The sequence below is a fragment of the Giraffa tippelskirchi genome, chromosome 5 (assembly GCF_054371585.1).
Source record: "Giraffa tippelskirchi isolate mGirTip1 chromosome 5, T2T-mGirTip1v1.2.pri, whole genome shotgun sequence".
NCBI lineage: Eukaryota > Metazoa > Chordata > Mammalia > Artiodactyla > Giraffidae > Giraffa > Giraffa tippelskirchi.
This window is the reverse complement of record NC_137279.1, coordinates 44,786,301-45,939,733: the sequence shown is the minus strand read 5'-3', so window position 1 is coordinate 45,939,733 and position 1,153,433 is coordinate 44,786,301. Positions and strand designations below refer to the sequence as shown.

At 38.8% G+C, this 1,153,433-nt stretch overlaps 4 protein-coding genes, 3 long non-coding RNA genes, 1 other non-coding gene and 1 pseudogene across 62 annotated transcripts; 3 read left to right on the top strand and 6 right to left on the bottom strand.

The window, feature by feature from the left end:
* Positions 1 to 142,780: 142,780 nt before the first annotated feature.
* ZBTB18 (zinc finger and BTB domain containing 18) lies at positions 142,781 to 161,849 on the bottom strand. Of its 2 annotated transcripts, XM_081490273.1 has the most exons (7): positions 161,682 to 161,722; positions 161,398 to 161,477; positions 159,487 to 159,649; positions 159,008 to 159,091; positions 155,158 to 156,639; positions 146,257 to 146,336; positions 142,781 to 143,326 (listed from the first exon to the last, which is right to left on the bottom strand). In XM_081490273.1, exons 4-7 carry the CDS (start codon positions 159,018 to 159,020, stop codon positions 142,799 to 142,801), a joined length of 2,103 nt encoding a protein of 700 aa, XP_081346399.1. In that variant the 5' UTR covers positions 159,021 to 159,091; positions 159,487 to 159,649; positions 161,398 to 161,477; positions 161,682 to 161,722; the 3' UTR covers positions 142,781 to 142,798. The 2 variants fall into 2 exon arrangements, with proteins under 2 accessions (XP_081346399.1, XP_081346400.1); XM_081490274.1 differs by lacking the exons at positions 142,781 to 143,326; positions 146,257 to 146,336; positions 159,487 to 159,649; positions 161,398 to 161,477; positions 161,682 to 161,722 and adding an exon at positions 161,785 to 161,849 and having other exon boundaries at positions 155,479 to 155,839; positions 155,952 to 156,639.
* Positions 161,850 to 351,526: 189,677 nt separating this feature from the next.
* AKT3 (AKT serine/threonine kinase 3) lies at positions 351,527 to 641,753 on the top strand. Of its 19 annotated transcripts, none has more exons than XR_014053623.1 (15): positions 352,561 to 352,808; positions 363,582 to 363,742; positions 494,049 to 494,174; positions 526,285 to 526,396; positions 532,323 to 532,467; positions 544,823 to 544,954; positions 552,878 to 552,943; positions 553,720 to 553,788; positions 576,619 to 576,741; positions 584,106 to 584,234; positions 594,441 to 594,655; positions 601,698 to 601,785; positions 628,697 to 628,799; positions 636,181 to 636,539; positions 640,649 to 641,753. XR_014053623.1 is itself a non-coding variant. In XM_081490266.1 (15 exons), exons 5-15 carry the CDS (start codon positions 526,296 to 526,298, stop codon positions 636,264 to 636,266), a joined length of 1,257 nt encoding a protein of 418 aa, XP_081346392.1. In that variant the 5' UTR covers positions 352,561 to 352,808; positions 363,582 to 363,742; positions 494,049 to 494,174; positions 506,336 to 506,452; positions 526,285 to 526,295; the 3' UTR covers positions 636,267 to 639,757. The 19 variants fall into 19 exon arrangements, 16 of the variants coding, with proteins under 16 accessions (XP_081346384.1, XP_081346385.1, XP_081346388.1 ...); XR_014053624.1 differs by having other exon boundaries at positions 640,632 to 641,753; XM_081490266.1 differs by lacking the exon at positions 640,649 to 641,753 and adding an exon at positions 506,336 to 506,452 and having other exon boundaries at positions 636,181 to 639,757.
* LOC145507463 (zinc finger CCCH domain-containing protein 15 pseudogene) lies at positions 606,438 to 607,468 on the bottom strand (annotated as a pseudogene).
* LOC145506207 (uncharacterized) lies at positions 607,942 to 611,839 on the top strand. Its single transcript, XR_014053626.1, has 2 exons — positions 607,942 to 608,250; positions 609,626 to 611,839. It is a non-coding gene; the product is annotated as an uncharacterized LOC145506207 (long non-coding RNA).
* SDCCAG8 (SHH signaling and ciliogenesis regulator SDCCAG8) lies at positions 641,363 to 882,509 on the bottom strand. 22 transcript variants are annotated; one of them, XR_014053616.1, is made up of 20 exons: positions 882,315 to 882,509; positions 871,129 to 871,281; positions 870,355 to 870,437; positions 866,501 to 866,614; positions 855,577 to 855,699; positions 848,314 to 848,454; positions 839,452 to 839,516; positions 836,290 to 836,478; positions 823,758 to 823,896; positions 814,986 to 815,138; positions 803,026 to 803,160; positions 799,635 to 799,751; positions 754,453 to 754,595; positions 720,433 to 720,560; positions 718,233 to 718,341; positions 708,596 to 708,727; positions 652,095 to 652,221; positions 650,899 to 651,002; positions 649,888 to 649,982; positions 641,363 to 641,715 (listed from the first exon to the last, which is right to left on the bottom strand). XR_014053616.1 is itself a non-coding variant. In XM_081490239.1 (19 exons), the coding sequence occupies exons 1-19, from the start codon at positions 882,379 to 882,381 to the stop codon at positions 641,667 to 641,669; spliced, it is 2,265 nt and encodes a 754-aa protein (XP_081346365.1). In that variant the 5' UTR covers positions 882,382 to 882,509; the 3' UTR covers positions 641,363 to 641,666. The 22 variants fall into 22 exon arrangements, 17 of the variants coding, with proteins under 17 accessions (XP_081346365.1, XP_081346366.1, XP_081346367.1 ...); XR_014053619.1 differs by having other exon boundaries at positions 649,888 to 649,985; positions 652,116 to 652,221; XR_014053618.1 differs by having other exon boundaries at positions 652,116 to 652,221.
* LOC145506208 (uncharacterized) lies at positions 740,845 to 746,057 on the bottom strand. Its single transcript, XR_014053627.1, has 2 exons — positions 745,839 to 746,057; positions 740,845 to 743,066 (listed from the first exon to the last, which is right to left on the bottom strand). It is a non-coding gene; the product is annotated as an uncharacterized LOC145506208 (long non-coding RNA).
* Positions 882,510 to 883,202: 693 nt separating the features above from the next.
* Positions 883,203 to 1,012,368, top strand: CEP170 (centrosomal protein 170). Of its 15 annotated transcripts, none has more exons than XM_081490227.1 (21): positions 883,203 to 883,483; positions 919,461 to 919,606; positions 928,828 to 928,917; positions 938,129 to 938,207; positions 947,860 to 947,918; positions 948,013 to 948,175; positions 949,684 to 949,818; positions 958,461 to 958,937; positions 961,728 to 961,891; positions 962,078 to 962,371; positions 973,900 to 974,049; positions 976,756 to 976,882; positions 979,065 to 980,900; positions 988,332 to 988,566; positions 996,426 to 996,573; positions 998,595 to 998,765; positions 1,004,062 to 1,004,150; positions 1,007,583 to 1,007,676; positions 1,008,396 to 1,008,447; positions 1,010,020 to 1,010,145; positions 1,010,630 to 1,012,368. In XM_081490227.1, the coding sequence occupies exons 2-21, from the start codon at positions 919,502 to 919,504 to the stop codon at positions 1,010,638 to 1,010,640; spliced, it is 4,605 nt and encodes a 1,534-aa protein (XP_081346353.1). In that variant the 5' UTR covers positions 883,203 to 883,483; positions 919,461 to 919,501; the 3' UTR covers positions 1,010,641 to 1,012,368. The 15 variants fall into 15 exon arrangements, with proteins under 15 accessions (XP_081346353.1, XP_081346352.1, XP_081346361.1 ...); XM_081490226.1 differs by having other exon boundaries at positions 996,426 to 996,603; XM_081490235.1 differs by lacking the exon at positions 958,461 to 958,937 and having other exon boundaries at positions 988,440 to 988,566; positions 996,426 to 996,522.
* A 2,501-nt stretch (positions 1,012,369 to 1,014,869) lies between these two features.
* LOC145508149 (small nucleolar RNA SNORA79) lies at positions 1,014,870 to 1,015,017 on the bottom strand. Its single transcript, XR_014055406.1, has one exon. It is a non-coding gene; the product is annotated as a small nucleolar RNA SNORA79 (small nucleolar RNA).
* An 83,117-nt stretch (positions 1,015,018 to 1,098,134) lies between these two features.
* Positions 1,098,135 to 1,098,694, bottom strand: LOC145506199 (uncharacterized). The gene is made up of 2 exons (XR_014053614.1): positions 1,098,549 to 1,098,694; positions 1,098,135 to 1,098,332 (listed from the first exon to the last, which is right to left on the bottom strand). It is a non-coding gene; the product is annotated as an uncharacterized LOC145506199 (long non-coding RNA).
* Between the last annotated feature and the right edge of the window lie 54,739 nt (positions 1,098,695 to 1,153,433).

Below are 1,153,433 nucleotides of genomic sequence, written 5' to 3'. Positions count from 1 at the left end.
TGGGGGAGGAGCACGTGACCGTAAACATGGGGAGAGGGGCGATCTCCTCTGTGGCTCCTGGCATTGACCCCAGTTCAAGACCAGCCTGTAAGAGTTGGTATCAGCGATATACAGCTTGAAACTTGATCCTTTCCTAGGGAACAGAATGGGGGTGCAGTTCCTGAGAAAGCAGACTGTGAACAGAAATTAGCCTTCACCAGCTGCTCCTGTAATTACATTTAAATTCGGTTAAACTAATTTCTTACACTTGATAAAAGCAGTTGTCTTTCCAAATTATTCTTAGACTCTTCTACTCCAAACACAGTATAAATATACTATGGTCAGGTTAGGAAGGTCTTTCTTGCTGGGTCTCTCTCTGTCATGCCTATTCTGCTTGGCCCTGTGCTGGGACACAGTTTTTTTTTTGTTTTTTTTTTGTGTGAAAAGCTCAGAAAACTCAACTGCCCTATTAGCATACGAGTCTCTGACTCATTGACTCACAGATTGTAAATCAGACTAACATTGGATTTTAATTAATTATATTAATTTTAGGGGAAACAACAAAACTGAAAAGTCTGCAGTGCTTCATTTACTGAGAAAGTCTGAAATGTCTTTTATTTTTAGCAAGAGCCATAAAAACATCTCATACCGAAATAATGTAAAAATGAAGGAAGGGTTGTATTACTCAGCGTGATCACGCCCTTTAAAAGGCTTTGACATTTTCTTTATTTTTGTAAGTTTTTTTTAGAAAGAAATATATATATATATATTATATTACATCCACATATGTATACGGTACACCAGACCCTCTCTGTAACAGTATTCACTACTGACTGTAATTCAGTATAAAGAGTTTCTATCTTAGAGCCTCTCATAGGGAGGCTAATTGCCTGAACTATCATAAAGAACTTGCAAATAGTTAGCTTCATCTAAGAGACTGCCCCATGGTAAGAAAGGGTGAAATACTTGTTGTATACACATATACAACTTATTCATTATGTATTATTCATTTGCATTCATTGATTTCCTCAAGTTAATGTATATTAGCACCTACTATGGGCCTGGCACCTCTGCTGGTGCTGAGAGAATAAAGTGGAGGTAAACTGGGTTAAACCTGGTTAAGTGGTTTAATAGATTTAAGGGCACAAGGCTTTGGGAACAAGAAGGGAGCATCCGAGAGCACCTGGGAGCAATGGGAAAAACTGAGTTGGCAGTGTGAAGGAAAGTCAATAGTGAAGATCTACAGTTTTCAGTTTAGGGAGTAGCTATCACCTGCTGTGTGTGTGCCAGATGCTGGCCAGGTGTTTGAGAATCCAGAAATGAATAAGCTAGACATTCATCACCTTTTTGGAGTTTACAATTAAGTGGGAGATGGTAATCAAATAACACGGGGATTAACTTGCTATTGGTAAGAGCCTTAAGGAAAAGCACAGGTGCTTTAAGAATATATTTTGTGGGGGAAGCTAAGCTATTTGTTGAAAGTAAGGACAGGTTTCCCTGAGAAGATGACACTGGAGCAGAGATCTGACAGATGAGTAGAGAGGCCAGGAGACACGGTGGAAAGCGCATTCCAGGCAGAAGGAAAAGATATGCAAGACATTAGTACGTGCGGAAGCTTTATGGTTGCTAAGAACTGAAAAGCAGCCAGAGAGATTAAAACATAACCAGAAGGGTTATTGTCAAGACCAGGGCTGGAGGAGCAGGCAGGAACCAGATCATATAAAATTTGGACTTTAAGATTAGAGCAATAGAAGTATAATAACATATTCAAAAAATAAAGATAAAAAAGGAATTTGGGGAGGGGAATTATGAATTTAAAAGTGTCTAGCACTGTGCCTGGGATTTAAAAAAAAAAAATCAGTCACTCTCGTTCTATTCTAAGCTTAAATCATTTTGCTAGGCTAATAATCTATGTACTCTGCACCCTTGTCCTGGGCTCAGGGAGTGTATTGTGTCCTGTCAGTTCTGATTTTGATTCCTAATCTAGTTTTTTTCAATTTGTCCCCAGCCTGTGTGACAACCTATGATTTATGCTATGATTAGCCACTTGGAAGATAGAATAGCTCGTTCATTCAATTATTCATTCAACAAATGCTTATTCAACACCTCCTTTGTGCAATGATCCGCTCCTCATTGAGCTTACAGAATCACAAAGGTACAAGATACATGCATGTAAGTTATAATATTGAACACTTTCCTGGAGGACCTAGACTGTGCACAAAGACAAGAAAAAAGGGGTGGGAGCTAAGTGCATGTTCACAGGAAATCCAAACCTACAGATAAATTATTAGAACTAATAAAGAGCTCTACCAATAGCTAGATACAATAGCAATACACAAAACTCAGTTGTATTTGTATAAATCAGCAAAAAATGTAGAAAAATGAAGCAATTAATGTAAATACTTTTAAATATATGCAAGAACTCTATGGACAAAGTTGTAAAACTGTGTTGAGAGATATTAAAGAAAATCTTTAAAAATTGAGAAATATACCATATCATGGATGGGAATACCCAATATTGAAAAAATACTAATTCTCCCAAATTGACTTATGGATTCTATGTGATCTTGGGCTTCCCTCATAGCTCAGCTGGTAAAGAATCTGCCTGCAATGTAGGAGACCCAGGTTTGATTCCTGTGTTGGGAAGATTCCTGGAGAAGGAAACAGCAACCCACTCCAGTATTCTTGCCTGGAGAATCCCATGGACAGAGGAGCCTGGCAGACTACAGTCCAAGGGGTCACAAGAGTCGGACATGACTTAGCAACTAAACTACCACCACCATGTAATCTTAACCCTAGTCAAAATCTAAGCAAGTCTTTTTTTTTTTTGTAGAATTTGACAAGTTGATTCTAAAACTTAAATTCTAAAAAAGTCCCTCACTCTCTCGAAGAAAAAGAATGAAGTGAGAGGACTTGTAAGATACTAGATTTAAGTTACAGTCTTGGGCTCCAAAATCACTGCGGATAGTGGCTGCAGCCCTGAAATTAAAAGACACATGCTCCTTGGAAGAAAAGCTATGACAAATAAGACAGCATATTAAAAAACAGAAACATCACTTTGCCAACAAAGGTCCATATAATCAGAGCTATGGTTTTTCCAATAGCTGTGTGTGGATGTGAGAGTAGGACCATTAAAAAAGGCCAAGTGCCGAAGAATTGATGCTTTCGAATTGTGGTGTTGGGGAAGACTCTTGAAAGTCACTTGGACTGCAAGGAGATCAAACCAGTCAATCCGAAAGGAAATCAACCCTGAATACTCATTGGAAGGACTGATGCTGAAACTGAAGCTCCAATACTTGGGGCACCTGATGTGAAGAGCCAAATCACTGGAAAAGACCCTGATGCTGGGAAAGATTGAAGGCAGGAGAAGGGGGTGACAGAGGATGAGATGGTTGGATGGTATCACCAACTCAATGGACATGAGTTTGAGCAAACTCTGGGAGATAGTGAAGGAAAGGGAAGGCTGACGTGCTGCAGTCCATAGGGTCTCAAAGAATTGGACACGACTTAGCAACTGAACAACAATAGTAGAAGCAATGTGGTATTAGCACAGAGATAGATGAACAGACCAATGGAGCTGAATAGAGAGAAGAAGAAAAGAATATGCATATGTGTGGGGCACTTGATAGCTGATAGAGGTACATGACGGCTCAGTGAGGGAAGGAATGCCTGTTCAATGATGAACTCCAAGTGGATTAAAAGTCTAAATGTGAAAGGTAAAACTACATTTTAGATCATAACATAGGGCTTCCCTGGTGGCTCAGCGATAAAGACTCTGCCTGCAGTGGAGGAGATGCAGCAGGAGCCGTGGATTCAATTCCTGGGTTGAGAAGATCTTCTGGAGAAGGAAATGGCAATCCATTCCAGTATTCTTGCCTGGAAAATTCCATGGATAGGGGAGCCTGGCTCTATGGGGTTGCAAAGAGTCAGACAAAACTTAATGACTAAACAACAACAAATAGAATATTTTCGTACAAGAAATATAAGCAATATCTCCTTAAATAAGATTTTAAAATTAAAGATTTATTACTTTGGCTACATTAAGGGCTTCCCTGGTAGCTCAGAGAATAAAGAATCTGCTTCAATCCAGGAGACCCAGGTTCAATCTCTGGGTCGGGAAGATCCCCTGGAGAATTCCGTGGACAAAAGAGTCTGATGAGTTATAGTCCATGGTGTTGCAAAGAGTCAGCTACATTAAAATAAAACACTTGTGTTTATCAAAGGATACCCTAAAAATAATGAAAGGTCAAACTTTAGGGTGGGAAGATATAAATGTTAAGATATTTGTAAAACATTGCCAGATAGCTGGCAATAAATTGACAGTATATATAAAAGACTGCTGCTGCTTCTAAGCTGCTTCAGTCATGTCCAACTCTGTGCGACCCAACAGATGACAGCCGACCAGGCTCCCCTGTCCCTCGGATTCTCCAGGCAAGAATACTGGAGTGGGTTGCCATTTCCTTCTCCAAGGCATGAAAGTGAAAAGTGAAAGTGAAGTCGCTCAGTTGTGTCCGACTCGTAGCAACCCCATGGACTGTAGCCTACCAGGCTCCTCCATCCATGGGATTTTCTAGGCAAGAGTACTGGAGTGGGGTGCCATTGGCTTCTCCAATATAAAAGACTGCGCCATATCAATAAGAAAAACTCAACCCCCTCAAAAAAGTGGGCAAAGTCCACAAATTACAAGAGAATAAATCCAAATGGCCAATAAATATATGTAAAACATTTTAGTAGTAATGAGAGAAATGTAAATTAAAAGCAGAAAGAGATAATACTACATATCTACCATATTGGCAAGAATTAAAAAGTTTGATAATACCAAGTATTGGCAAAGATGTGTAATAATGAATGAGAGGGTGAGATGGTTAGATAGCATCACTGATTCAATGATATGAATTTGAGCAAGCTCTAGGAGACAGTGGAGGACAGAGGAGCCTGGTGTGCTGCAGTCTGTGGGGTCGCAAAGAGTCAGACATGACTTAGTGACTGGACAGCAAAAGTGTAATAATGAGAAGTCTCAAACACCTTGGGGGAGGAGGGTGGAGTAAAAATTGGTATAGCTGCTTCAGAAGACAATATGATATTATTCACTACAGTTGAAGATGTACACAGATTACAACTCAGTATCTCTACCACTACATGTGTCCTAGAGAAACTTATGTAGGTGCACACCAGGATGCTGTATGCCAGAATATTTAAGGTAGAATTGCTTGTAATTATTAAAAACTGGAAATAAGCCAAATAACCTTCTGCAAAGAATGGATAGTTAAATTGGGATGTTAATACAAAAGAAGATCAGGTATCAGTAAAAATAGATGCAACTATTTGCAATAAACGGCTCTCAAATAGTGTTGTTGACCCAAGACATAAAATGAAAGAAAACATGCAAGCTGGTTTCCATTCATAAAATTTAAAAACAGGTAAAACCAAACCATATTGTTAATGGAGATATATCAAAGTGGCAAAACTGTCATATAAAGCCAGAAAAGGGTTATTGCAAAAGTCACAACAGCAGCTCTTTCTAGGGTAGAGAAGAGTGTTGTTGTTGGTGAAGGGTGTCTGGAGAGTTTTCAGACGACTGGCAATATTCAGATTCTTGACCCAGGTGGCAGGTACATTGGGTTCACTTTATTATTTTGTGTTGAATTGTACCTATGTTAAAAAATATTTTTTCTGAATGAATATCAAGACAAATTTTTAAAATTGTATGTATAATTTGTGTATTTCCAAGAATTTTCTGTGTTCTGGAATTACTCTTTCCTCGAAAAATCAAATAAGAATAAATCTCCATCACGTGTGACTATGGGGTTAGAGTTGGGGCTAGGGTTCATGAAATGCTTTTAGTCTCTGGTCATTTTAAGTGTTGTCTCATTCCAAAATGCTGCCCAGCGCTGTACCTGCTACCTGACCACTGCTCATCCTTGCAATGATGATGCTGTAACCAAGTGGCTTCAACACAGGGGACTGGGTGCTCTCCCCACAGCAGTCACCAATCTTTTTGATCTTGCAGCTTATCAGAAAGGTATTTTTGGGCTTGCATGAATGTGTGAATGTTTAATTATTTATCATTTTTATACATTTTAAACTAACATTTCCAGTGGACGGTAAACCCATATTTTAAAAATGTTGACTTTGTGGTTACCATCTTGACAGATCTGATTAGTTATCATTATTTTTTTCCTTTAAATGAAGAGCTATTTTCTTGGGATCAGCTTGTCTGTGTTATCAGCATTAAGATCAGTCTCTAGTTTCTTTGCAGGAATCTTTTTAAAGTATTTGTCCATTTTTTTAATGAGAGTGAATTTAAATAAAACTGAATGATATAATCCATAACCTCACTCAATTGCCCATGTGTAAATTACAATACATGTCAATAAATCAGCATAATGAGTAACACTATATTAGCTATCTTTTGCAAGTACCCTCAAAAACTTGGTGGCTTAGATACTTCCCTGGTGGTCCAGTGGTTAAGACTTTGCCTTCCCATGTAAGGGTTGTGGGTTCAATTCCTGGTCTGGGAGCTAAAATCCCATAGGCCTCGTGGCCAAAAAGCCAAAACATAAAACAGGAACAATATTGTAACACATTCAATAAAGACTTTAAAAAAAATGATCCACATAAAAAAAAAAAAAACTTGGAGTCTTAAAAGATTTATTGTCCTGTAATTTCTGTGTATCAGAATTCCAGACTTGAATTCATAAGGTGACTTCGCTTCACAGTCTCTCATAAGGTTGAAATACCATCCTGGGCTACAGTGTCATCTAAAGGCTTGCTGGGATGGGGACAGGAAAGGCAAGTTATTTACTTCCAAGCTCACTAATGCGGTGATTGGCAACCCTCCATGCTTGCCAGCTGGGCTCTCCATGGAATTGCCTCTCCATTGAATTGTTCTCCATGGAACATCCTGCAGGTGAGCAATTCAGGAGAAAACTCAAGACTAGCAGCCACAATTTGACTACAGGTCTGAGCTCCCAGACAGAACCAGCTTCATGGGCATATGACATGTGAAGTCTCACAGGGCCCTGGGCTTAGAAGGGCCCTATACTTGGTTTAGTGCTCTGATATACCATCTTGAAATGCTTGATAATTCTTGAACAAGGAACCCTACATTTTCATTTTGCACTGAACCCTACAAATTATGTAGCAAGTCCTGTCCTCCAAGAAGGAATGTTTTTGCTAAACATCACTTAACTCAAATCAGAGCTGTATTTCACCAGGTGAGGACACCTGAATGAGAGCAACCAGATTCTCTCTCAGTTTCTACCCAAGTCAGAAACTGGGAACGAGTCAAGTCACAAAAATGAGAGAAGTCTGGAGAGAGTGTCCAGAAAATGCTGTTTCTGAAGTCACCAGAGCAATGCTGGTTCTTCCCAAGTCCTGGACATTCAATTCTTCCTTGGATTCCGTGATCTATCTCAGGCTCTTCCCAGTAAATTTCTCTTTTTGTTTCATCTTGCTGTGGTTCGATTCTGTTCCTTGTAACCAAAGAATCTTAATGGATTTAACCAACTTTGTTGGCTGAGACTGCACAATAGCTTCCAACTAGTTGATGATATGCTGAAAAGTTAAAGTGTTAGTCCTTCAGTCATGTCTTTTTGCTACCCCATGGACTATAGTCCACCAGACTCTTCTGTCTATGGAATTCTCCAGGCAAAAATACTTTTCCTGGGCTCCAAATCACTGCAGACAGTGACTGCAACCATGAAATTAAAAAATGCTTGCTTCTTGAAAGAAAAGCTATGATAAACCTAGATAGTGTATTAATCATCAGAAACATCACTCTGCTGACAAAGGTCTGTATAGTCAAAGCTATGATTTTTCCAGTAGTCATGTATGGATGTGAGAATTGGACCATAAAGAAGACTGAGTGCCAAAGAATTGATGCTTTTGAAGTGTGGTGTTGGAGAAGACTCTTGAGAGTCCCTTGGACAGCAGGAGATCCAACCAGTCAATCCTAAAGGAAATCAATCCTGAATATTCATTAGAAGGACTGATGCTGAAGCGGAAGCTCCAATACTTTGGCCACCTGATGTGAAGAGCCCACTCTTTGGAAAACACCCTGATGCTGGGAAAGATTGAGGGCAGGAGAAGAAGGGGATGACAGAAGATGAGATGGCTGGATGGCATAACCAACTCTATGGACATGAGTTTGAGCAAGCTCCGGGAGATGGTAAAGGACAGGGAAGCCTGGCTTATTGCAGTCCATGGGGTTGCAAAGAGTTGGGCACAAGAGCGACTGAACAACAACAACAAAAGAAAATTGAAAAGCAAGTAAAACACAATAGAATGTCCTAAGTGAGATGTAAAGCATGAAATTCACATAACAAGAACAGGATGCTTTGAAAAAGGAACAAAGCAAATGGAGAAGCAATGCTATGGAGGCAAGAAAGTGCTGGTGTGTTAACCGTATGATTCCAAAGTAAAATTCTAGTTAGGAGCTGGCCCTTTCCTCTGTGTGGCATGGAATTAAGAAACATTTTAAAACTCAGGATCTGGGTTTACTATCTCCCCCCTGGGAGAGCAGCATGAAAGAAAGTCAACCTTTAGAGAAGAGTGGGAGAGTAAACAGCAGACACAGAAAAAGACAAGACAAGAGCACAGCTGTATTTCCAGTTTTTTTCCCAGTTCCTATTTCATGCTCCTTGGGAGTCCCACTGCCTTTGGCTTCTGTGAGATATCCCAGGAGCTTCTTATTAAAATTCCCCTCTTGGTTAAAACTAGGTCAAGATGGGTTTTGTAAGGCAGAAGACAGAAAAGTCTTAACTAAGACAACAGGGCTGGGAAACTGGAAAGCAACCCAGTCTTGAGTCCCTCCGGATTGAACGTAACTAAACAAAGGTTCAGAGGAAGGATCAACCCTAGTGAGAAACTTGTGCCCTTGTTACTGTGGTTAACTTCTCCTAAATACTACACTGACATTCTGATCATAAAGTTGGACAGCAGATCCCCACATGCAGTGTTTCCTGCATTTACATTTATTTTCTTAACATCTTGAAAGAAAGATGGGGCTCAGCCTGCCAAATCTCTAAGCACCTTATAATAACCTATTCAGACATCATATGGAAGGATTAATTTAGCTACTTCACACATTAATATAGCAGCAAACAAACTAAACTACCTTTTCATGTATCAGAGGCAGCCTGGGAATTTTAAATGCAACTGTGGATTTACCTGAAAGTAATATATTTTCATCCTTAAAGCCAAACTTGGGGGAAAAAAATAAAATCTAAAGAGAAAGAGCTCAAATTAGCAATTTGACCGGAAGAAGATTACATCAGTTCTCCTCCTCCTTCCTCAAGATGATTTCCCCAAATGTCCTTCCTTCACTTTACCCTCTGGAAGGAAACAAAGTGCAAAGGAGACTTGGCATGTTTTGATCCGAAAGAACATTCGTGGCCCTGGTGTGATCCAAGAAAGAAGAGAAATATAAAAGAAAAAGTAAGTTGTCGAGAAAATGGAAATTTTACAAAATGAAGGATATGGATATTGGGGGAATGGGTCATGGGGGAATGATCATCAGGCCAGCTTTGGCTTTTCCAAACGCACAGTGATTATATTTTTTCTTTGTGGATTTTGGTCTTCTTGGTTTGTTTGCTTGTGTTTCAGCTTGAGACAAGTTGCCTTCTCAACCCAGCCACAGTCCCTGAATTTGTTGTTTAACCCAAATCCAATTGAGAGTTGCAGGAAAGAGAAGAGGAAACATCTCACACCCAAGTGGCCCGCACCATAAACAAAGAGGAGCCTCGCCGTGCCAACTCTTGGCTTGGGCTAGGCTCAGCGGGGAGCTGGAGTCCCTGTGCCAGGGTGAGGGCAGCCACTGAAGCAGATGCTGGGCAACTGAGAAGAACTATTGATTTCAGTCGCTCAGATTCCTCAGGGTGGCCGCCCACCCCCTCCCTCTGGTGTAAGGGCGGAGGTAGCTGGGAGCTGTGTTGCCCACCACTGGCTGCCAGGGCAGCTCAAGTTGGGAGAATCATCACCAGCTTCTGGCTTCAAACGGGAGGTTTGTTAGGAATCAGCATTGTCTTTTTATGAAGATTTATGGAGAAGCTGATGAACATTAGGCTGCAAAGCAGAACTCAGGTGAGCTCTGTCCCCTAGATGGAGGATTCGGGAAGCCGGTTTGGATGATCAAGAATGATTCCCTTTACCCTTCTGGTTCCCATTGGTAGCCCAGCCCTGGGCTTGGCCCAGGAGGAACAGCCAAGGTGAAACATGAGTGGTTTTCTGGCTACATCCATTCTTCTTCAGAGAGAAAGAGAGAGACTGGCACTTTTTGTGGCATCTCACACAGAGGGGAAAGGCCAAGATAAATGGATAGTTTCGAGGTCATTAGCTTCCTGAGCTCACAGTTCGCTTTTCTCTGCCAGAGGACTGCTTGGAGATGTTATAAATGTTTTGCGGCTGGACCAGGGGAGTCCATTGTTGGACCTGGGGTTCTGAGACCTGCTGCCAGTGGCAAATTTGGACTCTGGGGCTGTGGACTATGCCTTCCTTTCCTTCTCAAGGTTGCGCTGAAAGAGATGGAGCAGTGAAATGCAGAGTGCAATCTCTTGGAAACTCTAGAGCCCCTGATATAGAGTTCTTTCTCAGCTCATTCGTAAAGAATTCATCTGCCAATGCAGGAGACAGGGGTTTGATCTCTGGGTCAGGAAGATCCCATGGAGGAGGAGATGGCAACCCACTCCAGTATTCTTGCCTGGAAAATTCCATGGACAGTCCAGGGAGTCACAAAGAGTCAGACATGACAGAGAGACTGAGCACATGTATGTGTGTGTGTGTATATTCATACATATATATACATTTATTTATTAACATATGTATTTTTAAAAATTTAAAAAATTTTAAATGTATATTAAAAATTTTTTTTTAATTTCTTCTTTTTTTTTTTAAAGAAAAGATAGTCCTTTTCTTTTACATCACTCTTCTGAGTTATATCCTTAGAGAGTCAGTTACCAGGTCAAAAACATAGATCTTTCGCAATCCATATTACCTACTATCACTCAGTTCTCCAAGAAACGGAACTCAAATCCTGATGCATAGTATTTGTTGTTGTTCAGTCATTCAGTTGTATCTAACTCTTTGCAACCCCATGGATTGCAGCACGCCAGGCTTCCCTGTCCTTCACCATCTCCTGGAGCTTGTTCAAACTCATGTCCATTGAGTCAGTGATGCCATCCAACCATGTCGTCCTCTGCTGTCCCCTTCTCCTCCTGCCTTCAATCTTTTCCGGCATCAGGGTTTTTTCTAATGAGTCGGCTCTTTGCATCAGGTAGCCAAAGTATTGGAGTTTCAGCATCAGTCCTTCCAATGAATATTCAGGATTGATTTCCTTTAGGATTGACTGGTTTGATCTCCTTGCAGGCCAAGGGACTCTCAAGAGTCTTCTCCAATACCACAGTTTTAAAAGATCAGTTCTTCGGTGTTCAGCATTACAGTGTTGCTAACAGTGTGTAATGAAGGATCGGTGCAGGTTTTTATCATTTTTCATTTAATTTTGGGAAGGCTGCCGTCTTCCATATCTGTTTTTTGCTCTAGTTTCCTTTTCTCCCAGACAGTCATATTTTCCAACCCCCCTCATGTATATCCTCTTTCCTGTCCTCACAACTTGTCATTTATCACCCTGTGCATTTGGCAAATGGCTGGTGTAACACCAGCTGCCAAGAAGACAGGCCTAGATGGGGTGGCTGCCAGTTCAACAACCACACCCAAAGCAAGACCTCCAGATGCAGAATTGCCATGCCAAAAGGCCTCCTCACTTCTGCTCAGTGCTGGACACTTTCCTGAATTTACCTTCAGGGTGTAGTTGGTGAGTTGATGAGGTAGAAGGTGAGGCACTGACCATGGCTCGGGTCCCCTGGCTGAGCTTTTTGGATGTGGGAAGACAAGGGGAAAGAGTGACATGATTTCCAGAGGGGTCTGGCTGCCCCATGGTTCACTGCTCAGAAAAGACCCCAGGGCCAGGCGGAAGCAGGCTCACAGCTCCCATTGAGACAAACGGGGACAGGCAGGTCCTCATACATGCTGCAAGACTGAAAATGTACAGCAGGGTGTTTTATTTCACATGGAGGAGGACTATGGAGAGAGCACTTGAATCAGAGATACCGTGCAATGTGGTGCCTTCCTAGGATTCTAGACCCACTGAGAACATCACACAGTCCCTCACTCATAGAGTTGATCCCTTTCGGATTCAACCAATGAGCTAATGAGCAGGCACCGATAAAATAAAGAAAAACAAATACCTTAGACATAGCATAGCCAGGATCCTTGGTAGCTATCAGTACCGTGTATTTGTCTATAACTGTGGGCTTATGATAACGTCCATAAATGTGAGTCTGAGCAATTAAATTTGTGGGATCTTTAGGAAAAATTTCCAATGTAGTAGCTTTCCAAAGGAGACCAAGAGGCTAATGTTGGACCTGCAGAATTGAGGCTAGAGCAGTGCTCCAGGGTTTCATCTTCTCTGTAATCACCTCATCGGATCTGCCCACCACACTATATACCTTGTGCAGTGCAGACAGTGGAAGCAGGTGCGATAGATAGTGTTGAGCAAGTGAGTAAGCAAAGATGTGCCTATTGTCCTCACTTTAGTGATGAGACATCGGTAAGGGAAAGTTCAACAGCTGGTACCAGGGACAAGGGTACTTCACCGGGCACCTGGACCAGAGTCAGGCCTTCTGCCGCCTAGCCAGGCGTTTTCCTCTTAGCCTGTCTTATGAAGCAGTGATGACTAATTCTTGCCCATGCTTAATAGGGACGTTTTTGAGACATTAAAGCAACATAAAGAAGAACTTGTATTTTGTGACTATGCATGGTAGTGGATGTTAACTAGACCTACATGGTGATCATTTCATAGATATATTTCACAATATGTAAAATATTGATCATTATATTATACATCTGAAACTAAGATAATGTCATATGTCAATTACAACTCCATGTTTTAGAAAAGGACTTACCCACTATCAGGGTATTGTAGCATCAGATCACACCAGGAGAAAGTGTTGGAATCTCTCTCCCAGGAGAATTTAAAGAAAGAACAGACCAATCACCTTGTCTAGACTATATCTGCCAATCACCAAATACCACATAGCATTGTGTAGCTTTGTGCTGTTTCCAGAGAATTTATATTTGCAGTACTCATTGGATTCTTATAACAACATGTAGATAAAGGTGTTAGTGCATTTACTAATGAGAAAAAGTGAAGTGAAAAAGTGAAAGTGTTAGTTACTCAGTTGTGTCCAACTCTCTGTGACCCCATGGACTATATGTAGCCCACCAGGCTCCTCTGTGCATGGGATTTCCCAGGCAAGAATACTGGAGTGGGTTGCCATTTCCTTCTCCAGGGGATATATCCGACCCAGGGATCAAACCTAGGTCTCCTGCATTGCAGGCAGATTCTTTACTGTCTGAACCATCAGGGAAGCAAAGCAACCATGCTCTCTCCTTGATCACACAGAAGCAAAGCCAAGATCAGGACATTTAGTATTTCCTGTAAGAAGCCAACAGCAAGGATCAGGACCAGGTCTGTGACACTGTAGTGGCCTGGGATCATTATAACAGCTAACCTTGCTTAAGCATCAATGTGCCAGATATTAACTCATCTGATTCCCACCACAACCCTATGAAGTGGGCATGATCCTCACCTTCATTTATCAGGTGAGAAAACTGAGGTACAGAGAAAACAGTGGCATGGTCAAGATCACCACACTGGTAAGCTGCAGAGGCAAGATTTCAACCCAGATGGTCTGATGTTAGACCTTAACCACTAATCGCACACGTCTCCAAGGAGAGGAGAAGACACACATGATCGTGATTATCACATGGTTTCCAAAGGGTCTGCTTGCTTCTTTGAAGATGATGTCAGAGTTGCCCCCTTCCCCCAAATCAGGGCAACACTTCCCCGCAGAGGTGGGACAGGCTGATACAGAAACTGGCCCCACACACGGGAAGGGTTTGTGACCTTCAGTCCTAAACACCCCCAGAACAGAAAGGAGCAGAACAGTTCAAGCTGAGCCAGAATAAGTGAGAATGAACAAGGGAAGTGTGGTCCCTGCCTAGCCCCAGATGACAGGGTTTGGGGCTTCTCAAAAGGCAACAGTAGCATGGGCAGCACCCCAGAAATGGGTGCCATGGTTCAGCATTACAGGGTGTGCCCAGGCTCTTAGGGTAGGTCCTGTAGTGGCCCAATCAGCCAATCACCCACACAGACAGTATCACCCAGTCACCGAACACCACATAGCATTGTGTAGCTTTGTGCTGTTCCTAGAGCATTTATATTTGCAGTACCCATTGGATTCTTATAACAACTCGTAGATGTAAGTGTTAGTGCCACTAGATAGGTATAGCAGCTCGTGGGCCTGTGTGGTGTCCCTAAGAGAGAAGAGATAGCTCTGCAAGACACAGAAGCACAGGCAGAAGCTGTTAATAACTCAGAGGCATCAATTGTCAGCTAGTAGCCCTGACACAGTTGGGGACTCCCTGAGCCAAAAGAAAAGAAATGGTTTTTGCATTTTTCCTTGAAACTGCTCACTGTGGGCTGGGAGCTGCCATCCCCTGAATGTCAGAGAGGGACAGGGGTCTGGAGAGTTTCTGGATGAAGCGACTTGGCCCTGGTCGTGGAAGGTAGATTGGCACGGCTCCGCGAGGCCCGGGCTGCCGAGGGAACACGCATGACTGCTCCCGGCAGCAGCATGCCTTCTGACACCGAGCCCGGGGAGGCCTGGCGGTGCAGAGATTGGGGTTTGGCGCTGAGAGCCCCAGAGTTGGACAATTGGACTGTTCACAGTTGGGCCACTTTGGGATGCTACTTGTTCCGGCTTTTGCTGGATGCCATTTTTGCTTTTCAGAATCGTTTCCCTTTGGGTCCCCTTATCTTTCCTTCTGTTTTCATCCTCGTCTTACACAGAGGATGAGGCTAAATATTCAAGGATCCTCCACCCTAATATCCAGTCGATTAACTGATTCATTTTTATTAATTCATCCATTAATCAGACATCATTTACTAGCCCCCAACTGTATGTCAGGCCCTGTGCCAGGCACCATATATGCAGCACAAATATGAATAAGACACAGTACCTCCCTCCAGGACTTTCTAGACTGTTTCATCTTGGCAGTCAAAAGCAAAAATCAGTCTCAGCAAGAAAATAACTAAGCAAGGATCTGTGGACCACTATTAGAGTCAGAAGAGAGGGCTGATTCTAGTTACTTCATAAGTCAATTAAGCCAATAAAAGAATTAAGGAAACTGTCCGTGGTTCGGTATGTGCTGCCCCATGAAGTGACCGTCCTCATACTTCTCTGTGACTTCAGAGAGGCGAAAGGAGTTGCAATCAGAGTGGATGGGAATTCAGCTCCCTGGTTCCCCTGATGACTTATGCCCGGGCTTTCCCAGTTCTCCTAGTCCCTGAGGACCTCAGAGAGGAGGAGGATGTGGAAGTCGGCACACCTAGGCCTTTCACCAGCAAGGAGGAAATGTGGGGAGTGGGTGATAACTAGCTGGAGGAAGTATTTTTTAAAAAGGATGTCTCATTATAAAGAATACTTTTGTGAGTACCTGCTCTATCTTGGGCATCTTATACCTATTGTTAGCAGTCTTCGAACACGGCTTCAAGGGAGCATGTTATCTCCATCTTGCACGTGGAGCAACTTGAAACCCAGAGTGGTTAACTAACCCATGCCAGGTGTCACAGCTAGTTCAGGACCCAGTGAGTATTTGAACTCATGGAGCAGAGGTTTCCCAAAGATAGACAAGAGAATTTGGTCAACTGTTCCACTGATGATCATATAACTGGCCCATGCGGACTTGGGCAAAACAGTTCAACTAGAGAATTTCCATGGAGGGATCAGCCAGCAAAACTGAGATTCTTGATGACAGGATAATTTTGAGTTTTGTTTTGTTGGCTTCTGGTTTCTGTTCATTTATTTAAGGAGAAGGTGTGGAGAATCAGAGCTCTGATGTTCCTGGATGCAGGAAATAACTTGAAGCTGTCTGAGTGGCAATAGCTGGAATTACTATATTAGATTTACTTAATCTGTCATGCTGCTGCTGCTGCTGCTAAGTTGCTTCAGTCGTGTCCGACTCTGTGTGACCCCATAGACGGCAGCCCACCAGGCTCCGCCGTCCCTGGGATTCTCCAGGCAAGAATACTGGAGTGGGTTGCCAGTTCCTTCTCCAGTGCATGAAAGGGAAAAGTGAAAGTGAAGTCGCTCAGTCGTGTCTGACTCTTAGCGACCCCATGTACTGTAGCCTACCAGGCTCCTCCGTCCATGGGATTTTCCAGGCAAGAGTACTGGAGTGGGGTGCCATTGCCTTCTCCGTAATCTGTCATAGAGCATCCTAATAACTTCATTTTAATTGACTACCTCTGTAAAGACTCTGGCTTCCCAGGTGGAGCAGTGGTAAAGAATCCACCTTCAATGCAGGAGACTTCAGTTCAATCCCTGGGTTGGGAAGATCTCCTGGAGTAGGAAATGGTAACCCACTCAAGTATTCTTGCCTGGAAAACTCCATGGACAGAAGAGTCTGCAGGCTACAGCCCATTGGGTCCCAAGAGTCAGACAACTGAGCGGGCGTGCACACACACACACACACACACACACACACACAGAGCTTCTGAGGCCACTACTTAACTCTGCTGCTGTTGCTCTGAAGCAGCCACTTGCACTCCATGGACAAATGTCCACCAAAACTTCATTTTTAAAAATCAAGTGGCAAGTTGGATTTGGTCCAGGAGACACAGTTTGCTGACCCCTGCTCTAGATATTTCTCTTTTCAAACATACCCTCCATTGTAAGGAAATTGTCACAGTTTAGTGCCAGTGATTGATAGTTTGCAGGACAGAACTCTGTCTTCGAAAATTCAAGGCACTGGGAGCAGTCAAGCTCCTGAGCTGCATCCATCAAAGAGAAAAAAGAAGCAGGATGCCAACTTTGTGCACTTGAACAGAAAGATCATTGGAGGAGAGAAAGAGTGAGGAGAGATGATCCTGACAATTAGGACTTTCTAGCTCAAAGAGAATCATTAATGAAGGGTGATGTCCAATTACAGGGAAATGCATGTCAATTTTCTAATTTACCTCTAGTAAGCCTCTTAATTTTAGAAGAGGTTCAGATTATAGTTGATTGAAGAGTTAAAACAGGTAGATAATTGTTCCCCAGGATCATCTCCCTTACCATCTCAGGGGCAAACGGGTTTTAAAAAAAACTCACTCAAGGATATGGAGAAAAGGGAAGCTTTGTGCACTGTTGGTGGGAATGCAAATCAGTGCAGACACTGTGGAGAGTAGTATAGAGGTTTCTCAAAAAAACTAAATGCAGAACTAATATATGGCCCAGCGATTCCACTCCTGGATATACTAGATTGGCCAAAAAGTTCATTTGGGTTTTTCCGTAAGATGTCAAACCAATTTTTGGCCAAACCGATACATATGAAAACACAAAAATACTAATTTGAAGAGATACAGGCAACCCAGTGTGTTCATAGTAGCATTATTTATAACTGCCAAGACATGGAAATAACCTAAGCACCCATCCACAGCTGAATGGATATATATATATGCAATAGTACTCAGTCAGGAAAAGAGAACACAGTTTGCCACTTGTAGCAACATGGATGGACTTAGAAGGCCTTATGCTAAATGAAATAAGTCAGAAAGAGAAAGACAAATACTGTGTGCTATCATTTATATGCAGAATCGAAAAATACAACAAACTAGCAAATATAACAAAAAGGAAGCAGACTCACAGATACAGAGAACAAGCTAGTGGTTACCAGTGGGGAGGGAGGGGCACTATAAGGAAGAGGAAGTGAGAGGAGCAAACTTTGGGGTGTAGTATAGGCTCAAGGATGTACAGTACAGCACAGGCAATAGAGCTGATTCTTTGTAAACTGTAAATGGAAAGCAACCTTTCAAAATTGTATAAAACTAAAATAAATTTAAAATATTTCACTCAAAGGCTTGAGGGTGTCTGGTCAAGTTAAACCTCAGTCCATGTGGGCAAGAAGGGCAGTCAGGAAGCAGAGATGGAAGAAGTAGTGTGAACCCAGGAAGTCCTTTACTCAGTACAGTTGTATATTTCATAGAAGGAGAAAAACTCCTTTCCTCAAGACTTTTCAGTCATGGGTTTATGTGAGTTTTCAATTTGGAATCTTAGGGTCTTTTGCGGGATGAATCTCCAAAGCAGTGAGTTTCTTTAATGGCATCTTTTTGTCTTTAGAATTTACATCTTTCTTGTAGATCATAATCCCTCTACTTCATAAGAAGAATGCCCTTCAAAATTTTAAGACTTGGGATTTTTCAGAGAAAATATTCATAGTCTTATGGTGTTTGATTCACTTGAAAATATCTAGAATGTGAAAAGTAGTAGAGAGAAATCTTATTGGCTCTTTCCAATTCTGAAAATTAAAGTCTATATAATTCCAGTCTTTCCCAACTTCTTGTTTTCCTATCTTGGAGATCAGTAAGTTTTTGGAGCCTGGAAGACACTCAACCCGAATCTTCCAACCCTGGTCACCACGTCTAAGAGCAGTAGGGTGAGTGGAGGCAGCATCTGTGGTATTGGGTATTTTGGAACTGATTTTAAGGTTCCCTAGATGTACCACTTCATGGGACACAAGTATAATTTACAGATAGGTTCAAAACAATTAAGTTTGCATGACTCTTTAAAGAATTTATAGAATAAGGAACTGCTGACTCCTACTATTACAAACACCTAACTGAGAGGCATAATGCTGGTGGTATTGGATATAACTCTAAGCTTTCAAATCAACTCTTTTCATGCCCAGAGACAGTGATCTCTCAGGTTTTAAGCTTCTTTGAGTCTACACTGCTCATGTGAGCACCTGTGATACTCACTTTTGAATTGTTTAGTTGCTAAGTTGTGTCCCACTCTTTTGTGACCTCAGGGACTGCCAGGCTCTTCTCTCCATGGGATTTCCCAGGCAAGAATACTAAAGCGCATTGCCATTTCCTTCTCCAGGGGATCTTTCTGACCCAGGGATCAAACCTGTGTCTTCTGCATTGGCAGGTGGATTCTTTACCACTGAGTCACTCACTTTGTTGGTTCTCAGTTCTCTATCAGAACTCTGTTGACTTCTCTGAAAGGCAACTAAAAATTGTCGATTATCCCCCACAGGTGATCTCAACTTACTTTTAAGTTCTGTGAAGTGAATTTTGATTGCTAGGAGCTGTTTCCTTTTTATCCAAGTGGAAAGAATATGGAAACATATCTGCCTTGCCCTTCACATTTGATTGATACTTTTCACTTTGAAAGCTAATTATATCTGATGTGAAGGGAAAATGGAATTCAGAAATATGGATATTCTTTTCATGAATTTTCACTCTGAAAATGTAGGTCATCTGTTCATTTTGTGTGTGTGCCTCAGTTTACTCGGGTGACCTACTAAGGTAATGTTCCATTCCTTGTCCTCTAAAATGAGTGAATGATAGAACTGACCATTATAACCCACGATCTCAGACTCTCAGCCCAGGAGGGACCTCCAAGGTCACTCTGTCTGACCCTTCACTCATTGGAGGAATGCTTTCACAGGGTCCATGACATGTGGTGTACAGTCCCTGTGTAAACTCTTCCAGGAACTGGAGCCCTCTATGTTCAAGGCAACCATTTTGTATCTTAACAGGTTTAATCATTAGAACCTTTTCCCTTTCTGTGATATATGCCTATTGATTGGTCTTGTTCTGCGTTCTGTTTCAGTCATGTCCTACTCTTTGCGACCCTATGGACTGTGGCCCACCAGGGTCCTCTGTCCATGGAATTCTCCAGGCAAGAATACTGGAGTGGATTGCCATGCCCTCCTCCAAGGGAATCTTTCCGACCCAGGGATCAAACCCACGTTTCTTATGTTTTCTGCATTTCGCAGGCGGGTTCTTTACCATTAGCGCCACCTGTCTTTTGAAGCAAAGCCAAATAGATGGGACTTCCACTCTTTAGTTTGACTTCTCTTTTACGGCCATTTCTGTAAGTTTTTTGAGGCACACGTTGAAGAGCACTCTGGAAAAAATAAATGTATTGTTACATTTGTTGTGGTCAATCCTGCTATTAGTGAAAAGTGAAAGAAACTGAAGTCACTCAGTCGTGTCCGACTCTTTGCGACTCCATGGACTGTAGCCTACCAGGTTCCTCCATTCATGGGATTTTCCAGGCAAGAATATTGGAGTGCTATTAGTGAATTCCCAATTAAACAAACAAAACATGTTCCAGTGAATTCAGAAACCTATTGGGTATGGTTGTTCAATATATTCATAGCTATCTGAGACACAGGTAACACAAGGTCTGCAGCGCACATCCCGAAATCCTGCCTGGATGATGGCTTCTGTCCCACCTGCAGTGTTTACACATCTAATGAGGTGGCTGAATTTTCAGTCTGACTAGGAAGTCAAAGACCTGGGAGTCCCAAAAGGCTTTCAGATGGGATACCTTGGATATGTTTGTCAATGTTAATCAAGAGGGACTTCCTTGGTGGTCCGGTGGTTGAGAATCCGTCTGTTAGTGCAGGGGACATGGGTTTGATCCTTGACCTGGGAAGATTCCATGTGCCTTGGGGCAACTTAGCCTGTGCATCACAGCTACTGAAGCCTGCACACCTAGAACCATTGCTCCACAACAAGAGAAGCCACTGAAGTGAAAGGCCCACACACTGCAACTAGAGCGTAGCCCCTGCTCACCGCTACTAGAGAACGCCTATGTGCAGAAATGAAGACCCAGAGCAGCCAAAAAGAAAATGTTAATCAGGAGATTATAGCGTGTTTTGGGAGAATTTTTATCAAATCCCCCACCTTAGGGGATGGAAGAAGTATTATTTGTTATTTATTTGTTCAACAAATATTTGTTGACTATCTCTTATGTGTCATGTGATGTTATTAGATATTTGTGTTAAATCAGAGAACAAACAGACAAAAATCCTTTCCCTCATGAGGCTTACATTCTGATGAGGAGATTTTTTTAGTTGTGCAATAAAACATCAAAATAAATAAGTAAATCATAACGTAGGTTAAAATGTGGCAGGTGCTTTAAAGAATATAAAACAGAATCAGGTTGGGGCAGAAATACTGGGAGGGTAGGGGTAAAGATTGCAGTTGTATGTACGGTGTTGGGGTGGAACTCCTAAGAATGTGACAGCTCCAGCTCGACAAGAGACCTATTAAGAATGACCAGAGAAGTAGGGAGAAAACCAAGAGAAAGTGAAATATAAAAATGTTGTCTTGAGTGTTTAAAAAGTCCAAGTGGAAATCACTGTGCATGCATGCCTAATCATTTCAGTAGTGTCCGACTCCTCACCATCTTATGGACTGTAGCCCTCCAGGCTCCTCTCTCCATGGGATTGAATCCGATTCTCCTATGTCTCCTGCCTTGACAGGCAGGTTCTTTACCACTAGCGCCACCTGGGAAGCCCAGAAATCACCGGAGGTTGCCCTTAAGATGCTTAGTGTGATTTGATCATTAGGAACTAGATTTGTGAGTGTGAGTCTGTGTGCTGAGAGGGGAAAGGTGAGCTAGCTACTGGGCAAAGTGTGGTGATACCCAGGAGGTGGATTGATTCAAAGTCAGAAAGAGTTGCTGTGTAACACTGGAAGACTTGAGAGGTAAATCTGCCTGATGAGAGTCACACCCAAATGAACAGCCCTTAAGACAAGAAGGATGGGCCTGATCCAAGATGGGGCCTCCACAGTACAGAGGAGGAGCGTGGAGCCCACCAGTGTGACCAGAGAAAAGAAAGAGGCAGAAGGAAGAACTCCCAGTTCCGCCTATTTTAACTGAGGGAGTAGTTAAAATATACATCTCAGGCGGTATCTCTCTGCACTGTTTTAAAAGCAGAATAAATTAGGCAGACAAATCAGAGAGATACTCCCCCGAATTGAGTTGAGAAGGAGTTGCTGGCACATTCTCTGAGTTTTTACCAAGGTTAGAAATGTTGGAAATGTTGTGCCTAGAGCCTTAAGCCTAAGGAAACTCACTGCAGAACTAATAGACAGAATGTAAATTCAGAAGCATGCCTTGGGCCTAGAAAGACAAAGGATGAAGCCTCTGCCAGAAGAAGCCATCATCTCAAGGTTTGTTGTTTAGTCACTCAGTCGTGTCCAGCTCTTTGCAACCTCATAGACTGTAGCCCATCAGGATCCTCTGTCCATGAAATTCTCCTGGCAAGAATATTGGAGTGGGTTGCCATTTCCTTCTGCAGGGGATCTTCCTGACCCAGGGATTGAACCCAAGTCTCCTGCACTGCAGATGAATTCTTTACTCCTGAATGACCTGTAAGTCTATTGAAAAGGATATCAAAAAATCAGGATCACAAAAGGGACCCTCTTGGTCTTGGAGTCTTTGGAGCCATCCTAGTGATAGACCGTTACAGTGGTCTGCCTCCTGCCGTGGTATCCCTTCCCCCACAGGGCAGTTTCTGTGGGCACCTAAGTGGGTTTTGAGTGCTCTGTGTCAGAGACCTGCAGAGAAACCAGAGCTCTGGGGGAACTTAGGACAATGGGCTGCAGAGTTTAACGGATGGAATCCCCTCATGCGACGGTTTTACTCTTCAGGACTTGGGACAGCTCATTCCAGTCATTAACCACTCGAATAGGTATTTAGGGACCAAGCAAATATTTGAGAACTAAAAATGTATTGTCTCAAAGGAAAACTATAAAGCTGAAATTAATAAGTCCTTAATTTGCGGAACGTGACCTGATAACCACCACCTATTTAATCGCCAAGTTTAGTATTAATAAAAATTACACTGCACTTGAAAACAATGTATAGATTTTTCTCTTTACAAGAATTCCTATGTAGACTCAAGAACTGCCCAGAAACCATCACTGAAGTAATTTAATGATTTAAATTACTCATAGCCATATAATTTCAAAAGCAAAATTATAATTTGAAATTTTATTTTTATAGCATAAAAGAGCTTTCTAATGTGGGTACATTTTAATATGGGTGTTATAGAGTGGGGTTTGGAATCTTCAGAAATAAATCTAGGAATTAAGAAGATGTGAATGTAGCCCTAACCTGAGGCCATATGTTGGATCACGGGGACAAACACCTATTTAATCTGCAGTTAGGAAGCCAAGGTATATAAAGATAAAATAGCAGTTACATCATAGGCTTTAGAGAAAAGGGCTCCAGTTCAAGTGCCAGGGTTCTTGACAGGAGAGTCTCTCTGCTGCGGTTTCCTGTGTGCTGACTCTGCCCAGCTCCCACCTTACCTCCACCCCACTCTCCCCTTTCTATAACATGGCCTCATTCACTGCTTCAGTCACTGCTTTCTGGAACAAATTCTCACATCACAATCTCTTCCAGAATGCTACAGTGACAGAGTTCTCAAAGGCTTTGATTGATGGGATTTGAAACACTGTTTCTTTTTGGAAATATTTATATTTGATCCCTTTTGGACAGGCTGCACATAACTAGAGCTTATCACATTGCTGGAAATCATGGGCAGACGCTAAGAGGCAGCAACTCTGAGCCGGCCGAAGCCTGGGAGTGTAAAGATTAATATCCATTTGCGCTTTGCCATCTTCAGCCCCTGATAACTGTAAATAACGTTTGGAAGAGATTGGGGTGCATCATGATCTATTACATGGCGGCGGTGATTCTGGTTGTTATGTCTTCAGCAGTGATTTATCATTCTCTGCAGTGACACAAATCATGGGCCTCTGCCTGACACTCTGGAATGTATGTACGCTCTGCCGACTGTAACGGTGATGAATTTGTGTTTATATCCTAACAGTTTTAACCTGAGCCTAAACCTGACCTGCTCCAGTTTGGAAATGTATCGAACACAAATTTTTGAAAATCTCTTTGATTTTACTGGTATGATAGTCTTATCCTCTTTTCTACATTTTGGGGGGACTAATGAGAATCAATAAATAGTGAGAAGGTCAATTCTGAGATTAAAAATATTTTCTCAGTTTTTCTTGACCTGTTATCCTTTTTGCACAAATACTATAGTGAGTAAAAGATCAGTGCAGACTTGCCTTGTTCCAGCAATCAACATCCTTGTAAAGTGGAAGAGAGCTTTGATAGCTTGATATTTCAAAATATGAAAAAGGGTGTGTGGGTTCTAGTGGATTTCTCCAGCAGTTCAGCTGGTAAAGAACCTGCCTGCCAATGCAGGAGATGCAACAGACACAGGTTCAGTCTCTGGGTCGGGAAGATCTCCTGGAGAAGGAAATGGTAAGCCACTCCAGTATTCTTGCCTAGAAAATTCCATGGACAGAGAAGCCTGGCTGGCTAGAGTCCACAGGGTTGCAAAGATTCAGACATGACTGATCACACACACACAAACATATGTGGGCTGTAGTGGACGAGTAATTTTGTCTGTGTGTGTACACTTGTTCCAAGAATGGAGTAGGAATTTGAATCCAGGCCTTTTTAGGCTTCCCTTTAAAGCAATGATCTTCTCTGAAACATGGTCTGGGGGCTTGAGAAGGTCCTTGCGGGAGCTCTACACAAAAATGCTATATTTCTTTGGGGTCATTTTTCTTTCTGTAAAGTGTGAGAACAGTATGAAATACCAAAAAATAAAGTCTCCCCTATCTGAAATGATATTTCATATTCTAATTGATTGCCTTTTTTCATTCATTTGAGAAACCCAAGGATTTGGGTTAAGAAGTAATATTTAAGTTGCAATGATTACATTTAAATGGAGAACTTAGAAATTCTAGAAAAGTGAAAGTGAAAGTTGCTCAGTCGTGTCCGACTCTTTGCCACACTATGGACTGTAGCCCACCAGGATCCTCTGTCCATGGAATTCTCCAGCCAAGAATACTGGAGTGGGTTGCCCTTCCCTTCTCCAGGGGATCTTCCCCACCTAGGGATCAAACTGGTGTCTGCTGCATTGCAGGTGGATTCTTTACCAGCTGAGCTACCAGGGAAGCCCCCTAGCAAGAAAACAGCTGCAATTTATACCAAAAACGTGTTTCTTTAGGTATTTGTCCTAGATTCTAAGTTTTGAGACAGAACATGAAATGATGCTCCAACCTGGCCAATCAGTGATGAGAGAGAATTTTCCCCAGGGTTGCACCTGTTTAGAGCACTGGCCCCTATAACCCTCAGTCAGCATCAGGCTCCAGGCTTGTCTTACCTGATGCTCTCATTGCATCCTTGCTCACCCACAGATTGTCCCTTGTTCTCAAATGCCTGTCAACAAGCTGAGATGACAAATTTGCTGTGATAATGTGCTGAGACAATATGCATTTTAACTGAAGCCTCCTGGGGTCAACTCCACTTGTGCTGCTCAAGCCTGCAGTGACTTCCAGGGCAGAATTTCAGGTGAACGTGGATCCAGGGAAAAGTGGAACCTCAGTCTCACCTTGGAAGGAAGGTACAATCCCTTTTCTGTCTGGTATTTTTAATTTTCAGATGTAGAATTCTGAGTCATTCTCAAAACAATAGAAATTTCACAAGGATTATCAAAAGTGATATTAATCTGCTAATTTAAGCAGATGAAGAGGAATGACAATGAATTTTCACTGTGTACCAGTACTTTGCACAGTACTTTGTCATATACAGTGGGTTATTAATACCACCCTGGAGCCTTGGCAAACACAATTCTTCACCACATTCTACTTTTTCATAAACATCTTATCTCATCCAGCCTAACATAACTCCTAATACTTTATATAACCATGAAATTCAACACTCCACCTTCATTGGATAGTTCTTCTTTTTCAAAGCCCAATCTTTCTTAAACTCCCTTCATATGACAACAACATTAATTGCTATTTTATGCACTTAACACAGACAGACTTCTTCACAACTTTACTTCTTGGTAACTTACAAGTGCACTAGTTGACAGCATCCTCAATTAGCAGAGTCATTTCCATATCCTGGACATATACATTGATCAGAAAAGATGACAATTTATTTTTAGACAGACGCAGACTGCATATTTTAAATATATTTCCCATTTGGCAAAAATAGTGTTGTAGCTAATGTATGTACAATATTTCCAAAAACATTGGTACTTTCCCATAAATATCTTCCATATTTTTTTCCAGTGAGTAATAAAAAAGGTTGAGGTGGGATGTGTTTTATCCCACCATATTATATCATTCCTATTTTTCCTCTTTGTTGGATGGCAATCAGGGGCCCTGATGCCAAGGTTTGGAAGCAACAGCATCTGGCTCCTTGGCAGATCCTGCAGGCAGACTTGTTGCCAGCCTCTAAGCTGTGTCTGGGTCTGTTGCATGGTTTGGCTGCAGATGGACTCTCTGGGTTGCCTCGTGCTTCTGGAAGCCAGTCCTGGCTTTCCTTTGATTCTGAGGACTTTACTCATTTTTATTCATTTGTGAAGAAGGGCCCATCCAAATGCTTTATGAAACCAACCCTGGAGAACATTAATGGATCAAATTTTGCCTTTGAAAAGGCAGAGGTCAATGTGTATCTGGACAAGAGACATGGCATGCTCACGTTGGGTCTACACATGTCCGTGTGTCTTTCTATGAACTTCTAAGGTGCTTGGAGAGAAGCCAGTTATGTGTTATCAGCTCTCTGTTCCCCAGGGTGAGACTGTGTGGTTACCTGGAAAGACAGAAACACGGGAGAGCTCAGACTTGCTCAGTAAGTGAAACCTCCCATTTCTCTTGTCTTTTCAATAAATCAAACTCCGAGGAAATAAACACACATGATGGAGGTCCTCTCATCTTTGTTCCTGTTCCATATTATTGCCCATATGAGTATGGGATTCTACCACGGCTAGAAAGGATGAATAGTAAGTCTTAAGTCTGAATTAAGCACACAAATCAAAGCCAGATCACTTCCATCAGGGTTCCCTGAGACTTTGGCCTCTAGGGAAAGACTATTGAATTTTCTTAGCACCACGAAACCCTGTCAATGTTGACTTTTTTAACCATGCCAATCTGCTAAAAATCTTTATGTCCTGCACATGCAAACACACCCGTAGCTTAATTAAAACATAAGTTATTTTTGTTTTAAGGATTATAAGAATTTCATGAGTGCATTCACTCCCACAGTGATTCCTTTGTTAGCAGCTATTTATTGAACATTTATTATTTACTAAACAGAAAATATTTCTCAGGGAGTTTATATTCTACGGAGGAAGCTGGGAAATACAGCAATAATTAAATCAGTTACCAAGATAATTTTAGATAGTGAGAGTGTTATGAAGAAAATAAGAGTCACTGGATGAAGAGTGTTTGTGGAGTAAGAGGAGAGCTATTTAAGATTGATTGGAAGGATCATTTAAGGAAGCAACATCAGATCTAAGACCTAAAGGACAAGGAAAAGGAGCCAGCGGATCTGGGAGAACAGTGACCTGGAAGAGGACATACAAAGGCAAAAAGGCACCAGGATGGGAGTGACCTTGGCACATCTGAGGAACAGAAAGATGTTAGATATCATAGCAGAGAGTGAAGAGAAGAGTGAGAGGCAAGAGAGCCTGTGAGAGAGGTAAGCAGGAGCTGGATCACAGAGAAAGTGCTGCCCCACTGTGGGTGACAGCAAAATGCTTGCGTTTTTTTCTAAGAGCAATGGGCAGCCACTGGAAGCTTTACAGAGAGAAACGGCATATTCTTATTTATATGTTTAAAAGTTACCCTCAGAATTCCCCTCGTGGTCTAGTGGTTGAGACTCTGTGAATTCACCACTGCAGGGGGTGGGGGTTCCATCCCTGGTCAGGGGAACCAAGATCCTAAATGCTGTGAGGTGCACCCCAAATAAAATGTTACTCTGGTTACTGTAAAGAGGAGGAAGGGCGGAAACAGTGAACCAGTTGGAAGGTTGTTGCAATAGTGTGACAGATGGTTTCAGATAATAGTGCTAGTAATACCTACATTTACTGAGTGCTTACTGTGTTTTGGGGACTGGTCCTCCTTTATATTAGATGATCCTCAAAAAAAGCCTCTGACTTATGAATTACCTTCCCTATACAATAGGTTTTTAAAAACAAAGGATTTCAACCTATAAATGTCTAATTCAGGTAGGCATGCTGTCTCCTCGTGCTATGAAATCAAACCCTAGTAGAAAACCATTATTTTACTTTTTGTGGTATGCCTTCAAATGAGAAAGATATGCCAGTAAAAAGAATATGTTTAGATATCAAAGCCTTACCAATAAAATAAATGTTTCTTTCACAAACTCTAATTGGGATTTTAAAATATTGTGGCAGATTGCTCTCAGAAAGCACAAAAAATTTAGACAGCAAGCAGTTAATCAAGACTTAGGGTAGCTTTTTGTGCAATTGTAAGAATGGTGAAGAAGATTCTGCTTCTATTACAAAAAGCTGGGTTTTCTGGAAGACTTCACACAGTTTTTTCCTTCATCCCTAAATTCCAGTGGCTCTTTGAATGCCTCTTAGTATTTTCATGGAGCATGGAAAAGGAGAATTTCTTTCCCTGAATTATCAGGTGGTATATTTCACATCCCTTTTAGTCACTAAAGTTATCTATTTATTTGAGTTGGAAGTTTCTGGAGATTTGAGAAAAGTTAAGTTCTAAATACCAAGAAGTAGAAAAGGGCTTTGTCAGCAAATATGGGTATTGACTGCAGTCTATGGTTGCACATGTAACAAAAAACAAAAGAACAATAAGAACATCACTACCACAGAGATGTGACTGACGAACGGGGGAATCTGCAATGCAGCGTTTGTGTGTCAGTTGCCACCAAACTTTCTTATCTATGCTAACCTTGGACTAAAGAACATTGTTCTCAGATTATCACCACTTAGTTACCTTCGCCAATTCTTTTTTTCTCTTTTTTAAATCATTACAAATGTCAGTTGCTGTTACTTTTATATTGGTCTCCAATTCTGGTTTATTATCACTTTCTATAGCAGCAGAAGTTTGTTCTTATAAACTTACATTAAACATCATCAACCCTCCCCCAATTCCTCTAAATCAGTCTAATCTAATTAAGTTTTTATCCCTAAGAAGCAAGCAGATGCCTCGACCAAGATGATGCATTCATTCGGACTCAAGTTATCAAATCCTTCGACTTGAAGTAACAGAATTTTTTCAAAATCAGGTATTTGACAGAATTCACAGGTCATTTGTCTGAATGTAATTTAATCAATAAAACAGAACCAGTTATGTATATCTGCTCAGTCATAGTATTGAAATCACATTCATCTGAATTTCATTTTTAAACTAATGCTTTTGGACAAAAGATTTTCCTTTATACTGAAAGTCTGTGTGCTCTATCTGGGAGCAAATACGTTTTTAAAATTCTGCTACTTGTATTCTGTCAGTTAAAAATGTTATGTCATCTTAAAGTATTATGAGATATTCCCTACATTATTATTGAAATATATTAATAGCTAGTTTCACAGCCTTATTATCACAGATATTAGGGTCCAGGCATAATGTCCTTGAGATTCCTCATTTAGGCATGAGCAGTGACTATTTCTACTCTAATATAAACACCACAAAACGAAAAGGGGGATGATCTTGAAGACTGAAATGTTCTTTTGCTAAATTGCTCAGAACCTTCCTAGAACTTTTAACTTTCCTGGTCTCAAATCTAATAGCTTCTGGGTTTCTTCCTTTACACATGGAGTTCTTTGAAAATGTGATATTTGAGTTCAGGTGACTAGGATCAGTTCTAAGAGAGAAGTCTGACCAGAGAGGGAGCTGTCAGGACCCCCAGCATTTCACAGGGCCCTTCCCTTCATTGCAGGCAGCCTCTGGTTGGGTTACATCATGTGTTATGTGAGTCCCACTTTGTAGCATTTTGTAGGCAGCCTTGTGGCACTGTTTACAATTATAAATCTTTCAGAGTCATTTAATCTCCTGGACAGACCATCTCTATAGTGTGGTCCTTAGTCCTAGGACCCACTTAACACAAACAGAGCAGGTTCTGTGAAAGGCTGTGAAGGTTTGTGGCTCCTAGGTAAATAACCCTGATGAGACTGGAACAAAAGGTTGGAGTATATCTCAGCTGTCCCACTGAACACTAACAAACATTAAGTAATTTGTTGAAGTTTCCTCTCCTCTTTCAGCATCTGAAAGTTCCCATCACCTTGTTGCTTCCATTGACATCTGGTGTTGTTCTGAGGATCCTGCTTTCCTTGAAGTTCTCACAAGAAGCTATTTTTATTCTACACCCTACATACCACAAGATTTAGAGGTACAGTGGGTGTCTTGCTCCCTTTGCTGCTTCCTCTTTTCTTCTTCAAAACGCTTCGTTGAAATAAGTATCATCGGTCTTCATTACTCATTGCTGCTGTGCTGTTTAGCTGCACAGTCGTGCCCGACTCTTTTGCAGCCCCATGGACTGTAGCCCGCCAGGCTCCTCTGACCATGGGATTCTCCAGGCAAGAAGACTGGAGTGGGTTTGCCATTTCCTTCTTCAGGGAAATTTCCCGGCCCAGGGATCGAACCCACATCTTCTGAATTGGCAAGCAGATTCTTTATCACGGAGCCACCTGGAAGCCCCCATTCATTACTCAGTTACTCCTCCTCATTTCTGGAACCTACTCACCTCCCAATTTCTCTCAGTCATCCAGCTCAGGCACCTTGCTTACTGACGTCCTCTCCCACTAACATCATTCATGGTGACTTCAACGTTCATGTTGATGATCCAGCTAACATCTGGGCCTCTTATTTCTTTAATCTCCTTTGCTTCAAAGACCTTGTCCTCTAGAGACTGGCTACACACTCCCATGGTTATACTCTAGATCTTGTCATTAACAGCAATTGCATAACTTCCAAAATCTCAAGTTTAGACATCTTATCCTTCCTATTAATATTCTATTATCCCCCTCAGATAGTACTGTGGCACTACCATGACTGACAACCTATTGGCCCACCTCCACTTTTTCACTATTCATCACCACCACCACCACCTCCCACACACACATATTCTCACTTCCTTTCTTAGCTGAGATTTCTAGCTGAGCAGTATAAACACTCCTTTGCAAATGCCCTTAACAACTGTGCCTCTGTCTTCCTCGATCATGCATGCTTATTAAAATTCCAATACATGCTCAACCTACCTATCCACTTATTCTTTGCTGGGACTCGAGAGCTGAAAGTTACTGAACTGAAATCATGTTGTTTCCTTTTAACTGGAAGTGTACCTGCTTCTCTCTAAGGCCAGCTCCTCCATTTATGATTTGAATTTCATCCCTTGTATTTGTTTCAAGGACTTTGCTCCTGCAATTATTTCCTCTATGTCTTTCTTCCTTAATTTCTCTCTTTTATTCATTTACATCAGCAAGCAAATAAGAATCCATTGTGTGTCTTAGTCACTCAGTCATGTCTGACTCTTTGTGACCCCATGGATTATAGTCTCTGTCCATGGAATTCTCCAGTCAAGAATACCGGAGTGGATAGCCATTTCCTCCTGCAGAGGATCTTCTCAACCCAGGGATCGAACTCAGGGCTCCTGCATGCCAGGCAGATTCTTTACCGTCTGAGCCACTAAGAAGTCCATTGCATTCATGTTAAAAACAGTCTCTCAACACCTCTTCCCATTCCACGCCCAGCCTCATTTCTGTGCGTCCCTTCAGAGGAAAATCTTTGAGATGATTGTGATGACTCACTGTTTCCCTTTCCTCACATCTCAGTATCTCTTAAGACCAGTCCAATCATATCTTTTGTCCCCTTCATTCCAATGGCTTTGCTCAAGGTTCCCAGTGCCAAAGCCAGGAACCTCTGCCTCCTCCCATGAGAGCGATCAGCAGCATTTGGGGTGAGTGTCTGCCCCCTCCCCCAGGAAGCCCTCTCTTCCCTGAACCTCCAGGATGCCACATTAGCTTGGCTGTGCTCCTACCCACATAGCTCTGTGTTCAGCTCCTCTCATAGCTCCTTGTCTCCACTTCTCTCAAGTTGTTGTTGGGGTGCCCTGGGATTCCATTCTTGACTTCCTAATTAATTTATATTCTCCCAAGGTGACTTCATCCAGTTTTATAGATTTAAGACTTACCTTTTGCTGTTGACTGTTACTCTTATTTATCCAGCTCTAACACTATTTTGAGCTACTGATTCAAATACTCATCTCAACATCTTCACTCAGATGACTAATAGGCACCTGACAATCAGCGGTGTCATGTCAACACTGAACTTGGATTTTTCCCTTCCCTGAGATGATTTCCTCTCCATCATGACCAGACTTTCCCTCTTTCCATATATGGCATCGTGATCCACTCAGTTGTTCTGACTGTAAACCTTGGAGTCATTATTGATTCTTCTCCTTCCCTCAAACTCTACATCCAATCTGTGGTACATCTTCTGAACTAAATCTCCCATTGTGGTCCAAGGTCCCATCTCCTCTCACCTGAATTGCTTCCCTGAATCCTGTTGTCTATCTTGCACAGAGCAGATGAAGCAGTTTTTCTAAAGCATAAATCAGATTTTTGTCACCCTCCATACTAAACTATCTTATGTCTTTTAATCATGCTTAAAATGAAGTTTAAAAAGGCCACCAGTATCTGGACCCTACCTTCCTCCGTATCTCCCCTGAAACCCCTCATCCTATTGCTCTCTGCCCTCCAGCCTCACTGGCCTTTCAACCACCGTCACTCTCAAGACCATTGCTCCTGCTGTCCTGACTGTTTGGAGGACGTTCTCTCACATCTTTGTGTACCAGCCTCTGTCTTGTTTGGTGTGTGTGCGTGCTAAGTCACTTTAGTCGTGTATGACTTTTTGCGACCCCATAGACTGTAGCCTGCCAGGCTCCACTGTCTATGGGATTCTCCAGGCAGGAATACTAGAGTGGGTTGCCATGCCCTCCTTCAGGGGAATCTTCCCAGCCCAAGGATCGAACCCACATCTCCTATGGCTCCTGCATTGCAAGTGGATTCTTTACCACTGAGCCACCGAGGAAGCCCTGTATCGTTTGGGCCTCAGCTCAGATGGTCCCTTGGAGGAGAGGTCTTCATGCTCTCGCTCAAGCAAAGCCCCACCTTCCAACCCCAATCCCCAGTGCTTTCTCCTATTGTGCCTCATTTTATCTCAGGGCACGTAGAACTACCTGAAACGATCACATTTGTTTGTTTTTGTGTGTGTGTTTGTTCCCTGTGTTCACCAATTAGAATGTAAGATTTCTGACAAACTAAACTGAAATTGTTTCTTTTCATCTACCATAGAAAAAAATGTTGTAAGGCTTAATAAAATGAATGTTCTTCTTTAATGTGACCATTCTCATCAGCAGTTCTTACACTCATGAAAACATCAAAAACACTCCATGTACAATGCTCAGGGTGAAATATGAATAGATCAAGGACATACCTTTATATGTATAATTGACATCTTTTGTATTTCATGATGATTAATTGGCAAGAACAGATGTTGCTGAGTAGTGGCTACCTCCCTGAGAGGCTTTAGTAGGGTCTTTGGGCTCCCCAGGTGGCTCAGTGGTATAGAATCCGCCTGCCAATGCAGGTGCTGCAGGAGACCTGGATTCAATCCCTGGGTCCGGAAGAGCCCCTGGAGTAGGAAGTGGCAACCCACTCCAGTATTCTTACTGGGATAATCCCATGGTCAGAGGAGCCTGGAGAGCTACAGTACATGGGGTTACAGAGTGGGACACCACTGAACACATATGCATAGTTTAGTTTAGCCTCAATCATGTGAGAATACTTCAAGTACATGATTAGGATGGGTATGTCCTGTGAACTCCTGTAAATCTGATTTTCTCACTTACTAAATTGTAGCTTTTGTTTGAACTGACACTAAATACACAGTTGTCCCTTCATGTCCACAAGTTCGGCACCCACAAATTTAACCAGTCATGGATGGAAAATATTTTTTAAAATTCCAGAAAGTTCCAAAAAGCACACCTTGATGTTGATGCACACAGGCAGCTATTTACATAGCACTTACATTTACATAGCATTTACATTATATCAGGTATTATAAGTAATCTAGAGATGGTTTGCAGTACAGGAGAGGATGTATGTAAATTATATGCAAATACTGAAGTATTATATATAATACAGATTAGATGTGATTATAAGAGACTGTTATTTTCTATCAGAGACTTGAGTATCTGCAGGTTTTGTTATCTGTGGTGGGTCCTGAGGCCAATTCCTTGTGGTTATGGAGGGCTTCTCTGGTGGCTCAGATGGTAAAGAATCCACCTGCAATGCAGGAGACCTGGTTCCAATCCCTGAGTTGGGAAGACACTTGGAAAAGGGAATGGCTACCCACTCCAGTATTCTTGCCTGGAGAATCCCATGGACAGAGGAGCCTGGTGGGCTATAGTCCATGGGGTTGCAAAGAGTTGGACATGACTGAACAATTAACCACATGGAAGGTCGGTTGTAATTGATACTTCCTGAAAGACACAGTGGGAGTTGCTGCAGGCCTATCTGCCTAGACTAGGGGGAGCCTGAGTTCTAATGATGGAGGTTCGGTAGGCGTGGGACAACTTAATCTATGCCCAGTGATGCCTATGGAAGGTGCTGGGTGACTAATCCCCAGGGTGTAACCCAGAAGTGAGGCCAATATGGGTACTGCCAAAAACTTTGGAGATGCTGTCATGTGGCTGGACCTAGAAACAAACTGTAGAAGCAGGGGTAATGGCAAAGGCATTCAAAGAATCCCTTTGCACCAGGAGTACATGCAGGAGGAAATCCTATCTAGGAGGGGAAGTGAGTCAGAGCTTGCTTACAGTGCTAGAGAAGGAGGACAATCGTACTTTGTAAGAGACTTAGTTTATATCCTTGGGCTTTAAGAAATTCTCAGATTTTTTTCAGATTCTGTCATTGAATTCTAGAAAAGAGGCCTTGGGAAGGGTTTTAAGGAGAATCTGATTGTGGAGGGAAGAGAAAGTCGGGGGCGCCCCTCTGGACAGCCCTAGGAGGGGCCCTTGAAGGCATTTCCCGTGTACCCAGGACCTTTCTGGGGCACTGGCAGTGGTTCAAGAACTATGCCTTATCCCATCTTTTAAAATGTAGAACTAATGCTGGACACAGAGCATATAGGGAGGTGATCTGTGGTTTTCAGTGTACTTAAAATTCCTGAAGCCACCCTCCTGTAAATGCTTGAAATAAATTGTGGGAGATCACTTAAATGACCTTGCACACATCCATCTAAAGCTTAAACAAAGGCTACTCAAAGATGAGGGAGGGCAGCCTGGAGGCTGTGAGCTGTGTGCCTGGCAGGCCACAAGCAGAGTGGGGAACTCGCCTGCGAGATCGCCCATTCGGCTTTCAGCAAATTCTACGCAAGTCTCTGTTCTCAGAATGTTTGCTCCAACCTCATCTCAAAGTGGCTCTCAGAAATAGAGGAAGAACCCCTTTACATTTTTCACAAAGTTATCAACTAAAATACCTCCATGAACCCTGGGGAGTGCTATTTAATGAATAAATCCCAAATATCTCATTTCCTCCTGGCCCTGGGGGTCTGGTGACTCATTCTGCCATTTGGTATGAAATTCTCATGTGAACCGTTGGTGGCCTTGGAGGAGAGAAGGTCCCAATGCCACCCTTATCTCCTTAGGAGGAAACAGCAAACTGACCAAGAAAGCAAGCAAACCAGCTCCCACGAACTTGGGCAAATAGCACCAGGGGTGGGGCGGCGGGGGTGTGTGTGAAGGAGAACCAGCACATGCCTCGTGCCCCGCCTCACCTGGCCTTTCAAGGTTCCTCCCATGTCCAACTCTCACAGCTTCTCGTTAAGAATTTCAGTTGTTCCTCATTTAATGTCAAGGAGTGCTAAGAAGCTATTTGTTCAGACTCTTAACATAGGCTGTCACCTTGAAAGATTATTTCCAGTGTGATTTAGCAAAACTGATTTGATTCAACAATCACTTGCTCACTCTCTATGGGCCAGCCTTATGGAACCCCTGGGATCCAGAGAAAGAAGAGATAGAGTTCTGGCTCTCAAGGAGCTTATGGTCATCTCAGCCTAGCAAATCAACAATGACAATTCCGTGGGCCAAACTGTCTATGAGATGCACACAGTATGTCATGGGGACACAGGTCAGGGTAAAGGTAAATGTGCTTAAGCTGAGGTTTCAACGAGAAATAGAAGTTAGCCAACAGGAGGAGAAACTTGCCCATGACCAGCAAGAGCTAATGCTGGGGTTTGGGTGTGTGAGGGAGCAAAGCCCTTTCAGAGATCTGGCTGGAGAGGAAGGTGGTGTACCACCTGGAGAAGCTGAGGTTATTGTTGTTGTTTAGTCACTAAGTCATGTCTGAGTCTTTTGTGACTCCATGGACTATAGCCCTCCCAACTCCTCTGTCCAAGGGATTTCCCAGGCAAGAATACTGGAGTGGGTTGCCATTTCCTTTTCCAGGGGATCTTCCCAACCCAGGGATCGAACCCACGTCTCCTGCATTGGTAGGTGTATTCTTTACCCTGGAGCCACCTAAGCTCTACTAAGAAAGTTGTTAAATTTGAAACCTGTGGGGAACCTGGTATGATTGGGCTTATATTTTAGAAAATTTATCCTGGTAGAGTATAGGGACAGAATAGAGAGAAACAATACTAGAGATTTAGGATGAAGGTGAAAATGTGAGATTGGAAGATACTTCATGCCTAGATGTGCTGCAACTGATTACTTACAGTAGAAAGAGGGAAAAGGAATTGGCTTTGATGCCCAGGTTTCTGATTTAGAGAAGCCCACTTTGCTTAGAAATGTACCACTGAGGGATATTTTTTAAAGGAGACAGTCAATTTTAAAAGTTCACAAAATTTCCAAACCTTATAAAGTTTCTAAGGTAAACCCAAATACTTTGATTGGACAAGGTTATTTTAGGTTTCACTTTGGCTTTTAATCAAGAGGCAGGGAGCTTTGAGTACCTAGAGGACTCTGGCTTGCAGAGTTGAGTTATGGTGGCTTGATGTCCTCAGGGTATATTACAATTCCCACTTAAATAAGGTGTGACCTTGAATGCACAAAGGATGAGGATCCCAAGAATGGAGATTCTGCTGCCCTGCAAGGGACATATATAAATATGAATGTCAAGCCACTCCGATGCATGAAAGGCTTTTAAAATGCCTGACGGTTCCAAAGTGCACTGGGTCTCACACAATGAGATGGTAATGAAGATGGCCAAGAGCGGGACCACCCACCAGCGATTTCGTTGCTGTAACTAGGAGTGAAGGGTCTCTCTGGAACTATCGACACTGGATGGCATTGTCATTTTTAACACATGCTAAAGCTGTCATAGTGAAAGGAACTGTCCCTGTTAAACTAGAGCCAGACTATTTATGGACTCCCTGCTCCCACCACATTCTTGAGCCATGGCCATAGGTAAGAAAGTGGCTGCTCAATTGCCACACATTTTCCCATATTCCTTGTCCATGCTTAATGACCCGAGGAAGAAATACGCTTCAGGGGTCTTTTTCTGGAGGGCCTCGAGCTTAAGTTCAGTCTAGGCTTCTACCTACCTCTTTATTCCCTCGTCTTCTGGCAAAACTTGAATCCTGGTCCCCACTCAGGCCACCCACAGGGCTGTGGGTCAAAGCAACTACCTTAACCCTGATATGATGTTCTCCCTCCAACTTGAGGTGGAGACAAAATTCACCTGCAAATGTGTGTGGAGTTTAAATGCTAGGTAATAACTTCATTGCCCCTGCTTTAGTCACTCTCATGGGCATGCGTACACAAGGCAGAAACTGCTCCCACAACCTATGCTCTATGAGTGCAGGGAAACTGTTTTTGTGCCTGTCTTTTCATTATTTCATAGCTAAAAATATTCAATGCATGAAGAGTGTGGTGAAACTTTAGCAGTTTTTAAGTCCTTTCTATGGGCTTTTTGGGGCTTCCCAAGTGGCACTAGTGTTAAAGAACCCACCTGCCAATGCAGGAGACGTAAGAGACATGGGTTTGATCCTTGGATTGGGAAGATACCCTGGAGAAGGAAATGGCAACCCACTCCAGTATTCTTGCCTGGAGAATCCTACGACAGAGGAGCCTGGTGGGTTACAGTCCATAGGGTCACAAAGAGTCAGATATAACTGAAATGAGTGAGCATATGCATGGGCTTCTCAACTTGATGTTCCAAATAGATGGACAGAGAGGGAGGCAAAAAGTGAGACATAAGTGGTCATTTTGGATTTCAGCGAAGTTTTGGGCACAGGCTGAGGAAAGGGACTTTGGGGGTCAAGAAAGTTTATGAAGAAGTGTGGTTTCTCTCAACCAAAGGGCTCCATTCAGCTGCACATCCAACTTTTTTTTTTTAAGGTGATTTCTAGAATGAGGGATTTGTTCATTCAAGAAATGCTACGTGCCAGGCACTAAAGTGAGTGAGGACTGTCACAGTGTGAATTCCCTTCATAGCACCTAGTAGGATTGCTCTGCATGGTAGGAATTCTTTCAGAGCTGACGGACTAAGAGGAAGCCCTCAGGATCAAGAAAACTTGGGAAGATTGACATCCATCTGACAAGAATCGAGGCCAGAAATGTGTTGGTGTAAAACAAGAATGAACACTCTCTGGTGAGTAGGTCCATCATTTCACTAGGAGTTCGGGGACCTCAACATGAGGGGAGAGGGTATTGGGACACCCATGGAGCCATGGCCTTCAAACTAGACAAAGCCACAGAGCTGGTTCCCCCACCACAGTGAAGCACATGGACTGGGGTAGCAGGCTCTGGAGGGAGACACGTCTGGCTTGAATTTTACCTTTGCCTTTCACGAGCCGTGTAACCACTGATCCCTCAATCTCATCAAGCCTCGGTTTCCTCATCAATAAAATTGGCTATGCAAATAATATGGCTTTTCCGGTGGAATTACTGTGAAGTGCTGTAAAATAGTGCCTGGGACATTATAGCTCAATAATGTTAATTATTGTATTGATAGTTATAGCATTCTAGTCAGTCTATGATTCTACTATATGAGTCCAGAGCCAGGAATACAGACAGCAATGGTCCTGGGTTTGGGCACAGAGTTTGTGGTTGTTGTTTAGTCACTAAGTAGTGTCCGACTCTTTTGTGATGCCATGGGCTGTATCCCACCAGGCTCTTCTGTCCATGGGGATTCTCCAGGCAAGAATACTAGAGTGGGTTGCCATGGCCTCCTCCAGGGAATCTGCATGACCCAGGAATCGAACCTGTGTCTCCTGCATTGGCAGATGAATTTTTTATGACTGAGCTGAGAAAGAACTCTTGTGTGACTCGAAGCCCTGTCCAAATTATTCACAAGAGAAGATAATTCTTGGCTCGTGGTTGCAGCTGCTATTGACAGAGCTTTATGATATTCTGCCTGCTGGCCTGCTCTCCACAATAGGGAGTCATTCTGTCCCTCCCCACCAAGGCCTGGGTCAGGCAGTCCGTTTGTTGCTACTGCTGCTGCCACTGCTGCTGCTGTTTCTCAGCTGTCCAGAGCAAGGCCATGTGTTTGAAGTTGGGCACAGTGTGCCTTTGAGGTGGCTCTTTGGCCCATTCGTTGCAGCTGTTCCACCTGTGCTGGCACAGAGCAGCTGCTGAGCCCCTGCACACATCCTGCCCACAGAACCCACCATGGGCTGAGCACCCTTCAGTTCTGGGAGGCTGCCTAAGCCACACCCTGCTGCCCACTGTGACCTTGTCTAATGTCCAGCACTGGCAGTTACCTTTCTGCCAGTAGTTTAGCATTGCCTAGGCCCAGGCCATGCATCTGATGTCTACATGAGGTTGTTAGCTGCCCACATTTGCTGTAACTACATAAGTAACTAGGAACCTCATAACTGTAAGTTCCTGATTGCAGAGGAACTGGTCAATAGAAAACAGTCAAGCTGATGAAGGCATGTCACTCCTGCTGCAAAAACAACTCAAAATTTTCCCTCTATGAGCAATGGGCTGGTAGGAACCCCACTAGGGAGCATGTTGGCCTCACCACCTCCTGTTGATTTTTGGTGGTGCTCAATTTTTACCTGATTTAGAATAATGAACTGAAGTTATGAATTAGATAAAAATAATCTCCATGAACTCTATATCTATTATGGACTTCAGGATATATACTGCTTCTACAGGACTGTCTCAAGGATTAAGAAGTACATTTATGGTATATTTAATTAAAAATATTTCCTCAGAGAGAGTGACACTATCAAGATAGTGTTATAGGTCATTCTGACATCAGTTCCCCTTGAAGAAAGACCAACTTATCCACTATCCTTAGGCAAGGCAGCATTGTGAAAATCCCAGAACTCACAAGTGAGACAGAAGCATCTCCCCTGGACCACAGAGACTGGATCACATTAGAAGGGTAAGAGGATCAACTACACCCTGACTGCATTACCCCTCCCCCAGGGCAGCATAGTGCTGCAACAAGAGGGATTGCCTGGGCCTCACTTTCTCCCGTGTGAAAAACAGAGCCTCTTAGGGTAGACATCCTGCTCCCTGATCAAAATTCTCCAAGCCAGGCTTCAACAGTACATGAACCGTGAACTTCCATATGTTAAAGCTGGATTTAGAAAAGGCAGAGGAACCAGAGATCAAATTGCCAACATCCGTTGGATCATAGAAAAAGCAAGAGAGTTCCAGAAAAACATCTACTTCTGCTTTATTGACTATGCCAAAGCCTTTGTGTGGATCACAACAAACTGTGGAAAATTCTTAAAGAGGTGGGAATACCAGGCCACCTGACCTGCCTCTTGAGAAATCTGTATGCAGGTCAGGAAGCAACAGTTAGAACTGGATGTGGAACAATAGACTGGATCCAAATCGGGAAAGGAGTACATCAAGGCTGCATATTGTCACCCTGATTATTTAACTTATATGCAGAGTACATCATGAGATACGCTGGGCTGGATGAAGCACAAGCTGGAATCAAGATTGCTGGGAGAAGTATCAATAACCTCAGATATTCAGATGACACCACTCTTATGGAAGAAAGCACAGAACTAAAAAGCTTCTTGATGAAAGTGAAAGAGGAGAGTGAAAAAGTTGGCTTAAAGCTCAACATTCAGAAAACTAAGATCATGGCATCTGGTCCCATCATTTCATGGCAAATAGATGGGCAAACAGTGAAAACAGTGACAGACTTTATTTTGGGGGGCTCCAAAATCACTGCAGATGGTGATTGCAGCCATGAAACTAAAAGAAGCTTGCTCCTTGGAAGAAAAGTTATGACCAGCCTGGACAGCATATTAAAAAGCAGAGACATTACTTTGCCAACAAAGGTCTGTCTAGTCAAAGCTATGGTTTTTCCAGTAGTCATGTATGGATGTGAGAGTTGGACTATAAAGAAAGCTGAGCACCAAAGAATTGATGCTTTTGAACTGTGTGTTGGAAAAGACTCTTGAGAGTCCCTTAGACTGCAAGGAGATCCAACCAGTCTATCCTAAAGGAAATCAGTCCTGAAGATTCATTGGAAGGACTGATGCTGAAGCTGAAACTCCAATCCTTTGGCCACATGATGAGAAGAACTGACTGATTGGAAAAGACCCTGATGCTGGGAAAGATTGAAGGTGGGAGGACACAGAGGATGAGATGGTTGCATGGCATCACCGACTCAATGGACATGAGTTTGAGTAAGCTATGGGAGTTGGTGATGGACAGGGAAGCCTGGCGTGGTGCAGTCCGTGGGGTTGCAAAGAATTGGACACAACTGAGTGACTGAACTGAACTGATCATTACAGGATGCTTCCAAGGAAGCCCTCTTAGATCTTTCCTAATGGGAATTACTAGAGAAGCCTGCAAAGCTTGACTATGAGGGATCAGATAGAGACGGGCACAGAGCTTATAGAAATCAGCACTCAGATCTTGGCAGATCACATTCCTGCTTGCAGCGACCCCTAAACAAAGATCCCAACCAGTGGCTCTGTACAGCCAAAGAACTTGATTGTCAGTTCTACCTGATTTGGGTCCCTAGCTAATGAGATGTGCTGGCCATGGAGCCTGTTCTATGGTTCCACCCAGGTAGGGAATCAAATTTGAAGCACCACTCAGTTGTTAAATGTAGCTTCCAGCACTGCTTGAACAAGAATCCTTGTCAAGGAATCCAGAGAGCTGTGTAGCCCATTCTACAACCGTGCTTTGGCAGGAGTCAAAGCCAGCAACCCTGCCCAACTGTTAATATGATCTCTGGTCTGGCCCTGCATAGCCGGGGAGCCTGAACAGTGACCCCGGGCAGCCTTACAACACAGCCTTTGGTAACCTCCAGCCATAGAACACAGCCTATGGCCATGCTGAATTACTGAATACAACCTATGGCCTGGCCCGGGCAGGGAGCCTGGACAGTGACCTTGCCCAACTGTGGAGCATGGCCTCTAGCCCCTCCCAATTGAGGAATAAAACTGGAGGCCCCTCTCAACCAAAGAGGCCAGCCTGCAGCCCTGCTCAATTTCAAGATACAGCCTGAAACCCCAATTAAATGCAGAACACAACCTGAGGTTCCAACCAACTGTGAAGCCCCAGAGGCAAAAACCAAGAAGGCAGAGAAAAGGACCTTAGACTCACCTCCTCTCATGAGCACACCAAAAACACAACTAAGTACTGAGCAGCCCTCAATAAAAAGACTGGAACCTACCAAAAATGATATTCTACATTCAAGGATATAACGAAGAAATCAAAATAAGATGATAGGAGAGGTACACTCACAATACAATCAAATCCCATACCCTCTGAGTGAGCAATCCACAAACAGGAGACTGATTCTATCACAGACATTCTCCCACAGGAGTGAGTCCCGGGCCCTATGTCACGCTCCCCAGCTGGGGGTCTGGCATCAGGGGAAGAGCTCCCAAAGCATTTGGCTTTGAAGGCCAGCAGGTCTCCATTGCAGGAGCTCCATGGGACTAGGGAAAATAGAGACTCCAGTCTTGCAGGACACACACAAGGTCTCACACACACCAGGACCCAGGCCAAAGGTGCTGTCTTCATAGAAGCCTGGGCCAGACCTACATGCTGGTCTTGGAGGGACTCCTGGGGAGGCAGGGTGTGGCTATGGCTCTCCCTGGGGATATGGATACTGTGGTGAAGATATGGGAGAGTATTCGGCTACATGATTGTTGAAGAGGCAGATATCTTGCTTGGATCATCAATACCAAAACCTAGCCCCACCCAACAGCCTGTAGGCTCCAGTACTTGGACACCTCAGGCCAAACAACCAACAGGGCAAGAACATAGTCCATCAGCAGACAGTCTGCCTAAGGACTTCCTGAACCCACCACCTCCTCTAGACACACTCCTTGACATGGTCCTGCCCACCAGGGCAAACTAAATTCAGTAGCACATTAAAAGGTAACAGGATCATACACCATGATCAAGTGGGATTCATCACTTGGATATAAGAATGTTTCAACATATGCAAACCAATTAATATGTTGCCTAAAAAAAAAAAAGTAAAAATCACATGATCATCTCAATAGATGCAAAACAAGCATTTGACAAAATTCAGTATGGGTTCATGATAAAAATTCTTAACAAGTTGGGTATAGAGGGAAGGTAACTCAAAATTGTAAAAGTCATATATATATATGGCAAGCACAAAGCTAACATAATATTCAGTGGTGAAACACCAAAAAAGATTTTTTTTGTCATCAAGAACAATACAAGGGTGCCTACTCTTGCCACTTCTACTCAACATAGTACCAGAAATCCTAGCCAGAGCAATCAGCCAAAAAATAAAATAAAGTGATTCAAAACAGAAAGGAAGATGTAAAATTGACTTTGCAGATTATTCTAAAGATTCCACCAAAAAAATACTGTGAGAAATAATTAACAAATTCATTAAAGTTACAGGATACAAAATCAATATCTAGAAATCAGTTGTGTTTCTATACATTAACAATGGAACATTTGAGAAAGAAATTTTTTAAAAATCTCATTCATAATAGCATAAAAAATAAGAAAACACTTAGGAATGAATTTAAACAAGATTAAAGATCTGTACACTGAAAGCTATAAGAGTTTGATGAAAAAAATTGAAGATAAATGAAGAATTAATATTGTAAAAAAGATTCATACTACCCAAAGCTATCTATGGAGTCAATGCAATCCCTACCATGATTCCAATAGCATTTTTAAAAAGAAATATAAAAAAATTACATTTGTATGAAACCACAAAAGACCTCAAATAGATAAGGCAATCCTGAGAAAGAAGAACAAAGCTGGAGGCAACACATTTCCTTATTTTAAACAGTATTACAAAGCTATAGTAATCAAAACAGTATCATTTCAGCATAAAAACAGACATATAGACAGATGGAAATTGAATCGACAACCAGAAATAAACCCATGTGTATCTGGTCAACTAATGTTTAACAAGGGAGCCAAGAATACTTAGTGGGGAAAAGAATTCTTCAAAATATTAAAAATGGATGAATCTTGAGGGCATTTTGCTAAATGAAATAAGTTTGACAGAGAAAGACATTGTATTTTCTCACTTGTATGTGGAATCTTCAAAACAAAACAAAACAAAAACCCAAACTCATAGAAACAGAGAGAAGATTGATAGTTGCTGCCAGGGGCAGATCAGGGCAGGGATGAAAATCTTAGTTGTAAGATGAAAAAGGTACATATGTACCAAATGGTGACTATAGTTAACAACACTGTACGGTATATTTGAAAGTTGCTCTCTCAAAAGAGTAAATCTTAAAAGTCTTCAGCACAACTAAAAAAGTGCAACAATATTCAAGTTAACCTATTGTGGTAATCATTTCAAAATATATACGCATATAAAATCATCACATTGTACACCTTAAACTTACACATATATCAATTGCATCTCAGTAAAGCTGAAAAAAAGAAAACTAAAATATTTCCCTAGAGTTTTGGATACAAGTTTTTAAAACAAGCTAAATTCAAGACCATTTGTGTAGTAAAAACCTGCCTGAATAAAATAAGAAAACTGATGTTAATTTAATATTCAATCCTGAACTGTATACATGCATATTAAAAAGGAGGTTATCCAGTTATAAAAAGGTGAAAAAAGCTGATGAAAAAAATTAATAAAAAAATCATAATTTTAGTCACTCTTGACCCTTATCTTCAAGGTACTCACAGCAAAAAGAAAAATATGATAAATCATTGATAATTACAATTCTCAATTTGAATTTTCCTGCCCTTGCAAGGACAATTAATATTTGATTTGTTAAAATTAAAAATTCACAAATTCAAAAACCTAATTTTAAGCTTTTAGGCTCAGCTAAAATCTTTTTATACATCAACCACATTTTGCAACCACTTTTAAGAAACCTTTTACTATTTAACTGAATGCTCTTAAATATTCTAAACAGTATTTACTAAAATTATATATTCAATTAGTGCTTCAATTATCTGACTAATGAACAAAAATTTCCCAAGTACCTACATAGCTCTTTGAAATCTAGTAAAGAGAAAGCTTATACATATGATAAATCCCATGATAAATCTTAAGTTCTTATAAACTATTAACCATATTGTTTAGAACCTTGGTAATATTCTCTTATACTTTTCAACTTAAAAATTATAATTCAAATTAATTAGCAAAATTTCATGTTTTAAAATGAAGTGTGAAATTAGAATGACATTCTGTTACATATTGAAATGTGCCTATTGCTCTTAAACATTCCAAATATTCAATACAGCAAATATACATAATTACTTCCAAATTTAGCTAAAATCTTATTATATTTTATTTATTTCAACATTTAAATATTTAATTCTATATCTTCTCAGGATTAAAAAAACAAAGCAGAACAACTCACTAAAGTAACAACTTTATCACTCCCTACCCAAGCAAATATATTCAGTTATCTTAAAGACCTAGAGATGCCCTTTGTCAGATCATGGGCTTGATTCTTGCTCCAGTCATGATGCAACACAATGAGATCTCTTTGTTGTCACTATAAAAGGTACCGCAAAACTTGATAAAGGGATTGGTCTCCTGTCCATGTCCCAAGACTCAAATTCTACTACTGTTTAGTTTTCTGTCTACTTTCGAAAATCTGCAGTTTCCACAAAGACATAACTGATTTCCTCCACTACCTCAATTGTATTTGTTTCTTGACCCTTTTTAGGTATGTGGAAATCATCTTAAAGGATCTTGAATCTTTTAAGTCTTTGCCCGCTTGACTCTGGGCGTGTAACCACAACCATGCTAATGGCAGCAAAGTGATACAACAAAGGCACTGGTAGAACTGTGGCTGAGGTCTACTAACTCAGTCTGATTAAAAGGAGCTAGTACAGTCAGAATGGAAATTTCCTTGTTAAAGCCATGTTTTAGAGAGAACACTCTGGCAGCAATGGGGGCAATTTATTTGACAAGACTAAAGGCAGGGAGGTGATTGCAAAACTCCTGGTGAGAGATGATACTAGGCTATGAGAAGTTATACACAAATGAGGAGGTAAATACATATATTCAAGATGTAAAATTCACAAGATGGTGATGGATTGGAGGGTAAACAAGAGGAATCTAAGGTATTCAATAGCTAATCTTTTAACCAAGCTCCAAAAACAGTTGACTTTGGGCCGAATTTTACAAATATCTGTAGGTAGATGTTCCATGTTATTGTTTGAAGTGAGAACAAAAATTTCTGAATGACAGCTGTATTGAGGTGGGTGGGAGGATGAAGCTGTCATTTTGTTACAAACATTCAAGAGTCAGACTTGTACTCTCACCCCTTCTGGAGGTCATCTCCTTTAGCTTAAAGGCCACTTCTTCAACAAGGGCTTTCCTATTTTTTTTTTTACTCTCAGTGAAGGTCCCTTTCACACACTTCCACACTCTCTTTGTGTCTTCCTTGAATCATATGAATCACAAATATGATGCATGTGTATTTGCACACATTCATGTGATTGCTTGGAAAATGTCTCTCCCACTCTATGAGAACCAGGCTGTGCCTATCTTTCTTCTTTTCCCCAGCACCTAGCACAGTGTTCACCATTGAAAACGTGCTCAGTAACTATTTGTTGAATAGATGAATGAATACAAGACTATAGGAATGACTGAATGAATTAATGAGTTAAAGTAATAGGCAGCATAGGTCCCTGAAGGTGGAGATGATCCAGCGTGTTCCTTATAGTGGTGCTCTGGAGTTTTCTCAAGCATGTGTAGAGCTTGAAAAAAGGAGGGTGTGGAAGTGGTTAAAAGCCTTGACTTCAGCACCAGACAGATCATGCACTGAGCCACATTTTACCATAAATAAACTGAGAAATCTCAAATAACTCATTTAATCTTACACTTTAGCTTTCTCATTTGTAAAAAATGGGAATAATTATGGTATGATATGTGTGCATTCAGTTTTAACTCAAAGAGTAGAAGATTGTATATGAAATAATTTTAGTCTCAGCATATGCCTCAAAATCAGCAGTTCAGTATTCCCCTTTATCTTACTTTGTCTTATACATAAAAATGTATATAGAACCTCCTGAATAAAGGCAAAGGCGTCGTTTAAAAGTTAACATAAATATGAAGAAGGAGATGGGGGAGGGCAGCCTTTAGACCCAAGAGCCTAGGCAACTCTTAGAACATTATGTGCAGCTCTCAAAACAATCAGAAGAAAAGTAATTCCTTTGTGAATTATGTTATCAAAATGATTAAAAGTAATACTAAATTGGAAACATTTTAAATGGTAGTGTAATATAGGGCCTATGAGTAATTTAACCCCAGTGGTTCATGTAAACATTTGTCACATTCAGCATAACTACTTCGAGTACTGCATTTAAAAAAACACAAATTGTAGGAAAAAAAAATTTTTTATCACTGAGGAATTCTGACTCCAAGCCTTGCATGAAAGGTAGCTTCTCAAATTTATTACCAGGTTATTATATTCTGGTTTTTAGTAACACTTAAAAAATACAAATTGTATAAACATGGTTGATATCACCAGGGACTTCTAATTCTTAACTTTAGTCTGAACAAGTCCTCTGAAGTTTATTGCCAGATTTATGATTTTTATGGTGCTCTGATTTATAGTAACTGGAAGTTATATACAACATTCTGGTTTTTATCATAATCATCTTGAATGTTTACTTATGATCACATTAATATAGTGCTTTAGTATTTCTGTACTTCTGAAAATTTTATGACCCATGAGCAAAGAATCCATGGGACATCTGCTTCACCAATAATCTCTGGCCTTTTAAAGCAACTGATATCATTTATCAGTTTATTGATATTGAATTTATTGATAACAGTACTATTACTTCATATAAGACAATAATGAGGGGCCATGTCTTTTAATTAAATAGATATAAGCAAATGACTAATTCCATAAATCATATTCCTACATTATTACAAACACTGAATAAACCAAAACCTGAAATCAGTGGCCATCCACAGATCCCCAGTATTGTAGAGCCTCACTGTAGTGGCAGGAAGTAAGATGGTGACCAAGTAGGGCCAGGGACAGAAAGTATCACCTTTAGTCTGGGGCTTGTTGTGCGAGGAACCCAGTGGGAAAAGCACCTCCAAATGTGAAAATTGTGGCTTGCACGTACTCTACACAGAGGTCGTTATTAATTCAGTCCAAGATGCGAATGAAAACCCGTGGCCATCCCCACTTGTCGTGTCGAAGAGCAGACGGAGCTCAGAATTCGTGATGTTCCCTACTCATGGCATTCACAGCCTAAGGAGAAGGGAGACCTATTTGCCATTTCCTTAGACGTGTGGGCTTTCCAAAGATAAGGCGTTCGAGTCACTGTCATGCATGTATCTTTCTTTAGTCATACTGAAGAGGAGTTGGGTTTTGAAATGTCAGAACATGGCCTCAGTGGAGTGGGCGTGGTTCCCATTTGTGCAGCACAGACTTTGGAGAAGCAGGGCTGGTTCTGAGACGAATGTGTTCAGCCAGAATCCCCACCTGAGTCTCTGACTCTCTGGAGGAAATCAGCGTGTCCGTAGATACTTGGATAATGAAACAAAGCACAGAAAACCCACACAGCCTGCTGGGTCTTGAGGGCGGGGTGACTCCTGAATTTACATTTGGTTACATCTGTCCCCTGAGAGGCTTTCCCCAGGCACCTTGGAGGTAAAGGCAGAGCCCAAGCTCTCTCCACTGTTGCCTCTCTGAAGGGTGACTCAGAGCAGATTGAGTATAGTCACACTCCATCAAGCAAGATACGAAGCCGACTGTGCATGTTAGCATATGTGGTAGATTGACAGGTGAAGTCATAGGCTAGAAATTCAAAGTTTGCGGGGTTTAAACCCTGCTGGGCTGCCTGGGACCCTAGGTCAGCCTCTTGCCATTCCTTCTGCTTCGGTGTCCACATCTGCAAAAGGGGAGGAAGGGCTGCACAGCTGGTAGATATTAGAAACGTGTTGCTGTTGAACTGATGGATGGGAGGTCTCAGTGCTCTGTCACCTGCTCCTTAGAGGATGTGGAAGGGTTCCAGGACATGAAACCTCCTCGTGTTCTCTTAGATCCTCCACATAAATGCCTCATCCCACTTCTGGATAAAACCTCATCTTACTACTCCATTCTTGGGCCTCTCTGGCCAGACAGTGCCCTTGCTGCAGCTGCCTTTGGAAGCCAGTGACAGGCTGAAATGACAGCAAAGGAGAGGCTGAAACAGTGGAGAAAATGGGAAGATTTCAGACCAAGAGAGGCAGAAAACATAACTGTACCCAGCTGTGGGCATGTGTGCTCAGTGGTGTCTGACCCTTTGCGACCCAGTGGGCTGTAGCTCGCCAGGCTCTTCTGTCCATGGGATTTCCCAGGCAAGAATACTGGAGTGAGTTGCCATTTGCGTTTCTAAGGGCTCTTCCTCACCCAGGGATAGAACCCACAGCTCCTGCACTGGCAGGCGTTTTCTTCACCACTGAGCTGCCTGGGAAGCCCTGTACCCAAGCTAGAGGGCCTCAAAGTCTTAGGGACACCATGGGCCTTAGGATGAGACAGACTTGGTTTCAAATACCCATGCAGCTCTGACTTGACGGCACTATCCCTCGTTTTCTCTATTGATACAGTGAAAATGACAATGGTGCATATATCAGAGCATTGTTATTTAGATGAAGCCCCTACGTACAGGCAGAGGCCCTAGAACACCGTTGGCATTTGATAGTGAAGTTGCTCAGTCATGTCTGACTCTTTGAGACCCCATGGACTGTAGCCTGCCAGGCTCCTCCATCCATGGGATTTTCCAGGCAAGAATACTGGAGTGGGTTACCATTTCCTTTTCCAGGGGATCTTCCCAGCCCAGGGATCGAACCTGGGTCTCCCACAGTGCAGGCAGACTCTTTACTGTATGAGCCACCAGGGAAGCCCATTTGATAAGTGATAACTAATTAGGATTATGACTGTGCTCACCTAATGCTGCAGTTAAAATGTAGAGGGTTTTTAATTTCTTATTTGTCGTCCTACCTTTGTCTGTATATATCTTGTGGCCTAAACTGGGAATCAAGGTCTAGCTAGGAGAGGAAGATCTGGATATACTGTACATTCTTTTTTTTTTTTTCTTTTTGACCACATCATGTGGCATATGGGATCTTAGTTCCCAGTACAGGGATCAAACCCATACCCTCTGTATTAGAAGTGAGGAATCTTAAACACTGTTTCGTGCATGCATGCTAAGTCACTCAGTTGTGTCCAACTCTGTGCGACCCTGTGGACTTGTAGCCTGCCAAGCTCCTCTGTCCATGGAATTCTCCAGGCAGGGATACTGAGGTGGATTGCCATGCCCTCCTCTAGAGGATCTTCCTGACCCAGGGATCGAACCCGTGTCTCTTATGTTTCCTGTATTGGCAGGTGGGTTCTTTACCACTAGCACCACCTCAGAAGCCCACTGACTGTCAGGAAAGTCCCTGGGTTTACTGGATATTCTTGATGCATGGGAATTTATCTACCCTCTCAGGGTTTCAGTGAGGACCCGTTCACAATAAAGTACCAACTCCTGCTCTTCTGTGGGAGCTGATTTCCTTTGGTGAACACACACAGAATGGCCTGAGCAGCCTCTAGAAGCAGCTGGGCTTAGATTTAGATGGGTTGTGAAGGGAGGATCTAGAAGAATCTTACAGGGAGACAGCCCATCACGTGACTTTATGATTGATTGTCTGGTTCCCTCTCTGGGTTGCCAACTTCCTTCCCACTTCCCAAGGGTTTGAAAGAGGTATGTATGTAAAGTACTGAACACAGTGATTGGCATGTAGCTGTCACGAAATGTCCCTGGTCAAATGCTGCTGATGTTTGCAAGGCTTCGATGTTTATATTCTCAGGCTTTGGTTTATAGGAAGCAATCAATAAATGTTTGTTGAACTCTTCTAAAAATTTATTTTATTCAAGTATAGTTAATTTACAGTATTATGCTAATTTCTGCTGCACAGCAAAGTGATTCAGTTATACATATATATATATATACATTCTTTTTCATATTCTTTTCCATTATGGTTTATTACAGTATATTGAATATAGTTCCCTGTGCTACACAGGAGGACCTTGTTGTTTATCCATGCTATATATAATAGTTTGCATCTATTTACTAACCCCAAACTCCCAATCCATTCCTCCACCACCTCCCTTGTCAAACTTATTTAAAATTCTGTGGTGATCGTTTATGGAGTCTATTCCTGTACTGACTAGCTGTTTTGACATTCTTGAGCCTACAAAGTAAAGACCAGTGGAAAAAATTCTATTTTGTCTGAAACACCAGGAAACACTGTGGCTAAATCTAGTGGGGAGGGGGTTGTTTCCCATTATTCAAGATTGAAAGACACAGAAGAAAATTCTCACAACTTCCCCTAAGTCTTCCAGTGTCTAAAACATCCAGATGCTTTCATTCTCAGCTAAGTGCAAGGTGAAAACTTGTTTAGTTTCTAATGAGCACTGTTCTTTCTTATCCACTAATATTATGTTGAACCATTTCATTCATCCAGTTTTTATAGGTCAAATATTGGCAGCATAACAATGAAGGTGACGTTCACAAACATTTATTGCATTGAAATAAAACAAGAACTTGGTTACTAATATAGATGGATTTCAACACACTTTGTCAAATGAGAGCTTTGTTAAGAGTACCATTCTACATTGTTGTGACCAAAATGATCTACATTTTCCCTTCCTTAACAACAACCTGGATAATACATGTTTGAAAATATTTGAGTCTAGTTTTATGATCCATTTTTTCTAAGGATTATTATGGGAATTTACATTATCATTGAACAATGTTTTTTTAATTTAAGAGAGACCCAGACAGAACTTATTATGTGTCACTGTTTGGACTGTTTGGAATATATTAACTTATTTGTTCTCTTAACACTTCTGTAACATAGGTACTATTATTATCCATGTTCTATGAAAAGGAACTGAGGCAAAAGAGGTTAAAGAAACTTGGCCAAGTTCACACAACTATTAAGTAATCCAGGCAAGCTACACTTCTCAATACTGTCCTGTTCCTTCATGCCAAAGATGGGCACTAAAATAGTGACTAGTGAAACACTCAGGTGGAATAGCACTGAATTTTTCATGTCTATGAAAAAACTGTCAATTCTGTATTTTCACCTTTTCTAAATGGTCATAAATTTGGGTGACTGGTCTATATAGCTTAATTAATTAAGGTAAATAGCTGAGAAAAAAGTTCAAGCATTTAAGAGTGGTTTTGTTAGCACGTGTGCCCATTTTGATACAGCAAATACTTTAAGATAAACTTTAATGTGTATTAAAGAAAAAGATCCCCCAAAAATCTAAGGAAACTTGGGACCAGAGAAAAGTACTGTTGAATTGCATCTCTCCTACTAACCCGCAGCAAGACATTGAAGCATGTGTAATAGGCAAGAAACTTTGTATTCTAATACAAGTTAATCACTAAAGGAATATTGCCTATCATGCTGAAATTATACATAATGGCCCATCTCTGGGAACTCTGCCTCCCAGGTAATGAGCGTTAAGCTGAACTAACTTTTTTTGGCTCTCAGGAAACATCCTGACCAGGCCTCCTTTGTGTGAATGCCTGCAGCAAGGAAGAAATTAATGCATCCCCTCCAGAGGCTGACTGGAACTAGGAAATATTTGACTTTCCCTCCTCTTTTAGTATAAAAGAAGCCTGAATTCTAACTCAGGCAAGATGTTTCTTTGAGACACAAGTCCACCAACTTCTTGGGCTGCTGGCTTTGTCCAACAACTCATCTCTCAATTTATTCCCCTGTTGTGCAGTGAACAGTACAAGCTTGGACTCAGTAACAAATGTCCTTGAACTTTCAAACCTTCGTTTTTCTTCTGTTTGTGAAAGTATGTGCAAGTAGTAATTGCTCAGTCGTGTCCAGCTATTTGCGATCTCATGGACTGTAGCCTGCCAGGCTCCTCTATCCATGGGATTCTCCAGGCAAGAATACTGGAGTGGGTTGCCATTCCCTTCTCCAGTGAATGGCAGGGATCAAACCCAGGTCTCCTGCATTGCAGGCGGATTCTTTAACATCTGAGCAATCTGGGAAGCCCCTTTCAGTGGATGTCAAATAACTTAAAGACTTGCAATGATGATAGGAAATAACATATATAAGTGCTTAGAACAGTGTCTAGTTTGTGGTTGGTAATTAATACATGTTTATTCCATCCCCACCAACTTCCAGAGCTCTCAATATTGCCAAATAATAGAGTCCACCATGCTCACAGCAAACTCCTCTTAAACGGTTCCAGCATACGGGTCTTCTTTGTTTTTTTTTCTCTAAATGTCTTTTCAACATTTGTAAGAGTTTGATTCTAATACATTAAAATTATGAGTCATTTGTTCAGAGGATAACTGGAAAAGAAGGAAAGTTTAGAAATTGAAAACAAAGATACAAGAGTAGAGATTTGGCAACGAAACTTTGGAAATAGAGTCAGCTAAGAGAAAGGAAAAACCAGGTTCTTAAAATTTGACTTCTTTGTGGGAGAGGAGAGAAACAAGCTGTGTCAATGAGGTTGGGAGGTTTTCATAGTGTTATGACCCTATAACCAGATGTGTTACTGCAACTTGCATAAAGCCTTTTCTAGTTCAAAAATCCTAATTTCTAGAAACACTGCAAAATCTGGAACGTGGGAATCAAAATGATACAATTTAAAGTATTTTGAGTATTTGAATGGAGAATTAAGTATAGAATGAGCATCATTATTATTTGTAAGGAGATATGAAAATATAGCCATCTGATTAAATGTTTGAGAAGGAAATCCTAGCAAACAAAGCATTATAGCTAAAAGCTAATTTCATAGTAGTCATTATTACTGGTTTGAGCAATGAAAAATACCAATAATGCTTATTATTCGTTGTGCTATTTTAGAGCATATAAAAACATGTACAAAGCTTTTATAAATTCAATCTGTGACCTCTGTCCCAGTAATCCTATTTTTTCCTACAGATCTTAAGTTACTCAGCTGTGGATTTTCTACCCTTCAAAGTAGGAAACTAATTCTCACCATCTGAGGAACCACTAAGTTCTTCATGTTCTCAGTGTACTTTAGGTGCCTCGGAGAGAAGTTTTGTGACACGTAATCGTGACGTCTCATGGAAATTTTAAAGTTCTATGACTATGATGAAGGACACTTTGAATGAGTTGCTCTCCACTGTTGCTCAATAAATATATGGTGAAAAATCAGTGTACCATTCTTCCTTTCCTTTGTGTGGGTGTTAGTCACTCAGTTGTGTCCAATTCTTTGTGACCCCAAGGACTGTAGCCCACCAGGCTCCTCTGTCCATGGGATTTTCCAGGCAAGAATACTGGAGTAGGTTGCCATTTTCTTTTCCACGGGAAATTCCCGACCCAGGGATCAAACCCACTTCTCCTGAATTGGCAAGCAGACTCTTTACCATGTGAGTCACCAGGGAAGCCTGTTCCTTTCTTTTGGTCACCTGAAATAGCTCACCACTGTTCAATGACCATGTATGCAGGCATACATGGAAACTGCCAGGAAACTCAGAACCAACCTCTGTGCTTAGTTGGTATAGCTTTTCTTGACAGGATTTCTTGACCTAATCTTCTCCCTGTTCTTGGCTATTGCTATTTTTTTCTTTGATCTTCTGTTAATGGTTTGAGGTATTATTGTACCTCTGTTTTTATTATAAATTGCTGAAATCCTCCACTCCCTTTTTAATGATGCCCATGGTATATAAGTAATTAAATAGCTTTTTCACAGCCTAATACAAATGAGCCTAGAAGACGTTGTATAGGTCAGGCCTCTGTATTTACTTATTTCATTTCTTCCTGTTTTGAAAGTGTTGGTTTTTAGGACATGTATGCAGTACCCACACTTTACTGTGCATTTATTTAGCTGACTGGACACATTTACATGCAGTAGTTTTTTCCTGCTTTTATAGTCCAGGTTCCTCAGTAGTGTTACTGACTGAATAAATTATTTTGTTTGAGTGAATTATTTATAAATACATTTATATATGCTAGTATTTCCATTTAATATAGATGCAAATCGTTCAAAGGATAATATTTTAGTCTGTGGTAAGTTATAGACTCATAAAGAATAGCAATAAGAGCATCAAAGAAAAATTTCCAAATTTACATGCAACTAGCAAATGATGAATTCATAAATTTAAAGATAAGATGCAATCAAGGTAGCCATCCAAATGTTTGGCTTGCCTTCAACTGAAATCCTAACCTATATTGGAATAAAGACTATATCTAGCGGAGTAATGAAGCTTTCTAGAGAATCAGACCCTGCATCTAACAAGACACCAATTTCTAAACAGCTTAATTGAATTAATGAGAAGATTATTCACTTGGCAGGATGTTGTGTGTGTGTGGTGGGGGTGGAAGTTGTTGATCACAGAACAGCCAGATTCAGGAGCAATTGGCTACTGCTGTCAACTTAATTAGTAGTATAGATCCTGTCTCAAATAGTTCTTCATTCCAGTATTTGGTGTTAAAAGAAGTATCAATCATTCTTGGTCTGTTTGGTTAAGTACATAAGTTACTTCTCTGCTTTCCTTTTCCCTTCTATTCATTCACTCACTCACTCAACAATAAGCACCCACTGTGTAGATAGGAGGTGTGGGTTTGATTCCTCGGTTGGGAAGATCCCCTGGAGGAGGACATAGCAACCCACTCAAGTATTCTTGCCCGGGAAATCCCATGGACAGAGGAGCCTGGAGAGCTACAGTCCATGGGGTGGCGAAGGAGTCAGACATGAGTTAGGGACTAAACAACGGCAATGTCGCTAGGAATTGGGGATACAAGATGATGCAGAGACTTAAAAGATAAACATTCAAGGCCATTTAGACAGACTTAAAGGAAATCTCCATGATTTGCCTCCAAAGAGATTTCCTTTATGCCTTCACTGATAATTCCAGATCTTATTTTGAAAACGTATGCATAACAACTTATCAAAATGTTAATTTCAGAGTCATAGGATTTGGAAAACCCCTGGCTTGAGGCATTTAACATTATGTTTCCTGAAATGCTTTGAGTTACATCTCCCCAGGTAGTCTTTTAACACAGTAGAAATGGAACTGGGATTTCTCTTGAGGTAGTCTCACAGCGCAGGCCAGTTTCATAGAGCACAGAGCTGGTGAGAGCCAGTCTGGTTTGATTTGAAAAGATTCTAGTCTCTAAACCCTCAACTCTCATCTGTCTTTCCATCACTGAAGCATCACAAGTTTGGGTGTCAGAGCCTGAGATGATATCACTGAGCCTGAGATGAGTTCCCTTTTAAATAAGAAATCTAGGACTTCCCTGGTGGTCCAGTGGTTAAAGAATCTGCCTTGCAATGCAAGAAACACCAGTTCCATCCTTGGTTGAGGAGGATCCCTCATGCCACCGGGCAACTAAGCCAGTGCACGATAACCACTGAAGCCCAAGCGCCCTAGAGCCTGTGCACTGCAACAAGAGAAGCCACCGCAGTGAGAATCCCACACACCACAACAAAGAGTAGTCCCCGCTTGCCACAATTAGAGAAAACCCTTGCATAGCAACAAAGACCTACCACAACCAAAATAAATAAATAAATAAATCTTTAAAAAGAAATCCATGGGACAGTAAGACTGGGGGAGGGGTGCCCAGTGATGGGGTGGGAGAAGGAACTTGGAAAGAGGGGAAATTAAAGAGCTAGAAGGAGGGCCAAGGTGCTCTGCAGCATCCACAGCTGCTTTGCCTTGGGTCCTGTCATCCAGAGATGTTTAGAGAGGAAGACAGGAGGAAAGTAGGTAGTTCCCTCTCTTTTTTCTTTTTTGTAAGAGAGCAGCTATCCTTCTTGATTCTGGGAAGTGCTTGATGGTTGTTAGCAACCTGACCCTCTGAAGACCTGCTGTTTCGTAACCATTGCACACTTCAGCACCATCAGCTCAAAGAGTGCACCTTCTTATCGAGGGTGAGCTGAAGAATTTTGTCTCCAGGATCAGGCCTCTCTGTGCTGCTAGCGGAATAGCTAAGAGCAGAAAGAGACTGATGAATGGGTCCCAAAGCCACAGAGACTGCTCTTTGTAATAGTGAATAAGTAAGTATCTGATTACAGACAGACTTTAGCTTCAATTATCTCTCAGCAAGCTCAGGTAAGAATCTTGCAATCTGTGCTGCTCTCCCAAGGGTACTACAATAACCTCTTCTATACCTGAAAGTAGGAGCCCAAACAAAGCTTTTGCTCTAGAATTTTAGTGTCTTCAAGAGGACATGTTCTCATATTCACTGGTCCTTAGTTAAAATGAACATCACTGAAATGAATGTCTTTATTTGTATGTAGTAACTGATGAGAGTAATTTGCTTCAAAATGGAAGTTTTGATTGATAGGACAATATATGTGCTTAAATCATTCTAGAAGTGTCATAATTATGCTTTAAAAATGTCTTATATGGGAGATTGTCTTATATATGAGAATATATAACATAAGTCATGCACATACATTTCTTTCCAATGTCTAAAGTATAAGTAATAGCATCTAAAAGTGATTTATGCAATAATGCGTGCATGTGTGCTAAGTCGCTTTAGTCATGTCTGACTCTGTGTGACCCTGTGGACTGTACCCTGCCAGGCTCCTCTCTCCATAGAAGTCTCCAGGCAAGAATACTGGAGGGGGTTGCCAAGCCCTTATGCAGGGGATCTTCCCAACCCAGAGATCAAACCCACATCTCTTATGTCTCCTGCAATGGCAGGTGCATTCTTTACCACTAGTATCACCTGGGAAACCCTTATGCAATAATATCAATTTCTTAAACAGGATATTCTGGTTATCCACTGCTACCTAACAAACCACCCGTTAGTGACATAAAGCGTTAAGAACAATCATCATTTTCATTATAAGTATTAGACGATGGTGATGATGACTGTCACTCATGGGTTTGGCCAGGCTCAGGAAGAGAGTGCTCACTCAAGGTCTCTCCTGTGACTGTGATCAGGCAACAGTGACTGGAGCATCTCAAAGTCTTCCTCACTCACAGGTCTGGTAGTTGATGTTGGCTGTCCGCTGATGTGTTAAACATACCTCTTTATTCTGATGCTTTGACATCCGGGGCCTTGCTGACCCTAGAGGGACTACCCCTCCCAGAGTTAGCTGGTTCCTAGAGAGTAAAGACTTTCATATGCAAACCAACCACCTCCTTTATGGGCTCTCACCCCCTGGGCCCTTAGCTACCTGCCTTAGTCACCCAGGGGCAAATATTGGACAACTAGAGACAAGTCCTGCATCTCAGAACCCATCGAAGTCCTCAAAGTAGCCAGTGCTAAGCCTGTTTGCCCCACCTCATCCGCTCCTTCTCATGGAGGCCACTATAAAGGCTGTTGCCCACATGATCCCCTCACTCCTGCTGCCTCCTGGGACTTCCATGTTATCCTGTGAGATATGTCATGTCCTCTGTTTACAGGCAGCTGTGAAGTCATGAAGTGACTCATTTTTGTGTCTGCAAGTCTTACTATATCTGGCTAAAATAAATTCTGGGTATTTTAAAGCAGACCGTAGCCATTAGCCAGATTGGCTACACGGGGCATCTCCATGTAGCTTGGGCTTCCTTACATTATGGCAGTTCCGTTGTGAGGATGAGACTCCCAGGAGAGAGGTAGATGGCAGCAGTGGTGCCACCCCTCTTACTGAGTCTCAGAAGTCTCTCAGCATTCCTTTTGTCACATTTTCTTTGTTGGAAGCTAGTCAGTAAGCGAGCCCACAGACTGTACCCCTCCAGGCTCCTCTGTCCATGGGATTTCCCAGTCAAGAATACTGGAGTGGGTAGCCATTTCCTTCTCCAGGGGATCTTCCTGACCCAGGGATCAAACCTAGGTCTCCTGCATGGCAAGCAAATTCTTTACTGACTGAACCACAAGAGAAGCCCCAATCAGTAAGGACAACCAAAAGGGAAGAAAATTAAGCTCCATCTCTCAGTGGAAGGAGTACCAAGGTATTTGCAGCCATGTTTTAAAACCGCTACATGTGTATTTTCTTCATTATCTATTCATGACTCCTTAAATAACTAATGAGCTCAGGGAATTTCCAGGGGAGGTCCAGTGGTTAAGACTCCCTACTTTTACTGCCAAGGGCCTGGGTTCAATTCCTGGTCTAGGAACAAAGATCCTACAAGCTGTGGGGATCAGTCAAGGAAAACAAAAAAATGCTAAGAGCACAGTTTGAGAAGGACAGTTTTGCTCAGTTCAGATGCTTCCACATGTGGAAGTCAGTTTCCGTTTTTTAAGTACTGTTTCTATCATCCAGCTTTCACTATTTCATCATGGCAATGTACATATTTTTAAAAGTATACATTTAAAAAATTTTTATGACTCCTTATGTGATCTTTAATGCCTTAAGTAGTGTTAAATTATTTAAAATAATTCAAAATTATTTTAAGTTCAAATTTGAAATTTTATTTTCATCTTCCTGTCAAGCCACTTTCTTAACACAATTTGGAGAAAAGTATTCACTTAGAGAACTGATTGTGGGCCAAAATTAAGAACGGAAATAAACAAACATTTCAAAATCATTCAATTAAGATATTATTAAAATTAGGTTTTGTGCAATGTGGAAAATGGAAAGCAGGATTATAATCATAGTGTTACTATGTTTCCCACTTGAAGAATTTTTGTGTCCCACTTTATTATTGCCTTTATTTTTATTAGTTTATTTCAAAAGGGAAAGGGTTTGAAGAAGTTGGTAGAGAGAGCATTCAGTCTCTTAACTGATGGTCAGGTGAAAATTCAGAATTCTTGATGACTCTTTTTAAGACAGTACATGGGGAGAGAGGAAGGCTGATATCCAGTGATTTGGTTTCATTGGTAAGTAAGCCCAGAGTAATGAATCTCCTTCAAGGAAGTACAATGTAGGCATTGGAAAGGCTGATTTCAACAGAAGGACAAGGGAAAACCTGGTGGTAATGGTTCTCCTCTTCTTCACATGGTGAAATAAAAAATAACTACAGAAGGATCAGTTAGAGTGTTTGGTAACACTGAAATAAAAATGGAAGGAGAAAGTCACCTAAGAAGTCAGTCTCCTAATGACCAGGAAGGACCACATCCAAACTCAGCTCACTCAGCTGATGACACCTTCCTCCTTTTAAAAATCTACAAGAAGGACAAGAAGAGTTGGTGTCAGGAAGGGACTCTTAAGTTCCTCACTGAAGTCTCCTCTATGACTTAGTAATAAGAATGTATCTGTGTTGATGAATGGATAAAGAAAATATAATACATGTATACAATGGCATATTGTGTGTTCACTCACCCAGTTGTGTCCAACTTCCTGCAGCCTCATGGACTGTAGCCCACCAGGCTCTTCTGTTTGTGGGATCCTCCAGGCAAGAATACTGGAGAAGGTTGCCATTTTCTACTCCAGAGGGTCTTCTCAACCCAGGGATTGAATCCATATCTCTTGCATCTCCTGGACTGGCAGGCAGATTCTTTACTACTAGCGCCATCTGGGAAGCCCAGTGGAATATTACTTGGCCATAAAAAGAAATGAAATTGAGTCTTTTGTAGTAATGTGGATGGACCTCGAGTCTGTCATATAGAGTGAAGTAAGTCAGAAAGAGAAAATCAAATATAGTATATCAAGGCATATATATGGAATCTAGGAAAATGGTACTGATTAATCTATTTGTAGGACAGGAATAGAGATGCAGATGTAGAGAACAGACTTGTAGACATGGGGGAAAGCAGAGGATGGGATAAATTAAGAGAGTAGCATTGACGTATATACAGTACCATGTGTAAAATAGAGTGGAAAGCTGCTGTAAAACACAGGAAGCTCGACTCAGTGCTGTGACAACCTAGAGGAGTGGGATAAGGCAGGTGGGACAAAGGCTCAAGAGGGAAGGGATATATGTATACATATAGTTGATTCACACTGTTGTACAGCAGAAACTAATACAACATTGTAAAGCAATTATAGTCCAATAAAAATAGATACATTTAAAAAAGAATGCATCTGTCTTTTCTTCAGTCTGTGAAGTAGTGTGTTACTTTAGCCTTTATTAGAAACCCTGTCTTTATTTTCATTTGTGAAATGAAATGTCTCTATTTCTTCCAAATTTTCCTTAAGTCCTGAAGACCAATACTAGTTTAGAGAGCACTGATTCCCTTATGATTTATATTTGCTGAACTCATTTTGTTTGGGCATCCAAAAGTCAAGTTCTTTGTATAAATTGCTGGACTCTTTGCTGACTATTATCTTTAACCCAGGAGATACTCTGACCCTCAAGATCTTTTTCTGTTCTATTCCAAAATAATAATAGTCACTCTACATCTTTTTTTGTATTTATGTAGGGAGTTTCTGTCCCTAATTTTTAAAATGCTGTAAATTACAGAGTAATTAGAGTAAATGATACTACATTCTACTTTGCATTAGAATTTTTTATGTCTTATGGTTTCTATCTAATTAAAGTTCCTAATGGGCAGGAACTATTATTATTGTGTCTTTTATAGCATTCAACCAAGAGCCTTGCATAGGGGACCTCCCTGTTGCGTGTGTGTGTTTGTCTCTCAGTCATGTCCGACTCTTTGCGACCCCATGGACTGTAAGCCTGCCAGGCTCCTCTGTTCTTGAAATTTTTCAGGCAAGAATACTTGAGTGGGCTGTCATCCCCTTCTCCAGGGGATCTTCCCAACCTAGGGATCGAACCTGGGTCTCCTGCATTGCAGGTGGATGCTTTACAGTCTGAGCTACTAGAGAAGCTCTCCCTGGTGGTCCAGTGGTTAAGAAATCTGCCTTCCAATGCAGAGGACATTGGTTTGATCCCTGATCGGGAAACTAAGATCCCACATGCTGCAGAGTAACTAAGCCCAGGAACAACAAAAGACTCCGTGTGATGCAACGAAAATCCCACTTGCTACAGCTAAGACTCAGTACAGCCAAATAAATAAATATTTTAAAAATAGCCTTGCATAAACCTATGTCAACAGTACATAATGTTAAATATATGTGTATATTGTGTATCTATTATACCATAGTATAATCACGACTTACACTTTTCTTTCTCCCTAACTAGACTGCTTCATGTGACTTTGTGTACTCAACTAGCACTTAGAACATGTGCAAAAAAATATTCTGAATGAAATGTTGGTTGAATAAACTTTTGTTGGTTGGATGGATGGATGGAACACCAACTTGTGATACTAACCAAATCCAGAATAAATTTGAATTTACACTGGTTTACTCTTACTGTCTTCCTTTTTGTTGTTGTTGCTATTATTCAGTCGCTGAGTCATGTTCCACTCTTTGAGACCCCATGGACTGTAGCCCACCAAGTTCCTCTGCCCATGGGATTTTCCAGGCAAGAATACTGGAGTGGGTTGCCCTTTCCTACTCCAGGGGATCCTCCTGACCCAGGGATCAAACCTACATCTCCTGCATTGGCAGGCAGATTCTTTACCACTGAGCCACCAGGGAAGCCTGCGTTCCTTTTAGGCAGTCTTTAATCTGATTAAATGGTGATTCATTACCTCATAATTATTAAATCTATTTAAATTAACTAATCCATGTAATTAAGTTAACTTTTAAAAGTTATGAACCTTTTCAGAAATGTTTTAGTTTACAAATGAAAAGAGGGCGGGGTGGGGCTCCTTTGGCCTAAATGGGATGGAGCTGGCGTTGCCCTTGGTGGGCCAGGCGTGGTCTTCTTGTTAGTCCTAGGCAGCAAGTCTGTGCACCAAAATACCAGCAGAAATATGTTGCCTCTGTGCTCTTTTCTTTCTAAATAACAGCAGCAGAGTACTTTGGGAAGAGGCAGTGGGCTGCTTGGAAGAGAAGGTGGATCTGAGATGGCTGAGGAGGTGGAGAGGAGAGTCTAGAAGGAGAGGCTGAGGGCCCGGGGTCCTGCCACCCCTCTGCCGAGCCAGGGCATTGTGCTGAGACTTGGTTCCTTCATGAGGAACATTTAGGTACTGAATTGCTTGGTTTTTGAAATTCCTTCCAGCTCTAAATTATCTTGATTCTGTGTGAAGCCAAAACAAAGGAAAAATGGTATCTCCTTATGCATACATTCTAGATAACCCAGCGGGAAAGCACAAGGCCTGGGTTTCCAGCTTGCTGCCTTGGACACCAGCTCACAAGCCCCTATCCTTTACTGTGAGATACATTGTCTGCACACCTTGTGTCAGGGAGTCTGGTTGTGGATGGGCCAGAGTGTGTAAATGTGGGAGAGAGGGACAGAAAGAGAGAGATTCACATTTGGACTATTATCCTGACCATAAGAGGGCACCCCTCCCAACACCGTGCCATTTGTGATCTGATTGACTATAACCTGCAAACCTCTAGAGTATTTTAGGTACAAACTTTTCCAAAGCACTGCCTCTCCTAATTTCTTAGGAAGAAAGAAAAAACTATCTGCACCTCAGTAACACCACTTCTTTGGATTCTTCATCTCTTTTTTCTTAATCTGGTAGTGTCAATGAGATACATGCCTTTTGCTGTTGCCTTCTTTGTTTTTAAACTATCTTAAAATACTACTGGGCTGCCGTATACGGGGTCGCACAGAGTCGGACAAGACTGCAGTGACTTAGCAGCAGCAGCAGCAAAATACTACTAAAGAAAAAAGTGACTCAAAGAAAGAAGGAGATATGGTTAACACAGAAGCAACTTTTCCCAGGGTGGGGTGGTGGTGAGGGCTCTTGCAAGTCCAAGATGAGAATCTTAAATGTCATTTGCCTGGATAAGAGAGGAACAGTAAGACAGATGTTTCTCTCATTATTTTATTTGCGGACACCGCTGCTGGTCTGATATGTCACCACCTGAGAAGGTCAGTGCAGAGCAAGACAGCTGTGCAGTAACTATCCTTGTGACTTCCGCAGGACACGGGGAAGGAAAACTGTAGCTTGCCCCTTAATTTCGAGGCCACGGGTTTTGTTTTTTGCTTTTTTAATGAATTTATTTTAATTGGAGGATAATTAGTTTACAATATTGTAATGGTTTTTGCCATATATCGACACGAATCAGCCATGAGTGCACATGTGTCCCCCCCCCATCTTGAACCCCCCTCCCACCCCCCTCCCCAACCCATCCCTCTGGCTTGTCCCAGAGCACCAGCTTTGAGTGCCCTGCTTCATGCATCAAACTTGTACTGGTCATCTATTTCACATGAGGCCATGGTTTTTATCATAAAGAAACGAAGTCATCGTTTGTTTCTATTGTCATGAGACAAAGCCCCCCTTTCTTTTCTTTCAGACCAGTACCTTTCCCTGTTTCTCTTAGTGGGTAGAAACTTTGTAAGAAGTCAAAAACTAAGAAGGGAAAATGGGCGATATCACGGTCAAAAGTCTATCTTTCCCCTTCTTTTAGTCTATTTTGAAACATACATGCCAATTTTTATCCCAAAGGCCCAGCTAATTCATGCTGGGGTTTTGCTGCTTGTTGGCTTGTTCAAACTTGGGTAACAACTTTGGGTCAACTTTGGGTTTTCTCATTCAGTGAGAATGTGAGCATCTTTTTCCAGGTTTACTCAAGCCTACCCATGATGGCTGGACCTGAGCAACTGATGGTCCAGGAAATGGTGCATTCTTGTGTGTATTGGGCAGGATTTCCTGTGAAGGGTCAAGAAAACATATTTTCCCATTGCTTTGTTTGAACTGGAGAAAGCCCTTGTGTCCAACTGGAGACACTGTTAGTCACTGCCATGGCAACTAAGGAAGATGGGCAGGTCATTTGTTGGGATGGTAACCATCCCAACAAAAGCAAGTGATAAGACCAGGTGCTTCTGAATCTGCCCCTGAGCTCCCTATGATCTGCTCCCCTTTCATTCACCTAGTTGGCAAAATGGGAAAACCGGCTGGAACCAGATGGAAGCAGCAAAATATGAACTAATATTCTGGAAGTGCAGCTTGATTTATTAGCACTCTTGCGTGGCAGAATTTGTATGGGCCATCTCCTTATGAATAATAAGAAAGAGTATCACTGAGTAGCAAAAGGGGAGAAGAGAGTCAGAAATAATTCTGTGGGGACTTCCATGGTGGTCCAGTGGTTGAGGCTCCATGCTTCAGGGCACAGGTTTGATCCTTGGTTGGAGAAGTCAGATTCCACATGCCATGACATGGCCAAATAAATAAGTAAAATTAAAAAGAAACAACTCTGTGGATCTTGCAATTGTCTCAAAGTCTTGACTCTAAGAGGTAAAGTTCTAAAGGGATTGATGCCAATGTTATGATGGAGAGCCAAAGATGGACTAATGATGGAGAATGTGGAATGTCATTTCCAAGTTTGGTGCTGCATCTAACACTGAGCTGGCAAAAAGAACACTAACAATGGAAGCAGTAAGCAGACAATCTTGGATGTGACTTTCAAGCTCAACAGATCTGAGCTCCACCCACCACCACCTGGAGCTTGCTTCCTGAACTGCAGGCTCTGTCAGCTGGATTCTCTTGAATATTCAACCACTGTCTTCTTACTCCCTTGATGCCCTTTAAACATCTTGCACTTCTGTGACTTTATGGAATTTGTTTGTGGCCGTTTAGAGATGAACATTGACAGTGAATACACTGGGGCCATTAGCTAGGTCAGGGTTTCCCAGAATGACTCCATTAGGAAGCTACATTTGAAGGGCTTCTTTCCTTCTCTCTCAGAACAACTCATTTGCTACTGTGCTGAGTGCCTAATAGAGGTCAATGCCCATCGGAATCCTGGGCATTGAGAAGGCTAGTAACAGCCTGAAAATGAAAGTAAGCTATATAGAAAAATATTTTCAGTAGATTTGCATGTAGATTCTAGACAAAGCACCTGCCTGGCTTTTAGCAAGCATTAAATAAATAAGAGAAAACCAAGAGGAAAATGAGAATAGACCATTGATAAATATAAATATCTCTCAATTGCACTATAGCAGCTTTGTGTTTCCTAGGTTGGAAAGGAAGATAAATCACCTGCCCACCACCACTAATGGGACCCTGTGGCACTCTTCTCTTGTCAATCAATAAAGTCACAAGAAGGAAACTGTGAAGCTAAGAACAGTCTTTAAGATAAACCCAAAAGGTCAGCAGCAAGTTAACTCCAGTCTGGAGAACTCTCCATTAATAATATTAGGACAAAAAAAAAAAACCCTTATTTGTTATTCTTATGCACATTTTCAGAAATGCTGCTTAAATTAGGCAGTAATAAATTGACTTAGAAAAATTTTATACCCATGCATACTCAAAGTGGTGACCTACATGGTGACCGGAATAAAAAACTAGATCTAATTCTCAAATTCTTAAGTCTCACCCAGAGCTGACTGGGCTAAAATCATGGTGTCCACAGGGTTCTGCTGCTTTCTGGGTGCGTTAGAGGACAGTCCACTTCCTTGTGTTTTTCAGTTTATTGTGAGATAAACATATTAACCGAAAATGGAGGCATTAAAATTCAGATTTTGTATTGTGTGCATGTGTGCTACGTCGCTTTAGTTGTGTCTGACTCTTTGCGACCCTGTGGACATTAGCCCACCAGGCTCCTCTGTCCATGGGATTCTCCAAGCAAGAATACTGGAGTAGGTTGCCATGCCCTCCTCCAGGGGATCTTCCTGACCGAGGGATTGAACCTGCATCTCTTATGTCTCCTGTATTGGCAGGCAGGTTCTTCACCACTAGTACCACCTACTTGCTAAGCCTCTTCCCAAAACCTGACCATACTGATGCCTGACCATATTGATGCACTGATCTCAAGACTTGCAGCCTTCATAAATGTGAGAGATAAATTTCTGTGGTCAAGCCACACAGTGTATGGTACTTTGCTATAGCAACCTAAAGAAGCACAACATACCATCGTGTCTCATTGCATTTGACCTTGGCATGTACTCACATCTAAGACTTGGCCAACAATTTTGAAATGACGTCCACTACTGTGTAGAATTTGTCATTTCTATCAGATTCAGAGCCTTAAATTTTCCATGTACTATGGATAATGGAGAAGAGTTAGTATTCAAGATATTTTGCCATGGAAGTAAAAAAATATGACATTCTTCCTTCATCCATGTGAATTCAGTGACTCCCCAAATGTCAAGTCTTGAAGTATTTGGTTGATACTCAGGCAGAAGCTATTTTTTGTTGCTTGCTTGTTTGCACTGAGAAGAAAGAAAAGCTTTCTCTTGGAGCATAGAAGAGATTATTCATGGGCTTGACTTACTTGGCAGATAATGTTTTTTCTAAATAACTGTATCAGTCTTTGCAGTCAAAGCCCTGTGGTCATCATATGGGTGCTACTACTCTGGAAGAAGGGAATAAAGGCAGACAATTAGGTAAACTTCCAGTTCTGGGGGATGTGCTTCTGTAGGTTGAAGTCAAAAGGGCCAAAAGTAACTAACGTCTTTGAAGGAAAATAATCTGTTGTGTGGTGGTTAGCCTCCAAAACGGCCCTCCTTGGACAAACTTATGGTTGCTGGACAGGGGCAGGATGCAGGGGAGGGATAGGTGGGGAGTTTGGGATTGACATGTGCATGCTGCTATATTTAAAATGGATAACCAACAAGGACCTACTGCATAGCACGGGGAACTCTGCTCAATGTTATGGTGGCAGCCTGGATGGGAGGGGAATTTCTGGGAGAATGGATACATGTAGATGCATGGCTGAGTCCCTTTGCTGTTCGCCTGAATCTATCACAACATTGTTTGTTAATCGGTTACACACAAATACAAAATAAAAAGTTAAAACCATGGTTCTAGTTGAGGGTCACCTCCTAGTTTTCATGCCTCTGTAGCCACCTCCTACAATAAGAAAAGGTGATCTGTGAAATCAGTACAACATTACAGATATGTTGGTGTGTAATTTCTGAGGCTAGGTGATAAAAGAAATTTGGCTTCCATATTTATTGATGTTGATTCTTATTCACGTCCATGTCTAAGTGTGAAAGTGAAAGGCACTAAGTCGTGTCCGACTCTTTGTGACCCCACAGTCTATACAGTCCTTGTTATTCTCCAGGCCAGAGTACTGGAGTGGGTAGCCTATCCCTTCTTCGGCAGATCTTCCCAACCCAGGAATCCAACCGGGGTCTCCTGCATTGCAGGTGGATTCTTTACCAACAGAGCTACCAGGGAAGCTAGGTGTACTATTTCATAATGTTACACACCCATTTAGGAGGCACATCTCTTTGAGGTCTATAGCTCCCAATGTATTAGATACCTGCAATCCACTAGAAGGAAATCAGTAACCAGGAAAGGGGCTTGGGAAAGACAAAAGGTAGCTTCAGCAAGTGACTAGCTTTGAGGATGCTGCCTAGCGACACAGCATTGTGGGAATTTCCTGCCTGCCCAATCCTGCCTGCTCCTGTGTTTAGGAGAAAATCTGTTTAAAAAGAATCAGTGAGATTAAGCTTTAGGGTCAGGGTTTTATAAATCTACTTTTAGTGTAAAACGAGCAAATTTTGTCTAGGTATAAGGAAAAGAATTTTTAATCTTTTTTCCAGACCGAAAGGAATTTAGATATATGCAAACTTCACATTTTATTTTCTTTTATTAATTAGCAAGGACACCTGTATTAACACAGGTTCATTAATTTATGATCTAGTGAGTCTTTTCTACCTCTAACTTCCTTGATGAAAGAGAATGAAACGAAAAGGAACTGTTTGATCAAGACCTCTCCCACAGATTTGAAAGATGACCCTTGAATAACATCAAAGATATTGATTTTGCTGTTGTCATTTTAGTTTGTTGTGAGATAATCATATTAACAACAAAACGGAGGCATTAAAATTCAGATTTTGTATTACTACTGGCTAAATCATTAACATGAGAGTATGTTGTCATTCTCTTTAAATTCTAAATAAAACTCTATGTCAGTAATGCCAACCCAAAGTGTATCATTTCTTGAAACTAAAATCACAGCTTCCTCTAAGGGGCTGTCAGAAAATACAATTGAAATGATAAATAGTTTCGTTACATTTACTCTTTTGGGGCAGTCTCATCCTTCCACATCCATTTCCTTCTCTTTCTGGGTTTGTCTTGGTGGCTTGTTCTGGTACTACATTCTGGAGCCAGTCAGTCGTTAATTCCAAATAGAATCCTCAGAAACAAACATACAAAAAAGCATGTATCACAAGTATATTATTGACAGTTTTCTATTGCTGCTGGCATAAGTTACCACAAACTCAGGGCTTTAAAACAACTATCTCGTTACTGTTCTGGAGAACTGAAGTTTCACCCAGGTCTTCTTGTTGTTGTTTAGTTGCTAAGTCATATCCGACTCTTTAGTGATCCCATGGACTATAGCTCTCCAGGCTCCTCTGTCCATGGGATTTCCCAGGCAAGAATACCGGAGTGGGTTGCCGTTTCCTTCTCCAGAGGATCTTCCCAACCCAAGGATCAAACCTGCATCTCCTGCCTTGCATGCATATTCTTTATCATTGAGCCACGAGGGAAGCTCACCCAGGTCTTAGTGGGCTTAAATCTTGGTGCCCAGTGGGTTCTATTGCTTTATGTGTGCTTTAGTGGACAGTCCACTTCCTTGCATTTTTCAGTTTCTGAGGGTTGCTGCATTCCTGGACTAATTACCCCCTTTATCCATTTTCAAAGCCAGTAACGGTGGTCAAATCCTCATATCACAACCTCTCTGACCTTTTTTCTGGAGTCACATCTCCCACTGACTCTTCCTCTGCCTCCCTCTTCCATGTTTAAGGACTCTGGGTATTACTTTGGGGCACCTGAACAATCCAGGATAACCTCCCCATCTCAAAACCCTTGACTTACATCTGCAAAATCTCTTTTTGCCATGTAAGGTAACATAGTCACAGTTTTAGGCATTAGGAAGTGGGCATCTTTGGGGACCATAATTCTGCCTACCACAACAATTTTTAGAGCGTCTAAAAATAATGTTCCAGCATTCATTTAGCATGCAGTGTCTTCTTCCTCCTGAAAAAAAAATGTGTTTTATAAGTTTTAAGAAGCAAATGAATCCCCAGGATTGTACCCACTGAGCTATCATATACAGGTAAACTATACTTAAAACAGACCATGGTTCCAATGTCAGGAGTGCTTTCTTTGCAGTGAACTTTCTTCTGCTCTGACCATAAAAACAAGAGCAAGGAGTGTACAGTATATGAAACAGCACTATCGGGACGGGGACTGTGCATGTCATAGCAGTATTAGTGTGGCTGCCTGTAAGATCCCATCACAGGATCAAGCACTAGTCCTATAAGTGTTCGTTGTTATATTTAGAAGTTTTTATTTTCAAGAATATTTGATCCATAGGGAAGAAATATATGTCTTAAATTTGTTACACATGAAAGAAATTGGGAGGGTGGCCAATATTTCTTTCCATTTGGCATTATTCTAGTCTCTGTCCCCCAGAGGCAGGCACATCATAGATCCACATTCTGGTTTATGTTAACCATTTTTCCCCCAATAGTCATTATTTATGGACTTGACCAAGAAGTGCATTTTTTAACCATGCCCCTTTTCTACAAATACTTGTAATCTGTTTTCAGATGCGAATTCATCAGCGTTCTTATTTGCATGATATGTAATTAGTATTTTATAAAATTAGAGTGGTTGCATAACTCTGACAGTATGGTCTTTGTTCATTAATTATAGATGTGCTGTGCTTAATCCCTCAGTTGTGTCCGACTCTTTGCAACCACAGGGACTGTAGCCCACCAGGCTCCCCTGCCCATGGAATTTTCCAGAGTTTTCCAGGCAAGAATACCGGAGTGGGTTGCCATTTTCTACTCTGGGTGATCTTTCTGACCCAGGGATCAAAGCCACATCTCTTGTGTCTCCTGTATTAGCAGCAGATTCTTTACCACCATGCCACACATACATACATATATATATATATATATATGTATATATATATGAAATTTTATATATATATAATTTTATATTTTAAATATATATGAAATTCATGTGATTTGATAAGATTAGGAAAAACAAATGAAAATGAAATAGCTACCATTACAAAGGACACGTTTAACCAGCCAAAGTTTTTGTTAAATATACATTCCATATGTGAATTTAATATACTTGAAAATGCTACCTTGAATTCCAAACATGAAATAAGATGAAACAGTGTCCATTTGGGCTTCTCAGATAAAAATCAGGGCAAAAGTGAGTAATGGAAGATTTATTTCTCTGCTGGGCAAATGGCACAGATTTCCTTTTGATTGTCAACTGTTTCCAACACAGTTAGAAGGAGCCTTGGTATTGCAAACTCCACCCTTGATCACAAACATAAAGTTACAGTGAGGATAAATTTAAGACATATGCAGCCCACATTTTTATTCCTATAAAAGGACCTTGGACAAATGCGAAGGAAAGAGCGTTTTTTCAAATCCTGCAGGTGGTTTCAGTTACTCAGTATGTTTGTCTAATTGCTCAAAATTTACCTCCACAATATTGAGTTCAGATACTTTTTTGCTACGTTTCTTAATCAGCTTCTGAATATTGCCTGCATCCTCTTTAGCATAAATCCCTTTTTCTGCAAGTAAAGCTGAATTATGCTATGTTCTTGTTTTACCCTTTGCCATCCAGTCTCAAGAAGCTGGATCTGACAAGCATAGCATTAAAAAAAAATGGGCAGGAGACTGCCACCAGCTGTTGCTAATAAAACAACTGCAGTCCCTGCATTGGTAGCTTCCTTCTCGAACTTCGTATCCCCATGGAGCTGCAAGTAATTGGGAGGAGGGTTACAGGGGCATTTTTCTCTCAAAGGAGACAATAAGAAATATTAATATTAATGCAATATCTGCTCTTTCAGATGGGAATGGATAAGATGAAATGATTTAAAGAAGGTTTGATCAATCATTCCACCTCTTGGCAAGAAAATGATGCCTTTGCATTTAAGAATGAACATCTGGGTAGAATCACAGTGGTTGAAAGAACTGAGTGGTTTGCAACCAAAAATTCTCTTTCTTGATAGAGTTAGATTCCTTCTCCCCCTCTGCCCCCACCGCCTTCCTTTGGGACTTCTGACCCTGCTGGGGGCAAAAGGAAAACATTGAAATGCTTCACTGGAAAATATGAGCTTACATTTCAGCACTCTTTTTGTGACCTGGCTGCTTACTGATTTATTAGCAGGGTCTAAGAAGGGATCTGGGGTAGCTGGTCAACTTGTCTGATTCTGAAGAAAGGGCGGCCACCCTGGGAGCCTTTTTGACTCCGTGACCCTGCATCTGGCCCACGAAGCTCTTTCTCCTCCCATGGCGGCTTGAGCCATGTCTGCAGCCAAGAGCTGTGTGGAGCAATGCAGACAGTTAGCCAAACACATCCTGTCTCTCTCTGGGAGAGCCGAGAGGTTGCTGCTTGCTTCTGACCAGGGCACCAGCAAGACTGCGGCACAAAAGGACCGCGCCCATGGCAGATAGACACAGGCTTCTTAAGATGTTAACTATTTCAAGGTCTTGCTACTGAAAGCACAAGCAGAGCCTTGTGTAAGACACAAAGATGTGTGGCCTCGGGGAGGGCGTTGGGGACACCCTGCTCCTTTTCTGTTCTCTCTCTGAATAGTGATGACCCAGCATAGAGACATTTGTGACCCGCATCCTCCTTGCCAGATGCCAGAGGGCCATTAGTTTAACCAGTGACATTCCTGTCACCCATCCATTCTCCCAGCTTTGGGAGATGAAGCCAGGGGTAAAGAGCAAATCAGGGCTCATCAGGGCAAAGATCAGCACAGGAGACAAATTTGGAGGGTTGTGAGAAGGCAGAGGCACTGGACTTGAAGCCAGAATAAAGAGGAGGCAGGTATTCAGAAGGAGTCTTCCGAGATACTATGAGGTTTAAAGATCACAGTCACATCCTAAGGAACACTCCTCCCCTGCCACCCCTCCCATCTTCTCCAAGAGCATTCCCTCACTCCCCAGTCTTTACATGTCTTTGTAACACCTTAACTGTGCACCTCCTAAAACACCTGTGCTACCTTAAATACACCGAGGCTCATCCTAGGTCTGTTCCCTGGCAGAACAACCTGGGAGTCACTGTATCAATTACAATTCTTCCCAGCCCTCTCTCCTTTTCTCTTATTTCCTCTTATTACTTACCTTACTAATATACTATTCTTTGATGCTGGCTTCCCTGATGGCTCAGGGGGTAAATAATCCGCCCGCAATACAGAAGACACAGGAGATGTGGGTTCAATCCGTGGGCTGGGAAGATCGCCTGGAGGAGGAGATGGCAAGCCACTCCAGTATCCTTGTCTGAAAATCCCATAGAAAGAGGAGCCTAGCAGGCTACAGTCCAAAGGATCACAAAGAGTCAGACACGACTGAGTGACTAAGCACACTCTCTCCTTTTCTCTTCTTTTCCCTTATTCCTTGCCTTATTAATATGCTATTCTTTGATGTTGTGTTCTTGCAAAGCATTTAAAACATCACTAACATCATCAAGGAGCACTTTCATATGCATATTTGTACATGATGTGACATTTTTTGTTTAAAGAGAATTTCCCTGTTTTCTCCATTAGAATGTAAGCTCCATTCCTAGGTAATTCTCCATTTGCCCCATGAATCTTTCTGTTTCCAGACAAAAACTGTAAGGTAAGCTGCATTGAGGGTTTGTCTAAATATATATATATATAAGCTTTATAATATCACTGAGTTCTCAGTGCCTAGAAATATACATGGCATTTAGATGCTTCATAAATATTTGTTGACTCCGTGTGATGAATGAATCTAAGTCTATTCTCACCATCTAAGAACACAGAGCCTAAGAAATTACATATGTGTACACATGACCAAAAGCAGAAGGCTGACCTACAGCCAGGCAGTAAAATACTGCCCCAGTTCCATTTCATAAGATGACGATTGATTCCATTAACCATTGTTGTTCCATTTTGGGACCTCAAGCAGGTGAGATGCTTCAAAATCCTTCGTGGAAACACGCATCCATGCACACGTGGTTTCTAAAGAAACACTGTTCTACTCTTCAGTACATTATGTTATTGCTATGGAAACAGTAACATTTTAAAGAACACTGGAACTTTCCAAATACAGTATTTATTCTTCTTGTACCAGCAAAATAATGTGTTTCGCCTAAGAACTTGTTAGGTGGCCTGCAGCTAAATATAAGGAGACAGATTCTCGTCATGTGTAAGTCTACGGGAAAATTTGGACACCAGCTTTTCCAGATATATTTTAAAATAAACTCAGTGCAAAACTCTAGACATAATTGGGGCCTTCAATGAAACACTTAATATGTTAGATTTGTTTTTTAGTTAGAAAAACTATTTTTGTTTGAACCCCAGAAGCCCCTTTGCAGGATTGCAAGCTGGCATTGCCTTTGGATTTTCAGAGGAGCAGCTTCAGTTGCTACTTTTGTCTATTACTTCATCAATACCTCTGCAGTGCTCAGCAGGCTAGTGTGGCCCTGGCTCTTCTGGACTGGCACCAAGCTTTAACCAAAAAGGTTATGAAAAAACAACATAATCCATACTTAGGCTCTAATAACACAAGAGAAAAGGAACCAAGCAGGGTGAGATGAACGTTATCAAAGGTCACTCGACTCTGGTTCACACACTCAGAAGTTCAGTCAGTTTCAGTTGACAACCTCCCCTAGTACAATTTTGCCTTTCTTTCTCATCAGTTTCTAAAGCAAACCTCGATAGATGCATTTGGAAAATATCTCTTTCTGCTGATAAAAAAGGTAGAAGCCATTTAAGATGTACATTTCCAGCATTGCAGTGATCATGATTTCTAACCCGTATGATGTGCAAAATTGATAGTGTTTTTAACATTTACTTTTCGCTCAAATATGTTATCCATATGCAGAGAAGGTAACACCCTGCTTCTTTCCTGGTGATGGGAAGACCACGGACTAGAAGTCTCAAGACTAGGTCTGGTCTCTGCCTTCACCTGGTGAGCTATTTGCCTCCTGCAGATTACCGCCTCCCTCATTATTCCTCCAGTTCCCCAACTTGGCGGGTTAGCCAAACGAGCACACACATGCAGAACCTAAAAGAGGTCACTGTGAGCATAGTTCTCTTCTTGTCCTCAATAAATAAAACAACCATTGCATTTCTCTTACTTTTGTCAGCCTGTTAAAGTAAAAATGTCTTTAAAGTTTCCAGCATTGGAAAGATATTACAGTCATATATCCATGCACAGAGTTCACTTAAAGCAAACATGTCTCCTATTAGTAATGTAGTTCAGATAAAAGATAAACCTGTATTTGACAAAGTACATTGCTCACATTATCATAATTTGTAATTATGTGTCATCTCCTATGCTCAAAGGGCTTTGTGAATAAAAATACTTGCAATGCATTTAGATACACTTAAATATTATCTTTCATTTTAGATTAACTAATAATAACAAATTAAGTGACTTGAACACAATTTTGTATTGCTTTACTAACAATACATGAGAAAATAAAAAACTTTGGAGTTCTGTCCACTGTATGAATGGCAAGTTTGTAGTGTATATTCCCCACTCTCTTTTTCTGTGACCTTACTGGCCATCATAAATTGATCGCAATGCTGTTGCACACTGATCCTCAGAATTGTTAACACAACACCCCAAGCAGCCACCATCAAGCAGGTGGAGTTGGTCTATCAGTTTAAGTCTACTTGCCTTCCTCGAGTTAGATTGTTTCCCATATATTGCCTACGTTAGGAATGAATTCGCGTAAGGGAGCACAGAGCTTCATTTGCATGCTTCCTTGCTATTAATTTTAATGTTCACAATATATGTCCTGAAAATTTACTTATTTGTCAGTTTTAATGGGACCTGACACAGCTAACCCTCAGAAAAAGAAAATTTGCTGAAAATCCTCCCTGCCTGTTAATCAGAGAAAATAGGTTCTGCAAGACCTCCCTCAAAACCAACACTGGCCTCCATCTTTTTCCTTACTGCGCTTCGCTACTGATCCCTGATCCTTCCGCTCGCTCTGTGACCTGGCTTCATCATGTTTCCTCTTTGCGCCTTCTATCTTTCACGTTTCCTTTCCCTGGATCTTCCCATATTCGGGTTTTTAGAGAAAAACACATCCTGTCTGGTTCCACTGCAAGTGCATGGTTCCAATTTCAGTCGGGCCCTGAGGACTGCAGCAATTCTATATAACCATAGTTGGCCCCTTTCCCCATCCATTTCATCAGAGCTTCTAAATCTTCATCAGTCTTCTCAGCCTCCACCCCTGGCTCCTTCGGCTCAACAGATGCCAACCTGTCATAGAGAACACAGATGCCATTAGGTATGGCCTCCCAGCTCCCCTGAGCTCTGCCTGAACCTCTGCACACACTCGTTCTTGGCTCCGCCTCACCTGCTTTCTCTCTGGTGTCCCTCCCCTTGGCCCTGTGCCCCACACCTGATCCAGGACTCTATGCCATTGTTTTCCCACCCCTCCCCCAAACCACCTTTACAATATTTTCTTGGACAAATGCCCCTGAGCCTAGAAATAAAATCAAGAGTGTTCTTCACCAAAAACAAGGAAGCAAGGAAGCAAGCAACAAGGCACTTTCTTTGAACTTGAGCTTGATGCCTCTGCTTCATCCCACCTCTGGGTTTTCTCTTCATGCTCCTTCTGCCTGAGGTAAAATCCTACCTATTTCTGTACATCCAAATTCTGCCCACTCCTTAAGACCCAAAACAAATGCATTTTCTTTCCCCATATCCCCAAATGCAAACAGTGACTGTTTTCTTGAATTTGCCTGTAGACTTGTGCCTCTCTCACCACAAGCATCTCTTCTCTGTCCTGTAATTATATGCCTGTCTGTTCTCATAACTACTGGAAGGTAAATAAGGTCAGAATCTGTGTCTAACTTATCTTTGTATTCCCAAAAGTGCCCTAAACATGCCTGTATACAGTCAGTACTTACTTAGTCACTGCCACTTTAGAGAGATTAGGAATCTGAGGCAGGATGCTCTTAGATACAGAGCTGATAAATTGCGAAGTTGTCACTAATTTTTGTTCTCATTCAACTCCTTGAGCAAATCCGTATTCTTAGAAAGTTCACTGCAACTAGTTCAAAACTATATCATTTTTGTGGTCTGTAGCAAGTTTTTTTAAATGTCTGTTTTCCAAAGACTTTTCAATCATGTTTATTTTATGTCTCGCATAGTAAGAACTAAATAAACATTGAACCAATGAATGAATAAACAACAAGTTTTGGATAACGACAACCACAAAACTTAAATTTGTTAAGGGCAGAAAAATCAGAAGTGTTTTGGTAGAGGGAATCCCACAGGAGACCAAGATGAGGCTACAAGACTGTTGAGAAAAAGAAGAGTTGCCCATCTGCACAACTGTGAGGTTCCATTCTTTTGGTCGTACCGCATTTCCATATTGAAAATTTTGACAACTTAATGTATTTTATTTTATTTTATTTTTTTATAAATTTATTTATTTTAGTTGGGGGCTAATTACTTTACAATATTGTAATAGTTTTTGCCATACATTGACATGAATCAGCCATGGGTTTACATGTGTTCCCCTTCCTGGACCCCCCACCCACCTCCCTCCCCATCCCATCCTTCTGGATCCTCCCATTGCCCCGGCCCTGAGCCCTTGTCACATGCATCGAACATGGAATGGTGTTCTGTTTCACATATGATAATATACATGTTTCAATATAATATACATGTTTCAGAACGTCCCACCCTCACCTTCTCCCTCAGAGTCCATAAATTACAATGTAACATCTATTTACTGAATTTGGCTGCCATATTCTGATCCTTAAGGTCTGAGATTAAATTATTACTTGCCAAAAGACAATATTAGGAAATGATTTACTTTCTGCTCCCAAATTTCCTACTGAAGAAGCACCTTCAGATGTGGAGCCAGGAGAGCAATTCCAGACAATGAAAGAAAACCAGTCAAGACCATTTCGTTATCCACTTTCTGTAAGTCCAGGTAGAACATAAATTTCAATCAGGATACAGTTGGAGACATCTCAGCTGAAGAGAATTCGGGCACCTTTCCTGTTCTTCAGATTATTCACAGTGATGGATGCTCACCTGAATCTAAGTTTTATTATATTTGACTATGATAGGATTATGTAAAAATTTCACAGCACCACCGGTACTTTGGGGAGATCAAAGTACAACCCCTGGATATAAAGCAGTTTGCAAATGCTGAGGAATGTACATTTTGTAATGGATAGTACACTTTGTGATTCTGAATAGGGCTGGTTGAAAAACATTCACTTGAATGCAAAAAGAAGAGTCTATTATCCAAGGAGTGTAAGAACTCTACTGCACTTTAAGAGAGAGAAAGAGGGAGAGAAAAGAGGTGTAGCAGCAGACAAGAAAAGGGGAAGTATTAGCCCTCAGCTGAATTCCCAGTAATTGCCTCACTGAAAAGGCTCTAAATAGAGTAATCACATAGCAGTAAACTTAATGGTATAAAGGAACGATTGAGCACATTTAGGTGGGACAACTGAAGTCTGGAGGTATTTGTTCTTCTCACCTCACTGAAAGGCAGGAGTTGTGTTTCATAGCTGTGGAAAAGATCCACAGGATTGAATATGGAGATTAAAATACATCATAATTGTTTCAGTCAAACGAACAGATTTTATATAAAAGAGGGATCTATAAGCATAATTTAAGGAAGGTTTTGCATGGAAATGAACTGTCAGTTACAATTCCAGTTCCCAACTACCTTATACAACTTGTCTTCCCAAGATGGATATTTTAATCTCTAATTTATTAAAAGATGAAATGTTGGAATGTTGGATAGATTGAAATCATTTGTCAGATCATGAAGTCCTCATAACATTTCTCAGCCTTAATAACACATCTGCTCTTAGAATGTGGTCTCTTGATAATAGCTGTCTGAAAGTGTCTGAATTTAGGGATTATTTGAGACAACAGATTTCCTTCTATTTGGAATTGAATGAGGCATCTGCTCCCTCACCGTTAGCTTCGTGTGATAGTCTCAAGGCATTCATAAAAGGGCAGATCATTGTGAACATTATGAGGAGAAGAAAAGATCTTTGTTGACAACATGAAATTTGGAAAAAAGAATTTAAAACCTTTAAAATAGTAGTATTTTATGTTTAGAAATATTATTCCCTAGTTCCTTTTCCAATCTTGGGAGAACAAGGTGGCTAGACCTGAAGGAGGAATACAGTACTCCTTGAACCAACAATTTATAGAAGACTTTGATAGAACACTAAGGAGGTATTCACAAATTTTATCTGATGTGATTCAGTATAATCAACAAAACTCAGTGGAAATGGACAACCATAATCATTTCAAAGACCATATGCCAAACAAAGTATTCAAATGCAGGAGTTGAGTAAAGAGAAAGAGAAATAATACATAAAAATGACTTTCTCCATTTTACTTCCAAGAGAGAATACTCCAAAAATAAAACCATGACAAAACCTTTGTGCAACTTCAGGGATAAACTACATATACAAAAAAATGCAGGTCAAGAGCTCAAGCATCTTTGAAGGTGCATGATCAATAAGAAAGAGACCATTATCAGCTTCTTGGCTGCATTTAATTACAAAAATTATCATTATAGTTGGAAAAGCTCATTTTCAAATGGTGGTATTGACATTTTGTTCCCACACACACTCACAATTTTTTTTTCACATTTAGAAAGAACTAAAAGGAAAATTTTAGCGAAGTTTCCTGATATTTGCATATTGTCATCCTATAGATAGCTATCCAGATGGCATTAATGGATATATAACAACAATGAGATAAGATTTTTTATAAAAACCATACTGTTCCTATGAATCAGGCCATTTAACATGTACATATACAAACATATGTATATTTTTTAACAGAGCTAGATTTTCAGATTGTTTAACTCTATGAAGGTGATTGTAACAATGAAGCATAAAAATTGCACCATGTCTGAAAAAATGCAGTTGTCCAATTACTTACCATGTAGGACAACATGTAATTATTTTGGAATAACTAACAGTGTTATGAAAATCACCACCCCATTTGTCTTGTTTTTCAAGGTGGCCATTTTCATTGGTCTTTCTGTTATATTTGACACCACTGATTACCCTCCTTTTGGGAACCTTTTTGCCTTTGGACTTTCTGCCACACTATCATCTCTTGGTATCTCTTGGACAACACTTTCTCTGAATTTAGATCTTCTTCTTTTCCAGAGGGGTTCTCAATGGGTTAGAGGGTCAAGAACCCTATCCTGGGGAGAATTTGGATATATGAAGGGCCCCTTCCTATTGTCCAGTGAAGTGCTGCTGGCCTTTAATGAAAGGGAGGTTGGGAGGCGAGAGAACCAAGAATGCTGATTCTCTGGTATACGCAGAACAGGTCCACAGGACAAAGGCGTTACGCAAATAGCGCTTCCGCTTTGAGGAAACAGTGCGAAAACCAACTTCTTGACTTCCAGTTATTATTTCTGAGCCCCTACCCTTGAGCACTTTGCTTCACCTGGGGTCAAATCTCTCACATACACATAAGACCCCCAAGACTGTCTCTTCCACTTTGTGCCTCAGGGCTCCCCCGGCCCTCCACACCAGTTGCCGCTGAAGATGTCCTCAAGGGCAGTTCCAACAAAGATCCACACAGCAGCCTTGCAGATGGCTAGTCTTTACTTCTTGTTTCTTCTCACATCCAAATGACTTAGTCTGCCAGTTCTTTTTATCTATAATGTCTTTTGGAAATGTTTCTTTTCCATTGCCACAGCAATCTCTTAGCAGACACTTGTATTTACCCCACATCTATCCTAATTGGCTTCCCTAAGGCAACCCCTGTCCTTTACCATCCAACCTATAAACTATTGCTATAGTTATTTTTATGGACCACTCCCCACCATTTTTGATAATCTACGCGACAAATCTTGCCTCTTAGTTCTCACTGTGCCTCTTCACCCCACTCTCAATGACTGTCATATATCTTTCCCCCTTTCACCTTTTATCTTTTACTGTCCCCTTGTTTAGACCCTCTGTCCCAGTTAAGCTTATTTGCTTAAGAGTACAATGTGAGTTTTTTACTCCTTCCTCAGAACCTTTGCAGGGCTTTCCTGATGGCCAGGTTTAATCCCTGGGTCAGGAAGATCCCCTGGAGAAGGAAATGACAACCCACCTCGGTACTCTTGCCTGGAGAATTCCATGGCCAGAGAAGCCTGGTAGGCTACAGTCCATGGAGTTGCAAAGAGTCAGACAAGACTGAATGATCAACTTTCACTTTTTCAGAACCTTTGCACCTATGACTAATGCTGCCCCCATCTCCTCTCCTTCCTCACTTACAGGCTCAGCAACAGCAGTGTGAAGAGTCAAATCAGGATCCAAGAGGAAAGGAAAAATCAGTAATATCGATCCTGTGTCTCTTGTTCACTATTAATTGTATATTACACAAGTTTAATTTTAATATCAATTGTGATTTTTTTTAAATAGTGCATTAAAATATTCTTTATCTTGATTACTAAGTTTTTGGCACTCCTTTACATTTTACACCAGCGGCAGATTCCTCACTCACCTTGCCCTTGTCCCAGCCCTGCAGAGCAGTTTCCTTGTCCCCACGATGGTCCTCTGGCAGGGCAAACCTGACGAAGACTTTCCATGCTGAGAGTCCCCTTGATGGAACACTTGCCTGCTGTCAAGGGCACCGTGGTTATATGTTGCCGTGCAGGAGCGCTTGTCATCTGCAGGTTTGGGGTACTTGGTACCCTTCTAGGACCAAGGCTCCTATGCTGTGCTCTTCACAGGACTGAATACCCTCCCTTTCATTCAGTGGATGGTTAATAAAGATCCATGAACATCAGAGAATATAAGAGCTGGGCTGTGATTGAAACTCCGGCTAAGATAGCAAGATGCAATAATAGGAACGTTGGTTTCAGGGAACATCAGAGAAACAAAAAAAATCCTCACATTCTCCACTGTTATCTGTGAATAGGTTAGGTTTATCTCATCAAGAATTCTGGAAGAATTCTTTTCCATAAATAGAAAAACAAAACGGGCCTTGGCACCATTCTTGTGGCGTGGTTGCTTGAGGGTGAGTCTGAGCTGCCCCTGGGTTGTTCAGGGACCCCTCTGGTTAGTCAGTTCCCAAACTGCCCCTCCCAACTGCCGGAGACACTTGCAATTCAAACAGTCCATCTCTTTTATGGTGAAAAAGAGTCAGAACAGCTCCTCCCACCTCAGCTGGAAAACACACCGCTATCAAATAACAAGGTTAAGTATTTCTGAGGCATGTGGCAGAATAAATGTTTCATCTCACTAAAGAAAGAAGACATACCACATCGGAAGACAAGACCGGGAATCCAAGAGTGAGGCTTTTACGCTGGACAGGCCTTAGGAGACACTGTTTTGAAAACGAAAAAAAATCAGATATTTGGGCTCTCTAACTTCACACTTCTAAAAGTTCTGTGCTTTGCCCTTCCCCCCAAACAGCATTTAATTGAGTTCTGATATTCAAAGAATGGGCAGCTGGGAATCTAGGTCAAACCTGCTTCCTTTCTCTGGGCCTCCTTCTCTTTCTGGCCCACCTCCTCCTCACTTGCTTCCCTTTCCACTTGCTTCCCTCTCCACTCCCTCCCAAATCACCTCTCACATAGCCAGATATGGTTACTAGCTCTAGCCGTACACAAGCAAAATGGAGTAAATTTGGTGGCAATGAATTATTTCTCCCTTTCTAAATAATTTTGATGTAGATTTTCATGCGGAGGAAACACATAGATTATATATGAGCCTACTCCAGGCACTTCTAAAACACAGTAACTTCTCTAGGATTTGATTATTTTGAACATTAGGCAAGTAGCAAATATATATATATATTTCAACTAAAAAAGAATATGCTTAGTCTTTGTCCAATTCTTTGTGACCCTATGGACTGTCTGTCACCTGCCAGGCTCCTCTGTCCACGGGATTCTCCAGGCAAGAGTACTGGAATGGATTGCCATGGCCTCTTTCAGGGCATCTTCCCAATCCAGGGATCAAACCCGCTTCTCTTGCATCTTCTGCATTGGCTCTTTACCACCAGTGCCACCATATTTCAACTAACAACGAATAGGAAAAGAGATATAAGTAAACAAGAATTCTCTGTTGCTGAACTACCAAGTTATGACTGGGTTATTAAGACTAGTTAAGCTGTCTGTCCTGTGTAAGAGGCAGCAGATTTAGGCAAGTTCCCTCGGGACATTGGAGGGCAGGGCTGACTGCAGAGAGGGTTCTCCGTGGTCTATGTGACCCCTTTCTCTTCCCAGCAGGGTCTTTCCCCGCAGGTAGTATTAGCTCATTGGGTATACTGGCATCAGTAGAGCTTCTAGCCCAAAATTCTTAATTTACTGAACAAAAGTTCTATTTTAAAAATAAATGGTAAACATTCTTGTTCCATCAATTTCTGAAAAGCCAAGAAGAAAGACATTTGAAAATCATCACATGTATGTCCAAACAATGTTTTATATCTTCTGACCTCTAAATGATGACATTTAAAGACGCCAGCGTGAAGCATGGAGAGCAGTTTGGCAAGTTCAGATGTTAGAAGGAAACACATGGAGAGTGGTGCATCTAAACGTAAATAGTATATATATAGAAAAAAAGGAAGATGGAGCATACAACCCAAGGAGATCACCAAAGAGTTTCAGGAACACATAAGAATAACATAAGGGAGTATATTAGTTTCCTGTGGCTGCTACAGTCACCAGCTTGTTGGCGCCAAACAACTGAAATGTCTTTCTCTCACAGTTTTGGAGGCCCTGAGCCTACTGCAAGCTTAACACAGGGTAGCATCACATTGCAGCCAGATGAACATGTCCTCAGCTAATGCTAATGTCTAATGCGCCAGTCTCAGTAGCACTGTCCCACTTATGGGAGTAATGGAAATTATAGGCAACATGGCAGAGTACAAAACCCATGAGTCAAGTTGACCTAGGTGACATGAGCAAATTATTGAAAATTTCCAAGTTTTTTAAAATTTATTTTTAGTTGGAGGATAATTACTTTACAAGTTGTGCTAGTTCTGCCATACTATGTGAATCAGCCGTAAGTATACATATATATTCTCTCTCTCTTAAACCTCCCTCCACCTTCCCCTAAGATTTTATTTATTTACCTCTACAATATATACCTGAAAGGGTTATTATGAAGATTAAAATAAATCAAGAATGAGGACTTGGCACATGGTGAGCTATAAATAATGTGAGTTCAGTTCTTTTTCCTCCTTTAATTTCTGTTGTTCTTTGTGCAAGGCCAGTCATGGGTGGAACAATGGATTTAATTTTTGTCACTACATTTTAAGGAACACAGTGACAAACTATAGATATAGCCAGAAAGCAGATACCAGATTGGTGAAGTAACTGGAAATAGCATCTTATTGTAATAATACTATCTTACATTCCTTTAACATCTCATAATTTTCAGAGGATTTTATCTCGAAAACAATTCTTTGAGGTCAGCTGACAAATACTGGTTGTGTGTGTGTTAAGTCGCTTCAGTCATGTCCGACTATAACCCTCCAGGTTCCTCTGTCCATGGGATTCTCCAGGCGAGAATGTTGGAGTGGGTTGCCGTGCCCTCCTCCAGGGGATCTTCCCGACCCAGGGATGGAACCCACTTCTCTTAAGTCTCCTGCACTGGCAGGTGTGTTCTTTATCACTAGCACCCCCCTGAGAAGCCCTGACAAATATTAATTTGTAATTAATATAGTTTGTGTTTTATACGTGAATCTATGAATGCCCAGGGAGATTAAGTGGCCCACAAAACGTCAAACCAACACGGGACACAAATGCAAGTTTGCTGAGCACCCATGACAATTGCCTCTTTGTTACACTGCCTCCCTTACAAGCAGTAGTAGAAGGCACTGGGAAATACTCTGGCAATGTCTACAGAAAGACATGATAGCTGCCTTAAAATATTAGAAAGGTTTTCCCGTAGTAAAAGGAATAGAATACTCCCCACAAAGTACAGATCAGGATTCGTGGGTGGATAGTATAGCCAGACAAACTTTGGCTCAGCATCACGGGAATTTTTGAAAACTTAGAGGTATAAAACGATAGATGAAAGTTGACGAGGGAGGTATTCAGGGATGCAAAGCAGCAGCGTCTGTGTGGGGATATTGGTTGAACTAGATCCATTCAATTACTCCATTGTTATTTACGTAATTATTGAGCAAAACCCTGTGCTAGGCATTGTGGGAGATAGATAATTAAGACGTTGTCCTCAACTATGTAGATCACCTCAAATGCCCCCACAACTTTAGAAATCATGTGAGTGTTTGACATTTTTATTTAAACAGATTTTTAAGACATTTGGGAAAACACAATTGGCATAACAGTGGAGACTTCAACAACTGACAGAATGATGCTTACATCCACCTAAATGTTGCTGTATTTTTCAATATTGAATGGACATATGAACAAGCATGCATGGCCATGTGAGCAATGTGCTCATCTTCCTAAATGAGAAATAGACAATGTGACAGTGTGACAGTTGTTTTCTTTTACTCCATCCTCCTTCTAAAGGACTCATTCTACTTATTCTTGAACAATCTAGAATGCTAGCTGCAGCTTGCAGGGGGGAGCAGGTCAGTGTATCTAGTTCTCTATGCCTTTGAAATTAAAAAAAAAAAAATGCAACCATGTGCTATTCTAAAGCGATTCAATATTTGCATTTCTAATTCCTATAAATTACAAGCATTTATTTTATGAAACTTGGAAGAATCGCTATTTGTCTCAAATTATACCAGTTATGCCGGCATCACACCAGAACACAGAATTATGGAACATATGAGATAGAAACCTGACACTCAGTTCTCTGCGATGTGTTAAGCAGAGGAAAAAAAATTTGTTCTGCTGTATAAAAAGCTCGATAATCAGGAACAAACCTCAAATTATAACATTAAATCAATAAAGAAAACAATTGAGAAGGTACATGCAAATCAGAAACTCTGAAGAGAGTCCAAGTGACATAATGGAGAGTTGAGTAATGAAAACAAACACTCTTAAACCGCTAAGGAATTCATAATCTGGATTAAATATGGAGTTTGCTCAAATCCATAGCTCATGTATATTTCTCTTAAAATAATGCGTTGAAGTGTGTTTGGGCTTTCTGAAATTGTTACTGTTGCTACTTCTTTAAAAAATAGACTAGCACACTTGATGGCACAAAGGAAATAATATTTTCTATGATTGAAAGAAAAAAGACAGTGATTATCTTTTCTAGTAAATTAGTTTTAAAAGCTAGACCTAGTCCTCAGGCAATTTCCAGCCCACTAAATTTCCCCAGGTTTTCCCACATTTGTTAGTGTCAAAATAATGACACATCTGATAAGAGTAAGAGCCTTGAGATATCATCAAGAAACAGTTCTTTGGATCAGAGTTCGAAATTCTGTTAAAATTCTTACTTCCTACAAACTGATTTATCTCTGACATGTTCTCTCATGTCTCCTCCAAGAATACCCACATCTATGATGCTTACAAGTTAAAGCAGATCGCTTGCTACAGGCGGGCTAACAGACCTTCTACAGATGTTTGTTGAGTAGATCTCAAATTACTGGTTCAGCTATCACGTGCATAGAGATTTTTTCTTTATTAATGATCAACTACTTTAAGAAGGGAAAACTTGAAGCCTTTTTTATTTCAAAAAGCTATTATTTTATTTCTTAAACTTTCAGAATAGAAGTGACCTACAAATTTAAGGGCCAATCAAAGATTAAAAAATTTGCCTCCCTTATAGGAGCAATGAAAAGGAAGGATTTTTCTGTTTTGAATGGCATTATAGGATTGAATCTTGTAGCTGAAGAACAGGAAAGAGGCTGGTGTAATTGTATTTAATTAACAAATATTAAATCAGGAAAAAATCCTCTTACTAAATTCATGCTCTTCCTTGAGCAATGACTCATATCCCATCTAAACTGTCATTTTAAGGTTCAGAATGATGGAATCTCATCCAATTTTGACTTTTATGAGGTCTGCATACATTTGGTTACCATGATCTCAAGTCACCTGTTACTAAAAAATGTTAAGTCAGGAGACTATTTAGAATTGCGTGATGATTTCAGATTCCTAAAGCAAAAGAAAGTTGGACCATGCCTTTGAATTGTCTCTACTTCTGTTCAAAGGAAAGTCTATCCTACAGTGAAGTAGGTTCTGTCACTTTCCTTTAAGACATATTCCTAAACAGAGCTGGAAGAATCAGGCTCCCTGACTATGCTATTAAGTTATGGTAATCGAAACAGTATGGTACTGGCACAGAAACAGAAATTATAGATCAATGGAACAAGACAGAAAGCCCAGAGATAAACCCATGCACTTATGGTTACCTAATCTATGACAAATGAGGCAAGAATATACAACAGAGAAAAGACAGGTTTTTCAATAAGTTGTCCTGGGAAAACTGAAAAAGGATGAAATTAAAACACTCCTTAACACCATACACAAGAATAAACTCAAAATGGATTAAAGACCTGTGAGGCCAGACACTATAAAACTCTTAGGGAAAAACATGGGCAGAACATTCTTTGACAAAAAATGCAGAAAGATCTTTTTTGACCCACCTCCTAGAGTATTGAAAATAAAAACAAAAATAAATGAGACCTAACTAAACTTAAAAGCTTTTGCATAGCAAAGGAAACCATAAACAAGATGAAAAGACAGCCCTCAGAAAGGAAGAAAATATTTGCAAATGATGCAACTGACAAGGGATTACTCTCCAAAATACACAAACAACCTTTGCAACTCGGCATCAAAAAACCAAACAACCCAGTCAAAAAAATGGGCAAAAGACCTAAATCGACATTTCTCCAAAGGAGCCACACAGATGGACAAGAGGCACATGAAAAGATGCTCAACATCACTAATTATTGTTGTTGTTTGTTGTTGTTCAGTCGATAAGCCATGTCCGACTCTTCGTGACCCCATAGACTGCAGCATGCCAGCCTCCTCTGTCCTCCACTGCTTCCCGAAGTTTGCTCAATTTCATGTCCATTGAGTCAATGGTGGTATTAATATGTAACCATCTTATTCTGTTGCCCCCTTCTCCTCCTGCCTTCAATCTTTCCTAGCATCAGGATTTTTTCCAGTGAGTTGGCTCTTCCCATCAGGTGGCAAAGTATTGGAGCTTCAGCTTCAGCATCTGTCCTTCCAATGAATATTCAGGGTTGATTTTCTTTAGGATTGACTGGTTTGATCTCCTTGTTGTACAAGGAACTCTCAAGAGTCTTCTTCAGCAGCACAGTTCAAAAGCATCAATTCTTTGATGCTCAGCCTTCCTGATGGTCCAGCTCTCACATCCAAACATGACTACTGGAAAAACCACAGCTTTGACTATATGGACCTTAGCTGGCCTAGTGATGTCTTTGTTTTTTAAAACACTGTCTAGGTTTGTCATAGCTTTCCTTCCAAGGAGCAAGCATCTTTTAGTAATTTCATGGCTGCAGTCACTGTCCTCAGTGATTTTGGAGAGAAAGGCAAATAAAAACTATGATGAGGTATCACCTCATACCAGTCAGAATGGCCATCATCAAAAAAATCTACTAAGGATAAATGCTGGAGAGGATGTACATTCCCTTCCACTGCTGATGGGAATGTATATTGATACAGCCACTACAGAGAGAAGTATGGAGATTCCTTTAAAAACTAAAAATAGAACTACTATATGATCCAGCAATCCCACTTCTGGGCATATACTGGAGGAAACCATAATTCAAAAAGGTACATGCACCTCCCTCCCTGGCTCATTGCAGTACTATTTACAATAGCCAGGACATGGAAGCAACCTAAATGTCCATTAACAGAGGAATGGATAAAGATGTGGTTTATATACACAGTGGAATATTACTCAGCCATAAAATGAAATGAAATTGTGCCTTTTTACAAAGATGTGATGAACCTACAGACTATCATACAGAGTGAAGCAAGCCAGAAAGAGAAAATCAAATACTGTATAATATCACTTACATGTGGAATCTAGAAAAATGATACAGATGAACCTATTTGCAAAGCAGAAATAGAGACACAGACACAGACAACACATGTATGGACACCAAGTTGCAGAGGGGCAGATAGGATGAATTGGGAGATTAGGATTGACATACATAGACTTCTGGAGAAGGCAATGGCACCCCACTCCAGTACTCTTGCCTGGAAAGTCCCGTGGACGGAGGAGCCTGGTAGGCTGCAGTCCATGGGGTCGCTAAGAGTCAGACACGACTGAGCGACCTCACTTTCACTTTTCCCTTTAATGCATTGGAGAAGGAAATGGCAACCCACTCCAGTGTTCTTGCCTGGAGAATCCCAGGGACGGGAGAGCCTGGTGGGCGGCCGTCTACGGGGTCGTACAGAGTCGGACATGACTGAAGCGACTTAGCAGCAGCAGCAACATACACTTCTATGTATAAAACAGATAACTAATAGAACCTGGAGTATGGCACAGGAAACTCTACTACATGCTCTGTGGTGACCTAAATGGAAAGGAAATCCAAGAAAGAGGGGTTGTATGTATACGTATATCTGATTCACTTTGCTGTACAGCAGAAACTAACAACATTGTAAAGCAACTACACTCCAATAAAAATTAATTTTAAAAAAGACACATTCCTGCCTCTCACAGCTCTCTACTGTGGGGAAAATATTTTATCCATCTAATCTGAATCCTTTGTATTTCAGCAAGTGTTCATTTATTCCCCTCCAATTTAAGAATAACATGTTACCATCCTCTGTGTGAGGTTATCATGCCAGGAAGACAAGGATCAAAGAGGCTACAGTGGGATCTCCCTCAAAGTTCTACTCAAATGCTCCCATTATGACTGCTGTGCTTCAAAGTCTATATTCCATGGTTAACACTTTAAGAAATCGAAACTACGCATTTTCAAGTTTAACGTAATGATTGAAAGTACTGTTCTAAGTGTCAGAACATGGTCCCTATTCTGACTGTGATTTTATTAGCTGTCTGATCTTGTGCAAACTGCTTATTACAGTGGGACTAATAGCACTTTCCATGGAAGTTTGTTGAGAAAACACGGTGAGGTAACACACAGAAAACGCTTAGAACACTGCCTAGAACACAGGAAGTACTCAATGACTGATCATTAATATCACTTCAATAATTAATATGCTTGGCTGTCAAATGTATAGATTCAGATGTTGAGGTTTTGCAAATGTAAGAAATTATCATGGGCTGAAAAGTTAGCCTCCTTATGTAAATTCAAGACCCATATGATATCCAGCTTGAGATTTAATATTGGTGCACATCGAGTGATTCTAAATTACTCCGTAGTAACATTATAATAGCAAATAAGCACCAGCAGTATCTTAGTACTTTGGAAAGTTTTGAGCAGACATGATCTAAGAGATCTAAGACATGGTCCATCTATATTGAATTTAACTGAACTTGCAGGCAGTTTGGGGGCTCTTGAGACCAGTCAAGCACTTTGCAAATGTTTATTTTATTTACTGACAGATGCTAACATTTTCTTTAACTTAATCTAGGGGAAGGTAAGATGAGAGAGAGTCCCTGACCAAATCAAGTGGCAAAGAAGGGAAAGAGACGAGACTTAGAGAAGAGACTTCCAAGATGTAGTTAAACGTGAAGCGTGAAGAAGTGGCAGGGAGTGTGGTTATAACGAGATGGGGTCCAAGAAGAAGGTGAGATTGATTGCTACAAGTGGCCTAACTGTGAGCTGAGTCTTGATTTTGGGGGAAAGCAAAAGTGAAAGTCACTCAGTTATGTCTGACTCTTTGCGACCCCATGGACTGTAGCTCACCAGGCTCCTCTGTCCATGGAATTCTCCAGGCAAGAATACTGGAGTGGGTAGCCATTCCCTTCTCCAGGGAATCATCCCAACCCTGAGATTGAATCCAGGGAGGGCAGTCAGAAATGTGGATTGACCAACAGATGGAAGAAGAGAGAGCCTCAGGAACATGGTTACAGGCATCCTATGGGCTAGGGAAATCTTGGCTTATACTCACATCTCAGAGAGGACTATTATGTATGGAGCTGGAGATAAGGAAAACACTGGACTAAATGAACTTTCCAAAGCATTTACTATCAAATGATACTTTTAAAATATTTATTTATTTGGCTATGCTGGGTCTTCGTTGCTGAGCATGGGCTTTCTCTAGTTGTAGCAAGTCCCATGAGCTACCCTCTAAATGCGGTGCATGGGCTTCTTACTGCAGTGGCTTTTCTTGTTGCAGAGCACAGGCCCAAGGTTGCTCAGGCTTCAGCAGTTGTGGCGCATGGGCTCAGTAGTTGTAGCTCCTAAACTCAGTTGCCTGTGGCATGTGGAATCATTCTGGACCAGGCAGTGAACCTGTGTCCCCTGCATTGGCAGATGGCCTCCCAACAACTGGGCCACCAGGGAAGTCCTAAATGATACTTTTCAAAAGATGTTTTAGACTACTTCATATAATTGGAGCACAGTACCTTTTAAAAAATTAATTTATTTTTTATTGAAGGATAATTGCTTTACATAATTTTATTGTTTTCTGTCAAATCTCAGCATGAATCAGCCATAGTTATACATATATCCCCTCCCTTTTGAAACTCCCTCCCATCTCCCTCCCCATCCCACTCTTCTAGGTTGATACAGAGCTCCTGTTTGAGTTTGGAAGCAATCTAGATGTCTATCGACAGATGAATGGATAAAGAAGGTGTGGTATATATACATGACGGAATATTACTTGGCCATAAAAAGGAACACATTTGAGTCAGTTCTAATGAGGTGGATGAACCTAGAACCTATTATACAGAGTGAAGTGAGTCAGAAAGAGAAAGATAAATACCATATTCTAACACATATATATGGAATCTAGAAAAATGGTACTGCAGAATTTATTTACAGGGCAAAAATGGAGAAACATACATAGAGAATAGACTTATGGACATGGGGAGAGGGAAGTAGACAGTGAGATGTATGGAAAGAGTAACATGGAAAATTACATTACCATATGTAAAATAGATAGCCAATGGGAATTTGCTGTATATCTCTAGAGTGCGATACTTTTAATGCGCAGTATCTGAGTTCGGGAGTAGTAATGGAGTCTGTCCCCAACACAGGGATCATGGATCCTGCTCAGATCTGTACAAATACAGTTGAGAAAAGAAAGATTTCCTAACTTTGTTTTTAAAATGGTATAATCTGTGTGTATATGGATAGGTAGGTAGATAGCAAGAATTATGGGTTGACCTAGCTGCAACTCTCAAATCAGAAAGAAACCTTTTCTTTTTTAAAGCAATTTCTCAGAATAAGCCTTATACTTTGTAGTATTCAACTATAAATTAGACAAAATTATGAAGTTGGCCATTTTTAAAATCTCTTGCATCTACTCTACAGTTGTTGCCCGAAAAAAGGAAAGAATGTTGGTTTCAAACTTTCAAAAAAAATTCATCTCTGAAGATAAATTGTACTTTCAATAATTATTAGATGTTCTTCCTAGACAAAGCCTGGCTAAGGAGGTTAAGTTACTTTGATTAGCAAGTAAAATTTCAAAATGGGAGAAGCTTGAGTTACCTAGTCGAGAGGTATCAAATCCTAATTTTGAGAAAGTCTTCTTTTAATGTCTCAGGATCCTGTTTCCTAGATGCAGGGAGTACCAGAGCTGGGAGGACCTTGGTTGTTCCCTGGTTCCAGCTTCTAGTTTCACACTGGAACCTAAGACCTCCAGAGAGGTAGGTGACTTGTACAAGATCCTGCAGTTAGTAATTAGCAGAGCCAGGACTGTAGGTACGGGGATCTCTTGAATCCCAGTTCAATGCTTTTTCCACTACAACATGCATCTTCTCTTGACAGAAATGGAACCTGCATTGAGAGCCTCCTGGGAGATTCCATGTGGGTTTTTTTTTATATAAGTGTGATGCATTTTTTTAATTCCACTTTGAGAAAAATGCTGCCAAAGTGTTCTCTAGGGAGTGGAGCCTCTATAAGGAGAAGAGAGCGTTCATGCTTGGCGATCACAATGAATAATCATTCATTTAACACCTAGACTGCATCCCAAAGGCCACAACCACTCTGGGGAAGATGATCAGATGGAGAGCATCTGAACTGGGTTCAGGAGAAAAAGAGAAAAGTTGAGGAATTTAGCAGCCTAGCGACGATGGAGTAGAATTGAAAAGTGAGCAAGACTTGAGAATGGAAGCGCTATGTGTAGCAGAAAAGAAGTTCAAATCACCTCTATCTGATATAAATATAACATTCTCTCTAACAGATACAAAATATTTATTCTTTATATTCACTGAGAGCCCAATAGAGAACTAAACAGATATCTTTGGGCTATCCTAGAGGGTTGGGAATCCAGCATTTTTCCATGTGTGCATTTTTCATCCATTAAACCCTTGGGGAGTGGGGGACAGTGTGGGAGAATAAAGGAGTCTGAATGGGGTCAGACAAAAAGAAAAAACATCAAGAGATGAATAGAGCTGAAACATAATGGCCGGATGGGACAAGTGCAAAGTGTTTTGCGCCTGGCTCAGCGGTGAACCGGTGATCAGTTTCCTTGAAAAAAAAAAAAAAAATCTGAGGATTTCCCCCCTTTGTTTTAGAATTATCTCAATTCAGTTTCCTTTATTTTATCAAAAATGCAGCTTTAAGTTAATCTAAGCCTGCAGAATAAGTCTAGGTATTCTACATAGTACACCAAAATTCCAGGTAAGCCTTTTTAGAGATATTTCTTCACCTGCAATAGGGGCTGAATAGATATTGGGTTATTAACAATTTAATGATTTTTTAATGGACTGAAGATAGTAGCACCTGTGTGAACCCAAGTTGCTGGCATGTGCATATTCAGGATGAATCCTTCATTTGCTTTCTTCCCTAAATGCAGTCTGAGTAAAAGAAATCTATCAGATCTAATATATAACTGATTTTGTTTTTCTTTCTTTCACTGATGTTGAGAGAAGAGTCTTTTCAGCTAGTCCTAGGAATCATGCTCTTTGACACACCCTAAGTTTGTCTCTGCATCACCTGATCCCAAAACAATGCAATGATGGGAAAGAGCATATTTGTTCTTGGGACCAAGTTCACATTTATTCTGAGAGTGAGACTGCAGAAGCCGCCAGGGTACCCTAATGAGGACTACATAGATAGTGTAAAACGAAATAAAAGACAGATCTTGTCCCTTCCTAAGTGTCTTAGATCCTTGTCTTTAAAGACAGACTATCGGTGTCCCCTCTTGGACAACTGCCTGCTGCCGACAGGAGAGTTCGGCAAACACAAGTGCCTACCACATTCCTCAGGTTTCCAGAGTGACCCAGGAAAGGGCATGATCTTGCTTTGAAAGAGCTTTCCCTGGTTCTGACTGGATTCTCAGTTAAGACTTTCTCAAAAGAGAGACTTTGAAAAAGCAAAACCGTTTCTCCTCACAGGAAGATACATTTTAAATTTCTATCCAGACACGTATTAAATTTCCACTATACATTCGACAAACTCATCACCATCACAGGTGTCTTGTTGGAACCTAAGTCATTTATGTCTCATCCAACAGACCCTATGTTGAGACAAGCAAACTCCTGAGATATATTCAGAGGCCACACCCTCTCACAGTGAGGGGTTTCTACAAAAATGCCAAGGTGACATTATATTTCATTCAAAAGAAGGTACTATTCTATAGCAAAACTTTTTCTTTGTGTCTTAAAATTCACTTCTGATGAATTTAACTTTTTTCTTTTACTTCTAATAAGTAGCCATGAGCAGAGAACTCATGTTTTTTTCAAATATAACCTTGTAAGCAGTTCTAACAGTTATCAATTTTCTTATTATTGTTATTGTTGTTATTATTATTATTTCCAAATCCAAGGAACTATGCTTCCATGTTTTTTGGAATAGCTTCAGCTAGATCATCCTTCAAAACACTTCTACGTTTTGTGGTTCATTTGAACTGAAGCTCTTAGGATTCAGTATCAACAAGCAGCCAATGACCTTTGTAAATACACCTAATTTACTGAGTCCATTAGGTTTATGATAATAAATAAAACCTCTGTAATGCTCCATAATAACAATAATGCCTTTCAAATGATTCTCTACTTAATGGCCAATTTCAGAGCATTAAATGATGCTAACAATCAATTTCCTGGATATTATTGTGCTTCAGTTTATAAATACCAAATTATATAGGTTGTAGGGTTACTTATGCAAGCCAGTTGCAGGATTTACACTGATATTCTGTAGAATAATTGCCAGGCATTGTGTCATGGTGTTTTTGGTTTTTTTTTAAATCTGATTCTCCACAGGTTACTAGGCTTTTGCACTGACACTTTTCTCTAACTTTTCCCCCCTCAGGATCAGGTAATTAAAAGGGTATTGATGCAAAGGGAAGCCGAACACCACATGGCTTGGCAAAGTGTCTCCATAAAGTCCTGTCCTGTAGCTGTGGATACAAACTCAAGCTGGTCATGTGCAGAACTCCAGCATGTTGAGCCCACTACCCCTCGGCACAGCCAAATGTTTCAGCAGCTGCCCTTTTGTCCTGTTTCTTAAATAAACAAAGAACAGATACAAATTAATGACCTAGATTTATGGCAAAACACACTGCCTTCCCAGAGCAAATAGCCTTAAAAGAACAGATGCTAAAATCACATTTCTTCCTCACAGACCCCCAGAGAAGATAGTTCTGTGAGCAGGTTAGTTTCTATTCTATAGAAATTAATAATTAGTAGAATGTAATTGTGGTGTACAATGTCACGCTTACCCCAGTTTCTCAAGCTTCCAGGCGTGGGCAGAGCCTATGGTTTGTTCCATGATCTGCAGCCCCATTTTTGCTCCAGGATCTTAAGTAGCTTAATTTCACTTTTGCATTTTACTTGAATTTTTGCTGAGAATGATCAAAAGATCATTTTCCTAGGATTTTAAATAATACTTAATGCGTAGATTTGGTTAACATCCTTGCTCATATGGTTTCTAAAGAGTATCAGGAATGTCAGATAATTTCCTTTGTTTTACTCTGTACCACAGGATGGGACTGTGTGAAAATGGGGTTGTTTCCTTCTAATTTGGTTCAAAATTTGCTTTCTGGTTTGCTTCCTTGGTTTTTGTTTTAGCCAATGCCAACTACATACACAACAAAACCCGATAGAAACAATGAAACCCTTGCTGCTGATTTTACATCCAGAGATTTAGCAGTAGCTTCTAATTTATGGCAAATGGGAATAAAGCTAGGTCACCTCCAGGCAGGCATTAGAATGAAAAGGTACAGTATGTCATTGGCCACACGTTGTGCATTCTCTTTATCCCACACTGTACAATATTTCCAATCTTATTCAATAATTTAATATACATTTTCTTGTCAAGCTTCTTGGCAGCAGGCTATGCAGCTTGCAAGATGGACTGAGAATGCCACAGGTGGGCTGATTAGCGGGTGGCATTTCTGAATTCTAACAAGCTGTTAGCATTATGTCTGTTTGCTTTAGGTACAGATGTGAAATGATTTGACAGTAGATTTCAAAAGTGTGTGAGTACATTTTTGTATGTCAAACTATGGAAATATGTTTTTTTTCACTTTCACACATTGATGGTATGTATTGTATTTATTAATTTCAGAAAGTATATGCCACTGACATGGCATAAAAATTAAAAAGCAGTATCCATAATGTATAAAATGAACAGATTGAATAAACATCCCACCCCCAGTTAATCAGAAAGTCTTATCTTGTGCTGCAGAAAAAGTCAGAGGTTGGAATAGCTCAGCCACAGAAAAAGAGTCTTTGAAAAGTTTGCTTTAATTGGGTTTACAGTCTGATGGTGATTTTTTTTCTTAAAGGAGGAAAAAAAGAAGCAAAAGGGAAAACAACGACCATACGCAACAAATGGCGTGTGGAACACTTGCCAGTCACATTTAGTGACATCTGCCCTTGTCTAAAATTTCAAAGGTGATTTCAGGATTTGTAAAGGAAAAGTCTGCTTGACATACGTAAAGGAAATTTAAAATAAATCCTAGAAATTTACATTTTGGTGTAGGCTTAAGGCTATGATACAGTTTTGAAATCAGAGATAGACACCTAAAAGTTAGAGAGAAAAACTAGATGGCATCTAAAGGGAACTCCAGGTAATGGTGCAGCAGGGGCTGGCAGGGGGAATGGGGGGGCTTCCTTTTTCTGTTGTGGCATTCAAAGGCAGATATTTGTGTTCAGGCTTGTGGGGATGACACTGCTTAGAAACTATGGTAAAAAATGATGATGGCTCTGCCACTCACCAATGCATTCTCTTCCCCAGTCCTCGGGGAATGTGTGTGGGTGAGTTCATGTGTGCTCAGTCGTGTCCAACTCTTCGTGACCCCATGGACTAGCCCACCAGGCTCCCCTGTCCATGGGATTCTCCAGGCAAGAATACTGGAGTGGATTGCCGTTTCCTTCTCCAGGAGATCTTCCCGACCCAGGGAATCAAACCCAAGTCCCCTGCACTGCAGGCAGATTCTTTACCACTGCACCACCTGAGAAACCCCATCCGTCCCCACTATAAATAGCCACACTTCTGCCCGTGGAATTGCTTTGCAGTAGATGTTGGTGGGAGAACGCCTTCATCTTTCTCTGTTAGGATCTGAGAGGTCCCTCAGTTACATTCCCGCAGGGATAGAAGGTAGACCTCAGTATCAGAGCAGATACTCAAGGTGGTTCCCACTGCCCATACAGAACACGAGGGAACATAAGGAGGAGGCCCCCAGAGAAACCTTGGTCAGAGTGTCATCCATAGCTCTCCCCAAGGCTGTCTTCTTACCTTGGTCAGGTTTGAGAAGTCATCCCAGTAAGCACTGCTGCTGCTGCTGCTGCTAAGTCGCTTCAGTCGTCTCCGACTCTGTGCGACCCCATAGACGGCAGCCCAACAGGCTCCCCCGTCCCTGGGATTCTCCAGGCAAGAATACTGGAGTGGGTTGCCATTTCCTCCTCCAATGCATGAAAGTGAAAAGGGAAAGTGAAGTCGCTCAGTCGTGTCCGACTCCTAGCGACCCCATGGACTGCAGCCTACCCGGCTCCTCCATCCATGGGATTTTCCAGGCAAGAGCGCTAAGCAACGTGAAAGAGGATTTTGTCTCCATCATTACTGAGCTCTAAACCATCTTAAAGAAAGCTAATGTGACAGTCTGATTTTAAAGATTAAAAAAAAAAGTGACATAGAGAAATCAAATCATTTCACAAGCAGTGCCTCATTTGTTCGTCCCAGTGGTGCTGTGAGGTAAGCTGAGTGAGCAAACGTCCCAGGTGAGAAAGCAGACTTGGAGGGAGCTGCTTATTCATGGTCACACAGCTGGACTTCTATACTCCGAGTCCACCTCTGCAAAGTAGAGGTGGACTACTCTAAAGAGGTAAACATCTTTATCATAATAACAGGCTTTCAACCAATGGTCATTGGGCACCAACTTCATGCGAGATGCTTTTGTAGGTGCAGTGAATAAAACTGACAAAAATCCCTGCCCAGGGCAGCCTACCTTCCAGTGGGAGAGACAAGTGAAGAAGTGTCTTATGCCATATTTAAGAAGCTGAAAGGACTCAAGGAAAGTGAAGCAGACAAGGGTGATTCAGAATGTGACAGGTGGGATGACTGTGGTCCAGGAAGGCCCCCTTGAGGAAGAAGGGTTGGAGGCATGCAGAGATGGGGGCCAACTTTCCAGGCAGAAAGAACTAGTATAAATCCTGAGGAGAGAGGAGCTCCTGCAAGATCTAAGAGCAGCCATGCCACCAGTGTGGCCGGAACAGCTTGGGGAGAGCAGTGGCCAGGCTGCCTAAGAGATGTTTGCCGGGGGGGGGTGGGGGGGGTGGTAGGTGAGTCTTGAGGCCACTGTTGAGAAAAAAAGCATTTCCAGGGTCTTAGGAACCTCGCGGGCTTTCCAGGTGGCACTAGTGGTAAAGAACCTGGCTGTCAATGCAGGAGGCATAAGAGAAACCAGTTTGATCCCAGGGTCAGGAAGATCCCCTGGAGGAGGGCATGGCAACCCACTCCAGTATTCTTGCCTGGAGAATCACAAGGACAGAGGAGCCTGACTGGCTACAGTTCATGGGTTCACAAAGAATCAGACACTACTGAGCGACTTAGCACACAGCAACATAGGAACCTCGTCATGGTGAAAATTCTGTGTGTTCTTATGAAGGAGAGCATTGTAAATTCCATATGAGAGACTTCCAAGCGAGTTTTTGGAGCCTAGATCACTTTCAAATGGGAGCCTGCCATTGGAGCTCGTACGAAATGGACTGGAAACAACACTGTCCCATCTTGGGTTTAAGCACTTTCTGTACAAATGTTCCAAAACTGGAACATTCTCTTGTACAAAATGGCTCTTTTAAACCTTTGCATGATATCCGCCAGGTTTACCGAGCCTCCTTCTCTTGCCGGGGAAGGATGTGTTCTCTAGACATTTCCACCCATTTCAATATCAACAGTATAAAAGCATAGTGATCCTCACTTCTAGATCTGAGAGGCTATGCTTTCTTGTCTTTTTTTTTTTTTTTTACTAGTTTTTACACTAATTAGCTTTTGGCTAATAAAAGAATTTCTTACATTTTTCTATATTCATGTTATTGTCATTTAGTCTGGCTATTTTGCAACACCATGGACTGTAGTCTACCAGGCTCCTCTGTCCATGGGATTTCCCAGACAAGAGTACTAGAGTGAGTTGCCATTTCCTTCTCCAAAGGATCTTCCCAACCCAGGAATAGAACCGTGCATCTCCTGCATTGGCAGACCAATTCTTTACCACTGAGCCACCTGGGAAGCCTCTTCTACCATATCAAATATACCCAAACCTTAAAAGTAAGAAGAAACGGTATAACATGGAGCCCATATGGAGATTCTTGATAGCTCAGCCCAAGCGAGAATCTGTGTTATTTCCCTTGTCCTTGATGTCTAGAGTATTGTAAGTGCTTAGTACAAATTTGCTGAAGGTTAAAGCATTTTCATCAATAAAGAAAGTGGATAGCAAAGGAAAACTATTTTTCACTTTACCTCCCCAAAACAACTGTACCGTGAGTTATTTTCTCCTCCATCGTCCAACCTACTTCCAGAAATAGCTTGTGCAGGAGGAATGTGACACCATCTCAAAGGGCCTGTAGCTAACAGAAGATCTGTCTCTCCTGGGTCAGCATCTTGGGAGGGGTTTACATACAGAAAAGCAACCGGGTGTTATTCCTGGGTGATGGGCTTTGATGTCTCCTACCATCCAGGGAGGCTCTGGGAGAAGTCGGCATCCACAAACACTGCCTGACCCCGTGCGTTTGTCCAGCTGCCACAGGTTGTTTTGGCCTCCCTCTGGAGCCCAGCTGCTTCACACTGCCTTCGTGGTGTGCCCAACCTCACTCGCCAGGGCCATCAGTCTCTAAGTCCCAGCCTGTACTTCTCCCTATCCGCAACAACACCATCCACGATACCGTTAAAAAACCAAGTCATGCAGCTAAATGCCAGCCTGCATTTATTTTCAGCACACACAGAAAAGACTCCCTTAAAAACAACACTGATAGTGTTAAAGAACATTTCTGTACTGCAACGTGCCCAGCTCTGTGCAGAAAGAGACCACTGCTGGCTCGTCTTATGGAGGACCGGCACTTGAGTGATGCTTTTGGAGAGATGATGGATTTGCGCCGCTCCGTCGCACTCCCAGCTTGCCTGGTCCCCCCTGTGACCAATGGCAGGCATTCGCGAGACAGCTGGCAGGGTGAGGGGTGCAGGCTGAGGCTGTGCTAGAGCTCACTGGCCTCTGCACGGATCAAAGACTCATTAGCATTGCTCTCACCAAATCAACTTATTGGCTCAGACAATCTGTATTGCTTCAAACCTTCAGACAGCTATAAAATTTATTTGTCAATGAGGCAGGGTTAGGAGGTGATTTTTGACAGGTCCCATCTGAAGCAAAAGGTACACAATCCCAAAGGCATACATATTGTATGCATACGTTGTAATTCTAGTTTTGTGGCAAATACAAATTAATGATTATTTCCCAAAGTACAAAAAAAAAAAAATAATGACTTGGGGTTATAAAATATGAAAAAGAGCCCACAAGGAAATTCAGAAAATATCTTGACCAGGAAGATCTGGTGACAGACTACTCAAAATATGACTTCATGGTTTATGATGTTTCAAGAATTTCCTGAAAGATTTATAAGATTGTAGAATTTGCAGTGTGGCAGTGCATGTTGCCTAGGCTATTGGATGCTATTGTTTTATGGCTCAATGGACAAAATGAAAGTGGAGAAGTGAAAAAGCATTGAGTTCTAATTTAGATTGTACCCCTGACTAATTGCGTGGCTGGCAGAAGTTATTTTATTCCTCTGTGTTCTAATTTTGCTGGAAATAAGATGGGAATTACAACAGCCAGCTATTTACCTTTCAAGTAAACTGTGAAAAGAATAATTTTAAAAAACGAATCACCTCTTGATGAAATATAAAGACCTGGCTACAAGATAATGAGATTTGCTTTTAATTATAAGGGGTACTTCACTGTTGATGTAAAAAACTTTGCATTTTGGCTCTGCGAGTTTGCCCATCCTGAGGATTCTCTGTGTAGGCTGTTCAGCCTGCTGGAAATAGCAAAGGTATCAACCTTTCTGCTGTTCGTTTTCCTTTTAAGAATCCTCCAGTTCCCATTACATTATTGCTTGGAAGGAAAAGAAGCCAGCAGCCTGTTTTGCAGTGGGAGCCTGATGCTGTCTGGGTGGTTCTCAGGTACTCAGAGCCCCAGGAGCCGTGCACAGGCTCCTTGACTTCCACCCTCCGCTGAGCCTCCAGCGGCAGCGTCAGCCATGGAGCTGACTCCGCGGGACAAGCTGCTAGGTCGGTGGCCCCTGGAACTCCGATCCACCTGTCCACTTCATGGAGATATTAAGCTTGTGATGGCCAGATTCTTGGTTTTTATGGTGTCAAGTAAAGTAGTTGAGGAGAAAGAAAGAAGAACATTTAGTTAGATCCCCAAAAAAGGAAATCATGGAAGGTATATAGACATCTTTAAAAAAGAAAGATTTCAAAGTGTCTCATGTTGCATGAAGTGCAAGCAGGAAACAGCTGTTGAGTGGAGGGGATAATGGATGGTGGGGCTCGTGAGCAGCGCAGAGGAGATGGCTCTGTGGTCCTGAGCAAGGGCGAGGATGCTCCTGCCAGGGAGAAGGGAGTATGTCAGGGCAATAAATCTAGTCAGGGATTCCAACCATTGAGTTTGCAGTGAGGATTTGCTTCTCAGTGGGTTGCATTTTCTCACTAATAATTCTCTTCAGTGGAAAAGAGAGAAAAAAAACAGAAACTTTAGGATCATTTATATCATGAACCAATTGAGGGGGGTCACATCAAACTAAACACTGCTCATTTTAAAGTCTACCTCTGATGAAGAGCCTTCTGCCATTTCGGTCTTTGCTAAGCATTTGAATTCCCAACCACACTACATTTGCCAGAAAATGGGTGTACAGTTGTTTATATGACTTAAAATTAACTTTAAAATTGGAGATGCTCACTCGATGAGTCCTTAGACGTTTTCTGAGCCTAGATGCTTTAGATTCCACATCTTAGCATCTTTTATACAGTCGCTCCCTGTATGCTATTTTATGCAAATCAAATGATTTGTCTACAGGCATATTGGCATTTGTAATAGTTTAAAATCTTTCATTCGAGTATATATAAGTTAGATTTTTCAGTTGCCCTGCCATGTATTCATACTTATTTATCCAAGGTTACATTTCTATTAGACTAATAAGCCCGTTCATTTCTTAAATGATAATGAAATATGTATAAGGGTTTTCAGTGAACAACTTGCTTTCACATCCAGATTGAGCATGTTTTTAGTGTTGGGTTGATTTTTTCTATCCTATACATTTTTACTAAAAATAGTTTACCAAAAGCCAAGTCTGCTTTAATTTAATTATACTTTAAAAATCCATCATCTACCAGCAATTAGTTACAGTAACATTAGAATTGGAAACTATAGTCAGCAAAAGAAACATCCCCAAATTTAAAAAATTCACCATCAGGATGCAGAAATGTGTCCATTTACTGGTCTTTTCACCTTCCTCTCCCGTGCTGGGTATTTCACAGTTAATGGCAAAAGGGGAGGATTTGGAGGCAACCTGGTGCTCTGTGAGGTGGGGTGGAGGGCTCTGCTGGGTGCCAGGGCATGACGGCTTCCTCTTGATGCTGATACAGAAAGAAGGGTCATAGCCATGCCAGGACAGTGACAGCAGGGGCAGCTGCCACCCCCACTGGCACATGCCACTTGACTCCGTGCCTAAAGATAACAAAACAGAGCCATAGGAAAACAGAAGAATTCCATTAGCTGGAGCAGTCATCCTCCGGGAGAGGCGAGCAGGCTTCAACCTGCCAAAGTTCGATGAGTAATGAATGCGGCCCCAGAAAATTTATGGATTCCACAGTTTCCCACCACCCTACAAGGTTTTTCTATGCCTATCAGCAATTTTAGATGTATGCTTCTCTGTTGCCTCCTCCACTGCCATGCTGAATTGGCAGTTTAGAAAGCCCCCCGAATCTCCCCTTTCTTGGAGGGGCTGCTTTCCTCAGTGAAGAGAGCTGGTTTAACATGTGATAGAGAAAAAGAGAGGAAAAGGGAAAAGGAATTAAAAAAAAATAATAATGGCAGTGGGATGCAAAGCGAGAAAGGGTTTAAAACAATAAAGTTAGTCTAGTGCAGAGCAAGGGAACAGACAATAGGCAATAAGCATTGCACCTGCCTTCTTCCAGAGAGCTTCTTGGCTTATTCAGAGAAAAATATGTAAAAGGGAAGTCAAGATGTAGAAAGAAGAAAATCCTCCAAGCAAAGACAAGAATGACTTCGGCACTAAGATAAAAGTGTGAGGTACAAAAAAGTCAAAAAATTTGAAGTACCATGGGAAACCACCAGAAGTGACATCTAGATCTCTAGATGTGTAAATGTGGACGTCAAGGAACAATTAAAAAAAAAAAAAAGCATTCAAAAGAAATTTAAATCTTAATCTAAATTATTTGGCAATGTCATCTTCCAGTTACCTGAACTGCATAAGCTCAACCTGGAAACCCTCAACTGTCTGCATAAGCACAGGTAACTATTTAATAATGCAGTTAATGATTTCTTGAAAGACGGAGGAATTCTTGTTGACTTCAAGTTAGCATGAACTTCAATCCTTATTTTTTTGTAGAAGCCCATTTCCTTTAGTTGGGTGTGGTGTTTAAGAGTTTGGACTCTGGAGTCATACACATTTGAGTTCGGATGCTAGCTCTGTGCTACCTAGTTGTAGGAGTTATGGTTATGTAACTAGTTATGGCTATGTAACTAGTCATAGGCAAGTTGTTTAAGATTTGTCTTATAATGGAGACTATGACAGTAACTTATTTATAAGATTGTCATGAGGATGAACTAAGATAATGGATAATTAACACAATAAGCACTTAATAAATCTTAGCTGTTTTATGATTATAATTTCCACTCTGTATGAGGAGATATAAGATCTATCCATTAGTCCAAGTAATTTTCCATGTCATTTATTGCTATTATAAACTTATTTTCCTGGAAAGCTCAATAGTCTCTGCCTTTAAAATGGAAGGTATAGGGTGATGGGTTAGATGAGACAGGAGGGAGAATTTGACCAGTTCAGCATTAGAGAGAGATAGGTTAATTTTCTTTGATATTTCCAACATGACCAAATAAAGTATACTTAACCACAAAGTCATATATACTTTATATGACTTTATATGTACTTATATTTGTACATCTTTTGTAATTATCCTAACATAAAATGGAAATCCACGACCACTTTCTATTTTATGTCTGTCTCTCAACACTGAGGTTCTAGTTTTTAAAATAACTCCACGTGTGGCCTGTTAACTCAAGCAAAGTATGAAATTTTCAAATTATTTCTAAAACATTGTTTAGCCTATATTACTTTCTAAAAAATAATACAAAAACAATGTAAACAAACAAAGTTATAAAGCACACAGCCTAATTTTCGTGGGCCACCATCTCAGGGCAGCTCCAGATTAGCTAAATTTCCAAGAACCCAGGACTCTCTTCTGCCCACTGAGAATGGAGGTGAGCATGTATATGCTTAGTAGGGCCAGGGAAGCCAGCATCATGGAGTTTACAGTGAAAAGGAAATTTTCTGGTGGAATCAGAGACTTGGGCAAAGTGAAAGTGTTTTTAGTCGTTCAGTCATGTCCGACTCTGCAACAGCTTGTACTGTAGCCCACCAGGGTACAATTTCCCATGCAAGAATACTGGAGTGGGTAGCCATTCCCTTCTCCAGGGGATCTTCCCCATCCAGTGATTGAACCCGGGTCTCCTGCACTGCAGGCAGATTCTTTACCGTCTGAGGCACCAGGGAAGCCCAAGACTGGGGTAAACTAAGTGTAAACACCTGTGAGACAGGTAGCTGACTTCCCAGCTTAAACAGGATCTTGGGCAAATCTGCTGGGTGAGTCTTAGGAGATAGACAGGTTTACAGTCTCCATCTTAGGTTTCTTTTAGAAAATGGCATGTAACAGCCCAGAGAATTCTCTCATGATGCGGGAGCGTGCTCCCTCTGCATCCTTCAGGTACATTTTTCTTCCCCGAGAACGACCCTACCTCGCACCAGAAAGTTGACAAAAATCACAGCCCAGGATGGTATGACAGCAGCTTGATTAATAACGATTATCACAACAGATGGAAAACTGTAGACAAAACCTTCCATAGAACGAGTCTTCCACAAAATCTCTTGATGAGACAGAAGGATGGTTAGCTTACACAGAGTGATTCCTTACTTCACAAAATAAAACTGCTGAATTTCTACCCACCCCTTTTGATAATTTTCACAAAATCTCCAGTGACTTACGAGGCAGGCACATGCTACTTCTGAGGGCAGCAGACCGCGTGCACCTTTGGAAATGCCTCCCTTCGCCTGTGTGTCCCTGACAAAAAGTGACTACATGGGGCTTCTCTTCAGCAATTCATCTTTCCAGTGGGTCCGCACAATGTGGACCTCTGCTGCTGACAGAAAATGAGTTTTACAGCCACCACCAGAATGTTTCTTGATCATTTGGGCTGTTTTGCTTCATCCCTGCTTTTTGTTGTTTGCTTTCGTTTACAGTGCAAATAGCCTAGGCAGACGCTAACCATTAATTCTGGAAAGCGGAGCCAGAGTCTCTTTTTTATTCCCTCCCTCCCCGCAAGACCCAGCTCAGCGTGGAATAGAAAGGACCTGTGCCCTCCTTCTGCCGCTGCTGGAAGGAGAAAGGACAGAAGGCCCAGAAGGCCCTAGAGAACCGGCTTTGAGACAGAGGGAGGTGACAGCAGCCCAGGTGGCAAGATGCGAGGAGGGCTCGCTTCTCTTTCCATCCGAAGAGCCTTCCAGAGCTGGGCAAGGATGCCAGTCTGCGTCTGAGTCTGCAGACACTGCTCTGCGTTCCTTCTCCCAGACCAAGGGGAGTGCCCTCCAGCAACTCTGCTTAATTACCCGGTTCTTCCGAGAATCTAGAGAACTCCCTCAGTCGAGCAGTCCACAAATTGAGCCTGAATTGCCAGCAGATTCCTGTCAGGCAGACTATTCGGAGTATTAATTATACTACTAACACTCTGCCTCACTATTAAAGAACAGAATCAAAAGAATCCATTTGCTGCAAAACCTGAACTCAGGCGCCCTGTCAGAGAGGGGCTTCCAGTGGGAAAGACGGAGAGCTTTTAACTGCTCACCACCTGACAGTCCTCGGCAAGGACGATGGGGCTGAGCTGGGGACCAGAAGATCTGGATTCCAGCCTCTGCCTGCACTCCTCACCTGCCTGCCGGGCGCAGGTCAGTTGTCTCTGTTCACTGTTTCCCCGACTGTCACGTTTGAGGAAGGAATTCGTGAGACTGCTATGAGAACACAGGAGATAGCAAAAGTGAAAGCACTTTGTAAACTCTAAGGGGCTGCACACAGCTATGTCTTCATCCTTGGAGTGAAAACCTACAGGATGTAGGAAGTCCGGGAAAGAGGTACCCTCTCAGGCTCCACCATCACTTCTATAATCGGTGTCTGCTTACTGAGCCCCTCTAAGTTGGGTCTGACTCTTTGAGACCCCATGTACTGCAGCATGCCAGGCCTCCCTGTCCCCTACCATCTCCTGGAGCAATGGATATTTCACAGTAAATGAGGAAATGTTATGGTTCAGATTAGGTGTAGGAGTTTGGGGACCAGAGAGACTGGGTTCAAAACCTTTCTCGGCTCCTTCCATGCAATGCTGGGCAATTTATTTAAATTAACTAAGCCTCCCTTGAGGGCTTCCCTGATAGCTCAGTCGGTAAAGAATCTGCTTGCAGTGCAGGAGACCCCGGTTCAATTCCTGGGTCGGGAAGATCCGCTGGAGAAGGGATAGGCTACCCACTTCAGTATTCTTGGGCTTCCTTTGTGGCTCAGCTGGTAAAGAATCCACCTGCAATGTGTGAGACCTGGGTTCAATCCCTGCATTGGGAAGGGTTGGGAAGATCTCTGGAGAAGGGAAAGGCTACTCACTCCAGTATTTTGACCTGGAGAATTCCATGGACTGTACAGTCCATGGGATTACAAAGAGTTGGACATAACTGAGTCACTTTCACTTTCACTTTCAAGCCTCCCTTTCCTCAACTGTAAAATGGGGGGTGATAAAGACATTGCCCTTCATGGAGTCATGGTGATGATTAAACAAGGGAATGCCTGTTAATCATGGGACACACACCTGGCACAGGGTCACGGTCAATAAATGTTACCCAGTCTTTGTCCTGTGGAGTCTGACTGCTCTGTTTGTAAATACAGCAGGCATTAGGTGAATTGGTAGTATTTGGTTATTTACTGAGCCACTTTTACAAGCCATCCAAGGTTTAGCTCAAGTGCTACCACCGTCTTAAAACTTCTCTTGGTCCAGTCCCAAGCCCTGCTCCCCAGCCTGTAGTAATCTCAGTGTTAAGTTTAGGGCAAACTTCGTGGACATAGGACCTGTGCAGCTGGAAAGGGCCCCATGCTCACAAAGGCCCCTCACTTGGCTTAATGCTTGGTTTAATGTTGCTGATGTCTTTTTGAGCAAGGGACCCTGTATTTTCTTCCTGAATTGGGCTTTATAAGTTATATAGCTGGCCCTGGTTATATTTTGCTTTTGCCTCAATTCTGCCTTGAAAATTTTGTCATTTGCTGTTAACACGCCTTTAAGAAACACAATCGATCCTTATTATTCACAGATTCCATAACTTCAAATTTGCCTACTTGATGAATTTATTTGTAATCCCAAATCCATACTTAGCCCTGGCCCAGTCATTCACAGACATGCATGATGTGGCCCAACACACACATTTCCAGCTGAAGTGGGACAGGGGACTCTCTGACTTCTTGTTTCAGCTCATGGTATAAACAAGCACCCTTTTCACAGCCTATTTGGTGCCATGTTTTTCTAATTTTTCTGCTTTTTTTGGTGATTCCACTGTTTAAAATGGCCCCAAAGGTGGTACTACAGTGCTGTCTAGCATCCTAAGAGCAAGAATGCTGTGATGTGCCTTGTGGAGGAAAAATGTGTGTCAGACAAGCATCATTTGGGTATAAGTTATAGTGTTGTTGTCCATGCGTTCAGTGTTAATGACTCAATAATATCTGTTAAATAAGGTGTCTTTGAGGCTTCCCTGGTGGCTCAGTGGTTAAAAAAAAAATCCACTTATAATGCAGGAGCTGCAGGAGACCCAGGTTTGATCCCTGGGTTGGGAAGATCCCCCTGGAGAAGGAAATGGCAACTCACTCCAGTACTCTTGCCTGGGGAATCCCATGGACAGAGGAGCCTGTCGGGCTACAGTCCCTAGGGTCGCAGAGAGTCAGACACTACTGAAGCGACTTATAATGTTTAATGGTGTCTTTAAACAAAAACACACATAAAATATGATTTTTGTATTGATTGATTGACAAAAATGTTGTGACCAAAGGCTCACAAGAACCTGACCCTCTATTCCCTTTGGAGAGATGGTTCAGTATTCGCCTGATTCAGTGTTTGCTGTGGCTTTGTAGAACACAAGTACTGCTAGTAAAGAGAACTGTCTCTAACTGATGCTTTTGAACTGTGGTGCTGTAGAAGGCTCTTGAGAGTCCCTTGAACTGCAAGGAGATCAAACCAGTCAGTCCTACAGGAAATCAATCCTGAATATTCATTGGGAGGACTGATACTGAAGCTGAAGCTCCAATACTTTGGCCACCTGATGCAAAGGGCTGACTTATCGGAAAAGACCCTGATGCTGGGAAAGATTGAGGGCAGGAGGTGAAGGGGACAACATAGGATGAAGATGGCTGGATAGCATCACTGACTCAATGGACATGAGTTTGAGCAAACTCCAGGAGATAGTGAAGGACAGGGAAGCCTGGAGTGCTGCAGTCCATGGGGTTGCAAAGAATCAGACACACTGAGTGACTGAACAACACACCCTTTAAAGGAAGTGACTCTATTTTATTCATTTTCTTATTTTCCATTGTCATGTTTGTCCTTCCCCCGTAAGTGCCTAGTACAGTGGTATTCAAAAAAGTGAACTGAATTAAGTTATGGTCTTGACTTTGAAGAAACATTAACAGCCAATTGTCAATTCTGAGGTTTTACTGCTGGTCTCCTGTGAAATCAAATTCTCCTTGGGATATTGTGGTTACATGAAAGACTATCCCATGCAGTGAAAGTTATCAATTATTCTCAATTTTTTTCCTTAGTGAAATGAAAGAGTACAGCAGTGAATGGTCATGGACTAAAACACCTAAATTCTTCATAATCTTCAGGCAAAATATTGAAGACCTAAGCTTGAAATTTGTTAAGAAAGAAGTTGTCATAGAGTTCTAAAGGGATGCGTAACAAATTACGGAGTTTGTATTTTCAGAAAAACAATTTTGGATATAGTGAACTGTTTATAAGGGATTAGCTGAAATAAATAAAGGGCTTCCCTGGTGGCCCAGATGGCAAAGAATCTGCCTGCAATGCAGGAGAACCAGGTTCAGTCCCTGGGTTGGAAAGATTCCCCTGGAGAAGGGAGTGGCTACCCACTCCAGTGTTCTTGCCTATAGAATCTCATGGACAGAAGAGCCTGGTGGGCTACAGTCCATGGGGTTGCAAAGAGTCATACATGAATGGAACTTAAGCACACATACGTAGCCGAAATAGATAGATGGCAAGAATGGCACCCACTATTTGGTTAAAGACTTCCAGAATAAGTGATATATTTATCATCTGCTTAAAGCAGATAGGACTACTGGATTCTGTGTTGGGAGTGCCCTAGAGTCTGCAGAATGCAGGAGTGGATGAAATAATTTGCTTACTTATCAATAGCATAATGGTAATAATGCCCGTTTTATCATAGATGAACCCATCTCAAAATCTGAAAAACATGCATTTTCAATTGGCTGAGTCCAAAACCTTCTGATATCTATCCTGATTTTCCTTGGGAGGAAAACGATTTGACTTAACCATTTTATTCTTTGTGTTTGAAGAATAATATGTATCTAAAGCAGTCAAAATAAGTGAGGACCTGGTCCCAGGACCCAGTTGCTGCTCCCACACACCCCCTCGCACCATCCACCTCCATGCTCTGGGTCCTGGGCTCTTGACCTGGGCTGCTAGCTCTGGCTCCTCTCTCTTGACTCGCCCTTTCCTTCTTCAGAAGTATGTCCATAGTGTGATAGGATGCTTCAGAAATAATCAGCACGGACAACGAAGTAAACAAGCAGGGCTGAGACAGGTCTGTGCACAAGAAAGATGAGGTTCAGATTTGATTGATAAACCACCAATGGAGCAAGCATAAAAGCACAGCATGTCATGAAGAAATTATTGATGTGTCCTGACAGCTGATGAGCATAAGGTGTTAGACAATGTGTCTTTTGAAAAGAGGAATTAAAAGATCTTCACCACCCTTATGACACGTCTCTTTGGGTTTGGCTAGTAAACAGCAACAAGGTTACTTGAAATGAAAATCAGGTGAGAAAGAGGAGGTTCCAGCTGAAGAGAAGAGTGGTCTGAAAGGCCTGGAAGGAAGATGTGAAACTATAAATAGCACACTTGGGTCAGAGTGCAGAGAATGAAGTTAAATGTGAGAGGAGAGGAGGGAATAAAACCCGAGCTACCCACCATATGACCCAGCAATCCCACTACTAGGCATATACCCCGAGGAAACCAAAATTGAAAAAAACACATGTATCCCATTGTTCATTGCAGCACTATTTACAATAGCTAGAACATGGAAGCAACCTAGATGTCCATCAACAGATGAATGGATAGAGAATTTGTGGTAAATATACACAAGGGAATATTACTTGGCCATAAAAGGGAACATCTTTGAGTCAGTTCTAATGAGGTAGATGAACCTAGAACCTATTATACAGAGTGAAGTAAGTCAGAAAGAGACAATTATTGTAATAAATATTGTATTCTAATGCACATATATGGAATCTAGAAAAATGGTACTGAAGAATCCATTTACAAGGCAGCAATGGAGAACAGACATAGAAAATAGACTTATGGACATGGGGAGGGGGAGAAGAGGGTGAGATGTACTGAAATAGTAACATGGAAATTTACATTACCATATGTAAAATAGATAGCCAACAGGAATTTGCTGTATGGCTCAGGAAACTCAAACGGGACTATGTATCAACTTAGAGGGGTGAGATGGGGAGGGAGATGGGAGGGATTTAAAAAAGGGAGGAGATACATGTATACCTATGGCTGATTCATGTTGAGGTTTGACAGAAAACAACAAAATTCTGTAAAGCAATTATCCTTCAATAAAAAATTAATTAATTAAAAAAAAAAAAAAAACAGCCCCAAGTTACTCAATTGAGTCATATGATAAAGGCCCAAGAATTCAAGGAGCAGTATGCACTCCATCAGGCAATGGGGATCCACTGAGCATCTTCCAACAGGGGAATAAGGTACTTAGAACTGCAACTAGAAAATAAGTGCAACAGTGATGCATAGATGCTTGGAGAAACACAAGAACAGAGAGAGAGACCAGAGAGGAGGCTTTGGCAACAGCAGACAGCAGGGAGCATGGAGGAGCACAGCTCTGGAGAAATGGCATGGCAGAGTTGGAGTCTGTGGCCTAGGGGACTGGGCCCATGGAGGTGAGTGTTAACAAAGAGAAGGGGGATTGAAAGATGGGGACTGTGAGCCCCAGTGACTGGGAAACAGAGGTATTTGGTGAATGAGGTGAATAGAAGGTTTTGGCATGTGTGTTTAAGATGCTGGAAGCAATTGAAAATTGGCAGAGTCTAGATATGACTTCATCTGAATTACATTTCAGATATTAATGCACCAACTGTTACGACTTTATTTCTCTGTTACCCACCAGTATTTCTCCAAGAAAGTGTGTCCAGGCTTGATTTCTCAGACCTGAAGTAATCTAGGCAGAGTTTGGTCTTCCCAGGTGGCTCAGCAGTAAATTATCCACCTGCAATGCAGGAGACCTGGGTTTGTTCCCTGGGTCGGGAAGATCCCCTGAAGAAGAGAATGGCATCTCACTCTAGTTTTCTTGCCTGGAGAATCCCATGGACAGAGGAGCCTTGTGGGCTACAGTCCATGGGATTACAAAAAGTCAGATACGACAGTGACTGCACAACACCAACAACAGGCAGAGTTTAGCCTGGCTGTGATAACACACACTGGTGTGTATTAGAGGTGATCTTTCCCCTGAAAGACTCCTAGTGGAGAATGTAACATCTTTAAACTTAGGTTGCTTATAGAATTAGCAAAATCTTGGTCTTATCTTTTGTACCCCTTCCCCAAGTCCTTCAAATTAAATAATACACACACACACACACACACACACACACACACACACACACACTACCGAGTTTCTATTATTCCAAGTCAAGTGCTAACATTGCAAAAGACAGATACAGAGGTGAATAAGATGCTGAGCTGTCTTCAGAAGAGCTTATGGTCTGGTGAAGACTCCAGTAGTTGGCTACATTGATGGTTACTGAGTACCACTATGCACTGAACACCAGGTTTAGAAGGCAATAAGAGGCAATTCTGCCTAATGGTTAAGCACGGGTCGTGGTAGCTAATGTGTAGGTCTGGGAGCCTCCTTGCTTGCGTGTTAAGTCACTTCAGTTGTGTCTGACTCTCTGTGACGCTATGGACCATAGCCCACCAGGCTCCTCTATCCATGGGATTCTCCAGGCAATGATATTGGAGAGGGTTACCATTCCCTCCACCAGGGGTCTTCCTGACCCTGTTAGCGGGACTCAAAGTCCTGCTGTAGTGTTCATGCATCATGAGAACATCAGTCAAAGTCTTAACCATCCCGGTACCTCTGTTTTCCTATCGTAAAATGGGAATAAGTCCTTCACAGGGTTGTATGAAGATTAAATAAGTCAACAAATATAATATACCATTGTGTGTTAGGAGCTCATACATGTTCCTAGCACATGATAAACACTCAATAAACCTTAGCTATTATTGGTAGACAGTTTCTCCATAAATACCGTCTCATTTAATTCTCATGTTAGTCCTACAAAACTAGTATTATTTCCATTCATGAATGAGGACCTCACTACTCAGGAACAATAGCTGACTTGCCCCAGGTTGCCATTAAATAAAAGAGTTATGGCGTGAATCCAGGTAAGTCCACTGCTCATTCAACATTATTGCTTATTTCTTAGTGTGTTACAAGGCTCAAATAAGAAAATAAATGCAAATACACTTTAAAAGCAAAAAAAAACACACAACAATATTGCAATGCATCTTGTTACATGGTAGAGTGAATTAAAGTAAAATGATATAAATCTCAATATGATTTAAAACCTTGAAACTGAAGATAAGTTTTAAATGGCTGATAATGCAATAATCAATAATGATTATAGCTGTTAATATAATTTCCTAATTTAAGCTTATTCCACAAATAACCTTTTAACATCATTTGATTGTGATAATGAATTAGATTGACCAGGTATTTTCCTCTTTGATTTCATGAACCATCCCTGGAGACATGGTTTATTGAAAAATTAACTCTTAATTTCCTAAGGGTATAACTAGTTTGCTAAAATTAATAAATAAATTGATGAATTTTAGAAAATGTCAAGTTACAGTCAAGTATCTGAAGGCCCTGTATGAATGCTAACAAGATATTTATATATTTATATATATACATGTATTTATGTTTGTATGTATACATACCCATATATGTGGGCTTCCCTGGTAGCTCAGATGGTAAAGAATCTGCTTGCAATGCAGGAGACCCAGGTTTGATCCCTGAAGGCAGGAGTACCCCCTGGAGAAGGAAATGGCAACTCACTCCAGTATTCTTGCCTGGAGAATTCCATGGACAGAGGTGCCTGGCAGGCTGCAGTCCATGGGGTCACAAAGAGTTGGACACAACTGAATGACTGACACATACATATATGTACATATATATATGCATATACATTATATATCTATATACACACAGAGGTACACAAGGTCAGTTATGAGGCTGCAAGAATGAGCTCTGTGTTGCACAAAATGAATCACATCATAGGGATTGGCTGCTTCTCGCCCATGAAGCTGATGTGAAGAAGTCCACACTAATGCTGACTTTCACTTGGGCTCTCTGTGGCACTTTTACACTCCTCCCTCAAGATTCTTTTCAAGCTCTACCTTACATTTGCCATCTGGTCGACCTCTGAGGACTAAGCTTGAGTTAGTCTCCTGCTCAGGCCAAATTAGGCAAAATGTTTGCCTGAAGTGGCCCCCAGCCCACATAATCCAAAGGGAGAACATCAACCCTAGCCAAAAATGAAAGCCAGAGGTCAGTCCAAAAAGAGTTGCACCAACTACCAAGACAAAGAGACAAAGGGGAGACTACAAATGAAAAATGGGAGAGAAATCTGAAATCAAAAAGATTCAGAATGGTTCAAGAGAATGGTATGTTACGGAGAAACTATTTTTTACATGCAGGGGAATTTTGGTCTTATTCTTATCGGGTGCTAGCCTAGATCTGGACAAGAGAGTAGCTATTTTAACATATGTCTTCTCTACACTGAGCTGTAAGCCTTTTGATAGCATGATATGATGTGTATCTTGTCATTTTTGTATCTCCCATAGAGTCCGACATATGGCAGACACTTAGCAAGTATTTGTTGAATGAATTAAAGAATGATGAATAGAGTTAATGATGTACTACCAGCACTACTACCTCAACCAATAATAACATCCATCACTTTTGGGACATTTGCTATCTGCTCAAAATTGTGCTAAGTACTTGACATACATATTTTTTAATTCTTACAAAACCTTATAAGGCAAATGCTATTCTTAACCCATTCTATAAATGAAGAAACAAAAGCTTAGAGAAGTTATCTTCTCCAAAATTGCATACCTAACAAGTGGCAGAAACAGCATACTAACCCAAGTTTTTTTGACGTCTCAGTCCATGAACTCGATCACTCAATTATACTGTTATGGAAACCCAGTTTTGTTTGACCTTGAATTGGATTCTGAAAGTTATATAATCCCCTGTTTTCCCCTTCAACCTCCACTACTCAAACTGAGTTCAGTGCTCCTCTTCTGTATTTTGGGGGCAAGTCTCCACCACTATAGTCAATACATTGTCAAATAGTTATGTTTAGATGGGCATCTTGATGGAGGAACACTTATGTTCCCCTATGGTAAATAGCATAATGCCTGGAATACAGTAAGTGCTAAATAAATGTTTGTGGAGTTAAATAGCTATTGACTTCTGAATTAATGATGGTGATTAGAAATCTATGTTTACTAGAGACCATTTTGATTTTGATCCATGGATTCCCTCATGGAGGGACTGAAAGGTCAAGAGATAAGATATACAAGGCTGTTTCAACACCTCTCAGCAGCTTTCTCTGGGGCTGGATTTATTGCCTTCTTGGTTGAAATGTTAGCTCTCAACTTTGCTGAGATGTCAAGAGCAGTAATTTTAGGTGTAGTGCTGTCAATTGCCCCCACAAACTTACTGTTTAACTCAAAAGTGCCATCTGGCACTGGAATGGGAGACCTGTCACTGAGGAGTTCACAGGCCCTCTGGACCTCCAAGATGGAGAGGCAGGGAGGCTATCAGAAACAGGGTACCCTGTTCCCAGCTTTAAAAATTAAAGTAGTAAAATAAAGGAAGAAATTTTAAGCTATAAAAAATGTAAAACTTTCAGTAAAAAATCAACAATAATAATGGGCTTCCCTGGTGACTCATCGGTGAAGAATCCGTCTGCCAATTCAGGTGATGTGGGTTCGATCCCTGGGTCAGGAAGATCGCCTGGAGAAGGAAACGGCAACCCACTCCAGTATTTTTGCCTGGGAAATCCCATGGACAGAGGAGCCTGGCAGGCTACAGTCCATGAGGTCTCAAAGAGTCAGACATGACTTAGCAACTAAACAACAACAACAATGATAATAAGAGCATCCAAGAGCAGTGGTCAGATAGCATGGGCTTTGGAGTTAAACAAACTTGTTTTCAATTCTAGTTCCTCACTCACTACCTGGGTTATACAGGGCAGGTTACAATCCTGAGCCTCAGTGTTCTTGCCTGTGCATGTGTGCAAAGTTGCTTCCGTGGTGTCCAACTCTTTGCAATCCTATGGACTGTAGCCTGCCAGGTTCCTCTGTCCATGGGATTCTCCAGGCAAGAATACTGGAGTGGGTTGTCATGTCCTCCTCCAGGGGATCTTCTTAACCCAGGGATTGAACCCGGGGTGTCTCTAATGTCTCCTGCATTGGCAGATGGGTTCTTTATCAATAGCACCACCTGGGAAGCCCTGTAAAATGGTACCAATAAAGGCTACCTTATATGATATGCATTAGATTATATATGTGAAATAGTTAAATCATCACCTATTATATAGCAAAGGTTGAATAAAAGATAACTATTATTCAAGCAGTTCAAACTCATTTATTTACTCAATAAATATTTATTTAGCACCTACAGCATGCCAGGCATTATGCTTTACCCATCAACATAGAATGGTGAGTAAATATGTATAGAGTCTGAGCTCTCACAGAGCTTCACGGAGAATTGTAAAAGTAGCCACAGACACTTTCCCTCCTTGTATCCACACCCCCACCATGCCCTTTGAGTACCTTCCCTCTTTGATGCTGAACTTGGCCATATGACTTGCTTTGGCCAATGAGATGTTAGCCAATATGACAAAAGCAGAATCTTGTAAAAATGTTTGTGCATTGTTCTATCTGGCTGCTCTTAGAACCCCTGTGACCACCACCATGTAAAGAAGCCCAAGCTAGTCTGCTGGATGCTGAGAGACATAAGGCCCAATTGTTGCTGTCTCCTTGTATAACAGCTGCCAACTTCTAAAGTGTGAGTGAGGCCATCCTAGGATCTTTTGACCCACCCACCAACCACAGGAAAATAGGAGTGCCCAGCAAAAGTCAGCTGATCAGGAGCAGACCAGAAAACCACCCAGCCAGCTCATAGATTTGTAAGCTAAATAAATGGTAGTTATTTTTTTTTTTTTAAGGTTTTTTTTTTTTTTTTTTTTTTGACATGGACCATTCTTAAAGTCTCCATTGAGTCTGCCCTGGTGGCTCAGATGGTAAAGAATCCGCCTGCAGTGTGGGAGACCTGGGTTTGATCCCTGGGTTGGGAAGATCCCCTGGAGGAGGGCATGGCAACCCATTCCAGTGTTCTTGCCTAGAGAATCCCCATGGACAGAGGAGCCTGGAGGACTGCAGTCCATGAGGTTGCATAGAGTCAGACACGACTGAGGGACACTGAATCTGCCATACCACCACCTCTGCTTTATATTTTTAGTTGTTGTTGTTGTTTTCTGAGAGGCATGGGGTGTCCCAGCTCCCCTGCACTGGAAGGCGAAGTCTCAACCACTGGACTGCCAGGGAAGTCCCAATGGCAGCTGTTTTAAACAGTTAAGTTTTAGGCTGGCTTCTTATAGAGCCAGAGCTAACTGATACAAGTTTAGAGCCTAGTGTAGGGCTCACCAAACTTTTTCTGCAGAGGGTTAAATGGTCAATATTTTGGTTTTGCAAGCCATAGGTCATGATGGAAACTACTGAGCTCCACTATTAAAACCCAAAACAAGCCACAGACAATATGTAAATGACTAATCATGCCTGATTTGGCCTGAGGGCTGTTGTTTGCTGTCCTCTGATCTAGCATAAGAAACAACATTATTCAAATAACCACAAAAAGAAATATGTGCATATAAACTGTGATAGCTAATGTGCAGCCAATGCCCATCATGCTATTAGAAAGGATAAGAACTTGTCCCAAGCTGGTCATTCATTTACAGGGTCTTGGATAGGTTTCCCCAGAAGCAAACCCTGAGAAAGGATTTGAGTATAACAGTCTATTTGGGAGGTTACCCCAGGAAGCACGGTGGGAGAGTAGAGACACATGAAAAAGAAAAAACCCATCAGGAAGCCAGTTAATGGACAAGTTACCCCATTGGCCAGTGACGTTTAGTCTGCTGGGGCCTCCGGGAGATGCCTTAGCTCACTGCGGGGTGAGAAAGCTGAGCTGTCTCTTCTCCAACTCCCATCCATCAGTGTTGGAGGGTGGTTCCTGGAGGGCTTCACCCTCATATGTTCTGGCCTGTGAGAAGAGCATGCAGGCAGAGAGCAGCAGTTCACAGTTAAGAGTCTGACCTGATCTCGAGGTGTGCCAAGGGCTGTTGGAGGGCTCCGAGAGCAACTACTGCAGAAGGCTTCTTGTGGGAGTCAGGTCTGAGCTGAGTGCTGAAAGATAGGTAGGGTTTACAGACAAAGAAGCCACAGCTGAAGCATAGATGCAGAGGAGGTCACCCAGGGAGGTGGCTACATAGAGAAATAAAAAGAAGCCTAGAACTAAGTGTTTAGGAAGACCTACATCAAATCAAAGAAGAGCCTGAAAGAAGACAACATTCGTTTCTCAGGCTGTTGCAACAAAGTACTGCAAACTTAGTGGCTTTAAACAGTAGAAATATACTCTCTCATAGTTCTGTAGGCCAAAAGTCCAAAGTCAAGGTGTCAACAGGGGTATACTTTCTCTGAAGGCTCTAGGGGAGGGTCTCTCCTTGCCTTTTCCTAGCTTCTGATGACTCCTGGCAATCCTTGGGTTTCCTTGTTTTGTGAATGCATCACTAAAATCTCTGCCTCCATCATCACAGGGCTATCTTCCCTCTGTTGGTGTCTGTGTCCAAATTTCTCTCTTCATACAAGGAATCAGTCATTGGATTAGAAGCCACCCTAATGACCTCATTAATTTGATTATTTGTGTAAAGAACTTATTTCCCAATAAGCTCACATTCTGTGGAAGTTAGGACTTGAACATATCTTCTTAGGGGACATAATTCAACCTCAATAGAGAATGAAAAAAAAAAAACAAAACAGCCACAGATAAGAAAATCTGAAGAGAGCATTGTCATGGATACCTACTTTCCACTCAAAGTGGTGCTTTAGTAAAAATATATGTATTTATTTGTTTATTTGGTTGTGCCAAGCCTTAGTTGTGGCACGTGAACTCAGCTATAGCACATGGGATCTAGTTTCATGGCAAGGGATGGACCCCAAGCCCCCTATATTGGGAGCATGGAATCCTAACCACTAGACCACCAGGGAAGTCCCTCTAGCAGTGCTTTGAGGAGGAGGAAGTGATCATCATAAATGAGATAAAGACCATTCATTGGATGTAGAAATGTGGACAATGTGGTTCTCACCAAGAAGCGATTCTGTGTAGAAATAGAAGCATAACAGCAGTGAATATGAGATGAGGAAATGGAAATACTGAGCATTCAACTCTGTCAAGATGCTGGACAGTGAAAGGGAAGAAAGAGAAAGAAGCAAAGGTTTATGGGGTTGAGAGAGGATATTTTTTTAAGATGGCCGAGGTGGGAAAGACTTGGTTTTGAGGGAGGTGTTGAATATGGAGTGAAGTGAAAGACGTTCAGTCATGTCCGACTCTTTGAAGCCCCATGGACTGTAGTCCAAGGAATTCTCTAGGCCAATACTGGAGTGAGTAGCCTTTCCCTTCCCCAGGGGATCTTCCCAACCCAGGGATCAAACGCAGGTCTCTGGCATTGCAGGTGGATTCTTTACCAGCTGAGCCACAAGGGAAGCCCAAGAATATTGGAGTGGGTGGCCTATCCCTTCTCCAGGCGATCTTCCCAACTCAGGAAGATGATATTGTCGGTGGATTCCTGTATTGCAGGTGGATTCTTTACCAACTGAGCAACCAGGGAAACCCAAGTGACCAGCAAATGCAGGATCCTGAGGAGACAGAAAGGAACGGCTTCCTGAGATGAGCTTCTCTGTTGTAAGAGGCAGGAAGGACAAATAGAGGACAGCAGGCCCCACAATGATTCCTCAATGCTCTTTGCCCTTGTTCTTCCACTGAATGGTCCCATTTGCCAGTCTTAGGACGGCCATTTGGGAGCAAATACCACCGATCTGCCCCAGGGAGATCTGTGGTTCCACATTTTCCTAGTATTTCCCTTCCATTTGTGATCTTTTGTCCATGCTTATCAATAACTGTCTTTTGTGTCTACACAAAGTGAAAGAGTTAGTCACTCAGTCATATCCAACTCTTTGTGAGCCTATGGACTGTAGCATGCCAGCTCCTCTGTCCATGGAATTCTCCAGGCAGGAATACTGGAGTGGGTTGCCATTTCCTTTTCCAGGGGATCTTCCTGACCCAGGGATCGAGCCCAGGTCTCCTGCATTACAGGCAGATTCTTTACCATCTGAGCCACCAGGGAAGCCCAGGCTCCATCTAAAAGGATTATCCTGAAAGGAGGGAGCATAAGGGTGTGGGGCTTTGGCAGATGCATTGTTTATTCATCTTGAAAACAGCCTCAACAGGAAAGCAGGACAGCATCCTTGTCTTCACTTTACACAAGAGGAAACTTAACTCCGAAAAGTCAAGGGTTTTAGAAAAGCTCACATGGATTTAAACCCTTCACCCTTAGGCATCTTGTTGGAGAATTTTCCACTGCAAAGAGCTGTCTCCCTCCAAGTGAATCAATAGTGGTTTAGGAATTATATGAGAACAGGAATATTACAGCTTCCAGAAGGAAATGGAACATTTCTTTTCTCCCAGATTTGTAGAGTAACAGGAAATATTTACAGCCTTGTTTTCTTAGGAATAATTAAGCAAGCTGGTGTCTTGGGAACTAAATTTGCTTTCCTTGAGAAGGTCACACACCCGAATGACTCAGATGAAAATACACAAGAACTATTTTCCTATCATCTTAAAGCATCTCTCCAGCAAACATTAACTGAGCTCCTACTATGTGCCATGGATTGTTCTAGGGTGGTTGTTGTTGTTCAGTTGCTCAATCATGTCTGACTCTTTGTGACCCCATGGACTGCAGCACGCCAGGCTTCCCTGTCCTTTACCATCTCCCAGAGTTTGCTCAAACTCATGTCCATTGAGTCGGTGATGCCATCCAACCATCTCATCCTCTGTTGTCCCCTTTTCCTCCTGCCTTCAATCTTTCCCAGCATCAGGGTCTTTTCTAATGAGTCGGCTCTTCACATCAGGTGGCCAAAGTATTAGAACTTCAGGTTCAGCATCAGTGCTTCCAATGAATATTCAGGGTCGATTTTAGGATTGACTGGTTTGATCTCCTTGCTCTCCAAGGGACTCTCAAGAGTCTTCTCCAACACCACGGCTCAAAAGCATCAATTTTTCAGTGCTCAACCTTTATGGTCCAACTCTCACATCCATACATGAATACTGGAAAAACCATAGTTTTGACTATACAGGCCTTTGTTGGCAAAGTAATGCTTCTTCTTTTTAAAATGCTGTCTAGATTAGTCATAGCTTTTCTTCAAGGAGCAACTGTCTTAATTTCATGGCTGCAGTCACCATCTGCAGTGATTTTGGAGCCCCCAAAAATAAAGTCTGTCACTGTTTCCATTGTCTCCCTATCAATTTGCCATGAAGTGATGGGACCAGATGCCATGATCTTTATTTTCTCAATGTTGAGCTTTTAAGCCAGCTTTTTCACTCTCCTCTTTCACCTTCATCAAGAGGCTTTTTAGTTCCTCTTCGCTTTCCGCCATAACGGTGGTGTCATCTGCACATCTGAGCATATTGATATTTCTCCCGGTGATCTTGATTCCAGCTTGTGCTTCATCCAACCCGGCATTTCCCATGATATACTCTGCATATAAGTTAAATAAGCAGGGTGATAATATGCAGTCTTGATGTACTCCCTTCCCAATTTTGAACCAGTCCATTTATTCTAGGGACTAAGGGATAAAAATGACTTGGGTATCATCTCTGTTCTCAAAGACCTCAGAATCCAGGGAATAGGCAGGCATGTATGTGGGCAGGCTACCTGGTCATGAGGAGCAGTGAGCCCTAGGAATACACTCCAGCATTTGAGGAAAGATGATATTTCAACGAAGTTGGTAGGATATAAATCTATCAGAAGCGAGGGGAGGGAAGAGAGTGAGCACCAAGAGATCAGACCAGGGGGACAGTAATAATAACAATAATAAAATACACTTGTGAGGCATTGCAGTTTACTAAACACTTTAAAATAATTTTTAAATTTAATCTTCACAGCAACCCTTTGAGAAGTAAACAGAAAAGCTCTCTCTCCCCACGCAGGTAGCTCTGGGAAATGAGTTCTCTAAGCAGCAATGTATTCAACATGAATAAAGAAATCTGCCCATATTATACTACAAATTCATTAGACTTGTCTATCTGAGTTTCATTTGACAAGTATTGCTTAGTTTGAGGGGTTCTAATTTATTTTGTTTAGCCCAGGAAGTGCTCCACACTGTTTTCTCTTAAAGGTTCTTAATTCTGCCAGCTAAGCTTTGAAAGTCGGTGGAAGTCTCAAACCCTCGCCCTCTCCACTTTCTGCTTCCTAAGTCAAACATGAGTTATCTGTCAAGACATAGCTGCAGTCCTTCCTGGTCTTTTGTTAACTGATCACCAGCGTGGGCACCAAGAATTGACAGCTTCAACTGGAAAACTCATTTAGGTGGGGTTCCAGGCAAATCTCCTAACGATGAGCTTCCTTCTTAAGGAAGTGATTCATACACCACAGTTTATACATTCATCCATTCATTCAACAAATGTATGGAATGCCCAAGTTACACTGATAGACCTTGTAAAGGACTCAAACAACAAGACGTATATTTGGAGTCTGTTGAGAAGAATAGGATGAGCACACAAATAAATAACTAATGTGCAAGTCAAAGTGAGATAAGTGAGAAGATGGAGCTAGGATCATCTGTTCTTTTATTTCTTCAGCAATCATTTATTGAGTCCCAAATATGAGTAAAGAACTATGCCAAGTTCTCTCCCATATGTTGCCTTATTTAATCTTCACAACAAGGAGATAGATGCTTTTAGCTCCATTTTATAGATGAGGAAACCATGCTTTCCTTACTTCCTTCCATGGAAGGGCTTCATGGAAGGGGTTTTCTGTTTCTCTGGGTTTGATTTGTTTTGGGGGGTTTTTTGCTTGTTTTGTTTTATTGTTGTTGCTGTTGTTCAAATTTAAGGTTTGCCCATGATTTTAACATTTGAATCTAGGAGAATTTAACAGGAAGCCAAGTAAGCTTGATTTTCAAGGACCCAAGTTTTCATGAGATCTTTTCACAGACTCCTAGGAGGAGCCATAGACAAGTGTCCACAATTTTGTAAGATTTGCCAATGCAATTTAACATTGTTCTTAAAGAGGGTGTCTCAAATGTGTGCACTTCAGGTCCCACAAAATCTGGACACACCACAGCATTTAAAGATAGAATGAAGGGGATGTGAAAAAAAGGAAACTGCTGACAAATGCAGTGAAGTGGAGAAGGGTCAGGCACATGTGGGAGGAGTGTGTGTGGCCCTTTCTGGGCAGGAGCAATTCAAGGCAAGTCTAGAAAGGAAGAAATGATGGCTTCACCCAACCCTACATCTGCCCCCTCCTGCCCTCCTCTTGACAACAGTGAAAGAGGGACCTCTCCTCCCCAGAGCCAATCTGAGTCCCTCCCCGACAAATTTCTCTATGAAGCATTCCCCTCCCTCCAGGGTCTTCACCTGCCCCTGCTCCACTGTTCCCTTCCCAGTAGAACGTGCTCATGGTTCCTACTGAGGGAGGGAGAGGGAACGGAGGAAGGAAAGAGAAACCTCTTTGAAAGACTTTTCCTCTCCAAACTCAGTCCTTTCTTTTTCTCCCCATCTTTGGCCATCGTTTTTGACAGAAATCATCTTCACCTACTGTTTCCTTTGTCTCAGCTCAGATGACATCTCAGCCCACTGCAGTCTGGCTTCTCCCCCACCAGTACCAACTCCTCCTCGGTGGAAACCGCTCCTGTCAAGGTCGTCAACAACCGTCTTGCTGAGACAACAACAAGCACGCGCTCTTTGGTCCTCATTTTCTTTGGCATTCTGACTCTGAGGACCAGCTCCCAGGCTTTCTTCCTGCCTCTGGGCCAACTCCCTCTCCGTCTCTATGGCAGGTTCTCTTTCCCAAGTCCAGCCTTGAACACTGGTGCTCTTCTGCTTGCCTCCAGTCATGATAAATATCTCTCCTCTTTGTCACAGGCATTGACTCTCCAAAGCTGAACTCAGCATCTTACATCCCCACCCAGCCCTCCCCAGACCTGAGAGCTGCCCGTCTGATACTCTGGCCCAGGCAAGGCACCATTGTTTATAAGCTGCCTGGACCAGAAAGCCATGGAAGGGGCTTGTCACCTACCTCTCTCTCACCCTCCACCTCAGATTATTGTCCAGACTTGCCCTTGGCATCTCAGATCACTCTCACATTCCGTCCCCTTCCGTCCCCCCCCCCCGCCAATACCATGATTCTTGCCTGAATTCCTGGATCTCCTCACCCTACTAGACCCCCTTCCCCTTCCCCTTCCCCACAACTATTTCTCCAAACTGCAGACAGAATAGACTTTGTAGAACACAGATCTGTTCACATTACTCTTTTGCTTACATCCCTTGGCAGCCTCCGGCTGCTCTCAGGACTGAGTCTGAACTCCACCAGGGTTTTCAAACCTTTCACAGTGGGGATGCCCTCTCCTGTCACCACATTCCTCTCATGGACTACAGCCCAACTGCACTGTTCATATTCTCTTGCTTCTGGCCTTACATTTCCTGTACCCCCTCCATTTTCCTGCTCTGCACACTCCCCAGCCTGGGCATTATCTGACTCTCTCATATGCCTTCTTCCAGTGACAGTAAATGACATTGGACAGGAAACCTTCACTGACCTCCTGGGACTGGATTAGCACTCAGGCTACGGAGCTCCACAGCCTCTGGCTGGTGGACACCACCACACTCTCAGATCCTCGGGAGAAGCCTCCAGGACTTTGTCCTTTAGTATCCACTGTGGTGAGCCCAGTGCCTAGCACATGGTGAAATAAATATGTGTTGAGGAAGTAATGAATGAAAGGGTAGAGGGAACTAGGTGCCCGTGTGCCCTGAGTGCCGGGCTGGGGAGTTTGGGTTTTATTTTGTGAGGCACCTGGGGCCAGTGCAGGGTTTGGGACAAGGGAGACCAATGACCTGACCTGTGCTTTAGGAACTTCACTCTGATGGGTTAGTGGTTGGAGGCTTCATAACAACAGATGACTCCTAAAGCAAGAAGCCCAGTTAGCAGGCCCTTGAGAAGGCCCAGGCAGGAGGTAGCCAAGCATGGGCACAGGCAGGGAGAGGGCAGCAAAGAGGAGAAACCATGCAAAGATCACATTAACGGACTCCATCAACTGATCAGCCTGGGGCTGAGTGAATCCGGGTGATCAGGGGGCCTGAGACCTATTCTCTTTGTCCTCTGAAGTTTCAGGGTCTGAGACTTCATGTTTCTGCCCTACACTCTTATATGAAGAGAGATATTTGCATAGCATTGGGGCTTTATTGTGGGGATTCCCAGGTGGTGCTGGTGGTAAAGAATCCACCTGCCAATGCAGGAGACTTAAGAAACATGGGTTTGATCCCTATGTTTTTTATCCCTAGGTTGGGAAGGTCCCCTGGAGGAGGGCATAGCAACCCACTTCAGTATTCTTGTCTGGAGAATCCCATGGACAGAGGAGCCTGGTGGGTTACAGTCCATAGGGTTACAAAGAGTCAGACACGACTGAAGTGACTTAGCATTCACGTATGCATGGGGTTTCATTGCTGTTTTTCTTGTTATTTATCCAAACTGAACTTGAATTGTGAAACAGACAGTGGCTTGCACTGATGTCTTTACACAGAGAGCATGCCCTCAGCCCTACCTGGGCTGTGAAGAGTGTCTATGGCTGAGGATTGCGGGTTTGGCATTTTATTTTGCTTTTCAATCTTTCAATGCTCTGCTCAGCCCACCTCAGTGGAGCTGTCTCCCTGTTCACCTTTCCTAGGCAGTGGCGGTGGCCATCAGCATGTAAGCCCTAAGTCACAGTCAGAGCAAGGACAGACACCACCATGTCCCCCAGCAACCGGGCAGCAGTCAGGAAGCCCCACAGCAGGCTTTCCACTGGGTGGAATTGGCAAGGAGCTCATGTCTTCTCCTCTGTTTCCCACCAAATGCAAACTTCAGGGCATAGGTTAATTTGAACATGAGTTGCCATCATCCAGCATAGCCTTGCTGGGGTTCCCATGTTCAACAGATTCACCACGCTCAGTATTCCTGAAGCACTTATCCATGCTGGACAGGCTATTACTGATGAAAGCAGGAAGGCTAAAGACAGCAATGTTTTCACTGAGTTCCACTGCACTGTGCGCACTTACTGATCACAGCACAGGACACACAGATCTATGACGTTGGCAGTGAAGAGTGTGGACCTGGAGGTCACGCCACCTGGAATCAAAGCCCAGCTTGGGTTTACTGGCATCAGGACCTTGGTAAGTCATTCTTCTACACCTCAGTTTTCTCATCTGTGAAATGGAAGGGAAAAAAGTAACAATGCCCAGGGCTATTACAAGCAATAGATGAAACTATCCACACAAAGCACTTAGCATTTAGCCCTTAGATAGTGACATTTATCAACATGCTGACCCCTTCAGTAGAATAAATAATCCTATTGGTGATTGGATTCCCTTTCTGGGTCTTTTTGGTTCCCCATCCCCAAGGGCTTCTTCTTATTCTTTTTTTTTTTTTAATTCATGAATTTATATTCCTTCTTAAAAAGAGCTTCCAAAATGTAATTGCTCCTGGAAGTAATTAGTAATAAGATTTCTTTTCTAGTCTTTTTTTATGTTTGGAAAAATTGTGGTAAAATTACAAATATAAAATTTACCATTAGTGACTTTTAGTACATTTACAGTATTTTCAACTGTCACCACTGTCAAGTCCCAGAACTTTTCATCACCCAGAAGGAAAGCCTATGCACATTAGCAGTCACTCCCCATTCATCACCACCACTCCAGCCCCTGGTAACCACTAATCTGCTCTCTGTTTCTATGGATTCGCCTATTCTTGGTATTTCATATTAAATGGAATGCTTCTTTTATTCCTAAGACAAAGTTTCAATTTCCCCTTGGAAGCAGTAAGTAAGCTCCTTCAGGCAGGGACTTTCGACTATGAGTCTGTTGTAACATCTCCTTTTTCTTTTCTAATTTTGTTGATTTGATTCTTCTCTTTTTTTCTTGATGAGTCTGGTGAAAGGTTTGTCAATTTTGTTTATCTTCTCAAAGAACCAGCTTTTAGTTTTATTAATCTTTTCTATTGTTTCTTTCATTTCTTTTTCATTTATTTCTGCTCGGGTCTTTATGATTTCTTTCCTTCTACTACTTTTGGGGGTTTTTTGTTCTTCTTTTTCCAGTTGTTTTAGGTGTAAAGTAAGGGTGTCTATTCAATGTTTTTCTTGTTTCTTGATGTAGGATTGTATTGCTATAACTTCCCTCTTAGAACTGCTTTTGCTGCATCCCATAGGTTTTGAGTTGTGGTGTTTTCATTGTCATTTGTTTCTAGAAACTTTTTTTATTTCCCTTTTGATTTCTTCAGTAACCCATTGGTTATTTAGAAACGTGTTGTTTAACTCCATGTGTTTCTGTTTCTTACAGTTTTTTCTTGTAATTGATATCTCGTCTCATAGCATCGTGGTCAGAGAAGATGCTTCATATGATTTCAATTTTCTTAAATTTACTGAGGTTTGATTTGTGACCCAAATGTGGTCTATCCTGGAGAATGTTCCATGTGCACTTGAGAAGGTGTAATCTTCTGCATTTGGATGGAATGTTCTAAAGGTATCAATGAGATCCATCTCATCTAATGCATCATTTAAGACTTGGGTTTCCTTATTAATTTTCTGTTTTGATGATCTGTCCATTGGTGTGAGTGGGGTCTTAAAGTCTCCTACTATTATTGTGCTACTGTCAATTTCTCCTTTTATGTCTGTTAGTGTTTGTCTTATGTATTGAGGTGCTCCTATGTTGGGTGCATAGATATTTACAATTGTTATGTCTTCCTCTTGGATTGATCCCTTGATCATTATGTAGTGTTCTTCCTTATCTCTTGTAATCGTCTTTATTTTAAGGTCTATTTTGTCTGATATGAGGATTCCTACTGCAGCCTTCTTTTGCTTCCCATTTGCATGAAATATATTTTTCCATCCTCTCACTTTTAGTCTATATGTGTCGTTAGGTCTGAAGTGGGTTTCTTGTAGACAGCAAATATATGGGTCTTGTTTTTGTATCCATTCAGCTAGTCTGTGTGTTTTGGTTGGAGCATTTAATCCATTTACATTTAAAGTAATTATTGATATATCTGTTCCTATTGCCATTTTCTTAATTGTTTGAGGTTGATTTTGTAGATCTTTTTTCTTCTCTTGTATTTCTTGACTATGTAAGTCCCTTTAATATTTGTTTTAAAGCTGGTTTGGTGGTACTGAATTCTCTTAACTTTTGCTTGTCTGAAAAGCTTATTTCTCCATCCGTTTTGAATGAGATGCTTGCCGGGTACAGTATTCTTGGTTGTAGATTTTTCCCTTTCAGTACTTTCAATATATCCTGCCATCACCTTCTGACCTGCAGAGTTTCTGCTGAAAGATCAGCTGTTAAGCTTATGGGGTTTCCCTTGTGTGTTACTTGTTGCTTCTCCCTTGTTGCTTTTAATATTCTTTCTTTGTGTTTAGTCTTTGTTAGCGTGATTAGTATGTGTCTTGGCGTGTTTCTTCTTGGGTTGATCTTGTATGGGACTCTTTGTGCCTCTTGGACTTGATTGACTATTTCCTTTTCCATGTTGGGAAAATTTTCAAATATAATCTCTTCAAAAATTTTCTCATACCCTTTCTTTTTCTCTTCTTCTTCTGGGACTCCTATAATTTGACTGTTGGTGCATTTGATATTGTTACAGAGGTCTCTGAGACTGTCCTCAGTTCTTTTCATTCTTTTTACTTTATTCTGCTCTTCAGAAGTTATTTCCACCATTTTATCTTGCAGCTCACTGATTCATTCTTTTGCTGCAGATATTCTGCTATTGATTCCTTCTAGAGTATTTTTAATTTCAGTAATTGTGTTGTTTGTCTCTGTACGTTTATTCTTTAATTCTTCTAGGTCTTTGTTAATTGATTCTTACATTTTCTCCATTTTGTTTTCAAGATTTTTGATCATTTTTACTATCGTTCTGAATTCTTTTCCAGGTATTTTGCCTATTTCCTCTTCATTTATTTGGACTTCTGTGTTTCTAGTTTGTCCCTTCATTTGTGTATTTCTCTGCCTTTTCATTATTTTTTTTTTTTTAACTTATTGTGTTTGAGGTCTCTTCTCCCAGGCTTCAAGGTTGAATTCTTTCTTCCTTTTGGTTTCTGCCCTCCTAAGGTTGGTCCAGTGGTTTGTGTATAGGGTGAGATTTGTGCTGAGTTTTTGTTTGTTTGTTTTTCCTCTGATGGGCAAGACTGAGTGAGGTGGGAATCTTGTCTGCTGATGATTGGGTTTGTATTTTTGTTTTGTTTGTTGTTTATATGAGGCATCCTACACAGGGTGCTGCTGGTGGTCTTGTATTCAAGTGGTTTCCTTTGTGTGAGTTCTCACTATTTGATACTCCCTAGGGTTAGTTGTCTAGGGTCTTGGAGTCAGTGCTCCCACTCCAAAGGCTCATGGCTCGATCTTTGGTCAGGAATGAAGATTCCACAAGTGGTTTGTTATGGCATTAAGTGAGATTAAAACAAATACCCCAAAATGAGAAACCAAAGATGAACCCCAGACAAATGGCAGTTACAGAATCAGGCAAATAATAATTAAAATAATAGAAATACACATATACATATACACCCATGAGCAAAGTGAAAACAATTCAACAAAAATAAATTACAGTAGATTGACCCAGCAAACAAAGCAAATCAAAAATTATATTTACCAGTTAAGAGCAAAACTAACTAAAGCATAAACTAGAAAACAAAACTAAAGCAGGGTGCCAACTGTTTAAACATCTATTCACTGTGCAAGGGGAAAAGAACAGTAGGAAAGGAAAACAAAGGAATAAATGTAGAAAAGATATAATAGGTTTTTGAAAAAAATTAAGAATTAAAATTATAAAAAACAGAAAAGAAAAAAAAAAGGAAGAAAGAAAAAAAAGGGGGGGGAGGAAAACGTCACAGAACTGCAAAAGTCCAACGTAGAGGCAGAGGTTTATAACAACAATAAGAAGTGTGACTGAATATACACATATACATATACACCCATAAACAAAATCAGAACAGTCCAACAAAAATAAAGTATAATAGATCGACCTAGCAAACAAAGGAAACCAAAAATTATATCTACCAGAACAAAATTAACTAAAGCACAAACTGGAAAACAAAACTAAAGCAAGGTGCCAATTGGGGAATAAAGTAAAGAAAATAAAACCAACAAATATGTTGAGAGGAAAAGAAAGAAAGAAAGAATAGATATGCAAGTTAAATAGAGGTAGATAAAGAAGATTTATATACATTAAAGATTAACTGCAAGGGGAAAAGAACAGCAGGAAAAGCAAACAAAGGAATAAATGTAGAAAAAATAATAATAGGTTTAAAAAATTTTTTAAAGAGAAAAGAAAAATAAGGAAAACTCCACAGAACTGCAAAAGCCCAACGTAGAAGCAGAGGTTTATAACAGCCATAAAAAATGTGACTGAGGAAAAAAAAAAGCTCAAAAGTTTAATTGGATTTCATAGTGCCAAAAAAATTGACAACTACACAGAGGGGGGAAAAAAAGAAAAAGAAAAAAGAATCCCAAAGAATCTATAGAGCAAGTCAAAACATAAGAATAATAAATGTTTATGTTTTGACTCTTGTGTTTTGCTGTCAGAGTCCCTTCCCTCACTAGGAGTCACAGTCCACCTCACCTCCCTAGAATGCTCTCCAAAACTGTGCTGATGTCTGGACCTGCTGTGGGGACAGCTCAGATTCTAATCTGGTCCTACTCCTATGTGTTCTTGTCTCCAATGTCCACCGCTATCAGAACTAGTGTGTTTTCTTTTGTGGGAGCTCTCAATGACCTTTTGTATATTCCATAGACACAGAGTCTGTCTAGTTGATCATGTGGATTGAATCTGCAGCTTGTACAGCTGGTGGAAAGGTTTGGGGTCTTCTTCCTTGGCCACACTGCCCCTGGGTTTCAATTGTGGTTTTATTTCCACCTCTGTGTGTGGGTCGTCCACTGGGGTTTGCTCCTGAGTCTGCCCTGGAGGACTTGGGTTTGCCCCTGTGAGGGCCAGGTGTGGAGGTGGTGCAGCTGCTTCGGTCGCAGGGGTTTTTGGCAGCACCAGGTACTCAAGGGAGCTGGTGGCTACGGCAGCAGGAAATAACAGTGCTCTAGAAGGGTAAGGCAACCAATATTGGCCAATATGGTCCAGTATTCTTGCCTGGAGAACCCCACTTCCCTGACAGAGAAGCCTGGCAGGCCACAGTCTACAGGGTCACAACGAGTCGGACGACCCAAGCGACCCTGTGCGCATAGACACAAGACTTTTTTTGCCTGTGGCAGCTCTGCCCCAGTGAAAGTTGACCGTGAAAGTGGTGCAGCTGCTTGGCTTGCGGGGACCCTGCTGACGTCAAGTGTGCAGGGACACGGACTGCCTCCGCTGCAGGAGTTATGGCTCTATCAGAGTCTGTCTTCGAGTCTCTTGTAGCCGGCGATCAGAAGGCCTCTTTGGCCAGTCGTTCTCCATAGCTCCGCCCATTCAGGCACTTAGAGGCTCCCTTGCCTGGGGTCCTTCTCCGTTGTTTGGTGCGTCAGGCACGTAGAGGGGCCCCCCTGGCTGGGGTCCTACTCTGTAGATCAGCGGGGCATCAGTCACTTAAAGGAGCACCCTGGGTGGGGTCCTGCAGGAGTTTCAGGGGCCAGCCTCTCTATTGTTCAGCTGACGATGCTGGCGTGTGGGGAGAGAGGCTATGGTGACGGCTCCACCCCCTACACGTGACTCAGCAGTATCGCCTTGCTTCCATGGCTGCCCAGCTTTCCTTCACAGGCATTTCCCATCACAGTCTCCTCCCTCACCTCCCCTCCATCTGTCTCTCCGCAGTCAACAGCAGCCCTCACCCTGGGATTGCTCCACACTCCCCAAATTCCAGCTCCCAGCCACTCGGCCTTCCAGGGGACCCTTGTCCCTGTCTAGAGTATGTATGGCTGCGGCAAGGACTGTCTGATTCTCATTCCATTTAGGCTGCCACAGCTCAGCTGTTTCACTCTCAGCCTTAAATGTTTCTTCTCTGACTCGGACAATTGCCCCGATGTAGGGATTGGACCCCCCGCTTCAGTTCACCCACCTGCAGATGGCAGGTCCAGTCCTACTAATACTGCTGTTTTCCCCCCAGTTCCTTCATCCTCTAGAGTTTTGCGTGGTTCTATGTATTCTTTTCCTCTGGTCAGGTACTCCGGTCCTCTCTCAGCTGGTGTTCTGCATGCGCTTCTGTGTCTGAAGGTGTATTCTTGATGTATCCGTGGAGAGAGATGTCCTCCACGTCCACCTACTCCTCGGCCATCTTGTTCTCCCCTCACTAATGCTATTTTTAATTGCACAAGTAATGCAGGCCCTTTTGAAAAAAATTGGAAAAGAGAGATGTGTTGCTGTTGTTGTTTAGTCACTAAGTCATGTCCGACTCTTTGCAACCCCATAGACTGGAAGCACGACACGCTTCCCTGTCTTTCACCATCCCCCAGAGTTTGCTCAAACTCATGTCCATTGAGTCGATGATCCCATCCAGCCATCTCATCCTCTGTTGTCCCCTTCTCCTCCTGCCCTCGATCTTTCCCAGCATCAGGGTCTTTTCCAATGAGTTGGCTCTTCCCATCAGGTGGCCAGAGTACTGGAACTTCAGCTTCAACATCAGTCCTTCCAATGAATATTCAGGACTGATTTCCTTTAGGATTGACTGGTTTGATCTCCTTGCTGTCCTAGGGACTCTCCAGAGTCTTCTCCAGCACTGCAATTTGGAAGCACCAATTCTTTGGTACTCAGCCTTCTCTACAGTTCCAGCTCTCAAAGCCTTTTGTGACTATTGGAAAAACCATCGTTTTGACTATACAGATTTTTGTCAGCAAAGTGATGTTTCTGCTTTTAAAACTGCCCACACCCCCCAGCTACACTAGCAGTTGAAGTTCAGTGGCTACATCTTACCTTAGTGTGGGCAGTGGCAGCCCCAATAGCAGATGCTGGGTTAAGTGGACCTGAGCCTGCTTCTCTGCACTGTCATAACATGGGTGACCTTGGACAAGTCACTTAGCTCCTGTGAACCCAATTTCCTCATCTGTCACAATGAGGAAACCTCCACTGCAGGTGGCCGATGTGAGAAGCAAAAGAGATGTTCAGTGTCAAGGGCCTGACTCATAGGAGGGCTTCAGCAGCCAAGGGCATGGTGTGGCCCCGGAAGAGGCAGCAAGTGAGGAGAGGACTCAATTACCGGCACTCCACGCAGCGGTCAGTGGTGCATATCTGGGGGGTTGGGGGGGGGGCGGTGGCACCAGAGGGGCGGTCAGAATCTGCAGAAGCAGAGACGTGAGGAAGGATTGTACAGTACAGGCAGGAGGAGGTGTTGAGCACTGCAGGGCTGGGGGCTGTTTTATTCCCTCACTAACCTTCACACTCATCACTCGTATCCCTCTACCCCGTTCACTCAGCGGTTGGCCCCTGTGTTCCCAGGAGAGCAGGCACTGGGTTAGTGCAGAGGATGCGGAAGTTGTGAGTGGCAGGGACCGCAGCAGTAGTAAGGGCTGGGTTCCTAGGGAGGGTTGCCATGGGCCAGACACCAAGCCCATTGCCCTTTCCCACATCCTCCTGTACTCCAAGAGAGGGCGGGATGAGGGAGCTGCTGCTATAACAGACCCTGAGAACGGAGACAGAGACAGGAAGAAGCTGTCGAAATGCTCAAGTGGAAGCACCCAGTCCCCACAGACCTTGTCTCTCCCAGCCACACCTCCTTGAAATCTGAGGAAGTACAGCTTCTGAGAAGGGAACAAAGAAGAAGGCAAACACACAGACTTATGTTCAACTCAGAAAGACCCTAGAAAGTAATGGGTCAGTTCCTTCAGGTACTGGAACCTGCCATATGACACTTGAAGTGCTGGGCCAAAGTCACATGCTTCTTTCAAAAAGCCAGAGCAAGGCCACTCCTGCTCAGAATGCGCCAAACTTCAATTAAACGTAAACTAATCCTTTAATGCACAGCCAACCTGAAACAGGGCCAAGGTTGCTCACTGGGTTTTACCCACGTGGCACCAGGGAAGTCTAGCTCCTGGCAGAGGGTGCATATAGATTGACCATGGGCATCCCAGAGCATGTAAGCTGCTGTAATAATTGCACTGTAGTTTGCTCCATCAATGAATAGATGACTGTGCTCATTCAAAGCACTTCTATCAGCCACAGATGATTTGGGTAAAGCCATCTCCTTCACTGTGTCGAGTAGCTCGGATGATGGTGAAAGGAACACCAGGCAAAACCAAGTTTCATCACCACACTGCGAACCAGCTGTGTGGCCTTAGGCTAGTCACTTAACCTCTCTGGGTCTCAATTTCCATACTTGATAGAGAGGGATTTGACTGAAAGAATCAAAGTTCCCTTCTGGCTCTAAATTCCTCTTTTCAGGCCTTCTCATATTGACTTTTGGAATCAGCAAATGCCACCTAAAGAAGCTGTGGCAACATAGAGAACAAATGTATGGATACCAGGCTGGAGGGTAGGGGAGATGAATTGGGAGATTGGGATTGATATATACACTATGTATAAAGTAGATGACTATTGAGAACCTACTGTATAGCACAAGGAACTCTACTTGATGCTCTGTGATGATCTGAAGAGGAAGGAAATCCAAGAAAGACTGGATATATGTATACATGTAGCTGATTCACTTTTCTGTACAGCAGAAAGTGACACAGCAGTGTAAAGCAACTATACTCCATTAAAATAAAATAAAGAATCTGTGGCTACATAACACTTACAGACTTAGCAACAAACTCCTCAGCCAGCAAGGCCTCATGCAACCCACTGGGGGTGTTCTTAAAACTGTGGCAGTAAGTCAGATGAATAAAAGCTGTATCATGAAAGTTCTAGAATCACTGAAAATTAAAAAGACTAAAGAACTAAATTCATCTACAAAAGACAGAACATTTCTATAATGCCCCAAATTCCCTTTCATCTGTCTTTTAACTTGAATTTTTGCAAGAGGATTTAATGGACTTTGAAGTCACCAGAACTGGGGTGGAACCCTGGTTCCTGGAGGAGTTAGTCTCCGAACTTCAGTTTCCTTGTCTGTAAGATGAATGTTTATGCTTTTCTGGAAACACTGCTGGAGAGATTAGCAGGGATTTATATTGAGTGATACAGAATCTGTTAAACATGAGGTGCCCATTAAATTCATTATTGTGCCAGTCCTAAAGCAAGACACATGCATGTGTATTTGGTTTGTTTTTTTTTTCCTCCCAAATCTCTTTTAGGTTTTTCAGGATAGGGACAAATTTTTTCTCCTCCTTGGTAAAGCCCACAGTGTTTTGCATGACGCTGAGCAAAATAAATGAATTCATCAGTTAGTGAAATTACTCTTTTGTTCTTCCCTAAGATTTAGCCTTCCTTCCCAGAATTCATACCATTTCTCCCTTCCTCTTTGAGATGGCAGATTTAAGGTCTCTCATAACATTTGCAAGTCTTAGAGTTGTCATTGTTCAGTTGCTAAGTCGTGTCCGACTCTTCTGCAACCCCATGGACTGTAGCCCGCCAGACTCCCCAGCCCGTGGGATTTCCCAGGCAAGAATACTGGAGTGGGTTGCCGTTTCCTTTTTCAGGGGATCTTCCTGACTCAGGGATTGAATCTGCATCTCCTGCACTGGCAGGCAGATTCTTTAGCATTTGAGCCATCAGGAAAGCCTACGTCTTAGTAGACTCCTGGCATTTGCACATCCAAGAACACATGTCCACTGGGACCCATGAGGCTCCAGGCAATAGCCTGAAGGTGGAAAGGAGAACTCTCCCCACTACCCCAAAGAGCAAACCCATCTCCCACAGTGGGCAAAATGGGATAGATCCTTTATGCTTTGTTCTTGTCCAGTCCCAGGTAACCACACAGGCCATCATGCTTCTGCTCCACACCTTTGTAGGTACATACATTTTAGCCCCAGTCCCTCCATTTCCCAGACTAACAGCAACAAGCAGGAAGGAGGGAGGTGGCAATGGATGGTACATGTGCAAATAAAACTGGAAATGTGCCTGAGAGGTAGGGCAGGGAAATGTGCTTTCCAAGAGGCAACCATTCCACCTCCTGGCACTTTCGAAGTTTTTCCGGGATCCCCTGATCCCCGGGTTAGACTGGAGAAGTTAAGTCATGCTCCTCCTGGCTTCACCTGCAGAGGTTGCCTCACCAGAGTGAAGCCAGGAAACCAGTGACTCATGAACATCCATGAGCGGAGGGGAGGTTGGCTGCTGGTGGGATCAGCAAACAGTAGGAGCTTGGAACCACGGTTACCATCAGCTTTATGTTCTTAGTGCTAACCAGATGCCTGGCCCACTCGAAATGCTTGCTGAGTGAGCAGATGCATAAATGCAAGAAGAAATGAGAGAATGAATGAATTACAGCCGGGACTAAATTAAGCAAGTATTTCAGGTCCCTTTTCAAGGGGGCTAAGACCACCATTTCATACCTTGTGCTACTTAGGAGGGGCAAGCAAGAGAATATTTGTTGAAGGTTCCGGGACAGTGGAGAGGGTGGTCGTGGGCTGGTCCCTGGGGAGAAGAGTTGCAGGTGGGGGGGCCAGCTGCCCAGGAAGTAGATGGGGGAGAAGGGGGTACAGCTAAAGCCTGGGGGAAGTCCCAGCAGGAAGGGGTGGTTGAGCGGGGGGGGAGGGGGGAATCCGAACATTTGGGGCACCCACGTGGTATATGTTGTCATAAGTCACCCTACCACCAGCAGAGCCCTGTGAAGTCAGTATATCATCTCAATTTTTATTGAGGAGAAAACTTAGGCTCAGAGAAAATAAAAAACATAACAAAGGTGAAGAAGCTGGAGAGTGGAAGTGTTGGGATTTGTACCCAGGTTTGTGCATGTGGGCTCAGTTGCTCAGTCATGTCTCACTTCTTTGTCACCCCATGGACTGTAGCTCACCAGGCTCCTCTGTTCATGGGATTTTTCAGGCAAGAATACTGGAGTGGGTTGCCATTTCCTTCTCCAAGGAATTTTCCCAACCCAGGGATTGAATTCAAATCTCCTGTACCTCCTGTACTGGCAGGCGGATTCTTTACCACTGAGCCACCTGGGAAAGCCCACTGATTAGCCAATTCCAAAGTCAACATTCTTTCCCTCTTCCAGTGCTGTCTCCTGGAGAAGACAGAGCATAACCATGCACATTGTCTGTGAGGCTCCCTCAGCCTCCAGCCTACAGCCCATCAGTCCTGTTGACCCGCTCTCCTGAGTGGATCTAAGATCCATTGTCATCCCTTGCTCAGCCACTGCCTTAGGCCAGCTTCCCTCACTCTCACCTGAACCACTGCAAGTCTCCTGAAGAATGGCCACCAGCTTCAATCACACTGCCCACCCACAGCCCACTCCCAAGGAACAAGCAGTGGCTTTTCCAGAAAACAAATGGAAGTGTCACTGGTCTGCTCTAGGATGAATCTAGATTCCCTAGGACCTGGCCTTGCCAGTCAGTCCAGAGTATCCCTCCCTACTCCCCGCTCTATACTGGACTGGATGGCACCCCCCAAAGGATACACCCGCATCCTAACACCCCAACCATATGAATATTAACATCTTGACAGATGTAATGAAGTTAAGGATCCTGAGATGAGGAGATAGGCCTGGATTACCTAGGTGGGCCCTAAACTCAAGGACAAGTGTCCTTATGAGAAGCACAAGAGACAAAGACACAGAGGTGAGGTAGAAAGCCATGTGCAAACAGAGGCAGAGACTGAAGATAGCTACAGGGAATGCCTGGAGCCACCAGAGGCTGGACTTTAAGACTGAAGGAAGGAGTGAGGCCCTGCTGACATCTTGACTTTGGACTTCCAACCTTCAGAACTATGGGAGAATAAATTTCTGTGGTTTGAAGCCACTCAGTTCAGTTCAGTTCAGTCGCTCAGTCGTGTCCGACTCTTTGCGACCCCATGAATCGCAGCACGCCAGGCCTCCCTGTCCATTACCAACTCCTGGAGTTTACCCAAACCCATGTCCATCGAGTCGGTGATGCCATCCGACCATCTCATCCTCTGTCGTCCCCTTCTTCTCCTGCTCCCAATCCTTCCCAGCATTAGGGTCTTTCCCAATGAGTCAGCTCTTCGCATGAGGGGGCCAAAGTATTGGAGCTCCAGCTTCAACATCAGTCCTTCCAATGAACACCCAGGACTGATCTCCTTTAGGATGGACTGGTCGGTCTATGGTAATTTGCTATGGCTGCCCTGGGAAAGTCACGTGCCTTCCCCCACAGTGCTCTAGTCATTTACTCACTGTCCTGAGGAAGAACTAACTAAGGCTCCTGAAAGCCGCCTGGGTCTCTTTTATGGCCTTTTTACATGCTGATCCCTCTGCTCCAAACATTCTTCCACCCACTTATTGCGTGACTAACTCCTACAGTCCTATCACTTCTGCCGAAAACTCTTCTGTGACACGTCATCCAGGCTGGATGGCCCTTACTGTGGGTTTCTACTCACCGTATACTCCTCTTTTCATAATACGTATGATAACTTCACCATAATTTTCTGTTTAGTTGTTCCATTAACCAGTAAGTTCTATGAAGGCAGGTGTACCCTCCCATACACAGTTGTCACTTGGTAAATATTTGTCCTGTCCCGTATCACTTTTTCCTTCCCTCCCACATCCAACTCAAATTAGCCTTCCTAGGCAGGGACCCATGAATAGAAATTATCTCTATCCTTGGCTCCCTGGTACAGTCTTCCTCTCCTGGGTCTGGGCCCCTCAAGACTTTCTACAGTTCTACTTCCAGCCCTGGGAATGAAGAATTAATGCTTAAACTAAGGCTCATAAAGTGGCTATAAAGAGTCACTGGGAGTTCCGTGGTGGCCTAGTGGTTAGGATTCTGGGCTTTCACTGCCAGTCCCTGGTTGGGGAACTGAGATCCCACAAGCTGTGGGGCATGGCAAAAAAAAAACCCCTTATTTGGCCCCAAGCCCACCCAAGCTTAGTACCCCCTTTCTCGGGTCATGGTGATTGGCTTGTGGATAAGCACACAGCCTGGGTAAGGTTCGAGTTCTTTTCTAGCAAGTTAAATACAGATGTTCAGAGGATGCCGGATGCCATCCGCTTCCTTTTGGGGTCACTGGCTGGGACAAGGCCAGCTATCACCATCTTGGTTCATGTCCAATGCCCCCCATGTGAGGAAAGCCCGTTTTCAGGTATAAAAACGGAAGTAAACCAAGAGTGGGTGGGGAAGGAAAGAGAGCTGAATGTCATTGTCATCTGAGTCCTTGTGCCCAGTCATCCCTGAGGCCACCCCCAGACCTCCTCAAATGTTAGTGAATTCCCTTCCTTTGTCAAGCTGGTCTGAGTTTACTTCCTGTCACCTGAGACTGAAGTGGTCCTTCCAGATGCAATGCCTTGCTGCCTGAAAGGTTCCATACTGCCAGTCCACACGGCCCTTCTAAGGGGGAGATGCAGAAACTTCTGTCCGGGTGAGTGAATGCCTACCCAAGTGCACAGCCACAACACGCCTCTGCCTGCCTTCAAAGGACAAACCCTTCTCCTATCCTGGCTTCCCAGGTGCCTTCACAGGCAGGCAGGAGGGCAAGGTCAGGGAAGGCTGGAAAGAAGAAAATAATATCTTATGTCCGTCCCCAAAGTTCAGGTCAGAGTAATTTGAGCAAAAAGAGCAACAATATAACCCAAGGTGCCCTAAAACGCTCATATGACACACAAACGAGTCTATGACACCCTGAATTAATTAGCCTTATGCCTCTCCACCTTGGTCTTGAGGACCTAACTCTAACCAGAGGAACTAATTCAAACTCTGATTGTTTTGCATCTTTAGGGAGGAGGTAGTGAGTACTCAGGGCTTCTCTGGTGGCTCAGATGGTAAAGAATCCACCTGCAATGTGAGAGATCTGGGTTGAGAAGATCCCGTGGAGGAGAGCATGGCAACCCACTCCAGGATTCTTGCCTGGAGAATCCCCATGGACAGAGTGACGAGCCATATGTCCAGCCTAGGTCTGCCACTTAAAACAATCTGAATGTTTCTGCTGCCTCAGGACAAAGAGTCACGTCTCCCTGGGGCTCACTCTTTCCTTCCAAAAGGCAGATGGACCTCCCAACTGTGACACTGTGACAGGTGAAGCCCTGAAGCTTTGCACACCCAGGCCCAGAGGGCCTCATTCACAGTGACCAATATTGCCCCCCACTTCCCCTGGCCCCTCTATGCTCTGCACCCATGGATTCCTCTGTCCCTGACTAAAAACACGTGACTCTTGCCTACTGTAGAGCTCTTTGTTGCACCACTTCCTTCCTACATCCTGAACAAGGAGAAAGGGAGAAGCATCTTCTCTTTCTGCTGGGCTCTGTTGCCCGATCCCACCCCCATCCCCCATGGAACACCTGGATCACTGTTAAATATCAATAGCTGAGAGGCAAGGTCAGCCAGGAGAAGGAGGCACAAGAGGATGAGATGGTTAGATAGCATCACTGACTCAATGGACATGAGTTTGAGCAAACTCCCTGAGATAGTGGTGGACAGAGGAGCCTGGCCTGCTGCAGTCTATGGGGTCGCAAAGAGTCAGACACAACTTAGTGACTAAACAACAACAAAAGCCAGCAATTAAGTTTGTGGCCTCAACAGAATAAGTCAGGTAAGGATTTCATTAAAATATGTATGAATATGCTCCAAGATAAGTAACTGGAGGGACATTAGATGAATTAAGTTAAATGAAAATTAACTTGTATTTTATAGTACTTTAAAAAGCATAGATTATTTCCTTTAACTACTTGGGGGGGGGCATGGATTAGACATAAACTGATGTTAGACCACAAGAAAGAATATATTGTTCTCACTTACAGATAAATAATATCTTTTCATATTTTCCCTCTAATTTCAGTAGAGAAATGTAATGGGCCCTATGATTTTGTCAGTTCAGCACCAGCCTCATTTCAGGGAACTATCTCCCCATCCCCCATGCCCTTGTCCTTCCCATACTCTGTGCTCTCCATGTGCATATGGCCACCACAAGAGACTGCAGATTGGTACAATGGGGGTGGCCTTGGCACAGCCCATTGGTCCAGCAGTGGGCGCCCAATCTAAATAGGCCAACCAGAATTCTCCCCCAGGATTTGGGAACTGCAACTGACAAAAGAAGTCAGCCTTTCCCTGGGTGTCTGAAAATGAAGACATGTAAATGCAGAAGCAGTTGGCAGTCTTGTTCCACCATGTGGACTGAGGAATAGAAAATGCCAATCAGCAGAAAGAGTTCAGAGGCAAGAAAAGGAGAACAAATCCTGACAGCCTCTGAGCTCCCACTTCTAGCTGCTCCCAAGGCCTGTCCATATTCCTCTTTTGGATTTCATTGAATCCATGTAGCCTTATAATAAAATTCTTGCTTGGCTTAAACTAGCTTAAGTTGGATTTCTGTTCCTTGCAACCAAAGAGTTTTAACTAATATAAGAATGCAGTCCTATTTCAGTCTCACTTACATGCTAATCTTGAATTCCTTAACCATTTACTTTGTGACTTCAGGATGAAAAAAATAAAAGTGAAAATATTTGAGTTAGACTCTGGTACAAATTAGTCAGCCATCATTCTCTTGGACCGTTTTTTTTTTCTTTTCCACACAACAATCTGGTAGTGTTTTCCTCCATACTGGAATGGATTAATTACAAGCTAGACACACAGCGGAATGAGTAGGTCAATGGTCTAGCTGTCAATGACAAAATATGGGATTCTTATGACAGTCACTAAGAATTTGGTCTTTCCTAATTTGAGTCCATTTGTGAGTGCTGTGTGTTCTCTTTTGATGATGCACCTAACTCAAATGACCTCTGATCTGTAGACCTATCAACAGTCCCCTTGGACACTCCCAATTTGTTGAACCATGCCCACAGCAATGGTGTGTGGTGGGGTCTTTCCTATGGAAGCCAGAATTAGCCTTTTTATTTACAAGGCCTGTCCTAAGAAGGTGGCAGGGAGCTGTCCAACCAAGACGCTGTAGAGAAGCTGAACAAGCACAAAACCTCTGCAGGACTAACAGCGATGTTGCCTTAGCCAGGAGCCCTCAACGCGTGTTCACTGCTAGTTGAAATAACAAATGTCAACAACGAATGTGATACCATCCCCATTCACTTTCCCAAAGGTGTGTGTAGAACTAAAGAAGCTCTTGCCTGATATCTAGCTAGGCTCTCTCAAGGTTCTCCTATGAAAAAAATAGAAATTAATCCCAAACCCACTGGGCTTGGCCAAAGACAAGAGGCATGTGTCTGGCATGTGTCTTGCATGTGTGTGGGGGAAACATAGCCTGGTATTAAAAATCCAAAGGCAGGTGGAAGTGCTCACCAGCCTTGCCCGTGCCCTCCCTCGTCTAAGTGGGTGTTCCTTGGACCACCATAAGCCTCAGAAACCTGAGTGGCAAATTAGTCACCGTCTCTACTCTGATAGGGAAATATTTCCTTGTTATCCGTCCAAGTTTAATCAACATTTCAGTTAAACAGGTTAAAAATGCCCGAGGAATTCAGAGCTGGAAAGAAACTCAAAGTCGTTTGGCCCAAGAGTTTATTTTAAAGATGAAGAAAAAGAAGCCCAGAGCGATACAGCCACTTGTTTTTCAAGAGGCACAGCCAGGGAGCAGAGGGCTGGAGAGCAGCAGCGCATCACCCGCGCCGGCTCCAGGCTCTGAGAACCAAACGCCTGCCGCATCGCGCTACTCGCGGACCGCTCTGCACGAGCCCAAGGCCTAGATGGCCAAGAAATCAAGGGCACCGGCTCTTCTAAATTCTCCAGGGAGAAAGTTCCAAGGCGCTGGGGGCCGGTGCGGAGGATTTTCAAAGGCCTGCGGCGGAGCCCTGCTCGCAGGGACACGGGCCAGATGTCCTCACGTCCCCTCTGCAGACGCTGGGGCTGCCTGCTGCAGTCTACCCCGCGCGGGCGCACAGCCGCCTCTGCTCCCGCAAGCCCCCGGGGCAGCTTCGGAACACACCTAGGGAACCCGCCGGGCGGGCGGGTTGATAGTGCAGGGGCGGTAGGATGGTTGCAAAGGTCAGTCGTCTCCCCTGCTGGCCGCCTTCCTTCCCTGGTCGCTCCCTGTGGCGGCAGAGAAAACAATGAACCCGCGGGGCAAACAGGAGACAGACTGACGCATCTGCACACTCGGAAGAGAGGGTCCAATGGCTAAGCAGCTCGAGTGGGGTCGTGAGAAAACCGTGGGGTTTTCACAGAGCAGGTGGAGTTCACTGCAAATGCACAGGGTCTTACCAATCACTGGAGATGGCACCTTTGCTCGGTTTTCAGAAGTGCAATTCCAGGGGCACTTTTTTTCCCCTTGTAAAAGAGACTGTAAAGACAATATTAATTTGTTTAAGCTCAAGACGTGAAACAAACCGGATGCCATGCTTTCTCAGCTTTCTGAGTTAGGGATGATGGTGTGATTCAGCATCACCTGAAGCCAAAATTCACCTGAGTAGAATTAGGGATTGTCAGTGAATCCCCACTCACACTTCCAGAGATGAGTCTGATTCTTCTAGACACACACACACATACACACAGAAATAGTTATCGTTCTCCTTGGCCCTGATCTCCTATTGAACAATAGATACACGCCTAGGACAATGTGGGGTTTGGTGCTTCTTTTGGGAGAAGAACTTGTAGTATTTCTCCATCCCTATTATTCTACTCTCTGTGTATGGTTGTGTGTCAGCTGCTACCTGAACAGAGGTGGCAGTTCCATATAGGTTGGCTTAGAGAAGAAAACTGTTCTCACTCGGGTTCTATAAATTACTCATATTCTCACTTTAATATCAAGTACGATATGTATTAGAGTGCATGGTTTTGGCTAGAATCAATTTGGAAGGCTGTCAAATAAAAAACAAAATAGGAAAATAAATCCAAAGTAAAATTTATGACATGATTTTACTCCCATTACATTCCACTTAACAAATGCATATGTTTTACAATATCTTTAATAATAATTATTAAACATAGTAAAATACTTCCAAACTTGGCTCATTGCATAATTGTACTTCGAGTGAAAAAAAAATTATCTGAAGCCTTGTCAATATGCCACTTCCTCCTCCCCCAGCTTTTAACAGAAGCAGCCTCCAGTGGAATAATCCAAGCTGTGTTCAAGAAGTTGGCAAGTAGGTCCAATTAAATGTGGTTTTACTGTATTCTGGCGTTTGCATATCTTGTTTGCCAAGAAGTAATCTTTGACAAAAAAAAAAAAAAGAATCTCTACTGGCCCAGACACAGCCTGGATGGTGCAATGCATCACATAACTTTACCCCATGACTAAGATAATCTTTTTTTCTTAAATAGCTGTGGAAAACGTATCATATATCCATCATATTCCTATATGAATCACAAAACACTGTGCTTTATGGAGCCTCCTACATTTATACATGACAATCTGAAATTCATCTTAATAGCTCTGCTTATTTTAATTATTAAACTCAAAGGGGGTTACTTTCAGCCACCTGAGCTTGATGTATTTATTCAGGTGTGCTCCAGTTGGATTATCTGAATGAGGCTCCAAAGGACCCTATTGACTATGAAATACCGGCTGGTCCAAGCTGCAGTCATCCACACTCACAAACCCAGAGACCTGAAACTCAGGGACAGACATGCTCCTCTGAGTTTTGCTGGGCCGTTCTTTTGCTGATGTTTTATATACTCCCATGCCCTTATGGAGGCGCTGACTCTGGTAGCCCCTTCCAGCTAACCCACGCGCTACGTGAACCATCAGCCGTATCCAAAGTCCAGATGGAAAGCTGTCAACAAAGAGACTCCTTCTGCTCTGCCTACCGCATGATTCATCCCTGGCATGAAGACAGGCCGGAGATGGCCCCACCACCTTGACTCCCATAGGTGAGCCAGCCGAAGAGCACAGGTGCCCATTCCTCAGGTCAGCAGGGAGGGTCGGGTCTGAAAATGCCTCTGAACACACAACTTGGCCTTTGTTATCGACCGTCACAAGCTCATTAAAAACACATGCAGAAATGGTTAAACAAAATCCTCTAAACCTTTTACAAAATTGCCAGTCTATTAGAAGAACTGAGCTCACAGCAAACTCTCCCTTCCAATGTGTGCAATGGAGCAGCTAATGTCCTTTGGACTCTTGTCTATGGCACCAAGCAGAGAGAGGTGGGAGGGGGGCTTGTTTGTTTTTGGTTCTTGTTGTTGTTTTTTTAACTTTTTTAAAACCAAACTCTTCAATAGTGCAACCCAAAGGACTGTTTTTACCAAACACGTACTGTTAAAGTCATTGCCTTGTAAAAAAAATCTACGAAAATTATAAAATAAAAAGGGAGATCTGTGTCATTGTATCTGGGAGAGCAAGAAGGAAAAGAGAAGCAGATGACCGTGGCACGAATGCTTTTGTGAGTGGCACTGCATCAAAGGGCGAAGTGGACTCGCTGAATGGGGGTTTTGAAGCCTATTACGTGGAAAAGTTGGATCGTAAGCTTGATCTGGGCAATATTTACTCAAAGTCTCCTTATAAGGCACAGAGCACTGCATTCCATCGAGTCGTGGACTTCCCCCAGGTGCATCTTCCTCCTAACGGAAGTAGTCGCAAGGAGGCAATTTGACCACAGATATGCAGTGTACCACGATGTGGCTCTAGCAACACATAAAATAGCACATCAGTGATGTGAGGCCTGAGACTGAGATGCTCTGAGCTCTGATCTGGCATGTGCCACCTTCTCCTGGTGTGATCAGTAAGTCATTTAAATCTCTGGGGAAATCATTTTCATATGTGTGCCTCCCTGGGGAGTTGCACTTGTTTCTTACCATTATATATATTAATCATGCTGGGTTTTTTTAATTTTATGATGCAAGATTAAATATAAGCTGAAGCTTTCGGTCTTGGTCTCTCCAGCCTTAAGAGAAAAATACATCTCCAGCTTAGGTTTTTGGATTAATCAATCAGATGGAGAGTTGAAAGGGCTTGGGACATTCATCCAAAGGAACCAAAAGTATGATGTAAGTTCTGCGAGGGTTAGGGCGTACCTACCTACCTGAGACTGTAGGATCTTTTTCATTCCTATGGTGCTTGGACTTTCACATATCATGTAGAACTTGCTTTCCTCAGGGCCTGCTTAAAACCAGAATAAAGTTGCGACTGTTAGTGCCCAATGAACTTAAATCATAAAAATTCACATTAAAAAACCCCACATTGATAAAAAGGCTTTATGATAAGGAAACTTCACCTTGGCATAAAAAATAATAATCATTTTAATAGTGAAGTCACTGCAAATGTATATAGCATCTTTTTCTTCTGAGAGCTTAATACTTCTGCAAATTCATTTGCACACTAGTCTAAGGAAGGAGATGATAAGGGTATTATTTTTCTGGTCTTTCTTACAAGTGGAGAAATCAGGGTGGGGCTGGTAGACCTTCACTAACTTTCTCTGAAGCAGATGATACTGAGAGACAGGGGTGAAAAACATTCCAAGCAACCAAGGCCAGTTTTCAGATAAGTGGAAAATTATTCAATTTTCCCCTTTCAGCAGCAAACAAGTTTTGAGGTTCCTGTCTGGCTGCCACCCTCTGTCATGCATCCATGTTTCTTCTCTCCCTCTTGCACATCCAGCAACAGTTCTGTCAGCCCTGCACTTACTAGCCTGCAAGTAGCAGTGCCTCGTCGTGGTTGAACTAGTAACATGTTTGGAAACCTAAACAACCCCTTTCATGACTGGGAGCAGAGAGGGAGACTGTGTCAGTGGGAAGAATCCTGCCAGGGTCTCAGTTCTTGGGGAGCCCAAGGTAGAGGCGCCAAAACATGTCCTCTGCACTCTCAGGAGAGAGTGCTCTACTGTGATAATTTTTTTAATAGTTGATAGGATCTAAGTCGGGAAGAGAAATAGCGTAATTTCAATCTTAGGATCAACTTGTAAATATATATAGCAGACAATGGTAAGTGCGATCATGGTAAATATCTATTAACATATTGCAAACTTTACCATTTGGGCATAACCAGAATGTTGATTTCAGATTCACACTTGATCAAAGATGTGCCCTGAACAAGGAATTCAGCCTCCATGTGCCTCTAAAGAGGAAAAAAAAACCCCAAAACCTCATGTCTAAAATGATAGATAACTAAAGGTTTGGGGAATGTATGAAATGTTTGCAAAGTAGTCTAGACCCTCTTCCCTTCTCTTATAGCCTCACTCGGTACCTGCTCTTCCACTTTTAGGATGAACAAACTGGAAATCACTTTTGCCCTGTCCAGCTCTAAGTTTCTGTGATTTTTAGGAAGGACATGTGATACAGAAATTTATAAGGGGAGACTATCAGACACACAACACAGGTCTTCAAATAACGGGGAATAATTGGGCCATTCTGGCCATTAGATTTTTGCAATTTGAAGAACAAAATTAACTCATTATTTTAAAAGCAACCAGTCCAGAATGCAAATTTTAAAATTCAGGATACAGATGTAAGCTGGGAAATGTTTTTGTTTATACGGCTTAAGAGTTATGCTATTTTAGGAGAGAGAAAAAAATTATACATGTATCATTAAATAAGAATAACAATATGAGGATTGATTGCCTCATACTTCGAGGGTGTTGTTTGACTGACTTTTAAACAGAAACACTTCAATCATTTAAATTCTTCCATGCTGGTCAAGCCTACAGACCGCCTGTATTTTGACTAAAGTATTATTTTTACTGCAAGATAAGCACCTTTACAAAGCAAATTGAATAGATGACAAACCCACCCTCCCTCCCCCTTTTGCACATAAGTGATTCTAGTACTGCTTTGAGGCATCCCTCAAGTCAAATAACATAAATAGAATGTGAGAAATTACCACGTTTTCTAGACTTCACACTTAGTATGAAAAACAAAACTTCATTGTGCCTCAACATAGCCTCTCATTTTTTTCTCTTAACCTAAGGATTTCATAGAGTTCAATGTGGTTTATTATACTGAGCACCTGAAAATGCCTCAGCTCCTTGGTCCACAGGCTCCGATCTTGGATATATGTCTGTGGGTTGCTGGTGCAGAGTGGTAAATAGGGCCAACCTCAAATGTAGTTTTCATTAAATGTACTTCAATTTTTTCAAAACGGTAGAAATTCACACATAAAAAACCACTTGGTTGAAAAAATTCCATTGCAATGGTGTCCAAAATTACTCAATGCATAAAATTTGCCCTCTTATAATTAATAAAAGGACTCTGAGAAAAACAGAGCAGACTATAAAATATGAATTTTAGTTTGCATCTCAACAAAAATAAAAGCCTAAAGGGTAGTCCATCTGCTAGCCTTTAGTTTCTTTTTCATTTATTCAATTGTAGGATCTTGGGGATTCTGAAGAGACCTTAAATTTTACGATAAAGGCATGTGTATAATGTCTATGCTTTGAATATAAACCTATACCATTTCTCCCTCCTGTCATACTTAAGAGACCCTCTTTCTCAAAGGCAGTTAGTTATAGAAACAACCTTATAAATTATTTTCTTGGAATACGGTTTTATGCTCAAATTTCTTCTATTCAATGAGGATTTCAAGTACACAGAGAAACAGCTATAAATGAGAAGAAATGGATTTTTTCCCCTAAAAAATGAATAGATGGCACAAACTTCTGTGGCTATGGTTCACAAACAATAAATGTTATTCTTAAATGTTTTAATTATCTATTATTGTATCATTATGCTTTTCTAAAACTTATCCAAATAGACACTGTAGGAAGCATTGTTGCCTGTCTAGTAAACATGCAATAGGCATTTCAGTATTACCAAAGAGCTCATTTGCATGACACAATTCCAAATAAATGATCCACAAAAAAAGGTACATATGTACATACATATAATATGCATATAATTTTTCTGGTTTTAAGAGATTTAGATTAAAATCTTAAACGCTCCTATTTTGATCACAGATCATTTCAGAGCAATAGACATATATAACTAAATGTCAGGGTGTTTTGTAATCCCCTCAAAGGTGAAGTGTACACTGAACCAAGGTAATGATTTTTTTTTTTAATGAGGTGAATATGTCCTTATTTGTACATAGTTTCAAGTAATCTATATTTTAAAATTCAAGTTTTATTCCTTTAAGCTCTGTCATATCAAAAGTTAGCTCTGATTCGTCACAGCACACATAAATAAGGTTATGCTATTCTTTCAAGTTCAGTATCATTGTACATACATGATTATGTATTCAAGCAACAAGAGTTAATTTAGCCTATAAAAGTTAACAAATATTCAAGTACATTTTTCATGTACCACTTCATATTAACTACAAATATACTTTTTAACAAATGTGAATATTTAGGTCAATATGTCTTTTTTAAAATTCCTATATAGTCATGTTAAGCATGTATATTGACATTGAATAAAAGCTACTTGATTTAATGATTAACTACAGAGATTATAATAAACTGTAAATAAATCCCTTCCGTGAATGGACTCTCTATCTGTGTCACAAGGCCTCTCAAAGCCACTCTAAATATCCTCACTGAAACTGTTACTGACTAATGTGCTACATTTTAAAGCCAAATTGGGTTTTTGCTCCTCTCATGCCAAAGGAACTAGAGAGAATTGCCTCCTATAGCAAAATGCGAGCTCAACTGCAAACCCATTTCTGAAGACAATTAGAAAGAGTGGGGGGCAGGGACAAGGACCTGAAAATTCAAGAAAAATTTTAGTTTTGACAGAATCATTTTGCAAACTACCCTTCACATAAATCCAGGGATCGTGATTAACAGTTAGTAAATGTTAGAATAGAACCAGGAAAGTCAACTAGGTAGTTTATTTCTCTCAAAAAAAAATCAGATTTCTTTCAAGTGCTTGAGTATTTAGGATTCTACAAGCCTGAATTATCTAGACAATTAAATCAACAAATTATTTAGTGTAAGCAGACACTTTTAATTGGGCTTAAAAGAGCAACTTTTCAAGTTTCATTTCTATGATCTCACCGTTCCTTGTTACAATGTTTTATATATGGAGTTCAGTTTCTTTCACAAGGAATTACAAACATTAAGATTTCTAACTGATCAGTTTGCAAAATGCTAAAAGTTTCACTTCTAAAATGTCTCTGTAAATGAACTAATAGTTCTAAAAACCTCCAGTGTCATCAGTATGATCTCATTGCTTTAGCCCTCTTTTTATATTAAAAAAATTCAAGAAGGAGTCGAGAAGGCTAGAAACATACAATGTTTCTTTCTACATTACTACATTGACAGTCAAAAGATAAGTGGTTCTACATTTCGGACCAAAGGATCTCCTACAACGATATTTTGCCATGTTTCGGCAGGTCATAGTAGGACATTTTTAACATAAAGGACAAAATCCTATCAGTGTAATCAATTTGCACTATTAGCCAGAATGAAACTCCTAAAACTTATTTGCTTTTTAAAAATAATTGCTTTCTTTTAAAAATAAAAATGGTATTATTTCTAGCGTTTTCATGTCAAATGACATTAAAGAAAAGGATCGAGTTTTCCAGTTCAGGATTTCAAAATTCACACTTCCTCGATCACTGTACCTTATTAGTAAGTTTCAAACATTGAAATAATTACAATGAAAATTTAGATCAATATCTACAAATTAAAATTGAGTTTCCTATCCAGATGTATGTGAGTTTCCCTCACATTAGAAATGAAAGAATGTTTTAAGCTTTTATAAGAATAAAATGTAGTCATACAATAAATTTTGAGATGGTAAGATTCTTTTAAAAAATTCTTATCTGGTACAATAGGACTTTTAAGTCAAGTTTTTATGTTTTGTGTTCTATTGATCAAACTTGGGAGATTCAAGATTCTTTAAGTTGTATTACTTCTTAGGTTAAGAAAACCAGTTGTTTTCTTTAATAACAGTTCAAAATTTTTGTTTTACCTGGAAAAAAAATGAGTATTTCAGCCATTTTAATGTGAGCTATTATATAATTTTAATAAAATGTTCACCTTTTCCCAATCTTCCAATAACCTGTTTGTAGATCATGTCTATTGGGAAAAAAAAAAAACAAACTCTACTTGATTCACCTATTAATCCGATAGCATAATTAACTAGAAAGGAAATCCAAAACCAGTATCCTTAACATTGGATAGCTCTTGGATATTCCCTAGGGTACACCTTACACACAAAGCTGGGCCCATATTCATCTAGGGCATAATTGATTATCTGAAAGAAACAGATGTTTTCAAAAGTAAATGAAACCCCATATTTAAAGTATACTTATGTATCAGCCCAATGTCAAAGGTGAGATCAATTTGAATGGTTTCCAATGTGATTACATGACAAATTAATTTCCTTTTCTAAAAATGTAGTGAATGAACAACTGATTCCTTCACTTATCAAATGTGGTGACTTGTGTAATTGTTCTAGTTTTGCAAGAAGTGTTTCAAGGAGTTATTTCTTCCAAATTTCATGTCAAAACACTTTTTGTAAGTGTATCCAGTGAAGTTTAAAATAATGCTCATTTAAAATTAGATGCTAGCAAGTGGAACTAAATTATAACTCTCAACATCTTCTGAAAGCTTCGAGACACTGACCAGATAGCATAGGAACTGAAGACACAGGTCCCACTCACCCTTCCACCCCGTAACTAACTGCCCAAGAAATTATTTTGTGGAAGTCAAATGTACATTCTCATGTCAAACAATGTTTGGTTGGTTAAAACCAAGTAGTTTCATGTAGCTGAAATCCTGTGTCAACCAAAACAAAGGGAAAGGTAGGACCCCAACTAGTAAATAACTGATGGTGCTTTATAATCTTTTGGGATTCCCATCCAAAGACAACAGTGAACTTACATATGGTACACTTTCAAGCTCCAGACCTTATATATCATTTCTATCAAAATTAAGAATATTAACCTTACCATAGGTCAATAATATAAATGTATTTAATTTTTGACAATAATCATGTAGAACTGTATTTTCACAGGTACCTTTAAGGATAGTGGAATGGACAATTATAAATTAGGTAAATCCTGGTAGAGTACGGACAATTATAGATTCCAGAATTTATAAAAACTCTCAGGTCGGTGCCAGCCCTGCTCACACTTAGAGACAACTGGACCCTCAGCATGTGTGAGTGAGTGTTCTGTCAATTCTTTAGGTCAACCAGCAAATGTTTCTCACCCTGACAAGACCCATCAGGCAAGCATGAAGTTGGGACGATCACAAAAATTAGGGAACAGTTTTTTAAATGGTTGCATGTACTTAATCACATTTTAAAGTTAAAACTTAAGAATTAAAACCTGAGAACTTTTGACTTCTCCCAGCAACAAAGAGGATGTATACAGCTATTCTTGAACAATCGAATGCCTGCTAATTCAATTGCCTAAAATTCCAGTCATTAGCCAAGCAGTTTTCCAAATTAAGACATCCGGTCTCCTACAATTTTCCACTTAAGCCAGAACACAGAAAAATAGATTTGACCAATCAACTTAAGATTACCCATGAAAATATGACTTATGATGTATGGATTAGTAGTTGTACAGTGTATTATGAAAAATCCATGCTGCCACCTTTACGTTCCTGATCCAGGTTGTAGAAAATGGGTCACCTTTTTTTAAATGTGCATTTATTCTTAAATGACTAGAAGCAAAATATTTGAACACTTCTGAGTGATTTAAGGTAATCTAATAATTCATAAACTCTGAATAGAATTAATATTAAAAATAAAGATGCCATGTATGATACATATTTAGGATCTATATAGTACATAATCACAATTTTGAAAACACACCAAAATTCTCAGTTCATATAATTTATTGCAGTTAGCACACAGTTTAAAAATTCACCAACACACCAATAGTACAAAACTAAACAGCATTATAAGTTATTCCCCCCTCAGGAAAATAAAACATACTATGATTGTCAAAGCTAGATGTCAGTCTAAGTTTTAGAACAAAGGAAGAATGTGAAACTAATAAAAGGAAAAAGCAATCACTCACAATGACCACAAAAAGAAAATCCAAAAGAAAGTCCGTTTTCTCACAGACATTGATTGTCTTCTCTAAATTAATAAAAATTATCTTAACATAAACTGTACTTTAAAAAAACTAGAAACTCTTCAAGTAACTAAAGATAATGCTCCAAGGCCATTTTCACAGCTTTTTTTGTTTGTTTGTTTGCTTTAAATGCCATTACAGCCAAATTAACACACATTTGACCAAATATTTCCAAAACAGTCCAGCAACACACAATGGAGTTTTCCATTCAGTATCTTAAGCACAAAAATAGGCTATGTTTACAGTAGTTAAGGCGATCAAATTTTAAACAAAAGCAATTTAAAAAAAAAAAAAGGGAAAAACAGCAAACGTTTTCCATGCTACTCCCATAGACCTTATTTGTAAGTGCAAGACAGGAAAACAAACACTGTGCAAAATGCTTTTGCCCTGCGTGCTGGTCATTAAAACCACACATAGGGCTGCAGCCTCTGCTGCCGCGATACACATAGTCTACTAACCCCCTTCCCCGTGTCAATCAAGGCAGTCCAGTCCATTCAGCCTGGGGCTTTTTCAGTCCATAGAATCTTTTCATGAGTTGGGGGTGTGGGGGGGGAGTGGAGGAGGGGATAGGGGGTAAGGAATGGAAGGAAGAAGGGAGGGAAAGGAAGAAGGGGAGAAAAAGAAAAGGGGAGAAAAAAAAAAGAGAATGACCTATTGTCAATTTGTGCAGTAGTTACTCTAAAAACGCTCAACTGGGTAAATGTGTACATCTAAACTTTGAGCTGGCCTGGGTTTTGTGCAATTAAAAGTTTTGTTATAAATGCACACTGCACATGCAGATCTTTTAAGCCGTTTGTAAACATTTATATTTCCTTGTTATGTAGCGAAGTTATCAATTTGCAGCTTAAGTTTTTATTCAGCTTAACAGTTTCAACTTAAAGACAGTGGGAAAGTCAATTTAAATTATATAAAATAAAAATAAAAACAGTGCATTAACGTTCTTCATAACACCAGGTTTTTTTTTTCCAAATGGTGCTATTTCTCTAAGGAAATTAAATAATTTTAAACTCACTCGTTAAAGTTATACAATGCAAACAAAGACAAAAAATATATTGAAACTCATGCATTTCTGTAGCGTTAATATTTACTTTTCAAGACTCAACTAAGAGCATCAACACAACCTGTCAAGTCCTTTGACACCCCCCCAGCCCATGTAATCAATTACAGTATACAATAACAGTAATTCACATTTTTCAACACACAGTTCAACACTGCTGAAGCTGCAATATCCTTTTTCATCCCAAGCAAACCTTCACAAAGACAGCGTCCCAGTGATCCCAGTGTACTTTCAGAATTTCTCTCATTGGGAACCGTCAGAAAACCAGAAGTTGCCACAGAAAGTTTTAAGTCAACTGCTTGTTTAAAAATAGATAATCCAGCATTTCAGAAATTTTCCATTTGGGTCTAAAAGCATTCAGGTTTCCAACAGCCAGAAAAGATTCATGCAATTTGAGACATATAAAGAGGCTAATAAAACTGGAGGGAATTTCTACTTTAAAAAAAAAGAAAAAGTGGGAAAAAGGAGAGAGCTCAAAAGACACCGCAGTGCTGACAAAACAGACCCTATGAAAGCATTTTGTGATAGGATGATTTGTTTCAAAGGTTCTTATTGGCTTACTTCCCCTACCCCCTCGAAAGAAAGGAAGAAAAAAACACCTCTCCATTCTCCGACTTGCTCTAAAGTTTCTTTAATCAGGATGCTAAATTAGTGAGATTCTCATGCTATTCTAAAGTGCAAAAACAAGTTAATATCCCAACCTTTCAGTTCCAGGAAACGAGACTGCTTTTAGACCGTACCACAACTATATAGAGATCTATTTATATATAGGTATATATATATTATTTATATATATATAAAATTATTTCCAGAGTTCTTGAGAGCTATCTTCTAAGGTCCAGTCTCTGACCGCGGGCAGGCTCAGCGCCTCGCTTTTGACCGACAAGGAGTTCACCAACTCACAGTGGAACTTGCGGATGTGCCGGTACAGGTCCCCGGACTGCGTGAACCTGCGCTCGCACCACTTGCAGGCGTGCGGCTTCTCGCGCGTGTGCACCACGGCGTGGCGGCTCAGGTTGTGCGAGTACTGGAAGCTCTTGCCGCACTGCGTGCACGTGTAGGGCTTCTCGCCCGAGTGAGTCCTCTCGTGGCGCTTCAGGGTGTACATGCAGGAGAACGTCTTCCCGCACAGCGAGCAGGTGGGCACGTTGACGTCGGCGGCCGGCTTGCTGCGCAGGCCGTCCTGCTCGCGGAAGTGCGTGCTCAGGTGGATCTGCAGGATGTGCGGGCTGGGGAAGACCTTGTTGCACAGGGGGCACATGAAGATCTGGCCGGCCGGGCTCAGGATGTTGGAGACGTAGGGCAGCAGGCTGCTCTCCATGCCGCCCTCCACCTGGACCCGCTCGCTCTCGGGGGTCATCATCTCGTCGTCGCTGGCTTTGTCCTCCCGCTCCAGCTCCCTCAGGACCGAGTCCTCCCTCAGAGGAGCCACATGGGCCGGCTCATACTGTACCCTGTTATTAGTGCTCACACTCTCTTTCACAGTGCTATGTTCCATGTCATAGTCATTAGTGCCAACATCACTCTCATCACAGGAAGCCTCTTTCTCCACCTTCACCTGCACCAGGTTGCTTCTCAGCACGTCCTGTGAAGAGAAATAAGAGCTGTTCAGATTTTCAACTCCTGAAAGGCTGGACTTGACAGACAGGTCCAGCACACAGTCAACATCTGCCGAATCCCTCACGGAGGTGACAGACCTCTGGGACAAAGACTCTGTTGAGCTGCAGGGGCTGGCTACTGTTTTTCCAGCTGCTGTGGCGTGTGGCTCTGCCTCTCCGCCAGCCTGGGGGATGCCTGCTGAGTCCGAGGGCAATCGCATCCACATGTTCCCAGGCTCGGCCGCCAAGTCCCTTTTGCCGGGCAAGATGTTCAGTTTTTCATCTTCCCCTTCATCTTCATCACTGGGCAAATCGCCTGCCATGTGGCTGCTGCCATCCGAGAGGCTCTCGACTTTGTCCGAACAACTTGAAGCATCTTCTTCCTTTTTGGTGCTGTCTGCCTCCGTGGTGGCTTTCTCTTTCAGCTTCTTTTTGCAGACTTTGACAATGTCATACATGTGGAGATAACTGGCAGCTGCTAGCACGTCTTCAATGGGCAAGTCTTTGAACTGGAGTTTCCCTTCATACATGAATTCAAGCAGGAGAGCGAAGGCTGGGGCTGTAACAATGTCGCTGTTCAGATGAACAATGTCTCTTTTGTCCAGCTGGTCCTTGTAAAAGAGGTGGAAATACATGCTGCATGAAGCCAGTACAGCTCGGTGCGCTCGGAACTGGGCATCTCCCACCAGAACAGTGCAGTCACAAAGAAAACCCTGATGTCTCTGCTCGCTCAGACACTGCAGCAAATGTCTACTATGGTCTGGAAACTCCATACTGTCTTCATAACCTGGGAAGAGAGAAATTTCTCATGAGAGTCTGGTTAGGAACAACTTTTCAATGCTCTAGTCCCCACTTTAAAAAAAAAAAAAAAAATCAGCTTGGGCCTCGGAGGTACATGTCCCTGAATTTTAATCAGGCTTATGACCCAAGCAGTACCAAATCACACACACACACACAAAACCAAATGTGAGAAGGAAAATGTACGCTTTCCAAACTTCTGACTCCAGCCAAACAGTCTCTGATGCGTCTCCACCTTCCCTGAACTTGTAGTCAAGTTTTAAAAGTCTTCATTTCAATACAGTCTCTTACTGAGAGTAAGAATTTAGGTCTCTTTCAGAAGAAATTTAACTAACTCTAATCATCAAATTATGTCCTACAAAACCTACAAAATAGCTTTATTTTCAAAGGGAACAACTCAAATAATGAACAAAGAAAAGTCCCAAACACATTCTGGAAGATTCAGAAAACTTGTTCAACCATCCTTTTTTACTACTTTTGATACCTGACTGCACTTAGAAAGCACGATTTAAACACACACATTTGGCTGAATCAAGAAAAAAAAAAAAAAAAGAAAATCGCATAATTAGTCCAGAAATCAGCAAACAACTTACTTTTAAAGTCAGAGTGTTAAAACAACAAAAGCCCTGTGTATAAAAACAGATGTTAATGCCTTAAGATTTGCAGGTATAGCACACATGTACGAGATCAGAAGGAACTACACGAACAGATGGAAAAGATCATCCTTACTATGAACAAATCCAAATTTTTTTTTAATGAATTGAGAAAAGAAATGGTTGTATTTCTTTGTAAAATCTGTACATTTAGAATATTAAAAACCAGAAGGGCTTTATTTAACTCCGAAAATTCTCATCTAAACTTTGATCTGTTGCATAGTAAAACGAGTTCCATATTAAAATTAATATAAACTTTTAAATGAAGGCACATTACATTCAAATGAAACTCAAAAGCTGTACAGGTTTGACATACCAAAAAAAGCCTTGCTAGTAAAAGAGAAACTATTTTTTTTTTTTACTCTGCCATACCTCAGTCAACAGAAAATACTTTGTTTCAACATAACTTGATATAGTCTGTTTTTCCCAATAGCCTTTATTCTTTCAAATGTGCACTGTTGCCCTTATTTTCTGGTGAAAGAGGGTAAAATGGAGGGAGGGGAGACGCAGATGTACAAAGGGTCAAAATTCAACTGCAAAATTCAACTCCTTAAAAATAAAGAAAGCCCGACTTCCCCTTTCCTATGACTAGAAGCAAGCTTCCACATCACCCAGCTCAAAAAGCGCATTTGGGGAATGGATACATATTAATTTAATATTTAAAAATTACTTCCCTGCTGCTTCTACACTTTGCCCAAGATGGACTAAAACTTTCAGCCTAACCCAATACATTCTGCAAGATGCCACTGCTAGAATAAACCAAGATTTACAATACAATCACTTTAAGTGCCCCACAGCTAACATCAATCCTAATCCTTGAGAGGGCTAAAAATAAAGATTGGAGGGCAGCTCACAAGGTAGCCGTGATCAAATTAGGAGGCTGAGAGGACAGAGAGGGACGAAGAAGGAAGCTTATAAACATCTGATCCAGCTGACTGTGGCCATATGGCAGCTGCTGCCCAGATAAAGAGATTAAGAATAGAGGAGTGCGATTACAGCTGTCTGGCCAATTCAGGCAGCTCAAATCTACAAGTTCTAAATTAGTCGCTAACACAAAAACTCCTGCAAATAATTATCGTTATGCTGAAATAAAAGATCTCTTAAGTATATATTTGAGAGAGAAATGAGGAAACCAGTCAAACTATTCTCCTGGGGACAAAAGTGTTTTTTTTTTCTTTTCTTTAAAAAAAAAAACCTTCGGTTTCAAAAGCACTACAGCTGTATGTTTCAGTAAGTAGTGCTGCTGAATGTTTTGAAGAATAAAGTTTCACAGTGGAATTAATTACACAACAATCTAGCTTCTTAACTAGAATAATCTTCTCATATAAGTTTGAATGCTGGATTCCAAACAGTTTACTGTTTCTCACCCCCCCACTCCAAAAGCAAAAGGAATCTAAATAGCAGTGAACAACAACAAAAAAGCATTTTAATCCGAAGTGATCTCAAAAAGCACTATTGCAAAGCCTTTCGTAACATTTCAAAACTTGAAATATTCTGTCAAGTTCTTTACCGCTCAAGCAAAAAGGGATAAAAATTAAAACTAAACAAGCTCAAGACTTTCAATGCCAGTAAGATGTTCATTTAATACTCAATTCCATATTTTACCCCTAAAGTGGATTAGAAAAGTAATGTGATTTTTTTTTAATTAAATAAACAAAACACCAAAACAGAAATATGCTCAATCTAATCTCTTGCTACTCCTACCTTTAGGACACATAAACCTGATTAAGTCCTTTCCTCTGAGTCTCGCTGGCTCCAGGTCTGTTACATCGGTGGAAAAAAAGCAGACTAAGAGAGACAGATGCAAAGTGGAGATGATGTTAGAGAGGAATGAGATACCTTCTCCACCACAGATCCGCACACACTAACTCCCTGTCTGTGTGTTAGAATAAAAGGCTGAGGGATGGCAGGCTGTCAGCTGCTCTGACATCATGTTCAGATGGAAATGCTACCTCCAGCTGTGCTCCTTTTAATGCCATATGCTACTCCTCTACACTCCTGCCACCAGCTTTTTCTTAGGAGAACTTTTCTCTTCTGTTAGTATAAACAAAATACTTCAAAGTCTCCCTTTTTTTCCCCCAAACTTTCTAACAGAAGAAATTGAAAAACTCAGCATATGGAGTTCTACTGTATTTATGGAATAGCAACACTTCTGTCTTAAGTTGGTGGACTGGCTTACATACTGACAGCACACTCTTGCCACGGTGCTATTCAGGAAATCCAGATTCACTTTTATTCAACTCCAACGTTTAGTTTCAAAGGCAGCTTAGGGATATTTTTAAACCAACCCATTTGACATCTCCAGTCCCATTTCAACATTATTATGGCACTTTAATTTCTTTTTCTCTGCAGAGAGAATGGTATACATGTCTCAGGATGTTGGAAGACTATTCAGAACTATGACTTCAACCTGGTTCTCATTATTTCACCCTTACATAACTACTTACCTAAAACTACCTTCTCAGTAAAATTTCTCACACTGCCAGTTAATGCAAATTTCAACTCTCAGTATCAACAAGCTGAAACTGCACTTTCTGAAATCCTGGAAAGTACTTCAATGAGACAAATTAATAAACTGACAACCTGCTACAGCCACCTAAAATGAATGCTGCATCTGGGTATCTAATCTGACTTTCCCCTCAGAAAGAGCAGAACTTTGTCTTCCCCTTGATCTGTGTCCCATGACAATCTTTTTGGGTCACTCTGTAATGTTCATGATCACAAGAAAACCTTTCAGGGAGAAAGGGGAAAGGGGTGGGGGAACCTAGGTCTAGCAAGTTAGGGAAGTTTTTTAGCTACATGTGCGGGTCTTTTCGAATGGCTGATGAAATTGTAAAGCAACCCGGGCTGGCCGGACCGATGCCCTGAAAGGGGCTGCGACATCTGTGAATGTCAAAGACGTCTGCACAGGCTCCTGTGGGGGTGAGGAACAGAAAAGGCTCTGGGGCCTGAGGCGCCAAGTGTCAGAGTCCTGGTGATAACCACTCTGTTCTCATTAGGAAAACCATGGCCAAGAGTTAAAGAAAGAGTAACAAAGGCCAAGGTTCTCTCTCTCGTGCTTCTCGCTTTCCCAAAGTCACAAACCCAACTTTCTCTAACTTCGCGATGAATGACATAATTATGAATGCTTATTTCAGGAGGCACTCTTTGGAGATAAAATTCCTCAGCTACACCACCTATTCTGCACAAATGCCCTCGCCTCATTCCCATATATCAGACATTAATCACCCCATTTACCCAGTGGGGTGGGGGGGCGAGTGACAGTTTAATGAGTCCCGAGCACCGCAATGGGCCAGCGACTCCCACTCCACAAATCAACCTCTTTGCGCCTCGCAGCCGCAGGTCCGGAGAGGGTTTTGTGAGGCCGGGTTTTGTTTTTCAAGGAGGTGGGGGCAGGGGTGCGGAGCAGGGAGGCGGCGGGGGTGGGGGTGGGAAGCAATGCAAATTTTTACGTAGTTGGCTGTGCATAAAACACTAGGGGAAAGAGGAAGGTTAAACCACAGGGAAGGAGGTGGAGGGCGTAGAGCCGGTGCAGCAGGAAAACACCTTAAACAACAGACGAGAAAACAGACCCGGGTCACGGCAACAACAAAAGAAAAGTCGTAAGAAGCCGGGGGAGGGTGGCTGCTACCGCTTCCCCGCCGCCACGGCGAGAGCCTCCAGCAACTGCCCCGGCCCGGGAGGGGCCTCCCCGCGGGCGCCGCCGCAGCTGCAAGGGTCCCCGGAGCCGCGGCCGTCCCGGCGCCGTGCAGCTGCACCGCTCCCAAGCCCCCGCCCCGCGCCCCCCGCCCCCGAGAGGCGCCGCCGCAGCTGCACCGGCCGGAGCGCGCCCCGCGCCGCAGCTGCACCGGCCGCACCCCGCCCGACCCGCAGCTGCGGCGGCCCGGCCCCGCACCCGGCCCCCGCCGCGGCGGCGCCCCCCGCCAACCCTAGCTCCACCCGCACAAACTAACTCCACTCGCGGGGCCCGGTCGCCCGCCCGCCTGCCCGCACTGCCCCGCCGGCCGGGGCCGCACAGCCGGCGCCCCGCCCGCCAGGGCCCCGGGCGCGGAGGGGGCGCCGGGTCGGGGCCGGGGGCCGGCGCCGGGACTCACACGGAGCGGCCCTAAGTCACCGCGTCCCCGCCGCCGCCGCCGCCGCCGTGTCCTCCGCCTCCCGGCCGCCGCTGCCGCCGCTGCTGGACTTGGTGGGCTTCCTCCTCCGCGGGCCCCCCCTCCCTCCCTCCCGGCCCCCCCGCCCCCCAATCCCGGCTCCGTCGCCCGCTCCCCCTGCCCCCTCCCTCCCGCCCACCCCCTCTGGCAGCCGGAGGAGCGCGGCGGAGCGAAGAGGCCCCACTCTCAACGGCTCCCCATGGCAGCAGCCCAGCGGCGGCCGCAGCCTGCCAGACACAGCGAGGGAGCGAGCGAGCGAGGAGCGAGCGCGGAGCCCGGGCCGGGGGGCGGGGGGGGGGGGGAAACAAGGGGGAGGGGCGGGGGACGCACCACGCACGCACGCGGCGGCGCCGGCCAGATGTTCCCCCCCCCGCGCGCGCCTCCCTCCCTCCCTCCCTCCCGGCTCTGGGCTGCTGCGATTGACCGAAAGCGGCCGGACCGGGTTCCCCGCCCGCCTCCAGCACGCAGTCTCCTCCAATAGGAGCGTGGCTTTTCAGGAGGGCGGAGGCAGTGGCGGGCAATCGTCGGACTGACAAGAGGGCCCAGCCAATGGGAAATGCGAACTAAAGCTGCCGCTCTCGCGTGCCAATCGCAGACAGAAACTGTTGGGATGGGCGGGTCAGGGCGGGGCTGGTAGCAAGGCGATGCAGGCGGAGTCGTCGGGCGGGCGCAGCGGCGGTGGCGGCAGCGGCGCCCCTCTGGGGGACTTGGCCGTGAGAAAGTGAAAGGAGCCCGCGGGCGGCGGCGACAGCTGCGCTGGGAGGGGCTTGTTTCCAGGCTAGGAGGCCTCGCGCGCTCTGGGCGATTGGAGCGAGCTTTTTGGTATGCGCCTTGACAACCGTAAATACACTTTTGAGCGAAGTGGGGCTGGGCTGCTTGAAGTTACGGAGGTATCCGCGGAGGCAGGGCGCCCGGGACACACATGACCTAAGTCCGGCATTAGGTGGCTTCCTCTACTCTGGCTGCTGTGGGTGGCGACGCCCAGGCCCTCATGTCCCAGAGCGCAGAGGGTAGGACTGAGGGACGTCCTCGCTCCGTCTGGCGCTGCCCCGTCAGCAGGTGCAGCTGCGCGTCGGGCTCAGCGGACGCCACTGTCTCCGACGGGCAGTTTCTGAGCGTCATTCTCAGGGCATCTTGTCACAGGCACAGCGGAGCGCCTGTATTTCTCGCAGAACCCTCATGTCACGTGTATTGCACTGTTACAAGTAGCCATTCCCAAGTGACCAAATTCTAGAGAACTACAGTAAAAGTAATACTTGTAGAAGCCATAGCCTGGTTTCTTAATTTCTACGTCTTCAAGCCACAAAATTAAAGTACGGAGGGAAGATGTAAGACTGTTGCATCGTTTGTCCCTTCCTTCAAATAAATTTTTATTCGATTCCCGTTCTTTGCAATTAAACTGTGTTCTTCACGGCCACCAAGAAAAGTAGAAACTTCTACTTCAAGAAGTTGAAAATCTTCTTGAGGAGGCAAGAATTACAAGTAAAAAGTTGAATAACAAGGCAGAAAATGGTTTACAAATGTAAAATAGAAAACTGCAGAGTGAGGAAGTTAGTACCCTGTAACTGTCAAGGAAATGTGTTTATTCTTTGCTAACTGAACTGAGACTGGCAAGCCTGTTGCTAACCAACTTGCCAGGAGACCTTTCAACTGGGCAAAATGTGCTCTCACTTTGTTCTAGGTCAGGTGGGTAAACCAAGTTGAAAGTATTGTGTAGGCAATCAGACATATTGAATTACTAATGAAGTAAAAAAACAGGAGCACTCGGGATTCCTGAAGCTGAAATGCTGTTGGAATATCCTATTAGAAATGGTGGTGATATTCTCTACTCTTTCCTCACTCTTTTCATGTGCCCGCGAGATTGATAACTGAGGTCAAGGCCATTGTATGAGAACCAGAGTTTTTTATTCCATGAAATGTATTCTATTTGTGCTTTTGCTGACTTCTGGATCTTTTAGTCTGTTGACAAAAGGCCAAATTTCAGTTGACTTGTTAAAAGGGAAGTTTATAAATATACTTGATAAAGGACATACACTCTTTAAAAAAAAAAAACAAACAGGTGGAAAGAAGTACATTCTTTGCCAACAAACTCAGGGGAAAAAATTGGAAAGAAATATTTGCATTCTCAGAGTTGTTTCTCACCTACTAAAAGTTTAAGGAAAGTAACAGATCTCTGGATAAAAAGACAAAGTAATTAATAGTGTCAACATATTAAATAATAAGCTCATGAGAAAATTAGAACATTAAGATTATCCACAAAAAGTTTAGAAATTCAGCTCTGTAGCATGTAAAGTCACAGCTCTAACAAAAGGCTTTACAAAAGGCACCTATAGGGAGAATAATAGCCCCGGAGATGTGCAGGGGTGGACAATGATGCATCAAAAGTTATGAGCATTGTTTTTTAGATATAAGAGTCGTCAGTAGGATCCATTTTGAGGGCTGAGGACATGTAGATTAAATAGAGATTTAAGGAAGCAAGTTTATAGTCCCTCAGTTATTTAAAAGATTTTCTGAATTCATGAAAATGCATGGAATATTCATACACTGTCAATTAATAAAAACATTTTTGAAGTATTTATTGTGTTCAAGAAAGATACACTGATGGGATGCAGAAGACAACAAAAAAGCATGTGACACTTTCAGGGTTTAAATTTAGTTGGGAAAAAAGGGCATACATGTGTAAAAATCAGAACCAATGAAAAAACTAAATAACAATATAATAAGATATGAATGTCAGAGCTAAATTTGATATTAAATTTTTATAACCATCTTGTCCCTGGTCTCTGATTGCTGTTGCATTTTCTCTGCCCTTTTTTTACATTAAAAAAAAAATTTTAGGTGACATTTTTTGAAGTGTCTTAAACACTAAAAATGATACTTGTAATCATCTTTGGAAAGTCATCAGCATACAAATTGTAAATAAATAAGACTGATTTCAGAGGTATCATAATACAGAGTGATAACTATTTTTATTGGGCACCAATTGAAACCATGGAAGGTAAGTCACACTATAAAGTACCCCTTCAAGTAAGCCCCTCAAAGTGGGACTGTTTACCTTTACACAACAGGCTTAGCAAATTAGCAAGATATAGAGCTACTTGACAGGGTTTGAGAGCCAATAATCTTTTTTTTTCTTCCCCACAGTGGAAAAAAATGCAAAAAGTATATACAGTCTCTAAACTATTAGAAAAATATAAAATTGCTTCCCTCTGGAGGAATCCTAGTCCTATACAGTTCCAGTTAATCCACACTTTTCAGGGAGTCCTGAAATTCAAAATAATACCAGTCAATCTAACCACTTATGGTAAGACTTTTTGTCAGAGAAAAAGATGTATGTTTTACTAAGGTGCATTTTAACTGATAACTAACACTCTAAAACATTAACATACCAAGTAAAATTGAACTTGATGAGCAACTCCAAAAAGTGAATGTCTGGTTTTTAAATGTGAACCACAGGTCAAATCTCTGGGAAAAAAAAATCAGTGTTTTTATTACATTTCGTGCAATAGGCCATGTTGAAAAGGTTATCTGTGAAATTAATTTTTGAATATTGACTTTTTATAAGCTTCAAGTATAATTGGAATTTTTTCTTAAAAAAAATAGAGAAGCAAGCATGAATAATAAAAGAACAGATACTCCAATGTGTAATGTTTTAAATATCAGAACTATAAAGTGTGACAAAATGTGGGTAGAAATTAACCTGGTTTTGAATCTAGAGAAAAAATACACTACAATGAAGAAGTTGTTGAAGCTTCTGTTAAGCGCACTTTCAATATCATAGTACACGTTAAACTCTGTTAACTTATTTCGAATCTCTCCCTCCGTCTCTCTCATTCTCTTCTTGCTTTTAGAAATGAACGGGTTGACATGGCATAAAGAGAAGAGGAGACACAAACACACCTGAGACAATGGTCAAAAAAAAAAAGGAGATGAGCAAACTGCAACACTCACCACTATAATGAAATGTAGGAGCGTATTTCCTAAAGCATAGTTTATATACATACACATATATAAAATAATCCCTAGCACATTATATACTAAATCATTTCTTGGGTTATAGGTTCTACAGTACTTGAATCTATTAAATTCCTGAACTATGATAAGTCATAAATAGATAATTCATCCTGATTCTTAGCCCTAATGACAGAAATCTTATCATAAACACTTGAGGAAAGATCCTTAGCAGATTTACACAGGGCGTTGGGAATAGGACCCCTATACTGGAAGCAGAGTGAACCTACACCAGTAATTCAAACCTGTTTGAGGTCTGTTAAATGGCAGAGAGGAACAAAAGATAGAGCCTTCCCAGAACTGTTTTTCCTGTATAGCCAGTTTTCAGTTGCTTACTGTAAATCAGGGCTTTTACATGACCATCATAAATCCAGAGACAGCATAATGGCTGAAGGAGCCTGATAGCTCAGGCTTGGTTGAGACCAAGACTGGCCACTTCAGAGAACTTAGAAAGCAAGCAGAGTCACCCAACCCAGACCTCTTTTCCTCTTTCTCTCTCTCTCCCTCTCCATCCTTCCATTAAATACATTATCCCTTATGCATATATGGGAGGAAAAAATTCATGTAGTGACACTTTTTGCAGTTCACTTAGTGCTAAAATGCATTCATTATTCTATTGGTACATGATCCCAGGTAGTGTTCAAACCTCAGGTTGGCTGTCTTCCTTCCTACACAGAATGCCTTCCTGCCATCCACTGATGTGAGCTCAATCAGTTAAAAACTACCTAAATACTATCCTAAACAAAATAAATTTGTATAGACAAGTCTACCACCCTTAAGAAAATCACACAGTTCCTCCAGAATCCAAATGTTAGAATTGTTCTATTGTTTTGGAAGTTGTGTTAATTAAAAGATGCATTCATTTTATCTGTGGATTTTTTAGATTTCATTTTTAAAAATAAACTGAAGAAACATGACTTTTCCAGATGAACAGATTCTGTTAAAGAAAGATTGAATGTGAACCTATGATATTCAAGCCCCATTTTTAAAACAACATAAATCTTTGAGTAGTGATTGTTCTCAAATTCTGTAAAATATATATAGAGTGAGGTAATTTGTTTTTGTTAAAATTAAAGAATAAAGCTTCTAAATGTTTAAATGTTCTTGATTATATTCAATGTATGCTCAAATTTGCGTGCAAATGAACTCAGAAAAAGTGAAGTAAGATTACCAGAATTGGCACCACATACCTACTATATGACAAGTGTTGTGTTTCTGACCAAGAGATGGAAATTTCTGTCTGCATCCCAAAACAAGAATCAATTTTTCCTTCTTTTTAGGCCTGCTCCACCCTCAAAAGCAGAACATTCTTGGACTTGAAACTGGCAGAAGGAAAATGATACATCCAAATATTATTTACTGGGAACTGACAAATACATAGGAGAAATATGATGCTTCCCCCTTCATATTTAGGACTTCAATATACATAAAAGTCATTGTGAACCCACTGGACAAAGATAGCATCTCATTTTTCATTCATGGCTAATAAGTGCATACAAACCCTATCAGAATGATATAAAATTGTCCTAATAAAACCCTTTCTTATACAGAAATTCTTATGAACTTAGCACAAAAGTCTTGATACATACCGAATTCAAACTATTCCTGGTAATAAGAGCAGACAGAAGGTTAAATCTCACTCCAGAAATTTACTTCGCCCTTAGCGATAACATGCAACTCAGGAAGTTACTTCCCTTACAAAGAACTAGCATTTATGCTTAAGACTAAAATGATTATTTTTAAAGTACTCATTTTACAATGCAAATGTGTATCTAAATTAAACTCAGCAAAAAAAAAAAAAGCATTTTAAGTTGAAGCTGCAGTAATGACTTTATGGGAGACAATAGGAAAAGCGGTTCTGAATATGAACTCAGAAACAGATTTCAGATTCCTTCTAGGTGTCTTAAAGATTTCTTTGTTCCCCTGACTCTATACCTTAACGTTTTGGCAGATGTGTAACTGAGAACCCATTGCTCTGAAACTGTTTTAGAAAACTAAGGCAGTTCAGTAAGATCATAGCAAAAGAAAAAAAAGAGGGTAAAATCCTGACAGCTGAGCTACTTGCCAAACCATGCCTTAGCACTTGGAATGTGGAACAGATGCAGGAACAGAGGCTTTGACTAAGGCAGAACAGCAACAAAAGTCTTTGTAACAAAGACACAAGCACAGGAGGGCATTTTAGACATAGACAAATGATAGAGACAAGAAACCTAAGTAACAATAACTTTAGAAAGGAGATGTAGGGTGTAAAAGGAAAGTGAGAAGGTGGTGGTGGTGGAGAAGCATGATTGAAAAGAGGTGGAGAGAAGGAACGGTCCCCACAGGAAGTGTGTGGTACAGGCCTGGGGGGTGGAGATGGTGTCCGTGGAGGTGGGGGCAGCAGAAATGTGAATACAACCAAGAGGTCAATATTTCTTCCTGGGCTCTGCTGATCCTATGCCACTATTATTTGTTAAATCATATCTTGCCCATTGTCTTTAAATAATGCTTTATGAAATATCTAGCCCCAAAATAAAGAGGATGGAATACACTTGGTATTTAACTCTACAGACATTCAAAGAAAGTGTTAGTCGCTCAGTCATGTCTGACTCTGTGCGACCCCTATGGACTGTAGCCCACCAAGTTCCTCTGTCCGTGGGATTTCCCAGGCAGGAATACTGGAGTGGGTTGCCATGTCCTTCTCCATGGGATCTTCCCGACCCAGGGATCGAACCCAGGTCTCCTGTATTGCAGGCAGATTCTTTACCATCTGAGCCACCAGGGAAGCCCAGATATTGAGTTGCCACAATCAAGGCAGCTGTGTGTGTGTGCACATGCACCCTCATATGCCACCAGATCATTGGTTTGGCCTGTTTTTCTGATGAGACCTGCTTGGTATAAACCAAGTTTTCTTAATATAGGGTTAGAACTTCGTAACACTCTCATTACATAGATTTAGGTTGATCTTATAGAGAAATTGTGGGAGTGTACAGACATTTCATTGAGAAATACAACCTATTCATTAACCTAACATCATAATTCATTCATTCAGCAGTCGCTAAATAACGTACATGGGGCCTGGTACTGGGCATATCAGCCCAGCTACAGCCCATAGAAAACATCTGACCTGCATCATAACCAGGTGCAGAAATTAGCAATGGAAAAAAAGAGGGCTGAATGACTTCAATAAAGAAAAAAATTTCCATGATCTAAGATACTGACTCTATTTTTGTTTACTATCCTCCTTGACAAGAACATCTCCAGGATGAGAACTTCTTCTATGATATTAATAACTGTACCTTTAAAGCACCTGGAATGGTAGTTGGCACATAATAAGAGTTCAAGAAAGATTTATAGGCCGGAAAGGAGGGATGGAGGGGACAAGGAAGGGAGGAAGGGGGAAATGGAAAGAAATAGCTTATAACTGCATTTTTCCAGAGGCTGGAGGAAATAATAGTGTTCAACTATTCCCTTTAACATCAAGAAAAGCTTGTTCCATGGACTACCAGAAAAATGTCCAGTTACTTTCTTAGAGGTACCCTGACCCAGTATAGAAATAACCCAGGTGGATGTGGTAGACCTTACTCTTGGTAGAATCATAGCAGTTGTCCAGCACACGTAAAGAGTATTCCGTCTGTGAGGCATTTTAGAAGTGAGTTACTCCTCAACACATCTCTTCCAGACATGGGATGTGTTGTAATTTTTGTTACTTGGAGGAGAATATTGATACAGAATTGCTTATCCAAGGCCTCAAATTAAGACGGACACATTGCAGGGCTAGTCATCAATTCCTTAGGTCACTTCTCTTCAGTGAAACTAAAAGAAAAACCTCCACTGTTTTGAAACAAATTTAAATCTACTAGCTTTAAGGTCTTTAAGACCTGATAAGCTATCAGGTCTTTCTCCTTAATGAAAAAGTCCATGATCTCAGTTGAACCATACGGACAAGCTAAAAATACAATGAACAAAGTTATTTCTGACTTTTCAAGGGTAGCTTCAACTAAACATATGCCATTGGTGGATATAAATGAAGATGCCTCCAAGGAAGAAATATTTTCCCTTCTGGACATCCTATTAAGATCGTAGGGTCCTAATAGCAGTAAATCTGGTGCAGAGATATCTATAAAACTGTTTATATGGGTGCATCCTGTGACTATGAAAGATACAAGATTATATTTTCATTTGCATGGTTTGCTGGGTTTTATTTGGCAGATACAATAACACAGGCTATGCAGAACCCATAAAACAAAGTGAGAACAGCGGCTCATTTGGTGGCAGAACGTAATAGTTATGGCTAAAGGGCTTACATAATTCATCTCAAACCTTTATGTCTATATTTACTGTTGTTTAAATGAAAATCAAGCTCTCATGGCCATAAGGAGGGATCTGGTTAGAAACTGGGTTGAGATCCTTTCTTCTTCCACAGCTTCTGAGACAATCAATCATCAACACTAAAAAACAGCTAGAGAAATATCCAAGAATAAGCATAGGTTACCTAAGCACATTAGTACTTCATGTCTCCAATTCTGCTTCTCTAAACAACTCTAAAACTCCCACAGAATGAGAGTGAGTGGAGAGAGAGGCCCTGTTCTTTATCCTGACTCAGAACTCCTAGTTAGACTCAGGGAAGCCTCAGAGCAATTGTAAGCCATAAGAAATAATATTTAGCTTTCAGATGATGTTTAGTGCAAGATAATACTTTGTGGGGGATGGAGTCCAGCAAAAGGGGGGCAATATAAAAGCAAGGTTGAGGCATGTGTCATTTAATATTATTAAAAGTATCTCTATTAGATCATATTTCTAAAATAAGATTTTTAAATTCAGGATTTTTAATCACTTTACTCATGTTTTGTTGTAGGAATGAAAACTTTGGCTCTCAATTGTGACTGCTCATTGCAAAAGACTGCAGATTTTTCTGTTTTGGGGGCCATATTTGTTTTTGTTTTTTTTAAGATAGGGTCTGAAATATAGTTTGTTAAAGAGAAGTTTTCACCATATTATCAAATGTATTTTAGATGAATTTTAACAATATCAATGATTATCACACCAATTTAGTGAAAATGGAGCTATATGACTTAGAACAGCTGTGTAAAATAACATTTTATTTTTATTCTCTGCAGATCTCATAGAGGTAGTATATATAAATACTGATATGTACACATACATTTTATAATGTTCATTATAATTACATGCCATACAATTAGATAGAAATGTTTAATATTTCTGGGTTATTGAAATATTCGTAATTAAGGTGGTCTTGAAAATAAAAGAATTAACTCAATCATTTTAGGTGAATAGCTCACCTTCTCCATGTAAGTTGCAAAAGCATGAAAATAAGTAAAAGCATGTGGCCTAAATTTTACCCACCATGAACAAGGAGCTATTTTTGAAACTGGGTTACTCTTCTTGATTTAAAAAATTTTTTGTTATTTTTAAGTAAATTAATATGATTATTAAAAGTGATCAGGTCTAACTTTCCAAATTTGAAAATTTTATGCCATTTAGGATGTCACTACATATATACATGCACCAATCTGGAGGGGAAAGACAAATTTTTTTAAGTTATTCTAAACCACTACTAAATGCAAGTAAATAATTCATTTTCTATGTAATAAGATAAGTGATAGACTTAATCTTGCTTTGGTATAAGCCCACACAGTTTGTGTGTGTTTGTGTGTGTGTGTGTGTGTGTGTGTGTGTGCATGTGCATGTGCACATATGCACAAGCATAGATTTAATTGCATATTCCTCAAGTTTAATAGGAAACAACTACAAGGAAATAAAGAAACATTAAAAACAAGTAAGATATTATACATTTTCATTTGAAATTAAAATGTCACTGTCATAAACATATTATAACCTTGTGTATTTACTCTTGTTGGGGAGATGTTTCATTACTAATCTATATTCACCTTTCAGTCAGCTGATTTTCATGGCCTTCTAGTGGCTGCAGGGAAAATCTGACAAGTAGAAAGGAAAATAAGGGGTAAGCTAACCCTTTTTCTTCAAAAAGAAAGAAAAGATCCCAAGGGGAGAAAAACAAAGAAAGGAGAATGGAGAGAACCAAATAAAATTAGGCAAAGTTTTAGGAATAAGACAATTATGCAAGTTTGTGGTTAATTCATTTTTCCCAATATATAATTTTTATTTGAAAAGTTATCCTTCATTACTTTAATCTAAAAGAAAATCTCCCTTTACTAAACTAAAAACAATCCCTTAATGCTTTGTAAACTTGCGTAGTCAAATTCTAACATCTTGACAGCTGAAAGTGCTGTGCTGCTTTGGATTGCCACTCCACTGAGAGGTGTATGGACTTCTGAAACAGGAGAAAAACGAGTAAGAAAACAAAACAAAGTTTTCCATTCAAAGGCATTCCAGCATGAAGAAGCATCACTTTCTGAACTGCCTGTTATCAAGGCAACTAGATGTTAGTTTGGTCCAGATTCTGTTATCCTAGGTAGGTGAAAGGATTGATTTGTGCTTTTCTCCCATCTCCATGCTATATGCCTTCAAACTTCACCTCATCACAAATATTTTTCTTTTCAGTCTTTTATTTTTGAATTCTTAGAGCATATTATTATTATTATTTTTAGTATTGCAATCTCCAATAGTCCTTATTTTCACTCAAAATTACAATACAGGGGACTATGGCCAATGCTACACAGATGGCCAAACAGATAATAAAGACTCAGTTCATGAATAATATCCACTCAGAAAGAGGACAAAAGCAACAGGAAAAAAGAGCCCAAATTGGACAAAATGTGCATGCTATATTTAAAAAAACACACACGCGGTCATTGTCAGAGATCATTAAGGGTGCCCTGTAGTTTTAATAATATGCCAGTGGCACCAATTTGATGTGACTGTTTGCTCTTATAGTCAATAAAAAAAGTCATAACTGCTATCAAATTTAAATTTAATTTATTTTCTACACAGCCCTTTCTGTTTTCCTTGTTTTTTTTCTTTTATAACATTAACACTTTTTTTGTTAAAAAATGTGTGAAAGATTAATTTGTAGAATGAGGGGAGCTGTGGGTGCACAGCACAGGACAGATGGCGTGGGTGGGACGTGACAGTTTTCGTCTGTGGCATCATTTTGTTGTTGCTATTGCAAGTGAGCAAAATACAGCTACCGCCACCACGATCGTTTCTTGGAAGACCCTCTGATAAGGTGTGTTCCTTTTCTTCATGTCCAGGCCTGCCACGCGGGGACTCAGCCACCCTCTACCCTGTAATCAGCCTGCTCATGACCGTTGCTAGTCAGCCTGACAGCCCTGGAATTTTTAAATTGCATTTATATAGAATTCCAGGAGACTTTGGTATACAACAAAATGAAATATACTCTTTCTTGGTGAGCTGACTGTTTTGAAATGAGTTAATGATCTGTCTTCTCTGAGAGCCTGTATTGTAAACCAAAACACATGAAACTATAGATATAGAAAAAGAATGATTTTTTCTTTTAAGGAGAAAATTTGTTTTTGTTTTTTGGTCCCAGTCTAAAATTCACACTCACACACAATTACATTCAAGGGGAGGGAGAAACAGTGCAGATTTATATTCAAAGTTTTGATTTCTACCTTGAAACAGCCCTAATTTACACGTAAGTGTTGTAGGAGTTCACTATTGTAAAGGTTCTTATCGAAGAATAAAGCAATTACCACAGAAAATCACTGTCATATGGTACACACAGACATTCTGAGAAAAAGTAAAACTTTGAGAAGGAGGAAAAGGGGAATTCAGGACAGCATGTGGGAGGGAAGATGTGAGTTCTTTTTATGCACAAAGAGATCCATTAACAATATCTTTATCAGTTTCCTTCTTCCTTGTTAACTGAACCGACTTGCAATGCCCAGAACATGCGAATGTGATTGCAATTAAAAGACGGGGGAGTAAATAAGGGAGTGCAAATGAACATGGTTGGTGGTTAATTCACGGCAAGACAAAATTTGCTTGAAGAAAAATGCTCACAAAACCTTTCCCTCAAACTAGTGCTTCTGTCAGAGGAAGGCAAAATGGTCCACAAAAGGATGTTAGCAGCCATGGAGTGGAATGTGTAATTCTTCTGCAGTCATAAGGCTGCTTCAGACTTGAGATTAATGTGTTCTGATGGGTAGGATACTGATATTTGTGTCATTTTATAATATTATGTTATTTTCATAATTCAACTGTAAGCTTTCTCAGACAGGTTTTTCCACATCAGGCAGCCCTCTACAAGTGTACTTCATTGGCAATTAGCACTATCGTGTCAGGGATGTGGGGAGGGGCCATAGTGGAGGCAGCATGACAGAGTGGTTACTAGTGTGGGGTTTGGGGGCAGACCATTTGCACTGGATGTCTGGCTGCCCCTAGCTATGTAACTGTAACTAAGTTACTTTAATTGTCCAAGCCTTAGTTTCCACTTGTGTTTTAGAAACATGTAATAAAAACAGAGATAACAATAATACCATGTACCTTCACTATAAAGCTAGTGGGGGAATTAAAGAGAGTCTTTGTAAAGCATCTGGACAGTACCTGACAAGCAGTTAATTAGTCCTCATTTCCTAGGAGTCCCTTTTTGGACTTTCCCAGAACCTCATGCCCAAGGGCACACAAAACTTCAAATCTTTGGTGTGAAACATTTCTTTCTCTGTTTCATCAGGAGGTTGTAGGGGGAAAATACAGTTTTGGAATATGCATGGGTGCATGGGGAATGAGGAAGAAGTGGATATGATTTTAAAACCAAATATACAGGGACTTCCCTGGTGGTCCTGTATAGTTAAGACTTCACCTTTCAATGCAGGGGATACAGGTTCTATTCCTGGTCAGGACGCTAAGATCCCACATGCCTTGTAGCCAAAAAACCAAAACACAGAACAGAAGCAGTATTGTAACAAATGCAATAAAAAGTTTAAAATGGTCCACATTAAAAAAAAAACCAAATACACAGTGTTACATGGGGGAAGAGTGTCACCAATGCCACAGGAAATCCGGAGGAAATCTGGTGTATGTGTCATATGCCTGTAAAATAGAGTGCACAGAAAGGAAATGTGATGATAAAAGGTGTCTACTGCATATCTAATTTAAAGAGTTATCTATTTTATATGTATTTGTTCTGCCAGACTTTCTCCACAATTTAATATAATAGTGGGCAATCTAGAAATGGAGGCAAGCAAGTTCTTGTTGTTCCCTCAAACACATGTACAGACATAAACAGACTCAGAAGAGAGAGTTTCTACCCATAAATCAGTATCACAACAATAGCACTGCTGGTATTGAAACAACCGAAACAATTGCAAAGCTTGTTACTTTTATGTGCATGTAATTACTTACTCCTATGCATCTTTATGCACAAATGTAAAGAATCCTCATTCTTCCATTGTTGTCTGATGCAGTTATGTTTCTGTCCAAAATGTTGGAGAATAGTTAACTCGCTGACTCCAGAGGAATTCTGATGTGCTGAGACTAGGGTGGAAATGAGAAACTATAGGAATCTCATATTTTTAAAATATTTTGAAAAATTATGCATTTGTACACAGATGTATGACTAGAATTGCATTTTGTGCAAGTCAATTCTTCCTTCACAGTTAGAAGCTTATACTTATTAAAGATAGTAAAGGTTTTTGGAGGTCTACCCCAATAGCTGTTCTTCCTTTTTTCTTTAGCAATAAAACTCTCAACTTTTACTAGGTACATGGAAGCTCAAAATGAAAACTACGTTTTCTGCTTCCTTTGCAGCTAGATCTATCTATGTGATAGTTTGGGACAATGAAATATAAGTAGAAGTGTTTTGTGGCAGTTTATAAGAAGCCCCTTATAAAAGTAGTCATTCTCTCTTTTGACCCCTTTCTTCTTTGTCCCTTTCTGTTGTTTGGAAAGTGGATGTGATGGCTGGTGCTCAGGTTGACATAACGGGCCATGAAAATGAGAGCCACACTACAGGGAGGGTGTAGAGGTGAGCTGGAGAAGCTTCTGAATTTAATGATTTGCTAAAGTAAGCATATCAGCCCATGACTGCTTACTTCTCAACTTTGTTTCTATAAGAGAGAAATTATGTTTATCTTGTTAAAGGTCTGGTTATTGGGAGTTTCTTCACATGCAGCTGGATTTTATTCTCACTGATTCTTTATGTATGCCTTTTCCTAAGGCACAATGGAAGGTAGGATGTATATTGAAAGAACCAATTCCCCAACTACATTGGCTTAATTTTTTTAAAGTTAATTACTGACATAGTAGTGTACTGTGGACTGGTGGGGTTGGGGGACAGACATAGAACCCCTGTTCCATGCAGGTATTCTGACACCAAGGCTTTTTCTGTCTTAACCACTAAAGCCTATGCCATTGTCCACACATGGTCTCCTTTGTCTCAACAGAATAGAAAGAGAGTGTGTAGGATCAGACATAGGAAATTTCTAATGGTATAAGCCTGGAGTGGCATTTGACACTTACGCTCACATTCCATTAACTAGAACTCAAATGGTCCGAAACCACCTACAAGAGAGCCAGAAATGTAGTTCATCTGTGTTCCCAGGAAGAAGAGAAGAAACAAGAGCGCTAGTTCTGCCTTACCTAAAAAATACACAGAAAATAAAGCTTCCAATGTCCCCACTTCTGACTTACATTCTAGAGGCCAAATTAAACAAGGACTACACAGTTCATTGTGTAGCAAAATATTCTTCAGAGATCATTTTGATGTTGAAACATCTAAGAGTCAAAGATTTCTGATTATGGAAGATGAGTTCCCCAAACAGTGAAGTCACAAGCCCTGGCCTCTACTGTTCTTTTGATTCCTTTTATTGCTCTTTCTCCTTCCTTGTTCAAGTACTTTTCTTGTGATGAGGGGGTAATTCTTTAATATCTCTGGAAGACGTTAAGGAAAGTCTCCATTGCCTTTGTATTGCTGAGCAAAACAGTTAAACATGCATTTTAAGTGATGGTCTGGGAATGTGATGCCAGAGATAACAATGGATCATTAAGGCAGAGCCTCTCCATTTCCTCTTACCCTGCTGTTGTATATTTTGTAGGCCTTGTGATTATGTGCTGATACTTGTATAAAATAAGATCATTTAGGATATTTTTAATATGATTAGACCCTCCAAAAACATATTGAGAGAGAGATGATAGATAGATAGACGGATAGATAGATCAATAGGGCTAGGTGAGTGGGTGGGCAGGTAAGTATGTGGACAGATGAATAGATATACAGAAAAATTCTCTTTTTCTGTATATTCATATGAGATTCTCTTTTTCCTTGGAAAATTAATCAGTATGGTTTTACTGAACCAACATTTTCCTCAAATTCTGGGTAATTATTTATGATAACCCATTTGAGGGAAATGGTTGGGATAAAGAATAATAGATTCAAGAGGAATAAAGCCCAAGATCCCCTTTCTTCAGAATTGCTAGTCTTGGCCTGCATAATGGGCTTCCAAGGTGGTACTAGTGATAAAGAACCTGCCTGCCAATGCAGGAGACATAAGAGACTTGGGTTTGATCCCTGGGCTGGAAAGAGCCCCTGGAGGAGGGCATGGCAACCCACTCCAGTGTTCTTGCCTGGAGAATCCCATGGACAGAAGAGCTTGATGGGCTACAGTCCATGGGGTCGCACAGGGTCGGCTACAACAGAAGCGACTTAATAGGCTTGCAAAGCCTGCATAATAGGACAAATTATTTCATCACACTTTATTTTGAGAATCCTTTTAAAATTTTTATAAAAGTTTGAAACTTCCTTTTCCAGAACTACCCTCAAGATGTTGTTATTAATAATTATTACTTCCCTTCATGGTTTGATTTTGTAGTTCAGCTCTCTTCCAAGGGTGTGAAGCATTTGATAGGCAGAAAGTAAATTTTAGAGTATCTGTCTATTTCCCAGGTGAAATATAAAGAAATTTTAATGGTTTGGATTGTTTTCTGGAAACATCAGGGTGAATTTTGAATTTTTGTGTTAACAGAAGAAATCTGAAGCATTGATGTTCATAGAGAATAAAACAGGAAATTGGTACAAAAATGCTTCTGTAAAACCAGGAAGTTAATTTTAAGTTAAAAATGAAAAGACTTTTTGTCGATTTCTGTGTGTTTCAGGGAAGCCCCAATTTAGGATTGTCGGGTTTAGAATAACACATCTAACAAGACTGGCATATAGTAGGCATGCAAATAGATTTTGAATGAATGTACAAAGTATGAATGCCTAGGTCCCCAGAGTTCTAGGAGAATAGAGAAACAAGAGTTGGGGTGGTCTCCGCCTTCAGTGAGAAATGAGAGGACCTTCAAGGATACCCAGTCCTGCAAGCCCAGCAGGAAGCACTCGCAGATAAATGGGACTCCAGCATTTCTAACATGATGCAGTGAGTAAAGTTTCTGGTGTGAATAGAGTGAACATTCCACTCTTATCTACCACAAGGAAATCACCAAGCATTTGCCAAGGTTTTGTGGCTTATGGAAGGAGAGATTTCTCGGCTCTAAACCTCTGAGGTTTAGGAAAACCATCAGGAATTCTTCAGCCTTCCGGTTCTTTTTCGTGTGGAGCCAGAACTGAACTAATCCTTTTCCCCTCAAATCCTTTCCCACACATTCAGGTTTAAAAATCTGGCTACAGGCATAGGTCACTAATTCACAATGTTTAGTACTTATTAAACTATCTGGGGGCTTTTCCCAAAATACTGTCACCAGGGTTCCATCTCAGACTTACTGAATCCAAATCTCCGAGAGGGTCTGAACATGAGATCTGGGTGTGTATGTCTTAAAAAAGCCTTCCCTGTTGAGTCTGTTACTTGTCAAAGACTGCGAAACCCTGGTCTGCCTCACCCCTGTAGTTAAATGAAACTCAGCATTAATTGGGGCTTTGAATGCAATTGTCACAGCTTTTGGTCACCAGCTTGATATAAAAGGACTAAATGCATGTTCTTGCGCATCAGTGATTGTGATCATGAGCAAAATGCAAACCTTGTTGCACTCTCTACCTCCACCTCTAAGGGGCATCTTCATATTGTACCATTGTGTGAAAGACTTAGCACTTACCTATCTAACTCCTAACCATTTGGACTACGTTCTTATGAACATATGAGCACTAGAAAAAAGAAAGATTGAATACATGTAGGTGGACTATTAACAATTATAAAACCATAACTAACAGTCTGGATACTCAAATTTAATACTACTAAAATAATTAATACACTTCTTCATATGTAAATAAGATACTAGAGTACAATGAAATATGATTTTCCTCATTTAGAAAATCCAGAAAGTAGGTTATATCTAGTTAAGAGCAATCTGCTCTATAACCAAAGATACTTTCAAACAAGAAGCCAAAGTCAAAATAGTGGATTGCAATTATAAGACTATCAAATAACTAAAAAAAAAAAAAAGGGGGGGGGAATCTCCATTGTCATTTTCCAGGATCCTTTTATTATTGCCAGCACTATAATAAACTGCAGAAAGAAAGGGAAAAGGACTACCTGGAATAAATGTTGTAGGGCACTTTTTATTTAGCCTGCTGTCTTTTTGAAACAGTGATTTCCTTCTATTTTGAGTCTTTTGATATAGATCAGTTAAACTTGAATGAACAGTCTTCTTGGGTAGTTTGCCTTATCCTAATGACAAGAATGGAGTGTGCTTTTTTTCCCTTCAATAGTTTATAAATAGTCCATAGAAAAGGGCCCATTACCTTCTTATACATACTAAGCTCGTTATTGAAAAATTACACCCCCTCAAACCTCCAGGCTTTTTTGCATCTAAATGAAACTTTCATTTAAATATATATGGCAGGAAAAATCAGTAAATACTAATGTTCAAACCCCAAGGGGGCAGCCTGCACACAGATGAAAATATGACCAGGCGTCTGTGCAGTTTTTGTTGCATGGCACCAGGCTTCGAGCAGAAAACTAAAACCTGCATTAAAGATTTCACTCGGAGAAGTGCAAGAACCCTGTACTTGGGTGTATCTAAGCTCATATGTAAACTCAAAAGAGTCAGTAGAAATCCAGACATTGTTTCAAACCACAGCATAAGATTAACTGTGCATAAACCACAGCACATTTTTGTTAAATTCACATTTACTTAATAATACATATCACCAACTTTGCAGTCAGATGTTGAGGCAGCACAAAACAAGTGAATTTTAGGAGTCTAGCCAAGGGCCATTTGCTCATTCATGAGTGGGTTCTAAGAAAGCCAGAGCCAAAACAGCAAGACAGGCCTTTATCTGGGTAGTGGTTGCTGGGCCAAACCACCTCACAAGGGGAGTGCCATCGACCGCATGGGAAACTAGATGAGAGACAATGTGTGGTTAACACAGGCCCATTACTAGGAGGAGAAAAACAACCACAAGCGTAAAGGCTGGTGGTGGTCAGAGCATTTTTGTATTCAAAGAATGGCTCACAGATTGGTTTGGCTAAGACTTGGCTAAGCGGGCTAACATGCAAAATTTATCTGAAGACTAATTTGTTTCTTAGGAAAGAGATTTAGGTAAGGGGCACACAACAGCAGCCGTTACATCTAAAACTGAAACGCAATTTACTGAATTCCTATTGTTTCGTAACTGCTACCAGAGCAGCAAGACCATAGCATACAGTTCTCATCAAGATGAATTATGGCAAGTCAGAAGCTATTTCAGGCTTATAAGACATTCTATAGCATGCCTTTTTAATGTGATATAACTTGGGTCTGCTGGGAAAGAGTAATAGTAAGAAATGCCGTGTGAAGTTATGTGGAGTGCCTCATTCATGCATTTATTGTTCAATAAAGCTTTGCTGAACTCTTTCCGCAAGATGTGTACACACCCTGCCTTTTAGCCTATTTATTCTTACTGTCATTGACAAATCATCATCATCATGAGTCCACACAATGACTACAGTTCCTTGAGTCCCCCCTAAGGGGAAGGGAGAAATATTTCCTTATACTTGTCATTGCTAGTCATTTTTGGATAATGATTCTTATTTCAGCGAGTGTAGCAGAAACAGGGTTGATGGCCACAGTCTTTCTTAGGTGGAACCGTGTGACTAGTTTTGTCTGATCGGTTGTGAATATGTCACTTTTTTGTTGCTGTTGTTCAGTCACTCAGTTGTGTCTGACTCTTTGCAACCCCATGGACTGCAGCATGCCAGGCTTTCCTGTTCTTCACTATCTCCCGGAGTTTGCTCAAACTCATGTCCATTGAGTCGCTGATGCCATCTAACCATCTCATCCTCTGTCGCCCCCTTCTCCTCCTGCCCTCAATCTTTTTCAGCATCAGAGTCTTTTCCAATGAGTCAGCTCTTCACATCAAGTGGCCAGAGTATTGAAGCTTCAGCTTCAGCATCAGTCCTTCCAATGAGTATTCAGGGTTGGTTTCCTTTAGGTCACTCTTACAGGTCGAAACTCAGAAGAAGCAATGCTCAATCCTCCAGCTGTCTTTTCTCTTACTCGTACAGTCAAGGAGGACTCATGAGGGAATGAGAGAGATGCCAGAGCAGCCTTGATTGTCAAGGTATAGCATGTGGACAGATGCCTGAGAGGGTCATCCAGCCCACAGTGGAATTCCTGAGTGAGAAACAGACCTTTGTGATATTAAGTCACTGTGACTTGGGGGCTATTTTTCCCTGCAATATAACCCTCTAATAAATGTTTTGCCTAGGACTTTTAGATGAGGCAAGAAATCACTGACACTATAGAAATGAAAGGAACTTTATGGATTAATAATAGACTCACCTAGGGCAGACAGATCTCCCAAAGGAAAAAACAATTTCTCCCTGTGTGTTTTTCCTACCTCAATCAATCTCAGTCGCACTGACACTTCCTAAGATGCTAGATTGTGACAACTGTTGTCTCCCTCATGCCTGGTGTCTTGGGCACCCAGATACCTCCAGATATTCTAGCCTCGGTGAATTCGTATCTCTTTTCGTCTAAATTTAGTAGAGGCAATAGTGGGCTTTATGTGTGTGTGTAACTCTTTGCGACCCCATGGACTGTAGTTCGCCAAGCTCCTCGTGCATGAAATTCTCCAGGCAAGAATACTGGAGTGGACAGCCATTCCCTTCTCCAGGGTTTCTTCCCAACAAAGGGATCAAACCTAGGTCTCCAGCATTGCAGGCAGATTCTTTACCATCTGAGCCACTAAGGAAGCCCTACTGGGTTTTGGTAAGTGAAAATTTGTTGCTAAAGAATGAAGATTAAGTTAAAATGTATAGAATTAGATGGATTTGCTGAGTATTTATTTTTTTATATAATTTTATTTATTTTTGGCTGTGCTGGGTCTTTGTTGCTGTGAGGGCTTTTCTCTAGTTGCAGTGAGCAGGGGCTACTCTCTAGTTTGGTGCTTAGGCTTCTCGTGGTAGCTTCTCTTGTTGCAGAGCATGGACTCTAGGCATGTGGGGCTTCGACAGTTGTAGTTGCAGCTCAGTAGTTGTGGCACACAGGTTTAGTTTCTCTGCAGCATGTGGGATCTTCCTAGACCAGGGATCAAATCTGTGTCTCCTGCAGTGGCCCATGGATTCTTTACCACTGAGCCACCAGGGAAGCCCTTGAGTACAGATTTTTAATCAAAGTGTATTTGATCCTCCGAAACATTGGTAAGACAGTTTTTGATCCTTGTATCCTGAATCCATTTAGATAAAACCAACCTGAAACAGAAAGGGGAAATTTGAAAGGCCTCATGACTTGGCCAGATGCTAGTTTTATTTATTCACCCCAAATTGTGACAACATAAGACACGCTACTTTCTATGGAACAATTATATTCCTTATGAAAAATATAATTTCAAGAGCAATATTCTCATTAATAATTTGTGGTTTTAAAGCACTTTGTATGTTCAAAGAAATGAGTATAGTATTGGGAACAATAATAGTCATCACCATATTTTAAGCCTATTCATGCACAGAAGAGAGTAAGGAAGTTCTTTATAATGTAAATTATTCCTAAGCTCTCAAAATTCAGTTTACCCTTATAAACATTACTTAATTTCAAATTCTTCCATTGAGATATATAATTGTTGGGGCAACAAGCTCTATATTTAATTGATAATTCTTTCAGAATAAAACAATATTAAATCTTACTTTGGGTGAGAGAAAAGTGACCAAGATGGAAAAATAATATTTCAGGGCATGGTTTAACACCCTGGAAGAAGCAAATCACATTTCTTGTTAAAAAAATTAAATGCCTTTCTTCCTGTGTGTACTATGTTTTAACCCACTATAAACTCAATATTTAGTGGGGACTGTGGTATAGTGGCTAAGACCATAGACTTTGAAGTTAAAGTAGGTTTTAATTCCTCCTTTGCCACTTAACTATCTGTGTGCCTCTGACCAAGTTCTTTAACCCTCCAGTGCCTCATCCTATTTGTAAAATGCAGGTTGTAATTGTCCCTACTTTAAAATAGTACCTGATATAGTACATGTAATTACAGTGTTTATTGAATAAAAATGAATTCATAAACTATCTGTGAAGTAGAAAAATGGTGAAAATTACCAATCCTTGGTTCTCTATAATATTCCAAATTTGAATGCAGGAAAGTTTCTCATGCTAACATCTGTAATGGCCATCAAAAAGCAAAACAGATAGCAACTGGCTGTTTGGAGAATTCAAATTCAGAGGACTCGCAGACTTTGGGTAATTATATAAGGGTGAATTATTCCCTCAAATATGCCAAAGTTGGACTCAAGATTTTCCAAGGCTAATAGGGTCTACTGGACACTGCTGGTGGGGGTGAACTCCAAGCCCAGCACACAGGCTCCTGAGTCCTGGCATTGGGAGTGGAGGTCCATGCTCACATACCTGCAGTTACAGAGTCCAGAAAGCTCTGACAACCAAACCTTGTCTATTTGGTTTTTTAATTAACTGATTAATTTTTGGCTGCACTGGGTCTTCGCTACGCCCGGGCTTTCTCTAGTTGCGGTTAGCTGAAGCTGCTCTCTAGTTATAGTGTGCAAGCTTCTCGTGGTGATGGCTTCTCTTGTTGTGGAGCACAGGCTCTAGGCACAAGGGCTTCAGTGGTTGTGGCTCTCAGACTCTAGAGCACAGGCTCAGTAGAGTGGCACATGGGCTTAGTTGCTCCATGGTGTGTGGATTCCTCACAGATCAGGGATCGAACCCATGTCCCCTGCATTGGCAGGTGGATTCTCAACCACTGGACTACCAGGGAAGTCCTGTTTGTTAATAAGCGACATGCAAAGTCACTTAGCATCAGAACTCATTCTGAATGAAGATGAGGCCCTTTGGAGTCTTTGTATATCCCTTAGTGTGAATCTTCACATGTTTCACCACAGAAACAGTAACACATCTTTTTATGCGTATTTCCCCAGACCTTGTTGGGATGTTATATGACTTATGCACTCTGTTACCTTCCTAAAATCTGAAAAGTCCTGAGTTCCAAGGATCTCAGGTAAGGGATTATGGACCCAGACCTTCTCACTGGTGATGCTTTCAGTTTGGAAATGGGCCGTCCCCATACAGCTCTAGGCTCTCTCCTGAGATGTGGGCACTGTGGGATCTTTTCTCTTGCCTCCTCAAAGCCAGAAGGTGGGAAAAACAATGAGAGAGAGTCTTTGACAAATTATTAGACTCATTCTGGAAATCTTTTCTCCCAGAACTGTTGCAGGGAGTTCTGCTGTAGAGGCTTACAAGGAGTGGCAGGGTAAGGACCAGGACATAGAAAGCACAGATATCAGACCTGAGATGTTCAGCAGCAGCAGCACTGTACCCTTCTTAGGAGGCCATGAGCAGTGAGTCTGCCCAAAGGAGTAAAAGGGCCACTCCAAGGGTGTGCTTGAGGGGATTATCAGCTAGACAAAGACCACACGGAGGACTAACAGAAAGGCTCCGCCAAGACCCAAGCCCCCTTTGTGCTCCCATCCGAACACTCAGTTCTCCAGTCTTGAGACAGGCTGGGACCTGGGACCTGGACCCTTGGCTGCAGGGCTCGCACCTGGACAAACATTGCCTCAAGCAACAAAACACCAAGAAACTATAAGCAATTAAAAATAACTACGTTTACGCACAGTTGAGGCAAATTAATGGTAGTAAGATACAAAAAACCCAAAAAAGTCCAACTGCCACTTCTGAAGAGCTGGGAGCAAACACAGTGTCGGGAGCAGAAGTGCATGGCCCCTGCACTCAACAGCACCAAAGGGATGGGCAAGCCACCCTAGCCACACCTCCAGCCTGAGTCCTGGACACACCCCTACCCTCATCCCATATAAGAAACCAACTCACCCCCACTTGGGGACCAAGCAAGGGAATCTGCTACTTGTTTTTGCCCCCTCCTGTTATAGCAGAGGCCCCAATAAAGCTTTGCCTGAATTCCTTGACTGGCCTCTTATCAATTTCTACCGGTTGGGGAAGGTGAAGAACCATGGTCAGTATCAAGGGCACATCTCAATTCAAGATCACCACATTTCAAGGGCTCAGTGGCCACACGTGGCTGTGGCTACCTTATCAGACTGAGCAAGGCTGACCTGGTCTTCCTTCCACCCCACCTTTCTTCCTGATCCCTTCTTTACACTCTCACAAATAGTCCCAGGGAATTCAGAATTCCTCTTGATTATACAAAGCCCTTCCCCAATTCTGCTGTTTTATTCCAGGCATATTTCTACTAAGTCAACCTCTGTTTTTTTTAAAGAATTTTATTTATTTTTAAAATCTTTATTGGAGTATAGTTGTGATGCAGAGTACATCATGCAAAGTGCAGGGCTGGATAAAGCACAAGCTGGAATCAAGATTGCCGGGAGAAATATCAATAACCTCAGATATGCAGATGACACCACCTTTATGGGAGAAAGTGAAGAGGAACTAAAAGCCTCTTGATGAAAGTGAAAGAGGAGAGTGAAAAAGCTGGCTTAAAACTCAACATTCAAAAAACTAAGATCATGGCATCCGGCCCCATCACTTCATGGCAAATAGATGGGGAAACAAGGGAAACAGTGACAGACTTTATTTTGGGGGGCTCCAAAATCACTGCAGATGGTGACTGCAGCCTTGGAATTAAAAATACTTGCTCCTTGGAAGAACAGCTATGACCAGCCAAGACAGCACACTAAAAAGCAAAGACATGACTTTGCCGGCAAAAGTCCATCTAGGCAAAGCTATGGTTTTTCCAGTTGTCATGAATGGATGTAAGAGTTGGACTATAAAGAAAGCTAAGCACTGAAGAATTGATGCTTTTGAACTATGGTGTTGGAGAAGACTCTTGAGAGTCTCTTGGACTGCAAGGAGATCAAACCAGTCAATCCCAAAGGACATCAGTCATGAATATTCATTGGGATGACTGATGCTGAAGCTGAAACTCCAATACTTTGGCCACCTGATGCGAAGAACTGACTCACTGGGAAAGACTCTGATGCTGGGAAAGATTGAAGGCAGGAGGAGAAGGGGACAACAGAGGATGAGATGGTTGGATGGCATCACCGACTCGATGGACATGAGTTTTAGGAAGCTCAGGAGTTGGTGATGGACAGGGAAGCCTGGTGTGCTGCAGTCCATGGGATCACAAAGAGTTGGACACAACTGAGTGACTGAACTGAACTGACTGATAGTTGTAACGTTGTGTTAGTTTCTGCTGTACAGCAAAAAGTGAATCATCAACTTCTACCTCCAAAAAGCCACTTCCCTTAGAAGTCATTTGGACATTCAATAGCAATTTCTTTTCTCCTCTTACATTATAGGAACTATTATTATATCACAATCTGAGAGATAGGGAAATTTAAGTCACAAAGCTAGAGATTCATCACAGATACACTGTAAGACCATGGCAGTGCAGGGGAGTCCACAACTCCTGAAAGATTGTCTTTCAGCTTTAGAAGCTAAGAGCAGAAGACCACAGACTGGCAGATTTGTCCTCCTTTTTCCTCCTCTGGGTCTGTCCTTGGCTTCTATTGGGTCTCCAATGTTTCAATGGGCTCAGTGGGGTTTTGTGCTTTTCTCTCCCTACTCTCTCTTCTAGCAATCGAATCTTTTCTCCAACCTTCAGCCTGCCTCCCCAGCTGTCTGCTAGGGCTCACCTTCCCCTCCCAGCCCTGCCCACTTTTCCAAGTGCCCGCACCTGCTGCTCTGGGGCCATGGTCTCTATTAACCCAGAACCCAGATCTTCTTTGGTCTTGGGCCTCCCAGGCCCACATGCTGCCAGTCACCATGCCCTACCAACTACAAGTTTAAAAGTAATTTCAAGACTTATACTGGAAATTTTGTGTTTATGTTTGTAAACACTATTCAAATGTCTGATGGAACTTAAAGGTCATAATATTAAAACTCCCAACTTACTATGTTTAAAAACTTTAAAATCATTGGAAGATTTTGAAAAAAAAAAAAAAAAAATCATTGGAAGATTTTGCTTGTCAAGGTCATTAACTTGCTATGTCAGGTGTTTGAAGTTGCTTAGAAAGAAAAATTAACTGCTAAATTGATTGCTGCATTTTAAGGGCAACTAATAGTTAATGTAAATGACACTAATAGATTATGGGGAATAGTCCTTTCAACTTGAGTCAGCCAAAAACTAATTAAAGATTTCTCTTTCTATTTTATACAAAATGTACTAAATCTATAAACAGAATAACTAGATTTGTAACATAAACTTAAAGGCTTTAGGAAACTGGGCTTTTAATGTGTAACTTTAGTAAGCTGAATGCTGATTTAACCAGCCAGGTCTATTGTGTTCCTTGAAGAGGGCCGGCTAGGCAGCTTCTCAGCACTATAAGTATCCATGACAGTTCCCCAGTGGGCCCCCACATGGCTGAGTTAATCAAAGAAGACCTTGGTCAGGAAGATTCCAGCGTGAATGATGGCTTGGTGATGCCACAGGGAGGAAAGGCGAGGTGCCAGTGGGGCAGAGAGGAGCGGGGAGTGGAGGAAGGTTGGCTACCCAAGCCCAACTCTCCTCAAACTTGAAGAGGGCTGGAGTCCAGAAAACTGAAATGAGTTTTATCAGAAGTGCCCTTTCTACACATGCAGAGGCATGGCATTGCCCTCAGAGCTCTTCTGTGGGCACTGCTCATCTGCTCTCAAGCACTTATTAGCTCCAACTGCACAGCTGTGGCTACTGAAGCTCTGTGAGGTTCAGAACATGCTGTTTTTGTCCACTTGAGCTGCTGTAACAAAAATATCACGGGCTTCCCTGGTGGCTCAGTAGTAAAGAATCCGCCTGCAATGCAGGAGATGCGGGTTCGATCTCTATATTGGGAAGATCCCCTGGAGAAGGAAATGGCAACCCACTTCAGTACTCTTGCCTGGGAAATCCCATAGAAGGGAGCCTGGCAGGCTACAGTCCATGGGGTTGCAAAAGATTTGGACATTACTTGGTGACAAAACAACAGCAACAAAAATATCATAGCCTGGTGACTTAACCAACAAGCATTTATTTCTCATAGTTTTGGAAGCTAGGAAGTCTAAGGTCATGGCAATGGCAGCTTTGGTGTCTGGTAAGAGCCCATTTTCTGATTCCTAAATGGTCTTCTACTCACTGCATCCTCACATGGTGGAAGAGACAAGGGAGCTCTTTGGAGTCTGTTTTAAAGGGCACTCACTAATCCCACTTATGATGCTTCCACACTCATGATCTGAACATGTCTGAAAAGCCTCATCTCAAGGCCCCCCATCACATTGGGGATTAGGTTTTAACCTAAGAATTTTGGGGTAACAGAGCGTTCAGCCTATAGCGTACACCCAAATCCCAGGATGAGGCAGCAGAACCTGAGCTAAGTTCTGTGCCTCCTGGTTCCTGGTTCTCATGTCACCAGCACATTCCATGGTCTGTAGAAATTAAACACAAACTTTAATGGAAAAGCAGAAGGGTCCTATCTAGCAAACTGAATAAATTCATGAGCACATATTACATCGGTATCCTGAAAACTACTTGTCATGGCTTTAGTGCTTCTATTCAGTGAATGTGACTATTGTCTCTCTGACTGGATTCCATTTTAATGACACAGCCCTGTCCCCAGCAGGAGACTGTCTGGTGAGTGCAAGTAGGGCCAACAGTATTTAAATCACATTAGACATCATAGACACTACAAGACGGAAAGAGAATTCCCTAATTAAAGTTTTGTTAGATGGCTGTCTTAACCATTGTTAATTTTTATCAAAGCCAGGCTTCTGTAGCATGATTAAGGGCCACCAGTTTCTCAGACAAAACTGTTTTTGAGGGAAATGGGGGGGGCACAGCACAGAGTAAAGGATATTCCTGATGCTTAATGAAATAAGAGGCAGAAAAGAAAATAAAGCAGGAAAACATTTAGTCCATTCATATTTTTGTTTGTCTCAAATCAGTTGTAATTAGGAGACAAAATGGAAATTTAATAAATTGGACCCATCATCGGTTGTCATTTTATTCATTAAGTCACGTGTCCATTGTGTCTCTTTGATAACAGTCAAACACAAGAACTGGGACAAGAGAGGTGAATTGGGATACTGGGAAAAAGATTTTTCTACCCCATAGAGCTAAACTTTGTCACTTATCTGAATGATAAAAACAATGTTAAACGTAGGGTTGTTAGAGTCAGCAAATAAAATACAGGACATTCAGTTAAATTTGAATTACAGATAAAAAATAAATCACTTTTTCAGTTAAAGTATATCCCAAATATTGCATGGAATGTAATGTGATATAAGGGCATAGTATACTAAAAATTCTTTAACCATTTTTATTGTTTGTGTTAAACTCAGTTTTAACTGTGTATCCTGTATTTTATCTGGCAATATTGATTGTGTAGTCATTGGGTTGAGTATGCCTTATATACATTTTTCTGAATTAACATTCATAGAAAAAGAAAGAAATATAGCACAGGCACAGTCTTCTTTAGTTCTCATTGCGTAGTCGGATGAAAAGATCCTTCTTAAGCTTATGGAGTTCCCATCTTCGGGAAATGGAGTATGGAGAACTTTGCTTGGAGAACCAGGGCTACCCTGTCAATATGCAGTGGAGCTGGGATCCAGACCCAGGTCTGCAGTAGTCCAAAGCCTGCACTTCACCACAACTCTTCATTACTTGTCAGATGCCAAGTTAATAATACAGGAAATCATTTTTTAAATTCTGATAAAATATATGTAAAAAAATTTACTTTACTTTTTAAGTATGTAGTTCAGTTGTGCTGAGTACATTCACACTGGTGTGCAATCAATCTTCAGAATTCATTTCATCTTACAAAAGTAAAACTCTGTACCCAGTAAACAACACCTCATTTCTCTCTCCCCCTTCCCCTGGCAACCACAGTTCCCCTTTCTGTCTCTCTGAATTTTCTTATTCTAAGTCCTTCCTGTAAATGCAATCATAACAGTATTTGCCTTATTTCACTTAACGTCATGTCACCAGAATTCATCCATGTTGTAGCATGTGTGAGAATTTTCTTCCTTTTTAAGGCTGTATAATATCCCATTGTATGTTTATATCATATTTCATTTATTCATCTGTCAATGGACAGTTGGATTGCTTCTACCTTTCATCTATTGCAAATAGTACTCCTACGAACATGAATGTACACATATCTCTTTGAACCCCTGCTTTCAATTCTTTTGTATTCAGAAGTGAAGCTGCTGAATCACATGTTAATTCTATTTTAATTTTTTGAGGAACTGCCACAGTGTTTTCCACAATGGCTCCACCATTTTATTTTCTCATCAAAAGTATACAAGAGTTCCAGTTTCTCCACATCCTCATCATCACTTCTTATTTTCTGGGGTTTTTGTTTGTTTGCTTGCTTTTTACACTAGCCATCATAATGGATTTGAGGAACCACTGTTTTCTGTGTCCATGAAAAAAATCAAATGCAAACCATATAGTTTGATTTTCTAAAAGCTGATTTAACTATTTATTTTGTTGGAATCTGCAGGGACTATCTTACTGAGTTATTTGTTGTATTTGATACTATAATCTATGGTATCATCAGCTACTGTAAATAATAACCACCAACATGCACTGAGCCCAGACTGGAGGTCAGGCATCGTGCTGAGTGCTACACAACCATTCAGGCCTCACAACAACCCTGCCAGGTGGATACTTAACGTTGTCATTTCCATTCGACAGAGAAGGGAAAGGATGCTTAAAGAGTTTAAATATCTTGCTCAGTGTTATAAAGCAGTAAAGCTAAAATTTAAATCCAAGTAATCTGACTCCTGGGGGTTCCCTGGTGGCTCAGACGGTAAAGAACCTGCCTGCAATGCAGGAGACCCGATTTCAACCCCTGGGTCGAGAAGATCCTTTGGAGTAGGAAATGGAAACCCACTGCAGTATTCTTGCCTGGGAAATCCCATGAGCAGAGGAACCTGGCAGGTTAGAGTCCATGGAGTCACAAAAGTGGGTAAATAACAACAACAATCTGACTCCTACTTGACCATACCTTTTTTGGTGGATCTTGATAAGAAAAACACCTTCCAAATCAAGTTGACACATTTGAAGAGGATTAAAGATTTGTTGACTAATGGGATCTTTCTAATGTGACTCCTTTCAGAGAACTTTAAAGCTTCTTTTAAAAAAATAGCTTTATTGAGATATAATTTACCTTCCATAAGATTCACCCATTTAAAGTGTACAACTCAATGATTTTTAGGACATTCACATATCTGTGTTACCATAATCATAGTCAGTTTTAGAGTATTTTTATAATCTTGTAAAGAAATTTTACGCTTTTTAACTATCACTCTGTATCCTCCATTCCCTCCTAGCCCTAAGCAATCTCTAATCTCGCTTCTGTATTGATTAATTTCCCTATTCTGTATCTTCAAGTAAATGGGATCATGCAGTATGTGGTCTTTTGTTCCTAGCTGCTTTCATTTAGCATAATGCTTTTGAGGTTTATTCATGCTGTAGCATGTATCAATGCTTCATTCCTTTTTATGGCCGTGTTAAAATTCCATTGTGTAAGTACACCACATTTTGTTTATCCATTTGTCCATTGACGGGCATCCACCTTTTGACTATTATGAATAATGCTGTTATAAACATTCAGGCACAAACGTTTGTGTGGACATGTTTTTGTTTCTCTTGGTTATATACCAAGGAGTAGAATTGCTGGATCATATAGTAACTCTATATTTTAGTCACCTGGAGAAATGCCAGGCTGCTTTCCAAAGCAGCTGAACCATTTTATATTCCCACTAACAGTATAAAAAGGTTCTGATTTTTCCACGTATTTCCAACACTTGTTATTGTCTGACTTTTTATTCTGGCCATCTTTATGGGTGTGAAGTGGTATCTCAAGGTCATGATTTGCATTTCCCTGATGACTAATGTTGTAGAGCATCTTTTCAAGTGTATATTGACTATTTATATATCCTCCTTGGAGAAATGTCTATTCAGATCCTTTGCCCATTTTGAAATTGGGTTATTAGCCTTTTTATTATTGAACTGTATGAGTTATTTATATACTCTAGATACAGATCACTTGATACAAATCAAATATGTGACTTTCATATTTTTTTCCATTTGTAGATTTTCTTTTCACTTTCTTGATGAGGTCCTTTGAGGCATAAAAATTTTAAATTTTGATGAAGTCCAACTTATCTATTTTTTGTGTTGTTGTTACTTGTGCTTTTGGTGTTATATCTAAGAATCCTTTGCCAAATCCAGAGTCATGAAGATTTCTTCTAAGAGTTTTATAATTTAGTGCTTATATTTAGGTCTTGGATCCAGTTTGAATAAATTTTTGTATCTGATGTGAAGAAAACATCCAATTTCATTCTTTTTCAAGTGCCTATTCTGTTGTTCCAGCACCATTTGTTGAAAAGACTGTTTTTTCCCCATTAAATAGCCTTAACATCCTTGTTTAAAATCAGTTGACCGGAGTTGTATGGATTATCTATGGACTTTCAGTTCTGTTCCATTGATCTATATGTCTATCCTTGAGCCAGTACCACACTGTCTTGATTACTGTTGCTTTGTAATAAGTTTTAAAATCAAGAAATGTGAGTCTTTCTACTTTTTCTGTATCAGAATTGTTTTAACTATTCTAAGTCTCTTTAAATTCCATATAAATTCAGAATTAATTTGTCATTTTTAACAAAGAATTCAGCAAGATTCTGACAAAGATTGCTTTGAATCTATATATTATTTTGAGGAATATTGTCATCTTAGTATTAAGTCCTCTGATTCTTGAGTATGGGGGATTTTTCCCATTTATTTATATCTTTAATTTCTTTCAGATATGTTTTGTAATTTTCAGAGTATGAACTTTGCACTTTTTTGTCAAATATATTCCTAAGTATAGCTATTCTTTTAAATACTATTGTGAATTGAATAATTTTCTTAATTGCTTTTTTGGACTTTTTTGTCTGTTGCAAATATATAAATATGCAATTGATTTTTGTGTATTGATCTTGTATCCTACAACATTGCTCAATTTATTTATTAGTCTTGACAGTTTACTCTTGTTGTGGTCCAAACAGTCAAAGGCTTTGGCATAGTCAATAAAGCAGAAGTAGATGTTTTTCTGTAACTCTCTTGCTTTTTCGATGATCCAACAGATGTTAGCAATTTGATCTCTGGTTCCTCTGCCTTTTCTAAATCCACCTTGAACATCTGGAAGTTCACAGTTCATGTACTATTGAAGGCTAGCTTGGAGAATTTTGAGCATGACTTTACTAGTGTGTGCTGCTGCTGCTGCTGCTAAGTCGCTTCAGTCGTGTCTGACTCTGTGCGACCCCATAGACAGCAGCCCACCAGGCTCCGCTGTCCCTGGGATTCTCCAGGCAAGAATACTGGAGTGGGTTGCCATTTCCTTCTCCAGTGCCTGAAAGGGAAAAGTGAAAGTGAAGTTGCTCAGTCGTGTCCGACTCCCAGCGACCCCATGGACTGTAGCCTACCAGGCTCCTCCGTCCATGGGATTTTCCAGGCAAGAGTACTGGAGTGGGGTGCCATTGCCTTCTCCTACTAGTGTGTGAGATGAGTGCAATTGTGCAGTAGTTTGAGCATTCTTTGGCATTGCCTTTCTTTGGGATTGGAATGAAAACTGACCTTTTGCAGTCCTGTGGCCACTGCTGAGTTTTCCAGATTTGCTGGCATATTGACAGCAGCACTTTCACAGCATCATCTTTCAGGATTTGAAATAGCTCAACTGGAATTCCATCACTTCCACTAGCTTTGTTTGTAGTGATGCTTCCTAAGGCCCACTTGACTTCGCATTCCAGGACATCTGGCTCTAGGTTGATGATCACACCATCAGGATTATCTGGGATGTGAATATCTTCTTTGTATAGTTTTTCTGTGTATTCTTGCCACCTCTTCTTAATATCTTCTGCTTCTGTTAGGTCCATACCATTTCTGTCCTTTATCAAGCCCATCTTTGCATGAAATTTTCCCTTGGTATCTCTAATTTTCTTGAAGAGATCTCTAGACTTTCCCATTCTATTGTTTTCCTCTATTTCTTTGCATTGATCACTGAGGAAGGCTTTCTTATCTCTCCTTGCTATTCTTTGGAACTCTGCATTCAAATGGGAATATCTTTCCTTTTCTCCTTTGCCTTTTGCTTCTCTTCTATTCACAGCTATTTGTAAGGCCTTCTCAGACAATCATTTTGCCTTTTTGCATTTCTTTTCCTTGGGGATGGTCTTGATCCCTGTCTCCTATACAATGTCACAAACCTCCGTCCATAGTTCCTCAGGCACTCTGTCTATCAGATCTAGTTCCTTGAATCTGTCACTTCCACTATAAAATTGTAGGGGATTTGATTTAGATCATACCTGAATGGTCTAGTGGTTTTCCCTACTTTCTTAAATTTAAGTCTGAATTTGGCAATGAGTTCATGATCTGAGCCACAGTCACTCCTGGTCTTGTTTTTGCTGACTGAACTTCTTCATCTTTGTCTGCAAAGAATATAATCAATCTGATTTCGGTATTGACCATCTGGTGATGTCCACGTGTAGAGTCTTCTCTTGTGTTGTTGCAAGAGGATGTTTGCTATGACCAGTGGGTTCTCTTGGCAAAATTCTATTAGCCTTTGCCCTGCTTCATTCTGTACCCCAAGGCCAAATTTGCCTGTTACTCAGGTATTTCTTGACTTCCTACTTTTTCATTCCAGTCCCTTATAATGAAAAGGACATCTTTTCTGGGTGTTAGTTCTAGAAGGTCTTGTAGGTCTTCATAGAACCATTCAACTTCAGCTTCTTCAGCATTACTGGTCAGGGCATAGACTTAGATTACTGTGATATTGAATGGTTTGCCTTGGAAACGAACAGATATCATTCTATCATTTTTGAGATTGCACCCAAGTACCGCATTTTGGACTCTCTTGTTGACCATGATGGCTACTCCATTTCTTCTGAGGGATTCTTGCCCACAGTAGTAGATATAATGGTCATCTGAATTAAATTCACCCACTCCAGTCCATTTTAGTTTGCTGATTCTTAAAATGTCGATGTTCACTCTTGCCATCTCCTGTTTGACCACTTCAATTTACCTTGATTCATGGACCTAACATTCCAAGTTCCTGTGCAACACTGCCCTTTATAGAATCAGACTTTACTTCCATCACCAGTCACATCCACAATTGGGTACTGTTTTTGCTTTGGCTCTGTCTCTTCATTCTTTCTGGAGTTATTTCTCCACTGATCTCCAGTAGCATATTGGGCACCTACCGACCTGGGGAGTTCATCTTTCAGTGTCCTATCTTTTTGCCTTTTCATACTGTTCATGGGGTTAAGTTGTACATGACTGAGCAACTGAACTGAACTGAATTGAACTACAGTTTACTCAGTTCCGTCACTTTACCCCATGGACTGAAGCATGCCAGGCTTCTCTGTCCATCACAACTCCCAGAGCTTGCTAAAACTCATGTCCGTAGAGTCGGTGAGGCCATCCAACCATCTCATCCTCTGTCATCCCCTTCTCCTCCTGCCTTCAATGTTTGCCAGCATCAGGGCCTTTTCCAGTAAGTGAGTTCTTCACATCAGCTGGCCAAAGTATTGGAGCTTCAGCTTCAGCATCAGTCCTTCCAATGAATATTCCGGACTGATTTCCTTTAGGATTGACTGGTTTGATCTCTTTTCAGGCCAGGGGACTCTCAAGAGTCTTCTCCAACACCACAGTTCAAAAGCATCAATTCTTTGGTGCTCAGCTTTCTTTATGGTCCAACTCTCACATCCCTACATGACTACTGGAAAAACCATAGCTTTGACTAGATGGACCTTTGCCAGCAAAGCAATGTCTCTGCTTTTTAGTATGCTGTCTTGGCTGGTCATAGCTTTTCTTCCAAGGAGCAAGTGTCTTTTAATTTCATGGCTGCAGTCATCATCTGCAGTGATTTTGGAGCCCCCAAAAATAAAGTCTGTCACTGTTTCCACTATTTTTCCATCTATTTGCCATGAACTGATGGGACTGGATGTCATGATCTTAGTTTTTTAAATGTTGAGTTTTAAGCCAACTTTTTCACTCTCCTCTTTCACTTTCATCAAGAGGCTCTTTAGTTCCTCTTCACTTTCTGCCATTAGGGTGGGGTCATCTGCATATCTGAGGTTATTGATATTTCTCCCAGCAATCTTGCTTCTAGCTTGTGCTTCCTCCAGTCTGGTATGTCGCATGATGTACTCTGCATATAAGTTAAATAAGCAGGGTGACAATATACAGCCTTGATGTACTCCTTTTCTAATTTGGAACTAGCCTGTTGTTCCATGTCCAGTTCTAACCGTTGCTTCTTGACCTGCATACAGATTTCTCAGGAGGCAGATAAGGTGGTCTGATATTCCCATCTTTTTAAGAATTTTCCACAGTTTGTTGTGATCCACACAGTCAAAGGCTTTGGTGTAGTCAATAAAACAGAAGTAGATGCTTTTCTGGAATTCTCTTGCTTTTTCTATGATCCAGTGAATTTTGGCAGTTTGATTTCTGGTTCCTCTGCCTTTTCTAAGTCCAGCTTGAACATCTGGAAGTTCACGGTTCACATACTGTTGATGCCTAGCTTGGAGAATTTTGAGCATTACTTTTATAGTGTGTGAGATGAGTGCAACTGTGCAGTAGTTGGAACATTCTTTGACATTGCTTTTCTTTGGATTAGGGGAGGTTTTTTGTTTTTGTTGATCTTTTTGTGGATATTTTAGGATAAGAACTTTAAAGCTTCTTGATTTTACAGAAGAATCATTTACTTCATGAGATTTGCTTTAGAGAATAATTTACTGCCTTTGTAGACATGAGACCCAAAATCTATTGAAAAGGTGAAGAAAATCTGAAAACCAGCAATGCGAACTCTAAGATAAAAACTGATATGTCATGATGGAAGGTGCTCTCCTTTTGAGTAATATTAGGATTGAAGGTGCTGATTGCTGTTTAGAAAAGGTAAAATTATGCTTCAATGCAACACTATTCAATACAACTTCCTATGATAGGTAGAAATGTTTTATATTTGTCTTTTCCAAAATAGTAGGCCCAGGTCATATGTAAATATTTAAATTTAAAACAATTAAAATTAAATGAAACTTGAATTTCAGTTCCTCAGTTACACTAGCCACATTTCAAGTGTTCATTAGCCATTTATGTCTAGTACTAGATACCACAAGTATAGAATATTTCCAGCAACACAGAAAGTTCTATTGGACAGAGTTGCTCTAGATTTTTCAGTAAAGCAACCACTAGGTATTTACAGTTGTGGACTGGAGGGAAATAAGAGAGGAAAAAAAAGATATTTCCACTTTTTTTTTCCACTTTTATTTTTTCCCGGTTTTAAATGATTCATAAAAAGAGCAAATTCAGCATATGAGATGATCCAATTAATGTCCATTTCCATAATCATCACAGAGATGTTAGAAGAAATAAGGAATTCACAGTTTAATGGTCTCTCTGTACTCTCCAAGAAAGATAGAAATGTGAATGAGGGAGTAAAAAGAGTTGTAAATTCTAGAGAAACGTGAGATTGAAAATCTAGTGTTAGCTTCAAGCAAAAGGGAAAAGTCAAAATCCATAGTGTTACAATACATCTTTGTGAAATTCTGCAGACTCTCACTGCAATGACTAAGACCTAGGTTCAAGTACAAATTCTGCATTTGCGAGTGTGATTTTGGTAAGTTTCCTAATCTCTCTGAGTTGAGATTCTCTCTTCTGTAAAATGAGAAAAAGCATGTAAAGTACTTAGATGTGCATCTGACAGATAGTAAGCATCCAATATGCAATAATAATAATGTGTAGAGGGTGAGATAATACTGTACATAAGTATGATTTATGCTTAAAACCCTTGAAACGGCTTCTCACTGTTGTTATTCAGTCACTCAGTCATGTCCAACTTTTTATGACTCCATGGACTGCAGCACACCAGGCTTCCCTGTCCTTCACCATCTCCCAGACTTTGCTCAACCCAATGTCCTCAGTGTGGGCCACAGGGCAGAAGTCTAGTCTGTACTTAATGCTCAGGTTTTCTCTCTCGGTGATCCCCCTTAAGCATCAGCTTCATTAACCCATGCAGTGTGTATGTAGTTTTCTAAACACCACGTCATTTTGTTTTTCTACAACTTGCTCGTGCCTTTCTGAGCTTCACATATGGTGCTAGTGGTAAAGAACCTGCTGGCCAATACAGGAGATATAAGAGGCATGAGTTCTATCCCTGGGTCAGGAAAATCCCCTGGAGAAGGAAATGGCAACCCACTCTAATATTCTTGCCTGAAGAATCCCAAGGACAGAGGAGCCTCACTGGCTACAGTCCATAGGGTCACAAAGAGTCGGACACCGCTGAAGCGAGTGAGCATGCATGCATGCATGCCTTTTCTTCTGTTGGAAGCCCTCTCCAGTTTTCTTGGCAGGTCAACATGTACTAATCTTTTAGTACTCAAAGGGGTTGGGCTAGGGCCTTCTCCTATGGCCTTTCATTTCTTCTGTACCTACTATTTTGATTGAAATTATCTGTTTAGGGGTCTGTCTCCACTGATAAGGAGAAAACATGATGTGTTTGATACCATGTTATGCTTTCAGGGCATAAGGAGAAATGGAAAAATAATAGTCTCTGGGAGAAATGACAAAATAATAGTCCCTGCCCCCAGTTAAGCAGAATTTGAAAACAAGGAGGAATTATACCTCTAATGTCTCTTTCTCTTCAAAACATAGCTAATGCTTAACACATTGTAGGTGCTTAAAAACGTCAAACCAGCCAGAATCTAACACATAGAGAAACAAAGCCTAGCTCAGTACCAAACTTCTTCTTACCATGTGTTCTGGTGCACATTTTAAAGGAGGAATTGGAGGTAATGAGCAAAGGGAAGACGTTAGCTAGTGTCCCTCAGGCATGCTCCACCCTTTCAGTTTTCTCTAGTACTTTGTGAGGCCTCCAGTCTTCAGATACTTAGCATCGTTTTAGCTACCCAAGGGCTCCTGGCTCCCACTCCATCACAAAATCTTCTCCTTCTGTTGAAATTAATAAAATAACTTATTTTATTAATAAGTTAATTCCTTTCTGATTAAACAAAAATTAATTTAACATTTTATAGCCTAAAATGTAGCCCATGTTCCTTTTACCATAGCACCATCCTTCCTGCTACAGAAGTTCAAATGTAAAAATTTCCTCTCATATACAAATAAAGAGCTCTTGCGGTCTGGGATATACCGATGATGCTACCTCAACTAGAAAATTATCCTGTTGCTCAGTATAGAAGCAAAATCTAGATGATAACAAATTTCTAGCAGAAGAATTCGAGAGAACTGATGACTTAATCTGATTACTGTAAAGTGAAACTGGTTAAAGACAAAAGCTGCTTGAAGAAGATTCAAGAAGAAATTTTAATGCTGGCAATGAAAATGCTCAGCTGTATAGAGGTAGTTAGGTTGCTTCCTAATGACTATAGCCACCTGATACCAACTTCTGGGTTGTTTGTTTATTTGTTTTCCAGTACACAGCCTCAGATAATCAGGAACAGCAAGTGTGTGCCATGTTGGATAAAGATGTACAGCTCTTCCCCACCACACTGTGAATGCCAGGAAGGCAGGGCCTCGGGCTCAGCCCTCTCTGGACCTATGATGCCTAACATGTTTCTTGGCCCAGAGGAAGAACCCAGAACTTGTTGAATGGGAGAAGGAAGAAGCCCAGGAAGGAAGAATGATACAATAGAACCAAGAATTGTCTCAGGGCCAAAGATATTCACTACCCAAGGACTTATAAAGTTAGAAGCAGTAAGTGGTATCATCCATGCCAACCAAATACAAATGGAATCCAATAGGTAAAAGGTGCATGCGTGCTCAGTTGCTAAGTCATATCCAACTCCTTGCGACCCCATGGATTGTAGCCCACCAGGCTTCTCTGTCCATGGACTTTTCCAGGCAAGAATTGTGAAGTGGGCTGCCATTTCTTCCTCCTCCTCCTTCTTGGTGGCTCAGATGGTAAAGAATCTGTCTACAATGCCGGAGACCTGGATTCATTCCTTGGTTCAAAGAGTCTGGAGAAGTAACTTTCACTTACTCACTCATCTCCAGGGTAAAAAGTTACAATAGTTACATTAAATTGGTTTTACCAAAAGCTCCATTGTTTCATTTAATTATCTCTTCAGAAGTTGCATAGACTACAGTACATTTTATTGGCTATAGAAGCAATTAACACTTATAATTGAAAAGGTTGTCATAACAACCCTTTTCCAGTTGTTCATAACTTTCTAAAATTACAGCCCTTTGTTTAGCGTTTTCTCCATTTGCTATCAATCCAAAGGCAACTTTTGAAAATTTGAGAAATAACTCTTCTGTTATTTTTAATCTAATAAAAATTAAATAATATTTCCCCTTTAAAACTCTAAATAGGAGTAAATTATAGAATCAAATATCTTCCCAAGATGAAACAACAAGAATTTGAGTTTTAAGTTATGAAATATTAATGATTCACTTTTTCAGAATCTTCAAAAATACATTTTCTGTTACAAATTTTACTTTGCCTTTTGACACAGGCCTAACAACGTTTTATCTCTGAACTATTCCAAGCTCTAAACTAGTGCTAAGTTATGTTTTCTTTCAAGGAGTATATAATTTCATATTTAACCAGCATAGCATTTTCAGGCCTACCAATTAGGTCTGTTGAAGGAATTATCACCCTTCTAGTTACAATGTCTTACCTAGCAAAACTGCAGAATGAAATGGCAAGGCCCACACAAAGGTTAGGGAAGCAATCCAGTAAAGGAAACTGGATGCTGAATGTTGAGAGCATCATTATTATTTGCTGTGCTTTGCATTAATAATTAGTATTCCTGCCTGGAGAGGAGATATTTCCAAACATGGACTTTGGCAATGATTAAATTTGGAGTTTAATTTTGCCTCTTAATCTTTGTTGGCAGTGGCACTGAGCTTGCTCTTTTATGACTAGCTCCGAACAATAAAGTAACCATTTGAGAAGTCAAACAACAGGAGTGGTTTTTAGGAAGCCAGCAGCCAAACTGATTCACCACTTTGGCCTCCTTCCCAGGGATAAAGCAAGGCTAGGTAGTTGTGGTGGCGGTTGTCCTGGGTGAGAGCAGAATGGTAACAACCAGGATTCTTGACTGCATGGCTGGTCAAGCGAGTTAAAGAATGTCTAGGATGAGAGCAATAATGGAGGTGACCAGCCTAGAGCAAGCCCTGAATTAAGTTGGTACATTCAAAGTTGCCATAGAAACCCTGTCTGAATGTCCTCACTTCTGCAGAACTGATTTGACGGTTAAATGTTAATAAGCCTTCTTACATTGAATGATATATGAAATAGAAAACAGATGAATATGGACAAAAGAAAACATATCCAGATGTCTGAAACACTTAAGAATGGAATACTTCTCTAACATTGAGCTGTCCTTTTAAACCAAGGACCAAAGAAGAGGCAGCGTGGGGAGTCGTGGCTGGGAGCTGTGGAGGAAAGCGTTTCTGCCTTTGCATCAAATGCTCAAATGCGGCACTCTGAAAGGCACTGCTGTAATTCAGCTACCCAGCTTGCACTTGAAGCCAAATGAAATGCAAACTTGCCTTTCAATAGCAAATCTCACTGAGGAAACGCCAGTTAGCGATGGTGAGAAGTTTCAGCTACTGTATTTTCACATATTCAGTTTTACCACTAAAAGTCCATGAGAAAACATTTGGAGCCTCTTTAATGCTGGTTACATTATCAATTAATCCATAGTGTGTTTTAAATAAATATTTCTATTAAATGTAACAAAAACCAACATTTGTATTGCTTGCACCTAAATTATCATCATCATTGCCAAGCAGATGCAGATCGCAAGACGAGGCAGACAATCGGCACTATAATTTGCACAGTAACATTGTTTTAGATCTAATTAGTGCTTATGTGGATCCTTTACAAAAATGTGAAAACTGCACCAGGATGTAATTGTTTAATGAATTTAGTGCAAAGCACATCTGCATAAATTCCATTTTCGCTGAAAAAACTAAGTTCAACTGCTATTTGCTCCAGAGCCAAAACATTGTGAATTGTGCCCACTGTGCTTAAGCCCTGCTCTGCTGGCTTGGGTATTTCAAATAAATACTATGAAGTTAAAGCCTCCAGCTGCAGACCAACCCATCTGTAGATGTTTGTTATATTTGGCAGTATTGTAAATGATTGTGCCTTCCTGCTGGGGGAAAAAAAAAAGGGAAAAAAAACAAGATTCTGTCAGCAAAAAAAAAAAAGGGTAAAAGTTTGAAATATGCATCACTCAACAAAAGTACAGTTTTGCATCAGTCTAGTTTACCTAATAGTGAATTTTAAACACCTGCTCACGTTGAGCCTACCTTATAAACTGAATAATATTTCTTTTCTCTCTTCTCCCCAACATTTAATTTCTGTTAAAATCACAGAAAATTAAATTGGACACAAGTTTGATGAAAGTGGAATTTGGGCCTTTCCTTTAAGTTTCCAGAGAGTTTGCTAGTCCCTTTATGTGATCAGTGTTTAGATACAGAAATCCATAACATCTACAAAAAGAGATGAGTTAGTCATGAATGTTTACGTGACTGGCTAGACAGGTAACACTTTGCCGTATTCGGGTGTTTTGGTGTTTCATATGTTTGGCTTCTGGGGTTTTGTTTGCTTGTGTTACTTTTGTTTCTTTGGTGCAGCGTAAGTGAACTGCTGAACCAAAGCTGTTTATTCTATTAATATTAAATGACTCCTATACACAGGGGTTGGGTATGGGACAGCAAGGCTGGGGAAAGGGCAGGCTAGAGATGCCTGGGCCTGAGTTGGAAGAATTTTGACCAGTGACAAACTACTAATGTCATTTACCTGAATGTTCCAACTTAAGGTGGGACAGCCCTGAAAATCTTACAATGTTCTGATTAAAACAGCAATGTTTATGATGTTTTTATTGGTTATCGCTTGTAGCCAGTCTCAGGCTGTCTTAGGTTAGGGTTCCCTGGGAAGCAGACTCCCAGGAGGCAGAGATGTGCCTGCAAGGAGTTTGTGGGGGTGTGTGGAAGGTGGGGGGCCCATACCTCAGAGAGTGGGGGAGGAATGAGACTGGGCAGAGGAGCTGACTTTTGGTGTAGTCACAACAGAGGCCTCAGCCAACTGCCTGGGGTGCTTTGAAGCTGGGGTGTCCCTTTAGTTGACTGAATTGAGGCAAGAGACCTCAGTTTCCATCCCTGCTTCAGGCAGGCATCAGGTGTGGGCTGCCCCTGGCGGGAGGCACAGGCCTGGGTGAGGCAACTCCCTTTGGTGGCATGGGGTTTGCGGGGTGGGAGGAGGGAGGTGGGGACATAGCGGGTTGGGGGAAGAGGGCAGTGGTTTCCAGGCACTGATTGCAGTCACTGCTCCCGGAGGCTGGGGAGATGAGGGTCTAGGTCCTGAGCAGGGACCTTGGTAATGAATCAGCAAGTGCACTCCTAACACCCTCGGGTCTGCATTGTGTAATATCATCACTCCCTCTGGGAACCAGGCCTCCAGCAGTCCTATTGGTCTCTTTCTCCACAGAAACTTCAAGAGGAAGGTGAGTGTGGTGGACAATAGCTGTAGTTGGTCTCCGCCTGCCCCCTCTAGCCACCCTGTGTTCCCCTCACTTTCAGCCAGCACCTCTGCCAGTACAGGCGACTAACTGGTGACAACCATCTGCACCTGAGCCCCATGTTTTACCTGCTGCTTGCCCAGCACTTCTCAGGCTGTCATGTCTACTGTAGGTATTTGCCAAGGGAGCACTCACACCACCATAGGTCACCTGGATGGTGAGCAAATTCTCCCCCGCTGTCCTGTGTGACAGCAACCCTTCCTCCCCCTGATGAGGGGGTTACTTTCGACCCTTTTCCTTGCCTGATAGTCTCCAGGCACGAAGATCCTGGAAAAACCCGTGGCAGCTGTACCTTAACGTTTAGTGAGACTCTTGCTGTGCCCCCTGGTGGAAGCATTCCCTTCCTTCCAACCAAAACCTCTAACCCTGAAGAATCCAGCACAGAAGGGATTCGAGGTATCCATTTTCCAACTGGGCCACTGGGAGCTATTTCCTCCTTTCTCTTTATGGTTCCTAGACCTGCGTATCCTACCTGCAGGGGACACAATACCATATAATGGTCTTCGACTTAAGGCTCTGGAGGATGGTGTCCGTATTTAAAAGGAATTATCTTCAAGCCGGTGACTGCTCTTTTACAAGCCGGTGACGTCTCTCTCTCTCTAGGTGGGCGCTGTGATAATGATGACAGTGCACATGCTCTGTCGCTCAGTCATGTCTGACTCTTTGCAACCCCATAGACCATAGCCTGCCAGACTCCTCTGTTCATGGGATTTCCCAGGCAAGAATACTGCAGTGGGTTGCCATTTCCTCCTCTAGGGGATCTTCCCAACCTAGGGATCAAACCCGCATCTCTTATGTCTCTTACATTGGCAGGCAGATTCTTAACTACTGAGCCACCTGGGAAGCCCATGTGGACACATGGTCAAATGCTTCCTGCTGCCTCTCCTTTGCTGTAAAGTGGATTGCTTAGTCCAATGCAATAACCTATGGACACCCGTGTCCGTGGAACAAACACTCTGTAGACCTTCTGCCCTGTAGGCAGAAAAACTAACCCATACTTGGATTATGTGTCAATTCTAATGAAGATAAATCACTTACCCTTCTGGGTGGAAAAAGTACCATGTAACTGAGCTCCCATTAAGTGGCTGTTTTGTCTCTTTGAGGGATGGTGCTCCATCTGGGGCTCAGCATTTGTCTCTGTGGCTCACAGGTTGGACACTTGGCGGTGGCAGTGACTGAGTCAGCTTTGATGAGTGAGAGCCCCATGCTACTGAGCCCATACATTGCCTCCATCCCTGAGGTGGTAGCTACTGTGTTTATGCACCAGTTGTGCAGGCCACTGATGGAGGCAGCTAGCACTGACCAGTGACTCATCTTCTTTCAGTCATTTAGGCCCTCCTCTGTAGTGCACTGATGGGTGTGTTCGGATGGGCATTAAAAGGTGATACAAAGAACTTCACCATTTGTCCTATTCCCATGCACACATCTTTCCCAGAGTCGTTGTCCCTGATGTTTCCTGTCTTGCTTCTGCCAAGCCCCTGGCCTAGCCTTTATCATTGTTATGAGTCTCTGCAGGGACTACTTCTTTTTCTTCAAAAGTAGATAACCAAGATGACTGTATCCAAAGCTCTTCTTATGAAGGAGAATTTCCCCTTCTCTCTGCCTTTCAAGGCCATTCCCAAGAGAAGAGATTATGCAATCACTGTCTGTTTTTGGCTTGCATCCACAAGCTAACTTGACTCTTCCATAAACTAAGCCTAGCCTGCCTCTTCCTTTCTCAATTCACTATGAAGGGCCCAGGGCCCAAGAAACTTTCACGGGAATATCAGTGATCATCCCAGATGTGAGCTGTGTGAGAGGAGCTGGTACGACAGTGGTGGGTGACATGAATGTCTGGGCCACCTGCCTACGATTCTTCCTCCTGCCCATTTGCCTTGCTCATGTCTCATCCTGGATGCTCCACTTCTATCTTGTGACAAATTGCTCTGAGGTCTGCTGGGTCTTATGACTTGGTGGGTCAGATAGAACCCAAATTCTCATGGATAGTTTGGGCCACATGGTCACTCAATATCCCATGGTTAGGCACTCCATTTCAACCAGGGCCCATTACCATGCCAGGAGCTTTTTTTTTCAAATGGTATACGATTCTCTGCTGCAGATGGCATGGCCTGGCTCCAGAACCTTAGGGTTCTACATTGTGAATCTCCTACTGGGCTTCTCATAAACTCCACATGGCATCTTTTCCCACCACAGATATCTCTAGCAGTAGAGGGTCTGCTAGTTATATGGTCCAAGCAGCATCACAACCTAGACCTGACACAGAGCTCTTTCCTGACATGGATCCCACTCTAAGGTTATGAGCCTTCCACATGAGTTGGTAAATGTGTCAGAATAGCATTTTCAATGGGGGAAATACTGCCTTCAGAAACCAAAGAGGCTTACCAAGTGACGGACTTCCTTTTGGTGGAGGGAGGTACACAATGCAATCACTTGTCCTTTACTAAATAGTCACGATATGATGGGCTTTTGAATCCTCATATGGCCCACCCTCTGAGCACATGTTGGTTCCTGTAGCCTCTTCAGCATAGAGTCCCCTTTCTCACTCACCAGGCCGAACACTTCCCTGGTCAAGCTATGTTCTGACTTGATCACAGCTGTTGATCTGCTAGGGAGCTGATGTGGGGGTAGATCCTGAAGTAGAGAGGGGGCATAACTTGCCCTGCAAGGTGAGGACCTCTGCACCATCATCATGGAAATGGAAGTCTTGTCTTTTAACAGGGAAGCAGGGGTCACTTCTGTAGGACCCCAGACTCAGGACAATCCAGGTGCTTTCAGGGTGCTTGAGTGATCAACCCCGATGTCCAAATCCTAAGTCTCATGTTCCCACTTCTTCCCAATCAGGGCCATGATTTGGGCCTAGCAAACTGGATTGGATTGAAAATTCCATCTTCTCTGAAGCTTCATTAACCTTATAATTAATTCCTGGATAAGATCCTCAGCTTTTTTTTTTTTTTGCTTCTGTTCTGACTGAGAAGATAAGAACTCTTTACATGTTGCCAAGAAGGTCCTCTAACTCCCACACTTTGTCTTAAATTGGGGATTATTCACTCATAGCCTTTCATTGTGTTTCTCCAGTACACTGGAGTACTCAGCAAGAGCTGTCTGATGCATCAAACTTTTAATTATTACTCTCCCCCACACCGTAAACTTCTCAGACACCTGAGAACATCCTAGCTCACCACTGGTAACTCCACTAGGCATACCAGGGGATTCTGGGTGATCTAATTCACAAATCCCATTTTGGAGTAGGTACACTTTGACCTGGGCTTCCCCGATGACTCAGCAGTAAAGAATTCGCCTGCCAATGCAGAAGGCACAGGAGATACCAGCTCAGTCCCTGGGTTGGGAAGATACCCTGGAGGAGGAAATGGCAACCTGCTCCAGTATTCTTGCCTGGAAAATCCCATGGACAGAGGAACCTGAAGGGCTGGCTACCGTCCACAGGGTCACAAAGAGTTGGACATTACTAAGTGACTGAGCATGCACTCACATTTAGACCTGCATCCTGGCCATAACTATCTTAGGTCAGGTAATGCATTCTGAGGCAGGGATTGATGTGCATGGTTTATTAGGGAACCAAGGAATGATGCCTGGGAAGGGTGAGAGGGAAGCAGAATTCTTAGTCTCACCTGTTCCTTAGCAATCAAGCACCTACTGATTCTCAGCATTTCCCACTATTTTAAGTAATCCTTAAAAAGGGTCTTCATCTCATATCCTTGGTGGGATGACCCAGGCTCCTGTGGTCTTGAAGTGAGTTGAGGTAGGGATCAGGTCACCCCTACCATCAGTGTTTTGTTCAAAACATTCTCCTTTCAAATCAGATAGGTACAGGTGTCCCTACAGTTTCTCTGTCACCCTCATTCCCATCTTCAAATACATACAGCCCCACAGACAGACAGACAGACACACACACACACACACCCCTCCCAGAACAAATCCCTTCAGGTATCATAAGACTCATGTCCACACCGTTGCCTCTGTAGGGATTTGGGTAAAGGAGAGAAGCACAGAAGACTCAGAAATGATCATTAGACAATCTTTGTTATGTGTTTGTTTTATTCTTTGCTTATTGTCTACATTGACAGATAAAGGGGAGAAATTAGAGGTGGTGGGGGCTGAATGGAAGAAGCAGTTTTACCCTAGTGGCTTCCTTAAATCCATATTCATTCACCAAATTCAACTTACACTGTTTGCCAGACAATAGTATGGTTTTCAATGTCTTTCTCTGTTTTGTTTGTTGGGTTTTTTTTCTCCTCTTGAATAAAGTCTCCTATGAATAAAATGCTCTTTCTCAGGAGTATAACCTGGCTTCAAGCCTTGGTGAGTGCATGTCACCCTGGAACTCATGATTCTCTGACAAGTGTTCTTGTAGGACCTATATCTTCAAGTCACTACTATTCTCACTCTGATTTCCTACCTTTTCTTGGTCTTAGGAGAGATGGCAACTGTGGTTTCTGTCAATGTTTGTCCTCCCTTGACTATATGAGATGTTTACATATTTTATTTTCAAGGATTTTCCCCCAACTCACATTTGAAAAAAGACTGTAGGACCCAGATGTAATTATAGTTATTTACAGATAATTATTCTATAACCTATTAGACATCATTTAGAAAATATTGCATCTTAGTCACATTTACACCATTTGGAGACACTGATCTTGACAGGATGTGTTAGTAATAGGACCGAGACACTGGATAGATATCTAGGGATTTTGATGGAGGACCTGTTATAAGCACATGTCATTTACATTTCTGATGAAAACCAGGGTGGGGAATATTTTTGCCTTAGCAGAGCTTATCAGGAAAGCACTGCATCTGAGCACCTCCAAACTAGCCCAGTGCAGAAAACAGAGCCAAGCAGTTTTCCCTGTTCTGTCTAATGGGTGGATAGAGTTGTAGTTGAGTGGTAAAGCCATTCAACAGCCACTGAAAAGAAAAGAGGAAAACAATATCCTTGCTGTTTAATATAGAACCATTACAGACTACCCTTCAAAATGACTTGTGCAAGTTAGAGAAATGGACACACAACGAGAATGAGATTAAGAAGGACCAGAGTGGTGTATCCAGCCTGGGGAAACAGATACAGGCATTAGCTTTGCTTTCTCTTGTGAAGCAGCATAGTCTATTTCTCAACCTCTTCTTAGTGGCGGGAAGAGCCCAGCTAGTTAAATCCTCCCACCAGAAGATCTGGGGGAGTATGAGTTCCTGTGGCCTCTCTGGTCATCTTGCTGCTTTCTCGGTGAGTGGCTCAGGAGCAGACATGTCACCCAGTTCTGGCCAGGGGCCTCTACTCTCCACACTTACAAAGAAGCATACTGAAAGCCAGTTCCTTCCTTCTGTTGGCTATTGTCGTGTCTGCCTGCATCACAGCCATCTCACAGCTGTGAGACAGCCTCATGGAGGTCAGCTCATGTCAGGGAAGCAGAGCAGGAAGATGGAACAAACCTGAGCTGCTGAGGTGTCTGACCTGCTGAATTAGCCAACTCTGCACCATCCTACCTGTCCTCTTTCTTAGGTGAAATGACATTTTTAAAAAAATATACTCTACTTTTTAGAGCAGTTTTAGATTTGTGGAACAGTTGAGAAGATGGCAAAGAATTCCTATATATCCCCTCACCCAGTTTCCTCTGGTTTTAATAGCTTATATCAGTGTAATACCTATGTTGCAATTAATGAACCAAAACTGATATAAGGTTACTAACTAAAGTCCGTAGTTTATTCAGATTTCTTTAGTTTTTACCTAATGTCTGTTTTCTGTCCCAGGATCCCATCCAAGTCACCACATTACATTTTTTAAAAAAACTTTTTATTTTGTATTGGAATATAACCGATTAATGATGTTGTGATAGTTTCAGGTGGACAGCAAAGGGATTTAGCCATACATATACATGTATCCATTCTCCTCCAAGCCCTGCTCCCATCCAGGCTGCCATATAATATTGAGCAGAGTTACCACATTACATTTTGTTGTCATGTCTCCTTAAGTTCCTCTTGGCTATGACAGTTTCTCAGATTTTCCTGGGTTTTGATGCTCTTGACAGTCTTGAGGAATGCTGGTCAAGTATTTTGCAGGATGCCCCTCCATAGGGACTTTTCTGTTCTTCTCATGATTATACTGGGTTTTTTAATTTCAAGGGAAGGAAGACGGCATGGGTAAAGTGCTATTTTCATCACATCAAGGGTACACACTATCAATAGGACTTAACACTGTTGGTACTAACCTTGACTCCTGTCTGGGGTATCATGTGTCAAGTTTCTTTCCTATAAATGTATTTCCCCAGCCCTTTGCACACTGTCCTCTTTGGAAAGACATACTATGAGGAGCCCACGCTTAAGAAGTGAGCAGTTAATGCTCCCATCGAGGGTTGAGTAATTACATAAATTATTTGGAATCTTATACACAGGAGATTTGTCTTTTCTCTCTCATCATCTATTTATTTACTCAATTATTTTTATCAGTATGGACTCATGATACTTATCTTATACTTTGTGCTATAATCCAACACTATTTTTTTGCTCAAATTGTTCCAACTTTGGTCATCAGGGGAGATAATACAGTTTTTAAAGCTATATTCAGTTGAGTTTCCAGAGGAAGGGGATTGTATCCAAAAAAATCATAATTGATATAGCTTCTCAAAAGAAGGTCTTGTTAGATCATAAGTTAACTGTGTAGTGTTTTTTAAAATGTTAACAAAATATGCAAATAAGAACATTGCCTCAAAAGTTCAAATTTACTTTTCTTTCTGTATTTCTTGGCATGATTTAATTATTTTTTAAAAATCATAATACTCAGGAAAAAAATACTGGCCCTTGACCTTCTGCTAACTGGTTGAGAGATATCATACAAACAGGGGTCAGATGAGTCAGACCCAAAATTTGTACAGCATAGTTGACAATGCTATTGGATTTAGCCAGGTGGGTAGATACCAGTGGCAATGAATTACTTCTGTTAAAAAGAGCAAAATCACAGGAAAAGAGATATAATTCAGTGAAAATGCAGGTCAGCTAATACTTTAATATCTGACATCAGAATTTCTTTGCAGACCTTCATATTTCTGATCCCTGAGCCTGACAAGAGTTTCCCAATGTATTAAAAGGGGAGGACGATATCTCACTACTGAAGCCACAGGGTTTCTTTATAAAGATAAAAATAAAATGATAATTCCAAAGATGCTCTTAAAACCTTGAATACTAAATAAATCCAACCTGCAGTTATTTTGATAAAGTTAACATCCAGTTATCCAAGTTTGTGGACTGATTAGGGGACTGGTATAATTAAGACAATACCACTTATTTAGTCCGTTTGCAGCACTGGAAATCTCATACACACTGTGTATTTTTTACAGTTGACATCAAGTAAATGAATATCAAGAACAGATGAGAAGAAGAAACAAAGCAGGAAATGGCAGCGGTGAGTGTGTCTGTGTCCATGGGTGGAAACAGAGATGAACCTATATCCAGCCTTACCTGGTGCTGGTGAAAGTGAAAGTCGCTCAGTTGTGTCCGACTCTTTTCGACTCCATGGACTATAGAGTCCATGGAATTCTCCGGGCCAGAATACTGGAGTGGGTAGCCTTTCCAATCTCCAGGGGATCTTCCCAGGCTTCCCACATTGCAGGCGGATTCTTTACCAGCCGAGCCACAAGGGAAGCCCAAGAATACTGGACTCCAGCGGATCTTCCCGATCCAGGAATCAAACCAGGGCCTCTTGCATTGCAGGCAACTTCGTTACCAGCTGAGCTATCAGGGAAGCCCCCTGCTGTTGGTAGTGGCAGAAAAAGTGCTGGGCTAATAGAGGCTGAAGGGAGAGTGACAAGTGAAAAGAAGGGAGAAGTGGACAGATGGAGACTAGAGTTCAGCTGCTCTTTTCTTTTCTAGCCTCAGCAGGCGGAGCACCGCTCTCCTAACCAGTGATTGTCCTGAGGCTTGTGGCAAAGTTCAGAGTCCAGGTGTATCTCCTGGCTCCTGGGAACAGCTCTGGTCCCAGGGCCTGAAGTGGCTACAAGTTGGGGGAAGTGTTCTCCCCCTAGAGAATTCACCAGGTTACTGCACAAGTCTGAGCTGAGTCCAGAGGGAGAGGGGGGAGAAGCAAACCCAGTGTGGTATAATCAGACGTTATCGAAAACAAATCGGTTAAACAGCGGATATAACAAATTTCTAATGGCTTATGGGACATTTATAGGTTTGGGGGAGAAATGATCTTAAAATTCTTTAATAACTGACCATTTCAAAAATTGGAATATTTCACACTAAAATCTAGATTTCTGGCTTCCCTTGAGAGTGTGAGATCTGGCAGATCTCATGCTGAATTCTCTCATGGGGACTCTTGGAGCTGAATTGTGTCAGCCTTCCTGCAGTCAGGTGTCTCTGGTTTCCCAGGGTCCCCATACAACTGCTATTATTCCCAACCTATTCACCCGTTTAAAATACCTGCATGACCTCAGGCAGCATTTTGAGCTGACAAGCCCTATTCTATGACAGAGAGGAAGAGAAACAGTGATGAGAGGTGAGAGAAAGAGATACCGAGAGACTTGACTAAGGGAACCCCGTTTACAGGAGAATCCGCCAGAAGGCTGAAAAAACAAGACTGGACTCTCTTAAAAGTTAAAATCTTTAGGATGAATAACATAAATTAGATATTGACTAAAGATTTTTGAGAAAGAATTTTGGGCAAATCCAATAACTGTATTTCTGTGGTGCTAAAACATAGCTACATAAAAAATGAATTAGACATGCTTGATAAAGGAGGATTTTGTAAAGCACACATTTACAAAGTTTAATTAGGGTTCAAGAGTATAACCCACTCCAGTATTCTTGCCTGGAGAATCCCATGGACAGAGGAGCCTGGTGGGTTACAGTCCCTGTGGTTGCAAAGAGTCAGGCATGAGCGACTAAACAACAGCAAGAGTGCAACAGACTCCAAAACAACAATTCCCCCTAGTTTGAGATATTATTATATATATATATATATATATATATATATATATATATATATATATATAAACTGTCAAAATTAGCCAGAAATCAGTTTCCTGTGCTCAGTTCAGCAGTAGATTCAAGCCAACCGGGTAGATTTTAATTTCTGAAAAAAGAAAAAATCTACTTGGTGTGTATCTCTCCATCTGAATAAAACAAAAAAATTAAATTCCAGTCCTGGGTATTAGAATTGTAAAAGAAAGAATGTAAAAGAGGTATCTAAGTAAAATAGCCCAATTTGATTTAAAATATTCCACATATTCCCCCCAAACTCTTAATATTTAGGAATAAAATCACTGCAAATGAACTGGAGCCACATGTGGCCAGAGAAGCTGACAGTGAAATCAGCAAGAAACTGCTTATTCAGTCTCTTCAAACAAAAATGAATTGTTCTGATGAATGAGGAGCCTTTAATGAATTACCATATGACATGCCAGTGATTTTTTTCAATATCAAGCAGAGAAAGTTTTCATTTGTCTTTTGTTCGGCTACAGCTACTTAAAAATAATGGAAGGTCATGGCGGCTGAGACAACACTTGCCATTGTGGCCCTCCAGAGGCAGGGTGTGCTTACACTGAGCCCAGGAGAAGGGGTGGGTGGGGTGAGGCTCTCCTCAGATCTCCAAAGCCCTGCCTTGCTCTTGTTTTCTCTCCATGGAGATGAATGGCAACATTTAATGAATCCACTGGACGACATTTGGATACCGGCAGCGTGGTGTCCAGAGTTCACACATTCTACGATGTAGCACAGTGATCGGCGGCCACATTTCAAACTCTAGGTGCACAGGTCAGAGACAGTGGGTGAAAAACTTGGGGATGTCAAGGGAGAAGAAGGGTGACTGCTGGAGCCAGAGTTGTGGAGAAGAACAGAAGGGCGCCCGAGAGCCCCAACAGGGCCCTCAAATAGAACAAAAGAACCATCACAAGCAAAGGTTTGGATCTGGGAGGGCAACCTTCAGCCAAGCTGCCCAGCCAGGACTTCCCGAGAGCTCAGGTGAGCCAGAGCTCAGTGTGGGCACGGCACTGAGCAGACCCACTGTGAGCATCCTCTCAGACTTGACCTTGGGAAGGCTGCAACCCTGGCCCCTACTTAGTGCTCATGTGGACATTAGTGGTCTTTCCTTCCCTGTATCAATTCCTCTCCCCACTCTCAGTCCATCTGGGTTTTGTGGGACTGGTGCCAGCCCTAACTCCTGAAGTGGCTTGTGACCCAGGCCAATGGGAACACATGGGACTCAATTCTAAGACTTTAACTGAAACTGCTGGAGAAGGGAAATTCTGATGGATGTCCTGAGAAGGTGAGACAAGGTAAGACCAAACCCACTGACAGTCATTTGCCACCATAAGCAGGGTGCTTCCCTACAAGCAAACTGACCCACAGGAAAGGTCAGAGGGAGCTCCTAAGAGACCAGCTGAGCCCTACAGCCCGTCATACCCAACAACAAGCCCGAATTCCCATCTCTGCTCCAGTCATTTTGAGTTGGAATTTCACTAATTTACAACTAAGAGTCCTGAAAGTGTTGGTCACTCAGTCTTGTCCAACTCTTCGGGAACCCATGGACCTTAACCTGCCAGTCTCTTCTGTCCATGGGATTCCTGGAGTGGGTTGCCATTCCCTTCTCCGGGGGGATCTTCCTGACCCAAGGATCAAACCCGGGTCCCCTGCATTACAGGCAGATTCTTTACCGTCTGAGCCACCAGGGAAGCCCAACATGCTTTATCTTGAAGCTGTAGAGACCTAGCAGTGATTCAGGAAGCAGGGCTGGATGAAAAGAGGGAAATTAATAGTGAGGTTGGGAGAAAGATAAAAACACACGTCACAGGTACAACACTGACATCTCAGTAAGTCTGCATTGCTTTCTGTCAGAGGTAATCTTCATGATCTAGTCCTTTATAAAACCCTTGCTCTGGATTTTATTAGGTTGATAAAATCACTTTAAACCCATCAGGGTTTTTTCCCCAAACTTTAAACCTTTTATTTTGTATTGGGGTATACCCGATTAACAATGCTGTGGTAGTTTCAGGTGAACAGCAAAGGGAGTCAACCATCCATATACATGTATCCATTCTCCTTCAAACCTAAAACCCATGAGTTTTAATAACAGACTTGCATGTTATGAAGGTTAATTAGAAACGACCATAATAGAATATAACATACTCATCACTTAGCCATGGATTATTTCTCATTCTTAGAAACTATGTAAGTAACCAGTTTGATGTTGTGACTAATAAAATACAATGATGAATAGAAATTTAAAACTTGTCGGGGACTTCCCTGCTGGTCCAGTGGCCAAGACTCCATGCTCCCAATGCAGGGGGCAGGCAGGGTTCCATCCCTGGTCAGTGAGCTAGATCCCACGTGCTGCAACTGAGTCCACCCACATGCCACAACTAGAGATCTCAAGTGCTGCAACTAAGACTCAGTGCAGCCAAAAAAATACAGATGTAAAAGAAATTAAAAAGTTATCATATCATAAAAAAAAGCTTAAATTGGACTTCAGAAATAGTATCTCTTTGTATCATTTTTTTAGATTTTGTATATAAAAGGTATCATACGACATTTCACTTTGTCCATCTGACTTACTTCACTCAGTATGACAATCTCTACTTCCATCCACATTGCTGCAAATGGCATTATTTCATTCTTTTTAATGGCTGAGTAATAAGGGATAGTTAGGGAATATGGGATTGACAGACACATATTGCTGTATTTAAAATGAATAACCAATAAGGACCTACTGTACAGCACAGGGAATTCTGCTCAATGTTAGTAACAACCTAAATGCAAAAAGAATTTGAAAAATAGATGTATGTATATGTATAACTGAATCACTTTGCTGTACACCTGAAGCTAACACAACATTGTTAATCAACTATGCTTCAATATAAAATAAAAAACTAAAAAGAAAAAAAAGAACATGTTTAGTATCTCTTCATTTTTTATTTAAGACTATTACACACTGACTCCAGAGTGACTCGACCATGTCACTCCTCTTCTTAAATTCCTTCAGTACTTCTGATTGTCTCTAATTGCCGAAGTCTGCAGTGCTCCCCACCGCCAGCTCCTGCCTGCCTCTCTAGGCTCATCCTCATCTCCTACCAGGATGGAACTGATTTACCCTCACATCTTGCATGTCTTGTGTTCTTGTTTTCCTAGATATCACAAATCTTAACTTAGTCCTCCCTTTCTCATTCTCAGGCAAGATTAATGGTCCCTTTGAATCCCTTTTCTCTCCTTACCTTGGCCATATTCAAGGAACTTTAAATTGCTTTTTCAATGTCACCTTTCTCTACAGTCTGTAAAAATCCCCAAGGGCAGGACTGTACTTATTTTGTTTGTAGACTGAGTAAAGCAGATTGCTCTCCCTTATATGGGTGAGCCTCATCCAATCTGCTGAAGGCCTGAATTACACCATCAGCTCTCTTGGGTGATCAGCTCACTAGCTGCTGATGGTGGAACCTCTCAGCATTCATAACAGCATGAGTCAATTCCTTATAGCAGATAGGTCAATGATAGATAGATAGATAGATAGATGTATGTATGCATGTGCTCAGTAATTTCCAACTCTTTGCAACCCCACGGACTGTAGCCTGCCAGGCTCCTCTCTCCATGGGATTCTCCAGGCCAGAATACTGGAGTGGGTTGCCATTTCCTACTCCAGAGATCTTCCCCATCCAGGAATTGAATGCACATCTCCTGAGTAGGCAGGCAGGTTCTTTACCATTAGTGCCACCTGGAAAGCCCAGATAGACAGATAATAAATAGATAATCTCCAGAGAACTCTAAGACACAAAGGAAGCCTGTTACCTCATAAATTAATTGCAGTGATTGTGAAATTTTCCCATAAATTTTTCATTCATGAGGGAAATGGTGCTGCTCTTGCTTTCCGGTTTGTTGGGACTTTCAGGCTATCATGAATTTTGGCATTGGTAGCTATCAGGAATGGTAATCACTATATCTTGCTTTGGAGCCAAGAATGCAGTCAATTGGAATGATAATAAAAGCAGGATCCAGCTCCCAAGGGATAGGGTAAAGAGCCGGCAGGAAGCAAGTGATAGGACTGCCAGGCTGGGGTTGGGGACAGGTGATCCTGGCAAGCCCTGGAAGGAAAGCCAGGACCTGGACAGGAGATGGCAACGCCAACTATGACAAAGGCTTGGGCTCTAATTAAAAGCTCACAAAGGAGCACAGTTATGGCAACATCAGATTTCCCCGGTACAGAGAGCAGTTTCTAATATCCTGCCAAGCTGGGGTTCCATAGTTCTGGATTCGGGTGCAGCAGAGCATCTGGGAGTAAGTGGCAGCAGTGGAGGACTGGAGGACAGGAGGGGACTGATAGATACTGAAGCAAAAAGGGACCTGCATTAGATGACAAAATTTGAGCTGCATTTCCTTCCCTATCTCCCACTAAATGTATAAATATAAACTTATAGACACATCTTTTGTGGAGAAACTGCCATCTTTACTAAATCCCAGAAGAAATTCATCATGTGTGTCTTTATGCATGAGCATCAAGTGATACCCTCAATAAAACCCAGAATTCTGAATACAAAAAAGCACTTCTTTAGACCAAGTTTATTCATCAAGTCAGAACATTAAGTGTTGACATATCAAAGGCATTCCTTAAGGGGATGGGGATAATACAATACTAGAGATTTTCTTTCTGATTGTCTAATTTCACACAGAAATGGTACTTGGAGAAATAAATACCATTTCTCAAAGTGTAGCCTGTGGATTCCCTGGAAGGGATTTTCAGGAAATGTAGCTTCCCGAGTTGTACTCTAAAACTACTGAGTCAGAATCTCTGGAAATGGGGCCAAAACATGCATTTAAACAGATTCCCCAGATGACTCTAATATGCAGTAAAGTTTGTGCACAGCCATGCCCCCAAGGACATAAACATGGTTATTTCTCTGCCTCTCAAAGATATGAAGCCTACTGTGAATCCTGGCAGCCCCTGGTTTTCATTAATACTTGAATAGATTTCTGACCACAGCCTTAGGGCAAAGATTTGGGACTTTTGGTTAGAGTGAGAACTATATGCTTTAAAACCAGACATGAGGGAGGCAGAGTTGTCTTTCTCTTGAGAAAGTTTAGGAATAAGATGTGTATTTTCACCAAGGGAGAAGTCCAACCTCCTGCACAAGCTGGAAACCTTGGGAAGAGCCAATGTCCCAGAGTGAAAAGCACGGATTCATCCTCAAGCACTTCACAGGTTCTTGGTCAGCATCTGCCAGACACCTTGCAGAAGCGATATCTGATGTCTTTACTATAATCTTCCTCAGTGGAGGGCACTTTTGTCTCCACTGAGTGAGGAGGTGATGGGGGTGAGTCCAGGACCGCTGGAACCCTGTCATTTATTGAGTCCTTCCCTTCACCTTCAGTCACCCATCCTCTCCGTAGAAAGCATAAGTCTAGGCAGCTTAAAATATGACATCCAGTGTGGCAGGTGCAGACCTGGTCCCAGCCTCTGAGAGAACTTCACTATGTCTAGGGTCTCATGTCTGAACAAAGGAGGGCAGCACACTTATGCAGACAGGACAAGAGATAGAGCATAAGGATAAAAAGTGTTGGCTTGGGAAAGAGAGGTATAGTGGTAAAGCCCTTTGGGAAGACATCAATTAACTCTCAGTATCCATTTTCTCCTTTTCCTTTTAATAACCAAACTCTCCAAATTTTAGCTCAGCAATGGCTACTTAGAAAAAGATTTTATTTCCTCCACTTCCCTGACAACAGATGTGGTCATATGAACAGATTTTGACCAATAAGATGTGAGTGAAAGTAATGCCTGTAACTTTGGGGTTGCATAATTAACAAGAAGCTGTTTGCCCTGTGTTGTGGATTCAATGTTTGTTTCCCGCCAAAGTTTCTTTGTGAAAGTCCTAACCCTCATGTAACAATATTAGGAGATAGGACCTTTGGGAGGTAATTACATTTAGATAAGGTCATGAAGGTAGGGACCCATGACAAGATTACAGCGCTTGTGTGTGTGTGTATGTGTGTGTGTGTGTGTGTGTGTGTGTTGCTTAGTCATGTCCAACTCTTTGTGACCCCATGGACTGTAACCCACCAGGCTCCTCTGTCCATGGAATTTTCCAGGCAAGAATACTGGAGTCGGTAGCTGTTCCCTCCTCCAGGGGATCTTCCTGACCCAGGGATCAAATCCAGGTCTCCTGCATTTCAGGTGGACTCTTTGCTGTCTGGGCCACCAGGGAAGCCCATTATAGCCCTTAAAGGACAAAAAGAGAGAGAGACTGGAGCTCACTCTCTCTGCCATGTGAGGATTGAGCAAGAAGATGGCCCTCCACAAGCCAGGAAGAGGACCTTCCTCAGAACCTGATCCCGCTAGCATTCTGATCTCAAAATTGCCACCTCCAGACTGAGAGAGATAAATATCTATTGTTTAAGCTGCCCAGTCTGTAGTACGTTGCCACAGCAGACCAAGCTGACTCTGCACTCTGCCTCAGCTTTTTGCCTCTTCCCAAGGGTTGGAGCACTGTTGTGGCACTGATGAGCCACTTCTGGTCATGTGGATGGGGGCAGGTAACAAGAGAGAAGTGTCCTGGGTCACTGGGGTAACACTGTAGATACATCCGGTCAGCACAGCACTCTGGATGCCCAGCCAGCTCAGACATTTCTATGTAAAAGAGAAATAAATCTTCTGATTTAGCCCTCTGTTTTTCATCTCTGTGAAAACAGTCAAGCCAACGTACCAACTAATTTAAAAAAAAAGTTTCAAGTGACTTTAATGAAAATTCACACAAACCCTTATCTGGTCCTTATCTGGAGCAGGCACTCATCCTATTGTGAAAGTCAGCAATGGTCTTCAGATAATGGTCTATGAACTGGCTATATCAGTATCAGCCAGCTAATGATATTTTAGAAACTTGGAAGGGCTCTAACATCTAAAACTGTTATTTAATCTGGATGGTCTCCATGTGTGACTCCTGGTCTCGGGTATGCGCCGCTTTCTGTGTTCAATTCCTTGTGCCACAGGCTGCCATTTAACACCCACATCTCCCCTTCTCCTCTGAGTTAGCACCAGCTGGAAGTCTTTTTTTTCTGGCGCATTGTCTTTGGCTCCCTACCTGCTTCTCTGGGGAAGTACACACCTTTCCCAGGTGTGGGATCACAACCCTTTCAAATATGAGGCCCTCCTCCCACCAGCCTCAGCCTGCAGGAGCTCTGGCCAGAGCATCTTGTTCTCCTCCAAGTTGCCAGCTTTCCCAACAGGGAGAGGATGTGAACACGGAGGGGAATGTGACAAGAGCCTCCACCTGGCTGGGTGACTTTCAGTTCTGCAGTGGCAAGGGAGAACCAGCCAGCCTGGTTTATAAGTCCCAGAGAGTCAAGGCCAGATGGCTGGAGAAGGAAGCCTCCAGGAGCTTTTCCTACAGTGCCAGGCACATGCTACAGGCATGGCAGGAGCCCCCGTGTAGACCCTCAGGAAAGGAGCTGCCACCCATGGAAAGCCGAACCCTGGAGAGCTCTTAGTTACTTCCTTGAGTTACTCTAGAGTACTTCTTGGAAATGCCCTGGCAAAGTTCCCCAGGGAATCCCTCCAAGTTGCTGGTTTCCTCAGAATCCCCTGGAGGGCTTGTTACAACACAGATGACTGGGTCCCACCCCAGAGTTTCCTGTTCATTAGTTCAGGGGTGGAGCTTGAGAATGTTTACATCTGACAAGTTCCAGGTGATACCAAGGCTGCTGGTCCAGGGACCACACTCAGAAAGAACCGCTGCTCTAAGTGCCTGGTGCCTTGGGGACAAGGCAGCTGTGGGAACCTTTTATGTAGCTCATAGACTGAGTAATTCTCTATAGCGTTGGGAAAAAAATCAAAGGAGTGGGAAGGGCACTGAGAACAGGAGACAACACAATATCATAGACTATGGAATCCAGCAGAACTCTTTTGGGTCTGACTGAGTGGTGCAGTAGTGAAGAATCTGCCTGCCAATGCAGGAGACATGGGTTCAATCCCTGGGTCAGGAAGATACCCTGGAGAAGGAAATGGCACCCCACGCCAGTACTCTTGCCTGGAAAATTCCATGAACAGAGGAGCCTGGTGGGCTACAATCCATGGGGTTGCAAAGAGTCAGACACGACTGAGTATGCACTCATGTCTATCTGTCCTGTATTAGCTGTGTGACCAATATCACCAAATCTTCATATTCTTTTCTGTAAAAATGGAGATACAAAATCCACTTGATAGGGTTGTTGAGAGGACTGTCTGCAGGGCCTGATTCAGGTACTCAACAGGCAGCCAGAAAATGATATTTAAGCCACTCCCTCAGTTTCCCACACTGTTCCCTATACAGTTTCATGACATTATTGAGGAACTCCTGAGGCCCTACACCCTTCATGTGTAGATGGACTCCCTTCTTATTTCTGAGTCTCAAAATGAAGGGAAATGCTTACCCTTTCTTCTTTTACCCTGTAACATTCTCTAAACATTATTTTCCACTTTGATAGTTTTAGGTGGTCAGCTCGCACACTAAATAGGAAGAATTAATTCCATTTTCTCGAAAATTACATACAAAGGATATGTTTTCCAGGAAGACCGGCTTATAACTTTTGATTTACTCCTGGTTGGGAGTTTTAGTGATCCTTTCCAGCAATAAATTGAGAGGACAAGAAACAGCCAAAGTCTATAAAACTCTAGCCTCAATACTCATGCATAGCTCCAAGCAGTTTGCCAGCATCCACACCACCCTCAAATAAATCACTAAAACTTGGTCTCCTGCCTCTGCTGAGCTCCCAGCTCTTGTCCTGAGGGCCTCCTGGTAACTGATACTTCCCTTAGTTTTTTAAGAGTTGATTGTACAATTTATGGACTACCTGGATGTTTTGCTTCTCCTTTTTCTTTTATTGGGAGCCATGTCTTTCTTACCTCTTCAAAAAACTAATAGAGTGTTTTGTACATGATGGGATCAATAAAATATCATTGTCTGGCTGAATAAGGTTTTCTGCCTGCCTTTTCAACATTTTCCTATTCATAAGCTCCAGAGCAGTCAGAAAAAAAAATGGCAACATAGGACACTCAAAACAAGCCATGCTTGTTAACCAACTCGGATAAATGTGTGGGGGAAGGGCTTAACTACAAAAGCCGGAAAGGTGAATGCCAGTGGCTTGGTAACCATATCAAAGAATTTCCCACACTAAACCATCCAGGTTCTTCCCTTCCCACCATTGCTGGGGTGGGGCTTGGTAATTTCATGTTCCCTCCCAATTATTTTACCTAATGCTGCTAAATCGCTTCAGTCGTGTCCGACCCTGTGCAACCCCATAGACGGCAGCCCACCAGGCTCCCCCGTCCCTGGGATTCTCCAGGCAAGAACACTGGAGTGGGTTGCCATGGCCTTCCCTTAATGATCATCAACTAGTTTAGCAAACAGTCTTCTCCAGAGCATGACCCTGATAATGATGAGTCAGTGCTCTGTAGAGATAGCCAAAGTGGTCAATGAAGGGACGATGGTGGGAATCAAAGGGTCTGTTAGGAGCACAAGGGGAGCAGAATTAGCCAGAGGACACGGCTTGACTCTAAGTATCATAATTCAGGCCTAACTCCTTCCATTGTTTCCTCTCAGTGGATAATGACACCGTCATCCATTTAGTTGATCAAGCTAGATGTCTGGGAGTGATTTCTGGCCCTCCCTCTCCCTAAAAAGCTCCCCACAGGACTTCCCTGGTAGTCCAGTGGTTAAGAATCTCCTCACCAACTCAGGGGACTCAGGTTTGATCTCTGGTCCAGGAAGATTCCACATGCCGCGGGGCAACTAAGCCCGAGTGCCACAACTACTGAGCCTGTGCTCTAGAGCCCGTGCTTCACAACAAGAGAAGCCACTGCAATGAGAAGCCTGTGCACCACAGCCGGAGAGTAGCCCCCACTCACCGCAACTAGAGAAAGCCCAAGTATAGCAACGAAGACCCAACTCTCCATGTTCAATCTAGCATCATGTCGTCTCAATGTAATTTTATCTCTTAACTATCTACCTGTCCATTTCTTGTTACTTCTGTGCCACCCGGTCCAAACCATTGCTTCTCATCTGGAAACTGATAATCTCCCATCTGGCCTGCCTGCAGCCATGCCTGTCCCCTCCAGTCTCTCCTCCATGTTGCAGGGAAATGGACTTTCAACATGCTATCTGAGTGTGTTACTTCTCTTCTTAGAATCACTCAGTGACGTCCATTTGCTTTTAGGATAAAAACAAAATTACACCTGGCCTTGGGTAGTTTAGTCCCTGCCTACCTTTCCAGTCTTACATTTATACAGTGCCTGGCATACAAGAGGCCCTCAACATTTGTTGTGTAATGAATATGTCACATCTAGCTGCTTGATCAAATGAATAAATCAGTGAATGAATGGACAAATGAGTATGGCATCTTCCCCCTTGCCTGCATGCTTAGTTGCTTCAGTTGTTCTTGACTCTTTTCGACCCTGTGGACCTTAACCTCCCAGGTTCCTCTGTCCATGGGATTCTCCAGGTAAGAACACTGGAGTGAGGTTGCCATTTCCTTCTCCAGGGGATCTTCCTAATCCAGTGATCGAACTACATCTCTATATCTAGCAACACCTGTGTATGTGTGTGTGTGTGCTTAGTTGCTCAGTTGTATCCAATTCTTTGTGACCCCGTGGATTGCAGCCCATCAGGCTTCTCTGCCTTTGGGGATTCTCCAGGCAAGAATACTGGAGTGGGTTGCTATTTTCTCCCCCAGGGGATCTTCTTCACCCAGGGATCGAATCCAGGTCTCTTACGTTGCAGGCAGATTTTTTTTTTTACCATCTGAGCCACCAGGGAAGCCCTTTAAGACTTTGAAAAATAATCTCTCTATCCACCAGTGGAATCTTGACAGGGTCTTCATGCATGACAGCAGACACAAGGCTCTAATTAAAAGTTCAGTTCTACTATGTTCTGGTGCTCTGGATCTTAATTTGCTTTACTCATCCTATACCTAACTCTTGGCTCCCCTTTCATAACACAATGAAATGTGAATAATTCTATCATCACATATGTTTATCTTGAACATAATCTTATTTCTCAGAACTTATTAACTCAGCTCTTATGTATGGATGTGAGAGTTGGACTATAAAGAAAGCTAAGCACTGAAGAATTGATGCTTTTGAACTGTGGTGTTGGAGAAGACTCTTGAGAGTCCCTTGGACTGCAAAGAGACCCAACCAGTCTACCCTAAAGGAGATCAGTTCTGGGTGTTCATTGGAAGGACTGATGCTGAAGCCGAAACTCCAATACTTTGGCCACCTGACGAGAAGAACTGACTCATTGGAAAAGACCCTGATGCTGGGAAAGATTGAGGGCAGGAGGAGAAGGGGACAACAGAGGATGAGATGGTTGGATGGCATCACCGGCTCAATGCACATGGGTTTGGGTAGACTCCAGCAGTTGGTGATGGACAGGCAAGCCTGGTGTGCTGTGGTTCATGGGGTCGCAAAGAGTCGGACATGACTGAGCAACTGAACTGAACTTATGAATATATTTTAACTAACTAGTTTTAATTCATTTCAACTATGACTCCAGTGTCTCTCTATAGTTGCTTGCCCCTTGGGGCCACCTTTTCTTCTTTCCATGTGAGCAGTTCCCATCTGGTCTGCTCTAGGATCACAGAAGAGATCCACACATAGACAAGGCCTCAAATTTTTCAGATGTCGGGACCACCAACCCTAGAGACACTAGTTTCAATATCTCTTGGAAAGATCCTAGAGCCCACATTTTAACTAGTTTCCAGATAATTTATTGTGCTACATCTGGGCCAAAACAACCCCAGTATCTGCCTAGGAGTCCCTCTAATGATTCCCTGCTCTTGGCTCCATGTCTGAAGGCCAGGATGCCAACTTTTCCACACCAGAGTCTAAAGGGATAGTCTAAAGAAATAGCCATCTCTCTGATACAGTATTTCTTGAACCATCAAAGTGTCATTGAACAAAGTTTCTTGGGTAACATAGTCTAACTTTAGCACAGGCCAGAATTTTAACAGCACAAGAATAGAACTCTTTCTTCAGACTGTATGTTCAGTGTTGTGAAATATGTGATCAGTTTATACTCCCCAACTAAAATAAATAAATTTATTTAAAAATAAATAAATAAATAAATAAATAAAAGAAAAGTCATATTAACATATTTAAGGACATGCAAAAATGACCATTTTGACAAGTGACAAAAGCCAGATTCAAAAGCTTGGAACTTTGTACATCCGGTATGATATCATTTGAGTAAAATGTTTCCATATGTTTTTATGCATGGAAAAGTAAATAAATAAAGTTGGAGAAAAAACAAAAAACAGAAAAACTCTGGTTATCACTCACATAAAAGACTATCTTGTGAAGATATTAGCATCGAGTCTGGCACACAGTATTGCTGTTGTTTAGTTGTTTAGTCATGTCCGAGTCTTTCAACCTCATGGACGCAAGAGCCCCCCAGGCTCCCCTGTCCATGGGATTTCCCAGGCAAGAATACAGGAGTGGATTGCCTTTTCAATAAATACTTTTTGAATGAAGGAATGTTTCAAATGTATACTCCCCCACCAAAACCCACCCTCTCCAATAGTTGTATTAATGGATTGCCTTTGAAAGCAGGGCTGGCAATTGCCCAGACAGATGTCCTTACAAGCATCTTCCCATTTTCTATATTTAGAAATTGAGAGCCAAACACCAACCAACTGAATCCTCTCTGAGAGTGGAGTTATTGGTTGAGCTCAGTATCTGGGCTTCTTTTAAGATGAAATATTAATCAGACCATTGAGTTTTGAAATGATTTCTTTTTTGTATATAAAGACTATTAAAACACACTTAAATCCAAGGGCTTGCACATTTTATTCTGAATGCCCTACCAATCAAATGTCAGAATATCCTTGATTTGAAGTCAAATTAATGTTTCTTTCATATTTTAAAGACAAGTGATAATACTTTAAGGCTGAAAAATGGCAAAGTAGCATGAGATGCTGACTCTCTCCCCTGAATCTAATCCTGGATGAAGACACCACAGAAGAGATGGAGAGGCTGAGATTGGAGGGTTACAAAGCTGAGCTCAACAACTAACAAGGGAGAAGTGTGGTCTGGAGGTAAAGGCCAGAGCCACCAGATACCTTCCTTCCTGTTATTCCCCTTCCCTTGTTTGCATTTGCCTGCAAAGATCATTTTGTGCAGCAATATTAACACAGCACCTAGGAAAGGTGAGGGCAATGTCAGTGCCTGCCAGAATAGGAAACAGAATAAAGGCAGGTAGGCTGACAGGCAGGAGTCCAAGCATCTTCTCCCTGTCACCCACCCATAACCACTTTTCCTGGGACAGAAGTACTTGGAGATCCCTGGGGAACAGATGATATCTAAAGTAGGGAAAACGGGGAGTGGGTGAGCAGGAATGGGTTTGTTCACCTTCAGGAGCAGCCCCAACCCTCAAACCTAACTAGCCTGGAAAGCGCAGCAAGGTTTTCTCCCCTCCTCCAAAGCAAACCCTGGTAATCAGTGCAGTTGAAAATCTCAATAGAAGAAAAGATAAACTCACAGAGAAAAACAAAGCAACTGTTTCCCAGAGAAAACAACATTAATGGGAGAGACAAAACAAGAATTTAAAATGAACAAAATTGAGAACCCTCAAAATTAAGGAGGATATCGTACACCTGCAAGAGGAACAAGTGATTATTGTGAACAGAAAAATATGATTCTCCAAGTAAAAGGTTCAATGGGTAGATTAAATATCAGAATGGATGCAGATGAATAAAGATTTAATGAACTGGAAAATTCAGGTCAAAGAACGCTCAAAGAAAGCATCAAGAAAGGAAAGAATAAGAGAAAAGTTAAGAGGTATGGAAAACAAAAGTAAGACTGTACTATTGACCTCTAAGGGAGAGAAATAAACAAGGAGAAAAATATTTGAAGAAATACTTTGAACCTAAACATTTCTATTCAGTCAATTTTTATTTAAATGTGAGTATAAAATGAAGCTATTCTGAAGCATACTTGGTCTAAGGAAAATGTATACCCCAAATGTATGCCTCTCTGCAAGACTTTTTAGGAGATAAACTTTAAGAAGGGAAATTAAGTGAGTCAGTTGAACTGAGGTGGATGAACCTAGAGCCTGTTATACAGAGTGAAGTAAATCAGAAAGAGAAAAACAAATATCATATATTAACGCATATATATAGAATCTAAAAAAATGGTACTGACAAACTTATTTGCAGGGCAGGAATAGAGACACAGACATAGAGAACAGAATTGTGGGCACAGTGGGAGGAGGAGAGGATAGGATGAATTGAGAAAGTAGCATTGACATATGTAACTACCATGTGTAAAACAGACAACTACAGGGAGGCTGCTCTGTAACCTAGGGAGCCCAGCCTGGTACTCTGTGATTACCTAGAGGGGTGGGATGGGAAGAGGGCTCAAGAGGGAGGGGATATATATATATATAATTATGACTGATTCACGTTGTTGTACAGCAGAAACCAACACAACATTGTAAAGCAACTATCCTCCAGTTTAAAAAAGAACACAAAAAAATAAAGGAAAAAAAAAGGAGACTTGCTCCAAAAAGAAACAACAACACACTAGGAAATAAAAAGAACTGAAGTATTGATATATGATATGACAGGAATGAGCCTCAAAAACATGCTAAGCGAAAGAAGTTAGTTTAGAAGGCCACATATTATATCCATTTATACGGAATGTTCAGAAAAGGAAAATTCACAGAAACAGAAGGCAAATTAGTGATTGCCAGGGGCTGAGGCAGGAGGTGAGGAGTGGCTACTAAGGGATACAGAATTTCTTTTGGGGGCAATGAAAATATTTTGGATACGTAGTGGTGACAGTTGCACAATCTTGTGAATAAGCAAAAAAAAAAAAACAAACCACTGAGTTGTACACTTTAAAAATAATTTTTAAATAAAAAAATGATACTAGGAAAGTTTGATTTAACAAACAATGATCTGCTTCCCTCCCTTGCCAAAAAATATCTGCACCATTTCAGACTTAAAACTCCAGACAATAGTAATGTGCCAGGAGAAGAGAGTGAAGGAAGCTTTTCTCTTACTCGGGGGAAAGACATAAATATGCATAAGCGTGAAGCACTGATAGGGGAAAAATACACATAAGTGGAAATATAACTGAAGCTTGGAGCAACTGCCAGAGAAATAACAGTATCTAGTGTAGTTGAGTTCACGCGTTTGCATTTGCAATACATATTCTTTTTTGATAAATTATTTTCCTCTTATGTTTCCTTTTTATCTTTAATAAATGTATTTTACATAATTAAAACTTTATTTATTTTTATCATCTATAGACTAAGTTGTTTTATATTTATTTCCTCTGTTGCTCAGTCGTGTCCGACTCTTTGTCACCCCGTGGACTGTAGCCCATCAGGCTCCTCTGCCCATGAGATTTTCTAGGCAAAAATACTGGAGTGGGTTGCCATTTCCTTCTCCAGGGAGTCTTCCCAACCCAGGGATCGAATCTAGGTCTCCTGCATTGTGGGCAATTTCTTTACTGTTTGAGCTACCCGAGAAGCCCATTTATGTTTCTACATAAAATATATTTATAAATGCAGTTCATACTTATATTTAAAGTGCATTATACTGTGCACTTTAAAATTATATCAATAGATATATTTTCTATGAATTTCATAGCAGGGTTATTGGAGCATTACAAACTTTTTTTAAGAGCATTGTGTTTGATGGAGTTGAAGGTCAATTGCTCTAAACACCCTTGGGTATCACTTTATTAACTGATGTTTTTCTTACTTATCTGTTTACTTTTTATATGTTTGTTTCCCACCTCTACAAAGTAGGTATCACCATGCCTGGACACATGGGAGATTTTGTGGATAACATTTGTCCCTCCACATTCTCCCCCTATGGATGCAGGGGCTAAAACAGCTTCTTCCCAAAGCCAGGAGGCTTTGGGAGCCTCAGTCCAGAGCCCACACAAAGTAAGAATAAGGGGATTGAAAGTGCTCTAATTCAAAGAGCCCTGGCATGATAGCTAGAGTCCTTCTACCAACTAGCCCCCTCTACAAATTTACCAATATAGAGGGAATAGTTTTGGAACCAGTGGCTGCTTCAGGAGCTGTGGATCTTGCCAGCTTTGCACTTCGGATAGAATTCCCAGAGAAGCCTCTTCCCAGTAAGCCTCGTCCTTCTATAGCAAAAGGCATCAAGATCCCTCACCCCCCTACGATCCAGGCAAAAGTTCCACCAAAATCCTACTGAGAAGATAAGTAGATGGACATGTGGAGGGGAAGGTTCTCAGATCATGCCCAGTCTCTGGGGGGCTGAGTAGCAGAACTTTATCAGCAACGCAAGGCCTGTAGAAGGCCACTTTGGTTACACAGGATAATAATAATTCTTCCCTAGGGCTTGCAAAATGGGATGAAGGAGAAAGCATACTCAAATGCCTATCGGTATCTGGTACACTGTCACAATCAATAAACAACTGAAACAGGGATGGAGAATGACTGTGTTCAGCCCCATGTCTGATTCGTGGCCACCATTCAATAAAGGCAGCCCTTAGAAGGAGAGAGAAACAGAAAACCCAGGTTTGAAGAAGGGAGTAGCAAGAAGTGCAAGGAACTTCTGAAGGTTCTCTACAATATCCATGAAAATACACTTGTTAAAATAAATCTTTTGAGATAAACATCTTTATTTAATAAAATGATTCCTTGATGATAAATGGGGCTTCCCTGGTGGCTCAGACAGTAAAGAATCTGCCTGCCATGTAGGAGACCTGGATTTGAACCCTGGGTTGGGAAGATTCCCTGGAGGAGGACATGGCAACCCGCTCCAGGATTTTTGCCTGGAGAAACCCATAGACAGAGGAGCCTGATGGGCTACAGTCCACGGGGTTGCAAAGAGTCGGACACAACTGAGTGACTAAGTCATTATCACTTCCTTGCAGATAAATGAATCCATAGACTTGCTTTTAAAAAATTAAATATCTTTCAAAATAGCATTCCCATGACACAAATTTGTTTACACCCCACTTTCCTGAGCAAATCAATTGCTTTGACTGGGTCACATCTATACTAATATTTTGAATATTTTAATAGCATTGAAAAAGTGAAAGAGTGCTTGTTGCTTCACTGGCGAAAAGTGAGGAGAAATTGGCTTAATCACCATAAGGAGCTTGCGTGCATGTGTGCTAAGTCGTTTCAGTCACGTCCGACTCTTTGCAACTCTATGGACTATGGGCTCCAGGCTCCTCTGTCCACGGGGATTCTTCAGTCAAGAATACTGGAGTAGGTTTCTATGCTCTCCTCCAGGGGATCTTCCCCACCCGGGGATTGAACCCAAGTCTCTTACATCTCCTGCATTGGCAGGTGAGTGCTTTATACCACTAGCGCCACCTGGGGAGCCCAGAGGCTTAGTCTAGGCATGAGGAAAAGCATATTGAGGGCAACCAGGAACACAAAGAAATTCCCAATTGACTTTGTTATGTGAATACCTTCACATAAATCATTAAAGACACCACATAGACTTCTGACTTTAGTGGTCTATTTTGGAATCAAGTCAGTTAGTGGAGATCCCTTGATATTGACGATTTCTATATTTTACATAGTTACTTCCAATTTGGTTATTGCAAATTTGTAGATCTGAAAGGAATCTGGTCATTTCATTGAAACTTATCATTTTCATAAATGGAATCTGAGACCCCAGGAGGTTGAGCTGATTTTTCAAAGGTGGCACAGCCACATGATGTTATTACTACACTTTTCTTGTCTTTCACTGCTGTTTTCCCAGGTTTTTATTTATTCAGTGACATACTCCACATTACATCCAAGTTCAACCCAAACACCCTTCGTTTTCAAGTGTTCTCTGTCTGCATCAGTGAGACATTGCTCAGTGACTTTCCCATTATACTTTGTTGAGATCCTAATCTTGCTGAGTGAGGGCTGTATGTCCTCCAATATTACCTTGAACATAAAATATATTCAACATGTTTAATAATAATATTCATGATATTCAGTTACAGTCATGAGGTGTTGTAGGTGTAAACTATGACTTTTACCATTGAAGTCATAATTTTTAGAAATGGAAAGAGTGATGTGGGAAAATATTCTCACCACTGGTGAAAAATCACGTTTTCACAGGGCTTGCAAACAGGGAAATATTTGTAGTTTTGTCTCATATGTTTTGCTTTTTTTGGCAAAAGCAAAAGGCAGTTTTCTTTGCAATAAAAACGGCCTTTCGTTTTCGCCAATGCTTCACATCCATTTTTGCCAAGCAAAAAGCTGTTTTCCCAGGAGAAAACAGCTCAAGCTGAAATAAAAGTGAAGCACAATTTATAAAATTTCCCTCTTTGAAAACAAAAATCGCTCCACTGAATGCAAATGCCACCTAAGGGGCCTTGCATGTAGAAAGATAACGGGAGCACCATGGTTAAAACACACATATAAACAAGCTTTCTAGTAGATACAAAACAAATCCAAAGTCATATGGATGGAAGGTTTTATATAATGCCCAGAATTAACATTGAGAGTCTGGTCTTCACCTCTGTGATCCAAATGTGCCTCAAGAATGACTCTCAACACACTCCTGATTGGCTCCATCTGTGCCATTACTCAGAATGGCCTCTATATTAATTACATCTTCCATCTTATTATCATATCATGATCCATTTTGATACTTAACAAAATCATACAAATTAGGAGGAACAGGTATCTCTTGTTTGTATAAGTTCATCACACATTTAAAAGAGAGGTAGGTGTATTGCTCAGATGATAGCCTGGATAAGTGGACCGAAGCTCACTAGCGTTTCTTTGCCAAGGTGATTAAGTGCCAGAACCTGAACTAGAATCTAGGTGTTTTGACTCTTTCTTTGTGCTTTACTCTGATGTGTTTTAAAATAAATTCTGATCATAAGTTCTAGATGTGGTCATGGAATTTGTTTTTATTTCTGTTCTATTTTGTTTGGTCTGCATTTTCCCAGGTGTGGTGATTTCTGGCATCCTTTGAAGTGTCATGGCATATTTGTCAGTGGGCTATCTCTGCTATTAGAAAGACAAACCCATTAGAAAATTTTAGTTTTGAAAAAAATCAGAAGTTTCCAGTGGCCATGCCTATTGCACATAGATGATACAGGAACTGTCACCTTTACAGAAGTAGGACGTATATTACTTAGAAAAATTAAAAGATTGAAACCATTTTTCACTGACAGCTTTTTCTTGAGACTTAGCCTCTGGGGAAATATCTTTATTGAAGGTATTCAAAACAAAAGCTGTTATCAGATTGCAGAATGACCCTCAAGTTCTTAATTTGTTTAAAATAAGATTTCTTAATTCTAAACTTCCACACTTATCAGAACTATGAATTTATAACTTGTAGTTTCACTTTCAAATGGCCACAGAAAACAAGACCAAATATTTTACATAAACTCCAGTTTATATGGAGACATTCAGGCAAATCTTGTTGGTGTGCCACAGACATATTTTCATTATTCCCCCTATCTGTTCCAGTCTTATCTATCTTCTTTGAATAAGAGCTCAAGTCACACTTACTTTAAAAGCATCAGATTTTTGTGATCTTTCATTTTTCTCAATTTCTCTGTCATTATAGTTTGTGCTACAAATTTTACCATGATGTCACAGAATTGTATCCTTAAAAATGGTAAATTTTTATGATAAATGCTATGTGTAAATTTATCTCAAGAAAAAATTCAGGGAAAAATATGATTTTCTTTTAACCAAGATCATGTTTAAATCTAAAGAGCTTAAAAAAAAAGCATTTTTTGTTATTGTTTCCTTAAAAATTCACCTCTTAATTGTATATTTCTTAGATTATTTACCATGTATACGTTATTTATTATATCTTCCTAACTAGACTTATGGTAAGCTTCCTGAAAGCTTGAGTCATGTCCAAACGTTTCTAAGTTCTTCTCAAGACTAGCAAGCGTATTGTGACAGAGAAGATAGTAAGTCAATAACTAATGATTTATTAAGAAGGATTTTGTTGGATACATCTCAGTTTGATGTTCTCTCAAAGTTTAAGTAAATATTGGGAAGCTTGTGAGCTCAGTCCCTCAGTCATATCTGACTCTTTGCAGCCCCATGGACTGCAGCCCACCAGGTTCCTCTGTCCATGGGATTTCCCAGGCAAGAAGACTGGAGTGGGTTGCCATTTCCTTTAACTAACTGTAGGGTGTGGTACCTTGGACAGCGCCTTGGTATGTTGTATGCTTCAACAGTCATTTGATGAACTGAGTGGGCTATTTGATTAAGTGAGCCTTTAGAAAGCAAACAACTAAGAAAAGAGAAATGAGCAGGGATGGAAGTAGCATGGCAGACAGCAGAACAGTGATGCTCAGTTAGTGCATTAGTGTACTTTAGAAGCCCCTAGGGCACCACTTGGAAGCCTTGGGCTTCCTATCTCCTTGTATATCATGGGAGACTGGGGGCTCCTCAGATTGTACATCAGTCAGATGCTGGCAGGACATCTGGAGCATGGCTGCTGATGCTGAGTCACCTTACACTGACAAGGGGAGAGGAGACTGGGCCAGCACCAGCCATGAGGCTCTAATGTGTATACACTGTTTGCCCTCCAGCAGGCACTGTGGGAAGGCCTTCAGTTCAACATAGGCAGGATGGTGCCTGTCACCCTTCCCTCTCCAAAGTGAAAGTTAAGAAGCTGACATTTATCAGAATGAACAAATACTTGCTGCCAGTAAAGCACTCCCTGAATAAGGGCACATAGGAAAAAGAGCATCTAGAGAGTTTGTGATAAGAACCAGGGGCTCTTGAGACCGAGTGCCTCCAAACGCAAGCTTTCCCTCATACTGTGCATTACATTTTATTACAACCAGTTATACCCCTGCAAGAAGGGGATTCTGTTTCCATTATCCTACTTTGCAGAGACAGAGGAAAGGATATGCAGGTTTCTCCTTGAGATACATCCTGGAGTCCCAGCCTTTTCTTTCATCTTTCTCATATACAGCAGTTCATTTATATTCCACTGGGCTTCTGCACATAAAATTCATCTCTGTGTGGGTGGAAGTAGCCCCAACTTACTTCCGTGCTGTTCACAGAGTTATTTTCATTATTGGTACAAGACGTGCTATCTCTGTAACTCACTGTACTTGGAGAAATAAGTGTTGGACTCTGGCGGAGTAAAATCCAGTTGAATTGCCTTAACTCTCCTGTCATGATCAGGGTAAACATTGCTCTCCATCACCCCTCATCACCTGCCCCTACCACCCAACCTAGGTCTAGACCTTCAACAAGAAAACCAGTGACTTATGATTCAAGCTGTGCTTAATGCTCTCCACTCCCAGCACATAAACAGAAAATGTAAAATAATTTGTTGTGTCCCATATCCCTTGCTGAGATACTCACTCTGGCACCACACATGATCTGAAACATAATTCCAAGAGTCCACAGGTAAGGATTTTGTCTGGCTTTGGAAGAGAGAAAAGTGTCAGTTGCTCAATCATATCCGACACTTTGTGATCCCATGGATTATAGCCTGTTGGCTCCTATGTCCATGAAACTCTCCAGGCAAGAATACAGGAGGGGAAGAGGGAGGTAATGTTTATTGAGTGCCTTCTATGCACTAGACATTTTCACAGGTCTTATTTCATTGATTATGCTCACAGTTGCTCTGAAAAGTGAATATTATTAACCTCATCTTGTGGATGAGAAAACTGAGGCAAAGAGAGGTTCAGTAACTTGCCAGCAGTCGTGCAGCTAACAAGTGACAGAGCCAGGATTTAAATTCAGGAGGGCCTCTTCCTGGGGTCCAAGTCCTTTCCACTCTGCTGTGCTGCCTCTCCGAGTTAGCGCAGGTCCAGTGGGATGAGCGAGGCCGTCAGGCATCATTTGGATGCAGCAAAGGAGAAAGCCGAGGGGACCCTGTTCAGAAAGTCATAAATGCTCTCCTCTCTTTCCTGCACATAATGCAGGGGCACTTGCAGGAAGAAGCAAGCCTCCCTTCCATCAAACCCCTTAGGGGCTTGCTGAGTACAGCGGGATCACAACACATTCTTTCTATCATGTTTCTCAGTCATCATAATATACCATTAGCCTTCAGTTCCTCCTTAATATCTGACTCTGGCTTTCCTGTTTCCAGAGACAAGAGGGCTGTAAAAATCCTCCCTACCCAAAACCGAGATCACAGATCGAAGAGCTTCAGAGCTCTCAGTCTCCACAGGCAGTGCAGCCGGCCTGTCCAAGTTCAAATATGGCTCTGCCACTTACTAGCTGATTAATTGGGGGCAAATTATTTCCCTTTTCTGTGTTTCAGTCTCCTCATATGTAAAACTGGAAATAATAACAGTACATATTTCACAGGGTCGTGGTGCAGATTTAATGAGGTAATAGACACACAATACTTAGATGATACCTGACCCTTAGAAAGGGCTTCTAGCTACTGCTGCCATGTAGGCAGATTTTCACTTTGCCTGTGACAATGATCCTGGGAGAGATTTCCTTGCTTCCTCTAGAACCACAGCATGGCTGACCAGGAGCCCTTATGAGAACCTGGGAGATGCAGTTCTTCTTTTCTGTTTGATACACCCTGGAAGGAGGCCTAGGTTCCTTCTTTTGTACATATACATTTATTCCTCATTTCAGACTTCTGCTATTTGGGAAAGGCAAGGGGCAATGCTAGATGCCTTATGCTGGTAATGATCTTTAGTTTGGGAATGTAACCTACTTCACTTCTGATCGCTTATGATGAACGGTGTTGGATTCTTTATCTCTGAATAAGAAGATTTAGCTTTGGGACCAGGGACCAGGCTTGATCACTCAAGAGCTTTTGTATAGCAGAGTTTTTTTTTTTAATTAATTTATGTATCTTAATTGGAGGCTAATTACTTTACAATATTGTAGTGGTTTTTGCCATACATTGGCATGAATCAGCCATGGGTGTACATGTATTCCCCATCCTGAACCCCCTTCCTACCTCCCTCCCATCACATCCCTCAGGGTCATCCCAGTGCACCAGCCCTGAGCACCCTGTCTCATGCATAGCAGAGTTTTATTAAAGTGCAAAAGGGGCAGAGAAAGCTTCTGACATAGACGTCAGAAGGGGGACAGAGAGCGTCCCCCTTGCTAGTCTAAGCAAGGGAGTTAAATACTTTTTTAATCGGTTATTACAATATATCAAAAGAATGTCTCAAGGTTGTAAAGATCTTACTAGACCCACTTCCGTAATTTACATTTTAAGATAACAGGATTAGCCAGAAGATTTTCAGGAAGGAGAAACTGTCCTCAAGCAAGATACACTGTTGTTATATAATCCTTCTCGCTGCTGGCTCAGTGGCTCAGTCATGTCCGACTCTGCTACCACATGGACTGTAGCCTACCAGGCTTCTCTATCCATGGGATTTTCCAGGCAAGAGTACTGGAGTGGGTTGCCATTTCCTTCTCCAAGGAGTTCTCCATATAATCCTTAGTACAGAGTTTAAACTGAGTTGTTTGTTGTGTAATCTCCAGTTCCGGGCTTAAAGAAAAAAAAACATTTTATGTGACTAAGACTAAGGAATGTAGAGAAGAAAAAAAAAAAAGTTTGTCCTTTCCTCCTCCTTGAGAATTCCAGACCCCTATCTCCTCCTTGAGAGCCCCAGACCACTTTCTCCTCCTCAGGGGCCCCAGACTTCTTATCAACCTGCCTAGGAATTGACTCTCTCACTTCGTTTGCACTGGCCTTTTCCTGGCATCTATCATAACATTCCATTTTATTTCAGCCCATTTCAGGCTGTGATTGTGTCCTATGTCCTACAACAGTTTCAGAGGATCCAAAAGGATCATTGAAATGAAGGAGCTTGACCTCAAGAACCTTTCAGCCTGATCCTTTCATCAGTCTTCCAGCTTCCTTCACATCTACAAGAATGCCTTTCTGATGGTGGTACCCTAGCATCTGTGTATATATTAGAAGAGTTTGCTGACGTTGGCAACATTTATTATATCCTGATAGCTGTAGTTAAGAAGCATGCCTCAGCATATGTTAAGACAATCATTTTTAATGTTTCTTTCTTTCTCCATTTATACCAGTAAAAAGATTTGAAAATATGTAATGAAATATTTCTGTAATATCTTGCCCAATATTTAAGAAATATTGACCCACCCTGATGGGCCAAGTGTTGTTCTCAGCACCAGAGAAAATACAAGTCCTCTGTTCTCATGGAACATGCTTTCCAGGGGAGTAAACAGCCAATAAACAGGCACTAAACAATCGGGATAATGTCGGTAAAGTACTATGAAGAAAAAGGAAGAAGAGGCAGAGGAGGAGGAAGGAGAGGAGGCAAAGAGAACCAGGTAGTACAACAGAGTGTAAGTTACTCAGTGGTTAAGAATCCACCTGCCAATGCAGGAGAGGTGGGTTCGATCCCTAGATCAGAAAGATTCCCCTGGAAAAGGAAATGGCAATCCACTCCAGTATTCTTGCCTGTGAAATCCCATGGACAGAGGAGCCTAGTGGGCTACAGACCCTGGGATCGCAGAGTCAGACACGACTCAGGGCTGAGCAGCAACAGCAAGTTGTAGAAAAGGTGACAGCTCCAGGGCTATCTGAGGTTGAGGACGAGAGAAAGTCCTTTCTAATGTGGTGACACTTAAGTTGAGACCTAAAAGAGGAGATAGCCAGCCACTTAGAGCAAGAGTCTTCTAAGAAGAAGGAACAGCAAGTGCAAAGTCCCCAAGGCAAAAAGGAGCATGCTATTCAAGCCACAGAAAGCATGCCATAAAGCAGTAAGAGAGCGGGTCAGCGTAAGATTGCAGATGTAGACAAGAACCAGATCAGGCAGGGCCTTGGGAACCACGATAAAGAGTTTGCATTTGATGGTGGAAACACATCTGTCATGTTAGGGGCTTGTACCGCACACTAGGCCCCACACTGAGATCTTTCCTTCCTTTGATCTGGCATACTCTTCCTCCAACTTTAACAACCATTTGTTACACCAAATTTTTCAGCAGTGCTAAAGTAAAGAAGAAAAAGCATAGGAAGGAAGCAAGTTTTAGAGAAACTTTGCCAAATCTGGCATGGAAAGGGAAGAAAACAAATCTTTAGTCTGGGTGCTCCTATGTTTAAAGCTGCAGTGGTTCTCATCTGGTCTATTGCAAAGACTGGCCAGTGAAGAGCAATTTAAGTTCCGTTAGGTAACAGTTTCAATTGTTTTAAAGCAAATCACTGATATCAGAAAGGGCAATGTTTATGTTATAGACCCATTTAAAATCCAAGACATAATTCATCAATTAAATCAGATAAATAACATAGCTTTCTCCTGGTTTCTGAATCTGAACTTAAAATAAGATAAGGCAAGGGCAGCTAATTTCTTAGTTATGAGCCAAAAAGTCAGAATCCAATGTCAGAATCCAGAATCTAGGAAGAAAATCTAGTATAAAAGTGTAACGTAAATCCCTCAGATAAACAGCATATTAAATGATGCTTCAGATAATTTCTCTGCATAATTTGTTAGTTTAAGCATTAAAAGTTATTGCACCATTAAGACAATATCTATTTCTTACAGAATGTTGTCCAAACTCTTATTTTAAAGAGCTAACCAAACAATATTTATAAAATTAATGTCATTTACTTTTAAGGCCTTTCCGTGTATTGTTTGCTATAATTTACCTAAAGCTCTGCTCTGCTCTCTATAACATTCAAAATACAAAGAATAGGAAAACCTTCTATAGCAAGACCACATGAGAACTAGCACTCTCCTCACCACTGTGAACAGAAGGGAAACCCCTTGATTTAGGAATAAGAACTCCCTCTTAAATGGCAGATTTAATTAAATAGCTAAATGTTAATAAAGCATTTGTCAGTGGACTATGTGATTACTCTGAAAGCAATATACTCCCCACATTCATTTTCTGGATGAGAATGTTAAGACTTACAATAATTTAGGAAATAATATACAGAACCATGCACTTTACAATCTCTAGCCGAGAGGAAGTCATCACACCTTTTTCTCTCTTTTGTAAAACGAATGCTATTCATTGTCCTTCCATGTATTTGAAGCCAGGAAGCAAAGATCTCCCCAGATTTAGAGAATAAAATCACTTTTCTAACAGTTCCTCTTAGAATGGGCTCCAAAGTGCAAAATAAAAAATACAGCATACATCTCTTCTCCATATTTATATCTTCTGTATTTACATCAGAAGTGAATTTTAATTTAGGAAGCACAGTAACTTGTATTTAAAGAACAAATTAGCCTCATTAGCTAGTACAAAATGCTGCTCCTCCAGCAATCATTTCGAGATTTTCTTAAAAAATCAGATTCATCTCTCCTTTGCCTTCAGAATCCAATCTTCAGATGAAGGGATAACCTCCAGCCTTACATACAGAATATGGCAGATCAACTGTCACTTTCAGCCACTGCCTTTGCAGACACTAGGAGCACCCAAAAGGATGGAAAAGATAAACCATCTGCCATAAGCACTTATATAGGGAGTACACTAAAACCAGATTTAAAAACGATCACCTCTGAGTGGAACTTGGCAGAAGAACAGGCATCCAGGGAACTTTCTAGGATCTGACAGATGAGCAGGTCCACTCAAGTCTTCAGTATTGAAGGGTCATGGCCAGGGTAAATCTAACCACTTTGGAATGAAAAGTATGATCACAATGTAAATCATATTTTTCCAGCCGTGCCCTCCTTTTACTCTCCTAAAAAGTTACTTAAATAATCTCATAGCTGTTCTTTACAAGAAATTTTCCTCCTTGTAAATGGCAGTGCTTCATTTTAAACTATAGTGTATACTTTTATGCTAATTACACTTTAATAATTCTTGACTCATAGGTAAAAGGTCAGGAAAACATCCTTACAGTAATTTAAATGCTCCGCTGTTGCTCCTCTTTTAAGCCAAATCACACAGCCCGTTTTTCTCATGAATCAGTCCATTTTTCTCACAAATCAGCATATCACTTGTGAATCACTGTTTTTGCTCTATGCTGATTTCCCTCTAGTTCCTCTAGAGCTGTCTGCTCCCAGGATGCACAGACCTGAACACAATATTCCAGGTGTGTTTCTGCCAAACTCACTAAATTACACCTCCTCTCCCTCGTGATGTGACATCTCCACACACACAGCCCCAAATTACATTAGCTTCCATGGCATATTGCAAACATATCTCATTTGTTGTCCACTCTCTCTTGATCTCTCTGGAATTACCGTTTTCTGGATTTTTCCCCTCTTGCTGCTTACTTCTATAGCTTGTTTTTGTTCCCTCCAAAGCACTGGGGTTACACCTGTCTGCCTTAATTCTCATTTTATGTGATCCTTTCTCATATTTTAACCTCTGAAATCTTGAAGAGCATTTCACTTTATTCACTTGTGTGTTTCCAGGGCTTCTTGATTTAATTTCAACTGTAAGTATAATTAGCATGCTGTTTACATTTTTTCCGGCTTATGAATGGACCTGCTCAGAAAAAAAAAAAAAAAAATAGGGCTAATGGATTCCCAGGGCCCTTCCCAGCACCTCTCCTACTGGGACAGCCCCAGAAAGTGCAATTAACTTTCTCCAACTCAGGGCATGGCTGCTTCAGTCACTCACTCTACACCATTTTGATGGACTGCTGGGTCTCTCCACTCATCAGCCAACTTGGAGCCAGAACAATTAGAAAAGACAGCAATTACCAAATGCAGTCTGTCATTGTGAAGATGGAGGTTGAGAGAAGGAAAAAGAAGAAATGGCCCAAGTTTAGAGTCAGATGATAAAAAAAAAAAGACCTCAGCCCTACTGTGGGAGTGGGCATATTCAGGGGGACTCTGAAAAGCAAAGAGACTCCTAGGTTTGAGGAGGCAAAAATGCAGACTTGCTTTTTCAGCAAGCCTCCAGTTCATTTTGTGGTCTAGTAACCAGACTCATGATTGCTTTCTGTTGTTATTCTTACAGATTACAAGAGTTCCTTACAACGATGCTCTGATATTTAAACAATTACTCGTAAGTTACTTCCTTATGTCTTTAACTATTTTTTTTATCATTTAAATATATTTCACTTGGATTTTTAAAGTGAATACAATGACTGACTGGACCTTTTTTACAATGATCACAAACTGTAGAGCTTTGAAGAGATGGTCCATCATGGTGTCTTCTTTGGGCTCAGTAATTCTAAGTTCTTGAAATTTCCCTAATATAACTTTAGCAATTATCTCAAAAGCACCATATACCTTCTCCATTACCAATGAAAAGACCTAAAAATGAGATACGGATCAATGAGTGAGTACTGTGTCTCAACTTGAATGGTTACAGTGTTATCATAAAAACATCATTAAAAAAATGTATCTTTATTAAATAAAGATAAATAAAATATCTTTATTAAATAAAAATTAAATATGAATTTAATTAGAATGATATACAATTTAACATATTTTTTTACTACGGGAGCCAGAGAACAAGAAGGGCAATTTTTTAAAACATGGGTCGATGGAAGAAATCATGTCCAAAACTAGAGGAGCTTAATAAATAAATTCTTCCCAGTGCAGGTTGGGCATTCATCAAAAGGAAAAAAAAATGACCTAAAAGAATGGCTGCCAGGGAAAACTTTTTCATATTTGGGGACAGAAGGGAGAAAAATCTCATTAGAGGATCTGATGAATATTTGACAAAAGTCTTATACCTTATTCCTCTCCAACTTTTTTTCTGTCCGTGTAAAAGAAGGAAAAGGAAGGGGGAACTACATAAAAGTCCAGCTCCCTGTGAGCAAATACAAAAAGGAGGAAAAGGTTTTCAGATGGGAGTTGTCCAAGAGAGATGAGAATTATGAAGGCAGTCAAACGTCCTCTGTCAGGTGAACAGAAAATAGATTGTGAAAGTTCTTGAAACCAAATCTTACTGGAGACCTGAAGGAGCATGCTCAAACTGGAAGCTTCCACAACACTTTGCACAGGGCTGCAACTCCACAGGCAGAAGGAAGTTAAATATTTTTTGTCTAAAACAGAGTGCAATAACTCTAAATTGGATGTAGCAGGGATCCTGATTGCTGGCTTTGTCCTTTACTGGTTGTGCAGCCCTGCTTAAGACATTTGATCTCTCCCTGTATCAGCTTTCTCCTCTGTTCAAATGTCCTTCCCCACAGGGTTGTAGTAATGATCAAATGAAATCGTAGAAGCGAAACATCAAAATTTACACAGAAATTAGATGTTTTTCCTAAGGTTTCACAAAAACTGGAATGTTTTATTGTTACTGAGAGTGTTTATAGTTACTGTTAACTGCCACTGGAAAACATTCCACTTTATATTCATTAGTCTTAGACTGGTGATATCAACACTTTTTGTTTTCAAGCAGACTGAAAAAATAGATAAGAATTTAAAATTTTAGGGGCTTCACTGGTGGCTCAGTGGTAAAGAATCTGCCTGTCAATGCTGGAGATCCAGGACATGTGGGTTCAATCCCTGGGTTGGGAAGATACACTGGAGGAGGGCATGGCAATCCACTCCAGTATTTTTGCCTGGAGAATCTTATGGGCAGAGGAGCCTGGTGAGCTACAGTCCTTGGAGTCACAAAGAGTTGGACGCAACTGAAGGGACTGAGCACGCACGATAAATGAATATCAAAGAATTTTTGCTAACAATTGAAGGACTCTCTGGAGATTGTACAAAGATAAAAATATATTGATACATGAAAAGAAGCTTGAGAATAGACGAATACAGTCTTAAGGATCAAGAGTATATACACTATCTTCATTGCAGCATTATTTACAATAGCTAGGACATGAAAGCAACCTAGATATCCATCAACAAATGAATAGATAAGGAAGTTGTGGTACATATATTCAATGCAATATTACTCAGCCATAAAAAGGAATACATTTGAGTCAATTCTAGTGAGGTGGATGAACCTGGAGCCTGTTATACAAAGTGAAGTCAGAGAAAAATAAATATCTTATATTAGTGTATATATATATAATATATATTCCATATCAGCTTAGTTCAGTCACTCAGTCATGTCCAACTCTTTGTGAATCCATGGACTGCAGCACTCTATGCTCTAGGCTTCCCTGTCCATCACCAACTCCTGGAGCTTACTCAAACTCATGTCCATTGAGTCAGCGATGCCATCCAGCCATATCATCCTCTGTCAACCACTTCTCCTCCTGCCTTCCATCTTTCCCAGCATCAGGATCTTTTCCAATGAGTCAGCTCTTCACATCAAGTGGCCAGAGTATTGGAGTGTCAGCTTCAGCATCAGTCCTTCCAATGAATATTCAGGACTGATTTCCTTTAGGATGGACTGGTTGGATCTCCTTGCAGTCCAAGGGACTTTCAACAGTCTTCTCCAACACTACAGATCAAAAGCGTCAATTCTTCAGCACTCTGCTTTCTTTATAGTCCAACTCTCACATCCATATATGACTACTGGAAAAACCATAGCTTTGACTAGATGGATCTTTGTCAGCAAAGTAATATCTCTGCTGTTTAGTATGTTGTTTAGGCTGGTCATAAACAGGCTCTTTTTCTTAGGCTCTTTTTCATAGGCTCCTTTTCTTCCAAAGAGCAAACGTCTTTTAATTTCATTGCTGCAGTCACCATCTGCAGTGATTTTGGAGCTCAAAATAATAAAGTCTGTCACTGTTTCCATTGTTTCTCCATCTATTTGCCATGAAGTGATGGGACTGGATGCCATGATCTTAGTTTTCTGAATGTTGAGCTTTAAGCCAACTTTTGCACTCTCCTCTTTCACTTTCATCAAGAGGCTCATTAGTTCTTCTTTGCTTTCTGCCATAAGAGTGGTGTCATCCGCATATCTGAGATTATTGATATTTCTTCCAGTAATCTAGATTTCAGCTTGTGCTTCTTCCAGCCCAGCATTTCTCATGATGTACTCTGCATATAAGTTAAATAAGCAGGGTGACAATATACAGCCTTGATGTACTCTTTTCCCGATTTGGAACCAGTCTGTTGTTTCATGCCCAGTTCTAACTGTTGCTTTTGACCTGCATACAGATTTCTCAGAAGGTAGGTAAGGTGGTTTGGTATTCCCATCTCCTGAAGAATTTTCCACAGTTTGTTGTGATGTACACAGTCAAAGGCTTTGGTGTGGTCAATAAAGCAGAAGTAGATGTTTTGCTGGAACTCTCTTGCTTTTTCAATGATCCAACAGATGTTGGCAATTTGATCTCTGGTTCTTCTGCCTTTTCTAAATCCACCTTGAACATCTGGAAGTTTACTGTTCATGTACTGTTGAAGTCTGGCTTGGAGAATTTTGAGCATCACTTTTCTAGCGTGTGAGATGAGTCCAATTGTGTAGTAGTTTTAACATTCTTTGGCATTGCCTTTCTTTGGGATTGGAGTGAAAACTGACTTTTTCCAGTCCTGTGGCCACTGCTGAGTTTTCCAAATTTTCTGGCATATTCAGTGCAGCACTTTCACAGAATCATCTTTTGGGATTTGAAATAGCTCAGCTGAAATTCTGCCACCTCCACTAGCTTTGTTTGTAGTGATGCTTCATAAGACCCACTTGACTTCACATTCCAGGATGCCTGGCTCTAGGTGAGTGCTCACACCATCATGATTATCTGGGTCATGAAGATCTTTTGTTCTACTGTGTATTCTTGCCACCTCTTCTTTATATCTTCTGCTTCTGTTAGGTCCATATCATTTCTGTCCTTTATTGAGCCCATCTTTGCATGAAATGTTCCCTTGGTATCTCTAATTTTCTTGAAGAGATCTCTAGTCTTTCCCATTCTGTTTTTCTCTATTTCTTCACTGAGGAAAGCTTTCTTATCTGTCCTTGCTATTCTTTGGAACTATGCATTCAAATGGGTTTATCTTTCATTTTCTCCCTTGCCTTTAGCCTCTCTTCTTTTCTCCACTATTTGTAAGGCCTCCTCAGACAGCCATTTCGCTTTTTTGCATTTCTTTTCTTGGGGATGGTCTTGATCACTGCTTCCGATACAATGTCATGAACCTCCATCCTTAGTTCTTCAGGCACTCTGTCTATCAGATCTAACCCCTTGAATCTATTTCTCACTTCTACTGCATAATCGTAAGGGATTTGATCTAGGTCATACCTGAATGGTGTAGTGGTTTTCCCTACTTTCTTCAATTTAAGTCTGAATTTGGCAATAAGGAGTTCATGATGTGAGCCACAGTCACTCCTGGTCTTGTTTTTGCTAACTGTATAGAACTTCTATCTAGAACTATATAGACTATATAGAACTTCTCCATCTTTGGCTGCAAAGAATATAATCAATCTGATTTTGGTATTGACCATCTGGTGATGTCCATCTGTAGAGTCATCTCTTGTGTTGTTGGAAGAGGGTGTTTGCCATGTCCAGTGTGTTCTCTTGGCAAAACTCTATTAGCCCTTGCCCTGTTTTATCTTGTACTCCAGGGCTAAACTTGCCTGTTACTACAGGTATCTCTTGACTTCTTACTTTTGCATTCCAATCCCCTATAATGAAAAGGACATCTTTTTTTGGGTGTTGGCTCTAGAAAGTCCTGTAGGTCTTCATAGAACTGTTCAATTTCAGCTTCTTCAGCACTATCAGTTGGGGCATCTCTCTCTCTTTAGTCGCTAAGTAGTGTTCAACTCTTGTGACCCCATGGACTGTAGCCTGCCAGAATCCTCTGTCCATGGGATTCTCCAGGCAAGAATACTGGAGTGGGTTGCCATTTCCTTCATAGACTTGGATTACTGCGGTATTGAATGGTTTGCCTTGGAAATGAACATAGATCATTCTGTCATTTTTGAGACTGCACTCAAGTGCAATTGGATGCACTGCATTTAGGACTCTTTTGTTGACCATGAGGTCTACTCCATTTCTTCTAAGGGATTCTTGCCCACAGTAGTAGATATAATGGTCATCTGAATTAAATTCACCCATTCCAGTCCATTTTAGTTCACTGATTCCTAAAATGTCGATGTTCACTCCTGCCATGTATTGTTTGACCACTTGCAATTTACCTTGATTCATGGACCTAACATTCCAGGTTCCTATGCAATATTGTTCTTTACAGCATTGAAATTACTTCCATCACCAGTCACATCCACAACTAGGTGTTGTTTCCGCTTTGGCTCTGTCTCTTCATTCTTTCTGGAGTTATTTTTCCACTCTTCTCCAGCAACATATTGGGCACCTACAGACCTGGGGAGTTCATCTTTCAGTGTCCTATCTTTTTGCCTTTTCATGCTGTTCATGAGGTTCTCAAGGCAAGAATACTGAAGTGGTTTGCCATTCCCTTCTCCAGTGGACCACATTTTGTCAGAACTCTCCACCATGACCCATCCATCTTGGCTGGCCCTACACGGCATGGCTCATAGTTTCATTGAGTTAGACAAGGCTGTGGTCCATGTGATCAGTTTGATTAGTTTTCTGTGATTGTGGTTTTCATTCTGTCTGCCCTCTGACAGATAAGGATAAGAGGCTTATGGAAGCTTCCTGATGGGAGAGACTGTAGGGGAAACACAAATTATGAAATGTTCCAAAAACTTGAATGTGAGTGCAATCAAGCTTAGGGCTCTAAACACTAGTTTACAGGAAATACAAAGGTAGAGGATACAAATTCAGACTCAGAACATTCTAAAGACAATTGATCTCATTTATCTCACTAATCAATGAAATGAAAAGGAGAGAATAAGACAAACTTAAGAGACATAATCAGAACCTTGTTAGAGTGCTTATTGGAACTGCATAAACATACCCTCGGCATAAGCAGGGGACCTTAAAGAGACTGGAAATTAGATGATACTGAAGAAATAGTTATTACATGAGGGTCATTGTGTTAAAATTTACAAAATATTAGTAAGTCTCGGTAATGGATATCTGAGATCTCAGTATTCTAGACTATTTACTTCTTTTGTATGGTTTATGTTTCTCATATTAAAACATTATTTTAAAAGGACATGATCTATACTTCAATGAATTACTTATCCACATAACACAGTGATAGATACCAGCACAATAGTTTTGGGGAATAGACTGTAGCTTTTTGGCTGGTCTGAAAGTTCTAGATCACAAATCAGCAAAAATTAGCTCATTTCTAAACTGCAATGAAAAAATAGCCCAACAATCTCCATACAGACCTACTCTTGTATTCCCCCTCCCCCCAAAATTCCACTTAATTCTTAGCCGTCTGTCATTCTCGCCTTTCCCACTTCCAACAGACTAAGTAGAGTGGGTCATTTTACGGTCATGTATTGCATCTTGATCAGTAGTACACAACCTTCTGTGATGGGGCTAGGAAGAGAAAACACTGTCTTCTCACAAAAAAACCTTGGTACTGTACATAGTGCAGCAGTTGATGCTCATGACCCCAAAGAGGAGCTGGGGTTGATGTTTTAATGGTTAGGGACATGTAGTTGATGCATGAGGAAAATGAATGCAGGGAAAGTGGAAGAAGATGATGGTTGAATATAAAAATTTCTCAATTCTTGACATTAATATATAATTTTCTCTTGAATTTCTGTTTAACATTCTAAATCGTTTTACTTTAGATGATTTGCTTTATTTTTGTTCACCACCTCTCCAACATAATGGATATTTTTTTAAGCCTAGGAAAAAAAATATATCCCAGGTTGCCACGTGCAGAGACAAGAAGCTGCCCAGCGACAGAGGAGAGGCATAATGTAGAGCAACTGTTTGAAGGGTGGAATGAAAGCACATGCTGATGTCTTGGAGTTAGAGAAGGAAAGGGATATTTACATAAGATGAGACGCCAGTGAATCGGAAAGTTCAATGTGCTTAGAAATAGATAGTGGCTGGGACAATGATAGAGGAATCACATAGCTGCAGCAGATTGCATCTTTCATGTTTAATTTTCATTTAATTCCTGGGGAAGGCAGAGGCTCAAAGGAATGACTCATCTTCATCTTTCAGAAAAACTTTTGCCGACCCCTCAAATGCCAAAGCCTGGAAATACTCAGGCTTTTGAATTCAAAAATAAGTTGATCACTTTTCATAAAGCATTTACTGACTAAAAACAATGTTCATCTGAGTTTCAGCCACAAAAACCATCATTTTTGTGTCCTGAAAGAAGAGTAAGCCCTCTTACCTCGTCTTCTATCTCTTCGTTGTGCTGTCACAAAAGCACAGTTAACAAATTAAGGTACTTCATCAGTTTTAATCAGAAACATTTTTTGTCATCTCAGTTAAAAAAATAAACTAAAGGTAAGTGATAGAATTAAAGTTCTGAATAATAAGAATAGTTGAGTTGGGTTCAAAATGAGGTTATAAGAAAGTAGAAGTAAAGGAGAAATTGAAATCAAACATTTAAATAAGTTTAAACAGTTTCTTTATTAAATATAGGTGAAATGTGCAGAACCATCTGGAAACAAAGACAGCGTGTTTTAATAGTCAAGAACTTGACATCCAATGAGAAGTAAATAACCCTCATTGTAGTTTCCAAAAGTCTCAAAACACACATAAAACATTCACTGCATTGTATTGATTATCAATAGAAGCTGATGATACTGATTTTTAGTTCAAGGTAAATTGGGAAACCTAAAGGATTTTGGATTTACTGGAGGACACAGAGTGGATGCCATCCAACTAAACTTTTTCATTTATGGTTCACTTTGAGGGGAGGAAGTTGGCTAAAACCTATGTGTCAAGTTTGAGGCTTTAGGGAGAACTGAGACCTGATGCTCTTTGTTTCTTCCTAGTAGAAAATTAGTGGTTAATATGGAAGGCCATCATTGATTTTTTAAAAAATTCTGAATATTGTTATTTCCTTTATTCAACAAGAATTTATAGAATGTTCTTGTTGAGAACATTCTATAAAATTTATACTATGTTCAAGAAATTGTTCATATAGATTTAAGAACCCATTTCTTAACCCTTTGTTATGTTATTATTTTATAAGTAGGTAACAGTTTGTGGCTTTCCCATAATATGAACAGACCTTTGTTACAATAAAAATATTAAAAGAGAACAGAGATTTCTAGCTACCAACAAACAAGTTGCTTTGTTCTCTCAACTTTTTAGCTGATATTAAATGTCATTACCCAAAAGATACTACTATATTGTATTTTTAATTTGAGCCCAAATTATAGCATTTTAGATGAGATTAGAGCCAAGTCCCATTGGTATTTGAAAGTGGCAATATCATGATTTCTCCATATTATGTATTCCAGCAATTTTTTCTCCTTTCCCAACCTGTTCTGTAGACAGGTTTCCAATTCTGTACTATGTCTTCAAGTGCGATTCTGCAGGAAATTTCATATCATTGGGAAATAGTCACTTTATTTCAGAAACAAATAACCCTTCAATTTGATAACAAATTTTGGTTTAAATGCAAAGTGTATTTTTATCTCCAAGAATTTGACCTTTATTTCCCACAAAGCTCCTATGAAGAAATTCCATTCATAAATTTTATCTATATCAGAACAGCATTTTCTAATTGGCTTTTCTATGAAATCTGTATTTATCAATTATGGCTTTCTCAGGGAAATTCTAATTTGGAAAAACAAAAAAAGCAAAAAAAACGCTCTATATTCCAAGCTTTAACAGTTGGAGGTGGATGTCCTTAAGGATGGAGGGGGAAAAAGTTCTTTTTTAAATGGCACATTTACTAATTATAAAATGCTCTTATCTCTCTGCAGCCAAAGCCAAAATGAACATGTGCCTTGTACTAAGAAATCCCAGGATTGTCACAACTTGTGCCAGCTGTTGAGGTTATGACACCTGTGCCAGCATCGCCAGCTCTGCCCACTGTCATCTGTTCCAACTGTTCCATCTGCACTGTTTGTACCAATTCTCCCATTTCTGCATCTGTACCTTCTGCAGAAACGTTTCCAACAATGCCAGCTGTGTCATTGGTGCCAAATATGCCAGATGTTCTATTTGTCCACCCTGGGCCAAATCAATGCAGTTTTGTGCTCATTAGTTTTAGCTGGTAGATTCTATTTTACAATTTTTTGATATGTATTTAGATTGAATCCAGGCAAAAATCCCCCTTAAAACAATTTTTACATCTATCTATCTATCCATCTTTTGCAGCCACAACTTTTTTATCTAACAGCATTCAAGTCAGTCCATGTTGTCTTGATCCTATTAAACCAGTTTGTGATAACCAGTTCAACATTAATTGCGGTAGGGCCTTTCCCACACAAGGTAAAACCATGTAGAAGAAAATATTGCAAAAGCCATGGGACACAACAATAAATTGGCAAAGTCATTAAAAAAAATAAACGTTGTTCTGATAAACAAATTGAGAATGCTCAAAAACCAATACGTTGTGCCGATTAGAGTAATCTACGGCATAATGTTCTATTAGGCTGCCTTTTAGTGGTGTTTTAATTGACAGAGTTACACATGCGGATTAATGTGTATGTTATACACTCCCATTTTGTGGGTTCTGCTCTACAGAGTACTAACCAAGGGTACACATGGGTGATAGGGCCAGAACTACTGCACCTACTCCTTCCTGGTAGAACTAAGCAAGCTCAGGAGCTTGTCCTCTGACCAGAAGCTAGTTTCTCTTTCCTCTCTCAAAGGTCAATTCTACCAGTACCAACAGAAACCATTCAATGAATAAGAATGCTCTTTCAGCTTTAAAGTTGAAAAAAGAAGTATTTTCAAACTCACGAAATCATTATTCTGTATCACCACAAATCAAAAAGTAATGTTTTTTGCATTCAGGAAAGCCCTTTTTAAGGAGCACAAACACTCTTATCTTTGAATGTTAACCCACGTTCGTGCCTCTCAAATCATTTTCAAGTGAGAAAGATGAGGCTAGATCTTGTCATTTGAAAACCGATGCTTTACCAGAAATGTGAGGCCCAGATGACATAATGCTACATCCTCTTTTTTCAGCCTGGATTATTTAACTCACACTTTGCAGTGATGAAAGTTCCATCTATTCACTAATGCTTGAAAGTATTAATGATGATGTTCTTGACAATGGAGATGTCAGCTCATGATTACCTCCAAATATGTGTACTCAGTCTATACACATGACAGTGAGGAAATGTCCCAATAGCTTTATTAGGTTTTCAGAATCCCTACAGAAAATACTAACCTTCCACGGCGAATCACCAAATCACCCTAAAATAGAAGAATTTATCCAGGTCATAGGCTGAAAATCCTGGTGACATCATTTCTTCCCAAAGGTCTGGATGCTAAGGCTCTTGGACCCACATGGACAATGGTGTCAGGGTAGGCCAGCGATCCTGTAGTGGGAGACACCCTCCATTCCATAGCATTTCTCCCCTCTAAGGTCACTGACTATTTCTCAGTATCTCAAGGCCTTCACTCTTCTACCCAAATTTTACCTGTTTCTGACCTTTTCACTCTCTACCTTTTCCTAACCATCTCTGAACATGGAAAGGAGGTTGAATAAACATCAGTTAATAAGATAGTGGTTTTCTATCAAAATATGCCCTGTTCCTAGCTTGGGGGGGATCCAGCTTGAATCCACTGACTCTACTTCTAGATATGCCTCAGACTTTTTATTCTAACTTCCCATGTTACTAGATGCCAGGAGGGAACATCCTTAATTAGGATTAGAATAGTTTCATGACTTGTTGGGAGTGCATTCTGTACCTTCTCAGAACATTTTAATTAATATAACTTCTGCTCCCTGCTGACAAAGATGTTCCCGATGTTTTGGCCCAATATATTTACCACGTTCATTGATGTGAGTCATTGGAATACTTGGAAGAATTCATAAACTTCATAGTTTCATGGAGAATAGAATGTTAGAAGTGCCAGGTAGACATACACAGCTGAGAATATTTTTCACCATCTATCTGCCCTCCTTTTCATAAATTTTTAATACACGGCCATGAGAACACTCAGATTTGCAGATAGAGAATAGAAAATCATATATTTCAAGGTTCCAATGGTAAAGCAGAAAAATGACCTGAATGATTTTGAAATTGGCTTTCATTGCATATGGCCTCCTCTTTAGGACCTTGTTTCTCTGGAATGAGTAAGTCACCCCAGAGAAGAATACTGCCCATTACCATTTGGAGTAAAAGAGTATACTTCAGTCCTCTTAAGTTTCCTGGGTATTTTGACTACTTACATCTCAATCTCACTGTCCACACTTTCAAGTATGAAAGCAGAATGAAAAGTCTTAACTGTGTAGCTGAATCATTGTCAGATGTATTAGTATAAGTATCATTCGTTGAATCATAAGTACACTAGCAGTTGTATGATCAGTATTTATGAAATATTACAAAAGATGGCAATTACTTACCCTGAGGTTCCATGGCTCAACTGATACTACTACTGTCATTTTCATCATTTTCTCACTCATGTCTACACTATGCAAGGATAGATAGAATAAATCATTGCACCAAATTAGGAATTTATAACTCATAATTTACTGAACCACCAAGTAGAAAGGAGCCTTAGAGACTCACTAATCCAATCAGAAAACAGAACCTTATCAATGAAGTAACATAACCAAACTCACACAGCTAATTAGTGGTGAAATCAAGTCTAGAATGAACCTATCCTCAGGTTTCTCATCTGTAAAATGGGGATATAAATGATAGTGTCTAACCCATAGAGGTGCTGTGAAGGTTAAATGAGTTAATGGGTAAAAAGTACTTAGAACAGGGTCTGAGAGATAGTAAACGTCATCATTATCTTCACTAGAATGTTTGAGCCTCTGTGATTTTTACTTCTCTAGGATCATACTAGCCAATCTTGCAAATCTCAGCAAGTCACACTTTTATCCTTGGCTATAAATCATCTTATTTCCATGTTTTTATTGGCTAACAAGTTTGTCTTAAGAAATAAACAGTTGGAAATGAGTCTGGAATTAAACAATGGCCCAACTACTTGATTTTCTGCATCTACCTTGCACTCAGTGCAGACACTCAGTCAATGCAAAGAAGTCTGAGATGCTCTTGTTAATGGAAGGAAGAAAATCTATGATTAATCGAGACCAATAAATGACACAAAACAACATTATTTGGCTTTTGAGAGAAAGCACACTTTTAATCAGTAGCACAGACACATATCCTCATGGTATTACTCTCTCTTTACCTCTTCTGTGCCAACCAAGGGCATGTGGGTCTTTGCCGGGCACTAGAAAGAATAAGGCCACAGGGACTCCAGAAAAAAAACAGAACAACTCTACTCCAAATACACTGAGTTAACCATGCTGGGAAATTGGGAGAAGACAGAAAGGAAAGTATTATAGTTACATAATAAAACTAATGTCTCATTTTTGTAAATCACTTTACTTTTCTCAGTTTTTTTTTGTTGTTGTTGTTGTTCAGTGGCTAAGCCACGTCCAACTCTTTGCAACTCTGTGGACTATAGCCCACCAGGCTCCTCTGTCCATGGGATTTCCCAGAAAAGAATACTGGAGCGGGTTGCCATTTCCTTCTCCAAGGGATCTTCCCAACCCAGGGATCAAACCCGTGTCTCCTGCACTGGCAGGCGGAGTCTTGACCACTGAGCCACCAGGGAAGCCCTCTCAGTTTTTTTACCATCATCTTGATTCTAGGCGTCAGTATTTGGTGGCACATTAGAATCACCTGGGTGAAAAAGGTTTGAAAAATAGGCTGCTAGATCAATCGAAATAGAAGCTCTTGAGGATGAAAACCACGCATCTTTTTCTGAGTCATCAGGCACCAGGAGAGTTAAGAAACTAGTCTTATAAAGTTAGTTAGTACGCATCCCCCTTCATTAAAGCAGCCTCCTAATGAAGAAATTTAATTTTAAATTAATTATTTAGAACTTTGGAATTTTGAGCTTTAAACACAAAATATTACTTCATTAGCAAGGTTTGAATTAAGCTGGGTTAACTTTTCCTTTCTAGGCTTCTGTTTTCAGATTCATTTCTTGCCTATCTCAATCCATTTAAGCTAGACTGAATCACAAAGCCCGAGACAGAACATTAGCTCCTGAGTTTACTCCATATGCTCCTGTAGGAGTTTGCCTCGTTGTTAACCTTGTTATAACTCAAGATCCATCAAAACAAGTGTTGCAATGAGTGATGATACAGATGGAAACGTGTTAGAGAGATAGGTCACAGCGTTGGTATTTGGTGCTATCACAAATATGCAGTGATACCTAAACCTCATTCATAGTATCATAAGTATGAATCCACAGTGTGTGGGACATACACTAGCCAGCGTTTCTCAAGTAAATCTTTCAAGTCATGTCTAAAACAGTCCATAGAACTTCTGTGCATCAAGCAGTTCCCCAATCTGTGAGCAATGGTACACTTGTGTGCCCAGATGGCTCATGGGTGTGCCAAGACAGTGGCCCCTTCATCCTGGGGGTAGCCAGAGTTTCTACACTTGTCGTCTTCAGACATTAGCAGCCTCATCCCATTGGGCATGTGAATATTACCATTTTCTGCATGTGTCATACATGAAGAATGCTAGAGACCTCTGAATAGCACAAACCATGCACTGGGGCACTCTCTAGACAATTTTTTTATTTTGTTTAATATCCCAATTTTTTATTTCGGAAATTAATACAAAGCAGCTATCACCTGTGACTATCATTTCGTAAAGGAAGGGGATTGTTGAGCTGCGTGTTTCTAACATACTTTCATTTTAAAATATTTACATCATGCAAGGGAGTACAGTCCAAATTTATGGTACCAATAAAATATTTTATTAAGAAAAGTTGAACCTTACTTTGATTTTTAGCTTGAAATATTTCAGTCCTATTGAAAAACTGAAATAATGTCACAGTGAATATTCATATTCCCTCTTCCCATTTTCACAAATTGTTTACATTTGGCTACATTTGCTTGATTTCTGGGCTTCCCAGTTGGCGCTGGTGATAAAGAACCTATCTCCCAGTGCAGGAGACAAAAGAGACACAGGTTCAATCCCTGGGTCAGAAAGACCCCCGGAGGAGGGCATGACAACCCTCTTCAGTATTCTTGCCTGGAGAATCCCATGGATAGAGAAACCTGGCGGGTTATGGTCCATAGGATTGCAGAGAGTTGGACCAGACTGAAGTGACTTGACACGCATGCTAACTTTTGTTTCTGTGGAACCATTTGAAAGTTGCAGACACCATGACACTTCACCCTTAAATACTCTGTCATGCTCCTCTAAGAAAAAATTTTCAAAAACAATCACCCTTTCTCCACCACCTCAGCTTAAGAACCACGGAAACTTCACGCTTGAGGCAGACCAGATGATGCATACCTTTTCCAGAGTACGATTGGTAGATATGGTAGGTAGGCTTGATAACATTGTTCCACCTAAGAAAATTAGCCTGAGTGCAATGTCATCTAATAAGCAATTCATATTCAAATTTCCCCAGTTGTTTCCAAAATCTCCTTTATATTAAAAGATTTTTTTTCCCTATCCAAGATTCAATCCTATCTCATACACTGTATTTAGCGGTTACATCTCTCTGGTATTTTTAAATCTAGAACAATCCCCTCCCCCCACTATGTGTTTTTAAAAAGTTATTTGTTTTTCACTATGTTGACTCTTTTGAAGAATCCAGGCAGGTTGTCTTGTAGAATGTTCCACATTCTGGATTTGTCTGTTTACTCACACTTAGATTCAGTTAGAAAGGGCATTTTCAAACTCCTGAACATATAGGAAAGATATAACCTAGACTAAGTGAATACATTGAGCTTAAAGGAGAAATCCTCTTCACAGTCTCTATTTTACTCCCCGTGGAGTATCAGTAACTTAGTTGCAGGATGGGACTTTCCATAGGCCAGCATTAGGTAACCATTATCCTACAGAATAAAAATGATTCCACCATAGGCCATCTGCCAACATATGGTACCATTGGGAAAAGATGCCAGGTCTTCAAAAGAGTGGCTTAAGGTTCTGCTGAGGTTCACTTATAGGCGTTAGAGCAGTTGCTCATTCCAATAAAGGTGTTAGGCTGAGATGGTCTTGTCTCACCCTGGATATTTTCTGTGAAATATGCTGGAGCCCAAGGTCTGCTGAACAGTTACTGACCTGCAGAGGAGCCCCATGCCGTACTGATGTTCCAGAGCACCTAAGGTAGGGTTGGAGCCAGGCTGACATCACCCATCTGCCTGGTCTGTGAACTAGGTGCCAGGAATGTCCCAAGTCTGCTGTGCCCCATTTGTTGCAGAACTTTTCAGTCATGGATGATACAATAGAAACCCACTCAAGCTTGAGCATCACCAACTCAATGGACATGAGTTTGAGCAAACTCCAGGAGATGGTGAAGGACAGGGAAGCCTGGGTATTGCAGTCCATGGGGTCACAAAGAGTTGGACACAGCTTAGTGATGGAACAACAACAAACAAGCTTGAGCAAAAAGTGCTACAGTGGGTATCTCGACTTTTGTCAAGGCTTCCCCAGTTATGCTGACTAGGATTATACTGTGTGACCACAGAGTCCAGCCCAGGGACAGATCCCCGGCAGGGCCATTGTTTCCTTGCGGGAGCAGAAAATTCCTCCACTTCCCAGGCTTTGTGGGGCTCTCCTCGCAGGGGAGCCATCTTTCACTCCATCGGGTGTTCCCCCTCCACCATACAAGGTGCATTGAGCACAGGAGAGGGGAGCTACAGTTGCTTCTCTTTGTGGCTGGATGGTCCGTTCCCACCTGAGTCCTGCAAGTCTAGCCCTCCTCTCCACCCGGGGCCAGGGGTATAGAAAGCACAAGACAGGAGCACTGTGCACACAAGTGTCACAATGCAGATGCCAACTTGCTTTATTTTTTTTTTTCCTGCTTTCTGTAGTTACTTTTTTTAACTTATTTTCAAGTAGTCAATACATGTACAACATCAAAATTTAAAAGGTTAAAAAATAGTTATTGTTGTTTAGTCACTAAGTCATATCTGACTCTTTTGTGACCCCATGAACTGTACTCCATCAGGCTCCTCTATCCACAGGATTTCTCAGACAAGAATACTGGAGTGGGTTGCCATTTCCTTCTCCAGGGGATCTTCCCAACCCAGGAATTGAACCCATGTCTCCTGCATTGGCATGCAGGTTCTTTACCACTGAGCCACGGATATATAGTAAAAAGCAAGTTTTCTATGGTCCTGCCCCTTCAATACCCAATTTATTTTTCAGAAGATGATGATTATTTCAAATATCTTATATATCTGTCTAGATACACACTATAAAATACACAGATTAGAACATTTGTGTGTGTGCCTGTAAATACCACTTGTAAACGTGTATATTTGTGTGTATACATGTTTTGGTAGAATATTATAGACACTATCTTACATCTTTTCACTTCACACTAGATTTTGGAGATTTTGCCATGTCTGTGCATTTGGATCTGCCAATTATTTTCCATAGCTGTATAATATTCTTTTGTATGCTTGCATCATCCTTCTTCTATCAATGTCAAACCAGTGTATGTTCAGGTTGCTTTAACCTTTTGCTATCACAGATAATTCTGCCATGAAAAACTTTTTATGCATGTCATTTCTTACAAGTACTAGTTGTAATAGCCATAGGATATTCCTGGAAGCCAAACTGCTGACTTAAAGTTCATGAACATTTTACATTTTGAAAAATATCTCACGTTTTGAATGCTGTTGTTGTTCACTTGCTAAGTCGTACCTGACTCTTTACAACCCCATGGACTGTAATCTGCCAGGCTCCTCTCTCCATGGAATTTCCCAGGCAAGAATCCTGGAGTGCGTTGCCATTTCGTTCTCCACGACTATTTTACTTTAAATGGACACTCATCTGCTTCTAAAAAGAATTTTCCCATGACTTAAAATAACAAACTATTCTTTCCTCAGTTACTCCACTTCAGGCTGACTGCTCTAGCATCTGTTTCAGGCCATTCTAGAATTTGCTTCTTCCACATCACCTCGACTTAGGAACCACGGAGCCATCGCTCTTGAGGCAGACCAGATGGTGTGTGCCTTTTCCAGGGAATGGTTGGTAGATGTCGTAGGTAGGCTTGATATGGTGATCAGTTAGATGGGAACAGTGTCAGAGGGGAGAATCAGTTGCCCTAAAGGTTTCTAGCTTGACAACCTGATCTAAAAGTTGGTGCTATTAAATAATAAAGAGTTCTGAGAGATTAGGTTTGGGATGGGGCAGATGAGCCAATTATTCACTTATCTTTCACTTTACCTTTTACAGGTTAAAAAAATAGAGTCAAAATTGAGACTTAAATAAGTGGATAATTCTTGGGAATTCATTATACAAAAAGATCAAATTTAGGGGAGCTTATTTTCTCAGATCCTACTGTAAAAATGTCCACTCTGCTATTTTATGATCAGTATTTGTATCTGTTTTAATAATGACTAATTTGGGGGAAAATTAAAATAAAATATGGTTATAATATAGACCTTGAACAAAACACATGGTTTATTATTTCAACTGTGAGACAAGGAGCCACCTGCAATCTAGTGATAGCCTGAACTAACTTCCCACCTGGTGAAACTTACAAACCACAAATTATAAACAATAAAACCATATCAAATGTCACCATCTTCTTTACAGAACACATGAAACCATGGTCAAATCAAGGAGACACATTTGTTGGTGTCACTTACTTGAACTTGCATCCTTCACAGATTTCTCAAAACGATCAGATTCCTTGTAGCGGAAATCCGCAAGTTATTAACAACACAGCAGCACAAGTCTGTGAGACTGAGTTCCCAATCTTTCATAATAAACAACATTGCACTCCTCTCTAGCCCACCCTTTAGGCTGTTTCACTAAAGCCCCCAAACTGAGACTTTTGGCTGCTGGTCTCTGGAATTCTGTGCATCCCATGAGGTAAGATGTTACCTGTACAATTCAACTCACCTGTCTCAGAAATAAGCATAGGTGTTAATAAACCCTTCAAAGGCAAACACTGTATTAGAGACACAACACCTAATACACAAGTGTCAGACAGGGAAGATGTATCAAGTCCTAGGGCTGCCACAATAAAGTACCACAAGCTGGATGGCTTGAAACAACAGAAATGTGTTCTGTTACAGTTCTGGAGGCTTGCAGTCCCAATTCGAGGTGTCTGTATAGTTATGCTCCCTCAGAAGTTTCTAGAGGAGGATCTTTCCTTGCCTTTGTAGCTTCCAGTGGTTGCCAGCGACTTTGACATCCCTTGATTTGTGGCAGCACACTACCAATCCTGTCGTCATTGTCTCAGGTGGGTCTTCTTGTGAGTCTGTGTGTCTATCCAAATGTCCTTCTTCTTATAAGAACATCATGGGACTTCCCTGGTGGTCTAGTGGTTAAGAATCTTCCTTCCAATGCAGGGGATATGGGTTTGATCCCTGGTGGGGAAACCAAATCCCACAGGCTGTGGGGCAACTAAGCCCATGCTTCACAAAAATAGAAGCCCGAAAACCCAGTGCAGCAAAAAACAAAGAAAAGAATACCAGTCACTGGACTAGAGCCTGCCCCTAATCTAGTATGACCTCACCTTAACTTGATTACATTTGTCAAGACCCACTTTCTAAATAAGGTCACGTTCACAGGTAACAAGGACTCAAACACATTTTTTTGGAAGACATAATTCATGATAGAAGGAAACTGCAGCTTTTTTACTTCTTTATAGTAAAAGGAGACAGAAATGGTTTTTAATACACCCAGAATGCTACAAATTTTCTTAAGAAAAAAATGTTAAGCTATATGAAATAGAGATTTTATTATAATTTTAAGATACACCCTAAAATTAAAATATATAAAAATCTAAAAATGTTATTAGCAGTATTTGATTTTATTTTGAACTTTTAACACAAGTCAAACGTGTTAATCGGATTGATGAAGACTTGCAGAGACAGAAACACCATATGGTGACACTTGGGTAGATAACTGTGCAGACATGAAAGTGGGAGTGAAAACAATTCTTTGGGCCCCCAAAGATTAGATATTGGCAGTAATGCTTTTAGCACCTCCAGAGATTATCAGTCATTTCAAACATTTAAGACTCCCATTGCAGAAACGCAGCCCCTAGAGTCAGAAACCCAAGGTTAGACAGATATTCGCAATCTTGTGAACTGTCCTCATGTCACACCTGAGAAGTGCCTCATGTAACCAGACATTGGGTCTGGATGCCCAGACCAGATCTGTGATCTATATAAGCAAAGACAGCACTCCAAGCTGCTTTGAAAAGAATCACCATAGGTGTTAGCTTTCACACAATCACCTCTGTCAGCAAAACCAAATTGCTCTATCACCTTTCAATCTGGATCATCAGGGTAAAATGCTTTCAAAGCAGTTTGCAGTGTTTTGCATCTTGAGACCACACCCTGCCTGGATAGTCACTTTTACAACCATCATTTTCTCACGGAGCTGAAAGGGTGAGGATTAGCCTCAGGATACTGGGATCTTGAACAAATGGATTTGTGTGTGTGTGTGTGTGCATGTGTGTGTGTGTAGTTGCTTCAGTCATGTCTTACTCTTTGCGACACCATGGACTGTAGCCCACCAGGCTCCTCCATCCATGGGATTTTCCAGGCAAGAATACTGGAGTGGGTTGCCATGCGCTCCTCCAAGGGATTTTCCCAACCCAGGGATCTAACCCTTATAGCCCCTCTAAAATTGCAGGTACTGCTAGCCTTCAGGCTTCCCTAGTGACTCAGCAGTAAAGAACCCACCTGCAATGCAGGAGACACTGGATATGTGAGTTCAACCCCTGGGTCAGGAACATCCCCTGCAGAAGGGCATGGCAACTCACTCCAGTATTCTTGCCTGGAGAATTCCATGGACAGAGGAACCTGGTGGGCTACACTCCTTAGGGTTGCAAAGAGTCGGACACAACTGAACACACATGCATGCCAGCCTCCAGCTAATACATGTTACTGCAGGTCTAAAGGGAAACAGGATTGTCAGAAAGTGAATCTTTGTCAATATCAAGTCACTCTGTCTTTGGCTTTCTCAAATCCAGCCTCACCATGCAGTTTTCCAGCAAGGTAGGACCCAAATTTAAATTGGTGGTCACTTTTTCTGCCATTCATCTGGGATCCTGTGAAATAGTTCCAACCTAGCTTCTACCCAACTGGGAGCAGGAAGAGACCAGAGATCACCTGGTCCAGGGCAGAAAATACTCAAGACTTGTGAGCCAGGCCTCCCAAGACATTGGTCATCACCTTGATTGGTCAGGTAGACTTTTTACAGGTTTTCTTCTAATGGATATGTTAAGATTTCTTTATCCTATTGGATTTCCTATGCCAGCTGGAGCCATCATGTAAGATTCTCAACTTTTAAGCCACTCCTTGCTTTCTCCCAGCTCCTTCTTCCAAATACTCTGACTGTGCGCTGCCCAGCACTAATTATACTAAGTGTCTGCTTTTCCCACTGGGTGAGGGGGCTCCTCCAGGCAGGGGACCTCTCTTAGCCATCCTTGCCCCTCAGGGTCTAACTCAGTGTCTGTCAATAGTAAATACTCAAAGACTTTTTCCTCAATGAGAAAATATTTCTAGAAAGAACAGTACATGAGGCTTGCCCTTACAATCTGAGTATAAATTCATTGAACTGAAGTTTATCAAAGTAGTTATTTCACAAGTCACTAAAGGCAGGAGATGTGATTTGAGTGCTTATGTTTACATGGGGACAGAAGGATGATTGGAGTTAGACTTCAGGGACCTGTTTAGGAAAAGTAAAGTTTTAACAGCAAATTCCAATTGTCAACAGGGTAGGATGAAGGGCTGGGATGGGGATGACCAATAGCTAGGGCTGCCTGAGAACACTGGGGACTTTGGAAGGTAGGCAGAGAATTCAAGGTTCAGGAGGCGAGGGGCCTGTACACCAGCATTTCTCCACTTTCCAAACCAACTTAAGGCTATTCCTACCGTTGTTCTTTCAAGCAGGTCAGTCTAGTTCAAGCATGAAGGGATTCAACATGCATTGTACTTTGTGGCATCTAAGGTATACCTGTCACATACTAATTCCCAACAGTGATAACAAGCCCATTCTATGGTTGAAGTTAATTTTAAGCCAAGGCCCTGAGTCAAGAGAGCATCCTGCTGTCTGCAGTAGAGGAGACAGAAGACCCACTGCTTGTATGGTTGGTGTTCTCTCTTCATGAATACCAGCCATGATTTTTCCAGCAGTCATGTACAGATGTGAGAGTTGGACCATAAGGAAGGCTGAGTGCTAAAGAATTGATGTTTTGGAACTGTGGTGCTGGTGAAGACTCCTGAGAGTCCCTTGGGCAGCAAGAAGACTAAACCAGTCAATAATAAAGGAACTCAACCCTGAATATTCATTGGAAGGACTGATGCTGAAGCTGAAGCTTCAATACTTGGGTCACCTGATGCAAAGAGCTCACTCATTGGAAAGACCCTGATGCTGGGAAAGACTGAAGGCAGGAGAAGAAGAGGGGCACAGAGGATAAGATGGTTGGATGGCATCATCAACTCAATAGACTTGAGCTTGAGCAAACTCTGGGAGATGGTGAAGGACAGGGAAGCCTGGTGTGCTGCAGTTCATGAAGTCACAAAGGTTCAGACACGAGTAAGTGACAAAACAACAACAACTTCAACCTGTCCCTATGCAGAAGCCTATTGCAGTTTCACCCTGGTAGCTTTTCTGACAGCTGACCCTGACCTACCTGCTTCTGTCTCCTCCCTCTCCCTCTCCCACAGCAGGGACTCAACTTCGGAGACAAGTCTGGTGCCCCTTTCCGTTGTTAAGTCAAATCCTAACTTGCATGAGGGGATGTGCACACAGGCAGAGGCGCCATGAAGTGAATAAGGCCTAAAATTCAGGGCCTTTCTCTTATCCATGATTCTTCTGAGGTTCTCGGAAGGTTGTCAGAAATTTTGCATTTGTCTTTGTCAAGTGTCTATATGTGAGCACATGTACACACACATACATACAGAGACTTATGTTCCTTAAACTTTGGGCGCCATACCAGGATCCTTCCCTGGTCTCGCATGAAAGCCCTGCACAATCACAGCCCTTCTCAGACGACTACACTCTCAGGCAGCCTGACTTGGCCTAGAAAATTCCATGCCCCAAATCCAATCCCTTAGGCTTTTCCTAGGTCGCTCCACCAACCACAGCCCTCTCTGTCTCCCCATCTGTTTATCACAGATTATGACTTGTCTCTGATCTCTCTGAGCTTTTCTTGACCAGAATCTGGGGTTGTGCAGATAAGAGCTTTGTCTCTGCCTTAGCTTAATTCTTTGTTGTTTTTTTTTTCCTAAGACTTTCCCTTTCTGGTCATTTTTCCGCTACTGAGAATACAGTTCTCTCCCACTTGTAAAGGCACATGTCATGGTATAAAATAGAATTCTATTTGGCAGTAAAAATCACCCTACTGAAAGTCTTCATGTAAAACTAGGAGCAGAATTCAAGGTCAGACAGATTCCCTGAGCATGTTTACCTCCCTTTGAAATAATAACTGGAATTGAATTCCAGATTATTAGTTAACCTCAGTTATTCAGTTAGTTCAGCTTCACTTGGATATTTTTCCCTGCCCTTGGGTGATGTTACAGAAGCAGCTCTGATAACCTCATCTCCTAAAAAGCCTTCTATAAATTCATCAAAGGAGCAAACTCTTTCCTGCCACAGAGCATCTGAACCCACTTTTTTCCCTCAGTTCAAAGCGCTCTTGCCCCACACTCATGAGTAGGCTAATTGCTTCTCATCCTTCATAACTCATTAATAAATATGACTGTATCTTCGGCAAGTCCACTGTCACTCTCTCTGTGCGCATTTTGCTTCCTTATCAGAAAATGTAATTATGTGTTTGTTTACTTCTCTTTTTTTTCCCTGTGTCTTCCTTCAAACCATGAGCTCCATAAAGGTAAAGACCATGTCAGCTTTGTCTCCACTGCATTTGTAGCACAAAACCGGTCTGAAGACAGATGCCATTTTACAGCAGGTTAGATCACCTTGCTTGTCCTGCCTTTTCTCACGGTCCAGGCAAGAGAGCTATAGAACATTGTCCCAAGCTCCTGGGAGAACTCTTCCAAAATGGCAGGAACAAGGGAAATCTGTTACTCTTATTGTCTCTCTTGGAGCTCAGGTGCTGTCCTCTGAGGTGTTACTGTGACAAGGTGGCATACCCTGGGTCTCTCTTCTCTCCTGTCCATGACTCCCCCAACCAGCTGGCTCTCCTGTGCTTGCTCACTGACTCAGAAAGGTGGCCCAGGAGCAATGAAAGGTCTTCCCTGGTGGCTCAGTCGGTAAAGAGTCTGCCTGTAAGGAGGGAGACCAGGGTTCAATCCCTAGGTCAGGAAGATCCCCTGGAAAAGGAAATCACAATCCACTACAAACATTCTTGCCTGGAGAATTTCATGGACAGAGGAGCCTGATGGGCTACAGTCCATGGGGTGACAAAGAGTCGGACACAACTGAGTTACTAACACTTTCCCTTCCAGGAGCAATGAACTCCATATCAGAACTGAACGGCCTCACCAAATTCCAGCTAGGACTTCCCTCCACTTAGGATGGTGGAGTTTCAGGAGACACAGGCATTATTTATATAAGGCTCCCCCACAGCAGAGATGGTTGCCAATGGTCCATTTCAATACCAGGGATAGCTCCCCTGGGCCTGAGGGTGGGCTCTGGTGTTGAACAAGCTTTCTGGGGTTCAGCCCTCTGCCCCTCCTGCCCTTTGTAACAGCTTTGAGCCAGTCTTCCTCTGTAATAACTTCAGAGGTTCAGAGAGCCATCAGAAAGTTACATTGAATTCAAGGCCAGGCTTCACTCAGACCCAGAGCACAGGGATTTTCCCTTGGAATCCAGTATCTCAGATTTACACCTGGGTATATTGGGAATGTAGTGGGATGAGGGTGGGTAGGAACAGGTTCAGAATATCAGCTTCTTCCATCAAGAGTTTACAGTCTGGTCAAATCTGGGTTAGTTTTGGCAGATATTAACTTAAAAGTTGTCTGTTCTGACTGCCTTTTCCTTCTGTTTACTCCTACAGAATGGGATAGTTATATGGATGCTAACTGTGAATATCTCAGAAACTATGCTGCAACTGCATCATATTTAGTGGTTCAGGGGTCAGCACAACTCTCTAGTCAACATGCCTGAAGATAACGATGGAGCTAGCTCAGCAGGCCTCAACCCTGATGTCCCCTATCCATAGTATCTGACAGGAAAAGCCACGAGCTAGAGTTCACATTCGGAGAAGGCAATGGCACCCCACTCCAGTACTCTTGCCTGGAAAATCCCATGGATGGAGGAGCCTGGTAGGCTGCAGTCCATGGGGTCGCTAAGAGTCGGACACGACTGAGAGATCGCTTTCACTTTTCCCTTTCATGCACTGGAGAAGGAAATGGCAACCCACTCCTGTATTCTTGCCTGGAGAATCCTAGGGACGGCGGAGCCTGGTGGGCTGCCGTCTATGGGGTCGCACAGAGTCGGACACGACTGAAGCGACTTAGCAGTAGCAGAGTTCACATTTGAGGCAGAATGAAGCACTTTTGGGGAGTTCTGTCCTGCAGTCAGAGTACTGCAACCCAGAGGAATTAGCAGATCAGTGAGAGCAGGTGAGTACAGAAGAGAGGGTTTTGTAACTGCCAAAGATGGTTTTCTTTGACTTCAACATCTTACTGTGTTGCGTTTTTGGTATCCAATGATTGAGAAGATACATAATGACAAAAGATGCTATGAATTCAGTAGCATTTTTAAATGGATTTATGTCTAACAAAATTAGACATAGAAGGACCTGCACGCACTTTAAAAACATAATGTATGTATTTACAAGACATTCCATATTCAGTTTACAGTCAATCTACATTCAGTCTATGATGGACACATGGACACCTGAACCCCTCAGAACATCTCCCACCATCTAGGCTTTATAACTCTCATCTTTTGACCATCAGTCAAGACACATTGTCAAATGACCCAGACAGGTATCAACAGGGTTTGTTCAACAGATGACAAACCCAGGCAGTAGTCATACCCTTAATCAGAAACTAGGTGGATTCTGAGACTGCTGATCAAGTGTGGGGAGGCATGGATCAGCACCAGGGAGGAAGGAGCCTCATATGACATGAAGAAGCAGGACTCTGCTTGGTAGAGACTATTGGGGATAGGGGCTGCTAGAATAAGGCAGGCATCTGACAAATGGAGCATCACAGGATATTGGGGCATGCAACAACTCTGGGGGCATACAAGAGGTCAGGACTTACCCTTGGGGCTGGTTGGCAGCAAAGGACATTGGCAAGTGTGAAAGTTAGCACACATGGCATAGCAATGGTGTCCTCTGTCTGCAAGGGTGCTTACTTCAGTTCTCAGAGGTACTGAGTAGTAGATAGGGCTGAAATTGCAGATACCTTTCTATTGCCAGCATTGGCTCAGGACTTGGGGCTAGACTGAGCTTGTCAGTTAAGACAACAGAACATTCAGCTGGACGGACCAAAGACAATGACTTCAGGAGCCACATTTCTCTGCTGACAAGCCTAAGAGAATGACAGAAACTCCCAGCCTCGTAAACCAGTATTGCCAGACTCAGAACACATCAGCACGCTCTCCCCAAGATTCTGAGAACTCAAGTAAATTATTTAGGAAAAAGAGAGAGAGAGGTGGAATAATTGCTGAGTCTCCCCTCTTTTTTGCACTCCACATGCATAATTGCATTCGGTGGGGGAAAACATTAATACTTGGGGCCTTACTTCCAAAAAAAGAAAAACAAGAGTGAAACAGCTTTATGGGCAGAATCTTTGTGGGCTCCCTCGATTCAAATCCTTATTGTGATTCAGGAGCCAAAAGCTTTTCCACACCGCCCCCACAACTCAGACTGAAGCTGCCTCTCCAGACTGGAAGAAACAGCTCCTAGAAACAGTACCCCCCTCCCCAAGCCCTGCAGAAACTGTTTCACATCCTTTGTCTAGGCATCAAAAACAGGATGATTAATGTAGATGGTGGTGATGCTTAAAAAAGGATCCCTGAGACCCAGGGATGTTATCTAATTGCAAGTGTCTCAAAAATGCTTTTCACAAGCCACAAAGCACTCTCCATCAAACAGCCAATGGAGCCAATGGAGCAGCCACGAAAGGCCAGGACAATAAATTGAGATGAGTAGTGCTCAGAATAGTAAAAAGTTCCAGGAATGGCCTAAAGTCAAAACAATGCATCGTGGTGGGGAGGGAATTCTACCCTGAAACTAACATTCATGGACGGTAATAAATAAAAACTTCAGAAAGAAGGAAACAGCCCAACATAGGAACAGGGCAAGCACAGGGCTGGTTGGGAGCCCCATTAAGGCTCAGTTAGGTGACACCCACTGCCAACCCCATCTCAAGAGGGTCATTTTTTAGCAAGAGATGATTATAGTTAATTCAAGAGGAAATTTTCATGCTGCTACTGCTGCTAAGTCGCTTCAGTCATGTCCGACTCTGTGCGACCCCAGAGACGGCAGCCCACCAGGCTCCCCCGTCCCTGGGATTCTCCAGGCAAGAACAATGGAGTGGGTTGCCATTTCCTTCTCCAGTGCATGAAAGTGAAAAGTGAAAGTGAAGTCACTCAGTCATGTCCAACTCTGTGTGACCCCACAGACAGCAGCCCACCAGGCTCCCCCGTCCCTGGGATTCTCCAGGCAAGAACACTGGAGTGGGTTGCCATTTCCTTCTCCAGTGCATGGAAGTGAAAAGTGAAAGTGAAGTCACTCAGTCATGTCCGACTCTTCGTGACCCCATGGACTGCAGCCTACCAGGCTCCTCTGTCCATGGGATTTTCCAGGCAAGAGTACTGGAGTGGGTCGCCATTGCCTTCTCCGAAATTTTCAAGGAAAGCCCCAAATTTTCTTTCTGTTTTATACTAGTTCAAATCCTCTGGAGGCAGCAAGGATTTCTACCTGGACTGAAGTTTCTACTTGGCTCATGCACTAAGGAAGGCATTTTAAGGTAGGACCCTGACCCAGGCACCCCGTTTACAAACCAGATGGGGTAGCCTCCTCAAAGCATGAAGGAAAGTCTGTTTTCTTTCTTCTAGTCGCTCATCACAGAACAGAATTTCCATGGGCAGGAACAGGCATGGCTTTCTTCTCTTCCAACTTAATCACCTTCCTCCCCAACACAGATATAGTTCATCCCCCATGTCACAAAGCTTTAACAAACAGTAAGAAGAACAGCATCAAAAGCTGGTCATCTACTGTCTACCAATTGTGGGCTCCATGTCATGTGCTACCCATGTGGCGGTTACTGCCTAAAGGTTTCCGCCATAAGAGACACTTCCAGTTGTCTACACAACTCCTCCCTCCTTTCCTTCTAAGGAAAACCTGATTAACTGCTCCCCCAAGATGCTTAAGCAACACATGAGACATTGACCCCAACCCCATCTCCAGAGGTAGCTGCTGATATCAGATCAGTTCAGGTCAGTTCAGTCGCTCAGTCGTGTCTGACTCTTTGCGACCCCATGAATTGCAGCACGCCAGGCCTCTCTGTCCATCACCAACTCCCGGAGTCTACCCAAACCCATGACCATCGAGTCGGTTATGCCATCCAACCATCTCATCCTCTGTCGTCCCCTTCTCCTCCCACCCCCAATCCTACCCAGCATTAGGGTCTTTTCCAATGAGTCAAACCTTCGCATGAGGTGCCCAAAGTATTGGAGTTTCAGCTTCAACATCAGACCTTCCAATGAACACCCAGGATTGATCTCTTTTAGGATGGATTGATTGGATCTCCTTGCAGTCCAAGGGACTCTCAAGAGTCTTCTCCAACACCACAGTTCAAAAGCATCAATTCTTCGGCACTCAGCTTTCTTCACCGTCCAACTCTCACATCCATACATGACCACTGGAAAAACCATAGCCTTGACTAGACGGACCTTTGTTGGCAAAGTAATGTCTCTGCTTTTAAATATGCTATCTAGGTTGGCCATAACCTTCCTTCCAAAGAGTAAGCGTCTTTTAATTTCATGGCTGCAATCACCATCAGCAGTGATTTTGGAGCCCAAAAAAATAAAGTCTGACACTGTTTCCACTGTTTCCCCATCTATTTCCCATGAAGTGATGGGACCAGATGCCATGATCTTAGTTTTCTGAACGTTGAGCTTTAAGCCAACTTTTTCACTCTCCTCTTTCACCTTCATCAAGAGGCTCTTTAATTCTTCTTCACTTTCTGCCATAGGGGTGATGTCATCCACATATCTGAGGTTATTGATATTTCTCCCGGCAATCTTGATTCCAGCTTGTGTTTCTTCCAGCCCAGCGTTTCTCATGATGTACTCTGCATAGAAGTTAAATAAGCAGGGTGACAATATACAGACTTGACGGACTCCTTTTCCTATTTGGAACCAGTCTGTTGTTCCATGTCCAGTTCTAACTTTTGCTTCCTGACCTGCATACAGGTTTCTCAAGAGACAGGTCAGATGGTCTGGTATTCCCATCTCTTTCAGAATTTTCCACAGTTTATTGTGATCCACACAGTCAAAGGCTTTGGCATAGTCAATAAAGCAGAAATAGATGTTTTTCTAGAACTCTCTTGCTTTTTCGATGATCCAGTGGATATTGGCAATTTGATCTCTGGTTCCTCTGCCTTTTCTAAAACCAGCTTGAACATCTGGAAGTTCACGGTTCACGTATTGCTGAAGCCTGGCTTGGAGAATTTTGAGCATTACTTTACTAGCATGTGAGATGAGTGCAATTGTGTGGTAGTTTGAGCATTCTTTGGCATTGCCTTTCTTTGGGATTGGCACCAAGACTGACCTTTTCCAGTCCTGTGGCCACTGCTGAGTTTTCCAAATTTGCTGGCATATCGAGTGCAGCACTTTCACAGCATCACCTTTGAGGATTTGAAATAGCTCAACTGGAATTCCATCACCTCCACTAGCTTTGTTCGTAGTGATGCTTTCTAAGGCCCACTTGACTTCACATTCCAGGATGTCTGGCTCTAGGTGAGTGATCATACCATCGTGATTATCTGGGTCGTGAAGATCTTTTTTGTACAGTTCTTCTGTGTATTCTTAGGTAGGGTCTAAATGAATCATAGTGAGCCCATTCACCTTGCTGGAGATTGGCTCAGGAACACAGACAGAAACTCACAGCCTTCCTTTAGCAACTATTAGTAGTCTAGGGGTGCATGTGTGACCTAAGTTGGCCCAACCAGCATGAAGGCAAGGACTTCTGATTCATGCCCTGTCTCTTTCCCTCTCCCTCCCTCCTTCCTTCTCTCTCTGTGTGTTTCCCTCTGGGTATGAACATGGAAGCACATTGCCCCTGTTGCTGCTAGGAAACCATTCTGAGAACAAAGCCAACACAGGGAGACAGGTTAGGTCAGGAATCACTGAGAATTGGAGCCAGAACTCTAATCACAGAAGTCCTGGAGCCTTCCCACCTTAGGACTTCTTGATGTGTGACATGATAAATGCCCTTATTATTTAAGTCAATTTGACTCAAATATTCTGTTCCTTGCAGCCAAAAACATCCTAACTGATTTACCTGAAATAAAATTGTTTCATTTCTTTTGCTCCCATCCTGCCTCTCTATTTTTTTTTTTCAGTCCTTCCTTCCATTCTAAGGGGGCAGTCTAGCTCTGCTGCTCTCCTGGCTGTGTGGCCTTACTTAGGCAAATTCTTCAATCTTCCTGGTCTTCAGGGTCCTCATATTTAATGAAGGAGTTGGCTAGAAGGATCTGTAAGATCCCTTCAAACTCTAATATTATAGTACAAACATTAAACAGTATAATACCTCCACTAAAAAGACATGTCATATCAAGTAGGTAAACCACTGAGTTCAGTTCAAACCAGTTCAAGTTTAAGGCAGAGGGTTGCCAAGACAATAAAAAAAAGATGGCTTGAGAAGACATGAAGCAACCTCCCATATACAGCAGGCTTCAAGTCAATGAACACAGAAAATCAATGAGGCGAAAACCATGTACCCCTGAGAATGAATGAGGTGAAAATAAATTGACCACAAAATTGTATGTTCCCTTTTATACTCAGCCAAATACACTCTGTATTCCCAGTCACTCTCTTGTGCCTCACGGCTCTGACAACCCAAAGAAGAGAAGGAGAAAGGGACTCGGTGCCTTATTCATGAGAAGGATAGCAGAAAGCACTGGAACGATTGGAGAAAGAAGGAATTTTCTATAGGCCAAGAGGCTCTGAGAGTCAATCACTACAGCAGTTTTTTCTTTCTATATTCACGTGGGCATTTCGTTCATTTTGAGTCTCCAGTTACTGTATACTGCATGGACCAAAGGCTGTTTCAATTCAGAGGAGATTTGCTCCAGCAAAGGGCTATTTGGGAAGGCTTGCTGCCCCTATTACCTATCGCCTCCAGCAAGACAGAGATGCAGTGAAGGTTCAAGAAGCACACGTAAATGGGTAGCAGACTATTTGTGAGTGAGAGCAGGACAATACTATGCTTAAGGATCCAGGGACAAGTGAGGCATTCTGTGTTCCGGGGAGTGATGGTGGTGACATCCTGGGGGCAATGCCTTTGGGACCCAAGTCAGGAAAGGAAGAGGATACTGTTTACACTGTTATTGAACCCAAACAGCGCAGACATGCCACTGTTTAGCATGTATATGTGTGTTAATTGCTCAGTTGTGTCCAACTCTTTGTGACCCCATGGATTGTGTAGCCCAGCAGGCTTCTCTGTCCATGGAATTCTCCAGGGTGTCCAGGCTAACTCTCCAGAATACTGGAGTGGGTTGCCATTCCCTTTTCCAGGGGATCTTCCTGACCCAGGGATCAAACCCAGGTCTCCCACATTGTAGGCAGATTCTTTACCATCTGAGCCACTAGGGAAGCCCTCATTTAGCATAGTCCTTGCATAAAAAGTTTCACGAATATTTACTGCATTGATAATTAAAGGGATAAAATACAACCAAGTCAATGAAGATACTTTATGGCAACAAAGTACAGGAGAAATTGAACAAAGGGAGGAGCAGTTGGAATTGTACCCGGAAAGAAAAATGGATAGGGGACCAGTGTAGCAGCAAAGTAGCTACCTTAGTGGTTATCAACCCTGGTTGCACTTAGAATCACCTGCGGATATTAAAAAATAACAGTCATGATGCTTCCTTCCCTCAGGAATTTTGATTTGGCTGGTATGGAGCGGGGTTAAAGCCTGCAACCATTGAGGGGCAGTGGGTGGAGTGAAAGTATGGTGCCAATCAGCTCTTACTATCAACTTTTCAAATCCACATTTTTTTTTAACATCTCTTTCTTTCTTTGTCTGTGTCAAGTTTTAGTTTAGTTGTGGTGTGTGTTTTGTTTCCCCCAGCACGTGGGACCTTAGCTCCCAGTGTGTGTTAGTCGTTCAATCGTGTCTGACTCTTTGCAACCCCATGGACTGCACCCCACCTGACTCCCCTGTCCATGGGATTCTCCAGGCAAGAAAACTAGAGTGGTTTGCCATTTCCTTTTCCAGGGGAACTTCCCGACCCGGAGATCAAACCTGGGTCTCCCGCATGGCAGGCAGATTCTTTATCATCTAGCCACCAGGGGAAGCCCCAGACCAGGGATCAAACCAAAGTCTCCTGCATTGGAAGGTGGATTCTTAACCACTGGACCACAGGGGATTCCCAGTCCACAGGGTTTTGATGAGCAGTTGTGGGGTGCCTTTTACAGTATAAGTGTGTCTGTGCTTTTGGCATACACACCACCACCTTCTCAAAGGACTCTCCTCCAGAGCTTCAGTGGTTCCCACTTACTTGCACGTTAAAAATCTGGGAGAAATTAATGACTTTCTTATGCCTTCTTTTCCTTGTGATCATCAAGAGCAGTGCCTCTTTACACTTAGACTTATCCCAAGTCTGAACTCCAAAAATGAAAATTAAAAAGAAAAAAAACTTCAGAAAGTAGAGTTGTGAGTACTTGCTTCAAAAGAAGAGATCAGAAACAGACCAATTCAGAGATTCCTTTCTTGGCTTCTCTGGTGGCTCAGATGGTAAAGAATCTGCCTGTAAAGCAGGAAACCCAGGTTCAATCCTTGGGTCAGGAAGATCCCCTGGAGGAGGAAATGGCTACTCACTCTAGTATTCTTGTCTGGGAAATCCCATGGATAGAGGAGCCTGGCAGGCTATAGTCCAGAGGGTCACAAAGAGTTGGACATGACTAAGTGACTGAGCACCCACCCATGCAAAGACATATTAATAGGGGGAAAATGAGGGACTGGAATAGAAGCCCTGGTTAAAGATCATTAGATTCTTGACTGACAGTCAGCTGAGCTGCTAGGAAACTAATCTCCCAGAGGCAGGCTCTCTTTAAGCTCATTAAAGTTTATTTTTAAATTACTTAAGTATTTTATCAGGTGTATTAATTTCCTCCCAGAAGGAACTTGAGAAACACATCATGTGAGAAGTTCAATCCGGACTAGATTTGGGACAATTTCTCATTTCCAGTGAAAATCTTACAATTCTCAGAGCATACTCCTCCTTTAAAGCAAAGAAAATCACCCTGGCACCATCCCTGGTGGATCAGTGGTAAAGAATCCACCTGCCAGTGCAGGAGATCCTGGTTCAATCCCTGGGTCAGGAGGATCCCACCTATCTCGATGTATCTAAGCCCACACTCCGCGACTATTGGGCTTATCTGGTGGTTCAGACAGTAAAGAATGTGCCTACAATGCAGGAGACAGAAGTTCAATCCCTCGATAGGGAACATCCCCTGGAGAAGGGAATGGTAACCCACTCTTGTCTGGAGAATTCCATGGACAAAGGAGCCTGGTGGGCTATAGTCCATGGGGTCGCAAAGAGTCAGACAAGACTGAGCGACTGAACTGAACTGATACAGGTAAGTGGTCCATGAGTCTTCTGCCTGGTGGCCTATTTTTTCTTTTTTTTTGCATACTGATCTTAGTTGACAGCAAAATGTTTCCTTCCTCCAGCAGCACCAAAGACTGAGACGCTTCAACTCATTCCCAAACATGGCATTCTTTAGGAACAGCCTTAAAAAGACATTTAATAAATAAAGCAAGAGGGTATAGTAAGAATATAAATATGAAAGTGACAAGCATCTTAGAGTTTTGCCTCTTCTAATCTCAAAGCACAAAACAAACCTCAAGTCTTCCAAAATGTCTTCCATAGAAAGGCTACAAGAGGAATTGTCTGACAGAGACTAGGTAATCCATACATGCTTTTTGTGAATAGACAGAGAAGCCTGGAGAGCTACAATCCATGGGGTAGGAAGAGTCAACATTTCTGAGCCATTAACACATATACACACACAAATATACACAACCAGCTTAGCTGATTTACCCTTCCACTGCAGTCATTAGTGTGCTTCCCAGGTGGTGCTGGTGGTAAAGAACCCGCCTGCCAGTGCAGGTAGACCTAGGAGACACAGATTTGATCCCTGGGTCAGTAAGATCCTCTGGAGGCGGGCATAGCAACCCACTCCAGTATTCTTGCCTGGAGAATCCCATGGACAGAGGAGCCTGGCGGGCTACAGTCCATGGGGCCACAAAGAGTTGGACATGACTGAAGCGACTTAGCACAAAAGCAGTCATTAGTAAAGACACATTTGGTAGGTAATATGCAACCACAGTAAGACACTGCAAAGATTCTTACTCACCTGATTTGTCAGATGTCAAATCGAGGTTAGAAACCCAAATACTTTTAGTAGGAGTGCTCTACACATTACCTGTAAGCTTGGAGCAGAGATGTTTGGGTGAGGTGGGCCAGGTGGGAGGGGGTTGTGAACACCCACAGCATGGGGTTGGGGAGGCCACATGCCCAGCCACACACTGTTCTGTCTCAGCCTGGCTCAACCATACCGTTGGAGCTACTCCCTGCTGCCCACAGCCTACAATCTCCTGCCCTACCCTGTATGTCCAGCTCAAGGGAATTTTAAACTAAAAGGACCCACTGAAATGCAGCAAAGGTTGGAAGTTACCACCTTATCTAATTGTGATGTGAAGAATCACACCACTCACAGGCCTTGAAAATGTTAAGCTAAGAACTTCATTCCTTACACACACACATCCCTTCTCTCTCTCCCACCCACCCAAACACAATAGTCCATTCCAGCATTCTGAATAACCAAAGGCTGCACTGACAGAGGCAAAATGTGACCTGAACTCAGATGGCTCCCAGCAACCAACTTTCACCTTCTGTATTTTAGTAGGTGGTATCATCGACTCAATGGACATGAGTCTGAGCAAACTCCGGGAGATCCTGAAGGACAGGGAGGCCTGGCATGCTCCAGCCCATGGGGTTGTAGAGTCGGACAGGACTGAGCGACTGAACAACAACAACGAATAGAAAGTCAGAGACCCGGTTCTAATCCCAGTCCTGTTTTAACTCTTCTCATCCTGGGCCTCCCATCTGTAAAATCATAGATAAGCCTGCTTTCCTGCTAAGATGAGCCATTGAAACGACTGCAGAAAAACCAATCCCCTCAGATCGAAATCTGCATGTTCAGAAAATTGAAGCATGTGCTTGGAGTTTTCTCTTTTGCACGCCTTCATCCGCCTTTTTCACGGAGAAGGCAATGGCACCCCACTCCAGTCCTCTTGCGTGGAAAATCCCATGGACGGAGGAGCCTGGTAGGCTGCAGTCCATGGGGTCGCTAGGAGTCGGACAAAGACTGAGCGACTTCACTTTCACTTTTCACTTTCATGCCTTGGAGAAGGAAGTGGCAACCCACTCCAGTGTTCTTGCCTGGAGAATCCCAGGGACGGGGGAGCCTGGTGGGCGGCCGTCTCTGGGGTCGCACAGAGTCGGACACGACTGAAGTGACTTAGCAGCAGCAGCATCACCTTTTTCACATACAGTCTCCTTTAAACCTCCAGCAGCTCAGCCGGGATGCTGTGTAACCTGAGGGCGCAAGGCGAGTTCAAAGTGAGCGCCGCGCTGCGGGCGGAGGGAGGGCGCCCACTGTCCGGGCTGCCCCACGGCTTCCCCGGCTCGCACCATGGCGATCGCGGCAGAAACGAGAGGAAAGAGCCCCGGGTGACAGCTCCTCGTTATCAATCGCCCGCCCCCCTTGCACCAAAGGGGCTGTGTGATCCCCTCTTTGTGCCCTCGCCATCGGGCACTGAGCCGTTTGTGAGTCTGTACCTTTGCGGGTCCCAGCCCCGCTCCTGTAAGCCCCTTCGGGCGCCAGTGGCTGGGCGGGCGGCTGAGAGGCCGGCGCGGCCCTGGTCCACCCTCACCACCCGGGGTGGCGACGGGTTCCCAGGAGTGGGAGGAAGGGGGCCGACAGGATCCTGGGCCTGATGGAGGGGACTGGGGCCCGAACCCGGACAGGAAAACACGTTGGGGGCCCCTTGAAAGTGAAAGTGGCTCTGCTTTTCAAAACAAACAACAAAAAAACCGCACCTAAATCCGTGCTGAGAGGCCCCCGGCGCCGGGCGAGGGAGGTGAGAGGGGCGAGAGGGTTACCATTAGCTCTCCTTTTCATTTTTACTGATTGCTCAAGATGAGGAGAATTGGTCCCAAGAGCCGGGGACAGGAGTAGAATAGGGGAGGTATGATTGAACTTTCTGCCCCGAGATGACTGTCGGTCTGTGACGTTCTATGGGGGTGCTGCAGGGTAAAATTTGGACTAAAAAAAAAAAAAAAAAAGGCCTGTAGAAGAGAAAGGAAAAGTACGAAATCCACAGGAGGGTAGAGAAAAACAACCAGGCAGTAAAAATGATAAACCATCAGGGAACACTCCCCATATAAAGTGTTCAAGCTCGGTCCATCATTTATTCTCACTGGAACTCCACCTGCCTGACATAGATAATGTCCTTATTCCCATTTTGCACATGAAGACACCAAAGCAAAGGGGCATTAAACAAACTTTTGACTGAAAGGAGATTTGAGCCCGAGTCTGGCTCCAGAGCTGAAATGAACTTCCCTTAGCACTGCTCCTTTTCTATTTTGCAAAAACAGGCTAGTGGGCAGGGCCTGGAGAATTTACCTGGTTTTAGGCAAACTGTGACTCCAGATAGACAAATCACTTAATCTCTGAGTCCTAGTATTTTTCTCATGAATGATGACTTTTCAGGAATCTTGTGAAACTCAAATGAGATAATGTATTTGCATATATATATATGCAAAATAGTGAAAGTGAAGTGAAAATCTCTCAATCATGTCCAACTTTTTGCGACCCCATGGACTGTATAGTCCATGGGCTTCTCCAGGCCAGAATACTGGAGTGGGTAGCCTTTCCCCTCTCCAGGGGATCTTCTCAACCCAGGGATCAAACCCAGGTCTCCCGCATTGCAGCGGATTCTTTACCAGCTGAGCCACAAGGGAAGCCCTTGCAAAATAGAAGGCACTTGAAAATGAAAGTGTTAGTCCCTCAGTCATGTCCCACTCTTTGCCACCCCATGGACTGGACGACTCCCTGGACTATAGCCCGCTAGGCTCCTCTGTCCATGGAATTCTCTAGGCAAGAATACTGAAGTGGGTAGCTGTGCCTTCCTTCAGGAGATCTTCCCCACCTAGGGGTGGAATCCAAGTCTTTTAATGTCTCCTGCATTGGCAGGCAAGTTCTTTACTGTCTGAGCCACCAGGGAAGTACAGAAGGCCCTTACCATATGTGAAATAATTTCATATAGTCCTAGTCCATCCCTGGAGTGGAGGCCTTAAAAATATCTCCTGAGAAGGGTAGCTGAGCACATTCATTAGCTCTCAGAGGAACTTCCACATCCACATCCACAATTTGTTACACATTGAAAATGCCCCTCTTTCAAGTAGGCCTCCTTCCCCTCTGTGCTGTGCTAAGTCAGTTTGGTCGTGTCCAACTCTTTGCGACCCCATGGACTGTAGCTCGCTAGGGCTCCTCTGTCCATGGGCATTCTCCAGGCAAGAATACTGGAGTGGGTTGCCATTTCTTTCTCCAAGGTATCTTTCTGACTCAGAAATCAAACCTGAGTCTCTTAAGTCTCCTGCATTGGCAGGTGGGTTCTTTACTACTAGCGCCACCTGGGAAGCCCTCCTTCCCCTCTAATCTACTTCTTTGTTCAATATGTTGAATATGCTACTGAATTTAGGTTGTTTCCCCCCAGGTATTCCCTTGTAACTTAGAAATGAATTACTAAATGTCATATGGACTGCAGGGATTCTCTGGTGGCTCAGACGGTAGAGAATCCGCTTGCAATGTGGGAGACCTAGGTTCAATCCCTGGGTCGGAAAGATCCTCTGGAGGAGAGCATGGCAACCCACTCCAGTATTCTTGCCTAGAGAATTCCCATGGACAGAGGAGCCTGGCTGGCTACAGACCATGGGGTCGCAAAGAGTCAGACACGACTGAGCGACTAAGCGTAGCACATATGGACTCCATGGTTAATACCCTGGTTGGAGGTGGAGAGAAATCTGTTTTTTTTTAAGGGTGGGGCCTGAGTTTAGAAAGCCACCAACTACCTTTTTATTCACTGCCTTGGTCTCACCTCCACAGCTATTGTGAGGGGGGTGGGATTCTCAGGCTCACCCCTGCTTTTTTAAAAAATTTAATTTATTTTTAATTGGAGGATAATTGCTTACAATTGTGTCAGTGTCTGCCATACACTAACATGAATCAGCCATAAGTATACACATATCCCCTCCCTCCTGAACCTTCCTCCCACCTGTCCCACCCCTTTAGGTTGTCACAGAGCACGGGGTTTCAACTCCTTGCATCATACAGCAAATTCCCACTGGCTATCTATTTTACATATGATAATATATATGTTTCAGTGCTACTCTCTCAATTTGTCCCACCCTCTCCTTCCTCTACTGTGTCCATAAGTCCGTTCTCTATGTCTGCATCTCCATTGCTGCCCTGCAAATAAGTTCATCAGTACCATCTTTCTAAATTCCATATATATATGCATTAATATATAATATTCTTCTCTTTTAGACTTACTTCACTCTGTATAATAGGCTCTAGGTTTATCCACATCATTAGAACTGACTCAAATGTGTTCCTTTTTATGGCCGAGTAATATTCCATTGTATACATGTACCACAACTTCTTTATCCATTCATCTGTCGATGGACATCTAGGTTGCTTCTATGTCTTAGCTATTGTAACTAGTGCTTCAGTGAACATTGGGGTACATGTGTCTTTTTCAATTACGGTTTCCTTAGTCATCCTTGCTTTTTTAAATGCTCTATGAGACAGTGTCTGAGAAAAAGTCAGGAGAGCTCAGTGGAGATCCTTCAGAAAAGGAAAAAGGGAGCTGGCATGATTCTGTGCATGGCTGGCACTGTAGTTTCCACAGTTCCAACCTGGCCATAGGTTGCTAGGGTGGCCATAACAATGGACCCTAAACTGAGTGGTTTCAACAACAGAAATTTATTTTTATTCATTTACTTCAGAACTTTTATTAAGACCTGAAAGTTAGGGGGAAATTGTATCTTTTTTAAAAGTAGCACGCTGTTTACCACAAACATGTGAATTCTGAAAAGGAGAATATTTTACCTATCTCCTTTTGGATCTGAATGAGGAAACTTGCATCCAAATTTGTCAGTCTTGCTAGCAGTGTCAGATTTTATGACCTGTGTATCTCCATGCTATCTTGTATTATGGTCTTCCAATCCTAACCATGTTTTCTCTAGCTCTGATTTCTCTATTTATTTTTTCTCTCTTATTATACAATATATAGTATAGATGCTCCATCCAACCCATTATGGAATGGGGTAAGGAATATAAGGGAATAATTAAAGAATTAATGTTTCCATAACTGTCTAACTGGGATCAATAATAAACATCACCCAAGAAGAGTTGCCTGTGCTATGTTCCTGGCTCTTTTATTTACCTGTGAAACACTGACTTATAAGGATGCAATTAGAATTAATAATATAGCTACTCTAGAGATCACCTGATTGAAAAGTCGACTCTTTAGAAAAGACTGATGCTGAGAAAGATTAAGGGCAGGAGGAGAAGGGGGTGACAGAGGATGGGATGGTTGGATGGCATCATCGACTCAATGGACATGAGTTTGAGCAAACTCTGGGAGATAGTGAAGAACAGGGAAGGCTGGCATGCTGCAGTCTATGAACTCACAAAGAGTCAGACAAGACTGAGCGACTGAACAACAGAGAAGTTTAAGCTACTTTCGAAGTAGAGAATTTATCAGTAAAACCACAGCAACCAAAATAGATAATATTCTTCTGACATCGAGAAACTGTCTATCTCTTGATGGCTTCCCTAAACTCCTGCCCTACTCTGCTCCTTCCTCCCACCTCAGCCCAAGTGCTCCTGTGGCTTTATTTTCACAAGGTTTTTGTTGTTTGTTCCCCCACCCCACCCCATAACTCACGAATTTACCCCTGGGACTTTAAATCCAGAACACCTAGTTGGCAAAGCAAAATCCAAATGATCAGAAGCAATGATCATTATTAGATGCACTGAAGAGTCTGCTTTTGTCTCACAATGGAATACAAGAAAGTAAGGTATGGCTGTCCAAACATTTTCCATTAAGATGGCAGGAGATCAGACAGCATGAGGCTAGTGCCACCTGAAGCTAAATTATCACTTAATATACATAGTGAGCAGCTGATGTCCAGAAGTCAGCATCAAGCTTCTTGCTAACATGATGAGCAATGACCATCTGTCCCCACAAAGCCAGGCTGCGTGACCTTCAGTCACAGGCATCGCTAGCAGAGCTCTTTCCCATGATGAAGGATGAGAAAAAGAGCTGCTTTACTAATCTTCTGTCAGTAGCAACAATGACAACCAAAGTGCTCATTCCTATTTTTATTACATATTTTCTACTTAAAAAATAAAAAAAAATAAAGAATCAACAGGAACCTGGACAGCAAGTTAAAGCTTAGAGATATGTGGTTCTATTTTCTTAGTAGGAAGATGTATGCATATAATTAATATGCAACCAAAGAGCAAAGCGGAGCACATGCATTCTATCAGAAATTCCCTCATGTTTTATTAATCTAAACTACATGAAAATATCTAGCTGGAAAAAAGTCACAGCTCAAAACTTCAGGCCACTAAATCTGTATGACAAACAGTAAGTCACTCTAAACTGTGACTATTGTTGCTGGAGAAAGTAAACAATAATCAAGATAGGTGAGAACAAATCACTACAAAGATATGACCTTGCCAGTGAGGGGTTTGTAATCTAGATTGACTCATTAAATCCTTATGTGAATTGAATGCATTCCCCTATTTGTCTCCTGCATTCTTTTCTGTGTCTGTCATCCAAGGGTTCGTTAGCATCATCAGAACAAAAAGAGAGAGGGAAAAAAGTAAGAGGCTGCTTCTCAGTGGGAATCCATCAGTTGACAGAGAGTAAGATAACCATGTCCAAGATCAACAAAACCAGACATTATAAAATGTTTCTTTAAGCCTGAGTGGTTCTCACAATATCAAGCAAATATGTATGCAGTGTGTTATTTTTGTAAAGAATTCCATCTTTCCATAACCTTTTGCTTAACTCTCAGGATTTAAAAAAAAAACAAAAGTTTTTTTTTTTTAATGTAAGTCATTTCCTAAGAATTTGGTTTAATAGATCACTTAAATGAATAGGAAACCCATGAGAATTGTTGGTGTATTCCTTAGCGTGAGTTAGAGCGTGAGGAAAAAAAACCAATGAGCCATGGCTTAATTGTTGGTCTCACAAGAGTCAAATGGGTGGGTGGTTTCAAGGAAGTTCAGCAGCTCAAAGGTGCCCTCAGGGACCCAAACTCTTTCCATTCTTCTGTTCCAGGTATCCTCTATGTATTGGCTTTTCATTCTGATACTTGTCAGCTAAAGTCAAAAGTTGGCTAGCAAAACTTCAGGTATCATGTTCTCTCACTGGCATCCCAGCAAGGAAGAAAAGGCAGAGGCACACGTTTTGTCCTTTGTCTGTATTCAGGAAGGGAAGCCCTCTATAGATTTCCCACTGGATCTTACTGGTAAAATTGGGTCTCTTGTCTATTTGTAGATCAATAATTAGTGAAAATGAAAACAGGCCAATCATGATTCATGCCTTGAATGCAACCTATGATCAATACTTGCATTGGACGGGTAGGGGAAGAGGTAGGGGGAAGAGGTGGGCAAATGGCTACTGGGAAAGCAAGGAACGCAGTCTGTTCCAGTGGGCCAGAGCCCAGGTTCCTCCCCCTTCTCCAAAACCTCCATCATGACATGGAATTTCCTTAGATCTCATCAAGAATGGCTTTTGGGACTTCCCAGGTGGTCCAGTAGTTAAGCCTTCATCTTCCAGTGTAGGGGGTGTGGGTTCGATCCCTGACCAGGAAGCTAAGATCCCACATGTCTTGGGGTCAAAAAACCAAACCATAAAATAGAAACAGTATTGTAACAAATTCAATAAAGACTTTTTTAAAAATGGTCCACATAAAAAAAATCTTAAAAAAAAAAAAAAAAAGAATGGCCCATGTAAAATAGCTACAGAAAATCTGTTCCTTTTCTGTATTTCCAAGTATTTTCCTACTGTTTTCTATTCTTCTATTGGTATAGCTATATATATATTTTTTCTCTGCCAGCATCTATCTGTTCCTCTTCTGTTTGTCTCTGAGCTTTCTCTCCTATCACTTCCCATGTCCCAATAGCCTTTCCCTTGTACATCTACTGATCCACATCTATTTCACTAAAAAAAAAAAGACACAGGTGTGGCGACTTGCAGTTACTATGTTCAGGTTTATACTGTTGAAGCTGTGACTTCAGTCTCCAGGATGAGGGCTGACAACAGCAAGGCAGGTTCCCTCAATGGAAACAGAGATGAAGACCAAAGGCAGAGGTCAGGATCCACTGAGGGATTTTGCTACTGGGCTGTACAGACCTGGTCACGAGTGTCCCTTGCTTGCTTATCTTCCGTGATCAACTATTAGATATGTGTAGTTGGGGAGGAAAACAAGTCTTCTTTGAAAGAATGTTTCCTGTCTGACTGTGTAGCCACCAACAGCTGCTTTCTGCCACTCCATGGAGGAACCCAGCTCTCCACCAGGTCTCCAGGACAAACCTGACCTAAGGCAGGACAAACTCAGTCAGCTCTGCTTCACACTCTGTGGCTCTTGTTGCTTCTCCAATCCTCATAGAACATTATCAGAAAACTGTCAGTTTGGGGGGAAAAAAAAAGACAGGAAGGAAGTTGTATCTGTCAAAGGGAGACTTTCCTTGTAGGAAGAACAGCGGGATCTTGAAGACTAGAGTTCTGTTCTGTTCTCTGAATGCTCTGAGGACCAGCCTTACCACAGTCCACCCTGGCTTTGCTGGGGAAGGTCAGGGGAGGCAGCTGTACTCCCTCCCCAAGGCCGAAATGACACCACTTTCAGCTTCCTCTTGGTGTCCTATGCCACAGTGAGGTTGCAAGATATCAATAAGCCTTTTCTAAGGAGACAGAAAAAGGGGAAATAAACAGAAAGGATTACAACTGATGACTTAGCTTACTACACATGTGGTTATTTGTCGCTTTTCAGGGGCCCACTTTCAGCCTGGCTCTAGGATCACTTTTTGATATCAGAAGCCATCTGCTACAGAATGCAAGATGAGGGCTCTCTGGAGGGCCATAGGCCGACAGCAACACAAGACTCTAAAGAAGTGCTTTTCAGCTGAGGGTGGTTTTGCATCCCCCAGGGACATTTGGCAATGCTAGAGCCATTTTTGGTCATTACAGCTGGAGTGGTGCTACTGACATCTCATAAGCAGAGGCAGAGGCCAGGGATGCTACTCAACACCTTGCTATGCACAGGACAGGCCTCACAGCAGAGAATCACCTGGCCCCAAATGGCAGCAGTGCTGAGGCTGAGAAAACCTACCCTAGAGATAGACAATAGCCCACCTTCGAAGGCAAACCTGGGAGACTGTGGCCCTGGTTCTGCCACATTAGCTCATCATCTCCCTGCAGGCTTATCAGGGAGGTAGAGGAGGTGCAAAGACTGTATTAGAAAGTCATTGGTGATTACTGCAGCTCATGGGCGAGGAAGGGAGTGCCTTCCCCTTACTTGAAGCCTGAGGAAGAGGAGATTTCAAGAAACCTATCCCACCAGCTTGATGTGGGTCCTCTGAAATTTAGGGGTATTGGGACCTGGCAACTGGCTTTTCTGGAGTAAAAAAAATCTAAACAAGAGACTGATTAAGGCTGGCAGCAGAGCAAAGGGAGGACCAGCTGCACTGGGAGCAACAGCAAAGAAGGCCAGCCTGGGGTTGTCTGAAAAAAAAGATCCTGCTGACAACAACCTCCTGGAGGAACCGACTTCTTCCTCTAGCACAGGGGTGAACTGCTAGAATCCCAGGGGATATGGCACACAAAAGATGGATGGTAGGATGGGCACAATTCCCTGGGGCTGAAGAGAGAGCCACCACTTTATCTCCCCCAGCAGAAAGTGAACACACTGGAACACAGGTTCGTGAGAGTAGAGACAGCCTTGAATCTGCCCTTGTGCATTCCTTTTTAATTGGGTGCTTGGCTGTTGGTAATAAATGTAGATATATACTTTACAACAAATATTAATAATCTGACAATTGAGAACCAGTATCATTTATTGAAGAGAGCTTTGACATGCATTCAAATCCTGGCTCTGCCACTTACTAACAGGGCCTTGCCCTTGTTATTTCAGATTATTTATCTGTAAAAGAGTTCCACAGTTGTTATATGGATTAATAAGATAAGCACTTTGCATAGAATAAGTGTTCAATAAATGGCGACTTCCGTGCATGTTGGTATGGCCTAAAATGGAGCCCAGGGAATTGCATTAACTCTGCCTGGGCTTTTAATGTAGGAAAAAATTATGAGAGTCTTTCTGTTCCTGTTGCCAAACTAATGTACATGTCACAGTGCTTCCCAGGGCTACATGGATCTACTAGGAGGCTTTCAGTTACAAGTACAGAAACCAAACTAAATGTACCTTAAGCCATACAGCATTTAGTATCTCACATAACAAGACTATAAGTGAAAGAGTTCTAGGGTTAATCTGCAACCTGATCTATGCAACCAAGAATCTTTCTGCTCTCACATTCCCAGCCCTGTGGCTTTTGTTCTCAGGTTTATGGTTCTGGGGTCTTAAGATAGCTGCAGTAGCTCAGACAATTTTCAGTTCCGTAAAGTTGCTCAGTTCCGACTCTTTGTGACCCCATGGACTGCAGCTCGCCAGGCTTCTCTGTCCATCAGCAACCCCCAGAGCTTGCTCAAACTCATGTCCATTGCGTCGGTGACGCCAGCCAACCATCTCACTCTGTCATACCCTTCTCCTCCTGCCTTCAATCTTTCCCAGCATCAGGTTTGACTGGTTTGATATCCTTGCAGTCCAAGGGACTCTCAAGAGTCTTCTCCAACACCACAGGTCAAAAGTATCAATTCAGAGCATTTTACCCTTACACATTTTATTCAATAACTTCAAGAGGTAGGAAAATGAGGACATTTCTTAGTGTTTTCTTTTGAAAAGCAAAAAACCCTTTTTCATAGAAGATCACTACTCAGAAATTTTCTTCTCACATTGAATTGGCTACATTTGTATCACACGCTCATGTTTAACCAATCACTGGCAAACAGAAATAAGACCACCAGGAATGGGTCGGGACCTCTTCCCTGAGTACAAGGACAATGGAGAATAAAGTAGACACACAACTGTGGTTGTTACATCACTCAAAATATTTCCGGGCTAAGACTCTGTGAGAGCCCCATCAATTATATTGCCTGTGCTATGTAATAAATGTCTAGCATGATGTCTACATATAGCAATAGGGTGGGGAGGTGTGAACTTGGAGTTTTTACCAGCAAATTGCCATTAGGAAAGTTCATTTCATTCGTCTCTTTTAGGTTTCTGTCTCATTTGGCCAGATATGTGTTGTTGCTGTTTTTTAAGTAATGACTTAATTGTTTTCATCAAAATGATATATGCTCATTACCTTTTCAAATGAGCAATACAGAAAACTACAAAGAAAAAATAGCAATAAATCATCCCAAAACCCACTGCCCAGAACTAACCACTGTTAACATTTGTTGATCGTAATTGAACGCATCACTATGAATGTGAGATGGATTTGAAAATGGAGAGCTAGACAGAAATAATTGAATGAGGCTACATTCTACTTATTCTCTTAATAATTAAAAGTATTAAATTTAATTTTACTTGATTTTAATCAGCAAGAAAAATAACTGGAAGTGAAACTTCTGAATTTTAGACAAGTATTTCTTGACCATAAGATACATTATTTCCTAAAATATCTATGATTTTTTTAAAAGAGAATATAATGTTTAAGAAGCTAGACTATTTTAATTTTTAAAATACAGGTTTTAGATAATAAAGATAGATAGATGGAATAATTAACCTCCTCCCATCTCTATTCCTGCATTTCTATTGGTGGTGATATTATTTTCATTTCGTCAAGTTTTGTGATATCTTCACTCTGCTCAGTAACCATAATTCTGGGGCCAGATGTTTGAACAGGTCTCCCCTTCTTCCTTCAGGACTTTGTGAAGCAAAGTGTCTTCAGGCAGTGCCTCCCACCCAGACTTCACCAGTTGGGCACACAGCCACCTCCCTTATGTCCAGCTATGAATTGTCATTCCTTCCTTTGAGATTTTCTATACTACTCCTTTCTCCCAGACTAACCAAGTCCTATCTATTCTTAAAGACTATTTTGACTTCCACGTCCCTAATATGTCACAATTTAATTTTTACCTTTTCTCTGAAGCCCTCGTAAATTTCTTGTCTGTACCATTCATTTTATTGTGCATTCTTCTGCTTGTTTTGATATCTATGTATCATTTCCTCAGGTAAATAATAAGCTCCTTGCAGGCAGGGACCAAATCTAATGCTGCATTTTTGGACCAGCAGGGCACTGAGCCCTCAATACATACTAAATAGATACCTGTTCAGTTGAAAGAGCCATATATAGAGTAACACAAAAGCAACAGACTCTGGTATAAAAGACTTAAAAAGTACAGATATACTCCTGCTTGCTGATTACAGAAAGCAAATGGCTGCCAAGCTCCCAACACCCTTTGGTAGAACACACAGAAGCGTTATTTCCTGGCCTCTTGAACGATGATGATCTGTCACAGGAAATAATCTGATTGAACTGTTGTGAAGAAATACAGAAATTGTAATGCTGAAAGTTCTTGGTCAATGGAAGGATGGTATTTTCAATCTAGGAAAATCCATGTTTATTCACTAACTTGACAAATATTATTGAACAATTACTAGGTGCTAGATTCTGACATTGTTGAATTTGATACACATGTGCTAGAGTTGGTGTTGTTGAACCCGATATATATGGTCTCTGTCCGCAAGGAGAATAAGGGAGTGAAAAAGACAGACATTAAGCAAACAAAAACAACATGGTGGGTAATTCAAAAGAATTGCAAATGCTAACTGAGGGTAGGACCTAAGGGATCCAAAAGGCTTCCCAGAAGAGAGATTTCAAAACCAAGAGCTGAAGAGGGAGTGCAAGTTCCCTTAATTTAATTAGAAAAAGCTCCACCTGGAAGTTTAGATTTAAGGACATCTTTGCATGCAGGTGTGGAATTAAATGTTAATACAGACAGAAGGACTGACTTCTTTAAACCTTAAGAAATGAATTAAGGATAAGGAAGTGAAAATAACCAGAGGTGACATGTGTTGCGTTAGTATCTGTCAGAAGGCTTGAAGTTTTAATTATGAAGCAGAAAATCAAACTCGAATATCTCCTTAGTTGAGAACATTAATAAATCCTTTCATTCTTTTATTTCAACACTCTATATCATTGGCTACCCACAAGGCTTAGAGGGTCAGTTGCTTACAATTCAGTTCTGTACAATAACTTTTCCCCAGAGCATCTTGAAAGCTTTTTCTGTGACCGCTAGTGTATGAAAAGCCTTTATGAATACATTTTAAGTGTTGTAGATGCAAAACAAATTCATTTACTTATACAACAGGCATTCACATATTAGTCTATTTTTAAAAATAAGAATTTACCTTTTATCTAAGTTTATAAAGGGAGATGGGAGGGAAGTTCAAAAAGGTGGGGATATATGTACACCTATGGCTGATTCAGGTTGAGGTTTGACAGAAAACAACAAAATTCTGTAAAGCAATTATCCTTCAATAAAAAAATAAAGAAAAAAAGATACTTACTTTGCTTAGGTGCTTCACAAGCCCCAGAAAAACAGGTATCTCTCATTATACTAACTAGATACATTCCAGCAGTGTGTGCACGTCTTTGTTGCTGTTGTGTTACTGCTGCTGCTGTTGCTGTTGGAGTGGGGCCCTAAATCAAGTACTATGTGTTTTTCCCCCACTGATTTCTACTAGGGTAATAAAAATATCAGGCTAAAGGAACAAATAGAAATAAAAGCTTTCCACAGAGTTGTTACAGAAACAAATGGTTTAGCTACACATCACTGACCAAATAAGGTCTTTCTCACCTCTGCTGTACTTACACATGCTATTACATTAGCTTCAAACCATAATCCGCCCACCCACACCCCGAAGTCACTCTGCTTTAAATGAGATGGAAGGCTCAGGTGACTGGCACAGAGCCAGCTAATGCACTTGCTAAATACAGGGTCCCTGCCCACCCCACCTTCAGAAATTCTAATTCAGTAGAGAAGGGAATATGAATTTTTGGTCACCTCTCCCCAAGACATTCCAAAGTAGACAAATCCCAACACCCTAAAGCAGGATCTCCATCACATTACTCTTCCCAATCTTAACATAAGACTCAGAATACTGTAATCCCTCATATATGTTTGTGAAGTGAATCAAACCTACCAATCAGGAAAACTGGTTCACTATCTGTGAAGATGAAAGGCTAAAACGGGTTTGGTCCTTGGGGCACTCAGGTATCTGCTGGGAGCCTCCATGTTCCTCATCACAGATGGCCTTGCGTTCCTGCCCCGCAGCCCCACAGGGATGGCCCTTATTCTAGAAGCCCTGGCTTTGGGCTCGATTCCCAGGTTGACCTTATCTCCTTTTGACTAGGAGTGGGGTTGCAATACTTAAACTTCGCCAAAAATGCCCGAAATGGCAAACTTGAGATTCCAGGTCCTGAAACGTATCACATTTGAATGAAAGAGAAACACATGTAATTTGGGTGGAGATTCTGAGTAAAGTTTGATAGTGTTCTACCAATAAATTTATCTCCTGATTTCCACAAACACCATAATACAGCTGTCACTTTCTGAGAATTCACTGTTAAATGAGACTTGTATGGAGAGTTAAGTACTAACAATCTTCTGACATCCAATAACAGGGAAGCAAAGGGGCTGCCTGAAGAAAGAAAAAAGAGAGAGAAGACGGCGTAAACAAGAGCATTCCTCTCTCCGAGAACGAAATGGGGTTTCGGTGGGCAGAAAGGCAGCGTTTGCTGCGAGGTTGTGAGGGGGACAGTGTCCCTTCCGAAAAAAAAAAAAATGTAAAAGCACCCCGAGGACGTAGCTGTTCAGGAATGCCCGCATCGCGATTCTTTATTTAACACTGCAGGGTTTAAGCCGGGCTGCGTACGCGCTCACAATATAAACAGGAAGGATTAGAGTGACCCCGCGTCCCGAAAGACTGCAGCAGTCCGGGAAAAGGCTCTGGTTACCTCGCGTCCCGAGCAGCCTGCCCCTGGATGACAAACATCCCGGATGCGGGCGTTCTTTTGTGGTTCATGGGAAAGCACGGCTAATCCGAGCGGCCCCGCGCGCTCGCACAGCGCCCATTCAGAGCGGCTCACAAAGCGCCTGAGCCGGCTCCGCGCCGCCGCCCCCGCGCCCCCGCGCCCCCACGCGGAAGGGGGAGGCCCGGGAAAGCACTGCAGGAAAGGGCTGCCTCTCCACGTCCTCCGCAGTGAGGCTTCGGCCGAAAGAGGAAAAGACTTGATCACGCTGGTCTTTTTCCTCGTTCCATCTGGGATTCACCCCCACTTTTTAAACCCTCCACCCTCTGTTCCCGTCTGCTTTTCCATCCTCTTGGTTCACTGAGCACTTTCAAAGCTCCAGGCTCTAAGAGCCCTACAGGAAGTGACTGATCTAACAATCATAATCGTCAAACACCACTGCGAGGCCGGTCTGTTTTACCGATAAGGAAACTGAGGCACAGGGTAACCCTTGGGGGCGCTGCACGCGGAGTCGAATTTCCAGTATACACGTTCTTCATCACTTAAGTTACACGCTGCGGCGGCTGTCACTAGCGCAGAACTTTCTGTAACCTGCAACTGAGAGTCACCTTGACATAAACACATCTATGTTTCCATATCAACTGTCTCATTTGGAGAGAGCGAGGAGTTCACACGCCAGTCAAGTGGAAAAGATGAGGTGGAGAAGCAGGAAAGACGGCTCGCAGTTTTTCACGAGCACAGCGCGGCCGTGATGGGAGCTCCCTGGCTTCTGTAAGGGCGCAGGTTCAGTGAAAAGCGTCCGCTTCCAGCTGCTCCAGCTTCCGCATTAAAGAGGGTGGGAAAAGTCTGTCCCTCTAGGAAGGGGGCTTAAAAAGCAAGCTGTAAAAACATGAACCCTCTGTCCCAGCCATGTTCAGTGAGATGGATGAAAGAAGGGTGGTCTACAGAGGTTTCTTGTTTGCTGACAAGTGATCTGTTTGTCATTCTGGAAAATGCCCGCGATAGTTAGCTATGTTGCTGGGAATCACTGAATAATTCAGAAAACAAAAAGGCAGTGAACCAAGTTTACAAAGTCCAAGCAGATTTGTTAAGGTTTGGGGACATATTAATCAGAAAATTGTGCCGCATGGCTGGTGAGAAAGTTTCAACTTCATTAGTGATAAGAGAAATGAAATTAAACAGCAAAGAGATACTGAATTTTAACCTGCCCCTCCTTCCAAAAAATACCTAATGAGGTAGAATGTGCCATCTTATGTAATGCTGGTGGGAGAGAAAATTGGAGTAAACTTTTAAGAGATAATGTGGAAACACTTTGCAGAAGCCTTTAAATGTATGTATTTTTGATCTAGCAGTTCTAGTAACAGAGTTTTATCCTAAGGTAATAAATTTAAATATGCCAAATAATTTGAATAGAGGAATACTCAATACAGCACTCTTCAAAATGCTGAAAGAATGGAAACAGATTTAGATGTCCATTAGTAGGGGATTGTTTAAATAACTTGCATAATCCATACAAAGGAAAACTGCTTATGATGTATTGCTAAAAGCAAAAAAGCAGATGTTAAGAGTCTGCATATCACAAAGCCTTTTTTTGGAAAAAAAAGTCTTTAGAAATATATCTGGGAGGGCATGCAAAACATTAGTGCCCAATGATTGTGAGTTTTATTTTCTGCTTTCTGTTTCTAATACAGCTTTTTTTGAAAGATTTTTTTTATGTGGACCATTTTTAAAGTCTTTATTGAATTTGTTACAATATTGTTTCTGCTTTCTATGTTTTGGCCACGAGGCATGTGGGATCTTACTCCTCGACTAGGGATTGAACCTGCACCCCCTGCATTCGAAAGCAGTCTTAACTATTGGACCAACAGAGAAGTCCCTGTTTCTAATATATCTTTAGCTACTATGTATTTTGAATAATAAAGAAAAATGAAATGTTTATTTTTAAGAAAGAAAAACCAAATCTCTCTGTTTCCCCCATAATGATCAGATGAGAGCAACCCTTGAGTTCAAAGTGGGTATAGTCTTCAATTTGGGTGAGTATACTCTTCAGGCTTTATGATTTTCATAATGGAACATATATCTTGCCACGTGGGTGTCTGGTACCCAGGCATAAGGATGTCCTTCAAGCAGCAACACAAAGTTCAGGCACGGATCTTAGACTCTCATCAGGGAATTTAAGTGGAAAGTGATTGTTGTCTGATGCTTGACAAATGCCCATCCAGGAGCAGCGAAATTCAGAAAAGATCATCTAAGGAGCCTACTGTCCACTGCTCCTGTAGGTATTAGCACAGTACTACTCCACACCAGTTAAGACCACTAGCTCTGCACACAGACCTCATTAAATTAGTACTCCGCAGAAAAGCCTTTGCTGAGTTACGCTATCATGTTACACTCTTGGCTTTATGTTATCATATCACACCCTAGGCTTCTTTCTGGGTTTAAAATGAAATGGTCATTTGATGGATTCCTTTTCTTTAAATCCTACACTGAGGATGTTTTTCATGTCTCCGAATAGCTCTGTGTTTTGACTCTCCTGATCAAATTCCTTCAGAGTAGTTCGGAGAAGGCAATGGCAACCCACTCCAGTACTCTTGCCTGGAAAATCCCATGGACGGAGGAGCCTGGTGAGCTGCAGTCCATGGGGTCTCTAAGAGTCGGACATGACTGAGTGACTTCACTTTCACTTTTCACTTCCACACATTGGAGAAGGAAATGGCAACCCACTCCAGTGTTCTTGCCTGGAGAATCCCAGGGACGGCGGAGCCTGGTGGGCTGCCGTCTATGGGGTCGCACAGAGTCGGACACGACTGAAGCGACTTAGCAGCAGCAGTAGTGCTTAAGCTGGCTCCTAGGAGATACTGAGCGGCTGAGGGACCACACATCTCTACCACTTGGGGACTCTGCTTTTCCTTACTCTGCCACAGATCCCAAATATAAGGCAGTTTTACCTCCTTCCAAAATTAACCCTCAGAAAAGAGGAATTCCTCTTATATATGTGCCCTTAAAAACTCTCATATGACCAGGTATGAACCAATTATTTTTAGCCATAAAGTATTATTTAGGAAAGACAAAAAGATGTAAAACAGATTTAAGTAGCTATTTCTGGAGGTATGACCTCACACTTGAAAGTTTCTGAATGTCACTGAAATAAGCCTTTATAGATAATTTTTTAAAAAGCAAAAAAAAAAAAAAAAATGTGATTGTGTTGTAAGATCACAAATACATACTGCATTTGTTTCCTAGGACTGTTGTAACAAAGTTGCACAAACTGATGACTTAAACAGAAATTGCTCACTCTTCTGGAGGCTAGAAATCTGAAATTAGGGTGTTGGTGGCCCATGCTCCACCTGAAACCTGTAGGGGGATCTTTCCTTGCCTCTTCTAGTTTCTGGTATTTGTTGGCAGTTTTTGGCTTCCCTTGGCTTATAGATGCAGTACTCTGACCTCTGCCTCCATAGCCACATGGCTGTCTTTTCCCTTTGTGTCTCTCCCCTGTTCTCCTTGGATATCAGATTGAGGGCACATTTTATTCCAATGTTACCTCATCTTAACTAATTACATCAACAAGGACCCTTTACTGAATAAAGTCACATTCTGAGGCACTAGTGGTTAGAACATTAACCTGTCTTTTGGGGAGACTCAATTTAACCCACAATATATACCTACAGAGTAAATTTAAAAAAAAAAACAACAAATATCTAGTGTTATGTAAATGATACTTGTGTCTTAAGGTAAAGTTCCAGTGAAAGCCAGTGAAAGTGTTAGTCGCTCAGTCATGTCCTACTCTTTGCAACTCCATGGTCTGTAGCCCTCCAGGCTGCTCTGTCCTTGGGATTCTCCAGGCAAGAGTACTGGATTGGGTGGCCAGTCACTTCTCTCCTAGGTATCTTCCTGACCCAGGCATCAAACCTAGGTCTCTTGCATTGCAGGTGTATTCTTTACCATCTGAGCCACAATCTATTGGTTCTGTTTTCTGGAGAACCCTAAAACACACTGATATTAAACAGAACATATTTGTGGTTGCCAGGGGTGGGCAGTATAGGCCAAATGGGTGAAGGCAGTCAAAAGTTAGGAACTCCCAGGTATAAGGTAAGTCATAGGGATGTAATATACATCATGGTGACTATACTTAATAATACTATATTGCATATTTGAAAGTTGCTATGAGAGAAACTTTGAAAGTTTTTATATAAGAAAAAGATTCTATAACTATATAGAATTCCGTACAGAAATTCTATAACTATGTATGGTGATGCATGTTAACAAAACAATGTGGTGATAATTTTGCAATATATACAGATATTGAATCATTATGATGTACACCTAAAACTAATATAATGTTCTATGTCCATTCTATCTCAATTAAAAAATAAGAAAATTGCCATTAATTCTGTTTAGAAGTGGAGAAAGTAATGCATTTGGGACAATAAGAGAGAAATAATAAGAGATTATGAAAAGAAGGGACAGTTAAATGAGGGATTTTTGGTAAACAATCCTTGGTGTCCCAAACTATTAATCTTTAGGAATCAGTGGTTGTTGCCTTCATTTGCACCTCCAGATGCTCACGCGGCTTTCATTTTCACATCCTTCAGGTCGAAGCTCAAATATCTTCGACAGCGTATTTGACAACCTGTAACTTGTGTTTCCATGTATCTTGCTTGTTTCTTGTCTGTCTCCTCTTTAGATCATGAGCTCCTTGAAGGCAAGGATCTCATCTATTCCATTTACTGTTGAATCCCCAGAGCCTGGATATGGACCACACATACGGACACACATATGGATCAATAGCAGTGTATTGAAAGAATGAATATTCCATCAATGAATTAATATGTGGCTATTTTGAAGATTAATTGAAGTAGTGCAAATTCTTCCCTCAGCGCTCTCCCATCACATGGAGAGTGCTCCATCACTTTTCCCCAGTGAGACTTCTTCACTTTCTCACCTAAGGTTGGTTTGACAAATGCGTTTTCCTGATGAAACAAACATAAAGTTGGAATTCAGTTTAAATCATGGGAAAGGACACTGTGGGCACAGATGAAAATCTCTTTGGGCCAAAGTAACATAAATGCAGGGTCAATTTATTAGAATAAATGTAGGCCAGAAAGAGTACGGATTTTGGAGGGAGGTTGTCCTGCATTCAAGTCCCTGTTCTTTTCCTTCCCAGATTTGCAGGATGGCAATTTCTCCAAGGTCTTTGAGCCTCAGTGTTCTTAGCTGTACCCAAGGATAACAATATCTACATTATAGGTTGTGAGAGCCGAGTGACCTGACAGACCGACACTCACAGCAGAGCCTTCTACAGTATCATTTTCATTGGCCAAAGCAAGTCCCATTTAAAAAGCAAGCACTTAGAGTAGCAAGTAACCTAACAGAGCTCCTCTTTTGCCTTGTTTTTGAGATTTAATGCCAAGCATAATGAGAAAGAATACTCCTTCAATGCAGGAGCTGTAGGGGACTCGGATTCAATCCCTGAATCCAGAAGATCCCCTGAAGGAGGGCATGGAAACCCACTCCAGTATTCTTGCCTGGAGGATCCCATGGACAGACAAGCCTGGCAGGCTATAGTCCATGGGGTCCCAAAGAGTTGCACATGAATGAACCGACCTAGGACACCTGCACATACACACACAAAATGAAGTTACTTGCTTTTTTCCCTAATCCACACTTCAATAGGCTATTTGCAAGCAAGGAGAACTTACCAAGTATTTTTTAATGCCATAATTTTTTCCTTTCTTGCCAGCATTGCATTTGAATGAATCTTTTCCCCAGTAATCATGCTGACATGGATTCATGTCTCTATTCAGCTTAGATTCTCACTGTTCTTTAAGGGTAATTTTCAAATATTTCTACACAAGTTGACATTTATTTCCCATTGATAAATAATAGCCTCCATACTTTTACCACCTGCATACTATTTTGACAGATCATCACCCTGAAGAAGTTTTTGTGTTTAAGAAAAGCAATTTGTCTAAAGGAAGAGAATATTTTCAAACCACACTTCTAAAAATGTCAAATAACAGGAATAAAGGAGGGGAAATGAGCCTTGGAGTAAAAGAGATAGCAGCTGAATAAAAGAGATCTCAAAGTAAAAAGAATAGAAAAGATCAAGAGATAATACAAAAAGGAAACTAGGAATCTAAACATTGTTAGAAGTAGAAAGTGAAAGTAGAAAATGAAACTGTATTCTTATCCAGTCGTGAGTTTTAAATGCCATGACAATGTAGGTGAAAAGGGAAAGAGAGATTTCAAACCAGTGACTTTACCTTTTGAAAAACTGTCTTTTTTTTTCTTTTAGAATTTCAGGATACTGAGTACCACTTGCTAGAGTGAATACACAGACACAAGTCTTTGATTGTAGGTGGTTTTCTATTAGTAATTTTAATAAAACTTATAACTTCAAATAAATAGAGATAAGAATCTGTATATATGTGTTGTTTAAATATTAAGCTGAAATTAAAAATTCAATTATTCTGATGTATTTTTGAGATTTTTTTTAAACATAATAATCTAAAAACCTCATTTAGTGCTCTGAACACAAAAAGAAATTAAAATTTATTGACCTAAAGCTTACCTACCTCCTTATAGCTCAATCATATTCTCAATAGCTGAGAATAAATTAGGCCACTTTCTTTCATGTTTGAATAGCATATGGTGTAGTCCAGAGCTTCACTCACAAGTTTTGCCTCATGCCTTCATTTAATTCTTTTTATATGTGTTAATAGGAGCTAACATACATTGTGTATCTACTGTGTTCTAGATATTGGATGATAAGCCTTTTATGTATATTCTTTCACTTGGTATAATTTCCACGTTAAACATAAGAAGCTTGAGGCTTATGGAGAAGCCTCACTTGCCCAAAATCCCCAGCTTTCAAGTATGGATTTGGATTTGAGTCTCTGGTGAGGCCGTCAAGATATGTAACTACAGAAACAGAAACTGACTAGCTACTCACTCCAGTATTCATGGGCTTCCCTGATGGTTCAGACAGTAAAGAATCCGCCTGCAATGCAGGAGACCTGGATTTGATCCCTGGGTTGGGAAGAACCCCTGGAGGAGGGAATGGCAACCCATTCCAGTACTCTTGCCTGGAGAATCCGCATGGACAGAGGAGCCTGGTGAGATACAGTCCATGGGGTCCAAAGAGTCAGACACAACTGAGCGACTAAGCAACTGAGCACACGTAGCTGGTTTTAGCAAAAAAAATATTTATTAAATGAATACTAGATTCCTTATAGAACTTCCAGGAGGGCTACAGAAACAACCACAGAAAAATGGACAAGACCAAGGGAAGTTATGCATCTGGCCAATTCTGCTGTGCAGTCACATTAGATATGAGTCATAGTAACTTGCAGCCCAACAGTGCCAGCACTGGGCACTATACATTGATGTCACCACCACCATTCTTAGAACTCTGGAAATTGTACGCTTCAGCCACCACTACTGTCACCAGGAAGATATATACTTTTTTTGGATCACTAGATGCAATCAGAAGTCTGAGGCAAGTTAATCTAATTGACTGAGTCTAGGTCATATGCCTTGGCCTCAACTGCAAGAAAGATTGAAACGTGAGTAGTCTGGCCCTTTTAGCACCAATAATGGGAGATGGGCTACAACCAGCAGCCAGGTTCCTCTGGTGAGAAATTTCCCCCAAAGAGTAAAAGGGTCATTTCCTTTTGCTCATTACTCAAGCATTTAACACATCATTGACACTAAGCAGATAGATGTTCAATAAATATGTGTGAAATGAAGAAACAAAAGTATAATCCAGTTGTCTCTGAGAGAGACGCAAGGAAGCACCGTCAGTGCCTGATAACAGTATTGAAATAGCCAAACAGGTAATCCTCACTCAACTGAAGCTCTGGGCAGTGAATGAGGAAAACTGGGGGCCCTACTTCAGAACATAAAACTGAAACTGACGAAGCTGGGACTGGGGTGCTTCTGTATTTCTTAGGTAAGAAATTCTCCTGGAAAAGAATGCCTGAAAGAGCTCCCAAATCCTCAGTACTGGTCATTATGTACTGTGCTTAGTCGCTCAGTCGTGTCTGACCCTTTGCAACCCCACCAGGATTGCAACTGTAGCCCACCAGGCTCCCCTGTCCATGGGGATTCTCCAGGCAAAAATACGGGAGTGGGTTGTCATGCTCGCCTCCAGGGGCTCTTCCCAACCCAGGAGCTGAACTGGGGTCTCCTGCATAGCAGGCAGATTCTTTGCCAGCTGAGCTACCAGGGGACCCCACTTGTCACTATAGCTGTTGTCAACTAGGTCAGAAACAATTCACTTAAAAGTATGGAGAAAGCAGTCAGTGCTTGGTGTGTGCTACAGGTTTTACATGCATTATCTTGTGTAGTCATGAGAAAACCCTATGAAATAGTTACTGCTTGTAGTTCCATTTTACAGAAGACAAGAGGTAAGGCTTAGGGGAATTGCCTAAGGGTGCATAATCAGGAACTGGCAGAACCTGTCTTATCTATTCCAAACCCACCCCCTTAATAACTATGCAACAGTATACAACAGAAACTTAAAGTATAAAAACAGGTTATTGTGGAAGGCATTTCTGCTACAAAATTTACTCATTTCACTGTCAACTTATCCCATTATTTCTTATTTCACATTTTTACAGAAGAAATCAGCCTACACTTGAGCTGGCTCCAGAGAGGGAAATAGAGGGCTGAGCTTGGTGCTCTCCAAGGTTCTGAAAGCCAGTGTTTGAAATTTAAAATTTAACTGCCAGAGTAAAGGTAGCATCATTTTATATTGGCTCTTCAATTTTTACACCCAGGGCAAAGCCATCTGTGAGCGGAGGAAAATGAAATAATTATGAAATTTAGGCAGTTCTTAAGAAACTAAGTTTTCAACACACCCACATCCATTCACTAAAATTAAGGGATATGAACTCTGAAAACAGACTTCCTTTATACATTTTTGGCTTTCCTCCACAGTTATGAAAGTCAATCCATGCCAGCAATGTCGAAAATCACGATGGGAATTTTCTGAGTGCTGCAGTAAATATATTCTCTTGGTTATGCATCATCAGTCCTGGAACGTTGCTGAGGCCAGGGTAAGCATCTGGAACTGGAGTACCTGGTGGCATAGGCAAGAAACAGCCAGTGGGGTGAGGATCAGAGTCAGAATTGGCAGCAAGAGAGTCTGGAAGAAGAAAGGAAATCGAAAGGAAAGGAGGGGAGTAAAGATCTGAAATAAAGAGAAAAAAAAAAATCTGAAAGCTTGAATGGGGCCAGACAGAAAGGAGCTGAGACTGTGGCCAGTGGCAAGTCGTGGCTTTCAATTCACGGGGAGAAAGGTATCATCTGCTCTCTCTTTACTCCTAATACCAACTGCAGTGATGCTGTTTCTTTCCAAGTCTTTCTACACAGCTCCACGGGGGTTGACATTGGGCTGGACTGACATCTGCTGCTACTTCTTGCTGCATTCTGTGCTATTTGGAGATACTCTATTGATATCATCCTTCTTTGACCTTGCTTCACTCTGCCCCTCCCACCCCTCCTTCCGCTGTCCTATTTGTAGCAGCCGCTTTAGTCCACTAACAAGGGCTCATTTATTTATTGGTCCTGCTCTTGCTTTTGTTTCTCTTGTCTATTTGGAGTTTAGCTTTTTGATATAAAGCCAGTGCAAATTCTCACTTGTCCTTGAGAAATAGTTCAACATAACTGACTTGCTACAACCAGCAGGTAAAAGCCTAAGCTAATTCAACGTTTCGTAGTGGTCTGTTTAGCAGCTTAAAACTTTAGCTAAGCAAATAACCATTCCCCTTTGCAGATATTGTCATCCTGCCCTTATAATCATGATCCCAAGCCACTGAGATGCAGAGACCACGTGTGTTTAGAATAAATAAATAAAAAGAACTGAGCTCCTGTCATATGGTTCTGGCTTGGACAGTTTGAACCCTGCCATTGCAGCTGAAGATGGGCTGCTGCTTACAGAATACTAATTGCTATTACTATTCTGAACTGATCTCTCTTGTGGAAGAAAAAAATATGAGAGAAAAGCTTAGTTTGGGTTGGTCACTCAAAATCATAAGCTGAGTTGGGAGAAATTCTATGTACCAAATGTATATAGATATATATTCTATGTTTTATATATATACACTGTACAATAGATATACTGTGCATAAAAAATATATACACATATACATTGCAATATATATATATATATATATATATATATATAAAATAGAAAAAAGTGTATATATATCTCCAGGATTTTTTACTGAAATGCTGCTGGGCTTGTACCAAGTCAGAAGTATCATGACTTTTTAGCTCTCATTTAATTTTTTGTGCTAACTTTGTCACAGCAGTCTGTCAACAATATTTACTGAGGGCTCATGTGTACACAAAATAGTAGAAGACTGGTCTTACTGTTTGTTTGAGTCTATTTAGATAGAACAAATTGATCTAAAAGTCTGTTTACCTGAGATTCACCATTGATCATGTATTCTTTGATGTGCCTTCTTTTTGTGGATTTAGCGTCAGATGCTGTGTTGAAAACTTGAAAATAAGAGGAAGAGTATTAATCCTTGGACCCAGATACAGGTTTTCCTGGTTTGGTGGGAAAGTTATGGATTTGGAATCAGAGGACCCAGGATTAAAACCTGGCCCTGTTATTTACAAGGTGCTTGAACTTGGGCAAGTGACTTACTATTTTTGTTCCCTAGTTTCCCATCTCACAGGATCATCATAAGGAATAAGTGAGACTGTGATATGAACCAGCTTTGTAAACTGTAAAACAAAACAAAACAAAACCTTACCACATAAGGGATTAGAAACGATGATAATCTAACACAGTGACTATGAAATGTACAAGTTGTCAAGGATTAAGGATCACATTTCAGAGGCTAGCAACTCTATATTGTCAACATATCTCCCACAAGTACAAGCTAATACTATTATTATAATAACTTCAAAATATGCTTCAATTTTCTCCTTCTAGGGTTTCATTCCACTGGATGAATTAAAACTGGAAACTTCACTAGTAGGGAATCGAAGTAATTTGGTTCAACAAAGCTCTTTTCATTTTAACAATATTCTTTATAACATATGGTGAAGAGAACCATTAAAATCATTTTGAATATATCTGAAAGTGTCTCACCAAGAAATGAAGCAGTTCTATACAGTTTCTGATTAGTTGCCTCCTCCCAGGCAATGGATGTCAAATGAGACCATTAGGGCAACTTTTAGACAGACACATCCTCAATGAAGAGAGATCTAAGAGGCATTAGAGAGCATTCTAAGAACATTCTCTTTAGAGGCATGTTCTTCAGGAGACAGTACATCTAGCAAAGCCTTAGTAAAATTACCAGGGAAGAACTGAGGAAGAGATCTGAATGCCAGCTGGAGGTCTAGACTAGATCAGTAGTTCCTAGTTTAGAGTTGCTACCTTTTTCCCAATATTTAGGAAAAAAAAAAAATCAACTGTTACCATAATTTTACTTTCTTTAAAAAGGGATTATTTTTACATAAAAAAGTAAGATAGTTATAACTACAGAATAAAGAACAGTCCTGCATTTCTTTTATTGAAAAACATTATTCTACTGTCCTTAGATTTTCCTTTTATTGCAAACCGGAAAAACTTCCCCTGTAGCTAGCACCAGTTGTTGGGCTAATATTTGGTAGTGCTTTAGGAGTCTGTTCAATCTTGAAATACTACCATCACAAAAACATACTAAAACAAAATTATTTATTATTCCTCAAGCACAAAATGATACTTTTTGGTGAGAGTGTGTGAGCAGCTATTTGTTATGCTATGGATAATTTCAAATTTTGAGAGCCTCTGCTATCATTTAGTTTTGATGAAAAATGGTTTGATACTTCGATCATTTAATTCTGGTTACTCCCCCTTATACAATGAAATCACTTAAATAGCTAACAGGAAAAGAGGAAGAGAAAAATAAACTAGACAAAAATCTTTTGCAGATTTTTCTATTATAAAATTGCACAAGCTGTTCAGATATTGTAAAGGAGGACATTTGACATTTTCCCTCTGGTGGAAGGTTCAGTTTCTCAGGACTGCACCAGTGATTTCAGTTGCTCTTTGGCAGGAGTGTGGGATTCATCTGCCGTTTTCTATTTCTATTAGCTGTGAGTTTCTCTGCATTCAAGTTCCATCTGAGAAGACTACTAAACTTAGCTCATTTCAAAGAGAACAACTCCCACTGGGAAGGTGTCACTGGCTAAAGTCTGATGACCCAGGTACCTGAGAAATACAAAGCTCTGCAATTTTATTCATCATAAAAGAGAAAAAATATGTTAAGATATCTGTCTTTATTTTCTTAGCCATAATCAGATATTCACTAGACTGGACTATTTTACATGGAAGCTCAAGAATCAAGATAAATTGTTTTTTAACAGAACAAAGAATTTTTTAAAACAACCGATGTATTTCCCATGAATTGAATGAACAAGATTGTGACTGTGCAGGAATATTTCAAAACTTTGTAAGCACATAATATATAGCATTTTCATTTAGTGTTTCAGGTATTCTCTGCCTCAGAGAATAATTGTTTCTGTCCAAATCAAGTTTCCTTTTTAAAAGCTCCTAAAGGGACCAAGTTGATTTCCTGTCCTTATTTTCTCCCCATATCAGCCTATCCTGAACATCAGCAAACGTAGGATAATGAGTTCATGGAAAATTAACCCATACTACATTAATGCTCACACACGCATTTACTATTTGCTTGATGTGTACCCCATGCTAAGCACTGTGCTAGGATTACCAAAATGAAAAAAGAGTTCACAGCCACAGTATGATGGGGTCTAAGTTAGCACATATCAACCCAAAAGGGGTCAGGACAATGTTTCTCAAAATAAAAGCTTTTTTTTTTTAACTACAATCCACTGTAAGAAGTAAACTTTTTATCCCTATCCTGTACTCATAAACACACATAGATACACCTTCGTGCACACACATGCAAACACATGCAATCAACACTCAACTGAAACAAAATTTTCAGTTAAGTCAAATTTATCCTTTCTACATATGATACACTGTAATATTTTCTGTTCCATTTCCTTTAATTTTGTTAAAGACTGATATGACTGACTAAACTGATTTCACAGCTCACTTGCTACAACCTGCATTTCGAAAAATAGTGGTCTGGGATAAGTCAGTATGCAGCTAAAAATACCAAAAAAAGTTGCCAAGAAGTATACTGGAAATAAAAACAAAAGGCAGTACTAAAATAATATTAGAGTGTTTAGGCTGATGTACCTTAACAAAGACATTAACCACAGGAACACATGAAACAGTCTTTGCCCTGGAAGTGATAAGCTTAGATCTAATGAAGTATCATTTCACAAAGGGCATTAACTCAAGGGTAGTAAACCTAACACCTTGATTGCACTGCAAGTGGTAGTAAATACAGAAAAAAAAAAATGAACAGCTAAAAACTACTTGAATTTAATCTCCTGTTCTACATCTGTTTACACTTGCATACCACAAGCTAGATCTTTAGCAGTCTAAAAAGAAGATGAAGGTGATGTAAATATCTGATACAGTGGTAGCTTTCAGACATTCAGCCCAATCTTGCTAGAAGCAGAAGAAAGAAATCTGAGATGTAAATATAATTTTTATTAAGTACACTTGGAGACTCATTGATAAATTAGCTGACAAATGTCTAAAATACTAGTGCTTTGCTTGCATCATATGCTTCTTAACATGGAACTGCCTGCTTACTTCATCTCAGTCTCCATCAGTTTACCTGTCTGAGGGTGCTCCTCAGATTGTTTCTCTTTCATTCTGAGTGCTCTCCTCAAGTGATCCATCTGTTTTCTTTCTTTGAACTTTCCTGAATGCACTGACTGGACAGTCACCCCAGATGTTCCTCAGGCACATTAGTCTGCTGCCTATTGGGTCAATCAACCTAGGAGTCCAATAGATGCTTAAAAAGCAGACATATCTAAAGCTCAACTCCCTTCCTCCCTCATGGCAAGTCAGTTTCTTCTCCTATGCTTCCCAATACACTAAATAGTACTAGTTGGAACCCACCCATTTCTACTAGGAGTCTTGTTTTCTCATGCCCCAAACCCAATCAATCAAGTCACCAAGTTCTGCCAGTTCTACCTCCTCAATGTATATTTTAATTCACCCTTTCTTCATACACATTGCCTCATCTTTGTTTTGGTCCTTACCATCTCTCACTGGTACAAAAGTTTTTAAGCTGATCTCCTATCTCTGGCCCAGGCCCTGTAACACAGGCCCAGGAGAGGGACTTTTTAGCATCACTCTCTTCTCTAAGTAGTCTTAGAGTGTCTGCCATGCCTACAGCACCCTTCTTGGAAGTTTCTTAAATCAAACTGTTTATGTGTTATACCACATCCCCACAGCTGATGAAAGAAGCTGACCCAAAGGCAGCCAGTTGCAAGTCTAGGAGGAGGTCCAGCATCAGAGTCTTGCCCAAACTGGGAAAGGGGGTGAGAGGTGGGAATGGTCCACACTGGATTACAATTGGCTGCTATTCACATCCTCCCTCTTGGAGACGGGAGACACAGAGAGGCTGCGGACACACAGATGCACAGGGAAGCACCAGAGAGAGCCTAAAGCCAAATGGGCAACAGGAGCGCACAGGCACCCAAGCACACAATGTTGTTCTGATTTTCACAAGGTCTCGCTGTGCAGTGGTTGATGTGGTTACATCTTCCCTACTTTCCCCATAAATCCCTCAATGGTCCCCCACAAACTAAGTGAATTTCTATCACTTAAAACTTTGAAGAGCTTAAAACTGCTCACTTTTCCAATGCATCTTCTAGGTGGCTGCCAATGATTCTCCAAAATAAAATGTGAGGGCACAGTCCTGCCTCACACCTCTTTATAGCGTCTCCTTCCATGCGGGAGAAATATTTCAAATCCTGAGCACGTCATGACATCCAGTCCTGCCTTTTCTGCCTGGACCTCAGCTTCTGCCTCCCAGCCCAGGTGAACTCTCACCTACGCTGTGATCTCTCACATGCATGATACCACAGACCCCCTTCCCTCTGTCTCCATCCTACCCGGTAGATTTACTCATTTGCCTCAGCTTCCACACCTTCCCTCAGGAACTCCTTTCCTGTCTCCCAGACAATGCCTTCTATAAAAATTCCATGAAAGCAATCATGATGTGCACTGTTACCATTAACAAATCTGTATCTACTCTGTCCCCAGCTAGGATTGGTGGGGGTGGGCAGGTAGGGTTTTATTTTGTAATTTCTGAAAGTGTTAGTTGCTCAGTCATGTCCTACTCTTTGCGACTCCATGGTCTGTAGCCCACCAGGCTCCTCTGCCCATGGGACTCTCCAGGAAATAATACTGGAGTGGGTTGCCATTCCCTTCTCCAGGGGATCTTCCCAATCCAGGGGTCAAACCCAGGCCTCCTGCATTGCAGGCATATTCTTTACTGTCTGAGCCACCACGGAAGACCATTTGTAATTCCTAACAGTCTTTAATTATGTCCCTTACTAAGCAAATACTTACTGAGCACCCTATGCAGACTCTGAAAATACACAATAAACCAAACAGGGACAGACTTTATCATCTCAGAGTCTGGCAGGAAGATCAGCATTAAGTAGCACAAGGCAGTGATGTTATGTCGAGAGTACAATGGGGCACCGTGGCAGGTGACAGCACAGGTGAGGAAGACTTCTCGACCTGGTGATATTCAGAGGGAGCAGAGCTCAGCAGAAAAGAGTTTTGCAGGAAGGAGAAAAGAGGGAAAGATAAAGGAAAGTGTTAGAGGAAAACGAGGCAGCGTATATAAACCAGTAAGGTAAGAGGAATCTTGGTGCATTCATAGAAAAAGGAAGTTCACTGGAGGTCAGAGGGCCCACAGCCAGGGGCTGTAACCAGGTGGGAGTGGCCACACTGGTCAACTCACAGAGGCCTGTCTCAGTCATGATATTAATGCAGCATTTTACCCTAAGGGCAGTGAAGGCTTTTAAGCAGGACATCAGATTCTATTTTTAATAGCCAATTAGCCTGAGTATCAACTACAGAAGAGAAGCAATGAGGTGAGTTGGAGGGCCATTAGAATAGCTTGGGTGAGCTATGGTGACAGTGGAGGTGAGAGAAGCAAATGTAACTGGGAGATTAAGAGGGTGAATGGGACTTTACTAGTGATCCAGTGGTTAAGACTTTGCCTTCCAGTGCAGGGGATGCAGGTTTGATCCCTGGCCAGGGAGCTAAGATCCCACATGCTTTGGGGCCAAAAAACCAAAACATAAAAGAGAAGCAATATTGTACCAAATCCAATAAAGGCTTCAAAAATGGTCCACATCAAAAAATCTTAAAAAAAAAAAGAAGGTGGGGGTGGTGAACGATAAAGGACTTGGTGACTGATTCAATGTAGGTGTGGTGGCTTTGTAATATGTCAGCCTGGCTAGGCTGAACTACCTTTCCTAGAATTCTTTTTCCTGTATGTGTCCTGTCCTGTGAGCCGTAAGGGACATCCTTGTGGGAGAGCTGGAAGAGGGAAGGTGTGAAACTGATTAAACAAGAAGGCCGTTAGACTGAGGTGGCTCTAATGCTTTCATGGTCGATGTAAGCAAACCCAAATCTAAGCTTGTAAATACCTCAAGGTTATGAAATCAAGACACTAAGGACGGCCAGTCACAAACAGCCAAATAGGCCTTGAGCCATAGCCAACCAAAAAATTGTCCTTTCTTTGCTTTCAGTATTTTCTCTCTAATATCTTTCCGTGGCTCCTGTTGGCAAAGTGTTCCTAATCACTGCCTGATTAGAAGTATACATGGTCAAATACACTCTTAACATATTCAATATGCCTCACTTTATCTTTTAGCAAAGTGAAGCAACAACCATTTTGTAGCTCACACACCTTGTCATTTACCTGCAGGCTCATCACCTCATTGTGTGAGGCAGTGACTGCTCCACCCTCCCCTGGACACCCTTCAGCTCCTCCCACTCCTGGTCCAGCTGTGGGTGGCAGCATGCTGGCTTGGGCAGATACCCATACCAACAAGATCAGAGGTGACGAAATCTGGTATGGGTTTCAGTTTGTCTTGAGGGGCTCCATCTCGTGCTTCTGAGCTCCAGATTGCCCTTATTCTTCCTTTACATTCATATCTCCTTGGCTGCCCATTTCGTGGATACTAAACTCCAACATCAGAAGCAAAGAGAATATAGCCTTTCAAAGAGAGACTGATGCTGTGTGCTGTGCTTAGATGCTCAGTTGTGTCTGACTCTTTGCGACTCAATGCACTGTAGCCTGCCAGGCTGCTCTGTCCACGGGGATTCTCCAGGCAAGAATACTGGAGTGAGTTACCATGCCCTCCTCCAGGGGATCTTCCCAAACCCAGAGACTGAACCCAGGTCTTCTGCATTGCAGGCATATTTTTTACCATCTGAGCCACCAGGGAAGCCCATAGAATATATGCATAATGGAATATTACTCAGCCACAAAAAAAGAATGAAATAATGCCATTTGCAGCAATATGGATGGACCTCGTGATTATCATACTAAGTCAGACAGAGACAAATATATGATATCACTTTTATGTGTAATCTAAAAAAATGATACAACTGAACTTATTTATAAAACAGAAACAGACTCATAGTCACAGAGAAGAGGCTTGTAGTTGCCAGAGTAGGGAGGGAGTGGGAGAAAGATGTATTGGGAGGTTTGGGATTAGCAGATACAAACTAATATATATAGGGTGGATAAACAACAAGGTCCGACAGTACAGCACAGGGAACTATATTCAGTATCTTATAATAACCTATAATGGAAAAGAATCTGAACAACTATATATCTACATACATATAAATATATAACTGAATCACTTTACTACACACTAGAATCTAAAGCAACATTGTAAATCAACTATACTTCAATAAAAAATTCTACACAATCAAATTTTAAGTATTAATTTTTATTCTTAGTATATAGTGGTCTTTTAAAACATTGAATATTTGAGAAGTTAATTCAATGTTTTAGATCATGACAATAGCACTTACTTTGCTAGTTTATTGATAACCCAGCTTTCTAACAATTTTCATAATTTACTAGAACATACAAGTTTTATTGAGCCTACAAAAATTATATGAGGTTTTGTGTTTCATAAGATAATATTCTCCTATCTAGTCCCAATTAGGCATTTGATATTCTCATCACATTCTCTCTCCCACGTCACCAAATTAAGAGAACACAAGAATCTGCTTTTACAAACATCCACTGAAGGTCCTTCCTTAAGAGACGTGCTCATGAAAATAAACAAATGGAGTAAGAAAAGAGGGAAAATATGTGTATTAATTTCATTACTCTCAGTAACCCATTTACATCATGTGTCTGATATTAAACTTTTTAAAATTGTGTCCTGAATTATTTTAAATCTCGGGTTTTTGGATTACAGTTCTCCATTTTTCCAATGAGAGCAATAAGCCTAGCCACTTGTCTAAATTATTATATCTTTCAAAATGTGTTTGGTATTCTGAGGGGATAGTATATACTTGGAGCTCCTATCTTATTACAAAATTGCTCTTGAGATTTTCTTTACTGAATAAGTAGCTACATGGTTTACATTTGTACATACTCACTTTCAATATCAGAATTCCAATATAAAAAGAACCCATCCCAAAGCTTTTTTTAATCAATTTGAAGAATTCTGTACAGTAAAAATCTTAAGCCTTAGATTTTTCCCCCATAATCTTTTGTATAGTGAAAATGCTACACGGTCTCAATATCCTTTATAATAGACACTTAGTTCACACTCCCTGTTCTGCCTGAGTAGCTCAGTATTCAGTTCTCATATTTTCCAGGGAGAAAGAAATACCCAGAAATTAAGTGACATGAGGTAACACAGAACGTGACTGTGTCAAAACTAGAATTTATAATTTTTAATTCTAATACCCAGGGTATTCAAGTCATAGTCCTGAAAATTATTCTTTCCCAGTAATAAATGTCAACTTTACTATATACATGAACTGTAAAATGAAATTTGCTACAGAATTCTATTTACCATTTTAACTAGAAAATCAGAAACCATAATCCAGGAGAACATGGATATCAAAACCGGAGATAATCTTTTTACAAACTGCAAACAGCTTAATCAAACCAACAGGGCAGGTAAGGCAATTCTGTTATTTAATAACAACCCTCAGCTGTTTAAAATAACCATCTTAATAATCAATACCATGTTGAGACTTTCACCTAGCATTTATTTTAAGGAGCATCTTGTTTTGAACAATCATTTTAAATCCTAGTAAACTGAAGAATTAATTAGCAAGCACGGAGGCTCAGCAAACTAATGCTTTAGTCTGTCCAACCATCTGCTCAGGAGCACCCTTCTCAAATCTTGGCATTACAGAGAATGGGGGAGCACAGTACTCTCATGCTTATGGTGGTAGACAAGTTGCTCCTCAGTACTTAACCATCCATCTTCCAAATAATCATGAAGAAACCCATTTCAGGAATAAGCTCTTAAAAGTTCTGCTTCCTTTTGCACTTACAGTCAGAATGTCAGGGGCTTCTCTGGTGGCTCAGACAGTAAAGAATCTGCCTGCAATGCAGGAGATCTGGATTCAGTTCCCAGGATGGGGAGATTTCCTGAAGAAGGGAATGGCTACCCACTCCAGTATTTTGCATGGAGAATTCCATGGACAGAGGAGCCTGGTGGGCCACAGCCCATGGGGTGCAGAGAGTTGGACATGACTAAGTGACTAACACTTTCACTTTCACTTCTTCAGAGCATCAGTAAGGTCAAGCTTTCTTTAAGGGTAAGGACCTGGTTAAAAATGACTTCAATACCCAATTAGTAATGTTCCTTTCAAAACAGGTACTGTAGGAAATTCTAGTCTTAATTCAATGATTCTTCCACTCAGATCACCTTTAAAATTCCATTTTTTTGGAATTTTGTTTTGCATATCCCAAAACAGTGGGAAAGAATGATAATCTCTTTAATATTGTTAGACATTTCCAGTAAAAGTTATATAATTATAAACCAAAGTCTATTTTATAGTTTGTAAATTGATTTAGGAGGCTCAAAATTGGAGTTAAAAAAATTGGTTCAGGGATGGGCCCCAGACTCAAGTCTGAGACTCAATTCCAGGACTTCAGCTGAAACTGCCTTTTTTTTTTTTTAAGGGTTATTAAGTTAAAATTATAAATCTGTAACTGCTAGGAACCATTATATGGGGAGATCTTCCTGAGGATGAAGTCAGTACAGAGTAAGGCAGAGCTGAAAGATGAAGAAAGAATCCTGATGACCTTTTAGTAGCTAGATCAAGCTCCACCCTCAGCCAGGCTCTTGAAGTTTTCAGTTATATGAGCCATTAATTCTTTTTTTTTTTTAAACCCACTTAAGTGTGTCTGCCTATGCAATGGATTCAGTCAAGAAAAAAAAGAAATAGGAAATGTAACAACTTATACATACATAAACATGTGACTTATGTTCTGCCCACTTATGTCATTAGTTTTAGTTTGACATCTTTAATCGTGTATATTTCATTTTTCAATTTCATAGCTACACAAAGTATTTTTAATTTCAGGTCTACTTTACAAAGCTGGAGATTCAGTGGTAGGGGTAGGGAGGAAAAGGTAGGTAATCTTAAGAATGTTTTCATCAGTGACTCCTTAAGTTTGGAATGTAATGATTTTGAATGAAGACATATCCAAGTCAGTAATGTTACCATCAGAGGCTAAGAGAATTTAAACCAGAAATTAGCCTAACATCTTTTACCTTCCCTATGTGTTATGGCCTTCCCTTTGCCAGTCAAGTTAACAGCTCTTTGAGTCTTTCTGGCAGGATATTTCCTAGGCTATCATGAAAAAACACTCCTAGTCTATCATATCTCAGCACAGTAAACCCATTGCAGGCTGTTTTTCTCTAAAAATCTGATCAATACATCTGTTTCCCCAGGGGTAGAGAAAGAACAAACAGCAAGTCCTGATAAAGCTTCTCTGGCATTGCTCATTTCCTCAAAGGCTATACATGGCACACACTTATTGCTTTCGTCCTTTGCTATTAATAAGACTTCTTGAGGAAACACTAAAAGCTCTAATTCCATCCAGATGCAAGCAGTATGCAGCACCAGCACCTCACCCTTGATGTTCTGGCAAAATTACCTCACGCACTTCATGACTCATACATTCTCAAGCACCCTTTTCTGTCCTCAAGTGAGACCAGGAAATTTTGGAGCAGGTTGCTTTTTGGAAACTGACTTTTCAGCTACTGTAACTCATATCATGGCTCTGCAATATATTTTCTCTCCTCGCAGAGAAAAGTAGCTAGCATTAAAGAATTAGCTCTGGAGTTCAGTTCCACATCCTTAAAGTCCCTCACAGAAAAATTCCAGCGTCACTCCTTACAAACATGGAGCATTTTCAAAAGATTTGCAAACAAGTCCTTTGCTCCAGATTCTGAAATACCACCACTTCACACATTGTTGTTGTTATTGTTTAGCTGCTAAATCATGTCCGAGTCTTTTGCAACCCCATGGATAGCCGGTCAGGCTCCTCTGTCCATGGGATTCTCCAGGCGTTATATACTGGAGTGGGTTGCCATTTCTGCCCCCAAGGGGATCTTCCCAACCCAGGAATGGAACCCTTGTCTTCTGTGTCTCCTGCATTGGCAGGCGGATTCTTTACCACTGAGAGAAGAGTCGAAAAAGCATTATTCTGTCAGGCTTGATGCAGAGAAATGAGCATGTGTCAGGCAGTGTCTTTTGTGTTGAACCAAATCCTCAAGATGCAATGCAATGATGAGCCTATGATTTCCATCTGTTCCTTCTTCTGCAGGAAACTGTCTCCTGATGCCCAGTGGCTCAGTGAAACTTGCCCCCTGTCATTTCTCCCACTGTTCCATTTCACAGTCATATTCTGGAGAGGACGTGCTTCTGAGAGGCAAGAGCATTGGCAGCTTTACAAAAATTTCCAAGAAGTGTATTCTGGAATATTTGTGATAGAAAGTTTAGGAAAAACTATTTCAACCGTTGAAACTTCTTATGTGAAGAGCTTAACTACATCCCACTCCACCTGCTCCAAGTAAGGCTACTTAAAGAGAAATATCTATTCAGAGGTAAAATAAGTGTATGGGAAACTACTACTTCTGCTTCAGAGTAATCACTGGCTATTTGAACAAGATTGTGGACAGAGGAGTCTGGTGGGATACAGTCCACAGGGTCACAAAGAGTTGGACACGACTGAAGCGACTTAGCAGGAACACACACACACACACACACACACACACACACACACACACACACAGCTACCAGAAGGAGACAGAAACCCCTGGAAAGTTTGAAAAGGTCAGGGCTTTCCAGAACAGCCTTTTCCCTATTAAGTATATTTTGGGGAGGGTAAGTAAGAGATGGGGAAAGGTAAAAGTTTTACTAAAAGATGTTGATACAAAATGTTCTTAAAGAAAGCACTGCTTAGTCAAAAAGTTGCTGCTGCTTCTTGAATTCATTTCAAATAAAGCTCTTAGTTTAAGAGCTTTGAAAGTTAACTATACATATCCCACTTATAGTTGGTTTGAGTTTTTTTTTGTCATTATATAATTTCCAACTTTGAGGCAAATACTAGTATTTATAGATAGAATTCATGAATTATGCAAATCAAAATATAATAGACCTTTAGTTGCAATGTTCATATCACCACATAGAGTGACTAATTTTTCAAATTAGTAAAGGAAGTTAGAACTGTGAGTCAGTGAGTGGATCACCCTAATAAATGAAAATAAAATTTATGCTTCTCCCAGATGGGCTGTATTTTATTTTTAAAATATTTATTAAGATTTATTAGTTTTGTGCTAAATTTTGTTAATAGTTATTCCCCATGTGTGTTTCAACTATTCAGTATGTTATAGTGTTTCTACATGCACAATCTAATATTGAGTCAGAGAAGAAATGGACCTTAACAGATCATAAAGATATGCAAACAGTACAGTATATTCTGACCCACTCAGTAGTACAGGTAGTTCACCACACTTGAGAACCATTTCAATATTTAACACAACCTTCAAGGCAGAAAAATAGTTCTGCACTCCTAATCTAATTACCAATGTTGTTGTTCAGTTGCTAAGTCGTGTGCAGCTCTTTGTGACACTATGGACTGTAGCCCACCAGGCTTCTTTGTCCATGGGATTTTCCCAGCAAGAATACTGGAGAAGGTTGCCATTTCCTTCTCCAGGGGATCTTCCTGGTCCATGGATCAAACCCATGCCTCCTGCTTTGGCAGGTGAATTCTTTACCAGTGAGCCACCAGGGAAGCCTAATTACCACCTACTAAACTACTAAAACAGTGATGAAATCATTTATATGTCTATTTTCTTAGACCTTGTCAAATTTTACACATAATTAGATTTGTATACCAGGTCTTGCTCTATGTAAAATAAATAATCTTATTGCAGACTGCAGCAAGTGTCTGACATATTTAAGCATTCTTTATTTATTCAGTAAACATCCTTAAGCACCTACTATGTGCTGGCACTATTCTCGGTGCTATGATCACCAAGGAAAAAGGCACAGTCTCTGTGTTCATGGAGGCACATCTAGAACAAAGTGACCATGAAGACAGATATAATACAGGAGCATCATGATACGGTTTGTAAAAGCATAAAAAAATGGCTGCTGAGTGAACTGTGCACAAATTAGAAATTATAAAACTTTAGTTTCAAAGAGCTAAGATCAAGAGAAGCAATTAGGCTGATGATGAATGTCCCTTATAGTAAAAAAAAAAGAAAAAAGGAAGCAACGAGATTCTTATAACCAACATATGGAGATTAATAGCACTAATGTGGCCTCACTCTTTCCTCAAAAGTTGAGGTCTGAAGGGAAAGATGCTAAGAATCCACAGGGATTCATTTTAGTAGCAAAGCAGAGACTGAGAGCATTATAATGTGTTCTATGAAGGGGTCTCCAGGGACTTAACACCAAAGTTCAGGAGATGTGTAAGAAGCCCAAGTAGGTTTAACACAAATCTAAGCAGATGAATAGTGAAATCAGAATAATAAAGTCACCTTTTAAATAGGGCAGCTGAGGACTGTAGCCTGGAAACCCTGTAATGACAACCTGGTTTAAAGTCTCAGAACCTTGTAGAAGTGGTCTCACTCCAAAAGAGATTCACGTTGAGTTTGATTTCCTTCCTTCTTCTGGTTGTTGTCAAATTCTAAAGGAAAATTGGGCCTGGCATAAATAGTGATTACAAATAGATTCATTATAAAGGTGCTACAGTTGCCTTGATATTTATATTTCTTTAAATTTCACTCTAATGTAGTCAACTAACTACACTGTTCTTTAACATGTGTGCAAAGTCATTGCAACAAAAATATATTTGTATAAAAACATATAGTGATTGAAACTAAAAATCTTTTCAACTCAGTTAATTATCCTTATGGGATGCTTGGACCTTTGGGGGCCATACTACCATAAGTCAGCACCCCCTCCATATACACATACCTATAAAGACAGCTTATCTCACCTGCAGGCAAGATGAAATTACACAAACAGCTAACGTTGCTGACTTTTGCTATATGCCAAGTACTCTATTAATTATTTTGAATGTGGTATTTTAGTTAATCCTCTCAACTACTTTAGGACATAGGAACCAAAATCACTACTATCTTACACATGAGGAAACGAGAAGAAATTTGCATGTTTGCACAGTTGGTAAGTGGAGAAACAAGAATTCCGGGCCAGAGTAGATTGGACTCCCAAACCCAAAGGGCAAATGCATCTCCTTTTTTAAGGTATAAGCAGCAGGTAGGTACCTGCCTCTGAGTAAAAAAGAGAGAAAATTGATAGCGGGTAGGAGCATGAAAATGGAACAGGAAGGAAAGTCATAAAGAACAGAGAGACAAAGAGCAGAGGCCAGAAAAAGGAACAAAGGAAAAAATGTTGTCACTGAAGTAATTGTAGGGCTTCCCTGGTGACTCAAACAGTAAAGAATCTACCTGCAATGCAAGAGACCCAGGTTTGATCCCTGGGTTGGGAAGATCCCCTCGAGAAGGAAATGGCTACCCATTTTTGCCTGGAGAATCCCATGGACAGAGAAACCTGGCAGGCTATAGTCCATGGGGTCGCAAAGAGTTGGACATGACTGAGCTGCTAAACTTTCACTTTTTTTTTCTTCACAACCACCTTATCCCACAACCAAACTCTCTTCAAAACGCTTACCGCAATCTAGTAGTTTTCCTTCATTTTTAATCTTGATTAACTCCCACACTAGCAAGTCTGTTTTCCCGTAATGTACATACAGCACAAAGCACTCCCCAGCACATTATCAGTAAGCAAGAATCATTTATTGAATTCATTAAATCAATCGATTAAATAACATAATTTTCAGAATTGGAGGCTAAGCTACCAGTAAGGTTTTCCCCCATCAGCTAAGAATTATGTCTGCTCTTCTCTAACAAGAGAGACATTACTTGGAGAGTAGTCTTAGTTTCTGCCCCTTGGGCAGTTAATTCTTCCTTGCTTAGCGGTCAAGACTCAAGGACACGTGGAAAGAGGGGAGGAGGGGATCACGTTAAAGGGGAGACGCATGGATCTCCCTGAGATCAAGATGGATTATTTTGATTAGTAGATTCTGTGCTACTTTAACTTGTCATGAAAGTCACTTTAGAGTTGCCTTCTTTGAAGAGGTAAGTTTTGTTGGAAGAGTATGTAGGAGAAAGGTGATATCAAATGCAGAAGAGGATTTCGCTTCCACCATACAGGGCCATGTGGAGGCTCATGAGGAGGTGGTGGTATTCAGGGAGAGTGGGAGTGGTGAGCAGTGTGATTTGAGAGTGGAGGTAGCAAATGTGGGAAGAGGAGGAAATGACAGCACTTAGCTGAACAGTGGGCTTCACAATCTGGCAGTAAACAGGGAGCTAACAAGGCCCACCTGGAGTGGTTAGCGACAAAAAAGACATTTGTAGCTCACCAAGAAGACTTAATTGAGGAGAAAATAATATGATGTTTGGCTAGCATGAGACTCATGCTGTATCTTGGACCCAAGTTCTTTTGGAATTTTGAAATGGGCAAGAAATGACTGACATGTTTGTGCTTCTGGACTGAAAATGTCTTTCTTTGGTGATATTTTAGCACCCATGCCAGCATCATTGTTATTTGCTCCATAGTGATTTTGTCTTGATGTTCATGTTTCTTGATGTGAGACGTTTTGTTACTACGATCTTCCTTATTAAAATTATTTTATTTTGTGCTTTGATAAACTTCTTGGCACAGATGTACTTTTTGATGCTAATCATAGATTTGTTCCTTTTAACTTTTTATTTTCAATCTTTTCGATGATAGTTCAATTTGCTTGATTATTCTTTTTGCTGTATACTTACAGAAAACCTGTCTTCTGTTTTTAGTCATAAAGGATTCGTTCACCTTAGAGATTCTAACATGCTTTTTTTTTTAAGCCTACAGTCCATCTGTTACCATCTCCTCTGATATTAAATTGTATTACCCTTTGTTATTTCCTCCAACTTTTGGCAGAAGAGACTGTTTTCCAATAAGCCCACTTATTGCATATGACAAGAAATGTATCAAGTTTTTTTTATCAGCTTTCAATGTAGACGAATCATTAGGCATGCCCCCAAATGTTTAGATTTACCACTTGTTTATGTCATTGATGCAGTGTGTAGGGTGGGGAAGTTATCTACAGAAGTATAACAAATTACCCCAAATTTAGCAGCTTAAAATGGCATATATTCATTATCTCACAGTTTCTGCGGGTTAGGAGTCTGGGCCCAGTTTAGCTGGGCCTTCTCCTCAGGGTCTCACTAGGCTGCAATCAAGGTGTCACCCAGGCTTCTTCCTTTCTGGAGCTCAAGGTCCTTCTCCAAGCTCATGTGGTTCCTGGCAGAATTCCATTTCTTGCAGCTATAGGACCAGTCCATTCCTTCACTGGCTGTTAGCAGGGCTGCTTCATGCATAGCATAGTTCCTTGCCACGTGTTCCCTCACAGACCCTCTCACATGACAACTTTCACCTGTTCCAGGGCAGCAGGAGAACCTCGCTCCATTCTGATAAGGCAGAGTCTAACATAACCTAAGGTAATCACAAGAGTAACTATCCCCATTCCCTTTGTGACATCACTTTTGCTGTATCAGTAAGAACTATTCCTTTCAGTAGCAATGTACTTCTCTCTCTCCCCTCTGGGCTGGGTCACAGGAGGCCTATAAGAGATACAAGACTACCATAACCATCCGTCATTCTTTGGACTGAAATGTATCCTCCTAAAATCCTATGTCAAAGCCCTCATCCCTAAATGTGACTGTACTCGGGGACAGGGATGAGGTCGTAAGCGTGGGGCCCTGATATAACATAACTAATCTCCTTATAAGAAAGGACCCAAAGAGCACTTTCTCTCTCACTCCCTCTCCCCTTCTCTCTTCCCCTTGTGAGGACATAGCAAGAAAGTAGTCATGTGCAAGCTGGGAAAAGAGCTCTCACCAGGAATAAGTCCTGCGGGAAACTTCAACTTACGGGTTCCAGAACTGGGAGAAAATAAATGATTGTTGTTTAGGCCAACTAATCTATGGTATTCTTATTATGGCTGCCTGAGCAAACTAAAATGTGTCAGTAACAGGGCCAACCTCCCCCCACCTCAGTGGCAGTGGAGGCCGTGTGGGGAGCAATATTCAGGCACAGCTGTTCCACCTAGTCCTGGGGCATCAGAAGAGGACTCATAGGAAGCCAGAACTCTCAATCCCACTCAACGGTAATGAGAAACTCTTCCACTGTAAAGTGAAAAAAAAATAGAAAGTTTGAGCAAAGGAATTGAAAATCTTGGCAAAAAATAGATAAGCAAAAAACAAATGGAGATTATCAAATGAAAAAAATTACAATAAGTGAGAAAAAAGACTCAAGTGATGAACTCAACAGCAAAGCAGAGAGGTCAGAGGAAAGAATCAGTGAACTTGAATGTAGAGCCATAAATAATCAATCTGAACTGCTAGAAGAATACACTGAAAAATTTTTAAGTGAACAGAGCCTCAAAGATCTGTGAGACTCTAAAAAAATATTAAGCATTCATATTATTCAAGTTCTGAAGAAGTAAAGAAAATGAGGATTTCCAGCAATAATGCTGAAACACTTTCAAATTTTGGCAAAATACATAAACCTATAGGAAGCTGAGCAAGCCCCAAACAAACAGAAACAATCCCCCCAAATAAATCAGTGTAAAGACACTTGATAGTCAAGCTTTTGAAAACTAAAAAGAAATAAAAACTCTTGAAAGCAATGAGACAACGTTATACATAGGAAAAAAGCATTTTAAAAGATAGAAATCTCATGAGAAACCACAGAGGCATAAAAAGTGGCCTAATATTTCAAATCCTGAAAGATGATGCTGTGAAAGTGCTGCATTCGATATGCCAGCAAATTTGGAAAACTCAGCAGTGGCCACAGGACTGGAAAAGGTCAGTTTTCATTCCAATACCAAAGAAAGGCAATGCCAAAGAATGCTCAAACTACCACACAATTGCACTCATCTCACATGCTAGTAAAGTAATGCTCAAAATTCTCCAAGCCAGGCTTCAGCAATACATGAACCGTGAACTTCCAGATATTCAAGTTGGTTTTAGAAAAGGCAGAGGAACCAGAGATCAAATTGCCAATATCCGCTGGATCATCGAAAAAGTAAGAGAATTCCAGAAAAACATCTATTTCTGCTTTATTGACTATGCCAAAGCCTTTGACTGTGTGAATCACAATAGACTGTGGAAAATTCTGAAAGAGATGGGCATACCAGACCATCTGACCTGTCTCATGAGAAACCTGTATGCAGGTCAGGAAGCAACAGTTAGAACTGGACATGGAACAACAGACTGGTTCCAAATAGGAAAAGGAGTACATCAAGGCTGTATATTGTCACCCTGCTTATTTAACTTATATGCAGAGTACATCATGAGAAACCCTGGGCTGGAAGAAACACAATCTGGAATCAAGATTGCCAGGAGAAATATCAATAACCTCAGATATGCAGATGACACCACCCTTATGGCAGAAAGTGAAGAAGAACTAAAGAGCCCCTTGATAAAAGTGAAAGTTCAGTTCAGTTCAGTCACTCAGTCGTGTCTGACTCTTTGTGACCCCATGAATTGCAGCACGCCAGAACCCTCTGTCCATCACCAACTCCTGGAGTCTATCCAAACCCATGTCCATCAAGTCAGTGATGCCATCCAACCATCTCATCCTCTGTCGTCCCCTTCTCCTCCCACCCCCAATCCTACCCAGCATTAGGATCTTCTCCAATGAGTCAACTCTTCGCATGAGGTGGCCAAAATATTGGAGTTTCAGCTTCAACATCAGTCCTTCCAATGAACACCCAGGATTGATCTCCTTTAGGATGGATTGATTGGATCTCCTTGCAGTCCAAGGGACTCTCAAGAGTCTTCAACACCACAGTTCAAAAGCATCAATTCTGCGGCGCTCAGCTTTCTTCACCGTCCAACTCTCACATCCATACATGACCACTGGAAAAACCATAGCCTTGGCTAGATGGACCTTTGTTGGTAAAGTGATATCTCTGCTTTTAAATATTCTATCTAGGTTGGCCATAACCTTCCTTCCAAGGAGCAAGCGCCTTTTAATTTCACGGCTGCAATCACCATCTGCAGTGATTTTGGAGCCCAAAAAAGTAAAGTCTGACACTGTTTCCACTGTTTCCCCATCTATTTCCCATGAAGTGATGGGACCAGATGCCATGATCTTAGTTTTCTGAACGTTGAGCTTTAAGCCAACTTTTTTTTTTTTTTAATAAATTTATTTATTTTAGTTGGGGGCTAATTACTTTACAATATTGTAGTAGTTTTTGCCACACATTGACATGAATCAGCCATGGGTTTACATATGTTCCCCATCCTGAACCCCCTTCCCACCTCTCTCCCCATCCCATCCCTCTGGGTCATCCCATTGCCCCAGCCCTGAGCATTTGTCTCATGCATTGAACATGGAATGGTGTTCTATTTCACATATGATAATATACATGTTTCAATGCTATTGTCCCAGAACGTCTCACCCTCACCTTCTCCCTCAGAGTCCAGAAGACTGTTCTATGCATCTGTGTCTCTTATTCTGTCTCGCATATAGGGTTATCATTACCATCTTTCAAATTCCATATATATGCATTAGTATACTGTATTGGTGTTTTTCTTTCTGGCTTACTTCACTCTGTATAATGGGCTCCAGTTTCATCCATCTCAATAGAACCGATTCAAATGTATTTTTTCTAATGGCTGAGTAATATTCCATCGTGTATATGTACCACAGCTTCCTTACCCATTCGTCTGCTGATGGACATCTAGGTTGCTTCCATGTCCTGGCTATTGTAAACAGTGCTGCGATGAACACTGGGGTACACGCGTCTCTTTCAATTCTGGTTTCCTCAGTGTGTATGCCCAGCAGTGGGATTGCTGGGTCATATGGCAGTTCTATTCCATTTTTTAAGGAATCTCCACACTGTTCTCCATAGTGTTAAGCCAACTTTTTCACTCTCCTCTTTCACTTTCATCAAGAGGCTCCTTAGTTCTTCTTCACTTTCTGCCATAAGGGTGGTGTCATCTGCATATCTGAGGTTATCGATATTTCTCCCGGCAATCTTGATTCCAGCTTGTGTTTCTTCCAGCCCAGCGTTTCTCATGATGTACTCTGCATATAAGTTAAATAAGCACAGTGACGATATACAGTCTTGATGTACTCCTTTTCCTATTTGGAACCAGTTTCCCTAAATTCCTCTAAAAATGTAAAGGGCAACTATGATAGCAAAACGAAAGACCAATGGATAGTATCTACAATAAGTCTAAATGACCAGGTATTCCCATGATCCCTCAAGTACTCAACACCTTCAGCTACAAGGCTTGAGCAATATCAGCATTTGTGCTGGAGAAAAAGAGCACCGACAAATGAGCTTCTAATGGCTCTGAGACCAAGAACCCCCAAATCACCACGTGGTGATAACTACAAAGCATTGGCCAATCTGAGAACAACAGCTGAAACTAGGAGGAAAGAAATTCATTAGTAAATTCAAGAGGATTGTGCTGTAATAAAGTCTAATGGAGCAGTCTGGGTCCAATAAGCTCTCAAAATTAATAAAACAGATCTCCTCTACAAGACATAGCCCCACCTGAGGACAAGCTGCTAAAAGGAGAATCCAAATGGAACAAACTAGAAGAGTAAATAAAGAAAAGAATCAGTTAAAAGTTAGGAGGGGGAGAAAGCAAGTTAGGAGACAAACAGCAGAAATTACTTTTAGTCACTTTGGGAAAAAAAAATACAGAAGCAAGAAATCTAGAACTATAAAGCAAGAAAAAATCTTCTGCCCCTCTCTTGAATGGACAGGAAAGGTCATTTCATTTAAAAGTAAGCATCAGAAAAAAGATTATAGCTGGCTGTTATACAAAGTAATTATAAGAAAAAACAGAATGGGTAGAATAAGATCCTTGTAGACAAAAATAGTCACGACATGAAGAGTTTAAAACTGAAAACTATAATTTTATACTTAAAAAACTAAAAAATTAAAATGATAGAAATTATGTGAAAAAACATGTATCAGAATTAGAAAAATTCAGGAATCAAGTGATTGTTGAAAACAAATATTTAAAAAGACAGGTGAGGGAACTCAAGAAAGAATTAGAAAAAAATATATTTTTCAAAACAAAGCTAGAATAACACACAATAGATAATGCTTTAAGAAAAGTAGAGTATGGAAAATAGAAAGCTTTGAAAAATAAAAAACAAATTAAGAAAAGAATCATAAAGACTTGAAAGAAATAGATGTAGAAGATAGACCCAAAATGCCAACATACAAATGACAGGAAACCAAAGGAGAAAACCAAAGCAGTGAAACAGAACAAATGTTAAAAATTGTAACATTATAATATACTATAATAATCCTAAAAGAGGATGCTGTGAAAGTGCTGCACTCAATATGCCAGCAAATTTGGAAAACTCAGCAGTGGCCACAGGACTGGAAAAGGTCAGTTTTCATTCCAACCCCAAAGAAGGACAATGCCAAACAATATTCAAGCTATGACACAATTGCCCTCATTTCACATGCTAGCAAGGTAATGCTCAAAATCCTTCAAGCTAGGCTTCAACAGTATGTGAACCAAGAACTTCCAGATGTACAAGTTGGATTTAGAAAAGGCAGAGGGACCAGAGATCGAGTTGCCAGCATCTGTTGGATCATAGACAAAGCAAGAGAGTTCCAGAAAAACATCTACTTCTGCTTCATTGACTATGCTAAAGCCTTTGACTGTGTGGATCAAAACAAACTATGGAAAATTCTTAAAGAGATGGGAATATCAGACCACCTTACCTGCCTCTTGAGAAACCTGTATGCAAGTCAAGAAGCAACAGTTAGAACCAGACATGGAACAACAGACTGGTTCCAAACTGGGAAAGGAGTACGTCAAGGCTGTATATTGTCACCCTGCTTATTTAACTTCTATGCAGAGTACATCATGCAGAATGCTGGGCTGGATAAAGCATAAGCTGGAATCAAGATTGCTGGAGGAAATATCAATAACCTTAGATATGCAGGTGACACCGCCCTAATGACAGAAATTGAAGAGGAACTAAAGAGCCTCTGGATGAAGGTGAAAGAGGGGAGTGAATAAGCTGGGTTAAAACCCAGCATTCAAAAAGCTAAGATTATGGCATCCAGTCCCATCACTTCATGGCAAATAGATGGGGAAACAATGGAAACAGTGACAGACTTTATTTTCTTGGGCTCCAAAATTACTGCGGATTGTGACTGAAGCCATAAAATTAAAAGACGCTTGCTCTTTGGAAGAAAAGCTATGACCAACCTAGACAGCATATTAAAAAGCAGAGATATCACTTGGCTGCAAAGGTCTGTCTCGTCAAAACTACAGTTTTTCTAGTGGTCATATATGGATGTGAGAGTTGGATCATTAAGAAAGCTGAGCACCAAAGAATTGATGCTTTTGAGCTGTGGTGTCAGAGAAGACTCTTGAGAGTCCCTCAGACTACAAGGAGATCAAACCAGTCAGTCCTAAAGGAAATCTTAATGTTCATTGGAAGAACTGATGCTGAGTGAAGCTCCAATACTTTGGCCACCTGATGCGAAGAGCTGACTCATTGGAAAAGACCCCAGTGCTGGAAAAGATTGAGGGCAGGAGGAAAAGGGGGCAACAGAGAATAAGATGGTTGGATGGCATCATCGACTCAATGGACATGAGTTTGAGCAAACTCCAGGAGATGATGAAGGACAAGGAAGCCTGACATGCTGCTATTCATGGGATCTCAGAGTCAGACATGACTGAGCGACTGAACTAAATCTGCATGCGTGCGTGTGTGTTCAGTTGCTTCAGTCATGTCTGACACTGTGCAATGCTATGGACTACAGCCTCAGTCCATGGAATTCTCCAGGCAAGAATACTGGAGTGGGTTGCCATGCCCTCCTCCAAGGGATCTTCCTGATCCAGGGATTGAACCTGCATCTCCTGTGTCTCCTGCATTACAGGCGGCTTCTTTAACCACTGAACCACTGGGGAAGCGCATATACTAAATCTACCTTATATTAAAGCTGTAAAAGTAGTTTCTAAACCCTAAAGAAGAGTTCAAGCAATAGAGATTCCACCTATCATGGCTGCAATTTAGTAGATAAATAGGACAAATATATTGGTGATTTAACACCACCATTATTATTCTCATATCTAAACCAACATTGGTATAAGACTCTACAGCAGGCAATCCAAACTCCATTACCTACAGGAGATATCAAGTGAGATACATGAGTGAAGGACTGTATCATGAGGGAGGAACTATGCCTCTTCTGATGCAGACAGCCATTTGCCCCACTCCAAGGGATAAACATCATTTGAAAACAATGAAGTATAAATAATAAAACAACAGTGGAGAAGAAAGAAGATACTAAAAATTCATAGGTAATAATTTTAAAAAAAGACAGAACGAACAGAGGAACAAAAAAAAATTAGACTGACAATAAGAAACAGTACAGTGGTAATCTTAAACCCAGCCATATGGATAATCATACAAAAGAAAAGTCGAAACTAGCAATTACCAAACTTGAAGTCTTAAGAAACTTTGCCCTAATAAAAGATTACTGAGGACTCCAAAGAGCTTTTATCCATGTGGGATACACACACACACATTATATATATAAAAAATCAAAAAATAAGATATTTATATATAAATACATATACCATATAAAAATGCCATCTTAGTTGTTAAAAATGAGAAATGTTTAATATATTTACATATTAATCCATCTAAAATAGCATAATGTGCTTTTATGACAGATAACTGTATTTTCCAAAACAAAGACAATGAGAAGAGTAACATTGTTTTACATTTTTGGAAACTTCTTTAATGCTTGGCTTGACAGAAGACAGTTGGATACTCTTGTTTTTACATTCAGTCTTCCGTAATAGGTTCTTTTGGTTGAAGTATGTGAAGAAAATCTGGCCTCACATGGATATGTAGATGGAAAAGTTATGTTAATATCTTTTGCATATAATTATAGACATTTACCTTTGATCCTACATCAAAACTTGAAAAGTGGTAGTTGCTTAAAAGTTATGGAAAATGAAATCATGTCAATAAACTTTTCACTGTCAAGTACATTAAAATCCCTTTGTCTATCTAGCACCTTGAATAGTTCTTTACCCACATACAATCATGTGTTAATCATTTGGAACATATTGGTTCACTGAGCTTTGCAAATGTTGGCACATTTCAATATACAACATTGCAAAAATTATAGTTGTTCATATCATTACTGATCTCATCTACTGGTAAACTATTAAGTTCACAGCAGCAAGTACAAGTTTTCCAAAATTCTAACTTTTACTTGAAAGCATAAATGTTATTATTGGTTAAAAAAAAAACACCAAAAACTTCAGTAGTCTTCCTGAAGGTGATTGGATAGCTAGATTTATTTTGGGGATAATTGCTGCCATGTATTCAGGTTTGAATTACCGTATTTCGTTAGTTGTTCTTTCAAGTAAAAACAGTGCTTCATTTAAAAAGTGCTGTTTGTTCACCTTGCAACTCAAACAATCTCACAAGTGCTTTTACTCAGGGCATCATACTTCAATATATAGCTGAAGGACTTTATGTGTACTTTTAAACAGTATATATTTAATAAAATTGATACTATGTAGTCCTTGATAAAGGAGTTTCTCTAAGTGAAACTTTTTTTTTTCAAGTACATGCTGAATATCAATGACTGTATTGCATTTGATGCCACTGCCTTGATTCATGCTAAGGCAATTTTACCCACTATGGTTTTTGCATAATCAATACAAATGTCCCATAGTGAACAAAACATCATCCTAGTATTATTATGAAAACCATTTTGATCTTACAGACACACCCTGAAAAGGCCTTAAATACTTCCAGGGGTCCATAGTCTATACATTGGTCTAAACTCTTCAATTAAAAGTCAGACGGTGATCAGAATGGGTAAAAAAAGCAAGACTAAACAATATGCTATCTAAAAAAAAAATAATACTCAAACACTGATCCTAAGACAGCTGGAGTGGGTATTCTTGCCTGGAGAATCCCATGGACAGAGGAGCCTGGCAGGCTACAGTCCACAGGATCACAAGAGTTGGACACAACTTGGCAACTAAACCACCACCAGACATCATGAAAAAGCATGAATAAAAGGGACATTTTATCATGGTGAAGTATCAATTTGTTAAGAAGACATTATAATCCTAAATTGTATACACAAAGATACTAAAAACATCCAGAAAAAGTGGCAGAACTAAAAGAAGAAATGAACAAATCCACAATTATATTTAGAAATTTCAGCACTCCCCTCATCAATTGATAAAACAAATAGACTTCTAGTTTCCAGTTCTGTGTGCAACAAACTTGAAGTCACCACTCCATTTTAACAAGAAAAAAACTGAGTAGACTGAAAAATCAACAACTTTTATTAGATCTATAAGAGTGGTAAGGACTCAGAGCAAGCTACTATTCCCAAGACTGGAGAGACAGGCAGGCAGAGTCATAGTTTACTGGAGCAGAGACGAAGGAGTAGAAGCTGGCTTACGGATAGGGAAAGCTGAACTGGAATCGACAAATTGCCAGATTCTCAGTGTGGACAAATTTCGGGGTTAAAAACTTTAGGAGGACCCAGTCACATTGTAAAACATCATGAAATCAACCTCCAGTAGCTTGACCTAGTTCCCACAGTCAATACCAGGGAAAATCCTCTTGGGCTTCTAGTAGCGGGAGGAGAAAAGGAACCGTTTTGAAATACATCAAAACACTCTGTTCTTAACACGGCTTGCCCTCAGGGGAAACAAGTTACCCAGAGTCTAATCTGCTAGGGTTTTATCAGGGCTTAAGAGTCTGCCTGCAATGCAGGAGACCCCGGTTTGATCTCTGGGTCAGGAAGATCCCCTGGAGAAGGAAATGACAACCCACTCCGGTATGCTTGCCTGGAAAATCCCATGGACAGAGGACCCTGGTGGGCTATATATACTCCACAGGGTTGCAAAGAGTCAGATACGACTGAGCAACTAACACAAACACATTATCAGAGCCAACCTGAGTTGGGAAGGGAAATACCTAACTCCAGCCCATGTTTAGACATTCTGTCCAACCCAATGGGAGAAAGAAAAACTGAGAAACACGTGTGAAGTTCACAGTTCAGAGTCGCAGGCTCACTAAAAAGACTGATATCTACTTGTAGGACTATAGAACACTTCCCCTTTCCTCATAACTCATCAGCATATTACTAAGCTCCCACTTCACAACAGTTCCTTTCACCCAGTACATCATGTTCCAAATACCAATGAAAAAATTACAAAGCATACTAAAAGGCCAAAAATACAATTTGAAGAAACAGAGCATCAAAACCATACATGACAGGGATCTTAAAATTATTCAATCAGAAATTTAAAACAATTGTAATTAATATGTTAATATGTTAAGGGCTCTAATGGATAAAGTAGACAAGATGTAAGAACAGATGAGCAATGTAAGCAGAAACATGGAAATTCTAAGAAAGAACCAAAAAGAAATGCTGGAGATAAATGCTGTAATAGAAATAAACAATGCTTTTGATGGGCTTGTTAGTAGATTAGACATAACAGGAAAGAATCTTAGCTTGAGAATATCAATAAAACAAGTAGATGGAAAATCTGTAATGATATAAAAGACTTGAACATTAGCAATAACACTGATGTAATTGACATTTATAAAGCAGTATATCCAGCAACAGCAAAATATGCATTCTTCTCAAGTTATTATGGACATTCAACAAGATAGATTAATATACTGAATCAAAAGTCAGTATTAGTCACTCAGTTGTGTCTGACTCATTGCAATCCCACGGACTGCAGCCTGCCAAGCTCTTCTATCCACGAGATTTCCCAGGCAAGAATACTGGAGTGAATTGCCATTTCCTTCTCCAGGGAATCTTCCCAACCCAAGATTGAACACAGGTCTCCCGCATTGCAGGTAGACTCTTTCCTGTTTGAGCAACCAATTCTCAATACTTTTACAAGGATTATAATCATACAAAGTATGATCTCTACTCACAATGGATTTAAATTGCAAATCAATAACAAGATGTCTAGAAAATCCCCAAATATGTGGAAATTAAACAATATACATCTAAAGAAACCATGCCCCCCCAAAAAAACTACACAGAAATTATAAAATATTTTGATGATAATGAAAATATAGCATACTAACATGTTTGTGATGCCTCTAAAGCAGTGCTTGCAGGGAAATGTAAATATTTGTTTTAGAAAAAGAAAAGTCTAAATCAATAATTTACACTTCTATTTTAAGAACTATAGCAATTAGAAGGAAATAATAACTATAATACCAGAAATCAATAAAATAGGAAACATGTAAGCAATAGAGAAAAACTATTAAAATAAAAAATTACTTTATGAAAAGATCAATAAAGTTAATGAATTTCTAGCTTTATTGATGAAAAAAGAAGACTCAAATGATCAATATCAAGAACAAAAGAAAAGCTATGTCTATAAACCTACAGATATAAAAGAATATTATGATTAACTTTATGCCAACAATTTATATGAAATAGAGAAATTTATTAAAATTATATAAGCCAAAACTTACACAAGATGAAATAGAAAATATGAATACTCCCATATCCATTAAACACACTGAATTTTTTAAAAACCTTTTCACCGAGAAAACTCCAGGCCCAAATAGCTTCACTGCTGAATTTTAATCGAACATTTAAGACAGAAATAATACCAATTCTACAGATTTTTTTTTTTTTAAGAAAACAGAGGAAAAGAAAATATTTTCTAATTCATTTTATGAGCAGTATAATATAACCCTGACAACCAAAATAAGGAATGGTACTTCTCACAGAACGAGAACAAATAATTCTAAAATTTGTATGGAACCATATAAGACCCTGAAAAGCCAAGAGAATCTTGAGATAGAAGAGCTGAAGGTGCCATGCACCCTGACTTCAGACCATCCTGCAAAGCTACAATAAGCAAAACAGAATGGTACTGGCACAGAGATCAACAGGACAGAATAGAGAGGCAAGAAATAAGCCTATGCACTTATGGTCAATTGATCTACTACTAAGGAGACAAGAATATACAATGGAGAAAAGATACTCTCTTCAATAGGTGGTGCTGGGAAAACTGGACAGTTACATATAAAAGTGCATTTAGAACTTCCTGTAACACCATACGAAGATAAACTCAAGATGAATTAAAGACCTAAATCTAAGACTGAAAAGCATAAAACTCATAGGAGGAAAACATAGGCAGAACACTCTTTGACATAAACCATAGGAACATTTTTAGGGGGTCTGTCCTCTGAAACAAAAGAAACAAAGGCAAAAGGAAACAAATGGGACCTAATCAACCTTAAAAGCTTTTGCACTGGAAAGGAAATCATTTACAAAATGAAAAGACAACCTGCTGAATGGGAGAAAATGTTTACAAATGATATGACCAATAGTCAACATACATAAACAGCTCATCCAACTCAATATCAAGAAAAAAAGCCTCCCAATTAAATGACAGGCAGAACTGAATAGACAATTTTCCCAAGAGGAAATGCAGATGACCAACAAGCACATGAAAAGATGCTCAACATTCTAATCATGAGGGAAATGCAAATCAAAACCACAATGAGATATCATCTCACATTTGTCAGAATGGTTTTCATCAAAAAGAACACAACAAGTGTGGCAAGGATGTGGAGAAAAGCAAATGCTCATACACTGTTGGTGGGAATGTAAATTGGTGAGGTCACTGTGGAAAATAGTATGGATTTCTCAAAAAACCTTTAAGCAAAACTATCATTATGACCCAACAATTTCACACCTGGGTGTATATCTAAAAAACAAACAAACAAAAAACTAACTTGAAAAGCTACATGCATCCCAATTTTCATAGAAGCATTATTTATAATTGTCAAGACATGAAAGCAACCCAAGTGTCCCTCAACAGATAAAGAAGATGTGGTACACAGACACATACACACACACAATGGAATACTACGCAGCCATAAAAGAAAAAATTTTGCCATTTGCAACACCATGAATGGACTTGGAGGGTATTAAACTAAGTGAAATAAGTCAGACAAAGAAAGACAAATCCTGCATATCACTTACATGTAGAATCTAAAAATTGCAACAATCTAGTGAATATAACAAAAAAGATGTGGCTTCACAGATAAAAAGAACAAACTAGTGGTTACCAGTGGGCAGAGATAAGGGGGAGGGGAAGTATGGGGGAGGTTTAAAAAGTACAAACTACTATGAATAAAATAAGCTACTAGAATATGCTGAACAGCACAGGGAATATAGCCAATATTTTATAATAACTATAAATGGAGTAAAACCTTTAAAAATTGTGAATCGCTATATTATATACCAGTATTCTTGCCTGGAGAATCCCAGGGACGGAGGAGCTTGATGGGCTGCCGTCTATGGGGTCGCACAGAGTTGGACACGACTGAAGCGACTTAGCAGCAGCAGCATATTGTATGCTTACAATATATAATATTATACATCAACTCTACTTCAGTTTAAAAAAGATATTACAAAAATACTACAGACCAATGTCCTTATGAACAGAGATTCAAAGTCTTTTCTAAAAATTTAGAAATTAAATTCAGCTATATGTAAAAAGGTTGACACAATATGACCAAGTGGGATTTTTCCAAGAAATACAAGGTGAGTTTAACATTAAAAAAAAAATCAACTAATGTAATCCACCATATTAATAGAACAAAGGTGAAAAGGCAAATAAGTATATCAACAGATGCAGAAAAAGCTTTTAACAAAGTTCACATAAATTTATGATAAAAACTCTTAACAAACTAAGAATAGAAAGGAATTTTCTCAGTCCTATAAAGGGCAGCAATTAAAAACTTGTACCTAACATTTTCCTTAATAGAGAAATATTGAAGTTTCCCCACAACCCACATCCTTTTGCTACTTTTGATATTACAATGAAAGTCCTAACCAGTATAATAAAGCAATGAAAAGAAATAAAAAGTATACAGATTTGAATTAAAAAATAATCTTTATGTATAGATGACATAATCATATACATATGGAGCTTACACAAAAGTTGTTAAAAATTGATAGGCTAATTTAGCAAAGTCCTAAGATACAAGGTCAATATGCAAATATCAGTCATATCTCTACATGCTAGCTACAAATACTTAGAAAATCAAATTGATGAGAAAGAACCATTTATAATAGCTTTGAAGACCATGAAACACGTAAGGATAAAATTAACAAATATATGTAAGATTTGTACATTGAAATTTTAAAAATTTGTTGAAAAAAAATTTAAATACCTAAATCAGTGGTGAGATATGCCAGGTTTGTGAGTGGAAATTTCAGTGTTTTTAAGATGTTAATTCTCCACAACTTCATCTAGAGGTTCAACAAAATTCCAATCAAGAATCCAAAATACTACTTTTTTGGCAGGAATTGAGAAGCTGATTCTAAAATTTTTATGGAAGAAATAACCTAGAATAGACAAGACAGTTTTTTAAAAGAGGAACAATGTCCCTTCAAACTACTTGTTTTTGAAACTTACTAGTAAACTATTATGATCAATAGAGTATGATGTTGACATAAGTAAAGAATGTAAGTCAGTGGTATAGAATAGAGAATTCAGAACTAAATGCACATGTATATGGACATGATTTTGATGTTGAAAACATAATAGTCTTTTCAGTAAAAGATGCTGGAATAACTAGATATCAATACTAGGAAAAGAAGGAGCCTCAATCCTTGCCTCACATCATACACAAAAATTTTCCCCAAATAGCTCACAGACCTAGTTGCAATTGACAAAATTATAAAATGTTTAGAAGAAAACATAGGAAGAAGTTTTTGCAAAGATTTGTTAGATATCCTACAACAAATGCATAAAAAATATTGATAAATTGGATTTCATCAAAATTAACAAATTCTCCTCTTCAAAAAATACTGCTACTTTATATAAAAATGGGGCTTCCCTGAGGCTCATCAGGCAAAGGATCAGCCTGTAATGCAGGAAACATAGGAGATGCGGGTTCTATCCCTGGGTCCAGAAGATTATATAAAGTAGATAAACAACAAGCATTTACTGCATAGCACAGGGAACAATATTCAACATCTTATAATGTATAGTTGAAAAGAATCTGGAAAATATACATATTATATATATATATATATATATATAACTGAATCATTTTGCTGTACACCTGAAACTAATATTATGTTGTAAACCAACTATAATTCAATAAAAAATAAAAATAAAGAGCACATTAAGAAAATAAAAGGAAGGTCACCAGCTGGGAAACAGTAGTAGCATTTCATATGTCTAACAGAAGATTTACACCCAGAATATGTAATGAACTTTACAACTTAATAACAAGAAGACAAATATTCTAAACAAAACAGGGAAATGATACAAGAAGACATTTCACAAAGGCAGATACATTCATAGCCAACAAATACACGAAAAGATGATCAACATCATTAAATTTAAACTAAAACCTCCATGAGATAACACAACACACTCCCTAGAATGGTGAAAATTAATATGACTGATAATATATTCAGTATTGGTGAGCATGTGGAGGAACTGGAATTCTCATACATTGCTAGTGGAAGTATAAAATGGTACAATTGCTTTGGAAAAGTTTGGATTTTTTCTTTTTTTTTGGATTTTTTTTTAATAAAGTTAAACATATGATGAACACGACCCAGCTATTCCATTTCTAGATATTTACCAGAAAGAAATGAAAACATATGTCCATCCAAAGATTTATATAGGAATGTACATATTCATAACAATCAAAAGCTGGAAACAACTACAATATCAATCAACAGGTGAATAAACAAATCATGCTATAGCCGTACAATGGGTAATCATCTAGCAGAATTACAGGGCAAACAATCGATGTACTCCACACAGGTGATTCAAAAGCAATATGGTGAGCATAAGAAGCTGGACACAAAAGAGTGCATGTTGTATCATTCCATTTATGTGAAATTCTAGAAAAGAGCCTAACAAAGCAGTAATGACTGAAAGTAGATAGTTACCTGAGACTGCGAAAATGTGGTGGGGAGGCTGACCGCCAAGAGGCGCAAAGGGAACTTGCACAGGGATGGAAATTGTCTTTATTTTGACTCTAGTAGTGGTTACATAGGTCTATAAGTTTGTGTAAGTCTCTTGAAACTGCAAACTTAAAACAGAGAATTGTATTTTATGTAAATAATACTTGAATAAACTTGATAAAAAAAACTAGAAATTCAAATTTAAAAATATGACAGCTAGTTAAAACTTTTAGAAAAGTACATATATGAAACTAAGGCAATACATCTGTAACTCAGAATTCTGCCCTGTAATTTACCAAGTACAGACTGACAAGTCCCTCTTGTCAACCATTGACATTAAGCATAGTTGACTTTTGAACAGCTCAGGGCTTAGGAGCATCCACCTTCCTCACAGTCAAAAATCCACATATAACTTTATAGTTGGTCCTCCTTATCTGTGGTCCTGAATTCCAGAATTCAACCAACAACAGATCATATAGTACTGCAGTATGTATTTAGTGAAAAAAAATCTGTGTATAAGTGGACTTGCACAGTTCACATGTTACTATTATCTCCATTTTACAGATTGCAAAATGGAAGTCTCATTACATATTTGCCCAATTTTACATAGCTGGTACATAGTAAAACTGGAACTCAACCCAAAATTCCAAGTCTTCAATCCTCGGTCCATTTCACTCTGTAATTAATGTATATATAAATATATATATATATTTATTTGCAGGCTTTTCTAGAAGACTTACTAATAATCCTAAGCCTATCCTTCCTTAATGCTTTGAAGAAATTAATAAGCAAGTGATCTCAAACTACATATATTCTTTTCCTTTGTTGGGCAAAAGCAGTCTTAACATTGTACATGATGTCAGCATTCTCCCCTTGGGTTCTCTATATTTACTGTATTTGTAATGGTTCCTTACATTTAAGCCTCTCCTCAATCCAAGTTTCTGTCTAGGTATTTCTTAATGATTTTCCTCACTTTGCACTCCCAGGATTAGTCTTTTACCCTTTATATCACATACTATTAACAAGTGTAACATGGCAGCCAAGGTTCTACCTCCATATGTAACTAAAGGATAAAGAAGAATCAAATGTTATACAGTTAATTAATATTTTATCTTCAGAAAAAACTCCTTTTCCATACTATCCATTGGAAGGTGGGTCACTGGAAAAGGAGTTACTTATCAAATGGCAAAATAATGCAAAATGATATTCATTAATAAGACAAATATAACAATTTATCTGTAAATTGTTATGCTCATAAATATGCATACACATATGTGCTGCAGATTTACTGAACTGAAAACAAACTTGGAACTCAGTAAAAGATTATATTAAAGTTCTGAATATATTTCTAAGCTCGAAGTATTAATCAACCTAGAAAAAGTAAAAAAAATCTTGATATAAAAAAAGCTAGGACACAAATCAAGTCTCAATAATTTTTAAAGAATTGAAATCATACAAAGTATGTTCCCATATTTTGGAGTATTAAGAAACAAAATTCTAAGAAAAATCAGAACACAAATAAAAATTATTTTGAACTAAAAGATTATGAAAAGATCACATCTCAAACATGATATACCACTAAAGAAGTCTTTAGAGAAAAGTGTATATAGCCTTATACATGTAACTGGAAAAAAAAGAAAGGCTGGAAATGAATTAGTTTATCATCTATCTCAAGAAGTTAGAACAAGAACCACAAAATAAAACTTGCAAAACACTAGGAGATAGAAAATCAGAAAGAGAGCCGCAACTAATGAATTTAAAATGTTGGTAAAACTGACAAACTTCTGGTGAGAATCAATCAGGAGAGAGAGACAGAAAGAAAGAAAAAAAACAGTACCAGAAATGAAAAAGATGACATTAGAGATTCTTCAGACATTAAAAAGAAAGTAAGAAGATATTGTCTTTAAAAACCTCATGTCATTAAATTTGGAAAGTTTAGGTGAAAAAAACTTCTTAAAAAATCATGATATATTCACACAGTGGAATCTGTAAGAATGAAAAATATAGCTACTCACAACAATATGTATGGATTTTAAACACATAATACTGTGAACAAGGAGAAACTCAAACAAAACAATCTTAGTTGTGGACTGACTGGAGGAAATAATGAAAACCAAGGAAATGGTTATTCAGAAAGAGAGGAGAGTGTTTACTCTTGAGGGAGGAGGTTCCAATTGGGGAAGGAGCACACTGGATTCAAGGTTGCTGCTCATGTTCTCTTACTGGGCCTGGATGGTAGTTACATAAGTGTTTGCTTTAGAATCCCTGGGCAATCTATACATATGCTTTAAGTACTTGCTGCAAAAACAGTGTTTCACAATTTTTAAAATTAAATTAATACATGACGAAAAAGAAAGTCCCATGAATACTCTTCATTTTGCACATATTAGTTCAATCTCTCTTTCTCTACTTCTCATGCAAATATAGTATGTTGTACACTGACTATTAAAAAAATACATTCTTTTCTGAGTGAAGCACTGAACTGATTTTGTCTCCTCTTGGAATTAAAATTTTGATTGCTATAACAATGTTGCTGCTGCTGCTCATTTGCCTCTGACTTTTTGCGACTCCATGGATACTGGAGTGGGTTGCCTTGCCTTCCTCTAGGGAATCTTCCCGACCCAGAGATCGCACCCATGACTCCTGCGTCTCCTGCATTGCAGGTGAATTCTTTACTACCGGGGAAGCCCTGTAACAAGGCTGCATATATCCTATATGTATATTTATCCCAGCAGTCTTTTTAGTTAAGAATTTTTGAAAACAGTAATAGATTCAAATGCTGACTTAAGCAGATTTCAATAGTCCTATAAATATTGGGTTGGCAAAAAAGTTTGTTTGGTGTTTTCCATAAGCTGGCTCTAGTAGTGCTCAGTTGCCTTTAACTTCATTCAAAACAATTGAATTGTGACAACTGTCATGTAAGCGTGATTAAAGAAAAAAAAACTTGTCAAAATTGGTGAATTTTTGTGTAGTCATCTTAATATAGAAGATGGAAGAAAAAAGCAATATTTTTGGCATGGTATGCTTTATTATGTCAAGAAAGGTAAAAAATACAACTGAAATGCAAGAAAGGATTTGTGCATTGTAGTTGCTGTGACAGACCAAAGGTGTCCAAAGTAGTTTGCGAAGTTTTGTGCTGGAGATTACTTGCTGAATCCATGGTCGACGGTCTGGTAGATCCAGTTGAAGTTGATTGCTATCAAATCGAGATATTAATTGCAAACAATCAATGTGGGAGATAGCCAACATACTCTAAATATCCAAATCAAGCTTTGAAAATCATTTGCACCAGCTTGGTTATGTTAATTGCTTGGATGTTTGGGTTGCACATAAATTAAGTGGGAAAAATCTTTTTGATCGTATTTCTGCATGTGATTCTCAACTTAAACATAACAAAAATGTTTCCTTTTTAAAAAACAAATTGTGATGGGAGATGAAAAGTGGATACTGTACAATAACGTGGAATGGAAGAGATCGTGGGACAAGCTAAAAGAACCCCTACCAACCACACCAAAGGCCAATCTTCATCCAAAGAAGGTGATGATGTTGTGTTTATGGTGGGATTGGAAGGGAGTCCTCTATTATGACCTTCTTCTGGAAAACCAGGTAATTAATTCCAACAAGTGCTCCCAATGAGCCCAACTGAAGGCAGCACTCGATGAAAATCACCCAGAATTACTCAAAAGAAAATGCATAATCTTCCATCAGGATACCACCAGACGCATATTTCTTTGATGACCAGGCAAAAACTGTTACAGCTTGGCTGGAAAGTTCTGATTCATCTGCTATACTCACCAGACATTGCACCTTCGGATTTCCATTTATTTCAGTCTTTACAAAATTATTTTAATGGAAAAAAATTTCAATTCCCTCAAAGACTGTAAAAGGCACCTGGAACAGTTCTTTGCTCAAAAAGATAAAAAGTTTTGAGAAGACAGAATTATGAAGTTGCCTGAAAAAATGGCAGAAGGTAGTGGAACAAAACAGTGAACACATTATTCAGTAAAGTTCTTGGTGAAAAATGTATCTTTTATTTTTACTTAAAAATTGAAGGAAACTTCAACAGAAGGTGGTATATGTCATGCATTTGATTGAGTTCCTTCAACACTGTAGTGGCATATCCAATATAGACATTAGAGTTTTGAGGTTAAATTTGGATTTCTCCTCACTAAGGAGCCAGTGAAAACTTAGTCAATAGTGCTAAACCAAGTTAGTTTTTAAGTACAATCCACACAACTCTTCTCTCTTTGTCAAAGTTCTGAGAATGCTCTTCTATTTTTCACACTCTTGTTGGACAGCACTGCTCTGTTACTTGCTTAGGTTTGGGTCTTTATGACTCTTTGTGGGAAAGGCTTGCTATTTTTGTAACTGTTTAAAGTTCACTTATTTTAAAAATCTTTTTTGGCAGGAAAAGATAACTACTAACTGAAGGTTAGAAATGCTTTTCTATTGCATATAAATGTGGTCACTTTGACACCCTGGCTCATTGTTATCCACCCTCTCTGGGCCTCCTATGTAACCTTTTTTTTTTTCAATTTCTTATATTTTTTTCCCTTTTATGTTTTTTAAATTTTATAAACTTGACTTATTACACTGTGTGAATTTAAGGCATATAATGTGTTACTTTGATACATTTATATGCTGTAATATGCTTACCCTTGTAGTAATATTTACCACATTACATAAAGATAGCACAATATTGTTGTCTATATTCATTACACTGTGCTCTTGATCTTTAGGACTTTTCTGCAAGTTTGTACCCTTAAATAATATCTATCTTATCCCCCCATCCTCTGACCCCCTGTAATAAACATTTACTCTAATTTTTGTTTTTACAAGTTTGACTTTTTTATTTCCACTGTGCTGTAGGCTCTACCATAGGATAATTTAACAACTTGAGACCTGTGAAAAGTGTGGCTTCCTTGGTGGCTCAGATGGTAAAGAATCCGCCTGCAGTGCAGGAGATTCAGGTTCAATCCCTGGATTGGAAAGATCCCTTGGAGAAAGGAATGGCTATCCACTCCAGAATTCTTATCTGGAAAGTCCCATGGAAAGAGGACACTGGCTAGCTATAGCTCGTGGGGTTGCAAAGAGTTGGACATGACTGAGCGACTGAACACACACACACAAGGTACTTAATGAGAAGCAGACTTACCTCCTGTTCTGTTTCCCACAGCTTGGGATATTCAATTAAGAATAATTGGCAATAGGATAATTATTTAATTTTTAATGACTTTCTTATGGTGATTTGGGTTGATAAGTAGCTTGTATATTTTAAGCAATTACCTCTTCCTATTTCTGAGCTTTTATCATCATTTGAAACCACATTGGTTGAATTGGGGAAAGTACTCAGATGTAACCAGATTCAAATGCTGAATAGATGGGTTGACAAATGAGGACACTGTTACCAGTTTAATCCCCATATGGGCCAATTAGTTTCACATAGAGAAGAACTCTGTTCCAAAGCCACAGATTGCACCATTAACCCCAGTCAGCCGTCTCCAAATTGTGTGTCATTGATCACGAGAGGCCCAGGTATGAGTGTCAATAGCTCAGAGCAAACCCATCATCACCTCTGAGAGCAGAGCCATTCTGTTATCTTACATGTTCTTCACTTCATAGGTGAAGGAATATTACAGTAAGACGGAAAAGCTGAAGACCTCTCTGCTCCATTTCCTGCACTCCACAATCCTATTATAAAAGGTGAAGAATTACAACTGCATAGCTTCCATTTTGGTAAAAAATCATCATGCTTTAGAGAAAACTGGTAATAACATTATTGATAAGCAATACAACTGGCAAGCAACAAACAGCTCGTGGATTCACTTCATCAATGATTAACACCATCATTAAGGGTACCTTAGAAATCCCAACATTGACCCAAACAGAGAAGAAAAGCCAAATACATACCTTCCTGAAACCTTGTTACTCCTGGTTAGTTTGTAGAGTAACAGAAACGAATATCAAAAATACAATTATATCAAATACAAAATCTGTCACATATGACTCCTGAAACAGTCTAAAATGTAAAGGTTTGTTAATCTTGGATTTTCCTGGCTAGAATACTGAAGTGGGTGGCCATGCCCTCCTCGAGGGGATCTTCCCCACCCAGGGATCAAACCCATGTCTCCTGCATTGCAGGCAGATTCTTTACTGCTGAGCCACCCAGGAAGCCCCTTGTTAATCTTATTCATTCTCAAAACAAACAAAATCTTACCTAATTTTTTTTTTAAATAAATTTATTTATTTTAGTTGGGGGCTAATTACTTTACAATATTGTAGTAGTTTTTGCCATACATTGACATGAATCAGCCATGGGTTTACATGTGTTCCCCTTCCTGGACTCCCCTCCCACCTCCCTCCCCATCCCATCCCTCTGGGTCATCCCATTGCCCCAGCCCTGAGCCTTTGTCTCATGCATCGAACATGGAATGGTGTTCTGTTTCACATATGATAATATACATGTTTCAATGCTATTCTCCCAGATCGTCCCACCCTCACCTTCTCCCTCAGAGTCCATAAGACTGTTCTATGCATCTGTGTCTCTTATTCTGTCTCGCATATAGGGTTATCATTACCATCTTTCAAATTCCATATATATGCATTAGTATACTGTATTGGTGTTTTTCTTTCTGGCTTACTTCACTCTGTATAATGGGCTCCAGTTTCATCCATCTCAGTAGAACCGATTCAAATGTATTTTTTTAATGGCTGAGTAATATTCCATTGTGTATATGTACCACAGCTTCCTTATCCATTCGTCTGCTGAAGGACATCTAGGTTGCTTCCATGTCCTGGCTATTGTAAACAGTGCTGCGATGAACATTGGGGTACACGCGTCTCTTTCAATTCTGGTTTCCTCGGTGTGTATGCTCAGCAGTGGGATTGCTGGGTCATATGGCAGTTCTAGTCCCAGTTTTTTAAGGAATCTCCACACTGTTCTCCATAGTGGCTGTACTAGTTTGCATTCCCACCAACAGTGTAAGAGGGTTCCCTTTTCACCACACCCTCTCCAGCATTTATTGCTTGTAGACTTTTGGATAGCAGCCATTCTGACTGGTGTGAAATGGTACCTCATTGTGGTTTTGATTTGCATTTCTCTAATAATGAGTGATGTTGAGCATCTTTTCATGTGTTTGTTAGCCATCTGTATGTCTTCTTTGGAGAAATGTCTGTTTAGTTCTTTGGCCCATTTTTTGATTGGGTCGTTTATTTTTCTGGAATTCAGCTGCAGGAGTTGCTTGTATATTTTTGAGATTAACTGTTTGTCTGTTGCTTTGTTTGCTATTATTTTCTCCCATTCTGAAGGCTGTCTTTTCACCTTGCTTATAGTTTCCTTTGTTGTGCAAAAGCTTTTAATTTTAATTAGGTCCCATTTGTTTATTTTTGCTTTTATTTCCAATATTCTGGGAGGTGGGTCATGGAGGATCCTGCTGTGATTTATGTCGGAGAGTGTTTTGCCTATGTTTTCCTCTAGGAATTTTATAGTTTATGGTCTTACATTTAGATCTTTAATCCATTTTGAGTTTATTTTTGTGTATGGTGTTAGGAAGTGTTCTAGTTTCATTCTTTTACAAGTGGTTAACCAGTTTTCCCAGCACCACTTGTTAAAGAGATTGTCTTTTCTCCATTGTATATTCTTGCCTCCTTTGTCGAAGATAAGGTGTCCATAGGTGCGTGGGTTTATCTCTGGGCTTTCTATTTTGTTCCATTGATCTATATTTCTATCTTTGTGCCAGTACTATACTGTCTTGATGACTGTGGCTTTGTAGTAGAGCCTGAAGTCAGGCAGGTTGATTCCTCCAGTTCCATTCTTCTTTCTCAAGATTGCTTTGGCTATTCGAGGTTTCTTATATTTCCATACAAATTGTGAAATGATTTGTTCTAGTTCTGTGAAAAATACCATTGGTAGCTTGATAGGGATTGCATTGAATCTATAGATTGCTTTGGGTAGTATAGTCATTTTCACTATATTAATTCTTCCAATCCGTGAACACGGTATATTTCTCCATCTGTTTGTGTCCTCTTTGATTTCTTTCATCAGTGTTTTATAGTTTTCTATATATAAGTCTTTTGTTTCTTTAGGTAGATATATTCCTAAGTATTTTATTCTTTTTGTTGCAATGGTGAATGGTATTGTTTCCTTAATTTCTCTTTCTGTTTTCTCATTATTGGAGTATAGGAATGCAAGGGATTTCTGTGTGTTAAGTGAAAAATTGAAAGCATTTCCCCTAAGGTCAGGAACAAGGCAAGGATGCCCACTTTCACCACTACTATTCAACATAGTTTTGGAAGTTTTGGCCACAGCAATCAGAGCGGAAAAAGAAATAAAAGGAATACAGATAGGAAAAGAAGAAGTAAAACTCTCACTGTTCGCAGATGACATGATCCTCTACATAGAAAACCCTAAAGATTATACCAGAAAATTACTAGAGCTAATCAATGAATATAGTAAAGTTGCAGGATATAAAATTAACACACAGAAATCTTACCTAATTTAATTTCTTGCTACGGAAAAAGTTTCAGAGCCATCCTTAAATTGGGACTAAGCCTGAAAAATTATCTCAAAAGGTAATTTGGGGTAAAATAGGGTCAAATTAAAGTAATTTTAGAATAGGCATTAATAAAAATAATGTCATCCTTATCATTACTTTGGCAAACCTATAATAGATGTTTTGATATGTGTATCCATTTAGCATACTTATCTTTTGGTAATAGAATGCAATTAAGTTAAAGATAAAACTGATTTTAGCAAAAAGCTGATGCAGTTCTACTTTGTAACAGAGCCAACATTCTTGGTTCTTCCTGAACCTTTTGAATTAAGCCCCAAATTTGGAGAATAAAGAACAATGATTTAAATCTAATGACTGGGAGCCTGGGTAGATATCCTTTGTGAGTCATTCCTTCTCTTAGGTAGGAACTACTTTGCAAATAGGATTGGAGTTCATGGACATTTTCTATCCTATGTTCCACATGATGTTTATTTTTCCCATTCCTTGTCATTTTTGCTGTTTGTTACCCTGCAAAGCCATCTGAACACTAAAAAAATGTTTCCTTACCACTGGTTTCACAGAGTAAAATAACTCCTTTTTCTCCTTCTGAATTTGGATCCCAATTGAAGAATACATACAAAAGGTAGGTATTGGAGAAGAAACTAGCAACTTTACATTAGTACAAGTGAGAAATGTGCGTTTAAGCCTCAGACAAGTGAGCTTGCTCATAATTCACGCCAGAACCAGAAAACCACAGGCCACATCTGCAGAGTAGTTCTCTGTTGGCTCAAGGTGAGCAGACATGCATCCCAAACACAGGGACCTGAGAATGGGTTAAGTGCCTGTGGGAAGTTTGGGGGGGAATTCCTATGGGGGAGTGAAGGAGGCAGGATTTGGCATAGTGAAGTGCAGCACGATCACAATGAAGACTTCAGCTAATCCTCTGTGTGTGTGTATGTGTGTGTGTGTTGCAGGGGGGTGGGGGGTGGGAAGTGGTGTGCTGTGGGAGCAGTAGAGAGATCTGGGGATATGAATGGGCCTATAGGCTTGTCCTGAACTGAGGCAAGGGGCTAGCCCTTACATCCCAGACGGAACAGTCATTGGGAAGGGAGTATGATCTAGGGTAAAGCTGCTCTCTCAGTAAAGGATAATTCCTGGGAAGGGGACTTAATTAAGAAGTGTCAATGACCAACATTCTGAGCAGCTGGAGAAATGTCTGCTTCAGTCCTCAAAGGAGGGGTTGCAGATCTGGGCATGATGCCACTACAGTGTTGAAGGAACTCAATCAAATGCATGACATATACCACCTTCTGTTCAAGGCACTAAAATGCAAGTTATGATTCAGTTTTCATCCTACATGCATCCTACAAGCATTGCACTTGGCCTTTCCTCCTCCATGTCATGGAGCACTGATGCCAGCAAAATTTCCCCACCTGTCTACAAAACTCTTTCTATCCATGCAAATCCTTTCCATGTTCACTCTTATCTTGGAGAAGTATCTACCTTCCATTCAAGGTAGGTACTATTATCTTTATTCACCTCCCATATCCTTTTGAAACATTCTTCAATAATCCCCCCTTTCCTTCATTTTCAATCTCTTTCTCTCAATTAGCTCTTTTTTCCTTTTCCCATTTATATTGTCTAATTTCTCTCACTCTTAAAAAAAAGAAAGTCTCATCACCCTGGATCCCCTTCTGGCTACTATTTCACTTCTCTGTCCAACTTTTTGAAAAATATGAAATGGTCTGACAGAAAGATCACTGGCTTCAGTGTAAAGCAGACCTCAGTGTGAGCCCCAGTTCTGTCCCTTGCTAGCCTAGAAAAATTTCTTAATTTTGTTTTGAAATTTGTCATTTGTCTCTGAATCTATTTCATCACTTAACGAAGTTGTAATGAAAGTTAAGATTAGAGTATGGTAGAATAGAAATGGTGGGCATGAATTTAATTTCCCAAATTTAAGGGTTTCTAGAACTGAACTATATTTCAATTTTGGGTCTCCATTAGGGTGAGTAATTAGAAACTTCCTTTCTGCCTGGGGTTGTCAAGAAGTCCTGGAGGAAAGGCACTGGGGAGACTGGCTTCCATGGTATCAGTTCACGAGAAGAGAAAGGGCTATTGGTCTTGGCTGTACACACTGGCATCCTCTGAGATGTCAGTTATCTCAATTGCCCTTTGCTGCTGAGAAGGCAATGGCACCCCACTCCAGTACTCTTGCCTGGAAAATCCCATGGACGGAGGAGCCTGGTAGGCTACAGTCCATGGGGTCGCTAAGAGTCAGACACGACTGAGCGACTTCACTTTCACTTTTCCCTTTCATGCACTGGAGAAGGAAATGGCAACCCACTCCAGTATTCTTGCCTGGAGAATCCTAGGGACGGCGTAGCCTGGTGAGCTGCCGTCTATGGGGTCGCACAGAGTTGGACATGACTGAAGCGACTTAGCAGCAGCAGCAGCAGCTGAGCTATCCCTTAGTCCCCTCAGTGTCATTTGCTGATGTGCTGGAACTGCAGTGCTAATCCTACCTCATAGTTGAGCATGGGGATCTCATATGTCCACTTAAACATCAGAAATCCTGGTCACCCAGGAATTGTGTTGCTGCCCACGTCAAGCTGCGCTCCTGGAAGCTCTGTGGGAACAGAATGCGTACATTAACCACAGGGACGAGACAACCCCTGGCCTTTCCATCCATCTAGAATCTCACAAGGCAAGAAACACAACTCCTGTCTTTCTTTGGAATCCTGAAGATTGTCAGGTTATTTACTCATTTTCCCACTTGGGCTGGCCCTTCCCCAGAAACCCACCCATCTCCTCCTGCTAGCCTGAGGAGCATTTTAGAGGTGGCATAGAGTGAATGAGGCCTTGATCTAGGCATCATGTAGTCTCCCAAGTCTGCTGTTTAGAGCCCTAGAGTTTCCATTTCTGCCCAAGGGCTAGACTTCAGAAACTAAAAAGCCAGGAAAGGATGCCTTTCCTTATCAATCTGTTCTACCATCTCTTTCCTGAGGCAATGATCTTCTAGCTCTGTAAATGTCAAGAAAGAGCTAGGGGAGCCATAATCCAGAAAACAAAGGTGAATATTTCAAAACAGCCTCCTGCTACACTTAAGCAAAATGCCAGAGGGGAACTTACTTAGTTCCCAGTTGTTGTTGTTGTTTAGTTGCTAAATTGTGTCCGATTCTTTTGCAACCCCAGGGATTGTAGCCCGCTGGGCTCCTCTCTGTCCATGGAATTTTCCAGGCAAGAGTACTGGAGTGGATTGTCAGTTCCTTCTCCAGGGGATCTTCCCAACCCAGGGACTGAACCCTCTCCTGCATTGGCAGGCAGATTCTTTACCACTGAGCCACCAGAGAAGCCCAGCTCATAGCAGGTTTCAATAAATATTAGTTACTATTTCCATTACTCCACTATCCCCTCTTCCTCAGTTGGCCATTTCCTCATTAACTCTTTGTAGCTATCATTCCCATTATACCATGAAATTACTTCCATAAAAATAACCAATGATGCCCCAGTTGTAAAATTCAATAGGGACTTGTCAAATTTTCTCTTTTATTTGCCCCTCCTCGACAGCATTTCCACTAGCAAATACATCTCCCCCCACCCCCTTTTTTAAACTCTCTCAACCTTGGCTTTTACAACTTCTGTTTCTCTCCTTATTCATTTGGCTATTTTTTTCCCTCCATTTTTTTTTATTTTTCTGCCCTCAAGTATCAGTGTTTGCCAAGGTTCAGTTTTTAATATCACACTGCTGCCTGGTGTCATTTACCCCATGCTCTGATGCAGACCTATAGCTTCAGACCAAGTCTTCTAGTCTGACCACCATATTTTCATAGTCTCAAATGCCTCTAATATTAAATTAGCTAATTCCTATAGAGTGCTTAACACAATTATGTTAGCCACTGTATTTATTACCACATCTAATTGAAAGTCGGAAAAGTGTACATCAAATTTAATACCAAAAATGGTCCCTTTTCTCTTTTCTCTCTCATAACCTTGGCTTTTGACAACCCTCCTCCCCAAAATAAGCAATAACAACCATAGTGTGTACATGCTCACACACACACATACACACACACACACACACACACACACACACCCCCCACATACACTCCTCATCCCAGGGCCAGGAGGGTAGAATTCTGGACATCATCCTTCAGTCCTCTTTTTTACACTATCCCTTTGCCCACCATCTAATCACTCTGTCCTGATGATTCTACATCAGAAATTAATCAGGAGATTCTTCTTTCTTCTACCTCTCCAGTGCTCTTACATAAATATAGACTCCTGTTTTCTCATGATTATTCTTCAAGCCCAGCTCAAATGTTTTCACGTCACTGAAACCTTCCCTGCACCATTTTTTTTTTCCTGGAGTTCCTGATGGTACCCTCTCTTGCTTTTGTGTTCCTTTCACTGCCTGGATCGTCTCCTTCTGCCTTGCCAATTTCTGGACTCATTTTATTTTACTTATTTTTTATTGTTTTGGTCAGGCTGTGTGACTCGTAGGAACTTAATTCTCTGACCAGGGATCAAACCTGGGCCCTTGGCAAAGAAATGCAGTCCAGTCTTAACCACTGGGCTGCCAGGGAATTCCCTAACCTCATTTTAAAGCTCAATTAAAATGTCATTAACCTCTCTTTATGTGGACCTGACTTATTCTGTCCCATCCCATTGTTCATTTTTCTATGGTGTGTTTTCTTATCCCTTTATATATGTTTCTATTATCACACTTATTTGTATTGTGGAGGCTTATTTATGTTGGTATCCTAATAGACTAGAACATCTTAAAGGCAGGCACTGGGTTGTATTCATCTCTCTTTATATACCTTTACATAGAGTGAATAAGTGTTTATGGAATTAAGTTGAAATGAATATTAAAATGTGAACTGTATGATTTGAGGTGTAAAACATTTTAGCAGAGAAGACACTAGGACTAGGCTTGCCTAGTGGACTTTAGCCTGACATTTGTGTCCAACTCTGTGACCCCATGGACTGTAGCCTGCCAGGGTCCTCCTCCGTCCATGGAATTTTTCAGGCAAGAATACTGGAGTGGGTTGCCATTTGCTTCTCCAGGGGATCTTCCCAACCTAGGGATCAAACCTGGGTCTCCCGCACCGCAGGCAGACTCTTTACCATCTGAGCCACCAGGGAAGCCCATGGACTAGGCAAATACACAAATGTTTTGTGAAACCCTGACTGGAGATTTCAGAAAAAGAGGTTGTGATAACCCATCATTAAGGAGAAAGTACATGAAGAGTAACAAGTTGGAAGAGTAACAAAAGTTGGAGACTTTGCTTCATTCTTTATAAACTTTGTCTTCATTCTTTATAAGCTTTTCCTTGTGAACCATCTAAAGAAGCTTGTGTTCATCAGTAAGAGTTCTAAATATCATGTAACTGATGTCATGTAAAGTCAGATATTTAGCAGAAGATATCTATAAGGAAGTAACTTTTCAGAAGGGAAGAGGGATAGAATGAGAACCTTCTGTAGGCACATGTGACACGTGTTTAGTAAACTGTTATTCTCTGACTTGTACACTCAAGGGTTGCAATAACACTTTGAATGGAGCAAGATAAAGTTAAGGGGTTTAACTTGGACACCAAAGCCCAACCATTCTCTGAATCTTTCATATTTTGATACAGAACAAAGAAAGGCAAGTCATCTTTGGTAATCGCAGACATTAAAGGAAAATCAAGGCAGGCTTACACTGTTAAAAAAAAATACATCTAATCTGAGCTTTCGTGCCTGTATCCAGTGGTTTTCATGGCTCAATATAACTTAGTCTAAGTGACCAACTCTTAATACAAATCGTACTTCCATATTTTTATTTTGGATTTTGTGGCATATTTACATTTTATAAACTCTTCAGGGATGAAATATCATAGTGTTCAACTTTAAATTTTTTAAGAAAAAATTCTGAGAAATTAATCAAAGGCTAGAATATAAATATTTAACATCATTAATATGGATAACAATGTATGAAAAGGCAATTCGTTGTCACATATTTGTCAAACATAAATAGAAGCAAATGTAGAAAAAAGTACTCTTTAAATTAATTTTGTGGCTTGAACACCTATTAGCCTCAATACATTTTTTTTTTGTAACAGTTAATAATTTTTTTATACATCCCTGTAGCTCAAATGGGAAAGAATCTGCCTATGAGGCAGGAGACCAGAGTTCAATCCCTGGGTTGGGAAGTTCCTCTGGAGACGGGAATGGCAACCCACTCCAGTATTCTTGCCTGGAGAATTCCATGGACAGAGAAGTCTGGCGGGCTACAGTCTGTGGGGTTGCAAAGAGTCGGACACGACTGAGTGACTAAGACACAAGCACATATGTAAGTAGGAAACAGCAGATATTTATCCTACAGAGAGAATATGCTTTTTAACAGGCATTTAAAACTGAAATTTTAACTGAGAGCCCCAAATACAAAAAAAAAAAGTGAAATTTCAAGTTAGGTAACTATTAAGAAGGAAATAATTCAAAAGCTATTCTACAACTCAGATGCTCTTGTTCACTTTAAGAATATCAAATAGTTGAGACAGAGACCTGTGTATGGATTGTGCTGGGGAAGGTTGAACTCACCATCTCCAGTGGGGAAGGGGTGGAGAATGCTTCTTCAGCTCATGCCAGAGGGGCATCCATGGGCTTCCATGGAATCAAGTGCAGAGCTTGGGATGTGTTCGCTCCCTGCATTGAGGGGATTCTGTCGAAATTGGGAATCAGGTTGCCCAACTGTTCCTATGGCAGAACCACAAGGGAGAGAATGGTCAACAGGTGAGTATTTCCCAGGGACCAGATGAAGCAGCACAGGAGAGAAGGAGTGGGCTGGAGCCATCTTGAGTCCTGCCTAGGATACCTCTGCCGAGGCTGGGAGGACCCCAACAGGGAGACTTTAATAGGGCTGAGAAAGCTGAAGCTGAAGAGTGAGTAGGAGTAGGCAGCTAAAAGAAAAGGTGCATTGCCCAGATAGTAGGGGTTGCAGTTAGAGAAGTCCGGAAGCAACTCTCCAAAGAGCCCCTGGCGAGCCAACCTGAAACACAAACAGGTCATGGGCCAGTGACCTATGTAGTCTCGTGTACACACACTGTGCTTGGTTTAATGCTCTGCTTTGCTCTTTTAAAATTCTTCATTCTTGTTCCACAGGGGCGCCAGCATTTCCATTTTGCACTGGGTCCTGCAAGTCCTAGTGGGTAGGGAGGTTCTGTATGTCAGGTCAAGAGAGTGCAAAACTGGATTACAATAGTACAAGCTAAGTAAGAACTGTTTTGTTCTTCACCCTGAGACTGACTTGTGGTGTGCAAGAGGAAAACGAGATGGAGAAATAGAGAAGCTGGGCTGTTTTCCCCATACAGGCTTTCAGCCTAAAAAAGGCTTGAATTCTAAATCAAATTCAAGGTTTTGATTAAAATCTAACTTCTGATTGAGATAGTATTTGCAAATGAAAGTGGTCATAGTTTTATTTAGCAACTAAAGGTGAATAGAAAAATTCTGATACTGAATTACCTCTTACCATAAAGAAAGCAAACTAGGATTATTTAATGAAATATTGCAAATTCAATAGTTGAAGAGCTTTGTAGTGGGTGTAGACTTGAATCCTTCTAGTTGACTCAGAAAGTATTTTCATTAGTAGAAGTTGTGTTTTAAAATAGATGGGGAAACTTTCTGAAACAGAACTGTATTTACATGAGATAACTGAGGAAGGGGTTGAGGTGATTACCTAGGTGAAGGTTAGAAATTTACTGTCATTATTTCACTGCTAGCTGTTGTGTTAAGAAGTTCAGTCCTCTCAGAGCAGGTTCTGAAACAGCTAAAAAGGCACATCATCTCAGGAAGTCAAAATTATCTCCTAAAATGAGGTTCTGGGATTAAAATATGGAGTTATTAGTACTACTGCACACCTTTACTTAGCTGAAGTCTGAATAATAATATGTACGCTCTTGCTTTGGAATCAGAACCTGAATTCTAGGTCAATGCCCCACAAGCAGTTGTTTGATTGTAGTCAATAACTTTCTGTGGGCTCTCTTGATGGCACAGTGGGTAAAGAATCTTCCTGTAATGCAGGAGACACAGGAGATTTGGGTTCTATCCCTGGGTCAGGAAGATGCCTGAAGGGGGGTGCCTGGCAACCCACTCCAGTATTCTCGCCTGAAAAATACCATGGACAGAGGAGCATGGCGGTTTACAGTCCATGGGGTCGCAAAGAGTCAGACAGACTGAGCGACGAAGTACACACACACACCATGATACGCATAAAAAAAAAAATTTAAAACTTTCTGTGTTCAGACCCAAGGGTTCTGAAAATACTAAATATAAGTATTAAGTTGCTAACAGACTTAGCTAAGAGAGAGCATGATAATATCAATGAAAACATTTTCATTCACACTCTAGTAACATAGCAGGGAAAAAAGTGCCAGTAAAACAAGGGGGAGGTTTCCAGAGAACTTTAAGTATCCCCTTTGCACGTGGCATCAGATTAGCGACATACTTAACCCTCAGGTATTCTCATGTGTTACTAATCTAGCCCCATACCTTATAAAAACAGTATCTGTGAAAAAGAGAAAAGACAATTAGTATTGATAACTATTGTAACTTACTCTTCTGCTACTTATACCTGGACTTAAACTATGCTGTTTTGAAAATTGCTCTATTAATCATCTAGGATATTCATTAATTACAGTTATAGACTTAGCAGGGTTATTTCAGAAACCAACTGTGGCAGAGACTGGCTGGCTGTTCATCAAACCAATTTCTTTTTCCTTATGGGCTAGACTCCATTTCATGGGCTGCCTTGTAATTTGGTGGCTTTGGAGTGTTCTAGCCAGTAGAAGGCAATGGCACCCCACTCCAGTACTCTTGCCTGGGAAACCCTATGGACGGAGGAGCCTGGTAGGCTACAGCCCATGGGGTCGCGAAGAGTCAGACACGACTGAGTGACTTCACTTTCACTTTTCACTTTCATGCACTGGAGAAGGAAATGGCAACCCACTCCAATATTCTTGCCTGGAGAATCCCAGGGACGAAGGAGCCTGGTGGGCTGCCGTCTATGGGGTCGCACAGAGTCGGACACGACTAAAGCGACTTAGCAGCAGCAGCAGCAGCCAGTAGAATCTGAATGGCAGTGAAGTGGACAAAACTTCTCTTGAGTGATCCTCCATGTTTTGCCTCTTTCAGCCAGCTTGATGTCATGATTATGTGTTGAACATGTCATAACTCAAACATGGAAGAAACTTTATTCTTATCAATGCTTAGAGGAGACTTGCCTGCCATTCTGAACTTTACATGGATGAGAAATACATTTCTATTCTTGTGTGCAGGACAGATTTTCACATTTGTTTGTTTCACCAGTTAGTGTTAACACATATATTTATGTTTATGGTAAAGGAATTTTACCTTGCTGATCACTCACTATGTTTTCAGTTCAGTTGCTCAGTCATGTCCAACTCTTTGCAACCCCATGAATCGCAGCACGCCAGGCCTCCCTGTCCATCACCAACTCCCAGAGTCTACCCAAACCCATGTCCATCGAGACGGTGATGCCATCCAGCCATCTCATCCTCTGTCGTCCCCTTCTCCTCCTGCCTCCAATCCTTCCCAGCATTAGGGTCTTTTCCAATGAGTCAACTCTTTGCATGAGGTGGCCAAAGTATTGGAGTTTCAGCTTCAACATCAGTCCTTCCAATGAACACCCAGGACTGATCTCCTTTAGGATGGACTGGTTGGATCTTCTTGCAGTCCAAGGGACTCTCAAGAGTCTTCTCCAACACCACAGTTCAAAAGCATCAATTCTTTCTTCACAGTCCAACTCTCACATCCATACATGACTACTGGAAAAACCATAGCCTTGACTAGATGGACCTTTGTTGGCAAAGTAATGTCTCTGCTTTTAAATATGCTATCTAGATGCCATCTAATATTTCATCACATTGAATTCTCATAATAAGCTGTTGAAGTTGTTGTAACCATCGTTGCACAAATGAGGAAATTAAGACTTAGAAGAGTTCAGAAACTTGCCTGAGACCTAAACTCTGCAGAGAAAGGATTTGAACTCAGATCTCCAAGTCTGCAATGTGTGTTCATGATCTTTCCAATAAGCCACCCCAAGAGAAGAGTACAGTATAAACTGCACACAGGACACAGATTTATTTGTCCATCAAACATATTTTGTGCATACTGTGTGTCATGTTCTATTCTAGATACTGGAGACAAGATATCTCTGTTATTAAAGCACAGAAGCAGTAACTTAACTTTCATTACCTGCTGTCCTGTAATTCTAAATGTGCCTTCTAGTTTAAGTTACTTGCAAGCAATGGTTGGAGGAAGGCATGGCAATCCACTCCACTATTCTTGCCTGGAGAATCCCCATGGACAGAGGAGCCTGGCGGGCTGCAGTCCATGGGATCGCAAAGAGTCAGACAAGACTCAGCAACTAAGCACAAGCAACGGTGGAAGTGCTAACAAATAGCTCTCAGTATCTGATTTACTCATTGATAGTCAAGAAGAGTAAATATTTTTCTTAAGATATATAAATAACTAGTACTGAGAGATATTAGCCTTAAGAATTTCTGGCTTAGTAAAGAATGAGGGTTTGTCTCCAAAATTTAGGAGGGATATTCCCATGGATAAACATACTCCTGTTGCCCATATTATTGGAAAGTGATGACAGTGAAGAGGAGAAATCTAGAATACACTCTGTATGGAGTACCATCATCTCACAATCAGTAGATTCTCCAAAACTCATGATGGCACAGTCTAAGAGAAAGAACAACGCTACTTAAGTAAATAACAGTGCTATAATCAATTCTTACGTAATAAAAGCTGACATACTTTTATTACAGAAATGGATGAAACTACCATAGTAGAAAAACAAAACACAGAAGAAATAAAACTTTATAACTTTTCAAATACATGAAGCCCAGAGTACATAATCCATGGCAATTTATACAATATTTACTTGTAGGTTTTAATCCAGTTAAGATTTAATCCAATCTGATGAGACTGAGAAAAATTTTGAGGCAGTATGGCTCATAAGACAAATTTGGTTTTCAGAAATATGTTGATGTTAAAATTGGAAATAAAATTGCAGTTGATAAGAGATATCTGGTAATTCAGAACATCACAAGTCTCAGAGTTAAGTATGTAAGAGAGCTTTCAAAACACTCTTTTTAATGCTGGTGTCATAGGGACTATTTTCTTAAAAATAAAAAGTGACTTGGGTTATTATAGAATAAAAATCTGATTCATTTTTGTTACTCTCAAGCAAGAAATTTTTAATGAAATCACTTTACCAGTAGGGACTGTTAGAGGTCTGATAATTATGGCAATAAATTATATATTTTATACACAGATAAGCTGAATAGAGAGGCTTCCCAGGTGGCTCAGTGGTAAAGAATATGCCTGCCAAGGCGGGAGATGCAATTGTGAGACTCAGGTTCCATTCCTGAGTCACGAAGCTCCCCTGGAGAAGAAAATGGCAACCTAATATTCTTGCTTGGAAAATTTCATGGACAGAGGAGCCGAAAGGATACAGTGTATATTTATTAATCAGTTCATGATGTGCTGGGAAATATGGAAAAAGGAGAAAGGCAGCAATTGGGGACTTTTACTCTTGGGTAGACTGTACATCTTAAAAAAGCATATTTTATTCTGAAACTGTCAAGAGAAGTGTTTCCTTTGCAAATGGAGAAAATAGACTTAAAAAGCCCTTTCTTTTCTTATTAGGTTAGGTTCCTTACTCCTGTCCACAATCCCAATAGATGTGCCTTTCACAACAGATGTCGACACAGATGTATAAATACAACTCCCTAAGTAAATACCAGGGGTATAGTGTAAAAGGATGGTTACCATTCCAGCGTTGTCAGGAAATGGAAAAAACACAGTTAGGAAGTGCCCTTCAGAAGGAGTAAGTCTTCTACAGAAAGAACCCAAAAGCACTACCAAGAATCTTGCATTGGAAGAAATAGCAGGTACATCAACAAGGCTAGAGTCACATGGTGAAATAATATGATTTTTTCAAAGTGTTCTAGAAGCAACAATACGTGGTGTCAGAAAAAGTAAACTTCTTTCATAACTTTCTGGAGTATGATGTATGGTTAAAAAAAAAAGCCATTTTGCAAAAAAAAACCAAAACAAAACTATCTCCTTTGTAAACATTCTCAGAAGCCATGAACTTGAAAAGAAAGCAATGCTGTCTTCGTAGTAAATGCAATACATCATGGCCTCCTCAAAGTCAATGAAAACTATATACTATCTCTAAAAAATGTGAAATTTTAAGGTTGAATTACGATGCTACTGCAAGGTGTACACTATGTGTGGTGCTTACTGCTTACAGGAAGCGCTGGGATGGCTCTTCCGAGAAAGGTGTTCTAGGACTGGACGGTAAGGTCTCCCGCCCTGTACCGACCCCAGAGGTGCAGAGGGGTGGGGTCGCTTCTCGCCCAGCTCCTAGCTTTCGGGGGCGCGCCCCTACAGTGAACCGCCCATCTCGGGGGCCTCAGGTCCCGGCCCTCTTGCTCCCGGCCTGACCTCCCCCGAGCTGCGGTGGGCGGGAGGAGAAGCCTGGGGCTCGGCTGCTCGCGGAGGCACAGAAGAGCCTCCCCTCCCGGGCCTCGGGTGCCTGCCGCACGCCACGAGGGCGCGGGGGAAACCCACAACTTCCCGCCCAGGAACGACGCCCCGCTCCTGGCTCCGGCTGGGGGGTGTTCTCGCGAGAGGAGAGGGGGCGCTGGCCGCCGCGGGCTCGGGGGCTCGGGGGAAGCCCGCGGACGGGGGCCCACGGGGAGGGGGCAGAGGCGGCGGGCCGGCTGGGGACGCGGGGAAGCCGCTCCCGCCAGTCGCCGTGCGCCAGCCCCTGACGTCAGGAGTTTTCCTCAAAGTCAACAACAAGCCCCGCGGCGGCGGCGAGAGCTGATCGCGGCCGCCCCAGCGGGAGAAGGGGGCGGGGAGGCGGCGGCGGGCCCCCTCCGCCCCCCCCCCCAGCGGGGCGCGGCCCTAGAGGAGGCCGCAGACCCCCGACCCGCGCCGGGCCGCCAGGGCCTCTCAGAGCCTCCGCCCGCCGCCGCCTCGCCTCGCCGGCGCGACCCGGCCCCCGCCCGAGCGGAGTTTTCTGGTGATGAATTGAATTTGTAGCCGAGATCCGATTCCCACGTAGAGTCTCCGCCCCCTCCCCCCCGCCGCCTCCCTCCTCCCGCCGCCGCCGCCGCCGCCGCCGCCTCCCGCTCCAGCTCCGCGGCCCGGCCGGCTCCCTCCCTCCCTCCCCTGCAGCCCGCCGCCTGCCCTCCCGCCGGCCACACCGGGCTCCAGGGCGGCCAGAGGCTCTGCGGGGTGGGGGGAGGACAGGAGGGGAGGAGGAGGGAGGGGGACCCCCGAGTCGCCCCCTCTCCTCCCCCCGCCCCCCGGCTCCATCCTCCGCCGCCGCCCGAGCAGCTGCGGGGCCGCCGCCGCCGCCTTTGCAGGTAACAGCCGCCGCCCCCCCCACTCTCGCCCTCTCCCCGCTGCGCCTGCACTCCCTCCGGGGCCCCCCTTGGGCGGGGGTGGCGGTGGGTGAATGAGGTGGGGGCGTCCGGCTTGTCACCACGCCGGGGGCGTGGGCGTGGGGCTGGGTCGCCGGGGGCTGGGGCGAGGGATGCGGGTGCGGAGGCCAGGGATGCCCGGCGCGGGCGGACCGCACCCCTCACTTTGCGGGGGAAGCCGAGGCGGCGGTGCGCGGGGGCCGGGGAGGGTGTTCCCGGCCTAGCGGTGCGGTCCGGGTCTGGGCCGCCCCGGCTCGGCGCCTCCGGTCTCGCTCGCTCTGCGCCACTTTCGCTCCCGCCCCTCACCCTCCCCGCCGGCCGGCGGCGTGGGGAGGGGGCCCCGCTCGGCCTGGGGTGGCGGCGGGGTTATGTAACGCGGGGAGCGCCGGTGTCAGGGCGTTTGGGTGGGGGAGGGGGCTGTCTGCGCGTGGGTGGGGGAAGGCAGGGATGCGACGGCTCCCCGGGGTCTTGTTCTCCACCCCACCCCCCCGCCGTCGCCGGCGCACAGGAAGAGACGGCACTGGTGGGGTGGGGGGCGTGTGGGAGGTGGGGAACGTGCTTGTCTGTGTTTTTAATAGTAGTGGGTTTTGATCCGCTCGGGAGTTGTGTGCTAAGAATAGAAATGTGCGGAAGATGCTGGCTTTGGCGGATCCAGTGATGCTGTCGCTGCTGGCGGCGGCGGCTCTGGCTGCAAGTAAACAAACCAGCCTCTTCCTCGTCCACCTCCTCCTCCTGCGCATCGGTCTGCATCAGCCATGATGCTGGTGGGGCCGTTCTGAGTCCAGAGTTGAAGCAGAGCCGGTTGCTGTGTGCACCCAGACTCCTAGGCGGGGTCACCCCTTGTTTGGGATTTCCCGAGAATATGCAGTTAGGCTCGATTGAATTTCTTTGGGGCCGGGTTTTCGATACCGGTATTTACTGTTTATCTTCTGAAAGCACTGTTTATCTTCTGAAAGCAGAGGAAATGCTTACCCATAAGTCAAGGCTGGGATACTCACATTACTTCCATCAAAATAATGTTATGAAAGTGACACCAACACGTTCCACCAGTGTGGTGATTGATCCAAAGCCCAGTAGTTTGTAATTGATAACGTTTCCAAATAGAAATTCAACAGTGAAACCTATGTATCTATAGTAATTACTAGTGTTGATAAAACGATCACTTTTTTAGTTCATCGTGACGACAAAGAATGTGAAATAATGACTTTTTTTGTAGTTAATACGTTGTCAGCTGCCTCGTGTCATCAGTTTAGACGTTATGTTTCATCTTTGGTAAAGTATGGTCTTATAATATCTTTTAGTGCACTATAAATCATTAGACAACTATTGGGCTTTGGTTTTGGTGAAAAGTCATTAAATTAGGTTATAGATTGTTGGAAAATAGTTGAAAAAGCCAAAGGAGAAAGAATCCTATAAAGATGGTTTAGGAAACTCTGTCTTCAGAACTCGTTATTGCAAAATATGTATAAATGAATAGGAATATTCCAGGAGGTGGTTGTCTACAACTTGAAGACAACTTTTATTGGGGTATCTACTTACTAGTATTACTAGTTTTCCAAGGTATACGACAGAATGCACAATTATTTGTAAGGTATATGTCGGGACTGTAGATGTTTTTTTCTTTTGCCTATGCATAATCTATGAAAGTTTACCAACGAGACTGTTTTTGACGGTCTGCTTTTTGTTTTTCTCGGTAAAGTTTACCCCACTATCTTTGATTAGTTTGAACTTTTAATTTTATAGTGAGGAAGGTGCATATATCATGAATGAGACAACATTGGAAGTTAGAGACCAATAAGGAGTTTTAGTTTTGTATTTGTATTGTGTATTTGCAGTATGTAGTATGTTTTCTTAGAGTGTTTAAAAAATAATATCGTGTCTAAAAGTCATTCTGCAAAAAAATTATGAAACTATTATTTGTATTCATCTTGTCCCATACTCCTAGCCTTTCTGTAATGATTACTTTAGTGAATTGTTTTCCAACTTAAAATTAATTTTTACTTTGACTCTTGAAGTTGTGTGTTTAAGAATATTACTTTGGATGTTTTTGTAACTTTAATGGCTGTAAAGTATTTTAAATAAGATTTCATTCATTCATTCATTGAACAAGTATTAGAGTGTTGACTATGTGGTAGGGACTGATTTGATCGAAAACTTACTATTTACATTTCATCCAGAAGATCACTACTATTAGTCAGTTTGTTTTCAGAATCACTGCAAATCTAAACATGTTTTGGCTAAACATATGGAGCAAATGTACTTAGTATAGAGTCTTGTGCAAAGTAAAGATTTAAGGTTTTTTAAACTCTAGCTCTCTAAACATGAGACATTCTTACAAAAAACTCAATGGAAAATTTCAACTATTTAGGTTTCTTTAGAAAGAGGAACTGGTTTTACAAATTGATTTTGTGGAAGTATAGAATTTACTTAAACTTTGCATAGTTTATGAAATGATGGTTACACTTTGTTGTTACAGCTTTTAGTACTAGACTTCACCCTTGTGAAGATAAGGCAGTTATTGTTAATGATGTGTTAATTGGATTTTTTAGCATGATTTGATAGGATCTAGTCTTTGTGGTTGTGATTGTGATTAAGTTTTAAGCACTAAAAAATACTTAATTTAGAACCATTAGCTTGAATAACATAAGATACAAGGCATTTCATTTTGACCAAATCTGTCCTGTAGTTTGACTTGATTTTTATAAAATACAATTAATGCACATGACTAATTTTTGTAGATTTGTGTTTATTTAAATTATTTAAAATTTCTGTTTTTCCCTCTGAGTTTTAGAGTGTGCATCAATGTTCTAAATCTTGGTTTCATACAGCATGTACTTTTCTGTAGTTGCCTGAATCATTTTATGATAACTTAAATATTTCATCATGGTCTTTCATGTGTGATAAGAGCTGGATTCAATTTAGAGTTAATGGGAGCCAATGCCTGATGAGCGCTTGAATGTTCCAGGCACTGTTTTATGTGTTCAACATGTATAAATGCATTTAATCATCATAATAGCCTGTTACACTTCTGAAAGTGATTTTCACAGGAGAAAACACTTTTCCTCGCATTGTAAAATTTTTGTTTCATTTCTGAGTTTTGAAACACTTAGTGTTTTCCTAACCTGTTTATACCTATTATTAGAGATCACAGTGACAGTGCTAAATTTCACTAATGTAGTCCAATAAAATTTACACAGAAATCAAGATAATATGATTTGATTATCATCTTATATCAAGTCATATATAAACAAACCATATTGACTGATCCACAACATTTTTTTTCATTTTTTTTCAAATGCCGAATTAAATGCCTCAGACGTTTGCATGTTTTATTCTAAGCACTATAGTCTTTGAACATGGTAGATGTAAACATTTCCTTTGCCAGAAAATCTTCAAATAATAGTTGATAGGTAAATTATGCTTCTTGACCTGTAGATTTGTTTCTTAGTTCTTTTTCTTTTCAGTTCTCTGGTTATATTTGTCACCAGTTACAGATATTTCGCATTTTTATATGGGTATATGTTGCTAATATTCAGAGGGAAAAGTAAAAAAAAAAATACTGGAAGAAATCACTTAAGAGATTTTCAAATGAGAATTTTTCTTTATATTAATTGAAAAAGTCTCTGATATATTTGGGAGTCTAGGGGATGAGAGGGGGAGAAAGATATTTTTGCCAGTACTGACATTTAGTCCAAATTTTGTCTGAGTGAAATTGATGTTTCAATGTTTTATTAATCTTTTGAGGGCTGGAACTGTGTATAATCAGGATACTGTCACCTAAGATGGCATCTATAAGTGAAATAGGTACTCAGTAGCTTTGAACTTCAAGAACTGTAAATAAGAGCTGTTTACAGTTCATCTAATGCTACACTTTTGTTTTCATGGCTAAGGAAACTGAGGCACAGAAAATTAAAGGACCTTATACAGCATCACTCTGGGCGGGGCAGAGTTGGGAACAGGGACCCAAGTTTCCTACCCTGCCCTGTGCTCTTTCTAATGCACCACTGAGATGAACTTTGTTACAGGATTCCATACCTACTGGTTAATTCTGTTTAATCAGGAGTAAAATCTGTCAGGCTGATTAATGGCATTTTTGTGTGTGTGTGTGGGTGGGTGCTTTTTGTTTTATCATCAGGAAGGTTCCCAAGTCAGAGTTTAGAAGGATTTTACATGTATATTAGAAAATATGGCCAACCGTGCAACTGAGATACTTTTAGTAACACCCTTCATCCTGTCCATTGGTCATTATATAAGTGTGGTCATATAGAGACAAGCCACATTTTATATTAAAAATGTAGGGGTGAATTTGTCAGTAGCTTGTTCAGTGGTTTAGGAGAACCAAAGGAATCCAGTAAGCATTTTCTTAGTTGTTTTAAATTAAAATATTAACTATATCACCCAGCACAAGTTGCTGTTTTTAATTTGATTAATAATGGATATGTTGGTTGAAATGACACTCAGATGCCTCGAACAGGGGTAAGGAAGAGGGCAGAAATGGTTTATGATTTTGTATACATATTTCAAAGTTTATAAAGTTGGTTTTTAAGAATTGACAATTTAACTGATATTTTGTGTGAAAGTTAGAAATTTTGCCTATGCTTATTCAGGTATTTCCCCATAGTGTGAAACAGTGAAGATATCTATATAGAAAGAGTTTAAAGAAAATCCACAGAGTATATTAATAATCTGAAGAGAAGAAAGTACCAACTACATATCCAAAGTATGTAGTTGGTACTGTTCACTTCTCTATATGATACGTTTTTAGCAGGATAGCAACTCATAAAAGGACAGACTGGCTTACAGTTATTTGAAAAGGAGATCAGGTTACCTTGAATTTCCTTTCCACTCCAGTATTTTTCCTTTTCCTCAAATCCTTATGAATGTTTCATGTAGTCTTATGTATTTATTACGGTATATATTAGTTTCATCTAGTTCTTAGTATCAGTAAATACCATAGAAATATATTGTGGTTACCCTTGACCATCATTTGTTTTTCAAAGTAGAAACTTTCTATTGTGTTTGGACATCAACTCTTCATTAGTTTAGTTTGGCTAGCGTATCTAAAGTATATTAAAAATGTGGGTACAGAGCAAGTATATTCTGCATAATATTAATTATATCCAAATGTATAGTAGTTTTAGGGATTCTCTGATGGCTTAGTGGGTGAAGAATCCACCTGCGATGAAGGAGACACAGGAGATGTGGGTTCGATCCCTGGATCAGGAAGATCCTCTGCAGGAAGGAATGGGAACCCACTCCAGTATTCTTGCCTGGAGAAGCCCATGGACAGAGAAGCCTGGTGGGCTACAGTCCGTGTGGTCACAGAGAATTGACACGACTGAGCATGCCCAAGCACAATGATACAGTAGTTTATAGAAGGTTATGTAACAGCCTATTAACCTATGAGTTTTATTCTTTATAAAGAAGGATTGCTAGGGGTGCTTTTTAACTTTATGTCAACCTACTTTTAGTCTTCTGTTATAATCTGTGATACAGTAGTTTTAATTTTTAATTTATTGGAAAACATCGTGCTTTATTGGACTTCTGAAATATAATTTGTTATAGAAAAAATGTTCAGAACTATTCACAAATGTTGCACATATTTTTGAGAGTTCATATTTTGTTACTTTATAGAAACTATACCAAACTGATAGAAGACTTGAATTGCTTCTTGTTACTTGTCATTAATTTGTTATGGTGACTGTAAAGAAATAATGTTATCATTATTGGTTGGTTATGGTCTTAAGTTCAAAATTGTAGATATGATAACTACTGCACAGATTCGTTTTTAGAGTTAATTGAGAAAATGTATGTGAAAGCACTTTGATAAATTATTATAGGCTTGGAAAACATTTTTAAAATATTTTGTTTAGCTTGGCCCTTGTATACTCAGTTTAGTTCTTGTCACAGAGTAGATAATCAATACATATTTATTGACTGAATAAACATAGGGGTGTGTGTTTATTATGTGTTATGTATATACACACACACACAAAATTTCTTGAGTGAAATTTTAAAAAGATACTTGAACAAGCTTTTTGCTTAAAATTAAATGATTGGCTGCTGTAAGTAAACTGGTTATCTCTTAAACATTCTTAAAAGTATGATTAAGAAAATATCCCATTCTTTCCCTGTTTTCTCCCATAATGGGTTATTTTGGGCAGTGTTGCTGCTTAATTTGTTTGGGAATTGAAACTTGACCATCTCAACACAGAAGAGTCAAAAAATACTGAGAAAAAAAGGATAATTTTAATGTATGTTAAGCCTTAAAATTAATGGAGGTCTATAGGAAACATACTTTAATGAATCAGTTCAGTTCAGTCGTTCAGTCGTGTCCAGCTCTTTGCAACCTCATGGACTGCAGCACACTAGGCTTCCCTGTCCATCACCAACTCCCAGAGCTTGCTCAAACTCATGTCCATCGAGTCGGTGATGCCCTCCAGCCATCTCATCCTCTTTTGTCCCCTTCTGCCTTCAATCTTTCGTAGCATTAGGGTCTTTTCCAATGAGTCAGTTCTTTGCATCAGGTGGCCAAAGTATTGGAGTTTCATCCTCAGCATCAATCCTTCCAATGATTATTAATGAATAGGGAAGAATATTTATTATAACTTTAATTATTTTGGTAGGTTCTTCTATAATGTTTAAGTTCAGGTTTGTTTTTATTGTGGCTTCATACCATTCTGTTTGTCAACTTAGAATTTTAGTTTGCTTCATCTTAATTCTTTATCTAAAGCTGCATTTTTTTTCTTTCACTCATCCATCCATTCATTCATTTATTCCATATTTGTTAAGCATCTCTTATGTGCCAGGAAGCATCAAATTGCTTTACTAAATAGTAATGCTATTGAATGCGATAAAAGATGTGAAAATGTTTTGTAAATTGTAGAATGAATTTAAAATATCATTATCAAAATCTCAGATAATTTCATATGAAAATACTTCTAGTGTAACTATATGTGTAAATTCTGAATTGACTTTACCAAGAATTTTGAATGAAATTTTTCATAAGAATGGGAAAAATTAGATATGCAATATGTTTAAAAGAAAAATAAGCCAAATTTTGTTGCAATAGCTCATTGGATAGAACAGATTTCTAGAGAAGTAGTTACTGTAGGAGGAGGTGAAGTTCACTCTACCTTAGGAAACAGATTACAAACCTAAAGTACAGCCTAGCATTTAGCAGATTAGTGTTTTTAATAACATGTAAGACTGAGTGGGAGAGCGTATTTGACTTGGTGCAAGAGTGTTGCCACTGCAGGAAAAGTAAATCAAAGAATATGGTTAACTGCATGAGAGTCAATAGCATTGGTTCTATACTAAAGACAGTGTTTATCTCTAGCTTATTGATCATAATCCTAGAGTAATATACCTTTAAATGACTTTTAAATTGTTTTTGAAGTATGTAGCATTTTAGCCAGTAGAGACCCAGGAGCAGTTTTAAAGCTGAAAATTATAATTTTGGGTAGAATTTGGTGGTAATATTTTAAGATGTAGAATGGATAAAGCCTTGTGTGTATTGCCTGGGTTGACTGGCCCTGTTGAAGATGATAAATTTTGTCCTATTGATTTAATATACGTTTAAAAAGTTTAAATATATAGACACTGGTAAACATGTTTATTTAGAAAACTCGTTTTAGGAAGCAATTTCTTTATAAAACTAAATTCATTAATTTGGGGTTGAGCTGAGTATTTCAATTTTTTTGTCCTGATGAGGCAATGTTAGTGGAAAGTGTGTGCCTGTTTTCTATAGTCTTGATTCTCATAAAGTAGCTGTGTGATGTTGGGCAAGACGCTTCATTTGTCTTGACTTCTTTTTTCTCAGCTGTGAAATGAAGGTGCCTTCTAGCTTGGAGTCTAACAATGAAATGTACACCTAAGAAAACAGAATCAATTTTGAAAATACTTTTGTTTTTCTAGTGTTTTATGTAAGGGTATGACAATGCAGATTATTCTAATAGAATATTTATGTTTATTGATATGTTTTATTTGTTTGTTTATTACTAAGTGTTGGTCACAGATCTCTTCCTTTTCCAATCCCAAGAATATTACGATACGAATTTTCGTTTACCCAGAGTATATAGTTTAATAGTTAGAAACCAAGGATGATTAATAGATGTGATGCCCCTTGTTATAAGTGTGACCAAAGAAGGGCTAAGTGCAGTTCTTCTAAAGACATCATTTTGCACTAGTGTCCCTAATACTTAACTTCCTTATACAGTTGACCCTTGACCAGTGCTGGGGCGGGAGAAGCGCCCCACCCCAACCCCAGTGTCAAAAATCTACCTACTGCTATCTCTGCCTCAGAAACAAAGGAATTGATAAATGACTCATCCAGGGGCAGGAAGCTGACAGTTTGGATAAAATAAGGACTCTTAGTTCTTTTGATTCCACATATTGTGATCTCTAATTGAACACAAACTTTTCCTCACCCTTGGGTAACTTGAAGGTCTGTAAAATGAAAATGCAAGGAGTATATTTTTTGAAAAAAATCTACATATAAGTGGACCTGCACAGTTCCAACCCATGTTGTTCAAGAGTTAATTGTAATTATTTATGTTGTATAAGGAGTTAACCCTTTCAGTTATCTAGCTCCATATTAAGTAGCCAGCTGATCATGTTGAGTTCTTAAGGACGTTAAGTAAATCAAATTAAAATGATGTTTTGATTCTTTACCGAAAGCTTTTTTTTGTTTTGTTTTTTTTGCCTGTTTTTAATGGTGAAATCGGTCTTGTCTTGAATTATGTGGTCATTTCCTATGGCTGTTTGTCACAGTGTGTTCCCTTGGATTTCAATGCATGTTACTAAAGGGAAAAAAAAAAAAGCCTTGTGTGTTCAAATAAGTTTAGGATTTGCTGAGATAAATAAGATTATACATGATATATTTCATACCTTCAATATGGTAATAGTGATGTTTCTAGAGAATGACATGGTTTATAGAATTTTCCAAACTTGTTTGACCAAATAATTTTTTTTTTCTTTTTTTAACCCTCTTTTTCTTCTTATTTTTCTGGAATTTCCCTTTGTATTCCGTCAAGAGGAATACATGTATGTTTTAGAAAAATACACCAAGATTCTAATACCCCTTGTGACTCTGTGCAGTAGTTAGACTGGAATGATTTTGAGGACAGTCTTGGTCCAGCCTGTATTAACTGCCCTCAGCCCCCTGGCACGTGACAGGGGTGGTCTTCTATTCAGCCACACAAACTTTGTCAGGCTCTGTTGAGAGAATGGTATTTATAATATATAATTCCTGACTGCTAAATGATTAGGCTCTGTAGTTAACATGCATTGGAAAAAGAACTGTAATTCATTTCAGTACTAGCTAGGAAGTCTAACCTTGAACTTATTCCTATGCACTATGTATCAAAGTCATATTTGAGAAAATACTGGGTTGACCAGAAAGTTCATTTGGATTTTTCCCTAAGATGTTACAGAAAAACTCAAACTTTTTGGCCAATCCAATAGTATAATTCTATACTCCATCCATCCATTTTTTCTGGTTATCTAAAATTTATACCTTGGTTCCTGTATCATGTTTCTTGGTCCCTTTTTGTGAAAATGTCAATTATATCTTGACATTTTCCCTTTTAGATTGAGAGACAAGAACTAGCCTGTAAAACTCATTGCTGTATGTATGTGAGGATATTTTTGAGGACTTTTGTTTATTACACTACAAGGTCTCTTATAAAGATCCATGAGTTAAATTTCAGATTTTTGTCCCAGGAAAAGTTTTCTTCTGAACAACATTTTTTCTTTTAAAAAATATTTATGGATACTGTAAATAATGAAACTGATTTTATTTCCTTTTTTGCATTGCTTTTTGAAAGCTTCATGTTAAATTTGTGGTCCATCTTTCACAAATATGTAGATTTTTACTCTGGCGGCTTTTTATCTTTGCTAAAGTCAAAGAATGCGGGCTTCAGAATCAGATTGCGTTCAGATCTTGGTGCCACCATTCATTAGTTGTTTTTAAATCTGGAAATCAGCTTAATCTCTGTAAGCCTCAATTTCCCCATCTGTGAAATGTAATCATGCCCTCATAGGGTTGTTGTGAAGATTACCAGAGAATAATTGATGTTACAGTTCTTGACATGTCTTGAATACTCCATACTTTTTCCCACTTTCATATTCCCTATATTTCAATTAACCTACTTTAAAAAATAATTGATTTTATATTATTTATAATATTTTATTTATTGTAATGTACCTAAGATATTTCTTGGAACAAGGCAGAGTAAGCATACATAAATGTTGGTTTCTTAGCACATTGTTTTTTACATAAAATCTAGCAATTAAAAACTTTCACAATTGCTTTGCCATAACTATTTCAAAATTTACTGAGATTTTGAAACTAAACGTACGTGAAAATTTACTTTTAGTCTGTCTCACTTTCATTTTCTTCCCTTTCACCTCAAACACCCATCATCAAGTCAATTTTCTGTACTCTTTGAGTAGATACGACAGTGGTTAAGACATTTTTCTTGTTGAAACCTCTTAGGTTAAAAGTTTCACTATCATTTGAAATCTGTCACAAGACCAGAGAAGTGCATTCATTGTAAAACTACTTAATAAATAGGTTCCGCAGTTTGAAGAGCTAGACTTTTATGTGAGGTCAGGTCAGTTGAAGACATTTACAAAGAATTAGTTGTTTGTTATTGCTATGTGAGTTGCAAGAATGGAAAAAAAAGAAATTCTTTCTTCAATACTTCCTTCCAGGCTGAGTCATCACTAGAGAGTGGGAAGGGCAGCAGCAGCAGCAGAGAATCCAAACCCCAAAGCTGGTATCACAGAGTACCATTTCTCCAAGTTGGGGGCTCAGAGGGGAGCCATCATGAGCGATGTTACCATTGTGAAAGAAGGTTGGGTTCAGAAGAGGGGTAAGTGTTCAACAAAACTGAAAACAGTATGGTTGGTAAGTGTGCTAACACATAGTTGTGTCCTGGAAGTCAGTATCTTTTTTCTAATGTTGGAAACAAAGTAAACTGTGGCATACTATGTCCACTAAGATAGAAACGATATTTAACATGTGTTAGGAGTTTGCTTGTTATTTCAGAGTTCTTTGTAATACTTGATTTTGATCATTTATAATCAAGTTATGAAGGTTTGGCTTATCTGGTATGTTGTGTACACGTATGTTACAGAAAGTTTGTGTTGTATTTTTCTGTATTGTCCACAGATTCTGCAGTCCAGAGAGATGTCTTTAGATGTCTAGAAAAATGTCTAATAACTTGTATGCATTTAAAGACATGTAAATAAAAGTACTCAGTTATATTAAGCCATTTTTGGGTGGTGGCAGGGAAAAGGATTAAAGTAGTAAAGAGGTAGGATTCTCTCACAAACTCATGGATTCAATAATCCTATAGTTAGATAAGTAAAGTTCTAAAGTAAAAGACCTGATGAGGAAAGGGAATGTGTATGTGTACCCGCGCATGTAAGTTTAATTTTGTATTTTAATTTTTCATGATCTACTTTTATTATTTCTTGTTTACTCCTATTTTAGATAAATAATTCAAATGCATTATTATTGCTTTTTAATACTAAAAAAAGCCTCTTGAATGTAAAGCTTAGTTTATCCTCCAGGAGATCACCTACTAATGAGGTTAATGTGCTTATTTTGAAATCTAGACTAAAGTTTAGACTAGTTGCCAGGCAACTACTGTTTATCCACATGGCCAAATTCAGTAGGATGAAGATGGCTCCATTTTCAGAGCTTTAACTTCTTGTATATCTGTTTTCTAGTTAAAAGTTTCCCCTTAATAATTTTGTAATTTTTAATATTCTTTGAAGCTATTTAGGCTCAAAAGATGTCAGTAGTTAAATATGATTACATATTAATGAGTTTTTTAAAAATAAGCCTTATTGAGTTGTAATTTACATGCAGTAAACTTCACCTGTTTTAAGTGATAAATTTTGCTAAATTTGTACACTAGTGTAACAAATGCTACAACCATGATGTAGAGCATTTCTGTTATCCCAGTAAGTTCCCTCATTCCCCTATGCAGTCAGTCCTCTTCCTTGAACCTGGCAACCACTGATTTGCTGTTACTATAATTCTGCTTTTCTAGAATTTCATATAAGTAGAATCATACAATATGTAGTCCTTTGGGTCTGGTTACTTTTACATAGTATAATACTTGAAAGATCCATCTGTGTTGTTGTATATATCTTTAGTTTGTTCCTTTTTATTGCTGAGTAGTATACCACCATCTAGACATACCACAGTTTTTCTGTTTACCGGTTAGTGGATTGTTTCTAGTTTTTGGCTATTATGAATAAAGCTGCTGTGATCATTTGAGTACATGTCTGTGTGTGATGTGTTTTCATTTTTCTTGAGTATTAACCTAAGAATGAGATTGCAGAGTCATATGGTAAGTATATGTTTAACTTTATAAAAACTGTTTCCCAAAGTGGCTGTTTGTATGGTTAAAGTTTAATTTTTCCCATGTTATTCTCATAGTATAAATTTGGAAAGCATTTTCATATTTCAGTGCTGTATGAAAGTTATTTAAAAATTTTTTAACTTGTCTGTTACAGTTATATATTTTTTTCCTACTTTTTTTGGGGGGGATGGCAAATCACTTAATCCTTTTGGAGTTTTATTTTATTAATTGTAAATATCTTCTCTCACAAGATATTGGTGAGGGTTAAGTGAGATAGTGGATGTGGATGTGTTCTGACAATTCTTAACGTATTACTGTCACCGCATTTTATCAAGGTATTCAGAGTGGTTCTTGAGTCTTATTTAATTGTGTCTTGTCTGAAATACTAAAGTAGAAGTTTGGTATGTCGTGCATGGCGTATAGAATAAAGAAAAAATGAAAGTGAATTCTCAGTGTTTTTCTTGTGTTGTTTAGTGAATACGATTGTAATGAGTGTGTGTGTGTGTGTGTGTTTATTTTGGGAAATAATGGTCATATAAACATAAGAATTTGAGGTACACAAGGTATAGAATGAAAAGTAACTCTACCTCTTCCAACTAGTTTCTCTCCTTAGAACTTTTTTATTTTTAATTCTGCTGATTATTATCCCAGTTTTATATATAGTATGCTAAACCTTATTTTTGATAAATCGTAAGTAATCTAGTGTATCTTCATTGAAAAAAATAAAAAATTTTAACTTTTAATACCTATTTTCTCTCTTCTTCCACTTTTTTATTTTTTGGTGTTTGTGGTTAAACTTCTAGCTTTTGCACTATTAATTCTAGAAACTATTTAGACATTGACTCTAAACTTGCCACTTTATAAGTTGAGAAAAAGTGATACCCCTCCCAATCTTTTCCTTTGAATTCCACATTCCCTTCCCATTTTATGTCAACTGTAACATTGATTTTATATTTTTAAGGCTTATAATAGTTGCTGCTTCTAAAAAGCAGTAATATTTATTATGATTATGTATGTATTACTCACAGCTAAACAAAGTAGTATGATGGGATCCTTAGAGAAGAGGTGGATTTTTGTACTCTATTGATATTCAAGATCATCCCATACTTTAGTTTGGCTTCTAGTATGGCATATCACTTTTTTCTGGATTTTCCAATGACCACATTTTCCCCCTGTTGTTAGAAGAGCCTTCTTCATCATATCACTTGATTATCTAGCTTTTTAATCATACTACTTGTGGAAGTTCTAAGATAAACTGACTTTTCTGAGAATGAAATGGATAAGTTCTTTGCTTTCTTAGCTCTCATGTCTTTCCTCTTTTTGTTTTGGATTTATTTTCAGTTTTCTGGAGTATTTCCTGAAGTCACTTTTTCAGAAGGAATGTGTGTGGGTGCTTGTCAACACCATGTTTGAAATGTCCTTTTCACTTTTGCACCTGTACATGCCTTGGCTGGGTGTAAAATCAGGTTTAAAATAGCTTTTCTTCGGCATTTTGAAGATTGCGTTTCATTACCTTTTAGTAATGTTTTACTGATAGAGATTTGATGCTATTATAGAGTAGTATTTTTGTAGGTAACCTGATTTGTGTTTTGGAAGCTTTTTGTGCTGATGCCTTTTTATCCTTGGCATTATAAAATTTGAAGAGGATGAGTTATAGTCCTTTTAAATTTTTTCTGTAAAACCTTTGTTAGACCCTTTGAAAATGTGAGCTGTGTCTTTAGTTCTGAGAAATCTGTATTTCTTTCATTATTTTCCCTTGTATGTTCTCTGTGTTCTTTCCACATTTTTTTCCCTAGAGCTTCTATTCTAAAGTCTGTTTTAAAGTTTTTCTTTTGTTTTACATCTCTTTGTTTTTTTTGTCTATTTATTCTGAGAGATTTCCTTGACTGTTCCATAACTCTTTATTGAATTACTTATCTCAGCTCAAGTTCAAGTTCAAGTTCAGTCCTCTGACTCTTTGCGACCCCATGGACTGCAGCATGCCAGGCTTCCCTGTCCATCACCAACTCCTGGAGTTTACTCAAACTCATGTCCATTGATCATGTCCATGGATGGTCGGTGATGCCATCCAACCATCTCATCCTCTGTCATCCCCTTCTCCTCCCGCCTTCAGTCTTTCCCAGCATCAGGGTATTTTCCAGTGAGTCAGTTCTTCAAATCAGGTGGCCAAAGTATTGGAGTTTCAGCTTCAGCATCAGTCGTTCCAGTGAATATTCAGGACTGATTTCCTTTAGGATGGACTGGTTGGATCTCCTTGCAGTCCAAGGGACTCTCAAGAGTCTTCTCCAATACGTATTCACAGTTCAAAAGCATCAATTCTTCAGTGCTCAGCTTGCTTTGTAGTCCAAGTCAGCTATTACTTGCTATTAGCTATTTCTGGGAATTTCGTCTCATTCATAGTCACTTGCTCTTACTTTATATATATATGATGCAATTTTTAATCTTAGGTTTTAAGTTTTTTCTCCTTGTCGACTAACTCTTCCAATTTGTTTATTCTGGTTCTTTTTGATGGTGGTAGTTGTTTCTTCAGGTGTCTGGTCATCCTTATTTGTCTGTGTATACTTCTGAATGAAAGACCAGAATTACAGATGGTGCCCTCTCTTTTTACAGAGTGGGGATTAGTGATGTTGGTGTTTAACTGTGCTCTTAAAAGGTTTAGTTGAAACATTAGAAAAAACCAAATTAGGCATATTTTTCTTCTACCCTTAATTTATTCATTTAGAAATTTTCAGTGTTATCTTAATAATAATGTTTTGTTTTAGTCAGGCAAATGTCATATAGTCTGTTGTTGTTTGGCTATATTTTGGTTCAAAGAATTTACTCTAAAGGATTGTTATGATTTGCTGCTTGCTTATTACCCTGGGTAGATTATTATCACCTGAACTTTGGTGTACTCATTTGAAAATAAATATAATATCTGCCTTCTTTACCTCATAGTGTGATTGTAAGCATTACAAGATAATTTATTTAGAGGAGTGGTTTCAGACTCTTAAACTATAAATAGATAAATATAGAAAAAGTTGTAATATAGTTCTTACTTTGTTGGTCCTTTTTCTCAAATTTATATTTATGAATCAGTTATTAGCTCCTGTCCAGGTATAATCTCATTGGATTTGTTCTTTTAATGTGAATAAGTTGCTCTTTAGCTAATATCTTAGAAAAGGGAAAGAAAGAATTAAAGATAATTATTGATATTATGTAGGATAAATGCTTTTCTGGCTGTGGTTATTAGTGATATATCAGTAGTGAAACCTTTTTTCCTCTACTTATCCAAAATCATGAGTATTGAGACAACACATTAATTTAGTATTGTTGGTGTTAGAAGTTAAAGTGAAAGAAATATCAGTTACAAACTGGAGTATTACCTGCATTTTCCTTCTTAGTGGTCCTAGGAGAGCACCTAGCAGTTTGGCTGCACATCAGAATAAGAGGCATTTGCATATATATCAGACACTTCTTAAATTACTTTCTTCAAAGATCAGCCTGTGGGTATACTCTAGGTAACTTAAAATCTTTAGGTGTCAGAAGTTTTGCTTCCTTAGTTTCCATTACAGCTGGTAGTAATATTTGCTCTGAAGAAACTTACTGTATTAATAAAATGGGAAATTTTAACCTGCTTAAAAGGTTTAAATTCTAGAAATATGTATATTTTAATAATGTTGCATAAGGGCTTGTTGTAGTTCATAAAATTTTGTTTGGTTAATAGTACTCTTTCTTAAAAACCTAAGTAGTCTATTAATGTGGAGAGCCAGTTCCTTTGATAGCAAGTTAAAATTTGTAATGTGTTTCTAGTCAACTCATCATCTTACTGTTTTGAAATTGGTACAAATCTAAGCGGTAGTTTTATCATTAAAGCATTTTGATTGATGAAAGTGCTGCATGATGTGTTAATTCCTTACACATTTTGTTGTATTAGTATCTGATAAATTGATCTTCATGTTATGTACTGTGTGTGTAACCAGCTTGTGTTTACAAAGAACTTTTTCCCTAGTTGCCTTGTACTTATTACAGTTTCCATTCAGGAATGTCCATTGTCCCTAAACTGTGTCCTTTGAATGATATTTGTCTTACATTGTATGAAATGGTTTGCTTAAATGAACTAGAATGTTAGTATTTGGTGATTCTTAGCTAAAACTTTATATGTTTATGAGTTTTTCCAGAAAACAAATTAATCCCCACTGTGCAAAGTACACCTCTGTAGCAAAGATTGTAAGATAGGTTATGGTTTAATGTGTGTTGTGATCTAGTCAATTTTAAGTTATAACAGAAAACAGAGTGTGCCTTTTTGGGGGTGCTGTTCTAAGTCCAAGGGCCTTTCCTTCTCTTTTAATTTGTATGTACTTATGCACATTTTGTTCATATTTTATTCACAAAGTGACTTTTGAAATAAATTATAAAGTGATTAAGAAAAGAGAAAATGACAGCATGATTTCCTGTTTACTAGTCAGTAGCAAGCATTTTCCATAGAGAGTGAAGAGCTGTGGTAGTGACTGCAGAAACCACATGGTAGATTAGAGACGCTCACTTTGACTATTGACATTATAAAAGGAGCAGAAACATGGAAAAGTTAAATTTATTTTCTAATTGCATTAAACTGGGAGATTTAATGTATCTACAGTGATGTGAAATTTGTTCTTCCTATTGTTTCAATGTATTTGTTTTGAAAGTGTTAACCAAGTCAACCAAATGGAGAGAAACAAATGGAGAGAACCATCAAATAGCTTTCATACACATTGTAGAGTGTAAAATTGCTGTTACCCAGCTTCCCAATCAACAGTTGAGTTTGTATATTGACTTTGTATTCTACAGTCTCATTAAATTCACTTTTTAATGTTAGTTGACTTTAAAGGTTTTGTGTTGTTAGTTAAGTCATCTGCAAAGAGCCACAGTTCTGTTTCTTCCTTTCCAGTCTTTATGCCTTTAATTAATTTTTCTGGTCTTATTTCACTGGTTAGGACCTTTATTTAGTACAGTGTTGAATGTAATTGGTGAGAGTGGACATTTTTGCCTTACTTCTCAAGTTTCATATTAGCTGTAGGATTTCACAGCTGCCCTTTATTGAGTTGAGAAAGTTCCCTTCTATTCCTAGTTTGCTGAGAACTTTTATCATGAGTGGGTATTCAGTTTTTTCAAGAGATTTTCCGGCACCTGTTGAAATGACCATTTAACTTTTCTCATTACTGTTTTAATATGTTAATATGGCATACTACTTTGATTACTGGAATAAACCCCATTTGGTCATGATGTACTATCTTTAATATATTAACAGTTTTGATTCACTATTTTGTTAAGGATCCTTTTATACATTTATCAAAATATTGACCTATAATTTTTATTTCAAGTTTTGCATAGTGGTTATGCTAGACTTATAAAATAGGCTGAGAATCCCCTTCTTGATTTTTGAAGGAATTTGCAAAAGATGAGTTTTATTTCTTCCTTATATGTTTGCTAAACTGCAGTCAGTGAAGCCATCTGTGTTGGAGCTTTTTAAAATAATTCTTTCAATTTATTTAATGGATACAGGAGTATTCAGATTTTGTTTCATCTTGTGTAGTTTGAGTAAATTGTGTATTTTAAGGAATTTGTCCATTTCCTCTAAATTGATTTATTGTCTGCTAACCTGACTTTAGGATTTTCCTGATGTTGATTTCTGTTGACAGCTCTTTTTCTTTGCCTGTGATTGTATTTTCTTGTTACTTCACATGTCTGGTATATAGTTCATTGTGTTGATGTGTTATACAGACTCTTGATCTCTTATTTCCTACTGAAGACTACTGCTTTTTGTTTTAATTGATACTTACCTCAATTTTATTGTTTCTTTACTTCATTTTCTCTGTTTTGAGAAGCAGTTAAAATCTCTGCTTTTTTCCTCGACTTTTTTGCTTTCTGTTTTTAGGCTCTTTTTTTTTCTTTTTCTTTTTAAATGCATGGATTATTCAGGGGTTAGCTAGAATTTGGGCAGAGTTTACATGTAGGTTTTGAGGCTCCTCCTCTGTGTCTTCCTGTCTTGTGGGGTATTCTCATTTTCTAGCCATGAAAAGTTTTTGGCAGCTCTGAGCTCCAATCTGACTCCTTTAAGCAACATGACTATGATTTTTTGTTGAAGTTTTATCCACGCTAATCTCAAGAAATGGAGGAGCCCCTCAAGCAACAAGTCATATAAAAATGTAAATCTCATCCGGTGCAGTCAGTTTCCTTCTTTCAGGGTAACTTCCCCCAGTTTCTGCTTACTTTTGGTGCTTTCCGCTGCCTTCAGATAGTTTTTATTTTAGTATGTTGTACAGGATTTATAACTTCAAGTATGGGAAAGTTAGCTTAATACAAGTCACCCTACAGTCAATGAAAGTGGAACTCTGCTAGACATATGTTTTAATGTAAAGTTGTTTAAGCTTTGTTAAGTCACTGACTTTTGTTACTTGTTAATTTAATTACTCATAACAAATTAAGAGGAGTAGAAACTTCATCTGTCTGGGTAACTGAGGAAACTAATGGTTTAAACCATCTGAGCTCCAGTCACCTGGAAACATAGCTAAACCTTTTTTCCAGTAAATTTATAGAATTTTAAACTAGAGGAGTCTTTGGAAGTTGTCTAGTCTTATACCTGTTTATCTTACAGTTTAGAAAACAGGTCAGTTGTGGAGTTGAGACAGAGCAGGACCAGTAATGGAATTACTGTATTGCCAATTTTATGATACTTCATATTTTGTTCCTTTCCTGTCACTTAGGAATATACTGGAGTTCTTTTTAAAAAGCTATTATTAGTACTTGGTGAGGGAGTAGGTAAGAACTGTTGAACAGGAGGCTTTAAAAATCGCTAAGAACGGAAAAGGGAGTAGGGAGTAGCTTCCATCTGTTGGAAACCTCGTATCCCAGTGGGGAGTACAGGGACGCAGTACCTGTTGAACTTACTGTGTTAGCTGCCTTGGAGAACCCGATAGTGATGTGATGACCATGCACCTACTACTGTATTTTCTTAAAGATACGTTTTTGCTTATGCTAGTTTTTCTGCTTGGCATTTTCTTCCCTTCTGTCTTTGTCAGTGAAAATCCTTCATTTTAATTTTAATATCATCTTGATATTTTCCCAGTTCACACCCTTAACAGAGCGAGAATGATTTCTCTTGTCTCTAACACTTTCGTGCCTTGGCTTCCTTTAGGCTTTTTATTGACTAGTTATTACATAGATACATTATTTTACCTTCTCCATTATAAACTCCTTGAGGGCAGGAACCTTGTCCAGTACAACTATATTTCTTCCCCCTATAGGGTCTACCAGTACCTTGAACATAGCTCTTAATCTTTCTTTGATAAATGAATAAGGAAGAGGAAAAAACAATTCTAGATGTTCAGATATCAGTATGTCACAGATATCAGGGCCTAGAACTCAATTTGGGATAGCTGAGGCAGGGTAGGGAATACAGAATAGATAGTCACAGTTATGGGAGTAGCCTGTACCTAGGATGGGCTTCCCAGGTGGCACAGTGGTAGAGTCTGCGTGCCAATGCAGGAGACACAAGAGGTGAGGATTCGATCCCTGGGTCAGGTAAGTCCTCTGGAGTAGGAAATGGAAACCTGCTCCAATGTCTTGCCTGGAAAATTCTATGGTCAGAGGAGCCCACACACACACGCACCCTACAAATACCCACCGTACACAAACACATCCCCCCCACACACAGACACACACTACTAGAATAGGATTTTGGGATTCCAGATCAGGTCATACATCTATCATTCTATCGTGCTTTTGTGTATAGGGACTAATGGAGTAGAAATTAGAACTGACTGAATGGTTATTCCTGGCAAAGATGGCTGGGCAGATCCCTCATAGTCCCAGAATAGGTGAGTATATAAGTTATCTTAACCAGGTAAGTGGGGCACTGTAGTGAAAAATGTAGTAGTGATCATAGTTCTGAAAGATTTGTTCATATTTAAGGATAGTTTTTGCTTTACTCATAGAACTGAGAAGTGCTTCCACGTTCATGAAACTTAACTTTTCAAGCCTGTGAGGAGAATCTTTTCTGATATGTTTCTGATGGATCATTTATTGAAACTAAAATCTCATTGTATAAGGCATAGCTGTTTCATTATTTAATAGCTCTGAGCACTAGTAGTCTTTATTTTGCCTTCCTGAGCAGTAAAAAAAAAAAGTTCTGTTTTCCCTGTGATAGGCCTTCAGATTGCAGAAGGAAATGGCAACCCACTCCAGTATTCTTGCCTGGGAAATCCCATGGACAGAGGAGCTTGGTGGGCTACTGTCCATGGTGTTGCAAAAAGAACTTAAGGCAACAAAGAAGGCCTTCAGATATTTCAAGATCACTGTAATGTCTTCCCTAAAATCTTCTTTCTAAGCAAAAAGTTCTCTTTTCTTTAGTTTGTTTATGGTATGGCATGGTTTCTAGCTCTCTCAAGCATAATCTTTGGTGTCCTCTTATGGAGATCTGTTTGTCTTAAAATGTAGTATTATAGATGGTCTTATTTGCAGAACAGAAATAGAGACACAGATCTAGAGAACAAATGCATGGATACCAAGGAGAGAGCAGAGGGTGAGATGAATTGGGAGATTGACATGTATATATATATATATACACACACACACTAGTTTATATAAAGTAAATAAGTAATGGAACCTTGCTGTATAGCACAGGGAACTCTTATTTGGTACTCTGTGGTATCCTAAATGGAAAGAAGATCCACCAAAGAGGGGAAATATGTATACATATGGCTGATTCACTTTATGTACAGCAGAAACTGACACAGCAGTATAAACAACTATACTGCATTTAAAAACAAAACAACAAAAATGTGGTGTCCAGAAGAGATAATATATTTATTTTCCCATTGCTAGTTTGTAAACGTTCGTGTTGCCTCATGCCATGGCCATCACTGGGTATTACTTTGTTTTTTTAAATTTTTATTGGTTATCTGTTTTATATGTACTAGTGTGTATATGTCAATCCCAGTCTCCTCGTTTATCCCTCCTCCCCCAACATTCTTCTTTTTTAGTTTTTGCCATTTTATTGCTGTCTTATTTTACATCTCTTTGTTACTGAGGTTTAACTTTGTTTATTTCTTTTAGCCATTCCCCTCCCGCCCCAATAAATTGCTTTTTCTTATCCTTAGTCAGTTTTTATATATGAAACTTAGGTCTTTAGTCAAGTTCATAAATTGTGTATGTTATTTGTTTGTAAGAACATTGTATATATTTTGAATACTATTATTTTGTTGATCTTTTTGTTGCTGCTGCAGATCTTTTCCTGATTTGTTTATGCCTTTTAACTTTAGTTTTGTCGTGTAAAGGTTTTTAACTGCTATGTCTTCTATTAATACTGTATCAAGCTTTTCTTTAAGGAGGCCATTCAGGTCATACTTAGAAACTTTTGCCTGTTTTCTTTGAGCATCATTATGATTTTAAAAATTTGTGCTATGGAAGTAATATATGAGTTCTTTTTGTAAGAAGGCTAAAGCAACAGATAGAGTTGCACTATTATTTTCCTTCTCAGAAATATTGCTGTCAAGTATGTTGTGCAAATATAAAGTCAGATTTTTCCTCAGATATTTAAGAACATGCCAAACTATAAGTAATATTTGTCTCTTGTCAAGAGATTTGTTTTCAAGGAGTTGAGCAGGGCACAGGAATAGGGATAATGAAAAAAATGAGACTTCTGTGCTTTATTCTGTATAAACATTTGGATCTTATTGTTTTGTCTCATTTTACATAAACGGTGTCATAGTCACTTAACAATATGTCTTAGAGATTTGTTTATGCTGTTGTAACATGTAGTCAGAAAAGAATGACTGCTCTGACAGAACTTGCTTTTAGTGAACCCATTCTTATTCGTCTATTTGTCTCATTGTTAAGTGCTCATATACTGTCAGTTTAGTCCAGTGGTTAAGAGAGTGGAACTTCAAGTCTTCGCCTTGCCTTTTGCTAGTGGCTGTGGACAAAATACTCAGTATGCCTTAAATTTACCATCTGTAAGATGGAGATGACAATAATTTCTCTCATATGGTGGTGGTCGTTTTGTCACTAAGTCATGTCCAAATCTTTTGTGACGCAATGGACTGTATAGCCCACCAGGCTCCTCTGTCTATAGGATTTTGTGGGGAAGAACACTGGAGTGGGTTGCTATTTCCTTCTCCAGGGAATCTTCCCAACCCAGAAATTGAACCTGCGTCTGCTGCGTTGCAGGTAGATTCTTTACTGCTGAGCTACCAGAGGAACCCTTTGTATGGTTATGTGCTGTGCTTAGTCTCTCTGTCGTGTCCTCGTGTCCGACTCTTTGCAACTCCATGGGCCGTAGTCCACCAGGCTCCTCTGTCCACGGGGATTCTCCAGGCAAGAATACTAGAGTGGGTTGCCATGACCTCCTGCAGGGGATCTTCCCAACCCAGGGATCGAACCCAGGTCTCCTGCATTGCGGGCAGATTCTTAACCGTCTGAGCCACCAGGGAAGACCGTATAAAACATCATAATGTTTGATTAGTTTTTATCACAGTACATGGGATATTCTAAATAGTTAATAAGCAATAGCCACTATTATTGCTATAATATATAGCTGCTATTATTATTATATATTATTACTATTATAGAATAGTTGCTATTACTTAGTAATTTGTTATATGACATTGCTAAATTTGACCTCAGTTTTACTGATATTTAATATATAGCCTCACTCGCTGTTTTCTTCTATAAAAACAATAAGGCTCTTTGCCTGTACAAGTTTTTGTTTTGCTTTTAATACCTTTCTGATGCACTGTATTTCTCAAAGATTATTGATGCTACTTGGAACTCAGTGATAACTATCTTCTCAGCACCTTGGAATTATAGAAATGTGAAAGAGGAGTTACTCAGTATTCCTTTTTTGTTGCCTGACCTGAATGTTGTGCTGCTCTCTTCCTCAGTCTTTATCTTTTATCATTTTAAAGTTTCTGTTTATTTGTAACAATTTTTAAAAATTTGTTTTTCTGTATTTATTCTCTGTTATGATACTGCTATCTTTTCACTTTTTCTAAATGAATTACTGCTACAGCAACAAGTATAAACATTTTTTTCCTTCCGCACTCAGGACTGGGTAAGGCCAAATGATAGTTGCATTTTGATCTTGTGGTTGACTAAAAATGTTTGTCATTTAAGAACACTAATATCCTTATTGTCCACATTTGCAAACTAATATGTTCTATCTAAAATTCATGTGTCAAGAGAGGCATAAGTATATTTTTTAATGTTGTGATAGCAACAATTGATAAATGAAAATGAAAAAAGAAAGTAAAAGTTGGGAAGGAAGGTGAAGGGGAACAGTTTTTCACCTTCATAGTGGGAAGTCAGTTGAAATCAAGAAAGAGAGCCATAATGCCAGAAGTATTAAAAGTGGCTGTATTTGACAAGTAGAATGAATGGTGAGGGTGTGGGGTGTATGTATGAATGGTAGAAGAGACACTACTATTTTTAAGTCTTAAGTTCTTTCATATGTTGACGGAATTATTATTACATTCTGCAGGTATTAATAATAATAGTAAACTGTATCCCACATGATCCTAGTTTATGAAGATAAAAAGCATAGTTTTATGTATTGATATAGGTATAAAAATTGATTGGAAGGAAATATATACCACAGTATTAAAAGTGATTATCCCTGGGTAGTGGTTTTTTTTTCTCATTATATTTTTCTATATTTTATAAAATTTCTAAAGTGAGTTTATTACTTTTATAATCAGAAAAATATTAAGGGAAAATATATAGGACTGTCTGCATTTGATTTGTCACAGCTGGCATCAGTATGACATTTTTATTTATGTAAGTACTATAACTTTTTTAAATTAAAGAAGTTAGAGAACCATTTGGGAAGATCCCCAGGAGAAGGGAAGGCTCCCCACTCCAGTATTCTGCCTGGAGAATTCCATGGACAGTATAGTCCATGGAGTCACAAAGATTCGGACACGACTGAGCGACTTTTACTTTCAGTTTTCACTTTCATTCTCTCCATGTTTTAAATGTATTAGTAAGACAAGTATTCTGCTAAAAATAACAGAATAGGTAGCCAAGAGTAACAAACAAAGACCTGTTTATTTTTTCCCTTAAGACGGATAAAGGTCGGCAGTGACTGGTGGTTGATCAGATAAGGAGAGAATCACCAAAGAGTCACGGGCTCTCTGCTTGTGCACCATTAGCTTACTGGCTTTTCATTCCTACACTTGTTGCTTCAAGGTTTCAAGATAGCTTTCAGTCTCTAGTGGGAGGCGGCCAGGGTTAAGGGGATTGGGAAAAGATACTGCTTTAAAGAACCAACAGTGTGTGCCACAAAACGTTTTCTTTTATGTGTGTGTGTTTGTGTGTAGTTATAATTTCGGTACTGCAGTTCTTAGATTTCCGGCAGAGACAATTTCCAACCTTTGTACAGGTCAGATTGAAAATTTGGCACATAGCATTCCCTAAAATTTATCCTTGTGGGGATTATTCTAGAAGATAGCTATTTTGTCTGTTTACAGGACTTCTAGGCTTGTGCTCCCTTCTTAAAAAAGATAGTTTGTTATTCTGAGGTGATAGTGAATTAGGAAGTATGTTTGTAAAATAATCCTCAATTTTTTTTTTTTTAATGATCCTCAGTCTATTTTGACTTTCCTTCTAGAATTCAAATTTTAGTTTCCAGACAGTTCTGAGGATTGTGAGTTTTTAGTGTATCAAATGAATTACATAAAGGTTTTCATTTTGGTTTTAAGTCAGAGTATGCAATGAAATTGGTAGTCACAGGTTTTGTAGCTGCTGATTCCAGCTCTGTTGTTGAGTTGCTCAGTTGTATCCAACACTTTTGAGACCCCATGGACTGTAGCCCGCCAGGTTCCTCTGTCTATAGGATTTTCCAGGCAAAAATAACTGGAGTGAGTTGCCATTTCCTTCTTGAAGGGATCTTCCTGACCCAGGGATCGAGCCCGAGTCTCCTGCATTGCAGGTGAATTCTTTACCACTGAGCCACCTGGGAAGCCTGATTCCAACTCTACCATCTGGATCAGCTACATCCTTCAAAATGTTAGGGCTTATATTTACTTGGATTTTTTTCACCCATATATTTTAATGAATATTACTCCTTATTTTCTTACTCCTCTTGTGACTGACTTCTTTAAAAAAAGTTTTAAACGCAAGTTTATATAGCTTTCAGTGTTATATTTACGGCTTTCAGCATTAAAATGGTGCTGAATAAAAATACATTACTATCAAATTAGACTCGTTTGTAAAAGTTTAGATCTTTATAGTTGTGGTTATCAGTGAATTGATAAACTTATATTTTTTTGGTTAATTTTTCTTATCAGTTACCCAGAGATACTTATCCTCAAGCAACTTTTTGTTAGTCTAAAAAGCTGTTACCACTTTATGCTTTTGAGGAGAGGCAAATTCTTCTTGTAAAATAAATAAGCCTATCTATTTCTAGTATTTGGATAACTAATATCTTTAATCAAGTTAGAGAAATACTTGTTGGAGACTGGGAAGAGTATGAAGATACAGGTCACCTGCCTTCATGGAGTTTAGAATTTAGTGGGGAAAGAGGCTCTTTAAGATGAGTCAGTTTCCTCATCTGTAACATGGCATCATATAGTTCTTACCTACCTCAGGAGAGTTGTGAGGATTAAGTGAGTTAAATCATGTCAAAGGCTTTGAACTATACCAGGGACATAGTAAGTGCTTTGTAAATGTTATCTGCTGTTACCATTATTATTAAAAAATTGAGATTTGCACAAAGTGCTTTGGGAGCACAGACTAGGCAAGATTGACTTCCTGGAAAAGGGAGGGAGTGATAAAATTTGTACCTGCTTTCAGTTCTGCTTCATAGTTTCCTTGTTTATCATTGCCATTTGAGTGCCTAGTGCATAGTCAGTCCTCAGAGGAAGAACTCAGAGAAGTGGCAAAGGTGAACTTTTCTTAAAACATCTTAAAAGGAGATGGCAGTAAAATTGGAAGATGTAGTGTTAAAATTTGTCACCCAATCTTCTATGCCTGACCTAGTCCTAGGATAGAATTTAGAATATTTTTGCAAGTAAGTAAGTAATAGAGGATAATTTTAGAAATAGAAAAGCTATTATTTTCAACCAGGCTTTTGAAACAATCTGGGTTTTCAAATAGTTTAAGATAATGCTTTCTAGCAAGGACTTGAGATGCAAGTATCATACACTTCAGACTAGACTCATAGCTATGTATTTTGACAGTGCTGTGTTGTTTTAGGTCAGTATAACTACATTGATTATTATCTGCTGCTGTATAACAGATTACCCAACACTTGGTGGCTTAAAACAATGACATTATTTTTCATGATTCTGTGGTTTGACTCAGTGGTTCCTTCTGGTGATCTCAGTTGGGGTCACTCATCTGGCTGGATTTAGAGTGTAGCGAGACAGAGCTGGAAAATCCCAGAAGGTCTTGCTCCTGTATTTGGTTCCTTGGTGCCGAATGTTGAGTGGGAGTGCCTCAGTTCTCCTCCTGTTGCCTTTCTTCAGCAGGACAGCCTGAATTTCAGAGCATGTGACTGGCTTCTGAGAATGAAAACTGCCAGCCCTCCTAAAGGCTAGAACCAGAGCTGGCACAGCATTTCTTCTACTCCATTTTTTTGGTCCAACAAGTCAGAAGGCCAGCTTGGATTCAAGAGGAAGAGAACCAGAGTCCCATCTCTTGATGGAAAGAGTGGCAAAGAATTTGTGGCCCCTTAATCTACAATAGATAGCATGATGCCTTAATTTTCATTGGGTGTTTGCTTTCTGCCCTCCCTATTTATCCCTTACGGTTCTTTGTGTTTTACCTTTTTCTGTTTTACTGATTCAGATTTCTGTTCTTTTGATAGTGTGGATTTTAGTTCTGCCTTTGTTTTTACTTTGCCTGTATGTATTTCTCTTCTAGTTTTCTTTTAATATATCCTACATTTTAACCTTCTCACTCTTCTTTGTCTTTTATCTTTAATTTTATGGCACCTAAATCTTTATTCCCACCGTAAGTCATAGGTGTGGTATTTGGGTTAGAGGAAGTGTTAGAAACACAGCGGTGGTGTCCACCGGGTTATGTTATTGATGGTAAGACTCTAAATCTTTGGTTTAGGGGCCTAGTGGAAGATGACGAGATTAGCCCCTTTTGATTGAGACAACTTTCAGCTTTTGATAATTACTACTGGGTTTTTACATGTTGTAAATATGGTTTCAGCTGGTTACCCATAAAATTATAGTGAAATTGTATATTTCTTAAATTTTGTGATTTCAAACAGGTAAGATAAGCTGTTGATATGCTAGTTCAGAAAGCAGTTCAACCTGTGCATAACTTAAGTAAACTCAAGTAAAGCCTTAAAATTTTAGTAATACATTTTATTTAGCCTACATGTACAATGGGGCATTTCAATGTGTATCAATATGAAGTTATTAACAGTGTATTTTATATTCTTTTTCAATCTGAAGTCTTCAGAATGTGGTGTGTATTTTGCACTTTGAGAACCTCTCAGTTAATTTTGGCCACAGTTCAAGTGCTTACTAGCCACGTGTGACCACTGGCTACCATATTGGACAGTGAAGTCTTCCAGAGTCAAGTAGAGCCTTTTGATAACTACAGCTGTGGTCAACATGTTGCCTGCAATCTCAGGAATGATCCTGGTCCAGAACTGGGCTAAGCCCCTCCTGCCCCACTGATACGGTACTGAAGTTTACTGTACTGGAAAAGCTAGCATTTGGGGTAATTTGTTACATAAAAATTGTACAGATTTTGATATCTGAGTGATTTTTATTATGCCATGACAACAACCTAAAATGGAGGTCTGTCATTGGAACTCAGTGGTGGACACAAACTAGAAAGATTATGAGGCATTAGTGAAAGCCTGAAAGGCCTGATTAGACTGTTAGTAGAAGTTTGATGGCCTTTGAGAAGACTGTGGGTGAGAGCTTAGAGAAAAATGAGAAAAATGTCATCAGCAAATTGAGGAAGGAGATTCTTGTTCTCTAGTGGCAGAAGTTTAGGAACTCTCTGTTACCTGCAGTAAAATAGGAAGTAGAAGAATATTTGCAGTAAACTAGGTGATCTAGCTAAGGAGATTTTGTAAGCAGAACGTTGAGGATACTACTGGTTTCTTCTTGCTGCTTGTATATAAAATGTAAAAGGAGAGAGACCAATCAAAGGAAGTACTGTTAAACAAAAAGCATGTGTGAGTCTGAAAATTCCTAGCCTCTTCATTTGACCAGTGTTGCTAAAATGGAGAACATTCTGGAAAACAGCAAATCCAAAACACTCTCAGGAAAATATGTTCTACAAATGAAGCTGAGGGTGTGACTTTAAAATCCTTTAAAACCTCAGAAAGATCCAAGGTATTGCCTCAAAGACCTCCTGAGTCGAACAACACGGTTTCTAAGAACATTTAGAGAGTTGTCCTTCAGTGGTCTTCAGCAGAGGCACAAGGATCAGAAGGGAGAGCTTGTCTTGAAGAGATTTATGGGTGTGGCCTTTGTCTCACAATGGAGTAAACCATAATAAGATTGTCAGGAGGCCCACGAAGTTTCTTCTCTCCTCTCTTCTTCCCTTTCACCTCTTTTTCTTCTGATGAGAACGAATCGGCACTGTTAGCTTGGACTGGACTTGGGACAGAGACAGTACACATGAAAAGCAGGCTTTGAGTCTCTGAACCTGTGCATGTAGGAAGCATGTTGAGAAAACTACATGGCTGCCAACATGGGCTACCCTTTATGGAAAAGAAAGCAGGACCAAGAGCCTGGAGGACAGAAACAGGCCTTGGATTCTGATCAGAAATTGACTGTATTGTGCTGGATTTCAGAATTTCTGTGAGTCAGTGACTCCCGTTCCGGAGAAGGCAATGGCACCCCACTCCAGTACTCTTGCCTGGAAAATCCCATGGATGGAGGAGCCTGGTAGGCTGCAGTCCATGGGGTCGCTAAGAGACGGACACGACTGAGCGACTTCACTTTCACTTTTCACTTTCATGCATTGCAGAAGGAAATGGCAACCCACTCCAGTGTTCTTGCCTGGAGAATCCCAGGGATGGGGTAGCCTGGTGGGCGGCCGTCTCTGGGGTCGCACAGAGTCCGACATGACTGAGGTGATTTAGCAGCAGTAGCAGTGACTCCCCTTCACCTCCTGCTTTATCTGCTTTGAGCACCAGTGCTTTAGTAGTTTCCCTGTGCCTTTGTGCCTTTGGTCCTGAGTTCCTGACCCACAGAAATGGAAAGATGTGAAAGGTTTATTGTTATTTTAAAGCTTTAAGTTTTGTGGTAATTTGTTATGCAGTGATAGATAACTAATGCAGTGGCAGGTTGAAATTGGAAGGCTGAGAAGAGAACCCCACCAACACTTCAGGCAGTGGGAGTGGGGGAAAACAGGAACACAGGGAGAATAAGACCTCTGATTTCAAAGGTCTTGATCGGTTAGAACCATGGACTGACGACTTGTCACTGGAAAAGATGTCAAGTCAAGAATATTCATTAATGTGTGTTCTGTTAAATATTGGAGAAAGGAATTCTAATTATTGCTAAGAACTTGAATTTTATGTGTAAAATGGGGAAGAACTCTACTTATTTTATGTGTAGTTTTACCATTTGACCTTGTTTCTTAGTAAGCAAGGTTGATTATATAGTGTATATTCTCAGAGGTCTACATTATTTGGTGTAAAAGTATTTAAGATAAATAAATGTAAAATAGAGTTGGGCTCTAAACTCAGCTCTTATCAGTTTACTTTAAAATGACTGAAAAGAAGAGGAAATTACTTTCACTCTTCATTTGAAGATTTTGAAAATTTTAATTATGTACAAAAGCTAAAAGTTTTAATAGAACTAATAAGCACATAAATCCTTAGTGTTTCACCATATTTTCTTTATGTATTTCCCTCCCAGCTTTGAGGTACACTTGCTAAAACTTGTATATATTTGACATGTACAATACAATGTTTTGGGGTATGTATACACTGTGGGCTTCCCATGTGGCGCTAGTGGTAAAGAACCTGCCTTGCCAGTGCAGGAGACATAAGAGATGAGGTTCAGTCCCTGAGTTGGGAAAATCCCCTGGAGGAGAGCATGGCATCCCACTCCAGTATTCTTGCCTGGAGAATCCCATGGACAGAGGAGCCTGGCAGGCTGCAGTCCAGGGGGTCTGAAAGAGTCAGACTGAAGTGACTTAGCACACGGGCATACATTGTGAAATGATTACCACAGTTAAGCTGATTTAATATTTTCATTAACACTCATAGTTACAGTGTTACTTTGGGTTTTTTGTTGTTGTTGTTGAATCATTTGAAAGCCAGATGCAGATTTTGGTCCATCCCTAAGCTCTTTTAGTCCAAATCTCCAAGAATAAGGTCTTTATGGTTACCATTAATCCAACCAAGAAAATTAATACATTGAATAATCACATCTAGTATGGCAGTCCAAAAAAGCTTTTATAATTTTTAAAAATCTAGAATCTATACAGTATATTTGGTTATGTCTCTAGCCCATTTTATTCTGGAATAATAAAAATGTGACACTGTATTGCTTTCTGTGACATTGAATCTGATTTTCTTTGAGGATTTTATGCCTCCAGTTGCCTCTGTAGAATGTTCCACATTCTGGATTTGTCTTAATTTTTGTTTATTATTAGATCCAGGTTGATTCTTTTTCGGTGAAAATACTATATAGACGACGTATACCTGATCAAAAAAGTGACTTCTGGAACTCTTCGCTATAAATATATTTTTTCCATTTACAAACCTGTGCGGTCATAATTCCTAACAACCTTTCACTTTGGTTTTAAACTTCCATTGATAGATGCCCCTGCCTGTATCAATTTTAACCTTGTGAATTGTAGGAAAATTCCTTTGTAATGGCTATATATAATTGATCCATGTTTGCAGTTTCCTGAAAAAAAAAAAAAAATGCCTTGTCACCACTGAAAGAATCCACTGTTTTTTCTTGTTAAAAATAAATATATTATTTGGACTGTGGATTTGAATGCATTTATTGTGAGTTCCATGTATGTTTATTTTCCATAGTGAATAATTTTGAAAAACTTTAATTTAAAACAATAAGTTAATATCTCTTAGGATAGTTTTAGAATTCCTAACAGTGAGGCTTATTGAACAGCTGTGTGATACTTTTTGAATACCAGCTACAGTATTAGGAATCACACCAGATAGTATAATGTATTTAATGTTAAAAATGTAGCCCTCAAATACTCACCAGATAAATTGAGAAGATAAGACACATATCCATGTAGAAACAAAAGACTATTTACAACAAGAAAGCATATATGCTGAATCACTGGTATAGTCAATAGATGATTTTTGTGTTCAGGAAACTGTCACTTTGAACTTTGACATGTGCAAAAGGTGTGCACGTATATGAAATGTCTTAGGATGTCGTTGACATTCTGAACCTGGACTTTTGAAACGTACTTGCAATAATGACCTAGTGCCTACCATGTTATTGCAACCAAAGAAACAAAAAGAATAAAACATATCCATTGCCCTTGAAATGCTATTGTGTGAGATGAAAAACAAAGGCATCAATGCTACATAAGATCATAAAAAATGCTATAATAAAGGTATCTACTTAGTGCCAAAGCAGTATAGGAGAGAGAACTAGAAATTCATATTGCTCCAGAGATGGGTGTGTGACAGGAAAGTCTTCCCCAGAGTAAATGGCCTTTGAGTATGGGAGGAAGTTTTTCAACTGAGAATGGAACAGTATTCTAGGCAATAGAAGATGGGCCCAAATACCCAGAGGTGTGATTGTGTGTGGCATGTTTTAGAGCCTGGTGATACCATTTTGGGAAATTCAGAAATGGTTCTGATTTGGAAGGGGTTAATAGAAATGGTTATTCAGCCTTTTGTGAGTTTAATTTTTTCACATACAGAAGAACAACACAGTTGAATTTTAATGTTACACACTTTTTCAGAAAAGGATATGGCAAGCAGTGGATTGAAGAATGAATCCAGGAAACACTTACTCTACCAATAGTGAGGAATGAGAGGAAAAGGGGTCTTCCTTAGGAAAGTACCAAAAGCACTTATTAGAAAGGAAGAAAGCTATAATAGTAATATCATTAGAACAAATTGATGAGATTTTACAAGAGGATGGTTAATATCACATACAACAGAGTGTACAAAGGAAGTGAAAATTTTTAAAAAGGCTGTTGGATTTGACAGTTTTGTGAATTCAGTTTCAGTGATTTGGGGAAGGGGATTGGAAGCCACTTTCCTTGGGGGCAAAGGAGAGTGATTAATGCTTAAATACTGGGTTTAAACTGTTTGGAAAATCTGACAGTTTAGAGTAGCAACAACATGAGTACAATATAGTCGAGAAATTTTTTATAAAGTTAGAGAAAGCCTTGTACATATATGGTGGCCGAGTGGAATACGCTTGTGGGACAGGAGATGCTACAAGTTGTCAGAGCATAATTGACGGAGCAAAGGGTCGGGAAGAGATGACGACACAGGAGAGAGGATTAGCTTTGGAAAGGAGGAGAGGCAAGCTTCCAGCTGATCCAGAGGGAATGAAGTGATCATGAAGGAAGAACAGAAAGGGAAGGGTTATTAAGGAAGAGGATTGTAAAAAGGAACTTATGTGATACTATTACATTCTCTGTGAGTTTGGATAGAGCAAACATTTTGGTTTTTGAACTTGCTCTGTGATTTATGTATTCCAGGAGCGTTGATGGATAAAGTACCCATCTAACATAATCTAAAGTTGGAGAGTGGCGTGGCAGAAAACTAAAGGGCAAAGGCGTAGACACCTGATATTTTCTATCATTAGAAAAATTTTAGTACAAAGAAAACACTGAACATCAGAATGCTCTAATATTGTTTAAAAATGCAATCATTGTTAATACATAAAGATTTAAAACCTTGTTTAGGAACACTAAATATTACTGTGTTAAAAAAAAGCTTTGGTATATAAATTTCAAAGTATATTTTATATTGATAAAACTATTAATCTAATTTTTAATTGTTTAAAATTTTGCTGCATTTTTTAAAAACGGAGGACTTTTCTCTATGAGAATAATTAGGACTTTGCAGATTTTAAGCAACAGCAACTCAACACAAACATAAGCAGTGAAGGATAAATTTAGAAGAAGGGATGGATTTATTAGATTATGTAAACGAGGAATCCAGAATGGACCGATTTCAGCGATACCTGAATCCAGGAACCCTAGTGATGATGTCAAACATTCTTTCTTCTGCTCCATTCTGCTCTTTTCATCTGTGATGTTCTCATTTCCAAGCAGGATTCTGCTCTGTAGTGAGCATGTGGTTACTGGAAGCCTCAGGGCAATATCATGGCTCACTGTTCAAAAGTAAGGTAGGCTTTTTTCCACCAGCCATATAGTAGATACCAGAGTAGATTGTGTCATTTTTCCATCCCTAATTATCACTGTAGCCAGGGGTATATGTACTCTGATCATGTAGAGCTTGGGTTGTGTAATCACCTCTTGAAGGAGGTCACAATAACTATGAGTTAAAGGGATGGTGGCTCAAAAATTTGGCACATTTCTTTCTATTTGTATGTATGTGTGTATCTACCTGTTGGCTCTGTAGCAAACCAAGTAGTTTAGTGAATGCCTTGTGTCAAATTTCTTAGGAAAGAATCAGCCTTTGATTGTTTATATAAATAAGTCCTAACAACTTTTTTAGTTAATGATTTTGTAAGAGATACTGTAGAAGCCTTTTCTTTTTTTACAAGTAAAAGTGTTTTCTATAGTATATATCACAATATTTTCAGGCTTTCACAAAAATGGGGCAGCCATCCATGAGTTGACTTCAGTAGTAGTGAAAATAAACATCTTGTGATGCTGAAAAGAACTGAATGTGAGTCTCACAGAAGTCCCGAGTTTTAGTCTTAACTCGTTCAGTGATCAACTGTGTGTAAATAACACATAAAACTACTTGACACCACTGAGGCTGTAAAAATAGGTGAATTAGAGATCTTGTGAAGCTCTAAATTTCTTCTACTTTTAATAGAATAATTCAGGTTATAGAAAAATGTAAAATAGGAATCTTAGTATACTGTAAAGAAAATTAATGATTCTAGTTTTCACTTGAGACAAATTTGGGTTTGAATTCCAACTCTTCTACTGACCAGCTATGTAAACTTGGACAAATTGCTAAACCTTGTCTCCTCATGTAAAGAATGGCAATAATAATACTACCTGATTTGAAGTTTAAGGATAGAAATGCATTTGATTTATGCCCGATAAAATTTTGATTAGTTTCTGTAAAGTTCCTTACAGCTCCAAAATTTTATATTTAGAATTATTTTTGCCACATGACTATTCATTTCTCCCATTAAAACTTTAATAACTATCTAGGAAAATAATGTAAACTACAAATGTATAGTTATAAATATGTTTATAACAGTTATTATAGCAGTTATGTTATGCCTGTGACATGCTTCCTTTGAGCCATGTAGTGTAGAGAATTCATATGGACCCTTTCATAACAGAATTTGAACACTTAATTTAGCTATCTTACCAAGAGTTAGGCTTAGTAGTAGATTGTATTGGAATATACCTGGTAAAGGGCAAATTATGATAGCAAAAATGACACATACAAATTTAAAAAAAAGAAAATTCTGATTAGGCAGTTGGAAATGAGCTGTGGACTTGAGATCTAAGATTCCCGAAATCAAGCTAAATAGATATCACTTAAGATTGTTGTAAAGATCAAAGGAACTAAAGTTTGTAAGCCCTTTATGCATAGTATTTTTCATATACGTTAGTTACTACTATTGTTGTTTTTATCTTCTAGGAGTACTTTTTCCTCATGATCAGCAAGCCACATTTAGTTGAGAGCAAAGGCAATGCAAAAATCCAGTGCCATTTTTATCTAAGAATTCTACTGGAACCTTCAATAGGAAAAAAACAAAACCCACAAAACTGGAGAAGTGCATCCAAAATCCCAAACTATTTTTTTCTGATTTTGCTTTAGATTCCTGAAATAATTTTTCATGAGAAAATTTTTAGTATTCTTTCATTCAACAGATATTTATTTAGTACTCATTATGAGCTAGGTGGGAGAAGGCAATGGCACCCCACTCTGGTACTCTTGCCTGGAGGATCCCATGGACAGAGGAGCCTGGTGGGCTGCAATCCATGGGGTCGCGAAGAGTCGGACACGATGACTGAGCGACTTCACTTTCACTTTTCACTTTCCTGCATTGGAGAAGGCAATGGCAACCCACTCCAGTGTTCTTGCCTGGAGAATCCCAGGGACGAGGGAGCCTGGTGGGCTGCCGTCTATGGGGTGGTAAGAGTCAGACACGACTGGAGCGAGTTAGCAGCAGCAGCAGCAGCATGAGCTAGGTAGGGGCTTCCCAGGTGGCACTAGTTAAAGAACCTGCCTGCTGATACAGGAGATGTAAGAGACACAGGTTTGATCCCTGGGTCGGGAAGATCCCCTGGAGAAGGGAATGACTATCCACTCCAATATTCTTGCCTGAGAAATCCCGTGGACAGAGGAGCCTGGTGGGCTACAGTTAATGGGGTCACAAAGAGTCGATAAGACTGAAACGACTTAGCATGCACACACATGGGCTAGATACTGAAGAAAAGAACAGTGAACATAGGTAACATACTTTATTAAGAAAAAAAAAGTGGCTTATTTAAACTTTATTTTATAATGGCTTTGTAGTTGCAAAATAAAATTAATTGCAACTATAAGATCAATTAAGGTGTTAGTATACCAGTGACTTTTGAGTAGTCTAGATAGTAAAGAAACTTCTTCAACTTTGTTTAATTTGGTGTTTCTGAACCTTGTTACCTATTTTACCCCTTTTCCTCTCTCACTGAACCCAATTTCGGAGATAATAGTATAAGTAGGTTTGTTTAATTGGAAGTGAACAATATTAGGTTAACCGTGTGATGTTTGTAGGGCAGAAACGATTGCATGTCAGCATTTTATAGTTCATCTTATACTAATTGGACTACTGTGTCCTGATTCGACTAGGACAGTTTCTGGTTTATGCCCTGTTGCTCCAGTGGTGTTATTTATAGTCTTTCTCAGAAGTGCCCTGGTTTGGATGATAAACTATATGGTGCCCCTCTAGCTGACATTTTTGAACCAACTTAAATGCCAGGCAGCATTCTAATCATTTGATATATATTAACTCAGTCCTCACGACAACCCTGTGAGGTTGGTACTGTATTATCTTTCTTTTTTAAAGATGAATAAGATGAGATACAGAGAATTTTAAGATTACACACCTAGTAAGTCATGGGCTCAGGATTCAGATGCAGGTACACGGGTCCTAAGCACCAGCCATTATGCTTTGTTGTGATGCAAGAATGCTCTGTGAAGATGCTTAAGGGAAGAGAGGGGAGGACAGAGCTCTGGAGAATACTGCCAGTTAAAAGCAAGTAAAGGGAATAGAAACTTGGAGGTATGGCAGATCAGGGACTAAAAGGAAGCAACTTTAAGTCATACAAAATACAATTTGGTGAATTTGATTTATTTCCTCTAATTATCCTCATCCGCTTTTTAACCAGAAGGAGATATGTTACTTTTCATTGTTTAGTAAGTGCCCCAAAGTACTAGTCTGAGAATTCCACGATTCTCATTCAAGAGGTCTAAGTTGGGACCCAGAAACCAATTAGTTTATTTATCCATCAAATGCTTATTGACTGCTTTCCTAACATTTTCTTATGACCACAGTGTGTCAGTGATGTCAGAAGGTGACTCTGTTGCCTACTGTTTAATTGAAGGACAGAGATAATAAGTAAATAAACAGGATAATTTAATCAGCAGTAAGTGCTACAAAGAAAGTAAATTATGGTGTGTACTAGAGAGTTACCCTGATAGGGGAGAGATGACTGCAGATCATGATCTTGGATCTTTCAAGAAGTAGCTTTTTTTTTAAACCTTGCTTTTAAAAAATTATATTTTAAAACAGTGGTAAAATCTACATAAGATAAAATTGATCATTACAAGCATACAGTTGAGTGGCATTAAGTACATTCACATTGCTCTACACTATAACCACTATCTATCTCCAGAACTTTTATAAAACTGAAACTTTGTACAGTTGGTCCCTTCCCTATCCAAAGGTCCATGTGTTTGCCCAATTGGCAGGCTGAAAATTTTTTGAAAAAAAAAAAAAAAAAAGATTTCGGAATGTTCCTAAAAGTAAAGCTTGAATTTGCCTTGTGCTGGCAGCTGTTTGCGTAGCATGTATGTTGTTTTAAATATTGTAAGTAATCTGCAGATGATTTTAAGTAAACGGGAGGATGTGGATAGATTGTATGCAAGTACTTTGTCATTTTATATAAGGGGTTGAACATCCACAAACTTTGGTATCCGCGAGGGTCCTGGAACCCGGTGGATACCGAAGGAGGACTATACTCTTTAAAACAGTAACTGTCCAGTTTCCCCTGAATGAGAGATACAGCAGGAATCAAAAGTAGCTGACTTTTCAAAATCAGAAAGCAGATGGACAGGTAGTAACTGATGAGCAGAAAGGAAAGCTTACAATACCCGCAAGTGCACAATACCTGTAAGAGATGTAATGGCAGTTGACTCTTAAACGGCACAGGGGACCCCCAGGCAGTCACACTTTCACATGTAAGTTTACAATCTTGCCCTCCATATCTGGTGTTCTGTATCCACATAGTCAACCAACTATGGATCATGTAGTACATATTTTGTGAAAACATCTGTGTATAAGTGGATCTATGCAGTTCAGCTCATGTGATTCAGGGTCATCTGTACTATATCTCTCTGAAGCTCCCGAAAGGCTCAGCATTGGGGAGCACTAGACAATAAGGAAATCGAGATCAGAAGTGGAGCAGAAAACAGGGAGATTGGTCTACGCTTTTAGGTGGAATCCTTAGGTTCTCTCCCTTTGTATCCTGTTGGTAAGTGACTCCCTTCACCACCAATCCTGGTCTCAGTAGACCAAGATACATTGTTTATAACATTGAAGAAGTACCTGCATTTTAAAACCAGGGTCAGTGGATGGCTGATTATGTAAAACAGAAAAATGAAGGGAAACCTGCATCCAAACTCTGGAACTCGTAACTTGGCTTCCTCTTCGTCTGTCCAGCTCATATTCTGCAGCTGTCTTCAGGTACTGGTAGGCTCACCCAGTATAAATTCCATCTGTTGACAAGCCCTGTTCCCTCACACAGATCTTTCAATCAATTTTTTTTTCCCCAGAACCTTATTCTTAACTATGAACTAAGAATCCAAGACCATCAGATATTTGGGGAAAGCCTCCATTAAAAAAAAAAGAGGTCAAAATAAGCAAACAGAAATAAAGACGTGGAGAAGGGAAATGATGCTTGGAGTATTGGGAGAAAACAGACACCATAGGGATCAAAAGAAAACCTCAAAAATATTCCTCTAATAGTCTTCTCTCTCCCCACCAAAATGATAGAGAAAACTAAAGAAAAATCCATGAGAATAAAGAGAGGGTAATGAGGGTCAAGAGAACTGGATGAGAGATGACAGCAGACAGAAGATATTAACTGTTGGAAGTTGAGAACTTAATGTAGATTTAGCAGAATTGGGAAAGCAGAAACTTAGTCCTATGGTATGGATAGTTGTGTGATCAGAAATCGGTCTTTCAGTTATGTACTTTGCTTTATTTGCACTACTGGTTCTTATTTTTTGCACTACTGGTTCTTATTTTTTGAGTAGAATACTCTTGATTGAAGCTGTTCATGGGTTATCCACCAGGGGAAAAATCAGAATTCTCAAAGTATAGTTTTTGTTTTCATGTGGTTCTCTTAAGTGGTCATGCATTGCACCCTTCTCCCTATTGTTTGTAAATCATAATTTTATAAGGAATGGATAGCTGGTGCTTTTTTGGGTACCAGTTACATGGGATTAAAAAGGATGCTCAAAAGAAAATACAAACAATATTCAGCTAAGAATGTGTTCTAAAGTTTGCTCATAGAGTAGTTATTTAAAACTTGGTACTTTCTTTTAAAATGATGTAATAAATGGTCATTAGGTTCTCACACTTAACTTTAAAAAACTTTTAATCAACAATTAAATGGCCATTGGTGAGTGCTCCAGGAGACTCAACTGCTTTGTGTAATATTTTCCTACGAAAAATTATTTTTTTGTGGTTAAAGTGGCTACATGGATTTGGAATCATTAAGACTTGAATTCAGATCCTGCCTCTGCCATTTTTATGCTTTGTAACCTTGAATAAGTTATTGTTTACGAATCTAAATAGAATCTAAATCAGTAAAATGAGATTAATAATATACTGCTCAGAGGGTAGTTGTAATGATTCAATGAAATTAGATAACTCATTCAACCTGGCTCCTGGACCCTATAGGGTCAGTGAATATTAAGTTTCCTTCACTTTTCCCCTTCTGTGGTATGTAGTAAGAGGGAACATTAAGGAGGAGGGGACTTAAGGGAAGTGTGTGTCAAGTGAAGGTATGTTAACATTTTTCAAAAGGAATTCCTATGTTTTTAAAATTTTGCCTTATTTATTTGCTACACTTGTTTTCCTTGTCACTTGATATACTTGCTCTTTTAATACTGTAGAAAGAGCATAGGAATGGGACTCAGGAAATCCAAGGTCTAGTCCGCTTCCTTACTGACTAGATGAATGATGGCTGTGTATGTTACTTCCCCGCTTTGGGTCTCATGTCTGATTTGAAAAGTGAAAGTGTTTTATTATAAGATGACATCTAGAAATCTGTTTCTGCTCTAACATTATGTGATCTTGTGATCTTTGAGGCTGAAGTTATCTTTTTTGCAACCTGTGTTTTATAGGGTGTTAAGGCTTGGGAAACATGTGTTGTTGTAAACTCAATATAATGTGTTTGGAAGACTTGAGATTATTTGAAAGTAACCAGACTTATAGCTGATGTTTGGCTTTTTCTTTGGAAAATAGTTCTGGCTATGAAACCTGTTTTTGATTGGAAATGTACCAGGAGTAGCCACTGTTTTTCTTCCTGCAGAGATAAGTGATCTCTCTTAGGGCTGTTTACATGAAGCTATTGCTGTTATTTTTTTCAAAGTCATATGGATCTTACCATTGCTCTTGTAAACCCTTTCCTCCTGACAGTTGTGGACATTCTTATTCCTAGCATGATTTGGGAGATGTGTGTGTATGTGTGTGTTTTAAATTGTATTTGATGTTTGTTATGCTAATTTTAGTTCAGTTGTCACTACAAAAGGAATCCTACTCCCACCCTGGGCTAGATCTTGTTTCCATGGTGTTTTCTTCATAGTCTGAATTTTGTATATATATATATTTCTGATTTTATATCTTTTTTTCCCCGTTGGATTGAAAGCTCTTGAAGGGTGGTGACCACATTTTTTTTGCTGACTTTCATCTCTAATGTCTGGCACATAACTGACATTCAGGATGTATTTTTTGAGAAAACGAATAAATTCATGTTGTTTCTCAACAAATATTAAATGAGTAGAAATATAGTGGTAAATAAAAACTCAAAATACTTACTAGAATTAACAATAGCCTTTGCTATTGTTAATAAAAAATCAAAATAAAATAAAAACTTAAAATACTTAACTAGAATTAACTGTAGCCTTTGCTCTTACGAAGCAGTGAATCTAAAAGGAAAGGAAAAAATCAAGGTGATTGTATAAATGACTTTTGCTATTGTTTGTGCAAGAACAGTGAACATTCCCTAGTACAGGAAGCAACTTTTAAAAACTGTTGGCAGGACTAAGAAGTCAGACTGTCCTTGACCCTTAGATCAAATGTTTTAGAGCCCAAGTTTCTTAAATCTTTGTCAGTTTGGAATAAACATTTTGACACAACGAAAGATTTATTCTGTAATTCTGGTCTTTATAAACAAAGAGCTTAACTAAATTTGCAGAAACAAAAAGCAAAAACTTTCTTATTTGTATTAGTTTCATTTTAAAAAAGTTCATTTCCTTTCAAGTGCATGATACTGTAAAGGGAGCTCAGCTGTATTAGTAGATAAACATGTTGATTCATTTGGCCCTGAGCTACCGAATGAAGCCTGGAGGGGCTCATTTTGTTCATTATGTCACCTTTCCCCCACCCAGTGACATAATGTTTTTCTTCCTCTTCTCCTTATTGTGGGAAGGGGACTGGAATAAGTGACTATTTAGCTTTACCTGATTTGATTAAGAGGTAAGGGGAAAACATTTCACTATTTACTTCTTTTTCTTCATCATTAACATACTATGCTGTACTGTTCAGTCTCTTAAGTCATACCTGACTGTTTGTGACCCCATGGACTGCAGCACGCCTGGCTTCCCTGTCCTTCACCATCTCCTGGAATTTGCTCAGATTCATGTCCGTTGAGTCAGTGATGCTACCTAACCATCTTATCCTCTGTTGCCTGCTTCTCTTTTTGGCTTCAATCTGTACCAGCATCTGGGTCTTTTCTAATGAGTTGGTTCTTCGCATCAAATGGCCAAAGTATTGAAGCTTCAGCTTTAGCATCAGTGCTTACATGAATGAATATTTATGGTTGATTTCCTTTAGATTGACTGGGTTGATCTCCTTGCTGTCCAAGGGATCCTCAGGAGTCTTCTCCAGTACCACAGTTCAAAAGCATCAGTTCTTCTCCGCTCAGCCTTTTTTATGGTCCAACTCTAACATCCATACTTAACTACTGGAAAAACTGCAGCTTTGACTCTGTGAACTTTTGTTGGCAAAATGATCTCTGCTTTTTAATATGCTGTATAGGTTTATCATGGCTTTCCTTCCAAGGAGCAGGCATCTTTTAATTTCATGGCTACAGTCACGGTCCACAGTGGGTTTGGAGTCCAAGAAAATAAAATCTGTCATTGTTTCCACTTTTTCCCTTTCTATTTGCATAAAGCATATGCTTTTCATCCAGTGCACATAATTTACTGAGTATGTGGAGTAATAGTTTGCTGTTATATATTACTTAACAGTTTTTACAAAGCCCTTTTACTTAATGCTCTGTTTTGAATACTTGATTGTTATGAGTCAAAGGTGTCTTCACGTGTGTTGAGGATAGACTTAATTTTGGAAGCAAAGTATGCTTTTATCCAGTGGTATTGGAATAATATACTCATGATTAATTTATGGTAGAGATTTTATGAACTATATAAAGAACTTTTATAAGAAACATAGGATGATCCTTCATATTTTGGAATATATTTTAGAAAAGGACCAATGTATGTGACTTTTATATAAATCCTCTTAGGTAGTTGTGTATTTCAGCATACATTATTTTCTGTTTGTTTCATACCACGTTAGGTGTGGTGAATATGCAAAGATTAATAAGAAATTCGCTGTGCCCTCAAGTAGCTTACTATCTGTATAACATTTCCCAAAGTCATTATGGGTAGGTGTTCCTCCTAAATTCTTTTGAATAAGTTTGGGAAATACCTAGACTAAACAAAATAGAAGGTTTCTTTAGTAGAGTTCTCCAAAGTGTACGTTGTGGAATTCCAAAAATAATTATGCTTTGTGAAATTCTCTGAACACATTTTTTTTTTTCCTCATGAAACTTCTCAGGTGGGATCTGAAGGGATGGGAGAGTGTCAGAGACAGTAGCAGTAGCATGTTCGGAAGAGGATGATTAATGTGTCATGGGACACCTTTTGTAAAACGGTGGACTAATGTTAATATTCTTATCTAGCCCATACCTTTTGAATACTGTCTCAAAAGTCTAGCATTTACTGTAGAATCTATGCATCTTAATCCTTTATAGGTCAGATGATGGGCTTGATTCTTGTGATAAATCAGTTAAATGGACATGGGAATGACTAATTAATATGAAAAATGGTACCAGCTATCTTAAATTCAACCTGTCTGAAAGCAGACTAACCTTTTCTTCCAAAGTAGTTATACCTCCCAGCTTTTCTATTTGATTTTACTGTTTTATTCCTTTTCTACATGACCACAGTCGTCCTTGACCTTTTCCGTTGTCTTTCCAACCGTAGATAGCCCCAATGCCTATAGCTTACTTTTTCCTTAATGTTCATTAGGCTTTCTTTCCATTTCCACTGCTGTCATGTAGATTAGATATGCATGAAGTGAGTGACCAGTAAATATTTGTCAAGTGATGGAATCTGTATATGACATTTCCCAGATTAACCTAATCCAACAGTACTTTTGTGGCTCAGCTGGTAAAGAATCTGCCTGTAATGCGGGAGACCTGGATTTGATCCCTGGGTTGGGAAGATCCCCTGGAGAAGGGAAAGGCTACCCGCTCCAGTATTCTGGCCTGGAGAATTCCAAGGGGTCGCAAAGAGTCAGACACAACTGAGTGACTTTCACTGTCACTTTCAACAGTACTTTTATTCTGTCTCCCACTCCTAAATTTGTGTATCTGTCTGAATTATGCTTTTCTGTGTGTGTTACATTATACATTGTTCTCAAATCAGTTCTCATGTGCCCCCTCCGCCCTTTTGCATTCCTTAATTTCCTTTTCTTTGCAGCTTCTTTTTCTTTCGCATTTCCGTAGCAGGAATATTTTGTGTGGTAAGAAGTTGCTGTACTGTTTCATGACACTGCTTTTCAAAGCATGGATTGAAGAACTGTGAGTGAGTTTCCAGGACTGAGGAATGCTGTCACCCTCCAGCATTTCTGGTTCAACGGCTTCTAATCATTTTTGCTATCTCCACCCTCAGTGCTTTTAATAATTTCAGGGTTCATGATTGACTGGTTTGCTGTTATTTACTTATTGCATACGTATCTGTTAGATACTGAGTTATTAATTGTTTGTCGTTAAGTTGCTAGTTAAATTTTGCTTATTTATGCCGAAAGGAGATCTCCCTGAATCGATTGTTGGAGAGACCAGGCTGTCAGAATTGGGGCTAACAGAAATTTCCCCAGAAATGGGGAAAGTGCCTTCATTTTCAAAATAGCTGTAGAAGAAAACTCAGTAGCTGAGTGTTTTGCTTTTTTAAGTTGCATTTGTATAGCTATTATACTCTTCAATTATAAACTTGTAACTTGAGGAATTATTTTTCTTCTCAGGTAGAGATTGTGAGGGCAATCATGAGATGAGTGGATTTGTATATCCTGGAATTTTAAACCCAGAGATGGGGAGAAAGAGGAAATACAGCTTTTCAGAATATGAAAGCATAATTTTGGTCTACTTTGTGCTTGAGTACCCCTTTTTTGAGGGCTTCCCAGTTGGTGCTAGTGGTAAACAACCTGCCTGCCAAAGCTGGAGGCACGAATTCTATCCCAGGGCTGAGAAGAGGGCAGGCAACCCATTCCAGTATTCTTGCTGGGAGAATTCCATGGACAGAGAAGCCTGTCCCTCTGTAACCCTGTAACCCTATGGGCTGTAACCCTAGGAGCCTGTAACCCTATGGGCTACATTCCATAGGGTCACAAAGAGTTGGACATGACTGAAGTGACTTAGCACGCACCCTTTTTGAACAGAGTTAGAGGATACCCTTAGGTCAGTACTTTCCCAGTGTGTTGTCAAAACATAACTCAAATACCTTGATTAAAGCTCTCCAATGGTTTCTTGTCTCCTATAGAAGAAAAAAAATCCAAACTGCTGTCAGTAATCTTTTAGGGTCAGAGTGATCTGAACAGAGGCAGGTCCCAAGAGTTGGACATAACTTAGCGACTACACCACCACCACCACAGTTACCATGAAGCTTATTAAAGCTTAATGTCTCTTGCTTGTGTAGGCTGTTTCTTGGACTGGACCTAAATTAGTTAAGCCCCTATAGTTTTAGAATGACTTCCTCCCTGTCATACCTTCCACTCTTTTCAGGTATGTTGGAGTGGACTCAGGCAGTTTTGGAATCCTAAGGAGAGATGTGTGGGATACATTTTTGTGATTTGCTGCGGTTTTCGCATATAGTTTAGTTCTTGTGGGCCAACCTAGTTTAAGAATGCTTTCCAGCTGGCATCCTCATATGAACCTACAGGACCAGAGGCTGAATGGTGATGTGAACTTGTCCTGTGTCACTCAGTCAGGACTGGAATGTGGATAATGGAGGAGAAACCAAGACTGGCCATTAAACTTTTTGTACATTCTTCTAATCTTACAACCCATATGTGAAAGAAATGTAGAAGTTTTCACAAATTTGGTAACTTGAAGTGTTCATGTGGTATCACCAAGAGGCAGTGGTGAAGCTGAAAGAAACTTCCCTAAACTATCAGTTATAAAAAAACGAAATTTCACTCTCTATTCTAGAAGGAAATGGAAACCCACTCCAGTATTCTTGCCTGGAAAATCCCATGGACGGAGGAGCCTGGTGGGCTACAGTCCCTGGGGTCGCAGAGAGTCGGACATGACTGAGCAACTTCACTTTCTTTCTTTCTTATTCTAGATAAAAGACTGAACTGTTCTCTCTGTAGAAAATATTATAAAATCATTGTCATGAAGAGGCAATCAAGTGCAATACAACCAAGATATGTAGAAAAAGTTATTAATAAAGGTGTGCCAGGGAACTAATAAAATATGTCATTGTTTACGATTGTTTGATGTGCTTGAGAACTTTTAAAATTTTGTAATTTATTGTAGTTTTCTTTCACATTCTAAAGAAATACTCAATTTAGGATTTAATTTTGTTTTCATAGTTTTGTATTCTCTTCCTCCAATTTATAAGCTTCAGGCTCCATTAAAAGCTGATCTACCCTAGATTTCCTTTTGATGTACCTCTTTAACCTCATCTCATGTACTCATCCCCTCATTCATTGCAGTTCAGACATATTCATCATTTTGTTCCTCAGATGGATTATTTGCCCTCATGACAGGCCTTATGCACTTGGGTATTCCACATTTTCCTTACCTTTTTGAAGGATTTTTAATTATTTACTTCGCAGGACAAGTGTACTTCTTCTAGAGTCTTTGACCACCCAAAGTATCCTTTTCTTCCTCTCTCATCTCTGTTCTATTTTCAAAGCATTTACCAACACTTGACTTTTTATTTGTATTTTTATTGACTGCCTCCACCTTTGAGAATATGAACTTCATGTATGAGTTATATTGTTCACACTGTGTTCCCAGAGCCTGGAATAACACCTGGACCTTTAGACACTCAGTGGATATTTTTTGGATGAAGTGTTACTAATGAGCTTGACCTTGTACATTTTGGTCTGTATTTATTTGCTATGTATTTAAAGTTTCCGACTTTGTTATTTTTGCATGCCATTTGTGTATTCACTGAAGTAATGCTGGGTTGTCTTATCAATTTGTAAAAACTCTCTTTTGATCTTTTTAAGCAAATATTAAGTCTTAGCTACCATATTTTGGTTAAAAGCATTCTGTTTTAGAATATTAAAGCAAACAAAAAAGTATAGAGAATAATAAAATGAGCACTGAAATACTCATCTTCTAGCTTTGTTATATTTTAGTATCAGGTTCTTTTTTTTTTATTAATCAAGCATTACAGTTTATGCATCCCTCTCTAGTATTACTCCCATCTCCATTTACCCTGCTTATCAAAGGTACACCTAGTTCACTGTTTACCATTCTCATACAGTTATATTTAAATTTTTTTCTTTTGTAAACTTGCATATATTAACAATAGAACTAGTATGTTTTCAAACTTTGTATAAACAATACCATCTGTAAATATCTTCTTCAGCTTTTTTCTTTTTTTTAATTGAAGTGTGGTTGATTTGCAATGTTGTGTTAGTTGTAGGTATAGAGCAAAGTGACGCAGTTATCCATATATACATATATATGTATTCTTTTTCTGATTCTTTTTCATTATAGGTTGTTGCATGGTACTGGATATAGTGCTATACAGTAGGTCCTTGTTGTTTACCTATTTTATATGTAGTAATGTGTATCTGTTAATCCCAGACTCCAAATTTATAACTCCCCCTTTCCTCTTTGGTATTCATAAGGTGGTTTTCAGTGTGAGTCTATTTTTATTTTGTGCTATGCTGTGCTGAGTCGCTCACTCGTGTCCGACTCTTTGTGACCCCATGGACTGTAGCCTGCCAGGCTCCTCGGTCCATGTGGATTCTCCAGGCAAGAATACTGAAGTGGGTTGCCATGCCCTCCTTAAGAGGATCTTTCTAACCCAGGGATCAAAGCCAGGTCTCCTGCTTTGTTAGGTGGATTCTTGACCATCTGAGCTACCAGGGAAGCCCTTCTATATTGTAAATAAGTTTATTTGTATCATTTTTTTTAGATTCTACCTTTAAGTGATATGTGAAATCTGACTTCTCTGTCTTCTCTTACTTCACTTAGTATGATAATCTCTAGGTCCATCCATGTTCTGCAAATGGCATTAATTCGTTCTTTTTTATGGCTGAATAATATACGATTGTATGTACTTATGTGCTTAGTTGTGTCTGATTCTTTGCAACTCCATGGACTGTAGCCCACCAGGCTCCTCTTTTCCATTGACTTTTCCAGGCAAAAATACTGGAGTGGGTTGCTATTTCCAACTCCAGGGGATCGTCATATTTATTTATATACACACACACACACACACACACACACACACACACACACACCACATCATCTTTATCCATTCCTTTGTCAGTGGACACTTAGGTTGCTTTCATGCCTTGGGTATTATAAATAGTGCTGCTACGAATATTGGAGTGTGTGTATCTTTTTGAATTAAGACTTTTCCTCTTTTCTTGATATATGCCCATGAGTGGGATTGCTGGACCATGTGGTAAGTCTGTTTTTAGATTTTTAAGGAGCCTCTGCTTTTTTCTCTGCATGTAGTGGCTACACGCATTTACATGCCTACCAGTAGTGAAGCAAGATTCCCTTTTCTGCACACCCTCTGTATCATTTACTATTTGTAGATTTTTTGGTGATGGCCATTCTGACTGATGTGAGGTTTCCTTGTAGTTTTGATTTGCATTTCTCTAATAAGTAGTGATGTTGAGCATCTTTTCATGTGCTTGTTGGGCATATGTATGTCTTCTTTGGAGAAATGTCTATTTAACTCTTCTGCCCATTTTTTGATTAGATTGTGTGTTTTTCTGATATTGACCTATGTGAATTGTTTATTTTGGGAATTAATCCCCTGTTGGTTACATCATTTGCAAATATTTTCTCCCTTTGGGTTTTCATTTCTGTTTTAAAAATGGTTTCTTTGCTGTACAAACTTTTAAGTTTAATTAGGTCCCATATATTTATTTTTGCTTTTATTTTCTCTACTCTAGGAGATGGATCCAAATGAATACTACTGTGGTTTATGTCAGTGAATATTCTGCCTGTGTTTTCCCCTAGGAATTTTATAGTATCTGAGCTTACATTCAGATCTTTAATCTGTTTTTAGTTTGTTTTTGTGTATGTTGTTAGAGAATGTTCTAATTCATTCTTTTACATGTAGCTGTTCAATTTTTCCAGCACCACTTATTGAAGAGACTGTCTTTTCTTCATTGTATGTTCTTGCCTCCTTTATTGTAGATTAATTGACCGTAAGTGCATGGATTTATTGCTGAGCTTTTCTTTTTTTTCCTATCCTTTTCATTTGATCTGTATATCTGTTTTTGTGTCAGTACCATACTGTTTTGATGAATGTGGCTTTGTAGTGTAGTCTGAAGTCAGGGAACCTGATTCCTCCAGCTCAGTTCTTCTTTCTCAAGATTGTTTTGGTTATTTAGGGTCTTTTGTATTTCCATACAAAATTTAGAATGATTTGTTCTAATTCTGTGAAAATTGCCATTGGTAATTTGATAGGGATTCATTGAATCTGTAGATTCTTTGGATAATGTGATCATTTTAACAATTATTGATTCTTCCAATACGGAAACATGTTATCTTTCCATATGTTTGTGTCATCTTCAGTTTCTTTCACCAGTGTCTATAATGGGGGCACAGGTCTTTCGGCTCCTTAGGAAGATTTATTCCTAGCTATTATATTCTTTTGGATGTGATGGTAAATGGGAGTGTTTCTTTCATTTCTCATTCTGATATTTCATTGTTAGTGTATAGAAATGCAACAGATTTCTGTATATTAATTTTGTATCTTGCAGCTTTATAGTACAGTACGGTATAACAAATTCTGTTAGTTGGGTACCTAGGCCAATTTTTGCATCTGTGTTCTTAGTGATACTGACCTGTAATTTTCTTTTTCTGTGATATCTTAGTCTGGTTTTAGTATCATGGTTATGATAGCTCCATGGAATGGGGATAAAAGTTTTCCTTTTTCTGCAAATTTTTGGAATAGTTTCAGAAGGATAAGTGTTAATGCTTCTCTAAATGTTTGGTAGAATTTACCTGTGAAGCCATCTGGTTCTGGACTTTTGTTTGTTCGGTGTTTTTAGATTACTGATTGAATTGCGTTACTGGTAATTGGTCTGTTCATATTTTCTGTTCCTTCCTGATTCATTCTTGGGAGATTATACCTTTCTAATAATTTGTCCATTTCTTCTAGATTGTTCATTTTATTGGTGTTATAGTTGCTTGTAGTAGTCTCTTAATGATCCTTTGTGTTTCTGTGGTGTCATTTGTAGCTTCTCCTTTTTCATTTCTGTCATGTTTGATTTGGGCTCTCTCTTTCTTAATGACTCTGGGTAAAGGTTTATCGATATTGTTTATCCTTTCAGAGAACTGGCTTTTGGTTTTGTTGATTTTTTTCTGTTGTTTTTGTAGTCTCTATTTCATTTATTTCTTCTCTTTATGATTTTTTAATCTGATCTTTATGATTTTTTTCCTTCTACTAACTTTGGGTTTTGTTTTCCTTTCTCTAGTTGCTTCAGGTTAGGTTGTTTATTTGAGACTTCTCTTGTTTCCTGAGGTAAACTTGTATTACTATGAATGTTCTTAAAACTGCTTTTCCTGTGTCCCATTGGTTTTGGGTTGTTGTGTTTGCATTTGTATCTAGGTGTTTTGATTTCCTCTTTGATTTCTCCAGTGACTCATTGGTTGTTTAGTAACATACTTTTAGCCTCCATGCGTTTGTGGGTTTTTTTGCAGTTTTTTCTTGTTGTTGATTTCTAGTCTTACAGTGTTGTCAGGAAAGGTGCTTGATATGATTACTATTTCCTTAAAGGCACTACAGCTTGTTTTGTGGCCTAGCATGTGATCTATCCTAGAGAAAGTTCATGTACAATTTAAAGAATGTGTGTTCTGCTGCTTTTGGGTGGATTGGTGTCTCTGTATATCAATTAAGTCCATTTGGTTTAATGTGTTATCTAAGGTAGGTGATTCCTTACTGTTTTTCTATCTGGATGATCTGTCTATTGATGTAAGTGGGTGTTAAAGTCCTTTACTATTATTGTATTATTGTTGATTTCTCCTTTTATGTCTGTTAATATTTCCCTTCTATATTGAGATACTCCTATGTTGGGTGCATGTATATTTATAATTGTTATATCTTCTTGGATTATCCCTTGGTCATCAAAGTGTCCATTTGTCTGTTTATAATAGTAGTCTTTAACAGTCTTTGTCTTTAAAATAATAGTCTTTGTTTTAAAGTCTGTTTTGTCTCATATGAGTGCTGCTGCTCCAGCTTTCTTTTGATTTCTCTTTGGCTGGAATGCCTTTCTCCATCCTCTCACTTTCAGTCTCTGTGTTTCTAGATCTGAAGTGAGTCTTTTGTAGGCAGCATATATATGGGTCTTATTTTTGCATCCATTCAGCCGATCTAAATCTTTTGGCTAGAGCATTTAGTTCATTTACATTTAAGGTAATTATCAATGTTGTGTTGGTTTCTGCCATACAACAACGTGAATCATCCATAAGTATACATATATACCCTTCCTCTTAAACTGTTCTCCCACCCTACCCCCTTCCCACCCCTCTTTGTTGTTACAGAGCACCAGGTTGAGTTCCATGTATTATGTAGTAACTTCCCACTAGCTAGCTATTTTACATATGATAATGTATATATTTCAGTGCTACTATCGATGCGTCCCATTCTCTCCTTCCCCTGCTGTGTCCACAAGTCTGTTCTCTATGTCTGCATCTCTATTCCTGCCCTGCAAATAGGTTCATCAGAACCGTTTTTCTAGATTCCATATATATGAGTTAATATATGGTATTTGTTCCTCTCTTTCTTACTTGCTTCAGTCTGTTTAATGGGCTCTAGGTTCATCTACCTCAGTTCAACTGACTTGTTAATTGTTTTGAATTTGTTTTTATAGCCTCCCCCTTTCTTTTTTGTTCTCTTCTCTTGTGATTTGATGACTATCTGTAGTGTTATGTTTGGATTCCCTTTTCTTTTTTGTATATATATCTGTGATAGATTTTTGGTTTGCAGTTAGCATGAGGTTTTTGTATAGCAGTCTGTATATACACATGGTTATCTTAAGTTACTCATCTCTCACTTTCAAATGTATTTTAACAACCTCGCATTTGTACTCTCCTCCCCTAAACAGTTCTTGTTTTTGACATTATATTTACATCTAATTGTTCTGTGTATCCATTATTGTGGAAAGAGATGATTTTAATACTTCTTCTCTTTTAACTTCCCTACTAGCTTTGTGTATGTCCTTGATTTCCTACCTTTACTGCATGTTTCCCTTTGAAAGTGAAAGTGAAGTCACTCAGTTATGTCTGACTCTTTGCGACCCCATGGACTGTAGCCTACCAGGCTCCCCCGTCCATGGGATTTTCCAGGCAAGACTACTGGAGAGAGTTGCCATTTCCTTCTCCAGAGGATCTTCCCGACCCAGGGATCAAACCCGGGTCTCCCACATTGTAGGCAGATGCTTTACCATCTGAGCCACCAGGGAAGCCTCATGTTTCCCTTTAGTAGTGATGTATTTCTTGTCATAATTTTCTCATTTCTAGTTGTGGCCTTTTCTTTTTCGCCGAGAAGTTCCTTTAACATTTGCTGTAAAGCTGGTTTGGTGGTGCTAAATTCTTACAGCTTACTTGTCTTTAAAGGTTTTGATTTCTTCATCGAATCTGAATGAGAGCCTTGCTGAGTAGAGCACTTGGTTGTAGGTATTCTCCTTGAATCATTCTAAATATATCGTGCCACTTTTTTTCTGGCCTGCAGTTTCTGCTGAAAAATCCATTGATCGCCTTTACAGCCTGGTTTATTTTTTTAGTGTTATGTTTTTAAGGTATATTTATATTGATACATGGAGTTGTGATTTCTTCATTTTCACTGCTATGTGGTTTTGCATGAATAAACCACACTTTAGAAAACTGTTCTGTTGAAGAGCTTTAAGTGGCTGCCAATTTTTTCCCTATTACAAGCAGTGCTGTAACAAATGTTTTTGTACATGCCCTGTGTATATGTGAAATTTTTATTGCAAGTAGAAAAGTGCTAGATCTTAGGGTGGATCCCCTGGAGAAGGAATAGGCTTCTCACTCCAGTATTAATGGGCTTCCCTGGTGACTCAGATGGCAAAGAATCCACCTACAAAGTGGGAGACCTGGGTTTGATCCCTGGGTTGGGAAGATCCTTTGGAGGAGGGCATGGCAATTCGCTCCAGTATTCTTTACTGGAGAATCCCTATGGACAGAGGGATTCTCTGTCCCTGGTGGGCTATAATCCATGAGGTTGCAGAGAGTCAGACACGACTGAGCGACTAAGCACAGCACAGCACAGGGTATGCTCAGCCTTCACCTTTACTAGATTTTCTATATTTTCTAAAGTGGTTGTTAACATTTTATTTCCACCAGCAGTTTGTGAGACTAGTCATCTTACCAAACATAATTTTTGTCATTCTGATGCATGAGAAATGGTATTTAGTATTTTAAATTTGATTTTCTCTGGTTATTAATGGCAGTCCTAGTTCTTTTCATATGTTAATTCCTATTTTTTTAAAATTGCCTTTTCTACTCTTTGTTTCATCCCCCTTGTTCCTTTTAGTTTGTGGCTTGTCCTTCTAGTTGTTGTGTAGTAAAATTTTTTTGTACCAAAAATTTTCATTTTCAATATAGATGCATTTGACAATGTTTTACTTTATAATTTGCTCCTAGTATCATGTTTAGGAACTTCCTTTCCTACACTGAGGTTATAATAATAGTCTTTTTATTAATTAACTGTTGCTCTATAACAAATCGGGGCTTCCCAGGTGGTGCTACTGGTAAAGAGTCTGCCTGCCAATGCAGGAGACACAAAAGATGCAGGTTCGATCCCTGGGTTGGGACTATCCCCTGGAATAGGAAATGACACCCCACTCTAGTATTCTTACCTGAAAAATTCCACGGGCAGAGGAGCCTGGCAGGTTACAGTCCATTGGGCTGCAAAGAGTTGGGCACCATTGAATGACTGAGCACACATATACATACACATACTATAACAAATTACCAGCAAAACCTATTTGCCTAAAAGAACAAATATTTATTATTCCTTTTCACTTCTGAAAGCAGTGTGTCTGGGTGGTTCTGATCTTGGTCTCTTATAAGGTTGTAGTCAAGGTGTTGGTCAGGGTTTCAGTCATCTGAAGGCTTAATTACAGCTGGAGGACTTGCTTTTAAAGATAGCCTACTCAGATGGCCAGTGAGTTGTTGTAGGCTTTTGGTGGGAGGCCTCAGTTCCTCTTGATGTGATCCTTTACCAGGGCCACTTGAGTGTTATAATTTGGAGGCTGACTTTCCCTGCATGAGTGAGCCAGGAGATAACTGGAAATTTAAGTCTTTTATGATCTATCCTTTGTAGTCACAGACATCACTCAGCTTGTTCTTTGTGGGAGGAGACTATACCGAGGTTGGAATACCGAGGTGAGAGGATCACCAAAGGCTATCTTGGAGCCTCCCTAGCAGAGTGTCTTATGTATGTGCTTAGTCGCTCAGTTGTGTCCGACTCTTCGCAACCCTATGGACTGTGACCCACCAGGCTCCTTCCTCCATGGGTATTCTCCAGGGAAGAAGACTGGGGTGGGTTTCCTTGCCCTCCTCCAGGGGATCTTCCCAATCCAGATCTTTCTCATTGCAGGCAGATTCTTTACCGTCTGAGCTACCAGGGAAGTGCAGAGTGTCTTACGCTTTAAAATAAAATACCTAATAGTTATCTCACACTTAGGCTTTTTTAAATCTACCTTAAGGATGTTACGGTGTATGTGTGTGTGTTTAGAAGGAGACCTAATCTTATTATTCTTTTAAAAGTATAGTAATTGTCTCGTTTGTTGAATAATCCATCATATTGTTCTTTTTATATGTGAGTTTGCTTCTGGGCTCTCTGTACTTAACTCTTTTAGCTTGTTTTAAAAAATTCCTATGCCAATACCACTTTACAGTACCATAGATCAATACCACTTGATCTAAGGCAAGTCTCAAACTCTTTACTTTTCTTCATGATTGACTTAGTTCTTGTCTCCAAAGACTGTTAAGAGAGAAATTGTTGAATAAATCCTTTTGACTTTTAGAATCAGATTCTATGAACATATCTTTTGGGATTTTACTTATTTTAAAGAATATAAACATATAACCCTTTTTTCATTATAAAAATAATAGTTGCTTAAGGAATATTTGTAAAATACAGGTAAATTGAAAAACTTTTAAAAAATAAAGTGTCCATAACCCCATCCTCCAAACATGGCCATTATTGTAGCATTAAGAATTTTTTAAGTATTCATGTTGATGTATGGCAAAAAGCACCACAATATTGTAAGGTAATTAGCCTCCAGTTAAAATGAATAAATTAACTAAAAAATTAAATCTGTAACAAAAGACATCGCATATTGGGAAAAATAAGGATTAACACTGTTACTGTAGTGTGTGTCCATACAACATTAAGAAAAATATAAATAGAAAAATGGACAAAGAATATGAACAGGCGTAAGGTGGATGTACAGAGAAATCTATCTACTCTTTCCTCAAATGTTAACATTTTTCCACATTTGCATTGTCTTCTCTCCTCCTCCTCTGTTTCATTTCCTCTGTGTCCCAGTGCTTTGTCCCTCATTCCACATCGATATATTTATTAGAAATACTTAAAATATTTTAAAGATACTTAGGTTCAAATACATGTTTATTTTCTGAACCATTTGAGACATGATGACCCTTTTATTTTCTAAAACTAGAACATGATCTTACATAATTAAAGTACAGTTATCAAAATCAAGAAACTAAGATTGACACAATGCTGTTTTCATCCAAATATTGCCAGTAATAATCTTCATAGCCCTCCGTCTCCAAAAAATTCTTGGATCATTATGTAAGAGTCATGTGACTTCATGATGTCTAGTAATGCAGTGGAAGCACATGGAACTGATTTGTCCCAATCCTGGTGATGTTAACTTTGATCACTGGTTACAGTGGTGTCTACCGAGACTGTTCTCCATTGTAAGGTTATTATTTTTCCCTCTGTAATTAGAAAGAATCTTGTGGTGTGACACTTTGTGACAGTGTAAATATCTGGGTATTCCTCAAACTTTGGCCCACCAGTTTCAGCATTCAATTATGGCTCTTGTTTGGGTCAGCTATTACATGGTGATTTTCTAATTTACTGTTCCTTTTTCATTTTAATTGACTTCATTACAGGAAATTTTTCTCTTATGGGTGCTATTTTACTCAATGGATTATAGTCTTTTACTATCATTATTAATTCTGAATTCTCAAACTATCCTGGATTTGGCCCCTGTAAGCCCCCGAAAAGTTAGGTCTATATTATTTTGACATGTTCCCATCAATTTGTGAAGACTTTCTGACACAATAAAATATTCCAGGCTTGTCATATAGTTTCCCAGGTTTGGAATCAACCATTTTCCCAGGGAGTTCTGATTCCTTTTCATGGGAAATAGTATTATCTTTCTTTTATTCTTAATTATCTTTATTCTTCAGTAGTTTGTTTTTATACTATCTTGATTTGTTCTATTATTCCATGACTTATCATACTGCTTTAATTAAGTTTTATAGTTTAGGTCTTTATTTAATTATTAGATCTCCCTGGTATGTATTTGACCCTAGAGAAGAATCATCTGTTTTTACTTGTCCTACAGAACCTCATAATTCTTGTTTTTTCTTTGGACCTGTTTGATTATTTATCTCATGCTTCTTCTGGATTCTTCTTCCTTGATTATAATTTTGAAGAGTAGATTTCCCGAGGATCCTTCCCTTCCTCTGAGGAACCAGTCAGTATCACTGATCATCTTTGTTGGTAGGAAATCAATACTAGTTCCTTCTCCCTAGGGACAATTTGATACTATATATATCAAAATTACAAATGTATATTCCCATTTCAGGGAGTGTATTCTTCAGGTATATTTTCACATTTTGTGATGATATATGTACAGGGTTGTTTATACAAATGTTGTATGTAATAGCAAAAGATTTGGAGATTGTCCACAATAATCTGAAAGAAAACCTTATTATTGTTTTTCTTCCCTTTTCTGCTCATATATGTGTAAGGTTTGATTTTTTTCGTATATGTCAACCAAAACAATATATTGTAATAGAGTGGAACAAAAGCTCAAATGTCCATAAATAGTGGATAGGTTAATAATGATGCGGTAATACAGTAGAATGGAGAAGGCAATGGACCCCACTCCAGTACTCTTGCCTGGAAAATCCCATGGACGCAGGAGCCCGTTAGGCTGCAGTCCGTGGGGTCGCTAAGAGTTGGACATCACTGAGCGATTTCATTTTCACTTTTCACTTTCATGCATTGGAGAAGGAAATGGCAACCCACTCCAGTGTTCTTGCCTGGAGAATCCCAGGGACGGGGGAGCCTGGTGGGCTGCCATCTGTGGGGTCGCACAGAGTCAGACACGACTGAAGTGACTTAGCAGCAGCAGTACAGTGGAATATTATGCAGTTGAAAAGGAATAGGAAGAATAGTATTTATATGGAAAATCATGGAAAAATCATTGTTGTTAAAAAGAAAAAGGAAGATGCAGAACTTGTATAGAGTAATTCCTGTGTAAAGGAGGGAAATAGATTGTGTAGTTTTATTTGCTCTATTGGTATAAAGGAACTCTGGAAGGAAAAATAAGAAACTTAACAGTTTTCCCCAAGAAGAATAATATGACCCAGGCAGGTCCCAAAGCTATGAAGAGACTCTTTACTGTGTATCTTTTTAATCTGTTTGATTTTCGACATGTGAAAATACTATCTGTTGAATTCAACTTGTCTTCCAGTATAACTTCCACCTGGTTTTGGTGCAGTACAAATTCGGAGTTTTTACTAGTTCTGAACCACTGGCCCACGACATAAAATGTTTTTCAACACACTGTGAAGCCTTTTTTCTCTTTAGTTTTATACTTTGCCACTTCTGGCTCCATATTTTATACCCTGGCAACATTGACTGTCCTGTAGTTCTCACAAGTGGCACTGTTTCATACCTGTGTATGTTTTACCTATGTCTTCTCATATTTATCATTGGAGAATCAGTTTGTTTTCTTCTCTGGAAAGCTATTGTGCACCTCTGCAGGCTGAGTTAGGTAATTGTGTAATACTCGTTGTGTTTGTCTAGTATTACCCTAACCATATTGCCTTTTAATGTTTAGCTCCTTACATAGTACCCACACATAGAGACACAAAGATATGCTTAGATTTTTTTTTTTCCCTAATAACTCTGCATGTAGGGTAGAGGCCATCTCTCAAATGACTTGTAGTCTTCAATGGAGACCTTCATGCAGGAATGTAACTGACATATGACAGAGGGTAATAAATGAGACAATAGGCAAGGTTATACTTCCAGGGAAGTTCTTTTACATGGGTCTTAAGATGCACCACAGACCTTTTAATAGGGCCTGTTCAGGAGCAGCAGATAATCAAGTATAGCTTCAGTGTAGAGGAATCATGACTCAAGGTGAATTGGGAAGGAAAGTAAAAAAAAACAGGAACAGATTGTGAGAGGCCTAACATTCTAGTCTGAGGAATTTAAATAGTATCTTGTAGGCAGAGTAGGACTATCGAATGTTTTTGAACAAGGAGCCAATCTGATACGTGTTTTAGGATGATTACTTTTATATTTTCTGTAGAGTGGTTTGAAAAAGGAAGCGATGAGAGACAGGGGCATCTGTTAGGATATTTTATACTGTAAGCTACAGTGTTGAATATGGAATTGAAAAGGAACAGCCCCAGCTATATTTTCAAACTTCCATTTTTCTGTCCATCTAGTCCATTCAACTTAGAACAGTCTTTTATTTCAAAAGTGAGATTCTAGTCATCTTTTGGAGAGACTTATATATAAGCTTATATATAATGTCTACTAGTAATCCCTGAAAAATTCCCTCCAAATGTATTAATTGTACCCTGTTCTGACTGCATTTCACTTATTTATGACTTTTTCTCATACTCCGTCTCATAGTAGTTGTCTTACCCCTGAAATTGTTTCCTTCTGGAAACCTTTGTGTTACTTTATTTGACTTTATTCATCTAACACTTATCATATTGTATTATTGTTGTTTGTTTCAGTAGACATTTCTTGGGTACCAGACCTGGAGGAATTCATACTTTTGGCATTCCGTATGTTATAATATATGATTAGATGTATGAGTTTTTTAGGGCAACGTTGTTTTGATTTCTTGCACATAACATATTTGATGATAAATATTAGGAACTCAGTATTATGGAGATATCAGAAGAATAGTGTTAGTTAAAAGCCCAATTTAAGTCCTGGTTCTACCACTGTAGCCTGGGTCCTCTGTAGAGAAGTTATTTAGCCTGTTTAAGCCATAGTTTTCTCAACTTAGGCTTCCCTGATAGCTCAGTTAGTAAAGAATCCTCCTGCAATGCAGGAGACCCCAATTCAATTCCTGGGTTGGGAAGATCTGCTGGAGAAGGGATAGGCTATGCACTCCAGTATTCTTGGACTTCCCTTGTGGCTCAGCTGGTAAAGAATCTCTCTGCAATGTGGGAGACCTGGGTTGATCCCTGGGTTGGGAAGATCCCCTGGAGAAGCGAACGGCTACCCACTCCGGTATTCTGGCCTGGATAATTCTGTGGACTGTATAATTCATGGGGTCGCAAAGTAAAATGGGAAATTGACTTGGGCTGCCACGACAAAATATCATAGACTGGGCAGCTTCAATGACAGAAATGTATTTCTCACAGTTCAGGAGGCTACGAAGTATAAGAGCATAGTGTCAGCATTTTTGGGTTCTGGTGAGAACTCTTCCTGGCTTGCAGGCAATACCTACCTTCTCCTTGTGTCTCACATGGTGGAAAGAGACAAGACAAACTCTCTGATGTCTCTTATAAGGGAACTAATTCTATCATGAGGTCTCTACCCTTGTGTTCCTATCTAAACCCAATTTTTCCCAAAGACCCCATCACATTTGGGGTTAGATTTTCAACATGAATTTGAGGGGGGCACAAATAGTCCATAGTGCTATCTTACGCAGTGGTTTTGAAAATGAAATAATTAATGGAAGGCATTTAGCACTGTGCTTCTAGCATAAAAAGTGATGTGTTTGTTTATTCTATTGTCATCACTATCATTTTGACTTGGCCTAATTTTACATATTATGTAATGGAGGAAAACTAGAATTGGCGATTTTGCTCTTCATTGATGGAGAATATGTGATAGTATTAATCACGAAGAGAAATGTAGGAAGCAGGGCAGGATTGCAGGCTTGCTGATGGAGAGATGCTTTATTCACTCTATCAAGAGGCAAGGAGAAGATGGATGCAAATGTCAGGTTTATAGATGTAGCATAAAATGCCAAAAGTAGAAGAAAAGAGAACCTTTAATATTCTTTATATGTGTATGACCTTTAAATGCAGTTCTTAATTGTTTTTCAAATCTTTTATGTTCTTTTCTCTGATTTCATTGATAAGGATGAGTTTTTGTGTGAGCCCAAGAAAGCAGAAGTATCATTTTTATCTTTATCCACAAATACCGCTAAATTTGTTTTGCTGGATTTTCAAAAGTTCTGTTTCAAGCATTTTGAATCTTTGACATATTTTGACAGTTTAGAATTGGGCTATAATCTATTCCTATCCTCTAGCTTGTGGGATTTACTTTCTCCTCTCTAAGTTAATGAATCAAGGGCTTATTAGCCTTTCTAAAACTATTAAGAATCTCTCAATCTTTCACTTTTGGCAATAATTGTCTCCACATTTACTTTATAGAGTCCCCTTTGGTGGAGCCCACAGGCGGAGAGGAAGCACAGGATTCATAAGATGGCGGGCGGGTGAGTGACTGAGAATTTGGGCTGAAATTGGAAAAAAAAAAAGTGGCAGTGGTTGCACCTTAGTAAGAGGAATAAATTTGAAGTCTAAGTTGGGACATTACATTGTCTTGGTCAGGTCTGTAAAGAATGGAATGGTTTTAAGGTTTATTTTTTTAATACAAAGTTTATTATTTATATAACATAGCTATCATGCCATATTGTATGATTTTATCAAAATTCACTCTGTGACTCAACACATAGTCAACAGTTTGAGGGAACATAGAAGAAATATTTATCCCAGAGTACATCTTTTTTTATGGTAGTAGTGGTTAAAAATACATGATTAAATTGTGGTTTGGGGCTTATCTTTTTAATTTTGAAAACAGAAATTTCACCTCTTAATAATATAACCTTGAGTTGGCATACTGGTTTGCTGATGAATTTACAAATTTTCTGTGAGTGTATGTAGTGGTATGTAGTTAGAAGAGGCTGACTGTACAATTATAAAGCAGAAAAAGTTTGTTTCTAGGACCCTTTCACTCTATTTCCTTATTCCTTCAACCTCCTCATTTAGTTGAAGGAGTTATCCTCCATAGGGCCTTGACAGGTTGTCTTTGTTTCTTTTGTTTTTGGTTTCTTTCCTTTTATTTTTTGACAGGTTATCTTTGAAAGATTGAATAGCAGATTATTTTGTGTTTAAATGAGGCTTTTGAAAATCCAAACAGAATTTCCTTATGATGAAACTAGAAACATTGACATCTATTGGGAGAAATATTTTTAGTAAAGGGAGTTTTAGTAGAGGTACTGAAAGAGGCACAGAGAAGTTGAAGTCACCTTCCTAAAGAGGTCACAGTGGAGGTACATTTTAGAATCACATCTTAGGACTCTCAGACTCTAAACCTTTTACATTTACCAGTACACCGGTATTTGACAACCATTTTACCTTATTGCTTAATCTGTAGTTCTTTTTGGTGAACATAAGATGTCTTGCCCTCAAGAATTCCTTTACGTGCTTCTATAGAGATGGTTCCCCATCTCCTCTATATGTCACCATACTAGATCATGCTGCTTGTAGTGGATGAGTCGTGAACTTTTTGTGTGTTGCTTGCTAGGAGTATAAAATTGCCTTATAGTAGAGATGGCCAGCAACTACAACATTCAGCGGTAAACATATTGAGTTAGGTTTGTTTGTTTTTTAGCAGATTGACCAGCTCTGAAGTTTGTATAGGGAAGTATATATGAGAACTGTATATATGTGTGACGTATATGTGTGAACTGTAATGTTTGGGAATTATCACAGCAAGAATGAATAAATTTCTTGTTATTGATGCTTTTGAACAGATATATTCAGGATTACAAAACATTTTGAAAATGTTCATTCAACAAAGAATTATAAAGTGCTAGATTCTGTACTGAACACAACACGAAAAACACATGATTTCAACCCTCAGTGCAATGATGGTTTAAAAGGGAGACAAACATGTGAGGTAACTATTAAGATACACTCTAGTCATTATAGTGATGGAGATGTGCAAGACAAAGAGTGGGCATACCATGAAAGGTCAGGTTAACTGTGCTTGGGTGATCTGAGAAGAGGCTGTAGTTTAAACTGAAGGCCGAATATATTCTTGACGACAAGAAAATTCATGGTCTGCTTATGCATACTGCATACACAGCATTTGCACAGACAGCATTTTCCTTCCTTGTACATGTAAATGTAGTATTAGGCTTGAACACTTAGTGTTTTTCCTTTACCTCAAATCATACATCCCCGCATATATCTTTCAGAGGGCTTCTTCTGTAATTGTTTCTTTGTTTCCCTTTATTTTTCTGTTCTACAGCTCTAAAATTTCTCTGGTTTTTGGAAAGATGCAGACTAATTCCTGGGGAGTAAAGGAAAGTTAAATTTATGATGATCGCTCTATTTCTGCATTCTTTATAGCACTTAGTAGTGAATGAAGCATCACAGTGATGGTGGGAAATGGTAAAGAGAGCAGGGTAATGGAACTAGGCACCTGATTGCTTTATAATTTTTACTGTCACACAAATGGTTTTCTTCTGTCTAAAATAATCTAAGGACTAAAAGTGTGACTAGCTATGTTCTTGAGCTGAGAGTGAAATAGAGGACAGTCGTCTAGAGGGAAACACTGCATTCAGTGGTATATTAATTATTTCCTGCCCCATTTTGATTGTAAGGCTTTTTGGTGAATTATGCTTATGAAGCATTCCCCTATGATTAAGTATTAGGATACATGCCTATCTCTGTTTCTAATATATGCTGGTTTTTATAGGCTGACACATTGGCATATGTTTAGGCAGTTCAGTTTAGTTGAGAAGCCACTTTCCATGGTATTATGGAAAGAGCCCTGTACCAAAAGTTGGGAAAACTGAATTCTGATCCTGCCTCTGCCTCTTAAGTGATTTTTTTTTTCTCCTTTGATCTCATCAGGTAACCTCTCTTAGGTCTCAGTTTCTTGCTTTTTAAATGCTGGGATAGGATAATGCTCCTTAAGGTATTGCTCAGCTCACACTTCAATTATTTTATTGTTGACAAAAGGCTATTTATTCACCTACTAAATCTTTATTGCGTGCTTCCATATTTCAGGTTCTGTGCTAGGTAGGTGCAGTCAAAGGCATGTGGAGGATAGACGTATGGTCAAGGAGAGGGAATCGAGAGTTGAGAAGTAAACTTATACAACTCTGGTAAATTTTTGACAAAGGTAGCAAGACCATTCACTGCGGGAGGATAGTCTTCAACAAATGATGCTGGGAGAACTGGAATTTCACACGCAGAAGAATCAATTTAGATCCCCACTTCATACTGTATACAAAAAATAACTCAAAATCGATTAAAGACATAAACATGAAAGCTACAACTATACATCTCTTGGGTTTCCCTCATAGCTCAGTTGGTAAAGAATCTGCCTGCAATGCAGGAGACCCGGGTTCAATTCCTGGGTTGGGAAAATCCCCTGAAGAAGGAAATGGCAACCCATTCCAGTATTTCTCCCTGGAGAATTCCATGGACAGAGGAGCCTGGCAGGCTACAGTCCATGAAGTCACAAGAGTTGAACACAACTTAGCGACTAAACCATACCTCTCTTAGAAGAAAATGAGTACATCTTTGTGATCTTGAACTGGTCAATAGTTTTTTAGATTTGATATCAAATGCACGAGCAACCAATGAAAAACCAAAAAATTGGACCTCATCAGAATTAAAAACGTGTCAAATGACAGTCTTAAGAAAGTGAAAAAATGATCCACAGGATGGGGGAAAATGTTTGAAAATCATATACCTGATAAGGTACCCAGAGTATATCAAGAATTTTTATAAATCATCTATAGCCCAAATTAAAAGTGGCCAAAAGATCTGAATTGACATTTTTTTCAAAGAAGATACACAAATGGCCGGTAATACATGACAAAATGCTCAGCATCAGTAGCCAGCAGAGAAATGCAAAATCATGGGAGATACCACTTCACACCCATTAGGATAGCATTAGTCAAAAAGATGGACAATAAAAAGTGTTGGTGAGAATGTGAAGACATTTTAACCCTCATATACTGCTTATGGGTTTGTAAAATGGTGCAGCTATTTTGGAAAACAGTTTGGCAGTTCCTTGAAAACTTAAACCGAGTTACTGTGTGACCCAGCCGTTTCATATCTAGGTATATACCCAAGAAAGTTGAAATCATATGTTTATAAAAAACTTGTCTATGAGTGTTCATAGTAGCATTATTCATAGAAGCCCCAAAAGTGGAAATAACCCAAAGTCCAGTAACTGTTACATGAGTCAATAAAATGTGGAATAATCCATAAAATGGAATATTATTTAGTTGGAAAAGTAATGAAATATATACGTTGTTACCATGGATGTACCTTGAAAACCTTCTGCTAAGTGAAAAAAGTCAGATACAGAAGGCCACGTATTATATAATTCCATTTATATGAAATGTCCAGAATGGGCAAATCCATAAAAGACAGAAAGCAGGTTAATGGTTGTCAGGGCGAGGAGAAAGAGGGAATGGAGAGCTAAAAGCTGCTAATGGGTTCAGGCATTCCTTTTTGGAAGATGGAAAGTTCTGAAGTTAGTGCTGATGGTTATACAACCTTGTGAATATACTAAAAACAAAAGCTGTATTCTTTAAAATGGTAATTTTTTATGGTATATGAATTGTGTCTCAATAAAATTTTTTTAAAAGACATGATCCTTTCCTTCATGGTGCTAAAATGAACTGCTTAATATGATAGGGATAACAAAGGGTTCTGTGGGTGGCTACAGTATGACTGCTGTGTGGAGTTGGGGTCAGACTCCTGGAATAAGTAACAATGAAATGAATTGAAACTTAGGTGGAAAAACTGGTATAGTGGAAATTAGGAAACAGGAAAGAATATATCAGAATAACTTAAAGCAAGTTTAGTTTTAACAGGTATAGTCTCCTACCTCAGTCACTATGTAAGATTGTCACAGATCTTTTACTGTAAGTAATTTAATTATCCTGTAATGTGTATTATGAAAAAATATATCTTAACCTTCTGGAGGAAGCAGAACATTTATTTTTCATGATTTAATTCTAAATATTTAAAAATTTCAGTCTATAGCATTTTAAAATTTAAATTTTCATGAAATCAGAGCTAGATTCTATAAGTTGTTTAAGGTGGATTTTGTCTCCCCTTTCCCTTTTATATATTTTATAAGCCAAGTTTCCAACCTTCCTTCATATAAAAATTGTATTTCTATTCCTTTTGACAGTTTGAGGTTAATTTCAGAACCTTATAAGAATTATTTGCTGTGGGATTGGGATAAATACAAATGTTTGTTTCTGTTTACTCTTAGGTAGTAAAATATTTTATTAAGAAGAAATTCTAAGCATGTACCAAAGTAGTAATAGTCGCACCCATGCAATCAACACCAGCTTTAAAAATTTCCAACTCATAGCCAATTTTATTTTACTATACACTCACCTATTCCTTTACTTTCTAAATTATTTGGGAGCAGATCTCAGAAGTTACACCATTCTTTATGCATGTTCATGTATCTCTTAATGAAAAGAACTCTTTTCTTTTTAACATGTATTATTGAGACATTTTTAACTTGGAATGTTTTCATATGAAAATAAATTATTTAAAAGTTATCTGTTGCTGGAAATGAATAGTTAATGTGTTACTCTTTTATACAGTGTTTTATTCACTTATATACAGTGTTCATTTCTTCTAATAAATATTAGGTACGGTTCCAAAATCATAAAATTGATGGTATGAAAATGTGGTTCATAGTCTTTATGTTCCTCGTGGTGATTATTTATGATTAACTAGGGCTTAGAAATGATAAAACTTTTCTCTACAGCTGATTATGTCCTTTTTCCATATTCAGTGGGCTTTACTACTGTGCCTTATAGGAGTGTCTATCATTTAACATGATGAGCTACCAGCCCTTGCAGGATGCACATCTTTAGGCTTCCTTGACATTTGACTGTCTTGGGTCATTCCTGTATTGGAGTGTTCTTTTACTGGCACATTGTCTTTTGATATCCACCGCATGCGACTGTATCTCATCCCTACTCTGTTCTTAACCCTCTTTTATTCTCTCTACAGACTCTTAGTTCTGCTGTCATGCTGTGCCGTGCCTAGTGCTTAGTTGTGTCCGACTCTTTGTGACCCTTTGGACTGTAGCCCGCCAAGCTCCTCTGTCATTGGGGTTTTCTAGGCAGGAATACTGGAGCAGGTTGCTGTTTCCTTCTCCAGGGGATCTTCCTGACCCAGGGATTGAACCCCCGTCTCCTGTGTCTCCTGCATTGCATGCGAATTCTTTACCTGCTGAGCCATGAGGGAAGCCCATGGCTGTTGGGTTCCCATGACATTATTACTTACATTACATATGTATTAGTGAATCCCAAATATTTGTTACTAGTGAATGAAAACGCCTATCTTTAATATTCTAGTTAATTATTTAAAATGTTCCCATGGACATATATCTTCCTCCTCGTTCAGTCTTCTGTGCACCTGCTATTACCTTGTTCTGTTGACTCTTCAAAATGTATGCTATTTGTATTTTCATTATTATTACCTATTCTATGCTGAACTACTTTTAGGTCATCTGAGTGCTCCTCTCTGTGATTCCATAAACCTGTGCGTTCTCCACAGTCAGAGCAGTGTATGTCTCTCCCTTATTAGAGTTCAGGCTCCTCGGGGCTGAGATTGGATTTTATTCATGCTAGGACCTTTGCACATGAGACATAGTAATATTCATTAAATTGTTAATTGAATTGAATTCTAATCTCTTTACCTACTGTATGCCAGCAATATCTACCTAAGGTCTTGTCTTAGTACAAACTATGTAAAGTACTCCTTGAGAATCCAATAAAAGTGGTACAGTCTCCATCAATATGCCCTGTAAATTTCTGTTATAGAACTTATTGAAATCTAAACTTACCGTTTATTTTCTTTTTTATTACCTTTTCCCCCCTTTGAATGTATTTCCTGTGATAGTAGGGACCATGACAGTTTTATACATTTTATGTATACATTTTGATATAACATTGCACAGAGTAGGACCTTAATAAATACTTACTGAATACGAATGAGTGTGCTTCCTCCTTGCTTGAGAGCAGTGTACTTATCCATAATACAAATAATTTCACAACAATTATAAACCTTAGACTTTGAATCTTTGTTTCATTGTTATCAGACTGATGTTTTTTCCCCCTCTGTGCTGTGAAGGATTGGGAAACCTGGCATGCTGTAGTCCATGGGGTCCCAAAGAGTTGGACAAGTCTTGGGACTGAATGACAACTGTGTTGCTTGTAGGATCTTAGCTCCTTGACTAGGGATTGAACCCAGCAGTGAGAGCACCGGATCCTAACCACAAGGCTGCCAGGGGATTCCCAGACTGATTTTTCTAAAACAGTACTTTCACTGGTGAAATGTCGAGTCAAATTCTTCTGCCAGATCTGAGATAGTTTCTGGGAATACAATGATAAATAAGAACTTTGTTCCTTACTTTTATGGGATTTTGGAATAAAGAGAAAGAAATGCTTAAATCCCCTTGAAGAGGTCAAGGAAAGCTTCCTAGAGGACTTCTGATATCTCTAAGGTTTTTTAAGCTCAAAAATTGTATAATTCATAGGAGCCATTTTCCCTGGCAGTAGCAAAAAATTTCAGTAATCACAAAGAAAAGACTGATTGCTACCAGCAGGAAATTGTTGACTGTTCCTATGGCTGCCCTCATTCTGATTGACTTGAATATTTATTTCAACCTAGAAGTAGTAACTTTGGAATTTAAATGTAATTCCTTACTAGATAGAGATGATTTTTAGTTTATCCATTATTTTGTTAGCTGAGATAACTGAAAGGAGAATTCAGCATTGTTGTATGTGGCTTTACTGAACCCAGTGCAAGCTTTCCTTATTTGTGGTTGGTTTGATTTTTGTTTGGTTAACAAGGGAATTAGGAAATCCTTGCACTTAGCACTATTAATACACTATTTCTTTGACTTATTTATACGACTGATTTGCTTATTTTTGTTTTTTCTTTCATTCCTGTTAGAAGATAAGCTCTGTGTGAACACGATTTTTGTCTGTGGTGTTCCTTGCTCTATAAATATTTGTGGAATGGATACTTACGAAGTCCATTGGTAGCTTTAACAGAGTAGTTCAAATAAAATAGTGGGGATGGAAGCTGGTTTATATGGTTGAGGATAGCCTGAACTGGTAGTGATCTAAAAATCAAACAGGAATAGATTTTTTTTTCCTTTTAAAACAGTTGATAAAGAATATTTATGAAAATTCCCTTCTTAGCCACTTTCATTTCTTTTTACTGCTGATAGATTATAAAATCTTTTAAAAATTAACATGTTCTATTAGATTTCTTTTTTTGTAATTTGTATGTAAACTTTCTAATCACTGAATTCATTTATTACCATAAGTCATATGCCCTCAACTTCTTAAGACTTTTTAGATTTTTGAAAAAAATGAAAATTCTGGGTATTTTCTTCTTTAACCTAAACATAGATATGAAGTGATGTATTAGTAAATAGTTTTAGACCTTAGATTAATTTTATTTTTTAAAGTTACTAAGCAAATGTGTACTGAAAGTAAATATGTATATAAATGACTTTACCTTTTACAGAATTCTAAAATTAGACATCTGTCTAATGAATGTTGTTCTGCATGTTGCTAAATAATTAATAGTAATTAAAAGGTTAAATATAAGCTGAAGAAAGCTTTGAATTTTGAAATGTTTGCAACAGCTAGTAATCTGATTGATGCAGACGTTTTTGTCAAAGTTGAAAAAGTTAGAGCTAATTAATTTCTTGGGAGACATATGATGAAATTGTAGGTGTGATAACATATTTGAGTAACATATGGTAGTTATGGGGCACCTTTCTAATGATTGAGCAGCCAGTTAAATATAGACTTTTTTGGTTGTTTTTCTTTTATTATCATTCTTTGTTAATGTGTATTTTTAAAGTAATTTTGCTTTCCGAAAGTCAGTACTCATGATTTAATGATTTATATTTAAAATACTATTATGAATACTTTCTTCTAAATTTACATAAATTTAGTAAAAATTTTTCTTAAAAGTACAGCCATCTTTTTCCGCTCAGCATATGTATATATTATACTTAACATGATTAAACTAATCCAGAGTTCAGGGGATTGTACTCTCAGTACACATTGTTTAACTCAGATTACCCTTGAATGAAGATTTCCCCCAAATATTTTATGGTTACTTTTGATATATTAATATAAACAGTACATATCTGGAGGAGAGCATGGCAACCCACTCCAGTGTTCTTGCCTGGGGCATCTCCATGGACAGAGGAGCCTGGTGGACTAGAGTTCATGGGATCGCAAAGAGTTGGATATGACTGAGTGACTAAGCACAGCACAGCACATATGGATACGTATTTTTTTACTTTAGCTGTGTTTTTCTCTCATAAGGATTCAGTATTTGCATTTTGACTAATTTCCTTCCTTCCAGTCTTACTTTCTGAATACTGCTTGATTATGATAGCAGATTAAAAAAAGAACTAACCATTCTGTTACTAAAATAGTGTCTTACACCTTGGTAGAGGAAATTTTGAGTTAAGAATTTTGCAAATAGAGACAAGTAATGACTTAGAGATTTTTGTTTTCCCTCTTTTAAAAGTTGATTTTTACCGAAATTTGTATGATTATAATCTAATGTCTAAATCTAAAATTTTCTATCATTCAAAAATCTGCAGAGTAAAACAAATTCAGGATGGAAATGCTTCTGTTGTGCTGCAGAGCCAGCCACTGGAGGGTGTTCAAATTAATTTCTCTTGGTCTCAGTATTCTGCTCATCTGTTAGGTTGATGGAATGAAATATAAATGTGAAGGCTGTGCACTCTTCTTAAACTTTTTATTTTGTATTGGGGTATAGTCGATTAACAAGGTTGTGTGAGTTTCACCTGAACATTCACCTGTTCATTCAGGTGAACAGCAAAGGTACTCAGCCATACTCCCCCAAACTCCCCTCCCATCAGGCAGTGATATAACATTGAGCAAAGTTCCATGTGCTATACAATAAGTCCTTGTGGTTATGCATTTTAAATATAGCAGTCACACACAATTTTAAGAGACAATTAATTGCTTACTGGGTTCCTAAAACACTATGGTACTTTGGAGACAAACTGTATGCATTCAAATCTATTTCCCAAGGGAATTCCTTTGCAGTTGTCAACTAAGAAAAGATGCACGACGTGGAGTTGCAAGTTAAGTTTTATTTGGGGCAAAATGAGGCTGCAGCCTGGGAGACAGCACCTCAGATAGCTCTGAGACATGTCTGATACTAAAGGAAAAGTGATATTTGCATCTAAAATGAAATAAACTGAGAGGGAATATGATTATAAACCTTAAAGGAAAGTGAATTGAAAGTCGCTCAGTCGTGTTTGACTCTTTGTGACCCCATGGACTATACAGTCCACGAAATTCTCCAGGCCAGAATACTGAAGTGAGTCTCCTTGCCCTTCTCCGGGGGATCTTCCCAACCCAGGGCTCAAACTCAGGTCTCCCACATTGCAGGCGGATTCTTTACCAGCTGAGCCACAAGGGAAGCCCAAGAATACTGGAGTGGGTAGCCTATCCCTTCTCCAGTGGATCTTCCAGACCCAGGAATCGATCTGGGGTGTCCTGCATTGCAGGCGGATTCTCTACCAACTGAGCTATGGTGATGTGTAAATCCTAGAATTGTGAAGGAGGTAAATATAATATTCCTTTGGATTCTCATCTAGAAATTATTCAGAATAGTACTATATATATGTATATGTATATATTTGTGCATGCCAAGTCAGTTTAATATCATACAACTTATAGCTCGGTAAAGCTGAAAAAATAAAGTCTTTGAAATATGTTGAGAATTGTATGATACGCAGTTGCGTTTCATGTATATAGGAAACTATTTCCCTTTAATTCTTTTAATAATCTTACTTAAAAATTTGCATACAGTTAGAGGATCTAGCATTTCTAGAACCCTCCCTACTTGATTTACTAAACATTTTTTATATTACCACAATTGTTTTTATTTAAATTTGAATATTCTACAAAGAATTTTGGTATGGACATCTGTTCTATGAATTCTTCCTTATTCTGAATCTGTTGCAAAGTTTTCCTTGTCAGTTGACTTGCTTTTTTAGCCCATAGTGACAAAGACAGATATTCATGAGGGGACTGCTGGAGAATTTTGCTCCAGTTGGGCTCTGAACTTAAGCCTTAAGTTAATAATAAAGGTGAACTTCCAAGTGACTCACAATAAACCGCTTACTTTCTCATTAATTTAATTAAATTTTTGTAAAATTTGGATTATTACTTAGATATCTGTGAATACTGAGTCCTAAAGATAGCAGGATTTTCTGTATGTAGCTTACCAGTTTGAAAAATGAGGTTGGAGGTTTATTCTGGGCCTGTAAACTTTAAATAATTTAATTGGTAGGATTGTTAATGGTGATTAGAATCTCCAGAGACAAAATCCTAGTGAATAGACTCTTCACTTTTGAGAACTAGCAGTAAAATGATGATATAGAAATTAACAGTTTGTTTTGTTAATTATCAACAATAATAAACATGAAGTTGGATAATTTTAAAAATTATAATTATAATCCATATAATTCTAGTAAACAATAGGGTGTATTAAATGATAAATGAAAAGATGATAGTTTTTCATTCAGTAGAAAAATTTGATATTTGATTTTGTTTCACAGTTGAATAATTTTTTTGCTTTCATAAGTTGTTAAAATATTTTCTATTCAGATAAGTCTATCTCTATGTCATAAAGAAAGTAAATGACAGATATCTGTAAGCCAACATTGAATTTCACTGCAAAACTTGGCCCCACAATGGGATGACCCAGAGGGATGGGATGGGGAGGGAGGTGGGAGGGGGTTTCAGAATGGGGAACACATGTAAACCCATGGCTGATTCATGTCAATGTATGGCAAAAACCACTACAATATTGTAAAGTAATTAGCCCCCAACTAAAATAAATAAATTTATTAAAAAAACAAAAAACCAAAAAAACTTGGCCCCAAACCTGAAAGCTATGGTTCATTCTAGAAATATTTCTGGAGCAGTAAGTGAATGATTTTGGAAGATGAGATTTACATTTTAAGTACAGTGTCAACAGTCTTTACCTTGCCATGCATAGTTTTTGTTGCCAGATGTGCTGATGTCAGCATTTTAGCCATTCTTGTCTTACTTATTTTCTGAAATTACTAAGTAACTGTTGAGGGGACTTACGATCAAAAAGAAAATTTTGGAGGAAAATGCATTAAGAGCCTTATTAATAGTATGGAAAATAGTCCATTTTGTGGAGCATAATATGCTCTGTCACATGGAAATATTTTTTTGGATGCTTTCATAGCCATCTGTAGGGGTGAATCTTTGATTATACATAAGTCAGATAAAAAAGATAATTTTGACATTGTCTTTCCTTCCTGAAATACCTTGCTTCTGTGAAATAGTGTGTTAGCTTGATCACATCATTACAAAGGAGTTTTATAGTCAGCAATTAAAAGTATGCATAGTAAATTCATTGTTTATGGTTTTTAGCATTTTCTGTTGACATGAAAAATTTTAAGAACAGATGATCATCAGTCTAGCCTGAGAATAAATGATTTTTTTTGCCTCTGAAATGAAAGACTAATTTTAATAAATGTATTTAAAATCTATCCATTTCACATACTTTATTCACTAAATATGTGCCAGAACATTTTAGAAACTCAGAATTACTATGAAGCTACTTACTACACTTACTCTTTTGACAGTTGGGGGAAACTGTAGATGCTTTATTCATTTACAGTTACCAGGTATATTGACAAAAATCTATTATTTTGAGTTTTAGAAATTATCTTAGCATCATAATTTCTTATGAGACGTTGAATTGGACCAATTCAGGCAGCAGGAGAGATTCTGAGATAAAGCAACTAAAATTTTGTGCGCTTTATGTCTTCAATAATAAAATACTTACCATATTTCTTAAATGAATATATATTACTCTATTCCTTAAAATGCATTCATATTATTTGCCTTGAAAAAACTGTCTCTAAGTTAGATGGTATCTCTCTGTGGCTACCATTAAATCCTTCCTATGTATCAGGCATGGTGAGGTGTGCTTTGCACGCTGTAAAGTATTTTATGTGTTTAAACATTAAGGATAAAGTGGAGCAAGATCATTAGACCTCTGACTACAGTCACGGGGGTGATCTGTGTTATTTAGGCCTATGTAGGTAACTGGGACAGTTCCTTCACAGGTACGTATTGATAGTGCAGCTGACTGACAGATGATTCCCAGGGTTTTAGGAAATCTTTCCAAACTTTCGTTCCTTGCTTGACTGAATTTTCGGTAGCCAGGGAAGATTTTCTGTCAATTCTGAGTTTTAATGTTTGGGGTTCAGTCAGTACTTAGAGCAAGAGTAAAGGGGAAGTGCTTACCAAAGTGGGAGCTGAGTCTTGCCTCAGTCAGCTGTTCTCCATCTATTCATTTTTTTTATTCAGTCAAATATTTATTGCGTACCTATACGTTCATGGAGCTCATATACAAGTGAGGGAAATAACCAATAAAGAAGATAAATACATAAAGCATGTGATACGTTAGAAAATAGAGAAAAATCAAGTCTATCCATGGGCCTTTATATCTGAGGATGCATGTTCCTAGGTTAGAAGCCATTGCCTCTGTTAATCAGGTGTTTTCTCAACTAACAGGATGGGCCACCTTAAGTGTAAAACCACATCAGGTACCTACAGTGCAGTTTGGGAGTATTAGGATAACTTGTTTAGAAGTGCTGCTAACTGCTAAGTCACCTCAATCGTGTCCGACTCTGTGTGACCCCATAGATGGCAGCCCAGCAGGCTCCACCGTCTCTGGGATTCTCCAGGCAAGAACACTGGAGTGGGTTGCCATTTCCTTCTCCAATGCCATCAAAGTGAAAAGTGAAAGTGAAGTCTCTCAGTCATGTCCGACTCTTAGCGACCCCATGGACTGCAGCCTACCAGGCTCCTCCATCCATGGGATTTTCCAGAAGTATCATGATATAAATGTTAGGTGCCTTCATTAATGTAGGAGATGCATTCTAACCACACTGTTTATTGTCTAAAGAAATAATATTTAATCCATAGAGGTATGTTCCTTAATATCTTAGAAGTCTAGCTACCTTGCTGGTAGGTGTGATTATAAAATAGCAACTGATTCTCTTAAGATACACATAAAGTTTAGCATCTTTATATAGAGACTTATGGTTATTGGTTTACGCTTACTTCATTTTCTCCTCATCTCTTAACATTCTTTTCCTCATTTAAAAATATATTGTGTTTGAAGTGAAGTGAAGTGAAAGTCGCTCAGTCATGTCCAACTCTTTGCGACCCCATGGACTATACAGTCCATGGAATTCTCTAGGCCAGAATACTGGAGTGGGTAGCCTTTCCGTACTCCAGGGGATCTTCCCAACCCAGGGATCGAATCCAGGTCTCCCGCATTGCAGGCAGAGTCTTTACCAGCTGAGCCACAAGGGAAGCCAAAGAATACTGAAGTTGGGTAGTCTATCCCTTCTCCAGCATATCTTCCCGACCCAGGAATCGAACCAGGGTCTCCTGCACTGCAGGCAGATTCTTTACCAACTGAGCTATTAGGGAAGCCCATATTGTGTTTAAAAATGTAATATTTCGATCAGAACAGTGCTTCAAACATGAATTTACAGTAAGATGGAAGATTATGAATTGATTTTGTATCTGTCAGTTGCCTCGGAGGCCTTAGCACTCCAAGGAGCACCCTAATTTAAGTGTGTTCCTATCTCAAAGCCTTATTGTTCTCCATGTCAAGAAAACTATTCCCCCCAGGTATCTGCATCTAGCTTCCTCATGTCTTTTCGATTTTCCTTAAAAATCACCTTCGCAATGGCAGCCATCCTGATTTACCTTATCTAAAACTTTAGCTCCCCTATCCTCTCCAAACTCTTTATATTCCTTCCTTGACTGTTTTGTGTTTTTCTCCTTAGCACTTATCAGTATCTAACATTTTATGTATTCTTTTCTCTTCCATTAAAATATAGAGTTCATGAGCAGTGATTTTTGTTCATTTTTTTCCTATTATATTCCCAGTGCCTGTCACAGAATAGAGCACTCAGTATTTATTGAGTTTTAACAAATGAATAAAATTTATTACTAGAACCTATTAAGAGCTTTAGTTGTTCAATAAATCTGTATCAAAATGCAAATAGGGAATACAAATGTAAAAACCTTCACATTTAATTTGTTTTAATTTATATTTTGAAGTAATTTTAAACTTACAGAAAAGTTGTAAGAATATTTCAGAGGCTTTCTTTCCTGATCCATTTGAGTATAGGATACGTCATTATCTCTGCATACTTTGATGAATTTTTCTTACAATCAAGGACATTCTCATATATAAAAGAGTTAACTATTAAGAAATTAATATTGATACATCAGTCACTACCATCTAATCCTCAGATTGTCTCCATTGTTCTTTGAGCACATGCTTACTATCTGCACAGGATACTCGAGGATCATCTTGCCGTATCCCCACCCTAGCTCTGGAATCAGTATGCTCCAAGGAATCACATTTGTGTGTATTTAGACCTGAAAATGCTGATACTAGTTGTTTTCATTCATTGTATTGAGTGCCACTGTTCTCAAGCCCTTTCAGTACATAGTTAGGAAGTATCTGTGTCTGTGTGTGTACATATATATGTATATGTATGTGTATATATACATTTATATGTATATTTGTGTGTGTGTGTGGTGTACTGTCATTTCAGTCATGTCTGACTCTTTGTGACCCCATGGACTATAGCGCCTCTGTCTGGCATTTCCCAGGCAAGAATACTGGAGTGGGTTGCCATTCCCTTTTCCAGGGGATCTTCCTGACCCAGGGATCAAACCTGGATCTCCTGCATTGCATGCAGATTCTTTATGGTCTGAGCCACCAGGAAGTTCGCCAAATGTCCACCAGGGATGGGGAGCAAAATCACCACTCCTGGTTGAGTGCTGCTGATCATGGAACTTAAAATCAAGTACAGACACAGGTATTAAACAGCTAGTAATTTAAATATATTTATTTATTATAAATATATTCAATTATATATACAGTTATCAATTGTGATAAATGCTAATTAAGATAAGTACAAAGAGCTAAGAAAAATGATAACTCCATGTTGAAAACCAGTGAAAGTTTTTATACATTATACAGTAGGTACTTGATGTAAGTAAATAAATTTTAGACATGGTCTCTAGGTGTAAGATGACTCTACAATGCATTATACAAAATAGGAGGATTTTAGGAGTGTCAGAGTATACTGCTAGTAACCAGGATGAAACAATAAGTTGTAATGAGGCAAATCCTACATAAGGACTTCATAATCTACTTCCAAGCTTCTATAATCTACTCAGGAAAAAGACCAATATATGAAACATATAGAGAATAATTCAAGGAAATAGGAAATAAGCACTAAACTTTTTCAGATGTTGGACTTTCCTGGTGGCTCAGATGGTTAAGAATCTGCTTGCAATGCAGGAGACCTGGGTTCAGTCTCTGAGTTGGGAAGATCTGGAGAAGGGAATGGCTACCCATTCCAGTATTCTTGCCTGGAGAATTCCATGGACAGAGGAACCTGGCGGGCCACGAGGTCACAAAGAGTCAGATATGACTGAGCGACTAACACCACCTTGTTATATATTAGTATACGAAGTGGTTCATTGTTATTTCTCCATTTTGACTTTATATAAGGCTTCATGAAGAAAGATGGGATTCTAGGTCTAAAACTTAGTTCTTGAGGTCCTCTAATATGACTCAACTGTTCCTGTTCAGTTCTTACACTCTGCTACATAATTTTCTAACCTGTTGAAGAGTTTGAATTTGATGTAGCAAAAAGAGACCTGCTGGAGAGTCTTGATGAGGAATGTAACATGATGAAATGGTTATCTGTTCTGGTAGAAACCATTCCTTTGTATACCAGCCTTCATAGTATCAAAATTGGGTTTTAAGAGAACAATATTATGTGAACTACCAAGTATATATACTGAAAGAAAAAATTTTTCTTAAGCCAATATGTAAGTGTCTTATAAAAAACTGATCTCCAAGGATTATTCTTATATCAGCTTATCTTCATATTCCCTGGTTTTTTTAATTAAACATTGTTTATATTTTAATTTCATATACTACTTAAGGCCCTATAAGTTATTGCTATAACTTTAAGCTAGTAGCCAAGATATTTATTGTGTTGGCAAAAAAAATCCTTTGGTTTTTAAGTAAAAATAAAAGATACATTTTTTTCATTTTCGCCAGGACCACCATTGAATAATGTATTGACCATTTTGTTTCACTGCCTTCTGGTATTTTTCAGGCAACCTCATAATTCATCCTCCCAAAACAGTTTATCTTTTTGAGCAAAGAATTGTTCCAGGTGCCTTTTACAGTCTTCGAAGGAATTGAAATTTTTTCAATTAAGGGAATTTTGTAAAGACCAAGATAAGTGGAAATATGAAGGTTCAGTGTCTGATGAATATGGCAGATGAATCAGAACTTCCCAGCCAAGCTAGAAGAGTTTTTGCTTGGTCACCAAAAAAACATGTGATCTTGCATTATCCTGTTGGAAGATGATACATTTTCTGTTGACTAATTCTGGACACTTTTCGTCGCGTGCTGCTTTCAACTGGTCTAACTGGGAGCAGTACTTGTTGGAATTGATTGTTTGGTTTTCCAGAAGGAGCTCATAATAGAGAACTCCCTTCCAATCCTACCATAAACACAACATCATCTTCTTTGGTTGAAGACTAACCTTTGGTGTGGTTGGTGGTGGTTCATTTCCCTTGTCCCATGATCTCTTCCATTTTGTGTTACTATACAGTATCCACTTTTCCTTGCCTGTCACAATTTGTTTTAAAAACGGAATGTTTTTGTTGCATAAATAGAGAATCTCATGCAGAAATACGGTCAAGAAGGTGTTTTTTTTTTTACTTATGTGGAACCCAAACATCCAAGCAATTAACACAACAAAGCTTGGGGAAGATGATTTTCAATGCTTGATTTGGATATTTTGAGTGTATTGATTTTCTCCTACATGGTATAATGTGGATCATTTTCAATTAATGTATCGATTTGATCACTGTCAACTTCAGCTGGTCCGCAGCCTGTCTGTGGAGCATTGTCCAGCTAGGAATCTTCCACACAAAACTTCACAAACCAGTTTTGGCACATTTGATCAGTGACAGCACCTTCTCTGTACACTGCACAAACCTTTTTTTTTTTGCTTTTCAGTTGCATTTTTACCTTTCTTGAAATAATAAAGCATAATATGCCAAAATGTTTCTTTTTTCTTCTGTCTTTAATATTAAAATGGCTACACAAAAATTCACTAATTTTGATTTTTTTTAAACAGATGTACAGTGAGATGACAGCTATCACAATACAATCTAACAAAATTGTGTTGAATGAAATTAAAGACAGCCATTTTGTGGGACAAAACCAAACTTTCTGGCCAACTCAATAAAATTTTAAAAGGTTTAGGCATAGCTTTTCTCTTATTCCTTTGTTCATTCTTCTTGCCTTGCTGACATCAGGTGCTGGTAAAGGGAAGATCATATACTTTGAAATATGAAGCATTTGGGGAAGTTAAGGCTGATCAAGATGGTACAGCATGATGGAAGAGGCATGAATTTCTTGAAACTGATAGAAATAATATCTGGATGTGGGAGAAAAATATGTATTGGAAAAAGGGTGCAGGAAAATATGCCAAAGGTACACTTACCCATTTCAGATATTTGCTTTCTGCCAGTTTTGTGCCTGGAAAGAGAGATAGAAACTTTAACTTCCTTTTCCCCATTGTTCGTTCCAAGGATCTTTATTTAAGGCTGCTTTAGTTGGTACAGGGCTTCCCTGTTAATGTAGCTGGTAAAGAATCTGCCTGCAATGCGGGAGACTCCAGTTCTATTCCTGGGTTTGGGACGATCCCCTGGAGAAAGGATAGGCTACCCACTCCAGTATTTTTGGCTGGAGAACCCCCATGGACAGAGGAGACTGGTGGGCTACAGCCTATGGTGTCGCAAAGAGTCGGACAAGACTGAGCTACTAAGCACAGTAAGCACAGTATCTCAAGAGGGGCTGAGACACAAGAACAAAACTGTTGGGACTTCCCTAGTGACTCAGATGGTAGGGAATCTGCCTGCAATGTGGAAGACCCAGTTTCGATCCCTGGGTCTGATTAGGGTTATTTAACAAAGTTAAATATACCTTTGTGATGACATCCTTAAATTTAATAACAGTGTTATTCTCTGGAACAAAGCAGTCAGGGTACCCAAAAGCTACCCCTGAAGTTAAAGTGTAAAAGACCACTTAGAAACCTGCAAAGTGTTTTTATTATTTTAAAATTTAAAATCTATTGAGTTTGAAAAAATAGAAAGTTGAAAACACCAAATCTAATACTGTGTATAATTGGAATGAGGTTTTTTAGAAAATTACATTTGGCAAATAATCCTTAATAAGGATTAATTTATCTATTTTAGGGAAAAATTAATTTAACCTATTATTATGTGAAATTCGTGTAATGAACATGGGCAGTACATAATTTCTGTAATATTTATAGCGTCAACTACAAGAAAAGGCTAAATTAGTATTATCAATTGCGAAGAACATTCATTTCAGAATCAAAGCTGTTCATAAAGCACTGCTCATGGTCACTATAATTAATTCAACATTACAGGACTGTTTAAAATGCCATGCCATATCACTTTACTAGATATACCTTTTAGGTGCTTATGTGCTTCAGTTTGGATAAATATCACTTTTTTGTACCTTCCGATATTGAGTAGATTTTTTTCTTAGTTGAAAATGTTTACTCATCTACTGACTTCTGGCTTTGTACCAAAAGTAAAGACGCTCATAGTTATGTTAGATGATAAAACAGAGGTCACCCAGCAAGCAATTACAAGACCCCAATACACAGCGTTAGCCCTTGCTCAGCAGCTCATTGTGATTAGCAAACCAGGCTTCTATAAGTAAGTTCTCTCCCTTTTCCCTGGAGCCAGTGGAGTTTTGGTTGGGTGGGATATCATTGTGGATAGCAGAGTGGCTTGGCAGTAGAAGGCCCCTGGGCTGAAGTTTCTAGAGGCTAGGCAACCTCCTTGACACCTAGGAACTTAGCCCTTACTACCCATCTCAGTCCTGCTTTCTGTATCTCCCATATCCTTTTCTTCTCAGCCCCGTTCCCTGTGGGCTGGATCCTGTTTCAGTTGTTGCATGTGTAGCTCAAGCCTGTTCCTGTAGACAGAAGTTCATTCTGCAGTGAATGTTCCTGCTTTCTCCATTTGCATTTCTGAGTTGGAGGCCTGATGTACCTCTCAGATCAGAGCACCACTCACCCTTTGACAGTGAAGCGCATAGCGGAATATCCTGTCTTTCTCTTCATTAGGCTAAGGCGGAAAATGGCAAAACAAAAATAAGGACTGTATCATTTTAAAAGATGAATACAGCACTGTCCCCTCCAAAAAAAGGAAATTATGAGTGTATTATATATGTAAAATTTAGGTATAATTATATTTCTTAGACTATTACTCATTTAAGCTTTCTTTATACTTAAATCCAAACATTTGGTAGAAAAGTCAAACTTACTTATCACTGCCTTAGATACACTTTAAAAGTTCTGTAACATGAGTGGTCTTTGTACTTGCTTTGTGGCAAATATCTTCACATCATAGAAGTGGCATAGATACTTAAAATATGTTGTTCTTTGTGATTCTGTAGTAATTTCTGGAATTTCTTTTTTCCCTTTAGTAGGCTATCTTTGAGAAGCATTTTAAAAAATATTTCTGGCTTGATGTAATTTAGAGTTGTGACATGTAATTTTCACAAGTAAATGGGGTCAGAGAATTCCAAATTAATAATTTCTTCCCCCAAAACATTAACTCATTTCCTATTTGTGCTTATAATCTAATATTATGAGTACCAGCAACTAAGACAAAAAGAAGTTTTCTTTTTAAAAAAATTATCTAAAAATATGATTTTATTATTTCCTAGTAGTAAATTGACTGTTAAGGCTGTCTAGCCTGAGTTAATAATATTTGTTAAGAACCTAGTGTGTGAGTGAAGAGTACAGTATGTTTAGAAATAACCCCAGTTGGAGGATAAGGGCATTAAGCTTGCTATTCTTATAAAATACTGTGTGTATCTGTGTGATCGGGAGAGAGGGCAAAAAAGGGAGGGATGGAAGAAAGGAGAGTGGTAAGGTAGGGGTGCATATAGTAGTTGCAAGTAACTTGTGGTGTGAAATCAAAAAGACTTAGGACACATCTAAAGATGACATAAAATATATGTTAGTATCAATACAGTGTAAAGTTTGGATTATTAGAGATGATGGAATTATGATTGGAAATTATTGGGGTAAATTTAAATGAAGGAGGTTTAAAGTAGTATTTTGAAGAAGTGGGGCAGATCAGCAGAATGTAAATTTGGGCTGAGTTCATAGGCAGATTAATTTCCGTTTACTAACTGAACCACTTTATTCATTGAAATAATACTTTGCCTCTTTCTATTGAAGTATATGGGAGTCCATATTGCATTTAGGCAATCTGAGAAGTGTAGGCAGGGAAAGAGTTATGAAGGAGATTGGAAAAGATAAAAAGATTGCTGTGCCATAGAAGCTAAGCGATAGCAGTTTTCCACATGTATGGATTTAAGAATGAGGCCTGAAAAGAGGTCATTAATGACAGTTTCATTAATGACCTTGTAGAGACCAGTTTCAGTAGGCTAGTGATGATAAACAAATTTCAGAAAGTTGAAGGTGGATATTGAAGAAATGGGGAAAGCCACTATACATTATGACTTTTGAGTTATTTTTTGATACAAGTAAAGAAAACATTGTAGCAGGTCAAAGAAAGATGATGCTTGAATGGGGTGAGCATGTTCATAGGTTAGGGAAAAAGTCAGAATATAGAGGGAAATTCTGAAGATTCAAGGGAGATATAATCATTAACATAACGAGATTTTTATAGATAACAGAAGAACAGAGGATAGCCCTTGAAAAGGAGGATATATACATCTTCCTGGAGAAGGCGATGGCACCCCACTCCAGTACTCTTGCCTGGACAATCCCATGAACGGAGGAGCCTGGTAGGCTGCAGTCCATGGGGTCTCGAAGAGTCGCACACGACTGAGCGACTTCACTTTCACTTTTCACTTTCATGCATTGGAGAAGGAAATGACAGCCCACTCCAGTGTTCTTGCCTGGAGAATCCCAGGGACAGGGGAGCCTGGTGGGCTGCTGTCTGTGGGGTCACACAGAGTCGGACACGACTGAAGTGACTTAGCAGCAGCAGCAGCAGCAGCAGCAGCAGAACAGTTACATGGAAAATAGATTGAATAGCACACCGAGGGTGGAGATTGATAAAATGTCTGCAGTGAAAGAAAAACTAGGTGAGAAAATAAGAGACTGACCAAGGATTCTGTAGAGAAGGAGACACGTGAGTAAGGGTAGAAGGGAACTTGCAGACAGAAAACTAGAGAACGAAGGACTGGAAATGATAAGTAAAAGGAAGGAGGAAGTTCAGTGGGAGTAGGAAAATTGGAATATTAGCTTAAAATACTAATGACAGAGTAGTTTATTCCTTCAGCAGTATTTGAGTGCCTCCCCCCACCACCCCCCATTTTGCTGGGCACTATTCTTTGCTGTTTCTTAGAAAATGAAGTACCAAATAGGTACTGTTCAACAGAGTTGCCACTAGATGTCACTGTGACTCACATGGCAAATTTAAACTACTCTCCTCAAGATACAGGGCTTTGAAAGTCAGATGTGCATAAATAGGCAGTCTTTACAGAGTTGTCACAGATGAATTAGTTCTAATCCAGGTATCTTATCTGTACAAGCTACATCTAGAGAAAACCTCTTTTAGGACAAAAGCAAACCCTGAAAATTCCATGTGATTAATACTGTCTTTGCATTATTGATTCATTTTTTACTATGTTAATCACACTTAAATAGTATTTCTCTTTGTGTGCTGCTCAGTTGCTCAGTTGTGTCTGACCCTTTGCGACCCCGTGGGCTGTCGCTGGGCAGGCTCCTCTGTCTGTGGGGATTCTCCAGGGAAGAAGACTGGAGTGGGTTGCTATACCCTCTTCCAGGGGATCTCCCCAACTCAGGGATCAAACCCAGGTCTCCCTCATTGCAGGCGGATTCTTTACCGCCAGAGCCACCAGGGAAGCCCAAGAATACTAGGGTGGGTAGCTTATCCCTTCTCCAGGGTATTTTCCCGACCCAGGAATCGAACCGGTATTTCCGGCGTTGCAGGCAGGTTCTTTACTGTCTGAGCCACCAGGAAGTATTTGTCCAGTGAGCTTTAAATTTTTCTGAAATCCTATATTGGATTTTTGCAGGTATTTTCTTTTCTTAATACTATTTTAGTTGTTTGCCAGATTGTTTCTGGTTTTATAGGAACTAATGAGTTTTCATGAGAACTAACGAACCTGCTTGTTACTAAGTGCTCAAGATTGTGCATGTCTATACCATACTGTGACTTGAAGTTTTGCTTGTGTGGCCTTTCTGTTCTCAACTCCAAGGAATGGTTAGTATCTATTTAGCTCTTTTTAAAAAATCTAATTCTTGTTCCCTGTCCCAGATAGGATCACCAAATAGTTATGCTTCTTTATCTTCTTGTTCAAAGAAAGGAGTCATGTTTAGGAAGCTTGTCAGACTTCCTGCCTTCCCACAAGGCTTTTCAACTTGGTTCTTTCAAAACCTCTGAACAATTTTGAGCAACTTTGCAATATAATTATTTAACAAGCATGCAAAAAAACTGACAAACCACGTTGACTTTCTCAGAAACATGTAAACAGTACCCAGGCACACTATATATGTTTCAGGATCTGTTTATAATCTTATGTTTTCATTTATGTTAATTTTTCTTCATTAGACTGAAGAGCCTGAGATTGCTCAATATAAACAATTTGAAAACCATTATAGTAGAAAAAGTGTAGAGTCATACTTTCTGCATGTGATATGCCTAACAATATAACCCAATGCTTTTTATATAACTCTTGTTATTGCTGACCCTTAAGTTAGCTTGTGATCCGTTATGATCTTAAATGATTTTTAGCCATGTTTGCAAAAAATGTATAGTGTGTCTTAAGTGAACTATTTTAAATTTCTCTCTTGAATTTCATTGTGTTTATGGACAAAGTCATACATTTTAAGGTTATTTTCTGTGGTACTTCCCACTGTAATATTAATACTTTCATTTGGAAAGGTACCTGTTTGCTAGCATCATCATAATCTATAAACAAGTAGTAATCAGGAGAGCCCTTTGCATCAAGACACCGGGGACAGAACCTCGGGCGTAGAGTTGGTAAGTTACAAACAAGGAAACAAGCACATTATTGGAATAACTGGAAACAGGTTGAAGATGCAATTGCAGCTTTTGCTTTGAGAATTTTACAAAAGACTTTTCATTCATTGGAAAAATACTTATTTTTTCATGGGTTCTTAAGACTAGATGTTGTTAGGTAATATTTTGGTGTATTAATTGAAGATATCTTCCTTTAATATTTAAATAAATTTCTTGAAAAAAATTATTTTGCCTTTTAGACAGGTAAACATGAACATTGCACTTACTGAGGCGTAACTAGGTAGGATGGTAAACAGGAAAGGAGGTGTGTAAAAACTTCCCAGCAGTTGCCTCATAATTTCACTTTCTCAGAATTGTATGGAACTAATCATGGTTATAACCTCTGTAATAAAAAAAGCATTCAACTATGATGTAACAATGTTCCATTAATGAAATTCTTCTGGGAATTTTCCAGTAGTCATTTTTTAATTCTTAAATTCACTTTCATAATAATTTTCAAAATGAAACTTTTTTCTGACATTTAATTTCTTTGAAGCTTTACAGTGAAAATATTATATATTCCTTTTTAGAAATATACTCCTCTGTTGTACTGGGAATAATAAGTTTATTTAGATAATGGCCATCTACACTCTCTAGCTCTAATCCCTAAAGGCCTTAACCTCCATTTGGAACAAATGTAGATTTTTGTTTGCTTGAAATAGCTTCCTGGGCATGTAAAAACTCTTTGACATCATTATTTAGGGGCTCCCATCCTCCCAGTGGAATCACAGCCTAATACAAAAACTTTGCAGCTGGTGAGCTCCCAAAGCCCCTTTTGATGATTGTTTTTAAGCTCAGCATGGCAGCTTGCAGTTGTTCCTTTCCTGTACTGGTACCCCCGCCTCACCCCACCCCTGTGCTCATGGTCTTCTAGACAGTAAGAATTCTCTAGTGGTAAAATACAAGGCTGAAAATTTCTCATGCCTTTTTCATCCTCTGTTCATCCTAATTCTTTTTCGTTCTAAACATATCCATAAAGTTTAATGGAGATTATCAAGGGAAAGGTATTGTGACCTCTCTCACTCACTCTCCTACTCTCTAAGTCTTCTGTGATGCCTTACTCGCTTTAACTCATTTATTAAATTAAAAAATGTCTATATCAACAGGCAGTAATTATCCAGAGGTTACTTATGGGATTCTTTGCTTCTCAGTAAAGTGTTCGGAATCAGAGATTGAATCTGCAGGTCTAACTATAGCCTAGTTACCAAACCTTGAAGTTTCTTCAGCTCCTATTATGTTCTCTATTTAAAAAAGTAAGTACAGGTAACTGAAGCAAGTGGCAGTTAATGACTTAACTCCCTGATAAACTGATTGACAAGAAATTGTCTCTAAAATGTTTTTTTTGCTTTGCTTTAACTAGCTTTATCATCTGTAGGCTTGTATTGGTAATTTTTAGGCAAAAAAAAATCACTCAAGATAAATCATGTTTAGCTCATTGAAATGTAAAGATAGAATATATTTTAATTGATTAAATAGGATATGATTCACATATGAAAATATTTTGAAAATACGTAACATAGCTATAATTGTGTGTGTTAGTCTCTCAGTCATATCTGAGAGACCCCACAGACTAGCCTGCCAGGGCTTCTCTGTCCAGCTGTAATTGGGAAGCTCTAAAAAAACATGGAACTGATGGGCCAGTAGTAGTAGTTTAACATTCAACTGATGAATGTTAAAATATGGGAAAAAAGATACAGAGAGAAATATGTTTGAATATAAAGTACAACCTGTGTTTGAATTTAATAAAATAAATGTTGAACTAGGAAAATAGAAGTAAAGCAAAGTGAAAAATTGTTCAGTGAAAGATCTTTTCAGTTTGTTTCTACATTGGAAATTTGTGCTTTTGCAGTTTGTTGATAACATGTATTAAACTTATGTTCCAGAGTCAGTGCAGATTTTGCTAAATTAATTTTTTGCAGGCCTACATAATGCATTTTTAAATTGAGATATAATTGACATATAACATTGTATTAATGTCAGGTGTACGACATAATGATTTAATATTTGTATATATTGTGAAATGATCACACAGTAAGTTTAATGCATTGATTTTTGAAAGCTGTTTTCAAGATAAATACTGTAAGTACTGTTGATGCTCATTTTATATAATTATTATATGTCTTGAACTCACTAAATACAACTTGAAAGGCATCATTTAGGAAATCCCTAGAAGTGTTAAATAGTAAAATCTCCATTCCTAGTACCAGTGATCAGATGGGCAGGAAAATAGTACAGCAGTAAAATGAACAATCTCTCATTCTGGAGAGCTGAATACTAATAATCTGTTGCCACCTATTTTTGCAAATTACCGGTTTTTTTTTTGTAATATAAGAGGAATTGACTTAGGTCATCTTGAAAATTCCTACATGTGTTAGCATAGTGTGATATTTTAAAATCAATGTTTTTGGTGTCTTATTATATAGATATACCCCCAAACTTCTGTTTTAGAACTGAAATCTTTAATAGGATTATCACAAGAAATTAAAAAAACCTCTCCCATTACTTGCAAAGGAAACATTTTTTTTGAGAAAATAACAAACATTTATTTTAATTCGTAAGGACTAACATATATAGTTATCACAAATGAGATGCCCACATGGTAACAAGAATAGCCATTTCAAGAATTACCATTAAACATAGTAAGGAATATTGGAACTCATATATAATGGTGTAAAATATAGTAAGTTAAGAGATTCTGTTTCTTTACGAGTAATAATTTTCTAAATTATTTACTAATTTAAAGGTAAATTTTTTATTAGGGTATGAGATACATACAGAAAAGTAAAAGAATTATTAAGAGCACCCCCTATGAATTTTCACAAAGTGAGCATGTCATGTAACTATCATCTGTGTAAAAACACAGATCATTACCAGTTCCTTCTACGTTTTCACCTCCTATCCCTCTAGTCACTGTCCTCCAGTAAGCTAAGAGGATGGCTTCTGCACTGTAGATTTTGTTAGATACTTTCCTGAAGTTTTTTTTTTTGTTGTTTGCTTTTTACATTTGCACCAGCAGTTTATGAGTTCCATTTGTCCTATATCTTCACCAGCACTTGAAATTGTCTTTTTAATTTTAGTCATTCCTCTGGATGTATAGTGACATGGCATTGTGTTTTTAATTTCTTTTCCCCTGATGACTACTGAAGTCAAACCCTTTTCTTACGTGTTTGCTATTCATGTGGAGTACTAAAATAATTTTTTGACATTGAATCATAAAATATACTTCCTTATGTTAAGAAGAGGTATTGTAAATTAGATATTATATAAAATATTTGGCATAATCCCTTTTTCTATCTCCAGTTGATAAATTGTGAAATGCTTTGAAAATCGTTTCTAACTTAATAAAACATTGTATTTCAAACCATAAAACTAATTTCAAATGCATATCTTTTAAGTGTTCTTAAGACTAATTATTAATAGTATTTTTTGGAAAAAACTACCAAAATGAAGTAGTTTAAACAAGCAGTATAGACCTTTTTTTTTTTTAAACACCAGAAGAAAAATACTAGACTTTGTAGAGAGTATAATTTAAAGTTGATCTATCTAACTAATTTTAGTTTTAGTGGCCAGTTACAACCTGATATTTTAACACAGAAAGTTTGGAATTTCTCTGAGCAGTACTTTAGAGGTATATGTCTGAGGTAGAGACCAACTTTTCCACGTGCTTCTATATTTCCTACCTTTCTGTGTAGTTGTATTGGACACATATGATTCGTTTCTGGTCAATGGACTGGGTGGAAAAATATTCTGTGTCACTTCTGGGCTGAGGCAGTGTACCTCCTCCCTTGATCCTTTGTCTCATGCTCTGGTGACTTTGAAGGCTGCCTACTCTAGAGTCTCTGTCATAAGCCAGCCAGCTCTTGTTTATTGTAGCAGTCAGTGTTAAGTAACCTAATACCGTTTCAATTCAGTAAGCGATGCATTGAATAAATATGCTTAGAAGCCCCTGAAGTGTTTTTATGTCCGTGCTGTTTGTCAACAGAATGCTGTCTTCCTTAAATAGTACAGGGAATATGTTTATGCAGAGGAATAGATTTCTGATGGGAAAATAAAAAAGACCAAAAAGTTTGTTTTTGTTTTTCTATCCCACCAAATGAGAAGAAAACATAAAGACAGATGTTTGTTTCTGATTGTCAGAGTCATATTCATCATTTGCATGGAATCCCATTCTTTCTGTGTGATTTTATCTAGTTTTTTATTTTATTTTTTTCCAATTTAGGAAGGTGACAGCTCTCACAAAAGGTATATACCAGAGTATATTAAAGGATTATGAAAAAAATATTGTAGCCTTTTGCTGAACATTGGGAATATAAAGAAGCAACCTAATTGAGAGAAAAAAATACATTATTTAGGAAAATAAGTCCTTTTTAGCTTCTTCTGTTATTTAAAAGATTTTTACACAGAAGTGATTTCCTTGAAGAGCTCTGATTTATTTCTTACTCTTTTGTTTTAACAAGAATTTCCAACAACCCAAAATAAACCTTAGAAATAGGTAAAGAAGTATTTTATATACCATCATGTGTTTGCTAATCTTCTTGTATTAAATTACTTAAGCAACTTCAATAGAAAACTTTGGAAATGTGAGATGTGTAGCACCAGGGGAATTATCTTAAACTGGACAAAATTGGTTAAGAAATTGAAATGAATAAAGAGAATGTGATAAAAATATGTAGCACTCATATTGGACTATTTAAATATCTTATGTGTGATTATTATTGAACTATGTTGGTGGCTCATCCTTATGGCAGAAAGTGAAGAAGAACTAAAGAGCCTCTTGATGAAAGTGAAAGAGAAAAGTGAAAACGTTGACTTAAAACTCAACATTCAGAAAACTAAGATCATGGCATCCAGTCCCATCACTTTATGGCAAATAGATGGGGAAACAATGGAAACAGTGACGGACTTAATATTTTTGGGCTCCAAGATCACTGCAGATGGTGACTGCAGCCATGAAATTAAAAGATGCTTGCTCCTTGGAAGAAAAGCTATGATCAACCTATACAGCATATTAAAAAGCAGAGACATTACTTTGCCAACAAAAGTCCGTCTAGTCAAAGCTATGGTTTTTCCAGTAGTCATATATGAATGTGAGAGTTGAACTATAAAGAAAGCTGAGCGCTGAAGAATAGATGCTTTTGAACTGTGGTGTTGGAGAAGACTCTTGAGAGTACCTTGGACTGCAAGGAAATCCAACCAGTCCATCCTAAAGGAAATCAGTCCTGAGTATTCATTGGAAGGACTGATGCTACAGCTGAAACTCCTAATACTTTGGCCACCTGGTGCGAAGAACAGACTCATTGGAAAAGCCCCTGATGCTGGGAAAGATTGAAGGCGGGAGAAGGGAACGACAGAGGATGAGATGGTTGAATGACATGACCAACTCGGTGGACATGAGTTTGAGCAAGCTTCAGAAGTTGGTGATGGACAGGGAAGCCTGGCGTGCTGCGGTTCATGGAGTCACAAAGAGTCGGACATGACTGAGCAGCTGAACTGATGTTGGTGGCCCAGTGGTTAAGAATCCACCTGCTAAACAGGAGATGTGAGTTTGATCCCTGGGTTGGGAAGATTCCCTGGAGAAGAAAATGACAACCCACTCCATTATTCCTGCCTGGAAAATCACATGGACAGAGGAGCCTGGCAGGCTACAGTCCATGCGGTCGCAAAGAGTCGGACATGACTGAATGAGTAAACAGCAACAACAACACGATGTTCTGTAAACTTACAAGACAGTGAAAGTGAAAGTTGCTCAGTGTGTACAGCTCTTTGTGACCCCATGGAGTATACAGTCCATGGAATTCTCCACACTAGAATACTGGAGTGGGTAGCCTTTCCCTTTTCCAGGGGAATCTTCACAACCCAGGAATCGAACCCAGGTCTCCCACATTGCAGGCAGATTCTTTACCCGCTGAGCCACAAGGGAAGCCCAAACTTAGGAAAATATTAATTCCCTCTGTTTAACCTCTTAGCAATATTGTCAAGTTTAATATTCTTACAGGTAAAGTTTCACAGGGAAGTATGATAGAATTGTCACTAGCTATAAGGTTTTAAATAGCATCAGTATGAGAAAAAAAGGTAAATGCTCCTCAGTAAATTATTGGAGTAGTTTTTTTACTAGTGTTACTGGAAATAGGTGATCTAGCGCTACTTTCTGTGTAATAATTGATTTGTTTTGAGAGAAAGAGACAAACATTCAAGGAAACAAGAATCTATAATGTCCAAAGACTAACAAAACTTTTTACAGAAAATACAGGTATAAATTTTTATAAAACGAAAGACCTAACATAAATTTCCCAGATGTAAAACTATCATTTCCTTCGAGAAGCAGATTTCCAGGTACTTCATAGCTTGAACAAGTACTTGTCTGAGTCTTTCCCCTTCACTTTCATATTTGAATATAATATATATGCTTAGGAAATTTACATAGGTGAAGTTGCACTGTTTTTAGAGGGCACAGTATAAATAATTACTCTTTCCTATTTGGCCCTCTATACACTATCAGACATAAAATGAAGTGTAAAGATGGAGGTCAAAATATACTACTGATAATAAATTGGAGATTTATCGTGAGGGCCAAATGGCTTGCTGACTGAATTACAGAACTAAGCAGAGTTTCCAAGCACATTTTAGGCAGTATAAATAAGACAGCACCATGGAACTTGGATCTTTTTCCTTTTTTTTATAAAGGATCAAAGAGTAAATACCTTTGCAGGTCTCATGGTTTCTGTCACAACTTGTAGCTACTCAACTCTGATTATAGTGCAGGAAAGCAGCCAGACACAGTACCAAACTCTTGGGCATGGCTGTGTTCAGTAAAATTTATTTATTGAGAGAAACAGGCTGCAGGCCTTGTGTAGTTAGTGTGCTGATCTCTTCTTATACATAGGAACAGAGACAGCAGACTAGCTTCAAAAGGAAGAAAAAGGACTGAGCTTAAATTTTGCATACCGGTTTATCCACCGGATAAATTACTCCAGAATTAGTGAGTAAAGGGAGAGAAAGAATCCTGGAATTACATTAAGGAGCATCTCTGATAGGAAATAAAGGGCAAATTTTCATTGGATCTTCAGGCTTACTACCCTTCCAGTGAACACACAAGAATCTGTTAGGCACAGAGCATTACTTCATACTGAATATTTCAGCTCTGAGAGTCTTGGTGCTTAGTGTTAATTTTGGCATAGTTTCTCACAGTCAGTCTATTTCTGGCTAGTGATAGTAAAACCATGTTAATGAACTCACAGGAGGACTCTTATCTCCTGCCACATGTGTTGACACGAGGGCATGCTTTTAAGATAGCTCAGATTACTATGTTGACTGATTCATATTGATTGAGTGCCTACAAAGTGCCAGGCATTTTGATAGATGCTAGGGATGTAACAGTGAACACGCGTGACATGGTTCCTGGCCCGAGAAGAGTTTGTGTCAGGTAGTTGGGAGGGATCTGAGGAGAGAGAATGACCTCTAAGTTGAAACCTAAAGTTTGAGCTGGAGGTGGCCAGTTGATAGGCATGGGAAGGATAAGAGTGTTCAGTAGAACTTACAGCTTCAGCCCGAAGGGAAAAAGCATTGAGTAGAGATGGATGAGGCTGGAAAAGGAAGAGGAAGCCACTGTTGCAGGGCCTCTGTAAGAGTTGGGTTTATCTGAATATCACTGAGAAGTCGGCAAAGGGCTTCAAGACAGAAGGTCTTAAAAGTTTGCACTTTTGCGTACATTGGGTTTGGATCAGAAGAGACGAAGGTTGAAACCCTATTGCTGCCTGCCCAGCACCGTAGCCAGGAAGTACTTGTTGAGCACTTGAAATGTGGCTCGTATGGCTGTGGAACTGAATTTTAAATTTTATTTAATTTAATTAAAAATGGGAGCAGTAAAAGTATTTAACTTTGTTACAGGATTGTGTGATTGTTTTGGTGGAATTTACATTTTACTTAAACTGTTGAAAATAGAGCATCTGAACTGAATTGTGTTGTAGGTGTAAAACACTTACTGGATTTTTAATTCATGCTTTGGAAAAAAGAAAGAAAGTATCTCGATGTTTTTACTGATTACTTATTGAAATGATAGTATCTTGATAATATTTAGTTGATTTAAATATATTATTTTAAATAATTTTACCTGTTTACTTTTTAAAATGTGGTTTTAGAAATATTAAAATTGGATATGTGGCTTGCGTTATGTATCTGTTGAATTATTTTGTCCTGAGATCAGTTAGGAGACTCTTAGGAAAATTCAGGTGAGACATAATGATGATCTTGAATCAGGGTTTCGGCAGCAGAGTAAGGTGGGTAAATCTGAGAACTATCTAGGAGATAAAACTGATAGGATTTGGCATTTGAGTAAGAGAGGTGGAAAACTAGTTGTAAAGAGAAAAAGGGAGCCTCCAAGTACTTAAAATATAGGAAATGGTATAGTAATACTAGGTGGCAAGTGAGGCACAGGTTTTTATATAATTTCGAGTGTGTAATGTTTCTTAACACCCTCCAGTTTGATGTCATTGAAATTTATTTGCATGTTTTCTTTAAGATTAAACTTATTTCTGTTTAAAAGAATAAACACTTTAATTACATGTGAAGGTTACCGAGATCCATCTTTAAAGTTGAAGCCCTGAAGTATCTGATGAATGTTAAACATTCAATACTTTTTCCTATTGACCTTCTAAGAAATAAGATGCATTTTTAGCTTCATTTTTCAGTCTCTTAAGCTTATGAAAGTAGTCGAGACAGTTTGTTGACCCCAAAGAGACCTTTCAGTCTCTGACTTGTTAGACAACAGGGCCTGTACTCTTCATTGGCATTCGGGTCACAGGCAGCCACTGGGCTCAGTGCAAAGCCAAGCACAGCTTTAGGATTTAGACAAAGCCAATCTGGCAGAGGAACCCAGTTGTCAGGGAAGCTGGCTGTATTGTAAAGAACTGTTGCATAATGGGGAGACCAAGTAGAACTATTAGGATGCAAATGTGGAAAAAATGGTGGAGCTAACCTGCAAAAACAAACATTTCTTTTTTGGTGAAGAGTCTATTCACTGTTGCTTTCTTCTGTTTAACTTTGCTGGGCCATAGATGTAGTTGGTGCAATTTGAGTATATTAGTTTATCTTAATCTCTGGTCAGAATGCTACTCTATATTGTTTTTAAGTAAACAGCTAATTTGTATAAAAAGACTAAGGTAGTACAGTATTTTGAAATCTTTTCATAATTTTCAGCTGTGTTCTACTTCAGCATTGATCAGTTTTTATGTGTGATGTTAATTCCCAGATTTTTGCTGAGGAATCTTTTTGACCTTTGATTTCATTTCATCTGGTTTATAGCAAAATATTATTCTCATAATTGACACCAAATTACTTCCCATACTCGACTCTAAACTGTTGTCTTATTTAACGTAAAGCCTTCATAGGTACAAGAAGGAAGTACTTCCTTAAAACAGGAGTTCAGTTTTGTTTTACTAATGTCCTTTTAAGGACATCTACTGTTTCTTTTGTCCTTTACTCTGTTCATCCCTACCTTGAATGCCCACTTTTCCTTTTGCTTTCTACCTCTTTCTTTATTTTTATTTTTCTCTTTCTACTTATCATCTTCTTTAGTTAAATATAACTGAATCTACACCTTGGTAAATGCTGTGAAAGTGACTTGTGCAAGCTTATACATCCTGTACATGATAGGTCAAGAAGGGTTTTCTAGAGATGGTGAAGCTAAAACTGAGATGGAAAGGAAGAGTAAGTTGCCTGTACAGTGTGAGGGGAATCAGGTTACTGGAAGGGGACTAACAAAAAGTATAACAGAATGGAACCTGACACTTTTCTGGAAGTGAAAGTAGATCTGTAGGGCTGGGTAGTCTATAAGGGAGGGACTGGTGAGAATGAGTCACTCTGTATTTGGATAACATTTTTCATATGCTGTAAGTATGCCACAGTTCATTTATTCAACAAATATTTTAAGAATTCACAAAGTTGCCAGTTACATGGGTACTATCCATGGGAAATTGGAAAGAAAGTTAAAAAATACTGGTAGCATCTATCTGAATGAAATCAGATGGACTTGGAGGTTTTTATTTTTTTTTTTTTTTTTTTTTTTTTTATAAATTTATTTATTTTACTTGGGGGCTAATTACTTTACAATATTGTAATAGTTTTTGCCATACATTGACAAGAATCAGCCATGGGTTTACATGTGTTCCCCTTCCCGAACCCCCACCCACCTCCCTCCCCCTCCCATCCCTCTGGATCATCCCACTGCCCCGGCCCCGAGCCCTTGTCACATGCATCGAACATGGAATGGTGCTCTGTTTCACATATGACAATACACATGTCTCAATGCCATTCTCCCAGAACGACCCACCCTCACCTTCTCCCTCAGAGTCCATAAAATTGTTCCATGCATCTGTGTCTCTCATTCTGTCCCGCATATAGGGTTATCGTTACCATCTTTCAGATTCCATATATATGCATTAGTATACTGTATTGTTGTTTTTCTTTCTGGCTTACTTCACTCTGTATAATGGGCTCCAGTTTCATCCATCTCAGTAGAACCGGTTCAAATGTATTTTTTTTAATGGCTGAGTAATATTCCATTGTGTATATGTACCACAGCTTCCTTATCCATTCATCTGCTGATGGACATCTAGGTTGCTTCCATGTCCTGGCTATTGTAAACAGTGCTGCGATGAACATTGGGGTACACGCGTCTCTTTCAATTCTGGTTTCCTCGGTGTATATGCCCAGCAGTGGGATTGCTGGGTCATATGGCAGTTCTATTCCCAGTTTTTTAAGGAATCTCCACACTGTTCTCCATAGTGGCTGTACTAGTTTGCATTCCCACCAACAGTGTAAGAGGGTTCCCTTTTCTCCACACCCTCTCCAGCATTTATTGCTTGTAGACTTTTGGATAGCAGCCATTCTGACTGGTGTGAAATGATACCTCATTGTGGTTTTGATTTGCATTTCTCTAATAATGAGTGATGTTGAGCATCTTTTCATGTGTTTGTTAGCCATCTGTATGTCTTCTTTGGAGAAATGTCTGTTTAGTTCTTTGGCCCATTTTTTGATTGGGTCATTTATTTTTCGGGAATTCAGCTGCAGAAGTTGCTTGTATATTTTTGAGATTAATTGTTTGTCTGTTGCTTCATTTGCTATTATTTTCTCCCATTCTGAAGGCTGTCTTTTCACCTTGTTTATAGTTTCCTTTGTTGTGCAAAAGCTTTTAATTTTAATTAGGTCCCATTTGTTTATTTTTGCTTTTATTTCCAATATTCTGGGAGGTGGGTCATGGAGGATCCTGCTGTGATTTATGTCGGAGAGTGTTTTGCCTATGTTTTCCTCTAGGAGTTTTATTGTTTCTGGTCTTACGTTTAGATCTTTAATCCATTTTGAGTTTATTTTTGTGTACGGTGTTAGGAAGTGTTCTAGTTTCATTCTTTTACAAGTGGTTGACCAGTTTTCCCAGCACCACTTGTTAAAGAGGTTGTCTTTTCTCCATTGTATATTCTTGCCTCCTTTGTCGAAGATAAGGTGTCCATAAGTGCGTGGGTTTATCTCTGGGCTTTCTATTTTGTTCCATTGATCTATATTTCTATCTTTGTGCCAGTACCATACTGTCTTGATGACTGTGGCTTTGTAGTAGAGTCTGAAGTCAGGCAGGTTGATTCCTCCAGTTCCATTCTTCTTCCTCAAGATTGCTTTGGCTATTCGAGGTTTCTTATATTTCCATACAAATTGTGAGATGATTTGTTCTAGTTCTGTGAAAAATACCATTGGTAGCTTGATAGGGATTGCATTGAATCTGTAGATTGCTTTGGGTAGAATACTCATTTTCACTATATTAATTCTTCCAATCCATGAACACGGTATATTTCTCCATCTGTTTGTGTCCTCTTTGATTTCTTTCATCAGTGTTTTATAGTTTTCTATATATAAGTCTTTTGTTTCTTTAGGTAGATATATTCCTAAGTATTTTATTCTTTTTGATGCAATGGTGAATGGTATTGTTTCCTTAATTTCTCTTTCTGTTTTCTCATTATTGGAGTATAGGAATGCAAGGGATTTCTGTGTGTTAATTTTATATCCTGCAACTTTACTATATTCATTGATCAACTCTAGTAATTTTCTAGTAGAGTCTTTAGGGTTTTCTATGTAGAGGATCATGTCATCTGCAAACAGTGAGAGTTTTACTTCTTCTTTTCCTATCTGTATTCCTTTTATTTCTTTTTCAGCTCTGATTGCTGTGGCCAAAACTTCCAAAACTATGTTGAATAGTAGTGGTGAAAGTGGGCATCCTTGCCTTGTTCCTGACTTTAGGGGAAATGCTTTCAATTTTTCACCATTGAGGATAATGTTTGCTGTGGGTTTGTCATATATAGCTTTTATTATGTTGAGATATGTTCCTTCTATTCCTGCTTTCTGGAGGGTTTTAATCATAAATGGATGCTGAATTTTGTCAAAGGCTTTTTCTGCATCTATTGAGATAACCATATGGTTTTTTTCTTTCAATTTGTTAATGTGGTGTATTACATTGATTGATTTGCGGATGTTAAAAAAACCTTGCATTCCTGGGATAAAGCCCACTTGGTCATGATGTATGATCTTTTTAATATGATGTTGGATTCTGTTTGCTAGAATTTTATTAAGGATTTTTGCATCTATGTTCATCAGTGATATTGGCCTGTAGTTTTCCTTTTTTGTGACATCTTTGTCTAGTTTTGGAATTAGGGTGATGGTGGCCTCATAGAATGAGTTTGGAAGTTTACCATCTTCTGCAATTTTCTGGAAGAGTTTGAGCAGGATAGGTGTTAGCTCTTCTCTAAATTTTTGGTAGAATTCCGCTGTGAAGCCGTCTGGTCCTGGGCTTTTGTTTGCTGGAAGTTTTCTGATTACACTTTCGATTTCCGTGCTTGTGATGGGTCTGTTAAGATCTTCTATTTCTTCCTGGTTCAGTTTTGGAAAGTTATACTTTTCTAAGAATTTGTCCATTTCTTCCAAGTTGTCCATTTTATTGGCATATAGCTGTTGGTAGTAGTCTCTTATGATCCTTTGTATTTCTGTGGAATCTGTTGTGATCTCTCCATTTTCATTTCTAATTTTGTTGATCTGATTCTTCTCCCTTTGTTTCTTGATGAGTCTGGCTAATGGCTTATCAATTTTGTTTATCTTCTCGAAAAACCAGCTTTTAGTTTTGTTGATTTTTGCTATGGTCTCTTTTGTTTCTTTTGCATTTATTTCTGCCCTAATTTTTAAGATTTCTTTCCTTCTACTGACCCTGGGGTTTTTCATTTCTTCCTTCTCTAGTTGCTTTAGGTGTAGAGTTAGTTGATTTATTTGATTTTTTTCTTGTTTCTTGAGGTACGCCTGTATTGCTATGAACCTTCCCCTTAGTATTGCTTTTACAGTGTCCCATAGGTTTTGGGTTGTTGTGTTTTCATTTTCATTCGTTTCTATGCATAATTTTATTTCTTTTTTGATTTCTTCTGTGATTTGTTGGTTATTCAGAAGCGTGTTGTTTAGCCTCCATATGTTGGAACTTTTAATAGTTTTTTTCCTGTAATTGAGGTCTAATCTTACTGCATTGTGGTCAGAGAAGATGGCTGGGATGATTTCAATTTTTTTGAATTTACCAAGGCTAGATTTATGGCCCAGGATGTGATCTATCCTGGAGAAAGTTCCATGTGCACTTGAGAAAAAGGTAAAATTGATTGTTTTGGGGTGGAAACTCCTGTAAATATCAATTAAATCTAATTTGTCTATTGTATCATTTAAAGTTTGTGTTTCCTTGTTAATTTTCTGTTTAGTTGATCTATCCATATGCGTGAGTGGAGTATTAAAGTCTCCCACTATTATTGTGTTATTGTTAATTTCCCCTTTCATACTTGTTAGTATTTGCCTTATATATTGTGGTGCTCCTATGTTGGGTGCATATATATTTATGATTGTTACGTCTTCTTCTTGAATTGATCCTTTGATCTTTATGTAGTGTCCTTCTTTGTCCCTTTTCACATCCTTTATTTTAAAGTCTATTTTATCTGAAATGAGTATTGCGACTCCTGCTTTCTTTTGATCTCCGTTTGCATGGAATATGTTTTTCCATCCTTTCACTTTCAGCCTGTGTGTGTCCCTAGTTTTGAGGTGGGTCTCTTGTAGACAGCATATATAGGGGTCTTGTTTTTGTATCCATTCAGCAACCCTTTGCCTTTTGGTTGGGGCATTCAACCCATTTACATTTAAGGTAATTATTGATAAGTATGATCCCGTTGCCATTTACTTTGTTGTTTTGAGTTCGTGTTGAAACATCCTTTCTGTGTTTCCTGTTTAGAGAAGATCCTTTAGCATTTGCTGGAGAGCTGGTTTGGTGGTGCTGAATTCCCTCAGCTCTTGCTTGTCTGTAAAGCTTTTGAATTCTCCTTCATATCTGAATGAGATCCTTGCTGGGTACAGTAATCTGGGTTGTAGATTATTCTCTTTCATTACTTTAAGTATGTCCTGCCATTCCCTTCTAGCCTGAAGGGTTTCTATTGAAAGATCAGCTGTTATCCTTATGGGGATCCCCTTGTGTGTTATTTGTTGTTTTTCCCTTGCTGCTTTTAATATTTGTTCTTTGTGTTTGATCTTTGTTAATTTGATTAATATGTGTCTTGGGGTGTTTCGCCTTGGGTTTATCCTGTTTGGAACTCTCTGGGTTTCTTGGACTTCTGTGACTATTTCTTTCCTCAATTTAGGGAAATTCTCAACTATTATCTCCTCGAGTATTTTTTCATGGCCTTTCCTTTTATCTTCTTCTTCTGGGACTCCTATGATTCGAATGTTGGGGCGTTTCATATTGTCCCAGAGGTCCCGGAGGTTTTCCTCATTTCTTTTGATTCTTTTTTCTTTTTTCCTCTCTGCTTCGTTTATTTCCATCATTCTATCTTCTACCTCACTTATCCTATCTTCTGCCTCCGTTATTCTACTGTTGGTTCCCTCCAGAGTGTCTTTTATCTCCTTTATTTCATTATTCATTCTATATTGATTCCTTTTTATTTCTTCTAAGTCCTTGATAAACATTTCTTGCATCTTCTCAATCTTTGTCTCCAGGCTATTTATCTGTAACTCCATTTTGCTTTCAAGATTTTGGATCATTTTTATTATCCTTATTCTAAATTCTTTTTCGGATAGATTCCCTATCTCCTCCTCTTTTGTTTGGCTTTGTGGGCATTTCTCATTTTCCTTTACTTGCTGAGTATTTCTCTGCCTTTTCATCTTGTTTAGATTGCTGTGTTAGGCGTGGCCCTTCTGTATTCTGGTAGTATGAAGTTCCTCTTTGTTGTGGAGGTTCCTCACTGCGGTTGGGGTTGGACAGGTGGCTTGTCAAGGTTTCCTGGTTGGGGGAGCTTGTGTCGGTGTTCTGGTGGGTGGAGCTGGATTTCTGCTCTCTTGAGTGTAATGGAGTGACCAGTATTAATTTTTGAGATGTCTATGGATTTGGTGTGCCTCTGGGCAGCCTGTATATTGATGCTCAGGTCTATGTTCCTGCGTTGCTGGAGAATTTGCGTGGTATGTCTTGCTCTGGAACTTATTATCTCTTGGGTGGAGCTTGGTTTCAGTGAATTTATGGAGGCTATTGGATGGTCTCTTATTAATTAATGTTTCCCCTGGCTTTCAGTCTTATTCTTGCAGTAGCCTCAAGACTTCTCCTTCCATACAGCCTCAATAATAAAACTTTTAGGTTAATGGTGAAAAGATTCTCCACAGTGAGGGATACCCAGAAAGGTTCACTGAGTTACATGGAGAGATGAGGTGGGGGGGGGTGGGTTGTAGTGACCAGGAGGGGAAGAGGGGAATTCAAATGTGGAGAGAGCAATCTAGCCAGTAAGCACTTCCCTCTGTGCTTTCCACAGTTTGGAACCCTCAGAGTGATTCACAGAGATACATAGAGAGGGGGGAGGAAGGTAACAGAGGTGAGCATGAGTAGAAAGGGAGGAATTAAGAGGGGAGAGAGAGATCTGGGCAGTATGCTGTTCCTGAAGTGTTCTCCGGTACCCAGAACACCCTCAGAGATTCACAGAATTGGGTTGAGAAGAGAAGGAGGAGGGTGGGAGATAGAGGTTCCCTGGGGGAGAAGAAAGAGCATCAATAGGGGGAGAGAGTGATCAGGCCAGTGATCACACTCCTGAGTAAAAATGGGTCCTAAAGATTGGGTTCTTAAATGTACAAAGTTGATATCAAATATGTAAAACACAGATTAAAAATCTAGAGTAGAGGTTAGACTCTTATAAAACTTACAATCTAAAAAAAAAAAAAAAAAAGAAAAAAGGGAACAGTGTAAAAAGAAAAAAAAACAGTAAAACAGTAAAAAAAGAAACAGTAAAAAAATGTAGAACAGGAAAAAAACATTAAAAAAAAAAACACAAAAGGTATAAGATATATGTATGTAGTTTGCTTCAAAAATAGGGTTTTTTTTTTTTTTTTTTTGCAAGTTAATAGTGGGTTATGAAAATGAAAGTTAAAGGTGTAATAGAGGGCTTGAAGAAAAAGGAAAGAAGAGAAAAAAAATTTTTTTTTTTAATTAAAAAAAAAAAAAAATTAAAAAAATTAAAAAAAATAATAATAGTAAAAAATATATATATCCCGGACTTTCTCTGGAGCTGTTGTGAGCAGTGTGGGATCTGCTCAGTTTTAGATAGATCCTTATTCCTGCTTATACTTTTCAAGATCTGTAGGTCCTTTTTAATGCAGTCGGTATTAGCTACAGGGATCTTAATCTGTTGGCCTGTCCCTTCCAAAGCACTTCCCTCTGTTTATTTGGCTTCTGTTTGGAGATCTCTTCAGTATCTAATTTCCGCCCTGCAACAAAGCGGTGGAGGTGATCTCTTTAGGTTCGCTTGTTCAATCGTGCTGTGGGGAGGAAGGAACACTGCAATTCTGGCGTGTGTGTGGTAAGCTCGCAGTGTCTCGGCCGCACTGGGTTCGCCCCCGCTCACGGCGTGTGTGCTTTCCCCGTCTACCCTGCTCAGGCTTCAGGTTACTCGGCCGGGGAGCGGGCCCTGAGCTGCGTGCACTTCCCAGGACTAAGCCGCTCAGGTTCAGGCTCCCGGTTACTCCACAAAGGCGCAGACTCGATTTTGCCCGCGGCTTATGCCGTTCCCGGTCGGAGCTGCCCAGGCGGCCAGGAGTTTGGCGAGGGCGCTGTCCCCTGTTGGGGCGGTGCGGCTTATCACCTCCCTGGTCCCCGCCTCGGTTTACGGGCGCGCCCGGCTCCGGTGTGCTTTGTGTCGGTTCTGGGGAGCTGGTCTCTGGCTGCGACCCTCCCGGCTGCTGTCGACCCTCCGGGATCTCAGGCAGTCTTTGCTTAAAAAACTGGGAGCCTGTTTGCAGTTTGGTAGGGGGTGCCCTCTCTGGAGCCGAGTTTGCCCCTTTCCGGCTCTGGCGGGCCCCGCCTGCCCGCTGTGTCCGGCGGGGGATGGCGCGGTCCGCAGCCGGCTAGCTCTCCTCTGGTATCGCTCAGTCCTTTGTTCTGTGAGCGGGCCGGCAGTGCCTTAGAGTTGGGCTTTTCGCGGGATAGTTCTCTCTCTCGCTGTCCCACAGTTTAGGTTACTATCTCACGTTAGCTCCCTCAGATTGCCCTCGGGGCACTCGGGCCCGGTCCTTACCCTAGGCAATGCCGCCCGCTCCTCTCCGTTCAGCCCCCACTTGCTGGTGGCGGATGATGCGAGCGTCTGGGGTTCTTTGCTGGGAGTTGCTTTAGGCACGTAATCTGTCGATTTTATTTATTTTTTCCTCCCAGTTACGTTGCCCTCCGAGATAAAAAATCCTCCCCCACACCCGCCGGTGAGAGGGTTTCCTGGTGCTTGGAAATTCCTCCTCTTTTACGACTCCCTCCCCGGGACGGGTCTCCGTCCCTAACTCTTTTGTCTCTCTTTTTATCTTTTATAATTTCTCCTACCTCTTTTGAAGATAATGCGCAGTTTTTGTGAAAGCCTGACGTCCTCAGCCAGCCTTCAGAAGTAGTTTTGTGAAGTTTGGTCAGCGTTCAGATGTTCTTTCGATAAATTTGTGGAGGAGAGAGTGGTCTCCCCGTCCTATTCCTCCGCCATCTTCTGCTCTCCCCCGACTTGGAGGTTTTTAAAGGAGACGAATCTTGAGCCAAGTCTTTGTACCTCTCTGTTTTGTTTTAAATTGGTGTATGCTTTGACTTTCTCATTTTGTAGTTAGGCTTCCATTTTTTTTATCTTAGCACTTTGCAAGTTTTCTAACTTCTTTTAAGATTCTATTACTGTCTTCTCCATTCTTGTTTTGTTTTGTTTTGAAATATCTTTAAGAACAAAATTGCTCTATAGCTGGTGTTTCCCTGACTTTTAAACCTCTATCTATAGAGTCATTTTCTTCCTAATTCTGTTTTTTTGTTTTCTTCCATGACTGTGCTTCATTCAGCCTCCTTTAGTACCTTTCTGTCCTAGTAAATTTCATTAACATTGGGCATCAAGCTTAGCCATTTGAGACCTTTTTTCCTTGACCTTAGTTTTTTGTTTTTTAAATTTGAATGCTGATTATTGTATCTGATAATGGTTAGTGATTGTAATTTCTGACATTTATCAGTCACAATATAGTATATACCAGGCACTATGGTGATTGCTTTACATGTCAGTTCAGTTGCTCAGTCGTGTCTGACTCTTTGCGACCCCAAGGACTGCAGCATGCCAGGCTTCTCTGTCCGTTACCAACTCCTGGAGCTTACTCAAACTCATGTCCATCATGTCAGTGATGCCATCCAACCATCTCATCCTCTGTCGTCCCCTTCCCCTCCTGCCTTCAATCTTTCCCAGCATCAGGGTCTTTTCCAGCGATTCAGTTCTTTGCATCAGGTGGCCAAAGTATTGGAGTTTCAGCTTCAGTATCAGTCCTTCCAATGAATATTCAGGACTGATTTCCTTTAGGATTGACTGATTTCCTTTAGGATTTCCTTTAGGATTGACTGGTTGGATCTCCTTGCAGTCCAAGTCCTGGAATGCTTTATATATAGTATGTAATTTAAGCCTTGGGACAACTTTATTAGGTAGGCATTATTATTGTCCACCACAATAGTGAAAGAAATTAATTTTTTTAAAGAAATTAATCAGAGATTAATTTTTTTTTATGATACACTGATAGTAAGTTGGAGAGCCAGGATTTGAACCCAAATATCTGGACAAAGTGTACATTTTTTACCTCATCTGAAGCTTTCTGTCTGGTATTTACATTTTCTTTTGTTTACAGATTTGTATTTTAAAAAATAAATATTTGGCAGGTGGTTTAGACTAACTACAACCACAGCTAAATGTGTTTCCCCCTAAATTACCATTATACTTAATATTTACTTAGGACATATTTTGCACTTAACCACTAGCAAAGGAAAGTAATTTCAATTTGAATTATTAATTTTCAACTTCAAATTCATTCTGCCATTCTACTTAATTTCCCATGACACTATCTCACACGCCCATCGTTTTCTTCCCTTCCTTTCTGGTGCTTCTGAAATGTGACCCTTTTATTGGACTGAAATTTTGTTTTCCACATATGATTGTGTCAAACGTGTTTACTTCAGCTCAGTCTAATTAAAAAGGATAGAAATAGCTGGAAAGACTGGTAATAATGACAGTGATGACCACAAATAAGATGATGATAGAAAGACTTAGCCATTCAGATGCTAAAGTTTGTTTCTAGGCATGCTATAATAGTGTCTAATAATGAAGGAACATGTTATGAGGGGATATAGAACAATATTTTCTTGCTGTTAAATCATATTACTAATTATTTTCAGTATGATTAGCCTGTAGTTAAAGTTTTAAATATCTTACAAAAATGGCATTTTAAAAAATACTTTAACATAATGTAATAGTATGATCTACTTTTGCCTTTCAAAGCTCACAGTTTTTAAAAACAATATTCTAACATTTTAGTTTATATGTGAACATTACACATGCATTCACTCACTCATACATTCTTTCGTTTATGAATTCTGTTTGTGGTCAGATACTTACCTTTTACTGGAAGTGCTAGCTAGGTACAGGAGATAGAGTGACCACAGGGCTGATGCAGTCTCTGCCCTCATAGACTTCAAGTATATCTATCACTGAATTGGATTTTAGGAGGAGCAGACTAGTTATATATTTTTCTTGTTCAGAGGTCCTGCTATATTTGACTTGTGTGGATTTTAGGCTTTATGTTAATATATTTGAAAATCCTGACTTTAGACTATAACTTTTGGTTATACTTATTGATTTGGTTATATATATATAGATATTGATTTGGTTACTGGATATTTTTATGATGGTTAGCTTTTACTTCTTTGCATTCTGAAATTTTCTTTTTTTCACTCAGTATTTGTGTTTTGTGCTGTATCCATACCTATGTAGTATAGCTATTGGTAGGTCATGACTTTTAACTACTGTATAGTACTCCAGTTGAAGAATTAGCACTATATTTTACTTGTTCTTTAACTGACACACTTTTAGAATATTTCCACCTTTCCACTTCTGTTTAATCAATGCTACGATAATTTGGGTCTCTTTCCAGTCAAAACTTTAAATAGCTTTTGAAAAAGAACCATCCTTTGTGTCATTAACGTGTGCTTGAAAATAGAAGTTTTGAATTTTGCCTTTGGGATTTTTGACTGGGTCATTTTGCAGAAGGTCCCAGTTAAATTAGCTTAAATTGCCTCTAGTGTGTCCTCTCTCTATACCTTAAGAGTGAAAGCCTCAAATTGGTTATTTTACTTAGAGCATATGACGTGGCATTGCATGGTACTGAACAGGTAAAAGGAAACAAAGTGTAGGAAAGCAGCTAATTATAGTAATTGCAGCTGGTTTCAAAGTACTTCTGACAGTTTGTGCATAATGCTTACTTGAAAGCATCAAATGGGTGCTAGTTGTGAAATAGAACACCTGTTTGTTGTTGAGCCTGTGTTTATGCAGATGATTGTTGTTGTCAAAGCACCTTGATGTAGAGTAGTCCTGTTTATATTTACATTCTCCCCAAAGGATTAACAGTGTGCTCTCAATAAATTTGCAGTCTATTCTCCTCTCAAAGGCTGCTGTTTGGAGGGTGGTGTGAAAGAGGCAACAAGTGCTTGCTAATCACTTGAATATACATAATTAGCTACAGTCTGGTGCACTGGATTCTTTGTAGAACGGTAACAATACTGATTGGAAAAAGCTCATAACAATAGATGTGTTACCACACAGTTTTTGAGGGTACTTGTTTATTCATTGGTACTTAGTTCTCATTTTTTAGAACTTAAGGTTTACTTAAAAGTATACAAATTCTTGTTCTTTTTAATGAACTAGTGTCAGTTATATAGCAGCTCTTTAAAATCAACCCTAAATAGCAAACTTCTACTTCTAAAAAGACTAACGAGAGTCTGAGGTTATTATTTAACACGTTAGACATACTTAATAATTCCAGAGATTGAGAAACATTTAAGCTTATTGGGCAGCTAAACTCAATCCACAGTGGAGGATTTTTAGACCAGTTAAAAAAAACAAAACAAAGTTTAAGATGACTAGATCTATATGCAAAGAAACAAAATATATTCTCTTATTTCCTAATGTTCTAGCTTTGTGTCATTTTGTTGAATAGCTTTGTTTTGGGAATATTTAGACCTCAAATTTTATATCTTGAAATTCCAAGGGTCATAGGCATCTCAAGTAGCCTTCCATGAAATCTATAAGGCTGTGGTAATTGTTTTCCTTTCCTTTTACACTGACATCCATTGAGGCTTCCATTTCTGGTTCCTATAAAGTTGTAGACAGATGGTCACTCACTAACAGCATTCTAGAGGTCTAAGTGTGGTTTTCCTCCCTGCATAAAAATTCTGATAGTACCCTCAGACTTCACCAGTTCTGATTTAGAAGTGTTAATAAAGAAAAGTAGCATAGAGGAGAAGCTTGTTCATATAGGAGTGCAGAAAAGAAGCTTGTTAACTGTCTTTCTTAGGAGGTTACAGTGTTGGCCTATTCAGGAGATTCCTACAGTGTCTCCTGCCCGTAACCCAGGTACAGTGTAGCTGTTCAGGTGGTACATGGGGGAGCATTTTACATTTGGTTAGTGAAGTATTTGTTTTATATATTGAAGACTATGATTGGCTTATCAGCTGTGTAAACTTTTGGTGTGGAAATCAACACAGACTTCTCCTGAAACAGAGTAGAGGCTATTTACTCAGAATTTCAGCAGCAAGAGAGTCAGCCACTTTCACTTTGCCGGACAGTCCAAGGCAGGCAGGGGAGTGGGAAGGCAGGGAGGCTCCAGGTGTGCCCTGATTGGAGATGATTGGCATGGGGAATCTAGAGGCGGGGATCTTATGTGATTGGTTTGGGGAGCATATTTAGCTTTCTCTGGTTGGTCACAAGTTAGAAACAGGGGCAAAATTAACAAGGCTAGTCATTGTCCAGGTTCTGACTGTTCCGGGATGTAGAGCTTGTGGTTTGGCTTTCTGGGCTGGTTGCAGAGGTCAGAGTTCTCTTGTCATATGTTGTCTGGTCATTGTCTGTTTTCAGTTCAGCCTCTTAGTAGGTAGTATTGGTGAGACCAAATGTATTAAGGAAAAATATATCCTTATAATTTTAAGGATATGTACCTTAAACTCATTAATGTTAGCTTTAAGCTTTTAGTGTTTCGAAGTTTTCTTTCAACTGGTTATCCTTTGAAACCTTGAAGAATTGAAAGTATATGACCAGAAGTTTTTAAGAATGTTGTGATTGCCTCTCTAGCTTTGTTTCATAAGGTTTTACCTAAAGTAAACTTTATAATCAAAATTCACAATTGCTAGTATGTTGCATTAAGAAGCTGAAAGTTCCCAAGAACTCTCTATAAACTTCTCCTGATAATTGTTAAAATTGGTAATTGGCATCGTGTCAAATGCTTACTTCGCAGATATCTCTCTCCCGAAGTGTTGATAGGAGAGCTAAGTTTATTGCTTGCTGCAGTAAATGAACATACCACCTGGTCAGAGCTTTGGCAGTGTCTTAGAGGGGAAAAGGCAAGGTTATATATTGAGGACCGAAGTTTGGTTTAAGGTGGGCCAGTATAGGGGTGTCTGTATGTGTGCATGTGCGTGCATGTGGTTTGATTAGAATTGTATAAGAGCCGTGATACAACAATAAGGGATTCAAAGAATCTTAACAAACTCTCTGTTGGTACTTTCCATTGAATAACTTAATGTCATAGGACTGCAACATTGGACTTTAAACTGTTGAAATGGTGATTTTTCACTTACTTAAAAGAGATATAGCCGAGGTCCTTATGGTTAGATCAATTCTTAGAAAATATCCACATTCTACTATGGGTAACTATCAAATCAGTATTATAATTCTATTATAAAATTCATGTCAGCATCAGATCTACTCAATTTTTGAGGGTTTCTAAAATATTTATCAAATCCCTTATGAGTATACAGTGGAAGTGACAAATAGATTTAAGGGACTAGACCTGATAGACAGAATGCCTGATGAACTATGGACAGAGGTTCGTGACATTGTACAGCAGACAGGGATCAAGAAAGTCCGCATGGAAAAGAAATGCAAAAAAGCAAAATGGCTGTCTGAGGAGGCCTTACAGATAGCTGGGAAGAGAAGAGAAGCGAAAAGCAAAGGAGAAAAGGAAAGATATTCTCATCTGAATGCAGAGTTCCAAAGAATAGCAAGGAGAGATAAGAAAGCCTTCCTCAGCGATCAGTGCAAACAAATAGAGGAAAACAACAGATTGGGAAAGACTAGAGACCTCTTCAAGAAAATTAGAGATACCAAAGGAACATTTCATGCAAAGATAGGCTCGATAAAGGACAGAAATGGTATGGACCTAACAGAAGCAGAAGATATTAAGAAGAGGTGGCAAGAATACACAGAAGAACTGTACAAAAAAGATCTTCACGACCCAGATAATCACGATGGTGTGATCACTCACCTAGAGCCAGACATCCTGGAATGTGAAGTCAAGTGGGCCTTAGAAAGCATCACTACGAACAAAGCTAGTGGAGGTGATGGAATTCCAGTTGAGCTATTTCAAATCCTCAAAGGTGATGCTGTGAAAGTGCTGCACTCGATATGCCAGCAAATTTGGAAAACTCAGCAGTGGCCACAGGACTGGAAGAGGTCAGTCTTCGTTCCAATCCCAAATAAAGGCAATGCCAAAGAATGCTCAAACTACCGCACAATTGCACTCATCTCACATGCTAGTAAAGTAATGCTCAAAATTCTCCAAGCCAGGCTTCAGCAGTACGTGGACCGTGAACTTCCAGATGTGCAAGCTGGTTTTAGAAAAGGCAGAGGAACCAGAGATCAAATTGCCAATATCCGCTGGATCATCGAAAAAGCAAGAGAGTTCCAGAAAAACATCTTATTTCTGCTTTATTGACTATGCCAAAGCCTTTGACTGTGTGGATCACAATAAACTGTGGAAAATTCTGAAAGAGATGGGAGTACCAGACCATCTGACCTGTCTCCTGAGAAACCTGTATGCAGGTCAAGAAGCAAAAGTTAGAACTGGACATGGAACAACAGACTGGTTCCAAATAGGAAAAGGAGTCCGTCAAGGCTGTATATTGTCACCCTGCTTATTTAACTTCTATGCAGAGTACATCATGAGAAACGCTGGGCTGGAAGAAACACAAGCTGGAATCAAGATTGCCGGGAGAAATATCAATAACCTCAGATATGCGGATGACACCACCCTTATGGCAGAAAGTGAAGAAGAACTAAAGAGCCTCTTGATGAAGGTGAAGGAGGAGAGTGAAAAAGTTGGCTTAAAGCTCAATGTTCAGAAAACTAAGATCATGGCATCTGGTCCCATCACTCCATGGGAAATAGATGGGGAAACAGTGGAAACAGTGTCAGACTTTACTTTTTTGGGCTCCAGAATCACTGCTGATGGTGACTGCAGCCATGAAATTAAAGGACGCTTACTCCTTGGAAGGAAGGTTATGGCCAACCTAGATAGCATGTTTAAAAGCAGAGACATTACTTTGCCCACAAAAGTCCATCTAGTCAAGACTATGGTTTTTCCAGTGGTCATGTATGGATGTGAGAGTTGGGCGGTGAAGAAAGCTGAGCGCCGCAGAATTGATGCTTTTGAACTGTGGTGTTGGAGAAGACTCTTGAGAGTTTCTTGGACTGCAAGGAGATCCAATCAATCCATCCTAAAAGAGATCAATCCTGGGTGTTCATTGGAAGGTCTGATGTTGAAGCTGAAGCTCCAATACTTTGGCCACCTCATGCGAAGAGTTGACTCATTGGAAATGACCCTAATGCTGGGTAGGATTGGGGGCGGGAGGAGAAGGGGACGACAGAGGATGAGATGGTTGGATGGCATCACCGACTTGATGAACATGGGTTTGGGTAGAGTCCGGGAGTTGGTGATGGACAGGGAGGCCTGGCGTGCTGCAGTTCATGGTGTCGCAGAGAGTCGGACACGACTGAGTGACTGAACTGAACTGAAAATATTTATGATGCTTCATTTTCTTGGCTTTACTTTTTTTCTTTACTAGAAATACTTTGAAATATGAGGGCGGAGGTTCCTTTTCTGTAGACTAAGAGGTTGTGAAACTTCATTTCTTGAGTTCTAAATTCCCCTAAAGGTATTATTTCAAGAATAGGGCTTCAGCTTTGCATGTTTCAACCTATAAATTGCAGTTAAGGGCAAGAATCCTTATAATAATAAACCTTTGGTATTGTAGGTTGATTTATGAAGACTGACCCTAGGATTAAGTGTTGTCTGTTGTCTGCCCTTTATTTTTATTCCTTTAACAAATGTCAGGTTGACCTGCCTTGTCCCAATTTTGACCAGTAGTGTGTATATTCAGCCTCAGTGTATATTATCTAGGTTGGGCTCCTTTTGAATGTTAATTCATTCACATTAACCAAAAGAACTTATATTGTATGAATTGCTCATTTTCTATCATGACCTGGGGTTGTGGAAGTCATCTGTTGAAGACTGAGTGGGCCCACCACTGGGGGCAGGTTTTACCACAGCATTGACATTCTCTCCTCAGCTCAGGCAGGGAGCCTTGGTCAGGCCACCTGTGCAATCGCCTGAACAGGGTAGGGTTGGCAGAACCTTATCTGCCTTGCTTTGATTTAATGTGGTTGTATTTGTAGAAGGATGCCAGGTGTTTGGGTAAAATGAATTCCTCTTTGCTCTCTACCCCTGTCATTACCAAATTACCTGCTTTTTCATGAGGATACGTTGGCCTTTAATGGCTATGAGAACCATAAAAGAGGACAAACTTGCTTCTCAGTTTGAGCATTTTGACCCATCTGGAACCTTTTGTCTCTGGTCCATGAGTTTTTCATGTTGTTTTGACAACTCTGTTAAGGCTGTGGGACTGGGGACTTTTCCACAGAAAAAGAACTTTCTCTTGGGTTGAGAAAGAGACTATTGGTTGATAAGTTGAGCAAATACAAACTTTTCCAGGAAAATTGTTTTCTGGTATTTTGAGAAGTTACTTTTGTAAGTTATAGAGACTGAATTTAGGCATTACTAAAAGACTGTATTAAATATTTGCTATAGTTTTAGGTCATTATCTGCCTTAGTTGAATTCACTTTATGTGTAAAGTATTTTTATATCTAGTTGGTAGGTCAAATGCTATTAACACAACTTTTTTTGGTAGATTAGAAAAACTGAATTTTTTCATCCAGGGAATTTTTCCAGATGTTACCACTAGCATTTATTTAACCATACTCTAACACATATAAAATCTTATTCCTTTTTCATATACTTTTCATGAATATATGAAGGAGATTTAGCCAACAAATAGGTTATCCCCCAGTTTGAACTCCAGATGCAGCAAACTTAAGATCTGTTATAATGCCCAGCAACAGAGTAATCAGAACAGACTAGGAAAGGCCAAATATCTTCTCCCAGTAGAAATTTAGCAGTAAGTTAGTATTCTTTAAAGTATGGGTTATGGGTCCCTGTGTATTAGAATCCCTTGGGATGCTTATTAAAAGCACAGTTTTCCAGAAACTATAATTAGAACATCTAGTTTTGGGATCCTCCCTGATAGGTATATTTATACTAAGTACTCTTGCTAATTCATATTTACACTAAAATTTAGGATTCTTTGTCTTAATTATGATGAAAGTCAATAAGAAAAATATATTTCAGATTGGAGATGTTTATTTAACACATAATTTTGTCAAAAATATAACTAATTTTTAAGATACAGTAAGTTTCATAATGTAGAAAAATTTTCCATGTTTTTGTATTTGAAAAAATTGTCTTTGGAAACTAACTTCCTTATTGATTCTCAGTTTTTCATATTGACTACTGATTTGTTCACTTAATAGTTCTCTAATTAGGCTTAAAAGTATTTAGGCTTAAAAACGTTAAAACCAGATGTATAATCAACCTATTTTGTTGCTATGTAAAGTAGAAAATAGTAGTCTTACCTTTCTTTGAATTCTTGGTGTTTTTTTCCCCTAAGGTCTTGATTTTTGTCCTGTCTCAGTTGCTTCTTAGGTTTAGACTTTTTCTTTGTCTTCTTCAGCAGTCTCACACAGCATTTGTACAATGGCACAGAAAAACAATTTTTTAAAATTTAAGTACAGTTGATTTGTGTATTCATTTCAGGTGTTCAGTATAGTGATTTGATATTTTTATAGGTTCCACTCCATTTAAAGTTATTATAAAATATTGGCTATATTCCCTGTGTTGTATGTAATCATCCTTGTATCTTATTTATTTTATACCTAGTAGTTTGTACCTCCTCTTCCTCTTCCCCTATGTTGCCCCTGCCCCCGTTCTTCTCCCAGCTAGTAGCCACTGGTTTGTCCTCTGTGAGTTTTTTTCTGTTATGTTCATCCCTTTGTTTTATTTTTTAGATTTGACATATATAAGTGAAAATGTGTAGTATCTGTCTTTTTCTGTCTGAATTATTTCACTAAGGATAATACTCTCCAGACCCATCTGTGTTATTGCAAATGGCAACATTTCATTCTCTCTGTATAGCTGAGTGATATTCCACTGAATGTATAATAACACCACATCTTCTTTATCTATGTATCTGTTGATGGACACTTAGGTTGCTTTTGTATCTTGGCAGCTGTAAGTAATGCTACTGTGAACATTGGGGTACATGTATCTTTTTGAATTAGTATTGTTGTTTTCTTCTCATGAATGCCCAAGAGTGGGGATTTTGGGATCATGCAGTAGTTCTATTTTTAATTTTTTGAGGAACCTCCATACTATTTTCCATACTGGCAGTACCTGTTTACATTCCCACTAACAGTGTACTGAGGGTCCACATCTTTCACCAGTACTCATTATTTCTTGTCTTTTTTTCCTATAGCCATTTTAACTGGTGTGAAGTGTTACTCATTTTGTTTTGACTTACATTTTCCTAATGATTAGTGATGTTAAACATCTTTTCATGTGCCAGTTGACCATCTGTATGTTTTGTTTGGAAAAATATCTATTCCAGTCTTCTGCCCATTTTTTAATTGGGTTATTTTGTTTTTTTGATATTGAGTTATATGAGCTATTTATATATTTTGGATATTAACCCTTTATCAAATACACTATTTGCAAATATTTTCTCCCACTTAGCTAGTTGCCTTTTCATTTTGTTGATTATTTCCCTAACTGTGAAAAAACTTTTAAGTTTCATTATTTCCCATTTGTTTGTTTTTTTCCCTTGCCTAAAGAGGCATATTTTAAAAAGTTATCTTTTCATATCTTTGTATCATCTATAACTTCCTTCATTGGTGTCTTATAGTTTTTGGAGTATAGGTCTTTCACCTCCTTGATTAAGCTTATTCCTAGGTTTTTTATTCTTCTTGATGTGATTGTTACTGGGGTTGCTTTCATGTTTTCTCATTTTGATCGTTTATTATTAGTGTATAGAAAAGCAACAGATTTCTGTACATCTTGTATCCTGCAACTTTACTGAATACATTTGTTAGTTTTTTGGTGGAGACTTTAGAGTTTTCTGTTACAGTATCATGTATCCTGCAAGTAGTGACAGTTTGTCACATCTGACTTAGATGTCTTTTATTTCTTTTTCTTGTCTTATTTCTGTGGCTAGGACTTCCAATGCAGTGTTAAATAGAAATGGCAAGTGTGGGCATCCTTGTCTTGTTTCTGATTTGGGGGGAAAAGCTTTCATTTTTTTATCAGAGTTGAGCATGATGTTAGCTGTGGGTTTGTCACAAATGACTTTTTCTTGTTGAGACATGTTTCCTATATACCAGTTTTTTTAAATTTTTAATCATGAATGGGTATAAATTTTATCAAATGATTTTTCTGCATCTTTGGAGAGTTTGTTTTGTTAATATGTTGTGTTACATTGATTTGTGGATATTTAACCATCCTTGCATCCTTGAAGTAAATCCCACTTGATCATGATATATGATCCTTTTTATATATTGTTGAATTACATTTACTTATGTTCTGTTGAGGATTTTTGCATCTATATTTTTCAGAGATAATGGCCTGTAATTTTCTTTTTTTGTAGGACACTTACCTGGTTTTGGTATTAGGATAATGGTGGCCTCACAGAATGAATATGGAAGTATTCCTTCCTCTTCATTCTTTGGAATAGTTTGAGAAGGATAGGTGTTAACTTTTTTTTATATATTTGTTTGAATTTCCCAGCAAAGCTGACCAGTCAGGGACTTTTGTTTGCTGGGAGTTTTTTGATTACTGATGTAATTTTAGTACTATTAATGTGTTTGTTCAGATTATCTTTTTCTTCCTAATACACTCTTAGAGGATTGTATGTTTCTAGAAATCTATCCATTTTTCTATTTTGTACAATTTGTTGTATATCTTTTTATAGTATCCTTTTATGATTATTTTTCTGAAATATTGGTTAGAACTTCTCTTATTTTTGCTTTTGTTTATTTGGGTCTCTCTTTTTTTTCTTAATGAGCCTGGATAAAGGGTTGGTTGTCAGTTTTGTTTATCTTTACAAAAAACCAGCTTTTTGTTTCATTGATCTTTTCTGTTGCTTTTAGTTTTTGTTTGTTATGTGATGGAATTATGATTGTGTAGTATAAGTTTAGGTAATTTCTATTTCAGATCTCTTTCTCTAAGGTTTTACATTATAGCATATTTCTCTTTTATGATAACAAGTTCAAATGTAAGCCTAATAAAACAATAAAAACTTAAGCCAGCAGTCTAGTACTTGCAATATGAATTTAGCAGGTGTGTCAAAATGTATGAATTGTTTTTAATGTTAAACATTTTGTTTGTGAGAATAACATAACACCTGCTGTGACCTTTTAAGCTATGTAAATTTTTTTAGTGACTGTAAAATTTAGAATGTATTCCTTTCCAAAATGCGTTGGGAAATTATTTAGAATGTTTTAAGTTTGGCTCTTTTAGAGATTTTATTATGATCTTTAATATGAAGACATTCAAATTTGATATGAAAACTGAAACATATAATTCCTAGTCTTAAAAGTCTTTTTTAAAAAGTTATCTGTAGGATAATCTCATCTCTGATGTATGTTATCCAGGAGCAACAGAAAGTGTTATCTAATACTACACTAATAGCTGTTTCCTTTTAGCACTAACCATCTTGGGATCTGTGGCTATACCAATACCTTGTTAAAGTACCAAATAGATAGGATTATACTGGAATAATTAATTTTCCAGAGTTATTAATTCCCCTTTCTCTCCATGATATAAAAAATAGTAAGAAAACATAAAAATTGTAAGAGTACTTAAGATATGGGTTCTATCCCTGGGTTGGGAACATCCCCTGGAGAAGGAAATGGCAACCCACTCCAGTATTCTTACTTGGGAAATCCCACAGACGGAGAACCCTGCAGGCTACAGTCCATGGGGTCACAAGAGAGTCTGATATGACTTAGTGACTAAGCAACAACAACTTGTTTTTGTAACTCTGTTTGCCAATGGAATGTGGTGCAGCAGCTATTTTAAAAGAATGGTTTACCTAATTTTTTTCTGAGAGATATACTGTGAGCTTGGAAGATGTTTAAAAGAAAATGGTGTTTTACATTTTGATTTGATGCAAATTGCATTAATCCACAATGTTTATTACGTTTATAATTTTGAAAGATAATCATATTTCAGGAGAGTAACCTCTTTAACTGGTTAAGCTCTTGAATTAAGGCAATATTGTGGTATTACCAAGTCTGCTTTTTTCTCCTCACATCTTTTAGACCAGATGATTAACTAGGATCAGTCAGGTTGAGACCCTATTTTGGATAAAAATCATAGAGCTGTATGTAGTAGGTGTGGTAAAGCAATTGAAGACTGTATTTGACACTTGCTCATATTTGACTTAATACTTTTTGTATCGAAACATGTTTTTAACTGTTTCGTGTGTATGTGTGTGAACAGAAAAAAATTTTAAGCTCCTTAGTGGCAGAGACTGCTTTCATCCCTCTGTTTCTTTTAATACCACTTTAATCGTTTTCAGTTGTACATTTACTTCCTTTTTTTATGTATCCCTTGTAATATACAAGGTAGTTAAGAATTTATTGAGAATATATACTAGATGTTCAATATAGCAGAGATGAGCTGCTTGTTCACTAAATTCATTTGAATATCCCTCTCACCCCCACCCTAAAGAGCCAGACTCTCTTTTTCTGGCTGTCTTGATACTAGGTGTGGCCATGGTCTTAGTACTGGCTCCTAAAATACGAGCAGCGCTAAGTCTTGTGACTTCCAGGCATAGCTTGTAAATGTCCCCCGTGTTCAGTCCTCTTTCTCTTGTCTCTTCTGTTGGCAATCAAGAAGCCAAGGAGATGGGTGAGATTCTAGAATGAAGAAGTCTGGGTCCTTGAATTACTGCCTGGAGGAGAGCCATGCACGGATCAGGAATATTTGTTTGACTTTACATAGCCCCAAATAAAATTTTGGTTGTGTTAAGCCCATAAGATCCCATGGTTTATCTCTTTAAGTAGCTTACTAACACACTTGTTAAAGTGAATAATTTAGTTTACTCAATTTAATTCTCTGTTAGGAGTTGAAAGTGGGAGTCAAGAAAATAACGTGCAACTGTGAGGGAGAAATTGAATTTGTCTCTAGTTGGAGGAGGAGTCAATGTGGAACTAACTCAAAGATGAGAGATGAATAAAGGATAGTGAGAAAAATTTAGAATGATGTGTTAGGGACCTGATAAAAACAGAGAGAGCAGGAAGTTACAGTGTAAGCACATTAGGAGAGCAGTCCTGGGAGCTGGAGGAGTAGGGGACATTGTGAAATAAGAAAACTAAATCTCAGAGTTGGATAGGATTTTAAACACTTATTGGTTTTAAAAATGGGAATTTTGTCTCATTCTGTACACAGTTGACAAATGTGTTTCTTTGCTTATTGCGAATTTAGTTCATGAATATCTTGACAAAATATGATATTCACAAAAAAGTGTAATGATTTAAATGAACAGAGTTGCAAACCTATATGTGTATGCTTCAATTTAGATTCATTAGTTAGATTATTTTTGAAATGAGTCGTCATGTCTGAAATGAATCATTCTCTTAGGTATATGGAAACAAAAGAATTGAATTATGGCTATGTCTTATGCATATATAAAATATAGTATGTCATTTTTACAATGCCTAGATAGAGGTGAAATTTACTTTGTGTTTTAGGCATGTAAGATACTGCACAGAATGTTTAAAAAGTGGAACATTCATCAATTCATTTAACATTTACACTTATTTTTTGTATTTTAATTTGATACCATTTAACCTTTTTGTGTCACAAAAATAGATTTTATCACTCAATTAAAAAAAGCAGATTGGTTGAATATTGTGACTTAGCTTTTTTAAAAAAGCTTTAAAATTGTAGAGTTAATAACACATATAAGTTAAAAATGTACTTCACAACTGACCTGATGTTTCCAGTTTTTATCTCCTGTGTAAATAACAAGGAGAATATATGCCGTCATTGGCTTATGAATACCAACGTCGCAAGTCTTGTGTTTGTGGCTGTAAGATGTGAGGATTTTCTTGCCCACTGTTCACAGCAGCTCAGCTGCAGATGAAATTACCTTTTTTCCCTGTGGTAAGAGACTATGACCTGCACTTTGGGTGGTGTTGAGGAAGCAGTGGCAACCTTTGATTGTAGGAATCCTCTCTCTTCCTGGGTGTAGCATCCAGCAAGAAAAGAATGGAGCTCTGTTCTTCCACCCTACGCATGTAGTCCCATGCATGTTGAAGATCATAGTCATGTTGTATATTCAGTGTCCTGAATTCATTATAGTGCTTTGTAAAATAGAAATGATATTAAAGGTGATTTGAGTTTCCACGATTTCTTAATAAGTATAATGTGAACGTATGCTGTATAATCTGTCAGTTAGCTGGAACTGCACTGGACTTGAATTCAAAAGAACTGGTCAATGGACAAGTCTCTTCACAGCTCCTAAATCTTGGTTTCCTAATCTGTAAAATCATAATATCCTCAAATTTTAATGTTATAAATGACTGAAGGAGCAACCTTTCACTCATATTTCTTTTATTATATTTTTGATACATGGCCATCCAATGATAGGAAGCCTCAACATCATTCTCTTTTCCTGTCAAACAGTTTTCAAACTCTTGAGCAAAATATCTCCTCATTCTTTGTGGGCCATTCATAGGAACAGAAAATACTGATTGGAATATTAATACATGACCTGTCTTATCTCACAAGGTAAGAGGAGGACCACATGAAATAATGGGAGTGAAGGCAAAGTGAAGCATTGCAAAAATCTCAAGTCTTGTGATTCATACTGTGTAGTGCTTTTTCAACTAATGATGTGTGGAATTATCTGTCATTTATGGTAGTAAAATTATTTCTATGATAAGCTAAGTCTTCAGTCTCTGACAAATTAAATAACCTCTATCTGTCTGTCAGATAGAGTCTGTTAGTGCCCTCATATTTTTGATGCTATCTAGTCTCCGAAAATTAAAAATCTTGACCCACAATTTAAAAACTATTGGATGATAATCTTTGGGAGGGGTTTAGATTCCCAGTGCACAATAGGAGTAACCTAAAGACTATAATGCAAACTGAAGCTGTAGTCATGTGGAGTCTCATACACTTTTGCCACATGATTAGTGTTATTCTTGAATACACTGTGTAAAAACTACTTGCATAAAAACATGACTATGTTTCATGTACTAACAGCAGATGACAGACTCAAGTGAGTTCTGCCTGGATGTGTTAATAGTTCCAACTAGTAGTCATTCAAAACATAAAGCAGTTTGGGGTAAGTTACTATTTTTCACTGTGTTCATTGACTAATTTCTGAAAGTTTATAATTAGTAATTTTTCCAGTTACTAAAACTAATCCAGTAAATTAGAAATATGTTTCTTGAGGTACACACACATACACACAGCTAGTATGGCTAGGTGTACTAGAGGCCAATGATTTACTGCTCGCTCTGTAGTCCTTTGTAAGGAAAACTGCTCTACCTTCACTTCTGTTACTTGGGATAGATACTCCTGCCCCAGTCAAGCTGATTAGTGGACATCTGACCCAAGAACTCCTTCAAGGAGTTGGAGAGGTGAAAGACTGAAGCAGTTAAGAGATGGAGAGATGAAGCCGTAACATTATGTTGGGGTTAGAATTGCTAGTAACTTAGGAGGAAACCGACCCTCTAAGCAAGGTGAAGAGCTAGTGGGTGGAGAGAATGTAGCAGACATTTGGAGAGCGAGGAATTGGAGTGGTGAGGGAAATGGGAGCAAGAAAGAAGAAAGACCAGAAATGGAAACAGAACCAGACCACCCGCAATCCCTGAACAAGACGAAAGTGATGTTTGTCATTTTCTGGATCTAATTTGCCTAAGTTCTGCCTTTACAGCTCTTTTCCTCGGATGATATTTTTGTATTCTTAAAATAAAGAACCCTTTGCTTGTATTAGCTTAAGTGTGTTTTTGTTCCTTGCCACTGAAAGAACCTTAAAAGAGCACTCAGTGTAGAGACAAAATATCAAGGGTATTTGGCTAAGGCCTGCCTGCTTCTGACTACTACTGAAGAAATACCCTCTTTTTTCAGCCCCCATTCATTCTCTACATATTTGTAATAAAATATTAAGTAGTAATTGCTTTTTAACTTCTAGGCCCTCTTGATTTGAAATTCTGTGGTAGGCATTCTTAGTGCTTGATGTGCTTTTATTACAGATATGAGAAGTTTGTTGTAAACTGATGAATTGCTTTTGCTTCTGCTGAAGTCTATATGAACGTTAGTCTTCTTGAATCTTTTTAAGTCTTGGAGTGGGTTTGCCATCATTGTTAGGGCATCAGCAGACCAGTCATTGTTTTCTTAGTTGTGTGTCACTGACTTTGGCCAAATACATGCAGGTATTTAAGGGTATCCTCTATAATACAAATTGTATTTGGTACCTCTTATAGGGATTTTGGTTATTCACATTTAATAAGAAAACATCAACTTTTTACTTCTGTGGCATACACGAGCTCTTAAAAAGATATATGGTAGGTAAACCAAAATGAAAATGCTTATTGGACATAGTAGTATCATTTGGTTCTGTAATTCTAATTTATAAACATTTTCTTGACAGTTTAGTTCAGACTAAATTTTGTTACTCCCATTGCCATCCCCCCTTAGGTAAAGTTTTCAAAATTGTGACTACACAAAGCATTCTTCTTAAACTACTGTTTTTACTCAACAAATACTTCTTATTAAAAGATACTTTTAAAATAGTCTTAATTTACCCCTTGGACAATTAGATTTTTTGCATTAGCATTGCATAGTGCAAAAATGGTTTCAGATAGATTAGAAGTTGTTGGTAGAATTAGCTAAGGAAAATTGATGATGAAATACTGTAGCACAGTTTTTCGAAGTCAGGCCAATCTTTAATATTTGGGAATGTTTAGAAAACTATAAAGCAAAATATAAAAATGAAACATTTTAATTTTAGAGTAAATTGGTTTTGTGGCCCAATGCTAGTAGCATAAAGGGAAGCCACAGTATCAGTAGTTAGTGATAAAGATTGTATTTTCTAAGTTTATATCTTCCGAGGTAGAGATTTATTGTAGGAATTTACTGGTGCAACTTTTGGATGCACTGGTCCTTCTGAATGTAATTATGCCTGCCTGCCTTGGTGGGAGCACTGTCTTGTAGGATAGTGTTGGGATATCATTTACCATTGATATAAACATTGTTTACTATCATGTAAGACACCAGTTTCAAGCTTTGATAGAGACTCCTGAGTTCTATGTTGAACTGAAAGTTTCTTAAAATATATTACTTTTTTGTGTCCCCAAAATACTGATCAGAACAGTACTTGTGGGTAGATGGTAGAAATTCAGACCTGTGATTTCATTTCACTTTACTGGAAATTTCAGTGATTCATATGAGTTCTAGTTGAGTAGTTCAGTGTTTAAAATATAGTTCATGGAAGATAAACACTTTACGTTTTTTAATCTAGTGAGACACACAGCTGTTATTAATATGAATTTACTTCCAATTAGGGAAAAACTAATCTTATGTTTTTTTCCTACTCATATTTCTTTGTCAGAAAAATGTAGCTGTCATATATTGGATTTATAAGCAATGCGCTAATGTGATTAAACACTTTTTTAAAAAAATTGTAGGTAGGTTTTTATAGATTTCAAAGTGGACAAACAAAAATTTATGTTCAAATTTTAATTTTGAAAACTTGTGGATATATCCTTCTTGTGCCTTTCATAGTGCTTGGCACACGGTACTTAAGCTACTTAATTAACAGATTTTTCTGGAAGAAAATTTTAGGACACATACAAGGAAATTCTGTTGTCTAGATTTACTGATACATATGGAGAAAAGTTATATGTGCATCAGTGAAATACAGACTTGAATGACATGATCTTAATGGAAGGTCATTTAGTGATTTACTATATTGAAATGTGTCCATTCAAATCTTTCTAACAGCCATAGCTTATTCTTTTGGAGTTTTCAAAAATATACTGTACCTTAACAGCAACACTCCTATGAACCTATATTCATTCATTTTTTTTTTTTTTTTTTGAGTTAAAGAACATTTCACAAAGTGGACACATTGTTTAATTTTGTTTTGCATTTTCTAGATTGGAGTGCAAGGCCAATAAATTAAACCCAGGCAGTTCTGTTGCTAATTACACACAACTTCTCTTGAGTATCAGATATTCAAATCCATTTTATGAATATGGTGGAGAGAATAACAACTGTAAAACAAAGCAGTGTGCATGTAAGTGACTGTTAGCGTGCATTTCAGAAAGGATAAATGCTCACCATATGGTACAATTACTGTGTCCAAGTTTTCAAATTAGCTTCTCTCATCCTCCTTATTACTGTCTTTAAAAAGAGAGGAAAAAACCCAACATGATTTATCTACTCTGCAGCAGAACTCTTGACGCAAAACAGCAGCCCAGTTCTGTCCAGTTTTTTTTTCCTTTAGCATAATAGAGGCTGTCGGACTTTTTTATACTAATTACTGTGTGAGCCTCAGATGAACCCCCTTCAATTCACAGGGCTTTGTTAAGGGAGGAGCTGTCAATGTGTCTGCCCGTTTGCAGCTGTGCTGTGGCTTTAGCTTGCTTAACATTATGCTGCTTTTTAGACTTGACAGAAGGGATTTTTTTTTTTTTTTTTTATTAAGGCAAAGCAGCCTTGTAGCGAAATGGTTTAAGCAGCTGCATTGTAGGGAAGCACAAAGAAGTTATTATTGTGTCTGTTTAGGGGGGTGGAATGGAGGGGGGGATATTCGGCTGCTGTTGATGCCGATTGTTGACTTGCCATCTGCCAGATAGGGAGAAGAAAAAAATGACAGCTCCAGCAGGGTGTTCAAGAGGTTGTTTGGAGAGACGCATAAACATGTGCAGATGTCGAACTGAATAATGGCTAGAACTTGAGACGGTTTATGATGCTGCTGATGTTTGTGCATATACAGAATGAATGTATGTGTGGATTTGGTTAACCAAGGCTACATACTAATTATCATTGTTTTCCTGCATGCCCCTTCCCCTTAGTTCGTTAATTAGTTTAGGGGCTTAGTACTTCCTCTTCCTTCTGTTATTCATGTCTAGTTTTAGAAAACAGCTTCTCTTAAAATGGCAATAAAACCTTCCTTATTTCTCCATACAGATGATAGCTAATCTGGTTAGTATTAGGTGTGAGCTGCTAACTGATAACAGGAGATACTGATTAGGAAATAAGGTGAATCACCTTGCTCTTATTGCGTACATATATTAACAGTTTGACGCTATTCACCGAATTGATTTTATAGCCTACCACTAGGGGTGAGATACTACCAAATTCACCTTACTAAGTAATTCCATCGTACTTTGAACTTCGAGGATACAAGTTGTGAAACAAAGTTATATAACAGCCTGGTCTTCTTGGTTACCCTTCTTTCTCTTGGTTGTCTTTGATTCGGGAAATGACAGTTACACATTTTCTTTATGGAGTAATGCATTGGTTGTCTATTTCCTTCTGATTCATTCTTATCATTAGATATTAGAGAATTGATATGTCTGTAATCTTTTTAAATACTATGATAATACTTTAGGGTGCACTGAGTATGTTTAGTTAACTTTTTTTCATTACTTTGACTTTAAATAATTGAAAAGGAATAGTGATGCCAGGTAAAATTTCTGAAAGGTGTTTATGTTGTAGAACGCCTCAAAGTTTTGCAAAACTTTAAGACCAATCATATATGAGTTTATTAGAAAATGGAAAGAGAAGCTCTGACTTTCTCTACTTCCTTTTTTCTCTATTTCTATCACCAAAAAAAAATGTGTGGGGAATTAGAGGGTTTTTATTTTAACTTTTGGTAAACTCATGCTTTCCTAAAACATTTAAAGTTTTGTTGCCTAATTATTAAGAAAAAAACCTTAAGTGTGGTTGAAAGGCAAACAGACTGACAGAGCTTTGTGTCCACAGTAATGTCTTTCTGAAAGGACTAAAGGGAGATTATCTGTTATTTTCTACTCTTCAGAAAGAAATAGAGGTCAGATCTATTTAGAAAAACTTTCTATCTTAAATGTCAGTTTTTCCGCAAGTGACTAATCCGTATTTGCTGAAAGGGCTAGAGGACCTTTCCTTTGTCTTGTATATTTAGTTTTTTCTTTTATTTGGAAAGCCACACATATGTCCATATTTTTGTATGTAGAATTATGTACATATGTTTATAGTTTTATAGTCAGCCCTGATATCCCTGTTAAGCTTGGGAGGAAACAGCAAATCATTTTCCAGGTAGAGGTGTTAAACTGAGAGTGTGGTTTGACAGTGGCCGGGATGTTAATGAGAGGCTGAGCAAAAGCAAGCTTGTATAAAAGCAGACTTGCAGTTCCGTGCTTTATTCATCATATCATATTACCTCAGAACCGTTTGTAAAATCTTTGTGCAGGCAAATAGACTTACTAAGGTGTTTGAAATATTCAAGGCAGAGTGTCTTTGAAGTTACTCACACCACATTTAAATATCAGTTAACTTAAATGAGTGACTTTATGAAAGTTCCTTTAACATGTCTGAATTTCTTCATGTGTTGAAAGAAGGAAACAACCACTGATATTTAAGGATCTTGTAAGAACTAAATGAGATAGTAGTATATTTGGAATGTCTGGAACATGTGCAATAGTAGCTGTTACTAATATTTTATTTTTGTTGATGTATAAGTCTAAAGACCTGTAACTATTGTAATTGAAGTGCTTTTATACTGCCTACTTGCTGCAAAATGAGCACACAAAGTTCTAGAGAACCATCTAAGATATATAAGGTTGTTTTTTTATAACCTAACATTTATTTGATGATTTATATGATTGTTTCATAAATCTGAAGGGAAATCAGTTATTTCAAGAGAATATCAAGAAAGTTGTTGAATGTAACTGTTTTGGGGGTGTGAGGTCAGTGGTCATTCAGTAATGATGATTTTATGTTGTATCCTATAAAATTATTTTTCTACTTCAAAAATTTTAGGACAGGGTTGCAGAAAATTGTATTCATTCCCTTAATTCAATATTAATCCTATTATTTTAGAACCATATTTTTTTCTGCTGTGTGTGCATGCTCAGTTGCCTTAGTCGTATCTGACTCTTTGCCACCCCATAGACTGTAGCCTGCCAGGCTCCTTTGCCCATGGGATTCTCCAGGTAAGAGTACTGGGCTGGGTTGCCAATTCCTTCTCCAGGGGATCTTCCCAACCTGGGATCAAACCTGCATCTTTTACGTCTCCTGCATTGGCAGGTGGGTTCTTTACCACTAGTGCCACTTGGGAAGCCTTTTCTCTGCTATAGTCAGTACTTAAGCTGTATTGGGGTTATAATTATTTTTAAAATAAAGGTGTTTGAACACCTTAGAGTTAATAAATGTAGTAACTGTAGTGAACAAACAACACTAAAAAGAATATTTTATCTCCTTAGGGCATTATAAAGCATTATTTGATTGTTCTAACTCTATTTTGCAGACAAAGAAACTGAATAGGCTCATATAGTGAATATAGTGATGAAAGTTCTGGGATAAGCAGAAGTGTTTTTTTAAGAGGAGTAAAGAGGAAATGGCTTTGATTGACCTTCAGGAATCAATAAATTCAGTATAGGATGGTTATCACTCAGATGTTGATGGTTCTTTAAGGTTTTTCTTTTAAAATTTTTGTTTCTGTCAAGTATTTTCTCTTCACTAAATATTACTAAGTAACATTGGATGAAAGGCAAGGGATGGTGGAACAGCTGCCTGATCCTGTTTCTAAGAGTGGTTAATAGGACTGGGCATAGTCACTAATGGAGAAGGAAGTGGCAACCCACTCCAGTATTCTTGCCTGGAGAATCCCATGGACAAAGGAGCCTGGTGGGCTACTGTTCACGTGGTCACACAGTCGGACACGACTGAGTGACTACGCACATGGTCAGTAAGGTCTTCTATTTTAGTTTTGAAGAATAAATTGGTTATAGTTTTTAAGTGAACTGCAATTTGAGCAATACTAGCTTCGTACTAGGCTATTTTAATATTTAATAGCACCTGGGTGTGAATGCCAGTATTCAGATACAGGTAATTAAATATTATACTCTAATTTTTTTAAAAAATGGTGTTTACCAAGAGCAACTTATAATGCCAAAGAAGTGGAAATAACTCCTAGTCTATGAAATGTATCACAGATTAGGATGAATTTATTTCACATATGAGTCAAACTGTACTTGGTGATCTTCAGGATAATTTTAAGAAAACTTTAGGAACTTCTAACTTTAATGGTATATAGATATATTTGAATTGTGCCTCAGAAAAATCCTGCATGAATAGTAATTTTTAAAAATATTGGCCAGTCTGTTGAAAACAGAAGAATATTTTAGTCTGACTTCTTTAAGCATCTTGCTAAATGTTTTGGCTTAAAATTTTTAATGTGTTTAGTTTTAAGAAAATCTGATTAAAGATGTTGGTAAACTTGGTAGCACTTTTTAGAACAGAAGATGATTAAGACACAAAAGCAGAAAGGCATAAACTGTGAAGTTCATGTGCTTTTTGGCTAGACGAGTCACTTATTTGCTTTTAGACTGGAACACAGCATCAAAGTTCATAATTTTATACTTTTAAGTGAAAGCACATAGAACAGCAGCTGTTGTTTCCTGGCATCTTTCTGAAGAGATATTTAAACTTAAGTATATATATTTTTATTATAGAAAAAAATTTTATGAAATGACCTTCTTTCCCATCTCTTCATTTGCATTGTTTTCAATTCACTCTTTTAAGATAGCTGTTTGTACTTTCTGTTTTAGTAAAATAAGACTTGGAATTTAGTTAAAAAAATTTTTTTAACCTTAAAAATCAGTATGAAAATCAAGTGGGTGCTTTGACCTTTTACTTCCAGTTTGTCATTTGAATTGTATTTTATTAATAAATGAGTGGTTCATAACAGTTGAAGCTATTGGCTGTTAACTGCTTATAGGAAGAAAACGGAAGCCCTATATAGTTTGGGGCTGAATGTTAATTTATTTGAAGTGCTTCACTCAAAGATATATATGTTCTCATGTCCTGCAATGTTTAAAAAAACAAATTATTCTACAGAGATCATTATAATATAGATTTAATAAGCAGTGCACAATCATTTATATAATTTTTCATTTTACTATGTTTTGAATAACTTCCATGATATTGAGTCTTCAAGTCATTTTCCTTCACAGTGCCTTAGTTTTAAGAAAATCTTTCCTCTCAAACTTACTGGAAACATTTGAAAATGTTATTGTGCTTATAGAAGTATGCATAGTGACAATAAAAGAAATCCTTATGTACAGTGAGCAGATACACAGGTTGTTTCATTAAAAAAAATTTTTTTTTTTTGAATGGTAGGTAAAGATTGTTTTTTGAATTTTCTGCCTATGTGTTAGGTAATACTGCCCTCAGAGGGCCAAGGTAAGTAAATTCATTTTTAACATTGAGAAACAGCTTTACTGCTGTTTATCAGATCTTTAAACTTGCTCGAGGAGGAGAAACGGACTTCTTTGAATCATTGAATAGTGTTTGATTTATGGTTGCATCTCTTGGATTTGTTCTGTTCTTTAAATGTGTTAGCTGTATCTATGTACTTCACTTTGATGACAGCCTCTAAGCATGTTCAGTTCTTTTCTAAGAAAATTGTAACAGATGACTGGCCACATATTGCCGAATTAGATTGGTTTACAATGGGGATTAGAAAATTACCTAGAAAAGAAAGTTAAGATAATTTTCCTGGGTGTGTGGGTGTGTTTTACTTTTTGTTTCTTTGATAGTGAATATTCAGGTATTCAAAATTATGTGAACCACACTTTTGAATGTATGGTAGCATTCATTGAAATGGAAGCATTGTATTCTCCTCAGTTTTATAAATTGAAGCATAATCACATCTTTAAAATATAGTAAATCAAAAATAATGTACTTCACTAGAAATGCAATTGTTATATGTAAATATAAATATACCAAAAGTTGAAATATACTATTATTCCATTTATAAAAGCCTAACACTAGTGTATGTTTTAACATGTCTCTGAATTCAGAATGTTTAAGGTTAAGTGATTTAACTCATGCAGTAAAAAGGTGAAGTGGGAAAGCCTTGATGTCAGAATACTGAGTTGCATGCTTTTGCCTTTGCTTTTTTGGTATGTCATAACTTTCTTAGGAGATAATTTGAAAGAAACATTGAGATGTTTAGTAGTAAATCCAATGAAGTGCTTGATTTTTTCCCCCTGGAATTAACTTGATGTAAGTTAAGAAAGACTATTTTTGTAACAGAATTATTGGCTTTTAATGGAAGAATTCAGTTGGTAAAGACTAAATGACATGTAATTCATTATTATCAATAACAATAGGGGATGAAAATAAGATATAAGCAAAGTGAAAAACAAAAGTAGAAACTTTATCCACTAAAAAACAGCACCTACTTTTTTCAAATAATGTGGAACAGTGATAGTATATAAATGAAATTAACAAATTGCATTTGAAAATTTTTTTGTTTTTTATCTATTTGTTTTGTTTTTTGAGGGAGGGGATGTTGGTAGCCCATATAGAGAAAAATCCCTACACTTGACTTTTTAAAATCATTTCCAGGTATATAGCATTATAATTCAGTATCTGTATACACGATACCATTTTGTCCACTCCCCAAGCCCCACTTCCCCTCTGGTAATGGCTGATCTGTTCTGTTTATCTGTAAGTTTATTTTTGTTTTATTTTGTTTGTTCATTTGGTTTTGTTTTTTTTTTTTTTTACATTCCACATATTAATGAAATTATATGGTATTTGCCTTTCTCTGACTTATTGCACTTCAGCATAATACCTTCAAGGTCTATCCATGTTGTTGCTAATAGCAGGATTTCATTTTTTATTTATGGCCGAGTATTAGATTGAAGGCAAAAGGAGAAGAGGGCGGCAGAGGATGAGATGGTTGGATAGCATCATGACTCAATGGACACGAACTTGGGTAAATTCTGGGAGGTTTAGAGACAGGGAGGCCTGGCATTTTGCAGTCCATGGAGTTGCAAAGAGTCAGATACAACTTGGCAACTGAACAACAACAACAAATCGTTCTACTGTGGGCTTCCTTGGTGGCACAGTGGTAATGAATCCACCTGCCAGTGCAGAAGACATAAGAGACGCAGGTTTGATCCCTGGGTCAGAAAGATTGAGCGACTGACTGAGCATTATTCCACTGTATATATTGTGACATATATAGAATTATTCCATTGTATATATTATGATACACACAAACACGCCTGCTTGCTAAGTTGCTTCGGTTGTGTCCGACTCTTTGTGACCCCATGGACCATAGCCTGCCAGGCTCCTCTGTCTATGGGATTCTCCAGGCAAGAATACTGAAGTGAGTGGCCATTCCCTTCTCCAGGGGCTCTTCCCAACCCGGGGATCAAACCTGTGTCTCCTGCATTGGCAGGCAGATTCTTTTCCCCTGAGCCATCAGGGATGCCCTGTGCATGCATGCATGCTCTGTCGCTTCAATCATGTCCGATTCTTTGTGAACACATGGACCATAGCCCGCCAGGCTCCTCTGTCCATGGGATTCTCCAGGCAAGAATACTGGAGTGCATTGCCATGCCCTCCTCCAGGGGATCTTCCCAACCCAGGGATCGAACCAGCGACTCATGTGTCTCCTGCATTGTAGGTGGATTCTTTACTGCTGAGCCACTGAGGAAGCCCCCAGGGAAGCCCTACAATGAGCCGGATGTTCTATGTGCATTACAAATATCAATTTATTTCTTCTTCACTACTGTTGTCCCCACTTTCCTAAAGAGGAAGTGGAGACACAGAGAGATTAAACAGCATGCCCAAAGGCACACAACTAGAGTGACAGAGTTGGCATTTGAACGCCTGTGTGTACTCTGTAAAATGCTGGCCTCAGTTTTGAAAGCTTGAATAGCAGGGCCGAGTAGAATTTTGTTGATTGCATTAGATATTTATTCAAATCTCAGCTTTGCCCTGTACCTGTTACTAGTGTCTCAGAGCCTCAGCATGGCTATCTGTGTCAAAAGAATCCGCCTCACAACAGTCTCTGTGTGCCTATGGGAACAGGTCTCTTGTGCCTAATGCCTGAGCACAGTGCTTGGCTCGGGATATTCAAGTGTCCTTGCCTGCCTTACGTTCATCACTTATAACTGTGATACGAGTCTCAGTAAGTATATTGCCTAGGGAAAGCAAAGGAGAGAAGAGAGAACTTACAAAAGCCCATGAATTCACCCTCAGAATAATAGTTTGTGATTTGATGCAGTGCAATTTTTGGGTCCCATGCTATTGGAAGTAGGCTTCTAAGGTGGCTCAGTGGTAAAGGATCTGCCTGCCAGTGCAGGAGACGTAAGAGATGCAGGTTCAATTCCTGGGTCAGAAAGATTCCCTGGAGAAGGACATGACAACCCACTCCAGTTTTCTTGCCTGGAGAATTCCATGGACAGAGGAGCCTGCCAGGCGACAGTCCATGGGGTTGCAAAGAGTCAGACCCAACTGAGTGACTGAGCACACGTGTGTGGGTTTCAGGTTACATGCTATGCTATTGGAAAGTTCCTGTAGGAATCTCTCCATCGGTGAGAGTCTAGGATAAAACCTGGTTCTATTTTGTTGAGTTTTGTTCTATGAAGGCAATGATTTTAATACAGGGGTGGGAAGGTTGAATCACCTGAGGTTTTTTTTCAGATGACACAGCCCTTCTCCTGATGAGCAAGCATGACCGCCTTCTCTGCGAGCTCCCTAACCCTGCCACAGTGAGACACTGTTATTGTTGTCTATCCGTCAGGTGTGTTACCACAGAATAATGGATTGAGCTATGCAGCGTTGTGTTATAGTGGGATTTCCATTTGAAAGAGCTTTTCTGACACGAATGTAGTCCCTATTCTGCATAGTGGTAGGTGTATTCATCCATTCAGTTAGTGGAAAACACCAGCCTTCACCATGGTAGGTGCTGGTGGTACATGTAAGTAGGTTTACAAATGGGCTTAGTACTTCCATGTTTGAAATTCATTTCGGTTGTTTACTGCAGTGCAGGATATTACATTGATTTTAATATATAGAAGATATGATGTGGTGAAATGGAAAATACTTAACAGTAAGGAAATTGTAAAAATTTCCAATGAAGCCTTTTTAAAATTGGTCCATTTCTTTGAAATAGTTAAAAATTCTGTTGGCCCTCGCTCCTCTGTTAAAATACTGCAGGAACGACTGTATGTTTAATGTAGTGTGTGGAGTTGGAGTCTTTTTCCTATAATGCAGAAAGCAGATTAAAAAGAAAGCTTTTTTTGCTTTTGCAATCTACAAGGGCGTAAATGTAAGCAAAATAATAATTTAGCTCACATTTAACCCAGCAGGAAACTGAGTACAGATTGAGTAGTTCTCCACAACATATCTACTGCTATGTAAACTAATCTCATGGTTTATTCTTCATTAAATTGCCAAGATGCTATTTTTCTGTTGGCTAGTTTGTATTTGTGCTTTGTTTTCTCTCTCTCTCCCCCCATTTTCCTTGCTTTTCTCTCACATTAAAACTTGATACTATAACTCTATTAAGATTAAGATATTCTTACGTGTATAAGAATAGTAAGCATCACATTTTTGGCTTACAGTGTAATGTTTCCTAAAAACAAAGGGAGCCAGGATTTGATTAACTAATTTACAGAATACTATGAAACAAGTACCAGACTGTTAAAGGTAGATGGTAATTGTACAATTTTCTGGATAACAAAAGAAAATTATAAAGTAGACTAAGTAGTGGCAGACTTGGCATTCTGAGATCTTAGAGAAGCTGGCATTCCAACATCTTGTGGTATTCAGTGCTTAGGTACTTTTCTCATGATTGCTTCAGCTTCAAAGCAAAACATGGACCCCAGCCTTCTTTAGGAAGTAGATATGAAAACTACACTTAATATAAAAATGACAAGTTCATGCATTATGCAGTGGAAGAAAAATTTCTTGACTATAATATACTTTGAAAAGAATCATGAAGGAGCATATGTGGTAAAACAGAGGAATGTGGGTACATCTGGAAAGCATTTAAGGCATCTTGGAAGCAGGATGCGGAATCACCAAAATTGTAAACACCTTCCATCTGGCCAGTTACAGTGGTAATGTTGACCAGTACCAGAGCAGACAAATCTCTCATGTGACCTCATGAGATAGCCAGACAACCTGGGTGAGATGATCATAAAGATATGAATGCTTTGCAATACCACCTCATTAATCAATACCATACAGAAAATTATGAGAGAAAAAGATACTACATTGATCGATACTATACAGAAAATAATGAGAGAAAAAGACAAGCCTGGGCAGTATCTTGAAATGTGAAAGACCAAGGTGTTGTTATATGTTATGCTGGATGGAGGTTGTATCAGTAACTATAGAACTGTGCTTCTCTGCTTGTATTGTCATGAGGCTTCAAAGAGGAAGGGGCCTCATTTTGAATTAACACAGCTGCAAACCTGGATTAGCACAGTTCTTTTGCGAAATGTTCAGGGACCATATGCTGCTCCCAGTCTCTTCCGCCACAGTAATGCTTCAAACAGCAAATACTGAGCACCTTTTTCAACGGGCACTTAGGTTGCTATTTGGAAATAACCAAGACATAGCAGGTATTACCATCCCTCACCATGACCTGCTGGAGCCTTAAAAATGATGATAGAAATGGAAGAAGTTTTCATTTTGAATTTTAATTGGTCAGTCATCTGCTTTTCTCTAGCTCTTCCCACAGCTGCCTACTAAAAGCCACATGAGGGCAGGCACTAGGCCTGTATCATTCATTGCTGCATTTTCAGTGCTTTTGTTTTTAGTAAGTATTTTGACACTAAGTATTTTTGAATGAGCTGATCTATTAGAAGCCCATTTCCCCCAGTGTTAAATAAAAATGTTTAAAGAACCTTATTCTTTGATTTGGGATGCTCATTGGCCAGTAGCTTAAAACTCAGAATAACTGAGCTGGGCAGGAGTCATTAATTTCTTCCCAAATGGCCCAGTGGTAAAGAATCCACCTGCCAAGCAGGAGCCATAGGAGACAGGGGTTTGATCCCTGGGTCAGGAAGATTCCCCTGGAGGAGGAAGTGGCAAACCCACTCCATTATTCTTGCCAGGATAATCTCATGGACAGAGGAGCCTGACGGGCTACGGTCCACGGGTTCACAAAGAGTCTGATGCGACTGAGCACAGACAGATGCAGACAGAGGCACATTTTGCAGATAGCACCTAATTTCTAGAGTCTGACAACATCCAGAGCTGGTTAATGGCTGTGTGTTGAAGAGAGTGCAAAAGATTCTGCTGTGTTTTCTTTTAGGTAGTTCATATGTGTAAATTTGGTTGGTATCTGTCAAAAAGCAGCAGAATATTTACGATATTGTTAACTATAAAATTAAACAAATTTTATACTGAAATTAACATTAAACTTCTTTTGGTCTTAGGTAAAAACTGATTCATGGAGACTTTTATTTAAGACTAATAGTTTCTTAAAGTTATGTACATTTATTTTTATTGAAAGCTGTCATTTTTTGGCTTAAAACACTTCTTTGAAATTCTTAAAATATTTGTATTTTCATGGTACTGTGCCCTATGTTTGTCATTTAATAAAAATAATGCAGAGAGACCTAAGACTTTGGCCTTTTTCTTTGAAAGAGTAGTTACTTCTGTGATATCCTATCCCTATCTTAAAAAAGAAGTGAAAGTATTAAATCAGTGTTGTGTTTTGACACTGGATAACCTTTTTTATTTCTTAAGATAGGATTTGCTTTATATACCTGAAACTAAGGAGACTTTTTTCTGTTGATGAAGTAAATTTATTGCTGATTGCTGCCTATTAACCTCAGTTATGTAAATATGCCTGAATAAGTGCTATATTGATTAGTAGACTATTTAATGTGAGGTTGTAGGTGAATTGTAAATGATACTACAATAAATGATTGTGGCTTCATTTAATAATAGTAATAATCTAACACTTGGCTATATGTCTGGGAATGTTGTAAGTCCTTTTTATGTCCTTCCAGACCCTTTAGGTAGGCACTGATTCTCATTTTTCAGGTGAGGAAACTAAGCTTTATGATGAGTCAAAACAGTAATGCCTCTTTCCTGACATTCATATGAGAATGCCTTCAGCCTCTTTGTTATTGGTAGCAAATGACTAGTTTTTGAAGCTTCTATTATAACAAGCATAAGTGACCATTGATATTTTTAAAACCTGTATCACCTGTATCTATTACAGAAACCAGAATTTCAATTTGTTTTTAAGAGATTATAAGAAGTAAATTATTAAGTAAGGTAAGAACATTGGCAAAAGTCCAGAATCTAAAATCATAACTAAGTAAAACTGCGAACTCCAGTAAACAGCATCTTCCAACCCTGCATTTCATTAAATGGGTTCTGTTTTTATCAGAGTGGTGTGGATTTTCCCCTCTGTATGTGTAAAGTATTAACTTTGAGTCTCTGTAACACTTATGCCAATAACTTAATCAATAGGGTTTTTGTTGTTGTTGTTTGTTTCGGTTTTCGGTTTTTTGTTTGTTTCTGTAAACAAGCCTTTGGTTGTAGTGTTGAGAAACTTCATTTTTTTTAGGTGTGCTGTAACAAATTACAGAAAATTGAGTAACTTTTATTTATTTTAAATAACAGACATTTATTTTCTGACTGTTTTGGAGGCCAGAAGTTAGAATTACTATATCGGCAGGTGTAAGCAGTGGTTATAAGTTAGAATCCAGGTGTAAACCTCCCTGCAAAGGCTTTAAAGGAGAATCCATTTCTGGCCTCTTCCAGCTTCTGTGTGTTCCGTTAGTCCTTCGCTCGTGGTGCATCATTCCAGTCTCTCTCTCTTTTCACACTGCCTCTTCCTCTTCTCTAGGTGTCAAGCTTTCTTCTGCTTCACTGTTACAGATACTTGTAATTGGATTTAGGGCTCACCTGGATAGTCTAGGATGGGCCTTCCCAGGTGGCTCAGTGGTAAAGAATTTGCCTGCCAATGCAGGAGACATGAGAGATGCAGGTTTGATCCCTTGGCCGGGAAGATCTCCTTGAGGAGGAAATGGCAATCCACTCCAGTATTCTTGCCTGGGAAATTCCATGGACAGAGGAGCCTGGTGGGCCACAAAGTTGGACGTGATTGAGCATGCACGCACAGACTGTCCAGGATGAGTTTCTCTTTTGAAAAGCCCCTCTTCTCAAATCCTTACCTTAATAACCTCTTTTGCCAAAGAAAGTAATATTCCCAGTTTCCAGGGATTGTTGTTGTTGTTCAGTCACAGTTGTGTCCGACTCTTTGCGATGCCGTGGACTGCAGCATGCCAGGCCTCTCTGTCCCTCACCGTCTCTGGAGTTTGCCCAAGTTCATGTTCATTGCATCAGTGATGCCATCCAGCCATCTCATCCTCTGATGCCCTCTTCTGCTTCTGCCCTCAGTCTTTCCCAGCATCAGGGACTTTTCCAGTGAGTCGTCCGTTCTCATCAAATGACCAAAATAGTAGAGCTGGAGCTTCAGCTTCAGCATCAGTCCTTCCAGTGAATATTCAGGGTTGAGCTCCCTTAAGATTGACTGGTTTGATCTCCTTGCTGTCCAAGGGACTTTCAGAAGTCTTCTCCAGCACCACAGTTTGAAGGCATCAATTCTTTGGCATTCTGCCTTCTTTACTCTCCAGCTCTGACCACTGGGAAGACCATAGCCTTGACTATATGGACATTTGTTAGCAGAATAATGTCTCTGCTTTTCAACACACGGTCTAGGTTTGTCATTGCTTTCCTTCCAAGAAGCAATCATCTTCTGATTTTATGGGTGCTCTCACCTTCCGCAGTGATTTTGGAGCCCATCAAGAGGAAATCTGTCACTACTTCCACCTTTTCCCCTTCTATTTGCCATGCTGTAATGGAGGCGAATGCCATGACCTTATTTTTTTTAATATTTAGTTTTAAGCCGGCTCTTTCACTCTCCTTCACCCTCATCAAGATGCTGTTTAGTTCCTCTTCTCTTTCTGCCATTAGAGTGGTATCATCAACATATCTGAGGTTGTTGATGTTTCTCTCGCCTATCGTGATTCTGGCTTGTAACTCATCCAGCCCGGCGTTTCTCATGATGTGCCCAGAGAATAAGTTAAGCAAACACGGTGACAGTAGTCAGCCCTGTCGTACTCCTTTCTCAGTCTTGAACCAATCAGTTGTTCCATACAAGGGTCTAACTGTTGTTTCTTGACTCGCATATAGGTTTCTCAGGAGACAGGTAAGATGGTCTGGTATTCCCAGATAAGATCATGCACTGTGTGTCATGATCAATACAAGTCAAAGGCTTTAGCATAGTTAATGAAACAGAGATAGATGTTTTTCTGGGGATTAGGGTGTATACATATATTTTGGGTTCACCATTCAGTCTACTACAGAAGTCAAAATATCAGAAACTTTGTTAGAAAATGTGTTTTGGTATTGGTAACAGCATACTTCAAAATATATAAAGCCTCCAGCCAATGAGTATGAATGAATTGGAAAAACCCATTAAGGCAGATAGAAAGTTGTGATAGACATCTTGTCCAGGTGTGACTGTGGTGCTTGCTGAAAGTTAATCATGACAGTGCATACTGTTATGCAGTATGCATACAGTGCATACCATGCATTTCAAATGTGTATCGGTGGGTATCTGTTGAACAGTCTCTTCAGAGGACTTGGTACTCCATAAATGCTGCTGCTTTATTTAACAAGACTTTCTCCCCATTATAACCAGGCTGTCTTTTAAATTAGTTGAAATCTATGGGCTATGAATATGGAAGTATGATGCAACTTCGTTTTAATGCAGGAGGTACAAACTTAGGTGTAAATGCTATGCTTAAAAGATAAGATGTGATTAACTTTTGTTGTTGTTTAGTCACCAAGATGTGTCCAACTCTTTTGTGACCCCATGGATTGTACCCCACCAGGTTCCTCTGTCCATGCAATTTCCCAGGCAAGAATACTGGAATGGGCTGCCATTTCCTTCTCCAGGGGATCTTTCTGACCCAAGGATTGAGCCCACATCTCCTGCGTTGGCAGGTGGATGCTTTACCACTGAGCCACCAGAGAAGCCTTCTATCTTAGTCTGTCTAAAAAAGAATGGTGGCAGAGACGTTAACTTTATTTTAGGAACTTAGCCCCTATGAAAGCCAGGACTTTTGGGCCATATTTATTTATTTTTGGCCATATTTTTGAAGCAGACTTAGATGTGCCTTATTTGAACTCCCACTGCCTAAGCTGAGTCAGTTAAGAAGGTGTTCCATGAGCAGCTGGACAAGGTCTGGTTTTCTTGGGAGCTGCAAGGCTGCAGGAACAATTCTGCTTTACTATCAGTGTGCACAGTGTCTCTCCAAACTGTTGGGAAAAGCTGTAACTTTTTAAAATTCTTTTAAGCTAGGAATATTATCCTTCTTTTGTACTGGGTCTAGTACATAGCAATAAGCTTATTTTTTTGTTTTATTGATACCTTATGAGTTCGTGTCCTCTGTAAGGCCCATTTCTTTAGACCTCTTGGAACTAAAAAAAATGAATATTTAATTAGACCAACATATCATGCTATTACATGAGCTTTAGTTAAGAATGTTTATAGGAACCTATAATAAAGGATTCGCTTTCAGGAAATACTCATAACCCTTCTCCAAATTTTAGTGGGCACCAGAGATCTGGTATAATACTGGAATATAAGCTTTATAGGTTAAATACCATTATTTCTGATCTGCTACTGTGTTCCTAGCACCTAGGATAATTTCTCAGAAAGTCCATTCATATTATAGATGGAAAATGATAAAATAAAAACTACATTTAGGAGTCTTCATTGAAAGTTTGGGATACACTGTTAGCTTAGCATGACAGTACAGTTGTTGGTTAACTGAATCAATTCAAAATTAGTAATAAAATTTTGTGAGAAATACTTAATGTTTATCTAATAAAGAAGGGAAATTTTGACTTCAGTTTTTCTTTTGGGTAAATGGCAATGCCAAAGAATGCTCAAACTACCACACAATTGCACTCATCTCACACGCTGGTAAAGTAATGCTTAAAATTCTCCAAGCCAGGCTTCAGCAATATGTGAACCGTGAACTTCCAGATGTTCAAGCTGGTTTTAGAAAAGGCAGAGGAACCAGAGATCAAATTGCAAACATCCGATGGATCATCAAAAAAGCAAGAGAGTACCAGAAAACCGTCTATTTCTGCTCTATTGACTATGCCAAAGCCTTTGACTGTGTGGATCACAATAAACTGTGGAAAATTCTTCAAGAGATGGGAATACCAGACCACCTGACCTGCCTCCTGAGAAACCTGTATGCAGGTCAGGAAGCAACAGTTAGAACTGGACATGGAACAACAGACTGGTTCCAGATAGGAAAAGGAATATGTCAAGGCTGTATATTGTCACCCTGCTTATTTAACTTATATGCAGAGTACATCATGAAAAACGCTGGGCTGGAAGAAACACAAGCTGGAATCAAGATTGCTGGGAGAAATATCAATAACCTCAGATATGCAGATGACACCATCCTTATGGCAGAAAGTGAAGAAGAACTAAAGAGCTTCTTGATGAAAGTGAAAGAGGAGAGTGAAAAAGTTGGCTTAAAGCTCAACATTCAGAAAACTAAGATCATGGCATCCGGTCCCATCACTTCATGGCAGATAGATGGGGAAACAGTAGCTGACTTTATTTTTCTGGGCTCCAAAATCACTGCAGATGGTGACTGCAGCCATGAAATTAAAAGACACTTACTCCTTGGAAGGAAAGTTATGACCAACCTAGACAGCGTATTAAAAAGCAGAGACATTACTTTGCCAACAAAGGTCCATCTAGTCAAGGTTATGGTTTTTCCAGTGGTCATGTATGGATGTAAGAGTTGGGACTATAAAGAAAGCTGAGCGCCAAAGAATTGATGCTTTTGAACTGTGGTGTTGGAGAAGACTCTTGAGAGTCCATCCTAAAGGAGATCAGTCCTGTGTGTTCATTGGAAGGACTGATGTTGAAGCTGAAACTCCAATACTTGGGCCACCTGATGTGAAGAGCTGACTCATTGGAAAAGACTCTGATGCTGGGAAAGATTGAGGGCAGGAGGAGAAGGGGACGACAGAGGATGAGATGGCTGGATGGCATCATCAACTCAATGGACATGGGTTTGGGTGGACTCAGGGAGTTGGTGATGGACAGGGAGGCCTGGTGTGCTGCGGTTCATGGGGTCACAGAGAGTCGGACACGACTGAGCAACTGAACTGAACTGAACTGAAATGACTATCACACTCTTCGAGTAATATGTGTCAGGGATGCATAATAGACTTATTTTTAAGAAATTTTTGTTAATCAAAAGCCCTGCTATAAACCACATAAATATTTTTAATTTCTTAAGATTCGTTTAACAAGAAGATAAAATTTTTGTGGTGATGTTTTGTGTCTTTCATCTACACATGTAAATTGTTAGTGGTTGATAGGAAATTATCCTTAGAATTGAAAACTTTACTTAATTCTTTTAATTATACATTTTTAAAAGAAATGTATTTAGCACTCTTAAAAGATAAGGAGAAATGTTGTGTAAGAAAAAATGATATTATCCTGATTTTTTTCTTCTTTAAAATTTACGAAATGGATTTGTTTCATTTTATCTCTGGTATAATTATTAAACTATTATTATTTAGCTTATCAAAGTTATAGCATTTTGTACCAGTCCAAGTTATTGTTTTAAAATAACATTTGAAATATCAATATAACATCACTGATTAGAGAACATCTAATGATTTTAATTTTTATATAGGAATACTTAAATATGAATAGAAAAATAAAGCAATAAGTACAATTAAGAAAGGATCTGTTTGATTTTTTTAATGAGAACTGTGGGTTTATCATTCTGGTTTTATAAATTTGGCCTGTGTTTATTCACATTAGGGCCATATTTTTAAGTAAGTTAAAGTTATGAGTGGTGTCAGGTTTTCCTTTTCTTCCCTTAAGTTTCTCTTATATGCTTATACACTTGTGGGGGAAGATGTTCATATATACACTTATTCATTTAGTAAGTTATTTTTGAGCATCATCAAGTTGCAGGCACTAGATTGGACACTTGGAGTGTGTCCCTTTAAGAAAAATGAACTGACAGTATTTATTTCCATTGGTTAAAACTGAGTTTTAAAGCAAAGAGTAGGATTTTGGAAAACATATTTGCTGTCATGAGCTGCAGAGCTTCCCACTGCTTACTTTCCTGATAAGATTTGTACTGAATGTGATTGTGTAGTGAGTTGTGTCAGTATTTGGCTAAGATCAGTATAACTTGGTGGACCAGTGTTTCCTAAATGAACAGTGTGTGCTGTTAGAAAATCATGCAGCGTGTAAAAGATTCATTCAGTGTGAAATACAGACCCAGGGATTTCACATAGCAGAGTACAGAAAGTTCACTGATAGTGGTTTCAAATTCCACATTACAGGTAACCTTTTAGAAAATGACTGCTTGTCAAATGCTGGTGTAGTATCAAAGAAAGACATCCATAACTATCTTAATACTCATCCCTTTTCCAACTACATATCTGTTTGGGCTAGATTTTTTTTTTAATATTTCAATCAAAAACATATTACTGTAACAGTTTAGATGTAGGAACAGATATGAAACTCTGTCTTCTTTAAAGCTAAACATTAAAAAGATTTGCAAAGATGTTATAAAGCAATTCAGCTCTTCACCTTAATTTTTTTGTTTTAGAAAATAAAACTATTGTCATAAAAATATTAATGTTGCATGCAATGAGTTTATTTTTTTACTGTTAAAGGAAGTAATAAAAATTTAAATTTTCTCCTTTTCAGTTTCTAATACAGTAAATATTATAGTTGTAATCTACATACACAAAAATTCGTTGGATATATTTAAGTATTAAAAATATTTAAGGGTGTAAAGAGGTCTGAGGTGAGAATCTGGAGAATTGCCGACCCAGAGGAATGATCCCACATCTGAAATACAGGTCAGGGGTGAGATTATGGGAGAACTCATATTTTATACTAAAAGACTGATACTAAACAGTAAAGAGTGTGAATACTTTTGAGCATAAAAGTGATATCATCAAAGCAGTACATTAGGACATTAGAATTATCTGGAGACGATAGATGCATTATGATGGAAGAGGGGCGAGTAGAATGGGAGAAAAGTCACAGTGCATTAGCAGAAGGGCAGATGTAAAGTGTTAGGGCATCTTAGATTGGCTAAATAAGAGAGACTTGTGAACTTGTGACATCGGAACTGACTTAGCTACTGATGTGAGGGAACAGTCAAATGTTAGATTTGAGCTTAGATAACTGATGTCAGGAGAAGCTGATTTGAAGGGAAAGCTGAACTGCTTTCAAAGTTTTGTATACTGTGATTAAGCACTTGAGATTGAAAAGCCGGATAGAAATATTCGGTAGAGAAGTGAAAATTGAGACCAGGGAGCCTTCCAGCTCTTATAGTATCATGGAGTGCCTCTGTTGCTTAAAATTAAAAAGAGGTGTGAAGTAAGCAAATGGTGATCTTGATGCTAAAAATATATATTTTGGTAGCTAGTTGATAGCTGGTATCAAAATCTGATAGAATATACATTTATTGACTATTGTGTGCTTGGCACTAACCATGTGTTCTTAGTTCTTACATTTATGTGTATGAATGTATGTGTGGTTTTTAAGGTTTATTAACCCATGTTCTTTCATTTCCTTGACTTGTTTACAGCATTTGTGCAGTTATTTTCCTTTAAATAACAGAATGTTGTTTAAACAAGTTATGCTCAAGATTTAACAATGAAAATAGACTTTTCCCCTTTCTTTTTAAAAAATGACACGATTAGTTGTGGTACATGGAAGAGAAACATCTATTTCATGTCCCTCTTAGGATAAGTGTTTTTCATCGAAATTCCTTGATACTGTGTGTATGATTTATTTACCAAGGCTTTTTAAGATGACTGAAAATATGCTCTAACAACCATCTGATATGAAAAACTGAACAAAATGTGTACTCAGTTGAATGATTCTCTGAAGAAATAATGGTGCAAATGAATTATCAAAGTGTGAAATCATTAGAAACAAAACATGTTTGGGTTTTTATTGAATCTTAATTGCAGGCTTATGTATTTCCTTTTGTAAGCTAAGTTAAAAGAAAATTGCCTATCTAAATTTTTGGAGGCCAGTGTTGTAGGACATATATTGTACCATAATTTATTTTTTCACATAAAAGCTGCTGTTCATTTTTCCCCCAGCATTAACATGCATGCTTTCCTCATGTAGGAGAATATATAAAAAACTGGAGGCCAAGATATTTCCTTTTGAAGACAGATGGCTCATTCATAGGATATAAAGAGAAACCCCAAGATGTGGATTTACCTTATCCCCTCAACAACTTTTCAGTAGCAAGTAAGTTAATTACAATTGTTGATTCACCTTGTATTTATTTATTTGTGTGGCTGTATGTGTCAGATACTTTGAGATATGTGAAAAGCCTATGAAAAAGTTTGTTTGTTCTTAATTGCAGATAAATTTTCAGTTTATATAGAATTTCAATTCCTTAGCATTGGAACTCAAAGATTCCATAGATTATTGATAATGTGTGGTCTTATATAATCCAAAATAGTGTAATTTTTTCATAATTAGAGCTTTGTGATAAAAACCATTCCTCAGGTTCATACCTCAAGTTTTTCTTTAAAGTGTAAACAGAGACCTTTGAACTTGACTGCTGGATTGAACTTGGTTGTAAGATGTTGCAGTTCTTAGTGCACCTCTAATCGAAGTTTTCTGTCATAATCTTAACCCTTTTGATTAATTGTATGATAAGAAACAAGTGATTTACCTTAAACATTATTTTCTGAGAAGATTTTGTTTGTGGTAAATTTTCCTTCCTTACAAATACCTAACACTATTTCTTCCTTACAAATTTCTAAAGAAGTTTGTAATTTAAACTTATTTAGGAATTATATATTTTCTTGAAAATAGCCAAAAATAAACTGAAAGATGATGATGATGATAATGGTGATTATAATTGTTATAACCAGGCTTTCAGATTGTTCAAATTGCTGATTAATCAATGAAAGGGGTTTTCTGTGTTAATTCAGAAGTAAAGCATTTTAAAGCATAATATTAAGTTAAAATAAACTTGCATAAGAGATAAAGTTTGTACCAGTATGATAAAATCTTTAACTAGACACACCAGTCTTAATTTTGATTTTGATTATATGCAGTTATCTATTAGTCACGATTTGGAAAGATATGAGGGAAAATTGAAGCAAAAATCAGTTAAAAAATATAGCAACATCAGAAAATCCAAAATGATAAAAATCCTCAAATGTTATACACATGATTTTATCATTATATGGAGCCCCAGTCTATTTTTTTTTTTTTTTGGATACTTCCTTTCAGTTTTTTTAAACAATAAAGTAGGACAATAAACCAAAAAGTTTGTGAGATCATTTTAACTTAAAAAAAAAAACCTCTGGTTTATGTAAGTGGATTTTTCCATAGGGAATTTCATTTTTTAAAATGTGAGGATACAATTATATTTGTGTATTAAGAAAATAATTTTTTCTCCACCAAAATGGCTCATTAGATACTTATGGCTTTCTCTCAGTAGAAAATTATTTTAAACATCCTGTTGTCAATTGAAATAATATCTTATATTTTGTATTGACTTATGAATATATTTTCTTTCTAAAGACATTTTGGGCAGGTGTTTGCTTTAAAGTGATAGAAATTGGCTTTTAAAACATCAGCAGTGTACATTATCATATCTGACCTAAAGCCAGTGTGGTTTCTTAGTTTGTCTATTTTACTAGCAAATGCTATTATTGGTTTGTCTGAAATAATTTATAAAGTACAGAACTCCTATATCTGCTGATCAAAATGCAGCATTTTTTGACCTTACGAAATTTCACACCCCAACAAGTTTTAAAGACATACTGTATGTCACAGTCTGCCAACATCTGCTCCAACACTTCCACTGGCAGAGGCTGAAATAAATGCTGCACTCTTGAGGAGAGAACCTATTTAGTGACTGACAGTCAGCTTATCCGTGAAATCAATATTAGTTGGCGTCTGTAATCTTTACTTGAATAATCAAGTAGTTGTGGATAGTTAAACTAATAAGCAAAGTTATAGACCAGCTCCTTAATTTTGGGAAATGTGTTAATAACATGGATCTCACAACAAACTGTTTTAAACTGATTGTTTTTAACGCCTGGCTTATTGCAGTCATAAGTTTGCAATAATTTGTTTTTGTCAAAGTCGTGTCTGACTCTTTGCGACCCCATGAACTATACAGTCCATGGAATTCTCCAGGCCAGAATACTGGAGTGGGTAGCCTTTCCCTTCCCCAGGGGATCTTCCCAATCCAGGGATCGAACCCAGGTCTCCTGTATTACAGGTGGATTCTTTACCAGCTGAGCCACAAGGGAAGCCCAAGAAGACCCGAGTGGGTGGCCTATCCCTTCTCCAGCAGATCTTCCTGACCCAGGAATTGAACCGGGGTCTCCTGCATTGCAGGCGGATTCTTTACCAACTGAGCTATCAGGGAAGCCCCCTTGCAGTAATTACCTGAGATAATAATGTGTAGTGAAAAGGGCCCTAGTTGAAGAAATAGTTCAAATTTAAGCTCTACCAAAAACCATGAGTATGACCATGGGCAGGTCGTTCTCACACTCCCTGGTCTTTAGTTCCTTCTCAAGCATGGTTGAGGACACCTGAATGAATTTGTAAGGCCCCCTTTGTCTCTAGCTTTCTGTGATTCTGTGAGGGAGGTTTGAGGAGGCCATTGAAGAGTGAGTGGGAATGAAATTATTATAAAATAGAGGACAAGAATATTTCAGGCAGAGGATAACAAGGAATGTTTTGGTGAGATATTAAGAGAAGGAACAGTAAGAGCCAGAGAGGGTTACTCCACCAATAGTCTCCCACTGGTTCTAGCTGTCTTCAACATATGAAAAAAAGAAACTAGGAATACAAGGTGCAGCATACTCAGGTATGTTGGGAGATGTTATATATACATATGTATTCCATTCATAGCTACAGTGTGTCCCCTGTTTTTCCTGCTAATTAAAATATGGTACTTCAAGATTAATCTTTGTGAGCTTTAATGAAACTTTACCAAAATAGGCTTTTTATTTGTTATGAAAATAATAAAGTAAGAGAACTAGATGGGACTTGGTATTGATCTTTCCATTCTTCATTAAGTTTCAGATTCCTTTTCTTCTAGTTTAAAATTTCCCCAAAGATAAGTCTTTATACTAGTTGTTTCTACTTTTCAGTCCACCACAGTCTAACTTTTTTATTTGGTTGATGAAACCACTTTTAGTAAGTTCTCCAGTGACCCCTTAATTGCTCAGACTAGAAGACCTTTTTTTTAGTTCTTCTTTTCCTGGATTTACATCCGGGGGGCATTTTATAGTTTTGATTACTACTTCTTTCTTGGGATGATCTCTCTCATTGTTTGCTAAGATACTTTTCTTTGCTGATTTTCTTGGTTGACTTATTGCATGCATTTGGATATCTAACTGGGTTCTGGCCAAGGACTATTCTCACTTTGTACTCTCTTCCTGGATGGTCACATTCACATTAAGGTTTCAGTTACTCCTAGTATACAGCTTGTTGCCACACTTAGTATCTTCAGGGCAGGCCTCTTTTCTGAGCATTAGATTGCTATCTTTACTATATTCAACTGACTATTGGACATCTCTACCTAGATATTTTTGGAGGCAACATATCTTAAGCTGAACTGAAGGTAATTTGATTAACTTTTCCTCCTGTATTCACTACCTCAGTTCTGTCTTGAGCAGAAACCTGGATCTATTTCATACCTTTTTCCCCCTCATATCTTCACCTTACTCCCAATTTATTTCTAGCCTTTCTGGTCTTGCTTCTTATTTCTTGAAATTATTTCCTTCTCTCTAATCTCTAGAATAGGCCCTCATCATCTCTGCTATAGATTTTTAACTATAGATCTCTGCCTGTAGTTTCTACCACTCATTTTCTTCCTTCCCATGAGTGTCAAAGCAATCTTTCTAAAATTATATCCTAACTATTCTGCTAACCTGTGAAAGCCCGGCCCTAGATTTTCATTTTATCCTACTGGATAAAGTCCAGATTCCTTAATATATCACACAAAGATCTCAGCCTGGCCTCTGCTTTCAGCTCTTTCCTCATCTGTCTTCTGCTGTCCATTACACTTTGGCAGTACTGAACTGTTAGTAATTTCTGTGTAAACTATGTAGCATTTCTACTCTGAGCCTTTATGCTGTTCCCTCTGTCTTCTATTTGCTGGAATAATTTTTTTTTTCATCCTTTAAGACAATTCAGATTTAAATCCCCAGCGTCATTCCTTGCTAAATTCTTCCTCTCTGTTCTTTACAAAGCTGTTATCTTTTGTTGTTAATCACGTTTCTTGGTTGTCTTGTTCATGTGTACGTCTCATCCAGTAAACTGTGAGTTATTTTAGGGGAAAGAGCCTAGTTTTATAAGATCTTTATATCTCACATATCTTAGTGCCTACATCCTAGGTACTAGTAACGGGTTTTGAATGCATTTCTGAAAACATCTAGTCCGGAATTTCCTTTTGTAGATGAGAAAAATGAAGCCTTTGAAAATTCAGTGGTTTTTAAAAATTAATTAATTAATTTTAATTGGAGGCTAATTACTGTACAATATTGTAGTGGTTTTTGCCAAACATCAACATGAATCAGCCACGGGTGCACATGTGTTCCCCATCCAGAACCCCCTCCCACCTCTATCCACATCCCATCCCCCAGGGTCATCCCAGTGCAGCAGTCCTGAGCACCCTGTCTCATGCATCGAACCTGGACCGGCGATCCGCTTCACATATGATAATATATACGTTTCAACGCTACCCTCTCAAATCATCCCACCCTTGCCTTCTCCCACAGAGTCCAAAAGACTGTTCTTTACATTTGTGTCTCTTTTGCTGTCATTGTTACCATCTTTCTAAGGGGTCATTGTTACCATCTTTCTAAATTCCGTATATATGCGTTAGTATACTGCATTGGTGTTTTTCTTTCTGACTTACTTCACTCTTTATAATAGGCTCCAGTTTCATCCACCTCATTAGAACTGATTCAAATGCATTCTTTTTAATGGCTGAGTAATATTCCATTGTGTATATGTACCACAGCTTTCTTATCCATTCATCTGCCGATGGACATCTAGGTTGCTTCCATGTCTTGGCTATTGTAAACAGTGCTGTGATGAACATTAGGGTACACATGTCTCTTTCAATTCTGGTTTCCTCGGTGTGTATGCCCAGCAGTGGGATTGCTGGGTCGTATGACAGTTCTATTTCCACTTTTTTAAGGAATCTCCACACTCTTTTCCATAGTGGCTGTACTAGTTTGCATTCCCACCAACAGTGTAAGAGGGTTCCTTTTCCTCTGCACCCTCTCCAGCACTTATTGTTTGTAGACTTTATGATAGCAGCCATTCTGACTGGCGTGAGATGTACCTCACTGTGGTTTTGATTTGCATTTCTCTGATAATGAGTGATGTTGAGCATCTTTTCATGTGTTTGTTAGCCATCTATATGTCTTCTTTGGAGAAATGTCTGCTTAGTTCTTTGGCCCATTTTTTGATTGGGTCGTTTATTTTTCTGAAATTGAGCTGCAGGAGCTGCTTGTATATTTTTGAGATTAATTCTATGTCAGTTTCTTCGTTAGCTATCATTTTCTCCCATTCTGAAGGCTGCTTTTTCACCTTGCTTATAGTTTCCTTCGTTGTGCAAAAGCTTTTAAGTTTAATTAGGTCCCATTTGTTTATTTTTGCTTTTATTTCTATTACTCTGGGAGGTGGGTCATAGAAGATCCTGCTGTGATTTATGTCAGCGAGTTTTGCCTATGTTTTCCTCTAGGAATTTTATAGTTTCTCGTCTTACGTTTAGATCTTTAATCCATTTTGAGTTAATTTTTGTGTATGGTGTTAGAAAGTGTTCTAGTTTCATTCTTTTAAAAGTGGTTGACCAGTTTCTCCAGCACCACTTGTTAAAGAGATTGTCTTTTCTCCATTGTATATTCTTGCCTCCTTTGTCGAAGATAAGGTGTCCATAGGTGCGTGGATTTATCTCTGGGCTTTCTAGAAAATTCAGTGATCTTTTTAAGGTTGCTCTACTAGGTCGTGGTAGTTAAGTGTGTGTCAGTCACTCTGTTGTGTCCGACTCTTTGTGACCCCATGGGATTCTCATGTGACTCACACATTCTCATCCCATGTGACTCAATGGGATTTTCCAGGCAAGAATACTGGAGTGGGTTGCCATTTCCTTTTCCAGGTAGTTAACTATCAAGATTAAAATTCATATTTCTCTACTGTCACTTAAGTGTTATCTGCCGCTCCGTGCTCCCCCAGTTCAGTTCAGTCGCTCAGTCATGTCCAACTCTTTGCAACCCCATGGACTGCCAGCACGCCAGGCTTCCCTGGCCATGGGTTGTTCCCCCAGCCTCTCCTCCATTCCTCATTGTCCATTCCCCATGTCACCTCCATTCTGTGACATTTTCCCTATCTAGAGCTTTGAGATCTGATTTTGGGTCAGAATTCCAACTCTTAAATTGCTAGATATCCTTTGGCATGCATAATGTAAGTTCTCCAACCCCTACAACATGTGGATAACAGTATTTGACCTTTATCCTTTTTTGGATGGATCAAATATGAACTATATTGGAAGTTGCCTTCTAAATGTAATACTATAGAAATGTAAGTAAAATAATATTTTTTCCAAGAAAATTGTATCTCCAATCAGAAATATGGTTAGATAAATTACTAACTCTCAGCATTCAAAACACCAAGATCATGGCACCTGGTCCCATCACTTCATGGCAAACAGAAGGGGAAAAAGTGGAAGCAGTAACATATTTTATTTTGGGGGGGCTCTGAAATCAAATCATTGCATACAGTGACTGCAGCCATGAAATTAAGAAACACTTGCTCCTTGGAAGAAAAGCTATGACAAACCTAGACAGCATATTCAAAAGCAGAGACATCACTTTGCTGACAAAAGTCCATATAGTCAAAGCTATTTTTCCAGTAGTCATGTACAGATGTGAGAGCTGGACTATAAAGAAGGCTGAGTGCCAAAGAATTGATGCTTTCAAATAGTGGTGTTGGAGAAGATTCTGAGAGTCCTTGGACAGCAAGGAGATCAAACCAGTCAATCCTAAAAGAAATCAACCCTCAGTATTCACTGGAAGGACTGTTGCTGAAGCTGAAGCTCCAATACTTGTGCCATCTGATGCGATGAGCCAACTCATTGGAAAAGACCCTGATGCTGGGAAGAATTGAAAGCAAAAGGAGAAGGGGCAGCAGAGGATAAGATGGTTACATAGGATCACTGACTCAATGGACCTGAATCTGAACAAACTTTGGGAGATAGTGGAGGACAGGGAAGCCTGGCGTGTGCAGTCTATGGAGTCACAAAAAGTCAGACGCTACTTAGCAACTGAACAATAGCAGCAAATTACTAATTATAGACTGAAATTTATCTTTGTATAGGAAACATTGCATTTTGACTGAAAAATAATATAGGATACATACAAGACTTGTGGCAAAGCTCTTTTCAAAGGTACATTGAGCACAATAGCTTGTCTACCCAGGTAGTAGTCATGATTCTTGACATGTTGACAGATATTAGCTCAACTCAAAAGTGGATGCAGTTGCTCAGTGGAGAACTTGAACATTGCCCATGTCGTGAGACTGATCATACTTTTGACCTAGTCCTTCCTCCTCACCGTGGTGGGAAGGGAAAAGTGCCAGCCTGTGTCCCCAGGAGCACCTACTAGAATTCTGCCTTATTCTGTGATGCAAATACTGGCCCACTCTGACAACATCCCTTTCCTCTTTGAAACCTTTCTTCTGTCTCTTTTAAAAAAAGAAATCGGTCAGCATTTCTTAGGCCAATTTAAGAAGTGCAATGACCTGTTTACTCACTAACCTATTATTCTTCTGTTTGAAAGAAAGTAAGGGAGTTATGGGACTTAAACCTACCAAAAACCATTTTTACCTCTGAATAATATTAGACTCTGAGATTTTAAATAAATGTATAGAAAAATCAATTGATTCCTACTAATGCTTTCATTGTGTTTGTTCATGGGGATAAAGAAATAGCTTATGACTTGATTCTTAGTCTTATATGTGATAAAAAATAGTCTGTAGAAAGCAACTCTGTAAATCTAGAATAACTCTATAATATATAAATACACAAGGATTATGGGAGATCAGAAAATTAACGCTGTAGAAGTTGAGAGAATAGATAAAAGTAAGGTAGGATGACTGGAAAAGAATTTATGCATGAGGCAAGGTTAACATGAGCCTAGAAGGACAGGTGATATTTAGGTTTTTGGAAGGAAGAAGACTTTCTCAGTGAGGTTAACAACATAAGCAAAAATGAAGTGTGGAATTAAAGAGTAGCTTGTTTGTAAATAGTGTAAACAATATGCTAGATGGATAGAAAATTTTTGTTGAAGGAAAAAACTCTTAAGGTTGGATAAACTATAATCAGACTGTGAAAGATCTTGAATACCAGTTTGATTTTTTATAATGGAGACCCATTGGAAACCATTGGAGGCTTTTGAGCATTAGGTATCCAAATCAGTATTTGATTTAAAAAGATCCTGTATGGTTATAGTTCTCTTCCTCTTCCTACCATAAGTCAGCCAGTCAGCAAGGTGCTGTCATGTTTTCCCTACTTCGCAGTCTTACTGCTGTCTTCCTAGTTCAGTTGGATTATTATGAGCATCTCTTAATAATTGTGTCTTGCCTTCAAATATTCTCTGGAGTATTTGGAAGCAATACATAGGATCTTCAAAAAGAATCTTCCTTAGCAAATCCCATTTTGCTCAGGAAGATCTTAAGTTTTCTCCATTTTCTCAAGAGGAGAATGAATTTTTTTCTTATTTATGTTTATACATGTATATGTAAGTATTCCTTTTTTTCTTTTGTTACTCCTCAATGTTCCATGCGTTTTTTGGACACAAATTAGTAGATTTTATTAAGTTCAACTGGATGTGAAATTCCTAATCCTGTTTTTGTTTTGAGTGATTTTTTAGACTATTTTATGTATTTGATCATTGGAAGACTTGTTTTCTCTAATTGTGTTCAGATTTTTAGGAAAATAGAAAGTTACATCTGGTACTTGGATTATCTATCTCACTACGAGGCATGCCTTGAAAGAAAGTGAAAGTCGCTCAGTCGTGTCTAACTGTTTGGGACCACATGGACTATATAGTCCATGGAATTCTCCAGACAAGAATACTGGAGTTGGTATCCGTTTCCTTCTCCGGGGGACCTTCCCAATCCAGGGATAGAACCTAGGTCTCCTGTACTGCAGGTGGATTCTTTACTGTCTGAGCCACTAGGGAAACCCAAGAATGCTGGAGTATGTAGCCTGTCCCTTCTCCAGCAGATCTTCCTGGCCCAGGAAATGAACCAGGGTCTCCTGCATTGCAGGCGGATTCTTTACCAGCTGAGCTACCAGGGAAACCTGGTATGCGTTACTTAAAAAGTAAATGAAATACTGTAAATTTAATTGAAATTTCTTCCTAGCCTTCATTTTTATAGATGATACTGTATTCATATATTTACAAACTTTAACCCATAAACCAAGTTTAGAATTGGGAATGTTGAGAATCTTTTTAAAAAATCACTTTGAAAAGAGATAGGTTTTAGAAAATTTTGAAGAATAATAATGCCATATTTAGTCACATATTTCCTCCTCCTCATTGAAATCACACTTCAATCTGATTTAAAAAAATTTTCCACAGAATTTCTACTTTCGTTCTTTTTTCTGCATTGTACAACAAATGTGCACAAAACAAAATGTATAATTCCATTTTAATGGATATGACTATGGCAGTTTAGAATGTCAAATCCAGCTCCTACATATGAGAACTGTCTGTATCACTGAAATATTTCATCAGTTATATGTCCTTTATAAATGTAAATTTATGTGTGTATCTTTTGAGCTTCCTGTTGAATAATCTCATGATTTTACTACTTCCTTCATTATAATACTGCAGGTGAACTGCTCAGATTTTGCTTACAGCATGTATTTTTCCTGGTAGCAGCTGTCATGATTTCTCACTCCTCTTTTCTGATTTACTCTAGAGCTAATCTGGGGCTTCTCTGGTGGCTCAGAGGGTAAAGTGTCTGCCTGCAATGCGGGAGACCCAGGTTCGATCCCTGGGTCAGGAAGATCCCCTGGAGAAGGAAATGGCAACCCACTCCAGTATTCTTGCCTGGAGAATCCCATGGATGGAGGAACCTGGTAGGGGTTACAAAGAGTCGGACATGACTGAGCGACTTCACTTTGAGAGCTAATCTCTTTAGTTGTAGTCTTGACCTTCTCAGTTTCATTCATCAGAATGTAACTTATTATGGGGCTTTATGTAGAATCGAGGGAAATGATAAACTTCCAGAGCATAATCACTGTGTATACTCATTTAAAAAATTTCCTCCAGTGTTTATTATAAGATATGATATATTAGAAGATCACAGGACTTGGAATCAGAAAACCTAAGTTGGAGTCTTGATTCTGCTCTTTTACTAGCTCTGTGACCTTGGGCACATTACAAAACTCTTCTGATCTTCGTTTTTCTCAGCTTTAAACATGAGGTTATCTGCTGTTCAGGATTAGGGTGGGGGTTAAATGAGATGATATATGTGAAAACACTTTGTAAATTATAAATGCTAAAATACAAATAAAAGTAATAGCATAAGATAGAATATGCTCAGTAATATTTGCTTCAGTTCAGTTCAGTTCATTCGCTCAGTCGTGTCCAACTCTTTGCGACCCCATGAACCACAGCACACCAGGCCTCCCTGTCCATCACCAACTCCCAGAGTTTACCCAAACTCATGTCCATTGAGTCGGTGATGCCATTCAACTATGTCATCCTCTGTCGTCCCCTTCTCCTCCTGCCCTCAATCCCTCCCAGCATCAGGGTCTTTTCCAATGAGTCAGCTCTTCACATCAGGTGGCCAAAGTATTGGAGTTTCAGCTTCAATATCAGTCCTTCCAATGAACACCCAGGACTGATCTGTTTTAGGATGGACTGGTTGGATCTCCTTGCAGTCCAAGGGGCTCTCAAGAGTCTTCTCCAACATCACAGGTCAAAAGCATCAATTCTTTGGCACTCAGCTTTCTTTATAGTCCAACTCTCACATCCATACATGACTACTGGAAAAACCATAGCCTTGACTAGACGGACCTTTGTTGGCAAAGTAATGTCTCTGCTTTTTAATATGCCGTCTAGGTTGGTCAGAACTTTCCTTCCAAGGAGTAAGCGTCTTTTAATTTCATGGCTGCAATCACCATCTGCAGTGATTTGCTTAATTGAGTTAAATGGCAGCCATTCCCCCCCTTTCCAGTTAAATTGTATTGGAGTAAGGTAGAAACTACTCTATTTGGTTTTCTTTAAAGACATTGCAAGTTTTAAGTAGAATCTATGTACAACTATCATCCCTGACTCAATGGACATGAATCTGAGCAAACTTCAGGAGATAGTGAAGGACAGGGAAGCCTGGCACGCTGCAGTTTATGTGGTCTCAAAGAATTGAACATGACTTAGCAACTGAATGTACACATCTACAACAAGATTGAGATTGAGAATGGCTGCTCTTGTTAGTTTGGGGGGAAAATCTCAATTGTATTTAATCCCAAAGACTTTGTCTATAGAGACTGGTCTTTCTTATAACTAAATAACATGTGCTAGACCCCTCAACCATGCACATGGCCTCCTTCTGGAAAATGAAGAAGAACATTACTGCAGCTGAAAAGGCAGCACCACTGGACTGACCTCAGAGGACCTAGGTGCAGACCAAATTCTTTAATGAGAAGGTTTAGTCAGAAGTGTTTTGTTTTTTTTATAAAGATAATAACATCCCCAAATGTCTTTCTGACTGTTTTAAGAGGATCCTTTGGTTACTATTCACTGGGGGAAAATTTCACCTTAATTTGGTTCTTCCATTAGATAATTACTTTTTTGTAAGATGGAGTGTGCAGTGGGAATGGTTTTTAATGGAAGGTAGGCAAGGAGTGGTCAGCTTCAGTAGCCTATATTAATGTGAAGACATAAAAGAGGTCCCAGCTGAACCAAGCTTCCTTCCTCCCTTCCTTCATGCTTTTCTTTCCCCCTTCCTCCCTTCTCTTCTTCCTCTTTCTCTCTGCCTTGCTCTCTTCCTCCTTCCCGCCTTCCTTCTCTCATTCAGCTTCCTCTTAGGTCAGCAGTCAACTCTTGCTTATCCAGAGATACTTGTGTGAAAAATACTATGCGTGCAATAATTTTCACTGAATTGTTCTTAAATACTATTTCCTCTGACTCTTTTCTTTACTTCCTTTTCTCATCATATTAAGTAGCAGCCTCACACACTTGTTCTGTTTTGAGATTTCCTACTTTGTTTGCATATGATTTAAAGTAACACAATTCAGATACACAGGAGTTATCACTTAATATTTAAACATATTTTTAGGAAATCTAAGTTCAAATGAATATTTAGAAAGTTTTTATTGAGGGTTTATTGTGTTCTCAACATTGTACCAGGTACTGAGGGGAAAGAGAAGGAAATAAGGAAGGAAACCAACCTTTCTTTGAGCCTTACTATGTGCCAGGCCCTTTCACATATGTTATCTCATTTAATCTTCACAACAACATTCTGAGGTAAGTATTATGTTCTCCATTTTAAAGAGACTGAGGGATTATGTGACTTAACTGGCAAATGGCAGAGCCAGAATTTCAGCCCATGTCTAACAGAGTGCTAACCTTGAAGTCTGTGTTCCTTTCATTAATCCACAGATATAGCCCTTGGATTTGAAGAGTTTGTAATCTGCTAGCAAAATATGCCACAAACCCTTGGGATTAGTATTTTGAGATTGGTATTTTGATGGTTCAGTTCTGAAGTAGGTTTATAATTAATATATTCAGTAAGAGTTTTAGGAAGAGGAGGTATCATTGAGGAGTAGATCATCAAGAAAAGCTTCGTTGGAAATTGAGATTGTTTGGAAAAATAGTAAGATTTCAAAAGATGACATGCTGCTAAATCGCTTCAATCGTGTCCGACTCTGCGACCCCATAGATGGCAGCCCACCAGGCTCCCCCGTCCCTGGGATTCTTCAGGCAAGAACACTGGAGTGGGTTGCCATTTCCTTCTCTAATGTATGAAAGTGAAAAGGGGAAGTGAAGTCACCCAGTCGTTTCCAACTCTTAACGACCCCATGGTCTGCAGCCTACCAGGCTCCTCCGTCCATGGGATTTTCCAGGCAAGAGTACTGGAGTGGGGTGCCATTGCCTTCTCCTAAAAGATGACATATATTCCAGGTAACAGATCACAATAATTTGAAAAAATTATTTCTGAGAAACTTTGGTTGAATCTCTTATTGTTAATTTAAATGGGTATGAAATCCTCAGAATATGGATGAAGCCTCCAGATGGTATGTTATTTCTTTGTCCCTGTATAGACTGAGAGATGTCAAAGGAGAACGAAGCGTAAGTGATAGGAATAAATATGGCACTTGAAATATTTAGCAGACTGCCATAATCGTACCAGATACTTTGTATGATTTCTCAGTGTCAGAGTTAGGCATTATGTCCCCTATTTGCTGACTTGGCTTTTACATGAAGTTTCTATCATCATATTGCTATTCATCTTCTCTCCTAGTAGAATATAAAATAATTTTACTGATGCAAATAAGTAATTCTACTTTAAAATACTATCTTAAAGTCAATATTTTTTCTTTAGCTAAAAATATTTTGAATTGTAAGTTTTAGCTCAGAAAGGGGCACATCATCTATTTACTGTTCTTTAACCTGACTTATTTTATGTAAGAGAGCCGAGGTGGTGTGACTGGGGAGTGAATAGTGGGTGTAGGGTAGGAGGACCACCACCTGCAGCCTGTGTATGATAAACAGCTATGATGGGGTTTTGCATAATTTTTAATATTAAATTAATTACTATTAGGTCAGTATACTTCAGTTTCTCAACTACAGTTTTGCTAAGTGTATAACACTCAGGTAGCCTTTGGTGCTAAGGATCCTTGTACTATTGTTTTCTCTTATTACTGATCCTAGAATTTTCCTCTGTGATACCGTTCCATATCTGAAGAGTGACAATAATCCTTTTTATACACTTTTCTGTGTATACTCATTTATGGCCTAATTAAGTCTATAGATTGTTTTTGGTTAAGTTAAATATAGATAAAACCTACCTGATTTACATGTTTATATTTATTTTTTAACTTAGTTTCTTTTCTAGAAAGTGGAGGCTTATTTGTAATTACTTTCTAAAATTTTAAATTAGGGAATACCCTGGCAGTCCAGTGGTTAGGACTCTGCTCTTTCACTGTTGAGGGCTCAAGTTAAATCCCTAGTCAGGGAACTAAGATCCAACCGGCCATGCACTGCAGCCAAAAAAAAAATCTCCCAAAATTGTAAATTACAAAATGATAATATGCCCATTACTTGCTCCTTTAATCCCATCTCACTTATAATTGGGCTTCCCAGGTGGCTCACTGGTAAAGAATCTTCTTCCCTGCTTATAATTAATACATGTGAAATTAATAGAGACTTAAGGAAGTAAAAGGAAGAGAACTAACATTGTTTAAGCTCCTGTGTATCAGGTGCCTTATTTACAGCAACATGACAAGAAAAACATGAGATAAATATTACCTTTAAAAGAACAAACTAGTGAAGCTGGGGCCTTGAGAGATTAAGAAATTTTCCTAGACTCTCAAAGCAAGTACTTGGGAAAACTAACAATAATTTGGACCGGACTGCCTAACATCTGGGGCTTCCACAGTGGCTCAGCGGTAAAGAATCCGCCTGCAACGCGGGTTTGATCCCTGGGTCAGGAAGATCCCTGGAGAAGGAAATGGCCAACCACTCCAGTATTGTTGCCTGGAAAGTCCCATGGACAAAGGAGCCTGGTGGGTCACAGTCCATAGGCTCGCCAAGATTCGGACACATCTGAAGCAACTGAACAAGCATGCATTTCTCACACCTAGCTTGAGTGTATTTAATCATAAATGGAGTTCAGAGATAACTCTTCTTCAAGTAATGCTTATTCAGCACCACAGAAACTTTGTGGTATGGTAAGTATTATTAACAGTAGGTTAGTAGCAGACTCTCATTTTTGAGAGGTATATTGTATGTAACCTTGATATTTATTTATGCTTTAGCAGAGGGACAAGCATGGAGGTGGTAGCCAGGTGGCTGATTATTTGATAGAAATTTATTATGTAATATTGGACCAGTCACTTTACCATCCCTGGTGTTTTATTATCTGTGATATGAAGGAGTTGGCATGAAGAATCTCCAAAGTCTTCTAGAAGTCAGTGATGTGCCTGTGAGCCACAGATAGTAATTTCTTAGAACATTCAGTCTTTTGGCAATTAATGCAAATAATAATTTACCACTTGTTGAGCATCTGTGTGCTATGCATTTTATATGTGTATTATTAGTCATGCTGATATTTTTGCAGGATACATAATGTCTCTGTTTTATAGCTGGGGAAACTGGGCCCATAGACATTGCCCATGGTCATGCATTTGGTGAACTTTGGGACTTAAAGCTAAACCCACAGCTTTCAGGTGTCAAGGCCAGTGCTTTTTACACATCACTGCTTAACTAAAAACATCTCTGGCTGCTGTAGGGTCTTGAGGTAAAACGTTTTCTAGCATAGGAAGCATAGGCAGCATAGGCAGAAGGTGTGGGCTTTCCTTGTCTCTAGGTTATATGTCAGTGTCATGGATCAAGTCTTGTCATTCTCAACTAGTATATGAAAATATGTTTCAGAGCTTTTGGATGTTCCCATTTAAGGAAACTGAAGCTAAATACAGAGAATTTACTCGAGTAAGTGACGATTTCAGCCTTCCTCTTCTGTCAAAGAAGTCATAAGAGTTTTACGGACAGAATCATCTGGATATTAGTATGAATTATATGATCATTGTGTTTGTAACAAGTTAGGTTTGAGGGACACATTTTTTTTTATCTTGCTGCAGCTATATATTGAATCACTGCCTTTCTGTTTTTCCCCCTATATCTTTATGTTATTTTAAACCTTTGTTATATTTTGAGTTAAGTTAAATGAGGCTCAAGGCCACAGTGAGGGGAAGGACCTTTAAGCCTTGGAATTTAGGAAGGACAGAGAAGCATTCTTTCGGGTTGGAAATAATACATAATCAAGCAGATGCTAATGAAAAAATGAAATGCAGAGAATGAAAAAGAGGCAAGGGTGCCTGTTTGAAAGTTTTATGGAGAAGAGTACATTGCCCCTTTATTACAATAATGTTTCTGCACTATAATAAGGTCTTTCATTGCAAGTTCAGCTTTTTTCATTCATTTGTTTTGTGCTCTGCTTCCTGTTACTAATTGTCAGCACAATGGTCTTCCAGCTATGAAGTCTCAGTGTCCTTTTGGACCAATTTGTCATTGTCTTTCTCCCTCACCCCCAACCCGTGCACTATTACTATGGTTGCATTTTTAGACATTTTTTATGTTTTAAAATGGCAATGCTTTTGAAACATGCCAGAATAGTTCATGCTAATTGAATCATCCATCCAGCAACAGTTATTGCTTCCAAAAGCACACTGATAAAGTTTTTTTCTCTATAGGATATTCTTATAAAGTAATTAAAATATAGAATACTTTCTTCATAGCATTATTTCATATGAATTGTTTCCTTTGAGCTTTATAGTTGTGCTATGGAAATAGGACATTTTGTTAAAATATTTTTGTTAAACTGTATTATTTACAGTTCTGCTGTTACCTCCTAAATTCTTTGGGATTTCTGTACCTTTAGGAACTTTTATTTCTGTTGTTTTCCTTCTAATGGCTCTGTACTCTAACAGATAGATTATCTTATCATTAAGGAATAAATAAGATTGACTTAGATTGACAAACTTGAACAAGTTCTGATTCCAGCAACTCTGGTTACATGTTTTATTCATGTTAGTTTTAACATTTGGGCCAATAAGTATTTCAAATGGGCTATCAGCTTTGTATCAGCATCTAATATTGACAGAAGGACATTTTTTCCAATGAAAGTTTGGTCAGTTTTCTCTGGGGGAAAACTGTTTCAGTATTCAGCATGTCACCTGTTTCTGTCACTTTAGCATTGCAGAAAACTTGAAAATAATATATAAATAAATCTTGTTATAAATAAAAACTGAAACATTTCTTCCTCTCTTGTAAGAAGCTAACATTCCTAAAGCAGTATGTGACATACAAGAAGGTCCAAGAATTTAGAGCTAGAAAATCTGGATTTAGAGACTCAGCTTTACAACTTTAATGACGTGATGATTTTGAACAAGTGACTTAAAAATCAGACAACCTTCATTTTCTTATTTGTGAAATGGAAATGATGAAAATACTTTAGAACTTTACCGGGAGAATTAAGTGAGAAATCATACATGTAATATCTTAATCTTGTGCTTAAGCTGCTAATAACATGCTAAAATAAAGACTTAGTAGTTAATTATTGAAAAAGATTGAATTTTGGAGAAATATATAATGGAAAACAGTTTTCCTATTGACTTAAATTGGCAAAGGTGAAATTTTTTTCAATTCTGCTAGAGATGAATGAGTTGATTCTTCCAACATATGCTGTTCCTTTGGCTTACCAGTTAAACTAGATTATAAATTAAGTATTTTTATACTGCTGCAAGGACTTCCCTGGTGGCTCAGACGGTAAAGCATCTGCCTACAGTGCAGGAGACCCAGGTTCGATCCCTGGGTCGGAAAGATCCCCTGGAGAAGGAAATGGCAACCCACTCCAGTATTCTTGCCTGGAGAATCCCATGGATGGAGGAGCCTGGCAGGCTACAATCCATGGGGTTGCAAAGAGTTGGACACAACTGAGCGACTTTACTATACTGCTGCAAAGACCAAGAGACTTGTTTGTGGTTGTGGTTGAAGCTTTTTAAATAAAAGTTTGAGTAAGACTAATCAGGCTGATAGTATGTAGGACAACTCAGACAGGAGAGAAAGCCGGAGAAAGGGAGACCATCTGGGAAACAATATTAGGGGTCCAGATTTTGGTAAATTCTCTGGTTGGATGTAGCAGTGAAAAGAAGGAATGGTTCAAAGACATTACAAAAGAACTGTTACAGTTAGTGTTGTAGGCTTAGCCATGGGTTGAAAGACAATCAAAGATGACTCAGGGTGTGTTTCTTGGATGATTAAGAAGGTTATGTAGTATTACAATTAATAGAAACATTGTGTTGATGCACTACTTTTCAGTTTGGAAGATTAGGAAAAAACACCCATTTAGGTATGTTGAGAATGAAGAAATAATAGGTCCTCAAAAGAGCTGCCAGTTTTGCCATAAAGAAATGGAGCTTGATGGAGAGGCTGACACTAGAGGTGCAGGTTTGTCATCGAATGTCACGTCTTAATTTTGGCAGAATCATGCGAGAGACTCCCCCAAGTGACATCCAAAGTCCTTACCAGGTCACTGAACGTCTTTTAGATATCCTCTCCTAACATACTCCAGAACTTACTTTAGTCACACTGCACTTGCAGTTTCTGACATGTCTGAACTCCCTCCAGCTGTGGGTCTTTGTTCTTGCTGTTCCTTCAGGCCAGATCACTCTTCCCACAGATATCTGCATTAGTTGCCCATTTCACTAAGAGGTATCCTTTCTAACTAGTCTTTCTAAAATAGTACTACTTTCCCTTTTTTTCTAACTTGTTGCCCTGTGTAATTTTTCTTCACAGTACTAAGTAGCACCTATTATGTTATAAGCTAATTGTTTTTCATGTTTATTGTTTGATCACTTATCTTCTCAGTAAAACATAAGCTTTATGAAAAATAGGGATTTTGTTTTGTTCACTGCTCTATCTTCAGTGCCTGGGTTGTTGTCAGGCATACTGTAAGCACACAATAAATATTTGTTTAATGAATATCTAAACTTACTAAGGATAAAATTATCACAAAAGAAAAGTATAGCACAAAGTTCTCAGCATAAGGGAGCAGCTCAGGTCTAAGGAAGAGGCCCTAAGAAAGAAGATTAATGAATGGTCAGAGTTGCAGGTAAAATCAGGCAAGTCTGTGTCACAGGACCCTGGGGGAGTGCCTCATGGGTAGGGAGCCAAGAGCATCAGATGCAGCAAAGAAATGAAAATGACGAAAATGAAAATATATGTGATATGAAGAAATTTCAGGAGACCAGTAGAAACCACAGCTTAGGTAAATGGTTAAGGAATATGTAACAAAGGTCATTTTTGTAAATAATGGTTTTTAAAGGGAGGAAAAGGAGCATTTAGTACATGTGCATTTAGTATATGTATATTTATTATTTGTTCACCCTGGTATGCATTGATAAACAACTATAAAATGAGTAGAAATGGTCACGCTGATACATGGAAGCTTGAGGTATTTAAGTTGTAAATTAGGCTTCAGTTCAGTCGCTCAGTCATGTCCGACTCCTTGTGACCCCATGAATCACAGCACGCCAGGCCTCCCTGTCCATCACCAACTCCCAGAGTCTACCCAAACCCATGTCCATCGAGTCGGTGACGCCATCCAGCTCTCTCATCCTCTGTAGTCCCCTTCTCCTCCTGCCCCCAATCCTTCCCAGGCAGGGTCTTTTCCAGTGAATCAGCTCTTCGCATCAGGTGGCCAAAGTATCGGAGTTTTCTTCACCGTCCGACTCTCACATCCATACATGACTACTGGAAAAACCATAGCCTTGACTAGACAGACCTTTGTTGGCAGAATAATGTCTCTGCTTTTCAATATGCTATCTAGGTTGGTCATAACCTTCCTTCCAAGGAGTAAGCATCTTTTAATTTCATGGCTGCAGTCACCATCAGCAGTGATTTTGAGCCCAAAAAAATAAAGTCTGACACTGTTTCTACTGTTTCCACTCTTTCCCCATCTATTTCCCATGAAGTGATGGGACCAGATGCCATGATCTTAGTTTTCTGAACGTTGAGCTTTAAGCCAACTTTTTCACTCTCCTCTTTCACTTTCATCAAGAAGCTCTTTAGTTCTTCTTCACTTTCTGCCATAAGGGTGGTGTCATCTGCATATCTGAGGTTATTGATATTTCTCCCGGCAATCTTGTTTCTAGCTTGTGTTTTTTCCAGCCCAGCATTTCTCATGATGTACTCTGCATATAAGTTAAATAAGCAGGGTGACAATATACAGCCTTGACGTACTCCTTTTCCTATTTGGAACCAGTCTGTTGTTCCATGTCCAGTTCTAACTGTTGCTTCCTGACCTGCATACAGGTTTCTCAAGAGACAGGTCAGATGGTCTGGTATTCCCATCTCTTGAAGAATTTTCCACAGTTTATTGTGATCCACACAGTCAAAGGCTTTGGCATAGTCAATAAAGCAGAAATAGATGTTCTTCTGGAACTCTCTTGCTTTTTCGATGATCCAGCAGATGTTGGCAATTTGATCTCTGGTTCCTCTGCCTTTTCTAAAACCAGCTTGAACATCTGGAAGTGCACGGTTCACGTATTGCTGAAGCCTGGCTTGGAGAATTTTGAGCATTACTTTACTAGCATGTGAGATGAGTGCAATTGTGCGGTAGTTTGAGCATTCTTTGGCATTGCCTTTCTTTGGGATTGGAATGAAAACTGACCTTTTCCAGTCCTTTGGCCACTGCTGAGTTTTCCAGATTTGCTGGCATATTGAGTGCAGCACTTTCATAGCATCATCTTTCAGGATTTGAAATAGCTCAACTGGAATTCCATCACCTACACTAGCTTTGTTCATAGTGATGCTTTCTAAGGCCTACTTGACTTCACCATTCCAGGATGTCTGGCTCTAGGTGAGTGATCACACCATTATGATTATCTGGGTCATGAAGTTCTTTTTTGTACGGGTCGTCTGTGTATTCTTGCCACCTCTTCTTAATATCTTCTGCTTCTGTTAGGTCCATACCATTTCTGTCCTTTATCGAGCCCATCTTTGCATGAAATGTTCCTTTGGTATCTCTAATTTTCTTGAAGAGATCTCTAGACTTGCCCATTCTATTGTTTCCCTCTATTTCTTTGCACTGATCACTGAGGAAGGCTTTCTTATCTTTCCTTGCTATTCTTTGGAACTCTGCATTCAGATGGGAATATCTTTCCTTTTCTTCTTTGCTTTTCACTTCTCTTCTTTTCCCAGCTATCTGTAAGGCCTCCTCAGACAGCCATTTTCCTTTTTTGCATTTCTTTTCAATGGGGATGGTCTTGATCTCTCTCTCCTGTACAGTGTCACAAACCTCTGTCCATAGTTCATCAGGCACTCTGTCTATCAGATCTAGTGTCTTAAATCTATTTCTCACTTCCACTGTATAATCATAAGGGATTTGATTTAGGTCATACCTGAATGGTCTCGTGGTTTTCCCTATTTTCTTCAATTTAAGTCTGAATTTGGCAATAAGGAGTTCATGATCTGAGCCACAGTCCACTTTTGGTCTTGTTTTTGGTGACTGTATAGAGCTTCTCCATCTTTGGCAGCAAAGAATATAATCAGTCTGATTTCGGTGTTGACCATCTGGTGATGTCTGTGTGTAGAGTCTTCTCTTGTGTTGTTGGAAGAGGATGTTATGACCAGTGCGTTCTCTTGGCAAAACTATATTAGCCTTTGCCCTGCTTCATTCTGTACTCCAAGGCCAAATTTGCCTGTTATGCCAGGTGTTTCCTGACTTCCTACTTTTGCATTCCAGTCCCCTATAATGAAAAGGACATCTTTTTTGGGTGTTAGTTCTAATAGGTCTTGTAGGTCTTCATAGAACCATTCAAGTTCAGCTTCGTCAGCATTACTGGTCGAGGCATAGACTTGGATTACCGTGATATTGAATGGTTTGCCTTGGAAACGAACAGAGATCATTCTATTGTTTTTGAGGTTGCATCCAAGTACTGCATTTTGGATTCTTTTGTTGACCATGATGGCTACTCCATTTCTTCTAAGGGATTCCTGCCCACAGTAGTAGATATAATGGTCATCTGAGTTAAATTCACCCATTCCAGTCCATTTTAGTCCGCTGATTCCTAGAATGTCGATGTTCACTCTTGCCATCTCCTGTTTGACCACTTCCAATTTGCCTTGATTCATGGACCTAACATTCTGGGTTCCTATGCAATATTGCTCTTTACAGCATCAGACTTTGCGTCTATCACCAGTCACATCCACAGCTGGGTATTGTTTTTGCTTTGGCTCCATCCCATCATTCTTTCTGGAGTTATTTCTCCAGTGATCTCTAGTAGCATATTGGGCACCTACCGACCTGGGGAGTTCATCTTTCAGTGTCCTATCTTTTTGCCTTTTCATACTGTTCATGGGGTTCTCAAGGCAAGAATACTGAAGTGGTTTGCCATGCCCTTCTCCAGTGGACCACGTTCTGTCAGACTTCCCCACCATGACCCATCCGTCTTGGGTGGCCCCACACGGCATGGCTTAGTTTCATTGAGATTGACAAGGCTGTGGTCTGTGTGATCAGATTGGCTAGTTTTCTGTGATTATAGTTTCAGTGTGTCTGCCCTCTGATGCCCTCTCGCAACACCTGCCGTCTTACTTGCGTTTCTCTTACCTTGGACGTGGGGTATATCTTCACGGCTGCTCCAGCAAAGTGCAGCCACTGCCCCTTACCTTGGACGAGGGGTATCTACTCATGGCAGCCCCTCCTGACCTTGAAGGTGGAGTAAGTCTTCCCGGGTAAATTGATTTTTCTAATAGTGATACCTTTCCCTGGTGGCTCTGATGGTAAAGAATCTGCCTGCAGTGTGGGAGACCTGGGTTCAGTTCCTGGGTTGGGAAGATCCCCTGGAGAAAGGAATGGCTACCCACTCCAGTATTCTGGCCTGGAGAATTCCGTAAACAGAGGAACCTGGTGGGCTACAGTCCATGGGCTCACAGAGAGTCGGACATGACTGAGCGACTTTCACTTCATTTAAACTTCAATGCCCAAGTGAAATACTCTGAAGTTTAATTTATGTTCAGTGAGTTTCATTTCCTAGAAGGGTCTTTGTTTTAGATATTAAAATGCACATTTTATTTAAAGAAAATAATTTGCTTGGACATTTTGATACATATTTTGTGAAAAGAATCTAATATTATTTTGGAAGGAGTTTCTGTTTTTGACTTTTTATCATAAACATTTTCAGAGATACAGATAAGTAGAGAAAATAGCTTATTGAACTCTCATGACTATTGTATGCCTAACAAACAACAGAACCAAAAAGAAAACTAGCTTGCCTAATGGTATATTAGATGTTTGCATGACTATTACAACTCTGTTAGGAAATGCCTCTTGTTATGTTCATTATCTTAATCATTATCCCACAATGACCACAATGTGTTTTTACCTGAAATTTGACGTATCCAGAGGGTATGCAGAAAACAGTTGTTCTAGAAGACTGTTGAAGTGTTTGTTTGTTTGTTTGTTTAATTAGAAGCAGGATATGGTGGAACAACAAAATTGAAATATGTTGGCGGGGAAAATGTTGGCTCTAAAATGTATTATTGGTAAATGGTGGTGTCTATGGTGACCATATTCATTAAAGAACAACGAATTAGGAGAGGTTCACTGTAACAAGTTGTGATTTCAAATACAATTTAAATCCACAAGTAGTATTCCATGTTACAACCAAAGCAGTGAAGTTTATGATAATGAAAATATCAGGATTTGATATATGTATCATAAAGTGAAAACCTCTTATAGAGTGGAATATAATGGTAACCCAGTGTTATTCCCATCTTTTATAAAATTTTGTATGTTATAAAATAAAATGTGAGAACTTTTTTTTTTCCCCTCTTCTGTTTCCTTGTGTGGAGAAAGGTTTGTTGATTCTGGGTAATAGGTAAATGATTCAGACCCAAACAGCTAGAAACATGCAGCTGGACCAGTGCAAGTTTGGGGATCACTTTTTTTATCATAAGTAATTGAAAATTTTTATTATAGCTGGCTTTGTTGGTATTGTAGTGTGTAAAATCCAGCAGTGGAAAGATCCAGAGGCTCTGCTGCCCTCCTGGCTGTGTTCTTTCCCTCTGCTTCTCATCTGAATCCACCTTTCCCCTACATGTCTGCTTGGGGAAACAAAAAAATGCCAGGTCCAGTATCCTACTAAGAGTAGTTCCCATCCCTGACCATCTCATCCCCATGGTGTGCTCAGAGCCAGGAGCAGACACACTGGGGCCTACCTCCCTCTCCAGACATTGTTACCAGTGAAAATTATCCTGGTTTTCTTTGTAGGAGAAAAGATGTCACGCAAGGGAGAACAGTCAAGCATAGCAAGGTATGGGGAAGGCACAGAGGAGGAAACATCCAGGCCTTCCTTCTGCAGATGATTACTAACCTTTTTACAGGCAGTTTTCCTAACAGTATATTCTTTCCAGATAAGAATGGAATGTGGATTCAGACAGACCTGGGGGTAAAGCCTCATATAGGTACTTAAAACAAACTAAACAAGTTGTGTGTTTGTGAGCAAGTTGTTGAGCTAGTTTCAATCTCAGTCTGCTCATTTATAATGTGGAGGATAATAACAGCTCTTAGGTTTGGCCTTCAGGTGAAATTAATATTTAGAAACCTCTAATGAGTAAGTGCCTGGCACATAGTGATCTTGGTATATATATCCTCTACAGATCTTGCTGTCTACCATGGTACCTGCCACACCTAAGCTGTTTTCCTCTTCAGTTCAGTCGCTCAGTCGTGTCCTACTCTTTGTGACCCCATGAATCGCAGCACGCCAGGCCTCACTGTCCATCACCAACTCCCTGAGTCCACCCGAACCATGCCCATCGAGTCGATGATGCCATCTAGCCATCTCATCCTCTGTCGTCCTCTTCTCCTCCTGCCCTCAATCTTTCCCAGCATCAGGGTCTTTTCCAGTGAGTCAGCTCTTCACATCAGGTGGCCAAAGTATTGGAGTTTAAGGTTGATGAGTTGAGTCTTAATTGGGTGCTATGATTTTCTGCTCCCTGGACAGTAAAAGCTTTACATGAAAGAAAGAAATATTCTTTTCCCTCTTATAAAGAATATCTGTAATAGTATTATAATATGGGGCTTTAAAAATAAACTTTCCTTATGGTCATTATAACTCATAGTTAGCATTATTTAATTTTGTAATTTAATAATTAAATAGAATATATTATTACCCCTTTGTTTTCCACACCATATGATAGTAGAATTATTTTTAAAAGAATATAGTTAGCATTTAAATGGTTAAAACCCTTGAAATAAGACCTAATCTTTGAACTAAAATCAGAACAGGTGATATCCAAAAACTTTTTTTTGGTATGTATATTTTTTATCTGGGATCTTGCAGTTCCTCTATTTATTTGGCTTACAAGTTTACAGAATAATTACAACTTTGAATAAACTTGGTCACCTGTGGTTCAGAGTGGTTCTAAAAGTAGATAGAACATTTGAGGTTCAGCTGATTGTTTAACTTGGTCAAGCTGGTTCTTTGAAAAGGTAAGCAAAATTAATAAAGCCTTAGCCAGACTCTTTGGGGAAAAAAGGGAGAGGGCTAAAATCAATAACATTAGAAATGAAGAAGTTATAGCAGACACCACAAAAATATAAGACAAAGGATCATAAGAGACTACTGTAAACAACTATATGCCAGTAGAATAGAAAACCTAGAAGAAATGGGCAAATTCTTAGAATGTACAATTATCCTAAGACTGAACCAGGAAAAAATAAAAAATGTAAACAAACCAATTATAAATAGTGAACTTGAAAGTGTGATTAGAAAACTCCCAACAAAAGTCCAGAACTAGATGGCCTCACAGACGAACTCTATCAGAAGAGTTAATACTTATCTTTCTGAAACTTCCAAAAAACTGCAGAGGAAGGAACACTCTCAAACTCATTCTGTGAGGCCACCATCATGTTGATACGAAAACCAGACAAAGAGACAACAAAAAAAGAAAATTACAGGGCAATATCATTGATGAACATAGACACAGAAGTCCTCAACAAAATACTAGCAATCTGAGTCCAACAGTGCATTAAAAGGATCATACATCATGATCAAATGGAATTTATCCCATGGATGCAGAGATATTTCAGTATCCACAAATCAATTAGTGTGATACAATACATCAATAAACTGAAGAATAAATCCATATTGGTTATCTCAATAGATGCAGAAAAGCTTTTGACAAAATCATCCATTTATGATAAAAACTCTGAAAAGTGGTCATAGAGGGAACATACCTCAACATAATAAAGACAATATATGACAAACCCATACCTGACATCATACTAAGCAGTGAAAAGCTAAAAGCATTTTGTGTGTGATCTCGCCACTTTTATTAACATGTTTTTGGAAGTTTTAGCCACAGCAGTAAGAGAAGAAAAAGATATTAAAGGAATCCAAACTGGAGAAGAAGAAATAAAACTGTCACTTTGCATGTAACATGATACTATACATAGAATATCCTAAAGATGCTACCAGGAATATATTTTGCTAGAGCTCATCAATTAATTCAATAAAATTTCAGGATGAAAAATTAATACTCAGAAATCTATTGCATTTCTATACAGTGAATTTAAAATAGGTAACCAATAAGGAATAGATCCTGATGCTGGGAATGATTGAGAGGAGATGGGGGCAACAATAGATGAGATAGTTGGATAACATCCCTGACTCAATGGACATGAGTTTGAGCAAACTCCAGGAGATAATGAAAGACAGGGAAGCCTTGTGTGCTGCAGTTCATGGGTTCACGAAGAGTTGGACACAGCTTAGGGACTGAGCAACAACAAACCAATAAGGACCTACTGTATAGCACAGGGAACTTGGCTCAATGTTCTGTAATAACCTAAATGGGAAAAGAATTTGAAAAAGAATGGATACTTATGGGTCTAACTGAATCACTTAGTTGTATGCCTGTAACTAACACATCATTGTTAATCAACTCTAGTATAAAAATTTTTTGAAAAAAAAATATGGGTTATGATATGATAAAAGTTAGCTACCTAATGTATTATCTAAGAATGCTTGTCTATTTCTCTCTATTAAATTGTTCAGCAATCATAGATAATCATTTGGTTAATACCTTTTTAGACTCTATCCAAAATTTCTTCCTTAAAAAAAATCTGAATTGTTCTACCTTGAGTTAAGAACCTTTACTAAAAGGAAAATATTCTTCTAAGTATTGATTAACCAGTTTACTTATTAGCCCTCTCCCTTTTAAGAATCCTCTTTAAAAGAGTGTTTTCAGACATGCACTGTGTTCTGAAAACTTTCATGGCTTGTTTTTCTTCATTGTAGAGAGAATTGTATGATGTGTTCATGTTTCCATATTATGGCTAACATAAGAAAACCCAAAGTGTTTGTACTTTCTGGCTCACTTGTTTTAGTATGGTAATTTAAAGATTCAAGTGTTTTAAGTTTGGAGTCAGCTGTTTAATTATATTTGTTTATGCACAGCAGTAAACCCTGAAGTGTGGTAGAATATTCTCCTCTCCACATGTTGACCTGTCACTTGAATATTGTGGACTGGTTCTTGGTAGCTACTTCTTTCTTTTATAGTTTCAGTCTAATGGATAATATTTAGAAGTTGGATTTATTTTTAGAGTATTTAATACTGAGACCTATAACATATAGGTTTATTTCTATTCTTCAAGTCTATAATTACATGTAACATTTTTGTTGAACTAGAGGTCTCAAGAAGACCTGAATAAAATCTTTTTACTGTTAGTGAAATATTACTTTACAATTACACAGAATGATTAAAAATAGAGCTTGGTATGTGCTGTAAGCTTGTAGAGTTTCTTACTCATTTTTCTGCTTACTATGCCCAGAATCTTGCACAGTGATTGGCCCATAATTGGCATTTCATATATATTGTTGAGTCCATAAATACTTAGCATATTTAGTCAAAACAACCTGTGTATAACTACTTATGTCATTATATTATCATTTTAATATTTTTCCAAAACCATCCTATACATAAATACAAATGTTTCAGTCTTTCCTAAACAATTATTTTTTACTAGTCTCCTTGGGAATGGTATTTAATCACTTCTATTATAATTTTCATAAATTGCAGTAATTGATAACCACTTAGAATGTCATATGTAGTATTTTAAATAGCTTTTACATATATAGCCTTAAAAAGTTCTTTAGATTGTGGCATTTAAACTTCATTTAGGTGTGGTGTTGAAAATATGCTTCCTCTAAAGTTTGTTTTAATTCCTCATAGTGCTTTTAAAGATAAGAAAACCTTGGGGACTGAGAGAAATAATATACTTTGCCTAGGATAACACCGCTGATAATGGGTGATGAGCCTGGATTTGAATCTGGCTTTCTAATTTTCAGGTCCATTATCTTAGTTACCTTGACATGACTACAATGGAAAACATAAGAGAGACTGAAATAGGTAACCCTTAGATTGGACATTCTTTCTTTCCTTTTCTGTTCTTCCTCTCTCCCTTTACTCCTTAGTTCACTCTTGAGTTTTCCATCAGGACTGTCCCTCTTTTTAAGAGTCTGTTCTGCATTCTTTACATTAAAAGCCAGTTAGTCAATTACTCAATCATCAGATATTTACTATGTACCCTTGTGTGCTGTCACTGTTGTAGATGCTGTGAGGAAGAGTTTTGCACACAATTCCTAACTTTTATTTAATCCATCTAACTGGAACATCAAGTTAACATTACTTAAACATCTCTAAGATAGTACAGTAAATCATTGGCTGGAAGATTGAAAGGAATTTTATAAAGAAGGAAAGAGGAAGGAGCGAAGAGAATCAAACTGAGTCTGTACCTTATAGGCAGAGTAAGTTGGGAGAAATTGTGTGGTTCTTTATTGTTATAAATTGTATGATATCTTTGGTGTTTTAAAACTTTTGTATTTCAGACGAAAAAAAAAATTAGCACACTGATATTTTAACGTTCACATTTCAGAAAGTATTTAACATTGTTATTAATTATTTAACTATGAGATAATAGATTTTATGATCTGTTGATTCTGCTACCTGTTCATTATTTTACACACCATCAGGTTCTCACTTCCCTCCTTTTCGTTCAACCACTGAAGGTTGCAACCACTCCAGGTTGCAACCACTCCCTTGTCTTGCATCCTGTATTCTGTTTCACTTTCCTGCATTCTCAAACTTACTTAAATTATGGCTTTGCTTAAATCTGATCCTCTGTGTTCCCCATCTGTACCCATGCAGCTGAATATATCTGGGGAAAAATTTGATCCCCGGTGATACTTTAAATTCCAAGAGATCTTCCTGACCAAGAGATGGAACCCACATCTCCTGCATTGCCAGGTGGGTTCTTTACCACTAGTGCCACCTGGAAAGCCCCATTAGGTTCTATTGGACCCTTAATGCCGTTTAGCAGTCATGGGTATTTATCTGTCTGTTTGCTTCTAGAAGGCTATTACATATCTTCTCTTTTCTCAAAGCCCCAGTGCATCCTCATCCAACCTAATTCTTAAGGATGGCTTTAGATCCTGATTCATTGAAAAAATGGAAGCAATGAGCAGATAATTTCTCCTAGCTCCTACTGTCATCTATACCCCTAACTGTGTTTGGACTCCTTTACCCAATCTTCTCTCCAATTCCATCACTAAATTCTCTGTACTCCTGACTACAGCCAGCCCTGTACTTGTTCAGTGAATCCTTTCCCTTCTTGACTATATAAGGAAGTTGCACCAGAAGTTTTCTCCTCTTTTCCTGTATAATCAAAATTACCTTCTTGTTGGATTATTACTGTCAGAATTCACTCACTTGGAAAATATTTACTGAGTGTCTGCTATATGTTAGGCACAGTTCTAGGCACTAAGAATATGTTAGTAGAGCTTACATTCTAGTTGAAGAAACAAACAGTAAATAATATATTAAGTTAGTCGTCTCATATGGACAAAGATGGAAACATGCTATGAGAAATAAAAAGTAGAGCAGGTAAGAGGGGTTGGAGAGTCCTGGGAAAAGGATACAGATTTCAGCATTGAATGTCATGGTTGAGGCAGGCTTCACTGTGAAGGTTTTTAGATTTAAGACTTGAAGGAAATGGGGGAGTTAGCTAGGGGGTTGTGTGAGGGGAAGAATACCCAGCAGAGGCATGACTAGATGAAAAACCCTAAAGACAGAGATGGCAGAGCATTGTGGAGGAAGTGCAGGGTGGCAGGGTAGTTGGCAGAGTGACCTGAAAGAGAGTATGAGGGGGAGAGGTGAGAAACTTCAGTGGGATGGGTTGGAGGTCCAGATAGTGTAGGACCCTTGCAGATTATCTAAAGGCCTTTGTCTTCTGTTCTCAGTGAATTGAAAACATTGGAGATTTTTTTTTTTTTTTTGCAGTTGTTCATTTTAAGGTTTCTGACTGTATGTCTCTGCAGAGAGGGGCAGAGGAGAACTGTTCTAAGGTTTTGGGAATATTCATGTCAGAGACAATGATGGCTTGTTCCAAGATAGTGGAGGAAGTGTGAAGTGATACTAATATATCGTGAAAGCAAAGTCAACAGGATTTCCAGAGTGAGATGTGAGAGAAGAAGGTACTTAAAGATGATCCCAAGATTTTTGACTTGAGCAGCTGAAAGGCTGGAGGTGCCATCATCTGAGATAGAGAAAGCTACACTTGGGGGGTTGGCAAGGGGAGCAAGAGTGGGAGAAATCAGGAGTTTAATTTTGAATGAGTTCAGATGTCTCTCAGAGTACAGTTTCTATACGTTTCCACATCTCCAAGTAGGAAGATCCAGTTTTATGGCACCTGGGGAAGTTTAGGCGTTGGGTGGTGAGAGCCTCAAGTACAGTAGCATCAGTGGAAAAGTAATGGCATATGCTCCCAGTGTCAAAAAGGAAGGTCACCCACGTTTTCAGTTTGAATGATGGAAAAATTAGGAAAGCAAGGTCTAAGAACAGGTTTAGAGGGAAAGATAGTAGGTTGGGTTTTAGGTGTGGTTCCAATAATTCAACCAGATAGAAATAACCACTGTATAGTTAGACATGTGTATCATAAAATAGAGATCCAAGATGGAAAGAAATTTGGCTGAGACCATAAAAACTTGTTAGAAGAGAGAGAAAAAAAAAAGTGGAGACCCTTGATGAATTATCTCTTTTAGTGTGAAGAGTAAAGAATTGGTCCAGTGTGATTAATGACTTTGTCCTATAAAGACCCATGTAGTTGATAGTTGCTAATGATGAAAATAGCACAAAACAGATAAGCACTGAGAAAACACTGGTGAGTTTGTCAACTAGGGGTAAATTAGTTTAAGAGAAAAGTGTCAGTGGACAACCCTATCCTATTCACTCGTGTTGTCCAAAACCAGATGGTAGCCCACCAGACTTCTCTGTCCATGCATGGGATTCTCTAGGCAGAATACTGGAGTGGGTAGCCATTAGGGGATCTTCCCGACCCAGGGATCCAACCTGGGTGTCCTTCATTGCAGACAGATTCTTTACTATATGAGTCACCAGAGAAGCTCAGATGTATACATAATAATAGCAGCTAACATTTATTGAAAAGTTAGTATGTGTCATACACTACACTATTATATGTACTCATTATTAATCCCCTGATGGCCCAGACAGTAAAGAACCAGCCTGCGAATGCAGGAGACCCGGGTTTGATCCCTGGCTTGGGAAGATCCTCTGGAGAAGGGAATGGCTACCCACTCAAGTATTCTTACCTGAAGAATTCCATGGATAGAGGAGCCCGGTGGGTTATAATCCATGGGGTCGCAAAGAATCGGACATGACTGAGCAACTAACACTTTCATTATTAATCCCCATGTCGCTTTTATGATGGAGGTACTCTTATTGTTTCCCCATATAATACTTAAAGACCAGACAAATTAATTAACTTGTCCAAAGTTGCATGGTTAATGCTAGGAAAAAAAGATTGTGTCCAGGCTCTGTAGTGTTAAAAATCCATGCTTTTAGTCACTACACTATGCTCCTTTTCTTTGAAGTCTTCATAGATAATCCTTGACAGAACTTAATCACTCTTTGACTGACTGACCTAGGTGACTCTAAAGTTTTAGGGGGTACTTAAAATCTAGGTAGGCATAAAGGTATCATCTTAAAAATTATAATATTAGATACTCTAGGCTAAGTAAAAAATGAGAGGTACAATAATAAGTAATGAGAATATAGGGTGGGGAATGTAGTGATAATATTATAAGAATGTAGGGTGGGGAATGGTCAGTCTAGACCAGATTTTCATAAAAGGCTTCATGGAAGGAGTAGAATTTGATCCCTTAAAGGACAAGTATTCTTTTGACAATTGGATATGCTTAGGGGTAAAATAAATAGGAAACATTCCAAATAATATTAGCTGGAGCAATGGTGTAGATACAGGAAAGAGCAAGATGTATTTAGGGAGAGTTTAATAGTCCAATTTAGCTGGGCATGTGACCAGAATGGGCAAAGGATTAGAAAGGAATACTGTGTTAGGTTTTGAACAACCTTGAGTGAGACCCATAGAAATCTGTGAGGTTGCAGTGGATTGTTTAGAATGGAACTCTGTAGTTCTCAACTGTTTACTTCTTTGTTTAAATATAAGTACATTCAAAGAGACATTTTTATTTTATTTCTAGAATGCCAGTTAATGAAAACAGAACGACCAAAGCCAAACACATTTATTATCAGATGTCTCCAGTGGACCACTGTTATAGAGAGAACATTTCACGTAGATACTCCAGAGGAAAGGTAAGAAAGTCATTTTTTCTATTTTGTGAAACAGCAGCAGTCAGTCTAAAGATGTATGCGTATCTGACTTGACCACTTGTAAATATATTGGTAAAATGCTGTTCAGTTCAGTTGCTCAGTCATGTCCGACTCGTTGCGACCCTATGAACCGCAGCACGCCAGGCCTCCCTGTCCATCACCAACTCCTGGAGTTTACCCAAACTCATGTCCATTGAGTTGGTAATGCCATCCAACCATCTCATCCCCTGTCGTCCCCTTCTCCTGCCCTCAATCTTTCCCAGCATCAGGGTCTTTTCCAATAAGTCAGCTCTTCACATCAGATGGCTGAAGTATTGGAGTTTCAGCTTCAGCATCAGTCCTTCCAATGAACACCTAGGACTGATCTCCTTTAGGATGGACTGGTTGGATCTCCTTGCAGTCCAAGGGACTCTCAAGAGTCTTCTCCAACACCGTAGTTCAAAAGCATCAATTCTTCAGCGCTCAGCTTTCTTCACCATCCAACTCTCACATCCATACATGACTACTGGAAAAACCGTAGCCTTGACTAGACGGACCTTTGTTGACAAAGTAATGTCTCTGCTTTTTAATATGTTGTCTAGGTTGGTCATCCTTCCAAGGATTAAGCATCTTTTAATTTCATGGCTGCAATCACCATCTGCAGTGATTTTGGAGCACCAAAAAATAAAGTCTGACACTATTTCCACTGTTTCCCCATCTATTTGCTGTGAAGTGATGGGACCAGATGCCATGATCTTAGTTTTCTGAACGTTGAGCTTTAAGCCAACTTTTTCACTCTCCTCTTTCACCTTCATCAAGAGGCTCTTTAGTTCTTCTTCACTTTCTGCCATAAGGGTGGTGTCATCTGCATATCTGAGGTTATTGATATTTCTCCCGACAATCTTGATTCCAGTTTGTGCTTCTTCCATCCCAGCGTTTCTCATGATGTACTCTGCATATAAGTTAAATAAGCAGGGTGACAATATACAGCCTTGATGTACTCCTTTGCCTATTTGGAACCAGTCTGTTGTTCCATGTCCAGTTCTAACTGTTGCTTCCTGACCTGCATACAGGTTTCTCAGGAGGCAGGTCAGGTGGTCTGGTATTCCCATCTCTTTCGGAATTTTCCACAGTTTATTGTGATCCACACAGTCTGTAGTCCCTTAATTATTCTGTTTCTGGTATAATAGATAAATGACAGGCTTACAAAGATATTAAATCAAAACCTTTGGAGTGCTGTAAGATATACTTTTTAACAGAAGACCGAACACTTAAAAGTCAAAATATAAATTAAAGAGGTCACCAAACTACATTCTAAAAATTATGTAGTTGATTGTGGTCCTATTTGGAATTCTAGGGCTAGTGATGGCAAAAGGTTTCAAGTAGTGTGCCATTATGCAAGTGGCTTCCCAGAATGTTATGCTGAGAAGGATTCTGAGACTGGGGCTAAGCTCAGTGAGGGAAAAACATCAGGCGTAATTGGTATTAACTGTCACCATTGCTAAAGAGAGGGACATTAGTAACTAGCACACCAACATCAGGGCCACATGTCATCCTCTTGATCTACTGTCCTTGAATTCGATCTTAATATTCTTTTATCTGGTGGCTCTGATACTGAGTTAAGTCCAACAACCACAAAATAATTTTTCTACACGTTACCATATTTGATCCAAATCAGAAACTTTGTGAAGTTAAATGTTATTAGCCTCATTTTTCAAGTGAACAAATTAGGTCCTAAGAGACTTGTTTAAAATTTAAAACAAAAGCAACCTTCCCCTCAAATGTGGTGAAGTATTATTTTAGTATCACTGTTTTGTCAATAAATAGTAAGTAATAAAGTATGATTGATTACTTTAGGAAATATAGAAAAGAATGAAAATTTACTCAGAATTCTAATTCTATAACCAGACTTAGGGTCTGATAATATTTTCTTTAATATACTTTTCATTTGACTCAGTGCAGATGTGTAAAGATCTTTGGTATACATAAAATTTGATATGTCCTCCCTTCCCACATACCCCTGTCTTCCCTATGCATTGCTATATGTTGGATCCTCAGTTTTCTTATATCTCTACTCATAACCATGGTTGAGCCCATTACCTTGTACCTTTCAGATCTGAGCTTAAAATACCACATTTGCTATGAAACCTTCTCTTATTCTTACAGATGAGGTAGGACTCCCTGCTGCATACCTACGTATTTCCTTACATCCTCTGTATCAAGTTTGCCTCCACTGTAATTTTTGTTTGCCTTTTTCTCTCTTGATTATAAGATTCTTGACTAGCAAGTATCATATCTTCCTTGCTCATTATTTTATCTTTAGCATGTAGTCAAAGATCTGACACAATGTTTGTTGACTGGCTGAATGAATGGAACTTTTCCCATGTCAATACATAGTCTCTGAAAATATTACTCATAGTGGATTGTACGGAGAAGGCAGTGGCAACCCACTCCAGTGCTCTTGCCTGGAAACTCCCATGGACAGAGGAGCCTGGTAGGCTGCAGTCCATGGGGTCGCTAAGAGGCAGACATGACTGAGCAACTAACTTCACTTTCACTTTTCACTTTCATGCATTGGAGAAGGAAATGGCAACCCACTCCAGTGTTCTTGCCTGGAGAATCCCAGGGACGGGGGAGCCTGGTGGGCTGCCGTCTATGGGGTTGCACAGAGTTGGACACGACTGAAGCGACTTAGCAGCAGCAGCAGCAGCAGTGGATTGTAACATCCCATTGTAACAGTGATTGATTTTGCCATTTATGTTGGCAAAGCTGGACTCAAGCCATATCCTAATGCTTTAAAATATCTAGTTTGCTGTTCTTCCAATAATATCACACTACTTTTTAGAAAACTAGGAATAGAAGAATAAGGAATAAACAGAACCTGAAGTTAGTAGAAAGAGACAATATAAGACTGGAGTAGAAATGAATAAACTAGAGACTAAAAAAAAAACTAGAAAATATCAATGAAACTAAAAGCTGTTTCCTTGAAAAGGTAAACAAAATTGAAAATCCTTTAGACAGACTCATCAAGAAAAAAAGCGAAAAGGCCAAAATAAAATCTGAAATGAAAGGGGAGACATTGCAACCAAATCCACAGTAAAAGAAAGGATCATAAGAGATACTATGAGCAATTATACACCAATAAAATGAACAACCCAGAAGATATGGATAAATTAATAGAAATGTGCAATCTTCCAAGACTGAACCAACCAGAAAGGAGTATATGAACAGACCAGTTACCAGTAATTGAAATTGAATCAGTTAAAAACAAAGTAACAAAACAAAACCTTTCCAACAAACCAAAGTCCAGGCCAGGTAGAAAATATTTGCAAGCAATGTAATCAGTAATGGCCTAATTTCCAAAATATACAAAGAACTCATATAACTCAACAACAAAAAAACAACGGTCCAATTGAAAAATGGGCAGAAAACCTAAGTAGACATTTCTCCAAAGAAGAAATACAGATGACCTATAGGCACTTGAGAAGATGCTCACCATCACTAGAGAAGTAACAAATCAAAACTACAGTGAATAACCTCCCACAAGTCAGAATGGCTATCATGAAAAAGTCTACAAATAACAAATGCTGGAGAGGGTGTGGAGAAAAGGGAGCCCTCCTTTACTATTAGTAGGAATGTAAGTTGTTGCAGCCACCGTGGAAAACAGTATGGAGATTCCTCAGAAATCTAAAAATAGAATTAGCATATGATGTAGCCATCTCACTCCTGGGCATATGTACACACAAAACTATAATTCAAAAAGATACATACACCTCTATGTTCATAACAGCTCTATTCAAAGTAGCTAAAACAGAGAAACAGCTAAGTGTCCATTGACATATGAATGCATAAAGAAGGTGTGGTACAGTTTTACAATGGAATATAACTTACCCATGAAAAAGAATGAAATAATGCCATTTGCAACAACATGTATATAACTAGAGATTGTCATACTAAGTGAAGTAAGTCAGAAAGAGAAAGACAAATATTGTATGATATCACTTACGTGTAAAATTTAAAATATGACACAAATGAACCTATCTATGAAACAAAAACAGAATCATGAACCTAGAGAACAGCCTGATGGTTGCCAAGGGGGATGAAGTTGGGGAAAGGGATAGAATGGGAGGTTGGGGTCAGCAGATGTAAGCTTTTATATGTATATAATGACCTTGCTATATAACATAGAGAAATGTGTTCAATATCCTATGATAAACCATAATGGGAAAGAATATATTAAAAAAGAATGTATATATAAATATATACATAGATATAAAAAACTGAATCCCTTTGCTGTATGGTAATAATTAACATTGTAAATCAGCTGCACTTCAATAAAAATATTGATCAAAAAAAGAAGAAAGAACTATAGCCCAGTATACTTGTTACTATAGTGAATGCAAAATTTAACAAAATTTTGACAAACCAGATTCAAGAAAATATGTAAAAAAGGTCATACATTATGACTCAATAAAGTTTATCATATAATTCAGTTGTATTAAATCTGAAAAATCGTCCAACTAAATTCACTATATTAGAAAAGAGAAACTACATGGTCATTTCAACAGGTGCAGAAAAAGCGTTTGAAAAAATTCAACACCCTTTCATAACAAAAACACTCAACTGGTTAGGAATGGAAGGGAACTTAATCAACTTGATTAAGTGTATCTACAAACAAACTACAACTTATATAATATTCAGAGGTAAAAGACTTGATACTTTCTCCCTTAAGATCTGGAACAAAATGAGAATGCATGCTCTCACTGCTTTTATCTAACATTGTACTGATGGTCTGCTCTAGACCATTACAAGGCAAGAAAAAAAAATAAAAGGGAAACACATTGGAAAGGAGGAAGTAAATTGCTCTTCTTTATAGACCATGTGGTTGCATGTGTGGAATATCCAAAAAAATAAAAGCTATTAGAACTAGTTAATGAATTTATTAAGGCTGTATAATATATGGTCATCATACCAAAAGCAATTGTATTTCGAAATACTAACAGAAAAGTTGGAAAATAAAAAAAAAATTTTAAATGTCCACAATAGCATAAAAGAATACTTAGAAATAAATTTAGTTCATGGTTTGCAAGACATTTTCACAGAAAATTAGAAACACTGCATTGGATGATTAAAGATCTAAATACATGGAGAGCTATACCATGTTCATGGATTAGAAGACTTACTTTATTAAGATATCAGTTTCCTCCAGATTGATCTATAGATTTAATGTAGTTCCACTTATAATTCTAGCAGAATTTGTCTTATGAAATTTACAGACTGATTTTATACAAATTGTATATGGAAGTAAATGATCCTTTATCTGATAGCACAACTGTCAAAAGGTAAAAGCCTCATATTACGGCTCCTAAATCCTATTATTTAAGCTACAAACTATGCCTGTCAGTTTTTAAAAAAGAAACTTACCTATGATCTGGGAACAGTTTTTGCGTTTGTAAAGTTTTTAAACTTTTTTTTTTAATTTATTTTTATTTGGGGGAAAATTGCTTTATAATGTTGTGTTGGTTTCTGCTGTCCCACAACACAAATCAGCCATAATTATACATCTATCACCTCCCTCTACTGGACCTTAATAGAGAGACTGAGTATGTCATTGATGGGCTTGCAGATGTGTACAGAGAATTAAGATTTAATCATACTTTTAAATAATTTTTACTCAGTTTTCTTAGAATCATCATCATCTTCTCCTCCTCTTCTTCTTCTCCTTTTTACCTCCAAATAAATGCTAGTATTGATAAAAACTTTAGGCCTGTAATGTAAAATACTTCTAGGATCAACTTCATCTTGGAGTTACGGTGGGCGATATGTATTATTTTGAAATAGACTTCGTGTTGACTTTATATTTTATAGAAGAGAAATATTTGCATTGTTTATGATTCTTTATTAATGGGATTTTTTCTCATTTTTATAGGGAAGAATGGACAGAAGCTATCCAGGCTGTAGCAGACAGACTCCAGAGGCAAGAAGAAGAGAGAATGAATTGTAGTCCAACTTCACAAATTGATAATATAGGAGAAGAAGAGATGGATGCTTCTACAACCCATCATAAAAGAAAGGTAGAAAAGAACATTTTATTCCCCTCTTCAGCACAACATTTATGTGTGTGGAAGAAATATGTCAACAATTACCATTTGCAAAAATTGTTAGCCAGTTATCTTATGATATGCCATTACATTGGTGTGAATGGTTTTTAATCAGGTGAATCTTAAACCTGTCATTGTTTAAAACCACATAATTGAAACATCACTTTATTTCAGTGTTTCAGCAATTAGCACTGAATGCTGAAAGGGCTTGTTAGAATGCGGTGACTGATGTGCCATCATGCTACTTTATAATTTGCATTTTTCCCTTATTGTTCTTAATACTATTTTAGAAACTTGGAAGTAAAATGTTTTCCCTAATGATTTGGTCTTTTTCCATTTGGCATTCTGTGTTCTCCTGAAAGCAGAAGCTTAAATGGCTCTGTGAACTTCTGCTTGGTGCCCCAGCCTCACTAGTATCAGCAGGAAAGTGAGCAATCTTGGAAATTATAGCTTTTTATTTTAATGGCTGCTTCTAAGCCAGTGAGGGAAACAGACTTTTTCTACCCTCAGTGCTCTAGAATAATAAACACCTATTTATGTATTTATGGGAATTGTAAATTATGTTTTTCATTACTATAGAATATTGAAAAGCATCTTCCTATGCAAAAAATGGTATTTTAAGATTAAGGGTATAAGTGTTCAAAATAGATGAACATGCCGTTTTTTTATGTTAGAATATATTTATTATATTAGATTTTAAATTAATCTTCAGGTTGAAAAATGCTAATTCTTAAGGTAATTATCCATGTAATTTTGTATTAGCACAGTGATTAAGAACTCTTTGGTATTAGACTGGCTGAGTTCAAATCTCTTTTTCCTATGTGCTAAAGATGTGAAGGTAAGCTTTGCAATTACAATTTAGATTTAGTTAATTATCCTTTCCTTATCTGAAATTTCTGTTCTAATTAGAAAATTATTCTATGCTTGATCTTGACCAAATGTCTGAGAACCCTGTGTATCTTCCTTGAAGACTTATCCTCTACTTGTTAGCTATACTGTATCCCTCTTTTCTTTAGAGTCACCTTATCGACCCTGTGCCCTTGTTCCTTGGTTGTTGCCAAGAGAAAAAAACAGTCTAGTTTTATCTCCTCCTCAGAGAGAAAGAAGTTCCTTTTGCTCATGTATGTTCACATGTACACAATTAATATGAAATTTGACTATGCTCATAAATTTAAAGTCATATCCTGATTATTCTCATCCTTTGAGTAATAAACTACTTCATTCAATAGCAAGCTATACCAGCTGTAAAATTTCTGAATATCAAAGATTAATAATAAGATGTTGTATAAATAGCTAGAGGTTGAAATTGGGAAGTTTATAACACTCTTAACTAGAAATACTGTTACTGGTGTAAAAATTTTGGAAATGAAAATGGAAATTTACAGAACTTTGAATGAAGAGAGACAAACATTTTGAATGATACAAGAATGGAAAAGAATGGAAAATACTACTTTTTCTGTTAAGGCTGGTTGTAAATGATTTTTAAAGCATAATACATTTTCCTGTTTTCAGTTTCCAGTGTCGATTGTCTTAGAGTTTCTCACCTTTACTAATTATCACTTGTAAGCATTTATTATATGCTTATTTCATGCTAGGCTCTGAGCTGTATTTTCATATGTATTATCTCATTTGATCCTTATAGGAATCATACAAGCATAGGCACTGTTATTATTCCATTTCACACTTGAGTCATCTGATATTTAGAGAAGTTAAATATCTTGTTCAAGAATGTAGTGACTTTACACACTATGCAACTTCAGTATGCAGTCTGCTTTTTATTGATTCACATATCTTGAGCTTCTGCAACCTCTATATTGTTATAACATAATCAAGCTATATTAGAAAGAAAATTATACAGACAGCCTCTCATTTTGTACTCTGTTTCTCAAAATAGTATATCATATTGTTGCTTCTACACAGTGGTTGGATATTAGTTAATTTCATTTTGTATTAGAGCACTTTTGGAAAAATCAGTAGAATTTCAGTATTGTAGAATACTGGTGGAAAGGGAAACTTTTGTTGTCCTACTGCTTGGATTCAAGTCCTGGATCTACCATGTGTATTATTGTGGGGGAAGTTTCTTAATTCTTCTGTCCTTTAGTTTCTTTATCAATAAAAGGGAGGTAACAGTGGTATTTACCTCATAGAGTTGTAAGGATTAAAATATAGTTGGGAGACATACAGATGGCTAACAAACACATGAAAAGATGCTCAACATCACTCATTATTAGAGAAATGCAAATCAAAACCACAATGAGGTACCATTTCACACCAGTCAGAATGGCTGCTATCCAAAAGTCTACAAGCAATAAATGCTGGAGAGGGTGTGGAGAAAAGGGAACCCTCTTACCCTGTTGGTGGGAATGCAAACTAGTACAGCCGCTATGGAGAACAGTGTGGAGATTCCTTAAAAAACTGGGAATAGAACTGCCATATGACCCAGCAATCCCACTGCTGGGCATACACACCGAGGAAACCAGAATTGAAAGAGACACATGTACCCCAATGTTCATTGCAGCACTGTTTACAATAGCCAGGACATGGAAGCAACCTAGATGTCCATCAGCAGACGAATGGATAAGGAAGCTGTGGTACATATACACAATGGAATATTACTCAGCCATTAAAAAAATACATTTGAATGGGTTCTATTGAGATGGATGAAACTGGAGCCCACAATACAGAGTGAAGTAAGCCAGAAAGAAAAACACCAATACAGTATACTAATGCATATATATGGAATTTGAAAGATGGTAACGATAACCCTATATGCAAGACAGAATAAGAGACACAGATGCATAGAACAATTTCATGGACTCTGAGGGAGAAGGTGAGGGTGGGACGTTCTGGGAGAATAGCAATGAAACATGTATATTATCATATGTGAAACAGAACACCATTCCATGTCCGATGCATGAGACAAGGGCTCAGGGCCGGGGCAATGGGATGACCCAGAGGGATGGGATGGGGAGGGAGGTGGGTGGGGGGTCCAGGAAGGGGAACACATGTAAACCCATGGCTGATTCATGTCAATGTATGGCAAAAACTGCTACAATATTGTAAGGTGATTAGCCCCCAACTAAAATAAATAAATTTATTTGAAAAAAAATATATATAGTTGGGAGTATATGTAAATTGTTTATATACTAAATGCTCAGTGAATATTAGCTAGTATTAGATAGTATTTTAATAAAGTATTTAATAAAGATAATTAAACATTCACATATTTTTGAAACAGAGTCTCTTAGAATTCTCTTGTTGAAACTAAGTCTCCAAAATGAAAAATTGATAGTCAGAAGTATTATTTTGAATTTTGGAATGGGGTCCATTTTCTTATTTGGCCAATATCTTATTTCCTTGTAATTTTAATATTTCATTTAAAATGAAATGATATAAAATAGTTTGAAATAACAGTACAGAAAAAGAACATTTGTACCACTAACTAACTGTTCTAGAACAATCCTAATAACTTGGTTCAAAGGGGTGAAATATTACTATCACTTCCTTAAGATAAATGACTCTAAAACTACAGTTGACACTTGAACAACACAGAGGCTTGGGGAGCCCACCCTCTGTACAGTTGAGAATCTGCCTTTAATTTATAGTTGACCCTCTGTGTCTGGGTTCTTCTCTATCTGTGGTTCCTCTGAAGCAGCAGTACCTCCATATCCACAGTTGCTTTGTATCTGTGGTTGTGCATCTGAGGATTCAATCAATAGTGGATCAAAAAAAAATTGATTGAAAAAAATCTGCAAATAAATGGATCCATGCAGCCCAAACCCATATTGGTCAAGAGGCACCTGTATATCCTTTGTGAATGTTACTTATAAAAAGAATTGTATAAATTCAGATTATTTTTAATTTTAGATTGTAAACCCAAATATTCTGTGATTAGAATATCCTGCTCATAATTTATGGAATACATTTTCTTTGTTCACTTTTTGACAAATGGATACTAGGAGGAAGAGAATAGCTACTGATAATGGTAGCTATGCTGAGAATTGTCCTGACTGTTTTCTCTTGTTTGGGTCAGACAGATGGTTATTTTCCTTAGTGTTAGAGTATTGCCATAGTATCTGCTCTTCAGATTGAAACTCTTGAAGAGGGAGAGAAAATGGTAGAGACAAGAGGCAACAGCCTTGCAGCCAGATTCAAGTGCTGATCTTTGTTTAAATTAAAAGATGATGTTTCCAAGGAATTTGATTAGAAGACTCAGAAATGTCTAATCGTGGTTTGCCAAGCTGCCACTATCTGGACCCTGTTATGTACGTAAAGGGCCACAGTAAGAGGATTAATAGCCAAATGGGAATAAAACTTTTGCTTAGTTTTTAAGTGATCAATATAGACTTCTCTGGACACAGCTGGTTATCATCTCATGACTTAGGAAGTATAATCAGTAAAGTATAATTCAGTTCAGTTCAGTAACTTGGTAGTCTGTGACTCTTTGCAACCCTATGGACTGCAGTACTAAAGTATAATTAGTACCTCCTATATTCCCATTATGTCTGATTCCAGTTCTTGGAATTGTATTGTTTAATGCCCGACTACCATAACTCATAGCAATCACTAGCAGACAGAGAAGGAGAGAAAGAAAAGAACAGACGTGAAATCAAGGCATTTCTCACTTCCTACCTAGAGGGAGGAGCAGCATAATCAGTGTTGTAGAAATTGACTTGATAAGATTAGAGCTTCCCCTTACCTTGGGAAAAAGCACTCGAGGAATGGAGGAGAGATGTGGGCAGAGAGGTTTACTTCTTGAAAGACTCCTTTTCACTCCTTGGACCTTTTTGGTGTATCTCTTACATTGTAAATGTATGTGGAATTGATCTTTTTTGGCCAAATTTGCTAAAACCACTTTATCCTTTTCCTCGTATTCCTCTTTATTTCTGTATATTTGTAACCTAATTTGGGGGTTTGGGGGCTTGACAATTATTTTTCTTACAATATAGTGTGATTTGAATATACTTTTTAAAAATTTTATTTATTTATTTTAATTGGAGGCTACTTACAATATTGTAGTGGTTTTTGCCATACATTGATGTGAATCAGCCACGGGTGTACATGTGTTCCCCCATCCCGAACCCCCCTCCACCTCCCTCCCCATCCCATCCCTCAGGGTTGTCCCAGTGCACCAGCTTTGAGTGCCCTGTTTCATGCATCGAACTTGGACTGGTGATCTATTTCACATATGGTAATATGCATGTTTCAGTGCTATTCTCTCAGGTCATCCCACCCTCTCCTTGTGTATGCACTTGCATCTTTTAGCCTAAAACAGCCACATTGATATGTTACAGAGATTATGTATAGGAAAGAGTATAATTCTGTAAAAATATTTCCTAATAAATTCTTAGGTTTGGGTTTTTTAGGATTACTTTTCTATAGAGTATCTAATGCTCTTATTAAAAAATAATTTTATTGCAGTATTTTTATAGAGGTTTCAACTATTAAAAAATTTTTTGTATTGAAGTATAGTTGATATACAAAATTATGTTAGTTGATTTACAATATTGTGTTGGTTTCCCCTTTGATAACCATAGTTTGTTTTATGTCTGTGAATGTTTCTGTTTTGTAAAGAATTCATTTGTACTGGTTTTTAAATTTCCACATATAAATGATATTTATTGTCTTTCTCTATCTGAATTACTTCACTTCACTTCTCTAGGTCCATTCATGTTGCTGCAAATAGCTTTATTTCATTCTTTTCTATGGCTGAGTAAATTACATTGTATGTATGTGTGTGTATATGTATACATATACACGTATGTACATACACACATATATACATAAACACACATTTGTTGTTTTACTGTTTTACTTGCTAAATTGTGTCCAACTCTTTTGTGACCTCGTGGATTGTATAGCCTTCCAGGCTCCTCTATCCATTGAATTTTCCAAGCAGGAATACTGGAATGGGTTGCCATTTCCTACTCTAGGGGATCTTCCCGACCCAGGGATCAAACCCACATCTCTGGCGTCTTCTGCATTGGGAGGCAGATTCTTTACCACTGAGCTACGTGGGAAGACCGGATATTAATACATACCACGTATTTATCCATTCATCTGTTGATGGACACTTAGATTGCTTCCATATTTTGGCTGTTGTAAATAGTATGTCATGCTCTTAATTTTAAATAAAATCTTATTATAGCCCTTAACACTATCCAAAAAAGGAAAATAAGTTGCATTTTTATTTGTAAAGAATAGATCATCACTGTGTATACTGCACTGAAGATGAGCATTTGCTATCATGGATACTTTTTAATTTTTCTAAAGTTTTATCAGACTGGATCTGATACAACCTAGATATCTTTGAGAGATGAGTAGATAAAGAAGTTGTGGTACATATATACAATGGAATATTTTTCAGTCATAAAAAGGAACACATTTGAATCAGGCCTAATAAGGTGGATGAACCTAGAGTCTGTTATACAGAGTGAAGTAAGTCAGAAAGAGAAAAACAGATTTCATATATTAACGCATATATGTGGAATCTAGAAAGATGGTACTGATGAACTATTGGCAGGGCAGTAGTAGAGACGCAAACATAGAGAACAGACTTGTGGACATAGCGGGGGAAGGAGAGGGTGGGATGAATTGAGAGGGTAGCATGGAAATGTATACATTACCATATGTAAAATTAGATAACTAGTGGAAATTTGCTGTATGATGCAAGGAGCTCAAATCAGGTGCTCTATGACAACCTATAGGGATCGGAGAGGGTAGGAGCGGGGAGGGAGTTTCAAGAGGGAGGGGACATATGCATACCTATGACTGATTCATGTTGATGTCTGGCAGAGACCAACACATTATTGTAAAGCAATTATCCTCCAATTGAAAAGAAATTAAAAAAAACCTAAGAATAAAAAAATATCCCCCCTAAAAATAGATATGATAAATGTTTCTGATTTAATCATATAGAATGCTTTGTTAGTAACATAAATTTCCATGTAAATTTTTTTTAAAAAAAGATTGACAAACTGACAGAAGCTGTGAAATTTGGTGTTAAAGCTGTCATCCCTTTTTTTAACCTCCTTGTCCCTAAGAATTACAGTCCTTAAAGAAGATAGTACTATTTCATTATTATATATTGCTTTTCAGGTGAAAATGTCATAAAGCAGTTTATAAATTCTTTTCTAATCTTTATCCCCAGAATTCAGTTTCAGTTTATATGATATTTAGTATTTAATAATGGAACACTATCATTTTCCAGTATTTTTAGATATAAAGTGAGAGAAGGTACTGTTCAGATAAAGCTTTGAGCAATAAAGTAGCATATGGCTTAGTTACAAGACGTGGATCAAAAACCATGATTTGATTGCTGCGATTTATGTCAGAGAATGTTCTGCCTGTTTTCCTCCCAAGAGTTTTATAGTATCCAGTCTTACATTTAGGTCTTTAATCTATTTTTACTATATTGTTGTGTGTAGTTTTAGTGAATGTTCTAATTTTGTTGTTTTAACTGTTACTGTCCAGTTTTCCCAGCACCACTTACTGAAGAGACTATCTTTTCTCCATTGTATATTCTTGCCTCCTTTATGATAGATTAAATGACCATTGGCACATGGCTTTATCTCTGAACTTTTTATCGAGTTCCACTGATCTATGTTTCTGTTTTTGTGACAGCACCCTACCGTTCTAATGACTGTAGCATTGTAATATAGTCTGATGTCTCGGCTTCTGATTCCTCCAGAATCATTGTCTTTCTTGGGATTGTTTTTGGCTATTCAGAGTCTTTTGTGTTTCCATACAAATTAGTTTTCTTTTGCTCTCCTTCTGTGAAAAATAACATTGCATAATAATAAATATCCCCTCACTTTCAGTCTGTATGTGTCTCTAGGTCTGAAGTGGGTCTCCTGTAGACAGCATATATTTGGGTCTTGGTTTTGTATCCGTTTAGCCTGTCTGTGACTTTTGGTTGGAGCATTAAATCCATTTACATTTAAGGTAATCATGGATATGTGAGTTCCTAGAAGGACAGATATTGAAGCTGAAACTCCAATGCTTTGGCTACCTGATGTGAAGAGCTGACTCATTGGAAAAGACCATGATGCTGGGAAAGATTGAGGGCAGGAGAAGAAGGGGACGACAGAGGATGAGATGGTTAGATGGCGTCACCGACTCAATGGATATGGGTTTGGGTGAACTCCAGGAGTTGGTGATGGACAGGGAGGCCTGGTGTGCTGCAGTTCATGGGGTCACAGTCAGACACGACTGAGCAACTGAACTGAACTGATAGCCATATTATTAGTTGTTTTGGATTTGTTGTTTTTTCTGATTTGGTGGTACTGAATTCTCTTTTTTTTCACTTTTCTATAAAGCTTTTGATTTCTCTGTCAAATGTAAATGAGAGCCTTGCTGAATAGAGTATTCTTTTTTTTTTTTTTATCACTTTTACAGCACATTTCTCTGTTGTCTCATTTTGTCTTTCTGTGTTTGTGGTCTCCTTTCCATAGGCTACAGGACCATAGTTCCTCCTCTTTCTGATGTCTGCTTCCTGGTGAGAATGTAGGTCCACGGGCTTGTGTAGGCTTCCTGATGAGTGGAATTGGTGCCTTCCCTCTCATAGGTGGAGCTGGGCCTTGTCCCTCTGATGGACAGGCCTTGTCAAGGGTGTGTTTTGATGCGACTATGAGCTCAGTATGCATTAGGCTGTCTGTCTTGGTGGTTGTGTGGCCTGAGGCTTTGCAGCTCTGGAGCTTGCAGGTTGTTGGATGGGGCCAAGTCTTGGTGCCAAAACATGGACCTCTAGGAGATCTCACATTGATTGATATTCCCTGAGACTTCTGTTACTAGTGTTCTTTCCCTCACAGTGAGCGACAGTTGACCTTCACCTACCCAGGAGTCTCTCTAAGACTCATAGGTGGGTTTAACCCAGGTTTCCACGGAGCTATCACTTTGTGCTGGGTGCCAGCATGCATGAGACCGTGTGTACATCCTCCAAGGTGTTTCCCCCAGCCCAGTGGAGCTCCTGCACTCAAGCGCTGCTGGCCTTCAAGGCTAACTGCTCTGGGTGTTCTTCTGTCTGACACCGTACCCTCAGATTGTCTTGGAAGGCTGTTTTATGTGGTAACATCTCTGAGTGGCCTGTGTGGATTTAATGGTTTTCTGTGTGAGGGTTGTTTTTAGAGTAGACAGCTGCCACTTCTTTTCTCTGTTGGCCGTTATCACATTGATAGGAATCTGACTGATGTTTTGGTGACCACAGCCTACATGGGGTATTGAGCAGGCCTCCTCATTGCTCTGTGATGGTCACTGCCCTGTCTGAGATGGGATCTGCTTCCTAGTTGTTGGTGTAGAGGTCCCCAGATCTGTTCCTTAGCTTTTGTGTTTATGATCTGCAGTGCAAGGTAGGAGGGATTGGAGCACTCATGTTGGGAGGAAAGACACTGTAGCTGTTGACCTGTGAGCGTGCTCTGTTGTGTCACCTGTCACCCAATGTGCGAGCTCTCAGATTACGCTGTTGGTGGCACTGCTCTCGACCCCACCTCAACTGTGAGTATACCATCTGTTGACCCTGGTGTCTCTAAGATTGTTTTCACCAGGCCACGTCCCAGGAATGCAGTAATGATGTAGACCCGTTGTGGGCACTATGGAGGCAGCTCCGAGTCTAGCCTGGCTCAGTCCCCACATGTATGTGCTGAGAAAGTCTACAGCTGCAAAAGCTTGGCTGCGGGAACACTCAGTGGTTGTCTGTTCAGATGTTCTATAGGTGCTGAGTTTATAAAGCTGGCCTCGAGAGTGTCAGTTTGTCTTTTGGGCAACTAAGAGGAGAGATTCTAGCTTTTCTTCCTTAGTTGCATATCCCCTAGGGCTTAGCTGTGGCTTTAGCCTCAACCTCTTCTTGTGGGCCATCCAAAGGGGTCTGCTTCCGAGGTGGCCCTGGAACACACGAGTCTGCCTGGATGAGAAGAGGGCACAGAGGCTGCGAGGTAATTGGATTGCGGAGCTCTGGTGGCAAGGAAGTATGGGGACTCTGGCAGCCGTAGGCATGAAAGAATCAGAGTGCTAGGGGCCCTTCCCAGCACTTTGCTGCACGCAGGAGGGTGCATGCTCAGGCGCTGATGAGGTGTGTGGGGAAGCTGGCTCTACCTAGCGCCCAGTGGCGGGTTCACAGGGTAGCCAGCAGCTGTGAGTGTGAGAGAGTCTGTCCTGGCAGAGGTTCCTCCCAGCACCCGGCCACAGGTGCGAAAGAACCAGCCCCACCCGGGGCCCTTTCCAGTGCCTTACAACTGTGTGTGAGAGAGCCACCCAGCACGGACCCTTCCTAGTGCCTGGGCGTGGGAGAGCCAGCCCCAGTGGGGTCTCTTCCTAGCTTCTGGGGAGGTGAGGGGCAGCAGTGGAGAGAGAGGATGCAGTGGCAGCTCCACTTCTGACATATAACAATGACCCTTCTATGACAGTCGAGTTTCCTCCACAAACATTCCTACTTGTGGATTTCCTCACTTCCGACCCCTCAGGCTATCTTCTCGCAGCAGCCAACAGCAGACCCCTCATCAGGTTTGCTCCCCAAACCCCACGTTCTTGCCCCCAGCCCCCGTCTGCACCGGGAACACGTGTCTCAAGCTGGAGCCCCAGGGCTGTGGCATGGAATCTGTCTGTGTAGGTCTCACTTTGTCCTGCCAACCACAGACCTGTTGTTGTCCTTTTCTGATAGCCTCTTAAACTGCCTGCTCTGCCAAATGATCTCTCCACTGGTGAGGGGGCTTCCTGAGATGTGGGAACCTCTCCTCTCTTCTTTCTTTTGTCCTACCTGGTTTTGCAGGGATCTTTCTTGTCCTTTTATGTGTCCGAGGTCCTCTGCTAGCATTCAGCCTTTTCTCTGAGAATTGTTCTTTTGTAGATGTATTCTTGATGCTTTTGTAGGGAGTGATGAACCCCACATCCTCCTAACTCCTCCACCATCTTGACCTCCCCACCTTTTCTTTTTTAAAAAATTTAATTGATTTCTTTTTTCTTTCTTTCTTTTTTTTTGCCGCACCATGCCATGCTATATAGCAAGTGGAATTCCAGTTCCTTGATCAGGGATTGAACCCGTGCTCCCTGCAGTGGGAGTGCAGATTATGAACCACTGGAGAGACTACCAGGGCCATCCCTAATTGGTTTCTGCCCTGATCTTTTTTTTTTCTAGTTCTTTTGGGTTTAATTTGCTCTTTTTGTAGTTCCTTAAGGTAGAAGCTGAAGTCATTGCTTTGAGACATTTCTGACGTTTACTTCAAATGGGTGGTAAAGAGGAAAGAAATACTTCCAAAAAGACACAAAAATTTTCAATAACTTCTGGTTGTTAGTAGGATAAAACCCCACCCTCTTAAATTGTTTTTGTTATTGTTTTGGTCACGCTGGGTGACATGCAGGATCTTAGTTCCCTGACCAGAGAGCAAACCGGAACCTCCTGCAGTGGAGTGTGGAGTCTTAACCACTGGACTGCCAGGGAAGTCCAATTTGTTATTTTATTATCCTTCTAAAAGGAATTTAAGATTCTAAACTAAGCATACCTCCTCTTTCATCTAAAGCATATTAAAATGATAGTAAAGAAATTTTTTAAAGGGAAAAGTTCACAAAAATGAAGAGCTGGATGGGGGAAAGGCCTTAGTGAACAAACATTGACAAATTTTTGGAAGTTTATGGATAAATAAAGCAGAGCAGGGTAAGCATTCACAGAGGAAGCTATAGAGAGCAAGTAGTAATTCTCCTCAGTAAAATCCTGGTAATCACCTTACTTAGAGATGGGAATGAGAAATGAACATTCTTAAAGAGTTTCATGACTTCCTATTCTGAATTGGACCACTTGTTTTCTCAGTAGATGTACTGCTGTTCTCTTTCTTTGAGCTACAGAATTCTTTTTAGTGTTTCTTATACACGTATCTTTCTTCTTGGAGTCTATTCTTATTTTGTAGAATACGTTCTCAAACACTCCATTCAAAAGTACTTTTCTCTTAGATATATTTGGAAATGTTTGTAGAGGACATTTTTGATTGACTCATCGTGTAGGGGTAGTGGCGCTACTAAATCCTTAGAAACTGGAATACTTGGAAGTGAGGAAAGTTGATTTTATTTTTCCCTTTGCCCTTATACTTTACTAATAATGAATAGTTGAGAGATTCTGTGCTCAAAATTATTGTCTCCATTATCTGAAAATTGTTTAAATTATTTCCAGCATCCATGGTTATGGATGGGAAGGCCGATGCCAGGCTGATCCTGATTAACTTAAGCATTCTTAGAAATTGGTAAAATTTGATTTTGAGTAGATAATGCCAAATATATACATATATGTTTACAAATAAATTTCATCAGATGTTTCATATTATATATTTTAATTTGTATTTTTCAGACAATGAATGATTTTGACTATTTGAAACTACTAGGTAAAGGCACTTTTGGGAAAGTTATTTTGGTTCGAGAGAAGGCAAGTGGAAAATATTATGCTATGAAGATTCTGAAGAAAGAAGTTATTATTGCCAAGGTAAAACTACAAGAGTTGATTATTAAATTTTTGTTTATGTTGTCCACATGTGTGTGTGCTCATGCATGCACATGACTAGACTGTAGAAATTCCATTAAATAAGCAAAATGTAAATTATAGGCTACAGCTGCATAATATCTGTATATTGATATTTATTTATAATATTAAAATTTTCAAAAGTTTATAATATTATCTATTATGTACAGTCTTTTATTCTTTTCAGAGGGAAATTTTAGTCTATGTTTGTTCGTTTGGGAGAATGTTTTCACTATGTATTTGGGACCTGTGTCACTAATTATACTAGTGATTTTTTGATAGTCCGCTAACATTTTGAATTTTTTATTAAACAAAGTAGTGAATAGTATAGATTATTAGCATAGATTATTTGTACTGATAAATTTTACATAATTGTTGAATGGAAAAGCATCCTTAGTAGATTTGAAACTACTGGAATAATAAAACTAAAATGATTGCTACTGTATGTCTACTTAAAATCCATCACTACACATGGGTACAAACTTTATTTCTTGTCATGAGAACTTTTAAGATTTATTTTCCTAGCATCTTTCCAATACACATTACAGTATTATTACCTATTTATCATTCTGTACATTAAATCCCCAGGAATTCTTTATTTCACAATTAGAATTTTATAGTTTTTTTTAAAGTATTTATTAAATTGAATTGCACTTGGTTTATAATATTGTCTTAGTTTCAGGTGTATAGCTTAGTGATTCAGTTATTTTTTGTGATTATATTCCATATTAAGATTATATTCCATATTAAGATTATATTCCATGTTTAGTATAATTTTCTGAGATACACAATAAACCCTTGTTACTTATCTATTTTATGTATAGTAGTTTGAATCTGTTAATCCCATATGCCTAATTAGTCCGTCACTTCTGGTAATAAGTTTATTTTCTGTGTTTGTGAGTCTTTCTGTTTTGTTGATAGAATTCATTTAATTTTTTTTAGATTCCTAATAAAAGTGATACAGTATTTGTGTTTCTGTGTCTGACTTACATCACTAGGTATAATGATCTCTAGGTCCTTTCATGTTACTGCAAATGGCATCATTTCATTCTTTTTATGGCTGAGTAATATTTCATTGTGTGTATGTGTATATGTGTGTATGTGTGTTTATATACACATGCTGCATCTTGTTAAGTTAATCATCTACTGATGGGTACTTGACTTGTTTCCATGTCTTGCCTGTTGTGAATACTACTGCTGTGAACATTGAGGTGCCTGTATTTTTTTTTTAATTTATTTATTTTTAACTGGAGAACAGTTGCTTTATCGTATTGTGTTAGTTTCTGCCATATATCAATATGAACCAGCCGTAGGTAAATGTAGTTTTTGTTTTTTTCTGAATATATGCCCAGGAGTGGGATTGGTGGATCATATGGTAGTTCTGTTTTTAGTTTTTTAAGGAACCTCCATACTGTTTGTCATAGTGGCTACACCAATTTACATTCTCATCAACAGTATAGGAGAGTTCCCTTTTCTCCATATCTTCTCTAGCATTTATTATTCATAGCCTTTTTGATGATAGTCATTTTGACAAGTGTGAAATGGTACTGAAGTGACAGTGTACTTCACTGTGATTTTTATTTCCTCTTCTCTAATAATTAGTGAGGGCTTCTTCAGTGGTAAAGAATCTGCATACCAATGCAGGAGACCCAGGTTCAATGCCTGGGTCACAAAAATCCCCTGGAGGAGGGCATGGCAACCCATTCCAGTATTCTTGCCTGGAAAATCCTGTGGACAGAGGAGTCTGGTGGGCTATAGTCTATGGGGTTGCAAAAGAGTTGGCTATGACTTAGCAACTAAACAACAGCAAAGATAATCAGTGATATTGAGCATCTTCTTTGGAGGAATGTCTGTTAGTGCTTCTGCCCATTTTTTAATTAGGTTTTTTTTTATTGAGTTATATAAGCTTCTTGTATATTTTAGATATTAATTCCTTGTCAGTAGCATCATTTGAAAATGTTTTTCTCCCATTCCATAGGTTTTTTGTTTTGTTTTGTTGATGGTTTCCTCTGCTGTGCAAAAAAATTTTAAGTTCGTATAGGTCCCATTTTTTGTTTTATTTTTGCTCATACTTCTTTTATTTTCAGAGACTGACCTAAGAAAATACTGTATTAATTTATGTCCAAGAATATTTTGCCTGTGTTCTGGTCAAGGAGTTTTGTTGTGTCATGTCTTATATTTAGATCTTTAAATCATTTTGAGATTATTTTTGTATACGATGTTAGGGAGTGTTCTAATTTTATCGATCTACATGCAGCTGTTTAACTCTCCCATCACCATTTGTTGAAGAAGCTGTCTTTTCTCCATTTTATATACTTGCCTCCTTTGTCGTGGATTGACTATAGGTGCATGGGTTTATTTATGGGCTCTCTGTTCTGTCATTGGGCTATACATCAGTTTCTGTGCCAGTACCATGCTGTTTTGATTACTGTAGCTCTGTAATATAGAGTCTGATGTCAGGGAGCATGATGTTTCCAGCTCTGTTCTTCCATATCAAGATTGCTTTGGCAATTCAGGGTCTTTTGTGGTTCCATATGAATTTTAAGAATATTCCAGTTCTATGAATAAAGTCATAGGTATTTGAATAAAAATTGTATTACATCTGTAAATTGCTTTGGGTAGTATGGCCATTTTAATTATATTAATTGTTCCAGTCCAAGGGCATGGGATCTTTTCCTTTCATTGTTGAATTGTCTTCAGTTTCCTTTATCAGTGTTTTATAGTTTTCAATGTATAGATCTTTCACCTCCTTGGTATTTTATTTTCTTGATGTGATTTCAGACAGGATTTTTTTTTACTTCCTCTTGTTGACATATCATTGTTAGTGTAATGAAAGAGATTTGTGTATATTGATATTTTATCCTGCTGTCTTGCTGAATTCATTTAGTAGTTCCACTAGTTTTTGTGTAGTGTTAGTGATTTTTGTGGGTTTTGGTGTCTTAAATGATCACAGAAGAACTCGTTGAGAAAGTGAAATTTCAGTGAACATTTGAAGGAAATGAGGAAGCAAACCATTCAGGTATTTGGGAGGAAGAATATTCCTGATAGAGGAAATCACAACCAAAAAAAGCACTGAGGAAGCAGCATATTTTAAAAATAGCTAGGAATCTAGTCTAGCATGGCCTGCATAGAGTAAAAACAGTGGAGAGTTGTTTATGATAGTGGTAGATGCTGTAAGGATATTGGTTTTTACTCATTGTACTGGTCAGCCATTGGAAGTTTTTATACTTTTTTTTTACTATATCATGTATAGTAACATGATATAGTTTTCATTTTAATATCATCACCTTGGCTGTAGTGTTGAGAATAGACTGTGGAAGCTTCAGGGAGCTTGTTAGGAGTTAACTGCAATAATCCATATAATTGATTATAGTGGCTTGCATCAGGGTATTAGCAGTGGAGGTGGTAAGACATATTCAATGTGGGGCATATTTTGATGAAGAACCATCAGGATTGCCTGACAGATTGAATGATAGTATGGTGGCTCAGTTGGTGAAGAATTCACCTGCAATGCAGGAGACATGGATTCAGTCCCTGGGTTGGGAAGATCTCCTGGAGAAGGAAATGGCAACCCACTCCATTATTCTTGCCTGGGAAATCCCATGGACAGAGGAGCCTGGCGGGCTACAGTCCATGGGGTTGCAAGAGTCAGATACAACTTAATGACCAGACAACAACCAGTACAACATCCTTTCTATGGGGAAAAATACATAGATTTCTGACATACGGCTTGTCAAAACAGAGCAAGTACGTTAACGATCACTTGTAGTCATTGTGGTTGATTAAGAATAAAGATACCAAGGTAAAATCTCTTCTCCCCTCTTCTCCCTGCTTCCCCACCTCCTTCATCTCCTCCTCTAGGCTTCATTTATAGTTCTGGATTATTTTTTTTTGAATGCTTTAGATGTCATGTATCTTGATTTCAACCAGCTTCTTGAAGTCAGTCTTTAGAGTCTTATGGTCAAAATGGAGAAAATAATGTGAACAGAGTTAAAGTGTACCTGGTTAAGTTGCTACTGAGTTGTTGGAAATTACCATTGATGTTGGCCTTAGATGAGATCAGTCTTGACCTTTTCACCTGCAATTTGAGCAGTTTAACTTCTGTGAGCCTCAGTTACCTCATATAAAATGGGAGTAATCAAAGACACCTCTCAGTTACTACAAGGATTAAAGGAGATGACACCCTTGGTGTCCACAGTGATAGAGATGTTCTCTTCTTCTGTTTCTCTGTCATCATTTGCTCCTTGTCCACCTCCTGCCAAAAACTTAACTACCAAAAAGCAATCGGTGGGGAGAATGGAAAGGAGAATTTTAGACCATGTTTGGTAGAGGGTAGTGACAAATTAGAGAGGATTGGAAAAGTGAATATGAGGAAGACTATTCTTCTGTGTCATGTTTGCAAAAAAATCATGAAAAATTCCATTCTCCCTAAGCTGCTTTCTATGAAAGAAATTAGATTTTAAAATTCATTAGTCTTTTGCCATGGATGAATATATATGAAACTAAATTTCAAAAGCTTTTTCATGAAAACATTTTACTTATATACCCAAGCACTCTTTATTTGTAATCATGATCAACAAATGGATTTTTAGGAAAGCATCATATTGTTTTAGCCCCTAAGTTTTATCACTGTTATTTATAACTTTTTGTTTTGACATGTTGCTTTTAACTGTAATTAAAAATTATTGACATCTGTGTTTACTTTTTAGCTTGTGCATACCTTATCTTCATAGCAGAAACTAAGTAATATGTGAAATACTGTACCATTAAATTTGCATTAAGGAGAAAATTTTAATTTGATCAGATGTAAAGTATGTAGGCCTGGCGTGCTGCAATTCATGGGGTCGCAAAGAGTCGGACACGACTGAGCGACTGAACTGAACTGAAAGTATGTAGAAAATACATTTTAATACATAAAATATATGTACCTGGTATTAATTCTGGTTTCATTCTTGTAACAAAGAAATACTGTTTTAGCTTTTGCTTACCTACATCTTTACTTGACTCCTTTAATGTGGTTAGGCAGATGACAGAATTTGAGGAAAAAAATAATCTTTCATGGAGCTTACTGAGTAATTTAGAAAAATAACTATTACATATAATGAGCTTGTTTCAACAAAATAGAATGAAATAGCTGCCAGAAATATTAACTGAAGTGCTAGGATATCTTTTTCAAATGGGTTTCATACTTCTCTTTTTTTAGTCTTTTCCTAGTTTACTGCTTCAGATCACTTAAAATCCTAAGCATAGCTAGTAAATGTTGCCTTCTTTGACTGCATATAAAGTAATTCTTCTCCTGCTTTATCCTCTGTTGGAAGCATATAGCTGTTAGTTTTTCACTGTTAATTTATATCTTAAAAATATTTCAAATGATTTTTCTTGCTCCTATTGCCACTGCAGTCATACTAGCCATCCTAATTTCACTCTTGTACTGCAGTTGTCTCCTAATTGATCACTCCTGTTTTTGCTGTCCTTCTCAGAGGAGCCTGAGCAAATTTAAAAACAGAAATCAGTTGTGTGTCCCAATCCCCCAATCCTACACCATCATATTAGTCAACCTATGATCTTCCAGTAGCATTAATTTTCCTTCTTTACCCCACTTTCTCATAAGATCACTTATCAGAACTCGTAATTATTTCTTAAATTGGATATGTACCAGTTTGATATGCACCAGTGTCTTCTCCACTAGCATGTCAACCCCATGGGCAAAAGAATCATGTCTTTTTTTAAAAAATGAATTTATACTTGCACTGTTCTTATTATTTAGTAAGTGCATGTCAAGGATTTCATTTTTTAATCAATGAATTAAGTTTTATAGCCCATAAAACAGCCACTTGTATAATCCTTAATCATGTATTTTGTATCCATTATATGATTCTCATAAATTTTAGCATTCCCTTGGCTTCTTTGTTTTTTCCGTTAATGCTGACCACCATCTGACCAACTGGAATGATAGGTCCAGGAGGGCAGGCCTTTTGTCTGTGGTGTTCAGTATCCTGTCTTCAGTGGATAGAACAATACCCAGAGTATATTTGTTTCATATTTATTGAAAGAATAAATGATTGAATGAGTGAAAGTCCCACATATGTGACATCTTGGAATTTGTTCCTATGATAAACTGTTAAGTTCAACAAACATTTAACAACTACCTACTGTATACTAATCATTATGGTAAGCATTGTGAGTATAGAAATTAGTTCTGATATCATTTATATTTATTATTTTTTATTAAGATGATTGGTTTTCTAATTAATTTAAAATTTATGGTATGATATGATCGTGGTTTTCATGTTTGAGCATTTAAACCTGGTCCTTATTAATCAAATGAGACTTGAATGCGTTCTTACCCATAGTTTATTTCACTGGTTGTAAATCCTCTGTCATTACACTTTACTTAATTGAAAAAGACACATGGACCTAGAGCCTGTTATAAAGAGTGAAGTAAGTCAGAAAGAGAAAGACAAGTGCTGTATATGAACACATACATAGGGAACCTAGAAGGATGGTACTGATGATCCTATGTACAGAGCAGCAAAAGAGACACAGACGTAAAGAACAGACTTTTGGACTCAGTGGGAGAAGGAGAGGATGGGATGATTTGAGAGAATAGCATTGAAACATATACATTACCATATGTCAATGCAGGTTTGACATATGAAGCAGGGCACCTAAAGCTGGTGCTCTGTGACAACCTGGAGGAGATAGGATGGGGAGAGAGAGAGGAGGGGAGTTCAGGATGGAGGAGACGCATGTATACCTATGGCCAATTCATATTGATGTATGACAAAAACCATGAAAAATATTGTAAAGTAATTATCCTCCAAGTAAAATTAATTAACTTTTTAAAAAAGAATTGGCCTCACTCTCTTGGAATGGCTTTTGGATTTTAGCATCTTTGATCATTCTGTTGCTTATTTATCTTCTAAGTCTAAATAAGGTCTGATGCTTTTGTAAAGATTAATACAGTGTCCTAAAGTTTCCACTTCTTACTTATAATCTTGATTTGCTGGCAGTGTTAATAAATTGATCCAGCAAGGGCTTTGTTTAGGATCTTGGCAGAAGCAGAGACCAGAGATGTTGTGTTAGTTTCAGCATTTATCTTCCTTTCCTTTCTTCTTTAAGGTAGTGTTATTTTTGAGATATGAAACATTTTTCCAGTTCTCCATATGTTGAAGAAAATCTTCCTTAGTTAACTTTTGATGTCAAGATGAAATTTATGTACAAAATTGGGGAAATACAGTCTTAGTGTATTTTTGGCTTTAAATATACCCAGATCTTGAAAGTGTCCTAGAATAGGCTATGATCTTTTTTTTTTAAGAAAAGCATGCTAAAAAGCCACAAAACAAAAATACACAGTTTTATACTATTTTTATTTCTGAAATGTATGATTTAGAATTAAACCTCTTAATGTGTACTGTGTTCCTCTTTTCAATAACTTATTTTTCTTTTAGGTAGAAGACTTACCAATTCTATGATCTTTACTGAAATATATCCTTTGTATCCCCCTGAATACAGTGTAATACAAACATGGAAATACTAACTACTCCATGCCTAGCTGTTAACTTACAGGACATTCTCTTCAAGGGGAAAGGCTTACTATTTTCATTTTCTGTGTCCCTGGTAATTTGTGCTTATTATTATATCATTATTGATATACTTTGATAAAGTATGACTGAGTTTATACATCATAGCCATCTGATTTAAATCACTAATTTGACTCTTTTTTTTTTTTGGTAGAAGAGAAGCTAAGCAATAAAGGAGCATGTGTTTAAAATCTTTTTCTGTGTCTGGGTTTAATCTCTTCTGGTCTTAGAGAAATAGCAAAATTTTTATATTATTTGTGCTCGGAACATATATTAAAGGTTTATTTGCCTTTTTCTTTCGTAGGATGAAGTGGCACACACTTTAACTGAAAGCAGAGTATTAAAGAACACTAGACATCCCTTTTTAACAGTAAGTGACCAGAGGAAAGATGTTATAATCATAAACTTAAGGGAGTTTTATTATAGCAATTAAGTATGAAAAATAACATTTTCAGTCACATTTATTTAGGTATGCCATTTTCTTTGATTTGCAAAGTTCTTGTATGTTCCTGGTCCCGATGAAATGTTTTAAGATTAAGAACAACAGATAGACTTTCAAAAGGAAGAAACATTTAAGAGTTAGGATTGTTTAGTAATTCCTACCTTTTCAAAGGTATCACCAGTTATATAGACTTTTTGTCACATTTTTTTAATAACTTTATAACCTATAAAAGTACCTGAAACAACTCTTTTGGTTTAGGTCATGTTATGCGACCTGTATGCAAAAAATGATACTGAAACTATGTTAGAAACCGAAATATAATGACTATTACTGTATTCCTAAGGCTTCCCTGAAGTAATTTGGAAGCCTTCCTTTTAAGGTTTCATAGGTTAAAACCTTGGGGACCAATATGGTTTCAAGCAGATGACATACTATATTGAGAAGTGCTTATAACAGTTACCAACTTCATTTTACTAATAATTATAATTTTAGTTTTTCCCGAAATAATGCCCATTGCTGATCTTAACAAAATGTGTTCTATATGTCTCATAAATTTTTATTTAAGTGTTCTTAAAGGAATAAATAGACTCTTAAGGAACATGAACAATTTATCAATCACACTTACTGTTTCTAAGTGTTCTATTTTTGATACTGTTGTAAAAATGTAGGATTATAATATAACATGTTTTCTTTTTCATTTCAAGTCCCTGAAATATTCCTTCCAAACAAAAGACCGTTTGTGTTTTGTGATGGAATATGTTAATGGGGGAGAGGTGAGTCAAGTATAACCAACACTTGCATTTGCATGGTAGTACTGTTGTTTTTCTAAATTATTTACAAGTTATAATGTAATAGTTCTCTACTTCTTGATAGAGATTTGATAGCTCTCTACTATTTTACTAACTGAGAGCTGAATAATTTTTAATGAAATATAATGATCATTTGTTTTTTTAACTAGCAATACTTTATGTATACGGAAGCATAATCAACTCTTTTCTAAATTTTTTAAATGTAATTTTTACTATAGATAGTGATTTTTAAAATCACGGTTTTTAATTTTGAAAACGAGACATATAGGGTTTATGATGCTTTACATAGTTCTTCTGCAAGTTTTTGTGAAACCTGTAAAAAATTATTTCACTCATTTTAAACTGGTTTAACAATAGGCCATAGGTACATTGAGGTTAAGTTTTCTCTTCTACATAGTAGTTAAGAGTAACCTTGACCGTGTTTAGATGATTTTTTAGTTTTGAACAGAAATTCAGTCATTTTAGTAGTATATTTCACCTTTTCCTTTATTCTTTATCCTTTTCCCTATTTTTCATCAAAATCAATACGAGGGGAAAATGTAGTTTACTGGAAATATTTCACATTGTGAGTATTCTGAAATTTAATTCTTAAATAAGGGCCTGTATCTCACAGACTTTAAAATAGTCTTATTACCTGAAAGAAAAGAAGGAAGGAGGGGGAAGGAAGAAGGGAGGAAAAGAGGGAGGGAGGAAGAGAGAAGGAGGAAAAGGAATAAATAAGGGGAGGAGGGAAAGAGAGGGAGAGAGGGAGGAAGGAAAGAGGGAAAGAGGTAAGGAAAGAAGAAGCAATTATCCTCTATAGCATGTTTTCTCCTATTGAATTATCTGACTTACAGGAATTAGTGCATTGCAAAAAATTCATTCATTCATTTGGTAAACACATTTTGAGTGCCTTGGCAGTGTGAGTTTATCAAAATGTGTTAAGAGTTTATAATTTATCTTATAACTATATTATAAATTAGAATATAATGAAAGACCTAAGTGTTAAAAAATTCATAAAAGAAAATTTGTTATGAATGGATCTAGTGTTTAGGTTAGGCTTAATGAAATTCCAGCAGGGGAGCTGATTTGAGAGGATATTTCAGGCAGAGAGGATGATGTGAGCAAAATCACTGGTAGGCAAGCACAGAGGAACAAGCTGAGTAGTTAGATTTTAGTAATCCAGGCATTCTGAACTGGACCCTTGTCAGTCAGATGTTGTCTGAGAAAATAAAAAGAAGGTGGGTGTCATAGAATTATATAGGATTGAATGTGGGTAGATAAGCGTTTGGTTGGGATCACGGAGAATTAATATGTGTAGTGAACTAATGAAGAGTGTGTTAAGAGTAAAATTATAAATTTTGTTTTAAAAAGCTTTTTCCTAAGGTTCCAAGAAATATGTATGTGGAAATACCACAGAGAATAAATGTGGGTCAGAATATGGATACAGATTTGGGAGCCATTCCCATAAAGGTTGTAATTTAAGTTATAGAGGTGAATATTTCCTATTTTATAGGAAATTAAATTGGTGAAGTCTCTATGTTAGTCTCTGTCAAAATTAAAAATGCAAATATTCTGGGACCCAGCAATTTCACTTCCAGGAGTCTACTTAAATATTCATGGAGTGAAATACTTTATATTCATTAAAAAGAATGATGTCACCCAATATGGGCTGAGACAATGCAATTTCTAAGATATGTTATGAAATAAGAAAAGCAAGATGCAGACAGAATATAAAGTATGTTACTATCATGTTAAAGTAAGACCGTATATGTGTGCATATATGTCTGTGTGTCCATTGACTGTCTCTGAATTATGTACTGGACATTAGTGCTTTCCTTCAGGAAGGCAAACTGAATCACTGGGGAAAAGATGGGAGGAAGTCTTATTTTTCACTTTATTCTTGGGCATCTTTTGTATTTTGTATCACAGGTGTATATTAAAGTTGAAGGAAGAAAGATAGGTAGGCAGATGGATGGATGACCAGTGGAGAGAATATTATATAGGGAAATGATAAACTGCAGGCAAAAAGTTGGAGAAGCACTCTTAAATTATAGAAATTCTCTTAGACAGTATCACGTGTTTGTATCGATCATAAAAATTAGTGCATTGCTTTATAATTATTTACGTATCTGTCCTTCCTGCTAGGTTCAAAGCTCCCTAAAGACTTACACACTGGTATAACCCTGACACCTAACACAATACCTGACACATAGGAGCAACTTGACACTTACTGGATGTTTTGAATGAGCAAGTAAGCGAATAGATGAAAAGTTTCCCTCCAGGGACGGGGATAAAATAAGTTAGCAAAAGTGGTAAACTAGAGGGGACATCCCTGGTGGCCCAGTGGTTAAGACTCTACCTTCCAATTCAGGGACACAGGTTCAGTTCCTTCCTGGGGAACTAAGATCCCACATACCATAGGGCAGTTAAACCCACATGCACCAACTGAGACTTGAAGCAGCTAAATAAATGAACAATAAAAAAGGTAAAATAGAAACTACTGAGAAGTAAGAAGAAAAATAGAAAGTAATGTGGTACATAGGTTCTTTAGAAAAAAATGCTGAAAATATAGTATCAGGAGAACCTCTTTGTGTATTTATAAAATATTTATTTGTTGAGAATGAGCAGAGTACCCTGGTAGATAAGTGGGGCGTACAGATCTGGATTAAGCATAACTCTTACTGTAAAAGAGTTTACGGTCTAGTGGGGAAGATAAGGTATAGAATTTATACTAAGTGTAAAAGTGATAATTATCTCTGGTATCAGAAGTATATAGATTAAGGACCATGGGGCTTCATAGGAAAGAAGGAAGAGTTTTAGATGGTGGGATGAAGGGAAGCTGCCTGGAAGCTTAGTAGAGGGAGCTAGTTGTCACTCGTACTTCTGTTCTAAACCTTGAGTACGTAGACAATTAATCAATTGGTGATTGTTAAAAAAATTTTTTCTTACACAGAAGCAGATTTTCAAGCTAGCCAGATGGTTTTCTTGCTCAATGAAATGCCTACACTATTTCTCTTGTTTGGCATTTCTGCTCCTTTTTCAGAACTTCTGTTTTAGGTATGTGCTATAGATAAAAACTAAATTATTTTGTGTATTGAAGCAGGTATACTTTTATATGGTAATGTAATTTTACATGCATGTATAGTAACTATAGAATTGCCATAAATATAAAAAATGGAAATATAATTATGTTTACATGATTTTTGTAAAAATGAAAGTTTTATATGTGTAGTCTCCCAGTTTTTTTATTCTTTTAGGTTGTCAAATATGCTTTTAAATGCATTTTATGCATTTTAAGTATACTTTAAAATGTGCTTTATAACCACATACAAAGTTATTTATTTAATTCTTGGAACTTGATGGGGTTATTTCAGTTCTTAAGTTTTTCTGAGAAGCAAATCTGTACTCAGTGTATGCTTATGGTGACTTATTTTATTTTGGTGAATTGTTAGTACTCACCCAAATGGGAGCATCCTCAAATCTCTTCTGTCCAGTGTTTGCTCTGAGATAGGCTTCTTTAGTGGACCCATTGAAATTAATTAGTAACTAGCTGAGTTTTCACTCAATTCATACTTATTATCTGATGATTTTCAATTAGCCATGTAGTATTCTTCTAGCCTATATTTTGGAATGTTTACTTATTTATTTTATGTTATTTTATTTAATGTTTATTTTAAAATGTAAGTACAGCAGCTGAGACATTTCTTATACTTTCTTCACATTTTTGTGAATGTTTGAACTTCTTTCAACCTAATAGATGGCACAAGAGTTTAGCATGCTTGTGGCTATGCTTGTTATTATTCCTATATTTGCCAGTATTGTTTAAAGTGCTACATAATCTTGGTGGGAATAGGTTATGAGAGAAATACGGGTTGTGAACAATCCTTATAGGCATGTCAGTACAGTGGAGTCACATCATAATTTATATGAATTCAAAGAAATAAGCTTAGCAACAGATAACGTAGATAGGAATGAAAGAGGGATGAGGGAGGGGAAGAAAAGAGAGTGGAAAGGAAACAGGGAAGAAGATAGTGATTCTGCCGTTCCTCTTGCTAAGCATATTCAGAGTAACCTCAAGATGAGAGAGAAATTGCTGTTCTTTTACTCCACATCAGTTTCTACTTGCCATCCTTGGAGTTTCATGGGATATAAATTCTAGTACTTAAAAATTTATAGTTTTTATAAAACATTGTCATTAAGTGGATTGTAAGTACGGATGGTCCTCCAGAGAAACTAGTATTTCAGTGCTAGAGGAAAAACTGTGCTGGCTTAACTATGTTGAGACAGCAAATTAGTCTTCAGTGTAATGCCTTCCTAAGGAATTTCCAGTTTTGGTTTACTTGATGGTTTATATGTTAAGTTCAGAACCCACTCCAGTATAATCCATTTGCCTATTAAATATTTAATGAGCAATTACAATGAGTTGGACACCAGAGGATGTAGAAATAAGGGAAATATGGTACTTTCCTTGAGAAGATGAGTATCTAATTGCAGACAAGAAAATATGCATATTCAGTGTCATTATTGCTATGAAAACACTGGTTGTTGTGGGATACAGAGAATATGGATTTGAGTCAATCCAAAAGGAAGAGAAAGGAAGGGGGAGAATGGCACGGTCAGAAACACTTCTTCAGGTAGTTGGCTGAACTTAATGGTGACTTAACGGTGACTGTAAGTTACATAAGTAAGGATGAGAGGGGGAGCATTCCTACACAGAGAAAATAGAATGTTTAGAATGCAGTGAAGCATCATGGAAGGATTTCTGTCTGAAATGTTTTAGAAGGAAGACTTTGGTAATGGTATGAGGCTTGTATTGGAAAAGATAAAACTGGATGCAGAGAAACGGCTTAGAAGCTACTGCAGATGGAAGGTTTAGGTAACCTGTTCAAAAAATGATAAGTTGTTAACTGAGGCAACGTTAGTGAGAAGAAATCAAATTCTAAATGCTGTTCAGCTATAGGATTTCTGGGATTTAATGACTGAAAGGAGAGAAGAGAAAACATCACACAGTTTCCTATTTGCTACTTGGAGAATTTGTGTGGGTACTGGGCTATTTGTAAAATCACGGAACAGTAAAAGGAATGATTTCTGAGTTGATCATCCTGTATGTGAGGTACCTCAAAGGAATCTGAAGGAGGTGGGAGAGTTAGGTCAGAGATACAAATAGAGTTCAGCAGCAATGCTGAAACCAAGGAAAGGAAGATGTCCAGTATGAGAATAGTGTGTGGTTCAAAAGATAAATAGCTAAGAATGGTGCCTGAAGATACCAACATTGGACACATTGGTGATAAGAGAAGCCTAAAGAGGATACTGGGTAGAAGCAGCCAGACAAGAGAAGCCTTAGAAGTTCAGTTCAGTTCAGTTCAGTTCAGTTGCTCAGTCGTGTCTGACTCTTTGTAACTCCATGGACTGGGACTGCAGCACGCCAGGCTTCCCTGTCCCTCACCAACTCCTGGAACTTACTCAAACTTAACGTCCATCAAGTTGGTGATGCCATCCAACCATCTCATCCTCTGTCGTCCCTTTCTCCTCCCATCTTCAATCTTTCCCAGCATCAGGGTCTTTTCCAGTGAGTCAGTTCTTTGCATCAGGTGGCCAAAGTATTGGAGTTTCAGCTTCAGCATCAGTCTTTCCAATGAATATTCAGGACTGATTTCCTTTAGGAGAGACTGGTTGGATCTCCCTTCAGTCCAAGGGACTCTCAAGAGTCTTCTCTAGCACCACAGTCCCTACAGTTTAAAAGCATTACAGTTTTGAACACCACAGTTCAAAAGCATCAATTCTTTGGCGCTCAGCTGTCTTTATATAAAGCCTTAGAAGTTAAGGGAAGTATATTGAGTGTAAGAGTAAAGATACACAACTGAAAGATAGCAATTGAATTCATTGCATTTGACATCTACTACTAGTTCCACTGGAGAAGGAATAGGCTACTCCAGTATTCTTGGGCTTCCCTTGTGGCTCAGCTGGTAAAGAATCTTCCTGCAATGCAGGAGTCCTGGGTTCAATGCCTGGGTTGGGAAGATCCCCTAGAGGAGGGAAAGGCTACTCACTTAAGTATTCTGGCCTAGAGAATTCCATGGACTGTATAGTTATGGGGTCGCAAAGAGTTTTACATGACTGAGTGACTTTCACTAGTTCCTAAGCAGAGTACCATGAATTCTTTTTTTTATGGCTTGATGAATGGTATATACCTTGACTATACAAGGGTTGGTTTGGAGCTCAGTAGAACAAGGTTATGATGGTTCAGTGCAACCTTTAGTAGACAGTAAATCAGCACATGGAGAACTGATTATAAAAGCATTCTAATAATGTGACCCATCACACTGCTGCTAACATATCCAAGCCACTCTCTTTTTGTAGCTTGTATGGGTGTGTATGCGCACTCAATCGTGTTTGACTCTCTGCAACCCCATGGACCATAGCCCACCAGGCTCCTCTGTCCATGGGCTTTTCCAGGCAAAATACTAGAGTGGGTTGCCATTTCCTTCTCCAGGGGATCTTCCTGACCCAGGGATCAAACCCACATCTCTTGCATCTCTTGCACTGCCAGATGGGTTCTTTACCAGCTGTAGCTTAGGTATTATCAAATTTGTATGAGAAGCAGAAAAATATTTTGGGGAGGGGGAGAGTAAACTGAAAACTGTTTAGTTTGATTTAGAATGTCTTTACTTAGGACTTTTTCCCAAAATCCTTACTCATGGCCTTATTTCTTTCAGGTCTGTAAAACAAACCTCTATAAATCCTTCTCCAGGCTAAAATCTCCTGGAGATTGATAAGAGATTGATTAGTGGGGAAAGGAAAATGATTACATAGGAATGCTAGTCATCTGATAAATTTTTCACATTCTTCTATATTCTTTATCTGGGTACAAATGAAGCTAACATTTTCAGTTGTTTACTATTTTTGTCCATATTTTAGCCCATTGTACACTCTATAGTAAGCCCTTTGATAAAAGTCGTTTTATTTTTTGCATGACTTATAGTTTCATGCCAATCTTGAGAGTCTCACATACTTATTTTAGATTCTCATTATCTTGCTGGCGTTTTGTCTTCAATGATCTCATTTTAAATTCACATGAGACAGAAGTGCCGGCAGTCAGCATTCTAGATCTACTTACTAATTTATGGAGGTGTGATTTGGGTGACTTTTAAATTAAAAGTATCATTTCATATTCATAGTGATTTTTAAAATTTTACTAACTTTACAGATGTACTAATATCTTTCTTGTCAGGAGTCTGACAAGTAACTTCTTTGCTAACCATTGTAGTTATTAGTATATTACATAGGTTTTATCAGAGTTCTATTGTTTTCACCCAGAGCTTTTCTAAAAAGTGTCAAGCCAAGAAGGATGCATTATAATATTCACATTAGTACATAAAGTTCAAGGCAAAATACATTTGGGAATGTTTTACTGTGTAATTTTATATTTCAAGGCTGCTATGCTGTGCTTAGCTGCTCAGTCGTGTCTCACTCTTTGTGACCCCGTGAACTGTAGCCCACCAGGCTCCTCTGTCCATGAAACTCTCCAGGCAAGAATACTGGAGTGGGTTGCCATGGCCTCCTCCAGGGGATCTTCCCAACCCAGGGATCAAACACAGGTCTCCCACATTGTAGGCTGATTCTTTACATTCTGAGCCACCAGGGAAGCCCATATTTCAGTGCTAAATCCCCCAAGTTCATTAAACCAATATATCTCTGCTTGTGAAGTAATAATCCAAAGACTCGTCTAGCCTCAATGTCTAAGTTGCCTACTTTTATATCTAGAACATCAGATGAAGTGGCTGAAGCTGCAGGAGCTGACCGGGCATTTATCTGTTTTCACAATTTTTCTCCTTGTGGTTATGGCACAGGATGGCAATTTCAGTGTAGTCACAGTTTACGCACAAAGTTTGAATTACCCCAGAGTGAATATTTCAAGAGAATGAAAACAGAAGGCACAATATGTGTTTAAACTGGAAACTTTGAAGGAGAAAAAAAAAAGACAGTGTAGCAAAATAATATTTAAAACTATAACATCAAAACACAGTATATAGTCATTTGTGTTCTGTATCTTACATTTAACATAATAGTTTAAAAATTCATAAATATTGTTGCATATATCAGAAGTTTATTCTTTTTATGGTCTTATGTGGATATATTATAATGTATTTATATAATCTTTAGTAGATATTTGATTTTCTTGCAGTTTGGGGCTATTATGAAAAAATTTCTTGTGAATATTCCAGTACAAATCTTTGTGTGGATGTGTAGTTTCAGTTGCCTTGGGTAAATATCTAGGAATACAATTTCTGTGTCATTTGGTATGTTCAACCTCATAAGAAACTGCCAAATTGTACCGTTTTGCATTTCTAGGATATTATTTAACATCATTGCCACACTTGGTTTGGTTAGTCTTTCTTATTTACCTCTTCTTTTGTATGTGTAATGGCATCTTACAGTTTTAATTTGAATTTCCTGAATTATTAATGGTATTAAACATGCTTTCCTGTGCTGATTTGCCATGTTGTGTCTTCTTTATTGAAATATCTGTTAAAATTTTTGGTCCATGTTTTGATTGGGTGGGTTGTTTTCTTAATATTGAGTAGTCAGACTTCTTTATACTGTTTGCAAGTACTTTATCATATATATGTTTTGCAAATAGTTTTCTCCCAGTCTGTGTTCTGCCATTTCATTTTTTAAGTGGGGAATTTTTTCCATGTGTTTACTTTTGCTTAAATCCATTTTTTAGAAGTCATATTGTTCATATGTAATTTATGTTCAGTAAAATTTACCACTTTTAAGTGGACAAAGTAGTGAGTTTTGACAAATGTGTTGTTTACCAATACCACAATCATGATACAGAACAGGTCTGTCATTGCAACAAGTCTTTCATACTCCTCTACAGTTTCTGCCATCACCTCCTATCCTTCTAACCACTGATGTGCTTTCTTACTTCCAAGTATGTTTTGAAGCACAAAACTTTTAAATTAGATGGAATACAGTTTATCAGTGTTTTTCTTTTGTGGTTTACAGATATGGGATTTAATTTAAATCATCTTTTCCTAACCCAACTTTGTTAAGATTTACTCCTATGTTTCTTCTAGAAATGTTAGTAGTTTTTAGAATTATATTTAGTCTATAATCCATTTCAAGTTAATTTTTGTTTATGGTATTAAAGAATCAAGGTTCATTTTTTTTGCAATTGGATATTTAATTGAAAAAATATTTGTTGAAAATAGAACTGCGTTAAGGTAGTATGTGATTTTAAGTCTATGTTAAACAGGAACAGATTTTGAGGGGCAAAATATAACCTTGTAGTTCCTCCAGTAAATAAGCTTGTATCTGATTAGGATGGATGATTTCATACTTATAAACAGATAAGTACAGATTTTTTTTGTCCTCTTAAAGTTAAGAGTATATGAACATTCTGGACAGTTTTGCAAAGTCCAATAAAATTACATATAAACAAATCAGACACAGTTTCATTCAGTAGCATGATGATTTGAAATACTTAAGCATGAAGTGATTTCTCATGACTTGACCCCCAGATATTTGTTACAGTTTTATTCCTAAGCTCAAAATTTAAAGTACTAACTTTCTGCCCTTTAAAAAAAAATTGGGGCTGTTGACTTCTAGTTTTTCTCTCATGGTTAAAATTCATTTAAAACAATTTAGTGAGTGTAGAAATTCTTTTTACTTGTAGCAGTATCTTGCCTGCCTCATATTTTTCCTTTTTACTTTTAGCAGTATATTTTACTTTTTACTTGTTGTGATATCTTGCCTGCCTCATATTTTTCCTGATTAACTTTTTCATAATTCTCAATAAAGAGGAAAAAGAGAAAAGACTCTTGGTATGTTGTTATTACATATTGGCAAGAACTTTAGGTAAGTCTACAATAAACCTTGGTTTAGGGATAGAGTAAACAAAAAAGTGGGCTTCCGTGGTGGCCCAATGGTAAAGAACCTTCCTACCAACACAAGAGTCATGGGTTTGATCCCTGGGTTGGGAAGATCCCCTGGAGAAGGAAATGGCAACCCACTCCAGTATTCTTGCCTGGGAAATCTCATGGACTGAGAAGCCTGGCGGACTACAGTTCATGGGGTCGCAAAGAGTCTGACAAGGCTTAGCGACTAAAACAACAACAAAAATTTTTTGAAAAGTATTTGTTGGAAAAACTATTTTTCTCTCATTGAATTACCCTGACGCCTCTGATCTATGTCCATCAATCCGTATGCTTTATCTCACTGTCTTTAGTACTTTTGCTTTAGAGTATTGAAATGAGACAGTTTTGAGTCTTCCAATTTTACTCGTCTTTTTAAAAATTATCTTGGCAACTCTATTTGCTTAACATTTTATATTAGTTGTAGGAGTGTTGATTTCTACATGAAGGTCTACTAGACTTTAATTAATATTGTAAAATCTGTTGATCAATTTGGGGAGAATGACATGTTAACGGTATTGTCTTCTGATCCATGAACATGGTATATCTTTCCAATTATTTAGATCTTCTTTAATTTTTCATCGATATTATGTAGTTTTTAGTGAACAGGACCTGAACATTTTTTGTTATATTTATCCTGATTTATCTTTTGTGTTTTCTTATACTATAAATGATTTGTTTGAAGTCTCAAAAATGAGTTGTTTGTTGCATTTAGAAATACAGTTGATATTTACTCATTAGCCTTGAATCCTGCATCCTTTCTCAAAGTTTATTTGCTTTTTCATAAATATGTTGAGATTCTCTTTGTGAATGATCAAGTCATATGGAAACAAAGACAGTTTTACTTCCTCTTTTTTCAACCTCAATAGGTTTTCTCTCTTTTTCTTGTCTTATTAAGCTAAGACCTTCAGAACAGTGTTAAATAGGAAGGTAAGAGCAATCATCTTTACCTTATACCAGATCTTAAGGCAAATGCATTTATACCCTCACTGTTAAGACTTTATTAAAGTATTTTGAATACTTTAACAAGTTGAATAAGTTCCTTTTTATTCCTATTTTCCTGAGGTTTTTTTTTTTTTTTAATGATAGAATGTAAAAGATTATTTTTCTGTATCTGTTGGGATGATCATGTGGTTTTTCTTCTGTATTCTGGTAATATCTTGAATTTCATTTTTTTGTTTTTTAATGTTAACATTAAACATTGCATTTTTGAGGACTTGAAGTAACTTAGCTGGAAATCTTTAACCAAATAACTATTTCAAAGTCCAGCCATCTGACCTTAGATCACTTTTAGTTCTCTTGTAGCATCCTAAGGGCTTAATTTATATTTTAAGAAATGTAATATTGAACTATTTATTAAAATGACATTTTTATATTTTTGTCTATATTGCTATCTTTTCTGAAAGAAACTCTTCAAGCACTAAATATAAATTTACATTAAATTTTCTATGCCAAATGCATAGAAACTATGGAGTTTAGCTCGTGAAAAGAATAGACATGATCTAGAAAACAAATGTATTACCTATTAAATGTAGGTCTACTTTTATTTGATCCTATAACAGTACATGTTCAAATGTTTTATTGTATAACTAACACCATTCCAGTTGCGAGTGTAGTATTTACTATAGACTGAATCTTTCCCTCCCAAACTCAGAAGTGAAAACCTAATCCTCATTGTGACAGCACTTGAAACAAAGTCTTTGGACTGATTAGGTCATGAAGGTGGAACCCTCATGAATGGAATTAGTGCTCTTGTAAAGGACAACTCAGGGCTACCCTGATAGCTCAGCTGGTAAAGAATCCGCCTGCAATGCAGGAGACCCCTGTTTGATGCCTGGGTCGGGAAGATCTGCTGGAGAAGGGATAGGCTACCCACTCCAGTCTTCTTGGGCTTTACTTGTGGCTCAGCTAGTAAAGAATCTGCCTGCAATGCAGGAAACCTGGGTTCGATCCCTGGGTTGGGAAGATCCCCTGGAGAAGGGAAAGGCTACCCACTCCAGTATTCTGGCCTGAAGAATTCCATGGACTATACGTCCATGGGGTTGCAAAGAGTTGGATACAACTGAGCAACTTTCACTTTCACTTTCATAAAGGACAGCTCAGAGAGTTCAGTTGCTCCTTCCCCCATCTGAGGACACAGTGAAAAGACAGCTGTCTGTGAACCAGGAAATAGACACTCAGTCTGCCATTGCATTGACCTTATATTTCTCAGCCTCCAGAATTATGAGAAATAAACTTGTGTGGCCCGGTATTCTGGCCTGGAGAATTCCATGGACTGTATAGTCCATGGGGTTTCAAAGAGTCAGACATATTGAGCGACTTTCACTTTCACTTTACAATCCACCCAGTCTGTGTTAATCTGTTATGGCAGCCCAAATGCACTAGGACAGTATTGTTGATGAGTTGTCCTGTGTGTGAGCTTGACACATTCTTTTCATCTGAGGTTTTTTTGTAAACTCAAGGGATGTGTTAATCAGCATTATTGCATAGACTGCCACGTCTTGTTGCTTAATTAATTAGTTGTCTTTAGAGTATTCAGGTTCTGAGCTCATCAATATTATGATAATGAATGTAATCATTGAAATTATTAACTTGTATTGAACATATTTTGTTATTTTCTCTATTAACCAACATTTTGCCATTACAAAAGAATGACTAAAGTTTGTATATACAGATAATATTTGTGAGAAAAATATAGTTTGGTTTAAAGTCAGATTGCATTGATAATTCTCAGGATATTGTTTAAGTTCAGATTTTTTTTTTTTTTTGAAAGTTTGTTGCATAGTTTTCAAAAAACAGTAATTTGTTTTTAAGATAGGCATTCTGGGTTTGTAATGAAATCTTGACTTGTTTATTTAAATCATTAAAACAGTCTATTTGCATTACTGTATTCTCACAGCATTATTAAGCAAAAACACAACAAAAAAACATGTAGTCATTGCTAAAGAAAGTCAAACTTCTGAAGATATGCTCCTTGCTTGAGGAGCAAACAATTCGTTGTTTTTTTTTTTTTTTAACAAAAACAAGATTATTTAGTTGTGGTCTTTTTAATGTTTCTAATAAAAAACACTTTACCTTTAAAACTTCAAGCCTTATTTTTCTTACAAATAACTCTTTGGAAAGGATTTTTGAATTTAACTTTATTCTCTGCAGTATATTTATTAAGCATATAATGTGCCCACATACTAGGCTTGTTGCTGAGGATGCAAAACTGCAGAGTACTTGTATAGTCTTCCTTTTTGTCCTGAGCTTCTGCCAACAAAAAATTGTCAAAAGCCTAAATTGCTAAAAGAATCAATAGTATTTTAATTGAAATCTTTATATAATTTTCCCCATTATGAAAGTAACAGTAGTGCATATTCATTGTAGAAAAGTCAGAAAGTTATTTCAATTCAGTTGATAAAATGTTTTATTCATTTATTTATTGCTGTTTACTGACTGCATGCTACAAGCTAGTCAGTGTGCTATGTAATTAGTAAATGGCATGAAGAAGACATATAGTGTCACATTTAAGGAAATCATAGACTGTACCTTGCCTTTTCATTGTTTCAGTGATATTTTTGAGCAACAGGAGTTTTAAATTTTGAAATCTAGTTTATCAGTTTGTCTTTTTTTTAAAAAATATTGTTTAAGAAATCTTTGTCTTTCCTGGATCACAAATATGTTCTCCTGTATTTCCTTGTATAACTTTTATAGTTGTACCTACCACATTTAGTTTTATGATCTGTTTTATTTTTATATATACTGTAAGCTAAGAATTGAGGTTCTTTTTTTTTTTTTTTTATCTCCTGTGGATATCTGGTTATTCCAGCATCTATTGTTGAAAAGTCCCTTTGAATGACCTTGACACCTTTGTCAAAAATCAGTTTGACACATGTGTGTGGCCTTTCCTCTAACATTAATACTGCTGCACTACAGAGGCAGTGTGTTCAAGGACTCCACTGGGTGCCACATTTCTTAAGAAGTTTTTCCATTTTGCCTGGTGAAAACAAAAAGCATTTTTAGCTCTATGAGCTGTGATTTTTTTTCACCTGATTCTTTCCAATGGCTCTTTCAATTTTCCTTATATACATGTGCTGATTAGTAAGACTCAAGTTAATTCATTGCAGGTCCCTGGAGTTCTCCTTTCTGTGGTTCTCTGTCTCATGAATTATAGCTACTTTGGTCTCCCCAGTTTCTGAACTCGATTCATAACTCAAGGACCCCACAAGTTCTTTTTGATTTTCCCTCCCTGTGTTGCATTCTGTAGGGTCTCTTGAACAACCATTAATTGTTGCCTTTTTCTTGTTTCTCTTTTCTTTGGGGTCAGTGTACCTTGAAGTGTAATACTTAATGTATGGATATCCTTGTTTTATTTCTTTTATATGTTTTCCCAATTGTTGAAGAAGGGAGTATAAATCTGTTATCTGTTACTCAGTCATGGTCAAAACAAAGTCTCTAACCTTTATACTTTATAGATATTTCCACTGGATGCAGCATTTTAGGATATGGGATTTTTTTTTCTTTTAGCAATTTGAACATGTTTTTCCATTGTTCTTCTGCTTATATAGTTTCTGAGGAGAAGTCTCCTATTTGCTGTGTGTGTTGTTTTTATCCCCTTCAGAATTTTTTAAAGATTTTTCTGTTTATCACTAATTTTTCAGTAATTTTACTGTGATCTGACTGGTTATGTTGGTTATGTTCTTAGTACTGATGCATGATTGTGAGTTTTCATCTCATTGGGTTTCATTGGAATACTTAGTCTGTGCATTTATCTTTTTTTCCTAGTTTAGAAAAATTCAGGCTTTCTTTTGCAGATGTCCTCCTCTCTCTTTCAGGATCTGGTGTTATTCACATGTTAGACTTCTTGATACTATCCAACAGGTCACTGAGATTTTTTTTTTTTTCTAGGTACAGTTCATATAGTTTTCTTCTGCTGTAATTTCATGTTCATTGGTCTTTTCTCTTGCAGTGTCTAATCTGTTGTTTATCCCATCTAATAAAATTTTTATTCAGGTATTACATGTTTCATCTTTAAAAATCCTATTTATTTCTATTTCCCATTATCTTTTGTTTATGTTCATATGCTTCCTTAAAGTTACTGTATGTTAATTCCATCATCTCTTGTTATTTTTTAAAGTCTATGTCTAATAACTGATTTTTTTGTTGGTGATGCATCATATTTTCCTGCATCTTCTCATGTCTAGTAACTGTTGATTGGATACTAGTTACTTTGAATTTTATGTTAAGTGTTTAGATTGTGTTGTCTTCCTTCAAAGAGTATTATATCTTATTCTGGAGAGTAGTTTTTTACAAATCTGATATTCTACAGTCTTGTTTGTTAGCTTTGTTAATGTAGGTTTAGCTATTACTCTGACTTTTTTGAAATATTGACTGAATGCCTCTGTGTTCAATAATGGCAACTCTAATGACTGACTAGAAATGCAATGTCTCTCAGGTCTGGGAATTATTTGGCATACAGATCTCTACCCCTCTGCTTATTCTTGTACGTGCGTAACTTGGTATCAGATGCAGACAACTGTGTAAATTGTATAGCTTCTTCCTCACTGGTGTTCTGTCCTACTAATGCTACCCACCTCGCCCATCTCACCCACCTCAGAATCTGATGTTTATCTGTGTTATGCTTGGTGTGTTCTTTACTGTGTAACATTCTAGAAAATGCCTCCAGACAGAAAGCAGGCGATTTTAGGACTCACCTCTTTTGTTTTCACGGGGATCATAGTCTTGCACTGCCTGTTGTCCACTATCTGAAAAGAGTTCTGTTGTATATTTTTTCTCAATTTTCATTTATTCCTTCTAATATTTGTGTTTAGTTACTTGGGGCAAAAGGGTAAGTCTAGTCCCATGAACTTTTTATTTTTGTTTTCTGCTTTTCTTAGTTTCATATTTTGTATTTAGCTGTCAGTTACATCTAAAATTTATTTTGTTGTGGTGTTAGATAAAAAAAACCTAATTTAAAAAATGTTCAACATGATTGAAAGTCTGTTTTCACATTTTTGTCATATATAGTGTGCAACGGAGAAGGCAATGGCACCCCACTCCAGTACTCTTGCCTGGAAAATCCCATGGACGGAGGAGCCTGGTAGGCTACAGTCCGTGGGGTCGCTAAGAGTCGGACACGACTGAGCGACTTCACTTTCACTTTTCACTCTCATGCATTGGAGAAGGAAATGGCAACCCACTCCAGTATTCTTGCCTGGAGAATCCCAGGGACGGGGGAGCCTGGTGAGCTGCCGTCTATGGGGTCACACAGAGTCGGACACGACTGAAGCGACTTAGCATAGCATAGCATAGTGTGCAAGAATATCCTTGTGTAGGAGATTTCTACATTGCCTTTTTTTTTTTAAAGGAAATTTTAAAAATTACTTTGATATTTATTGCCAGTTGTGCTACAAAGGGTTTATGTTTACATTCTAGCTACCAGTGTGTATCTCTTCACACTTTGACTGATAAAGATGTTTCTCGAAGTGTTAAATTGTTTATTTATGTTTTATCTCTACTTCATTGATTATTATAAGGTGGTATATTTTCACATACTATAATAATTTGTATTCCTCTTATGTTGTCTTTGCCCTTTCTCTTTTTTCCCCTTATGTTTTAGTGTTGTTTAATATGATTTCTCTATATATTATGCATATACACTGTAATGTTTGTTGTAAATATTCTGTTTACATTTTTGCTATCTCATGTAGTTAATTCTACCAGTTCCTCCTCTTATGATTCTGTTTCCTCTTGCATCCTGAGATCAGGAAACTATTGGTTCATATTCTCTGTTTTATAAATTACATGAAATTAATTTTGTTATGATGTGAAGTGAAAATCAAATTTTACTTTTCTCCAAAGTTAAGTGAATATTGTGGCACCATTTATTAAATGGTCATTTTTCCCATATACTTTATCATATATAATTATCAACTTCACCATATTTTAACTTTTTATAAAGTAACCTATTCTGGCTGCCTGATATCATTGATATTTCTTTTTTTCCCCAAACCTTAACCTTTTATCTATATTGCGGTATAGCCCATTAACAATGTTGTGATAGTTTCAGGTGAACAGCAGAGGGACTCAGCCATACATATTCATGTACCCATTCTCCCCCAAACCCTACTTGCATCCAGTCTGGCACATAACTTTGAGCAGAGTTCCATGTGCTATACAATAGGTCCCTGTTGGTTATGCATTTTAAATATAGAAGTGTGTACCTGACCTTCCCAAAGTCCCTAACTATCCCTTCCCCCTGGCAATCAAGTTCATTTTCTAAGTCTGTGAGTCTTTCTGTTCTGTAAGTAAATTCATTTGTATCATTTCCTTTTAGATTCCACATATATGGGGTGTCATACAGTATTTGTTCTTCACTGACTGACTGACTTCACTTAGTATGACCCTCTCTAGGTCTAGCCATGTTGCCGCAAATGGCATTATTTCATTCTTTTTAGTGGCTGAGCTGTGTTCCATTTTGTATACGTACCACATCTTCTTTATCCACTCCTCTGTCGGTGGACGTTCAGGTTGCTTCTGTGTCTTGGCTGTTGTCAACAGTGCCGTGGTGAACGCTGGGGTGCATGTATTCTTTCGGATCATGTTTTTCTCCAGGTACATGCCTATTCCATATGAATTGTAGCTGTATAGCATTTGTCATTTCTAAAGGCACAAGTTTTCTTGAAAGCATTTATGTATTGAGACAAAATCTGTTTCAGTAATACCTTGGCTCATCTCATTCATTTTTTCTAAAGGAGTCATGTACCATTTCTAGTTTATATTCTCTTCTTGGCCCACCGAAGTGTGACATCCTTTCCCTGAAAGATAACAGATGACCCAATTCCTTTGTCTGGTAAATGTTAATTTTCTTGGTGAAACTTTTGTATCCTTTATTCTTCAAGTATCATATATTTTTTTCTTTTGTATTTCTTTTAGGACTCTATCTTAGTATCCTATTCTGCCTCGTTTCCCTGTCCTTATCCCTGTGGTGATACCCTAAAATTCTGACCTTAACTCTGTTTCAGTTTCTACTAAATTTCTGGGCTATATCTTGCTTCCTATCAGACTGTCATCACCAATTCAATGGACATGAACTTGGGCAAACTCTAGGAGATGCTGAGAAACAGGGAGGCCTGGCATGCTGCAGTCCATGGGGTCGCAAAGAGTTGGACATGACTTGGCGACTGAACGACAATTTTGCTTCCTTGATGTTAACAGTATCCTGACTCATATTTATCTCTATACCATTTGGTCCCATAGTACTGAACTGTGCTATAGTTCTTATTTACATGTCAACATGTCAAGATAAAATCCATTGCTCCTCTGTTCCCAACCCTATTCTTGTCCTTTACACTGCCGGCAACAATGCAACACACTGCTGGAAACCTCGAAACTCTTTCTGCCTTTGCCCAAATGGTGCGTGCTAATTCCCCCTGGGATATTGACTCTCTTGAAATGTCTGTTACTACTGCTCTAGTTAAGGTTCCTCAGAAGCTCTTACCAGCTCAAAGGTAACTTATACTACCAAAGATACTTACTCACTTCTTAAAGTGTGCAATTTTAAAATTATGCATTTTTAATATAATTATACATGTCTGGTTTTTCTAACCAAACAGTTACATCCTTTCAGATTGATACAGTTTCCTCCATTGTGTCTGCAGCTTTTTACAACAATTGTACTGAATTGGTGTTTAGTAACTTTTGTTGCACTTTATGAATTGTTTACCTGACTACTCTAGTCTCAGTTTGTTTGTTTTTTTTCTTTTTAAAGTATTTATTTATTTGTTTGGCTGTGCTGGGTCTTAATTGCAGTGTTTGGGTTTTAAGTTGTGACGTGTGGAATCTAGTTCCCTGACCAGAGAATGAACTCTGGCTCCCTGCATTGGGAGTGCACAGCCTTAGCCACTGAACCACCAGGAAAGTCCCTCAGATTTTAAATTGATTCTCTCCTTGCTGCCAGAGTTGTCTGTTTAAAATTATGCTAATTTTTGACCCAAATGTCTTTGACACTCTTTGTCTACAGAATTAATCTCTAAACCATATCATGGAAGTCCAGGTCCTAAACAGTCTGACCTCATCTTTTTTTTTTCCCTTAAGTTCTGTCATTGTCATGAATGGGTGTCTTTGTTCTTCAGCTCTGTGCACTCCCTGCATGTTGTTTCTTTGCCATTACTGTTTTTTTCTTTAGAATTAATTCCTTCTATATGCATTTATTAATTACCTACTATGTGCACTCACTATACTAGTTTGTGGTCAGAACATTAAGATGGGTATAACTTGCATGGCACCCTTTTGTATGCTTCCCTTATATTCTCCATTTGTGAAAAATCCCATCCTTCAAAATATAAGTGAGATACCTCATTGTCCATGAAGTCTCCTCAGATCATTCCAGTAGAGATTAATCATCCTTTGCCTCCAAAGCATTTTGAATATCAGAATTACAAAATTTCTCATAGCACTCTCATTTGTTATCTATACATCTATACATTATGTCTTAATCACCATTGTATGCCCTCTTTTTCTCTTCCCAGTGACCTTAAAGTAATTAATACTCATTAAATGGAAAGCTGGTTCAAAGCCAAGGTAGAAACTTAGAAGGAATATTCAGGGAAAATCAGGAGAGTTGCAGTACCAAACCTAAGGAATGTTTATAAGAAGAAGGGGATAATAAATGATATTCTAAGCTCCAGAACAAAAGGTTATTGGTTATGTTAACAAGTTCAGTTCAGTCGCTCAGCAGTGTCCTCCCTTTGCGACCCCATGGACTGCAGCAGGCCAGGCTTCCCTGTCTATCACCAACTCCTGGAGCTTACTCAAACTCATGTCCATCGCATCGGCGATGCCATCCAACCATCTCGTCCTCTGTCATCCCCTTCTCCTCCCTCCTTCAATCTTTCTTATCATCAGGGTCTTTTCCAGTAAGTCAATTCTTCGCATCAGGTGGCCAAAGTATTGGAGTTTCAGCTTCAGCATCAGTCCTTCCAACGAATATTCAGGACTGATTTCCTTTAGGATGGAGTGGTTGGATCTCCTTGCAGTCCAAGGGACTCTCAAGAGTCTTCTCCAACACCACAGTTGAAAAGCATCAATTCTTCAGCACTCAGCTTTCTTTGTGGTCCAACTCTCACATCCATACATGACTACTGGAAAATAGTAAGGTCCATTAAGTAGCAAGGATGGACATCTGAGGACAGCAGATTGAGAAATAAATAGGATTCTTCTCCTTAAGTAGCTTTTTTTTAGCTGATATTTTTACAGAAATTGGCTAGGAGACAAATTGAAGATTTATGATTCTAAATAAAGATCTAGAAGCCTGCATATATTATGTTGATTTAGGTAGGATCTATATATTTTGTATAGAAAATGAGTGTGTACTAGGCTTGACATTATATGAAGAAAGTTTAGAAACCTAACCACGATTTTAATCTCAGAAGACTACCATAAATCACCATAGAGATCACAGGGGTTTCTTCATCAAAATTAGTCATATTTTGGATTAAAGGATGACAGAAATTACTTTGCCCTAGAAGGATTTCAGAATGGTTTTACTGATGATCCATGCTTCTTTCGGAGAAGGCAATGGCAACCCACTCCAGTACTCTTGCCTGGAAAATCCCATGGACGGAGGAGCCTAGTAGGCTGCAGTCCATGGGGTCGCAAAGAGTCGGACAGGACTGAGCAACTTCACTTTCACTTTTCACTTTCACGCATTGGAGAAGGAAATGGCAACCCACTCCAGTGTTCTTGCCTGGAGAATCCCAGGGACGGCGGAGCCTGGTGGGCTGCCGTCTATGGGGTTGCACAGAGTCGGACACGACTGAAGTGACTTAGCAGCATGCTTCTTTCTACTTCCTGTCTTTGTTTGCATAGTAGTGTATTAATAGCGTGAAGTGAAAAGTGCAAGTGTTAGTAGCTCAGTCATGTCTGACTCTTTGTGACCCCATGGACTGTAGCCTGCCAGGCTCCTCTTTCCATGGAATTCTCCAGGCTAGAGTACTGGAGTGGGTAGCCATTCCCTTCTCCAGGGGATCTTCCCGACCCAGGGATCAAATCTGGGTCTTCCGCATTGCAGGCAGATTCATTATCATCTGAGCCACCAGGGAAACCCCATTAATGGCATGTATTTGCCTATATAAGATGAATCAATTTTGAAGTATATCCCTTATATGCATACCCTTATAAACATACCAATTATACATTGGTATGATTTTGGGCATAGTATATTTGGTCATTTATAAGACACATTGAATAATTTCTTCAATCAGAAGGCCTTTTATATTTGGTGATGTGTTATAGTTTTAATTCACATCATTTTTTTTATTTCTTGGTCTTAACATAAAATGTTAGTGAAGTTACAATCAGCAGCATCTTAGATTTGATGAAATATGACAGTATAATAGAGAACATTAAAGTTTAGAGACTGTCCGCCAAATATTTTAGTTTTACTGTAATTAATGTTGAATGAGTCTTTTTTGGCAATAGTTACATGATATTATTAACTCCCTCTCTTTATTTGGAGAATGGGTTATGCATTAATTTTTATCTTAGTGATAGACTCGTAAGTGGAGTTGGAAGTGGGAAAGGGGAGAGTGAAGTCGCTCAGTCGTGTCCGACTCGTTGCAACCCCATGGACTGTAGCCTACCAGGATCCTCCGTCCATGGGATTTTCCAGGCAAGAGTACTGGAGTGGGTTGCCATTTCCTTCTCCGGGAAAAGGGAAAAAGGAAAACAGAATCTATAAGGAACCTACTTTCTGTTACCTAAATTATAATTTGGTGCATGAGAAAAAAATCTTGGTTAACCATAATTCTTATAAATTTGTAGAAGCAGTTTGTAGAAGTAATCCCTGTGAAGTTATAGTTCATTTCTGATCTTGCAATCAAGGATACACTGACTGGTTCATCACTTTTAATCAGACATGTATTAAGTACCTACTGTGATACGGGCAATGTACTCAGCACTGCAAACACTGGTTGTTCATGACGGATTTCTTAATACAGTGAAACAGTACAACAAAAAGGTCAGTAATCAATTCATAGTGCATGGAACCAGCTCCTTTCTCATATACACAGTTGAACTGAGAAATGAGACAGGCAGTTTCTTAAACAAACAGCTTGTCGAAATGGAGAGCTGGATGCTTGACCACAATGAGCACTCAGTAAATACTTGTTGACTGATGAGTGGAAGTATCTTTTTAGGTGATTGACAGGAAATGGATGGGCTTATCGTTTTAAGTGATTACATGTGAAAAGATTGGTGTCATAGGTAATTATTATTGAAATAGGAAGAATTATTAAGGGAATAATGGAGCTTCTCAGTGCATTTTGGGCATTACTAAAATAAATTGAAAATGTAAAGTCTCACAGCTTCTCATTGTAGAAAGCATTGATTTAAACTTTGAAATCATTCTTAGAGATATCATGATGAATCAAGAGGTGTAGAATTTAACAAGTTCATATAAATAAAGTTCCACAAACCTGCAGTCCTTTCTTTGAAATCAAGTGTGAATCAGATAATTAAGTAGAAATGTTGCATCTCTGCTTATGTTCATTTATTTTAATAAAGTCTCAGTACCTAATCCTTGAAAGAGTTGAAGCAACAGTGTATGGAGGAGGAGATGTAATCTGATGATGCATACTTTTTCCTCTGGTAACTGAAGGTTAAATGGGTAGCAAACAGAATGCCTTAAACAAGATTGGTATATTGATTAAAGCGCTGATTTAACAGCTCTCAGTCTCCCCTTGGAAACCTGGAAAAGATAAGCCAGCTGCTGTCTAAGAGTGCTCAGTGTCCACTGAGAGTACACTATCTATCATCACAATATGGTGATGAGAGGTGTTTTATGTTTGTGTTAATTTCCCCCACTAAATCAGTAATTATTACAGTCCTGTCCCTGCTGTTTACCCTGCAGCTGTTTTTCCATTTGTCGAGAGAGCGAGTGTTCTCTGAGGACCGCACACGTTTCTATGGTGCAGAAATTGTCTCTGCCTTGGACTATCTACATTCCGGAAAGATTGTGTACCGTGATCTCAAGGTAAAAAAGAAAAGTAATCAGAGTTTGTTTCTGCAGAGACTATGGGAACAAACACAAAGTAATTACAAAGTTACACAGTTTGAAGAAAAGAAGATCTAGTTGGGGGAAAAAACAACAACAACACTGTTTAAGAATGTGGTTCACTGTATCTGACAGGAAATTTCATTCACTGGTAAATGTGTAGTTCTTTTTATGTCCAAGTTTTTGACATGCAAAGTAAGTTCTGTTCGACTGCTCTGATCAAAATGATCTACCAGTAATAGTTCCACTCTTCTGTTAGTGTAATGAGTAATGTTAAACATCTGATTCAATGTCTAGTCACTTTGCAAGTGACATTTTAAAATCAATTTCATTATTATATTCTAGCATCCTGTGATGTATTATGAAGAAACTTTTATAGTAGATAAGATTATTTAGGGGAAGGAAAATATTTGATTTTTACTTTAAATTTTTAGTGGGCTTAAAGAGCTGAATCACTTTAATATAGCCTTTTATCAATTTCTTTAGTTTCCATTTTAAGAAGCACTGTGTTTGTTTTATCAGTAATAATGACTTTATGTCTCTTTAGTTTCTTTCTGACATGACCCTCAGAATAGCTCAGGAACTAGCAAACTTTTCTGTGAAGGCCAGATAGTAAATATTTTAGGCATTGCTACTCTTACAGTATCTTTTGCAACTCCTCAGTGCTACTGTTGTAGGATGAAAGCAGCCAAGGACAGTATGTAAATAAGCGTGGCTGGCGGTGTTCCAGTAAAACTTTAATTACAGAAACAGACAGTAGACAAGATTTCGCCCCCAGGCCATATTTTGCTGCCCCATGGAGTAGCTCATAAAAGGTAGTAGTAATTCTCATGACACTGTTTTCATCTGGATTGGCCACGTTAAGGAAATTTGTACCCTGACACACTGAACAGATTCTAAATGTGACCATCTTACTTTCTTAAAAACTAAATCATATGATATCTTGGCCTGTTAAAGTCTGACACAGAATTGCTTTATTTATCAAGTATGAGTTCATTTAAAGTACAATTCTACTAGTAGAAATAGAAGTTATATTAGTCTTTTATGAAATGCTGTTTGTGTGAAATGAGGTATGTGTGTTAGTTGCTCAGTCGCATCCAGCTCTTTGTGACCCCATGGACTGTAGTCTGCCAGGCTCCTCTGTTCATGGAATTCTCCAGGCAAGAATACTGGAGTGTGTAGCCATTCCCTTCTCCAGGGGATCTTCTCAACCCAGGGATCGAACCTGGGTCTCCCACGTTGCAGGCAGATTCTTTTACCATCTGAACCACCACGGAATGAGGTATATATCTACATATTACAGCACATGAGAGAAGTCACAGTTACCCCTCACTCCCATTCACTTGTTTTCAAACACCTGTGATTCTTAAATTACCTAATTACTTAACCAATTGTCTAAGTTATTTCAAGATGCTGCTATCATGTACCCTCTGTATTATGAATAATCCCTAAGAAGTAACAATCTCAAAAAATACTGCTTTACATGATGACAGTGAAATGTAGTGTGTATGTCTGTATAAAAGCATTAAAGTTTTTATATTATTTTCTCATTTTATTTCTTAACGTAATTTATGAAACAAGCTATGAAATTGTATTTTTAGAAAAAATTATTATACTGTATCTATATCAGAGTTGATCAACTGAGTGCCAGAACAGATCAGAGATGGATATAAATCAACAGTATGATTGTCTTTAGCCTGCAGCTTTTATAGCCAGGAGTATCAGAATTCAGCATCCCTGTATCTGATGTCTGCATGGCCAAATAATCCTATAATGTTTAACTGTCTTGAATCCGAATTTTTTTTTTTTTTTTTGAATCCGAATTTTTAAAAAAGAATTTAATTATCTGGTATGACAAAACTTATGTTATATGTCATTTCCATATTTACTTAGAAGTAGTTAGGTCTTTTCTACCTGATCTTCCCCCTCCCCCACACTTTATATTTTATGAATCCAATTTATGGGGATAAGGGAGAGGACTTCCTGGATTTAAGAAAAGGAGAACAACTTTGAAGTACTTAGTAATATATACAAAATGCTTAAAGCTTAAAGAATTAGTCTAAAGAAACAAAGAAAAGAATGCTCACTTGATTGATAGTATTGAAAAGGAATGATATAATTGGAATGATTTTGGTCAGTATCTCCACTGATCATTTCTCATTAATCAACTTATCAGTACGTTGACACTCATTTAATGAGTTTTGTTGCTCTGTCCTTTCTGATGATGAAATAATTTATTAACCTGCAATATGAATACCAGTCATGTAGTTAGCATATAAATAGACCATAAACTACTAGACAATTAAGTGACCTCTCCTCTCTAAATTTATTTCTGTTTTAATATAGCCTTAACTTAAAGGTCTAAGTAAATGTGTAGCATTGGACAGGATCCATGGAATTTACACCAAGAAGAATGGATAACAGAAAAAGTCAGACATTCAAAATTTATACAGGTGTTATTTATATCCATATTGTTTCATGATAGAATGAAATCTTTAGGTACAGTTGTAGAAATTTAGAGCTGACCCATAATTTACAGCTGAGGTCACTGAAGACTAGAAACCTACTAAGTGATTTACTCAAAGTAATGGACTAAATTGGTGACATAGTCAAGATTGTTGGATTCCATGAATCCTAGCTCCAGGTATAATGTTCTTTTTATTACACCAATTGGCCTTTATAGAAATGAAATGAACTTAGGTGGGGGTATGCATTGGATTAACTCTAGGAGATCTTTGTAAATCTAAAATTTGAATAAAGCTGCCAAAAATAAGGAATGTTTTAAGTATATTCAAGACACATCCTCTAACTCCCACTTCTAACTACTCTGGATTCCCTCTTTTGTAAAAATGTTCAGCCACTGCTGCTATGAATCTCTTCCACCTCTAACATTCACATGTACTATTTGCTGTATTCCTCAAGTGTAGGAAATTCTTAAATGTAGTAACTCTGAAACCCCAGTCTAGGTGAGATCTCTGCTATTGTACATTGTGAATTCTTTTTCCAGTTTAGGAAGGTTCAAAGATTTCCTTTCGGTATTTTAATGAACTGTCCTAATCCTATGGTCATTAAGTTCATACGGGTCACAACATTTGGCACTTTGATGCCCATAAACCTAAATATACAGGGTGCAGGGGAGGAATTTCTTACTGTATTCTTGGGCCTGAAGCAGTCTTGGTACTGATGTAACTGTGCTAAAATGGGATTGTAGGAGTGAGTGAAGGGACTTGTTTGTGTTGCTGCAATAGTTGTCAGAGCCCTTAGGAACTGCTACTATCATTCCTTTGCTTAATCACAAAATGTCAGCCATTTAATTAAAATGAGACCTAAAAGATATATATGTGTGTGTGTGTATATTTTACATAGCTAGATATTAGAATACATATATGAATTGTATATTAGAAAGCTTTTAAAAACTTAGAAGTTAAAAACTTGTAAACTTTCTAATAGCAAGAGTTTAATTTTATTCTAGGCACCAGCAAGAACAGAAAGGAGCATAGTATTTTCTTGCTGTCATTTCTTGTTCACAAAGCACAGAGGAAAAATTTTTCAAAACCTACCGAATCAAGATCCTCTGTCAAATAATTCTTGTCCAGTTCAACTCGATAAAAAATGTTGCCTTTTTTAAATGGAAACTCTTGGATGTATATGTCTAATATATTTGTTTACTCAAAATATGAAGTATTAGATAACAAACAACCTTCTGATACAAATAGTGAGCATTACCCAGATATTGAACGTATAATCTTTTCTTTCACACTTCCTATTTAACTTCATACATTGCTTTTGCCAGTGGATGTATCCATTAAGTATCATCATAATGCCCGGACCTCAATCCTAGATGCTAAGACTGACAGTGGAGAGAAAACAGATGCATTTAATGTTTCATAATAGAGAGTACCTGAACATGCAGTTATGGTGTACATTTTTCCTTCTATGGTTTAAAAAAAAAAAGAAGAAAGAAAGCATTTGATTTAAGAGACAGAACCAAAGAAAGACCATTTATAAACATTTTTATTCCTCCTTTACACAGTGGAAAGAGTCCTAAAAATAATTTGACTGAATCTTCTTATGTTAATGTCACGTGCACTAAGGAAGTGATTTCCAGGTGTTTTTTGATATCTCTAAGCCATTGATCTGCTTTTGAAAGATTTCCAGGTAATTCTGTGTATCCTTCACCTTTGTGAATCGCAGCACTAATGGTTCTTATATTTAATGAAATCTTTGTTATGCATCTGCATAAAATTATTTATGTTTTTAACCAGACAGAATATTTAATTACCCCCGGTTTATCTCTTTATAAGATTAGATTTGGGGATATCATTTTTTTAAGGTGATGCATTTCTGACTATTTTTTTCATACTGATAGACAAGTTGTTTTTGTCATTCATGCTCAGCAAAATGACATTTCAGGATAGTGAGAGAAGAGTAGTAATTGATGGAGGGAAGTGGACACCATTATAAAATAACTGGCTCAAAAATTGTAAAGTATTTTTTTTGTTGTTTATTCGAAAGAAATTGATGCATATTAAAAACTGTTTTTATTGAGGTCACTGAGCCGATAAAAGTGTTTTATAGGGTTCCATTTCTGAACTTTGCTCTTTCCTTTAACATACAGTGTTGTCTAGAAGAACACATACCATGTTGATAAATTATAAATCAGCCATTAAACCTTCCATGTTTAATAAATGATCAATACATTTGTTGATTAAGTTCTCTATTCAGTATCATTTAATTCTCAAAACAGTCACATTGGATTGTTACTGTTATGTACCTGTGTGTCATAGATCAAGTTGAGATGCATAGATATCAATAGCATACACAAGGTTACACAGTGAGTGAGGGGTAGAACTTGAATTTACATTTAAGTTCTCTGACTTGATTCCATAATCTTACCCACATTGCCCTCAACTGCCTCCTACACAGTATGCTTCCTTGTCCCCATTATCGTGACCTTTACCCTATCTCTCACAGTCCTCCTGTAGGCTGACCTTATTTCTGACTGTATCATTGTAATAAAGCCGATTAATAAAACAAAGGAATGATCAGCTGTCATGGTTTGCCTGGAACTTCCCCAGTTACAGAACTTTTATTAAAAATCCTTCATGCTGGGAAACCTCCTCAGTTGTAGGCAAACTGAGAATTCTTGGTCACATTCATCCTATTCCTGTTCTTCACTCAAATCCTACCCCTGCATCTCATTTCATTCCTCATCCTTCAACCCTTGGTATCTTGGAGATGAGATTAGATAATTAGGTATGGATCAAGATTTTTAAAAATATAGGTACGTCTTGTTATTAAAAAACAGTATATATTCTGATATTCTGTATCTATGCTTTTTAAGATAGTCTTGTCAAAATGTGGACAGTTAGCACATTAGTGCATGCAGAGTTTTATTTTGCAGTGCATAGAAAGCGTATAAAGTGAATTGGCATGATATACATTAAACTACATATTTTATTCAATATTATTATGTATTATTTGAAGTCTCCATAAGAATTCTTGTGTATTATAAAAGATCTTTATAGCATTTTAAGGTTTTGTTTTTATAATGTAATATATTTCTATGTTAGAACAATAGACATATTTTTTAAAATTAAGGACAGAGCATATATTTAACACAACAGACATTCCATTATATACTTCTCTTTCTCATTGTGGCAAGATAGAAGTAGAAGGAAGAAGAGAGTGTTGTCTGCAAGAGAAAGGGAAAAAGGAGAAAATCAGAAGCATGAAGAACAAAAGAGGAAAGAGAAGTAGACAAATTCTTTTTGGACATTTCTGATCAGTTTTACTATTTAGGACGTATTGCCATTTGTGCACATTGGGTTTGATTTTCGGGTTCCAGTTAGTAGAGAATCAGTGTACCTAAATTTAGATAAAATAAGAGAATATTCATTTTTAAAAGGTTTAACAATGTATTTAGGGTTCATTCAGCTCTCTGTAGACAAGTCAAAACACTCACTTCCCTAAAGTCTATGCAATGCATGAAATATGTATTGAGCATTGAGTTCAGTTGGGCAGCACATTTAAGTACTATACTGAGCATAGCTTGCTTAACTGTATTTAGTTTCTGGTTTATAAGACACTGGATAACATATAACAGTATAACATCATCACATTTTATAAGATTGGTATCTCTATGTTCTTATATGGAGTTCTGTTTTGAATTTGATATTGACTTCAGAGTTTGAGTAGGCACTTTCATATATTATCATGTTAAGGAGTAGAATAATTACTTACTCCTCAAATAAGTTAATTATCAATCATCCTGCTAATATAATTTTTTCACATGTGTTTTTTGTGAATGCATTTCTTATGTATTCCCTTAGGTATATATATGTACATGACTGAGCAGGGTTAGGGGCCCCATCGATATACATGACTATAAAGTGACAACTCAGAACTCATGTGTATCTGTATGGTGATAATCATAACTTTAGGTTCAAATTGGAAGAATAAGATCAGTTATTGTTACTATTTTTAATTGCATTAGCTTTGCACAAGCTCTTTCCCCCTTGAATTGCTTAATTTTTCACTTGAGGCTATTTGGTTATCTCTTTTAAGATTGTTGTTTTTGTATTAATGGGTTTAAAGAGGTTCCAACTTTATAGTATCTGTACTACATATTTTCATCAAGTGTTGAATATTTGACTTTCATATTCTTTTTCTTTCAAAGGGTTGATATTTCTTTATTACAAATAACTGCAAAAGAAGATATTGCCTTGCCTTACAAAATAAGATTTAGGTTTGATTTACAGCCACCACCAAAGAAACATTTCTGTAAATAAATATTTTATAATAGCAATAAACTCCCAAGAGAAATTATTGAAAACCATCTGTACATATCTAGAAGAAGATACTTGTCTCTTTGAAATTGTTTAGATCAAACTTTATTTTAAAAAGGGAAAAAGAATCGATGAACTCACAAGTGTAGGTAGTGTGCTACCGAGGGGCAAGTTTTTCACTAACACCACCTCTAGCCCAATGAGTGGAGTTGGATAGTAATACTTGCTACAAAAGTACGAAAAAGAGAAAAGAAAAAGAAAAAAAAAAAGGGAAAAAGAAGATTGATGTTTGCTTTCAAAAGTTAATTTAGGCTTTAGTTCTTAGGACTTACACAATAATGGCTCTTACTCCCATGGGTTTAAAAATCAGTTTATTATTGTAAAGTATTCAATAAAATGTTTCTTTTTACACTTGAATTAGGCAGCTGTAGGGTTTGTAAGTATCAAAAGTTCTTTGACTAATTATGTCCTCTTTCCAGAATATCTTGCTCAGCATTCAGTTGTTTTTCAAAACAATATTTTCCTGTTTTTGAAGACTATTTTCTTACTATGCAGTTGGAGAATTTGATGCTGGATAAAGATGGCCACATAAAAATCACAGATTTTGGACTTTGCAAAGAAGGGATCACTGATGCAGCCACCATGAAGACTTTCTGTGGCACACCAGAGTATCTGGCACCAGAGGTAGGCTGTCTTTCCATTTACAGAAAAATAAAAATAACACTAACGTTTTGCAAAGTAAACCATTTAAGCATTTTAAAAAACTGCAGTGTCTACTACTTTGACCTGGATTTCAACATGAATCAAATCTCTTTTACCCCCACTTGTTTAACATGGTATTCTAGGGCAAAAATGTATATAAATCAGCACAAAGATACTGGTAACTGCAATCAAGTCAGTTTTTACTTGTTGGCCATATGTGGTTTTTTTCCTTGATTATGCCTATTTTTATTCACTTATTAAAATTAAATATTTCAATGACTTCAGCAAGAATGTTAACAGTTTTATAAACCATTTTGGATTTTCCTTAGAAACAAAGAAACAATGATAATTCGTATTTGTAATTTTGTGGGTTTTCATACTTAATTATTAGAAAGGATTTCACTGGAAAAGTTAATGAAATGGCAGTGGCTACATTTTGGAAATCATGCTAAACCAAAGCAAGCTTCAACCAGTGCCCTCCCATGCTGAGAATTCCATAGTGATTCACTGATTTGGTTGTTCAACAAATATACATTATTCATCTACTATACATTGGATATTTTTCTAGGTGTGTGGTTATAGAAACAAGACACAAAGGACCCTGCTCTCAGGGAACTCATTTCTGGTGGAGGGAGACAGAATAAAAATAAATATATAGCATAATGTCATGCAATGAATACGTGTCATGAAGGGAAAGAAGCTAGATAAACGGAGGTTGTGGTGGCTGTGTTAGGTAGTGTTCTCATTACTATTACTGCAAAACCTGACCATTTCATGTGATCGAAGGTTCTGAGTCAGGATAGCAGGAATGACTGCTCTATGATACACAGGGCACGGCGGTGGGTGACTCTGTGGCTGGAGGCCGAAATCTGGAAACTCCCCACTTTAGGTGTCTGACAGTTGATGCTGACTGTCAACCGGTGCCTTACAGGGCTCTGAAAAGCCTCAGCTTCCCCATATGGCCTGGCTTCCTCATAACCTTGTGGCTTCAGAGTAGCCAGACTGTTTTGGCTTTGGGTTCTAAAATGTCCTGGGGAACAGTTTAGAAACTGCTTCATTTTTTTTTTTTTTAACGTAGCAAACCATGAAGAAATCTTTTATTAATTTTTTAAAAATTTCTCTTTATAGTATATTTTTAAAACTTTATTATCATATACCATAAAATTCAGCCTTCTCAAGTGTGTACTAGTGGTTTGTAGTATGTTCAAAGTTGTGCAATGCAACCATCACCACTATCTAATTCCAGAATATTTTCCTCACTCCAGCAAAGAAACTCCATACATGTTAGCTCCTGCCTAACCTCCCCTCCTGCTAGACAACTGCTAATCTACTTTTTCACTATAGGTGTGTCTATTCTAAACATTTCATACAAATGGAATCGTACAATACATGGCCTCTTGTGTATGGCCTCTTAGTTTATTTTCAAGGTTCATCCATGCTTTAGCATGTTTTTGGTACTTCATTCCTTTTTATGGCCAAAATAATATTCTGTTGTATGAATATAATACATTTTGTCTATCCATTCAGCAGCTGATGGACATTTGCATTGCTTTCAGGTTTTGGCCAATAACGCTTCTATAAACATTTCTCTGTGAATCCCCTTTTATGACTTCGTTTCAGGAATTGCACATCATTTCTGCATATGCTGAAACATTCCTGAGCCTGCATGTATTTAAGGGGGTAGTGACATAGATCCCACCTCTCCATGGCAAAAACATGTGAGATGGGAGATACTGTTGCAGCCCTCTTTGGAAAATATAATCTTCTACAGATAGGATGTTCAGGGAAAGTGATGTTTAACCAGGGACCTGAATACTAAGAAGCATCTATTGTAAAAATACAGGGGACAGGTTTTCCAAACACAGGGAACAGCTAGTATAAGACCTGTGAGGCACAAGTTCAGTTCTTCTCTCAAACTCCAACAAGGTTAGTGTGACTAGAGCAAAGGAGGGAGGCATTTATTTTTGATGGATGATGATAACTATTTGTTGAACATGTATTATGTGCCACATGCTATATATGTACATTGCAAATTTGGAGTAACCTTTTGAGATAGCAAACCTGTTCTTTTTAAAGGTAAGGGAACTGAGGATCAGAATTTTTTAATGTAATCTGTATACAGGTAGGAGGCGGTAGAGACAGAAACAGGATTCTAAGGAGGTTCATCTTATAAAGCCTATTTTTACTTTTTTAATCTTATAACATGGTAGCCAAAAAAAAAATCACTGTTTCAAGGCCACTATAGATGTAAGTAATTGCCATTTTAAAAATAGATGCTTTGTAAATGCTCAACAGAAAAAGTAATCAAAAGAATTATGAAATGGGAATATATTCAGAATGATACTAACATTCCTTATATGTATAGTAACTAATGCCAGTTTATTACTACAGTAGCTCTTTTCAATTAGAGATTAAAATTACATTTCAAGAATTTTAAGTTTTTGTAAATAAATGCTAGTAATTTGAAATATTAGCAGTATTCTTCACAGTAAATTTCCAAATATTATTTTATCAAAGTCTGCCAAAAGTAACATTTTTTTTCTGTTATAAAATCTGGAGTTTAAAATATTCCATTTTTGTAGCTGAATTTGGTAAAAGTTTAGAATAATGTTTCTTGTTTATTCAAATACAAGATCACATTTTCTAGAACAGGATTGTTTTTGTGAATGTCATGAAAAACAAAATCTTTGTTTCTCTGGAGCTCCAATTGCCCCTGCTATACATTTGCCACGGATGATGATATCCCATATTTAGAATAACAAAATTAGTTGTATCACAATTAGGGGAAATTATTTCTGTAGAAGATAAATACATCTCATTTCAGAAGCAGATGATCTCCTAAGAAACAAAGATATTGTTTTTATATGCAAATGTCATCAACTGAAGAACTAAACCAGGAATTTAATCCAAGAAGAGTCCAGTTGTTTCTGAATAGAAAGTTTACAGTTCACAAGGAATTATCAGTTTCTTCTTAAAGACAGGTAAACCCTTTCTGTATACCTTTTTAAAAAATATTGCAGAAGGGTTTAAAAGCAGTTTATATACACGATGGCTGAAAGATGTCAGTTCATAATTAACATCTTGACCTTATTTTCACAGGGGAGAGTGATCGTTGTGGTTACTATTTGAGGATGACAAAACTTGAGACAACTAAACTTCTCAGGCAGTCTCAATTTTTATATTTTAAGCATTTGTGTCAAACTGCGTTTTGTTAAATCAGGGTAACTGTTTTATATTCTTACTTTTAAAAACAAGAATTTAAGTTCTTTCTTCTGGTCTCTGGTGTAGACCATTTCACTGAAGAACACTCATTCATTCATTAAAGAAATATTTATTGAGTATTTACTAGGTGTCATGCATTCTGTTAGGTGCTGGGAATACGAAGATCATAGAGATGTTTTTTGTCGTCCGGTAGCCTGTTGTATTTACTAAGGTGATAGGATATGGAGAAGAATCATTCCTGTCCAAGAAAATAATTGCTTTACCAGAGTTATGTACAGTGCAGTGAAAGGAAAGGTGGTGGAAGGGTCTGGTGGCAGTAAAGAGGAAGCAGACTGAGAGGAGGCTGGATGTGTAGATCAGGATCAGAATGGGAAAGAGTTCAGGTTTATCTCACGGACAAGGGAACATCACGTGAACTGAGAGCAGGGCAATAATATGATCCAGATATGCATGGTCAGAATTAGAGAGGGATTGGCAAGAGCTTAAACTAGCCTTTTCCCTTTACTGCAGATGCTATCGCTCACTTTCTTTGAACCTTGACATTTCTAGTACATAGCATTATTGATGCCAGACTTTCCTTGTTAGTTTGTCAGTAGTAGTTGTTTATCAGACCTGGAGTACGTGCCTGAGTACTGCTTCTCTTTTGAAGGGCTCCTTGTCAGTATATTACCTTCTCCTCACATGGGAGACCTGTTTATACAGTATGGAGACCTCTCATTCGTCTAGCAGTGGCCATCCTTTACCTTTTCAGCTAGTTTTGGAGGGAATTTGTTTGCTTGTTTGTTCTGTTTTTTTGGCCATGCCCCAAGAGATGCAGGATCTTGGTTCCCTGACGAGGGATTGAACTTGTGCCCCTTACAGTAGAAGCTAGGAGTCCTAATCACTAGGCCTCCAGGGAATTCCCTAAACTGTTTTAATTTGGTCAGAATGCTTTGTTACTTAAAGATGGTTGCAGGATATTTTAAAAAATACTTCAAAAATACTGTTAGAAATCAGTTCAAAACTGATGTATTAACTGTACTATATCTCAGACTTACACCTGATTTTTAAATGAACTGAGTTTTAAATGAACTTAGATTTCTTCTTAAAGACCACAAGGAAAAGAAAAATTTTATGATATAAAAATGCCATTTGTTAAAAAAAAGGATTTTTTTTAAAGTATTTGTTCTCTTCTTTTGATGAAGAACTGTGTACCTTTTTTATTAAAGGGGGAAAAAGTATCTTTTTAAAAAGATGTTGCAGAGATACAGTCCTAATGGGCATATAAACTATACATTTAGTGTGCTGCATCTCTAAAGCTGCATTAGTATAGATAGTTTTAAAGTGGTTTTGCTCTTTCTTGTATTAGAAGGAAATAAATTTGACCTGCCGTATATTATGGACTATGGTATTTTGAAGGGATTTTCTTTTCATCATCTCTACTATATTCTCATGCCTAGAAATATAAAGAAATTAGAAATCATATATAAAATCTTACTGTTAAATTTTATTATTTGATTTGGCTCTCACTGAATCCAAACCATCCTTTTATGCAGTGCTAATTATTTAGAGTCTCAGCTTTGCTCTTGAGTTAGCAGTACCTGATCAACTTTCCAACTGTAAAACAGTTTGAAAATCAAATGTAGCTTACATGCAAGACCCAACAAAATTAAAAGTGTTAAGTACGTTTTGGCAGTTCACTTTTATTATGCCCAGTCCTCAAATGTACCAGCAGATAATCATCTGAATGTTAGTTATTTTTCACATGCTTATGTGATCACACAAAAAGTACATGCTAAAAAGAAGCAGATGGTGACAGATGGGGAAGGTTGAATAAGGTGGTTTTGGAAACCTAGAGAAATGCACTTCTGTAATAGTGTAAAAATAAAAATTATTTGATAATCAAGTTAGAACTAACAAAAAGATTGCAGAAAATGACTTGATTGTTGGAAAATACATAGTATCTAGTTGTGGTTGCTATTCAGAAAAAAAATGTATATAATGTTATTTCATATGTGTAAAATGCTATGTTTTTCAGTGGCTGAAAATGCATTTTTAATGTATTCCTAGTTTTTGAAAACTCATTTTTAGAAAATAGTCACTGGGTATCATTTTATTCACTTTTCTTTTGAAGCCTACTAGCTTCAATATCTTTTGTAATATGTATTTTGACAGTATCTGAAGTAGATGAAAATATTTTGATACAAAGATTTGCTTAAAGTCATTGTGATTCTTTATAGATAATAGTACAAATGAAAGGCCAAAAGTATACATTAACTTCTTCAGAAGGGTGGAGAGAATCATATTAATTAAGGGTGAAGATAGTTGGTAGCCTGGAGTATAGTGTACATAGGTGGAGTAGTTAGAACCAAACTTGATTTTAAGTGTACTGAATGGAATTTTATTTTAAATACAACAAAGAATAAATGAAAAAGACATCATTTTATAGGCCTTATCAGTATTATCTTGAGGAGATCTTAAAATGAATGAAGTCAGTTATATATATATACATATATATTTGTACATTTAATCTGTAGATAAAAATAGTAGCACACATAGTTACATTTTGCTTATCCTTGGGCAAAATTCTACTAGTTCTAACAGATTATGAAACTAAATCTTAAAACTTCTAAGCTTTTTGTAAAAATTACGTTATTTTAGTAGCTTTTCCCAAACTGTATACATCCCTAATATTTTATTTAATTCTTAATGATGCATGTAGCACTTGTCCTCTTGAAGTATTTTTGAAAGCCTTCACTTTTTGATGGTTCTAAAACGGTCTCATCACCAATATTAAGGGGGAAATTAACTGAATGAGCACAGTGATTAGTTCAGACAGAAGTTGTCTGCTTTGTTGTTAGAATTTTTATTTAAGGACGTCTGTCATGAGTTGGCTATTTATACTGTTTCTGGATAGTATTAAAAACCATCCCATTTTGCTGTACATCTGAAACTAACACAGTATTGTAAATCATCTATAGTTCAATAAAAAACTGCGTAGTTAAAAAAATTCCCACTTGGTCCCCAGATTAGATATTGTTTAAATATAAACAAAAATGATATTTTTAGTTCAATGTTAATGTCTCTCAACATTTATAAGTAGCAGCTTTTACTTCCCTCGAGTTCTGTCAGGTTTTTTTGTAGCTATTTTTCACCTAAAGTTCTTTTGAGTGTTATATAGTCTTTTGATTTTAACAATCAGAATATTTGCTTTCAGTACTTTGGAATGATTCTAATTTAAGCACAGAGTTTAATTTTAAATTCTCTGAGACATAACATATACAAAACCAACCCTAACTGGGAACACTAGTGATTGCCTATAGTGTTTTATAACGGCCATTTTTACTTTGATTACAAAGACGCAGTTTCTTAGAACCCCATAATATCTGTTGCTTCAGGATAGAAAGGAAGTATAGGAATCTCTGGGAAGATACCTGTGAGTATGATTGAATCACCACTATTGTATCCATTTAGCTTTGCCTGTTCTTCTAGCCAGAGAATGCTTCTGAAAGTAGGATATTAACTGCATGCAAGTACTTTGTGTTTGCATGCTAGGAGGTAGCCATAAAGCTTACAGCATCTTAATTCAGAGCAAATGGCACAGTTTCAGTCTCTTGAGAATCATTAGAGCAGTTGAAAACTGGATATAAAGTATATATTTATGAAGAAAATAGCAGTCAACCATGGAATTCATCATTCTTGTGAAATGTATGTAATAGTTCTGTAGCTGCAGTACATTTTAGAATCCGAATTAGAAGATTTACAGGTCATCTTTTAGCAACATTTCTGTGATGTTAGGAATATTAATGGATTGCTGTAGATTATATAGCATATAACTGTGTGTTTATATATAAAACACACGTTATCAGTTACCTGAAATATAAGGTTACCAGAGAAAAAAAAATTTTTGAATTAGCGGTAAATTGGTTCATCCAAGTTCGCAGTTTACTTTCACAACATAGGTGTACAGACAGTTTGTTTAGATGTTTAATTTTTTCCCCCATCTGTTCTGTCAGTATTATTGATTGAGCAGTAAGCCACTCCAGGGCATACATAGCTTCCTCATAACTACTTGCCTTGAGTGCTTTGTGTGGCCTGGCGAACAAGCTGAGAAAGGTGTTCCTTCAGCCTCCCAGTAAATCTTAATTGGTAAAAGAATATTGAAATGAATATGCCTTTTGAAAGGACCCATTCACGAAATAAATATTTACTTTGGGAACTTTAATTGATGGTATCATTTTAAAATACAAAATTTATTATTTAATGTCATTCTTTGAAATTGATAACCATTCAAGAGCTGTTCATAGTGAGTTTTTAAAACTCAGCTGGTTTTTGATAAGTGGAAGTGTGTACATTAAATGTTACCAAGTATTAATCAGGTATTACCAGATCATTTAAAAGTAATTGATAACCTGCTGTGACTTCCTTGAATCTTGGATTTTATTGTATTAGAAAGTGAAGCAATTTCTGGCTCCTTGTTTCCTAGAGCTTGGGCTCTGTTTGGGGTTTATTGATGTGACCTCTCACCATTTTTTAACATTTACATTCTTTTAGTGTTTCAGATCCCCACTTGTTCTTCATCTCTGGGCATTTGTGTTAAATGTTCTTGTAACTTGAAGCTACATCTAGGGTTACAGACAATAGGTATAGAAGGAAATACCAAATATCTTCTTTCATATTTTAACTTGATTTTACTTTAAACGTTAATGACATTGATTTCATGGAAAAGAACATTGTCTTTGGTTCTTCAGGATAGCTCTTTCAGTAAATTATTTCTTTAGAAGCAGATTTTGATCTGCATATATATCCAGCTTATATGATAAATTGCATTGTAATGGAGTTTGAAATGTGTTAACATTGCTGTACTTCTACATTACCATGTATCTTACTCTTTGGATCAGCCCTGCTGCTAACCATGAAGTGAATTAGCCTTTTTGCTAGGAGGGGAAAAAATCATCAGAGGTAATCAGAAGGAACTGCACCTCTTAGGTTAAAGAATGTGAATTTTATATATTACTAGGCTGTGGGTGTTAATTTCAGTCAGGAATTTCTACATTATTTCAAAGTATTATATTTTGATTTAGATGTAAGGAGAAAAGATATTGTATGAACAGTGGTAACATGTTTTATAGTATATCCACATGTAGAATATTATAATCACTTTTATTTTTATTTTCTGTGTATTTCATCTTCCAGCTGTCTTGAGGTATGAGTTGAACAGAAATCTTGCTTTTTAATTGATGACAAAGACTGCCAGATAAAGAGGACTGGCTGAGTTGTTAGGATATTTTCTCCTCAACATTGCCCGAGTTTTACATGTCACTGAGATAATATGTTAGTTACATCACATTTGTTCAGTACAGAGTAATACAGCAAACAGTTCTAATTGTAGCATTATGTATGTATATTTCAATTAAAGCTTGTATGTTCAGAAGCAAAACCACTTATCTTGAGAATCTGTGTTCATTTTACGAAGCTAAATAAAATATGCTTTATTTTATCAAACAGATTTTTTTACAATACAGTTTTATTTTTCAGTTGCTTATTTCTCTTCAAAAATAAAACCTTTTTTTATGTACTCACTTTCCCTTCTGGCTGCAAACCAGGTATTTAAACAAAAATAAAGGATTGCCAGTTTTGCCAGCTGGGGATGAGAACCCGGCTGGTGAAATGTGGGTTCGGGAGGCAGTTAATCCAGCTTTTATGCTTTTTATGGTTTTATGAAAAAAGAGGTTAAAAACCACATTTGGCTCTTCTTTGTGTGTACCACTGTTTTGTTGGTGTTGTAGGAGTGCAGAGAGGTTACTTAGACTTTAAAATTTTTGTTATTAGGTAAAATCCAGCATCTATTAGATAAAGGCCTACAGACAGTACATTCTGCTAATTGGCCATGGAATAGATTAAAAAGTCACTGGTGTTTAAAAATTACATTACTATACAAATACAGTATCTTGAAATAAAATATTGAGAGATCCAAATGATTAATTTCCACTGATTGAGGAACATATCTGTAGAAAGGTAATCATATTTTTCCTGGTACAAACGGCAAGTTATGTTTCAATTTGAACAGGTTGCTCTAGCACAGCGTAACTGATACTTGCATATTGTTTCTTACTAAATATATTTTGCATGTAATGTGTTTTGGGAAATAAATTTAAGGGCATATACCAGACAGATTTTGAGTCCATGATTTTTATTGTTTGTGTTTAATAGAAATTGTTGTGAGGTTCTAAAACTTAGGATACTAAAGTTTATTACAACTCAATCAATCAATCTTTATATTCACTCTGTTGCCTAAATATTTCCTGCAAGAGTTTCAATGTGTAGGGTCCTCCAAAAGGTTTCATATATATTTTCATGATTGTTATGCCCTGGATGCTTCTTTAATACAATGCATCTGTTTACTCCTATCTGTCACTGATTTGTATTAGTTCTTCTCAAGTCCAAGAAGGTGTTAGACACATTATGTTCTCTATAATCAACACAGTTGAGCTCTTAAGTTACTTACTGACCACCTTAGCGGAGCCAGAATGAAAAATTAAGTAGGCCTAAATGAAAATGTGTAAGTATGCAAATAGTTTTCTTTTGATCTTTAGGGCACTCATATATTCATTTACTTTGCTTTGCTGTTCAGTGGCTAAGTTATGTCCAACACTTTGCGACCTGACCTTGTGGACTGTAGCATGCTAGGCTCCTCTGTCCTCCACTTAATTCATTTACTTAGAATCTTGCAGTAGGCTGCAAAAAAGGTTGCAATACCTCTTTTTTTTTCACCCCTTATATCTGGCTATATATTGAACATTTCACATATTTGATGTGATTTATATCTTTTGTAAGATTCTTCATAGTTTAAATGTCAAGATCTCAGAATCGCCTACTTAGGTTTTGAAAGTTATGATTCACTTTTGTGTAAAAATCTTATGTTTTATAAATTATGCTTTAAAGGTTAACTTGTAAAAATTAATCTTTTACTGGTTTCACTTTTAGGTGTTAGAGGATAATGACTATGGCCGAGCTGTGGATTGGTGGGGCCTTGGGGTTGTCATGTATGAAATGATGTGCGGGAGATTGCCTTTCTATAACCAGGATCATGAGAAACTTTTTGAACTAATTCTAATGGAAGACATTAAATTTCCTCGAACACTCTCTTCAGATGCAAAATCATTGCTTTCAGGGCTCTTGATAAAGGATCCAAATAAACGGTAAGCCACAAATAACACGCAGTGAGTTACTGATGAATGTGGTTAGAAATTGTGATATGGAAATTAATTCACGTATAACTAACTCCAAGAAGCAATGCATTTGATGCAGACATCTTCCCACTGAGACACTGACTTATTTTTAACTGCATAATATAGAACATTTAAAATTCTTTCTCAACTCTTCCCTAACTTGGAAATTTTATACAGATTTTACCCAAATAAGGATTTTGAGAGTGTTACAAGCAAACAATTTCCTAATTTGCATGGTGCTTGCTATTGTGGGGATAGGAGGATCCTTTTTTTCCCTTTCACTCTCTGGGCTTTATATTTCTGCTGATTTACATTATAAAACGGATAGAACTGTCTCTATACTCTCCTCCCAACTAACCTATGTTAACATATCTAGCTACTTTTTTGTTTGTCGTTTGAAGATAATTCTTTTTCATGCATGGCTGAAAGGACTAGTGGAAAAAATGTCTTTATACACTTTGTATTTCTATTTTTATAGCTACAGCTATGACCTGAAAAATCCTATAGTTCTTTGCTTAATGAGCTATAGTATTCTTTGTTCATGTTTATATATTTATTTATACATACATTTTATAAGTCACACATGAAATGACTATTAATTATAAAATGCCTCTTAATCTTAATCTATGTGTTTGTGTATACAGGTAAATTCATTGTTCCATTAGATATATATACATATCACTATTTCCCTGAAAATCTCTCAGACCTTAAGTGTCTTAAGGGTAGACCATTTCATATATTTAACTTTTTGTAACACTTCACATAATTTTCATAATGTTCTCTTAGTGGTTGATGCTCAGTGTATATTTGTTGACAGACTGAATTAATGAGTGAAGGAATAAGTAAATTCTAAAATGTGCGCTTTGTTTACCTTGGAGAAGGTTTCTATCACACACTTACAGCTTTTAAATTTGTGAGGAGCATGATTTTCCCTTCGGCAGAAATAAGCAAACATAATAAAAGAGGTACCATCTTTTTGCTTAGTGAAGAACCATTCAAAAATGTTTCTGAATCCTGTAACTGAGACCTTACCTTATATTTATAAAGTAATTTTGTGTTCTTTGCCAGGACATTCGCACATCTCTTATTTCCGTTGCTTTTTAGTAGCCTGTGGAGTAGAAAGGATTGACATTATTCTCATTTCCATTTGACTGGGAGAAAATGAGGCCCAGGGAGGTTTAAGTGATTTATCCTAGTCCTTACAGAAAATTCGTGTGGAACAAGAATAGAGATCAAGTTTTTATGTACCTATTTGATATTTATCTTGTATCTTCTTTACATTGCACCATGGTCTTGGTTTAGGTTTTAAAATGTATTCCATTTGATGTGATTGTTTCACAACTGTTGTAACAAGAGGTACTTGGCTATAGATAATCTTATAAATGGAGCTAGGATTTCTATTTTATCTACTTGAGTTTGCCTTAGGGCAGTGAATTTTTAACCCATCTTTTTCTGACTTCTTGTTTTCATGTCTCCTTTATTTTTTTATTGTCATTTCCCCACCTTCCACCCTCCCCCCACCCTCTGAGAATAGCACATAGTAATTACTGAATACATGCGAGGGGACTTTCTAGAATGTTAGTGGCCTGGTACATAGGACAACTTTTAAAGTTTTGTCTACCCAGAGGTTGATACTGTCTAAAGGAAGATGTGCTATTTTAAACTATCTGTTATTTTCTTTTTAAGGAAAGCCCCTCCACTGCTACGTTAAAATATTAGGAATGCAAGGAAGAAGAAGATGAATAATCTCTGTTTTAGGGATTCATAGAATAATGTGGGGTACAAAACATACAGATGCTCAGGCTAAACTACAGACAAATGCTATGGAAATTACTAGCTGTCTAGGGGATTGGAAAACTTGAGCTGGCTTATGAAGGGGGTGGAATTTGCAGTGATTTTCATGCAGAGAATTTTACATGTAAATAACAGCTCACAGGTGAACATGGCATTTGAGAAGTTCATCAGCTGGAGCATAGAGTATGAGTTGGGTGACATTGAGAGATGATGCTCATGTGTTAGATCCTAAGGACCTTATGCTTCTTAGAAAATATTTAATCTTTTTTCAGAAGGAGATGAGAAGCCACTGAATTATTAATAAGAAGGGATGGTGTAATCAGATTTGTGTTATGAAAAGATAACTCAGGCAGCTTTGTCATGGATAGATTAGAACAGTGAAGGGCCAGGGGCAAGTAGGCAGAGTAATTGAGAATACATATGGAATTGTTCACATAAAGAGATGGAATCCATCCCAAAACAGTGGTAAATAGTGCTAAGTAGACTTTGTGAATGATTAAATAGAAATGATGAAGAAGTGGAAGGACTTTGGGATGCCTCTGAGGTTTCCAACTTGGATGACTAGTCTGGAGAATGGAGTTATTATTGACAGAGTAATAGAGTGGGAGAACAGGCAAAGGAGGAGGCTTGATGGGGTGGATGTTGATACTAGTTTTGCTATACTGAGTCTGAGGTTTCTGTAGAAAACCTAGATGTCAAGCAGGCAGCTGAAAATAGTACCAGTGCTTACTAGAAACACAATAGCTGATTTCCTCCAGGTATTTACCCAGGAATGGGATTGCTGGGTCATATGGTAGTTCTATTTTTAGTTTTTTAAGGACCCTCCATACTCTTCATAGGGAACCTCCCAATTTACATTTCTTCCAACAGTATAGGAGGGTTCCCTTTTCTCTACATCCTCTCCAGCATTTATTGTTTGTAGATCTTTTTAATGATGGGCATTCTGATCAGTGTGAGGTGATACATCATTGTAGTTTTTGATATGCATTTCTCTAATAATAAGTGATGTTGAGCATCCTTTCATCTGTTTGTTGGCCATCCGTATGTCTTTGGAGAGATGTCTATTTAGGTCTTCTGCTAATTTTTTCACTGGGTTGGTTCGTTGTTTGTTTTATTGAGCTGCATGAGCTGTTTGTATATTTTGGAGATGAATCTCTTGTCAGTTGCTTCATTTGCAAATATTTTCTCCATTCTGAGGGTGTCTTTTTGTTTTGTTTATGGTTTCCTTTGCTGTGCAAAAGCTTTGAAGTTTAATTAAATCCCACTTGTTCATTTTTGTTTTTATTTTTATTATTCCAGGAGATGGGTCAGAAAAGATCTTGCTCCAGTTTATGTCAGAGAATGTTCTGCCTATGTTTTCCTCTAAGAGTTTTATAGTGTCTGTGCTTACATTTAGGTCTTTTTTAATCCATTTTGAGTTTATTTTTGTGTATGGTGTTAGAGAGTGTTCTAATTTCCTTCTTTTACATGTAGCTGTCCAGTTGTCCTATCCAAGGTGAACTTATTTTCAAAGCAGAAATAGAGACACAGATGTAGGGAACAAATTTATGGATACCAAGGCAGGGTAGGGAGGTGAGATGAATTGGGAGATTGGGATTGACATATATACAATAGTGTGTATAAAATGGATAACTAATGAGAACCTACTGTATAGCACAGGGAAGCCTACTCAATGCTCTGTGTGACCTAAATGAGACAGAAATCAAAAAAGAGGAGATATATGTGTATATATATATATATATATAACTAATTGATTTTTCTTAACAATAGAAACTAATACAACATTGCAAAGCGACTATACTCCAGTAAAAATTAATTTGAAAAAACAGAAACACGAGAACTGAATATTTGGATTTGGGATCTGTAAATATCTCATGGCTGGAGCCATGAGAATAGTGAAAAGAGTAGAATATAAAAAGAAGACACCCTGGGACGGAGACTTTGGAAATGTCAAAAATTTAGGTGGTAGAAAGAAGAGAAAGAGCCAACAAGGACCCTGAAAAGTCTTTGGAAACATAATCAAAGATAGTATGCTGCTGCTGCTGCTAAGTCGCTTCAGTCGTGTCTGACTCTGTGCGACCCCGTAGACGGCAGCCCACCAGGCTCCCCCGTCCCTGGGATTCTCCAGGCAATAACACTGGAGTGGGGTGCCATTTCCTTCTCCAATGCATGAAAGTGAAAAGTGAAAGTGAAGTCGCTCAGTTGTGTCCCGACTCTTCACGACCCCCTGGACTGCAGCCTACCAGGCTCCTCCGTACATGGGATTTTCCAGGCAAGAGTACTGGAGTGGGGTGCCATTGCCTTCTCCGAAAGATAGTATACCTCTCTATTATTCCTATTCAGTTGTTTAAATACTGCTTCAGTTTTTCTGATACTCTTGACTGAATTGCTCTCAGTTCTATCAAAGAGTCAGCTCTCAGTTTGCTTTTATTTCTTATTCTTCATTACTTCATGATTATTCTGTTAGTATCTCTTTCAACGTCCTATGCAAATTTTGTAGGAACATCATAACCTCATGTTGCATTCAGTAACACAAGGAAACTGTAAATCCTATGTTGCTTCTAGTTATGAAGAATCCATAATGGCTGAGGATTTTAGATTGGCTTTCTGATATGGGAATTTGGTATTCTTAGACAAAAATATCTTAATGTAAATCATATTTTGATATTATTTTGAAGTCTTAAATTGTATATTAGGGAGTCATTGACATTGAAATTTTTGACAGTTTCACACTTTGAAGAAGCTTGTGTTAAAGAATCTCTACCAACTTCTAAAATGGCAGTCTAAGATTATATTCTTAGTCTTTGTATAGTATTCATGGCCGATACTTTAGTTATATATGTATTTGATAAATGTAGATTAAATGCTGGCTATGTCCAAAGCCAAATATTGCTTGAGAACTGAGGAGTAACATAAAAATGAATGACTGAAGCTGAATTAAAGCCTTTTATTTCTAAAAATGATTATAGTTTTCCATTTTAACTGCTACTTCACTCACCATCTCATCTATATTTCAGATTGAAAACAGTATTGAACTAAATAATAACATAGATATAAGAAAATACAGTGAACTTCTGAATTTTCTCATACATGCTGCTGCTGCTGCTGCTAAGTCGCTTCAGTCGTGTCCGACTCTGTGCGACCCCGTAGACGGCAGCCCACCAGGCTCCGCCGTCCCTGGGATTCTCCAGGCAAGAATACTGGAGTGGGTTGCCATTTCCTTCTCCAGTGCATGAAAGGGAAAAGTGAAAGTGAAGTCGCTCAGTCATGTCCGACTCTTAGCGACCCCATGGACTTTAGCCTACCAGGCTCCTCCGTCCACGGGATTTTCCAGGCAAGAGTACTGGAGTGGGGTGCCATTACTTTGATGCCTACTTTGAAATGTTAAATAATTCTTTCAGAAGCAAGTATTTTGGTGTTTCTGCTTTACTGGCTCCCTAAGCACAAGCTTAAAACACTTTTTGGATAATCCAATACTGAACTCTCCCCCCAAATGAATTTGCATTCTACCAGGGGAGAGGCATACATAACTTGAAATAGAATGAAAAAGAGTGAGGCCAGGAAGTCCAGTGCTGGGTGTTAACTAAATACAGAGTTGCCAGTCTGAGAGTTCCAAGTATGAACATAACTATTATGATCTGATCCAATCTAAAAGTTCCAGTCAGAGGTGTGATTTATTCTGTATGGATCTTAGGATAAAAGACCTGGATACTGGAAACTATAGGATCATCACTACAGATATTCAGAAATCCGCTGATTGTTTTGTTTTTCCATTCTGACAGTGTGTCAGTGGGTCCTGGATTCTTCCTAGTGATGTATTCCTTATACCTAATAATAACCAGAATTCATTAAAATTGTATAATTGCTTATTTTCTGTGACATATTTGCTTTTCTTCCTACCCAGTGGTGTGTTGGGAGTTGACATGTACCAGCTTAGACTAGTCAGTTGCTAAATATCAAGAATTTTGTGAGCTGGTTGTTGAAAACAGCCATTATTAAAAATTAAATTATATAAACTTACACTTAAACCGGGAACATTAAAATCAAGGATAGAAAATACTCAAAACTCATCATTCTTTGATAATGTTGTTAAATTTTACTCTTCTCTGTACTTTTGAGGATACTTATATATTTTGAGGTTGGAAATACTGTATAATGTTTTGCTTCTGCACATCTTCTATCGATAAATCTAATAATACATATATGTATTATATATTTATAATTTCCCAAGATAGCTGATTATTAAGCACTTACCAGCATGTATCATTCCTAACAATGGGTAAAATCAAATAAAACTTGCTCTATCAAATTCAGATTTAAAAATAGATTTCCTTTATTTTATTTTCCTTCTTGTTTCCCTGTCCTTTCTTTATTTCTTTTTCCTCTTTTCCTCCCATCTTACTTCCTCCTCTGTTATTTTCTATTTCTCTCATCCTTTCTTCATAGTGACTAGTATGTACTGTATGAAACTGAGAAATCTAGAAAACACCTGAATTTCAGATTGTGTCAAGTATCAGTTGAATAAGAGTACCTTCAAAGATGGGGTGAGGGTGATTTTTAATTTTTAATTTATATTGAAACTTGTATAGCTGATTCCATTGCAATGATATTTCATATGTTAACTTTATCATTTCTGTGAAAATTCATTTGAAATATGAAAGCAATTTATTGGTTTCTGTTAGCAGTGTTCTCTAAATTGTTTTTTCTAACCAGTTATGTAGTCTTTTCAGAATTTATGTTGACAAGGGTGCATTTTGACTAAAGTCATTCTAAAATAATTTTGGTTTGAGAATTGACAATAACTACTATTTATTGTGCTAGGTACTTGTTATTTCTAAATACCTAGCATTTAGAAATAACAAGTACCCTAACAATAATCTTCCATGCTGGCATTATTATTCCCACTATACAGATGAGAAAACTGAGATTAAGTGATTTATCATTGTCATACGTCTCATAAGTTCTAGAGCTGCTTGCCTAGTTATGGTTTGTCTCCAAAACTTGTGCTTTTTTCAAATACCATACTGTCCCAAAGCAAATTATTAATAATAGTGTTTTAGGAAAACTAGATCTTACAACAAAAGCTTTTTATTTTTATGGCTATTTATCACAAGAATTGTTTACACACAGAAAGTTACATTTCACAAAAGCTTTGTAGTTATGCATTCAGCTTATGCAAATGTTCTATAATCATTTAATTTTATTTCTGTTCTCACAGCCTTGGTGGAGGACCAGATGATGCAAAAGAAATTATGAGACACAGTTTCTTTTCTGGAGTAAACTGGCAAGATGTGTATGATAAAAAGGTAGGTTATCTTCATGACATTGTATTTTCACCCTATTATTTAATTGAATATTGGAACTTCTTAGCACAAAACATTATTGATAGTTTTTACATCTGAAATGCATTTTGAAATTTTATTCAGTGTTATCAGTTTTTCTCTTTATTATCACAGTAATTTGTTAGTCTACTTCTCATCATTTCATTAATTCAGAAAAAATAAAGGCACCAATGTTATGTTATTCTTCACGAAAACTAGCAAAACAATCATAATTTTGAAACTTTGTCTCTATAAATTTCATTTTAAAGTGAACTCTTCATATTTATTTATACAGTTCCTCATTTTTAAAAGGAATTTAAAGCAGTTTAGTTTTAATATTTAACAAAATAATACGTTTATTTGTCTTCTTTGGGGCTTCTCTTTTACTTGAAATAGAACTTCAAGACTTACAAGATGGATGCTACAAATCATATAATTTTATTTTTACTCTAGTCTGTACTTGTTTCTAATACTGCAGTGTTTACTTAAGTTTAGGAATAGGAAATTATTGTGCCTGATTAATCTTTTAAATTTTTTTTATTTTATTTTTACTACTTCAGATATTGTTAGTACAGTCAATGATTTTGATATTTCAATTTTCAAATGCTCATATGAAAATTTTACTATGAAATTTTTATGTTATTCAGCATTTGCTTATAATTCTTATCTAGCCAGTTTCTGTATTCAGTCCTTCCATTTCAGTTTATTCTAGGTTTTCATGTTTTTCTCTGAAATGTATTAATCAGCAACATTTATGCAGTGTCTTAATTTGTGCCAAATACTCTTCTCTGTTAATGCCTAAAGCAAAGATAGAGTGATACCATAGAGTTGTGAGGAAGTAAGACAAGTGCATCATCTTTGTATTATGTTACAGTAATAGGGAATGTGGTGATTTTAAGCATTTCTTATAACTAGGTGTTTAAAATAGAGGCACCATGTTATGGTACCGCTACTCAAACTTCATTAAACTTACATTTCTTGAGTTCCTATCATGTATAAAGCACTGAGGTAAGTATTGGATCCTTCTCAAACCTTGTGAGAAGTTTGTGATCATTCTTAAGTATCCTCAGTGTTTATTAAGTTCAGGCAGACAGTTATATATCTACTTTATAATACTGATGAAATTCTTTATGATTGGCATCCATATATAGCCCCTAAAGCACTACTTGCTGTTTATCATGTCAGTGCACTGCAAAAGAACCTAGGAATAATATATGATCAAAGGTTTTCTTTGGCACATAAAGTTATAAGCCACAACTAACTATTCCTTTGGTATATACTCTGTCCAAAGAGGACTCCACCACCACCACCAACCACAAAATAGAAAGAAAAATTTCCTTTAGAGACAAAATGTGGGGCACTGGTATGGCACTGCTAACTTTAAAGAAGGGGAAAAATATGGATTTTCGTCAGTCCTATTCAGAGAGTAAGATACGCTGCTAAGATTGTAGTTTGGCATCCCTTAAGGAATGCACTGAGAACCCAGCCAGCACACAGTGAAGAAACAAGGCTTATCCTGTCTCTGCCCTATCGGCTCAGCATGCCCAGGGTGACGGTACTGTTAAGATACCCAGGCAGCTCCCTTGTGGTGAATGAAACTGGAGAAGCCAGCAAGAAAGACAGGACAAGGAGCTGCCAAAACATAGCTTTAGATGATGTATGTGAAGAAATGAATTTAAATTGTTAGAGGTTAGATAAAAATAGCTGCTGCTTAATTTGAGCAAAAATGTTAAGTGTCCTGCATAAAGAAGCACAACCACAAAAATCACAAAGTTTCTACTCGTTGACGCTTGCTACAGGTTTACTCGGGGGTGTGGGTGGTATCCTGGATGTCAGATGGCACTGATGTTTTCGGCCATCTTCATACACCTGAAGAGCAGTGTCATAGCAGCATGCCTAGATTTTGACACTTTCTAAAAGGTAGTGGAAATATGATTGTGTTTATTTGGGTTTGTATTGTATTACAACCAACAAGGGATTAATGATAGGAATGCTAATCCAGTAGCTATTTTAATGAATTTACTTGTGGTTTCCAGCATTTTTGAGGGGTCTTATGTCTTTAAAATACATAACTTATTCCTCACCTCCTCTAAGGTCAGGTATTTTTCAGTTTTACTAATGTGCTTTGGGAGAATTGCTGTTTTTATAGATTTATGACATGATTATTGGCTATTTTCCTATCGATATGTATCATGGTAAACTCCAGATGAAGGTACATGTGAAGATACTGGTATGTTTAGCAGAAGGGCTTCCCCAATGGCTCAGTGGTAAATCTGCCTGCCAATGCAGACGATGCAGGAGATGCAGGTTTGAGCTTTGGGTTGGGAAGATCCCCTGGAGGAAGAAATGGCACCCTATGCCAGTATTCTTGCCTGGAGAATCCCATGACCAGGGGAGCCTGGCAGGCTACAGTCCGTGGGGTCGCAGAGAGTCAGACACAACTGAGCGCCTGAGCGTGCGCACCTTTAGGGGAAAGTGAAACCTCTTCTTAGGGAAAGTTAAAAGTGAGTTACTCTTAACTGGGAGTATCGTCATGTACCACTCTGAATAACTCAGTACTGGAAGGTGGGGCTTCTCATCCTACATCTGCTGCTTCTCTCTCGTGTGGAGATGGACAAATTGTTTTACGCCCACAGGAAATTATGATCTTTGAAGTGTCTTCAGTCTTTCAGATTCTCTGGTAGGATGTTTTATATGAATTTATCTAGGTAGATTTCTATATGTTTTATACTCAGTTTGTCAACTTTATACAAAAAAGTCTACTGGGAGTTTTCTGTGAGACTGTGTTCAATTTATAGAAGAATTTGGGGAGGATTGGCGTTTGAAAATGCTGGACCTCTTCATTTGTTTAGGCCTTCTTTAATTAATCTCAGTAATGTTTCATAATTTTCAATATTTAGTTCTTATTCATATTTTGTTAAATTTATCCATAAGTATTTCATGTCTTCTGATGTGAATGATAATGATACTTTAAAATTTTATTTTCATATTGTTCACTACCAGTAGAAATAGGATTGATTTTTGTATGTGGATCTTGTATCCTACAAGCTATTAATTTAAGTCGTTTTTTTGTACATGACGTAGGGTTATCTAAATAGATGACCATATTTTATATAAATAAAAAGCTTTACTTCATTTTCAATCTCTATGTATTTTTATTTCTTTTCCTTTATTATATTGGCTAGGACCTTTCTACAATGTGGAATAGAAATGATGAGAGTTAACATCCTGGTTTTGTTTCTAAGGAGAGAAAACATTGTTTCTAGGGAGAAAGCATTGTTTACCATTAAATATGACATTAATCACATCTAACACTGAAATATTCATTACTAAACATCATTCTCCAGTAAAAAAAATCAAAGTTATTTGGAGAGGTAGTTGATCTCACAGCTGAGATGGGGAAGGTAAAAGAAGAGCCCAAGGAATTTTGTGGTGCCAGAAAGTAAAAAAAAAAAAAACAAGGTAAGATGGAAAGGTTCATGTTAATAGAACACAGGAACCAACCTTAAATAATTCCCAGTGGTGAAAGCTGGAAAAATTTCAGTAGCAAAACAAATATTGTATGTGACCCAAAGAATGAGATACATGTCCATTAGTCTATACTGTGAAATTAGTGATTGAAAAAATAGATAAAATATTGAAAAGAGACATGTCTTCATTGTAGCAGTAGTAGTATTGTTGCTCAGTCATGTCTGACTCTTTGAGACCTCATGGACTATATCCTGCCAAGCTCCTCTATCCATGGGATTCTCCAGGCAAGAATACTGGAGTGGGTTGCTGTTCCCTTCTCCAGGGGATCTTCCTGACCCAGGGATTGAACCCAGGTCTCCCATATTGAAGGCAGATTCTTTATCACCTGAGCCACCAGGGAAGCCCCATGTTCATTATAGGTGAATTCCAATTAATAAATGTAGAAAGAATCAGGGAAATAGAAAATTATCATTAAGAACCCCAGAATAAAAATTGCTATATGAGATTCACCAATGAATGCTAAAATTATTGGGTAAAAGTAAAGAAACAGGATACTTTCTTGTCCACATATCTCTCTCAAAATATATATTTACAAAGATTAAAAGAGTAATTTTAGAGTTAAAAAAAAACAAACAAACAAACCCTTGGCAGACATTGCAGAATCATTGTAACCCATGATATAATAGCATGAGAAGGCTCTATCACTTTTGTAGTATTCTTCAAAATGAATGACCTCAGTATAATCATGAGAAAACCTGAAGAAACCTGCATGGAGAGATATATACCTCAAAATAATTGGTCAGATAGGTTTAAAGGTGTCAGCTTCATGAAAGGCAAAGAATGATTGTGGAACTTTCACAAACTGAAGAGACGAAGGTGGCATGATGAAATGTAGTATGGAATTCTAGATTGGATCTTGGAATAGAAAAGGGCCCTAAGTGGAAAAACTGGTGAAATCTAAATAAAGTTGGTAGCTGATGAAAAAGTGAAAGTGTTAGTTGCTCAGTCATGTCCAACCCTATGCGACCCCATGGACTGTAGCCCGCCAGGCTCCTCTGTCCATGGAATTCTCCAGGCAAGAATACTGGAGTGGGTAACCATTCCCTTCTCCAGGGGATCTTCCCCATCCAGGGTCGAACCTGCATTATAGGCAGATTCTTCACTGTTTAAGGCACCAGGGAAGTTTTGCTTAATTTGTTTTTATCTCTTTCTAAAGTATATGTGCTACAATCTTTGAAGAGTGGCTACAGTAATACCTGTCTCATCTACATCCCTCACTGAATCATCTCCCTCACCTCCACCTGTTCCCTGGTGTAACACGTATTGTCTGCTCCCTCCTTGTTATTATCATCAGTCAGCTCAGGACGGAATTCGTACATTTCACAACCAGTGAAAACCAGTGCCTACCCTGTTTTGAAGTCCTTCTTTCCATTTCTTGCTCAAGTTTATCCATCTTTTCTTGTCTTTTCCTTCCATACAAGGAAAGATTCTGGAGTTGTTTTGGCAGTATTTGGACCTAGGGCAGAACATTCTATTAGATTTTTTAATGACATTTTCTGTTCATTCTCTTCTTTCTTTCAAAAAGATAAACAACACAGTATAAATCCAGGAGGAAGTATGTCACGGTACATGCAGATATCTCCCCCTCCATGGCATACCCAGGGCAGCCATGTTTGTTGTTTCTAGTAGTTCAAGAAAGTATTTGCACACTCTCAATTTTGGAGTTTTTCTTTTCTGCTTTATTGTGCTTCTTACTCACTGTTTCTGGTTTTTTCTCATCCTAATTATCAATAGTATATTTTTCAAGGTCTTCACTGCTTGCGTCACATTTTCTCACTGGTGCTGCTGCTGCTGCTAAGTCGATTCAGTCATGTCCAATTCTGTGCGACCCCATAGGTGGCAGCCCACCAGGCTCCGCCATCCCTGGGATTGTCCAGGCAAGAACACTGGAGTGGGTTGCCAGTTCCCTCTCCAGTGCATAAAAATGAAAAGTGAAAGTGAAGTTGCTCAGTTGTGTCCAACTCTTTGTGACCCCATGGACTGCAGCCTACCAGGCTCCTCTGTCCATGGGATTTGCCAGGCACGAGTACTGGAGTGAGGTGCCATTGCCTTCTGCGTTTCTCACTGCAGTCAAGTCATGAGAGAACTTATACTTACCTCCTTTAGTGCTCTGCCCGTGCATATACCACAGATTCATGATCTGTACCTTTACTTAGTTTTTGAGCAACAGCTACAGGTTTGAATAGCTCATTTAGCTCTTGTAATTCTTACTGTTTGTTTGAATAGCTCATTTAGCTCTTGTAATTCTTACTGTTTGTCATCCAGTAATCTTTTTCTACTCCACCTTTTGGCTTCTCCAAGTCTTAGCAGGTTTGGAGAAGGTGGAGGGTGGATTGTGGAGACAGCTGGCACCAGACAGACTTTAGCACAGCTAGATAACATCATGGGGTCTGTATCCATGGTAGGAGGAGAAAGAGGAACACACAGGCTTAATCACTGCACCATACTTTGACTTTTTCCTTATTCATTAGATAATATATGACTTCCAATGGAATGTGCAGCCCATTTTTATTTAATTCAATTATTAACATAGTTGGGTTTAAATCTGCCATCTTGCAATTTTATTCCTTTTTTATCTACCTTTTGAATATTTTTGTTTTGATTTTATCTTAGCTATTGTCTCATTAGCTATTCTCCTTTGTTTTTTTGTCTTGAGGTTGTTTTAGAGTTTTCTGTATATATGTTTAACTTACCACACTGTGCCTTCAATTAATATTATAAACATATCACTTTGAATAGCATATTTCTATTTCCCCTTCCATTCTTCATTTTCATATATTCTACTTTCACATGTTATAAACCATCACAATATATCACAATTCTGTTTAGCTTTAGACAATTATATTTTAATGTGCTAAAAATGCTTTATATTTACTACTAGTAGCATTCTCCTGGAGAAGGCAATGGCACCGCACTCCAGTACTCTTGCCTGGAAAATCCCAGGGACGGCGGAGCCTGGTGGGCTGCCGTCTATGGCGTCGCACCGAGTCAGACACGACTGAAGCGACTTAGCAGCAGCAGCGGTAACATTCTCCATTGCTTTATGGAGATCCATGCTCCCATCTGGTATCTTTTTCTTTGTTTGATGAAATAGTATTAAAGTTACACTGGCACTTTTCATGACTGAATTATGACTTCCTATTTTCTGATTGAAAAATTCACCATGAAGAATTTGGTGATTGATGGCAGTTATGCCACTGTTAGTGATTGTTGTTGTTTTCTTATGTAAAGCAAGGTTAGACAAGTACAACATGAACACTCAACAGAGAAAAGAAAGAGGCTAAACAGATGCATCTAGGTAGCTTCACATCGATGTTCTCCTTATCCTACTCAAGTGGTAGTCCAGGCTAAGACTTCAGATCAGAGAAAAATGAGCCACAAATATCTACCAAATGTTCTGACAGTTTAACTTTAAAATTACTCTCTTCTGTTGATTGTGAGGCATTGCACTGAGGATATAAAAGAACACAGACAGCTGTCAAAACCATGTTAGTTATGATATGAAATGCAAATGGTTTAAGCTTTAAAACCCTCAAGTGGGTTAAAAACAAAATGTAACTAGATGTTCTGTGTAAGAATCTCACCTAAAACAAAATTACACATAAAAATGGATGAAATAAGAGGATAAACAGAGGTATAACAGTCAAATGTCACAAAAAGTGAACAGACAGTAGTAATTTTGAGCTCAGTAGAGTTCAGCATATAAACATTAAATGTGAGAAGTCATTTTTGGCACAATGAGCAATAGTATAATCTTCAATGTAAAAATTAAAATTTTTGCACCAAATAGGATTTGTGTACACAAAGCACTATTATAAATGCCAGAAGGCCTGATAGAACACAATTTCTTCTTAATGTGGCAGAGGTTCATCAATTTTCTTGATCTTTTCAAAAAGCCAGCTTGTGATTTGGTGATTTTCTCTATCAGTTTTCAATTTTAAAATTTATGGATTTCTACCCTAATTTTTATTTATTTTCTTATTATTTCAGATTTTATTTGCTCTTCTATTTCTGGCTTCCTAAACTGGAAGCATAGATGATTGCTTTTAGAGCTTTCTTTTTGAATGTGTGATTCAGCACTGTAAGTTTTCCTATATAGACTATTTTTACTGCATCCCACAAACTTTAATGAGTTGCATTTATTTTTGTTTACTTAAAAATATATTTAAAATTTTCTTGAAATGTCTTATTTGACCCATGTGTTATTTGGAACTGTATTATTTGATCTCTGCTGCTGCTAAGTCGCTTCAGTCGTGTCCAACTCTGTGCAACCCTATAGATGGCAGCCCACCAGGCTCCTCCGTCCCTGGGATTCTCCAGGCAAGAACACTGGAGTGGGTTGCCATTTCCTTCTCCAATGCATGAAGTCGCTCAGTCGTGTCCGACTCTTCGCGACCCCATGGACTGCAGCCTACCAGGCTCCTCCGTCCATGGGCTTTTCCAGGCAAGAGTATTGGAGTGGGTTGCCATTGCCTCCTCAGATTTGATCTCTATTTGAAATTTTTCCAGATATATTTATCTTATTGATTGCCAGTTTAATTTTTTTGTGGTCTGAGAGCATACCTTTGTATAATTTCTGTTCTTTTAAATTTAAGATGTGTTTTATGACCTGGAATATGGTTTCTCTTGGTAAATGTTCTGTGAGCTTAAATAGAATATGTATTCTGCTATTGTTGGAGGAGGTAGTCTATAAATATCAACTCGATCCAGTTGGCTGATGTTGCTTTTCAGTCCTTACTACTTTTCTGCCTTCTGAAATTGTCAATTACTGATAAAGGGATGTTAAAAGTCTCCAACTATCATAGTGAATTAAATCTATTTCTCCTTACGGTTCTTATCAGTTTTTGGCTATTGTATTTCAAAACTCTCTCGTTAGATGCATACACATTAAGCATTGTTATGTCTTTCTGGAGAGTTAACCCCTTCATCATTATGTAATGTTTCTTTTTGTATGATAACTTTCAATCCTCTGAAGTTGGCTCTGTCTGAAAGTAATAAGGCTATTCCAGCTTTCTTTTGATAAGTGTTACCATGGTTTCGCCTTACTTTTTTTTTAACCTACAATTAATGCAGTCTTAGATCACATTAGTTTGTTTTTTTTTTTAATCGAAGTATAGTTGATTTACAATATCCTGTTAGTTTTAGGTGTATAGCATAGTGATTCAGTTGTACATATATGTATATTTTTCTTTGTATTCAGATTCTCTTCCCTTATAGGTTATTACAAGATACTGTGTATAGTTCCCTGTGCTATACAGTAGATCCTTCTTGGTTATCTATTTTATATATAGTAGTGTGTATGCTAATGCCAATCTCATAATTTATCTCTCTCCCTACTGCTTCTCCCCTTTGGTAACTGTTAGTTTGTTTTCTATACTGTGAATCTTCTTTCTGTTTGGAAATAAGTTCATTTGTATCTTTTTTTAGGTTTTTCATATAAGCGCTATCATATGATACTTTATCTTTCACTGTCTAGCTTATTTCACTTAGTGTGTTAATCTCTAGGTCCATCTATGTTGCTGCAAATGGGATTATTTTATGTCTGAACAATATTCTATTGTATATTTGTATACTACATCTTTTTTGTCCATGCATCTGTCAGTGGACATTCAGATTGCTTCCATATCTTGGATATTGTAAATAGTGATGCTATGAAAAGTGGAGTGCATGTACCTTTTTAAACTGTGATTTTCCCCAAATATACGCCCAGGAGTGGGATTGCAGAATCATATGTAGTTCTATTTTTAGTTTTTAAAGAAACCTCCATACTGTTCTGCACAGTGGTTGTACCATTTTACATCGCTGCCAACAGTGAGGGAGGGTTCGTGTCCCCCCCCCCACAACCTCTCTAGCATTTATTATTTGTAGACTTTTGATGATGGCCATTCTGATCAATGTGAGGTGACACCTCATTGTGGTTTTGAGTCAGATTTCTCTAATAATTAGCGATGTTGAGCATCTTTTCATGTGCGTTTTGGCCATTTGTATGTCTTCCTTGGACAGTTACATGTAAAAGAATGAAATTAGAACATCCTCTAACTCCATACATAAATATAAACTCAAAATGTATTAGAGACCTAAGTGTAAGACCAAATACTATAAAAATCCTAGAGGAAAACATAGGCAGCACACTATCTGACATAAGTTGCAGCAATATCTTTTTAAATTCACCACCACAGGTGGCACTAGTGGTAAAGAACCCACCTACCAATGCAGGAGATGTAAGAGATGCAGGTTCAATCCCTGGGTTGGGAAGATCCCCTGGAGGAGGGCATGGCAACCCACTCCAGTATTCTTGCCTGGAGAATCCCAGGGACAGAGGAGTCTGGCGGGCTACAGTCCATGGGGTCACAAAGATTCAGACAACTGAAACTGAAACAGCTTAACAAGCATGCAGCCATATCTTTTTTAATTTGTCTCCTTAAGTAATGGGGGAAAAAAAATAAATGGGACCTGATTAAAATTAAAAGCTTTTGCACAGCAAAGGACACCATTCAGAAAATAAAAAGGTAACCTGCTGGGGAATTCCCTGGCAGTCCATGGTTAGGACTCTGCACTTTCACTCCAGAGGACACAGGTTCAGTTCCTGGTCAGGGAACTAAGATCTCACATGCTGTATGGCACTGCCAAAAGAAACAAACAAATGACAACCTGCAGAATGGGAGAAAATATTTGTAGATAATGTGACCAACAAGGGGTTAATCTCCAAAATATATAGACAGCTCTTATAGTTCAGTATGAAAAAAAAAAACAAACAAAAAATGAGCAGAAGATCTAAATAGGTATCCCCTACTTTTAGTTTCTTTGTGTCTTTATATTTAAAGTAGATTTCTGGTAGGTAACAAATGATTGAGTCTTGTTTTTTTATCCACTCTTAACAGTGTTTGTCTTGTTTTTAAGACATTGACATTTAAAGTGATATTGACATAGTTGAAATAGTATTTGTTCATTGAATTAATGGTTGAATTAATTTTCTGTTCCTTGTCCTATTCTTTGCATCTTCTTTTGTGTTCCACTTTTTTTGCCACTCTGACTTCCGTGGTTTTAAGTGAGTGTTTTTTAAAACTGCATGTTTTATTCTCTCTTACCATATCATTTACACTTCCTTTAAATTTTTTTAGTGCTTGCCCTTAAGTTTGCAGTCTATAGTTATAACTAATTCAAGACCTTTTTAAAATAATACTATACCACTTCATGAATAGTACAAGTTTCTTATAACATTGCTGTCATTAATTTCACTTACCCATAAACTGGAGTTATTGTACATATTATTGCATTATTATTTTGAATAAACTTTTTTTTTTTGGCCACACTGTGCAGGATCTTAGGTATTGAACCTGTTCTGCCTGCATTGGGAGTGCAGAGTCTTAACCACTGGACTGCCAGAAAAGTCCCATTGAACAAACTTTTGTCTAATTATTTCACTTAAGAATACAGAAAAACTGCTGTCCACCTGAGACTATCACAACATTGTTAATCATCTATATTCCAATATGAAACAAAAAGTTAAAAAAAAAATCCAATGATAGAAGAAAAAAAAGGAATATGGAAAAAATGTTATTTAATCTTCGTGTATTCCTACTTTAATGCTCTTCCTTTCTTTAATGTAGATCTGCGTTTCTGACCTATATCACTTGCTTTGTTTTGATGAGCTTCTTTTAACAGTTTTTGTAAGGCAGTTCTCCTGGTGAAAATTAACTCAATTTTTGTCTGGGAAAGTATGTATTTTTCCTTATTTTTGAAGAATAATTTTGCTGTATACATAATTCTAGGTTAATGCTTTGTCATTCAGTACTATTTCACTCCATTTTCTCCCTGTTTGCCTGGTTACTGAAGAGAAATTCAATGTAATTCTTAGCTTTGCACCTCTAGATAAGTGTTTTACTCTTTGTGTGAGTATGCATGCATGCGTGTATGCACATGCCCACTTCTGACTTCTCTCAAAATTTTATTTTGTCTTTAAACTTCTTCCATTTGAATGGCTATACCTATTGCTAAGTGTGGATTTGGGGATATTTATCTTGATTGATATTCTCTGAACTTCCAAGATCTGTAGTATGGTACCTAGCACTAATTTTGGAATACTGTTCTTGCTTCATGTATTTCTTCTGCGCCTTTCTGTCCCTCCTCTTCTCTTAGTCCCGTTACATGTACATTACATCTTTTATAGTTGTCTCAGAATGCTTGGATATTCTGTTCTCTTTTATTCTTCTTTCTCTTTGTATTTCAGTTTTGAAAGTTTCTTAACATTTCTTCAAGCTCACCAGTTATTTTCTTGACTGTGTTCTGACTATTGGTGAACCTATCAAAGACAAAGGCATTCTTAATTTCTGTGGTGGTGTTTTTGATTGCTAGCATTTCCTTTGATGCTTTCTTAAAGATTCCATTTATCTACTTATATTACTCACCTATTCTTGCTTGTAATTCACTTTTTCTACTAAAGCCTTTAGTATAATAATCATAGCTGCTTCAAATTCCTGGTCTCATAATTCCAACATCTCTCTCTTTCTCTCTCTGTCATATCTGAGGCTTGCTTTGTATCTTGAAAATATACATTTTTATCCCTTTAGTATGTTTTGTAATTTTTTTGTTGAAAGTCAGACATTATGTACTGAGTAAAAGAAATTGAGGAAATTGAGGTAAATAGGTCTTTAGTGGGGGTGTTATGTGTATCTCACTAGTTTACCAGGTTTGAACATACTTAATAGTTTTAGTGCCATGTTTTTTAAGGCGATAGTCTATATAATATAGATGATCGTGTCATCTGTTTCCAACTTGTATCCCTTTTCTTGCCTCATTGCATTGACTAAGATTGCCAGAACAATGTTGTATAGAGATGGTGAGAATAGACATTTAATTATTACTAATTTGGGGCAGATAGTATTTGCATTTCCCCTTCTGATTATGATATTAGCTATAGGTTTTTTTATGATTGCCATCTCTCAGGTTAAAATTATCTGCTGTTTATTTCCTGAGCACTTTTGTTATGAACAGATGCTGGGTTTTGTCAGATACATTTTTCTGCATTCGTAGAGATAATTGTGTAATGTTTCTACTTTAGTTTATTAATATAGTGAATCACATAGATTTTCAAATATTACACCTATATTGCATGCCTAGAATAAACTTCTAAACAATCATGGTATATTATCTTTTTTATATATTGCTAGATTTTTGTTAGTCTTTTTATTTTTGAATTGATACTCATAGGAAGCATTGGGCTATACTTTTCATGTACTATCTGGTTTTAGAATCAGGATAATAATGCTAGACGCTGAAAATAAATGGTGTTCCCTTTTTTATTTTATGGAAAAGTTTGCATAAAGTTACTCTATTTCCTCTTTCAGTGTTGATAGAATGTCCTGTGAAGTCATCTGAGCCTAGACTAAAGAAATTCAGTTTATTCAGTGTATGTTCAACATTTCTAATTATCTGTTTCTTTTCAATGAGATTTTGTAGTTTATATGTTTCAAGGAATTGTAATACTTTATCTAATTATTGAATTCATTGACACTGAGTTGATGGATTATTTGCTTTATTTTTCTATTCCTTTTACCTTGTTTTATAAATTAGCTCTTCCTTTTAGCCAGTTACATTGAAAAGTTAATACACTTGAATCCTTTCTTCTTTTGTAATATGACCTTGTAGTACAGTATTTTTACTACCTCTAAGCGTTGCTATAGCTGCATCATGTAAGTTTTTTTGTCATATTATGATTTAATTTTTATTTCAAGATGCTTTTTAATTTTCCTTAAGCTATCTTCTTTTACTCTATAGATTATTGAAGTATGTTGTTTGATTTACAATATTTGGAAATTTGTTAACTATTTTTCTGTTTAGGTTTCTAGTCTAATTCTGTTGTTAAGGAACATACTTTTATAATTTTAAAACTTTAAATTTTTGAGGTTTATTTTATGAAAAAATATGATTTATGTTGATGAGTGCTTCATATACATTGAAAATAATGTGCTTCTTTCCTTGTTATATACAGTGTTCTATAAATGTCAATTGGATCAAGTGGGTTAATAGTTTTAAGTATTCTACATCCTTACTGATTGTTTGACTGCTTGCTTTTATCAGTTAGTAAGAGAAGATAAGTAAAATCCTGAGCTATAATTGTGGTGTTGACTAATTCTCTTTTAGTTCTATCACTTTTGCTTTATTTATTTATTTTTTTTTATTTTATAAATTTATTTATTTTAGTTGGGGGCTAATTACTTTACAATATTGTAATAGTTTTTGCCATACATTGACATGAATCAGCCATGGGTTTACATGTGTTCCCCTTCCTGGACCCCCCACCCACCTCCCTCCCCATCCCATCCCTCTGGGTCATCCCATTGCCCCGGCCCTGAGCCCTTGTCTCATGCATCGAACATGGAATGGTGTTCTGTTTCACATATGATAATATACAAGTTTCAATGCTATTCTCCCAGAACGTCCCACCCTCACCTTCTCCCTCAGAGTCCATAAAATTGTTCCATGCATCTGTGTCTCTTATTCTGTCTCGCATATAGGGTTATCGTTACCATCTTTCAAATTCCATATATATGCATTAGTATACTGTATTGTTGTTTTTCTTTCTGGCTTACTTCACTCTGTATAATGGGCTCCAGTTTCATCCATCTCAGTAGAACCGATTCAAATGTATTTTTTTAATGGCTGAGTAATATTCCATTGTGTATATGTACCACAGCTTCCTTATCCATTCGTCTGCTGAAGGACATCTAGGTTGCTTTCAATAGCCAGGACATGGAAGCAACCTAGATGTCCTTCAGCAGACGAATGGATAAGGAAGCTGTGGTACATATACACTTTTGCTTTAAACTTGCAGTCTGTTCTTAGGTGCACCCAGTTTTAAGACTGTTATAACTTCTTTAAGTGAATTTCATCACCTCATCTAGGTTAGCCAGCTTTTTGCATAAAGATTAGAGTGGCTATACATGAAATAGAAAATATAAAATAGAGAAAGTCAATAAAACCAAAAATAGTTGATTGTTTGAAAAGATCATAATTGACAAATTTTTAACTAGATTGGCTAAGAAAATGAGAAAAAATATTAAAATCACAGGTGAAAAACATTAATATTGATTTTACAGAAATAAAAAGGGTTGTAAGAGGATAATGTGAACAGCTATACACTAATAAAGTGGATAAACCTGTATGCATTGGAAAAATTCCTAGAAACACACAAACTGCCAAAATGACTCAAGTAGAAGTGTGTGTGTTAGTCACTCAGTCATGTTCAACTTGGCGACTCCATGGACTTTAGCCCACTAGGCTCCTCTGCTCTGTCCATGGAATTCTTCAGGCCAGAGTACTGGAGTGGGTTGCCATGCCTTTCTCCAGGGAATCTTCCCAACCCAGGGATCAACCCTGGGTCTCCTGCATTGCAGGCAGATTCTTCACCAGCTGAGCTACATGGGAAGCCCCCCAAGTAGCAGTAGAAAATTTGAATAGACCTAAACACTAATAAGGACTGATAGGGACAAAGTAAACCGAAAACTCCAATAAAGAAAAGCCCAAGCAAGATCAGATGGCTTCACTAGAGAGTTATTCAAACATTGAAAGGAGAAATGATGCCACCCCTTCTCAAATTCTTCAAAGAAATTGAAGAGTACTGAATGCTTGCTGACTGTTAGGACAGCATTACTCTGATTCCAAAGTTATGCAGACACACAGCAACAAAACTACACAGCAGTATCCCCAGTTAATTCCCACGAAAGTACTAGCAAACCAATCAGTGGCATATTAAAGGGATTATACATCCTAAAGAAGTGAGTTTTATTCCGGGAATGTAAAAATTCAATATACTAAAACCAATCAATGTAATACCCTACTTTAATAGAATAAAGAAAAAAAAAAGGTGATCTCAGTTGGTACAGAAAAAACTTTTGACAAAGTTCAACACCCTTTTCATGATAAAAGAACCAAAACAAACAAACAAAATTATACTTAGAAAACTAGAAATAGAAAGAAACTTCCTCATCATAATATAAACCGTTTGTGAACCCACAGGTCACACACTCAAATGATGAAAGTCTGAAAGCTTTTCCCCAAAGATAAGGAAGAAGACAAGGATGCCTGCTTTCAGCATATCAACATATTAACAAAAAGATGCTCCTCTTTTCAGCATAATACTAGAAATTGTTGTCAGAGTATTTAGCAAGAACAGGCAATAAAATGCAATCAGATGGAAAAGGAAGTAGTAAAACTACTTCTGTTAACAGATGACATGATCTTATATGTAGAAAACACTAAGGAATACACACACACACCAAAAAACCTCTTAAAGCTAATAAAATCACACACAAATATATTATATTTCTATCCATTTGATAAAAACAATATGAAAAACAATTTAAGAAAATTCCATGTTAAATAGCGTCATAAGAAAATATTTAGGGGTAAATTTAGTTGTTATATAATAATGTATATTATTCTATATAACTACATAAGAATTATTATGTGTAATAATTTATTAGACCAGATGGACTTAATTGATTTATATATATATAATTTTATAAATTTATGTACATATACATACATGCATATATAAATGAATACATCTATCTGGTCTAATGCATCATTTTAAGCCTTACTGATTTTCTGTCTGGATGATCTGTCCATTGATGTAAGCGGTGTGTTAAAGTGCGCCTCTACTACTGTGTTCCTGGCAATTTCTACTTCTATGTCCATTAATATTTGCCTTATATATTGGGCTTCCCTGGTAGTTCAGTTGGTAAAGAATCCGCCTGCAATGCAGGAGACCCCGGTTCGATTCCTGGGTCAGGAAGATCCGCTGGAGAAGAGATAGGCTACCCACTCCAGTATTCTTGGGCCTCCCTTGTGGCTCAGCTGGTAAAGAATCTGCCCGCAATGCTGGAGACCTGGGTTCGATCCCTGGGTTGGGAAGATCGCCTGGAGAAGGGAAAGGCTACGCACTCCAGTATTCTGGCCTGGAGAATTCCATGGACTATACAGTCCATGGGGTCACAAAGAGTCGGAAACAACTGAGCAACTTTGTCTATGTATGTATTCACTATATATTGAAGGCCTCCTATGTTGGGTACATACATACATGTTTACAATTACTGTATCTTCTTGGGTTGATTCCTTGATCGTTGTGTAATGTCTTTTGTCTCTGGCATTGGTCTTTAAAGTCTGTTTTGTCTAGGTATTTGTACTCCAGCTTTCTGTTGATTTTCATGTTCATGCGATACCTTTTCCAGTCCCCTCATTTTCTGTCCGTGTCGTTACATCTGAGGTGAGTCTGTAGGCTGCATATATATATGGGTCTTGTTTTTGTATCTGTTCAGCCACTCTCTGTCTTTTGAATTGAGCATTTAGTCTATTTACTTTTAAGATAATTATCAATAAGTATATTCTTCTTGCTTTTTTTAAAAATTGTTTTGGAGGTGTTTGTGTAGGTCTTTTTTTTCCCCCTTCTTGTTTTGTTCTCATGGTTTGATGACTATATTTAGCGTTATGTCTGGATTTATTTTTTGTATGTGTATCTCTTACAGATTATTTGTGGTTATCAGGATATTACTACCATATACATACATATATAATTGTTTTAAGTTGCTGATCTTTGACTTTCAAATGTACTTTAATAATCCTGCATTTAATACTCTCCTCCGCTCGTGATTACTGTTTTTGATACCATATTTTACATCTAAATGTTGTATATATCTATTAACTGCTTATGGTGGATATAGATGGCTTTACCACTTTTTGTCTTTTAATCTTTCCACTAGCTTTGTACATGGACATTATCCTTTCTTTATTGGGTTGGCCGAAAAGTTCATTTTTGGTTTTTAATGCACATGTTTTGTAGTTCAATTAAAATGCATTAATAAGTGATCCTCCAAACATACTTCTTTGTCCTTCTTAAGGAATACATGCAGATCTTGTTTTACTTCACTTCACTTTATTGTTCTTCACAGATAATGCATGTTTTTGCAAATTGAATGTTTGTGGCAACCCTGTGCCTATCAAGTCTATCAGTACCAATTTTCCAAAAACATTTACTCACCTCATGTATCTATCGCATTTTGATAATTCTTAAAATATTTCAAACTCTTTCATTATTGTATTTATTATGGTGATCTGTGGTCAGTGATCTTTAACATTACTACTTTAATTGTTTGGAGGCTCCATGAGCCACACTTAATGGATGCGCAGTAGACATTGTGTGTGTTCTGACTGCTTCACAGACTGGGCGTTCCACCATTTTTCTCCCTCTTCTCGGGTCTCCTTATTCCCTGAGACACAACATTATTGAAAGAAGGCTGATTGATAACCCTGCAGTGGCCTCCCAGTGTTCAAGGGAAAGGAAGAATTGCATGTCTCTCAGTTTAAATCAAAAGCTAGAAATGATTAAGCTTAGTGAAGAAGGCGTGTTGCAAGCCAAGATAAGCCCAAAACGAGGCTTCTTCTCCAGTTAGCCAAGTTGTGAATGCAAAGGAAAAGTTCTTGAAGGAAATTAAAACTGCTGATCCAGTGAACACACAAATGATGAGAATGCAAAACAGCATTATTGCTAATGTAGAGAAATTTGAATTGTCTGAATAGAAGATCAAAGCAGCCACAGCATTCCCAGAGGCGACAGCCTAATCTGGCGCCACGCCCTGACACTTGCATTCTTTGAAGGCCAAGAGAGGTAAGGAAGGTTCTGAAGAAAATCTTGAAAATGGATGCGCTTCACAAGGTTTAAGGAAAGAAACTGTCTCCATACATAACATAAAAGTTCAAAGTGAAAGAGCAAGTGCTATATAAGAAGCTGCAGCAGATTATCCAGCTAAGATAATTAATAAAGGTGGCTATAGTAAACAACATATTTTCAATGAAGTTAAAACAGCCTTCTTTTGGAAGAAGATGCCATCTAGGACTTACACAGCTAGAGAGGAGACGTCAGTGCCTGGCTTCAGAGCTTCAAAGGACAGACTGACTCTTTTGAGTCAGGGGTTAATGCAACTGGTGGGGCTTCCCAGGTGGCTCGGTGGTAAAAAATCTGCCTGCCCAGTGCAGGATACACAGGAGTCGTGGGTTTGATCCCTGGGCCAGGAAGATCCCCTGGAAGAAGAAATTGGTAACCCACTCCAGTATTCTTGCCTGGAGAATCCCATGGACAGAGAAGCTGGATGGTCTGTAGTCCATGGGGTCACAAAGAGGCAGACACAATTGAGCGACTGAGCACGCATGCACAGTGCAACTGGTGACTTTAAGTTGAAGCCAGTGTTCATTTTATCATTCCAAACATCCTAAGGCTCTTAAGAATTATACTAAATCTACTCTGCCTGTGCTTTAAAAATGGAGCAACAAAGCCTGGATGACAGCACATCTGTTTACAACATAGTTTACCAAATATTCTAAGCTCACTGTTGAGACTTACCACTCAGATTAAAAGATTCCTTTCAAAATATTACTACTGCTCATTACCATGCACCTAGTCATCTAGTGGGAATGTACAGCAAGGTTAATGTTTTCCTGCCTGCTAAGATACATCCATTCCAGTCCGTTTTAGTTCGCTGATTCCTAAAATGTTGATGTTCACTCTTGCCATCTCCGGTTTGACCACTTCCAATTTGCCTTGATTCATGGACCTAACATTCCAGGTTCCTATGCAATATTGCTCTTTACAGCATCGGACTTTACTTCCGTCACCAGTCACATCCACAGCTGGGTATTGTTTTTGCTTTGGCTCCATCTCTTCATTCTTTCTGGAGTTATTTCTCCACTGATCTCCACTAGCATATTGGGCACCTACTGACCTGGGGAGTTCATCTTTCAGTGTCCTATCTTTTTGCCTTTAAATGCTGGACTGGATGAAGCACAAACTGGAATCAAGATTGCTGGCAGAAATATCAATAACCTCAGATATGCAGATGACACAACACTTAAGGCAGAAAGTGAAGAAGAACTAAAGAGCCTCTTGATGAAAGGGAAAGAGGAGATGTTGGCTTAAAACTCAACATTTAGAAAACTAAGATCATGGCATCTGGTCTCATCACTTCATGGCAAATAGATGGGGCAACAATGGAAACAGTGACAGACTTTATTTTGGAGTGCTCCAAAATCACTGCAGATGGTGACTGCAGCCATGAAATTAAAAGATGCTTGCTCTTTGGAAGAAAAGTTATGACCAAACTAGACAACGTATTAAAAAGCAGGGACATAATTTTACCAATGTACCAAAGGTCTGTCTAGTCAAAGCTATGGTTTTTCTGGCAGTCATGTATAGATGTGAGAGTTGGACTATAAAGAAAGCTGAGCGCCAGAGAATTGATGCCTTTGAACCATGGTGTTGGAGAAGATTCTTGAGAGTCCCTTGGACAGAATACAACCAGTCTATCCTAAAGGAAATCAGTCCTGAACATTCATTGCAAGGACTGATGCTGAGGCTGAAACTCCCAATACTTTGGGCACCTGATGCAAAGAACTGACTCATTTGAAAAGACCCTGATGCTGGGAAGGATTGAAGACAGGTGAAGAAGGGGATGACAGAGGATGAGATGGTTGGATGGCATCACCGACTCAATGGACATGAGTTTGAGTAAACTCCAGGAGTTGGTGATGGAAAGGGAGGCCTGGCGTGCTGCAGTCCATGGGTTTGCAAAGAGTCAGACACGACTGAGTGACTGAACTGAAGACACATCCATTGTGAAGTCCTTCAATTAAGGAATCATTTCAATTTTCAAGTCTTATTAGTTAAATTCATTTTTTTTAAGGCTGCAGCTGCTGTACAAATTTCTCTGTTGGACCCAGGCAAAGTAAGTTGAAAGCCTTCTGGAAAAGATTTACCATTCTAGATGCTATTAACAACATATCATGAAGAAGTTAAAAGTTCATCATTAATAGGAGTTTGGAAGAAGTTAATTCCAGCCTTCATGGATGATTTTGAGAAGTTCAAGACTTCCATGGAAGAAGTAACTGCAGATGTGGTGAAAATAGAAAGAGACCTAGAATTAGAAGTGGAACCTGAAGATAAGACTGAATTGCTGTAACCTCATTTTAAAATTTGAACACATGAGGAGTTACTTCTTGTGGATAAACAAAGAAAGTCATTTCTTGAGATGGAGTTTACTCCATCTCAGGTGGATGCTATGAAGATTGTTGAAATGAAAACATAGTGTTTAGAATATTGCATAAACGTGATTGATAAAGCAGCAGTAAAATTTGAGAGGATTGTTTCCAATTTTGAAAGAAGGTCTACTGTGGGTAAAATGCTATCAAACAGCATTGCATGCTACAGAGAAATCATTTGTGAAAAGAAGAGTCAATTGATGCAGCAAACTTCATAGTTGTTTTAAGAAATTGCCACAGCCACCCCACCCTTCAGCAACCACCACACTGATCAGTCAGCAGCAGACATAAGTCCGCATGGACACAAAAGCCTCTACCAGCAAAAAGATTAGAACTTGCTGAAGGTTCAGATGATACTTAATATTTTTTTTAGCAATGTTATTTAGACATAATGTTAATTGCACACATTATAGACTACAGTACAATGAAAACATAACTTTTATATGCCCTGAGAAACAAAAAAGTTCTTGTGATTCTGCTTACTGCTCTTTTAGCTTTATTGCAGGGGTCTGTTCCAGAGTCAGTAATATCTCCAAAGTATTCCTGTGGAGTCATTCAGATCATTTACAGTCCTGTTTAACTAAAAGCTTCCCAGGTTAGGTGGTACTGCTTCTTCTTATTTCTTTTAATTTTACCATTCTGCTGTTCAACTGCTAGTGTACATCTACAAAGGGAAGCTTGAATGTATAACTTAGGAAAGAGAAGTATGTGTTCACCTGTGACCTCTCTCATAGATGCTGCCTTCTCTGCCTGTCTTCTGCAAATTAAAGATTTCATCTTTTCATCCTCAGCTTTTAAATCCGCTACTTACATTTCTTCATTTCTCACCAAACCTAGGAGTTCTCTTATCACTTCCTCTTTTCTAGGGAGTTGATCTGGTGTGATAATGAGAGAGGGTGATTATCATTACAGGAACTTGAGCAAAGAAGCTAGCTTCTTGATCATCCTCATAAAAAATGAATTTTTCTATGAACATATTATGATTAATGGTTGGTAGCCTTATTAACATTGCTTTCCTGTATTTTAGGTTTAATAGACTTCAATATTACTGCCTGGGAGCCACATTGTATAGGATTTTTTAATTTGCTTTTGTTTTCTGTCTGTTGAAATAAGTCTTAGGTTTTCTTCAATGTACATATAGGCTGGTTTATAAGTTGAAAATTGCCTATATATATAAAATGACTCCCCGATTTGCATACTCATTTAACTTTTGCCTATGTTCTTGAACATTTCTAATCAGAAATAGTAATGAGTAGCTGCCACACTGCTGCTGCCAGATAATACCTATGAAATCTCCTGGAGGAGGGATAAAGAATACATTGTTTCAGCAGGTTCTTAGTGAACCCTGAATTTATAATGCATGCAATTCGCCCATCATCACTATCACAGAAGCATTCAGTAAGGCCCTCTTCATTTCACTAATGGAACACTTTTACCTTTATAAGCAGCTCTTCTCCAAGTAATACTGAAATCTTCAAATATGCCTTGTACCTGTGGATGCTTGTGAATAGTATCACCTATCCACAGACCTACAGTCAAAAGCCCTTCTAAGTTCCAGATGTATTAATTAAATATTTAATGTGTGTTATAGCTAAAATAGTCCTTTTGTTGGGGTCAATTTATGATACAATAATTATATATTAGTGTGATATATACCTTGGATCCATTGGTGCATTTTTTTATGAGATCAAGGTGAACATTATGGACATGAATTACTATTGTATAGTAATTTTGCAAAAATGAAAAATAGTCTTGAGTTTATGGTCATCTGTAAGGATAATTAGCATGGGAAAGCTTGGCAGATAATATAATTAAATCTTGTTTGTCATAGATCTGTTAGTTTTGTCTGAAATAAATCCTCTTTCTATATTCCCATTTTTCCAATACCTGCATATATTGGAATACACAGACGTGCACACACACACAGTCACAAACCATAAAACCAGTTTTTCAGAAGAATTGGAGATTAAATAAATCAGAATCTTTGCCTAATTTTACTTACTCTGTTGAGTTATTTTAAAGAGGTGGAGCTATAGCACCAGATTAGTGCCTATGGCAAATCTAAGCATTCAACAGTTGACAGTTTTTACTGTCAGGGTCTGTGTTTTTAGTACTTTTGATCCATGTATGTCATTACAGAATGATGTATGAGATAACTACAACATTTATTTAATTAAAATGGCAATTAAAGTTCCACAATCTATGTCACCTTTAAGTTGGCAAAAATAAGACTAGGAGCTGATTGTAGCTCAAGATCATGAATTCCTTATTGCAAAATTCAGATTTAAATTGAAGAAAGTAGGGAAAACCACTAGGCCATTCTAGATTCAAGGGATTAGATCTGATAGACAGTGTGCCTGAAGAACTATGGACGGAGGTTTGTAACATTATACAGGAGGTGGTGACCAAACCCATCTCCAAGGAAAAGAAATGCAACAAGGCAAAATGTTTGTCTGAGGAGGCCTTATACGCTGGATTTAGAAAAGGCAGAGGAACCAGAGATCAAATTGCCAGCATCTGTTGGATCATAGAAAAAATAAGCGAATTCCAGAAAAACATCCATTTCTGCTTCATTAACTACCCTAAAGCCTTTGACTGTGTGGATCACAACAAACCGTGGAAAATTCTTCAAGAGATGTGAATACAAGACCATCTTACCTGCCTCCTGAGAAACCTGTATGCAGGTCAAAAAGCAACAGTTAGAACTGGACATGGAACAACAGACTGGTTCCAAATTGGGAAAGGAGTACGTCAAGGCTGTATACTGTCACCCTGCTTATTTAACTTATATGCAGAGTACATCATGTAAAATGCTGGGCTGGATGAATCACAAGCTGGAATCAAGATTGCTGGGAAAAATATCAGTAACTTCAGATACGCAATTGATACCACTCTAATGGCAGAAAGCGAAGAGGAGCTAAAGAGTCTTTTGATGAAGATGAAAAAGGAGAGTGAAAATGCTGGCTTGAAACTCAACATTCACAAAATGAAGAAAATGGCATCCAGTCCCATCAATTCATGGCAAATAGATGGGGGGAAAATGGAAACAGTGACAGATTTTATTTTCTTAGGCTCCCAAAATCACTGCAGATGGTAACTGCAGCCATGAAATTAAAAGACGCTTGCTCCTTGAAAGAAAAACAGTGACCAACCTAGATAGCATATTAAAAAGCAGAGCCATTACTTTGCCAACAAAGGTCTGTCTAGTCAAAGGTATAGTTTTTCCAGTAGTCATGTATGGTTGTGAGAGTTATACTATAAATAAAGCTGAGTGCCAAAGAATTGATGCTTTTGAACTGTGGTGCTGGAGAAGACTCTTGAGAATCCCTTGGACAGCAAGCAGATCAAACCAGTCACTCCTAAAGGAAATCAGTCCGGAATATTCATTGGAAGGACTGATGCTAAAGCTGAAGCTCCAATACTTTGGCTACTTAATGTGAAGAACCGACTCATTGGGAAAGACCCTAATGCTAGGGAAGATTGTGGGCAGAAGGAGAGGGGACGACAGAGAATGAGATGGTTGGACGGCATCATCGACTCAATAGACATGAGTTTGAGCAGACTCCAGAATATAGTGAAGGACAGGGAAGCCTGGCGTGCTGCAGTCCATGGGGTTGCAAAGAGTAGGACATGACTGAGAGACTGAACAACAACAAAAATTACCCAGCAGTAAAATGGATGAGCTGTCAATACATGCAGTGATGTGTATGAGTGTCAAAATAATCATGCTAAGTGAAAACAACCAGATGAAGAATACATACTATTCGATTCCAAATACATAAAAGTCGAGAAAATACAAGCAAATCATTTGTGACAGAAAGCAGATCAGCTGTTGCCTGCAGGTGAATAGAAGAGAGGAGGGGATTGCACAGGGTTATGAGAAAACATCTACAAGTGGTGGGTGAGTTCATCATCTTTATTGCATGGGTGTATACATATGTCAAAACATGAAATTGTATACTTTTTTGTATAGTTTTATATTAAGATATATTTACAATTTATGTCAACCATACCTCAATAAATCTTTTTTATAAGGACTTGTTCTCATGGAACTTATATTTTATTGGGGAGGAGACACAATTATGATGACAATAAAACTGTATTTTTTCTGTGTGTATATATATTGGTAGATATGCATCAGATGTTGAAAAATTTTTTGAAGAGAAAGCAATGTGGGGATAGAAAATGATGGGGAGGGGAGGGCGGGTGTTTGAGAGAGGTGGTCAGGTAATGCAATATCATAATATTTGAATAGAGACTAGTTTGAGCTCCCTGTAATAGTGTGAAAACTGCATAAAGTTCATTTCAGTTTTTTTTTAAAGTTTCAGGTGACCATTCTCTCTCTCATCTAAAAAGATAACATCTTTCCCTTAACATGAAGGCAGATTTAAGTTTCTGCCATCAGAAGGAAACAGATGGGAAGGGTGGGCAGAGATAAGCAAAACCTATTCTGCATTCTCAATAGGAGCCATTTCTGCTCTAAGAATTTCTTGTGCTTAATTTCTTATTAGAAGGGTGAGACCTATTTTTGGAACATTTGTAGAATGGTGAGTCAGAAAGAAAGTTACAACCAAAATCCCTGTCTCCTAGTTGCCTGCAAGAGAGGCAGTTATCCCTCTGTTTTCTTGAAGGAAAACCCCAAATTCTGCAGTCACTGTCACCATTGGTGTTCTTGTATGTATGTCTATGATGCCATTGAGGGATTTGCAAAATCATGCTCTCATGGAACTTTTATTTTATTGAGGAGGAGGTGTAATGGTGATGTATGTGTGTATGTGTCAGATGTTGAAAGTCTTTTGAAGGAGGATAAAGCAGTGTGAGATTGAACTTTTGAATGAATGGAAGAGGGAAAATTTCCATCAGTGTTGTGAACTGCTTGCTTGTGTCCAGTCATCCTAACAGAGCAGCTGGAAATATGTTGTTATCTTAGCAGCCATTACAGCTGATCAGTGCAACCTGAATTTGATTCAGTCCCCCCAAGAAAGAGTGCTTGCTAGTGATAGAGACTTTAGAATATCTGTGTATTGGGGGCATAGAGAAAGAATGTTCAAAAGAAAAGAAATTTCAAATGCTTTATAACATGTGCTATAAACTGAAATGCGGTCCTTTATTTTGAAAACATGCTTTTAACTTTGCTAACCCCTTGGTTTTTTAAAGCATGGTCCATCTAGAGAAATCTTTGTCTTACTATTTAACATAAATTTGGTGACAGTAAGTGTGGAAAATGCATTGAGTGATGCCAATTGGGTATTCGTTTCTGTAAAAATTTATGAAACATACTAATTTCTGTCATTCTGTTTTGCATTTTTCTCTCTTCATGGTATTCATCAGAGCATCAGAATGAATACCACCATTCATCAGAGTGGTATTCGTCAGAGTATGCTCTGGGGCTGGGCTCCCTGTGTTAAAAGAAACCTGTAGACTCTCACCTGTGAGGCTGGGAACCCTGAGAAGCAGGAGCCGCCTCCGGGCTCCAGTCCCACTGACCAGCGGAGGCTACCGATGCAGAGGTTCACATGGCTCAGGCTTCTGTAACCTTCAGCAGCGCAGGACTTTTCCCCCACCGTGTGCCTGCTGCGGGTTGGAGGCAAATGAGTCCAGTTCTCTTAACCCTTAGAATAGTTCCTCCTAATATTTTGAGTCATGGTTCCCTTTGAGGAGCCGATCAAATCTATGAACAGAACTTTTGCACATCACTTCAGGGGCTGTCACAAGCCCCTCTTCAGTGCAGGGACAGATAGTAAGGCCCATCTCAGGTTAGCAGAGTTACAGGTCTTTGCCAGGTACAGAGGCAGCGCTCTATTTGTGACCTAGGTAATAACTGTGTTATTAAGTTGCATTTTTAATAATAACCTGTTCAGCCAGGCACCAGGAAGAGCTAGAGAAAGCCAGCAAGTGCTTTTCCTGTAGCAGGAAGACCCTATGTTCTGTGACAGCAGTCCAGATCCATTGGTTTTGTATATACTTGCCTAGGGAAAAATATTGGGACAGACTTTTCAATACTCTCTTCCCATTCTTTTCTTTGGTTTTCATTTGTTCTATTTCACATAACCCCTCAAATGTTATATAGAACAACCAGGTATCTACTGTTCTCTATTTGGACTTAACCATGAAGCCAAATACCTCGACCATGAAGCCAAAGACACATCTGCCTTGCACAGTGACCAAGAAGTCTGACCTCATACACTATTCATTCAGTACTCGCTCTCTAATTTTATCCTAGAAATGTATTTTCCTAAATTAAAGTCTGTTAACAGTACCCTTTTGCTTCTTACAGCTTGTACCTCCTTTTAAGCCTCAAGTAACGTCTGAGACAGACACCAGATATTTTGATGAAGAATTTACAGCTCAGACTATTACAATAACACCACCTGAAAAATGTAAGTAAATCTAGGAGTCAGTTGATAATGTTCCAATATAATTGAAGAAAATAGCCATTTTTTAAACTGATTATTTTCTAGTTCAAATTCCATAGTGATGTAATTCTGTTCCTTTTAAGAACATGGGGTTCTCAGTGGAAATACTTAAAGACAGGTAGCTAAGAGAAAAGTTTTTTTTGAGTAAAAAAAATTATACATGCAAAAATTGTAGACTTGAGAATTATCGACTGAATTTTAGACTAACTAGCTCTTTTCTGCGTGCATGTGTGCTGAGTCACTAAGTTGTGTCCCACTGTTCGCGACCCTATGGACTGGCCCTCCAGGCTCCTCTGTCCGTGGGATTTCCTGGGCAAGAATACTGGAGTAGGCTGCTATTTCCTTCTCTAGGAGATCTTCCAGACCCGGGGATCGAACTTGCATTTTCTGCGTTAGCAGGTGGATTGTTTACCACTGAGCAACCAGGGAAGCTAATTCTTCCCTACCGTTCTCCAATAAGTTATTTTGACCTCAACTAAATGGATTCTGAAATGAAGACCTCCCTTGTTTCTCACTGCTCATTCAGACACTACCTTCAGAATTTTAGTAATTCTGGTCTCCTGCTTACTTAGCAGTTTTTTTAAATTCACTTTAAACTGAATCACCCTTTTTTTGCTTAGCTTTGGCTTAAGCATTAATATCTGTGAAGAAAAATTGAGTTTGCTAGCAGTTTTTGATAAGTTAAATTACAAATTTATTAAAACTATATGTTCATGAACCACTTAAAATCATTCCACATGTACTAGTGTGTGCCCCACATTTTAATGAATACCTTTCCCTTAATGGGAAGAAAAGTTTATAAAATATAATTTATAAGCATGCTTGCATGTTGACAAAGGCCTGTATCATCATTAGTTTAGGAGTGAGGACAAAATTGAGTTTCAGGGACAAATTTGGATAGCTAGAAGATTTCTTCAAATCACACATTTTGTGGCTCACACAATAACATCATGTTAATTTTTCCTCCTTTTCTTTTCCTTTATATCCTTCTCTACATTTCCTCTCCTCTCTTTTAGTTTTTAAAAAGCAGACTAGTTGATAGTGTTGATTTACACTGAGCATCCATGAGAGGGAAGATTGAGGTAACGGTGGATGTGGTCAATTTATTACAGCTTTGAAAGGCAAAATAGGAGTCGTATAGGCTGAGTTTTTAATCTGAGGCCTATGGCTGACAAAAAAGAGGGATCATGAATACTGTGAAATGAAAAATATAATTATGTGTGCATATATACTTTTCTTTCTTTAGACTTGCAGGAATTTAAGAGCCTCTAAACTTTCATTTTATAAGGGAAAAAATTAAAACCCAGAGAGAAGAGGAGCTTTCCCAAGTCCCACAGTTAGTATTAGCTCTAGTCAGGAGCAGAGTCACAGCTTGGCCAGTGGTAGAGTTGGTAACTTGTGAAATGGCAGTATATTGAGGCCCTACTCATAGTTTGTCACCAGTGGTGGGTGAAGGGCTTCACTGCTAGAGTCAGAATCTCTGACAGTTGAAGATGTTAGAAGGCCTGTGGTGTTGTGGGCAGTCAGCTAAGGACCATCTGAATAGGAGTGGTGGGCACAACCATGGCGTGGTTTTCCCTGGCCCAGTGTAGGCTAGTGGTGATACAATTTAATTGTCTGAAATTCTGGGCAACACCATTGAGTTGTTGGACTAGCTTAGAAGTACTTCTCACCAGAGAGCGTTTTGGGGGCCTCCTCATTTGTATATGGGAGACCTGGGTTCAATCTCTCGGTCGGGAGGATTCCCTGGAGAAGGACGTGGCAACCCACTCCAGTACTCTTGCCTGGAAAATCCCATGGACAGAGAAGCCTGGTAGGCTACAGTCCATGGGGTCGCAAAGAGTCAGACACGACTGAGCGACTTCACTTTCACTTTCATTTGTATATACCTTAATTGTAATCAGACCGCATCATTCTCCTGCTTCAAACCCTCCAGGGGCCTTCCAGCTGCACTGTAAATCTAGCCACTGACACTGGCTGCACAGCTCTGTCAGATCTGGTCCTGTCCTCCTCTCTGGCCTCATCCCGTCTGTCTTCTCTACAGTCCCTGGGTTCCAGCCCCACTGTGAATACACAGTGTGCCTCAGGATGTGTGTTTACTGTTCTCTGCCTAGAATTCTCTTTTCCCAGACATACGCATGATTAATTCTTACTTGTCCTTCAGATCTCTTTAAGTGTCACTGTTTCAGAGCATTTTCTTTAGCCTCCTTAAAAACCCTCAGTGCAGCCCCTCAGACCCCATCACTCCACCCCCTAATTCTGTACATTGACACCTTTACTTGCTGGAATCCTTCTAGTTAATTTGTTAGTTTGTTTTACTGTCTGTTTCTCTAACTTGAACACGGTAGCTCTGAGAAGAAGGATTTGGTTTGTCTTATTCGCTGCTAGCCCCAGCTCTGAGTTAGGTACCTGGCTCAGCATAAGTATTCAATGAATATGTGTGGAATGAGTAAAGAAACAGACTCTAGTGAGGCCTGGGCCACGAGGAGGCCCAGCTTGCTACAGACAGTGCTGCTGCCCATCCCAGCCCAGAATTTGTGTTTGGCTGACGTCCTCATGCAATTTCACATGGAGCTTGGTAAGGTTAAATAGAGCTTTTGGTATTCGTGGACTCTAACTATTAGGACAAGCTGCTGCTGCTGCTAAGTCGCATCAGTCGTGTCCAACTCTGTGCGACCCCATAGACGGCAGCCCACCAGGCTCCCCCGTCCCTGGAATTCTCCAGGCAAGAACACTGGAGTGGGTTGCCATTTCCTTCTCCAGTGCATGAAAGTGAAGTCTCTCAGTCGTGTCCGACTCTTCGCGACCCCCTGGACTGCAGCCTACCAGGCTCCACCGTCTGTGGGATTTTCCAGGCAAGAGTACTGGAGTGGGGTGCCATTGCCTTCTCCGATTAGGACAAGCTAAATGTGCTAAATGTGCTATTTTGAGAGTCATAGAGATAGGTAGGCCGTGTAAATGCCAAGCCATGAGTGCAAATTTTATTCCAGAAAGTTAAAAGGAAAATATCAGTGTGGAAGAGAAAGGTGGATTGAAAAAGCCCTGGACTTGGGCCCTGCTTTGTCTCCCAGCACCCCACACTAGCCCTGGAATGTGACAGGTCACTCACTGTGTGTGCCTGAGAAGCCATATCTTTAGGAAAGGCACCCAGAATTCTATAGGTTTAAATAACCCTATTTTTTATTTTATTGAAGCATCAAGTTAACCACAACCATAGTGTCCTTTGATATGTGACCCACTATGTGAAGAGTGATGATAGGTAAATACCTAGCAAAAAAGAGCAGGCAGGAGTGGAGGAGCATGGGGAAGGGACTACTGAACTGTGATGCTGACAGTGAGGCGGGACCCTTCCCTGACGCTGAGCCTTAGGTGGCCCCAGAACATGCATCCAGCAGCGTCTAGACTGACAAGAGTATACCCCAGTCTAGGGGCAGGACGGCCTTGTGGACCTGCTGTCTTAGTTTCTGATTCAAGGTTTCTAGGGAGAGAAGTCAGATGAGAGAGCTCAGTAGGGTGGGCGGTGGCCAAGGGGTGGGCAGCAGCCAGGCTGTCCTCTGCGGCCGTGGGGCTGGACCCCTGCCTCAGGGCGTGGCCTCAGTGCTTGCAGTCTGCAGCAGCTGGGTTCTTCTGGGCACAAGGGCAGTGTTTTTACTTGGGTGATCCGTGGGTATATCCTAAATCCCCTTAAGAGGCGGATCAAAGGAAAATCTGTGAAGCTGTGAACTGTGATTACATTTAACATAATCTTTTCTTCTTGCAGCTTTGAATAGTGTTGCTGGTGAGAGACCAATGCAGCTCTCAAGCTGCTAAAAGTACAGAGGTTTTGTTCACAAAAGGCCGCAGTAGGACCATTAAGTTAGCGATTGTCTCCCCACTTGCCACCTTGCTTTTGTAGAACAGAATGGAGTTATTTTTTAGAACAAATCAGCAGTTAGAGAGGCAAATGTTCCTTTTTTACAAACAGCTGCAGTAATATGCCAGATTGTCCTCACTGGTGTTAATTAATTGAGCAGATTTTGGAATGTGTCTTCTTGCTTTACATCCATTAATGGTCCTCTGCCTTCCTCTTAGAGAAAAAGGGGATTTTTTGAGCTTTTGCTGCCATATAATTACTTTGGTTAACGTTCTAAGGAAATCAGGCAACTAATGCTGCCTGGATCCAGGGATTCAGCTGTAGAATATAGGGTTGATCACCCTGTTTCTTTTTCCCAGAGGGGTGCTGTTTGGGTTTTTTGCACAGTTCATGTCCATTATCATCACGGTTCCCTCTGAACCTTCTTTCTGAGTGGGAACGGTTTTATATACGTTGACTTGGTGTGAAGGCCTGGCTGGGGCAGCTGGCTGCCCTGTCAGCTGGCACTTCCCTGGAGCGCTCCCTCTTCCTCAGCCCCCCACTGGCATGCACAGGAGCGAGGGCTCAGGGGAACCCCTCATTCCTGTCCCAGCGCCTCCCCAGCTCACAGTTCCTCTTGGGGCCATGATCAGAGACTTGCCCCTCACTAATGCCATGTTCAAAAGAACCGGAGGGAAATGGAGAAGGTGATGTAACTGACTTTCAAGAAGATCCAGATGTGGGACCCTCACAAGGTTATCAATGAGATTTATACTTATGTTCAGAAATGGGATTAACTTGTTCCTGAAGTGTCGGAATGAAAAGTTTCCTTTACCTTTGCTGCCTCATAGCAATAATAATCCTCAAAAAGGAAACCCAACCCCTCCTCCTGTCACGTGCCTGACTGCCCTGGTCTCCAGGCCTTCCCACCTTGGTGCAAGTCCTGGTTGCAGCCCAGGGAGCTGGGCAAGTCCTTCTGTGTCCGAGGCCAGACAACATCAAGCTTCCCACACATGCTGTCTGTTCACTGTGCCAAAACACACCTGGTGAAACAAAGCTGCTAGTGGGGAGAACTGTTCTTTGCAATGTGATTGGCAGAGTCTGAATGTTAAGATTTCAGCTGCCTTTCTGCTAGAACAGGGGGTCCCCAACCTCCGGGCTACAGACCAGGACCTCCTGTCAGATCAGTGGCGTCATGAGATTAGAAATAAGGTGCATAGTAAATGCACTTGAATCATCTCGAAACCATCCCCCACTGCCTGGTCCGTGGAAAAATTATCTTCCAAGAAATTGGCCCCTGGTGCCAAAAAGGTTGGGGACCGCTGCTCTAGAGAGTTTTTATAGTTTGTGACTCGAAACAGATATGCCATCCTCTGTGTCTTCCATCTTTAGTATGTCTGAAAATACTATGGAAGGTACTTGACCTAAAAGATGCCTGTAGTTTGCTTGGTACCTAACCAGTTATTTTATAAGGAGGCAGAGATTTCCCTAAATCACAATGCTATCGGGAAATGCTGAGTTTAAAAGGTCTGTTTGCAGGAGGAGGGTTTACAAGGAGCAGGGAACCACAACTGCTTCTTGATGGATTGAGTCCTACCTAAAAAAATACTTTCTGGGATATTCAGGGCTACAAATTTTGGTTAGCAACTTGATCCCATTTCTGATGATGTGAAAGTCTCTCAGTTGTGTCCAACTCTTTGCGACCCCCAGGTCAGAATACTGGAGTGGGTAGCTGTTCCCTTCTCCAGGGGATCTTCCCAACCCAGGGATCGAACCCAGGTCTAGAATCTTCTGTTAAAAATTCTTCTCCAGGGGATCTTCCCAACCCAGGGATCAAATCCAGGTCTAGAATCTTCTGTTAAAAATAAAGTGCTGGGTTTTCCCTGGTGGCTCAGAGGTGAAGAATCTGCCTGCCAGTGGAGGAGATGGGTTCAATCCCTGGTCCGGGAAGATCCCCATGCCTCAGAGCAACCAAGCCCGTGCACCACAACTACTGAGCCTGGGGGCCACCACTGCTGAGCCCACAACCCCTGGAGCCCATGCTCTGCAACAGGAGAAGCCACTGCACCATGACCCGCCACAACTAGAGAAAAACTTGCTCAGCAACTAAGACCCAGTACAGCCAAAAATAAGTAAATAAATTTTTTAAAGAAATTTTTAGTTAAAAAGAGAAATAGGATACTGAAAAGAACAGTGAGGAAAGGAAAGGGCAGCAGTGTTTGTTATTCTTGAGAGGAATGCAGAGCGACATCCTTCTTGTGTGACAGGGTCAGTGCCCACGATGCAGCAGGGTCTGGCCTGTGTTCCTTCTCCATTCTGTGGAGAGGCCGGAAAATTAAAAGAATTGGTAACACGTATTTCCTATATATATTTGAGAAAAGGGAATTATTTTGCTGGAAGGAAAGAAAGTTGGGTATTTGAAAGACTCTCACTTATTTCATATAGGATAGCATATGACCAAAGGCAGTTTGAGTGGAGCAGAGGGATTTAATGGGGCACCTGCCCTACAGACAGTGAGCCCCGAAGGCAGGAGGGACTTTGTTCAGAGCCAGAGCAGATCCACAGGGAACATTGTGGGCTGAGTGACTGAATTCATGACCCAAAGAAGGAAGAGCATTCTGACACTGCAAGATTTTAATCATCAGAATAGTTATGGGAAAAGGTTGGGTGAGCCTTTGTAATCTTTCAAATGCAAGAAAAAAGAGAGGAGCAAAGGGAGGAAGTGCTCAAATAAAAACAGTCTCTTTCCATGCCTTTCAGATCTCCCAATTTGTTTCCTGATGAACTAGTACCTAAGATGCTGACATCTTTTCCTTTCTTTCCTTGACTTACTCTCTTTATTCTAGTTTAAAGTTTTATCATAGGAAAATTAGGATCAGTGAGTTACAGCAGGTATTAGATGTAAAGAATGTAAAATCTTAACCATGTAATCAGGGGCTCAGATGAAATGGAATCACAAATAAACTTAATTTTGCAATCACACCGAAAGTGCCATGAAGAAGAAATACAAGCCTTTCAAGACAGATTGATATTGGAAATATTAGCAGATAACTTTGAGTGCCGTAGGATTCTTTGACTTTGTAATTTTAACCAGCATGATTTCATGAAATTAAAGGTAACTGAAGATCATTTGTTCCTTTTTTATTTTTAAAAATCTTTTTTTTTCATTTATTTTAATTGGAGGCTAATTACTTTACACTATTGTGGTAGTTTTTGCCATACATCTACATGAATCTTTTCTTCAATAGTTTTTCACAGTTTTGAGTCTTGAAATGTTAGTGTCATGAAGGAAATGATTTGATAGTATTATTTCTTCATAGATTATATGTTTGAAAATGAGATGGTTTTTGAGGTAAGTGTATCCATTGTATGTTCGTTCTATTGAGAGACACAAGTTTCTGGGAGCATTGGCCTCTGTTAATCTTTATTATGTTAGGAGTTAGAGCTATATAGACCAGAGATTATGTTTAAAAAAATTAATGTAAAATTAAAATAGCTGTTTCCTGCCCACAGATGATGAGGACGGTATGGACTGCATGGACAATGAGAGGCGGCCGCACTTCCCTCAGTTTTCCTACTCTGCAAGTGGACGAGAATAAGTCTCTTTACTTCTGCTACTTCACTGTCATCTTAGGTTTATTACTGAAAATGATTCCTGGACATCACAGCAGTCCTAACTCTTACAAATGCAGGAGCACCTTCAGACATCCCAGACCAGTCCAAGGTCTTCACCCCTCGCCGCCTTTCACCCACATGAGAATACACATATATGCAGACACACTCGACATTTTTGTTTTTGCATGAAATTGTATCTCAGTCTAAGGTCTCATGCTGTTGCTGCTACTGTCTTACTATTATAGCAACTTTAAGAGGTAATTTTACAATCTTTGAAAGTCATGAGCCCACCATTGTTCATTTGTGCACCAACTGTCATCTTTTGATCTTTTAATTTTTGTTTTTCCCTAACAGTGAAGGCTAAATGATTCTAGGTACATTTTTTAACTTTCTAGACGATAAATCAAAAACTAATTAGACTAAGAAGATTTAGTTTTTAATTCAGAACAAGCAACTGTGGAAGCGTGGTGATGTGCATATGCAGAATCTTAGTAAAGCATATCAGCTGGGTGCGTAAGATAGGTATGTATCAGTAAGATCCGGGTGGAATTCATTAGGAAGCATTTGAGAGAAGGACTGAACAACTGTTAAGATAGACAGATATATTTATAAATTTAAATTCCTGTTCAGTACTGCAGAGGAAGCCGGGTGTTCCACATGGATGTCCAAATTTCACAGGCTCTTATTGGCAAAGGAACATTGTTCTTCCAAGGAAGGAAGCATGTGCACAGCAGAGTAGATGACTTAAGGGTCTCCAATATGATTTGCACCAGAGAGCATTTTATTTCCCCTGTGCTTGGAAACCTCTTCCCCTTCCTGATATTATCACCTCTGATGGCTGAAGAATGTAGACAGGTGTAACGATCCTGTTTTTCACCAAAATCTGTACACCGAGGTGAACAGGTGTTCACCTCATTTGTTTCAATTTGTTTTACTTTCAGTTCTACGTGAAATAGCTTTTTCTCAGATGTTAAAATTTCGAATGTCCTTTTATGATTTTGTTTATATTGCAGTAGTATTTATTTTTTAGTGATGAGAACTGTATGTCATGTTAGCAAATGCAGCTCCAACTTACATAAAATAGACTTACTGCAGTTTCTTTTGACCCATGTGCAAGGAATGTACACGCCGGTGAGACTCATGCACTTTTTCTCCTGTGTAAAAAAATTTTTGATGAGGCTCTGAAATTGTACATATAGATTAGAATTTGGCTTTGGGAGAAGAGATGCTGTCATTCAACCCCTTGGTGCTAAAAATGAGAAATCCTCAACTATCTATGCCAAGGGGTGGAAACAAATGGATGTTATATTTGCTATTGTGAGAATTGAAAGGTTATGATGGCCTGGCAACATAATATAATGAAGAAAATTGAGACCTGTATGATAAGAAATGGACTTTATTTTGCAAAATGAACACATCTCAAGTATTTACAAAGTGGGCAGTAAAGGATAAGGACCTGGTGTGTTTATTCTGATCATGGTACATTTATCACTGAATTAAGCCATCAGGGAGAAAAACAAAACAAAAAAGAACACCTCTGACTTTTCTTTTTCTGTATATACTCATGTCCTCAAATTCCAACATTTCTCACTGAAAGGGGACATGTATGCAAACCTCATCTTTCTCTTTCATTAATGATGATCTTCAGATTAAACCCTTTGGTGCTAGGAGCTGACATTTTCCAAAGCAGCCTATGAAGTCCAGGGGGCAGGGGGCCCTTGTGGCAAGCTGGAGGCCTCCTGACTCCATGGAGCCATCGTGGAGATGTATTTTAGTTAAACTATCTGACAGCTCCCAAATGGAAGACTACAGCGTGCCGTAGTGTTATGATTGCATTGTATGAAAGAGCAAGTGACTTTCTAAGTGGGATGAATCATATTCATATGCAGATGTCTTAGCCTCTTGACGCTGGAAGTGTGGGTTTATAGACATGAAACCACTGCTGGCGGTGGGTGGACCACTGGGACCGACAGGGGGTTAAAGGGCATTTTACTAAGGCAGCTAAGACATATTCAGACATAGATTTTATCCTAATTTTTCATATCTCTGAGTGAAGTTCATCCTTAGTACTGGGTAGGAAGTTACAGTCAATGGTAGTTCATTCTTACTTACACATATAGCTCAACTTTTTTTTTTTCCACTTGGAATTATGTTGAATGTTTCACTTTGACAAGGAAGTAGACTAGAAGGTATGTCCTGTAAGTTGTCTTGCATCCATTATATAAAAAAGAAACAGACGAGAGGAAGAGAGGGAAGCTGAGACTGGCTGACATTCAGAGCATTCATGTCTTCAGAAGGAAAGTATAATACCATACACTAAGCACACAGATGGTTTTGGGTTTTGGTTGGTTGTTTTGTTTTTTTTCCCCCCCTGAATCTTAAGGGGATTTCCATGACCTTGGCCAAGGACACTTCCTCCGGATTAATGACAGCATTGACTGTGCCCTAGGCCGGCGTCTCGGCACAGCTGGTGCCTGGGGCTTCGTCTCGTATCCCTTCTGAGATTCCATTAGTGTCACACAAGGTGTTTTCTTGGCTTCGATTTTGAGAATCCCTTACTTTCATTCCCTGATCTCAGTCAGCTGACATGGAAAAACAAGAGACAAACAGAAACTGCGTATAGAAGGAGATTCTAAAACTTCCCTCATATCTGCCCATAGCTGAAGTTTTGGATTCTGGTGGATGGAAAGGCCTGAACCTGGAGTCACTCTGTTGGAATAGTGGGAGTTCAGGCTTTGCAGACTCATTCCTGTACTGACTTTCATGAAGTCTGCCTCTTGGCCATAATGCAGCCATCTTGGAGGAAATTGGCCGTTTCTGCGTGGATTTCTGGCAGGGCTGCTCAGAGCTTTGCTTTCCACACTAACTCCATAGCATTATTCCAGTGTTTCCCATTTCCCATGCCCAATCTCCAGCTTCTCAAAGCTGACTGTTCTTGCAGGGGCCACTTGCTTCTCTTAGAGTCCATAGTAAGGGCCTTCCTTACTAACTGCAGGGTCTTTCTATTACACGTCAGTGTACACACTTTGCTGCTACTGTTTGTACTGTCTACAGTAGAATTTCCTTATCTTGCTCCTGGTAGTGCATTACAGGCAAGCATGAAATGTAAAGTATTTATTTAAATAAAAAGAAAAACCTCTAAATTGGTAATTGAATTACCTCCCTGTAGCTTTATAGTTTGTGACATTTCTTGACCTTGCTAGTTCTTTCATTAGATCCGCACAAGATCTAGTCATCTGGTTAAGGATTTTAAGCAGACGCAACTATGAACCCAAGAAACTGTATTTACTCTTACTGTTGGTCATACTAAAACTGTTTCTTTCCTTAAGTATATGACCCACAAGGATGTGAAATAACTACAAGAAACTGTTTTTGTACACTGTACATCCTTAGTATTTTTACACGTATATGATAGGGACGCACATTATTTTCCTTCGTACAGACAGCTTAAATAAAGCACTATGTCAATCTGCTACTTCTCTGTTTATTGTCGTTGAATGTGGTTCTGTAATCTCAGAAAATTAAATATCCTTCTTTTCTGAAAAGATTTAATAGGTCCACCTGGTATTACCGCATTCTAGAAAACAGGAAAGTATGTAAATTTCTTGTAGCTCGAAAAACACACAGGATTATTTTACTACTTCAATAAAATGGCAATAGTGCAACTGTACAAAAGGGCTGCTTCCAAAGGGGGGGATGCTGACTTCTCAGCAGTGGGTCTAGAAGAGATCTGTGAAGCTGGAGATTGATCTTTGTGGAGATTTGTTAAGCCCCTAATAGTCCTCACATCAGGTGGTTTGAACCCAGAATTCTTAAGGAGTGTAGCTCATCAGCAGTGTCTTCCTGATAATGTGTTGCTCTGCATACTTCCTTTCTTAAGAGTATATTTTTAAAACTTCATGGCAGATTAACCAACATAGAAATGGATAATAGAGGGTAGGATGGTTGGACTACAGTCTGATTTACCTAGGGTCATTTTGGATGGGGCCTTTTTCTGATTTTACCTCATAAACCTACTATTGATGAAACTTGGCTTTGCTCCTGTGACTAAGCCAGATAGAGGAACGGCTTTGGGACCAAAGTTGGTCAGGCATGTATGTATGTGTCACACAGCCAAACTGGAGGGCATTCTAACATGTGCTCTTCTCTCAAAACCACTGGGGTTGACAGATCCAGGAGGCTTACATAAAGTGACCTCTATAATTCTTTAAAGGTGCTATATTTTTAGAATATTGTATAATTTATTTACTGTCCCTGAAACAGAATTAGGGACAATTAATATATCTTACGTGACAACCTTTATGTCTAGCACAGTTGATGAAATCAAGAAAACTTCTGAATCTGAATAGAAGTTCTGTTCTTTCAGGCTTGAACCTTGTCCATGCTCAAGAAACTCGGATGGTCTTTGCGGGTGTATCATCCCACCGCCTCCGGAGCCTAGTCCACATCCATCTGAGAGGCCATGATGGTGATGTGATGACGATGATGATAGATCTGTGCCAGGGAGAACGGCCCGAGGTTAGGGGCTTGTCCTGACTGCAGCCTTGCCCTCAGTGTTCCATTGTCATCCTCAAGGACAACATAACACTTTCAGTGCCCACTTTTATTACTTTGAAGCATTCGAGGGCTTAATTGTGTATAGTAGAAATACTATTTTAAACTAAAATGATGATCTGTGTACAGATGTTTGATAGAACTTAAGTAAACTTTGTAATTTCACTGAGTACGTTTTTAGGCTCCTCTCAGTTACTCATACTGAAGGAAAAACATGACACCACCAAGCCAAAGATGCTTTTTGTCTGTTTTTGTTGTTAACAGAGTGGAGAGGATAATGCTTAGTGCTTCCTGGTGTCTTCTGATTGTGCACAAATGAGCACGATGACAAATAGTGGAGTCTTATGAGATGTTGATTAAAAGTAAATAAAGTTGAAGGATAATATGGATAGATCACCAAGAGGGAAAGAAACATGAATGGTAGGAAAAAGGTTTGGTCCTTAATACCCTTTAGCCTAGTTAAAAATATGTGCCTTTTTTTGGTGTGTTTTTTTCATCACTACAAGATATAAAGGAAACATTTCAATTCGAGTCTTCAAAAAATTCATTTATTGAAATTTGTATGTGTAACAGAGCATACAAATGAGCAGATATAAAAACATAATAACTTCAAGCCTTTTCTGAAAACATACACCAGGAGGTCTCCTCATCTACTGTCAGACTTCAGCTCCAGCCTGTCCATCCTGCAGGGACCGCTTGGCAACAAATGTGGTGATGACGACGCAGCCCACCGCAGTCTGAGGTGGGGTCCATTGGGAAGGTCATGGTGCATTGTGGCATATTACGTACAAATCAGATGAATGTAAATATCTCTTTGTAAATCATTTATTTCACTCTGTTTCATCCAGGTCAGCAATCAGATTGTGGCATGCTGGGTAACTGGAAAAAAATGATAATAAAAAGTAAGTTTAAATAGATCATGTTCTTCAATGTGATTTGTCTTCTTGCTGGTTTAGTGACCTATTTCCAAGTTTTTGGAGAAAATTCTTTTGCAGAAAAATATAGTTGTATGTAACCAATCGTATGAAAAGCCTATAGGTGTGTAAGGTGAGCTCTTATTTTAATGTTTTAAATTTGAAAACAAGCTATATTCCAGACATTTGTGTGTCTGAAGACAGAAAATAGCCAAAGATCCATCTCTTCCCCTGTGAACAGGGGAAAGGAGACATAGATTTGTGCCAGGAACTGTTTACTGAAAACTGCTCAGAATTAGAGTAAAACTAGACCAAAAAAAAGAAAACCAGGATGTAGACTATGTGTCCCTAAGAAATTCCTGGTGAAATGATACAAGCTAACACCTCCAAATGTTTAAATGCAGTGTGTTTTATCACATATAAAGGCATTTTCTTATGGAAACCACCTCCCACATGCTGGAAGAGGGAATTTAGTAGATGTGGTCTCTCGGTTTTAAACAGGAATAAACGTTTCAAAACTAGCTCATGAGAATTGGGTTGAGGGAGTCGCAGGTTAGTAAAGTACTGAATACTGCTGCCTGTCCTGGCTGACATGGCTGTTCAGATTAGTTTAAACCATGTCAGAAACCACTGGAGATAGTTAACGTTGCACAAGACATTTCTCAGGAAACTGCTGTGCACTGTGTGGGAAGATGACTTGCCCTCTAGGAGCGTGAAGTCACCAGAATGACGGAGACTAGATAGAGGGCTAAAATGATAACTACCAAATCCCAGTTTTCACTTCAAGAGACAAATGGGAAGGTAATGCAGGGATCTGGGCCCATCTGGTCTCTGTTTGGCTGGGTGAGAGTCGTCTTCAAGAGAAGCGAGTGGGCTCTAGCACTCCCCAACAGATTGCCTGCGTTGGACAGGACTCCTGTCTACCCAGCTTAAGCCACTATTACTTGTGGAGGATTTCCGAGATAGGACAGTGAGTGAAACCAAGATCAGTTTGCACAAGAAAAATACGAAAATTAGTCGGTTGCCTTTTTTAAAAAAATGAGAAAATGTTTACTTGTCAAGTCGATTTCCCAGTGTAAGACGCTCAGGATTTTTTAATGACCAAGTCCTGTGAGTTTCGACACGGTGATTAGAGTCTCAGGTGTGCACCCCCAATCACACACAGCAGGAGGCCCCAGGCATGGTGAGGAAGTATGTGGGGTCTATATGTGGCTCTCTGGGGGCTGGGGAGGTGGATGGGCCCTCTTCTGTGGTGCCCACGGCGCTCCTGGAGTGCCACAGGGAGGCCAGGGAGCCCCAGAGCCCTGCCACTGCAGAAAGAGTGCCCCTGTTTGCATCAAACACGTGATCTCCATGAGCCGATTGGCCTTCTGGTCCTAAAGGAAATGATCAGTGAATGATGGGCTTGAATGGCCCGCCTGTCCCCTAGCTGGACAGACTGCTTGCCCACCATGTGCTCTGGAGAGGGTGGCTTACTTTCTAACTTTAGAGATTCAAGGACATCTTTGGCTACAAGGATTAATATAAACCACAATAGACACATTTCAAAAAAAATGTCAAACTTGAGGTAGAAAACACAACACCTATAACGTGAACAACACAGGACAGTAAAGACCTTAAGTGGAAGGGAACCTTCTGCAGAATTTTTTTAAACCCAGGTTCCAAGAAACAGGTATTTCTCACATGAGTCTCTTCAGTTCCCACCAGGAACTGACCCATCACCCGGCCCATTCCTGCTAGTGCTCCTGCAAGGGTCAACCTGAGGTTCCTGGGAGCAGTCAAAGGTTTTCTCTTCCGTTTGGTTTTGCAAAGCCCTGTATTCCTCCCCACTTTCATATCACAGAACTTCCTGTTCACTGCCTGATGCATCACGAGCACTCAGCAAATGTGACTGAATGAATAATTTACCCTATAATGTCATTGTCTTCCTGCTAACCAGCTCTTGGTGTCACCCTCAGATGGCTGGATCTTTAGTAAAGAATGTTTCTTGGTTCTTCCCCCTAACCGCGAGCATGTCCAGAGAGAGAGAAGCTTTAGTTACTGCCACCATCTGGCTCCACTCTGCTTGGCTCAGATGATAAAAAATCTGCCTGCAATGCAGGAGACCCGGGTTCGATCCCTGGGTTGGGAAGATCCCCTGGAGAAGGAAATGGCAACCCACTCCAGTATTCTTTTTTTTTTTTTTTTTATAAATTTATTTATTTTAGTTGGGGGCTAATTACTTTACAATATTGTAATAGTTTTTGCCATACATTGACATGATGGCAATGTCAGGATGGCCGAGTGGTCTAAGGCGCCAGACTCAAGATTCTATCTTCCCACTCCAGTATTCTTGCCTGGAGAATCCCTGTGGACAGAAGAGCCTGGCGGGCTAGTCCATGGGGTCACAAAGAGTTGGATACGACTGAGCAACTAACACTACACTACTAACATCTACTCATCTGCCATCACTTAGGACGTCAGCTGTGCCTAGTTCCAGAAAGGTGGCTCATCGTCCACACCATAGTGGTCATGGTCTGGCTGTATGTTCCAGTGGGACACAGCCAGTGTGAACTGTGGCTGGGGCCCTCAGCCACGCTCTTCCCATCACTGTGCCTTCAGACTTGTCACCAAGGCCCCTCACCGTGGCCACACCTGCAGTTGTTGGTGGCTGGCCCGCAGAGGGTGGAGGGCTGACAGCCCCCTGGCAGCTGCTCCTCTGAAGGGTTGTCCACATAAATGCTCCCCAACTGCAAGCCCAGTGTCACTGACTCGTTTTCTTTTTAAACACTAACGGAGCCTTCTCTCCACAAACCCTGACTTGTGCGTCTAATTTTTTACTGAAATTTAACTTAATTCAGAGTTTAAAAAATGAGTCTCTCTGGGTGATCTGAACTGTTCCCCAAGCTACCACACCTGGGGTCCAACCACGGCCGAAAAGGCCCCAGAGGCGACAAACCCAGCCTTCTCTGTTTTTTTCCCAAGCCTGTGGCCCAGGGATGCTGCAGCACCTGCAAGGCCTCACCGGGATGCTCGAGCTCGGCTTGCCCCGTATTTCCATCTGTCTCTTATCTATGCGTCTCCACCTGGCCTCTTAGCAGCCCCTCCAAGTGGAATATCTCCCCTTCTAGCTCCCTCCTTTGCTCCTGTGTCTTCTGTCTCTGTTTGACCAGGTTAAAAAAAAAAAAAAAAATGAAACTGCTCCTCAGGCCACTGGCAGAAAAGCATCTATTTTTAACTCAAGAGGACAGAATCCCTCCCCCAGCCTCCATGTGGAGTATTTCAGAGCTCGGCCTCAGTTGACAGAGCTCCAGGGAAGCCTCCAGTACCTGCCTCGTGCTGCCCCCACTTTGGGACCCAGGCTAGAGCTCTGCAGCTGCTCAACTGGGGCCCAGCTCCAGGCCGCTGCCTAGGAGAGAAGACCCCCATCTCCCCCTTCCACGCAGCCCAACGCCCAGGGAATGAACACCAGTCTCGCTGGAAGTTCGTTTTCCTGCCCATTCATTTCCCAGCTCTATTCACTCCACCTCTCTGGGCCTGATTTTTCCACCTGTGCAGAAAGATGTTAAATGATTTCTGTAAGTGGCCCTTTCAAGCCTACAGTGACCTCAGTGCCACCCTGGTGGACGCTGCATTCTGGGCTCTGGTCATGCAGAGAGCTGCCTTTTAAAAGGAAGCTGGTTCTATTACTGATTATTTTAACCAGAAATTGACTGATGGACTGATGTGGAAGCTGAAAACTTAACTTAAGTGGTCCAGAACTGAGATTTGAACCCAAGCAGTTTGACCTCAAAGTCCAGGCTCTTTTTAATGCTGTTCCAACCAACTTAGTGAATCAGCCACCAAGTTTGGTGTTTGTGGGATTAAGCAGCAGTTAAATATATCAGGCAACCTGGACTATATAAGCTACGTGACCTATGGATGGTCATTAACTTGTCCTCCCCAGTCCTTCTGTGGAATTCCTGGAAACGTGGCTCAGACGTGACCACTGACCTGTTAGAAGGCAGTTCTTCGCCAACACAGGGCTCACGGTCACGGACTCCAGGTCAAGAGGGGCCTGCCTCTGCCCTGCACAAGTCACCGAAGCTCTGGCTGAACTGCCTCCCGCTCCGGCTGGTGCAGCTGCCAAATGGGTAGGAGTTCACAGCAAGGTCGCCGCAGACCCTCATTTTATTCTTCCCCCATGGCTGCCCGGCTGGGCCCCAGACAATGAAAGCTCTGTGGCAGTCAGAGTTCAAGCTCCATTTTCCCTGAACTCTGCGGCCTGGGTTTACTGCCTCTGGGCTCCAACATAGGAAAAGAACTATAAAAGCCAGAAGACCGGTAGAGGCAGGACAGACTTTCTTGCAGAAAGAAGGTGAAGACGGTGATTCCGTAGCTTCCTGGAAAACAGCACCTTGATGTGGACTTGGGACTTGAGACATGGCGGGAAGGCGGGGACCTCATGCACAGACAGGAGTGGTCAGGTGGGAGGACCCGCTAGCCAGTGGCTGGCATCTGCTTGCCATCTCTTCCCCAGAGCACAGTCCAACACGTGTGACGGTTCCTGCCACAGTCCGCGGGATCCCGACTTTGTCATCTTCCAGCTTTCTTGAATCCCATGAGTCACGAGAAACTTCCTCTGCACATGGGCAGGGGTCTGTGTTTTGTACGAACCGTGTTTCCATGGTAAATAGATTTTTAAGAATTTCCCAAAGGACAGACAGTGTCACCAACAGCAGAGAGTGGAGCCTCTGGCTGCCTCATGTTTGAAAGCGTTAAAAATAAAGACAACATTGACATTTGGGGTTGTAATGTGACGGAATTACAGTCTTTTAAAGGCAAGAACCACTTATCTACACTACATGTAATATTCAGTGTTTTGTTCACTTGTCTAATTGGATTAAAATATTTAGCTCCCTTTAAAATCTTGATTGTGAATTTATATTGCAAAATGTAATGTCTGACTCGGGAAGCAATAAGTGGAGCAAATGTATCTGAAGCAATGTTAAATTCAATGTATTTTTCTTCCATAAGTCTTATTCTGAAATTATTCACTCTTGGACAAAGTGAACTGTTAGCAGAAGAGCAAGTTTGGCTTCAATAAAGCTGTATGCACTTTTCAATATTAATTACACACAGGGCCTTCAGTTGAAAAAAAGAAAAAGTTAAACTATGCTATTTGAGTTGCTTGAGGAAACTTCCCTGAGGGTCACAAGACCCCTGTGTTAGAAATGTGGCACCAGGGGGTCTTACGTCCTTCTTTCACAGCACTCAGGCAGCAGGGAGTTAATGACATTTTAGCTGCATATGTTCAAGTTTATTTAAAAAAATATGCAAGTCACTTCGGTTGACAGTGTCTTGTACACAGTTTTGAAAGAATCAGGGCAAACTTTAACAGAGTCAGTTTTTATTTGAAAAATATTTTCTGGGAATGTATCAGTGTTTATTTTTGAGACTGACAATTCGGGTGAAAATCAGGGTAAAAACAAAAAAACAACAATTTGGTTGAAATCAAATTGTTTGTTTTCATCTATTTAGAATTCTTTCCAAAAAAATCTTGGTTCAGGAGGAGGCTTTTTAATTTATTTTATTCAGTGTATTTGCTGTTCTATCAAGCACCATCTGTCCTGCAGGTAGCTAGCTTTGTGGAAGTGCTGACTTAACTGGGTGAAGCCCCCCCGGGCTCAAGGAAGGCCCACCACAGACTCTGTGGACACCTCCAAGTCTCTGCTGGGTGACCCTACAGCTTGGTTTGCAGGCACTCAAGGGAGCGGAGCGGCTCTCACTGGAGCTCACATTTCTGAAGGCTCCCCCCTCCCTTTCCTTCAGGTCACAAATGGGCCTTTCCTCCCTTTGTCATCATCTGCTGTCTCTGTTTCTTGTGCTTGTTTTCAGCTCTCTTTATGAATCCTTTGGTGTAGCGAGATAATGTCCGTGATTTTGAATATAATCACATATGTCTGCTGGATCCATGCACAAGTTTAAATCAAATTAGAAAGTAAATTCACTGCCAAAAATGCTCAAAAGTCATAGGGCCAACTGATTAATCACCCATAAGTCAGCTTCAGAGGCTGTTTTCTAAACTGTATAAGTGACACATCTAAAGGGACTACAAAGACATCTCTCCCAGACTGAACACTGAGGATGGAGTCAAGCAGTCTGTTGGGACAGAGCTATCAGAGAATGCAAATTGGCTAAAACCATATCCATCACCAGAGAAATATACAAATAAAATAATCTTAGTATAAATGACATCCTCTAAGTGGACAGATAATTTCCATCCTCTCCCATCTCTCAGATGCCATTCTCCCCAAGAAAAGACTCTTAATTTCCTTACCAGCTGGAGCCACCCTTCCTGACCAGATGTTAGAGCCCCAGGCACTGGGCCACAGACCTCTGACCCAGCTCCCAGCTGTCAGCCCTTACCTCTGGGACCCAAGTTCCACATACTAGACACCCCCCCAACAAACCACCCCCCCCAACCACAAGCACTACCACAGAGCCAGTCCTCTGCTGTCCCTGAAAAGGACAGAGGAGAATTGTGTTTTCAGTGTAAAGCTGGGTTAGTGTTTTCATGTCTCTTATTTCTCCCAAAGAACTAACCTAGCATTTCATGATGTTTTAAAAGCTATTTTTCTAGAAGTTTTTTCTCCCAAGAGTGAAGCAGGAGATTCATAAAGCCATTGTTTTTACATCAGTCCTAAACTGAGAACAAGTCAGAAAAGCAGCCTTGAACTTGGCGATCAGCAGACTGAACCACGTCCACTGGGTAAGCCACAGGGCCGGCCTAGCTCTCACTGGACTGGCCTCCCCAGGACAGCAGCATTTTATGGGATACAGGAACTCTCATGGGCAAAAAATGTCACCGAAGCAGTTAGGACTATGACCGTCGGCCAGTTATGTTGTTGTGCATGTTTCAGAAGTTAAGCAGAAACAATTCAGAATAATAAAGCCTTCTGAACAGGCTAGATGTTTCCTGTTGGAGGCCACAGGCCAACCCGAACTTGTCATCTGCTTCAGGGCACGGGACTGAGGCATAGGAGCAAATTGGAGGGATGTGACTCAGCTTTAGAGCAGCTGCCCAGGCCAGAAAATATCCCTTCTCTTGTGAGAATTCAATGGAGAGAGATTTGTAGAGGCTGACGTGCAAAATTAAGTTATTGGGCTTAATTCATCCAGGCTGGGAAAATGGAAGCCTTTAGCTAAACCACTGTGAAACCAGAGCTAAACCAGAGGACTCTCTCTGGGAGAAGGGTGGGTGTGGACTTGGTATGTCTGGTCACTCCAGAATCCTCAGGAGGCAGCAAACACCCTCTGAATACCTGCTGTGGAGAAACAGCATCCTCAAGGCCTCATCAGAAGCTAAACGCAACAGTTCAAGTTTATTTCAGGGCAAAAATAGGGCTAAACACCACACTCGGGTACAAAGAGTAGGGCTTTGATTTAGAGAGTAGAAACCTTCCTGGGCTCCTGCCTCGCCTTTGAACGCTAGTACTTGCTACTGAAAGCCAACATTTTCTTGACTAAATTTCCTTTGTCATGCCCATATTAAAACAACTCCAAATGTAATATCTGAATCTGAAAGATCCCTTTACAAACGAGCCAGATGGGCCAGTATCAGATAGCATAGGATGTCAAATCATTTCTGTTGCTTCAGGCAAGGGGAAAAAAAAAGCTTTGCTGATTTTTCTGAAGAATTTTGAGGTTTTAGGTTTATCTTTTTTCTTTTCTTAAAATGCATTTTACAAAAATTTCACAATCCATTTGGCAATTATTGGGTTTTTTAAAGCCCGGGATGAGGTTTCTAAGCATCGATGATCTGTGTTAAGTTCTAAGTGGACTGTAAGGTAGGCAGATGGGGAGTTAAAAGACAAACCCCAGAGGATAACGATCTGGCCCAGAGTGGAGAGAAGGCTGCCACATGCTTGGAGCTTGTGTGCAAGACTCTCCACAGCCCATATTCTGAAGTCCTTCTCGGCTCTCAGAGACCAGGAGCTCCACTCATGCCCTGAGTTCCTCCAGCTGCCTGGAGGCCTGATGCCCCAAACTTTGGCTGGCACCACCCAGGGCTCCCCCTTCGAGGGCCACCCAGCGCTCCCCCAACCCCACCTTGAGGACCTGCCCAGAAAGTTGAGTTCTGGTCGTGGTCAGGCCACAGAAGTGCAGGATGAAGTACCTGGGTATGTTGGAGGAGCTGGGTGACAGGAGTGTACATCGTTCCATGGCTGGTGCCCCGCAGGATCTTTGCCCGACCTGTGCTTCTCCGGGGACCTTCTCCAGTTTGAGGAAGAGAGAGGAAAAGAAAAGCTCTGACATTTCTTCTGCCTGCAATATGCCAGAGAGCCTGCCACGCACCTCACAGCTGCCCTCATCTATTTTCCAGTGTCCCTCTGAGTTAGGCTGGTATGCTACCCACTACGCAGATGTGGACATTGAGGCTTACAAGAGACTTCAACTTGTTCAGGCCCTTGTGACATGGATGCACTCTGGACTCATTCTCTGTACTTTCTGCCACCCAACACTTTCAGAGGCTCTCAATCCCTAGTGTCTTCCAGAATTATCCGAACAGCTTGTTAAGATGCAGATTCCTGGGCCCTGCTCCCAGCAATGCTGTCTGGTGTGTGGTGGGGGAGGCCCTGGGACCCATGTCCCTTTATTTATGGGTTGACAAGCATCCTGGGTGACCGTGTGACTGTGGGGCGTGTAGAACAGCCTCTGGGGAGCAGACAGTGCAGGCGTGTCTCCAGCCCAGGGCCTGAGCTCAGTGACTGGTTCCTGGGGGTGCTTGCTCACTCTGTGGAAACACTGAGGACTTTGCAGAGGGGTCTGGTGGGCTGAGTGGGAATAATCACTCAGAGGACAGTGGCTCCTTGATACCCATTTGGGCTCAGGGTCATTTTGGAAATAGAATGAGACAACTTCTCATCATTTTCACTTCCAGATGCATTTTTCCCATTAGTCATTCTGAGCACGTGCTGCACGGCATCTCCCAGGCACTCGTGGAGCACCTGGGCACACTCCCGATTAGAGGCTGAGGCCTTGGCCAGCCCGTGGACCACCTCCTCATCCTAACTGACTATTCAATGGGGTAAAAAGCCCAGCCTCTCAGACAGGAAGAGAAGCAATGTAGGAAAAGAAGGTTTCATTCCATCCTCCAACTCCATTGTCCTTGCTGCTGGCCACAGACCTAACTTGAACAGGGAAAGTCTGGATCACGGAGTCAGACTTCGGCTCCGTTTTCAGTGTCCCTCCTTGCTAGCTGTATATGCTTGTTTGAGTCTGTTTTCCTATCTGTAAGACAGAGACAATAATCAATCTTGCAGGCATGTTCAAGGATAGAGGGAATTAATGTGTGTTATCTATGTAACATTCCCACACCTTCTGCAAGCACTCCAGACATTAGCTCAATTACCAATCAGCTGATTTAAAACAAGACTCCTACATTCTGTTCACAAGGACTCCTCTAATTGGGAGCATGCCTTTCCTCCACCAATTCAAACTACACACACCCTCCAGGGGCAGTTCAAAGCCAACCTCCTCCAGAAAGGCTCCTGACCACTGCAGCCTGCCTCATTCTCCCACCTCCTGCACCCCTCAGCGGGGGTGCCCTCACGGTGTTGCCCTGTGTGGCTTGGTGCTTCACTGTGGGTCTGCTCTCCTGTGCAAACTTTAGCTCCCGAAAGAGGACAGGTCCAGGGCCCACGCTTCCCTTCACTGTGCCCAGAACAGACTTCAAGGTCTGCCTCCCAGCTTATTTCGCTAACCCATGTGACCCCTGGGAATTTCAGCCTAGTAAGACACAGCTCTGTCACAGGAGAGATGAATGGAGAGAGTAGTGTGGAAGCATATACACTACCATATGTAAAAGAGATAGCCAATGGAAATTAGCTGGATGACTTGGGGAACTCAAACCGAGGTTCTGTAACAACCTAGAGGTGTGGGAAAGGGTGGGAGGTGGGAGGAAGGTTCAAAGGGAAGGGACATACGTGTAGTTAGTTAGTGTTAGTCACTCAATCGTGTCCAGCTCTTTTGTGATCCCATGGACTGTAGCCTGCCAGGGTCCTCTGTCCATGGAGTTCTCCAGGCAAGAATACTGGAGTGGGTAGCCATTCTCTTCTCCAGGGGAGCTTCCCAACCCAGGGATCGAACCCAGGTCTCCTTCATTGCAGACAGATTTTTTTTTTTTACCATCTGAGCCACCAGGGAAGCCCAGTATACATATGTATACTTATGGTTAATTCATGCTGATTTATGGCAAAAACCAAAGCAATATTGTAAAGCAATTATCCTCCATTAAAAATAAATAATTTTTTTAAAAAGGATAGGAAAAGACCATGTGCACCCCAGTGCGTTCTCCGGTGGGTGAGGTGCCATGCACGGTACCTGGGATCTCAGATGTCCCACCTCTTCCGATAGGCTCTGTCTCTCCAGCAGAAGCTGGTTCTGCTTGTTGAGGAGCTGCACCAGCTGCTGGGCCGTGGCCTGGCTGTGCTTGTCTAGCTGCTTCAGCCTGGGGAAAAATCCACCGCAGAATTAGAGACGGGTTCTGAGAACTGGGGGACAAAGACTTCCACTCGCTCCCTGTATTCCCCTGCTCTGGGTATGGGAGGGAAGCTCCTGACAGTGAACTACAAGCTGGAGGTCAGATGCACCTGGACGCACTCCTTCAGGGGAATGGAATTGTATCAAATGCGAAAGGGAATTGCGAGTCTTTTCGGTGAGTTGTTATTTAGGGAGCACACAGATCAAACTGAAGAAAAACTCAAACCTTAAACTCGTAGACCTCAAAGATGAGGGGGCCTGAGTGCCTCCATTGTTCAGTGGAAAACGTCTCTGGCAGGCTGGAGCAGACGGCCGGCCCCGGCTGGGGATGTGGGTGAGGGAAGGCGGAAACACTGAACTAAGGGTTTTCCATTATTAATCACTCAGTCAATCACGAGCTCCGGCATCGCTGACCAGATGTCTTTAAAGATCCTATATTTGTCATTCTGCTGATGGACTCTCCCCTCCAGACTTGCTAATTCACTCACACTATTATCCACATTTGTCCAAAGACGGCTTCCTATAACCAGTAGCACACTCACCCGTGGAAATGTAGGCCTTGGATTAAATTTAGACTTGAACAACTACCAAGAACTGGTCTGTGAAGAAGTTGGGTAGATCATATGCCCTTCTTCACAGTTCTCATGGGCCAAAAGCACGAGCAGTGAAATTAAGTTCTATTTTTCACAAGAAAACTCCAGGCTACAGGTCCCACATTGAGTCAAGAACTTCGAAGACTGTTCTGCAGACACTGGGCTCAACCCGCCCTCAGTTCAAGCTCTCCAAAGGCCGCGTTTCAAGGGGGCTCTGAGCACAACTGAACGTCTGCGAGGACAGACATTCAGGACTCAGGGAGTGGTGGGTAGACCTGTTTACTAAAAGTGATTCAGCATCTGGAGACAGGTAAACCTAAAACTGCACCCTGGGAAACAACAGTGGTCTAGTACTTGACTCACACTGGCCTCAGATTCCTCTGCCTCCTGCAACCCTCCCCACTTCCCAGGTGGCACCTACTGCCTGACCCGCCCCCTTCTTGAGCTCTGGGTGGTTTTTCAAGCTGCCCCACCAGTCATACTTACTGTACCCCAGTCCACACCCCTGCACTCTCCTAAGAACCCTCTGTGCTCTGGGTTTTCAGTCACACCTGGTTTTCTACCACCCCTCCTCCGAATTCTACACTGCAAGGATGAGAGGTCTGAACTGGAGATACTGTGGCAGGCATCTAGCAGGCACTGCCCATGCTCTCCTGGTAGGAGCCAGCTCTGATCATGCCTACAAGTCTATGCCCCACCCCTGCCCATGGCTGCTTCTGGAGAGAGCAAGGACCAAGGACAAGACTTAGTTCCTCCTTCCTGTGTTTGTAGCTGCCTAGGACCAGGTTCCCCTGATGGCTCAGATGGTAAAGAATCTGCCTGCTATGGAGGAGACTCGGGTTTAATCCTTGGGTCATGAAGATCCCATTCCAGTATTCTTGCCTGGAGAATCCCACGGACAGAGGAGCCTGGCAGGCTGCAGTCTATGGAGTCACAAAGAGCCAGATACGACTGAGCAAGTAACACACAAAATACTTAAAAGGGGCTTTCCAGGTGGTGTTAGTGGTAAAGAACCCACCCGCCAATGCAAGAGATGTAAGAGATGTGGGTTCGATCCCTGGGTCAGGAAGATCCCCTGGAGGCGGGAATGGCAACCCACTCTAATCAGTATTCTTGCCTGGAGAATCCCCAAGGACAGAGGAGCCTGGCAGGCTATAGACCATAGGATCGCAAAGAGTCAGACATGACTGAAGCAAGTTAGCACGCACGCACACAGGACCAGGTTTGGGCTTCCCTGGTGGGTCAGACAGAAAAGAATCCACCTGCAGTGCAGGTGACCTGGGTTTGATCCCCAGGTTGGGAAGATCCCCTGGAGAAGGGAATGGCTACCCACTCCAGTATTCTTGCCTGGAGAATTCCATGGACAGAGGAGCCTGGCAGGCTACAGTCTGTGGGGTCGCAAAGAGTCAGACATGACTGAGAGACTAACACTTTCACTTTCACTTTAGGACCAGGTTCAGAGTCTCCCTCGCCCAGAGCCTTGGCTATAGTCTGGTCCTGTCCATCCATGTATGAGCACTTTCTTGCATCTGTACTGTATAAATTACAATGCCCACCTCCCTTGCACCCATTTCAGTTCAGTTCAGTTCAGTTCAGTCGCTCAGTCGTGTCCGACTCTTTGCGACCCCATGAATTGCAGCACGCCAGGCCTCTCTGTCCATCACCAACTCCTGGAGTCTACCCAAACCCATGTCCCATTTACTCTCCCTCTAATATGGGAGGAGAGAAAAATAAGTTCACATGGCATTGCAGCTTTGGGAAGTCCAGTCTGCCCCTACTGCCATCCATCATGCTGTTATGTGGAACAATTTTTCCTGAGAACACAGTCTCAAAACTACCCTATTGGCATCAGACCAAACCAAAGTTTTCCTCTATAGCATCCTCAGCATGGAGAGGCTGGGAGAAGCAAGGACATTCTAGGGAGCAGAGAAGCCAGGCCAGCTGGCTTCAGGGGGTGGGGAGCCTGGGAAAGGGGGGAACTATGCCCAGGCTCATCCAGAAGCTGATCTGAGTAGTGACTCTGTTCTCCAGCACTGGAGTGGGTACCGTTGAAGATACAGAGATGTTGAGAACAGCCTTTTCCCTTGAGAAGCAAACAATCTAACACTTTGAGATTTAAATCAGGCAAGCAAAAAAATCCTCATTTGCAGTGACTAGGTGTTGGTGACTTTCCCCTTCCAATCAATTCTTAGGTGCAGAGAAAGCCACAGACTAAGAGTTACTGAGGTAGTAGCCCACTAGCTTCATGTTTGCTTAGAACAAATGAAACAGAAGCATGTGACAAGCAGATGATACTATCAAGGTTTAAAGTCAAGAAGGTTCCAGGAGTGGTCACCCTCCATGAGGTCCTTGCTCTGTGAATTGATCAATGAGATAATATTCAGGCTAATAGATGGGTCTGGTGTGTGGTTTTGGGCTCCTGAAAAGAGCGGTTACCTGATCCAGGGTCCTGGGCTGAGCCAAAGCCTGTTTTCACAACATAAACATCCAGCCATGGTCTGGCCACACCACTCACTGCCAGAAATGGGATTGGTTCCTGCCTAGACCCTCCTCCAAAGGAGCCCTCAGAAGAACCTAGATGAGGCTCAGCTGGCTGTGTTCTGCAAACTGTGGGCCTTGGATCCCTGCAGCCCACCCAGAAGCCCAGGCCCCACCCAGACGAGATCAATCAAGTCCCAGGTGTGAGCCTTGCATCAGCACGAAACCAGCTGCCCAGGGTTTTCCTGCAGGAAAGTGAAAGTGTTAGTCACTCAGTCATGTCTGACTCTTTGTGACCCCAAGGACTGTAGCCCACCAGGCTCCTCTGTCTGTAGAATTCTCCAGTCAAGAATACAGGAGTGGGTTGCTATTTCCTTCTCCAGGGGATCTTCCCGACCCAGGGATTGAACGTGGGTCTCCCGCATTGCAGGCAGACTCTTGGCTGACTGAACCACCAGGGAAGACCTTCCTTCCTGCAGAAGCACAACTGATAAAAGGAGTAAGACCCATGGGAAAGTCCTGCCTTCCCTCCAGGAGGCTGAAGCCTCACTAGCTTCACAGCTGAAGAGCCACGGATGGATTCACTGTGACTCAACTCGAACTCCTCTAAGGAGGCCCTTTAAAAAATATGCTCCCTCTTTTTTCAGAGTCAGCCTCTATCATGCCACTTTACTATAGCAATAAAGTCAATCACAAGCTCAGAAAAAGTAAAAACAACAACAAAACCAAAACTCACATTTGTTGGAAAAAAAATAAAGCCACAATCCAGATTTTACATAAAAAGGACTTTGTTAAGGAAATTTATTAATATTTCAATGGTAGCTCTCTCAAGGCCTACTTTGAATATTAGGAAAACAGATTTTTTTAAAAAAATTAAATAGTTCTTTTTTGTAACTGCTTTCCCCAAACACTGTACAACCCAGCCTACACTATTCACAAATGCTTTATTACTGTCAGTTAGAAGAGATTTCGGAGAAGGCAATGGCACCCCACTCCAGTACTCTTGCCTGGAAAATCCCATGGATGGAGGAGCCTGGCAGGCTGTAGTCCATGGGGTCGCAAAGAATTGGACATGACTGAGCGACTTCACTTTCACTTTTCACTTTCATGCATTGGAGAAGGAACTGGCAACCCACTCCAGCGTTCTTGCCTGGAGAATCCCAGGGACGGGGGAGCCTGGTGGGCTGCCGTGTATGGAGTCACACAGAGTTGGACACAACTGAGGTGACTTAGCAGCAACAGCAGCAGAAGAGATTTCTTGGGGTGTCCTACTGGCACATACACTGCCTTTTATTTTGTGTGGTGGTTGCTGCTCTCATTTTCGTTGTCGTTCTAAGTTCACATCTTCATCCAATCACAGCTGCAGCTGCCACCACTAACAACAGGTAACATTTACTGAGCCTCTGAGCTCATCCCTCCATTAAAGCTCACTACAGTCTTATGAAGTATGGCCAGGATTATCATCCCATTTAATAGATGAGAAAACGGAAACTGACAGGTTCAATTAACTTGCATGAAGTCACACAGCAAATAAATGGCAGACTATGGAAGCAAAGCTAGGCCTAGTGTAGGTGTTCTTAACCATTAAAGGTTGGTTAATTCAGTGAGTTAACTCAGCAAACCAACCAACCCTTGGTAAACAGTTCTCATGACGTCAAGAGTTACAAAAAATTCCTTGCCTTAGGAGTTTCCCTACTAATTTTGGAGACAAAACAGGTGCTACACTGAGAGGACCACCATGGCATAAAAGCACAGGGTCAACGGGGCAAGTGTGAGATCCAGGAAGGCTTGTGCCTACTTAGGAGAAAGATCACCATCATCACCATTGTCTACTGAGTGCTTACTGCCTGCTAAGTGCTTATTATTTATTAACTTCTTAGTACTTGTGACAACTTCATGAAGCAGGAACTGTCATTATCCCCACTAAAGGATGAGGAAACTGAGGTGTAGACAGGATATAGGACTAGTCCAAGGTCACTCAGTGGGCAAGTTGGGATGTGCAAGGATGAACGGTGTTGGTCTGGCAGGGGCCAGGGCAGGGCCGTCCACAAGGCAGGTGGTGCTGCAAAGACAATGGTGGGCAGTGTGGCTTGACCACAGGCTGTGGGCTGCTCAGAGGGAGGGAATGCTGGACCCAGTAACACTGTGACCTAAACTAACAAATATTGATGCTGTCCTTCAGACAATGGCATTGCCATTTACCAAAAGAGAATGGGAGGAGGCACAGGGTCAGGGTGAGAGCCTGTGAGACACCCACTCACCCACCCAGCAGTGATTCAGCTTGGGGTCTGAGGAAGGGTCCGGCTGGATCTTTAGCTGTGCCAGTCAAACCCACTGAGAGGTAAGGCCACGAACATGCTGGGAAAACCTCGTATTCAAGTTTGTGAAAGGATCATCATCCCATTTTACAGATGAGAAAGCCGAAAATGACAGGTTCAATTAACTTGCACAAAGTCAGGCAGGGAATAAGTGGTAGAGCAGGTTAAGTACAGGTGTTCTTAACCACCATTAGTGGTTGGTTAATTCAGGGAGTTGACTCAGCAAACCAACCAACCCTCGGGATACACTTCTCCTGATGTCAAGAGTTACAGCAGGTTGGGCCCCTACCGCCTACTGGCAAAGAACCTCTGCTGCAGAGAGAGGAAACACAGCCAGGCCCAGGTCTTGGGGAACAGCCGCCTGTCAAGGCTGAGGGCAGAGAGCCCGAGGGTGACGGGAGGGAGAGGAAGGCTGGGAGATGGGAGAGGCTCACAGGAGGGGCAGGGCAGCTGGTAAGTGTCCCCTCCCTTCAGTATATCGGCAGGTATCAGTAATCGGCAGGTAACAGGCAAGTATCCCCTCCTCTCCCAATGTAATCGGCTGTGGCAGAAGCCGATTACAGGCACGGGAGAGCGGTGATTATCCTAGACCAGGGCTTGACTGAGCACAAGGTAGCAAGAGTGCGAGCTGGGGATGGAGAGACGTGAGCCAGTGGGCACGATGTGCTGGAGGAGAGGAAAGAAATCTTCAATAACAAAGGGAGCCGGGCTTTTGGGGGCAGGAAGGCACCCAGGGAAGCAGGCAGGTCCTCCTCCTAGAGGTAAAGGAAGCAGGCAAGGTGAGCCTGAGCCTGAGAGACCTGCTCAGTGGCCTCCTTATTCCACCCCAGGTAAAAAGCCAAGGGAAGAGGTACCTCAACGGGAGATGGTCTGAAGGGTGGGGGAGCTGGTCGTGACAGGGTCACCTGAAGGGATGCCTCCTCAGGTGGACACAGGCATCCTGGCCTGCCCTCCGGAAGGTCTCACCCCCTCTCCAGCCTCTGGGGTCAGCGGCCCCCAGGCACCCTTCTGCTCCTTCCACCCACAAGCTGGGGGTCCCCTCTGCCTGGACTATGACTCCTCAAAGTCCTCAAAGGACTCTGATCTCAAAGGGCTGGAAATGACTTGTTTCCAATGTTCAGGTCTTAGCATAACTGTCCTTCTGAGAATTTGCAATTTCATGTTCTGTTTAGGCCCCTTGTTTTGAGCCATTCTCTCTACCAGGCATGGAGTAATTAAAGGAGAGAGGGGGGCTGCCCTCAGGGACCTGTGGAGGAGCCTTTCAGGCAGCAGCCCCTCCTGCAAGGAGAAGCCAACAGCTTGCCAAACACGCAAAGGTTTTACACAGCAGGAAAGAGAGCGGAACCTTCAGCTTTCCAAGCTCAATCCCTAAGTTGGATGTTCCTTTCTCAAGGTTTGGCTTTTCCAGGTGCCTCAGGGGTAAGGAATCCACCTGCAGTGCAGGAGACATGGGTTCGACCCCTGGGTAGGGAAGATCCCCTGAAGAAGGAAATGGTAACCCACTCCAATATCCTTGCTGGGAAATTCCATGGACAGAGAAACCTGGCAGGCTACAGTCCATAGGGTCACAAAGAGTAGGACACGACTAATCAACTAAACAACAATTCCCATTGCCTATAGCTCATCTCCCAGAGACCCCCCAGGATGTGCCCACTGTCTGTACAATACTGTCCCAGTGCCCAGGGGAGCTGCAGCCAGGCCAAGTTATCCCTTCTCTTGAAGCCCTGGAGCTTCTCTTGCCTCACAGGGCAGGGTGACCACAAGGAAGAACTCTTCCAGGCTACTCTGCACCCAGGCCAGGGTCCATTTCCTTAAGGACCTGTCACCACTGGGCAGACTGGGGCCTCTAGGAGGAGAAAAGCAATTGTGCCCATGCTGGAGTAGAGTGCTCAGCATGCAACTGCCTATGCAAAGGCTCCCGGGGAATTACTGGCTGGGGGTGGGGGGTGGGGGGTCAGGGCGACGGGGGAGGGGCCACTGTTGGGCTTCCCAGGTGGCGCTAGTGGTAAAGAACCTGCCCGCCAATGCAGGGGACATAAGAGATGAGGATTTGATCCCTGAGTAGGGAAGATCCCTGGAGGAGGGCATGGCAACCCATTCCAGTATTCTTGCCTGGAGAATCCCATGGACAAAGGAGCCTGGTAGGCTACTGTCCATAGGGTTGCAAAAACTCGGACACGACTAAGAGACTTAGCCTGCATATCGCAGGGGCAATAGTTATGATGGGAACAAGAAGGCCCAGGATGCAGATACAATGAAAGGAGACTGGGACATGAGCTAGGCCCAAGCATGCTTCTATTGGTCCAACAGTGATGCTCTGCCACACCCCGCAGGCATGATCAGAACCAACATTTAAAAAAAAAAATATGCACGACTTTAAGATAAGATGGAGCAAGTGGTGAAATACAAAACAACTTTATGGAGCTGAGTGGGCTGGGAAAAATATCTTATGCAAAACAGAAGCAGTGCAAGCTGCCAGCTCTGGTCCTATGCTTCAGACACTCATTTGCTATGAATACTGTGAAAGTAAGTGAATACATATATTTAAATTTTGTATGTTGTATGTGATACATACAAAATATATGCAGTGTCTAAATAAGTTATGAGGCATAATAATCAAATGAACACTTGTGAACATGGTGCCAGTACTGTGGGGCCACTCGCTACATATTTTTCTCCAGCCCAGTTCCCTACTTACCCCAGAGGTGGCCAGTAACTTCATGCATGCATGATTTTGATCAGAGGTTTTAGTTTCACTCAATATTTAACCTGGGAGCTCCCTCCAAACTACAGTGGGTGGTTTTTTCTTCGTTTGTTTTCAGTGGTGGTCATGGTAAAATGTCTTTTGTCCTGAAATGTTTTGAGACCAGAGATAAGTGTTTTCAAAATGCTCAGACCCACAGTTTCCCTGGGAGAGGGGCTTCCTCATGTAAATGAAGAGCAATTTTTCAACTAACATATGAATTTCAAAGGTGCACGTACTGTGACTGTAAAATGTGACTCAGTTCTCTACTCTTTCCAGTTGTTGTTTATCATTGTCTTGTCTGGCTGTTTGTGACCCCATGGACTTTAGCCCACCAGGCTTCTCTGTAAATGGGATTTTTCAGGCAAGAACACTGGAGTGGGTTGCCATTTCCTTCTCCAGGTGATCTTGCCAATCCAGGGACTGAACTCATGTCTCCTGCATTGGCAGGAGGATTCTTCACAACTGAGCCACCTGGGAAGCCCCAGTAGAGTGCTCTAATATTTACTGTACTCAAGGAGTACTGTACTCATCAGCTAAATTAATTCTCATAACAATCCTACATAGTACACATTATTATCATCTGTATTTTGTGCATGAGAAAAGCAAAGCACAGTGAAGTTAGTCATTTGCCCAAGTTCAGGAAACCAGAGGCTTCCCTCATAGCTCAGTTGGTAAAGAATCTGCATGCAGTGCAGGAGACCCGGGTTTGATTCCTGGGTTGGGAAGATCCCCTGGAGGAGGAAATGGCAACCCACTCGAGTATTCTTGCCTGGAGAATCCCACGGACAGAGGAGTCTGGAAGGCTACAGTCCATGGGGGTCACAAGAGTTGGACATGATTTAGCGACTAAACCACCACCACCAGACAACCAGAAGGGGGCAGAGTCAGGATTAACAAGCCACAAATGACACGCTCTTCCCTCTGTGCCCCTCTCACATGGACGGGACCACCTAACCCTAACCCTAATCCCTCGTCGTCTCTGAATCTTCCTTGCCTCCTTCCTCTCTTGCCCACATTGATTCTGATCAGTCCCTAAACCTTCTAAATCCCTCCACAGCTTGTTCTATCCCACACAGTTTATCCTCACTTACTACAGTCATTGCTGGTCTGCCTCTCCCAGTGAACAACGAATATCTTCAAGGACAGGAACGGGATCTTATTCAGCTCTCCAACTCCAGCACTTAGCAAGGTGCTGGATACATGTGTCAGAAGCAAACCACTTACCAGTGGAAAATGTTTATGCCAAATATAATAACTGTAATTTCATCTACAGTGTGAGTACACTTTAATATTTAATAACTTTGTTGCTGAAAGAACATAACATGTAAATCAAATAATTTTATGTATGCTATTGAAATTTGTCACTTAAAGGAATCCTAGAAGAGATGAATGAGTACTGGACTTGGAAACAGGAGGCATGGGTTCAAAATCCCATCACAAACTACCTATTTTACTTGGGCAGGAGGCTTGTCCTCTCTCAACCTCAGGTTCTCCACTTTTAAAACTGAGCAAAGAATACCTCCTGATCTCCTGAATCACACATACTGGGGATGCAGCCAAGCAATATGTTTTAATAAGCCTTCTGGGTGATTCTGATCAATTCTCAAGTTTAAGAACCACAGGTATGCTATAATTCACAGTATCAATCACATACAAAATGACTTCTTCAGGAGAATAATTTTTTTTGTGAGGCTCCAATTTTAATCATCAAAGCAGCCCATGTATAAATGAAAACTATCCTAGTCTACTCCTAAGTTTTGCTGTCAGTTATACAAACTTAAGCAAATCGTGTGATCACTTTGGATCTCAATTTCTTCACATATGCAATGACAGAAAAAGCTAGAAATAGATCAGCAAACTTCACACCACAGGCCATATCCAGCCTGGTCCACTGTCTGTTTTTGTACAACCTGTACGTTAAGAATATTTTTAATATACATTTTTAAATGACTGAAAAAAAATAAAAAGAAAAAAGAAAAACAATATGTGACATGAACATCCAATGAAATTCAACTTTCAGTGCCCCTAAATAAACTTTCACTGAAGCACAGCCACACTCATCCACTCGTATATTGTCTACAGCTGCTTTTGCACAGTAGCAGCAGAGCTGGGGAGTTGCAACAGAGCCCATTTGGCCACAGAGCCTAAAATACTTATTACCTGACCCTCTAGAAAAAAAGTTTGCCAGCCCCTGGGCTAGACGATGACTAAGTTCTCTTTGAACTCCAAACTTCTACGATCCTATGACTTTATAGAATTTTACTGTGTTCCTGACTTCAAATACTGCCGGCTATGTAGTTGGAACAGTACACCTAAGGTTGCCCAAGTCAAAGTTTGGAAAACCCAATTACCCTAATTACTGCTCTAGGTAATTAATTTGGTGAATAAACCATATTAATTTAAAGTTGTACACTTTGTTCCAGTGCTTAAAAATTGCTGCCACATTTTATGAAATTCCCTTTCATTACTGTGGCTATACAGAATCCGTGAGAATAAGCCGTGTGCTCAGGAAGCTGGAACACATTCTAGCCAGTTATCCTCACTTAGAAAATTAAGGCAGTTTCTATGGCTGGTTTGCTGTTTAAATATCCTTTGCTCAAATCTACCCTTTTCAATAACAATTTCAATGGAGACATTCATTCTAATGGTCATGCAATTCTGGAGAGAGTTTACATTTCTGATAAAGACAATTTACATTCCTGTAAGGCCCCCCATTTATCGGTTTTGTTGGTGGCTCTGTGGTAAAGAACCCGCCTGCCAATGCAGGAGACACCAGTTGGATCCCTAGGTTGAGAAGTTCCCCTAGAGTGGGAAATGGCAATGCACTCCATGGGTTGGGGAACCTCATGGATAGAGGAACCTAGCGGAATATGGTCCATGGAGCCTCGAAAGAGTCAGGCATGACTTAGCAACTGAACAACAACAGGATTCCCTTTAAATTTTCATTCTCTCTAATTTCCAGTGAGCCTTGGGTGCCTGTGGAGTAAAGCAGGTGGTGGCTTAGGACAGCGTCAGGTCAGGTCATGTTAGACATAAGAGGCACCTTAGAGGCCATTCAATCCTGCCCATTATGGTGAATCTGAGGCCCAGAGAGTACAAGTGACTTATCCAAGGTCACACAGACTGTCTAGAGTCAATCTGGGACTGAAAGCCCCATATCTTTTCACTCCAGATCTAGTGCTTGGCAGCATTTCAAAACCCTTTTTTTTTGAAAGACCTGACTTCTATTCCATACTAAAAAATAAGGATTTTAGGCAAGGACCTTAGGAAGGTGACGCACTGGACAATGTACTGAGAAACAGCTGACAGAACCATTTTTTAACACCAGGGCTGGGGAAAAGAAGGCATTCTCTAGCTTCGTGCTTTTCTAACTAGCTCAGTGAAGAGAACTGAGAACTTTGGGTTTTGCAGTTGTTTTTTCACTTCCCCTCTATTGCAGACTGATAGTTTTGTGAAAAACAATAAAAACGCTGGTGCACTACCTAATTGTGATAACAGTTTCTAAACACTCTCAATCTCTGTTCTTAACTCCTTGGTCTGGGAGCCACATTGACTTAGTCCACAGCCTGGCACTGGCATGAAGGGGGCAGGAACCAGAAGCTAAAGGCTCCAAAACCAGCCTGGAAAATTCCTTGGAGGCCACTCTGATGCCACAGGGCCCTGGGCAAGCCTGAGACGAGCACTTGAAGGGCCTTGGCATTGCCCTGGACCCCCTGACAGTGTTGCCGGCTCTCTGCTGAACCAGCTGCTTAGAACATGCTGCTTCTGCAAGGGAGGCCCAGTTTCCCCTCAGGTCAATTAGGAACATCTGCTGGGCGGCTACCTTGCAGTCTTAAAATGCATGTGCTTTCTGACCAGGCTAAGCTTGTAATTCCCTTGGAGGGCTGAGCCTCATAAGGAATCCACATCAGAGAAACAGCGGGTATAGGAGCTGACATGGCAAGAATCTCAGACACTGACGACCCAGGACACCGTTTGCCTTAAGTCTCAGATACCCTTAATCAGTTCTTTATAAAGCAAGAGCAGGATCATGGTAAGCACCACCCCACTGTGCAAAGAAAAACAGGGCAGAGGATGGAAAACTGTTGAAAATCACCACCTTTGCGGAGTAGAATCCAGGCAGGCCACTTAGAAGTAACAGCAGAAAAGCCCACACCACCCGTCCTGCCACACCTGCCCTAAACCCAAGCCTGAGCACTCTCTTTTCAGAAACTAGTTATTTAGAAATCATTCTATACTTGTGAAAAGTTGCACAGTGTGGCATTTTCAGGAAGATTCTGTTCTAAGGGGATCCTCCTGATGCCCCCTGAGACAAATGCCCCCTCAAGTGGTCCTGGAGTGTTACGTTCCACACTGCAGTGAGGATCCTTCTGGTCCCTTCATGCTGGACAGCCCCACCCTTGAGGTAGTCAGACTGGTCACAGAGGTATGATGAAATGAGAGTGAGCCCACAGCGGCTAAGTAACCGGATTCAGTCACAACGGCGCACTTAGTGGCACATGTTTAATTAGGTTTTAATGCAAGTAATTTGATAACTACTCCTGGCCATCCACTACGGAACTGTCAATGCTGAGAGCTTTTTTATTTAGCGTCTCTTCCATCTACACTGAGGCAGCCTCCCCGCTGACCCTTGTCAAAGAACCCCATCTGCTGGTTGCCACGGTAACTGAAGGCGACCAATTGAGCTGAACAGAGTGACTCAGAAATAAAATCTGTGGCCAAAGGAATTCTGCTAAGAGTAATAAATCATTTAGTAAAAGGGGATCCTCCACACAGTGAAGAGTGTTGGGATAATATGATGGCATAACTCTTCCAGCTAGAAGGTCCATGGCAGATCAGAGTGATTAGGCTTGCCGGAAGGTTCATGTGGTTGCTAGTGGGCTCAAACAGCAGAGAAGTCAGATCCTGCCCATTTATGCACCATCGTGGGGGAGAAGGAACCAACTACATCAATTGTTTGGTGTTCAGGCTGCAAAATTCTGAATTTTAAGAAGTGGCAAGAGAACCAGTCCAGGCTTCCAACACTCCATACTCCTTTTTTTTTTTTAAGTAGCACAAGTAAACAAAATGCCCCATGTAGCTCATGTGGCCTTGAGGAAGATGGCAGAGAGAACAAACACTGAGATTGCTTTGGAATAAAAATGTCTAGCACCATCTCTTTGTCATCAATCAACTTTTAGGTGCTCCAGGCAGAAGTCATCTGTGTGAACAAAACATGCAGTCCTTGAAAGAGCAAGGGAGATGGGATTCAACTTGGAGGGTTGAGGGTATCACCACAGGATGGTCTCAGAGAGGGTTGGGGCTCTGAATAAGATGGGCAGAAGAGAAAGGAAAGGAGAGGCCTTGTTGGGGTGGTCGGCGGGGGGGGAGTACTCTGGGTGACAAGAGGCAGCACACTGCAGGCCCCTCGCAGTGGGCACAGAGTTGTACCTGAGTCCCACTGGGAATCTCTACAGCCCACAGTGCCCAGATTTTAAGAAAAAACCCCAGACATGCTAAAATCATCCATCCAGCATTTAATCTGTAGATGGCAGTTCCTTAGTGGTTGTGATGGGAGAAGCAAGGTTAAGGGCAGTAGACATCACTGCCCTGACAGCCAGTGACCACAGGGGATGAAGGGCTCCAGGACACAGAGACAGAAGGGGTGTGTGCTGGGGGATGGAGGTGGGGGTGGTCGGGCAGCCTTACCCTGCTGCGCTGCTCAGGCTGTATCCCACCCCTAAGTGGACAGGATACTGACATCTTCCCAACCCCTAACCCCCAGAGTGATGGGAGGACTATGTATCCTAAGTCGTGAACCCCAGAGATAATTTCCTGCTTTAGAAAAGAGCAACTGCCAAAGAGAAGGTAGGTCCCCCTCGCCCTGCTCCCATCCTAGATGCCACCAATAAACGGCTTCATCTTAGAGTTTTAGTGAGATTCCGTAGATGGCTTTAGGAGCGGCTGTGCACGCCCAGGACGAGTCTTTTCCGGTGCCTCGCCCGTCCCAAGAGCCCACCAAGCAAAGCCTTCCGGGGCCACGGCGCTTCTGGGAGCAGCCGGCCCGGGTCCCACCCAGCGCCGGGCAATGATGTCTCTGCGAGTTGGAGGGTCGGTCGGGCTCCACGAGCGCCTCTGGCGCCCCACACCTGCGAGCGGGCGCCCGCGGAGGGCAGGGCAGCCTCCACCCCCACCGGCTCCCGCCGCCCCAGTGGGCCCAGCGCAGCCCAGCGGCTCGCCCTCCCCGCGGCTCGGCCCGGTCCGGGGATGGGGGTCCGCATGCCTGGGCGGGCCGATCGCGGGCTGGGCGGGGCGGGGGCGGGGGAGGCCCGCTGGCCGGCATCTGGCTCCGGAGGCTCCGCGGGGGCTCGCAAGGCCTCTGGACTTTGGCAGAAAGAAAGGATTAAGCTGAGATGGCAGTTGAAGGAGGGAAACGGATGAAAGCTTCATTAACTCCAAGCTCACGTCCCAATTTCTTTCCCTTGAGAAGCAATGTGAAAAAAGTTTCCTTGTGATGGGAAAGTGCTGAGTGAATTGTGTTTGCTTTTCTTACATTCAATTTGTTAACAATAACAAAAATTAATCAGTTTGCTGATCATGGGGGACTCAAATTTTAACTAAACAGGAAAAAACTTGCTAATAGAGACAATGAAGAAATATTACAACTCATTTTAATATCTATGTTAGTGATTAAGCTTCTCACGTGACTTAATTGAAACTGGCAAATATCTTAAAGAAATGGAAATTTAAAAGGTGCTGGGTATGATATCTTTAATTTTCCCCTGTTCTCGTCCAATAACTAAACTGACTTTTATGATCAACCCTAAAATGTGCCATAGAAAACAGGACTTTTTTATGATTTTATAATTCCATAAAAATATCTTGAGTCCTGCTTGATGACACAGTTGTTCATGCCTGAATTCCCTCTCCCTTCTTACAAAGTTACCATTAGTTTCACTTCTAAAACCCTACTTCCAATTCTTTGTCTCTGCTCACTCTCCCAAATTCTCCTCCATATTTCAATTCCCAGACACTCTTGAACTTTGCACATGCTGCCAGTTTGAGCCTGCACAGAATAATCAGTATATTAATTCCACTCAGAGACAGTGAGATTTTTCTAACACAATCTGCCCAACCTGAACTCTTTCCTTCAGAAACACTTTGCCTTTAAAAAGAAACTCCCAGCATGAACCTCATAAGAAGCGACATGTAACAGACAGTGCATGTGGCGCTGGGCGTGCAGCTCAGAATTAAAAGAGAATTTTTTACTTTGTTTCTTTGGTGCCATGTGCATAATATACATGTGGACGAAACTGACATCAGACATTTAAAAGCAAAAAAGAGTTGGGGGAGGGGGATGTGATGGTGGAGGGAAAGAAAGAAAATATGTTGATAAAAACAGTAACTTCTGTTAATCTACATTTTTCAGTTACTGTCTTAATTAAGAATGTTAGGAAATATGTTGCAGTTTAATTGCATTGTTTCAAGAAATTCTAATGCTGACAAATTTGGGACCAGGGTACACTTGGATGGTAAAAGGAATTGAAGTGGCAGTTTCTTCCAATTGGTAGATAATCAAAATTATGCTTTCCACAGACAATCCCCATGCCCTTGATCCTAAATTCAGAAGATGGAGTAAGAATAGCCTAATACTTTGTTCAGTATGAAAAGAGTTATGAAAAAAAAAGAATGTTTTTAATCTATGTATATGAGATAGGAATAATTTTTTAGTATAAATGAAATGAAATAGCACTTCATCTGAAATTTCTGGGTAACATTATTATCCCTGTAGAAAATAGTTATTTAGGAAAAAGTTGGTAACAATCTTCAAATTATTCTCTGATGACCTCAAGACATTAAAAATCAAATGCCTCAGCCACAAGTACATAAACATAATGACAGTTTGAAAACATTCAGATGTCAGATCGCTGCGTCCTTTTCTTCTACTGCAGCCCAGTCACACAAGCTCTAGGCTTCATTTCTTTTGGAGTGGGGGGAAGACTGTATCATCACAAAGCAAAATAAATTAGAATGTATTTTCCTTGCTCAGTGTTCCTGTGATAGAAGTTGTAGAAGCAAGGTAACCTCCCACAGTATATTCCTACAGTATACGACAGCCAACTCATTTTTAACCTGGATGTTAACATTTCTTACTTGATCCCATTTTCTGGGACCTGTGCAGTTGAGCTCACTGCCTCTGAGAAGGGAAGTGGGGGCTCAAACCCTAAGGAAGGTGTTGATGTTCAGTGCCCTCCAGTCCCTAGGGTGCGGCACCAACCCAGCACCAACTAGACCAGCGACCTCCACTGACCCAACTACTTCATTCAAGCCGGTTTGATGATTTGGTCAGACAAACTGACCAATTCTTTGACTGGATCGACTATTCATTTCAACTTCCATTAACCGCGATACACCTAGAGCCTCAGGGTTCAGAGCCCCCTTGGAGGAGGCGGGCCTAACTTTTCTAGCAGCTAAAGATACTGCACCGTTTGTGCCATGGCCCTGGAATGAGAATAAAATAAGATCTGTTTGCCCTAAAAGGTAGCTGAAATGTCCAAAGAGCTTGGGGAAGAGAACCAAGTCGAAAGCTCTGCTCTCACTGGGAGGTCTCATGGCTCCTTCCGCCTCAGCCTCTCAGAACAAGAATGGTCAGAGGACTTGTCCACGGCTGAAATACTGCCAGCATGCTGCCATTCTCAGTGTCTCAATTCTTAAACTTGCATTTACTCTTTGTATTAGAGAATAGAATCCCAAGGTCTCAAATTGCAGAGTAAATGGCATGTGTGACCTCAAATTCCAGAGTCTTCAATGGTATGGAATTAATATGATTTTTTCCCCTATCTCACAGGAAGGCCAAAATAGTGAAGGGCGCGTCTCTGGTGTGCTCAACACCTGCAGCTGCCTGACCAAGAAATGAAATATTTTCCATCCTTGGGGGTTTCTGGAAATTCTGGTGGTCGAAAACATTCCCCCCAGTAGCTGGGCAACCTTCCCAGAGAGGCCTTTGTCGGGCAGCACTGGAGGCTGGTGTGTGGCGCCCGGACCCCTGCGGAGGGCGGCGGCGGAGGACACTGCGCTTAGCAGCCCCTGAGCATCGAGCAGCGTTAATCACCAGATCAGACAGCGAGCGGAAAGTTCCGGCAGGACACAGAGGCGGGGAGAACTCACGAGTGTAATTAGACGTTGAAAAGTTCTGAGTCAATTCTCCGAGTTTAGAGAACATTAAAAGAAGGATACACAATACTGGGGTGGGGGTGGGTTGGGGATGGAGATAGGGAAGCAGTACGCGCCCGAGGGCCAATTGCCTCTCCAGCAGCGGCAAGGCTGTTCCTGGGCTCGCAGGACCATTTGTTCCATTACACAATCTCCTGAAGCCATTTAGAGAGAGCTCAAACAACTGCCTGTACCAACACGACACATGGCTTCCCATCCCGACTCTTTGCTAATCCAGACGCTCCAACCATCTTTCTTTAAGATGCCATATGGTTGGCAGAAGCCTGTAGATCTAACAGCACATCTGCTTGTGCGTTTCTTCTTCCCTCCATCCCCCCCAACAAAAGAAGGATAGAGAGACAGACCAAGAGGAGGGCATGCGTGTGTACCTCTGCCTATGTCGTTATTTCCTTTTACGGACTCTAACTAAATAAAACTATCATGGGGATGATTGCAGTTATTCAGGGCTGAATCAGTTTTTGCTAGACAACATGGCGATCTATTTGCTTGTCGATGATTTAAATCAAGATTAGAAAAACAAAGGATGGGTGATCCACTTTCTCCAAAAGTGTCATTATTGGAAAAACCACTTCAAAGCTCTCTCTCCTGGAATCCTTGTGAAGCTTTCTTGCCGAAGGGGAGGGACAGCACCCTTGCCTGAAGCAATTTCTCCTCTTCTTTTCGGTCAAGGAAGACAGACAAGCTGAGAAACTAGCAGATACCCAGAGCCTGCTTTGTTAGCAAGCACGCGCGGCTGTATGCTAATGAGTCGGCACCGACACACGCTGCTTTTTTGGTATGATGAGCAAAGATTGTTGACACTGTTGAAATCCTGGCTCTCCTGGCCTGTGAGCACACGGGCTGCCTCCTTGGAATCTGGCCCCCAGTAAGACAGGCTGCAAAAAAATAATACATTTTCTACTCTCCTGATGACTGAAATCTGGCCATTTGCAACTTAGAGCAGTTGGGCGGGGGGGAGGGGACATTAGAAAAACATTCTAAAAGATTCTATCAAGCTGGGAATCACAAAGACACAGGTGAAATTTATGGGTTTCTTTTCAACTAAAAGTGAAACCTTGTAGACACATGTGAGTGATTAAGGCCAGGGCGCTGGCTTCAGGAGCAAACCTCTGAAAAGTGAGGGTGAGGGGCCGTTACTGTAGCCTTGGCCACATGGGGTGGCTGGGACATTCCCACTACACTGGGCAGAGGACACTCTGCAGATGAGACCACACTACTAATGGCACCATCTCAGTTACAGGAGAAAAGCTAAGTGTCTGATTTTCTTGTAAATTTCTCTGATCCATTTGTCAGTTGACCATACATGGTTTTCCAAGTCTGTGGAAATATAAGGCACAGCAGATATTCCATTGTTGCAAAAGTACAACTTTTTTTTTTAAGTCAAGGAAGAGTGGGGGAAACTTTTGATTGCTGAGCATGAAATATCCCTTTACCTGCCAAGAAACTCTAAGGGGTAGGTATTCTTATTGCAGTTTAACTAGATAAGGAGACTAACACTTAGAATTACACAAAAAGAAGCAAAAGATCCCAAAACTTCAGCAAAGCTATGCAGCTAGGAACTGCCAAACTCAAAAGCCCATGCCTGTCTCACTTACAGTCCAATAGGGCCCACATGTGCAACTACATTTATACACCGAAGCATTACCTCATGGATATGCCCAGGGTCACATATGCCAGTCTAAGCAGATCACTCTTAGCTGGTGAGCAAAACGCCAGTTAGTTATTCAGACAATTAGTATTCAGGCAAGGGGACCAAACAGTAAATTCCATTTACTTGTAATCTACAACATGAATATAGATTCGTGTAACTGAACTGCAAAAACGTGACATTACTAAAAAAAATCGAACATTGTAATAAAAATATTAGAATTTATCTATTCAAAAAGTATGCTCTTTAAATTATTCACCCTGAGGACAGCACATGCATTTCAATAACACTGCCATCACCTAGGACTTGCTGCTATGTTCCTTCATAGGTACATATCACTAAGGCCTAGGGCTTAGTGGATACACAAGTAGGTTTGTAAATGAGTGCATATTAAGTACATTTCATCAAAACCATTTGTTTTAATAAAATACATGCAGTCTATGAAGCTTGGCATGCTGTAGTCCATGGGGTCACAAAGAATCGGACATGACTTTGGGACTAAACAACATGCTGTACTAATTAATGATGATACAGCAGCTCAGAGAAGATATTGAACTTAATTCTATTATCAACAGGAACAACAAACTATCATTAACAATTCAATTATTAGCACTGAGATATGGCTATGTAGAAAGATGGGTTTAAATTTTTAAAAAATATAAGTTGAAATATGAACATGATCCAAGGTGGATTCTTCTAAGCCTGTTTCATTTCTAATATAAAATGATACTACCTACCTCACAGGATTGTGGTGAGAGTTAGAGATAGCCTGTAAAGTGTCTGGTACTTTGTAGGTTCTCAAGAAATTAAAATACAATCATTATTGTTATTGTTTTCTATAGAGGGTTTCAGAGCACATAGAAACTGCTTTCACATACATTAGCTCATCTAACACTGAAAACAGCCCTGGAATGTAAGAAGTTTTTCTTCTGTCAGTGAATGAGAGAGCTAAAATTTGAAAATAAAATAACTAAAGCAATAATGTGAACTATTATTAATTATCTATTGAGCCCTTTCTGAGTGTGCAGTTACTGTGATAAGTGCTTTTCTAGCCATTTTTGATCATAACAGCAACCCTTTGAGGAAGATATTACTGGTACTCTTATAATTCTCATTTTATAGACAAGAAAGTGAGGCTAAGAGATGCTGCCAATATCTTGCCTGGTAAGTGGCAGAGCTGGAACACAATCCCAGGTCTGTCTTCTAAACCCATGATACTAACAATAGCTGTAAAACACTGAAGGCAGGACTAAAAACCAGATTTCTCTGTTTAAAACCCAGTGCCCTTTTGTCTGTAATCATATTGTCCTTGGGTGGGACTTACCTAAAGCTACTGCACATGTGACAAGGAAATTTCCTAGTGCAAAACTCCTTGTCCTTACCAAATTTCCCTGTATGCTAACAAATTCTATAGGGTCATGGTTCAAACGTCATAAACAAAGCACAGTCACACAGAGCCTGAATGCTGGGTGCTCCCTACAGCACTGTGCAACATTAAAGCAGTGTTCTTTTATAAGATGGCAGGACATGACATATGCATTTGAATGCATCACACACATAAACACACGCCAACAAAGCTGTCATTATAGTCATTATATATTTGGAAACTAATTTAATATCACTGAAATTGTCAGAAAATTTTTTATCAAGATAATAGTCTTTCAATAAAAATGAACTATCAACAGAAGCCTTCGAAATCAAAATTACGTGCTGGGGTACTGGAATATTCTGAGGTTTCTGACCAGATACTGACATGAAGAAATGGGAGCTGCTGCAACTAAAATCTGGGTTTATGGTTCACATATGTGCTTTACCAGACAACCCTCTTCAAATGAAGCCATGGAGCTGCTCTCGTGAACTCCCTCCTCATTTCTGATGGAGTGGGAAAGGGGCTGTCACCTCACGTAGGCTCACCTTGATCCCTCTGCTCTCTCCCTCCTTGTGTCCCCTTTATCTCACTGGACATAAACTGATTTCTGTAAGTCAAGTTTCCCCACTGGTTCTCTCCTCTACTACCAGAGCTTCCAGGCTCCTAATTTTAAGACTGACTTCAACTCGGTTCAAAGTGGAACAGGATTAAAAAAAAAAGAAAAAAATTGTTTGATCACATTTTTAGTTGATGGTCGATAGCAGTTTCCGGGAGGGTCCCAGCACATGGGTTGTAAATGGAGATGTGTTACTTGGAATTTAGAGCCCTCTAAGTACAAGATGCCCCACAGGTTATAAATCTCAAAGACTTCACAAGAGTGTTCTGGAATGCATTATTATGAGGCAGCACTCGGATCTACCAAGAATGGAGACCTGCATATTAACTGTCCCGCAAGAGTGAGACCAGGGGCCCCAGAAGCAGACATTTTAAATAACATGCCCTTCATTAATTTCATATAATTCCATAGGCTGCAGTAGCCCTGGATTGAGAACAAAAATACCATTTTATTCTAACTCTGCTGAAGATATGGGTAGGATGGACTTCCCCTATCATACGTGAGTGTAATTTCCTGAGCCACTTACCCACTCTGAACAGGATCAATAGAACGTGCATCTCCTGGAGCACAACATAAGCTCGATTTCCCATTACACTTTGTTCCTTGTGCTGAACACTTTAGCAACTCACCTACCTCATGTTTGCCGAAAACTTACTATACTCCAGGCACTGTTCTGAACATTTCTGCATAATAACTCATTCAATTCTCTTAACCAATTCTCATAATTTAATAGCCTCACATTAAGTGCTGCTGCCTTTTAGTCACTCAGTCATATCCGACTCTTTGCAACCCATGGACTGTTGCCTGCCAGGCTCCTCTGTCCATGGGATTTCCCAGGCAAGAATGCTGGAGTGGGTTTCCATTTCCTTCTCTAGTGGATCTTCCCAACCCAGGGATTGAACCTGCATCTCCTGCTTGGCAGGCAGATTCTAAACCACTGAGCCACCTGGGAAGACATCACATTAAGTACCATGCCCCAGATCACACAGCACAGAAGTATTACAGCCTGTATTTGATGCTAAGCCATCTGGGTTCAGGATGCACAATCTTAACTACCCTTCGCTCAAAGTGACTCTCAAAGACATTATGTAGGAAACGGTATGATGCCTACCTAGCCTACCAGTCATGGGAATTTGGTGACATTTAGCCTCTTTTGATCCTGAGTTTCTTCAAAGTAAAACATAATTTAAACAACACTTGTCCTACCTATCTATGTCACAAGGATATGTATTATATTCTCTCCCATGTTTACTGCTTTTTTTTTAACCCTATGTGTAGAGGTCTTTTCTAGGCCCAAATCAGTTGTGACCACCTTGAGGGGAGAGGCCAGTATCTAGTATATTTTGATAACTACCATGACCAGAACTCAACTTTAGTCAGCACCATCTTCATCTTAGCCTCATAAGTTGCCACTTTGGGTGCTATTAATAACTGGGCCCCCCAAAATGAAAAACCAAGGATCCCTTGCTTTGCTAGTTAAAGGCAGGGGCAAAGACTTTTTCATACTGCATGTGGTGTTTAAATGCCTTTTCCAAAACAGTCTCAGGTGAACTGACAAGCAGTGAAATTAGCCAGCCTCACTAAGACACGAAGTGACGGTCTGACCTGGACTAAGGGACAGCTTCCCTTTCGGAAGCCCCTGAGGTCAGTTTATCACTTGCCCATGGTCCACATGGATATTAAAAACAATACCACAACAACTGATTGAACACAGCTAACGTTGATGAAAAGGATGATGAGATTATATACCTAAAAAGAAACACTGCCTTTCTGAAGACAGAGAAAATTGTTAATACAAATGAACAGCTGTTTGGGAAGAAAACATTATTTCCAAAACCCAGACAAAGCTCTATTTATTACATTTCAGAGACACTTAAATTATAGTGTCTGAAAGCTATTTTGTCATGGGTATATGTGACACCTAAATTATCCAAAAATCTGAAAGGTTAAGCCACAATAAAGATTTTAAGTGAGAAAAACTTAGAAAAAATTCCTTTTGTCTCAAAGGATCAGGTGAGTAAATCTGCTGTGTAGCATAACCTGATGAGTACTAAGCTCTAGGACTAAACCTTATGGAAATCCAATAGCATATGCAATTCAAAATTCATTCAGAGATGTTAATATGTGCTATTTTAAAATCTAAATGCAAAATTCACTGTTTCCATGGTCTGTGATCTTCTTGTTCACAGTGGTTCTCTGGGTACTTCATTGCCCCAAGCTCCAGGCCTGACCCAGGTGCTCCACAGGAGTCCTGGATGTTCTCTGTGCTATCCTGGGCCAGGCCTGCAGAGGAGATGCTGGGGACAGCAGCCACTTGAGGGGGCTTGGGCTCAAATTTGTCACCATCAACCCTGACCCTCCCAGAAGAAACCAGGGCTTATCAATGCCTCTCCCACTGACTACCATGTGTCTGACTGCCTCTAGACATTTCCAGAGAATGGACTGTCACACACTGGATAAGGAAAAATAAAGGAAATCTTATATAGTTGCATCTAGGAAAAGTTAAACAGTGGATCAAGTGACCACATTGGGAGTCACTGTCACAGTCCACTGTAGATGTAGCTCTAAATCTTTTCAGTTCATCATTCCAGCTGATTCAAGCAACATACAGACTTCAATCTAGATTGGAAAGACAACCAAAACAACAGGTTAAAGAAGTAAACTGAAATCCATTATCGCTTGATATTTACAGGTACTTTCAATGTTTCCTTGTCCATGGGGTGACCTGACCTTGAATGCCAGGGGTGTCCAATAGGAATCTTTATCACTCTATGCAAGTGCCCTTGCCTTCCTCCCTTCATCCATTTCTTGTTTATTGTTCTACCTTACTTCCTACACACCTCACCGGGTGTTGTGCAGCTTAGTAAGTTAGCAAAGGCTTGCAGTTTTCCTAGTGAAAGGTGTTATGGTGTTATGTAAATACACAGTATTATTTTGTCTTTATTCCAACATTGCCTGGTTTGAAATAGTTCAGTGTGTGTAAATATGTTGAATAATGTGTATTAATTGGATTTTTTTTTAGTAATTCCCTGGCATCCCAGTTAACTAAGTGGAAGCAAGCTTACTTTCACAATGAAATATTCAGTATAGTCTCAGACAACTATTCATAGGTCTTTGTGCCTTTCAAATCGAATTCTAGCTAGATGAATCCACCAAGCATGATGAACCATTTGCTTAATACTAGACAGAATCACTAAGTTGTAACCTCTTACGAAAATAAATAGAGGCAGATGCAAAGGTTAAAGTTCACAACACAGCAAGTAGCCCACTCCAGAAGATGGGAACAAGTTTGTAAGCTCTCTTAATTGTAAACAATTGGCATAACTGAAGAGCCTAAATGTAAAACATTCAGAAAAATATTTCAAAGTGCCAATACCATCACATGTTTTAAGTTGGAATTTTCAAAAATAAATATCATTCTGAGGATCAAGTGTCAGTCAGGGCCACGTTAGCTCTTGATGCCCACTTTTGCTGCCCCTGTGAACATCATTTCATTTAACCATGTCAGCAATCTAGGATCAAGGGGACCTGACCATGGCAACCTAACTTTCTTCATGAGGTTCTGAATAGAGGACTATTTCCAGACTTCTCTCTAGAGACTAGCCCCCCTACAGACTGCTGGCTGTCATGAGGACACTGAGAATTCACATCAATTACAAGTATTTTCAGGAGTGATCACTATTTACATAGCATGTGTAGGCATGTGCCCATTTGGCAGAGTAGTCTCGTTACAGGCCCTATCACAGATGACAAAGAGTGCCTCCCACACAAAGGGAGTCAAAAGTATAAGCTCTAGAATAGTCGTAAAGATGGGGAGAAAGTGTCAACAGATTGCTGAAAAATGCGCAAAACTCATAAAATGGCGAGTTTAATGAGTGACATGACTGTAGATAACTTTTTTGTAATGTAGATTATTTTTCCTCCCCAAATAAATATTTGCCTATAAATTCATTCTGTAATTGGATTACAGGTATTATAGGAATTGGTTTGAGTCAGGATGGTCTTGGGGTTGAAAAGCCACAGGAACATTCCTCGCTAGCTGGCTGAGTCATCAGGTGGTCCAAGAAGGCAAAGAACCATGCCACGATACTGAGACTAGAAGGGCAGTCAGCCAGAAGTGAAGTGAAAAGTGAAAGTGAAGCTGCTCGGTTGTGTCCGACTCTTTGCGACCCCATGGACTGCAGCCTACCAGGCTCCTCCGTCCATGGGATTTTCCAGGCTTTCACTTTTCCCTTTCATGCACTGGAGAAGGAACTGGCAACCCACTCCAGTGTTCTTGCCTGGAGAATCCCAGGGACGGCGGAGCCTGGTGGGCGGCCGTCTGTGGGGGCGCACAGAGTCGGACACGACTGAGGCGACTTCGCAGCAGCAGCAGCCAGAAGTGATGTGCTGCTTCTCATCTTGGGCCTTGAGTCTAAAATCATCTTCCACAGTGAGGAACCCAAGAATGTTATTAGAGCAGGTACCTTATTCCCTTCTCTGTGTATACCCTGCATCCCCTTAGGAGTCAAGTATCACTCTACTGTGGAATATTTTCTGGTTTCCTCATCACTTTCCCTTCTTCTGTGTTCCCCACGATGGCTCTTATCACAGTGCAACATGACTGCCCGTCTTCGGCACTGAAATGTTAGCTCCTTGCGAGCAGGGATTGAATCTTACTGGTACCAACTGCATCCAGCCCAGTACCTGACACATGTGAGTGTCGAATAAAAGAACGAATTGTAAGGACAGCATCATAGTGGACTTGACTGTGCTTCCAAAGCACCAGTTGGCCCAGGATCAGATGATATCATGATGTAAATGTAAAGATTTGTTTATCCTTTTTATATAGGTGGTTTTCAAAGAACCACTGGCAAAACTGCCATTTCTACCTCTGGTTGAAGTAGAGAACTGGTGGCATTTGTGGCAGTCATGTTACTTTTGCCTTCCAAAGAGCCTAGACTTTTTTTTTTCTAAAAGAAAACTAGATGAAAGAGGGCAATGCCTTGGTGTAGAGAAAGCCTTGGGGACTTTCTAGGAAAACAATTTTATTGGCAGCAGTACTATGCTTTTTCTAAGGCTGTTTAAATGCCATACACACTATTATTATTGTTGCTGTTCAGTCACTCAGACGTGCCTGACTCTTTTTGACCTCATGGACTGCAAACGATAGATGCTGGTGTTTTCTAGCTGACTAAAAGGCAGGGGATTTAAGGCAATGTGAAGAAAATATCACAATATTCATTTGTTCTATTATTCACTCATTCATTTGTTCAACAACTATTTACTGATCTCCTATAATGTCTTCTCTCCTGGATATTGGGAAATAGTGGAAAACAAGACCGATAAGATTTCATTCCAAGGAGGTTGCGTATGGCACAACAGGATGGCACATTTGCAGGAATTTTGCAAAGTGCTTCAAGGGAAGTGCTAGGGGAAAAACCTCACTGGTGGAAAGCAGGCAAGTTGAATCTAAATTTAAGATTAAGGAATTCCTTAATGGTCTCATCCCAAAGATAAGGAGTTTCAGTTACCTTTGTCTAAACAGAAGTCCAAATACATTTTCTGAGCTCTAGCCTTAGTGCCTACCAAAATATGTGATACTGGCCCCTCCTCTTAAAGAGGTCACAATCTATTTGGACCTAGAAGAGACCTTTACACGTGGGAAAAAGAAGGCAGTAAACGTGTGAGGAGGGAATGGTCCAAGTGTGAGTGAGTGGTCTTGGAACTCAGAAGAGGAATTCATTCAAGAAAGCTTCTCCATCGATTCTAAGGCACTGTGTATTACTGATTTTAAAACAGTGCATTTATATATATCAATAACCCAGAAATAAGTATGGGGATGGAGATGAAATAGACAGTCTTGCTGGTAACAAAGGCTTCAGGGCAATAAATTTCAAAACAAAGTAGAATGGTAATGTAGCTCAAATCCGACTGGATGTGCCAGAAAGAAAAACATGTTTCCCACAAATGCAAACTTTTTTTGGAGGGTAAGAAAGTGGACTTGTAAAGCTTCTCAAAGACTGCAAGTCATGCCACAGACGGTTAGAAGGAGCGGGTGACTCCTGAAAGCCATCCTGCAGATTGCTGAGACTTAGGATGCCATTCACTCCAACCAGAATTCATGGCCTCCCGAGGTCAGGGACGCCTTACAGAGCACATACTGGAATAGTCAGGCTGACCCAACACACTTTCTCTTTGATCAACCTTATATTTGACTGTATTTTAGTAAATTATCCATGTAGTTGTATTTTGACAGCTCTCTTTACAGCAGTAAAACAAAATGTGTGCATCGCAAATGGCAAAGATTCAAATTTCAGCTATGTTTATCCAAAATAGCACTGAACTGCTTCTGTACTTATGCTATACTGCCTACAGCTTTACGGAAGGGAAGACAGATGGGATGAATTTAGCAGGGAAACAGCTGTGGCTTGAAGAAGAGACAAGCAAAAGTTTTGCTATCAGGCTTCATTATGTATCAAGGTACCAGTAAAATGTGTATCCGTAAGGCAGCCAAAAAAGTGTTTTTCATCTGACTGGTGATAATTACCTTTTCTCAACAGCTGACAATGTTCTAAGTGGCATTAAATAGGTAGAGTAATTAAGCAGTAAGATACAACAGGCAGTGCCTTGCTGGGAATCATGGTTCCCCTTAAGTGCGTTGGGAGGTAGAAGCTACAGAGCCATCGACTCCAACCTCCTGAGCAATGCAGTGAGCCCAAGGATTTGCCGGTGGGAGTGCACACAAACAGAAAAAAGGGGGAAAAGCCATCCATGGAGACTGGCAGTTGGGAGCTTAATTGTGTGACAAGGATACTACTAGAGAAAGTTAGGTAAGCTCCCACCTCTAACCTTTCCACCCGTGTCTTAGTGATGAATGTGCATCATTCATACTTTGTGGCAATCAGCTGGACCTTGAAATGGGAGAGCTTGGGCTATTTATTTTCCAAATCATCTTTGCCTATTTTTAAATGTCCAATTAGATGTTCTTCAAGACTAAGATGCTTCAACTTTCTGAAAACAGGAAATCTCCAGTTTTTACACTGTTGAGGGAGTGATCAATTACTTTGTGAGTTAAACTTGCGCAGAGTGACCATTCCTGCGGGCACCAATCCCATCCTCTCCAGCAGCCTCAGGGAAAACTAACACATGTGCTACTGCAAATCCTATAGGTCCTCCTATATAATGTACTGCATGCTGCACAAACTTTGTGTTTACAGTAATAAACCATGCCTTCTGTGAAAAAATTTTACCCCTGTGTTAATTACCTTAAGTAGAAGACTCTATATTGGGAGCACCCCCAAATTATATATAATGTGCACTTTATTAACCTCTGATAAACTGTACTTTATTAACCTCTGATAAACTGTTTTATTGAATAGTTTTCTTTTAATAAATCTAATTTATGCCACAGTGGTAAATAACATCATATTTCACCCAGATTAATAACATTATCATTGTTATGGTAACAGACTGGAGAAAATCAGAGAAAGCCTTAAAAAGGAACATACAAAATACACTTCTCTGGTGGTCCAGTAGTTGACACTCCATGTTTCCAATGCAAGGGGTACGGGTTCAAACCCTGGTCAGGGAACTAAGATCCCACATGCTGCATGGCATGGCCAATAGAGATATATATAGTAAAACCATTGTGTGACGAATATTTGGTGGCACAAACTTTTCCAAAAGAGCTGGAATTATCACATCACCACTGAATGGCAATAAATGAAAAGCATTCACATACTCAAAAAAGCATGTTCACTGTTTTAGACACTTAACAACTTCCCAAGTATTTTACCATCACTTTCCACTCCCATTCTTTCAGAAGGTGGTATGTTTTATTTCCTTTTATGTGAAACTATCTCTCCCATCCCCCAGCCCACTGTAAGCTTATTGTAAAGCTCCTCTGCCTTTTCAGTGACTTTTGCTTCCGGTAACACTTCTCAGGCCTCTATCCACTACATCTTGACAACTCCCCGACAGCCACTGATTTTCTGGGTCTGTTTAGCAGCAAAAAGACAGTGGGTTACTGTGCAACAAGCACAGGCTTTGGAGTCCAGCAAACCTGGCAGGCTATAGTCTGTGGGGTCGCAAGAGTCAGACACGACTTGGCGACTGAACTACTGCTACTGAAATTCACACTGGAGAAAGAAATGGCAACCCACTCCAGTATTCTTGCCTGGAGAATTCCACGGGCAGAGGAACCTGACGGGCTGCAGTCTATGGGGTCACAGAGAGTCGTATACGACTGAGTGACTAACACACACACACACACACACACACACACACACACACACACACACACACACACACACACACACAAACCTGTTTAAATTCTAGCTTCTCCTTTTATGGGCTATGCAACTATGGTCACATTTCCTTCCTCTGAGCCTCAGTTTCTTGATCTGTGAACTGACAGTAAACCTTGCAGGGCTGTTGCAGAATACCTAGTGTAATGGCAGAGTAAACTGTCAACAAGTAGGAATGACATTATGGAAAGAAAATATTTTACTGAATTGCCCTTCTGCCATCGTCTTATTTAAACTATTGCTTCTCTTCTCTTTCCGCTCACTATTCCACAATTTGCCTTAAAGGTAACATAAACGTATTTGGAACTGTTAACGTTTTACTCTCCCTACCACACTTTCTTCCATGTATCAGAACATAAGTTTTCACATATAGAAGCAGATACTCTTGCTTAAGATATGTATGCAACAGCTTAAGACAGGTATGTCGGGACTCAATACAGAAACTGGTCAGATGCTCCTTGTGGGACACCTGTAGCAGTTTAATGGGGAAAGCAGCTCATAAAGCAGAGAAAGGGAACATAAAACAATACTGAATTTTGTTGAGTAACAGGAGGAATTTCTCAAGAATTGTTATTATGGGAGCTAAAGTATTTCTAAGACTTGTCAACATCCCTTCTTCATAAGCTTGGGAGCAATACTGCCTGGGATCAAGTTCAGACTCTGTCATGTAGTAGCTGGGTGACCTTGAGTCAGTTATGTAACATCATTATGCCTTGGTTTCCTCACTGGTAAAATGGGGACAATGCTGGAATTTGCCTCACAGGGTTGTTATAAAAATTAAGCATGTTCATGAAGGAAAGTGCTTAGAGTAAGAACAATGGCTGGTACATAGTAAGGACTATCTACATTAGTTGTTGCAATGATTGATTATGACAAATATGACAAATACTATGTATTTATTACCTACTGTGTAATTATACACTGTATAATAATTATCATTATTGTAAGGGGTGTCAGGAAATTTGTACATCATAGCAAGTGGCTTAATACCGTGTTCGATGGCTATCAAACTGGAAGCTGAAGAATCAAGGAGAGGGCCATGAAGCACAAAATGAGAGCAGATACAGGGCCCTCGAGCAGGGAGATGAAAGGTGTGGATGAATTTATATTATATAAGCAATGATGTTAATACCATCCTTGGTGAATAATCAAACTCCTTTATAAGGAGTAAGGTCCTCAAATTAGTAACCTGCTCAGACCCACACGAAAGTCGAGATCAAATAGAACTGTGTTTTGCGTATCCCGAGTGCTCATTCTGGGATGGATCCTGAAGGTTCCTACAGGGAGCTGTCTATCCATACCAGGATACTGTACTTGCCAATTTTATTTCTGACACAGAGAGATACCCTGGATACTGTAGAGGACAAGAGAAGAGCACACATTGCAACAGTCTAGCACCAATGCTGTCTTACAGTGTAAGTCAATAAAAATCGCTGTCTCTTGGTTTCCTTGTATTGTATTGTATTATATTGTAAATGATAATAACCACCCGTGGTAACCACTTAACAGGGTTGGAGAGTGCCAGCTGAAATCCATAAGGAACACTTTGCTGTTGCAATTATGTAAACACAGGGATAATCTCTCTTTTAAGAATAAATTTTGAATGACTTCAGATCCATGTGTTAAGGACAAAAGCTTTATAAAACCAATGAAAAATTGGACTTACATACTGTACTTTGACATCAAGCATCAACATTTCAAATTTCAGGTTTGCACAAGGACTGCTACCAGCAGATAGTTAAATAAATGCACTGTATTTGAAAAACTGTTTCTTCACGTATTGAAGCCACTCAACAATGGGAAGCTGTCACAAATAAGGATACTGACAGGCCAACTACAGCAAATACAGTTTTACCTAAAAGGATGGATTCCTTCTCTATATTTTCTATAGGTCTCCTATTTCATTTAAAATTATCAGCTATAAATGATCAATTTTAAAAGAAAGAACTATGTCATGGGTCCAAAACCAACTATAAAATAATGTAGGCATGTAAATAAATTATTTTTAGCTTTGTGATAACTTTCACCATTGATGTGACACTGAGAATAAAATTTCATGTCTTCGGTGTTCAGGACAAACAGAATAAACACATGCTGAATTTAAACATTTATAAGATTCTTTCCAGAAAGGAACATTATGAAATAATCAATAAACTAAGTTTTACAAAGCAGGATGCATCTGGCCAAAGAAGAATAGAAGATCCATTTGTTACTCACAAAGCATTAATGTTTTCTAACATGTGTGGTAAATACCTATGATTCTTCCACCTATTTTCCTTTTTGGAAGTTCATCACTATATATTCTGAGACAATCTGTTCCCCTAAAGTATGGAGTTTGAATAAAGCAGATTTGGTTGATTTTTTTCCTTAGATGAATACACAAAGACCCTTAAAAAACAAGTGTTGTTTAAAATAAGGCATGATGAGTACATTTAATATTTATTAAAAATACAGCGTCTACCAAAAGACCTTGAAACTGAACTCTAGCTCTTCCAACCCAATTCTGCAAGAGAGAGTTAAGTAAGATCAGAATAAAAGGTTTAAGAAAAGCACTAAAAAGGAAGGGATAAAGACAGAAGACTGTCTCCCAAAATAAAAAGAAAGAAAAAAAAGAAACAAACCTTCCCCCCTCACCAGAAACAAACAAGTAAACTGCTTCCCCTACATTTTTTTAAATGCTGGGAATGATCCACTTTGACCTATGCATATTAGTGTAAAAATAAAAGCTAAAAGACTGGTTTTCCTTATGTATTTTCAAGAAAAGAATTATAGACATAGCTGACAGCTCATTTGAATTTCATCTATTGCTTTTTTAAAGTAGATTCTCCATTCTAGTTTCATTGTGCATGGAGGCATCCATTTTTTAAGATGAATTTTATTTTGCCCCTATAGTCCCAAATTTTGCATGTGACTATTTCTGCAGGTTCATTAAACTAATCCTCTGAAATCCCTCCTATCTTTTAACTTTGAATAACATGAATGGCTCAGTGGCCTTGGGTCACCCAGGCCAGCCACAGAGTTAATAAGAGAATTTCCCCACTGGCCAGGGAAGCATCAAGGATAAAAACAGAACCTGACCACTCTTCCGACCTAATTACATCAGGCTTTCCCTTTCAGTGAACCAAACCAAGGAGAGGAAGCAGAGGAGCAGGGCTTTCAATCAAGATAAACTGCATGCTCCTGGTTCACTCAATGGAAAGCAGCTGGAGGAGATAGAAAACTAAGATGATGAAGACCAAAGATAGGAGCAATGCTCTGAGGCCCCCAACACCCTAGCACGGCCATCACCCCACGCTACTGGTCCTTGCTCCCGGAACACACATGCCTGGAATGCAGAGACCACTCTGACTCATTTTTATTTGTTTGTTTCCTCAGGATCCAGGACAATGCCCAACCAAATACTCTGACAAATTTGAAACTGCTAATGTTTTGGGTAACATTATCAAATATACTCTGCCCTTGATATGTGGCAGAAATGGAGGGGTCTAATAAACTGAATCACATTTACAAACATTACAAGCAGAACTTACTACAACGAATTATGTTAAGTGAAGAATGTCCACTTAAGTAATTAATTTTGCAAAATTAAATGTAATATATTGGGTGTGCCTAAAGTGAGATATAATGACAATAGCTTGGTTTTCTATCAAGCTGAATTTGGAGGAAGACATTTTGAATTAGGGTCATTTATTAAGTTGCAGAGCCTCCAGTCTCTTTTTATAATTGAGTGTGAACAAGATAGATAGAGGGCTTCCCTGGTGGCTCAGAGAGTAAAGAATCAGCCTGCAATGCAGGAGAGCCAGGTTCGATCCCTGGTAGGGAAGATCCCCTGGAGAAGGGAATGGCAACCCACTTCAGTATTCTTGCCTGGAGAATTCCATGGACAGAGGAGCCTGGCGGGCTACAGTCCATGGGGTCACAAAGAGTCGGACATGACTGAGTGACTAACAATTTTGCTTACTTCATTTTCAAGAAGATAGAAGTAAAGCAATTAAGTGTTTAGCAATTGGCCTACTTTTTCATGTCAGGATAAAACAGAACCTCAAAATTCCCTAGGAATTTTTTGGTTATAATTTTAAAAACTTTTCATTTCTTCATTCTGAAATAGATTCCCTTTTTTAAAAAATTGTTGTACTTTTTTTAGAAATGTGCCCCAGATTTTTCTTGTCTGAGAAATTATGAAATTTTTATTCTAAGTAGTGTATATAACTTTAAAACTAATATTTATTTTGGTTATTGAAACTAAAATAAACAGTGTTACAAACATGTGTTGGATTCTATTCACTATCTCCACACCCTTTGGCAAGTTTTCTTTGACAAACCTAGATGCCCAGCAGGGTGGATGGTACACTTGTCAGGTTTATTGAAATCTTGACCAGCTCAATGGCCCATCCAGTAGGAAGTGCTATGTTGCTCACTATGCAAGATGGAAAAACAAATAACACTTTCTCAAATGCACATCAAAACTATAATGACGTATCACCTCATACTGGTCAGAATGACCATCACCAAAAAGTCTACAAATAATAAATGCTGGAGAAGGTTTGGAGAAAAAGGAACCCTCCTACACAGCTGGTAGAAAGAGAAATTGGTACAATCACTATGGAGAACAGTATGGAGGTTCCTTTAAAAGCTAAAAATAGAACTACCATATGACCCAAAAATCCCACTTCTGTGATATTACTTATATGTGGGATAAGAAAAAACAAATGATACAAACGAACTTATATACAAAATAGAAATAGACCCAGAGGCATAGAAAACAAACTTAATGGTGATCAACGGAGAAATGAGGGGGAGGAATAAATTAGGAGTTTGTGGATTAACATAAACACACTACTATATATAAAATAGGTAACTAACAAAGGACTTACTACTGTACAGCATAGGAAACCATATCCAATATTTTGTAAAAGTTTGCTATATACCTAAAACTAACCCAATATTTTAAATCAACTATGCTTCCATTAAAAAAAAAAAAAAAAAGAAGAACATTTCTCTCAAGGAATTCACTGTCTGGTGGGGAACAGAAGTCTATGTAACCAGGAAGATAGTGCAGGTTACAGAAAGAGCATGGGTTTTAGAAATCTCAGTTACTGAATAATTAAACACCAAATGAAGATTCTCTTCTTGACCAAACTTTAGTCAGGTTCCTCTAAGTCCTCTTTTCAATTAGGCTTTGACCTTGGGCTTCACTGTCTGCCCTTGCCAGGCCTGCATTGCCAGTTTTGGCAAAAATATAATCAGTTTAGAGAGAATCTCCTACCCTTGATAACTGATCAACCTAAACATCTGATCAAATTTCCTTATCCTTCACCACCCACAACGTGATGTCTGGTCACCTTGGCCTGCCTTCAGGAAGAATCCTATTAGATCCTGTTAGCCAGAGTCCTCCCTTGTCTCTGGTGTTTCTTCTGAGTAATTTTCTGTCAACTGATTCCACAATCCCACCCCCACCATCATCCTGCTCCTTGACTATGAACCCCCACTCTTCCTTGTGTATGAAACTGAGCCAAGTTCTATACCAAGCTCTCTCCCTCCCGCCCCCGCCATTACAATAGTGCCTCAAAAAAAATCTATTCTTACCCCTTTAGCTCCTGCCAGGCTTTGGTTTCTTTGATACCTCTTTAAGACTTATTTTGCTCCTTTGGAAAATAAGATTATTATTGTCAATATTAAAAATGAAATAAAATATTACTTTAGTTGAGGCCAAATCCCTATTAGTCATTCAGAAAATACTATTTCTTTTCTTGTGTGTGTATGTGTGTATTAGTTGCTCAGTAGTGTCCAACTCCTTGTGATCCCGTGGACTGTAGCCTGCCAGATTCCTCTGTCTATGGGATTCTCTAGGCAAGAATACTGGAGTGGGTAGCCATTCCCTTCTCCAGGGGATCTTCCCGACCCAGGGATTAAACCTGGGTCTCCTGCATTGCAGGCAGATTCTTTACTGTCTAAGCCACCAGGGAAGCCCACTTTGTTTCTTACTTACAGTTGAAATATATGTTCTAACTCCCCCAAACACATATAATAACATATTCTGGGGTATACTGGGACTGCAGGCAAGAAGAAATACATTCAGGGTGGATGCGTTGTCTCCTACAGCTCCAAGAAAACCAAACATGAAAGAGGTCTCTCTGCCCTGATGACTATGACTATGTGTGAGCCCACGAAGAGGAAACTATGAATTTTAGCCGAGTTACAATTAGTTCCCAGATGCTCAACTTGGCCTCTATGTCTCAGACTCATTGTCTCAAAGGGAAGACAATACTAATGATCCATCTTGCACAGTATATATGAAAAAAAAAATCTATTTCATGTTTTAAAGGTCACTGAATATATAACAGCTAGATAGTTAAAGCAAAATACCATATTCATCAGTGAAATAGAAAAGTTTAGCAGCATTCATCTGTTCTCATTTTAAATTTACCACAGTATGTAAATTAGAGGATTTAAAAAAGCATCAGGCAAAAATCTGAGCTAGGTGCGAATGAAAAGCACAATCAGAAGCAAATTTGTGACTGCTTGAAGTGTTAAGAGTTTGCCAAATGGGCTGGTAGTTAGATTTTACTACTAATCTGAGTTTATATAAAGCCAATAGAAAGATCCCAATTATTGTTAAATACCCAGAGTAGAAATTTGCTGCTAAACTGCTGTATAGTATTGGTCTCAGGTTGGTTTTTGTAAGCATCTTATTTTAGGTACTGAAATTATCACAGGAATACCACACACAGAGCTGAACTTTAAATACACAGTCCCAGGCATATATATAGTCTAAGGAAAATAAACTCAATACAATTTGGATTAGAGGCTGAATTACCTGATTTTAAAAAAATATTTTGCAGTAGTAGAGAGAATCTACTTAGCCAGGAACACTAGTTATCCTACCAGCTTAACACGACAAGATACAACTGATGGCAAAATGAGATAACCTGATCATTCTTAACAGGATTTTCTTACATCCAAAACATTCACACTATATCAGAAAAGTACAGAGGCGGGTTTGTGATTCACACTCTTGTAGATCTCAGTGGGCCAATATGTTACATTGAGACATCAGCCTACTATTTAAACAGCACCTTGTCTGGTTTCCATAGAACCAATTATCTTCAAAAACAAAATGAACTAGATTAAGTTGAAGACCAGGGAAGGTCAAACTCAGGAATGCTGCACATTCTTGGGAGACCTTGGGAGCCCTGCTGACTTGGGCTGGGGCCTTGAGCCAGCCAAGAGTGAAATTTTGAGTCAGAAACAGCTTAAGTGACTACCAAGTCCAGCCGGAGAGACAAGGCGATAGATGTCCAGTCAGGTGCCAAGACCACCCCTGCTTCAAGACCAATCTTGTGACAAGACAGCATAAATCTCAGTCTCAGAAGCTTTCGATTATTTCCCACTTTCTCAAGTCACAGCATGATATTTAATCAACTCTGGAAAGTGGGGATAATAAATGTCTTTTCTACCTTATAATGCCTAATCATTGAAAATGTTACAGTTTTTGAGTGTCTACTGTATTCTAAACACTGTTCTGCTGTGCTGCTTAGTCGCTGACTAAGTCTTTGAGAGCCTGTGGACTGTAGCCCCCCAGGCTCCTCTGTCCATGGGATTTTCCAGGCAAGAATACTGGAGTGGGTTGCCACTTCCTTCTCCAGGGGCTTTTCTTGACCCAGGGATTGAATCCGGGTCTTCTGAACTGCAGGCAGATTCTTTACCACTAAGCCACCTGGGAAACCCCTGTAGCTTTATACACCCTCTAAAGTTAAGTCTTGGCATCATCTCTATAAAAAGTTCCCCAACATTTTTCAGGCTGGACTTGTGCCTTTCTTCAGTGATTCTATACTGTTCATGCCTATCTCTACTACAGTCTTTACCTTGTGAGGACTTGGCACCTCCTTCTCCAGAGAACAAGAGAGAGGTCAGTGATTACTCAATGTATCTCACATATCTCCAAGGCCTGTAGTTCCCATCACGTTTGTTTGTGTTGGTTTATTTTTGTTTTGAATGGACCAAACCATTCTGTAGTTTTAAAAGGTTATGTGTGTATGCTAGTTGCTCAGTCGTGTCTGACTCTTTGTGACCCAGTGGACACACCAGGAGCCCACTCGTCTCCTCTGTCCATGGAATTCTCCAGGCAAGAATAGTGCAGTGGGTTGCCATTCTCTTCTCCAGGGGATCTTCCCGACTCAGGGATCAAACCCAGGTCTCCTGCATCGCAGGCAGATTCTTTACCACTAAGTCACCTGGGAAGCCCTAGGTTTAAAATAGCCAATTAAGCCATTTCCTTCTCCAGGGGATCTCCCAATCCAGGGATTGAACCTGGGTCTCTGGCACTGCAGGCAGATTCTTTACTGTCTGAGCCCCCAGGGAAGACCCCTAATAAAGCCAGGTGTGTTCAAATCCTAATGGACTGGTGGGAAAAAAAAGAGGACACATATGGAATCAGCATATATTAATCCTAACCATTAGGCTAACAGCTTTTAAACAACAAAAAAAAAAAGTCAGTTTCTAGATAATTATTCATTAATTCAACATAGTTTTATACACCAAGACTTCAGAGACTAACTCATGATTCACACCGAAGACTTCACACTCTAATAAGAGAGAAGAACATAAAACACCATGAAAACAGTGCTCTAAGAGCTAGGAAATGGAAACAGTTAGTATAGACATAAGAGGGAGTGACTGCCTAGAATTAAGAAATGCTGGCTTCTAGGAAGAGCTCAGCTTTCTATTAGTCCTGCTCCTAGCCACCCCCAAATCCTTCCCTGAAAGCTGTTCTTATATGAGATATCCGCAGATCAGGCCCAGACACATTTTTCAGCCTATCCTTGTGGTCATTTATTCTCCACATTGAAGAGTGGGAGATCTAGGACCCCAAGATGGGAATGTAGACCTGAGTGAAGGGAGGCTATCTGGGCCACCTCATTTGCAGTGATTCAAGCTCTCTGTTCTAGGCAAAAAGCCAAAAGGAGTTCAGGCTGCTATGACCCAGCCAGGCCTAGCAGGAGTTAACCTTGCAGGTAAACAGAGTGGCATAATTCTAAATAAGAATCATGGGCTTCCCAGGTAGTTCAGACAGTAAAGATTCTGCCTGCAATGTGGGAGACCAGAGCTCGATCCCTGGGTTGGGAAGATCCCCTGGAGAAGGGAATGGCAACCCACTCCAGTATTCTTGCCTGGAAAACGCATGGACAGAGAAGCCTAGCAGGCTACAGTTGATAGGGTCACAAAGAGTCGGACATGACTGAGTGAATAAGTATTGTGACATTGTGAAATGCAAAACTAACTATGCTCTAAGAGCCACGTGGGAAAACTGGAGCACTGTAAGATATAGGTCACAAAAATGATTATTTAAATGTAGGACAGATAGAGAAGTTAAGTATATTTGGTTTGAGCCGGAAATGATCATTTCTTTCCAAGGATCAGCTTCTAAGGGCCCTTCTGCCTGGCCATGTAAAAAGAAGAAAAGTGTTTCCCAGCCTCAATTCTACATTATCACCTTCATCTACGATACAGAAATCACTAGCATTATGTGAAATGTTAATTTTTCTAGCTGATTAAAAAAAAAAAACTGTCACAAAAGTTGCATCTTAATAATCATTCTGTAACATATCAGGCCATTTGTGGAAAATAAAAGCTTGGAAAATGTATAACCCATTCCAAATAACTGTCATAAAATTTATAAAGACAAAGTCATTTGTGTAACTGCTAACAACCTTAACAAGTAGCTCCATTAAGCATGACCTATAAACCTTGCAAAATAAGGACTAACTAATAACACAATATAGTTAAATGGCCTAAATAGAGTGAGAGCTCCATTTGTTTTAATGAGATCAAAGCATACTTAATAGTTGTGATTAATATTTACTGAGTGCTCACTGGTTGTACATCACTATGCAGTAAAAATTTAGATTTATATTACTTAATGACAGTAATTATATGCACATATCTTGAGCAGTTTTTCCACGTGTGGGGATGTGGATAAGAGGTTATAAATTATTTTTAAGTTGTACGTACACATCAAACTCTGCTTTTATCTCATTTTTTTTTCCCTTCTACAGTTTTGGGAGACTGAAAAAGGTGAGTTAGAAGACAAAAATGACTGTGGATTCATTTAGTGAGTGACTTCTGCGTGCCCGGCCCTTGGCTATGTACTAGAGAAACAACGATAACTAGGACATTGTTCCTGTTCTTAAGGAACTCCTTCTCATGAGTTAGACATTCAAAGATACGTGGTAATAGAGATAATCGAGACTTCTAGGAACTGTTCTTTTCCAGATCCATTCCGTGACATGGCCTCAGTAACCTGGAATAATCACACCTCAACTTTCACCTGTGGATAACAGTCTCCCAGTGTGAGGCAGTGTGGCTGTATGCAACAGCCCAAACAGCTCTTCCAACCTAGGGGGTGGAAAGCATGGATGTGGTATTCATGCCACACACTAGAGTCTAGCAGGAAAAAGTGAAAATAAAAACCGTGTTTGGAATAGGAAAAGTAAGGGACAAAAGATGATTAAAGAGCCGTGAAAACATTATGCAGGTCCTCCATGAAGTGCTACAGTGGGTCATTTTCAACTTTAGATTAACATGTCTCCAAAAACAGCCCTACAGAGAGAGCAGTTTATGCCACACCCTCATACCCCCATTTGCAAAGTTTTAAATTTTGACAAAGTATTTTAATTTATAATATTATTTTAAACCAACTTAAACTTTAAAAATGATTACTAATTTCTCAGATTTATGAAGACTTTTTAATACACTAATGTGTATTTTGACTTTTCAGAGAAAGAGTCTTTGCAATATATCCCAAACTAAAACATACAGCATTCCTTTTTTCAAAAACCATTTTGTATGACTGATTGTCCATAGAAAACATATTGAAAGATGCTGCCCTATCCCTCTGTGCCACAACAAATGTAGCAAGGGAGTGAAGAGGCAGTTACATAGCACATTTGTGTGTTTGTTTTGTGAAGTGGATGTGTAATATAATCTTCATCTTCATAAATACTGATTTAATTAAGAAAGGAAAATGGAATGGATGCACAAACCAAAAAAATGACAAAAGAAGAAGCTGAAGAATTATATTTATAACCCAATTTAGAAAAAGGATAGTTGTTAATTACTTGTTGATTTGTTCATTCATTATTTAGGAATGAGACTTACTGCATTCATAGTACCTTTTAAAAACCAGACATAGGTTCTTAATACAAAAATTTATTGAAACCAATTTTGAAATCACTTGTATTTTCAGCTGTGCAACTTCCTAGGAGAGCAATTCTTCCAGGATTTTATACAGAGAATAGATCAGTTCCCTAAAGAAAGCAGGGCTACATCCTAAAGGATTCTCAACTGGGGAGCAAATCACTTGAAAACCTGTACATGAGGTGTAATTCTCTAGGCTAAACAGTGGCCACTGCTTTTACTGCCAAGAAGTTGTGGAACATTTGCTGAGTGTAAGAATGCTCCATTTGCTCATCTTTTGGGAAATGTGAAGCTGGCCTAAGATCCAGGGGGAAGAGAAAGCAAAAAGGGAACGAAGAAAGTTAACTTTCTTCTGCCTCCAGGTTGGTTGCCTCCGCTCTGGTATTAATACAAAGGGGAAAACTGCATGGAGAATGCAATGCAGCCTCTTCTATAAAACTAGTTTGGTGTATATCGTCACTTGTCTGACTCTAGTTGTTCCTTCCAAAGTATAGCAGAAACTCAATGGAAGGCCACTTACCCTGATCACCTGATGAATCAACACTCTCCCTTCCTCTCTATTAAATGTATTGAATGATGTGCAGGGCACTCTCAATACTCATGGCCACTGGCTCCTACCCGACTGTACGACTGGATGTTTGTGCTCTCACCAGTTGTGTTACATTTCCCAAACTCTGTTGTGTTTCTTCCCAAGTCTGTACGTGCTGCTAACATAGGTATAACTTAACATCTAGCGAACTCAGAAATATGATTATTAAAAAATGAGTTTGCTGATTCTATGAAAACAAAGTAGAATGATTTAGAAAGAATCAACAAAGCTGAGCTTAAAAGAAGACTGTCAAATTAAGTGTGCACGAAATAAATGTAAAAGACATGGTAGGAGAAAGACATGGTAGGAGAGCAAGAGGGTCATTAAAATAGCAACTTCTGCATGGAAGTTGCTTCTCAACTATCTTTATGTCATCAGTTGTTTCAGCGAAATCAAAATTGGGTGAATCGAAAGAGCTAATTTTGGTATAACTTATCCAGTGAAAACGATACGGAACTCCAAATAGGGCAGCTCATACACAAAGAAGATGTCTGGGCCTAAACATAGTGTCACTTGCTATGACTTCCTGACTTTTCAATTAATCATCCAACTTCTGGTCTCAAGCTTACTGGATGAGCCAGCTTCTGCCAACATCTGTTTATCTGCACTTAATATTTTCCTTTTGATTTTTAGTACTAACCCATCGCCCTACTTCTGGGAACACATAAATTATTGAGAGGGTACAGCAGAACACACAGAAGCAGAAAACATAGATTCTAGTCATTACCTGAGCTGTAGTCTTAGAAATCACCTTATCTCTTTGGGCCACCTTCCTCATCTGTAAAGTGTCCTCCGTCCTTGTAGGGATGGAGGATGAGAGGTAGGTTATAAGAGAAGGAGTTGGATTAGATAATCTTTCAGGTCTCTTCTGCTTATTTAAAATGCCATTCTATGCAATTCAGCCTGAATTTTGAAGAACAAGCAGAGTTCTTCAAAACATCTGTTAATCTTTATTTGGAATGTAACATAAATATTCAGGAAAAATACATAAATTCTTTGTTAATGTCAAGAGTAAGTAAATAAATTTACTTGAGAAAACAAATATTATTTAGAATTTTTAGAAGTTTTAATTACAAAAAAGAAAATACAAATTTATTCAAATAAGATCTAAGTTGCCAATATAAAATTAATAATTGACACCCTTATAATTTGAGAATGGGAGAAATGTCTTTAAGATGTTATACTTCAAGTATCCATGCTCTCTATAATAAAAAACTTTAGCAGAAACTATCCTTATTAATTGATATTTCCAAAGTGGACTACAAAGCTATAGTTCTGGGAATAGCATGTACTGTAAACTTGTTTAAATAATTCCCAGTGTTAATTTTAATTTGACAAATGCAAAACCACAATCACTGATTGGAAAAAATAGAATACTGAAAGAAACAAATGCTGCCTTCTTTAAACTCATTAGTTCTGCAACAGAACTAAAATGAAAAATTAAGCTCAAGACTCAATTTAGATCAAAACTGAATTTCTTTAACAGCAGTGAGTCTTGTCAAAAATGTGTTTCTAGATAAAAAGAAAATTGCTAGAGAGTTCTGCCTAACATATTGTTTTGGTATTTCTTTCATTTTAATTAGAATGATGCCTGAATCAATTTTTGTGCAACGAAAATAATACAAACTAGACTCATCTACAAAGATAAGAGATTTAAATCTATGTACACATCATCTTTTAAAATAACCATTTGCCATTTTTGAGTGGGAAAAGAAACCGTAATATTCAGTTGATATGTTCCTTTGGAGTCTATATCAATTTCAAGTTTTCTTTTATGATTCAGCTCTTCTAAGAATATAAAATATTTTATTAAGAATTAATGTGTTACCCACACAAATGGCAAATATTGAAAATAGGAATATAAATAAGAAAATAATAAAAATAGTAAGTCTACTAATGCTGAAGAGGAAGGAAGACAGGAGGGGGAGGAGAGCATGTGAAAGGGAGAGAGACTTTAAACATCCGGTTTCTATTCTGGACCGTTTATAGAAACAGACAGACACAGCGAGCAGAAGCCAAATATATTCTCGGGCTCTGACAGGATTTGTTTCCTATCTTGTCATTATTTTTACTGTATTCTTCCTAATAAGATTTCTCCAGTGTTCTAGATTTCCAGACCAACAATACCAGTCTTACTGAGAGCTTAAAAATGAGAGTCTTGGAGGATTGGGGCACGTTCAAGAGTCAGACAGGACTGAGCGACTTCACTTTCACTTTTCACTTTTCACTTTCATGCATTGGAGAAGGAAATGGCAACCCACTCCAGTGTTCTTGCCTGGAGAATCCCAGGGATGGGGCAGCCTGCTGGGCTGCCATCTATGGGGTCGCACAGAGTCGGACACGACTGAAGCCACTTAGCAGCAGCAGCAGCAGCATGGAATTTGGCTGTCTGTGAACCTACCCGCTAGGGGTTTACAGGTTTCCCAGGAACTCTTCAGCACAAAGGCACACAATCATGGCAACATTCATCCCCCATCATATGCATCCTTCCCGAATTCCACTGAATGACTTTCTTAGGCTCTAACATACAATCCCTGGCAGAGCAATAGATACCTGGTCTATTGCAGAAAGGTAAAGATAGATGCATGATGCACATTTCACTACCGTTGGCACAAGGGCAGTGGACTCTCAGCATGCCTCCTCTTTGTATGCTCTCTTTATGAGAGCAATTTCAAGTCATACTAATATCTCAAGCAAGTACCTATCTACCTCTACCCTTTCAATTTCAATGCCACTGAGAGAAAGTCACAGTGCCCATTAAACATGCAGCTATAGACACACACTTGTCTCTACATCAAAATAAAACACAATAGAGTTCCTCTACGCCACAGATAATACGCCACAGACCAGATAATGAGGGAACTATTTTGAAAATATGAATGATCTGTTTATGCAGGCTATAAAAACATCCCTTTGCATCAAAATAAGTGTCCTTTTTTATTGGACACAGATTATTTTCTATAGAATTTAAATTGTACATGAAATTATAATTGTGTCTTGTTTAATGTAAATTGATTGTCTCAATTATTGGGAAAGCATTTGAATTTTAATGGACTACTTTGCTGGACATGTGCCAAGCAAATCAGCAAAAAACTCTAATAGCTCTAACTGTGGAGGTACACAGCCAAACATTTATATAAATCAGGAGGGACTGCTTGGTTGCAAGAATTAATCCTAGAGTGGTCCAGAACAGTTAGTAAACTATTCGCCATGAAGAGGAAATCAGCTGTTGATTTTCAGTGTTAGAAGATCTTGTGATAGTGAGGCTGTAATTTGGTTTCTCTCTCTGAAAAAAAATGAGTAGAAAGGAATCATTTCCCTATTAGTAGAAAGGACTTTTATGGATATACTTTTTTTTTTTTTTAATGTTTTTCCTTCTACAGATTAGGTTATCCATGAAAAATCAAGGCTTTGTCCTGAAGATAGCACCAACAGAGAACCTAGCAGTACTGGGTCATGAGGCACTAAGACCCACTTGAACGTGAACCTTGGACGTATGAGAGAAGGCCGCCCCAGGAAGTTGGCTGTAGGTAGACACATCTCAGCAGTATGCCACATAGTCACTTCTTGACATTTCTCCTTTTATAAATTTAGTGTCTATGAGGCCAAACAAATACACTCCACACTTACAATCATAGGCAGTCCTCACCCAGTTTGCTCCCTAGATAGCTGCAACATTTTCACAGTTCAATTATAACCAGTTGTGCTGGAGGTATAGATACATATCTGCCCAAAACTGTCAGCTTTATAAGATCTTTTTCTTATACCCTCAGCCTTAAGCAGCACTGTTGCTATGTATAAAAATCACCCCTGGGTATAATATGATGACCTTCTTACTACACAGCCAAAGTTATAGCTCAGCTATAAACCATCATGAATTTACTATAAGTGCTATCTATTTGAGATATTTTAGGAATTGAAAATACAAGATTTTACTCATTTCAATCTTGAAAGAGTTCTTTTTGCAACAAAACCAGCAGTATTAATCTAGACATAGATGTAGTTTTTAGGTACCGAGTGTAAATTAAGATTTGAGCCAGTGAATAAAGATTTCTTCTCCTATTCATCAAACTTTTCTGAATGAATTTCTATGATGTTAAAGAATCAAGCTGAATATAAGGCATTTCTTTCCATAACAAATATCAGAAAGGGCAATAAATTATGACCAATTACACTCTTTATTGATTTCTTTCTAAGTGTTGATGTGGCTTGTATAAAACAACCTCAGTGTTAACAGAGTTCAATATATACGTGTCCTATAACCTTTTTTAAGAACCCAGAGTTTCCTGCCAACTAGATATTTGATTAAAATTCGTAATTGATAAGTCTCAGGTTTTCAAAGTGCCACACCCAAGGCACATCATGTCACTGTATGAGTATGAAATCTGACCACAGGTGGGTATCCAGAAATAAAAAGTCAAAGCAAAGCAACAGAGCCATGAAAAGAGAGAGGAAAAGTAATGGAAAGTGATGGGGAGTATCAGGCAAAGAAGAAGATGATGAAGAAGTAGCAGATAAGCAGCACTTGCTGGTTAGAGAACAACTCAGCATGACCTGCACGTTTGGCACCTTAATATCCATCCACCCCCCTGGCCCCACATTTGCAGGAGATTGTTAAGCTTCACTTAGTAGTCAGAGTCAGCAACGCATCAGCTACATGGATGTCACCCTTCTTTTAATGACATTTGTCTAGCATATACACATTAAAATTTGCATTAAGAGGAAATGAGTGATTCAAAAGACACTTTAATGCTGCTTTTCTGTATTTCTGCAAAATACTTTTAAAATATATATGCTCTTTAAACTGCTGCATGTTTTCCACAGCCAATAATGGAATATGGTTCTGTCCCTATTGACACATACAGACACCCACCGACATCCACAGACACACACACACACATACACACACACAATTTCATGTATAATAGTAATTTTTAAAACCAGTTGATCTACAGAAAACAAAAACCCAGAAAATATCACTATCATCAAGTTACTATAAAACCAAATTTTCTCTCGAGTCTTACTAAATTTCAATCCCCAGCAGTCTGCATGTTATACATGGCAAAAACAACACATGAAATTGCCCTCCTCAACCCAACTCATGAAATGTTTAACTAAACAAAGGAAAACACTTTAAAAAGGACTGAAGGCGTTATACTCCTTATATAATCACCTTAGAAGTTATTTTGTTCAAAATGATCAAAGAAATGTCAAAAACAACACGGAATCCCACAGTTAGGGTTCTATTGATTCTAGATGTTGATCTTTTGAGCAACACGAAAGAACTAAAAGAGCACGAAAAGGAATACTACCTACAGGGCTGCAGACGCAGCCTCAACTCCAAGTGCCCAGCTGGCCAGAGCTGAAAACCCGGCAGCTCTTCTTTGAGTTGAGCGGTCATGGGCTCTGTCGGGACGGCCCCTCCCAGGTCACGTGGAAAAGGTCTGCCTTGGAACAAAATTCCACTAACGCAGCCTAAAATGGAGAGTTTTCTGGGAGAAAAGTGAGCTATTTTTGCAGTCCTAGCTATCAGTGCAGCTTATTTTGTTTTAAAGGAAGACCTGCTATGAATATTTTGTGTTTCTATTTTGTTTTGTTTTATTTAATGATGATACATTATTAAGTCAGAATTGCAAAATAAAATCCAAGAGCTTCTTATTTAACAAAAGTATACATTGTTTCCTATGTGACTAGCAGACACTAAGCTTACTTCAATCTCAGAATAACCCTAGGCAATGGGAACTATTTTCCCTCCTTCTACACCTGAGGAGACTGAATCACCAAGAAGTGAGGAGACTTGCCTAACATCCACAGCCTGTTCCGTGGTGGGGCTGGACGTAGAACCCAGGCAAGAAGCTGCAGAAACTGCCTGTTTTTAACCACTATGTACCACATGCTCTATTAGTAATTTCAGAATCTTCTTAAAAGCTCATTTAGTCTTGCCATAACCTGGGGAGATTTCTAAAGCACATGAGCCTGAAAATCCACTAGTGGAGACTTTGACTCTTAGATGCCACACTGTCACTCATGACTTAGAATCGGAAAATCTACTGGGGGGCTTTTATGACCTGGGACCCTGGAGACCTAGAGCCCAGGGCCGGCTCAGATGCTGGCTTCCTGGGGAAACTTGGAGAGGTACTGAAGCACACTGACAGAAACACGGGCTCTAGCGTTAGACAGCCTTGCATTTTTAGACTGGAGATGCAACATATTAGCTAAGTGTCTGTGGATAAGTCACATAATCTCTTGGAGACTCAGTTTCCCCCTCTAAAAAAATAGGAGATGAGTATTATCTCAATGAGATGGATGAGATGGTTGGATGGCATCACTGACTCAGTGAATTTGAGCAAAGTCTGGGAGATAGTGAAGAACAGGAAACCCTGGTATACTGCAGTCCATGGGGTTGCAAAGAGTCAGATATGAGTTAGTGACTGAACAACATTATCTTAATAGAACTGATCCAATGCTTCAATTACACAATGTCTCTCTGCTGCAGATTCTTTCATTACAAAAATGCAGTGCTGTGTTAGAGACCACAGTCCCATCTTCCTAACTAATACTGTGATTCCCTAATACTATGATTACAAGACAGTTGACTGGGCTTCCCAGGTGGCACAGTGGTAAAGAATCTGCCTGCCAATGCAGGAGACACAAGAGATGTGGGTTCGATCCCTGGGGCAGGAAGATCCCCTAGAGGAGGAAATGGCAACCCACTCCAATATTCTTGCCTGGAAAATTCCATGGACAGAGGAGCCTGGCAGGCTACAGCCCATGGGGTCGCAAAAAGTTGGGTACAAAGAGCACATGTACACAGGCGCAACAGTTGACTATACTAATACTGTACCATATTTATATAGTGCTTATGGATTCCAAATATTTTCACATCTATGTTCTGATTAGATCCTCATTACTAACCTGCATAGTATTCAATCCTCATTTTATGGATGAAGAAATTGAAGCTGAGAGAATTTATTTGGCTTGATCATGATCACACATTGTCAGATGACATGGCTGGCCCATAACCTCTGAGCTTTTGCTCCTTCTCCAGGGTTCTTTTCCTTATAATTTGCTGGGTTTCCACAGAAGACATGAGGCCCGCTTATAATAAGCTAATAGCACAAATGGGGAAAGTAAAAGAACATGAAGAAGTAGAAATGAATACTAATTGCTCCAAGATCCTGGAGAAGATGGAGCAGCTGTCTCTGGTTTGTGTGTCAGTTAGCATGTACTGAGGGGCCCCTTACACATCCAGGGGAAATGTGATGCCCAGGCTTGCTTGGAGAGCAGAAGCCAAGGTAGAGCTTCCACGAGGAGAATGAAGCAAAGGAAATGAGTGACATTTAACGAAGACACGGTTGCAAGAATGCTCATAACCAGTGAATGGTAATCAATGGCTCTGGAAGGGAATAGAAGTGAAGCAGTTGAAACGATTGGAGATGCACATAATGAAGGTTTTCTCAAAGGCTGGCCTTGAGGTTGACATTATTTAATGTTATTAATATTCTCCATGACAGATATATCAGATTCTCTCAGGGCCATCCTTTCCTGGGCTCAATCCCTTGCTACTGCTATTGAGTTACTTGAGTTCATGGAACCCTCTTGGTTCTGCCACCCAAGGCTCACTGCATATAACTCAAGTCTCAGGTTCCTCCTGCCACTTGGGAGTCCAATGGAATGCCAAATTCTAGAATTTAGGGTTTGACTTTTGAAGCAACAGCTAAAAGGACTGATTAATGTAATATGAAGTGCAGGGGAATTACCTCCCATGAGGAAAATTCTGGACCCATGGGAGGCATGAGATGGAAGTGGAGCAGATAAATTCTCTCTCCTTTCCTCCCTCCAGTGAGCTATTTGGAGGAACAGTTTCTCTGTACAGCCTGCCCAGAAACAGCCTGTGTGGCTGTGACTCTGTGGCTTATTATAAGGCAGTTGCCGATACGGTAACATTGCCTTACACAATTTTGCATTTTTCCATGCCTCACCTTCCTTTCCCTCACTCTCACTGTCCTAGGTTTCAACTAAAATAAACATCAGCATTTAATCCTTGCTCAAGTTCTGGGACAGCAGAAGTGAAGGGACTGGTGAAGTCATAGTTGAAACTACCCAGTTAATTAAAACATCCAAAAATGGGTATGAAAAGATATAATAAGTCATGGGAATGTAAGTAGTCTGACAATGTAAGAAAAATGGCTGGTGAAAAAGTCAATAAACTCAGAAATCAGAAACAAACTACAGATGGGAAATGAGAAGCAGAAAGCTACGAAGGGGCCCTTCCGGCTCGCCAAGGGGGAGGTAAATCCCACGATGTTTAAAAGGCTAACATCACAGAAGTGCCACCCCCACTCTCCTACCTGCTTAAAATCCTTCAACGGCTCCTTCTCACGGTGCTCGGGATAAGTTTCAAACGTTTTTACCTGACTCAAGAGAAAGATCCTTCCAGGTCTAATTTCTGAGAGTCTCACTTTCTCTAAATATGCTGTTGTTTGGTCGCTAAGTCATGTCTGACTCTTTGTGACCCCATGGACTGTAGCCCACCAAACTCCTCTGTTCTTGGGATTTTCTGGGCTGGAGAAAGTATACTGGAAGTATACTGGAGTATACTGGAGTGGGTCGCCATTTCCTCTTCCAGGAGATCTTCCTGACCCAGGGATTGAGCCTGTGTCTTGTGCATTGGCAGGTGGATTCTCTACCCCTGAGCTACCAGGGAAGCCCTCTTAATATGCAGGAAGTGACACACAAAAAAATGTTACTCCCACCCTAACAATGAGAAAAAAAAAGTCAGATAATCAACAAAGCCATATTTATTCTCAAGCCAGTTAGAGAGCTGTGGTTGGACGATAACTAGGTGAACTAAATTCCAAAAAGCAGTGTGCCTCTCTGAGGAGAGGCAGAAACACTTGAATTGTTTTATCTTTGACAGAGCATGGGGAAGAGAAATGGCCACTATAAAAGAAGGAAGGTGAAAGCAGGCAACATTTTAACCAGTTCTTAAGAGTGTCCTCATCTAGTGTGATTGTCTAGAACTCCTGGGAGCCCCAGACACAAGAAGACAAGAAGAGTCCACACATATTCTTTAGCACTTTTCCATAGGCTTCCTTCCACTGGATGCTCACAAGAAAGACTGGGAGCAGGAGAGGAGACATGTACCCCTACCGGGCAGGGCACAAGAGAAAACTCTGCCCCCTGCCCACATACTGGACTCTAGGTTTTCATATGAAGCAAAAGCCTCAAGCTTCTGGGAAAGTGGAAAGAAACCTTCCCTGGAAAGGCTTCAGTGCCTCCAGGGAAATATTAGCAGCAAAAGCCATCTTCTCCTGGGAGGGGTGGAAGCCTCTTTACCTGGCCCTAGGAATAGCTAAACTTTCACTGAGGAACAGGCCAAAGCAAAATCCATCATCAGTGTGATGGTAGATGTTTGAAATCCAGCTCTCAGGGGGAAAACAAAGTCTTGATTTGTAGTGTCTGCCCATTTCTGTGATGTGACTACTTCTGTGTGTATAACTGTGTATGTGCTAAGTCGTGTCTGACTCTTTTGCAATCCCGTAGGCTGTAGCCTGCCTGGGTCCTCTAACCATGAGATCTTCCCAAGCAAGAATACTGGAGCGGGTTGCCATTTCCTTCTCCAGGGAATCTTCCAACCCAGGGATAGAATCTGTGTCTCCTGGATCTCCTGCATTGCAGGAGGGTTCTTTACCGCTGAGCCACCAGGTAAATATTTCTACCATGGCCAATTTAAAACAACCAGCATGATGTCAGATGACTCACACGTTTATAAAAATTTAACAATCAGCTCAAGCATACAATTGCATCTGACCCTGAGGAGGCATTGGGCTTTCCTTATAGCTCAGCTGGTAAAGACTCTGCCTGCTGTGCAGGAGACCCAGGTTCAATTCCTGGGTCAGGAAGATCCCCTGGAGAAGGAAATGGCAACCCACTCCAGTATTCTTGCCTGGAGAATCCCATGGACAGAGGAGCCTGGCGGGCTATAGTCCATGGGGTTGCAAGAGTCGGACACAACTTAGTGACCAACCCCCACCCCCACCCTGAGGAGGCATCAGAAAACCCCATCCTCATCCTAGTGTCCATCATAAAACCACAATGAGAGTCAAATGGAAAAGACCAGGAATAAAAAACAAACAAGAACCCAGCATTAACAATACAGAATTTCTTTGATGGGTCTATGAACAGAATGGATTCAACACAGAGAAGGAAAATCATGAAGTCTGAGATTGGCCAACAGACCATTATCCAAACTAAACACAAAGAAGAGAGAAAGGAGTTGGGGTGGGGGGAGGCAGGGGGTAGTGTGGGCAGAGAAGAGACTAGAATGGTGTATCTAAGAGCTATGGGACATCAAATGATCCAAGCAGTGTATAACTGGAATCCCAGAAGAGGGAGAGAGAGAAAGTGGAATGGGAAGATCTAATTCCTGCACACTGCCTCTGCCTCGTCTACTGTCAATCTCCCTTTTTAAAGCCATCGTGAAGCTATTGAAGAGGCCATGTCTTCGTCGACTCTCAGGACCTTCAAACAGTTATTCCTTTTTCTCTGTTAAGATTACTTATACTTCTCAGGATTCAGTTAGGTATTATTTCTCTAAGGAATTGTACACTGGGTCTCTAAACCTGAATTGGCTGCCAGTCTGGTGTGACTCAGAACATCCTGATTCACTCTCATCATAGTATATTACACCTCTGTGATTACCATGTGCTCCTGGCAGAACTGGAAACTCCTTAAGGGTAGAGATCATGACTTTTTTCTTTTGTATGCTCAATGCTTAATAAATGTTAATAAATACAGGGATATATTAATAAGCTAGAAAATACAAAACATAGCACAAACCAAGCAATCTAGTTTAAGTTTTCACACTGAACATACAAAGTTCAAAATTACTGAAAGTTTAAAGCAATACAACAAATGTGACCACAGAAATGAAAAATGAATCGTATTTAACTTGAAAGTATAAATTACAATTTAAATTGTAAGAGTTAGGATAACAAAAATGCTAATCAAAAGTTCTCAATCTATCTAAAAGATAAAACCAAAATGATAAATTTGGCTTTATAGAAGGAACTGACTCAGAGAGGCTTACATTGGATATACGGAAGAAATTTTTAGGGATCTTAAGCATGGAGATACATTCTTTTTTTTCAAACAAACACACACATCCATTCATATGCTCACAAACACTTGGAATATCATAGGCATATCACAAGTATGGTCTGAAATGTTGTTCTATAGATCAGCTGTTGAAAACTCAGAAGGCATTTATCCTTAGAAATAATATCATGTAAACATGGTATTTTGTTTTACAGACTGGTTTCACAATAGCCTATTTAACCCATAATGTAAATAAATTACCTTCTAGAATGTTAGCCTCTCAAGTTTTTGTTGCATGTCCAAAATCTAGAACAGAACCTGGTGTATATGTTAAGGAGTTGGTAAGGATGCTGAATGAAGGATGCTGAATGATTAATAGTGGGAAACATTTGTTGTGGACACAAACACTGTTCTAAAGAGTTTTCAGGGTTGTTTTAGGCCATTATCACAGCCTTATAAGGTAGCATTTTTCAGATAATGAAAATGATAAAGTGAGGAAATAAGAAAGATTAAATTTATGATTTAAGGAATTTGCTTTTGACCTCACATCTAGGAAGAAAGCCTTCCTCTAGGGTGTATGCTCTTAACCACTGTACATACTGTGAAAATTTGTAAATAGTAATCTTATTTAAAATGGAGTTGGGAGGCCAGTAGGGGGAACTCTTAAGCCCTACCACTCCAAGTCAGTCCCAGACCCAAGAGGAAAAGACATACTTTGTATCTCCAACAGGTAGAAGGTTACTACTTGAACCCAGCAAGAGAAAGAGAAAAAAAAAGTCTCCTTGCCAGGCAACAACCTGGCCCTTTAGAGACTGTCACAACTCAGCCAATGAAAAGCTACTACTTCAAATTCCCAGTTTCTTCCAATGAACTCTTTGTTTAATAACAGCTCCACCAACTCCTTTTCTAGAAAAGAACATTCTTCTCCTTTGTTATTTGCACTTGCCTGTGGTGTGCTACAGATTACATGTCCTGAATTGTATATCCTTGCTGTTCTCAAATTAACCTATTTTGTTAGTAAAATAACTGGCTGTTTCATTGTTTTAGGTCACAATACTGTCTCTCTACTTTCAGTTTTAGATCTTAAAAAAGCACAGGACTAGAACCAGAATGTAGTTAAATGAATGGAAGCTCCATAAGGGCAGGATGTCTGTAGGACAAGCAGATTTATCCAAGCACATCAGTGCTATACAATAAGCACTCAATAAATATTTGACAACCCACTCCAGTGTTCCTGCCTGGAGAATTTCATGGACAGAGGAGCCTGGCGGGCTACAGTCCATTGGTCACAAAAAGCTGGACATGACTGAGCCCCACTCTATTTTTGCCTGAAAAATCCCACAGACAGAGGAGCCTGGCAGGTTACAGTCCAAAGGGTTGCAAAGAGTCAAACATGACTGAGCCCACATGTACACACAAATAAGTGAAAGAGTCTTTTCCCTTTCCTTGGATATTGGGCCTATTATAGGAAGAAGCATGAATTATACCAAAAAGTCTGACATTTCCCTCCGTCTCTTTTGTTGGGTATATTTCTCATATAATTTTCTCCCAGGTGATCAGTTATGATACTGTCTACTTTGTTCTAGCTATAGCAACTACACAGCCTGCTTTATATAACTTATTCACTCTCAAATCAAAATCTAACTCCTATAGCTAGAACTTCCTCTGTTACTGGGAGGAAAGCATCTGATTTCAGGCCTTCCCAATCAAATGTAATTGAAAATGCCTTCCAGTCCTCTTAGGGATTTGCCAATAATGCATAGAATAATTGGATTTTAAAGAAATTGCTTGCTGACCCCAATTGACACAAATTTGGTACAATCTGGGGGGCAGGGAAGGGTCACACTTTCTAAGCTGTTTCTGGTTTGTGTAGCTTCCTTTTTCCCTCTACACAATACTCTCAGATTGTTTGTCTTTAGACCCCTTAGGGGAGGCAGGCTACCTAATCCATGGTCTAGCAAAATGAAAGCTAGTGATAACAATGAAATACTTCAAAACAGAGTTGAAATAAGCTTCTTTCCTAGCAACATATGGACAACATATCAGTGATTACAATTTGATACTATAAAATAATGGCATATAAATCTAAAATAACACATCAATTATACTAATTTACTTTTAAAAGTATGTTGTCAGTTATTTAAAAACACAGATTCCCAACGAGTTCATCAACAAAGGAGTACTTCTCTAAAGAAAACGGGTGGTGGTGATGGACAGATAGGAGGTGGGGATTATACATACATTCGCTTTAGCAAAAGAGATGACGCATGACTCACTTCTGAATTACAATTCATACAGGACTTGAAGCATGTTTCTTGAGAAAATAATACACTGCTGTTGCAAATATGAAGTATTGCATTATAAGAGGTTAGCAAAACAACTCACAACAAGTGAAATCAATTATTGTGAAACTAAATTGAGATTATTTTATAGCTAAAATTAAGAAGAGCAGTATTTGAAGAGCAAGATGACCTCAGTGCAACACTGGTAATGCAACATGAACTAAATGTCCTTCCCCCAGATCATGGGAAGTCAAACTACTGGTGCTTGTGCAGCATCACAGGAGCTCTGCGGGGCGTGGAGGCCCGTGAAATATGCATTGGCATTCTTAGTAAGCTGTTTTGACCTCTAAAACCCACCCTGCAGTACTTATAAAACATTCACTTAATAGATTTTGACACTGTTCATAAGACCTGAAGAAATGACCTATAATTTTGGGTCAGTTTTTCTGACCATCACTACCCAGGGAACTTTGGTCTATATTTTGATTACTCTTCTTAATGAGGAAAGATCAAGTCAAGAAATTACCTTGGGAATGGGGAAAGTTTGATCACTATACACCCCAGATTTAATATCAACAAACTTTTGGTTTATGCAAAACCAAGAAAACAGGAAATCAAAACAAACAAATGAAAACAACCCTCCAGGCAACCAACTCCTGCACCTGCTGCCAGGGGTGGTTGTCCCCCAGGACATCCCTCCTTTTTGCTTCTGGGGTTTCAGGAGGCACAGAGCAGCCACAAGTCACCTCCCCGAGATGGCAGGTGGTGTCACAGCTGCCCTAGACTCTGGGCTCATACAGCCTTGACCAGCTCAAATAGAGGGGGAACTTGGAACTATGGGAAAGAGGCAGAGGTGAAGACCCTCTTTATTTTTCTATCCCCTGGCCAAGTACAGTGACTTGGTACAAAATAGTTGACTAATAAATACACAACCAACAAATTTTGGCCTCAGCTTGCTTTGCCAGCACCATATTCATAAACCTGCACTCAACACCTCATATGCTCTTTTCAACCACACCTACAGCAGTGTAGGAAGTAACTCTTTCCTGTCCAAAATTAATTCCTGATAAATGCTTGATGTCCCAACCTTCCTCTACACTCAGGACACCTACATTGCCTCTGTGTCTGCTTTAGTATCTCCAGATTTATTTTGATTCTAAAATTCCCCTTCACAGAAGTATATAGTTTTATGAAACCCCCTAGAAATTTTTAAATTATTTCATTATTTTACATAATACAATTAAGAGGGGAATTTTAAGTAAAAACATTTTACTTGAAATAAATATATATTTGCTTTCCTGGTAGCTCAGTAGTAAAGAATCTGCCTGCCAATGCAGAAGACGTGGGTTTGATACTGAGGTCAGGAAGATCCCCTGGAGAAGTAAAAGGCAATCTGCTCCAGTGTTCTTACCTGAGAAATTCCATGTACAGAGGGGCCTGGCGGGCTAAGTCCATGGGGTCGCAAAAGAGTTGGACACAACTTAGTGACTAAACAACAATAACAACCACCTCTGATTAAGACATCTAATTTTCTTAGGCTATTACATGTTTTATCTTACAAAAAACATACAAAACCTAATTTCTAGAAGAGAAGTTTTAAAATTTCTGCATATTACTTTACCAACTTCCACCTTAAATGTAGATAGTTTTCCTACAGTATTCTATATTAAATATACTTCTGTGTCTTTAGAGAATAGTAAAGAGGGAACGTGCTCTCCTCTCTGTGTATTATAAGAACAACCTAAATTGAGAAAGCATAAATATATAGAAGTATTAGATTTTGAGCATGCTCCTTGAGTACCACAGTAACCATGAATTCTCTTTATTCCAGAGCAATTCCCATTCTGTTTTTGAACCAAACACATTCACTATGTGGCACATCAGTTGGTGATAAAGTATTTATTACCTTTGCTTCATTATCTCATGTAGTCTCCCATGCTGGACACATTGTTCCTCCAATTCATTATTTCTTCTCTGTAACTTTTCCAGTTTATCATATGTATACCTTTTTTCTTGACTGAGCTGAGCTATTTCAGATCTAAAGAGATGTAAACAGAAATAACAGATGTTAAAGGTTTTTATTACCAGAGCATGTTTTTATTGTATAACCTCATCATTTCCTTGAACTCTACACTTAAACATGTGTCAATAAAATTATTTTATATAAAGTAAAATATTGCAGAAATTATGAAATGTCTAGTAGAAAGATATACACACTGCAGGAAATCAAGTGGTAGCACATAAAGGAATAACAACTTGTTCTAATGGAGAGATTTTTCAAGGAACAAGGCAAAAAGGATAATCAAATCCCATTTTTAAAAAGACTACTATTAAGTTACCAATATTTACTGAGTATCTATTACAGGCAAGCTATCATGCTGTTACAGGAACAACCCCAGGCCTAATTTCTATGAAAAAGAGCTGTTTCTTTTAATTGACATAACTAATTTAATGGCACAAGATTAAAATAATATAGTTTTTAAAAATGGTGGTTCTCTGCTCCCTGACCCTATGTCTAGATTGTCAGTGTAATTACTATTTCAGTTGTAGTTAAATCAGCATCAGTTTTATGTTATAACAACTACATAAATATTGGTCCTTGTTATCTAAGGAGTATACTATGATTATACACGTGTACATTTCTATGGGGCTTCCTAAGTGGCAAGAGTGGGAAAGAATCTGCCTGCGAATGCAGGAGACACAAAAGACATGAGTTTCATCTCTGGGTTGGGAAGACCTTCTGGAGAAGGAAATGGCAACCCACTCCAGTATTCTTACCTGGAAAATTCCATGGACAAAGGTGCCTAATGAGCTATAGTCTATGGGGTCGCAAAGAGTTGAACATGATTGAGCATACATGTATATACATACATATTTTCCCTAAATGAGTGGGCTTTAGTGTGGAGTGACTGAGTGGTGAGCCATCTTTTCTGATGGGAGATTCCCAATTGTATCAGTATCTGTAATTCTTTCCCCTGTGGCCATTCTGTTTCTCAAAGGGAGGATTCTCCAGTTTTCTGCTTGTTGTGTACAAAACTAACCATCAGTGGTCTAGGAGCTGATTGGAAATAGAGGGGTGGTGTTCTCACCTTTCAGAATGTAGTGCACGCATGCTTGTATGTGCTCAGTCACTCGGTCTTGTCAGACGCTTTGAGACCCCATGGACTGTGGGCCCCCAGGCTCCTCTGTCCATGGGACTCTCCATGGACATTCTCCATGGAGAATGGAGAATTCTCCATTCTCTGGAGTGGGTTGCCATCTCCTACTCCAGGGGATCGTCCCCACTCAGAGATCAAACCCAAGTCTCCTTCAGAATGTAGACGTTCAATTAATTCCTCTATTCTAACTTCAGTACAGCTATTTAAACCAGTGCTTGCTGATTTACTCTCTTCAGAGAGGAAGCCCATAGTTTTCTGGGTGGAGGAGTGATGGTCCCCTGGCTGCATGGGGAAGGGGGAGGGTAGAACTGTCAACTTTGGTTTCAGTCCTATGTTCCACTCCTGCCTTCTAAGTTTTTTCTGGGATCCTGAGAGCAGATCAGCTTGCCTCACATACAAGTAACCTTGTTTGCAGACATTTAAGATTCCTCTTCCTCCATTTGCTAAGTCAGGTACCATTCCCGCAATTTTCTTTCAGTCTTCACCAATTTCATTTGGGATTACAGATAATCTACTTTGATGATGGTTGATGTCTGTCAGGAAATATGCTACCTCTTCTGTGTCTTGGATGGCTATTTCAAGTCTCAAAATTTGAAGATAAGAAAGACATCTATCCAAGAAAAATTATATCCTTGTCCTTGCTTTAATTAAACATTACTTCTCGCTCCACCGTTTCCTCATACTGCACTGCCTCATAGGTTAGAACTGAAAGTTTAAAACTCTTGCATGTTAAAATACGAGTAGTTAACAACTGGTTTGTTTCTTGAAGTTTAAATATTGAGTTGGCCAAAAGGCTCATTTGGAAAAACGCAAACAAACTTTTTGGCCAACCCATAAGACACTTGATGTAAAATTACTTCCCTCCAAAGAAAGAATTCCTCCATTAGGAGCAATAGCCTTTTAAATTTTTTTTGCCTGGAAAAGATGGATTTGCTAAGGGAGTTTACCTCAAGGACTAAACTGCTTCATGTGGCAAAAAGCAATTTCTCACTTTAGTTCAACTCATTCCTCATTTTGTTTTTACTTTGGTTCAAGTTTCATCGCAAAGGAAGCTTGTTCTGATTAATACGTGCAGTTCTCAATATGTCAGCATATTTTTTGAAACTTCTAGCTTTTATGCATACATTAACATATAATTTATTCCCGTGAACTGTGCTCTGTGCCTCATCCTTCTTGCTAGATTACGCATGAGGGCAAGGATTATCTCATTTTCAAGCTCAGATCAGGAACTCAATCTACATTTACTTTTTCTAATAAGAATTTACTTATATTTGAAACATCTAAATAAGTAAACAATCACTTGTTTCTCCTTTCAAAATCACATACAATATAAAAGAATTTAGGAGCAGTTATATAAAACTGTTAATAGTATTCTTCCAAGGTTAGCATTTTCTATCACAATATGCACTATGCACTAAAATTCCTAAAGGACCAAAAATACCTTTAAACCAGATTAGAAAAAAATGCAGAAGAATGTTTATCTATTCTCAGGTACTTTCCCAGAAAAAAAAAAAAACAGTCGCTAAAAGAAAAATCAGGAAGGAAGCATAGATTTTACAGTATAAAAATATAAAGCTTTTATACACAACAAAATAACATGTTTTCACGAGAATGTTCCTTGTAACACTGTTTCTAGAAGCAATCTTGTTCTGCAACCTAATATAATAAAACCTAACCCAGAAATGTATCAACAGATGATTAGTTACATTACATGAGAAAAGAATTATCAAGATGCTATTCTGATAATATGGCTATCTACTGGTGTTATATATTGACCTAAAACACGACATATTGGTAAAAAAGGAAAATATTAAAAATCAGCATAAAGTAATTCTATCTTATAAAATAAAAAATAATATCTCTTAGTGTCCAGATGGGAAATTTCTTTTTCCCTTTTTTCTTTATTTTCTGAATTTTTACAATGAACATGTATTTAAGACAAAAAATAAAGTCACTTTGATTCTGAAAAGGTTCATAAGAAACAAAAAGAACTGGGGACAAATTTTTCAAAGTTAAAAAAAGGGGGGATGTAAAAAATGAGATGAATGAATATTAGAAGCATTATATAATAAATCACTATTCCCCACTCTTCATCAAAATTCCAATTAAAAAAGTACAAGGGATATGAAAAATATTCACAGAAGAATAAACATAAATGGTCTATAAACATTTAGAAAATATTCAATTTCCCTATTATTCAAAGAAATGCCTAATAAAAGCAGATAAATTTGGCTTTAAAAAAAGTCAAACATTTATTGTATGTCTATACTATACCAGGTTGTGGAATTCATCCTTCACATTATGATCTCAATTGATCCTACAAGGTAACTGTTTATTCCCTTTTCTCTGTGGGGTAAATATGAGATTTAATGATTTGCCTAAGGTCACCCAAACGGTTATTAGCCAAGCCCAGACACAAACACTGTTCTGGCCAACTCTAAAGGGGTTGCCCCACCCACTGTGCCACACTGCCTCTCATTTCGTTTTATAAAAATCTTTCACTTCTTTTTGTCACATACTGGTATGCATACAGATATACTGAGCAGAATTTAGTGCAGTACTTAAGCAAAGTCATACACGTTAACAGCCTTAAAAGGGTGCATAGTCTTTGGACCAGCAATCCACCTTTCAGACATCTCAACTAAAAAGATCACTCAGATTTAGGTATATAATTATTATTTAATTATTCATTACATTTAAAAATAGTTTAAAATTCTGATGAATTACTATGCACACAAATGATTCAGTTAAAATTGTTTCCACAGTATTTACTGACGTAGAAAAGTGTACATTAGATAATATTAAATAAAAAAGCAAGATGCAACTATACACACACACACACACACACACACACACACTATGATGTCACAATATAAATGTATGGTAACATACACATAGACCTACACATGGAAAAGGACTGAAAAGAAATACATCCAAAGTTAACAATAGTTAGCTGGATGGTAATGTCACAGGAAAATAAATGCCTGATATTGAGTTCATCTTATGTATATAATTTCAAAAATATAGATGTTAATTGTAAAGCACATATTACTATCAGGTATTTTATTTCTACAGTATTTTTCTGCTTTGGACATTTTGTGTGTATTTTGTTTGTTTGTTTATAGTAGTAATTTGCCTACCAGCTTCCAATGTTCAATAAAAAATTGGTACATGTATATGTTCATTATATTTTATCTGTCTTTAATCCATGATATATTGAAAGAACTAGCCATTTGCAAAGTTTAAAGAGTAAACTTATGAGCTTCTATGTTAGCTTGAGATTACATTTGTGGCATGACTATCCTAGAGTCATATAAAAAGAAAATTGACTCTAATCCATTTTCATAGAAAATTTAGGTAATTTCTGGCTTTACGGAAGCATGAACTTCTCTCTGCATTTTTATATAGCAGTTATACTGTGTAATTATATTTGCATGAAGTATAATATTTTACTACTATAATTAGTATTACAGTGATTGCTTTTTAAGGAAAAACATGACCCCTTAATTTTTTATTCTTTTAGAGACTCATTCAACTTTTGATAATAATTAACAGAGGCCAATATCAGTTTCTTCCTATATAATATAATTTTTGTAGCATCCCAAACTAACATCATCTAAACATGCACGGGAAAAAAAAAATAGTTCAACCGGGTGTGTGTTCTTTACTTCAATTAAACTCACACAGTTGGATACCTACTGTTGCCAAAACAGTAATATAATTTATACATTATAGTCCACACAGTAAAACTACACTAAAAGTCATTTAACAATATTTATAACACCATAAAATACAGTGTTAAAATATATGAACTGCAATATGTACCAAAATTGTAAAATTTGTTTCTCATCATCAGTGATTAAAACCAGGATCATTGCTCTAGCCTCAAAACCCACAACCCTGGTGACAGATTAGAATTCAAATCTTAATGATCAATTTACAATTAACAAGATAGAAGTGAAACAAATTAAACCAACCATTATATATAACGAGACCCAGTGGACTCCCATTGTTCCTCTTAATTACAAAACGCAAATCACAAATACACAATGGGTACTGTTAGACATCAATCCACAATCCTAGCAACCCAGAAAGTGACAATGATAGAAAAGAAAGAGAAGCAAAACCACGTAGACCCCAGTTCTATGCTCTATGTCCTATTCTTTACAATGGGGCAAAAGTGTTGAGAGGTGAAAACCTAGCACATGCTGGATCCCCAGTCTGCAGCTGGCAGAGGGTCCCTTCTAGCCGGTGCCCAAACTTTCTGAGCTCTTCCCAAGGCATGTTTTGGATTTCACTGCAAACTGCACTGCAAACATTTTAGTGCTGATTCATCTAAGCGCTTTGGGAGAGGGAACACATCCTTCACTTTGATAGGAAAAAAAAAAAAAAAATCACAGTTGCACCAAAGATATTTAAATATCTCCATGTACCAACTTTGAAAACAAGCCTATCACTGTAATAAGCTCTCAGAGTCCTGGGGAATAAAGACAAAGGGAGCTAAAGTTTATGTGAGTTTCATCTAAAATCAGCCAGAATGTCTGCCTGGTGCCAAATAAAAGCAAAAAGGAATTACTGCTCTTGTCTGATGGTCAAAAAGAAGCTACATAAAATGCATGAAGTTGGCAGTTCACTTTTAACTTTAAAATGAGATGTGCCATTCACAAAACCTGGGGTTACAGACACCACTCGAGCAGTGTGAAGGCATACAGTGTAGGAAGTACTGGCTCGTCACTGTGGAGGGCTTGCAGACAGCAGAAGCAGTAAGCACAGCCATAATGCGACTTACGTCTACTTGGGGAAAAACACATATAACATACACACAGGCGGAGGAACCATTTCTAAACACTTTCACAAAGCAGCTTAGCATGTGGATGGGGTAAAGAGTAAGAGTGTCTGGGAGTGGTTCCCCTGCATTGTCAGCCAACCCAGTGATTTTTCAGGGGCTCTAGTCAAGGGACTAGATCTATGATTTAAAAAAAACAAAAGGCTTAAATAAATGGTATGAATTCATATATTTAGTGTGGGATTTTGAATAACATAAAATTCTCAGACCAAAAAAAATATTTAAATTGTTCGTCAACATGAGATAAATACACTTACTTTCAGGAAAAAATTTTACTGTGGTACTCTAAGGAAAATCTGGATTAAAATTACCCTATGGTTTAAATAATGATTTTGGAGATGGCACTTTCACAATGACAACAGCTTAGAAAAGTCAAAAATCTTCAAGATTTCCTCATCTCAAAGCACAGCGCAGGGACTATTTATCCCAAAAGTTTAGTAGAAGGTAAATAGAGGCTCACTCCTGGAGAGCTTCTACAGGGCTTCATAAATTCATAGTTTTATTTTAAAAGAAATACTCAGAGCCCTACAAGTTTTATAGATGTTTTCAAAACAAAGATAGTATCAAAATGGAGTGTCTTTCATGTAGGAAGCCAGAGTGAGATGAGAAATTAAGAGTAAACAAACAAATAAGAAACCCCCAAACACAACTGATCCTATCTACTAATTTCTTGTGAGACACACAAAACATATATTTTGTAAATTTTAGGGGCCCTAAAACATTGTAACGATAATAAGTTACAACTTATTTAGTTTTTATTATTTGCTAGGTTTTAGTTTGCAATCAACTTATAAAGTTACAGTAGATGTATATTTTAACTCTTCAGACTTACAAGACAAAGTCCAGAGCAGGACCTGAAACACAACTAAGTCTACAATTTCCTGATCCTGCATTGCCTTCAAAAAGGTTTTCCATTGTGGTATAGACTTTATGTCTGTCAGCAAATTATGGCATTTAGACCCTGGCAAAAACAATGATTGCTAGGTGAAGGGATATCCTCATTGCCAGTCAAGACCCTTGAAATGATGCCATCAGTGACAGCAATAGCACCTACTGTATACTTTCATGTGTCAAGCATGGTGTTACGTGTTATGTGTATACATATATCTCCCTCTCTAAATTTCTAATTCCTACCACAATCCTATATCATGGTTTTTAAAAGGTTTTTTATAAATAGAGAAGCTGAGGTTTGGAGAAATTAAGCCAGGGACCCAAGGTTATGAAGCTAAGTGGCAAAGCAAGATTCAAACCTTATTCTTTCTGAATTCTGAAGTGTTTTTTAACTGCACACTGCCTGTCATCAACAAAGAAATAGTGTGGAACCAGAGTCAGATCACGATACAGAGGGTAGCACCATGCTTGTTTGTTTCATTCATTCATTAAATATAGATTGGGTACCAGGTCAGATGGTAAAGAATCCACCTGCAATGCAGGAGACCTGGGTTTGATCCCTGGGCTGGGAAGATCCCCTGGAGGAGGACATGGCAACTCAATTCAGTATTCTTGCCTGGAGAATCCCCATGGACAGAGGAGCCTGGCAGCCTACAATCCATGGGGTTGCAAAGAGTCAGACACAACTGAGCAACTAAGCGCAGCACAGCAGCAGCTCTGTATCAGACATGAAGGAATACATTCAATTTACAAAGTAGTTGTCAGGAGCTAGAATCAGAAGTGAGAGGAGTTGAAAAGAAGAGAGGCTGAGGTTCAAGTTCACTAGGCCAGGGTAAACTGATAGACCTAGAGCAGGGAAAAGAAGGCCTTAGAGCACATGGCACAGGTTAACCCAGGCTCACAGTTAACCCTCACATATGGAAGTACACTCCATGGAAATTTAAAGATTAATTTTTCCCTCCTAAATTTCCCATTGTAATTACTTTGGTCTGGATTTTCTTTTGTGGTGGATGTAAGATATTATTCTTATGAAAGGTCATACGTAGGCTTTGGAACCAGAAATATCTTAAGTTAGAATTCTAGTGTGCCTACAGTGCTCTGAGTATTGGTTTCCTCATCCATAAAAGAAGATAATTCATGTCTCAAGCTGTTGTGAGAATCAAATAATTTAAAGCAAGCATATAGCTTCTCTTTCTCTTTTATATACTTCAATTTCCTGAATTATACCTGAATTAGACAGCAAGATAATTGACCACTAATCAATCCCAAAGCAATCTTAAGATAACACAATCTTTTAAGGCCCAATTTTTTTCTTAAATTATTAATGTGTTTGTTTGTATCTATGTGAAGTAAATCAAATATTTCTAGTTAGAATACTTCCTGTTGATATGAGGGTTTCCTCCAGGGCAAAATTATTTGCGTTTCTTTGTCAAATTTCCTGGAAATACTGGGTGTTTTGGCACCCTGAGACTTTTCCCTTCCCAAATAAGATATCTAATCAGTATTCCCTAAGAAGGTGCATGCTCAGAGCACATTCTGGGTGGTTATAGGAGTTTCTGCCTTCCTGTGAGCAGAATGAATTGGATTCATAAGCGCTCTGATTTTCCAAAAGATTCAGGGATGGGGATTCCACAAACTAGGCCAGATTACTGATGCAGGAACCCAAGATGGGGCTCAGAGTGATCAGATATGCTCTGATCCTCCTAGAAATTCATTCTGAATGACATACCTAAGCCAGTAGTTTGTTTGCTGAGCCCTGCTGCTTGCTCTTTGATAATATAAGCGAGTTTCAAAACAATATAAAAGAGAAGATATACTAATTTCCCATTAGGTTATATTGTAACTGATACTTTAGCTAGTTAAGTGAATGATTTCTTTTGAGTTCAAGTCAAAGCAATTCTGTTCAACATCATTCATTTGAAAGAGGAAACCACAGTTCAAACAGGCCAAATAAATTTGTCCAGATTACACAGTTACTGTCAGAGCTAAGATGAGAACTCAGGCTTCTTAGCATTTAGAATAGAAATAATTCATTTATTGTGATAATATGATTGAAAAATGTACAGAAAAAATTCACTAAGATCTCAATCAATGGATTTATAAAAGAGCTCATTTTATACCTATAAAATGAACAATGGCTGTTCTATTAAAATAAAACAATTTTAGGAGAAAAGATGGTTTTGGTTTATTTCAAAGTGTCATCTACTTTAATTTTTATACATACATATTTTATTTATTATCATTTGACTTAAAGATAGCTTTTATGTGTTCATGGAGAACTATAATAGACTAAAACATGTTGGCTGTATTAAAATAAGACTTTAGAACTGCTTGACTCACCTGTATGTTTTACTAGAATAATTGCCATTTTGACCCTTGTGTTCTAACATTTTATAGTTTTCAATTCTGAACATTAAAAAGGTCAAATAATAGTACATATACCTAATTATGAAAAAACACTGAGGTGTCTATATGGACAATTAAGAAAATTTTCATAGAGAGAAAATGTTTTTTACAGGGAATATGTCAATACCTATCTAATTTTGACATCAGACTATAAAATAGTGGAAATGCTGTCTTTTCGGAAAAAAATTACAGCATTCACATAAATAGTGCTCTGAAAGTACTGTATAAATAATATTACCCACCTGCTTTTCTGAGAGATTTGTTCCAGTTTCTTGGCTAACATGCAGCACTCTTCCTTCAACTTTGTCAAGAATGAATTCTGGGAGGTCAGCAATGAATACTGTTCATTTTCTAGAAATAACAATAAACCCTCCTGTCAACATCAGACGTTTATGGTTGCAGCTCTGCAGTGCAATGCATAGTGGTAAAAGCAGTAAGACTGACTACCACATGTTTCCTGTAAGACACTAGATCACTTTTAGGGTCCTCGGTCAAAGGAATGCTCATCTGGCAAGATAATGAATCTTGTGAGACATTTATTTTCCTATAATTACACACCAGAAACATTTCTGATCATACCAGCTTCGTGTAAATTTTAACATGCTAATAACTGTCAAATACCTCAAGTGGAGTCATAGATATTTTTATCTTTGTAATTTGCAATATACTCTTCTTTTGAAAATTTTACACTAAACAGAATGTCAAATTTATCACAATCAGATAATTCAAAACTAAAATAATTGAGGAACTCTTTCTATACTGTAATTCATGCTTTATGTTTCATATTTGCTCACATATTTCACTACCTCTACCTTGCATATACTTCTCGGTTTATTAAAAAAAACACATAATTTTCCTTATATTTCTGTCAACAGTGTGAGCTTCAGTGCAGATCTGACCAAAGAAACGGAAGAGAGTATGTATTTTTGTGCAAAATACAAGGAAGTATTCTTATGGTGTCTCAGTTAATACTCTTATCTAGTATTCAGAGATACTGCCGAAGACTCCTTGACCACCAGGATCCTTCTAGTAGTGGGGGCAAGCAATAATTTATCCTATAATTTCCTCCTTTTGTTTTTGGTGGAAAAACAACTAGTAAGCCTGGTAAATTTTCATTTCTCTGGCCAAACGCTGTGAGAAGAAAATCTCTACTGAAAGTGATGGGTGAATTATGCAGATCAATATGACATTTGCCTCTTTATTAGCAAATGCATAATTTAATGAATTTTATGTTAGTAATTTTTCACTTATAAGCAACAATTTTTTTTACCATGTTATCAAATATAGTATACATTAAATCACATGAAAATTATCTTTAGGTGAAAGATTTAACAGGCCCTTTCTTTCTCTTCAGTTTTCGATAATGACTGGCAAAAAAGCATATAGCATACAAAGTAAAATAAATCAAGACACTAAAAATTAAGCAACATTTTTCTGGAAGAGACAGGATCAATTAAACTTTCGTTTTAATAGTACAATCAGCTTGGAGTATGTGGTGTGGAATTATAATGACTGACACTGTCTTGTTTTGACTAACACTGTCTGTGAACACACAACTCAAAAGTGAAAGGAACTACAGAATGCTCCGACTGAACAAATCAAACTGCCTATTTTCAAAGTGCATTTTACTTTCAAATTAAAGGTAAAGAGTTACTGGCCAACTCAGCCTGCAGAAGAGCGCCAATGTGATGAAAGATGGCAATTTTTAGCCAAGCTGCCAGCTGTGGTCAATGCCTTGTATTAGTGAATTTTAACAGCAGTTGTGAGAACTTGAAGAATGCAAAGGATTAAACATCACTTTAGACTGGGTTGGGGGAGGTGGGATAATCATACAAATGCTAAAAATGTTCGAAGCTGCAAAGATTAAATAAAGGAACATATCAATTTGGAGCCACTGAATTACATCCAGCTGCGACAGTGAATTAAGAACCGATTAATGGCTAAAGCTTTTCTCCAGTTTGGATGCTGAAGCAAACTCATTAGGCTTTTAGAGTAGCTATAATGTGTGTACTGTGGGAACTGTTCAGTGCTATTCAGGAGACTCTAACTGTAAGCTCAGAGCATTTCCCGCAGAGCTTCTGATGCTATTTTCTTTATATAACATGTGTGCCTGAAAACCCAGCCAAAAACAAGCCCTTTGTTTTTCTACTTTGTTGTGGTCTCTCTCAGCTTTACGTTTCTTGAACACAGGTAAATAAACTCATAATCCAGATGGTGCAACAGATGTGAGAGCAGCACTCTGAAATCAACAGACAGTGGGCAATACTTTCCATTTTCTCTTTTAAACGCTAACTAATATGTAATTCGGAATCTCCGGTGTAGTTAGCATCTGCTCCCTTCGGCCAGCCAAAGGTTACAGGTGTTCCTGATGTCATTTCACAGTAAGGCGTGGGCCTGGCTTGTGAGCAAGTGCCCAGGCTCTAATCTTTCCCTACCACCTACCAGTTTTGTCATGCTGGGCTTCCATTTGCTGTATCTTCTGTGTCAGCTCCTGCTCTCTTTGCTGGGCCTGAAGGGCTTGGGCCCTTGCTTCATTGCTAAAGCTCTGCTGAATGCTATCTTTTTCCAGTCTACAAGGCAGAGAGGAGACAGACAGAAATTTAATCTACAGATGCACTAACCCCCATCATTTCCCCTACAGACCCTCGGAGAGTTGATATGGAGTAAACTGTTCAGCGTAAGCAGACAACAATCTTTCCACAGACTCCTAATTTTCAGGGGAAAATTCAAAGGACTTTTCGAGCAATGTTTAATACCTGCCATAAATCCAAATGGACTAAGGTAAGCAACTTTAAAAATCAAAATATCATGACAACTGAATTAATGGTGTTTTGTAACTTTAAAACACAAACATCATTTTCTATAACATTTTCAGTGTTGCTGGCCGCCAATTAATCTTTTTTCTCCTGAATGGTCAATATTTCCTAAAGATCCTGAAGTTACAGGATCAATACAGTGTGACTCAATACACCCAAAAACTTAAATTCTTAAAACTAAGCTTTGTGGATCACCTCTGCTTTTCTTCCCAAACTTACTGTTAAATCTCAAATATAATGTAGGAGATTCTATCTAGAGGCATAAACGCATGCTTTCATTAAATATTTTCACACGTTAGGCCACGTAATGTGAATATAAATATGAAAATGAAAAATGTCTCTCAGAACTTCATAATAAAATCCCTTCTGGGTCACACTGAGAGAATTGCAGGATGAGAAGCTTCTGTAGTCAAAGACAGAGCTCATCCCACTGTGACTGGATATTGACCAGTGGATAGGTCTATGTCCAATCACAGTGACTCCTAAAGAGGTAAACTTCCCAAACAGTTAGAACCTGAAGAATGCAAAGGATCTCATCTCCGGCACCACTGTGGGTACTGACACTGAGTACAAGCACACACACGCACACACACCACACACATGCTTGTGCAAACACACACATTAGGTGGGTTCTTTATGCTCTAAATATGGGTAGGTGATATGAAAGTTTCCTTCCATTAACTGGCTTAGTTATTTCTAACTCTTAATCTCCTTGTGGGCATTTCTCATCCATGCTGCTTTAGTTTACTAATTGAGAGATTTACTGTCTTGTCTTTGCCAGACTAAAAATAAACAATCCCATAAACCTATCACTACTAGTCTATGTACCGCTGTGGAACTTCAAATCACTGGCTTCTAATTATAAAGCAACATAAGGAAAGTCTGTATTGAAATCGGTCAATGCATGTGGTAATATTGTAGTATAAAATTCCATAATGAAAATACACCCACACCTCACTCAAATGGATCATCAGGGGGCCACGCTAAATGTGAAATAAGGTCCCTTCTGGTACTTTTAATAACAACACCCCTTGGACTGGCTCCAAGGTCTTGCCTCATACTCAGTTCCAAACTGGCATATTGCAGCAAATGGAGTCGGGCTAGGCCACTCTTTGCCTCTCCAGTCATACCCCATATTTTTTGGCCATGGAAAACTGCGTGTCTCTATGTTTTGCTGGGATGTCTCCACACCCCCTCACCCCTCTCTGCCCTCCACCAACTCCTGTCATCCTTGCTCAGTATATGCTACTCCTTTAGGACCTGCTCAATAGTCCCCTCTTCTCCCTCTTCTCCTAAATGAGCTATTCTTTCCCCAAGGTGACATCAGTATGAAAGTGAAAGTGTTAGTCACTGAGTGTCACATCCAACTCTTTGCGACCCCATGGACTGTAGCCTGCCAGGCTCCTCTGTCCATGGGATTTCCCAGGCAGGAATATAGGAGTGGATTGGCATTTCCTCCTCTAGGGGAGCTTCCTGACCCAGGGATAGAACCCATGTCTCCCACTTTGGAGGTCAATTCTTGACTACTGAGCCACCTGGGAAGCCCTGTGTTCATATGCATCCTACTAAGATAACATTTGTCACAGTTCGGTTGTTGGTTTACTTGTCTGTCTCTTTTTGTCCTATTTGTCTATACATAGTTGGAGCCCAATTCAGTATGTGGCACATAGGAAGTGGGCAGTGAACAATTAATGAATGGATGTTCCTACATACTTGCCATAGGGGAAAGAAGGCTGCAGTCTTTAAGTGAAGCTGCAGAATCTGCTCAGGTCTTACATGAGGAGGCAAAAACTTTCCAAACATGTTAAAAGAGAGAGAGAGAGAGAAGAGTGCAGAAGAGGATGGTTCTAATGGTGTTGCCAGCTGGAGATGCTGCTGCTGAAGGAGTCAGCTTAAAAAGGGCACCTTGGATTCTTTCATTGAGCAACCATCCCCAAGACAGAGACTTAGGATTCTGAGACTCCCAATACTGGGTGACCAAAAAATGCAGTGTTCAAAACCAATACCCACTGGAGAGTAAAACGGGCAGTTAAAAAAATAATTAAATATTATTAATTAGCAATTAATAATAAATTATACTAAGGCAGTCATAACTGGGACTACCATTTGTAGACTGGGGCTTATGGTTCACTTACACAAAGGAGTTGTCAGTCTCACCAGTAATTTTCAGAATGATTATTGATTATTGATCTCCTAGAGAAAAGAATCACTGTCTTATTGTAGTTCTCCTCATAGAACAATTTAAAAGGATGCTCTACCAACAATGTTGTTACACATCAACTTTTTTTTCTCGATTCCTTCTCCAACTTTTACTCTTTTTAAGAAACTACACATTTTACTTTCAATTACATAAAAAAAATGGCATATTCTTGCTTTCTTACCTTCTTTATATACTCCTTTCCTTCTATGTTGCCCCTTTCCCCTGCAGGTTCTTTCTTTCTTTTTTTTTAAAATACAACTTTAAAACGTTAGAAACAAGAAGGAATCGCAAATTGTTTAAGCAAACCCTTTCACATTATAGTTGGGGAAAAGAAGAGGGCCATAAAGTGCTAGAAATCTACTCAAAGGTTACTGTAAATGCTACAAAGGCAGAGGTGGGATTTGATATATTTTGATTTAGGTAATGCAATAGTGGGTTGAAAGAATTATTAAAAGTTATCTGGGTATTGAAGGATGTGATCAGAGAAGAATCCAAAACAATTCATTTAATATTTAACATAACTCTATTATGTGAAAGACAGTCTGCTAGGCACAGGTCAAATGAAGATTGGTAAATATAGCACATTCCTTACACTAATAGGAAATTCAAAATGGCCAGAATAAAAGATGAAATATACCATAAAAAAGGTACTAGGGAATAAAACTATCAAAGCTTAGAAAGAGGTCAATTCCAGCTGGGTGTGAGAGCCTCATGAAAGATAGCTAGGCCAGTCTTTCCCCACTGGTTTTCATTCAGTCCTCACTCAAAATACTGATAATCTCATTTAACCAAACTTATAGTTAGACATATTTTACAAATTGGAATAAAAGCAATGGCAGTGGAGAAGAATTTCTTGGTTGTTATTAAAATAATGCTGAAAGATTTATTCATAATAACTAAAACCTAGAAATAACCTAAATGTCCATGAACTGCTTAATAGATAAACTGTGATATAGCTTTACAATGGGATACTAAGAGTGGTAGTAATAAAATAGTAATAAAAGGGAACTGTTACATATAACACCTGGGTGAATCTCAAAGACAGTATGCTGAAATAAGCCAGACACAAAAGGCATATTTTAGGATTTCATTTACATGAAATTCTAGCAAATTAAACTATAGTGTGACTGATCAGTGTTTCGAGGACCTGGAGGTAGGGCATGGGCATAAGGGAATTTTGGGGGTTGATAGAACATTCTCTATCATGGTTATGATGGTTCCGTAACTATGCACATTTGTCAAAACACATTTAATTGGAAACTTAAAATTGATGATTTTTATTACATTTAAATTTACCTCAATAGAGCTGACTTTAAAAAGGAGCAAATGTACTAGAATTGGAACATCCACATTTTTCTCCAAGTTATCCACATCACCTGTGGCAGCACATGCATGTGCGGGTCATGTCGATGCTTACTTGATAACAATTGAGTTATTAATAAAAGGAGGGAGCAGTACTCTGGAGTCTCAGATATGACTTAGTATACACAGAGGTTTAGGCACTCCTTTTTTACAATTATAATTCTCATTGATTACATTTTCTCAAAATATCATTTGCTATCCCATTTTTAAAAAATGGATTGAATAAAATGGAATTGAAGAATTAACTTTATGTTTCTAATCCACAGCTTTTCCATATTGTTTATTTTAAATCTTGCTATTTAAAAAAATCCATGTTACAGAACAAAGATGATTTATTAAATAGATTTTTTAAAAATTTCACTACTTACATTAAAGGACTAAAAGTTTCCGATGATCCTAAAGTTCACTGGTGAGTGTGGGTCAGAAATTATGAAAGCCTTAAGTATAACCTGAGGACAAGGACGTGATGGTGGCAGTGATTTGAGGCACCAATCCTGTCTGCCATGTTTATACTCATCTTTTTACGAGTGACTGAAATTCTAGTATCAGACATATAACCCTTTTTGGTTAAAAGGTGTTTTTCCCTTTTAAAGTAAAATATAGAGAGCTTCGTAACGGTAGCATATTGGTATAATAAAATGTATGAGACCATTTATAACATGCTTACTAGATGAGAGCCATTCTTCATGGAACTATAGAGAGAAGTACCAGGGAGCTAAGATATATGATGTCCTTTTGTCCCAATAATGGTGATATCATCTTTGATCACTTGGTTGATGTTATTGGTGTCCTGGAAAATGTTTAATAATTGATTTGGGGTGGGGACATCCCTCATTTGCAGTGCTTACCAATTTTTAGTGTAAATACTTCTACTGGGGCCTATTTTAACAATATGATATTATCTTATTCTTGTGTACTTGGCTTTCCATTCCATAAGATGTCCCAGGTTCATCTTGTACTGTCCTTTACCAGTCTTAGAATCAGCATTCGCTCAAGGAGCTCTGGTGCCTTTTAGTGGAGAATCCAAGATCTGTCACTAGATGGTGATCATTGCTACTGACAAGTCTTGGCTTCTAGGTTACCTTAGTAGACAGAGCCAGTATATGAATATGAAAGTACATATAAATATATAGATATGAGTATTTGTCTATAGGCCTTTATATGAATATAAACATAACACATTCAAATTGATGTCTCTAATTCCAATCCAGTAACATAGATAGAACCTAGTCTCCCCTCTTGCCCTAAGTGTAACATTCTTCTCAACAGCGAGAAACTTGGAATCCATTATCTTTAACATATTCATTTTCTTGAACTTAGTATACACAGAAAGAGCATTCAAAGTTGCTAGCCTACTATGGGAAGCAAATCTATGAGTAACTAGAATTAAATATTTCCTTATAGTTTTGCTTTTTCTAAAAAATTGAACAATAGTTGATTTATGATATTGTGTTAGTTTCAGGGGTACAGCTAAGTGATTCAGATTCTTTTCCATTATAAGTTACTACAATATATTGAATATAGTTCCCTCTGTGATACAGTAAATCTTTGTTTTTATTTATTTTATATTCAGTGGTATCTACCTCTTAATGCTTCTTTTTTAAAAAAAAAAAAGAAAAAGCATACACACCATTTTTCAATTGATTCTCTGTATTCTGGGAAAATCACATCTTAAGAGGCAATGGAATACAGCAGAAAACTCACAGAACTAGAGGGTCCAAGCATAGTACAATATCCTTATTACCTCCTTATTACCTGTGTGACCATGAACAAGTAACTTAATTCTTTAAATCTGAAGATTCTTCATGGAAATAGGACAGGGAAAATTCTATCTTTAAAGGTTAATAATAATTTTAGTAACCTGTTATTTATTAATACTTAGCATAAACTAAGTTCTTTGTGCTTTCTTTTGTTAATTTCACACAACTCTAAGAGGTAGGTTCTCTTATTATCCTCACTTTATAAACGAGGAAATTGAGGCCTGGAGAGGGCATGCAATTTTTTCAGAGTCACCCAGTTATTAAGGGACACAGCCAGGAAATTCAGGCCTACCTAAATCTAAAGTGCACATATGAATCTCTAAGCTTCAGTATCTGACCCTGTCAGCGATGCAGAGAAATGAGATAAAGGGTGACAAGAGTCTTATTTCCATTACCCATGTATGTGTGTGTGTGTCATTTAATGCCCACAGTACATCCATCTTGATAGCCCAGTTCCAAGCTAGTTCTCCTCCTTTCCCATTTGCCCCATATGCGACTGGATCACTTCTTCCTACAACAATACCATCAATTAGTTGTATCCTCCTTAAAGAAATAAACTGACCTGTGCAAAAATATTACAAGGCACACAAATACATCTCTTGCCTCAAGTTGGTCACAGACTTCTAGGATAGATAAGACACGCACATCTTAATTGGAATGTAAGTACCTGAAGAATAGAGACCTCTGTTTTGCTCACTAATTTATCCCAAGAGCCTAGAACACAGTTGTGTAGAACAAACATTTGACAAATGATTAATGAGTGAATGAATGAATGAACAACTGTTAAGGAGTATAAAATACTAAGTGTCCTTACAGGTTTAAGGATCCTCCTGTCTACTGATTAGAAGAAGAAAATGGGATAAAATAATCCCTATTTTAGACAATCATTTAATTTGGTTTTGTTATTGACAATAACAATAAAAACAATAGTAAAATTAGTAGACAGCCTGATATCTTCCATTTTTGTGAAGAACCAAAATCCTTTACCTGTTTATCACTAACAAGGACTATGTTCTCATACTGGAGCAAATGGAGAAATCCTGATATAGAACAAATAGGGGAAGGAAAATGCAAAAGGACTAGGACTCAGTAATCCCTATTTCCTATGCTGCACTCAGTGATTTCAGTTGTGTCTGACTCTTTGCGACTCTACGGACTGTAGAGGCTCCTCTGCCCATGGATCCTTCAGGCAAGAATACTGGAGTGGGTTGCCATGCCCTCCTTCAGGGGATCTTCCCAACCCAGGGAGTGAACCTGTATCTCTTTTATCTCCTGCATTGGCAGGCGGGTTCTTTACCACTTGCGCCACCTGGGAAGCCCCAATCCCTACTTCCTCAAATATGCATCATGCATATTCTGAGAGAAAATTATTTATATTTTCTTCACTGCAAAGTATATCACAATTTTAAGTACAATACTGAAAGATGAATGATCAGATCAGAGCATGAGTCACTTCTAGGAAAGGAAGCAGAAACAAAAGAGGTCAATTTCTTTCAAAGGAAGAAGCACAAGAGGAAGGAAATAATTAACAGAAACTTTCCTAAAAATATTTTTGCTTCCAAAAATATTCTCTTTTAGTCTCTCCAAAATAATTTGAAAACTCTAACCTTCAAGGCCAAGGAGGGTATGGTAGACTCGATATTGCCTATTTCTATGACACCTTCCTGGAGAAGGCAATTGCACCCCACTCCAGTTCTCTTGCCTGGAAAATCCCATGGATGGAGGAGCCCGGTGGGCTACAGTCCATGGGGTCGCTAAGAGTCGGACACGACTGAGCGACTTCACTTTCACTTTTCCCTTTCATGCACTGGAGAAGGAAATGGCAACCCACTCCAGTATTCTTGCCTGGAGAATCCCAGGGACGGCGGAGCCTGGTGGGCTGCCGTCTATGGGGTCGCACAGAGTCGGACACGACTGAAGCGACTTAGCAGCAGCAGCAGCAGCATTACACCTTCCGTATCATTCACATTTACTTAAGATAAAACCACAGACTCTTACCATCTCATCATCCTCCAGTGTCTGTGCTTTCTGTTTTACAAAGTACAGTCAGACGCATTGACTTCTTTATTCTTCATAATAATTCTGTAAGGCAAGGTGATGGGGCAGATATCCTTGTTTGACAGATGAAGTATCTCAAGCTCAGATAATTAAGAGATTTGCTCAACCCCACACAGCTAGCAGTAAGTTTGGTGTCCTTTCCATTCCACGGCATTGCCTGACATGAGGAGTATTCAACAAATACTTAAATAACTACTTGGTGCCAGGCACAAAAGTGTGGGGGTGCATCAGTATACAAGATACAGACCACGACCATCCCTTCAAAGAGTTCATGGTCTAGTGAAGAACACAAACAAGAAACGGCAACTAAAATGGTGGTGGTGGTGGTGGTTTAGTCGCTAAGTCGTGTCCGACCCTTGTGACCCCATGAACTGTAGCCTGCCAGGCTCCTCTGTCCATGGGATTCTTCAGGCAAGAATACTGGAGTGGGTTGCCATTTTCTTCTCCAAGAGATCTTCCTGACTCAGGAATCGAACCTGAGTCTCCTGCCTTTCAGGCAGATTCTTTACCAACTAAAATAGTAAGGTAAATAATAAAAGGAGGCTAAATTCCTGTTCTCCTACAGTGGATAGGACTAGAGTTGGGGAGTGGCTAGGCACAGTGAGGAAAGATTTCAGGAAGCTTAAAATATTAGAGGCTTAAAATGAGTAACAATTAGCCATATAAAGAAAGACAGGGATCTTGTTACAAGTGAAGTGGACAACTGGTGCAAAGGCCCAGGGACGAGAGAGAGGATCAGGTGCCTTTGGAAAACTGCAAACAGTTCTGGCACAAGTGGAGGGTGGAATATATCGGCTGTGGGGTAGAAGCGAGCAGTTGGTGGAGGGGAGACTGAAGGAAGATGAGACTGGAGATGTAGGCAGGAGCCAGAACATGAAGCTATTTTTAAGGACTCTATCCTCAGGGAAATAGGGAGCCAATGTAGGGTTTTAAGCAGGGGAGTGTTGTGATCACACTCAAGCTTTAGAAAGATCACTCTGGCGGCAGTGTGGGGAACAGATGGGGAAGGGACAACATTAGAAGCAGGGAGAGCACTTATTACTACAGCAATAGCAAGAGCAATTCCTGTAATGGTTTCTTAGATATAGGAGATATCATAGGTAGATACAGAGACTGAACAGCCCTCAAATGCACATTGCGGGATTTTCAGCCTTGACATTTTTTGAGTAGCACAGAGGTCTCAAATGCATTAAGTGCTTGCACTGATCAAAGTTCCCGGGAAAATGTCAGACCCTCCTATGCTCTGTTATACAATACCAGGGGCCCAGTTCTAAAGACTAAAGAATAAGAACAAATACACTATTGCATGGAAGAATTTAGACCATGATTTTCCCTTTGCATTTTCATATTGTTAAAATGTTCACATTTCCATCTCTGGCTTTTCTGTGTAAACTGATTGCCTTGGTCCACTCTTGCCTTTCCTCTCTGAAAAATATCATTTTATCTACATATTCCCAATAATTAATCCTTCTGATGAGTAACTTCAAATTAGATATTAGAAGGATCAATATATATTATAATTGCATTTCTGTAACCTGTCAATGGATATGCATCACTGTCAAATTGTAGAACAACTGACGGAAAATAGTTTCTATTCTATTGTGAAAATGTTTTTGAATTAATTTTCAGGAACCATTTTTAAATGGGGAACATGTTGGTTACTCTGTGTCTATTAAATTTATTCAGAAATATAATAGCAAGAGTCACAAATATTAAATATATTTCACAATGTCATTTCTCAAGCCTAATAGAGTAATACTTCATTTATCTGGAATATTGGGAGTGTTACACAAGAGAGAATTTTCCAGGTATTAGACCCATAGAATTCTGACCATTGCAGTAGAAATACGTCTAAAATATATTACATCTCTGCTTCCTTCAGCAAACTACACCAAATATAACAAAATCTTCATAATCAAGGCTCATGCCTGCTTGCTGCAACATTCCCTCTGCTCAGAAGCTCCTAGGAACCATTGTTTGGTGCTGAATCTTCAGATGTCTAACATAGTGACTGGAAATAGCAGGCATTCAATACTATTTGTTGCATGGAAGGTCTCAGATGCTATTCTAAGGAAACAGTATACAGAAGCACTGATCTGCTTCTTATAATTTTTTTTTTAATTGGTTGGTTTGCTATGAATGCTGCCATGCTTTTTGTTTTGTTTCAAAATTTTTTTAACATATAAAACTGATGCTTAAGATAGTTCCACTGATCCTACACAGAAAACTACGAGGGCTTTGTGATAGTTACTTGCTTCTTAGAAGTACTTTTAAATTTATATCTCAGTTTATGGCTATGTGTCAAATGGCTGAATTTACCAGAAGTCTACGCTTGAGGAAGTGGGGGAGTCCTGTAATAAAAACAGCAGGATTTTCATTTTTCTAACATGGTGGCCTTTGGTCAAACACCCAGTATGTTTGTACACAGAAATAAGGATTGTGATCTACTGACTGACCTTGGCTTGGTAACAAAAACGCAGTTCATTTTTAAAGTTTGACTGAGAGCTCTAAAACCTCTCCATTGTTGCACAAAACTCTGGAGCTGAAAAATATTGCACTTAGAGAAGAAAGAAACTGACCCAAGGCCAAGTTTTCAGATTCTTACTCCAGTATAATTCTCACTCTTCTCAATAAGAAAATCATAGTTCTTGTCATAGTAATTAGGTCATTTTCCTCATCAAAACATTTTTCTTTTCAGTGATTTTGTGACTTAATGTTATTTCTATTTGGTTCATAACACTTGCTTCATTTCTAGGAGGCAGACTGTCTTGAGCCTACCCAAACCAGCAGAATTTGTACCCTGAGAAAAAGAACACAAGCAACTAACAATCCTAAAATATATCTAAAAACAATGTTTCACATTTGACCTTTACCCCTTAGTACATAAACTTCACTGCCAGCAGGGCTGGGTTGGCTATTATTCTTTTTACCAAAGGAGGTAGGGAGGAGGGAACAGACTTTGGTGTCAGCCAAACTTGGCATCAGAGTCTCAGTACCTTCACTTACTAGCCATGTACCCTAAGTGAGTTACTTACGCTATCATTCAGCTTTCTTGACTATGAAATGGGGTGAGTAACAGCACCTCTCCTTATAAGACTAGGAAAGATATTGTATGTAAAATATACTTAGCACAGCACTGACACATTGTTAAATGTTCAAAAATATCAATCAGTGCCATTATTATCATCTGACTCTTTGTGACCCCATGGATTGTAGCCCGCCAGTCTCCTCTGTCCATGCGATTCTCTAGGCGAGAATACTGGAGTGGATTGTCATTCCCTTCTCCAGGGGATCTTCCCAACCTAGGGACTGAACCCAGCTCTCCTGCATTGGCAGGCAGATTCTTTACCATCTGAGCCACCAGGGAAGCCCTATTATCATTATTATTTCCTAAAAGATGATTCCTCAGTGTAACAATCAATACGATTACCTCAAAGACAAAAAACATTGGGGAAAGAATAAAAAATTTCCTCGATTTACTGATAAAATCCACATAGAGGGAGGTGGTACAGTGGATATGAGCTTGGACTTTGGACATACAGTGTCTAGATTGGAACCCTGGCTCTCCCATGCACTAGTTGTGTGACACCAGAGTGGAGTTTCAGCCTAAGGCTTGTTTCACCATTTAATAAAATGATAGTATCAGAATATGTGAGGTAGTCTACAGAAAATGACCAGCAATGTCCAGCCCAGATCACCATTTGCAAGGTGCCTAAATTCACATCACGGGCTGGCATCGAATTATTTGTCAAGCTTACTTTCCACAGCTCTTCTTCATATTGTAACGTGCTGCTGGTGCAGCTGTTGTTCAGCTGCTTTCCCTATCCTCCTCCTCCCCTCAAAGTGACAGTTCTTCAGAAAAAAATTAACCAAAGTTAGTCCTGGCTACTGGTTTCCACTTTTTTTGAAAAGCTGACATGATTTTCTCACTTTACAGAATGATTCCAGTTATTGTAGCAACAGACTCTAGGGTTCACAGCTGCATCTACAGTGGGCATTGTGGGAAAGCCAGGAAAACCGAGGAGCAAAAGCTCAGGGGCTACAGTGGCTCGGACGACAGCCACTGGCCACATGTGGCTACTGAGCACTTGAATTGTGGATAGTTTGAAGAGAGACCTGCTGGAAGTCTGGACCTCTGTGAAGAATTAGGGATAAAAAAGAGTAAGATATATCTAATTAGTTTATATCGGTTACATGTTGATACTATTTTGTACATTGGGTTAAGTAAACTATGTTATTAAAATTAGCTTTCCCTGTTTCTTTTAAAATATGACTATTTGGAAAGTTTAAATAGGTGGTTTGCATTTTGTGGCTCTCTTGTTTCTACTGAAGTGTGCTGATTTGAGCAAAACTCCTTTCCGCTTTCCTTAAAGCAAAGCATCATTTTTAATTTTGATGTTCCATAAATCAAACCAACCATGTTACCACATACTAACTTTAAGTACATCCTGAAGATATAAAATCTTATAATTTTTATAAAAAGCACAAATTATTAAAATAACATTTTCTTATCTTGATAAATTGATTTGTGTCATCCAGTCATCATTGCTTGAAAGGAGAAACAAAGAAGAACTCTGATAGAAAACTAAGAGCTAAAGCTGAAGCAGTCACCGTGTTATACAAATGTAAGCAATATAAGCTTTCTAAATTTTTTTTTTGTAAATCAGATTTGGTTTGAAGCAACTCCCAAAATACGTATTCATATTTAAAATTAAATTATGAAGCATATTAAAAATTATTCCATACAGCCAAGCTGGCAAATTATAGAAAAATGTCCAGTTATATACATGGATTACAGGCTCCTAATAAGTTAATGTGTGTATAACTGGAAAATCTTTATCATTTAATAGGCTTTGTATAATTGTTACATGGAAAATAGCAGATTTTCTAAGATCAGCCCTCCCACAGATTTTTTTACTGAATCTTCAGCAATCATCCTCATATCATTCATTCTTTACTTGTTTATAGTAAGAAACTAACAGTTTCAAAGTCTATCAAGAGTATTAGTCAGTCAGTCAATCTATCAACCCGTGTAATAAACTATCCTACTGCCTGGAGAGTTCATCCGTTGCCTTGTGGTTTTTACTTATTGCAAAACATTATCTCCATTTCGTGAAATACAAATAAGCCGCTGAATGGTTTCAAATCTCTACAGACACTGGTGGGGTTTATTTGTTGGAAGAAATACCATTTGAGAATCCGGAAAGGAGAGTGAGTGGGAACGCCAGGACCACGTATAACCCGTCATGAGAATCACAATTCCAATCATCAATATCATTACAAGATCATTATTTATAGCACATCTCACTTGAAATATTTATGAATTCTAGGCACTTTCAAGTGTATTTATAGCAATGTTAACACATTAAGAGTGCTAAACTTCTCAACTTTTAGAGCGTACTGCCCATGAGTTTGCTGCCTTTCTTCTGAATATGGTAAAGGAGATACACAGAAAGGAGGAATATCAGTATGCCAAGAACTGAGGGAGAATGAAATCGATCGCAGAGTTTGACTTAGGGTCCCAGACTTTAGATACATGCCAATAATTCCTAGCAGAAAATTGCTTAAAATAACTTATACCCAAAAGTACCCATCATGTTTTACACTATGAAATCTTATTCTAAGAGTCAAGCTTTGAAAGGTACATCAATTCAATTAGCTGATTGGCGTCAAATTATTTAATTGTCAAATTTATTTTATTTTCTAGAACTGTTGACATATATAAAGGCAAAGTTGGAAGAGCAAATATGGAAGGACTTGCTATAATATGACTCTGGCACAGCTAACTGTTCAAGTGACGAAAGACATCTCCCCTCTCTCACTTCCATTTCAGAGCACTGATTACACCTGACATGAAAGTTACCCACCCCCCTGCTCTCTTCATGAACGAGAGTGGGAGGTGGGGACAGAGAGTGAAGTTCCAGAGGCACTGATGAGATAAGAAAACAATTCCCACGTGATAATTCTCAGATGTCCTGCTACAAAGTGATTTAGATTATTTTGTGTATTTCCCAAAACCTGTTTTCTGGGAGATATCTGCAGATTTAAAAGCAAAGTGTCCCTAAGTCATATAAATTTGGGAAACAGGGAAAACAAAATTCCTTTCTAAAGAGAGTCATACTATGTGTTAGCATATTAAAAGCTCTGAGAAGCCATACTGCCAGGAATCCTATTTAATTCAACTTTCCAAAAGGAATATTTTCACACCACCCATTACCATCAGAGGCAAACAGTAAAATGGATAAAACCTTATTCTGGAGCCTAACTGCCTAAGCTTGAATCCTAACTCCACCACTTGGTGGTGCTGTGACCTTGGTCAAGGTATTAACTTGCAGACACCTCAGCTTTCTTATCTGTAAAATGGGATTCATGGCAGAATCAACCTGGAAGGGTTTCATGGAGATTGAGTTAATGTGAGTAATGTGCTTATCTAAGCAGTGTGTCCAGGGAGCTATCTTTACCACCACTCCTAGGAGGAGTGTTCCAAGAAGCTGTAATTTTTGTTTGTAAGCTAAAACTCCTTGCTTTTTTGTTTCAAGAATCAATAATCATATGCCTGAGCCCCAAAAGAAAATTAGTTTCCCTTTCAGCCACAGGTCATCTGAGATTTCTACAGAAAGATTTTAACGTGTTTATTCAGACAAGCTATATTATCAATTAATACAGAAGAGTAGTATGTGGAAGGCAGGGAAAAACACTAGATTAGAAGCAAAGAAATGGAGACTCTACTTCTAGCTTCCAATAAATGACTGTTGACCTTGGACATGTCACTGAACTTCTGTGCATCTCAAGTTTCACATAATGAGTATTGGCCTACATGGGTAGTTTCATTAATTCATTCATTTAAGATGATCTTGAGTTGAGGGCAGTTCATAAATCTAAATATGCTGTTTTCTAGCTTTTACACACACACACACACACACACACACACATACACACAGTATGTAGTTACATAAACCTTGTCTTCTAGGTTGTAGGATACCTGTAAAGAAGAATCACGCTCTCTTCATTTAAAAACTTTACAGTGCTTAAATGTTCCCTCTATAGCTGTAATAGAATATGCACTCAATAAGTTTTCAACGAGGGCTTTCCCTGGTAGTCCAGTATCTAAGACTTCGCTCTCCCAGTGCAGGGGGCCCGAGTTCGATCCCTGGGCAGGGAACTAGACCTCACCTGCCTTCATTAAGAGTTCACACGCCACAGCTGAAGATCCCATGTGCTGCAACTAAGACCCAGCGCAGCCAAATAAATAAACAAATATTTAAAAATGAATAAATGTTGAATGAATGACTCTTTAACAGCAATCAACCCTTTACCCTTCATTAAAAAAAAAAATTCAAGACCCCTGTGATGTAAAACACTATGCTGGGTACAACTAAGTTCAAATATTTCTGGAAAGTTATTAGTTTTACCTATAAAGAGCTTGCAATTTGATTTGCAGTATGAATATCAAATGATGACACTAATTGTTTCAGTTTTTGTTCACTATTTTTCAATTTGAATTCCATAATTCAAGTCAAAACACTTAGGAAAAAGTTTTATGGTATTATTTTACACAGCAGCACCATGCTAGTAACATTACTATCAAAAGGTGTTTAGTCACTATGATAGAAGAGTTGGTAAAATCAGTATATTACAGTGAAAGCAAGTAGCTTCTAATCAATTTTATGTAAAATTTTAGATTAATAAGTATCTATTGGATGAAAACTTCTTGATGAGTTGGAAGAAGTACATTTTAGAGTTGGTTTTAAAAAATCACACAGGTTATCAATTCCCTTTTATTACAAAAAATCACCATTTTCCCTCATCCAGTCTCAAAAGTGACCAAAAGTGTTGATCTCTATCAACAATATGAACGTAAGTAAACATCTTGTATAACTGCTAATCAAATTTCATTTCTCTTCACTGACAAAAGCATGTCATAGATCATAGACATTTTCTCTAAAATCAGTGTCCCAAAATACCCTGACCTAATCAGATATAATCTATTTGATCCAGGCTGCTCTGAGTTAGGGAACACAGTGCTCACTGAATTTACTCTGAGTATTTAATCTTTGTGAGAAGAATGCAGAAACTTTTGTGGGTAAATTGTTAGTTCTTTAAGATCCCCAAATAATTGTGCATTTTCACTGTTTTTTCTGGTGATTGCTTTCTTACGGCTGCTCTTCTATTGGCATCTTTTTATCAATAATGTAACATAGGAATTTTTCAAGGACAAGAGTGGAAGACATGGGCCCACATAAATGGAAGGCATGATGTGACCAGACAGATGATCAGCAAGATGTCTTCAGTTTGCAGAGAGAAGGTTTCATTTTCATAGGTCTAAGGAAAATTGTTTAAAAGTCTCTTAGCCCCACTGTAAACTGTTCCGATTGTAAATGATACTTAGTTTGCAGGTGTCTGCCTGAAGGCAGGTCACTGAAAGTCAGTGAAAATCAGGACAATCTCAGCAACAGAAATTAACCTGCAGATTGTGGCAGGCAAACATATATTTCAGAGAGCACTATTCTGACTGAAACAATCAAACCGGACTTCACAAAATGAACAGAGACTTACAACAACAAAAGCAACCAACGGCATCTATTTTAACATTGCAAATTTCTTAGATATTACAGATGCCACCCAACAGTGCGTGCATTCGCTTCCCATATGTGAACAAAACTGAGGCATCACAAGATAAATTTGAATGGAATGTTAATCTTCACTTAAATTTTTTTTTTTCTTTTCCTAGCTGACGACACAATTTTAGTATTATCATAACGGAGCTTCTGGTTGGAAGAAATTAAATTAATGGATGGATAAAAAAAGCTTAGAAACTTAAAAAAAAATAAACAACTTTCAGATATCTATACTTGATGGTGTCAAGAGCCAAGATGAATGTATTTCAATTGCAACTTCCAAACTAAACTCACAAATTACTACCATTATGCTAAGTGTTAGCTACCCCACTGTGCAGTTTTGCTTTGTGAATTTTTACCTTCCTCTATGAACACTTTTAGCCACTGATCGCACAGCCTTGCAATGTTTTCTGCCTTTTCCTTTAAATAAACTGGCTCTGGCTCCTTCCATCTGGTTCCCCTTCCGTCAGCAACCCTGCACCTGTTCACACCTCCTCTCCTGTTGGATTCCACTGAACATTTCCTCCTCTGCCAGGGCTATTCTGGCACTCACAACCTTTCTGTCATTCAATCCATCTGTCAGAAGTGAACTTTGTTTACCGCAAGCTTCTGCTTTCTTCTTCAAGAAGCAAAGCCCCTCAAGGTCATTGTCAAATGAACTGTCGGCATGGATTTAAATCCTCTACTGCTAACCAGCAGAAGATGAAGTTCTGTTGTGTAATGTACTTGTGAAAATTACTTTTGGGTTCGGGAAGACAATAATTTGGAGTCAAAGTAGTAAGACATAGTGTTTTAATGATCATTTGTAAAACCAGACAGCTGATATGTATCTCCTTCATGTGTGTCTGCACTTCTTATTATATCAAGTATGAACTATATGTATAAGAAGCAAAATAAAAGTTTTAAAGTGAAATCAAAATATCATAAACAAGTTTACACTATGTAAAAATTGCTTCATACTATATAGCATTAACTTGAGGAATAAATATTTTCACTAATGAATTAGCCAAGGGAAAGAGTATTCCAATTAAGAAATTTTACACTGAAATGCTTAAAATGTACAAATATGTATCATTTCAATTATAAGCTATATATTAACACACAGCTCCATTACTGCTTTGAAAACCTTAACCTATGATATACAAATCAATTCATGGATATTTTAAATTCTGTCACGTAAAAAATAAACAACTCTGCTTATATAATACTCAAATACATGCTGCCAAACATATCATCTATCTAAAGAATGTAAGTTGTATCAATAGGCCAGTTTTGTGAAAGAAATAAACTCATGGAAAATAGGTAATTAGATGAAAATGATACTCTCAATTAAATTTATTCTGTGTCACCTACAGCTATCAAAGACTTATCCTATCTTCATAAATTGAACATGAAATCACTTTATGTTGAATTATTCACCAGTATTTTAGACAACCATATTCTTTAGCAAAAGACAAATCAATGACTTGACTCAAATTTCTTATAAGAAAAAGAGAGATCACTTTTTAGGAGAAAATATATTTTAACCAAAGCATTTTTACAAATATAATGCTAAATGACACTTTGTTCATAATGTTGCTTTTATAATTGGGAAGAATTATTCCAAGATTTAATCTTATTATGTGTGCTTTTATGAAGTAAAATTAATCAAACCTATAATTCACTAAATTATTTTTAGAAAAGATAAAAATTAAATTCTTTTCACTGCTATATAATTGAAAGCAGGTTTATTAATAAAAATATTCTAAAACACGTAATTAAAAATTTTAATCTTAAGGTTCTGACTGATTAAATGTAATTTACTTAAAAAGACTTTATCAGAGCAATTTTTATGTGTTTTAAGAAAATTATTTTACATACCAAATATAAAAGTAAAAATGAAAACCAAAAATGACAGCTTAAAATCCAAGTGCAGAGCCATTCTTTTTAGCTCTAATTTCAATTTTATTACTAATATCCAAAATACTCTATATCCTATAAATCATTCTTCTGTAATATATGTAATATAATTAAACATATGGATTTTGAACACAAAATATGAATTCTTAGAGGTGCTTTCTCTTTGATTTTCCTAAAACATAATTTCTAAATAATTCCTTTACATGTGGAAAAAATTTCAAAAATAGTATCTAATTTACCCAGCAAATTTGTTAACATTATTTTGGCTACTTTTTCCCTTTAGTGTAATCTGTGCTTTATGATAGTTTGGTTACCTGGGTCCCTGCTTCTGAATAACATGGAAAGAATATTGGTAATTTAATCACTTCTGTGGTCTGATTTGGTATATGATAGAAGTAAGTATTAGCAAAATGTTAGTTTAATAGAGGTTGCTTAAATTACCATGAAGAAACTCTTCATTTTTAGCAAATTGCATTTGAAAAACACACTAGTAGGGCTGTTTTGGGAAATTTGTATAAGAACATAAACAAATGAAACCACTCAGTTTAACATCACTTATAGTCACACACAGATGTATGAATGTGCATACACACACACACACGCACTCACTATTCCCCTCCATAAACACACAAGAAAAAGAACAGGGAAATAATACTATGATTACTTTTACAAATGGGCTACTTTAAGAAATTCAAAGACTACTGTCAATGTTAATATGCCTAATACATAACATGCTTATTTTATCTTCTAAATAAAAAACACTTAGGAAAAAGTTTCAGATAGTTTGCTACCAACACCTGAAACACAAATTTCACAGAAAAAATAAAGAGGCTTTCAAGCAATGCTGCCGGGTTGCACTAGAGAACAGGAAAGCCGTTTCTAAGGGCACTGCCAGGTAAAGACCAAGAGCTGATGTCGTTCACGTTCCTTAACATCAATTTTCCTAAAGCAGCATATGGACATAGGATGGAAGGTAACATATTTAAACTCCTTAACGAATAACTGACCTTAATTTATCTACATTCTGAAGGAGACATAGTTCTGTTTTTCTAAGAATTGAAAATGATTAAAATACTACTATTTTTCTCTGGTTTATTGATGTTTCTGCCTTTATATTCACAAAGTCTTTTAACACCGGAGGATATCCATTCTGCCACCCCCTTCCTCAATTACCTTAAGGCAAGACCTTCTTTCAGATGTGGAAATATTTGCAGGACTGCAGGACAAAGAACTGAGACATTTTCATAGAGTTGATTAAGGGGGAGAAACGGATTTGCAAGATTCTGTTAAGTAAGAAGAGACTAAATGACAACTTTAAATCTGCCACAATCATTTACTAATGTGCTGCTATATCAAATAAGTCTAATTTTTTGACAGCACCAAATTAGATTTATTGCAGAAACTGCTGCATAAATAGCATATGGCTATGTTATACCACCTATTTCAAATCCTGGTAATGTTTCCCCCTCCCCCTTCAAAATGAATAAATTGAGCCAAGCTACAAACCTTCTGCAAAGAAAGAAATATACTAGCTCAAAAACAGATGTAGGAGATCTGGATTTCTTTGTTAAAGTAATAGTTTCAACATGAATGTCCCACTTCTATATTTAAAAAATCATGGGCTCCTTAGTAAGTTATGAAATTTACCAGGTCAGTTTTCTCTTTCATTTCTTTCAGAATGACTTACTTTGATTTTTAAGGTTTTAGGTTTTGAATGATGCTTATATTTTGATGTTCAATCCACAATTACACAGGGGAAAAAAGAAGGGCAAGTGGCTCTGAATCAAACATGGCTTAAATCAGGTTATAAGAAATTATTAAGCACAAGGGCATGGATCTTACAGTTGTTTTTGGTTTGCATTAGTGAAAGATATGTGATAGAAATCATCAAAAAGTCCTTTCTAATTTTAACTATAGCCTTGATACGGTAAACTCTTTGGTATGTAAAATATATAAAGGGATTGTTCCACGTGCTGCACTATACACATGAGGATGGCAGAACCACACAAACTGCAAAAATTAAAGTTCTGTGAAAACTGGGACTGAAAACTCACACAACCATTCTGAGATGGACAATTCTTCCTTTCTCAATCTCTGCCCAATACTCACCCCACCCCCAATTGTGATGCAATTCAATTCAATTTTTCTTTTTGAACAAAAGTTTCAGTTCTTCCTTAGATGGGAAAGACGTTGCAAGGTCTTATCTCAGACCAATGGGCACACCACTGCAAACATCATGGCACTCGGCTACCCCGCAGATTCTCTCTCTGTGGTCAGTCTTCCCAGCTGCCCTATCTGTTACTGTCTGATTAGTTCTGCTAAGGAGCCCCTCCCCTGCCAGCTTTCGGTGCCATCTGTTCTACACAAGATGGCTGCTGCCCAGCAACCTAACACTGCCCTCCTACCTGGCACCCGGCTACCATCCTTACCCCAAAGTGCTAACACAGGTTCTCACTGCTGGCAGAGTCAGGATTTCATTACTACTACTTTGACAAGTGCAGGGTTGTTTGTAATTTCTCTTTTATCCTGATTTTGATTGTACAACAACCTCCCACTGATTCAGTTTGCTTCAGTTTTGTTGCTCACAGATTTTACTCTCCACATTAATCTCCCTCTGGCATGTTACTGCATCTGTTCCCTTTTTTATTATTAATTTTCAAATTCCCACCATTTTTGACAAAAAGGAGGTAATCTACACTCTGTTTCTGCCCATTTCATTTTCTTTAATTTGGAAGATAAGTATGAAAGCATGCCAAAGAAGTTAATTCTCCGTTAACAGTTTATTTTCTGGCATCCCTAAGCCTTTGTATATGAAAAACAGATAGGAATAAATGTTGACTGAATCACAACAACATAGTCGCAACCATTCCTGAATTTAATGAAAAGCAAACATATGAAACAGCATTTAAAAAGTTTATTAGTTACATGAGTTGTCTCATGCTGTCATTCTTCCTTCCACTTTTAACAGATAATTCTTCAGATAATTCTTTGTGCGAATTAGTCAGAGTGCAGGGTCTGAGTCTGGGTTCATCTACCACTCCACTATGAGCTCTATTTTCACTGTAGATGAATTTTATTATTCCTTAATATAATTATCATCTCTCCTCAACCCAAACATTGATGATTATGTCAATTGTAAATGATTGTGAATAAATGCCTTATTTCAGAAATAGGCTAAGAATAGAGAACTGCCATCAGCGCAAAAAAGCAGAGCTTGAAGAGCCCCTAGGTTGAAGCACTGTTTCCATGAGATCTTGTTTAACAAACAGTTAATATTAGGAATGGCAAGATGGTTTTTCCTCTAAAGACAAAGAGGGCTACCTAAGATTCAGAAAATAGGTAGTCATATTATTTAACAATATACTCTCTTTGTATCCCTAATTTGTCAACACCACCACCTGGCAACAAAGGACTTGAGTAATGAGATCATTGCCCTAACATTTTCTAGATTGAGCAACACACTGTGACTGATAATTCATTTACTTTAGATGAATTCATACTTACAGCATTGGAGTCCCTGAATGGATGAGCAACACCTCAGATTTACAGAAACCTGCATTAGTTTAGATGATTTTCATACTATGTATATCCTCATAAAATCACAGTTAAGATCTCTAGGAAATAAAGTGTGGTAAGAGACTTCCCAGGGTGATGGAAGATAATCAGAAACAGAACTATGTCCAGGCAGGTGAACCACACTTCAGATCTGCTATTGAAAAACCAGAACATCTTGAACACTGCTAAAACCCACTTTTAAGGTCCTGTCTTGAACAGCCCCCTACCTCTATTTCTTGCATATATTCCAAGAGTGAATTGTTACTTTATTATATATAATTCTTTTGTGGGTACAGTTATATTTATAACTACTCTCTCAACACAGGGTGCCTTGTTTTGGTAAGTCCCCTGGTCTACAATACGCTCCTTGGAGGTAGTCACACATAGGTTTCCAAGGAATGAGTTTTAAAGATACCGGTACCTTCCCTGTGCTCTACGTCTCCACCACCTGGTCAGGGAGGGGCACGCTCAGCCCTCCCACAGGTGACCTGAGCTTCCTGGCTGAGAGAGGTCACACAGAGCCAAGGTGAAGCAGTCTTTGCTTAGCTGGACATCTGCTCTACATGCTGCTTCTACACATTTTCTGACCTCTCTGGTTCCCATGCTGAGTTCCTGAGTTCAGGGCACTGTCTCCTCTGCTTGGCCTGTCTGATGGAGTGGTAGTTTAATAAGTTTGTTTACTGGAACTGGGCTTCCTGGTGGCTCAGATGGTAAAAAGTCTGTGTGCAGTGCGGGAGACCCAGGTTCAATTCCTGGGTCAGGAAGATCCCCTGGAGAAGGAAATGACAACCCACTCCAATATTCTTGCCTGGAAAATCCTATGGATGGAGGAGCCTGGCGGGCTACAGTCCATGGGGATGCAAAGAGTCGGACACAGCTGAGTGACTTCACTTTCTTTCTTTTCTTACTTGAACTGGGCCCTTGTCCTCCATGAGACATGGCCCGAGACAGGCACTGAGGAGACTGGTTGTACTCCAAGCCTCTTCTTTCCTCGGGATCCTTAAAATGAGCTTTGATTCCAGGATTTACCAACCAATATTCACCCTTACCTTGGGTATAGTGGGTATATAGTTACCCACTCTGTGGGTTTCAGGGAGACATTAAATAACAAGTGGCTTATGCCTAATATTAAGTTGACGATTTTTTAAATACTTCTTTTACCTTAAATTAGTGTTAGGCAGCATATCTTTCCTGCAGAAACATATTTAGACTCAGGGTACTAGGATAACAATTCTGCTCTTGCTTTTTTCCTCCTGTTTTCACTGAGGTTGATGTTCAGTGTTTTGAGTCAGGCAAGTGGTGTGGGTAATACTTTCTCGGTTTCCTCTGGGCTTCCTCAGAAAATGAACTGGCAGCCACCACCACCATGCTCCAGGCTGTGGGCCTGTGTGGCAGGGAGAAGAGTACATCCCCAGTGTGGATGTTCATTGCACACACATTCGGGCTTTACAAACGTTAAGCAGAACCTGCAGAGACCATTCTCTGGCAGCCTCTGACTCTAACCTCTCTTGCCCCGGGCCACACCTAGACCAGGGTTCTTAGCCGGTCAAACAGGTGGAGCAGAGTGGGCTCAGGCAACGTGGCATCCATCAGACCACAGTGAAATGCCTTGTCTTTCCAGGCTCCCTGACAGCCTGTTCCCTCTGATACTGGGGGGGGAGGGTGAGGAGGGAAGGGAAACAGGACGCAATTTAAAACAGTACCAAGGCCGTCTATTTCAAGACTTAAAGATGTTGGTTGCACATATATCCATTTAAAATTATTTTTGACACGTTCTCTGCTTAATTTATTCATGAAAGGAGTATAAGAAAAAAAATGAGCTTAACTTTTAAATGGAAACTTTAGGCTAAAAATTCCTCAATAATTTGGAAAAAAAAAAACCATACAGTTCACTATGGAATAGCAAGAATACATGTCAATGTTATAGCATTCCCTTCAAAAGAAGAGACATTGAAAGCCTGGTCTTTTGACCCAAGCTAGTTGTCACCTGAAAAAGAGTGCTATTCCTTCCAAATTTTCACTAACAATAGAGAGGAAAGGCATGTTAATCCAGCATTTACAGAGATCTTGTCAAACAACCTACTGCTGAACTTGGTGCAGAAGACACAGAGATGAAAAAGGCCTAAATCCTGGCCCATGAACTGACACTTTACAATCCCTAAAGTACTCCTATTTAGATTTTAAATATGTTTTTACACTTAATTGTGAATACAAATTCCAGATCACAGGTTCTAAAGCTTGATGGATCCAATGCAAACTCTGCCTCCTTTATTCTCACTCCCTCTTCCTGCTGTGTGACTTTTTTGGTTCCCTTTTCCAAGACTCAGCTTCTTCAGGCTTGTTGTTCTCACTGAGAAAGCAGAGTGTTTCAAACTTCTGTAAAATATCATTTTTATTAACAATATCTAATCTTTTGGAAAGCATTAACTTTGTAAAATGAAAAAAATAAATACTAGAAAAAAAAAGTAAAGATACAAAAAAAAAAAAAGAGAGAGAGAGCATACTGATCTTGCACATGGATGTTGTGGCAGTTTAAAATTATAAAAACATTTCCAAACACTCTCATCATGGATTTATCTTGCCACAGAGTAGTAACACACAGCCCACCATGGACCACATTTACTAAACCACTGTTATCAGAAGCCAGGCACAGTGCTTGGCACATGCTAAACATTCATCTATGCATCCTTTACGTCTCTCTTTTTATATTCTAAGAGTTCTATAAATAGAACCACAGAGCATCCCTGCAGAGAACTGATCATGCCTCCATGGACTTATGTTGAAAGTGGAGAATATCATTCTCAAGCCAACATGACAGGGATGTACTCTTCTTTCTCTTCTTTCCACTCCCAATCATCCCTTAGCCAAAGGAAAAAGCCGAGATTGCTAAAAAGACAATAGAGGACATAGAAAGGACCTCTGTTCTTATATTTAGTCAAGATCTCTGACAACCTCCCCCTAGTAAGAGCGTCTCCCCTTGCTTAGTGCATCTCTCTTCCCTTATTCCTGGGGTTTTGCTGAGGCTGCCAGCCCCAGGATCCAAAATAGTGTGTGTGCACATGATTCAGTTTTGAAATTTGAACTGCAGGTTTCAAATCGGAAGAGGAGGAGCCAGGAAATCACATTCGTACAGTTTGAAAACAAGGGCATCTCCTTTATCTTTAGTTCAGATTGAGGGATGTGGCTCCATGGTATGGAAGAACCTGAAAGAATGAGCCAACATTCAGACAGAAGTCGAGCCCTTCGATTGATAGAAATGACGGCACTCTGGTGCTGCCTTGAGTCCCTGGTCCAAGAAACTCTGAAGGCCCAGCCACACCTGGGTTTTACATGGTCTGGTCATCAAACTAATCAATTCCCCCTTTTGGGGTTTCTGTTTACCTCAACCAAAGGGTCCTCACTCATATTGGCAATCTGAGAAGTCAAACCACTAAATTCAGGAATGTACTTATGCTCAGTCGTGTCCAACTCTTGGAGACCCTCTGGACTGTAGCCCGCCAGGCTCCTCTGTCCATGGAATTTTCCAGGCAAGAATACTGGAGTGAGTTGCTATGCCCTCCTCCAGGGGAATATTCTTGACCCAAGGATCGAACTCACATCTCCTGTGTCTCTTGGATTGCAGGAGGATTCCTTACCACTGAACCACTGGGGAAGCCCAACCAACAGTTACTACCTGCAAGCTAAAGGCTCCGGAATGGAAGATTTAATCATCCTCCCAAAGTTAAAGCACCCATCATAATTGGATAACCTGGTGACTCTTCTCTTATACTCTTTCTCCCTCTCAAAAAGACACAAATACTAAAGTTCAAGTTGCTATATCTCACAGTCATAAGGTTAAATCTTCCCATCTAGATCACAAAAGTATGTCATAGCATAATTACCTGTTTCATGAACTGCCCTTAGATTCCTACTCTGAGAAGTTCTTCAAAGTACATATCATTGAAAACATTATTTATGTAAAAGGGGAAATATACATTTTAAAGGAAGCTCTGCTGATATAAGGTGGAGCCTCCAGGATTACTGGCAGGTTGGCCCACCTTTTGCATTTTGTGCAATTCAATTTCTAAATTCTCTGGAAAATAAACAGGGAAGACTTCCTGTAGTAATTTCCCTCCAGATTAGATCTGAGAAAAAGATACAGGATTCAAAAGAATGTGTTTCAATACATGCATGATAGTTATGGAGAAGAGTGATTGCCTCAATCAGTATTGAATAACAATTACACAAGCATTCAGAAATGATTGTTTTAATATGTAATATTACTTTATATAATCTGTCCACCATGTATGTAAGTGGTAGTCTTGTGAGAGGGAGTTAAATTCTACAGCTTTTTAAAGATGTTTGGACATGTCAAAAACAAATATGTGAAGGAATTTCCACTTTTTAATAAAAGCCTCTCTTTCCTCTTGGGTACAAAAGAAATGAAGTAGAGTGATAGCTTTATTATAACACATTAAATGACTAAGGTGAATGATGTGCCAAAGGATACTGTTTCTTAGGAAAATCACAAGCTAAGATGACAATTCATTGACTGGTATTTATATCAGTGTATAAGGGAGCATATTAAAAAGCACAGACATTACTTTGTCAACAAAGGTCTATCTAGTCAAAGCTATAGTTTTTCCAGTAGTCATGTATGGACGTGAGAGTTGGACTATAAAGAAAGCTGAGTGCCAAAGAATTGATGTTTTTGAACTGTGGTGTTGGAGAAGACTCTTGAGAGTCTCTTGGACTGCAAGGAGATCCAACCAGTCCATCCTAAAGGAGATCAGTCCTGGATGTTCATTGGAAGGACTGATGTTGAAGCTGAAACTCCAATACTTTGGCCACCTGATGTGAAGAACTGACTCATTTGAAAAGACCCTGATGCTGGGAAAGACTGAAGGCAGGAAAAGGGGATGACAGAGGATGAGATGGTTAGATGGCATCACCGACTCAATGGACATGAGTTTGAGTAAGCTCCGGGAGTTGGTGATGGACAGGGAGGCCTGGCGTGCTGCAGTCCATGGGGCTGCAAAGAGTCGGACATGACTGAGCGACTGAACTGAACTGATAAGGGAGCAGCTAACACTTTTCTCTATTATAAATTTATGTTATTGGTTTCCTTGGTTGTCTTTTGGAAATTATCGCATTAATCCATTTCCCTACTAACTCACATAGAAAACCAACTCACATAGAACTACAGCCTGATGGATAACTATATAGGCTTTGCAGGCAAATTTCTGGGTTTCAAAGACATACCAGTTGTGTGACCTTAGATGAATCATTTTACTTCTTTGTGCCTTAGTTGCATCCACTGTAAAACAAGGAAATAATAGTCTTCATCTTACAGGGTTATTGTGAGAGCTCGATGAAAAGCACTCAGCTCAGTTCCCAGAACACAGTAGAGGTTCAGTAAGTGATGGCCACTTGCCTTTAGCTAATACCTCTGTTATTATTTTTTAAAAAGCCACTACATGTGGCATGGTACCAGGCCATGCCAAAATGAATACCAAAATGAATGTATTCTTAACCTCAGAGACTGATGAAAATGAAAGTGAAAGTGAAGTGAAAGTCACTCAGTCGTATCCAACTCTTTGTGACCCCATGGACTATACAATCCATAGAATTCTCTAGGCCAGAATACTGGAGTGGGTAGCCTTTCCCTTCTCCAGGGGTCTTCCCAACCCAGGAATCAAACCGGGGTCTCCTCCATTGCAGGCGGATTCTTTACCAACTGAGCTATCAGGGAAGCCAACTGATACTTATATGTATTAACTTTCTCATGTATACATGTGTACCCCCCAAATGCTAGTTTGGCCCCTGGAATTTACAATGAAATGTTCTTCATTTCCATTTTCCTATATCCAAATGCTACCAAGGATAATAAGAAATTATCTGTCCCTCTGTTTGCATAATATTTTATCTGAAAAATCCCTTCTGGATCTTTTCATTTATCTTACCAACTCTGTGTGTATTTTCTTTTTGCCCCCACTAGCCTATAAGCTTCTGAAGAGCAGCATCTAAAGCTATTTTATATTTATGTCTCCCACCATCCCCTAGGATAGTGTCTTGTAACAGGAAATGTTCCATGTAGAGTGAGCAAATACATGAACATATATTTTTAAACATAGCTGGAAGTTTGTTATGGGAAAGAAAGAAGTTATTTGATTACTATTAGCAAAGACATAAGTGGGAAGGGAGTAGCTTTTGTTTTCATGTATACTAGGCTATGTACGTTTCATGATCATGTTTATCAGGCACTGGTTTCCAACACTCTCAGAGGGACCATCTTTTAGTTATAGAGACCTCTAGTTTAAAATTCTGTGTGTGTGTGAGGTTTTCAAGTAACGTGAGAGGCACTTTACCAAACCTACTGAGTTGTTAGAAGGGTTATCATTTGATTTGACTATACTTAAACATATATGTACATACTAAGTTAAAAATGAAAAAAAGTTATAAAATCATAGCATAGAATAATATTTACAAGAAAAATTCCCAACAAAATTTTTCATCTTTGTTCCATCTCGTATTTTTTACCTGATATATCTGAGAATATGTAGATATATATATATACACACACATAAATACTGGGTTTGAATAAACAGTCATAAACTTGTATTAACCATTCTTATAATACTGACTTATTGAACTCCAACTCTTTGCAAAGGGCTAAGCTAGGTGCTCTGAGAACTATAATATTAATAAGATCTCTCCTCCCATTTGAAGAATAATACATCACAGAAGAGAAGACAAGCAGGTAGATAAAAATCTTCAGAGTATGAATTTATTTTTTCAGATGTTCGTTTTCCCTGTTTTGAGGAATCTGTTTAGTAGTGGCAAGTGCCTGCAATTCTAAGTGGGAAGGAGGATTCAGAGGGAGATGTGTTCCCTCTAGAATGGGTCCTCAGGGAAGACTAAGGTGGAAAAATTAGGATTTCAGGGAAACCTGGAAAATAAGATTATAATAGGGCCAAAGAAGCTCAAAGGGTTTACAGAGCAGTAAAAGGAGAGGAAAGTCCAAAAGTCAAAGGAGGTCTGCATCTGCTTAAATCACATGCTGGAAATCAGCATGTGAGAGGATGGAACTGGTAGCAGTGAAATAAATTTAGAAGGTTGGGGGCCTGTCATGTGTGCATGTGTGATCAGTCACTCAGGCATGTCTGACTTTGCGACCCCATGGACTGTAGCCCTCCAGGCTCCTCTGTCCATGGGATTCCCCAGGCAAGAATACTAGAGTGGGTTGCCATTTCCTCCTCCAGGGGATCCTTCCTCACCTAGGGATGGAACCTGGGTCTCCTGCATTGGCAGGTGGATTCTTTACCTGGGAAGCCCAGGAGCCTGTTGCTGCTACTGCTAAGTCGCTTCAGTCATGTCCGACTCTTTGCGACCCTATAGACGGCAGCCCACCAGGCTCCACCGTCCCTAGGATTCTCCAGGCAAGAATACTGGAGTGGGTTGCCATTTCCTTCTCCAGTGCATGAAAGGGAAAAGTAAAAGTGAAGTCGCTCAGTCGTGTCCGACTCTTAGCAACCCCATGGACTGTAGCCTACCAGGCTCCTCCGTCCATGGGATTTTCCAGGCAAGAGTACTGGAGTGGGGTGCCATTGTCTTCTCTGCAGGAGCCTGTTGGGGAAACTTAAATGCTGAGTGAACCTTCTATAATAGCAGGGCACCAAGAAAGGTTTTGAGAACAGGTGACTGAGTCAAGACAGTGCTTATGAATATACACAGCAGTGGCTGGCAAAAGAGATTGGAAAGATGTTAGGAGAGTATTTTCATAACTCTTAAGAGAAGTCACCAGAGCCTAAATTATGATGAATGTAAATGGTGGTATGAAGGACATTTCTATGAAATCTCTCTGAACTTCACAAACTACGGAAACATCTTGCCCAAAGGATACTCCAGGCAATTTAAGCACCTAATGCCCAGAAACAGGAATTTAATAATGCATTGTCTTAACTTATGTTGTTTGACTATTAGAGTTGGAAGAAAACTTAGAAATCATCTTGTCTAACCTAACTTTACAGGTGAGTATGCAGGTTCAAAGAATTAAATAATTTGTCAAAAGTTGCAAAGACAGTGAACGCCTGGGAGAAGATACCAAAACTCAGTTTCCTCAATCCTAGGATACACGCCCCACCCAACCCTTAACATGTGTATGGTTTAAACTGTTACTTCACCAAAAGTATACCTGAGCCACACTTTATTCTTTTCTTATACACTTAAGGCCCCATTTCCTTGGCTATTCTTCCACAGTTCTTGAAAACATAGTCCTCTCTATGTGCTTCTACCCACTCCTTTGGCTACATTATCTTTATGTAAAAGCATCCAGATCTAAACCTCTGTCATGATCTTTCTCCTCACACTGGATTTACACTGGACATCTTCATCAGAGTTCTGAAATAAAGCATATTCTTTCCTCTGCTACTCCTTTAACATTCCCTAGTTGAATTAATGGATCATCCACTTAACACAGGCTAGAAGCTTTGGAATCATCTTTTTAAATTTTTTAATTGGAAAATTGTTTTGCAATTTTATGTTGGTTTCTGCAGTACAATACCACAAATCAGTCATAATTATACACATGTCCCTTCTCTCCCCCCATCCCAATCTTCTAGGTCAAGAATCATTTTTAATTCCAGTCTCTCTTATCATTACCCTAAATGCCTCCTGAAGATACTATTTCCTTTCTATTTTCCTGGCGCATACACAGCTGAGGACTACTACTGTACTTATAGTCTAATTGGAGTCCCTGCCAATCATCTCTTCTACAACCAATCTGTTTTCACAGTGCCTTTCAATTACCTTCCTTAAATACACATTTGATCCTAGCATAGTTCAAGCTCTCTTGACTTCTTGAGTTAAACAAGACTCCCAACCAAGGCGCTGTAAACTTTTTCTATGAAGGGCCAGATAATAAATATTTTAGGCTTTGAGGATCATACTCAATTCTGCCATGGAAATGCTATACATAATACACAAAGGATAATCATGGCGGTGTCCAATAAAATTTTATTTATGATTTTGTGTGTCATAACATATTGTTTTTCTTTTTTCCTCCCAGTCATTTAAAAATATACAAAAAACATTTTTAGCTCATGGATCACATAAGAAACAGATGATGCACCAGATTTGGCCTATGGGCTGTAGTTACCAACTGTGTCCTAACTGGTTTTCTTGTCTCCTACATCAACTCTCCAAGTTCACTTTCTACACAGCTGTCTGAGTCACAATCCCAACCCCAAAAGTTGATCATGTTAGAAGCCCTGATTAAAATACTACATTAAGAGTAATCCCTTACTCTCAGAATGGCCAAAATTCCAGAATATGGCCCACAAGACCCTTCCTCTGGTCCCTCTCCCTCTCTTGCCAAACACCTAAAGTAACTGTAGAGTCTACATTCTCTCCCAACTTTACGTCTTTGCATATATTGTTCCCTCTACTTGGGGTGTTTGCCCCACCTTTCTCTACTCTGAGGACTCCTATTCATGAACTCAGAAAGCTTTCCCTATCTCCTTTATCTCCAATTAATAGAATGAGACAGTTCTCTTTCCTATGTGCTTCTGTGGCAATCTTAATTTCCCTCATTACACTGTTGTCACACTCTACTGTAATTGCATATATAGATCTGGCTCCTTAGTAGAATGTGAACAACCTAAGGATAGGAACTGAGTTTTTTTTCTCTCTCTATGTCCAGGGCCAACCAATGTACTTAAAAGATAGTAGGTGCTCAATAAATACTCATTAAATAAGTGGATGGTATATTTACTAATTGAGTCCTTCAAAAAATGTTGAATTTCTATTTTCCATTTTTAAGTCCAATTAGATAATAAAGGGAAATTCCAAAAGAAGTGATAGTTTATTTCTCTTTCAGGTTGACCTACAAATTTCTACTCATTTTAAAATTTTATTTGCCCTATAAGATTTGAAATCCTTATTTTATCACTATTTTATAGCATCTTTTTCATATTTAATTTTAAACTTTGTTTAGAATATGACATTCAAAATATTTAAATTAAGGGTAAATGAAGTGTTACCTGTGTGAGATTTATTTATTTCAGCTGAAAACGAAATAATATGAAATTTCTCAGCCACACACTTGAGTATATAAATCAATAAAGAATGGTGAAGGGAAGCAAATGCTAAAAAAAACCCAAAATTGTGTATCAGAAATATTTAGTCCAAGAAGCAAGTCATTTTCTGTGCAAAACAGAGATATATACAGTTCTTTTCATTTTTATTGTCATCTTTAAATTTATGAATGTGGATTTTATAAAACATGAACGTAGACTAAGTGCAAAATGCTTACAAGAGAGTACTGCATTTAGAAAATAGATAATTAAGCTTTATTTTCTATAAAACTAAGCTAAATTTCTGTAGACTTGTAGTAAATAAAGCTCAATAGAAAAAGCTTTCTATGGAACCAAGCAAAACCGTTTTTCTTAAGAACAAAGGAATTAGTTACCACCAGTCCATTTTCAGCAGTTGCTGCATCTTAATATGCTCTACTTGCAAGAAATGGATCTTGTCAGACAGTACAAATTGATACAGCACGGGAAAACTCTCTATGGACTTTGACTTTAGAAATTAACTCTCTGAATAAGACAGAATGGCAAAGCGGGCAAAACCAGCACTAATATTTATTTACTGAAGTTCAGCCACACTGAGGCATTAAAAGCTGTCCTAATTCTGTGGGTTAGTAGTACTTAGCACACAAATGGTTAGTTCTCAATAGAAGTCTGACAGAGAAGAAAAACTATTAACTATCATGATCAAGCTAAATTCTGAAACTTCTAAGATTAAATAACCATAGGACCTATGTTAACATTATGTTCTCACTTCTACAGTGAAATACTTTAAACGGGCATTAAAAGAATGGCTATTATTCTGCAGTATTAAGCAATTTTTTTCTCAATAAAGTGTTTCAACTATTGGGATTTTTCCAGATATCACATGTGTATAAATAATTTATTTTCTTTCTTTCATTTTTTTCCTTTCTCTCTTTCTCCTCCTTTCTTCTCTTTTCTTTCATTGTTTAAAAGGGAAGTTGGCAAACCATTTGGAATATTATCATAACAAAATGTTTTTAACAAAGTTTGATTTTAACAGAACTAGAGGCATCTTAACACTAACCGAAAACTTTGGGAGGTTCAACAACCTCTACAATATTTTTTTCTCCAAATGCAGGCTGTTCAAGTGGTGCTTTTCTCCATCTGTTATCATACCGTGCTCAGAATTACATTGTCATATTTAATGTAAAAGGGATCAGTCCCCTTTCATAGTTTAAATTCAACATTTTACTATGATTAGAAGACGAGTGTTTTTCTAATTTATGAATAAACCAAATTTTATAAACTTATGTAGGTATTTAGACAAAGTTCTCTCTAAAAACTGAAAAATTCTAAGAATTGAACAAACCCAAAGGCTTGATCTGAAAACTGAAAAATTGTACTAAAACTTGAAAGGAAAAGAAACCATTTATATGTTACTGTGAAACACCTACAATCTCAGTGTGAATTTTTCTCTGTGTCTGTATATTTATGCATATTGTGTGTGTTTTCAATATAACAAATTGCCCAATGTTTACTACCTAAAATGTATTATTGTAATTTAGAGCTGGAGCTATGTGTTCACTAAAGTTTATGACAATGACAATATCTCATGATGGAAGTGATGTAATTTGAAACCACGATGGTATAAGCAGGGTTATAGTAATGGTTTAAACATGAACAGCGTCAGTCAGTTCCATCTCTAACTTTTACACCTCCTTAGGACTCAGGTTGCTTATTTTGTAGCACTTCCACCTCAGTTTGCATCTTAGGATGTCTTTTTGAAACAAAAGTATCTCACTATTTTCCTAAATATATTCCTCAGATACTTCAGTTCAACATTTTTATTAGACATAAAATTAACAGGAGAGGTAGTGGCTGTGGTAGAAGAAATATGTCATTTTGCTTATATTGATAGAGAATCACCTAAATATTTGAGCATTGTAGATGAAAGGTTTTGTAATCTATCAGTAATTCCCTGCCACACTTATCATTCACATGTCTGGGTGTTTTGCTTACCACTTCTCCACTTTTCTTAATATGCCTAAAAACTGTGTGTGAATTGAATGACTAAGACTTAACTCTAACAACTGTTTGGAAGCCTGTGGCAAAAATCCGAGGAATGAAATTGGTGCTATGGTGCATAACGGGATTAGGCAGTACCTGGTGAGGTGCAGTTGGTGCTCGGATTCGCCCAGCAGTTCTGTCAGTTTCAGGCACTCCTCTCTGGCCCGGGTTGCCTTCTCCTGCTGCTGTTCCAAGCGCTGCTTGCTTTCACTCAGTTCTAAACTCAATTTCTCTATTTCCTTAGGCAGAGAGAAGAGGGAGAAAAGTATCACTATAAAATACATGCACTTGAATTCAAAATTATCTCATTTTTATTTTTACCATGAATTTCAATATGATGAAAAATTATTAGAAAATTTAGGCTAGCTTCCACTTTATGACAAAGGGAATTAACCCAGCCAGAAATGCACATTAGTGAGGATTTTTTGGATCGTTAAGATGCAGTCTAATTTTAAAAATGAAATGATTCAATGAGGATAGTCAAAATGGATAATCTGTGCTTTGAATCTAAGGCCCAGTCCCTTTAAAAAATAATACGAACTTAAAAAGTCACTACTTTTTAAATATAACAGTTTTGTTTGTGAGATAAGATCAGACATGTGCAGTGATTTACATCAAATGTGAGACTTGATTTTAAAAGACATTTATGGTTTCATTTGGATGTTTTGAAAATCAAATTAAATGGTAAAATAATTTAAGATATCTTTTAGAAAAATATGAGGTGTAAAAGAAGACATCATTATGATGCACAGTATTATTTGGAAAAAAATAATTTAGGAAAAAATAAAATGAGAAATTTCAAGCATTTTGAATGTATGACATTGCTGAGCTAAAATAATATTGCATTAAAAGGCAATAAAACCACTCTGAGATTAACAAATAAAAACATCAAACTATATAAAAATCTATAATAGCTTATACTTTGGTTTCAGTATGAAATTATACTTTCTTACTGAAACTCAAATATTTCAAAGCAAAAATACTTTATATAGAACATGGTTTAAATAATTTACACATTAAAGTACAAATATTTATTTATTATAGAATATCCATAATTTTTTAAAAAAAGAAAATAGAAAAGATAAATATTTAGACCATTAAAACAAGAAAAACAAAATAGGGGAAAGTAGAGTGAAATATTTTCAATTCAGCAGAAAGCAAGAAGCAATTTTAATAAACAAAAATGCAGTCTACTCTTGGAAAAAAAAACCATGTCTAAGTAGGGTTTTAAACTTAGTATTTAAGTACATTTCAAATTTCTTCATGTTATTACTCAGTATTCTGAACCATTTACAAATACATTGAATATATCAAGCAGGATAAATTGTTTATTTTTCTACATTCATTGCACTACAAATATTCAGTTTATCTCCATCAAAACTGTACATTACCATATAATAAAACAACATATAAGCTATTTTTTACAAATTATGTAATAATGAGCATATTTCTTTCACGCAGAGTAGATTTTCTATATCTTTCTGATTAGATTACTAAGTGAAACTGATTTGTTTAAAATATTTTAAATTGTTAAAGTTTTATCAATACATTTCTATCTCATTATGCAATATAATTAAAAAGATAGAAAAACATAAGAGAAAAGCCTACTAAATTTGGTCTAACATTTATGAAATTAACAAAAAAGCAAAGTAGAACTGGAATTATGTGTTAATTTTAAAATTACAAAAATGTATCCATTAATTTTTTTTTGCTCTTGCTCATGCTCAGTCACTTCAGTTGAGTCTGACTCTTTGCGACCCCATGGACTGTAGCCCACCAGGCTCCTCTGTCCATGGGATTCTCCAGGCAAGAACACTAGAGTGAACTGCCTTATCCTCTTCCAGGGGACCTTCTTGACCTAGGGATCGAACCTACATCTCCTACATCTCCTGTGTTGCAGGCAAATTCTTTACTGCTGAACCACCAGGAAACTGCAAAAATTTATCCATTAATATTTTTACACAGTGCTATATACAAGAAACTATGCTAAATATTATGATGTACTCAGAGTGTTCACCTCCACACTCAGAACTTAGCAATTCAGTTGAGTAAATGAGACAAACATACACAAAAAGACAACCAAAATACCAACCATATGAAAAACAACAAATGAGTCTTAGAGAAAATCTGTGTTTCAATAGGCCAGATTAAGGATATACTAGCATGGGCAGGAAAAGTGGGAAAGAAGGTAAGGCCACATAAACTCATGGAATGATAGATTAGACCAATTATCAAACATTTTTAATTCTAGATTTATAAAGCTGTATTTTTCCTTATAGATAATGAGGAAATAATGATTTAAACAGGTATGCAACATGAGAGAAGCTGAGCTTCAAAATACTGGAATAATGTGTATGATCCTTAAGACAGTGGAGACTGGCAGTAATAGTAGACCACAAAAAGATGGTTGCATACTCCAAATATAAGAAGTAGTGACAGTTAAAAGAGAAATATAAAGAGAACATGATATATGTAAATAAAAGGATAGATATGAAAAGATAACAAAGATGACTATAGAATTTTGAGTTGAGAGGACACTACACAGTGACAGAAATAGAAAATGTATAAAATTCTAAACTTTCTTCAAAAGAAAAAGTGTAACAATTTTTATAAGCACCATCCAACAACAATAACGTATGTAATCTTATATTGGTAATCAGGTTTTATGTATAAAGCAGTTGCTTTCTTAGTCTCATGTAATAAAAAGTCAGATGCTACAGTGAAATCCAGTCAAACACAGAGATAAAGAACATGGGCCCAAGGATCAACAGAAATCAGGGCTCAGACACAGCTCTGGCACTCTCCAGCTCTGTGACCTTGGACAAGTCACTCAACTCTTACCAGTTTCTTCAGTCTAAAATGGGAATGCCAACTCTAGAAAGCACCTAAAACTATTGGGAAGATAAAATGAGATGGTGAATGCTTACTAGAGTGCCTAGGATATAGCAAGAGCTGAATAAAAAACAGCTGGTATCATTACTGCTGATTTTTCTCTCTACCTTTCAAGAAGAGCAAAAATATGAGTAAAGGAAAAAGACATGCCTAAGGATTTATGGTTATCCCTGAGCACTAAAGAGTTATTAATTTAACTCAATAAAATTTCTGGATAAGCACTCATTTGGAGGACACTGAATAAAACTTTATTATAATTTCAAAATGCAAAAAGCATTTTTGTTAGGAAGATGGAAGATTACTGCCTGATTCTGATTATCTGTGCCAGAGAAACAGCTTATTGGTGCAGATAATCAAAATCAACAAATAATCGAACCAGCTGGACCAGGGCTCAACACTTACTCCCCGAGTCAGGAAAATCTGCCATGGCATCAACTCCAACAGTTATAAGAGGAATCTCTTGCCAGAAATGCCATACTCCCACTGGCAGGATAACCCTTTGCTTTGCCCAACTAGGTCAGGGCTGCTTCCTTGGCTGTATACAGTGGCTCAGGGATGAAAGACCACAACAGTCATAGGCCAATTGTACACTACTCTCAAAGTACTCTATTAACCTGCAATGTACACTGCAGTTTGATATGGCCATCTTCTGGCTAACTGGGTAAAGATGAGTCCAGATAGCTTTACACTTTATCAATAAAGACATACTTAAAGTCATGAATGTAACCGCCAGAATAACTAAAAGTTGTTGTTCAATTGCCAAGTTATGTCTGACTCTTTGTGACCCCGTGGACTGCAGTACACCAGCCCTCCTTGTCCCTCACCATCTCCAGCAGTTTGACAAAGTTCATGTTCATTGAATCGGTGATGTCATCCAAAAATCTCAATAACTAAAAGTAGAGATTGTTAAAAGTGGCTACCTCAGGAGAACACTACCAAGAAGGGGATATGGAGAAATGGAGAGTACTATTCATTTATAATCTATAACGCACACAATTTTCTTATTAATCATTTCTTTTCATTATTTATTAGATTTTCTTATCAAAGTAATGTGCCTAATTTAAGTCAAATAGTACTCAGTTGCTCCTAACAAAGAAAGGCAGTGCCCGTGCTCTTCCCCTCCCCCATCTCCAAGCCTAATCCTCAATGGCACATAGTATCCTTCCCTGATATTTATATTCCTACTTTAAAATAACATACTTGCTTCCCTGGTGGCTCACACAGTAAAGAATCTGCCTTCAATGCGGGAGACCTGGGTTCAGTCCCTGGGTTGGGAAGATCCCCTGGAGAAGGGAACAGCTACCCACTTCAGTATTCTGACCTGGAGAATTCCATGGACAGAGGAGCCTGGTAGACTACAGTCCATGGGGTCACAAAGAGTCAGATACAACTGAGCAACTTTCACTTTTATCATGCTATCCTTTGATTTTGCTACATAAGACTTCATCTATTGATTTCCTATGTGACACTAGTGGTAAAGAATCCACCTGCCAATGCAGGAGATGGAAGAGATGAGGATTCGATCCCTGGGTGGGGAAGATCCCCTGGAGAAGGAAATGGCAACCCACTCTAGTAGTCTTGCCTGAGAAATCTGATGGATAGAAGAGCCTGGTGGGCTACAGTCCATAGGGTTGAAAAGACTTGGACACAACTGAGTGATTGAGAACTCATGCATGTTGATTTCCTATATTAAAAAGGTATTGATTTATCTCTCTTATGCTGTGAAAGTGCTGCACTCACTATGCCAGCAAATCTGGAAAACTCAGCAGTGGCCACAGGACTGGAAAAGGTCAGTTTTCATTCCAATCCCAAAGAAAGGCAATGCCAAAGAATGCTCAAAGTACCGCACAATTGCACTCATCTCACACGCTAGTAAAGTAATGCTCAAAATTCTCCAAGTTAGGCTTCAACAATACGTGAACCGAGAACTTCCAGATGTTCAAGCTGGTTTTAGAAAAGGCAGAGGAACCAGAGATCAAATTGTCAACATCCACTGGATCACTGAAAAAGCAAGAGAGTTCCAGAAGAACATCTATTTCTGCTTTATTGACTATGCCAAAGCCTTTGACTGTGCAGATCACAATAAACTGTGGAAAATTCTTAAAGAGATGGGAATACCAGACCATCTGACCTCTCTCTTGAGAAACCTGTATGCAGGTCAGGAAGCAAAAGTTAGAACTGGACATGGAACAACAGACTGGTTCCAAATAGGAAAAGGAGTACATCAAGGCTGTATATTGTCACTCTGCTTATTTAACTTATATGCAGAGTACATCATGAGAAACGCTGGGCCGGAAGAGACACAAGCTGGAATCAAAATTGCCGGGAGAAATATCAATAACCTCAGATATGCAGATGACACCACCCTTATGGCAGAAAGTGAAGAAGAAATAAAGAGCCTCTTGATGAAAGTGAAAGAAGAGAGTGAAAAAGTTGGATTAAAGCTCAACATTCAGAAAACTAAGATCATGGCATCTGGCCCCATCACCTCACGGCAAATAGATGGGGAAACAGTGGAAACAGTGTCCGACTTTATTTTTTTGGGCTCCAAAATCACTGCTGATGGTGATTGCAGCCATGAAATTAAAAGACGCTTACTCCTTGGAAGGAAGGTTATGACCAACCCAGATAGCATATTGAAAAGCAGAGATGTTACTCTGCCAACAAAGGTCCGTCTAGTCAAGGCTATGGTTTTTCCAGTAGTCATGTATGGATGTGAGAGTTGGACGGTGAAGAAAGCTGAGCATCGAAGAATTGATGCTCTTGAACTGTGGTGTTGGAGAAGACTCTTGAGAGTCCCTTGGACTGCAAGAAGATCCAACCAGTCCATCCTAAAGGAGATCGGTCCTGGGTGTTCATTGGAAGGACTGATGTTGAAGCTGAAACTCCAATACTTTGGTCACCTCATGTGAAGAGTTGACTCATTGGAAAAGACCCTAATGCTGGGTAGGACTAGGGACAGGAGGAGAAGGGGACGACAGAGGATGAGATGGTTGGATGGCATCACTGACTCAATGGACATGAGTTTGGGTAGACTCCGGGAGTTGGTGATGGACAGAGAAGGCCTGGTGTGCTGCAATTCATGGGGTCACAAAGAGTCGGACATGACTGAGTGACTGAACTGAACTGAATATCTATGCTGAAATTAGTTTTCATTCAGGATTTTTAAGGGACAGTAACACTGTCTTCAGGATTGTAATATTACAATTAAAAAGCCCTATGCTATTCTGATTCCTAATGGTGTATGATTTGCTTTTTTGTTTCTAAATGCCTTTATAACAATTTTTCTCTGGAATTTTGCAACTTTACAATGCTAGACCTTGAAATGGGCCTTTTTTTCATACGTTGCACTGGGTTTTCAGCAGGCCCCTTTTAATCTGGAAGTTTGTTTGCTGGAAGAAATTTTCTTATATTTTTATTTTAAAATATTCTGATACCATACACTTCAATAATTCCTTTTCCTGGAACTCATGGACATTGGTTTTTGGCTCTGTTGCATTGATCACCTAATTTTATCTATTTGTTCCGATTCTAACTTCTGAGATAGTCCCTTGACATCACGTTCCAAAACTTTTACTGAATTAAAAAAATCTTTTAGCACATCTTTCATTTCCAGGAGATATTTCTTTTTTCATTGTTTTTATATAGCATGTTATTTTTATCATATGAATATAATATTGTATGCATCTATTAAAATATTAAAGTATTTTAGATGTTTTCCTCTGCTATACCGCATCAGTTTCCTTTTTGCTGTTTATTTTAGACACTCTATTATGTAAGAGGCTTTCCTCAAATACATAGTGATACTTGGCTGTCTTTTTATATTTGAGAATGAAGTATTTAACAAAAGTTTGGTGTAACGGTTTTTGGATAATGTAAAAAGTTTATATTATTCTTCAGCAAATATTCACTTCTATCTCCTTCCACTGGTAACGATATACACTATATCTCCCCAATGACTTTGGGCTTCGTCATCTCATTTCAATTGGACAATAGAACTTTCATGTTTATAATGAAAGCAGAAGTCGTAAATATGCTTTTGTAGTTTGACTTTCTTTTTATATTCTGGTGATTCTCCATGAGAAAAGCATGCCTTGAATAGATGCTGTCCCTTTTGCCTGGACCACATAGTAAATACATGTGGATCAGAACCAAACCCAAACCATAGCTCAGACAACCCACAACCTGAAGCAGAACCACCTAGTCAAATGCAGCACAGATCAGTCAAATTTCAGATGACCTGAAGATTCATAAACATGAGCATAAATGATTGTTATTGTAAGCCATGAGTTTTTTTCAACATAAAATAACTGACACACCACTCTAAAGGAACTAAAGGAACACTCTAAAGGATTCTAAAGAAACTAAGAGTCAAAAACATTGAATGATTATCCAAAGGAGTAAATCTAAGCCTTGAACCTGTATTCTGATTTTGCTCCTCTATACCATACCATAAATTAGCCAATAGCTTTTAATTTCTTTTCTTTTTAACCAAGATCCATAGTAAGAAATACATTTTATACCACAATTTAGAAACATATACACTCTCCCACATATATATATATAAATGTAACTATATCATCAAACAATACTAACCCTAATTGTATTTGAAGCACTCAGATATTTCCTATTCCTTCCTATTCTATTCCCCTTAAAAAAAGAAAAACTTTTGGTTTCACCCCATAAAATTGATTCTATGATAATACAATTTGAAAAGTGGCAAAGGAGTCAAGATGGTGGAGGAGGAAGTGAAGTTCACCTCTCCCCACAAATGCATCAAGAATGCATCTACAAATGGAACAATTCTCACAGAGCACTGGTTGAACATTAGCAGAGGTCTCAGACACCTAAAAGGACAAAAAAGACCCAGGTATAACTAGGTAGGATGAAAGAAAGAAGAAGGGAGAAAGAAAAGGAGAGGAAGAGGGACGGGAACGGCACCACTGGTGGGGGAGCTGAAGGACAGAAGAGGTTTCTACAAGGCAGGCAGCCTCCTCAACAGTGGGGAGATCAGTTGGGACAGAATGGGAGCATTGGGGACTGTCAGAGGAGAGCACAACAACTGGTCAATGGGGCAGAACAGAGTGAGACCTTTACAGCTGGTCTCTGCCCCAGCCTAAGATGTGTGTCCACTGGTACAGATGGAGGCTAGGTTCTGAAACATGGGTTTGGAAAGCAAATCTGGAAAGGGGACTGCTGTTAGCTGCGAACAGACAGCCTGAGGGAACAGGAGTGAGGAAATCCATAACCCTGAATGCTTGTGGAGGAAATCCGGACTCCAAAGAAGCAAAGCGCCATTGTTGAGTGATGTGCAAAGGGCAGGGCCACCTTTGCAGCCTCTCTCACCATGCACTGGCCTCTGCCTCATTGCACATTAGGAAGGCTCCCACCAGGGCTGACTTTCACATGTCCACGGCCACTGGCCAAAGCACCTCATTTCAGTCCGGGCTGACTCTCTTGTGCACACAGCTGCGGACTTCCCCAAGCACCTGTCCCCAGCCCTGCAGCCCCAGTGGCCTCCATCTTATCCTCTTCACTCTATCTCCTCCATAGTAGGCACTCTTGCGACCGGAGCCACCACCACTTCTGTATCCCTTTCTTGCTGGGGTAGACTTGTGCAATCTGGGGCAATCTTGAAAGCAGACCCCTGTGGGGCTGAAACCACAGCTGAACCCCAGAGGCCATGCAACTAAGGAAGAAAAGCTAAAATCTCTCCTTGTAGCTACCAAACCATGAATTGATATTGCTGTGATTGGCGTTGTAAACTCAGTGCCTACAGAACATCTGAATGAACAAGCTCCCCAGGTGAGACAGATCTAGCTTTAGCAGCTGTAAACTTTGTGAGCACACACATGTCAGGGTTGGGCCAGGCCAGAGTCTGAGCTGCCTCCATAGTGCCTACAGGGCTCCAGATCCAAGATTACTGCAGTCCTGGGACCTGACTTCAGTGGACCTACCTGAAACTAATACAATATTATAAGTCAATTATACTCTAATAAGAGTTAAAAATAAAAAAGAAATAGAATCACAGATGTAGAAACACTTATGGTTACCAGAGGGTAAGAGGGGAAGGGATAAGTTGGGAGCTTGAGGTTGACATAAATACACTACTATGTATAAAATAGATAACTAATAGGAATCTACTGTATAGCCCAGGTTACTCTAGTCAATATTCTGTAATGTCCTATATGGGAAAAGAATCTAAAAAAGAGTGGATATGTGTATATGTATAACTGATTCACTGTGCTACTGAACAGAAACTAATACAACATTGTAAATCAGCTATAGTCCAATAAAAATTAATTTTAAAAAATTGAGTATATTTCTGATTATTAAAAACTCTATTTTAATATAAATTAAATAGAATGAAATAAAGAATTTCACTAAGATAAGTTCAATATATACTTCTCCTGACTTCCTGAGTAAAAAAAGACTTAGGAAATGAATGTAAAACCCATTTAAAAAATCATGTCATCTTAATTCCAAAGAATAACTTTACTTGGAATGAAAAAGTAGCATATAGTAACTATTTTAATCCAACGGTAGTGATTTATCCCTGCTAATAAATGTGTAAATTAAAAATTATTTAATAATCATTAACCTAGGGTAATTAATTTATACACATAAGGACATGAGGAGAAAAGAAAAAACACTGCAGAACACTAGGAAGACTGGAACTCTTGCACAGTGATAAAGAAGAACCTGTGGTTTTGAAGTGGTCAAAACTTGACAATGTGAATTTATCACTCAGAACCCAATGGATGAATTCACAGAATATATTTAGAAAAATAACGTGGTACATGATATTGAAAAATAAAACATAGCAATATATTACTTGAAAGATAAGCAATTGTTTCTATCAAGTTCTGTGTGGATAAAAAGAATGTACTCATCTGAAATTGAGTATTCATTCATTGACACTTTTATTAACTTGTTGATGTGAAGAATGACTTTACCAAACCATTAATAAGGTTGTCTGTAGCTGCACTAGCTACCTATGGGTATATAAAATTAATTTAAAATAGAGAACATAGCTCCTCAACTGCATTAATTACATAGTGCTCAGTAGCCACATATGGATCATGGCTGCCATATTGAACAGTGCAGGTATAAAATATCTCATCATCACAGAAAAGTCAACTTGATAGCACTGGTCTAGAAAATAGCCAAATTTATTACTAAGACTCACTCTCCAAACTAGACTCTTGGAAAACCAGCCTATGTAAATAAAAAGATATTATAAGTAATATGAAAGTCATTTCAGAAATGGACAAAAATGGTTGTCTTTACTATAGTAGATGTAGAAATGTAAGCAGCTCCTTTGCCTCTTTTCTGTTCATTCCTGTTTCCTTCTGGTCTTAAGCATAAAGACGAGATCACGACACAGCATTTAACCTAACTTCTGATTTCTGCTTTAATGAATGTACACAATTCAGTTCAGTTCAGTTCAGTTCATTTCAGTCGCTCAGTCATGTCTGACTCTTTGCGACCCCATGAACCGCAGCACGCCAGGCCTCCATCTCCATCACCAACTCCCGGAGTCCACCCAAACTCATGTCCATCAAGTCAGTGATGCCATCCAGCCTTCTCATCCTCTGTTGTCCCCTTCTCCTCCTGCCCCCAGTCCTTCCCAGCATCAGGGTCTTTTCCAGTGAGTCAGCTCTTCGCATCAGGTGGCCAAAGTATTGGAGTTTCAGCTTCAACATTAGTCCTTCCAATGAACACCGGGGCTGATCTCTTTTAGGATGGACTGGTTGGATCTCCTTGCAGTCCAAGGGACTCTCAAGAGTCTTCTCTAGCACCACAGTTCAAAAGCATCAATTCTTCGGTGCTCAGCCTTCTTCACCGTCCAACTCTCACATCCATATATGACTACTTGAAAAACCATAGCCTTGACTAGACGGACCTTTGTTGGCAAAGTAATGTCTCTGTTTTTCAATATGCTATCTAGGCTGGTCATAACTTTCCTTCCAAGGAGTAAGCGTCTTTTAATTTCATGGCTGCAATCACCATCAGTAATGATTTTGGAGCCCCCCAAAATAAAGTCTGACACTGTTTCCACTGTTTCCCCATCCATTTGCCATGAAGTGATGGGACCAGGTGCCATGATCTTAGTTTTCTGAATGTTGAGCTTTAAGCCAATTTTTTCACTCTCCTTTTTCACTTTCATCAAGAGCCAGGCTTCAGCAATATGTGAACCGTGAACTTCCAGATGTTCAAGCTGGTTTTAGAAAAGGCAGAGGAACCAGAGATCAAATTGCCAACATCTGTTGGATCATCAAAAAAGCAAGAGAGTTCCAGAAAAACATCTATTTCTGCTTTATTGACTATGCCAAAGCCTTTGACTGTGTGGATCACAATAAACTGTGGAAAATTCTGAAAGAGATGGGAATACCAGACCATCTGACCTGTCTCTTGAGAAACCTGTATGCAGGTCAGGAAGCAACAGTTAGAACTGGACATGGAACAACAGACTGGTTCCAAATAGGAAAAGGAGTCCGTCAAGGCTGTATATTGTCACCCTGCTTATTTAACTTGTATGCAGAGTACATCATGAGAAACGCTGGGCTGGAAGAAACACAAGCTGGAATCAAGATTGCCGGGAGAAATATCAATAACCTCAGATATGCAGATGACACCACCCTTATGGCAGAAAGGGAAGAAGAACTAAAAAGCCTCTTGATGAATGTACACAATGCTTTGCCTAATCTATTGATGCCTTTCCTGGATTAGAAGGTGTAAGAATGAAGAATCAAGTAGCTAAAGAATGATTGGTTTTCTGCCCCTAGCTTCCCCTTAGTAAATCTGCAGGCAGACCCCACAGGTGCAGTTGCACCGTGTGGGTAAGAGAGCATCCAATTGCACAGGCAGATCACACGAGCAAGACAGCATCCTAAGAAAGATTAGAAGTCAGAAGGTTTGCATGAAATGGAAAAATGATGAAGAATCTTACCTCCTATTTTAATGATTAACTGTGATTTGTTTCCCTTTAAAAACTCATGGCTAAGCAGAATCTTCAGAGTTGGTCCCTGGACAGAAGTGCACCTTCTCCCAGGTTGCTGGCTTTTCTGAATAAAACATCTTTCCTTTCTACTGACACTTGCCCTCAATTATTGGCTTTGTGTGGCAAGCAAACCAAACAAACCTGAGTTCGATAACTGAAGGTTGCTGATAACATCCTAGAAGTTCTGTTCATGCTTATCATCATTGAGGGCACACAATATTGATTTAATATGCTTTTACTTCAGGCCTAATAGTAACACTGACACCAGCCATCATTTCTTATGTGTCAGGCACTGTTTTAGTATTTCATAGTTAGATTTTCTATTTTTAATCTCATTTTGTGTTCATGGCAATCTTGTAAACATAAATATCCTATCCTTGTTTTACGATGAGAAAACAGACACAGATATTTAGTGATTTATACAAAATTATATAGTGGCAGAGATGGGATTCAAAATGGGATTAATCTGATTTCAAGTCCTATACTCTTTATACTATATAGTATATTGTCTTCCTAAACAAACTTCAGAAGATAAAAAGGAAAATGACAAAATGTACTTTCTAAAACCTCTTGGACCACAACTTGGCATGGGTACAAGACATGGACAGACACTGAGAGAAGATTAACTCAAGATGTCTGGGATCAAATGTCACACTAGCTAACACAAGGCTCTCAATTTGCAAAGCCCTGGCTGAGATTCACTTTGAAGAAGCATTTCCCCAAGAGATTTTAGGGGTAGCCTTGGGGGTGTGGAGTTTGAATGTGCTTAGCCTTAGGTCCCAAAGTTCATATCTTTTACAACACAAAGACTCCACATAGCAGGAAAGTCGAAGTGGCACTTGACCTTTTAGCCTTCCCAATACAATATGTAACAGTTGGTAAAACTTTTCAGGTTTCTAATCATTTCTAACTGACTCCTAAATCAATTCTTACTCTAAGCAAATATTCTTTAAATGGTTTTAATGAAAGTTTTTTTTTTTTCTCTTTCCATAATGATAAAAGAAGTGGTATCAACGGATCACTTACACTCAGGAGCACTTCCTTGGAGCTAAAGGAGCTCTCAAAACAAGTTTTCAAAACAGATGAGATGGGTCTATGGCAGAAAAAGTACCTTTCTAAAAGAGTGGATCTAAAGAGAAGAATTTAAGACATCTGGTACAAAGCTGATTCTGTTACACTGTGACAATACATCAGCCTTTTTTGTTAAGCAAAGCTCACACTGCTGTTACCCGATGCCAGAAAATTCATGGGCAAGAATAAGAATCATCGCAGCCCTGTGGTCAGTTTACAAAAAAGAGCTCAGGTGATAGGATTACTTTTGGGGGCTGGTTTCCTCCTTGTCTTCATTCATATCTAGTCTCTGTCTGGATAAATAGTAATATATCCCAACAATAAACATAAAATGATATGAATTAAAGTTTTTAAGGTAATGCCCTGGTGGTCCAGTGGTTAGATCTCTGCAGTCTCACTGCCAAGGGCCCAGGTTTGATCCCTAGCTGGAGAACTAAGTTCCCACAAGACCTGCAACATGGCCAAAAAAAAAAAAGGTTTTTGAGAAACTGTATGAATGTCTCCAATGTAGTAGGAATACATGGTTCTAAACACATATAAATCAATACATACAAATCCATGCAGACTATGTAAATCTGAATGATTCAAAAGATTTTCAAAATTAATTTTGACCATACGGAATATTTACCTTACAAATTAAATTCAGAACATAACCCTCTCCTGAAATGTCATTCTGCTATAGTGAAATATACTGTTTATTTTAGTAGCAGAATTTATTTCAATGGGCTCACAAATAATTTTCGTTCTATATTTACAAACATTCTAGAGGGTGAATGGGTCGGTTAAATATGTTACTATATTTAATAGCAGGAATTAATTGCTTTTGCTATAATTAGTGAAGACCCTGGGATTTGACCCTATAAATATCAAGGGACTGTAACTTCAAAGACTTGAAAAACAGCTTCCTAACACTGTCTCCTAATCTCCCCCCCACTCCCAGTTGCAAGTTGACTGAATCAGTAATGCCCGACTACTGGGCAACTACAAAGTTTAATGTATCTATAAGTACTGGGTTGGCCAAAAAGTTTGTTTGGGTTTTTCCACAAGATGTTATGGAGAAACCCCAATGAACATTTTCTCCAACCTAATAAAAACTTCCTTGGAATGATTGCTTAATTATTTACAAATTCACCTAATTGAATTATCATCCAAGAGAATATTTGTTGTACTCATAGCAGTACCTTAAGAGCTATATTAATGGAGTTGATAAACTCAAAACATGTTAAATCTTTGGCAGTTTCTTGCTTTACAAAGCTAGTAATCCTATGGCATCTATCTATTCTACTGCATGTCTTAAAATGTTTATTTAGTTTTAATTGGAGGATAATTGCTTACAACGTTGGTGCTGGTTTCTGCTGTACAACAACGTGAATCAGCTATAAGGAAATATATATGCCCTCCATCTTGAGCCTCCCTCCCCCTCTCCCCATCATCTCACCCCTCTAGGTCGTCACAGAGTGCCAGGCTGGGCTCCCTATGTTACATAGCAGCTTCTGGGTACGTGTGTACTAAGTCGCTTCAGTCGTGTCCAACTCTCTGCGAGCCTATGGACTGTAGCCCACCAGACTCCTCTGTCCATAGGATTCTCCAGGTAAGAATACTGGAGCGCGTTGCCATGCCCTCCTCCAGGGGATCTTCCCTATCCAGGACAGCAGCTTCTAATAGCTACGTATTTGACATGTGGTAGTGTACATATGTCAATGCTACTTTCTCAATTCGTCCTGCCCTCTCCTTCCCCTGCTCTGTACACAAGTCCATTCTCTACAACTGTGTCTCTATTGCTCTGTAAATAGGTTCATCAGTACCATTTTTCTAGATTATGGAATCTAGATTATGGAACCATATATATGCATTGATATTTGTTTTTCTTTTTCTGACTTACTTCACTCCGTGTAACTGGCTCTAGGTTCATCCACCTTAGTTCAACTGATTCACATTCATTATTTTTTGTGGCTGAGTAATATTCCACTGTGTATATATACCACAACTTCTTTATCCATCTGTTGATGGACATCTATGCTGCTTCCATTTCCTGGCTATTGTAAACAGTGCTGCAATGAACACTGTGGTACATGTGCCTTTTTGAATTATGGTTTTCTCAAGGTATATGCCCAGTAGTGGGATTGGTGGGTTATGTGACAGATTTACTCCTGGTTTTTTAAGATTTAACAGTTTTTTCATACTATTCTCCATAGGCTGTATCAATTTACATTTCCATCAACAGTGCAAGAGGGTTTCTTTTTCCTCACATCCTCTCCAGCATTTACTGTTTATAGACTTTTTGATGATGGCCATTCTGACTGGTGTGAGGTGATACCTCATTGTAGTTTTGATTTGCATTTTTCTAATAATGAGCAATGTTGAGCACATTTTTATGTGTTTACTAGCCATTTTTATGTCTTCTTTGAAGAATTAAAATGTTATGTTGGAACATTTAAACAGTCTTATAATGTTTTTGTTGAGAGAATATAACTAAAAAGACCAATGCAGGTCTAAATTCTGTGTACACATGAATGAAATCCTTTAATATGCTGTAACCATCCTTGTTAGAACATTTTTTGCTTTAACTTTTAAAACAAAGTAAAGCTCAAAAAATAATAGTTTGGCTTCTTATTTTCTAGAAGGAAATTATGTCAGCAACGTAGTTAACATTCTAATTTGATAAAAAGATAAACCATTTTACATTTAAAATGTTAATATATAAAATTGACTTTAGGGGAACGTTATTAATGAGTTGGTGCAACCACTATGGAAAACATTATGGAGTGTTCTCAAAAAATTAAAAATAGAACTATCATACAATTGAGCAATTTCACATCTGAGTATTTATATGAAGGTAATGAACTACTATCTTGAAAAGATATCTGCATTCTTATGTTCGTCACAGCATTATTTACAACAGCCAAAATACAAAGCAACCTAAGAATCCACTGACAGATGAATGGATAAAGAGAATGTGATACACACACACACACGAAACGTTACAGTCATAAGAAAGGAAATTCTGCTTTTTTGGTCATATGGATGGACCTGAGACCATTATTCTAAGTAAAATAAGTTAGACAGAGAAAGACAAATACTGGATGATCTCATTTTTATGTGGAACCTAAAAAAAGTGAACTCAGACACATAAAAGATAGGTTGTTGCTAGAGTTGGGGAACGGGGATGTGGGCAAAATGGGTGAGGGTGGTCAAAAGGTAAAAACTTCCAGTTATAAGATAAATAAGACATTAATTTTTTTAAAGGCCAATAATAAACTATAAACCATGATTCCTTCTATTCTTCCCTGAGAACTGGGGCCATGATTCTTTGGCTGAGGGGCAAGAGGGTGGTCAGTGAAGATAATCTGAGGTAAGAGTCACCAATGCAAAGTCACCAATGCACCAATGCAAATTTTACTTGAATTTCCTAACAAATTAACATAATTCTTTTTTACAGTCGTAATTTATGTGAAAAAAAGTTAGACCTAACTCTAACCCAATGCTTTTGAAGGTACTTCAAAAGTATTTTGCTTGCTACAGTAAGTACATTCAAAAAAAAATAACCCTGGAGTTTTCTCTCAAAATAAACTGTAATAAAAACAGGAAGGTCTCTTTTCTGATGGAACATCATTATATAAAAAGATTAGTGTTTTCAAAGACCAAAGAATTATTTGGTATGCTTTTCTCTCTGACAGAACAGGAACGATCTAATAAGTACAAAATCTGCAAGATAAAAAAATGACTAAAGGAGAAATATCTACAAATAGTTACTCCAAACTCAAATGTTCACACAGTTGACTTTAATCACCATTTGAAAATTGTTTTATTACCAATTTGGAAAATCACCCACAGCAAAAATAAAATAAAATAATTCCAGTTTAGGAAAACTGTTACTTTATTCCTTCTTAAACAATTTCTTCCTAACTCCTTAGTTCAATACAATAAATATTTCTGAGTACCTATGCACTTACCATGTGCCAGATATTGTATAGTATGTATATTTTATATTACATATGTAACACAGATTTTATATATATATATATATATATATATATATATAAAATCCAGATGACCAGACAATTACAAATATGTATCCAATCTGTCTGCTCTTTATCTCACTCTGTCTTTCTTGTACTTCATTACTATTAAAATAAAAATTTCCTATCATTTTGATAAAAAGGCAAACCCAATGATACATCTAAACTATTATATCATTTTCTCCTCAAATTTATAATAATCTCAGCTATGGTAAATAATAGAAATTACTGCCATACTCTTGCTTAGTTCTTATAAAAATTTATAGCAGAAAATGTTTTATAAGCATTAATATTAAGGCTCCAAGATTCACATTAAATGAAGTCCAACCATAATTTTCAGATTATATTACTACATTTTGGGTATAATTTGTTCCTTACAGCTTTGTATATTAGAGTTATGAACATTTTCCAATAGAATAATTTGATTTAAAATACATTAGAATATATGATTACAATAACTGGTTATATTGCCCAATACTAATTACAGAGTTCTTGTTACTGCAGCATTCTTTATGTGTAGAAACATGGCTAAACACAAATAAAAAATAAGACTAAAACAATTATAATAAACAAGAGAATGAAAGGCATTTTCAAGTAAGATTCTTTATATCTTTATTATATTTATCTATCTACTGGGCTTCCCTGGTGGTTCAGATGGTAAAAAATCTGCCTTCTATGCAGGAGACCCAGGTTTGATCTCTGGGTCGGGAAGATCCCCTAGAGAAGGGAATGGCTACCCACTCCAGTATCCTAAGGGCGTCCCTCATGGCTCAGATGGTAAAGAATCTGCCAGCAATGTAGGATATGCAATTCAGGATATCAGTAAGACATTCTTATATCTTTATTATGCTTATCTATCTATAAACATAAATAAATTTAAGTGAACTGAAAATACTACTAATCCTAAAGTTATATTTGATTTAAACATTATACACAAATTTAAATATGTGAAGTTAATTATGTATTTATTATTTATAAAAAATATTTTTTATTACTAAATGTATTTACAATGATGTCAGGTTCTCATTATGAGATTAAAAATATTTAAATGACATCAAAGATGTCATTTAAACCCCAAATTAAATAGTTTTTGAGTTTTTTTCCTTAAAAATTGAGACTATTACTTTAAATGAACTGTAGCATAAAGTTCAGTGCAATGTGAAATTTCAATAATATCCTATATTTTCCATTAATGAGTCAGATGTAATTTTTTTCAGATATTATAGTTATAGGAATATCAATATAATATTCAAGTATGCTTTCAAAGCCCCATACATTTTAGAATAGATATAAAAGTCCTGAGAACTATAAAACCACAAGTTCCAAAAAAAACTACTTAATAAAGCAGCTCCTATTCTAACAGTAGCATGATTATCCAGTTATTTTTTTCAGCTATTAAAAACTATATAAGAATAAATTATCCCATTTAGTCTTATCTAGAAAAACAGGGAATGCTGGCATAACTATTTTGTCTTTTAGATAATGTACACATTTTTATTATTTTACAACAAGAACAAATTATAACTTTTATACTCAATGTAGCTTTTACAGGAGCTGTCAGAAGAATACTGGTTAAATATTCTGCTTCCTAAAGGGAAAATACAAGAAAAGTTTTGGGTTATTTTCTCCTAACTTTCAAGGCTTCAGTGTATATTTTTAATTTATCAAATATAATTCCTCTTCCTTAAATATTATTCTGGCTATATTTCTTCTACAAAAATGTGTTCCCACCAAAAGGACCTTAAAACATTTGGGAAGTTTAACTCCTGTTTACACCAAGATTTTGTTTCATAAAAACACAGGCCTTTAAAAATGGACACAGTTAAAGATAGAAGTCTTATTTATCATCTGTATCTATTCCCTCTCTTTACAGATGAGAACACTGGGTGGGGTCTAGTGAGGTTAAATGACCCACTGAGGGTCACTGAACTGGACTCGAATCCAGGCTTCGTGCTCTTTACCAACACCTAGTTCCCTTCACATGTGGAATAACGCCAAACCACAAAGCTAAGTCAGTTATGAGTACAAACACACTCCTATTGCAATAATTAATTTTTAAATGTAATAAAGAAAACACATCATCTGTTTCCTTTCTGACAACTATGATTCAACACAAAGTTTTTCTTTTTGCTCTGTGTATCTCTTATTAGTTAAATTCTGTCTACCTCTGGCAATCAGAACAAATTTAAGACTCAGCCCCCTTTTGTAAAAAGCTAGTTTTATAAGACCATATATGCCATTTTTCAATTGAGGGAAAAATATATTTTATTGGATTTTAGTTTTATCAACATTATTGTTTAGCACAAAATATTTCTCTTGTCTCAAACCAAGAAAAGCTCAAACCTATTCAAGATCTCCCCATCTTTCACTTCAAATGGAATGATTTTATGTTACAGGAAATCATATTTTAATTCTCTGCTAAATCAGTTTCAAATGACTGAGAAAAGGAAACATCAGTGTAAGGAGTCTGGACACTTAGCAGTATGGATGCTAGACTACAGCTCCTCTTCTTTCTCATATAAGTACACTGGACCTCTGTGAGGTCACCTCTCTTTTCTACCTATACAGTTTCTACTACTCCTTAGTGTATCTGATTACAGAGAACATCGATATCAATATTCTGGCTCTAAAATTCTGAAGAAAGAAAGAGAAGTGGCATATTACTGAAAGCACACCTAGAAATTCAGACCTACAGGCTCTTGCCTGAACACTTCTGCTTGGATACAAAATATTCCATGTCTATCTTCAACTCACCTCTTTGCTGTACTCTGCTCGTGACACAAAATGGATCCTTTTCCACTGGAAAACTGGACAATTTAACCTTATCTTGTTGGAGGAGTTTCACCAAAATTAATGAGATGTTCTTATGTGAAGAGGAAACAGCAATTTTTAACAACAAAACTAGGTTTATTTTTAGAGACACAACTGATTGAAAAAAAAATCCTTCTGTACTGAGACATGGCGTACGTGATCTCACCTTATGGGGAGTTTTTAGAAAACTCACTTTAGCTGTGAATTATATAAATGTTTCTGTAAAATACTATTTGGGGAACTTAAGAATGTGTTGTTCTTAGCTTTAACTATAAAATCACCTATATTTTCTAACTAATTTTGGCAAGAAGCTTTTGATGTAAAGTAGATGCTTTTGTGAATGAATGTTTTCAGTATGCTTCTTTCAAATTAACACCATCGCATACAAAGGAGTAAATTTATCTATTCAATTTATTGACCATCTATTCCATCATAAAAGCTCCATTCTACACAGCTTTTCATAGTTTATGAAACACGTTTATATGCAGTACTGAATTTATATGGGCTTCCCTGATGGCTCAGTGGTAAAGAATCAGCCTGTAACGCAGAAGGTGGGGGTTCAATCCCTGGGTTAGGAAGATCCCCTGGAGGAGGAAATGGCAACCCACTCCAGTATTCTTTCCTGGGAAATCCCATGGACAGAGGAGTCTGGCAGGCCACAGTCCTTTGGGTTCTCAAGAGTTAGAACAGACTTAGTGACTAAATCACCACCAATTTATATGAATTTATATGCTATGACAATTAGAAAACACATAATTCTTGCTTTTATTCCTTTTCATAGAGAAAGATGAAATAGGTATAGAACAGATAAACATAGGGTAATGATTAGGACAGAACATTTTTTCTGTATTGAGATATAATTGACACATAACACTGTATTACTTTCAGGTATACAACATGATGATTTGATATATGTGTATGGACATAATAAGACTTTTAAAATGAGAGTAGGTCAGTAGAATCAGTAGAAGAAATCTCAAAAAAAAAAGTGTTTTTGTAGACTAATTCCTCAAATTTCCAATTTAATCCATTTATCCAGATTATTTAGATGAAGAAATTAGAATTCCAGGGAGGTCCATTCCTCTTCCATTGGGAGATTCCCAATACAGGTATGAACCCTGACAGCTAGAAATCTGTTCCATATTTATAATATAAAGAACTTTGATTTCTTAGCTACCCATGCCTAATTTTCCACTGTTTGCCATCATTATATTCTTCTGTCAATGGCACCTAACGGTACCTAATAGTTCAGTGGTACCTAAGCAGACCAACTGTAAGTAGTAGGTATGAAAGTAAGTATCTTTTGATTGACTAGAGTTATCATACAGAAGACAGAATGGAAAGTATCAATCTGCAAGGAGGTCTTCAGCTACAGGCTGCAGGGCTGTGCCCTGCCATTCATGTTATACTGTTTAAACCACTGCTTTTAATCAAGGCACCAATGATATGATGATCAAATCTGCCTGTGACATAAACCTGAGAGGACTAATTTATTACAGTGAAATGTTAAAACCAGAATCCAAAAGCATTCAGACAAGCTGACACCATTTATCCAAACTAAAATGATCAAATTTCAAAGAGACAAATGCAAATAATCTGTACTTACTGTCCAATTGTAGGGCAGGACACTTATGCCATTAGGGGTTTTAATTGAATTTAAACTCACAAAAGTTCACAATGAGACACATTTGATAAACACATAACCCAAATGATAACTGGCTCTGAAGCTAGATTAATATAAGCTTAGATAATAGCTCCAATTCTATGTACTGCTGAGGTCATACCCAAAATATCATATTTAGTTATCATCATGGCTCTGTAAAGCAACTAGATAAAAAAGAACAACAAGGGCCTACTGCATAGCACAGAAAACTCTGCTCAATGTTATGTGGCAGCCTGGATCGAAGGGGAGTTTGGGGGAGAATGGATGCATGTATCCATTTGCTGTCCACCTGAAACTATCACATTATTAGTTGGCTATGGGCGTGCTAAGTTGCTTCAGTCATTTCCGACTCTGTGTGACCCTATGTGCTGTAGCCCTCCAGGCATCTTTGTCCATGAGGATTCTCCAGGCAAGAATACTGGAGTGGGTTGCCATGTCCTCCTACTTAATTGGCTATACTCCAATATAAAATAAAAAGTTAAAGAAAAAAAAGACATGATTTTTAAAAATATAAATAAAATAAAATACAGTCAGGAGGCAGAACTGACAATAGGGAATGTGAATAATGATAGTAACATCAGTATAAAAATAATAATTATTAACATCCATAGATCACTTTAAGAGCTTTCCTGGTGGCTCACTGGTAAAAATCTTCCTGCCAATGCAGGAGACGTAGGAGACTTGGGCTCGATCCCTGGGTCAGGAAGATACTCTGGAGAAGGAAATGGCAACCCACTCCAGTATTCTTGCCAGGAGAATTCCATGGACAGAGGAGGCTGGCGGCCTACAATCCATGGGGTCGCAAAGAGTTGGACGCAACTTAGCAACTAAACAACAACCATAGATCATTTATTAATGTCATGTCCTGGGCTATGAGATTAGCTCAAGGTTTTTATAAGACCCCAAAAAGTGGTAATTTTATCTATCCTCATTTTACAGATAAGACAAAAAGGCTTGCAGATAGTAAGTATTAATAATTTGACCAAGTTCACCAGATAGTATTATAGATATTAAAGTAAGAATTTGACTTTAGGCTATCTACTTTCAGGGTCTAAACTTCTGGCTACCTAACCATGCACCTATCCAGTTACTGTGACCCTAACTGCATGCTAGGCACGGAAGCACTGGAATACAAAAGAGGATGTGACAAGTAAGAGAATCTGACTTCAAACTTACATCCCAATGAAAGAGACAGATTTTTTTAAGTTAAAAAAAAATCATAAAAAGTTGTAAGTTTCACGAAGGAAACAAGGTACTATGAGAGAATAATGGGGTGGTGTGCAACAGGATATATGTTAATAGACAAGTGAAGACATTTTAGTGGAAACCAAAGAAAGAGAAAGAGTTGGTTAAGCACAGGAAGGGTGAAGAAGAACAGAAAAGGTTGACGTTTGTCCAAAGGCCTTGACATCTTTGAGAAACTAAAGGAAAACTATGAGGCTCGAGTGAATGGAGACAGGAAGACTAGATAAGGGTAGGTATTAAGACAGCTGGTGATCAGATTACTCAGGGTCTGGTAAACTATTAAAAAAAAAAAGGGTTTGGATTTATGTTTCTAAATGCAAATGGGAAAATATCTCAATCTGTTAAATGGAAGAACACTGATTCAATTCACAGTTTGTCTTTGCTAATGTGTTATATACATACTGAAGGTGAATGACTTCATAAAACTAATATTGTGGCAAGATAACAAACACAATAAATGAGTAAGATATAGAGTACAATAAAGCAGAAAGGGGAAAGAGAGTACTGGGGGAATGGTATACACTTTAAAATAGGGTGGTCAGGGATGGGCTCACAGAGGAGATGATATCAAAGCAATTATTTGCTGGGTAGTGATTAAACTAGTGATCCATATGGTCATCAGGCAGAACAGTGGTCCAGGCAAAGGGAATAGAAAGACAAAGGCCCTGAATGGGATTGTGTATCTGATGTGTTTGAGGAACAGCAAGGAAGCCAGTGTGACTAGAGAAGAGCAATGGAGGAGAAAAATAGGAGATGAGGGGCAGAAAGGTTAACTGGGGAGATGGACTTTGCAGCATCTTATAGATCACCTGTGAAAACTTTGCCTTTCCATATCTGAGGTAGTGAATCACTGGTAGTTGCAATCAGAAGAGGGACAATATTTGACACAGATTTTAACAGATCCCTCTGTCCATAAAGGGATTAAAATGGGTTGAAGCAGGAAAAAAAGGAAGCCAATTAGGACATTACTTCAATAACACCTATAAAGATGGACATGGAACAACAGAATGGTTCCAAATTGGGAAAGGAGTACGTCAAGGCTGTAATATGTCACCCTGCTTATTTAACTTATATGCAGAATATATCATGTGAAATGCCAGGCTGGATGAAGCACAAGCTGGAATCAAGACTGCCGGGAGAAATATCAATAACGTTATGGCAGAAAGCAAAGAAGAACTAAAGAACCTCTTGATGAAAGGGAAAGAGGAGAGTGGAAAAGTTGGCTTAAAACTCAACACTCAGAAAGCTAAGATCATAGCATGTGGTCCCATCTGCTGCTGCTGCCAAGTTGCGTCAGTCGTGTCCGACTCTGTGTGACCCCATAGACGGCAGCCCACCAGGCTCCACCATCCCTGGGATTCTCCAGGCAAGGACACTGGAGTGGGTTGCCATTGCCTTCTCCAATGCATGAAAGTGAAAAGTGAAAGTGAAGTTGCTTAGTCGTGTCCGACTCATAGCAACCCCATGGACTGCAGCCTACTAGGCTCCTCCGTCCATGGGATTTTCCAGGCAAGAGTACTGGAGTGGGGTGCCATTGCCTTCTCCGGTGGTCCCATCACTTCATGGCAAATAGACGGGGAAACAATGGAAACAGTGAGAGACTTTATTTTCTGGGGCTCCAAATCACTGCAGATGGTGACTGCAGCCATGAAATTAAAAGACACTTGCTCCTTGGAAGAAAAGTTATGACCAACTTAGGCAGCATATTAAAAAGCAGAGACATTACTTTTCCAACAAAGGTCTGTCTAGGCAAAGCTATGGTTTTTCCAGTGGTCATGTATGGATGTGAGAGTTGGACTCCAAAGAAAGCTGAGGACAGAAGAATTGATGCTTTTGAACTGTGGTGTTGAAGACTCTTGAGAGTCCCTTGGATTGCAAGGAGATCAAACCAGTCCATCCTAAGGGAAATCAGTCCTGAATATTCATTGGAAGGACTGATGCTGAAGCTGAAGCTCCAATAATTTGGCCACCTGATGCGAAGAACTGACTCATTGGAAAAGACCCTATTGCTGGGAAAGATTGAAGGCAGGAGGAGAAGGGGATGACAGAGGATGGAACGGTTGGATGGTATCACCAATTCAGTGGACATGAATTTGAATAAACTCCTGGAGTTGGTGATGGACAAGGAGGCCTGGTGCACTGCAGTCCATGGGGTCGCAAAGAGTCAGACACGACTGAGCGACTGAACTGAACTGAACTGAAAGATGATAGTACTATGAACTAGAGTATAGCAGTGAATACACTGGAAGAAGATATATGGGTGGAAAGTAAGCTTCTGAAAAGATGTTTAATATCATTAATCATTAGGGAAATGCAAACTGAAGCCACAATGAAATACCATTATACACTTACTAGGAATGGCAGCATATAAAAAGACTGATCAAACACTTTAAGCAAATATAATTGCTGAAATATAAATATCATTATAAAAGAAGTTATTTTCATCCTGAATTTTAAACTTTTTAATTAAACTTATCTCTTCAAGAAAATTAGAGATACCAAGGGAACATTTCATGCAAAGATGGGCACAATACAGGACAGAAACAGTATGGAACTACCAGAAGCAGAAGATATATTAAGAAGAGATGGCAAGAATACACAGAAGAACTATACAAAAAAGATCTTAATGACCCAGATAACCACAGTATTCTTGCCTGGAGAATCTCACAGACAGAGGAGTCTGGCAGGCTATAGCCCATGAGGTCACAAGACTCGGACATGACTTAGAGACTAAATCGCCACCAACTGTGCTGGTGTGATCACTCACCTAGAGCTAGACATCCTGGAGTGCAAAGTCAAGTGTGCCTTAGGAAGCATCACTACAAACAAAACTAGTGGAGGTGATGGAATTCCAGCTGAGCTATTTCAAATCCTAAAAGATGATGCTATGAAAGTGCTACACTCAATATGCCAGCAAATTTGGAAAACTTAGCAGTGGCCACAAGACTACAAAAGGTCAGTTTTCATTCCAATTCCAAAGAAAGAAAATGCCAAAGAATGTTCAAACTACTGCACAGTTGCACTCATTTCACAAGCCAGCAAAGTAAAGCTCATATTCTCCAAGCCAGGCTTCAACAGTATGTACGTGAAGTGAGAACTTCCAGATGTCCAAGCTGGATTTAGAAAAGGCTGAGGAACCAGAGATCAAAATGCCAACATCCATTAGATCATAGAAAAAGCAAGAGAATTTCAGAAAAAACATCTACTTCTGCTTCATTGAGTATGACTTTGACTGTGTGGATCACAACAAACTGTGGAAAATTCTTCAAGAGATGGGAATACCAGACCACCTTACTGGCCTCCTGAGAAACCTGCATGCAGGTCAAGAAGCAACAGTTAGAACCAGACATGGAACCACGGACTGGTTCCAAATTGGGAAAGGAGTACGTTAAGGCTGCATATCATCTCCCTGCTTATTTAACTTATATGCAGATTACATCACGGGAAATGCCAGGCTGGATGAAGCACAAGCTAGAATCAAGATTTCCAGGAGAAATATCAATAACCTCAGTTATGAAGATGACATCACCCTTATGATAGAAAGTGAAGAGGAACTGAAGGACCTCTTGGTGAAAGTGAAAGAGGAGCGTGAAAAACCTGGCTTAAAACTCAACATTCAAAACACTAAGATCATGGCACCTGGTCCCATCACTTCATGGCAAATAGATGGGGAAACAAAGGAAACACTGACTTTATTTTCTTGGGCTCCAAAATCACTGCAGATGGTGATAGCAGCCATGAAATTAAAAGATGCTTGTTCCTTGGAAGAAAAGCTAAGACAAATGTAGACAGTTTATTAAAAAGTAGAGACATTACTTTGCTGACAAAGGCCCATATAGTCAAAGCTATGGTTTTTCCAGTAGTCATGTATGGATGTGAGAGTTGGACCATAAAGAAGGCTGAGGGCCAAAGAATTGATGCTTTTGAACTGTGGTGTTGAGAAGACTCTTGAGAGTCCCTTGGATGGCAAGGAGATCAAACCTGTCAGTCCTAAAGGTAATCAATCCTGAATATTCATCAGAAGAACTGATGCTGAAGCTCCAATACTTTGGCCACCTGATGCAAAGAGCTGACTCATTAGAAAAGACCCTGATGCTGGGAAAGATTGAAAGCAGGAGGAGAAGGGGATGACAGAGGACAAGATGGTTGGATGGCATCACTGACTCAATGGACATGAATGAGCAAGCTCTGGGAGATGGTGAAGGACAGGGAAGCCTGGTGTGCAGCAGTCATGGGGTTGCAAAGAGTCGGACACGACTGAGCAACTGAACATAATTAAACTTAAAAGCTTTTGCACTGCAAAAGAAATCATTGACAAAATGAAAAGACAAGCTACTGAATGGGAGAAAATATTTGGAAATGATATGACAAATATGAAATTAATATCCAACATATACAAATAGTTCATACAACTCAACATCAAAAAAACAAACAACAGAATTAAAAAATGGGCAGAACCTAATAGACAGTTTCCAAAGAGGAACTGCTAATGGCCAAGCAGCACATGAAAAGATGCTCAACATTGCTAGTCATCATGGAAATGCAAATCAAAACCATCATGAGATATTACCTCACACCTGTCAGAATGGCTATACTCAAAAAGTCTACAAATAACAAATATTAGCAACGATGTGAAGCAAAGGGAACCCTTGTATACTGGATGGTGGGGGTGTAAGTTGGTGGAGCCACTAAGGAAAACAATATGGAGGTTTCTCAAAAAGCTTAAACTGGAACTACCATATGATTCAGCAATTCCACTCCTGGGTATATATGCAAAAAACAAAACCAGAAACACTAATTCGAAAAGATACATGTACCCCAACATCCACAGAAACATTATTTACAATTGCCAAGACATGAGAACAACTTAAGTGTCCATTAATAGATGAGAAGATAGAGAAGATGTGGTGTACATATACAATGGAATACTACACAGTCATTAAAAAGAATGAAATTTGATGGACATAGAGAGCATTATGCTAAGTAAAAGAACATAGAGAAGACAAGTACTGTATGATATCACTTACATGTGGAATCTAAAAAATATAACAAACTAACGAATATAACATAAAAGAATCAGACTCACAGATAATAAACCACTAGAGAATAAACAAGTGGTTACCAGTAGTGGGGAGCAACACAGGAATAGGGGAGTGGGAGGTACAAACTATTGAATGTAAGATAGGCTCAAGGAAGTATTGTACCACATGGGAAATAAAGCCAGTATTTTGTAATAACTGTAAATGGGAAGTAACCTTTTGAAATTGTATTAAAAAACTTTCTTCCTGATATAGCACAACAAAGATGTACTAGGAGTGAGAGAATCTGTCAACTAGTTTAGGCACGATTATTAATTATTTGGGCTTCCCAGGTGGTGCTGGTGGTAAAGAAACTGCCTGCCAATGCAGGAGACATGAGATGTGGGTTTAATACCTGGGTCAGGAAGATCCCCTGGAGGTGGGCATGGCAACTCACTTGAGTATTCTTGCATGGAGTATCCCATGGACAGGGGAGCCTGGTGGGCTACAGACTATAGGGTCGCAAAGACTCAGACATGACTGAAGTGATTTAGCATGCATGCATTAATTATTTAAAATTCTTTAGCTCATTTAGGCATTAATTTATTCAATCATTAAATAGATAAAACGTGTAGTAGGCCTTCTTTGTGCTGGATACTAGAGATATAATGATCAACAAGATATGGACTCTGACTTTGTAGTTTACCGACATTTCTGGCAAATGATAGTTTTCTGGGGCTCAGTGTTCTTTCCTCATCTCTTATGCCTCCTTTTGCCCTCAGGTATATATAGAACAAACAGTGTCTTTGCATATTCTATCCATTTTGCTGAATGGCCTTCCATTCCCACTCTCTTTTTTCTCCTCCAGACTATGTTGAAATATGAATTTTATGGTAGAATCTTTTTTATAACAACTTTATTGACATAATTCACATACAATTCCTCCATTAAAGTATATCATTGAATGTATTTTAGTATATTCATAGAGGTGAGCAACCATCACCTTGACCAATTTTAGAACATTTTTTCACGCCAAAAGAAAGTCCATACCCATTAGCAGTACTCCCCATTTGCCCTCAATCCACTAAATCCAAACATCTGCTAATCTTTCTGTCTCTATAGATGTGCCTATTCTGGACATTTCATGTAAATGGAATCATACAATATGCTGTCTTTTGTGACTAACTTCTTCCACTAAGTGTAATATTTTCAGGGTTCAACCATGTTGTAGAATGTATCGGCACCTCATTCCTTTTTATTGCCAACATATAGCTGTATAGATACAGATAATTACATTTTATTTATCCCTTTATTAGTTGAAAAACATTTGGCTTATAAGTTTGTGGCTATTATGAGTAATGCTACTATGAACACTCATGAAGATGTTTTTGTGTGGACATGTTTCATTTCTATGGGTTATATACGTAGTAGCAGAATTACTGGTCATATGGAAACTTTAAGTTGAAACTTTTGAGAAACCATCAGACTATTTCCCAAAGCAGCTGCATAGCTTATAATTCTGCTAGTAATATATGACGCTCCAATTTCTCCACATCCTTGTCGACACTTGCTATTGTCTGTCTTTTTGATTATGGCCATCCTAGCAGGTGTGAAGTAGCATCTCACTTTTGGTTTGATTTGCATTTCTCTGACAGCTAATGATGATGAGCATCTTTTCATGGGTTTATTTGCCATTTGTACATCTTCTTTGGAAAAATATCTATTAAGATGTTTTGCCTGATTTTGAATTGGGCTTTTATTATTAAATTGTAAGCCTGCTTTATACATTCTAGAAACAAGTCTCTTATCAGATAGGTGATTTGTAAAAATTTTCTCCCATTCTGTGGGTTTCCTTGCCACTATCTTGATGATGTCCTCTGAAGCACAGAAGTTTTTAATTTTGATGATATCCAATTTATCTATTTTTTTCTTCTGTTGCTTATGCTTTTAGTGTCCTATCCAAAAAGTCATTGCCTAGTCCAAGTTCACAAAGATTTATGTCAATGTCTTCTTGCAAGAATTTTATAAGTTTAGCTCTTACCTTCAGGTTTTTCACCTACTTTGAATTTACTTTTACATATAATAAAAGGTAGGGGCCCAACTGCATTCTTTTACACCTAGATATCCAGTTTTCCTAGCATCATTTGTTGAAAACCTGTATTTCATCCATTGAATTTTCTTATTATCCATGTTGAAAACTGACTGACTGTTGTGCAAAATATTTTTGAACCCTCTCCCACCACAGTAAACTACCCTTCCACTCAGCCCTCATCTTATCACATTTAACGGTCTCACCAGACTATAAGAGTTGTGTGAGTAATAAGTATATTTTGTTTCTCAATGCAACCCCAGTGCCTATTTGTTAGTGACATCTAATAGGTTACCAGTACTAATAGTTAAATAAATGGATTCATTAAAGTGAGGCATTCACTCTCAGTTCACTCACAGCCTAATCATTTAGGAAATGAAGGGGCCAGACCAAGTCATTGAGTCTTATTGATTCTCAGTGCCCATCAAACTATTGCCCTTTATTATCTGATGTCTTCCCTTTGATCCTTCATATGTAGCCACTGAAACAAGGGAGACAAAAGATAAAAATTACCTTCATGAATTTTATTGCTATGTGGTTAGAAAGCATGGTCTGAAAAATGCCAAGCTATATGAAGTTATTCTGAACAATCAGCAATGGTTGAGGAAAATGGGGGTGGAGAAGAGGAACTATAGCAGTTACAGTTTTAAAAAATCCATGATTATGGATCCCTCCTGAAAATACTGATGGAATATAATGATGGATCTGTGGTTATGTTGGACCCTTCTGAGTGATATCTGAATGTGAAACTGAGTAAGCAGAGGTAAGTAAGCAGAGGTGAAAGCCCAGTTATTCTTAGTATGACTTTAGAATGCCTTGTAAAATCTTTCTCAATTTTTCCTCCTACTTTGTTTTTCTTTTCCTCTTTTCTTCTTGTTTTTATAACTGGAACAACTCAAGGTTCCTTTGTTCTCTCCTGGCTGATGAGATAAGTCAAAGATATCCTAAATTCAGCATTTAGAGACTTCAGGCTCTGCTCAAGAACACCCTGTTTACATATTAGTGATAAATATATATCAGTTCAGTTCAGTCGCTCAGTCGTCTCCGACTCTCTGCGACCCCATGAATTGCAGCACGCCAGGCCTCTCTGTCCATCACCAACTCCCGGAGTCTACCCAAACCCATGTTCATTGACGGAGAAGCTCTATACAGTCAGCAAAAACAAGACCGGGAGCAGACTGTGGCTCAGATCATGAACTGCTTATTGCCAAATTCAGACTTAAATTGAAGAAAGTAGGGAAAACCACTAGTCCATTCAGGTATGACCTAGATCAAATCCCTTATGAGTATACAGTGGAAGTGACAAATAGATTTAAGGGACTAGATCTGATAGACAGAATGCCTGATGAACTATGGACAGAGGTTCGTGACATTGTACAGGAGACAGGGATCAAGAAAATCCCCATGGAAAAGAAATGCAAAAAAGCAAAATGGCTGTCTGAGGAGGCCTTATAGATAGCTGGGAAGAGAAGAGAAGCGAAAAGCAAAGGAGAAAAGGAAAGATATTCTCATCTGAATGCAGAGTTCCAAAGAATAGCAAGGAGAGATAAGAAAGCCCTCCTCAGCGATCAGTGCAAACAAATAGAGGAAAACAACAGATTGGGAAAGACTGGAGACCTCTTCAAGAAAATTAGAGATACCAAGGGAACATTTCAGGCAAAGATAGGCTCGATAAAGGACAGAAATGGTATGGACCTAACAGAAGCAGAAGATATTAAGAAGAGGTGGCAAGAATACACAGAAGAACTGTACAAAAAAGATCTTCACGACACAGATAATCACGATGGTGTGATCACTCACCTAGAGCCAGACATCTTGGAATGTGAAGTCAAGTGGGCCTTAGAAAGCATCACTACGAACAAAGCTAGTGGAGGTGATGGAATTCCAGTTGAGCTATTTCAAATCCTCAAAGGTGATGCTGTGAAAGTGCTGCACTCGATATGCCAGCAAATTTGGAAAACTCAGCAGTGGCCACAGGACTGGAAGAGGTCAGTTTTCGTTCCAATCCCAAAGAAAGGCAATGCCAAAGAATGCTCAAACTACCGCACAATTGCACTCATCTCACATGCTAGTAAAGTAATGCTCAAAATTCTCCAAGCCAGGCTTCAGCAATACGTGAACCGTGAACTTCCAGATGTTCAAGCTGGTTTTAGAAAAGGCAGAGGAACCAGAGATCAAATTGCCAATATCCGCTGGATCATCGAAAAAGCAAGAGAGTTCCAGATAAATATATATATATATATAAATAGACACATAAACTCATACATGTATCTATACATATACACACACAAAGATATATTTATAGATTTTTAATACATAAATAAATATTTGATCCATCCATTTACCTTAACTCCCCTTTTAGATCAAAACATATCTGGCTATTGATAAATAAACCCTTAATAAACAGCTTCAATTACTATGCACATAGTGGAGTTTCAGTTACTTAGGGAAGAAATACTGACCCAGCCCTATTTTTCTGTGATAAACTTAAGTGTAGAGATAAGTTGAAAATGATAACCTAAAGTTTCTAATTCAAATTAGGATATGACAGTTACCTCTCAGTATGAGATTACCATATTAAGTAAGTCAGACAGAGAAAGAAAAATATTATACCACTTAAATGCGGAATTTAAAAACATGATACAAATGAACTTATTTACAAAACAGATTCATGGACATAGAAAACAGATTTATGGTTACCAAAGGGGAAAGGTGAGTGCGTACTCAGTGGTGTAGTTGTTTCCAACTCATTGCAACCCTTTAGACTGTAGCCCACCAAGCTCCTCTGTCCATAGGATTTTTCAGGTAAGAATACTACTGTGGGCTGCCATTTCCTCCTCCAGGGGATCTTCCCAACCCAGGGATCAAACCCACGTCTCTTACATCTCTTGCATTGCAAGTAGATTCTCTACCTGCTAAGCCATCAGGGGAAGCCCCAAAGGTAAATGGGATAGGGATAAATTTGGCATTTGGAATAAAAATGTACATACTACTACATATAAAACAGATAACCAACAAAAATCTACTGTGAAGCATAGGAAACTATACATAATATCTTGTATAATCACCTATAATGGAAAGACTCTATACATATTTATATATAGATATAACTGAGTCACTTTGCTATGTACCTGAAACTAACACAACATTGTGAATCAACTCATTTAAATAATTTTTTTTAAATAGGTATATTCAGATTTCTATGCAGAAAATTCTGAGCAAGTGAAAGAAGGGCCCAAAAGAAAAGGTAGTACTTGCAAGGATGGGACAAACTTTCATGTCAAGCAATTCAGTAATTCTTTCTCCTCCATCTTCTTAAGATTTCCCTAAAAGTTTTTATATCACTGTCTTCTTTGGCTGCCACTATCTCTAAGATAGAAGCATTCCCTTGCATTTTATGGGGACCTTTCAACCACAACTTGACTCATGATTTCTGAAGCCAGGTTAATGCTATTAGTTGCATGTTGTATTACCACAAGGTGGGGGAGGTGGGTGGAGAGTCAGGGGGAAGAAGACAGTTAAGAGAGGATGAGAATGAATGAATATCAGAACTTCAGTTGTGAGTAGAGAGAGTCTTACAGAAAAGAATTCTCTATTTCCCACAGGGAATGCCAAAAATTTTCAGGGAAGTATAAAGCAGGCTTGGAGAAGGCAATGGCACCCCACTCCAGTACTCTTGCCTGGAAAATCCCATGGCCGGAGGAGCCTGGTAGGCTGCAGTTCACGGGGTCGCTAAGAGTCAGACACGACTGAGCAACTCCACTTTCACTTTTCACTTACATGCATTGGAGAAGGAACTGGCAACCCACTCCAGTGTTCTTGCCTGGAGAATCCCAGGGACGGCAGAGCCTGGTGGGCTGCCATCTATGGGGTCGCACAGAGTCGGACACGACTGAAGCGATTAGCAGCAGCAGCAGCATAAAGCAGGCTAGAAATTAGGACACTGCTGCTTTCTTGTCTTTTCCCTAAAATCTGAATGTCAGTGTAAGTGATCCACTTAAATACAGATGTTAACAACAAAAAAGGTTGAATTACCTTGACCATCTCTTAAGAATAGCAACATGAAAATCTAAACACCTTGCAATGTATTAATAGTCAGGAGCACTCTGCAGTTAGTTACATTTAGGATCTCTGTCTAGGACAGTCTCTCAGGCTGGACTCCAATAAGGGTCAGGGAAACATGCCAGGGATATGTGAATTCTCTAAGAGAATTAAAAATCCGCTCTCATTCTGATGATTAAAAAATCAAAGTACAAAAAATATCATATTCTAGGTCATCTAGATCCAGTATTACCATAGCATTTCATTCCATGGCTCTGTTTATGAGACAGCACCAAGGAAAAACTGAAACTTAAAGCATCAGCTATTAATGCCACGTTTCAAGGAGTTACCAATTTATTCCTGAGGATCAGAGGTTCACATAGATACAAAACCCTGGCTGAGAGTATTTAATTCTGCGGGCTTCCTGAAGAGTGACTTCTTCTCCAAAATACTGTTGAGAAGTTTGCTATTGCCTAAAGTCTTTCCAATAGAACATCATTCTTAATTCAGAGTATATCTTTAATTCTTATTGCAGGTTAACTGATGTCTATCTTGTAACTTAATTCAACTGTTTAAGGGCTAGACATTTTATTGCTGTAGCATTCATCATAATGAAAAGAATATAATCTAAGGCCGATAATAGTAAAAGTTCATTCTTATTGTAACAGAAATGTCATTTTTATAAATCAGAGAGAACGGCAAGTTTGGAATAACACTTGAGACTGCACATAATTGATTGATTTTGTTAATACTTGTTTTATAATTAAGAATAGCAGAAATATATTTAAGTTTCTGGAAACATGGGCATTCAGACATAAAGAAAATTTAACTTTCACTTAGCCAAGCTTCTCACTTTACTGGGAAAGAAAATGAGGCTCTCAGAGGTTTGCTCAGGAAGTTAGCTGAAAAGTCAAATCAAGAAGTCAATCAAGTCTTTGGACTCACACTCCATAGACAAAATAATCCACTGTACACTCTGTGTTTTGCCTTTCATTATCAGTCATGTGGAAATGTTCTACAAATCATTAAGGTAACTGTCAGTTCTCTTATTTCTAGACAACTCATCCTACTCAATTCTAACACTTTATTTTTAAAGTAGGAATATACTTTGGTTTTAAAAAATACTTTTTATTTATTTATATTTGGCTGTAGTGAAGTGAAGTGAAAGTCGCTCAGTCATGTCTGACTCTGTGACCCCATGGACTATAGAGTCCATGGAATTCTCCAGGTCAGAATACTGGAGTGGGTTGCCATTTTCTTCTCCAATATTTGGCCGTGTCAGGTATTAATTGCAGCATGCAGGATTTAGTTGCAGCATACAAATTCTACTATCCAAAATACTATCTTGAGAAGTTTGCTGTGGCCTAAAATCTTTCCAATAGAACTTCATTCTTAATTTAAAGTAGGACTTTAGTCTTCATTGCAGATTCAGTTTAGTTCAGTTCAGTCGCTCAGTCATGTCCGACTCTCCGTGACTCCATGGACTGCAGCACACCAGGCTTCCCTATCCATCACCAACACCTGGAACCTGCTCAAACCCATTTCCATTGAGTCGATGATACCATCCAGCCATCTCATCCTCTGTTGTCCCCCTCTCCTCCCACCTTCAATCTTTCCCAGCATCAGAGTCTTTTCAAATGAGTCTGTTCTTTGCATCAGGTGGCCAAGGTATTGGAGTTTCAGCTTCAGCATCAGTCCTTCCAATGAATATTCAGGACTGATTTCCTTTAGAATTGACTGGTTGGATCTCCTTGCTGTCCAAGGGACTCTTAAGAGTCTTCTCCAACACCACAGTTCAAAAGCATCAATTCTTCAGATCATTAACTAGTGTTTAATCAGCATGTGGGCTCTAATTCCCTGACCAGGGATGGAACCCAGGCCACCTGCATTGTGAGCATGGAGTCTTAGCCAATGAACTACCAGGGAAGTCTCCTAACACTCAAATAAAATGTCATTTTGTTGTATGTCATCTGAAGTTTTAAAATCTTACAATTGTCTCATTACATAGAAAACACTAAAAAAGAAATGAAAAACTTACACAAATATTCCCAAAATAAAATATGACTTCTGTGCCTGGTGGTAGGACATGCAGAATGTTGAAAGCAGGCAATTACACTGGGATTCTGAGACTGATATAAGCCTTTTTTCTATGGGCAATCTTTTATAACAGGGATGTGGTACTTGAAATACTGAGGTCAGTGATACAAGTATGCTATGGAATCAAAAGATACCTACATTCCTTGAATACTTCCTCCTTCCCCTATAGGCCCATCTCCATTTCTTTGTTCAATCTGCCTTCTTCCAACCTACATGCCTTCATCTCCCACCCATGGTGGGCAACATCCTTACCATCCTTTAACTCTGTCCTCTCTCTTTCTCCTAAATCTGCATACCCTTTTGTGGTTTGCTAATGACAGTTACTATGGTCTTTGACATATACTTATTTGGAAACCTATCTTATTGATACATACTCCCGTTTTTAAGAACAGAAGTTTACTGCTATATAGGGAGCTCAGCTTGGTGCTATGTGGTGACCTAGAGGGGTGGGATGAGAGAGTAGGAGGAAGGGGATATATACATAGAGCTGGTTCACTTCCTTGTGCAGCAGAAACTAACATAACATTGTAATGCTACTATATCCCAAAAAACAACAAAAAAGAACAGAAGGTTATTCTAGGTCAGGATAGTGCAATATATGGTTGCTGAATTAAAGAAACAAGTGAAGTCTAGGGCAAAAGGATTCTAAAAACAGAAACAAGTGAAGTCTAGGGCAAAAGGATTCTAAATTTATAACAGCATCTGTTCTCTTTAAAACATGATGTATCACTTTCTTTTGAAAGCACTGGGCTGACCAGAAAGTTCATTCGGGTTTTGAACCCAAATGAATTCTGTCTCTGGCCAATCCAATCCATGCAAATGACCACAGTAAAGTGATCTATGAAGAGAAGGCAGCAACACATAAAAAGCTTAAGATACTGTTAAGTGCAAAAAGTAAAAAACAAAATTATATCTAGGCTGTATTTACTACTTGAAAATAATATATATGCATATGGACAAAAAGTGGAAGGTAAAACAGAAAAATGAAAACAATTTGCTCTATTGGGTGATGGAATCATTGGCTTCCGTGAATGTGCTTCTGTTTATACAATAATATTGTTTTTAAATGTATACATATGTAGTAATTAGTAATATTTATACTGGATACTGGTACTAATATTTCTGGACTATGAATAAAGCAGCTGTAGCTGTCCTATGTCTAATATCATTCAGTTTGCCGGCCCGTATGCAAACTGTCCTATGTCTAATATCATTCAGTTTGCCGGCCCGCATGCAAACATATTCAAAGAATTGCTGCCACCTGGTAGTCACCAGAATTTCTAACTTTGTAGCTAGAGAAGATAATCTGTAAGGTTAGAAGGTTGGGTCAACTTTTAAAGTCAAAATAAGTATGCCAAAAAAATTTAAGGACCAAAATATTTATCATTCTCTGAAACTGAAATACAGCAAAAATTATATTTCTTTAGAATCAATAGTTTGATGAATCTTATGACTTCCTTAAACACAAAAATGTTTTTTGACTTTACAGTTTTATCCAGAGGTAAGCATTTATCTAAATGTTTATCCCATAACACATATTATTTCTAAAAGGGCTTGTTTTGTTTCTTATTTGTACCATTATTGCTAAATAGCCCTGAATTGTTACTTTCATATACATTGTTTCTGCTTACACATCTGATTTTTTAAAAGATGTATTATTACAGTGAATAGCATTATCATCTTTCCTAGAAAATCAAATGACTTTGAGCATATGAATTTCTATAGTGTTTTTATGAATGAGATATACATATACTGCCACCTAAAACCACTGCCCAAATCATTATTAAAGTTATTCATGCTAAATGCCCCAAGGACCTGCAACTTGATATTCTTCCCTGGATTGATGTGGAACTGTTTCTTTGTTCAAAAAAAAGCAAACTTATTTTTTTTTTTAACTGCTAATTTTCTGACCTTATGAATGTAATTATAATTTTAAATGAAGAAATTAACTTTATATGGTGTTTCAGAAAAATAACAAATTGGTAATATTTTATTAAATGGAGATGTTTTAAATTATTTACATAACCCTATTTGTCCCATTCAAGCATCCCACAGCACAAGAACAAAAGAAGCTGATTTATAAGACATATGCCAAGGTGAAAATTTTTCTCAAAATTCTTGGTTGGGCTGTGATAAGAACACAAATTTATCTAAGTATACTGAACAATGCTTTAGGGCATACTTAGGGAGGGAAGATGCTATTTAAAAAAAAAAAAAAGCTTTATTGCATCACACACATGGAACCAGATTCTCCTCTCATGGGCTGTAGCCAGCATGAAGTTCACACTACATTAATTTGCACTTGTCGATATGCTACTTTACAAGTATTTTTAGGCATGTTCAAATGTGTACTCTGGCTCTTAAACTAGAATATAAACCCCCTAAGGGCAGGACCTGGGTCTTCTAGTTATCACCCCACAGTGTCTAGTGTAGCTGGTGTGGGCAGGCCAAGCCCTCTGGAATGGCTACAGTCTAAGTGAGGAGCAGGGAGAGGAATGTGCTAAACCTCCATCACTGAAAGAGGGTGTGAAGAACACTGGAGAGCAACTCTGTCATCACCAGGACCGAGTGATTACATGTACGAACAGCGTGCCCAAGTGGCCCCTCCCAGTCATTTTTCAGAGACAGAAGTGAGACTGCAGGTGGTAGGTGGATAGTCTCTGAAGCCTAGCTCTCAGAAGCCATCCATTATCTCAGTATATTAAAAGCCCTCTGAAGAGAGTACGTAGCATTACAGACACGTAAGAGAGAACAGAGCCAAACAGGATTTTATTTTAATCTGTAAATGCTAAATTATGAATGAAAGTGAAAGTGTTAGTCACTCAGTCATGTCTGACCCTTTGTGACCCCATGAACTATAGCCCCTCAGGTTCCTCTGTCCATGGAATTCTCCAGGCAAGAATACTGGAGTGGGTTGCCATTTCCTTCTCCAGGGGATCTTCATCACCCAGGGATCAAACCTGGGTCTCCTGCATTGCAGGCAGATTCTTTACCATCTGACCCACTAGGGAAGCCCTAAATTATAGAAAAGACAAATATTAATACCCCTAGTAGCCACGTTAATACAGACAATGAAAGGTTCCTAGGATGTTTCCAGAACCAAATAAAAGACAATGGACCTCAGAGATCCATTAGCTGGGTCTTTAGGTAGAGCACATTACTGCTGCTGTTTAAAGCTAAAAGTTTCATGATCTGTTACAGCAATCTATTTCAATCTTCTTGCTGTCAGAAAATTCTTATTTTGGGCTACTGTAATTTCCAGTTGCTGTGATTAAATCTCTTTGTTCTTATTCTTTCCTTACTAAAGATCAAGAACACGTGTTTAACTTTCTCCTTGAAATTATGTCAAGTCCTTAAAGACAAGTGAAGCAATGTTTTAGTCTTCTCTAAGTAGAAAGGTACAATTCTTCAACTTTCCTTTATTGCTTTTATTTCTCAGGCCTTAAGTAAGTTGTACTTTAGGACATGTAGGGCTTCCTCTCTACACAAGCCATACAAAACAGATGTACTACTCCCAAGAATCTAATTAATTCAATTGAACTTATAACTCTTGTGTTGACACAGTCCACGTTTTTTAATGTCAGCATTAAAGTGTGGAGTCATGCTGCTGTAGATATGAGCAACCCTCAAATCCTTTTTGGCCCTAATTTTCTAGTCAAAATTTGCAGATTTATTTCTTTTGTATATGTGCTTTACCCTTAAATATTTTCTTTGATTACCCCATTCAGGTAATTTTGAACTTCAACACTTCCTATGCAATATTAGCTACAACTCCAGCATTCTAACTTACAGCATACTGATAAGAAAGTCTTATTTTTGACAGAAATTAAACTAACCTAAACATTTTGTACTATTATTATAAAACAGTTTATGTATTTATATTTGTACTCCCATCCAAGCCATTATTAAGTCACATGCCTCTAATCAGACAATAACACAATGACCAGTCATACACCCATCTGCTGATGCCACTAGATGACTAAGAGATCAGGCATCAGGCACATTTCCTATACTGCGAAATACTCTAAAGTTGTTACATTATACTTCAAGACTGGTGAGTCTTCAATCTCAAAGCTCCACATTCTAGAGGGCAGGAGAAACAAAAGTTTTATCTTTATCCTCAGGGCAGGGGTTGGCAAGCTTTTTCAGTAAAGGCTCAGAGAGCAAGTATTTCAGTTGTGGTGGGCTGTGGGGTCTCTGCCACAGCTTCTCAACTCTGCCTTGTGGCAGGAAAGCAGCCATAGACAGTACATTAACAAGCGCGTGTCACCGTGCTCTATGACAACTTGATGCATAACAACTGCCTGCTGGTCAGAGCTGCCGGTGGGCTGTAGTTTGCTAGCCCTTTTCTACAGCTACAGGGCACCTGTGCGTAAACATACGCTCATACCTATGTAAGTAGGCATGTATATACGTGCATCAGCACTGTGGTCCCCAACCTTTTTGACACCATGGACAGTTCTGTGGAAGATGATTTTTAAATTTATTTTTTATTTTTTAATTGGAGGAAAATTGCTTTACAGTGTTGTGCTGGTGGCAGACAGTTCTTCCACGGAAGGAAGTGGTGGGGCGATGGTTCCAGGGATAACGCAACCAATAGGGAGCGGCAGATGAAGCTTCCCACACTCGCCTGCTGCTCACCTCTTGCTGTGTGGCCAGTTCCCGACAGGCCTTGGACCACCACTGGTCCCAGGGATTGGGGACCCCTGCATTGGCACACCAAATCTCTGTCTGCTTATCCCCATAGCTAAGGTGGCTTCATGGGCTTGTGATCAGTGTGCTCATATAGGGACCTGTGTTTAAAAGGGCTCTGAACCTGCAGTTCAATGCTCTGTGGTCAACGTTTTAAAATTCTTCTTAATGATTTTATGCTGGAATCTGGGTTTTATAGGTGAAGTCTGATGGCACCAATGGAAGCCCCACTCACATCTGTGGTCTTGTCTCTCCACTGCCTCATGGCTTGGACACTTGCTCCCTTTCAGTCTCCTCTTCCTGGCCCCTGCCTTGGGACTGTGCTGCCCTCCACCACGGGTGGGACCAGGTCACAGCAGTGTTAGGGGGAGGAACATGTTCTGCTGGGCTTCACTGGTGGCTGAGAATCCACCTGTAATGCAGGAGACCTGGTTTCGATCCCTGGGTCAGGAAGATCCCCTGGAGGAGGGCATGGCAATCCACTCCAGCATTCTTGCCTGGAGAATCCCATGGACTGAGGAGCCTGGCAGGCTACAGTCCATAGTGTTGCAAAGAGTTGGACACGACTGAAGCGACTGAGCATGCAGGCATGCACCCGAGTTCTGCTATTATCCTTTACATCTGGTGGGAGCCTGGATCTGAGCCTGAGAAAGGCTGGGTTGAGTATGTATATCCCTGACATCTGAGGTTAGGACATGGAGTTGACAATCCCTGTTCCTGCCTGACGGCACTACAGCACACTCAGTGGACTCTGCATGGAGCCTCTGCCCACCCTGATCCCAGCATGTGGAGGTTGCCCAGCTGACCCATCCTGGGATGACTGACTGTCTCTCTTCCCCACTGGGGCATGGTATACAGGTTTTTTGGCTGGTGGCATGGAGAACCTGGAAACTATGGACCCATCTGTATACCCAGCCATGGGGCACCTATGGGGTGCCCCCACCATGAGTATCCCATGCTGGAGGGGGTCCAACACTAAACAGCAAATAAATGACATGCAGGGGGAGGGAGGAAGAGGGAAAAGGAGAGAAGGGAAGAGAGACAGAGGAGAGAAGCTGACTGCAGGAGAAAGGAAAATGTTTCATAATTTATTACCTTTAACATCACTTTTTTCCTGTTTTTTGAACAGAGAACCTTGTATTTTCATTTTGTGTTAGGCCCTAATCAAAGATTAGGGGCTGTAAAGAATCATCTCTGAGACTCATCCCCCAAAATGGAAGCTAATAAGGAAAACTTCACTTATGCATCACTCATTTCAGAGTCAGCTACCCTTCGTGCTGCCAGGGCTTCCTGCAGCCTTCCTAAATCTTAAATGTAAGGCTCTGAAATTAATTATACATTTTGAATGTCAGACTAACAGGCTCCTTTCAGAATATGATGATTGGGGTTGCTGCAAGTTAGCCATTTCCTTCAGATAGTTTGCTATAGGATTGATTCATATTTCCTTAGAATGGTGATGAAGTATCTTACAAATATAAAGCACAATCAAGACATTATGCTTGAAACTTATTGATAACAACAGACAGGGAAATGCAAAATTTTTCTAAGATTTCCCTTTATTTTCTATTAAAGAAGATAACACCATAACATTCTAACATACAAAAACAACTATCTTCCTGATTCGAATAAGCTGACTACAGTCATTGTAGAGATGGTCAGAAAAAATTGAATATGGGTTGTGCATTATAGGATATTAAAGAATTACTGTTAATATTGTTAGGTGTGATGACATAGTGATTGTGAAAAAATTCTTCATAGGTGTACATCGAAGTATTTATTATGGGTGAAATGACATAACGTCTGAGATCTGCTTTACATATTTCAAAAGCAGAAGAGAGGGGAAAAAGACAGGAGAAGAAGAGAAGATGAAGAAGAAAAGGATTATAAAGATGACAAGGAAGATGAAGATGACAATGAAGATGGAGAGAAAAAATGTTAAGTGGATGGAACAGAATTGCAAAATGAGGAACCTGGGTGATGGAGATGTGGGATTTCATTGTAATAGTCTCTTTATCTTCACATATATTTTAAAATCCCCATAGTGGAGTGTGTGTATGTGTCTAACTGTTGCCTATAAAAAATTTCTAATAAAAAAATCAGGGCACAGATTTTTCATTCTTCTACATACCAAACGCCCTTTTTTGGGGGGGTGGGTACTAGAAGCATCCTCTGAGGCTGGCAGGAGCTCTAACTGAAGAGATACAAAGGAGTTAGTTGATGGGAAGGATAATCTGCCCATCAGTTCCTGACACAATACAAAAAGAGAAAAAGAGAAAATAGGAGGAAGAGATCGTCATTGTTACTCTCCTAACCTTCCGTCTAATTATGCCAGAGTCAAGGCTTGGGTCACAAGGAAAATGATTTTGGTGCTCAACCATTTACCCTATTTTGTATACATCAAAAACGCTGTTGTTCTCACCACATTCCAATCTGACAGTTTCCCACCTACTTTAAAAATGTATCAAGAGGCCAGATTAACAAAAATATAAATAAAAGGACCATATTACAAGGAACACCTTGTTTGTAAACATAGAGATAGCCTTCCTGTTATTCTGAATTGCATGAAATGTAATACTTCAAAGGTGAAATCGCTTTATATTATTTTATAGGTATTTCAGATATATGTTCAACAGCCCAGCTTTTAAAAGTTAATGTAAATTTCTCTCCTGAGTGCAGATGGTGGCCAAGCAAAGTAGCTCTTCAGTCCTAAAGACAGAAGGTCAGGTCATGGCTGAAAGACCAAAGAACAATTGCTGCTTTGCTACTCCAGATCATCCATGGAATGAGACACCACTACTTTCTTGTTTTAAAACTGTCTGTTCAATTCAGAATAGTTACACAGAGTACCTATAAGATTTCCTCAAATTCTGTCCAAGAAAAAAATACCAGTACGCATATCACATTACAAACATCTTGGAAAACTATTAAGAGATTTTATTCCTAACTCTGACATCCTATAAAGGCACACCTCTATCTAAAAATAACATTGAAATCATTATAAAAACTTCATGTTTTACTATTTAGCAGGTAATATTTACAAATGAAAACTGCTCCTTTTAAAAATCCTGCAGAATTTAGCCTCCACATCATTAGTAGTTAATTAAAATGAGATATAGTGAGAAAAGACAAATATTAGAAATACTTCTGCGTGTGTTATTCATTTATAAGAGATATTATAATCTTATTGCTCCTATAGTGTTTTTTCTCTCTAGAATATTAAAATGTAATTTTTAAATAGCCTGGAGACTCTACTTCACGATATTTTTTCAGTTAGTCTAAAATGTTATGCTAGCATATGCTACAGAATAACAGGAAAGGTATATATATAAAAATGCTAGGGAACATGACAATATGATACCTTTTTTTAAAAGTTATGATACATCAGAAAAGGAAAGTTCTGTGTCGGTTAGTAAGACTAGACCTTCAGTTTCTGATTTAAACGATTTTTAATTCCACTATCAGGCACGCCCCCAACTGGATAGAATAAAATAGTGTCATTATTTGTACATAATGAAACGTACATTATTTGTTAATAATGAAAATTCTTCTGAAAATTTAAAACTCATTATAACACTATGAATGTAGTGGTGCAAAAGCAGAATTTGATTTTGGCTGTTTGGATTTTATTTCAGTACCAGGAATTTCAGCCACCACTTGAAAAACTTTTTGTACTAAATTTCATTATCACTTTCATTTTCAATACTTTCCCCGATTGTCTTTGCATTATTTGCATAGAGACCTGATTGGGTTGAAAAGCAAATATGTTGGAAAATTTGGTAAAAATTGTTGAACTAGAATATATTTCAAAAAATTTACTTTGGGCTACCTCCTTTTAAACCATAGCAATTTCTTTAAAATAATGACACTGAGAACTCAGCCTTATTTTAATTGAATAGATTTATCAACCTGCTTTCACTGAATATAAAGAATGAAAGCTTTCAATGTTCTGTCACACAAAACTAAGAAAATCAAAAGTCAGTATATTTGGAACTGCCTCGCTAAAAACTTTATCCATGTGGTCAATTAAAATTGAAGTATCTACATGATCTCAACAAATATATAATGTAAAACATCTGTTCAAACTTAAGTTGAAGTAAGTAACATTTTTTCCCTAACATTTCCAGTTTTACTGTATTTAGGTTTCCTGAACAAACGTATTCATGATAGTCTTAGTTAAAACTGGTTCCACTCTGCCAACAATCAATTTGATTGACATGTTTACATATCAACTCATCTCATCTCACAAATTTTAAACTTTTTCACTTAAAATTGGATTCAAGTTGGCATTTTTCAAGAACTTTATTTACATATATTTTAGGTTCAAAATGTGCATTAGAACATTTTTTTTTTACTTTTTTAAGTAATAGATACATATACCCAAATGTATATTTATGACCTGTCAGATTGGAATTTCATATGCATGCAGTTGTATTCTCACAACTTCATGTGAAAGGTGATAATTTTAGGCAACTGTATATGAAGTTCTTTTAATAGTATAAATTGGATCACTCCATTAATTAGAAAGAATATAATACAAATAAATGACTTAGGAATAAAATCACAAAAATGTCAGAAAAAAAACCACATTAGTTATGTCTTTAATTGCCACTAGTACTACATTTGTATCAAATCTTACCTGATCTTTAATTTCAAGATCCCTTTTAGTTTTTGTTCTGTACTCTCTGTGCTCCTTTTCAGCCTCATCCTTCTCCATTTTGGTTTTATTCAATTGATAGCTCATTTCTCCACACACCTGTTAGATTACAAAACTAGATCAATAGCGACTGGAATCTACTAGGCAATGCCTGCAATCAGATCTTTTGGTGCCCCCTAGAGGTCATATGAATAAATACAACAGAAGTTTTCTAAGAATGGCATTTTCTATTTGCATATTCAATATATTGTTAACATGTGGAGGCAATATCAGATATTATTGAGTCTTGCAACTTCAAATTACAGATAAAGCAAAGCATAACCAGGGAACTCTGGTAATATACACAAGAATTTTTCATGTAAAATAAGAGCTTCAATTGCATATTATCATCTAAAATGCACTATCATCTCACTTTTAAATAGGTAAAATTATTAATTAAAATATTAAGCTATCTTATTATTCATTCAAATTGTCATGGTTAAAGATATACTCTATATTAAAAACTTGTCTTGAAACTCTTTATCAGTTAGGTTTTTATTTAAAGAAATTAATAAAGGAATTCTTCTCTCTGTTAATAGACTATATTATTAATATTTAGGTATAGAGTAGTACCCAGCCAGTATTTACTGTAGGCTTTGTAGATAATGTCAGTCTTACCATGCACAATACTATGTATTCAAGTTAAGAAAATTAAAAATCACAGACTGTTAACTAAGCCCACTCTGCTTTAAAAATAACTATGGCATTCAACATAAAAGGAAAATATACATGTAAGTGAAATGATTTTAATACTGTATTAAATAATAAACACATATAGTATATAAAACTTATGTATCATCCTTTACATATTCTTTCAATCCAGGGCATCTCCATACAGATAAATACATTTGGAAAAGGCAACTAGCAGACAAATCTAAATAAAGAAGTTACAAACTTCTGAGACAACTGAGAACTTGTAGGGAGATCAAATGATACATGTCTGCTAAGTCACCTTCTAAGTTACAAGTATGAGATTTTAAAAATTAGGTATCCAATGGCTATTTCTGCCTGAAACTTTTTAATTTTGGTAGTTCTCCAAAGTGATTATTAGAATTTTAGAAATTAGTTTCTTCATTATTGAAGTATTAGAATCTTGTAAAATCTATATGCATTTCCTATGTTCAAATAAAAAATACCTTAAGACTAAACTAGTCTGTGTTTGAAAATTGCAGTGACAAGATACAAGAAAAACTAAGTTTCTCCCCAGTGACCCTCAAAAAGTTTTTTAAAAATGAATAAAATTACTAAAAACTGTATTTGAAATTCAGATATCTTCAATATGTGAGACCTGATCCTTCTCATTTCAAAAATATTAGTAATACACAAAAAATTATTAATCACAGCTAAGTAAAATTTAAAAATTAAGAACTACAGAAAAACATGGGAGGAGCCCTAATTGTGTTCCTTCACTATTTCAATCTATTTGATTTACATGTAAGAATAAAATTTAAAAGTCCAAATTATAATACCAACACATAACAATTACACAGCCACGGTGTTTAAAACTCAATATCAGTACAAAATTATCATATATAATAAATATCTAAGCATTGTCCTATTTAAAATAATTTTATCCCTTAAGTTTATTTTTATTTTTTTTTATTTTTTTATAAATTTATTTATTTTAGTTGGGGGCTAATTACTTTACCTTATTGTAATAGTTTTTGCCATACATTGACATGAATCAGCCATGGGTTTACATGTGTTCCCCTTCCTGGACCCCCCACCCACCTCCCTCCCCATCCCATCCCTCTGGGTCTTCCCATTGCCCCGGCCCTGAGCCCTTGTCTCATGCATCGAACATGGAATGGTGTTCTGTTTCACATATGATAATATACATGTTTCAATGCTATTCTCCCAGAACGTCCCACCCTCACCTTCTCCCTGCCTCACTAATTTCAGTTTAAAATGCATTTGTTAAATTCATTCGTAACACTTAAGTTTCATCTAAAATAAATCAACAAATTAAATTTAACTAGGATTATATTATCCCAGAGTAGGAAGCAATCACAAGGCACTCCCCTGATGTTTGAGTCCTTTTGAACAGTTCTAAAGACAGAGTCGGAGAAGGCAATGGCACCCCACTCCAGTACTCTTGCCTGGAAAATCCCTGGACGGAGGAGCCTGGTAGGCTACAGTCCATGGGGTCGCTAAGAGTCGGACACGACTGAGTGACTTCACTAAAGACAGAGTAATCATTCTTTACTGTCCGTATTTCAACAGAAAGTTCTCTCCTTATAGTGAACTAAAAATCCTCATGTAGCTCTCACCTATTATCCAGGTCAACCATTTCTATCCTTCTGCACCAATTCCCTTACTTCTACCCCCTACTTTCACACAAACACATCAGTCATACTGGCAAATATGATATTTTAAGCTTCTGCATGAACTAGCTGGAATTTTAGAAAGCAAATGAAGAACTATATAAACTCAAGGGAAAAAAAGAAAAATTAGGCTTCCTTTCCTAATCTATATTAAAGATAATTCAAATTTCTGAGTTATAAAGCAATCATGGCATTAAAATGTGTCAAAATTGGGGAAAATATGTTGAGGAATAAAATATAATATGAAATGAGTATGCATTTTAACAAAATTATCTGGTATGTATTGATGAAAAACAAATTGATTTAATTTATTACATTATACATTCCATACTGAGTTACATAGTCTTAAACCAATGATTACTGAAGTCTACATAGACCTCTAGTGTTTCTTAAACATGTACCTTAGCCACTTACGACCATTAAACATTTCAGTTCTTGGTTCACAAGTTTGTGATGCCCATAGCGCAGACATTGTGATACCGTAGTGTAAGGTATAAATTTAAGGACCAATAGAATAACAAGTTGTAGTATCAGAATCTTGATTTTAAAGAACAAGTCTGAAAGGAATGAGAGGTAGAGAATTTTTTTATTTTAAACACACCTTTATGTTGTAAATAAATGTATGTCTTTTAGTATTATTGAGAAGACCACACTTATACTATCTCTGGGGAAAAAATTACCCCTAATTGACTAATTTAGAAATACAAGTTTTATCAAATACTTAATAATTAAAGTAATAAAATTTGCCTATTAACAAGTCTGTCTCAGCAACTTAACCCTTAAGTTCTTTGAGGACATTGTTTGTGTCTAACCCATCTTCGTATTTGCAACACCTAGCAAAGGGCCTGATGATAATAAATAAATGCTTGCTGAATGACCATTATGTGGATCTTTACTATCTTGAAACAAAAAAACTTCTACTCCAGACTTCTTTCTGAGCTTTACAGACTAGGAAAAAATTTTCAAAGAAAAGATTTACATAGTTAGCAAACTAAAATCTCTCTTTGTACCTTTGTGACATCCATTTCCCGGGAAGCAAGCTGGTTTTGAATTTCCTCGAGTTGATGAACAGCTGAAATCTTCTCTCTTGTAACCTTTTCCACCTCAGCCTCCAGCTGGGCAATATTTTGAGACAGGGTCAACATCTATAACAGGAAACGAGTCCTAAATGATAATGTCATTTGACAAAATAAATATTTAAAACATCTTGAGTTAACAGAGTCTAAGCATGGCCACTGGACTCGCTAAGTCATTTCTCTGTGGATGGGTATCTCCATGACTCTGCATTCTCAATTCATCAATCTCCCTTGACTATGACCTCATATAATTTCTTTTTCTCCCTAAACTTTTAAGATTTACTCTCTTAGCAACTTTTAAATATACAACGCAGTATTGTTAATTAGAGTCACCATGTTTTTTATTTTTAAAAGATATGTATGCACGTATTTATTTATTTGGCTGCACCAGGTCTTAGTTGCAGCATGCTGGATCTTCAGTTGCAGCATGTGGCGTCTTTACCTGATCAGGGATGGAACCCTGGCCTCCTGTGTTGGGAACACCAGAGTCTTAGCCACTGGATCACCAGGGAAGTCCCACCATGCTTTTTAAATATTAAAAATAGAATCAATGAGCAGACATTTTTTGAGAAACTTCCATATGCTACACTAAGTCTTTAATACCAAAGTTTATGAATTTCTAAGCACTTTAGAAAGACATGTCTAATATCTGAAAAATTCAATAAGAATATAAAATAGTATTTTTTAAAAACACTAAGTATTTTAATAATTTTGTATTAAGGCAGACACAAGAATAAAGGTGCTGACTTTATCCTCCATGTTAAAATATATTTAAAATTTTATTGATACATTCTTTATCAACTAAAATTATTTACATGCATAGTGCTTAAGATATCACATTTTTTGCTGTCTGTTTCCTCATTAGACAAGAAGTTCCTCAAAGGCATATTCCTTAAGAGGCATATGATTAATGTTTGATGAATGAATGAATTGTTAGAATAAAAGGCTTTTCTGAGGGACTCGATGATAGCAGGTACTTAGTTTTTCTTCTAAGGGTTAGAAATGCTTTCCAGACCTTAGTTTTAACCTTCATAGTTTTCAGTTTGCAATTACATTTTAACTTCTGCTCCGGTGAGTCAAACTTTTCTAGGCAATTAGTTTCTCATTTGTATTAGCACTTTTAAAGTGATGAAGAAATGCTACCTTGCCCCCAAGATCAAAACATAGCTATTCGTTTTTAATCAGCTAAAACAAAAAACTGGTAATAAATTTGACATAATATTTAAAATCTACCACTGTACACTAACATGGGTGTGAATTCAGTTTTACAACAGAAATCAGTAACTGAAGTTTGTAATAAAAATCAAGATTGCCTTTGGCAACTAACTAAAATTGAAAATATCAAAATAATGAGCCCGAGTAGCTGTTTTCTAATTTAGACAGTAGAGGTATTATTTAACTTGTCTAGGGATTGTGGAGAATTGTACATTTAATATATGATTGTTTACATGTCCTTATCATCAAGAAATTGGCTACAAATCTAAATTGCATGTAAAATTTCTTTTAATACCAAACTATGAACTATCCTTATGCAGATTACAATCTGAAACAAAAATTAAAGGTCAAAAGAAGTTAAATGCAACAAATCAAAAATACTAACTAAATTTCCTTAATTTAAAAATTCAAGCGCATGAGTAAGCATGAATATGTAATTTAGTTTTTCAGGAACCTTACAGTAACAACAAACTTTAATTACCAGCTACTAAAAAATTCATGTATTATTTATGTGAATCTTATGGCAAATGTATTAATATCGTGTGGTTTTTTTGAAGCAAATGTGCAGACATTTATTTTGCTAATGGTAAATTCCGAGTCAGTTTCTATAGCATGTGACAAATCGTGCACTTTCCATATGATTCCCTCCCTCTGTCACCCATCACTTCTTTCCTCTACCTACTACCTGTCTGCTCCCTTCTGCCACCCACTTCTCAGAGCCTCCCCTCCTGTTGACACACCTTCTTCTTCTCCATGCCCACCATCTGGAACTCAACATTACACTGCAGGAACTTCTCCATCCACATCTGTTGCAGAGGCAGAAGTAACACAGACAGCTGCAACACTGTCGGAGGGCCAGGGTGTTGACATCAGGTAAGTCCTTTAAACTTTGACAGGGGCAACCAAGAGACAGGGACACCCAGGATGGGAAAGCTTGATAGAAATTTCTACAATGAAGCAGTCCCTGGTGTAATGAACGTAGTATAAAATGGCATTCCTCATAAAAAAAGGTACAAGAATTAGGGATTCTAGCAATGGGCTATTATCAAGAAACCAACTGAGAAAATTCACAAACCACAGGGGGCATTCAATCAACAGAAGATTGAAGAACTGATTGAACTAACAAACTTAGTGTCTTAGTGCAACCAAAGACCATTACTGATGCCAACAGGCAAACTCACAGCAAGAACTGTTCATGGAGAAATGATTCAAAATCTGTCTAGGTGGAAGGCATCTGCTCTTCTAGAGCTTCCCACATAAATGAAATTTTTAAAGCAGGAAGAAGAAAGGGAAGAAGAAAAATAATAAAAAGAGAGAAAGAATGTACAAGTCTCAGAAGCAAGCCCACCACGAGGAAAGCAGGGACACTTGCTCCAACACTAACCATGAGAACTTAAAATGCTGTGATTGTTTAGACTTCCTACTAAAGTAACTTCTGGTGCTAGGCAGTGTGATAATATTCTCTTTTAATCCCCTTGGAAAAGGAATGTATTGGATTAACTTTCTGCTGGAAAGCTAAGAATTTTCCCAAATTCATTCAAGCTAATAAATAAAAAAATTAAGCTGGACTTTATATTAAAATGTGTCAGTTTTTACTAATACAAAGGTCCAAGAAAGCTACCCAATAGAGCTAACTCTTTCACTAGAGTAAGAATAATAGCCACAAACTAAAATTTGTCCACCCTAAGCCAGGTAGTTTGTTACATGGTGGTTCAGCGGGTAAACCATCTGCCTGCAATGCGGGAGACCTGGGTTCGATCCCTGGGTCGGGAAGATCCCTTGGAGGAGGAAATGGCAACCACTCCAGTATTCTTGCTTGGAGAATCCCATGGATGGAGGAGCCTGGCAGGCTACAGTCCACAGGGTTGCAGAGTCACACACGACTGAGCGAGTTCACTTCAAACATTATTTTATTTATCAATTCCTCAAGTAGATCAAATCTGTCATTTACTACTCTGAAATTTGGAGAGGTTAAATGAATTGTTCAAGGTCACAAAAAGGTCAAACTGGATTCAACACTAAATCCTTTTACTTCAAAGATTCTGCCATTTCCTGTGAGAGTACTGGCTTCACTGCTAGGATCACTTTCAACTCTTTATTCATACATCTTTATTTGGGGCAGTATCTTGAGATTAAATGTCAAATAAGGAGAAGGAAATGGCAACCCACTCCAGTGTTCTTGCCTGGAGAATCCCAGGGACGGGGGAGCCTGGTGGGCTGCCGTCTATGGGGTCACACAGAGTCGGACACGACTGAAGTGACTTAGCAGCAGCAAGGCTTAATGCTGCTGCCGTTGCTGCTGCTGCTAAGTAGCGTCAATCGTGTCCGACTCTGTGCGACCCCATAGACGGCAGCCCACCAGGCTCCCCCGTCCCTGGGATTCTCCAGGCAAGAACACTGAAGTGGGTTGCCATTTCCTTCTCCAATGCATGAAAGTGAAAAGTGAAAGTGAAGTCGCTCAGTCGTGTCCGACTCTTAGCAACCCCATGGACTGCAGCCTACCAGGCTCCTCTGTCTGTGGGATTTTCCAGGCAAGAGTACTGGAGTGGGGTGCCATTGCCTTCTCTGAATAAGGCTTAATGGGGACCATAAAAAAATCCAGAAATGCACTGTATTTCTGTTGCCACTTTTGTTCATAAAATAATTATCAGTTTACAAAAATTACACATAAAAGCACCTGGAATATTGCCTGGCACATTTCAGACTTCATTTCTTCTTATCAGGAATTCTCATCAACATATTTTCACATAGTAAAAGTACTCAGCAAGGCAAATGTTGCCACTAAACAACCCAGGAAAAAGTCTCCTAGGCATAATTAGTGGCTGATCTTTGCTCTTGATGCGATTCTCCTTCTCACACAAGCTCAGCTCACAACTTTACCTTCCTCCACACCTTACTCATGTTGGTATATCTCCCCCTTACACTGCATTTCTAAATCCTGCCTATTTTTTTTTTTTGAAGCTCAGTTAAAATGTCATCTTCTCCACAAAGTTTTCCATGATCTCTTGCAGATAGAAATCTGTTCTGATCCTCTGAACTCTTAGCATTTCAGTTATACCTTTCCAGGAGAGGGAAATGGCAACCCACTCCAATGTTCTTCTTGCCTGGAAAATCCCATGGACAGAGTAGCCTGGAGGGCTACTGTCCACAGGGTCACAAAGAGATGGACACAACTGAGCAGGCATGCACACATGTCTTTCCAGTGGCCTGGAGCCTTCTTTCTTCCACTTGTATTCCCCTTTTATTCACTCAATAAATATATATTGAGCACATTTTATGTGGGAGGAATGTGCCAAGCAATAGGGTATTAACAAACCATACATGCAGAGGAATCATAGTAAATTCAGTTCAGTTCAGCCGCTCAGTCGTGTCCAATTCTTTGCGACCCCATGAACCGCAGCATGCCAGGCCTGCCTGTCCATCACCAACTCCCGGAGTTTACCCAAACTCACGTCCACTGAGTCGGTGATGCCATCCAGCCATCTCATCCTCTGTCGTCCCCTTCTCCTCCTGCCCTCAATCCTTCCCAGAATCACAGTCTTTTCCAATGAGTCAACTCTTTGCATGAGGTGGCCAAAGTATTGGAGTTTCAGCTTCAACATCAGTCCTTCCAATGAACACCCAGGACAGATCTCCTTTAGGATGGACTGGTTGGATCTCCTTGCAGTCCAAGGGGCTCTCAAGAGTCTTCTCCAACACCACAGTTCAAAAGCATCAATTCTTTGGTGCTCAGCTTTCTTCACAGTCCAACTCTCAAATCCATCCATGACTACTGGAAAAACCATAGCCTTGACTAGACGGACCTTTGTTGGCAAAGTAATGTCTCTGCTTTTTAATAGGCTATCTAGGTTGGTCATAACTTTCCTTCCAAGGAGTAAGCATCTTTTAATTTCATGGCTGCAAATTATGGGAGATAATTCAATAAAATTTTGCAATAAATTGAGTTATAGAAGCCCATAGGAGGGGCTCCCAAAAATTCATCATTGGGAGACTATGAGAAGATATGGTGTCAAGAACTCTAAACCATCAGTCAGAGAGACTAGAGGAAGATTCCTCTAGGCAATGGTGGGTGAGGGGTGCAGGGATGGGAGAGGAGGGGCAAGGCCCTGCAAAATCCTGAAATGAAAAATTGGTATGGCAGATTGGCATGTTTGCACTTTTCAGAAAGTGCAAGTAGGTCAGTATGGTGGCAATATAAGAAAGAAAAGAGAAGGGAGATGAGCCTGAAGAACCAATGAGAGGAGAAAAAATGTACAATCTTTATGTTTCAGTGAAAGAGCTTAAAAAGATGCCACAAAAAAAGAAAACTACAGGCCAGTATCACTGATGAACATAGATGCAAAAATCTTTAACACAATTCTAGCAAATAGAATCCAACAACATATTAAAAAGATCATACATCATGACCAAGTGGGCTTTATCCCAGGGATGCAAGGATTCTTTAATATCTGCAAATCAATCAATGTGATATACCACATTAACAAACTGAAAGATTAAAACCATATGATTATCTCAATAGATGCAGAGAAAGCCTTTGACAAAATTCAACATCCATTTATGATAAAAACCCTCCAAGAAATTAAGAAAACAATTCCATTCACCATTGCAATGAAAAGAATAAAATACTTAGGAATAAATCTACCTAAAGAAACAAAAGACCTATATATAGAAAACTATAAAACACTGATGAAAGAAATCAAAGAGGATACAAATAGATGGAGAAATATACCATGTTCATGGATTGGAAGAATCAATATAGTGAAAATTAGTATACTACCCAAAGCAATCTATAGACTCAATGCAATCCCTATCAAGCTACCAACGGTATTTTTCAGAGAACCAGAACAAATAATTTCACAATTTGTATGGAAATACAAAAAAACCTCGAATAGCCAAAGCAAATCTTGAGAAAGAAGAATGGAACTGGAGGAATCAACTTGCCTGACTTCAGGCTATTCTACAAAGCTACAGTCATAAAGGCAGTATGGTACTGGCACAAAGACAGAAATACAGATCAACGGAACAAAATAGAAAGCCCAGAGATAAATCCACGCGCCTATGGACACCTTATCTTTGACAAAGGAGGCAAGAATATACAATGAAGAAAAGACAATCTCTTTAACAAGTGGTGCTGGGAAAACTGGTCAACCACTTGCAAAAAAATGAAACTAGAACACTTTCTAACACCATACAGAAAAATAAACTCAAAGTGGATTAAAGATCTAAACGTAAGACCATAAACTATAAAACTCCTAGAGGAAAACATAGGGAAAACACTCTCTGACATAAATCACAGCAGGATCCTCTATGATCCATCTCCCAGAGTAGTGGGAATAAAAGCAAAAATAAACAAATGGGACCTAATCAAACTTAAAAGCTTTTGCACAACGAAGGAAACTATAAGCAAGGTGAAAAGACAGCCTTCAGAATGGGAGAAAATAATTGCAAATGAAGCAATGGACAAAGAATTAATCTCAAAAATATACAAGCAGCTTCTGCAGTTCAATTCTAGAAAAATAAATGATCCAATCAAAATATGGGCCAAAGAACTAAACAGATATTTCTCCAAAGAAGACATACAGATGGCTAACAAACACATGAAAAGATGCTCAAGATCACTCATTATTAGAGAAATGCAAATCAAAATCACAATAAGGTACCATCTCACTCTGATCAGAATGGCTGCTATCAAAAAGTTTACAAACAATAAATGCTGGAGGGGGTGTGGAGAAAAGGGGATCCTCTTACACTGTTGGTGGGAATGCAAACTAGTATAGCCACTATGGAGAACAGTGTGGAGATTCCTTAAAAAACTGGACATACAACTGCCATATGACCCAGCAATCCCACTGCTGGGCATACACACCGAGGAAACCAGAATTGAAAGAGACACGTGTACCCCAGTGTTCATCGCAGCACTATTTACAATAGCCAGGACATGGAAGCCACCTAGATGTCCATCGGCAGATGAATGGATAAGAAAGCTGTGGTACATATACACAATGGAATATTACTCAGCCATTAAAAAGAATATATTTGAATCAGTTCTAATGAGGTGGATGAAACTAGAGGCTATTATAGGGAGTGAAGTAAGTCAGAAAGAAAAATACCAATACAGTATACTAACACATATGATAACCCTATATGCAAGACAGCAAAAGAAACACAGACGTAAAGAACAGTCTTTTGGACTCTGTGGGAGAAGTCGAGGGTGGGATGATTTGAGAGAATAGCACTGACACATGTACATTAACATATGTGAAACAGAACGCCAGTCCAGGTTCAATGCATGAGACAGGGTGCTCAGGGCTGGACACTGGGATGACCCTGAGGGATGGGATGGGGAGGGAAGTGGGAGAGGGGTTCAGGATGGGGAATATATGTACACCCATGGCTGATTCATGTCAATGTATGTCAAAAACCACTACAACATTGTTAAGTAATTAGCCTCCAAAAAAATAAATTAATTAATTAAAAAAAAAAAAAGAAAGAGCTTAAATTTTATCCATGGGGTTAAAGAGAGACATGATAGGATTTTAAAGAAAGAGACTGACTTATTGATGGATTCATTTTAGAAAGAGCATCCTTGGATCTTTGGGTAAGAGAACAGATGAGAAGGAGGTGAGACTGGAAGCAAGGAGACCACGTGGGGCTGTAGGAATCATCCAAGGGTGAGATACAGAGAGCAATGGGATGGAGAGACAGGGCAATGTTGGTAGGGGTCTGAATCTCTAGAACTTGGTAACTTAATGATGTACAGGGTGAGGGAGAAGGAAGAGACAAGGATGACAGCAAGATTTCTGAGTTGGGCAACTGGATGAATGAATAGTAGCTCTACTATGAAAGGGAAGGTAGGAAGTGAAGCTGGTTTGGGAGCTCACTAGAGAGCTAAAGATTTAGGAATCAATACCATATATATGGGGCTTCCCAGATGGCTCAGTGGTAAAAGAATCCATCTAACAATGCAGGAGACATGGGTTCAAGCCTTGGGTCAGGAAAATCCCCTGGAGAAGGAAATGGCAACCCACTCCAGTATTCACACTTGGAAAATCTCATGGACAGAGGAGCCTGGTGGACTACAGTCCATGGGGTTGCAAAGAGTTGCACATGACTGAGGATGCACTCACGCACAATGTATATGAAATTAAAGCCATAGTGGTGCTACAGTGCAATAACGAAGATCCAGCACAACCAAAAATAATAAGTAAATAAATTAAAAGAAAATTTAAAGCCACAGTAGTGCTAGAGACACCTCAATCTAAAGCTCTCTGCTAAACTCTAGAATCTCCTATCAAGGTGCTTTCTGGATGTGTCTCTTTCATTACCTCAAAGGCACCTTAAACTCAGACTAACCTAGAAGGCATACATCATCATTTTCCCAAATCAAGAATATCGATTCAGAGAAAGCAAAGAAAGAGAAACTTTTAAAGAGAGTAAGAATGAAAAGATATTCATTAAAAATAGCATAAGGAGGTCTCCAGTGAACATAGCGATGGTAATTTCATTGACTATGGGCACAGAAGCTGAAATGCAGTGGGCTGATGAGTGGTGAGAAAAAGACAATGCATGCTCAGTCATGTCTGACTCTTTGCGTCCCCCTGGACGCATCCACCAGGATCCTCTGCCCATGGGATTTTCCAGGCAAGAATACTGGAGTGGGTTGCCATTTCCTACTCCAGGAGATCTTCCTGACCCAGGGATCGAACCTGTATCTCCTGTGTCTCCTGCACTGGCAGGTGGGTTCTTTATCACTAAGCCATAGAGGAAGCCCCCAAAAGACAATATGTATGGACAAATCTTTCAAGAAATTGAGCTATTAAAGGAAAGAGTAAGGAAGGATATGGAATTACTAAGGTGGTTTCCAGCTTTGGCTGCACACTGGAATCACCTTGACAATTTTTTAAAATACTGACACCTGGATCCTACCCTCAGCTATTCTCCCATAATTCATTTGGGATTCAGACTGGGTGAATGAGAGTTTTGGAACTTCTACGTAGTCAAGATTGAGAATGACTGGATTAGAAGAAAGAGACTATTTTCCTGATGATAAGGAAAAGGCCATAGTGAAGTAAAAGCTGAAGATTCAGAAGAGAGTGGGGAGCAAATGGAAACAGGTCCCTGAGGTGGTTGAGGGGCATGGGATCCAGAGCAAGAGGAAAGGATTAAGTCACTCCCATCTGACAGGGTTGCAGTGCAGGTGAAATTTTACTTTAGGCAAAAGTGAGGGGGAAAATAAGTAAGTTGAAATGGTTACCATCTAATGGCGTCAACTTTCTTTGGTAGGTAAGTAGAGGCTCTCTGCTGATAATGAGGGGAAAGATAGTATGGTAGAGAACCTGAGAAGAATTAAAGTGATTTGAAATAGTCCTTGAAAAATGGGTCTTAGATACCATCATTTCCCACCTGGACTACTGTAATTACTTCCCACTTGGTCTAAGAGGTTTATTCTGGTCCCCCTTCAAATCTATGGACAGATGATTTTTCTCAAATATAAATGGCATCATGACACTGCCCAATTTAAAGCCATTCAATGGTTTGTTGTTGTTGTTATTCAGTTGCTAAGTCGTGTCTGACACTTTGTGACTCCATGGCTGCAGCATGCCAGGTTTCCTTGTCCTTCACTATCTCCCAAAGTTTGCTCAAGCTCATGTCCACCGAGTCAGTGATGCCATCCAACCATCTCATCCTCTGTCCCCCACTTCTCCCCCTGCCTTCAATCTTTCTCAGCATCGGAGTCTTTTCCAATGAGTCAGCTCTTTGCATCAGGTGGCCAGAGTATTGGAGCTTCAGCTATAGCATCAGTCCTTCCAATGAATATTCAGGGTTGATCTCCTTTCTGTCCACGGGACTCTCGAGAGTCTTCTTCAGCACCACAATTTGGAAGCCTCAATTCTTCAATGGTTTACCATCACTTTTTGGATAATACTTAAAATCTTTCACATGGATTTTAAGACCATTCATGATTTGGTCCCTGCATATTTCTCCAAACTCATCTTCCATTACTCTGTCTCTTACTGCCTATGCTCCAGTCACCTAAATTCTCTCTAAATTCCCCAAAAGGATGATGCTTTCTAGCTTCTGAGCCTTGGGAGTATTGTTTTTCTGGGTCTGAAACTTCCCCTCCACTCTTCCCCTGACCACTCCTACTCAATTCCTTTGAGTCTCACTTGTAAAATCTCATGCTTAGGAAAATCTTTCATGACTGTGTAGACTAAGTCATACCTGCCTGTTATGCATTTTCCTGGTAACTTTATACTGTATCTTCATGCTTTTATCACAGTGATAAAAACTCATTTGTAGAAGTATGTGCTTAATGTCTACCTCTCCTACTAGTCTATAAACTCCATGGGGGGAGTGCATTGGCCCTGTGATGATGACATTCCCAAGACCTCCAGTTAGTATCTGTTGAATCCCTGAATGAACAGGAGAGAGAGGAATGTATAGGAGGACTGCTAGAAGCACCGAAAGAACCATGGACACCAAAGACCATAAGGGTATGGTGCTGTCATCTGCAAGACTGTAGCGTTATTCTTCACCAGCTGAGATCATCAACCCAAGTCATAGAAGGTAGACAGTTAGACTGACCTGTAAGTTAAGTTTTGGCAGGCACAATTTTTTTTAAAAAAAAGGGTAAGAAAACAAGGGAGTTTACACTGCCTCACATACCTAATGACTTAAAACTCTCTGGGCAGAATTTGTGATTTTTCTCTTTATATAGCCTCAGGCTTACATATTGCCGTGCACACAGCAGATAATCAGTAGATATTTGCTGAAGGAGTTAATTTTCAAATCTTGGAATATTATAAGACAGCACTTACAGTATAAGCTGTGAGACTGCTTTGAACAAACAGAACATGTAACCATTGTTTGGGTTACTTCAAGGACCACATCTTGCTCAGTTTTGCTCTACCATAGCAATTAATAGCAATTTTAAAACTAGATTCCACTAAACTCTATATTCCAGTTTGTTACTGTTTTTCAAACACTGCCCATCTCATATTATCTGTTCCTTTTGCCTCTAATTTCCCTCTTCCACTTATTCATCATGTAATTTGTTCAGTTCATTTTAGTCACTCAGTCGTGTCTGACTCTTTGCGACCCCGTGGACTGCAGTATGCCAGGCTTCCCTGTCCATTGCCAACTCCTGGACCTTGCTCAGATTCATGTCCATCGAGTCGGTGATGCTATCCAACCACCTTATTTTTTAGCAATTTTTAATTTGTTAGAACCTATTTTATACAGAGCATATCATCACTTTTTTTGGCTACTTGGTTTCTTACAAGTGTTTTATCTTCTTAATGTCTAATTTGGGAGTGAAGGGATGAAATGAAAGGGTAATCTCTCCTTAATTTAACCAAGGTTGAACTACAATATGGATCTGCAAAGCATCTGCTCTCCTCTGACAAACAGAGAGGGACTCAAACAGAATGGCAGCATTAAAGTATATTTCACAATTTCCTATCATGAAATCTAATTATTTTCTTTGGAAATGTCAGAGAATATAATTTTTATTGAGAAATACATTGAGAATAGAAAAATTTTATGAACTCTAATTAATAAGTAACTTGAACACTTTAAAGATTTAAACATCTAAAGATCATTCAAGAATTGCAGACTACAGACTCATCAATTACATCATAAAAACATTTCCTCTGCAATGTGGATAAACTCTTAAGTACCTTTGAGCCCATGTCTTCTCTTTCTTTTGTTATTTCTTTTTTCAGCATCTCTTTCTCAAAGGCTCTTTTTTCTTGCTGAGATGCAAGTTCTTTCTCAAGTCGGTCTGTCTGCTTCTCCAGCTCATTCTTCAACTGTTCGCATTGGATCAAAGCCTGCCAGAATAAGACAGAATGAAATGGAACCATAGAATTTAGAAGAAATATGGGGGAAATGAGACAATTAAGCTTTAATAATATTTAAAATAGTTACACCTTAATGTAAAGTTAAAGAAAAGAATACTTTTATATTTGTTTGCCAATACCATTTGGTGATTCAAATATTACATATATTCAAAAGTTACAATTGTTCACATATTTGTTTTCACAATTAAGGCTACATTAACTAATCAACGAAGAAAATCCAAGCAACAAACCATGATAAAGGCCACAGAGGAGTTTAAATTTTATAAAAGGGGATCAGAAAACCAAATATTCTAGTATTTTCAATTATATATTATGTTTATACTATAAGAAATACGTAAGTATCTAATTTAACTGATTTTTCATTTGGACATGGTTAAAAATTATTTGTACTTTAAATGATAAACATCAAAATTTTAAGATGAGATGTGTTTGTCATTACATAAAGGCATCTATTATTTAACATATAGTAATCAAGTTTCCTTAAATATAAGTAAGATAAGATTTGGTTCACTCTCCTTACACACATAGCTAAAGTAAAAATTAGGTAATAATCAAATTTTGGTAAGGAAAGACTCAAAACAGCATTTACTACCTAGTTAGAGGAATTGATGCTTTTGAACAGTGGTGTTGGAGAAGACTCTTGAGAGTCCCTTGGACTGCAAGGAGATCCAACCAGTCCATCCTAAAGGAGATCAGTCCTGGGCGTTCATTGGAAGGACTGGTGTTGAAGCTGAAACTCCAATACTTTGGCCACCTGATACGAAGAGCTGACTCATTTGAAAAGACCCTGATGCTGGGAAGGATTGAGGGCAGGAGGAGAAGGGGACGACAGAGGATGAGATGGTTGGATGGCATCATCGACTCGATGGACACGGGTATGGGTGGACTCTGGGAGTTGGTGAAGGACAGGAAGGTCTGGCATGCTGGGGTTCATGGAGTAGCAAAGAGTCGGACACGAATGAGCGATTGAACTGAACTGAACTTTATAAAATGAGAAGTTTCATATTTCATTTTGGCAATTAAAAGTTGGGAATTGTCCTTTAGATTAAATTTCCAGAATTTATACTAAATTCTGTGTTTCCAGAAATAAAAACTCTCTAATTTCCTTTTTGCTATATTCAGAATATCTTTATGTATAACACTCAGTAATAAATTGAATTCAAACTCTCAAGAAAAAAAAACAATACAATTAAGGTGCTTGACTTACTAACAGAAAAACCTAAGTCATACTATGGTTTCTTAATCTTATCCCATGTCTCCTCATAATATCCTCCTCTCTCAACCTCTATGTTGTTCCCTTGAATTGAGAGAAAGAAACTGAAGCCTTATATGACTTATATACTGTATGCTTATCATTTGATAGTCACAGTTGTTGTTAATGGAGATGGAAGTAGTCTCAGTAAGCACTGCAAAGTTTTATGCATTGCTATGCTTCCCTCTGGTGAAAGCTATAGTAAATACAGACAATAAATACCTAGGATATGTGAATTTTCTTCCTTTTATCATGAACTCATTAAACTTTAACTTCTTTCAAACTCTTCTGGAAATGTTCTATACTCCTAGGCATAAAATATGAGGATAAAATACAATTGTCTCAGATTAATTGATAAGCAAATACAATGCCTAAAAAAAAAGATTCTCCTAGGGAGTTAGTCTCAAATCCAATTCAAGTTGAAAATGTTTGGAAGATAAAATTTTACATTAGATTTTCAAGGAAATGAAAAAGCATAATTTTTCTATAATTTAAACCATTGGAGCTTGAAATATTACTAATTAGAGATTTTTGTGCTTTGGAGCACAATTGCTCTGGTGTATTTTATAAGAACTTAATAAAAACATTCATGACGTTCACTGGCACATGACTATCATGAAATAATAAAATGATTATGGAATATAAACTAGTATATCTAATCAGAAGGTTTTTCATTGAATAAGAACTCAGGAATCAACCTTACAGGTACAGGAACAGTGGAAGGAACTGCTGAAGATCAGGCTAACATGAAGAACAATGAAAGAGTCAATTCAAAGAATTTAATCAGTTCAGCAACAAGGAACAGTAAGTGATCCGGACAGGTAAAAGGCCTAATGCCAAAATGATATAAGCACAAGTGAGCCAAAATGATATAAGCACAAGTGAGAAGCTGTAAATCACATAAACAAAATATGTTGCTGAAGACTTGGCTTTGTGGATGGCCTTCTATGAGAAGTAGCAACCACTGAGAGGTGATGATGAGTATGAAAGCAGTAATGAAACACTGAATAAAAATAGTAGGTTAAAAACTGGATATTGATCACTCTTGGTTTGTAACCAGTGATCTCATATAAAAATAGCTTTTAGTTTTATTGTTTTCATTTTAATATATATTCCTGGTCACAGTGAAGGAAATATTAACTAACACTTGGAATTAGAAAAGTTATTTAATCTTACAACAGACCTCATACACAAGATTTGGTTCTACTAAATAAATATGTATACATTCTTTCCATTAGGGCTTCCCTCATAACTCAGTTGGTAAAGAATCTACCTGCAATGGAGGAGACCCCAGTTTGATCCCTGGGTCGGGAAGATCCCCTGGAGAAGGGATAGGCTACCCACTCCAGTATTCTTGGGCTTCCCTTGTGGCTCAGCTGGTAAAGAATCTGCCTGCAACGCGGAAGACCTGGGTTTGATCTCTGGGTTGGGAAGATCCCCTGGAGAAGGGAAAGGCTATCCACTCCAGTATTCTGTCCTGGAGAATTTCATGGACTGTATAGTCCATGGGGTTGCAAAGGGTCGGACACGACTGAGTGACTTTCACGGTAATTTTTTTCTTTCCATTAAAGCTTTGTCTTTAAATTCTAAGACTCCTCTCTTAGTTTTCAGAATCCCAGATGATTCAGTACTCCTTGATTATACTCTATATAACCATTTAGTAAAGGCATATAACTGAATCCTCAATGACTAGGTCAAGGAATGACCAACTACAATTAACTGATAGATCTTCACAGGTGACCATGTTAATTTGGGATCTGCAGCTGCCATTTCTCCTAGTAGTTCCCAAGGTCGTGGCTCCTTCTTTTCCCTGAGTACAACCCCTTTATTGGTGGAAATGGCTGTAAGTCTTGGGGAGTTGGGAACTTACAACCCTCTTCCTTTTGCCCCCTTGGATTGAGGTATTCAAAATTCAAATAAAGGCTAATGCACCTTATTTCAGTTTTTGTTAAAAATGACCTAAAATGCAGTGACCTAGACGGGAAACCTGTGTGCATGCTAAGTCACTTCAGTTGTGTCCGACTCTGCGACCCCGTAGACTGTAGCCTCCCAGGCTCCTCAGTCCACGGGGAGTCTCCAGGCAAGACTACTGGAGTGAGTGCCATGCCCTCCTCCAGAGGATCTTCCGACCCAGGGATCGAACCTCCATCTCCTGAGGCTCCTGCGTTGCAGGTGGATTCTTTACCACTGAGTTACTTCCTACCGGGGGAAGCCCTTTATATATATATATATATGTATATATATATATATACACACATACAAACTCTTGGAGACTGTGAAGGACAGGGAAGTCTGGTGTGCTGCAGTCCATGGGGTTGCAAAGAGTCTGACACAACTTAGCGACTGAACAACAACAACAACAAATATATAGACACACATACATCTTTTATTCACATTCTTTTTGGGCAACCACAAGTCTGTTCTCTATGTCTGCGAGTCTACTTCTGTTTCATAGATAAGTTCATTTGTGTCATGTTTTAGATTCCACATACAAGTGACATCATATGGTATTTGCCTTTTTTTTAAACTTTTTATTTTGTATTGAGGTATAGCCAATTAACAATGCTGTAATAGTTCCAGGTGAACAGTGAAGGGACTCAGCCGTATATATACACATACCCATTCTCCCTCCAACTCCCTTCCCATCTAGGCTACCACACAACATTGAGCAGAGTTCCATGGAACTCTGTTTGATATAATATTTATGAAATGTAATTGCTTCCACTTATTTAGCATGCAATATGCAAAATACAACACTAGATGGCAACAAATGTTAAGGAACTATAAGAACAAAGTAACCATTTCATAATGCAGCAATAAAGTAGTTGATTTTAAAATTAAAGTATATATGCTGTTTTGATTTTTACTCCCAAAAAGCAAAATTCCTAATATGTTTTACTATATCTTGATGATAATAACTATTATACTTGCACTGCATTTTGTAAACTGCTTAGAAATCAATCCTGGCATAAATACTAACTCAGTGAAAAATAGATTCACGATACACAATAGCCTTTCTAGTTCTTAACCACTGAAATATTAAATCATAAAAATTATTTATAAAAATTCATACTAATATTTAAAGTTAATAGCTAACTTTATTTCAATTCAACAAACATTTATGGTACAATTAATATGTAAATAGCCACTGTGAAGAATACAGTGATAGATGTCACAGGCCTGGTTTTTATGGTCTTTTCATGGACAGAACTATGTACACAGCCACAAAAATTATACACAGCTCATTAGGAATACAGAGAAGGAAGAGATTAATTCAAGCAAGAAGGGGTTGGAAAGAACTTTTGGGAAAATTGCCACCTGAGCTGACTCTCATAGATTGAACAGGTATTTCACAGATGAATACAATGCAGAATAGTACAACATGAGCAAATTCGTGGAAAGAGTTGATATAGGTCACATTACAGAAACAGCACAAGTTATATGAAATGTGCAGTAAAAGGTAAGGCTAGAAAAGTTAGAGTGGGATCACATTGTGAAAGATCTGGAAGGTTATGCTAAGGATTTGTCTTTTATTCTACTGCAAGGGGAGAGCTGCCCGAACAGGGAAATTTACAATTCAGGAAGACCTTGGCTGCAAAGTGAAAGATATACTGGGGGTGAAAGAGACCTGAGGGAGACCAACAGAAGGCTATTCCAAAAGGCCACATAGGTTGCATAAGAGTATGTGAAGACTTGAACCAGGGCAAAGGTACAGGAATGGAAGTTGCAAGGATAACTTAGTAAGGGTCTCTGAGGAGAAGGTGCGAGTTTGGCAACTGATTGGATGTTGAGAGCGACGAATGGGGAGGAGCCAAGGTATTTTAAATGATCTAGGCCAGGACTGTTGGTAAGATGATAATACCATTATCTGAAAGAAGATAATACGGAAAATTGTAGAAGGGAAAGGAGTGACAGACAGTAAGGAGGAGAGAATTAACATTTTGGTAGTGTGGAGTTTCAGATGCTAATTGCATATCATCCATATAGAGAGATCCAGTAGCAGTTAGAAATGTAGGTCTGGGGCACAGGGGAGCTGTTAGAGCTAAAGACACAATGTGAGAGTGTTCAGTGAGAGGAAGACACAAAGTCCTGGAAATTAGGGCAACGTGGGTGGAAGTCTAGGAACAAAATGAGGAATGTCTGCATTCTAGGCTTGTGGAAGTTAAAAGGCATGTGGAAGAGTAGAGAGGAGCAACGCAAAGATGACCCATAGAGTGAAATACCAAACTAATCAAGGAGAAAAGATGACGTTATACTAGGACAATTAATGGCTTCCTGGAGTTGAGTCAAATGAGGACTGAGATGAAGTCACTGGGTTAGTAATCAGGAAGTGACTGGTGACCATAAAGTGACCAATTCAGTAATATGAAATCAGACTACAATTTGTTAAAGGCTTGACTGCAACGTGTTCAAAAGTGAATGGAAAGCTACAAAGGTAAAAACAATGGAGAAGGAAGGATGGAAGATAAAAGAAGGATATGATAACAAATGGTTTAGGGTCCCTGAAACCCTGGGAGTAGGAGATATCAAGAACTTGGAGAGATTCATCTTGGAAAGTAAGAGGACCAGATAAGCAAGAAAAAAATGAGAAGACACATTTGGGAGATGACAAAGTTTGAAGAGCCTCTTGTCAGTTGGTCGTGATCTCAGTATAGGAGGTCAGCTATGAGAGTGAGGTGCTAAGTTGGGAAAATGAAGAAAGTAGAAATTGTTTATTAAGTCAACAAATAAATCTTTAGAAAAACCTTGCAATTAGTAATTGATTGGAAGCCAGGTATAAAAGAGAGGATGACATCCAGGTTTCCAATTAGGACATGACAGTGGACAAAAGTGCCATTCAGTAGGTAAAGAACACAGCTATCTTGATGGAGTGAATATAATGAGTTTATCTTGAAATTGTAAAATTCACATCTAAATGGAAAGGGAAGAGGGCCAGCTTGGAGATAATAGAGAGGATGAGGTATGAGAGGAGGTAGAAAAGGACACTGAATAGATTTAACTGAGATAGGGAGGAAGAGAAAAGGCTCTGGTCAGAGAGATCAGTTTTAGAGTTTGAGAGCCCATGGACACTTCAGTTCATGTGGGAGTTACAGCAGAACAGAAAAAAATCTTAGAGTTAAGGAAGACAAAGTGCATTGGGACTAAGATGTTGCATATGTTAACAGCATGGATGTTGAAACCTTTCAGAATGATGAAAAGAGATAGAGTGGAGGATGCTATGAACTGAATGTTTGTGCTTTTCCAAAATTCATATGTTGCAACCTAACCCTAATATGATGGAATTAGATAGTGGGCCCCATGGGAGGTGATCAGGTCATGAAAGCGGAGTCCTCATGAATGGGATTAATGCCCTTATAAAATAGATGCCAAAGAGTTCTCTTGCCCCTTTCACCATGTGAAGACATAGTGAGAAGACAGAAAGTGAGCTCTGACCAAACGCCAAATCTGTTGGTGCCATGATCTTGAATTTCCAGAACTGTAAGAAATAAATGTTTGTTGTTTAAGCCACCATGTCTAAGGTATTTTCATTATGGCAGTCTTAAAGGACTTAGACAAGGGGAAAAAAGGGTCAGAAGCTAAAGTTCTTAAAAAGTGTCAAAGATCTTACAACTATTTTATAAATCCAAGTAATAAAATGGATGATTTTTTTTTAAAAATGTGTCAAATAGTGTCTTCTAGATTGAGACTTTAAGTCAATTAAAACTAGAGAGAGGAGAATCAATGATGATTTCAAAGAGAAGTGGTAACCTGATTTCAAAGAGAAGTGGTAACCTAATTTCAAAGAGGAATTAAGCAGGACTTCCTGGTAGTCTAGTAGATAAGACTCTACTCTCCCAATACAGGGGGCCTGGGTTCAATCTCTGGCCGGGGAACTAAGATTCCCACATACTGCAATTAAGCCTGCCTGCTGCAACTACCAAGCCCACCCAGTCTAAGGCCCACACACCACCACTAGAGAAGACCATGAGCCACAATAAAGAGTCTGTGTACCACAGCAAGCACAGGCAAAATAAGTAATAAATAAATAAACAAATATGTATATATATATATATATATATATATATATATATAATAAAAGTAGAAAAAAACCCTATTTTTAAAAAAAGAGGAATAAGGAGTAGGTACCAAAACAAAGGCCTAGAAATGGCAGTATGGAGTGATATGAATGCTAACCTCCTCCATCATAGCCAAATGAGATGAGATGAACAGCAAAGGGCTCCACTGGGGGTTTTGAGCATCATATTACCAGCAAGGGGCCACTAGAGTTCATTACAAATGAAGAAGTAAGAGTGTTTGAAGAAACAATAAAGTATATTAGGGCATTTGGTCAGAATGAACATTACTTTCAAAAGGCACAGGGGCACTATGAAGGTCAAATGGTCTAGGAAGAGTTAAAAGTGAACTGGACAGAGAAAAATGGATAAAGCAATGACTGAGGAGAAGTTTAATATGAAGTTGATTAGCCCAATAAAATAGTGATGCTACTATACGGCTTAGGCCAATGCTATCTAATAGCATTTTCTGTGATAATGGAAATGTCCTATATTGCACGGACTAATACAGTAATCACCAGCTACATGTGGCTACTAGGTACCTCAAGTGTGGCTAGTGTGTCTACAGAAAACACACAGCAACTTTAATGGTTTCAGATGTGGCCTCCAACAGCAATGAATCAACAGTAACCTCCTACTATTCAAAGTGCTTAAAACACTGCCTGATCACTGTGTTAACTACTACTGACATTATCATCACCATTAAATGTGTTTGACTTAAGCACACAATGGATACCAACTCACAGCTAAAGATGCTATTAAATACACATATATTATTATTGTGGTGTATTTGAATGTTCTCAAAATTTCCCAGGGACAGAAAAAAAAATCTGTCTTCAGTCATACATGAACATACAAAAATGGGTCACTATGGGTGTTAATAGTTTCACTTAGCCTGGAGAATCCCAGGGATGGGGGAGCCTGATGGGCTGCCGTCTATGGGGTTGCACAGAGTCGGACACGACTGAAGCGACTTAGCAGCAGCAGCAGCAGCAGCATTAAAAATTATCAGCAAATGAAAAGGTTAAGCATACAACTCTCTCAAAGTACCATATTACATTGTACTGTTCTTTCAATAGTGATATAGCAAGAGAATTTGCAGAGGAATAAGAATTTTCCAAAAAGAAAATTTGTTTAATTTAGAAATTCAGTACTAACAAACTGGTTTCTACTTTGTGTGTTTGGAAAAAAAAGTTTAGTTATGGAGAATAACCAAATAAATACTCAGAAAAGAAAAAAAAAGGCAGTTAAGGCATGCTTTCATTTTAATCTTATTAGACTTGCCTTGGTTTTTTCAAAACTGGCTTCCTCAGTCATTTTCACAGCTTGTTTCACCTGCTCATAAGCACTTGCTTCTCTTTGCTGCACCTCTGTCAAGCTGTTCCTCACGGAAACTAGCGCAGACATTAAGTCATCTCTTTCTCTGTCAGCACAAAAAGAACATTGAAAACAAGAAATGATCAAATGGTCAATTATTCACAAGTCAGGGAGAAAAAAGCATTGATATCTATTAGAAGAGCCAGGGCAGGCCAGCCCAGCACATGTTCAGGCACACCCCAGAGAAAGACCCTCTGTCCTCACTCGGTGAGGGGCAGGCAGAACGGCCAGAGGAGCAGGGAGCATTCATGGCAGGACTGCATCTGCGTGGGATAATAACCTATTGTGGAGAGGACTGGCATGCGGAGGGCTGCAGAGGAAAGCCCAGAAAAGAGGAAATTAGTTAAAAAACAAAATGTAGGTGGCAGAAAAGGAGAAAAAACCAAGATAGTAGTGAAAGTGTGAAGGACACTCAGTTGTGCCAGACTGTGACCCTATGGACGATGCCGTCCATGGAATTCTCCAGGCCAGAATACTGGAGTTGGTAGCCTATCCCTTCTCTAGTGGATCTTCCCCACCCAGGAATTGAACCGGGGTCTCCTTCATTGCAGGTGGATTCTTTACCAACTGAACTATCAGGGAAGGTGGGAATTGTACCTCAAAGTAGAAGTAACCATGGTAAGAAGGGACTACTGAGGTTTTGTTTACATTACTCACTCTCCGCTCTACTAGAACAAACATGTCTTTTTCTCTTTTTGTCTTCCTTCACAACCCTCTTTTTGACTCTTCTTGGCTTCCCTGGTGGCTCAGACGGTAAAGTGCTTGCCTGCAATGCAGGAGACTCGGTTTCGATCCCTGGGTTAGGAAGATTTCCTGGAGAAGGAAATGGCAACCTACTTCAGTATTCTTGCCTGGAAAATCCCATGGTCGGAGGAGCCTGGTAGGTTCAGTCCATGGAGTCTCAAAGAGTCAGACATGACTAAGCAGCTTCACTTACGAATGAAAAACTTTTACCTACTTATGAAAGTATTTCTTCTTTCAATGGGTAGTACTGTTGGATCACTCAAATGCCTTGATTACACATAACGCTCGTTATTTTACAAAATCTTACCCCCCTTGGTTTGATCATTGCCTGGCTCTACCCCCTTCTCAGCAATTCTCATAAAGCTAAGCTATTTCTTGGGGACAGAATTGAATTGAATGCCAAAATGCTTTGGCATGTAAAATAGCAGCAAGGTTCCAATCTCGTGGATTCATTTAAGCAAATTCCACATAAAAGATTTCAGGATATCTGGAACTCATCCACTGGATAAAGTGAAGTGGGAAACTTTCTATTAACACAAAACAAACAAACAAAAAAAATAAGTTGGACTGTTATCTATGCTATTCCATGCTTTGTTAAAGAGCTCAAGTTTTAAACTGTGATTTCAAATTCAGTTGAAGTAACTGCTGTAGCTTCCTTTTCATTGCCAAGTTCTGAACTATCGCTAAACAGTCAACTGTGTAAACTATTAATAAAGAGTAAATTTTAAGGAGTCCTAACTTAAAAGATTAAATATCTGAGTTTGAATTACTTTCAAAATTAACCAATGTTTTGATTAAAAAATTTTCTTAATATAAAATAATTTAAACTATTTGTGGCATTTGGAAAACAGTCATATTTTTAAAAATATGTAATACTAAGCAAAGTTACATTATTAACAGTTTCATAAAAGCTCTTTTTGTTAAAATAAGAATAAATTGCTGCAAGTATCATAAAATTTGTGGGAGCATAGTGATCGTCATTTTAGAACTTCCTGATTCACTTATTTTCAATTGAGAAAAATAATTTTTTTTGTCTAAAGGAAACGAAAAAGGAGTGAATTATTTTGATCAAATATAATCAAACACAATAATTATGTGAAAAAGTGGGAGAATCAAAGCAAGATTTTTCTGGTTGAGTAGAAAATATTAAGTAGAATGCAAACAAAATCAAATTCATATTTATTTGCCTTTCAGAAAAGGCTCTAACATAAAAGGGACTAGCTTCATTGAGAATATGCAATCCAACTAGAACCTGTGTTTCTAAGTAGCAAATAAAAATTCACTCTTAAGGATAACAGGTCAACATCATATAGTTACCTTTCTTAAAGTTCTAGACCTACTAAAAAACCAAAGTCACTATTCAATGGTACTCTTACCTGTTCCTAATACTATACCACCATCAAACGTGAAGTCCCAAATAAAAAGATTAACAAAAAACCTCAGACAGGCCACAATAGGATCAAATTTCTAACAAATTTGCTTCATACAGGAGACTTACATTTAATATATTTAAACTATTTTTAGGATATCCTGTTGCTAAGAGTAGTCTGTCACACAGTACATACTCAATGAAATAAATGACAAAAGAACAAATGAATGAATAATGACTTTGCTACAGGAGGGCATCAAAGAGATTAAGCAAAATTCTGTCCCAGTTCTAATATTTTACAGTTAAAATTTTTTCTTTTGGCTTCAAGGTATGGGGAATCTTTGTTCCCCCACCATTGGCGGATTGAACCCATGTCCCCTGTGGGGGAAGTGTGGAGTCTTAACCACAGGACTACCAGGGAAGTCCCCTATGTCTAAATTTAAAAAGTCACTAGACTATTTAGAACTGGAAACAAAAGAGTTTAGTTGCTCTGGATCAAAAAATTTTCAGAATATGAACTCACCAATTTCAGACTATTGAATGACAAAAAATCATCAAAGATAAACCGTCAAATACCGTGGTGGCTCAGACAGTAAATAATCTGCTTGCAATGCAGGAGAACCAGGTTCGATCCCTGGGTCAGGAAGATCTCCTGGAGAAGGAAATGGCAACCCACTCCAGTATTCTTGCCTGGAAAATCCCATGGACAGAGGCACCTGAAGGGCTGCAGTCCATGGGGTCACAAGGAGTCAGATATGACTGAGCAACTAACACACGCACACACACACACACACGCACACACACACACACACACTGATGTTTTGTTAAGGTCACCATTCAACAGTGAATCTGTAAAAGGATTGTACTAAAAATTCGTGCAACCACTGGACTGACACACTCCAATTTTCTGTAAAAGAAATGTAATATATGCTTCAAGGTGGCCCTCAGACCATCTGAAAAGTTCAAGAGAGATACTTATATTATACATATGCTTACAGGTGCCACTAGCAATTTTGGCAATTTAGGACTATCTAAATTTGGCAATTTAGGGCTTCTCTGGTGGCTCAGATGGTAAAGAATCTGCCTGCAATGTGGGAGATCTGGGTTCAATCCCTGGATCTGGAAGATCCCCTGGAGAAGGGAATGCCTACCTACTCCCAATATTCTTGCTTGGATAATCCCATGGACGGAGGAGCCTGGCAGGCTATAGTCCATGGGGTTGCAAGAGTTGGACATGACTAACATACAGGACTATCTACTCAGTCACTGCATTTTTGTATTATTTGTTTTGTTTCAACTTAGCCAGCCCACATACCAAATAGAAAGCACTTGAAAAAACAACTCTGTGTATATTAGCCCTGTCCTCAATATAAGGCTTCCCATGGGGCTCACTAGGTAAAGAATCTGCCTGTAATGTACGAGATGCAGGAAAGGAAGATTTGATCCCTGGGGTGGGAAGATCCCCTGGAAAAGAGCATGGCAACTAAATCCAGTATTCTTGTCTGGAGAATTCCATGGACAGAGAAGACTAGCAGGCTACAGTCCATGGGGTCGCAAAGAGTTGGACTCGACTGAAGTGAATGAACATGCGCGCAACATAAGGCCCTGCTTCCTGTCCCATTTCTGTGTTCATCTGGCTAACACCTTCTGGAGTTTTTTCTCCTCTACTTCAGCCCCATGCTACTACTCATTATCTGTCCTTCAGAAATGGCCAATTCTGGCTATCCATTAACTGCTCAGCCAGCTGCTGGGCTGCTCCTAGTCCACAATGCCAGCCCAAAGCCAGGCCTGAGCAAGCCTCTTACAATGGGAAGTTGTACAAACTTACATGACACATCAATGTGAGAGTGAGAGGGCAGTTCTCCAAATTACCATCTCCCATGGCAAAAGTTCTTTAACTGCTTAAAAACACCATGGGAATGTTTTGATGAGTGTGATCAAGGAGTTTTTCAAACAAAGCAAGCAATACAGCATTAATCCTGCAACATGCTATGATGCAGCTGATAGAACAGCTGAGGCAGAAAATGAAGTAAGAAGCAGGGGTGTAGGTTCTAGGATGAACTAACAAGCATGTAGTTTTTAAGGAAACTAGTATTTAAGGAACCTAGAGCAACAATCAGAGCAAAAAGGACTGAGAAAGTCTCTGAATAATCTGGGCCAATGTTTATAATAAAGAAAAGAGAGGGGTTGGTCTGATACATACATGAACTTCATCTTGAAATATGGAGTACTCCATATTTAATTCCTTCAATTCCTAAGCTATTCCACAGTTATTAGCAGTTTTAAGCTTTATTAAACATCACTGTTTTTAAAAGAAAGTCTAGAAGGCTGACTACATTTCCTTGTTCCTCATTTCTGGGAAGTTCCCACTACAGTCTTTCTTTTTCTTTTGGTTTTATGTGTATGTGTGTTATAGAGATAATGAATTCTCTTTTATTCTTAAGCAGTTAGTCTTAGTTTTTTAATTTTCTTTTTTTAAAAACTGAAATATAGTTGCAAAGCAAGCTATACAGAAGACTGCCAATCACCCATTCCCAAATCACAAGCTGGACTGAAGTCCCAGGATAGTACAGTAGTAATCATTTCTGAAAAATACACTGAGGTTCCTTCAAGGCACTGTGAGCTACAGATAGGAATTTAATACAAAGCAGTTCCATCTTGACTCCCATTTGAAAGTACCTTGATCATTAAGAAAGAAAGGTTATTGTTGCTCTTACCCACTTCATGACATACTGAGGACTGAGTAAAAGGCAGAAATTAACAAATACTATAAGGAGTTCAAGCTATCTTTTAAAATATATCCAATGAACTCAAAAGTTGTTAAATTTTCTCTCCAAAAAGTTTCAAGGGTCCTAATAAAACACCATAAACATGGGTAATCTGGTCTCCCAAGTTGTACCTGATCCTCTGCTTTTCAGCTATCCAATGTTGTATCATGGAGGCTTCCCTGGTGGCTCAGATAGTAAAGAATCTGCCTGCAATGCAGGAGACCTGGGTTTGATCCCTGGGTCGGGAAGATCCCCTGGAGAAGGGAATGGCAATACACTCCAGTATTCTTGCCTGGGAAATTTCATGGACAGAGAAGCCTGGCGGACTACAGTCCATGGGGTCACAAAGAGTCGGACACGACTGAGCAACTAACACTTTCACTACTTTTACTAGTGTTGTGTCATATATATGATATATTACAAGCTAAAAAATCAACAAAGTAGCTTAAAATTGGTACCACAATATGACATTTTTTCAATAGAGACCGAGACACACTTTTAATTTATCATATTCGGGATACAACTTCAAAAATTTCAGATTAGAGTCATGCAGGAAATACTACATTACAGTTCATTGAGGGTTCAGGCTTCTTAAGTATGCTTAAAACTAGAAGTCAAACCTAAAAAGTTTTGGCCACTCTTCAAAGTCAACATAACATTCAGTATTTAGCATTCTGCATTAGTAAATTGAAAGAAACTGAACACCAGCTTAGGCCATGGGAATAATACAAAGATTTTCATTGACAGTAAAAGTAGAAACCTTCCACAGTATACTGTTATTAAAGTAGAATATGAGTCAATGACATGCTGACAAAGCAGAAAACTGAACTGAAAAGGTTGACATTTATTCTAAAAGGCTAAGAGCTGAAATTTAGGATAGAGAAAAAGGAATATATAACTGGGCAAGAATCTAATTTCTAAATGACTGCCAGGCTTGGAATCAATGTAAACACTGTAGCTTCCTTTTAAGACATTTTACTTATAACCTAGAAGGATAATATGAAATCAATATAATAGGAAAAAGAAACCCTGCTTTTTATTTGCTGACTGGTTTTGCCTGACTAGTTTATCTTAGAATATCCTCTTCATACGCAAGACTTTGAATATGCTTTTTCCATTTTAAAATTAATCTTTCATTATATTCTTCTTATAATAAATTAATTACCAATATGGTTAGAAATTGGTAATTAAAATTTCAATGTATTAAAAAGCAGAGACATCACTTTGCCAACAAAGTCCGTATAGTAAAGCTATGGCTTTTTCAGTAGTCATGTACAGATGTGAGAGTTGGACCATAAAGAAGGCTGAGTGTCAAAGAATTGATGCTTCGAATTGTGGTGCTAGAGAAGACTCCTAAGAGTCCCTTGGACTGCAAAGAGATCAAACCAGTCAATCCTAAAGAAAATCAACCCTGAATATTCATTGGAAGGACTGATGTTGAAGCTCCAATACTTTGGCCATCTGATGCGAAGAGCTGACTGATTTGAAAAGATCCTGATGCTGGGAAAGACTGAGTGCAGGAGGAAAAGAGGGCAGCAGAGGAAGAGATGGTTAGAAAGCATTACTGACTCAATGGACATGTGGGAGATAGTGAAGGACAGGAGAGCCTGGTGTGCTGCAGTCCACGGGGTCACAAAGAGACACAGCTTAGCAACTGAACAACAACAGTGGTTAGAGACTACTTAACAAACACTGTCAATTTTAATGCCTTCTTCTACTTCTCCAGTGGTAATCACGGTTAAATATTGTGATTATTCTTTTGCATCTTTTTCTGTGCACATTTATTCACCTGGTTGTGAGTTAGCCTCTAAAAATATACACATAGTTAGTTTCCTGCCAGGTATGTCTTTCTCATTGTTTTTCATTTTTTTTCTTCAATAACATATTTTGGAGCTTAGTTGAACATTAGTACATATAAATCTATTACATTCTTTTTTTTTGTACATAAAATTTCATACTTTATCTAAACTGAAGTCCAGTTATTCTTCTTTGAGGGATATTTAGGTTGTTTACATCTAAAAGGAAAATCTATTATTTTCTTCTATAGTTTCTATACTCACAATACTTCTGCTACCACATTTGTAGGTTTTCCACACATAGCAATTCTCTAATTCTGAGTGGCTACTGACTCAATTCTGATACTAATTGCCTGGAGTTGACACAAACCCCACAGGTTAAGGCTCAGTCCCACAAAACAATCTCAACTTTAGGTTCCAATTGTAAGTCCCAGGCACCTTGTATCTCTTCTGATGAACTGACCAAAAACCATGGGTTTCCATGATCCTTTCCAGTGCAAAATAATTTGCTAGAACAGCTCACAGAACTCAGGAAACTGTTTTCCTTAATATTGCTCATTTATTATAAAACATTCAATTCATCAACAGACAAATAGAAGAGATGACTAGACAAAGGTATGTGGGAAGGTGTGTGGAGCTTCCACATCCTGTCTGGTGTCACATTCTAGTACTCAATGTGTTGACCAATCCAGAAGCTCCCTAAACTCCATTGTTTAGAGTTTTTATAGAGGTTCCATAGGCATGATTGATTAATTCATTGGCCATTGATGACTGGACTCCATCTCCAGCTTTTTCCCTTCCTAAAGGTTGGGAAGTAGAGACTGAAAATTCCAGTCTTCTAATTACATGGATGGTTTCTGTGGCAACCAGCATTCCCATCCTTAGTCAAAAGTCATCTACTTAATATAAACTCATGGGCCTAACAATAACAACCTATTTCAGAAGCAGAGGACAAAACACAAATGTTAGTACAAAATACATACTTATTGCTTTTACCACTTAGAAAAATACAGAGGTTTTAGGAGTTATAGGCAAAGAATGGGAAATGAAGACAAAAATATGTATTTCTTATCAAATGACAATATCACAACAGCATTACAAATAATGCTGCAAATAGAGTCCTTACAAATGCCCTATTATGGTAAACATACATTCTCTAGTGTAGATTTTGAAACGTGTAATACATAATTTAAATATTAATAAATAGTGCTAAATTACCCTCAAAAGTAGTGTTAATCTATAGTTCCACTAGCAGTGTATGAAAATACAGACTTATTCATAGCCTCATCAATTCTTGAGATCACTAGTCTTTTTAAAATTTTCACCAGTTTGATAGTTGGCATTTTTAAACTGGTATTTCCTTGAATGAGGCTTTGTTGGTTGCTCAGCAGTAAAGAATTCACCTGTAATACAGGAGATGCAGGTTTGATCCCTGTGTCAGGAAGATCCTCTGGAGAAGGAAATGGCAACCCATTCTAGTACTCTTGCCTGAAAAATCCCATGGACAGAGGAGCCTGGTGGATTACAGTCCATGGGGTTGCAAAAGTTGGACACAATTTAGTGGCCACCATTTTCTTGAATAATAACACCACCACCACTTTCTGAATAATAACAGAATGAATAGCTTAAATGACAAAATGACAACAAATAACAAGTGTTGACAAAGATGGAAGAAAAGGCAACTCTAGAGCACTGTTGGTGGAAATGTAAATTAGTAAGCTGTTAGGTAAAACAGTATGAAAGTTCCTCAAAAAATTAAAAGTATCAAAAGAACTACTGCACAATCCAGAAATTCCACTTCTGAGTAGTTTTCAGAGAAAACAGAAACAGAAATCCAAAAGGATGTAGATGCCCCTATGTTCACTGCAACCTTATTTCCAACAGCCATTATATAGAAGCAATATACATGTCCATCAAAGAATGGAATAAAGAGGATGTGATATATGTGTATAAATACACATGCATAAACAATGAAATATTACTCAGCTATACAATGCTTGAATGAAATGAAATGAAATCTTGCCATCTGCAACAATATGGATGGACTTAGAGGGTATTATGCTAATAAGTCAGACAATAAAATATGATTTCATTTATGTTTGGAAAATCTGAATAACAAAACAAATGAACTAATGTAACAGAACAGAAACAGAATCAGATACAAACAGGTGGTTGCCAGAGGGGAGGGTTTTGGGAAGATGAGTAAAATAGGTAAATGAGATTCAGATTATTTATTTTGTAGCTTAAAACAAGTCAAAAGGATGAAATGTACAGCATGGGAGATACAGTTAATAATACTGTGATAATTTTACATGGTGACAGGTATAACTAGACTTATTGTAGTGATCATTTTGTAATGTATAGAATTATCAAATCACTATGTTGTGCACCTGGGACTAACATGGTATTGTGGGTCAACTGCACTTCAATTAAAAAAAAAGAGTGAATACTTACTCATGCATTATCATCCTTTTTTATTGCTTACCAATTCCTATCCTATACTTACTTTGCAACTGGGAAGTTTTTCTTTTCTGTTTCTTTTAAAAGAAATTATTTATACATTGTACCAAAATTTTTGTTATATAAAATACAAATATTTTTCCTATCTTTTAGTTTAGTTTGCGATATTGTATCATAAGTTAAGTTTTTGTTTTAATGGAGTCAAATGTAACATTTTATTTCCCCTTCTGACTTACTTTCTTCATCATGCTCAGAACTTTAATTAGCCCAAGTCCATAAAGATGTTTTTCTATATTTTCTCCTAATACTTTTGTAGTCTAGAAGTCATACCTAGGTTTTTAAACCATCTTGAATTTACTTTTGTGAAGTATGATTCCATTCTTTTTTCAAATATAAACAAGCAAATTTTTAACTTCTCTGAGTCTCAGTTTCCTTAGTTGTAGGATGACGGCAATCTACTTACCTCATCAATGTTTTACTAAGATTAAAAGACATTATGTTTTTAAATTTTCTGTTACAATCCTTGGTATATTAGAAATGTTTATTACACAACAGTTGTATCTGAAAATGTATTTAACATACATTTAATAAATTGTCACTATATGAAATACTAGCATGAGTGCTCGGTTGTGTCTGATTCCTTGCAACCCCATGGACTGTAGCCTGCCAGGCTCCTTTGTCCATGGAATTTTCCAGGCAAGAAGACTGGAGTGGGGTTGCCATTTCCTTCTCTAAGGTATCTTTCTGACCCAAGGTTTGAACCTGCATCTCCTGCATTGGCAGGTGGATTCTTTACCACTAAGCCACCTGGGAAGCCAATATGTAATAAATATGAATAAGTTAATAGTATATTTAATAATTAATATAAAATTTAACAAAAAGCAAGGCCATCAGTGCAGATCATGAAAAGTACCAGTGGAGAAATTTAGTTTTTATGTAACAACAAATAAGTTAGTCACATGTAGAAACCATAGCTATGGGACATTTTTACTACTTTCAAGTATAGGAGGTACAGCTGCTGCTGCTAAGTCGCTTCAGTCGTGTCCAACTCTGTGCGACCCCATAGACAGCAGCCCACCAGGCTCCGACGTCCCTGGGATTCTCCAGGCAAGAATACTGTAGTGGGTTGCCATTTCCTTCTCTAGTGCATGAAAGGGAAAAGTGAAAGTGAAGTTGCTCAGTCGTGTCTGACTCTTAGTGACCCCATGGACTGCAGCCCACCAGGCTCCTCCGTCCATGGGATTTTCCAGGCAAGAGTACTGGAGTGAGCTGCCATCGCCTTCTCCAATAGGAGGTACAGATGGGTTTTAATATTTATAGAGCATTTATAATATGGCAGGAAATGCTTGAAGCAATATATAGGTATGCATTCAATGTTCCCTCAAAAATAATACTATTAGGCACTTTTACCTTCATTTTCAAGTGGGGGAATTGAGGCATGAGAGGATTGAATCCAGGTCTCTTGCATTGCAGGTGGTCTTCTGCACTGCAGGCAGATTATGTACCAACTGAGCCACCAGAGAAGCCCTAAACAAACTAAACTGTCAGTAGAACCAAAGTATGGATCCAGGTAGTTTGACTCAAAAGCTAACACTCAAGTCACAAGGCTAAGCTCCATCCATAGTATCCCAAGAGGTGGTATTGAATATTATTCACCAAAATAAAGGAAGACTTCAAACTCAGGGAAGTAAATTCATTCATCCAAAGGTCAAAACTGACTTTAATGAACAAGTCTTTTCATTCTCGACACCAGTTCCAATTAGAGGATCTCTGATGTTAACAAAGTTATGACCAACCTAGAGAGCATATTAAAAAGCAGAGACATTACTTTGCCAACAAAGGTCTGTCTAGTCAAGGCTATGGTTTTTCCAGTAGTCATGTATGGACATGAGAGTTGGACTATTAAGAAAGCTGAGCGCCAAAGAATTGATGCTTTTGAACTGTGGTGTTGGAGAAGACTCTTGAGAGTCCCTTGGACTGCAAGGAGATCCAAGCAGTCAATCCTAAAGGAAATGAGTCCTGAATATTCATTGGAAGGACTGATGCTAAAGCTGAAACTCCAATACTTTGGCCACCTATTGCGAAAAACTGGCTCATTTGAAAAGACCCTGATGCAGGGAAAGATTGAAGGTGGGAGGAGAAGGGGATGACAGAGGATGAGATGGTTGGATGGTATCACCGACTCAATGGACATGAATTTGAGCAAACTCCGGGAGTTGGTGATGGACAGGAAGGCCTGGAGTGCTGCAGTTCATGGGGTGGCAAAGAGTCAGACACGACTGAGTGACTGAACTGAACTGATGTTAATAATAAATACCAAAGTGCCTTGTCATTTAAACAGCAATTTACTGAGTGTCTGCTATAGACCATGTACTCTTCCAGAAGCCAGGGATATAGAAATAAAACACAGTTGCTATCTGCAAGTATCACAATATATTATAAAGTTACAGCAGGAAGGAGGCTAAGTCAGTTGAGGACAAAATGGGGTAAGGCTGGTAAGAGAATACTTCTAAGAGGAAGTGATGTTTGGGCTATTTAAATGAACCCCAAAAGACAGAAAAAGGTGACCCTGAGCACAGAGAAAAGCAGAGGGCAGGTGAGAGAGAACACCCACTATAAATCATCACTGGATACTGTATTAAATAATAATCCTCAACTTCTACAGAATAAAATTTTCATAGGAAAAGGCTTCCTCTGGAATAGTGAAAACAAAACAAAAAAGATGTACCCAGAGAACTGTAATATTTCAGCCTAGATGAAAATTTTGACTCCATAAAACCTCAATTGTAATTTGTCCTTGATCAATCCTCAAATATTAATAATGGGATACAGTGGATCCTTCTTCCAGTGTACTCACAATATTCTTCATGACAGGCACATATTAAAGACTTGATAAAAAAAAATTCACTTTATACTACAGCAGGGAAATCTGAAATTGGGCAAAATCGAGAGAATTCCTCTCAAACTCAGTACTGTTATGAATAGTGCTGGATCTTGAATTACAGAGTCATAGAAATGAACAGAATTATAAAGGCTATCTACTTCAATCTTCATTTCAAGATGAGACTGAAACCAACAAAGATAAAATTATTTGTCCAAAATGACTAGATTTTACACAGTTGGCAGAACCTACATATTCTCTCTTTAAGAAAGTTACAATGAAGGGACCTTAGAAAATTCATTTTATTTGAAGCTTAACATTAATCACATGTGATTTATCATGGGGATAAAAAACTATAATGCCCATTTAAAGATATGGGTTTCCATGTTACCAGCAACCCCACATACAGAAGCATACTTACTTAGTCAGTCTTTCAATGGTTTGTATGTGAACATTATTATGGGTTTGGGAAAGAACAGCTTCATGCTGAGCACATTTCAAACAAAGACCACCAACACGGTTAGAAATGTTAGCAGCAAGAAGAGACTCTTTATGCTTTAGCTGCTCTTTAAGATCTTCACAGTTTTTCTGATATTCAGCTAAGTCTTTCCTAAAAAGAAGAGAAAAAAGCTTTAGCAAGTGGACATAGCAGGGGAAGAAGTTAGGATAAACTGAAAAAGTAGCACTGACATATATATACTATCATGTGTAAAATAGAAAATAGATAGATAGTGGAAAGCTGCTATATAACACAGGGAGCACAACCTAGTGCTCTGTGACAACCTAGAGAGGTGGGATTGGGGACGGGGAGACTCAAGAGGAAGGGTGTATAAATATATATATGTGTGTGTGTGTATATATATATATATATAAAATCATGAATGGTTCACATTGTTGTGAGGCAGAAACCAATACAACATAGTAAAGGAATTATCATCTGATTAATTTTTTTTTAAATGTCTAGGTAAAAGTATACTACTTTTAAATGTATCATCACAGTGATAACTACTATCATCTACTGGTATTTACCTTATTAGGTGCTTTTAATACAATACCTTATTAATTCTTACCACAACCCTGAGATGTAGATGTGATTATCTGAATTGACCCTTTGAATAAAGTGAGACTTGAAAATATTAAATTTAAAGTTGTTTTAAGATTTTAACACAGACTAGTCTGCCTCCGATACTGGCCCTCTTTTCAAGGGATCCCATCTCTTGCCAAAAATAAAACTCAAGATACAAATCCTAAATAGTTTCTCTTAATAAAGAGATAACACAATATCCTTAAATTGAGGGTAATATCCTATTTCAAGTGTTAACTCTTTAAAATTTATAAAGAGAACCTTAAAAGATTGCATAAAGGACATGGATTTTATGCATGAGTAATTTATTACTGCCCATTTTTCTTCAGTAAAAAAAATCAACTAATCACAAAGTTCTACAAAGAACTGAGAGCAGGCTACAGAAAGAAGTCAGAATTCAACAGACATAAGGTTTCACAAGTAGCAGCTATTAGCTGCAAATATACAGCCTGATAATAAAAGGGCAGAGGAATTGTGTGTGTGTGTTCTTTGTTTGTTTGTTTTAATGGGATAGTTTCTGGATAAGGTTTTTCTCTATGTGGATCTGTTAAGGATTAAATGACCAGTATATGGATTGTATTTTCCTTCCCCTTCCCTAAAAATCTTTGGTAAAGTCAACTTAGGTAACTGAGCTTCCTTGCACACATATCCCTTTCATATTGTATATTTTTTTTAAAGTTCTAACTTAAATTGTTCTTAAATTCCTAAGACTGCAGAAGGCAGGCACTTTATCTCTGGCTCAGACTACTCTGTATAGATAAATTCAGGGATCTATAGCCATCCTAATTTGTTCCCTGTCACAAAGGAGAAGCCAACAGTCAAGACATCTGGCTGTTATACACTTCGTCGCCTCTTGGGACTGGGGGACTTTCAGACAGCCTGAGAGAGGTGGAAAAGATCTACAGGCCATCTAAGGGTTAAAAAAAAAGCAAATCTAATGACACTCTGAAGCAGAAAAAAAAGGAGCTGTTTACATCTTTTTCCCAAGATAATATCTACATAATGTTTCCTTTTAACTATCATGTAGGAAAAGTCTGATGGTTGGATGGCATCACCAACTCAATGGACACGAGTTGGAGCAAACTCTGGGACATGGTGAAGGACAGAGAAGCCTGGCACACTGCAGTCCATGGGGTCACCAAGAGTTGGACACGACTTAGTGACTGAATAACAACACAGTCTGACTTTCGAAAGCTTTGTAAAAAGAACTTCAGAAGTACATTCCAAAGTCAAAAGAGTCTCTATTATTATTTCTGTCAGCTTCAAATTCAAAACACTCAAGTAGATTCAGTTACATGAAAAGGCAAACAGAAAATTAAAAAAACAGGTAACATAAAACTAGAGTTTCCAAGAGCAGTGATTTTATTTCTTTCTTTAAGAAAATGTTTCTTTAAACAATCTTAAATTATGCTAAAAGCAAATGAAGAAACAGAAGAATGCAGGGAACAAAGTCTGGTCCATTGCAAGGTGATATTTTAATGCAATGCAAGACTGCATAGTTGAATTGTGAATGGAACAAAATAAGTCATATTCCCATAAAATAATGAGCTAGAAATATATCACTAAATACTGAAGAACCAAAACACAATAGAAATCAAACTATACCAAAGCAAGAAAGCAAAAAATAGACCATCTTATAAAAGTTTAGGTTTCTTCATGAAAAATTAAGAGTCTCTACAGAAATCCTCAACCTTATAAGGCATGAAAGGCGTAAGAATATATTAAAATAAATGAATAACTACATTCATAGCAAAAAGCCATGAGTTATGGTTCTTGGTAGTACTTTAGTTATAGCTCTAGACAATATATGGCCTGTTAAATTTTATTTCAAAAATAAAATTTACTAAAATAAAATTATAAAAATATTTTAAAGGTCATTTCATTAGAAAAGATTTCATTACCACTATTTCAATTAACCTTTAACTTAAACATTAATTCCTGTATCTTTTCCTACACATAATATAGAACAAATCACTAATGGTTAATCTATAATATATAGGCTCTATTGGGATTTTTGAAAACATATCAAAAAGTACATGAAAATTTGTATATACTCAAATATGCCAAGGATATAAAAACTCAAACTATTATACTACTGTTGCAATTTTAAAATTAGCTGAAGACCTCCTACAGAAGAAAAAAAATACTTGCTTGTAATTTGAAAATTACAGTGCTTTATTTAACATTATTTTATTTTAAAAGCATACTGTCTATAAGAAGAGCTACTGATTCCATTTTCTATATGAAACGTAATATTTTACAGCTGATGAAGGGATAAAATTTATAATTTAGCTCACATTTCTTTGAAACAGGATTTGAAAAGGGACCTCACAAATCCCTTTAGCCTTTACTAACCTGAGGAAATTTCACGTAGTGTATATAAAATAACAACAAGCAATTCCTATATTGACTAAAACTGAAATTTCAGTAAACATTCAAACATATTTTTAAGATCATTATGGTTTTGCCAATGACTTTAAGTATATGATAATACTTTACCTCAAAAATGTCAACTGAGATTCCAGGATTTCACTCTTTTCCTCATAAGTAATTTTCAGTCTCTCCTTCAGAAAAGAAAAAAAATGTACATTTTGTCCATGTCCTGTGTTTTAATTATTAATATTAAAATAAGTTATTTCTTTTTACCCAGGAGGAAAATCAACGTGCCCTCTCTGGAATCACTTTCCCTTTTCCACTCCAAATACTCTATTTTTATTGAGCGAAAGCCTGCAAAGAACTACTTAGTCATAAAATGGTGATTACTAATAAAAAAGTATTTTTTTCAAAACTGAATACACCAGTTCTTATTTTTAAAATTATGACTGGGCAAAACCAATTATAGCCTGTAAAGTCCATGAGGGCAAGGATCAAATCTTCCTGGAATCTCCCATTGTGATTGCTGCATAGCTGACACACCAAAAAATATTAATATGTGTTGGATGAATGATAAAAGTTATAAATCACAGGATGATAGACCAAAGTGATATATAATCCACAAGCCTTAGTTGATATCCAGTTTTTCTTTAATTCTAAGATAAAAACACTGCTACCTCCAAGAGCTTATATTCCAAGCAGAAATACCAAGACAGATGAACAAATATAATTATATACAATTTACTCTAGTGAAAACACAGAAGGTAAAATGAAATAGAAAAGGCAGGAACTTGTAATTTAGCTGAAGAGAAGTAGAGAAGGCTTCATTTAAGAGATGCTAAGACTTGGATAATTTCCAATAGAGCAAAAGGTACAGTGGCTGGAGAAAGTGTACTATATATCTGGTCAATAAGTAGTTCAGTATCACTAGAATGTAGAATGTTAGATGGGAGAGTGGACAGAGATGAGCTGATTAGGTAAGTGAGAAAGTGGTCAGTGAGAAGAATAAAAATATGAAGACTTTTATTTAGTACATACAACTAAATAAAAGCCTCTACATAGCTGAGGCATTGGATGAATATTGAAATCTTTTTGTCAGCAGTGAATCTTATATTACACTGAAGGATATGTAAAAGGGATCATCACCAATGAAGACATTGCAAATAAATAAGAGATAAGCTGATGAACAAGAGTAATGAAGTAGCTACTTACAAAACAGAAACAGACTCACAGACTTAGAGAATTAACTAATGTTTGCCATTAGGGGGAATAATGGGGGGAAAGAGATAGTTATAGAGCTTGGATCGAATGTAAACAGTTATATTTAAAATGGATAACCTACAAGGGCTTACTGTGTAGCACAGGGAACTCTGCTCAACATCATGTGGCCACCCGGATGGGAGGGGAGTTTAAGGGAGAATGGATACATGTATATGTATGGCTGAGTCCCTTTGCTGTACACCTGAAACTATCATAACATTGTTAATTGGCAATACTCCAATGCAAAATAAAAAGTTTTAAAAAAAAGAGTAATCAAGCAGCAAAGATAGAAAATATTTAGTACAAAGCTGTAAACAAATATAATTCATAGAATTTTTTCTCTTGATTTAGTGTTAAATTTTATTTATTTTTATTAAATATAGCTGATTTACAATATTAAGTGTTTCAGGTGTACAGACAAGTGATTTCAGTTCAGTTCAGTTGCTCAGTCATGTCCGACTCTTGCGTCCCCATCAACTGCAGCACACCAGGCTTCCCTGTCCATTACCAACTCCCAGAGCTTGCTCAAACTCATGCCCATCAAGTTGGTGATGCCATCCAACCATCTCATCCTCTGTCATCCCCTACTCTTCCTGTCTTCAATCTTTCCTAGCATCAGGGTCTTTTCCAATGAGTCAGTTCTTCGCATCAGGTGGCCAAAGAATTGGAGCTTCAGCTTCAGCATCAATCCTTCCAGTGAATATTCAGGACTGATCTCCTTTAGGATGGACCGGTTGGATCTCCTTGCAGTTCAAGGGACTCTCAAGAGTCTTCTCCAACACCACAGTTCAAAAGCATCAATTCTTTGGTTCTCAGATTTCTTTATAGTACAACTCTCACATCCATTCATGACTACTGGAAAAACCCTAGCTTTGACAAGATGGACGTTTGTCGCCAAAGTAATGTCTCTGCTTTTTAATATACTGTCTAGGTTGGTCATAGCTCTTCTTCTAAGGAGCAAACGTCTTTGAATTTCATGGCTGCAGTCACCATCTGCAGTGATCTTGGAGCCCAAGAAAATAAACTCTGTCACTGTTTCCATTGTTTCCCCATCTATTTGTCATGAAGTGGTGGGACCAGATGCTATGATCTTCGTTTTTTGAATGTTGAGCTTTAAGCCAACTTTTTCACTCTCCTCTTTCACTTTCATCAAGAGGCTCTTTAGTTCTTCACTTTCTGCCATAAGAGTGGTGTCGTCTGCATATCTGAGGTTATTGATATTTCTCCTGGCAGTCTTGATTCCAGCTTGTGCTTCATCCAGCCCAGCATTTCTCATGATGTACTCTGCATATAAGTTAAATAAGCAGGGTGACAATATACAGCCTTGACGTACTCCTTTCCCGATTTGGAACCAGTCTCTTGTTCCATGTCCAGTTCTAACTGTTGCTTCTTGATGGGCATACAGATTTCTCAGGAGGCAGGTAAGGTGGTCTGGTATTCCCATCTCTTGAAGAATTTTCCAGATTGTTGTGATCTACACAGTCAAAGGGTTTGGTGTAATCAATTAAAGCAGAAATAGATGTTTTTCTGGAATTCTCTTGCTTTTCAATGATCCAGCATATGTTGGCAATTTGATCTCTGGTTCCTCTGCCTTTTCTAAATCCAGCTTGACCATCTGGAAGTTCATCGTTCATGTACTCTTGAAGCCGCACTTGGAGAATTTTGAGCATTACTTTGCTAGTGTGTGAGATGAGTGCAATTGTGCGGTAGTTTGAACATTTTTTGGCATTGCCCCTTTTTTGGGACTGGAATGAAAACTGACCTTTTCCATTCCTGTGACCACTGCTGAGATTTCCAAATATGTTCCATTATAGGTTATTATTAGATACTGGATATAATCCCCTATGTTACACAGTAAATCCTTGCTGCCTATCTATTTTATGCATAGTAGTTTTTATCTGTTAATCCCATACTCCCAATTTGTCCCTCCTTCACTCCTTCTCCCCTTTGTCAACCATAGTTTGTTTCTATATCTGTGAGTCTGTTTCTGTTTTGTATATAGATTTATTTGTATTATTTTTTTAGATTTTACCTAAAAATGATATCATATAGAATTTGTATTTCTCTTTCTTCACTAAGTATAATATTTTCTAGGCCCATCCATGTTGCTACAAATGACAATATTTCATTCTTTTTATGGCAGAGTAATATTCCATCATATATATATAAACAGTACCTTTTTAGCCAATTGTCTGCTGATGGACATAAGTTGCTTCCATGTCTTGGCTATTGTAAATAATGATGCTATGGACATTGAGGGGCATGAGTCTTCTCATGAGTCTTCTCAAATAGGAGGTTTCATTTTTTGGGAGGATAAATACTCAGGAGTAGGTATCATATGGTAGCTCTATTTTGAGTTTTTCAGGGAACCTCCATACTATTTCCCATAGTGGCTGCACCAATTTACATTCCCACTAACAGGCAGGGCACAAGGGTTCCCATCTCTCCACATCTCTCCAGCATTTATTATTTGTATACTTTTTGATGATAGCCATTCTGACTAGTGTGAAGTGACACCTCACTGAGGCTTTGATTTGCATGTCTCTAATAATCTCTTTTTATGTGCCTGTTGGTCATCTATATAATCTTCTTTGGAAAAATGTCTATCTGGGTTCTCTGTCCATTTTTGATTGGGTTGTCTGGTTTTTTTTGGTATTGAGTTATGGGATATTTCTATATTTGGATATTAACCCCTTGTTGGTCACATAGTTTTCAGATATTTTCTACTATGCTATAGGTTTTGTTGTTGGTTTCATTTGCATAGTAAAAGTTTTTAGGTCCCACTTATTTATTTTTGCTTTTATTTCTTTTGCCTTGGGAAACCAATCTAAGAAAATATTGCTAAGATTTATGTCAGAGAATGATTTGCTTATGTTCCCCTCTAGGAGTTCTATCTATGCATGTAAAACTGACAGAATTTTATGACTGAATAGATGTGGAGGAGAAAAAGACATTAAAAATAACCCTGGGTTGTTGACTTGAACAAAACCAGGTGAATGCTGGTGCTAAAGATTTTTCCAGAGTGAGAAAAGGAGATAAAATGGAACCATTAAAATGTTCAACTAATTCAAAAGAAGGCAGGAAAGGAAAAAAAAAGAAAAGGTGAAGAAACAGCAGAAGGGGAAAAAAGACCTAACAAGATAGTAGATTTAAAGCCAAGTATATACATAATCACTTTTAAAGGACAGATATTGTCAGATTGGATAAATAAAGCAAAACTCAACTATATGCTGTCTACAAGAAACCCATATTAAACATGAAGACATAAGTTTGTTAAAAGTAAAACGATAGGAAAAAAATACGATAACACCAATCAAAAGGAAGTAGGAGTCAGTCAAAATACAAAAACCATGGACTTTTGTCTATACTAGCACTGAAGAAAAAGAAAATGAAAATTTTAAATATGTATATTGCTTATGATAATACTGTAAAAAATCTAGAGGTAAATTCTAAAGAAAGATGTGTAAGGCCTTTATTCAGAAAACTATAAAAAACTGACAAAAATTAAAGATGACCTAAATAGAGTGATATGTAATTTTACTTTTAGACAATATATTATCATAAGATATCAATTCTTCCTCCCACAAATGACCTATACCTTTAATGTAATCTCAATCAAAACTATTTAATGGCTTTCTGAAAGCTAACTAATTATAAATGTATTTGGAAATGCAAAAGGCAAGAAATAGGACATTCTTTAGCTCTAAGAAAAATGTTGGAAGACTTGGTCTACCAGATACAAGGTTATAAGAATCAGCACAGGATGGTAATATCACAAAGAAGTAGTAACACAGACACCAAGGAAATAAAACACAAAACCCAGAAACAGACTCACACATATATGCACACCTGGTTTATAACAAAGGTGTCAAGGCAAATGATTGTCTTCTCAACAGATGATGCTGGGATATGTAAATAACCCGATAGAAAAAGTAACACCCTACACTATCCATCAGATACAAAAATAAATTCCATGTACACTGTAGTTCTAAATGTAAAAAGCAAGATTATAAGGTTTCTGAAAGATAATATAGGAAAATATCTTCAGAATATCTGATGGCCTTGGAGGTAGGGAAATACTTTTTTATATAGGACACAAAAGATACTAAAAAATAAAGGGAAAACACTGGTAAATTGGACCACATTAAAATTAAGAAATTCTAATCAAGAAAGAAAGAGAGAAAAGAAACCTATCAAGAGAGTTCCGAGACAAATCACAAAAAATAAGAAAATGTGTTCCAACAGAGGTAACCAATAATGGCCTTATACTCATATTAAGAGCTTTAAAAAAAATTGTCAGATAATTCAAAAAAATAAGTAGGACATTTGAACAGGCATGTCACAAAAAAGGACATCAAATGACCAATAGATATATGAGAAGATACTCAATCACATGAGAAATCAGAGAAATGAAAATAAAAATCTTAATGAGAACACTTCAGTACCACCAGAAAAACAGAATATCAAGTGTTGGCAAGGATATGGAGCAATGGTATCATTCATGCTGCTGATAGAAGTGTCAACTAATAAGAAAATCACCTTGGAAAAGTTTGTCCTTATTTATTCAAATTACACTATGACCAGCAATGACACTCCAAGGTACATACCCAACATAAATCAATGTACACCAACAGACATAAAAGAATGCTCATAGCAGCAATAATCACAATATCCCCAAACTGGAAAAATACAAATATCTGTCAACAATACATAAATACATAATTCTGTTATATTCATACAGTAGATCTATCAATGAAAATGAATAAACTTCTAACACATGCAACTAAAAATATATATGAATCTATCAAATGTAATACTGAAAAATAGCTACACAAAAAAGAGTAAGTACTGTGTGATTCAATTTATGTAATATTTTAAAAAACCAGGCAGAAATCAATTTGAATGTTTGGGGATCATGCTTAGGGATCAATTTTCATAAAAGTCAAGCTAGTGTTTAGCTTTAAGAGAATGAGAGGCGGTGATTGGGAGTGGGCATGAAGAGGGCCTGTGGGACAAGGTAATGTTAGACATCTTAAGGGACAATTACATGGTTGTTCATTTGGAGATAAATCCTAAAGCTGTACATTTTTGTTTTGCATACTTTTCTGAATTTATGTTAAATTGTTTCATTAGAAATATCAAAGGATGGCATGACCAACTAATGTACATATTATAGAATGCTGCTCTGAGATGAAGAAGAAAGATGAAGACTGATATGTGGAGGTTATTAATGACCTTGAAAAGAAATGGTTTAGGGGAATATGGGGGGAGAAGCTCAAATAAAGTATGCTGAAGAGAGAATGGGCAGTGAGGAACAGAGGCGTGAGTATAGACAACTGCTTTGAAAGCCTTTGGTATGAAGGGGAGTAGCTGGGTGATAGTTCAAAGGGAATGTAAGATGAAGAGAACATATTTTGTGTTTATTTGCTTTAAGACAGGAGCTAGTATAGCACATATTTGGCTAAAAACCCAGTTAAGAGGGATAAAAGGTACAAGAGCAAGAGGAGATATGTGCAAGAGTGAAATCCTTGAAAGAAGTGAGGAAGACTTGGAACATCAAGCACATAGAAGCAGAGACTGATGTTTACACAAACAAGATAAACAAGTGAATCTATAATAGTTATAAACAGAACACTAAGAGAAGAAGACATAAGAGGGAAACTAATTCTAATGTGGGAAAATGAGGAATGGAAGCATGTAATTAGGGAAGGTAGGATGAGAGGGGATATGTGAACCAAGTTTGGTAGGTAAACATTTCAATAGGTAGAGGAGAAGAAGGAAGAATTTTAGGCAGGGATTATTGCATAAACCAAAGTCAGTTCTTCAAAGAGAAATGGAACTGGGAAATAAGCTTATGAAGTAGCAAGAAGTGAGTGATCTGCATGCTTATAGCCAATACTTGTGAGAATGACAGAAGAATGAGGAGTCTGGAAATGTAATTTGAAGAAAATAGCAGATGGCTTGGGAGAGTGGTCTTAATCCTATAGGTATTAAGTAGCTATCATAGCTTATTCAGTTGGAAGAAAAACCATATAATTTACTTATTCTTTCTGATTTTTTTTTAAAAGAAAGGAACTCTTTCCTAAATACTAGAAGAAAGCTTGGATTAAATTTGGGCCAGAAAGAGCCATTAGAAAAATTTGACAACAAAACCTGTGGATAATAATGAGAGTGGAACTATGATTCATTATATCTTCCCCTGGAACATTCCATTTTTGGTTCCATCATTCCATTATTTTCATCCAGATCAAAGGATTTAAAAGTATCATTTGACCTTAAAATATAATTATTTTAGACTCCTCAGGAAATTGGGACATTCAGAAGCATCTATGTATATAGGGAGTTTAGAAAGCCACAAACATGCCCAGGGAAAATGCATTCTCAGAAAAGTCCTAAGAAGACCTGAAGCTTTCACTTCAGGCTGATCTCTAGGCTCAGAGCAGGCCTAACTGTAAGGTAAAGTCCAGCACAGTCAAAGTGCAAAGACTTGGAGAGTTGGTTGTTCTATTTTTGGGGGGCTTTTTGGTGTTTTTGTTGTTGTTTGTTTCAGCTGCTGGCAGTCAAGGAAATCTCTCAAACATCAGCTGAATATGAGCTAATGGAACAGAGATCTCAGTGATCACACACAACAAGGAATAGTTTTTATAGAAATAGTTTGGAAAATTCTTTAAAGGACTATGACAGCCGTCAACAATTAAAAAGACATCAAACCTTAAAAAAATAGGGTATCTGATTTCCAGAGTTATCACATATAACAGTTTAATGCCCAGTTTTCAACAACAAAAAATCAGTAGGCATACAAAGAAAGAGGAAAACATGGCTCACTCAATTAAACAGAATAAATTGACAGGAACCATGCCTATGAAACTGCAGACATCAGACTTACTAGATGAAAACTTTAAAATGACTGCCTAAGGACACTCAGAATGCTAAGAGAAAATATGAACAAAGAACTAAAGGAAGTCAGGAAAACAAATTACAGAAAAGAACCAAACAAATTCTGGAGCTGAAAACAACAAAAACTGAAATAGAAAATTCACTAAAGAGATTTTAGAGATTTGGGCAGAAGAAGAAAGAATCTTAAAATTTGAAGATAGAACAATTGAAATAATTGAGTCTGAGAAGCAGAAAAAAAAATGAAGAATTACTAAATGATCCAACAACTGCTTTTCTGATTATATTTGAAAGTAGGACCTCAAACAGATATTGTGCATCAATGTTCATAGCAGCCTTACTCACAACAGCCAATAGGTTGAAACTCCCCCAAAATCCATTAACAGATAAAAGGAAAAAACGCATATATGTACAGTGGAATATTATTCACCCTGATAAAGAGATGAAATTATGATACACATTACAACATGGATGAAACTTGAATACTCTATGCTCAATGAAATAAGCCAGACAAAATGAGAAACACTTAAGTGAAGTATTTAGAATAGACAAACTCATATAAAGACATAAAGCAGAAAATGTTACCAAGGGTTGTGGGAAGAAGGGAATGAAAGTTATTATTTAATTGGTAGAATTTTTGTTTGGGATGATGAAAATGTTCTGGAAATGAGTACTGTTTATGGTTGAACAACACTGTGAATGTACTTAGTGTAAATAATGGTACACTTAAAATTTTAAATGGTTAAAATAGCAAATTTTGTGTTATATATATTTAACACAATAAAAAAGTACCAAAAATGTAGATGCATATGAAAAAAGTACCCAAACACTCACCAGTTCCAGTTTCCATTTTTCAGCCTCACCAGCAGAAGCAACTTTGATAGTATCGGCATTGCCACATGAAAATGATCTCTTTGCAGCTTCATCCACCCTAGAGTCTTCACCTGTTGTAATCCAAGAATTCTGCATGTTTCCCTAAAATAAAATGTGAAAGTACTTGAAATTGACTTTTAACTTCTAAATCAATATACATACTTTACAAATGGAATACTAATTATTTGTGATGAAAGGAAAAAGAAAAACAGCAGATGCTTCTAGATACAAATCAACAATTATTTTGCATTTCAAGCTGTTAGGGGCATATTCCAAACACGTGTTACAAAGTTGAATTCCTACAGGTACAGGCAATAATGTAAATGAGCAAAGAGGGCTGTATATCAGTGTACTGAACAAATGAAATTGTCTCTTACCTCTTTGGAGACATATACTCTTGAAACACATGAACCTCTCTTGGTTTGTTTTCCATTTTCCACATTTCATAAAGATATGACTAATAATAATAATTACTACATATGATGTTTACCATGTGCCAGACACTGTTTTAAGTCCTCTCTATATATTAATTTAGTTAATCATTACAATAATCTTATGGGACAAGTTTCACTGTTACCTCCATTTTATAGATGAGGAAACTGAGTTACCGAGAGTAACTGCTAAAAGTCACAGAGGTAGAAAGTGACTAGTAAGTGGCAGAGCTAGGGTCTGAACCCTGGCAATCTAGCTCCAGAGTCCCAAACCACTATGCTCTTCTGCCTTTTCAGAAAATTATTTATCTTCAATGTGAAAAACAGTGCATGGTGATAAACAGAACTGACATGCAGCTTGCCTGTCAAGGATCCAAAAAGTAGTCATAGGGATCATGACAGAGCAACCCAAGAAAGAAGTCACTACTCAGGCCCAGTCAATTGCTGCCATATGTGAATGCCATCTCATATTATCCCAAAAAAATCTTTAGATTTTTAAAAAGATGAGGCAGATATCTGGCTCTTCAATTGAAACACTGTTAAATACTGAGTCAGTTTTTCAAATAGACAAAACATGTCTATAGACTGAATTTGGTGTACCCACTGTCAGTTGGTGAACTTTGGCATTCTCTCAGCATTCAGTGTAATAAGCACCTCAAAATCTCTGTGATTTATGTGTGAATCAAGAATTAAAATACTGATTTAATTTATCCAACAAGTAATTAATGAACTCCTATTAAGGGCCAAGGGACACAGCAGTATTCATAAGCAAGGATACATCCCCAAACACAGAACTATACTGTGGTGTCATGTCATGTTAGAATGTGGTAAATTCTATTCATTCAAAGTAGTATTCTGAGATTCTACTCCATATTCTTTGGGAAGTTCAAAGAACTTGTATAATACTGACTATGTTCAGGCACTGTGCTAAAAGCTTGGTGGCCAGTGGTGGGTGGTAAAAATGAGCAAGACCAATATTAACCTTGAGGAGTTAATAGGCTAATGAAGAAGAGAAAAACCTAAGCAGATAATTTCAATTTAATAAAGCCATAAGTGTGCATGTCAGGACAAGGCCAGACAGAAGAGGTATATTAAGAGCAACTGGAGATTCAAGGAAAGTTTCTGGAGAAGTTTTGACACTGGTGTGATATCTTGAAGGATGACGAAAATAAGTTAGAGGCCAAGAAGAGAGAACACCATGAGAAAACTCACAGAGATGAGAAATAGCATGGTGCTTCCCAGAGGCTTTTAGGAAGTTCAGTATTATTAAAGGTTGAAGTGCAAGGCAATAATGTCAGAAGATGAAAGTAGAACTGTTTACGATAGCCAAAGCATGGAAACAACCTAAACGTCCACTTACACATGAATAAATAGAGAAGATGTGGCACACATACACAATGGAATACTACTCGGTCATGAAAAATGAAATAATGCCATTTGCAGCAACATGGATGCAACTAGAGATTATCATACTAAGTGAAGGAGGTCAGAAAGAAAAAGACAAATACCATATGATATCACTTATCATGTGCCATATTTGTACCTAAAATATGGCACAAATTAATCTACATACAAAACAGAAACAGGCTCATAGACACAGAGAACAGATTTGTAGTTGGCAAGGGGTAGGGGAGAAGAGAGAAGGATAGACTGGGAGCTTGCTGTTGGTAGATGCAAACTATTACATTTAGAATGGATAAACAAGAAGGTCTTAATGTATAACACAGGGAACTATTTGATATATTCAATATCTTATGATAAACCATAAGGGAAAAGAATATTAAAAAAAACAAATATGTGTATAACTGAGCTATTTTGCTGTACAGCAGAGATTGGCACAGCATTGTAAATCAATTATGAAAGGGCATGTGTTAGTTGCTCAGTCATGTCCAATTCTATGCAACCCCATGGACTGTAGCCCACCAGCCTCCTCTGTCTATGGTATTCTCCAGGCAAGAATACTGGAGTGACTAGCCATTCCCTTCTTCAGGGGATCTTCCTGACCCAAGAATGGAATCCAGATCTCCCACATTGCAGGCAGATTCTTTACTGTCTGAGTCACTAGGGAAAATGAAATAAATAAATAAATAAATAAAAGAAGAAGAAGCCAGAGAATTAAATAAGGGTCTGGAAAGTAAAGTAAGCCATGCTAATAAGCTTGAACTTGATTCTGTAAGTAGGGAAAAATCTTCCAGGATTTGATTGTATTAAAAATAGTCTTGCAGAGCAACAAAGGAAAGTGGTACAAATTTCCTATGGAGAAATTGGAGGACATATGTAGACTATAGATCACTAATTTATGATATCAAATAATACTGTTTGGAAATAAGTGCTAGTCTAACTGACATGTTCTTTCACAGATAGCTTTCAAAAAACTTGAATGATATTTGATCAAGATGTTAAAAGTCAATTTACATTTATATCCCTGAAGATCACTGAAGACCTCTGATTTCTTAATTGAGGGGAGGGGTTGGAATAGAAGGGATGAAGAGACATGAAAAGAAATAGCTCAGAAATTTTCTACTTTAAAAAAAATTCTAATAAAAAGAGTATTTTAATATAATTTTTGAACTCTTAAGAAAAGCCCCTTGAGAAGGAATATGATAAAAAATGAAGATGCAAATGAAATATTCTTTGAATGGTTTTAGTTATTTAAAAATAATCTGCTTGCTTCTTCAACTGTTAAGTCAAAAACTAAGCTAAAAGTCATGTAGGCTACCGTCCAAGTCCCAGTCCATGGCAAAGATGGTTTGGTTCGATATTGATAAGCTATTCTTAATCTAGTCAGAAAGGCAGTATAATTCAAGGCCAGGTAGATGGATCGGGGGAGTCAGACAGTGCTGTGTTTGAGTTCTAGCTTTGTAGGTTATTTAACTGCTGTATACGGGTTTTAGAAAGGGCAGAGGAACCAGAGATCAAATTGCCAACATCTGCTGGATCATCGAAGAAGCAAGAGAGTTCCAGAAAAACATCTATTTCTGCTTTATTGGCTATGCCAAAGCCTTTGACTGTGTGGATCACAATAAACTGTGGAAAATTCTGAAAGAGATGGGAATACCAGACCATCTGACCTGTCTCTTGAGAAACCTGTACACAGGTCAGGAAGCAACAGTTAGAACTGGACATGGAACAACAGACTGGTTCCAAAAAGGAAAAGGAGTACGTCAAGGCTGTATATTGTCACCCTGCTTATTTAACTTATATGCAGAGTACATCATGAGAAACGCTGGGCTGGAAGAAACACAAGATGGAATCAAGATTGCCGGGAGAAATATCAATAACCTCAGATATGCAGATGACACCACTCTTATGGCAGAAAGTGAAGAGGAACTAAAGAGCCTCTTGATGAAAGTGAAAGAGGAGAGGGAAAAATTTGGCTTAAAGCTCAACGTTCAGAAAACTAAGATCATGGCATCTGGTCCCATCACTTCATGGGAAATAGATGGGGAAACAGTGGAAACAGTGTCAGACTTTATTTTTTGGAGCTCCGAAATCACTGCTGATGGTGATTGCAGCCACGAAATTAAAAGACGCTTACTCCTTGGAAGGAAGGTTATGGCCAACCTAGATAGCATATTTAACAGCAGAGACATTACTTTGCCAACAAAAGTCCGTCTAGTCAAGGCTATGGTTTTTGCAGTGGTCATGTATGGATGCGAGAGTTGTATGGTGAAGAAAGCTGAATGCCGCAGAATTGATGCTTTTGAACTGTGGTGTTGGAGAAGACTCTTGAGAGTCCCTTGGACTGCAAGGAGATCCAATCAATCCAACCTAAAGGAGATCAATCCTGAGTGTTGATTGGAAGGACTGATGTTGAAGCTGAAACTCCAATACTTTGGCCACCTCATGCAAAGAGTTGACTCATTGGAAAAGACCCTAATGCTGGGTAGGATTGGGGGCAGGAGGAAAAGGGGACGACAGAGGATGAGATGGTTGGATGGCATCACTGACTCGATGGACATGGGTTTGGGTAGACTCCGAGAGTTGGTGATGGACAGAGAGGCCTGGCGTGCTGCAATTCATGGGGTTGCAAAGAGTCGGACACGACTGAGCGACTGAACTGATACCTTAATTTAATCATCTGAAAGTAGATGTAACAACACCTGCCTTATGCAGCTATCATAAGACTGAGATGATATAATGTAAGCAAAGTATCTGATACAGTACCTGGCACATCATAACCATGCAGTCATCAATAAATATTAATCATTACTGTATATATATTTAAATTGTTTTTCCAAAGAAGGCATTAAAAAACACTGAAAATATATATTCAAATCTGCCAATAGCTTTGGCAAGATTTACCATCAACATGGTAATACCCTCATTAAAAAGAGTTTAGGAAAAAAGGAAGATAATATCTCTCAATCTGTTTATATTTAAGATATTCTAAATAGCTTTATTTACATCAAAACTCTCAATACAACACTATACATAGATTGCCAAAATGCCTCAATTCACCTCCACAAGTAGAAAGTGGGAGAAATAATTTTGTTACAACAAAATAACACAGAAGACTATCATTAAAATAGGTATCAAGGTCACCTGACACATACGCAACAACCATTTCAATATCTGCATTATGTTTTAGCTCATGTGAATGTTTTAAAAAAAACACCTCTCTGCACCTCTATCCTTTCCACAATCTGTGTATCTGTAGTTTTCTTAAGTTTCCTTTGTTCATAAGGCAAAGCATGTGTGCTTTTACCATCATTTCCTTCCCCTTTTGCATTACTCACTTCTCTTGCCCTCTGATTCACTTGTCTGCCTTATTTCCTTTCTCATTTCACTTCCCCATCTTCCACTTCTTTGCACAGTATAAATATCAAAGACTATGAATAACTGAGTCACTGTTCACTGCATATTTGGAGGAAAATCAAAAGAATATACTTACTTAAAAAATGAGTTTACTTGTAAGTACTTTTTTTTTTTAATAAATTTATTTATTTTAGTTGGGGGCTAATTACTTTACAATATTGTAGTAGTTCTTGCCACACATTGACATGAACCAGCCATGGGCCCACATGTGCTCCTCATCCCGAACCCCCCTCCCACCCCCCTCCCCATCCCATCCCTCTGGGTCATCCCACCGCCCCAGCCCTGAGCATTTCCCTCACGCATCGAACATGGAATGGTGTTCTGCTTCACATATGATAATATACGTTTCAATGCTATTCTCTCAGAACGTCCCACCCTCACCTTCTCCCTCAGAGTCCATAAGATTGTTCTATGCATCTGTGTCTCTTATTCTGTCTCGCATATAGGGTTATCGTTACCATCTTTCAAATTCCATATATATGCATTAGTATACTGTATTGGTGTTTTTCTTTCTGGCTTACTTCACTCTGTATAATGGGCTCCAGTTTCATCCATCTCAACAGAACTGATTCAAATGTATTTTTTTTAATGGCTGAGTAATATTCCATTGTGTATATGTACCACAGCTTCCTTATCCATTCGTCTTTTTATGAATCATTTTCAAATTGACCCAAAATAATAGGAACTAAGACAAATTTTTTAAACACTAATATTAATAATACAACACTATAAATATTCAGAAAAAGTTATATAATGAAGAAAATAGCTGATCACAAAGTGATGTGTAATTGCAGAAAAACTAAAATGCTAATCAGCTCATTTTATTATTCAGAGTTAACACATCCAGATACAATAGCAAATTCTAACACATAAAACTCCAGGATTACAAATGAAACATCAGGTCAGGTTAAGAAAAAAACTTCAAAAATTAGAGGACACCTAAGTAAAACATTAAAACAGTTGTGCTTTTTCCTAAACAGAACTTACTAATAACGACTAAGTCAAAAGCACCAAAATACACTGCAAAGTAAAGCTGAAACAGGCAAGTACCAAAACTTTCCCATGGAAAATTGAGTTCTGTCTCAAAAAGCAGAACAACTGTTATCAACTACATCCCATGGCAAAAGAGTAAAAAATATTTTGAAGGCAAAAGTATTTCTGACAACTCATAAAGAGAAATTAAATTTAAACACTATTTAAATATCATCATAAAAATTTATGTCACAGAATTATAGAGATCATATAATTCTCTGTTCCTCAAAATGTATTCCACTGATATTAGATTCACTTGGGCAACTTGCTGAAAGACTAACCCAGACCAACTCTCAGGGGATAAAGCCCAGGATCTGCACTGTCAGTAAGTATCCCAAATCCCATTCACATTAAAGACTAAGGGCTGTTAATATTGGTGAATTTCTCAAATTGCCAATAAACAGAGGACTTACAAGGTGAAGCCAAGCCTGAAAGTCCTATAAAATTACTTGCCAAATGTATAGCTTGTTAGGGACAATGGGAAGATTAACATTTTGAATCTTGGACACACATGTCAGTGTTCTTTCTGCTACACATGCTAATTAGACTTATTGGAACTCAAAGTTCAAAGACTATTTAGACAAATACAACAGAAATCTAAGCTACAGTTCTGAACAGTTGCTGGATTTAACAAAGTCCAGCTCTGTTAACATACTTCCCATATGACATACTTCCCGCTTTCAGACTTGCTCTTTCGTATGGAAAAAACACAAATGGTAATGTTCAGAGAGGAAACTGGAGTGGCTGCTAGGCACCACTACATCATTTAATTTGATACCACCACAGCGAATTTTAATTTCTGCAGCCCCAAGTAAATACCAGCACAGCACTTCTGCCAAACTTTAAGAAAAAAATTGAAGCAGTTAAGAAGGCTGAGGGAGAGGGTAGGAGGCAACATTCAGACTATATATATTTTAGTTTAATGGCTTAAATAAATGCTCACAGATGCATCCAGAAGTGTTTGTTCCCTCATTTCTTCTTGTCCTCGAGATTTCAGCTCTTGTTGGAGCCTTTCATTTTCAAGCACAACTACTTGTACCCTATTTTTCATTCCACAGAGTTCCTCCTATAAAAAGCAGAAACAAATACCAAATACATTAAGCATTTTTTCTTTCCTTTTTTTTTCTTTTTAAGAAATGCTACTTGCAGACTGCATAGATTAAGCAATCTTAAGTAGTGCTTTTATTTGTTGATTACTAGACGATGCAACATGATATGAAGCATGGAAGACTGATGCTCTCTATCCGTTTTCTGAAACATTATAATTATATTTCGACAAACAAGAAACTCAAGCATTAGCTAACAAAGAGAAGGCTGGGTGAAGACGGTAGATGGCCTGCTAATGGCCATACCACAGGACTGTGTGGTTTCTGATAATTTTATTCTGCAGACTTATATAAATTCTTTAATTAAAGGGTTTATCTAAAAGAGTTTTAAATATGAGGTAGATACACTCCTAAACAAATAAAGTATGATATATTATTATTCATGCTCAAATGCTAGTAACATTGAAAACTGACAGAGGGCTACACAGATAATAAAGGACACTGAGACAGAAAGGTGAATAAAGTTACAATGATTATCTATGAACTGGGAGCCAGATGGAAGGAAATTATGAGTGAAAATAGTTTGGTGGATAGTTCTTAAAGAGTGTTTCCTTGGCTGTGCAGGGAGTAATATAAAGAATTATAGGTATATAACAATTTGTATCGTTATTAAGTAGCATCTCACCCTGAAAAAATGTAAAAAATACTGATCTTTTGAGGGTATAATACTTAATCTTCATTACCGTTATAATAAACAACTATTGCACAGCATATAAAAATTCCATTCCATTTATTTTATTCAGAAAAAAAATCAAAGCTGTAATTGAAAACCATAATTAAACAAATATTGCAGACTTCCAATTTTTGGTCTGACATATAAGAAGCTGGGAAGACATCACTCCCATCTTCATAACTAGAAAAAGAGCTGAACAAGCTTAAAAATAAGCTACTCTTCTTAGATCCATCAGAGAATTAAGGTCACAGGGAAAACTATTATCCCTCAGAATGGAAAGACAGACAAGTACTCCTGAGAACCACAACCTAGGAGAGCAGAAACTTCTGGAGGAGCCAGTGGTGGGGTAGAAGAATATAAAAATAGTTGATGAAATGCTAGAAGCTTAGTATAGACCAGTTTGAGTTAAAAACTCCAGAAGAACCCAGTCTCTGGAGGGGAAGGTGTCTCCTACACTTTTATGAGCTTTATCTCCAGGACACGAGCAGATTCTAACAGCAAAGACTAGAGGAAACCCCACTCCTGTTTCCTCCAGGAGGAGAGGAAAAGTAACCCAAAAGCATTCTGTTCTTTTTAACCAGGACTGCCTCAAGAGAAACTATTTTACCAGAGCCTAAGAAATTGGTTTTTGTTTTTTTCCCCAGAACTTAAGTGACCTGGGGGAAGAGAGGGGAAACCACCTCCAGCTTCCTAGCCTTCTCATCTCACTTAAGGGGAGAGGGAGACTGAGAAACACTTGTGAAGGACATAGCCAAGGGCACAGGGTCACTAAAAGACTGAGACATGATCATAGGATTACAAAATGCTCCCCCTACTCCCATACTCTACCACCACATCAAAAGTATTCTTGTATCATAACAAGGGAATACACTAAAATAACTGCACATCTCAGTGTATATTTAAGAATTCTTGAGGGAAACCTAAAGACAACAGTGGAGACAAAACCAGAACATTAGAGGAAATTTTAGCCTCTGACACATATAGTAACAGCAAATAATAAATACAGTCTAACTTCTACAACAAACAAAAAACCTTACACTAAATGCATATTTCCCTCAGTTCCTTTTATTCAATCCACCATGTCCAGAATTCAACAAAAAATTAGAAGGCATACTAAAAGACTTAAAACACAGTTGCAAGATACTAAGCAAACACAGAACCAGACTTAGATATAGCAAAGATGTTGGAATTATCAGATAGAGTTTAAAATAATTATGATTAGCATGCTAAAGGGTCAAATGGGAAAAAGGTCCACATGCAAAAACAGATGGATAATATAACCAGAGATGGAAACTAAGAAAAAAAAGCAAAATACTGGAAATCAAAAACACTGCAGAGGAAATGAAGATTGCCTTTGAAGGGGTCATTAATAGACTGGACACATCCAAAGAATTAGTAAGCTTGAATAAGTGTTAACAGAAACTTCTCTAATTGAAATGCAAAGAAGAAAAATAATGATACAGACAGAACAGAATATCCAAGAATTGTGGAACAATAATAAAGGTGAAGAAAGAGAGAAAGGAGGAGAAAAAATATTTAAATGAATAATGATTGAGAATTGCCCCCAAATTAATTATAAGCACCAAACCACAGATCCAAGAAGCTCAGAGAACACTAGGCAAGATAAAACTGAAAAATCTACACCCAGGTATATCATATTCAAACTTCAGAAAATCAAAGACAACGAGAAAAAGAAAAATTTTAAAGATGTCAAAGGGAAAAACCTTACCTATAGAGAAGCAATGATAAGAATTACATGTGGTACTCTTTAGAAATCATCCAGGCATGGACAAAGTATAATGGAATATTTAAAGTTTTGAGTGAAAAGAGCCCCAACAAGCTAGAATTCTGTAGTCAGTGATACCAACCTTCAAAAGTGAGGGAAAAACAAAGACTTTTTCAGATACCCAAAATTAGAATGTCTCTGGTAGACCTGCCTTGCGAGAAATGTTAAAAGGAAGTTCTTCAAGAAGTAGGAAATTTATTTAGGTTATAAACTCAAATCTGCATAAAGAAAGAAAAAGCAGTCCAAGAAGGCATATAGAGATAAGTATAATCTTTTATTTTTTTAATGTTAGCTGATATAACAGATAACAGTTTGTTCAGTATCATATTAGCAATAGTGTATATAGATCCAACCAGTACATCCTAAAGGAGATCAGTCCTGAATATTCATTGGAAGAACTGATGTTGAAGCTGAAACTCCAATACTTTGGCCACCTGATGCGAAGAGCTGACTCATTGGAAAAGACCCTGATGCTGGGAAAGATTGAGGGTAGGAGGAGAAGGGGACGACAGAGGATGAGATGGTTGGATGGCATCACTGACTCAATGGACATGGGTTTGGGTGGACTCAGGGAGTTGGTGATGGGGAGGCCTAGCGTGCTGCAGTCCATGGGGTCGCAAAGAGTCAGACATGACTGAGCAACTGAACTGAACTGATATAGTGATCATATGCTTGCGGATAACTGAAATGAATGACAGAAATGCATAAGGGTCAGGAGGGAGGAACTGGGAACACTTTGATAAAAGGAATTTTCCCAACCCCTGAAGTGTTTATTGAAAATAACAGATTAGTGGTAAAGGTAACTGCAAACTCAAGGACAACCACTTATAAGTATTTTTTTAAAAAAGAAGTTCAATTGATATGCTAAGAGAGGAGAAAATCACAATCATATAACATGCTAACTCAAAACCAGAGATGGTACAAAAAAAAACAAACAGAAAGAACAAGGGCAATGGATAGAAAACAGTAAAAAATATGGCAGGTATTATAGATAGCCAACTGTATCAATAATCACTGTAAACATCCATGCTTTGACTATATCAATTAAAAGACCGACTGCCAGAGTAAATAAAAGACAAGACCCAAGTACACACTGTCTACAAGAAGCCTTCTTTAAATCTAAAGACATAGATACTTTAAAAGTAAAGTAATGGAGAAAGATATACCATGCTAACATAAATCAAAAGAAAGCTAGAGAAAAAGCAATACCTGAGCATTTGTATATTTTTTTCTCCAGAGCTCCAGATATGTTTCTAATGAGCAATCATGTTTAAAAACAACTGGACTATATGATGATCTTTTACTTTTATCTAGTTTGTTTCACTTTTTCTATTTCATATTCAGTGCTCATTTCATTTAGTTTATGTTCTCCAATTTCTTCATCTCTTCTTTTTTTTGTTGTTGTTTTTTCTCAGCCTTTATCAAGCGTAGCAGAAAAGCTTCTGTATACATATATATAAATATGTGTAATATATACATTTTAGAAAGCTTGTGAATGTATGCATAACTAAAATATTATGACAGTTTGATTCCACTTGTTTGATTTAATATGAATAGAATGCTAGATTTCTAATTAAACAAATAGATATGCAATAAGCAACAAAGGTTTACTGTATAGCATAGGGAACTATAGTCAATATCTTGCAATAGTCTGTGATGAAAAATAATTTCAAAAATAATATATGTGTATTTGTATAACTGAATTACCTTGCTGTGCACCTGAAGCACTGTAAGTCAACCATACTTCAATAAAATATAGATATTTTTAAAAAGAAAGACATAAGAACAATAAAAAAAAGAAAGCTTGAGTAGCCTTATTAATTGCAGACTTCATAGTAATGAAAAAAATATCAAGGATATAAAGAGGCATGACATACTGATAAAAAGTTCAATTTTCCAAGAAGACATAATAATCCTAATGTATATGTGCCTAACAACAGAGCATTAAAATACATAAAGTAAAAACTGATAGAATTGCAAGGAGAAATAGATGTATCTACTATTTCAGTCAGAGATTTCAACATCCCTCTATCAGTCATTGACTGATCTGGCGGACTGGCAAAATATCAGTATGCACATAGTTGAACTGAACACCACCATTAGTCACTTGGGTCTAATTGACATTTATATACTACTTCATCCAACAACAACAAAATATACATTCTTCTCAAGCTAACACATAACACTCATATTCTGTGGTCTAAAACCATATATTAACAAATTAAAAAGAATGGAAATCACAAAAAGTAAGTTATCAGACCACAATGGAATTAAACTAGAAATCAATAACAGAAAGATAGCTGGAGCACTCCCAAAATATGTGGTGATTAAATAATACTCTTCTAAATATATACAGGTCAAGGATAAGTTTCAAGAAAAAAATTTAAATTATTTTGAACTAAACAAAAATGAAAATACCACTTATCAAAATTTGTGAGATGCAACTAAATCAGGGGAAACATTAAAAAGAATAAATATTTCAAAACAATAATTTCAGGAAACTAAAACAAACAACAACAAAAGAAATTAAATCGATAGTAAGTAGAAGAAAAGATAATAAAAATTAGGGTAGAAACAAATGAAATTGAAAACAGAAAATCAAGAGAGAAAAGCAGCAAAACCAAAAGATTGGTCTTTGAAATGACCCATGAAATTGATTAGAGTCTAGCCAGGCTAATCAAGACAAAAAGAGTAGACACAGATTACTAATCTCAGAAATGATACCAATACAGATTCTATGGGGCTTTCCAGGTGGCGCTAGCGGTAAAGAACCAGCCTGCCAATGTAGGAGACATAAGAGATGCAGGCTTGATCCCTAGGTCAGGAAGATCCCCTGGAGAAGGGCATGGCAACCCACTCCAGTATTCTTACCTGGAGAATCATGGACAGAGGAGTTCATAGGGTTGTGCGGAGTTAGACATGACTGAAGCAACTTAGCACACATGCACAGATTCTATGGACATTAAAAGGATAATAAAGGAATACTATGAGCAACTCTAAATCCATAATTTGATCACCCTAGAGGAAATGAACCAGTCCCTTGAAAGACACAATCTACCAAAATCCCTAAAGGGAAAGGCAGTTAATCTGAATAGGCCTAGTGAAGTCACTTAGTCATGTCCGACTCTGCGACCCCATGGACTGTAGCCTGGCAGGCTCCTCTGTCCATGGGATTTTTCAGGTAAGAATACTAGAGTGGGTTGCCATTTCCTTCTCCAGGGGATCTTCCCAACCCAGAGATTGAACCCAGGACTCCAGCACTGCAGGCAGACTCTTCACTGTCTGAGCCATTAGGGAATCCCTGAATAGGCCTACCTGTATTAAAGAAATTGAATAAATAATTGAACTTCTTTCAAAACAGGAAGTACCAGTCCTAATATTGGTTCACTGGTGAATTTTGATAAACATTTTAAGAAGAAATTAGATCAATTCTCTAAAATGTCTTTTATAAAATACCAGAGAGAATACTTCCTAGCTCATTCTATGAAGTCCACATTATCCTAATCAAACTAGGTGAAGAGACTACAGGGCTGAAAAATGGCAGATCAATATATCCCATGAATACAGATGCAAAAATCCTCATCAAAACATCAGTGAATCAAATCCCACAAGGTATAAAAAGAATTATACAACAGGACCAAATGGAATTTAATCTACCTATGCAAGTCTGCCTCAATATTTCAAAATCAAAATAATTCAACACGCTACCAAAAAAATTAAATGATCATATCAATAGATGTAAAAAAAAGCAAGTGACAAAATCCAAGAGCCATTCAAGGTAAAAATCTCAATAAACTAGGAATAAAGAAAAAACATCTTCAGTTTAGTAAAAAGAAATCTACAAACAACCTATAGCTAACATTGTACTTCACTGTGAAACAATAGGTAGTTTCCCACTAAGAGTAAGAATAAGACAAGGAGGTCACCTCTTATCACTTCTATTCAACATCATATTAAAAGTCCTAACTAAAACAATAAGGCAAGAAACAGAAATAAAAGCTATAAAGGGAGAAATTCTTTAAAAGATAGCTACATTTGTCACAGATGACATGATTGTCTATGAAGAAAATCTCAAAGAATCAAAAAAAAACCTGCTAAAATAAATCATTAAGCAAGGTTGCTCATTACAAGGTTAATATACAAAAGTCAATTGCTTTTCCATATATTAGTAATAAGTAATTGGTATTTGAAATTAAGAACAGTACCATTTACAGTAACACCAACAAAATTAAATACTCAGGTATAAATCACATAAAATATGCATCAGATCTGTAAGAACAAAATTGCAAAACTCTGATGAAGACATCAAGGAATATCTAAATAAAGGGAGAGATATTCCATGTACATAGATAGAAAGATTCAATATTGTCAAAATATCAGTTCCTCCTAACTTGAGAGAGTCAACACAATCTCAGTCAAAATCCCAGCATGTTACTTTGTAGATATTTACAAACTACTTTGGAGCTTATATAAAGAGGCAAAAGACCCAAAATCATCAATATGATATTGAAGGAAAAGACTAAAATTGGAAGATTGACAATGGCAGACTTCAAGACCTACTATAAAGCTCCAATAATCAAGACAGTGTGATATTTGTGACAGAACTGACCAACATATCAATGAAACAGAATAGTGAGCCCAGAAACAGACGCACACAAATAAAGTCAAAGGATCTTTAACAGTAGATACAGAACAAACATATGGATACCAAGGATGGAAGGGGGAGGGGGATAAATGGACAGATTGGGATTGACAAATATACACTACTGATACTATGTATAAAATAGACAACTAATGGGAATCTACTGTATAGCTCAGGGAACTCTATTCAATGCTTTGTGGTGACCTAAATGGAAAGGAAATAAAAAAGAGGAGATATATATATATAAATATAGCTGATTCACTTTGCTGTACAGTAGAAACTAACACAATATTTTAAAGGAGCTATATTCCAATAAAATTAATTTAAAAATGGAATAAGGGTAACTCATTGGTGATAGTCTTTTCAACAAATGGTGATGAACAAATGGACATCAATATGCAAAACAATTTTTTAAATGTCTAGATACAGATCCTACACCTTCACAAATGATAACTGAAAATAGAGCTCAGATCTAAATGCAAAACACAAAACTGTCGAAAAGCTAGAAAAAGATTAAGAGAAAATATTGATGAGCTTGGGTTTGGTAATATTTTTAGATTTAATGTCAAAAGCATAGTCCATGGAAGAAAAAAATCGATAAGCTGGACTTGATTAAAATTAGAAGCTTCTGCTCTATGATACTGTTAAGACAAGCCAAAATGGAGAAAATAGAATTGCAAAAGACATATGTGATAAATGACTGGTATCCAAAATATATAAAGAAATTTTGAAGCTCAACAATAAGATAATGCACAACCCAATTAAAAAATGGGCAAGAGACCCAAACAGACACCTCATCAAAGAGAGTATATAAATGGAAAATAAGCATATGAAAAAATACTCAACATTGTATGTCATCAGGGAATTGAAATTAAAACAAGATAGCATCCCATATTTCTAATACACTAGAATTCAAAACACTGACAATACCAAATCCTGGCAAGGACTGTTCCACGTCATGAGCTTTCATTCACTGCTGGAGGGAAAGTAAAATGGCACAGCCATTCTGGAAGACAGTGCGGCAGTTTCTTATGAAAATAAACATACTCTTACAGGTAATCCAGCAATTTTGCTTCGTGGTATCTACCCAAATGAGTTAAAACAAAAACAGTAGATTTATTTGTAGTTGCCACAACTTGGAGGCAAGTGGGATTTCCTTCAATTGGTGAGTAGTTAAAAAAAAAAAATCCTATATCCAGACAATGGAATATTACTCAGTGATAGAAAGAAATAAGCTATTGAGCCATGAAAAAACATTAAGGAAGCTTAAATGTATATTGTTAAGGCAATAAAGCCAATCTGAAAAGGCTACAAACTGTATGACTCTAACTATAGGACATTCTGGAAAAGGCAAAACTACGGAGACAGTAAAAAGATCAGTGGTTGCCAGGGGTTTAGCGGATAGGAAAGGAGGGATAAGCAGAGCACAGATGATTTTTAAAGCAGTGAAACTATTCTCTATGATACTGTAGTGGTAGACATACACCATTACACACTTTAAAAACTTACAGAATGTAAAACACCGAGTGAACGCTAATGTAAACTGAGGAATTTACTAAATAATAATGTAACAGCATTAGTTCATCAACTGTAACAAACATACTACACTGATGCATGATGTAAACAGCAGGGGAAACTGCTGGGGAGCTATAAAGTACATGGGAATACAGGATAATTCTATGTACTTTCCATCCACTTTTTCTGTAAACCTAAAGCTGATCTAAAAAACAAAATCTATTAATTAAATAAACTAATAAGGTTTCTAAACCCTTAAACATTACTTTCAATATCCTACTTCCTTGTTAACATGTATCAAATGTATACTCTGTCTGACTTGCAAGGATTTTGTAATCTTCTATTTAACCAATTCAGCATTATTTTAATAATTTCTAAGAGATATCTTCCATTGAAGGAATGTAGACTAGATGCCTCGTGACCCCCATAAATAAATCATATTCAACCTGAATATTTTCTTTCACTGTTGCTGTTTTTCCTTTAAAATTCTTTTATCTCCCTTCTGCTGATCTAACAATCCTACACCTTAAGATTTTTCTCTCCCATAAAAACATCCTCAAAGACAGTGAGCTTTTAGTAACCTTCTTCTCTTATTATGACTATAGTTTATACCACAAAATAAAGGACAACAGTGTATCTTTACTATTGCGTTGCTGTGATTCTCATAGGTAATAGTGCTCTCAACTAGATGGTAAGTTTATTACGATTTTTATTACAGAGTGGAAGAATCTGCCATCTCAAAATATGCCACTCTGGAAGAATTATCTTGAACTAAGGGCCCGTGAAAAACAGCAGGCGCAAGTCTGCTCTGACTTCCCCTTTTCTTCCAGAAAGCAGTACTAAAACTCCCATGTGAACGATGCCCTCCCTACACCAAGAAGAAAGAACAATCTTATCACCAGAGACAGGGAGTAGAGGCTGAGAGAAATCTGTACAAACAGACCCTGTTAAAAGAACTCATCTTCTTTAGCCTCCCCATATATTTTTGGTACATTTTCACAGCTGCCTCTCTTTGTTCAACCAAGTACAAAAGCACTTAGGTTTCACCATTTCTTCAGGTCTTCATTTCCTTATGAAGGCTCCCATGTCACATAAATCTTACATTAAATAAATGTGTATCCTTTTATCCTGTTAATTTATCTTATGTCAGTATAATTCAAAGGCCCAACCAAAGACACTAAAAGGGCAGAGGTAATGTTTTATCTCTCCTACAATATCTTTCAAGTTTTACCCACAGCATTTTAGCAATTAATAGAAGCTTATTAATGGAATGAGTCCTAGGATACTATTTCAGCTTTTCCGAGAATACCTGTATAATAATGAGTGTATCCTCCAAGAACAAGGAGAAATGACATGATAAGATCAGGAAACTCCCTTGAAAAGCTGACAATGAAATGTTTAAAGGTTTCTTAAGCTACATATCAGACTTACACTTTAGAAGAGGAACCATATGTTGAAAATATAATACATGATACAAAAGATATCACTAAGTTCTATAAAAATATCACATAATCTCATGTATTAATATTAAAAAAGAAACAAAGACACTAACATACTTTGGGAAGGCATTAAAAACATTAGTAAACCTCATACAGTCATGCAATATATAACATCTAGTGTTATAAGCCATAGTGACAACATTTGGTTTCTTGATTCTAAGTATCAGTACCCCATGGGCTATCTTCATTCAAAATTACAGTAAGAACCTTTATACTGACAAGGGGTAGATATAGTCTACCAGCTTAGAATCCCTATTTGCTGCACTACAATTTCAACAGGTTGACAAGAGTGGGAGAATGATTGGTATTACTATTCCAAAGCAGTTGCCATAAGCTGGGCTAAAGCAAACAGAGGGGAAAGGAAAAATTCCGAAACATAAGAGAATATTATCAAAATATTATAGACTACTATATAATTATAAACTACTGGGAAATTAAGTACTCAGAAATGGCAATGGTCAGGAGTACCATTCCCAAGCTTGAGAAGCTCCAATTACACATCAGTCTTTTCAATCACAGAAAGATGGCAACCATCAAGGTACTGCTATAAACGTGAAGACTAATTAATAGCAAATTTTCACACAATATATTATTATTAATAACAAATTTAACATAGTCTGGCTTAAATTTTTAATGGGATACTTACCTTGCAGAACTTCACTTCTGCCTCTAAATGATAAATGTACTGAGACTGGTCATTGATGATAGGAACAAGATTGTGGACAGTAGGCATATTGGTTTCCTCACATTCTGATGACCTCTAAGGCAAGAATGAAAACAAATGAAGCATGTTTGGATTTAGCAAAGAATCAGTTAATACCATCTCCATACTCAATTTAGCACTTATGTCATATAAATATAGACTAAATCATAGTGCGGCTAACAGTATTATTTCATCTTATAAATTCTATAAATGATAAGATTCAGGAATACGAAAAGTATTTTTTAAAGAGGGAAAAGGAAAATGGTTGTAAAAAGCAGACAGCAAATGGAAAAATGCTCGAGTAGTATAATGTGGCTTGGGATGAACCACCTATTTGAGCCATCTGGAAATGTGACGTGCTATTCAGTAATTCAGAGACAAAGGGACAGCTTTTTAAGAAATCACCATAGAAGAGGGCTGCTAGCTAGAACTGCAGAGCAGCTGCCTGGAAAAGGGATTCTTTAGACAAGTGTCTGATGCCAAATGTGTGTCACTGAGGTAAAATTTTATCTACAAAGAAGTACATTAGCAAAACCTGGTTTTTTATTTTTGACCCTAATACTTAGAGCAATTGGAGACTATGCTGTTCTGGAGCCTCCAGGCCTAGAGTGCTAAAGCAGATATACATGAAAGTGAGACATTGCACTGAGGACTTTAGAAAAAAAAATGTTAATTCTCTTAACTTTTGCAGCAGTCCTGTAATTGATTTTTAATATCCATCTTACCTTATCCTAAAATGATTGTAAAATGATTTATAAATCATATATCATCCACTCCAGTATTCTTGCCTGGAGAATCCCATGGACAGAAGAGCATGGTGGGCCACAGTCCATGGGGTCGCAAAGAGTGACTAACACTACTACTACTACTACTATTACTACTACCATAATATTATTTAAAGAAAAGAGGAAGTTGCTGCTGCTGCTGCTAAGTCGCTTCAGTCGTGTCCGACTCTGTGCGACCCCATAGACGGCAGCCCACCAGGCTCCGCCATCCCTGGGATTCTCCAGGCAAGAATACTGGAGTGGGTTGCCATTTCCTTCTCCAGTGCATGAAAGTGAAAAGTGAAAGTGAAGTCGCTCAGTCGTGTCCGACTCTTAGCGACCCCATGGACTGTAGCCTACCAGGCTCCTCCGTCCATGGGATTTTCCAGGCAAGAGTACTGGAGTGGGTTAGGAAAAGGGAAAATGAAGGTCTACCAGTAAGATGAATCCGGAGGAAAGTTTGAGATGAGACACACAATCATTTTGTTTTTCAACACAGCAGAAATTCCTATAAATGATGAAGTACCAGCTCTCATGGCAGAATAATTAAGTAGAGCTTTGCTTCTGGTCACATTTAATAAATTTAAAACCAAAAGACATGTTAATTAAATGAATTATCTGTAGTAAGTAGAAAGCAACTAATTATAATAATTAATATTAATAGAAAGGGATTCAGTGCATAGGCAAACATAAATTATTACCATGTGTACACATAGGGCAAAATCAATGTGAAAATTAAAAACAAGCTAGTATCATGTGGAAAATGTTCATATAAAATCACTTGTGTGTTTATCATAGTTTGAATGTCCCAATTTTAAAATAACAAGTAATAATGTTTAGACATATTTTCTACCTCAACACTGCCTCATTTCACTCTTAATACAGCCACATATTTCTCATATGTCATATTGGCTATGAAACTGCATTCTAAGGGGTACAGTCTTCAAAAGCTACTTATTATTATGGCTTATAATCATCATATGTAGGTTGTATACATTTAGAGTCTAAGTTCCATTCTCTCACAGAGAACCAATATAAGTAGATCTGTGTATTTGTATATACTGAATATTTTGAACTGATCATCTTGATGAGTCTTCTTGCTTATCTAAAGTCAATCAGTTTTGCAATATCACTGCTCAGTATTATCTTAAAAATGCTAAGAAGCATGTCTGAGCATTCAACAGATACAGCAACTTACTCTACTAGACTTACAAGTACGCCACCCATATGGGCTTAAGAGCATTCTAGAAACTAGGTGTAAACAGTAATAAATTCACTGAATGATGAAATATTTTATTAAAATTATAGTTTATATCTATAAATATTGAATAGGAACATGCAGTCTATTTCTCTAAAGTGTGAATTAAGCATGAAAGTCTGTGTCAGGCTGGAATGAAGTGTTAATATGGGGGTACTCTTATGACATTTCAGCCGTGAGTAAAGGAAACTGACATGTCTTCAAGTTTTCAGCATGTAGCCTGGGTATCCAACAGTCACAGACATTGAAAATGCAAGGTGGTTATTGTTGCCATGACATTTTATATTTGTGTCATACTTCACAGGTTTCCAAAGAATTTTAAATATGTGATCTTACCTTATTACTATAAAAACCCTGTGAGAGAGTACATGATAGACCCTAGATCACCCTAAAGCATAGACTATTATTTTGACCAATTAAACCTGGCCAAATCCTTACTTCACAGTACCCTTTCTTTATAGAACTCTTCCTTCCCACTCACCTTCTCCTCACATAAACCCTCCCTCACTTCCACCCTTCCTTCACACCTATCTCAGGCTTTATATCACACTGCTTCCATCAGAAATAACATGCTCCATTAAAGCAACAGCAGTAGAAAACAGCTGCAGAAGAAATAGAGTACAGTTTCTCATATCACACAATTTTATAACTATATATTTTTAAATGTAGAATAAGATTTCATACTTCAAATTTAACATTTAACATAAACAAAGGACAGCTAGAATCAGAAAGTAAATTCTAAAAATGATAAAAATACAGATATGCCCCTCTATAAAAGCAATGGTTAGGGACTTGGTGGTCCAGTGGTTAAGAATCCGCCTTTCTTTCTTTTTTCATTATTTCTTTTAAAAATGTATTTATTTTAATTGGAGGATAATTACTCTACAATACTGTGATGGCTTTTGCCATACATCAACATGAATAACCCATAGGTATACATATGTTCCCCCATCCTGAAACCCCCTCCCGCCTCCCTCACCACCCGACTCCTCCAGGTTGTCACATAACAACGGCCCTGGGTGCCCTGCTTCATGTATCGAACTCACACTGGTCATCCATTCTACATATGGCATATGGTAATATACATGTTTCAATGCTATTCTCTCAAATCATCCCACCCTCTTCTCTCACTGAGTCCAGAAATCTGTTTTTTACATCTGTGTCTCCTTTGCTGCCCTGTATGTAGGATCGTTGGTATCATCCTTCTAGAAGAATCTGCCTTTCAATACAAGGGATGCTAGTTCGATCCCTGGAAGGGAAACTAAGATCCTACATGGCCCTGGGCAGCTAAGCCCACGTGCCACAAGTACTGACCCCTCACATGCCACAACTAGAAAGAAGCCTGCACACTGAATGAAAGATCCTGCTTACTACAACAAAGACCCTGCGTGCCACAGCTAAGACCCGAAGCAGCCAAAAATAAATAAATAATAATAATAATAAATACTAAAAAAAGCAATGGTTAATCTTTTCCATATATTGTTCCTTTTAAAAAAATATTTGCTAACAGTTGCAAAGTAAATTCTCCAAACTATTTCCTCACTCACATTTTTCAAGTGAATAATAAATTAAAAAATCAGAATCCCCTCTGCCATGGAAGTCTCTTCTTCGGCCAAAATAATTATCAGAGGGAAGATCATTTCTTTTAACACTTTCCACTATTAGCATGCCCAGCTCAGAATCTGTTTAACACATGTACTATTAAAATGATATACAAAATTAAAACATAGTTAGAAAAATAATGCTTTTGTCAGGTTGTAAATGGTGATACTTACCGAAGAGGATGTTTCTTGTCTTCTTAGAGATACCTCACTTTCCTTAGTTGCTTGTTGGTGCAACAAAGCTTTGAGTTGATTAACTATGGAGCAAAAGCAATAGGTTTATTCACCTTATTTTAAATTCATAGTTTATCATCACCCATCTATCCTTCCATCAGTCTAACAAATATTTGTGTATTATGCATCACAAAATGTGCTATTGACAGACACAAAAACAAACATGATAAAATCTATCATTTAAGAGGTAAGAATCCACTGAGCAAGAGGTATATAACTAACAGACATAAAACAAGATTATAAGCTCCAAATCTACCTATAAGAAGCTCTAGGTCTACCTATAATGCTGTAAGAAGAGGAAGCACCTAAACTGTGCCTGTTTTCACAGAGAAGAGAGTGTGAAGGATGTATAGGAGATCACCACACAGAAAAGGGTGGGAAAAAAACAGTTTGAATACGTGGCTCATGCAAAGCAGAGAAGCATGGCCATAGGGTGGCATGAGTAGAACATGGTTTGCAAGATGAATAGTTGAAAGGAAGACAGAAAAATGAGGCTGGAGAGGCAGCTTGGAATTACCTTAAGAAAACGCTGCTTTGACATCCTAAAGGCATAGTGAAATCAAAGGGTGGAAAAAAAAGAAATAGAACTAAATTAGCTGCTTTGTGTTTCTTGACTAAAATCCTAGCAGTAGAGGACAGACTGGCGTCGTTACTGTATGGAGTTTAAAGAATTCACTGTGTGTCATTCAGGTTAGGACTGACGTTCACACTCACCGGCATGGCTGTGTTGTAGTTCACGCCAGGCATTTCCAGCATCCTCGTTTCCTACACCAGTATTAAAAGAAGGATCCAGCATATCTTCTCCAACGGTGACATCACCTTCTCTCAGGGCACATTTCAACTGGTGAATGCTTCTATTTGCACGTTCTGCAACAGCATGATGAAAATTAGAGCCAGTGAAATCTGGGTGACCAAATGAACATGGACTTGAAAAGACAATTTCTAAAGGAAAAGCAACCATTTCTGATACTTCACGGGAGAAAAAAAAAGAGCATAGTTTTGCTTCTAGCTTGCTGAGGAACATGCCAGAGGAAATGTGAGATTAAGTTCATGGAGTAGAGGTTAGACTTAATGATTTCTAAGCTCCCGGACACCACTGTGATCGGCATTCACTGTATATAGCTCTACTGCCAAGAAGGACTGAATGGGAGAGCTTTTCCCCTCTTCATTCTCCCAAACAATAATCTCACAGGGGAGGCACTATCCTGACTCCTCAACGCCTAAGACTCCCCTACACCTTTTGGCACGAAGTGGATAGGCAAGACTGGCAAGAGGGATTCCACCACATCAAGTTTCTACCCAAAGAAGCCTCCTTGTCCCTGCGGGCCACATGGCCCTCTAGCATCAAGAGACAGCTGACCACCTGGCCTAGTTCTGATCAAGATTTGAATAGCTGATGTGCTTAGAGCAGTATAGTTGTACTTATATACTGCTGGCTGACTACATCTTGTGTAGAAATTCTTGGTTACTATGCCTGATTACCCTTAGAATTGATATTTAAACTCACTACCACATACTTAACATAAATAGTCTAAAATTAAGTATTTTAAGGTCTATTACTCTAGTATTTCATCTCTAACAACAGCCCCCAAAGAACCCACACTTATATCCTTGTGTTCTCCCAGGTTGAAACTTAGTGGACCTGTAACCTGCACTCACTAAGAGAATGCACTGGAAGGCACACAACGCCTGCCCCATCACATCTTTAAAATGTTTGGTAGCTTCTGCTTCTACCCTCTTGGAATGTTGGTTTTTGTGAGCCCCAAGCCACTAAGTAGGAAGTCTGGCTACCCTGCTAGAGAGACTCTGAAGAGGCCATGTGGAAAGGAGAGGCCCTGAGATCACCACAAGGAGAAGGAAAGAAGCCCAACCCCACTACAGTCTGGCAGAGTCTCCTGATGACTCCAGTGCCAGAGGTCATCTATCCACAATGCATGAAAGAGACTCGAAAACTGCCCGGCTGGAGTCTGGTAAAACCACAGATCTGTGAGAGACACTAAAAATGCTTTTGGTTGTTGGTTTCTGCCATCAAGCTTTAGAGTGACTTTGTGTGTGTGTGTGTGTGTGCACGCGCGCACTTAATTGCTCAGTCATGTCCAACTCTTTGCAACCCCACGGACTGCAGCCTGCCAGGCTCCTCTGTCCGTGGGAATTCTCTGGGCAAGAATATTGGAGTGGGTTGTGTTTGTTAAGCAGCAAAAGATAACTGAAATAATTATTCAGTGAAATACTCACCCAAAAATATCTTTAGCAAAGTATCCAAGTCTTACATTAGTAACAGAACTATACGAATATAGTAATGATACTGTGCACGTGTGCTCAGTCGCTACAGTCGTGTCTCTTTCATGACCCCATGGACCATAGCCCTCCAGGCTCCTCTGCCCATGGGATTCTCCAGGCAAGAATACTGGAGTGGGTTGTCATGCCCTCCTCCAGAGGATCTTCCCTACCCAAGATCAAACTTGCATCTGCTGCATTGCAGGCAGATTCTTTACAGCTGAGCCATTGGGAAAGCCCCAGTAATGACAATGTATTATATGCTAATGCTATAATATACTAATGACACTAGACATGACATTACTAAAAACTCTATCCTGCTTTATGGATTTTTTTACATGCATGACAACTGGAGAATTAGGCAGTTGATGGGTAATTTCATTAGTTAAAGACCAGATACTTTTTCAGGTGTAAACTTGTTACTTCTGCTAATCTCTCATAATTAATTCTCTAGTTCCAATCTAGAAACATTACCTGTAACAAACAAATGTTCCTTTTACATTAGAGCTGAGACCCAGGTTTCAGTCATCATTTTCAAATGTTGACATCTGTATTTGAAAGTTATCTTTAATTCATTAATTTATTAAATATTTATATATAGCTAACATAGAAATTTGTGTTAGAAAAAGATGCATTCCCATGCAAGTTCATGTACAGCTATTATCTATATCAAACGGATTCCATCAAAATAATTCTTAACATCTTCAGAGGAGCTCTTTTTCTAAGTAAAATCTTTCCCTCATTCAGAGCAATGCATAACAATAACGCCAATGAAGTTCTCTCTTTCTTCTGATCTAGGCCCTTTCTTGACATGTTAGATCTACTTCTGTATTCAAGAGAAAAAGCTCCTCTTCTTTAATACCTACAAGAGAATCCTAAGAAAGCTATAAAAATGAAAAATCTTTTCATTACCAATCATGGATGAAAATATATTTATAAATATATATTCTATAGGACCTTGAAAAATAGATTCTATTTCCTCTAAGCTCATTAATTTGAATGTGTGAAACAGACAAAAATAACCATAACTTAATAGAAAAAAATATTCTCTATCTTACAAAATCTCTAACATAGGCCCTTCACTTACAGCAACTCATTTTTCCCTTGAGTAAACTAACAAAAACAGGTCTTTTAGGACAGGGTTCAACAATTTACACAATCTACACAAGAGACCCAATTTTCACCACAATTTTCTCCACACCAATCCTATTTCCACACAGACCCTTCTCTGACAGGAATTTGGTATTGATAACTAACCAAGCCTGGCCTCCTTTTATTCCTCATGAGTTTTAAAAAGTCTAGATAATATGCATTCCTGGTTTCAGTAAAATGAGAAGCAGCAATAGTTTTTTTAATAACTCAGTATTTTCTAAAGAGACATGTTAAAGGAAAAGGAAATATCTAAGTGTTACATGATAAGCAATTTAGTTCACACAGTTTTAGACTTATGCACTGATACCTATGAATAAAGCACTTATCTTTACTGTATCCATTAAAAGGAAACAGAGGGTTTGAATTACACTAAACACAGGCTCTGTGGAGCCATCAAATGACTTCATCTATAAGACAAAGGATAATTACGTATTTATACTTAATCTGACTAAAAGCTAACAAGCTATATTAGGAAAAGGAAAGGAAATCTGAAAAAAAAATGTGTAATTGAAAATTCCTACAGGTAGAGTTCTTTCGTTAGCTTACAATAATGGGAGAGTTTTATGAGGCCATTTAATCCCTTTCCTGATATTCCTGTTTAATCTTTTAGAATTTTTATCATTTAAAAACTATGTGTTAAACCGTACTATGAAAATAGTATTATGTGAAATACTAATATATTGAACTCAACAACCATCCCACTTTTCTTGATTACACAGGGTCTGGGTTTTTTTGCAATGAATGACTTCAGTTGCTAGGATCAGAGATGAAGAGAAGGAATTTGCAAGAACTGTATCCTGAAACTAAAACTAAGGAGGTAAGTGATATTTTAAAGTCATTTCAAGAGTACATTTTAAAACATGCTAAATGCTTTTCAAATACATACATACTAACATAATTATATACACTGCAACAGACAAACAGAATTAATCCCTTGGAATAACAACACTCAGATCTTTCAAGACAGACCAAAACCCCACTGCTTTTCAACTGGAGCCATTGCAACTGGTCTTATAATCCTTACTAAGAACATTACTCCCCAGATGCCATTAACTGCTGCTTCTTGTTGTTGTTTAGTTGCTAAGTCATTTCCGACTCTTTTGCGACCCAGTGGACAGTAGTCTGCCATGTTCCTGAGGATGGGATTTCCCAGGGAAGAATAATGGAGTGGGTTGCCATGTCCTTCACTAGGGGATCTTCCTGACCCCAAAGATAGAACCTGCGTCTCCTGCATTGGAAGGCGCATTCTTTACCAATGAGCCACCACGGAAGCCCTAACCCCATTCTGTTTACATGTAAGGAAACCAGATTAGACAGGAGGTTCCAGTTAGGGTTTCCTATCCCACTGTTAATGGGCATAGCTTTCGCTATCTATAACCAAGAGTGGGAAAGAATACTCAGTTCCTTTTCTCTCCTGAGAGGATAGTAACAGATTTCATGGTATATCCTGATTTCTTCTTCCCAGCATCAACCACAGGCTGAATACAAACTTAACTACAAATATAAACAGAAATACAACCTCTGAGTCCTACAGAATCGCATGAACATAAATGTAAGTAAATAATATTTCTGCTAGTCCACTATCCAAATATCCATCAATACAATGAGCACTGAAAAGGTTTTTAAGCTGCTGACTGCCAACAAATTTGTCTGTTTCATTCATTTTTGTAATCTAGTTGCTCTACTTTCCAACTCCTAGCTCAACACTGAGCCTCTCTTCATCAAGATGTTTTTGAACAAAAAGGAAAATACGTCCCTGTATACCAAGGATCATCACTTACATACGTACTGTGAATTATTAATGTCTACATTCTCCATCTGTACTGGAAGATGTGAATGAGAATTATCCTGGTGACAAGGAGGCAGAACCACACCCAATGAAGTGCCCAGCTGTCTCTGAGAAAACATGCAATGAACCATACCTCCCAGGCTAAGCATGAGGTGAGCTGCAATTCTCAAAACAAGCTTAGATCTGGGCAGACAAGCAGAAAAATGAAACCACGGCCAGATAAGAGACGCATGTGTCCGTCCACACTTGACTGGGCCTCAGCTAGTTCAGGGGATTGTTGTCACTGTTTATTGGGGGACTGACAAGTAGTGTGACCAAGATAAAAACAGCATTAATCCAAAATTAGAAAAACCAGTTTTGTAACTGGCAATTACAATGATTAGAGACTAAAAGTTGTATGCAGAAACTACAAAATCTCAACAAAAAAAAAAAATACTACTATTGTAAGACTCTAATAGCTGAAAAATATGTTAAAACTGGTTGGTACCAGAAGTAAAAGATAATCCAAATAAGAATGTAAACATCTTTAAGAGCAGTATCTGGAAGATCATTAATGATGGATGGATGTTGGGAAATCAAGAAGATTGACTATACATATTATGAGGGATACACCTGGTTCTTTTTTTTGTACCAACTGAGAAGACTTATACACCTGTCACTTTCCTATTAAAGAAGCTATCCTAGCCAGACTGGCAGAACTTAGGTACAATTATCAGCCAAAACAATCTGTATCCTTAATTGTAATTATTCTCAAGCATGGTTCTTGCAAAGCAAATGCTATGAGTAATAACCTTGCTACTTCTAGATCATGGTTCTCAGTCTTAGCACTATTGACATTTGCACTTGGTAATTCTTGACTGTAAGGGGATGTGTTGTGTTTGTACAGCAGCATCCCTGGCCTCTACCCACTAGATGCTGGTAAAACTCTCCCTGCCAGTTGTGACAATCAAAAATGCCTCCAGACGTTACCAAATGTCTCCTGGATGGAAAAAAAAAGTCACTCTGACTGATAACTGCTGGTTTATAGTAATAAAACAAGATAGACAGTGCTCAGTTTTGAGGAGAGACTGTCCACACTGCTACACCAGAACTACAGGCACAACTTGATGAAAAGTGGTCAGGACACTGAGCTATTCTACCACTGTGGTAGGCAGCACACACCACCCATGGCCATCACCACCAAGATGAGGCACTTCTGATCCAGGTGTCAGGAGTTGTTATACCTACTGTGATCAAGAACTTGAAATTCATATTTAGTTTCATTTTGTTTCCAGGCCTAATACATGAAGCAATAGTTATACTCTAAGGCTATTTTTTAGAGCTTCTTTAGTAATCATTCCTTTAGATGTTCCAGTGGGCTTTGATGAAGCTCTCCAATAATCAAGGCTGCTTTGGCAAGCACATAAGCATGTTTCAAGCTACCTTTCCTACCTTAAGTCTCTCAGAGGAGTATCACTAAGTGGAAACTTGGAAAACCTTAGCATAAACTGGTGAAATGATCAGAGTTTAAGTCTTTTAAAAAAATCTCAAAAGCTTGAGAAACAAACTGGTCTCTTTTTTTCTGCACAAACATGTCTAAGAAGTGAAAATGCCCTTACAATCTTGTAGCAGCAAACCATTGTTTTGGTTCTACATTATTTCATGGATTATTTCATGATTATTTACTTACAAAACACGCTTTTTGGGCTGCTAAATCCTGTCTTCTGTTTATTTTACCTCATTAGTTTTAGGGAAGAGAAAATGGAAATGCTACTACTTTTTGGTATTCTGGTAAAAGAAATAGTCATAAAAGTTAAAACTACTAAGAACAGCCATATAAGCATATAAAACAAAAAATGAATATATGTAATTATATTATCAGCAAAAAAGTCAATTTAAATGTGTGAAAAATTTCATTTGCATTACCAATCCTTATTTATTAATAGCCAAACCACTATATTTCTTTAATTTCATAATGAATGCTTCCAGGGCCTTTCTTACATTGTTGCCTGTCTTGGTCTCAGTGAGGCTGATAGTTAAATAAGCAAACATTAGCCATACACAATGTGTGTGAGTGTGCACCTAAATATTTTAAAATTTTAGAACACATTTAAGAACAGCAAAAACAAAAAAGGAGAAGAAATACAAGTTTGATGAGTAAAACTGAGAAATAGAGGAACTTTCACTTAAGTTATATACATGTTTCCTGAAGTCTGCCAAAAGTCCAGATGACATCACTGCTGGTTAATTGAATGACCAAATTATGGACTAGTAAGATTAACATCAGCTTTCTACATATGTATCCCTCTCTGGAATGAAAAGAAAAACAACAACAAACACGTGTTTATATTTTTACTTATGTACAATTGGCACAAAAGTATTATCTTCAGTTTTATCAAACTAAATCAACTTACAAAGATTACCCCCCTAAATTTTATATTTTCTTCCCATATTCAACTCCTCACTTTCCATGAACCTAGTTCCTTAATTTCATAAGGAAACACAACTTTTTATCATTCATGTGGTCCAATCCACTTTTTGTGAGACAGAAACACAACTTTGATCATTCATGTGGTCCAATCCAGTGTTGACAAAAGGGACATTACAGATCTAGAGATCTGAGATAGTGGCTGAAGGGGAACCAAGCTCTCAAATATTTTGCTTGACCCACATCGTATAGGATGAAGGGAAAAGAATAAAAGAAAGGGAAGGAAGAAAAGAGGGAAAGAGCAAGAAAGTAACTGCAATGTTTTCAGAAAAAGCATAAACTGCCCAGTTTGGCCATAGCCTCACTATTCCCTAGTGTCTTCCACTGACTTCATCACACATTTGGTTCCTGCTGGCAATAATCCTACCTCCTAGTCCAAACTTTTCATATTCCAGATGAGGAAACAAGAATCCAAGAACAGTTTATTAACTTGCCTAAGGTAACACAGATGGTTATTAGAAAAGTAACAGTAAGAATTGGAACTTGGATCCTAGTTTTGTATTCTTTTCTCTGACTCCATCATACTCTTCCATGAATTCAATCTAGAGCCTAAAATAACAAAACATTGAAAGAAAAAGGAGGAATTACCATATAAAATGCATACAGAAAGTAAATGATGCATTTGTTTCAGTGTAAGTTTGTTCCATTTCTTTATGCCCACTCAATCAAAGGTGGCCAGGAAGTTGGTGAGTAATGTATATAGGCGTAAAACTGGATCCACAGCTAACACTGCAGCAACATTGGAAACATGATTCAGTTGTTAAGGCTGGGACACTGAATTTCTAACAAGTTCTTGCCTTCTTTCTAACATCATATTCCTACATTCAAGAGTATAGAATTTAAACAGCCTGAATCTTCTGTTATGCTATAACAGAACTAGTTTATTTTATACCTCATGACCTTGTACTATGATGTGTTAAATTTAGAGGAGGGGTATTTGCTATACCTCACAATTACCAATATAATTCTAAAGAGTGAACGGACACTTAACCAGACTTGGGAAGTCAGGTTGGATCTAGATTAAACTGTGACTCCCAGGATACCTAGGATATGCTCACCACTGAAAACAAACTTTTAGATCATCTACTATGTAGGCATACATTACAGATCTGTAGGGCAATGAAGCTTTCTAGTTTGTCTGCCAGAACTGTTACTTTGAAGAAGAGTCTTTATACCATTCCAATTCTCACAGTGACAGCACAGACAATCCAAAGCAGGAGTTATCCCCAGAGGGTGACTACATATGAAAGGCATCAGGGAAAGAATGAGCGGTGAGTATGGAGTCTGTAGATGGCTCTATTTCCATGGCTGCCATGGGATCATCAGACTCAAGGAGAGGCAAGAATTCACTTAAGTTTTAAAAGCAAGAAAGCAACACTGATTCTGCTTTTTACATCAGAACTTCAAATTCTTCATATACTATTAACAGAATAGTTTCAAAAATTATATTTAAAGTAAAGAAATGAGGAAAAGCTATAAAAACAAGAAACTATCATGGGGAAATTGTAAAACCATTTTGCATTTTTACATGTCTACTTCCTGGCTAAATACAAATGAAAGAATTAGCAATGATTACATGTATAGTTATTGAGTTAACCAGAGAAATAACTTGTGAGAAAAGATCAAGAACATCTATGACATTTTCTTTAAGAATGAACTGGACAAGACATTTTGGGGAAGTAATGGTGAATAGAAAAAGCCAAAAGAACTTTACATTTTGCATTTTATCTGATTGTATAGTAACACAATTCTAGAGTTGTCAGACACAAATGCTTAAAATAATGAAGTTTCAAATAATGCCATCATACTGTGTTTATTCAGAAACACACATTTTGACTTTAAAGGGAATTATCCTATCTAAAAGTGGTCATTTATAATGTGTGAAGTGAAGAACTTCTGATCGTGCTTCTCTTCAGGATTAGTTCTGTTTTGTTTCTTTCCATAGCTGTTATATTAACTATTTAATAAATAAACATAAAAATTAAAATGCTACTAAATAAATGATAAGTGCTGAAAACCCATGAAAATTTCCTAGTTGCATTTCTCAATTTGTTAAAACTATCATTAAAAATTAATAAACTTTTCTCTTTGTTTGCTCTTGATTATGTTTTCACTATCTTATACTGTCATAACACTAAATTTTTATTTCATTTTAAAATATCTTATCTTTGAATAATAACTCTTCACTCTATAATTACTGAAAGCAGTATTGTGGGTATTAAATATAGTACTATAACAGTTTGAAATTAACTGCATCAAAATGCCTAATATTAAATAGTCTCTAATGTTTAAATAAAGGTTCATACTGAGGTTAAAGGAGAAGAACTAGGAGGAACATAATGGAAAACAAATTTTTTTTTACCAACCTCAAAAATTAAATGCCACTGGTACTATCATTCTGCACAGTATTTTCTTATTTTCAAATGAAAAGTTAGAAGTGGTTATTTCTGTATCTAACAGCTCTTGAAACATCAGTAGGCTGATGAAGATATTCATCCAGACCAACGATTTTACTCTTGCAGTTTGAATACTGAGAATGTTGACAGTTTATAACACTGCTGACAGATGGAAACAAGACGTAACAACCTTTTCAAAGTCTAGACTCACTAGATTCAAGTAGCTTATCCCCTCAAAAAATCTTCACTTTGCCACAAGTACCAATTATAAATTGCAGCTAACATTTAATGAGGGCTTATGTGTCAAGTACTGATCTTTACCCTTTTTTTTTATCATGATAATCTGTAGCTATTTTACTGTTCTTCACCCCATTAATCCAAAGTCTCCCTGAGGACAGTCACTTTGTCTAGTTCCTTATGATATCCCCAGCATGTGGTATGTCTAATGTATAGTAGGCACTAAATTAATGAGTCAATGTTTTAAATGCTTTAAATATTTTTAAAGCTGTTGGTCATGACCTAAAGGGTTAAGAAAATGCAAAGGAACAGAAAATAGAGTGAATTACTTCTAGTACAATAAATATTCTGTAATGAAACTTTTATTTTAGTCTGTATGCATGCACGCATGCTCAGTGGCTAAGCTGTGGCCAACTCTTTGCGACTGTATGGATTGTAGCCTGCCAAACTCCTCTGTCCGTGAGATCTCCCAGGCAAGAAAACTGGAGTGGGTTGCCATTTCCTCCTCCGGGGATCATTCCGACCCAGGTATCAAACTCCCGTCTCCTGTGTTTCCTGCACTGGCAGGCAAGTTCTTTACCACTCAGTCACCTGGGAAGCCCCTAGCCTATATGTATATGACCCATATAAAATATATTTTTACTTATGGCTAAGAGTTAAAAAAAAGTCTGAAGAATCACTGCTTTATTTGAATTATTTCATTTGCTCCTCACAACAACCATGTAGACAATATCATAACTTCTACCTTAAAATAAGAGAAATGAGGTTTTCTAGAGGTTATATATGATGTTCAAGACTATCTACAAGTATGTCACTTTTATTAATGATGGCACGATTACTTACTATTAGTGAAACTTAATTCAGATTTTCTTATGATACTCATCGGGTACTATAGTAAGAAAATCTGAATTAACTAAATAAAGTTTCAGTAATAGTAACTGAGACATGATTAATAAAGACAAACATAGGCTTTCAAGGCAGACAAGTCTGACTGAATTTAATACCTGGCTCTGCCACTAACCAGCTATGTTGACTTTGGCCTAACTTAACCTCTTTGACCTCTATTTTCCCAAGTGTAAAAGAGGGACAGTCATAAGGTTGTAAGTTTTAAGTGATTTAATGTATGTAAATAGCCTAGACCACTAAATAGAAGCTTTTGTGATTAAAATAATTATTAGCGGGTCCTCCCGCCCCCGGCCCGGGTCCAATAAATCACATTCAATTTTACAGATAATTTGAATGTGCAAAGAGCGCATCAGGAATTTACTGGGTTATAAAGAGAGGTATGAGAACTGGACAGAACAGGCATAGAGCCGTCTAAGAGTTTCTGCTGGCCTCGGGTAAAAAAGATGCCCAAGACAATCAGGGAGTTGGTTCAGGTCACTATGGGAATCGAGGGAAACAACGCTGCTTAAACGTAAAAACAAACACAACTATTTAATCCTTCCACAGCAACATCCATCTTCTTTCTCTGCAGTCTGGCAAAGGCTGAACCAAGGTGTCAAGAATCGCACCAGGTCAGCTCCCAGCCACGAGGTCCTGGTATCAAGGGACTAAGGCACAGAGGTTCGGAGAAACTCACCCCGGAGACTACGTTGATACTGCCCCAGAATCTCCTCCAGGGTAGAGTTCTCCGGGGACTTCGCCATGCACACACTCGGGGGCCAGAGATGGGAGTTGCGTGGGGAAGTGTCCAGTGTCCTCCCCTCCAAGAATAAGAGGCCTCAGTCCTCACGATGCGCCCGCCTGCTTCCAGCAGCTGCTGTCACTGGGGAGCAAGGAATCCCGGAGATTTCGGGCCTTTTTCCACCCTCGGGCCCTCGTGGTGGACGTCGGAAGCTGTAGTCCTCAGTGTCTAGGTCTACAGTCTCGAAGTTCCTACGACCCCGCCCAAAGACTACAATTCCCAGAGGGCAACGCGCTCGAAGCTCACGCTTTGGCGGTTTGGCGACCAGATCCGGTTGCCAAGAGACTGCTTGGAGGCTCCGCCCATTTCTGTAGCCCAGTCAGGCTTAGTCCTGCCTTCATCCCATCCTGCTGTCTGGACCACCTAACTGACAGAAAGGGCTCGTTGAAAGGCTTTATGTATTCTTCTAAATTCACTAATATGCAGTTGATCCTTGAAGATTCTCAAGAACGCAAATAACGAGCTCCTACACCCTTCAGCCTCAACACCTCTCAACACTGCTAAATAAATTTTCAAGAAAAAGAAGTTCTGAATTTCCCAAACGGCGTAGATCGTGAAAGCGGCTGACACTAGCAATCTTATCAAGCCCAGCGACCCGACAGCAGCTTGGAGTTGGAGCACTGCCCGCTGGGAACTGTAGTCCCAGCCCGTTGCGGTCCCAGCTAAAGCCCGGGTCCTGTTCATTGTTGAAGCCGGTCTTCGGCGTACGCCTGCGCAGTCAGCAGCTGGAGAGGCCTGTGGTTGAGACCCCCGCACAACTCCTTTTCATTGTCTGCGCTCGGCGCCTGCGCAGTAGGACTTCGCCGGGACTGGGCCGGAGCAGGGGTAGGGCCGGGCTCCTAGCCTTCTCCCCAGGCGCCTGCGCACTGAGCGGCCGCTCCTTGCCGTTACCGCTATGTGCGGAGCGTGTGTGGAATAACGTTATTGCCCAGCAGCGCCGAGGGGCCCAGAGCTCGACCGCGGCGGCGGCGGCGACGACGACAGGGTGGGGGAGGACGCTTGCGAAAGACTCACGGGACGCGGCGCGCCCCGCCCCCCCGTCCGGTTCCTCTCAGCAGTGAGGGGTAAGTGATGCGCTCTGATGCCGTCGCCGCCGCCTTTCCACACCCTGCTCCTCGGGGTTGCAGCGGGGGCTCGGGCGCGGCCCGCAGCGGGCGAGGGTGCGGGCCAGCGGCAAGGGGCGCTTCCCCGAGGCTCCGCGCGCCGCCCCCTCCCCCGGACCTGGGACTCGGCGGGGACGCCCATCCCCCCATAGTTCCCCCCACAACCCAGCGTCCCCCGGTCCAGCGGCCCGGCTTCCCCGGCTAGTGTCCACGTATTGAGTCGTCTTTGGCTGTCCTGGCTTTGTGCAGCCCCCTCCGCCCGAGCTGTTTGCAGGGGTGCGGGCGAAGCAGTGGAGGGAATGGCTGCGCTGCTGCTGGAGAAGGGGTTTTTCCCGATTTGAGCAGCTCTGGGTGTCGACCCTTTTTGTGTGGTTGGTTTTGGGGTGTGGGGCGGTTTGGAGAGGTCTGGCGAAGAGCCTTTGGGACGTGGTGGGAGGGCGTGGAAGATGTTGGTGTCGCTCAGCCCGCCGGGCCACAGCACCCGCGCAGGCTGTGGCTCCGTAGTAACCCGGGGGAGGAGAGTGGCTTCCTGTCGACTTCATTGTCCTGAGATTCAAATGTGGGCTTTGGTATGGGTCCCTTCATTTCTGCCAGGAAAAGAAGAATTAGCAGCTGCCTAACCAGGGGCGGGAAGATGTGGGATTTGGATCCTAAGTCATAAAATCTGTTTTTTTTTTAGTGTTTAGCGGAGTTTTTGATTTTTTGTTTTTTTGGGTTTTTTTGAGAATGTAAGCTCCAGGAAGACAGGGACAGTGCCTGCCCAAGCATTGCCAAGGTGATCCATGTAAAATTACTAGATCACGATGAAGAAAGGACTAGGAAGGGCCTGACGACAAAGCTGTTTGTGTAGCAGGAAGATGAACCAGCAGAATGTTTTTTCATTGGGTGGGTAACGCATTCACGTTCCTAAGGGAATAGGTTAGGATACATCTTTCCGTTTTGTTTTTTAAGCATTCAAAATTAAAAATAGGCCTGGTACATTTCTGTTTCTGAATTTTTAAATGCATGTTTTTATTCTCTTAATGAAAATTTACCCGCTTGGGAGAAATGCGGTGAAGTAGATGATGCACTTGATTGAAAATGCATCGTTTAAAATGATTTTATTGTTAAGCTTACAGTACATACAATCGTTTGCTGGCATTAAAACCAGCAAAAGAGATTGAAGCAGGAAGGGGAGGACCCGGTGGAGGAATGATGTGAAAGGAGAGAGTTACATTATGAATACAGTATCCAGATCTTCACTAATAGCTGGGCATGCTGCAATGATTTAGGAATTCTACTCTGGAAATATTACATTGCACGTTACAAACCATTTTGTATTTTTCTGCCATTTCTTTAAAAAGTAAAACCAGTGCTGCTTTTACTTTTTCGTAACTTTGTAAATTTTGTAGATTTTTTTTGTTTTAAAACTGAAAAATCGAAATGCACTTGACAGAGACAGAGGAAGACATTAAAACTTGGAAAGTCAACTGATTTGTCTGTCCAAGCCCAACTGCTAATGAACGGCAGAGTCAGATAAAACCGAGGTCTTTTTTGCAGTGTGCTCTTTCATCTGTGTCCCTTCGTCCCCCTACCCTGTTGAAATTATGGAATGCTTTTCTGCATGCTCTTTGAGTTGTCTGTAACAGTCAAGTTTATTGATACCTCATAGTTGTATTAGTCTAGTCTTTTTCTTTTGATGTAAAAGTAATACTAATGAAGAGGAACTATAGTTTTATAAATTAACTTATTGATACAGGAAAAGATGACTTAAAGTGGACTTTTCATAAAAACAGAAACTGTTGGAATTTTCCCCCTACTGCATATTAGTAACCATATTTTAATGTTATCTTCTGCTATTCAATACTATTTTATAGTATGATCAACTCTATAAACTGTTAAAAATGAAAATGTCCCATAGGAACTCATTAAGTTCATTGTTCTTCAATTCAGTGAATTTTGTTATATTCAAGTTAAACAAGAGCTTACTATTTGAGGGAAGAAAATTCACGTTGAACTTTTTAAATTAAAATTATGCCCTTTTATTCGGTTGATTTTGCTATCAAGTGGTTTTATTGTCTTATACTTTTTATCCTTTAGTTCTACATTGTATTTTGATAGACTTTTAAAAGAGAATTAGTATGTCTCTTAAATTTCATCTTAAAAAATAATCTGTAATTAAATTCACCATGTGGAATTAAATCAAACTTGAAATGTATTTTACTTTTAAATTTAATGATGTGCTAAAATTACTTTATTATGGAAGTAAATAACCATCTCCATGTTTTTCAACTTTACACTATAAAGTTATCATACATTGTGTCTATTAGTATGAATATCTAGGTGGTTTTAAAAACCCTGTGCTTAAGGATTTGTTTTATTTGTTGCAAGTATCAGTTTCTTGTTTCCTTTTATCTCTTAAAAAAAACCCAAAAGCCTCCCGAAACTAGTTTTATTGTTGCATCTGATAGTGATCAGCTATCACTCATCTACTACTAAATACTGTATATGTTTAAACTTGTTGTCAGCATGATTTTTACTCAACAAAATTCTGTCCCTGAAAAATAACTTGGTATTTTAATTAATGTGAAGTGATTTTCTTTTCTTCTTTATCATGAACATTGGGGGGATAAGCAGTATACTGTGATTATAAATATTTAACAGACAGCATGATATTAAGCTGCCAAATGAAATATCTGTATAGTTGTGAATTATTCTGCAAGTATATAAAAAAGAATTCCATATTGTCTGAAAAAAAATTTGGTGGATAAATATTATTGACTGAAGCATGAAGTGTTGATGTGTTTCAATAAGAAATGGATTTCCTATAATGGGGAGAAACCTCAGACTATTTTTATTTCATAAACTTTTGTTAATAACTAAGATTTCTAATAACTACACTTGGTGAAATGGGTCTTTATTTACTCAAATATTTCTTGAGGGAAGTGCTCAGCAATGAGTTAGCCAGTGTAGGCTGTCTAAAAGAGTAAGAAAACATCTGTCTGGTAGTTGTTGTTTGGTTGCTAAGTCATGTCTGACTCTTTGCAACCGTATGGACTGCAGCATGCCAGGCTTCCCTGTCCTTCACTATCTCCTGGATTTGTTCAAATTCCTGTCCATTGAGTTGGTGATGCCATCCAACAATCTCATCCTCTGTCGGCCCCTTCTCCTCCTGCCCTCAATCTTTCCCAGCATCAGGGTCTTTTCCAGTGAGTTAGCTCTTCGCATCAGGTTTCCAGAGTATTGGAGCTTCAATTTCAGCATCAATCCTTCCAGTGAATATTCAGGGTTGATTTCCTTTAGGATTGACTGGTTTGATCTCCTTGCTCTCTGGTAGTATGCTTGATTAAATTGGGTATATAGTCCAGTTTAGTTGAAATGATTATGCAACAGTATATTATATTTTTTGGCCAGAATGAAGGACATATCTGATATGTACTAAAGTAAACCCCACTCCTGTTCAGAGGTAGAAAGGAAACCAACAAAAGCAAGGTTATAGAAATTTCTTTCATCCAATAGAGATTATGCGAAGCATAGAAGCAGAAATGAATTCCAAGCATGCGTTGCATAGGTTTGAAAAACAGAAAACAAAACACAGCAGAGAACAAGTTATTATTCAAGTGTATTGGTGGCTAACAAATAATATAGAAAATACTACCCTTTGGAACATAATATTTACTGAATAAATGAGTAACGCATGTTTGTGCTTAGTTGTTCAGTCGTGTCCCGACTCTGCGACCCCACGGACTGTAGCCTGCCAGGCTCCTCTTTTCATGGGATTCTCCAGGCAATGAGTAATACTTACTGTGTATTGAGTACCTACAAAGTGCCAGGCATTTTGTGTGTCTCTGTGTAATTCATGCAGCCGTTGTATAAGTAAAGTTGAGAATACTTGAGGTCCTGAGTTAGTGAATAATTTTGCCTCTGTGTCATTCATTACTCAGTGGTAAAGCCTATTAACTGAACCTTTGTCCTTTTGACTGAAGCCAAAATTGTTTTCACTCATCTTTTTCAGTAATTTTAAAAAGATAACATTTATTTCCTTCTAATTCACATTATTTTAGAATCAGAGGAGACTTTAGAAGTCATCTCAAATGACGTGCCATTTATTACTAATCCCTGAGATCTTACTGAGCCCACCTTCTTCATGAGCAACACTTCCATGAACAAATGGCCATAAGATGGCTAATTTAGCTTTTGAAAATTACAGTAGAAAGCTCTTATTTAAACTGAGCTTGTATCTGCTTTACCGTGTAACTTATTCCATTGGTTATAGTTCTTTTGTCAGATACAGTAAGGTTTTTCTCAATATAGTGGTTCTCTGCCAAGTTTTCCCTTTTTTAAATGAAAACTGCTACCTCTACAACTTCATATGATACAGCTTCCTTTACCTTCCTCATCTCTATCACTAGATATCCATCACGGTCAGTTTCGTCAGTGCTGTCTTTTTTGTTCTGATTCTGTTTCCACATTTAGTTCTGCAGTTGTGGTCTGAAAGCAGTGTAGTGAAATTATCTCTTGCCTTAATTCAAGCCCCAGTTGTGTTTACAGTTTAAAATTATGTTAACTCCAACAACAGTAATATCTTACCAGTTCTAAGGAGAAAAATGCCATGTGGCTTTTCAAGTTATATTTATCCAATTCAAGGGATTATTTTCTTTTTTACATTCTGTATTTCTACTTTTCTAATGTTAAAATGACCTTTTTTTATGAAATGATAGTGTTGGTAGGTATTAAGTTTCTTTTGATATCAATCTTGGGGTTTTGTTTTCGTGTTCTTAAATAAACAGTAAAAAGTTGGCCTTCTGTTATTTCCCATTCTGTTTCTGAGAAAAATTTGTCTGGAAATCACTGATGTGGTCAATGTAAACATGCACCTTTTTTATGTTAGGATCTTTCCCATTCTGTATATACATGTAGATAATGTTTTTTTAGCAGTGTTTACCTTTAGCCCTTTTAAATATCATCTAATTGAAGGTAGTTAAAACTTGAGATCTTCTTGAATAATGATTCTGTCATCCAGGGGATTAGCTTCTCTTCCTGGCTTTTTGACATTTATAAATTTAACAAGCAAGCCCTCTTATGTCTTCATCCTGCGCATGTATTGGATATAGCCAAGGACATACCATGCAAATTTATAAATAGAAAAAAAGTTACATAAAGTATGCTGGAGGAAAAAAGTCACCTTTGTGTGTGTGTCAACAAGGATAATGAAAACCATTTGAATGTTTTGTTTGTTTGTTTGTTTGTTTTTAATTAAAGAGAAAATCATTATATCCTCTAGTACTAAGGGAGTTGGTTGAAGCTTACTGTCTGGTGGGGATATGGATAATTATATAATTATATAAAGTCAAGCATAGATGCTGTGAATAAAAGTAAATCAGAGTAAAGGGATAGAGAGTGATGGACTGCTATTTTTTATTTATTCTTAAGTAGTCATTCACATGACACATTAAAATGGTCCAAAAAAAATCAACTATTTGAAAAATAATGTGAAAAGTCCTCTCACCCATCCACCTTATCTGCTGACTTAACCACTTCTCCTAATCTAATAGGTAACTTTTTAATGTATCCTTCCAGTGAATTTTTTTCAATTTAAGTAAATACTGTATATATTTTTATACTGTTTACCCTCTTTTACACAAAGATAGCCTCTTTATACAATATTCTGTGCCTTGAGAGCTACTATTTTAGAGACTGGTTAGGTAATATCACTCTTTGAGAAAGTAACTGCAGCCATGAAATTAAAAGATGCTTGCCCCTTGGAAGGAAAGCAATGACAGACCTGTGCTAAGTCATTTCAGTCATGTCTCTTTGTGACCCTGTGGACTGTAGCCCACCAGGCTCCTCTGTCCATGAGATTCTCCAGGCAAGAATATCGGAGTGGGTTGCCATGCCCTCCTGCAGGTGATCTTCCCTACTTAGGGACAGAACCTGGATCTCTTATGTCTCTTGCATTTGTGGATCTTTAACCATTAGTGCCACCTGAAAGCCCCTGACAAAACTAGACAATGTATTAAAAAGCTGAGACATCACTTTGCCAACAAAGGTCCATATAGCAAAGCTATGGTTTTTCCAGTAGTCATGTATAGATGTGAGAGTTGGACCATAAAGAAGGCTACGCCAAAGAATTGGTGCTTTTGAATTGTGGTACTGGATGAGACTCTTTAGAGTCCCTTGGACTACAAGGAGTTCAAACCAGTCAATCTTAAAGGAAATCAACCCTGAATATTCATTAAAAGGACTGTTGCTGAAGCTAAAACTCCAATACTTTGGCCCGGAGGTCCGACTCATTGCAAAAGACCCTGATGCTTTAAAAGATTGAAGGCAAAAGGAGAAGGAAATCGCAGAGGATGAGATGGTTAAGTAGCGTTACCAACTCAATGGACATGAATTTGAGCAAACTCCCGGGAGATAGTGAAGGCTCGGCTTGTTGCAGTCCATGGGGTTGCAAAGAGCCAGACACGAATTAGTGACTGAACAACAACAGCAAGATCTTTCCTAGGTGGATGGATGTGACCACTGCTGCTACTGAGGTTTGAACAGGAGAGACAGTGAGATTATTGCAGTAAGAATAATTTGTTATCAGGAATTGCCTCAGAGGCGTTACTCGTGTGATCTTGAGCTTGTCACGACTTAATGACTAAGCAGCAGCAGGAACAAGGTATGTCACTTAATTTCAGAAGTTCAATTTCTTTGTTTTTAGAATAAAGCTGGCAATAGTCCAACTACCTCAGAGGTTTATTTTGAAAAACGCATTCTGCTGCTGCTAAGTCGCTTCAGTTGTGTCCGACTCTGTGCGACCCCATAGACGGCAGCCCACCAGGCTCCCCTGTCCCTGGGATTCTCCAGGCAAGAACACTCATTAGATAGATATAAAAGACATGAAAGTTGTAATTACATTTAGTGATCCTCTTCCCAGTACCCCAAGTGTGGTACCATTTGATAATGTTAAATTTAAAGAAATGTTTTGGTTCAAGTTCCATCAAGGCCAAATTATCTGTAGTGAATGAAAAAATAAAATCTGTCAATGGTTTTAGTACTTTTTTTTTTAAAGAATGAACTTTTTTCATTTGTTATTTTTATTTTAATGTTTTAAATTTATTATTTAAAAAATCTTTATTATTTATCTCTACTAATTATTGAATGATCAGTTTATTTTTTAGTTCAGAGAAAACACAAGCCTGTAAATATTTTTATCAGTACAGCTTTGGTTACATTCCTTAGATTTACATATACTGGTCTCAGAGTTTCTGCTTTTTAAATTATTCATTTCATTTCTTTTCACCAGAGTAAATTTGTGAGATAAGTTTTTGTTGTAAAATACAGAGCCTGTGTGTATGTGATTTATCGTTCTTCTGGATTTTTTTCCTACTATTTTTAATGAAAATTATTAAACATATACAAGGAAATTGAAACAGTTTCATAGTCATTACTCACATACCTACCATCTTCATTCTGCCATTAACATTATGTTAGTTTTATCACATATCTGACCATAAATCTTTGTCTATGCACCAGTCCCTCTTACATTGATCCATTTCAAAGTAAACTGTAGAGTATGTTTTTCACAAAAGGGTTCTCAAATCATTTAAATTGTTTCAGGTTTAAGTTTTCTGAATGTACTTTTGAAATATTTTGTAGTAACCACTGTCATATTAAACAGTAGTTTAAAAATGAAGTACACTGTTTTCTATTCCAGTAGTATTACTGAGGGCTTCCCTGGTGGCTCAGCTGGTAAAAATCTGCCTATAATGCAGGAGAACCCCCGTTTGATTCCTGGGTCGGGAAGATCCCTGGAGAAGGGATAGGCTACCCACTCCAGTATCCATGGGCTTTCCTGGTGGCTCAAACGGTAAAGAATCCACCTGCAATACTGGAGACCTGGGTTGGATCCCTGGGCTGGAAAGATCCCCTGGAGGAGGGCATGGCAGTCCACTCCAGTATTAGGGCTTCCCGGGTAGCTCAGCTGGTAAAGAATCTGCCTGCAATACAGGAGACCCCAGTTTGATTCCTGGGTCGAGAGGTTCCCCTGGAGAAGGGATAGGCTACCCACTCCAGTATTCTTGTGCTTCCCTGGTGGCTCAGACTGTAAAGAATCCACCTGCGGTGTGGGAGACCTGGGTTCAATCCCTGGGTTGGGAAGATCCCCTGGAGGAGGGCCCGGCAACCCATTCTAGTATTCTAGCCTGGAGAATCCCCATGGACAGAGGAGCCTGGGGTCTCAAAGAGTCGGATACGACTGAGCGACTAAGCAGAGTATTACTGAACTCAGTTTTTCTATAAATAGCTAGCTGACAAAGTTGACATCAGTGACACAGGAAGACAAGGATATTCATCGTTTGTATGTTCATCTGTGTGTATGTGCTTTTGAAGAGAAATGGTAGATAGTTTGGGTTTTGTTTTTGGTTAAGCTGAAGAGCTATTGAAAGAAACATACACTGTTTCTCCCATCCAAGTACTAACAATGTCCGACCCTGCTTAGGTTCTGAGATCAGATGAGATTGGGCATGTTCAGGGTGGTATGGCCGTAGACTACACTGTTTCTCTAATCCAGTGATTCTGCTATTTCCTTCAGTCACAAACCCAGAAATAAAATATTTATTCTCAGTTCAATACCTCACTACCTTCCACTTCCACTATTCCCCTACCCTTCTTTTATGTGAAAAATTCTGTGTTGGGCCATTCACTAAATATAAGAGCCTTTGCTTGTGGTGAAAGAGCACAGTTCCATATTAAGATTTTAAGTGGTTCCTGTAACAGATTCCAGAATGTTAAGGATCTACTATATGGAATAAAGAACTTAAAATTTGTAAATTGGAGAAGTGGGAACAAATAGAATGCAATTAAATGAATGATAAATAAAGTAAAATTTAGACAATTATTTGGGGAGGGTGGCCTGAGGACAAGAAAATGGGCTATTAAGTGTCTAGGAGAAGCAAGGCTACTGATTATTGTTAATAACATTCAGAACATAATTAATAGAATCTGGCACTGTTTTGCTAATGGATTTTAGGTTAATTACAAGTTCATAAGTCTTGTTCACCAAAGATGTGATGAAGTTTGTATAAGATGGATGTTTCATCAAAGAATATTATCCAACGACCATTCCTTTTTTTGAATTTTCAGATGTCTAGTTTTGTCACTAGGATTTCTAATCTCTGACTTGCTCTTCCTGTTCTCTCTTTTTCCTGGGTGCAATCTGTAGTTTTTTCCTCCAGTCTCAGCATTCTAAATCAAAACATTTGTGTATTTCCTGTGTGCTCAGTTTCACTTCAGTCACTCAGTCCTGTCTGACTCTTTGCAACCCCATGGAATGCAGCACGCCAGGCTTCCGTGTCCATCACCAACTCATGGAGCCTGCTCAAACTCATGTCCATCGAGTTGGTGGTACCATCCAACCATCTCATCCTCTGTCGTCCCCTTCTTCTCCTGCCTTCAATCTTGCCCGTCATCAGGGTCTTTTCCACTGAGTCAGTTCTTCACATCAGGTGGCCAAAGTATTGGAGTTTCAGCTTCAGCATCAGCCCTTCCAGTGAATATTCAGGACTGATTTCCTTTAAGATTGACTGGTTTGAACTCGTTGCAGTCCAAGGGACTCCCAAGAGTCTTCTCCAACACCACAGTTCAAAAGGCATCAATTCTTCAAAACTTCCTGTGCACTAGTACTTTGTGAATTTCTTTCTATCAAATTACAGCCCATTCCCACCGTTCCCTTCTCTGCCACGTTGTCAGTCCAGTCAGTCCAAGTTGAAGGGGTCTTTTTGAAGTACTTGAAAATACATGTTTTCATGTACACATTTCTTCAATGATTTATCTAAATAAAGGGAGATTGGGAGAGAGTACCTGGGTGGTTGATACTGCCATTTATCAAGATAGATAAATGGAAAGGCAGATATTGTTCAGAGGATGGAAAGATGCAATTTTTTTCAGATTAATTCTGACAGGTGAGTGGGGACTTGGAAATGAAAATGATTTACAAGTAATTAGAGATCAAGTCTATATCTTATAAAAGAGGTTTTGGCTTGAAAATTAGATGTGTCACTTAATGTAATAAACTGTATTTGAAGTCCAGTACATCTGTCCCCAATCTTTTTGGCACCAAGGACTGTTTTCATGGAAGACAATTTTAGACCATTTTTGTATGGCAACCTAGATCCCTCACAGTGGGGTTTGCAATCCTGTAAGAATCTAATGCTTCTGCTGACCTGACAGGAGGCAGTAATGTGAGCAGTGGGGAGTGGCTGTAAATACAGATGAAGCTTCATCATTTTTGCGCTGCTCACTTTCTGCTGTGCTGCCCAGTTCCTAACATGCTACAGACAGTACCTGTCCATGGGCCAGGGGTTTGGGATCCCTGGGTTCCAGTGGCTTCAATGAAGTCTCAAAGAGAACATATATTGGGAACTAACCTCCTAAAAAATACAGATTTAAAGAGAAAGTAGAGACTTATCACAGAAGTCAGAGAAACCAAAGTAATGTTTCCAGGAGGTAAGAATGGTCAGAGATATTAAGAGGTGATGTAATAGGAATGTTAAAGATCATTGGGTTTACAATTATAAGGATATTTTTGACCATGATTCAGTAAGGCAGTTGAGAGGAAGAGAGAGGACAGAAATTCAGTAAACCATCAGAAGATATTCAAGAATGTTTGAAAGGTAAGGAAGTTGGTTAGCAAAAACATACTGGTCTTTAAAGCCTAGCACCAAAAACAAGGAAGGAAAGCATTCTTAGGTAAACTATATACTGTCTGTGCTTTATTTTCTTTTTCAAGGTTTTTAAATTTTTTTTTCATACTTTCTAATCATTTTAAAACAGTTTTAAACAATTTTTTTGTACAACAAATTTTCAAGATGTAAAAACTTACATTTAAAGCAGAATAAGCTCTTAGGACATATGATAGTATATTAATCCCTTTATTTGAAAGTTAATTTTAGGACATAGATTCTGAAAGGTAAGATATTCTTAGATTCATTTATATTTTTATATATATATTCTAGCTTTGCAAATGTATAAGGAACTAGTTGTCAGAACTAGATTTTTAAAATAAGCTGCTGTCTAAGAGTATCATGCTCAAAACCCAAAAGTTGCTTTGGCCTTGGAAATCCAAATTTACTAATATAAGTACTGGGTTCTGCTATAAAACTGCTTTCTTTTTTTTTTTGATACGTATATATACCATATACTCTTAAAAAATAGGTTTACCATTTGACAGAATTCAAATATAATGATCAAAATCACTTCTTTAAAATGTATTAAATGTATACTTTGAAATGATATTCTAATAATGGAGAACCTAGTTTTGTAAGCATCAATTGTTTAATGAATTATAATATGTGAAAGAACAACCTTATGGACATAGTAACAGTTGAGTGACTATTGAAAAATTTTGGCCAAAGATAGGCTTGATTGCTTATGTAATTTACTAATTTGTATGAATGAATTCTATATACATTTATCATTGAAAATATCATGCTCATTCGATCAGACCAGAGTTTCTCTTTCCAAAATAAATAATTTTCATCCTCCTATTCTGTGTGCTTCTATTCTAAAGGTATGAAGGATTTAACTGAAGTCATCCTTAATGTAAATAATCTTGTGATTCCTGTTTATATAAAGTTGATCTAGCTAGAGTACCCACTAGCGGTAGGTGAATATTTGCATTTAAAGTAATAGAAATTAAACAAAAAATCTTCTCAAATGCATTTGCCATATTTCAAGTGCTTAGTAGTTCACATGTGGCCTGTGGCTCAGGTATTGGACGGTGTAGATGTTAATACAGAACCCTTCTATCATCATAGTTCTTTTGCACAGTATTGGTATATTTATTAGCATTATAATTTAACATGAAGGTAAAAAATAGTGCATAATTCAGGCTAGTAATTAACAACTTGTTATTAAATAGTGAGTAAGTGCTTCTCTGATGCATTCACAAAATGTATCCTTGCCTAAAACATATTCTGAGACTTGTAAATTATTTTTTTGATTTCAGTTTTCATCTGTTGTACTGATACTATTATATGCTCCTCCCAAACAGTTTATTTATAGTGAATTAGAGGAGAAAAGGTGGTGATGATAAGCAGAAAAAGTTGTTTGCTTTTTTAAAAATTGAAGTATAGTTGATTTACAATGTTGTGTTAGTTTCTGGTGTATAGAAAAGTAATTCAGTTATGCATATATAAATACTGTTTTTCATATTCTTTTTCATTATGATTTATCACAGAATATTGAATATAGTTCTCTGTGTTGTATAGTAGACCCTGTTGTTTATCTGTTTTATACATAATAGTTTGTATCTGCTAACTCCAGATTCCTCCACCACCTTTCCCCTTTGGTAACCATACATTTGTTTTCTGTTTGTGAGTCTGTTTCTGTTTTATAAATGTTTATTTGTATCATATTTTAGATTATTCATATAATAGATATCGTATGTTATTTGTCATTCTGACTTACTTCACTTACTATGATAAAATCCTTAAATCCATCCATGTTGCTGCAGATAGCATTATTTCATTCTTTTTTATGACTGAGTAGTATTCCTCTGTGTGTGTGTGTGTGTGTGTGTGTGTGTGTGTGTGTGTGTGTGTGTAATATCTATATACACCACATCTTTATCCATTCCTCTCTCGATGGACATTTAGGTTGGTTCCATGTCTTGGCTGTTGTAAATAGTGCTGCCATGAATGAACATTGGGGTTCATGTATTTTTTTTAATTAGAGTAGAAGTAGTTTTTAAAGAGCGTATTAGAGTTAGGCAGTTACATGCTGTAATTCATTACAGAAGAATGACAGAAACAAGAGAAATTGTTGTCATAGAGTGAACTAAAAAGGATGAATCAAAAACATTTGGGTTCCAGGCTCTTATAAAGCCTTAACTCAAGCTGCTTTCTTCATTACTCCCTTCTGTAGGTTCTGTTTTCAGTTCTCGAGACAACTTGGTGCACCTTTTTCTGCTTCTAGTGCTATTTGACGAAGGTTTTCAGATTCATAGTTGTGCATTGAGCAAAGAATAGTTTACTGTCCTTTCTAATTCTGGATTTCTGATCTGTGTTAGTTTATTGAATTTATACCGTTCCTCTAGATGGGTCGATTGATTTCTGGTCTCTAATTTTAATATAAATTGACTGATTCTTCCTTGTCTATGGACTTCTTAGGGAGAAAAGGTTGGAACCTTCTGGTAGCCAGCAGGAAAGTAAGAGGTAGATTAAAAATAGATTGAATTTTGCATGACCTGTCAGTGTTTATTGTGCAAAAACAGTGTCACAAAACATGTTAGTAGGTAAAAATACATTCTTTTCAGTCATACTCAAACTCTTCAGCCAAATCTTCAGCTGTAGGAATTGACATCACTAGCATCATTTTAAGGCATACTTGAGAAAAATACGAAGATAGTAGTTGTGGAAGAAGCCCAGGACTTGGTATCTGAAAGCCCAGGTTTGAATTCAGATAGCTTCTGTCTACTACTATTAGATTTGTGACCTTGCTTAAGTCATTTAACTTCAGCTTTCTTCCAGGGAAACATGTTTCTCGTGTGCTTGTTTTGTTTCACTCATGCTTGTATGAAAGTATAAGCACCTAGTACAGTTACTGGAACAAAGGACGTACTTGATAAATCTTTGAATATGAGTCTTAATTGATTTGTTGGTGTAAAACAAAATTTTAACAAAGTCATACAGTTCTACAAAAGCACGCAAATCAGCTTTTACATTTTTCATAAACTGGCAGAGAAAACTTAGTATTAACCTTTACTGCCTAGACAATTTATAGATAAGTTTGTCATCAAATCTAAGTCTTTTGAAGATATACAGTAAACTCAGATATAGAATATATGACTATTGATATTTGAAATGTCATCTTATTTTTCTTAATGAAAAAATTTTTTACTCTTTAATGCTGTTTTAGGCAAAAGTTGTATTATAAATTGGGTTTTTTTTCCAACAGGTATTTGCTTTTTTTTCAAGATTTAATTAATAGTGTATATGGCAGATTATAAAGGTAAAATTTGGAGCACTTGTTCCAAAATAATCAAGAGTATATGAAAGCAAAAGTTTTCCCAGTACAGATTTTGTTCACATGATCATGAAATAAGTATCTTGGTAGGTATCCAAAATAAGCACAGCTGTGGATTTAATTTTTTGGATTAACTGTACTATTTCAAATGAGGGTGGAGATTTTAAAAGGAATACATTTTTCCCAGGAGTGTATTTCATTATCTCCCTCATCTCAAGTTAATTATACAGCAAAGCTGAATTTTTGAATATACTCTTTCTTGAATATATCACTTTCTCAGAGATGTTTCCCAGACCACCCAGCCTAAACAGCACCACCCTAATACTTAACATTATGCTTTTCTTGTTTTTCATGTTCCTGTCTTCCTACTGTCACTGAAATTGTCTTATTCATTTACTTAGCTTTTGTTTGTCTACTTTTGCTTCTATGAGGTTGTGAACTTTTTCTGTCTTAACACTCTCTCCCACTTATTAGTGGGTCATATTTAAATAACCTTACGAATGAAGAAAAATAGATTAATTCATTTTATAGTACTCTGTAAAATGGAGTTTTCCAGTGTAACTGTTGTATAATGTGTGTATACTTCCTAAACCTTCCGTCATTTTTGTTGGTAAAAGCAACTATGTGAATGTGTGTGTATGAAGTTCTTAGAACTCTCTGGCATGTGCTTTCCTGGTGACTCAGACGATAAAGAATCCACCTGCAATGCAGGAGACCTGGGTTCGATCCCAGGTTGGGAAGATCCCTGGGAGGAGGGTATGGCAACCCACTCCAGTATCCTTGCCTGGAGAATCTCCATGGAGAGGTGCCTGGCAGGCTACAGTCCATGGGGTCGCAAAAAGTCAGACATGTCCGAGCGACTAAGCACAGCACAGCATAGCACATCTATTATTGTAAGTAAAAGATTATAGAAAAGTACGTGTTTGCCTTTGTAACCTATGGTCAATCATGTCTGCCCCTTATTTGATCCTGAGTCCTTAGCTGAAATGCAGCCCTAATGTTTTCCTCATTTTCAGAAATACGAGGTGTCAGAGGCAGAGGCAGAGCTTTTAGTGTTGAGGATATTTTCAATTAGGGCTTTAGCAGGAGGGAAATGGAGAAGGCAATGGCACCCCGCTCCAGTACTCTTGCCTGGAAAATTCCAGGGACGGCGCAGCCTGGTGGGCTGCCGTCTATGGGGTTGCACAGAGTCGGACACGACTGAAGCGACTTAGCAGCAGCAGCGGGGGGGAAATGTGAAGTAGTAGTCCTGAATTTATACATTTATTTAAAATTTAGTCACTTATCTTTTAGGTACTTGATATGATAAAATAAAAAGACATGATATTTATAGCAGCTTTATTCATAACTGCCAAAACTTGGAAACAATTAAGATGTCCTTTCACAAGTGAATGAATAAACTGTCACTCATCCAGAGAATGGAATATTATTCAGCATTAAAAAGAAATGAGCTATCAAGCTGTGAAAATATGCGGAGGAAACTTAAATGCATATCACTAAATGAAAGAAGCCAATCTGAAAGTCTTCTAATTATATGACATTGTAGGAAAGTGTGGACACAGTAAAAAGATCAGTGGTTGCCAGGTTTGGCGCAAGAGGGTTAAATAGGAGGAGCACAGGGGATTTTTTTAGGGCAATGAAAACACTCAATATACCATAATGATGTATACATGCAATCATATATATGTCAGAACCCACAGAATGTACAACACCAGGGGTGAACCCTAATATAAAGTAGGTACTTTGATACTAATGTGTCAGTGTAGGCTCAAGGATTGTAAAAAAAAAAATGTATATATATATATGTATATCACTTTTGGTGGGGGATGCTGATAATGGGGGAAGTTCTACATATTTGGTGGTTGGGAATATTGGGAAGTCTCTGTACCTTCCCCACTCAGTTTTACTGTGAACCTTAAAGTGTTCTAAAATAGTGTCTTAATGAAAAGTAATTTTTAAAGACATAGTACAAGTTATAAAGGCCTAGATGGGCAGTTGATGCATCAATTTCGTTCATTTAATTTATAAGCTTTACTGCTCATTCAGATGACAGTTTCAGGAGGTGAACTTGATGACTTTTTGTTGTAAGTTTTCTTTTTCCTTTCTCCTACTGTTTATTCATTCAGGAAACAGAGCTGGGCACTGGACCAAGCCCATGGGGATCATTGTCACCTTTTCATGCCTGCTAATACCAGAAGAAAAGTTGTCACGTGGGTGATAGGGTTTTATTAAAATGAGGATTATACCAGTTGAGGAAAGCATTTTCAGCTGTGTAGATTGATAGTGCTGATGTTTCCTACAGCAGTTATTTCTTACTACAGGAATTGAGGGTTATGAGAGGAAGTTCATTCTCTATAAAGCCATCTGGTGATAATCAGCCAAGTGGTTACCAGAGCATAAAGATAGGCTTTCCTTACCATGTTTTTTTAGCTCAAGTAGTTGCATACACTGATGATCATTTGTGTAATAGTTTTATTTTTCTGCTCAAATCTAATAATCCAACTAAACTAGTTCTTTGCTGTGGGTTATGTGATGCATTGTTTTGTATTTCTTTCCTAATGTTACTATATATCAGGTACACGGTTTTTACCTATCACAAGGCTCTACCATTACAGTAATTAAAATCACATACTCTTCTTGCTGTCAGTCCTCAATTTGAACTGTGACAAGCAACTTTTTAAAAAATATATAAATAAACAAAAGCAGTAAAATATATGTAATGTTGAAACTTAGAAGTGTAATGAGAATGTGTTCTGTGGTGGACATTTGCAGAGTTTCTGTTTTGTTTTTTTAAAATCTAAAGCTATAATACCACATTTGTAACCCATTAGATCCCGAAATGAACTCTGATCTAATAGGAGAGTCAATTTTTAAAGCTGACTGTGGCTACCAGGAACTTGGAAATGGGACTGTGATGCTAGGTCAGTGTTTACCTCCTCCCTGTGACCTCCAAATGTCAGAGCTTTAAACTTTGGCAGCTGCTGCCAAAAGACCTATCTGACAAGGAGATAAAGAATGAGAGAGAGACCATTGAAGACAGGGAGGTGGTGGAGAATGAGGGTAGTTAACCAGGATTTAAAGGCTAGATTTAATTGTAGCAAAGGTTAAATGATTAATTTCTCACCTCTTATGCTTGTAGATTTCCAGATTATTCTCAACTCAAGAAGAATTGTAGCAGCTCTGTAGAGCTACTCATTCATTCATTAAAAATATCTCGTCACTCACCCACTAGAGGCAAAATATTGTACTCGGCTCTGGGAATACAGAGATGAAGAAAGGCCTCTCAGCTCTGTACTGCCTTGCAGTGCTACTCCCCTCAGTGTTCCCATCCCAGTCTGGAGTAATGGCAGCTTCTTGTTTGTTCTATTATCACCTTAGGCTTATCTCTATTGGCATCTACTGACCAGCATTCCCTATGGATTGAGTTCCTGGGACAGGCTTTTCTTTTTGTTTCTTCTTTGTGCACCTTGAATTCTCAGAGTGCCTGAATTTGGTAAGTTTCTCACAAGCATTTCCTGAAGGAAGAGGGGTGGAGGAATACCCACTTTGCCTACCTTCAAAGAGCTCACCAACTAGAAACATATGGTAACATTGCAATCTAGAGAACATAATTATATAATAATATTGCAGATATCAGTAATGCTATAAGTTATAGTTTAAATAATAGCATGATAGATGTTTGAACTAAGTTTTGTAGGGCTGTGGAGTAAAGTGTATTACTCTGCCTTGGAGAAAGACTTATAGACAGGCAGCATCTGTTAATACTACTCTTTATCATACTGTGGGATATCTTAAATGCTGAAATTAAGAAGTACAGAAAGTAGAGACTAATACAGTTTTGTATTATGTGTAGTCTGCAACATATCTAAGATTGTAGTCTTCTTAATTAAGTTATTCCACTTTTAGAAATTGATGTTATGGGAAATGGAAGTTTTGGGTTGTATTTTAGTTATACTGTTAATCACTTTAAATGAAGCAAGAAAATGTGTTCATTTCTCAATAATAGGCTTTAATATTTGTAATTCTTAAGTTAACATTTCCAGGAAGTTTTTTTTTTTTTTTACATTTTGTGATTAAAGCCCTTTCCTCTTCTCATATCCAAAACACATACATACACACACACATAAATATATATTTAAGAGTTTTGTTGATTTTTTTTTTTAGAATTATATATAAAACTCTCAGGACCCTGAATCTGTTTAGCTTGTTAAATTTATTTATTTATTTATTTTAAATCTTTATTGAATTTGTTACGATACTGTTTCTGTTTTATATTTTTGGTCTTTTGGCCGCAAGGCATGTGGGGTCTTAGCTCCCAGACAAGGGATCGAACCAGGCACTCCCTGCATTGGAAGGCAAAGTCTTAACCACTGGACCACCAGGGGAGTCCCTAGCTTGTTAAATTTAAACCTAAGCCATACACATGTTGAATCTGTTTAGCTTGTTAAATTTAAACCTAAGCCATACACATGTTAATTATATGTTCATGACTAATGGGTGAGCATGCTCCATATGGTCTAATCTCTGAAACTATATTAGTAAGTTTCTGAGGTAATATTTTAATCTCTTAAATTCCTCTTTAGATTAAAATTCTTCCAATTTATCAGATAATATGTATTAATGCCCTGGATATGTCAGATTCCTTTCTTTTTAACTCAAAGAACTTACCATGAAAGGATTTTGCATGTTGTCAAATAGTTTTTTTGCATCGATCTGCATAATTAGTTAACTAATGCATTTCTGATCATTTTTTCTTTCATTTTAGTATTAAACTCTATTACCTTGATTCATCTTTATATGTTGACCTATCTTTTAATTCCAGGAATAAATCCCATGTAGCCCTGGTATATAATCCCTTTAATATGCTAGTGAATTCAGTTTGCCAGTGTTTTGTTCAAGATTGTTACATCAAATAATACATTAGTGTGGTTTTCTTTTCTTGTATTTTCTGTGTCTACCTTTTGCATCATACTGCTGCCCTCATGGAATGGATTAGGATGTCTTCCCTCTTCAATTTTTGGAAGAGTTTGTAAAGAATTACTGTTAATTCTTTTCTGTAAATTGAGGTATAGTTGATTTGTGCTAAGTTGCTTCAGTTGTGTCCAACTCTATGCAACCCTATGGACTGTAGCCCGCCAGACTCCTCTGTTCATGGCATTCTCCAGGCAAGAATGCTGGCGTGGGTTGCCGTGCCTAACTCCAGGGGACCTTCCTGGAGTAGTTGATTTACAGTTAGTTTCAGTTGTACAGCATAATGATTCAAAATTTTTATAGATTATAGTTTATTTTATAAAATATTCCTGATGTGTACAATATATCCTTGAGACTTGTTTATATTATGCATAGTAGTTCATACCTCTTAATCCTCTCCCCACTTCCTGCCCTGTCCTCTTTCCTCCCTCTCACTGGTAACCACTATATCTGTGTATCTCTTTTTTTTATATTCACTAGTTTGTTTAGTATTTAGATTATACATATATGTGATATCATACAGTATGCAGATGTCTTTCACTGACTTATCTCACTTAGCATAATATTTTTCAGGTCCATCCATGTTGTTGAAAATGGCAAAATTTTATTCTTTGTAATAGCTCAAGTAGTATTTCATTCTATATAAATATACATCCCACATCTTTATTCATTCATCTATTGATGGATGGACTCTTAGATTACTTCCATATCTCAAGCACTATAAGTAATGCTGCTCTGAACATTGAGGTATATATTTAATATATCTTTTTGAATTAGGGTTTTTGTTTTCTTCTGATATATACCCAGGAATGGGATTGCTGGATCCTATGGTAGTTCTATTTTGAGTTTTTTGAGGAACTTCCATACTGTTTTACCAAGTAAAACAGTTCCCTCTTCTCAATGTCTTTGTTGATTTCCCTTTTCTTAACATCTTTGCCAACATTTGCTATTTGTGGTCTTTTTGATAAGAGCCATTCTTTTTGTGTGTGTGTGGCTTGGGATCTCAGTTCCCCAACCAGGGATCAAACCTGTGCCCACTGCATTGGAAGCATGGAGTCTTAACCAGTGGACCACCAGGAAAGTCCCCTGATGATAGCCTGGTGTGAGACTGACAGATGTGAGGTATCTTATTGTGGTTTCACTTTCCTTTTTTTTTGGTAGTTAGCAGTGTTCAGCATCTTTTCATGTTCCTGTTAATGTTGAGTTGCATGAAATCTTAGTGTTTTTGCTTTTTATCACATACATAATTTGGATATTAAACCTTTATCATGTACATAATTTACAAATAGTTTGTCCCATTCAGTAGGCTGCCTTTTCTTTTTGTTGATAGCTTCCTTCATAGTGCAACAACATTTTAGTTTGATGTAGTCACACTTGTTTATTTTTTTGTTTTGCTTCCCTTACTTTAGGAGAGATATCCAAAAAGACATTTCTAAGCCCATGTCACAGTGTACTATGTATGTTTTCTAGGGATTTTATGGCCTCAGTCTTTACATTTAAGTCTTTGCAGTTTATTTTTGTATATGATGTGAGAGAGTAGTCCAATTTGAGTCCTTTGCATGTAGCCATCCAGGTTATCAACATCATTTATTGAAGAGGGTATTTTTCTCCAGTGTACATTCTTGCTTACTTTGTCATAGATTAATTCACCATATAAGCATGGGTTTATTTCTGGGCTCTTTATTCTATTGCATTGATGTATGTGTCTCTTTTTAAGCCAGTGCCATACTGTTTTGATTACTGCAGCCTTATAGTATGATTTGAAAATGAGGACTGCCAGATTTGTTCTTTATCAGTATTTTTTTTTTGGCTATTGAATGTCTTGTGTTTCCGCACAATTTTTAGATTTGTTGTAGTTATTATTTGCTTTTGGCGGTATGGACATTTTAACAGTATTAATTCTTACAATCTATGAACACAGCATGTCTTACCATTTGTATCATTTTCAATTTCTTTCTTCCATATTTTACAGTTTTCTGATTATCAGTCTTTCACCTCCTTAAATTTATTCCAAAGTACTTAATTCTTTTTGATACAATGAGAAATAAGATTGTTTTCTTAAATTATCTTTCTGATCGTTCCTCATTGGTATATAGAAATGTTGTAGATTTCTGTATACTTATTTTGTATACTGAAGTTTCACCAGATTCATTAATGAATTTTAGTAGTTTTCTGCTGACATCTTTAGGATTTTCTGTGTGTAGTATCATTTTGTCTGCAAACAGTGACAGTTTTACTTCTTCCTTTCTGGTTTGTATTCCTTGTATTTCTTTTTCTTCTCTGATGGCTGTGAAGACTTCCAATACTAGGTTAGGTAAAAGTGGTGAGAGCAGGAATCCTTGTATTATTCCTGATCTTAAAGGAAATGCATTCTGCTCTTCTCCATTGAGTATGATGTTAGCTGTAGGTTTATCATAGATGGCCTTTATTATCATGAGGTATTTTCCTTCTGTGCCTACCTCCTGGAGGGCCTTTATCATAAATAATTGATTGTCAGATATTGAAAAGTCCTTGCATCCCTGGGGTAAATCCCATTTAATCATGGTGTTTAATCTTTTTGATATATTGTTGAATTTGGTTTGCTACTAACTTGTTTAAAAGTTTTGCATCCCGGTTCATCAGTGATACTGGCCTGCAGTTTTCTTTTTTCGTATTGTCTTTGTCTAGTTTTGCTATTGGGGTGATGTGGCTTCATAAAATGGGTTTGGAAGAGCTCCTCCCTCTGCACTTTTTTGGAATAGTTTAAAAATAAATTAACTCTCCTCTAAATATTTGTTAGAATTCACCTGTGAAGCCATCTGGGCCTGAACTTTTGTTTGCTTGGAGTTTGTTTATTTGTTTGTTTAAATTACTGATTCAGTTTCATCTAGTAATTGGTCTGTTAATGTTTTCTGTTTCTTCCCAGTTCAGTATTGAGACGATTGTGTATTTCTGGGAATTTGTCCATTTCTTCTGGGTTGTCCATTTTATTGGCATAATATTGTTCATAGTAATCTCTTACAATTCTTTGAGTTTCTGAAGGATTGATTGTACCTTCTTTTACATTTCTGATTTTATGATTTGTGCCCTCTTTTTTCTTGATGAGTCTGGCTATAGGTTTATCAATTTTGTTTATCTTTTCAAAGAACTAGCTTTTAGCTTCATTGATCTTTTCAATTTTTTTTTTTTAGTCTCTGTTTATTTCTGCTTTGATCTGTATGATTTCTTTTCTTCTTCTAACTTTGGGTTTTGTTTTGTTGTTTTGGTTTTTTTTTTTTGGTAGTTCCTTTAGGCATAACATTAGGTTGTTTGAGATCGTCTGTGTTTCCTAAGGTAAACTTGTATCACTATAAATTTCCATCTTTGAACTGCTTTTGCTGCAACCCAAAGATTTTGGATCATTGTGTTTTTATTTTCACTGTCTACAGGTATTTTGGTGTTTCTTCTTTAATTTTTTCAGTGATCCATTGGTTGTTTAGTAGCATTTTGTTAAACCTCCATCAATTTGCGTTTTGTATATATTTTTTTCCCCTTGTAGTTGATTCCTAATACGATATTGTTTTGGTGGAAAAGTTGCTTCATAGGATTTCAGTTTCCTCAGATTTACTGAGTCTTGTTTTGTGGCCTAGCATGTGATCTATCCTGAAGTATATTCTGTATATACTTGAAAAGAATGTGTATTCTGCTGCTTTTGGATGGAGTGTTTTATATGTTGCTATTAAGTTCATCCAGTCTAATATATCATTTAAGGTTAGTGTCTCCTTATTGATTTGTTGCGTGAATGACTGTTCATTGATGTAATTGGAGTGATTAGTAAAAGATTAGAAAATGTAAAAAAGAAACACAGCTGAAGAATATATTACTGAAAATTTAAAATCCATTAGAAGAAATTGGCAGTAGGTTATATGATACAGAGGAATAGTCAGCAAACTGGCAGACAGAGTAGTGGCAGTCAAGATTAACAGAAAAGAATTTAAACTTAAAATGAGGATAGATTAGGAGACTGCTGGCACAAAGTCAGGTGTAAAAACATTCACATTATAGGCTTCTTAGAAGGAGAAGAGAAAAGGGGACAGAGAACATATTCGAAGATACTGTAGTGGAAAACTTCCCTAACCTGGGAAAGGAAGCAGACATCTAGGTCCAGGACATACAGAATGTCCCAAAGAGGATCACCCAAAGTGGACTACATCAATATATATTGTAATTAAAATAGCAAAAATTAAAAATAAAGAGAATTTTAAAAGCAGCAAGGGATCAGCAACAGTTACATACAAGGAACTGAGCTTCTGCAGGTGAGAAGAAAGTGACACAATATATTTAAAGGGATGAAAGGGAAAAATCTACAACTCAGAAGAATCTACCAGACAAGATTCTCATTGAGATTTGATAGAGATATCATAATTTTACAAACAAGCGAAAGCTAAAAGAATTCAGCACCATCAAACCAGCTTTACAAGAACATTAAGTGATTCCTTTAAGCAAAAAAGAAAAGGCCACAGCTGGAAATAGTAATCTTTCTTGTCTTCTTCCTTCAGTTAGCTTTGGCTTTGGTTTCCTTCAAGTGTGCACTTAGATTATTGATTTGAGATCTTTTCTTTTTTACAGTGGTTACAGCTATAACTGTAATTGTAACTTTCCCTATTAGGACTAGTTTTGAACAAATATTATTAGTTTTTTAATTCTGTGTTTTCATTTGCTTTTTCTTTTAAATTCTTTTATGATTGCTTCTTTTACCTACTCATTGTCAAAGTGTGTTGTTTAATTTTTACATATTGAGAATTTTCCAGTTTTCCTTCTGTTACTGATGTCTGAATTCATTCGACTGTGATTAGAAAAGTTGTTTTGTACGTTTTCCACCTTTTTAAATTCATTAAGACTTGTTTTACTCCTAACATTATGTCGTGAAAATGTTCGTTATGCGCTTGAGAAAAATGTGAATCTGAGTGAAGTATTACATCAGATTGGTTTCTAGTGTTGTAAAATCCTCTCTTTATTGATCTTCTCTCTAGTTGTTTTTCATAGTTGAAAGTAGAGTACTGAAGTCTTCAACTATTATTGTCTACTATCTATTTTTTCTTTTAATTTTGTCTGTTTTTGCTTCATATATTTTGGTGTTCTGTTGTTAGGTGTGTATGTTTGCAGTTTTTATATCCTCTTGATGTATTGAACCTTTAATCAATATATAATGTTCTTTGCCTTCCATAAGTTTTTCTGAACTGAAGTCTACTTTATCTGACATTGACTAGCCACCTCAACTTTGTTTTGATTATTGTTTGCATGGAATTTCTTTTATTGTGTGTTCTTACATCGGCAGGTTCTCTCATAAATGGCATGAAGATGGACCCTTTTATTTTATTCAGTGTACTATTTTCTTCATTTTCATAGGAGAATTTAATACAAACGTTTCATTAGGAAGCACTTTGAAATACATATGTGTTTGAAGTTTTCCTTATAGTAGCTTCTTTCCAAATTCATAAAGTTACCAAGAATATTTTTTTAGCCATTTCATTTAGGAGTACGGAAATATATTAGCATATCCAAACAGGAGATGGCAAGAGTGAACGTCGACATTCTAGGAATCAGCGAACTAAGATGGACTGAAATGGGTGAATTTAACTCAGATGACCATTGTATCTGCTACTGTGGGCAAGAATCCCTTAGAAGAAATGGAGTAGCCACCATGGTCAACAAAGGAGTCCAAAATGCAGTACTTGGATGCAATCTCAAAAACGACAGAATGATCTCTGTTCGTTTCCAAGGCAAACCATTCAATATCATGGTAATCCAAGTCTATGCCCCGACCAGTAACGCCGAAGAAGCTGAAGTTGAACGGTTCTATGAAGACCTACAACACCTTCTAGAACTAACACCCAAAAAAGATGTCCTTTTCATTATAGGGAACTGGAATGCAAAAGTAGGAAGTCAAGAAACACCTGGCGTAACAGGCAAGTTTGGCCTTGGAGTACAGAATGAAGCAGGGCAAAGGCTAATAGAGTTTTGCCACGAGAACCCACTGGTAATAGCAAACACCCTATTCCAACAACACAAGAGAAGACTCTACACGTGGACATCACCAGATGGTCAACACCAAAGCAGATTGATTATATTCTTTGCAGCCAAAGATGGAGAAGCTCTATACAGTCAGCAAAAACAAGACCAGGAGCAGACTGTGGCTCAGATCATGAACTGCTTATTGCCAAATTCAGACTTAAATTGAAGAAAGGAGGGAAAACCACTAGACCATTCAGGTATGACCTAGATCAAATCCGTTATGAGTATACAGTGGAAGTGACAAATAGATTTAAGGGACTAGACCTGATAGACAAAGTGCATGATGAACTATGGACAGAGGTTCGTGACATTGTACAGGAGACAGGGATCAAGAAAATCCCCATGGAAAAGAAATGCAAAAAAGCAAAATGGTTGTCTGAGGAGGCCTTACAGATAGCTGGGAAGAGAAGAGAAGCAAAAAGCAAAGGAGAAAAGGAAAGATATTCCCATCTGAATGCAGAGTCCCAAAGAATAGCAAGGAGAGATAGGAAAGCCTTCCTAAGCGATCAATGCAAAGAAATAGAGGAAAACAACAGATTGGGAAAGACTAGAGATCTCTTCAAGAAAATTAGAGATACCAAAGGAACATTTCATGCAAAGATAGGCTCGATAAAGGACAGAAATGGTATAGACCTAACAGAGGCAGAAGATATTAAGAAGAGGTGGCAAGAATACACAGAAGAACTGTACAAAAACGATCTTCATGACCCAGATAATCATGATGGTGTGATCACTCACCTAGAGCCAGACATCCTGGAATGTGAAGTCAAGTGGGCCTTAGAAAGCATCACTACGAACAAAGCTAGTGGAGGTGATGGAATTCCAGTTGAGCTATTTCAAATCCTCAAAAGTGATGCTGTGAAAGTGCTGCACTAGATATGCCAGCAAATTTGGAAAACTCAGCAGTGGCCACAGGACTGGAAAAGGTCAGTTTTTGTTCCAATCCCAAAGAAAGGCAATGCCAAAGAATGCTCAAACTACCGCACAATTGCACTCATCTCACATGCTAGTAAAGTAATGCTCAAAATTCTCCAAGCCAGGCTTCAGCAATACATGAACCGTGAACTTCCAGATGTTCAAGCTGGTTTTAGAAAAGGCAGAGGAACCAAAGATCAAATTGCCAACATCCGCTGGATCATCGAAAAAGCAAGAGAGTTCCAGAAAAACATCTATTTCTGGTTTATTGACTATGCCAAAGCCTTTGATGGTGTAGATCACAATAAACTGTGGAAAATTCTGAAAGAGATGGGAATACCAGACCATCTGACCTGTCTCTTGAGAAACCTGTATGCAGGTCAGGAAGCAACAGTTAGAACTGGACATGGAACAACAGACTGGTTCCAAATAGGAAAAGGAGTCCGTCAAGGCTGTATATTGTCCCCCTGCTTATTTAACTTCTATGCAGAGTACATCATGAGAAACGCTGGGCTGCAGGAAACACAAGCTGGAATCAAGATTGCCGGGAGAAATATCAATAACCTCAGATATGCAGATGACACCACCCTTATGGCAGAGAGTGAAGAAGAACTAAAGAGCCTCTTCATGAAGGTGAAGGAGGAGAGTGAAAAAGTTGGCTTAAAGCTCAACGTTCAGAAAACTAAGATCATGGCATCTGGTCCCATCACTGCATGGGAAATAGATGGGGAAACAGTGGAAACAGTGTCAGACTTTATTTTTTGGGGCTCCAGAATCACTGCTGATGGTGACTGCAGCCATGAAATTAAAAGACGCTTACTCCTTGGAAGGAAGGTTATGGCCAACCTAGATAGCATATTTAAAAGCAGAGACATTACTTTGCCAACAAAAGTCCGTCTAGTCAAGGCTATGGTTTTTCCAGTGGTCATGTATGGATGTGAGAGTTGGACGGTGAAGAAAGCTGAATGCCGCAGAATTGATGCTTTTGAACTGTGGTGTTGGAGAAGACTCTTGAGAGTCCCTTGAACTTCAGGAAGATCCAATCAATCCATCCTAAAAGAGATCAATCCTGGGTGTTCATTGGAAGGTCTGATGTTGAAGCTGAAACTCCAATACTTTGGCCACCTCATGTGAAGAGTTGACTCATTGGAAAAGACCCTAATGCTGGGAAGGATTGGGGGCAGGAGGAGAAGGGGACGACAGAGGATGAGATGGTTGGATGGCATCACCGACTCGATGAACATGGGTTTGGGTAGACTCCGGGAGTTGGTGATGGACAGGGAGGCCTGGCGTGCTGCAATTCATGGGGTTCCAAAGGGTCGGACACAACTGAGCGACTGAACTGAACTGAACTGATGTTGTTTGATGAACTGTTATCCTCATTTGTCTAGGGATTGTCTGGAGGCATATCCAGAGTTAGATTAACATAATCATGGAGACTTTTCCCCCTTACTTTTTAGCTTCTATTGAATCACAGCTGGTACTTGTAATATTAATAGTACCTAACTTGAAATCTCCTGCTGCTGCTGCTAAGTCGCTTCAGTCGTGTCCGACTCTGTGCGACCCCATAGACGGCAGCCCACCAGGCTCCGCAGTCCCCGGGATTCTCCAGGCAAAAACGCTGGAGTGGGTTGCCATTTCCTTCTCCAATGCAGGAAAGGGAAAAGTGAAAGTGAAGTCGCTCAGTCGTGTCTGACTCTTAGTGACCCCATGGACGGTAAGCCTACCAGGCTCCTCCATCCATGGGATTTTCCAGGCAAGAGTACTGGAGTGGGGTGCCATTGCCTTCTCCCCTTGAAATCTGAACTCAATGCAATTAGAGTGAAATAACCAAACTACAGTTATGGAGAACAGATATTATCATTGGAAATTCACTTCTTTTAAGAGTAGCTAAATTTCTCGACTCAATCTGTAGTTCAGTGTTATTTCAAAATTGTATGCTAAAAGAAACAGTTTTCAAGAAGTACTTTGAATAGGACCGTTGGAATTTTCTCACTTCTTCCCAGTCTTACTAATACAAAGAGAAGGAGAGGAAGAGAAGTTGAGAAAGTTTTGGAAGAGGGGGAACTGTGGGAGGAAGAACTAAATAAACAAATGAATTCTCTTAGAGTCTTGGAAAGGCTTGGGAATGTGACATACTTTGTATCTTAGTAGGCAGGGTTTACTGAAAACAAGGAAATTAGTTGAAAGTTCATATAAAACACTATCAGGGCTCATTGCCCAAACCCCCATTCCCACAGAAGTTGAGAGGTTTATTATCTGAAGATACTAAATCAGAGAGACTCCAAACATGTGACCATCAAGCTTATTCAAGGATAGGGTAAAGTGCTATGCTTAACCAAGCAGATAACATAGACACTCTTCACACAGAATGGTGAGATTCTTCCCAATCATTTCTCTTGACTTGACTTCCACAACATCATCAGTGTGTTTTTGCCCCCTATGAGAGGAGGTTGGATGATTCTCCTGTGGGTAAACTGAACTGTTCCAGATGGTGGAAAAGTAAACTGTCGATGTTGATCCTTTCCACCTGAAAAAGTGAGCTTACATCTTCTTCTATTTCTGGATTCTCTCATTTTTGTATTTTTTGTTAGAATAAGCTCCCTTTACCTAACAGCTTGTAGTTCTGTAATACATCACAGCCTTAGGTTTAATCATACAAATAAATGTTACTATTCTGAGATGAAGAAACTGGGGAAAAGGGAACAATTTCAACAAAAATTTCATTTGTATATTTTTAGAAATAAGTGTATTGGATTGTCATTCTACTGTTGAAAGACCTTCTATTTCAGTAAATTATACCCATGTTTTGTGCATTACAGTCAATCTGCAAATCTCTCAATGACTCAAAACAACAGTAGTTTTATTATTGCTCATATATCTGTTCTTAGTGGTTGAATGATATACTTGAGGGCATGCTTCAAGTTCTGTGTTAGATCTATATCTATTCTACATGTCTTTCATTCTCCTTGAACCAATGGGCTAGCCAGGGCATGTTTTTTTAATGGTAAAGGCAGAGGTGCAAGAGGTCAAACCCAGTTGCCCAAGCATATTTTAGTCTCCATTTGCATCACAACTATTAACATCACCCCATTGGCCAAAACAAGTCATGAAGCATAGCCCAGAGTTATATAGAGGGAAATTATACCCCCACTGAAACAGTGCACCTCAGATTGGGACTTGAACCCACATGCTGGGGCTCAAATTCCCAGGCAAAACCCTAATAAAAACTTGAACCCATGATCATTTAATCAGAATCAGTCGCCTTGCATCTGGACTTACTGAGGCTCAGGTTCATTGTGTCTCAGCACACAAGTGATAGGCAAGAAGTAGTTTTATTAACATAAAGCACTTGTGAGAGATACAAGTGGGCAAGTGAGGAAGCTTTGCCCCGAGGATCAAGAAGACTATAATTTTATAATCAAAAGAAAGTTAAACAGGGAAAAGACCACCTTCTTCAAGAAGATATCAGGCTTACATCACCAGCGCCTTCTTCATTTTGGGCAGGAGAGTGTCTGACCCTGTAAGGTCAACTAGGATTATCATAGCATTTATTCAAATCAGTAGAAGGGTGGTGACATTTTTCTTTAACCTGATGGCCTGGGGCATATCTTGTGCTTTTATTTATGGCTTTATAGTTAAGTAAGGCTGCTTCCCATGATGTTCCAATAGCTTTCTTGAGCGATCGTTAACTTACAGTGGTTTCCCAAAGTTTCCTAGGTTTCCCTCTCTGTCTATAGTCCTTTGCTGGGACTTCCATAAGTACCTGTGTATCTATCCTATTCTGTCCTTATCATCACCTTTAATTGGAGGAATTGCAAAGTCACAGAGCAAAGGTTATAGTTTATGGTTGTACTTGAGTGTATGAGAATGTCTGGGACTATAATCTTTGTGAAGGTCAGTGGTCCTCCATACTGTTGAGTCTTTAGATTTCCAGTATGACCTAAAGACTGTGCTTTGAGAAAGTGTTTCAGGAAATTTAATCAGTGATTCATTAAATGGGCTCTTCAGAATTGAAATATGTATGAATTAAAGGTTGTAGTATTTTTCATTTTATGACTAGGTTACAAGGCATTTATATTGCCATAATTTTTCCCTAAAATGTTTCTCTAAGTGAGTAATTTTAGAGCATTGACATAAAAGATATGCAGTGTATGATTATTGTTTAGTTGATGTATTTTGTTAATGGGTGGGGCTGATGATGGGTCTGGCTGATACCAGACCACCACACCTGCCTCCTGAGAAATATGTATGCAGGTCAAGCATCAACAGTTAAAACCAGACATGGAGCAGTGGACTAGTTCAAAATTGGTAAAGGAGTACGTCAAGGCTGTACATTGTCACTCTGTTTATTTAACATATGCAGAGTACATCATGAGAAATGCCAGGCTGTGTGAGAGGCACAAGCTGGAGTCAAGATTGCTGGGAGAAGTATCAACAACTTCAGATATGCAGATGACACCACCCTTATGGTGGAAAGTGAAGAGGAACTAAAGAGCCTCTTGATGAAAGTGAAAGAGGAGAGTGACAAAGCTGGCCTAAAACTCAACATTCAGAAAATGAAGATCATGGCACCTGGTCCCATCACTTCATGGCAAATAGATGGAGAAATAATGGAAACAGGAGAGACTTTATTTTATTGGGTTCCAAAATCACTGCAGATGATGTCTGCAGCTATGAAATGAAAAGACACTTGCTCCTTGGAAGAAAAACTATGACCAACATAAACAGCATATTAAAAATCAGAGACAATACTTTGCTGACAAAGGTCTATCTAGTCAAAGCTATGGTTTTTCCAATAGTCATGTATGGTTGTAAGAGTTGGATCATAAAGAAAGTGAGCACTGAAGAATTGATGCTTTTGAACTGTGGTGTTGGAGAAGACTCTTGAGAGTCCCTTGGACTGCCAGCAGATCCAACCAGTCCATCCTAAAGGAAATCAGTCCTGAATATTCATTGAAAGGACTGATGATGAAGCTCCAATACTTTGGCCACCTGAAGTGAAGAACTGACTCGTTGGAAAAGACCCTGCTGCTGGGAAGGATTGAAGGCAGGAGGAGAAGGGGATGACAGAGTATGAGATGGTCAGATGGCATCACCAACTTGATGGACACGAGTTTGAGTAAGCTCCAGGAGTTGGTGATGAGAGGGAAGCCTACGTGCTGCAGTCCATGGGGTCACAAAGAGTCAGACACAACTGAGCAACTGAACTAAACTGAACTGATCACATCCATACACGACTACTGGAAAAACCATAGATTTGGTTATACAGACTTTTGTCAGCAAAGTAACGTCTCTGCTTTTTAATTCACTATCTAGGTTTGTCGTAGCTCTTCTTCTAAAGAGTAAGCATCTTTTAATTTCATGGCTGCAGTCACTGTGGGCAGTGATTTTGGAGCCCAAGAAGGAAGTCTATCACTGTTTCCATTGGTTCCCCACCTGTTTGCCATGAATTGATGGGACCAGATGCCAGGATCTTCTTTTTTTGAACACTGAATTTTAAGCCAGGTTTTTCACTCTCTCCTTTCACCTTTACCAAGAGGCTCTCTAGTTCCTCTTCACTTTCTGCCATAAGGGTGGTGTCATCTGCATATCTGAGGTTATTGGTATTTCTCCTGGCAATCTTATTTCCAACTTGTGCTCTATTCAGCCTGGCCTTATGCATGATGTACTCTGCATATAAGTTAAATAAGCAGGGTAACAATATACACCCTGCTTGAAGTACTCGTCCCCAATTTTGAACCAGTCCATTATTCCATGTCCAGTTCTAACTGTTGCTTCTTGACCTGCATACATATATCTCAGGAGGCAGGTTAGATGGCCTGGTATTCCCATCTCTTTAAGAATTTTCCGTAGTTTGTTGTGATCCACACAGCCAAAGTCTTTTGCATAGTCAGTGAAGCAGAAGTAGATGTTTTTCTGGAATTCCCTTGCTTTTATGACCCAGTGGATGCTGGCAGTTTTATCTCTAGTTCCTGTGCCTTTTCTAAATCCAGCTTGTACATCTGGAAGTTCTTTTTCACATTCTGTTGAAGCCTGGCTTGAAGGATTTTGGGTGTTACCTTGCTAGCATGTGAAGTGAGCGTGATTGTGCAGTAGTTTGGACATTCTTTGCCATTACCCTTCTTCGGGATTGAAATGAAAACTGACGTTTTCCAGTCCCGTGGCCACTGCTGAGTTTTCCAAATACATATAAAATTTTATTTTATGTAGTTATGTACTTACTTGGGCTTCCCTGGTGGCTCAGGCAGTAGAGAATCTGCCTGCAATTCAGGAGACTCAGGTTCAATCCCTGGGTTGGGAACATCCCTTGGAGAAGGGAAAGGCAACTCACTCCAGTATTCTTGCCTGGGAAATCCCATGGACAGAGGGGCCTGAGAGCTACAGTTCATGGAGTCACAAAGAGTTGGGCACAACTTGACAACTGAGCTTGCACACATGTAGACAGATGAATAGAAGACTTAACAGCAACATCTGCATCAAGGAGTTAGGTGAATGGAAGATTTAAGAATCCACATAAATTGACCATATTAATTTAATAAACTCAAAAGAGAATAGGACTTAACTGTTTTCACTTTACAGAAAAGTATTTGCTTATTTTGATGAAACGCATTGTTTCATGTATGTGTAGACAAATTCATAACATAGAGGATTTTTACTTTAACATAAGAGTCCACATTTTAAAGGGTTTTCTTTTAATATATAGGTGTGTTTCTTATTGCAGAATGTTTCATTTCATTGTTTTGTGGTATAAAGTGAAAGTGAAAGGCACTCAGTCCTGTCCGACTCTTTGTGACCCCATGAACTGTACAGTCCATGGAATTCTCCAGGTCAGAATACTGGAGTGGGTATCCTTTCCCTTCTCCAGGGGATCTTCCCAATCCAGGGGTCGAACCCAGGTCTCCCGCATTGTAGGCAGATTCTTTACCAGCTGAGCCACAAGATTTGCTGCTAATTAAATCGTAAGAGAATGTATCATTTCATGGGAAAAATATTTATAAGTAGTAGTCTTTGATCCATAAGAAAAAAGCTGTCATGTAGACACTATCCTTGTTTCCATTTTACACAAGAGGAAACTAAGGGACACGGGGTAAGTAACTTGCCCAACGTCATGCAGAAATAAGTGTAGAACCAGGAGTGTCTGACTCTTAAGTTTATGCTCTTAATGACATAGTCAATCCTCTAAGACAGTAGTTCTTGAAGCTCAGTCAACAGGCATCTGGGAGTCCCTGAAACCATTTCAAGGGTTGTGAAGTCAAAACTGTTTTCTTAATATTATCAAAACATTATTTGCCTTTTTTATTGTATGGACCTTTGAACTGATACAAAAAACAATGCTGGCTAAGGCTGCTGCTTCCTTAGTGAAGGCATTGGCATCCTACTGTGCTAATAGCAGTCATATTCTTCACTGCCATGTGCTTGAAAGTAAGAAAAAAAAGCCAGTTTCACTGAAGAATGTCCTTGATAAACTGTTAAAAAATATTAAGTGTAATAAATCTTGACCTTTGAATCACCATCTTTTTAATGTTCTGTGTGACTAGATGGAACTACACATAAAGCACTTTTTCTGTATACCAAAGTACCACAGTTGTCTCAAGAAAAGCATTTGTGTTATTGTTTGAGTTGTGAGCTGAACTAACCAATTGTTTCATAGAACACTATTTTTTACTTGAAATAATGACTGGCAGACAAATTATGGTTTTGCAGACTTGAGTATTTGGTAGACGGTATAAACCTGTCACTTCAAGGAAAAGAATTGACAGTGTTTTTTGACAGTAAAATTAGGTTTTCAAGAGAAAATTAGAATTTTAGGAACTTGATTCTGCTGCTTCACAACTGCCCAGAACTTAAAAGACTTTTCTGATGAGATGAATGATGATATTAAATGAATGTGATATTTTTAAATAGTATAGTAAAATGTATCATCGCTTGGAAGATCTGTGTAACTTAGGGAACCGGTGTTTTTCAAGTGATCAATGCATGAGGTTACAAAATCCCTTCAAAGCAGAAAATGGATTCTCATGTTAAAATGTATGAAAAGTTTCAGATTCTGTATTGTAAATAACATGCAAGAAATTACCACCTGGAAAGTTTTGGTGTAGTATCAAAGAAAACCATCTTCAGTTATTTGGAAAGACTTAAAATAAATTTACAATTTCCCACTAGTTATCTGGGAATAAGTATGAAGCTAGACTTTAAAATATTTTAAGTTAAACAGATTGAACTCAGAGCAGATATGAAAATCTTCTATTAAATCAGACCTTAAAGATTTGATTTTAAAAAATATATAATGGTATTATTCTCACTAATTTTGGGGGAAGTATAATTAGTCTTCATTAAAATGTTAGCTATTGTTCTGTAAAATTGATTTATCAATAATTTTAAAATGAATTAATTCATACCAGTTTCTCAGTTTTTATTTCTAATATGGTAAATATTAATATATGTAATCCATGTAAACAAAATGTTCTTCAGGATCTTTTTTTTTTTTTTTTTCTGAGTGTAGAAGAGTCTCAAGGACAAAAAGTTTAGGAACTGCTGCTCTAGGAAAAATATATTTAGAAAGTTGTTTTTCAGTTGCCATTGACTGCAGCACACCAGACTCCTCTGTCCTCCACTATCTCTTAGAGTTTGCTCAAACTCATGTCCATTGAGTCGGTGATCCTGTCTAATCATCTCATCCTCTGCCACCCCCTTCTGTTGCCTTTAGTCTTTCCCAGCATCAGGTTCGTTTCCAAAGAGTCAGCCCTTTGCATCAGGTGGCCAAAGTATTGGAGTTTCAGCATCAGTCCTTCCAATGAATATTCAGAGTTGATTTCCTTTAGGATTGACTGGTTTGATCTCCTTTCAGTCCAAGGGACTCTAAAGAGTCTTCTCCAGCAGCACAATGCAAAACCATCAATTCTTTGATGCTCAACTTTCTCATTATGGTCCAGCTCTTACATCTGTACATGACTACTGGAATAAACCAGTTTTGACCTTTGTTGGCAAAGTGATGTCTCTGCTTTTTAATATGCTATCTAGGGCTTCCCTGGTGGCTCAGATGGTAAAAAATTTGCTTGCAGTACAGGAAACCTGGGTTTGATCCCTTTTTGGGAAGATCCTCTGGAGGAGGGCAACCCACTCCAGTATTCTTGCCTGGAGAATCCCATGGACAGAGGAGCCTGGCGACCTGCAGTCCATGGGGTTGCAAAGAGTTGGACATGACAGAGCGACTCAGCACAGCACAGGTTTATCATAGCTTTCCTTCCAAGGAACAAGTGTCTTTGAATTTCATGGCTGTAGTCACTGTCCACAATGATTTTGGAGCCCAAGAAAATAAAATCTGTCACTGTTTCTACCTTTTCCCCTTCTGTTTGCCATGAAATGATGGGACCAGATGCCACCATCTTAGTTTTTTAATGTTAGGCTTCAAGCCAGATTTTCACTCTCTTCTTTCACCCTCATCAAGAGGCTTTTTGGTTCCTCTTCACTTTTTGCCATTAGAGTGGTAAAAGTACAGTACATAAATTGCATACTTTTGAAAGAGCATTGAATGGTCTACACTGATAGTGAAGCAGTTGCTTTGTTGTCGCTTGTTATCTCTTAATCAGTTATCAAATATATTCATTTGAATTGAGTCTGTCTTTCTCAAATCATTTGTAATTTAGACACTTCTTTTGTATAATATTGTAATATTGCTAGCATTTACTGAGGTTAACATGATACAAATGTGATCATTTACTTGAGAATTGTAGACCTTTATAAGCTATGCTCAAAGCCTTTCAGATGCATGATAAATATTATTAGTTGACTACCTAACTGACTAATGTCTTTTTTTTTTTTTTAATTGGCCTCTTACTGGAGTTTGTGGACTTACTTCTGAGAATATGTTAGATATATTTTTTCCTGGGAACTGTGGACTGTCTGTTTATTTAGTCAGGTGTAAATGTTGAGTGCAGTTGTATTCCAAGGCCTCCTTATAGGGTTTGGTGAATAGATACCGAAACTGAAAATATCTGAATGTATGCTTTTCTAAATCTCTCTTCAGGATGACGTAGCTTTCCCGAAGACTTAGAAGCTAAACAGAAAATGAGCTTAACGTCCTGGTTTTTGGTGAGCAGTGGAGGCACTCGCCACAGGCTGCCACGAGAAATGATTTTTGTTGGAAGAGATGACTGTGAGCTCATGTTGCAGGTAATTGCATCAACCTTCTATGTCTATTCAAAACCTGAAATTGTTATGAAGTATTTTTCTACTCCTTTGAACAGCAACACTACTTTACTTTGAACTTTGAACTTTCCAACTCTGCCGCTTTAAACTCTAGCTACTAGTTTAATTAATTTTCTCTCAGTTGTACCATTTAAAAATAAGTTCTAAGTCTTGGAGATTATATATTAAAAAATGAGAACTTTGAGTAGAGAAGTTTATTTTTAAGAAGTTTCACATTATGCACTCTTAAAATAAGACACAAGTAATAATTTTACCTCCATGTAAGTGTAATAATTCATAAAATTAGCATAGCATGAAGTAAAACTGAATTTTATTCATGGGTACTTGATTGATACTGGAATTAATCTGTTTCTTTTAGAGATATTCATATTTATTATATCTTCTAGTAGTTTGAACATGCAGATTGTTGGTATTTAAAACTGAATTATTTTTAAAGTTGCGTGCATGCTCAGTCGTGTCCCAACTCTTTGCAACCCCATAGACTGTAGCCCACCAGACTCCTCTGTCCATGGAAATTTTCCAGGCAAGAATACTGGAATGGGTTGCCATTTCCTTTTCCGAGGGATCTTCCCAACCCAGGAATCAAACCCATGTCTCTTAGGTCTCCTGCATTGGCAAGCAGATTCTTGATCACTGTGCCACCTGGGAAGCCCCATTTTAAAGCAATTACTTTTAAAACACACTTTTAAGATATTTTTGAGCAAAGTAATTAGCAAAAGTGATCCCCAAGTTTTTGAGAACTTTGCTAATTTCATAGGTCCTGACAGTCTAGAATATAAAGTCTTATCCAACTGCCCTCCTCACTTTTATTGGTTAAAAACTGTAAACAAGTGCGTAGAATAGAGATGTTTATTCTGTTAGCCCAGTGGTTCTCAACTCGATTGATCCTGCCTCCCCTAACTCTTCCAAGAGATATTTGCAATATTTGGAGACATTTTGATTGTCAATCATGGTGGAGGGTTGGAGGTGATTGCTGCTGACATTCAGTAGGCAAAGGTCAAGGGGGGTTGCCAAACATCCTACAGTACATAAAATACTTCTTCATACCGCCTATGTAACCACCGAACACACACAACAAAGAATTATTTGCTCAAAAATATCAGTAGTGCTGAGACTGAGAAACCCTTCATTATCCCCAGAAAAGTCAGATTTGCATATATTTATATACATTTTTACTTAAAGAACTTATTTTATAGTTTTGAGACAGTAAAAGTAATGCCACTATAGAGCTATATGAGTTATATGTTTAATGATACCCTAATTAAACAAATTCAACGAGAGAAATAGAATAGTACAAAGATTTTCTGGGCTCCTCAGTGAGATAGAGTGGTGAGACTAGCAACTAAGAAGAAGGCAGTAATGGTTCCATTTGGATATAGGCCACTTGTAGCTGAAACATATCTTAGGTTCAAACTGGGTAGAACTGATTCTTTAGAGGGTGGAAGAGGTAGTTTCTGTGTGGCATTTGTCTTGAACTAGCATAGCAATATCTTAAGAAATATGGGAATGACTGCTTAGGAACTTACAGGATAAATCTCTTCTTACACTTACATGGAGATAAGATTAAAAGACATGACTGGTGAGGTGTCTGTGTCTTGGTTTATGAGTAACAAATGTAGGTTATCTGACAATTAGTCAGGTGGAGGGAGGAAACTGAGAGTCCAAGGAGACCAAGACACGATCCAGTATCAGAGAGGAAAGAGCTACACAGAGAAAGAACTCTGCAAAGAATTACCCTTGAGTATGTGATTGAGTGGGACTTCCCTGATGGCTCAGTGGGTAAAGAATCCGCCTGCAGTACAGGAGCCACAGGAGACATAGGTTCATTCCCTGGGTCAGGAAGATCCCCTGGAAGAAGAAATGGCAACCCACTCCAGTATTCTTGCCTGAGAAATTCCATGGACAGAGGAGCCTGGTAGACTGCAGTCCAAAGGGTCACAAAGAATTGGACAGGACTGAGCGACTAAATGCACACACATATGTGATTGAGTACTGATCAGCACACATGTGTGAAGAAACTCCCCAAGGGCAGGGGGAAAAACTCAAAAAGATTAGAGTTAACAGTAACTGGCACTAACAGGGTTAGAAATGATTCCTATTTCTAACAGCCAGACTGGAGATCCTCATGATTAACAGGGCATTGGTCTCTACCCCTCTGTATTGTGGCAATAATTAATGCTAGTCTGATTTCTACTCTTACCTAAAAATATTAAAAACAAAAGAGTCACATTGTTTTAAGTAATTCAGCTATGTCCCAGAGCAAAGTTCAAGAATATTTATAGGAATATAGAGATATCCATCATCCAAAAAGGTAAAATTTCCAGTGTCTGGTAACCAGTAAAAAATGATTAGGCCTGTAAAGAATCAGGAAAATGTAACCCATAATAAAGACTGATTGAAGATTATTGGTTTCTGAATAGTTTGGCAAAGTTGGCAAAATTTAAAAATGGCAAAGCAACCTTCTAAAAGAAGAATAAAGTTGAATGACTCACACCTCTCAAATTCCAAATTTATTATAAAGCTAGCAATACTGGAATAAGGGTAGACATATAGACAAATGGAACAGAATGGAGAGTTCAGAAATAAGCCCCCATATACCTATGGCTGTTATGTTTTGAATTGTGTTCCCTCAAAAGATGTATGAAAGTCTTAATACCCCATACTTATGAATGTGACCTTATTTGGAAATAGGGTCTTTGAGGATATGGTCAAGTTAAGACGGCATTATTAGGGTGGATTCTAAGCCAGTATAACTGGTGTCATCAGATGAGGAAAAGACAGACACAGAGAGAAGACAGCCATGTAAAAATAGAAGCAGAGATCGGAGTTAGGCTACCAGAAGCCCAGGAAACATGGATTATGAGAAACTGGAAGAGACAAGGGAAGATTCTTCCCTAAAAGTTTTAGAGGAAACATAGTCCTACCAACTCCTTGAATTTGGACTTCCAGAGTCCAGAACTTTGAGAGAAGAAACTTGTATTGTCTTTAACCGATTTTACCAGCCAATTTATGATACTTTGTTGTGGCAGCCCAAGGACACTGCTGCATTGGGTTTTTGAGAAGGGAGCCAAGTCCATTCAGTAAAGAATGGTCTTTCCAACGGATAAAACTGGGACAACTGTACTTCCACATTAAAAAAAAAAAAAGTGAATTTGGTCCCCTACTTCACAACATATATAAAAATTAACTCAAAATGGATCAATGACCTGAATATAAAAGCTAAAGCCATAAAAACCCTTAGAATAAATCATAGGGATAAATCTTCATGACCTTGGATTTGGCAGTAGATTCATGATACCAGTAGCACAAACAGAGAAAGCAGAAAGTAGATAAATTGGACTTCATCCAAATGAAAACCTTGTGCATCTAAGGATACTATCAAGAGAGGGAAAAGACACCTCATAGAATGGGAGAAAATATTTATAAAACCTTATATATGTTATAAGAGTTTAATATCCAAAGTATGTAAAGAACTCCTACAACTCAACAACAGATACACAAATAACCCCCTTTTAAAAAATGGACAAGAGACTTGACACATTTCTCCAAAGAAGATATAAATATGGCTGATAAGCATGTGAAAGATGCCCAGCATCATTTGTCATTAAAAGAAGCAAAGCAAGGGGCTTCTCTGGTGGTCAGTGGTTAAGAGCCCGCCTTGTGATGCATGGGACAGGAGTTTGATCCCTAATCCAGGATGATTCCACATGCCATGGGGCAGCTAAGCCCATGTGCTACAATGACTGAGCCTGTGCCCTGGAGCCCCCACCCACAACTATTGAGCACATGCACCAGAACTGCTGAAGCCCATGTTCCACAGAGCCTGTGTTCCACAAGAGGAGCCACCGCAAAGAGAATCCCACGCACCCGAACTAGAGAGCAGCCCCTGCTTTCCACAGCTAGAGAAGGCCCAAGTACAGCAACAAAGACCCAGTGTAGCCAAAAGAAAAAAGAAAAAAAAAAATACATCTATATGTATATATTCTAGACATGAAATATCTAGAACAAGCAAATTCATAGAGATGCAGAGTACATTAGTGATTACCAGTGTCTGGGGGAAGCAGACTTGGGAGTTACTGCTTTACAGTAACAGAGTTCTGTTTGGGGTGATGAAAAGGTTTTAGAATCCAGTATCGTGCAACAGTGATATTTGCACAACATTGTAAATTTAATTAGTGCCTCTGAATCATACTCTTAAAAAGTTTAAAATGATAAATGTTATGTTATATATATTTTACCACAGTAAATAAATGAAAAGGAAATCAGTGGCAACAAAATTTTAAAATATCTTTGATTTGATTCAGGTATTATAATCGAAACAACACCTGTATAACAAATTTAAAACAAAATCAACATTTTTTTAAAGAGTTGAAAGCAATTTTACCAGTGTAAGAAGTCAAAAATCAACATTTTTCTTTAAAGTTCATCAACGTGTCTAATGTGGACACCTCTTCTACTCATGGCTACTTTTTAAAATTATGCTCTATTTTAAAACTAAAATATAAAGTTGATGAGGAAACTCAGTGATCAAGTGAGAAAAATCCCAGTTTTTACCTATTCCTCATACTCCACCTCTAAAGATACTTATGCCCTTTATCTGATGGGAGCATACTCCCTTTAGCACTGCGCTAGACACAGTGTATTCTCTGAAAAAAGTCCATGATTTGATCAGCATAATGGTTATCTGGTAATCAGAATCAGTGCTACAAATTAATGGAACTTCTTAGTATACAGAGACACATCTTGTGTATGAAAGTAAGAACAGTATTTTTACAAATTGTGTTTAATGTTTAAGTGGTTTAATCTTTCATAATATATTAGTTAAATAAATGGATTATTTAAAACTTATTATTCTTTTTATATTATTTCTGAAAAGTGAACTAAGCTCATGTATGGCTTATACTTTTGAAGAGGGACTACTTGCAAGTATATAAATGTGAACTATATTTGTTTTGGAAAATGAGAGCTCTTGAGTTGAGAAAGTTATGTTTTCATCTTAAGATGTTACACAGATTAAATGGTTCTGCATTGGTTAGATCAGTTGGTTTGATAATTGAAATTGTTAGACATAAAAGTAGTACTATTTGATTGCTTTTTAATGAGTAAATAAAAGATCTTTTAAGATTTTGTTAGCCTAATTAGCATTTATGGTTTAAAAACCCTTCATTTTAACCTACAGGAAATAACTGGTTAGTTGCTAGGTTTTAGAATCTCTGCTAGATAGTTTTCAGCAGTTTCTTACCTATAAAGATTTCAACTACAATTAGATTTACTGGCAACAATACTTTGATGACAGTGTAGTTTAAAACCTGCTGCAAAAAGGGAACAAATGATCCGGTGAGGTCATATGATCTGTTTGGTTACAGTTAATTTTTGTTGTTGTTGTTAATTATGACCAAAAAAAAGTTTGATTTTTTTGGGGGGAGGGGATTTCATCTCACTCCAAAAAAGGTAGTGTAAAGAATGTGGTCCTTGAGAAGAAAATGTGCTTGGATATTAATGAGTAGGTGATTTTGAAATTAAGAATTCTGTTTCTACCACTTAATCTTGGAAGTCTTTAACAAATTAATTTGCTGTGCTTGTTTGTCTTGAAGGATGATTATACTATGTTGCCTAAGACATGTTATGTAAAACAAATCTTAAAGAGCCATGAATGCAGGGTATAAAGTATAATTAAGGATAAAGATTATATTTGCTTTGCTTTGAGTGACAGACAGTATTACTATTAAAAGCACCATGCAGTTGAATAACACTTTCTCTTGTTCTCATTATTCATTTATGTTGTTTCACTTGTTCCTCAACAATTTTTGAAAGATATAGTTACCTCTACTTTGCAAATGATAAAATTAAGATTTAGGAAGATTTAGTAACTGGATTTTATTATAATATATTGGATTCCTCTGTATGCAAATGAGTTGCCTTTTGAAAAGAGTTTTCAAAATTCTGATTTTTATCTTCATAAAAATTTTTAATTGCCCCAAATGCGTGAATTTTTCTCTGTTTGGAAAATCATCATCATATTAATTAAACATTTTTTCTGATGCATAATTGTAAGTATAATAAAATTATATTTGATTCACTAATAATTTTGTATGATGTATTAATGATGGAATGTATTTTGAAGCTCGTAGGTTACTAATTTTCATCTATTCTTTGGAGCAAAGGATAGCAAAGGATAAATCACTATTACTGTGATTGTAAAAATGCAACTGGATGTTTAAAGACTCTTTCAACTACAATATCTTTTAAATTTTTTAAGTGATGGTGACATACAGTGGCAGTCTTTTTCTCTTTTTAGTTTTTTCTTAGCCTGTTTTCCATGTATTTCTCTGTCTTTTTTGCTCTCTTAGATTTTAATGAGAAAAAGAATAATGTTGATCAATAGCTGTTTTGTACCCAAAGCATGTATGACATATATCAAGTAGTCATTTGTACCATTTCATATGTTAGTTTTTAGTTACAGATTAGTTAGTGTGAGTCTTTGATGCTTTTTTGTTGTGCCTGGCCTGAAATTGTTTTTTATGTTTTGACTTTATTCAGTGGCAGCTTTGTCTTGTTTGTTTATTGCAGAAAAGGAAGTATTTCTTTTTAAGAAAAGTATTATTGCTTCATTTTGATACTCTTATTTTCCAAATTTTTCTAGTTTTATAATTATCTGAGAGCCAGAATTGTTTTGTTTTGGTTTGGTTCTGTTGTTTCAAGTCATCTTGTTTGTCAGCGTCTTAAAATTTGGCCTGAACTTAGTAACTTCTATACTTTTTAAATTTTATATGTAAGAAAACTTTTCTACCTCCATCATTTATGAAGTGAGATTAGCCAAATAGCATGGATTTTCTTTCCATCAAACCTTTTAAAACATATGCTAGGTAGGCCCTATGCTGCATACTGGTGCTTCCCTAGTGGTTCAGACGGTAAAGAAACTGCCTGCAATGCAGGTTCAATCCCTGAGTCGGAAAGATCCCGTGGAAAAGAGAATGGCAACCCACTCTAGTATTCTTGCCTGAAGAATCCCATAGACAGAGAAGCCTGGAGGGCTACAATCCTTGGGGTCACACATAGTTGGACATGACTGAAGCTGACTTAGCACACATGCTGAGTGCTGAGGTATCATTGTGTATACAGATGGGGTCTCTCTGTCCTTAGGGTGTAGCTCTAGTAGAAGGAGATGTGTATATAAATAAATAAGTATAACACAGGACAGTGATGGGAGTCGGTGAGGGGTACACAAAAAAGAGATTGGTCACTTCTGCCTGTGAGAAAATGTGGGAATGAGAAATCTGGAAAGACTTCTAGAGGAGATAGCTTGAGCTGAATTATCTTATGAATAAGTGGTTTCTGGAAAGTTAGAATGTGATTGTGTGGTATTGAAGATAGAATGGCATTCAGTATATGTTTAGGTAATTAAAATAGTTTCTTGTAGTTTGTATATAGGATGTGAACACAAGCATTTTGAAAGAGTAAGACTTAGGCATTAGAAGACACCAGATCTTGGCAGGCCCTGTATTAAAGACTTGGTGTATTTTAACTTAGCCAGTAAGAGGATTGAGGAGTTTTCAAGCAGGGCAGTATTGCCTTTACTCCCATGTATTTAGTCATCACAAAAAAAACTATGAGCTATGTGAACCTTTTTATAGAATGATTAATACGAAGATGAGTAATTTTACCAAGGTTCCACAATTGGCAACTGGCTGGACCAGTTCTTTTTGACTCCAGAATCTGTACTTTAAACCAGGGGTCCTCAACTCCCAGACCAAAGACCACTACCAGTCCATGGAACCTGGCCACACAGCAGGAGGTGAGTGGCAGGCCAGTGAACCTTTATCCGTATTTACAGATGCTTCCTATTACTTGTGTTACCACCTGAGCTCCACCTCCTGTCAGATCAGTGGCAGCATTAGATTCTTATAGGAGCTGGAACCCTACTGTGAACTGTGCATGTGAGGGGTCTATAATAGATTGTGTTCTCCTTTTGAGAATCTAATGCATCTGAGGTGTAACCCAGGCAGTGATGCTAGCTGTAGCTCCAGTGGGGAGTGGCTGCAAATACAAATTAACATTAACACAAGAAATGAGTGCACTTGAATTGTCCTGAAACCACCCTCTCCCTCCGGTCATGGAAAAACTATCTTTCACAAAACCAATTCCTGGTGCCAGAAAAGTTGGGGACTGATGCTTTAAACCACTAGGATTAGAGATTGGAATTGATATAAGCAGTTAGACTTAATGACTTCCAAACTCTGTACATCAGTTCAGTTCAGTTGCTCAGTTGTGTCTGACTCTTTGCAACCCCATGGACTGCAGCATGCCAGGCTTCCCTGTCCATCACCAACTCCCAGAGCCCACTCAAACTTATGTCCATTGCATTGGTGACATGTACATGCTGGACTGAAAACGAGAATGATACCTCCTACCTGTTTTGGATGGTTCCTTTGCTTTTAGTATATCAAGGATAACATAATAACCCAGTAGTAAATGGTTGTTGAATTCATATTCAGTGGTTCTCAGATTATTTCTTCTTGTGGCTATACTGTTATTTCCTTTGGGTGCAAATTTCCAAAGGCTTATAGTTCATCTCTGAGCTACTTTCACCTATAGATAACTCACTAAGCTCTAAGAGAAAGAGCGTGTGTGTGTGTACTTTAAAAGAGACTCAAGAGCAATTTTCAGAAATCTGCTTGCCATTCTGATTCCCTTTTTTTGACTTTCTCTTTCTCTCTTAGAGCTCTCCCATGAGCTTTAGAACCCATATTCTAAGCGAAGATAATTTTATATTCAGGAACATATCGCATGAAAGATGAAAAGCCTGTATGGTAATTTTTCTTGCAATGAGGTACATAACACATGAAGTTGTAATTCACATGATTTCCATATAAGAGTTTCATATTATTTTTAAAAAAGTATTGTCATTTGATACATTCAACAAAGTCAGCTGATTTAAATTCTCAAAAGTAGAATGTGTAACTTTGGTAGAAAATAATGTCTTAAACTAGTGGCAGCTTTCCTCTTTGAAAAGTGATGCCAAATTTCTACTGGATAGTAACAGTTTAAATCTCATTTAATCTAGTTTTACTTTGGTATTTTCCTATATTTACAATCTTATTAAAGTATTTAGCCAAAAATCATTGTTTTAGTTATTTATTCTGGCATTTTCTTGCATTTTTTTAACTTAAAATTTTTTCTTCCAGTCTCGTAGTGTGGATAAGCAACATGCTGTAATCAATTATGATGCCTCTACTGATGAACATTTGGTGAAAGATTTAGGCAGTCTAAATGGGGTAAGTTGAGAGTTTGCTTTTTGTCTCATTTGAGTTTTTGCTTAATATTGTAGGAAGACAGATAAAAACACAAAATCCTGTTTGTGTTTTATTTCCTTTTCTTTAGTGTGCAACTACTTTTAAGCGCTTACTATGTACATAGCACTTTAAGGACCTTATGCTAGAATATGAATGTGGCTTATCATCCCAAGAAACCCTGTTGGTGGTAAATACTTAAAGGAATTCAGATGGTTGTTGGTTGTTATTATCTAATGGTTTAAAAAAAACAAAAGCTTCTTTAAGGAAGTAAGAGGAGGGCTTGTCCTTACTGAATGACTTGAATTTATATGTGAGAAAAGAATGGTAAGTCATGACAGTAAGAATTCAGAAAAGCAGTCTTTGAGAGACATAATTGTCATGCATGTGGGTTAACTGGGCAAAAAAAAAAAAGATGCAAATATGGTTTGGTGTTAGATCATTGGAGAATTTTTTATATCAGAGTAAAAAGGAGTGAAACACATTCATTTACCTTAACAAATGTGGTGCGTTGTCTAAACGCTAGTGTCTGTTATTGCTTCTTTGGATTCCTACATTGAAAGTTTTTGTGTTATTACAGTGAATTTTTTTCCCTAATTCTTCAATTGATCTTTCTACATTGGCAGAATGTAAGTAGCTGCAGAGTAAGAGAATGCTGAGGTGTTGAATAATTTATCTTATTTCTTCTCAGTGTTCTCATGGCTTTGCTAACAAAAACAAATATAATTTTGTTGAGACTTGTGTTGTTGAAATTCTTTAAAAGAATTTCACAGAATTAAATGTGTCCATACTTCTTCTAACTGGTACTGCTTTTCAAAATATACCACTAAACATTATGTGGAAAAACATGCAGAAATTTGGAAAATATGGTAATTTTTTTCTTTTCTGAATTGGCCTGCTCCTGAAGGACTTTTATGTTTATTCACTGAAATACGTTTTTGGAAGCATGTTTTTCTCTTAGTTTTAGTCACATCTTTGTTTGTTTCCTATGACACATAAATAATTAAGTCTTAATTCCTCATGTTTGAACTGAAACACCTCATATTCAGCATCACCCACTTTCCCAGATTTATGCTCCATCACATTTTCCTTAACATGCCTCCAAAACAGTAGTTTTCCTATGATGCTGTCTCCTTCTGCAAATAATTTGTTAGATTTTCTGCAGCCTAGTCATTCTTGCATGTGCCTTGTCATGTAAGTCATACTTTCTTTTTCTTTTTTAATTTTTTTTATTTTAATTGGAGGCTAATTACTTTACAATAGTGTGGTGGTTTTTGCCATACAGTCCACATCTTCCTGAAGGCAGCAAAAAAAAGTATTGAAGAATATTAACTCGTTGATGTAGTTAACATGTTGAATGATTAAGATAGAGGAAATCGGCAGATGAGGTAGAAAATTGTTCTAACATGGGGCATGTAAGTATGCAATTTGGATTCTGAGGTGCTATTTATAGAGTTACTCTCTTCCTTGTCCACACCTACAGACTTCTGTTTTAATCTCTGTCTTGGGTGCTTTATCAGACTTGCTAATGCAAGGTTTAATAATCTACTTCTGAATATCTGCCGCTGTGCTAGACTTTGTGTTCTTCTGAACAGTCCATGGGCCTTTTGCTTCGGTAAAGTGCCTCGCACAAGGGCCTGTACAGTGCCTGAACTCAGTAAATCTTTTTGAATGGAATTGAATGAATTTTCTATATGAAGGACTTTATAGAGAAATTTTTAATCCACTTCCATATGTGGAATGTTATAAAAATGTTATATTCTGCGTTTAAAACTAGAAAATTTCATCTTGACCACAGCACTACTCTTAGGTGTCTTTACATGATATCTTGGAAAATAATAAATGAGAATTACAGTTGTGTTTTAGTCTTTTAAAACATTGTGACCAAATATAAAAATTATTGATGTAGGTTGTAAAAAATCAGGTAAAATATTAACTTCTAGGTTTATCAAGGCTGACCTTTCTTGTAATTTGATTGTACTCAGTAATTTTCTGAAATACAGTAACTCATAGAGAGTAACATCTTCGTTTTGAACTTGAAATCAGGACCTAGATTTGAGTCTCAATCTGTAACTTATGAGCATTATAACCTTGAACAAATTACTTAAACCCTCTGAAATTCTATTTTCTCATATATATTCATAGTTGTGCAAATGTAATGAGTTGAAGTTTATGACTGTGAAGACTCAACGCAAAATGAAGTTACCTGACTTCATTTTTAGAATAGTGAAACCATAATTCTTGCTTTATAGTGTGTTGTGAGGATTAAATGTGAGCATAATATATGTGAGTATGTGTCTGTTACAGAACTTTAAAATGTTACACAAATAACAAATGCACTGTTACCCAAATGAATAGCCTAGGAAATATGCCAGAATGGACTCTGGTAGCCAGTCTGTGAACTACCAGCTGTCAATGCATTTTATTCATAGAAAACTTGTAGATTATTATTTACAGTCTATTTATTCTTAACATTCATAGAATTCTAGAAATTTGAGCATCAGGTTAAAAGTAGTAATTTCAGAGAGGGCACAGGGTAGTAGTTATGAGCCCAGCTTGAATTCTTACTAGTGGTGAGATGCTGGACAAGTCACTTAATTTTTCTGTTCCTCAATTTTTTAAAAATAGAAGTAGTAAAGTGGTACTCCTCTCAGGTTGTTGTGAATAAGTTAATAGTTTTAAACACCTGGAACAGTATGTAATAAGCATTCAGTCAGTGTTAGTTACTGGAGTTCCCAGGTGGTTCAGTGGTAAAGAATCTGCCTGCCAATGCAGGAGATGGCGGATTCTATCCCTGAGTTAGGAAGAGACCCTGGAGGAGAAAATAGCAACCCACTCCAGTATTCTTGCCTGGAGAATCCCACAGAGGAGCCTGGTAGGCTCCAGTCCATGGGGTCACAAAGAGTTGGACACGACCGAGCACACACACACATACACAAGTGTTAGTTACTGTTGTTGTTATGATAAGAAAAACAGTTAAAACAAATTTAGCATCCTGTAGGCTACCTACTTTTTAGTGAATACATATGCAGTTAAATTTTTTTAAAAAGCACTATCAGCTTAATTCATAAATAGCTACCTGTGACTACTTTCACTCCTACTTCCTTTCACCCTACTCTGAAATACACTTCCAGGTTACCTTCAGTTCAGTTTAGTCCAGTTCAGTTCAGTTGCTCAGTCATGTCCGACTCTTTGCGACCCCATGAATCGCAGCACGCCAGGCCTCCCTGTCCATCACCAACTCCCGGAGTTTACCCAAACCCATGTCCATCGAGTCCATGATGCCATCCAACCATCTCATCCTCTGTCGTCCCCTTCTCCTCCTGCCCTCAATCCTTCCCAGCATTAGGGTCTTTTCCAGTGAGTCAGCTCTTCGCATGAGGTGGCCAAAGGATTGGAGTTTCAGCTTCAACATCAGTCCTTCCAACGAACACCTAGGACTGATCTCTTTTAGGATGGACTGGTTGGATCTCCTTGCAGTCCAAGGGACCCTCAAGAGTCTTCTCCAACACCACAGTTCAAAAGCATCAATTCTGCGGCACTCAGCTTTCTTCACCGTCCAACTCTCACATCCATACATGACCACTGGAAAAACCATAGCCTTGACTAAACGGACCTTTGTTGGCAAAGTAATGTCTCTGCTTTTAAATATGCTATCTTGGTTGGTCACAACCTTCCTTCCAAGGAGTAAGCGTCTTTTAATTTCATGGCTGCAATCACCGTCAGCAATGATTTTGGAGCCTAAAAAAATAAAGTCTGACACTGTTTCCACTGTTTCCCCATCTGTTTCCCATGAAGTGATGGGACCAGATGCCATGATGTTCGTTTTCTGAACGTTGAGCTTTAAGCCAACTTTTTCACTCTCCTCTTTCACTTTCATCAAGAGGCTCTTTAGTTCTTCTTCACTTTCTGCCATAAGGGTGGAGTCATCTGCATATCTGAGGTTATTGACATTTCTCCCAGCAATCTTGATTCCATCTTGTGTTTCTTCCAGCCCAGCGTTTCTCATGATGTACTCTGCATGGAAGTTAAATAAGCAGGGGGACAATATACAGCCTTGACGTACTCCTTTTCCTATTTGGAACGAGTCTGTTGTTCCATGTCCAGTTCTAACTGTTGCTTCCTGACCTGCATACAGGTTTCTCAAGAAACAGGTCAGATGGTCTGGTATTCCCATCTCTTTCAGAATTTTCCACAGTTTATTGTGATCCACACCGTCAAAGGCTTTGGCATAGTCAATAAAACAGAAATAGATGTTTTTCTGGAACTCTCTTGCTTTTTCGATGATCCAGCAGATGTTGGCAATTTGATATCTGGTTCCTCTGCCTTTTCTAAAACCAGCTTGAACATCTGAAAGTTCACGGTTCACATATTGCTGAAGCCTGGCTTGGAGAATTTTGAGCATTACTTTACTAGCGTGTAAAGTAACTTTACCAAGTTACCTAGGTCCACACTTAATGTTATTACTACCAGAAATGAGGCTGTTCTGCTTGAGGAAGCTGGAACTGTTTCTGTAGCTTATGTTAGTGGGCTGTTTCCCTGCAAGCTCCTTGAGGCTTCTCTTTTCTATGAGAGCCTTTATTTGCCTCCAGTTCTTCCTGCTTCCTCCGTGCTCTGGAGAACCTGCACCTCTGATAGCCACCATTGGCTTTTGCCATACCACTCCCATCCCATTCTACCTCAGCTCCCTGTGTGCCAGCCCCTGCTGTGTCCTCTTTCATGCTGTATATCCTGCAGCATGAGGCCATTATAGCATAGAATGAGGAAGTAGGAAAGTAGTTAGGGGAGGAAGAGGAGACCTTACTCGCTGGCAACGTGATTGAGGTGTTGTGCTGCTGGCCACTTCCTTCAGATTTCCTAGAGCATTACTGCAGTACCTGGTTGTTACATGATTTTATACTGTCAATTATGTAAAACATTCGTATTTAAATTAAACATGTTTATCTGGTTCAGTTGGCTTCTCTAAGGGTAGTGGTTTGGATGGGGGAGTTTGGGGAGCTGACATGGCTTGGTCACCCAAGCTTTCTCGATGTGCAGAGAATGTGGGATTTGTAGTTCAGAGACCTGATTTTGAATCCCAGTAATTCTACTTCTGAACTCAAATCTTGATTGTTACTTCACGCTGTGTGCATCATTTTCCTCACCTGTCCTACCTACCAGGTAGAGGTATGATCAAATGATGTTGGCATAAGAAATAAAACCTATTTTTCTTTCCGTATCTAATTTATTAAAATGCTTCATAGTTGATTTATATAAATGATTTTTCTCCTTTTGCTCTTTGAAATTTTCTCCCCTTTTATAATTTTAAACCATCAGAAGACTTTTTGCTCCCAGATGTTCTCAGTTACATTTTGTGAGATGAAATTTTGTGTCTGGCTCATATTTCCTCCTCAGCCTTTTTTAGACCTTAGGGAATATTTCTGTTATAAATGCTAGCATGTTAAAATTATGTTTTTTAATCTCTGAAAGTTCCTAATACATTTGTTAAAAACAATAAATGTTTAATATTTAAGAGAGTTAAACAGTGAACTTTGAGCAGATCTTATAGGTCTTCTTAGATCTTTTAAGTAAATATGGTATTTTAGGATGAGATTGTTTTAAATAAAATTGGTTTAGAACTGTGGCATTTCTCTTACACTGTGTATCTATCTTCTGCATATCAGACATCAGTTAATTAATATTTTCTTTTATTCTTTTCTCTTTCATCATGCTCCTCAGCTTTGCTCTTTTGTAATTAATATAGAATATGTTGGTAAACTCAAAATATAGTTCTTAAAACACTCTAAAATGTGTATTTTGGAAATGAGCCTGAAATTAGAGTTTATAAATGCCTGGGCCTTTGAGTTTTCTTTGAATTAACATTTCCTCCTTTCTGTGAAGCATGTTAGAAGCTTATTATTTAGGGTTATTCATGTATCATACTAATATGTGATCTTGAGTTTAGCAGTATTCTGCTGTCTGCTTATATCAGGAATAAGATTGCAGCTTCTATTTTTGTTTGTTTGTTTTTGGTAGACTTAGAAACTGGTATTCTGTGACATATTACAAAGTACCAGCTATGCAAAGGAATTTGAGAATATGATCATAATAACACAACCCCTTTATGTATTTTACTTTATAACATTCTAAACTTATTCACTGTGGAGGGAACCTTTTCAAGCAAGGTATGATGGCCATCTCAAATCCAGTAAAATAAAGAACAGGAAAAATGAGATTCAAAAAGAAAGAGTAATTTTTAAAGTTTCAACTTATCAAAGAAAAACATTGGGCACTTATATAATGTCCGCATTCCAGGCAGTTAAGTATCACATTGTTCTATGTCTTATAAATCAAATGGATTCTAGGTCTTTAACTTCTAGTATGTCAGGAAAAATAATCGTTACCATTTACCATCTTGTGTCCAGTGGACCCTTTGAGTCTTTTTACAAATAGCTTATGCAAGTAAGAATTAAAAGATGAGAGAACAACTTGAACTTGTATTAAAAAATCAGATGTGTGTGTGCGTCGTAGGTCACTTCTGTCGTGTCCAACTCTTGTGGCCCCATGGACTATAACCTGTCAGGCTCCTCTGTCCATGGGATTCTCCAGGCAAGAATACTGGAGTGGGTTGCCATTTCCTTCTCCAGGGGATCTTCCCGACCCAGGAATCAAACCCACATCTCTTTTGTCTCCTGCATTGGCAGGAGGGTTCTTTACCCCTAACGCCACCTGACAAACTCCCAATTTTTATTCCATATTTTCCTGGTTTTGAAAGATATGTAGCATACAGAATGAGTATTGTTCTTTGAGAGCCACAAATGCGTCAGTTGTCATGCATCCTATGGGGTATATATCCATTTTATAGATGCTGATTCAGATTTCAAGTAGATCTCTCGCTGGTTCTAGTTTACTATTATTTCTAGTTTTTCTTGCTCTTGCATTATCAAAATGCATTATTTTTAAGATTTTTGACAGTTTAAAATTTTATCAAGAAGAAGATCATCTTTTTCTTCCATGATTGCAAAACATTACAACAGTTTCAGGATCAGTTCAATAATTTTATTTCTCTTAATACATCGTCTCTTTACTATCAAGTTACTTTTATATAGATACATTTGTTCTCTTACATACTAAATCAAATAAATATTAAAGCACAAACATTAAAAAATGAGAGAAAACTGTCACAATTTCTTTTTTTTATTTTTTTTTAAAATTAGTTTATTTATCTATTTTTTAACTTTACAATATTGTTTTGGTTTTGCCATACATTGACATGAATCTACCGTGGGTGTACATGTTTTCCCCTTCCAGAAACCCCCTCCCACCTCCCTCCCCATCCCATCCCTCCGGGTCATCCCGGTGCACCAGCCCCGAGCACCCTGTACATGTATCGAACCTGGACTGGCGATTCGTTTCACATATGATAATTTACATGCTTTGATGCCATTCTCCCATAGCATCCCACCTTCACCCTCTCCCATAGATTCCATAATACTGTTCTATTTATCTGTGTCTCTTTTGATGTCTCACATACAGGGTTATCTTTACTGATTAACCAAATATCATATAGATGTGTTAGTGTACTGTATTGGTGTTTTTCTTTCTGGCTTACTTCACTCTGTATAATAGGCTCCAGTTTCATCCACCTCATTAGAACTGATTCGAATGTATTCTTTTTAATGACTGAGTAATATTCCATTGTGTATATGTACCACAGTTTCCTTATCCATTCGTCTGCTGATGGGCATCTAGGCTGCTTCCATGTCCTGGCTATTATAAACAATTTCTTTTAAAATGCCGAATCGTCATTTTTGTGTTAAAAAATACTGTGTAATTCCTCTTACTGACTTAGGCTAACTAGATGAAAAAACATCTTTTAGGTTTTTTTTTTTTTTTTTAACTTTGGAAACATTCTTCACTCATCAGTTCTTGTGTTAGGCAGAGTTCATCTAGGATTATCTTCATCCGCAGACTCATGGTTTGATATTTTGCTTGTTTTGTTAGCGTTTTATCATAGTTGTTCTAGTCTAGAATGCTGCTCTACTTTCTGTATTTACTCTTATAACTGTGAAGTACCTTCCCTTTTCTTCTTTGCCTTTATGGATGTTAAAGAAAAAATGCTCAATTCTCAATTTTGCTCTTTAATAGCTTTTTGAAAAAGGGCAAAGATGTCTGTTACATCTTCTTGGGAAGATGATGCAATATTTTGGATACTGTAGTAAGAAACCGAAAGGTTGTACAATATTTCATGATTGCCTCATCCATCTAGCTCTGTTTGATATTCATCACACTATCTATGTTTGGCTGTTGAGCACTTGAAATGTGACTAGTCTAAAAAACAAGGTACAAAAAGAATGTAAAATGCCTTAATTTTCATATTCATTATTTGTTAAAATGGTACTATTTTGGATGTGTATGTTAATTAAAATATCTTATGAAAACTAATTTCACCTCTTTTCACCTGCTAGAAAATTTAATAGTATAACTACTAGTATAGTATACTAGTGTGTTCAAGGTAATTCTCTTCGTCTGTTACTATTTTGGTAATTTCCACAGTAAGAAATAGTTGATAAAATGAAATAATTGTGGGATGATGATGTTGATGAAACAGAGTATTTTGAGATACAGGAAAAATAATTTTTCTATAATGTACCTTAGATTCATATAAGGGTCTTGTAATGTATCTTAAGTTCTTAAAAGCATCCAAAGGACTCATGTGGCAATTGTAAAATAGAATGAGTTTTATTCAGTTTTTTTAAGTAAATTTTCTTTTTCTTCTTTAAAAGACTTCTAGGAATAAAAGTAGTGAAACCTCAATCCTCACCAATAATTAAAACTGTCCAGAAAAATTAAAATTGAGTCTAGTGGACCCTGATGTTATATCTAGAGCTAAATATTTCACCCTTTACAATTTCTAGCTTCAAATAGGATCTTTTCTTGGCACCATTTTTAGGTGCCTAAATTTGTCTTGGCAGCATAGTAGACTTACAGGAACTGCAAGTTGGTTCTTTGTGTGTTACTTGTAATAGTAATAAAGGGCTTAGTATGAAATCTTTTATTATGAAATCATTTATTACAAGATGCATTTTATGATTATACACAAGCTGTATTAGCCACCATTCGATCTATACTTTATAGTATAAGGTTTGACTATTTGATTGTCTAAAATATAATAATTCTTCAAATATTAACTTAACATCTTTTTTTTCTCTTGTAGACTTTTGTGAATGATGTTAGAATTCCAGAACAGACTTATATCACCTTGAAACTTGAAGATAAGTTGAGATTTGGATATGATATCCTTATATGATTTTGTGCATTTATTAAATTTATTCAAAAATCTTTATTCTGGTATAAATTAAACATTTCTTCAGACATAAGAATTCATAATATAAGCATGCTGGAAGTCTCTTTGCCCTTCCAAATTAAAATAAATGTTTTAAAATAATACATTTTCTTTCTGCTTATTATGCCTGTTCCTAAAACAATGCTGGAAAAGCTGATGGACTCTTTTTTTCCTCCTCACTCTGTATTGTAGTTTCAGCAGAAATATTTCTGCAGTGCTATTACATATGCACTTTGGGTATCAAAGAAGATAACTGGGTAGAAGATAGAGTGTGTAATAGTAGCCAACTCTAGGGGTTTATTTTTCCTGATTACAGGATAATGGCACAGGTCAACCTCCAGGAAGCATGGAAAGAAATTAATGCTGTCTTTCCTTCTGTTTCCATTTTTACTCCATTTTATGCATTCCATCTCTGTTGCCTGTTTAATTCAAATTTTTCTGTATCCTATATCTTTTGAGACCTATGCTCCGTGATTAAGTACATTGTGCATTTAGCATATATTTAAAATTCTTTTGTTTGAAAACAGGATTCTAAGAACTGAATAAGGACATGATGGTGTTCTAGTAAAGAATCACTAGTGAAGAGAAGGGACATGACTGGATGAACAAGAATAAAAACAATTATATTCATACAGGGCAGAAAGCTTTGTAAAAAGAATTTAATTAATTTAGAATTAAATTAAATAATTTATTTAATTAAAATACAGAGATTACATATTATACTGAATTTTTTCATTAATCTGGACATTGATATTAAGGACTATATCAAATGTACTGGCAGCTGGATGGACTTTTATCACTGTAGCAGAGAAAATGTCTCAGCTACGGAGAGTTGATACTTAAATGTGCTAACACTTTAAAATTGTTCCTAGAGCATAATTAGCTTTTTTAGATTTAACTTAAAATTTATGAAAAAAATAATTATGTAGCATATCATGTATAATCTTTACACTTGTATAGGCAATGGCACCCCACTCCAGTACTCTTGCCTGGAAAATCCCATGAATGGCGGAACCTGGTAGGCTGCAGTCCATGGGGTCGCTGAGAGTCGGACATGACTGAGTGACTTCACTTTCACTTTTCACTTTCATGCATTGGAGAAGGAAATGGCAACCCACTCCAGTGTTCTTGCCTGGAGAATCCCAGGGACGGAGGACCCTGGTGGGCTTCCATCTGTGGAGTCGCACAGAGTCAGCCACGACTGAAGCAACTTAGTAGCAGCAGCAGCAGCAGCCAAAGCAGCATTAATCATTAAAACTTTTGAGTTATATGTTTTAAATCCTTAAAAAATATATATATAGAGAGAGAGAGCACAATGATTAGGAATTAGCATTAAAGCCTTGATTGGTGGTTTGTTTTCCACCAACATAAGTTTCATCCAAAAATAAAGACAAATATATTTTGAATTTAAGTAGCTCCTTCATTCATTTGACATTAGCTGTTTCAAAACATGAGAAAATAGCAGGAAATGGGTTTCAATAAAACTCTATAATTTGCTATAGCTTCTACATCAGCAGTTGCTGCTTCACTTGGCGCTTTTATATTATGGAAACAGCTTCTTTTCCTGAGCTTGATAAATCATTCTCTGTAAGCTTCAAGCTTTTCTTCTGCAGCTTCCTCACCTCCTCCCCTCTCTCGGCCTTCATTGAAGAGAGGGCCTTGCTCTGTATTAGGCTCTGGCTTAAGGGAATGTTGTGGCTGGTTTGGTCTTCTATTCAGATCACTAAACTTACTCCAAATTTACATTAAATCTATTTAGCTTTCTTACCATCCATATGTCACTAAAATAGCACTTTTAATTTCCCTCAAGAACTTTTTCTTTCCATTCACAATTTGGCTGTCACATGAGGCCTAGATTTGGTCCTGTCTTGGCTTTTTTTTTTTTTTCCCTCAAATGTCCCTCCATCTCTCTCTCTCTTTTTTTTTAACATCAAAAGTATTTTGCTGTCTTGGCTTTGACATGCCTTCCTCACTAAGTTTAGTCATTTCTAGCTTTTAACTTAAAGTTCAAGATGTGTGACTCCTCATTTCACTTAAATGTTTAGAGGCTGTTGTGGGGTTATTAATTGGCCTAACGTTAACGTCGTCATGTCTTAGGGAATAGGTAGGCCAGAGGAAAGAGAGATAAAGAATGGCCAGTTGATGGGCCAGTCAGAACGTGCACAACATCTATCAATTAAGTTCACCAACCTATACGGGTGAAGGTCATGGTGACCCAGAACAATTACAATAGTAACATCAAAGATCACTGATCAGGGACTTCCCTGGTGGCCCAGTGTTAAGAGTTCACCTTCCAATGCAGGGGACTCAGATTCGATCCCTGGCTGGGGATCGTGCATCACAGCTATTGAGTCTGGGCACCTCAATAGAGAGCCCTTGTGTCACAAACCCATGGACCACAACAAAAGATCCCACATGCTGCAGCAAAGACCCTGTGTGCTGCAGCTAAGACCTGACACAGCCAAAAATAACTTTTTAAAAAGATCACTGATCACAGATCCCCATAACAAATAAAAAATAAAACGTTTGAAATGTGCGAATTACCATACATAGACACCAAGTGAGCAAATGCCATTGGAAAACTGGCTCTGATAGACGTGCTTGGTGCAGGGTTGCCACAGACCTTCAATTTGTATGAAACACAGTGTCTGCAGAGCACAGTAAAGGGAAGTACAATCAACTATGCTTGTATACCGCTTTAACATGTAAGATACTTTCTAGTTTTTCTTTTGTGCTTTGTTTGAGTTATCTTTGATACTTAGTTTCTAAATACTTGGAATTTTTCTAAGGGACTTTCTGTTATTAATCTCCAGTTTACCCATAGTGGTCAGAAACATACTTCATGTATTTCAATTTTTGTCCTGTCACACATGGTATATCTACTCTATCTTGGTAAATATGCTCTGTATACTTGAAAAGACTATGCATTCTGCTGTTTTTGGTTGGAGTATTCTATTAGGTCAAATTAGTTGTAGTATTGTTCACATCTTCTGTATTTTACTGATTTGTTGTCTAGTTCTTCTGTCAATTATTGAGAAAGCAGTATCAAAATTTCAGACTCATTGGGTTTGTTTCTCCTTGCAGAAGTTTTGGCTTCATGTAATTTGAAACACTGTTATTAGAAGTGTCAACATTTAGGATTGTTGTATCTTCTTGATGAATGGATCCCCTTTATAATTATAAAATGCTCTGCTTTATCTGTGATAACATTTTTTGTGCTGAAATCTGGTTTGTCTGGGCATTAGTTTTGGATTGGTGTTAGCATGGTTTATCGCTTGCATTCTTTTACTTTTAATTTATTATTGTCTTTACATTTGAAGTAGGCAGCACATAGTTGGTCTTAGTTTTTATTCAGTTTGATCATTTCTGCCTTCATCTAGGGATTTAGAGCATTTACATTTAATGATATGGGTATTCAATATCACAGTAATCCACGTCTATGCCCCGACCAGTAACGCCGAAGAAGCTGAAGTTGAACGGTTCTATGAAGACCTACAAGACCTAGAACTAACACCCAAAAAAGATGTCCTTTTCATTATAGGGGACTGGAATGCAAAAGTAGGAAGTCAGGAAACACCTGGTGTAACAGGCAAATTTGGCCTTGGAGTACAGAATGAAGCAGGGCAAAGGCTAATAGAGTTTTGCCAAGAGAACGCACTGGTCATAACAAACACCCTCTTCCAACAACACAAGAGAAGACTACACGTGGACATCACCAGATGGTCAACACCGAAATCAGATTGATTATATTCTTTGCAGCCAAAGATGGAGAAGCTCTATACAGTCAGCAAAAACAAGACGAGGAGCAGACTGTGGCTCAGATCATGAACTCCTTATTGCCAAACTCAGACTTAAATTGAAGAAAGTAGGGAAAACCACTAGTCCATTCAGGTATGACCGAGATCAAATCCCTTATGAGTATACAGTGGAAGTGACAAATAGATTTAAGGGACTAGATCTGATAGAGTGCCTGATGAACTATGGACAGAGGTTCGTGACATTATACAGAAGACAAGGATCAAGAAAATCCCCATGGAAAAGAAATGCAAAAAAGCAAAATGGCTGTCTGAGGAGGCCTTACAGATAGCTGGGAAAAGAAGAGAAGCGAAAAGCAAAGGAGAAAAGGAAAGATATTCCCATCTGAATGCAGAGTTCCAAAGAATAGCAAGGAGAGATAAGAAAGCTTTCCTCAGCGATCAATGCAAAGAAATAGAGGAAAACAACAGATTGGGAAAGACTAGAGATCTCTTCAAGAAAATTAGAGATACCAAAGGAACATTTCATGCAAAGATAGGCTCGATAAAGGACAGAAATGGTATGGACCTAACAGAAGCAGAAGATATTAAGAAGAGGTGGCAAGAATACACAGAAGAACTGTACAAAAAAGATCTTCATGACCCAAATAATCACAATGGTGTGATCACTCACCTAGAGCCAGACATCCTGGAATGGGAAGTCAAATGGGCCTTAGAAAGCATCACTACGGACAAAGCTAGTGGAGATGATGGAATTCCAGTTGAGCTATTGCAAATTCTGAAAGATGATGCTGTGAAAGTGCTGCACTCAATATGCCAGCAAATCTGGAAAACTCAGCAGTGGCCACAGGACTGGAAAAGGTCAGTTTTCATTCCAATCCCAAAGAAAGGCAATGCCAAAGAATGCTCAAACTACCGCACAATTGCACTCATCTCACATGCTAGTAAAGTAATGCTCAAAATTCTCCAAGCCAGGCTTCAGCAATACGTGAACCGTGAACTTCCAGATGTTCAAGCTGGTTTTAGAAAAGGCAGAGGAAACAGAGATCAAATTGCCAACATCCGCTGGATCATCGAAAAAGCAAGAGAGTTCCAGAAAAACATCTATTTCTGCTTTATTGACTATCCCAAAGCCTTTGACGGTGTGGATCACAATAAACTGTGGAAAATTCTGAAAGAGATGGGAATACCAGACCATCTGACCTGTTTCTTGAGAAACCTGTATGCAGGTCAGGAAGCAACAGTTAGAACTGGACATGGAACAACAGACTGGTTCCAAATAGGAAAAGGAGTCCGTCAAGGCTGTATGTTGTCACCCTGCTTATTTAACTTCTATGCAGAGTACATCATGAGAAACGCTGGGCTGGAAGAAACACAAGCTGGAATCAAGATTGCCAGGAGAAATATCAATAACCTCAGATATGCAGATGACACCACCCTTATGGCAGAAAGTGAAGAACTAAAGAGCCTCTTGATGAAAGTGAAAGAGGAGGAGAGTGAAAAAGTTGGCTTAAAGCTGAACGTTCAGAAAACTAAGATCATGGCATCTGATCCCATCACTTCATGGGAAATAGATGGGAAAACAGTGGAAACAGTGTCAGACTTTATTTTTTGGGGCTCCAAAATCACTGCTGATGGTGATTGCAGCCATGAAATTAAAAGACGCTTACTCCTTGGAAGGAAGTTTATGGCCAACCTAGATAGCATATTTAAAAGCAGAGACATTACCTTGCCAACAAAGGTCCGTCTAGTCAAGGCTATGGTTTTTCCAGCGGTCATGTATGAATGTAAGAGTTGGTCGGTGAAGAAAGCTGAGTGCCGCAGAATTGATGCTTTTGAACTGTGGTGTTGGAGAAGACTCTTGAGAGTCCCTTGGACTGCAAGGAGATCCAATCAATCCATCCTAAAGGAGATCAATCCTGAGTGTTCATTGGAAGGACTGTTGTTGAAGCTGAAACTCCAATACTTTGGCCACCTCATGCAAAGAGTTGACTCATTGGAAAAGACCCTGATGCTGGGTAGGATTGAGGGCAGGAGGAGAAGCGGATGACAGAGGATGAGATGGTTGGATGGCATCACGGACTCGATGGACGTGGGTTTGGGTAAACTCCGGGTGTTGGTGATGGACAGGGAGGCCTGGCATGCTGCAGGTCATGATGTAGCAAAGAGTTGGACACGACTGAGTTACTGAACTCAACTGATTAAATCTTTCATACTGATATTTGTGCTATATTTGCCCCATCAGTTTTTTCTCTTTTTCTCTTAATTTATTTTGGATTATTGAGCTTTTTTATGATTTCATTTTGTCTTCTTTGCTATTTTATTACTGTAACCCTTTTTAAAAAAATTAGTGGTTAAGATTTTGTAATTTTATCTGTAATTTTAAGCTATATTTTCAAATGACATTTTACTACTTCATACACAGTATAAGAACGTTACAGTAGTATACTTTCATTTTTTCTGTCCCAATCTTTGTGCTGTGATTGTCATACATTTTATTTCTATATATGTTACAAATTGCATTCTACATTGATAGCAATAAAGCATCAGTTATCTTTTAAAGAGGTTTAAATAATAAGAAAAATCAATTTTTATGGCCATTGTATTCATATTTTAAACCACTGTAATTACCATTTCTTATGCTTTTCATCCTATCTTATATTGATAGATCCACATTTTCATCTAGTTTCATTTTCTTATTGTGTAAAGAACTTTTAATATTTCTTATAGTACAGCTCTGCTGATGATGAATTCTTCAGCTTTCATGTGTCTGAAAAAGCATTTCACCTTAGTTATTAGAAGTTATTGTTGCTGGACATAGACTTCTAGATGACATTTCTTTTAAGTACTTTAAATTTGTTCTCACTTGCATTGGTTCCCTGGTTTTGAGCAGTTTGATTTTAATGTGCCTTTGTGTAGTTTTCTTCATGTCTCTTGTGCTCGGGGTTTTTGAGCATGTTGGATCTGTGGGTTTATATTTTTAATCAGATTTAGAAAAAAATTCAGCCATTATTTTTTTAAATTCTTTTTTCTGTTTTCCCCACTTTTTTTCCAAGGACTTCATTTAAATGTATACTAGGCTACTTGAAGTCATCTCCTAGCTTACTGAGGCTCTATTTATTATTTTTTTTAATGAGTTATCTGTTCTCTGTGTTCCACTTTGGGTTGTTGTTATTGTTGCATTGTCTTCAGGTTTACTAAACTTTTCTTTGGCTGTGTCTAACATGCAATTTCCCTATCCAGTATAGTTTTCAACTCTAAAATTTGGATTTTGTCTTTTATATCTTTCAAGTCTTTACATATTTTTTAAACATATGGAATACAGTGATATTAACTGTGTTAAAATGTTTGTTGACATTTGTGTCAGTTCTGAGTCAGTTTTGATTGATTTTTACATTCACTGTTTTGACTGAATTTCAGACATTGTGAATTTTTTTTACCTTGTTGAGTATTGTATGCATATTTCAGGATTCCTATAAATATTTTTGAGCCTTGTTCTGGGACACAGGTTACTTTGAAATAGTTTTATCATGTTGAGTCTTGCTTTTTAAAAATTTTTTGAACTTCTATGATTAGTCTGGGGCTAATTAATTCCCCATTACAGAAGCAAACCTTTCTGTATATTCTGCTTTAGGGGTCAGCAAGACCATTGGTAAACCTGGCTCTCAGCCTGTGTTTGTAAATAAAGTTTTATTGGTACATAGGCATATCCACTCATTTGCATCTTTCTTTAGCTGCTTTTGCACTGTCATAGCGGAGTTGAGTAGTTGAAACAGAAATCATATGGCTTCCAAAACCTAAAAAGTTTACTTTCTGGCCGTCAATAGATAAACAATTTGCCAAGCCCTGCTTTATCCAGTGGCCCATTATACAAGAGATTTTCCAGCTTGACTGTTGTGATTAGACACTATTCCTGTCCCTCTCTGAGTAAGGGGCACTATTACCTCGAATACTTTCAGGTGGTTCTTATCCCCGCCATAGGTATAAGTTTTCTCAAATTAATGTGCTGATCAGTACCCAACTGAATACTTGAGCAAGCCCCTGTAACAATCTCTGGAATACAATTTCTGTGCAGCTTTCTGAAGTGTAGTCATCTTGGTCTGCCCAGACTCTCAACCCCCTTTCTTCACAGCTTAGATTCTGCCAGGTTCTGCCTTGCTTACCCCTCCCTCCAATGTGACTTGGAAGCTCTCTAAAGATACTGAGCTAGGGCAGTGATTGCACTCCCCTCAAGAATCACTGTCTTTTGTTACCTGGTATTGATTGTCTTTCCAAACCATTGTTTCACGTATTTTTTCTATTTTTCAGTTGTTTCTTATTCAAAGAAGTGTGGATATAATTTGTAAATAGTAATGATTTTTAGTAAGCAAAATTTAAGTAAGCATGTAACTTTTTCTGAAAATTTTTGAGATATAATTGACATATAGCTGTAGTTGATATGACTGTATTGTGTATTTTGTAACTTGACATCATAAGTAATTGTACCTTAGATTGTCATTTTTCTGAATTAAGCAAATTAAAAACAGTTACCTGGGTCTGTACCACTAGCAAGATAGTAGCTTTGAAGGTAAAAGCTGGAGTCAGAGCAGTCTCCAAAATCTCATAGTCATACTAGAATTGTCAGGTAAATTCATAACCTAAACAAGAGGAATCTTGAATTCTTTGGTGTCCCACACTGGAGTTCTTTGGTAAGGCAAAGTATGTGAATCTGAGTTATATCCTCTTTATAAGTTTTCCTTGATCCTAAAGAAGTCTAAATTTAAGAGGATGCCCTACACTAACTTTGAGGAATAGCCTTAATTAAAGCACTCCTAGGGGAAACTTGAAGCAGCAGAAAGCACTCACAGCAGGCTACAATCATTTGGATAGAATGGGAAGGTGGGTTAATGGAATTGAATAGGATATTTCCAAAGCACTTTACAATTCTAGAAAATTCTGAGTTTTTATTATTTTAATGAGTAGAACTATGGATCAAATACTTGTAAACAAGTTTACTACTTGTTATGCATGGGAAGTCTATTTTTTTCCCAAGTTGTCATGATAATTATAGCTTTTTACCCTTGAAGTCATGGGTACTCTGAACTGATAAAGAAGACTAGAATTTACTATGTGGTTATAAAAGTCCTTTCATTACGGGGTTAAGTAATGGTGAGAAATGTGACCTCTGTTGTTTAGTGAAAGATCTTTTTAACATACAGAGGCATTGTTCATTTTGGCATAATAATGAACACATTCATTATATCTAGCACGTGGTTCTAATCTGTATGGAATCAGTTGTTTAATAATGTAATTGGACCCTGATTGCAATTCATGGGGGGAAGGAATGGTTGTAGTTGCTGTGAAGACCCTAATTATAGCATTTCTTTTGCACTTTCAAGATGAATTTCATTTTTATCAGTGCTTGTGAAGTAGGAATAATTGAATTTCTTCAGGATTTACTGTTGGGTGATCACTGATGACACTTCTTTTTAGATTTTTGTGATTAGCTATCAATATAATTTGATCCAGGTACTTTTCTTCTTTGTGGTCATATTACTGTTAGTGAGAACTGAAAATGTCTTTTGTGCTTAGGTTAATCATCCAGTTGTTTGCTTCTTGAACGCTGTGATTATTACCTAAGTTTGGAATTACTTGCTAGACTTTTTAAGATTTTATTTAGTGTTAAAAATTTTTTATATTTGTAAACATAATTTAACATTTAACTTTTTTTTTAACATTTAACTCTTGAGGGAAATATGGTCATTCTCTTATAATTACTTCTTGAAAATAGGACAGTTTCTGTATTATCTTTGATTGTTTTAAGCTTATCAGAGTTTTGAAATTATATTCTTCCTTAGCCCTGTATACATACAAATCTCTTCACTGTAGTACGAGGAGAAATGAGGGTCCCTGAGGAAGCTCTCAAGGTAAACATTTTTACTTATTTCTTCTGTAAACCTACCATTTACTAGGATGATTTCACTCACGGATATTTCACTTCCATTTTAAAATGTTTTGTAGCATGAGAAATTTACCATTCAGCTTCAGTTGTCCCAAAAATCTTCGGAATCAGAATTATCAAAATCTGCATGTGCCAAAAGCGTAGATTCAAAGGTAGCAGATTCTGCAACAGAAGTGCAGCACAAACCTACAGAAGCACTAAAATCTGAGGAGAAAGTCGTTGGTAAGTTAACCTCTTTGAAAATATCATGTTTATTCTTGATTATGAAGAAATTGCATGCTTTGTTCTCAGAAAATTCTCCATGTCCTTATAAAAATAATGATAATGACAATTTCAGAGTGGGTTTTAATGCAGGCAGTGCTTCTTAGAAAGCAGTGTAGAACATAATTATATGGCAGTTATATGAAGGTGTGTTTAGTATGTTTATTTGAGGAAAGTAAATATAATTTGCCTTATAGTATTTTTATTATTTCATGTTTGTGCTTTTTTTCCCCTAGATTATAACTGAAATGAATGAAAAGGAAATGTCCAATAATGGCTACATTATCATAATTATTATGATATGTATCATATTACAGTAGGAGCTTTAAGAATATTTTATATACATAATTCCAGTCATACGAAAACAATTTTTAAAACTGTTAGAAATTAGCAAATTGCTCAAATATAAGCTTATTCGTCCAGTTAACAACTAGTTTAAATTTAGCTACTGTGCAATGTCCTTAGGCTTTAAAATTTTTTAAAAATGGTCACTTATACCAAAATTTAATATTGTCTTTTATGTTTAGACTTATGAGCCATTTCTCTGTGCCAGCGAACAAGTTTCACTTTGACTAAAAGCTATTGGACTATAGCAGTTTATATTACTTAGATATTAGCCAGTGCAAAATTTGTTTCTCATGTTCAATATTGAATGAGATCCACAAATACTATTCAACTTTAGAGTATTTTCTGCTATCTAGACGATACAGTTAACCCTTGAACAGCACTGATTTGAACTGTTGAGCAGCACCATATTAAAAAAAAAAAAATGCAGATTTTTTCAATAGTTAATACTGCAATACTACACAATCCACATTAGTTGAATCCATGAATGCAGAACTGCTTCCCTGGTGGCTCAGATGGTAAAGAATCTGCCTGCAATGTGGGAGACCTAGGTTCAACCCCTGGGTCGGGAAGATCCTCTGGAGAAAGAACTGGCAACCCGCTCCAGTATTCTTGCCTGAAGAATCCCATGGACAGAGGAACCTGGTGGGCTAGAGTCCATGGGGTGGCAAAGAGTTGGACATGACTGAGTAACTAACACACAGGAACTGTCGATTTGGAAGTTAAGTTGTTGAATAAATGTTCTGCTCTTTGAGACCCATGGACTCCAGCCCACCAGGCTCCTCTGTCCGTGGGATTCTTCAGGCAGGAATACTGGAGTGGGTTGCCAGTTCCTTCTGCAGGGGATTGTCCTGACCTAGGGATCGAACCTACGTCTTCTGCATTGAGGCAGATTCTTTACCATCTGAGCCACCAGGGGAGCAGGTTGACTATAAGTTATACTATGCTTGAATTTTCAACTGCAGAGAGAGTGGAGGCTCCTAAACTCTGCGTTGTTCAGGGGTCAACTATACTTTGTTTTTCATCAAATCAACTGGGCGATTCTAGCATTCTCCAAGAGCATGTTTGTTTGTTTGTTTTCCTGTTCCATGTGCTTTAGACAGATTTTCCCCACTTCTTTACAGATACTTCTGCCATGCCCCGTGGGACTCCGTTATATGGGCAGCCATCGTGGTGGGGGGATGATGAGGCAGATGAACAAAGACCTTTCAAGTCAAATGGCAAACCCGAAGAGAAAAGTCATGAAACTGGAACATCAGGTAAAAAAATCTCAGACTGTGACATTAAATGGTTTTTAGGAAGAACTTACTATCAAAGCAAAAATCTATCTATTCTTAAAAGTGATATCTCCTATTATTTAAATGATATAGTTTAATAATATGGTTGAGCATTTTGAAATAATTATTAAAATGTTTTAACTAGACCAAAATAGTAAATACAGACTAACTTTGTGTGTTTTCATTAGATTCAGATAATCGTATTTGAAATGAAAAATTTTTATTATGTTCAAAATGTATGAAGTTAAAACTTCTTTAAAATCTCAGTGTGCCTAATTTTGAGGGGTATGATAGCAACAAGATTAGCTGTTAAGCAGCCAGAATGAAGAAATAATTATGAATCACATTCTCAGATTAATAGTCAAGGAACATATTCTTTTTGGAGAAATTTAGTAATGAACTTTGAGAAGGCAATGGCACCCCACTCCAGTACTCTTGCCTGGAAAATCCCAGGGACCGAGGAGCCTGGTAGGCTGCAGTGCATGGGATCGCTAAGAGTTGGACACGACTGAGCGACTTCACTTTCATTTTTCACTTTCATGTATTGGAGAAGGAAATGGCAGCCCACTGCAGTGTTCTTGCCTGGTGAATCCCAGGGACAGGGGAGCCTGGTGGGCTGCCGTCTATGGGGTCGCACAGAGTCGGACACAACTGAAGTGACTTAGCAGCAGCAGCAGTGGCAATGAACTAAGTCAAAAGCCAGAAAATCAAGATTTCCAGGAAATAAATGGAGGTATCATTTGCCTGTTACGTAAGGACTTGGCATGGACATCAACACTGGTGGATGGAGCAACCGGTTTCCTTGATAATGGCAGATAAGGGTCAGAACTGGAGGAATTAAATACAGGCACCAGGGAGCAGTATGTAAAGCCAACTGTGACTGAGTCAAGGATAGATTCCATCAGCACCCCTGTCAACTTCCTACCTTTCACCATAGTTCTTCAAGATAAATAAGACATTTTTCTTAGCTGGAGAATAAGAACAGTGGTTCTTATTAATAAATATACTCTGATTTTTCCAGGATACAGGTCTAAGAAAGCTGGCCTTATCAACTTGCTCTTCAAGTGCCCCAAACTAAAGTTGTCAACTTTGCAAATAAAGTCCCATCTCAGTTTTCTTACTTCTGTGGCCAACACAACTTTTTATTCGTGTTCAAGCTCAGAAGCTTAATATTATTAGCATACCCTCAGATGCAAATAACAGAAATGCCACCTGATACTAAACAGGAAGGAAATGTACCGGCTTAAATAATGAACCTCTTTAGAATTGGTTAAGGTAGCATCTCAGTGGCATCATCAGCTAATGTTTTCTCTCGGACTCTCAGCCCTTCGGTTCAGTGCCTGCATACTAAGGAAGTTTCCCCTAATACTCATAGGCTGTTTGCCAGTAGCAGTTGGGGTGCCTGCTACTTTGATCACATCCAGTCGGAAATAGCAAAGGTTGCTTCTAAAAGACCCCCTGGAAACTTTCCCCAAAGTTTTTAACGCATCTGTCATTTCACTGACCTCTCATGGGTTCACAAGTAGATCACCTGCTTATTTCTGAACCAATCCCTGGCAAGGGTTATGAGGTTATCCTTAAGCCAGTCTTACCCATCCTAAAACTGAATGTGGGGTTAATTTTCCCTAAAGCACATGAACTGCATCAGGGAAGAGCAGATACCTGGGAATGTTGGAGTTCTCTTAGAAGGGAGGAATAGGAAATGGATTTTGGAAGACCGTCAAGAATGTCTACTTTATTTGAAATTTTTGTGTCTTCCCTTCCTTTCACTTCATCTGTTATATTGCGTACTTCTGTTGTGCTTTTTTTCCCCCCATTGAATCATAACTGAACTATTTCCAGTTTCAGCCTTTCTGCAGTTCAATTTGTGCAATAAATCTAAGCTGTCCTTTATTTCCTTTGCTTCACAAAGACTTTATGTGAAGATTTTATATTTTCACATAGATTTTATGTCAAAGTTTCTCTCTAATTGTATCCCACTTTCCTTGGCCGTGTATCCCACTACAGTTGTTTAGTGCTCTCCCAGTGCATTCCCACAAAATTAGACTAATTCCTGCCTTCTCTTCTCCCATGGGAGCATATATACATAAATCAGTAGTATAAAATTCTAAAGAATATGTCTGTATATGTGTGTTATAACGCTTTTATTTAGTATTTTGTGTGTATCCCTTATCTGAACTGCATGTTTCTTACCTCAGGGATCACATGTTATATTATCATGTGTCCTAGAGCCACCTAGGAGAAAGAGAGAGAGGGAGAAAAGGAGGAAGAAGAGAGAGAAGAGTGAGAAAAAATGTACTAATTATTAGGGAGTTAACTTAAATGAAACACAGCAGAATTTAATGTTCCCAGATTCTGAAAATAATTGTGATAGTGAGTTTATCTAGCCATTAAAGATCCTTCTACCCAAAACAACTTCTGAAATCTGAACTAAATATCTTGTGGAACACAGTGAAGTATAATTGTAATTTTTGTAATGGAGACAGAACTATGATTTATTAACAGTAGATAATACTTCAGTGGTGCTTACTTTATCCAGACACTCTTATGAGTGCCCTGGGTATATTTAATCATTTAATCCTCATAGCTGTACCTGAAAGCAGTTACCATTATCATACCCATTTGATAGATAAGGAAGTGGCAGCCTAGTGATGTGAGTTTATTCACAAGGTCACTCAGCTAGCAAAAAGTGTAGCTGGGATTCTAACCCAGGTGTCCTGACTTTATAGAGTCCATGCTGTTACCCGCAGTTAACATTTCAGCAGTCATTACACACCCACCCCCCCAAACACAAAATCATTCCAAAAGAATATACTTTGTAGAGTATAAAGACTAAAACAAAACCCCCCAAAACAAATTGACATAAAAATCAATCCCTCATGCCTCAGAATAATAATATGAATTTCAAGCTGTAAAGTGTCCAGTAGTAATTTGATCTATGTGAATGAAACTAAATTCTTAAATGATTACCAGCTTGTGTGGCCTATCTCATTGAGTATCTTTTCTGCCAGATGACAAAAGCTGCTTCATAATCGTGGGATTATTTTTGAGTTAGAAGGAATTTAGTGATTTACATCTTTTGTTAAGAAGCTTAAAGCACTCTGTCAGATTCAGCTGATTAAAAGCTTTAATGAGAGTCTCATTTACTTTCATATATTAGCATCAGGATGTGATTGTTTCAGATTCATCATTTGTAGTTTTTTAAACTACTGTAGGATGAGGGAAACAGTTTACAAGTCTGATATAATTTATAATGCCAGCATGTATTGTAGAGTGAAGTTAGAAAATGTATATTAAATGCTGTTTCATTTGGTCATTATGAAATTAAGTGTTTTTTGTGTGTATTTAAAATTGTGAAATATAAATGATTAGTTTATTTGTGCTCTAAGCATGCTTTTCTGGTAAAAACAGAAAGTGATTTGCTTCTTCATTACCAGTTTTTAGAATGTAGAATCTTGGTTGTTGTCCTTTAGTTGCTAAGTCGTGTCCGACTCTTTGTGACCCCATGGACTGCAGCGCGCCAGGCTCCCCTGTCCTTCGTTGTCTCCCAGAGTTTGCTCAAACTCATGTCCATTGAGTCAGTGATGCCATCCAACCATCTCATCCTCTGTCACCCCCTTCTCCTCCTGCCCTCAGTCTTGCCCAGCATTAGGGTCTTTCTTTTCCAGTGAATTTGCTCTCTGCATCAGGTGGCCAAAGTATTGGAGTTTCAGCTTCAACATCAGTCCTTCCAAAGAATATTCAAGGTTGATTTTCTTTAAAATTGCCTGGTTTGATCTCCTTGCTGTCCAGGGGACTCTCAAGAGTCTTCTTTAGCACCCCTAAATCTTAGTACTTATTTTGAAAGGTGAGCATTCCAGAAAGGATACTAGAGTATCTACTCCCTAGTAACTTATGTCCCTTTCTGTGGGTCCATGTGTATCCAGAATCTCCTACCGATTTACCTTAAAGTCCTCAAAACCCTGGAAGCAAATATTAGAGCAGTCAAGTTCTCCTGAAGTAGTGTGAATATTTTGAGTCCTATTAAAGGAGAACTTGTCTTCAATTTAGTTCAGATATGTTCTCTGACCTGGTAACATGGTTTAAACATATTTTAAGTTACAATTAAAGACCTTTAAGTGTTGCATACATGTTGAAAAAGTTGCATACAACTGTGAAGAGTAGATTTTTGGCTCTTTTACACTGATTTTTAATCTAATTGAACTAAATTTAAAAACTTTTGAGTTGCAATTCCTTTTTCATAAAAGGAGTTTTCCAGTCTTTGTAATTTGCAGTACTTTAACATACTAGGTTGGATGGATATCTTAAGTAGAATTCACCTTCATAATTACAGTCTTTGTAAGTATCTTGAAATAGCTTAATATTTCATATAATTTAGTACAGAGGAAGGAAGGGAACATTTTTTTCTAGATGATGTGTATCATAAGATTCCCTGGAAAGTGACACAATCATAAAATGCCTTAAGAACTTAAGGATATTGCTCTTCTGGTTTAAATAACTATAATTGATTCTAGCATGATCATTTATCAAATACTCTTGGTTGAGATTAATAATTATTAGTATGAATGAAAATTATTCTAATATTTTATTCATACCAATGTTTTATTATTAATCTCATTAAGAGTATTTATGGCTTCCCTTGTGGCTGAAATGGTAAAGAACCTGCCAGCAATGCAGGAGACCCAGGTTCAATCCCTGGGTCAGGAGGGTCCACTGGAGAAGGGAATGGCTACCCACTCCAATATTCTTGTCTGGAGAATTCCATGGGTGGAGGAATTCCATGAGCCTAGAGGGCTCCGTCCGTGGGGGTCGCAAAGAGTTGGACATGGCTGAGTTTACTTTAGTATAAATAAAACAGGTTTTGAAGAGAAATGCATGTTAAATTCATAAATTTCAGAATGATTTTTACCAGTACTGAGAGAAGAAAGCTGTTTATTTTTCTATATTAATTTAGAAGACCCTTAATAATTTCTCTAGTGGGCCTACAATCCCAAGTATAGTAGGCCCACACTTGATCTGGTTTTATCATCTTTGGCAAAATGATTTCCTCTGCTAATGAATTTTCCAGACGACCGAACTTCACTTTTACAACTGCAATTTTTTTTTTTAAGTTTAACCATTCCCTTAATTTCTATTTACTTATGTCATTTCCTTCTTAAGCAAAGAAGGCTGAATATAATTAAAATGTTTACTTTATGACTCAGAAGCCTCATTATGAATACCATTAGTTGAACTATATGTTACAGTAATGTCCTTGGGAGACTTGAAGTATGTAAGACTGTTTGCCCGTATACTGAATGGTTCTGAACTGCTGTGTTTTTGAGCCACATGTCTGCTCTTGATTGTTTTTTGACTTATCTCGACCAGTTGACTCGTTTTCTTAGCACAGTGTATCTGACCTTAATCCTTGCTTTCCATACCCTTCAGATTTGTCACATGTAATCTGAGTAAATAGTCAAAAAAAAGGTTCTCAATGAGGGACTTTCCTCATAGTAAAGATCACAGATATGAGGGTATAGGTATTGTCATATCTGTCTTGGGTTTTTTATAGTTAGATGTTTGGTTTTAGTTTCTTGTTTCCCTAGTTAGCTGTGTTGGAGAGTTGGGGGAGAAAAAGTAAGAGAAACATTTATTTGTGTGCCTACTTTGTGCCAGACTTGTTCTGGGTGACTTACGCTATCTCAGTTAATACACAGCTCACTGAATCTTCGCAAGTCTTATTGGTGGGTATTATTTTCTCATTTTACTATGAGAAAAATGAGAATTAAGAACTGATAGAGGTGAGACTTACCTGATTTCAAATCTTCCTGCTTTCTGCTAAACCAGGCTGTTTGGCTATAATCATCAGATCATAAGTGCTGTCTTTCTACTCTGTTGTGCTACTTGACATTGTTAGATAACTGATTACTGGATAAATTGGGTGTTAAGCTATAGAAGTCTCAGATTCTAATCTTTAGAGGAAAGTCAGTTTTGAAGTAGGAATAACTTAGGAAATAGTAACCTTAAAAATAGTTACGTGCAGTTGGTGACCTCTGCTTTTTAATGTGTTATAAAGTGAAAGCATGTTAAAAGTATGTCAGAAATAACTGTGAAGTTTTTCTTCCTGAGGAAAATTGAGAACATATTCATTTGAATCATTAGTGACAAGTAGATGATAAATGTTATACCCCTGGGCCAGCTTGTTGTAGTTACTGCTTCATAGTTCAGTCATTTACTTGAGTATTCAGGTAGTGGTAGTAGGAAACTGCGACTTTTTGTCCTCAATGTTACTCTGTTAGCTGTAAGGATGCAGAAAACGAATGAATGAAGACAAGTAGATAGGAAGGATAGTTCTATATGAAGTTGATCAGATACAGTACATTATTAAATTAGTAAATAAACCAATGTATGAAAAAATAAAAACATCAGTGAGTTTATCAATATATATAAAGCAGTCAATGCATTTTACTCTCACGGTAATTTTAAGTGACAGGCCTTCAAAGTAAACATTCAAGTGGACATTTTAATATTAAGGAAAAAAATAAATGAGCTTGTCAGTAAAGAAGTTTTTGAAACATTACTTAGGTTATTAAGAATCTTGTATATCCTCTTCTTATAGGTAGTGTGTATAGAATTACTGCTTTGATAGTATAGAGTTTTTCTGATACACTTTTTTTATTTTCAATGGTGAGGAAAAACTAAGTAGATTTGACAAGGATAATTTTTCTGTTAAAAATTGTTTTTGTTATATATTCTGTTCACTGTGTAATATTTTTCACTTTTTTTTTTTTGGAAGTGGAACTTGATGTTGTTAATGCTCTGTGCCCTCCTCCAGGGAATCTTCACAACCCAGGGATCAAACCCAGGTCTCCCACGTTGCAGGTAGATTCTTTACCATCTGAGCCACCAGGAAAGACCCTGAATACTGGCATGGGTAGCCTATCCCTTCTCCAGGGGATCTTCCAGATCCAGGATTCAAACCTGGTTCGCCTGCAGTGCAGGCGGATTCTTTGCCATCCTCGTCGGTTGTGTTTTACACTGGAGATAATTCTTAATTCGGAACTTCCCAGGTGGCGCTAGTGGTAAAGAATCCACCTGCCAATGCAGGAGACATAGGAGACGTGAGTTTGGTTCCTGTGTTGGGAAGATCCCCTAGAGAAGGGAGTGGCCACCCTCTCCAGTATTCTTGCCTGGAGAATCCCATGGGGAGGAGCCAGGTACACTACAGTTCTTGGATCACAAAAAGTTGGACATGACTGAAGCGACTTAGCATGCGCACAGTACCTTTTGCCACACATTGGACTGTAGAGATGTTGCTGTTCCATTCTTGTATAATCTAAAAGCAAAGAGTTTTATGACTGTTTCATATTCAAAGTATTGCTAAGAAACTGATTATAGCACCTGAAGAATTCCATCAGTATTTAATATTTGGAAAAATGTGCCAAGAGACCAAATACTTCACTTAATTAGAAAATTATTATAAACAACCTTGTCCTTCGTGTATTCTTTCCTAATAAATTATCTGTAAATGATTTTTCTATCAATGTGTTTTTAAAAGGAATGCTTTTTTCAGCTTTAGGGAAATAGTTTTTATTTGAATTCACTCTTTACCATCTTGATAATAGTTCTTTTGCTTCCTGAAAACCAAAGCAGTTTAATCCTAATTTTTTTTTTTGCATTGTAATATCTGATAACAGATTGAAAACATTTCAGTTATTGTTTTCATTTATATGCCTTCACATATTTTATATAGAGATGCATTTATTTTCATACCTTCTTATTTGTCTCTGAGGCAGCAGAGGAATAGTGTTCCAGAGTTACTTACTTATGCCAACTCTTGTTGGTGATCTGAGATTTATAATTCAGCTTTCCTCTAAGGATTTTTGACAGTTGGGCATATTCTGCTGTATAGAAATGTACATGAATTTTCTTTTGGAATTAATTGGCTGGCAACTGAATTGTCTATTTTTAACTTACTTGTTTCACACTGCTACTTGGATTGCATTTTACAAGCAAACCACATATCTTATCTTTACTCATTCTTTTCTTTATAAAATGTTATCTATCTTCTTGTAAGGATCACACATTAGTAATATTATTTTTGTCATTCTAAAAGTAAAGTCTCTGAATTATGATGGTGAAGAATGGTAAGTAAAATCATCCTGTCCAGAATGTTGCTAGGTATATTAACCTCATGTTTCTTTCTTCATTTGAACACTCATTCTCCTTTAGAAATTTACTTGTTTTTGCAATATTTCATCCTCTTTACTTGATAAGGAAATTCATATTTTTTTCTCTCTCTCTAGATATGTACATTGAACATGCATCTCCATCTACATTTGATTTCATTTCTTTTGTACTTTTGATACCACGTTGGAAACAATATAGACCTAGCCATGCAAAATCCCATTTCTTAACTGCTTTGCTATCCTTTGCCACTGCTGCTTATCTTGCATCTCCTATTGGTAATGGAAATGCCATGTTTATAATCAAAATTATTTCTCTTTTATGACATTTGTCATTCTTTTTCATCTAAGCAGCGATCTGCTTTCTGATTCCCGTGGAGTAATGGAAGTGGCCATTACTATACTTCAAGTTCTAGAAGTTCCCAAATATTTTGAATTTTCTCTTATTTTTCTTATTAGGGGGCAGCATAGATGCCAAGCAAGTTGAAGAACAATCTGCAGCTGCAAATGAAGAAGTTCTTTTTCCTTTCTGTAGGGAACCAAGTTATTTTGAAATCCCTACAAAAGAATTTCAGCAACCATCACAAATAACAGAGAGCACTATTCATGAAATCCCAACAAAAGACACACCAAGTTCTCATACAACAGGTGCAGGGCATGCTTCATTTACCATTGAATTTGATGATAGTACCCCAGGGAAAGTAACTATTAGAGATCATGTGACAAAATTTACTTCTGATCAGCGCCACAAGTCAAAGAAGTCTTCTCCTGGAACTCAAGACCTGCCAGGGATTCAAACTGGAATGATGGCACCTGAAAACAAAGTAGCTGACTGGCTAGCACAGAACAACCCTCCTCAGATGGTATGGGAAAGAACAGAAGAGGATTCCAAAAGTATTAAAAGTGATGTTCCAGTTTACTTGAAAAGGTTGAAAGGTAACTTTTCAGAACTTCCTTTTTTATGGATAAGTTCAGTCTTCACAGTTACCAAACTATGATTAGAAAAATAATTATCTGATATAAAGCTTCTGCTTCTGCTTTTTTGAAGGTTTATATTTGATCTTAAAGTTCAAAAGCCAGCCATTCTGCCTATATCCAACTTACTCATTCAAAACAGTCTGCCTTCATTTTCTTGCCAAAACCAAATTGGTTTTGTAAATTTATATGTATGCCATTAAATATGTTTCTTTTTCCTATGGAAATATTCATTCATTTCACTAGTGGAAATCCTTAGAAGACAGTTCTCATCATTTTCCTGATTTAAGGAAAATACATGTTTAATTCTATTTTCTACTGTGTACTTCCTGTAAAATGTCAATATGTAGATTTTGAACATTTTAAGTTACTGAATTATAGTTCTACTTTGGCAATATAGTCACATTGTTGGTGGAGTGTTTCAGACTGTTCTTAAGATACTCATATCATGAAACATTTTATTTAGAGATACTAGGAATTAATTGAATTAAGAATTTTTTCACTAGTGAAAATTGCAGTTAAATGTTTATTTTTGAAATAATTATTAAATATGTTTTATTTAAAATACTTGACCACAGTTAGTTAAAATAAATCAGAGCATCAACTAATCATTTTCCCCCCCCCCGTTGGTTTTGCTAGTTAAATTTTAATTTAGAATTTGCTGAATACAGATTTATGTTACTATATCTTGATTTTATTTAACAAGCTTACTATAAGGGAAATGATTACATGTTAATCTGATCATTCTGCTACCATACAAAAAGTTAAAGAGCTTTAAAAGAATACTTGTTGAGGTCAGAGATTGTATATTACTTACCTTATATCTCTAGCCCTTTCCTGGGACTTGAGTATGTGATTGGTACTCAGTAATTTGAGTACTCAATGAATGACTTCATTATCATTGACAAAACTGACCCTGGTTTAACCTGTACTTTATGGAAATGAAAAAGAATAATTTTCTACAAAGAAAATGGCTAATCTATAACCTTTTAACCTATAACTTAAAAGATACTGGAAAGACCTGACACCAGATAAGCACCAAATTTTTATATGTTGTTACGAGAATTAACATATAAGTATGTCATAAGTATGTTATAACATATAACTTGTTACAAGAAATAACATATAACTAACACTGACTCTGTGGACATGAGTTTGAGTAAGTTTCGGGAGTTGGTGATGGACAGGGAAGCCTGGCATGCTACAATCCATGGGGTCGCAAAGAGTTAGGCATGACTGAGCAACTGAACTGAACTGAACAAGAACTCAAGTCTATAAAGATGGTGTTTTCATATTGTGTATGTGTGTAATATGGGTTATCTGGTCCCATTACACATGAAATATGGGAGTTTAGTTATTTATAGCTCTTATAAACTGGATTCCTTTTCAGTATATCCAGTGCAATATGAAATAGGTTGTACAATGTCCTATTTTTCATGAGTTTTGTATTTGAACTAGTGGTTTTGTTTGCTTCTACATTCCATCTGCCTATCCTTTATCCCTAGATTAATTACCAAGGCAGGAATTCCATTAATTAAACTAAACACCATTTATTTTTGTTTTTTTCTTTTCACATTGCATTTTCAGAAGTTGCTAATTTGAAGGAAGATTTTCAGATTTAGTTCTGGAAGTATTGAAATAACACCTGGTTGACTAGATTCATTTAAGCTTTCTTCTAAAGAGCTATCTTTTAAGCCCTCATTTGTGACTCAGTCTAAAACACACATAGGATAACTCAACTTCCCATTAAATTCATGCTTTAAGAATATAATAATTGTCATTTGATTATTTCCTCTGGTGTACTTACTGTTTACATGGTAATTCAAAATCAGTGAAAAATCAAGTAGTTTTCATAAAGTTTCACACTTAATCCTTAACAGAGCTATGAAGAGTAACAAAAAGCCTCTGTTAGGAAGCTGATGTTTTCAAAATTCAACTGCAGTATTCTATCTTGACTCTATATGCTTAATGGAGAAAACATATTTTTATCTCATTATATTTAGCAACATGCCATTTGTCTGGTAGGTTTATATAGGATTTCATAGTCTATGCTTTTTCCACACTAGACCTTTTAGCATGCTTTATTTAACTCGTTGAAGCCACCAGAGTTTAAATGAGCACACATACAAAATTGCAAAAATTATCATAGCTAGAAAGATGTTTGTAAAGAATTGTACACTAATTGGTGGAAACTGAAAATTTGCATTTTTATATATTAAAAAGGAAAGGAATGCTGTACTTTTGGAAGTTTTGAACATCACTGAAATTAACAATTCATCACACTTTTATATTGCATTTGCATTCTCTTTTCCTGTGTAATGATAAGCATTTCGGTAGGATCACACTTTTTTCTGTCTTTTCCTTTCTAATGCTAAAGATAAATTTTTGATTGTTTAAATAAGGTATATGGTTTAAAGGCAGTATTAATATTCAATGTTACAAATACAGGCTATCACAGATGTTGTAGCACTGCTTATCTTTTAAGGCATTGATGAACCATTATAAAGTTAAAATTTGGAGAAAGAAAAGTAATCCTATTCAAGTGTTTATAAAGGACTCATTGTTGGTTGATGAAATTTGAATGTAAGCATTGCAATTGAGGGAAGTTTGCAGAGCCTGTTACTGAAAAGAACATATGACTTTGGGTTGAAAAGGGGGAGGGGCAGAACAAGCAGCACTTTTGTATATGCTTTGATTTTCTACATAGGATTTTTTCCCTTCTCTATTATGCGGTTTCTTTTCTGTGTCCAGGAAACAAACATGATGATGGTACACAAAGCGACTCAGAAAATGCTGGGGCTCACAGGCGCTGTAGCAAGCGTGCAACTCTTGAGGAGCACTTAAGGCGCCACCATTCAGAACAGAAAAAACTACAGAAGGCCCAGGCTACTGAAAAGCATCAAGACCAAGCTGTTGTAAGTCAAACTGCTTTTATGATTGCATTCTTTGATGAAGACAATCCCAGAAAAAGAAGGTCATATTCTTTCACTCAGAGTACGGGAATCTTGTGTCAGGAAACTACTTATTCAGCACCACATACAAAACTTGAAAAAACAAAATCTCCAACAGCAGATGCCAAAGTGGTTTCTTTGTCTTTACAGACTAGCTCTGCGCACCACAGAGGGGGGCATGGTGTTCCACATGGGAAATTGTTAAAACAGAAATCAGAGGAGCCATCGGTGTCAATTCCCTTCCTACAAACTGCATTATTAAGAAGTTCAGGGAGTCTTGGGCACAGACCAAGCCAGGAGATGGATAAAATGTTAAAAAATCAAGCTACTTCTGCTGCTTCTGAAAAGGATAATGATGATGACCAAAGTGACAAGGGTACTTATACCATTGAGTTAGAGAATCCCAACAGTGAGGAAGTGGAAGCAAGAAAAATGATTGACAAGGTAAATAATTGGTATTAGTTTTCTCGTGGTATATTTAACTGTTGGAAATTATTAGAGGATATAAAATGTTTTCATGTAGTTAGTATATTAAAACTTGAGGATTTTATTAGGGAACAGGATACCTAACAATAAGACCAAAATACTTTCTGATTTTGTTCTGCTTACATTCTGAATTTGCCTGAGTTTCATACGTAAAGTTCTGTATATATAAGCTGTTTGGACCTTTTAAAGTTGTAATAAGATTGACTTTTTAAATGCTATATCTTGACCATGCTCACTTTGCATTTAAAAACTAAAAATCAAAGAAAACCAGATTGCCGTTGACTCCATTAATATAAACATGAGCTTGAGCTGAAAATAGTTAAACAAAGGTTTTCCACCTACTAATTTTATTTTGAAAGCCGATGAAAATAGATGTTGTAATCCATTTTATTCTTTCTCCTTAGTTTCTTCTCTCAATTTCTATTCACTGCTGTCTGTGGTGATAGAAAAGAAATGTGTAAAAACAAAATCAGTGTGTTTATGATACTCTTGAGTTTAACCAAGGGTATACCTAGTCATGATGATTATTTACATCACCGATTTTATTTTTGATGTTTTTGATTAATGTGTATAATGATTGTTGTATGGTTTAAAAAGTAGTTTTGCCCCCAGTAATGGAAGATTGACTTTAGAATCCACTGTATATTTTATCCCCTGGAAGACAGAAACATAAATTTGTCCAAGCATTAATCTCTTGTTTCAGTTTTTGTTACTTAGCATGTGAGCAGCATTAGCATCACTAGAGAGCCTGTTAGAAATACAAAATCTCCAGTCCATCTTCAACATAGTGAAAAGGAATCTGCTTTAAAAGTAGGGCTCATACGCAGATTAACATTTGAGATACACTAGTTCAGATGATGAGCTTACACAGTGATCTTTTATAGAATAGACAAGGTAACCCTTTGGGAAGCAGGAAAATTATTAGGACTTATATTTACTTTTAATTTCATAGTTTTTATTTCTATTTAAGAGTGTTCTATAGTGTATGCAGTCTATTACTACATTGGTGTATATATATATATATATATATATATATATATATATATACATATAAAATTTCTAACATCCATTTATTGAGGAGCAAATGCTCAAAATTTTTTAGTGTTGGGATATAGAACTCCAGACTTTTGGAAACCCATTAGTTTAGGAAATAGATGTTGTGATAGTTGTTAATAACAGAAATAAATAAAAAAATAAAGAGAAATAAAGAAGTTTTTAAAAATTAACAAACAGATCAAGTAATATTTCTAATAATAGTAAAGGAAAGCTAAGAACACAGTCGTAGCAATAGAAAATGACTCAGTCATTTCTAATTATTTTCATCACTGGGAATCAGTAATGACATTACTTTCAGATTAAAGTTTATAATTTTTCCTCTGGTTATGAAGAACAAGTATATTGCTATTTAAGATACTGTCAAGTAGAAAAGAAGAGGATAGGTTTTGGAAAAAAAAAAGAAAGCTCAATAAGTTTTAAAATTCAGATTAATGTTAATTTTATTCTAGTGTAGTTTTGTTTGATTAATGTATATTTCATTTATAGTTTATTGTTTGTCTATTAAAAGATCTTTCAGTGGGAGATTATATTGTAGTAATTTAAAAACATGAACACTTGTAGGAAGACAGATCTGTACTAGATGTAGCAGATATAAGTACACTGAGTGAACACTAGATTGCAAAAAGAATTCAATAAAATATATAAGTGGCTTATTATTATGATGCTATCTTATGATAAAAGGTCTATAAATGTTAGCTATGTTATTAACCTTATGAGGAGTTTCCATGTATGAATCTCTACACTAGGTTTTGATAAATCCTGAAAAGTTCCTCAGCATTGAAAAGGTCAAATCTGAAACTCAAATGGAAGTTAAAGTGCAAGGAAATAGCCTGGCCACAACAGAAAGTCAAGAAGGAAGTCATTGTTGGCAGTTGAGACTCTTGAAAGCTAAACTGCTGGATGAAGAGAAGGACCACAAAACCTGGTGTATACCTGCTATCCATAATAGGCATCCTTTTTTTCATTTTCAAAAAGAGTCCCAATTTCAGTGACAAGTTATATGGTCACACTATGGATAAAGAAAACCAAGAATCTAAAGCAAGATTCATTTAAGGGAATAATGTCAGAATGTGACTGAGTAGATAATTCAGTCATTCTTAGTTTGTATAAACCAGAAAACAAAGCTAAGGCCATAATTGTAGGAAAAAACAGGAGTCACTACATTATGTTATGAATGCCAAAGAAAAGAGCTGAGATTCTACTGGCTGTGGTTAAAGCTAGAGGTCAGATTCAGGCTAACTAAAGTCAGGCTCTGGGGAAACAAATGTCTGAAGAAAATGAAGTAAACTGTGAGCATGAAGAAAACAAAGACCCAAAATAGTCAGAATCAGGGTGTAAGAAGGACTTTGGGAGGATGGGAGGAGATTCAGACATCATATCAAGTTGCTCGGGTAAGCTTTGTCATCCATTTTTCTCCCTTTTGAAGTTAGAGTGTGTGGGATGGAAGTGGGGACCATCAGCTGTTGTCCATCTGAATTTAATTGTTATTTGGGCCTGAAAACTTCAATGTAGTCTCTTTCCTTTTTTACTCCCTCATTTGAGAGTGGGTTTATTTCATTAATTTTTTTCTCAACCTTTATTCAGCATCTGCCATGTGCCCAACTTTGTGTTAGGAGAGAGAGAGACTGAAATGGAAAAGACAGAGTTCTTCCCCTCAAGAACTAAGTATATGGAGGCATGGAAATATACAAGTGAAAACATATGCATTAAAAATAGTATGGTGGATGCTTTGATAAGCAAACTGTTCAAGTAAGGGTACCAATAGCTTCCATGAGGAGATCTCAGGTTAAATATCTTTTCCTCAGAGAATTCTTTAGCTGTCCAATCTAAGGAAACACCCCTCCCCTCCCCCGTACTGTCAGATCAGCTTGTTTCATTTTAATCATAAGCTTTATCACCATTTGATAGTTTCTTATTTATTTATTTGCCTCTCTGCTGCCCTATAATATACACACAAACACACACATGTGCACATGTGCAAGAATATAAACTCCATGACTATAGGAACCTGGTGCTTGGCATATAAAATGTCCTCAGTAAATACCAAATTTAATTGCCATCTGAGCTCATTTTGAAACATATGAGATTAATCCCATAATAGGCATGGTCAAGGAGAGTTATTAAAAAATATGGAGCAATCTTTTCAAAAGCCCAGGAGGGTAGAGGCCTTGTTCAGAGGACCGCAGTTACTTTCAGACAAATGAGACTGGACTAGACATTGACGGCCCCTCCATATCATATTAAGGACTTTAGTGGTTTTTTTTTAATGCTGAATGCAGTTGTGAATCATTGAACACTTTTAAATCTGGCGGTGACATGCAAATCACTGTCGTAAGTGTGAAGAATGGATTGAAGCTTGGAAAGGCTGGAAGCAGAGAAGGCAATTAAAAAGCTACTGACATGTCCAGTAGTCAGTTGAATATAAATGTCTAGATCTTAGGTAAGAGATCTGGGCTAAAATAACATTTTTGGAATTACAAGAGGGTAGCTGTGAATGCAAAATACAGGTGAGATCACCTGGAAAGAGTGTATAAAAGTGAGAAGAGACAAAGTACGAAATTCTTAGCAACACCAATATATGTGGACAAAGGAATAAGAGTGAATAAAGGAGGATCAAACATAGGAGTAAGAGAAAACCAAAAGAACAATAGCACCTTGGAATCAAAGACAGAATAATAAAAGTGAGTAAGCAGCAGTTTCATATGATACACTGACATTCAATATGATAAGCACTAGAATGCCTTTTCAGTTTTTCCCCAAAGTACACTGTATTTCTACGTCTAGAGACGATAAGCAGAACATATACTTGCCTTGCAACTCAGGAGAAGTTGCATACTGTTAAGTAGGATCTCTTTAAAGAGGTGATCAAGCTATAATGTTGTTATCTTTTTCTGTGTTGGTTGTACTGTAATGTCATTAAAAGGCACTGAGATATCTCTGCCCCAACCTCTTAAGTTACGGGATTACAGCATTTTGGTTTGTACTTCTGTGTTGTGTGTTTGTCAGTAGATAAAACTTATTGTATGCTTTGTCCCCAAATTTACTTTTTATAATATTAACGCAAATGTCTGTTATTTATAAAGAACTCTTAAGTTTTACATCTAAGCTTACATGGAGATGTGCTATAATAAGAAAGTGCTGTTAACTGCCTGGATTAAAGGTAATTATCTTCCGCGGCAATGGTAGCCTCCCCTAGACCTCCCTCCTTTGACTCCCCTGTAATAACCTAGAGAACCCATCATAATACCAGTTTCTTTTCCCCACTCCTTCGTCCAAAACACTGCTAAGGGAAGAGGAGGATACTCGCAGGGCTACTTCATAGACTTTTAGGCTAAATGAGAAAGACTTATAGTGAAAACAGAAAGCCAAATATTAAATGAAAAGAAAAAATACTGGTCTTTGTAGAGGGCTTGAGGTTCTTTTGAAAAAAAGTATTTTTCTTCTCCATAAATTTCATACCATAGACCAGTTCTACCAGACACTTCTTTCCTGAGTTTTGATTCCCCCAATGCCTCTTATTAGCGTATTCTCTCCCTTCATGGGGCCTCGTATCTATCAGTGCTGCTTCTGTAGGCAACAGGTGGTAGGGAAGAATCCGGAACCAGGAGAACTATACAGGACTGGAAACACAAAATGAGGAACATCGATAGCAGTGAGACATCCCAGAGGAAGTCGGTGCTGAGAACTTGGATCCAGGTATAAGCAATGTGGAATGAAGATATTCCAAACTCTGACATTCACAGCAAGATTCTAGACTAGGTTCAAGTCAGAGCCAAGGAACTATGATAAAGCAGAGTCAAATTCTAGTTAGAGAGAGCCTGTTAGAACACAGAGGAGGGAGGTATGTGCAGAGTCCACTCATATACACAATAAGGTGTCTGAGAACTAAAGGAAAAGAGATCAGATAAGAGCCTTGAGTAGTAAAAGAGGACCTTGATAATAGAGGCTGCATTTGGAATTTGACTTAATATTTTTTTTTTCTAATTCCTATCAATCCAGAAATAATGTGAGTTAATATAAGGGCTGAAGCAAATAGTGGTTCTTAACAGGTAAATTCTGACAGCTTGATTTTTTTTTTTTCTTTTATGTTAATCTTCTTTCCTGCTGTCTCTTCACTGAACAATTTAAAAAAATTTTTTGTATCAGGAGAATTCAGTTTTGGTCACTCTGTTGATGCTCCTCTCCCCTTTTTAACACCCCATGTCTTTCTTAGGTACAGGAAACTCTTTACTGCTGTATTAATCCCCAAAGCTTCATAAGGAAACCCTCACCTTTTTTTCAGTTAAAAGCTTAAGATTTAATAGGTTTGCCCAGATTTTCCCTTCTCTACTATTGTAAGAGATCTTACTTATTTTCCTGGTTTGTAGGGGCTTTTCACTTACTGTGCCCTAGTCTAATAAGCTCTTCCCTGTGTGGTTTTTTGGTTTAGTTTTGCATGCCTACCTCCTTTTCATAATTTACTTTCAGAGGCTTTCTTTAACCACTCTATCTATAAAATAGCCCCAGCATTACCCTCTTATAATACTACCATGGTTTCTTCATAGAACTTACCTCTAGCTAGTTTATTTTCTCTCTGTCCTTTCTAGAATGATCTCATTTGTATTGATCATGTCTGTATTTCTTGTGCCTAGAACAATGCCTGGTAGGTAGTAGACACTCAGTAATTATCTTTTGAATGGATAAATGAGAAAGAAAAAATTTTGACTTGATTTTTATGTTTATCAATATTTATATGTGGTTAGCTATATACTAGCTAATTTATTTCAGTGAATTTATAGATTGATTAAATGCAGTGAGGCCTCCACAAACAGATTTTCCTATATTTTATGTGCTGAAATTTGTTTATATCTTGATTCCAAAATAACTTGTTAAAATGTGTAATTGCAAACTTGTGTTTTGTAAGTTTTTGTTTGTAATAAATAAGAAAGCTGCAAAAGACTATTGTTTGCATCAGAAGAAATGTGTAAGTTTCAGGGGAATTGCTTTGATTAGTAGAAATCTAGAAATACTTTTGCGTTTCTATTAATACCACTTAAACACTTAATGTTAAAAATCTGTTTGGCAAGGAAAGAATAAGATGGTAATTGATGAGCAGCCAGATTTTAGGTATGAAATAAAAGAATGCATGACAATGAATTAAGCTATATAAAGGAGAAAAACTGGACATTTTAACTATAGAAGCGTTAGATAGGAACTGAGTGTGATTTGAATATACAAAAGGAGGAACTAATAAAAAAAGAATGCTAAAAATGATGAAAAGGAAAAGAAGGTGGCTGTAAGACTCCCAGGAGAAGGCAATGGCACCCCATTCCAGTACTCTTGCCTGGAAAATCCCATGGACAGAAGAGCCTGGTAGGCTGCAGTCCGTGGGGTCGCGAAGAGTCGGACACGACTGAGCGACTTCACTTTCACTTTTCACTTTCATGCATTGGAGAAGGAAATGGCAACCAACTCCAGTGTTCTTGCCTGGAGAATCCCAGGGACAGCGGAGCCTGGTGGGCTTCCGTCTATGGGGTCACAGAGAGTCTGACACGACTGAAGCGACGCAGCAGCAGCAGCAGTAAGACTCCAAAAGAATAGGAAGAATCAAGGATGTAGGATAGGTTCTGGGAAAGGACAGAGATTTACCCAGACAGATGAAAAGGAAGAAGGTAAAGTCAAATGGTGCCTTTAAAAACAAACAAACAAACAGGTAGGTGGCTCAGTGGTAAAGGATTCACCTGCCAGTGCAGGAGACGTGGGTTCAATCCCTGGGTTGGGAAGGTCCCCTGGAGAAAGAAATGGCTACCCACTCCAGTATTCTTGCCTGGAAAATCCCGTGGACAGAGGAGCCTGATGGGCTACAGTTCATGGAGTCACGAAAGAGTCAGACATGACTTAGTGACTAAACAACAAAATTCATGTAACATTTACTGTATTAGCCATTTGAAGTGTTCAGTTTATTTTTTAGTACATTCACATTGTTGTGCAAACATCAACATTGTATAACTCCAAGACATTTTCATCACCTGATAAAGAAATCCCATGCCTATTAAGCAGTCACTCTGTCCCCTGGCAACCACCAGTCTACTTTCTGCATCTGTGGATTTGCTTCTTCTGGCCATGTTGTATAAATGGAATCTCATAGTATGTGGCCTTTTATGACTTGCTACTTCTCACTTTGTACAATCTTTTCAATGTTTGTCCATGCTGTAGCATGCATCAATACTTCATTCCTTTTTTTGACTGAATAATAAATAATAATAGTGTGTGGATATACCAAATTTTTTATCTGTTCACTCATTAATGGACATTTGGGTTGTTTCTACCTTTTGGCTGTTGTGAATAACGCTCCATGAACATGCATGTACTTGTGTTTATTTGTATATCATGCTGAATTGTAATATATATCTCGTACCCCCATTCTGAGCTCTTCTTTTATAACTTTGTCTGATTTTAAATTTAAAAATTGATTAAAAATATGTTATAGAAATAACAGTATTGAACGTTCAGAACCATTTATTCCAGTGAATTTGTCGGCTTTTGCATTTTAAAAATGAAATTAGGTTTTCTTGGAAGATTGCAAGTTCAACTTCTATTAAATTTTCCTGATTTTGTTCCCTGATGTTAGTGGCTAGCATTCTGCATAATTCTTGAAATACTATGTGTCAGGTGATTTCCATAACCCATGAGAAACTCTACTGTTGATTTGAACTAGTAGAGACTGGCAGATTCTTTACCGTCTGAGCCACTAGGGAAGCCCCATTTCCATTTCTGTGGGAGAATAAATTACGAATTTCAACTGATTTGGAAAAATTTTAAACTAATACATTGAGGAGTATTGCTATTCACTTGCTATTTTGCTCTACATTAGTAGTATCACGTTTGTATGCATAAGTCTTCTCCCTTCCTCTACCCTTTTTCACACTTCTCTCAGCTTTCTGTCACAAGAAGTATGCAACCTATGTCTGAGGTTACCAAATGTAATTTGATCCCTTTTTCAAGTATTCAGTAGATGTAATATTTACCTCCATGAAAGTTAATCTTGGGTTTGATATACCATTATTCCCCCTTCTCCAACTTCCAATTTCAGAATTAGACACTGGACATTCTCAATATAGTCTGAACCTTTAACTAATAATGACGATAATGATAATATGCTAGTGAAAAACCAAGGTCACACTTTTCATAGGCTCAGTTTGTGTTATACATGCTAGTCTTTTATCACCCTGAAGAATGTTTAGTTTCTTTAAATTTAGAACTAAAATCTAACAATATTGCCTAGTTCTTTTGTATTTTAACTACAGAGTACCTCTGCTTGATTCAAATGGCATTCTGTTTTTTTTGTTTTTCTTTTCCCCTAAGCTTCTGTTTTGGACCTCAGCTCCTTGAGAGCAAGGACAGCAAAAAAAAAAAAAAAATATATATATATATATATATGTATGTATGTATACATATATATGAGTTGGAGGTGGCAGCCCATTCCAATATTCTTGCCAGGATAATCCCATGGACAGAGGAACCTGGTGGGCTACAGTCCAGGGGGTCGCAAAGAGTTGGACACAGCTGAGCAACTGAGCTTATATATAGTTTGTTTATTTTTTAAATACCCTATGGTGGTGAACCCAATAGCCTACAAATAATGTAACCATACCTCAGTAGCAGGTTGTTAAGACTATTTAAAGTAGCCAATGAGATATAGCTGTGAAATCCCAAAGTGAGATGCCACATACCACATGTACATATTCAAAGGAAAAGATTGAGGACACGTTCCCTATTTCTATCTTCTTACCCTAAACCTAGAGGCTCCTAGAGGAGTCACAGGTCACTCCCCCATATAGAGATGCATCTGTCTGGATCAAGGGAATTCTAGGGAAGAATACATGAAAACCACTCTCAGCCCCTAAGGTAAATAAATCATTTTTAAACTGCCAGTACCAGAGAGCACAGAGAGTACAAGTTCAAAAAGAAATTTTCTGTTCCCATACCACTCCTCCTCCTTCCCCATACCCTTTGGAAAAATTAAAAACTGACAAACTTGGGGAGGAGGATTCTACTTAGGAAATACAAAAGTTGGGCAGATATCTGCTCTTTCTTTCTTTCTCACTTTAGACTTCCAATCTAAAAAAGTTTCTAGCTGAGTGAGACGCACCCTGATTTTTTACTTTATCAGGTTTGGGGGTTTAATTGATCCCTGCATAGTGGGGAAGAGAAAAGATTCATGAGCCTAGGTTAGCATAGTGTGTTTGTAATATCACTGAACCATCTAGGAGGAGAAAGTACAGATAGGTTGAGTAACTGTTTGCAGTTAGTAATTTCAGTGACGATCACCTGGGGACAAAATCTAGAATGAAAAGATGAGAAAATCTAGCAAGCTTGGTCTCTGCTCTGAGGAGCCTTCAAGTTGTGTTTAAGTTATGTATGCATGTCAGATTATATGTACTTTTTTAGATGTGAAAAGTACTATAGCTTTGAAGTACACAGAGAATATAGCTATTTCTGTCTTTGTTTTCACGTGAAAGTTGTAGATTTTTTTATACTGAGACATGAAAATGACAATTTAGATTTCAAGCTGAACTAGTTATTAGTATCGTTAATTTTTCAAAACACTATCAAAAATATAGGTATGAACTTTGAAGGCTTCCTTGTTCATACAGCAAGCACTACTTCAGGCCATATTACTTGTTTGGAAAATATCAATAAATTGCTACTTCTCTGACAGATATGTGTATAGCTGTTAATATCTCTGATGTTTTAAGAGGAATCTATAGGAAGTCATGTGACTACACTTTCTGTACAGCTTCAGTCCCCTTCCCTAAAACTATTAGTTCTCTCTGTGTGTGTCTTTCATTATTATTTCAAAATAGTGTCGGAAGCAATTTGAAGAGATTTAATAGATTCGGAACTGCTGATGCTTAGATATTTAAGGAAATCAAAGTTTTGGAAGTCCATTTCGAGTTATGGATTAGAATTAAATCAGAAATTAACTGAAGGTAAATTTTATATTTACATGCCAGAGAGATACAACATACAAGTAATCACGTGATTATTTTTATCTTTTACTCAAAATTTTGAGTTGTAATTTTTTTTCATGATTATGCAAATAAGGAAATAAGCTTCAGTAAATGTGGAGTTCAGTGACTTGAGTTAGAGATAATTTTAAAATTTTAAGGTAGTCGTGCATAACTTAGTAGTTCTGATTTCTTTCTTTACAAGTGGAGTTGAAGGCAGAACACATGGAAAGATATATTTAGTATGTCTTACTGCTGTTCTTGTTAAACTTGCTAATTCTGCTTTTTGGCAAAATGAAATGGGTTTGTTTTTTCCCTTCTGTATACTAAAAAAATTCATATTAAGTAATGACATCTAGTGGTAACATTTCCAAGTTCAGTGAATTTTGCAAATTTGATATTTGCTTTGCTAAATGTAGACTTCAGAATTTATCAGCTATCATTAAAAAGTACCATATCATTAAAAAGCTTTCTAGAAAATAGTTTAACTTAAAGGTTTTTTCCATTTTTGTAGAAAATGAAGGCTCTTTGATTTTATTCTAAAGCTCTCTTCTATAAAGTGCTAATTCAAGCACATGTTACCATTCTTCATTTTAATAATCAGAACCACAGCTAATACCTATAAATAATAACCATTGGCAACCAAGTAGACTTAATAGTAAAACAGTGTTAAAGTTTATATAGTTATAAACTTTTCCCAGTCAATTCAAAGCCTTAGTTGTGCCAATAAATGAGTAAGACTCAGGTACCTGCCCTTAAAGGTACATGATTGATTGTGGGTCTCTGTGTTTAGAATATTTCAGAAGTGTTGACTGCAAGAAAGCCTTCTTATTGAAAATGCTAACCTGTGTGAACAGACTCAGGAATCTGCATTTCAAAGAAAGGCCTTTAAGTTTAAAAATTATGTTTTATGCTACAGAGTTTAAGAATTATAGTATATTTTATACAAAGATCATACAATAGAATCTTATTTAGTACCTGAGAAAATTTAATTCATGTATGTAAATATTAAGCACTTGTTAGGGAAGAAACAGATAAAATCAACCATAAGCTTTAAGCTTCCAGCATGCTTCTCAAAAGCAGAGACAAACTGAAAACAAGCTGAAGTGGTGTGGTACTCTATCCTAACACTTGGCATCTTAAAATCTTTTAACAAAGCAAATTAATATCCTGAATATCTCTTATTTATTATCAAATGGTGCATTTGATAAATGTTTAAAAAGGTTAGTTACATTTACATAAGCTACCACTGCCCTGTTTTCATCTCCAGCTAATACTCCTATTGGATGTTACCCTATCATTAAACAAGTTTCCCTCATTATTGAACTTACCTATAAATTAACTTAAAATACTGTTATTTGCCTCTGAAGTTACTGATAATGCTCACATATTAATCTGCTACCCAGACTTCTCATTTATAAAATAATTTTCTCCTCCTAGGTATTTGGAGTAGATGACAATCAAGATTATAATAGGCCTATTATCAATGAAAAACATAAAGATCTGATAAAAGATTGGGCTCTCAGTTCTGCTGCAGTAGTAATGGAAGAAAGAAAACCACTGAGTACACCTGGATTTCACAACTCCGAGGTATACACATCTTCCTCACATTTTTTACATGCACAAAATATAAATTTTTATCATTTGTTAATTACAGCTGACCCTTGAACCACACGGGTTTGAACTGCACAGTTCCACTTTCACACATACTTGTTTTTTCACTAAATACATACTACAGTAGTACACGATCCATGGTTGAATCCAAGGATTGGGAACTGTGGATACAGAGGGCCACCTGCAAAATTATACATGGAGTTTTGACTTCACAGTGGGTTGGAGCTCTTATTCCCCCTCAGCCCTCACCTTTTCTCAAGGGTCAGCTGTATATTATTTTAAGCAGTTAATATATCCTCTTGTGAAACACTGTAATATTTTTTTGTCAGTCAGTGAAAATGTTAAATTTCAGTTAGCAGTTAATGAGCTATATGCTCACTATCTCTGACATTGAGGTAAAGTGTGTGTATATATATATATATACACACCGCATATACTTACTAGAAGGTCATGTATTTGGAATGGAAAGATCTATCATGCAAGCTTGTGCCTGATACATACAACTTAAAAACCTAAATAAGTGCCCTTGTAGTGCATCCCAGGATGCAACTAGAAAGGGTGGCTTGGTTGATACTTACGGAGTCAGTGTAGTATAATAGAGCTTCTAAGACCTGAATACAAATCCTAGAACTGCCACATCTAACAGGGTACCTTTGAGTCAGTCATTTCCCCTCTTCTCATCTTCAGTTTTCTCATCTATGCAAATGGTATTTTTCTAAAATCTATTTACAGGGAGGGATATGAAGGATGGAAAGTACCCAGCAGAGTAATTGTCTTAGATATATGCAGTCAACAAATGTTTATCCCTTTATTAGAAATGTTATTAGAATTTCACTGTACACTAATATATTGGAAGAAATGTAAAAAAAATTATATATGACTGAGAAGTATTATAATTTATTCAACTAACAAGATTTAACATTCAGTGGAAGCTTTCTGTGTACCATTTTACAAGTAATGAAACTGAAGTATATAGAAATTAACTTGGTCAAAGTCTTAAAACTCATACCTTGTGAGGCCAGAATTTGAACCTTAAAGAGCTTTGATGTGTTAACCCTTTCTCTTATTCATTATATTACCTTTCTAAAAATGAGTTAATTTAAAATATACAAATAGTAAATATATATTAAATATAAATTAAATCTTAAGGTATAAATAAAACAAAATATAAATGAAGTATTGTATTTGTGTGAAATGTATTATTTATAGTCAACTAAATTCAGATATATATATTTGCTTATTAATATAAAATTTTTCCCTTTATGATCTGCTATTTCCTGAAAACTGTCAAAACAATTTTATTTTGAAGTTTTTCCCAAGATGCTTAATTTACTTATTGAAAGCAAGTGATACTTATTCAAAGCAGTGTTTTGGTATTCTGATTAATTTAGAAAGGGTGCTGGTGACTGTGAACTTGTTGGACTCCCTCTTCTCCTCTTTATCCCCTCAGCTCATGCCAAGTAAATTTATATATAGCCCAAGTATGTACCTGCCTTTGAAGGAACCACCTAAACTAGCCATTAGAACAGTCTTCACAGAATAGGTCTACATAAATGTGTGTCTTTGAAACCCATTCTGTTGTGGGTATTCCTAGAATGAGGAAAATGGCACTGGTACCTCCTTCAGTCTCAGAACTGTGAACAACTCCCACAAAATCTTGGCGGGAATTCAGATTCAGCAGGCTTTGGTATCTTTAGGCTGCACTGCGTGTATGTCACTTTGTATACGACTTACCATTTTAATTATTATTCTTGAAATTGTATATAGTCTTATGAAATGTTTATCAGTTTTTAGACTGTCATTTGACACTTTTAATAAAATGCTTTTTGAAATAATTCAGAATAAAATTTGATCAGAGCTTTCCAATTCTTAGTTATCGTTACAGGTTCAGTACTCAGCATTGACTTAAATTTCTAGTGAGGAAACATTTTTTTCTATACACCTAGATCTTCCATCTTAAATACATAGATTGACCTGGGCTTAAGAATTACCAATATATAATCCATATATATGGAACCATATCATGAATTAAATTCTGTTTCACACTTGACTAATCATTTGCCTTAAAGACAGATCTAGATGGGACAGATCTGTGTTCACACTGGTTATACAAAAATTCTTAAAGATTTGAGTGATTTCTAGCTTCTTCTGGAAATACTAAGTATTGTAGAAAGAAGCCTAAAGCTTTGGGCTTGTATTTGAAATCCCTGAAGATATGACCAGGCAGATTTTAATATGCCCTGAGAGTGTGGAACCAGTCTGGTTTATGGAGACATTTAGAGGACTGAAGAACAACTTAGAAATAGGTCTTAGACTCTCTGTGCTATAGAATGGATTAGAACTAACTTTGCTGTGGTAGCCATGAAGTTATTGTAGTACACCTGAGTTTATTTAGCAGCAGTAAATTTTAAGCTCTAAGAGTTTATTTTAGTACCATTGTTAGTACTTAATAAGTACAGAAAATTTTACTACATTCACAGTAATAATCTTGTAGTTAAAAGAGGTGCCCTAGAAAATCTTTATATATGAGGAAATATAACAAATGATAATATATCAATGTGAGGTTTAAATATTGCTTTATATGATATGTTAAAGGGAATTTAATGACTAAATGAAATTCTCTGAACATGAGAACAGACTTGACAGACTAGATCATTTCGTTTTTTTATTTCTCTCCTTTAGGAAGGTACATCTTCGTCTGGAAACAAGCGTTGGGTTTCACAATGGGCTAGTTTGGCTGCCAATCATACAAGGCATGATCAAGAAGAAAGAATAATGGAGTTGTCTGTACCTGTTCCTGTAGAGCATGGTATTTTCTTTTGTTTTTTTTTGTGAGCCATACATCAGTTTTTAAAATACTATAAGCTAAGTCTGTGTAGTGAAAAGTGAATTAAACCTAAAGAAATCTATTCACATAGTCTTAAGCTACTATATATAGATTTTATTTTCACTAATAATGCAGATATCATTAATGTAACTCTAACTGAAAATAGAGGTAATTTGTAGATGAAACATATATGTGTGTGTGTGTATATAAATATACACACTCACAAAAACTTATATATGACTATATGTATGTAACATATATACATGTGAAAATTTTAAAATAAGACTAATACAGTTCCCAACTGTCCCTTTACTAACACATCAGATATTTAAATGCCACTTTTTTCCATATGTTCAATGAAGAAAATTTACTTAATACAACTTAATTTATTAAATACATCTTTTGCAAATGTATAATATGATTTTTATTACTACCTTTTTACTATATTTCTGTGAACTGAAATATAAAGTTTCTTTAAAAGAACAAAAATTATGATGCCTCTTATGATTTTATTATTAGATTCAGTTCATTACATTCTTCATTAAAAATAAAACCCTCAGGAGAATTTGTATGTGGCTTTTTATCTGTTTTCTTATCTGTGTTATCACTGGAAGTTGAAATAGAAATTTATTTTGTGTTTCTTGTGGCACCCAAAAATATTTTTAGGAATTTTGTAAACATTAGACAGCAAGTATTTGAGCAAAGTACACAGCAGTGTACTAGAAAAGCTGTACAATTTATCATAAAAATTAGAAATAATTTTTAATATTACCAAAAATCTTTGGAAAGACAGCATAATTTTCAGATGGGTTCACATAAACTGATTACTGTTTGGGGAACAGAAAAGCAACTCAGGCTAGAGAAAATTATAAAAAGAATCATTATAAAAGTATTATTAGCTGTGGAAAGCAAAATTCTACCCTTGTTATAAAAATTAATAATATTTGGCCTTCATTATTTTGTTCCTGTTTCATCATATTCTAAATGAGCTTACTTAGATAAGCTGATAAATCTACTTATATCGTAAAATGTTCTTGTCAAATATTCATTGAGTGTGTGTGAGGAGCCAGGACAGTGTGAGAAATGCTAGAAAAGTACAAAAAGATAAAATAGCTATAACTAAATAAGTTTAGTGCTTTAAGTAGTACTGTGGAGGTAAGACATAACCAAATAACATGATCATTTGCTAAATTAAAGTTACATTAGTAAGTTATTAAGTATTTTCCTACATTATAGCCTTAGTATTGCTATGAAATTTAGATGCTAAAATTTTATAATTATAAAAGGATGACCTCAGAAGCTATATCTAGTATCTTTTTTCCTCTTATACCCAAAAGATTCAAATGCTTTATATGTTAACTTATATTTCCCTAAAAAGATCCCTTATCTCAGAAGTACATTTCATTTATAACAGTCAGGAAAGTCCTCCTTAAGTAATATTCTTAAAGTCTCTCACATGGAAATGTTGAAGTTATATATTTTCCCATCAACTTCTCGTTTTGAAGCTTTAATATACCAGAAGATCATAATTTAAAAATAACTCAGTTTGTGAAATTATGACAAGTCCTGTCACCCTTTTCCTTTCTTATAATTGTTAAAAATCTTTTTATTAGCTTTGAATTTTTTCTTTTAGAAAACATTGTTAAAGTTATACATTTTCTGTTTTACTTAGGAAATCCAGACTTGTCATTCTTTCAGTAGATAATGATGCTTATTAAAAATTAGGTATATTATTATTCTTTACTATGTAATTCAAAGTGTAGCAAATAAATTGTTTATTAGACATTATTTTTACAGTTCTGTATATACTATGCAGAGTCCATTTTTTGTGAGTAAAATTTCACAGATGGGACAAGTCACAAAAGCAAGAATGTGAACTTCTCAAAGGAAAAGAGAGCAACAGATGTAGATTTAAGATAAGATGACCCTAATTTTCATCTCATAAAATTTGCTCTCTTGACTCCTGTTAGTAATGTACCTATTTGTGCATCTCAGTATTGCATTTTCTTTTTAAATTATAATGTCACAATGTTGGCATATTTCTTCAAAGTTTTACTTTATACTCAAGCGATATCTTGACTTCAAAATCTAAGGTAACATGACATTTGTTTTATTTGCACTTTTTTGCCCCGGTAAGTTCCTTATTTGTTATTTTCTTTTATAGATACAGATATCAGTGAATCTGGCATTTCACTGAGAAGTACTGGCTCAGCAGCTTCCTTGGCTAGTCAGGGAGAGAGAAGGAGACGAACACTGCCCCAGCTTCCAAGTGAAGAGAAGTCTCTTGAAAGCTCCAGAACAAAGGTTATAGCACAGAGGTCAGAGATAGGAGAAAAGCAAGACACGGAGCTTCAGGAGAAAGAAGCATCTGCACAGGTATACCAGAAGGATAAACAAGACCCTGACAGAGCCTTGAGTAAAATGAACAGGGCAGTCAATGGTGAGACTCTTAAAAATGGTGGAGATAGTAAAACCCTGCTTCACTTAGGCAGCTCTTATTCTGGAAAGGAGAAAAGTGAAACTGATAAGGAAGCTTCTTTGGTAAAGCAAACATTAGCTAAAATCCAGCAACAAGAACAAAAGGAACAGGCACAGTGGACACCTACTAAATTATCTTCTTCAAAAAACATTGCAGGTCAGGTAGATAGATGTAGGGAGGAGTCTTTTAAGCAGGAGTCACAGCCTCAAGAAAAAATTCCAGGACTTTCTGCAGGCAAAGGAGAAAGAGCAATACAAAACGAGAGTAAGAGAAGAAAAGCTGAGGAAGTTCTGAAAAGTCAGACTTCAAAGGGAGGAGACAAGAAGGAATCCTCCAAGTCATTAGTGCGACAAGGAAGCTTCACTATAGAAAAACCTAGCCCCAACATACCCATAGAACTTATCCCCCATATAAATAAACAGCCTTCATCAACACCCCCTTCCTTAGCATTAACAACAGCCAGCAGAATAAGAGAAAGAAGTGATTCCATGGATACTGACTCTAGTATGGACACAACCCTTATTCTAAAAGACACAGAAGCAGTAATGGCTTTTCTAGAAGCTAAACTGCGTGAAGATACTAAAACTGATGAAGGCCCAGATACTCCCAGTTATAACAGAGACAACTCCATTTCACCCGAATCTGATGTGGACACAGCTAGTACCATCAGTCTGGTTACTGGAGAGACTGAAAGAAAGTCAACCCAAAAGCGAAAGAGTTTCACTAGTCTCTATAAAGATAGGTGTTCCACAGGTTCTCCTTCCAAAGACGTTGCAAAGTCGTCGTCTTCGGGTGCTAGGGAGAAAATTGAAAAAAAAACAAAAAGTCGTTCTGCAGATATAGGTTCTAGGGCAGAGGGTCGTAAATTTGTGCAGTCCAGTGGAAGAATAAGGCAGCCTTCAGTAGATTTAACAGATGATGACCAAACCTCTAGTGTACCTCACTCGGCCATCTCTGATGTTATGTCATCTGACCAGGAAACTTACTCTTGTAAATCTCATGGAAGGACTCCACTTACCTTAACTGATGAGCATGCACATTCCAAACTGGAAGGAGGTAAAGTAACTAAATCCAAGACTTCTCCTGGAGTACCTGGTTCATCCAGTAAATCTACCACTCTCCCAAGGCCACGACCTACCAGGACTTCCCTCTTGCGCAGAGCCCGACTTGGTGAAGCCTCGGACAGTGAACTTGCTGATGCTGACAAAGCATCTGTTGCTTCTGAAGTGTCCACAACAAGTTCGACATCCAAACCTCCCACAGGAAGGCGTAACATTTCTAGAATTGATTTGTTGGCTCAGCCTCGTAGAACAAGGCTTGGCTCGTTATCCGCTCGCAGTGACTCTGAAGCAACGATCTCTAGAAGTAGTGCCTCTTCACGGACCGCAGAAGCCATCATTAGAAGTGGAGCCAGATTAGTACCTTCAGATAAATTTTCTCCTAGAATTAGAGCTAACAGTATCTCTCGACTATCCGACTCCAAGGTTAAAAGTATGACCTCAGCACATGGCTCTCCTTCAGGTAAATTGGATCCAGACTTTTAATAATATTATTGTATTTCTTTTATGTTTTGGGACTCCTTTGAAAAATTGTTAGCATCTATTCCCAAAATTTTCAGCAGAAAGATCATGCTATAGAGGGTTTTGTTCCTTAAAAAGTTACTTTAGTTAGCTTGAAAGTGAAGTGAAAGTGTCAGTTGCTCAATTGTGTCCAACTCTCTGCGATCCCATGGACTGTAGTCCACCAGGTTCCTCTGTCCATAGAATTCTCCAGGCAAGAATACTGGAGTGGGTTGCCATTCCCTTCTCCAGGGGATTTCCTGACCCAGGGATCAAACCTGGGTCTCCTACATTACAGGCAGATTCTTTTCCATCTCAGCCACCAGGAGGAAAATTCAGAAGTTATATACACTTCCAGTTAATGCCCTGGTACAAAATAGTGAATTCAAAATTTGAAGTATATTGAACTGATTTGGGAATTTTAAATGTCTATTTGGTGAGGTATCTGGGTTTGTGTGTCAGAATTAGATTAGGAATTATTATCCGGTCTATATAATAAAAGTGAATATTGTGTTTCTGAAAACATGTTCAACTTCTAAATATCCTCATATAATTCTAAGTTCTTGTGAATCTGAAGAACAGTAGTATACTTTTTGTTACTCCTTTCAGAACTAAATGAAAAATGAATTTTACTCTTTTCCTGTTTATTTTGAAACGCCCAATTTTTATTAAGTTAAATTGATTTATGATTGGGGTGGGCGGAAACTAATCCTTTAATTTATTTCAGTGGAAGAAGATGGATTCGTGAGACAGTCACGAAGCACATGCAAAATTGGGCTATAGAAATTTAACTGGTTATGAGCATTACTTCATAATGTGCCATCATATCATTTAACTGTAGTACTTAGCTGTCACTGATTGTGATAATTACAAAAGCTACTTTCTCCCTACCAGAATTAACTGCTTCTTGCATATTCGTCTGTGTATATACTTCATTTCCAGAGCTATAGCCAATGAGAATACATATGTGACCAAAGAGTAGCAAGACAGATATTTGTGTGTAGCCTGTAAACGTGGTCACATTACATCATAATCAGCCTCATGTGGGTATGGCTGAAAAAGGACAGTTGAGGGGAAACCAGCTGTTAAAGGACTTAAAGATTCATTTTTGTCAGTTACCTAAGTGAGCCCTAAATCTTGAGTGAAGAGTAAAGGGAAAGTTGGTATGCAGTCTTTTCTTTTAAATTTTTACTTCTGTCACAATTCAGCCTGCAAAACCTAAAACCAGTGGAACTTTGCATGTGTTATTTTTTTTTTCATTTTCTGTTCCTCCTCTCTCTTCTTCACTGCTGCTTTCCTCCACTCCATTCACGTTCCCATCTCATGGTCTGTGGGTGAAGTGATGGTAGTCATCACGGGTGTAGCTGAGGATAGATGACATATAGAGTCTAGATTCCAAAAGAATAGGTAACATTTCCTTTATTACTACTGTCCTCCTTGTTTCTACACTTCAGACTTTGGTTGGTGGCTAATGGGTCTGTTGCTAAGTATTTTGAAACTACTCTCACTTGATTTATGCTTACCCACTGTTGTTACCTGGTGTTCCACGTAGCTCTGCTTCTTCAGTTCACATTTCCTTTGTGCTGCATTCTGCCGTGTGTACTCTGATTAGGTTTCTTCTGCCACAGTGCTGTTTCCTCACCTCAAGTCTATTTAAGTACATGAAAACGTTTAAGTGCTCTTCTGTCTTAACATAAGTTGTACATTACCAAGTAGCATGAAACTCTTGGTAACTCTTCCTTCTATACTAGTTGTCTAGCTCTTAACACATGAGTGATCTGATTTTATTCTCAATGTTTAACAGAGGGACTTATTTGAGATGCAAACCAAATATGATTATTTCTAGTAAGTCTAAGAAACAGCTATAAGATGCTATATATATATATTATATATATGTCCTTATATATATGTATATGTATGTCCTTAAATATGTCTTCAAATTCTATATTTTAGCCTATATTTTGTTTTCTTCTTCTTTGAATACAGAACTTGATAAACATACATCTTTCTGTGTCCAAAAAGTACCTTGAATTACTTAATGAAATTTCCTAGGGCAAATTGAGGTATGTGACTTTGGCCTTCTTCAAACTTACTAGCAGTATATTAAATAATTAACATCATTGATTTTAATAGTTCGAAGCGTTATTCAGTTTAGAGAACTAAAGCCAAGAGATGGAATAACCTGCCTGGTCACATAGATATATCAAGGACAAGTTGTGAATCCAAGGCATTTAATTCCCAGCCTATTGCGTTTTCTACCACAATCAGTCTAGCTCTGAGAAACAGACTCCACTTACGTGCAGATTTCCAGAGGACAGCTAGACTGTTGGATTATTATCAGGAGTATATATACAACCAATATACAATACAAATATTTTGGTATTATTCACTATAATCTTTGTAATTATGAATGTTTTACCAAGTTCATGTTCTCTCTCCCACCTTTTTGAGCCTAAAGCCACATTGTGGTCCAGGATTATATATTCAGATTCTTTTAAGATGCCCATTTCCAGTTTTATATCCTATCTAGGACAATGACCTGGATCTTTCAGTCAGTGGTAACATACTAAAATAGTTACAGGTGGTAAATAGGTGGTAAATAGTAATTACAACATTTCTACTTAATATAATTATAAATCTGAAATGGAGAAAAGAAATAAAAATTCCTAGTTTTTAAAATATTTAGAAGAATGTGAAACCACCCTTGTCAGTGTTGCTAAGCACACTATAAACTTTTAAAAATCTTAAAAATGCCTGACCCTGGAGCCTGTGAAATTATCTAAACTAATACATGAAAATAATTCTGTAAAGCTTCAAATTATATATTTTAGCCTATGTTAGAAAAAGCTTTTCCAAGAAATGAATATGATAAAAATAGAATGGAAATCTCGTATTTGGCAAAATTAAGAGTAAGATATCTTCTATGCTTCTTTAATTCTGATGTAATATGCTTTTAGGAGTTTAGTGCCCCCCCAACCCTTCAAAATTTTTTTCAATGATCCTTCAATATGAAGTTATATTAAAATATCCAGATTTATTTTAATAGGATATATTTAAAACTAAGTACCCTGAATTACCAAGGGAAGTCTTCCCCAATGGCCCAGTAGGTAAAGAATCTGCCTGCAGTACAGGAGACATGTATTGATCCCTCGGTCAGGAAGATCCGCTGGAGAAGGAAATGGCAACCCACTCCAGTATTCTTGACTGGAGAATTTCATGGACAGAGGAGTTGGGCAGGCTACAGTACATGGGATTGCAAATAGTTGAACACAACTGTGTGACAGATTTTCACTTTCACCCTGAATTATCAAAGTAAGGCAGTTGGTTTTCATTATGTTTTAAGTATACATTCTAAAATTTTGAAAAATCATGTTAACATCCTTAAAATTTTTTTAGACTGTTTGCTTTCCCATTTTTATTCTAATCTTCAAAATTTATAGATCATGAAGTTAACTCTTGGACATGCATGGGTTATTTCTTCTTAAGTCAAAAACTAATACAGAACACCATTATCTTATTGTTACATACTCATACATATTAAACGTGTTTGTGGCTTAATTTCCCACAAAAATATTTTTATCTAGGTATGAAAATGTAGTGTTGTCTTCTGAAATTTATTTGTTACATCTGTAGATAATGTTGTGTTTTGATGTCAGCAAAGTTTTGGTTAAGAGTAAAAGAAATCAAAGCACTCACAGATAAATGATCCTAATAACTCTTTTTCCCCTTTTAAATTATTTAGACATCATGAATAATATATTTTCTTGATGAATGTAGTAGTTCTTTACTTCCACAAGAGGGAGTGTTGTATAATTTTATAGCTAAAATGAGTCTATTTAACTAACATAACTAGAATAATTTTCAGGTTAGCTACCAAATAATTAAGCCCATCTTAGAACTTTTTCTCATTTTATTACATGTGCTGTCCAGCACCTCATCAACCCAGGAAGCTTCTTAGAGATTGGCATTTCAGATACCTTCAACACAGTTTTCTCGTTTTATTATATGTGCTGTCCAGCACTTCATCAACCCAATAAGCTTCTTAGGGATTGGCATTTTAGATACTTTCAACACAGATTTTCAATTTAAGCGTTTATCTGAAATGCCTTATTAGTACAAGTATATCAAATGAGCGTAATAATATAAAGTTACATTTGATTCTCTAAATAAATGTATCTAAGCGGGATAAAATTCAAGAAGAAAGTAAAAAATTTTTTCAGCCCTGTAAAAATCATAAAACAATCATTCTAATGAGAATTCTAGGATGTCTTTTTTTTTTTAATTAGTCTAACAAAATTTTTTAAAATAAAATATTTATTTAATTTTAAAGCACTTGGAATGAGTTTTGCACTCTGAGAGTCAGTAGACCTGGCTTAAACTTTGATTTAAGCAAGTCACAGGACCTTTCTGGGCCCAATTTTTATCTATAGATTGAAGAATTTAAACTAGCTCATGTCCAAAGTCATTTTATTCTAAAATTCTATGAAATAAGTAAGCACTGGGGAAAGTTAAAAACATTTTTACTTGAAGTTTCCTCTACAAAATCTAGTTAGATTATAGGGATTTTTCTTCAGATCAAATATATTGCTGCTCTAGTTTGGAAGCAAAGATTAAGAAAGCAAAGGTATTGAGAGAACTTCTTCGATAAATGATGGGTTAGAGTTTCTGGCTTTAACTCCCTTTCACAGTCCTTTTTTCACCAGTAGTCATCATTTCACATCTCATTTTTTGTTCAGAGGTTAACTTAAGCTTTGCTTCATAGCACACCATGTATGATATGCTTTCCATTGGTAGAGATAACCTTTAGTTATTTGAAGACTTACTAATCATATTTTTATTTTCTGCTATGTCCTATCTATTTTATATTTTCCTTCTCTCCTTCCTTTTATTATTTTTTCATTTTTTATGCAATTTTAAAGGTTACTTTTTATTTACAGTTATTCCAAAATATTGACTGTCTCCCCTATCCTTGAGCTCATCTTACATCCAACAGTTTGTACCTCCCACCTGGCTCCTATATTGCTTCTCCTCTTTCAAAAGTTATTCTTAGAAACTTCAGTATTTTTGCTGGATTAGATAGACTTATAAAAAATAGGTGGAAAGTTTATGAATTTCATTTGAAAAAGACATTTTTCTTCTATTCTTTTCTCCAAAATGTAATGATTTTCTGACCTGGAGACTTAGATTGCACAATTTAAATTCTAACGGGGCTCAGCTATATATTGTCACCTGACAACTATGTCACCTGACATTTAGTCCTTGTTTCTCACTTTCTCATTCTGCCTTCATGTGCTCTGCCACTCAAGAAATCTATCAGTTATTGATGCCGTTCTCTCTAAATTACCTCCATATTAACAACCTGAGTTCTGTAATACCTGTTTTCATACCTTCTGCAGTTTATTAAAACTCTTTGTTACTGGTTTTGTCTTCTCTCCAATTTTCAGTTATAGGTATGGTTACATAGTTTTCAAATCAAAAATCAGGAAATTTAATCTAACAAAAGATCTTTTTTATTTATGAATTTCCTTTTATGAATCATATTCTAGGGTACCAAAATAAAAAACATTTAGCATTTAATGAAATGCCTTTATTAAAAAGTACAGATTTGTTTGCTACATACCTAATTGCCTTGCTGTGTTTCTTTTAAAAAAAAAAAAAACTTATTTACTCGTGTTCCTTAACTTTTCCTAAAGCTGTTTTCAAGTCTCAGGGTCAGTTCAAATGTCTAGAAATTAGTAAATTTTCACCATGTTAAAAGTATTATTTGTGTTAATGAATTATCTTCTAATGTTAAAGTCAGAAATTATTTTTAATAACCCTTTCAAAAAAACTGATTAATTACCTGGAGTTCCATATATGCGTTTATGTACACTTTTACAGAAAGCCATGAAGTTTTGGCCTATCTTCATTCTCTCAAATAAGAGTTTAAATCCAGACAAATGGGTAGGCACTGATTTATGATATAGTCCCAATTACAGATTTCTCTGTTCTTAAAGCAGTTCTGGGAACAGTGTTTATCAGTCTTATTTAAGTGCCAACTCAGCCTTACAGAGCCTTAAGCGGAAATGAAGTTTGTGAAAGAAAAGACAGGAAAGGCATAAAATTCAAGTGGAGTAGGATAAAGGAATTCTAGACTTCACCAATGTACACAGCCTAGAGTCAGCTTCTGTTTTATAAAAGAGAAAGATAAAGAAAGCTCTTAATATTAACAGCAGTTGGAACTTACAACAGAAGCTAAGGTTTTATCACTTTAGCCACCAAAAAGTCTCATGCTTTTTTACTAGGTTTTCCTACTTTGAGGAAAGGAAATGGACAGTATATAGGAATTAATTCATCTATTCAAATATTTATTAAACATTTGTTAGCCAGACACTGCTAAATGCTAGGAACATGTTAGTGGATCAAGCAGGCATAATTCCTGCCCTTGTGAAGTTTTCCATAGATTAGCCATTTTTTCCCTATTTTTACCTCTTTATGCTTCACACTTTATTTGCATGTTTAATTATTATATTAACAGTAGTAGTGATCTGTCTGCATTAATTTGTCTTCTAATTTTCAAATATGTCCACAAAACCAGTTTTTAAATCTTTACTAACCTTATATAAGAAAGTGATTGCCACTTTCTTTAATGTGACTATTGTCAGTATCTCCTGTGCCATTAATGTTAACGGTTGTGAGAATACCTTTGTAGGTTTTCACTCCTTGTAGGTTTTATTGCCATTGTCTATTTTCACCTGTATGCTTTCAATGTCAAAGCAGCAGAGTTGTACTGAAGATGCTTTGTTGTGTTTTTACCATGTAAAAAGATTTTTTCCAATCATAGCATAACAGGATGTTGAATGACAGAGGTAATGTTTTTTTTTTCTGCCATAAAGGCATAATTTCCACAGCAGGAATTATGCATATTTGTTTGTTGGGAAAAGAGGGTTTTTACCATCTCCATGTTGAAAAGTCCATGTGGCATGAGGAAATCTTTTCCCTTATTTTATTTTTTGTTGTTGTTGTTGCTGTCATTAAAAAAAAAAATCCATAACGTCACTTAAATGAGAAATATTTGCAATTAAATAGTACCTGAGTTAAACATTTATGAATAGAGCTTGCTTAGTTGTTTGTCATTAGTGAATTTTTCATCTGAATGTTTGTTTACTCACCATGCTACAGAAAATGTGATCTTTCTATTGTTCTTAATTCTTCATTGTATTTAATTCACCAAAGTATGATGTTTCTATCTTTAAGGAGTAGTAGACTTAATGGTTTTGTAAACTATGTGTATGTCAGTTTTTGAAAATTGTGCTGTGTGTGGTCTCATGGTGTTTTTGAAATCATGATTTTTATTTTCTCTCTTTTAAAAGATAACATAATAATTCTTTTTTTAATAATTAAACTAATTTAGTAAATTCAAGATGGAGGCGCTTTCCTACTGATTATGCTTCCACCTCAGAAGATGAATTTGGATCAAACCGTAATTCCCCTAAACATACCCGTCTACGTACTTCTCCAGCCCTGAAAACGACTCGATTGCAGAGCTCTGGGTCAGCAATGCCTACTAGTTCTTCATTCAAACACCGGATAAAAGAACAGGAAGACTACATCCGAGATTGGACTGCCCATCGAGAAGAAATAGCCAGGTTGGTTTTAATCCGTTATCTCTAAGAGTTGAAATTATTTGTTACTGTTTTAACTTGATAACAAGTTCAGCTTTTACTTGGTTTGTACCAAGAAATGAAATCCACAGAGAACTAAGAACTTTAGTTTCGTTGATAGTGTTACTTATTATCCTTTTTTTTTTGTTTTTAATGCAATTGCTACTTACATATTAAAGAATTTATTTTGGTAAACCCCCCTTATTTCCAGTAGAGATGCTGATGAATTAATATAATTTTGAAAGGTAGTCAATATCAGCTGTACATAATTGAGAATTGTGCAGATACATTTTTTATTTTTTTACCTTCCCAAGAGGTGTACTTGTTAGAGATGTTGCTAACGTTCTCTGGGGAGAATTAGAGTAGGCAGATTGTTACTTGCACTTTTATGAGTTCATTAGATTGAGTTAGTATAATCCTTTAATAATTAAATGAGAATATTATTTTGAATGTTAAATATGTTTATAATAACCTTAAGATTACATAATTAAAAGTAAAATTCATGCTGCAGATGTGGTTTTTAACCCCTAACATTGCAGTTGACCATTAAATAGAGGCTCTATTCAAATATATGCTATAGTAGTTAAGGGTTTTTTGGTAAGTTTGTAAGGTATTAGATTTTACTGCAGTATGCCACATGTTACCTAAACATTTTTCACTGTGTACATGCTAAAATTATTTCTGCCTTTAGCTTGAGGTCCTAATTTTCTTACACTTGACAACATTTATTAAAGAAATTATATATAATAATTTATAAATTCCTTAAAAATTTTTTATGATGATTTTATGATGTTTACCTTTTTTTTCTTTACTCTATGGACTTTGTGAATTGTTTCTTTTTTTCCTGGATCATTAGTTTAATGTTTAGTTGTTTTTTTTTTTTTTCTTTAATGACTATTCACTTGTGGTTGCTTTTAGTTCTTGCAGAAAATGCTCTTCTAATCTCATTGTGTTGCTTAAACATTACTTTTTGGCCATGTAAATGACAATAATTGTTGAAGCATTGTAAGCCACTTCTGATTAGAGTATGGGCATGTATGTGCTTTGGGATCCATGTATTATTGTGCGTTGTGCTAAGTAGCTTGAGTCGTGTCTGACTCTGTACAGCCCCATGGACTGTAGCCCACCAGGCTCCTATGTCCATGGGATTCTCCAGGAAAGAATACTGGAATGCATTGCCATCCCCTCGTCCACGGGACCTTCCCGACCTAGGGATCAAACCTGCATCTCTTATGTGTCCTGCATTGATGGGCAGATTCTTTACCACTAGCGTCACCTGGGAAGCCACTCCATGCATTATTATGGACCCACAAAACTCCTGCAATGAGACAATCTTGATACTACACTTTTTTTCTTGTGGGCACAGCTGGCAACAACAGGCCTTGCTCTTGTCTCATTTTTTCTCCTCCCTGTGGAGATGTCTCACCATAGGAACACAAGGGATACCCAAGGGAACTAGAGTGTTCTGCTTTTCCTTAGGAGGCTTTGCCTCTTAAGCTCTCTACCCTAAGCTAGAACACTGAACAGCTTCTTCTGGGCCAAACCCACTTCCCTGTCCCTAAACAGAAAAGAATTGTGATACAAAGGGGAAAGTGACTAAGAACTGTCTGTTATATCTTCACTTGGTTTTATTTTGTTAGTATGTGTATTTTATTCGGAGAAGGCAATGGCACCCCACTCCAGTACTCTTGCCTGGAAAATCCCATGGACGGAGGAGCCTGGTAGGCTACAGGCCATGGGGTCGCTAAGGGGCGGACACGACTGAGTGACTTCACTTCCACTTTTCACTTTCATGCAATGGAGAAGGAAATGGCAACCCACTCCAGTGTTCTTGCCTGGAGAATCCCAGGGACGGGGGAGCCTGGGGCTGCCGTCAGTGGGGTCACACAGAGTTGGACACGACTGAAGCAACTTAGCAGCAGCAGCAGTAATACTCTAAGGCTAGCCTATTTAACACCTAATGATTCTATGCCTTTTTCCTCCAGTTTGTTAGTAGCATTATGTTAATAAAACTTGCTGTTGGGATTTAATTTTTCAAGGTTTATTTTCCAGCCATACATCTCACAGGAAGAGAAAGTATTTTTATTTTTGTTTATTAAGATATTAAAAAAGTAAGAGGGGAGGATAGGAAGTATAGGAGGAAAGAAAGTTAATGTTGATGTTTAATGTTCCTGTAGAATACTGACATTTGCTTAATGTGCAGAAATTTATTTTCAGATAACTAAATAGAATGTGAGAAATACATGTTTTATTTCTTTAAATTGGCTACCACTTTCACTTAAGAAATTTGAAAAGCATAATAGTGATTTTAATTGATTACAAAATGTTTTATGCTTTGTCATACTCTTTTTGCTTAGATTTTAGAGCTATATTACTAAAGCAGCACCTTTACACCTCTGCAGTTTTGTTTTGGATCAAGTTTATGTTTGCATAAGTTTTTTTTATGTATTGTATAATCCCCATCCACATGTAATTCCCATCCACTCAACAAAGAATTCCTAAGCAACTTCTATGAGTAGAACGTAGTATTTAGCGTGAGTGAAGTGTAAAGATGACTTAGACACGAGTGTTCTCAGAGAGTTCAGAGTCAGAGGAAAGAAGCAAAGGTGTTGGATGAGCTGATATCAGGCAGAGTGTGGTTCAGAAGAGGTTGTAGAAAGGGTGAAGTTTGAACTTCCCCGGTAGTCCAGTGGCTAGGACTCCGTGCTTCCAATGCAGGGGGCCTGGGTTTGATCCTTGGTGAGGGAACTAGATCCCACACACTGCAACTGGAAGAACCTTCTTGCTGTAACTAAGGCCTGACACCACCAAATAAATATATTACTTAATTTTTTAACAAGGGTGTCTGCAACAGGAATTTACTGGAGGTTGAAAAGAGAAAAGAAATAGCATGAAAAAAAAAGGAGTGGGTGAAGTTTGTCCAAGTCTAAGATATAAAGGTATATAGTTAATGGATGACCAAACTGAAGATAATCCTAAGCCAGGTAAATAATAGGAGACGTTGAATGCCAGCTAAGAAGTGTACATATTATTTTATATACAAGACTTAACGTTTAAGATTTTTGAAAAGGATGATAAGATCTGTATTAAAAGAAGGTTACTCTTAAGGGCAATTTGTAGAATTGTTTGAGAGGGAAGAGAACCTAGAGATAAACTAGTGATGTATTCTAGAAGTTAATGTGCAAGGCATTGAAGGCCTAAGTTAAGATAGTATTAGTGATGGTATAAATGGAGATATGGGCGTGTAACATTTGACAGCGTTTGACGATTGCCAGCAGAGAAGGCAATGGCACCCCACTCCAGTACTCTTGCCTGGAAAATCCCATGGACAGAGGAGCCTGGTAGGCTGCAGTCCATGGAGTCGCTAGGAGTCAGACATGACTGAGCGACTTCACTTTCACTTTTCACTTTCGTGCATTGGAGAAGGAAATGGCAACCCATTCCAGTGTTCTTGCCTGGAGAATCCCAGGGACGGAGGAGCCTGGTGGGCTGCCGTCTATGGGGTCGCACAGAGTCGGACACAACTGAAGTGACTTAGCAGCAGCAGCAAATAAGAATACCTATAAGTATATTTTTTAATATTTTAAAATACAACGATGGTTTATATTTTTCAAGGCTCAGTATTTGTGATTAAAATTACAAATGCATTGTAATCTTAATGGGAAAAAACCAAATTGTAATTTTAATACATTTTATTACAAGTTTTTTTATATTTTTGATGAGATCCAATTTAATTTAGTGGTCAGAATTAAGTGATATGGGTTTCCTTATAATATATGCACACTTAGTTTTTTCAGTCATGTCTGACCCTTTGCAGACACAACTGAAGCCTGTCCATACACCCTGTGGTCTGTAGCCTGCAAGGCTCCTTGTCCACAGGATTTTCCAAGCAAGAATAGTGGAGTGGGTTGCCATGCCCTGCTCCAGGGAATCTTCCCTACCAGGGATTGAATGCATGTCTCCAGCATTGCAGGTGGATTCTTTACCCCTGAGCCACCGGGGAAGCCCTTATAATATATAAAGCAGTGTAATGAAACATTACAGAAGTAGGAAGTCAAGAGATACCTGGAGTAACAGGAAAATTTGGCCTTGGAGTACAAAACGAAGCAGGTCAAAGGCTAACAGAGTTTTGCCAAGAGAACACACTGGTCATAACAAACACCTTCTTCCAACAACACAAGAGAAGACTCTACACATGGACATCACCAGATGGTCAATATCAAAATCAGATTGATTATATTCTTTGCAGCCAAAGATGGAGAAGCTCTATACAGTCAGCAAAAACAAGACCAGGAGCTGACTGTGGCTCAGATCATGAATTCCTTATAGCCAAATTCACACTTAAATTGAAGAAAGTAAGGGAAGCCACTAGACCATTCATGTATGACCTAAATCAAATCCCTTATGATTATACAGTAGAAGTGACAAATAGATTCAAGGCATTAGATCTGATAGACAGAATGGCTGAAGAACTATGGATGGAGGTTCATGACATTGTGCAGAAGGCAGTGATCATGACCATTCCCAAGAAAAAGAAATTCAAAAAGGCAAAATGGTTGTCTGAGGAGGCCTTACAAATAGCTGAGAAAAGAAGAGAAGCAAAAGGCAAAGGAGAAAAGGCAAGATAAAGCCATTTGAATGCAGAGTTCCAAAGTATAGTAAGGAGAGATAAAAAGGCCTTCCTCAGTGATCAGTGCAAAGAAATAGAGGAAAACAATAGAATGGGAAAGACTAGAGCTCTCTTCAAGAAAATTAGATATACCAAGGGAACATTTCATGCCAAGATAGGCACAATAAAGGACAGAAATGGTATGGATCTAACAGAAGCAGAAGATATTAAGAAGAGGTGGCAGGAATACATAAAAGAACTGTACAAAAAAGATCTTCGTGACCCAGATAATCACGATGGTGTGATCACTCACCTAGAGCCGGACATCCTGGAATGGGAAGTCAAGTAGGCCTTAGGGAAACATCACTACAAACAAAGTTAGTGGAGGCGATAGAATTCCAGTTGAGCTATTTCAAATCCTAAAAAATGATGCTGTGAAAGTGCTGCACTCAGTATGTCAGCAAATTTGGAAAATTCAGCAGTGGCCACAGGACTGGAAAAGGTCCATTTTCATCCCAATCCCAAAGAAAGGCAATGCCAAAGAATACTCAAACTACCGCACAATTGCACTCATCTCACACGCTAGCAAAGTAATGCTCAGAATTCTCCAAGCCAGGCTTCAACAGTATGTGAATCATGAACTTCCAGATGTTCAAGCTGGTTTTAGAAAAGGCAGAGGAACCAGAGATCAAATTGCCAACATCCATTGGATCATCAAAAAAGCAAGAGAGTTCCAGAAAAACCTCTACTTCTGCTTTATTGACTATGCCAAAGCCTTTGACTGTGTGAATCACAACAAACTGGAAAATTCTGAAAGAGATGGGAATACCAGACCACCTGACCTGCCTACTGAGAAATCTGTATGCAGGTCAGGAAGCAACAGTTAGAACTGGACATGGAACAACAGACTGGTTCCAAATAGGAAAAGGAGTACGTCAAGGCTGTATGTTGTCATCCTGCTTATTTAACTTATATGCAGAGTACATCATGCGAAATGCCGGGCTGGATGAAGCACAAGTTGGAATCAAGGTTGCTGGGGGAAATATCAATAACCTCAGATATGCAGATGACACCACCCTTATGGCAGAAAGCAAAGAGGAACTAAAGATACTCTTGATGAAAGTGAAAGAGGAGAGTGAAAAAGTTGACTTTAAAACTCAACATTCAGAAAATGATGATCATGGCATCCGGTCCCATCACTTAATGGCAAATAGATGGGGAAACAATGGAAGCAGTGAGAGGCTTTAATTTCTTGGGCTCCAAAATCACTGCAGATGGTGACCTGCAGCCATGAAATTAAAAGATTTGCTCCTTGAAAGGAAAGCTATTACCAAGCTAGACAGCATATTAAAAAGCAGAGACATTACTTCGCCAACAAAGGTCAGTCTAGTCAAAGCTATGATGTTTCCAGTAGTCATGTATGGATGTGAGAGTTGAACTATAAAGCTGAACACTGAAGAATTTATGCTTTTGAGCTGTGATGTTGGAGAAGACTCTTGAGAGTCCCTTGGACTGAAAGGAGATCCAACCAGTCCATCCTAAAGGAGATCATCTCTGAATATTCATTGGAAGGACTGATGCTGAAGCTGAAACTCCAATACTTTGACCACCTGATACAAAGAACTGACTCATTGGAAAAGACCCTGATGCTGGGAAAGATTGAAGGCGGGAAGAGAAGGGGATGACACAGGATGAGACTGTTGGATGGCATCACCGACTCGATGGACATGAGTTTGAGTAAACTCCAGGAGTTGGTGATGGACAGGGAAGCCTGGAGTGCTGCATTTCATTGGGTCGCAAAGAGTTGGACATGCCTGAGCGATTGAACTGAAATAACCCATTAACAATGTTGTGATAGTTTCTGCTTCTTCACCATTGCAGCCGTTAGGACCTAGCACAGTGACCAGATCATTAAGTATTTACTGGTAAATTAAAAGAAATTGACCGTAGATTGCTTCTGTTGGGCCATAAGCTTCAAGTTAGCTTCTCTTTTTAAATCTGTAGTTAAGTTTCTATGCAATTACTCCATTCCATGAAAGCCTTTCAAGCTCACATTTTGCATAAGTTAAAAAGTTTTTACTTTGTGCTTTGGATTTTAGAGTTGGAAAGCTTTTACAGGTACTTTACAAATATTCTGTCATTCCAAAGCTTTTGGTTACTGTGGAAGTAACCAAATTGAGATCCTATGCAGTGGCTGCGTAACTTAGAAAATGTTCAGTTATCACTGATAACAGTTACTAAGTTCTTCAGTCCATGTGGCTGAAAATACAAATAAATGACTTTAGGGACTTGAGCTCAAAACATGGAATCTGACCTTGTCTCAGATACTTTTAAGTTGTGTGGTCATGAGCAAGCCAGTAATTTTCTCTGAAAATGCATCTTTCTTCATAGTCAATCAGTTAGATAAGTTCTACTTCTACCTTGTGACCTTCAAATGACATGTGATGTACTATGAAGTATGGTAGATAGCATAAAATGCTATGCTGTGTCAGAACTCCTCACTTCTTTGGTACCATACACCCCTTGGGCCATCTGGAGAAGCTTAGGGAGCTCCTCTCAGAAATAAATAAACATTAGAAACAATTATATTGAAATGCAGTTTTTAAAATATTTTTAAAATGATATAGTAGTATATGATTCTTCGTTAACATCATAAATGGTATGTTATTGCTGTGGGTATAATGAAGTAGTTTTGAAGTGGTGATGGCTAAATGTTTTGATATACTTACAGAAACTATAATGTGATTAGTTTTGCTGACAAAAATCACCAGTACTGCTAATACTACTGTTGTTTGTTGATTATCTTTGTAATTGAAAGAAATACTAAGTTTCATTTAGAAGCATAGTGAAAATAAAGCTGTAATTGCTTTTCTCATTCAAGTTCACAGGCCTTTGAATTGTTTACCGCACCCAAGTTTAAGAACTGCTGTAATATATTAATGCTAGTAATTACCATTAACCGTGTGTTTTTAAAAGACATATATCACTACTTCAGGCAGTTAACACATCTATTGAAAGTGACAGCTTGTAAATTTTGTGTGGTTTAGTTTGATTCATATTTGAATTAATGTTTTAATTCTTCCAATATCAAAATAGTTAATGGCACGTGTAGAAGATTTGAAGTTTTGAGGACAAATCTTTAAATATACAACTTATATAACTGATTCTATGGAAATGATTGTCTGTAGACCTGTTATGTGAAAGAATTAAACTTCTTTTCTAAAATTATCGCCAGGATCAGCCAAGATCTCGCTCTCATTGCTCGGGAAATCAACGATGTAGCAGGAGAGATAGATTCAGTGACCTCCTCAGGCACTGCCCCTAGTACCACAGTAAGCACTGCTGCCACCACCCCCGGCTCTGCCATAGACACTAGAGAAGAGGTAGGAGATCTTCATGGAGAGATGCATAAGGTTCTTTCTTTTCTTTATTTCTTTTGCTTTTAGCTTTTTGCTTAGTTTTTTTTGGTTACATCCATCCTCCCTATTTGCATGAAGCTCTGCATTTTCCAACTTTGCTTTAACAAATTTCTTTTATGTTCTTATAACAAAACTAGTAAAGGCTAACATTTGGTCTACTATTAGCATGAAGCTGTAAAATTATTTAAAATAAACACTTTGTAAAATACGAAAATAAATGGTACCTAAAAAGCATATCCAAATTTGGTAAATAATTGTATAAATAATAAATCATTGTATAAAGTTTCTGTAAATCTTACATAGATTCATAACTAGAAATAATCTCTAGTAGCAAGAAAAACTCTATAGTTTTCACTACTTTAAATAATTCTGTTGATGAATATATACATACATATATATATATATGCACAAAGATTCTTCAAAAATTGAAATATACATACATATACACACTCACTCAAATATATGAATTCAGTTTTAAAACATTCTTGTGAACTGTGCAATGTAAGTTAGCATATACAGACTATTGCCCTGCCAAACCAGAGTCTCCTGCTCTCCCCCTCCAGGGGACACCACGAACACAGATGGCTCCAGAAGTTACTTTTAAAATATAATATAAAAATAATGGTATTCTGGCCATGTTGGGTTTCTTGATTTGGTGCAGAGATACAAAAAAAGACAGACGTTTTGAAAGAATGAGTTACAGTTTTATTAGGACAAAGCCACACTGACTGTTTTATGCTACAGTGTCAGAATTGAGTAGTTGAACAGAGACTCTAAGACTGCACAGCCTAAGATATTTATCATTTGGCCCGTTACAGCAAAAATTTGCCAACCCCTAATATTGATGATTCATTTCACTTCCTTAATGTTATAAAATAATGTTCTCAATAGTGGCCAAAAATGGCTAGCCTTTTTGACATATTTAATTCTGGTAAACTCTTCTACTAAAATTTTCTTCAGTTGCTTTTTGTCACATTTATAATCTTATTCTTTAATGGTTATAATTTTTTTGTTTTTTTCCCCTTTATGTGTTCTCTAATTTGGTAAATAATGTTTCATCAGTCTGTGTAGTTTTGTTACCACACTGATCAATTGTAAATGTGTATAAAAAAATCATCCTTTTTGGTGAAAAACAAAAGGATCTTCTTGGTGGCAAGACATACACAATTCTTCCTGGTACATTTTGAATGATGAAGATATTATTTTCTCAGCTGTCTAACTAAATTATACCTAACGTGATTGTACATTCACTCAGACTCAGTAAAATTTTTCAAACATTTCATTAAGTAGAATTCCATTTTTTCCTTTTGGCTTCATTTCTTATTACTATACTAGAGTTTATTCCTTCTTCAGTAAACCTGAGTTACTTTGTACTATATGTGCATAATTTGCACTGTAGATGGCAGTATATCACTTGTACTGGAATATGTCATTTCTGTAGCATTACTGCTAAAAGTTTATCTAAGATCAAAAATACTTTGTGAATTAAAACAATTTTTTTTCTTTTGTAAACTTAATTATAATTTGTAATTTATGTATCTGTGAAGAAATTTGGCACCTGGATTTGGGGAGAAAAAAAGGAAAAAACAAGATAGGAAACTAAAAGAAAAAGAAACATTATTTTACACTGGTAAGGCAATGTGAGTAAAATGAACTCCTTGTCCATCTACATGGCTCAGCTTTTTCTACTTACCATCTATGTTTTCCATTGGGGGAAACTTTATCCATGGAAGAATTAAATTTAACATAGTTATTATATATATTTTGGATTTTGAAAATAAAATCTATGTAGATGAACATCTATTTTATAAAACAGACACCTTTGAAGTGCTTATAAAAAGAAACAGTAATTGGTTTATTGAAGATATCATGCTTCTGTTACTACCTGAGAATGGAATAACTTCTAACTATAAAAACTATAATGCTAGTATCTGTGTTTTTCCAAATTATTCTATGCTCATGAGGATTTGCTTTTGTCCTGTTAGTTAGTTGATCGTGTTTTTGATGAAAGCCTCAACTTCCGAAAGATCCCTCCATTAGTTCATTCTAAAACACCAGAAGGAAACAACTGTCGGGCTAGTGACCCAAGACCTCAACCAGCAGAGCCTCCTGATCATTTAACAATTACAAGGCGGAGAACCTGGAGCAGGGATGAAGTGAGTAAACTATAAACTTCAACAAATGGCAGAGGATGCATGCCCCATTGGTCAGAAAAAGAGGAGGAGAACTGTTCCATATATGTGTGTGTGCTCAGTCGTGTCCAACTCTTTGCAACGCCATGGAGTGTATGTAGCCTGCCAGGCTCCTCTGTCCATGGGGTTTTTCTGGCAAGAATACTGGAGTGACTTGCCATTTTCTCCTCCGGGGGATCTTCCCGACCCAAGGATTGAACCTGCATTGGAGATTCTTTACCACTCACACCATCTGAGAATTCCCTTGTTTAATACTTACAAGCCTCTTAAGATAAACAGGAAAGGTTTGGGGAATGGTAAGAGGATTGGTGGGCTTTGGATTATTTTTGGAGCCATACTTCAGATCCTGTAAAGACTACATTTGTAAAACAAGGACAGTTTTGTATGATTTTGTTCAGTATATAGGGCTGGGGAAAAAGTGCTTGTCCTTATGGGTAGAGTAGAATTTCATCCTGGCATCACATCAATTACAAATAATTAACTCTAAATGAATTAAGTTCCTAAAGGGCAAAAGCAAAACTTTAAAGTTTTTAGTATAATATAGGTAAATATCTTTCAGCACTGCAGCAGGGAATGATTTCTTAAAAGACACAAAAAGTTTTGACTTATAAATAAAAGATTGATAAATTTGAGTGTATTAAAGGACTGTGTGAAACATACAGGCAATAAGAGATAAGAATACAGAATACATCAGAGCTCCTACAATCAGTTTAAAAAGGCAAAACAGCCCAAAAGAAAAATCTGCAAAAAACATGTGCAGCATTTCACTGAAAATACCCAAGGCCTATGAAGAGATATTCAGCTTCATGAGTATTCAGAGAAATAGTTTTCAAGGCTACAGTGAGATTATTTTATATTCATTCAATTGGCAGCAAATTAAAAAGTCTTAAAACATTAAGTATAGGAGAAGATGTGAATACATAGGCTTTCTTATTGTTGCTAGTAAGGTTAAATTGGTGGAATCACTTTGGCAAACAGTTTGATATTATTTCCTAAAATTGAACATAAATGTAGCCCATTATCTAGCAGTTTTGCTGCTCATGTATACCCTTTCTCACTGATAGCAAAAGTCATGAAAGAGGATATTCATAGTAGCACTGTGGGCAGTGACAAAACTTGGGAACAATCTTTAAATGTTTGTATCTGAAGAAAAATGAATGTATAAACTGGTATGTGCACAAATTGAAAAATCAATGCAGGGATCAAAACAAATGAACTACAGCATGCCACAATGTGGATGAATTTTAGCAATAGAACAAATGAAGAAAGTAATTCTCAAAAGATCAGATAAAATGTGTTTTCTCACAAATTAATAATGTTATATACTTAGGACAGAAATAGATCTAGCAAATTATATAAAAAGAAAACCAAGGGAATGATGAATGGGATTCAGAATATTGTTTACCTTGAGTGGAGGGAGACAGGGAGATGGGATGGAAAAAACCATGTGACTAGAGGCAGATTATATTAGGTCATCGGTTTCTTTCTGTTGTTGTTTAGTTGCTCAGTTGTGTCAGATTCTTTGCAACCCCATGGACTGCAGCACGCCAGCCAGGCCTCCCTGTCCTTCACTCTCTCCTGGAGTTTGCTCAACTCATGTCTATTGAGTTGATAAAGCCATCCAACCATCTCATCCTCTGTTGCCCCCTTCTTCTCCTGCCCTTAGTCTTTCCCAGCATCAGGGTCTTTTCCAGTGAGTCAGCTCTTGGCATCAGGTGGCCAAAGTATTGGAGCTTCAGCTTCAGCATCAGTCCTTCCAATGGGTATTCAGGGTTGATTTCCTTTAGGATTGACTGGGTTGATCTCATTGCAATCCAAGGGATTCTCAAGAGTCTTCTTGAGCACCACAGTTCAAAAGCATCAGTTCATCGGTGTGCAGCCTTCTTTATGGTCCAAATCTGACATCCAAACATGACTACTAGAAAAACCATAACTTTGACTGTATGCACCTTTGTCAACAAAGTGAAGTCTCTGCTTTTTAATACACTAAGTTTTTCATAGCTTTCCTTCCAAGGAGCAAGAGTCTTTTAATTTATGGCTGCATTGATTTTGGAGCCCAAGAAAATAAATTGTCACTGTTTCCATTTTTCCCCACCTATTTGCCACGAAGTGTTGAGACCCAATGCCATGAACTTAGTTTTTTGAATGTTGAGTTTTAAGCCAGCTTTTTCACTCTCCTCTTTAACTTTCATCAAAAGGCTCCTTAGTTCCACTTCGCTTTCTGCCATAAGGGTGGTATCATCTGCATATCTGAGGTTGTTGATATTTCTTCCGGCACTCTTGGTTCTAGTTTATGATTCATCCAGCCCATCATTTCTCATGATGTACTCTGCATATAAGTTAAATAAGCAGGGTGACAATATACATCCTTGCTGTACTCCTTTTCCCAATTTGGAACCAGTCTGTTGTTACATGTCTGGTTCTAGCTGTTGCTTCTTGACCTGCATACAGGTTTCTCAGGAGACAGGAAAGGTGGTCTGGTATTCCCATGTCTTTAACAATTTGCCACAGTTTGTTGTGATCCACACAGTCAAATTTTAGCATAGTCAGTGAAGCAAAAGTAAATGTTTTTCTGAAATCCCTTTGCTTTCTTTATGATCTGGCGGATGTTGGCAATTTGCTCTCTGGTTCCTCTGCCTCTTCTAAATGGAGCTTGTCCATCTAGAACTTCTTGGTTCATGGACTGCTGAAGCCTAGCTTGAAGGATTTTGATTATAACCTTGCCTGCATGTGAAATGAGTGCAATTGTGCAGTAATTTGAACATCCTTTGGCATAGCCCTTCTTTGGGATTGAAATGAAAACTAACCTTTTCCAGTACTGTGGCCACTGATGAATTTTACAAATTTGCTGACATATTGAGTGCAGCACTTTAAAAGCATCATCTTTTAGGATTTTAAATAGCTCAGCTGAAATTCCATTATCTCCACTAGCTTTGTTCATATTAATGCTTCCTAAGGCTCACTCGACTTCACACTCCAGGATATTTGGCTTCTAGGTGAGTGACCACAGCATCCCAGTTACTCCAGTCGTTAAGACCTTTTTTGTATAGTTTTTCTGTGTATCCTTGCCACTTCTTTATCACTTCTGCTTCTCTAAGGTTCTTTCTGTTTCTGTCCTTCATCGTGCCCATCCTTGCATGAAATGCTCCCTTGATATCTCCAGTTTTCTTGAAGCCACCTCCACTATTTCCCATTCTTTTGTTTTCCTCTATCTCTTTACATTGTTCATTTAAGAAGGCCTTCTTATCTTCTCTTGCTGTTCTCTGGAACCCTGCATTCAGTTGGGAATCTTTCCCTTTCTCCCTTACCGTTTGCTTCTTTTCTTTCCTCTGCTATTTATAAAGCCTCCTCAGACAACCACTTTGCCTTGTATTTCTTTTTCTTTGTGATGGTTTTGGTCACCACCTCCTGTACAGTGTTACTAACCTCCGTCTGGTAGATAGTTCTTCAGGCACTCTATCTACCAAATCTAATCCCTTGAATCTATTTATCACCACCACTATATAATCATAAGAGATTTGATTTAGGTCATACCTGAATGGCCTAGTGGTTTTCCCTAGTTGCTTCAATTTAAGCCTGAATTTTGCAGTAAGGAGTTCATGATCTGAGCCGTAGTCAGCTCCAGGTCTTGTTTTTGCTGACTATATAGAGCTTCTCCATTGTTTGCTGCAGAGAATATAATCAGTCTGTTTTCAGTACTGACCATTTGATGATGTTCTTGTGTAGAGACATCTCTTGTGTTGTTGGAAGAGGGTGTTTGCTATGACCAATGTGTTCTTTTGACAAAACTCTGTTGGCTTTTGCCCTGCTTCATTTTGTACTCCAAGGCCAAACTTGCCTGTATTCCAGATATCTCTTAACTTCCTACTTTTGCATACCAGTCAGCTATGATGAAAAGGATGTTAGTTCCAGAAGATCTTATAGATCTTCATAGAACTGTTCAACTTCAGCTTCTTCATTAGTGGTTGGGGCATAGACTTGGATTGCTGTGGTGCTAATGGTTTGCCTTGGAAATGAACTGAGATTATTCTGTCATTTTTGAGATTGCACCCAAATACTGCATTTTGGACTCTTGCTGACTTTGAGGGCTACTCCATTTCTTCTAAGGGATTCTTGCCCACAGTAGTAGATTTAATGATCATCTGAATTAAATATGCCCATTCTCATCCATTTTAGTTCACTGATTGCTAAGATTTTGATGTTCACTCTTGCCATCTCCTCCTTAACCATGTCCAATTTACCTTGATTCATGGACCTAACATTCCAAATTCTTATGGGGTTTTGTTCTTTACTGCATTGGACTTTATTTTCACCACCGATACTGACAATACGTGGAACTGATTTTGGAACCCATATCTAGTCTTAGGATGCAGGCCAAATTCAGCCTCCCACCTGATTTTGTAAATAGAGTTTTATTAGCTGCAGCTCCTTTTGCTATAATATAGCCTCTCTTGCTATAGTGAGAGAGGTGAGTAGTTGTAACAGAGACCACATTGGCCCCAGTCTTCACTCCCTTGCCCTTTACAGAAGTTTGCCAACCCTTGCTTTTGCCCGTAAAGTTCAGCTGGAATGATAACAACCCCCAACATAAAAACTTATTCTTGGAGACTTCCCTAGCGGTCTAGTGGTTAAGACTTTGCCTTCCAGTGCAGGGTGGGGTATGGGTTGGATCCCTGGTTGGGGAGCTAGGATCCCACATGCCTCATGGCCAAAAAACCAAAGCATAAAACAGAAGCAGTAGTCTTAACAAATTCAATAAAGACTATTAAAAAAATGGTCCACATTAAAAAAAAAAACCTACTATTTTGAATACATTTTAAAAATTTATCTGTCCCACTGTGGAGAACAAGGATTGTAATCTTCTTGATCTCTGTGTTCATTTTATTTGTTGAAAGAATAGATAACAGATTTATTGTTCTAAGTTGCTTATATTCTCCCAATTACGATAATTTGAATTGGAAGCATGAGAGACAGGATCATGATAGTAATTAAAAATTAGATAACATGGGTTGTCTTTTGAAAGTTACATGATGAAAATAATATGAAAATGTGACAAGTTATTTCACAAAAAAGAATTTAATTTTTATTTCTCGTTCTCGATGTAGTTACACAGTACTCGTAATTACATCCTTTATCGAGTTTTATTAAAATTAGCATAAATATGAAATGCCCCTAAATATAGTGAGTTGTGACCATTCTTGGTGGTTATCCGATATAGTGGTAGTATTTTAATGTCTGTTCTTCCCTTTTCATGTTTCAGGTCATGGGTGATAATCTGTTGCTCTCATCCGTCTTTCAGTTCTCTAAGAAGATAAGACAGTCTATAGATAAAACAGCTGGAAAGATCAGGTACTGTGTCATTACTCAGACATCCTTGCTTCTATAAAAGCAGGTTACTTTCCTTTCTAGTAAATTTTGAAGGATGACCTATATACCTAAATTTTACATGGCATTAGTCAAAAAGGAGATGAAGTGAGTGGGCTAGAGGATAATGAGAAATGACATTGGAGAGATAAGGAAGGACCAGTTTGGGCAGAACTTGTTTAAGGAGTTTGGACTTTATCATAAAAAAGCCATAGGAAGTTAATACATCAAATACGTATCTTTAAAATATGTATACATTTATGTGTGTGTATATATATATATAAAGAGTTTTAATATTTTATTACCATTTCTCTGATTATCTTGCCTTTCTCTCAGGATATACACATGCCACTTAGGAAAATGTAAAATTAAGGAGGAAAAAACCGGATGTGGCTGATAATAGCACTTGGCCTGGGATTTGATTATCAAATTTTATCAATTTCATTGGTTTGGAGGGATTGGTTTGTAACACCAGTATTATCCATAAAGACACCGTGTATGTCTCTTCATGTGGTCGTGTGACCCAGCAACAGGAAAAGCTTGACGCCTCCTTACCTATAATTGGGAATCCCATATCATTTCATCCTACCTGCTGAAATACATGCCTTTTTTCCCCAGTACCTGAGCCCTCATCCAGTCATGTATTCATTCAGTAGATCTTCATAGAGTACCTGCCTTATACCATCCTCTTCTATTGATAATTCCTTACCACAGAGTATCTTTCTCAGTCTGCACTGAATGAACTCATCCCTAGTTTCCTCTAGAAAAAAAAATTTTGTAGCTTAGACATTTAATTAAAATTGTGACCGTTGAACACATTGATGGTTAGTTGGTTGGTTGATTTTGTTGTCTCAGAAATTCGACAGAATTTAGAAAGTATAAAAAATAAATATTTTTTTAATGTTAATTTGTTGCCTTCAGTTTGAGTGTTGAGTTTTGCTGTGTGTAGAGCACTGTGGCAGGCTCTGTGGAAGACAATAAGAAAGATAAAACATGCTCCTTACTGTTATGGTCTTACAGTCTGGTTGGCGAAGGATAGCATATATACAGGTAACTGTGATACAAGAGAGCACGTGATAAGTTAGTGCCCAGTTAGAGGTAAGAACAGAGAAAGGATCACCTTCACCCTGGACTGTCAGGGAAGGCTCTGTGGAGGAAGTAATATTCAAAGCTAGATAAAATTTTTTGTAAGCAAAATCTAAGGGATAGAGGCCTGAGCCTTTTGCACAGATAGTACTAGAATAGTTTGAGAAATGACTGGTCTTTAGGTCTGTACTAGGAGGTATAAACTGAAATGCCTACCCAGACCTGTCTTAAACTATCCTGTAAGTTATTCTAATACTTGCTATAGACGCAATTAAAAATATTTGTACAACTGTTGTGCAGTATTCTCATTGGATTCCATGTGAAAGTGCCCCTCAGAGTGTGCAGTGTGGCCCTGCATTGGTCAACTCCCAGTTTCCAACCCCTGATTTGCATGGATTGAGGGCCAGTGCTAGAGAATAGATTGTGAGGGTCTTTAGAATATGAGCCTAGGACTTTTTTACCTAAACCAACTCCTTTATCAAAAAGGAGTTTTAGCTTCATAGTTAAATTATTGAATGAAATTAGCTTTGGAATTCAGTGTATTTTCATGCTGCTATTTAATCTGACTACTCTTTTGAATTCATTATGTGATATGAAGATCAGTTGAAAGCCCTGATTGTTTCTGAAAGATCTGTAATGACCTTTGCACAAAACCATTTAAATTCTAACCATTATGATCTGGCCTGATTTCTTGATGTAGTTTTCTCCTTCCTTAGTGTTTAAGTATTACACTTCACTCCATAAAGCCAAAATTACAATTGGCTTTATAAACCTGCAGCATAGTATTTACAGATTGTCTTTAAGTTTTTTATCTCTTTAGTGGCTTAGAACTTCAGGGACGTGTGTGTGTGTGTGTGAGATTTAGGAATCTCAGGTAGCATTTCTAAGCCATTTCGTGTGTGTGTGTGTGTGTGTGTGTGTGTGATTTAGGAATCTCAGGTAGCATTTCTAAGCCATTTTTACCAAAGATGAAATATGTATGGTTTAACAATTTGAAAAAGCACTAACATTGTAGTCAGTAACCATCTTCTGGCAAAATTCACTGAGTTTTCAGGATAGCTAAGCACAGACTCATGAAACAGTCATTGTTTTCTTACTTTCACCAACCTTAGTGCTCTAAGGACTCTTTTAGAGAGCACACAATAATTTCTCAAGCCTTAATTTCACAGTCATTAGGATAACAGCTCCTAGATAGCTAGCAAGGATATTTAGTCTTTGGGGTGTAGAAATTTTAACAGTAAATCAGAAGAATATTCTCTTCTAGGATTCTGGATCCATTGTTGCATTTTTAAGCATGATCATTTGTAATTGTAGATGTTCCAGACTTGGAATTTGACACTGATGAATTTGATATTGATGAATTTCATGTTTTTAAATAAGTTGAACCTGGCATATTGAATTTTGAAGAAATACAAATAAAAATGTAATTTAGTTTACTACTTAAATACTGATCAGCTTCTAATAGTAATACTTTACTTTCTTGTACAGTATTGGTTATTGTATAAGGCAGTTAAACTAGATTTCCAGCCCAATGAAGAAATTCAAATAGAAACTAAAAAGGTACCTAGTATTTACAGCTCTCTTAAGCTGCTGGATCATGTCTTCTAGATTGAAGAGAGAGATACCACATTTGAAAGACAAGTCAGAATTTTGTGACACTTTATTTTATAAGATGCCTGAAATTAATTTCGAGCATAGGATCTTTATTGACAATTGTTTTTGTCAAAAGGATAGTTTCTTAACTCGTAACAGGTTATTATGAAAAATATACTACCATGAATTAGCATTTTTAAAGAAAAGCAGCATAAGTACTCTATTATAATTTTCAACCTTTGAAATTACATACACACTTTGATCAAATACTAAGAAGCCTTTTCGTGTTTAAAGAGGTCCTGTCAGACTCAATTGCTTATACTTAATTCAACCTATTTTCATCTTAAATTCATCTTATATTTATGCTGCATATATTCTGTATGAAACAAGTTGTGTTTTTATTATAAAAGGTGGTTATATAAAAATATTAGATAAAATTGTGGGGCTATATTGTCATCTACATTTGTTTTATATTTGGTTCTCAATAAAGAATGAGATAAATACTAAAGGGTTTTTATGTGTCTATTTGTAGCTATCAGTTACTTTTTTAGTACAGATCTCTCACATAAATGAGTTTATTGTTAATATTGGCTCAGTGTTTAATTCACAGTTCATGTAACACTTAGTGGTATTTTTAATTCTTATTTAGCTTTGAAAAGATACATTGTTTTTGTATTGTCATTAAAAATGTGATGTTTTTAAAATATGAAAGTAAAAAGCTTATTTTTTTATTTATAGAATATTATTTAAAGACAAAGATCGGAATTGGGATGAAATAGAAAGCAAGTTAAGAGCTGAAAGTGAAGTCCCTATTGTGAAAACCTCAAGCATGGTATGGTAATTTTTCTTGAATATTAAATCATTTTTTAAAAGGATTTATGTTCAGGGAATGATATGCTGATTTTTTAACTGTTCATTGATTTCATTTACATAAGATGTAAGAGCACAAATTTGGAAAAGTTTATGCTTTCACTTGTCACGGGGTTTTAAAGTGTTGACTGCTTCAAAGTTGTAGAGGGTGTGGAGGAACCTTTTATGTTTCTCACTATTAATACACTCTTGTTCTTATAATAATTATATATGTTATAAATAAGTAATTTTGAAATACGAGCAAACTCAAATATAAGTTGACATGAGTCATTTCTGTTTACTTAACAGATTGCTTGTCTCCTCCAGAATTTGTACAGGTTTTTATTATTCAGGAAATATCCTAAAATTGAGGTTGCAGTTTGTACATTTTCCATAGAAAATCCTTAAGCGCTTTTACAGTTGTTGCAATATTGATCAATATATCTTTGCATATACAGTATTATTATCTAACTTTTCATCTTCTATTACTGTCTTACTGAAAAGAATTCTGTTTTGGTATTAAAGATTTTAAAATTCAAGTCTTTTTACTGAATATCATAATTATTTCATATCCTGTTGCTACAGATTGGGGCCATGTCAGTAATATTAAGGATTTCAAATAAAATTAGTGTAAGGTTTGTTGCTTATCAAAAAAATGTTTTAATTAAAGTAAGCTAATTCTTGTCGTTGCTTTCCCTACAGGAGATTTCTTCTATCTTACAGGAGCTAAAAAGAGTTGAAAAGCAGCTACAAGGTAAATTTACTACTGATTAAGTATAAAGAGCTAACAATTTTAGAACAAGTACATCCTAAGTGATATTTCTAAAATACTATTAATTATTTGAACACTATTTGATTAAGTGTAATGATGTATGAATAAAGATATAAAGTTTTACATATTCAAATTACTCAAAAATATAATTAAAAATATAATTCATAGTATTATATAGTATCTATTATTTGTATCTATATAGTAGATACAATATAGATTATATTGTATATCTGTACTATATAGTATCTTATTTGTATTATAGGATATGAAAAATATGTAAAATAATATATTAAAATGTGTATATGCAGCTGAAAATGCTGTTGACAATTAGCATTGTTTACTTGATTTGATAATTCTTGAATTATATTTGTGGTACAACCCATATGAACTAATAATGGTTTTAAAAGTCATAATAATCATTTGGATGTACCACAAGAAATAAGTGCATTTCAAAGGGACCAGAAGAAGGAGTAGAGAAGAAAAAGAGACTGTTGGCCTCCTAAACTTTAACATTGTTTTTGGTGTGTGTCAGATCTTTAATTATGCACTTATGCCTATATGTATTTTGACCCAGAAGTCCCCAGTGGTAAAACAGGCAGATTCCAGAGTCGGTTGCTAATTTTACTCAGTCTTTGAATTATCATAGGCATGATGTGTTGGTCCTGACTAAGTGGTTCTGAATCTTTTCTCAGCCTCAGCACACCTAAGCATACACCCCCATGAGGCACAGTGGCTTGTTTACATGATTGTTAGCTGGCAGGAGGGAGTTTGCTTTTAAAAGGACCTCTTAAATAATTCTTCTATCTGTGATGCTTCTTTTCCTCAACTTCCCACGCCACCCAATACCACGTTGAAAATCACTGCCGAAGACATTCCCTTGTCTACTCAAGGATCTTTTGAATTGAAAGCTAGTCTTTATCTGGCCCTTGCCATGGAGAATGCAAGGTCCATTTGGCCTGCTGGGGTTGCCATGGCATATGAATATCTAGGCTGTGAAGGATTTTTATGGCTCAGTGGTCCATAAATATATACTTGTGCATGGCAAATACCCTAGCATCCTCACCAGGATAAATGACAGCATGCTATGGTAGCTTCAGAGTGTGCCATTTGCCTCCTCAACTTTCATGTTACTCTGAACCCCATCTTAGCAACTAATCCCAATTATCTGAGTAATAAATAAAGCCAGGAGTAGTTTCTTTCAGTCCTGACCAGTATTTTCATCATCCTCTTATAATGATTAAAGCATATTTCAAAGAGACCTTTCCTGAATTGCACATCTCCAAATCCTAGTCTTCCAGCAGGTTCAGATGCCTGTAAGTAGCCTACTCAAGGGACCATAGAAAGCTTTCAGGTTTTTATAATCTATGATATAGATGAACCCCAGAATTACTGAAAGTGGGGTTTTAAATACAGAATTGGAAGGATTAACCAAATTAAAGCTCATATAAGCATTAGTAATTGAAATATTATCCAAATCATAAGCAATATTCATATCCAAATTTAGCTACATCTATAGTTACATCTTTTTCTCTCTATTCCCTTCCTTTCTTTCAGCTATCAATGCTATGATCGACCCGGATGGAACTTTGGAGGCTCTGAACAACATGGGATTTCCCAGTGCTATCTTGCCATCTCCACCAAAACAGAAGTCCAGTCCTGTGAATGACCACAGCAGCCCGGGTCAGACACCGACACTTTGCCAACCAGAAGCTAGGGTTCTTCATCCTGCTGCTGGTGCAGTCTCAGCCGAATTTGAGAATGCCGAGTCTGAGGCTGATTTCAGTATACATTTCAATAGGTTCAACCCTGATGGGGAAGAGGAGGACGTTGCAGTACATGAATGACTTTCTCTTGCTTGTTAAAATAATTACCTGTGGAATGACTAGAATTATTGGAAACAGCATAGTGTTGACTTTAAGAGAAAATAAGACAGCTTGGTCAACTGCAATCTTGTTATCTCTGTCTTCTTAATTTTATTTATTTATTTTTTATCTATAACGTGGAGCCATAGTAATCCTTTCGAACCATTGAGATGACCATTTGATGCACATAGAGGAAAAATTAGATTGTGAAAGTTTCACATTTTGTGGGTTTTATGATTTTCAAATTGAATTAGATAATTGCATCCTTTCCCTTCATAGATCTTTGTTTTTTTTTCTTTAAGCCATGCTGTGACCTACAAGCAAACTAAATACCCAACCTTTCTGACCCCCATGTCTCCTGTGCCAAGCTGCTCCCTGAAATGGACTTGCTCTTCGTCTGTACAGATTTGCTAAACACTTATATTTGCTTCTTAATAATAGGATTTATATTAGTATTCATTGCCATTGGATACAATGACATATTGCTCTCCACAGTCAAACTGACCTTTCAGAACAGTCCTTCTTGTGTTCTAAAATTTTCCAACATATATGTGATTTATATAACTTTGTTGCTGCGTAAATTGTCTTAGGGTTTATGGAAATGAACTATTATGTTTGCACTAAGATTTGCTGGGAGTGGTAGGTGGACATATCTATATATCAATAAGGACTAACCATCGTTTTTTGTATATAGGAAATTGATAATTGTATTTGTTTTAACCCCACAGTGTTTTACTCCACTTTCAAAAAGATCAATTTGGCACTTTTTTCCCTTTTTTTTTTTAGTGAAAGTAAGATTTTGTCTCATTTTAGGGCAAATGATAAGTAGAAGGATTAAACTAGACAGATAGGTTATAGGTGGAGTCTATTTTTAAAACTAAGAACATGTATACAGGTCCTGTGTTACCAAGTTTATATGTGACAGTTGAAAAAATTTATCCCTTGAAATGATCATGAAATTAAAATTTGGGGCATTAGGAAACTTGGAGAACCAGTAGTCATAAGATTAGTAGATAGTTTCACTCCCAAGCAGTGAATTGCTTCTGTGTGTTTCCCTGTAGGACCCAATAGTAAATCCTGTCTCAGTCGTATACATTTATAAGGACCCTACAAAATGACGACCAAGGCTTTGGGCCTGTGCTAAACAGGAAGCTTATGAAAAGTATCTTCTATAAACTTGTTTTTTCTCTTTTCAGTAAGTTCACATTTGGATAAGTTTAAAAAGAAAGTAATTATCTTTATGTTTCCAGAACACTATAATTTTGGGTAATTCTTAATTCGGTTAAATATTATTAGTAGACCTGGATTTTTGAAACCCTTGATCCCATCAGTCTATAAAGGTTAAAGCTGCAACTTTTGCAACTTCCATGAAATAGTCTTTAATATTTCAGCAATAATCCCATGTTACATTTGTTTTAAGAAAGTAACTCTATTCAATTCAAAAGTTTACAGGATTTTTTAAAATCCTGTACTGTTGGGCCAGTTAATAAAGATGAAAAAAAAAAACCCAAACCTGTTTTTAGAGACATAGAAACAAAAGTCTGTTGTATAAAGGATCTCGTTATTTTTCTTTAAATTTAAAAAAAAGCAAATGAACTGTTCTCCTTGTAAAGGTAAATTCCCCATTCTGTCTAATAAAGGAAGACTGAAAAAATGGTTTTAAAGAGCATGAATGGAAAGATACAGTTGCTTTGAAGGAATAAATGAAATGTTAAAACAGGGTTGATCCATTTGAAGAAAGGGTAGAAAAAATTAATCACCACTGTTTCATCTTTGTTTAATGTTTGGGTACTGATGATAGCAACATGGAAGTAGAAGGTAAGGAGTTGTTTAGGAAAATATTAGCATCTATTCTACTTACATTATCATTTAAGTGTTTACACAGTTTTGTTCAATTACAAACATTTGGCCTTTTACTATGTTATTTTTATTTTGTATGAATACATTATTCTCCTTATTTATTTTTGTTACCTTTATTACTTATGTTATTTTGTTATGCATTTACAACTCCATTTTTAAATAAAGTGTTTCTGGAACTTTATGCAATTGATTGTACATTTTACTCTGTCATCTGAATTGCTAATACTTCCATCAATTTATCAAATAACTTTATCATTTTCCAAGATTAAACAAAAAAGTTCTTCAGCTTACTTAATATGTGATAACTGTAAAACTCATACTCTTTTGAGCTAAAGGAGAAAATATTTTCTTAGCAAATTATAGTAAATACAGTTCTCTTAGCTTCATACTCTAGTGTATATATAGACAGATATTTATATATATATTCGATTCCTGGGTCAGGAATATCCCCTGGGAAAGGAAAGGCAACTCCAGTATTCTTGCCTGGAGAATTCCATCGACAGAGAAGCTTGGTCGACTCTTTGCGACCCATGGACTGTAGCCCGGGGCGCCCCATGGGTGACACTAGTGGTAAAGAACCTGTCTGCCAACACAGGAGACATGAGACATGAGTTTGATATCTGAGTCAGAAAGATCCCCTGGAGGAGGGCGTGACAATCCCATGGACAGAGGAGTCTGATGGCTACAGTTCATAAGGTCACAAAGAGTCAGACATGACTGAAGCAGCTTAGCACACATGCACATGTAGATATTTATACACGTGCAGCCTTTCTTTGATGCTGGCATGGAATCATCAGGAAGCTTTATAACTGATATATTTGGGGAACAAAGAAGAAATTTAAAATGCATCTTAAATTTAAGAACTATCCGTTTGGACTCATTTGTACCCAAGAGTCTTAAATATCTCCCTGTTACTGTTACTCTGTTTCTCAACTTTTTTAGGCTTCCATAATCTGGCTCTTTCCTTATGTGTCTGTGTACAGCTGATACAGACTCTCCACCCTGAGACAATCTGGAGCTTCTTCATCACTCTGTGTCCTTGCTGCTTCCTCCCCTTCCTGCTTACGCATATTCCTTCCATTCTTCAGAGTTCCACTGAACTCTTCATAAAGCTTCCCTCACTTGATTGAGCCATAGTAAAGGGTTGTGTCGTACTTACATTTTCCCCTTCCCTTCCCTCACTATATACACAATTTTCTTCCTTCTAAATTAATAATCTTTATTTCCTGGATAAACTGTACTTGAAAATGTCTGTGTGTTTTGCTTCCTTTGTCTGTCTTTGGTTTTGCTTGTCATCTATGTCTCTGCCTGACAGGATCCTAACTTTTGAAAGGAAATTGAAGCTTGGGATCCAGACCCTTTCCTCACTAGCTAAAAATGTGTTTCTCTGTCTTCTGATCTGCAGGAGGAAAGCATCTTAATATCCAAGAAATCTCTTCCAATCCAAATGGTCTTTGACTTCAAAATAGTTCTCTAAAAAAAATTAAAAAATTAAAAAAAAAAAAAAAGTTCTCTATCCTGTTTTTCTTCAGAAAAATACCCCAGATCATATTTATTCAACAACTGTGTACTAAGAGCCTAACATATATCTAGGCACTGAAGTTACTGTAGGTAAACAGAAAGAAATGATTGCCTTCACAGACCTTTTATTCTAGAGTAGGGAAACAATAGAAACTAAAAATTAGTTAAGTTGATGATATCAGATGGAGTAATCACATTCTCCTTTACCCTCCCAGTGGGTTATTTATATTGCTGTCTCCCTAGTTTCTTAAAAGTACATATTGCTCAGCAAATGATTCAGTTAAATACTTTTTATTTGGGTTTTTAGGAACATTTTGTGATCTGACTTACAACCTCCACGTTTTTCCTCAGTTCCCCTCTTTGCTGTAGTAAGACCCATAGTCTCTCTCTCTTACTGAAGTATATTTGATTTACAATGTTGTGTTACTTTCAGGTGTACAGCAAAGTAAATCAGTTATATACATACATATGCCTACTCTTTTTTTAAGATTCTTTTCCCATATAGGCCATTACAGAGTATGGAGTAGAGTTCCCTATGCTATAGTAGGTTCTTATCAGGTAACTATTTTATATACAGAAATATGTCTATGTCATCCCCAACCTCCCAATTTATCTGTCCCCCTCCTTATCCCCTAGTAACCGTAAGTTTGTTCTCTACATCTGTCACTCTGCTTCTGTTTTGTGAATTAAGTTCTTTTGTACCCTTTTTTGGAATTCTACATACAAATGATATCATATGATATTTTCTTTCTGTGTCTGATTTCACTCAATATGACCATCTCTGGGTCCATCAGTGTTGCTGCAAATGGCATTATTGTGTTCTTTTTTATGGCTGAGTAATATTTCATTGTCTATATATACCACATCTTTATCCATTCCTCTGTCAATGGACATTTAGTTTGCTTCCATGTTCTGACTGTTGTACATATTGCGGCAGTGAACATTGGGATGCATGTATCTTTTTGAATTATGGTTTTTTCCAGGCATATGCCTACTAATGGGATTGCTGAGTCATATGGTAGTTCTGTTTTTATTTTTTTAAGGAAACTCTGTACTGTTCTGCATAGAGGTGGTACCAATTTACGTTCTTACCAACAGTGTAGGGGGGTTCTCTTTTCTCCATATCCCCTCCAGCATTTATTGTTCATAGATTTTTTCTTGAACTGTGTGACTCCACAAAAATCAGAAGGCACTAGAAAACAGCCAAGCCATCCTCATGGTGCCCTGAGGGAAGACATGTCAGCTTAGATTTATGATAGACTATAATCCCACCACCTAAGAGTCCATGCAGTGAGAGGAACAGCCGTGAAATGTTTGGATACTTTTTGATGATGGCATTCTGACCAATGTGAGGTGATAGCTCATTTGATTTATAATTTTCTAATAATTAGTAATGTGGAGTATCTTTTCGTGTGATTTTTGGGCATCAGTATGTCTTCTTTGGAGAAGTATCTATCTAGATGTTCCACCCATTGTTTGATTGGGTTGTTTTTTGTTTATATTGAGCTGCATGAGCTGTTTGTATATTTTGGAGATTAATCCTTTGTCAGTTGCTTCATTTGCAAATACTTTCTCCCATTTTAAGGATTGTTTTTCTGTTATGGTTTCCTTTGCTGTGCATTTTATGTTTTATGTTTCATTAGACCCCATTTGTTTATTTTGTTTTTTATTTTTATTCTAGGAAGTGGATCAAAAGAAAAGATGTTGCTGTAGTTTATGTTAGAGTGTTCTACCCATGTTTTCCTCTGAGAGTTTTATAGAGGATCTATGAAAATGTATCTGATCTTACATTTAGGTCTTTAGTCCATTTTGAGTTTATTGTTCCTTGTGGTGTTGAGGAGTGTTCTAATTTCATTCTTTTACATTGTAGCTGTCCAGTTTTTCATAGAAGAGACTATCTTTTCTCCATTGTATAGTTATACCTCCTTTGTCACAGATTAATTGACCACAGGTGAATGGGTTTATCTCGGCTTTCTATACAGTTCCACTTATCTATATTTCTGATTTTGTGCCAGTATCATATTGTTTTATGGACTGTAGCTCTGTAGTAGAGTCTGAAGTCAGAGAGCTTATTTCCCCCAGCTCTTTTTTTATTTCTGAAGATTGCTTGGGCTATTCATGGTCTTTTGTGTTTCCATAAAATTGTAAAATTTTGTTCTAATTCTATGAAAAATGCCACTGGTAATTTGATAGGGTTTGCATTGAAACTGTAGATTGCTTTGGGTAGTTTAGTCATACCAGTCCAATAACATGGTATATTTCTCCATCTGTTTGTGTCATCTTTTGTTTCTTTCACCAATATCTTATAGTTTTCTGAGTTACAGGTCTTTTATCTCCTTAGGTAGGTTTATTCCTTAGTATTTCATTCTGTTTGTTGCAATGGTAAATGAAGTTGTTTCCATAATTTCTTTCTGACCTTTCATTGTTGGTATATAGGAATGCAGAAGATTTCTGTCCATTAATTTTGTATTCTGCAGCTTTACCAGATTCACTGATGAGCTCTAGTAGTTTTCTGGTGGCATCGTCATGGAAAATCCTAAAAATTCCTGCTCCCAGAAGGCCCAGAATGTCTTGATTTACATGAAATTCGCTTTCATTATATCACACAATTTAACACTGAATGTTTAGATAGGTGTGAGGCACTTCTTCAGTGCTGTGCTTTTGCTGCTGGATCCCAGAAGGACCCCATTAGGCTGATGAATTCTAGCTGAAGTTGCATGCAAGTTCTTGAAGAAATTATTGCAAGGCACTTCCTCAATTTAGAGAAATCCACATTTGCTTTATTTGGATGTTGGAATGACCAGAACATTGGAAGTCCAGTGAAGGAATATCGAAACTCTCTTGCCCTCAATTCAGACTTGGTTAACATCTTTCTGGCCTTTTTGTTCCCTACTCCCTCCCTTCTTCCAAGTGTGGTGTGTTGGCTTCATACCTCCCTTTTCTTGCATTTTCACCATAAGGAAAAGCTCCATGCTGGCCCCACTCAATCTGTCTAGCACATTTCACTACCTGGAACTGATTTTTGTTGAACATTTGGCATTCTTTTTTTGGTATCCGTATACACACTGAAATGTGCAACAAGCATTTGTTAATTGATTATGGTCTTTTTAGAGTTATTACTACTACAACTTTATTCCTCTTACTACTACTATGAGGTCTAACCTTAAACTGAAGTATGAAAATTCTTTGAATTTTGAGGCATGGTATATAATTAGATCTCAAAATGTTAGACATTATGTAGCTCAACTGTCTCATCCATGTTTGAAGTTTGAGGCTGAAACAAATAACTCGTGCTGAGTGAGGGATTATTATTTTTCCAGCCATTATATTAAATACTTACATGTATTATCTCTTTTAATCATCAAAAAAAAAACTATAATAGGCAAACTTATTATTCATATGTTAAAGGAACTGACTCTTCCTGAGGTTAAGAAGTGTATTCAGCAGCCCTTTTGGAATTTAATCAAGATCTCTTTAACTTGACAACAGAGGATGAGATGGTTGGATGGCATCACCAACTCAATGAACACAAGTCTGAGCAGGCTCCAGGAGATGGTGATGGACAGGGAAGCCTGGCGTGTTGCAGTCCATGTGGTCACAAAGAGTCAGACACAACTAAGTGACTGAACAACAGCAACAACTTTAACTTGAAAATCCAAATTCTTTGTGACCACCCTCCACTGGCTCTTTACCCAGCAGACAACTTGTACAGCCTGGATAAGCTAGTGCCCTATTCCTTTTCTTAAATGCTTTGTCTCAGGACACTGACCACAAGTTTGAGGAGGTCATTGGGTCCTTCTACTTTGGCATAGAATTCATTGAGCTGGGGATCCTAATAAACTTCTCCAATGGTAACAAGCAATGACCAAATGTTATGAATGTCTTCCTTAACTGGAACACAAGTCCCTTCAAAGAGATTATGAACTGTCTCCTAGAAATCTGAATATTGAGTTCTTCAGGGAGAATGCTATCAAGAACCATGTCAAGTCACGAGAAGACTCTTGCTCTACTCTTGGTTTTAAAGATACAAAACCCAGGGCTGCAAATAAGGAATTGCTGTCTCTAGTGAATCCATATCAGACCTGTGACTAGAGAGCTGCCTCAAACTATTCATTACAATACTTCTAAGCAAGGCAAACTGGAGAGAAGGAAATACCCTTTGAACCAACAGAATGACCCTGGAGCTTTATTAGAGACAAAACATGGATGGAGTGGAGCAAGAGCTGCTCTTTCCTCCCAGAAAACACAGTCTTAACCTTATAATCAATTATAAGAGGGCCTCCTATGCCAACTATGAGGGTAGGGGTTGTTGGATTTTCTCTGAATAAGAAAAGAATTTCTGCCAAATTTGAAACGAAGAAATGTGTAAATGTTTAAATTTTATATATATACACATATAATACATATATGTATACATATACACAATATGCATATATAAAAATTTTAGATATTATATATTATCTATACATATCGGTGTGTGTGTGTGTGTGCGCGTGCGCGTGTGTAGTGTTCACCGGACATTGCACCTTTGGTTATCCATTTATTTCGATCTTCAAAAATTCTTAATGGAAAAAATTTCAATTCCCTGGAAGACTGTAAAAGGCACCTGAACAGTTCTTTGCTCAAAAAGATAAAAAGTTTTGGGAAGATGGAATTATGAAGTTGCCTGGGAAATGTCAGAAGACAGTGGGACAAAACAGTCATTACATTGTTCAATAAAGTTCTCAGTGAAAATGAAAAGTGTGTCTCTTATTTTTACTTTAAAAAACTGAAGACTTTTTGGCCAACCCAACAATAAAGTTGACAGAATTAAGACTAGTTGAAGAGATGTAAATGTGGGAAGATGATGGAATATTTTTTAGAGTTTTGAATGTTCAACAGTGAGTGAGTGCTGGCTAAAAAGACGGAAATTCTTGAAAGAGTTCGGGCCTAGGTAGGAGTCTTTTCACAAAGATTTCTGGGAAGAAGGTGTGAGCACAGGTCAGAGCTAGTAGGAAGAAACGGTAAGAAGAATGGGTTTTTAGAACTTGGTGGGCATGTGTTTCAATTTCTGTTCTCGGGACTTTCCTGGTGTTTCAGTGTCAAAGACTCCACGCCCCCAGTGCAGGAGGCCCAAGTTTGACCCCTGGTTAGGGAACTAGATCCTACATGCTGCAACTAGGAAATTTTATGCTATAACTGAAGATCCCGCATGGAGAAGGCAATGGCACCCCACTCCAGTACTCTTGCCTGGAAAATCCCATGGATGGAGTAGCCTGGTAGGCTACAGTCCATGGGGTCGCTAAGAGTCAGACACGATTGAGCGACTTCACTTTCACTTTTCACTTTCATGCACTGGAGAAGGAAATGGCAACCCACTCCAGTATTCTTGCCTGGAGAATCCCAGGGACGGGGGAGCCTGGTGGGCTGCCATCTATGGGGTCGCACAGAGTCGGACACGACTGAAGCAACTTAGCAGCAGCAGCAGCAAAGACCCCGCATGCCACAACTAAGATTCAGAGAAGCCAAAAAAAAACCTAGTTACTACATATGAAATCTTAAGCAAGTTGGGTAGTCTTTCTGAGATTCAGTTTTTCATTCCTGTAAGTTGCAGCTAGTAACACCCAGTTCATAGGGCTAATGAATAAAATAAATTATAATGTACATAAAACCTTAACACACTTACTAGTACATGTTATGCTGTCTGTAATTTGCAGGTAGAAACATCTCCAAAGCAGATAGAAGCAAGAGAAGGACTGAGTAGTGAGTAGGACTAAGAATTTTAAGACAGAACTTACAGTCAAGTAAGACAGAACTTACTTGACTGTAAGTTCATTAGTAATCTTTAATAAGTGATCATTAGTAATCTTTGATAGAACACTAAAATAAAAATAGTAAAGTTACAATAGTTCCTTTTTTAAACTGGAACTATTTCAGATACATTATGTAAGTCAGGCCACATTGGTTCAGGTTCAACTTTATTTGGGTGATGGTGAAGAAATGGAGGCAGAAAGTTAAAAGAATGGAAAGAATTGGAATATTTTACTTGGAGAGGAAATAAGGCTCTTCACTTTTTTTAACTCCAAACAACTAACACTATAGTGAGAATATCTCAAAGGCTCAAATAATGTTTGTCTTAACTAAAACAAAAATGCATGTTACGATCATGTGGATTATAACAGATTTTTTAAAACAAATTTTTAAGACTCCAGACACACTCTGGGTACCAGGCATTTGCATCACGGTTTCTTCATCTGAGACCATTCTTCCCCAATTATCATGCTGGTGCATTCCTTCATTGCATTTAGCTCAGATTTCAGTTCCTCAGATAGACCTTCTCTGAACACCCTCTGAGATAGCCACTCATGCCCTATTACTTTTCAAGGATTGACATTAACATTCTTCATAGCATTTATCATCCCCTGATATGCACTTATTTATTTACTTACTAATATATTGTCTGGGCTTCCCTGGTGTCTCAGTTGGTAAATAATCCACCTGCAATGTGGGAGACCAGGATTCGATCCCTGGGTTGGGAAGATGCCCTGGGGGAGGACAAGGCAACCCACTCCAGTATTCTCGCCTGGAGAATCCCGTGGACAGAGGAGCCTGGCGGGCTACAGTCCATGGGGTCACAAAGAGTCAGATATGACTGAGAGACTAAGCATAGCGCAGTATATTGTCTATAATCTCTCCCTCAACTAAAATGCACGCTCCAAGAGAACACAAGTTTTGTTTAATTCACTGCTGTGTGTCTAGTGCCTGTAAGAGTAATTAGTGCATTGGCAGTTAATAAGTGAGCACACAGATGAATGAATGAACTGAGTTTTTGTCTTTCTGAATAGCTGAAGGAGAAAGTGTTATTTTCCACTTACGATTGTTACTGATCCATTAAAAAAAGCAAACTTTGTATTATTTTGGAAGAGTTTTAGAATTATTTTGAAAGGAACAGAGAATTCTTACCCTCCTTACTTAGTTTTCTCCGTTGTTAACATAACGAAGATTCAGACTTTACTTGGATTTCACCAGCTTTCCCATTCTTGACTTCTTTCTGTTCCAGGAAGCAATCCTGACTGACACTGCATTTAGTCACAGCCTCTTAGCTGGCTCAGGTCTTCAGCAGTGCCTTGGTCTTTGCCTCTTTTTCATGACCTTGACAGTTTCTGTGCTGATCCATTTTTGAAAGTGTTGACAGAACTCCTACTCTCCATCAAGCTATCCCTCTCTTGCCTCTCTACAATTTACTTGGTTTTAGTGAAAGTTTGGGCTCCTGCCATGGATGACCTATTTTTGTCTGTCTTGTGCAACCTTATTTCACATATTGCTGAGCATTCTATAAAGAACACTTGTGAAAATTTAACTATAATATGTCAGCAAAGAAAATACATATTTTATATAATAGTGGATTCTTTCTGTATTAATGAGAAAGTTTTGCTTGATATTTATGAGAAAGTCTACTCATAGCCTTCTTCCTTTTAAGTCCTGTTTAGTCAATGCTTCTCACTTTTCCTGTAAAGGGGATACCTTTCTCAAGGACATGAGGTTTAAAATTAAGGTACTTTTTCTCTAACCTGTGGAAAAAAAATTTGACTTTTTGTAAAATTTTACCTGACAGGACAAAAAAAATAAGTGTGTTTTTAGTCACATGTATGAATGTAGTAAATATGTTAAGTATCCTAAAACCGCAACATAGGATAATGACAACTTTGACTCACAGGTTATTTACATCAGTGTGGATTCACTGCTACAAAGCTCAAAACAAGGAGGAAACCTGTGGGTTTTTTTCTAATAAGTGTACTTAATTTTCCCAACAGACCCTTGCACTGTCATGTGTATGTTACAGATTTATTCCCTGTATTGTACTTAGATGTTTATTTGATTCTCTTCCTGACTGGGATGTGAGTTTTGCAAGGGCAGAGACTGTGAATAATTTACATTTATACACCAGCTTAACTTATAAGGGCTGGCCCATAGTTGGTGCTCAAATACTTGGGAAAGCCCTTATAAGTTAATGAATTTATTTAAATTACAAAAATCAAGACACATCTATCCTAATTCTTTTGTTTTTGTATTCTTGAAGAGGTTTGAAATGTTTTTATTTTCAAAGAAGTAATAAGTTCACATAGGAAACACAGCTCCAATCAGAATCACTTTTACTCACGTCTGTTAATTCTCACCCTGGTCCCAGGAGTTTAACAACATCAGGTGCCATGAGGCTTCCAGTCTGACTTCAGGGATGGTTACTAAACTGATGATCAACTTCCACCTGATCAGGCCATTAGCTGTGTCAGACCACTGCCTCTCCTCTTCTGCATTTCCTACTATGGAAAAGTAAAAACCACAGAAGGCACACTTGAGACCCCCAGTAATATGCCTGATGGATCCCTGGGGTCCTCTGTCATGGTTTTTAATGTTTGTGAAAATGCCAAATAATATAAATATTTTATTGTCCTAAAAATTGCACTATGTTTGTCTGCACTTCTAGGCTGGCATAGAAAGGTAAAAATTGTTACTGCTTATTAAACAACTCCTACATAGGATAGCTATGGTGATTGCTAGCCCTGGTTATAAACGAGAAAATGAGACTCAGAGACAGGAGTTGACTTCACCAATGTCACTCAATTTGAAGTGACAGAGCCATGGTTTGAACACAAACTTTAAACCAAAATAGACCTTAAAATAAAGAAGATTACAAGAGATAAGGAAGGACACTACATAATGATCAAGGGATCAATCCAAGAGGAAGACATAACAATTGTAAATATCTATGCACCCAACATAGGAGCACCTCAATACATAAGACACACTGACAGACATAAAAGGAGAAATTGACAGTAACACAATAAAAGTGGGAGACATTAACACCCCACTCACACCAATGGACATATCATCAAAAGAGAAAGTTAATAACAAAGCACAAGTCTTAAATGATGCGTTAGATGAGATGGAGCTCATTGATATCTTCAAGACATTCCATTCAAATGCAGAAGAATACAGTTTCTTCTCAAGTGCACATGGAACATTCTCCAGGATAGTCCACATCTTGGGTCACAAATCAAAACTCATTAAATTTAAGAAAATTGAAATCATATCAAGCATCTTCTCTGACCACAACACTATGAGACGAGATATCAATTATAAGAAAAAGACTAAGAAACACAAACACATGGAGACTAAACAACACATTTCTAAATAACCAACAGGTTACTGAAGAAATCAAAAGGAAATCAAAAAATTTCTAGAAACAAATGACAATGAAAACACGACAACTCAAAACCTATGGGATGCAGCAAAAGCAGTTCTAAGAGGAAAGTTTATAGCAATACAATCCTACCTCAAGAAACAAGAAAAACATCGAATAGACAACCTAACTTTACACCTAAAACAACTGGAAAAAGAAAAACAAAAAATTCCCAAAATTAGTAGAAGGAAAGAAATCATAAAGGTCCGAGCAGAAATAAATGAAAAAGAAATGAAAGAAACAATAGTAAAGATTAATAAAACTGAAAGCTGGTTCTTTGAAAAGTTAAAATTGACAAACCTTTAGCCAAACTCATTAAGAAAAAAAGAGAGAAGAATCAAATCAACAAAATTAGAAATTAAAGAGGAGAGGTTACAACAGACAATGCAGAAATACAAAGGATTGTAAGAGACTATTATGAACAACTGTATGGCAATAAAATGGATAACCTAGAAAAAATGGACAGATTCTTAGAAAAGTTCAGTCTTCCAAGACTGAACCAGGAAGAAATAGAAAGTATGAACAACCCAATTACAAGCACTGAAATTAAAGCCGTGATCAAAAATCTCCCAAAAAACAAAAGCCCAGGACCAGATGGCTTCACAGGAGTATTCTATCAAACATTTAGAGAAGAGCTAATGCCCATCCTTCTAAAACTCTTTCAAAAAAATTGCAGAGAAGGAACACTTCCAAACTCATTTTACGAGGCCAATGTCACCCTGATACCAACACCAGACAAAGACAACACAAAAAAAGAAAACTATAGGCCAACATCACTGATGAACATAGATGCAAAAATCCTCAACAAAATTTTAGCAAACAGAGTTCAGCAAAACATCAAAAAGCTCATACACCATGATCAAGTTGGGTTTATTCCAGGAATGTGAAGGATTCCTCAATATACAAATATCAATCAATGTGATACACCATATTAGCAAATTGAAAGATAAAAACCATATGATCATCTCAATAGATGCAGAAAAAGCCTTTGACAAAATTCAGCACTCATTTATGATTGAAACTCTTCAAAAAATGGGAATAGAAAGAACCTACCTCAACATAGTAAAGGCCATATATGAGAAGCCTACAACAAAGATTATTCTCAATGGTGAAAAACTGAAAACATTCCCCCTAAGATCAGGAACAAGAGAAGGGTGTCCACTATCACCACTATTATTCAACATAGTTCTGGAAGTCCTAGTTATAGCAATCAGAGAAGAAAAAGAAATAAAAGGAATCCAGATTGGAAAAAAAGAAGTAAAGCTCTCACTGTTTGCAGATGACATGATATTGTCCATAGAAAACCCTTAAGATAGTATCAGAAAATTACTAGAGCTAATCAGTGAATTTAGCAAAGTTACAGGATACAAGATCAATACACAGAAATCACTTGCATTTCTATATACAACAGTGAAAAATCAGAGAAATTAAGGAATCAATCCCATTCACCACTGCAACAAAAAGAATTAAATATCTAGGAATAAACTTAACTAAGGAGACAAAAGAACTGTACACAGAAAATTATGACACTGATGAAAGAAATCAAAGACGACATAAACAGATGGAGAGATATTTCAAGTTCCTGGGTAAGAAGAATCAATATTGTGAAAATGACTATTCTACCAAATGCAGTCTACAGATTCAATGCAATCCCTATCAAATTACCAATGACATTTTTCACAGAACTAGAACAAAAGATTTCACAATTCGTATGGAAATAAAAAAGACCCCAAATAGCCAAAGCAATCCTGGGAAAGAAGAATGGAGCTGTAGGAATCAACCTTCCTGATGTCAGATTATACTGCAAAGCTACAGTTATCAAGACAGTATGCTGCTGGCACAAAAAAAACAGAAATATAGACGAATGGAATAAGATAGAAAGCCGAAAAATAAACCCATGCATCTATGGGTACTTTATTTTTGACAAAGGAGACAAGAATATACAATGGGGCAAAGACTGTCTCTTCAATAAATAGTGCTGGAAAAACTGGACTGCTAAGTCACCTCAGTCGCACTCTGTGTGACCCCATAGGTGGCAGCCCAGGAGGCTCCGCCGTCCCTGGGATTCTCCAGGCAAGAACACTGGAGTGGGTTGCCATTTCCTTCTCCAGAAAAACTGGACAGATACATGTAAAAGAATGAAATTAGAACACTTCCTAACACCATACACAAAGATAAACTCAAAATGGATTAAAGACCTTAATATAAGACCAGAAACTATAAAATTCTTAGAAGAAAACACAGGCAGAACACTCGATGACATAAATCAAAGCAAGATCCTCTATGACCCACTTCCTAGAATAAAGAAAATAAAAACCAAAGTAAACAAGTGGGACCTGATTAAACTTAAAAGATTTGCACAGCAAAGGAAACTATAAGCAAGGTAAAAAGACAACCCTCAGGATGGGAGAAAATAGTAGCAAATGAAACAACTGACAAAGGATTAATTCCCAAAATATACAAGCAGCTCATACAACTCAATGCCAGAAAAACAAGCAACCCAATCAAAAAGTGGGAAAAAGATGTAAACAGACATTTCTCCAAAGAAGACATACAAATGGCTAACAAACACATAAAAAGATGCTCAACATTGCTCATTATTGGAGAAATGCAAATCAAAACTGCAATGAGATATCACCTCATGCCAGTCAGAATGGCAATCATCAAAAAGTCTACAAACAATAAATTCTGGAGAGGGTGTGGAGAAAAGGGAATGCCCTTGCACTGTTGGTGGGAATGTAAATTGATACAGCCACCTTGCAAGACAGTATGGAGATTTCTTAAAAAACTAGGAATAAAACCACCGTATGACCCAGCAATCCCACTCCTAGGCACATATCTTGAAAAAACCAAAATTGAGAAAGACACATGTATCCCATTGTTCATTGCAGCACTATTTACAATAGCTAGAACATGGAAGCAACCTAGATGTCCATCAACAGATGAATGGGTAAAGAAGTTGTGATGCATATACACAATGGAATATTATTCAGTCATAAAAAGGAGCACATCTGAGTCAGTTCTGATGCAGTGGATGAACCTAGAACCTATTATACAGAGTGAAGTGAATCAGAGAAAGATAAATATCATATTCTAATGCACATATATGGAATCTAGAAAAACGGTACTGAAGAATTTATTTACAGGGCAACAATTATGAAAAAGACATAGAAAATAGACTTATGGACATGGGAAGAGGGGAGGAGAGGGTGAGATGTATGGAAAGAGGAACATGGAAACTTATATTATCATATGTAAAATAGATAGCCAACAGGAATTTGCTGTATGGCTCAGGAAACTCAAACAAGGTCTCTGTATCAACCTAGAGGGGTGGGATGGGGAGGGAAATGGGAGGGAGGCTCAAAAGGGAGGGGATATGTGTGTACCTATGGCTGATTCATGCTGAGGTTTGACAGAAAACAACAAAATTCTGCAAAGTAATTATCCTTCAATTAAAAAAATTAAAAAAAAACTGTAGAAAGGTATAGAAAAGTGTTCTGGCATTCATATGAAATTCCACCAAAAAATATAAAGAATAGCTATTGTTTATATATTATTAAAGGATTTTTGGTTTTACAAAAGAATTTGCCATAGGATTCCTCTGCATGGTAGCATGCTTCACTGAATTAAAACTTTTATTTGATCTCCCACAACTGAATTTACAAGCAACTCTTTGGCCATGTATTTATTGGGTAAAATATATCACCTTATAACTTTTTTTATTTGTCCTCAAATTGCACTGAGTTTAATAATTAATGTTAAGTAGCATTAAAAAGTCAGAAACCCAGGGCTGAAGGGTCACTAAAGAATTCCAGTTACAAAAACAAAACAAACAAAACAAATTCCTCTCCTATGTCTGAGAGAAATAGGCAAGCCGAACTTGAAACTCTTTCTCCCTTAAGTATTTTTTTTAATTTTTTTCATGCTCTGGGATATTGTGAAATGATTTTAAAACAGGCAAGGGAGAAATATAATTACCTCAGGTAGCTGGTTTCTAATCAGCCTGTGAATACCAAGTTCCAGATGGCAATGCAGTTTTAATTTTGCTAGATGCCGGAATTATTTATTGATCTCTATTAAACAGCCAGCAGCTCCATATTCTGGATTGCTCTTCAATAATTCTAAATGACTTAGATCTGCATTGTAAACATGTCTGCAACACTGAAACTGGTGACATTTCTGAAATGACATTTGATTCTGCTTTGCCTTGGCCTATTCACAGGTGGCCAGTCCTTATTTACAGACACAAATCAGTTTTCAGGTTCCTTCACCCATCTTCCTACTGAAGATGTGTTGAATCTGTGAGAGTTCAGACCAGTCTCATAACAGAAAGGGTCTGGTCTGGGGTCTGATCGTTCTCTGGCTTTAGATCCTATTTAACAAAAAGTTCAGGGCGCCATCCCTGAGTGTTCGTGGACCACAGAAGAGCCCTTGGTGGGAGAGGAGGACATGAGGGAGTAAAGAGATTCAGGGCTTAGATATGGACAGATAAGGGTAGGTTGCTCACATCATCAGGCCAGAGCTCAGATCCATCCACACGAGTCAGCTGAGCAAGGAGCTGCAGTCACGGATCTGGATCCAGGCAGATGGCAAGCACACGGTTCATTAAAAAAATATTGCTGGAGGATCTACTAAGTGCAAAAACAGTGTCCAGAGTCCAGGTTGCTCAGATCATGAGGCAGGGATCAGGAAACACATTGGGATGACGGGAAGCATGGAGCAAGTTAGCTCCTAGAAGTTTAGGAACTGGCCAGAGATCTGCCAGTAAAACACCTAAGATGAGCTCCATGTAGATTCATGTCCAATTACCCCTTATTCATTTTTTTAAAACAAGATTATGGGCACCTCCCAGATAAAGCAGCCCATGTACCTAGTGGCTGACCTACTATGGGAGGTGGGGAAGGAAGGAAAAAGAGGCTTTATTTCCGGGACTTGGTGAAGGATGGTATTATCAGCCTTAGAAGGTTTTCCTTACCCAGCTTGTTTGTTTAATCTCTCAGTGGTGTCCGACTCTGTGACCCTTTGGGCTGTAGCCCACCAAGCTCCTCTGTCCATGGGATTCTCCAGGGAAGAATACTGGGGTGGGTAGTCAATTCCTTCTCCAGGAGATCTTCCCCACCCAGGGATCAAACCTGAGTCTCCTGTGTCTCCCACATTGCAGGCGGATTCTTTGCCCACTGAACCACAGGGCAAGCCCAGACCAAGACCAATCATCAATTCTGAAAGAATTGGAGGACAAACTCTAATGAGGCTCGGATGCTGTCATCCTTTCAGACTGGCACAGCAACCTAGATTTCTGGCACCCAGACAAGTAGTTCACTTGGGGTCTGCAAGGAAGGAACTAAAAACTCATTTATGGGACTAAGTGAAAGTTTAAGTTTAACTGGGAAATAAGACCTCTGTGCACAGCAGCCAGGGAGTTCAAGAATTTGTAAACTTCTGGGGTGCATCCTGGAGCTTTATAAAGGGGTCTGGGACTTCCCAGAGCTCTAGGTGGCTTCCCAGCCCATCCGGAGTCCCCTCCCCTAACTAGCTCCTGTGTCCTTGATGTCCCTGCCCTGCAGGGCAGGCTGACTACACAGTGCTCATCGTGGCCACTGGTGTGGGCAAGTTCAAGGTGGGCATCTCCAAGAACCGGCAGACCCGTGAGCGGCCCTGCTGGCCTCCATCCTGGGCACGAAGCAGCTGATCGTGGCCATCAGCAAAATGGACAGGACTGAGCCTGCCTACAGCACTGGGCTTCCAGACCACCAAGATGTGAACATCTACTTCAGGAAGACCTGCTACAAGCTGGCTTCCAGGGCCTTCATGTGCGTATTGGGCTGTCATGGCGACATTGTGGTGGAGTTCCCTACCTACATGAGAGCACGGTGGGCTCGTTGGCCAGCAGCGTGGGTCCTGGGATGGACACGTGGTGAGCCACATCCCACACCTATGTCCTGCTTCCCCTCAGATGCCCTGATTCAAGGGCAGCGAAGGCAAGAAGAGAAACATGTCTCTCTGTGGTTTCCTCAATCTCCACTATATATATAAAAATTCTGTGTATTTACTGAATAAAATCAATAAAAGTTAACTGGCTGTCTTGGTTTCTTCCAAGGAGGAGAGCGTGAGGTAAATGGGGAACTCTAGGGGGATTACAACTAATTTAAGGCCCACAGGCTTCAAAGTGTTTGTGCCTTAGGATGTGACCGTGATTTATGGTCTTACCTCCCTCTCCTACCTAAGGCTCTATTCCACTCCACTGTTTCCCTCAAACCTAATCACCTCTGGCCAGTCCTCCACTTGAGGAAGAAGATTGGTTTGGGATGTGAAAATATATTCACAGTGGTATAGGGCAGGATCTCAGAGTCAATACGTTAGTCCAACACAACCTCAAATTACCCTTTCAATGTCTCCAAGAAGCTAGCAGTTTGAGCAGGGTTTTTCAAATAGTGGCTTGTAGATTCACAGCATCCTAAATTGGGCTTCCCCGGTGGCTCAGTGGTAAAGAACCCACCTGCCAAGTAGAAGACGTGGGTTCAATCCCTGGATCAGAGAGGTCCCCTGGAGAAGGAAATGGCCACCTACTCCAGTATTCTTGCTCAGGAAATCTCATGGACAGAGAAGCCTGGTGGGCTACAGTCCACGGGGTCACAAAGAGTCGGACATTACTGAGCCACTAAACACCCACACAGTTTCATGGGGCAAAGGAAGGGGGGATATGAAAAATATAGGTTCAGGTGCCCTGTTGCAGATACAGTGAATCAGAATCTTTGAGGATTATGAATTTTAGAAGAAAATAATATCACTCCTTTCTAATTTTGAATCTTATGCAACCTTTTGAGAACTGCAAATTTAAAAGGACATTTTGGGTGAACTTTTGTTGTAAATTTTAAAAATTAAAAGTATATATATAAACATTATTGCTAAAGTTAGAACTAAAGCTCATACTTTAGTAAGAATTACTGTAACTCTTTCACTAGATTTCTCTGTTTCACTATGGCAGTCACTGTTTACATTTATTACTACTGGATGCTTGAAATAAGTCAGGACCTGATGCTGGAGTCTGAGAACTGGGGACTCAGTAATCTCCTCCCAGTCAGAAGTATCTCATTGTGAAGTAACAGGGCCCTCAGGTGAGACTGGATCTTTCTTGAGAGCAAGGACTTATGCCATCAACAAATTGAAAAGACTGTCTACTGAATGTGAGGAAACACTTGCTGTGCTATGCTCAGTGAGGGGTTAATGTCCAAAATATAGGAATAGCTTATACAACTCAACATCAAAAAACAAATAACCTGGTTAAAAAATGAGTCAAATGCTTGAACAAACTTTTTTCCAAAGATGTACAGATGGGCAACAGGCACATGAAAAGATGATCAGCATCATTAATCATCAGAGAAATGCAAATCAAAACCACCGTGAGATATCACCTCCACCTGCTGGAAGAGTTATCATCAAAAAAGACCACAAATAACAAATGTTGGTGAGGATATGGAGAAAAGAGAACTTTCCTACACTGTTGGTGGTAAATTGGTTAATTAGGACTATCAAGTTGCTATGTGTCTGACTCTTTGTGACACCATGAACTGTAGCCTGCCAGGCTCCTCTGTTCATGGGATTTCCCAGGTAAGAATACCAGAGTGGGTTGCCATTTCCTATTCCAGGAATCTTCCTAACCCAGGGATTGAAGCTGCATCTCTTGGGTTTCCTACATTGACAGGTGGATTCCTTACCACTGCATCACCAGGAAGCTCAGAACTACCTTATGATCCAGCAATTTCACTCCTGTATATGTGTCTGAAGAAAATTTAAAAAGATACATGCATCCCTATGTTCATAGCAGCATTACTTACAATCATGGAGATATGAAAGCAAGCTAAGTGTCCATCAACAAATGAATGGATAAAGAAGGTGTAAGATATGTATACACATACACAATGGAATAATACACAGCCAAAAAAGAATGACATTTTGCCATTTGCAACAACACGAATGAACTTTGAGACTATTTGTTCAGTTAGTAAGTCATGTCCGACTCTTTGTGACCCCATGGACTGCAGTGCACCAGACTTCCCTGTCCTTCACTATTTCCCAGAGTTTGCTCAGATTCATGTCCATTGAGTCGGTGATGCTATCTAACCATCTCATCCTCTGTCGCCCTCTTTTTCTTTGCTTTCAATCTTTCTCAACATCAGGGTCTTTTCCAGTGAGTTCTTCACATCAGGTGGCCAAAGTATTGGAGCTTCAGCTTCAGCAACAGTCCATCCAATGAATAGTCAGGGTTGATTTCCTTTAGGATTGACTCGTTTGATCTCCTTGCAGTCCAAAGAATTCTCAAGAGTCTTCTCCAGCACTACAATTAGACAGCATCAGTTCTTCAGCACTCAGCTTTCTTTATGGATCAACTTTCACATCCATACATGACTACTAGAGAAAAACCACAGCTTTGGCTATTTGAATCTTTGTTGGCAAAGTGATATATCTGCTTTCTAATATGTTCACAGTCTAGGTTTGTGGCTTAGTGGTAAAAAATCTGCCTGCAAATGTAGGCAACGCAAGTTTGATCCCTGGGTTGGGAAGATCCCCTAGAGAAGGAAATAGTAACCCACTCCAGTATTCTTGCCTGGGAAATCCCATGAACAGAGGACTCTACCGGGCTCTGCAGGCTACAGTCCATGGGGTCACAAAGAGTCAGAGGAGACTTAGTGAATAAGCAACAAAAACAACTAGGTTTGTCATAGCTTTCCTTTCAAGAAGCAAGTGTCTTTTAATTTCATGGCTGCAGGTAGTAGGTTGGGGCAATTTTAGGACTCATCCTTTTCCTATACTGCCTGATGTCTGATTTCTAAATTTTCGTCTAGTTTTAAGTTGTTTAGGAAGGATAAATCTAGTCTCTGTTAGTGCATCTTGGCTGGAAGTGAAAACCTCAATTTTGTAGGCCAATTTTGAAATAATTTCTTTTTCTGTTAAGTCTGTTTAACCTAAGAGTATCTTGTCAAGCAAGTCAGCTAATAAAAAAGGTAATAAAATGCACAAAAAACCCTATTACCAATATAATTAGTTATATGGATAAGTCATGACTTATTAATACTTTTACAACCAGAAAAAACACAGTCAGCTAAATGCCAGGAATAATGTGAGATGGACATTAATATCCATTTAGCCCCCAATTTGAAATTTGATTTTATTATTATTTATAGTAATTATTATGACAAATCAATGTAGATGTGTATGTCTAAAACACACTTTACACTAATGAGATACTACTTTTATCTGTTATATGGAGAGATTATAGTGTTTTTCTATACGAATTCATTTTTAAAGCATGCTCCTATGCTTAAAAGAGGTTAAAAAACAACTGTCTTAGTTTCTGTCATGGAAACTGTTTCATAGCAACAGTCATTAAAGAATACAGAGTGGGGCAGCTGAGGAACAAGGGATGAAGTGAGCACAGTGATAGCTAAAGGACATCGACTCAAAATAATGAATAGTTAAAACAAGTTGTAACGCTATGTCCGGACACAGGCACATTTCAAAAGCAGCACTCTGTAGGTCCAAGATCTTAATTTTATCGGGTCCCTTTTCTCCACAATGGGATTTCCTAAACAGTGTTTCAGATATTAATAGGGCAAAAGTGATCTGGGGAACAAATAAGTTTGGAAGAAACTTTGATAAAGCCTGCATCAGTCAGTCAGTCAGTGTTAGTCACTCAGACATGTCTGGCTCTCTGTGACCCCATGGACTGTAGCCCTCCAAGCTCCTCTGTCCATGGAATTCTCCAGGCAAGAATACTGGAGTGAGTTGCCATTCCCTCTTCTAGGGGATCCTCCTGACCTGGGGGTCAAACTCAGGTCTCCTGTGTGGCAGGAATATTCTTTACCATCTGAGCCACCAGGGAAGCGCAAAGCCTGCATACAATGTCCTATTCCTGGCCAAGCACAGTATGTATTAACATGAGAGGATCTGACAAACATTATTTAATTTTGTTTAATGAAGCATTTTACTAAACAATATTTCCTGAGAGAAAAGTGTTATTTGCAAAATCAATTCTGGAAACTCTGATGTAAAAATGTTTATATAATAAGCACCATGATTGTTATTATAATTAGGGTCTTACTTTAAATGTTGACTGTTTCTATTTTATCATTTTTCTAATGCTGCTCTGTGAAATATGTGGCCACCAGCTATATGTGGCTATTTAAATTTAAATTAGTTAAAATTAAGCACAGTTCAAAATTCAATTCCTTAGTCATACTAGTTACATTTTAAGTGCTCAATATCCACAGGTGGCAGGAAACTACCTTTATGTTCTTTTGTTTTGGTTTTTTGGAGGGGAGTGGGTGCTCTATTTGTTAAAAGTAAATATTAATGCAAATCTTCATAAACTTCTAAAACATGCAGTGTAGACACTATTATCCAGAGTTCTTTAACACCTTTGAAAACAACAATTTATTAATTTTCAGAAAAGCTTTGTGGAGTATTAAGCATGATTCTTTCCTGGGGAGAAGACCTCCTGTGTTTTCATGTAAGGGAAATTTTACTTGCTGCATTTAACTTAATTGCTCAATTAGTCATTTGTGAAATTCCCTGGGGTCCTCTAAATGTGCCATTGGCAAAAGCACTGTGTGTACAAAACCACAGGCCAAATCCTCACCATTTTATGATAGAAGGTGGGGAAGTCACATGTTACTGAGTACCCTAACAGGTACAAGTAGGAATGAGTGTGTGGCACCTGCCCCAATCTTGAGGTGTAACTTGAACTTTTGTTAGAGGAAACACTGACCAAAACTGCCCACCCTGGCCAGGCCCCATAGTAATCCCTTAGTGAGTTATGTTACAATAGGAGGTCCTGGTAAGGAATGTGGACCTAACAAGCTACCATCTCCTGGAGGAATTTAGGAAAAGTCAAAAGGAGAAAGGAGGTTGTCCTACCAACTTCCCAGAATCCTTCTTGCTGGAATCCATCTTGACTGAGCAATGTATGTTCCCCCAGGAAGAACCCTGAGTTAGGGTCCTTTGGACAATGATTGGCCAAAGACTACTGGGAAACTAATCCCGTTACCATAAAACCTGCGGCTGTGAGTTCTCCTAGGTTGGCAGAGCAGTTCTCCTGGGTTCCCTTCCCCTGCTGCTCTCCATCCAGGCACCCCTTCCCAATAGTCTCTTGCTTTGTCAGCACATGTGTCTCCTCGGACATTTCTCAGTGTTAGACAAGAGCCCACTCTTGGGCTCTGGAAGGGGTCCCCCTTCCTGCAACACTTCAAGGTCTTCTCTCAGGGTGCTGTTTTTGGCCCTTGGTGCTAGAAATTGTCCATATGCTTCTATTCCAAACATCTGCTCCAGACAGAGTAGCAGGGTCAAAACTTTAACACTCACACTGTTTAGAAGTGCAAAGAAAAACATAGCTTATTTTAAAATATTAATAACTAATTAATCTTTTACAAAGGTCTCTCCCTGTAGGAGGGATGGGAACAACAACTTTAAATCTGGTAAGTGAAGATAACAAAGTCTCTTTCAGTTTGGGTGATCCTGTTTGGGTCATGCTGGTGGTTTGGTTTCTGTTCTATCTGCCTCCAGGAGGGAGTCTGGTGTGTGTTTCTGGGACATCCACGATGAAGAGCACAAGGAGGACCAGGATCCATGCATAAGGAAGCTTTGGATCCTTGTTGATCTCTGCCTTGAGGGGATGCTCTGTTATACCCTCTGGCCTTCCGAAGACTGAGTGTATCCTCTCAGTTGAGGTGGTCAGAATCAGCAAACAAAAATACAGGACACCCAGTTAGATCTGAATTTCACATAAACAACAAATTAGACTTATTATAGGGCTTCCCTAGTGGCTCAGATGGTAAGAATCTGCCTGCACCTCGGGAGACTGGGTTCCATCCCTGGGTCAAGAAGATTCCCTGGAGAAGGGAATGGCTACCCACTCCAGTATTCTTGCCAGACTCCAATATTCTTGCCTGGAGAATTCCATGGACAGAGGAGCCTGGTGGGCTACAATTCATGGGGTTGCAAAGAGTCAGACACGGCTGAGCAGCTAACACTTTCACTCTCACTTCCAGGCTTATTATAAGAATGAGACTAAAAAAATTTGTAAAAATTATTTGTTATTTATGTGAAATTCAAGCTTAACCAGACCTCCTGTATTTCAACTGGCAATCCCACAGCACTGCACATGCCCTCGCAGAGGTACAGGGAGTGCTGGGTCTCTTGCTCACCATGCTCAGATGGAGCACCATTCTCCCCCTCCCAGTAGCACTCCCTAACATCTTTGTGGAACTGAGCTTGGGATTTCCAAGAGAGTCTTGGGTCTCTCCATCATATGAGCTGGTTTGCTTGAGTGCTGTCATACCTGCCTCACTTATTTCTCAGCTCCATCCCTTCATTAGGCTTAATCCATCTCCTTTTTCCTTTCCCTTCTTCACCAAGGGAAAACAGCAAGGCTCATTTTCTCTTGCCCTGGTAGCTCAGCTGGTAAAGACTCTGCCTGCAATGCAAGAGACCCCAGTTTGATTCCTGAGTCAGGAAGGTCCCCTGGAGAAGGAATAGGCTACCCACTCCAGTATTCTTGGGCTTCCCTAGTGGCTCAGTTGTTAAAGAATCTGCCTGCAAGGCAGGAGATCTGGGTTCAATCCCTGGGTTGGGAAGATCCCCTGGAGGGGGGCATGGCAACCCACTCCAGTATTCTTGCCTGGAGAATCCCCATGGACAAAGGAGCCTGGCGGGTTGCAGTCCATGGGGTCACAAGGAGTCAGACATGACTGAGCAACTAAGCACAGCACTTTCTCTACTTCATCTTCCCCTTCTTCCCAGAGACAGAAGTTTTACGGCAGAGTGTCTACTCTCCATGATACTAGGAGGAAGGGTGATCTGGGTGGATCAGGTATAACTCTTATTATGGGGCAATTTGAAACTGGAGACAATCAAGGATGCAAATACTTGGTTTCGAACAAGAATAATGTCATAATTCTCATTCAAATATAAAATGAGCACACATCAAAGATTTTCTTTAAATTATTAATGCATGAGGGAACCAGAAAGTTGTTATAAATGGTTCAAAAGAGAATCAAAAGAGCAGACACAATTACAGACCATTAAAAATGTTGAAATGTATTTACATAAGGCAAATAAAAAAAAAAAAAATGAACTGGTTTCTTCCAAAAGAAGGGAAGGGAAGCCAATTGAACTTCCTTGGGACAGAAATTATTTGCTTACTATTAGGTTTCTACAGTTAATTTCTGGACATCACCAGATGGTCAATACAGAAATCAGAATGATTATATTCTTTGCAGCCAAAGATGGAGAAACTATACAGTCAGCAAAAACAAGACTGGGAGCTGACTGTGGCTCAGATCATGAACTCCTTATTGCCAAATTTAGCCTTAAATTGAAGAAAGTAGGAGAAACCACTAGACCAATCAGGTATGACCTAAATCAAATCCCTTATGATTATACAGTGGAAGTGACACACATTCAATGGACTAGATCTGATAGACAGAGTGCCTGAAGAACTATGGACAGAGGTTTGTGACATCGTACAGGAGGCAGTAATCAAAGCCATCTCCAAGAAAAAGAAATCCAAAGAGGCAAAATGATTGTCTCAGGAGGCCTTACAAAGAGCTGAGAAAAGAAGAGAAGTAAAAGGCAAAGGAAAAAAGGAAAGATACAGCCATTTGAATGCACAGTTCCAAAGAATAGCAAGGAGAGATAAAAAAGCCTTCCTCAGTGATCAGTGTAAAGAAATAGAGGAAAACAATAGAATTGGAAAGACTAGAGATCTCTTTGAGAAAATTAGAGATACCAAATGTTCTCTAATACCAAAATTAGGGAACATGTCATGCCAAGATGGGCACAATAAAGGACAGAAATGGTATGGACCTAACAGAAGCAGAAGATATTAAGAAAAGGTGGCAAGAATACACAGAAGAACTATACAAAAACATCTCATGACCCAGATAACTACGATGGTGTGATCACTCACCTAGAGCCAGACATCCTGGAATGTGAAGTCAAGTGGGACTTAAGAAGAATCACTACAAACAAAGCTAGTGGAGGATATGGAATTCCAGTTGAGCTATTTCAAATCCTAAAAGATGATGCTGTGAAAGTGCTGCACTCAATATGCCAGCAAATATGGAAAACTCAGCAGTGGCCACAGGACTGGAAAAGGTCAGTTTTCATTCCAATCACAAAGAAAGGCAATATCAAAGAATGTTCATACTACTGCACAATTGCACTCATCTCACACACTAGCAAAGTAATGCTCAAAATTCTCCAAGCCAGGCTTCAACAGTATGTGAATTGTGAACTTCCAGATGTTCAGGCTGGATTTAGAAAAGGCAGAGGAACCAGAGATCAAATTGCCAACATCCATTGGATCATCGAAAAAGCAAGAGAGTTCCAGAAAAACATCTACTTCTGTTTCATTGACTACGCCAAAGCCTTTGACTGTGTGGATCACAACAAACTGTGGAAAATTCTGAAAGAGATGGGAATATCAGACCACCTGACTTGCCTACTGAGAAATCTATATGCAGGTCAAGAAGAAACAGTTAGAACTGTATATGGAACAACAGACTGGTTCCAAATCGGGAAAGGAGTACATCAAGGCTGTATATTGTTACCCTGCTTCTTTAACTTATATGAAGAGTACATCATGAGAAATGCTGGGCTGGATGAAGCACAAGCTGGAATCAAGATTCCCAGGAGAAATATCAATAACCTCAGATATGCAGATGACACCACCCTTATGGCAGAAAGCGAAGAAGAGCTAAAGATACTCTTGATGAAAGTGAAAGAGGAGAGTGAAAAAGTTGGCTTAAAACTCAACATTCAGAAAACAAAGGTCATGACATCCAGTCCCATTACTTCATGGCAAATAGATGGGGAAACAATGGAAGCAGTGAGAGACTTTATTTTCTTGGGCTCCAAAATCACTGCAGAAGGTGACTGCAGCCATGAAATTAAAAGACACTTGCTCCTTGAAAGAAAAGTTATGACCAACCTAGACAGCATATTAAAAAGCACAGACATTACTTTGTGAACAAAGGTCTATCTAGTCAAAGCTATTGTTTTTACAGTAGTCATGTATGGATGTGAGAGTTGGACTCTAAAGAAAGCTGAGGACTGATGAATTGATGCTTTTGAACTGTGGTGTTGGAGAAGACTCTTCAAAATCCCTTGGACTGCAAGGAGATCCAATCAGTCAATCCTAAAGAAATCAGTCCTGAATATTCATTGGAAGGACTGATGCTGAAGCTGAAACTCCAATACTTTGGCCCCCTGATGGGAAGAACTGACTCATTGGAAAAGCCCCTGATGCTGGGAAAGATTGAAGGCGGGAGGAGAAGGGGATGACAGAGGGTGAGATGGTTGGATGGCATCACTGACTCGATAGACACAAGTTTGAGTAAGCTCCAGGTGTTGGTGATGGACAGGGAAGCCTGGCGTGCTGCAGTTCATTGAGTTGCAAAGAATCGGACATGACTGAGCAACTGAACTGAATTGACCAACATAACACATATAAAGAACTTTGTAGGGTGCTTGGCACGGAATAGTTGCTAAATGAATATAATACTGTTATATGATCATATAGCCATAAGATATATGACACCTAGTGAGTGCTGAAGGTATATGAATTGCATTTATTTGCTTTCCTTCTTTCTCAATGTTATGCTTCCTTTTTTGAAAATGACATCATTTAAAAAATAATTGTATTTATTTATTCATGGCTGTGCTAGATCTTTGTAGCTGTGCAGGTTTTTCTTTAGTTGCAATGAGCAGGGACTACTTTCTAATTGCAGTGTGCAGGCTTCTCATTGCAGTGGCTTCTATTGTTGCTGACCAGTGGCTCTAGGGCATGTGGGCTTCAGCAGTTGCAGTTCCCGGGCGCTAGAGCACAGGCTCCATAGTTGTGGTGCACAGGCTTAGTTGCTCCACGGCATATAGGATCTTCCTGGATCAGGGATCAAACCCATGTCTCCTTCATTGGCAGGATGATTCTTTACCGTTGAGCCACAGGGAAGCCCTATTTGTTTTCTACTATGAGGTGATAGAAGAGTGGAAGAAAGGAAGAAGACCTCCTGTTTGCGCTCTGGAATCAGGATCCCAGAAGAATCTACATCTCATACCTGCTGTCACTATGCTGGGGAGGAAAGAATGTGACTTCACCGTACTGTCTGACTCCACTGGGCATAGAGAGACTGAGCACTGCATTCCAGCTCGAATGGGCTGCCAGTGGCAATGATATGAGTATGAGGACAGACAGAAAAATAAAATGAAATAAAATGTGGAGAAAGAGCATTGTCTTTTGAGTTCTCTGAATGTCATGAACACCCCAAAACAGCAGTTTCCATATTTCAAAGTGAACTTAGATTTCCTCAGTGATTTGCAAGTGAGAAATTCTTAGAGTATCTTCGGTAGACCAAGAACAAGTGGAGAGCTTGAGAGACATTTGATTAATGAAGTGGGCTATGATGGCCAATGCATCTCAGAACATTAATTTAGAAAGAATTATCAGGTTAAGTCTTTGACATAAAGAATGCCTGCCCTCCCCCCCCCCCCCCGTTTTTATTGGCCTTGGAGAGAATTTCCTGGTAGAGTGGTGTCAGGCTTTGAATTCAAAGTCCTCTGTACTTCTGAGATTTCAGTGTTTCATAGAAAGGGTATAACTGTTGCCTGGGACAATGATTTTAGCTCAAAGAAATATAAGAACCTGCCTAAGCCAAATTCGGAGAAGGCAACGGCACCCCACTCCAGTACTCTTGCCTGGAAAATCCCATGGACGGAGGAGCCTGGTAGGCTACAGTCCATGGGGTCGCTAAGAGTCGGACACGACTGAGCGACTTCACTTTCACTTTTCCCTTTCATGCACTGGAGAAAGAAATGGCAACCCACTCCAGTATTCTTGCCTGGAGAATCCTAGGGACGGCAGAGCCTGGTGAGCTGCCGTCTATGGGGTCGCACAGAGTCGGACACGACTGAAGCGACTTAGCATAGCATAGCATAAGCCAAATTAACTAACTAAGTCAAAATATCTTCTAAAAATATTGTTGTGCGTGTGCGTATGTGTACATATATGTGTCTGGGTATATATAACAGATGGGGGAGGAAGGTCATTGTGTGTATTTATTTCCTTAGTGTGCAAGAGTTGTTCCCTTTTTCTATGGGTGTTTTAGTAAAGACTCAACAAGCAACATCAAATGTATGAAATCAAATGACAAAGCAAAGCAAATCAATTCTATCCTGATGCAGTTTCATATGTGCTTAGTATATTGCAACCACTAGCAATTCTCAGGATGTTATATTTGTGAAATAAGGTACTTAGTTGAGAATGAGATTTTTAAAAAATTCAGGTGACTGCCATTTAGGAGTTTCTATCAGTATTCTGAACCAAAACAAGAGAACTTGCTTCATCTTTGGGAAAGCCTTTTTTTTTTTTTTTTTTTAAAGTATCCATTCTGTTTAGTATCCTAAGCTGGATATATTTATTTTCTTGGCACAAATAGTAGAAACCAAGTCTTGTGACCACCAAAAGAAAAGAAATTAGAACATCAAATGGCTCATGGAATTGATAAAAGTATTGGAGAGCTAGACTCAGGCTATAAATACCCAAGAACTAAGGAAAGTTTTATAGTTGACAACAGATGCAGGTCATGACACAGAACACCCTGCCTGGGAAACCACTGCTACCAGTGAACCCAAGCACTTCTGCCCCCACTACTCTGGATGGTAATCACTGAAAGTCACCACTCACCTCCAGAATTAGGTCTAATAAAGCCTCCTTGTCATTAGTTTCTGATTCAAAGCTCTAGCAAGGACTCTATAATGTCCAGGTTTAGGTCATGAGCACAGTTGACTGCCTATGTCCTGTTTTCCTCTAAGACCCACAGGATGGTGGGTTTACCAGATATGACAACTTACCAACCAACCAATGAACTTAAAATATCAAGCATCTACCACATACAGAATTTTCCCTCAAAGTTTTGTTTTAATCTACACTATCCCTAATTTACAGTCCAAATCAGGGTCACATTGAGAGTGAAAGGTGATGCTGGGATATCACAAGTGTAAATTAGAACTGTCCTGGGCAAACTGAGATAAATGACTGTCTTACCTGTATCTGAATAGTCTTTAATGGTCATGTCTTTGTTTAACCTATGAATTTGCTCATGGTGCACAACAGGTTGGAATACAGCAAGAAGGTCTGATCTTCTCTTTAACTCAAGAGTGGGGAAAAACCCTGTGATAAAGAATGGAATTGAATTTGAGGCAGCTCTGTATATTGGCGGAGAAGGCAATGGCAACCCACTCCAGTACTCTTGCCTGGGAAATCCCATGGACGGAGGAGCCTGGCAGGCTGCAGTCCCTGGGGTTGCTACGAGTCAGATACACTCAACGACTTCACTTTCACTTTTCACTTTCGTGCATTGGAGAAGGAAATGGCAACCCACTCCAGTGTTCTTGCCTGGAGAATCCCAGGGACGGCGGAGCCTGGTGGGCTGCCGTCTATGGGGTCGCACAGAGTCGGACATGACTGAAGCGACTTAGCAGCAGCAGCTGTATATTGGGCGTCATAAAGGAAGAAATGTTGGAGATCCCACCTCTCCCCCAGCCTTTGGACCTCTACAGCATACTTCTGGAACTGAGTTATCTGGATCTCAAGACTGTAGGCTAGGAAGTACCCTGAATAAAATGGATGTGCTGTCCATTAAAATTCTGAAGCAACTAAGGAAGAAGGCTTTGGTAAGGGGTAGGGAAATATATTTTTCTATTGACAGAGTGAAATGTTTCATTGGATCTGCACTCTAAGGTGCAGAAACATTTGGTGATTCCTGTTAGTGGGGGGGGGGGCGGAATTGCTTCTGGGAACTCAGAAGGGACTCTGAGGTCAGATTTCATTATGATATACCTAAGTGTGCTTTCTATGTACTCATCATGCTTTTTATAGCCTTTTTTTAAAATCTGTGGTTTGATGATATCTTTCATTGTTTTGAAAAATTCTCACTTTTTGGGAAAAAAACTCAAACTTACAGAAGTTTGCAATAATCATAAAAAATTTTTTTTTCTCTGAAGGTTGTTAGGACTGAGCTGCCAACATTATGCTCCATAACTCTTGGATAGTTTAATGTGTATTACCTGCAAACAAGAACATTCTACAAAACCATAGTGCAATCATCACAATCAGGAAATTAACTATAGCTTACTACTACCATTTAAACCTCAGATTCCATTCAAAGTTCATCAGTAGTCCCAATCATGTCTGCTATATCAAAAAGATCAAGTCCAGAACTTTGTACTTAAATTTCATGTGTCTTTAGTCTCCTTTGCTGTTGTTGTTGTTCAGTTGCCCAGTTGTGTCCGATTCTTGTGACCCCATGGATTGCAGCATGCCAGGGCCCCCCTTGTCGCTCAGCATCTCCCAGAGCTTGCCCAAGCTCATGTTCATGGCATTGGTGATGCCATCCAGCCATCTCATCCTCTGACGCCCTCTTCTCCTTCTGCCCTCAATCTTTCCCAGCATCAGGGACTTTTCCAATGAGTCATCTGTTCACATCAGATGACCAAAATCCTGGAACTTCAGCTTCAGCATCAGTCCTTTCAGTGAATATTCAGGGTTAGTCTCCCTTAAGGTTGACTGGTTTGATCTCCTTGCTGTTCAGGGGACTTTCAGGAGTCTCCTTTAGTCTAGGACACTTCCCATCCATTGAATTTTTCCTTGGTTTTCATAAGTTTGACACTTTGGAAGAGTACAAGCATTGCTTTGTGGAATGTCCCTCAGTTTGCATTTGTCTAATGTTTTCTCATCATTAGATTCAGTGTATGCATCTTTGGGAGGGGTGTCACAGAAGCAGTCCTTCATTTTCTCTTTGTATTCTGTCAGAGGACTCATGATTTTGGCTTATTCTCTTAGGGATGATGCCCAACTTGACCTCTTGATTAAGGTAATCCCCCCAGTCTTCTCACCTATAAGGCTGCACTTTCTCTTCAGTAGTTAGCACATAACTTGTGAGTGGGCACAAAAAGACTTCCCTGGTGGCACAGAGATAAAGAACTCGCCTGCCAATGCCAGAGATATGGGTTCAGTTCCTCAATTGGGAAGATCCCCTGGAGAAGGAAATGGCAACCCACTCTAGTATTCTTGCCTGGTAAATCTCATGGACAGAGGAGTCTGGTGGGCTACAGTCCATGGGGTCATAAAAGATTTGGACACAACAACAACAGCAACCTAAAGACTATGTAAATATTTCATTCCCCCTCAAAATTTCAATGAATTCATTTATTATTTATATTATCATGGTGTCATGAGTCCCTGCTTTGTTCAATGTGTCATAATCTGTTATTGTCATTAACAATGACCCCCCTAAACAAGATCCTACTGTATAACACAGAGAGCTGTATTCAGTATACTGTGATAAACCATAATGGAAAAGAATATTAAATAAGAATACATATATAAGTATAACTGAATCACTTTGCTGTATAATAGTAATTAACACAACATTGTAAATCAACTATACTTCAATAAAGAATAAACGCTGACCCTCCAGATGAGAGAGATCCTTAACGGAGGCTACCTGGATGTCCCTCACAACAGTTCTACTTACATGTCATTAGTCAGAACTTATTCAAATGACCTCACCTATCACTAAAGGATCCTAGGGAATGTCTTTTATTCCAGGTGTCAATGTGCGCAGCTAAAGTGAGTGTTCTTTTAGTAGGAAAAATGGACAGAATGGATATTGGGAGGCAACTAACAGCTTTAGCCACTGTGGTTTAAAAAGTAAAAATTCACATGAGGATTTCTTGATGTATTCTGGAATATTATTCCTTAGCAACATTTATGAAATTAGACAAGACATGTATATTAATCACAATTTTAAGGCACTATATCCAAAAGTCTTTTTTAATAGTTGCGTACTTTTCAAATAAGTAGTACTCCTTTGAATGCTTGCAAAACAGGGTAAAATGTAAAGAAATGTGCCTTGTGATCCAATTTTGGCTGTTGATCTGCTTTGTAACATTTGGGAAAGTCATTTGAAATGTCTGTATGACTGTCTCTTTATTGGTGATTGAAAAAATATCTATATTAAGAGGGGTTTTTAAGTCTAGAAAGTGAATAAGACAATTTCTCTCTAGGACTAAAGATAAAGAAATAAACAAAAAGATAAAAAACTAAATAAACACATCATCATTTTTGAGGGGCACTAGTCTATGTCTACTTTGTCAGATTATATAAAATAGATTTAATGGTAGACATTTTTGGGGTAAAGGAAATATTAACTTTTATTGTTAAAGTATGTTCCCTTGGATAGAAGGGCCTCATTTTCCTCATCCATTGAATGACTCAATAATCTTTACCTCCCAGAATTATTGTGAGACAAATGTGATAGCATATAAAATGTGATTATCACAGAGTCTGGCCCATAGTATGTAGCTAATAAGTAGTACTTATTAATTTTATAGTAGTTACATTTTTATGATTAGAGTGTATCTGTACTTGTCTGTGTAAAGGGATATAGTCGTGTTAAAACAGAGATGAGGCTTTGGTCACTAATATTAAGTGATTTACTACTGGGATAAAAATTCACAAAAATGAAACTGTACTAAATATAATAGTTTGATGAAAATGTAGAGTTCCCACTCTACTAGTAGTTTTCATAAATAAGCTAAGTTGAGAGAGGCATGACAAAGCCCTGGAGATCCTGCTAGCACACCTCCTGGCAGCACTTTCCTTATTTCCTGATGATACATTGGATCCTGAGATGTTCCAGCTCATCATCTACAGAAAATACTGGAAGAAAAGATACTACAAAAGTTTATTTTTAAAAAGATTTTTTTTATTTTAAATTTATCTATTTTTGGCTATGCTGTGTCTTTGTTCCCGTGCTCAGGTTTTCTCCAGTTGCAGTGAGTGAGGGCTACTCTCTAGTTATGGGCTTCTTACTGTGGGGGCTTCGCTTGTTGCAGAGCACAGGCTCTAGGGTGCCTGGGCTCAGAAGTTGTGAAGCACAGGCTTAGTTGCTCTGCGACATGTGGGATCTTCCTGGACCAGGAATGGAATCCATGACTCCTGTTTTGGTAGGTGGATTCTTAACCACTGGACTACCAGGGAAGTCCAAAATTTACTTTTAAAATGAGTTAAAACCAGGTCCAGTGGAACTCAGGTTCTAGCATTTTTTTTTAATTAGTTTATTTTCTATTTTTTAACTTTACAATATTATATTTGTTTTGCCATACATTGACATGAATCCACCATGGGTGTACATGTTTTCGCCTTCCAGAACCCCCTTACACCTCACTCCCCATCCCATCCCTCCGGGTCATCCTGGTGCACCAGTCCCGAGCACCCTGTATCAAGCGTTGAGGTTCTAGCATTTTTAATGCCATGGTCTTTCCCACTGCTATTTGTGTAATGTTGGAATTCTGGAGTTGATACAAGTCTATAAATCAAAAATACTCTCTCTGTCTCAATTTCATTGTGACTAAAATAAAATAAATCTGGTTGAACTAAAATAATAAAATTATAGTAATATAATTTCTCTTTTGGGTAATTCCTCTATACCTGGGATTCAACCTACCTGCAAAGAGTTTCAGAACTAAAACTATTGTATGAATAAAAATTGAAAGCACACATTTTTGCAGGTATTTCAATTCCTGTGAAATTTGTAGGCATATTAACCTCACACAGTTGGAGGTGTTATAGAACAAGTGCTTAGCATTGCATTACCAAGGTGACAATTTTTATGCTGTAACAATATAAGACACCTGGATGACAACATACAGCATGTGTGCATGCATGCTCAGTCACTCAGTTGTGTCCGACTATTTGCAGCCCCACGGACTGCAGCCCGCCATGGAATTCTCCAGGCCAGAATACTGGAGTGGGTAACCTTTCCCTTCTCCAGGAGATCTTCCCAACCCAGGGATTGAACCCAGGTCTCCCGCATTGCAGGCGGATTCTTCACCAACTGAGCTATCAGAGAAGCCCAAGAATACTGGAGTGGGTAACCTATCCCTTCTCCAGCGGATCTTCCCAACCCAGGAATCAAACCAGGGTCTCCTGCATTGCAGGTGGATTGTTTGTGCTGATGCACAGTGATTTTTAAATGCAGACACTTTTTTACTTAGTTTTATTAATGCTTTTACATTCTCTACAGACAATGCCTTCTTGCTTCCGGGGGGCTGACCATTCCCTCCAGTCTGTCCTCATTATGTCACTGAAGACCTTGGAGTTTTATAAAATAAGTCATTTAAAATTACTCTTACATAAGGGATTTTGGGGAGCAGAGTGGATTGCAGCTTAATTTCCAAAGGCAATTAACTGTGTTTTTTAAAGGCCACTGCTTTTCCTTACTTGCTTTTTGATCTGTGTCATCTGTCTTGGATCACTTGTACAGTCTGCTTTTCAGGCTTTGTATTGCTGAAGTCTCTTCTGCAGTTTATGATCCATGGAAATATGTTAGCAGTGAAACAACACACCCAATCCAGTGTTCAAAGCAAATTTTCATGTCCCCTCTAGGTCAGAATCCAAACTATGGGAGAAATAGGGATATATCAACTTTACAAATTAGTCAAGTCTTCTAAAAGTCTACCTAGCCAAGTAATTACATAGTTCTCCCCTCTATTAAAGAAAATAAAAAAGCACAACAGAAAGTATTTTTTCCCTAGATGTATCTGTTTATTATGGAAAAATGCAGTAAGCCCCAAAGAAGAAAACAGAAGGCAACTCTTAATTCCACTACTTAGCGATAGCTATTATTTCTTCAGGTATATGTATACTTTCAGCTCCATGTAGACTGCATATATCTATACACATATATACACAGAGTTGTTACTGCTGTTTAGTCACTAAGTTGTATCTGACTCTTTGTGACCTCAAGGACTGTAGCCCGCCAGGTTCCTCTGTCCATGGGATTTCCCAGGCAAGGATACTGGAGTGGCTTGCCATTCCGTCCCCCAGGGGATCTTCCTGACCCAGGGATTGAACAGGAGTTTCCTGCATTGGCATACAAATTCTTAACCATTCAGCCACCAGGGAAGACCATATACATGCAGAGTACATTTATATATATATATATATATGTATATATATATATATATATGTGTGTGTGTGTATATATATATATATTTAGATATATATTAATACTTACATAAACTGTTACATGACCTTTTTTCACTGAATAGATTATGAACAATTATCTATGTTATTACTGCAGATTTTTCTTGAAGACTTAGAATCAGGCATTTTCTCCTCTATCTGGAGACCCTACACTTTCAACAGACCTTTATTCTCTTGGAAAGATCTGTTTGAATGTAGTTATGACCAAGAAAGGGTATAAGATGATGCCTAATGTTAAGTGCAGAACTGCTCTGTTTCGGCATTTTATTCTTTTGAGATGATTTAAAAGCATGATATTTCAAGATATACACTATTTGATCATCATCCTTAGCCTCTCCAAGAAGTGACAAAACTCAAAAGATTGTTTATGGAAGGACTAATAATTTAATGCCTACATTTCAGTAGCAGGAAAAACATCAGAACAAATTCAGATTTATCTACATGGTCCTTAGTGTGAAGGACAATCATTTATTTCAGTAGGACTGACTAGAGTGTTTAGTGCTGGCATCAAGTTTAAGTCAGAATTTTACCAAGTACAGAATCCCTTCTACAGCAGCCCCAACAGCAGATGGCAGTCTAGACTATGATTGAATTTCATAAAGGATTACTCTGCCAGTTGCAATCCAAGTCATTAATGGATAGTTCTAGAGAAGAGGAATTTATTGCTTATGTTAAACAAATTTCTGCTGCTAAATAACTCTCCTGCCTGTATCTAACATCTACTCTCTTGACCACAAATTAGTCTATTCTGCATTAGTCTTCACACTTGTCTCTCCTGAGTCTTTTTCACCTTAGTATGAACATCTTACTTGATGTAATGGTTGACATACCAGCTGGCTTTCTTAGGATGCACTCCTGGTACATTTCTACTCTCTGAGTCATTCAGATTGAAAGTGATCTCCAAGTTCTGGTCTGTGTAGCAGAGGTCTCAGTAGCACTGAGATCTCTTATGATCAAGATCTAGAATATATATCAATAGACCTGAGACTAAAGTCCCCTTTTTTGTTGTTTTGGCATCGGTGTTACTCTGTTGGATGAGAATGAATATGAATATGCTGCTTATTCTCTGTTTGCTTCCCCAACAGATAGTTTCTCCACTTGGTCCTCCCTGAAAGATTCCCTAGGAGTCTGACCTCTACTGAATGTACCTCTCAGCTGGCTTGGCTCTCCAGCTTCTGATTGGACTTGGCCTCTGCTGGAACTTTGAGGGTGAGAGCAAGAAGGTATTGAACCATTTTTTAAAAGAACAATGTGTGTGTCTTGCCTAAGACACACAGCCTCAGCTCCTGCTGGGCATTACGGTGCCAGTCTTTGGGTGATCCACAGTTAATAGTTAGTTGCCTTAATCCTGTAAACAGTTCCTTCATTAAACTCTTCTCAGCTAAACTCTTTGACAGTGCCACCATTTTCTGCCAGGATACAGATGGTATGGGCTTCCCTAGTAGCTCAGTTGGTAAAGAATCTGCCTGCAATGCAGGAGACCCCAGTTCAATTCTTGGGTCAGGAAGATCCCCTGGAGAAGGGATAGGCTGCCCACTCCAGTATTCTTGGGCTTCCGTGGTGGCTTAGCTGGTAAAGAATACACCTGCAATGCAGGAGACCTAGGTTCAATCCTTGGGTTGGGAAGATCTGCTGGAGAAGGGAATGGCTATCTACTTCAGTATTCTGGCCTGGAGAATTCCATGGACTGTATAGTCCATGGGGGTCACAAAGAGTCAGACATTCCCTGATGGCTCGGTGGGTAAAGAATCTGCCTGGAATGCAGATGACACAGAGATGTGGGTTCGTTCCCTGGGTCGGAAAGATCCCCTGGAGGAAATGGCAACCCACTCCAGTATTCTTGCCTGGAAAACCCCATGGACAGGGGAGCCTGACAGGCTACAGTCCAAAGGTCACAAAGCGTTGGACATGACTAAGCATGATGGCACGGTACAGAGGGTATAATGAGCATGCTGCTGCTGCTGCTGCTGCTGCTAAGTCGCTTCAGTCATGTCTGACTCTGTGCGACCCCATGGACAGCAGCCCACCAGGCTCCTCTGTCCACGGAATTCTCTAGGCAAGTATACTGGAGTGGGTTGCCATTTCTTTCTCCCATAAGGAGCATACAGGCACTAAAATACTGGGAAATTTTTCAAATGAACTGCACCAGAACAGATCTTCCTGATTCTGTTTTGTGTAGAACTTTTTTTTAGCTCCCAAATATAGTATTTTGAACTTAGCTCTCAGGGAGTTCTTTATTTTGGTGTCAGCCAATCATTTCAGATGGTTGAGATCATTTGGATCTTGATTTTGTTAGTGATATTAGCCTTTCCCCTCAACAATTTGCTAATTGTGTACAAATTTTATTATTATGTGATCTCTCTTGCTATCCATAGAGAGACAGAAGAGCATCATGAGGAAAAATCAACTTTGGGGTTGAGTGAGGTTTAAATTACTAACCGTGTGAACATCATTTCTTAATCTACAAGGTAAGCACAGTACCTGAAAAATTTGGTGTGAGTTTAACAAAAAAGTCTTTAAAGCCCTTATGTCTCACTTGGTCCATGATAAGCCTTCAATAAATGATAGCTTTGTATGCAGGAGAGAAAGGTAAGCTATCCCCAACAGAAATAAGCCAACTAAGAATACCATTCAAGATATAAGTATAGAATGAGAGGAATACAGATTGTGTGTATATGTGTATGTGTGTCGGAAAAGGCAATGGCACCCCACTCCAGTCCTCTTGCCTGGAAAATCCCAATGGATGGAGGAGCCTGGTAGGCTGCAGTCCATGGGGACGCTAGGGGTCGGACACGACTGAGCGACTTTGCTTTCACTTTTCCCTTTCATGCACTGGAGAAGGAAATGGCAACCCACTCCAGTGTTCTTGCCTGGAGAATCCTAGGGACGGCGGAGCCTGGTGAGCTGCCGTCTATGGGGTCGCACAGAGTCGGACACGACAGAAGCGACTTAGCAGTAGCAGTGTCGGGAGGGGGGAGAGGAGGGCAGTAAACAAATGAACTGACCCTCAGACTTCCTGTAGAGAGGAAAATAATTTCATTGTGAACGTCAGTCATCTGAAAAGATGGTTATTTGAACATTTCTCTTTGGCTTCTGCTTTGCTTCTCCTGTTGTCTTTGTTTATTGGGCTCTCTCTGCCTTCTCTCGTCTCTGCCCCAACCATCTCCTCCCTCCCCTAATTCAAAATTTTTCCTCCCTCCTACCAAGACATGTACTTGATTAATTAGTTCTGTGTTTCTGTTTTCTAATATGCTGTTTTCTGCTTTCTTGTTTACTAATGCATTATTTCTGCTTTCCTAGGAGTAATTATTCATCTTTTACTATTTTTTGCTAATACTTAGTGTTTTTATTTTCATTCTGCTCTATTTTTCATATTTACTATTTTTGTCACTATTTTCTAGATAGTGTACAAATTTTATTTAGATTTCTTTTTGACAAAAGAATTATTTGAGAAAACTTTCATGTTTCCATGTGTGATTTCTAGTTTTATTGCATTATAATCAGAGAATATTATCTGTATTTGTAATAGCATTTGTACCACATTTATACCTTTTTACTTCATTCAGACTTTTTTTCCGATGGCCTAATATGTTCCCTTTTGTAAATATGTCATTGACATATAATAATTCAGCAATTCAATTTACATTTTCTGGTTATAGGCTATACAATTTGCTAATACAATTTAATGTGTTTGTATTGGGGCCTTTATATATTTTCTTTGTTGCCTTCTTTCTTTATCATGAGATGAGAGGGTAAGCTAAAGTCTTACCACCATTTTTCTTTCCATATCTCTTTGCATTTCCTGAAGCTTTATCTTCATGAAATTTTTATGCATAAAACAGTGCACATACAGTTTTTCTGCATAACATTTGGATTTTACCTTTTATAAAGAGATCTTTTCTCCCCCTTGATTTTGCTTGGCCTGGCGTTAATGGCACAGGTTTAACATTTTTTTTGTTGTTTAGTCACTAAGTCATGTATGCCTCTTTTGTGACTCCATGAACTGTAGCCCACCAGACTCCTCTGTCCAGGGGATTTCCCAGGCAAGTATACTGGACTGGGTTGCCATTTTCTTCTCTAGGGGATCTTCCAAACCCAGGGATTGAAACCACGTCTCCTGTATTGGCAGGTGGATTCTTAACCACTGATTCACCTAGGAAGCCCACAGGTTTAACATTTCAGAGATAAAATTGATTAGGAATCAGAAGGATCTCAGGGTTACTAATAGTGGTTCAGAACCACGGACAGCTATCCCTCTAGGAACCATCTTCCTCACTTCAGGGTCTTAAACCTTTGTGAGTCACAGAGTTAGAAAAGAGATACGGAGAGTCACCTTAAAATGATAACTTGATTTCTAGTCTTCTGTGAAACCTAACAGAAGGCTAATGGATTGTGCAAATTCAGAAACCATTCAAAGTAAGGATGTCATTCCTAGTGTACTCAATCTTACCACCTCATTGGGCTAGATTATTCCCATTGTGAGGGAGACTGCCTCAAGCTATTTTGGCTGAGGCATGTTTCTAAAAATGCATCCAATTAACTTCCTTTGTTGTGGTTTCTTGCTCACCAAACATTATACTGATTATGATTCAACATTCCATAAAATTCCATCTGCAGGGAGAAAATATATTAGGCATGACAATGCTAAACATTTCAGCCCATGTCACTACAAACATTTCAACATAATTTGCTAACTTGGCACCTTGGTTCTATACATTATTTTGTGTGCTTGATTAGCATAATGAATTCACTTTCAGAAACACTCATTCTATCTCAATTGTGGGTAAATTGGCTTTTGTGTATATATATATATATATATATGATTGAGAGAATGTAAAACTATTAATTCACTAAGACAACTCTTATGATGGTAATCCGCCAACTTTCACTTTTTCATTACTGTGCACGTTCCAATAAAAGCATGGACCATGTGTAAGCAAGGGGAAAGCCCTGTGGCACTCCACCAAATTCCCCACTCCAAATTGGTATTGGCTTATTAACCAATGCTCACTATCACATGAAAGTCTGTAACTGAATCTGAGTGCTGACATGATGAAATGGTGTGATATTCAAGCAGCAATGCAGATATTCAAACATCTGTTTATTTCCTGGGAGAAAAATTTTAAAGAAAAGTATATTTAAACAACTGGTTATATTTGACTAAAGAAAAGCAAGCAAGCACTTAATTTATGAATTTGCTAATTGCTCGTCTCAGCTGAGAACACTGGTGTTGAATATATGCCATTTTTTTTCAGATTTTGCACAGAAAATAATTTTGAAGGCTAAACGACATAATGCCTACATGGAGCCTGAGGAATGGCTATAAAAGCAATCTTGGGGCTACTGAGGCTGTCACAGTGGCACTTAGCTTTTCTGTTTGGAACTGGGGGCCATTTTTCTCAAAGTAAAATAAGCTTGGTTCTTAATTATAAGACATAGATAGATACATAGAAGTTCATTTATATTTGAATTTTGAAAAGCCTATTACTATTAATTAATACTAATAGGAAGGCACATCAGGGAGTTTTTCTTATGCTGATAGTGATTCAGTTCAGTTGCTCAGCTGTGTCCGACTCTTTGCAACCCCATGGACTGCAGCACGCCAGGCTTCTCTGTCCATCACCAACTCTTGGAGCTTGCTCAAACTAATGTCCATTGAGTCGGTGATGCTACCCAACCATCTCATCCTCTGTCGTCCACTTCTCCTCCTGCCTTCCATCTTTCCCAGTATCAGAGTCTTTTCCAATGAATCAGTCTTTTGCATCAGGTGGCCAAAGTATTGGAGTTTCAGCTTCAGCATCAGTCCTTCCAATGAATACTCAGGACTGATTTCCTTTAGGATTGACTGGTTTGATCACCTTGCAGTCCAAGGGACTCTCAAGAGTCTTCTCCAATACCACAGTTCAAAAGCATCAATACTTCAGCACTCAACTTTCTTTATGGTCCAACTCTCACATCCATACGTGACTACTGGAAAAACCATAGCTTTGACTAGATGGACCTTTGTTGGCAAAGTAATGTCTCTGCTTTTTAATATGTCTAGGTTGGTCATAGCTTTTCTTCCAAGGAGCAAGCATCTTTGAATTTCATGGCTGCAGTCACCATCTGCAGTGATTTTGGAGCCAAAGAAAATAAAGTCTGTCAATGTCTCCATTGTTTCCCCATCTATTTCCCATGAAGTGATGGGACTGGATGCCATGATCTTAGTTTTTTGAATGCTAAGTTTTAAGACAGCTTTTTCACTCTCCTCTTTCACTTTTATCAAGAGTGATTAAGGCAGCTACTTTCTGTCCAAGGCATTTTCTTATGCCAGAGATGCCAGAAATAGAACATCTCTCAGTTTTGGAGATCCTTTGTTTATGAGGGCTTCCCTGGTGGCTTGGATGGTAAAGAATCTGTCTGCAATGCGGGAGACCCAGGTTCAGTCCCAGGATTGGCAAGAACCTCTGGAGGAGGGTATGGCAACCCACTCCAGTACTCTTGCCTGGAGAATTCCATGGACAGAGGAGCCTGGTGGGCTACAGTCCATGAGCACAGCTACATTTAGTCAATTTCAGTCAATGATATTCACTAAATGCCCCTAGAGCAGAAGTAAATACCAACAGAAAATCACATTTTACAAAGACCATCACCTCAGTTTCCTAACCCGCCACTTCTTAATAACTGAAATTCCTCTCTTTTGCTGCAGTCAGTCTCCTGATTGTGGCTGGAGGAATACAGATGGCAAGGTAGCCTTCCAAGAGCACTCGTATGACCTTTCTAGACAGGAGATTCTTGGACGGTGAGTAATTTTTTAAAGCTGGAATGAGTTAGCAGCAATAACAGAAGGAAAAAAAATGAATGCGGCCAATTCAAGAAGCCATTGGTAGGATAAGGGTTCTGAGGGAAACCCCTGGTTCAGGGAGCAACTCAGGAGTTTCTTCTGTCATAGAAGGGTGGGATAGTAGGAGATCAGGAGTCTTGGGGATTTAGTTGCCTAATTTCTTGCCTAAATGCTAGTGCAAATGATGCAAAGCACTCCAAGGGCTTCTGCCACCGTAGAGTATATTTGTTGCATTTTGGCTGTGAAGTATCTACACATTTTCTATCAGCACCGCAATGTCCCTTCATTAGGAATACTTCACTGTAGACAGTTTCGCTGGTATGGGTGAGAGCATGTGACTGAGTTTTGTCTTCTTTGAGATTTTTTATGGGACTTTGAACAGTGAATGGGAGAGAAAACTCTTGCTCCACAGGTGCAATAGACTAGAATGTTCCTGAGGCAGCCTGTATTTTCTGCTTCTCAGCCCTGAGGGGAAATCCTTTTGGTTTGACTTGTTCTCCAAACCTTGTTCTCCAACTTTTTGTCACTTCTTTGGGTCTCCCCACTCATACATTAAAACAAATCCCTCTCTGTTAAATCTATCTGGAATACTCACTAACTTCAAGGATGGTATAGAAGTGCAATCCCACCGTGTTTCTGGAAGAACTAGTCCTGTCAGTTCCACAATCACATGTACCACACATTTATATCAATCACTAGTCTTATAAAGATTACTGCATTCTCTTTGTGTGATTTTCTGATACGCCCACCTCAAAAAGGAAGCACTTAAGTGGAAAGAAATTTTCTTTAAAAGGTTTACTTTGTAATTCTGACATGGTGGGAATGCGGAGTTCTTACTGATGAACTCAATTTCCTCAATAAATAAAAAGAAATACTAAGAAGTAAAGTTAGAACTTGAATAACAGATAGATTAAAGGAAAAATTTTAATTATCTTATAGATAACTGAGACAAAGACATTTGAGGCGTCAACACAGTTCTATTTAATTGTGTATTAAATAATTTGTAGGAAAATTGGAAACAAGTTGATAGTGAAATCAATATATCACTAGACAAGCATATGGTCTAATTTTTTGCTAAGTTGACAAAATAAGGCAGTAGTTTAAGTATCATCTAAATATAGCCATGTTCCTTCAGAAAACAATTTGCAGGTAGCATTATTCCTGAAAATTGTGGCATGTAGTTAGCACTTGTGGGTTTTTAGCCTGTGAAGGAAGAACCTAAAAGGTGATACACAGCAAAGGGATCATTAGGAAAATATAACTTTTTCCCCCCACATTTTGGCCATGCTCTGTGTCTTGTAGGATCTTAGTTCCCCAAGCAGGGATTGAACTCCAGGCTAGGGCAATGAAAGTACTGGGTCCTAACCACTGGACCACCAGGAATTCGCTGCCACCATTAGTCTTTCTTATAGCTTACCATCTGTTCAGCAGATGGCCTTGGACTAAGCATTCTTATTTTTTCATTTCCCCTTTTCCTATCACCTTGTCCTGACACACATATGCACACCACCTTCTGCTCCCCAGCCCTACTCCCAGGCTCCTGAAGTGTCATATATGTTGGCAACTTTGCTTTATTCAGGGCTTGGTCTACCAACCTACTTTCTCTTTAGAGAGACAAAGTAAAAGCAAACTCATCTCCACTCTCTAGGCCTTCAGAATCTTTAACTGCTGTGATGTTTAAAAATTAAAGAAGTAATAACTAAAACAAACTCATTTATTCCCTAAGCCTGTAGTTTCATATCAGTCTTTTGAAATATCTGCTCTGAGCCCAGTGTAGTGACTTTGGTGGGTCAGTGTACACAGGAGTGAAGACCTGCACCCTGAAGTGTGAAGTCCCTTTTTGCCCTTCAGAATGGCCACCTGAACTAATTTATCACTCAGTTTGAAAAGCCATTTTTTATAACTCCCTGTGGTTATTCCTTGCTTGTTTCTCCAACTGTCCTGTATAGAGTATTGATTTCTCATACTAGCAGTGACTAAGGAAGTCACCTCTTCATTACTACCTAATGAAGGCAAAGTGAACACGTTCTGAAGCCCAGCACCCACCTCCTGGTGCACATGCCTCATGCTCCTCTTGTCTCCATTGAGTGGAGCTCTGTCTTCAGGGGCTATCTCCCTTTTACCTTCATCAATCTGATGACCATATCGTCCCCATGGAAATCTCAATTTCCAGTCAGCAAAGGATGCACATAAAAGATCACTGTGAGTTGTTTTTTTCTCCTCACTGGCAGTTTGCATTTTCCTGGGGCTTATAAATCTCCTGGCATTTATTACACCTTCTGGTTTGATGTCAGCTTATTTGTGAAGCTGTCTGTCATTGTGCTCAAAACTGAGGGAGGCCACAGTCTAGCCAGGAGACGTGACTAATTCCCACTGTCCTCCCTGCTAGTTTTTGGCAGTAGGAAGCTCTGAGGCTCTGCAGACAAGCCCCCTCTAGCATTTGGGATGCTCTCCCATGGTGCCTCTCCATTAATTAACCGAGCAACTAACAGAACCGTGACTGGTGTTTATGTCTCCTCTGAATTTACTTGCTTTATTTGTCCTTGAATGACCTTGGAAGAGTTGCTCTCCCTTTGTCCCCTGGGGTTTGGACACTCTGTTCTTGGTACTGGCTCCAGGTTGACCCTGGTGCTGACTTAGGGCAGATACCATAGGCCAAGAAACCCACAGCCTTGGCAAAACTGGAGATGCTGGATGTTTCTTACTGGGACACAGGAAGACTGAGAACCTCTAATGAACCTGGACTACAAGTTAAAATCATGCCAGACTCTTTAGAGTGGTTAGCCCTGGACTATGGGATTAAGAGGGACATTTATTTTCTTTTTTAGATTCAGCTGCACTTTCTGCAATGGGCATGTATCAATAAAATACATGATGCTGTTCAGAAGTTGCTCCCCCTTGTCACGTTGCTGGTGTTATTAGGGGTGCTTTTGTATCTGATGAATAAAAATCTAGGCTGGACACTCCAAGCAAAATGTGTTTTTGCTCAGTCACTAAGTCATATCTGACCCTTGGACAGTCTCTTGGGTTGGCAGGCGATTCTTTACCACTGAGCCACCAGGGAAAGTGAAAAGTAGTGAAAGTGTTAATCACTCAGTTGTGTTCAACTCTTTGGGACCCCATGGACTATAGCCAGCCAGGCTTCTCTATCCCTGGAATTCTCCAGACAAGAATACTGGAGTGGATAGCCACTCTCTTCTCCAGGGTAACTTCCCGACCCAGGGATTGAGCCCAGGTCTTCTATATTGCAGATTCTTTACTGTCTGAGCCACCAGGGAAGCCTACCACCTCAGGCAAATTAAATGGAGTTAATTTTGACATGTGTTCTCATTTCTTAACCCTTGGGAATTTTAAACACCAAAGTATTCCATATGATCAAATACACAAATTCAGAGAGTGGATGGATGTCCTGGTTACTGCCTTTCTACCCTTCCTAGCAGCTGCCTTGGCCCATAAGTTTTGAGAATGGTGGGTATAAAGGAAACTGTGTACCTCTCATAAGTGGAGCATTCAACTCCCTCTTCTCTAGCAACTGACCCTCTCTCTGATCAGGCTAGCTTCACTCCCAGGCCTCCTGGATTTCATCAGGGCCAGTGAAGAGGTCAAGTTTCCTTTTGTTTCTCCTCGTACCTCCAGAGGAAAGCATTCAGTTTATGTACATGCTACAGGCTGCAAAATGCAGTCACTTAGTCCTCTTATCTGGTCTGCATGTCCCTTTGCAGGGGCACATATTGTGACTTCGCCACTCCATCCTAATAGAGGAGACTTAATAGAGGAGACTATTTAATGGAATCTGGACAGACCCTGCAACTTGTTTTGCCAGTAAAATGTGGAGAAAGCAATATTGTGGGACTTTCAAGGTTGGATTATAAGAGGCCTTGGAGCTTCTGCTTTTACTCTCTTTGAATGTTTCTCTGACACCACTAACCTACTGGAAGATGAGAGGTCATTGGAAGAGAATCAAGATTCTCAGTCAACTGCCAATCATGTGAATGAGGCCATCTTGCACCTGACGGCCCAGTAAATGCTTCCACTGTATACAGTTAAAACAGTGAGGGAACCCAGACAAAAAATAACTTGGTGAGTTTGGGGGTGGCAATTGTACAGCAGTAGATAAATGAAAAGCTCAATGCCTTTTAGAGACAGAAACACCTATATCTTATTCATGTTAGCACTTGGTTAGTACAGTATAGATGTTGAAGTAGTGTTGATTGCAGGTAAAGTAAATAGGCAGTGACCAGAACACGAGGCTTTATGGTCCATGGTCAAGAGTTTAGACTTAATCCTAAAAACAGTATAGAAGGATTTAGGCAAGAACATAACCTGGTGAAATTTTCATTTCATAAAGTGGTATTAGCATCCATATGGGTGTCCCTGGTGGCTCATTGGTAAAGAACCTGGGCCAGGAAGATTCCTTGGAGGAGGAAATGGCAACCCATTCCAGTATTCATGCCGGGGAAATCCCATGGACCGAGGAGCCTGGGGGGATACAGTCCACGGGGTTGCAAAGAATGGGACACAACTTAGCTCCTCAACAACAACAATTTGCATCCATGTGAAGAATGGATTTAAAAGTGTCAATTCTGGAGGCAGGAAAACCATTTGGAAGGCTATTATAGTGATTGTTTACAGTTGAAGGTAAGCTTAGAAATGGGGCAAGTGGCAAAAGAAAATAGTTTCAAAGATTTTAGAGATATTAAAAAGGCAAAATTGGAAGGACCTGATTGCATGAGGAAACTGGGTGGAGAGTGGTGTCAGTCCTAGAGTTGAAGAATTCCTGGGGCAGAGGAAATAAAATTTGGAACGAAAGATGATGAGTTTGTTTTTTTAAATGTTCATGCAGGAGGCATTCATATGGAGAATTTTGATGGGCAACTTTGTATAGAGGACTGCATCTAAAGAGGTCAGGAGTGGACTTAAAATTGAAACCACCAATAATTATGAGTTTTAAATATCAGAGATTTATTTTTTTCTGGCTAACCTATAGAAGAGAACACAACTTATACAACAGAAGGTAAGCATGAATTTTGAGGATTAACTGGAAAGCTCATAAGAGAACAAGAAAGATTCTGTTTCATGATTCATGAGGGATGATATTTTAGAGTTGATTTCATGAGAGAATTCATTAAGCCAGTATAGAGCCATGCCATTTTAACTGTAATGTTTAAGGATCTTTAGCTCTGATTTTTTTAATTAGTAGAAGCAAATAAAGAGAGCTTCGTTTTAACTGTGGGAAATCACTCTTCTGTATTTCCAGTGACTTCAAATTTGTCCTGATGCTGCCATCCAGATAATCCTAGTGGTTACTAAGATAATTATTAAGGGGTTTCCTTCATAGCTCAGTTGGTAAAGAATCTGCCTGCAATGCAGGAAACCCCGGTTCGATTCCTGGGTCGGGAAGATCCCCTGGAGAAGAGATAGGCTGCCCATTCCATTATTCTTGGGCTTCCCTTGTGGCTCAGCTGGTAAAGAATCCGGCTGCAATGCTGGAGACCTGGGTTCGATCCCTGGTTTGGGAAGATCCAAGAAGGGAATGGCTACTCATCCCAGTATTCTTGCCTGGAGAATTCCATGGACTATATAGTCCCTGGGGTCACAAAGAGTAGGATACAACTGAGTGACTTTCATTGAGTCCTAAGTCCTTACTTTGTCTCAGTCTCTTTCCTATAAGATTGGTTAGGAAAATGGGCATAGGACCTATTAATAGGCCTTACTGATAGCCTCTGACACAGCTACCGGTGTGAGGAGTCAGACAGTATATGTAATAAATTTTTTTAGTGCCAGAAGAGACTTCAGAAGTTGTTCGCCTATCCCCCCTCTCACTTTCACTCTCTCACTCTATCTCACGCATGCACACATCACCCCACACACTCAGATGCAGGCACAAAGAATATTAATAAAAGTATTTTTTGAGAAGTTTTAATATATCAGGCACTGCTCTAAACAGTTCACATATATTAGCTTGTTTAATCCTTAAACCCTAGTTAAGTAGATACTATTATTATTTCTTTTTCTTTGCCAGATGAGGGAGCAAGGTACAGAGAGGTCAAGTAACTTGCTCAGCATTACTAACCTAGTAAGTGATGTAGCTGAAACTCAAAGGAGAGTGTCTGCCTCTGGGATCAACCCAACCCAAAGAGCATAGGTGTTGACAACATGGCAGGTAGTTAAAAAGGATAAACTGAGTTCAAACTGAGCTTCCCTCTAACCTTAGCCTCACTCCCAAACAAGCAGAAAGCCAGATCCAGAAGCAATTATTCATTATATTCTCATTTTCATTGTATCCCTCTACTTAAAAACTGTGCCCTCAGACCAGCCTCCTTCCCCAGACGTGGTGCCTGCCTGAGCCTGCCCCCAGAGGGCAGTGCCGCGCTATCCACCAGGCACGCAGCACAAGCTTTCTTCCTTCAGACTCTCCTGTCTGCTTCTCCTTCACTCCATTCAGGTTGCTCAGTACAAACAAGTAGCCTGCCTGTAAAACCTTGCCCTGAGCACCCTACAGCAACCCCGGCTTCATTTTCCGAGTCTTTATTACTACCTGACATTATATTCTCATTTTAATTGTGTCCCCCTACTTGAAAAGAATCCTGTGAGCACAAGGACTTTTTCTGTCACATCTGTTATAGTTCCCCAACTACCATAATGCCTGGCACATAGTAGGGGCTCATTAAATATTGAGTGCTTCTGGAGCTCAGGGCAGGCTGCCTCCAAATATGCCAAAGTGGCATTTGATTATTTTCAATTAAACTTACTTGAGAAACAACCCATGCAAGAAAAGCAGTCTGACCCTTCTCCCTGTCCACTGCCCCACTGCCCACCCTGAAAGTAGGAACTAAGTTTCCCATCTGAAAGGTACTTCCCTGCACCAAGAGACAGAGAGAAAAGCATTCCTCACACCCCAGGTAGGGAATTCAGGGCCAAGAAATCTGACAACCAACCTTGTTACTTCTTTACGAATTTACTACACTAAGCCCAACCTTTCTTTAGATTCTTCTCTAATCAAGCACCCAAGCCTAAGTTCCTTTGTCCTGTCAGTTCCTCACAAATGTATTGTCTAAAAAGTATAAAAGCTACCAGCCTTGGCTATTTCTATGAGACCTTTGTATGTACCAATTAAATTAGCTTTTCTCTCCTGTTAACCTGTCTTTTATTAGTTTAATTATAAGATCAGCACAAGAACTCAGGACGGGTGGGGGGAAACGTCTTCTCAGCAGTGCATGATGAAGACTGGCGAGTTCAGCTTCCCTGGTCAGAAGGACAGGGAAACAGAGACTTTGGTATAAGTACAATGAGCATTTAAGAATTCCACAGTTCTAAGCAAGGCCCTGAGCCAGGCTGTGTACTGAAATCTCCAGGCCTCACTTTCAGCTTGAGTGTGTTGATTTGATCCCCATCACAGCACAAAGGCCAGTTTAAGTCTTTTGTTTGTTTCTCACTGGGAAGGAGCTAAGCATGGTTCCTGACTGTGGACTGACCAGGAGAGGCAGACTGTGGGAAGACTTTGTGGCTCCTAGGCTCCGCTTTGCCTGGACACCCGTGAGGGCTCCAGTCTGTCTGTATTCCATCAGCTCTCCTGGGATGAAGGCACTGCCAGGCTCTCCAAGGAAGAGCTATTCTCTAGGACAAGGGAGGTCTGCTCCAAAAGGGAGAGTTGGACAACAGTATAGTCTTTAACAGCTTAAGCTTTGAGCTTGCATTAAAAATTTTGATTCTGTTCCTTTCCTTGAATGAGTAGTGTGACCTTGAATGAGTTTCTTAACCTGAGTTTCTTCTCACCCGTTTAATGAAAAGAACTGTGCCTATTTTGTGAGACAGTTCTCAGGACTCAGAAGAGCTGACTAAACAGTAGTCTATCAGAAAAGAATCACCTTATTTCTGAAGTGGGCACTTCAACATATTCTTATGAGCTTTTGGTGTGATTTCAGATATTTAGTGGGATTTTGTGAATGGGTTTATTGCAAATAGCTTTCATGTTTCAGGATTTTCTTAAGCAACAGGTTTTCCCAAAGTGCATTCCATAAACTACCCATTACCGGCATATTAGTAGATATCACAAAAACAGGCCAATATTGCAGTGTTTATACGGTCTGTAATAAGCTGAGTGGCTATTGCAATATCTAAGAGAAGTATTTTCTAATTTTACAAATTCATTAGATCACTGAATTTTCTTTTTTGGAGTGCTCAGTAGAACTTACATTCCATGCAAAGCAGTTTGAGAGAAAATACTTTCAAAGAAAAAGGACTCAGTTCTATATCAGAAATATCTGTCACCTTATTGTATTAAACAATCAAGTCTCATTCTAAAAAAAAATCTTAACTTTTGTCCATTTTGGTTTAGGTAAGAGAGTTAAAGGAAAAAACACCATTTTGAATGCTCCATACTTAGGGCAGCAGGCACCCAAAGTCCTATTTGGAGATCAAGAGTGAAGAGAATAGATATCCAGCAGGGCCCTGTGGGGTTCCTGGGCACAAAAGCCTTTCTGTGTCCTGCATTTCTTTGGTTACAGGAAATAGTCCTCACTCAGCTTCCACGACCTTCCCTGAGGTCCAAAGGATGAGTTCAAGCAGTTGTTAATTAGGAAAGGGAGGGGATGAGGGCCAAGGGAGGAACAAATTGTTAAGAGAAACAATAGTGTTACCTTGGGGCAAGGTCCTTGTTCCCAGTCTAGGGATACACACAGCAATATCTCTGACCTGTTTTGCAGATACTGAAACCCCCAACAGGTGGGAGAAGTTAACAGTTAACCGGCTAATGATGGTACACTGACCACAAGCATGTAGACCTCAGGCTGGAAGGTTGGAACCAGGAGGTTGATGATGCTGACTCCCACTTTCCTCATCACCAGACTATAGGAAGAATGCCATGAGCTGATCATGCCCTTTTTGAACCATTACTATCAAGCTCCTCACTAGCCCCTCCAGGTCAGGACACAGGTTTGAGGGTATTAGCCCACTGTGTCCCCCTTTGCCTGGCCAAGCAATAAAGCTCTTCTTTTCTACTTTACCCAAAACTCTGTCTCCGAAATTTAATTTGGTGTCAGAGTACATAGGCCATATTTGGCTTCAATACAATTAAGTGCACTTCTATTGCTAAGACATCCTCAGGAGGATTTGTAAAGTATCTTGTGAATGGGCAGTATGTTTTAAATTCAAGCATCCCTCTGTCACAGTTATGGTAACAATTACCCTTTAGGCCTCAGGGCAGCTTTAGGTAGAAGCAATTTCATACCTAGGCCACACTGATTTTAAATATAATATTGCAAACCATCTTAAAATCATATAGAGGTTACTAGACAGCAGGTGAGATTCAAACGCCTATCACTTTCCTTGAACTGAGTCTCTGTAACGTTCTTATTTGCAAAATTTGTTTTTTGCTCAGACAGCTGTTCACTCGCTAAGTCGTGTCTGACTCTGCAACTGCATGAACTGCAGCACGCCAGGCTTCCTTGTCCTTCACTGTCTCCCAGAGTTTGCTCAAATTCATGTCCATTGAGTTGGTAATGCTATCTAACCATTTTATCCTCTGCAGCCCTAGTCTTTTGCCTTCAGTCTCTCCCTATTAGTCAAAAATTATGTCTTGGTTTTTATTTAAGTTCTTCTTTTATTAAAATGACTTCCAAGTCATTCATTAAGAAGTAAAGTAAATTCAAAGATTTTGCCCATAGGCACAAACTAGATTTCTTAAAAGTCCTGCTGCATATTTTGCAGACAAGAATGTCTGTTCCTCTTCTCTCTCTTCTCCTCATTCCTATTTGTTTCAGGCCTGCATGCAAGTACCAGCTCTATAGACCATGTATTGACTGAAGCACACTTGAGCCTGAAATAAGCTTAACTTCTATGCCTTGGTTTTCTCACCTGAACATAGGGATATTTATGCCTGTCTCAAGAAACTATTATGAGGATGGAGGGACAGGAAGTGCAGTTGGTGGCCAATAAATAGCATCTGTTATTCTGAGCATCCTTGCAGCTTTGAGTTTCAGCTTACTGAAGAGTGTGAGATGACCCTTTCTTGCTGTGCCATGCTTAGTCGCTCAGTCGTGTCTGACTCTTTGCAACCCCATGGACTGTAGCCTGCCAGGTTCCTCTGTTCATGGGGATTCTCCAGACAAGAATATTGGATTGGGTTGCCCTCTTCCAAGGGATCTTCCCAACTCAGGGATCGAACCCAGGTCTCCCACATTGCAGGCAGATTCTTTACTGTCTGAGCCACTTTCTTAGTGCAGTGGTTAAAAAAGACAATGAAAATATCAGCACTCCTTTCCCTAATGAAGTCATAGGTGTTGTTCAGTCACTAAGCCATGTCTGATTCTTCATGACCCCATGGATTGCAGCACACCAGGTTTCCCTGACCCTCACCATCTCCTGGACCTTGTCCAAGTTCATGTCCATTGAATCGGTGAGGCCATCCAACAATGTCATCCTCGGTCACCATCTTCTCCTTCTGCCTTCAAACTTTCCCAGCATCAGGGTCTTCCCAAGGAGTCAGCTCTTTGCATCATGTGGCCAAAGCATTGGAGCTTATAAGATAGGAATCGGGGCTTCCCAGGTGGTGCTATGGTAAAAGAACCTGCCTGCCAATATAGGAGATGTAAGAGACTTGGTTTAATTCCTGGGTTGGAAAGATCCCCCTGGAGGAGGGCATGGAAACCCACTCCAGTATTCTTGTGGAGAATGCCATGGACAGCGGAGCCTGGTGGGCTATAGTCCACAGGGTTGCAAAGAGTCAGACATGACTGAATCGACTTAGCATGCTCACATGCAAGATAAGAGTTGCCATGCCTGAAAAAGTGGACTGGGCTGTGGAGAGGGGCTTGATCACAAGCTGTGCTGCTCCTCAGAGGTACTTAGGCCTCTTTGGGACAATATTTGAAAACATGGCCATAGCAACTCATGTTTGAAAATCAAATGGCGACTTAGGGCAGGAGCTGATCGGTCTTGGAAGATGGATGTGTTTATTGCCAGCTGAGTCAGCAGCCTCTGAGTCTGCTCTTTCCAAGCTCAGCCCTACTCTTCCTGCAGCCAGGCCAGCTCAAGGAGGGCCAGAAGGAGTCGTCCACCCTTTTGTTGTGTCCAGTCTGCAGAGCCAAGGGGAAATGTAGCATTCTCTGTGAGTTTGACTTTACATTCAGGTGGGCAGAGAGTTCTACTGGTTGGGACCTGCATCTCCTTCTTCATACATTCCCTAACTTTCTTTGTTCATTCATTCAACAAATATTTACTATCTAGTAATAAACATTATCCAGATAATAAGCTGGAAACAGGGGAGAGAAGATGAATAAAGCACTATCCTGTCCTCCAAGAGTTCTTAATCTAATAGGAGGACACGTCTATATTCTTGTTGCTGTTGTTTAGTCACCCAGTCATGTCCTACTCATGGACTGTAGTCCTCTAGGCTCTTCTGTCCCAGGCAAGAATACAGGAGTGGGTTTCCATTTCCTTCTTCAGGGGATCTTCTCAGCCCAGGGATTGAACCTTGTCTCCTACGTTGGCAGGTGGATTCTTTACCACTGAGCCACCAGGGAAGCTCCCACCTATATCTTAGTAAACACCTCATAAACATAGTGTATCTCATAAATACTGCAAGTAGTATGTACAGAATGATTGCAGTATAAAGTGGCCAGCCAGTCCAAGTTTAAATTATTGAGATGGGAAAAAACAGACACAGAGAGTGTTAGAAGACCTATGTTATTTCAGGCTCCCTCTCATTTTTTTTCCTTGTCTCTTGTATCATCCTTAGTTTTCTGAACGTTGAGCTTTAAGCCAACTTTTTCACTCTCCTCTTTCACTTTCATCAAGAGGCTCTTTAGTTCTTCTTCACTTTCTGCCATAAGGGTGGTGTCATCTGCATATCTCACGTTATTGATATTTCTCCCGGCAATCTTGATTCCAGCTTGTGTTTCTTCCAGCCCAGTGTTTCTCATGATGTACTCTGCATAGAAGTTAAATAAGCAGGGTGACAATATACAGCCTTGACGGACTCCTTTTCCTATTTGGAACCAGTCTGTTGTTCCATGTCCAGTTCTAACTGTTGCTTCCTGACCTGCATACAGGTTTCTCAAGAGACAGGTCAGATTGTCTGGTATTCTCATCTCTTTCAGAATTTTCCACAGCTTATTGTGATCCACACAGTCAAAGGCTTTGGCATAGTCAATAAAGCAGAAATAGACGTTTTTCTGGAACTCTGTTGCTTTTTCGATGATCCAGCGGATGTTGGCAATTTGATCTCTGGTTCCTCTGCGTTTTCTAAAACCAGCTTGAACATCTGAAAGTTCACGGTTCATGTATTGCTGAAACCTGGCTTGGAGAATTTTGAGCATCCGGTCCTATCACTTCATGGGAAATAGATGGGGAAACAGTGGAAACAGTGTCAGACTTTATTTTTTGGGGCTCCAAAATCACTGCTGATGGTGATTGCAGCCATGAAATTAAAAGACGCTTACTCCTTGGAAGGAAGGTTATGGCCAACCTAGACAGCATATTTAAAAGCAGAGACATTACTTTGCCAACAAAAGTCCGTCTAGTCAAGGCTATGGTTTTTCCAGTGGTCATGTATGGATGTGAGAGTTCGATGGTGAAGAAAGCTGAGCACCGCAGAATTGATGCTTTTGAACTGTGGTGTTGGAGAAGACTCTTGAGAGTCCCTTGGACTGCAAGGAGATCCAATCAATCCATCCTAAAGGAAATCAATCCTGGGTGTTCATTGGAAGGACTGATGTTGAAGCTGAAACTCCAATATTGTGGCCACCTCATGCGAAGAGTTGACTCATTGGAAAAGACCCTAATGCTGGGTAGAATTGGGGGTAGGAGGAGAAGGGGACGACAGAGGATGAGATAGTTGGATGGCATCATCGACTCGATGGACATGGGTTTGGGTGGACTCCACGAGTTGGTGATGGACAGAGAGGCCTGGCATGCTGCAATTCATGGGGTCGCAGAGAGTCGGACACGACTGAGAGACTGAACTGAACTGAGCTGTATCATCCTTCCCTCAAATCACAATCAAGGAATTTGGAAAGATGATAGACTGAGAGTAGCCCTTTCCGCAAAATTCTTCTTGGGGATGAATATTTGCTGTCCCCTTAGAGGCTGACTCTAGAGATAGCCACCATTTATTAACTGTTTATCATCCACTTGGTTCTTGATAAGTCCTTTAGGTATATTATATCATTTAATTTCACTGAATCTTTATGATAACATCTCAGCACAGATGTTTTTAATATAAGGAATGGGGAGACTTAAAGTAATTGAGAAATTTTCTCCCACAGCTAGTAAATGGTAGAATCTGTATGTGAGCTCAAGTTTGACTGACCCTAAATCCTTAGGTCTTGGGGTGGATTGTCAAATTGACTGGATTAAGGGATGCCTACCTAAAACATTTCCATGTGGGTCTTTGCAGGCATTTCTGAAGGAGATTAATGTTTGATTCTGTAGGCTGAGTAAAGCCATCCTTCCTCCTCAATGTGGGTGGGCACTATCCAATCCACTGAGTACCCTAATAAAACAAAAAGGCAAAGGAAGGAAAATTCTCTGTCTCTCTCTTCTTGAGCTGGAACATCCATCTTTTCATGCTCTCAGATATGGGAGCTCCTGTTCTTGGGCCTTAGGGTTCCAGAACTTTTGCCAGTGGCCTTGAAGTTCTCAGGTCTTTGACCTCAGACTAGGGCTTACACCAATGGCTCCCTTGGTTCTCAGGCCTTCAGATTCAGACTGAATTATATCACTAGATTTTCGGCTTCTCTAGTTTACATATGGCACACCATGAGATTTTTCAACCCTTATACCCTCATGAGCCACTTTCTGTAATAAATCCCCTCTTATACATATCTCTGCATATATTGGTTCTATTTCTTTGGAGGACTCTGACTAATACAGGTCTTCTCCACTTTACCATTGCCTCTCCCATGCCATGTCTGACCTGCAAAGAGCTTGTATTTCAGAATAAGCATAGAGGTGAGGAATGGGTTAGATGGTCATCTGTTTTATATGCATTGATATCAGAAATGGCAGATACTTTGAAAGTGAATTGCATGGATTAAGTGATATCGCACTAAATAGGAAAGAACTCTCAGGGGAATTAAACCATCTTCTCCTTTTGCTCTGAGTTCATTTTGTGGTTCTATTTTGTGTGTTGACCACAAGACATTCAAGTTTACTCAGCTTTTCTTTGATGCTGAACTTGAGCCTGGTTGTCCTTGTCCTAGTCTCGTCTCCTAGTGCTTGGTTTCTTCTATTTAGCAACCGGAAATGATGCGCCCTCCTCATCCAGGGTCTAGATGATGACTTGTATCAGTAATCCAGAAGGAGGCCTAGGAACAGTACTGGTGGCTCTTCATTTGTACTAGAGGTGGCACATTCCCCATGGAAAGCTCTTATAAACTGTCACTGTGAATGATGTGCTGATTGAAGATGATGGTGACAATGATAATTCTTTAATTATGCTTCATATCTCTCATCTCCTTGGACTCTCAAAAGGCTTCATACATGTCCTTACTCAAAATGGATCCATTAGCTATACTGAAATAAAAAGGCTACTGCTAAAGTGCTGGACACTGAGGCTCATAGGGGACAGAGCCAAATGGATGTAACCCTATTCACTGTTCTTTCCCCAAATATCCTTTTTCTTATAATCCTCTCAGTGGTAGTTTCCACATCAGGTCTACAAGACATCGTGGTAATGAACCTACAGGATTAGGCACATAAGGCTTCTCACTTAGGTGGGCTGGCTTATTCTGCCACACTGGGCAGAGGGAGGCCAACCTGCCCCTGTGAGTGCCAAGAAGCACAAAGAAGGCTGTCCAAGGCTCTCTGTCCACTCAGCTCAAACGTATCCTCTCCTGGGCAAATTTGAGAAAGAGGAGTCATTAAAACGGGGCTCTCTCAAGACTAGGCAGTTCTCTTTCTTTTATAGTTTGTTTTCTTCTCTCTGTCTTTACACTATCTCTATTCCAGTCTGTTCATCTTCTTGGAGAAGCTGTTTTATCACCAGCAGAGCAGGAACCCAAGATCTCACCATGCACCTTCTCCCTCCATCTCACTATCTGTCTTTAATCTCTCTTCTCTCTGTGCTTCCTTTTTTCGTTTTTTTTCCTTTGTGCAGACTGATTTCTTTTTAGGGCCCTCAAAGTTCTTCTAAAATGGCAGTCCAATCACTCGAGTCAGCAGAATCTTCCAGCTCAACTCCCCACAGTCTCCCAACTGCCAACAGCCAGAAGGGGGTATCTGCCCCTCCAGTTCAGATGTGTATCCCTGGCCCAGGCAGGCTTTCTCTAGTTGCAGCAAGCGGCTCCTCTTTGTTGTGGAGCATGGGCTTCTCACTGCAGTGGCTTCTCTTGTTGCAGAGCACCAAATCTAGGTGCATGGGCTCAGTAGTTTTGGTACATGGGCTTAGATGCCCTCCAGCATGAGGAATCTTCCTGGACCAGGGATCAAACCCCTGTCTGCTGCGTTGGCAAGTGGATTCTTTACCACTGGACCATGAGGGAAGTCTTAATTTTATTCTGGTAGACATGCAAATTATTTCTTTTTTTAAAAAAGATTTTATTGCCCTCTAAGACTTAAACCAATTTAGTCTCTAAATTGGCAAACTTATTTCAGCATGCCATTCCTGATGGTCTATATAAATCTTTGTTCTTCAAATTCTCCTTTGAAAGAGCTTACTGTTCTTTGATTCTGTCTTTTGTGAAGTGCATAAATCTTTGACACATACTCACTCTATGTTTATATGATAATTGTGTTTTAATTTTATGAAAATTATACTTTGACAACTCAACCAAACAGGCTGCAGAAAATTCTATGAGAATTGTCAGATCAGTCACCTGGTCAGAAGCACAAAGGATAGAATCAGGCTTTTGTTTATCACGACTGACTTGAGGTTCATTCCCAGATGTAAGTGTCCTTGACCAGGGCCTGATGTGGGCGTGGGGAGGGTTTCATTGCTGAGACACCCATATTGTAAGGAAGGCTGGGATCCATAGTAGAGGAGATAAAGTAGGAATGATGATAGTGACTAAAAAAATTAAATTTTTCACTAAATTTGGAAAACAGAAGCGAGTATGGCTGGATAAGAGGGGACCTTAACACAACAAGCAGAGGCAAAAATGGGAATATCCCTTATCCAATAAACTCTGCCTAGGGGCCTATAGTCATATCTTTATTCATGTTCAGAAATTTACTTAAAAGTAGTAATAATATTACAAACAATCTAAGTATATAATTAATTCCAGTGTTTTGGTTTCCTAATAGTGCCAGCATGCTTATACATGGTATTGCTGATCTTTAACTCCATCCTGCTAATTGGTAATATGATGAAGAGATGGACATGAAGAAAGTAAATAACCCACCCATATTTTTTGCACAGTTAGAATTGCTACAGAAAGGATTTAAACCTAGGTTTATCTAATTCCACAGTCTACATTCTCACCCTTTCCTTCCTCCCCATCTTCTCTCTCTGTCTATCTCAAACATTTATTGAGTACCTACCCTGTAACAGACTCTTTGAATACAGCAAGAAACAAAGTCCTTGTTTTCAGGGAGTTTACATTCCAGTGGGAGGGACACAGAAAGTAATAATTTAAAAAATACATCTCTTGTGGCAGCAGGGGCTATGAAGAAGACACAGCTTTCATATCCTGTTTGATGTCTATCAACTGTGCAATCCCTCACACTACATCACTCATCTACATGCAGTGCTGCTTAACTCTGTCCTGGAGAATCGGGAGGACCTCATAGAAACACCTGCACTCTTTGTCTCAGGGTCTTTGGCAAAGAGAAGCGGACACAGTGACAGACAAAGCTGCTGGAAGAAGTGGTGCTGGAGGCAGCCAATAGCTTAATCATGCATCCCAGAGGCAGTGAATGTGACATCACATCTCTGGTCCTGCAAGGGAATCTGAGGGCAACTCCTGGGAAGTTGTAGCGGCCATTCTCCTCCCACAGAGGCACCTACACGGCTTCCAAGGTGTGAGTGCAGAGAGTCGAAAGGGTTCACTCACTCTGACAGGAATCAGTAATAATTGTTGTTCAGATAAAATTCATGCTAAGAAACCAGCATTTATAAGTGAGAATCTCAATGGAGAGGGCATGACAGTAATTAAAATAAGTGTCACACCTGAGTGCTTAGACCACGCTAAGGTTGTGTTGGAGAAGTAAAAGCTTGCCTCTACCCTTCTAGGTTCTTCTGGCTGATCTAAGATTTAAATTGACATAAGACAGGTTAACAGTAGAAAAGAAAATTTAGCTTCATACAATGGGAATCCTGCATACATGAGAGGTTCAGAGACTGAAATGTAAAATGAGGTGTAGATGCCCTCCTGAGCTAAGGAATGGGGCAGGGGCCTGGGGTTTCCAAGGACAGGAGGGTCATTTACTGGACAACACGGAGAAAAGTGGATATTTGGTAATTAGATGCTTGCCTTGCCATAGAGATGGGGCCACTTAGACAAAATTTATTTCCAATAATAACTTTTTTCTGGGAAAACCCTCCAATTTAAATTATTCTAGGTAGTTAAGGCAGGGGCAGTAGTTTCTCTTGAAACTTCAGAATCTTGATTAGATTCAGTTCAAAATAATTCTCATGCAAAAGTGGCACATTTTGGGAAAGCTCATTCTGAACTCCTGCAGTTGCTGTTTCATCTGTTGGCAGGGCTTCTGGTTGCAAAGCAGTATCCAAAATGACAAGGAGGGTTTCCCTGGTGGCCCAGTGGTCCTTGTCCAAGCTCATCTCCTATGTTTGTTGGTAGAGTTCATTTCCTGTAGTTGTAGGACTGAGGTCTCCATACTGATTTCTGGCTGTCAACCAAGGGTTGCTCTCAGCTCTGTTAAAAAACCTAATAAACAGAAACTTCAATTAAATAGAGTCAGGGGGCCAGGGGAGGAGCTTTCACATCTGTGACAGCAGCAGAGCTGAACAGGAAGAAAAAAGATTCCTCTTCTTTTCTGGCAAGGACTCAGCCAATGAAAAGTCATGGACTCTTTGCTTACTTTGCCCTCCCAAGTGCTTTTTCCTCTCAATAAAAGCATTCTCCTTCACTTACCATGTGGGGACTTGCATGTTAGTTTACCATGGTTGCAGAAACTTGAATTGCAATTCTCTGCTGATTCTGAATAAACCTGCCTTGTTTTTTGGCTGGAGAAATAATTGGAAGTGTATTTGACTTAGGTCAATGTTTTGGTGGCCTGTGTGGGAACCAGAGAAGAGTCTCAACAGCTCTGGTGAGCAAATAGGTGCTGGTATCCACAAGCTGAACCTGTGTGTTCACTGATTTTTTGACTGACCTTGGAGTTTGAAGGTACCCCAAGGTCATGTTCTCTTTGCATCTGAACCCTCTCCAGGCTTTATTCAGGATCTAGTTAAAGGCTTTGTCTTTCTGGTTAAGGCCTTGTTCTGTATACAGGTATCCATTTGGTACTTGGTTTGATTTGGGGGATTAGACTGTTTCACTGAAATTGGCTGAGAAGCCTCTAGCCTTTTCCTTTGGGAACAGAGGCTGCTTCACTGAAACTGTCGCAGTTCAGCCATCAGCCCATTCATTTGTCATAGCAACTGTTTTGTGGGAACTGGCTGGAAACCTGTGGCCTGTCTCCTCCAGGACCAAGCTGTTCCCTTAGAACTGGCTGGTATTAGGCCTGCCTTCTATTGAGTTGCAAGCTATTTGAGATATTTGAACTGTTTAGGTTGTTTGAATTGCTAGCTATTTGAGCTATTTGAAAACTGTTCTTTTACTATAGAGAAAATCTTCTGGGAAACAAGATCTCAGTTATCTAAATAATTTGAGGACTACTGTCTCCTGCAAAAGAGGTTCCAGCAGATTTTATGTTTAAAAACTGTTGTCCTTCCTCATATGTATTTCTAATTAAATGAGCTGACCTGACCAAAGGCATTTTAGATAATCAGTTGCCATTATGGGGAAATTTTGAAACACCCAAACTCAGTTTTCTGAAAGCTGAATTGGACTACAATAGCTTCAAGTTTTCCAGAAAAAAATGGACTGCTTATTTTATAGGTTTGTATTTGGGGTTTCCAAACATTACCCAGAGCCTAAAGTGACTTTTTTCTTGCAGAATAAGATTTTAAGATTGACTGAGGCAAATACATGATTAAGGAAAGATGAACTGGCTCCTGAAGCCTCAGGCTCTTCTTCCTTGGCTTCTTTGTCTCAGACTCCACCTCCTTGCTTTCTATGTGGCCTATATCTCCCATATACCGACCCTCAGTTCCCCCACACTAAAGCTCTCACCAAACTTTCCTTTTTCTCTGAACCTCTCTCTACTTCATTTCCTCTGAACTTATCAGAATCTGTCCCTGTAAAATTAAGACTTCTGAGAATCCAAGAGGTGAAACAATTTCTTATAGTCTCTGGACAAAACTGAACTGTGAGCCATTGTTAAAGATGTTCCCACAGTAATCAAAGATCCTCACAGATTTGCTGAGGCATTAAGTATAGTTATTTAAACTTATCAACCTCGTTTCTCTGACTTATATCAATTAGTTCATATTCTTGTTGGTGAAGGCCAGGATGTTGTTGTATGAAAACCATCCATCCAATGGAATCTTGAAAAGTCTCTAGAGTTAAAACTGGGAGACTAGTCTGCTAATTTATTAAGTGGTCAGTCTCAGGCAATTGCTTGGAGAATTCATCAAGAAATTCCTAGGGCATTTTTTAAAGCTTGTTGATGGGAACAAAATTCAGACTTGCACACAAAAATCTGATGAACCTGCTCAAGGCTATTACAATCAACTTGATTGTTTTTTTAAAGAAAATTCTGGTCTTCCTTCAGAAGTTGATTCTGTCTGGGTAGCTTTTAACTCTATGCTTATTAATGGACTGAACTGGAACCTTTATATTCTAGTAATTGGCTCAGCTGGTAAAGAATCCACCTGCAATGTGGGAGACCTGGGTTTGATCCCTGGGTTTTGCAGATCACCTGGAGAAGGGAACAGCTACCCAACCCAGTACTCTGGCCTGGAGAATTCCAAGGACTGTATAGTCCATGGGGTTGCAAAGAGTTGGACACAACTGAGCGACTGTCATTTTCACTTGGGTCTTCCCTGGTAGCTAATTTGGTTAAGAATCTGCCTGCAATGCAGGAGACCCCAGTTCAATTTCTGGGTCAGGGAGATCCCCTGGAGAAGGCAATGAATGGCTACCCACTCGAGTATTCTGGCCAAGAGAATTCCATGGACTATTTAGTTTATGAGGTTGCAAAGAGTCGGACACAACTGAGCGACTTTCACTTTCACTTTCAAAAAGGACCGCGGTGGAATGAGAACTATATCCTCTCTAGATTTACTTAATCTGGAAAACCAGCTCGCTTGTACTCTAGATGAGTGACTCAAAGGAAGACCACCCAAATTCTTAATTTTCAACCGCAGCAATTGAAAGCTCCTAAACAAAACCAAAACCCTCCTGGTTTCTGCCACTATTGCAAATGGCCAGGATATTCGGAAGGAGACTGATACAAATTGAAGCACTTTAAGTGTCTCCGGCCCTCTAACCAGCCTTTCCAACACCCCCACAATTCTTAGTGATGGGCTCTTTCCAATCCTCTCTCTTAATCGGCTTGGAAAAACATTTCTCCAGATTGGGGATGAATTTCTTCCAGTCCTAATTGACACCAGAGCCATACTCTCAGTGTTCAATCACACTACTATAAAACTTCCTCTGCCTTGGAGTACTAAAACAGTTCCAGTAGTGGAGATCTCTGATGAACATGAAGAGATCTCTGCCTCCAAACCTCTTCCCTTTGTTTAGGCTCTTTGAGAGATACTCTTTTCTCCTTAGCTCCCCTGTCTCTACCCATTTGCTAGGCTGGGACTTCTTAGAAAAGTGTCATGTCAGACTTTCTTTCTCCCAAAGGTGGGAAATAATTCTAGAATTTGATGGTAGTCATCAAGTAACCCATCAGGTGAATTAAATGACCCTCTAACATCTCTTATTAGTTATTGACATCAATCATTTGTCCCTATTGAAACAGCTACCACTTTCCTTATGGGCTAAATAAATCTCCCACTGATGTCAGCAAACGCCAAGCATGCTTCCCATCAATATTCAAATAGAAACCCCCAAACCTCTTCCCAGAGTCAATCAGTATCCTGTAGGTAAAGAAACCCTTCAAGGCATAAAGCGCATAACAGAATTTTTTTATTGATTAACTAATTTTTGATTGTGCTGGGTCTTCGTTGTCATGAGGGCCTTTCCTGGTCTGGCGAGTGGGGGCTACTCTTCATTGTGGTGCACGGGGTTCTCATTTTAGTGGCTTCTCTTGTTGCTGAGCATGGGCTCTCGGCACACAGGTTACAGTACTTGCAACATGTGGGCTCAGTAGTAGCGGCTCCCAGGCTTTAGAGTGCAGGCTCAGTAGTTACGGCACATGGGCTTAGTTACTTGGCAGCATGTGGATTCTTCCTGCACCAGGGATCGAACCCATGTCCCCTGCCTTGGCAGGCAGATTCTTATCCACTGTACCACCAAGGGAGTCTCCACAGTAGAATGTTACAAAACTCAATACCTCATTATCCCTTGTATTAGCTCCTGAATTACTCCCATTTTACCTGGGGAGAGAACATTGAGTTTCATCCAGGACAGCTGAGCAATTAATGCCCCAGGGTTTTACTGAGACATCTTCCTATTTCTCACAAACCCTGAAGGCTGATATGGATGATGTAAAATTCCCTGGGAGTTCCACTTTGTTGCAATATGAGGATGATTTGATTTGCTTCTTGCTCTTCTTCTCAAGCTTCCTCACAGGAAGACGGAATTCACTTACTAAAGCTTTTTGCATTAAAGGGACACAGCGTTGCCAAAGAAAAGTTGCGGTTTGCTCAAACCCAGGTTTCATATTTAGGCTATCTGATACAGAAAAAAGGCTACACCTAGACCCAGACAGACTTCACAGAGTCCTAAGTTTTTCAAAACTTAAAGCTAAGTGCTGACTATGAGCTTTACTAAGTCCAGTTGGTTACTGCTGAAACTGGATTCCAAATTTTTCTTTTATGGCCAAACCTCTGTATTCTTTACTCAATATTAACCACCTTGACCCAGTTTAAAAAAATGTTTTTATTTTGTATTGGAGTATAGCTGATTAACAATGTTGTGATAGTTTCAGGTGAATAGTGAAGGGACTCAGTCATACATATACATGTATCCATTCTCTTCCCTTCTCATCCAGGTTGCCACATAACATTGAGCAGAGTTCCATGTGCTATACAGTAGGTCCTTGTTGGTTATCTATTTTAAATATAGCAGTGTGTACATGACCATCCCAAACTCCCTAACCATCCCTTCCCCCTGGCAACCATAAATTTATTTTATAAGTCTGTGAGTCTCTTTCTGTTTTTTACATAAATTAATTTGTATTCTTTATTTTTAGATTCCACATGTAAGGATGGCATATAATATTTCTCCTTCTCTGTCTGACTTTACTCAGTATGACACTCTCTAGGTTCATCCAAGTTGCTGCAAATGGCATTATTTTGTTCTGTTTAATGACTGAGTAATATTCCATTGTGTATGGATGCCACATCTTTTTATCCATCCCTCTGACCTTGACCCAGTTTTATAGGAAGAACCAGACAGCACAGGGTTCATGGCCATAAAGGAGAGTCTGATGAATCCATTTGTTCTTGGTATCCCAATGAGCAGATCCCCTTTTTCCTTTTTATATATGGGAAGGGATGGAATGGTCTTAGAGTACTCATTCCCAAATATGGAGATTGCCCCTGACCCATAGGGTATTATAGCCAGCAAGTGGACCCCGTGGCACAGGGTCACCCTCCTTGCCTTAGAGTCATTACAACAACTGCCCTTTCGGTTAAGGCCTCTGAGAAAATTGTTGTAGGATTCTCTTTAGCCATTTTTGTACCGCATGCAGTAGGAACTCTCCTATATTGTCATCACACTCGACATTTCTCACCCAGTGGCCTCATCTCCTGTGAAGTCCTTTTGTTAACTGCCCCTCGCATAACTCTTATTATGTAGTAATTGGGAAGGTCTCTTGGAGAAGGGAAAGGCTACACACTCCAGTATTCTGGCCTGGAAAATTCCATGGACTGTATAGTCCATGGGGTCACAGAGAGTCAGACGTGACTGAGCAACTTTCACTTTCACTTTCTTAGCCTAACTACTCTTCTCCTCTGCATCACTGATGAAGTACCTCACAACTGCTGAATGCTGATGGACCACCTCCCGATTCCCCATAACAATCTACAGGAAATTCCACTAGGTAATATTGACTTCTCATGGTCCTTATCTAAAAGACGACAGTGGCAGATATTATGCTGTGTGTGCTATTACAACTTCTTTTGATGTTATTGAGGCAGCATCTTTACCTATGGTTACTTTAGCCCAACAATGCTGAATAATACACAAGTTTGTACTTTAGTCAAGGACAAAACTGCCAATGTTTAGATAAGTATATATGCTTTTAGAGTAGCTCATGATTTTGGAATGTTGTTGAAGTAATGTGGCTTTCTTACTTCCATTGGAAATAAAATTAAAAATGACTCCTATGTTTAGGAATTATTGAATGTAATACTTTAACCTGCCAATTAAGTATTATTAAGGTTCTAGGACATTATAATCTTGACTCTCTAAAAATTAAGGGAAATCACCTTGCTGACATTTCTACAAGGAATGCTGCCCTTAAAGGATGAACAGCAGCCAAACTTCTGTCATGGCCCAAAGGGATATTTCTCCAAATGATAATTTAGAAAAACTGGCTAGATAGGCCCAGTAATTGGCCTCAGGAAAGGAAAAACAAGATGGGAAATCCAATAAGTTTTGGTTTGATAAAAACAACAAGCTTACCACCCTCAATCATCTGGTATGGACTAAGTAACAACCCAGTCTTAACAGAGACCCTAAAATGCCTTACCACTATACATGCATTAAACCATCAATCTATTGACAAAATGATAGCTTCCATGATGAATCAATATTGGTGGGAAAGCATTACTGTACTGTTCTGTGCTTAGTTGCTCTGTCGTGTCTGACTCTTTGCAACCCCATGGACTGTAGCCCACCAGGCTCCTCTGTCCATGGGGATTCTCCAGGCAAGAATACTGGAGTGGGTTACCATGCCCTCCTCCAGGGGATCTTCCCAACCCAGGGATTGAACCCAGCACTTTCACAAGTCTGTGTTGTTTGCCAGTTTTATAGCACTTTCGCTGTACTTACTATCCCAATCCTCTGATTTAGTTAGACACAGTAATGGCATTATTAGTACTCAATTGACAAAATTTGTAGAGGGTCTCCAAACACTTTGCCTAAAATTGTTGTCATTGGTCTTTCTTAATCTCATGGGTAGCCCTTTTGGAACTCGTGAACTCTCACCCATTGAGACAGTCACAGGATGCCCAATACACTTGACTCCTGATTCTTTTGACTTATTATTAATAAAAGGAGAGATATTCCAATATTTAAAAGGCTTAATTGCTTCTATTGAAATAACTATGTTTTGGGAGAGCCATCTTTTTGCATTGCATGCTCAGGAGATGAAGACCTCAAGCATCACACCTTGCAACCTGAAGATTTTGTCTGTTGGGAAGGACACATCCAGAAGAAATCTCTCAATGGAAAGGCCCCTATCAAATACTGCTAACCAACCCTTGCACCACTAGACTGTAAGGAATAGACTCTTAGACTCACAGGACACACCTAAAGAAAGCATAGAAACCTGACTGGATCTACAAATCATCTGAGAACCTGAAAGAACAATTTTTGGATAAAAGAGACAGCATCTGATGACACAGCTTTCCCAAGATATCTGGACCAGACCTGTTGGAAGTTTGTTTCCAAACCTTTGATGATGATATAATGCTTCAGATGATCTCTAATGTCTATGATCTTGATAATATATGAAGTTGATTTAAAATTTTTTTCAACTTTTATTTTTACAATCTTTATTGGAATAGAGTTGCTTTACAACATTGTGCTAGTTTCTGCTAAATAGCAAATTAAATGTAATAAATATACATATATCCCCTCCTTTTTGGAGTTCCTTCCCATTGTTGCTCAGATGCTCAGTCGTGTCCGAGTCTTTGTGACCCCATGGATTACAGCATGCCAGGCTTCCTATCCTTCACCATCTCCCGGAGTTTGCTCATTTAGGTCACCATAGACCATTGAGTAGAGTTCCCTTGCTATATGGCAGGTTCTCATTAGTCATCTATTTTATACATAGTACTGTATATATGTGAATTCCAGTGTCCCAATTCACCCTGCCCCCCATTAACCTCTTTGGTATCCATAAATTTGTTCTCTACAACTTTGTGTGTTTCTATTTCTGCTTTGCAAATAAGTTCATCTGTACCATTTTTCTAGATTCCACATACAAGAGATATTGTATGATACTTGTTTTTCTCTTTCTGACTTAATTCTCTCTGTATGACAGTCTCTAGGTCTATCCATACCTCTGCAAATGGCACGGTTTTGTTCTTCTTTATAGCTGAGTAATATTCTATTGTATATATGTACCACACTTTCTTCATCCATTTCATTGCTGATGGAAATTTAGGTTGCTTACATGTCCTGGCTATTGTCAATAGTGCTACAATGAACATTGATAAGCTCTAGTAGTTTTCCGGTGGCTTCTTTAGGTTAAAAGCACCTGAGAGTTCCTCTTACCCCTCCTTGTTACTTGAATATGACCTCAGTAGCTTTCCAATCTGTTCACTTTCCCTTTGACAAGAGGCACTACATCCAGATAAGTTCCATCTGACATTTAGAGACAAAATGCCCCTGAAACCAGAAAACCTGACTCTGATCAGGGGTACTTTCAGAGAGAAATCTTGATCAAAAGGGGGGAAATGTAAAAATTTTAATAAACAGAAACCTCAATTGCATAGAGTTGGGAGATGATAGAGGGGAGTTTTCATTGCTTGTAACATTAGCAGACTCCTCTTTTTTCCTGGTAAGATCCCAACCAATGAAAAGCCATGAACTCTTTGTTTGCTGTATCTCTCCCAACTTCCTTTTTCCTCTGTAAAAGAGTTCTCTCCTTGTTATGCAGGCACTTACGTGTGTGGCTTGTGGTAGTTACAGACTCCTAATTGCAACTCTCTGCTTTCCCCAAATAAACCCCTTTCAGCTGGAGAAATAACTGGCAATGTACTTAAGTCAATAGCTCCTAAAGGCCACTCTCAGATTCTTACCGCCAGGGCCCATCCATCTTCAAAGGCAGCAGGAGAATGTCTCTTGAATTGAATTGCTCTCAGGTTTGCACAAATGTCTCTGGTCTCTCACATCTAGGCTTAGATTTAAAGGACTCATGTGATTAGATCAGACCCATCCAGGAAAACCTCTCTTTTGCCATAGTATAACCTGTGATTGTTCCATAGGTTCTTGGTGGTGTTTAGTCACTAAGTTGTATCTGAATATTTTGTGACTCCATGGACTGTAGCCCTCCAGGCTCCTCTGTCCATGGAATTCTCCAGGCAAGAACACTGGAGTTGGTTGCTATTTCCTTCTCTAGGGGATCTTCCCAACCCAGGGATCGAACCCATGTCTTCAGCATTGGCAAGTGGGTTCCCACTGAGCCACTTGGGAAACCTACATAGGTTCTACCCACACTCAAAAAAGAGGAGGTATAGCACATGGAATTCCGCTCAACGTTATGTGCCAGCCTGGATGGGAGGGGGGTTTGGGGGAGAATGAATGCATGTATATGTATAGCTAGGTCATTTCACTGTTCACCTGAAACTATCACAACATTGTTAATAGGCTATTTCAGTTCAGTCACTCAGTTGTGTCTGCCTCTTCGTGACCCCATGGACTGCAGCATGCCAGGCTTCCCTGAACATCACCAACTCCCGGAGCTTACTCAAACTCATGTCCATCGAGTCGGTGATGCCATCCAACCATGGCTACAGTCCATTGTTTCTCCATCTATTTGCCATGAAGTGATGGGACCAGATGCCATGATCTTCGTTTTCTGAATGTTGAGTTTTAAGCCAACTTTTTCACTCTCCTCTTTCACTTTCATCAAGAGGCTCTTTAGTTCTTCTCTTTCTGCCAAAGGGTGGTGTCATCTGCATGTCTGAGGTTATTAATATTTCTCCAAGCAATCCTGATTCCAGCTTGTACTTCATCTAGCCTGGCATTTTGCATGATGTACTTTGCATATAAGTTTAATAAGCAGGGTGACAATATACAGCCTTGACATACTCCTTTCCCGATTTGGGACCAGTCTGTTGTTCCATGTCCAGTTCTAACTGTACTTTCTTGACCTGCATACAGATTTCTCAGGAGGCAGGTCAGGTGGTCTGGTGTTCCCATGTCTTGAAGAATTTTCCATAGTTTGCTGTGATCTACACAGTCAAAGGCTTTGGCGTAGTCAATAAAGCAAAAGTAGTTGTTTTTCTGGAACACTTTTGCTTTTTTGATGGCCCAGCAGATTTTGGCAATTTGATCTCTGGTTCCTCTGCCTACAGTCCATGGGGTCGAAAAGAGCCGGACATGACTGAGGGGCTAACACTTTCATTTTTTGTGCATGTGCATATATGTGTCCTTTTTGCTGGGAAGAAGATCTGTCATTTTCATTAGATTCTCAAACATCCTGGAAGTGTTCACTTATCACAGACACCCCCAGGTGAATTAAATCAGAGTCACTGCAGATATTAAATCCAAATGGTAGCCTAAGCGGAAAACCACCATGCACAAAGAACATTGGGCTTGAAAGATAAGTGAACTTGGTTTTTATCTCATTATCAGTGTCTCTTGACGATGAGACCTTAGAGAAATCACTCAACTTCTCTGGGCCTCATTTGCAAAGAGGATTATAATACTAAGTCCTGTTTTCACAGGTGTTAGGAGAATTAAAAATATGTAAAAGTGTTTTACAAAAAAATTAAAAAGTTGTTTTGCCAAGTGTGAAGTGTTAGCATTTACCAACTGTCTTATCCGTTTGAAAAGACAGTGAGTAGGAGACAATATTTTGAGTGAAAAAGAAAATAAAAGTTCACATCTATCAAAGTTCAATATTAAATGCTCTCTATTTTCCAGAGTTTTCTGCTGTTGAAAACAGGTAAATTGCCATAACCTTTCTGGAAAACAATTTCCCAATCTTTCTGAAACAAATTTCCCAATATATATCAGGAGTGTAAAAAATGTTCAAACCGGTTGACCTCAGGATAACATTTCTAAGGGTTTCTTTTAAGGTTTAGTTTCTTTTTCTTTTAAGGATTTAATTAATGTACAAAGATAATGGGTAATCTAAAATTGGAATCTAAATATTTAACAATAAGGGATTGTTTAATGATAAATGAGATATTAAAGCATTAACATTCTTTTGCATTTAATATTTAACATGGAAATATAGTGGATGCTAAGTTGCTTCAGTTATGTCCAACTCTTTGCAACCCTATGGACTTGCAGCCTACCAGTCTCCTCTGTCCATGGGATTCTCCAGGCAAGAACACTGGAGTAGGTTGCTATGCCCTCCTCCAGGGGATCTTCTCGACCCAGGGATATGAACCTACATCTCTTATGTGTCCTGCATTGGCAGGCAGGTTCTTCACCGCTAGTGCCACCTGGGAAGCCCGGCATCCTTATAGTAAATAATCTGAAAGGCAATTTATAAATATGGTTCATATGATATATTTGCATTTGTAAGGGTTCTGGAAGGATTTATATCGAAATATTGACAGTAGTTCAGGGGATGAAATTTTTGAAAATATTATTTTTTTTTCTTATGTTGAATCTGCATTTCTTTTGTATTTTCCATTTAAAAAAAGAAAGCTATTGTAAGTACTCAATGTTGTTAAGGACTGGGATGGCCTCCAACCCTACCAGGGGCAGAATCCATTTTTCTTATCTCAAGGGAATAGTCAGGAGAACAAGGGGGCTCATCCCAATGCAGGGGCTGACTCAGAATGATAAGATAATTACCTGCTTTTCTCCAAAAGGCTGGCCATCCTGCCTTCCCCCACTTTTCATCCCCAAGCTGGGCCAGGGTATTTTGAGCAAAATGAGTCGATGAAACCTCCAACATGAAAATTGTCCCTCCTTAAGCTGGGTTCTCTCAATCTGATCTCACTGATCGCCACCCTCTGCGCTCCTTCGTTCTCATAGCTGGGAGACACCTTTCTTGAGAACCAGCTGAAGTAGTGTGGGGGTTGGAGTGGAACCTGGATCTAGGCTACCGGGCTAATTAGCTGTGCCGCTTTGTGCATGCAGTTTACATGCTCTGAGTTTTGGTTTCCTAGTCTCTGGTTGCCAGAGAGCTTAGATGAACCCACAGGAGCATTTGCAAACTTGGACGTGTTCATGTGGTACTTCTGATCAAACCTTTGTTCCTGCTTCTCTAACTAGTGCTGATGTTCCAGCTCCAAAATTGTGGCTCACTGTGGGCCACAAGTCACCCACTGAGACGCTGCTGCCATCCTTGTGTCCACAGTCCTGTTCTAAGCTGTGGCCCAATGCTGCTCTTCTCCTCTATGTGGCTCCTATCACAGCCTCACACCAGGATCAGAACCCTTTTCTTTAAAATTTATTTTTAAATGGAAGATAACTGCTTTACAATATTGTGTTGGTTTCTGCCATACCATCTGTGAATCAGCTTTAAGTATGTAAACGTCCGTTCTCTTTCAAACCTTCCTCACACCCACCACTCCACCCCACCCCTCTAGGTTGTCACAGAGTACTGGGTTGAGCTCCCTGTGTTATACACTAACTTTCCACTAGCTATCTATTTTATATATGGTAACGTGTAGGTTTCATTGCTACTCTCTTCATTCATCTCACCCTCTTCTTCCCCCACTGTGCCCACAAGTCTGTTCTCTACATCTGTGTCTCTGTTCTTACCCTGAAAATAGGTTCATTGGTACCATTTTTTCTAGATTGCAAGTGAGGAGAATAGCCAAGTGAGGCGATAGAGAAAAAACAGAGCATGTGCCCATATGTATGTGTTAATATATGATATTCGTTTTTCTTTTTCTGACTTACTTCACTCTGTATAACAGGCTCTAGCTTTATCCACCTCACTAGAACTGACTCAAATGCATTCCTTTTAGTGGCCGAGTAATATTTTATTGTATATATGTACCATACCTTCTTTATCCATTTATCTGTTGATGAACATTTAGAGTCCTTCCATGTCCTGGTTATTGTAAATAGTGCTACAATGAATATTGGGGTTCATGTGTCTTTTTCAATTATGATTTTCTCAGGGTTTATGCCCAGGAGTGGGATTTCTGGGTCATATGGTAGTTTTATTCCTAGTTTTTAAAGGAATCTCCACACTGTTCTCCACAGTGGCTGTATCAACTTACATTCTCACCAACAGTCCCAGCCCAACGTGTAAAGTAACGTTTTTCAAAGCATGTTCCCTGCATCATTGGTTTCCAGCGTGCCTGGATCCTGGTTAGAAATCAGATCCCTGGGTCAAACTCCAAACTTATGGATGAGAATTGGCTGTTGGAATGCTTGGGAATCTATGCTGTTTTAAGTTCTCCATGTGATTCTTCAACACATTCACGATCCACGTTTGAACACCACTGATCGAGGGCTTGGATACTGAACGTAGACCTCTCAGGTGCTGCCTCTTTCCTTCCCTGGCTGGCCTGGACTCTGGTATTGGGAACGCCCTATTTCTAAGGCTCTGAAACTTATCTTGTACTTTCTTGTATGATTAGTGAGTGCACTTTTACTTACAAAGGAACAAAAACTCAATCCAAAATAATTTAAAGAAAAACAAAGTTGTAGAAGTTCAAGAATCCACTGCTTTCAGGTGTGGCTTGATCCAGGGCACATGTCCTGTTTTTCTCTATCTCCTCACTTGTCTACTCTATGTTGGTTTCATTCTCAGGAAGGATTGATCCTGTGTTCACAGAATGGCTGCAGAGGCTTTAGGTCTTATACCCTATCAGATATAAACCCAGTAGAAAGCACAAGGCTGAAATTATCATCAAAGTCTTATAGACTGTCTCTGGCTCTGATGGGGTCACCTGTGTATCCTTGAGGCAGTCTGAAGTTTCAGGGGAATGGGTGCTTCTGATTGATGATGGTGTAGTGGTGGTTAGCTTTCAAAAACATAGACTAAGGTGGGAATGGGGGGCGGGGCCCGTGTGTTTCCAAATGAAAATTGTAGGCTTTTCTCAGAAGTAAGGTAAATGGATGCTCAGTGACCCCAGGAAGCAAATATCCATTTATTTTTCTTGTGAAATTTGGAATCTCCCCGAAACTGTTGTGACTCAGGCCCACAGTACTCTGTCTGATGTTCTGACCTTGTGGGTCAGCTCCTGCAGCTGTGATAAGGTGCCTTGTTTGCGCAGTCCCTGTGGCTTCCTCACACCATGCCCTGTCTCACTGTAGTCCGATCAGCCATGCACCTCTGACTGCCCAGCTGTTACAACAGGCCTAGTTTCCTCTAACCACCCTCAATTACTGCTGCTGCTGCTGCTGCTGCTTAGTCGCGTCAGTCGTGTCCGACTCTGTGCGACCCCATAGACGGCAGCCCTCCAGGCTCCCCCGTCCCTGGGATTCTCCAGGCAAGAATACTGGAGTGGGTTGCCATTTCCTCCTCCAGTGCATGACAGTGAAAAGTGAAAGTGAAGTCGCTCAGTCATGTCCGACTCTCCACGACCCCATGGGCTGCAGCCTACCAGGCTCCTCTGTCCATGGGGTTTCCCAGGCAAGAGTACTGGAGTGGGGTGCCATTGCCTTCTCCACCCTCAATTACTACCCATATCCAAACCCAGAGCAAAACAGAAATTTCTTTTGAAATCCAAAGTAGAAGTGAGCAGTTGCATTCAGACCCAACCGAGGGTAAGGGAACCTTTTTTTATTAAAGCCCTTTCCCTCTGTCAGAGGTGATTTCACTCAAACTCTTAAAAGCTCAAGATAATCCACCCCCCACCGGGCTGCACAAAGCGAATAGCCAGCGAGCCTGAAGCACAGGGAATGATGGTCGATGAGAGGCTCTGCTTTGTTTCCCAGGAGAGAGAGTTGCAGGTTGAGTCCATTCCAGTCCTGCAGGGGCGACGATGCAGCTGGCTGCCTGGGGGCTGACACCGGGGTTTGACTTTATGAAAAGGATTAAGCAAAGAAGTAACCTTGACCAGGAGGAGCCTTTGTTCTCTGGGCCACATGCCGGGAGCTGGAATAGGCCCCGGTAGCCTGAAGCCCACAGTGCTGTGTGCTCTTTTGGTTCAGGAGGGGATTCCAACAGGGGTCTAACCATCCGCCTCTCATATCATGGAGAGAGATTAGTCTCTTGCCTTCTCTCACCTTTATTTGAGCTGAGACAAATTTCCAGAGAGAGTAAACCTACAGGACAGAGGCTATTCCTACTGGGCAAACATAATTAGATGAGACAAAAACAAAGCTCTGAAACCCTAATTAGGGGCAACCCCCTAAGTAGTGATCAGACTTTATATGCATATAAATATCCAGGAAATGGGGGGTTGAAGCTGTCCTTGCCAGCCAGGGACAGAGCTAATGCTGGGAGTAAGAGCTACACCACTGATTCTGTGCGTGGCTTTAAAGCTCCTTCCTTTTAGCAGCTGTGAAGCCTGCACTTTGGAAATTGTTTTTGGTGTATCCACGGAGGAAGGTCTGTCAGTGCTCGAAACTGGATTGTTTCAAATAACCATTGCGTGGAATGACAGTGAGGAAAGCAAAATATGGATGCTTCCCCCCAAACTTTAGGACCTAAAGGGAATTTTGGGGAGGGGAGAGTAGGTTTACGTAATGTACTTTATTTTTTTTTTTCATTTTTTTATGTAAGTATAGTTGATTTACAATATTGTGTTAGTTTCAAGTGTAAAGCAAAGTGATTCAGATCTATCTATATCTTCTTTTCAGATTCTTTCCATTATATATTACAAGACATTGAATATAGTTACCTGTGCTCTACAGTAAGTCCTTGTTGTTTATCTGTTTTATGTAGAGTAGTGTATATCTGTTAATCCCAAACTTCTAATTTACCCCTCCCACTTTTTCCCTTTGGCAACTATAAGTTTGTTTCCTATGTCTGTGAGTCTATTTCTCTTTTGTAAATAAGTTCATTTATATAATATTTTTAGATTGCACATATAAGTGATATCATGTGGTATTTGTCTTTGTCTGACTTACTTTGCTTAGTACGATAATCTCTAGGTCCATACAGGTTGCTGCAAATGGCATTATTTCATTCTTTTTTTGTGACTGAGTAATCTTCCATCCTTTCTGTCTATATAAAATCACATCTTCTTTATCTATTCATCTATTGATGGGCATTTAGGTTGCTCCCATGTCTTGGCTGCTATGAGCGTACAGATGCTTGTGTCTCTTCAAATTAAAAGTTTTCATCCCCTTTCCAGATACATGCCCAGGAGTGAGATTGCTGGATCATATGGTAACCCTTTTTTAAATTTTTTAAGAAACCTCTATACTGTTTTCTATAGTGGCTGGACCAATTTGCATTCCCACCAACAGTGTAGAACATTTCCCTTTTCTCCACATCCTCTCTGGCATTTATTATTTGTAGACTTTTTGATGATGGCCACCTGACCAATGTGAGATGATATTTCATAGTTTTGATTTGCATCTCTCTAATAATTAGCGATGTTGAACATCTTTTCATGTGCCTGTTGGCCATCTGTATGTCTTCTTTGGAGAAATGTTTATTTAGGTCTCCTGCCCATTTTTGGACTGAATTGTTTGTTTTAGATACTGAGTTGTATGGGCTGTTTGTATATTTTAGAAATTAAGCCCTTGTCACTAGGATCTAAAGGAACTTATCATCACCAGCTGACTGTCTTTCTATTCTCTAGGATGGAGACAGAGGGGAGGTGATTGAGCCTGGACTGGAATCTCTCAAGATCCAGGAGATTTTACCCAGGGACACGTGGAATGGGAGCAGCAGGAACACTGGAAGAAAGAAGCCTTCAACACTGAGATCTGGAGATTTTTTTAGTCTTTCCTAGGTCTCAGAAACCTGCCGGCAGTGCCTGTGATAGCACCCAGCTCTTGGGTGTAGGGTCACAGATCTGCTTTTCATTCAAATCTTTCTGGCTGCTGACAAATGTAAGAATATCAGCGAGGAATAGTTTATAGACTGCCATTGGTCTTCTTGCCAGAGAACCAGTATTGGTTGTGAACAATAGGGTTACATCAGGGGTCCAAAAGTATGAATTTCTCAATGATGTTTCAAGGAATATTAGAATCTTATCAAAAGCAATGTATCAAATTATTGATTCAGTTACTTAAAGTGCATTACAGAGGATGCCTATCAGACTCAGGCATCTCAGTGTCTAATCCAGTGAAAATGGCACACATAGGGAGCATATGTTAAAGTTCTTTGTATCTCTATGTGAACACAGTGTATGACATGTGACATCAATATTATTTTTTGTGTGTGTTTGTTTTGGTTGGGTGATGAGATGAACAAGGGATTAAAATTTCGTGTTTGCTTCCACTGACCTACCCTGCCCATTTGGGAAATAATTTGTTTTCTTGAACAGACCATCTGACTTCTTTTGTGTTCAATCAATAGAATGGATTTTATAAAATGAGCTGAAAAAATTCCAGTAAGGCCAGACCACAGGGGTATTTCCACAAATGTCAGGTCATTGCTGTGCTTTCTCCTCAACTGTAGGTACAAAAAGTCCCGATACCCTTAGAAACTCTTGCCTATACAAAAAGTATAGCTTAGAAATGAAGCAGCACTTTGCTTAAAAGTAACTGTCTTAAGCTTTTTATGACATCAAAAGCATATAGATTAACATCTGAGTAACTAAGTCAGTCATCCAAATGTTTGGTTTGCATCATGTAAAATGATCATCTCTATTGAATCTTCAAAGATTTGTGCAGTTGAACATCATGTTAGCACAGTCTTTATTGAGTCCTTTTATTAAATCTTGTGAATTGAAAGACCCCCCCAATGTTGAAATATCTGGGAGAGCTGCTCTCATCATGTTTCCCTTAGGGATTTGGGATGTGGTCAAAGAGAGCAAAGCCTATTCTTGGAAGAATCCTCTAATTCTGATCCACAAAGGAAGGCCAGGAGAGAAGAGAATGTATTCCTGTTTATTGTCTACAGGGTTATTTGTTTGTTTTGCTTTGGAAATAGGATGACTCTATGTCTGGTTATAGTTGACAGAATAAAATATTATTTTACACCATATCTGAGAAATAAATAACTTTTGAACCTATATAAAAATATTAAAGTGGGTCAGCTCCCTTTGGGAACATTCTCGGTCTGTCCCTAGAATTCTGCTTCCATTATTTTATATTGATAATACCTGACATTTGTTTATAGCTATGTGCCTGTCAACTCTGTATTTATTAATATGTCCCAAGGCTTTCTTGTACTTCCATAAGGTGAGGAAAACAGTGATGCCATATATCCAGTTGGAGGCATCTTTAAAAAACAAAACACTCTCTGCTGAATTGTAAGCTGCTTTATAAGGTAGAGGCTATTTGGGAGGGCCATCTTAGAATCCAGGCTCAGCCAAGTACAGGGCTGTCCAGTCTGGTGATTCCTATGAAACCAAGTTTGGATGATTATGGAATAATCCTGGATTTCAGGGTCACATCTATGGTGCTGATTTAGTTCTTGCCTGCCCACTTCTGTCACTCTTTTACTCTATGACTTGGAGATAAATTTATTTCCTGAATCCTTGATCCCTGATTGTGAAAAAAGAATAAACTAACCAAGACCACCTTGAACCTTAAATAGATGGTTTATTAATGCATATTTAATATTTATTATGTGCTAACCACTGTTGCCAGCACCTTACATGATTTTAACTCTTGTCATCCCCATAGCAACCCCAATGAGGCAGGTCCTGTCACTATTCCTATATTGCTTGTGGAGGAGGTAAGATACCAAGAGGATAGGTCACATGCCCCAAAGCACATGGTCAAGACAACAACTCAGGTGTCTCCCAGAACTATGCTCCTCACAAGCCCCTGCCTTCCCTTGTACAGTTGCTTATATGTGCTGGGGATTTGGAAGCTTGGGGAGGCATTGGGTCAAGGATGCTTCATGGGTTATGTTGTTACATCACCTTTCTGGAACTCCTTCAAACAGCAATTTCATTCATTGCAAGAACAAACAAGCAAAAGAATTGAAAAGTAGCCCATCGAGAGAGAGCCTCCCAAGTTCTCTACTTGTTTTATATCAGTTAAATTAAGCCTTGGCTGCTTCACACACTCTTGCTGAGCAGAGGACCTTAGAAAGCACTAGTGATTTATTTTGGTGGAGAGACAAAACAAATTCTCCTAGCTCAGACAGCTTTCCTGGACCCACGAGGACCCTCCCTACCTGATATCTGAAACACAATTGTAAGCTCTGAGATCCTAAACAAAATGTGAGGGTAGAGTTTGGTAAGGGGTTTCCCTTTTCTCATCTCCAGGCTGGTTACTCAAGTTCTAACTGTATAAAATCTTTAAGAAGGAGGAATCCCCACAAGACCATTCAGTCGTACTTCTAATCCAAGCATGGAAATCCTGAATCCTGCCTGCAGAGCTAGAGTGCTTGCCTGGGCCCACATCCTGGCACTACCACTCAGCAGCAGGATGACTTTCAGGAAGTTATTTAACTTCTGTAAGCACTGATTTTCTTATCTGTAAAATGGGGATAATTCTGATAACCACCTTTTCATATTCTTGAGAGGAAATATGTAAAGAGGTTCCTTAGCACACTGCCAGGAACACGGTAAGCATTCAATAAATGCGCCTATTATTGTTATTGGACTTCCCTGTAGCTCAAACGGTAAAGAACCTGCCTGCGATGCAGGAGACCAGGGTTGATCCCTGGGTTGGGAAGTTCCTCTGGAGAAGGGAATGGCAACCCACTCCAGTATCCTTGCCTGGAGAATCCCATGGACAGAGAAGCCTGGCGGGCGACAGTCCGTGGGGTCACAAAGAGTAAGACATGACTGAGTGACTAACACACACATTGTTGTTATTATTTGTCATCTTTGTTCAAATACTTGCAGTGATGAAGAGCTAACTACTTCATAAATCATCTTGTAGGGAAGCTCTAGTTCAAGGAATCCAAAAATTTGAAATATAAGAGAACAGTTAGTTCAGTCTCATTTGCACAGAAGCAAGGAATCTAAGGCACAGAAAGATTAAACGATCTACCCAAGGATATACCAGTAGTCAAGGGTAGAACCACAGTAGAACTTCTGAACACTTGGCATTAATTCCAGGGTCTTTTTCCTTTCTTAATCATGTCAAAGGCCACCTCCCTGTAATTTTTCCCTGTGAGTTTAACTTTCTCCCTGTCATGGCCCCAGCAATAAATACTAGATCCTTTAAAAACATGAGTGTTGAAATGAGAGTTCACATCATCCATTATCAGACTTTAATAAATAATAGAATTTTTGTCTTTTTCTTGGCACTTCTAAGTACTCCACAGATAGGTTAAAGAACCAGAAATGCTGCCCTTTATAAACACAGCATGGAGGTATTTCTATTTCCTTTTCACATTTGGTTAAAGAGTGGTCACGACATACAGCCATCCTTATGCTTTTACCCTGTCTAATTATGAGTAACATTTTATTCATTCTTCAATCTACCCATTTATTGCTCAAAACGAATCCCTATTCTTTGCCAGATACTGTGGACACACAAAGAAAAAGACATGTTCTCTGCTCTCCAGATGCTAATGAAGAAGCGAAAGGACAGATCCATGAACAGTGGAAACTGGGCGATGATTAATACAGTAGAGACAGATGCTCAGTTCTCTAGAAGCACAGAGGAAGGAGGTTTAGGCTACCTTGCATTGGAGGTTCAGGTAAAGTTGTGCGTAGGCCTAGGAAGAGAGTCAGCTGAGGAGGTGATCTGCAGCTATGCAAAGGTAAGTGGTACCATTAATTGCTGTGACAGACAGTGACTGTTGTTCAAGAACTTGTCTCTCCTTCTTCCTGGGCACACCAGCCCAACTTGTGATCAGGAGGCCGTATGACTGAATTTTAGCCAATAAAATGTGAACAGGAGTCATGAGTGTTACTTTCAGGCCCAGACCACTAATTCTCTGACATGCAACTCTTCGTGTGCTTCCTCCATTGGTGGGATGATAAAGACACAGGCAGTGAACTGGAAGCCATGTATTGGCAGATGTAGCCACAGGATGGAAGGGGCAGGGTCCCTGGTCAGAAGAAAGCCTCTGGTTGTTCAGGAACATGTATTTCAGACTTCATGAATGTGAGAGATAAGTTTCTATTATGTTTAAGCCATTGCACATTTTGAGGTTCATTTTTTATTGTTGAATCTGTTGGAGTTACTACTGCTGCAATGAACTCAGAAGTTGGGATTTGTTTATAGTACGTTGATGCCAACCAAACTAGCCAAACCAGTCTTATAAAACTACAACCAGCAATCCTGGCTTCTTAGTCTGCTAGACAATCACTTGGGAGCTAGACTCACAATATGTTCCTCTCTTGGAAAATTCCATTTGAAATATATTTGGCTCCTTATCCTTGAAGAAATCATTTTAGCTTTGATTGAAATGTTCCTGTTTCTCTTAGATAACATGGCTTACTCTACAGCTGGTTGCTGCTGTTAAAAATCTACAGCTTGCTTTTTCCTTTTTTTGTAAGCAAAAAGGAAGGATCAGGAAGCAACTTTACTCCTAACACAGAGAAGGGAAAGAGGACTGGAAGCTTCTGTATGAGTATGGAAAAGACAAGAAGGAAAAGTGTTTTGCCTGAGTTCAGTGTGATTTTTCAGGGCTTTTTCTCCAGTTAGCTCAGCTTTCCACATTCCTAACTTGATCTCCATCATATCACATCATGTTTCATTATAATTTTATTGTCACTTTTGACATTTCTGACACAAAATAACTCACAGATTTCAGTCAAATCAAAGAAAAACAAAATCAAATAAGGAATAAATTGGAGAATTCAAAAGAGAAAAAGAAAGATGTCTGCATAGTGACATGTCTCTGGTTCATATATATGCAACACATTTGCTATTCATTCAATTTTAGGACCTGTATTAGTTACCTAATACTAAGTAACAAATTATTCTAAAAATTGGAGAATTAATTGGAGAATTCAAAAGAAAAAAAGAGATGTCTGCATAGTGACATGTCTCTGGTTCATATGTATACAACACACTTGCTATTCATTCAATTTAAGCATTTGTATTAGTTACCTAATCAGTTCAGTTCAGTTCAGTCTCTCAGTCGTGTCCGACTCTTTGCGACCCCATGAATTGCAGCACCCCAGGCCTCCCTGTCCATCACCAACTCCCAGAGTCTACCCAAACCCATGTCCATTGAGTCGGTGATGCCATCCAACCATCTCATTCTCTGTCGTCCCCTTCTCCTCCTGCCCCCAATCCTTCCCAGCATTAGGGTCTTTTCCAATGAGTCAACTCTTCACATGAGGTGGCCAAAGTATTGGAGTTTCAGCTTCAACATCACTCCTTCCAATGAGCACCCAGGACTGATCTCCTTTAGGATGGACTGGTTGGATCTCTTTGCAGTCCAAGGGAATCTCAAGAGTCTTCTCCAACACCACAGTTCAAAAGCATCAATTCTTCGGAGCTCAGCTTTTTTCACCGTCCAACTCTCATATCCATACATGACTACTGGAAGATCCACAGCCTTGACTAGATGGACCTTTGTTGGCAAAGTAATGTCTCTGCTTTTCAATATGCTATCAAGTTTGGTCATAACCTTCCTTCCAAGGAGCAAGCGTCTTTTAATTTCATGGCTGCAATCACCATCAGCAGTGATGCTGGAGCCCAAAAAAATAAAGTCTGACACTGTTTCCACTGTTTCCCCAACCATTTCCCATGAAGTGATGGGACCAGATGTCATGATCTTAGTTTTCTGAACATTGAGCTTTAAGCCAACTTTTTCACTCTCCTCTTTCCCTTTCATTAAGAGGCTCTTTAGTTCTTCTTCGCTTTCTGCCATAGGGTGGTGTCATCTGCATATCTGAGGTTATTGATATTTCTCCCGGCAATCTTGATTCCAGCTTGTGTTTCTTCCAGCCCAGTGTTTCTCATGATGTACTCTGCATGTAAGTTAAATAAGCAGGGTGACAATATACAGCCTTGACGGACTCCTTTTCCTATTTGGAACCAGTCTGTTGTTCCATGTCCAGTTCTAACTGTTGCTTCCTGACCTGCATACAGGTTTCTCAAGAGACAGGTCAGATGGTCTGGTATTCCCATCTCTTTCAGAATTTTCCACAGTTTATTGTGATCCACACAGTCAAAGGCTTTGGCATAGTCAATAAAGCAGAAACAGATGGTTTTCTGAAACTCTCTTGCTTTTTTGATGATCCAACAGATGTTGGCAATTTGATATCTGGTTCCTCTGCCTTTTCTGAAACCAGCTTGAACTTCTGGAAGTTCAAGTTGAGTTGAGTTGAGTTGAGTAGAATTAATCCTCCAATTTTGTTCTTCTTCAATAGTGTGTTCATTATTCTTGGTCTTTTGCTTCGTGAGTTCAATACCTGGTCAGGAAGATCCTCTGGAGCAGGGCATGTCAACCCACTCCGGTATTTTTGCCTGAAGAATCCCATGGACAGAGGAGCCTGGTGGGCTACTGTTCATGGGGTCACAGAGAGTCAGACATGACTGAAGAGACTTAGCATGCACATAAACTTTAGAAATGGTTTGCTAATATCCACAAAATAACTTGCTATGATTTTAACTGGGATTTCATTGAATCTGTAAATCAAGTTAGGAAGAACGGGCAATATTGAGTCTTTTTATCTATGAACATGAAATATGTCTCCATTTATTTAGTTCTTTGATTTCATTCATCAGAGATTTATAGTTTTCCTCATATAGATCATATATGTTTTGTTAGATTTATACTTAAGTATTTCTTTTTGGGGAAGTAATAATGTAAATAATGTGTTTTTAATTTCAAATTCCACTTGTCCCATTGCTGGTATATAGGAAAATAACAGACTTTTGTGTGTTAAAACTCTATGTCCTGCAACTTTGTTATAATTGCTTATTAGTTCCAGGAGGGTTTTTTGCTGTTGTCATTGTTGCTAATTCTCTTGGATTTTCTATATAGATTACTACATCATTAGAAAACAAAATGTTTTATTTCTTCCTTCCCAGTCTGTATACTTTTTATTCCCTTTCCTTATTTCATTACCTGTGGTTTCTAGTACAACAGTAAAAAGGGAATGTTGAGAGGGAACGTTCTTGCCTTGTTCCCAAAACATTTAATATTTTAAGGAACTGCTAGACTGTTTTCCTAAGTGGTTGCACCATCTTACATTCCCACAAGCAATGTATGAAAATAGGAAGTTTTGTCTAACATGTTCAGTCAAACCTTAGGCTTAACTTTCAGTTTATAGCAAACATTGACAGATAAAAAAGTTAATGGACATCATGAGGAAACAATCAGAAAAATTCAGAAAGTGAGACATTCTCTAATTGATCTCTTCAAAATTTCAATGAGTCAATGTCCTGAGAAAAGGCTAATGGAGGATATTTTAGATTAAAAGATACTAAAAAAAACATAACAACCAAATCTAATGTATAAATCTTAATTATATTGTACTTAGAATGAAACAAAACAGCTCTAGAAGAACTTTTGGAATAAGTCAGGCTATTTGAATATACACTGGATGTTAGATAGTATTAGGAAATTATTACAAAATTTCTTAGATATAATATTCATATTGTAGTTAAATAGGAGGAGAATGTTCTGATTTTTAAGAGACGCAGCTGAATTATTTAGGGACCTTAAGTCTCATGATACCCGCAAATTCTTTCAAGTTATTCAACATTCTCTTTCTCGCACATATATACACACAAAGACAAAACAAATAATGTAATGGAAGATGCTAGTTTTTAAATACAGGTGATAAATATATGTATGGATGCTCAGTCTATATTACTATTTCAATTTCTGTGACTGTTGACATTTTTCATTATAAAGTTGGAAAGAAAAGCGATTAAAAGCTCTGTGATTTATAATTCTAGCTTTGTCTCTGCAATTAGACTGCAAACGCTGAAGGTCTAAGGCCCAATTTGTACCTGTCAGGCTCCTGTACCAAGCCCAGTGCCCAGAACCTTGAAGGTTTCTGGCAATGATGCCTCAATACAGATGTCTAATCATTAACCAGGAGGTAATAAAGGAATTCACACAGACTAGCAGTTCTGAAAATGTTGCTAAAGTGGAAGGAAATATGACATCCTTCACTCTTTATAGCTCTAGCTTGGAAAACGAGTGGGTGGTAATTGCAGCCATGTTCCTGATGACTACCAGCAAAAACAAACTTTTTTAACTTTGCTCCCAGAGTCCTCAGTGCAAAAGAAAACAGGAATCAACCAGCATCCCAGGTAGCATTACTCACGTTGATTACTGCTTCTGCCTAAGCTGAAGCAAGTCAGCTAAGTAACATCCTGAAACAAAACATAACCCCTGGGGTACTGAATTTTTGTTGTTCTAAAAGAGATTTTGGGGGGAAAGGTTCTTGGCATATATGCACCACTCTATACGTAAGGGGCATTTCTTACACTAGCCTGGGTGAAGGGTGAGTTCCTGGGGATTTTACAAAAACACCAGGGTCACCTGGGCCAACTAAGAGCAATCCTAATCTAATATTCTTCTAAATTTTTCATTCTTTTCCTGGTACCCGCTGCCAGGAGAAGGAAAAGAATTGTCCCTCTGTCAGTGTAGCTTTCTTCACCTGGAAACAAGAGTCCTTTTTTTTCTCTACAGTATTGTTTTTAGGATTATGGAGTGAATGCTAGAAATATAATGTGTACCTTAAGAGAAACAGTAAAGGAAGTGCTTGGACTAGACAAATCTATGCGGTCTTCCCTCATTCATAGATAGATGGCATGTCTCAAATCTCTTAGAAACTCCTAATTTCAACGGTACTGTGTTATTATTTCTGTAAATTGATTAAATGTCCTGGTTTTTCTTTTGTCTCCAATTTGAATCTGTTTTTCTCAGATGTTGTCATTGTTCAGTCACTAAGTCGTGTCTGATTCTGCGACGCCATAGACTGCAACACGCCAGGCTTCCCTGTCCTTCACTGTCTTCCAGAGTTTGCTCAAACTCATGTCCATTGAGTCATTGATGCCATCCAACCATTTCATCCTCTGTTGTCCCCTTCTCTTACCCTCAATCTTTTCCAGCATCAGGGTCTTTTCTAATGAGTTGGCTCTTTGTATCAGGTGGCCAAAGTGTTGGAGCTTCAGCTTCAGCTTCAGCATAAGTCCTTCCAATGAATATTTAGGGTTGATTTCCTTTAGGATTGACTGGTTTGATTTCCTTACTGTCCAAAGGACTCTCAAGAGTTTTCTCCAGCACCACAATTCAAAAGCATTAGTTCTCCGGTGTTCAGCCTTCTTTATGGTCCAACTCTCAGATGACTATAACTCCTTGTGATGCAAAACTCCTTTTTATACACTAAGTTCTATTAGTTTTTGAAAAGTCTTGTCACTATGAACACTGTTGCAAAGCAGGAATAGATTGCTTTCCTGATATAGAACAGCTTTGATTTTTCAGAGAGTCTGACTTCATGCTCTGAGTTCCCAGAACAGTGTTGGTTTACATTTTCTACACTTTTGCTAGCCCTTGTATTTTGACCCTTTATCAGTTCAGCATATATTAAATTTTTGTTTCCAATCATGTGGTGGCCATTGCTGTACCCACATGAGACCTCTCCTAGTAACCATAGTTCTGAAATTCATTTCGTTAGCAGAATTTAGGCTTTGAAGGGACCATGTTGATCCTCATTAAGATTTCTGGGAGCCCAATACCAAGTCCATTAAGTTTGACATGGGGGAAAGAAAATTGACACAAAAAATTAAGTAACTTACTTCCGGTAGTGTTTTCTGAGATGTGTATCAGAGAAAAGAGATCAGTAATCCAACAGATTTGAGAAACTGCACATCAGATCCTTCTTTTTGAAGGCCTCAATGCACAGTAACATACTGAACGCTTAGAAAGGCCCTGCAGTAAAGAAATATGTTTAACTTTGTTTAATTCGGTGTTAGCTAAATTTATTGGTCCACAAAATGTCTTTTAAAAACTATATAACATCAGTGTCTCAGGGAAGGTAATTTGGAAAATTATGACTTATAATTACTATAAAGAAAAATATGTTATTCAAACCAACTATTAAAAATTACAAGTCAATCAGAGAAAATTGAATATTGATTGAATATTTGATGACATTAATAAGCTATTATTAAGTGTGATAATGAGATTCAGTCTGTGGGTTTTTTCTTGACTCATTATCACATGCTGAAAGACTTACAAGTAAAATGATTTAGTATCTTAAATTTGCTTCAAAATTTTCAAGGCCAGGGCAGCTAAAAGTAGGTGATGATATGAACTGACATCAGACATCAGTTGGTAACTATTTAAGTTTTTTTATTTTAAAGAATGTTTTCATGTTTTCTTAAATTCTTTTCTGACACTGGAGATCTGAGTACTTGATTACTGTTTGATGGCATGAAGATTCTTCAGTGAGTATCTCCAAGTAACTTCCAATTTGCATGATAGTGGTAAGATGGTTTGGCTTCCCAAGTGGCTCAGTGGTAAAGAATTTGCCTGTTAACGCAGGAGACACGGGTTTGATTCCTGGGCCAGGAAGATCCCCTGGAGAAGGAAATGGCAACCCACTCCAGTGTTCTTGCCTGGGAAATCCCATGGACAGAGGAGCTTGGCAGGGCTACAGTCCATGAAGTTGCAAAAAGAGTCAGACAAAACTTAGTGACTAAACAACAACTAAAGCAAGATGGTTATTTCTAAGCAGATGCTAAATACCTGGATTAGGAGCATTCCCCAAGACCAACTCAAGGCTGTCACCATGCAATAAGCACTTGTTAATCAATGGGTTGACTGGGTGGAGGACGCAGGAGTATTCCAATTCTAATGCTTCTCACCTATTCATACACTTTATTTTTATGATGGAACTTTGCTAGGATTCCAGAACCTTTAGCTAGTCCAAAGATCTCATTTGACAACTTAAGCAAGGAGTTCCAGAGATTGTATCCATCATGGTGAGCTCTGGTGGCTCAGAGACAGAATAGAGGAAAGACATGGTTTTAGAACCTGAATAGGGTGTTCCTCTATGCATCATCACTTTCTAGCTGTGAGATCTTAAGCAAATCATTTTGGTTCTTTGGGCTCTGTTTCTTCACCTGTAAAATTGGAATAGTAACAATAATAATGTTGTTGTTGTTTAGTCACTAAGTCATGTCCTACTCTTTTGAGACCTCGTGGACTGTAGCCAGGCTCATCTGTCCTTGAGATTTCCCAGGCAAGAACACTGGAATGGGATGCCATTTCCTTCTCCAGAAGATCTTCCTGACCCAGGGATCAAACCCTCATCTCCTGCATTGGCAGGTGGATTTTCTTTTATTTTCTTTTTAACCACTGAACCACCAGAGAAGTCCAAGAACACTGGAATGGGTAGCCTACCCCTTCTCCAGTGGATCTTCCTGACCCAGGAACTGAACCAGGGTTTCCTCAATTGCAGGAGGATTCTTTACCAACTGAGCCATCAGGGAAGCTCCCCTGAACCACCAGGGAAGCCATAATAATAATATCTCTCATAAAGCCATTGTGACTATTAAATCAGAAGTTCTATTTAATGATCATGTTCATCACCATCAACATAATCTTTCTTGTCAGTGGTGGGGAATGCTTGTATTATGAGTAACTCCCAGTCAAGTTGTATAAGTCCTTGTTTCCAACACACAATGGGAAATAGTTATTAAACTAATGGAAATAGGTAGCTGCTAAGCAATCACAATAATTCAAAAGAGGCACAAAATGGGCATTATGTATCTACATTAGGAAATATTTTTTCTCTTTTGAATACCTTTTACAATAGTTTAAGTGAGAAAGGCAAGAAATACCACTCTGATCTTTATGAAAACAGAAATTTGGTTAAATCCTAAATATCCAAATTTTATCAGTGATGTGTTGCTGGTACCATTGCTATTATAGGTTATTCTTGTGATAAATATTTGTAATATTCCTGAAAAAGGCATGTGTGGAGTGAATACTTACATTTTGATTTCTACTTACTTTAATAATGGAATTCCTAGGTGGTGCTAGTGTAAAGAATCTGCCTGCCAATGCAGGAGACAAAAGAGACTCGGGTTTGATCCCTGGATTGGGAAGATTCCCTGAAGTAGAAAATGGCAACCCATCCTGGTATTCTTGCTTGGAAAATCCCATGGACAGAGGAGCCTGATGGGCTACAGTCCATGTGGGTGCAAAGAATCAGACATGACTGAGTGAACACACACACACACTTTAATAATAATTAGAAATATATCACCTCAGGAAAAAAAAGATGAAAGTGATGATGCAATAATGAGCTTAGGCATCCAAATCTTCCTTTCAAGGAATGTTTAGTCTTCATGTATCTTTAATTTCCCTGCACAATTCCTTTAAGAGCTCGAATAATTGGTTCAGATGATTTTAGACAGTTAACAAATACATATTTTTAAAATCTTCATTTTTTTTCATTCTTCTTGGATTGTCATGATGATTTCTTAGAACTTAAAAGAAAATATGCTACAGATATTCAGAAAATTTTGGCAATATAAACCACCTCAGATTTTCGTTTTGTACATAAGCACCAAGGGGAGAGTGTTATGATCCAAAGACTCAGGCTTTATAGAACAGCAGACTTGGATTCCACTGTGAGAAGTATTTCACTTAAAAATTTTTTTAATTTGTTTATTTATTTATGGCTGTTCTGGGTCTTCATTGCTGCATGGGCTACTCTTTAGTGCATTGGCTTCTCTTTGCAGTCATTTCTCTTGCAGCTCCTGGGCTGTCACACCCTGGCTCAGTAGTTGTGGTACATAGGATTAGTTATCCCACAGCATGTGGAATCTTCCTGGACCAGGGATTGAACCTGTGTCCTCTGCATTGGCAGGTGGATTCTTTACCACTGAGCCACCAGGGAAGGCCCAAGAATGATTTCACTTTTGCTAAGCTTTGATTTCCTGTCTATAAAACAACTTTACTTACTGATTAATTCAAGAATTGAAAGGTAAAAAGCATGCAAAGATTGGCACATAAGCTGCTAAACATTAACTATTTTCAGTGAACAATTGTCGAATGACCGTAGACATTTTTAAAAGTCTTGATCAGAATTTTAAAAATCTTGACAACGTCTGCCAGACTATCCTCTTCACTTGTTCTCTGTTGATTGTCTCTACTTCTGGCCTGCCAACTAGAAGTGAAAGCATTGTATGCCCTTCTCTCCTTGGAGAAGCAAGATTTTCATTTACAATCTCTATTCTCTGAGAGGCTGAAAAATGTTATTCTTGTGTAGACTCTATGACTTGTTGTGGTTGTTGGAGTGGGAGTGACATTCTCTTGTGACTTTGCACTTACTAAGTCAGAGGGAAAGTCCCTGAAGGGCTCCCTTAACGTCACTGAATGCTACTACTCTGACTACCGCTGAGAGATGGTTCATGGAAAAAGATGTTAAACAGCTTAATTGGACCATTACCTACCTAATGAATTGCCATGAGAACTGAGTATCTTTCTTGAGACTTTTTTTTTAAAGGTACCTTGAAAATAGGGGCTTTCCAGGTGGCTCAGTGGTAAAGAATCTGCCTACCAATACAGAAGATGCAGGTTCAATCCCTGGGTCAGGAAGATCCCCTAGAGGAGGAAATGGCAAACCACTCCCGTGTTCTTGCCTGGGAAATCCCATGGACAGAGGAGCCTGGTGGGCTACAGTCAATGGGTCACAAACAGTCAGACATGACAGAGCAACTGAACATGCATGCACCTTGAAAATATACAGGTCAGGTTTTTAATCATTTATTCTATGCTTTCTGGTAAGTGAACAAGTTGTTGGACACAATTCCTAATAAAGTCCAAACCCAGGAGTACTTCCTTGTATAAAAATGTATTTATCCAAGGGAAAAAATGGTTCTGAGGGTCCTATGATCTCTCAAAGGGTCTTGGACTTTGCTTTTCTTCCTTTCTCTTTTCTTTGTGATTAAAACAAAGACACAATATCAAAACAAAATCCTGGAAACTAATCAGCGACTCTACTGAAAGCTTCCATTTCACTCAAAAAGGCAAATACAAGTAGATTTGTATTCCCAGTTTTACCCTGCATCCAGCATGTATGGATAGTCTATTTTCTCAATGTATAAGTAAACCATTCTAGTCGTAATAAAATGCACATGAGTGCCCAAGTTCATAGACATGTTCACTGACTCCAAAGGGAATTTCTCAAACTAGTTGAGATGCTAGTTGTCCTTATAGATTTTAAATACCAGGGTGTTTCACTGTTTCATTTCCTTATTAGGATGGTATGGTATAGTCTTAGCCACATATATTCTCTTTATCTCTTGAATCCCATTATTTTCCTGAGCTCACACTCAGATAAATAAAGCCCACAGCTTATTTTCTTGGGCTCCAACATCACTGCAAATAGTGACTGCAGCCATGAAATTAAAAGACACATGCTCCTTGGAAGAAAGGCTATGACAAACTTAGACAGCATATTAAAAAGCAGAGACACAACTTTGTTGACAAAGGTCCATATAGTCAAAGCTATGGTTTTTCCAGGAGTCATGTATGGATGTGAGAGTTGGGCCATAAAGAAAGCTGAGTGCAGAAGAATTGATGTTTTTGAACTGTGGTGTTAGAGAAGACTCTTGAGAGTCACTTGGACTCTCAATCCTAAAGAAAATCAGTCCTGACTATTCATTGGAAGGACTGATGCTGAAGCTGAAAGTGCCAATACTTTGGCCACCTGATGCGAAGGACTGATTCACTGGAAAAGACCCTGATGCTGGGAAAGATTGAAGGCAGGAAGAGAAGGGGACGACAGAGGATGAGATGGTTGGATGGCATCACCAACTCGATGGACATGAGTTTGAACAAGCTCTGGAAATTGGTGATGGAGAGGGAAGCCTGGTATGCTGCAGTTCATGGGGTCACAAAGAGTCGGACACAACTGAGAGAATGAACTGAACACTCAGATAATGAAAGGAACACTTAGATTAAAAATAAATAATTATAACTAGTAATTGTGCTCTGCACATTATTTATTAATCCTCCATTTCATACCTTATGAGGACAGCTCTTTATTCTTGAAATTCATTGTTGAGAGTCATGGTCTGCAGAGAGTAAGTAGGAGTTTAAAGTGATTGGTACCTGATGATAGGTTTTTGTCAGAGATTGCTGGAGTAAACTGAAAGCAAATGTCCTGGCCTATCTGAAGGACCCAATTCTCTCCCCAGATGTGAGAAACTAGCATGCATTCAAGTGAACTAGAGCATGAAAGTATTTGAATTAATTTAGAGTTGGAAAGAGACTGAACCTCTCTCTCATTGACAACACAGTGGGATATGATCTTCAGTAAATGACAATCACATGCATATTCCTCCAGGCTCTAATAATACACTATTCTCTTGCCTATTGAGGGTCCAAAAACAAAGAACTCTTGATCAAGGCACAGACAGACTTAGCATTTCTGTTGTTTACTTCTGATCATCTGGAGTCATTGGTTTAAGGTTACACAGATTTGAGAGGCAGAGGGATTCAGTCATATAAGTAAAAGGGGTCCACATAGTCAAAGCTATGATTTTTCCTGTAGTCATATACGGATGTGAGATTTGGACCATAAAGAAGGCTGAGCACCAAAGAATTGATGCTTTCAAATTGTGGTGCTGGAGAAGACTCTTGAGAGTCCCTTGGACAGCAAGGAGATCAAACCAGTCAATCCTAAAGGAAATCAACCCTGAATATTCATTGGAAGGATTTGTGCTGAAGCTGAAGCTCCAATATTTTGGCCACTTGATGTGAAGACCCAACTCATTGGAAAGGACCCTTATGCTGGAAAAGATTGAGAGCAGGAGAAGGGGGTGACCGAGGATGAGATGGTTGGATGGCACCATTGATCCAATGGACACAAATTGAATCAATGGACACGAATTTGAGCAAACCTCGGGAGACAGAGAAGGACAGGGAAACCTGGCATGCTGCAGTCCATGGGATTGAAAACAGGTGGACACAACTTAGTGACTGAACAACAACAATGTTAAAGAGGCAAGAAAAACAATATTGCAAAGAGGGGAGGGGAAGACAAGAGACTAGGCAAGTTCCAAAGCAGAGGCAGGTTGGGTTAGAAAAATGGGACTTACTTCACAAGACTAGGGGAGAGCTGAACAATAAACATGAGACCAAGATAAAAATGAGTGTCCTATTTGATTAGCCTTAAAGAATCTCCTCTTTGTGAGAATCAGTTGGACCTGAATAAAATGTCTCCAACCAGAAGGCAACTTTCTTCCACCTAACTCATTAACGGGAAGGCTAGACTAATGAGCAATATCCCAGATAAGGCTGATTTGGATGTCATTGTCTCTTCAGTATCTGCTGGGTGACTCTAAGGACCAAAAGCATCTTAGCATACTTAACCTATTGATCATTAGGAAAGGAGCAAAGAGGGCAGCAGTCTGGACTCTGGAAGCAAAAGTCACCAGGGAAATGGAGCTCGGCTCAGTCTTGTGCCCCTGTTATTTCTCTCAGGCCAGCAGATCAGGCCTTTTGGTTATCCTTAGATCTGAGTTGGGAATGGATCCATAGATCCCGGTGAGCATCACAAAAATTCCTGGAAAAGTGTTTTGAGCCAGAGCTGTCACTTAAACAATTTAGGACATCCAGGGGGCACAGCTACATTTCATTGCCCCAGCTGGCTTGTATGCAGTTCTGGTCTGTGATTAAGGGTGGGTAGGATTAACGTCCTTTTGACAACAGTTCAGAGTCGTTCAGTTGTTTCCGACTTTTTGTGACCCCATGGACTGCAGCACACCAGGCCTCCCTGTCCATCACCAACTCCTGGAGTTTACTCAAACTCATGTCAGTTGAGTCGGTGATGCCATCCAACCATCATTGACAACAGTATCCATCCACAAACGACAAGGATAGAGTTTATTTCTTAAGAGTACTCTCAACCTGAACATGATTTGTGGCTGGCTTTCCAAATGAGCTGTAACTTTCTGGAGAAGCTCCTACTTCACCCTGGCAACAAATACATTCTTTACCCTGAGGATTCTAAAACCAGTTTCAACCTAAGTTAGAAGCTAGAAGGGGGAAAAAAAATCCCAGTGCCTCCTCTCAAACTATGAGACTTTGTGCACAAAAACATACATGGACAGGCCCAAGGGCAAGGACCATGTAGTGTCCTCTGCTCCACGCCCAAGCCTGGCATGTAGTAAATACTCCATAACAATTGATAAATAAATGAGTATAAGAAATGATCGGATGAATGACTATAAATTCTTTAAGCATTAGATTCAAGCTCATTTGTAAACTTAATGGTAAAGTTTAATCCAAATAATCATTTTACTTGTATTTATCTGCAGAATTTCTTCAAGGGTAAAGAAAAAAAAAAAAAAACCAAGAGGAGTAATATGGGAAGCGCTTCCCTGGTGGCTCAGTGGTAAAGGATCTGCCTGCCAATGCAGGGGATGAGGGCTCGATCCCTGGGTCGGAAAGATCCCCTGGAGAAGGAAACGGCACCCCACTTCAGTATTCTTGCCTGGGAAATCTTATGGGTGGAGGACCGTGGCAGGCTACAGTCCACGGGGTTGCGAAGAGTCAGATACAACTGAGTGACTGAAAAACAAATTGTTTAAGCCACCCAGTCTGGGATACTTTGCTCTGGGCAGCCCTAGCAAACTAACAGACTCTCCTTTCTGCAACCTCTATTTACTCCTCCCCTTCCCCAACCAGGAGTAACTTACTATCTCTGACCTCCCAGGTCTTCTCAGCAGAACTGCTTCATCTGAGGCTGTCTGTACTACACAGGACTCCAAGTTCTAGAGTCCTTTGATTCAATTCAGGGATCAACTGCCACTCCTGCTCATGTAAGAGGTGCTGTCACAGGACCAAGGAGCAGAGAAGATGCTGCTTCATGGTTCTCACAGCACCATCTCAGTTGACCTCTTTCTAGGTCAGTCTCATTGGAGTTTGCTGCTGCTGTTGCTGCTAAGTTGCTTCAATCGTGTCCGACTCTGTGCGACCCCATAGACAGCGGCCCACCAGGCTCCGCTGTCCCTGGGATTCTCCAGGCAAGAATACTGGAGTGGGTTGCCATTTCCTTCTCCAGTGCATGAAAGGGAAAAGTGGAAGTGAAGTCGCTCAGTCGTGGAGTTTTCTAGGTAAATGCAATAAACTTATCAACAAATTCCTATCTGGATCATTGTGGATCTTCTAATCTAAATGCTTCCTCTAGGAATGTACTTCAACAAGGTACTCTTGAGATGAGGAACATTATCTCATTTATTCAACATTTAGTGAAGTACAAGGCACATCGAAGATGCTCAACAAATCTTGTTTCTAGAATCAAAGTGATCCTCTTGCTTCCTTTTAGACACTTCAGGTGACTGAGAGCTCATTACTTACGGACATGACAATTTCTTAGCATAATGATTAAGACACATATTTAGGAAATGCACATGATAATTAACATATTATGAATATAATTTAGATTAAAATTATAAAAAGGAAATAAACATTTCTTATTTATAGCTTTGGAACAATATTCTTTCAATTGGATTTAGCTCTGATATATGAAAATAATTTAATTTCTCTTAGACTTCAAACCTATTATTTAATCATCAGATATCTTTTGACACCCTACTGCATATTATAGGTACTGGTACAGAGTGCTGAAGAGACCACAGCTAGAGAAAGCCTGTATGCAGCAGTGAAGATCTAGCACAGTCAGCAAATAAATAAAATATAGAAAAAGAAAATCTTAAAAAAAAAAAGAAATTATCATTAACATTGTAGGATACTTTTCCTGTTTGATAAACTATAATTCTACCTATTCCTCTTGAGAGGATATGTTTTCTGGTCCAAGTGTCCTTCATGAGCCTCTTTCCTGCCAAGATTGTGTCCAGCTTGAATTTCAGATGGGGCAATTCTTCCAACATCCCTAAGAATATGTGTGTATATTCCTGAGTGGCTAATATTGTATATCCTAACATCTTTTTTTGTTATAGCCTTTTCACATATGAGATGGGATTCTTAAATAATAAGAGCACATTTACAACCATATGAAAATCCATCTTTTAGGAGAAGGAAAATCCATCAAGAGGAGAAGGGGGTAACAAGGATGAGATGGTTGGCTGATCCAAAGGACATGAGTTTGAGCAAACTCAGGGAGATAGTGAAAGACAGAGAAGCCTGACTTGCTGCGGTTCACAGGCTCACAAAGAGTCAGACATGACTTAGCAACCGAACAACAACAACACACCTTATATCTTCCTTTGTTAGTTCCCAGCCTTAATAGAGCTTAATCAGAACTTGACTTGAATCAGAATCAATGTTATAGATTATGGCTATATCTTCACTTCCATCCTAGATTGTAAGCTCCTAGGGTCAGTATTCAGGATTGAATCATCCTACACATCACCCAAGACTGAGACCTCTTCATTTAACTATTTTTTTGGTCTTTCCAAACCCTCAGCATTGCCACACCATCACCACAGGGTGAGTACATGGTAAATGTTAGGACTAATGGTTTAAGTCAGGGGAAAAAAAACAACAATAAAGATAAGTATATGTTTTGGCCCAGAGGGGGATTTATTTTACATTATTTTCTGCCTTATTATAAGATATTGAATGGCTTGTGCTACAGGGATCTGGAGAAGATGTCTTTCTAATCATGTTTTAGTTTAAAAAAGAAACAGATCAATCAAGAGAGTCATCTTACACTCGGTTTGGGGAATGCCAGAGACCTAGAGTCTTTATAGAACCTTGTTAATTAGTAAGTTGTACCTTGCATGAGGTTTTGAGTATTTTAAAACAGTCATGGCTTTGGTTTACAGTTTTCTTTAGTTCTTTTAGAAATTGATCACTTTTGGCAGGCTACTTATTCGGCTACTGAATTACATTTATTCCATTCTAAAGAAAGGGATTTGGCTTTCCTGGTGGTTCAGATGGTAAAGAATCTGCCTGCAATGCAGGAGATCCAGGTTCAATCCCCGGGTTGGGAAGATCCCCTGGAGAAGGGAATGGCTACCTACTCTAGAACTCTTGCCTGGAAAATCCTATGGATAGAGGAACCTGGCAGGCTAGAGTCCAAGGGCTTACAAAGGGTCGGACATAACTGGGTGACTAACACACACACACAAGGAAAGGGATCATGTCTTGTCTAATGTTGTATTCCAACACTTGGCACAGCGCCTGGCACATAGAGGTGCTCATGGATATTTATTCAGTTTATTATGGAATTTCAGAATATATTAGATATTTCCTGGAAATGTTTCTGCTTATAGTCTTATGTTGGTCACATTGTATTGAAGCTTGAAAAGCGTCTCATGACTTTGGGCCATTATAAGGGCTTCGCTAAGATTCTCAAGTTGCCCAAGGGGTTTAATCTGGGAGCAAGCATCCTGTCCTACACACTCCATGGGACTAGGAGTTCCTGACCAAGACTTGACTCTCGGGGAACAAGAATCTCTTCTAATCTTATTTTTTTTAATAATTATTTGGCACAGTACATACCATTAAGTGGTCAAAATATGTTTGTGGATGGCAACGAGTAAATGTATTTTGAGAAAAGGAATTATGCCAGTTCTATCACTGTGAACACTAGAGCCCTGAGTAGTCAAAACTTTAAAGATTTGCTCCTTGTTCAGTATCAACTTCTGAAGATTCAGCTAACAGTACTATTGTTAGATACTGATGATAACACCAGCTGGTATAGACTTGACTTACAGCATCAACTATCTGTCGGAGAGGATCATGTGGCGTCCTGGGATTGAACTTGCTTCTATTTCTTGCTGTTGTTTTCAACTGTTTAGTTGTGTCCAATTCTTTGCGACCCCATGGTCTGTAGCTCACCAGGCTTCTCTCTCCAGGGGATTTCCCAGGCAAGAATAATGGAGTGGGTTGCCATTTCCTTCTCCAGGGGATCTTCCTGACCCAGAGATTGAATTTGCATCTCCTCCAGTGACAGGCAAGTTCTTTACCAATGAGCTACCAGGGAAGCTATTCTGTTTTCAGTTCAGTTCAGTTCAGTTCAGTCACTCAGTCTTGTCCAACACTTTGCGACCCCATGGACTGCAGCATGCTAGGCTTCCCTGTCCATCACCAACTCCCAGAATTACTCAAACTCAGGTCCATAAGTCAGTGATGCCATCTAACCCTCTCATCCTCTGTCATCCCCTTCTCTTCCCACCATCAATCTTTCACAGCATCAGGGTCTTTTCAAATGAGTCAGCTCTTTGCCTCAGTTGGCCAAAGTATTGGTGTTTCAGCTTCAACATCAGTCCTTCCAATTCAAGACTGATTTCCTTTAGGATGGGCTGGCTGGATCTCCTTGCAGTCCAAGGGACTCTCAAGAGTCTTCTCCAACACCACAGTTCAAAAGCATCAATTCTTTGGCGCTCAGTTTTCTTTATAGTCCAACTCTCACATCCATACATGACTACTGGAAAAGCAATAGCTTTGACTAGATGGACATTTGTTGGCAAAGTAATGTCTCTGCTTTTTAATACTCTGTCTAGGCTGGTTATAACTTTCCTTTCAAGGAGAAAGTGTCTTTTAATTTCATAGCTGCAGTCACTATCTGCAGTGATTTTGGAGACTCCCAAAATAAAGTCTCTCACTGTTTTAATTGTTTCCCCATCTACTTGTCCAAGTGATGGGACTGGATGCCATGATCTTAGTTTTCTGAATGTTAAGTTTTAAGCCAAATTTTTCACTCTCCTCTTTCACTTTCATCAAGAGCCTCTTTAGTTCCTCTTTGCTTTCTGCCATAAGGGTGGGGTCATCTGCATATCTGAGGTTATTGATATTTCTCCCAGCAATCTTGATTCCAGCTTGTGCTTCCTCCAGCCCAGCGCTTCTCATGATGTACTTTGCATACAAGTTAAATAAGCAGGGTGACAATATAGAGTTTTGATGTACTCCTTTCCCTATTTGGAACCAGTCTGTTGTTCCATGTCCAGTTCTAACTGTTGCTTCCTGACCTGCATACAGATTCCTCAAGAGACAGGTCAGGTGGTCTGGTATTCCCATCTCTTGAAGAATTTTCCACAATTTTTTGAGATCCCCACAGTCAAAGGTTTGGCACAGTCAATAAAGCAGAAATAGATGTTTCTCTGGAACTCTCTTGCTTTTTTGATGATCCAATGGATGTTGACAAGTTGATCTCTGGTTCCTCTGCCTTTTCTAAATCCAGCTTGTACATATGGAAGTTCTCAGTTCATGTACTATTGAGGCCTGGCTTGGAGAATTTTGAGCATTACTTTGCTAGCGTGTGAGATTAATGCAATTGTATGGTAGTTTGAGCATTCTTTGGCATTGCCTTTCTTTGGGATTGGAATGAAAATGGACATTTTCCAGTCCTGTGGCCACTACTGAGTTTTCCAAATTTGCTGGCATGTTGAGTGCAGCACTTTCACAGCACCATCTTTTAGGATTTGAAATACCTCAACTGGTATTCCATCACCTCCACTAGCTTTGTTCGTAGTGATGCTTCCTAAGGCCCACTTGATTTGCATTCCAGGATGTCTGGCTCTAGGTGAGTGATCACACCATCATGATTATCTGGGTCGTGAAGATTTTTTTCGTATAGTTCTTCTGTGTATTCTTGCCACCTCTTCTTAATATCTTCTGCTTCTGTTAAGCCCACACCATTTCTGTCCTTTATTGTACCCTTCTTTGCATGAAATATTCCCTTGGTATCTCTAATTTTCTTGAAGAGATATCTAGCCTTTCCCGTTCTATTGTTTTCCTTTATTTCTTTGCATTGATCACTGAGGAAAGCTTTCTTATCTCTCCTTGCTCTTCTTTGGAACTCTGCATTCAAATGGGTATATCTTTCTTTCCTTTTCTCCTTTGCCTTTCGGTTCTCTTCTTTTCACAGCTATTTGTACGGCCTCCTCAGACAACCATTTTGCCTTTTTGGATTTCTTTTTCTTGGGGATGGTCTTGATCACTGCCTCCCATACAATGTCATGAACCTCCGTCCATAGTTCTTCAGGCACTCTGTCTATCAGATCTAATCCCTTGAATCTATTTGTTATGTCCACTGTATAACCATAAAGCATTTGATTTAGGTCATTTGATGGTCAAAATGCAGTAATTAAAGTGATAGGAAAAGCCTTTGACACTCTCCACAGAACCAAGAATACTTCCCCTGTGCCACAGAGACTGCAATTCTCAACACTTCTCAAAGCTGAGAAGTTTAAAGAAGAAGACACATTTGTTAGTTTACACAGTAGTAGAGATTATTTTAGAAAATGTACCCATATTTTTTAGAATTCTGTGTTAGATTCAAAGAGTAGGTATCAAGAGGGCAGTAGGGTAGGGATCATGGGCAGAGTTTAATGAGAAGAGGGAGAGAAAGGGAGGGAAGAAGAAAGTATGAGTGTGTGTGTGAGAGATCGAGGTCATTTTTTACTGCATGCTAAATCAAGCCCAGAGTACGAAATTTACATATATTCCTATAAGTGAAAAGTGTTAGTCCCTCAGTTGGGTCTGACTCTTTGTGACCCCACTGACCATAGTCCGCCAGGCTCCTCTGTCCATGGGATTCTCAAGGCAAGAATACTGGAGTGGGTAGTCATTCACTTCTCCAGAGGATCTTCCTGACCCAGGGACTGAACCTGAGTCTCTTGCATTGCTTTTTCTTAAATCTTAAGTTAATGGTGAGAAAGGGCACAGATTAACCAAATATTTCCATTTCAACTAGCTAAACAAAAATTGGCAACAAGTTAGCCTTTTGCGGGCAGAAGTTTACTTACTGCTGTATCACCAGTGCTTAGAAAGGTGCTTTGCACCTAGTAGGCCTTGGACAAACATATATGAATTAAAAAAATTAATTAACCACTACCAAACGTTTACAAAAAAATTAATACCAAGTCTTTACACACTTCTCCAAAAAATAAAATAAGAGAATGTTTCCTGTCTTATTTTATGAAGCCATTGTTACCTTGATACTAAAATCATCACACAAGAAAACTACAGACCAATCAATATCTGTAATGACTATAGATGAAAAATTTCAACAAAATACTAGTAAACTGAATCCAGCAACATATACAAACGATGATATAAATACCATAATGAAATGGGGTTTACTTAATTGTGAAAGACTGAATGCTTTTCCCCTAAGATGAGAGAAAAAAATTAAGAACGTTTGCTCTCATCATTTCTATACAACATTACTTAGAAGTTCTAGCCAGGGCAATTTGGCAAGAAAAGGAAGTAAAAGACATCCAGATTGGAAAGGAAGTAGTAAAGTTATCTCTACATACAGACAATCTGATCTTTTATACAGAAAACTCTAAGGAATCCACTAAATAATGATTATAATTAGTAAATGAGTTCAGCAATTGTTCATAATGTAAGATCAATATGTAACATTAGTTCAAAATGGATGGAAGGACCAAACATAAGAGCTAATTTTATAATATTCTTAGAAAAAAAAAGAAAAGAGGTAAATCTTCCTGACCTTGGAATTAGCAAGTTTCTTAGTAGACCAAAAACACAAGCAACCAAAGAAAAAGAACAGATAAACAAACTTCATCAAAGTTAGAAGCTTTTGTGTTCCAAAGAACACTATCAAGAAACTGAAAGAGAGCCCACAGAATGGGAAAAGTCTTTTTTTTGCAAATCATATATCTGATAAGGGAGTTATGTCAGAATATATAAAAACTGTAAGACTAAGAAAACAAATTTTCCAAATAAATAATAGGCAAATAATCTATGTAAGCATCTCTCCAAAGAGGATTGCAAATAGCCAATAACAAACAAAAAGATGTTTGGCACCATTGATCAACAGGGAAACACAAATCAAAATCACAATGGGATAGTGAGATACCACTTCATATCAACAAAGACGGTGATAATAAAAAAAAGTCAGATAAAAACAAATGGTGAGGATGTGGAGAAATTGAAACCCTCATACACTGCTGGTGGGAAAGTGAAGTGGTATGGTCACTTTGGAAGCATTTTGAAAATTCCTCAAAAAGTTAAGCAGAGAGCTACAGTATAACTCTGTAATTCCAGTTCTATTAGTTATTTGGGCAAAAAAGTTGCATACAAATTACTAGTACACATTACAGCATGAATGAACAATGGAAACATCATGCTAAGTGTAAGATATAAGTCATGAAGGACTACATATTATGATTGCTCTTATATGAAATGTCCAGAATAGCTATTAATAAATTTGTAGAGACAAAAAGTAGTTTGTGGTTTCCTGTGGGTAAGGGCAATGGAGGAATTTTGGAGTGATAACTTAAGGGTCTGGTTTTCTTTCTGGAGTAACAAAAATGTCCTAAAACTGGAGTGATAGTTGCCCAACTCTGAAAATAAACTAAAAATGATTCAGTTGTACACTCTAAATTAATGGCATGTGAATTTTATCTCAGTAAAGCTGTTACCCAAAAAAGGAGAATGAATTAATAACTTGAGAGCTTGAGGATTAGAATAAAGCCTATTACATAAATAAATAAATAGATAAAGTATGTATCCAAGTTTTAAATTAACCAATGAAACCTCTAGAAATCACAGATGTTTTCTCCTTCCATAAAAAAAAATAAGTCAAATCTATAGGACTAGATTAGATTTACTCAAAAATGTTGCCCAACACTTGGATTCTATGGAAATAATATTTAAGGAGGAGCCTCTTTTTAGCCAGTGTTGAGACAAGTAAAACTGCATGGTGCATTTAAATACATTTCCAACTGGTAGCATAGACTTGGATAAAACTGTAACAACCTATTTAATTCATATAAAGCTGAGCTCCCTGGTGGCCCAGGCTCAGTGCAGTGTGGTGTTCAAGGGAACGTTGGGCTGACATCCAACAACAATAGTTGAAAAGCAATTTAAATATTATGAATAATTTCTCAAAGCATTCTTAATACCGATCAAGCTTATTAAAATCTCTTTCCCTCTTGCCTCTCTTTCTCAGCAACTCATGAACATGACAGCTACCCAAATAACTCCCTCTTCTCTTATCTGAACTCACCCCTCCTTACCTCCTAAAAATCTCTTTCCAATCCCCTCTGGTGGCTCCTGTTTTTTCCCTCCCATCTCATCTTCTGTGTGTAGTCTGTACTCATTTTAATAACTTTTGATTCAGCTCAGCTCGTTTTAACTACTTTTAATTCTCCCTTTCACACATCACCTTGCTTCTGTGCAAGAAAGATCACAAAAGCATAATTCACTTTAACAGACAAAAGAGGGTGTGAGGTTATAATCTTATTTTTCTGGTCATATTGCTCAACATATTTAAACATTTAAAAGATAATTTTATTTATTTATTTATTTTTGGCTGTGCTGGGATCTTCATTGCTGCGTGGGCTTTCCTCTAGTTGAAGCAAGTGGGGGTTACTCTCTAGTTGTGGTGGGCAGGCTTCTCATGGCAGTGGCTTTTCTTGTGTGGAGCACAGGCTCTAGGGCATGCAGGCTTCAGTATTTGCAGCTCCCGGGCTCTAGAGCACAGGCACAGTAGTTGTACGGGCTTAGCTACTCCATGGCATGTGGGATCTTCCTGACTCAGGGATTGAACCCGTGTCTCCTGCATTAGCAGGTGGATTCTTTACCCCTGAGTCACGAGGGACGGCCTGCCGAACATATTTAAAAATTAGAGGTGACAGGTTAAGGCTTGTGGGAAGAGAAAGTGAGCACCACTCTGTACTTCCTGGAATTTTCTACTTACCAGTGCAGCCAGAATATCAGTTGGAAGTAGGGGAAGGGGAGTTTAGTTATCTGTATCCTTTGTGATGACTTTCACTCCAATTTGAAGACGAAGTCTTAGAAGGCATGATTCCTTCATTTACATTAGGCATCTTAAGTGGACTAACCCCAAGCATTTGAGGTCAATAGAATTATAAAGCATATTAAGGATCTAAAAGCATCCATAATGACTCAGTTATTTAAAACAGAAACTCTGACAATGATGCTTCAAGTGCTAAGCTAAAGACAGGAGGAAAAGGGTTAAGAAATTGTCAAGTCTATGAGTACTCAGACTGTTTTTCAAGTTGTCTTCCCATCAGCCAGTCAATGGCATTTATTGAGTGATTGTCTTCCGTGTCTCAAGCACCAAATTAGCCTTCAAATTGCAAGTTCTGTAAAGAGAACTCTTTTTCCCTCTTGGCCAAAGTAAGCATATCTTTCTCTACAAACACTCCTTCTGGGCATTCCGTGGCATTCTGGATGCCTCTGCACAACAGTTAGAGGTTGGGGCTTTAATTTCACATAAAGAGAGGAGGCAGACTGCTTTCCCGAGTTCCCCTGCTTATTCTCCTCAAAGTTGGTAAGAAAATTTCAGTCAAAGTTGAAATCCACACTGGGAGAGCCTAGGCTACTTTAGAAAGCTCACTTGATTGGAGATGATTTTCTGACCTGCCTTCTCTCTTATGGTTAACTTTCTCTGACTTGGGACCTTTCTCTGAGAAAGAGCAGCAGTAGGAATCTTGCATGGATCTGTGCGTATCACGGATTGAAATGTCAGTTGAGGTCTCTTAGGGAAGATGACAAGTAAGGAGCAGTCAGTGCCTGAGTGTCAAGTCATGTAGTGAAAGTGAAAGTGTTAGTCGCTCAGTTGCATCTGACTCTTTGAGACCCCATGGACTGTAGCCCGCCATGCTCCTCTGTCCACGGGATTCTCCAGCCCAGAATACTGGAGTGGGTTTCCATTCCCTTCTCCAGGGGATCTTCCCACCACAGGGTTCGAACTCGGATCTCCTGCATTGCAGGTAGACTCTTTACTGACTGAGCCTGCAGGGAGGCTGCTGTGTGCACGCTGCCTCGTTTACTTCTCCTAGTCATTTAGTATTTACACTCACTGAAAGTAAATTTTTAGAGGGACCGAAACCAGCTACTCTCATTTGAACTTTTCCCCCCTCTATTTCCTTCTACCAGCCCACCTTTGGGCTCTTTTTGAATTTGTTAGCACCAGTGAGTAAAAGCTGAGGGAGAGCAAAAGAATGGCAAATCTTGCTTAGTCATGCTAGATGAAATGTTCTGGGGAGTAGAACTGGAAACGCATGCCTGAGTTCTGAAAGAAGTATTGCTGACTTGCATGCTTCATGTGTGTAGATGATGAAGGACAATAACGAGTAGCAGGACTAGAGAAGTCTGGCTCCTCACATGGGTGTGAGCTGCTGTGTGCATGCTGCCTCATTTACTGTTCCTAGGGAGACTCTTACACACCAAGAGGCTCTGCTTCTACTCTGTGTAAGCTGAAATGTGCCAGGCTTGACCTTGACAGACTTTAGGAAACACATGAGATGGAAGGTCTGCTCTGAAGTCTACACCATCACTCTTCGGGTTCAAGTCTAGTGATCTTGTTTTCCTGTCAAAATAGAAGGCAGAGCTTTATCAGCAATACCGAAGAGACTGTCTTTACACACAGAGTCTGTACCTGGAGACTGGATATCAAGTTAAATCATTCCTTTGAAACTTCTCAGCTGCCTGAACCAGATAAGATTTGTAAACTTCAGGCTCAAGGTAGGAGCTGACATGTCCCAAATTGTACTTTTCTAACATTCCCGTGGATTTCCAGCTTGATTGGATGTCACCTAATAATGGATGGCATTGAGCCTTCAAGTCTGAGAAAGTGCCTTAGGAAGTAATAAGTTGGGAAAATAGGCCATTCTTTTTGAATAACTATCAGCAATTTCTTTGTGAAATGTGCAGATTCTAAAATGAGAAACTTCTCAGATTTTTAAAATGAAAAACATTTTTACTTCTGACAACTGAAGAAAGTATGCCCTGAATTAGGAGTTACCAGGGAGAAGGCTGCACATTAACTCAAGGGCTGGGTTGGAAGAGATCACAAAATAATTTAGGCCTTTCAAATGTGTGACTTTGTTGTTTAGTCGCTAAGTCGTGTTAGACTCTTTCACGACCCATGGACTGTAGCCCGCCAGTCTCCTCTGTCCATGGGATTTCCCAGGTAAGAATACTGGAGTGGGTTGTCATTTCATTCTCCAGGGAATCTTTGCATGCCTCTTGCATTGGCAGGTGATTCTTTACCTCTGAACCACCAGGGAAACCCGTGTGGCTGTTTGCTGTGGTTCAAATGTGTGTGGGACTGCCACTGGGGAGGCTGACACAGCAGAGCAGAACCTCAGTGAATTCATGGCTGTTCCAGTATTTTTTCCAGTCTAATGTTCACCAGTAGTTCTGTAAGTTCTAAAGCAATTTTTTTTTTAAAACGCACTCTTTCTTTGTTATTTCAATTTCCCATTCTGTGCCTAGCACAAGACTGCTAAAATTGCTTAATAGCTACCTACTTTTGGTCATGTATGGATGTGAGAGTTGGACTGTGAAGAAAGCTGAGCACTGAAGAACTGATGCTTTTGAACTGTGGTGTTGGAGAAGACTCTTGAGAGTCTCTTGGACTGCAAGGAGATCCAACCAGTCCATCCTAAAGGAGATCAGTCCTGGGAGTTCATTGGAAGGACTGATGTTGAAGCTGAAACTCCAATACTCTGGCCACCTGATGCAAAGAGTTGACTCATTGGAAAAGACCCTTAATGCTGGGAAGGATTGGGGGCAGGAGGAGAAGGGGACGACAGAGGACGAGACGGCTGGGTGGCATCACCAACTTGACAGACATGAGTTTGGGTAGACTCCGGGAGTTGGTGATGGACAGGGAGGCCTGGCGTGCTGCGGTTCATGGGGTCACAAAGAGTCAGACACAACTGAGCGACTAAACTGAACTGAACTGATTATTGCTAAGAATGAATAAAATAGTTGACACTATTTATTGCTTTTTTATTTCTAGATAGCCCAGAATTTTATTTTCCATAGTTTTATGATGATTAGTGCCTGGGTTCATTTTGGCAGTTGATCATTAATGAATTCTGAAACATTCACTTGGGATATAAGAATGAATAAGGCACAGCCTGTGTCCTCAGGGGCTCATTGTCTAGTGTGGGAGACAAAGGAATAGACAACTAACCACAAAGTGCTGGAGTAAATTCTGTGCATAGAGTGCTGGTCAAGGGAAAAGGCACGGGAGGTACTTCCCTGTGACTTTTTTTCCCTGGTAGACTTGAAGGACTTGAGCCTCTTGTAGAAAACAGACATGGTCATACCTGGGTCATCAGGAAAGACTATTTCCACATCAGGGAATATAATGCTAGAATGTGGGCTTCCCTGGTGGCTCAGTGATAAGGAACCTAACTGCCAATGCAGGAGGTGTGACTTCAATCCCTGAGTTAGGAAGATCCCCTGGAGAAGCAAAAGGTAGCCCACTCCAATATTTCTAGGAAGTTCCATGGACAGAGGAGCCTGGCAGGCTACCATCCATTGCAAAGGGGTTGCAAAGAATAGGACACAGCTTAGCTACTGAACAACAGCTAGGGAAAATAAAAATTTGCCCAAGAAAGAAAGTAACTGTGGTACACTGCATGGATTAGTAGTTAGCAGTATTTACTGCTTCTCAGGAAGGTTTCTTAGCACCTTAGGCATTGTTGTGAAGCAATGTCCTGCTAGAAGCAGGACTTCTAGCATCCCTGGCCCTTACCCTCTGAATGCCACTGGCCCATCCCCTCCCACCCACCCCCTAACACTGACAAACCAAATGCTGTCCCACATTTCAAATTTCCTTTTAAGGGGTATTACTGAGCCAGGTTGAAAATCACTAGTTTACAGAGTTGTAATAATATAAATGTAAAATAATGTAAATGTTAATTATAAATCAGACCAAAATTGAAACCAAATTCAATTGAAAATTTAATTGCAAAGACAGAGTGACTACAGAATGTGTAGACAAAGGAGGGGAGCATATGAGAACCACACCTTCATTCTCCACCTTGGAAAGTCAGTAGTTAATGCCTATAACTGACCAATCATGATCTATTTAGAGATTTGAAGGTAAATACAACAGATCAAAATAGTTGTTGTTGTTGTTCAGTCTCTAAGTCCTGTCCAACTCTTTGCGACCCCAAGGACTACAGCATGCAATGCTTCTCTGTCCTTCACTATCTCCCTGAGTTTGCTCAAACTCATGTCCATTGAGTCGGTAATGCCATCCAACCATCTTATCTTCTTTTGCCCCTTTCTCCTGCTCTCAATCTTTGCAAGCATCAGGATCTTTTCCAATGAGTCAGCCCTTTGCATCAGGTGGTCCAAGTATTGGAGCTTCAGCTTCAGCATCAGTCCTTCAAATGAATATTCAGGGTTGATTTCCTTTAGGATTGACTGGTTTGATCTCTTTGCTCTCCAAGGGACTCTCAAGAGTATTTTCCAGCACCACAGTTTGAGAGCATCAATTCTTTGGCACTCAGCCTTCCTTATGGTCCAACACTCATCTATATATGACTACTGGAAAAACCATATCTTTGACCATATGGATCTTTGTCAGCAAAGTTATTTCTCTGCTTTTGGATACATTGTCTAGGTTTGTCATAGCTTTCCTTCCAAGGAGCAAGTGTTTTTTAATCTCATGGCTGCACTCAATGCCCACAGCAATTTTGGAGCCCAAGAAAATGTGCAAGTATAGTTTTGATAAAATTTAAAACGAGTTTAAAAGTAGCAGTGGAAGCATGGAGACTAGGAGTAAGTTGGAAATATATTTGTATCTTTCTGTCAGTCTATACATCTACCAGTATGTCCATTTTACAGAAGGTGACAATGAGGCTTAGGAGACTTAGAGAGGTTAATAAGCCATCGAGGTCACCGAGCCAGCAGAGAGAGGAGCCAGAAAGCAGTCTGACTCTAACCCCAGAGCCCCTGATCACTCCTCCTTGCTGCCTCTAAAAAAGAAAGTGAGAGGAAAGAGTGAAGGGAGTGGGCAACAGACCAGAGGGAACCCATGAGATGCTCTCTGAAGGTTGCTTCTACCTTCTGACCCTCTAGGTGTTGCCTAGGGGGGCATTGTGACCGATGGGATTCATACAGCTCTGCTCTCAGATTGCTGTGAAGAGGGCAGATGAATGCAAGGAGCTGCTAAGAGAAGAGAAGGAACTAAGACTGAGTCTCTGGCTTCATATGTTGCTCTCAGAGTGAAAGAACAGGCCTGAAGAATTGTATGTTTCATATGGCTGATCCTGGGGCACTGTGTCAAACAGGAATGGCCTGTTTATTTAGAACTTCCACCCTAGTCATTTTCTCTTGGGTGACTTTAGAACCCGTCTGTGTAGTGATTCTCTGTGAATATATTTGAAAGTAATGTCATCCCCAAAGTAGTTCGGTTTAGATTTTCCGGCTTTTATTTTTTTCTTGGCACAAGGAAATCTAATTTATTTCCCCAAACACTGTTTCTTACCTCTATCATATACCTTGTATATCATGTTTTATATAGACATTAATGCTATTTTAATTGCAGTGTAATCTTTTCTCCTTGGAGAAAGTTGGAAAAAATTAGAAAATTACAAATAAGCAAATGAAAGCCTCCATAATTCCACCACATAAAGACAGCCACTGATCGTACCTGAGTGGTGCCATCTCCTGCATACACGTGAGACCTTGAGCATGTGATGAAAACTTTCATCTATGAATCTCCAGCCCTCATCAGGGCACCTGGCACAGCTGACCCTCAGTAAATGCTTGGTAAAGCTTTAGTTAGGCATCTAGTATTTAAGTAAATAATGCATCTAAAAATGCAAGAAGTAGCTAGTTAGTCCACTTGGGCAGAGAGGTGAGGAATCTTTGAAAACTCTACACATCAGCTTTAAATCACCAAGAACATTTTCAAAATTTTCAAAAATCCTTTCTGGTATCTTGCTCCTTTTCTAAAATTTGTCCTCTACAATGGAGCAACATTCTTTTCAACTTTCACTGAGGAGTTCTCATAGGCTCATGAACTCCCTGGGCTCATTTCCATCTTCATGTCTCGCTGTCTCCTAGCAGGGTATTTTCTCATGCTGTTCTGCTTCCCAGGTGGTGCTAGAGGTAAAGAACCCTGCTGGGCAATTAAAGAGACATAAGAGACACGGATTCCATCCCTGGGTCAGGAAGATCCCTGGGAGGAGGGAATGGCAACCCACCCTAGTAGTCTTAACTGGAGGATCCCATGGACAGAGGAACCTGGTGGGCTGCAGTCCATGGAGTTGCAAAGAGTCGGACATGACTGAAGCCACTTAGCTCGCATGCACACATGCTGTTCTGTTGTCTATTGCTTATCCATCCTTCCAGTTCCAGCTTGAGTCCACTCTTCCACCCGTGTGCCTAACTACTTGACTTCCCTTATTTCCCTTTCTTGACTAAATTCTGCAGCCCCTAGAGCCTGCTTAGTGCACTAGAGCTCAGTGCTTCTTGTGGCTGATTTGAACCACATACCATAATTACACCTGGGTTTGCTTTCTTTCTCCTTAGAAGAAGACTAGACACAAGGTAGATACCGGTATCTTAGACTGATTACTTGAGGCTGCTGCAAATGCAGGAAAATCCCCTCAGTACAGGCATACCTTGGAGATATTGTGGGTTTGGTTCCAGACCACTGCAATAAAGCTAATATCACAATAAAGCAAGTCACATAATTTTTTTTTGGTTTCCTTTTGCGTGTGCAAGCTATGTTTATACTATACTGTAGTCTCTTAAGTATGCAATAGCATTGTCTAAAAAATGTACATACCCTAATTTAAAAATGCTTTATCACTAAAAACTGCTAACTATCATCTGAGTATTCTATGAGTCATAATCTTATCAAGAGTGCAGGGTCTTGTCTCAATGTTGATGGCTGCTGACTGATCACAGAGGTGGTTGCTGGAAGCTGGGGTGGCTGTGGCAATTTCTTAGAATAAGACAACAGAGAAGTTTGCCACATCGATTGATTCTTCCTTTAAAGAATGATTTCTCTGTAGCACATAGTGCTCTTTGATTGCATTTTACCCAAAGCAGAACTTCTTTCAAAATTGGAATCAATTCTCTCAAACCCTGCTGCTGCTTTATCAACTAAGTTTAAGTGATATTCTAGATTGTCGTGTCAACAGTCTTTACAGCATTTTTACCAAGAGTAGGTTCCATCTCAAGAAGCTACTTTCTTTGCCTATTCATAAAAAGCAACTTCTTAATTCATTCAAGTTTTACCATGAGATTGAAGCAATTTAACCACAGCCTCAGCTTCCATTTTTAATTCTAGTTCTCTTGCAACTTCCACCACATCTGCAGTTACTTTCCTTGCTGAAGTCTTGAACCTCTCAAAGTCATCCATGAAGTTTGGAATCAGTTTCCTTCAAATTCCTGTTAGTGTTAATATTTTCACCTCTTCCCATGAATCACAAACATTTTAATGGCATCTAGAATGGAGGGTCTTTTCCAGAAGAGTTTCAAATAACTTTTCCCAGATCCAGCAGAAGAATCACTGAGGCAGTTATAGCCTTATGAAATATTTATTCAATAATAAGACTTGAAAGTTGAAATGACTCCTTGATCCATGGGCTACAGAATGGATGTTGTTGTTTGTAGGCATGAAAAAAACTTTAATCTTGTACATCTCTGTTAGAGCTCTTGGGTGGTCAGGTGCGCTGTCAGTGAGGAGAAATACTTTGAAAAGAATGTTTTTTTCTGAGCAGTAGGTCTCAAAAAGTGAGCTTAAAATATTTAGTAAACCATGCTGTAAACAGATGTGCTGTCACCCAGGCTTTATTGTTCCGCTGACAGAGCACAGGCAGAGTAGACTTTGTATAATTCTAATGGGTCTGACTAAGCAAGCACTGGCTTCTGTTGAAAGTTATCTGCTGCATTAGGCGCTAACAGGAGAGTCAGCCTGCCCTTTGAAGCTTTGAAGCCAAGGCATTGACTTCTCCTCTCTAGCTATGAAAGTCCTAGAGGGCATCTTCTTCCAATAGAAGGCTGTTTTATTTTGCATTGAAAATCTGTTGTTTAGCATGGTCACATTCATTATAATTGTTGTAGCTAGATCTTCTGGTTAACTTGCTGTAGCTTCTACATCAGCAACTGGTGTTATGGAGATAGCTTATTTCCTTAAACATCATGAATCAACTCTTAGCTACAAACTTCTTCACTTTCTTCACCTCTCTCAACCTTTTTAGAATTGAAGAGTGTTAGGGCCTTGATCTGGATTAGGCTTTGTCTTAAGGTAATGTTGTTGTTGACTTAATCTTCTATTCAGACTGTTAAAACTTACCCTGTATCAGAAATAAGGCTGTTTTGCTTGTGTATCGTTTGTGTATTCAGTGAAGTAGCACTTTTAATTTCCTTCAAGAACTTTTCCTTTACATACACAACTTGACTTAACTGTTTGGCACACAAGCTGTAGCTTTCAGACTATCTTGGCTTTCTGTATGCCTTCCTCACTAAGCATAATCATTTCTAGTTTTTGATTTAAAGTGAGAGACATGTGGCTCTTCCTTTTCCTTGGAGGCCATCATGTTTGTGAAGTGGCTTAGTTCTTACATCGTTGTGTCTCAGGGGATAGGAAGGCTGGAGGAGCAGGAGAGAGACACAGGAACAGCCAGTCATTGAAACAGTTGGAACACATACAATATCTTAAGTTAATCATTTTAATGGATGAGGTTCATGGTCTTGAGGACAATTATGGTAGTAACATCAAAGATCATGGATCACAGATCACTATAACGAATATATCATAATGAAAAACCTCAAAATATTGCTAGAATTACCAAAATGTGACACAAAAATCTGAAGTGAGAAAATACAGTTATAAAAATGATGGCAATAGACTTGTTGGAGTTAGTGTTGCCACAAAGCTTCAATTTGCATAAAACACAGTATCTGCAAAGTACAATAAAGTGAAGCATAATAAAATGAGGTCTGCCTGTAGCTAATCCTAAATTTGAGAGATGGTTTCTTGGTAATGCTGAGAGTGGGCTATGAAAAATGTTCTTTCAAAGAAGTGAAGGATCAGATACTGGGCCTTGGGGTGATTTTTTTTTTTTTTGGTAGAGCTCAAAAGAGATATGAAATACAGAGTAGTTTTATTTGGAATCTGTGGATTGGCCATAGATTAACAACCATGTGGGTTTCCCTGGTGGCTCAGAGGTAAAGAATGTGCCTGCAATGCAAAAGACGTGGGTTTGAACTCTGGTCCAAGCAGATCCCCTGGAGAAGGAAATGGCAACCCACCCCAGTATTCTTGCCTGGAAAATCTCATAGACAGAGGAGCCTGGGGGGCCACAGTCCATGGGGTCCCAAAAAGTCAAACACAACTTAGCGAATAAACAACAGCAAGCAGTCACATCAGTTGAAGAAGGCAGCTTACCTCCTGATATCTCTAAGCACCTAAAAAGACAAGAGTTTTATGCCTGCAGTAAACCTGCCTCCACCAGATATAAAATAAGTGGGAGGAAAGTGAAATAACACAATCCATCTGAAGAAACTTGAGCACAAAATTGTTTCATTAAAGCTCTTGGAAAATAACAACCCCAACAACAACAGATACTTCAGTTTAGTCTGTGGGCTAGAGAGATTTGCAGAGCAGGAGGGATAAACTCACCCAACCATTATGACTTTCCCCTAGATACTGTTGCCCTTGTAAAAACCCAGACCTGGCCACCAGGGAGAAGGCTCACACCACTTCTTCGTTTCCGTCTTGCTTTGCAGTTTTCCAATCACCCCCCACAAATGGGTATGTGAACTGAACAGCAGCAGAGGTAAAGGTGCAAACTGAGGCTGAGGTCACTCCCAAGCTGGTTGTCATTCAGGCTAGTGGAACAGATTCTCTGAGACACTGCTTTGGCAGCTCATTAACGAGAATTTCTGGTGGTTTGAGTTAAGGTTTATCGTGTAGTCTTCCTCCACACTCCTTTTGTGAGATATTTTACTTCCAAACTAGGAAGATTGCTCATGTCTGACACTCAAGAGTGTGGCACACTGAGAAGCTACAGTAACATCCTGCCACAGCTATGGAGCGGCTCCTCGGGGTGGCCAGGAAGGGGAGCTGGGCACTGATGACCGCAGGCCCTGGGCTACGAGGCTTGTGAAATTCTGAAAGTATTGTTATTGTTTAGTTTTTGTCGTTTAGTCACTAAGCTGTTAAGTGTTGGACTCTTTGCAGTTCCATGGACTGTGGCCTGCCAGGCTCCTCTGTCCATGGGATTCTCCCAGCAAGAATACTAGAGTGGGTTACCATTTCCTTCTCCGGTGGATCTTCCTGACCCAGGGATCAATCCAGCGTCTCCTGTTTTGGCAGGAGGATTCTTTACCGCTAAGCCACCTGGGAAGCCCGTCCTGAATGTATTTCCTGCACCAAATTGGCACTGGAGTAAATGTGGCAAATTCTATTGATTCTACTCGGGGAGCACAGATCCTGTTTTCCTTTGAATTTCTTTCTTTCTTTTTTGCATTTAAATTAGATAACAAATTATCTCTTCCTGTATGGATTTAGCTGATGACTTATTTATATGACACCATATCCCCATCTTTGGAGGAACATTTCCCAAACTGATTGACTCAAAGACTCAAGCTGGCCTTTCAGCCTGAAGGATGGAGTTAGAGCAGATACTCACTACTGACATTTTCTCTGAGGTTGTGTTGTGTTTGTTGAGGTATAATTGACTTCAACAAATAAAGTAAATAAAAATTGCATTTCAGGTATACATGATGATTTGATGTATGTATACATTGTGAAATGATTACCACAGCCAATAAGCTTTTATTTGTTTGTGGTGAGCACACTTAACATCTATTTACTCTCTTTAGCAAATTATAAGTATATAATATACTATTAGTACCTGTGGGCTTCCCTGGTGGCTCAGTGGTAAAGAATCTGCCTGTCAAAGCAGGAGACATGGGTTTGATCCCTGAGTTGACAAAATTCCCTTGGAGCAGGAAATAGCAACCCACTCCAATAATCTTCCCTGGGAAATCCCATGGACAGAGGAAACTAAGGGGCTATAGTCCATGGGGTTGGCAAAGAGTCAGACATGACTTAGCAACTAAACAGCAACAAATTAGAACCTATAGTCATCACGCTGTACATTAGATCCCCAGAACTTATTCATAATGCATATTACTTGAATGCTCCTGCAAGGTAATATCCTGGTGGTGGTGGTGGTGAGTGTGTTGGATTGAATAGGAGAAAGCAGATGACATATAAAATACCTCTGGCCTTGAGGTCCTCAATTAGTAGAAGAGATTGGACATGTCTACCCAGCTTTCATGCCAAACAGAATCCATTTTGTATGTATATATAGGTAAAGTGCTCTGGGGGATCAGGAAGAGAGAGAGTACCGAGGCTGTTGAGGCTAGGAGAAGCTTAGCATGGCAAGAGATAACATTTATGCCTGGCTTTGAAGGCTGAGGCTGGTTTCTGAAAGAGGCTTTGGGAATGGATGTGTACAAGTGCAAAAAAAAGCTCCAAACCCTATAAAATCTAGAAATAAAGCCAGAGAAGACGCAATATGAAGTAAGAGGCTAAGAGCATGTATCCCCAGAATCTGACAGCCAGGGTTCCACTTCTGCCTCTACCCCTCCTGCTCGGTGATTTTGAGCAAATTACTTCACTTCTCTCAGCTGAAGTGTCCTCATGTGTATGGAAACCCCCAGCACTGCTCACAGCATCTCCTAGGCCTTTCCCATGCATGACCATCTTGGCTTTAGCTGATGGTGGGTACTCCAGCATCCAGACAATGCCCCTGCTTTCCTCATCGAGTCCCCAGGTTGGGCTTGGGCAGTGTTGGGGAGCCCCTTCTCTCCCTGAAACCTCCCCCACCGCCTTCTCTTGTCCTCCATCCACTCCATCCATTTCAGTGCCCCGTCTCCCTCAGGTGGTCGCCTCCAGTCTCCACGAGCAGTGTTTTTAGCTTTAGATACTCTAGGTATGAGTGGCTCTAGGGTTTTCACATTTTGTAAATCATAGCATCTGCAAGACAAGACAACTTTCCTCCTGCTGATATTGGTCAGCTCCTCAGACAGTAACACGTTCAGAAGCTCTGGCTATTTTCCTGTCAGAACTTCCTTCTTCTCAGGGGTGAGGAAGGGCAAGAAAGGGGAGGGATATGAAATGAACTAGAACTGCATCCTTCCACAGGTACAATAAAGACAATGAAAGTATTTGTCTCCCAGGTAATTCCCCAAGATCAGATGGAAATAATGTAAGCAAAGCCCATGACAGTGCCAGGCACAGGGCAATCTTTCAATAACTATTAGCAGTGGTAGCATTGTATCTATATTCTAGGGGCTAGATGACCTGGATAGTTGAGATAAAACTATAAAGCCCTGAGAAGCAGAATTTTATCCATCTTCTCCCCATAGGGTTACCTCTCTGAGTCTTAGTTTCCTCCTCTGTTAAATGGAGGTGATAGTAGTATAGTACATGTGCACAGATTGGTTCTGAGGATGTAAACATATGTAGAGAGAGCTTAGGACAGTGTCATGTACACAGTAAACCCTATCTGTGTTTGCTTTATTATTATTACCAGAGACTTCCAGGTTTCTATGTCTTTGTGCAAACATCGATTTCCAAGGAAGAGAATTGAGCTGCCTATATTGAGCTAGGTGTCACTTTGGGATAAGTTGGTTGGGGCAGAGGTGAGAAAATTATTTGGTACAGACAATGGAACCCGTATCACTGTCTTGACAGAGAAGACAGACCCTATAGGAGCTGCCTACTATAGTTAGTATTCCCGTTTTACAGATGAGGCAACTAACTAAACATCAGATATATTAGATTATGTGTTCAAGGTCACTTGAGTCATCAGTGAGATGTAGAACTTAGATTAAAATAGAAATTTCTGTTCCTTTTCAAGCCTATAGTCTCTCTACCTACAGTCTGCTGTGTTCTCTTGTGTTCCTCTGAGCATGTGTAAACAGCTACCTTTAAACCAATCACCATGATATGTCAGGTTCTTCTTATTGGAAGAAAACATAAGTGATAAATGATAGCAAAGGACAGTAATATGCTAATGCTTACTTCACAGTAAACTAAAGAGAGAAAACCTGAAGTTCACTTTCTTATTTTAAATTAGGTTACACAGGCTATTAAGTCAAGACATAATATATTTTTAGATTTTTGGACAGAGTGTACAATAGCCAGAACTTATTGCTATGCAAATGAAAACCAGACATTCAAGGTTAAACACCAATCATCACACTTAAAACTAACCTTACCACCAACACTAGCCTTGCAAGAGAGGATGGAAAGTCTATTAGGCATTTATCTTGACTTTTTTTCACCATATAATTACCTTCTAGATGCTTTCTATCTGTAATCAACTATCTATTTAGTATCTTAAAAAAATTGTTAGGAAGTAGAAGGTATCTTGCATTTGGAACTGTTACTGATTGTAAGTTTTCTTATTATGAAAATCATTATCTCAGTGTAACTTTGTCTCTTTCTTTTAATTAAATAAACACAGCTCATCCAGTCTGAGGGTGTAGCATTGAATAGATGTGAAGAGGCTGTGTAGAAAATTCTGCAAGTTCTGCATGTTCATAGATTTAAAAAAAAATTCTCAGCTTTGCCAATGAATGTTCTTGAATAAGAAAGGACAACAGAAATGCATACATTTTATAGATTTTACTTCTCTAAGCACTCTTTGTTTCTACCAGTAGATTGAATGTTCCTTATGGGCAGAGACCTTGTCTGTTTGCTCATTATTGTAGCCCCAGTGCCTGGCAAAAAGGTTTTCTGCTCAACTGATATTTCTCAAGGTGAATTGGATTCCAAGAACTTTGGCTTGTATTCCCATTGTAATCACTATTCACAAATAAATAGCCAGATAGGGCAGGTACAATTATCAATGTGATTGAGGGTAGGAGGAGAAGGGGGTGACAAAGGATGAGATTGCTGGATGGCATCACCAACTCAATGGACATGAGTTTGAGCCAACTCTGGGAGACAGTGAAGGACAGGGAAGCCTGGTGTGCTGCAGTCCACGGGGTTGCAAAGAGTCAACACAACTTAGCGACTGAGCAACAACAACAAACTGAGGCAGGAAAAAGTCAACTAACCTGTCTTAAAAAGCCAGTAAGTGAAAAGCAGAGGCTGGAACCCAGAGCTCATGTCTCTGAACCTGTACCTATTCTACAAGACACGACAGGAGCTGCAGTTGTGGCACCTTGTTCCTACTCCCACACCTATGGGGACTGATGTGAATAGTTTCAAAGAATTATTGTCTTTAGCTGCTGCTAAATCATTGTATGAATGTTCCAATGTGAAAATATTTTTAAATTGATAATGAATTAAAAGATAGCTGGAGTTGACTTGATATCTTTCTATTCCCCAAAACCAAGCCAAACATTTCCCAAATCCAGAGTAATAACATTCATTATTGTCTCATGTTTTCTTTCTTTTTTTAAGAAGTCATCAGGCTCACACTTGGCTTAAAACTTCACAGTGATCAATAAGCAAGCTGCCACATGGTTCCCCCTAATCATTTTATCTATTGAACCAAAGGCTGAGACTCGTGACAAATGTGCCTGAACTCCAAACATTATCATATTAGTTCAGTTCAGTTCAGTCACTCAGTTGTGTTCGACTCTTTGAGATCCCATGGACTGCAGCACGTCAGGCCTCCCTGTCCATCACCAACTCCTGGAGTTCACTCAAACTCATGTCCATTGAGTCAGTGATGCCATCCAACCGTCTCATCCTCTGTCATCCCCTTCTCCTCCTGCCTTCAATCTTTCCCAGCATCATGGTCTTTTCCAGTGAATCAGTCCTTACTATCAGGTGGCCAAAGTATTGGAGTTTCAGCTTCAGCATCAGTCCTTCCAAAGAATATTCAGGACTGATGTCCTTTAGGATGGACTGGTTGGATATCCTTGCTGTCCAAGGGACTCTCAAGAGTCTTCTCCAACACCACACTTCAAAAGCATCAATTCTACGGCGTTCAGCTTTCTTTATGGTCCAACTCTCACATCCATACATAACTACCGGAAAAACCATAGCCCTGACTAGATGGACAGTTGTTGGCAAAGTAATGTCTCTGCTTTTTAATATGCTGTCTAGATTATCATATTATTTAACAGCAAATGCTTGCCTTCCCCAATCTCCAGAACTATAAGAAGCCTCAGCTTCTTGAATTTTTTAACTTTCACTATGGAACACATTTCTGATTTTCTTTTCATCTTGATCTACTTCTTTCCCTAATTTCTTTAAGTCTGGGTTATATTTAAGGTATACTCAAGGAGCAATTGTGTGTGTCTCAGAGGCAGTTCATACTGGCACTCTGGAGTCACCTGTTAAATTTTGAAGAATTTTGCAAGCTGGTTATTAAATCAACCATTATTAAAACTTAAATTATTGGTGTGAGATGATACCTCTTTGTATCATCTTTGATTCGCATTTCTCTATTAATGAGTGATGCTGAGTGTTTATTAGCCATCTGTATGTCTTTTTTGGAGAAATGTCTGTTTAGGTCTTTTGCCCATGTTTTGATTGGGTTTTTTGTTTTTCTGGTTTTGAGCTGCATGAGCTGCTTGCATGTTTTGGAGATTAATTCTTGTCAGTTGTTTGATTTGCTATTATTTTCTCCCATTCTGAGGGATGTCTTTTCACCTTGCTTATAGTTTCTTTCTTTGTGCAAAAGCTGTTAAGTTTAACTAGGTCCCATTTGTTTATTTTTTTTAATTTCCATTACTCTAGGATGTGGGTCATAGAGGATCTTGCTGTGATTTATGTCAGAGAGTGTCTGGATGGAGGGGACACATGTATAGTAGGATCGAATCATACTGATGTATGGCCAAAACCATCACAATATTGTAATTATCCTTCAATTAAAATAAATAAATTAATTTCAAAACTTAAATTATTTAAATTACAATTAAATAGTATATTAAAAAAAGGTAATAAATATGTACAACATCACTTCATAATTATTACATTTTACTACTCTTATCTATGCTCTTGAAATTATTGGCCCATTGGTGGAATTACTACAGAGTGGTGTCCTCTTACCAACTCTGTATCCAGTGATGTTATGTTAGCTTGAAGTCAGCCTTGGTGGGAGTATTTTCACCATGGAAATTGGTAAGCTGTACAAAGCAGAGATTTTTTTTTCTGTAGATCCACTCATTACAAGCATAGGTTTAGCCACGGGAGAACTACATGGCAGGCTCTGAGCCTCTGGTTAATAACTATCTCACCTTGGGTGAGATGCCCAATCTCCCTGTGCTTTAGTTTCCTTGTCTTTAGAATAGGCTTGCTGTAAGAATCAAATAGTGGTATGCATATAAACCACTTATAATTCTTAGCTCATCACATGGAATACACTTAAAAAATATGTCTAACATAATTATTAATAATGCCAGCCTTCTCTTCTTTCCTTATGTAGTAGGAAGAGAAAATATCTTTTCAAAGACAGCTGTTGCTGCTTTTGTTATCTATAAGAATAGCATACTTTGTCTTATGGATAGATTTTTCCATATGTAAGAATATACCTTGATGGAACTTGAGGAAACTTTTATGAGTAGAAAAGTGAAGCCACCTTTAACATAGACTGTTTGGGCAACATTAAGTACAAGTTAAGACTGAATTTATTTGCACAGTGAAGGAATAAAAAGTTTGAGATTCAGTGGGTAATCCAGAAAAGAGGAGTGAAAAAACAGCAGGATATGCAAAGAATTGCAGAGCTCTGACTGGAGTCTGTAGGTGGAGGTGGAAGAGCAAGCTAGCAACAGGGAACCAGACAAGGTTGAAGAACAACCCACCCACGGAAAAATTCCCTGTGATGGAGGTGGGGTGGAATGTACAATTTACAAGGGAAAGTTGCTTGTGGTCTTGACTTTATTTTCCTCCATTACTGCCACATGTAGTAAAAGTAAAAGTATGGAACATTGTGTTAGTGGTGTTTTGGGAAGCCAGAAGGAGCTAATTATGTGGGTCATAGAAAATTCAATGGAAAGTAAAGGTATAATAAGAATGTAATCTGCACCATACCAACCCTCATTTCTCGGGAACCTACAGAAATCTGAGTGAGCTTCCTGAGTCCACAGTATATGAGATGGAAACTTGAGTTATTTTCCTTAACTATTACAGGCAGATTTAGAAGACATCTAGGCAGCGGACTTGTGTGTACAAGTAACAGTCTTAATCCAAATTCTACACAGATATTGATCCCTAAACCTATATTTTTATTCTTAATCTCTCTCAAGCTGCAGTCTGCCTGTCCGAATGCCTGGTTACCCTCTCTTCCTGTACTTCAAAATTAACAGATGAAACTTGAAGTCTGGGCTTCCCTGGTGGTTCAGTGGTAAAGAATCTGCCTGCCAATGTAGGAGACGAGGGTTTGATCCCTGATCCTGAAAGGTCCCACATGCCACTGAGCAACTAAGCCCATGTACCACAATTACTGAGCCCATTCTCTGGAACCCAGCAGTCGAAACTACTGAGACCACATACCACAACTAATGAAGCCTGCCCTCCCTAGAGCCCTGCTCTGCAACAGGAGAAGCCACCACAATGAGAAACCCGTGCACCACAACTAGAGAAAAGCCTGCACAGCAATGAAGATCCAGCATAGCCATAGATAAATAGATAAATAACATTATATATATAAAAAAGAAAATTGAAATCTAACTGCCTCTGCAAACATGTTCCTCTGCATTGATCATTTTTATTAGGGGACCATTTCCTTCCAAGATGTTTGAAGTAAACAGCTACTAGAATAGGAACATGATAATTAATGTCCCCCAAACCCAATACACAAATTAAAAGGGTTGCTACTGATGAACAGCCTTCCCTTTTCTCTAAAGGATTCTTGACAGTGTTAAAGGATTTATACCCAAACTATCTCCCACGAGTCAGACTGAAATATTGTGAATCATCAGGTTTTTCCCATTTTACAGATCAGGAAACCAGTGTTCAGCAGCAAAGAGGAAGAATTTAGTCATTCTCAGTCCATGAGCAATGGGTTGCTGGTTTTTTCACCACTGGACCAGCGTTCTTTGGGGCCAGTAGTTCCCCACTTGCCTGAGGAGCAGCTCTCTCACCTCAAGACCCTGGTTTCCATTGCTCTGCAATGTCAGTTCTTTCAATAAAGAGCTCCCTAGGTGGTTTATTGTGGAGTCAGTGTTGAGAACTGTTGTCTTAGAACTTGACTCTCTGGTCATGGGTGGTCTCCTATATGATATTAGTTGGCTACTGAACCGGTACTAGTGATTCTGAACAAAAAGAGAGGATCACATTAATTACATTTAAATGTCACTTATTTTTGCCTGAGCTAGTGTGATTACTGCTGTGAGAGTATCACACGTATCACTGACTGAGATGATGTTTCTATTGTTTCCTACAAATCTTTGGTGTTTGGGTGATTTTCTTTCAGCAAGGGAAACTGTATAGGGAAGAACATGATGCTTTCAGAAAGGCTTTGCTTTATTTTGAGCTAGAAGAGGGAAGAACTAAAACCAAATAGGCTGGTGGCCTTGTGAATGAGGCAGGACTTTTTTGCTTAGCTAAGAGATTTCCTGAAAAGCCAGATCTGTGATTCTTAATGAACAGAGAATAAGCCAAGTGTAGATCCTTGATGGGGAGCACCTGGAGCTTGGTCTAATGCTGGAATAGAGGGGGTGAGAATGCCTAGTGTCTGATATTGACAGTTAGCAGTCAGTGTTCCCTTTCCCATCTCTGTATTTCCACCTGGTAAACATCTATGCTTTCCTCAGTCCCACAGTTAAAACCACCATCTCTTACCACCTTCTCTGAGGGGATTTTCTTGACTTACCCACACTGAATTGACTTCTCCTTCAGCATGTTCCCATGACCATGAAGATGAATCATCTCTGCCCACCAGAAGCTCCTGGCCCAACTGGGAATGGACTGAAACTACCAAATTGACACACCATCACATGAAAGAAGGAGGTGCCACGGGAACAAGGTGAAGAGAGTGTGATTTTAACCCACACTCCCTACATTGGAAGGCAAAGTCCCAACCACTGGACCACCAAGGGTGCCTCACTCTTCCAGTATTCTGCAGATGCCATCAAGTTTTATACATATCATCATGTGAACACACTTGTAGAGAAGGCAATGGCACCCCACTCCAGCACTCTTGCCTGGAAAATCCAGTGGATGGAGGAGCCTGGCAGGCTGCAGTCCATGGGGTTGCTACAAGTCAGACACGACTGAGCGACTTCACTTTCACTTTTCACTTTCATGCATTGGAGAAGGAAATGGCAACCCACTCCAGCGTTCTTGCCTGGAGAATCCCAGGGATGGTGGAGCCTGGTGGGCTGCCGTCTATGGGGTCGCACAGAGTCGGACACGACTGAAGCAACGTAGCAGCAGCAGCAGAACACACTTGAGAATCACTGCTGGTATCACTGTGTATTATTTTTTCCAAAGCATTTATGACTATCTGAAATCAATAAATTTGTTTACTGGTTTATCTCATCTCCCTTCACTAGAATATAGCAGACTTTAACACATTCTGTTCATCCTTCTATATCCTACAAAGTCTAAAATAGTACCTGCCGCATAGTAGGTGTTCAATACATATTTGTTAAAAGAATGAGCCCTCTTTATTGCCCAGAAAGCAATGGTAAGTTTAGGAAACTGGAATAAGATTTGGGGTAACATTCAATCAGTGTGTAGGTGAAATAATCTAACAGCTGTTGGCAGGATAATAAAATAAATCCTTAATTAATTTGAGCTGCTACTATAAGCCCAGAAATAGAATTAATGTAGTTACATAACATTATGCTCCACAAGAACAAATTCATAGCAAAATCAGCTGATTTGATTAATATAAGCTATGTATGAGGCTGTGGAAGATTCTGCCAAAATCAGTATTTGCAAATTCATAATATTTATTTAATATTTAATACTAAAACCAAACTGCAGAAATTTACTGAGATAATAACTTTCATTCTTTGGGGGAGTGTAGGAAAATCATGCTGTAAAAAATAAGCTTCTCTTTTATTGTGAGTTTCTGCTTCCCATTAATTTCAGTTCTGAGTCAGTAGATAGGTGCAAGAAGGTCAAATCTTATAGCATAATGAGCAAAATTATGGCTAGAATTTTGACAGCTAACTACTGATTTCCTCTTCTCCAAGAACAAGCACAGAGGTGCAAAAGAAGTCACTATTCTACCTAAAAAAGTAAACCTGTGCTAACAGTAACATAAAAAAATGTTTCATGGATAATTCTTTCTCTGGCCCACTACACAATTTTATCATCAAAGCAAAGAAAAAAAGTTTACCCGAGGTTTTTTTTTTTTTCTTCCCCTGAGCTGCAAACTTCCTTGGGCTTCCCTGGTGGCTCAGTGGAAAAGAATCTGCCTGCCAATGCAAGGGGGGTTTGATCCCTAGATGGGGAAGATCCCTTGGAAACGGAAATGGCAACCCACAACCAATATTCTTGTCTGGGAAATTCCATGGACAGAGGAGCCTGGAGGTCTACAGCTCATAGGGTCATAAACAGTCAAACACCATTTAGCATCTAAACACACCAAACACAAATTTTCTTATGCCCCGCTCACCCTACCTTTAACTCACATAGTACACTCTTGGCAGACAGCATAGCTCTCTTTCATTTAAGGAATAAATTGCCAGATCTTTATTGCCAAATTGGTAGGAAGTATTCTTACAGTGGTTTCTCCCACATGACTTCAGAAAGAATCATTATCTAGGGAAGTTGAGCGGCCACAGATACCGTTTAAGACAATGATCAAATTTCAACTCTACCTTCCCTTTGATCAGGAGCTGTGTGAGGGGAATGCATTTTGTTCTTTTCATTTTTCAATATTGATTTCTTAGAAATAGGTTTCAGTATTCTGGAGGCATTGCCAGCCAAGTGGGACATTAGCAAAGAACAATCTTTTTTTTTTCTTTTCTTCTCTTTATTTTTGTCTATACTTTTTTTAAAATTAGTTTATTTATCTATTTTTTAAACTTTACAATATTGTATTTGTTTTGCCATACATTGACATGAATCCACCATGGGTGTACATGTGTTCCCCTTCCAGAACCCCCCTCCCACCTCCCTCCCCATGCCATCCCTCCAGGTCATCCTGATGCACCAGCCCCGAGCATCCTGTATCATGCATCAAACCTGGGCTGACAATTCGTTTCACATATGATAATTTACATGCTTCAATGCCATCCTCCCATATCATCTCACCCTTGCCCTCTCCCACAGAGTCCATAATACTGTTCTATATATCTGTGTCTCCTTTGCTGTCTCGCATACAGGGTTATCTTTACCGATTGACTAAATACCATATATATGTGTTAGTATACTGTATTGGTGTTTTTCTTTCTGGCTTACTTCACTCTGTATAATAGGCTCCAGTTTCATTCATCTCATTAGAACTGATTCGAATGTATTCTTTTTAATGGCTGAATAATATTCCATTGTGTATATGTACCACAGTTTCCTTATCCATTCGTCTGCTGATGGGCATCTAGGCTGCTTCCATGTCCTGGCTATTATAAACAGCGCTGCGATGAACATTGGGTTACACGTGTCTCTTTCAATAAGCTGTGTCTACATGAGGTCTCTACAATTAGTTTAAATGTGAAATATGCAGTTGATCAGCCTTTATCAATAAAGGAGGGAACCAAACAACCCACCTTACTGACTAAGCTCCACTGAAGAACTTAAATTTTGCATGAATTAACTAATGATTTAAGACAGAGAAACTTTTGCCTACATTGCAAATCAAAGGAGAAAAGACATTTAGTGATTAGATTATGCAGCAGGTTTACTTGGAAGAACCTTCACTTGAATATTGCTTTGATTGGAAGTATATACTTTTTGGGCTTCCCTGTGGCTCAGTGGTAAAGAATCTGCCTGCAATGCGGGAGACAAGGGTTCGATCCTTGGATGGAGAAGATCCCCTGGAGAAGGAAATGGCAACCCACCCCAGTATTCTTGCCTAGGAAATCCCAGGGACAGAGGAACCTGGTGGGCTTATGACCATGGGGTCATAAGATTCAGACACGACTTAGTGATGAAACCACCACCACCAACACACTTTTCAGGCTCTGATGCTGCTGATGCCAGAGACTAATTTGAGCAACAGCATCGTTTTGTGTTTTCTTTGCGATCTGCAGTGAGGCTAGCCTGGTATCTGCATCTCGAGCTTCTAACACAGCACTTGCTCCCTGGGAGGGGTACCAAAGGGCAGTGGGCTGCAAAGGGGGCAGGGAGACAGAGGAATGAGTTCCTTCTCAGGCATAACAATGTCACTCTGGTTTCTACAAGAAAAGTCCGTGCAACAGCTTTACCTTGGTCTCCATGGAAACCGGTAATATATTAAAAAAAAAAAAAGTTAAAACACCTTTCCCCGAGCTCTCCCTCTAGGAAGGAATCTCCTGTGACTAAAATATGTTAATGGATGCAGCCTCCTGGTGGCTTCTGCCAGACCTCAGGTGACAGAGTTCTGTCCTTTCAAGCACAGGCCTCTGATGAAGCAATTACCTTTCTTTTCACTCTTTCAGTCCAGTGAACAAGAGAAGGGAGAATCCAAAGCAATCCATTGTATTCTAATGAGTGTGAGCTTAGGGTTTCTCTTCAGACACACAGAATGGAGCTCCTCTGTCTCCTAGCTTTGTGTTAGGTTGAAGTTCTCGATTTTCTTAGAACTGAAAGCAGACATCTTTTGTTTATAGTTCGGTCTGAGTTAAACTTGGAAACTCTCTCCCAGGATTGGGTTTACTGTGGGGGGAAGGTAGTGAATTTCAATGTCTCGCCACCTTGAGCTTCAGAGGCATCTTCTGTGACCGAGGAAGGAGGTAGCCCAGGGTAAGAGAGTGGTGGAATCTGTGTGGCCACTTTGTGGGCGCTGGTTCTGGAAGCTTTGTTCTCCTCTCTGGCTGTGACTGGGAGACTTTGCAAATGGCCCTCAAGAGAGAACACAGAGAAGAATGGCCAATAATGACCCAACACTTGTCAAAGAAATCCTTAAAGAGTCCTATCTTGGCTCAAGACTAGCAGGGGGGCACTCTTTCTACCCTCTTCTGATGTCTATGTCAAAAGCTTTCTCTATCTCTTTTGTGTTTTAATAAAACTTTATTACACACACACACACAAACACGAGCCCAACCTCATGAATGCCCTCAGGCTGGCGTCTAATTTTCAGGAATGATAAGGACTCTATAGTAGAAATGGAGGTTGCTTAGCATATTCACGGGGGTTCTCAAACCACAGAAGCCCTACCCGTGATATGCAGATGGCACCTCATCCCCTCCCACCCAAACTCCTTTTGGGGTGCTTGCATGCTCAGTGTTATCGCACTCTTTGCGACCCCGTGAACTGTACTCCACCAGGCTCCTCTGTCCATGAGATTCTTCAGGCAAGAATACTGGAGGGGGTTGCCATTTCCTCCTCCAGGGGATCTTTCTGATCCAGGGATTGAACGCATGTCTCCTGCATTGGCAGGTGGATTCTTTACCACTGAGCCATTTAGGAAGCCCTTCTTTTGGGGTGGAAAGATGTAAATGAAGAACAGCATCAGGTTGGGCTGCAAATGGACTGTGTGCCCTCTGCCCACAGCATAAGCAGTAACACACAACAAAGCAAAACAGAAGAAGATAAAATGCCCTTGTTCCCGAGTCCTCCCAAAACAACACACACACACACACACACACACACACACACACACACACACATATCATTGCTGCACCAAGCTCGTAGGGAGCTGGCCCTGAAAAAACCCTAGCATACAGACTCACCTGTGTTGCTTACTCAATTGGAAAAGAAACAAGTCTGCTAATGGTGCATTTCTGTGCAGAGGAGATAAGTGTCCTAATTGGGGAACTTTCGAAAATGAATGACTGAGGCATTGCTTGATCTGATTTGTGTATTGCTTCAGTCTGAAGCCCGAACATGTTAAGCAGCAGTGAATTAGAGTAACAGGGCAGCCTAGGCAGAAAGAAGGAAATGGAAAAGGTCTATTGGGAAAGAAAATCCTTAATGTGTTTTCTACTGAAATTATCTATAAATGGCTTGTGAGAAATAGGTCAAGGAAAAAATATATTTATATATTCACTCTCCATCCTTCCTTCATGTCCACCTTGTCATCCAGAAAGCTTTAACTCTGCAATTTATTACCATTAGAGCATTAACACAAATAACACTGATGTTTGCAGACAATGGGTTTCAACTTGACAGAAATGTTTGGAAGTGTTGTGTGCTGGGAATCAGGCTAATATCTATGTGGGAATTCTTACATCTGACTTCAAATCTTGCTGTAAAGTCAGCTCCTCTGTGAAGACTTCTAGGCTGTCCCACCTTCCACCATACACACCACCCATATCCTAACAGGTTAAAACACACACACACACACATTTAAAAAATGGATAACCAACAAAGACCTACTGTATGGCACACGAACTCTGCTCAATGTTATGTGGCAGCCTGGATGGGAGGGGAGTTTGGGGGAGAATGTATACATGTATATGTATGGCTGAGTCCCTTAGCTCTCCACCTGAAATTATCACAATATTGTTAATCAACTCTATTGCAATACAAAATAAAAAGTCAAAAAAATTTAAATCATTATTGCTTTTTGTCCTTGCTTCTATTATTGCAGCCATACAGTGCAGTAGAAAAGGCACAGGGATAAGGAGGCAAGCTGGCCTGCATGCAAAGACCAGCTCTCTGGCATAGAAGCCACATGATTTAGGGGAAGCTGAAGCTCTTGGTTTTCCCCCTGTAAAGTAGAGATGATGGTTATTCTGACTTGGAATTGTTATAAGATTTGAATGATATAAGGAAGTACAGAATGTGCATTATTGAAGAATAAATGTCCAAGATAATTATTCAGGTACTGTCACCTGCACTATTGTATGTAATAGCTTATAATCCTTAGAGTTTATGACTATGTTACCTTTTACCTATGGCAAAAGGGATCCAGCAGATGTGACAAGTTGAGGATCTTGAGATGGGGAGATTTTCCTGGATTATTTGGGTGGGTCTCATGTAATCACATGGGTCCTTAAAAGTGGAAGAGGGAGACAGAGGAAGGGTTGGACCCATGAGATGTCAGGATTCTACCTACTATTGCTGTCTCTGAAGATGGAGGAGGAGCACAGGGAGTGAAGAAATTCGGTAGCCTCTAGAAGCCAGAAAAGGAAGAAAATGGATTGCCCCCTAGAGCTCTTCATAAAGCAATGCGGTACTGCCTACACCTTGATTTTAAACCAGCGAGACCTGTGTTGAAATTTTTACTGACAGAACTATAAGATGAAGAATTCTTGTTGTCTTAAGCCACTAAGTTTTGGGTAATTTGTTATAACAGCAATAAACTAAAACACTCACCCTAAGGCCTCCCAGGTGGTACAATGGTAAAGAATCTACCTGCAAATGCAGGTTGAATTCCTGGGTCTGGAAGATTCCCTGAAGAAGGAAATGACAACCCTCTCCAGTATTCTTGCCCGAGCAATCCCTTGGATGGAGGAGCCTGGTTGGCTACAGTCCATGGACTTGCAAAGAGTTGGACACAACTGAGCATGCACGCACACTCACCGTGTGTATTTTGCACCCGACAGCCAGAGGGAACTTGCGAAAACCTTGGCTAGGTCATGATGCATTTCTGCTCAAAACCCTCAGTGGCCTCAGTCTCACTCTGAGTACTCCAGAGACTGACAGTGTCCTCAGGACCCTACAGTTTCTGGCCCTGCCACCGCCCTGATTTTAGCTCTGGACAGCTTCCCTCTCTTACTCTGTGGCTGTTTCTAGAATATAGCCAGCCTTCTCCTCACCACAGTCTTTGCCTCCACCCAGGTCCCCACTTCTTGAAATCCTCTGACCTCAGAGTGGTGTGGTCTGGAGTGATAGCACATGGCCTTGAGCAGCTTGCATGGGTTCTAGCTGCACTTGTTAGATAGTGGCAAGTCATTTAGCTTTTAGTTAAAAAGTAGTTGTACTTTAGCACTTGTTTCCTTATCTGCAAAAGGAAGATCATCACAGCTCCTACAGCATGTGATATTCATGAGGATTTAGGACTGTACCTGATTCAGCTAGACCCTCTTGATAACTATTTCAGCAAGTCTTTGTGGCTCAATTCCTTTTCCTGTCTTGGCTCAGCTTACTGATTCCTATTATTTTTTCAACTCAACATATTTTTCCTCCCTGCACTCATCATCTCCTGACACGCGTTTATTTTCTTACTCCCATTATTTCCCCTACTAGACTGTAAGGGGCTCAGTGGTAAAGAATCTTCCTGCCAATACAGGAGAGGCAGATTTGATCCCTGGGAGGGGAAGATCTCCTGGAGAAGGAAATGGCAGCCCACTCAGTATTCTTGCCTGGGAAATCCCATGGACAGAGGAGCCCGGAGGGTTAGCCTGGGGTCACAAAAGATTCCATAGAACACCTATCTATAACAACTAGACTGTAAGCTCCCGTAAGCAGGGATTTTCTTTTGTTCATTGTGGAATCCTCAGCCCCTGGAAGAGTGCGTGGCTCCAGTAGGCTCCCAATGTTTGTTTGAGAATGAATTTATTCCTTTCAGGAATGCAAGAGAGATATCCACAGTGAATCTGAGGTTGAAGCATGAGACCTCTAAAGTTTTTTGTTCCCAAAGTTGAAGATGTCGGTCAAGTTCACAGCACTAAGTCCTGGTTGTTTATTTGGTATCTCAGGCAAAATTTTGTCTTAATACTTTCTCATGTCCCTTCTAGCTGATGCCTTTCCCATAAGGGCCCTCCTCCGGGGCTTCTTAGTTCTTCCATGTTCCTACCTCTAGGAAACATATTTTACTTGCCTGAATCCTTAGGTACCTACTTGGTGCCATGCAATAGTTGATATTAATGCCTAAATAAAACAATTTATATACAGTGAGAGAACATGAGGTCCTAACATAACTAAAAATGCCCATGACCCCAGAGTACTTCTAAAGGTACAAAGTGTTGACCATGAGGCAGACAGGAGACAATAGTTTTAAGAGAGATTCCTTAAAATCATGTCACATAAAGAACTGGCATTTGTAACTCTTACAGTTGGGTGAGCTGGGCTGTAATTTGTCAATGGTACTGTGAAAACTGCTAAAAAAAAAAAAAAGGATGTGGCCTATTTGGAGATTTAAGTCTTACAGTGGTGTAAGGTCATTTAGAGTAATCTTATTTAAAGAATTTTCTGAATATTGATGGCATCTTACTGGTACATGCAGAGTTTGTGTACACAGAAATAGAAGAGCGATAATGGGTTTAATAAATGGGTTATTCAGGCCATTGATAGAGTTAAAAAGATGAAATGAATGATGGTTTATTTGACTGAATTAAGATAATCAACTAGTTGACTTGTATAGCACTCAAGGTTTAGGTACAAGTAATAAACACTGCACGGGTTCTTTTTTCTTGTAGTAAAATTAGTAAAATACGTAAAATTCACCATTTTAACTGCCAACTGTACAATTTCAGTGACATTAAGTATATTCACAATTTTCTGCAACCATCACCACTATCCTTTTTCAGAATTTGTCCATCATTTGAAACAGAAACATTATACCCAATAAACAATAACTCCCCATTCATTTCAACCTGAAGGACTCTCATAACCTTTCTTGTAGGGCGGGTCTAATATACCACTAACAAACTCTCTCAGCTTTTGTTTGACTAAGAATGTCTTAATCTCTCCTTCATTTTTGAAGGGCAGTTTTGCAGATATGAAGTTCTTGTTTGACAGTTTTCTTCTTTCAATGCTTTAAATATATCAATTTTGTTGAAAGGTTTCTGTTGAGAAATCCAGTGATAGTTGTATTAGGATCACTCATGGGTGATGAGTCACACCACCATCAATTATTCCCCAATCCCAAATTCCTTTCTGCTAATCTCCATATTCAAACCAAGTCCTCTAGATTTACCACTTTTATATTTTTTAAATGTATTCTTTTTCTCTCTATCTTCACTGTCACGAACATAGTTCATCTCTTGTTAGGATTGCAATTTGCTTCCTACTGTGTTTTTCTAAGTTTGTCTTTGAATTTCTCTGGTACTTTCTCTGTATTCTACAAATTTGACCTGAAACACTTATGACCATGATGTTTCTTTTTAAAGTTGTTGATTGGTTCCTCATGGCCATTGGCTAAGTTCAAACTTCTGGCTGTGACATGTAAGACCTCCTGCCACAATCTTTCTTTGCCCAGTTTTATCAGGCTTACTCAACTACTGGTGATTTCATGAGTACTGTGAGTATCTTTTGTAACTATATGCCTGAAAAGTACTCTTTTTTCATCTTTGCTTGAATAATTTCTGCTGCTAAGTTGCTTCAGTTGTGTCCGACTCTGTGCAACCCCATAGACGGCAACCCACTAGGCTCCGCCGTCCCTGGGATTCTCCAGGCAAGAACGCTGGAGTGGGTTGCCATTTCCTTCTCCAGATAATTTCTGCCTACCCCTTAACACTTGGCTGAGGACACACTTCATTTGGAAGTCTCATCTCATTGTTTTCCCACCACTACAGATTAAATACTTTTAAATTAAATATTTATGCTGTTAGAATAACATAAACATTTTTATCATGCCACTTGGCACTCTGTACTGTACAATCTTTTGATTGGGTATTTTCCTGCTGTACAGTAGGGAAGGGACATTTTTTACTTAGCTTTCTGTTTTTAATGCCTAGCAAATGTAGGTTCTATAAATCCATGCGGTATGAATAAATGAATGGGTCACCACCATCCTTATCGTAGGAAAGTATTTTTTAAAAGCTGTCACCATTCCTCTTTCTCTAGAGAAAAATTTTAAATTTCATTATTATTAATACTTTACAAATACCCAATAATGAATGGAAAGAATTCAGCCAATTTTTATGTCTTTCAAGAGAAAGAGACAGAATTAATGTACTACAAGTAGAATCTTTGTCGATTTTTTTTCATGATGCAGCCCGTTCACATGTCTCAGTTGCTGTCATTTCTTAAGCAGCCTTTTTTTATTGTTTTCCATTTTCATATTACCTTCCCAGTTCTATTACTAAAACAGTAATTTCCCCCTCTATTAAAGGAAACCTCACTGTTTGTGTGGGACTATTGTTCTTCACGGAGAAGGAAATGGCAACCCACTGCAATGTTCTTGACTGAAGAATCCCAGGGACAGAGGAGCCTTGTGGGCTGCCGTCTATGGGGCTGCACAGAGTCGGACACGACTGAAGCGACTTAGCAGCAGCAGCAGCTGTGTTCTTCAAGCACATACTTTGCTATCACACTGAATGACATTTTATAAATATTTCCACAGGTCAGCCTGCACCATCACTCTTCCTTATGACTGGTCTGTTTTTTAATTTTTGTTGTGAGGGCAGTTAATAATATAATCATTCTGGAGTTCAGCTCTGCATATTGCATTATCTCCTCTAAAAGGGTCAATTTAATCCATCAGAGTTGGAGAGTGACCAAAGAAGAGTGCTAAATTAAATTAAGTCAAGTCCATTGAGTGAGAGTGAGTCACACAGCATCCTTACAAGCTGACCAATCATTTCCACAGTGGTCATTTCTTTTGAAGAAAATAAAAATTAGACCTGGAAAAGTGGCACTGTTTAGATAAAGGGCAAAAGTAGATTAGAATTTCCATAGGACTAACTGCCTAACTGTATTCCTTGGAAGATGTAGAAAACAGACCACTGCAAAATTTTTGCTATACTCCTTTCATTTTTTTCTTTTTCCCAATGATCTCCCTATACTTTAGCTGATCCAGGCTGCTCATTCTTTCTCAGTCACATCCTGAGAATTCTCACTTTTATACTTCCTTGGAAAACATCCATCAGTGTTCTATTTCTCTGAGTCCTTCCTATTCTAAAATAGAGCTTCCTACATGGAAGTTCACTGTTTTCCCATGCACTGATCTCTTCCTTTTTCTATGAGCCTAAAGTAGTTTCTTTAACCATCTCTTCATTATCCACTTTTTGTGGAGATTATTTCTCTTTTGCCTATTTTGCACCTTAAAATTACTAGCACGGTGCCTAGTGTCTAGTAGGTGTTTAATAAGAGAGTGTGGAAAGAATGCTACAAATCTGCATGGTTCCAGAGCTGTGACAGTATCAAGGGAGGCACTCCTTGGTTGTGGGAGACAGACAGCAGGGACCAAGGGTGTGGACACAAGCATGGGTGATGTCAAAACTGAGGCAGTGTTTCCACAATGAACACATGGAAGAAAAGGTGCTGAGTCAAAGGTGCATTAGAAATGTCAGGACTTTGACATATTCCTGCCCTTTGGGAGGGAGGGAGAGATGTGAGAAAGAAAGCCAAAGCCAGATCCCTATGTCCTGCTCCGTTCTGCTCCGTTAACTCTTGAGCGGAGTTATTCTGGGAAGAAAGAGAATGTGACCCTGAGTCTCAAGGAAGATGAAGATGCCCAGAAGGAAGGGGACTTTAGCATTTCTGACACTGAACACTGTGACAAAAATGACCTAAGCTTTTTTATAAGGAGTTATTTTGGCACCTTCCCTGGGGGCCACTGGTATGTGGAGAGGGGGTTCAGGTAAAAATAATGTCAGCCATATGCACTCAGCTCTCTCAAGGGGTTTGGGGTCTATGTAACATTTGCTATTGCTGATGGAAGTTTGATTTGCAAAGCTCTGGTTCCAACCCTGGGCTCTGGGGTCCAGGGCTGTTTTTCATATCTCAGTAGTCCTGAAGGAACTTACATGTTTACCCTTGTCAGACTGTGCAGGCTAACTAAAATGTCAGGTGTTTTTTTTTCCTTTAAATTGAAATCAGATCCACGTAAAGTAGGAACACTTATGCTAATTTGAACTTGACTGGTAAAATGTGAGCTAATTTTAAAAATACAGTTTCTTCGTAGATAAGCTCTTTCAAACATAGGTTTTCCACACTATTGGTACGAAGACGTCTGAGTCTTTTCGCCCTTTTGCTCTGTGAGGAGACTGAGGAATACTTTAGTTCCCCAACTCTCTGAGGTATTTTGTATTCCTGTGTGTTGTTACTGTTGAGGCAGTTCTGATTTCCCTGCTGTTCTCCCATTTCACCCATCTTCTGCATGTTTAAATAGCTAATTAGGATCAAATTGGGAGTTATTCTTGGTGGCTCAGATGGCAAAGAATCTGCTTGCAATGCAGGAGACTGGGGTTCGATTCCTGGGTTGGGAAGATCCCCTGAAGGGAATGGCACCCCGCTCTAGTATCCTTGCTTGGAGAATCCCGTGGACAGAGGTGCCTGGCGGGCTACAGTCCATAGGGTTGCAAAGAGTCGGACAGGAACTGAGCGACTTTCACTTAAGCATTAAGTTACTTTTTGAGGTGCAAGTTTACCAACAATGTTAGGCTTTTTATTTTTTAAATGACTTTATTTATTTTTGGCTGTGTTGGGCCTTCATTGCTGCATGGGCTTTTCTCTAGCTGAGGTGAGCAGGGGCTACTCTCTAGTTGTGGTGCCCAGGCTTCTGATTTCAGTGGCTTCTCCTGTTGCAGAGCAGGGGCTCTAGGGTGTGGCTGGCTTCAGTGGTAGCGGCTCTAGAGCACAGGCTCAGTAGTTTCGGCTCTTGGGCTTAGCTGCTCCGAGGTATGTGGGATCTTCCCTGACCAGAGATGAAACTCGTATTTCCTGCATTGTAGGTGGATGCTTTACCACTGAGCCACCAGAGAAGCCCTTAGGCGTATTTTAGATTCTAGTTTTCCACACGTGTATCTGGTGAGAGAGGCCAGGGTCAAGAGGCCTGGGAGCTGGGAGTCCTCAGCCACAGTTCTAGGTCTGCCATCAAAATCTCTGGGGTCTTTGGTGAGCACCTCGACTTTCTGGGACTGTTTCCTTCCCTCAGTCATGTCCCACTCTTTGTACCCCATGGACTGTAACCTACCAGGCTCCTCTGTCCATGGGATTTCCCAGGCAAGAATCCTGGAGAGGGTTGCTATTTCCTTCTCCATATTAGGCTTTTTATAATCTGCTAAAGCCATTCATCTAAAGAGATTGTTTCCTATTTTGTTCTGAAAACTTTAAAACACTTCAGAAAACAATACAATATACAAAATGTAAAAATTTTTATAATATATTTTTATCACTGCATATAAAAGACTATATAGCTGTGTTTGTTTTTTTTTAATGTTCAAATGATTCAAATGATGAGGTGGCAAAGAACAATTCCAGGGAGGAATTGTACATAATCCCACAACACTAACCTAAAATATTTTCATTTTCGTGTCTTATCCTTTAGTCCTTGTTCATATGATCTATAAGTATTTTTCTTGGTACTGTTGAAAGCATTGTACGTATGCCATTTTGCTTTTCATAATTTTTAACTAAAAACCACATATTGTCAAAATAATAGTCTACCTAAAACAAAAAGAGCAAGAAGTCAAGAAGATAGCAACAAAACATGGAATGCTGAGAACTGGGGAGGGTACTGGTAGAAGGAAAAACAAGAAAGGCAGTAGAGAAAGCTGATGCTTATGAATTTTTAGTTTTAAAATAATATTTGGTGTATACATGACAATATAAAAAATATATATGTAAGCCATAGAGCATAAAAGCACAATGGTAACACCACCTAAGTTAGATCTCAGTCAAATATCCATATTTTGTACCTGTATTCTCCACTCTGATTCCATCCTACTGCCTACTTCACAAAGACAATTGCTTTCCTGAATTTTGTGTTAAATATTTCTTGTTTCTCTTCCTATGTCAGAAGTGGAGGCACTGAGTCACATAGCTGCAGGCATACAACTTAAAATTGTAAAGCTAAACCCATGTAGAATCCAAGGCAGAACATAACTTCAAAATCTAAATAAAAAGTCAAAGACAATGTGAGTGAATGAAGTCGCTCAGTCGTGTCCGACTCTTTGCGACCCCATGGACTGTAGCCCACCAGGCTCCTCCGTCCATGGGATTCTCCAGGCAAGAATACTGGAGTGGGTTGCCATTTCCTTCTCCAAGGGATCTTCCCAACCCAGGGATTGAACCCTGGTCTCCTGCATTGGAGGCAGACGCTTTACCCTCTGAGCCACCAGGGAAGCCAAAAGACAATATAAAATAATATAAACAAAAATAAAATACTAACGAAAAGGCATTAGAATAAAGAAATGTAAACTATAAAATAAAACCAAAACTAAACATATTTGTTTGAACAGCAGAAGGGAGTGAACTTAACTGTTGAAAGAAAAAAGCTCTTAGAATGGATTTAAAAACACACATTTAGCAATATGTTGTCTAAGAGACATAGCTAATTCCCTTCTCCAGGGAATCTTCCTGACCCAGGGATCAAACCTGGATCTCCTGCATTGCAGGCAGGTTTTTTACCATCTGAGCCACCAGTAAAGCCTAAGTTAAATAAGCAAAGTGACAATATATAGCTTTGTCATACTCCTTTCCCAATTTTGAACTAGTCAATTGTTCCATGTAAGGTTCTAACTGTTACTTCTTGATCTGCATACAGATTTCTCAGGAGACAGGTAAAGTGATCTGGTACTCCCATCTCTTTAAGAATTTTCCACAGTTTGTTGTGATCCACACAGTCAAAGGCTTTAGTGTACTCACTGAAGCAGAAGTAGTTGTTTTACTGGAATTTCCTTGCTTTTTCTATTATACCAAGAATGTTGGCAAATTGATCTCTGGTTTCTCTGCGCTTCCTAAATTCAGCTTATACATCTGGAAGTTCTCGGTTCATGTAGTGCTAAAGCCTAGTTTGAAGGATTTTGAGCATAATCTTACTGTTGTCAACTACAAATTGGCACTTATCAAGAGCATTGCCAATGACTGAAAAACAAAGGCATTTGCCATCTGCCTCTATGGAGATTGAACCCCATTCTGCTATAGCTGTTGACCTTCAACAATCCCTGAGGGAGTTCAGGGTGGAGTGAGGCACGCTATGCTCCAGGGAATCTGGTGGGACATGTCTTTAGATAGTTGGATGTTTTTAGGAACAGATTTTATGGTCTCAATCCTTGCATCTTCTCGTATCTAGAAAAGCACTAAATCCCTTCATGGTGAAATCAGATCCTCATGACTAACAAAAAAAACGTTTGTAAAATGAGTGCTTCATGGTATTGAACTCCCCCTTCATCAAAACCTTATATATTGTCTTTCTCCCACTGCCGCTTTGGAGCAATCTCTCAGAGCTATCTGAGATGCTGCCTCCCGGGCTGCAGTCCTCATTTTGCCCCAAATAAAACTTAACTCACAACTCTCAAGTTGTACATCTTTTTTTAGTCGACACTAGCATGCGAAATGAGTGCAATTGTGCGGTAGTTTTTAACAATCTTTGGCATTGCCTTTCTTTGGAATTGGAATGAAAACTGACCATCTCCAGTCCTGTGGCCATCACTGAGTTTTCCAAATTTACTGACAAATTGAGTGCAGCACTTTATCAGCATCATCTTTAAGGATTTTAAAGAGCTCTGTGCTGTGCTTAGTTGCTCAGTTGTGTCTGATGCCTTGCGATCCTGTGGATTGTAGCTGGCCAGGCCCCTCTGTCCCTGGGGTTCTCCAGGCAAGCATACTGGAGTGGGTTGCCATGCCCTCCTCCAGGGGACCTTCCCAAGTTCAGTTCAGTTGCTCAGTCGTGTCCTATCTTCCCAAACCAGGGATTAAACCCAGTTTCCTGCATTGCAGATGGATTCTTTACTGTCTGAGCCACCAGGGAAGCCTTTTTCAGAGGATTCCAAATTGAATCTCAGAGACAGAGTTTTGGGTGAAGTAAGAAAGAATAGCTTTATTGCTTTACCAGGTGAAGGGGGACAGAGTGGGCTCCTTCCCTTGAAAACTGTCTGTCCCAACATGGGAGGATTTGGTGAGGAGTTTTTAGAGCAATGATTGAAGAACGGGTTTGCTGACAAGATAGGGGGTGTGCAGGACCTGCACTCCTTGAATTGGGCTTCAGGTGGTCTAATCTTTATGAGCTCCTCTGGTTCCTCTAATCTGGAATGAAGAATACTAACACCTTTCATTTGTTGGGTTTTTTTTTTTAGTTTTGTAAAGTGTTCAAAAATATTGTTATTAATATGTGTATCCCTTGAGGCAGAACCAGGATCCTGCCCAAGGCTGCACTATTGTTTCCTGACTGCTCCTTCCTTCCTTCCCTCATATCCCCTCCCCTGATTCAGTTCAGTTCAGTTCAATTCAGTTGCTCAGTCGTGTCTGACTCTTTGCGACCCATGAATCGTAGCACGCCAGGCCTCCCTGTCCATCACTAACTCCCGGAGTTTACCCAAACTCATGTCCATCGAGTCGGTGATGCCATCCAGCCATCTCATCCTCTGTCGTCCCCTTCCCTTCCTGCCCCCAAACCTTCCCAGCACCAGGGTCTTTTCCAATGAGTCAACTCTTCGCATCAGGTGGCCAAAGTATTGGAGTTTCAGCTTCAACATCAGTCCTTCCAATGAACACCCAGGACTGATTTCCTTTAGGATGGACTGGTTGGATCTCCTTGCAGTCCAAGGGACTCTCAAGAGTCTTCTCCAACACCACAGTTCAAAAACATCAATTCTTTAGTGCTCAGCCTTCTTCACAGTCCAAATCTCACATCTATACATGACCACTGGAAAAACCATAGCCTGGACTAGATGGACCTTTGTTGGCAAGGTAATGTCTCTGCTTTTTAATATGCTGTCTAGGTTGGTCATAACTTTCCTTCCAAGGAGTAAGCATCTTTTAATTTCATGGCTACAGTCACCATCTGTGGTGATTTTGGAGACCCCCAAAATAAAGTCTGACACTGTTTTCCCTGTTTCCCCATCCATTTCCCATGAAGTGATGGGACCAGATGCCATGATCTTAGTCTTCTGAATGTTGAGCTTTAAGCCAACTTTTTCACTCTCCTCTCTCACTTTCATCAAGAGGCTTTTTAGTTCCTCTTCACTTTCTGCCGTAAGGGTGGTGTCATCTGCATATCTGAGGTTATTGGTATTTCTCCCGGCAATCTGCAAGATCAGGAGGGGCAACCATGAGGAGATACCCCTCGTCCAAGGTAAGAGAAACCCAAGTAAGACTATAGGTGTTGCGAGAGGGCATCAGAGGGCAGACACACTGAAACCATAATCACAGAAAACTAGCCAATCCGATCACATGGACCACAGCCTTGTCTAACTCAGTGAAACTAAGCCATGCCATGTGGGGCCACTCAAGATGGACAGGTCATGGTGGAGAGGTCTGACAGAATGTGGTCCACTGGAGAAGGGAATGGCAAACCACTTCAGTATTCTTGCCTTGAGAACCCCATGAACAGTATGAAAAGGCAAAATGATAGGATACTGAAAGAGGAATTCCTCAGGTCAGTAGGTGTCCAATATGCTACTGGAGATCAGTGGAGAAATAACTCCAGAAAGAATGAAGGGATGGAGCCAAAGCAAAAACAATACCCAGTTGTGGATGGGACTGGTGATAGAAGCAAGATCCAATGCTGTAAAGAGCAATATTGCATAGGAACCTGGAATGTTAGGTCCATGAATCAAAGCAAGTTGGAAGTGGTCAAACAGGAGATGGCAAGAGTGAATGTCGACATTCTAGGGGTCAGCAAACTAAAATGGACTGGAATGGGTGAATTTAACTCAGATGACCATTATATCTACTACTGTGGGCAAGAATCCCTTAGAAGAAATGGAGTAGCCATCATGGTCAACAAAAAAGTCAGAAATGCAGTACTTGCATGCAATCTCAATAATGACAGAATGATCTCTGTTCTTTTCCAAGGCAAACCATTCAATATAACAGTAATCCAAGCATATACCCCAACCAGTAACGCTGAAGAAGTTGAAGCTGAACTGTTCCATGAAGACCTAGAAGACCTTTTGGAACTACCACCCCAAAAAGATGTCCTTTTCATTATAGAGGACTGGAATGCAAAAGTAGGAAGTCAAGAAACACCTTCTCTGATTAGCAGCTGTTCAAATCTGCCCTTTGGCATTCAGGGAAGGTCATGGAAACTGGAGTCAGGAGTCTTGCTCTGTTTTAAGACTAACAAATGTAAGTAAAATAGAAAAATGCAGAAATTACTGAATTAAAAAACAGACAGACAAGTCCAAAGATTTGAGAAGTAATTCTAAGAGCAAAATGGAGCAACCATAAAAGTTAAAGGTAGTTAGAGTTAGAAAAAAAAAAAAGTGCTGCCTTCGGTGTGGTCTGTTGACTAGCTCACTTCCCTGCCACCCTCTCCTGATAGGAGGAACTGGAGAAACTACTGTCTCAAACTTAGATTAGCCAATGAATAAAAGACCATAATAGTGACATCTTTTTAGTCCCACAGATTATGAAGCCAAACCAAAGTAGCTGGTAGAATTACAGTGCTATCGACTTAATGTGTGTGTCACCCAGAGAACAGCCTCGTATGTTCTCTTTTTTTTTTTTTTGTATTTTGGGTAATTCCAAGCCTCTAATGACTGTGCAAATTAGTAAATCATATCTGATCTGCAAACCAGAAATAATTGTTTGAGGATAGATATCGTATTCCTGGGCAATACATGTTTTCTTATCTTACAGTGTTAAATCTACTTTTGTTTAACTTACAGGTGGCTAGAATTGCTGCTTTCATCTTTAGAAAATCATTGAATGAAAAGTAAACCTAGATTTGGGGCTTTGAACTGATGCTATAATGGGATAAGACTCCAGAACGTTGGCAGGAAGTGACTGTATTTTGTCACTGGACCAGAGGATAGGCCACGAGAGGCAGGATTTTACTCCGGTCCCTCCAACTCCCACCTCTTTTTGTGTCACAGTATCTAGTCTTGTTGTCTTGAGTGAAGCTGGAGCTAGAGAATATGATGGGACATTACTCCCATGTTTAGGTTACTAATCAGTTGACTGAGTTAATAAAAAAGGAGATTATCTTTGCTGGGTGTGACCTAACCAGGTGAATCCTTAAAAGGCATGGTGCTAGCCATCTCCTGAAGTCAGAGAGAGTAAATTAGTAGAAACATTCTCTTGCTGGCTTTGAAGAGACAAGTTGCTAGGAGTCCTGCAACTACAATGAATTGAATTCTATTAATAATCTGAATGAACTTGGGAAGGACCCCGAAGTCCAGATAAGAACACAGCCTGACCGACACTGAGACACAAGATTGCAGCTTTGTGATACCTGAGCTGAGAATTTGGTCAGGTAGCACCAGAATTTCTGACCTATGGAGCAGTGAGATGATCGGTGAAAGCTGTTGCAAGCTCCTGTTTGTGTTAATTTGCTATGCAATAGCAGAAAACGAAATCCAGTCTTCTAGTGGAAGAATCATGGGAAATGGCAGGGGCTTTGTTTGCTTTGTTTTGTTCCTTTTAAAACAGTAAACATAGTGCTAGTTTTTTGCATTCTTGTCTGTATTTTGTTCCTCTTTCCCCTTCCTCTCTCCCTTCCTTTCTCTCCCTTTCTTCTACTGTCTCTTCCTCCCTCTATAAATCTTCCTTTGAAGTTTCTCTGCCTAGTAAGACCTGATCTCTGCTTCTGTCATAATGTGTTCCTGTATTATAGCCATGTGCATTTATAATCAGTGGAGTTGAAAGGGTCATAAAGATGTCATAAAGGACTCCACTGTTAGTTAGCCCCGGTGGACTTGAGCAATTTACGTAACTCATTTGCAAATGAGAAAATGTCTTAAGGTTCGTACTTGCACAAACGTTCAATTCTATGAACTGCCCACTTCTGCGTGCAAAATTGGAGATAATGGTGTCACTGCTTCTGGGGTGCTTTGAAGGCTGACAGAAATGGCCAGAGTCAATAATTTATCTTGAACAGCCGCCTCCCCTGGAAAGGCTCGTGATGTTCCTAAATCACCAGAGCCTCATTCGAGAGCCTCACGTAGGCTTTAAGGATTGGGCTTTCATCCCAGGCAGGCTCTGATTTATCTTTCCTGTAATATCGCTTCAATTTCCTTACCAGCAATATAGAAGAGATCTAAAGGAACAGATGCCAAAAAAAAAAAAGACAAGAATTCAGTCCTAGAGTGATC

Excerpts from the sequence above, each read along its gene's own strand:
- ZBTB18 (XM_081490273.1), bottom strand. Across the intron at positions 146,337-155,157 it reads GCACATCCGCAAGTTCCACT|CAGGCCCTGAGGAAAGCAAG; the intron begins GTGAGTTGGTGA and ends TCTGGTTTTAAG. Across the intron at positions 143,327-146,256 it reads AAAAGATCCTACAGTCTCAG|GGAGCGACCAGGGAAGGAAG; the intron begins GTAGGTAGGTAC and ends CTGCCGCCACAG.
- AKT3 (XM_081490256.1), top strand. The coding sequence starts at position 386,522 with ATGGCTCACTGTTCAAAAGTAAG. Across the intron at positions 526,397-532,322 it reads GTAGATACTCCAGAGGAAAG|GGAAGAATGGACAGAAGCTA; the intron begins GTAAGAAAGTCA and ends TCATTTTTATAG. Across the intron at positions 628,800-636,180 it reads AATAACACCACCTGAAAAAT|ATGATGAGGACGGTATGGAC; the intron begins GTAAGTAAATCT and ends TCCTGCCCACAG.
- SDCCAG8 (XM_081490239.1), bottom strand. The coding sequence starts at position 882,381 with ATGGCGAAGTCCCCGGAGAACTCTACCCTGGAGGAGATTCTGGGGCAG. Across the intron at positions 870,438-871,128 it reads ACTACAACACAGCCATGCCG|TTAATCAACTCAAAGCTTTG; the intron begins GTGAGTGTGAAC and ends TTTGCTCCATAG. Across the intron at positions 823,897-836,289 it reads ACCATTGAAAGACTGACTAA|AGAAAGAGATGACTTAATGT; the intron begins GTAAGTATGCTT and ends TTGTGCTGACAG.
- CEP170 (XM_081490224.1), top strand. The coding sequence starts at position 919,502 with ATGAGCTTAACGTCCTGGTTTTTGGTGAGCAGTGGAGGCACTCGCCAC. Across the intron at positions 988,567-996,425 it reads CATCGAGAAGAAATAGCCAG|GATCAGCCAAGATCTCGCTC; the intron begins GTTGGTTTTAAT and ends AATTATCGCCAG. Across the intron at positions 998,766-1,004,061 it reads GAACCTGGAGCAGGGATGAA|GTCATGGGTGATAATCTGTT; the intron begins GTGAGTAAACTA and ends TTCATGTTTCAG.